At 36.8% G+C, this 1153433-nt stretch overlaps 6 protein-coding genes and 2 long non-coding RNA genes across 21 annotated transcripts in view; 5 read left to right on the plus strand and 3 right to left on the minus strand.

Annotated features, from left to right (window-relative positions):
• Positions 1-139412: 139412 nt before the first annotated feature.
• Positions 139413-141510, plus strand: LOC117224710 (uncharacterized). The gene is made up of 2 exons (XM_033477814.2): positions 139413-139904; positions 141150-141510. The coding sequence occupies exons 1-2, from the start codon at positions 139705-139707 to the stop codon at positions 141397-141399; spliced, it is 450 nt and encodes a 149-aa protein (XP_033333705.2). The 5' UTR covers positions 139413-139704; the 3' UTR covers positions 141400-141510.
• A 137136-nt stretch (positions 141511-278646) lies between these two features.
• On the plus strand, positions 278647-689195 carry LOC117227332 (uncharacterized). Of its 13 annotated transcripts, none has more exons than XM_076527439.1 (11): positions 278647-278914; positions 345283-345329; positions 423934-424087; positions 621160-621259; positions 668687-668857; positions 672776-672931; positions 675054-675287; positions 675366-675595; positions 678180-678842; positions 678933-679304; positions 679393-689195. In XM_076527439.1, exons 3-11 carry the CDS (start codon positions 423989-423991, stop codon positions 680833-680835), a joined length of 3468 nt encoding a protein of 1155 aa, XP_076383554.1. In that variant the 5' UTR covers positions 278647-278914; positions 345283-345329; positions 423934-423988; the 3' UTR covers positions 680836-689195. The 13 variants fall into 13 exon arrangements, with proteins under 13 accessions (XP_076383554.1, XP_076383555.1, XP_076383552.1 ...); XM_076527440.1 differs by having other exon boundaries at positions 345283-345311; XM_076527437.1 differs by lacking the exons at positions 278647-278914; positions 345283-345329; positions 423934-424087 and adding an exon at positions 462471-464090.
• A 15040-nt stretch (positions 689196-704235) lies between these two features.
• On the plus strand, positions 704236-801815 carry LOC117227341 (uncharacterized). Its single transcript, XM_076527447.1, has 4 exons — positions 704236-704326; positions 790319-790520; positions 798888-799228; positions 801268-801815. Exons 1-4 carry the CDS (start codon positions 704236-704238, stop codon positions 801732-801734), a joined length of 1101 nt encoding a protein of 366 aa, XP_076383562.1. The 3' UTR covers positions 801735-801815.
• Positions 801816-826007: 24192 nt separating this feature from the next.
• On the minus strand, positions 826008-888826 carry LOC143260819 (uncharacterized). The gene is made up of 3 exons (XR_013035095.1): positions 887968-888826; positions 827801-827907; positions 826008-826410 (listed from the first exon to the last, which is right to left on the minus strand). It is a non-coding gene; the product is annotated as an uncharacterized LOC143260819 (long non-coding RNA).
• An 18298-nt stretch (positions 888827-907124) lies between these two features.
• On the minus strand, positions 907125-917728 carry LOC117227323 (uncharacterized). 2 transcript variants are annotated; one of them, XR_013035081.1, is made up of 5 exons: positions 916995-917728; positions 913315-916483; positions 909572-910305; positions 908059-908228; positions 907125-907489 (listed from the first exon to the last, which is right to left on the minus strand). It is a non-coding gene; the product is annotated as an uncharacterized LOC117227323 (long non-coding RNA). The 2 variants fall into 2 exon arrangements; XR_013035080.1 differs by lacking the exons at positions 907125-907489; positions 908059-908228 and having other exon boundaries at positions 908242-910305.
• Positions 917729-984564: 66836 nt separating this feature from the next.
• On the minus strand, positions 984565-1000989 carry LOC117227321 (uncharacterized). Its single transcript, XM_033482445.2, has one exon. The coding sequence runs from the start codon at positions 999467-999469 to the stop codon at positions 996149-996151; it is 3321 nt and encodes a 1106-aa protein (XP_033338336.2). The 5' UTR covers positions 999470-1000989; the 3' UTR covers positions 984565-996148.
• A 136917-nt stretch (positions 1000990-1137906) lies between these two features.
• On the plus strand, positions 1137907-1146150 carry CYP6AQ1 (cytochrome P450 6AQ1). The gene is made up of 6 exons (XM_076527433.1): positions 1137907-1138065; positions 1140705-1141233; positions 1142603-1142974; positions 1143764-1143948; positions 1144849-1145137; positions 1145740-1146150. The coding sequence occupies exons 2-6, from the start codon at positions 1140717-1140719 to the stop codon at positions 1145916-1145918; spliced, it is 1542 nt and encodes a 513-aa protein (XP_076383548.1). The 5' UTR covers positions 1137907-1138065; positions 1140705-1140716; the 3' UTR covers positions 1145919-1146150.
• A 1404-nt stretch (positions 1146151-1147554) lies between these two features.
• Positions 1147555-1153433, plus strand: part of LOC117227343 (cytochrome P450 6k1) — a 7019-nt gene continuing 1140 nt past the window's right edge. The window contains exons 1-4 of the mRNA XM_033482482.2: positions 1147555-1147656; positions 1148176-1148703; positions 1150366-1150737; positions 1151970-1152154. Coding sequence (XP_033338373.2) covers positions 1148187-1148703; positions 1150366-1150737; positions 1151970-1152154 — 1074 coding nt within the window. The 5' untranslated portion in view covers positions 1147555-1147656; positions 1148176-1148186. The remainder of the gene's footprint in view (positions 1147657-1148175; positions 1148704-1150365; positions 1150738-1151969; positions 1152155-1153433) is intronic.

Genomic DNA, 1153433 nt, shown 5'->3' on the forward strand with positions numbered 1-1153433 from the left:
TAACATTTTTTTTTGCGAATCTCTTTGAAAATTACCGCAGAAGCTATGAAGATTTGATGATTTATTAGATGATTGTATTGTATTGTATTGTATTTTATTCGTTTTATTATTTTTACCAACGTAATGAACCGGATAAGGTAATTACCATTAATGAACCGAATGGAATAACTAACTAAAAATTAAATTCTGTGCAAGAAACATGTTTTGATGCATGTTATTCATCATTGGAATTCATATTGCAACTTAATTCATATTACTCCCACAGATTGGCACAATTTTTATTTTTGCTGAAAAATTCACTTTATCTGTATTGCATATTTCATAGTTCTCTAGTTACACAACAAAATATTTTAAGAACATTGAAAGCTTAAATTTTATATGGAATTAATGGAAAATAAAAATAATGCGAACGTCCCAATTATTAATGCATCAAGAAGCTGTTTACTGAATATATTTATAGTAAATTAATTTTCTGATAACCTATGAAACTTAAATTTAACTACTAAAGTATATAAATTGTAATGAACGCAGCCGGTACTTTTACAAATTTGTAGGTTATGCACATTAATTATGAACTGTTGGTAATACGACAAGAGTTCAAAAACGTGTACCAGTTTTAATACTGCTCTACTAATTCTAAAACTGTACAAGAAATGTTAATATTTATACTTTCTTTATAAGATCTAATGATTTTTATAGCATTATAAAATTTACATAAAGTTAATTTTTTTAACCAAACACATTTTAACACATTTTAATCATTTCTTTAAAACTTACAGAAATGTTCCTTAAACGTTATGTTAAAATTTTGTTGTTTATAATTCTTTGTTATGTTATCGTGAGTATCAGTAAAATAAATGGAACTGTATTTCAGACAACCTCTCTTTACCCTATGTGTACCAAATTACCGCGTCAGGAGAAAAAAATTATGTTTAACGCGTCGGTAGTTGCAATAGTATAATGAATAACATGCATCAAAAGATGTTTCTTGTACAGAATTTAATTTTTGACAAAGTTATTCCATCCGGTTCATTAATGATAACTATATTATCCAGTTTATTATGTTGGTAAAAATACTAAAACGAACAAGATACAATCAACCATACCTCCTTCGAATTTTCATAGTTTCTGCAGTAATTTCCAAGGAGATTCGCAAAATGTTTAATGTATTAGAATGTAGATGAATCTGTGTGCACGTAATAAAATGTTTAATTGCAAAATCGTCAATTTACATTGGATTGTATTCTCGCTGCAATAGTTTTTCGAAAAACAAAGTAGAAGAACTAGATTTGAGCCGTTTATTTTGAAAGTGGCATAAGTTACTTTTTCAAAAGAATCGAGTTAATGGTAACACTGATTACAATTGAACGGTATCTTTTCATTTTAAAAAAATTTGCAATCAATAAGTTGAGAACTATTGAGATTTGTTCGAGAGAAGTTTTGCTAATTAACGGTATAACAAACATGTTTGTTTTGAAAGTGGCGTAAGTCGCTGTACTCAGGAAATTCATTGCGGGGCTTAGTGTAAAAGAAATAGAAACGTGTGATAAGTGTGTGTGAAGTATTGTTTTGAATTATTTTCAGTATTTTTAAAAAACTTGTGATCACTGGACTCATTTTTATAAGTGCGAAAGAATAGTGCAGTTTTGTAAATTATATCATAGTGATGCGGCGGCTACCTCCAGACCCGCCAGCAGATGGCTATAAAATGTTTGATAAACTAACTTTAGATGAAAAAGATGAATTTCTAACTTTGGATTTGTCACCAAAAAGAGGAAGACCTAGGCGTTATTCACAAATAGAAATGGATCCGTTATACGCTGGATCTCGTCCTGTTTCTTCAGCAAAATACAAAGACATGATGGACTTGCTTAATTATATACCCCCAATATACCACAGTTATTTGAAAAATTTGAAACAAAACACGATTTCCGAGGACTTAATCACTCCTATCGATGACGAAAATTAAATTGAACCGATGTATTTTCATATAAATTACTTATACTTATGTTTCAAAATGTACTAATTATTTTTGTATTTTATGAATATTAAAATAAAAAATACTTAAATCAAACCTTTATGTTAAATATGTTCATGGTATAAATTATTATTATATATGTAATTTATTCAACAATTTTAGTAAATCACTGTCCTTTCGAAACATCACTTCGGTAAAATACGTCGGACAAAATGAATATATGTCAGTCATTTTTCTAAACTATTTATTTTGAAAGTGGCTTAAGTCACTTTACCGTAATGAAAAGTGGTGATGTTTTAATGTTTATACGAAATTATTTATACTGAGAAAAATATCAGTATCCGGAGATAACAAATACAAGTAAATCTTCTCGAATGTTAGCATCCATATCCTTAAACGTGTTAAAACGCAAACCCTTAAATATATCGACTTCAAAACAAAGTGACTTATGCCACTTTCAAAATAAACGGCTCATTTGCAAAAGGATGAGTTTGATCCGTGATATGATGAATTTGTTCAGTGAAATGGTAAGTACGATTTGCAAGAGGGTGAGTTTGATTTGAAAATATCCGAGTATGATTTCCAAAAGTGTGAATTTGCTTCGAAGAAAATTAAATACGATTTGCGACGATGATGAATTTAAGTTTTAAAAAGAAATCTGAATACGATATGTAACAGGGTAAATTTTCTGCTGTAAAACCCGTATATGCGAGCGTGCAGAAGAAAACCGACGCCGACGGCGGGATGAAAACTAAATTATACGATAAGCATGTCGAATCGATTAATTCTGTCCGCTTCTATGCACAGCAAGTTTAATGATGTTCACGAAGATCCGATGATGTTGCACACGGATCAATATTTATCGGAGGCAATTTAACCACGGCTGATCCCCGGCGCGGGGACTTTCTCCGGTACGGGAAGATCGATTGGCCGATTTGTCGGGAGACACAGAGTTCCGGCACGCTTCCTTTGTTTTACGTAATTTCCGCGCCAATATTAGCACGCTGCGTTCCGTCGGCGTGTTCCGTTTTCGAGTCGACTTCGTGTATTGGTTTGTGTGTTCTTCGCAAACAAACCAATCAATACCGATGCCTTAACCCTCTTCCCGGCTCCGCAAGATCTCCCTCATTTTAAAGCGACCGCGAAAAAACCCGTTTCTAAACTAAACGTAGGGGAAACTCGCCAAATGTCTACTAAATGGTTACACGAATCGTGCCGCGCGAATTAATTTGTTATTGTTTATTGGATCGCGATACGCAACGAGAAATATTGTGTCCACAATTTGCTAGATTTCTTCTCGTAAAGAAGAATTTTTTTGTCGCTGCTCAGTTGAATTGATAAAATGTTTTTCCTTTCAGTTTAAAAATCACTATTTCTTTCCCTTTGAATAATTTGACATTTCATTTTACGTTATCTAATATAATATAATAAGTTTGTTTTTTATCATATTTGATTTCTTGTTCGCCCCAAAAAACAGATAGAATTCTAATAACAAACAGTATCATTTTTATTTTATTTAATTATTTTTTTATTATTATATTATATTTATATTATATTATATTTAATTATCGATCGTTTTTCTCAATAATAATGAATATAAACAATAAGTATATATTTTTGAAATAGTAAATGGACTATAGATACCTCATGTAATACAGAATGGCGGATAAACTATTTTTGAAGTAGTAATCACATATGAATATTACGTCGATAAACATATTTGAAAATGCTATTTCTATATGTAATTGCTATTTCAAGGAAAATTGATTTGCCAAATTCTGTATTACATCAGAATTTACAAACTATTTCAAAAATCTATATTTCCACAGCTCTGAACAATTATTTGTCAATTGATTAGAAAGTTTTTGTAAACCCTGCACATTACATCAAGCCGTCCGATAGAGTTTACAGGGTTAAAATTTATTCAAAATGTATTAGTTAACAGAGTTAAATCAAGTTGATATGGGTATAATTTATTTAGGTTTTAAAGGCGATAAGAGCGACTAATTATTGTTGTGTCATGGATTGTTCTGAATAAAAATCATAATTAAAATATGTAATGAAATAAATATAATATAATATAAATATATAAATATAAATAAATATAATATAACGAAATAAATCAATGAATGACCTGTGAATCGAATGGAAAATTATTGAAAAGTAACAAACTTTGTTGCACCGAAGTCTGACGTTGTCCTCGCTAACGCCAAGTCTATAAACGATATTTGTTAGTAAATTTGACATTGTTCGATGCAGAAATGCACGGCAATATTCGATGCAACGGCTCGAAGAAAACCACCCCTCGCGGAGTCAAATATTCTCGCGGCAGACAGCTCGCGGCAGAACACGCGTTTCAAACGATTGTGCTCCGCGGTGGTCACGTAAGAGCGTTATTATCGCAATGTAATGTAGGTCGGGCGCAAACAGACCACGTTTTTTCCATCGATTAATTATCGCTGAATAGTATTCCCGCGGTATCTCGATGATTGCCCCGCCATGGCGGTCCTCGATCGTCGTAAGGTGGCGGCGTCGGTTTTATCTGAAGGGGGTCGAGGACCCATTATCGGGCACCGCGGGAAACACGAGCAAATACGGCAGCGTATCGATTGCTTTTTTCCCAACTCGCGGATATTGAATGATCGTTCGTTCAGGAACCGAAACACCGTGACAATTATGGCGATTTTTTTCCGTGTATACGCTGGTTAGACGAATTTCGAAATTAAAAAGGGGGTACGCGCGAGGATACGTAGAGATGTTCGGTTGTCCGTGCAAACGTGTTCTAGTAATTAACAATTTGCATGGTCCGAAAGGTGGGAAAAACTGAAAAAGTGTCTTTCTCGAAAATTCTACGAATTAATACGTTCTTAGATTGCTGAAGATTTATTTCGAACTCTTGAAATGTAATTCTTGGAAATTAATTACAATGATATTCACGACTGTGTTCACGAAATAACCAGTAGAAATAATCGCATTTCGTCTGATAATCTATTTAATCTAATAATCTAATAATCTATTAATAATCTATTAATCGAATAATCTATTTTAGGGTTAGGCGACACAGTAGAAATGATTGATATTCGTTAACCCCTTGTCTCACGATTTATTATTATATATATTTAAATTATATATATTTAATATATATAAATATAATATATAAATATTGTACTTATATTATATATAATAGTATATTATTAAATTATTATATATATTATTATAATATTATATAATATTATATAATATTATAATATTATGTTATAATTATTATATATAATAATATATTATTATATATAAATTTAATATATATATATATATATTATTTATATTTAGTTATCACAAAATGAAACTAGCATATTGCTGTTTATATTTAATATATTTATACGAATGTGGACAATAACAAGAAACAAATTCTTAACATAATCGAAATTATTGTAACGAACTATTTAATTTTCTATTTAATAACTCCATTTCCTTAGAATACACGTTCATTTTCTAAACTGCTATAATGCACATCCTAAACTGTTTATTTAAACTGGTAATACACGATAGGTATAATTGAACCGAATTTGATTTTGTTCCATTTTCACTTTCATACGAAACACAAGCTTATGCGCACACTTTAGATAAAAAAACAATACAAAAATCGAGTAACAGGATCTCCTGTTTTTCAAATGTTTAAAGTATAAATCGACGCGCTACACGAACGCAAAACGTTACATCAGAATGTTTGCTCGAAATCCGAACCGGACGGGAACCGCAATTATTTCTGCGCCAGCCCAGTGCGTCAATCAGAGTCGAAAAAAAAATTACTTCGCAAGAAAGAAGGAGATACGACGCAAATAAAAGTAAAGTGGTTCGCGGCGCGTTCCTCCCGACGACCAGGCGCAGAAACGAGCGTGAACCGGGCGGTGGCGCGTTCAAATCCACCCTCTACGGACAAAGGGAAGCGCGGCGATATGTACAAACCAACGGAAGCGTGTTGAACCCAGGAAGCGAGGCGAGAATTTCCGGGGAAACATTCGGAAATCGTCGAACGCGTCTATCCGCCGTTCCGGAAACGTGATTTCGCCCGGCGAACCTCAACCCCTGAGCCCCGCGGGACGCATCCGCCGGCGAAGGCGTCGAAATTCTTGCAGCCGCCCTTTCGACGCTGAATTTGCGCCCGCGAGTCAATTTTCCATTCCACGGCAAATACTCGATGCCTGTTTATAAACGGGCGTGCGCGGGGGGACGAAGGGCGGGCACGTGACGAACGGTTTACGTCGCCGGAAAGGGTTCGCATCTTTTTTACAAACCGACGGCACCGCTCGTAATTAATCCATTTTCATCCGGAAGCGGAACAAACTGCGGTGCGACGATTATCAACAATCGTCGATCGAGTTAACTGTTTTTAAGATCAGCCGATAGAATGGTTAACTATCGCGACGTTCACACGCTCGCGAAAATATTCGCACGCTCTCTTTAACTAACCTCTGCCTCACGATTTACACTCGTTAAACTGAAGCATTTGATATAATATGACACATATAACAAGGGATGGGTCTTAAGACTGCGTAAGCAAAATTAGAAAATAATTCAACAATGTATAGCGTTTTTACAGTATATTGATTGTAAACACGTACCAGAAATGGCTCACAAAAGTATTCGAACGAAACAATTAACAGTTATTTAACCCTAGAAAGATAACCATATGACAACGTACGTAAAAGATAACCATACGCTTCAGAGGCGCATGCTTTTCTAAGGCGTGAATTTTATACTAACAATGGATATTTATTTAAGTTAATCTAGTCATTTTAAAGGTTTGGCATTATTGTAAAAATAAAATGCATTTATATTATATTTTTTTATATTTTAAGTAATTTTAAACTTAAATCACTAGACCTCTATGAAAAATTAACAAAAATCAACAGTCTTCGCAGGCGCCTCTGCGACGTAGGTTATCTTTCTCGGGTTAAATTGAACGATTAAAGGTTTTAATAGGAAGTTGATCCACCTTTTGCTTTTATAACAGCCCTAAGTCTGTTTCCCATTGAGTGGACCAACTTAGAAGTAACATTTGCATCTATCGATTGCCATATTTCAATAATATTTCGTTTTAACACTTCTTTCGAAGTAATAACCGTATTTCTTAATCATTTTTCTACTTCGTCTCATAAATGTTCAATGAGATTTAAATCGGGACTTTGCGGTGGATTTGACACCGCGTGTGGAACATTTCACAATACCCATTCTTTGACTATTCTAGCGGTATGCTTCGGATCATTGTCAGACTGAGACCAATAATCGCTAGGTAAATTCAATTTTGATACACTGCTTTTTAAATTCTCCTGCAAAATTTTTAAGTATTTCGAATGTGTCCATTATCTCATCGATGAGCACAAGGTTTTCCACTCCACTAGATGCCATGCAGCCCCAAACTAATACAGATCCACCATTATGTTTTATAGTCGGTCGTAGATTTCGCGGTTCTAGTTCTGTGTGATCCAAGAGGAAAGCCATTTATTAGCAAGACAAATAAAATTGTACGTTTAAAATTCGTCGAAAAATTTATTTACGAAAATAATTCATTCTGGGACAAAGTATTATTCTCTGATGAGAGTAAATTTAACATTTTTGGTAGCGATGGATGTAAAAATGTGTTTGGACGAAAAGGAACAGAGAATTAGAACCGCGAAATCTACGACCAACTATAAAACATAATGATGGATCTGTGTTAGTTTGTGTTCATCGATGGGATAATGGATAAAACGAAATACTTAAAAATTTTGCAGGAGAATTTAAAAAGCAGTGTATCAAAATTGAATTTACCTAGCGATTATTGGTTTCAGTCTGACAATGATCCGAAGCATACCGCTAAAATAGTCAAAAAATGGGTATTATATAACGTTCCACACGTGGTGTCAAATCCACCGCAAAGTCCCGATTTAAATCCTATTGAACATTTATGAGATGAAGTAGAAAAATGGTTAAGAAATACGGTTATTACTTCGAAAGAAATGTTAAAACGAAATATTATTGAAATATGGCAATCGATAGATGCAAATGTTACTTCTAATTTGGTCCACCCAATGGGAAATAGACTTAGGGCTGTTATAAAAGCAAAAGGTGGATCAACTTCCTATTAAAACCTTTAATCGTTCAATTTAAATAACTGTTAATCGTTTCGTTCGAATACTTTTGTGAGCCATTTCTGGTACGTGTTTACAATCAATGTACTGTAAAAACGCTATATATTGTTGAATTATTTTCTAATTTTGCTTACGCAGTCTTAAGATCCATCCCTTGTTATATGTGTCATATTATATCAAATGCTTCAATTTAACACATATATTTTATTAATTGAACGTTAGAAACGTAAGCGATCGAATACTTTCGTGTATGAGTGTATTTTCAAAGGAACGTGCTTGCGCAGACAACTTAACTTAGCGCGAACTTGATGCGAGGAGTTATCGTGGAACAAAATTTAAATATTTCTGTTTTTGTGTAACATATTTATATAAATGTGGAGACTATTCCATTTGCAATAAAACAGATTGAGTAAATTGATGCTAAGGTTAATGAGAAATTGGAAAATATCCCTTTGGGTCAAGATGAAATTGAGGAAAAATTTCTTAACATTATTGAAATTATTGTGTATAAAATTTACGAAGTATTTAAATTATTTTTTGATATTATAAAGTCCTTTCCGAACATTCATTATAACTATAATGACACAATTTTCGGTAGAAAATATAAGAGAATGTGTAAATATCATACTAATCTCGTTTTAATAGTCGCAGAGTTTGGCAACAGAAATGTCTGCGGGCGAGATTCGTAATTTACGCTTAAAGGGTTGAAACGGAGTTACTTCTTTGTAATTGGGTCAAGCGATCTAAATTTTTTCGAGATAAGTTATCGAGAGCTGTGAAACGCGGTTTGCAAATTTTTATTATAAGCTCAAATGAAACAGTTGGAAAAAGATCATCTTCTAATTTTTCTATCATCCAAATCAATTGCAATGTTTGAAAACAACATTTTAGCCATTATCTAGTAAACTGATTACTCTAACATCTCAAAAAAAATGGCGAAAAATGATGTGTGCAAAATTTGGAAGCAATCGGGCAAGGGAACTCGTGACGCATGGAGCCTTAAAGTTTAAAAATATCGATGATCTAATTTCATTGTCAAACATAATTCTATTTCGTTATTTTAGTAATATTGTTAAACGTTTTTTTACTCTTTACTGAAAATGCTGGTTAATTGGAATACTGAAAGTTTGTCGGGACATCAACGAGTAGCAACAGAAAATTGAAGAACATTAAAATAGTTCAACGTTTCACCATATTTAGTCTTCTATTGATTTAATTTTCTTTTTTATATATTTCAGAAACTCTTCTTTCATCTTAACAATGTTTAATTCCAACAGAATTCCAATTTTCAATTTCAATGAAAATTTTAAACTTGACATAACCTTGTTAAAACTTTTAAACCTTGACATAACCCTGACATAACCTTTAAACGGCTAAAATAATTTTCAAAACTGTGCCATCGTTAGCATCGTCTCCATATTCCCGAACAATATAAAATCCCGTGAACGTAAAACGGGGAGACATAAACGTTCCGACAGAATCATTTCGATCTATTTTCACCGTGAAGTCGGTGCGCTGCAATCTCATCCCCTCCATCGATGCCGGATTGTGTGGATAAGGGTTGCTCAATTCGCGACGATCTCCTGATTCCAGAGCATATTTAGAGAGGCATCGGTTTTATTTGTTGGCTTGAAAAACATCCCCCAGGATCGTCGTATTAGCTCATCCCCCTTCTCCGGGTCAACAGAGAAACATTAGCAGCTGATTCCACTCTCGGCGCTGTCGTCTATTAAATAAAGTTCACCGTCGAACAATAAATAAATTAACCGAATTAGCGCGCCGTCCGTTCTCGATCGCTCGAACAAAATGGAAACTTGTTACAATCCGAGGAGCTTGCGACTTGCGTTCGTTCGAAAGACGCACCCCTTTCCCTTCTCTCGTAGACTCTTCGGTGAAACATCCGGCGATCGATCCGAACGCAGACAAAGCGACCAATTACGGGCTGTCTAGCGTCTCGTTCGCTTTTTCATACGTCGTCGCAACTTTAAAATGGCGGCTTGCCCTTGATTACAATCGCGCCGGACCGGCGTTGAAGGAGAGAGAGACCGGTGGGGGTTAAAGACGACGATAACGATGTCCAGGATAGCGATAGGGGGTGGCGGACCGTCGCAACGGTGACGGTAACTCGTCAGGGGATGGGAGCGACTCGAGTAGTCGGGGGTTCACGTAGCGAAAGAGGGACAACGAGTGGGGTCTGAGGGCGCCGCGGGGTGGGACAGCGGGGAGGAACCACCCACGGAGCGTAGAGAGTCCGACAAAGGCTTCGCCACTTGTCCGATCTCTTGGATCTACGCAAATAGACGCCCACGAAGCCGGCTTTTAACGTTCTCCGTTCCTCGCTGGTACTTTTCTCTCGTCGCTGACTCGATTCCTCGTTCGCGTGCACGACGCGGCGCCTCTGATGGCGCACCTGTTTCGGCCTCCTTCGAATCTGCGAACCCTGCGGTCCCTTATACAGCGATTTCTCCCTGATTCCGCGATCCTGGAAATTATGGGACAGACGGCCGCCTGCTGTACAGGCTGTCTAATCGAACACGGACGACGATGCTGTACTTGCGCGAATTTAGCATACCGCGCGAACGGGGATACAACTATTTCTCAGTTCTCGAGCTTTAATCGATTCTATCGGCGCGAACGTCATGTAACGGCGACGATGTTTTGTGACATTGATTTGATTTTTCTCAAATAAAATTATTAATTCTAAATAATTCTAAATATAATAATAATTCTAATAATTCTAAATAATTCTAAAATCTAATAAAATATTAATTCATTCTTTCGTAATATGTGATGCCTACGACGCTGCGGAAATTTTCCCATTTTTAGGACTATGATTTTTAGGGAAAATTTCGCACAGTTTGAACAATCGTTGTCGAGACAAGCTGCGAAGCACGAATAATCGTATTTTTTCTTCCCAAATTGTTCATTTTTGCGCGCAATCTGAGCGCGATTTAGGGAGAAATTACTGTACTCGGATCTGCACTCTTGCAAATTCTGTATCGCACTATGATGTTTTTTTTCTCCTCTACCCCATAGTTGTCTTCGAAAGCTCCGCTATTTTGGCTGTTAAGGACAATTAAAAATCTGAACGAAATGTTCAATTAAATTTAGATATACTCGAATTCATTATTTGTAATTCCTCTTTTACTATTTTCTTGAAATATTTTAATATTTTGAAATATTAAAATATTGAAATATTTTAGTTTGTATTACATATGCTCTTGCTTACTTTACTTTGTCATCTTTTCGTAATACCGCATCATCGTCGCCGTATGGATCTCGTTGTGTATAACATTTGCGATTATACTTATAATGGAAAAGCTGTTTGCGTCTATTAGGTAAATAAAATTAAAACTAAATTAAAATGTATATATACATTCGACCATCCGAATCAATTATCCACAATGAAAAAGGTCATTTTCAAATGTTTCTGAAAAATCGAAGTAAGTCAATCATCGTCAAACTAATGTGCAAAGTATTATCGTACTGGTAACTGTATCATACTGATTATTTCTTGAATACTTTTAGAGCGTGCAGATCCTAGTGAAATTGGGTTTAAGCGACTGCATTGTGATGGATATTAATTTTTGATGATGGATGAAAAATTGTGTTATTCTTGGATGAACAATTGTGTTATGATCGACATGGCAGATCACATGTTAACGTGAAAATAATTAAGGCGACTCAATGGTTTTAGTACGCCTTTTATGCTAGCCAACAAGCCCCATTGCCGGGGTTGGTATATTTACAGTACGATGTAGGTTGAATTATAAGGATAAGACTTTGCAAAGACTAAGGGAAATTATTAAAGGAATATCAGGGAAGTTCTTAAGGATGAAGAAGTGGTAATCGACACAGTTGTGATGATGTCGAGATTGATAATCATCGAGTCTCCAATCTATTGGGTTGGCAACTAAGTAATTGCCTATTTGTTCAATGAAATAAAAAATCTTTTTTTACTTGGAACGAAGTTTAATCTGTAATGTATTTTCCATTTTGCTCGATGACCTTTTGCCATCTCTCTGACAACTTGAAGATTCCACGCTCGTAGAAAGTCTGATCCTTTTCGGCCAAAAATTGAGTTAAGTGAGGTTTTACAGCGTCATCATCATTAAAAGTTTTACCACGAAGGGAGTTGTCCAGGGATCGAAATAAGTGGTAATCCGATGGCGCGAGATCAGGACTATATGGCGGGTGTAACATCAATTCTCAACCAATATCCATGAATTTTTGCCGAGTGGACAAAGACGTGTGCGGCCTAGCATTGTCCTGCTGGAAAATGACACCTTTACGATTGACCAATTCTGGTCGCTTTTCCTTGACCGCTGCATTCAATTTGTCCAGTTGCTAACATTCACGGATAATAAAAAATAACATAATAATAATAATAATAATTTTATAATATCACATTTACGGATATCGTAAAAATGGGAGTGAGAGACAGCTATAACTGAAATCGGCAATTACTTAGTTGCCAACCCAATAATTGAACATATTATGCTATATGAGAAATTCTTGAAACAATGCAAAATATTGGGTTCTTGGCATTAAAATAATACTTGCTAAATGTAAAAATATACGATTCTTCCTATTACCAAGTGATAAAGCAAGTGCAATCAACACCTTTGCTGTGCATCTTATGTGTTAAAACCAGTACAGGGCACGTGATCGTCGGATAGTTTTTAAAATATGCCAGAATTTCGTAGGTAATTCGTTCCAATTGAACGAAACACTTATCGATCGAAGCGTCAACGTCCCGTCGCAGCCCGGAACACTACGCCGAAAAGCATGTTCATGCTAACGACATGCAAACAAACTGTGCGTGTTCGATTCTGGCCAGGTAGTCGGGTAATCCAGCTACCTAACCGTATATCTGTGTTCTCTTTTTCATTTTTCATTCACAGAAAGGCGGAACAGCTGCGAAGATAGTTGAAACCGTGCATTTTTCAAACGGTGGCTTCTTTTATTTCACGTGGAACGTATTGTTCGTCGTATGATCAAATGCTAATGATTCCATCGATCCGTTTACACTGAGAAAGGATAGCGATAGTACAGGGTGTCACAAAATTATTGTACAAGCGAGAAATGGGGGATTCCTGAGGTCATTTGAGGTAACTTTTTCCTTAGCGAAAATGCAATCCGCGGCTTCGTTTACGAGTTATTAACGAAGAACATGGACCAATGAGAGGCGAGAGCAGCTTGCGCATGGCGGCCGAGTCAATGAGCGGTCGGAGACCAGTTCCGCCGAGCACCAGCAGAACTCGCCTCTGATTGGTCACTGTTTTTCGTTAATAACTCGTAAACAAAGCCTCGGAGAGCATTTTTGTAAAGGAAAAACTTGCTTCAAATAACCTCAGGAACCCCTCATTTCCAGCTTGTGCAATAATTTTGGGATATCCTGTATAATACTACATATGTAGATTTATGGATAATCTTGTAATCTGTAATTTTCTGCTAGGTTTCTAGCTTTATTAAGTTTTCGATGATGCTTACGGGAAAATCGTAAAAAGTTTAATACTTTTCGAAGCATGAAACTGTTTTTATGAAGGTTTACAATAAATGTTCATACTTTAGGGAACAAAGTTATGGTCCGACCAAGTTACTAGATAGGCTCCACATATACAGTCGAGATAACAATCGAAAGAATGCTCAGAAGTTCTTCACAAATAGTTTAGTAATCCGGTAAAATGTTTATCAAGCATTAATTATCCATCGAAGATAAAATTTGTATTGCTCACAAAATCGAGCGTACGCCTAAGTTTGCGTTGATGAGTAGCGGGCAAATAAACAAAAAACAGATACTTTTAAAAGTAAAAACTCAAATATATACTTCATTTGCACATTTCAACGGTCAATTCTTTGAAAGACTTTCCTTCGAAAACGAACTGTTCGTCCGTATTTCACATCAAACATAAAAAACACTCTCATTTCGTCGTCACAAAATTGAGCGTGCAGATTAACGAATATCAACAATATGTTTGTCGTACGAAGAGTAAGACACCTAACGCTATTTTTAACGACACGAGAAAATATGCAGGGAAACAAACGTTCGCTCCGATGGGGCAACGATCGCGACAGAGAAAAGTAATTCCTCAAGTTCGTAGCTCTCGATGTACGCGATGATTACACTGTTCGACACGATTTTTGGGTTCCTATAGCCACTATGAAATTCTTGTAGAGCTTCACTCCCTGGACAAGAATCCGAGAACCGAATTGCTCCATCACCCTCAGTTTTTTAAATAAACGAACTTTTGTAAAAACCCAAAATTTTCGACAAAATAAGGTATTGCATGAAAAGTACAAACGTTAGAAAGTTCTAATTGGTGTTGAAAGATAGAGGGGAGTTTCCCGAATATAGTGGCATGCAATTTATTAATTGTTTTTGGTCCTAAATAGCAATAAATTGATGTCAAAGTTGAAAAAAGTGTCGACGTGAGCAGTTTCTGCGCAATATTTTTGTATTTTTACGAAAAGTTTTCTGATCGGCACGAAAACTCTACCCAGCATCGGATTCTGTAAACATTTCTGAAGAAGAAACGGCCCGGTAAAAGTGTCGGAACGATATACATTTCGAGTAGATCGAGAAAATGTTCGACGACAACATGTAGACGACGTTTTGCCGCCATGAGCTTCGCTGCTCGCTTCTCTATGTCCGACAGGGCCGAAGCTACGCGTAATCAACACCGATGGAGGGATCCAATGGGGCACCCACTTAGCGTGTGGGGCGTGCCATTTTTTTTTTTAGTACTTCAATGTGCTGTTTTATCGGACAGTGTTATCGATTGAAAGAATTCCGAGCATAACCTGAAAAGCCCGCTGAATAACTTTTCACCGGCTGGGTAAATCTCCGATCTCCATTTCTGGAGAAACGGGTTCAAGTTGGCGGGGGTTGACTGGTTTTTAGGGTTAGCAGCTAGCGATAGTGGGAGGCGGGGCGTCGCTAATTAGCCGTGCGGAGCGGCTGGCGCAAAATTTGCGAGAGAAATCTGAATGAACGTGCCTTGAATCGTGCTACGCGGTTAATACAAATGTGTATTACCGAGCAAATAAATAAATATTTGGTCATGAGCGGAGCAACTCAAATATGTTCAAGCAATGTCAGCAGCATCTCTGTTTGTCCCTCTCTCTCTCTCCCCCTCTTTCCAGTTCTCTCTCACTCTCTCTCTCTCTCTCCCCTTTTTCACCCTCTTCTCTTCCTCTTCTCCTGCTCCATGCACACACACAAACATAAACACACATGCACACACACAGATAGAGAGAGAGAGAGAGAGAGAGAGAGAGAGAGAGAGAGACGTACACCGCACATATATATAGACAAAGACACACAGAAGAGAGGATTATTCGTAGAAGCAGGTGGAAAATCCGCACGCATACGAAAGCGAAAAGGAAACGCAGCCACCGTGGGAACAGTGTTCATTGGCTTCAGGTTTGATTCTCCTTTTTCCTCCTTGTCGTTTTTCCGATATTTCTGTCCCGCCTCGTTCCCAACTCGCCTGTGTGAGTGTAATTCATCTGTTTCATTGTCGCGCGGCGTTACTCTGTTTTATCCTGGCCATTTCCTACCGCGCCGCGACTCAATGTTTCTCTGCCCCCCCTTCCCCTGCCCACCAACCCCTTTTCATCGCGGTACAAGTTTCTCTTGATCCTGTCGTTGATTCCCCTTGTTCTATATTGTTGACTTCTGCACGCTTCGCCGTTCCCTTTTTCGATTCTACCGTTAGTTCATTGGTTTCGGGTTACAATTAGTTCCTGGACTTGCTGCTGCATTACTTACTTGTTGTACAAGTTTCAATGCCTTGGAAGAATGCTGATTTCTTTCGGCGTAAGATCGAATCAAGAGAAAGAGAGAGAGAGCTCTTTATTTGAGCCGTTTATTTTGAAAGTGGCATAAGTCACTTTCTCAAAAAAATCGAGTTAATGGTAACACTAATTACAATTGAACGGTATCTTTTCATTTAAAAAAAATTTGCAATCAATAAGTTGAGAACTATTGAGATTTGTTCGAGAGAAGTTTTGCTAATTAACGGTATAACAAACATGTTTATTTTGAAAGTGGCGTAAGTCGCCGTACTCAGGAAATTAATTACGGGGCTTAGTGTAAAAGAAATAAAAACGTGTGATAAGTGTGTGTGAAGTATTGTTTTGAATTATTCTCAGTATTTTTAAAAAACTTGTGATCGCTGGACTTATTTTTATAAGTGCGAAAGAATAGTGCAGTTTTGTAAATTATATTATAGTGATGTGGCGGCTACACCTCCAGACCCGCCAGCAGATGGCTATAAAATGTTTTATAAACTAACTTTAGATGAAAAAGATGAATTTCTAACTTTGGATTTGTCACCAAAAAGAGGAAGACCTAGGCGTTATTCACAAATAGAAATGGACCCGTTATACGCTGGATCTCGTCCTGTTTCTTCAGCAAAATACAAAGACACGATGGACTTGCTTAATTATATACCCCCAATATACCACAGTTATTTAAAAAATTTGAAACAAAACACGATTTCCGAGGACTTAATCACTCCTATTGATGACGAAAATTATATTGAACCGATGTATTTTCATATAAATTACTTATACTTATGTTTCAAAATGTACTAATTATTTTTGTATTTTATGAATATTAAAATAAGAAATACTTAAATCTAACCTTTATATTAAATATGTTCATAGTATAAATTATTATTATATATGTAATTTATTCAACAATTTTAGTAAATCACTGTCCTTTCAAAACATCACTTCGGTAAAATACGTCGGACAAAATGAATATATGTCAGTCATTTTTCCAAACTATTTATCTTGAAAGTGGCTCAAGTCACTTTACCGTAATGAAAAGTGGTGATTTTTTAATGTCTATACGAAATTATTTATACTGAGAAAAATATATCAGTATCCTGAGATAACAAATACAAGTAAATCTTCTCAAAAGTTAGCATCCATATTTTTAAACGTGTTAAAACGCAAGCAGTTAAATATATCGACGTAAAAACAAAGTGACTTATGCCACTTTCAAAATAAACGGCTCATTTAGAGGAAACGAATTGATCATCTTCCTGTGGACATCGCATTCAGAAAGATTGCAAAATCGTATTTAAATTGTAATCTGCGTTTGTAACTTTGTACACTGCGAACAAATTGCAACAAATTGCAAGTAGAATATTTTTTATGCTATCTCGACTAAAGACAACATTTAAATGGTTATCTTTAAGTAAACCACCGTGTATAGAGGAAGAGAAAATTCTTTTTCATAACGAGACCATTGGATCATTATTCCAATATGAATTTTTATCAGCTAATTTATAGAAGATTATCATATACTTTACAGAAGATATCATATTATTGGGTTTTTTTGTAAGCATTGTTCCCTTCCATGTTTAGGCAAACAAACGTACTTTTAACAATTCAGTCGGAAGCAACTGCGGTAGAATAATTGACAACTAAATCCTTTACAAAGATGAACAAACAAACTTTAACGTCGATTTTCTCGAAAACGGAGTCCCGGAAACAAAAAGGTTATTCTAAATTTTGTCCTTCTTTTCTCACGTAGAATCATCCCACTTTCGGTAGTACTACGAATTCTGGGCCACCTTGTATACAAGAAACGACGCAATGAGCAAATAAAAAGAATGATCTATAAAGCATTTCAGTAGTCTAGTGTACGTACGGTCGGTCACGGAAATATTCGTACACGTTTTAAAACGTAATTAGTGTTTTAAAGTTGAACCGAACGACTTGAATATTTTTGACGTGTTAGAAGTATTAGTTTACTGGGTAATAAATGCAAATATATTTCTGCAAAAACTGCAATTGGATAGAATGACGAAAAAGGAAATAATGTTTTTGAATTTTTTGATCTCATCCTATAATGAAAATTTATACAATCTGCATGTTAAAAATATCATCGAAATTAGTTAACGTTGTTACGAGCGGTAAATAATTGAAGAATATAGCAGATTTCTTCGACTTTTGACCACTCATCAGAAATCTGGAGATCGTGCTTGTAGTTTGTTTCGTGAGTCTTATAAAAAGCATTGTTTAAATTTTTATTATAGATCTAGATGAAATAGTTTAAAACTGTGACATGTTTTACTTCTCGCCATTCCAATGAATTTCAATTTTTCTAAACATTCTTTCAGTCATTGTCTAATAAACTACACCCTCTAACGTCTCCAAAAAGTTCAAGGTTATTTGGTCCAATTTCATCAATTTTTGTGTAAGTTTATTAACATTATAATACAGCATATATTTGATTTTCTTCATATTTAATTTAAACACGACACTTCTATAAAATATATAATTTCATAAAGAATATCAAAGTATACATATATTGGGTTGGCAACTAAGTAATTGCCGATTTCAGTTATAGATGTCTCTCACTCCCATTTTTATGATATCCGTAAATGTTATATTATAAAATTATTATTATTATTATTATTATTATTATTATTATTATGTTATTTTTTATTATTCGTGAATGTTAGCAACTGGACAAATTGATTGCAGCGGTCAAGGAAAAGCGACCAGAATTGGTCAATCGTAAAGGTGTCATTTTCCACCAGGACAAAGCTAGGCTGCACACGTCTTTGCCCACTCGGCAAAAATTGATGGATACTGGTTGGGAATTGATGTTATACCCGCCATATAGCCCTGATCTCGCGCCATCGGATTACCACTTATTTCGATCCCTGGACAACTCCCTTCGTGGTAAAACTTTGAATGACGATGACGCTGTAAAATCTCACTTAACTCAGTTTTTGGCCGAAAAGGATCAGACTTTCTACGAGCGTGGAATCTTCAAGTTGTCAGAGAGATGGCAAAAGGTCATCGAGCAAAATGGAAAATACATTACACAGATTAAACTTCGTTCCAAGTAAAAAAGGATTTTTTATTTCATTGAACAAATAGAGGCAATTACTTAGTTGCCAACCCAATAGATTGGAGACTCGATGATTATCAATCTCGACATCATCACAACTGTGTCGATTACCACTTCTTCATCCTTAAGAACTTCCCTGATATTCCTTTAATAATTTCCCTTAGTCTTTGCAAAGTCTTATCCTTATAATTCAACCTACATCGTACTGTAAATATACCAACCCCGGCAATGGGGCTTGTTGGCTAGCATAAAGGGCGTACTAAAACCATTGAGTCGCCTTAATTATTTTCACGTTAACATGTGATCTGCCATGTCGATCATAACACAATTGTTCATCCAAGAATAACACAATTTTTCATCCATCTTCAAAAATTAATATCCATCACAATGCAGTCGCTTAAACCCAATTTCAGTAGGATCTGCACGCTCTAAAAGTATTCAAGAAATAATCAGTATGATAACTGTATCAGTACGATAATACTTTGCACATTAGTTTGACGATGATTGACTTACTTCGACTTTTCAGAAACCTTTGAAAATGACCTTTTTCATTGTGGATAATTGATTCGGATGGTCGAATGTATATATACATTTTAATTTAGTTTTAATTTAATTTACATAATAGGCGCAAACAGTTTTTCCATTATAAGTATAATCGTAAATGTTATACACAACGAGATCCATACGGCGACGATGATGCGGTATTACGAAAAGATGACAAAGTGAAGTAAGCAAGAGCATATGTAATACAAAGTAAAATATTTCAATATTTTAATATTTCAAAATATTAAAATATTTCAAGAAAATAGTAAAAGAGGAATTACAAATAATGAATTCGAGTATATCTAAATTTAATTGAACATTTCGTTCAGATTTTTAATTGTCCTTAACAGCCAAAATAGCGGAGCTTTCGAAGACAACTATGGGGTAGAGGAGAAAAAAAACATCATAGTGCGATACAGAATTTGCAAGAGTGCAGATCCGAGTACAGTAATTTCTCCCCAAATCGCGCTCAGATGGCGCGCAAAAATGAACAATTTGGGAAGAAAAAATACGATTATTCAAGCTTTGCAGCTCGTTTGTATTAGTTACCGATTTCCAACAGCTTGTCTCGACAACGATTGTTCAAACTGTGCAAAATTTTCCCTAAAAATCATAGTCCTAAAAATGGGAATCGGCGATTACTTAGTTGCCAACCAAATACATACTCCTTAACCAATCAGCTGTTTTCAAACGAGTACACTCGTCACGAAGAAATCGCAATATTTTGCGTCACGACGCGTGTGCCCACAAAAAAAGAAAAGAACAGCCAACCGGTTGACGAAGTTATACTTTTTTTTAGAAACTGTTTAATATTTTCGTCCAACATTTATGCGAAAAAACGGGCCCATTAGTCGCAACCCACCCTAGTTATCCGGGTTTCTCAATTTGAATTCCAGCTCCCTGTCCACGCCCTCCGCCTTTCGCCGGCTGTGTGCACGCTTGTGCATGTGTTTGCGCGCGGTGCGTGAGTTTCTACCATTATAACAGCGTTATACGCACGAGAATACACAGAGATCCGTATCCACGTAGGACGGCAGGCGATAGCGTTCGGGTACAATATGTACTCAGTCTACCCCACGGTTGACTCTTGGTATTTGATTCTTGAATCATTTTGTGTACGAGAGGAGCGGTTAATCGTAGGTTAAATATTTTGGCCAATCGAAGCTTGACGCGCCAGCGCGGACCCGTCGTCGTCGACATCGACGTCGACGACGCCGACGACGATCCGGCATCCGACACCCAGACATCGACCTCTCGATTCATCGAACGTACTGTACACCATCGTTCGAAGTAACATTTATCCTTATTATATTTCACATTTATCTTTATTTAAAAGACATCCCTTTGTGGAGCATCAAACAATTAAAAAATGGCGCCTGAGTCATTTTCACTTAACAACGTGGCACTTTTTGAGCATTTTCGACCCTGTTTAATTTCATTAAAGGTATTATAAATGTCTAGCATTTCCAGATTTATCATCTGTCGCATGGTTATTTTTTCAGATTTCCGTGTTATATATATTTTACTTATTTATATTTTATATATTTCCGTATTATATATATTTTATATATATATTTTCTCATTTCCGTATTCCTCGCACGTTGATAAATAATAATAACGTTATAATCTCAATAATATTGACATTATGACATTAATTTCACAACGTTAAGATAATCTTATTATCATAGAAATACATTAATCAAAATAATAGTTATTTATTATATAAATTGTATTTATTATTATATAAGTTATATTTGTCATTATATAAATTATATTTGTCATTATATAAATTATATTTATTATTATATCAATTATATTTGTCATTATATAAATTATATTTGTCTTTATATAAATTATATTTACACTATTATATAAATTATATTTACTATTATATAAATTATATTTATTATTATATAAATTATATTTGTCATTATATAAATTATATTTGTCATTATATAAATTATATTTATTATTATATCAATTATATTTGTCATTATATAAATTATATTTGTCTTTATATAAATTATATTTACACTATTATATAAATTATATTTACTATTATATAAATTATATTTATTATTATATAAATTATATTTGTTATTATATAAATTATATTTGTCATTATATAAATTATATTTATTATTATATCAATTATATTTGTCATTATATAAATTATATTTGTCTTTATATAAATTATATTTACACTATTATATGAATTATATTTACTATTATATAAATTATATTTATTATTATATAAATTATATAAATTATTTTAGGCACAACTTTGTTTCCTTATGGATCCCCGGAGTTCAGGGCTTAAGCAACGTAAAGCAGAACCCCGGTTATACAGTTTCCTTAGCTACCGGAATTGTGAAAGTTTGATGTTCGGTTTTCGAAATTCCAGTGTGCTATTTTATCCTCAAATAGGTACACGGGGCATATAAATGTACGAGAGACGTATATCTCGTTCAGCAAAGAATGATTATGCAGAGACTTCTTCTATCTAATCGCCGCTGTTTGTCGAAGACGGAAGGTCATGCTTTAAATAAAGATATTTGCCGTTTCTTTCTCGCCTCGCTTGTGCTCTGAAAACGTTGTTCTTCAGATCATCTACACACATTCAACCGAAGTTCTTCAGATCATCTCGGTCGACGTTTATCGTTTCTGTGGAGAAATTTATTGAACGGCAGAGTTCAGCCTGTATGCAATCGACAACACGTTCGCTAACAGCGGCAGCTTATATTAATCACAATGAATAACGCTTCGATTTTATTCCGATCTGAAGTTATTATAGCAGCCAAAACGAAATTCTCGGCTTATTTTGTTGCTCGTAATGCAACCTTTGGAAATCGTAGTTCGCATGAAAATCCGTTCTTGACATTTGTACAATGATATAAACAGTGGACCAAAAAACGACAGGAGCATGTGATTATAGAAACATATCAATATGCTTGGCTGTTGAATAAAATTAATATCTTCGAATTAGCACTTTATATGGATTAAAAAACGACAGGAGCATGTGATTATAAAAACATATCAATATGCTTGGCTGTTGAATAAAATTCATATCTTCGAATTAGCACTTTATATGGATTAAAAAACGACAGGATCATGTGATTATAAAAACATATCAATATGCTTGGCTGTTGACTAAAATTAATATCTTCGAATTAGCACTTTACATGCATTGAAAAACGACAGGAGCATGTGATTATAAAAACATATCAATATGCTTGGCTGTTGAATAAAATTCATATCTTCGAATTAGCACTTTATAGTTTATCAGAGTTATTGTTCTAATCGTGTTTAGCTTAGGCGTGCACTCTTATGATAACTGTCAGAGAAAATATATGTATAGATATACAGGCACATAATGTGTTAACCGTTCGGTTCCAGCGGGCCGAGAAATTTATACAACGGCCGTCAAAATGTCGAAATAACACTTCTTGAGCTCGTTTCGAGGATGCGGAGGAGGACCTATTAATGGGGCACCGAACACTTGTGCAAACCCGACGAACCAACCTGTCGCTGTTGACACGCGATTCTGCCACGCGGCGTCGACGATTTCGATCCCGGGGCACCGCTACGATTGTTTAAATAGGCTTGACAGGTAAGGTGCCAGTTTCGTTTCCGCACCGCGTGGCGGGGAGTAATTAATCACTCGGGAAAAAATTAGAAATGCCTGGAAGACAATTCAGAACGGTGTAGAAAATGTACAGCGGCTGCATAATGTATCCGTGCACCGAATCTCCGATTTTCGTTAAATCGTCGATATTTGAATTGCTAAAGTTTCGTGAAACGGAGAAGTACGATTACAAACTTCGACTTTTCTTACTGCTTGAAGCTTCTATTTTTGCTACGGGTCGTTCATTTTCTTGCAACATATTTTTGTACGATATGTTAAGTGAGAAACTGAAGACGGTGATTTTTTTTTTGTTGAAAAGTTACAGATTAAAAAGTCTGTAAATACATTGGAAAATTTTGTTCGCGTCTGATCTTAACGTAGATTCGAAGATTGAAGTTTCCTCTTTGCAACGAGTTCTTAAACTTTGCCGTACGATTTCTTTTTAATAGCGTTATTAAGCTTTGATTGCAATAATAATACGCACTTCGGCTTTACACGATCGAACTTGTTCCCCGTTTCTGTTCGGTGAGACGACTGAAAGAAAGAAAAACGTTCGTGAAGTTTTGAGAGGTCGTTTTAAAGGAGAAGCTGCAATTTTCATATATATGATAGATTCGTAAGTGGACAAAATTTTCCCATGTTTTTGGAAACGTTTCGATTTTGCAGCATTTTCGAGTAATCCTATGCCTTCGGATTTCCTCCTGCTGAATCATGTGAAAGCATATTGGGAAAGAATGAACGATAAATCGCGATGGTAGAGGCTTCGAGCTTTAGACTGAGTCCGAATTTATTGTTGTACGACTCGTTTTTACGATATTGTGGCAGTTTAAATATCGATAATCTACTGGAGCGGTTGACGCGACTATTAAATGACAATTATTTACATTAATTACATTATTTATATTGTATGAGGCATTATGCGACATTATTTATTATGAGGCATTATGCGACATTATTTACATTATTTGCGATAAGATGAAACCCTATTGAAAATTGTTATTATATTATATTATATGTTGTATAATTATTATTATATTGTATTATATTATATGAGGCATTATTAGGCATTATTTATCATGAGGCATTATGCGGCATTATTTACATTATTTCCGATAAGATGAAACCCTATGAAAATTATTGCATAAGCATGTTTACATAATAATCTGTATTCACAATGTTATACAAATCTGAACGTTTTTCGATCAAGTTGTGTCTGCTTTATTTGACAGATAAGTCACATATTGACACCATTTCAATATTAGGGGATACAATAGAACGTAAAAATATAAATTAAATATATAGATAAATAATATAAATTAATAATATATAATAATAGTAATATATATTTATATTATTATTATATTAATATATAATAATATATATTATATATATTATTATATTATTTAATATATAAAAATAGTAATATGTAGTAGTGTGGTATTTGTGGTATTTGTAACTGTTATTCTAACAGCTTTTAAAAGCTGAGACAATTGTGCGCAGAATTCGAATGCACTCGGTTCTACGCCAAGATCAATATTAATCAGAATAGATGACATCAGAGTTTTATGCTCGATAAACGATAAATATTAACCCTTTGCACTCGAGACGATTTTATATCCAAAATAAAGACGGGTGTTTCAACCTACAGTGTTTCCATTTGGTATGATTGTTTTTATTAGACACTTCTGTCACTTGACAATTTATCGAATATCGAAGATTCTTTTGAAAACAGTCTAGCGATTTTTAGCGTCGCTTTAGAGTCGCCACTCGAGTGAAAAGGGTTAAATTGCCCTGTGCTATTTATTAAACCAGACATGTTCACTGCTTCCTCGATACACAGTGCCCTACATATTCCTACAGTTACTATAATAGCTATTGGGTTGGCAACTAAGTAATTGCCGATTTGTTCAATGAAATACAAAATTTCTTTTTACTTGGAACGAAGTTTAATCTGTAATGTATTTTCCATTTCGTTCGACGACCTTTTGCCATCTCTCTGACAACTTGAAAATTCCACGCTCGTAGAAAGTCTGATCCTTTTCGGCCAAAAACTGAGTCAAGTGAGATTTTACAGCGTCGTCGTCATTCAAAGTTTTACCACGAAGGGAGTTGTCCAGGGATCGAAATAAGTGATAATTCGATGGTGCGAGATCAGGGCTATATGGTGGGTGTAACATCAATTCCCAACCAATATCCATCAATTTTTGCCGAGTAGACAAAGACGTGTGCGGCCTAGCATTGTCCTGCTGGAAAATGACACCTTTACGATTGACCAATTCTGGTCGCTTTTCCTTGGCCGCTGCATTCAATTTGTCCAGTTGCTAACATTCACGGATAATAGAAAATAACATAATAATAATAATTTTATAATATCACATTTACGGATATCATAAAAATGGGAGTGAGAGACATCTATAACTGAAATCGGCAATTAGTTGCCAACCCAATAAAATCATTTTTGAATAATAGGCGTCCGTAAAACGCGTGGACGTCGTCCGACGGGTTGTGCGCGACGTTTCGTATCGCGGATACCGAGCAAAGGTGCTCGCATTTAATAGACACTTAATAATCAGCCGGTGTAAAAGCGAGCATGCGAAGCGTCGGCGAAACCGTAATAAAACTCTACTTGTCCCTGGATTCCACGTACAAACACGCACACGCAGCCAGAGGGTACGTGCACTCGTTACTAAATCTACCAGCCTTACCGGCGATATCTATCCAATCTCTAGGTTCATATCCCACCCCATAAATACATTGGCTGATAACGGCGGACTACGTTCCGCCGACGATAAGATACACGATGCGAGGAGAGAAACCGTCGTGTCGGCCTACGTGGTGCAGGAATGGAATAAAAAAAAATAACAGAATTATTCGTACGCTTCTGCGAAATCTCTATCGTATGGAGTACATGCCGCTTCGCGTTCATGGTTTTGATTTTTAGTTGAGACACCATTTGGAGTAGGGCAGTTGTGTTAAAATTTTTGTGAAATGGACACAGTACAGGCGCCTATTAATATTCTGACGTCGTTCAATATTAGATTGGACTCGTCAAAATGACGGGTCACTAATTTTTTCATTTACGATTATTGATATTGTAAAGATGCGACACATATTTTACAATAACACTTGTTGAAAATCAGGATAAATGTCTTATTGTTACTTTTGTAAACTTGCTCTTACTAATATACTCTCTAATATATATACTAATATACTAATATACTAATATACTAATATACTAATATACTAATATACTCTCTAATATATATACTAATATACTAATATACTCTCTAATATATATACTAATATACTAATATACTAATATACTTACTAGAAACTTACTAATATAAAACAGCTGCTTTTTGTGCTCCGTAAATCTAGTGTTAAAACACATACGAAATAAAACTGTTAGAAGAAATAGACGAGGAGAAGTATAATGAACGTGCACAAGTGAATGTATTCATAATATTCTATACATATTCAACACCGCTCAAGAAAACCCCATAGATATATTCATAGTTTCATGAAAAAATACATTTTGTACATCATGTTTACTTTGAAAGAATTTAAAATCTTTCTTTATGATGTTTTCAAATGAAATTTGATTTATTCTTGAGGAAAAATATTTATTATCTGCATATTTAATTCAGATTTTCTGTCTCACGATATTTTGGAAATTTTCACGTTATTCCTTGCATCCGCAGGTATAAACAGAGAATTAACCCTTACAGGACCATAAGGTTGCCAAGAGTAAATCTTAGTATGTAACTGTTTATTATAGCATGTTAAGACGTAAAATAAATAAAAATCATAAGAAAAATACATAACATGTAGATTTCTTGGAATTTTCATAGAAAATATCTTTCCCAATGGACCATAAAGGTAACACAAATTATGGTTAGACTCATTATGCAACGTCTTTTATTTATTGGTTCATTATAACAAAATGTTAACTAAAACGATAAAAAATTATGAATTCAAATTATTATACTAAATGATGTGCCAATTATGATATTCTGCGAAGCAATTCCTTTTGGTTGTACATAATATTATGCGTCCTATTTTCTATGCGGCGTTTTGCACAATTTGCACATATTTTCATTTCTTCCAATTTTTGCATATTGTGTGCTGGCAAATTGTGTTTTGCACCAAAAATAGCCAATAATTAAATACGACAATCGCCAATTTTAAAATCGGGAAAAATGTTTCCCTTAGTCGTGAAGAGGTTAAGGACAGGGAATAATAAACAATTGAGGAAGAGAAGCACGAGTAATCGTTCGTATTCTCCAAATCTTAAAAAGAATGCACACATACGTTGTTTCATTCAATATGTATAAATCGAACATTAGACTTCGATCAAACTGTAACACGTTTTATAAACGTTTCACAAAATTCACCCGATAAATGAGCCGTTTATTTTGAAAGTGGCACAAGTCATTTTGTTTTTAAGTCGAGATATTTAAGGGTTTGCGTTTTAACACGTTTCAAAATATGGATGCTAACTTTCGAGAAGATTTACTTGTATTTGTTATCTCAGGATACTGATATTTTTCTCAGTATAAATAATTTCGTATAAACATTAAAAAATCACCACTTTTCATTACGGTAAAGTGACTTGAGCCACTTTCAAAATAAATAGTTTAGAAAAATGACTGACATATATTCATTTTGTCCGACGTATTTTACCGAAGTGATGTTTTGAAAAGACAGTGATTTACTAAAATTGTTGAATAAATTACATATATAATAATAATTTATACCACGAACATATTTAATATAAAGGTTTGATGTAAGTATTTTTTATTTTAATATTCATAAAATACAAAAATAATTGGTACATTTTGAAACATAAGTATAAGTAATTTATATGAAAATACATCAGTTCAATTTAATTTTCGTCATCAATAGGAGTGATTAAGTCCTCGGAAATCGTGTTTTGTTTCAAATTTTTCAAATAACTGTGGTGTATTGGGGGTATATAATTAAGCAAGTAAATCATGGCTTTGTATTTTGCTGAAGAAACAGGACGAGATCCAGCGTATAACGGGTACATTCCTATTTGTGAATAACGCCTAGGTCTTCCTCTTTTTTGTGACAAATCCAAAGTTAGAAATTCATCTTTTTCATCTAAAGTTAGTTTATGAAACATTTTATAGCCATCTGCTGGCGGGTCTGGAGGTAGCCGCCACATCACTATAATATAATTTACAAAACTGCACTATTCTTTCGCACTAATAAAAATAAGTCCAGCGATCACAACTTTTTTAAAAATACTGAAAATAATTCAAAACAATACTTCACACACACTTATCACACGTTTCTATTTCTCTTACACTAAGCCCCGCAATTAATTTCCTGAGTACAGCGACCTACGCCACTTTCAAAATAAACATGTTTGTTATACCGTTAATTAGCAAAACTTCTCTCGAACCAATCTCAATAGTTCTCAACTTATTGATTGCAAATTTTTTTAAAATGAAAAGATACCGTTCAATTGTAATCAGTGTTACCTTTTTTATTAGTGTCGACTTTTTTGAAAAAGTGACTTATGCCACTTTCAAAATAAACGGCTCAAATATACGAATCTTATGTACTATACCATCCAATTAGTACATAAATCTTGAGAAATTACGACAGCGGTTTTCCTTACGGATACACGTATAAGGGATTAAAAAGAAAGCACGCGTCAGACCCGCGACGAAGATTTTGCACAGCTTTTCACACACGCGATCATCGTTCATTCTAGCGAAGACGAGATGAAATATTACTCGGCTACTATCAATATTTGACCTTCGGCGCGAACGTGTATATGCAACGTTTGTTTTTTCTGCCGCATTATTATCGATAACAAGTAAGTCAATTAACAAAAGCACAATGCAAATCGAGCAGTCGGCAAAGACGAGAGGCCGACGCGGCTTCTCGGCGATCGGTTGGCGAAAGGTCGAAGGAAAACCCGCGACACCCGGTACGTGATTTATCGCCCGGGATTCTCTAAGGAGAGGCCATAATCGGATCCTATGGAATATTCAGTATTAAACGAGCAATTTCACGAGCGGCGGGGGCTTCCCTTTTGCTTTTCCTCTTTTTCCTTTCCTCGTCCTTTTTTCTACGGCTACCGGCGAGAGATCTTGGAGAACAATGACGAGGCAGCGCGTGACTGTAATTAAGTTCCTCGTGATTAATGGCGGGCATCCAGGCTCGCTCCTCGTCGGCTGCATTAATTTACAACTCTGTTTAAGGCCCGCCCGTAAGAACCGGTACTACCGTCCGCCATAATTTTCTGTTGAGGAACGTTCTGTTTACATACCTGATAAAGTATACGCTTCCCGCCCACCCCCGCCGCGCCGCCGTTTACCTCTTTTTAGTTCCGTTTCGACGGTACATCGTATGTATTTCGCGGCGTTTCCCGAGCGAAATATAATCGCCCGGCTTTCGGAACGATCTGATCGAGCACGATCGATCCCTCGGGCGAGATTCGTTGACCGGGAGCAGTCACTTTTTTCTGTTCGTTCGCGTCCTTTGCGACGAAAACGTGGCACGCGTTGTGATTTACAATGCGTGCAATGTTCATCTTTGCTTCACAACCGAAAGAAATTGCTCCGCAGAACATCATAATTAGCGCAGCATTATCTATAGTAATTTCACTTCATAATTTTGCATTGTTTTAGTTAACATTTTGTTATAGTGAACCGATAAATAAGAGACATTGCGTAATAAGCCTAACCATAATTACCGTGTTACCTTTATGGTCCATTGGGAAAAATATTTTCCATAAAATATCAAGAAAACTACACGCTATTGTGTATTTTTCTTACGATTTTTATTTATTTTACGTCTAAGCATCCATACTGATATTTACTCTTAGCAGTCTTATGATCCTGTAAGGGTTAATTCTCTGTTTATACCTGTTAATGCAAGGAATAACGTGAAAATTTCCAAAATACTGAGAGACAAATAATCTGAATTAAATATGCAGATAATAAATAGTAAAGATAAATGATAATAATCAAATTAATATTGATTTAAATATTAATATTAATATAAATAATATAATAATAATTAATAATATAATAAATATTAATATTAATTTAATATTAATATTTATTAATATTATTAATAAATAATAATCAAGGATAAGAACATGGAAGCTACGTTCGTTCATTTTAAAAGATAAACTCAATAAGAAAGTTTGATATAAAATTTCACCAAGATATGGAACATCATGTATCAGTGATTTTTTCAACCTTTTCGTATAGCACGGCACGCTAAAGTTATTTAATACGATCACCGATCCATGCGTCATGTTCGATTCAGAGTTACGATCACTGTTGAGCAATGTTTATTTAACACTAGATTTACGGAACCCGTCTAAATGATGGGTCACTAATTTTTTAGTTTATGATTATTCATGTCGTAAAGATACATATATGAGTTATTTATTCAATTTATACGTTGCTTACAGCAGATGTTACAATAACACTTGTTAAAAATGAGAATAAATGTCTTATTAAAATAATAAGACATAATATCAAACAGCTGTTTTTAGTGCTTCGTAAATCTAGTGTTAAAACACATACGAAATAAAACTGTTAGATGAAATATACGAGAAGAGGTATAATGAACGTGTACAAGTGAATGTGTTCATAATATTCTACACATATTGAACACCGCTTGAGAACATCTCTTAAATATTGGGTTGGCAACTAAGTAATTGCCGATTTGTTCAATGAAATAAAAAATGTTTTTACCTGGAATGAAGTTTAATCTGAAATGTATTTTCCATTTTGTTCGACGACCTTTTGCCATCTCTCTGACAACTTGAAAATTCCACGCTCGTAGAAAGACTGATCCCTTTCGGCCAAAAACTGAGTTAAGTGAGATTTTACAGCGTCATCGTCATTCAAAGTTTTACCACGAAGGGAGTTGTCCAGGGATCGAAATAAGTGGTAATCCGATGGCGCGAGATCAGGGCTATATGATGGGTGGAACATCAATTCTCAACCAATATGCATCAATTTTTGCCGAGTGGACAAAAACGTGTGCGGCCTAGCATTGTTCTGCTGGAAAATGGCACCTTTACGATTGACCAATTCTGGTCGCTTTTCCTTGACCGCTGCATTCAATTTGTCCAGTTGCTAACACTCACGGATAATAAAAAATAACATAATAATAATAATAATAATAATTTTATAATACAACATTTACAGATATCATAAAAGTGGGAGTGAGAGACATCTATAAACTGAAATCGGCAATTACTTAGTTGCCAACCCAATATATTCATAGTTTCGTGAAAAAATTCATTTTGTACGTCATGTTTACTTCGACAGAATCATTATCGACGTCTTCGATATATAATCCTCCGAGGACAATATTTCGACTGCTCACAACAATTCTCACTCGCGCGGGGCTAACATGTCGAACAACACGTGAGTTACATATAACTCACTAAATATATATATTTAGCTCGCGCCGTGTTTGGCCAATAAGTTACGCGAATTCAGTGTAACTCCAACCGCGGATTTTACGGTTTGCGAATTGGATGCTCTTCGCGTTTACTATGTAACGTCGCATTTGAATAATGCGAATCTAATTCGGTTTCGGAGGGACACGACGAACGTCGCGTCGTCGGTCGCGCGCGCGCAATTCTTCGTCCGTCGTTAAAAATTTGTTACCTTCGTAATACTTTCACCGTCAACCATACTTCGTTAAAATTTTCGGGATCGAGAAACCTAACCTTTCGTTTAAAATTTCATTTGTTTCAGTTCGTAACAACGAGTGGAGGAAATTAAATGTAGAATACAAAAGTTGTATACATTTATATTCATTGCACACGTGCTCGGAATTTTAATTGAAATATCACCGTGAAATTTCTGTGCTTTTGAGAAAGCACAGAACTTTTTTCAACGTCTCTACAACGGCGCCAGAAAATAATAAGCAGAACGTAGACCGTCGAAGGAGCCTGATAGAACTTTTATTACGAAATGCCGCCGTTCATTTTTACGAAATGGATAAATTCGAGCGAATTTAATAGCGACGAGCTCGAATGGAATCGAATCGAAGCGGAATCGAACGACGCAGGTCTCGTGGGATAATCGAGAGACGGCAAGGAGCGAAGAGGAGTTTCCAGATAAACGGACGGCTAACAGGAAGAACAAAGGGGCGGGGGTGAGGGCTTCTTCGTTAATTTAAGAATTTGCCTCGTTAGTCACATCATGTCCACCTCGTTGGCCGTGCAGCAGTTGATACAATTAATTAAGCAGTCCGCCAGTGTTGCCGGATTCGCGAGATTTGATTAGAAGCGACCCGGGGTGGACGCTTCTTTGCCGACGGGCCTCGTTTTTTTCCGGATATCGATGCCCATTAAGGTCGCGATTAGTCGACTTGTGGCGCTTTTAATCCTCCGATCTCCAATTATACTCGCCGATCCGCACGAGCCGATTCCGAAAGTCCAGAATTTTCGTGTCGTTCCGTAAACTTTCTAAACACCTTGCCGTAACATTTTCGTCATCGTTACGATGATCGCAACATTTTTGTCAGCAATAATTTCCTAGTCGGAAGAGAACATTTATATTATATTTAATTTATATTATATTATATTTATTTATATTATATATGTTATATTATATTTATTTATATTATATTATATATGTTATATTATATTTATTTATATTATATTATATATGTTATATTGTATTTATTTATATTATATTATATATTATATTATATTTATTTATATTATATATGTTATATTATATTTATTTATATTATATTATATATGTTATATTATATTTATTTATATTATATTATATATGTTATATTATATTTATTTATATTATATTATATATGTTATATTGTATTTATTTATATTATATTATATATTATATTATATTTATTTGTATTAAATAATATTTTATTTCAGTTTAAAACAGATCGAATACGAGCGAAATATTTAGTTTATTCGAACGGTATTTCATTAACTTGAACAGAATTTTCTCGACGTCAAATGAACGAGTTCTTCACTAAAGTACAGCGAAACGCGCTAAATTGAAGTGTCGAACGAAAGGGTTTTCGCCTCGATTTTCAGCGTCTCCGAGAAAATCGTCGCTTTGCTCGGTCGCGTAAACAGAGAATTTACGCGAAAGTCGCCGAAATATTAGGTCTACCGGAAAGTTCTGTCCGATAGTGTCACTTCAAGTTTCAATCCATATGCACATGTTGATTTGAGACATATACGACTATCTCTCTTTATCATCGCATTTACACACATGTACTCTCCTAAATAAACTGAAACAAAGATGTCTCGTGTCATTATTAAGCGAGACGCGATCGTGAAAGCATGGCTACCGATGATAATGCCAGACCACACGCTGCTTTGGCGACTCGTCAGAAAATCGCAGAGCTAGGCTGGCAAATTCTGTCGCATCCACCATACTCCCCAGACCTAGCACCCTCCGATTATCACTTGTTTCTCTCTTTGCAAAACTTTTTACAGGAAAAAAATTCAAAACCGAAGCTGATGTCAACCAAGCACTGGTTGAGCTCTTCGCCTCTAAAAATAAATCATTTTTGAAAAATGGCATTTACAAGTTGCCATCGCGCTGGCAAGAAGTCGTAAGTAACGATGGAAAGTATATTCTACAATAAATATTATTAAATGTATGAAAATTGTGTTACATTTCGATTCAAAAACGGACAGAACTTTCCGGTAAACCTAATATATTTTGCAGTCCCTTGGCCGCGAATAGGAAATCGTTCCGTAGCCTCGAAAAGTTCCCAGGACGATTCAATTTGCCGGTTGCATACTTGTGATTCCAGCTGGCGAGCGAACAGATCGGTTGGTACAAATTGCGGAACACACTGCAAAATTAACGATTTGACCGCATCGGAATAACGGCTGCACGCTCGAAGCACAACATTCCCGATCCTCGGCGAACTCGTCGGAAAGTCCCGCGATCTAATTACGCTCATTTTCGGCCCTGGTGGATCTTATTTGTTTCTTTTTCGATAAAATATAGGATCGATCACGATCGGCAGTGGGGCGTCGTCAGACCTCGGACTGAGGTTTGTTGAACCTGGTTTTACAGAATTCGTCGGAGCGACGGGATTATCGTAGAAAAATCACTGACATAATTACGCGAATGTTAATATTAAGCATTTTACGCTTTTCATTAAATATCCGATATTTATTTCGAATATTTAAATGGCTCGAACTTAGAGTTTTTTCGATTGTTTGCATAGCTTTATTTAAAGAAGTCGGTGCAACTTCTAACCAGAGTTGAATAAAATATTCGATGCCATAAATAAGCAGAGTTTCAAGTACGTTGCAATTCAATCACATAATTCGAACCTTTCAATTGATTCGATCTAAATACAATGTAATTGAACATGATCTATGCAAAATACAAATTTGTTCGGTATTTGTTCATTTCAGTATGAAACTAGAGCCAAATAAAAGAGGATTTTTTATTTTAATAGTTTCAATTGATTGGAAATAATGTAACAGTATTCTTAAATTCTTCAAACATTTTCACTATTCTGTATTCCTCTTAGCGATTTTTGCAATAAATGCGAATAATCCGATGTTCAGTTATAACCGAAATATGTTATAAACAACTCTCATGACTAGACTTCGGATTTTGATGCAAAATAAAAATTGTTTCCGTCGAAATGATTCTTGAATGAGATTTCATCGAGTTGAAAAAATAATGCAACCGTATTTTTAAATTCTCCAAAAGTGTTCACTGTTTTATGTTAATATTATTTTAATTTTATTGATATTGTATATTCATTTTGTATATTATATTATATATTATATATTATATTGTATTATATTTTATATTAAATATATTATATTATATATTATAATATATATTTTATTAATATTATAATTTATATTCTAATATAATATAAATAATAATAATAATAATAATAATGTAATGATATAATAATAATAATAATAATAATAATAATAATAATAATAATAATAATGTAATAATATAATATAATAATAATAATAATGTAATAATATAATATAATAATAATAATAATAATAATGTAATAATATAAGATAATAATAATAATAAAAATAAATCCGCAATCTACTCACATGACCGATCGAAAATATTTGCCCCGTCGCGACAACAACTACGGCCAACGGATCGAAGATCCAAAATATCGTTTGCAACGGGAAATATTTGTGTCGAATAAGAATCGTTGCGCGAAGGCGTTTTTCATGTCGGTTAAAACACAGTTACGGTCACTGTTTCCAGTAGTTGTAAATAGCGGCAGACAGTCCGAGATCCTCCCACGAGCAACGCGATTCTCTCGATCGGCGGTCGCGGATTGAAACCGACAGAGCGAGGAGAGCCCGTGCGATTTAAAGGGCAAGTAATTACACGGACCTGCGATCGATTCCTCAGCCGAGTAATGAATTTTTTACGACGCACCGCCGAAGAAGATCGTTCGTCCGCAAACGGCGAGGCCCGTGTCCGATCGGCCGAGGCGTCGGCGTCGAGCCGAATTGAAACGAGCACCTCTCGACACGCTGCCAGCACGCGATTCGCTCCTATTCGCTGACAGAAGAATGCGTATCGCGATCCATTGGCCCGCTCTCTCGTCGTTTATAATTTATTAAATTAACGCGGCCGACCTCGCCGATCTCTGCCGATTCCGTGGCGTTCTTCGCGTACATCGATCGGCCGGTTTAATTAAAAGTTTCCTCCTCTTCCGTGCGTTATTATCCTGTTAACGCTGAAACCACTGGACCGGCTAAAATCATTCATTCCAGACGACTGTTCCCTTTCTTTTTGTTTTTCTAACCACTCGATCGATTACGATAGCAGTAATGGTAGATATTATTAACATGTTTTCGCTGGCGCCATTCGATCAGGCAACAGTGTTCGTAGGTTCTTGTTCGTCCTAATTCGATATTTGATTTAATATCGAACCCTTGGACAGTATGAACTTTTTTAGAGGTATGCGTTTAGCAATTTCTTTTTAAGTGCATGTTTCAATGTAGAATTTTATAAGAAATGGAGATGCGGCACTGGTTTTTGAAGTAATCCGATGATTTGGGTTGCAAAAGCAGTCGACAGTTTTATTAACAATTTAGCGAATTTTTCGGAAGGCTTGGAAACGATATTATTTCTCGGTAAACAATAAAATTAAAAGTGACATAAAGCGTCGGATCATATATCCTTCTCTCATTTCTTCGTCGCTGTTTATTTTTCTTTTTAATACAGTTCTTGATTTCTAGTGGCATTGTCGGGTATAAAAAGTATTGGATTATTTTCTCTCTTTTGAATACTCAGAAGTTTTTCCTTCTAGCATATAAGTTACAAAAACGAATCGACGCCGAGAGTCTCGCCAGAGTACCATTAGATAAACAATGATTTCATATGTATATAGAACAGAGTGCTCTTTGTCTTTAGGTGACGTTTTTGGTTTCGTCTTTGTGAATAGTCTTCAGTCTCCTGGAGGAATCAGGAGAGTAAAGACGGTCCTTCCTCGTACATCAAATTAATAAACTAAAAGGGATAAGTTTAATTCACTGCGTTTTACTTTTATTTATCTACCCATTTCCAATAAAAAGCTTTGGGAAAGCGATTTATCCATCATATTGGAAAGTTTGGAAAAATAATGTACTTCTTATTAGTCACTCGTTCATTTAACAGTAATTTGTAATTTGTTTAATGGAATAAAAATGTTTAGGATACTTTTGAAAAGTCAGGATAACAAATAATTTTGCTTAATAAGTATTTTGAAGTTATTATTTGAAGTTATTTCGAATTCTCAGTTGAAATAGACCTGGGTCTTGTCAAATGATGGTTAAATGCAAAGTATTAGTAGAGTCTACTTATTTCGTAGACTCAACGCATGCGTTCATTCTGACAAATTCTGCATGCTCGTGTTTTTACAGAGTAATTAACCCTAGAAAGAGAACCATATGACAACGTACGTAAAAGATAACCATACGCTTCAGAGGCGCATGCTTTTCTAAGGCGTCAATTTTATACTAACAATGGATATTTATTTAAGTTAATCTAGTCATTTTAAAGGTTTGGCATTATTGTAAAAATAAAATGCATTTATATTATATTTTTTTATATTTTAAGTAATTTTAAACTTAAATCACTAGACCTCTATGAAAAATTAACAAAAATCAACAGTCTTCTCAGGCGCCTCTGCGACGTAGGTTATCTTTCTCGGGTTAAGCGCAGTCCATATCGTCAAATTTTCTGCCCGAAATTTCTGCTCTATTTCTGCCGATTTCTTTGTGCGTAGAAATAATATTTCAAGCCATTTCAAACTATATTTTAAGCCAATAATATTTAAAGCTATAAGGCCCGTCTAGATTAAACTTCTTCTTGTCGGAAAAGATGACGTTTCTCACGTTCTTCAACTCGGGTCAAATGATTCCAATTTTAGCCACGAGCAGACATTTCGGTGGAGGCTTCTTTTATTGAAGAATATTAGTGTCCCTGTACGAATTTACACTAACAAAGGAATCATCAAATGAACAGGCGAGTTAGGAAACGAATATTTAAAACTAATATTTACAAGAATGAAATACGTTACAGATCAAGTAAAATCAACGACGCTATAATTGTTGAAGATTTACAACCAGATATCGAAAGATAAAGTCGCAAGAAATGTCGTCCTATCTGAACAATAATGGACGCCTGCGTTTCTTTGTCGATATTGCAAATAAATCTGCTTAAATTCCACATAAGAAAACTTGTACAGGCACCTGAAGACTTTTAAAGGAGCTACGCAATATCCTTTACATCCGTTCTTACAACGTACAATTCTTTAACACGTTCCGTGCCCAGCTTTTTTTACTCGAATCTTCACACTTTGATATTTTACTAAAACTTGATGTATTGCGTGCAATTATTAATTCTCGTACACATAACAACGTAACAAAAACTTATCAACGCCCATTCTTGCGGTGGAAATTGATTCTTCGGTTCTAAATTTCTTGTAAACAATTTGTTCAGTTCACTAAGTAAACATGCAAGCGTGTACCATGGATGGTACACGTGGCACGGAACGTGTTAAATTGCTAATTAACAAATATCTTGACACATTAATACTAGATTTACGGTACCCGTCAACATGACAGAGGTCGCTAAGTTTTTTAATTTACGATTATTCATATCGTGAAGACGCATTTATGAGTTATTTATTCAATTTATATATTACTCACGGCAAGTGTTAAAATAGCGCTTATTAAAAATCAGAACAAACGTCTTATTGTTCCTTTCGTAAACTAATATAAAACAGCTGTTTTTTGTGCTCCGTAAATCTAGTGTTAACAAGAAAATACTGTTTTGCAGTAAAACATTGTAGTGCGTATTCGACGGCTCAGAAGTCAATCGGCGTACGTCAATTAACGTTGATTAACGTTCGAGATAACCTTGATTTATGAAATGAAAATCGACTATATTCATTTATCAATCTACGACAATGATGTGTTTCCGCTGAAAAAGTGAACTTCTGAACCGTCCGCATAACAAATGAGTTTCTCGATATCGTTTCGTAAACAAGAAACAACATTTTCATAAACAATACCCCGTTCTCCACGAAATTATAGTTTTGGCACTTGCGGTCCTAGTCAGTTTCACTGTTCGATTCTGGACAAGTTTCGGACAAGTATAAATATTCTCAAGTATAAATACGTAGACAATAGTCGTAGCTGTGGCAATCTATATATATAAAATCTGCAGTCTAGTAATTAAAATCATACAGAACTTCAAGAAAAATGCATAAAGCGAAGAAAAATATAGCGAGAGAAAAATTCGAATTCACAAAGTATCGACGCACTGTGTGTTATTTGCATTACAAAACCAGTAAAAAGTACATCCACCTATGTATTCCGATAAACAAAAAGTTTATTACATGTAGGTAATTCAACGTCTGGTGAATGCGGTACGACTTTTTTTCACATTCATTAACTTTTAACACATTTACACGGCTCCGAAATGGTCTGCGTTGAAATTCTGAAAAATTAAAATTAGTATTTTCAATTCTGTGTGCTTGTTTATTCACAAATTGCAATTTTTAAAGATTGATTAAATATTGGTAAATGCTATTTATAACACCACATATTTGCTAGCTTTTTAATCGAATTATGTCCACGGATAAACGTATATTTTTCTCCATCAAAAATCATTTTTATCTAAAATAACTATTATCGGTACTACCGTTTCATTCATTAATTTATCCTGCACAATGCGATGTCTTTGAAAAGTCACTTTCCGCTTGAGAAGTTCCGCTTTCATTTCCGATCTCGTTTTATAATTGAACGAGAAGAATGCTTTGCATTTAATCATCATTTGACAAGACCCAGGCCAATTTCAGCTGAGAATTCAAAATAACTTCAAATAATAACTTCAAAATACTTATTGAGCAAAATTATTTGTTATTCTGACTTTTCAAAAGTATCCTAAACATTTTTATTCCATTAAACAAATTACAAATTACTGTTAAATGAACGAGTGACTAATAAGAAGTATATTATTTTTCCAAATTTTTCAACATGATGGATAAATCGCTTTCCCAAAGCTTTTTATACCCGACAATGCTACTAGAAATCAAGTACTGGACAAAAAAGAAAAATAAACAGCGACGAAGAAATGAGAGAAGGATATATGATACAGAAACTTTTATCAAACTCTAGCTGTTCAGTTTCTCCGTCACTTTATGTCACTTTTAATTTTATTGTTTACCAAGAAATAATATCGTTTCCAAGCCTTCCGAAAAATTCGCTAAATTCTTAATAAAACTGTCGACTGCTTTTGCAACCCAAATCATCGGATTACTTCAAAAACCAGTGCCGCATCTCCATTTCTAATGAAGTTCATCGACTCGGCAATAAAACTCGGCGAATTCTGCCTTTTGCTTCGCGCAAACGGGCCACCTGTTTTCGGTCGATCGGCGGAACAGTTCCATCGTCGAGACTCGACGAACTGGAAGCTTGCTTATTGTTTGTTATGCCAAGGGTAGACGTACTGCTAATCGTGAACACTAACCGAGGAGAACATATGGCCGAGCGTATCGTGTCGGTGTTACGCGTGGGCGTAGCGTGTCGAGCAGTTTTTACGAGTCGACGAGCCGCACGGAAAGCTCGTCACGTCGACGTGTATCCAGCGCCGGATTATTTAACCCCGAGGAGAGCATATGTCGCTACCCCCCCATCGTCCTAAATACGGGTTATCGCAATTAACCCGGCGTCGAAATCAAGCCGGCGATAGACATCGCCTATAAAAAGCCGTTTTATTCGCCGCTGTGCACGCTATTATATTATGGCGACAGGTTGTTCTCGTTACGCACTTCCGATTTTGCTCGCTTCGATTCATGGCGCCTCCCGAATTCGCGTAATCAATGGGGTTAGCTGAACGTTTCACGATTCGTAACATCCGTGTGCTACAGTTTTCTTTTTTCGATTAACCCTTCGCGCTCGAAGATATTTTCAACGCAAAGGGAAGACCCATTTTTCGACTCACAATATTTCCATTTCATTTTCTTTCTTTCATTTCACGTTTTTTTCTTTTGTTCAGCACCCGGAATCTCGCCTGCGATTTACATCGGCTTACCAGATTTATGTAAATAATATATTGCATATAATATATAATATATAATATATAATATATAATATATAATATATAATATATAATATATAATATATAATATATAACATATAATATATAATAAATAATATATAATATATAATATATAATATATAATATATAATATATAAATATATATTGCATTATATTAAGTTAAATAAAACAATGAAAATAGATAAAGACAAAGCTAAATATTTAGAGCCCGCTTTTCGAGACACGGAAAGTTACGAGAATGCATCTTAACATTTAGGGAAGCGATGAACATTTTCATGCTCAAGGTTAGTAATACTTGAGGGCAAGTGAATTTGTTGTTTTCGCAACTTTTTAGTTAGTATAGTAGCATATGGAAAATCTCGCACTGCATACTACATATACGATTAATATTTTGGTTAGGATAATTATTGGCACTTCGGATTATCTTTAATTTCAACTCGAGCAAGCGATGCATTTAAACTATAGTGATTTAGTACTATATACTATTGGGTTGGCAACTAAGTAATTGCCGATTTCAGGTATAGATGTCTCTCACTCCCATTTTTATGATATCCGTAAATGTTATATTATAAAATTATTATTATTATTATTATTATTATGTTATTTTTATTATCCGCTTAAGATATTCTCAAATATTTATCTTCAATGTTAAAATATTGGTAATGATCCTTGTTATTCGGTCATGTTTAATGGCTACAGATTTTTCGAACACGTAATTTTTCGCACACAATCCGATTTATGGTGAAATGTTAATTCCTAAAAATTTTAGAGTATCTCATCATTTTGTCCAATGATTGTAATAATATTGTAAATAATATGATTTAATAATATATAATTATAATAAACTTGGTTACAATCAATGGACAAAATTATGAGGTACTCTAAAAATTGATCTACTCTAAAAATATTATTATAATAATATATATTATAATTATATGTTATTATATATGTTATAACAATATTATTATTATAATATTATTATATATAATTATTGGGTTGGCAACTAAGTAATTGCCGATTTCAGTTTATAGATGTCTCTCACTCCCACTTTTATGATTTCCGTAAATGTTATATTATAAAATTATTATTATTATTATTATTATTATGTTATTTTTTATTATCCGTGAATGTTAGCAACTGGACAAATTGAATGCAGCGGTCAAGGAAAAGCGAGCAGAATTGGTCAATCGTAAAGGTGTCATTTTCCAGCAGGACAATGCTAGGCCGCACACGTCTTTGTCCACTCGGCAAAAATTGATGGATATTGGTTGGGAATTGATGTTACACCCACCATATAGCCCTGATCTCGCGCCATCGAATTATCACTTATTTCGATCACTGGACAACTCCCTTCGTGGTAAAACTTTGAATGACGATGACGCTGTAAAATCTCACTTAATTCAGTTTTTGGCCGAAAAGGATCAGACTTTCTACGAGCGTGGAATTTTCAAGTTGTCAGAGAGATGGCAAAAGGTCATCGAACAAAATGGAAAATACATTACAGATTAAACTTCGTTCCAAGTAAAAAGAAATTTTGTATTTCATTGAACAAATCGGCAATTACTTAGTTGCCAACCCAATAGCTATTATAGTAACTGTAGGAATATGTAGGGCACTGTGTATCGAGGAAGCAGTGAACATGTCTGGTTTAATAAATAGCACAGGGCAATTTAACCCTTTTCACTCGAGTGGCGACTCTAAAGCGACGCTAAAAATCGCTAGACTGTTTTCAAAAGAATCTTCGATATTCGATAAATTGTCAAGTGGCAGAAGTGTCTAATAAAAACAATCATACCAAATGGAAACACTGTAGGTTGAAACACCCGTCTTTATTTTGGATATAAAATCGTCTCGAGTGCAAAGGGTTAGTATTTATCGTTTATCGAGCATAAAACTCTGATGTCATCTATTCTGATTAATATTGATCTTGGCGTAGAACCGAGTGCATTCGCAAATCCAAATTTCCTATTCGATGAAGAATCAATGACAGATCAAAAAATAATTCACTTGCAGTGTTCAGAGAGAAGCAAAACCAGGAATAATAAATCTGTCGCGGTGGCTTGTGTCTGTTTCGATCTGAATAATCAAATTAAAAAGAAGTATTCATAATAGTGTCTCAATTTTCGCGGCGAAGAGCCTTGTCCTTGATACAACTATGGTTATTATTGCTCTGAGAAATACCAATCAAAATTTCTTTGTTTCTTGCGACTCTTTGTATACGCCGAAGAGTCTTTGCAATGTTAAAAAATAGACATTAAAGTAAACAGCTATATTCTTGAGATTAGAAGAAGGTGTAATTTGTTTCTTCGAAAAACTCCAAACAATAGCACTATTAGGTTTTTTTTTAGATTTCATCACATATTGTTATTCGAGAGGACGAAATTGTTGACAAAAGATGGCAAAATCAGCTATTGAACTATCCAACGCATTTATTAATTACGAAGAAATTTAATAGATGTAAATATCTTTCTTTGGAAACGAAACAGCAATTTTTAGTGGCGCTTCAAAGTCGCCATTGAATTCGCGTAGACGAAAATTTATTGTAGTTTGAAATCATTCTTTTCAATTCGTCTCCTTTAGGAGGAAATCTTTTTTTTTTAATTCGATCGAACGAGTTGAACTTTTTTGAAACTAGTTTTTTTAGGACTAGTTTACTAGACAATGTGCAACGAATTTTTGTTTTACGAAGTCCGCAATATTTAAATTAAATTTCTACATCAAATTAAATTTCAAATTAAATTTAAATCTTAACATCTCATTTTTCATTTTCTGTCTATTGCGAGTTTCTCTACTCAACAAAGTATAATGGATATTATGTGTATATTATATATTATATTATAATATATTATATTCATATTGTATATTATATATTATATTATAATATATTATATTCATATGGTATATTATATATTATATTATAATATATTATATTCATATTGTATATTATATATTATATTATAATATATTATATTCATATTGTATAATAATATTATACAATATAAATATATTACAATATATTATTATTGTATAATTATATATATAATATATATAAAAAATATATATATATATATGTGTGTGTGTATATTATTTTTTTACAAAAATCCCGATCGCAATGTCCTAACTTCTACCAACAATTAACATTTTCTATGGCATTAAACGCGTATTCTCGTAGACCGGTTATCAACAAATAGAAATATGAAAGGAACATTGTTACATAATTTCAAAATTCGAGACATCGTATTCATCTTAAATTGTCTCCCAGTTCTCCTGTACGTGCGAAATTGCACGTAATATTTATTTGTACTATGAAAAAAAAAAGAAGGGTGCAGGACTCTTTTCTCGAGTCAGGTGTCTCGAGAGCAGTAGAAGAGCGTGTGACTCGATCGACAGTGTGTACAACGAGAGCGTGGCAAGGTGAAACAACCGGGAGGGTTGACACTGGGACTGAAAAAGTCAGTTTCGCGCTAGTGACCTACCCTTTGCACTCGCCTCGCACTTAACCACCTCCGCAGGACATAGCAGCTGCAAAAGGAGGACACACCCCTTGGACGTCACCCGTTTCTTACCAGCACGCTCGCCTTCCTGTTAGAATAAATAAATTTTCTTGCGTTGCAGTCCCCGTGGATAAAATTAAACGCCAGTCCAGACGGAGATTACCACCCTCGGCAAAGAGCGTCCAAGCGAATTTATTGACGCGTTCGTTTAACAACTTCTTCGCACGCTTATCGATAACGCTATCCGACGCTTTACAACCATTTCTTACGATCGCAATTGATAAGCTGCTGATGCAAGACAGCAGAGTTTTAACCCTTTGCGCTCGAAGCAATTTTAACTGTAAATATAAAATCATTTTTCTAACTTATAGTGTTTTCATTTTACATGGCAAAATGGATTTTACGCGTATGAAATTGACTCTTGGGAGTCACGCAACGATCACACCCTGAACAGTTTTTTAAATCTAAATTTTGTAGATATAAAAATGATTTTAGAACGTGATGTAACAAATTTTAGTGGTGCCTCAGAGTCGCCACTCGAGTGCAAAGGGTTAATGTAAATGGATTTAATAATAACATGACATGTGGAAAGACGTGAGATCTGTACGAAAACTTGACAGCGTCTGAACAATAAACATTCGGACACCCTTCACATTTTTGGGGTATAATACAATTACAATAATATATTTATTATATATACATGTATTCGTTTATTTATTTATTTAATATATAGTACAATTTAGGGTTATCCATAGGTAATGTCGATTTGATAGTTACATAAATTTTTGTTTCATTTAACAATTGGTACAGATTATTTTTAGAATACTAAATGTGAATAAATTTAATTGGTATATGGGTTGTGTAATAGTAAATCATGCTCACGAACAATGTGATATTGTTTATTCAATTTAAAAGAAAACGACATTACTTGTGAATATCTCTAATACATTATAAAACGTTGCGATAATTGTTGTCTATAATTTGCATCGAGAAACGCATCCGAAAGTGTAATTGTTCCGTCATTATTCATTTTTGAGCGACATAAACTACAAAAAACAGGGCATTTTTCAATGTTCACGAAATGCATGTTCTAACGTTCACGAAATTCATTTTTATTGTAATATATTGAAGAAATTGAATGTTACTAGAATTTGTAGATAATAAGCTAGTAAATCATATAATTACAAAATAATAAACACAACTATAAAACATAGAATATTTTATTTATAATATCGGTGGAAGAGTTTAGCTAAGAGAGTCTATGCTAACAAATAAGACTTTAGCTAATAAATAATATAACTATAAAATAATAAGTTTATTATTTTTAGCTAAAGTCTTATTTGTTGCTAACAAATAAGACTTTTTAGCTAATAAATAATATAACTATAAAATAATAAGTTTATTATTTTTAGCTAAAGTCTTATTTGTTAGCATAAACTCTCTTAGCTAAACTCTTAATAATATTATTATAATAATATTATAATAATAATATTATTATTTATAATATTAATTAATATTAGTTCAACTAAGAGAGATTGATTTAGGCGATGTTACTCAGTTGATGTTATCTCTAATTAACGGATTCTGATATCATGAGCTTGCGTATCGACAGTGGAACACATCGTTGCATTAAATATCGATATTCGAAGTATCGATACTGTATCCACGTCACTGTCATCCCTTCGCCAGTTGCGCGGGTTAACGAAACCTTCCGTCATTTAAGACGCACTCGATCTTCGGCCACCTATAAGTCGATCCCCGTCGATATAACGGGACGCGTGTTTCACCGACCTAAACGCACCGCCTTTGTAAACGTACGAAGAAAATGAGGAGGGAGGACGGTGGGGGGGGGGGGGGTCGGGGGGGGGCAGCAGAAAATCCCGTGGCACGGTTGGGCTGCACGCAAGTTTCACTGCTTTCGAGCAGTTATGGAGGGCGCATGCCTGCATATTTCATGAGCAAACAGACTTCAACCCCCGTGGCATGCGCTGCAACCAACCCTCCGGCCCCCTCCGTCCCCTGCTCGTCAAGACCAGCCGGAGTTTCGACGAGACCGGGCCCCGCTTTAAAAAGACTTTGCCGCAAGGAAAGTTGCGCGGGGGCCGAATTATTAACGAATTTCCGCCTGGTCAACGAATAAGTCTCTCTCCTCGTCGCCTGCCCGCCACCCCCACACTGTATCGTTTGATCGAGCCATTAATTACGCCGGCCCTATACGGCGAGTCGAGGTCCGCGGCGCAATTTTTAATGACCCCGGGCTTGATTAAAGGCGACTGCGGAATATTTTCGTCCGAGAATTCAGGAAGCCGGCGGCAAACAGCGGTGCCAACTAGGAGCACCTAGCAATGCTTGCTTTCTAGGAGAACATTTTTGGAACCGCGACCATCGATCCCGTAATTTATTAACACTAAACTCGGCGAGCTCCGAATGTGACCGATGCGCGTTGCTTTATAAGAATAACGGGACTGAATTTATTCAGACTATTTTATTCCGTCATTTTTAATTATAACGTGCGCTTAAATTGCGAAGCTTATTCAGTCGTTTTCTATTAGACATTGTAATTTCAATATGCTGCAAATGAAATACAGTAAATCCTCTCTAATTGACGCTCATAATCAACAATATTTCTAAATTCTCTAAATATTGTTGCTCTTCTGAATTTGACCTACTCATTTGAGCCGTTTATTTTGAAAGTGGCATAAGTCACTTTGTTTTTAAGTCGATATATTTAAGGGTTTGCGTTTTAACACGTTTAAAAATATGGATGCTAACTTTCCAGAAGATTTACTTGTATTTGTTATCTCAGGATACTGATATTTTTCTCAGTATAAATAATTTCGTATAAACATTAAAAAATCACCACTTTTCATTACGGTAAAGCGACTTAAGCCACTTTCAAAATAAATAGTTTAGAAAAATGACTGACATATATTAATTTTGTCCGACATATTTTATCGAAGTGATGTTTTGAAAGGACAGTGATTTACTAAAATTGTTGAATAAATTACATATATAATAATAATTTATACCATGAACATATTTAACATAAAGGTTTGATTTAAGTATTTCTTATTTTAATATTCATAAAATACAAAAATAATTAGTACATTTTGAAACATAAGTATAAGTAATTTATATGAAAATACATCGGTTCATTTAATTTTCGTCATCAATAGGAGTGATTAAGTCCTCGGAAATTGTGGTTTGTTTCAAATTTTTAAAATAACTGTGGTATAATATAATATAATAATATAATATAATATAATGTAATATAATATAATATAATATAATGTAATATAATATAATATAATATAATATAATATAATATAATATAATATAATATAATATAATATAATATAATATAATATAATATAATATAATATAATATAATATAATGATAATATAATATAATATAATATAATATAATATAATATAATATAATATAATATAATATAATATAATATATATAATATAATATAATATAATATAATATAATATAATATAATATAATATAATATAATATAATATAATATAATATAATATAATATAATATAATATAATATAATATAATATAATATAATATAATATAATAATATAATATAATATAATATAATATAATATTATTATTATATTATATATTATTATTATTATATTATATATTATTATTATTATTGTATAATATTATTATAGATGCGCATAGAAGCATTTCAGCTGCTCTAATATTATATTATATTATAACATAATATAATTTACAAAACTGCGCTATTCTTTCGCACTTATAAAAATAATTCCAGTGATCACAACTTTTTTAAAAATACTGAAAATAACTCGAAACAATACTTCACACACACTTATCACACGTTTCTATTTCTTTCACACTAAGACCCGCAATTAATTTCCTGAGTACAGCGACTTACGCCACTTTCATAATAAACATGTTTGTTATACCGTTAATTAGCAAAACTTCTCTCGAACGAATCTCAATAGTTCTGAACTTATTGATTGCAAATTTTTTAAAAATGAAAAGATACCGTTCAATTGTAATTAGTGTTATCATTAACTCGATTTTTTTGAAAAAGTGACTTATGCCACTTTCAAAATAAACGACTCATTTATCTCATACATGCGTAAAATCCTCTGTCTAATTATTACCAATCAGTGTGTGTTGGTCGCGATTAGTCCTTGCTAGTTCCAGCATTAACACCAAACCTATTGCGTCAATCAAATTGATCGGTTTCACATATATAAATACATACATAAATTCTCTCTAATCGACGCTGAGATTACTCCAAAAAATGGACAATCTGTGAAGAGGAGATACGATTATTCGAGCCTTGCAGCTTGTTTTTATAGTTGTTGAAAATCGGTAATTCTACAAACGAGCTGTAAGGCTCGAATAATCGTAACTCCCCTTCCCAAATTGTCCATTTTTTTTTTTGCGTAATCTCAGCGTTGATTAGAGATAATTTACTGTATATGAAACCGATCATTTTGATTGACGCAATAGGTTTGGTGTTAATGCTGGAACTAGCAAGGACTAATCGCGACCAACACACACTGATTGGTAATAATTAGACAGAGGATTTTACGCATGTATGAGATAAATGCGTAGGTCAAATTCGGAAGAGCAAAAATATTTGGGGAATTTAGAAATATTGTTGCTTCGGGGTTGACTTCTTACAATTATTAAGGGGATATTCTAGTGTTTTTTTTTTAACTTTGTTAGGGAATTATTTGCGAGATAACTGTTACACCTTCCGTAGTCAAATTGACAAGGTTTATTTGTACGTATTTCGACGACGTTTTACAATTTGTTGGAACAAGAGAAGTTAAAATTAGTGGCACTGCATACTCTCAAACATAGCCGCTTTTAAAAAATGTCGTCTCACAGTATCGGTAATAAATGGTTATACATTTTTTTGTATTTTGAAATTGACACAGACAATTAGAGAAGGAAAAAGAATGCGAATATTGTATAATATTTATGGCTGTATACGTCGCACGTAATGAACAATTGCCAATGCATTCACAGGATATAAATTGAATGGCTAGAACAGAAAAAGTTAAAAAATTTAAACAGATTGGGTTTTCTCTGATGCGTGTAGTCAAAGTGATGTACAATCGTGACGCACAATCTTCTCAACGATGCAGGGCCAAAAATATAATATATTTCATATATTATATATTATAATATACATATTATAATATACATATTATAATATAATATGTTTCATATATTATATATTATAATATACATATTATAATATAATATGTATAATATAATATATAATAAAAAATATAATAGAAGATATAATATATATATATAATATAATGTATATAATATAATATATATATATATATATATATATATATATATATATATATATATATATATATATATATATATATTATATTTTCAAAGTTATACCGAGCCACAGAGGGCTAGCACTCGCATGACCGAGTTGGGGTCAATTGAGACCCAGACTACAAATATCTTCATTTTACTATCTAATTTCTGACAATTAATTAATAACATCACATGTTTATTTAAGGACCACAGAAAGATTCACGTATCCAGAAGGAACACAGTAAAGAAATATATTGACAGAACTTGGCAAATAAAATCACAAATGATCCTAATTCTATCTAATTATATACTTGTCCGAAATATCTGTCGCTCGAGTGCTATAATCGTGTATGTTGCGAATTCGCGCAACTTTATCGGCGATGGAAAAATCGCGTTTCAAGATAGAACGATTTTCTAAGAAAAGGGCAAGGAACTTGCCGCGCGAGTCAGACGCAAAAATCGATTGTTTGCACGAAACTGTTTTTTCAATCGGTAGCGTAACATTATCATCCGGTGATCGGATCGGTGGACGTCCGATAACATCGGCGTCACGGCGTATATTTGCCGTGTCTTGTTACAGTGCGCGGCCGTTCGGCCCGCCGGTTTCTGCGCGCCTCTGTCCGTGCGCGCGCGCGTGTACGTGTGTTTGCACTTTTTGCTGGAAAAATAAGATGTTTTTGCGTCACGTGCACACGGGAGCAAAGATTTGCAAGGGGACTCGGGGGGTTCGCGGGGTTGGGACGGATTGGCAAACAGGATCGGACAGGAGCAATCCGCGTATCTGGATTTAGAAAAATCCAATAAACGGTGAAATTTTATTTGCCGCCAGCGATATATATATATATATATATATATATATATATATATATATATATATGTATTATGCAACCGTCCATTAACAATGTTTGCCTCTCGATTTCTCAGCGATCGGCGGACCATCTCTGTTGATATTATCCTGATCCAGGAAGTGATCAATATCACGGCGTAAGATATAACTTCCGTTTTCTTGCCGGGAACGCTGAATTTTTCGTTTAAAATGAAATTGCACAGTAAAATGGCAAATAGCGTCTACAAACAGCGCGCTTCGAAGGATTTTAATCATTTGCGGATAACAAATTTTTTGGAATATTGAAGCGCCCCTTACGGAGACGCGAGAATTCACCGGTATATTGTTATCTTTTAATAATCATTTGTTCGTAACTTTTTTTTTGTAGCTGGATACATCGATTTGATTCGGGCGACATTGATCGTCGAATGTTTAACAATAATATAACACATCTCATTGCAGAAAATAGTAAAATAATATTGTAGGGTAAATGTGATGTGTATTATGCACCGATACTTGTTTTTATAACATTCATTTTATAAGATACGTTCAAATAAGTGTTGCAGCGTTTGTAAATGTGTAACACTTAATACTTATTTATATATATTATTATAAATGATATTTATTTTTTGATATTAAAATTAAATATATAATTATAATTATAATTTTATTATTATTATATTATATTTATTATATATATATATATATATTATATTATAAATTTATTATTATTAATATAGTATAATATATTTTATATATTATATTTTTAATATATTTATTAACATATTATTTTTATACTCATTTTTATACTTATGTTCATTAATGTATACGATGCAGTAAAAAGATCACAAAAAACAGAGTCACGATGAATTTCCAAGATCCATTTTTCCATCAATTTTCATCGATCCTGAAGCATACAATCTCGCTGTAGCAGCCGCGACACAATAACTTTCCTGCATCCTATACTAAGGGAGAACCGTAATAAGCGCCCTCGAGAAAACAGTGATTCACGTTCGATCCCGGAATATTTTTGAAAACACCGGCAACAGAAGAGAGAGAGAGAGAGAGAGAGAGAGAGAGAGAGAGAGAGAGAGAGAGAGTTAAAGGGAGACAGCGACACCGAAAAGCGACCGTCGATTTACCCTCCGAGCGATGCGTACGAGTCGAGCGCGCATGGGAAATTATGGGGAATCCGGCGGCCTCGCAGGGGGATGCGTGTGCATCGCTTCAGGGAATTGGTCCAATGTCGATGGACCTAGAAGTATCATCGAAAGGTAGTTTACATCGGCTAGTACTGCGGCCGCGATTAACTCCTCCGACGTTCAAAGGCGATTGCTTTTTAAATAGACGGCCCGGTCGCTCGTGGGAAACTGCGCCCGCCCCAATTACACGGCCGAACACGAGGAGCACTGGTTTCCTCTTGAGAAATCGCACGAGCACGTGACAAATTTCAATCTTTGAAGGCTCCAGCTAGCAAGAGAAACCGAAGTGTCAATCGTGGATTTTCATCGAATTCGTGCGCGTGTTGTAGTGCTTACAAATGTATTCGACACGTATTTTTTATCACTGGTCATTGTCCATGATAACCTTTTAGGCACGACGCGCCACTATAGTGGCTTTCGCGGATGTCATCTCTCTGAACGACGCGCCATTATAGTGGCTTGCTCTAGTAGCTCACTCGCTCATCGTTTGAACCAAATAATCGTCTTCATGTGCATTGTTTCACACTTCTTTTGTCTTCACATCGATTTACAACAGTCTACAGGGTGTCCCAAAAATGTCTCGCAATCCGGAAATGGCGGGTTCCTCGGATCATTTGAAGCAACTTCTTCCTTTACAAAAATGTTCTCCGAGGCACCGTTAACGAGTTATTAACGTAAAACGGTGACCAATAAGAATCGAGTACGGCTGACGCGAGGCGGCCCAGCCAACCAGCGCGCGAAGCCCAGTTCCGCTCATTGGCTCGATCGCCTCGCGCCAGCCGAGCTCGCCTCTCATTGGTCACTGTTTTTCGTTAATAGCTCGTTAACGGTGCCTCGGAGAAAATTTTTGTAAAGGAAAAAGTTGCTTCAAATGGCCTGAGGAACCCGCCACTTTCGGATTGCGAGACATTTTTGTCTGCCGTCCAGAGAAATAGCCTCGCGCAGAATTCAGCTGTACCTAAAAGGTTAACCTTGTCAGGGAATTTTTTGCAGAATAACTATTACACCTTTCGCAGTCGAATGACAAGGTTTATCCGTACGTATTTCAACGACGTTTAAAAATTTTTTGGAACAGAAACAGTTCAAATTAGTGGCACTGCACACTCTGAAACATAATTGCTGTTAAAAACTGCTTGCCTGAGATAAAAGAACGAGAAAATTCCTTAATTAGTATGAATTTAGCAATAGCAGGTACTTATTGTACACACAAATGTGTGCCATTATAGTCTATTCATTTAACATAGTCCTTTTATTTTGCAGAAATGTCAACGACGATGTCAGAATAAACCAGTCTCGAAGCTAATAATTAGATGAAAACATAATTTCCAAAAGGCATTTCACAATCATAAGAATAAATATTTTGAAATAATTCTAAAATAAAATGTCACGCAGACTTTTCGTACCTTTCTCGAAGACTTTTTCCAATCACCACTTTCGTGACCCTTAATCTTCCGCCTAATTACGTGCGAGTACAAAGGATCTTTCATTAGGGAAAACAGTCTTTTCCGAACCAGTGCGACTAGTTACACGACAGAATAAAACAACAAATATTCCAAAGATTCTCAATTGGATTAAAAACTGTCAAATCTCTCGTCAAAAAAAAGTTATACCGTTTTGCAAATGGCTGCCACTGTACGTCGCAATTTTCCAAAATTGTTGCACAGCTTCCGAAATCGAGATGTCGCTAGTTCAGTAATTAGCAGTATCCTTTAATAAGTAGCATCGATTTCAAGTGGAAAGCTAACTAAAATATCGATAAAAAAGTTGGGTGAAACCCTTCGGTTCCGTTTCTCCCGCATCGGAACCACCAGCGATCCTAGACGTCCAGGTTTAATCTCCGCGCGTGGAATTAATTTCAATTAGATTATCTCGACGGGGAGAAGGAAATCACGGCGTCGCGTCTCGCCCGGGCAACAATGCCGTATCGCTGCTCTCCTCGAGCCGCAACAATGCGAACAATGGCAGGTCACGTGGCGCGGCTGCCGGTTAATATCGGCGCGATAAAGGAGCCGGCGATGTTTTACAAACAGCTCCCCGCCACGTGTGCCCACCCCCTGTCAAAACATTCGGGACGTCCCGTGCCCCGTCCGAGGAAGGGGCGGCTAACCTGTCCCCCTTTTTTCTCTCTCCTGAATTCGTGCCCGAGCGAGCCGCGCGCGTGACCGCCTACACGTGGACCACGTGAATTTTCCGTGGGGAGACGCGGATCGTTGGTCAAATCCTTTGGACGAGGACGCGTTAACTCGTCGCTTTGCAGCTTCATTGAAACGATCCCCGGATAAACGCTCCGAAGATCCTCGCGAGTTGAAGGGTGATTCGATTAGCCTGTCTGGGAAGATTCGGGGCGCTCGAACGTTTCACGGTGTGCTATTGTTCGTGCGAATGGTGGTATAATGGTGGTATAGGGGAAATCCAGGTAATGCATAGAGTTGCATGTAATGTAGGACCTCGTGGAATCTTGATAAACAAATTGACGTACCCTGAAGGTAATTTGCGTATCGCGAGGATATGTCAAGTATTTAGCCACTTGTATGTTTGCTGTTTTATTTTCTATTATTGGGTTGGCAACTAAGTAATTGCCGATTCCAGTTATAGATGTCTCTCACTCCCATTTTTATGATATCTGTAAATGTTATATTATAAAATTATTATTATTATTATTATGTTATTTTTTATTATCCGTGAATGTTAGCAACTGGACAAATTGAATACAGCGGTCAAGGAAAAGCGAGCAGAATTGGTCAATCGTAAAGGTGTCATTTTCAAACAGGACAGTGCTAGGCCGCACACATCTTTGTCCACTCGGCAATTTATATCCGCTAGGTGCTTTTTTAATCACTGTATTATGTTTGTATTGTATTATTAGCAAATAAACAATTACAAATTCCAACAATTTATATCTTTGCTTTGATTCCTGTAGTCGTCAACTTGCAATCATCGCAGAGTGAAAAAAAGAGAACTATCATACTTTCTGTTCAGTTAAAGAAAACATTAGGTGCCTGGTTACAGATAGATTCCCTTCTATCTCCATCATTCTTATCATAATGGCGGCGAAATGACGCCTAACACCGGTAGCCATCGCGGTCTGTCGACGTGATTGCGGAACGAGCTCGCAAATTTGAAGCGAAGCTGCCGCGATAACGAATCCGGCAGGTCTGAACGCGTGTTAATCGTATTAGCACGACATCGTCGATAAATCAGACAATTAGCGGCCATAAGCGCATCGTAAATCGGCATTATCAGAATCGGCTAATGCATTTTGATGCCGGCTATTTGCTTGGTAACGCGTTGCGGCCGGCCAGCATATATGTTTACCAGTCTTACGATCGCTGGAACCGTCACCTGTTTGTTCTGTCAACGAGGAACACACAGAACGCGACCCGTTTGGTCCGTCGCTCACGCGGTCACTTCAGAAAGTATCCAGCCAGTTACGGTCCTAAAAAATACACACATGGTTCAATAGCTCCTAACTCCTCTTCGAAGCGTCGCCCTTGGAACTTTGCTTGTATCGGCACAAGCAATCTACTTTTTCGGTTTGCAACATATGAACCGTTTATTTCGAAAGTGGCATAAGTCATTTTGTTTTTAAGTCGAGATATTTAAGGGTTTGCGTTTTAACACGTTTCAAAATATGGATGCTAACTTTCCAGAAGATTTACTTGTATTTGTTATCTCAGGATACTGATAACTTTCTCAGTATAAATAATTTCGTATAAACATTAAAAAATCACCACTTTTCATTACGGTAAAGTGACAAGCCACTTCCAAAATAAGTAGTTTAGAAAAATGACTGACATATATTAATTTTGTCAGACGTATTTTACTGAAGCGATGTTTTGAAAGGACAGTGATTTACTAAAATTGTTGAATAAATTACGTATATAATAATAATTTATATCATGAACATATTTAATATAAAGGTTAGATTTAAGTACTTTTTATTTTAATATTCATAAAATACAAAAATAATTAGTACATTTTGAAACATAAGTATAAGTAATTTATATGAAAATACACCGGTTCAATTTAATTTTCGTCATCAATAGGAGTGATTAAGTCCTCGGAAATCGTGTTTTGTTTCAAATTTTTTAAATAATTATGGTATATTGGGGGTATATAATTAAGCAAGTCCATCGTGTCTTTGTATTTTGCTGAAGAAACAGGACGAGATCCAGCGTATAACGGATCCATTTCTATTTGTGAACAACGCCTAGGTCTTCCTCTTTTTGGTGACAAATCCAAAGTTAGAAATTCATCTTTTTCATCCAAAGTTAGTTTATAAAACATTTTATAGCCATCTGCTGGCGGATCTGGAGGTAGCCGCCGCATCTCTATAATATAATTTACAAAACTGCACTATTCTTTCGCACTTATAAAAATAAATCCAGCGATCACAAGTTTTTTAAAAATACTGAAAATAATTCAAAACAATACTTCACACACACTTATCACACGTTTCTATTTCTTTCACACTAAGCCCCGCAATTAATTTCCTGAGTAAAGCAGCTTACGCCACTTTCGAAATAAACATGTTTGTTATACCGTTAATTAGCAAAACTTCTCTCGAACAAATCTCAATAGTTCTCAACTTATTGATTGCAAATTTTTTTAAAATGAAAAGATACCGTTCAATTGTAATTAGCGTTACCATTAACTCGATTTTTTTGAAAAAGTGACTTATGCCAGTTTCAAAATAAACGGCTCATATGTAATAGCTTGCGAAGTCCGTTTCTGGAATAGATTGTTTTCGACTGTTCCAGAGTCAATTTTGTATTGACACGTTGAATGCCACGCCGGTTTTACAGAAATTGTCCGTGGCGCCACGATGAATTTTCTTTTATGTGATACATATAATGTTGAAATATTGTACGCGAAAATTGTACTCGATCGCCAGGACGGGTGTGTGTACCATGAACAAAAGAACAGAGCTGCGCTGCTCGCGATTTTAGGTAGAACTAATTTTAGGTAGAACGATGCAGACAAGTTTAGCGATGTGGAAATTGTGTTGAACGATGATCTGACCATTTTTGCTGCCCCCCCTTCTGTCATTCGAACGCTGAATATCGGAGTCAAGGATCGAGAAGCCAGTTTGGTACTTCACGCTTTTGATGAACACCGTGTGCTTTTTTTTAGTGTCTCGCACACTTTTTAATAACGATTCGCGTATCGTGAAGTCGTAAATCTCCGGATGCGAGGATGCGACACAGCAGACAGTTCGTCTGCTAATCGTACAAGTTACATAAATTTGCAGCTGGAAACATATTATAGAATAGCGTTGAAAATAGAGAGTAAATGAAATTATTATATAATAATATAATAATATAATAATAATTATTATAGGTTTCACTGCAAGCCATTAGGCTACAGGTTAGGCTAGTCGTGGCCATAGGCCATTAACATGTTGAATGCCACGCCGGTTTTACAGAAATTGTCCGTGGCGCCGCGATGAATTTTCTTTTATGCGATACATATAATGTTGAAATATTATCTGCAATAGATAAGTTACAGTGTATAACCATGTTTGACATGTTAATTGCGACAGGGGTCACTGTTTGAATTGACGATGGTAATAATACAAAATTTTAGACGTTGACATTTGTTTTAAAATATATATATTTTTCTCAATTTGGGTGCGCCGGTCACCGGTGGCGCCCCCATGGCGTCACCGCCAAGTTAAGTGCCGGTCACCGGTGACCCCCGTGGCATTCAACGTGTTAAACGATGATCGTTTCAGCCAGAATTTCTGCAACGCCTGGAGAATGAACAGGAGCTTTGTCGTGAATCCATTTTCTGCGACGTAATCAATGTGACAGGTACGTCACATATTGTATAGCAATGCAATTTTGACGAAATAGAAAATATTACGCACACCTTTTAAAATGCAATAACTTTTTTTATACTGGACTAAGTGACTTGAATTTTTTTTAGATGATAGAAGGACTAGTTTAACAGACGATGATCAAGATGTCTTTTTTTTTAAATTTTGCTATTATTTGGGATGACAAAAAAGAATTAAAAAAATCCTCTTGTTTTAACTATTTTATCTGAACCAAAAATCTGAACAAAAATCTAAAACAAATTAAAAATTAAAAACTGCAGATTTATCCCAGTTTTTGGTCAAAATCGTGATAAAACTGCAATTTTTGCCATCTTTAATTTGATTGAAAGCTACGAAAAATTGTTTAAATTATAGACTTTGACGTCTACAAGCCACTCACAATGCATAACAACATTGCAAACAATCTTTAGCAATCTTTAGCGAGCAATCTTGTCCGGAAAGTTCGTTAAGTAACGAAAACCGGATATAAATTTGCGTTCTCGTATAAATAAATACGATATCTATGAATGTAATCATGCCTACGGTGCCGTTTATCAATCCCAATCGTGTATTATTTTTTCGCAATGGAATAATAATAAAATTTCACCGAAATATCGACTGGTTTCATGGAAATTTCGGGCACCGTGTATCGCTGTCCCATGACGGGGGGGGGGGGGGGGGACAGAGGCGGGAAGAATAATCTCCAGAAAGATGACGTGGAGCACTCGAAATCGCCTCGAAAGTAAGGGAAACGGCTAATCGTCAGACATTTTATCCGTGAAAGCGTTTAGATCGTCGGGCATTTGTACATTCCGCCGCGTGTATATTTGGTACATATTTACACTCGGTCGGAGTATTTGCACGAAACGGTTGTACGCGGAGGATCTTTAAATATTAAAAGAATATTTGCCGGGCAAATCAGCCGTGCGGGGCGGTCGTGTAATGCGCGCGCGGGCGGGGCGGGGGTGATCTTTATTATTTCTAATCGTGCGCCGATGATTACCGAATAAATGGCCGAGCGATATTTTGAATCAACAGGAATCACTAAAGCTGGATGGGGAGGCGCGTGTAAATATATACACGGTATACAACGATAAATGTCGCTACGATTTCTGTGTGTACGTACGTGTGAACGTACGGTGACGTTTTTAAGTGTGTGTGGCCGCCACGCCGCGATCTGTACACACACACACACGGGATTCTAGTTCGTTGCCATTATTGTCATTCAACATGGCCATGTTTTTATTTTCAACTCGAGAATAGAGACTTATCTCTCTCTCTCTCTCTCTCTCTCTCTCTCTCTCTCTCTCTCTCGGTAGTTCGTTGATTCAGCGACGTTATAGCAATCATCGCGACACATCGACATGGTTTTTGCATCGTGTCATCAACCTATCGCCGACTGCAAGTGCACCGGTATTCTACCGCAGCGTTGTGAATACTTTATATAATTCGAATAAGATGACAAATAATTGAGCCGTTTATTTTGAAAGTGGCATAAGTCACTTTGTTTTTCAAAAGCAAGCACGTATCTAAAGGATTTTTCGCTATTTTAGGGATCTTGTATCGACCCTCGATGTTTTAATTAATATATTATAGTTTCAATTATTGTCAAATGAAGGATGCCTTTACAGATTTATGATATATATGTATTTACATCACAATGAGATATATTATTTATTTTTATATTATATATTCTTTTTATGTTATATATTATATGAGCCGTTTATTTTGAAAGTGGCATAAGTCACTTTGTTTTTAAGTCGATATATTTAAGGGTTTGCGTTTTAACACGTTTAAAAATAAGGATGCTAACTTTCGAGAAGATTTACTTGTATTTGTTATCTCAGGATACTGATATTTTTCTCAGTATAAATAATTTCGTATAAACATTAAAGAATCACCACTTTTCGTTACGGTAAAGTGACTTATGTCCTTTCAAAATAAACGGCTCAATTATTTGAAACAATTCATTGAACGACAGCTCTTACATTTCTACGCATTTTACGTTGCACACGTGTGCCGCCATTAGATTTTTCGTTAATAAATTTAGAATCGTTCAAATTCTACGATAGAGTTAGTCGAATTTATTTATTCAACATGCAATTCATCTTGTTTTTGTTTTATCTTATTTCTGTTATTTTTATTTTACAAATGATGCGTTGTTACATCCTACTCCACTAATTCTAATTCTAATTAGATTTCTTCTTCTTCTTAGTGTTGTTATTATTGTTATTATTATTGTTGTTGTTGTTATTGTTACTATTATTGTTGTTGTTGTTATTGTTACTATTATCATTATTATTATTACTCCACTGCTACTATTACTACTCCACTAATTCTAATTCTAATTAGATTTCTTATTATTATTATGGTTATTATTATTGTTATTATTATTGTTGTTGTTGTTATTGTTATTGTTATTATTATCATTATTACTTCACTGCTACTATTACTACTCCACTAATTCTAATTCTAATTAGATTTCTTCTTCTTCTTATTGTTGTTATTATTGTTATTATTATTATTGTTGTTGTTATATTGTTACTATTATCATTATTATTATTACTCCACTGCTACTATTACTACTTCACTAATTCTAATTCCAATTAGATTTCTTATTATTATTATTGTTATTATTATTGTTGTTGTTGTTGTTATTGTTACTATCATCATCATTATTATTACTTCACTGCTACTATTACTACTCCACTAATTCTAATTCTAATTAGATTTCTCCTTATTATTATTGTTGTTATTATTGTTATTATTATTATTGTTGTTGTTGTTGTTGTTACTATTATCATTATTATTATTACTCCACTGCTACTATTACTACTCCACTAATTCTAATTCTAATTAGATTTCTTATTATTATTATTGTTGTTATTATTGGTATTATTATTTTTGTTGTTGTTGTTATTGTTACTATTATCATTATCATTATTATTATTATTATTATTATTATTGCTACTATTATTGTTAATGTTATATTGTATACCAAGTTCATCCTGCGATCATCACTTATCATTGTTTACCAATGTCGTTCCATTATCTTCTTATCGAAAATCACAAAATCTTCTGCAAGCCATGACTTCACCCTTGACTCATCCTTAAACTCTGCCTTATCCTCGACCTCTGTCCTTGCCGCATCATAACTGAACCTTTGTCACACCACGTCATTGACACGTTCACAAATTATTCCTGAAAAATGAAAGAAGATTAAACCAGAACAAGAGTCATGCTAAATTCTACGATCGAAACAAGGAACGGACCCTTGCATATTTTGGGAAACTCTCTCGTTGTGTTATGGCAACATAATGAAATATAATTTTATTTTGTATTTCATTTGAATAAATTGTTTTAAGATCCTTTTTTTATTCACGGAATTCACGGAGATCAATTAGATCCATTAAAATTACATTACATGGAAATCTGTATTCCAGGCATAGTCTGCAATGTTGACATGATAGAATCAAAGATTGGACGAGAGATTAGATTTAAAAAAGTGTTCGATCAAATGAAAGGTAAAATAAAAAGTTGTTTCAAATAAATTCCAAATAAGGAAATAATCTGGCAAGAAGTTATTTATATGTCAAATAGAGTAACGTGAATATTGAACGTAAATATGTATTATATTGTATAATATTATTATATATAGTAATAGTAATATTATTAGTATATATAGTATATAATATTATATAATATTATTGTATATAGTATTATTATATAATATGTAATGTATTATATTACTCTGTATTATAGTAACTGCATATTTTTTAGTTTGTCAAGATCAAGCTACACTAATAAACCTATTATAGTAAGTTAGTATTATTATATAATAGCATAGTATTATTATATAATATTATTATATATAGGAACAGTAATATTACTAGTACATATAGTATAATATTATATAATATTATTATGTATAGTATTATTATATAACATATAATGTACTATATTACTCTGTATCATAGTAACTGCATATGTTTTAGTTTTTCAAGATCAAGCTATACTGATAAACCTATTATAGTAAGTTAATCTCATACGAGAGAGTGAGAGAGAGAGAGAGAGAGAGAGAGAGAGAGAGAGAGAGAGAGAGAGAGAGAGTATGTTGAAATGCATGCACAACGTTTTATCAGTTTTATGAATATTTACAATATTATTAATGGAATTGACCGACTGTTGTAAATTATTTTTAATCGGACGTCAGTTCGCGTTTCGCTGCTCGCTTCGAGGCCGCAACAGAAGATCGCTGGATTTTCGTAACGTCTGGCACAAGCAACCATACGAGATCAAAGGAAAAATCCATTAAGTGTAACAAGTCGAGAAACAGATATCGGTCGGACTGCAAAATTAGCTTCGCAGGTTGTCTCTGGAGCCATCGTAGTCGAGCTTCGTGTCGTAAAAGGATTAAACGAAGAACCGAACGGCGTCGACTATCGATCGTGTACATTACGGTTTACTGTTAAGCAAAGAGCAAACTGCTGCCTCGGCATAATTCGATACGAACCGTAGAATATCGGAACAACTTTGTATCGATATTCCCCGGCGAGGCATATCGAATTAATAGTTTGTACATACGCTGTAAATCGACAGTCCGTGCACCAGGGGACGCCTATTGAAACCCGATAAAACGGCGCCGTATACGGGCGCCAATATGGCGGAACGATTCAATCCTTACAGTTTTGTTCGACCGATGCGTGCATTATTATCTAGGAAAAAAATGTATAATCCTGCTATTTTTTGCCTAATCGTTTACTAAACAAGGGAAAATTACGTCCGCCATCTCTGTTAGAAAATTCTACGTGACTTATATGTATTAAGAACAAATGTATTTTTTTTTTTTAGAAGAAAAGATTCGCTATGAATTAATTTTTTCGTTGACTTTGATCGATCTAAAAACTGTATTTTAGTTTCGATTGAAAGATTACCTTTAACTCTCAGGATTATTTTCATTTTTGAAGTTTGTCAGTTTTTGATGCATGATTTGTTATCAATATTTCAACAATGATAATCTATGCTCCTTTGAATACAAACAATTAACAAAAACCGGAGAACACAAATTTTCGGAAAGTAGAATCCAGGACACGTATATACATATATTATATATTATATATTATATTATTATTATATATATATTATATATTATATTATTATTATATATTATACATATATTATATACACGTATATAATATATTATACGACTGATCCTTTTAGTACCTGAAATTAATGCTACAATGATTTTGCAATTCTTTAGCTATTTTTTGTTTTGTTTCAAAAAAGACCTTTACAGATGTTTTAAAAAATTGGTAAGAAGTTGCTTATATGGACTTAAGTATTATCGTTTATAAAGCTGTCAAAAACGATTTTTTTAAATAAGGATTAAGCTTTGCACTCGAAGGCGAATTAACGCAAAATTTAAAATAGTTTTTCTGACCTAATATACAGGGTGTCCCAGGTTTTATTGTTCAAACTTTGTTAGTGTATTCTATGGCACAAAGTAAGAAAAAATATTATGTAAACATAGGTCATACAGAGCTTAATAATAATATTATATAATATTATTATATAATATGTAATGTATTATATTACTCTCTGTATTATAGTAACTGCATATGTTTTAGTTTGTCAAGATCAAGCTACACTAATAAACCTATAATAGTAAGTTAATCTCATACGAGCATGTTGAAATGCATGCACAACGTTTTCGTGTCGATATTATTAACAATATTATTATTATTATTAACAATATTACTCGTATGAGATTAACTTACTATAATAGGTTTATTAGAGTGTAGCTTGATCTTGACAAACTAAAACATATGCAGTTACTATAATACAGAGTAATATAATACATTACATATTATATAATAATGCTATATATAATAATATTATATAATATTATTATTAAGCTCTATATGACCTATGTTTACATAACATTTTTTTCATACTTTGTGCCATAGAATATACTGACAAAGTTCGAACATTAAAACCTGGGACACCCTGTATAATTTATCAATTTATATACCTATAAATTGAATATTGCGACCCACATAATAGTTACGCTTTCAACAGTATTTGTTAAATATAAACGAATTTGATTAATCAGATTATTTTGAGACGTGACACAACAATTTTTAATAGCGCCTCGGAGTCGCCACTCGAGTGCAAAGGGGTTAAACGTCGTATAAAAGTGCATGTTGATATGTTCCATTGTACGCGGATTTGGCAGATAATGCCTATTTACGAAGAATTTAAGCACGATAAAAGTGAGACGAATGTATTAAATGAATCCTCTTAGATGCGTTCAAGAGTCTTTCACCAAATACAATAGAATGTTGTTTATTCGAGGCTCGTTCGTATGAACGATTTCACAGGTCGGACTTCTGTTATTTGAACTCCCAAGTGAACCGAACGCGATTTCGAGCGTACTCTTGGTTATGTCGGCCGGAGATATATTTTTTCTCTTGTGTATATGTTACGTATGTGAACAGAATTTATGCCAGGACAATGTATATTCACATCATATAACGCAAAATAATTATTCTGCCAGCTAAATGTTAATGTTATATTGTAATAGTATATATATAATAATATTGTAATGTTATATTGTATTATGTTGTAATAATCATATTTCGTTCGAAAACTTGATAAATCGACTCCTGACAAACCCGTTTTTAAACGCTCGACAATTTCATACTTATCTTTAATTATGTTCTTGTGTGACAAACTATATACAGGGTTATTTATATGTATTCATTTATATTACCTTAAAAACCCTTCGTTCTCAGAATGTAATATAATTTTAGGACACCCTGTATATGTGCAATGAAATAATAAAAACAAGAAAGATAAATAATTTCTATATTAAACTGTTTGTATCGGATTGATCAATTAGTTCCGATAGGTAAAAAATTATAATTTAAATGGAATTTTGCAATTTAATAGAAACAGAATAATTTATAAATAGAAATAATAGAAATAGAATAATTTACAAATAGAAATAATAGAAACAGAATAATTTATAAATAGAAATAATAGAAATAGAATAATTTATAAATAGAAATAATAGAAACAGAATAATTTATAAATAGAAATAATAGAAACAGAATAATTTATAAATAGAAATAATAAAAACAGAATAATTTATAAATAGAAATAATATAAACAGAATAATTTATAAATAGAAATAATAGAAACAGAATAATTTATAAATAGAAATAGTAGAAATAGAATAATTTACAAATAGAAGTAATAGAAATAGGATAATTTATAATTTAATAGAAATAGAATTTTAAATTCAAAGAATTCTTAAATTAAAGAAAATGAAATGTCTAGTTTCCACTAGCTTTCATCCTAGTTTCCACTAGACTGGAAATAGTTAATCGATGCGATTTCCCCCATACTTTTCTGCGCGACGCAAAGAAAGTGGAACGAAAATACTTATCATGCAACAAAAAGTCACCGGAGGATCGGGTTAATTGTGACGAAGGCTCTTAAAGCAGAGATGTCAAATTCATACAAAGGTGTGTCATCGCGACGATCGATCTTGCCGGAACTTGAAATATCGATAAATAGATAATTGGCTGGATGGTAATATTCCGCGATGGCGTGTAATTCGATACACGGTTCTAGTAAAATTAAATGGAATCCTTAATCGCGAGGTGAATCCAATTATAACAATGATTAAATTAGGAAACATAATATCCACGCGTCCCGTCGCCGAATTGGTTCCAATTCAATTTAGTATTGTTAAAGATATTGTTGCTAATCATACGCAACACCACCGATAAAATAGACTCTATTGTTATCTGTAAATACAATTGAATTTACTGTTACAATTCAAATGTTTATTTACAGCTTCTGTATTTCCTCACTTTGAGATTGTTCTACAGGCTGCTTCAAAATTAAGTGAAGAAAGGGCTAAACAGTATTAACGGGTGTCCCAAAATTATGGTATTTCCAGGAAATAAGGCGTTCCTCGGATCATTTGAAGCAATTTCTTCTTTTACAAAAATGTTCTCCGAGGCACCGTTAACGAGTTATTAACGAAAAACAGTGACCAATAAGAATCGAGTACGGCTGACGCGAGGCGGCCCAGCCAACCAGCGCGCGAAGCCCAGTTCCGCTCATTGGCTCGATCGCCTCGCGCCAACTGAGCTCGCCTCTCATTGGTCACTGTTTTTCGTTAATAACTCGTTAATGGCGCCTCGGAGGAAATTTTTGTAAAGGAAATAGTTACTTCAAATGACCTCAGGAACCCCTCATTTCCAGCTTGTACTACAATAATCTTGAAACACCCTCTATATTTTTGGAGCACTCGTAGAATTTGTACGAATGTAATTATTAATCAGAATCATTCGACACGTTTTTTTTCTTTGCTTATAGTAGACAGGTCATCGTTACGATGACTATAAAATTAATTCATAAAAATTCATTGTTCGTGGAGGAATTATAGTAGAATCTCGATTATCCGAACCTCCGACTTCTGAAATTGAGGAGAAAACGAATAAACTGTCTCTTGAAGGTTTCCTTTGCATATGAGATGTAGAAACGAAGCTTTTTATCAATTAGTATTTTATAATCAATTCATTTGCTCAAAGGACAATATTCTACCTACCTTTTGCCGTTATGACGCGTTACAATAAGAATTTAAAAATACACTTGGAATCGCTGTGGATTATCTTAGAAAAAAGTATGTTCGCAATTTTCCGTTTTCTAGTTGTATCATTCGAACATAATTAATAGTTACGCGATTTTCATATTACGAAATAATGCATTAAGAAATATTGGAAATCGGAGATCAAGGAAAAACAGGGAGTTACAAAGAAAAAATGTTTAAACGTAATTTGCTGATATCCTAAGCCGGAAACTTTCCTTAATCGTTTAAATTTTGCAGCATTTTTTTGGACTCGCACAAGCAACAAATGCGGACCGGAATGCTTGTCTCCATCATTTTCGGACAAATAATAAGAACGACAATGATCAACTTCACTTAGGCTAATATCCTATAAAAGATGGTTCATATCCGCGAAAATACTTTTTATTATATTCATTCGAACTGTCAGAGTCGGAAATATTTAACGAGAATTCTCGAAAATTGAAAGGAGCAATGAAGAACGAGTTTAGAATTCGCATTAGGACGTCGAAATCCGTAAGAGTCGCGTTGATTGTCGAAGCGCGAGGAAATAAAGCTGCGGTTCCTCCGACAGCGTAATTGAAAGGAATTAACTGCTGCAACAATCAGCCCTATAATTAACCGCTTTAGCCAATCAGTTCCGTTTTATCGCGGCATCTCGCGCGCAGGGCAATCAAACGAGTGGGCGAATCCCCTTTCCGGGAGTCGCGGTGCAGAAAGAACAGGTGGTAAGCGCGCAGCATGGGGTAGGCGCACGTCGAGCCACCCCCGTGGTAAACCCCATACGCAACACCAGACACCATGGGGTCACAGCTGGGCGCCGTGTAGTTGCTTAGCCCCCGACAACCCCTGGCCCCGCCACTCCATGCTCCTTCGACCACCTCGAAAGAGAGCACACGCCCCGTTGCGACCGCCAAACTTTAGTTTAAGGGTTAGCTCGTTCGTTCCCGTCGTGCTCCGCGGTTTCAAGATCCCGACGCGGTCGCATTGATCCCGGGATATCGGTCTGGTCCTCCAGTTCATAATCAATTTTTCGGTTGTTCTTGGGTCATGCCCCTAGGCCGGGGTGTTGCGGTCAATCCTTTCGCCGATATTATCTCAGGGTCGCCGAAATTCGGAAATCATTTCGGACCGTTCTCAGGACGGATGAAGTCTCGGGGATGGTTTTGCGGTCGGCACCTATCGGCTGGCGAATGTTACCTCGAGAATCACGGTAACTGTGTAATTTATAATCCAATTTCGGAGCCTTTCCAGGGCGGTCGAGGCTGGATTTGCGGCGGATTTCCTTTTCGATCCTTGCGATTCCTTCGTTGTAAGGCATTTTATGTCTCGCGGACTTTGTGTTTGGTCTACTCGTGAAGTATACTTTGCGCAGCTGTATCTTAATTAGATTGATATATTTTATTACGTACACAAATATTCTTATGTAATATAATCTTTGCGTTACATTAATTATTAATTATATGTGTTATTATAATTTTACTAATACTAATTATATAATATAATACTAATATACTATATAATATATATACTATATAATACTAATACTAATATTATAGTATACTATATTATATATGTAATATATATATAGTATAGTATATATACTATATAATACTAATACTAATTATATTAGTAATTATAATCTTATGTATGAATATTTTATCTTTTGTTCCGTTTTTCTTTAAGGAAGACTACATTACTATTCTGAAAATTATTTCGAATTGAAGAACAGGAATAGCGTCACCCTAACATTTAACAGGGGGGTAGTTTTCTCTTTGTCTTTCTCTGTTTCTGGGAATTTTTTAAGAGAATTAAATAAACATGTGTGTATGGTTTTAAAGCGTTGCAGTTTCATTTAATCAACACTATTTTCGATAACATTTTCGATAACGTTTTATGCATATACATAATATTATTATTTATTTATATAATATTACATACGTATATGCATAAAACGTTATAAAAAATAATGTTATTTTAATGGAACACCGACACTGCAATAATATATATTATATTATATATATTATATATTATAAAATATTAATAAAATATTAATAAAAATTCAAGCAAAAACGTAAATCTACGTGGGGTTTCTTAATCATTTCCAAATTAATTCTGCCATTCGTTCCTCCCGATATAAATCTGATTTCTATTTTACCATGATGTATGTGTGCTTCTACTACCAAAAAAAGCGATGCATAAGACTTTTCCGAAATTCGTTCTTCAACCGGATCAGCAGGATCATGCACGTGAGAGACAATAGCGCAAAAAAGTCCACCCACTGATAGGGTCATTTCAATTCGATTTTTCAAGATTCTTTTTGGCTGGTTTGCACATCAAGCACGGCGCGAGACGCTCTAAAACTGTGCGAACTTGATAGCTGCGGTGCATTCTGAGGAAAGGGAACGCGAACTACAAAAGAATGCCCGGTTTCTTAACTTTTTAGGTGCGGTCGAATTCTGCGCGAGGCTATTTCTCTGAACGGTAGAGTCTGATACTGTATATTCTGTCTGTATATACAGGGTGTCCCAAAAATGTCTCGCAATCCGAAAGTGGCGGGTTCTTCAGGCCATTTGAAGCAACTTTTTTCTTTACAAAAATTTTCTCCGAGGCACCGTTAACGAGTTATTAACGAAAAACAGTGGCCAATGAGAGGCGAGCTCGGCTGGCGCGTGGCGATCGAGCCAATGAGCGGAACTGGGCTTCGCGCGCTAGTTGGCTGGGCCGCCTAGCGACAGCCGTACTCGATTCTTATTGGTCACCGTTTTTCGTTAATAAATCGTCAACGGTGCCTCGGAGAACATTTTTATAAAGGAAGAAGTTGCTTCAAATGATCCGAGGAATCCGCCATTTTCGGATTGCGAGACATTTTTGGGACACCCTGTAGACTGTTGTAAATCGATGTGAAGACAAAAGAAGTGTGAAACAATGCATATGAAAGAAGAAAGATTATGAAGACGATTATTTGGTTCAAACGATGAGCGAGTGAGCTACTAGAGCAAGCCACTATAGTGGCGCGTCTTCCAGAGAGATGACATCCGCGAAAGCCACTATAGTGGCGCGTCGTGCCTAAAAGGTTAAGGTTTGCAGCACGTCCGTTTCCTCGAACCCGAAGTTCGACGGGTTCGCCACCCTGCGAAGGGTGAACGCAGGCATCAGCCTCCCGTTCGGCCATACTCCGCGACGCCGTGGACATTGTATTCCCGTTCGGTGGAATTTTTCGTCACGGCGACACCTCGATCAATATTTGCGCAGCCGGGAGTGGAGACCACGTCACACTCGACCTTCCGCGGCCATATGCGAACACGCGGCTGCATACGCGGCGACAATTCGCGCGTGTTCGAGCGTGGCTCGCGCACGTCTATGCACCAACGGCGGATCTCTCCGCTATCCACTATGTTTTCATTAAAATGTTTACTCCCTCGAATATCACGAACATTCGCATCGCCGTCGGTTAAGTGGCCGGCCACTTGGCACAAATGATCAACGTATTAATGCTGTAATAATAACGTACTTCCTCGACGGTATTTAACGTCGATGCAGCGATTTGCTATCGCAAAGGTGACAAGATCTTCTGGACTATCTAGTGTAAACCTGTTTCTTTACGCGCGAGCTCAGTAGTAGGTGCAACAAATGGCGGCGTTAACTGTTCGGGGATGACAGCCGGTTGCCGATTTATTTTGTATGCAATCGAATTTATGGCGCGCGGCAGGATTAACCCTTTGCTTTGCAGTCGCAGCCATTTTTAACTCGAAATAGTTTTTTAAACTATATAGTATTTCCATTTTATACAACGTAGTTCATTTTATATACAGATCAAATTGAATTTTGTGGCGCACGCCACGGTTACACATGAGCCGTTTATTTTGAAAGTGGCATAAGTCACTTTTTCAAAAAGATCGAGTTAATGGTAACACTAATTACAATTGAACGGTATCTTTTCATTTGAAAAAAATTTGCAATCGATAAGTTGAGAACTATTGAGATTTGTTCGAGAGAAGTTTTGCTAATTAACGGTATAACAAACATGTTTATTTTGAAAGTGGCGTAAGTCGCTGTACTCGGGAAATTAATTGCGGGGCTTAGTGTAAAAGAAATAGAAACGTGTAATAAGTGTGTGTGAAGTATTGTTTTGAATTATTTTCAGTATTTTTAACAAAGTTGTGATCACTCGACTTATTTTTATAAGTGCGAAAGAATAGTGCAGTTTTGTAAATTATATTATAGTGATGTGGCGGCTACCTCCAGACCCGCCAGCAGATGGCTATAAAATGTTTCATAAACTAACTTTGGATGAAAAAGATGAATTTCTAACTTTGGATTTGTCACCAAAAAGAGGAAGACCTAGGCGTTATTCACAAATAGAAATGGATCCGTTATACGCTGGATCTCGTCCTGTTTCTTCGGCAAAATACAAAGACATGATGGACTTGCTTAATTATATACCCGCAATATACCACAGTTATTTGAAAAATTTGAAACAAAACACGATTTCAGAGGACTTAATCACTCCTACTGTTGACGAAAATTAAACTGAACCGATGTATTTTCATATAAATTACTTATACGTATGTTTCAAAATGTACTAATTATTTTTGTATTTTATGAATATTAAAATAAAAAATACTTAAATCAAACCTTTATGTTAAATATGTTCACGATATAAATTATTATTATATATGTAATTTATTCAACAATTTTAGTAAATCACTGTCCTTTCAAAACATCACTTCGGTAAAATACGTCGGACAAAATTAATATATGTCAGTCAATATTCTAAACTATTTATTTTGAAAGTGGCTCAAGTCACTTTACCGTAATGAAAAGCGGTGATTTTTTAATGTTTATACGAAATTATTTATACTGAGAAAAATATCAGTATCCTGAGATAACAAATACAAGTAAATCGTCTCGAAAGTTAGCATCCATATTTTTAAACGTGTTAAAACGCAAACCCTTAAATATATCGACTTAAAAACAAAGTGACTTATGCCACTTTCAAAATAAACGGCTCAACTGTATCGCCATCCGCGTCTCTATCGGTCATTGGAATACAACGAGTCGCATGAGCCTGGAAGAGTGTTCCGAGGATTTCGCGAGAATCGTTGACCCGGGGTGTATAAGGACAGATTCACGGATACGGTGAACCGTTAGATCGTTCGGTACACGCAATTGCGTAAGTGCGAGGTGTCCGCGACCGGGCACGTGTCGCGACGAGCAAATAAACGGTGCACACTCGCCGCTACCTTGGCACCGCGTGTTAACCAGGCTAACCAAGATAATCACTCATTACGAGCGTTTAGCGTGGACGAGGACCGAGGCGTAAGCGTCGTCGCCTCCCTATTGGCCATCGCTAACGTGGAAATAACTCGCGCCGCAAACAACCGAGCCTTCGTTCTGATTAGACGCCGATCTATATCTTGTTTTGGTCGTCGTCGTTGGCTGGAAAGAATCGCGAGAACGTTTCGTGGAACTGGAAAGCTGCTCCTCCGGAGCCGGAACACTCTTTCTCGTACGAACAGCTTTCATGGTCCTCGTGCCTATAACCCACTCGCGTGTAAAGGAACCGACTGCCAGAATATGCATTCGGGCAGTTTCACATTACAGCGACTTGATTTGGACAAGTCGCCGTAACAATATGTACAATTTTTAATTCGATGCAGTTTTCTGTTTGACTCTTGGTCGTTGCAATCGATGATCATTTTTATTATGTACAAAAATCCGCAGAAGCGAAGCTGTTGCAGTGGTGCGTTAATGGAGCTTGTAATGGGAATGCTTCTACCGGAATCGCATTGTATGCAGAGTGATCCCCTAATCACCGTTATCCGGATTTGACAAGTGATACAATGGACTAATCGAATGTAAGCCGAAAAAAATGTGGTTATTTTTTATTTAATTTTTTAATTAAATAATAAACTAAACTCGATGTATCTATACGCATTAGAATGAATACTGCAATAAGAGTATACAGAATAAAAGAATACTGAATACAGAATAAAAGAATAAAAGAATACTGCAATTTTGGAACTGTTACGAAAAATCATAAAAAATCGTTCCTCGGTGTAACTTCTTACGAAATTTTCTTTCTCAACAGCGAACAAATACAGCAAATTCCTCTGTTTACATATAATAATCGTACACATATTGATTCGTCGAATAACGGCTGCAGTTAAATATTTGTGTTGTATCCGCGTTCTCTGTAGTTTCAGGATCTGTTACGGTCTTCTTTTATTGGGTTGGCAACTAAATATTGTAATTGCCGATTTCAGTTATAGATGTCTCTCATTCCTATTTTTATGATATCCGTAAATGTTATATTATAAAATTATTATTATTATATTATATGAGCACACAAATAGTTTGATAATATATTTAATCCACAGGGTGTCCCAAATTTTGTCTCGCAATCCAGAAATGGGAGATTCCTGAAGTCATTTGAGGTTTTTTTTCTTAGCGAAAAAAAAAGGTAATTCTTCCTCAACGAAAATGCAATTCGCGGCTTTTTCTACGAGTTGTTAAGGAAAAACAGAGAAAAAAGTTTGTCAACACCGAATCTATGGAAGAAAACATTGAACACTTTGCGGAAAAGCCTCGGAAAATAGTGATTGTATTTGGTTGGCAACTAAGTAATTACCGATTTCAGTTATAGGTGTCTCTCACTCCCATTTTTATGATATCCGTAAATGTTATATTATAAAATTATTATTATTATTATTATGTTATTTTTTATTATCCGCGAATGTTAGCAACTGGACAAATTGAATGCAGCGGTCAAGGAAAAGCGACCAGAATTGGTCAATCGTAATTGTGTCATTTTCCAGCAGGACAATGCTAGGCCGCATACGTCTTTGTCCACTCGGCAAAAATTGATGGATATTGGTTGGGAATTGACGTTACACCCACCATATAGCCCTGATCTCGCGCCATCGGATTACCACTTATTTCGATCCCTGGACAACTCCCTTCGTGGTAAAACTTTGAATGACGATGACGCTGTAAAATCTCACTTGACTCAGTTTTTGGCCGAAAAGGATCAGACTTTCTACGAGCGTGAAATTTTCAAGTTGTCAGAGAGGTGGCAAAAGGTCATCGAACAAAATGGAAAATACATCACAGATCGAACTTCGTTCCAAGGAAAAAAAATTTTTTATTTCATTGAACAAATCGGCAATTACTTAGTTGCCAACCCAATATTTCTCTTTCATTTTATACGGTCACTGTTAGGTTTTCGGATCAATAAAGGTGTTTGTATTTGTTTACATAAAATTTAATATTCCTTCTATCTACGACGAAGCTTCTTTCCATTTAAGAAAACAAAAGAAGGAAGTTGACTTTGAAATTTCGTAAACTACGCTGTGTACCAAAACACAAGTGAATCGTAATCTTGCTCTCTTAAAACTCTACAAACTTTTGTATTTAACGATTTTTAATTAGATACACGATTTAAAAGTTATTTGATGTGTCGAAATTTTGTACTGTATCTTCGTTAAATTTTTCATGAAAACTCTGGTCTTTTAGTTTTCTAGCTGCTCCACTTTAAATAATTATTACCGAGATTCCATTGATTTATAAGTTCTCAATTCTTTACGTATTATTGAGTATCTTGTTAACAACAATTTAAAACAAAAACATTCTGATTTCGTATCGCGTTATTTTACCACTATTCGAAAGTGGTATTTCACAGTCCTAAAAGTGGCAACATTTCCGCAGTGTCGTAGGCATCGCATCGAAGCGAACGTACGAAAGAATGGAAGGAATTATTATTCTGCGCTGATTATCGATGATTTCATAATGAGAGAGAGAAAAATCAAATCAATGTCACGAAACATCGTCGCCGTTACAATGACATTTGCGCCGACAGAATCGATTAACCCTTTGCACTCGAGTGGCGACTCCGAGGCACCCCTAAAATTGTTAATTCACGTCTTAAGATCATGTTTATGTTGTCAAAGTTTAGATTTCAAAAATGGTTAAAAACTGTTGTACGAGTCGTCGCGAGACTCGATTTCGTATGCACAAAATGCACTTCGTCGTATAAAATGGAGATACTATAAATTGGAAGAATTATTTCAGATGTATGGTTAAAATGGCTCCGAGCGCAAAGGGTTGAAGATCGAGAACCGAGAAATTGTTGTATCGTCGTCCGCGTGTGTACTAAATTCGCGCAAGTACAGATGTCGCAGCGTCGTCGTCCGTGTTCGATTAGGCAGCCTGTAGCGGGGAGGCTATCTATCCCATAATTTTCAGGATCGCGGAGCGACGGCAATTACCGTCGGCGTTACATTATTTAGCGTGTCGTGTCTTAACGACGATTCGGAACATTGTTCAAATGGTTGCTTTGATGTGAACAGAGGTGCAGTCGCAATAACGGCGTAGCAACACAACGGGGGCTGTTTGCGTAACCAGCCGGGAGGGGCGAGAGAGGCCGGGGAAGGGGGTTGCTGTTAACTGTTACGACGGTGTTTAACGTTCTGACGTGTTCGTGACAATTTAACAAGTCGCATGCACCAAGAAACTGCGCCTACGGTACGCGAACGCCGGCGCAGCAAACGCTCGCGGTAACGATCGCCGTGTGCGCCGCGAGATTATTGAAATCTGTAATAGCAAACTGGCATCGCATCCGCTTATCAGCGCCACTGCTGAGATGGAAACCTGGCGGTGTACCTGGATTCTAAACGAAAACGCTGGATGTCGTATACTTGCACTTTCGAGATGTTGCATTTGCTTTAAATTCATTATAAATTATATTTTTCTCCAAATTCATTATGCTTTTGCAAGTGTACAAATAGGCTAGAAATAAAATATAATGAAATATAATAAAATAATATGATAAAATTAAATATATGAAATAATATAATAAGATAAAATATAATAGAATAATATAATATAGTAAAATATAATAAAATAAAATAGAATACAGTAATATAATAAAATATAATATAATAGAAGAATATAATAAAATAAAATATAATATAATAATATAATAAAATAAAATAGAATGAAACGAAATATAATAGAATAATATAATAAAATAAAATATAATATAATAATATAATAAAATAAGATAGAATGAAACGAAATATAATAGAATAATATAATAAAATAAAATATAATAGAAGAATATAATGAAATAAAATAGAATAAAATAAAATAGAATAATAAAGCTAGAAATAAAGCAGAAATCAATAATAATGGAATTACGCGAAGGCCTTGTTATCGGGAGAAATGTTTGCAAATCAGACGAGTACTCGTACACTTAACTAATAACTAGAATTACGGATTTCGCTGTGGCTCGCTGATGTAGCCGTTTGCTTTAAGACAGTTATAAAAAAGAACGCGTTAAATCGGTAAACGTTGACGGCAAACAGTAAATACCTGATAATGTATTGCGTGCAATGACGGCAACACCGGTGGTCTACAATGAAATACGTGACACTAGTTGTGTGCATATATTCTGTATACATGAAGAAAAGAACTAACTAATTTATTAGATCTGTTAACACCGGACTGTAAAAGAACGGATGACAACTAAACTCGTTTACAAAGATGAACAAACTTTAAAGACGATTTCCTCGAAAACGGAGCCCCGGACAAAAACAAAAATGTTATACATTTGTTTCTTATTTTTTCCACGAAGTATCACCAACTGCTCGCTCGTACTACGAATTACGGTCCACCCTATGTGTATCGCTTGCATTATCCAGCGTGCCGTACAGTTTTTGTTATTTTTATTTTGTGGAAAGTATTGGGATGGCAACTAAGTAATTGCCGATTTCAGTTATAGCTGTCTCTCACTCCCATTTTTATGATATCCGTAAATGTTATATTATAAAATTATTATTATTATTATTATTATGTTATTTTTTATTATCCGTGAACGTTCACTTCTTCCATTTGTAATTATTATCTGTCGTTATTTTTCTTTAGTTTTATTTCAAGCACGTTGCAATGAATCCCAAAATAGCAGAAATCAATATTTCGAAAGGCTCAATATATATATATATATATATATATATATATATATATATATATATATATATATCTCCCTTTGGTAATTATCAATCATGTGGGTGGATTTTTTAAAACACTTTGACTGTTAATCCAACGATCATAAAAATTGTATAAAACCTAGGCATTTTATTTGATTGCATCGAAATTGTAAGTTAACTGAAATGTTACATGAAACGAAATTAAAATCTGTTTATACTGTTTATACTGTTGATCTAACGATTGTAAAAATTGTATAGAATCGAGTCATTCTATTTAATCGCAACGAAATTGTAAGTTAATCGAAATATGCAAAATTAGAGTCTGTTTATAATTTTCGATGTTAAAAGATTCGTTTATCGATTAAAAGAAAACAGTATTGTCGCAATACGTCAAAATTTAACATATGCATATGAAACAGTTGATACGATAACAAATAAATCAAAGTTCCGATGAAGTTTCAAAAGTTTCAACGAACAGTCTGTTATTCCTTTAGGTTTAGTTGATTATGTTGTACCTTATTAATTTATCTCACTTAGAATCGAATCAAAACAACATTTTGTCAGAGATACATCGATAATATTCGACGGTAGAGCTACAGTTTTATTTTAATAATATGAGAAATCTGCGCGATCAATGTATCTACATAAACGCATTTGCTGTTACAAAATGCTTGTTATTATATTGGGTTGGCAACTAAGTAATTGCCGATTTCTGTTTATAGACGTCTATCACTCCCATTTTTATGATATCCGTAAATGTTATATTATAAAATTATTATCATTATTATTATTATTATGTTATTTTTTATTACCCGTGAATGTTAACAACTGGACAAATTGAATGCAGCGGTCAAGGAAAAGCGACCAGAATTGGACAATCGTAAAGGTGTCATTTTCCAGCAGGACAATGCTAGGCCGCACACGTCTTTGTCCACTCGGCAAAAATTGGTGGATATTGGTTGGGAATTGATGTTACACCCACCATATAGCCCTGATCTCGCGCCATCGGATTACCACTTATTTCGATCCTTGGACAACTCCCTTCGTGGTAAAACTTTTAATGATGACGACGCGCTGTAAAATCTCGCTTAACTCAGCTTTTGGCCGAAAAGGATCAGACTTTCTACGAGCGTGGAATTTTCAAGTTGTCAGAGAGATGGCAAAAGGTCATCGAACAAAATGGAAAATACATTAGATTAAACTTCGTTCCAAGTAAAAAAAAATTCTTTATTTCATTGAACAAATCGGCAATTACTTAGTTGCCAACCCAATAAGTCACGGTATAAGCAGAGTAACCTTCTATCCGCACGCAGAGGAATATTTCAAAGCACGTGTGAAGAAGCTTCTCTCGGCGAGTTCTCATAAAATTATTCTGAAGCGTTAGCATTTCGCGAACGTGTTTAACATTGAAATATCCGACGTTGTACGTTGCGTTTCAACGATGTAGCAAAGCAAAACTGGTCATTTACTGGCCGAGGTAATGGATTTTGTTTCATAATTTGCACCTAGAGACAGCAAAAACGAACGAGGATGTCGTTTTCTCTATGGCGCTAGGAAATTCTCCTACGCACTGCTTAATTACTTGACATAGCTCTATCCAATTACCACGTCTTTAAGTTACTACAACGTCGTGTCAGAGGCATACATTCTAAAACTGTCGACTGTAAAACTATTCTAAGGATTCTATCGCGAGTTGCACGCAAATCGCCGCAACGACAGTACGCAGTTCTTAATAATAACGCGTTAATTGCGAACGTACAATATCTGGCGGAATGTATATTTAATTGGATTTAAAAGAACAAAAATAATAACGTAGTTTTTGAAAGTATTTACTATTAAGCTGTGAAACTATTCTAAGCTGTAAAACTATTCTAATAAACTATAAGCTGTAAAACTACTAGCTGTAACTATTCTAATCTGTAAAACTGTCGACTGTAAAACTATTCTAAGGATCCTATCGCGAGTTGCACGCAAATCGCCGCAACGACAGCACGCAGTTCTTAATAATAACGCGTTAATTGCAAACGTACAATATCTGGCGGAATGTATATTTAATTAGATTTAAAAGAATAAAAATAATAACATAGTTTTTGAAAGTATTTACTACTGAGCCAGAAGGATTACATTTGTAACGTAATTTAGTACTAAGTTACAACAACGATGGAAGAATTATTAACGTTATACAATAATGTCACTTTAATCGACGCTCAGATTGTCCACAAAAATGGACAATTTGGGAAGAGAAGATGCGATTATTCGAGCCTTGTGGCTCGTTTTTTATGGTTACCGATTGTCAACAATTATAAAAACGAGCCGCGAGACTGGAATAATCGCATCTCCTCTTCCCAAATTGTCCATTGTTCTGCGCAATCTGAGCGTCAATTAGAGAGACATTACTGTATCTTCAATAATTCGTAGCGATTTTATCTAGAAACGATAACAAACTTTTCATTTTCGTGCACAAAATATTTAACAAATTCTTTATATTTCTTCGGAGTACGAGAAACCGTTAAGTCTGTAAACAGTTCGTTATATTAATTATATGCATTATTAAGGCATTCTAACGTTATTGAAAGAAATTTTTAATATTATTATAAATATTTATATATTTAGCTATCTGGCCACTGAAAAAATGTGTGTAATATTTCCTTATAATTATTATTCACACAAATAATTGATTCAGCGTCGATGCTTACCAATGCATACACTAATTCATCCCGAATAATTGGTCGCCATCGCACACGCGTTGGCACTTTTCGCAAATGTCGCGAACGATGATATATCGTCGTTGGGCACTTAAAGGGTTAAGATGACTAAACTCGAAAGGTTCTAAAGCAAAGATCCGCGAGCAAAGAGATCCGGGAATCGCTGGACCGACGTCTCGATCCCAGGATCCACGAAAGCGTTAGAAATTTGATCGGGGTTTTTTTTTGGAAAAAGCGTCTCGATATCCACGAAAGAATTGGACACGTTGGGGCAGGTCACGGGTGTAACGGCGAGCTCGAAAAAGGCGTCGGCAGATTCCGCGCGGTTCAATGAAGAGATCCGACGGGATCGCGCCGCGGAACGCGTAACGTGGGGGACCTCCAGAACCTGGACGGTGTTTGAACGACAAATATTTTGTCATCAAACTTCTGTCGCGGGGAATCAGCGTGTCTATATGTGCAGGGCTAATACAAAGCGTTTCGCGGTCGTTTGCTAAAATCGGGTTACACCGGGGCCAACCCCTCGGCGCGATCCAAGAGGACGTGTTTCCGGTCGAAGACGCGGCAACTCGTTTGCCCCGTTCCTCGAGGATATCGCGCGATAATGAATTATCCAAACGCCGGTGAAAGCACGACGAGTTGTTTGGGGGAGAGCGTGGTCGTTTCGGTCTGTTTGGACGGAAAGCTTCGGAATAATCACCGGATGATATAATGGACGTCGGTTTGTAGTCGGCCCCGGGTGGCCGCAACACCGTCGTGAAACGGTGCTTGGATCGACTAGATCCTAGCAAGGGAACGTCTTAGTATTGACGTTGCACAAGCCGATTTTGATGAAGCTTGCAGCCAGTCGGAAGTAGCGAAGAAGATCGCTCGAATGTGGGCTGGTCGCTCGTCGATTTCAGGACTCGTCGAACATGTTGCGAATTTTCGAGATTTCGTTTTCGTCCGCAAGCTGGACAAAAGCGACGCGCGTTGCCGGTCTCGTACTTGAAACGCGAGGGAAAATCTACATTTTTTTGGAGCCCGGTTGAGATCTCGTACTTGAAACGCGAGGAAAATCTACGGTTTTAGAAGCGTGGTTGAAATATGGAATGCTTTCGAAACAGTTGAAATGGAATGGAAGGATATTTCTATGGTTTTAGGATGGAATAGATGAAAACATGTTCAACATTTAGATCGGTTTGATTACTTTGGACTTAACTTGTGAAGTTAAACATAACTTGTTAACACTACAAAGACTGAAACTTAGTATAAACCTATATTGCCCAGAAGCAGTCAAAATGAGTGCATCGTGAAAGAATAACTAATGTGTAAAGAAATTTGTTCAAAATTAATTTTTAATATTTTTTTTATATTATTTACAGTTGTATAACAGGTTATTAGTAAATATTAACAATAAACAAAATTTAAGATACGAATATCAAGTACTACTTTAGCTTATTGAGCAACTGCATCTTATCTAGTATATGCCCAAATCGACAATTTATCACGTACTTGTATGTTATGATGTAATGGTAATCGAAAAAAATGAAAAATGTTATTTCAATACAGAGCCGAATTGGTCTCATGTAAGAAATTTACTCAATTCAATAATAAGAGTCATTTGATTATTTCAAATTTCCCAAGCAGTCAAAACGACTGCTTTTGGGCAATATAGGTATAACATATATATATATATATAATTTATATTTTGACTGCTTTTTGATTTCAATTAGAAAAAAAAATTATGTATATAATGATACAATTTCTTAGAATTTTGTGACTTTTTATAGAACATATAAATGCGTTTATTAATAATTGTAGTTACCTCCCCCCCTCCTTCATTTCCGGTATATATATATATAACTACAATTATTAATAATATTATTATATTAATTATATTATTATTATATTAATAATATGATAATAATTATGTATATATATATACCGGAAATGAAGGAGGGGGGGAGGTAACTACAATTATTAATAAACGCATTTATATGTTGTACAAAAAGTCACAAAATTCTAAGAAATTGTATCATTATATACATAATTTTTTTTCTAATTGTAATTAAAAAGCAATCAAAAAAAAAAATGACTTCCTTGGCCAATCTAGTGTTAAGTATACGAATGCTATTCCATTCCTTTTAGACTGAATAAAATTCTGACTTCTTGTCAGCATTATGTAAACATTCAAGTAAATGCAGGCACGCGATAATTATAAACTTTCTTTTCTCTTCTCGGAAATGATTACAATTGACAAACTTCGAATCATTGTAACTATAAGGAAAATGGTACAACAAAAGGTTATGAATTCACTATAACTTCCATTTTGAAACTCTTTTACTTGTTCGTGTCTTCCTTAGGCTTATAAAATATACGTTATGTTTCTTTAAAAATGTTACTTCTTATTTGAAAACAATAAATTATATTATTATAGTTTATTGCTTTCAAATAAGAAGTAACATTTTTAAAGAAATATATATAAAAAAGAATATAATTATATTATTATAGTTATATTCTTTTTTCTACTCGCCAGAGATTGAATTGCGAAATTTAAAGAAAAAAATAAATTATTCCGTTCGTACGTAAGTGCTTAAAATATCTTGTCCTCCATTCAAGTTTACGAAACATGCGTTCTTATTTTCAAAAACCAAAAACGTGTAAAAAAGAATCATTGAAAAATTCGTCCTGCTCGTTTACATTTTCACGCGATCGTTTATCTGAGAACAATGTATCAACCCTCCCCGTAATTATTCGACTGAATTTGAAAACAATGCGATGCTGAAATTACTAAATCGAATGTCCTTTCATCAATTAGGTACTTACCAATTAACCAAATTCGGATTCTTTAACCTTGACGCCCTCCCCCCGCCCCCGCCGTCACCCGTTCGTTACAGTCGATAGCAATTTTTCCAGTAATCAGCCACCCTCGTGAATCAGTTATCCGATTCCCATGTTAATTATAACTCATTAATGGACGGTGGGGCACGCGTTCCACCGGAAGAGATTAACAAGGTTAAAGGGGTGGCGCTTCTCGCGCTCGAAAAGTCGACGGCATTAGCGTGGCTCGCGCGCAGAGCTCTCCTCGGGGATGATTTCCGACGCGCGCGACTCGGCGAGTGGGCTCCTAGCTCGTTCCGTTCCTTTGTTTTCGAGGAGCCAGCGATAATTCCGCCATGAATTTTAATTCGACGCCGCTCGAAGCGTTCATGAATTTTAATTCGCCTCTTTTCGCCCCGCGCTTCCGCCTTCCGTTCGCCGAGCGTCGCGGACGCCCTTTCTTTCGGCGCCCTTTCGCTCATCCTCGGTCAACGACTGCCGACGATCATCGTCCTATACTACAAGGTGTCCCAGAAATCTTGCGGGTCCTTGAAAACCGTCATTTCTCGTTAATAACTCGTTAACGAACAACGCAGTCGAGAACATTTCCGCTAAGAAGAAGCCTACCTCGGATCTCCTTCCGAGGACTTAGGGGAGAACTACCCTAATTAATACTTAATTTGAAGCCGTCATCAGTTAATACATAACTAATGTCAGACAATCAATTTTTTTCGTGCTCGAAAGTAATATTTTTCCTTTTTTTTCTCTCTTGTAACATTGGATTCGATGTTTCGAGAAGATTGACATATACCTCTGAATAGATTCTTTTTATCATAGTAATAGAATAAGTTAAATTCTTATTATTATTAAATTATATATATATATATATATATATATATATAAGTTAAATTCTTCTTATTATTATTATTAAATTATTACCAAGCGTCATGAAAGGTGTGCTGTACTTTTTTTGCTTATTATGTCATTTATTTTTAAATTTAGAAATGTTTTTCACTTTCTCTTTATTTTTGTTACAAAACACTAAAATGTGATATTAACCCAAAGATGTAAAGAAGATTTATGTGATTTAAGATTTGCATAAAATAGTATACGTACATGCAATGAATAAAAAAACAGTATTTATAAGATTGATACTACTTAATATTACTTTATTTTGCAACACTGTCTTATTCGATGCAACCAGTTGATGAATGGAACAAAATGCACTTTTTAAACAGATTAAAGATGAAACAAGTGAACGTTGAAGAAACTCATTGATACTATGCATTTTTATAGTAAAGAAACTGGTATCTTTCGAATGTTCCAAGCTAGAATTAAATAGCTCAATAATATTAACCTAAAGATATTAACCCAAAGATGTAAAGAAGATTTATGTCATTTAAGATTTGTATAAAATAGTATACGTACATGCAATGAATAAAAAAACAGTATTTATAAGATTGATACCAATATTACTTTATTTTGCAACACTGTCTTATTCGATGCAACCAGTTGATGAATGGAACAAAATGCACTTTTTAAACAGATTAAAAATGAAACGAGTTATAGTAAAGGAACTGGTATCTTCCGAACGTTCCAAGCTAGAATTAAATAGCTCTTTTAATTTTTCCTGTTATCTTGTCCTAAATAAAAAGTGCCCAATTCGTGGCAGTGCTTCCCTACAATGTTTTTTAGACATCCTGTCTACGTATTCTCGTTGCTGCAAAAATTTACAAGGTCTTCTCGTCGCTCGAATTTTCGCTGTCAGAGTTTATTTTAGGCTAACAGTAAGTTCGAGATATTTCGGCTGCTCTGGCTAACCATTGCAAATATTTCACATGTAAATATTGTACATCTTGTTAAAGAAGTCGCGAGAATATAAATTGATTACGAGCATAATAAGGGATCAGGATGTATTGTTTGTTTTTCCCATCTGTTGAGTCTTCGACACGTGAACTAGTTTTCTATAGAAACTATTTGAAATACTCGAAAAATATCTCGTCCGCAAAGGGTCGAAATTTAAACAGGAGATGGCGTGCAAAGGGTGGCGTGCAAACGTATCCAGGTTTTTTTTTCTCGAAAAGAATGACTCTATAGAATTTTTATTAACCCTTTGCACTGGAGACTATATTAACTCCAAAATGAAGACGTTTCTTTCAACCTACAGTATTTCTATTTGATACGATTGTTTTTATTCGATACTATTGTTTCTCTATTATCTGACAATTTATCGAATACAAACAAACTTAATAACATACAAATTCTTTCGAAAGTAGCGTAGCAATTTCTAGCGTCGCCTCAGAGTCGCCACTCGAGTGCAACGGGTTAAAACGATGCGTAACAGCACATTACGTGAACGTATACTGCAGAAGAAATCAGCGACTTTTATACGTAATTATCGACGTATCGAATAATCAGATAATATCAGGCAGAATTATGAATTTGATAGGCAGCTGTTATAATTAAAATATGGCTCGAAAAACGCCAATCGAAGCACGCGGAATTCTGACGAAATTATCATCGGAGTCGTCCAGTGAAATCACTTTAACATTACCCACGAGGAAAAATACAACGAACAATGTAATTGGCGAATACTGTACAGAATATAGAATAGAAGATCACCAACAGAATGGATATTAACAAAAAAAACGAAAATCAATTCTGAAAAGCAGCTGCTGACATCGCAGCTGAACCATTTACATGAAAGCATTGTCAACCACATAACATAGATCACTCGACATAAAACATTTAACGCAAGAACAACACACGGCGTAATATTCTTTAACACAATTAACCCTTAGCACTCCGAACCATTCTGGACGTTGGCTACCAGCTACTCGGCGCCACTTTTCGGCAGAAACGGGCATTTACAGACCCTCGTATTATTTAGTATGCTTTTGGAACTAACTAACATATTATAATGATATTGGACTTATATGAATTGGCTGAAATCGAGAAATTTGCAAAAAAATCAATATTTTATTTTTCATAATTTTGTTATTGTTTGTTTTATAATTTTGTTTCGTTGTTGTAATCGCTATCTATGCGAACTCTTTCTCTCGTCGCCTTGTTGCTTGGACGATATCACTATCACTGCTATCAAAACGATAGACTAACTGTAGAAGAAAACCTTCTACAGTTAGAGTCTTTCTAACATATCTGTATAAACGTCTATCTGGAGCTCATCTTCGCTACTACTTGTGTCACGAGACTCATTCGTGTTTGAACGTTTTGCCGTTGTTCTAATAAAAAATATGAATAAATACATAGGTTGAAAATTTCTAATTGTTATTACTAACTCACAAGATGATATTTACCAAAAAAAACTTTTACCAAACAATTTATTTACCAAGAGAAGAATCACTTTTCCGATTTTCTCACTCGTTAGATCTATCTATACCGCTCGACGCTTCAAACCAGACTGAGTTCAGCTTTGAAAATCTTTTCCTCCAGATTTTATGATTATAAATCTCACTATACAGTGCGTGCTATGTTCGCATACCGATCTTTCTTCTACAAACTTGCCTTATCGCTCTTTTCAAGTGGCGCCTTTGAAGTGCTCGGACCGTTGTATATATCTTAGTAATTTTACTATATTTTGATTTGATTTCTTGTGCCATTTCAAGAGAAAACTTCAGGGAAACATGCATGTCTGAAAAAGTTGCGCTGAAATAACTGAATTCCTCGTAATCACTAATCAACTTGAATGTCCCACGAGAGGGGACATCCGAGTGATATGCTAGAATTACGATGTTCCACGAGAGGGGACAGCGGAGTGCAAAGGGTTAATATCCAGAAATCACTAATTGTAAGTAGAACTATTGACGATCATATCACGAAATGATCGTATGGTCACGGAATTATCGTGCAATCGATAATGCCGAGAACAAGATCCTTCGAGATGTGCGCGAGGATGAAAACATTGATTACGCTAAGAAAAGTGAAAGCACACAAGTGAATTAATACGTATGATCGTACCAGTGTCTGGAAAAGCATAGACCAGGAAACACGTTGTCATTCGTTCGTGATTCCGTAGTCCGTCGGGCAACGCTTTGTCGAAGGCAGAACAGAAAACACTCGCCGAACTTTCGGCAAATTTCCATTTCGGTAAATAAACATATTATTGGGACAAGCAAGCGGCGTAGATCATTCAATGCATACCAGATCATGAGATTGTTCACAAACAGAGGAGCACGGTATCCAAATACGAAGAAATCGGTCGAACTCGTTAATTTTAATGTGCACGTGTGCGCCTGCTTGACGGAACACCGAAGTCGATTTTCTCGGAACCGAGGCCCTGCGTATGTACAACATTTCCATTCTACATTTTCGACGACTTATTCGACGCGCGCGCGCGCATGCGAGAGAGAGAGAGAGAGAGAGAGAGAGAAGCAAGAAAACTCCTCCGCCCTCCTGTACACCGGCGAAATAAAATAATAAAGTTGTAGGCGCGTAAAAGCATCGCCTCCGTTTCATCGCCGGTTTCATCTCCTCCTCGGTTTTATTTCCGCGCCGGACACGTCGTACGATTTTACTCCGACGAGATGGCTCGCTACGCGAGCTGGTTCTCTACTTGTTAGCACTTAATTAACCATCACCGGCTCGACCAGTCGCCGACGACGAGACGAGAAATTCCTTCTTCCTCGGATCCATCGGCCGCGACGACTCACCTGCCCGCCTCTCTTTCTCGCCGTCTATGCTTGTCCCCCTTTCTCTCCCCGTCCCCGTCAACCGTGACCGTTCTCTTCTCGTTGAAAAACACCGACGCCTCCGTAAAAGTGGCGTACACACGGCGCGCATTAATAAAACGCGCCTCCATCCTCGGTTTTCCAGGAATCCTCGGCGAATATTAATGAAATATTAATGTCGCCGGCGACTTTCGTAACCGCGCACGCGAAAACATGATGACCCAATGGGCAAAGATCGACGGACCCCGCTCGCGCACACGAATGCATTCTTCTTTTCGCTGCGCGAGCCTCGCGAACCGGTCAAAACGATCCATTGCAGAGTTCCTCGAACAGGTATTTTCGTTTTCGTCGAGAAAATTCGTCTCGCAAGATCGACTTGCATCTTGTTAATCGTATTGGGTTGGCAACTAAGTAATTGCCGATTTGTTCAATGAAATAAAAAATTTCTTTTTATTTCAAACGAAGTTTAATCCGTAATGTATTTTCCATTTCGTTCGATGACCTTTTGCCATCTCTCTGACAACTTGAAAATTCCACGCTCGTAGAAAGTCCGATCCTTTTCAGTCAAAAACTGAGTTAAGTGAGATTTTACAGCGTCATCGTCATTCAAAGTTTTACCACGAAGGGAGTTGTCCAGGGATCGAAATAAGTGGTAATCCGACGGCGCGAGATCAGGGCTATATGGTTGGTGTAACATCAATTCCCAACCAATATCCATCAATTTTTGCCGAGTGGACAAAGACGTGTGCGATTGACCAATTCTGGTCGCTTTTCCTTGACCGCTGCATTCAATTTGTCCAGTTGCTAACATTCACGGATAATACAAAGTAACATAATAATAATAATAATAATAATTTTATAATATAACATTTACGGATATCATAAAAATGGGAGTGAGAGACATCTATAACTGAAATCGGCAATTACTTAGTTGCCAACCCAATATTTTCTGATAAGAATTGGTCGGTCATAATAATAATAATAATAATAATAATTTTATAATATAACATAATATAACATATAATTAATAATAATAATATTATTATAATAATTATTATAATAATAACATTAATAACATTATAATAATATAATAATATAACATTATAATAATAACATAAAAATGGGAGTGAGAGACATCTATAACTGAAATCGGCAATTACTTAGTTGCCAACCCAATGTAATATTCCCGAAGAAACGTTCGAAAATTTCGAAAAGTTACATCAGTTACAGCTCTTCATTTTGTTTCTCGTTTAGCGAACGATGCATGCATCAGATCTCGCGACGTGTTGCAACGGCATCGATATTTAAAAACCGATTTCTTATCGATCTTTGATGTCGCGTAGTTTTGTGTACATTCAAGAAAGCTGTTAGTATTTACGTAATTGTAATGGTTGGAGAACCGAAGAGATGAAGTCACGTGGTACAGAATCAGTTGTAGCAAACTTTGAAGTCATTTAGACGGAGACTATGTTTTTTGAAGCTAATTTAGCTTCAGATACCTTCTCAAAACCCGTCCAAATGTTGTAATCGATATCTTTTTGACACTAAATGTACGGAGAATAAAGAAACAGCTGTTTCATATTAGTTTATGAAAGCAACAATAAGTCATTTATTCTCATTTTGAATACTTAGACATCCGAATGGGGAAATCTTCCACTTCTAATTTCCACAAAATTAAAAATAATTGCTTAACCCTTTGCACTCGAAGCTGTTTCAACTTCAAGACTAAGATATTTCTGCCGATGTTGTATTATTTTTGTATTGTTTGCACATAAAAGTCAGTTTACTCGCTCGTACAATAACTACACTTTTAACAATTCTTTCAATATAAACAAATTTATTAAATATATACAGCTAATTATATATTTAGTAGTTAATTATATATATATATATATAAGTATTATATAGCAATTTTTAGCGGTGCCTCAGACTCGCCATTCAAGTGCAAAGGGTTAATTTTATTAAGATTTGCGAGAGATACGAACGTCGAAGAAGTAATCGATGCCATATAAGTTTGCTTCGCAATTTTTGTATCATTGAATGAAGTACTTTAATTTTATGAAATTTTTGAGCTTTCTGACTTGAGCTTTCTGAATGAAATACTTTAATTTTATGAAACTTTTGAGCTTTCTGGCGCGATCGTGAAATTGTTAACAAGTGTTACTGTAACATTCGCCGTGATTAACACATAAATTGAATAAACAACTCATAAACGTATCTTTACGATATAAATAATCGTAAATTAAAAAATTAGCGACACGTCATTCTGACTGGCTCCGTAAATCTAGCGTTAATCATTGTCGGATAAAGTATTAATTAAGGCTTTTACGCTATTCTACACCGCGCTCCTCATTTATTTAATTAATTACTACATATAAAACAACGTTCTCTATTGCAGCGTTTGACACAAATCGCTAGAACTTCGGTCACCTCGTTCCCATTTATATATACTTTCTGCTAAAATGACCTCATTCAACGCTTTATCTTCCAAGAGCATATCTGCACCGTTAATCGGAGCATTGTCGTAGGACAAGGCGAACGCGGTCTCCTGAAAGTGACGACGCGTTTTCGACGTGACAGCGATCTCAGCGTAAAGAGAGAAAAAAATATTTGGCAATCAATCCGCGAGAATGATCCAAGGAAGAGAGCTGGTCGGGGCGAACGCGCGCGCGCGCGCGCTCGCGCTCCCGCGAATATGCGGCGCGCATCGATAAGTATTTGCCCCATTAATCTCCGGCGAGTACCCCGCACAAACTTTCATCGAGTACGTTCAAATTACTCGGCGTACAATACTTCCACGAGCAACTGTGTATAGACTCGAGCCTCTGCTGACAGAGCACACAGTTTTGACACGCGTACACCAGCCACGTAATTTGCAGATAATCGGTGTACAATTATTTACACGGTAATAAATCGGCCGCGGTTTCTCTGTTCAACCATTGAGAACCCTCGAGGATCCTCAATCCGGTCCCGTTTCTCGAAATCGAGGACTCGTGAAAAATGTACCGTTCCCGACCAACGCTCCTCCGCTCTTTCTTTTCCATTCTCTCTCTCTCTCTCTCTCTCTCTCTTTATCTCTCCCTATTTCTCTCTCCTCGTAGCAATGCACGCTCTTGCTCAATGTACCGCGCGGCCCGACGGCAAAATTCCTGTATCCTCCACTTACGTAACTTTACACCGATGCATTGGAACTCGGAGATTCGAAGGACGCGAGATTCTACATACGTATTTACTAGCCGTTGGCGTTCTTTCTTTTTAACATCGGAGCGAAAACGAAATTTTATTAACCGTTTTGCACACTTGAAATGACCTCGGGAACCCCTCATTTCCCGCTGGCACAATAATTTTCGGACACCATGTAGAAGTAGCGAGGATAAAAGATTGATTTGTAGAATATGTAGTCTTCGACTATATATATTATATATATTATTATTATTTAATATATATTATATTATATTATTATTTAATATATATTATATTATATTATTATTTAATATATATTATATTATATTATTATTTAATATATATTATATTATATTATTATTTAATCGACTATTATATTATATACATTGTATTATTATCGACTATATATACTAATAGAATTTGTAGTCTTCGACTTGTAGGCCCTGATTATTTTAATATTCGAGTTACAGAGATAAAAGAATTTATTTAAACTTGTAGAAAGTAATTCGAGTTAAAGGAAGTTTTATTTCAATTTATAGAGGTTTTTACGACACAGCGGACACAGGGAATTAACAGAATTGTTGACTTACAGAGGTTTTCGAGTTAAACAGGTTCGATTGTCCTTTCGTCATCGAGCTTGGAGGGTGGCACTTTTCTGTGAATTCCTATTTACATTCGTCGCAACTGTAATTAAGGAGATTGCTGCGTATGTCACAACATAAACTTCGGATTTCTGGATTAATTGGTATTGTAAAATATCGAAAGAACGAATAATTTGGCCATTTCGTATGATTCTTACTTTTTGAAAGATTGCCAAACGAAGCGCAGAAACTTACATTTATGTTCTCTTAGAAAGACTAGATCTTTTACTTGGCAATCACCTGTACAAAAAAATCCCAAACCTGTATCTTAACCGTTTGCGTATCACGAGCCACTTTTGCGCTCTCCAGATTTTGTGTCGAGAAAAGCCAGGGCATTTGGCCGAAACAGACGACTTACGGCCCACCCGAAATTTGTCGAAACGTGCTCAGTCTTTCGGACGCACGTATACGTCGCGCGTCGCATCGCTGTCTGTAATCCAATTTGCATTTTGTTGTTACGTATTCTAAATTAATAGTACATATATTTTCATTTCTGATATATATATATCAATATTATATATATTATTATTATTATTATTATTATATATTATATATAATAAATATATATATAATAATAATTATATTATAATATATTACTCTTATTATATTATTATTATTATTATTATTATTATTATATATATTATATATAATAATAATTATATTATAATATATTACTATTATTATATTATTATTATTATTATTATATATATTATATATAATAAATATATATATATATAATAATAATTATATTATAATATATTATTATTATTATTATATTATTATTATTATTATTATTATATATATATATTCATATTTTCATTTATTTGATGTTTTACGGCTTTCCTCGACACATAATCGAAGGAGCGCTATTGCGCTCTTCGGCTTTTTTCGACACATAATCGAATTTCGATCCTGTTTTTTCAGAACCATCTGGTACACAAACGGTTAAACGATTGAAATTTCATGTCGGTTAAGTATTGATCAAGTTTGATGGGAAACATTTTTTTGTTCGGCCATCGGAAGGGGTTGAAATGGGGACTGATTTGTGACCCACCCTGTATATGGACACCTTTTCAAGCTTTTTTAAGATTGGACCGAACGACTTTAATTTTTCTTAGATCTTAGAAGATCTAGTTTGGTAGACGATGTGTAACAAGAAATTTTGCAGGAATAGCAAATACAAAAAAAGAGACAAAAATATATAGACAAGTTTTTTAGTAAGATGATAAAATATCGAGACTTTTTTCTTACAGTTTTTGCTTGAAAGTTCTGAAAAACTGCGATGTATAATTGTTTCTGGCTCGTAGAAAATTTCGACAAAATTTTCAACATGCGATTGATTTTTATAAAAATTTAAATTGTAATAGATTATACATAGAAACTTGATTGATCTTTTTATATTTTTCTTTTTCTGTCGTTCCAACCAGTTGCAATGTTTTCATTATCTTTTTGTACATCGTCTAGCAAACCGTCTAGCAAACGTTTTTCTCCGTTTTATTTGACATTTTTTTAATGAAGATATTATGCAACTTCTAGCATCGGCGTTTTTCGCTTGTATTTGTTACTCTGTTAAAAGTATTTACAAATTTTTACAACGATAAATCAACCCTTTGCACTCGAGTGGTGACTCTGAGGCACCATTAAAATTTTTAGTTCACGTTCCAAGAAAATTTTCGTTAATATTAACGAAGTTCAAATTTAAAAAAATCGTTAAAAGTGTAATTGTCATCACAAGATTCAATTTCATATGCATAAAATGCACTTCGTCATATGAAATGAAAATACCGTAAGTCAGAAAAATTATTTCAGATTTACGATGGATTTAAAATGGCTTCGAGTGCAAAGGGTTAATATCAAAAGGATGCTCTTATGGTTGCCGTGATCTCGGTCGTTCTATTTGTTTCAAACGCGAAAGAACAAGAAAGATTCTAAATCAGAATGCTTTTGGTTATCGTGGGGACCACGATGGAAGAAGAAAAAAATGATAATTAAAAGAATTGCAGCATTTCGAAGTTGAAATATCGATTTTTTTTAAAGATATTCTATATTGTTTAAGATTTGTTTAACTACAGCAGGTTGAAGAAATTGAAAAAATAATGATTGTGATTTGGACTATAACAATACTCATCAAGTTGAGCTTGAGATATCATGGGAACCAATTTTCAATGACCATAATTTCAAGAAAAACGCGTTCAAAGTTTTTTTTGTATAATTTAGATAAAAATCATGCTTACAGCTAATCAATCAGTTCAGGAGCATAGAGGGGACCTTCCTTTTGTTAAAAAAGAAAAGGATCCTGAAATAGCTGCGTATAAATTCATCGATATTACAACAATTTTCGTGGTCAATATTCTACTCTTTTTTTCAAATTAAGAACCCGAGGCAAGATTTACTTGCATCTCGCGACAGAGCGGAGCTCTTTCGCCATGAAAAATTACAATACAGATCTCTTTCGTAAGTGAGAAAATAAAATAGCGTAACGTATATATCGTTATCGTGACGCTTCAAAACCGCAAAAGAGCGGGAGAATATTTCCGTTTAAAAGAAAGAACTCAATCTTTGTGCCTAATATATCCGTGACGTGATCTATGGAGCTGGTCGAGCTACGGCTGTTGATGGAAGAATTATTTTTGCGCACAATTGTATCTGAACGGCCAATTAGCAACTCCGAGTACGAATCGTTCGGTCAGTGTCTAAATTCAGAAGATATATACAATACATACAAAATGAATGTTTTTAACCATTTGTGCCTCTGGTTGCAATTCAAACGACGCAGAGTTACGATAATCTGATTAAATATAAAATTCATTTTACAATGAAAATCATTGTTTTTATCATTCCAGTGGAAATTTAGATGCTTTACATTACTTTCTAGAAATTTACATAGAGTGCTGTCGGTGGCGCTAATTGACTATGAGTTATAAATTAATTGAAATTCAAGCGATGGTCCAAAATTTAGTGCTTTCTCTTAGACTGTACTTTTCCTAAACTGTACTAGTGTTTCTATCAGAATGTACTTACATAATTTTTAATACTACCACCATTGAGCCTCGAAACACGACTATACATAGGTATACACAATAGATTTATAATAATAGTGCAAGTACAAAGCTATCTACATTAACACTTTGCACTCCGATAATAATATTATAATATAATATATAATAATTAATACTATATATATATTAATATTGTAATACTATATATTATATTATTATTAATATTATAATACTACATATATTTAAATTATTAATATAATTATTAAATTAATCATGTGAAATAAATAAATAAAAACACAAAATCTTCTATTTATTAATTCCTATAAAATTTCACAGCGGTACAATGATTTTTATTTCGATTCAACTTTTGGTATATTATAATCAAATAAATATCTAGTAGGTATTATATAGATAGGTAGTAGGTACACATATGGAAGGTATATACATATGTATATGGGCTGTAGTATACATTGTAGGAATTATATCGGTACGTACATCAGAAAAGGCTTCAAAACGCAAAGGGTTAAATTATATATTGCGCAAGTTTAAAATAAACTAGATATAATTAAATGAATTTATTATTTGCGCCTCAAATTAAATATATTTATTATATGCACGTCAAATCAAATCAATTTATTATTCGCCCCGATTTCCCGCAAATACAATGCGACACAGAGTCAACGTAACCCACTTGCTCGCAACACTATGCTTCCGCGCGAAGGTTAAACAAACTGAGATACGCCGCCAATCATTACCACCCCTGAAACATCGGCGCGTTCGGGCGCCCTATCAACAAAATTCAATGAAACCTCGCGATCACACCCCGAGGGCAAAAACAGTCGTCTAAATCCAGCGATCGCTCAGCCGCAACAAAAGCGAATACGCTCGTCATAATTCGTTCGTCGGCGATCTTATCGAGCCCGCGGAGGGTAGTAGGCAGTCCCAATAAAACGCGGTCAGGTTCGAAACTACCCTCCGGGTCTAGTGTCCGCGCGCACCAGCGGCGGCCGGAGATCGGAGAGAGAAAAAAAAGAGCCATGAAAACGAGCGACGGTCCCTCGTCGAAAACAATCCGGTCGATTGTTTCGCGTTGCGGGGTTGGAACGGTGGGGTTGATCTTCGCGAGGCCGGTCCGAAGTGGCCCCAGGGGGTGGTTTTCGCCGGGTCCGGGACGCAGAACAGCCGAGAGACACGCCGCGATGTATTCGACGAGCGAATCAGAGTCGGTAATCCTGAGCGACAGGGAAGCTTAGCGCCCCTCCTGGAAATGGTAGCGGCGAGGGTGGCCAAGGAGGGAGGCTGGTTCCCCGTTAAATGCGCACCCCCGACAGCCCCGGAGATCTTGCATTGTGCACGCTCGCGATGCCGATTATGGGCGCACACTGCCAGTGTACAGACGTGGACACACTCACCCCCCCCCCGTCCCCCTCCGGCTACGATCCTTGGCATCGGTAACCCCGTTGCGATCAAGGGTCACGAATAATGCCGGTTAAACGCTACATATTGCTCGGTTCGCCCCGGAATTTACTCGGGGATTTGAATAACGATTTGTCGCCTGGCTCCTTCGATCTGCTGTCGCCCCTCTACTCCCCCTCGCGCTCTCACCCCGATCCCACCCTCGGCGCTCGCATGCCATTGATCAGGGGGCGGAACGTACGCGCATAATAATCGATTGAGCTTGTTTATGAAACGCTTATTTCGACGTGATTTTGGATACTGGGAAATTTACCGCGGCGACGGCCTTGGGGTGGATCGGAGCTATTGTCGGAATTGCGTGAACGACGATTTGTTTGTTAGATTGCGGAGGGAACGGTTCGTTGAACTTTTCCACAGAGTTTCGAGAGATTTTTGTTTTGTTGCAGCAAGCAGTTTTTGTTTAACGCAGCATTGGAACGTTTGGGTCAGTGGCGATTTGGTATTTGTAATATTTGAGCCGTTTATTTTGAACGTGGCATAAGTCACTTTGTTTTGAAGTCGATATATTTAAGGGTTTGCGTTTTAACACGTTTAAAAATATGGATGCTAACTTTCGAGAAGATTTACTTATTTGTTATCTCAGGATACTGATATTTCTCTCAGTATAAATAATTTCGTATAAACATTAAAAAATCACCACTTTTCATTACGGTAAAGTGACTTATGCCACCTCCAAAATAAATAGTTTAGGAAAATGACTGACATATATTAATTTTGTCCGACGTATTTTACTGAAGTGATGTTTTGAAAGAACAGAGTGATTTACTAAAATTGTTGAATAAATTACATATATAATAATAATTTATACCATTAACATATTTAGTATAAAGGTTTGATTTAAGTATTTTTTATTTTAATATTCATAAAATATAAAAATAATTAGCACATTTTGAAACATAAGTATAAGTAATTTATATGAAAATACATCGGTTCAATTTAATTTTCGTCATCGATAGGAGTGATTAAGTCCTCGGAAATCGTGTTTTGTTCCAAATTTTTCAAATAACTGTGGTATATTGGGGGTATATAATTAAACAAGTCCATCATGTCTTTGTATTTTGCTGAAGAAACAGGACGAGATCCAGCATGTAACGGATCCATTTCTATTCGTGAATAACGCCTAGGTCTTCCTCTTTTTGGTGACAAATCCAAAATTAGAAATTCATCTTTTTCATCCAAAGTTAGTTTATAAAACATTTTATAGCCATCTGCTGGCGGGTCTGGAGATAGCCGCCACATCACTATAATATAATTTACAAAACTGCACTATCCTTTCGCACTTATAAAAATAAGTCCAGTGATCACAACTTTGTTAAAAATACTGAAAATAATTCAAAACAATACTTCACACACACTTATCACACGTTTCTATTTCTTTTACACTAAGCCCCGCAATTAATTTCCTGAGTACAGCGACTTACGCCACTTTCAAAACAAACATGTTTGTTATACCGTTAATTAGCAAAACTTCTCTCGAACAAATCTCAATAGTTCTCAACTTATCGATTGCAAATTTTTTTAAAAATGAAAAGATACCGTTCAATTGTAATTAGTGTTACCATTAACTCGATTTTTTTTGAAAAAGTGACTTATGCCACTTTCAAAATAAACGGCACAGGTTTAGATTTAATTATATTTTGCGATCCGTGTATCTCTGTGTTTGTTATAAAGACGAATTTACGAGTTTTTCGAATATTTAAACAATCGCTAAAATTCGAAGATGCAGACAGAGGCTCGCGAATGTGTTTGAACACCTTTTTTAAACGCTGTAACTTCTTCCGAACTGTACTAAATAATTTAAATTCTTTTTAGATGGGAGAGGGATTAGTCTACTAGAGAATAACTTAATTGTAATGAGAAAAAATGTAAGAGTCTCATTTTTTTAACTATTTTTATCTGAGCCTATAATAAATATTTAAAAATACCTTCGGTAATTTATGCGCATGCTGAAAATTTGATCGAAATCGATTAACCGAGAATTAAGCTACAAACGTTAAAAGATTTCGAAAATTGCAGATTTCTTACAAGTTTTCGGTCAAAAGTGTAAAAAATCGGGAGAAAATTGCGATTTCAGCGATCTTTAATTATTTGTAGCGTATATAGAAGTTACCGAAATCTGCGAAAGCCACTTTTTAAATTTTTCTTATAGGCTCGGACGAGTTTTTTTTACCTTTTATGTCATTCCAAATAAGAGCAGAAATAAGAAAAAGCGTTTCAGTTATTCTTTAGTGAATTACCAAGTACACGAAAAAAATGCTTATTGTATTTTTGTAACCATGCAATCATTGATAGTATTGATTAATCGATTGATTTAGTGTTAGTGTAACAATGATGGACTAAAATTTAATCTACGATTCATGATTCAATTTCGTTCGTATAATAACGATTGTGAATGCATCATTAATAATGAAATTTGCATTTTTCACTGTAATGTAGTTAATTTCAGTTCTAATAAATTGGGTTAGTAAAACATAGCAACTTAAAGAACTCAGAAAACTTAATCGCTTCGCCTCATTAAATTTTGTATTTACCTTTTCCACTCATTTAATCTCTTCAAAGGTTTACAATTTGTCCCATAGGAAGGAGCATTTGTTTATTTTACTTAATTGACTAATTATTACTTTCAGTTCCACCGTAGCGATATGTAATGCCATAATTTGTTCTTATCAAAAATAGCGTCGATTTAATAAAACTGCGACGCTTCGAAACCGTGCATACATGTTTATTTAATTGTCTTAAAAAATTGCGTTATATTGCAAAAAATTCCTAAATTATAATATTTCGTAATTTCATTACGGCGCGAACAGTCTCAATTTAGACAGAAATAGCTTAAACGATAAAAAAAAGAAGAAAATTTAAACACCGAAACATTTCGTTTGGATAAAGGATACTCCGCGTCGGTTCGCTATTCGCAGATTCATCTCTTGCGAGGTGCACGTGTTTTTCTGTTCGTTATTCCGGTTTATCGATTTCGACTTCTTGAAAATTTAGCCACGATCAAGCGCGACGCGATTAATGGCTCGTGACGGGTCGCGATAATGGCCGGTTAAAAAGCGACGCTCGCCGTTACGCATGCTTATAACTTGTTTCCGGCCGATAAACATTTTCCAGAACAAACAGGGTGGAGTCGAAACGCGGCGAATTATTGCGGTCGCCGGGGATAAAATTGGTTAATTAACGGGCACGGCCTTTTTCGCGTTTTCACGCGCACGTACGAAAGATTTGCACGGGAATCGGTGGATTATCGATGGAAATTCGGGACTCCGAACGTAATCGCCTTCGGCCTGCGTATATTAGAACTATGACAAAGCAATGCCGTTTGCAGCATGTATTGGGTTGGCAACCAAGTAATTGCCGATTTCAGTTATACATGTCTCCCACTCCCATTTTTAGACAACTGCGATAATTCGTTTGACTTCAATAGAGGAGTTGGCACGTTAAAAAAAATCATTTTGGAGCAACTCTTACAGGAGAATATGTTGGACTAGATCTTCTCAGTTCGACACTGTACAGTTTTTTTACTTGGATCAAGCGACATTTTTAACGACATTCGAATAGATAGTGGACGAATATAATAATAAACTTATGCAACAACAAATATAATATAATAATAAACTTATGCAACAATAATATGATATTGTATAATTTGAGATGCTCTGAAATAGGCTAGTTGAATAATCTTTAACAGGTCTAATGTTCATAAATGTAACATAAAACTGTAAAACTTCTAAATATTGGGTTGGCAACTAAGTAATTGCCGATTTCAGTTTATAGATATCTATCACTCCCATTTTTATGATATCCGTAAATGTTATATTATAAAATTATTATTATTATTATTATTATGTTATTTTTTATTATCCGTGAATGATAGCAACTGGACAAATTGAATGCAGCGGTCAAGGAAAAGCGATCAGAATTGGTCAATCGCACACGTCTTTGTCCACTCGGCAAAAATTGATGGATATTGGTTGGGAATTGATGTTACACCCACCATATAGCGCTGATCTCGCGCCATCGGATTACCACTTATTTCGATCCCTGGACAACTCCCTTCGTGGTAAAACTTTGAATGACGATGACGCTGTAAAATCTCACTTAACTCAGTTTTTGGCCGAAAAGGATCAGACTTTCTACGAGCGTGGAATTTTCAAGTTGTCAGAGAGATGGCGAAAGGTCGTCGAACAAAATGGAAAATACATTGCAGATTAAACTTCGTTCCAAGTAAAAAGAAATTTTGTATTTCACTGAACAAATCGGCAATTACTTAGTTGCCAATCCAATACATTACAATATCACTCTTTCCTTGCGGAATAATTTTTTACTTTCGCAAGCGTTATGCCATACTGATCGATATGTTCACTCTAGAATTTTTAATTTAAAAATTGTATTGCTATTTTCTTCGAATATATTCCATTAAGGACAATAGATCAAATCTGTCAAAGTAAACATACTAAACGTTTTCTGACAAAGGTGTAAGAAAAATTGTTTAGTATTTATTATTATTCTTTAGTATACGAGTACGAAGAAAATTGATAAAATTATATTGTACGACAACGAATGCAACGGTGTAAACTGTTTTAGAGAAAGAAATCCATTCGTTTTAACGATATATTAAAAAGTAGCACATTTTTGTACGTTTTGTTCTGTTTATTAAAACTATACATGAAAGTGCAAGTTACTAATGAATTAGAATCATGAGAGAGAGATTTCCGTGCTACAGAAATAGATTAAAATATTAATCTATTAAATATATAATATATTATATTAATGTATAATATAAATAATTATAAATAATGATATAATGTAAATTATAAGTAAATAATATTATTCAATTAAATAATAATATAATCTATTAAAAATAGATTTTGCGGCCTAAAAGGAGCCCATCCCTTTAATTTTTACGTCGCCCGGTTCCCCGTTTCCTATAATTGCTTGAACAAGTCAGCAATTACTTAGTTGCCAACCCAATACAATGCATTCGTTTTGTGGCCAAGGTAAACGTGTTATGTACCATCGTTGCCTCCGTCTAACGCGATTTGAGTGCAGGTAGAAATTTGATCAACGATTAACGATTAAATTTCAATTTTCCCATTTCGTTTGTAGAAACGATCGAGATAATTCGTAACAATTATTAGTTACTCGGTAATTAAATTTTCACGTCACGCTATAATGTGACGAGTCCCGGTACTAACAAATTGATATTCGCTGATTCATTGATTAAAACGTCCTTTACAATGCTAGAAGTAAGAGCTACAGTAAGCAGTTTAAAAAAAATTGTGGCGACTTTGAAATATTTGCAAACCCTTCATATTCAACAATTTGTGTATAATTGAACTCTTATGTTTTTATATTATGTAATTCCTTTGTTAATAAACATATACGAATTTTGTTTAATTTAAAACGAAATAAAATTTCTGTGCCCCGAAGAGCTAATGCTTTATTAATACTTTATTAATATTTGATTAATACCAGACACGTGAACAAATAACTTTGTAAAATGTTATCAAACATAGTGTTGATTTAATAAAACTGCAACGCTTTAAAACCATACGTACATGTTTATTTAATTCTCTTAAAAAATGCCCGGACAGAGAAAAAACAACCCGTCTGTTAAGTGTTAACATAACCTGTGCTTTCTCTTCGTTTGCATTGGCTTGTCACCACCATTGTTTTTAGAGTTTCCATTTAATTGTTCACTAACATTTTGATCTATTTATTTACTTAGCATCGACGAGCTTTTAATTTCCCTATAAAACTTCAACATAGTAATAATAGTAATAATAGTAATAATAATTTAAAAAAAAAGAAATGAAAATAATGGTTGCAATGGTTACATTCGGCCATAAAAAAGGGTTAAGAACAGAAAAATAATCAAATTAATCATCAAAGCTTCCGATAACATTGTAAAGTTGGCTTTTAAATTGATTCAAATCATCAATGAAGTAGTCAATGTCGTTAATATAGCCATCATGTTCTATTTTCATCGGTTCACAATTTCACACTGCCAATCGTAATAATTAAATCGAATCGAAACGAACGTAATGTAATAAAAATAACGTAATAATAAAAATACAGAAACGAGATAAGTATAATTTCGTGATAACAATTTCGTCAATGTGTGATCTAGCAAGCAAGCATTGCTGATATCCTATAATGTCATAATATTTGAGAAACGAAGTGGTAAATAAATATAAAAACATTTCGGTGACACCTGCAAACAAACAGCAGACAGTTTAGAACAGGGGTGTCAAACTCAAAAGCTAACTTGGGCCATAATAATAAATAAACAATGCTTGACTTTAAGTGGGCCGCAAAAAAAAGAATCAATGTTCATAGAAACAAATATTTTTATTTTGACTAGTACATTGTAATAAACATATATAAAGTTAAATTATTGTTTACGTCCTGATACTTGACATCAAAAATGTTCATCTCGGGCCGTGAGTTTGACATCCCTGCTTTAGACCGAATGTATATTGAGATTTTTTTTATCTGCACATCGACCCCTTTGTTACCTCCGTTTTCGGCCCGTCCACACCTGAAAGGAAACATCCACCAGAAGACCGAGAAAAATTCGTAGAAAGACTCGTGTCCGACAGTTTTTAGACCTTCTGAAATCGTGAAAGGGAGACGATTTACACGGACAGAGAAAACATCGAAATTTGTATCCCCTAACGGCATCGGACATCCGTGACACTAGAAAACGAAAGCAAAATAGCGCGTCTCGCGGCGGGATGGGAAATGTATCAATGGTCCACTCGAATTCTGATGTAAAACCACAGCTTGCCATGACACCGAATTACTCGAGGACTGCGATCTCGCAGCGCGTGTACCACGGAGCCCGGTGAAGAACCAAAGACGAGGACCCGGGGTCCGCAACCCCCGCGTGGCCGGTCGAGGGCCCTCGATGTCAACGCTACAGAAACGTTACTTTCGTCTCTCGATCGGGCTTTCGTTTTCGGGACACGCCGCATCCGGTCGTGGACGGCTCGAGTGCCGGCCCTGCGAACTGCGACACGAACGGCCACGATTTTTCTTCCTTTTATCGAGGGACGCTACCCGCAAAAACGCCCCACCCCCTCCTCTATCGATTTACAAAAATGTCCACTTTGTTTAATTGCCTCAGCCTCCCCTCCTCTCTTCTGGCCAGTTTTTCGGGCTGCCGGTTGTTTCCGATCGACAGCTTCCACGAACAACAATTCCGTTTCATTATATTTCGCTGCCCTCTTGGCGAGGAAGATGGCACAGGAGGGGTGCTGTCAGCAGATGCTCAGATACGCGAATGCCATAATTCTATGCATAATGCGGAGATATTGAATTAAATTAAATGAAACCAATTTATTCGATGAAGTAAAAGTTTGCAAGTCGAAATGTAATGTATGGTATTGAATGCACTTTTAATCTTTTTGGTTGGCTTGGATATGGTACACACAAATTTCATCATCTCTGACTGCGTGAAACAGTAACGAATATTACGAAGATGTCACGATGACTGTTGCTCTAGAGAACATGCAAGTTGCAATCTAAATATACTGTGTTTGCAAGGACGCCCTTTATTGAATCTTCGGTCTAATCGTTTTAAAGATCGCAGAGATAAATGAGTCGTTTATTTTGAAAGTGGCATAAGTCACTTTTTTAAAAAAATCGAGTTAATGGTAACATTAATTACAATTGAACGGTATCTTTTCATTTTTAAAAAATTTTCAATCAATAAGTTCAGAACTATTGAGATTTGTTCGAGAGAAGTTTTGCTAATTAACGTTATAACAAACATGTTTATTTTGAAAGTGGCGTAAGTCGCTGTACTCGGGGAATTAATTGCGGGGCTTAGTGTAAAAGAAATAGAAACGTGTGATAAGTGTAGTTTTGAATTATTTTCAGTATTTTTAAAAAAATTGTGATCACTGGACTTATTTTTATAAGTGCGAAAGAATGGTGCAGTTTTGTAAATTATATTATAGTGATATGGCGGCTACCTCCAGACCCGCCAGCAGATGGCTATAAAATGTTTTATAAACTAACTTTGGATGAAAAAGATGAATTTCTAACTTTGGATTTGTCACCAAAAAGAGAAAGACCTAGACGTTATTCACAAATAGAAATGGATCCGTTATACGCTGGATCTCGTCCTGTTTCTTCAGCAAAATACAAAGACACGATGGACTTGCTTAATTATATACCCCCAATATACCACAGTTATTTGAAAAATTTGAAACAAAACACGATTTCCGAGGACTTAATCACTCCTATCGATGACGAAAATTGAATTGAACCGATGTATTTTCATATAAATTACTTATACTTATGTTTCAAAATGTACTAATTATTTTTGTATTTTATGAATATTAAAATAAAAAATACTTAAATCAAACCTTTATACTAAATATGTTCATGGTATAAATTATTATTATATATGTAATTTATTCAACAATTTTAGTAAATCACTCTGTTCTTTCAAAACATCACTTCAGTAAAATACGTCGGACAAAATTAATATATGTCAGTCATTTTTCTAAACTATTTATCTTGAAAGTGGCTCAAGTCACTTTACCGTAATGAAAAGTGGTGATTTTTTAATGTTTCTACGAAATTGTTTGTACTGAGAAAAATATCGGTATCCTGAGATAACAAATACAAGTAAATCTTCTCGAAAGTTAGCATTCATATTTTTAAACGTGTTAAAACGCAGACCCTTAAATATATCGACTTAAAAACAAAGTGACATATGCCACTTTTAAAATAAACGGCTCAAATAATGAATTGTGATAGGAAAAATGTAGAAATAGGGTAACTTACCATTCTATTAGATGTTCAAAATTTTAAATGTGAAACGATAAAACTTCGAAGGTTTCACCGCTGACTACAATTAAAGCTTATCTATTAAAGCTTACATTTATTGCGTTATTATTGGCATGCAAGTGTTACATCAAGAATAAAAAACAATCGTTTTTATCCTGCACATCGATAATGACGAGTGCAAGTTTGATTGAGTAAAAGCGAGTATATTAACCCTTGCCTGGCGAATCCAGGGTCAATGCTGACCCATACAATGTTTATGTTTACGTACGCCGTGAAATCTAATTGCGACTAGTGGGGCAGCAATGATAATAAACGCAGGATGTTCAATAATGTTATATTATATCAATAATGTTAACACCCGGAAGGGATTTTTGAGGTCATTTGAAGTAACTTTTTCCTCAGCGAAAATGCAATCCGCGGCTTTGTTTACGAGTTATTAACGGAAAACGTTGACCAATGAGAGGCGGGCTCGCCTAGCACTAGGCGGCCGAGCCAATCAGCGGAATTGGGCGGCTGGTTGGCTCTGCTACCTCACGCCAACTGAGCTCGCCTCTGATTGGTCAGTGTTTTTCGTTAATAACTCGTAAACGAAGCGGCGCACTGCATTTTCGCTAAGGAAAAAGTTACTTCAAATGATCTCAGGAATACATATTCCGGGTATTATCATAATTATGGAACTCTCTGTGTACTTAGAAGCGCGAAGATTGCCAGAGTTATATCTGCGAGAGTTATATCAGAGTTATATTTTGCGAGTTATATCTGACTATGAAAATATTTCGAAGAATATTGACAAAACATTTCAGACAAAAGTTGCACTGTACTAATAATAACATATGGTGATCAAGGTCATGTCTGTTAATGGAAGCGTATATTTGTCATCATGTATCTTTATAGCAGATATCTACTGACAAAAACCGCGCGAACTACTTCCGGTAAATTTAACGTTTCATAATGAACAACAAAGTTGTTCCATCGTGATAATAAGAAGCAATACGCAGGTGTCGGTTGTTCACTCGAGGCAGCTCGTATAAATACATGAAAAGTATTGCGATCGCAGGTTCAGTCGTGGGCGTGGTCCATTTAGGAAGAACCCTCGACCACCCTCTCGACAGAGATAAGACTCGCATCGCGGGCATCAAAGCCAAGGGGGGGGGGGGGGTCCGGAATTATTGGAAAACCGCCGGTGACAATCTAGCAACAGGAACACAAAGCGGAGTAGAGAGAGGGAAAGCAAGCGAACAACGTGAGAAATAAGCGAAAGAGGACCGCGGAGCGGGGGCGGGATGGGAACGGGAGTAGTAGCAGACGCTAGGACAAGACCTCAGAAGTCTGACGCGACGAGCACAGACCGGAAACTTTTCCGTGAAGTCTCGAGGGGTAGAGCTTCGAGTCGCATTAGACTGGTAAATTCCGAAAGCGCCCCCGTCCACGAACAGAACACCCCTGCCGCTCTCTCCCGGGGCTTCGCGACGACGTCCTCTCACCCCCTTTGCCCACGCGAGCTTTCCCTTATCCATCCCTCGCCCGGCCTCAAAGAGATTCTTCGAGACTTCGAAGAGCAATATAACAAGAGGGACCGTGGCAGGAGGCCGGGCCGGGGCGAGGCGCGAGGGGCGAAGTTTTATTAATTTCGAAAGTTCCGAAACTGATAATTAGATCCCCGCGGACCCTGGGGCCGCCAAAGGCGAAGAAACTCAATTTCTGGGTCGGTCCGTGGAACGGTTTCACGTTTAATTTTCTTTAATGTCGCTTCCTCGACGCTTCCGGCTGTACCTGCTTCCGGCCTCTCGCGTTATTGTATCCCAGCCACGGAAGAGCCGGGGATGGCCAACCCTTTCGCCGATGGATGGCCCGCATCCTTCGGAAAAATTTTGATTTTCTATCAACGTAAAATTACAGTAAATTCTATCCTAGTTGGTGATCAGATTGTACATCAAAATGGACGATTTGAGAAGAGGAGACACGATTATTCGAGCCTCGCGGCTCGTTTTTATAGTTACCGATTGTTAACAATTATAAAAACGAGCCGCAAGGCTCGAATAATCTTGTCTCCTTTTTCACTGTATCTTTTTAATTTTTTTTTATTTTCATTGTATCGTTTGCGCTGCTGTCTCTCACAATTCAGCGGTGTATCATAATAGGTGCATCAAAATTCTCCCTAATTAGGCACAAAAATCGGCAATTTGGGAAGCAATTTGCCGCTCGTTTTTATAATTGTTAACGATCGGTAATCATAAAAACGAGCCGCTAGGCTCGAATAATCGTGTCTCCTCTTCCCAAATTGCCGATTTTTGTGCCTAATTAACACGTTCCCTGCCAGACCGTTTTTTGAAGACTTTCCGTTCAAGCCGCGTGGGGCGTGTGCGCCCCACGCTTTACATTTGTATTATTTTGTTTCTGGCGTATGCTTTACAATAATTAAAATAGTGCAAAAATCATAATTATCAAGGAAAGGTTGTATAGTTTAACATGCATAACACAGCAAACCAATAAATTTATTTTTCTAGGAATTACTTTAACAAATACCTGGCTGATCATTATTATGCCAAGCGAGTTGCATCCTCACATATAATTTTTTTTATCATGCCTATATTAGTTTAAAATATAACATTTTAGTTAAATTCAAGTTTGTATGCAATTACAAAGGGATGTTACGATGAACTTTGTTAAAACATGGCAAACATAAGTGTGGTTTATCCACACAACTATCGCAGAATGTTACAACTTTTACAGTACTATAGAACTATAAATCAATCAAAGCTTCAGTGAAGCAGTAAGTACTGTGTCAACGACACGCGAATAAATGACTGATCGGAATAAGAGAAATGCAGTTAAAACAAGTTACATTAAAGAAAAATTGTCCATCACGCCGCGTGGGGCGTATACGCCCCACGGTTAAATGAGGGCATCAGCAATAGTATTAAGATGTCCATAATTGACTGCATAATGAATTTTTAAAAAATTCTTCATTTTACAATGATAATACCAAATGGCTTGAACGGAAAGTTCAGCGTGGGGCGTATACGCCCCACGCGGCAGGGAACGTGTTAAGGAGAATTTTGATTACTATGATACACAGCTGAATTGTGAGAGACAGCAGCACAAACAATACAATGAAAATTTGATACAGCATTTGGACGTGGACGTAAAAATTCAACCCATATTTTTGAACATCGTTCTTTATAAATCCATCAACGCAAGTACTCCGTCATGTAATACTCAGCTTTAAAAAAAATTTTTATTCGAATACGGCTTCGATTCTAAGCAAGAACATACTGTTTTGCATCGTATACTTCAATCTATTCGTTGTACCGATTTATGGAACACAAGAATGTGGTACGTAAATGGTGTTCCATAGTAGGTACATATACAGGGTGTCCCAGGTTTTATATAGAGCTATATTACGAAGTTATAACAAAAATTCAGAATAGGAATAGTAATCAACTTGCTGTCACTGCGAGCATTGGCTTGAATAGATCAGCACATGCCGTGTGTTTATGTATGCTGTGTTTATTAATACATTTCGAAATGTATTAATAACCGTTGTTGACAATACATGATTGACGTCGATCGAAGATTCTTTTTTATTTTTTATTCTTTTTTTTAGTTGATTACTATTCCCATTCTGAATTTTTGTTATAACTTCTTAATAAAGCTCTATATGACCTATGTTTGAACATTAAAACCTGGGACACCCTGTATACTTGTACTTTACTAGTTTTTTCTCGCATTATTTTTCATTCGTATTAAATAAATATTTCAAAGTTCATTGCGTTATCTAGAAACATCTATCTATCGAACAGTGAATATTTAACAATAACGCTTTCTAGTTGTATTACTAAAATCGATCTTGCATCCCCTAATAAATTCTTGCATCCTGAAAAGCGTCCCATACTTCTACCTTATTTAGAAATGTTTTCTTCGCGATTTCGACCGAATTCCATTTTTCGCAAATATCATTCACACAGCAGCTGGTAAATTGATTCTTGTAACCCGGATTTGAAAAAATTCTGGAACGTTCTCATAAGCTGCATTGAAATCGATTCGATGTGGTACTTTTTGAAAAAAAGTTCGCATATTATAAGTTCCGATAAGAGCAGATACAGAGGAAGAACTCTTAACATTAAATATTTTGGTTTGTCTAGAGAATTAATCAAATTTAATAGGAGAAGCTTTCCTATTTTTCTATAACAACGACAGATATTAATATAGAGAAGGTTCTCAAATATTATAAATATATATATATATATATATATATATATATATATATATATATATATATATATGCTAAATATATTATTTAACGAATAATATTATAACAATATTAAATGATTACATTGCGCACACAAAAAATAGAATATCGGTAAATTAATCTAACATATAATAATTCGATGTTTCATTTGTTTTATAGGGTCATTTTCAATAAACACTCTGAACTTTTCTGACAGACCGCGTACTTTTTAAAATTTTATTTTGAATTTTGTTGGCTTACTACTTTTTTCATTGAGTGTTCCAAGTCGTATAGATCTATTTGTGTTATTATTCTTATTAGCGACCACGACAAGCTTGTTCTGCAATGCAAATCGTATCTGCTTATAGTAAGCGGTATAAATCAATGTCTTTCAGAATAGCTAGGGTTTATTTACAGGTATCTTCTTCTTGTAACATGTTTAATGAACTCGGCATTTTATGTTGCGCTCATTTCATGCACTTCGGCCAGGTCAACACAATGTGATGGATGGAGTTTGTACGTTGTAAATATCTTGATTACATGGTTCAATTTTCATGATAATGAGAGTGTGACTAGTTGGTATAATCTGTCCTTATTCGTGTTATTATTACTTGAGCCGTTTATTTTGAAAGTGGCATAAGTCACTTTGTTTTTAAGTCGATATATTTAAGGGTTTGCGTTTTAACACGTTTAAAAATATGAATGCTAACTTTCAAGAAGATTTACTTGTATTTGTTATCTCAGGATACCGATATTTTTCTCAGTATAAATAATTTCGTATAGACATTAAAGAATCACCACTTTTCATTACGCTAAAGTGACTTATGCCACTTTCAAAATAAATAGTTTCGAAAAATGACTGACATATATTAATTTTGTCCGACGTATTTTACCGAAGTGATGTTTTGAAAGGACAGTGATTTACTAAAATTGTTGAATAAATTACATATATAATAATAATTTATACCATGAACATATTTAATATAAAGGTTTGATTTAAGTATTTTTTATTTTAATATTCATAAAATACAAAAATAATTAGCACATTTTGAAACATAAGTATAAGTAATTTATATGAAAATACATCGGTTCAATTTAATTTTCGTCATCAGTAGGAGTGATTAAGTCCTCGGAAATCGTGTTTTGTTTCAAATTTTTAAAATAACTGTGGTATATTGCGGGTATATAATTAAGCAAGTCCATCATGTCTTTGTATTTTGCTGAAGAAACAGGACAAGATCCAGCGTATAACGGATCCATTTCTATTTGTGAACAACGCCTAGGTCTTCCTCTTTTTGGTGACAAATCCAAAGTTAGAAATTCATCTTTTTCGTCTAAAGTTAGTTTATAAAACATTTTATAGCCATCTGCTGGCGGGTCTGGAGGTAGCCGCCGCATCCCTATAATATAATTTACAAAACTGCACTATTCTTTCGCACTTATAAAAATAAGTCGTGATCACAATTTTTTTAAAAATACTGAAAATAATTCAAAACAATACTTCACACACACTTATCACACGTTTCTATTTCTTTTACACTAAGCCCCGCAATTAATTTCCCGAGTACAGCGACTTACGCCACTTTAAAAAAAACATGTTTGTTATACCGTTAATTAGCAAAACTTCTCTCGAACAAATCTCAATAGTTCTCAACTTATCGATTGCAAATTTTTAAAAAGTGAAAAGATACCGTTCAATTGCAATTAGTGTTACCATTAACTCGATCTTTTTGAAAAAGTGACTTATGCCACATTCAAAATAAACGGCTCACTTAATCTTTCCAGCTTTGTTCCCAAGCTGAATTGATATCATTTATATTGCCATGAATTTTGTATAATTTAGTAGATATTTAGTTTTTTAATACTTTATTCTGTGACGATTAACTCTTAACTCATTATGTTTAAAATAAATTTCCTTAACACTAGGTTCTCAACACTACGAAATAATAATAAATGTTAATCGATTGATGCTCTCGGTTATGCAAAAATCGAAGTAATGCTAGTAATACAAATTGCATCAAGAAAATAAGATTTTCGTTCATCCGCTCTCCTCTTCCGATTTTGTCGACATCGCAACTTTGTTCACAGTACAAAACATCTGCGCACATTTATTTGTTTATCCTTCTTACATACGGAGAAAACAGCTTATTGTTTCGCACGCGAAAGTGTTGAAAAATGTCCTCGAAAATATTTATTTGTCCGTACGTGAAAACGACGATAACAATAATATTTGCTCTAAATATTCAGTTCGTGAAATAACGCTTAACGAAAGGAATGTCGCTGTTTTTACAATTTAAATTTCGCCGAATGTTTGCTCGTTTAATCCGAGTTGTATCAAGTAATTTTATTTATTCTCTTCGAAATAATCTACGGTCCGGCGCGCATGCTGAAAATTTATGGAGATCGGTCCGGGCCGGGTTATTTGTTAATTAGATAACCGGCTACAATATATGTATATATCGAACGATCTAGGTAAACAGGCCCTCGTTGTATTACCGAACAAGTGTCATATAAATGAATCGAGACGGTAATGACACTCGGATCTATTTGACTAACAACACGAACCGTCGACTGAAGTTGACTCAACTCCGTTCTGTTGGGAGAGGCTTAAGTACACCGAGTCGGTCTATTGATTTATTTGTAATAAAAGTATAGTATATATACATGTATATATGTAGAGCTAATATTCATCAGATTTTAGCACACACACTCGGAGCGTAAAATATCGTTTGAAAACGTTTGCGACGACAATTGCCGTGCCGGAAAGCTAATTATCGCCGAGTGTTATCTAACAAGCCATTTAGGAACACGATCGTATCTTCGATTTACATAAGATAATAGATATCGTTTGAATTTTTCTAATAACGCTGCACGGCTCTGCTTTTCTATTAACCGACTGCAAACAGCGGGTCTAATTGACTCCGACAGTCTGACAAAAATCATACGCTTCGATTGTTTAGAAGATACGCAGAAACTCTATACACATTATAGGTGTCGATTCGCTGGATACATAAAATTTTACATACTTTTAGAAAATTACTATCATGTTTCTTAGATCTTTTATCCGAGAACACGAATAAATAAAATACTCAAGGTGACGAACGCACTATCAGTTGTGCTATCAGTACTGTAACAACGAATTTTAACGTTTTAATTGCATCTACGAAAAGTAGATGTTTTCAGTTTTCTATTGTTACATTTATTCTACAATAATCAATTCGAATATTATTTAGGTAGTCAGGTTCCGTATAAGTATGTAAATAATATCAGTACTGTAACAACGAATTTCATTATTTTAACTGAATCAACGAAAACTGTTTGTAAATTTGTACACATTTCAGGTTTCAGTTTTCTATTGTTACATTTGTTCTACAATAATTAATTCGAATATTATTTAGGCGCCCAGATTCTGTATAAGTATGGAAATAATATCAGTACTGTAACAACGAATTTCATTATTTTAATTGAATCAACGAAAACTGTTTGTAAATTTGTACACATTTCAGGTTTCAGTTTTCTATTGTTACATTTGTTCTACAATAATTAATTCGAATATTATTTAGGCGCCCAGATTCTGTATAAGCATGGAAATAATATCAGTACTGTAACAACGAATTTCATTATTTTAACTGAATCAACGAAAACTGTTTGTAAATTCGTACACATTTCTGGCTTCAGTTTTCTATTGTTACATTTATTCAAAAGAATAATCAATTCGAATATTATTTAGGCGCCCAGATTCTGTATAAGCATGGAAATAATATCAGTACTGTAACAACGAATTTCATTATTTTAACTGAATCAACGAAAACTGTTTGTAAATTCGTACGCATTTCTGGCTTCAGTTTTCTATTGTTACATTTATTCAAGAGAATAATCAATTCGAATATTATTTAGATACCCGCATTCCGTATAAATATAGAAATAATATCAGTACTGTAACAACGAATTTTATCGTTTTATTTTCATCTACGAAAACTGTTTGTAAATTCGTACACATTTTATGTTTCTGTTTTTTATCGCGTCACATTTATTCTACAACAATCAATTCGAATATTATTTAGGCGCCCAGATTCCGTATAAGTGTGGAAATAATATACCAGCCGCTCGTTCCGAAAATGAACGTGGCAGAAGAATTTCGCGCAGAAATCGATGGAACCCGCGACAAAATCTGATTCGAGCAACTTGGATAATTTCCGACAACTGACGCGAATTGGTTAAGAATACAGTTGCTTATTACTTGACTCGAGCCGGACCTTGTGTTTGACGAGACGAGGTTCTGTGTACTCAAATCTAGGAAGGGAAAGTCGCGACGAGTGTCAACTTTGCAGTTTTCGCTTGCAGACAGAGCATATTCCCCCATGTCCAAATACATAGTAGTGATCACTTTCACCGGGCTAAGCGCTGGATGAAGAACTAATAATTATGCAATTGTTATCATCTGTCTTCAATAGGCCGCAGATCTCTGTACATTAGTAGTGTATATAATGAAATTTTATAAAATACGAGAGAGAACATGGATGTTGATAAAAATTAGTAATACTTGTGTTTCTTTTTTTTTTCTTTATGTTACCGAAATTCAAAAGTCTGATACATAAGTGTGCAAAATTTTATTCGTAACATCACAATGTATGAGTAATAATCTTCGGTTTTAAATAACATCGTTTGAAAAACCATGCTGTGTATTTTCTTATTTATATCATCGTATTATTATAATAATTCACTATGGAAAGTTTTCTAACAGTTTTTCGTTTGTAACAATTGCTTCTACTAAAGGTACAATAAAATTGTTACTGTCAAATATAATTTGTTAAGAGAGACTAAAATGGGAAAGCAACGTCCACGTTAAATACCTCAAAATAAAATGAACCTAAATTAACATAAAAATAAACCTCAAATATGAGGCTAAACCTCAATAACAATAAACCTCATTAAAATAAATAATAATAAACCACAATAAATCTAAGATTTCAATATTTGCGAAATTTATCGAGTGACAATCGATTGCTTTGCAAACTATAATTTACTTATAATTTTATTTATTCGTAAAATAGCAGTTCGATCCAGGATAAAATGTGTTTCAAAAAGCTTCTCATAAAACCGCGCGACCTGTGAAATGTTAACGTCTTAAACAATTATACCGCACACGGCCAACGTGTGAATAACTAAAACGTATTTCTTATTCTCGACAAAAGTTATTTCAATTTATCGTCGATCCCCGCACAAATAACCTCGCGCGATCGATGCGCTAATAAATAAACTATATATAATAATAATAATAATAAATTAAAAAATAAATAAATAATAAATATAAAAATAAATAATAATAAAATAAATAAAATATAAAAAAAATACAATATAAAGAATAAATAATAATAATAACTAAACTAAACATTTTCATCGAGCAAAAGTTAATTTCAAGAATCCTTTTACAATTCTTCCAATAATCGTTCCACTGTAATTTCATTCCATTTGTATGCCGGGGAAGGAGGGGACGGGGGGTGGTTAAAAACGTTGCAAAAAAGCAGTTGTTCTTCAGCATGCAGGAACATTTCCGTTCTGGAAAAGCTTCCGAAACATCATCCCATGAATTATTTCGGCTTGTTAACACAGTGTGTCGGCGATTTCTGTGCGAAAGGTATCGCGCGTTGAACAAGAATCACCGATCATGTTCATACAGACAGTATCTCCCTCCCCGCGCTAACAGCGAGCTTTCATCCCCTTTCTTTTCGCGGTAGCCAGTTCGCTAGCGAACACAATTAGACGCGAGGCGTAGCTGTATTCGGTATTGGGAATGTTGACTCAGAGTATATTTGTCCAGCAATGGAGGAGCGCCGGTGGTGATAGTGGTGGTGGTGGTGGTGGTGGTGGTGATGGTCGAGGGGGTGGCGTCCTGGCTCAAATATTGTGCCGGTTCATTCAGTGCCGCGACGATCATAGACGCATTATTCCAGCGTCGCGTAACATGAAAAAGGTGGACGGAGGACGGCTTTCGCGGGATCGAAAATCGCGATGGAAAGGGCGTCACGAGTTGGGAACTGCAATTCTGTCGGATTGATGCGCTGTTCGTCGCCGGTATATATGTATATCAATCGGTATGGATTGTGCCAATCCCTTGCTCGCTGCGATATTTTCGTACGTTACACTGCACAGTGTATATCATTTTGTTTCTCATCGTTTTCAAATTTTCATGCTCGTTCAAATTCTAGCCGCTGATTTCCCTTTACGCGCGAGAAGAAGTTCCGGAAGGTAATTTTCGACCTGCTAAATTATTTTAGTAATTACAGAAAAAGTTCTCATGAGAGGAAGACAAGCATGTCGGATTAACAATGTTCTAAATCTGTTGCAAAAAATAATTGTAAAATTCTTGAGACAGTTATAATACTAATTTGGACACGCGGAATTGTGATAGCAGAATTTTGTGGAAAATTAAAAACGAGGCCTTATGCAAAGACCTAAACATACCAATAAAAAAATATTAGGTCTTCCGGAAAGAGTTCTGTCCGATAGTGTCGCTTCAAGTTTCAATCCATATGCACATATTGATTTGAGACATATACGACTATCTCTCTTTATCATTACATTTACACACATGTACTCTCCTAAATAAACTGAAACAAAGATGTCTCGTGTCATTATTAAGCGAGACGCGATCGTGAAAACATGGCTACCGATGATAATGCCAGACCACATGCTGCTTTGGCGACTCGTCGGAAAATCGCAGAGCTAGACTGGCAAATTCTGTCGCATCCACCATACTCCCCAGACCTAGCACCCTCCGATTATCACTTGTTTCTCTCTTTGCAAAACTTTTTACAGGAAAAAAAATTCAAAACCGAAGCTGATGTCAACCAAGCACTGGTTGAGTTCTTCGCCTCTAAAAATAAATCATTTTTTAAAAATGGAATTTACAAGTTGCCATCGCGCTGGCAAGAAGTCATAAGTAACGATGGAAAGTATATTCTACAATAAATATTATTAAATGTATGAAAATCGTGTTATATTTCGATTCAAAAACGGACAGAACTTTCCGGTAGACCTAATATTTGGACACTTACGGAATCCAGTCGATAATTTCGCTGTTATTGCTATTTTCTTGTAAAAATTGTGGACACTGTTTTATTAAAAAGTTTTAATTGAAACGATTACTTATTTCGTGCTTTGTGGCGATGTTGTTAGTGTCCAAAACTCAAATACTTGTGCACAATAGCGTATGTATATATATAAACAAATTATTTGTTTGAACAACAATCTAATTGCGATCATTTTAGATAGAGACATGTAAATATGGAAGAATATAATGAACAATGATTCTTAACACATATTCGTCCGCATGACGAAAATTCATTTGTATATTACAGAAAATAAACTTCATTCTTGTTCTTTTAATTCTCATTAAAACCAACAAAACGTACACCAAAATTCGATCCACCTGGCAGACTAAATTAATAATTAATAAGTCATAAATGTTTTAAAATAGAAAGAATTGTCACACATCCAAGTCAACCTGCTATGCAGTAGCAAATGGACAATAAAATTTTTTAAATGTTCAACTGGACGACTTGTAAATATATGTATATAATAACTCGTGAACAAAGCATCGTCTAAATACCCGCTACTTCATTAGGAATAGAAAAGTAAAGCATGCCATTTAAAAAAGTGAACGTAATCCTAAAATCTTCAAAATTTTCTCCAACTGTGAAAAATATTATTACTATCACGTTACGGCCGTCTTCGAACTGTGCAACTTTTGTTAATAAAGTTTTTGTGTATCCCCGAAAATAACCGAGAAATGCAATGCGATCAAAGTTAATGTCTCACCCTGTATATAAAATTATTTTATCGATTTTACTATTGTCACCGATCGGTCAGTCAAAATACCTCTTGTATATTAAATCAATTCGCTGTTTTTTTACAGACTTTCGAAATAAGGACTAGAGCAATATTAACAATTCTATGGAAAAAATGCTGTCTTTTTACTTTTTACATTAAGCCTCATTATTCTTCAGTTGTTACATTGACATTGTGACATTGTTCGAAATTAATGACTATTAATATAAATAAATAACGACTATTTTTATTTTTGAAAGTAAGATAATAATTGTGAAAAAGTAGCGAATTACTTTGTACAGCTAATAAATAGTTATAAATAGTATATATAATAATATATAATATATAATATAGTATATATATATACTATACTATATATTATATATTATATATTATTATATATTATATACTATATTTTATATACTATATATTATTATATACTATATTATATACTATACTATATATATATACTATACTATATTATATATTATATATTATTATATATACTATTTATAACTATTTATTAGCTGTACAAAGTAATTCGCTACTTTTTCACAATTATTATCTTACTTTCAAAAATAAAAATAGTCGTTATTTATTTATATTAATAGTCATTAATTTCGAACAATGTCACAATGTCAATGTAACAACTGAAGAATAATGAGGCTTAATGTAAAAAGTAAAAAGACAGCATTTTTTATTATATATATATACTATATTATATATTATATATTATTATATATATATACTATACTATATATACTTATTATATATACTATTTATATATAATATATAATATAGTAATAAAAATAGTTCGATCACTGTGTGACACTCGAAGATAACAAGGAGAAATTTTTGTCCAACAAACATAGTTTCGGAAACTTTTTAATCATTCTAAACGAAGAGATTCGAAGCAGGAAACATTTAATTCCTGATGAAACGGTCAACGAGTGACGTATAAACGATCGTTTAAGAGGTAAATGTTTATTATGCAATTTGTAATAAAATTGTATAGTAACCCGATGTTATCGTCCGCACGGGACGCCTCTATATTCTTCATGGAAAATTATTTTGTTCAAATATTGCACGATAAACTCTGTCCCGTATTATTTAAATTCGCAGAGGGTTTATATCATTTTTCGCAGATTATATCATTTAATTTTGATACAGTGCCGCGTTTTTACACATCCTGTTGTTTACATTCGCGTCGACGCACCGGAGTCGAGTTAAATTATTTAAATTTCGGATATAATGAATTTATTTATACCCGGCGGAACGATACGGTAACGACGTTGATTAAACAACCTGTAATTCCTACTATTAAACGAAATTTAGTTGAGCACAATGATTACTCTGTTAACATTTCATCCCTCTTTTTCATTTATCGATTTTGCAAACAGCCCCGAATAATGCACCCGCGGATATAAAAATTCTAGCCACTTCGACTTTCGTACGAATTCAATTTTTTTTTTCACCTTTACCAAATATTCATTTCTCCAAATGAGGATTATATTTCGAGCTATTAGCAGCTTATAAACGATCTGTTCCACGGTCTGTTCATGAAACGTTTAAATTTCGAGCCAATTAGGAGTCCGATTAAATAGGCCGATAAAAAGAATATTAACGAAACATCAATTCGTACACTCGTGCACATGCAATAAATTGTAAAAACAATCGAATGATTCCCCAGGATAGTAACAAAACGTTGTCATTTCTGTAAATTTTCCTCATTATAATTAAACTCACATTAAACAAAAAATTAATTTCAAGTTCTCCATTAAATGTTTAGGCTTTCAAAAATATTGCTTCTAATTTTCTATCTAATGTTTTCCTGGATAGAAATATAATTCATATTATAATGGGAAAAATCGTGATTCGTTAATCAAATAAATCTGCCTGCTTTTATTTCTAACAAATAAATTGAACTTGCCTAAGATTACTGTTAGTAGCCGTCAAAAAGCGACAACCAAATAATCATTATCCTTCGAACTTCTGCAGGAAACGCAATGGATATTAATCTCTTTACGTAGATGTTGCAACTGATTTTTAAATCAATTCGTTGAAATCCGATCGTTGAATGCCGATTTGTTGAAACCAATGAACGAAACGGCGCTCTTAACCAGCCGATGAAAATCGACGAAATCAGTCGGTACGATTTCTCATCAAAATTCGCATTCCTGTGTACGATATGCATCATCCGTGGTAGAAGGGACAAAAAGGACGAGGGCAATATCCGGCATCGGTGGACGCCATGTTCCCAGCCGGTCCTCTGTCCTGAATCAGCCGGTAGACTCTTAATACAAGGTAGCACGATTCACCGACGAGCGTGTACGTATCTACTTAAACGGCAGGATGTAACACACGTAGTCCCGGGATCGCGATGATGAAAGGCGGGGCCAGCCGCAGCCAACCAGAGGCTCGGATCGCCGTTTTAGCTGGTCTCGCAGGACCTAACCCAGAGCCTGGCTGCTGCTCGTAAAAGTCCTGCAGCTACCATAAATCCATCAGGTCGCGCGACTCGCGCATTATGCCAGCCGCCTTTCCGAATTGGCCCGTGAATTTTATCGTGTCGCCGCGTTCTAAACGACCCCTCCTCTCTCACACACGCCGCGCCCGTGATGTAGAATAATGTCCACGGGGCTTTCCCCGTTCGATTTATCCGAGAAGATCGATCGCCGATTTTCCATGCTCGCCGCTGCCCCGAAACTCTGCGCGAAGCTTTTCACGCGCGTGACAAGACGGAAAACTAAAGCCGCGGATTGCATTTTCGCTGAGGAAAAAGTTACTTCAAACGACCTCAGAAATCACTCTCCCTTCCGGGTGTTAACATGTTTATTGAACACCCTGCGTTTATCATCATTGCTGCCTCACTAGTCGCAATTAGATTTCACGGCATACGTAAACATAAACATTGTATGGGTCAGCATTGACCCTGGATCCGCCGGGCGAGGGTTAATATACTCGCTTTTACTCAAACTTGCATCTCGTCATTATCGATGTACAGGATAAAAACGATTGCTTTTTATTTTTGATTTAACACTTGCATGCCAATAATAACGCAATAAATGTAAGCTTTAATAGACAAGCTTTAATATTGGGTTGGCAACTAAGTAATTGCCGATTTGTTCAATGGAATAAAAATTTTTTTTTACTTGGAACGAAGTTTAATATGTAATGTATTTTCCAGTGAGATTTTACAGCGTCATCGTCATTAAAAGTTTTACCACGAAGGGAGTTGTCCAGGGATCAAAACAAGTGGTAATCCGATGACGCGAGATCAGGGCTATATTGCGGGTGTAACATCAATTCCCAATAAATATCCATCAATTTTTGCCGAGTGGACAAAGACGTGTGCGATTGACCAATTCTGGTCGCTTTTCCTTGACCGCTGCATTCAATTTGTCCAGTTGCTAACATTCACGGATAATAAAAAATAACATAATAATAATAATAATAATAATTTTATAATATAACATTTACGGATATCATAAAAATGGGAGTGAGAGACGTCTATAACTGAAATCGGCAATTACTTAGTTGCCAACCCAATATTTTCTGATAAGAATTGGTCGGCCATAATAATAATAATAATAATAATAATTTTATAATATAACATTTACGGATATCATAAAAATGGGAGTGAGAGACATCTATAACTGAAATCGGCAATTACTTAGTTGCCAACCCAATATTTTCTGATAAGAATTGGTCGGTCATAATAATAATAATAATAATAATTTTATAATATAACATTTACGGATATCATAAAAATGGGAGTGAGAGACATCTATAACTGAAGTCGGCAATTACTTAGTTGCCAACCCAATATTTTCTGATAAGAATTGGTCGGTCATAATAATAATAATAATAATTTTATAATATAACATTTACGGATATCATAAAAATGGGAGTGAGAGACATCTATAACTGAAATCTGCAATTACTTAGTTGCCAACCCAATATTTTCTGATAAGAATTGGTCGGTCATAATAATAATAATAATAATAATTTTATAATATAACATTTACGGATATCATAAAAATGGGAGTGAGAGACATCTATAACTGAAATCGGCAATTACTTAGTTGCCAACCCAATATTTTCTGATAAGAATTGGTCGGTCATAATAATAATAATAATAATAATTTTATAATATAACATTTACGGATATCATAAAAATGGGAGTGAGAGACATCTATAACTGAAATCGGCAATTACTTAGTTGCCAACCCAATATTTTCTGATAAGAATTGGTCGGTCATAATAATAATAATAATAATAATTTTATAATATAACATTTACGGATATCATAAAAATGGGAGTGAGAGACATCTATAACTGAAGTCGGCAATTACTTAGTTGCCATCCTAATATTTTCTAATAAGAATTGGTCGGCTATTAGTCGTAATTATCTTTTAACCCTTTGCACTCGAATGTCGCCGATACAATGACACAATGTATTCTGGTCAAAGTTTAATTATTAATTATTTTAATTATTATTTTCCTTCATACTGTAATGTAATCGCGTAAAATGCATAATTAATAACACGAAATCTTTTATTTGTTAGTTCCTTTAAAATTTTCGAGCAGTATAATGATTTGCAACGATGTTTGCAAGTTCCGAGCCGAAAGGGTTAACAGTATTATGTATGATGATTTTTTTGTACGCTTTCGGAGACTTTTTCTCGATTTCCCTTTTGGCAATATTTAATCTTCCGACCTTGCGCGAGTACAAAGTGTCCAAAAAGGCGCTTTTTTCGAATCATTGCGACTCATTATTGAACGATTGTGGGAGATTAGATATCCGGGCCATGTACGCACATCTCTGCCGCCATATTCGGACTGATTTTGACAGTATAAAGGGGTATGAATTTTCCTAATCGGGCAATATAATGGAATTCGCCTGTGTACCGGATTCTGATCTCCCCGCAATTCTCAGTGCGTCAAAACCGAGGGCACAGAACTTGGGCTTAAATAATAAAGAATAAATAAGGGAAATATGATTTCTTATAGTTGCACAAGATAGGGCCGCGTTTGTTAACCGTAAGTAGACAGCGGATTGTATGTATCTCGAACAAAAAAACATTTGAAGAGTTTTAAAATACCTCTGCACTGTTCTCAGCTCAATAAAATAATTAAAAAAACGAAATAAATATCTTCGTAGCTTTCGTACTTGGCAATCAGCGTATACCATTTCTATTTGCAAGATTTTGTAAAATTTGAATTCGAGATGCGAATTCATCTACTTTGAAAACTTTAAGACAACTTGATTTATTTATCAATCTAACGGTTCCAAAGTGTATGTACACTTATGTGTAAACGAAGACGTTGAACATCGCGAGATTGACATTAAAATCGAAGAAAGCGAAGAACAGATGTTTGTACCACCAAGAGAAAAGAAATAAAAAATTTGGACGGCGCTGATAACAGCGTCGACGACGCGGCCACAAAATAACCCTGGACACTTTATAAGGCTACCCATAAAACTACTGGCCCGCGCTGGGTTAACCCTTTGCGGTCTAGAATGTGTTTCTGTGCGGTGTTTCATAATAGGTATTGGGTTGGCAACTAAGTAATTGCCGATTTCAGTTATAGATGTCTCTCACTCCCATTTTTATGATATCCGTAAATGTTATATTATAAAATTATTATTATTATTTATTAAATTTATTATTAATTTATGTGATTCCCATTGTCATTTCTTTATACTGTAATATACCTAGTTGACATTAAAATATCTTTCGTTTGTTTTCTAGGAAAGTATTGCACCTGTGTTACATATTTGGGTACCATTCCAGTACTATAAGTTCAGTAACTATTGGAACTTGTTTATACTGTGAGACCTAACCTAACCTAACAGGTAGCTGTTTTCGACGAGTATGCTAGTCACGAAGAAATTTTGTGTCTTGACGAGTATGCTTGTCGTGAAGAAATGTTGTGTTACGATGACTATACTCGTCGTCAATAAATAAATAAATCTTAGTAATAACATCAAAAAATAAAACAGTCATTTCGCTACAACTTAACTCTACATTATAATAGCCACATATACACTTTTCAAAGAGATTGCAACAGATAACTGGACAACTTTGGACGAATGACAAAATGGCATTTCACAATTAGCTACCCTCCTCCATCGAATGAAGTGTGCTCCCGTTAAAAACAAGATGCATTTAATTTTCTTGAATATTGGGTTGGCAACTAAGTAATTGCCGATTTCAGTTATAGATGTCTCTCACTCCTATTTTTATGATATCCGTAAATGTTATATTATAAAATTATTATTATTATTATTATTATTATTACGTTATTTTTTATTATCCGTGAATGTTAGCAACTGGACAGATTGAATGCAGCGGTCAAGGAAAAGCGACCAGAATTGGTCAATCGTAAGGGTGTCATTTTCCAGCAGGACAATGCTAGGCCGCATACGTCTTTGTCCACTCGGCAAAAATTGATGGATATTGCTTGGGAATTGATGTTACACCCACCATATAGCCCTGATCTCGCGCCATCGGATTACCACTTATTTCGATCCCTGGACAACTCCCTCCGTGGTAAAACTTTGAATGACGATGACGCTGTAAAATCTCACTTAACTCAGTTTTTGGCCGAAAAGGATCAGACTTTCTACGAGCGTGGAATTTTCAAGTTGTCAGAGAGATGGCAAAAGGTCATCGAACAAAATGGAAGATACATTACAGATTGAACTTCGTTCCAAGTAAAAAAAATTTTTTATTTCATTGAACAAATCGGCAATTACTTAGTTGCCAACCCAATATTTTCGACTCGTATCGCGTTATTTTACCACTATTCGAAAGTGGTATTTCACAATCCTAAAAGTGGCAACATTTCCGCAGTGTCGTAGGCATCGCATCGAAGCGAACGTATGAAAGAATGGAAGGAATTATAATTCTGTGCTGATTATCGATGATTTCATAATGAGAGAGAGAAAAATCAAATCAATGTCACGAAACATCGTCGCCGTTACAATGACATTTGCGCCGACAGAATCGATTAACCCTTTGCACTCGAGTGGCGACTCTGAGGCACCATTAAAATTGTTAATTCACGTCTTAAGATCATGTTTATGTTGTCAAAGTTTAGATTTCAAAAATTGTTAAAAACTGTTGTACGAGTCGTCGCGAGACTCGATTTCGTATGCACAAAATGCACTTCGTCGTATAAAATGGAGATACTATAAATTGGAAGAATTATTTCAGATGTATGGTTATGTCAAGGTTATGTCAAGGTTATGTCATATTCGAGCGTGGAATTTTCAAGTTGTCAGAGAGATGGCAAAAGGTCATCGAACAAAATGGAAAATACATTACAGATTAAACTTCGTTCCAAGCAAAAAAAAATTTGTTATTTCATTGAACAAATCGGCAACTACTTAGTTGCCAACCCAATACATTTGTGTTGCTGGTGCAAAAGTCAACGACGCGTCTGGTCAAATGGGGTTAACCCTGGCCCAACAAAGGATTGAAACGACGAAAGAATCGAAAGACGAAGAAAAGATGGCGTCAGGGTCGGTAACCGGCCCACGGGATAGGGTGGATCAATCGAGCGGAGGACGATGCAATGATTCATTAAATCATAGAACCGCGACAGCGTCCGTTGCGTTCCGCTTCGCTCCATTCCGCTCGCTTCGGACCGACGACGTCGACGCGGCGCCGCGCCGGCAATATACGAGTGCACGTTGGCCAATGAATAGGCCGTGTTTGCATAGGTCCCGAGGTGCAGCGTGCGCGCGCGCGCGTTCAGGGATGCGAGAGGAGAGACAGAGACAGAAAAAGAGAGAGAGAGAGAGAGTGAGTGAATGTGTGTGTGTGTGAGAGAGAGAGAGAGAGAGAGAGAGAGTGAGAGAGAGAAAGAGTGAGTGAGAGAGAAAGAATGACTGAGAGAGAGAGAGAGAGTGAGAGAGAGAAAGAGTGAGTGAGAGAGACAGTGAGAGAGAAAGAGAGGAAAACGCGCGCCCCGACGATGGGGTAGAATTCGAAACGACGAATCAAAGAGAGAAAGAAAGAAAGACAGCACAGTCTCCTATGTACACTCAGCTGTCGGCCTGTTTTTACGGCCGTTCTTTCCAACCCTCTGGTCTGCGCTGACATCGTGCCGCGCTGTCGATTTGCGTCCGCGCGCGGAAATCGCTGCTCCTTGTGCCCGATTTGTCCGTCGAATTCAGAGGAAACAGCTTGCTCTAAAAGTTCGTTGAAAAAAAGCAAGAAAAAAATTAGGAACCGGTAAAAGTTCGTGCCCTTTTTCTCTTCATTAGTATAACTTACAAATCGATTTTCTTTCATTTGAAAGTTCGATCTTTGCAGTTGGTACGATCGTTCTGTGATTTTCAATCGTTTCGACGTTTTGTTGTTCTGTAAGTGGGAAATCTGGTTAGCGAAAAGTTCAAAGCTCGAGCTTTCGTGGTTTACGAATTGAAAGTTGGATGTACAGTGGCTCAGAAAAGTGTTCGTGCACCTTCTAAAATGTAATAACTTTTTCAAAGCTCAACTGAATGAATTGAGCTTTTTTTTAGATGATAGAGGGACTGGTTTACTTGGCGATGACTAAAATGCCTTCTTTTTTTTTAAATTTTGCTATTACTTGGAATGATAAAGAAATAAAAAGAACTCTCGCTTTTTAACTATTTAATCTGAGTCTATAACAAAAATTTAAAAAATCGGTTAACCCAGAGTCGAGTTGCAGGCGTTGAAAGATTTAAAAAAACTGTAATTTTTGCCATTTTTAATTTGTTGTAACTCACGACAACGTCAACTGATTTCATTTACAAATTAACCATTAATTTATCAACCACGTATCGTACATTATTCTGTAAGTTTAGAAATTCGTGCAAATGTTTGATAATTGTATAATAATTATTAAATTCGAAGAAGCGCTAATTGACGTAGCTATGAATTATTGTACTATATTTACGTATCTAGAAAGTTTCCCCGCACAATATTGTATTACACAGAATTCAAAAACCGCGCTCTATTCTAAATTAACAATTAATTTATCAACCACGGATCGTACATTATTCTGTAAGTTTAGAAATTCGTGCAAATGTTTGATAATTGTATAATAATTATTTAATTCGAAGAAGCGCTAATTGACGTAGCTATGAATTATTGTACTATATTTACGTATCTAGTAAGTTTCCCCGCACAATATTGAATCACACAGAATTCAAAAACCGCGCTGTATACTAAATTAACAATTAATTTATCAACCACGGATCGTACATTATTCTGTAAGTTTAGAAATTCGTGCAAATGTTTGATAATTGTATAATAATTATTAAATTCGAAGAAGCGCTAATTGACGTAGCTATGAATTATTGTACTATATTTACGTATCTAATAAGTTTCCCCGCACAATATTGTATCACACAGAATTCAAAAACCGCGCTGTATACTAAATTAACAATTAATTTATCAACCACGTATCGTACATTATTCTGTAAGTTTAGAAATTCGTGCAAATGTTTGATAATTGTATAATAATTATTTAATTCGAAGAAGCGCTAATTGACGTAGCTATGAATTATTGTACTATATTTACGTATCTAGAAAATTTCCCCGCACAATATTGAATCACACAGAATTCAAAAACCGCGCTGTATACTAAATTAACAATTAATTTATCAACCACGTATCGTACATTATTCTGTAAGTTTAGAAATTCGTGCAAATGTTTGATAATTGTATAATAATGCCACCGATACTGTAACCTAAGCTATTGCAACGTACTCGAATAAATTGGAACTAGAACCACGAGTATATACTTGTTAGGTCGATTGTGCACTATGGCGCCGGTTTCATAAATGAAAAGTATCAACAAAGGGTTCTGTTTGCATGCGGAGCTTAAACCTGAGGTCCATTGTTTAAGCGGAAGTATCAAATTAGCCCGTGAAATGTATAAAACGAAACGAACAGGAAGACAAATTTTGAATCGCCGTCGAACGAAGAAATTCGAAACCGTCCGTTATTGGAATATTTTAATTAATCCATTGCAATCGAAGCTATTTGAATTCGAAATCCAAAACACGATTTCTAATCTAAAGTATCTCTATTTTATAATAATTTGTTGCGATTTATGCATATAAAATTCAGCCTACTGGCGAGTACAATGCAATTTCAATAGTTTCATTTTTGTTTTAATATAAACGAATTTGATGCTCTTCGAATGACTTTGAAAAATATTTAGTATACCAATTTTTAGTGGCGCTTCAGAGTCGCCACTCGAGTGCAAAGCGTTTTAAAAGTATTATTTCTCGAGAAACAATAGAAAATACGAATAATACTGTTCCGTGGATTGGGCGACACGAGTGAAGAAACACGAAAAATATTATTATATTATATTATATTATTATTATATTATTATTATAAGGAGAGAGAAGTTGAAAATACTGTTCATAATTGATCGTCGCCTTTTGTAATCTCGTGCCGAAAGGAGAGCAATGTGTTTCCCCGGTCGAGTGTCGCGCGTCACAAAACGCCGCAACGGCACCGGCGCTGCATGGAAACAACGAGGTTGTTATTATATTTACATCGTAACGCACATTGTCCCTATCGACGTGTCGTCGGCGAGCGAGATTGCCTGTGCATAATTTAATGGGAGCCGGTGCTGTCGATCAATCGACTCTGATAAGCAAAGTTTAAGGTTGACCTGTTATCGCAACGAAACTGCCTGCAACTACAAAGCACGTTTTAATTCAGAAACGCGCGATCGCGTTGTTTCATAAAGGAATTATTATCCGAAGGAAATTTTCATCGATTGTTCAATTAACGAACAGAAATGTGGTTAAACGGCGAATGTTAAAGGCAATTGAGCGGTGAGAACATGTTCTATGTCGATTACAAAAAACCGAAGCTTCGTAGAAATTTCTTTCTTTTATTAATAATTTGAATAAGTCGAAAACAACGTAGCAACATTTTCGAATGCTTTTCGTGGTCTTACTTTGAACTTCGCGTTGATGAAAAATAGCAAATTGTTGAAGAACTTTATGCTGTTTTGTTGCGTTACAGGAAGAATAATTTATTTAGAAAAGTAGTTACTTTCGGCTTTTACATCTCTGAGGGACAATATTCGATCGGATAAATGAAGAGTCTGTCAATATAACACATATATTCGCATATTATATATTATTATATATTATTATTATAGTAATATATAATAATAATATAATATATAATTATTATATCGCATATATAATAATATAATATATAATTATTATATCGCATATTATATATTCGCATATTCCACGTGGAAAATATTTTCATCACCGATCAATGCACGGGTAACGATAAAAATCATGAAAAATATTACTATTAACAGAAATATTCTTTTTTTTTTATAAGAAAATTTGAAACTGATTCGTACAAGAGTTTAATCATCTCTAAATGTTATGAGATCATTTTCTAGCAATATTTAGCATCATTTTCATCGTTCCATGAATTGAAAAATTATACTACTTTTATACACAATTCTAATAGTTAACACGTAATAGTTAACAGTGAATTATTTTGTATTCGGTGTACCGACAACAAGAGCATTTTCGTGGAATATATTTCGGACAATTTTCGGGAAATATTTGTTCCGAAGCTTCACGCTGTATCTTTTGATTCATGTAATTGAAGATTTTAAATGTACTTCTTCAATCGTTGTAATAACGCGGTATTAACATTGTGGAGCATCGCATAAATATGGAATGCGTTCGCGCGCGATAATACGCGAATGGTGTGAAAAGCGTGATGCGATTATAATTTGTTTGCGGCAGATCCAGAAGAATGAAAATACGTGAAACAATGTGTACAGTGAAACAGATCTGTTTCAACTTTTAAAATATTCAGCACGAAAAGTTAAAATGTGCGTATGAAATTATTATTTTAAATCAAATATGAATCTCATCTTTAATGTACAATTAGCTTTTGATAAAAGTGCGAAACATACTCGTATTTTCCATTCTAAAAAACGCGACGATCATGTTCGCCGAAAAGAGAATGTTACATTCGTGATCTATATAAACAGAAGTAAACATTGCGTCCAACTAAACATTTAATTATTATCTCATCCATTCACACTTAAATATTTCATGATCGTATGGAAATTATAATGCACAAGGAAAAAATAAATCTGTCTTCTAACATTATAATTGATAATATATAATATATATAATATATATAATATATAATATAATATAATATAATAAATAAATAATATTATATGATATAATAAATAAATAATATTATATAATATAATAAATATAATAAATATAATATAATATAATGTAATATAATATATAATATAAATAACAATTATCAATGAATATTGCTATGCTTTTTCTGAACGACTATTTTCCATTGTAAATAATAAAAATTGATCAGGAAGTAATGCATTGCCAGATGTCAAAGAAGATAAATAAATCAAGAAAAACCTTGTCGAATTTATTAAAGAAAGAAACGTATTGACGGAGATTAATATTTAAATTAATATCTAACGATGGGAATTATTTCGTCGGTTGAAAAGTAATATGATTATTTACGAATAAACAGATTCATCTTCAGTAAAAGAACGCCGAAAATGAATTCGTGCACCTAATAAACGTGGCTAAATAATAAACATAAATTTTCTTTCTCATTTAAGAAATGATGCCAATCGAAAAAGTTCGAACGATGATTCTCGCTGTGAAGAAAATGGTACGGCAAGGGGGCTTATATGAGACGTTATGAGGGTTAAACGAATTTCTGTGGAACAAAAATGGTACGGAGAAGTCGTCTAATAGAATAGTGGAAACACGAGCAGGAGAAAAGAAATTGGCGAGCGGAAGTGAGAGGGATGAGAAAACGAGGAAGAACGCGAGCGAAGGAAGGGGATGAAGAAGGGGCGGTGCGCAAGAAAGCGAAGCGAAGTTTCTCGACAAAGCGGAGAAAAAAAAGAGAGACGTCGAGGGAGCTTCCGACGAAAGCTGAACGATAATACTCTGCGGTGCTCCCTCCCCCTCCCCACCCTGAACGCTTCGAGCGGGATAAAGCCTCGCTTTTCGGACCGGCGAGAAACGAATCGAGGGGGCGGAAGAAGCGCCGTTCTTCGAGGGTGAAGAGGAACGGCTATAGCTTGTAAGTGAATTTTATTGCGCGATTATATTGAATCCCTCGAAGCTACCAGCCACTGTCAAATCCCACCCCCCACCCCTCACCCCTCAGAAGAATCCATGCGGTGCTCAAACCTTCGACACGGTAATTCGAAATTCGTCTACGTTGCGTTCTCCTCTCCATCTCGTTTCCTCCCTGCATTTAATCTGGGATCCTGAAACAATTCGTTTTACTTCACGACCTTTCAAGTAACAGTTGAGTCCCTAACAAATACCGGAAGTCGAAAATTATGAAAAATGATTCGCAGAATCAAGAAATCATAGAAATAGTTTGTATTAAGTATAGTTGTTTTATTCACCATTTAAAATTATGTATACTGTCCTGTTAATATAAAATGAGAAGGATAAAACATTATTCAATTAATATTATATTATTGATCTCTGTTTATAATAATCGCAATAAACATAAGCTAACGATTTACCTTCATCGAACTCAGAATAATATTAATAATATTATTATTAATATTAATATTATATATAATAATATATTATATTATATAATAATAATAAAATATTAATAATATTAATAATAATATTTCTCTCAGTGCCTGCTGTTACTTTCTGAAGATAAAAATATAGCCATTCATTTAAGAAAATTAGGTTGACCTTCAGATCTCTTGCACTACTCCGCCCACAAGAAAACAATTAAAACTACATAATGTAGCATGTCCTGTCAAACGACTTTTGTAGGAACATTTTTTGAATAACTCCTTCCGAGATATCCTGCTGTATTCACTTAAACGAGACACCCTGTATATTACCTTTCTTTAATTATATATGTATGAGCACTTATAGAACTTGTATTATAATTATTAAATATATAATATAAAACTATAATTAATATATATATATAAAATATATAAAACTATATGTACTATAAAACTATAATATAAAACTATAATTATTAAACAGCCAATGAACTCGTTTCTCATTGGTCACCGTTTCTCGTTAATAACTCGTAAACAAAGCCGCGGATTGCATTTTCGTTAAGGAAAAAGTTACTTCAAATGTCCCCAGGAACCCCTCATTTCCCGGAAGTACCATAATTTTGGGACACCCTGTATGGTTCGAGAACGAGTGAAGTAATAATAGAAACTAAGTAGTACTAGTATTAAAACTAATGCGTACTAGATGCGCTTAGATGCATAGGTACACTGGATGCACTCTACTTAGTTCGTACCGATTACAATGATTATTTCGTTGCTCGAATAATTCGGTCGCGGGGGATAATAGCACGACCCCGTTATGCAAAGAACGATCGGCGAATGACGAATGTATTATGGTACCAAGAAAGTGACTAAGCCATTAAGCCACGGAATAACAAGGAACTTTAGCCCGACTGTGAACACCACTTTTGAGTCTCGAGGGTTGCGCGGTAGTTACCGCCCGGCGGATACCAAATCGAAGCTCTTGCCCACAGGGATGTTTGCACGTTGGATCACAGCCTTCATGGCAAAATTCACCATAGGAAAACCTTGCTATTCCCAGAGGCACCGGGACCGGCCGCGGGGGGAGGCGGGGACGGGGAGGGGAGGAGGGATTTCCGGAGTTTCGTGTCTGCGACCTCGATTTCCTCTCTCCCGAAGTCGTTTTAGTCATGATCGAGGATCTCAGAGTAAACGTTAGAGGACTTAAACGATCATCTTTAACCACATTCTCGATCCTTAAACAATTGCCATTGTGAACTACCTGGTTAAGGTCTATTACGCGTTTATGTGATAAGGATGAGCGCGCGAGGTAGATATAGTGCACGTAAAGTGTTAGTAATATTAACCCCTTGTGTTTTAACAACGAGTCAGACTCGCGACGCAGATTTCGTACATATGAGCCGTTTATTTTGAAAGTGGCATAAGTCACTTTGTTTTTAAGTCGAGATATTCAAGGGTTTGCGTTTTAACACGTTTCAAAATATGGATGCTAACTTTCGAGAAGATTTACTTGTATTTGTTATCTCAAGATACTGATATTTTTCTCAGTATAAATAATTTCGTATAAACATTAAAGAATCGCCACTTTTCATTACGGTAAAGTGACTTGAGCCACTTTCAAGATAAATAGTTTAGAAAAATGACTGACATATATTAATTTTGTCCGACGTATTTTACCGAAGTGATGTTTTGAAAGGACAGTGATTTACTAAAATTGTTGAATAAATTACATATATAATAATAATTTATACCATGACCATATTTAATATAAAGGTTTGATTTAAGTATTTTTTATTTTAATATTCATAAAATACAAAAATAATTAGTACACTTTGAAACATAAGTATAAGTAATTTAGATGATTATAAAATTTATTATTAATTAAATTATTATTATTATTTATTAAATTTATTATTAATTTATGTGATTCCCATTGTCATCTCTTTATACTGTAATATACCTAGTTGACATTAAAATATCTTTCGTTTGTTTTCTAGGAAAGTATTGCACCTGTGTTACATATTTGGGTACCATTCCAGTACTGTAAGTTCAGTAACTATTGGAACTTATTTATACTGTGAGACCTAACCTAACCTAACAGGTAGCTGTTTTCGACGAGTCTGCTAGTTACGAAGAAATTTTGTGTTTTGACAAGTATGCTTGTCGTGAAGAAATGTTGTGTTACGATGACTATACTCGTCGTCAATAAATAAATAAATCTTAGTAATAACATCAAAAAATAAAACAGTCATTTCGCTACAACTTAACTCTACATTATAATAGCCACATATACACTTTTCAAAGAGATTGCAACAGATAACTGGACAACTTTGGACGAATGACAAAATGGCATTTCACAATTAGCTACCCTCCTCCATCGAATGAAGTGTGCTCCCGTTAAAAACAAGATGCATTTAATTTTCTTGAATATTGGGTTGGCAACTAAGTAATTGCCGATTTCAGTTATAGATGTCTCTTACTCCTATTTTTATGATATCCGTAAATGTTATATTATAAAATTATCATTATTATTATTATTACTACGTTATTTTTTATTATCCGTGAATGTTAGCAACTGGACAAATCGAATGCAGCGGTCAAGGAAAAGCGACCAGAATTGGTCAATCGTAAGGGTGTCATTTTCCAGCAGGACAATGCTAGGCAGCACACGTCTTTGTCCACTCGGCAAAAATTGATGGATATTGGTTGGGAATTGATGTTACACCCACCATATAGCCCTGATCTCGCGCCATCGGATTACCACTTATTTCGATCCCTGGACAACTCCCTTCGTGGTAAAACTTTTAATGATGATGACTCTGTAAAATCTCACTTAACTCAGTTTTTGGCCGAAAAGGATCAGACTTTCTACGAGCGTGAAATTTTCAAGTTGTCAGAGAGGTGGCAAAAGGTCATCGAACAAAATGGAGAATACATTACAGATTAAACTTCATTCCAAGTAAAAAAAATTTTTATTTCATTGAACAAATCGGCAATTACTTAGTTGCCAACCCAATAGATCCCCGAAACATTACTCAATGAAAACTTCCCAAGACTTGGCCGATTTGCTTTCGCGAGAAGGAAAAGAAAATTGCAAGGAACAAGGAGAAGAGGCCGAGGAAACGTCGAAGGAACCGGGCAGCAGCAACAAACACTCGGGTTGCCGCTGTCATCCGACGGGACGGTAGAAAGAAGAATCAAGAAGCGGCGATTACATTTCGAGCTGCGCTCCGTAACTGGCGTAACGAAGGACCGGAGGAAGGATAGTTGAGGAATTAATTCAACTCGACCATCTTTTTCTCCTTCTGTGCCATCTCGAGGGAGCAACTGGCTGCCTCTTTGAAGAAGGGCCAATAAGATCGTCCCGGGAACCTCCTCCTCCTGTCCTCGGGGATAAGACGAGCACTCAGCCGAACTAAACTATCAGATCTTTTCGCGAGGCTAGGCTCCTCGTGAGCCGCGCAACGCGAACCGGGTAATTTTGTCCGCTCGCCGTCCTCGAAAACTGATTTCTTCCTCGTATTCGTTAGTCCGAAGATACCGGGCTCGTGGACAAAATTGCAAGACGCTCCGGAAACTAATGGAATAACGATTTAACCCTTTACGCTCGAAGGGACGTCGCTACAAAATGCTCTGCCATTTCTTGAAGGAACTTTTCACTCGAGACTGATTAATCATTAATGATTCTAGTAATAACTCGTCAACTATGAATGTTTTACCGTTCCTTCGAGTCGGAATAAAATGCTGTTTCTCTTGTCGTTAATGTTTGAGCGCTCAGGTGACTGTAATTTTTCGTTAATAACTCCTTAACGATGCCTTGGGGACAATTTTTGTAAAGGAAAAAGTTGTTTCAAATGACCTCAGGAACATTTCCCGGAAATATCATAATTTTAGGGCATCCTGTATAATTCCAGGGGTGGTTCCAGGGGTATCCTTAAATATGAAAATGGATATTAAGAAATATTATAATATATTAATATTAAGAAACGTGTACGTATCTTTGACTTTTTGGTCCTCTTAAAGCATCTGAGAACCAAAGTAATCCTCCGAGGCGGATACCTAAAAACCCTTCCTTGAGACTATATTGTCTAACCCTTTGCTCTTCGATGACACCGATACGACGACCCTAAATTATTATCTTTTGAAATAATCAAGTAAAATACATAAATAAAAACATTCTATTATTTGTTATCTATTATAAAAATCTATTATTAATAGTATATTATTATTATATTATTATTATTATTATTATTACAGCATATTATTATTATAGTAAAAAATTAGTAAATACTAAAAAATATAGTAAAAAATCTATTATTAATTATTATTAATAATAGATCTTTACTATAATAATAATATATCTATTGAATAATAATCTAATAATAATCTAATAATAATCTATTACTTGTTAATCCCTATAAAATTTCACAGCATTGTACTAATTTTTATTTCAATTCAATTTCGTACAAATTTGTGCGACTTTCACAATTTTGGCAACATTTGCTCCGAGTTGTTGATAGGCGTTTACATGAGAGAAATCTTTCGAAAACATCGAATTGATTAGCTACGTCATCTTTTCATCGCGTACGAAGACCAGTCTATTGGTATTTCGAAGCGGAAGCTGAAACTGTTCGGTTCTATTTTCAGTCGATCCTAAAGTTTCTACCGAGGTCAACCGAGCGTTCATCGCTGCATGGATCACTGGCGGTAGTATTGCGGTGGATATGATTTCGTATGATTTTTAATAAACACCGATCAGACAGCCAGATGTACCGGTCCGGTACTTGACTCGGCATTCGGGAGAGCACTCGTTCGGCTTACCCGGGGCCACTCGATGCACAAAACTGACGGACGGACAGGCCCTACTGTGCATCGAACATATTACGTTCGAAGTGCGCGGAACAAAGCTACGCCATTGTTTCGTGCCGTCAATAATCCACTTGCCCTGACTTCGAGAGGACCGGGCAGAAACGGCGGGGCACAATTGGAAAAAGCACGGAGGAAACCGGGAAACCGATGCCCCGCGGGGTCCACCCCACTGAACGAAGAAAGGGGAAAGACTTTGATTTCTCCTCGATCCGATTCAAGGATATCGAAACCCACTGGCCTTCCGTGCTCCTTGTTCTTGAACGGTAATGATCATTTCGATATTGCAGACTTTGTTTATTTCTCTTTTAATCGTCCGTCGAAAGTTTCAGCAAGTTGAGTGCCACGTCGCTCATATATGAGCCGTTTATTTTGAAAGTGGCATAAGTCACTTTTTCCAAAAAATCGAGTTAATGGTAACATTAATTACAATTGGACGGTATCTTTTCATTTTTAAAAAATTTTCAATCAATAAGTTGAGAACTATTGAGATTTGTTCGAGAGAAGTTTTGCTAATTAACGGTATAACAAACATGTTTATTTTGAAAGTGGCGTAAGTCGATGTACTCGGGAAATTAATTGCGGGGCTTAGTATAAAAGAAATAGAAACGTGTGACAAGTGTGTGTGAAGTATTGTTTTGAATTATTTTCAGTATTTTTAAAAAAGTTCTGATCACTCGACTTATTTTTATAAGTGCGAAAGAGAATAGTGCAGTTTTGTAAATTATATTATAGTGATGTGGCGGCTACCTTTTCAGACCCGCCAGCAGATGGCTATAAAATGTTTTATAAACTAACTTTAGATGAAAAAGATGAATTTCTAACTTTGGATTTGTCACCAAAAAGAGGAAGACCTAGGCGTTGTTCACAAATAGAAATGGATCCGTTATACGCTGGAGTTCGTCCTGTTTCTTCAGCAAAATACAAAGACACGATGGACTTGCTTAATTATATACCCCCAATATACCACAGTTATTTGAAAAATTTGAAACAAAACACGATTTCCGAGGACTTAATCACTCCTATCGATGACGAAAATTAAATTGAACCGATGTATTTTCATATAAATTACTTATACTTATGTTTCAAAATGTACTAATTATTTTTGTATTTTATGAATATTAAAATAAAAAATACTTAAATCAAACCTTTATGTTAAATATGTTCATGGTATAAATTATTATTATGTATGTAATTTATTCAACAATTTTAGTAAATCACTGTCCTTTCGAAACATCACTTCGGTAAAATACGTCGGACAAAATGAATATATGTCAGTCATTTTTCTAAACTATTTATTTTGAAAGTGGCTCAAGTCACTTTACCGTAATGAAAAGTGGTGATTTTTTAATGTTTATACGAAATCATTTATACTGAGAAAAATATCAGTAACCTGAGATAACAAATACAAGTAAATCTTCTCGAAGTAAATCTTGTCTTAAAGACAAAGTGACTTATGCCACTTTCAAAATAAACGGCTCATATGGTTGACGCTAATTAATGGCCAGTTTTCAAAATTACATTCTCTTTGCTACATTTTTCAAAGAAAAAATGAGTTTTAATAGGATATTTGCAAAGTGTTAAAATATCATTTACTACGATTTTTAACGTTCTTCTTTGAATTTCATTAATTAAATTACTTTCGTATTGTGGGAATTTTGTGGGTCGATTCTCGGCACTTCACTTGTTTGAAGGAATGAACGTTGAGAAGAAGTTGTAAACAACAAGGGAGAATGCAATACTGATTAATTAGTTGTTAATTTTTATAGAAAAATAAACTTTCAAAAAATTGGTTAAAGCAAAATGATTAACAGCAGAAAGAAGGTGTCGAAAATGCTCATTTTTCTCAACTCGACGTTCCATTCGAATGATCTGAAAATTAATATAAATTAACTCGAAAAAAAACACAGATCCCGGTAGAACAAAACATCCTATTTCGAATGATTTAAATCATTATGTCAGAAACATTTAACGACATGCGCAATGTTAACCCTTTGCACTCGAGTGGTGACTCTGAGGCACCACTAAAATTTGTTATATTACCTTTTAAGATAATATTGATATTAACAAAGTTTAGATTTAAAAAATTGTTAAGAGCGTAACTGTTGTGCGAGTCCCAAGAGTCCCATCCTCAATTTCATATGCATAAAATGCATTTTGTCAGGAAATGTAGAAATACTATAAGTTAGAAAAATATGATTTTATATCTTCAGTTAAAATAACTTCGAGTGCAAAGAGTTAAAATTTGAAAAAGTCGAAGAAAATGGGACCAGCGTAGGACAGCAATTTACGGGACGACCCGATATTAATCGTCTCCTCGAACCGTGTGGCCCGACGGTAGGCCAGCTCGGAGAAATCGCTGGAAGAAAAACGGCAAATTAATTTACAGCTTCGCGCTGAGGAACGGTCCGGTCTAGCGGTTACTTGCTAAGTAAATATCGTGCGCGGTTAGATATCGGCCTCGCCAGGGAAGGACCACTAAGCGCTGGCAATCGAATGATTAAAGGCGGCTTCGCCTGGTTGCGTCGGATGCGGCGAAATTCCCGACGGAAATCAGAGTCGCTGGCCATCCAGCCGTATTCCCTCTTTCTAAGCACCGTGCGCGTACCCTCTTCCTCCCCCGATCCGGCAAACCCCTGCACGCCTTACCCGGACTCATCCTCCTCCCTGTGCCCTCCTTCGGGAGTTATCCTCAAAGCCGCCCAGTCACCCGCTCCTTCTAAACCCTCCAGCATCCGCACCCCTCTCGGCAAACATCGACCGGCTTCGAGGACTGCTACGGAATTCTGGAGATATGCTGAAGACGGGGGAACACGGACGGTTACCGACACTCAGGTGGGCGCCGCTTAACGGTCTGCCGAATCTCTGTACACGAGTTTTTTTTCCGCGGGCCCCGCAATCTTCTGCGGATCACAGTGGAACCCCGCGCGAAATACGACCGATTCGCAACGAAGAATCGCATTCGCGCGGCCGCCGCTCCGTTCCGAACTGCGTCGGCAACCATTTCACCCTCTTCAAGAACCTCGGGGCACCGAGTCGGAAGAATTATAGTAATGTCTCCCTAACTGGCGCTCAGATTGTGCACGAAAATGGACAATTTGGAAAGAGGAGATACGATTATTCGAGCTTTGCGATTCGTTTTTATAATTGTTGACAATCCGTAACAATAAAAACAAATCGCAAGGCTCGAATAATCGTATCTTCTCTTCCCAAATTGTCCATTTTCGTGGACAATCTGAGCGTCAATTAGAGAGACATTACTGTAGTGTGTTTTTAGAAATTGCAAGCAGTAAGCGGAAAAATTATTCTTTCGGAGACGCGTTATTTAATTCGCTAAATTGTCCACCGAGCTCCATATGTGTATTAGCGATCATATGTATTAGGTCTACCAGAAAGTTCTGTCCGATAGTGTCACTTCAAGTTTCAATCCATATGCACATGTTGATTTGAGACATATACGACTATCTCTCTTTATCATTGCATTTACACACATGTACTCTCCTAAATAAACTGAAACAAAGATGTCTCGTGTCATTATTAAGCGAGACGCGATCGTGAAAACATGGCTACCGATGATAATACCAGACCACATGCTGCTTTGGCGACTCGTCGGAAAATCGCAGAGCTAGGCTGGCAAATTCTGTCGCATCCACCATACTCCCCAGACCTAGCACCCTCCGATTATCACTTGTTTCTCTCTTTGCAAAACTTTTTACAGGAAAAAAAATTCAAAACCGAAGCTGATGTCAACCAAGCACTAATTGAGTTCTTCGGCTCTAAAAATAAATCATTTTTTAAAAATGGCACTTACAAGTTGCCATCGCGCTGGCAAGAAGTCATAAGTAACGATGGAAAGTATATTCTACAATAAATATTATTAAATGTATGAAAATTGTGTTACATTTCGATTCAAAAACGGGCAGAACTTTCCGGTAGACCTAATATTTGGATACTTACGGAATCCAGTCGATAATTTCGCTGTTATTGCTACATTTTTTGTAAAAATTGTGGACACTGTGTTATTAGAAAGTTTTAATTGAAACGATTACTTATTTCGTGCTTTGTGGCGATGTTGTTAGTGTCCAAAGCTCAAATACTTGTGCACAATAGCGTATGTATATATATAAACAAATTATTTGTTTGAACAACAATCTAATTGCGATCATTTTAGATAGAGACATGTAAATATGGAAGAATATAATGAACAATGATTTTTAACACATATTCGTCCGCATGACGAAAATCCATTTGTATATTACAGAAAATAAAATTGATTCTTATTCTTTTCATTCTCATTAAAACCAACAAAACGTACACCAAAATTCGATCCACCTGGCAGACTAAATTAATAATTAATAAATCATAAATGTTTTAAAATAGTGACTGCAGGAAAATTGCCGGACGAATATGTGTTAACAAAATCTTATTAATGTCTCACATAAATGTAAAGAGCTGCAATAAAAAATGCAATCTTTTGTAGACGTGCAATCAAAATTGGTCTGCTTATAATGAAAAACGCATTATCAACAAGAACACAAATTTTGTTCATGTTTTTTAAAGCGAAGTATCACTGTGTTCTGAAAACGTCTCCGTTTCGAGTACAAAAAGATACGATTTACAGGCGTCCGGTGTAAAATTTGACCGCGATTTTGACCCTCGATTTTGACCTTCGAATAAATAAGTGTACAAAGTCTGTCCTATAACGCTATGCAAAAATATTATATTGGATTGGCAACTAAGTAATTGCCGATTTTAGTGTTATAGATGTCTCTCGCTTCCATTTTTATGATATCCGTAAATGTTATATTATAAAATTATTATTATTATTATTATTATGACCGACCAATTCTTATCAGAAAATATTGGGTTGGCAACTAAGTAATTGCCGATTTCAGTTATAGATGTCTCTCACTCCCATTTTTATGATATCCGTAAATGTTATATTATAAAATTATTATTATTATTATTATTATGTTATTTTTTATTATCCGTGAATGTTAGCAACTGGACAAATTGAATGCAGCGATCAAGGAAAAGCGTCCAGAATTGGTCAATCGTAAAGGTGTCATTTTCCAGCAGGACAATGCTAGGCCGCACACGTCTTTGTCCACTCGGCAAAAATTGATGGATATTGGTTGGGAATTGATGTTCCACCCATCATATAGCCCTGATCTCGCGCCATCGGATTACCACTTATTTCGATCCCTGGACAACTCCCTTCATGGTAAAACTTTGAATGACGATGACGCTGTAAAATCTCACTGAACTCAGTTTTTGGCCGAAAAGGATCGGACTTTCTACGAGCGTGGAATTTTCAAGTTGTCAGAGAGATGGCGAAAGGTCATCGAACAAAATGGAAAATACATTACAGATGAAACTTCGTTCCAAGTAAAAAAAAATTTTCTATTTCATTGAACAAATCGGCAATTACTTAATTGCCAACCCAATAATTCAAATAGACGCGCCAAACCTGCTGCGTGTCGCCAAATCGTCCGCGGTCCAAAACAAATGAAAGAATGCCGACTTTCGAAAAATGAAAGATCTGTTCCCTCTCCTATTTATCGAAATATCTGCTCGGCCGTTCCGCTTCGAACCGGACACACTGTACTGTAGCCCGAAAACAAGGTAGCGAGCCAGCTGAAGCCAGTCCTCCGATGGAAATCGTCCAAGCGAACCACGACAGCGGGCAAGTTCTGATTGCTGATAAGATCTGGACACGTTTTGACGTGTGATATGCTCGGTGCCGGTGCATTTTCCGCCCGATCGACCTGTTAACGAGCCAGGAGCAGCTACCGGGATCGAGATGGTGCGAAAGTCGATCCTCGTGTACGATCTCTTGAGGACCGAGCAGCCGCCGCAAGGATTCTCCGAGCGGGAAATCATCGAGCAGATCAGCGGCAGGCACGACATTACGGCGGGCAAAGGACTTCGGAGGCAGGTGGCTGTCGCCCTTCGCCGAGGACTCGATTTTGGGATCCTAGCCAAGAAGAACAACAGATTTAGGTGACGATCGTGTCTGTTCATCCAGATTCGCTGTCCCCTTGAATTTTTCTCAAGAGTATTCACATTCTTATTGTACTCTGCGCTATTTCTCAAGCATAACGTTTCATTCGTCGACTTTTCTTTACAGATGTTTTATTTATTTACGACAAATACTTACTTTAGTGGCTTTTTGCCCGAATCTATATTTTCTATCGGGTTTTTTTCATAGGCTGTATTTTAACCTTAAGAAGAGAAGCAGACTCCTTTTCAGAAGGATCGCTGTCTTTTTATCTATTGTTGCTAACTTTTCAACGAAAAAGCTTAAAATTTAATGTACTATCGTTTTGTAATATTAACTTCATTCAAACAGCAAGACAATGTTGCTGGTACAGGGTATGAAAGGTATGAACAAATAAGAAAAATAAAAATTTCGTTCTTTCTATTTTTCTTATCTTTTTTCATAAGGACTCACCTCCAGCCCGCTTTTATACGTTATTCGGAAATAAAAAATAAAGATAAAAATTTCATTCTTTTTATTTTTCTTACTTTTTCATAAGGAACACGTTCTTCTGCTGGAATATACAGGGTGTTTTCAAATAACTTGTAAAAGTGGGCTGGAGGTCTTTACGAAGAAATATGAAAAATACAAAGAATGAAATTCTTATTTTTCTTATTTTTTAAAACAGGCTGTAGGCATGTCTGTATGAAATAAAAATAAGAAAAATAAAAAGAATGAATTATTTATTTAAATTATTTTTCCACAAGCAGCATAGCAACATTGTCTTGCTGAAATATAAATAATATAATAATAATATAATATAATATATATATAATAATATAATATATAAATAATAATATATAATATATAAATAGTATAATATAATAATATAATGTATATAATAATAATATAATATATATATATATAATAACATAATATAAATAAACGCAAACACGTTTAGCAATGTAAAAATTCTTTTCAATTATGGTATATTAATTTTTCATACAGACATTAACACTTTGACTACCATGCTAGCCATATTGTATAAACGACACAGTTTCTCTAGAACGCCTAAAAATCAATGTTTATTACAGTCTATCGAGTAAAGTAAACTTTTCGTTAGGATTTAAAATTCATGCAAAAGAGTCGCAGAAGTAATTGCTGTAATAAATCTTATCTTATTCATTCCTGCATTGTTAAATAAGTCATTCCGATGTTGTCAGACAATCTTTCGCCAATGTTAAAAAGGATTTATTTTCGGAGGGCAGATTCGATCCGGACAATGCGAATGTGACCAGCGCGAAGCGCAAAGTTACGACAAGAAAATCACGATCGAAGAAGAAGAAGAAGAACGAAAAGAAGAAGAGAACAACGAAGACGAGTCGCCGGTCGAGCAGCGTACGGAACAAAAATCGGAAACAGGGTAAATCGGTACCGCAGCCGATGCTACCGAAGTCATGGCTGCCCAATAGAAGGAACATTATGCACGAACCTCTGCCCAGAGTCAAGAAGATCTAACTCGACGCACTCTGTCCCCTTGACAATTTTTTACTTGTTTACTTGTTTTTGTAACCCGATGTATTTTTCCCCTAAATTTTAATATACTCGCATAACGGTTTGTTGTGAGAATTTGTGTTAATCGACATTCGAAATTGTGCGGCGATCATTTTATTATCATTTTATTTTATAATAATAATTTTTTAAATAATAAATATTTTATAATTTTATTATAATTTTATTTTATATTAGCAACGGACTAACGAACATTGAATACCTGTTTCGAAATTTCATGTACAGTAAATTCTCTCTAATCGACGCTCAGATTGTACGCAAAAATGGACAATTTCGGAAGAGGAGATACGATTATTCACGAGTTGTCCATTTTTCTGTACAATCTGAGCGTCGATTAGGGAGAATTTACTGCACCCTGGTGCATCGGTTTATCCTAACTTTTCATATTCCTTATTTTGGAACAATTCTGAGAACGGATAATTCATAAAATGATGATTTTATATATTATATATTATTATTATATTATTATATTATATATTATATATTATATATTATATATTATATATTATATATTATATATTATATATTATATATTATATATTATATATTATATATTATATATTATATATTATAATTGCAGCGATCCTTTATTTTATTACTTATTTTATGTTTTATATTATATATAATTAATAGAACAGAACCGTCTCTGTTGTATTTATTATATTTATATAATTTATATTTGTTATATTATTTTATATATTTATTATATTTATATATAATTTTATGTTTTTTATTAATCCTTATCCATGCCTCGTGTCAACTTCACAATATTTTCACGGGTACTGAATAATTAACATATTCTGTACATCGCTTTATTAATTGTAACTCGAAAAATCTCATGCTATAAACTCATTTTCTTTTACCTTGGATTTTTCATTCACAAAGATGGAGTTTACAATGATAATTATTTATTATTTCATCTCATTAATTTCTGATCGTTGTAACTCGAAAAATCTCATTTTAATCTCATTTTCTCTTACCTCGGATTTTTCATTCACGAAGTTGGAGTTTACAATGATAATTATTTATTATTTCACCTCGTTAATTTCTGATCGTTCCGTCAATTTCATATCAAACGACAGATTAATCTGTAGAAATGAGGAACGATCGAGGTAATCGAAGCAATATGAAGACAGAGTCAAGTTCTTGCCAAGTATTCCCCACCATAAGAATCTTGATTTTCTTAATCGGGGAGCCAAGAAGAACATCAAACTTATCTATCTCTTTCAAGGTTCCAAGGTACCGCATCGTCTCAAGGTCGAATAAAGTCCTTCAAAAGACTCTATTTCGAAACAATCGCGGCATCGAGCGATCGAAAAAATTCCCACAAAGATTCCGTGCTCATTATTCATCTTCATCCACCCCCTCCCCCAACTTCACCTGCGAGCCTGCTGAAGAAGAAACGGGAGGAAAAAAGTACTGAAAGACCAAGCTGGAAAGGCGTAACATCGGAGACGGTTTCGCGTTCATGTGAAAGTCTGTTCCCATGAAATTCACCTTCCGCCGCCCAGGATCCGGATCCTGTTAGGCGAATCTGGTTCAAACGCAGCGGCCGATTCTTCGAGTCGTAATCTCCGGCCAGATGATCCGAATAGATGGATCCGCGTACCTTGGGAATTCTCGGAGGTTTCGCTGACCGTTCCTCGATTAGACACGGCCACTACGTTCGCTCTTTCAATGGGCCGCAAGCTCGGCTATAGTTAACCATAGATCTCGTCGGGGGAGTCTCCGTCGCGGGACTACTGTGACCTTAGACCGGATACACCGTGGAAATCGGTCAGAATCGGCCGTACAAATTGCTACCGTTCGTTCGTGGCTCGATGCACCTGTTATCGGAGCTGCGGTTCAAATGTACCTTGCGCCTTTTTATCTACGGAAAACACAGCATTCGATCGTCCGGACGTGTCAAGCGTTTATCCGTTATGGTTGGTGACCTCGGTGCAAAAGCAGTGCAGAGTTTGAATGTTGTCCGATTCTTGAAAACCAGGTAATAATAAAATAATATTATATATATATAATATTAATTATTACTATTACTATTAGTATTACATATACAATACTATTCACTTAATTCATTTACGATTATTATTATTATATAGTAATAATTAATATTATATATATAATACTAATTGTAACTAATAATACTTATATATATATATATATTAATTATTATAGTAATATAGTAATATATTAATTATTACTATATAATAATAATAATCGTAAATTAATTAATTATATATATCATATTAGTATTATAATACTAAGTATTACATATACAATACTATTCACTTAATTAATATTATAGTATTATAGTATTATATTATAGTAATATCGTAGTATTATTAATATTATAGTAATATTAGTATTATAAGTATTATTAGTTACAATTAGTATTATATTATAGTAATTATAGTAAGTATTATATTATAGTAATATTGTAGTATTATTAATATTATAGTAATATTAGTATTATAAGTATTATTAGTTGCAATTAGTATTATATTATAGTAATATATATTAGTATTATAATACTAAGTATTACACACACACACATATACAATACTATTCACTTAATTAATATTATAGTGATATTATTATTACTATAATATTATAGTATTATAGTATTATATTATAGTAATATTATAGTATTATTAATACTATAGTAATATTAGTGTTATAAGTATTATTAGTTACAATTAGTATTATATTATAGTAATATATATTAGTATTATAATACTAAGTATTACACACATATACAATACTATTCACTTAATTAATATTATAGTAATATTATTATTACTATAATATTATAGTACTATAGTATTATATTATAGTAATATTATAGTATTATTAATACTATAGTAATATTAGGATTATAAGTATTATTAGTTACAATTAGTATCATATTATAGTAATATATATTAGTATTGTAATACTAAGTATTACATATACAATACTATTCACTTAATTAATATTATAGTAATATTATAGTACAATAGTATTATATTATAGTAATATTATATTATTATTAATACTATAGTAATATTAGTATTATAAGTATTATTAGTTACAATTAGTATCATATTACAGTAATATATATTAGTATTGCAATACTAAGTATTACATATACAATACTATTCACTTAGTTAATTTACGATCATTCAAATATTTCTGTACATAATTACTGAATAATATATAAAAAAATTAGTTCACATCTACGATAAAGGTCATCGTGAAATTTCTCGAGTAGAACCAACAATTATACAAAAGAATCGTTTGCAAATAAATGTACCGGCCAGTAAGTGCAGCCCCGGACCAACCCCATAGATCATCCGTTCCAGTTTACCGAATTGATCCGGCACAATTATCCACACCCACGCGGCCCCAACCCCGGCCAATTAATATTTCAAGCCTGGTCCGCGTTGTTAAGTGCCGCTGTATTGTCGGCTAACAACAATAGCAGCGGACGGTATCGTTGGTATTGCCGGCGACCTGTCCCTTTTGTTCGTAAACTGCGCGTTGCCTAATAGATCTCTCGGCTAGGATCGATGCACGAAGTGGTTGGGGCTGCAAAGGTGGGACGGAAGAAACGTGAATGACCAACATATGTCTCGTCCCAATCAATTATTGACGACGAGAGTGCCGCGCGATAATCGCACGCTTTGCAGTCGATCGGTAATGAAGGCTGTTTGTTGCCTTCGAGGGTGTTACGATGTTTTGTTGAATTTCTGGAAAACGGGGGGGAGCGTCGCACGCTGTAAAATTCAATTAGAGGGATCTGAACGAAGTGCGCCGCGACAAATTATTCATCGTTTGCCGACACTTGGGTTGTTCGGCAAATTTGTGCTATTGTATATTATACTACGTGTAATCTACAAATGTTATTCCACAAGTGGTCGCTAATTGCTGTTAAGCAGACGCGGCGTTAAATAAATTAAATAAAAAAAAAAAGAAAACTATTAAGCATGGTGTTGAAGCAGACATCTGAAAGAGAATTTCTAGGATTATTAATAGAACAGAACCGTCTCTGTTGTATTTATTATATTTATATAATTTATATATAAATTATATAATTATATTATATATTATATTATATTATAATAATAATAGTATAATATAATATTATTATTATATAATTTATATATAAATTATATATTATATAATATAATATAATATAATATAATAATATAATACATATGATATAATATTATTATTAATATAAATTAATTAAAAATTAATATAATATAATATTACTATTATATAAATTATATAATAATAATATTATATTATACTATTATTATTATTATTATTATTATTATTTATTATTATTATTTATATTTGTATAGCAAATTCTAGTGGATTCTTATTGACAAAACTTTACAAAATGAAAGGCATAATGAAACAATTAAGGATTCACTGTCACGATGGAAAGAGGAAAAGCGTGAAACCTGTCCATAATCGCTCGAATCAATGTACACATATATCGAAGAAATAAAGGGAATTGTTGGGGAGAAGAAACTCGGTCATAATTTGAATAACGTTTGTTATTCATTGTAGTTCCCGAAAAAATTACCTATTCGAATCAGCAAGTGCGTCGAAGATTCTGTTCTCCCTCCATTCGGACACGCCGTGTTCCACATTGTCTCGCAATCAGCCGGCATTTAGGATACGTTCCTCGTTCGCGATGGGACGTCTCGCCAAGAATCTTTGTTCCCGGGACGTCGGGGTCCGTTGAAATGACGTAGACCGCCTGGACGACATTCGAACCGTCGACACGCGCGTCCGCAGGTGTTCTTACCATTCGATCACGTGTGAGATAGAAACGATTTTTTTCATCGGGGCGATCGTCGTCGCGCACCTCTCGACACGTGTCGCCTCGCGATACATCGAGGAATCGTTTCCGGTTCACACGGACGAACGATTCTCGACGGGGCGGCAGTCGACGATGACACCGTTTACGAGTTTTTAATTATTAACCCGGACCTCGCCGGAACCCTCCGTAACTTACAGTCATGGGAACAAGAATGAGTTGAGGTTCGATTAACAGTAAGTATGTAACTAGTAATTCTCTCGAACTGAAAAATCAGTTGTTGAAAATTCCTTTAAGAATTGTTCAGAAACGATGATCTATAATCAAATAGATTATTTGAATTAATTTGATGCAACAACTTCTCTTGAAATTATTATTTGAAAGAAAATGACTGAACTACCCTTATAATTATACATGGTTGAGACATTAATTAAGAATTAATTAATCTATTATTATTATTAGATTATAATTATTAAATATTATATTATAATTATAAAATATTATTATTATTATTACTATTAGAATTTAATTGAGACAATAATTTAATCTATAATCAAATAGATTATTTGAATTAATTTGATGCAGCAATTTCTCTTGAAATTATTATTTCAAAGAAAATGACTGAACTACCCTTATAATTATACATGGTTGAGACATTAATTAAGAATTAATTAATCTATTATTATTATTAGATTATAATTGTTAAATATTATACTATAATTATAAAATATTATTATTATTACTATTAGAATTTAATTGAGACAATAATTTAATCTATAATCACAAATAGATTATTTGAATTAATTTGATGCAGCAATTTCTCTTGAAATTATTATTTCAAAGAAAATGACTGAACTATCCTTATAATTATACATGGTTGAGACATTAATTAAGAATTAATTAATTTATTATTATTATTAGATTATAATTATTAAATATTATATTATAATTATAAAATATTATTATTATTATTACTATTAGAATTTAATTGAGACAATAATTTAATCTATAATCACAAATAGATTATTTGAATTAATTTGATGCAACAACTTCTCTTGAAATTATTATTTGAAAGGAAATGATTGAACTACCCTTACAATTATACATAGTTGAGGCATTAAAAAGCTTGTTAATAGGCATTCTGTAAATAAAATGTCTCAATAATAAGACATAATAATTTAAGAATTAATTGTTTACCAGCTCCACTTAAAGCGTATGAAGAAGATTGCTTATCTCAATCAACGATTGAGTTATATCAAGTTATTACACATGAAGTGTCTGATTTTTAACAGCGAGTACAAACAAACATAATATTCGTGCAAATAAAGTTTATTAATCGAAATAGACGCTGTTGTGATAAACACATTTAGCCAACAATTTACAAGTTTCTCAATTCTATCGTAATTCTTCTTGGCTGTTGCTAACATATTTCACTTATAAGATTGTTATGGAACGAAGTGTTACATCCAACTATCGACATTTCCGAAATAAGTGTTGCTCAAAAGTCACATTAGGTGCCTAAATGAAAAAAAGTCAAGATCACCATTGAATGAATTAAATCATTACTCGAGCTAGAGCATTAATCAACTACCTCTAAATATTCGTTCATAATGAATCTTAACGTCGAAGCGCGTATTTACAATCGTTTTTTCCTCCCTCAAAGATCGTATATTATTTATATCTCTGTATTTAGTTAAATATATATAAATATATAATATATATAATATAATATATATAAATATATATATAATTAAATATTGTATTTGCAGCCTTACCGTACTTGTAAAACCAAATAAACCCATAACGGTACCAGCAGCTTAATAAATAAAAAGAAAATCCAGCATTTCTCATCAGACAATCCCTACTACTAAACTTTTTGCACATTTTAAGATGGTTTTGCGAAAACAATAGCGACAGTTTAAAGAGATGGTCGACCTCCAAGACCGATAATCGCCGGCTAGAATAAAATTACTGTGTTCGTGTCGCTGAGGGAGAGCCGGGGTTGAGCACGGTCCAAGGGTTGCCCAACAAAGACTGGCCTCGCGTCCAGCTAATTAGGCGGTTTATTGTTACGAGGGTTTGTCGTTCTATTGGCGTCAAGCGTGATATATTACCCAAGATGGTCCTTTATCCTCGTCGACCAGCCTCGGTTTTTGATCGAGCCTCGTTAACGCCGTTGTCGAAATACATACACGGCGATCCTGTGTTGTTGGAACGATCGACGATCGAGGGTGTTCCTTGTGCTCGAATTCGATCGTATTTCGATCATTTGTATCGAAGCGCTATTAACCTTTTAGGCACGACACGCCACTATAGTGGCTTTCGCGGATGTCATTTCTCTGGGCGACGCGCCACTATAGTGGCTTGCTCTAGTAGCTCACTCGCTCATCGTTTGAACCAAATAATCGTCTTCATATGCATTGTTTCACACTTCTTTTGTCTTCGCATCGATTTACAACAGTCTACAGGGTGTCTCAAAAATGTCTCGCAATCCGGAAATGGCGGGTTCCTCGGATCATTTGAAACAACTTCTTCCTTTACAAAAATGTTCTCCGAGGCACCGTTAACGAGTTATTAACGAAAAACGGTGACCAATAAGAATCGAGTACGGCTGACGCGAGGCGGCCCAGCCAACCAGCGCGCGAAGCCCAGTTCCGCTCATTGGCTCGATCGCCTCCCGCCAGCCGAGCTCGCCTCTCATTGGTCACTGTTTTTCGTTAATAACTCGTTAACGGTGCCTCGGAGAACATTTTTGTAAAGGAAGAAGTTGCTTCAAATGGCCTAACGAACCCGCCACTTTTGGATTGCGAGACATTTTTGGGACACCCTGTATATACAGTATCAGACTCTGTACAGTGCACATCAGACTCTGCCGTCCAGAGAAATAGCCTCGCGCAGAATTCTGCCGTACCTAAAAGGTTAACGCGACGGAACGTTAGCGTAAGTGTTATCGTGCGTCATTTCGGAAGGCTTCGTAAACTTAGAAACCTGAGAGAGCGTTAATTGGTCAAACTGTTTAAATGTTAGCATGTGACATTCTTTCAAACGATTAGACTATGTGAAGTATACGTAAAAAAATGTTTATTCTTATCTGATAGTTTGTAGTTTTACGTATAATGTTCCAATAGCCTGAATTGCAAATTTTCAATACTTTATCCGATATTAGGCTTGTTCTCTCTAAATGAGATTTCAAGAAATGGCGATATAAATGGATCGACTTTCACTTTTGACACAATTTCCACTCTTCGCAATCTGGTTAAATCGGCTAATTTGGACCTTCCTATACGTTTAACCATCATGGTTCTTTTTTTTTATTTCATTCAACTATATGTACAATCAATTCCACTAAGGAAGTTTATAATATATAATTTATATTAAAATTTATAATTCATAATATATATTGTAATAAATCCAAATATATATTATAATATATATATACATACATATATATGATAATATTTTATATTATAATAACTCCAAATATATATTATAATATATATTATAATAGTCCAGGACAGAATATCTTTTCGAATGCTGTCAATAATATTAATTGCTTGCAAAGTTTGTTTTAAATCTGTTTCAACTATGTATCTTGGAAAAAATACAAAGAAAATATTTACGGTGTTATTAATTATGATAATAATTATGAATACGTGAAATACTCTCCCCTAAATAGCGAATGCAACAAAATATAAAATCAGAATATATATAATATATGTAATACTTAGTATTATAATACTAATATTACTATAATATATATATTAATAATAATAATAATAATAATAATATTACTATTACTATTATTATTATTATTATTATTTATTAATATTATTATATATATTATTATATATAATATTACTATAATATATATATTTATATTATAGTAATATTGGTATTATTAGTTACAATTAGTATTATATTATAGTAATATATATTAGTAACATAAAACCAGAATATATACATAAATATAAATTCGGACTTCTAATCAAAACAATTCGATCATTTTTACCACCCCAAGATCACGTGATATTTTGTTGAGGTTTCGATGATTCGTTGGCCTATGAGGAACAGGTACCAAGGAAGTTATCCCTTGTCCCTGTCCTAGCTGTCATAATGTCCATGGTTCCAAGGTGAATCGGATATCGCGAACTCGGTAACAACGCGTTTCTTGTGGCGAGCAACGTCTGACATCTGGGCCGACGTTATCTCCGCGTTATCATTTTTGAGATTAGCCTTAGTAGTCGCGCGTTTGCTTTACACCGCGGCGCTTTCTCTGTGTACCCTGGGTGTATCGCCTCGCCACGCCGCGCCGTCCTGCCACACCAAACCACCTTCCTTCCATTAACCGTTAAGCACCGTCCACAGGAAATTTATCCCATATCCTCGGGAAAAATGACGAAACACCATGCTCGACCACGTGATTATAATTTAATATAATAATTTAATATAATTATTAAGTTATTATATTTTATTATATTATTATTATATTATATTATTATTATTATATTTTAATATAATAATTTAATATAATTATTAAATATTTCATCTTTCCCTGCCACCGGAAGCCTGCGGTATACATGTAACAGGCGGAATTATCGATGAACAAATGTTAAGTGGAGAACTCCTTGTTGTTTTTTTTTGTTAAAAAATATCGATTTTATTACATTTCTCTGTTAAATTGAAAGGTCTAACTAGATTAATTGGACCGTCAGTTTAATATTTATTTACGGTGAAAAATGGAGGATGAAATTTAATATAATAAAAAGATTACGCGAGCATTTCAGAATAAAAAGCACAATATTTGTTTCCCGTTTCTTGCAATTTATACTGAAACTTTTATTTTGCATACACATCTGCAGTCCAGAGACATTAATATCAGATTAGAGAGACGACTGTCAATATTCGTATCATAGAATGCATTGTACTATAGTCAATTTCGAAACGTAATATCTCACAAGTTTGAGCAGCTATAGAGGGAAAATAATGCTATTTGGTCGTTCAGAAAGTTGTTTCGTGTTTAAAAAAAAATTTCGTTTAGTAAAAGTGTTAAAAAAGCTCTTGATTCAGTATTTTGCCAATAAAATATTGGATATATACGAGAACGAGATTTCAAAATTATCTGAAATATGTGAAAAAGTTTTTATATTTTTACTGTGAACATTAAAAGGTCGTCTTTCATTTTAATATTATATTAAGTATTTTGCATAATGAAGATTATACTAATATAATCCAAAATACTAATTATAGCTATATTAATAGCAATATTGCTAATTGTATATACAATTAGCATTCCAGTTAGACTATTAAATCAAATCAAGACAGTATTTTTACACCTACGTATTTGGATTTATCGAAAGTAAACGGAGATAATATCAAATAGTTACTGTTGAGTGTGCAGTGCATAATCACCATCTGTCAACTAAGTAAAAAATAATTGAAAAGTGACATATTCTCTAACAAAACATATTACAGTAAATTCTCCCTAATTGACGCTCAGCTTGACCACAAAAATGGACAATTTTGGAAGAGGATATAATACAATAATAATAACCTTGTGGCTCGTTTTTATAGTCACCGATTGTCAATAATTATAAAAACGAGGTACTAGGCTCGAATAAATCTTCTCTTCTCAAAAATTGTCCATCTTTCAAAGCTGAGGATCAATTAGAGAGAATTTACTGTACTTCCAGTTGCTTTTACTATACATCATTGAAATTTTCTTCTATATTTCTCTGAAAAGTATTATCATATCCAGTTATATTATTATTTATTAGTTATATTATTTATAGTTATTATATTATAGTTATATTATATTAGTTATATAGTTATATTACTTATGGTTATTATAATATAGTTATATTATATTAGTTATATAGTTACATATGTAGTTATTATATAGTTATATTATTATTTATAAGACTACGTATTAAAACCTTCTAAATGACAAATTAATGGTCTCTGTTAACACTAACATTACCAAAGCGCTCGAAACAACAAATTCCTGTTTTTCGCTTCAACAGTGACCAAAATTATAAAAATGTTTCTATGAAGTAATAATCATAATCGCGATAATAATTATAATAGAAATCGTACGAAGTTCGAGTAGACCGAGTCCTGTCATTGTTACAAAACAATATACATTAGTCGCGTTTAGAGAACTCGCGTTTAGGCCTACTGTCAAAAAAGAATAACTCGTCCTAAAAGATTTCTCTGTTTATTGCACGAACCTTGTTGGCGCAAAATGCATCGGTCCTCGTGTGAGAAAAGCTTAAGAGGCAAGAAGGACGCGACAGTATTCACGCATCACCGAGGCCGAGACTGAAGAAGACTATCTCGAAGATTTTCCGGTGTGAGAACGCGATAGCGTTCCTGGCTGTGCAAACATCGGCTCTCGTGGAGACCCACGGTTGCGTTGAAGCAATTTCAAGACGTATGTCGCTCGTCCGTGAGAATTTCTTAAATATCCTCCATTAATCGCACGCGATAAGCGAACCCCTGCCGTCGTTCCTAGTCATCGGACGGGAACCAATCTTCTTCGAAGAACATCATTTTTACGCTCCACGCTTCCTCGAAAAATACTTTCAGAAATCTTGTAATATATGAGCCGTTTATCTTGAAAGTGGCATAAGTCACTTTTTCAAAAAAATCCAGTTAATGGTAACACTAATTACAATTGAACGGTATCTTTTCATTTTCAAAAAATTTGCAATCAATAAGTTGAGAACTATTGAGATTTGTTCGAGAGAAGTTTTGCTAATTAACGGTATAACAAACATGTTTATTTTGAAAGTGGCGTAAGTCGCTGTACTCGGGAAATTAATTGCGGGGCTTAGTGTAAAAGAAATAGAAACGTGTGATAAAGTGTGTGTGAAGTATTGTTTTGAATTATTTTCAGTATTTCTAAAAAACTTGTGATCACTGGACTTATTTTTGTAAGTGCGAAAGAATAGTGCAGTTTTGTAAATTATATTATATTATATTATATTATATTATATTATATTGTATTGTATTGTATTGTATTGTATTGTATTGTATTGTATTGTATTGTATTGTATTGTATTGTATTGTATTGTATTGTATTGTATTGTATTGTATTGTATTGTATTGTATTGTATTGTATTGTATTGTATTGTATTATATTGTATTATATTATATTATATTATATTATATTATATTATATTATATTATATTATATTATATTATATTATATTATATTATATTATATTATATTATATTATATTATATTATATTATATTATATTATATTATATTATATTATACCACAGTTATTTAAAAGATTTGAAACAAAACACGATTTCCGAGGACTTAATCACTCCTATTGATGACGAAAATTAAATTGAACCGATGTATTTTCATACAAATTACTTATACTTATGTTTCAAAATGTACTAATTATTTTTGTATTTTATGAATATTGAAATAAAAAATACTTAATATATGTCAGTCATTTTTCTAAACTATTTATTTTGAAAGTGGCTCAAGTCACTTTACCGTAATGAAAAGTGGTGATTTTTTAATGTTTATACGAAATTATTTATACTGAGAAGAATATCAGTAACCTGAGATAACAAATACAAGTAAATCTTCTCGAAGTAAATCTTGTCTTAAAGACAAAGTGACTTATGCCACTTTCAAAATAAACGGCTCATATTACAGCGACTTCTTCAATAATGTTCTGTTTATCTGATGCGAAAGTTTGTGAGCATGAACATTGTCTTCTTTATTATTTTCTGTGAACGATTGAAAATAATATAAATTATTAGCAATGTATGTGTGCAGAGAGTATTACTATTAAGATAATAAAATATAATTATAATTGGATAAATACTATGCGAAAGAAAATTATTTGTGCAACTAGATACAATAAAAACTGTACTATTGAGTAATGAATACTTTTTATTAGCAACATTCACTTTATTGCAAATAGAATGAGAAAATTGTAATAATAATAATAATTGCACCAAAAACATAGTGTTTTAGGCATTTTACATCCCGTAATATTTATTTGTGTTTATATCTTAAAAAGAATTGTATAGTATAATATATATATATATATATATATATATATATATAAAGAAACACAATGTACATTATTTTATCATTTGTCTCCATTTTGTGTTTCGTCGTTTATACTTTGGCGAACGAGCAATTCAAATGGCAAGAGGAATGGTGTTCTTTAGTGTCTAGAATTATGCGATTCGCTTAAATGACAGAAACACCTTTTTAGCAACACGTATGCACGTAATAAACGACTGATTAAAGCCAATATTAGGTTAAAATTAACTGCATACTTTTTCAAGATAAATAAAATTTACCAAAGCTTTTGTCACAATAAACTGAAATATATTACAATTTATGCCAATACGGATATCTCAATGCAATAAAATAGAAAGAGAAAAATCAAAAGTTTTCTAGAAGTGATAATTTTTACTAAAATAACAAGCGAACTTGTCTAACACAATTGACAAACTATATTTTGTACCATTCCGTAAACGGTGACACATTATTTTCGCCAAATCTCGACTTATACTCTGTTTCGGTAAAGTGTATTTCAGTATTCGATATCAGCTTTCCACCAATTTGTTAACATAATTTCGCGGACACTGCACAATGGATCGTAGAAAGTCACAACGGAACTGTCAACCACGAGAAGCAGCTCGTTCATTTCGCGCTGCCATTTCGAGCACCGCGGAATCGTATTAATTAGACAACGTTTCCTTTGATGGAATTTTTGCTTAAATTAATTCATCGACCCGGTTCCGAATCAAATGAATCCTCAAAGGAAAAAAAACGAGAGCTGTGTGATCGGCGTGTTTGCATTAGGGTGCCCTGGCGGCCACAGACGCGCGATCGGAGCATCGCGTTATACCGTTTAGCGATTCGGTCGACGGCTACGCAACCAGGTTTTTAACATGTAATGTTTAGTTTGTCATTTTTACAGTTCCATGAGGTAAATATTAGAGCGCGTTTGTCAGCGGCCGTAGTTCCGGGTGAGCATCGGCCGGCGACCCCGGCGAAGTTCTGCGACCGATGAAAAAAATCCGGAAGCTACAGCCCCGATTGTTGCGCGATCGCCCGTCAAAATATCCGTCCCTCTCGATCATACCTAACCGATCCTGGTGGACACGAGTAAGCTCCGCGCCACTCCCATTTATTATTCTCGAGCGCACTCGCCGGCACAATGTGTCCGCTCGAGTATCGCAACCTGCTCCCGGGGATCCTTTCACCGTGGAACCGCGCGTCATTTGCACACGTTGCAACGACGAATCAAGCCCATCGTCGCGACGTTCAATTCTCTGCGGTGCCGTGTACCAACTTTTACGCTCTGCAACGAACTTACGGTGGATTTCCAGAAATATACAGTGACCCACGAAAGTGTTCGCATATCTTTTGAAACGCGATAACAATTTTTTAAAACTGAACCAAATGACTTGAATTTTTTTTTTAAATGAGCCGTTTATTTTGAAAGTGGCACAAGTCACTTTGTTTTTAAGTCGATATATTTAAGGGTTTGCGTTTTAACACGTTTAAGAATATGGATGCTAACTTTCGAGAAGATTTACTTGTATTTGTTATCTCAGGATACTGATATTTTCCTCAGTATAAATAATTTCGTATAAATATTAAAAAATCACCACTTTTCATTACGGTAAAGTGACTTGAGCCACTTTCAAAATAAATAGTTTAGAAAAATGACTGACATATATTCATTTTGTCCGACGTATTTTACAGAAGCGATGTTTTGAAAGGACAGTGATTTACTAAAATTGTTGAATAAATTACATATATAATAATAATTTATACCATGAACATATTTAATATAAAGGTTTGATTTAAGTATTTTTTATTTTAATATTCATAAAATACAAAAATAATTAGTACATTTTGAAACATAAGTATAAGTAATTTATATGAAAATACATCGGTTCAATTTAATTTTCGTCATCGATAGGAGTGATTGAGTCCTCGGAAATCGTGTTTTGTTTCAAATTTTTTAAATAACTGTGGTATATTGGGTGTATATAATTAAGCAAGTCCATCGTGTCTTTGTATTTTGCTGAAGAAACAGGACGAGATCCAGCGTATAACGGATCCATTTCTATTTGTGAACAACGCCTAGGTCTTCCTCTTTTTGGTGACAAATCCAAAGTTAGAAATTCATCTTTTTCATCCAAAGTTAGTTTATAAAACATTTTATAGCCATCTGCTGGCGGGTCTGGAGATAGCCGCCACATCACTATAATATAATTTACAAAACTGCACTATTCTTTCGCACTTATAAAAATAAGTCCAGCGATCACAACTTTTTTAAAAATACTGAAAATAATTCAAAACAATACTTCACACACACTTATCACACGTTTCTATTTCTTTTACACTAAAATAAACATGTTTGTTATACCGTTAATTAGCAAAACTTCTCTGGATCAAATCTCAATAGTTCTCAACTTATTGATTGCAAATTTTTTGAAAATGAAAAGATACCGTTCAATTGTAATTAGTGTTACCATTAACTCGATTTTTTTGAAAAAGTGACTTACGCCACGTTCAAAATAAACGGCTCAAATGATAGAAGGACTACTAGTCTACTAGATGATTACTGAAATGTTTGTATTTTTCTTTTTTCATTTTGCTATTACTTGGAACGACAGAAATTGTATTTGCAGCGACAATTATATTGTGCGAATCTCTTGCCTATTTATCTGAGATTATCCAAGTTATTAATAAAATATAGAAAGGGGATGAAATGTTGCAACCAACCCCCACACTGGGTCGACTGTAATATAGCATGGCATTGTTTATGTGCCCAGCCCTTACAGCCACAACATTGGATCCATTTTTCATTAAATTTGCTTGTGCTACAAGGTTCTTAGCCATATTCGTAGCCATAGTCGTTCCTTCATTAGTTTTTCTAATTTTTGTGCAGGGCATTTTAAAAGTTTAATTATGATATTTAGTTCTTAGTAGTATAAGTATAAGTATTAATTAAAACAATTTTTAATTCTATCAGTTGACCTAATAAAAATAATGAATTCTTATCACTGTTATTATTAACCCACGACGTAATATTTATTTTAGTAGTATTATATTTATGATCTAGTAATTTATGAACATAAATTTCATCGATGATACGTCGACATACAAGAGGCATTTTTTTAAATGGGTAAATCTCGGGTAAAAAAGTTAAAGAGCGAGTGCTCTTAATTTTTTCCTTTCGTTCCAAGTAATAGCAACAGAGAATCCTCTCTAATTCGCGCTCAGATTGTACACAAAAAATGGACAATTTGTGAAGAGGAGATGCGATTATTCGAACCTCGCGGCCCGTCTTTTTATGTACCAATTGCCAACAACTATAAAAGCGAGCCGCAAAGCTCGAATAATCGTATCTCCTCTTCCCAAATTGATCATTTTTGCGTAGAATTTTTAGCGTCGATTAGGGAGAATTTGCTGTACAGTAGTGTCTCCCGAACTGGCGCTCAGACTGTGCACAGAAATGGACAATTTGAGAAGAGGAGATGCGATTTTTCGAGCCTTGCAGCTCGTTTCTACAGCTCTTGACAATTCGTAACTATAAAAACGAACCGCAGGCCTCGAATAATCGTATCTCCTTTTCCCAAATTGTCCACTTTCGTGGACAATCTGAGCGTCTCAATTAGAGAGACATTACTGTATTCCGCAGACAAATACCAACGCTCGAGTAGTTTCGATCCTAAAATGTGAACACGCCTGGCCTTCATTCTGGAAAAAAGGCAAAATCTTCGGAAACCGATCGAGAGCGGGGCGGATGGGCAGCGACTGGACATCGTGCCACCCCCCAGGTAGGGGTGTGCGGGGGTGGTTCGCGCAGCGAGTCGCCGCGGCGCGCGAAGGATGAGACAGAGGACGAGGGCAAAGAGAGAGGCTGGAAGTGAGAGAATGCAGGATGACGGGGGTGGTGGAAATGACAAGGAAACGCGGAGAAAGAGAAAGAGAGACACGGATCAAGGATAGTCTTTGCCAAATACCAATATTTGCGACCGCCCTGTTGGTACCTCTGCTCGACTCGACCTGACCCGACTTAACTCAACCGATCCGGCCGCAACTCAACTCGACTACCTCCACCGGCACTCCCTCTCCCTCTCCTCTTCTTCGCGTTGACTATCCACGGGCCGATCCTCGCCGTGGTTATCCAACGACAGAGGGCAAAGAAAAAAAACCCACCTCGAATCGCTCCGTTTTTTCTCGTTATTATCCGACCGGAGCGTTGATAAGGAAGCGCGTCCGACGGATCCAGCCGTAAACAAATTCCTGGCGATCGATCGCGCACGGACTGTTGCCGTGCTCCGGCCGTTTGTGTTTCCTTACGATTTAACGTTTGATCGGCTGCATGATGCGCCGTCTCGCGCCGATCACGGATCACGTTCGCCGGAATCGCTCGGGGTGACAATGGGAAGCCGATCGAGGATCCTCGAGTGTGTTATCGTTGAGGAAAATTGCAGAGAGTGCGGGTCCTCGAACTGTAAGATCCGCTGCGAAGAGCTGCGGCTGGTCGTAGATTTCTTGTGGGAAACGCCGGATGAAGAAGAAAGTAGAGAGAGAGAGAGAGAGAGAGAGAGAGAGAGAGAGAGAGAGATTGTTTAGAGAAAATCGAATGGGTACATTTTGCATGTTGAAGTGTTCAACGCTAAATCTAACAGCCGACATGACCGGTTTCTGAGCTCCGACTTTTCAATTGTTGAAATTGTGAAGGCTCTTTGATGGGAATGATTGGGTCTTAACCATTTGCACTCGAATGGCGACTCTGAGGCGCCACTAAAAATTGGTATACTATTTTTCAAAATCATTCTAAGAGCATCGGACACTTTTATACTTAAAAAAAAACTATTAAAAATGCATTATACTTGCCAATAGGCTCAATTTCATACGCATGAATCGCAATAAATTGTATAAAATAGAAATACTGTAGATCAGAAATCATGTTTTGGATTTCGAATTCAAATAGCTTCGACTGCCAAGGGTTAATTCGTGCATCCATTGTAATGTAATGGCGAAAGTCAAAGTCATGTCTTGTGATTCTTTTAATAAACAGAATGCTACAGTCGCTTTAGTCACTGATTTGTTTGGATTTAAAAAGAGTAGATTTAGTGTTTGAAATGAACAAATTCTTAAACGAACCCACATGCACTTTTATGCAGATACCAATCGATGTGTTCTTTTTTTATTTTCTAGATGAGAGTATTAACCTTTAGATGGCGAGACTTGGGGGATTTACAGACCTGTTTTATTTGGATGAATTTGTGAATTTTAAAAATAGAATTTAATCAACGATTCGATAAAAAATGTTCACATGTTCACTTCTAGTCATTTAGAGCTAGAAGATTACAAGTAATTATTGTTCGATGGACATTTTATGTTTTCTGAAATCGTAATTTGTTTCTCGTAAGTGTTAGATAATTTGAAAAATTGAACCGATTTTGGTTATTTAAAATTCATTTTCATTTTCATTTTTTCATTTCATTTTTTCAATTCATCAACTTCGTTTTATACATATGAACACATGTATGACTATTAAATAAACTAATAAATTTTAGAACAAATGTAAATATTTGTTTACTATGTTAATTATATCTTGTTCTCTGTTTGTATAATTATTCGGATTATATATAACGGAATTGCTACACAGCTGCAGAACACCGAAACTAGTTCTAAGTTTCTAAAAGACACAGAAATCATTAACACGTTCCGTGCCGAGCTTTTTTTACTCGAATCTTCACACTTTGATATTTTACTAAAACTTGATGTATTACGTGCAATTATTAATTCTCGTACACATAACAACGTAACAAAAACTTATCAACGCCCATTCTTGCGGTGGAAATTGATTCTTCGGTTCTAAATTTCTTGTAAACAATTTGTTCAGTTCACTAAGTAAACATGCAAGCGTGTACCATCGATGGTACACGTGGCACGGAACGTGTTAAGGATGGAAGCTCTTCTTGAACCAAAAAATCTTGGAAGGCTACTGTAATTCATATTAAATTCATAGGCAGAGATGGTAAACGAATGGTTTGACGAGTCTCTCTTCAAAAGTTCTAGAGTCCTCACCGTTGTCTGCGATGCCAAAGTTCACTTCCGAACCAAGTTTTTTCGAAGTCAGTTCAAGCAGATATTACCGTTTGATCAGTGAAAGATAAGATTTCTTTGTTTCGCAAAGAGTTTGTAGATTTTATAAGTATCTGTGAAGCATTATATTGAGAAATCTGTTATGCTGCCAGTGTTATATATATAGAAACGTTTCAAAGACTTAGATATATTATATTAATTTATATATTATTATAATATTATATATATTATTATATATATATAAGTTTGAAAGTTACTATCTAATATTAATTATATAATATATATAATATATATATAATATATATATATATAATTATATAATATATATATATATATATATATATATATATATATATATATAATATAATTATATATATTATATTCAAACTTTGGATTGCTAAATCTAAGCCATTCATCATTCTCTTAATGGTTTACGTATCCTTACCAGTTCCGCGAATTTAATGTTTTACCAAATCGTACCATCTAAACAAATATTGCAGATATTTTGAACATCGAAGAGCATTGAAACAACGATTCAAGCAGCGTGAAAAAAAGCAGAATGACAAATTACATATGCAACTTTTAGAATAACACTATTTCAAGGGAGTACACTATTAACATTTAAGGAAATAACAAAGGAAGCAGACGTTCATTCTGCACAGGTTTCTGCTAGTTAATTAATAACTAATGATACTTTTCTTAAGCTCTAATACTTTGTCTGCAGTAAATAAAAGAGATATTCAATATATACAGTGACTCACGAAATTATACGAACAAATTTTCAAACTAAATGACATTTTAAAAATTGACCTAAATGATTTTAATACTTCTTGATACTTTCCTACTGTCTAAAAAAATTTTTTCAAAAATTGTAATTTTTACGCTCACATATTTTTTCACAATACATAGCAGAATCTACAAAAGATGAGCGTCTTGTTCTCCCGTTTCTTTGCTTTTTGAAACGGTTTGTGCTTTTGCTTTTACAAATTTACTGTAGAGTATATCCTCCCTAATTTTCCTTCAGCTCGTAATCAAAAATGGACAATTTCTAAGAGGGAGATACGATTATTCGAGCCTTGTACGCCATTTTTATAATTGTTGACAATAGGCAACTATAAAAAATGAACCGTAGGAATCGAATAATCGTATCTCCTCTCACCAAATTGTCCACTTCTCTTTAGAAGCCGAGGGACAATTGGGGCGAATTTACTTTAAAGTAATTTCTCCCTAATTTTCCTTCGGTATTTCAACAAAAATGGACAATTTCTAAGAGGGAGATACGATTATTCGAGCCTTGCACTCCTATCTTATAATTATTGACAATCGGCAACTATAAAAAGTAATAACCCGCGGGGCTCGAATAATCGTATCTCCTCTCACCAAATTGTCCATTTCTCTTTAGAAGCCGAGGGACAATTGGAGAGAATTTATTGTACAGTAAATTCTCCCTAATTTTCCTTCAGTATTTCAACAAAAATGGACAATTTTTTGCACCCCTATCTTATAATTATTGACAATCGGGAACTATAAAAAGTGAGCCGCGGGGCTCGAATAATCGTATCTCCTCTCCCCAAATTGTCCATTTCTCTTTAGAAGCCGAGGGACAATCGGGGAGAATTTATTGTACAGTAAATTCTCCCTAATTTTCCTTCAGTATTTCAACAAAAATGGACAATTTTTTGCACCCCTATCTTATAATTATTGACAATCAGGAACTATAAAAAGTGAGCCGCGGGGCTCGAATAATCGTATCTCCACTCCCCAAATTGTCCATTTCTCTTTAGAAGACGAGGGACAATCGGGGAGAATTTATTGTACAGTAAATTCTCCCTAATTTTCCTTCGGTATTTCAACAAAAATGGACAATTTTTTGCACCCCTATCTTATAATTATTGACAATCAGGAACTATAAAAAGTGAGCCGCGGGGCTCGAATAATCGTATCTCCACTCCCCAAATTGTCCATTTCTCTTTAGAAGACGAGGGACAATCGGGGAGAATTTATTGTACAGTAAATTCTCCCTAATTTTCCTTCGGTATTTCAACAAAAATGGACAATTTTTTGCACCCCTATCTTATAATTATTGACAATCACGAACTATAAAAAGTGAGCCGCGGGGCTCGAATAATCGTATCTCCTCTCCCCAAATTGTCCATTTCTCTTTAGAAGCCGAGGGACAATCGGGGAGAATTTATTGTACAGTAAATTCTCCCTAATTTTCCTTCGGTATTTCAACAAAAATGGACAATTTCTAAGAGGGAGATACGATTATTCGAGCCTTGCACTCCTATCTTATAATTATTGACATTCTGCAACTATAAAAAGTAAACCGCGGGGCTCGAATAATCGTATCTCCTCTCCCCAAATTGTCCATTTCTCTTTAGAAGCCGAGGGACAATTGGCGAGAATTTATTGTACAGTAAACTTTCCCTAATTTTCCTTCGGTATTTCAACAAAAATGGACAATTTCTAAGAGGGCGATACGATTATTCGAGCCTTGCACCCCTATCTTATAATTATCGACAATCGGCAACTATATAAAGTGAGCCGCGGGGCTCGAATAATCGTATCTCCTCTCCCCAAATTGTCCATTTCTCTTTAGAAGCCGAGGGACAATCGGGGAGAATTTATTGTACAGTAAATTCTCCCTAATTTTCCTTCGGTATTTCAACAAAAATAGACAATTTCTAAGAGGGAGATACAATTATTCGAGCCTTGCACGCCATTTTTATAATTATCGACAATCGGCAACTATATAAAGTGAGCCGCGGGGCTCGAATAATCGTATCTCCTCACCCCAAATTGTCCATTTCTCTTTAGAAGCCGGGGGACAATCGGGGAGAATTTATTGTACAGTAAACTCTCCTTAATTTTCCTTCGGTATGTCAACAAAAATGGACAATTTCTAAGAGGGAGATACAATTATTCGAGCCTTGCACGCCATTTTTATAATTGTTGACAATCGGCAACTATAAAAAGTGAGCCGCGGGGCTCGAATAATCGTATCTCCTCTCCCCAAATTGTCCATTTCTCTTTAGAAGCCGAGGGACAATTGGAGAGAATTTATTGTACAGTAAATTCTCCCTAATTTTCCTTCGGTATTTCAACAAAAATGGACAATTTCTAAGAGGGAGATACGATTATTCGAGCCTTGCACTCCTATCTTATAATTATTGACATTCTGCAACTATAAAAAGTAAACCGCGGGGCTCGAATAATCGTATCTCCTCTCACCAAATTGTCCATTTCTCTTTAGAAGCCGAGGAACAATCGGGGCGAATTTACTCTACAGTAATTTCTCCCTAATTTTCCTTCGGTATTTCAACAAAAATAGACAATTTCTAAGAGGGCGATACGATTATTCGAGCCTTGCACCCCTATCTTATAATTATCGACAATCGGCAACTATATAAAGTGAGCCGCGGGGCTCGAATAATCGTATCTCCTCTCACCAAATTGTCCATTTCTCTTTAGAAGCCGGGGGACAATCGGGGAGAATTTATTATACAGTAAATTCTCCCTAATTTTCCTTCGGTATTTCAACAAAAATGGACAATTTCTAAGAGGGAGACACGATTATTCGAGCCTTGCACCCCTATCTTATAATTATTGACAATCTGCAATCGTGTCGCAAATGCTAATCGTATCTCCTCTCCCCAAATTTTCGTCCACTCCTATTTAGAAGCAACGGGACAATTGAAGAGAAGTTCTTGAATATACTTCGAAAACTGCATTTCGACCAGCTTCACCAAGGTACCAACCCCAAAGATCCCAACCCCATTCCGGAATCAACGGAGTAGTGACGGGACCCCGACGCGCGAGAAAATCGGCGTTTAGAATCACTGCGACCTCGCAGATTGATTTCGGACGTATGCGGATGGTAACGTAGTCCGATTGGCTTCTTGCCCGAGGGCCGAGATCCGAGGGCTCGTCGACGGCGGCGGCGTCGGCGGTGGTGGCAGTTGGAGAGAGTGTAGTGGCAGCTATATTACGCGGTGTGTCGCGACTGTCGCTGGTGTCGGCACAGACCGGGTCGCGTCCAATGCAATAAATAATAATTAGGCGCTAATTAGCGGCGGCCATGTTGGCTGGCGGCAGTTGTCGGAGGATGAAGAGGAGGAGGCGGCGGAGGTGGAGGAGGTGGCCGAGGGGTGGGCGTCGGAAGGGGGTGATGGGGGAGTGTGGTTCGCGGAGGGCGGTTTAATCATGTCACACACTGATACACCGTATCCTCGTTTATGGCCGTCTCTGAGCGTGCACGTACACGGTCGCGCGTGCACGCGGCGAGCCGCGCGGCCGTGTGCGCGCGAGCGCGGGCACGAACACACGCGCGCCGCCGCTTGTCCCGGACATGTTGACGATGTAGGGGCTAGCCCGTGCGGTCATACGATAATACAACGAGCATGAGGGTGGACGGCGGAAGCGACGGGGGTGGGAGCGGGAGGTGGACGCTGGATGCTGGATGCTGGATGGTGGATGCTGTCCGTGGGATGGCGGTGCACGAGGTGGTCGATTTCACGCGGTCGATCGCTGGGCCCGCAGCTCCACCCCCGTACGCTCGCGTTCGAGCCCATTCAAAGAACCATACTCGCTTCGTCTATCCGTCGCATCGTCTCTTAATTCTTGCAGAACACTGTGCGGTGTTGATTTTTTCGTTCAGCAGCACTGATTAATTAGAAGAAGACGCGAGAACGTATCACTTTATCGTCCGGTCGTGGTTGAGGCTGCCACTCAGTAAGGACTGGCTTAGTCGCGCGCGCATTTGCTCCCAGTACCGGCTAAATTTTCGCTATTCATTGTGTTGTGCTTATTCCTTTAAAAATAATAATAAATAATAATTATTATTATAATTATAATTCATAAGGATATGGGGAGGTCAGCATACAGGAGGTCAGCTACTAACAAAACAGTAAAGAAGCGAAAACCGTCGATAGCTAAAAGTCGATTAATAGGCTATCGGTCGATAAGCATTGGCAATCGAAAAGCCGATTAATAGGCTAGCGGTCGATAAGCATTGGCAATCGAAAAGCCGATTAATAGGCTAGCGGTCGATAAAGTGGTATGAACGATGTGGCGGCTGCGATTTATAATTAGACTGTGCGACGGCGCGAGAGACGATGGATATAAATATTTTGGTAGGCGTGATTTGTATGAATGCTAATTAGGGAGAAGGACGAGGGTGGAATGAGCGTGAGGTACCTCTTGAGGTAAACGGAATGAATTTGGTGCGATACTGGTAACTGTTAGAGCTCAGAATGAAACGTTGAGAGAGAGAGAGAGAGAGAGAGAGAGAGAGAGAGAGGAACACGTGCGTTAAGAGAGTTAATAGAAAGAGAGAGAGCGTTAAGAGAGGGCAGAGTAAGATACGTGAATGTAAGATCAAGTACATTAGTTAGTATTATTATTGTTACACTTCGTTTCTGTTAGTCCCTCGTCTTTAAATTAATTTCACAGGGCGATTAGGAACGTTGTTACAAAAGATCAGATATTTTTTGATTTTTCAGAATAAAAATAAGTTCCATATCGGCTGAGATCTAATGGGTGCGGAAACTGCGGAAAGAGCTTCGAAAGTTTTCGATAAGCGAGGTTTTCAAAATTATGTCACTTCAGATTCTGTGTGTTCGCTAAACAACAATTTTCTTCGTAAGTCGATTTTAAGTTTTTGTTTCGTACGTTTTTGCATCGCAAATTTGGTCAGCCCACAGTAACCGGCTACACTGATCTAGCGAAAACAGCCGCGAAGCCATAAAGAAAAAGCAGAAAAGTATAAAGAATTGAATAAATGTATTAACAAGCCGATGAAGCGATGAATTAATAAATTCGGAAATTATGACTTGTGTCTTCAAAGATTATTAAGTTATCTGTAATATAAGCTGATTTAACTCTAAATTATCTGAGCGATAAATTTGGTCGGTAAACAATGCGCATGTTAGTAAACAATAAGACGATTCACTCAATAAAGGTGGGCAACGTGGAAGCAAATGCTGCAACAAAAGAAGCAATAACGTTGGCACCAACTGCAATGTCAATACCACACGGTTCATAATAGAACGAGAAATATTCTCGAGGTCACGAGCATTAATTAAAAACAAACGAAAAATTGTCGATACGGGTTATGTCAAACTTAATTAGCCAGAACAAGATACCATGTCAAATCGGATTCGACATGGGGCCGGCAAGGCTTGAAGCATTAGCAATAATTGTGTTTAAAATTACAATGGCGGTAGTAAAGCATTTGAAAAGAAAAGAATAACGATTGATACTGGCGAACATAATTCTGAGTCCTGTGTAAATACTACGAACACGCAATTAAATGAATGTAATTAACAATTCCTGACTGCTGTGTAATTATAACGAATACGGAATTAAATGAATGTAAATTACAGTTTCTCGTAAAAGCACCTCCATTGGTTTCGGTTCTAATTGTAGAGCAAAAATTCTCGTGACTTTTTTTAACTTGTTTTTAACTAAACTAATTTCAACAAATTTGCAACGCTTATTACTCTCTTGGAAATCGAGTTTTTTCACGGTTACAGCAGACAGGATTTCTTTGTTCTCTAGAATTTCGGAGAAGAAAAAGACAATTGTTATTTATCGTATGTCTACGCGCATTCAAATTTTCAATGCATAAGTATTAGTATAGAGAGAATAGAATTTTACTCGAACATAAAGGAAAAGAGATAGCGATTTTCATCGAAGTTTATAGAATATTGTCGCACAAAAAGATAACCGCTACGAAAGAAAGTTTGAATATTCCAATAAAAAGTTTATTAGCTTTCTGCGTTACGAGATTTGAATGTTGCAAATGATTACGTCGTCCAGTTTATTCGATAACAGAATGTGTAATGAATGTAATATTTGTATATTGTAATATTTTATTGTAATATTTCGATGTAATATCTTATCTTTCAAGTTATTTGGTTAATTTCGAAATATGAGCCGTTTATTTTGAAAGTGGCATAAGTCACTTTTTCCAAAAAATCGAGTTAATGGTAACACTAATTACAATTGACCGGTATCTTTCCATTTAAAAAAAAAGAAAAGAAAAAAGTGACTTATGCCACTTTCAAAATAAACGGCTCATATGTCGCCGACCAAATCGGAAAAAATGTTATTCTAACAACACGCGTTTTAGAGTGTGTAATCTGTAATTACGATTAATCGGCTATTCTGAGCCAACGAATGATAATATTTACCATTGTGTAATGCATCTGTAGAACGGATAAGTGCTGTGTAGCATTTTGATAAAACGGTCAGCTCTCATCACGAGAACCAAGTCCGATTGTATGCCCGCTTGCGGCGCTTCGGCCGTAAGAACACCATTAATTAATTGCGAAAGTTCGTATGTTTTCGTGTATGAAGGTAAAATCAAAGGTCGAAATGTCTTCGAACCTTGTTAAGGTTAAATTAAACAAAAAGTTTCTTTGAAATTTAGAACTGAATACGCTGTACAATAGTCAATAAACAAATTAGGAATGGAAGCGTGGAAAAACAAACGAAATGAAATAATGAAATCACACGAATGCAATGGAATGGATGATAAAGAAAATTTCAGAATTATTTTCTAACACGACGAATTTCTGTCCACCGGAATGAATGAATGACTGCACTAGAAATTCGCGTTGGAAGTAGTGGATTTTTTTTTAAGTGGTCCACAAAAGTGTTGGTACACCTTTTAAAACTTAATAACATTTTTAAAACTGCACTAAACGACTATGAGTTTTTCTTAGATGATAGAGGGTCTAGATTAAGATGCTTTTTCTTTTAAATTTTGTTATCACTTGAAATGTCAAAAGAAGGTAAAAAAAATTCATGATTTTTAACATATCTATTTGGGCCGTAAGAACACCATTAATTTATTGCGAAAGTTCGTATGCTTTCAATTGAAACACGTAAGGTAACTTAATTAACGAAACCCGAGCTGCGAAATTAAACTATAGCACAGCAAATAAGTACACCCTCTCCACTCTTCTAGATCCTGTGAATCTTAATGAAATTCGGTTTGCATAAATATACAGGGTGTCCCAAAAATGTCTCGCATTACGGAAATGTGGGGTAGCTAAGATCATTCTAAGTAACTTTTTCCTTTGCAAAAATGCAATCCGTGGCTTTGTTTACGAGTTATTAACGAAAAACACCGACCAATGAGAGGCGAGCTCGTCTAGTGCTTGGCGGCCGGGCCAATGAGCGCACGAAGCCCGGTTCCACTCATTGGCTCGGCCGCTTTGCGCCAGCATATCTCACCTCTCATTGGTCACTCTTTTTCGTTAATAACTCTCAAACAAAGCCATGGATCGCATTTTCGCCAAGGACAAACTTACTTCAAATTACCTCAGGAACCTCCCATTCTCGGATTGCGAGACATTTTTGGGACACACTGTAGAACGAGAAAAATGAATTTTTCACGATAAACAAAAGATTGTATCATCCTCGGATGACGTAATCCAAATAAAAAGCCCCGAACGACGACGAACTGACGAAGAATGAACATTTTATAAACGAAACAAGATTAAGAAGTAAACTTTGATCGGAAACCGACACCGGTATTACTTAGAATGTTGAAGTGCTCGCAGGTTGACACACACAGCCTAAACGAGAATTAAAAACAATAAGAAAGAATGGAGATCGGCGAACGATATTTTTTTTCGGAAGTTCGAAAGTTAAAGCGAATCACGGCGTGCGTGCTCGTCATCGGGCCGGATTAATCCGGCTACTCCGAATAGTTTGTTTCGCGGTAAACAGCAAAAACCTTTCTGAGAGTGCCTTGAAGGGCTCGTTAAATCACCACGGACATTTTCGCCTTTTACCTGCAAATTTTGCGGAACTCCTGTCAGCCGAGTTTCCTCAAATATTGAAATTGGCTGCGGTCCTCCCTCGATGCGCGTCGCATTCTTTCGAAGGCGAGCCCTGCCATCGTGGATTCACGTGGAAGGGCCAAGAGGCGGTGTGGCGTGGCAAGGTTCGTTCGACCTCGTTTGCAACACAGGTTCCGTTGCACCTGTGAAAGCGACTTCGTTTAACCCTCCGACAGCGGACACAAAAGGGGCGAAACAAAAACGAGGAATCCAGGAAAACACGGCGAGACCGGAACAGAGCACCTCGAAGAACAACAGAGGAAAATTACATGTTTCTTCTTCACTCTGGAAACGCATTCTCTAGCCTACGTAACAGTGCGAGAAGGATTTCTTGTAATGCCTAAGAATCTTTTAAAATTTAGGTATGATTCGATGCTTACGTTTTCTGTTGTTTAGTCTCTCTAACAAGTCTCATTAACCTTTTAGGTACGGCTGAATTCTGCGCGAGGCTATTTTTCTGGACGGCAGAGTCTGATACTGTATATTCTGTCTGTATATACAGGGTGTCCCAAAACTGTCTCGAAATCCGAAAGTGGCGGGTTCCTCGGGCCATTTGAAGCAACTTTTTCCTTTACAAAAATTTTCTCCGAGGCACCGTTAACGAGTTATTAACGAAAAACAGTGACCAATGAGAGGCGAGCTCGGCTGGTGCGAGGCGATCGAGCGAATGAGCGGAACTGGGCTTCGCGCGCTTGTTGGCTGGGCCGCCTCGCGTCAGCCGTACTCGATTCTTATTGGTCACTGTTTTTCGTTGATAACTCGTTAACGGTGCCTCGGAGAACATTTTTGTAAAGGAAGAAGTTGCTTCGAATGATCCGAGGAACCCGCCATTTCCGGATTGCGAGACATTTTTGGGACACCCTGTAGACTGTTGTAAATCGATGCGAAGGCAAAAGAAGCGTGAAACAATGCATATGAAGACGATTATTTGGTTGAAACGATGAGCGAGTGAGCTACTAGAGCAAGCCACTATAGTGGCGCGTCGTGCCTAAAAGGTTAATTAATTCTGACTCAAGATAATCTTTTCAACGCGTAATAAAGTCAAGTTTAGACCTCGCTGTGGCATTTGACGAAATCATTCGAAAACAGCCATTATTGTTACACCGATCTATTATTAGGTCGTCTGAATAGGGAACAGTCGTTTAGGGTAGATGTCCCAATTTCCGTGCCCCTCGATTAAAAATGTACAGAAAAAGAAAAGATTTATATGTAAATTGATGGTCTATATTTTTTTTTATATCTTTATGTCAACGTGTAAGGTTCAAGGAGAGGTGTCAACTTATATAGGGTGTCCCAAAAATGTCTCGTAATCCGGAAATAGGGGGTGGTATTTATTGATTTCCCTTTATTTTCAAGGCGAACGTGAATGTACGTTTTAAATAGAATTTGACAACAGTTACATGTTATGAATGGCTATTATCTTTCATATTATATGGAGATCTATTTTATTTCGACGACCGGAAACGAAATCTGCGTTTTAAGTTTTCCAACGCCCCAAAATGCAAAAGAAAGATAAGTTGTTAAATTTTAAACAAATTATTATGGTTTCTGCAGTATTTACTTTTCAAGTGAATTTCAAGGTACCGTCGTAAAACGCGCCGTTCGATTTTTTGCTTTATACCAAAGATTTTTGCTTTTACTGTTCTGTAATGTTCATTCGACGTTTTTCCATAACTTTCTATAACGTTACTTGACATGTTTCTCAATCTTAACGTAAGCTTTTTCGGACGATCTTTCCTCAATATTTTTTTAATAAATTGACTTAAAAATTTGACTGAACATTTGATTAAATATCGTCCAAATTTGAAGGCTCGGTGAATGTTTGGATCAACTTTTACGTATAATGACGCTTTCTAATTTGTTTCGCTGATCGAACAGCTTCGCAGGCAACGAAAATTGATATCGCGTATAAAAAAAAGAATATCGCGTAAATAATATTATAATTTACCGCATGAAAAAGTACCGCTTAAATTAAGGAACGCATGTCCCTTAATCATTCGATCTACACAAGATTACTTGAAGCAAAGTACTTGCGCATTATTTCACCACCAATTGGATGATGCGTCTCGTTAGCGACAAGAAGACCGAAGAGATCTCGACACGCCTCAATCTCGTATTTCAAGAAATAACGATGAAGTTGCAGCAGCGGGCGCAACCGCTACGAACGAAAAGGAAAACCGAGCGCAAAGGCTGGCGGGAAATAGCAAATCACGCGACAGTGTTGCCGACGTGATCTGCCGGCTACGGCATCCCCGAATCAGCAACGCGGCGCGAGAGGGGTAGGGGGACGTTTTAAAACGGCGAAGTTCGTCGGTCGGAATTCATTAAAAGCACGTTGGTAATGGGACAACGATGACGTTGTTGGCGTGCCGGAGGGAAATGCGGGCGACGAAACCGTGCCATCAAGTGAGAACCGGGGGAAAAAGCGAGAGGGAGAGGACAGGGTGTCGTAATTCTGTCGCATTACCATTTAGATTAGTTAGATTTGCAGGTAAACAGGACGCAGCCGATCACAAAACACAAACATACGCGCGGCGTCTGCTTCGTCTCGTCGTTCCAGCACCCCCCGCGGCCCGGTTACCGCCGCGCCCGCGCCCACGCCTGCCGCACCGTTGACATTTTAATTTCATCGCGATAATTACTTTCAAACGGATGGCTTTTTAAGTAGATTAAAATATTCCTGCGCCGCGAACACGTCCGCACTCGTATAATTAATGCATTTTACAGGACGCGCGTCGCCGGACGGGATCCGGTTTTAATGTTCCTATCCCCCCGCCCGACGCCACCCCCACAGCAGCCGCCGACAAATTTCAACTCGATTTCGTGACTGGTTCGCGCCTGTGATTTCCCGTCAGTATGGAAACGGCCAATCAATTAGATTTTCCGGATATAAATGAGCGAAAAGATGATGCGTTTTGTGTTAGAGCTTACACGATATTCGCAGCGTTTACCTCGGCCCTAATTTCTTCATCGTTCAAACGGCGAACGCACGGAATACGGACTCTAAAATTTTATTTTTTCCTCGTGTAATATTGGGTTGGCAACTAAGTAATTGCCGATTTGTTCAATGAAATAAAAAATATTTTTTACTTGGAACGAAGTTTCATCTGTAATGTATTTTCCATTTTGTTCGATGTCCTTTTGCCATCTCTCTGACAACTTGAAAATTCCATGCTCGTAGAAAGTCTGATCCTTTTCGGCCGAAAACTGAGTTAAGTGAGATTTTACAGCGTCATCGTCATTCAAAGTTTTACCACGAAGGGAGTTGTCCAGGGATCGAAATAAGTGGTAATCCGATGGCGCGAGATCAGGGCTACGGTATCAATTTGTCCAGTTGCTAACATTCACGGATAATAAAAAATAACATATTAATAATAATAATAATAATAATAATAATAATAATTTTATAATATAACATACGGATATCATAAAAAGGGTAGTGAGAGACATCTATAACTGAAATCGGCAATTACTTAGTTGCCAACCCAATATTCAAGAAAATTAAATGCATCTTGTTTTTAACGGGAGCACACTTTATTCGATGGAGGAGGGTAGCTAATTGTGAAATGCCATTTTGTCATTCGTCCAAAGTTGTCCAGTTATCTCTTGCAATCTCTTTGAAAAGTGTATATGTGGCTATTATAATGTAGAGTTAAGTTGTAGCGAAATGACTGTTTTATTTTTTGATGTTATTACTAAGATTTATTTATTTATTGACGACGAGTATAGTCATCGTAACACAACATTTCTTCACGACAAGCATACTCGTCAAAACACAAAATTTCTTCGTGACTAGCATACTCGTCGAAAACAGCTACCTGTTAGGTTAGGTTAGGTCTCACAGTATAAATAAGTTCCAATAGTTACTGAACTTACAGTATTGGAATGGTACCCAAATATGTAACACAGGTGCAATACTTTCCTAGAAAACAAACGAAAGATATTTTAATGTCAACTAGGTATATTACAGTATAAAGAGATGACAATGGGAATCACATAAATTAATAATAAATTTAATAAATAATAATAATAATTTAATTAATAATAAATTTTATAATCATCTAAATTACTTATACTTATGTTTCAAAGTGTACTAATTATTTTTGTATTTTATCCTTTTCGGCCAAAAACTGAGTTAAGTGAGATTTTACAGCGTTATCGTCATTAACAGTTTTTACCACGAAGGGAGTTGTCCAGGGATCGAAATAAGTGATAATCCGATGGCGCGAGATCAGGGCTATATGGTGGGTGTAACATCAATTCCCAAGCAATATCCATCAATTTTTGCCGAGTGGACAAAGACGTGTGCGGCCCAGCATTGTCCTGCTGGAAAATGACACCTTTACGATTGACCAATTCTGGCCGCTTTTCCTTGACCGCTGCATTCAATTTGTCCAGTTGCTAACATTCGCGGACAATAAAAAATAACATAATAATAATAATAATAATTTTATAATATAACATTTACGGATATCATAAAAATGGGAGTGAGAGACATTTAGAACTGAAATCGGTTGATATCTTAGTAAAGTTTGATGGACGCGATGTAAAAATAGGGTGGTGGAGCCGGTTACTGTGGGATGATCAATCGCAGTATCTTTGGTTCGTTTCCGGGCATAATTAAATTTATGTTTATCGAATAAGATATATTAAATTTTTTCATTCGAAAATGGACGAAATGAAAGAATAAAAAATTTGATATATCTCATTTGATGAATATTAATTTAATTATACCCCACGGTAATCGGCTTCGCTACTTTATATTTTGAGATTGGAAGCTAGTTGTATGTGGAAAATCCAACACAAATGTCAGAATATACTTGTCACGAAGTTATTAAAATTTCAGTTATTGATTATGTTTTTATATATGGTTGTTAAACACGCATTTATCGTGGGTGAAATTACATCAAGAAACAATGGATTCAAATTGTGTAAGAAGTGGCTGCGAATGATGAAAGGTTTCTAATTAAAGTACAAATAAATCATAATGTTAAAACGCATCATTACTTTCAAATGAATTGAATCGTTAAATAGTGCTATTGCAATGGAACATTGATTTACAAGCGTCCATTCTTTGTCTTTCAGGTTCAATGTAATTTTATATTCATATCCACTAAGCCTTCAAATGATTTTCAAAAAATAGGGGTTGCAACAATACATGAAAAAATGACCTCGAGATAAAAAAATATGAATCATAATATTCTTAGCTTTGAACTAAACGAAGTCGAAGATATTTTAATGTGCAGGATAAAATAAACACCCTATGTATTGACCAGTGTACCGCGGACCTTATATTATATTTATTCCCATTTATTACGTCGCAGCAAGTTCGCATAAAATTAATATGGACTTATCCGAAATAATGGCTGTCAAATTATGATTTTTATACCGTGCACACACTGAAGTTCTTTGCCACGCAGTGGAAAAATGTTTTCGAAGGCAGTTTGCGCTCGCGTCCTCAAAAGAAAGAGGAAACAAAAACACAAAGAAGCGCTGTGCATCTTTTTTTTCTGTTTCTTTTGAAGCGCACAAACACGGGCTTTCACTATAAAAATCTTTTCACTGCGCGGCGAAGAACCGCAGCATCAACCAAACTTACAGTCTTTGAAGCACAGTGCAAATGCAGTGCAAACTTCCACACGAGTTCAAACTTTTATTGGAGTTTATCTACTTCGGTTAACCCTCGCATGGGAAATGCCTTTGACGTTTTCATGGTGGCCACGGCTAGATCCATTAAAATTCTTATGCGGCAATTTGTTGACGTACTCTCTCGAACCTACTTTGTTAAAATCAACGTTGACATTGTTGTCGGATCTAGTGTAAAAATATCTAATGATTTTACCTGATAAGAAAATTAAAATTTCGACGGAACGTTTGTAACTCTATGTTATCATTATGTTTTATCTAGGTGTTTGTTTTGACCCGTAAAATTGTCCGTTCTCTGAAAATTATACAAAACAACGTTCGAACCTTTATAGTCGAACCAACGTAATAACAAAAAATGCCACCACGATGGAAAAATAAACAACCAAATTTCTAAATTTCTCCCCTAAAAATGAGCAACTGTGGCAGCTTCTCTCAGCTCAGCTTGGATATTGCGTATCCACAAACTACAAATAAATTTTTCTTCCACATTATACATTATATTTTACATACATACAAGTTACAACAAATTACGTTCTATTATTATTACCATGACAGAAACCAAACGCAAGTCGCTTCATTATCTGAGTGTGACTAACTAATTCGTAATGGCAAGTAAAAATGTAAGCAGACACAAAAATTTCACATAAAGAACAAAATGAAATGTTTATTACGGAGTAATATTTGCGGAGAACCGTGTAACAGAGCCGTGGATCTTCTGTAAACAGGAAAAACCGTGACCTATGTAAGAGTTATAAATAAATGGATAAACAAGATCTGTCTTGTTCCTTTTTCGCTATTTTCTTCATACCAGAGCAAAAGCAAGCACGTATCTAAAGGATTTTTCGCTATTTTAGGGATCTTGTATCGACCCTCGATGTTTTAATTAATATATTATAGTTTCAATTATTGTAAAATGAAGGATGCCTTTATAGATCTATGATATATATATATATTTACATCACAATGTGATATATTATTTATTTTTATATTATATATTCTTTTTATTTTATATATATTATATGAGCCGTTTATTTTGAAAGTGGCATAAGTCACTTTGTTTTGAAGTCGATATATTTAAGGGTTTGCGTTTTAACACGTTTAAAAATATGGATGCTAACTTTCGAGAAGATTTACTTGTATTTGTTATCTCAGGATACTGATATTTTTCTCAGTATAAATAATTTCGTACAAACATTAAAAAATCACCGCTTTTCATTACGGTAAAGTGACTTGAGCCACTTTCAAAATAAATAGTTTAGAAAAATGACTGACATATATTAATTTTGTCCGACGTATTTTACTGAAGTGATGTTTTGAAAGGACAATGATTTACTAAAATTGTTGAATAAATTACATATATAATAATAATCTATACCATGAACATATTTATATAAAGGTTTGATTTAAGTATTTTTTATTTTAATATTCATGAAATACAAAAATAATTAGTACATTTTGAAACATAAGTATAAGTAATTTATATGAAAATACATCGGTTCAATTTAATTTTCGTCATCGATAGGAGTGATTAAGTCCTCGGAAATCGTGTTTTGTTTCAAATTTTTTAAATAACTGTGGTATATTGGGGGTATATAATTAAGCAAGTTCATCGTGTCTTTGTATTTTGCTGAAGAAACAGGACGAGATCCAGCCTATAACGGATCCATTTCTATTTGTGAACAACGCCTAGGTCTTCCTCTTTTTGGTGACAAATCCAAAGTTAGAAATTCATCTTTTTCATCTAAAGTTAGTTTATAAAACATTTTATAGCCATCTGCTGGCGGGTCTGGAGGTAGCCGCCACATCGCTATAATATAATTTACAAAACTGCACTATTCTTTCGCACTTATAAAAATAAGTCCAGTGATCACAACTTTTTTAAAAATACTGAAAATAACTCAAGACAATACTTCACACACACTTATCACACGTTCCTATTTCTTTTACACTAAGCCCCGCAATTAATTTCCCGAGTACAGCGACTTACGCCACTTTCAAAATAGACATGTTTGTTATACCGTTAATTAGCAAAACTTCTCTCCAACAAATCTCAATAGTTCTCAATTTCTTGATTGCAAATTTTTTTAAAATGAAAAGATACCGTTCAATTGTAATTAGTGTTACCATTAATTCGATTTTTTTGAAAAAGTGATTTATGCCACTTTCAAAATAAACGGCTCATATGCCACAAATGATCAATGTGTCCACGTAGCCTACATAAGGGGAATTTCTATGGCGATGACAGCGGTGTTGGGGCCTCGGAGGTCCTGTCGGTCCTAGAGGCGGTTCGAAAGTTTGGTCCTTTAACAGGAAATGAACGATAGGTGGTGTTCTAGTTCACAAGTCGTTTAAACATTATCGGAGCGATGATGAACGATAATGAACGAATGAATCTCTTTGAAAATACACAGGCATTTCGAAAGTTTCGCGTAGTTTGCAAATGCCCTTCCATACATCGGTAACCCCCTTCCGAAAGTGAGCAGGAGGCGAAGAGGGAAGGAGGGGCCGGCGAAGCTTCCGGGGAAAATACAAACGGCAGAGCGAGGTAACGCGCGAACGTCCCGGGCAACGAATAATATCGGGACGCGAGGAAACGCGAAGCGGACGCGAGCCCGCGCCGCGATCGATAGCTTTGAAAAGGCCAGATTGAATGCCCATCACTAACTGGCCCATCGACGTCGCGGCCGAGAGCATTACGTTTTTCCACGTCGGATGTAAATGCCAGGCAATATCGCGATGTTGGCGCCAATGGTCGACGCTCGAGTGACTGGTGCTGATTGATGTTGGCCGTGTTTGGTCAGAGGGTTGTTTCTCCGCTCCGCAGCAGCCCCCAGCGGACCCAATAAGCACCTCACGCATACACACGCGTGTCCTGGCATCCATCTACACGCCCCGGTCCACCTACGCCTAACCTAGCCGAAGGAAGCGGAGCCCATTGTTTACACGGGCTGCAGCCCGTCTGTCGCGATACCTTCGGCCAGCCCCTTTTCCCCCATGGGAGAAACTAGCTTTAAACCACCCGCCCCTCCCCGGCCGCCCCTCAGCGGAACCACGTCAATTTATTGTACTCCAATTGCGTCCTCCTTCGAATCGATTCCTGTTCCTCTCGCATGGCGACGCTGGGGAACGGAGCCGGTTCTTTGTCCGGCGACATCAACACCTTATCGACGAATCGCGACGGATTCTCGTCGAATCGCCGCTCTGAGAATTGGAGAGACGAAATTTATTTATTTGTTGAATTTGTACGGGAGTTGCTCATTAGTTGGAAAATCAAAGAATGCAAAGCTTTGGAACAAGCTTATGTCAAAGGTTCAAATGAGCCGTTTATTTTGAAAGTGACATAAGTCACTTTTTCAAACAAATCGAGTTAATGGTAACACTGATTACAATTGAACGGTATCTTTCATTTATCGCATAGAATAATTACAAATGCTGTATAATAATAATAATAATAATAATAATAATAATAATAATAATAATAATAATATAAATAATAATAATATAATACTAATATATATATAATAATATAAAATAATAATAATAATAATAATAATGATAATTATAATAAGACAAGCTATATCTTTTAAAACCACCCCCATATACCAATCCAGTACATAATTAGATTCGAACCCCGAGCACCTAGAAAATATGTTTTTCCGTGTTCAAGGAAGAAAATAAATGGAGAAACCACCCTCTTTTTGGAACACCGCGCAGGAAGTTTCGCCATTTTCTTCTGTTGTTTCTGCGGAGGTACTTTGGCCGAAGCGCGGCAGGAAAAATTAAGACGCATTCTTAGGGACTTAGGAAAACATTGTCGAGTGTTTGCGCCGATCGGGGGGCGCGGAAGGGCCAGTTTGCATGGCATTAGTGCCTATATTATTGTAAGCCGACGCATATAATTCTGAAGCGCGCGCGTCCCCGACAATTTCGTGCAGATCTCGGCCCCCTTACCCCACCGACCCCGAATTAACTTAATATCGTCACGCGCTCTTTATTCACGTATTTACACGGACGGTCCCATAATTAGAAAACTGCGACACACAACCCGTTTAGCGCTGCTCATAGAAATATGTATATTATTCGCTGCTACATACGATTTATTTCTATTTTTGTTCAAAGTTAATTTAATTACTTCGGAACGAAAACTAAAGTTCCTCCTTTTAGAATACTGGATCCGCTTTTCTTTTAACGTCAACACGTGGAATTTTCATGCGTTTACGGGTCCCGGAAACATATGGAATACAATTAAATAAAAAACTTCGCTGCTCGTGTAAACAAAGTGCTTCGGCTCTTGTGAATTGCTTAAAAAAAATGTTATTTGCAGACGAGTCCGCAGTCCGCAATCTGCCGGAATTTCTCTATGAAATCACGTGGCTTCGCTTCTGCAAAAACTACGTGCTCCCAAAGTTTCATTAATACTTGGAAACATCGCTGCAAGTGTATTCGGTATAAAAACAATGAGAAGAACTTTTTCTGTCATTTCGATCAATTACAATTGCCTAGTAATCTAGTTCTTCCAGCATCCCAAGAAACTCCAAGTCCAATTTGGTCCAATGTTTAAAAAGTTGCTCGCTGTTAAAAGGTGTTAAAACTTTTTAAACGAAGCTTTATAATTTTCGGCTGACGATTTCTAAAGAAATTACTATTATTATCCGCACAATTTGGATAAAATTGTGGATAAAATTGTTGCTAATTTTCCACAATTTTTTGAAGAAATTGTCAAGTATCGATCTTCGAAGGCTAGTCATTTTTTAATGTACGGTGATTCATATCGTGAAGACATATTTATTAGTTATTTATTCAATCGATTACTATTAATATATAATATATAATATTACTAATATTACTCTAATATTACTATTAATATATAATATTTAATATTATATATCAATAGTAATCTAATATTATTAATAGTAATATATAATAGTAATATTAATATTAATAGTAATATTAGTAATAGTAATAATAGTAATATTAGTAATATTAGTAATAGTAATAATAGTAATATTAATAGTAATATTAGTAATAGTAATAATAGTAATATTAGTAATATTAGTAATAGTAATAATAGTAATATTAATAGTAATATTAGTAATAGTAATAATAGTAATATTAGTAATATTAGTAATAGTAATAATAGTAATATTAATAGTAATATTAGTAATATTATAATAATAGTAATATTAATAGTAATATTAGTAATATTATAATAATAGTAATATTAATAGTAATATTAGTAATATTATAATAATAGTAATATTAATAGTAATATTAGTAATATTATAATAATAGTAATATTAATAGTAATATTAGTAATATTATAATAATAGTAATATTAATAGTAATATTATAATAATAGTAATAATAATAGTAATATATAATATAATATTATATATTAATAGTAATCTAATATTATTAATAGTAATATTAATAGTAATATATAATATAATATTATAATATATAATATCGATTACTATAATCGATTCGACGTTACTCACGGCGAATATTACAATAATACTTGTTCAAAATCCGAATAAATGTCTTTTATTGCTACTTTTATAAATCAATATAAGAAAGATGTTTCTTGTGCTCCAAAAAATCTAGTGTTAAACAGTCCGTTTGGATACAGAGACATTTTCCTCGGAATGAAAAAGCATCCTCTGTCGCAGCGCTCTTTGCGCCGAGGTGCAACGAAGTAGAATTTCTAAGCGAAAGTTACGGGGTGGAGGGGCGCGGGAGTAGCTCTATATTAACGGGAGGCCGGTCGCATCTTCGGGGTATTAATAAACAACCGTTCTCCCTCGAGTGATACGTGGCAATCAGCTGAGCTTTCGACCCCGTTCGCCACGGCGACGTGAACGAGGATAGCAGCGGTGATCCGTTGTTGTCACAGTGACTCAGTATTTGGACAAGGGCCCCGGGGCCACGGCCAATGAACGATTCAACTTTCGGCAAGAAGCGGTCCTTGCCAGCTCTATTTCTCTCGACGCAGCGAGGCGATCGCGCGCGTTCCCGTGTCCTGCGCCACCCCCGAAAATCCGATTCGGATCGTTCGATCTCGAACGAAAAGAGCTACGTCGACGGAAACCGGACTACTTAACAGTTGTGGACCGATAACGGATCGCTACAGCGATATTTGTTGTTTGCGCGTTAACAAAAATGCGAAAGATCGTCTGGAAACGTGACAGACTTTCGGCGTTACAGAACGTTACAGGGTAAATAAGTTCGTTATTTGTACTTGGGAGTGACAAACAAATTTATTCGCCGATAAATATTTTCGTTGCGTCGTAGATTAACGCTTCCGTCGACGGTTATATACCCTTTTGTTTGTCGAGTCGATTTATTTTACTGTTCGCGCGATCGGATGTCACACTCGATTACACCGGAAGTGCCATGAAGCTCTTTCAATCGCATGATCGCAGTATCAACCTGCGATCCATGGTAACAATTGACTTCCTTTTCGCAACGATCCCATAAAACTTAATATACGATTTCTTCTCGGATCGTGTTTTATCAAGTTTAGAACGAAGCAAAATCTTTTATTCCCATTTTGTAGAAACAACCATTGCATCGCAACAAACAAAATTATTGCATCCAAAGGATCGTTGTGATGGGGATGCTACAATCTTTAAATCTATGGTGGCTACAGCCACGGAAAGAATTTCTCATTGTTTTTGAAGATATTGCAATTTGTTGTAGTTTCGAAGAAAACATGTTTTCAGTTTGCCATTTACTATATTGTTTAAATGCATCTTATTGGGTTGGCAACGAAGTAATTGCCAATTTCAGTTATAGATTATTGCATTATGTTCGACTCATTAAAATTATTCCAAAACGAAACAAATATTTGTTGTACAAGATTAAACCATAATCGATCAGGTATATACGGTAAATTCTCTCTAATTGACGCTCGGATTGCACGCAAAAATGGATAATTTCGAAAGTGGAGATACGATTATTCGATTATGTAATACTAATTATATTATATACAATTATACGATTGTCAACAACTATAAAGCGAGCCGCGAGGTTCGAATAATCGTATCTCGCGTTGCAGAATTGTCCATTTTTGTGCACGATCTAAGCGTCAATTAGGGAGAATTTACAGCGAATTTGCGATTTGAGGTTAGTTCGACTGCAAAAGCTATATTGCTATTTATTGGGGAAAAAACGACTTGTTGGCCGAACCAATAGTTCCGGTTTCTGAATACGCTGTACAATAATCAATAAACAAATTAGGAATGGAAGCGTGGAGAAACAAACGAAATGAAATAATGAAATCACACGAATGCAATGGAATGGAAGATAAAGAAGATTTCAGAATTATTTTCTGACACGACGAGTTTTTGTCCACCGGAATGAATGAATGAGGGCACTAGAAATTCGCGTTGGAAGTAGTGGATCTTTTTTAAGTGGTCCACAAAAAAGTGTTGGTACACCTTTTAAAACTTAATAACATTTTTAAAACTGCACTAAACGACTATGAATTTTTCTTAGATGATAGAGAGTCTAGACTAAAATGCTTTTTCTTTTAAAGTTTGTTATCACTTGAAATATCAAAAAAAGAGGAAAAAATACTCATGATTTTTAACATATCTATGATATTTGAGCCTATAACGAAAATTTAGAAAATGCATTTTGTTAATCTTGATAACTTATATCCTTCCCGAAATTTCATCGAAATTTGATTTAAGTTTTAATTTAATTTATTTAAATTAATGGAGCCTACGAAGCGGACCGGATCGAATAATCGCATTCGCGATGTTGTTAAAAATTTAGACGAAAATTTTACAGCTGTCTGACTCGAAATCCGAACGCTACCTGCGCGAATAAACGGGGGATGAAAGTAAAACAGGAATGAAAGGGAAGCACTCGATCAAAACCGACGGTCTACGCTCTCGCCGAACATTTTTTAGAATCGGCACTGCGTAATCATTGATAAGATGAAAAGCGAAAACCATGTACAAATTTGCCTTTCAAACTTTACCTTCCGCTTAGTCTTTTATGCGTTTGTGCGGCTGTTCTCTTTCATTGCTGCCATTATTGCTGACGAGAATGCTAAGAGCGCCACGATATCGTACAGATTTATATTCAGTCGGCACGTTGCGAGGAAATTCAAGCAGTTAATATTATTTACAATTCCATGTATTACAATTCATAGAAAATTGTTTCTTCTTTATCTCCGCTTTCATCTTATTCCTATTTAAATAAACAGGAATAAGGAATGGATAAAAGAAAACTTCCTTTTACAATTCTCGATTTTTGTTCACTGTGGCTTCATGTACACACGCTAAAAACTTATGTTTCAACTTTAACCTTTTAGGTACGGCTGAATTCTGCGCGAGGCTATTTCTCTGGTCGGCAGAGTCTGATATGTACTGTACAGTGTCTGATACTGTATATTCTGTCTGTATATACAGGGTGTCCCAAAAATGTCTCGCAATCCGAAACTGGCGGATTCCTCAGGCCATTTGAGGCAACTTTTTCCTTTACAAAAATTTTCTCCGAGGCACCGTTAACGAGTTATTAACGAAAAACAGTGACCAATGAGAGGCGAGCTCGGCTGGCACGAGGCGATCGAGCCAATGAGCGGAACTGGGCTTCGCGCGCTGGTTGGCTGGGCCGCCTCGCGTCAGCCGTACTCGATTCTTATTGGTCACTGTTCTTCGTTAATAACTCGTTAACGGTGCCTCGGAGAACATTTTTGTAAAGGAAGAAGTTGCTTCAAATGATCCGAGGAACCCGCCATTTCCGGATTGCGAGACATTTTTGGGACACCCTGTAGACTGTTGTAAGTCGATGCGAAGACAAAAGAAGGGTGAAACAATGCATATGAAGACGATTATTTGGTTCAAACGATGAGCGAGTGAGCTACTAGAGCAAGCCACTATAGTGGCGCGTCGTCCAGAAAGATGACATCCGCGAAAGCCACTATAGTGGCGTGTCGTTCTGAAAGATGACATCCGCGAAAGCCGCTGTAGTGGCGCGTCGGGCCTAAAAGGTTAATGATGAATTCATGTGGCCGTAAAGGACTCAACATCGCCTGTAAAATATGTCTTTGCTGAAGGCGAAATAAAACGAGATTAGTACTGCATGATTTCAAAACATTGTGAACTAGAGAAATAGCGCGACTTCAAGATTATAAATCTAACGAATTGAACCATAAAATAGAAATACGATTCTTGGCAACGGGAATTCGATCCGCCGTCGACTGTTCCATCCGAATCTCGAATCCTGAAACTGATGGATTCAGGCGCACCTGGTGCACGATCCGACGCGCGACGAGCATGAAACACGTGCGGAAAATAAGAACATCGTTGCTCCACTATTTCATAAACATCGGAATTGATAAAACTGTAGCAGTAAACAACGGAACCCGTCGTAGATCCTCAGTCGCAAATAATCGGAGATCGATCGATTGTGAAGCTGATTTCGATAAATACTGAAGCTGGTTCCGGATCAGATCATAAACCATAACTTCCATGCACATCATTCGTTGTCTGGTAAATTCAACAGAAACTTAAAAAATACCAACACTATTGCTCAAGCATAGATGTGACTTGCTCTGGTAAAAGAGGATTAAAAAGGTGTCAAAAAGTTGAGTTTCACTTTTTCATGATCTGCTGTAAACGAAAAATATGACCCCTATAATAAAACCAATTTATAAATGATATTATAATCCTTTATAAATTGGCATTATTTTAGGGATCATTTAGGGATGAAAAATATGATTTCTAAAAGAAAACCAACTTATAAATGATATTATAATACTTTATAAATTGGCTTTATTTTAGGGGCCATATTTTTCGTTTTTAAGAAACTATTGCGTCGTAGGTGTAATGATATTATAATCATTAAACACAATTTAATTTTATTGTACACAATTTTATTACACACAATTATACCTACAACACAATAGTTCCTCAAAGACTTTGACTGTTACGTTTTACATTTTTACTAAAGAGTATATTGTTACTAAAGGGAGACTTTGCATTGGTACTATAGAAAGCTCGTTATTTAATTCAAGAACATCAATGCATTTTTGCGTACACCCATCGTCTAACTGATAAAAAGGGAATACGTTTCGAATATGTACCAAAAATTGTTTCATCAAAAAATTGTGACCATCCCTATAAGCAGTCTTCGATTAAGTCGGCCGAAATTGCTTATGCGAAGAAAGTTTCTGTATCTCGCATAAAACAATTTAAAAGACTTTACCAAATATCGAAGACGACACCCGCGTTATTTCGATGTTGCAGGAACGTCTCAAATCCCAGGATTCAATGATTAATCGGCGAAAATTCCAAATTCTATTCCATCAGAAAATTCGCTTTATTGGGTTGGCAACTAAGTAATTGCCGATTTGTTCAATGAAATAAAAAATTTCTTTTTACTTGGAATAAAGTTTAATCTGTAATGTATTTTCCATTTTGTTCGATGACCTTTCGCCATCTCTCTGACAACTTGAAAATTCCACGCTCGTAGAAAGTCTGATCCTTTTCGGCCAAAAACTGAGTTAAGTGAGATTTTACAGCGTCGTCGTCATTCAAAGTTTTACCACGAAGGGAGTTGTCCAGGGATCGAAATAAGTGATAATCCGATGGCGCGAGATCAGGGCTATATGGTGGGTGTAACATCAATTCCCAACCAATATCCATCAATTTTTGCCGAGTGGACAAAGACGTGTGCGGCCTAGCATTGTCCTGCTGGAAAATGACACCTTTACGATTGACCAATTCTGGTCGCTTTTCCTCGACCGCTGCATTCAATTTGTCCAGTTGCTAACATTCGCGGATAATAAAAAATAACATAATAATAATAATAATAATTTTATAATATAACATTTACGGATATCATACAAATGGGAGTGAGAGACATCTATAACTGAAATCGGCAATTACTTAGTTGCCAACCCAATAGAAAATTCGTATCCGGCACAAAGCTCCGCGGCTCGTCGATGGCAACCGGAAGCTCCAAAGACTGGGTGCATCGTCGCCGTTTCCGCCCCCATCGCAGGAACCTATCGGGCCCCCATGCGGCCTGTACACGGTCCGCCGAACCGAAAAGACAATCCCGTCGAAACCGGCGCTGCTGGCTGTGCCGGATAGACGTCTGCGTCTTACACGCCGTCACGCTGGCAGGTATGGGTATCTATCCCATTTGCAACTAGTCGCATTATTGTTAGCCGTAGGTATGTGCCATACCGCGCTGGTACACAACGGTTGTGTACACACGTATCTCTGGCCCAGGTAGGCTGCCACGTACGAAGCCGCCTCATCCTCCGAGATTCATCGAGCTCGGTGTGCGCATCCACACGCGTCCACACAACACCAAGAAGAGACCGTGTGTGCACAGGTCCCCCGGAATATAAGGATACCGAGCAACGTATCCGGGTTGGCGCGCGCTCGCCTCTGTGCCAGTGCTCTGTGTGTCCGTGGGTCTTGCGAGCGACGGCGTGCACGTGTGCGTCGGCGAGAGAACGGGCGCAGAGACTAGGGGGTGGTGTAATATAGAGAGCGGCTAAAGGCGGACGTAATTTCCTGCCCGCCTGACAACGCTACAGACATGTTTGCGAACTCGACACACACAACCTACTTAGAGCCTACATGTGTCCCTACGACAATGCGCCGACACAAGCTTAATCTATTCCCCGCAGGTATGTACGCGCGGGCGCTCGCGCGATCGTGTACACGAGAGACATATATATATATATATATATATATGCAGGTATGTGTGTACGTATGCATGCACGCGATGTACCTGTGCGTCGCAAGCTCCGTTGTATCGGTGAACACGAGCAAGAGAGAGGAAGAGAGAGAGAGAGAGAGAGAGAGAGAGAAAGAGAGGGAACACGCGCATTCACGATGCAACCTACGAGCGTCTACTCTGCCGCCCTGGAGGCTTTGATCGGAATACAGAGAGGATGACCCAATCGCAGGATACCCTGATATAAGTCACAGCTTCCACCCACCGCGACCGTCTTCCTCCTCTATCCACGCTGCGAGCCGGCCCGACCGAATGTGTGCGTGCCTTCCAGGCAGCACATCTCCCTGCGGGTCGGTATACCGATTACTGATTTCGGAGATAATTAACTCGGGATTAGGGTTACGCCGTCTGATCGAGGCCGGTCACTTCGGCGAACTCGGGTCACTTCGGGCCGGCTGTTCGATGTTTGACTAGTGATAAGTGAATCTGAATGATAAATTACAGATCGGCGGGTGCTGCGAGAGAGAGAGAGAGAGAGAGAGAGAGAGAGAGATTCTCGTAACAGAAGCGTTCGGTGATCTGAAAATCTCCATTGTTCTTAAACTTTGCAGGTCTCGCGCGAATCTGAACAACTTGTCGGCGAGACGCGATATTGCAATGTAAAATAGTGTTCAGCTTGATGCAAGATGGCGTCATATCGATAACCGAAATTAAGTTTGTGAAACTTAACGGTGTCGAATCTGACGACGTTGGGGTGTCATTCGTATCAGAAAACAGTAACGTCTCATACGTAGATAAGATGTTCGTAGATGTATTGCAGATATTGATTTATTTGGAGATATTTGTAGATGATCTATACTAATTGATATTGACTAGATGTATAACGCAATCTCTCAAAATTCATTTAACGTTTTTAATCATTGCTAAATGTATATGTAAATGTCACTGAATTTTGAAGATTTTCTATTCAAAATTCTCTCATTTTTTATACTGCAATAAAATGACTATAGACGTTAATACAATGATTTGTTCTATGATAATTCTATCATAATTCTTCACATTATCATAAAAGTAGTAGATTTCTTCGTTAGAAACTTGTGCTTCCACACACTATTATAAGAAAAGATCTATGAACATTTTTTGAATAAAATTGTCACGTGTACTTTTTTAGAGCTCTCTTCAAGAAATCAAGAATCTGTTTGCATTCCTATATATACGTTCTATATCTGCAACACAAACTATTCTACATGATACATACAAGTGAAGTAGTACGATTTTTATATACAGTTTTATAAATAATTAAGTCCAACGCTGATAACACAGTCCAAATGAAATCAACTCAGATTCGAATTCCTATGAGTAAAATTATTTAACCTTTTAGGTACGGCTGAATTCTGCGCGAAGCTGTTTCTCTGGACGGCAGAGTCTGATACTGTATAGTCTGTCTGTATATACAGGGTGTCCCAAAAATGTCTCGCAATCCGAAAGTAGCGGGTTCCTTAGGCCATTTGAGGCAACTTTTTCCTTTACAAAAATTTTCTTCGAGGCACCGTTAACGAGTTATTAACGAAAAACAGTGACCAATGAGAGGCGAGCTCGGCTGGCGCGAGGCGATCGAGCCAATGAGCGGAACTGGGCTTCGCGCGCTGGTTGCGTGGGCCGCCTCGCGACAGCCGTACTCGATTCTTATTGGTCACTGTTTTTCGTTAATAACTCGTTAACGGTGCGTCGGAGAAAATTTTTGTAATGGAAGAAGTTGCTTCAAATGATCCGAGGAACCCGCCATTTCCGGATTGCGAAACATTTTTGGAACACCCTTGTAGACTGTTGTAAATCGATGTAAAGACAAAAGAAGTGTGAAGCAATGCATATGAAGACGATTATTTGGTTCAAACGATGAGCGAGTGAGCTACTAGAGCAAGCCACTATGGTGGCGCGTCGTTCCTAAAAGGTTAAGAAATTCAAAAATATTATTGCATTATGTTCGACTCATTAAAATTATTCCAAAACGAAACAAATAGTTGTTGTACAAGATTAAACCATAATCTATCAGGGATATACGGTAAATTCTCTCTAATTGACGCTCGGATTGCACGCAAGAATGGATAATTTCGAAAGAGGAGATACGATTATTCGATTATATAATACTAATTATATTATATACAATTATACGATTGTCAACAACTATAAAAACGAGCCGGGAGGTTCGAATAATCGTATCTCGTGTTCCCGAATTGTCCATTTTTCTGCACGATCTAAGCGTCAATTAGGGAGAATTTAGAGCGAATTTGCGATTTGAGGTAAGTTCGACTGCAAAAGCTATATTGCCATTTATTGGGGAAAAAACGATTTGTTGGCCGAACCAATAATTCCGGTTTCTGAATACGCTGTACAATAATCAATAAACAAATTAGAAATGGAAGCGTGGAAAAACAAACGAAATGAAATAATGAAATCACACGAATGCAATGGAATGGAAGATAAAGAAGATTTCATAATTATTTTCTAACACAACGAATTTCTGTCCACCGAAATGAATGAATGAGTGCACTAGAAATTCGCGTTGGAAGTAGTGGATTTTTTTTTAACTGGCCCACAAAAGTGTTGGTACAGCTTTTAAAACTTAATAACATTTTTAAAACTGCACTAAACGACTATGAATGTTTCTTAGATGACAGAGGGTCTAGATTAAGATGCTTTTTCTTTTAAAGTTTGTTATCACTTGAAATGTCAAAAAAGAAAGTACAAAAAACTCATGACTTGTTGGCCGAACCAATAGTTCCGGTTTCTTCCAACCGGTGCAGACATCTGTTATTTCCCAGAGATCCGCGATTTAACTGCAAATTAGCCGACAAAAGTCGAATAAGCCGCAGAGTCTAATCTGTTCCGAAGACTCATTTCTCGAAGACCCAACAATCGGCGACTGGCATCGCCGGTCGTCCTCTTCAGCATTACGCAAAATCTCGCTGTTGTTTTTATTATTATATAACCCAGCAGTTGCTTGAGTAAAGGAGGCAGACTCGTGGCAGGTGCTCGAAGACGAAGAAGACGAAGACGAAGACGAAGACGAAGACGAAGACGAAGACGAAGACGAAGACGAAGACGAAGACGAAGACGAAGAAGAAGAAGAAGAAGAAGAAGAAGAAGAAGAAAAAGATTCTATCAAAATGCGCGACTCCGGTCGTCCTTAGCGGCTAGTGTCACAATAGCTGAAAACGGTTGCAGACAGACTTGGAGCTGGGAGCAAGCCGGTATCACTTAACATCGATTACCGATGAAAGTAGCAGGCGGCGGGCAGCGGTGCTCGGCCGCGGGCATCGGCCGCCGGCCGATTTCGACGGCGCACTCGAATAAATCTTTCGCAAACCGGGTGACACTCGTCATCGGCCGGCTCTTTTTTTTTTTTATTGAAAGCTCCGCTGCTCCCGATAGTCATCGAGCCGTCGAGTGGGCCGCGCGCGCGGGCGCGCGCTGCGCTGTCTCGTTCAAACATTTCGGACAGCCTAAGGAAACACATTTGCCTGCGGGCAAACACAGTCGACTGTGGTAAGACGAAGGCAGAGGCGAGGCGGACCGTCTTGGCGCTGCCTCGAGGCAAAGTGGAACGCAGAATGTGTCTGGGACTGTTTGCACTGCAGGACAATATTCCGAGTCTTTTGAAGGACGAGCCGAGAAGAGCCATGTTATTTCGTCCGTCTTGCCTAGCCCCGTCCCCGCACGTTTCTTTTATAGATCCTTCCCGACAGCCTCTCGCGCGCTAGCTTTCCTCTCTTTTCTCTCCCGAATTTTTGTTATTCCGGCAGATTCGCCGATTTTCGGAACTCCTGTTCGCCCGGACAGCGATCCTCGGTGTTCGAGTGATTGTCGATCGATCGTGGAGCCGGTTACTGTGCGGGTGACCAATTGTTGTTACCTTGGCTTGTTTGCGGGCATAATTATCGTTGCGTTTATCGAATAACATATTAAACTGTTTTGCTGAAAAATAAACGAAATAGAAGAACACAGATTCGAAATATCGCATCGAGTGGTTTTTTTCGTTTTTTTCTTTTTTGACAAGCTATCGAACGGTTTACCTTCGATTAAAGTGACCCTGGGGGTGAATTTGACCCCTATTCGGGGTCAAATCTGTTGGAGCGTCTTGCGATGACTTTTGTTTATTTAGAAATAAAGAAAATGGACGAATGAAAGATGTCGTATGTCTTATTCGATAAATATAATTATGTTCAAAAACAAATTGGTCACCGTTCGATAGCTTGTCAAAAAAAGAACATTTCGTGCAAAGTTTCAACATATGTATCTTTTCTGTAAGGATAAAATTTATCAGAAAAAGTCGAAGATTTTTCTATTCATTTTTTTACTCATTTTACTCTCCCCACTTGGTCCAATTTAACAGTTCTGAAAAAAATGGATACATTTCGGGTACTAAGTGACGTACTAAAAAGATTTATGTCAGAATTATGTCTTTAGTAAACGTAGCTATAATCACAGTCCCCGGCGTCTAACAAATTTTCCGAAAATTCTGTGGCTTCGATGTTTTATTAGAAATCAATAACCGTGTCCAAATGTATCTTGAGTCTTCTACCGCGATTCGATAAAAATTTGTACATATATGTAGAGTAATTCGCAATTGTAATGATTAGTGGTATCGGTTACAGAGAAGTCAGCACAAGAATTCATCCTGATGTTGTATAACTGGGAGAATAACGTGAAAGTGGAAGTGGAAATCGTAACCGAGACAGACAATAAGAAAGAAAAGAATTCTATTGCTTGTAACCACAATACGGAGAGAAATAATGAATACAATGATGAGAGAGATAAAGAATAGATAAAGAATAATTTTTGTTCTGTTTTTCCTTCCTCATGTAGTATAAGCGAACCAAACGAAAAACTATTGAACTGCACTGAAACTAAAGATTTAGCATTGCCGAATACATCCGCGAGAAACAACCTCGATGCACAAAGAAATCGTTATGTTTTATAGCATCGTCAAATAATTAATAGCTTCCTGTAGAAACAATGACTCTCAATGCGATTATTCGCGAACAGTTGAGTTCAAAATGCTGCAACCACCACCGATCAACGCTTCTCAAGCTCCAATTGAATAGAAACAAGCCTCTAGATCGAACCATCGATAATTGTCGTTAATCGTTGCATAAATCAGTTGCTCGTTTCAGAAAAGATGCTTGGACGGTTGTCCGAAAGAAGCGACTGCAGTGCACAAGGAGTTCGAGAACAGGGCGCGCCATCGCGATCACACGTTCCTCGGTACGCATGTACACATATATACATGCGGCAGCATAGTAAGTCTCCGTTAAAGGCGTGATCCGAAAGACAAACACATGAACCAGCCGTCAGCCCTTCGTTTTACCCCGTCGCTTTTTTCTATTGAAAATTCATCACACAGGCAGAAGTACGTCGGACCCTTTCGGCGGTGTCGCCCTATCGTGAATCGAGCCACCAGCGATTCTTCCGCCTTCTTTCTTCCCGCGGAGGTCCTTTTCTATCATCCCTCTTCTTTTTCCAATAGGGAGCGCGCTCCGCTCGGGCTGCACCCAGCCGCCCCGGGTTATGAGATTTTATGAGAGCCAAAGCGGTTTACGCACGTAGGATTTCCTTCGATCTGCTTTTCCCTTCGTCCCCGATGCCGAACGGTTATAAAGCTGGGAAACAAGCCGGACTGCAACTCTATTTTCCGATGCACCGTAACCGAGGTGCGCGCGATTCATTTGCACTTTTACGCGCAGGTATCGTTCGCATCTTATCCGCTTGAGAAAAGGCTGTCGGAAGTCCTTGACCGCCGGGTGATCGTCGGTCGAATCTTTATCCTAAGACCATTCAGGTTTCGGGATCATCTTAGTGCATCATTTTGTGCCCTCGTAAAAGGAACTGCTAAAACTATTTTTCTTTCTCATAAATATTATTATTTATTAATTAATTTATTATTAATTATTAATATATATATATATATATATATATATATATATATATATAATTATTAATGAATTTTTTATTATTATTATTATTTATTAGTTTTAAAAGATAACGTACTAAACTACAATCCGTTTCAAAGGTGTTTCAAATGAACCTGTTACGACAGGTATATTATAATGGTGAAGGTTAGGGAATCTCAGAAGCGCCCAGCAAAAATTGCGACCATTATAAAATGTCCCTGTAAGCAATTATAAACTAGAAAGTAATTTCCGCTGTTAATAATTAGCCTGGCTTATTTACACTTGATAACACTGTTTCCGCTAAACTAAAACTATTTTTCTTTCCCACAAATGTTACTCATTTTATGTTTAACGAAACAAAATTCAATTTTAACGTTGCCAATGTCCTGAGTGTTCGAGTCAATGTAGATGTAAAATAAACACCGAATTTGTTCGTTTATTACTAACTAGAACGCGGATCTTTGTGTAAAATAAAATTTGTTCGCATCAATTACAAGAAACGGTACTCAATAGAAAGTAATCTGTTAATAATTTGCCTGGTTTAATTACTTAATAGCACTGTTTCCGCACACTTCCATATTCATGGAACATAACCTACCCTGTATATGAATACATTAAAAAGTAAATATTAGTTGTCGAGCAAATTACCTTGTATGACCGACTTCTTAATAAATTAGATAATTTACAGTGATAACTGTCTCTTGTATTTCTTGTACAATTGTAACACAATTGCAAATAATTGTAAAGGATGTCCCATTTGAAGTAACGCACTCAATTATCTTCTGAATCAGGGCTCGGAATTATCGGCACGCAGCATAAAGACTGCGAGGGCTACGCCTTCTGACACCCGTTGCGCCTCTCGCTCCTCCATGGCCGTCTAAATGCTACACACACGCGCACAGAGCAACAGGCACACGCGTCTCATGTGCTCCGCCTGGAAGAGGCGACCACGAGGAGCAAGACGCGCGGCGGGAGACAGGGGGCATAGCCCACGAGATCGTTACGTTGCGTGTCGTTAATTCCGAGCCCTGGTTTAGGAGATAATTGAGTGCGTTACTTCACAAACGAGACACCCTTTATAGTTATTTGCAATTGTGTTGCAATTATACAAGAAATACGAAAGACATTAGTTATCACTGTGAATTATCGAATTTATTAAAAAGTTGGTTATATAAAGTAATTTATTGTACAACTAATATTTACTTTCTAATCTATCCATATAACAGGGTAGGTTATGTCCATAAATATGGAAGTGCGCGGAAGAAATGCTATTAAATAAATAAGTCAGGCAAATTATTAACAGAAGAAGTTACTTTCTAGTTCATAGTTGCTTCTAGGGACATCTTATAACGGACGCAAATTTGTGCTGGGTGCTTCCGTGATTTCCTAATCCTGACCATCAAAGGATGTCGAAACAGGTAACATTTGAAACACCTTTGAAACGGAAGTTTAGTTTAAGAAATAATTGATCGCGTTACTTCAAACGGGACACCCTGTATACGTATACATAGTGTGTTGCGATATAGAATCGATTACAAATAATCAATTTAATGAACCTCGTAAACAACTCTAATCGCTACCAGGAAATAACGAGCATTTCATAAAATTACAATTTTGGCGGTTTTGTTCAGCGATTATCCGATGAATCGTCCGACTTCGATTCTATTCCAGTGCGAGGCAACCATTTCCAGGATCGATTCGCCAGCCGAACAACGATCAAAGGAAGTTTCCCGAAGGTGTAACATCTAGATAGCGGCGTGCTCTTCTCTTTGAAAGAAGGAGAACGTTCCATTACACGGCTCTGAAGAATCAATCCTTTGGTTCGCCGTCTGCACGCAGGAAAACCGCTTCTGCTTCTTTCAGCTCGCGGTGAAAGCGCGGCTGAATATGAGGCGAACGCTTTGAGCTGGGGTCGAATAGGAATTTTCGAGTTATTACCTCGTATTCCGCGTGCAAACAGAGGCGAGCCGTAGGTGAAACACGGAATGCAACCGGCTGCTCGGGACAACGTGTTAAATCTTCGCATTCGACTCGGAGCTTCTCCTTTTCCCCAGCACCAACCGCTTTTTCCACGAACCTATTCCGTTCTTTTCATTCGTCCGGAGACTCGTCCGCAGACATCATCCTCGCGGAAGAGAAAATTCACGGATCCCGCGGCGAAAGAATTTCCTCCCATCGAAAAAAGGATGCTCAGAAACTAACGAACTTTTAACCCTACGTGCGCCTGCTATTTTAACGTGACATCATTTTATTGGGTTGGCAACTAAGTAATTGCCGATTTCAGTTATAGATGTCTCTCACTCCCATTTTTATGATATCCGTAAATGTTATATTATAAAATTATTATTATTATTAATATATTGCTACAATATAACATATATATTGGTTATAATCTTATAAACTTGATTACAATCAATGAACAAAATTATGAGGTACTCTAAAAATTGATCTACTCTAAAAATATTGTTATAATAATATATATTATAATTATGTGTTATTATTTATGTTATAACAATATTATTATTATAATATTATAATATATAATTATTGGGTTGGCAACTAAGTAATTTTGCCGATTTCAGTTATAGATGTCTCTCGCTCCCATTTTTATGATATCCGTAAATGTTATATTATAAAATTATTATTATTATTATTATTATTATTATGTTATTTTTTATTATCCGTGAATGTTAGCAACTGGACGAATGCAGCGGTCAAGGAAAAGCGACCAGAATTGGTCAATCGTAAAGGTGCCATTTTCCAGCAGGACAATGCTAGGCCGCACACGTCTTTTCCACTCGGCAAAAATTCATGGATATTGCTTGGGAATTGATGTTACACCCACCATGTAGCTCTGATCTCGCGCCATCGGATTACCACTTATTTCGATCCCTGGACAACTCCCTTCGTGCTAAAACTTTTAATGATGACGACGCTGTAAAATCTCACTTAACTCGGTTTTTGGCCGAAAAGGATCAGACTTTCTACGAGCGTGGAATTTTCTAGTTGTCAGAGAGATGGCGAAAGGTCATCGAACAAAATGGAAAATACATTACATATTAAACTTCGTCCAAGTAAAGAAAAATTTTTATTTCATTGAACAAATCGGCAATTACTTAGTTGCCAACTCAATACTTAGACCTACAGGTTCGGAAGATTTTATGTTGCAAATGCGGTGGGAAAGTTATTGAAAGTATACAGGGTGTCCCAGGTTTTAATGTTGAAACTTTGTCAGTGCATTCTATGGCACAAAGTAAGAAAAAAATGTTATGTAAACATAGGTCATATAGAGCTTCATTAAGAAGTTATAACAAAAATTCAGAATAGGAATAGTAATGAACTTGCTGTTACTGCGAGCATTGGCTTGAATTGATCAGCACATGCCGTGTGTTTATGCAAGCTGTGTTTATTAATACATTTCGAAACGTATTAATAACCGTTGTTGACAATACATGATTGACATCGATCGAAGATTTTTTTTTATTTTTTATTTTTTTTTTAGTCGATTACTATTCCTATTCTGAATTTTTGTTATAACTTCTTAATAAAGCTCCATATGACCTATGTTTACATAAAATTTTTTTCTTACTTTGTGCCATAGAATATACTGACAAAGTTTGAACATTAAAACCTGGGACACTGTATATGCAAAGTTGATGGCACACCGAAAGCGGTTTCGAAACTTTCAAATCATCGTGATTTGTACAAAAAAAGAATTCATATTTTAATTCAAATTAGATTTTATTAAATTTATAATTTAATATTCAGCAACGTGTTTATATGGTAAAAGTAAACGTATGTGACTCGATTTTGTGTTAACACTAGATTCACGGAATCCGTCAAAATGACGGGTCGCTACTAATTTTTTAATTCGCGATTATTCATATCGTAAAGATACATTTATGAGTTATTTATTCATTTTATATGTTACTCGCGACAAATGTTACAATAACGCTTGTTAGAAATCAGGAGAAATGTTTGAAATACAATACCAATTTACAATACGATAATAATTCTTCCTATTCAATGATTTCCATCTTGTTTTACATAGAATAAATAAATAAATTAATTTGAAATAAATGTAATTAATCGATTTCAAATAACTGACAAAATAGTGGCAAACATGCATAACATACTATAAAATATTTCCATCGAAGTAATTTCCCTTAATTTGCCGCATTTTAATGTTAATTAATAACAACTTCGGTAACATATTTTTACACATTATATGAATATCGATTTTGCTTTACACAATGTTCGAACATTTGCATTTCGTGGGAATTATAATCTTTCGAAACGAGATGTGCGTGTCGTGCACATTCTTTTACAACGTTCCCATCGCATTTGCAAAAGAAATCGCGTACGAAATGACGTCGTATTAAAAAATTGTAGACGCGCGAGGAATTTCGGCGTTTTTTTCCAACGTGCTCCGATTCGCGAGAAAAAATCCCCGGATAAACCGGATCGCGAAATGCCGCTGTAATTCTCGCATATAGAATATCGATAATGGGCATATTGAAACGTCATAATCCCCGGGCGCTGGCAATTATTTTTAACGAACCCCGGCCCCGGAAATGTTTTCAGTAAACGAACGCGGTGATCCAGAAACATTACTGATTAAAACGTACATTATTTATTTTTGAGGCACGCGTTTTAATGTAGGTTAATATTAATTGAACGTTATATTATTCATTCGAATCCGCCCGATACCATCCGCCCCCGCCGTCCCCCAATTCCCTTCGCGCTCGAAAGAACTGCAAACAAGTTCATTATTTTTGTAATTAAGCTTCGATGCGGAAATTGATATCGAACCTCTCCCTGGTAGAAGTATTTTTCCGCATTAATGGTGGAACTCGATGGAATCCATTAAATCAAACACATATTGTAGCTGTTGGCAGAGTACGAAGGGTGTTTTCCAACGCAGCATTAACATTTTCTAATAAAACGTAATGATAAGAAAACGGAGCGAAATTTTCTTTTTTCTATTCTACACGAATACCGGGTTATTTCGGAGCCACGTGAAATATTTCGTTAAATGCATCTTTTAGATGTACTTTGTAGAAAATATTATATAATTAGACAAGTAAAACAGTCAAAACCATTACCATCGCAAAACGACTACTAAACAATATTTTATGTATTATTTTTGGATTTTATTATTATTATATTATTATATAATAATATATATATATTATATATATTACTATTATATATTATAATATATTATATATATTTAATATTATATTATTATTATATTATTATATAATAATATTTATTATATATAATATAATAGGTTTTTCTTTATTTATATATGCGCTGTTACGAATAAACTAATCGTTAACAAAACGATGGGCCGCTTGGTTTGATATATTAGATGTACACATTAATTTGTAGCCTCGCAATTAATCAACGTCACCTCATCTCAAACGTGTAGAAAGTGATGGAAATTATTTTTGGAAAACGATATATTTCGGTTGTTCGTGAATAATCAACAAATTCTTTAACGAAGAGCTACAAATTTGATTGCGTAGGAAAGAAGGCAGGTCCGAAATTGAATTTCAAATGGATTCGTAATTGCAGTCCAAGGGGGTTGACAATGTGAAAATAGACTTTCTCGCTTTGCTAAATGAATTATAATATTTTCAAAAGAAAATATGCTACAATTTTTTGATTATTATCAGACTATAAATCTTGTAAAAAGTAACGTGAAGAAAACGTATATTCTGAAAAACGAAATTTGTTACAATTTCGTAGCCGCCGACAACACTGACAAGAAGTAACCTGTACAAACACAAAATCAGAAACGGTCAAAAAGCAGTTGTCTCAACAACTGGTATACAAAGGTACTAATTAAAACAATTAGGAAGAACTTTTTATCTTAAATAACTGTCTCTAAGTTTCTCATTGCTATCTGTTTCAGTTGCTGTAATTATTTTGGCTTTCATATCGGTTCTATAATCATATTATTATATTATATAGATCTTTTAAATAATAATATATATATATATATATATTATAATAACTATATATCTATTAAATAACTCGGTAATTATTTTGGCTTTCATATCGGTTCTATAATCATATTGTTATATTATATATATATTATTAAATAACTGTCTCTAAGTTTCTCATTGCTATCTGTTTCAGTTACGGTAATTATTTTGACTTTCATATCGGTTCTATAATCATATTATTATATTATATATATTTATTATAATTATCTCCTGTTCTATATTAGTTCCAAAGCCGTAACAAAATTGATGTTTGTTTCCTTTTTGTTTTAGAACTCATTCAAAGCATGCCACCCCCCCCCCCCCTATAAATTAGAAATCATAAATAATAATGTCTTAACTTGTTTCTAATTCTAATATAGCAGCAATTTGGTTCGTTGCGACCAAACGTTACAAACTTTTCTTCGAGATTGCTATTTTTTAGCAGGCAGATTAGATCGTTTGCGAAAAATATGTAATGAAAAATATGTGAACGTAGACAAAAATAATTTCAACAAGAAAGAAAACAAAATAATTTCAACGAATCTAACCTACGACTGAATAAACTCCTTACGCAGCATTATATAATATAAAGATTTAAAAAAATTCCAAACTTGTGTTTATTAACGCCCTATATCCTGAAGGACACACATGTAAACGAATATGAAAAATATATCGCCGTATAATTCGCTTCTCAACAATTTATCGAACGCGGATAGCACGTACGTACGCTTCTCCTTTTCCTGGAATAATTTTTCAAAATCATGCAAACACCCGGTAATCTGCAGCCGCCAGCTCGGCACGAGAATCCCGGAAAAATCGTAGATACAAAACCGAACAAATACCGGTTATAAAACCGATACGCGATTCGAAATCGGATCAAATAATAGTCGCTTCCGGCTCTCGGTAACTCTTACTCGATAACCGTCCGAAGAAACGGAACCGATATTTCGCAACAATATACAGAGGCGCTGCCCGAAGCTGTTTTACGTAAAAATAGCGATCGCGCGTCATCTCGAACCTCCACCTCCCCTGTTCCGATTCGAGGAAAATAAAAAAAAAACGACGCTAAAATCCATCGTCGCCCGTCGCCGGGAACAACGAACGTCAACCGGGATCTCTAGTCAACCGTGAATCGGCCGCGAAATTCCTAATATTTCGCGGCCGTATCGTGGAAACTCAAACATGGCGGGGGTGCGCATTAAAAGCGACGAGCGGAACGAGGGATGGAACCCGAGCGGACGGCGCGGCGCGGCGCGGCGGGGCGGGGCGGGCCGCGGGGAAACGCGGGCAGGGATAGAAATAAAGGCGACAGGGATATTTCTTCTTTTTCTCGTGACGTTTCTCCTCTTTTCCTGCTTCTTCGTTACCGCGAGAATACGACTACGACGACGGCGCAGCGTCGACGGGCTCTCCGGCTCTCTCGTCCTTTGGTGGATGTTATGTGGGTCGTTCCATCTCATCTCGCTCCTCGCTGCTGCCCTCTTCCACCCCCCGGCCCTCCCCCTCGGCCCATCCGACTCCTCTGCCACGGCCATATTTCCCCTCCGCGCAGTCCTCTTTCACCCCCTTCCTCGCCGTCTCTTCCGTTCCGTTTCGTTCGAGGCTGGCTTGCGAGCCCAACTTGCGTCAATATTTGACTCAAACACGTTAAAACAATACCCAGGCCCCGGAGTAGAGAGTCGTTTCAACGTGCTTCCCAGAATTTTATCTCGCGTCAGAAAACGCCTAACGACTTCCCGCCGCGGAGAATTTCGGGCTTGTGGAGGGAGTTTGCGAAGACCCCGGCGGAAAACGGTGGGGGCGGCGCGGCCACGACTACGAAAGTCGACCGATGGGAGAGAGAGAGAGAGAGAGAGAGAGAGATCTATCTCTCTAGCTTTCGGTTCTTTTCTGCCTCGTTTCTCTTTTTTCCATCCTTTTCGGCTCGTTCCTCCCTTTTCTTGAAACGGTCCCCGCGTCTCCTTTCCGCGCTGTCTCCTTCCGCGGCCTCGCCCCCCCTCGTCCTCCTCCTCCTCGCCCAGCCTTCCTCTTTAATTTCATATTTATCTTCTCCCGTTTTATACGCTCGGCGCGGCTCGCAGCGCGGCGACCAAGTGGCACGCGCGCGCTCTCGCTCCTCGAGGCCCGCCAGGACTCTTCATTATGGCAGCCCCGTGTTCGGCGGTAAATAGAAGCGAAAAAGGTAGCCGCGCGCCGCGGATCGATCGGTGGATTGTTTGATTAATTCATTTCTTGCTCTGTCCGAGGAGAGAGAACCGCCGCTGCGGGACCCGGTGTGATGTAGTCTGATTGTTGTTCGAACGGCCGCGGACGGACGAGCATCTTAAGCCAAATAGAATCTCCGAAATAGACGGCCGATGGAAGTCGGTTGACAAACGGGGGATACGGTTCTTATATTGGCTTGGCAACTAAGTAATTGCCGATTTGTTCAATGAAATAAAAAATTTTTTTTACTTGGAACGAATTACTTGTGCCACTTGCGCTTTAACGTGAACTTCTACAGCGATGAAACGTCGTCCTCGGGACTTCGATTCTCGTTCAGGAAACGAGAAGAAGTCTCAAAGAATCGACATACTGAAACATTGCGAATGTCACCGTGGCAGATCTCTGCAATCTAATAAAAAAATCTTCCAGGTTCGTCGTCTTTCCAGCTCACGGATAATAAAAAATAACATAATAATAATAATAATAATTTTATAATCTAACATTTACGGATATCATAAAAATGGGAGAGAGAGACATCTACAACTGAAATCGGCAATTACTTAGTTGCCAACCCAATATTAGGGAAATTATTAACTCTTTGCCATACTTTGACGACTATGAGTGACGATGTAATCTAATCTAGTAATCTAATCTAGTAATAATCTGTTAACACGTTCGGCGCCACGTGTATGCCAAGAAAATAGTTTATAACGAACTTAGAACTGAAGAATTAATTTCCACCACAAGAATAAAGATAGATCTTGATCTCGTTCAATTGTTATATATATACGATAATTAATAATTACATATAATGTACCAAGTTATAGTGAAATATCAATTGACCAGTGTGAAGAGTCGAGTAAAAACTGCTCGGCACGGAACATGTTAACATGTTGAGCGCCCTGTCGGTCAAATATGGGTGACACTAATTTTTTACCAATTTCGAAAATTAATTTTCATTGCAATATATTCGAACAAACTGAATTCGACTAGGATGTTTCGGATTCGAAAGAGTTCTAATATCATTCGCTATGATAAATCTTAACTTTGTAGTTGCGGTTTGACTAATTAAATTGCATCAACTTTGTGACCAATTCTGGTCGCTTTTCCTTGACCGCTGCATTCAATTCGTCCAGTTGCTAACATTTACGGATAATAAAAAATAACATAATAATAATAATAATAATTGTATAATATAACATTTACGGATATCATAAAAATGGGAGTGAGAGGCATCTATAACTGAAATCGGTTGATATCTTAGTAAAGTTTGGTGGACGCGATATAAAAATAGGGTGGTGGAGCCGGTTAGTGTGGAATGATCAATCGCAGTGTCTTTGGTTCGTTTCCGAGCATAATTAAATTTATGTTTATCGAATAAGATATATTAAATTTTTTCATTCGAAAATGGACAAAATGAAAGAATAAAAAATTTGATATATCTTATTTGATGAATATTAATTTAATTATACCCCACGGTAATCGGCTGCGCTACTTTATATTTTGGGATCGGAAGCTAGTTGTATGTGGAAAAATCGACGCAAATGTGAGAATACACTTGTCACGAAGTTATTAAAATTTCAGTTATTGATTATGTTTTTATATATGGTTGTGCTAAACACGCATTTATTGTGGGTGAAATTACATCACGAAATAATGGATTCAAATTGTGTAAGACGTGGCTGCGAATGATGAAAGGTTGCTAATTAAAGTACAAATAAATCATAATGTTAAAACGCATCATTACTTTCAAATGAATTGAATCGTTAAATAGTGCTATTGCAATGAAACATTGATTCACAAGCGTCCATTCTGTGTCTTTCAGGTTCAATGTAATTTTAGATTCATGTCCGCTAAGCCACCTTACTTAATTGCCAACCCAATAGTAATAAATCTTAATTGAGATTATTTTGCTTTAGAATGAAATTAGAAAGTATTATGGAATAATTTTTCTGATATTAAATTTCATGCATTGAAAATTGCATGAATTGGGCTCCCATATTAAAACAAATATGAAAAAAATATTCGTACGCCTTTTAAAATGCAATCATTTTTTTCAAACTGGATTAAATGACTTGAATTTTTTTTTTTAAATGGAACTAGAATACTATACAATGATTAAAATGATTTTTCTTAATTTTGCTATTATAACGATGCTATTGGAATGAGAGAAGGAATAAAAAAAAAACCTCGTTCTTCAACTTTTTTATCCGAGGCTATAACAAAAATTTTAAAAATGCCTTTCGTAGATCTCAGTAACTTTATATGGATGCTGGAAATTTTGTCGTAATCGGTTCACCCAGAGTCAAGCTACAGAGATGTAATATAAAACTTACTCGAATAATGTAAACAAATCTCAAAAGTTTGTAGAATTGTAAAATAAGGAACCGGTCATTTTGATCGTGGTAGGATCGCTGTCAACGCGAATCATTTTGTCGTCTTTAACAATCTAATCACAACCGTTGCTCTGAATTTGAGAAATTAGTATTTTCATTTGTTTCATTTGTCGTCATTAGTATTTTCACTAGTACGTTTCATTCGTCGTCGATCATTCGCTGGTCGAAGTGAGTGAACGTACCACCGTCGAACGCATTTAATCGAGCCTTTGCACGGAATTGACATTCCGTTATCGAAAAAAAAATCGTCTCCCCTAAAACATCGCCGCAAACAAAACTAAATTTGTGGCAAAACATGGTTCTGATGGCAGCGCGGAAAATGGTCAGCGCGTTACGGTTACAAATTGAAACGAATTTATTTTTCTCGAAAGCAGAGTACCATTTTTTCCATGATTGTTGACCTTGGCCACACAGAGGCACACTTCTGTGAAAACATTTCGCGTAATAACTTCGGTACACACATTAACCCTTTCAAGACTGACGGGACGATATGCTTCAAGTTACTATTTAGAAAAACCGCCGGGGTGTTTGCTCTCAAACACGACCGTTCATCTGCAGTTCGGTCACTTCGCTTTCATTCATTCTCTATCAATACCAAGGCCCGTTGAAACATATGATCCGCCGTTGCGTTCGTTTAATGGCAGTTTATACAAAGAATGGCAGATAAATTCATTAGCAAAGGCCACGTGATTTCGAACGTGTCTGTTCATGTTACAAACATTGTCAAATCATTAATGTTTTCTTTAACCTATATACTTTTTACCTATACCTTACATTTTTATTTACATATTTATATTTACCTTTTTACCACTTATTTACCTTACATTTTTTTACCTACACCTTACCTATACATTTTACCTTATTACCTATATACTTTTTCTCGTTGAGTAATTCATACACTTCTTTACGAGAGTGAAAAGAAACTGAATTACAGTCCTTTTCCCTTTCTTCTATCGCTTTAAGGTTAAACTTTCAGCAAATTTGATTTCACGTGTTTCCGACGACTGGAAGAACAGTTGAAGCTCGAACCTTTTTCATCGTTGCTGCGAGAATGTTGCACCAGGAAAACGTTTTCAAGTCTAGAAGTTACACCTCGAAGTAATAACGGGTACCGACCTTGTGACAGTTTTCATAAGAAAACTAAAATCTGGTCTGAACATTCGTTTATTTTGCGTTTTCGGTGCATTTAAGCTTTTAGGCACGCGCGACGCGCCATTATAGTGGCTTCCACGGATGTCACCTTTCAGAACGACACGCGACTATAGTGGCTTTCGCGGATGTCATTTCTCTGGACGACGCGCCACTATAGTGGCTTGCTCTAGTAGCTCACTCGCTCATCGTTTGAACCAAATAATCGTCTTCACATGCATTGTTTCACACTTCCTTTGTCTTCGCATCGATTTACAACAGTCTATAGGGTGTCCCAAAAATGTCTCGTAATCCGGAAATGGCGGGTTCCTCGGATCATTTGAAGCAACTTCTTCCTTTACAAAAATGTTCTCCGAGGCACCGTTAACGAGTTATCAACGAAAAACAGTGACCAATAAGAATCGAGTACGGCTGACGCGAGGCGGCCCAGCCAACCAGCGCGCGAAGCCCAGTTCCGCTCATTGGCTCGATCGCCTCGCGCCAGCCGAGCTCGCCTCTCATTGGTCATTGTTTTTCGTTAATAACTCGTTAACGGTGCCTCGGAGAAAATTTTTGTAAAGGAAAAAGTTGCCTCAAATGGCCCGAGGAACCCGCCACTTTCGGATTGCGAGACATTTTTGGAACACCCTGTACATACAAACAGAATGTACAGTATCAGACTCTGTACAGTACATATCAGACTCAGCTGTCCAGAGAAATAGCCTCGCGCAGAATTCAGCCGTACCTAAAAGGTTAAGCACCGCATTTAACACTTTATCGTCCGGTCGTGGTTGAGGCTGCCACTCAGTAAGGACTGGCTTAGTCGCACGCGCATTTGCTCCCAGTACCGGCTAAATTTTCGCTATTCATTGTGTTGTGCTTATTCCTTTAAAAATAATAATAAATAATAATAATTATTATAATTATAATTCATAAGGATATGGGGAGGTCAGCATACAGGAGGTCAGCTACTAACAAAACAGTAAAGAAGCGAAAACCGTCGATAGCTAAAGTCGATTAATAGGCTATCGGTCGATAAGCATTGGCAATCGAAAAGCCGATTGATAGGCTAGCGATCGATAAACATTGGCAATCGAAAAGCCGATAAATAGGCTAGCGGTCGATAAAGTGTTAAGGGACGATTGTTTTAATAAAGTGACAAACAAACCGATTTCTCGGCAGAACCTTCTGGTTTTAACGCCTTGGAAATGTCTGTGCAAAATCGGAGACTCTAAGGTAGTAATTAAGTTACACCTCGTATTAATTGCTACCTTAGAGTCTCCGATTTTGCACAGACATTTCCAAAGCGTTAAAACCAGAAGATTGTGCCGAGAAATCGGTTTGTTTGTCAATTTATTGAAACAATCGTCCCTCAAATGCGGTGCTTGAATGCACCGAAAACGCAAAATAAACGAATCTTCAGACCAGATTTTAGTTTTCTTATGAAAACTGTGACAAAAAAGGTCGATGCCTGTTATTAACAAGCCATATGAAATCTCTGGTTCGAATTCATTTTTAAAAGAGCATGTAAACTCTGAAGGCACCTCAATGGAGTTTGTTGCGTAGAAACGCAAAACTGACTGGTCGAGAGTCAAGCTACAAAAACATAAATCGAAGGATCTTGGGCAGGAAGCGCGAGAATGCGGGTGTTCATTGTGTCATAGAGAAAGAGAGGTACACTCCGTTCGGCGAAGGTAGGGGCCACCGGTCAGTAGTCATTCTTCGGGGCCATTTCTTGGGCATCACGCGGCATTTAGGCAGTTTACCGGGCCGTTTCGCCGTCTGAATGGCCGTGTAACGTATTGCAAACATTTTACCGTTGGCCGAGGCGCGCGGCAAACAAGGACGGAGGGGACAATTCCAACTGGTAGGACATTGTGCCTAATGTTTGGACATGTGTTCCGCTCCGGTCATGCCTTTTGTTATCATATTCTATGCATGTTTGCCCGCTTAAAATGTTGTTTTAGCGCTTGCGCCACGCCGCACGGTGTCATCCCCGCTGTCTCGCCCTTCAGCCGACCGACACGCGTTCCCGTCAATGGAAATCCAGCAGCGTCTTATTCTTCGCAAGGGGGGGTGGAACCTGTTGCGAGGTGCTGTCGGGGGCGCGTTCACGAAAATTTCTCTTTAATCTGACCGGCACAGATTTTGTTTCTTCAGCCGGGGTATCGTGGAAACAACTCTTCTAGTTTGTTTGAAGAGGAAATTGTCCAGATACGGGCTACTCGAAATATCGAATCGTGTTGTTTTAACCCCTTCACGACTAAGGAAAACATTTTTCCCCGTTTTAAAATTGGCGATTGTGGTATTTAATTATTGGTTATTTTTGGTACAGAACGTAATTTTCCACAACGTGCAGAAAGCGGAAGAAATGAAAAGATGTGCTAACTGTGCTGAACGTCGCATAAAAAATAGGACGCATAATATATATCCTATTTTTTATTATATATATTATTATATTATATATATTATATATATTATATTATTATATTATATATATTATTATACTATTATATATATATATATATATATATATATATATATATATAACATGTGCAATGTTCATCTTTGCTTCACAAACAAAAGAAATTGCTTCGCGGAATATCATAATTAGTGTATCATTTTGTATAGTAATTTTATCTCATAATTTTGTATTATTTTAGTTAACATTTTGTCATAGTAAACCAATATATAAAAGTGTTAGCTTTATAATCTACTGGGAAAAATATTTTCCATAAAATTCCAAAAAAACACTATACACTGTTATGTATTTTTCTGATGATTTTTATTTATTTTACGTTGAAACTAACTAAACTAAACAGTTACCTACTAATATTTTCTCTTAGCAACCTTATGGTTCTGTAAGGGTTAATCTACTGAGGATACGATAGAATCACAGGTAACTAAATCCTCTTTCATCCGAAAAAGCTTCACGTGTAATACTGTTTACATTTATTGAACGATTGTCTAATTTATTGTACGAATTTGCGAATAGTATTGTTATTAAGTTATTGCAGAGAGCCTTGTATTATAAATAAGAAGCTGTTCAAAATCTGTATATTAATTCTAACCATTGACACATTAACAATCGTTTACACAAATTATAGAAGAACTAAATATATTATTAAGTCATTAAGTATGAAATGCATAGATTGTGTAGTAAAATTACAGAGTAAAAATTTCACATTTAACCTCTTACGTACGGTTGAATTCTGCGCCAGGCTATTTCTCTGGACGGCAGAGTCTGATGTGTACTGTACAGAGTCTGATACTGTACATTCTGTTTGTATGTACAGGGTGTTCCAAAAATGTCTCGCAATCCGAAAGTGGCGGGTTCCTCGGGCCATTTGAAGCAACTTTTTCCTTTACAAAAATTTTCTCCGAGGCACCGTTAACGAGTTATTAACGAAAAACAGTGACCAATGAGAGGCGAGCTCGGCTGGCGCGAGGCGATCGAGCCAATGAGCGGAACTGGGCTTCGCGCGCTGGTTGGCTGGGCCGCCTCGCGTCAGCCGTACTCGATTTTTATTGGTCACTGTTTTTCGTTAATAACTCGTTAACGGTGCCTCGGAGAACATTTTTGTAAAGGAAGAAGTTGCTTCAAATGATCCGAGGAACCCGCCATTTCCGGATTGCGAGACATTTTTGGGACATCCTGTAGACTGTTGTAAATCGATGCGAAGACAAAAGAAGTGTGAAACAATGCATATGAAGACGATTATTTGGTTCAAACGATGAGCGAGTGAGCTACTAGAGCAAGCCACTATAGTGGCGCGTCGTCCAGAGAGATGGCATCCGCGGAAGCCACTATAGTGGCTGTCGTTCTGAAAGATGACAACCGCAAAAGCCACTATAGTGGCGTATCGTGCCTAAAAGGTTAATGATCTAATATTAGGTTTTAGGTTTGTACTATAGTTGAACATGTTACAAGCTAACGATAATAATAGTAGCAATTTAAGTAACGAGCACGAAACTAATTATTTATAAGTGTTCAAACAGTGAAAAATAATGCATTAAGTATCGGACTCCCTGCGTTTAATTCTACAGACTTTAAAATATCATCTGAGCGAAAAGAATTGTCGATTTTTTCGTAATTCTACGGTAATCTAACTCTTTCAATATAGACGTAACAAAATTCGGAACCGTAGAATATCGGCTCGTAAAAATAGAAGAACGGGGCTTGCATAAAAATCAAATATCTCGCAGATAAAACGCATTTCGAGAAAAATATACAGTGTCTCAAAATTATGGTATTTCCGGGAAATGAGGGGTTCCCGAGGTGATTTGCAAAAACTTTTTCCTTAGCGAGAATGCAATACGCGGCTTCGTTTACTAGTTATTAATGAAAAACAATGACCAATGAGGGTGGAGCTTGCCTGGCGGCTAGGCGGCCGAGCCAATGAGCGGAACTGTGCTTGGCGCGCTCGTTGGCTGGCCCGCCTCGCGCCAGGCAAGCTCCTCCCTCATTGGTCAGTGTTTTTCGTCAATAATTCGTTAACGATGCCTTGGAGAAAATTTTTGTAAAGAATAAAATTGCTACGAATAACCTCAGGAATCTCTGGTTTCCCGGAAGTACCACAATTTTGGGACACCATGCAGATCACGAAGCGAATCTTATACATTTCGAAAACGAAGAAAAGGAAGAGGAAGAGGGTGTACAGCGAGTTGATAGCGGTTCCTGGACGCGAACGGGGCGGAAGAGGATGTCGTCTACGACAAAAAGTCCATTAATAGGCGGACCGATCGCGCGGAATTACTTCACAATTTTGATTAAAGTGTACAACGGGCTGGCAAATATATACGTAGCAGGGGAGCGTTGTAATTCCGCTGTGAAAACAAAAATCGGTAAAAAACGTGAAGGGCTGAAAATGGGAAAGCCGGCCCCGGCCGGCCGGCCGGCCCGGCGGGCGCGACCGGCTATAATCTTGCTGTCGTCGAAATCCTTTGTTGTTTGTCATGTTTGCCGTTATTTGTTGATGGTGAAATACGAGCTATTAATAAAAATCTGGGACATTTTTTTCGCGATTGATTCGAAGCGCGCGCCGAAAAGCTGGTTGTGCAAACTCGTCGTCCAAGGAACACCTTCTGTTTGGTAACAAACGTTTGCACGCAGATGCACGCGCGCGTATCCTTTTATTTTTTTTTTTTTTGTTTCGACGATTTAATTACGTCTGAAGTACGCATAAAAATGCTTTCACGAGTGATACAGGGCGGGAGGGGGGAGACGATGGAGATCGATAAATATTTGGCGCACTTTTTTTTCGTAGTCAATTCCGTTCGGCAGAACACTGGAAAAAATGCTTGATACATATTTGCGAGCTGCTCGTTTTTCTGTGATAGCCTATTTACCAAATACGCGTACAAGCGAATGCAAATTTCACCGGCAAAAAATTGGCTGTACCGTGAAAAACAGAGTGTCTGTTGACACGGGCTCACGGGAACTTTTTTCCGATGTTTGTGTGTGTTTCTAAGCAGTGCTTCATGGAAATCAAATAACAGTTTAGAGCCGCTCCGGGTGATCGGAGAAGAACCGGGTGGAATCTCTGTAGCTTTTTCAGTTCGCAACAGTGCGCGAAATAAATTGTATAAAGTTGTCAATCGAAGATTATTACATTTATATATTACTGCATTTATACTTAACGTCTTCACCTTAGAAATGTCAAACGGTGTTAAGATGCTTACCGTGTAAGAGGGTTGGAAGAACATTTGTTGCAACATAAATCCTGTATTTTTTACTCTTATAAGTGTCTCCAGATCGTGTGTACAGATAATGAGATATCTTCTTCGATTTCTGCGGAGCCTTCTGTGGAAATTTTGTATGGTTGAAAAGTCTGAAGAATTTTGGAGATACTTGTTATGGTCTCAATCTATCGTATGTCCAACCTTGTTTGCAATAAAAATTAAAATTCTAAAGAAGGTTATTATGAAACGGCAATTCCCCTGAAATATTCAATTAGCATTTAGAATCATAATGAAGCAGTATATGCTGCTTATTATATGCTTATTATTTATTATATTATTATATGCTTATTATTATGAAACGGCAATCCCCCTGAAATATTCAATTAGCATTTAGAATCATAATGAAGCAGTATATGCTGCTTATTACACGCTTTTTATTTATTATATTTTTATATGCTTATTATTATGAAACGACAATCCCCCTGAAATATTCGATTAGCATTTAGAATTATAATGAAGCAGTATATGCTGCTTATTGCTCTAGTTTTGTGACGTCATCCGCAGGTAATTTGACTGACGAAATTATTTGTCTAGACCGAAAATGATTACCACGCTGATATCTTCAGTATACCTAAGAAAACTCTTGAATTTTATTTCAATGAAAGAGTTTACTTTATTTTACAGAATTTCTGAGATCGCTGGATCGCCAGTCAAAGTGTTAGATCACGAAACAATTTCATCATCTCGAAGACGGATTCACGTGAAACGCAACATCCTGCGCCATTCGGACGTAAGGTCGACCTCGTGAACGAGAACGCCCAATCGATTAACCAATTGGAAACGAATTTTCGTAAACACGATCATTTTTCAGCCTCGCCCGAACCCTGGGTCAATGCGGCTGTCGTAAATCATTTGGCTCGGCGCGCATCCCTTAGCGTTCCACGCCCTAACAATAAACCAGGGACATTACACGCGTAATCAAAGGTTGACAGGGACGTTGTGAGGCCTGAACGCCGTTTCCTGGGGGCGTGGAGGGCGGCGTTGCGGCATTCATCGATGCCTGGAAAAATAGACAGCTCTGACAAATTGGCTGGGAAAGACTTTATAGTTAGTCCAAAAACTACCACCTACTATGTGGGTGTTAACCGAATGAATGTAGAAAAAAATATCTCTGATGTTCGTGCAATGTATATTTGTCTAATGTGCTTTTGATGTTGATTCCTATTAGAATTACATTATTACATTATATATACATACTGTATATATATTATATATATATATATAATACAATATAATACAATATAATATAATATAATAATAACATAATATAATATAATATAATATAATATAATATAATATAATATAATATAATATAATATAATATAATATAATATAATATAATATAATATAATATAATATAATATAATATAATATAATATAATATAATATAATATAATATAATATAATATAATATAATATAATATAATATAATATAATATAATATAATAATAACATAATATAATATAATATAATATAATATAATATAATATAATATAATATAATATAATATAATATAATATAATATAATATAATATAATATAATATAATGTAATATAATATAGTACAATATAATATAATATAATATATATAATATATATATATGTTATTATTATGTTATTATTATATAATTTGTATTATTAGATTGATATATAGGGTATCCCAAAAGTTACTCGCACTCAGGAAATGAAAAAAGTGATAAATAAAAATATAATTGATCCCAAGCACACCCAGTTATAATTTTGTCCACAACTAACCCTTTGCACTCGAAGCTGTTTTAACTGTAAATCTAAAATAATTTTTCCGACTTACAGTATCTACATTTTGTACGACACAGTGCATTTTTTGTGCATGCGAAATCGAGTCTTGCGACTTGCACAACGTTTACACATTTAACAATCTTTTAAATCTGAACTTTATTAATGTAAAAATGTGATCTTAGAACGTGATGTAACAAATTTTAGTGGTGCGTCAGGGTCACCACTCGAGTGTAAAGGGTTAGCCCGAAACGATCTTCGAGCAAGGTTATTTCTTTTTTATTGTTAGTATTGACACGACGAAAAGCACCTAGATATCGAAACAGCAAAAATTTGTTTACCGAGACGTCGGAAAAAAACGGCAGAATCTTAGCAGTCGCGAATTTCTGAATGGACCCCGGGATGAATGCTTGCTCTTTCAACAGGTTCGCCCGGCGTTCCCACAATCGATCATCGATCTCGTGAAACGCGAGCGCAACACTCCGCCCTTCATCGGAACCTACTTCCCATTCGATTCTCGTTTAGGGCCGCGGAAAAAAGGGCCAGCTCGGCCCGGTCTGCGCAACGAGCCGGTGCCAGGAGCCATTGAACAGCACGCCGAAAGAATTCATGAAAAAGGCACAACATGAATTTCACGGCGATTCTGCAGCGCACAATGGGACTCCGGATCCGGACGTTTTGACTTTTGTCCGATCTTTAACCATTTCCCGGCTCCTTCGCTGTCCCGGCTTCGCTTCTTGAATTCGAACCGGACGTTTGCTGCTCTGGATTCAAGCCCTTTTCCTATTCACCGTCTCTCTCACGGATTCCGCACGAAGATGGACTGACCGAGCCCTCCCTCCCCCTCCCCTCGACCCCGCGTCGGACCCCCTAAAGAATACTACCCCATTATGCATTCATTTGTCGTCGAGTGCGCGCCAAGTAATTGGATCTTTTGATGACTTTGAAATGCTACCGACGACGACACGCTCTTCCGATTTCAATTCACAATTTTTTAGATTTTATGCCCCGCTGCTAGATCCTGTTTCTCTCGAGGAGGTATTTTGCTGTAGCAACATATCGTTTCTGGATGATTCTCCGTTTGCAAATTGTCTGATTACTGCAAGATGACATTTTTCACACGCGTTCGATTGTCTTTCGAGAAACTAGGGGTATTTTTATGTAATTTTCCGTGAAAATCAAAGATGATTCTTTTGATCTATACGAGTATGGTTGTCTGAAATAGGTATGTGGCACAGTGACTCCCGTTAATAATCGGACTCTTTCAAGGGGTTGGCAACTAAGTAATTGCCGATTTCAGTTATAGATGTCTCTCACTCCCATTTTTATGATATCCGTAAATGTTATATTATAAAATTATTATTATTATTATTATGTTATTTTTTATTATCCGCGAACGTTAGTAACTGGACGAATTGAATGCAGCGGTCAAGGAAAAGCGACCAGAATTGGTCAATCGTAAAGGTGTCATTTTCCAGCAGGACAATGCTAGGCCGCATACGTCTTTGTCTACTCGGCAAAAATTGATGGATATTGGTTGGGAATTGGTTGGGAATTAGAATGCTTTTTTAAATTTTTGCTATTGCTTAGAATGATAAAAGCAAATAAAAGACTCTCGTTTTTGTAACTTTCTTTTTTATCTGAGCCTAAAACAAAAATTTTAAAAGTGTGCTTGTGTACTTTAAAAAGATCGCAAAAATCGCAGTATCGTCTCGATTTTTAACACTTTGTTAGAAATTTGCAGTTTATTTTTCGATCTTCTAACGCTTGTAGCTTGACTTTGCGTTAACATTAACATTGACTTTGCGACATTGTTTAAATTTTCGTTGTAGGCTCAGATAAAGAAGTTAAAAAAAAAAACGAAAGCCTTTTATTCTGTTTTGTCATTTCAAGTAACAGCAAAATTATAACAAAATAGTTTAGTCATTGTTTAGTACACTAGTCCCTCTATCATTTAAAAAGAAATTCAAATCGTTTGTTGTAGTTTTAAAAAAGTTATTGCGCTTTGAAAAATGTCCATATATTAATGGTAGTCACTGTATGTGCACTAAAATAAAACGAAACTTGTTGAGGTTAGACAAAATGACAATGTAATGCTAATAAAAACGTTATCACTATTAAAGCTTTCACTTGTACAAACGACAAAAGAACGTTCGTACGTTCGCCATTACAGTAATTTACAATTTAAGTTGATTAAAAAATTACCTTTCGAAAGTAAATGAAACTTATAATAATTTGTTCGTACATAATTTCGCAAAGAAACGCTGTAATTTCTAGAGAAATAAGCGATTACCTTTCTCGAGAAGAAACACTGATATAAAATAATTCATTAACCCTGTTATGGCTCGGTGTAACTTCGAAGTCACATACTGATTCATCATATTTTTCAGCCTAACTTCATTTTTAACCATTATACTGCAAAGATATCTTGTTATATTGTTTCTCCTTCAGAATTGACAAGATTATGTATCATGATTGCAAACTTTGACTTCACAAATTCCCTTTATACGAGTTACAGAAACATTTCTATACTCGAATAACAAATTTTGGCTGTAAAAAGAGTGAACCGAGGAGCGAAATATCTATCGAGTTCGCTTCTTCCGAGAGAAATACAACAGAAACCGACGCATCCGTTTCGAATCAGTTTGTTTGTGTATCAGTTACAGAAACAATTCTATACTGGAATACAAAATTTTGGCTATAGAGCAGGGGTGTCAAACTCGCGGCCCGAGATGAACATTTTTGCGGCCCAGTCAATATATCCGACACAAAGTAAAAATAAAATAGAAATGTGAATTAGAAATTTTGAAAGTAGTGTCTTGGCCAATAAAATTTCTCCCGAAATAGGAAATATAGCATCAGAGAAGAGATGTCAAGTATCAGGACGTAAACAATAATTTAACTTTATATATATATTTATTACAATGTACTGGTCAAAATGAAAAATATTTGTTTCTATGAACATTGATTTTTTTTTTGCGGCCCACCTAAAGTTAACACGTTCCCTGCCAGACCGTTTTTTGAAGACTTTCCGTTCAAGCCGCGTGGGGCGTATGCGCCCCACGCTTTACATTTGTATTATTTTGTTTCTGGCGTATGCTTTACAATAATTAAAATAGTGCAAAAATCATAATTATCAAGGAAAGGTTGTATAGTTTAACATGCATAACACAGCAAACCAATAAATTTATTTTTCTAGGAATTACTTTAACAAATACCTGGCTGATCATTATCAAGCGAGTTGCATCCTCACATATAATTTTTTTTATCATGCCTATATTAGTTTAAAATATAACATTTTAGTTAAATTCAAGTTTGTATGCGATTACAAAGGGATGTTACGATGAACTTTGTTAAAACATGGCAAACATAAGTGTGGTTTATCCACAGAACTATCGCAGAATGTTACAACTTTTACAGTACTATAGAACTATAAATCAATCCCAGCTTCAGTGAAGCAGTAAGTATTGTGTCAACGACACGCGAATAAATGACTGATCGGAATAAGAGAAATGCAGTTAAAACAAGTTACAGTAAAGAAAAATTGCCCATCACGCCGCGTGGGGCGTATACGCCCCACGATTAAATGAGGGCATCAGCAATAGTATTAAGATGTCCATAATTGACTGCATAATGAATTTTTAAAAAATTCTTCATTTTACAATGATAATACCAAATGGCTTGAACGGAAAGTTCAGCGTGGGGCGTATACGCCCCACGCGGCAGGGAACGTGTTAAGCATTGTTTATTTGGCCCAAGTTAGCTTTTGAGTTTGACACCCCTGCTATAGAGAGTGAACCGAGGAGCGAAATAACTATCGAGTTCGCTTCTTCCGAGAGAAATACAACAGAAACCGACGCATCCGTTTCGAAATGAAACCGTGACAACGAAGACGAGGAGAACGAAACGAAACGATCCGATCTTCCATCGGTTTGCGGTTGATTAGCAGCTTCATGAATCACGTGTAACATTAACGTCGATGATAATGGAGGAAAACTTCGTACCTGGGACGAGCGTGCACGTATCCTCGGCGACCGAGCACACCCAAGGGTGCAAAATGGTCGACAACAAAGTGTCGGGGGGGTTGATCGATGTCCGACGGCCCGCGGAGGAACCTCGGTCTCTAATCCTGTCGCGATACAAATCTAGGCCTATAAAATCGTTCGTACGTTTCGGTGTATCGGGCCGGTCGGGTCGCGTACGTTTCACCCTAAAGTTCTCGTGCCGGCGGAAAGGGAAGGAAAAGGGACCGCCTGCCTCGGAGCATGGATTGGATTGGATCGGCTTAACACTGATTTAAGCCAATCAGCAAACAACCAGTCGCCAGTCTCGAACCTCAACATTGATCTCGTTAGCTCTTTACAAGTTCAATGTTGCGTCCCGAGGGAAACCGGCCGCACAATTCGCGGCACCACTCGCGATTCCTTCCTTTTTTTAACCGATTGTTTCCCATTCACCTGGTTCCCGTCGACCGCGAATCCTGTCACAGAATCCGGCGGAGATCGCTCGGACTCGGGACTAGGTTTCGCCACTTTTCGAACGCCGATTTATTTTGTTTATTGCTTCGTGAAACTTGAAAACCGACGCTTCAACTTGGATTGAAACGGTCTGCGGTAAATCCCTCCCCCCCTCCCCCCAATTGGGGAGAATTTGCTTTTACTGTTTTGCATTTGGTTTTATCATTTTAATCATCGCAGTCTATTTATAAGCATATGTGTAACTATATACGTATTTTTATTTACTACCTATAGGAAAAAAATATCGAATCTGAGAAATCCGTCATTATACGTATTCATATATTTCATGTGCAAAATATATAATTTTAGCAATATAACATAATATACATATAATTTTAGCAATATAACGTAATATATAATTTTAGCAATATAACATAATATATAATTTTAGCAATATAACATAATATACATATAATTTTAGCAATATAACATAATATATAATTTTAGCAATATAACATAATATATAATTTTAGCAATATAACATAATATACATATAATTTTAGCAATATAACATAATATATAATTTTAGCAATATAACATAATATACATATAATTTTAGCAATATAACATAATATATAATTTTAGCAATATAACATAATATACATATAATTTTAGCAATATAACATAATATATAATTTTAGCAATATAACATAATATACATATAATTTTAGCAATATAACATAATATATAATTTTAGCAATATAACATAATATACATATAATTTTAGCAATATAACATAATATATAATTTTAGCAATATAACATAATATACATATAATTTTAGCAATATAACATAATATATAATTTTAGCAATATAACATAATATACATATAATTTTAGCAATAATGGCAGGTGCAGTAATAATATTCAGTATATACAGTAAATTGTCCCCAATTTTCCTTCAGCTTGTAAACAAAACTGGACAATTTGGGAAGAGGAGATACGATTATTCCTGTCTCGTGACGATTGTGCTCGCATTTCGCGACGATTATTCGCGACAATTATATTAGGGGTGGCCGGAAAGTTATGTCGTTTCTGCTCATATTTATCTGTTTGAATTTAATGTAAACAAACGACATAACTTTCCGGTCCCCCTAATATTCTACGATTATTCGAGCCTCGCGGCTCGTTTCTCTATGGTCGTCGATTGTCGCTCGTTACAAAAATGAGCCGCCAAGCTCGAGAAATCGTATCTGCTCTTCCAAAATTGTTCAGTTTTGTTTGCGAGCTGAGGAACAATCGGCGAGAATTTACTGTACTTGGATGAATTCGCTAACACCTAAGAACCGTTTTTTAAATTGATTAAAGCGTTTGTAAGTTTTATGACTAAACTTTGTATATTAACACTATGCCGTCCGTAGATCTTGGATATTATTCTTTTGTTTGACGCCGGCATAATAGCTTGGAAATTTTAGATTTTAAACAAAATTTCGAGGATGGCTTTCTGAAGTTAAGATAAGTCGTCCAAGAATTTTCGTACTTAATTCTTAGTTAAATAAGTACGATGCTATAGTTAGTTTGCTGCCTTTTAACAACCAAGAAATATAGTTCAAATTTATTTCAGTTTTTTAAAATGGCACCAAAATGGTACCACCGGCATACAACAGATAGTTTTTGCATGCCACCAGCGTGGTGTTAATATCCATTTTATTTTGTACGATGCGTAATTTTGTAGCTCCATTACATTTCGTTTCTTTCCTGCAAACTTTGTACAATATTGCGTCCGAACAGATGTCCATCTATGTCGTGTGCATAATTAAATAAATTTGAATCGATTGTTCGATTAACAATGTTACAATTTTGAGTTAAACTCGTCACAATTCTGTTCTTCATGAATCAGACTAATGTTTCAAATATAAAGCTACTAAAAAACGTAACAACATGGTGGTCGGTTTATATTTTTCAAAATCGCGTTTTCTGAAGCAGAATACTCGAAGAAATATATATATATATATATATATATATATATATATATATATATATATATTTATATATGTACAAGTAATTATATATATATGTATATGTATGTACAAGTATATATGTACAAATAATTTATATTAAGATTTCTATTTTATACATAATTTTCATGCTTCATGTACTGTTTGTTCATACAGCACCTCGATTTTGAATCATGCCTTAAATATTACAAGAATGCAGCAGCACAAAAATGATTTTGTATAATGATATAGTAATTTTTAGTGGTGCCACAGAATCGAATGCTAAAGGGTTAAAGGATTAACGTTAAACGAAGCCCACTGTGTACACCATGTGTAATGGTATGCGCACGTTTCCATTATACATATATCCTAAAATCCAACAATCTTTCCAAACAACAATCTTTTCTGCACCGACCAGAAATTAGCGTAATCACAATCGCGATACACGCAATACACATATAATGATATAGTAATTTTTAGTGGTGCCACAGAATCGAATGCTAAATAAAGGGTTGAAGGATTAACGTTAAACGAAGCCAACTGTGTACACCATGTGTAATGGTATGCTTATGTTTCCATTATATATCCTAAAATCCAACAATCTTCTCAAACAACAATCTTTTCTGCACCGACCAGAAATTAGCGTAATCGCAATCGCGATACACGCAATACACATATAATGATATAGTAATTTTTAGTGGTGCCACAGAATCGAATGCTAAATAAAGGGTTAAAGGATTAACGTTAAACGAAGCCGACTGTGTACATCATGTGTAATGGTATGCTTATGTTTCCATTATATATCCTAAAATCCAACAATCTTCTCAAACAACAATCTTTTCTGCACCGACCAGAAATTAGCGTAATCGCAATCGCGATACACGCGTAATCCTACTACTCCAAATGAAATCAAACTTTCCCCGGAAAGTTTCAGCCAGATCGCGCGCGAGACGAGCAATTTCCGAGTAGCGAAGAAAAAACAACGGTGGAATAAAGTAAATTTCGAGTAGCTATGGGGAACGAAGAGATTCGACGGAATCGCGGGCCGCGCGGCATAACGATACGGCTAAACATACTTCCATAAAGTCGCACACATAGGGCAACGGAGTTCATACAGCGGCGTGGAACGAGCTGGATGTTAGTATTTTAAGCCTATTTAAGTGTGTTTGTCGTATAATATTGACATCGTGCACACAAGCAAAGATAGCACCGCGTGCACACACTCGCACACGCATGAGCCAATCCTCTTTCTCCCTCGGTCTAGCCGTGGTTCCTCGTCCTCTTTTGCACCTTTTCTCACCCCCTCGACCGTCTCGCTCTTTCTTTCGTTTCCTCCATCCCTCCCCCCTCTCTCTCCCTCTCTCTCTCTCTTTCTCCCTCGTTCTCTCGTACATACACACATACCCTCTTTACCCTTTTTTTCCGGTGGTGTAGGCGCACACGTAAGAAAACACACGCACAAATGAGGAGAGGAGCCGAGGGGAGCCAGCGAGTGAATCAAATCGCGGTGTGTGCTCGGCAAACGACGCCCCCGCGCCGCGTCGCGACGCCTTCTTCTTTCACCCCCCGCGTGCTCGCGGGTACAGAAAATGTGGAGATTCCGCGGCGGTTCGTAAATCTCGCTGCCGTTACGTCGAGATTAGCCGCGAACGATTCCGCTGTTCGATGTATCGAAGACAGGAAACACTGTTTTTCTCGTTCTTTCGGAGAACTTTTCGAACAATCCGGACAATTCGACGAATCTTTTGCGGTACTGAAGAATGCGTAGCGCACTTCGACCGACTTCGATTTCGGGCAAAATTCATTTTTTAGTCCTCTGAGAACAAATGTGGACACAATGATCGGGATATGTTCCCTTTCCAATTGAAGTCATTTATGTGAAATGTAATTTTCTGAGGAAAATACTGTTGCCACCTTAGGTTTTTTCGCAAAGGATTAATCCTTAGCATTCAGATGATTTTTCTGTCAGCATTTTTCTCATAAGATTTCTTATCTATCAACAGCTTGGAGGAAATTATGCAAAAATTGTGACTTTGCAATGCGAAGTAGAATTGAGATAAAAATCATTAGAGTGCTGTGAAATTTTACAGGAATTAATAAATAAAAGAGTTTATATTTCCGTTTATGTATTTCACACGATTACCTTACAGTATGAAAAATAAAATAATGTTAGCATTTTTCTCAGAAGGTTTCTTATCTACCAGCAATTTGGAAAAAATTTTGCAAAAATTGTGACATTGCAATGCGAAGTAGAATTGAGATAAAAATCATTACAGTGCTGTGAAATTTTACAGGAATTAATACGTAAAAGTTTTTATATTCCCTTTTATGTATTTCACGTGATTACCTTATGGTGTAAAAAATAAAATAATAATCAAAAAGAAATGTCACTTTGATGGCGATATACGAGTGAAAAGGGTTGAGTCAGACGTAAGACAATAGTGTCCACGTACCATAATCATATAGTCTAATAAACACTGTCTACGATTAAACACGTAAATGTGTTTAATAATAATATAATGTTTATGTATATATATATATGTTTATTATTAAATATAATGTTTAATAATAATAAATAAAAAAAACGTATAAATTTAAAAATAAACTGATCAAACAGACTTTCATCGTTTCAGATATTTGTCGCAATAAACTAACAGTAAACAGTAAATTATAGCGTAATGTGTATCTCGAAAGAAAACTCACGAAAATTTTACGCAAAAATTGTGAGCAAATTATGCAACCTATGACTACAAGCTCTCTTATTTAACACGGTAGAATCTATTTATCAATAAAAAAAGATCTGACAAACTTGAAAGAAAACCGGCTTTAACACTAGATTTACGGAACCCGTCAAAATGACTGGTCACTGATTCTTTTAATTTACGATTATACACTTGTTAAAAATCAGAATAAATGTTTTATTGTTACTTTTATAAATTAATATAAAACAGCCGTTTTTTTAGCTCCGTAAATCTAGCGTCAACTACAGTCGTCAAAATCGAAAATTACACCGCTCGGCAAGAATTACAACTAATTCCCAGCTCTCCAGAAAAGGGTCAGAAAATCAGAATAAATGTTTTATTGTTACTTTTATAAATTGATATAAAACATCTGTCTTTTTTAGCTCCGTAAATCTAGCGTTAACTACAGTCGTCAAAATCGAAGATTACACCGCTCGGCAAGAATTACAACTAATTTCCAGCTCTCCAGAAAAGGGTCAGAAAATCAGAATAAATGTTTTATTGTTACTTTTATAAATTAATATAAAACGGCCGTTTTTTTAGCTCCGTAAATCTAGCGTTAACTACAGTCGTCAAAATCGAAGATTACACCGCTCGGCAAGAATTACAACTAATTTCCAGCTCTCCAGAAAAGGGTCAGAAAATCAGAATAAATGTTTTATTGTTACTTTTATAAATTGATATAAAACATCTGTCTTTTTTAGCTCCGTAAATCTAGCGTTAACTACAGTCGTCAAAATCGAAGATTACACCGCTCGGCAACAATTACAACTAATTTCCAGCTCTCCAGTTGAAACCAAAACTGGAAAAAGGCAGCACAAGCAACGCGAGCCAGCCCCTAATTACCAGATTAGAAGTAGAAGTTGAACCTGTAGAAGTTGAAATCCGCTAGATCGAAGGCAAAGAATCCAGCCAACCGCAACATTCGAAGACAAACCGGGCGTCTCTTCTGATCACGATATGAGAATCGACGAGCGAACAGCGCACACACGGTCAAAAGAAAAAAGAAGTCCAGAAAGGTCAGAAAAAGGAGGCGGAACGGTTCGAGAGGAAAGGAAGCGTGGTCCATTAAGGAAACGCGGTACTTGCCGAATGTTCCTGGCAGGATAACGGGCTTCCGTAGGCGAATGTTTCGGCCCGGAAGAGCCCCCGTTCAATGGCCGAATCTGGCTTTAATCAAAGGCGAAGATCAGGAAGATCCCGCGTCTCGAGGGAGTAGGAGGAGGAGCAGCCGGAGCCTGGCTGGCAAACGGTAGCCAAAAGGCTGTCAGCGACACCAGTAATCTCTTGGTAATCGTGACAAATTACGGGGCGAGGTAACGGGGCCAACGGCGAGGCATTCGCCCTTGTCACGGTCTTACGGCCCGTCGAATGAATGGGGGGACCAAGCGCCAGGTGGGGCGTGCCCGCCCCATGCTGCGAGGCAAACAATTATGTTACACCATGGAACATACCACCGGCGCAGCGGGGCTGCCCGTGCCACGAGAGCCAGGCCCCGGGAATCGATTACGATAAATTATGTTTATAGGCGCAACGTATTTTACACTCGCCCTGCAGCTTCCCTCAAAGAACTGTGCAAACGTTTACACTATTCCTTTTTTTATGGCCGCCTTTCACTCAAGCCGCTCGGGGGTGGCTTCGGCCCGCCGGAATTTCGCGGGGAAACATCGGGATCCGGGCTGCTTGCTCTCTCATTCTCGTGTGAAGAGTGTCCACGAGACCGCTGCAAATATACAGGGTGTCCCAGGTTTTAATGTTCAAACTTTGTCAGCGTATTCTGTGGCACGAAGTGAGAAAAAAATGTTACGCAAACATAGGTCATATAGAGCTTTATTAAGAAGTTTTAACAAAAATTCAGAATAGGAATAGTAATCGACTAAAAAAAAATAAAAAATAAAAAAAAATCTTCGATCGATGTCAATCATGTATTGTCAACAACGGTTATTAATACGTTTCGAAATGTATTAATAAACACAGCTTGCATAAACACACGGCATGTGCTGATCTATTCAATGCTCGCAGTAACAGCAAGTTGATTACTATTCCTATTCCGAATTTTTGTTATAACTTCTTAACCCTTTCGCTACGGCGGACTGAACCGCCACTCCTGAACGGAACCACCCGCCGAAATTGTGCACATTGCGCGTGAATAGTGTATTTGGGAAGAAAAGGGATTTTTCTTTAAAACAATATAGTTATAATTTCTGCATAAGATATAAAGTTATTTAATAGGTAAAAATAGGTTAACAATGGAAAAAGTGAAGAAATAATATATAATATACAGTAATAAAATAAAACATAATATTCATAATACAAAACATAATACATAATAATTAGTCCTAAAGTTAGTACTTTCGATTTTCTATCCCTTTATGACATGTAACACAATAATAATGGGAAATGCAGGTAGAACAAATATAACTTGAATGGTGTGTCGTTTGTTTGTTTCGTCAAAAGATTCACGCAATAGTAACAAGAGGCGATTTTACCAGCATGTCGGATATATCCGGCGTTCGGCTCCGCGAGTGTTCATATGGATGACGGATATATCCGTCGTTCGGAGCGAAAGGGTTAATGAAGCTCTTTATGACCTATGTTTACGTAGCATTTTTTTCTTACTTCGTGCCACAGAATACACTGACAAAGTTTCAACATTAAAACCTGGGACACCCTGTATAGCTAGCCGAAAAGAAGAGCCCGTCCGAAACGGAATAACTTTTCGAAAATTGCTCGAAACCGACGCAGCTCTTTCTCAGATGTTTGCAACTTCGACTTGCTTGCTGGCTGGCCGCTCTTCCTTTGTTGGTATAGAACAGACTACAATGATGGTCGATTTTACAGCTTTACAGCTTTGATGAAAATTTAAACGATACGTCTTGCGTTAGCTGTTGTTTTGAACATTTCGTCGGTATCGGCTGATGCTCTGAATTAAAAGGCAACAGAGACTATTACAGTGTAAGTTACAGATTACAACGACGAAACTTTAAGAACGTTAGGATATGTTTAATTGGAGAAATATAATATTAAATATAATACATTATATTATAAATAAATATAATATAAATTAATGTAATATTAAATATAATACATTATATTATAAATAAATATAATATAAATTAATGTAATATTAAATATAATATAATATAAAGTAATAAAATATTCGATATAATGTTTAATTGCAAGAAATGTTTTGAATATACAAAATGTGCAAGACGCGTGTAGAATAGGCAGAATATACAAGAAATATGTAAAATATGCTTGAAATATGCTTAACATGTGCGAAAAATATCGAGAATATAAAAAATATGCAAGATATACAGAAACGTGAAAAGCATGTGAAATGGACAATACATTTTTATGATCCATCGATGACATTGAATATTTCTGCAAAATTTCTACAAAAATGTTCATTTGCATTCGCACAGTCTACTTACTATCATTATTATAAAACATTCCCGAGTTGGAGATATCCCTTTATAGTACATCCGGGTTAAATGACGTAGCTAAGGAAATCTTACAACGTCAATTTTCTGCACAAAATGTAAAACAGCTATGATATCGTGTCCTTCCGATAGCAAATTAAAGCAACGATGAAGGCAACAATGAAAGCAATAATGATATCTACTCAGAGCGTAATTCAGGCAACATAAACGAAACGTAACGTTCTTAGTCCAATTCTATCGTGTTTACAAACCTGTTGACTGACTCGAGAGTTGGTCTCTGTCAATGTTTTTGCAAACGATTACAGAATAATCCGGCGGCATTGTATGTACGGGCGCGCGCGCGCGCGCACGCTCGCGTCGTGTCTCTTGTGTTTGTGTGTGTGTGTCGAAGAATGCAAATGATAATCTCGGAGCGACGATTCCGTTAAGGTGCATCAACACCTCGAACGTTGGTATACGTCATTAATTAAATGGAAGAGTCGATGGAGTGGTGCGCAGTGGTTAGAGGCTGTAGACAATCTCCAAATATTTGCGAGGCCAAATATCTTACCTAAACATCGGAGTGACACGGTAGTTTCTAACCATCACTCTCATCTCTTGCGTATAACTGCTTTCTGAAGCGTCGCGGGTTGACATTGAAACACAACACTGACACCAAACGAAACAATGCCTCTGTGACGATGCGTCTATTTAAAAATATTCGAATTATTTACAAAATCGATCGTTTTTTAATATGAGCCGTTTATTTTGAAAGTGGCATAAGTCACTTTTTCAACAAAATCGAGTTAATGGTAACACTAATTACAATTGAACGGTATCTTTTCATTTGAAAAAAATTTGCAATCAATAAGTTGAGAACTATTGAGATTTGTTCGAGAGAAGTTTTGCTAGTTAACGGTATAACAAACATGTTTATTTTGAAAGTGGCGTAAGTCGCTGTACTCAGGAAATTCATTGCGGGGCTTAGTGTAAAAGAAATAGAAACGTGTGATAAGTGTCTGTGAAGTATTGTTTTGAATTATTTTCAGTATTTTTAAAAAAGTTGTGATCACTGGACTTATTTTTATAAGTGCGAAAGAATAGCGCAGTTTTGTAAATTATATTATATTATAATACAATATAATATTAGAGCAGCTGAAATGCTTCTATGCGCATCTATAATAATATTATACAATAATAATAATAATATATAATATAATAATAATATTATATTATATTATATTATATTATATTATTATATTATATTATATCACAGTTATTTTAAAAATTTGAAACAAACCACAATTTCCGAGGACTTAATCACTCCTATTGATGACGAAAATTAAATTGAACTGATGTATTTTCATATAAATTACTTATACTTATGTTTCAAAATGTACTAATTATTTTTGTATTTTATGAATATTAAAATAAAAAATACTTAAATCAAACCTTTATATTAAATATGTTCATGGTATAAATTATTATTATATGTGTAATTTATTCAACAATTTTAGTAAATCACTGTCCTTTCAAAACATCGCTTCGGTAAAATACGTCGGACAAAATTAATATATGTCAGTCATTTTTCTAAACTACTTATTTTGAAAGTGGCTCAAGTCACTTTACCGTAATGAAAAGTGGTGATTTTTTAATGTTTATACGAAATTATTTATACTGAGAAAAATATCAGTATCCTGAGATAACAAATACAAGTAAATCTTCTCGAAAGTTAGCATCCATATTCTTAAACGTGTTAAAACGCAAACCCTTAAATATATCGACTTAAAAACAAAGTGACTTATGCCACTTTCAAAATAAACGGCTCATATGTTGCCGGAACGTTCGTCTCATTCTAAACGGCGTTCCAAAGATTTTATGTGGCAGTCGTTGTTTATGACGGGTCACTAATTTTTTAATTTACGATTATTCATACCGTAAAGATACATTTGTGAGTTATTTATTCGATTTATATGTTACCTACGGCAAATGTTATAATAACACTTGTTAAAAATCAGGATAACTGTCTTATTGTTACTTTTGTATGTTAATATGAAACTGCTGTTTTTTTGTGCTCCGTAAATCTAATGTTAATAAGGAAAGTGTGTGTGTGTGTGTGTTGTAATTACAGAGGAGAGGGTTAATCTCGACTTAATGGAATCTAATTTTAAAATTTAATGTTAATTAATTTTTGCAGTAGTCTATGCTAGGTCAATTATCTGAATTTTTATTCAGCAGAATTTATATTTCAAAAAACATTTTTGTTTTCCACGTAAAATTATATGTTTTTACTGATAATGATGACAGATACAAACTCAGTAACAAAACAGTATAAACACGTAAAATGAAATAAATCGTACGAGGAAACGTTTCTGTTAATAACTTTTTCGCAAACAACGACCGTCAAATAAACATTGAAAAATCATCGAAATCGGAGGTTGATATCTTTTTGTAAATATTTACCAAAAATTCCGATTCAAGAATACAATTAATTTTTCATCGACAAATATGAAACCGTTGTAAAATGAATTCTTCTGTATAATCATCGTTCTTTCCGAAAATTTATTTCACTTCCTCGGGAAGAAGGTGATTATCCCTAGTCACCCTCTATTATCGAAAATACATCACCACCGAAATTTTCTTTGCTTTTCGAACAAGAAAAAACCGGAGTCCTCGTCGCTAAGGAATTACGCGTGGTCTCGTCGTAAAAAACGTTTTATGGTGTTCCGTGTGAACCAAGCATGGTCATAAACCACGAACCCTTTCTAATATACCGCAGGGTGGTCCTCGAAAGAAACCGCAAGTCCTTTTCAACTTCAATTCGGTGTGGTCGGTCATGAACCGATTGTTAGGGTTGTCTACCCTCGCGCGCACGGAAAATTAGCATACGGTGCGACGATGATCCGCCGATCGGACGTGAACGCGCTCCATGGGATCTAAATAATTTTCATTCGAAACGCGGAACGTTTTCGCAATGTGTATTCCGTGTTGTGAAACTCATTCGAATAAAGTTTGTATAAATAATATCTATTTTCTGCGGGGGATTACGTTAATTGTTTTTCCAATTCGAACGGAGAACATGTACATACATACATACATACATACATACATGCATACATATGTACATAAATACATAAATACATACATACATATATACATAAATACACATATACATACATACATACATTTATGCATGCATACATGCATACATCGAACAGCCGAGAAAATTATGGATTGTTTCAAATTGAAATTGAAGACAGAGCCGCCGAATGCAAATATTTCGGGGAACGTAAGCAACGCGCGCCGGAAATTAAATTGCATATTATTGAAATAATTAAACTCTCTGTTTGCGCTATACTTGGACACGTCAAAAATTTCGAAATCCACCGCGGTGCAGTTTATTATAAAAAGAACACATTGTTGCGAATGATGCGCACTGCGCCGAATTATCCAATTCGATATTTTACGGCACAGTAAACGGGTTTTAACGGGTTTTCATCGATTTCCAACGTTTTCAGTCAATCGGCTTCCTTTCAAATTTGTTGCTCTTAATATTACCTCGGCTGATGAATTATAATATCATTAGGATACTTTTCACGTAGCTAATATAATTTTTTTCTATCTTATTACGGTTTTCAGTGTCCTATTGAACCCCTGTACAAATATTAATTATCAAATGGAGAAATCAATTCTACGATCATTCTGAAAGTATCTCTTTACAAAATGGAAATCCCCCCCCCCCCCTTCTGGACTAAGGGGAACATTTTTCCTCGTTTTAAAATTGCTGACTGTCGTATTTAATTCTCGGTTATTTTTGGTACAAAATGCAATTTGCCAGCACACGACATGCAGAAAGCGGAAAAAATGAAAAGATGTGAAAATTGTGCTAAAATCTTTGCTTCGCAACCAAAAGAAATTGCTTCGCAGAATGTCGTAATTAGCACAACATTTTGTATAGTAATTTTATCTCATAATTTTGTATCATTTCGGTTCACATTCTGTTACAATAAACCAATAAATAAAGCGGAAAAAAATGAAAAAATGTGAAAATTGCGCTAAAATCTTTGCTTCGCAACCAAAAGAAATTGCTTCGCAGAATGTCGTAATTAGCACAACATTTTGTATACTAATTTTATCTCATAATTTTGTATCATTTCGGTTAACATTCTGTTACAATAAACCAATAAATAAAAGGCATTGCGAAGTCCATCAGATGTTAGACATTATAGTCCATTGAGAAAAATATTTTCCATAAAATTCCAAAAAACGCTACGCACCGTTATGTATTTTTCTTACGATTTTTATTTATTTTACGTCCAAGCGAACTAAAATAAAACAGTTACATACTAATCCTTCTCTTAGCAACTTTACGGTCCTGTAAGGGTTGAAACCATACCAATTCGTGAACGAATACATTGATGGCAGATGGTCTAAGTGAACTTCGATCGTGGAGGATTATTTAATCTTTTAACTGCAGGAATGTTTTCTATCACGACATCGCGCGCCTGTAACGAAACTTCACACTATCTCACCAATTATACTCCCCGACCGTTCCCGAATATCTGGCGTCTCCGCGCAGTAGTTAAGTTTCTCGCAGTAGCCTCCGCTCGTAGCTAAAGGGTCAAATTTCTGGGAACGTCTCGTTCTTCCCAAACGGATTGACAGCCAAAACGTAGTCGTTGACGACTCGATGCGCTCGCGACAAGTATCGAGACGACGAAACAGGAGACGAAAACGAAACGTCGAGCGTGCCGTCTCGGTTTTTCTAGGTCGAGCACCGAGCCGATGGCGCTCTAGGCTGGCAAACATGATCGCAGCCGAAAGCAAATGCGACACTTTGATCAGGCGAGCTGGAAGCAGCGGAAGTGGCGCGTGCATTTAGCTCTTCCGCGAGGCAAAGGGGATTCGGGGTGTGCGGCGAGGGGGTCGCGTGTGTCCGCGGGTCACCCGGTATCTGGCTGGTTATAATGTATGGCCTAGTCAGGTTCGGCACGGTCCAGTAGGGGGGTTCGGTTGACAAATCATTAACTATGCATCGAACCGGCCTGCAAATACTCGTTACTAGTGCTTCTCCGTACTAGCCCACCCTCGGCCTCGTTCCTCCACCTCCACCCCCAACCTCCACCTCCTGGTGCCCCTCCCCCCTACCCATCCGTGCCTCCCTCCCGCCCCCCGCGCTACCCTATCTCCCTATGCTTGGACCCCCTCCTCCTCCTGCCACTCCTTGCCGCCCTCCTCGCGAACCGACAAACGCGGCACCATCAACGTACCTTCTGTCAATAGGCCGACCTAGCCATACCTAAATACATCGGTAATCATTATGCAGCATTATAACATCGGCTGCGTTCAATCCCCTCCCCCCCGTGACTCTTTAAATTTTTACGGTCAATCGGGGGAAACCAGTTCGGGGATCTACGTGTCGCTCCGTTCTGCCGGAGCTGCGCTCGTCAACGAAGAGATCGGCAGTCTCATATTTTTATTTATATGTAATTTTGTAAACACTTGCGCGGACCAGCAGCTTCGTAGCTAGTCCCAGCCAATCGCCAAATTTTCAAATTCAGAAGCATTGAAAGGAACGACATTTTATTTTTTTTATCGGTACAGACATCTCTTCTTCGCCTGTTTCAATTTCGACGTCGTCCTTGCAATGAAGAAGAATACCGATGATAAAAAAAATGCGGTTCGTTCAGGTTTGATCATCGATTTTGTGTTCACGATTTTTGAACTTGTGGCGGCCTCAGAATAGAAACGAGATCGATTTTGAGCAGTTTTTAGCACTAAGCGTAAAATGTTAAGTCGATTGTTCACGTGGATATTGAGATATCATGAACGACATATTCAAAAATATAGATTTGAATTATCGTGTATACACGACAATACAACATAGTTACGAGAACCATAAGAAGACCTTCTTCAAAGGGATTCTCTAAGCAATTAACATTAGAATCATCCTTTAAGTACTCAATGATACATCAAGAATTTTCTGAATGCGAAGAATGATATTCAATCTAAAAAACATTACCATATTCTTACTTTTATTCTCGGTATATCCTTATATCAATAGTTTTCATAGTTTAACACGTTCCGTGCCAAGCCGTTTGATGTTTCGACTAAAGATTGATATATTATCACACAATATTTCATTACATCATTAACCTTTTAGGCACGACGCGCCACTATAGTGGCCTCCGCGGATATCATCTTTCAGAACGACAAGCCACTATAGTGGCTTTCGCGGATGTCATCTCTCTGGACGACGCGTCACTATAGTGGTTTGCTCTAGTAGCTCACTCGCTCATCGTTTGAACCAAATAATCGTCTTCATATGCATTGTTTCACACTTCTTTTGTCTTCGCATCGATTTACAACAGTCTACAGGATGTCCCAAAAATGTCTCGCAATCCAGAAATGGCGGGTTCCTCGGATCATTTGAAGCAACTTCTTCCTTTACCAAAATGTTCTCCGAGGCACCGTTAACGAGTTATTAACACAAAACAGTGACCAATAAGAATCGAGTACGGCTGACGCGAGGCGGCCCAGCCAACCAGCGCGCGAAGCCCAGTTCCGCTCGTTGGCTCGATCGCCTTGCGCCAGCCGAGCTCGCCTCTCATTGGTCACTGTTTTTCGTTAATAACTTGTTAACGGTGCCTCGGAGAAAATTTTTGTAAAGGGAAAAGTTGCTTCAAATGGCCTGAGCAACCCGCCACTTTCGGATTGCGAAACATTTTTGGGACACCCTGTATATACAGACAGAATATACAGTATCAGACTCTGCCGTCCAGAAAAATAGCCTCGCGCAGAATTCAGCCGTACCTAAAAGGTTAATCCATAACTAGTAACTAACTTATTTTCATTACGTCATCAATCCGTAAATAGTTAGCTTGTTTAGAACAGTTGTCGCATCGTGTACCATTTATGGTACAGTGGTAGGTGGCGCTGCGATCAGTTCGACTGTAAAAGTCAGTCAGTTCAAGACTTTTCGATTGCCCGAAAAACCCATTTTTATGCACCTCTTGTTTCAACAAAGTCAGCCATTGCATGTAATTATTAATTATTGTATATATATAATAATGAATATATTAATAATATAATATATTAATATAATGAATATATTGTATAATTAAACAAACTTGTGTGCTTCGTTTTACACTGCATTTTTTATAATGCTTCATTGCCTTGGTGGAAATATATTTCACAAAATTAAATTTGTCATAAAATATACGTTTTCAGCGCATTAAAACAATATGTCTGTGTGTACCATCGGTGGTACACGTGACCTGAAAATCAAGTTTACCGTGTACCATCGGTGGTACACGTGACCTGAAGAAACGCATTAAATGACGGGCCACTAATTTTTCAATTTACGATTATTACTCATATCGTAAAGATACACTTATGAGTTATTTATTTAATTTATACGTTACTTACGGCAAATGTTACAATAACACTTGTTAAAAATCAGAATAACTCTCTTACCGTTACCTTTATAACCAAACATAAAACAGCTGTTTCTCCGTGCTCCGTAAATCTAGTGTCACGAACGTATCCGTCCAATCCCGAGAAACGTATTCCTGCATCATCGACAGCTTTCCATTCCAAAAAAGCTTCCCAAGAATCGCTTCGACAGCCGTGAACGCGGGTCTCCCGCTTAATTAAACCGCAGCCCCCAATTATCGGACCACGAAAGACACGCGTCCGTCGTATCAATAACATCATCCCCCCATTCCGCGTCGCGATTAATCTCGACTGCCGAGTTCCGGCGTGGCGCGCACCCCCGAGGACCTTTCATCTCGCTAATGATTGGCTACAATTCCGGCTCGCCGGGAACACAATTGGACCTCGTGAAAAACACGTTAAAAACAGCCCGTTCGCCGGTTCGCGATCGACTCGGGCCGGATCGGGGTGCAAACAGAGAAGGAACAGAGCAGGTGGAATGGATGGAACGTCGGTCCGGGGAACGAGAGTGGAGAAGGTTTGCCGAGAGAAAGCGGTGAACGAAAGGGACGGGATAGAGGAGACAAAACGCGGCGGAGAAAAAGGGACAAGTCGATATACCGGCGGGGCGCGAGGGCGAGAGAGAGAGAGCGGAGGGGGAGGGGGTTGATAGAGGAGGTAGGCAGTGAAACGTGGGACGACAACAGAAGAAGAGGGTAGAACGGGGAATGAAGAGAGAGAATAGGGGCGGTGGATAGCTGGATGCGGTTTCCAGCCGCTTGTACATGGGAATTTGTTGTCCGTTATGTGGCGCCCGAGTGGATCGCTGAGGAGAGGAGACTCGCGGAAGAGAAGCGATGCGGGGCGACGGGTGCAAGAGAGACGGACCAAGGAGAGAGGAAACTGTCGAGAGAAGAGAGCGAGAGAGAGAGAGAGAGCGAGAAGGGGAGAGGACAGACGATCCGTGGCATAACCGGGGAACGAAGGAACGAAGGAACGAAGGAACGACGGGTCGCGGCGCGGCAGCGGCAGCGACGGCGGAAGGGCAGAAAGGGCAGGACGGAGGGATAGGAGGGCGAGCAGACGGAGGTTAGGGTCGGTACCAGCATACTGGGCGAGAGGGCTGAAGGGACGAGGACGAGTCGCCTCGGAGGGTGAGCGAATTCGCAGCATTAAACATGGTGGACTCGCGCATTGGTTGCGCAGTAGCTGGGCGTTACGGGCCGCACCATCGACCAGCGGACTATACGCGCTACTGTATACCAACCATCCTGCGGCATGTACTCTATCTCCTTCTCTCTTTCCCTCTTTCGCCGGCCTCCCCGACCGTTTCCCTTTACATGCACCTACGCTCCGTCTAGCTCGCTCCTGTTCTTTCTTACGCCCCCCTCCCCCCCGCCGCAAGCCGTGCTTACTACTGTCGCGTAGCTCGATATAAGCTTCAGCTACTTCCCGAACACACCGCGGGACCTTTTAATGACCGTGCTCGGGGATTTTCGGGACGGAAGACGTCCTCGGAACGAAACTGACCTAGGAGGAGCTCTGCGCAACCCCTAGGTTGTTGTTGTTCAAACGGTTCAACCCGCGACTCGCATGCGCGTTGCTCTCCTGGCAAACAATCTTCTGCGAGACGCGACGTTTTCATTCTGTCTCCTCGCGGGTCTTTTTGGCTGCTAGGCGATTTTTTGTTCCTCGGGTCACTCGACGGGACCGATCGCGGCGTTCTTTTCGTTTCGAGAATTAATCCTGCATCGATTCTCCGGTTTTCTGTATCGCCCGAGGAAGAAATATGTACGCGCATCTGGCGTCGATCGGAGCCGAAAACGAGACCTGAAAATTCCGGTAAGATTTTCCAGAGGAGGGAAACGTTCGAGGGACTCAAAGAAGCTTGGTGCTCATCCAGATGTGGGGCGAGGGACGAGCGCGGTCTGTTAGAAGGGAGGATGCGCGGCTATAATAAAGGGTAAACAGAAGGTCCCCCTCCCCGGCAGCCTCTCTCGGTTGGCCCAGCGGGTACGAAAGGTCCTTTGCGATTTCGTGAGATTTTCAGTTAATTTTCTGGTTCCTCTTATGGAGCACTCCATCAAGCATCCCCCCCCCCCCACCTTCCAGCTTTCTGGGGCTATCTCTCGTCCACCATTCGGATTCTCGACCGAGCCCTTCCCTTTTCGTAAGAGTTTTCAACCCTTCCAACGAGGCAGCCTGGTATAATATTCAATTACATAGCTGCAAGTAAAGTCAAACAAACCCACGGGGCTGCAAATCTCTCTGTCTCCCTCTCGCTCTCCTTTCGCTCCGTCCTTCTCTTACTTTCGTCTTCCGCTCGATCTTTCTCCCTCCTCTTGTCCGTCCCTCCGCCCTCCCTTCGCCCACCCGCTCGTTCTCTCTCTCTCTCTCTCTCTCTCTCTCTTTCTCTCTTTCTCTGTTGCTCTGGCCCCATCCAGGGTTGGTCGAGACTCTCCGGAGCTGGGTGGGTGTATACACCCACCCCGTGTATATAACGTTGCGTTACTCCACGTTACTTTACCGTAGCGTTCGTGCAGTTTGCAGAGACGCCTAGCCATGGTAACGAAGAGAGTGCAAATTCCTGTTTGGAAAAGACGTGACTATAGCCCCCGTTATTCACCCAGGTCGGTCGAGCACGCTCCAAAAGAAACACGATGCCCTCCCGCGTGTACACGTTTTATGAATTTAACCCGACCTTAACTGCCCCCGGAATGCAGCCTGCCACCCGCGATATGACCCGCCAAACATCAGCCGATTTAACTCCTCCGGACCTCTCTACCCGGTTCGCACTCCCCGGCCCGAACTATATTAATCATTCGGACGACGACACGCTCGTTCTCTGCTCTTGAAAATCTTCGGTCTCCTCGAAATTCAATATTAATCAACGGATTGCCAACACGTTTACGTGTTCATAGCGTATTTGAAATTCTTTACAATGGCTTGCTCGTTTCAGTCTTCTATGCCACTGTTGCACGTGAATGATTAAAAATGTTTTTTGTATTGTTAAGAATGCATTGCGCAGCGCACAAAAAACTCGGCCCTGACTTAAGCTCCATCGAGTACAATCAGTAATCATTTAAACTGTACTTTAACATGTATATTAGTAATGTTATTTTTATTTCTCTCGAACGGAGAACCATCTTTGACAAATCTACAAGGCATTGCTTGTAGGTTAGTGGAGTGATATTATAGTGGAGTTGATATTATACTTATCGTAGTAATAGTAGATATTATACTATATACAGGGTGTCCCAGGTTTTAATGTTCAAACTTTGTCAGTGTATTCTATGGCACGAAGTAAGAAAAAAATGCTACGTAAACATAGGTCATATAGAGCTTTATTAAGAAGTTATAACAAAAATTCAGAATAGGAATAGTAATCAACTTGCTGTTACTGCGAGCATTGGCTTGAATAGATCAGCACATGCCGTGTGTTTATTAATACATTTCGAAATGTATTAATAACCGTTGTTGACAATACATGATTGACATCGAGCGAAGATCTTGTTTTATTTATTATTTTTTTTTTAGTCGATTAATATTCCTATTCTGAATTTTTGTTATAACTTCTTAATAAAGCTCTGTATGACCTATGTTTACATAACATTTTTTTCTTACTTTGTGCCATAGAATGTACTGACAAAGTTTCAACGTTAAAACCTGGGACACCCTGTATACTTGTACTTTACTAGTTTTCTCGCATTATTTTTCATTCGTATTAAATAAATATTTCAAAGTTCATTGCGTTATCTAGAAACATCTATCTATCGAACAGTGAATATTTAACAATAACACTTTCTAGTTGTATTAATAAAATCGATCATGCATCTCCTAATAAATTCTTGCATCCTGAAAAGCGTACCATACTTCTACCTTATTTAGAAACATTTTCTTCGCGATTTCGATCGCGAATTCAATTTTTCGCGAATATTATTCACACAGCAGCTGGTATAAATTGATTCTTGTAACCCGGATTTGGAAAAATTCTGGAACGTTTTCATAAGCTGCATTGAAATTGATTCGATGAGAGCAGATACAGAGGAAGAACTCTTGACATTAAATGTTTTGGTTTGTCTAGAGAATGAATCAAATTGATTGAAAAGTACACCGAATAAAAGAATAAACGAATGAAAGAATAAATAATCCTATTCGATAAATATAAAATTAATTATGCTCTGCTCGTATCATCCCACAGTAACCGGCTCCACTGCCCTGCATTGTTCGAGCCGGTAAACTGGAAACCAGCAACCATCTGCAACGTTTTATTGAGCAACAAAAGTATATGGAAAAACCGAGCGAAGCAGATGCATACTTTAATCTTGAAAGAAGCTAATATTTCAAGATGATATTCCGAGGTGAGAAGTGGACTTATTTGAAAAGGACGAAAGGTAAGTAAATTAACATAATTTCCTCGAGAGGGTCAGCCACCCCTGAATTTATATTAGTATAATTGAACGCGAGGGATTGATACTTCGAGGTATTAAAGGCAGACGAAATTTATCGAGCTACTAACTTCCAGCGATTCTCGATTAGATTTTCACGCTTTTCTAAATTCTACATCTTGTGTATTGATCATGCTATCAGCATCAGCCCGCGCCCGTCAAGTGATTTCGCTGGCGCCATCTGTAGAGATTGTCCGCAGTGAGAGAAATCTCAAGGGCTCTAATAATCGGTCCACCTTCGCGCATTCGCTTCCGACGGGATCCCGTCGAATTTCTGAAAAACCATCGGGAAACAGCTAATTGTTTAATTAGCTGTCGGCACACACCGACGCGATGACGACTGTGTGTATCTCGTAGAAACATAGAATATCATAGTGTTCTGTGGAGAAGCAAATAAAGCTAAAATTGAAGAGTTCCTCTATGTTCCAGTCTTAACATTAAGTTCACGGGATCCGTCAAAAGGACGAATTTCAGAGTTTTTCATTATTAAGATTGCATTTACGTAGAATTGATTAGATATTAGGACAAATGTTACAATAAAAATCGCCGATGATCCGAATGCCTAGTACGTTGGCAATTAGAGTGCTGTTAATTTTTAATTTTTAACTTAACGAGCGTTAATTTCCTAGTCGGATCTTCCATCGGAAACCTGACTAGGTCACCGGACAGCGTCGGAGTAACGGTAATAAAGGCTCTCGGTGGAATTACGACCTCGCGTGTCGACCTCATTAAAATGTCAGGACGACAACGTTGCGGTGGAACGGAGGGCCCGACGCTTAGTTTACGAAAATTATCGACGATGATGAGCAGACAACGAGACCGACTCGGCCGGAAACGCGGCATAATGGCCCACGCTTGTCCTGCTCCGCGTCGTTCAACCCCTACGATTCACGCTCGCAACTACCCTCTTTGACGTACAACCGACGAGTCGAGCGAATTAAATATGAATAAGCGGAGCGCCGTGCGACCGACCGATTCTCATAGCTCGACCACTTTTACCGGGCAAATTACATTGCACTTGCGGGGGCGATGGGTAAACCGGGGACAGAATCGGCTCGCGGAACTTATCCGATCTTCGGTGGCTCCGAAAAAAAGTATTGTTGCGAATTACTGCATTTCTCTCGCGACGCAGCATTTTATTTGCAATAAAGAATATTAACTGTAACACAATTCGATACAATAGCGATTCAGATCTTTCAGAAGTGGGATGTTGATCGTTCGACGGTCCGATCTCGACTCTTCGATCGTCCGTTGGTAACGCTCCTCCGTGGCAACCCCTATCTTCTATTATTTTTTAAGTTGTTCACAACAGGGCGGTTTCACATTACAGCAACTTGATTTGGGCAAGTCGCCGTAATAGTATTTACAGTAATTCTTCCCTAATTTGAGAAGAGGATACGCGCGATTATTCGAGCCTCGCGGCTCGTTTTTATAGTTACCGATCGTCAACGACTATAAAAACGAGCCGCAAGGCTCGAATCCTCTTCGAATTCTCTTTCCAAATTGTCTACTTTTGTGCGCAATCCGAGCGCAAATTAGGGAGAAATTACTGTATACACACCGATTTTCGACGAACTCTCGATTCTTGAACTCTGACTTGCTTGATTTATTTCGAGTTTTAAGTCGCATAAGCAATTTTGGGCAAGAGTGGCTTTACGTTTCATAATTTCACTAATATACAGCACTTTTTACAGCGTATTATACATGTTAATTTATTTTATAGGAAATAATCGTATAATAATAGAGGCCTCTATTTTTACAGTTTCGCGTTTATTTTATTCGAAGATGCTTTTATTTGCTGAAACGGTCAGAAATCTGAAAACAAGCTTTTTCTATAAAATACTAGAAATTGAATCGTTGAATAAAATTGAATTCTGAAATCATTCGAAAATTTCTTGCTAATTGAATCTACTTAGACTCGAAGATTGAAGCTTCCCTTTTACAACGACACCCTAAAATTTGATGTTTGGTCGTTCGTTTGGTTGTTCTACGTAAAAGAAACAAGGAACGAAGATGAATAAAACGATGAAGAAAGTTTTAGAAGGTCATTGTAATGTATTTTGTATTGAAATTATTGACTTTTATTGTTTAAATAGGAAAATTCATTCAAATCCATGGTAGGTTCATTCGCCAAAAATGTTTTCAATATTTTTAGAAACGTTTCAATTTGTAGGATTTTCGAAGCTATATTTTCAATTCTGTTAATGTTTAGGAAAAAATTAACCATATATTCTGATGGTCGAGGCTTCGAGATTTAAATTGAGTCGAAATTTATTGTTGTACAATTCGTTCTTACAAAATTATAATAATATAAATATCGAAAATATGTTGGAAATCCGAGATGTAGAATGCACAATTTCTGGAGCTTTTGGAGATTTTTTATGTTAACGAACAAAAAATGTCTGTGTCTATCATAGAAATATCTTTTTATATTTTATAGATTCTGTTTTGCATTTTACAAATTAAAACTTAAGTAGAACTAATTGAAGTGCTTGAAGAAATTAAAATTGTTTTCAGTCGACTGGAAAATGCTGATTTTGATGAAATTAGAACCACTAAGAATTATACTAGTCTAAATATTTGAGCCGTTTATTTTGAAAGTGGCATAAGTCACTCTTTTTTTTTAAATAAAAAGATACCGTTCAATTGTAATTAGTGTTACCATTAACTCGTTTTTTTTGAAAAAGTGACTTATGCCACTTTCAAAATAAACGGTTCATTTACGAAAAACTGGCTTCTTTCTTACTTTCATTAAAGAATAGTGTTTTGAAACTATTACCTTCAAACGATATCGATTAATAAGATTTTGACAATCTGAAACTTGAAATTTTCAATGGCGTTCTTATCAAACTAGATGCTTTAGTTTGTTAAATCGGTTGCCATGACTCAATAATTTTCAATATCTCAAGCTAGAATTGAGACGAAACAATTTTTTATTCCACCTTTACAACTTGCAAGACGTCAAACATGAGCGAAAAGAAGATTTTCAGGAACCTTTGAATTTCTTACGATATTGTTACACAATTTATAGTTTGTTTTGGCGACATGTTCCACATGGATTTGTCTAGCAAAACGAATATTTCCATGCAAATTGGTGAAAAGCGTAGTAGAAAGTAGAATGCACAAAAAATGACCAGATTTGTTAAATATTCAATACTTTTCAGAACAGTATTTATCATTATTACGACAATCGTTCTTCTAAAAAAAGAAAAGAAAACTAAAAGGAAAAAGAAAGATGGCGTTCTAAATTCAATGAGAAGATGGCATGGTTAATCCAGAAAAATGTTGGATATTTAACAGCATTTGACGTCCTTCCGAGCTGTCGGAATTTGTAATTGAATTATTCGAAGAAAAGAAAATTCCATGTTAAGAAGAATTTCTACGAAAGCGATCAATCAGCCAGCTCGAGATTACAGGCGAAAGCAACCGGAAGAAAAGTTGCACCCCCGGTGCTTTCTTCGTCCGGTTCCTTCGTTCCTCCGGAGAACTCTTGGTTCTCGGGGAACACGGGCCGGCCACGCTTAATTCCAGCTAATTAATAAACTTTTACCATCTCCGTGTTTGTACCCTGCCGACGCACCCCCGGTACCCTCCTCCACGAAGCGTTCGAATTCATCTCCTAACCAGTTCGTCTCAAAGGGTGGCTTTACTGTTCGTTCACTTGCGACCCTTTCCCACCCTCGCCTCCCCCCCCTCCCGCCGCGCCACGGCCTCGCGCCCTCTCTCTTTCTCTTTTAACGTCACCCTTTCGAGTGAGCCGGTTTAACCGGCTTCAAAGACACCGTACAATCATCCGCCTTCCGCTAGACGAAGTTCAAAGGCCGGATCTTCCGGCTCCCGCCTACCGCGAACCAGGTTTTTTTCTCCTCGAATGGAAAACGGCTTCCGTGTCGCAGAATTCTCCGCTGGATTTCTGGAACTCCTGTTTTCCGGATTAATTCGAGGAAGATATTACGAAGACGACGGAGCCGATGAGACGGGCATCGTTACGACCCCCGCGAACCCCCACGATTCTTATTACAGTTTCTATAAATAATGATTCCAGCGTGCACCTTTAACCCCTTCCGGAGTAATAAGTCGGAGTCGTAATGGAGACACTGAAAAGAATCTGCTAACTTCTTATTTTAATTAAATATTATATTAAATATATAATTAAATATTATATTAATATTATATTATCTTTTTTTTACTTTTGAATAGAATTTTCAATTATTCTTCTAATAGGAAACTATTATGGATAAAGGAGTTCTAATCACTATTTATAATACTATTTTAAATATAATTTAAATATTATATTGAATATATAATTAAATATTAATTAAATATTATATTAATATTACATTATCTTTTTTTACTTTTAAATAGAATTCTCAATTATTCTTCTAATAGGAAACTATTACGGATAAAGGAGTTCTAATCACTATTTATAATACTATTTTAAATATAATTTAAATATTATATTGAATATATAATTAAATATTAATTAAATATTATATTAATATTACATTATCTTTTTTTACTTTTAAATAGAATTCTCAATTATTCTTCTAATAGGAAACTATTATGGATAAAGGAGTTCTAATCACTATTTATAATATTATTTTAAATATAATTTAAATATTATATTGAATATATAATTAAATATTAATTAAATATTATATTAATATTACATTATCTTTTTTTACTTTTAAATAGAATTCTCAATTATTCTTCTAATAGGAAACTATTACGGATAAAGGAGTTCTAATCACTATTTATAATACTATTTTAAATATAATTTAAATATTATATTGAATATATAATTAAATATTAATTAAATATTATATTAATATTACTTTATCTTTTTTTACTTTTAAATAGAATTCTCAATTATTCTTCTAATAGGAAACTATTATGGATAAAGGAGTTCTAATCACTATTTATAATACTATTTTAAATATAATTTAAATATTATATTGAATATATAATTAAATATTAATTAAATATTATATTAATATTACATTATCTTTTTTTACTTTTAAATAGAATTCTCAATTATTCTTCTAATAGGAAACTATTACGGATAAAGGAGTTCTAATCACTATTTATAATACTATTTTAAATATAATTTAAATATTATATTGAATACATAATTAAATATTAATTAAATATTATATTAATATTACATTATCTTTTTTTACTTTTAAATAGAATTCTCAATTATTCTTCTAATAGGAAACTATTATGGATAAAGGAGTTCTAATCACTATTTATAATACTATTTTAAATATAATTTAAATATTATATTGAATATATAATTAAATATTAATTAAATATTATATTAATATTACATTATCTTTTTTTACTTTTAAATAGAATTCTCAATTATTCTTCTAATAGGAAACTATTATGGATAAAGGAGTTCTAATCACTATTTATAATACTATTTTAAATATAATTTAAATATTATATTGAATGTATAATTCAATATTAATTAAATATTATATTAATATTACATTATCTTTTTTTACTTTTAAATAGAATTCTCAATTATTCTTCTAATAGGAAACTATTACGGATAAAGGAGTTCTAATCACTATTTATGATACAATTCTCGTTTTGTTTTATCATTAGAGTTTTCATAAGCACAACATCTGGCAATGAGAGGTTATTTTTTTTGGCGAGATATCGCACAGTGATAGAGCTTTCAAAACTGAATCTAATGACATCCGGTTTCGGGTGCAGACGGCTTATGGTTATTGAGCTATTCCATGTGAAAGTTGTTAGTAACAAAGAGAGAGAAAGATAAGCTGGATTTTAGGCCTTGGCTCCGTGCGGCGCAGGGGGAGCTGGGGATTGTCGAAGAAGTGCTCACAAGTGGTGGAGTGAGGGAGAACTTATGAGAAAGCTCACTCACTCCCAGTTCTAAAGTTCCCTTTCTACCGTTCCACCGAACGACGCACACTGGACCGAAACGCTGGATAAGACTTGATATTTCGAAGCAACGAAGATGTGGTAATTTCTTCCTAATTCGCGCACAGATTGCGCGCAAAAAAAAATGGACAATTTGGAAGAAAGAGACACGATTATTCGAGCCTTGCGGCTTGCTTTTAATAGTTATTGACAATCGGTATGTATAAAAACGAGGCATAAGAATATGGCTCGAATAATCGTATCAGCTCTTTTCAAATTGTCCATTTTTATGCAGAATCCGAGCGCGAATTAGGGAGACATTTCTGTATACAGTAAATTCTTCCCAATCGATCCTCTCAGCTTGAAAACAAAAATGGACAATTTCGGAAGAGGAGACACAATTATTACAATTATTAGAATTACATAGTTCGTCTATCTCGGGTATCATTAGATTCAGTTCTACAAGCTCTATCACTGTGCGAAATTTCATCAAAAAATCAGCGTCGGTGTTCCATTTGACTAAATTTTAAACAAGTTGACGTGTTTTTTAAATCTTAAAAGAACATCATTTTCGACGTCCAAATGTACATATTATCAACTTGTTTTTGTTCAAATTCTGCCGTGCTTATCTTGTTCTTTAGATAATAAATGCTTAGTTAACGGAACACAACAAACCCGGAAAATATGAATTGCTGATGCTAAGAATAATTATGTACTAATTCCTCCATGCTATTACTTAGGGTATAAAAACAAATCCCGCGCTTCAAATCTACGTTCAGGGTACATTTACGCTGGAGGGGGAGTATAAAAGGGGAAGTATAAAAGCATCGTTCGGAGCGGCTTTCTTTCGTTGATTTAATAGCCTAATCTCAATTATTTAAGGTTTTTCAAAAATGTGCGAATCTTCAAGTTCGACGATATGACAGTTCGTGGCAGTTCGTGCATTTTCTTCCGCAAATTCTCGTATTCGATTTTTTTTTGTACATCGAACGACGCAGCTTATTGACAAGAAATGAACAACAAAGATAACTCGCGTAGTCATTTTACGTAATTGCTCCGGTCCAATGAATAAACAATGACGAATCTAGATGCTATAGGACGAATCGACGAATCCTGCGTCACGATTCGCGTTAATTCGCGGCTCGAAAACCGCTCATCGACCGTGATACGAATCCCAATCGTAACAATTAATACGAAATAAATTCGACATAGCGGCGCGATCGATTCCATCCCCATAACATCGGACTCCGTTGCATCGTTGCTTCGCGGGATCGAATAAGTGGGGGCGGAACCGACGTAAAAGCTCGCCGCGTTAGGCCTGGGTTAGGTTATTTGTGCCTGAGCGTGCGCGCTCGCCAGTGTGTAAATCACGTCTCTGAAGTCGGGTTTATTAGCGACGAGGCGACCGGCGATGTTTGCTCGGCAATAGACGGCGAGGAAAGAAGGGCACGGGGCCCCGTAGCGTAACGGAGACACCAACTTCAGGATCCTCGACCGAAATACTCGCTCGCGCGCGCGCGCGCCCGCCGCCGCCCTATAATAACTGTCGCTTTGTGTGCCGGTCGAAATTATGTCCTAATAAAGGTTTTACGGGGCCGTTCGACCGGATAATATACCGGGCCGCCTCTTGTCCCGTTAATTACACACGCAGTTGACTGATGCTTAATGCGAATCAATGATTAACGGTTACGTTCGACGCGGCCGATTGACAATTGCAATTCAGTTTCTAACCCTTTGCGCTATTACTACGGGTCACATTTGTGGTCAAGATTTCATAAGCGATCCATTAAGCGCGAATGTTATTCATTTGTTTTTAGTCGAAATCAAATTTGACTCTTGCGTTATCGAAATCTGCGAATGAAAGTATTGGGTTGGCAACTAAGTTATTGCCGATTTCACAGTTATAGATGTCTCTCACTCCCATTTTTATGGTATCCGTAAATGTTATATTATAAAATTATTATTATTATTATTATTATGTTATTTTTTATTATCCGTTTAAGATATTCTCAAATATTTATCTTCAATGTTAAAGTATTGGTAATGATCCTTGTTATTCGGTCATGTTTAATGGCTACAGATTTTTCGACACGTAATTTTTCGCACACAATCCGATTTAAGGTGAAATGTTAATTCCTAAAAATTTTAGAGTATCTCATCATTTTGTCCAATGATTCTAATAATATTGTAAATAATGTAATTTAATAATATATACTTATAATAAACTTGGTTACAATCAATGGACAAAATTATGAGGTACTCTAAAAATTAATCTACTCTAAAAATATTATTATAATAATATATATTGCTACAATATAACATATATATTGGTTATAATCTTATAAACTTGATTACAATCAATGAACAAAATTATGAGGTACTCTAAAAATTGATCTACTCTAAAAATATTGTTATAATAATATATATTATAATTATGTGTTATTATTTATGTTATAACAATATTATTATTATAATATTATAATATATAATTATTGGGTTGGCAACTAAGTAATTTTGCCGATTTCAGTTATAGATGTCTCTCACTCCCATTTTTATGATATCCGTAAATGTTATATTATAAAATTATTATTATTATTATTATTATGTTATTTTTTATTATCCGTGTATGTCAGCAACTGGACAAATTGAATGCAGCGGTCAAGGAAAAGCGACCAGAATTGGTCGATCGTAAAGGTGCCATTTTCCACCAGGACAATGCTAGGCCGCACATGTCTTTGTCCACTCGGCAAAAATTGATGGATATTGGTTGGAAATTGATGTTACACCCACCATATAGCCCTGATCTCGCGCCATCGGATTACCACTTATTTCGATCCCTGGACAACTCCCTTCGTGGTAAAACTTTGAATGACGATGACGCTGTAAAATCTCACTTAACTCAGTTTTCGGCCGAAAAGGATCAGACTTTCTACGAGCGTGGAATTTTCTAGTTGTCAGAGAGATGGCAAAAGGTCAGCGAACAAAATGGAAAATACATTACACATCAAACTTCGTTCCAAGTAAAAAAAAAATTTTTATTTCATTGAACAAATCGGCAATTACTTAGTTGCCAACCCAATATATTCAATCTGGTCTCGTTGTAACAATTCCGAACTTCTGCATCGAATAGACTCTAATAGGCGACATTTTTTCACGTTGAGTCAGTTATACGTGGCTGGCACTAATTTTCAACTAAGTTTCGAGATTCATTTTTATCGTAATACATTTGAACAAGTTGAATAATGCTAGGATTTTTAGTATTCAAAAGCATTGAACTGATAGCTACCACAGTAAATTCTAAATTTGGTATTCGGTTGCATTAATTAAATGCCTTTGATGTAATGGCAATTTCTGTGCTTGATATTTGGCATAACGTTATAATACATTAATTGCCGTGTCGGTCGAACATGAACGCTATTAATTTTGATACAATTGATGTTTGTCACAACATCTTTGTTCGAATCGAATTTCGTTAGGTTGCGTTGGCCCTGGAATGTTTAAAGGAATAATCGCTACGATAAACTTTCATTATACAGTGTCACTCTAAAATGGCTTTCATTTTATGTATTTTCTCGGGATGGAAGTCAACATCTCGGCAGTCAACACGTTAACCATTTGCGCTACGATTTCTTTCACAGCTTCGTTGGTTAGCACTTCTCCATCGTTAACCCCCTGCCGTACCATTATCTTCACAGTCACAATGATTATGGCTTTTTCGATTGCGATGATTTCTTAGAAAGAAAAGAAAATTTATATTAAAAGAACGGAACAACATTCGTATTTAACACGTTCCGTGCCGATCATCAACCACTAAAATTCCCACAAAGTTGATGCAATTTAATTAGTCAAACCTTAAACTATATAGTTAAGATTTATCATAGCGAATGACATTAGAAGTCTTTCGAATCCGAAACATCCTAGTCGAATTCAGTTTGTTCGAATGTATTGCAATGAAAATTAATTTTCGAAATTGATCAAAAATTAGTGTCACCCATATTTGACCGACAGGACGCTCAACATGTTAACATGTTCCGTGTCGAGCTGATTTTACTCGACTTTTCACACTGGTCAATCGATATTTCACTATAACTTGGTACATTATATGTAATTATTAATTATCGTATATATAACAATTGAACGAGATCGAGATCTATCTCTATTCTTGTGTGGTGGAAATTAATTCTTCAGTTCTAACTTTGTTATAAACTATTTCTTTGGCATACACGTGGCACGGAACGTGTTAACAGATTATTACTAGATTAGATTACTAGATTAGATTACATCGTCACTCATAGTCGTCAAAGTATGGCAAAGAGTTAATAATTTCCCTAATAGAACAAGACAATTTTTGTTTCTCGTACGTCTCGATTTATTGGGTTGGCAACTGAGTAATTGCCGATTTGTTCAATGAAATAAAAACTTTTTTTTTACTTGCAATGAAGTTTGATCTGTAATGTATTTTCCATTTTGTTCGATGACCTTTTGCCATCTCTCTGACAACTTGAAAATTCCACCCTCGTAGAAAGTCTGATCCTTTTCGGCCAAAAACTGAGTTAAGTGAGATTTTACAGCGTCATCGTCATTCAAAGTTTTACCACGAAGGGAGTTGTTCAGGGATCGAAATAAGTGGTAATCCGATGGCGCGAGATCAGAGCTATATGGTGGGTGTAATATCAATTCCCAACCAATATGCATCAATTTTTGCCGAGTGGACAAAAACGTGTGCGGCCTAGCATTGTTCTGGTGGAAAATCACACCTTTACGATTGACCAATTCTGGTCGCTTTTCCTTGACCGCTGCATTCGATTTGTCCAGTTGCTAACATTCACGGATAATAAAAAATAACATAATAATAGTAATAATAATAATAATAATAATAATAATAATAATAATAATAATAATTTTATAATATAACATTTACGGATATCATAAAAATGGGAGTGAGTGCCATCTATAACTGAAATCAGCAATTACTTAGTTGCCAATCCAATAATACAGCAGATATACAGGGTGTCCCAAAAATGTCTCGTAATCCGGAAATGGGGGGTTCCTGGGGTCATTCGAAGTAACTTTTTCCTTAGCGAAAATGCAATCCGCGGCTTTGTTTACGAGTTATTAACGAAAAACAGTGTACAAAGCCGCGGATTTCATTTTCGCGTAGGAAAAAGTTACTTCGAATGTCCTCAGGAACCCCCATTTCCGGATTGCGAGACATGTTTGGAACACCCTGTATAATATTATAGTATTATATTATAATATAGTATACAGTATATACATTCAAAAAAATCGCAAATTAATTCAAAATGTCGAAAATCGATTAAAAAAGAAAAATCGAAAATCACTTCGAAGAAGTCGATGAAATGAAATCGATTCAGAATCGTCGATGTCCTCATTTCTTAACAACAAGAAAACTGTTCGCCCGAGCGCCGTAACAAGTGAAAGAAACGGAACAGTAAGTACCACCCCTAATTCCTTGTTGTATAGTATGATATTATAATATTATAGTTTGCAGTTTGTTTTAGCTTTAATTTAGACGTACCTATAAAAGATGTCCGTTGATCTGCGGATGTTTCAAAGCGAATCTTACGGAATTCCGTGGAATTTTGAGAGTCCGTCCTTACGGATTTATAAAACTTAACTAGTGGCAACGCCGCCTACTGTGTTCCTTTCATATTAGAAACGTTTGACTTCCCCGAAAAAAAAGATCGCGACCGCGGAGGATAGTTAGGAAACAATGTCCTAACAGATAACATAGACAGAATCCAAGCAAAAATGTATAAAAATAACGTCTCATCCCTCTCGTACGACAGTCCAATATTTGAGTTCGGCAAATGGGGCAGCGAGGTGTATCCTCCGTTTCGTGGGAAAGTCAAGAGATTCCATCGCGCGCGGGCCACGAGCCACCGAATAAATTGCCTGCGCCGCCAGGCCTCTAATTAATGTCCAGGGACGTGTTTGCTTGTTCGGGGAAAATTCGATGCAAATAGTGTGTAACGTAAGGCGGACGTGTAATTACGCGTCGCCGGCACGCGGCTTCCTTCTGATAAACGAGGACAGCCCTACCGTTTGACCCTCTCGATGTCCGGCCCGGTCACGTGACCGGAAACGCCGCTGTGGACATCGAGAGCGTCCGAGCGCGTGCTACCAGCGATCATGGCCGCCAAATAATTGATGAACCTGTTCAAGACACGTAACGCTGGTGCTTTTTCTTTTCTCCGGAAATTTTATAATCATTTCACATCACGTTTCTTGAGAAATCGAGGCATCGAGCGATCGCAGTAAATTCTCTCTAATTGTCCCTCAACTTGTAAACAAAAATGGACGATTTTTTGAAAGAGGAGCCCCTCGCGGCTTTCAACGAAAACACGACGAAACCTTAATAATACTTTGCGACTATGAAATTTTTCGACAAATGTTATGTATGATAATTAAAAGATTAATATAAAATTAATATAAATGTATGATTAATGTAGTAATAACGCGAAAAATGCTTGTATTTCAATGTCGCCGGAATGGCCGACTGGTTTAAAGTAAATAGAAGTTATTTATTGCAGGCATAGTGACGTTTAATAGCGTTTATAAATAGGGAAACCTGGAAAATGGTATAACTTTTTTTAAAACTGGACTAAATGACTTGAATTTTTTATTAACGATAGAGAGATCAGTATACTAAACAATGATTATAATGCTTTTTCGAAATTTTACTATCACATTTGCATAACTTTCCACAGTTTAGTTGCAAGTGCACTAAAACTGGACTAAATGACTTGAATTTTTTATCAACGATAGAGAGATCAGTATACTAGACAATGATTATAATACTTTTTTGAAATTTTACTGTTACATTTGCATAACTTTCCACAGTTTAGTTGCAATTGCACGAAATTTGCCAGTCTATGAAACATATCAAAGCGACTAATTTTCGACTTCGCATTCCACAGTTCTTGAAACAACGAAACTACTTCCTCGGAACGTTATTATTAGGTTGGCAATTAAGTTCTCGTCTTTCGTTTCTAAATTTTAACGTTCCGCGTGTCATTCAATGTTTTTGGCATCGTGTTCTAAATTATTCGAGAGAGAATGTTTTGTTTTACCGGAATCTATGTTTCGTCTTTTTGTTCGAGTTAATTTATGCGAATTTTCAGATCATTCAAATGAATTGTCAAGTTGACAAAAATGAGCATTTTCGACACCTCCCTCTCTTTGCCTTTTTCGAGTCGAAACCGGGTGATGATTTCTACCAACGAGGTATCGAAAATCTTGTCGTACGTTGCGAAGAGATTGCAAACAACAAGGGAGACTACATTATCGATTAATTAGTCGTTAATTTTTATTGTGAAAAATAGACTTTTAAAAGATTTTAAAAAACGACGGTAACTTAGTCGCCAACCCAAGAAATAAATTTATTCACCCGGTATAAATGAAACTTTCCGAACGAACGTTCCCCGTGTTTTTCTGCAATATTATACGAGCGATCATCAAGACGTCTCGAAGCATGTGGCAGGCTTCTAGCGGCGCTTCGACGTATTTCCAAGGAGCGCTGGAAAAGTTTAGATCGACCGGTCGATGTATTATTCAAGCTCGCGCGGCCGGGAACAGCGGTAATTAGCACTTTAGTAGGGCGTGAGCGATCGATTAAGAATGTTTAAACTAAAAACGGGGAGCGAAAAGTGGAGAGGCACTCGGCCGTTTGGCCGGCGAGCCGGTGTCGCTTTAAATCGACACACGTACACCTCTCTACATATATCTAACGAGCAACTAGGTATATTTGCCAGACATAAACGGGATGGCGCGGAGTACCATAGGGTTTGTGGCAGCCGGGATATCTATGCCGCCCGACTACCCTGTAATAATAGGCACTCGCTCAAATATTTCCCGGTTAAATATTTGATCCCGTTTTTATACCATTTATTAAAAGCCGCAAGTGAAACGGCGACGCACGCGCCTTACTACGAAATCTGCCGCCGCGATCGTTCCCCAAACGCTGAAAACGCTGGATTCCGGATAACTAGAGGCCCCGCTTATTAGAATTTAGATTGCCTCCGCGTACGCCCGCCGTATCTGCGATTCAACGTATCAAACTTTGCAACACGTGGACCGGAAATTCGTGTTAGCCCGGATATGAACGTTTCGTCCGAATCGAATATTCGACGATTTTTACCAGTCGTCGGGGTAAACAGTTGTCTCTCATTTTTTTAAATTTTTTTTTAAATCCCAGTTGAGACGTGTATGTACATTGGCTCCAGAAAGCCGCCGTACAATAAATTTCTACGACTTTTAAGGAATCGTCGATAGTTGAACCGTTACGATTTCGTATAAAACCGTGGAAACGAGCGGTACAACCTGCTCTCAATTTAGATTTTAAAGCTTCCGCCGTCACAATTCATTGTCTATTTTTTATAACGTGCTTATATGTGCACGATTTAGCAACTTTCGAAAATACTGTCAATTGAAACGTCTTCAAAAACGTTGTAATAATTGTTTGTTTGACAGATCAAAAAATATCAAGGATTATGCCAGTCGAATGATTCGTGAAAAGTCGGTTTCGTTTTGCATTTTCTTCAAGAACAGGGTTTTGAAAAAAGGTTTTCCTGAAACGATGACCTTTTCCAAATTTTCACGAAAATTTTGACAAAACTGAAATTTGAAAACTTCGACAGCGTTTCAACAAAACTGTGTTTCTTAAATCGGCTGATGTTATTCTTAAACGGAGACAAAACAGTTTGTTATTCCAAATTTACAACTTGATCGAAAAAATGCTTTTCAGAAATTCTTTCAATTTCTTCTGATTTTGTTTTACATGTAAATCGCAAATATTATGCGAATTTATAGGTACTTAAATTTTAAGGACATTAAAATAAAAAAAGAGACATCTTCTTCGTTAAGTAAAAGATTCTTTGCAGCACAAATTAAATGTAAGCGTTATTTATCTTCTTGATATCTATATTAATCAAGATTAGTAACACTTACATTTAATTTTTGCTGCGAAGAATAATAAAGTAATAATATGAATATATACGTAGTTAGTTTTAGATAATTAACATTAAGTTTTTATACTTTAGGAATTTGTATGAATTACAAATATATTGATCCAAAAATCTAAAACCAACTACATATGAGCCGTTTATTTTGAAAGTGGCATAAGTCACTTTGTTTTCAAGTCGATATATTTAAGGGTTTGCGTTTTAACACGTTTAAAAATGTGGATGCTAACTTTCGAGAAGATTTACTTGTATTTGTTATCTCAGGATACTGATAGTTTTCTCAGTATAAATAATTTCGTATAAACATTAAAAAATCACCACTTTTCATTACGGTAAAGTGACTTGAGCCACTTTCAAAATAAATAGTTTAGAAAAATGACTGACATATATTCATTTTGTCCGACGTATTTTACCGAAGTGATGTTTTGAAAGGACAGTGATTTACTAAAATTGTTGAATAAATTACATATATAATAATAATTTATACTATGAACATATTTAATATATAGAGGTTTGATTTAAGTATTTTTTATTTTAATATTCATAAAATACAAAAATAATTAGTACATTTTGGAACATAAGTATAAGTAATTTATATGAAAATACATCGGTTCAATTTAATTTTCGTCATTAATAGGAGTGATTAATTCCTCGGAAATCGTGTTTTGTTTCAAATTTTTAAAACAACTGTGGTATATTGGGTGTATATAATTAAGCAAGTCCATCGTGTCTTTGTATTTTGCTGACGAAACAGGACGAGATCCAGCGTATAACGGATCCATTTCTATTTGTGAACAACGCCTAGGTCTTCCTCTTTTTGGTGACAAATCCAAAGTTAGAAATTCACCTTTCTCATCTAAAGTTAGTTTATAAAACATTATATAGCCATCTGCTGGCGGGTCTGGAGGTAGCCGCCACATCACTATAATATAATTTACAAAACTGCACTATTCTTTCGCACTTATAAAAATAAGTCCAGTGATCAGAACTTTTTTAAAAATACTGAAAATAATTCAAAACAATACTTCACACACACTTATCACACGTTTCTATGTCTTTTACACTAAGCCCCGCAATGAATTTCCTGAGTACAGCGACTTACGCCACTTTCAAAATAAACATGTTTGTTATACCGTTAATTAGCAAAACTTCTCTCGAACAAATCTCAATAGTTCTCAACTTATTGATGGCAAATTTTGAAAAAATGAAAAAATACCGTTCAATTGTGATTAGTGTTACCATTAACTCGATTTTTTTGAAAAAGTGACTATGCCACTTTCAAAATAAACGGCTCATATATTGGGATTATTACTTTTATTCGATAATCATGAGTTCGAATCGAAGCAACTATAAAAATAAGGGATTGAATAAATTAGGATTATAATGATTCCTCCGAGACACAAGAAATTCCAGGAAATTAATGGGGCCGATCGAGAGCAATACTTCGACTTCTATTCCTCTCTTCATCTTCATAATAAATCCTCGTCCGATTAATAAATCGCCGTTGCAACGTTTACACGGTTAATACAACATCGCGGATGCTTTGCTTTCTTATGAGTCTAATATTGACTCGCGATCGATTTTACGATTTTTCCAGACCTAACCCCACGGACGTAATGCACACTTTTTTTCACAAGATTGCATTACTCTCCCATTACCCGTGTTGACTCAATTTCGTTCCTACGTCTGTCCAGTCAATATTATCCCACGACTGCCGGTCCAATAAAATTTTGTCCAACTTCTGTAAATCTACTTTTATACGACGGTTCTTCAAACACATTAAGTAACGCGATCGTCTTTTCATTCCGCGCGAACGTCGTAACGAACAGAAGAAGTTTTTCCAAAAAGATTCGCTCGACGCGGAAACTTCGAAGCAACGTAATTAAAATTATCATAACAAAACCGCGATTTACTAAGTATTAAGTATTAAGAAAACGATGCGGATGAACACGCGACGATATCTTCGAAACTAAAAGAAATCCACGATACCATGCGAAGATCAATAATGCACAGGTTACAAGCATGTATTTGTTTCGTTTAATAATTACAAAGCGTGTCTATATTGACAAAGGCAAACATTGCTACCGCACAACACAAATTTTACACGACCATTGTGTACCCTTGAAATACACCGCAACTTTCGCATGGTTGAGCACTAAATTATACTATTTATACCATTTCGTATTTGCAAGTAAGCAAACTTTGCATTTTCGTTCTTATCAGTGTTTTATGTAACCATCTGTCGCCTTTCTGATAGATTTCCAAACAACTGTGGATGTTTACAACACAAGATAAAGATATTTTCGATCTTTAACAGACGTTAATCCGTTTTTTTAGTTAAAATTAGATTAAATAATTTTAGAATCTATTAAGCAAGCCCAATTCGGTCAAAGATCTACAGTAATGTCTCCCTAATTGACGCTCAGATTGTGCAGAAAAATGGACAATTTGGGAAGAGGAGATACAATTATTCTTGCAGCTCGTTTTCATACTTATTGACAATCGATAACCATAAGAAACAAGCCGCAAGGCTCGAACAGTCGTATCTGCTCTTCCAAAATTGTCCTTTTTTGTGGACAATCCGAACGTTTTAATTAGAGAGACACTACTGTACTAGCTGCAACAGGGTTATTATTGTCTTTTCTGTTATTTTATTGCTAAACAAGTTGTTCCCATTTCGTGAGTTGCGTGAGTTAACGTGTTAAATAAAAAATTAAATAATGCTCGCAAATTCTGCAAAATCTTTGTTTTCGTTTAATCCATAATGCATCGCTAGCCAACATTAATTTTTTTCGACTCGAACAACTTCATCGAGAATTGCTGAAAAGCGTTACATGTTTTGCTTACGGCAAAAGAAAAGAAGTGAAACAATTTATAAGTTTGATAACTGCAGAATAGTTTTATACATTATATATATTCTATATATATATATTTTTTATTGTTTTATTCATTATATATATTATATATATTCCATAATTATGTTAACATGTAATTATGTAATCGCGCCGGAAATGGGTGATTCCTGAGGTCATTTGAAGCAACTTTTTCCTCAGCGAAAATCAGTGACCAATGAGATACAAGATCGGTTGGCACGTGGTGACTGAGCGAATCAGCGGAACCGGGCTTCGACCGCTCGTTGGCATGACCGCCTCGCGCCAGCTGATCTCGTCTCTGATTGGTCACTGTCTTTCGTTGATAACTCGGAAACGAAGCATCGGATTGCATTTTCGCTAAGGGAAAAGTTGCTTGAAATGGCGTTAGGAACCCCTCGATTCCGAGTGTTAACGTAATTATGGAAATTTTCAGCATACATATAAGTCACCGAGATCGACGAGAGTAGATCTTCTCAATTTCAGGCTCAGACAAGAAAGTTAAGAACCAAGAGTTTTTATTTCTTTTCTCGTCATTCCAAGTAATAGCAAATTTCAAGGAAATCATTCTGGTCATCGTTTAGTAGACCAGTCCCGTCTAAAAAGAAAGAAATTCAACTCACTTAGACCAGTTCTAAGAAAGTTATTCCTTTTTAAAAGGTGTACGAACACTTTCGTGGGCCACTGTAACTACTCTAATTACCAGTTTCACAGTGCTCCGGACGTTTGCTTCTCGAAAGAAACAGAAACGGGGGCACGGAACAACTGTTTCGCCGTTGAACCCGTCCGCGGCCGTTCCAGAAATCCAGGCTCCCGCCGCAGCTACGAAACAATCGCCGGAGAGCCTCGCAAAATGCAACGGGATAAAAAGCGAGTCGAAACAGCCGAGGACACACAATTCCGGCCGGAGCATCCGTTCTGAAAAGAGTAATCGACCAGGGCTCTCCGGCATCCGAATCGCGAGACCGAACTTGCTCGATGCGAAAAAAGGACCGCTGATAACGATGTCTGGCTCTGTCGCCGCCGATTCAAAACAGAGCAGAGGAGCGCCGGTAAAAAAGCGGCAACCAAAGACAGAATGAAAGCAAAGAGATAGAAAAAAAGGAAAAGAGAGAGAGAGAGAGAGATCGCTGGAAACGTAAAGCTGCCTTGTACAAAGCGTACGAATTCGACTCGATCCCGACTCTGCTCTGATAGGTACACGAGGCGCTCGGGAACCACGCAGAGACCGCCCACCGACCCGGACGAGAGAGCTTTTTCCTTTTTCCGCCTTTCTTTTTCTGTTTCAAAGCGGCACCGACCCGGAGCGATTCCTCGATAAGTGATCTCGCCGTATTACCTAGATTACCATCGACACTGAACCACCGGCATCCACCGGGCTCAATGGTCAGGCACGGTCAATATATTCGCGGTGGATGGAGGAAAGGGTGCGAGGGGGTGGCTCGCAAGGGGTTGCACGATGTAGGATCGCGAGGGTGCGGGGAACCAGGAAACGGAGCTAACGGTGGAGAACCGGCGCGCGAGAGAGAGAGAGAGAGAGAGAGAGCGAAAGGGAGATCGAGAGAGAAGGAGCGACAGAGAGAGAAAAAGAGAGAGAGAGTGAGAGGGGCGAAAGAGAGAAAGACGGGTTGCACGATCGAGGGGGAGTGGCGCAAACATTTGCCTGCCGCCCGGTAAATTAAAAGCACACAGAGAGGAGAGAATAGAAACGAGAGGAGAGTGAGTAAGTGAATGAACGAACGAGTGAGGGATCGTAGGTGGCCATCGCTTTCTCCTCCACCTTTCTCCTTGTCCCTACTCGCCCCCCGCATCGCTTTCCAGCCCGAATCTCGGCCCGACCGCTTCGCCAGACACTCTCCTGTGTACCCCCGGCCCGCAACAAACTCGAAATTCACTGGAAAAATTGTTCGATTAGGCGGCCGATCCCGGCCTCTGGGCCTCTTTCTCGCGCTCGCGCGTTCGCCAGCTTCTCGCTCCTCTCCGTGAACCCGCCTGGGACGCGTCGCACGCGGCTCGAAACGGCCGCAGAGCGATCGTCGTCGACCGATCCTCGGCCGGGCCGCGGCGCATTTTTTTATCGAAACCGTGTCGATCCGCAACGGCGGCCGAGTTTTTTCATTATACTTCATTAAAATTGCACGACCACTGGCGGCGGGGAACGCTGCCGCCGCCGCCGCCGCCGCGGACACGGCGGCCGCGCGCGGCTTTTTCATTTGCCGCCTCGTTACAACGCGGGGAACGACAAACAACGTTGTTTTCCGACGTTTGTTGAAAGTAATTTGCAACGTTCTGCGGTGTGATGGAGAATCGTAACAGCGACCTCTCCTCGATCAAGTATTACCGGGACGCGGTGTTTCATCGAGAAAGACACGTTTATTTAATTGAGACAATTGAGTGCTCGCCCGGCGGCTTCTGTAAATGCGCGACCGATGCTGGGCCCAAATCGCGAGCAAATAGAAAAACATGATGCAGATTTTGAATGGAATCGCGTGTATCGCGGGTTTACATTCCTTGAATGTATTGTCGGCGTTTTTAATAAATGGCCGGAAAGATAGCGCGCGAACAAAGCTGGGTTTGTTTCAATTAGAATTTATCGGAAATAGTAGAAGTACCTTTGTTTCGAGATTTATTCTTATTTCTTATCAAGAATATCCGAGAACACCTATTTATTAATTATAAATGGGACTTTTATGAAGCGAGACAAGAACTTGAAATAATATTTTTTTCAGATCTGCTGCTGGAATTATTTTAAATAATATCTGTTCGTGCTACGGAGATCATAAACTGTTAGAATTAAAATAAGGATGAGCCACAGGATAACGATTATTTCAGCCTCTAAAATGTGTCTTGGATTACAAATAATAATTACAAATCATTGAGATAATGTTTTCGTTGCCGATAACTCGATTACTGATAGTAAAAACTGATTTCCGATGACCGACGGACCAGTTATCGAGGAAATATATATATTAACTATTAAAATATATTATATTAATTATTAATATATATTTTTCGAGGACATCAATATATTACCGAGGAAAAATTGTATTTTAACCGCGCGTAATTCTGACAGATCACGAAAATATGGTTTTGCTTTTATTCGACCGACCATATTTTCGGTTCTGTAATTTTGTCGTTGTTAGTTCAAAATTTCTAACATCCAGTATCGTGTTTGTACACAATTGATTCTAATACTTTAACGACAATTGGGATATACAGGGTGTTCCAAAAATGTCTCGCAATCCGAAAGTGGCGGGTTCCTCGGGCCATTTGAGGCAACTTTTTCCTTTACAAAAATTTTCTCCGAGGCACCGTTAACGAGTTATTAACGAAAAACAGTGACCAATGAGAGGCGAGCTCGGTTGGCGCGAGGCGACCGAGCCAATGAGCGGAACTGGGCTTCGCGCGCTGGTTGGCTGGGCCGCCTCGCGTCAGCCGTACTCGATTCTTATTGGTCACTGTTTTTCGTTAATAGCTCGTTAACGGTGACTCGGAGAACATTTTTGTAAAGGAAGAAGTTGCTTCGAATGATCCGAGGAACCCGCCATTTCCGGATTGCGATACATTTTTGGGACACCCTGTATATTCAGAAATATTTGAGTTGAAATAAATCACCACGTTTATTGACTTCTTCTATACGATATTAATCTGATTATTATTCGTAGCAAAAATTCATTATGCAGGCAGCATTTTATTATTTTATTACAAATAAAACAGTAATATTCAAAGTGGACAATATTACGGCCCGATATTATTATGAATTATAATAACATTCGAGGTGCTGCTTAACCCTTAACAAACGGGTCGCTTTTTCCCTGTCTTTCTTGGTTTCCGGACACTTTTTTAGATAATTAAATGAACGTGTATGTATGTGTGCTTTCGTAAAGTTGCAGTTTTATTAAATCATGCTATTCTTGATAAAATTTTACAGAGTTATTTATGTGCATGTCTAGTATCAATAAAATATATTAATAAAGTATCAATGAAGTATTAATAAAATAAAGTAAAGTTGCAGTTTTATTAAATCATCGCTATGTTTGATAAAATTTTACAAAGTTATTTATGTGCATGTCTAGTATCAATAAAATATTAATAAAGCGTCAATGAAGTATTGATAAAAATTCAAGAAAAAATGTAAATCCACGTGGCCCGTCCTAGGAAGTCAGAATGGAAAAACGTAAATTTACATGACCTGTTCGTTAAGTGTCGATATCATTACAGACAGCAGTACCATTTAACCATTCGCAGTCGAGTGGCGATTCTAAGGCGCCATTGAAACTTTTTCTATCACGTTTCAAAATAATCTTAACATTATTAAATTTGTTTGCATTTAAAAGACCGTTAAAACTGTAACTATTGCACGAATCACACAATTCAATTTCACCAGATTGCATAACATGGAAATAGGTCAGAAAAACTATTTTGGATTTCGAGTTAAAATGGCATCGACTGCAAAGGGTTAAAATACACAAAATGATTGCTCGACATGATTTTATATGACAATAACGTTCAAAGACGGCAAAACGATTGCCGGCGCTTGTTCAGAACGTTCGGCCTCAAGAAATCAAAACGCCTGAAGAGAACTCGTTCGAGTCACGAAGAATTGTATGCGAGTCGTTCGATCAACCCCCGACGAGCGTCGCGTTGACAGTGCGCGCGGGATGATCGCGCGAAAATCAAGTCCTTGGTTCTTATCGCGTGTCATTGCCTTCCCCGTCCCGCTTTGTCTCTCAATCGGCCGCTTTTATGATTCGTTTGGCTCCCTTCGCGACGTACGACCTCTCTCTCTCTCTCTTCCTCTCTCTCTCTTCCTCTCGCTCTCTTTCACTCCTGTTTTTTCTCTATCTCCCTCCTTCTCTTTCTCTCGTTCGGCCATCAAACGTTCGCTTGGATATGCATGTCGTTTGCGGCGAAGGGATGGAGCGGGTTGGTAGTGCGAGCCTCTCTGTGTTGACAGGTAAATATTTGTCGCGGCATACACCACCACCGTCAACCACCGTCGACCACCGTCAACCGCCACTACCATCGTCTCCGCGCTCGCGTCCTCCAACACCAAGCATCCCCGTTGCCCCTGCTCGCCCGCCGCCACTTCCGTTAACGGTGTCTCCTTTTCCCCATTTTCACGCGGCTACTAAAGATACCGGTGTCTCCGAGTCATCGATCGAATAACTAAACGCTGACAAAATACTTTGTATAATTCTCATCGGTTTGTCCGGCCTTCTTCTACGAGCGGCCACACAGCCGGCCGTGTGCCTGTTTCAATATTTCCATCGCGCGACGTAAACAAATACACAGATCTTTTCATATTCTTGTGGAAATGCCGCGCTTTAAAAACACGCGCATTTATTTATATTTTCAAAATAAACGTTTACTTAACCCTCGTCCCTCGTCCCTCGTGTCGTCGATTCGACACATTTCTCATTGGTTCCAAATATGTACATAAATAGTACAGGGTAGTGGGTTAGAGCCGGTTACTGTGGGGTCATCAATTGCCGTGCCAATGGCGCATTTTCGGGCATAATTAACTTTATATTTGTTGGCATATACAACGACACACACACTTATAGGTACGTCTAAATTAAAGCTCTAAAACAAACTACAAACTATAATATTATAATATATCATACTATATATACTGTATACTATATTATAATATAATACTATAATATTATATAGGATGTTCCAAACATGTCTCGCAATCTGGAAATGGGGGGTTCCTGAGGATATTCGAAGTAACTTTTTCCTTTGCGAAAGTGAAATATATTAATATATTAATATATTATTATTATTTTACATATTAATTTTATATAAATATATATTTATATTTATATATTAATTAATTAATATATTAATATAATATTTCATTGAACAAATCGGCAATTACTTAGTTGCCAACCCAATAATACGAAAGGAACACAGTAGGCGGTGTTGCCACTAGTTAAGTTTTATAAATCCGTAAGGACGAACTCAAAATTCCACGGAATTCCGTAAGACTCGCTTTGAAACATCCGCAGATCTACGGACATCTTTTATAGGTACGTCTAAATTAAAGCTAAAACAAACTGCAAACTATAATATTATAATATCATACTATACAACAAGGAATTAGGGGTGGTACGCACCGTTCCGCTTCTTTCACTCGTTACGGCGCTCGGGCGAACAGTTTTCTTGTTGTTAAGAAATGAGGACATCGACGATTCTGAATCGATTTCATTTAATCGACTTCTTCGAAGTGATTGTCGATTTTTCTTTTTTAATCGATTTTCGACATTTTGAATTAATTTGCGATTTTTTCGAATGTATATACTGTATACTATATTATAATATAATACTATAATATTATACAGGGTGTTCCAAACATGTCTCGCAATCCGGAAATGGGGGTTCCTGAGGACATTCGAAGTAACTTTTTCCTACGCGAAAATGAAATCCGCGGCTTTGTACACTGTTTTTCGTTAATAACTCGCAAACAAAGCCGCGGATTGCATTTTCGCTAAGGAGAAAGTTACTTCGAATCACCTCGGGAACCCCCCATTTCCGGATTACGAGATATTTTTGGGACACCCTGTATATCTGCTGTATTATATTCAATCTGGTCTCGTTCTAACAATTCCGAACTTCTGCATCGAATAGACTCTAATAGGCGACATTTTTACACGTTGTGTCAGTTATACGTGGCTGGCACTAATTTTCAACTAAGTTTCGAGATTCATTTTTATTGTAATTGTTGGTATATACAACGATACTCACACACACACACACATACACGCACACATGTCTACATAGGGGCAATAAATGTAGGTACAAGCCCGAGCTTCTAGGGGAAACACGTATACATTAGGACTCTTTTTTACCTGGAATTTACCTAAAGGAATAGTGGAGAGGGCAGCCTAATTGCATCTAAGGAACTTAGTATAAAAGGACTGCACGTTCCAGTTCAAGACACTTCCCAGAGGACTACAGAGGCGTTCATCAGCCTAGAAGACGATTAGTCGGACAGTATCTCCGCGACTTCACATACAGTTGCTCTTCTTCACATAAAGTACATTTTGTATCACACATATAGGTATTATACATTTTATATCCGCTAGGTGCTTTTTCAATCACTGTATTATATTTGTGTTGTATTATTAGCAAACAAACAATTACAAATTCCAACAATATTTATTATATGTATCGAATGAGACATATTAAATTCCTTTCCCTTATTCTTTCTTGTTCATTTTTCTATGAACAAATTTATTCGTCACACGAATCCTACGCTTCATTTCATTAATTACACGCGACGCTAATAATAATTATAATAACTTGCTGTTTAGTTTTTGTTCTCGTTGTGGAGGGGTTTGTAAAGTTATTAATCTTTCCAACCACTCATTCAAAAATTGAAGATCATCTTCGTTTCACCGAACACGTTTTCTAGTACGAACAGTTAAACAGCACGATTATGTTTCTTACAGGAAACAGAAAAACACTTTTTCATAGTTTTCTAACAATCGTCATTTAAGAGAAAACCGCTGTCCAGTTATGTATAAAGCCAATTTATCCCCAGAATCTGTTGATTAATGGCGACAGATCACCGAATAGTCGTGGCTCGATCCAGGAATAATTAATTGATCAACGATCAAGGTGATCACGTTTCTCGAATCAATTATAAAAACGATCGACCGCCGCAAAATCGATCGTGACTACGATGCAACATGCGAAACCGTTGTCAGAAAAAATACGTGACGCACGGTAGCAACGAGTTAACCGTTTAACCTTTTAGGTACGGCTGAATTCTGCGCGAGGCTATTTCTTTGGACGGCAGAGTCTGATATGTACTGTACAGAGTCTGATACTGTATATTCTGTCTGTATATACAGGGTGTCCCAAAAATGTCTCGCAATCCGAAAGTGGCGGGTTCCTCGGGCCATTTGAAGCAACTTTTGCCTTTACAAAAATGTTCTCCGAGGCACCGTTAACGAGTTATTAACGAAAAACAGTGACCAATGAGAGGCGAGCTCGGCTGGCGCGAGGCGACCGAGCCAATGAGCGGAACTGGGCTTCGCGCGCTGGTTGGCTGGGCCGCCTCGCGTCAGCCGTACTCGATTCTTATTGGTCACTGTTTTTCGTTAATAACTCGTTAACGGTGCCTCGGAGAACATTTTTGTAAAGGAAGAAGTTGCTTCGAATGATCCGAGGAACCCGCCATTTCCGGATTGCGAGACATTTTTGGGACACCCTGTAGACTGTTGTAAATCGATGTGAAGACAAAAGAAGTGTGAAACAGTGCATATGAAGACGATTATTTGATTCAAACGATGAGCGAGTGAGCTACTAGAGCAAGTCACTATAGTGGCGCGTCGTCCAGAGAGATGACATCCGCGAAAGCCACTATAGTGGCGCGTCGTCCAGAGAGATGACATCCGCGAAAGCCACTATAGTGGCGTGTCGTTCTGAAAGATGACATCCACCAAAGCCACTATAATGGCGCGTCGTGCCTAAAAGGTTAAGTGTAATCTAGAGCAGCCCTTCGCAGGACTAGGGTGAGCCCGCCAATTTCTTTCGGTTAAAATACATGGTCGCCCAAGGTCGCATGCGCTGGCATTGTTGCAGCGACGTCCCCTTGACTTCTTAACGCGGTACTCGAAGAGTTAATTAAGAAGTTCTCCGGTTGGAGATCAGTCAACAGACATCATACTGGGAGGCAGCGCGAGCGAATGCGGAACGCGGCACCGGAAACCCGGGGAAAAAGGAATCGGAGGGAGTGAAATGGAACGCAATCGAGTCTTTGTTGCGCTTTTACCTGTACCCCGACTAGGCCCGCCACTGTCTGCCCGTGTTTGTCCCGCGCAAACTTTGTTTTTACAAATAGAACCACATGTTCCTCCGTTCACCCTCTAACCCGCTACCCATTCTCTTTCACCCCCCTCCCTCCCCGCACACACCTTTCCGCATCCCCGGCGCAACCGTTTCCTCCCTCTGTCGTTCTTCCCCTCTTCTTCTCTTTCACTCATCCTATCTCTCCCTTTCTCTCTCTCTCTCTCTCTCTCACTCTCTTTCTCTCTCTCTCTCTTTACTTTCTCTCTCCTTCTCTGTCTTTCTCTCCTCCTCTATCTCTATTTTTCAGCGATCACGTCTTTGTCCCACTCTCATCTTCGCGCCTCCTCTTTCGCTCCTCTTCCTAGACCCACACCAACCACCTACCCACCCTGCGCACACACGCGACAGGTGGTAAAGTATAACAAAAAGGCAACTTCATTCAAACGGTTTGCGTTGGATTCGCTTTGCACCTCGGAATTTCTTTGGAAAGCTGCACCCCCACGGCGCCCCCTCGCCCCTCCTCCCGTCAAATATTAGTTCGCGACAGGCTTTTGTGGCTCGTGGATCTGTACCAGAACGACAGCGGTGGGGGACAGCGAACGTACTTCGATTCTTCTTCCTCCTTTTCCGATCGTAATTGGAACACCGTCGAGCGGAATCGGTGTTGCTGGAATTATCGCGGGAAACCGTGAGAATGCTTTTCGCGAGTAATCACATCGCTCGACACGTTTTCACTGTTTTCGATAGCCCGGACGCGCAACTCTTGGAAATTGCGCGAATGCGGAGGTCGTTTCTATTCGTCTTGGTTCTTTGAAAAATTTCGTTTCAACGGGCAAGTGAACTTTTTTACTTGGACAGTGTTTACCACATTAAAAAGTTGTTCAGATGGTTTTATTAGAAACTATCGCGAAAACAATATGTCGATTGTTGGGGACAGAAATTTTGAAGAAATGTACCTTCTCTTTGAATAATTTTAGAAAGTCCAAAATAACAATATTCATGAATTCTTGTATCGTGTTCACACTTTTGTATCTTACTCGGTTCTGTCATAAATGTCTAGAATCTCGTAGTCTACATTATTCTTATGTATTTTTTACGTTAAGGATCCGAAGCAAAATGCGACTGCATTTCGCGATAGAACGCATCTTCTGTTTCGAACTGGAACCCGAACAAAGCCTTTTTGTCGCAACAATTTTCTAGCCCCCCAGTTTCGATGCCTTCTCTTCATTTAGTCGTGGATTGGAATCCAATCTGTTACATGAAACCGCGTAGCTGGTAATCTTGAACAGACGAAAGTGCGGAGAACGACTCGAGATTGTTTTCTAGAGAAACTGGAAACGTTGAGGATTGTCTAATGGAACAGCGTGAGAATGGGAGTTAAAACATTCACACGTAAATGCACGGTTTTAACCGCACACGCGTCCAGCTAGCCAGGGGCCTGTTAATTAATATTTATGAGTAACGCGCGCGCATTTCTGCGCACAACTTGTTCATCGAGTGCCAATTGTCAGCCCGCGAACACTTAAGTTGCTCATCGAATATTCATGCGTTAACAGCCGCGGGAATGCAGTTTTGCTCTATGCCTAGATACGAATGAAAACCTCGGAGGAATATTGGAAACTATTTACGAATCGATTTGTTCCGCCATTACTGCTTTTATGCTACAAACATATACTATGTTATGTACCGCGGAATTTCGTAGACGATAGAATCGCACCGTTCGATGCAAGAAACGCCTGGGCAGGTTCGTGCCTTTATTCGAGATACCGATTAATTCGGTATTGCGTTCCTTTTTATACGCGCTCCGTTATTTTCATTAGCGCGTGCTCAAAATTGACGAAGTTATGGCATGTTTTGCATGTCGGCGATGCCCAAGAAGCACTTGTCAAATATGTTCGTTAAATTATGTTCGAGCTAAACATAAATTAATCGGAATGCGCACGATATCTTTATGTTCACTGTGGCTATGATAAAATGAAAATATTCCAGCAGAAATACAACGAATGCTTATCCCTCTTTTAAGCGAAAATTCCTTGAGCTAAGGGAGACACAATCTAAGAAAAGGACAATTTGAGATATACTAATAATAGTATTAATATTAATACTATTATTTATATAGTATTAATATAGTATTAATATTAATACTACTATTTATATATAGTATTAATATAGTATTAATATTAATACTATTATTTATATAGTATTAATATAGTATTAATATAGTATTAATATTAATACTATTATTTATATAGTATTAATATAGTATTAATATTAATACTACTATTTATATATAGTATTAATAATAGTATTAATATTAATAGTATATTAATACTATTATTTGAGCCTTGCACCTAGTTTTTATAATTCTTGACAATCGGCAACCATAAAAATGAGCCTCGAGGCTCAGAAAAAGGCAATAAGTTGTTATAAAAGGGCGACTTCGATCTACAAATCTATGCTATAATAAATCACGATAAAAATTTCCCAACGTACGAAATTGTCCAATTTTTGTGCACGATATGAGCGTCAATTATATAGTAATTATATAGTAATAATATAATAATATTAATAATAATTTATATAGTAATTATATATAGTAATTTATATTTATATTAATTTATATATATATATATATTAATTAATATATTTACTTTACTGTACTGTTAAATTAAATGCACATCCCGTGATAATATTTTGGCTAATTCAACCGATTGTGGAATCTATGAGCTATTTCTATTTTTCACGAAGTCAAACAGATTCTCGAATAAATGAAACCGGAAATCTTGAAACTGTAAGACGTTTAAAATTTCCTCATTTTCGTGAGAAAGAAAAACGAAATTGATTGGCTCGAAGAAAAGTTGGAAGAAGAAGATTTGGATGAATAGATACCGAGTAGGCCAGAATTCGTAGTATAACCGAGTAGTGGTTGATTCTACGTGAAAAAAAATAAGAAACAAATTTGGTATAACATTTTTTTATCCGAGGCTCAGTTTTGTATATTTCTTTAGATAACTTCTAAATGAATAGTATCAAATATTAATGAGAAATATTAATGCCATCAAAAATTCGTTACAATCGAATATCCAATTTCATAACGCTAAAAACAATGTTGAGACAACTTTTGTTTCAGTGTCGAAATAAGTTGAACTCGCATAATCTTGGTCGGTGATTGTACGAATGTGCAAATGAATATGAAATTTGCATTGATGAGACACTATATGAAGCAAAAACTCAGAAATTTATTTCCTCGTTGGTTTCATGTTATTGTTGTTACCGATTTTCTTAAACTCTTTTAACATTCTCAGTGTTTTTAACAAATGCATAAAATTCGCAATCCAACTGTAACAAACTGACGAACTTTGCTAGTTAATTTCCTTCACAATTTATATTTCTATCATTTAGAGATTCGTTAGTATTATTTACAGAAGTCCAAATTGGATCGATTCGATTTCAATTTGGATCAATTAGATCAATTCAATACTTTATGCATTCGTAACAAAGCCGGGTAGGTGAAGTTGAAGACATTGGAATTGTTGATAATTGAACCTCGGTCGTATCTCGCGTCACCAAAATGTCACTTTAAACAGCGAAAGCCAATATTTTGTCTCCAGGACAAGCGTCCTCGTCGTTAAACAAAAGATTGCCATCCTTTTACGACGAGCGTACTTGACACAAGAAATCCTGTCGATGGTACTGTGAAATGAAAAAAAGAAATTGCTTTCGCCGTAAGCTTCTCGAAACTTTTGCGAGACGCTTCCAGTAATTATAAGACCGTGATCTGAATAATGTCGATAAAGAACGCTTCTTCGTTATGCAAGACTCTAATTTAAATACGCGTTTTATCGCCGACGAAAGAATCGTTCTCTAATTTTCTGCTCCGGGAGTCCAGTCTCCGAGGCGGTCAATTCAAGTTTTAGATGGTCAGCCCGGGAGTTGTTCGCTTCTTTCTTTTTTTCCATTCGAGACAAGAGACGGACTGTGAAATTCGGTTGGACCAGACGAGTTCCCGTACAACGCGGAGAGAAGGTAGAAGATGTATACTAATTGAAGGGCCGGTTAAGAGCAAGACAGTAGCAAGTCTCCTGATTAACACCTCCGCCGGACCACACACAGCACGGCCTTTCGGGCTGAAGAATTTTCAGTCCTATTTTTGTTTATCGAGAGAGGCGAATCTGGGCCCTCTGTGTACACGCGTGTTATAATGATACGGCCTTTTTCAACAGGATCATTGTTCTCTATTGTTCTAGCGACGAGGCGGGATCATCCGAATGAAGTACTACTGCCTTCAGCGTTATCGTAAGCCCGAAATAGCGAAGAACGAGAAAGAAAAATAATAACTATGACACGTTCGTCCACCGATCTCGCGGTATTTGTGACGGGCTACGACGTTGCTCAAAATAATCATTCGTAGCATCATGCTCGAAGAACTTCTGCCTTTTCAGTGGCAATGTTTTCGTTTATATCTCGCGAAAGGATACGTTGTATTGGGTTGGCAACCACCCCAACAATCTTCCCAACCTTCCAGAATTAAAACGTTGACTGCCACATCAATGTCCATAAGAACCGCACAAAAACAAAATTTATGTCACGATAATAGGTGTAGAAACGGCAAGATTTGTTACATGTATTACTAGACCGTCTAATTACGGAGCTATAAGCGGATGGTACTGTGTCTCCATCCTTCGCTTCTTCAAACGCTTTCCACTATTCTTAGCATAATACTAATGTTTGGATGCTCACGCGCGTCACGATGAACTTTGTTTTCAACATTATTGAATACGCGACAACTGCGACCACCATTTGCATGGCACATTCTAAGAGAACTACATTCCCTCGTATCGCTCGTGCCATTGCGCTATAGCTTCGCAGATACTAATGGCATAAAGCGATTAGAAATAAGCCACAAAAGAACATAGTATTCAATAATAACACAATAGCGTCCTTCTAAATTCTTCTAAAAAGAATCCGAGTCATTTGATCCAGTTTTTAAAAAGTTATACCGTTTCTGAAGTGTACTTATGTGCATGGCCGCCATTGTACGAGGAAATTCATTCAACCGACTCTCATAATTGGTCTACAGATTTTCGTGCAAAATAATAATATTCTCAAGATAAAGATATTAAGCAACAGAAAAGAAAGTGAAGAAACAGTGAAAGAGTATTTCCTCTTTCAATAATTCGAATACGTCAGAAACAATATAGCAATATTACGAAATTCTTTCAATCTCGCAATTTTCTTTTCCACTCGTTCATTGTTTTTATTGCCGATTTGTTCAATGAAATAAAAATTTTCTTTTTACTTGGAACGAAGTTTAATTTGTAATGTATTATCCATATTGTTCGATGATCTTTTGCCATCTCTCTGACAACTTGAAAATTCCACGCTCGTAGAAAGTCTGATCCTTTTCGGCCAAAAACTGAGTTAAGTGAGATTTTACAGCGTCATCGTCATTCAAAGTTTTACCACGAAGGGAGTTGTCCAGGAATCGAAATAAGTGGTAATCCGATGGCGCGAGATCAGGGCTATATGGTGGGTGTAACATCGATTTCCAACCAATATCCATCAATTTTTGCCGAGTGGACAAAGACGCGTGCGGCCTAGCATTGTCCTGCTGGAAAATCACACCTTTACGCTTGACCAATTCTGGTCGGTTTTCCTTGACCGCTGCATTCAATTTGTCCAGTTGCTAACACTCACGGATAATAAAAAATAACGTAATAATAATAATAATAATTTTATAATATAACATTTATGGATACCATAAAAATGGGAGTGAGAGACATCTATAACTGAAATCGGCAATTACTTAGTTGCCAACCCAATAATAATATATTATAATATTATAATAATAATATTGTTATAACATATATAATAACATATAATTATAATATATATTATTATAATAATATTTTTAGAGTAGATCAATTTTTAGAGTACCTCATAATTTTCTCCATTGATTTATAATCAAGTTTATAAGATTATAACCAATATATATATTATATTATAACAATATATATTATTATAATAATATTTTTAGAGTATCTCATAATTTTGTCCATTGATTATAATCAAGTTTATAAGATGATAACCAATATATATGTTATATTATAACAATATATATTATTATAATAATATTTTTAGAGTAGATCAATTTTAGAGTACCTCATAATTTTGTCCGTTGATTGTAACCAAGTTTATAAGATGATAACCAATATATATGTTATATTGTAACAATATATATTATTATAATAATATTTTTAGAGTACCTTATAATTTTGTCCATTGATATTTTAACCAAGTTTATTATAATTATATATTATTAATTTATATTATTTACAATATTATTACAATCATTGGACAAAATGATGAGATACTCTAAAATTTTTAGGAATTAACATTTCACCTTAGATCGGATTGTGTGCGAAAAATTACGTGTTCGAAAAATCTGTAGCCATTAAACGTGACCGAATAACAAGGATCATTACCAATACTTTAACATTGAAGATAAATATTTGAGAATATCATAAACGGATAATAAAAAATAACATAATAATAATAATAATAATAATAATAATAATAATAATTTTATAATATAACATTTACGGATACCGTAAAAATGGGAGTGAGAGATATCTATAACTGAAATCGGCAATTACTTAGTTGCCAACCCAATACTTGAAAACAAGGGCTTTATTATTACAACTTGTTCCACATTGTTGCTACATTTTTGCACGAAGAATCATCCCCTCTCGACATGTGCCACGATTTTCGGCACACTCTGTATGAATGAAGAGAAACTGAAAGAAAAGGCTGAAACTTTCGCATACACCTAATAATTCCTCGGGCTACACAGTGTCCGAAGATTTCTGCCGGTCACTGCGAGTCTCGAGGCTAGGGCTCGAGAGCCACGTACCGCAAGGTTCACCAGCTCCGGCAACGGTAGCTGGTGGCATATTATTCGACCGATAGAAAAACGGCCGGCCCTCGCGCCTGTGTCATATTCTACCCGGTATGCTGTCCGAGTGACTACTTCGCCCGAAGGAGTACTCGGGCCGAGGGTACTCGAGGCAAAGTCGAGAGAGACCTTTCTACATGGGTGGTCCATTCTCCTTACGCATGCATTATATAAGTTCAGGAAAGTTCACACTAAGGATACATCGGCACCGGGAGCTGTTCTGAAGCCTGCCAACAGAATTCGATAATTATATCCTAAACCGTTCTCTCACGTTCTCGCGTTACCAGAACCTTATCTAAGCATTTGGTCCGCCAGAATGTCCTGAGCTTGGTTCGAAGCTCTAAAACTTCGCGAACTCCTGCTTGAAAGAGTTTCAAGTATAACTATAATATAATTAACTTAACGATCTGATATTTCAGCTGAATATGCTGTCGACAATGACGAGGACACAGCAGTCACATATGGAAACTTGCAACGTTTTTATTGCGGACGCTTTTGACGATTTTATGGGAAACGTGATTGAAGCCATTCGGGCAAACTATTTCTTGGATTGTGAATGAAAGTGTGCAAATAATAAATTGTGTACATAAAGTACCGTAGTTTATTAATATTATACTATATTATTATTATTATTACTATTATTATTACTGTACTATAATAATAATAATAATAATAATTATTATTATTATTATTATTACTTTACTATAATAATTATTATTATGATTAATATACTATATTAAATTGATAGTACATAGAACAACCGAGCACCAAAAGTGACTGGTTCCTAATCTTTCTTTTGAAAATGCAGCAAAATTTCGATTATCCGAGTTTCTACCATCAGAAGTTACAATTGTTTAAACATATTCCAATCGTAAATAAATCAACCTAAGATGATCGATCTTAACCTTCAAATTCATCTAATCGGTACAGTTTATTTTAGCTAACTTTGAAATAAATCTTACGACGAGAGAAATGCATTAAATTGCGACTACGAAGAACTTGTCGAATTAATAATTGAATTTCTTTTTCCGACGAAAATCTTTTCGGAAAATATGGACGGCGCATACGGATCGTCCGTCTATCGGAATACTCCTATTCAGCACTTCCGGGACACATAGTATATCGACCGAATTCGTAGAAAGCGTACCGGAATGACGAGTCGCAATGCTCTTCCGTCGTGAAGTGCAGTAGAGGCCGAAGATTTCAGGTCAGTCCGTCTCGAGAGCATAATGCATCACAGTACGGGAAAGAGTTGTGTAAACGAACTTTCATGAACTTCCGAAAGTAGTCCCTCCGCCCCTCCCGCCCGCCTCCTCGTTCTGCTGTTGATGTTTTCGCAAAGCGCCTCCCGTGCTTTTGCATCCTGCTTGGAACATATATTTCCCAGGTTCCGCGCGATTTAACGTCACGGCAGTCACAATTTCCCCGGAGCATTTATTTTCCTTGCCGTTAAAACGGCTAATTTGATTTCGTTGCACGCGGACTCACACTTTCTCCGTACTTAATGATCCAGAAAATAGAATGTTACACGGAATTATACAGCTCGCGGAATTTCCATAATTTCACGCAATACTTTATTATACTGTCCGGTGATTTATAAAAAAAATCAAGAATCAGGTTCCATTCTTTTTGGTGGGAAATCACGATTTTCCTTTGCATTTTATTTTTTAAAGAACGGACAGTGGTGACCAACTGATTTGGAACTTTTTATGAGTTTTTATCATGCTTCTGTGAAATTCTCATGCTTGTAAAGACAGTTTTCATTAACGTTTCTCAAATTTCCTCATCGATGGTCGACAGTTTTTAGTTTAAAGCCGAAAATTTCAGGTAGATTTAATTTTAGACGTACGCGCATAGTTATCGCGCGATCCGCAATCGACAACGCGAGAACGTCAATTTTATCAAATTTTAAGTTCGATGACCATTCTTCATTCACCAGAGAATCACGACATGTTCAATAAAATTGAATAACGAATAATTCACCGAAAAGAAATTGCGAGAGAAATGTTATGTTTATGAAACGTTGCGTCTTAATGAATTAAGTGTTTCTTTTCTCGCAATTAACACGTTCGCTGCCGCGTCGGTCATATATGGTTGAGACTATCCTTTGATCAGGTTTAGGAACAAAGCGCTGTGAAAGGTTCAAATGCACCAAACTATGCTCTTTTAACAGCACACAGAAGAGTCGAAGCGGTTGAATTACTATTATCTCAATTTTAATTTACCAATCTTAGTTTCTTTCACCGAGTTACTTCGAAGTTGCGTAATTTTTAGGGACCCTGATTTGGTAATCGACGTGTTAATATGTGTTCACACGTTTAACACGTTCGCTGCGAGCGATTATTTTAGCAGTGGTCACCATGGGTATAACATTCGACTAAATATTGGGCTGGCAACTAAGTTATTGCCGATTTCAGTTATAGATGTCTCTCACTCCCATTTTTATGGTATCCGTAAATGTTATATTATAAAATTATTATTATTATTATTATTATTATTATGTTATTTTTTATTATCCGTTTAAGATATTCTCAAATATTTATCTTCAATGTTAAAGTATTGGTAATGATCCTTGTTATTCTGTCATGTTTAATGGCTACAGATTTTTCGAACACGTAATTTTTCGCACACAATCCGATATTTAAGGTGAAATGTCAATTCCTAAAAATTTTAGAGTATCTCATCATTTTGTCCAATGATTGTAATAATATTGTAAATAATATAAATTAATAATATATAATTATAATAAACTTGGTTACAATATCAATGGACAAAATTATAAGGTACTCTAAAAATTAATCTACTCTAAAAATATTATTATAATAATATATATTGTTATAATATAACATATATATTGGTTATAATTTTATAAACTTGATTATAATCAATGGACAAAATTATGAGATACTCTAAAAATTAATCTACTCTAAAATATTATTATAATAATATATTTTATAATTATATGTTATTATATATGTTATAACAATATTATTATTATAATATTATAGTATATAATTATTGGGTTGGCAACTAAGTAATTGCCGATTTCAGTTATAGATGTCTCTCACTCCCATTTTTATGATATCCGTAAATGTTATATTATAAAATTATTATTATTATTATTATTGTGTTATTTTTTATTATCCGTGAATGTTAGCAACTGGACAAATTGAATGCAGCGGTCAAGGAAAAGCGACCAGAATTGGTCAATCGTAAAGGTGCCATTTTCCAGCAGGACAATGCTAGGCCGCACACGTCTTTGTCCACTCGGCAAAAATTGATGGATATTGGTTGGGAATTGATGTTACACCCACCATATAGCCCTGATCTCGTGCCATCGGATTACCACTTATTTCGATCCCTGGACAACTCCCACCGTGGTAAAACTTTTAATGATGATGACGCTGTAAAATCTCACTTAACTCAGTTTTTGGCCGGAAAGGATCAGACTTTCCACGAGCGTGGAATTTTCAAGTTTTCAGAGAGATGGCGAAAGGTCATCGAGCAAAATGGAAAATACATTACAAATTAAACTTCGTTCCAAGTAAAAAGAAATTTTTTATTTCATTGAACAAATCGGCAATTACTTAGTTGCCAACCCAATATATAAATAACCTTGACATAATTCAAGTTTTGGATACGTATAAATATTGGGATGCTAAGGACGCTAGCCCTATTCGTGGGGCAGCGAAGGGCAATACGGTCGATTCATCATACCGTGTCCCGAGCTCGCAATATAACCCAGGAGATGTGGAATACGTGAAGGCAGAGAAACCGTCGCCTGTATTCGAAAGATAAGAACGGACCCTACGTCCCTGCTACGTAGACTCCACCCTTCCACGTGATCAAGATTCCTTCCGGTCCCAATTACGTTTCAGATACTTGCGTGGTCACGAGAGGATTATCATCCTACTGACGGCACTGCTGGAAAGAGGACACGCGTAATATATAGCAAAAGAATCGTGTGATTCTATTTTATTAGCTCGATGCATATCAAATGTTTAATTTTCCCTCGAACTAATAGGAAACTTTTCGACTTGATCGATCGTAGAACAATAATGCATTACTATTGATGTATTATAGATAATTTTACCAGAAATTCTTTCAATACGTTGTTGTTTATAACCATTTCTGGTCCAGCATTTGGCTCATTTTTCACAGAAAAATCATCGAATCGGAATTGCACAAACCAACGACGTACTTTCCTTCAATTTGTGGTATTGTCGTTCAGTGTTCTGGTTTATGTTGCTGGTTTTGCAACATTGGCGACAAGTTTGCATTCGTATAAGAAAATTACACGAATATCGACTGAATCAATGTTTATCAAAATTTACCAACTGAAATTCGAAGATCAGTGTCGTTTAGTAACAACAAGATATATAATCAAAAGCGAGATAATAACATAGGACTTTTTGAGAAGTTGAGCAAGAAGGATGCCAAATCGAAACGAAAAATGATCGTATTAATTGGTCTTTCAAAAAAGATACACGCATTATAATAATCCGGTATTATAATTATAATAATCCGGTTGCTTTTAATGCTTCTAGTAGTTTTTAATGTTATAAAATTATCTCGATCTATAATTATTCACGGCCCATAAACCGGATAAAATGATTAGACTATTTTTGGTCGGGTCCGCTGGAATTTTTTGACTTGAGATACTAAAGATTGTTATACCACTAAACTGGTAACTTACTGATGAGACGAAAAAGGAAAGCTGCTGCTTATAAACAAACTGAAAAATATTTAGGACGCGTACAATTCCTATAAAAATATGAATTGGACAATTAAAGCCACGGATTGTAGAGAGATTGAAAAGATGCTTTCAATTTAACGATCTTTAACTTATCGAATACTGATCAATTTTTTACGAGATAGATGATTAAAAAAAGTATTTTATTAGAGGGTTTGCACTTTGAGTTTCATTTTCGAATGCAAAAGTGATTTGATACGCGCTCTGGCGACATGATCTTGTACCTGTTTGAGGAAGGTTTACCCTCTAATAATAATTAATTTTCGCTGTGCTGTATTTTCGAAAATGTCCGTTCACAATAAAGGTTCTTGACAACTCAAAACTGGATATCTAAAATTAAAAGAATAACGTAACTTATAACGCATAAACTTAAGACGCTAACTTAGCATCCATATTTAAGGCTGTCAAAATACTTGAATATTTGAGCGGCTTGAATTCCGAACACCGTGCCCGGATTCGGTTTTCAAGAAGAGCCGAATATAAATATCTAAAAATATCTAAAACAAAACAATAACATGTACGATAGAATAATAGTTTATTCAGATCACTTAGAACGTTTTATCATAGCGAGCTGCTTGAAATGCGTTCGAATTGCTCGCCTACATGTGAACCGCTCGATTTCGTTCGAGCTACTCGATTCTTTTGAACTACTCGATTCTTTCGAGTCTCAGCATCGCTTTTATTATTTTATGGGCTTTTCTGTCTCAGCTTTGGAGGACTCTGGAACCATCTTACCATTTCGTGTCGCACTCAGCGTTACCGATAGTTCACGAATTTATGCACGTTAGCAAGAAGCGACTATACTCTATATTCCATTTCTATTGTAATTATATATTATAATATTATAATAATAATATTGTTATAACATAAATAATAACACATAATTATAATATATATTATTATAACAATATTTTTAGAGTAGATCAATTTTTAGAGTACCTCATAATTTTGTTCATTGATTGTAATCAAGTTTATAAGATTATAACCAATATATATGTTATATTGTAACAATATACATTATTATAATAATATTTTTCGAGTAGATTAATTTTTAGAGTACCTCATAATTTTGTCCATTGATTGTAACCAAGTTTATTATAATTATATATTATTAAATTATATTATTTACAATATATTATTACAATCATTGGACAAAATGATGAGATGCTCTAAAATTTTTAGGAATTAACATTTCACCTTAAATCGGATTGTGTGCGAAAAATTACGTGTTCGAAAAATCTGTAGCCATTAAACATGACCGAATAACAAGGATCATTACCAATACTTTAACATTGAAGATAAATATTTGAGAATATCTTAAACGGATAATAAAAAATAACATAATAATAATAATAATAATAATAATAATGATTTTATAATATAACATTTACGTATACCATAAAAATGGGAGTGAGAGACATCTATAACTAAAATCGGCAATTACTTAGTTGCCAACCCAATATAATGCATAAACTTAGGACACTGACTTAGCATCTGTATTTCAGGCTATCAAAATACTTGAATATTCGAGCGACTTGAAATCCGAACCGAGCTGGAGCTCGGTTTTCAAGCAGAGCCGAGTATAAATATCTAAAAGTATCTAAAATAAAGCAATAGCATTTTACCATTTTTCGTGTTGCACTCAGCGTTACCGATAGTTCACGAATTTATGCACGTTAGCAAGTAGCGAATATGCTGTATATTCCATTTCTAGTATGTGAGCTGAATCACAGACTTAGGATTCGTACAGATATTGTATCTTATGAGCTTTTCTGTTTTACCTTTTTAGGGCTCTAGAGATCTATAGCCCATTTCGTGTCGCGATCAACATTATCAGTAGTTAGCAAGAAGCGAATATTCTGTATACTTCATTTCTACTGCGAGCACTGAATATCATATGGAGGCAATAAGCGCGAATATTTGAAGGGATAGAAATAATATTTATGAAACATGTACTACAGGAATACGATGTAGTGTAATTATTTTTATGGACAGTTCAGCAATCATATCAACTAATTTATATAATTAGTGACGCTACATATATTAGCAATAGTTTTATATACTTTTTCTTGCAAATGTGTATATTTACAACGTTAATAAATGCAAAATGAACATTGCAAAATGAGCATTGCGTGCAATGTTTTCACGGATTCTAAGTCTGTGATATTAAATTGTCGCAAAAACATTAGTTTGCACTTCTCCATAACGGTGATACGCATCACCTTACATTATAGAAAACACATTAGGGAAAGAAGACAAGTAGTATTATTTATTATAGCGTTGGACAACTTACGATTCTTTGAGCGTTGAAGAATTACTCGTGTAGTCCTGATAAATTGTAGAGCGAGAAGAGAATCTCGAAGGATAGGGCACACACAAAAACGATCGGTTCAAACGAAACAAAACTCGATTTGCTATGTGACAATACTAGACTGCGTTCGGGCTTGCACTCGACGCTCGATCTTTGCGCCCTCTCCCGAGAGACGAGAGTCTACTTTGTCCACTCGAAATCTCGCGGGACGAGCGGGGATATTATATTCAAGGAAACCACTGTCGTTCACTTTTTATTTATGTACTTGACCACATAGGTAAAAATAATAATAGAAACAAATCTATTAAGAATTCTGCAAAGAATTAAACGTTAAAATTGTCGGGACAAGTATCTAGTGCAACTTGGTAAAAAAGTTCTTAAAAAGTTTAAGAAACCATTTTTTGCGAACCAACTGAATTGAACCAACATTCATTTCATCAAAGAACGTAGAACGTAAAAAATCACTGAATATTATATTTAATTCATTTTAATGTATCCTACGATTTATATATTTGATTATAATGATCTATTATATTTTACAGGTACCATTCTCACCGTTTGAACGTATTCGTATGAATCTGTGGCTTCCAAATCAAAAAATGTGTCGTAATACGAATGATGTATACAAAATACTCGATCCTTACTAACAAGCTTAAATTTTTGCAATATCGGTATCGATGAGAGCGACATGGGAATGGTAACGGGACTTCCGAAACCCCGTTTTTGAGTAATAAAATAATGCACTGGATGCCCAGCCTACTCAAATACCTCGTCTGTGACCGAAGATTCCGTCAAAATTAATTGGAACATGAATTGGCTAAATGAGCCGTTTATTTTGAAAGTGGCATAAGTCACTTTGTTTTTAAGTCGAGATATTTAAGGATTTGCGTTTTAACACGTTTCAAAATATGGATGCTGACTTTCGAGAAGATTTACTTGTATTTGTTATCTCAGGATACTGATATTTTTCTCAGTATAAATAATTTCGTATAAACATTAAAAAATAACCACTTTTCATTACGGTAAAGTGACTTGAGCCACTTTCAAAATAAATAGTTTAGAAAAATGGCTGACATATATTAAGTATTTTTTATTTTAATATTCATAAAATACAAAAATAATTAGTACATTTTGAAACATAAGTATAAGTAATTTGTATGAAAATGCATCGGTTCAATTTAATTTTCGTCATCAGTAGGAGTGATTAAGTCCTCGGAAATCGTGTTTTGTTCCAAATTTTTAAAATAACTGTGGTATAATATAATATAATATAATATAATATAATATAATATAATATAATATAATATAATATAATATAATATAATATAATATAATATAATATAATTTACAAAACTGCACTATTCTTTCGCACTTACAAAAATAAGTCCAGTGATCACAAGTTTTTTAGAAATACTGAAAATAATTCAAAACAATACTTCACACACACGTATCACACGTCTCTATTTCTTTTACACTAAGCCCCGCAATTAATTTCCCGAGTACAGCGACTTACGCCACTTTCAAAATAAACATGTTTGTTATACTGTTAATTAGCGAAACTTCTCTCGAACAAATCTCAATATTTCTCAACTTATTGATTGCAAATTTAAAAAAAATGAAAAAATACCGTTCAATTGTAATTAGTGTTACCATTAACTCGATTTTTTTGAAAAACTGACTTGGCCGCGACACAGGTTAGCGGAACGGAAAACTTGCTCGTGTCACTAGAAGATGGCGCTGAGCGTGATCTCCCGGCATTCCGTGGTCGTTCGAAACGGGAGATGCGCGCGCGTTCGATGAAGACATGCGCGAGACAAGCGGCAGCGGTCTCAACAGTCAGTGCATGGCGGCCCGAGGCCCATCGATATCGTATCGCGCAGCACTCGAGGTACGTGTTCGTGCACGCGTGTGTCCGCAGCGCGCCGGTATTATTTCTTCCTTCGATCGCGAGAGTATATCGAGTACACACCGTGATTGACAGTACAGTGCGTGACGCTTTTGTGAAACAGGATTTCCTCCGCCGCATCTCGTGGATTCGCCGGACCGAGCCGTCAAACGAGAGAAAGTCCGGATCCGTTGTCGATTCGGTGAGTAATCCCGCACGGAATACACTCTCCTCCGGTTACACCTATGCATCCACGCGTCTTTCGCTTTCGTGCGAGTAAATGTCGCGCGGAACTAGCTGTCATTCGGCGCAACCAGCCGTGCTCCGATTTTTCCTATCCCCCGTAAAAATACTCGATTAATAAACGAATCTCCCTGACACATCGCACACACAACGTCGATCATCGGTGTCTCTGTATTTAAATATATTTACACAAAGCCGCAGTGTCAGTCGGCCGCGATCCGCGATACCAAAAAAACGACACAATTTATCGTGCGGCAAGATCAGAGACAAGATCGGCTTCGGTTTTACCCGGCGAGTTACCGTAAATACGGAAGCACGAGAGCGGCGTGCTCCGACTGGAGCCGGACGACAAACGTCTCCCGTTGTCAGTAGGATGACGTATCCGGCAACGGTGGCCACTGATTCGGAAAATATCGAAGGGACAGGGACCTCGGGGGCTCGGTGTCAGTGGAACGGGTTTCGCACGCGAACATTATCGTTCCTCGGACACAGCCCTGGCGTTGCACGGTGTGTCGTGCCCCTTTTTATTTTGACGCGGGTGCGCGCACGGGTCGCAGTCCACACCCGCAACGTTGCCAAACGCTACAGGTGTAGCCGTCGATTTCGATCGGGGGAAGGTCCGTCGGTTTCGCGGCAATGCGAAAACACTGGGCCAGGAGGCGATGCCCGAGAGGAATCCTCGCGGATTGAACGTATTATGGCGGTAAATGATGACGCCGCGATCGATGCCGAACGATGGCTAACTTGTGACATCACTTTCGCGACTCGTGTCGGCTACGTGGGCGAACGGCGCGCGCTCGATTCGGCCATGCCGTGCAAGGTTAACGCGCACGGGCAAGGTTAACGTCAATTCGACCCGCGTCTCCACGTCTGGAGGTACCTAACTGTATTTCGCCGACAGGAATTTGCCAAGCAAACTCAGCCGTCCAACTTTTTTCTTTTCTGCGTGCAAATGAGCAGACACGGTAGGTGGTTACGAAAGAATTGCTTCGGTGTATTCACCCTTAACCGGTGCACCGGGCTCGCGAGTCCCCAATATAATTGTACTTCTGTTTTATAATGCAGCGAATAGTTTCATTTTTCGTGGTGCCATTGTTTTCTACGCTAGCTGCGAGTTAAATATCAATGGGGCGTTCACGCGCAATTGGATCAACCCTTTGCGCTCGAAGCCGTTTTAACTGTAAATCTAAATTAACTTCTCCGACTTATAGTATTTGCATTTTATGTGACAAAGTTCATTTCATGCATGTGACATTGATTCTTGTGACTCGTACAACAGTCGAGCCGTTTATTTTGAAAGTGGCATATGTCAGTTTTTCAAAAAAATCGAGTTAATGGTAACACTGATTACAATTGAGCGGTATTTTTTCATTTTAACAAAATTTGCAATCAATAAGTTGAGAACTATTGAGATTTGTTCGAAAGAAGTTTTGCTAATTAACGGTATAACAAACATGTTTATTTTGAAAGTGGCGTGAGTCGCTGTACTCAGGAAATTAATTGCGGGGCTTAGTGTAAAAGAAATAGAAACGTGTGATAAGTGTGTGTGAAGTATTGTTTTGAATTATATTCAGTATTTTTCAAAAAGTTCTGATCACTGGACTTATTTTTATAAGTGCGAAAGAATAGTGCAGTTTTGTAAATTATATTATAGTGATGCAGCGGCTACCTCCAGACCCGCCAGCAGATGGCTATAAAATGTTTTATAAACTAACTTTAGATGAAAAAGATGAATTTCTAACTTTGGATTTGTCACCAAAAAGAGGAAGACCTAGGCTTGATTCACAAATAGAAATGGATCCGTTATACGCTGGATCTCGTCCTGTTTCTTCAGCAAAATACAAAGACACGATGGACTTGCTTAATTATATACCCCCAATATACCACAGTTATTTAAAAAATTTGAAACAAAACACGATTTCCAAGGACTTAATCACTCCTACCGATGACGAAAATTAAATTGAACCGATGTATATATATTTTTTCATATAAATTACTTATACTTATGTTTAAAAATGTACTAATTATTTTTGTATTTTATGAATATTAAAATAAAAAATACTTGAATCAAACCTTTATATTAAATATGTTCATGGTGTAAATTATTATTATATATGTAATTTATTCAACAATTTTAGTAAATCACTGTCCTTTCAAAACATCACTTCGGTAAAATACGTCGGACAAAATTAATATATGTCAGTCATTTTTCTAAACTACTTATTTTGAAAGTGGCTCAAGTCACTTTACCGTAATGAAAAGTGGTGATTTTTTAATGTTAATACGAAATTATTTATACTGAGAAAACTATCAGTATCCTGAGATAACAAATACAAGTAAATCTTCTCGAAAGTTAGCATCCACATTTTTAAACGTGTTAAAACGCAAACCCTTAAATATATAGACTTGAAAACAATGTGACTTATGCCACTTCCAAAATAAACGGCTCATATGTAGTTGGTTTTAGATTTTTGGATCAATATATTTGTAATTCATACAAATTCCTAAAGTATAAAAACTTAATGTTAATTATCTAAAACCAACTACGTATATATTCATATTATTACTTTATTATTCTTCGCAGCAAAAATTAAATGTAAGTCTTACTAATCTTGATTAATATAGATATCAAGAAGATAAATAACGCTTACATTTAATTTGTGCTGCAAAGAATCTTTTATACTTAACGAAGAAGATGTCTCTTTTTTTATTTTAATGTCCATAAAATTCAAGTACCTATAAATTCGCATAATATTTGCGATTTACTTGTAAAACAAAATCAGAAGAAATTGAAAGAATTTCTGAAAAGCATTTTTTCGATCAAGTTGTAAATTTGGAATAACAAACTGTTTTGTCTCCGTTTAAGAATAACGTCAGCCGATTTAAGAAACACTTATGCCATTTTTAAAATAAATGGCTCAGTTAGACTTTTAACAATTTTTTATATCTAACCTTTGATAATGTAGAAATTATCTTGGAACGTAATGTAACAATCTTAGCGTTGCCCCAGAGTCACCGCTCGAGTGCAAAGGGTTGATACATTTCTTGGCATTCCTTACTCGGAGTCTATTTTTCTTTGATTCCAGCGTACGAGTCGTTTTTCGTGAAAATCATCGTAGCGGATAAGGGTTGAAACTAAATTCACCGATGCGGAAGCGCGTCTTTTTTTAGAATGCTTATCGGATTTTTCGCTAAAATAGGAAAGATGAGAATTGTAGATAATTGCCAGAAACTCCAAAACGAAAAGAAAATGTCGGTGATAGAAAATGGCGACTCTTTAAAGGTTAAGGGTTAGTTAAGCCAATTGGTTAATTATTATGTTATACATAGATTTGGAGACACCATGGATGACATATTTGAAAACATAGTTTTGTTTAAAGTTTTGCTTATGGACAATCATGAGAAACTTGTTCGTTCACGATAAAATGTCGTGTACGTATGAAAAATAGATGCGAACGTAACAATTAATATTTCTAGTATCTATGTAGTATAAAAAATACTGAAGCAGGAGTTTTCACGATACTGTACAGCCTTGTCCTACATGTACATGTACACCATGCGAGACAGTGAACAGTTATTTACACAAGCAGTGTCTTTATTCTTGTTATCACTTGTATACAGGTGGGCCTAATCTCGATATTCTGAACAGCTAATCCATCCTCGTGTAGATCGAGAAGACAAATGACCACAGAAAACTTGTTCAGTGTCACGATCTTCTTTCTCCCTTTCTCGTTCCCACTTCGACGAAGAACAGTTCTCTTCCGTTTCTTTCAAAGTACAGTTGCACAACAAATTTCTAGTTAATATCTATCCATTTTTTGTTCGACTCTCTCGCCAAATGTATTTCATCCGTAATCTTATATTTTTAAAAAATCAAATAATAACGTAACATTCGAGAATTTTTATTATATTTTATTCAGTTATATTTTTTATATTTTTATTTTTTTTATATTTTATTATATTTTATATTTTATTATATTTTATTCAGTTTATTATATTTTATTAAAATTCAGAGAATTTTTATTATATTTTATTTCTACAATCTATATTATATTTTTATATTAATCATAACTCAACGATGCAATTATGATTTGAAGAATCATGAAATGGGTATTACATAGCGAATGACACTGTAAATTGTCTAAAATCATCGGAGTTTCGAAACTGAATCCATTCGGATTCAAAAGACTTCTTCCACGCATCGTTGTACAGCCTCACCAAATAGTTTATCCGACCCATGTTTTTTCCATTTTATATGACCATTTATAGTTGCATATGAAATCGAATATTGTAATCCCCATGCAACAATTACGCTTTCAACAGCTGTTTAAGTATAAACAAATTTGATTAATAAAATGATGTCGAGACGTGACATAACAATTTTTAATGGCGCCTCGGAGTCGCCACTTGAGTGGAAAGGGTTAATAGAACAGTAAAGAATCCATTTGTACCTTCCATGTGAGTTAGACGGGAGTTTAACTAAGTCTCTACGGTCTCATGATAGTTAAACTAACTTTAAGTCTCTAAAATTAAAACAAAACAGCGTGGACAAGTATCGTACCTCGGTGTACCGATTAAGAGACTTCGAGTTCAAAAAATAATGTATTTAAATCGATTATAATCGATTATTATATTATATTAAATTAATTATATATTATATTATATTATATAATATTATATTATATTAAATTAATTATATATTATATTATATTATATTATATTATATTAAATCGATTATAATACGGTAAATAGTTTAATTTTTCGTGGTGCCATTCTTTTCTACGTTAGCTGCAAGTTAAATATCAATGGGGCGTTCATGCGCAATTGGATTAACCCTTTGCGCTCGAAGCCATTTTAACTGTAAATCTAAATTAACTTTTCCGACTTATAGCATCTCCGTTTTATATGTCAAAGTCCATTTCATGCATGTGAAATTGAGTCTTGCGACTCGTACAACAGTTAGACTTTTAACAATCTTTTTATATCCAAGCGTTGATAATGTAAAAATTATCCTGGAGCGTGACGTAACAATTTTAGCGATGCCACAGAGTCGCCACACGAGTGCAAAGGGTTAAAATAAAACTGCACGAACAAGTATTTTATCTTGGTGAACCGATTGAGAGACTTCGAGTTCAAAAAATGATGTATTTAACTCGCCCGATTTAAAAAAGGAGTCGAAGCATCGATGCGATCGCGGCGATGAAATCGTTAAAAAATCGAACAACACGCTCGACTCGGAGTGTTTTGAAAATTCGAGGAAGAAGCTGGATCAACGAGCCTGTCTGCCCCGATGACAAGAAAAACCGCTCGACTATTATCATTGGCGTGGTTCGCCGCGTTCCTCGAGCGCAACCGTGAAATCGAGCAGAAAGTTGACACCGAGCTAACACTCGTTGGCTAGCTCGTGTGTCACACGGCCAGCACGTAATCTCGGCTTATCAGTCGTTCGGGGCACGGTTGCTTATCGGTCCACGCTGGAAACAGAGGTTTCCAGTGTCGTAGAACTTCGATCGGCGGAAGGTCTCCGGTTCAGCGCAGCCGGAACCGGAAAACGATAGGTAACGTACGGTCGCGACTCGGGTTCGCGCTTCGGCATTTACGCCGATGACGACACAATGACGATGACGGCGATCGACGGAGGCTAAATAGGGCTCGATGCGGCAGGATTACGAGCAACAATGAGTCGCATTAAACGACATTTTAATCGGCGGTTCGTTGAAACGAAGCATTCGGCGCCTTTGTTACGCCGCTGCGCGGCCCTTTTGTTGGCCCGCGGATTTGTCGGCGCGGGGAGGAGGGGGGAAAGCGCGTCTTCTTGTAATTGCATCGCGCCCGTTTCGGAGCGGGGAAGATGCATTAGAATTACAAACGCTCGTTAAACTTTTAGTCGGCAGGAAGACTTTAGCCCGCGAAGAATACGTTCCCGGCAGCTAACCGCCCTCTCCCCTCACCGCGAGCCACTCTTTATGTTCATTTCGTCCTCCGTACCGACGGTTCCATATTACCTCGCAAACAACTGGACCCGTTAACTGGGTTAGATCCCTAAGAACAAGTAAGAATGATTTTCCACGGCCGTCGCTCCACAGAAAACGCCAGTTAGAATTTATGTACTCGGGAAATGGAACACGTCCCCTTTCGCTGGGTTGCAGAATATGGACGTTCGTACACGTTCGTATTAATATTGTGTTTGTTGAGGACTCATCAGATGGATGACGGAGATCCTCTGAATATTGCACTTGGTGCCGACTAACTCGAAGGACCACCCACTGTAGTGGGACTAAATGAATTGCTAGTACTCTATTTGTAACGTGCAACCTAACCGTTACGCGTATCTCTCTATGTCTTCTGTTCTGTTCTGTCTGAAAGTCTAAGGTGTTCTCTTCTGAAGCTCTAAAAATGTTCTGTCCCTTCTGATGTTCTGTGCTTTCTGTCCTTTGGGCCTTACCCTACTCCCCTTCGTGGAGTCGGAAAAACCCCGGCCATCCCTTCCAATGTGCCCGAAGCACGTTGTCTCTGGTAGGGATGACTGCGTGGGCCGCTTGCGCTTGCGGGTGGAGGGGTGTTTGGAAAGGCCGGGAAAGTCCAGCTGGCCAGGATTGCCGATGCCGATATCTAGCGGCCGATTCTCTGGTCCCTTAGCTTTGGGGCTTTATGTTAAGGGTTTCCAGAACCTAAATGATGGCATGACCTTCATCATCCTAAAAACTATTTAATTTATGTGTCGAACCGGTCCGCTAAAGAAATTGCCATTGCTCTAAACGGATTACAAAAAACTCATAAATGGTCGCCCGTACCATAAAGCCATTTCCAAACCTCTTACCTTAACAGTGTTCGTATCAGTAATTTAACCTTTTAGGCACGACGCGCCACTATAGTGGCTTCCGCGGATGTCATCTTTCAGAACGACGCGCTCTAGTAGCTCACTCGCTCATCGTTTGAATCAAATAATCGTCTTCATATGCATTGTTTCACACTTCTTTTGTCTTCACATCGATTTACAACAGCCTACAGGATGTCCCAAAAATGTCTCGCAATCCGGAAATGGCGGATTCCTCGGATCATTTGAAGCAACTTCTTCCTTTACAAAAATGTTCTCCGAGGCACCGTTAACGAGTTATTAACGAAAAACAGTGACCAATAAGAATCGAGTACGGCTGACGCGAGGCGGCCCGGCCAACCAGCGCACGAAGCCCAGTTCCGCTCATTGGCTCGATCGCCTCGCGCCGGCCGAGCTCGCCTCTCATTGGTCACTGTTTTTCGTTAATAACTCGTTAACGGTGCCTCGGAGAAAATTTTTGTAAAGGGAAAAGTTGCTTCGAATGGCCTGAGGAACCCGCCACTTTCGAATTGCGAGACATTTTTGGGACACCCTGTATATACAGACAGAATATACAGTATCAGACTCTGTACAGTACATATCAGACTCTGCCGTCCAGAGAAATAGCCTCGCGCAGAATTCAGCCGTACCTAAAAGGTTAATATTTAGTCTTCCCTGTTCATAATAGGCGAAATGGCGGAGACCATCTTGTAATAGGCGGATCCTAAACGATTATTCGAATTCTTTTGAAATAATTTACAGAGCAATAAACTGCCCACTGACTTTGTTTTACCGATATCCAAACGATTTTCAAAATTAATTTTTAGTCAGTTACTTATGGATTGTTCTGTTCAAGTTATCGTAATTGTGCAAAACGAACGAATGCTGAGCCATTTCGAACAATGACACTGCAACGACGAGAAAGCCTAAAACACTTCTATTCGATTTTTGTCAGTGGGCGACAGAAAGTTTATAGCTCGAAGCAAGATTGAATCTTCAATATTTACTTCGCTTCCGGCAATCAGTTTCCACATCGTTTGTAAATATGCCCGTGTTTTCAACGCGGTTCATATTTGAATAATCGGTGAACCTCGTATCGCAGGTATACAGGGTGTCTCACCTAACTGGAGCATCTGAAATATTTCGCTTGTGTTTTATGATAGAAAAAAATGTCAGAGGAAAACGTTAGTTAGTTCACAGAGGAAAATATTATGACAGGCAGGAAAATTTGTTCGAGATTATATTCCTTGGGATTTCAAGGTCGTTGAAGTCTTTTCAAATGGAACGACATAATTTTATTATCGCTGTATGATAGCCGAGGTCAAGACGAATCCAACGACCTGCAATAACGACCTGAAACGACCTTCACGTGGTCATGAATATGAAAAATTCATAAAAGTAGAACACTTGATGTAATTAGTGAAGTAACAATGACAGAATAAATGATGAAGGAAAATTTATTTCAGCAAGTGTACTGACCTGATGGTCGATCCGGCGGGGGGAGCCGCGGTAGTGTACTTAAGGGTTCCCGTGGCTCCCCCGAATCGCCGGTTGTGGCACCACGTCTTAAGGTCGCCGTGGAGGTTTTAGTGGTTCGAAACCCACACTACCCCTGCCTTGCACTCCGAGGCGGACGGGGGTGTCTGAAAAGCAGATTTCCTCCACGTTAAAAAAAAAAAAAGTATACCGACCCGAGTTAAAGTATACCTTATATTGTATACTGAGTATAGTATACTGAGTTACTTTTAGCCTTGCCATAAACCAAGATCATTTCTATATTTTCTGCATCACTGTACAATACCATCGTTTCAAAGGACTAACGTTATCTTTCACAATCGAATAGATCCCGGCGAATTTTTTAAACGTACCGATTAGTGTCTATTGGGATTATGGAATGGAAATGATTCTAATTCTTTGCTTTAGAAGACCTTATTTTAATCCTTTATTGAGAGAAGGTATATGAGCGAAACCGATCGAGCGACCAAACTCTACTGAGAGTCCGGTAAGAAGAAACGCTTCTTTTATACCCTTTTTGGGTTCGTCGTGTCCACCAATCAGAGACGTTTTATTTGTCGCGCTTTACATTGTATACGTGACGCTGGGACCCTCAAACAGTCAGGGCACGATGTATATCAAAAGGTACCGGCGATGATGTATCGCGGCATCTAATATATACAGTTTACATCACCGTCGCTGCCCGCTGGCGGAGCCGGCGAAATGTAAACCGATATCTTAACTGAAGATATCTTACTAAGTAAACTATAGATTAATTTTTGTTCGAGGCTAAAATTTCAACAGTGTCACCGAAATGAGAACAATTTGTATCAGTGTTTACAATTCATTGTAAGCGTGTCCAGAACATTTCTTGAATCCTTAGGGGGATCATGTCATCGTTATTTCACTACTTGCACGAAGTGCCCTACTTTTATGAATATTTCGTACTCAAGGTCACGTGAAGGCCATAATATCACGGGTCGTTGGTTTCGCCTTGACTTCGGCTATCGTATAGCGATACCAAAAATATATCATTCCATTTGAAAAAACTTCGACGACCTTGAAGTCTCAAAAAATACAATCTCGAACAAACCTTTTTGCCTATCATATAATATCTTTCGCTCTGAATTAACTAATATTTTCCTCCGACATATTTTTCTGTCATAAGAAACAAGCGAGATATTTTAAATCAGGGGTGTCAAACTCAAAAGCTATCTTGGGCCATAATAATAAATAAACAATTCTTAACTTCAGGTGGGCTGCAAGAAAAAAATCAATGTTCATAGAAACAAATATTTTTATTTTGACTAGTACATTGTAATAAATACATTTATAAAGTTAAATTATTGTTTACGTCCTGATACTTGACATCAAAAATGTTCATCTCGGGCCGCGAGTTTGACACCCCTGTTTTAAATGCTCGAGTTCAGGTGAAACACTCTGTACATGTGTATAACATGAGGATTATGTAATTTGTGCTTTATTCGCTCGGCTTACTTAATATTATATATATATAATATTTACTCGGCTTACTTAATGTTAATATTAATTTTCCATATTAATCGAAATGCGCTCCATGATTGAATGCTGGTCGATTACTTATCGCAAACAGTGATTTAGTTGTTCCTTTTTAAGATGTTCCTCCTTTAGGTGTTCCGTTTTAATTTTGCCGTTTCAAGGAACGCGAAGCAGCACCAAAGAAAAATGTGCCCGACCATTATTCCTTTTCAAAGAGAAATCTCCATTTGCGTACAGCCTTTTTCAAAACAGAATTCTCCATTTTACGCGCATTCGATCCACTCTCGTAATAAGTCTCAGCCTGCTTATTTCGGTCCCATTCATCGTCTCGCATTCCATCCTTCTGTTCGCCTTGCACGTTACTTCTCGCCGTACAGCCAAGAAGAATAGAGGCACATTTATGTTGGTACACCGAGCGAGAGTGCTCTCGTCTCGAGGACGGTCAGTTGAGCAGCGAATTAATAGAGTCGACGACACCGGTGTTTCTTCCTATCCCTAGGAGAACAATGGTTCTCTTTACATTCGCCGTTGCCGATGCTGACAGCTTTTAATTTCAATTAAATTCCTATCGTTAAAATGCTAATGAAACAGGTGATGCCTCGATATTAATAGTCCGCGGCGTGCAATTCATTCCAAAGTCAGCGACGCTCTACATTTCGAAACAGCCTGCGAAAGAACACATTTTCTAATATTTGTAGCGGTACGCGAAGGTGCACAATTTATTTATACAATTTTCCGACGCGTAAAATGCTCCTAAATCGTTGGGTGAAGGTGACCTGAACCGATCGGGACGGTTGAACTACCAACGAAGTTGGGTTCACGCTCTTTTGTGTCCACCAGCGAGGGAAAAACAATTTCTTCAATCGAAGTTGCAGGGCGAAAATCTACTCGGTTTCGTGCATTTTAAGAGCGGACCAACCTTCCAATAATTCCATAATTCTCTAATTAGACATTTCGAAATATTTATTATTTTCTGCTTGTCCGCTAATAATATTAGTTCTCATTTGGTAGTAAATTCGCAATATTTAAAATTGTCGAACTGTCTTTCGTTGTAAACGATGCAAAACGAGACGTATTAAAGAATGAAAAACTCTGAATTCGTAGAATAATGCAGCATTAAAATTACGATAATATAATAATATAATTATACAATAATATGATATATAATATTACGTTACTGTTTTATTCTAGTTTTATGTAATTATGTGGCCATTCATTTTTTATTTATTTTATACTTATCACCGTAATATATACAATATTATTATATTATTATTATATATTATTATAATAATAATACGATATAATAGTATATAATAATATAATAATATAATATAATATATAATAATATTGTAATATAATAATAATATATTATTTTTACCACCATTCATTTTTTATTTATTTTATACTTATATCACCGCAATATATACAATATTATTATATTATTATTATATATTATTATAATAATAATACGATATAATAGTATATAATAATATAATAATATAACATAATATATAATAATATTGTAATATAATAATAATATATTATTTTTACCACCATTCATTTTTTATTTATTTTATACTTATATCACCGCAATATATACAATATTATTATATATTATTATAATAATAATACGATATAATAATATATAATAATATTGTAATATAATAATAATATATTATTTTTACCACCATTCATTTTTTATTTATTTTATACTTATCACCGCAATGTATACAATATTATTATATTATTATAATATAATATAATATATAATAATATTATATAATAATATAATATATATATTGTATTATTATTATAATAATACAATATTATTTTTATTAATTGTCCGGAGAATTTCTACTCCTCACACTCTCTATCCTTTTCTCCCATAAACGTTCGTCATCCAATTTTCGTACTTTTCCAACAACCAAATCGTAGACCCGAAACAGATATCGATAGGAAATGTGCCAAGCGACGACGATCTGAAAAATACTTTGAAGAGAATTTGCGAAAGGCTGCCCGGTTATTGACATAACGGTTGACGAAGGATTTTCCTAATAATTTATTCAATAATTTCCAAGCTCTCTCGGTGTAAAATCAATCTCGTCTGCAGTCGTAATCGAACGGAGTCATCTGCGGCAGATTCCCCGGCTGATAAAAAGTATTTCGGCGTGGATTATATTTACGAGATTATTGACCTTGTTCATGACCTCGATCGCGATTACGGCGCGCGTTGCATTTTTTAAGGGTATTGAAACGGCAATCGATCGGCGAGGTCCCCGACGTACCGGACCACTTTCATTCATTTTTCTTTCCACTGATTTTCGGCCAAAGCCTTTTCACCGGTTCACCTCGGAACCGGTCGGAACGGAACGGAACGGAACGGAACGGAACGGAACGGAACGAATCGGAACAGAACCGAGTTCTGATATCCGGCGAGCATCAATGAAGCAGCCGCACAGTTTCCGAAGCACACAAGTGCGTCGTCTATTAATAGATGTTTCGTCTTCTCTACCTTCGTGCCTCGTCCCTTTTCTCGCGTTCTCTCTCCTCGGGCTCTCTTTGTCTTTTCTCCGTATGGTGTACCCTCGCGAAAGGGAATACCTGCGACGACGAGATGGCGAAAAGAAGGGGGTGGCGACGAGCCCGGTGCAGCCTTTTTACGCACACTCTTGCGAAGGGAACGCGTGTGCGAGACACATACACCCTTTTTCCGCGGCACTCGGTTCCAAGCGGCCAGACAGAAAAAAAATGTCCAATAAAAATAAGTCCTAAAGCGGTTCCAGCACGCACTATTCCGCCGAGCTCGCTTCTTCTCGGGAATTCATATTGTTACTTGTACCCGCTCCCCCCTCTCATTTTCCCTTTCTCTTGTTCCTTTTCTCCCCGGCCGACCCCCCCTCTTATTTTACTCCGTCCTTTTCCGTCTTCGTTCCCGGTACGTATTCATTGCTTTCCGGCACAATGCATATCGAAACGATGCGGTTCTGTTTCCAGATAAAGATCTCTTGGGATATTTTCCGTAAATCTCCGCCGCGGGTTCTCTCGTTGCTCTATCTGTTGTCATAATGCCGGCAGACCGCGGAAGAAAATGTTTAAGATGCTGGATGCTTTTTGCGGCAGCCAGACGAACGGCGGGAAACGATTTGTGGTACGAACATAATTTGCCGGTTCGGTCTCCTAATTTTAGATCTTGCTTTAGAGCCGGTTGCGTTGATGTATACGATGTTCAGTTATCAGTGGACTGATAAGATGGATGCAAATTTCTTGCATCGGTCGCAACATTGCGGATCTTTGTGCGAAACAAAAATTATCCGTATGAATTACGACGAGCATGAGTCAAACAGAAGATTTCTTTTTCCTTTAATAATTTCTGCGAGTTGAATATACTACATATTCAAGCGGAACTGAGCTTCGACCCGTCGTTGGCTTGGCCGCCTCGCGCCATGTGATCTCGCCTCCCATTGGTCAGGGTTTTTCGTTAATAACTCGTAAACGAAGCCGCGGATTGCATTTTCGTGAAGGAAAAGGTTACTTCAAATGACCTCAGAAATCACCCCTTTCTTGGTGCTAACATAATTATGGGACACTATACGAGCCGTTTATTTTGAAAGTGGCATAAGGAAAATGGACGGCTTGAAAAGAGCAGACACGATTATTCGAGCCTCGAAATTATCGGCAATTTTAAAAGCAAGGCTTGAATAATTTTATCTCCTCTTTGCAAGTTCGTCCATTTTCGTTTCCAAGCTGAGGGACAATCCGAGAGAAATTACTGTAACGTCAACTACGTCAAGAATTTCTTTTTTCTTAATTTCATCGTAACTTACGAAGGATGTTTTCCAATTTTGATTTAATATTACCATTATTTTATTAATCTGTTCTATCACAAATGAGATACTGTGAAATAGTATTTATATGAGCCGTTTATTTTGAAAGTGGCATAAGTCACTTTGTTTTTAAGTCGAGATATTTAAGGGTTCGCGTTTTAACACGTTTCAAAATATGGATGCTAACTTTCGAGAAGATTTACTTGTATTTGTTATCTCAGGATACTGATATTTTTCTCAGTATAAATAATTTCGTATAAACATTAAAAAATCACCACTTTTCATTACGGTAAAGTGACTTATGCCACTTTCAAAATAAACGGCTCATATGTAATGTTGGTATTAACTCTTTGATGGCCGCCGCGAAAACCTCAGAAATTTCGTAAAATTCATATATGACATCAGTTACTTTTTCAATATTCATACTACGTGCGAATTTTAATAAAGTTAAAAAATTATAATGGATTAGCATAAACATTAAATTTTAAATAATTCTGTCGCTTACATATAGATGACGTGGTAGTCAAAGTGTTAATAGTGTAATTATGATACACTTTTTTCATAATGCAATTATGATATACTTTACTAATAATATAAATAGGATAAATTTAGTTTATAATATTATTACGATACATTCTTTTAAAAAACTACGTTACAGGGACTTTCATAATCGAAATCTTCGCGAAATCATGTGTACGTGACTCCGGCCATCACTGTTAACACAGTATAAGTTGCAGAATATATGTTTTAAGAAGATCTATGAATAAAAATATAATTATAAAAGCGTTAAATGAATTAACAACTCGTGAGAAGCGAATAATAACAAAAGTTATTAATAATAATATAAATATATATAATATAATAATAAAAGTTTTCTTTTGTTATGGAATGTTGTATAAATGATTTCTTTAAGAATAAACTATAACTTGATACATTAAAGATGTTCTTTGAGATATTATTATATTAAATTAAATTTAATATAAATTTATAATTTAATTTAAATTATATTAAATTATCAATGTTTTGATTTGGAGAGCTGCGTTTACAGAAGAAAATACGAGCAACAAAGGCGGTATAATAAATCAACGAGAATTCCCACATCCCTCCTTTTAATCCTTAAATATCACTTTCCTTGAAGACCCCATGTGTTTCCCATAAATATACATCTCGGCACCATTTACACGAATTACATGTACACGTATACGACAGTTGTACGTTACTTTCACTTCCCCCACATTTCCCTTGTCCCAATAATTTTTAACCACCGCCGCGACCGCACCCCAACAATTATCTCCTATATTAATTTCGTGCACGACATTTCATTTCAGCGAAGTTAAACGAACGCGCAGGTAGATCAAGATGCCGGTAATAATTTCGTCATGCACAGTTACAGAGCTCGCAAACATAAATCGCACCCTTAATAGGGCAGCATCTGAGATTTCGAAGAAATGTTTTGATACCGACTTCCTCCGCGTAGCGGATACAACGTGCAATTAGCCCGTGCAACGTCGAAACCCAAACAAAGCATAAGCGTGAAGCCTTTTATCGGTCATCGGTGATTATGCCGCAAAGTATTTTCGCACACGCGAATCGCGGCCCCCGAGAAAACTCCAGCAGCGATTGCAGAACGAGTCGCGACACTAGTTTCGGAGGACGTCGTGTTGCATTTAGCCGAGTGTTTGCCAGATTTAGCCGGCCAGAAGTTGATTTTGTCAAACTCGTCGCAGGTAAAAATGAGTTATTGTTAGCATAACACATCGTACAACATCGGGAAAAGTTCTAAACACCAGAGTATAAAATTGTATTGAATAGCTTTTCATTGTTTCAAATAATTTGTGATAGTTTCATGATATTTATTATGATATATATATATATATATATATATATATATATATATATATATATATATATTATTTAGTGTTATTTATTATTTATATAAATAACTAATATTTAGTGTTATTTATTAGTTATTTATTATTATATATATATATATAGAACAACATAGATAGAACAACATAAATATCATGAATAAATATATATTAATATATATTTATTCATGATATTTATGTTGTTCTTCGTTGTTTTCAGTACCGTTTACATATTTTTTTTTTTAATAATTACACAGCCCTCGCACAATACAAATGATAATAATATCTGTTTTCTAATGTTTAAGATCATTCTGTGTTGAGATACCATAAGCAAACATATATATATTATATAATAAAAATAATATCTTGGATATTTCGAATGTTTTTAAAGAATTAGTATTATTCGTTTGTCGTTATCTTTATTAAAACAATGTTTTCTAAGGTAAAATACTGCAAGACAGTAGGGACATTTTAGACACGTTAGGTGAACAAAATAATTTTGGCCGGCTGAACCCGGCAAATACCCCGCCTCCCTCAGGCGCGTCGCCGCAAAAGTGGCGGTCGTAATTCCATTATTTATTGCACAAAGCATAGAAAGAGGGTAGTATGCCATCGCGGAGCCGAAACGAGCGACGCGGCGCGTGCACGTTGGCGCGTGTGCAGGAAGGACACGCATGTACATATACGCGCGTCTTGCGATCCTTGCAACCCCTTCGGGGAATCTCTTGCCTCGGGAACACAAGGGGCCGTATGTAAGCAGGGTCGCGGTTCTAAGTGACTGCAGGGCTCTCCGGAGGGTGCGAAGATAAACCCTGTAAACATTCGTGATAAAGTTGGCCTCCGGGGAGGGACGAGAAGAGGCCGCGAGAAAAGACGAGTACACCCCTATCCGCCGTTGCCGTATTGTTCGGCGATTAAAGGCCCGTCGACGAAAAAAGGAAAACAGAGAAAAAAAACACACGCACGCAAAGCACGCACGCACGACGGAAAAGTAAAACCGCAAACGAGAAATTCAATTGCGGCCGAATGAAAAGTTTCCGGCGAAACGGCGGGGAGGTGCCCCGGCTAAACGTCGGGGAGAGAGAACAATGAGTTAAGGAGAACATGCTGCGCGCGGAATGGCTCGGAACGCGTTTGATTAAATCCGAGATTCATGGAACGGCTTGACTTCCCCTCCCGATACCTCGCGTTCGGAGACAAGCGGCGATATGATCGTTCCCTAGAAACGAAGATTATACGTGTTTCTTCAGCGAAGACAGCTAGCCGCGGTAATAAGAGTGCGCGGGCAACGATGCACCCTTTTGATCCGAAGCTGCGAGCAGCCACTTACCCCGCCGCGCCGGCGGAAACCTTTCGAACCGCTTTATAGCTCCAGGAAACCGGGATTTGCCTGGTTAAACCAACAAGCTTGAGTGGTTTCAAATAATTATGGCATGGGAGATCGGACTCCTCAGATGCGGGATCCAGTAATCGCTGCTAAATGAATTCAATGTGGACTGAGGATATAATGCGTATTGGCAATTCTTGAAGGATTTCAATCGCCGTCGATAATTATACGTTCACTTTCGTCTACGAATCGCCTCAAACATGGTCAAACGATCTCTAAAGAGATGTACGTCGTGTGCACATCGCGCACCGTGCGCGAAGATATTTCTTCAAATTAGCTACCTGCTTCGCGATCACCGACATTACTACACTTGATCATCGACACTAAGGTGCATCAATCACTAGAAATGTAAGCATTCTTCATATTCAAACACTTCGTATACTCAGAGCCTCGGGACATATTCGACTTTTAAACATTCGACATCACAGTTTATATGAGCCGTTTATTTTGAAAATGGCATAAGTCACTTACCGTAATGAAAAGTGGTGACTTTTAATCGACTTAAAAACAAAGTGACTTATGCCACTTTCAAAATAAACGGCTCGTATAAAGACTGTTTCACAGTATTTCATTTGTGATAGAACAGATTAATAAAATAATGGTAATATTAAATCAAAATTGGAAAACATCCTTCGTAAGTTACGATGAAATCAAGAAAAAAGAAATTCTTGACGTAGTTGACGTTACAGTAATTTCTCTCAGATTGTCCCTCAGCTTGGAAACGAAAATGGACGAACTTGCAAAGAGGAGATAAAATTATTCAAGCCTTGCTTTTAAAATTGCCGATAATTTCGAGGCTCGAATAATCGTGTCTCCTCTTTTCAAGCCGTCCATTTTCCTTATGCCACTTTCAAAATAAACGGCTCGTATAGTGTCCCATAATTATGTTAGCACCAAGAAAGGGGTGATTTCTGAGGTCATTTGAAGTAACCTTTTCCTTCACGAAAATGCAATCCGCGGCTTCGTTTACGAGTTATTAACGAAAAACCCTGACCAATGGGAGGCGAGATCACATGGCGCGAGGCGGCCAAGCCAACGACGGGTCGAAGCTCAGTTCCGCTCATTGGCTCGGCCGCCCCAGCCGGGCTTGCTTCTCATTGGTCACTGTTTTTCATTAATAACTCGTGAACGATGGTTCGGAGAAAGTTTTTGTAAAGGAAAAAGTTACTCGAAATGACCTGAGGAATCACTCCTTTCAAGGCGGTAACATAATTATGGGACAGCCAGTACAAAGTCTCATCGCGAAAAATGAAAAAGATGAATATATATAATAATATATATATATTAGTGATAAATATTTCTTTAATAAAAGTAACATTTTTATATTTGTTATTAATATAATGTTTAAATATATATAATAATTATATAATAAATATAAATAAAAGAGATAAATATGTGATTTCAGTCAGAAAATGTTTCTTACCTATGTTTCTGCCGTACAGCACATATGCCTGGTATGCAACGACCCGTTGTTAAGTATGTGTTTGATAGAACACGGTCGATTAGCCCCTAACATCTAACAATTCTAAATGGCATTGTGCCGCGGTCGCACGGCGTTGCAGGTATTAGGAGGGGCATCGAGCCTGGTAAACACTTTGTAAATCATGCACTTGCGGTGCTCACGCAGCCCTCCAGCAGAAACATGCGAGCACCCGGGCGGTACACTGCGCCGGGCATAGGTGTGCACGCAGTCGTGTTGCAGGTATAGGGAGGACGCGTGCCTTCGGTGCGTCGAAACGCGGCGCGGCGCACTTGAGGTGCACCCCCGCGGCGCGGCGTCCGGCGAACTTCTGCACACGCGATGCAGCCATTAATTATTCGAGGCTGGCACTCTTCTGACTGACCGGTCTCCGTCGTCCACGACAGCCCCCGAGACTTCTTCCCCTCGGTCGGTCGTTCGCGTGTCTTTCTTTAATATCTTTCGGTTTTAATGGCGCCGATTAGCTAAAAGCTAAACCGTTCGCGAGCGGTGCGCTTTTTCAAATTTACCACCTGTCCCCCTAGCGAGAGCGTGAACATTTTTACGGGCTGGGGGAGCCCGGCCCGATTGAACGCGTCTGAACACGTGAACGTGGCGCCGCGCGCTTGCGAGATTTTGCAATGGCGTCGGTCTTCGAGCGCGGGGAATTCGCGAGATCGCAGTGTTCGGAACGATTTAGATGCGAGAGACTGTATTTTACTATAAAAGTGGATGAATTTATTGTTATTTTAGGTTAAATTAGGAAATAAGATAAAGAAAGAAAATAAAATAAAAGAAATATATCAGTGATAAATATTTCTTTAATAAAAGTGACATTTTTATATTTATTATTAATATAATGTTTAAATATTTATAATAATTATATAATATATTATATTATTATATATATATATATTATATTTGTATTTATATTTTTATAAATATATATTATTATATAATTATTATAATAATTATATAATAAGAAATAATTTATTATTATATAATGTGTACAAATACCGATTAAGACAGTAGAACATAACGAAAAAGATAAAAAAGTAAAAGAGATGGAAGAATAGAGTATCAAAAAGCACGAATAACTTGAAGTTTATATTAAAACATCCAGATCAAATGCGTTCAGATGCACTTTTGACGACGCTCTTGCAGTTTTAGATGCATAGTGCACACAATGCAATACGAAGTGTTGGGTGTCGTTAGACGGAATTGTGAGATAATAAATACGTAGAGTGAGATGAAAGGAGAAGAAGGGTAAATAGGAAATAATTTACAATTCATTTGTCCCGTGCCTGGTAAATAGTTACTAATGAATTGTATTGAAAATGATACATTTGAAATTCCACAAAGTTATAGCTTTTTATGAATCATTTTTGTTTTACGAAATGGTATGCACCTTCCTGTGGAAAAGTTATTAACTACAAAAACAAATACCTTCAATATCGTTATTTCCTACAAGGAGAAAACATAAATTACGGAAGAGTACTTCTAAGAGTAATAGAAACTTCGAATTTTTGATTCAAAATTATTCTGTTCAAACAAACTTCACAAACAATCAACAGTTCAAATGAATATCTTGAAGATTTCACGAATCTAATGACGTCAAATATTAAAGGATTGGAGATGATCAAAAACATGGGTTTCTCGCGTCGAAATCGCCGCACAGTGAGCCAGGTCGAAGATTTTAGTGATCTTAGTGTAAATTTTGGCAATTGAAATATAGTTATTTATATATTTACACAACCAAATTTAAGATTGCGAATGCGAAGTGTATTAACAGCATCTTAGCGTTTGTAAAATCACCAAAAATTTTGGTGTAAAGTTTTATGTGATCGATTGTGGCAAAATTGAAAGCGAAATTATTGTTGCATTTATGCAACCAGTCATTTGTCTGCTTCAATTAAGTAGGTACTGTGATTCTGTATGGTTTAGCAACCTTGAGTTTGCTGCTCCTAAAGCGTAAACTTCTTTTTAATTTGCGCGGCTCTGCCCGTCATGTCGTTTGGAAGAATAATTAGAAGCATCTGTTAGCTAATTAGGAGTGCAAAGAATACATCCGTGATTCGCCATGAAACTTCGTAATTGAATTTTTAACGACTCTGTGCCAACGTTAGCCGGAAGCTACTGGTTGACATCTGGCGACGAGAGAATTATGAAGAAAGCAAAGTATGACATTTTACTTCAACAAGAACGTACAATGTTTGGAAATATCATTTCTAAATAATATCATTGATATAATTGTGGATCAATTTTTCTGAATTGAGAAGACGCTCGTGTAAACAATTATTCTATTGACCAAATCACTCGATGTTCAATTAATAATATTAAACATGCTAAACAGTTATTCTTTCATGTTGATTATTTTTTCATTCTTATATTTCGTTTAAAACGATAATTATTCCCGAAAACGAACCAAAAGCACAGCGATTGGTCATCACACAGTAATCGGCTCCCCTATACTATATATTATTACTTTATATTATATGTATAATTATATATATATATATATATATATATATATATATATATATATATATATATATATATATATTATTATATATATAAAAGATATATATTATATATATATAAAAGATATATATTATATATATATAATAATAATAATATATATTATAGAATTAATTACAATAGAAACGAAGAACAATTTTTTGTGTCAAGAGAATAATATATAGTATAATAATATATATATAATTATACTATATATTATTCTCTTGACACAAAAAATTGTTCCTCGTTTCTATTATAATTATTTCTATTGAGATTAAAGATTACATTGTAAAAATCAGCAGGACGTACAGTGAAATATACTGCTCCTCGTTACTAAGATATTTAGAGAACATTGGTAACCGATTGTTGATCGCATTGTTGATCACATACTTCTCGATTTTATAATCAAACGATACCTGCCAAAGACACTGGAAATTTGTTTGAACATCATCTATGTGAAATTCAAACATGAAGTTCAATATTTGCATTTGCAGTGCACGCGAGATGAAATCAATAGATGTGATTCTCTCGGAAATATTTTATCCGAATAGCAGCACGTTTCGTATTTGTCGAAATCCGAAGAAATCCGTCGAAACACACATTTATGGTTGGTAATGATCTGCACACGCGTTGGCCAGACGTTATCGTTCTAAATAGCCGCGGCGAATGTGTTAAAATAGTTTTGAACCGTCGGATGGTTCGTTTAGTTATGTTAATCGTGTATCACCGCATGAACCGTGTATCTTGGACAGCTCTGGCTCCAGTAAGTCGTCCCCGTAGCGTTTAAATTATTCTCCGTGAGAATCTCCGCCGGTTCTCCTCGGCTTCTTCGTTCGTTTCTCCGTACAATTTCCAAGCTTTAAAAGACAATATTAGCGTTTGACAATTTAAACCAACTTCATCTCGAGCATGCCTCGCCAATAGTAGTAATGGGCCGCATTACGTAAAATTATTGTTACGTGCTATTGGCTGGAATTGAAGTTTCAAATTGAGCCATGATATCGAGCGATGTTATGTATCGGTCCAGCTGGAATAACCGTCGTGAGAAACGACTCGACTATTCGATCTGATTTATCGTTGAATTTGCCAGTCGTTTTTCTACTTAACCCCCGTCGGATATTCCTAAACGGAAAATCATCTTCTTGAAGATGAACCTTCTTCGTTAAGTGCATTCGTTCGGTTATTTATGGATCTTTTTGGAAATGTCTGTTATTGGAAAATGAATTAACGCATTTTCAGTGTAATGAATGTGGACACAACATTCATTGATTCTCATTCGTTACAATTTCTGCAGAATATATACGCGTTTCATGTAATCACATAAAAATTATTTATGTAGTTACAGTTTTATATAGTTAGAATACTGCAAACATGTTTCGAACATACATCGCGACATTTCCGACGTTTCTTTTGTATACGTGTACAGATCTAATTGTAGGAGCTTTTCTTGTATTCTTCATCAGTTTCGTTTAATTACACACGAGAGTTAATAGACTTCAAAAATTTAATGTGAACTGTGATACAAGATCATTTTCGAAACATAAATGCCTCGATTTCGAGAACCTAAATATACAGTCGTTTATAAATAATAAGTTTAATTAAGTCATTTTCGAAGGTCACCGTACAATTGTTAAATTATCAAATCGTTATATTATATTTTATATTTATATTTTCGTTTATACAGGGTGTCCCGAAAATGTCTCGCAATCCGGAAATGGGAGATTCCTGGGGTCATTTGAAGCAATTTTTTCCTTTGCGAAAATTTTCTCCGAGGCTTCGTTTACGAGTTATTAACGAAAAACACTGACCAATAAGAGGCGAGCTCGGCTGGCGCGCGGCGGCCCAGCCAACGAGTGCACGGAGCCCAGTTCCGCTCATTACCTCGGCCGTCTCGCGCCAAATGATCTCGCCTCTGATTGGTCACTGTTTTTCGTTAATAACTCGTAAACGAAGCCGCGGATTGCATTTTCGCTAAGGAAAAAGTTGCTTCAAATGACTTCAGCAATCTCCTACTGTCGGATTGCGAGACATTTTTGGGACACTCTGTACAATTATATTATCGTTATATTTATATTTTTCGATTCAGGTGAGTGCGATTTTAAGTCTCGTCAGGTTGCATTTATTGCAGCTGCATTTATCCAATGCGTAAGAAATGATCAAACCTATTAAAAATATTTCCTAATAGAGTTTCAGAAATAAATTCGAGAAAAAAATGGTCGAAACCGCGGTTCTAAAACCCGTCCCCATGATATTTGGAATACCGCAGGCTCGTTTCAGTCCAAACTGTGCAGATTTGTTTGAGAGACAAACATTTGGTACCTACGGGAGGCTTTTTTGTTCCCGGGTTTAGTGTTTGTTTTGGGGGAAAAAGTGCGCGCTTTTTCGCGTTGAAAATCGGTACCCCATTTCCGGCTACCGGAATTTTTGCAGAGATTTGTTTTTTTTTGTTTAAATTTCAGTATTCCCGCACAGTAGAGACTCTCTTATCTGAACGTTTATTTTTATAATATCCCGATAACGCGAAACATGCTATTATTTAAAAATCGTATTCAAGTTGTCTACCATGTGATAATGTATCTAAGTAAGGTAATGATTAGATAATAGAACGTTTGGATATCAGAGTATTGTAAAAATAAATGTTCGGATAAGGAAGTCGCTCGAGTACCGCAAGACGTCTCTACGAAGTAATTGATTACTGGAATTGACTACTGGAATTGATTACGGGAATAATTGATTACTGGACTGCAAATTTTTATAAATAAAAATAAAGATAGTCTCTACGAATCAATTCATATTTGTTGTTGCATGCATAAGATCCGCAGTCAATTGATTACATTTTCGATAGTTTTTTATCTACGCGTATAAAAATATTGAACGGTCGAAGGAACTTGCGCGTAGTCAATGCATCTTATAATTCACACAATTGTATTATCATCGAAAATTAGTTTTTCGTACAACATATTATTGACAACATTGTTAACATTTTATTGATAACATTGTTCGTTGATGTAAGAGAATTATAGGAGCAATTGCTATATATAATAAATCTTGTTGTTTCTACTTTCGTATTATTAAACCAGTTATTATAATTTTATATATCTTTTATGGCCAGCGGTGTGTGACAGTTAAATGTTTAAAAATCCTTCAAATTTCTTGTAACTATTAGAGAAAAAATTGTTACGATAGAGCTACACGTTCGTTTGCTTTTTTCTATCTAAAATTGTGACATTATGGTTATAATGGATTACTCGAAAGTAAACAATATTAATACAGTAATTTTTCTCGCATTATCCCTTAGCTTGAAAAGGAACATGGACGACTTGAAACGAGGAGACACGATTATTCGAGCCTCGAAATTATCGGCAATTTTAAAAGCAAGGCTTGAATAATTTTATCTCCTCTGTGCAAGTTCGTCCATTTTCGTTTCCAAGCTGAGAGACAATCTGAGAGAAATTACTGTAACGTCAACTACGTCAAGAATTTCTTTTTTCTTAATTTCATCGTAACTTACGAAGAATGTTTTCCAATTTTGATTTAATATCACCATTATTTTATTAATCTGTCCTAAAACAAATGAAATACTGTGAAATAGTATTTATATGAATATATTGAATACAAACAGAAGTATTTGGTTTTTTTTAATTAAATTGTAGTCATATCGATTATTCGAAGAAGCACTGCGTTGCAATTCAGCCATAAAATATCCTAGCATTCGAATAGTTAGCATAATTTCCCATAGATCTATAGAAGAATAGAAGAATATAGAATATAGATTTATAGAAGAATAACCCTAAAGGTTATTTTTCTGACACAAGGAAGTACCAAACCAGTCAAAATGACTGGTTTTTGATCCTTTATTTACAGTTTCTGATATTATAAAAACGATTATGTCAAATTAGATAAACTTCTCTCTTTACTCAAGCATGTATTATAATAGAAATCGTACGAAGTTAAAATGAATTAAATCTTGCCATTGTTATAAAATAGTGGAGTAATGGAGCCGGTTACTGTGCGGTCACCAATTTCTGTGCCTTTCCATTGTTTTCGGGCATTAATTAATTATATTTCTATGGAATAAGACGTATTAAATATTTCTATTCAGAAATAAACATAATAGAAGAATGAAACATTCAGAAATGAACAAAATAAAAATATGTATAGTTTGTCTTATTCGATGAATATAAAGATAATTTATGGCTAAAGACAATCGAGAGGCACAGAAATTGGTTGCCCACCGTAACTGGCTCCGCTACCTTATTAGTCGCAGCAGTAGGGCCAGTGTCAGTAGTTCTCACGTTAGAAACGTATTGATAGCGAAAAAAATGCCATTGCGATAAGTTGCGAACGGTAAATTGGGATTCGCGGGAAGGCGATTTCGTCGGACAATCAGTCGTTTCTCTCGAAGCGAAAACGACGATTCCTTGGACTGTGGCCCGGGCATCAAAGACAACGGGAACTTTTGTATCGCATCGGACGACCGGGAGTTTTCACCGGCGAACCCGGCCAGAAAGGCAGCAGTCTATATTTACCCGGCGCTTTCCGCTTTCCGGTTTTCTCGTTTCCCTTAATGGCGAGTTCACGGAAGTTCGTTAGTGTACAAACCGTTCTATTATTAGAGTAAAGCGCGTGTGCGCCGCGACGATATTCGCCGTGGTTGCGCCGCGAAGAAGGTCGACAGTTTTCGCCTCTCGAAAAAGATCGATTTCGAGGGAACCCGATGGCGATGGTTCTCGGCAAAGTCACGAATTCGAGTCATGCTTCCAGCTCGCAAAAGCCACGGTTCTCTCTCTCTCTCTTTCTCTCTCTTTCTCTCTCTTTCTCTTTCTCAACGGGCTTGTTCCCGTGCCTCAAGAACATGAAAACGATCGATAACTCAGTGGAACGCCCCCATTGTCGAGGAGAGAAAGGAAGAAAGCCTTCTCTTTCTCTCTTTTTCCTTTCACCGTTCCTTTCAGCCAGGAGAATGCGCGCCAAGACGATCCTTTAACTTCTCTTCCATTCCTGGAATCAAAAATATTCGATAGCACGATCGGAATTGAAATTTCGATAAGGCCGCAGAACGAAATATTAGCTCGACGAGTTTCTACAATTATACACAGTTTCATTTCACATTTCCAAATTTCTTTTCTATTCTTTAAGTGTAGTAATCTTTAAGGATGGTGCAATCATTTCTTTAGACTTAATCAGTTAACTGTTTTTTTGACGAACATACTCGTCACGAAGTAATGGCAATACTTTTTATAAGGCCGCAGAACGAAATATTAGCTGTAAAATCTCGCTTAACTCAGTTTTTGGCCGAAAAGGATCAGACTTTCTACGAGCGTGGAATTTTCAAGTTGTCAGAGAGATGGCAAAAGGTCGTCGAACAAATGGAAAATACATTGCAGATTAAACTTCGTTCCAAGTAAAAAAAAAATTTTTATTTCATTGAACAAATCGACAATTACTTAGTTGCCAATCCAATACAAAGTGGCGATACAAATCAAGCCGCAAATATCCGCATCAAATACCAAATACTGCACGGAAAATGTCCCAACAAGAATTTTGACCGGATGTATATACGACTTTTTTTATAATTTATGGATAGCAGCACTTTACACCTTACTTTGTTAATAACTCATAGGTCCGATGGGTATCAATTTTTACAACACTAGTACTAAAAAGCATTCCACTTGCTTTCACGAACAGCATGCATTCCATAGAATTGAATAAAATATTTTCTAATAGAAATTATTGCACTGAATAGGTGCAAAGGTGTGCGTAATTGTGGACTCAGGGTAACTTTCACATTGTTACTGATATCTAAACGATAACTTAGCAAATATATTATATATATTATAACAAATATAGCAAATTATCAAATATACATATTATAACAAATATATCATATTTGTATGTGTCTATTCTCTATTGTTTCTAGTGTAGAAATATACAAACATATCTTGTTAAGGTATTCTTTAAACGTGTAGGGTGTCTCAGCTAAAGACGGTCACATGTAGTGCTGTAAACAACTATAAACTCGAAATAACTTTTACATTTTTACCAATATTTAATCGGAACCAAAAAGCCTATACATTTGTATATTTCTATTTTCTATTATTTCTAGCAAATGTGTAGAGAGTTATTAGAGATATTAGAAGTATGTAAATAGGTTGTTTTGTTTAAATATCACTAATAATGTAAAAGTTACTTTGAGTCTATAATTGTTCGTACCACTGTAGGTTTAACCCTTTGCGCTCGAGTGGTGACTTCGTATCACGTTCGAAGATAATTTTTATATCGACAAAGTTTAGATTTAAAAAATTGTTAAAAGTGTAACTGTTATACGAGTCACCGTAAGATGCAATTTCATATGCATAAAATGCACTTTGTCGTATAAAATGGAAATATTGTAAGTCAGAGAAATTATTTTACATGTACAGTTAAAAATGGTTTGGAGTGCAAAGGGTTAAAAATGTGACCGTTTCCTTGTACACCTTGCTACAGTGACATCGATAAAGTATCCTAAACAACGGCTAGAGAATTCATTTTTAGTGGTTTCGTCATTGTTTTCGGGACATGGGGCGGCCACTGTGTGGAGTAAAGTTTGCACATCGAACACCATATGATCTGCACCTCGGGACGCCAACAGATTTGATCGGCTGCTTAAACGCAACTCGGGACCGATTTTCGAGCGCGCAGAAAGTCCCATCTTTGCAAACAGAGCGCGCGGCGCACTTGAAACAAAGCTGCAAAGCCTGTTTTACGTGCTTCTCTGCCGTGGCAGTGATTGCTGCACCGGCGTTTTTGTCCCGGCACTGTTTGCCGTTTGCAGGGTGCATGTGCAACGACGTGGAAACGCTGCACCGTTTCCACAGCTCTTGCGGAAACGGAGAAGCCGACGCCGAGGGAGACAGATGCGGCTTCGGTCACCGCGTCTGCGACGAGAACAATGTGGTCTAAGGAAATTACTGCGCGTACTTTTGCCCCGAGCCCGGTCGAAATGGATCTTTGCGTTCCGGCACCGAGTGTGGTTTTTCTGGCTTCGCTTTTTGATCTCTCCCTCTCCCTCTCGCCGAGGCCCGCGTCAAAGACTTTCGTTTGCTGCCGAGAAAATTTTGCGGCTACAGCGCGCACCCACGCTGGCTCGCACCTCATTAAACAAGATCATTCTGCCTCCGAACGTATTGACTTGTCATAATGGATTAGACGAACCGTCCGTGTGTCCACTGTTTTTCTCGTTTGTTTATCGACGGTATCAGACTTCTGTGCAAAATGTAGATTTTCTGCATCGGTTTTGAGAAAAGGGTCCTAAATACAAGTTCTTTTCTTTCTATGATATTTTGCGAAGAAACTGTAACACCATTTGCAGTCGTATTTATAAGATTTATTTATGCATGTTTCAATAACATTTAACAATTTGTTTTGTTACAAAATGTTAAAATCTATGAATATATTGGGTTACGATCACTGTTGAGCAATATTTATTTAACACTAGATTTACGGAACCCGTCTAAATGATAGGTCACTAATTTTTTAATTTATGATTATTCATGTCGTAAAGATACATTTATGAGTTATTTATTCAATTTATACGTTGCTTACAGTAGATGTCACAATAACACTTGTTAAAAATTAGAATAAATGTCCTATTATAATAATAAGACATAATATAAAACAGCTGTTTTTAGTGCTCCGTAAATCTAGTGTTAAAACACATATGAAATAAAACTGTTACATGAAATATACGAGAAGAGGTATAATGAACGTGTACAAGTGAATGTGTTCGTAATATTCTATACATATTGAACACCGCTCGAAAACATCTCTTAAATACAATAATTATATATGATAATATTATAATAATAATAATATATAATAATATATAATAATAATATATAATAATATTATATATATGATAATATTATAATAATAATATTGTTATAACATATATAATAACATATAATTATAATATATATTATTATAATAATATTTTTAGAGTAGATCAATTTTTAGAGTACCTCATAATTTTGTCCATTGATTGTAATCAAGTTTATAAGATTATAACCAATATATATGTTATATTGTAACAGTATATATTATTATAATAATATTTTTAGAGTAGATCAATTTTAGAGTACCTCATAATTTTGTCCATTGATTGTAACCAAGTTTATAAGATTATAACCAATATATATATTATATTATAACAATATATATTATTATAATAATATTTTTAGAGTAGATCAATTTTTAGAGTACCTCATAATTTTCTCCATTGATTGTAATCGAGTTTATAAGATTATAACCAATATATATGTTATATTGTAGCAATATATATTATTATAATAATATTTTTAGAGTAGATTAATTTTTAGAGTACCTCATAATTTTGTCCATTGATTGTAACCAAGTTTATTATAATTATATATTATTAAATTATATTATTTACAATATTATTACAATCGCTGGACAAAATGATGAGATACTCTAAAATTGTTAGGAATTAACATTTCACCTTAAATATCGGATTGTGTGCGAAAAATTACGTGTTCAAAAAATCTGTAGCCATTGAACATGACCGAATAACAAGGATCATTACCAATACTTTAACATTGAAGATAAATATTTGAGAATATCTTAAACGGATAATAAAAAATAACATAATAATAATAATAATAATAATAATTTTATAATATAACATTTACGGATATTATAAAAATGGGAGTGAGAGACATCTATAAACTGAAATCGTCAATTACTTAGTTGCCAACCCAATAGAAAAGAATTTAAAACAAAAATCGTTACCATGATTGAGGTCATTCTGTTTATTTGAGATGAAAAACGTGTGAGATTCTTAATTAGTATGACTTTGATTATACATAGAACGCACTGGAACGAAAGAAAACAGTTGGCAATGAAAAGTATAGTGACATTTTGAAATTTGATTATCTATACAATTTTTTGGGTTGGTTTTATGTTGTAGCTATAAGTATACCGAATGTACATTTTGAAAGCAATTGGTTAAGTAGACATAAACATACTTTCGAGAAAAACACGTTTAAAGTGTCTATTAATATTGATCATTCACGTTACGAATGATCAGCCAGCTGTAACTTTCTTAATTTTAAGAATTCAGACATAAGATTTTGTAGACGTATTTTCGAACTTATATTTTTGAAGAAAATGTAAAAGAAATCGATTTTTTACACTGGAATACCTCCTTATAATCGTTCTACTATTTTAGAACGAAATTTTCATAAGAAAAGTTTCGCTTCACACGGTTTATATTTATATATTAGAAAAACACGGTTAAAACATTCACAGAAAAATGACTTTTCATTAGACGTTAGACCAAAGATTCACGTAAAATCAAATTGTGTGATAGTGTTGAGTAAACTGTAAATCTCCAAGCATCTGCTTCTTCCAAAAATTAGTAGACAGCTAAAAATTACAATAAAGTATAACACGACATTTATACTCCTTTGGATTTGATAAAATTTAATAGAAAAATGAAAGTTTGCAGAAACATCTGCAGAATAGTGATCAATGCGGATTTTCTTGCAGAATGAAAATTGTCTTCATCAATTCTAAAAAATATAAACTAAACATCAAGTTCATTCGTTCTTCAATAACTTCAATAGATTGAAAATAACACACTTACATTTTCAAATCCTCTCAATGCATCTGCTACTTTAAATTGCAACTATCCAATTGTGCCATAAACGCATAAAATTCGCAGTCCAGTGATCAGTTTGCTACATTTTCTACGTTTCTTCGAGACAAGGGGAAATCATTTACAGTAAATACTCTTCAATTGTCTCTCAGCTTGTAAGCAAAAATGGACAATTTAGGGAAGAGGAGATACGATTATTCTAGTTCGTTTCTAGCTCGTTTTTATAGTCGCCGATTGTCAACGACTATAAATAGGCGGCTAGAATAATCGTGTCTCCTGTTCCCTAAATTGTCCATTTTTACTAACAAGCTGAGGGGACAATTGGAGAGAATTTACTGTACATTGGAAATGTACGAACAGTATCTGAAAGTTGAACAGGATGTTCAACCAACATTATCGTGCGAGAAGAGTAATATCGAACAAACAACCTGCTGCCACGATGCGCACATGTGCACGCTTCCTGCCACACCAGAGAATCGAGTTGTATCAATTTAAATAAACTGGTACCTCGTAAACGCCCACCTAAGCAGCCCGAAGTTACCCGAACCAGGAAGAGGGAATGGTCCCTATAGGAAATTCACTGTGCTCGTTATAAAGACAGCTGCATCTGATAAGTAAGCTTCTATTACATTGTTAAGGTAACCGCGCGAGCAAATAGACGGCTGCGAAAGTACTACTATAGAACAGATTAACTCGCTATTCTCTGTTCAGAATAGAAACAAAGACCGGCTTTACGATTCCGCGGTGACTTGTGCATTATTCCGTGCTGGTGCTCATTCAATCTACGAGCATGCACCCGAGATTATCTATATAATTAGAACCAATAATCTATAAAAAGTTTTATTAGGTTGTAACGCTTGTGGAACATCTGTTTTCGTTATTAAGAATAAACAATCTTGCGCTATTTATAATCCGGGGGAAACGGGACATTTCTTCTAGTCTGCTGTAATACGTTTGATCGTATTTTTAAGAAGCCGATAAGGTTTTTAGTGAAACAGTGTTAATCTGTTGCAATTTAGGTGTCTTCGAAAATTTATCGTGCTGTTGACTTCATATGAAAAATTTATTACGACATTGCGACTTGTTTACAGAGCTGGGTAAAATAGTATTTTAAATGGAAAATAGTAAATAGATATTTTATTTTTGATAGAGAATATAGAAAATAGAATACTTATTATAATAAGTAATAATAATAATAATAATAATATATTATATATAATAATATACTCAATTATATTTTATTAGAATATTTTATTAATATTAATTATTCTATATTATTTTATTTTGTACTTTAGATTAATGTAGAACGTAAAAAATGAATTGTATTTTAGATTAATGTAAAATGTAAATTTAAAACTACTTTATTTTCTATTTTAGATTAATGTAAAACGTAAAATAAAAACTATTTTATTTTGTATTTTAGATTAATGTAAAATGTAGAATTAAAACTACTTTATTTTCTATTTTAGATTAATGTAAAACTTAAAATAAGATAACTATATTAATTTACGTTCCACATTATTGAAATAAAATATTTATTCTATACTTTAACTGTGGATTATCAAAACAAAATATTTATTTCATACATTAACTGTGGATTATCAAAATAAAATATTTTGTCTCTACTGAAATGTGAACCTACTTGAATTGTGAAGAATCTATTATTTAAAATAATATTTCAAATAGTTTCTCTGTAAATATTATCCAGCCTCTACTGTTTCAAAGAGATGTATTTAAACGGCTCGCAACGTTATTTCCAGCAAAAGAACAAAGATTGACCTTTAATGATACGGCACAAAGATTCGCAACACACACACACACACCCACACACACACACACACACACACACACACACAGAGGGAGAGTGAAGCGTTCAAACGAGCATTTCACATGTTACAACTTCCAGCCCACCGCTCGAATACACCGTGTGAATTATATTATAACAGTCATTTGCGGTTGTAGAGAAACACATGCGAACCTAAATGCCGAAGAAAATGAAGAGGAAGATGTTTATTGAGATTCTGCGAGAGCCCGAAGTATGTTTCGCAACGATAAAACGATTTTATCCACCATAAATTAACTGCGCGCGTATCCCACATACGTTCACGCCCCCAGAAGACTATTTCCAGATTTTTTCCGTTCACGATCCGAGACCAATTTCGTTATCGAAATTTTGCCGTTGCGTTGGTTTCGCTTATCCGCGGCTCTATCGCCGCGTAGATTGTGTAGTCTCGATTTTTTTGTTTGCACGATTTCTCGCTACTTCCGTCGCGCCTTACGCGTTTCCTTATCGGGGAACGCCGACGTTCCTGAAGGGGCGGGACACGTTTGCCTACATATCTTCGCGTGGGTACACCTTGCAGGTTGGATCCGCGACTCGTGTCCGATATGATGTTATTAACTGCGCAGGAAATTGTGTTAACACTGTTCTATGGGAGTGTCGTGTGGGGTGATACTATTGGGTTGGCAACTAAGTAATTGCCGATTTCGGTTATAGATGTCTCTCACTCCCATTTTTATAATATCCGTAAATGTTAGATTATAAAATTATTATTATTATTATGTTATTTTTATTATCCGTGAATGTGAGCAACTGGACAAATTGAATGCAGCGGTCAAGAAAAAGCGACCAGAATTGGTCAATCGTAAAGGTGCCATTTTCCAGCAGGACAATGCTAGGCCGCACACGTCTTTGTCCACTCGGCAAAAATTGATGGATATTGGTTGGGAATTGATGTTACACCCACCATATAGCCCTGATCTCGCGCCATCGGATTACCACTTATTTCGATCTCTGGACAGCTCCCTTCGTGGTAAAACTTTGAATGATGACGACGCTGTAAAATCTCACTTAACTCAGTTTTCGGCCGAAAAGGATCAGACTTTCTACGAGCGTGGAATTTTCAAGTTGTCAGAGAGATGGCAAAAGGTCATCGAACAAAATGGAAAATACATTACAGATTAAACTTCATTCCAAGTGAAAAAAAAATTTTTTAACAAATCGGTAATTACTTAGTTGCCAACCCAAATTTTTTTTACTTGGAATGAACTTATGATATATACAGGGTGTTCCGAAAATGTCTCGCAATCCGGAAATGGGAGGTTCCTGAGGTCATTTGAAGCAACTTTTTCCTTTGCGAAAATTTTCTCCGAGGCTTCGTTTACGAGTTATTAACGAAAAAAACTGACCAATAAGAGGCGAGCTCGGCTGGCGCGCGGAGGCGCGGACAACGAGTGCACGGAGCCCAGTTCCGCTCATTGGCTCGGCCGTCTCGCGCCAAATGATCTCGCCTCTGATTGGTCACTGTTTTTCGTTAATAACTCGTAAACAAAGCCGCGGATTGCATTTTCGCTAAGGAAAAAGTTGCTTCAAATGACCTCAGGAATCTCCTACCTTCGGATTGCGAGACATTTTTGGGACACCCTGTATATATCATAAGTTCATTCCAAGTAAAAAAAATTTTTATTTCATTGAACAAATCGGCAATTACTTAGTTGCCAACCCAATAGGATTTCACGATATTGGAAACATTTTGAAGTGATGTTGATTTCTGCGGAATATTTCTTTCTGATTTTATCTTCAGTCACCGATATATCTGTGTTCACGCTGGGCTCGTGTGAGATACGTATGACACAGGTTCGGTTAATCCTCGGCGCAAGGTTGTGGAACAAAATTGTCTAGTGTCTATTAAATTGTCTATTAAATTGTCCATTTTGGAGAACAGCAGGATTATTTTCGACGTAATTTTCTTATTTAAAATTATGAAGCCTTAGAAATCGAAAGATTTTTCTGATATAACATTTTCTGAAACCTACGGGCAACTCGGAGCAAATTCTGCGAAAATTGTGAGTCTGTTTGTGCAAAATTGAATTGATAGAAAAATCATTATACTGCTGTGAAATTTTATAGGAATTAGTACACAAAAGATTTTGTATTTTTATTTGTGTACTTTACACGATCACACCTTAAAAGATACTAATTTAGTATACTCGTATCGGCGATATCGGAGTGCAAAGGGTCAATAAAGTTATCGACTGTCCAGCGTTATTTAATTTAGTTAAGTTTAATGTCCGTGGCGCGTACTATACGCTCACCTCCATTAATCGCTATTCCGAAATTGAAAATCGATCTCAGGTATATCGTCCCATCACCAGAATCTCTATTTATGCTAATGCAGCCACCGATGAGATAGCTATATTTTCAGTGACAATGTTTACAATTGCAATACGACATTATTAGACTCCGGATCTTTATGTAAATTCCCATTTGCATACGTCATTTCACAAAAATCAGAATTATAGGAAAGTTCGTTTCGTTAGCTGAAAGATTATTTATCGTGGAAATCAAATAAAAATGTTGTTGCGTCTTGTTAATTTATACGTTTCCTTGCAGTTTCAACATCTGCATACGCCATAAATGCATAAACATCCGCAGTCTAGACATTACTTAACATGCCGAGGGTCGCTTTGTACCACATCCGTATGCATCGCGTGGCGTACCTTTTACATTCTTTTAAATTTCCTCATCGATCTCACGCTGGGCTTAGGCCTGTTATTATTCCAATAAGTAAATATTGTAATGTAATTCTTTATTCTTTAGTTTAGCCTCGCATTATTCTCGCAAACGCATAAAATTTCGCAGTCCGGTAATGATAAAACATTTTTCAGTCATATCCTTTTACTTTCGAGCAGCGAGGAAATTATACTGTCGCATCTTAAACATTTATTTACATGCCTAGCAATTAACCCTTACGCCTTCATGCATATGTATGTATTTACACGCGCAGGCAATATCCATGTTTGTCTAACCTGTGCGGCTCGTAGGACACGGATCCATATAACACGATGTGCACCCCTCGTGTAATGCCGGGTCTACCGTATTTATTCTGCACGTTGAATATTAACGAGTAGGCTATCCAAACGAGAATCTGCATCCTGCATTTTACCGACGATTCACCAAAAGTGTCAGCTTTCTAATTTCGGTTTTATCGCTTTTGAAATATTTATCGAGCGGGCAAATTTGCGGTCGGCAGACACGATCGCGACTTTCTGGAAATTTCAAGTTTTGTTTTTTCAAAGTATGAATTTACGTGAAACGATAAATAAACAGTAACGATACAGCAGTCACAGGTCCACTCAATTTTGCAGTCGACAGTACCCGCCTACATTAATTAAGATAGCGAATTGGTCCTTTGGTGCTTGAACATCGATAAGTCACGCGCGTAATTAATTAGCCCGCCAGTTACTGGATATTATTATACCGGTTCCAATCGAGGGTCTTCCGAATGGGTGCACAAGTATAACTGAAATTTGTTTCTGTAACAGGTCATTTGAACGAGAAGTGAACTACTTTATCAGTCGAACGATTCCAGATTCCTCGATATTGCGTTTGTATCCAGAGTTCGGTTTTATTCGAGCAACAATTCGATAAATTCTACGAATGAAATTTATTCGAAATATTATGCGAATAAAATTTTATTCGAACAGTGCCTATGTAAGGCAATGCTGTTTCGAGCGGTTTCCAGAGACAAGTGCACCTTCAGCCCGAGCCCGACTTCGGGTTAATAATATTGCTATAACATATATAGTAACATATAATTATAATATATATTATTATAATATTTTTAGAGTAGCTCATAATTTTGTCCATTGATTGTAATCAAGTTTATAAGATTATAACCAATATATATGTTATATACTATAACATAATTATATAATAATATTGTTATAACATATATAATAACATATAATTATAATATATATTATTATAATAATATTTTTAGAGTAGATCAATTTTTAGAGTACCTCATAATTTTCTCCTTTGATTGTAATCGAGTTTATAAGATTATAACCAATATATATATGTTATATTGTAGCAATATATATTATTATAATAATATTTTTAGAGTAGATCAATTTTTAGAGTACCTTATAATTTTGTCCATTGATATTTTAACCAAGTTTATTATAATTATATATTATTAATTTATATTATTTACAATATTATTACAATCATTGGACAAAATGATGAGATACTCTAAAATTTTTAGGAATTAATATTTCACCTTAAATCGGATTTGTGCGAAAAATTACGTGTTCAAAAAATCTGTAGCCATTGAACATGATGGAATAACAAGGATCATTACCAATACTTTAACATTGAAGATAAATATTTGAGAATATCTTAAACGGATAATAAAAAATAACATAATAATAATAATAATAATAATAATAATAATAATAATAATGTTATAATATAACCTTTACGGATATCATAAAAATGGGAGTGAGAGACATCTATAACTGAAATCGGCAATTACTTAGATGCCAACCCAATAGATCTCTCAGATGGAATTCTGAGCTATCATAAAAATCGAATAATAATAATTGGAAGCAATAGATGAACAACTAGAATATACAGTAAATTTGTGAAGAGAAGATACGATTATTCGAGCCTGTCTCGTGGATCGTTTTTATAGTCGCCGGTTGTCAATAATAATAATAATAATCGTATCCCCTCTTCTCAAATTGTCCATTTTTGCGCACAATTTGAGGGACAATGAGAGAGACTTTACTGTTTTCTTTGTTTCTTCAAGCTTGTATACCATTATTTCGTATTAAATTTCACGTTTTGTCATTGTTGCGAACATCATGAAGAAATACTAGCACGTCGATGTTGATACTTCTCCAATACTTTCGTGGGAGTTAGATTCGTTGATTTCAAACAGTTAAATCTTAATATCGGACGCGACGAGAAAACAACGTTTGCGTCGGCTGGCACCGGCGAGGGATCGGGAATAATTTCAGTCGACAAAGGAAGCCCTTTGATTTTCTTTGGTCGACGTTGCGCAGGGGGCGCAGATAATCAAGCTTAATTAAAACGATTATACCTACAAATCGAGCGGCAACGAGAATGCGGGCTTTCAAGCGCTTTCTTCCCTTTCAACCAATTACCTTCGGCGAGCCTTCGAATCGAAGGGAGAGAGCTACGCAAAGAGAAAGGGAGGGAGAGGGATAAAGAGAGCAAGAGAGAGAGAGAGAGAGAGAGAGAGTGGGAGGAAGGGAAAAAACACAGAAGCCTCTGTATACACGATTGAAGTTTCATTCTTCGAAGGGTACGTTTTTAACAGAGTGCTTTCAGATGCTTCGTCATGAATTACTTACGACCTAAAGTGATCCCAAACGTTGCCACCCCCCCCCTACCCCGAAATTACTTTTCCCTCTTTTGCCCTCGATTCACCTGAACTTTGTGGATTCACGATTTCTTTTATCTTCACCCGGCTGTCGTGATTCTTCTGCCAACTTGAGGGGGTTGTTTTCCTAACTCTTAGATGAAACTGCAATTCAACTTTATTTTACCCGCGCACATGGAGTGTTTAACTTGCTATCGTTATTTGTCTTTTAACAGTTTTTATAACAGTTATCAGTGCAGTTACGTGATTTCTCTCATTCAATCAGTCCTTCATGAAATACCAAAAACTTGTTCACATAGAAACTAACTTGTCTTGCTCCGCGCAAAATACGAGGTCATTATGGTTGTCCCATTGTCCATCATTATTTAGATATATGAAACAGATCGTTGTTTTGGACGTGCAATATTTTGCAATTTTATGTAAGTTTATGATATGTAATTTATGTTTGCTCCGAATTGCAAACTTTTCGCCATATTTAATATAATCCGTGCTTGAATTAAGACGATTCATTCAATCACTTTTTATCAGAGACTATAATTGTCATAACCAAGTCAAGAAAAAAGCTTGCAACCATTAAATTTTTGCTTAAAATGTTTTTACCGTTATAAATGATAGAAGTAGTTTTTGGTTAGAAACAATCATCATAGATAACAAAAATTGATTTTTGTTACAAATATTGGAACTGTGAACTGTCGATGAAACTGTTTTGGTCAATTATGATAGACATCTGTAAAGGATTAATATCCTTGTCATCCATAATTGTTATTGGTAATGAAAAGCAATTTCCGTCCACTGTAACAATAATTCGTAGCCAGAAACAATTTACGCCAGCTGCAAATGTTATCGGTAACCAAAAATTATTGTAATCTTTTATAATCACTAATTAGTAACTACAACACATGAGAGTTCATCTAATCATAGAATTCTTTCAAATTTTCTTGAATATTTAACGATAACCAATCCTTTGTGCGAATAAATGAGAATTTCCTGTCGACTACTTTTTCGTGTCAAATTTTTGACGATCGTTATTTTTGGTCACTGTTTTCTATGTCTCCTTATAACAGGGGTGTCAAACTCGCGGCCCGAGATGAACATTTTTGATGTCAAGTATCAGGACGTAAACAATAATTTATCTTTATATATGTTTATTACAATGTACTAGTCAAAATAAAAATATTTGTTTCTATGAACATTGATTTTTTTTTCTTTTTGCGGCTCACCTAAAGTTAAGCATTGTTTATTTGGCCCAAGTTAGCTTTTGAGTTTGACACCCCTGCCTTATAATGTCACCAACTCTAAAACAAAAATGCGAAATCGGTCATTTTGAGCAGTTCGGGAGTGTTAATAAATTTCGTATAAGACTCCAATAATGAAAAAGAAATATTGAAACGTTTCCTTTTTCAAGACGTCGATTGTTCTGTACCTCGACACATGGTTTTCGTGCAGTCGCGCAAGCAACCTGTCGGGCGCGGTGGGAATGTCAGCGATTCTCCGCGCGGCGGTCAATGAGTTGAAACAGTTCCCTCCGGTGCTATCTAAAACCGAGATTACCGATCTAGCAAAGTATCATCATCATCATAATATTATAACGATACTTTGAACGGCGTAACGTAACAAAGATGATCCACTATCTTAACACTTTCACGACAGCTCCAGAAGCCTCATATCATAGAATTAAGTTTTAAAATTGCAAATCAAACTTATATAGCATCAATTACTTCTTCAACATTCGTACCTCTTGCAAATCTTAATAAAATTAAGAAATCATAATGTTGATTAGCGTAAAAATTAATTTCTGGAAATTAAATTGGGAAATTTCCCCGTTCGGTCATCAAGCGATTGACCTTTAGACTGCTGATATGATCATTAGTGTTGTATCCTATTTCGGAGAATAAGTATAGTAAATTCTCTCCAATTATATCCCTTAGCTTCTAAACAAAAATGGACAATTTAGGGAAGAGAAGATGCGATTATTCGAGCCTCGCGGCTCCATTTTTTACGAGCCTCGAATGATCGTATCTGCTCTTTCCCAAATTGTCCATTCTCGTGTACAAGCTGAGGGACAACTGGGGAGAATTTACTTGAGTTCTCTTTCGTCTGACACGATTTGTAAGAAAAAATAATAGGAAGGAAATAAGGAAAATAAGGAAACCTAATACGACGTTAGATGATGTAGTCTTCGCCATAAATAATTTTTCTTGTCGAATATATTTTCGCTGACATCGAGTCAGATGAAAGGACTTTCTCAAAAAAATCGAGTTAATGATAATTACAATTGAACGGTATTTTTTCATTTAAAAAAAATTTGCAATCAATAAGTTGAGAACTATCGAGATTTGTTCGAGAGAAGTTTTGCTAATTAACGGTATAACGAACATGTTTATTTTGGAAGTGGCGTAAGTCGCTGTACTCGGGAAATTAATTGCGGGGCTTAGTGTAAAAGAAATAGAAACGTGTGGTAAGTGTGTGTGAAGTATTGTTTTGAATTATTTTCAGTATTTTTAAAAAAGTTCTGATCACTGGACTTATTTTTATAAGTGCGAAAGAATAGCGCAGTTTTGTAAATTATATTATATTATAATATAATATAATATAATATAATATAATATAATATAATATAATATAATATAATATAATATAATATAATATAATATAATATAATATTAGAGCAGCTGAAATGCTTCTATGTGCATCTATAATAATATTATACAATAAAAATAATAATATATAATATAATATAATATAATATAATATTATATTATATATTATATTATATTATACCTCAATTATTTTAAAAATTTGAAACAAAACACGATTTCCGAGGACTTAATCACTTCTATCGATGACGAAAATTAAATTGAACTGATGTATTTTCATATAAATTACTTATACTTATGTTTCAAAATGTACTAATTATTTTTGTATTTTGTGAATATTAAAATAAAAAACACTTAAATCAAACCTTTATATTAAATATGTTCATGGTATAAATTATTATCATATATGTAATTTATTCAACAATTTTAGTAAATCACTATCCTTTCAAAACATCACTTCGATAAAATACATCGGACAAAATTAATATATGTCAGTCATTTTTCTAAACTATTTATTTTGAAAGTGGCTCAAGTCACTTTACCGTAATGAAAAGTGGTGATTTTGTAATGTTTATACGAAATTATTTATACTGAGAAAAATATCAGTATCCTGAGATAACAAACACAAGTAAATCTTCTCGAAAGTTAGCATCCATATTTTGAAACGTGTTAAAACGCAAACCCTTAAATATTAGGGGGACCGGAAAGTAATGTCGTTTCTGCGCATATTTATCTGTTTGAATTTAATGTAAACAAACGACATAACTTTCCGGTCCACCTAATATATCGACTTAAAAACAAAGTGACTTATGCCACTTTCAAAATAAACGGCTCATATGGCATCATGCCGGCAGTCTAAAGGTTAACACGATTCTGCTGCTAGGCGACCGCGGATTCGCTCAGCGGAAACGGGACAAAAACTATTAACGACGATTCTTCGGGAAACGAGGTTGTTGCAAAAGCGGTTCCGAACGGCGACAAGCTTCGCTTGGCAATTAACGGAATTAGCGCGAGTCAAAGGGACTTTTGCTGCTTTATGGGCCGCTGGAGGGAACGAACCGCAGTTAGCAGGCGTCATTTTATCAAGGAAAAGAGGTTCCTACCTCGAGGCGACGGGAAGATTAAGCTCGACCTTTTTGGTCCATGCCTTTTCCCGACGTGTCAAAGACCATCGCGGAGAGTAAGTATGTCACCTTCGCCGTGACGCCTGCCAAAGTGTCCTAACATACTCCTGTCATTAAGGGCAACGGTCCGCGGAATATTTACGGGGCCCGTTCTGTAAATTGACGCTAATAAGTCACTGAAAGAACGATTAACTCTCTTTCTGCGTCTCCTCTTTTCTTGAAATCCCTGCGCCGCTTCGCTTCATTTCTTCGACCAGCTGAAAGAAGAAGCCTCTTCTCTTGGGCAGGAGAGACTGGCGAAGTCCGAGATTTTTTTTTGCTTCCTATTAAGACGATCTGAGACTTTTTGGCCAGAGATTGTGCGCATTCTTGTCGTTAGTATTACTGATTCGAAGTTACATACTCATCGAGGTTTCAAAGTAGAGTTGACCAATTTTATTCGGACGACGGTTAAGAGATAATGATTGACGAATAAAATTGCATTCTGAATATAAACTGTTATTTTCATAGTTCCATGTTCCTTTTTTTCTCAAATGTGGCGTCAGAAAGTCTGTCACTATTTTGAGTAAATTGATAATTGATGCATAATTAATAATTCTATAAGTAGCTGAAATTGAATTGATCCTGAACATATTCGTATAAATATATTTTTATAAAATCTCGTAGAAACAAACACGGTCAACAATTATTCGCGTTGTTATTTGAATAATTTTAATTCGATTATTATTCGAATAAAGAATTATTCGAGTAATATAACAGAGATAGATATTCGAATAATGTAATAGATAGAATAATTTACGGCGAACGTTGTACACATTTTTGCAACTCTTTTAGCAAAATAAATCTCTCTCCGTAGAGATTCAATTGCTCAAATAAAACAAAATTCAATGAAACAGAATTCATTCGTAAAATTATTTTAACTATTTATTCTTTCGAATAAATATTATTTATTTATTAATATTAATATTATATTATTAATATTATATTATAATATATTAATATTATATTATTAATATTATATTATAATATATTAATATTATATTATTAATATTATATTATTTATTATTAATATTATTTTATTATTATATTATTAATATTATATTTATTCGAAAGAATTCGAATAATGCCTAACTCTGGTTCGAAAGAAGTACAATAGAAAGAAACGTACTGAATTCAAGTACACAATCTGAATTATTATCGAATTTAATCATTTGATCCAACATAGCACGAAAGTGTCGAAAATATTGGTTTTCCTAAAAATAATGCAGCCCCGTTTAAGAAAGTAAAAATAAGCAATTACATTGATTGCACAATGGTTTACTTGGAAAAGCTTATTTTGATACGTTGAACTGTATCGGGACGCAACGAGCAGATTGTCAGTCGTTAAATTTTGCATCGCGTTCGTGTAATTTATTCGACCGGTAAATTAAGGTCTGCGGCCATTCTAAGTTGACGCGATCTTATTTCCCGCGGGCGTTGATTAAATGATACCGTTTCCAGGAATTACAGATTTTACCGGGTTTAAAAGCCCTCCATATGGCAGCGATCGTAACCCGGGTCGACCAAAGCGCGGGGATTTAAAAGCGTCGAGCCACCGGTAAAATATCAAAACGCCGTGGAAACTGTAACGACCGGTAAATTACCGCGGATGGATCGTGCTCGTTAACTTATCTCGATTTTCCAGCGCGCGGTTTCTCACGCGCAAGTCGACGCGCCTCGGCGTTCAAAGGAATTTCGGGATGCAATGTAACCGCACGCTTTCGAACCGCGCCGCGTTTCAAAACGGCGTGTTAGTTTCTCGATCGGCTTTGAATTTCCTGCTGGATTTTTTCCCCGGCGGCCTTTGCCGCCAGGAAAACTCGTTTGCACGTTTTTATCGCGCGGATAATAGAACGTTCGGGTAGGGAATATAAAACGGGGAAAGAAATTGCTAATAAAAAAAAGTGACTGCTCGCTGTTTTTAGTTTAATTTAACTAAAGAACCGATAAAAGCTGTATGCAGCGATATAATCGTCTATTATATTGGACAGTCGCTAATGGTCAAGAAGTCAATGCAAAAAAAAGAGAATACATCTAGATTATGCAGTATAAATCTTTAGGTAGCAAAGTATTATAGTATATATTATAATATATAATTATAATATAATATTATAATATATAATTATAATATAATATTATAATATAATATTATAATATATAATTATAATATAATATTATGTTAATATTATGTTAATATAATATTAATATTAATTATAATATTATAATATATAAAGTATATATTTTTCGAACGTAAGTCTTATTGTATTTTATTGGACTGAGCGCATTATACACTTTTTTAGATTCCTTTCTTACATGTACAGTGGCCCACAAAAGTGTTCGTACACCTCTTAAAACGCAATAACATTTTTAAAACTGGACTAAATGAATTGCATCGTTTTCAGATGAAATGCCTTTTTTAAATTTTGCTATTACTTGGGATGGCAAAAAAAGATAAAAATGTTTTTAACTTTTTTATTTGAGTCTACAACGAAAATTTAGAAAATATGTTTTGTAGATCCTGATAACTTGTACGCATGTTGAAAATTTGCTCGAGAACGCATTTTTTAAATTTTCGTTGTAGGCTCAGATAAAAACGCTAAAAACCGATCGATTTTTCTGTCACTTCAAGTAATAGCAAAATTAGAGGGAAAAGATTGCAGACATTGTGTAGTTTTTAAAAAATTAATCCGTTTTATTAACCGTATATTGTTATTATCAATAACCTGAATACCAATACATAATAATAATTATAATGGAGCAATTATATTAATAATAATAAATTATTATTATTATATTATATATTATATATATATTATATTTATAATAATAAATTATATTAATAATAATTATATTATAATAATATTAATATTAATCCATTTTATTAACCGTATATTGTTATTATCAATAACCTGTGAATACCAATACATAATAATAATTATAATGGAGTCCTTTCCTTGCACGATTCTTTATTGACGTTTGAACGTTTACTTGTAATAGATCCGATTGTAAATAATCGCATTATTCATTATTTTTCTTTTTTTAAAGTAACATTTTATCCACCCGAATTACGTTATCAACTTTGTATGTATCACTCTATAGCGTTCACACTTTAATCATATATAAATCCATAATAATGTGCGATATTACAAGGGTTTTACCGTAAATGAATTGAATTAAACGTAACGAATTAATTTGGTGATTTACGACACGATAAATACAGACAGATATGCGGATTCTGCGAATTAATTCCCGCGAATAAATTCGCAACAATTGATAACGTTGAATAATACTGCAGAGGAAAATTGAATGCTCCGGCGGGATGGGGGGGGGGCATCGTTTGATGTGTTTATTCTGTTGAAAATAAGCATTGAAAAGTATCTGAATTTATCCTGACTGAATTGACCTACAAACTAGGTCAGCATGAATACCTATTCTTTCGAAACATTTTGTCGTACAGGCTCGCTGGATAAAAATAAATACGAGAGAGAGAGAGAGGGAAAAATTTAAATTTTGAATATTCTCGGAACAATAGGTTTTCAGCTCACAATGGATTATTATACATTCAAACTCAAGCATCGGGTAAATGGCAGCGAACAACGTTTCATCATTTGTCGAAGGCTTAAAAGAGCTGTACAAATGCTACATCGAGGTCAACGAAATTACGCATGGATGGTCAGATGAACATTCAAAGCGGATAAAATCATGGAAGAATAAAACAATGTATACAGAAATCAAGGAAGGATAAAACAATATGTACAGAAACCATAAGAAACTTAATGTTCGTTATGAGAACGTACGTACTGGTACAAGCGTGTGCAATTAATTATCTCGTATTATCAGGGATATTACTTCAAAAATAGAAATTTTTTTCTATGGAAGTTAAATGGTACCAAGATTTTTCATAGAATTTAATTATTCGATCAAAAGTCAAATTTCATTGTTTAAGTGATTGCTTTTCATGATGAAAGCAAATTTAATGGTTCCGGAAACGAAATGGTTTTTGAAGCGAAATGTACAGTCTTTACGCGACAAGAAGACATTTTTGTGTTTACATTCCCCCTCTTACTAGCTGGCCCAGTGCCGTTAGCTAGAAAAAGGGGGGATGTAGACACAAAGGTGCTGTCTTGTCGCGCGAGGGATATACTATCGAGTAAGGCTGACGCGAGGCGGCCCAGCCAACCAGCGCGCGAAGCCCAGTTCCGCTCATTGGCTCGATCGCATCGCGCCGGCCGAGCTCGCCTCTCATTGGTCACTGTTTTTCGTTAATAACTCGTTAACGGTGCCTCGAAGAAAATTTTTGTAAAGGAAAAAGTTGCTTCAAACGGCCCGAGGAACCCGCCACTTTCGGATTGCGAGACATTTTTGGGACACCCTGTATATACAGACAGAATATACAGTATCAGACTCTGTACAGTACATATCAGACTCTGTCGTCCAGAGAAATTGCCTCGCGCAGAATTCAGCCGTACCTAAAAGGTTAAATAGTTCTCTTGTCACTATTGTACAGAGATTGTTGCGAAGGTGGCGCACCCCGTGCTTATTTTCCAAAATTCATAATTGAAATGAATATTTTCGGCGGCTCATATATTGCTTTCTTAACAATGTACAAGATACCAATGAGACGACACACGCTATATCAGTGATATAAGAAATAAAATGGTTAAATTTCGTTAGAAATATAATATATATAATAATATCTATATAATATATATAATAATATATAATAATAATAATAATATATTATAATATAATATAATATAAAATTGCACTTTTAACGTGTTAACTCGTAGTTCATTCCGAGAGGTCTCTTTGGTCCTGCATTTTTCAACAATTTCGTCCGCTCGTTCCGGCTAGTTCAAATCACGATTCGACAATCCCAACATCGGTCGGGTCTCGCGTTTTCTCGGTATTTGCGGATATCATCGGAATCCAATGGTGAAACATTAAATCGACAATGACGCCGGGGCCCGCGTAACGCTATCGAACCACGCGGGGACAGCAGCACGAAGTATTCGTCCTCGCCGCGTTGTACAGCCGCGCGGCTCGCTCCTATCTGCATGTCAAAGGGTCGACGAGAGGCAGGGATGGCGGCTTGCCTTTAAAAAAAAAGTGTTGACTGTACGCACATGATTTGCGCGTCTACATTACAAAGTGACTTTTCGCTTTTGAGCCGCGGGCCCGTGTTTCTCCGTCTGGCCGTTCGGCGTCGTCCATTTTCCCCTTCACGGATCCAAAGAGGATCGACCGAGGAGGCGGAGGCTTTCCGAGTGGAGAAGCACTCGTTCACGGAATGGGCCGGCGACCAGGAGTCGGCGATATTCGGGGGGCCGCAAGAAGCTTTGCCGTCCTCGAGTGCTCCCGAAACGCTTAGGAATCGTGTTTAAGGGAAAGCAGTTTCACCGTTCAAAATCAAGCACCTCTGACAGCCGGAGAATGCGTGGCGGGGGAGGATTATCATTCTCGAAGAGGCTCCTACGGCTCTTTGGCCGGCAGCCACGCGGAAATTCGAGTTCCCGGCCGGGGATTAATTTGCCGGGTCGTTCGCGTGTTTTCGGTGAACGCGACGGATCGCGACGACTCGCTACGATCTCGCTTCCGATGCCGCGCAGACGTAATTATTATTAACTTATTAGTCCTCTCGCCGTGTCCTTCGTCGGGGGTTTGGCAGACGGTCTCAAGGGAGATTCCGATGGATTTACCTGAGAGCGAAAGTGTTTCATGCCGTGTACAGTGACGCCGAAAAGTATTCGTACGCTTCTAGAACGGTGAAATCAATTTTAAATGTTAAAGGGAACAGTTTACTGTACAATGACTGGTCAAATACTTTTCTTTTTATTCTGCTATTACTTGGAACGACAAAACCTCATAAAAAAAAGCTAATGTTTTATAACATTTTTACCTGAGCCTGTAACGAAAGTTTAAGCAATGCATTTTGCAAGTGTCTGTAATTTGTATACATGCTGAAAACTTAAATCGAAAACGGTCGACGTTTTTATGAGTTACAAACAATTGAAAATTGCAGCTTTTATACGATTTTCGACACTTTCAATCAATGATTGTAAGAAATCGGGGGATTTTTATATCTTTCAATGCTTGTGGCTTGATTGCGCAACTGATATCGATAAAAGTTTGAATTTTCGTTATAGACTCGGATGAAAACAAATTTTAAAACGTGAGGTTTCTATCTTCTTTGTCATTCCATGTAATAGCAAATTAAAAGGAAAAATTGTTTCGTCTCTCTTTGTAGACTAGTCCGTCTGTCAGCTGAAACAAAATTCAAGTCATTTAGTTTAGTTTGAATGAAGTTATGTCGTTTTAAATGTATACGAACACGTCTTTTTTTAAAGATCTTGCTAAATTAATAAATACAGAACAATGAACATAACAGAATCTTTTATCTGAGAATCTTCTTCTCTATCTGAGAAAGAAGAAATTAATTATTATAATATATATAATATATTATATTATAATAATATTTATATAATAATTAATTTTTAACGTTTAACCATCGTTGTGTACAATTGATGCCGATAATGTTTATTTTGCATAAAAGTATGATAAGATAACATACAGTATGCCAGTATATTTATAATCTTCAAGTTACCTACGGAATAAAAAAAAACACTAATAAATAGATGAAAAACGATGGTCTCTGATGAGAACGTTGAAATATATCAGATATAACAGCAATATTTTCAAAATAAAATAATACCGTCGTCGAGATGTTATCGTAGTGAAATAAGTTCCATCATCCGAGCATTCTCGTTTATGTTATTATTGTATTATATATATAATTATATATAATATTATAATATAATTATTATTATATTATATATATATAATTATATATAATATTATAATATAATTATTATTATATTATTTATAAATGTCTCAGTTTCATGCTTCTACCATATACAGTTTTTTCTTTTTTTATCAAAATCGAGGTAGTGTTTTGACCCTTTCAGCGTCGATCAAACGAATTCTGTGCACGTGAACGAAAAATACCAAACCCGTTTCATGCAATTCGGTAAAATTTCGGAAAGAAGCGATAGAAATTTTGTGAAGTCTGATAACTACGAAAATTCCAAAAGGAACATAAATTAGGAAATGAAACTGTTATTTATTAAAAATATTAAGAAAACATTTTCACAAGCATAGCTAAGAACTTTCGAGAACTGTCGTTGCTCGGCTCTAAAAGGGTTAACGTAAAGTTGACGTATCTTAAGGCTGTAAAGAGATCCCATATCCCCTTCCATCAGATATTTCATACTCCGTGAAACAGTACCACGGCAGAAAAAATGTCAATAACCTTTATTTCATACTTCTCACAGTTCAGCAATGCATAAAACGCCAATAAGAGCGCTTGCACAAGAAATACCTCATATCGAAGCGATTGACTGTTCCCCCTAGAAACAAAGCCCGATAAGAACACGGAAACGCACCATCCCCATTCTCTCCGTGCACGTATTTTCTCAGCGGAAGCACGATTTTTCTCATCGGGTGAATCAACTTGTAATTAATAACGAGCCCGCGGCTTGTTTGCCGCGAAAGGAAGCGGCGCGCGGCGCGGCGTGGCGCACCGAAACGAAGGGATTTTTTCGCGCCCGGCCACAAAAAAAGAATAAGTGCCCGAGGAAGGACGTAGACTTGTTTCCGGCCTCTCTCTCTCTCTCTCTCTCTCTCTCTCTCTCTCTCGAGGGCCGCGTTCACGGACGAGCGCGAAACAACTCTGCGTACACGTTAATGACGAACCTTTGAATTCCGGGTGATCACAATCGTCGCCGACGAACTGGCATTAACGACAGTAATCGGATGCCGCGCGGACGGACGACGGGGACGAGCCGGCGGAGCACGACGTTGCATTATTGCATTAACGTAACTTCGTTAATTACACGAGGCGGAGGCGAGGGTTTATTTCATTCGCCGCCTGTTCGCCGACCGACGCGAATATTCGAACGTCAGGCCTCGATGCCCGATTCGCCGGAAAACTACCGGCAGCTTCCGATACCCTCGGAATTCTGGTACGCTACTCGCGTCGACAGTCGGCAGCCTCTCTCCGGAGATCGCGATTTAATCTGTCTCGTGTTTTTCGGTGACAGCGAGCTACTGATACGGTGATCAAGCGCGAGCCGAGCTCTCGGTTTAGGAGATTCAACGCTCGGGATCACGGGGACTCCGGATTTGATCTGCTTCCATCGTTATCCAGCGATGCTCGATAAATGCTGCGGGTAGTTTAGATTTCGTAGAATGTTGCGAGGGAATGTTTATCGTTCAGTGGAACGTTGTTTTCGATGCATCGAGTGTCTGCGGTCATTAAAAATGTGAGATATGCGACACGTTTGTATACCACTTTGCTGCAGATCTTTGCAGAGATGCTTGCATTGACACGGATCGTATTCCGCAGAATTATTTACTACTTTTGTCCTGGATTGTTGAGAGCAGAAGAAAATACAATTGATTAAAACCATTTAAATAGCATTTAAATATTTGAGCCGCACGATAAACGAATAGACAGACACGAATAAACGAATGACAACAAAGAGAGACAGAGATTTACAATCTGCTGGGAAAAAAGTATGTAAATTCACAGATTTGAAAAATGTTCGTTATATTAGTTATTTATATTAGACCCCGACTTGACTTCATCAGAAGATTAATTTTTTCTGCCTTTCCTCACACACTGGACATATAAAATTCGTTCCTTCAGCATCACAATCTTCGTGGGCCCGTTGGTATCATTCTCATATTTAATAACTTTCATAGTTAGAATAATTTCTTCTTCGTCATCTGTTGTACTATCACTTTCTGTACGTTCTTTTTTTAGAGGTTTTTCCTTGGAATTGTCTTTTTTAATCTAACACGTGTCAAATATTAAGGAATTTTGAGGATACCTCTTCAATCTTCAATGATATACAGTCGAATCTCAAGGGGAAAATCTAAAATCTTCGAGGTGTAACTGTAAAATTGTACAACAAGCAGGCGAAACAACGAAAGATGCGAGTACAGTAATGTCTCTCTAATTGACGTTCAGATTGTCCACGAAAATGGACAATTTGGGAAGAGAAGATGCGAGTGTTCGATCCTTGCAGCTCGTTTTTATAGTTGTTGACAACTGATAACCATAAAAAACGAGCCACAAGACTCGAACAATCGTGTCTCCTCTTCCAAGATTGCCCATTTTTATGGACAATCTGAGCGCCAATTGGAGAGACATTACTGTACAGTAAAATTGTCCACGAAAATGGACAATTTGGGAAGAGAAGATACGATTGTTCGATCCTTGCAGCTCGTTTTTATAGTTGTTGACAACTGATAACCATAAAAAACGAGCCACAAGACTCGAACAATCGTGTCTCCTCTTCCAAGATTGCCCATTTTTATGGACAATCTGAGCGCCAATTGGAGAGACATTACTGTACAGTAAAATTGTCCACGAAAATGGACAATTTGGGAAGAGAAGATACGATTATTCGAGCCTTGCGATTTGTTTCTATAGTTACGAATTGTCAACAATTATGAAAACGAGCTGCGAGGCTCGAATAATCGTGTCTCCTCTTCCCGAATTGTCCATTTTTGTGCGTCAATCTGAGCGTCAGTTAGGGAGACATTACTGCAATATTAGCGAGCATTATTTAATTTTTTAGTTAACACGTTAACTCACGCAACTCACGAAATGGGAACAACTTGTTTAGGAATAAAATAACAGAAAAGACAATAATAACCCTGTTGCACCTAGTGCAGTAGTGTCTCTCTAATTGACGTTCAGATTGTTCACAGAAATGGACACTTTTGGAAGAGCAGCTACGATTGTTCGAGCCTTGCGGCTTGTTTTTTATGGTTATCGATTGTCGATAAGTATAAAAACGAGCTGCAAGGATCGAACAATCGTATCTCCTCTTCCCGAATTGTCCATTTTTGTGCGTCAATCTGAGCGTCAGTTAAGGAGACATTACTGTGTAATATGCAACAAAAAAATGTCGATGCGACACCCGAGACATCTACATATAACGGAAATAAGCCAGGGTCTCACGATACGAGGCGAGGTCCTCGAAGCAGTCGAATCGGTCAAATTCTACCTCAGGTTGAAAAAAGCAACGTGCCGCTAAGTGGAAAATCAAGCTCATCTGCATGCGACGCCGAAAGAGAGGAAGAGGTTCCCAGGAGAATCGATGCCGGCATCCGAAAATCAATAACCGTCGCGTCGTGCTGCGTGACAAGCGGCCGTGTAGCCAGCCGTTCGTAACGCGTACCATTGACCTTTTCCATCGGAACGAAATGAAACGGAACGAAACAGCACGATTCGAGGATGAGAGGCAACGAGCGCGGACCAGGCGAATCGTTGTCACGGCACCAATTCAGCCGATCACCAGCCATTGATTATCGTGGGACGGTATGCGAACCGCCAATTGTGAAACTGGTGCGCGGTGTACGCCGCGTTCCTTATGTATATGCTTGAAGGATCAATCAATCTCTAGGTCGCTTGCTCGAGTAAATAATGGAAGACAATGGCCTCGCAGACAAGGCTAATCTGACACGAAATCGTACGCCTGGAACTGTTAACCTTTTCATACCGCGACGATGCGGACCCGTTAAATCGGCTACGTTTAGAACGACATATACATCGATCGTTGCACGAAAACTAACTAAAATTGTGGCCCCTAAAATTAACCCTTTCTACTACTTTCGACTACCTGCTTGGCTAACGGAACAGGCAAAGACGATCCTCTAACAATACGCGGAGCGCAAAGGGTTGAAACTGAACTTACCACGGTCGAAATATGACTCTGGTTACTTGTTTTGAAATTCTACTATCTTTAGAGACTGTTTGAAATGCTTGAATAAATCGCATTATTCAAGCAAATTTCATAATAGGAACTTTACATAATCTAAGTAAATTCAATGTTCTCACTTCTGTGAGAATAATATATCGGTAATTGTTATTGATCATAGACAATCACATCTGGGTTTACGCTTGTATGAAAATTTTCAACCGAATTTCTATTGTACTATTATTATATTGGGTTGGCAACTAAGTAATTGCCGATTTGTTCAATGAAACAAAAATTTTTTTTTTACTTGGAACGAAGTTTATAATCTGTAATGTATTTTCCATTTCGTTCGATGACCTTTTGCCATCTCTCTGACAACTTGAAAATTTCACGCTCGTAGTCAACAACTATAAAAACGAGATACAAGGATCGAAGAATCGTATCTTCTCTTCACAAATTGTCCATTTTCGTGGACAATCTGAACGTCAATTAGAGAGACATTACTGTACTCGCATCTTTCGTTGTTTCGCCTGCTTGTTGTACAATTTCACAGCTAAACCTCGAAGATTTTCGTTTTTTCCCTTGAGATTCGACTGTAAATCATTGAAGATTGAAGAGTTATCCTCAAAATTCCTTAATATTTGACACGTGTTAGATTGAAAAAGACAATTCGAAGGAAAAACCTCTAAAAAAAGAACGTACAGAAAGTGATAGTACAACAGATGACGAAGAAGAAATTATTCTAACTATGAAAGTTATTAAATATGAGAATGATACCAACGGGCCCACGAAGATTGTGATGCTGAAGGAACGAATTTTATATGTCCAGTGTGTGAGGAAAGGCAGAAAAAATTAATCTTCTGATGAAGTCAAGTCGGGGTCTAATATAAATAACTAATATAACGAACATTTTTCAAATCTGTGAATTTACATACTTTTTTCCCAGCAGATTGTAAAAGGCCTTCATCCTACAACGAATCATACGAAAATTAAACAGAATTTTTACTTTCAGAATGTTCTACTTCTTAAAATCGTACTATAAAGTATTTAAGTAATTACTTATCGTTTAATTACTTATCGTAATTTAAGTATTTTCTAGTTTCGAGCAAAACTTTAAATCATTAGTTCAGTGCATTAGTATCGAGTGCGATGAATTTTTATTTTATACAGTTGTTAAACGACGAGATTTAAATTAAATCAGAATGTTTTTGTTTCAAATTGTTGTTAACAAGATACTCAATAATACGTAAAGAATTGAGAACTTATAAATCAATGGGATCTCGGTAATAATTATTTAAAGTGGAGCAGCTAGAAAACAAAAAGATCAGAGTTTTCGTGAAAAATTTAACGAAGCTACAGTACAAAATTTCGACACATCAAATAACTTTTAAATCGTGTATCTAATTAAAAATCGTTAAATACAAAAGTTTGTAGAGTTTTAAGAGAGCAAGATTACGATTCACTTGTGTTTTGGTACACGGCGTAGTTTACGAAATTTCAAAGTCAACTTCCTTTTTTTGTTTTCTTAAATGGAAAGAAGCTTCGTCGTAGATCGAAGGAATATTAAATTTTATGTAAACAAATACAAACCTTTATTGATCCGAAAACCTAACAGTGACCGTATAAAATGAAAGAGAAATATTGGGTTGGCAACTAAGTAATTGCCGATTTGTTCAATGAAATAAAAAATTTTTTTTACTTGGAACGAAGCTTAATCTGTAATGTATTTTCCATTTCGTTCGACGACCTTTTGCCATCTCTCTGACAACTTGAAAATTCCACGCTCGTAGAAAGTCTGATCCTTTTCGGCCAAAAACTGAGTTAAGTGAGATTTTACAGCGTCGTCATCATTCAATGTTTTATCACGAAGGGAGTTGTCCAGAGATCGAAATAAGTGGTAATCCGATGGCGCGAGATCAGGGCTATATAGTGGGTGTAACATCAATTCCCAACCAGTATCCATCAATTTTTGCCGAGTGGACAAAGACGTGTGCGGCTTAGCATTGTCCTGCTGGAAAATGACACCTTTACGATTGAGCAATTCTGGTCGCTTTTCCTTGACCGCTGCATTCAATTTGTCCAGTTGCTAACACTCACGGATGATAAAAAATAACGTAATAATAATAATAATAATTTTATAATATAACGTTTACGGATATCGTAAAAATGGGAGTGAGAGACACCTATAACTGAAATCGGCAATTACTTAGTTGCCAACCCAATACAATGCCGAGGTCACTCATGGTCCCTAGCATAGCAATTACAAGTTACAAATATTTCTAGAAACGTATCGTACATTGTCAAAGTCGATATGGATCTACCTGTGATGTAAGCAGCGATGTTCTCATCTGAAATTGTAATTCGCAGCAACTACACCAATGACGTAGGGTTTCCCTGTTCTCACTCGAGCTACAGTTCTCTCCTATTCCGCATCCTTCGGCGCGTAATACACGCGGATTCTGGCTGTACCGAGTGGAGCACTTGTTTCAAACGAGATACGAAATTGGTTTCGTGCTGGCCGCAAAGTATGTACCTCATTTTACTGGCCTCTTTTTCTCGCTCGCTCCGCTCCACCTCGTCCCTCTTTCTCCCTGTATCTATCTCTCTGCCGCAGCATGCACGCGTATCTATGTTTTCCCGGTGCAATGCGGCTACATTGTCGATACCGACCAACAGATCCATTCAGCTCGAAAAGTTCGAACCCGTTTACCAAGCTAATACCTTATCCGCGGCTCTCCCAACGATCTCGACGCGAGCGCGCAACGTACGTTTTATTATAAATAAATTTCGCTCCGCCTGTTCCATCCCTCCGGTACGGCAAAAAACGAAGGAATTGCGCTATCGAAGCGTAGCATTAAACAATTGGGAAATGATCGTTCGCGGAATTTAAAATATTTTTGAAGCGCGTCTGTGTGCGCAGAAAATGTGCAGTGGGACGTCGAGTATCGGTAATTAGAACGGTTTATGAGCGTCGTCTGCTGCTTGAAAGTTTATTCTTAATTGCACGAAATTTTGTTAATTTATGCGATTCTCTTAAAAATATACGATAATATCATTCACGGCATTAACGAGAGATTTACGGAGCACAAAAAACAGCTGTTCCATACGAGTTTATAAAAGTAACAATAAGACATTTACTTTGATTTTGAACAAGTGTTATTGTAACGTTTGCCGTGAGTAACATATAAATTGAACAAATAACTCATAAATGTATTTTTACGATATGAATAATCGTAAATTGAAAAATTAGTGACCCGTCATTTTGACGGCTCCCGTAAATCTAGTCTTAAACGATCTAGCGTTAAAATAAACTCTATCTAATCTCTGATCTAAATAATCTATCTACTAAAATAATCTAGTGTTTCAATAAACGTGCAGCTTATGTGTTCGTCGACTGAGCAGGTCACCCTGAAACGCGTAATTTGAAAGTTATCCGAAGCGTGCAAGTCGAATCACTCGCCCGACATACTACAGCAACATCTCGCTGCAATCTACGGAGAATTGAAGATACGAAGCTGGGAAAGATTTAACAAAGATGCCGCGGCGATAATGAACCCCGCGACGATCAGATCCGATCAATTCCGAAACGTGGAGCCCATGGTGCTCGCGTTGTGCAATTGTAATTAACCAATTTGTTTTGAGTAGATGGTCGCGGCGGCTCAGCGTAGCGGCCGTGATGCAACGTAGATGGTAATGAGATCCAAATACCTGGCATAAGTTTGCCGGGCAAGGGAGTCATTAAGAGGCGTGGGTATATGTAACGCTCAATAACGCGGTTATGGTGTACGTTATTCCATATGCAATTTGCATTTATGGCTCCGACCCTCTCTAAGTTTCGCGCTCCGCTCCGCGCTCGTTTCTTTGAAACATTCTCGCCGAGTCAATGCATTACCGGGCTCGAAAACTTCGTCACGAGCACTATCGTTCGAACCGAGCTTTTATCGCTCAATATTTTCGACAAGCGATCCTTGCGCCGCGAACAACCACAAACTTCATTGTTCAAGCCTGTAAGCCGCGGAAGTTCTCCTATGAACTATTGTTACGGTTCGTAACATCGTGTTGCAGAATACGGGATATCTAGGGTTTTTATTATCAAGCACCGTCATCGTGTTCTTCCAGAAAACACGAGTAAACCGGGGCTCGTAAATGCTTCGTTGAAAAGTAGGATAGAGGAGCCAGTAGCTGTGCCCTATTTTGCAGACTTCGGGAGTTCTGAATGGCTTTCGATGTGTCTTTCGTCGATATTTTCTCCCATGAAACAAATATCAAATCTTCTTTGAATGTAGGAGCAAGAAAAGAAGGTCCTGGAACCAGTTACCGCGTGCCTGTCATCTACAAAGATCAGTTACTGTGTTCTCTCCCTGAATACTGAACCTCAATAATTGAGCCGTTTATTTTGAAAGTGGCATAAGTGACTTCTTCAAAAAAATCGAGTTAATGGTAACACTAATTACAATTGAACGGTATCTTTCCATTTTAAAAAAATTTGCAATCAATAAGTTGAGAACTATTGAGATTTGTTCGAGAGAAGTTTTGCTAATTAACGGTATAGCAAACATGTTTATTTTGAAAGTGGCGTAAGTCGCTGTACTCGGGAAATTAATTGCGGGGCTTAGTGTAAAAGAAATAGAAACGTGAGATAAGTGTGTGTGAAGTATCGTTTTGAATTATTTTCAGTATTTTTAAAAAACTTGTGATCACTGGACTTATTTTTATAAGTGCGAAACAATAGTGCAGTTTTGTAAATTATATTATAGTGATGCGGCGGCTACCTCCAGACCCGCCAGCAGATGGCTATAAAATGTTTTATAAACTAACTTTAGATGAAAAAGATGAATTTCTAACTTTGGATTTGTCACCAAAAAGAGGAAGACCTAGGCGTTATTCACAAATAGGAATGGATCCGTTATACGCTGGATCTCGTCCTGTTTCTTCAGCAAAATACAAAGACACGATGGACTTGCTTAATTATTTACCCCCAATATACCGCAGTTATTTGAAAAATTTGAAACAAAACACGATTTCCGAGGACTTAATCACTCCTATTGTTGACGAAAATTAGATTGAACTGATGTATTTTCATATAAATTACTTATACTAATGTTTCAAAATGTACTAATTATTTTTGTATTTTATGAATATTACAATAAAAAATACTTAAATCAAATCTCTATATTAAATATGTTCATGGTATAAATTATTATTATATATGTAATTTATTCAACAATTTTAGTAAATCGCTGTCCTTTCAAAACATCACTTCGGTAAAATACGTCGGATAAAATTAACATATGTCAGTCATTTTTCTAAACTATTTATTTTGAAAGTGGCTCAAGTCACTTTACCCTAATGAAAAGTGGTGATTTTGTAATGTTTATACGAAATTATTTATACTGAGAAAAATATCAGTATCCTGAGATAACAAATACAAGTAAATCTTCTCGAAAGTTGGCATCCATATTTTTAAACGTGTTAAAACGCAAACCCTTTCAAATATATCGACTTAAAAACAAAGTGACTTATACCACTTTCAAAATAAACGGCTCACTTATAAAAAAGGATTCCCAAACGTTTCCTCGTGGTTTTATTGTTGTATTTAAAACACGAAAAATTTTCGAAGAAATTATAATAGACCCAGTTGCCAACGTGCGAGGGTTGCGTTGCACGCGGAGGCAACTTCGCAGCTCGTTTGACAAAATATTTGTACATTGTTGGAAGTGAAGCCACGTAGTCATGATCGAAATTCTGTCTTCCGAGCTGCAGGCAGGAGAGCACGAGCACGATGTGCGCGGAAATTGGATTACGGTGCACTCTCCGCACTCGATCGATGCACTTCAGAGTGCAGTTATACGTATACATATAACGGTCCGTCACTCTCCCTCTCCGTCGTTCCGTGTGCTTATCCTTTATCCTCCCCCTGTCCTTCTCTCTTTCCGTTCGACGCAGCTCGCAGGTTCTACGGGCTCGTCCGCGCGTGAACACCTAGGAGAGATCGTCGATCCCTCTCGATCTTTTGTACGACCCTGACTCCTCTCGGTGGATCTCCCGGCCTCTTCCGCAGCACAACAATGACCTACTTCGTATTCATTCTAACCGGGAAAAAATCTCCGCGACGATAGTTCCTAGTTCAAAAGCTTTCTCCGCGACGAACGCCGACCTCGTTCGCAAGCTTGCATCGATTCTGCTTCGTCCGCCCTGTGGTATATGTACATAAGTACATACATACATACATACATACATACATACAGACCACGCGAAAAACTCGACTATCTTCCACGAATGATCTCCGATATGTTCGCATGTGCGCTCTTATCCGTTTGCTCCGGGTCAACCGTTTCGATTGTAGCCCGTTTCAGCTAGCTCTGAGAAAATATGCACGGAATAATAATACCCATCTTTGTGAACTTTTACAACCTAGAATTAAATCAAAATTTGCGTGTTCTACGAAATCATCCTACGTTCTAAATAAAATGAGACGAGATGTTTGACCGATGATTCGGCAAATGATAAATGATTATTTGAGATAGTAATTAGGGCGCAGTAGCATTTCACGCGCGATAAAGAACATATTTATTACGGTATAAAATATAAAATATGCTCAACTCTGATTCGAAGTGATCTGTATCGTTCAAAATCGTTCTCATTTCTGCTGATCTTTATGGGGGGTGACGCGTATAAAATATGAATTAATAAATCTATGGATTGTCGCAACAGTAGATAGCTAACATAAACTACGACTGTTAATTCAGATTCAGAGTGGTCGATCGTCGTCAACGCGCAGTCACCTTTCGCTGGATAATTGATTTCTGCGAGTAATCGTCGTCAGGGTTTTAATGTGGTCAATTAATATCAGTTCTCCGTTCAGCGACTAATTTAGTATCCGTTTTAAGCGTTATTTAATGCCGTCTAAATGGGCTACGTCGTGGTCCAGTCACGTTTCAGGACGTTCAATAACATTTGAAAGTATTGCGATCGTTTCCTGAGCATGTCGTGACTTGACTATCACGACCATCATAATGTGGGACAATGCTAATGTCAGATAAGTGATACGTATGAAGGAGATGAATGATTGGTCGTTTTTCAATCTGTGCATACCGATGCGACACTGTGGGAAATTCTACTGAAAATAATGTTCGTTTTTGTGCGCGGTAACATGCATGCGTATTGCACGGGAAGTGTATCAAATCGTTTTCTCGTAAAAAGTCATTGCACCCTCGATGATTGCGTGAACGACTTTCTGTCTAATTAACTCTTTGGGTACGAATGTCGACAAAACGACGTCGGAATTGCACATCTTATCCCAGAGGTTGCAATCATATCATTTGATTATGTACAATATTGTTCATTTATATTATTATTTAAATCTTTGGTACATAGTTCTCCGTGAAAAATGTTCTTAGTACTTTAAAAGTCCTCGCACGCAAGGGATAATATAAATATAGCTGATATAAAAAATATAAAGAAGTTTGTTGTGTGCGTCTTCAATACTTTTAAATAGTTTTCTTTGCTTTTAAATAGTTTTTTCTATACCTCGGACTAAACAAATGAATACAAATACACGTTAAGATTTTATACCATTTATATTATACTATTTATATTTATACTATTTATTTTGTTTATACTATACTATTTTTACTATTTATATTATACTATTTATATTTATACTATTTATTTTTTTATACTATTATACTATACTATTTTTACTATTTATATTATACTATTTATATTTATACTATTTATTTTTTTATTCTATTATACTATACTATATATTATACTACATAATATATACTATACTATTTTTTTATACTATTTATATTTATATTATAATAATTTATTTCTACCAGAAAATGACAGATACCGATATAATGAGCACTCCACTTTATCTGCTTTTTTTCTAAGTTTTCCTACGTGCATAGGAAAATCAGTAAATGAAAACTGTATCCGAGAATTAATACTAAACCTTCCGAGCATTAAAAGTGACCGACGTGTGTTGCTTTACAGAAATAACAAAACAAGATTTATTTAAATTTTATTCCGCCAACGACTCGATTGAAATTTTTCGCCAACAATGGAATCTAAATTTTCCGCCACCAGTTTTAAAATAAATGCTGTGAAATCGGACATTTTTACCGGGTCAGTGCTTATTATTATCTATTATTATTATTATTTTTATTATTATTATTATTATTATTATTATTATCATTATCATTATCATTATCATTATCATTATCATTATCATTATCATTATCATTATCATCATCATTATCATTATCATTATCATTATCATTATCATTATCATTATCATTATCATTATCATTATCATTATCATTATCATTATCATTATCATTATCATTATCATTATCATTATCATTATCATTATCATTATCATTATCATTATCATTATCGTTATCGTTATCGTTATCGTTATCGTTATCGTTATCGTTATCGTTATCGTTATCGTTATCGTTATCGTTATCGTTATCGTTATCGTTATCGTTATCGTTATCGTTATCGTTATCCTTATCGTTATCGTTATCGTTATCGTTATCGTTATCGTTATCGTTATCGTTATCGTTATCGTTATCGTTATCGTTATCGTTATCGTTATCGTTATCGTTATCGTTATCGTTATCGTTATCGTTATCGTTATCGTTATCGTTATCGTTATCGTTATCGTTATCGTTATCGTTATCGTTATCGTTATCGTTATCGTTATCGTTATCGTTATCGTTATCGTTATCATTATCATTATCATTATCATTATCATTATCATTATCATTATCATTATTATTATTATTATTATTATTATTATTATTATTATTAATATAATTATTATTATTATATTATATATTATTATCTATTATTATTATCTATATGCTCTTATGTAAATATGAGATATCTTTCTTAATAACGTTTCCGTTTCCTTTGAAACAATAGCACTGCAATCATAATTGTTTGTCCAGATACGAAATATCGTAAAACGACTATGAATCGACTTCTCTCGTGGCGTGCAACAGGATACTACTTGCATACTAACTTTTCTGCGTAAAGGTGTATCGAAGCTCTGGAAAGGGATACTGATCGAATAAAATGGTCGCGTCGTCTCGTGGATCGAACCGGAAACGTAGTTCGTTCTTCCGTTTCGCTCGTGCTTCGTCATTCCCTTCACATGTTGGATCTCCGCACAGCCTTTTCTGTGCTTCGTAAGTAGACTGCGGATTTTCGTGCGAAATAAACATTGTTTTGCACTGCTTGCGAACATGCAGGAGCTACGTAGCTACATTTATTTCGTTGCTTGATAATTTTAACGGGTTGAAAATTATGCAACATATTTTTAAATTCTTCAACTGTTTTTATTATTTTGCATTTGGTTCAATCATTTTAATCATCGCAGTCTATTTATAAGCATATGTGTAACTATATATATATATATATATTTTTTTTTTATTTGCTACCTATAGCAAAAAATATCGAATCTAAGAAATCCGTCATTATATGTATTCATATATTTCATGTGCAAAATAATATATTAATATTATATTGTATTAATAATTATTATATTAATAATATTATATTATATTAATAATTATTATGTTAATAATATATTCTATAATTTTAGCAATATAACATAATATACAATTTTAGCAATATAACATAATATATAATTCTAGCAATATAACATAATATATAATTTTAGCAATATAATAGAATATACAATTTTAACAATAATGACATTAATAATATTCAGTATATACAGTAAATTGTCCCTAATTTTCCTGTAGCTTGTAAACAAAAATGGACAATTTGGGAAGAGGAGATACGATTATTCGAGCCTTGCACCTCGTTTTTATAATTGTTGACAATCGGCAACTATAAAAATGAACCGCGAGGTTCGAATAATCCTCTTCCTAAATTGTTAATTTTTATTTACAAACTGAAGAAAAATTGGGAAAAATTTAATTTTTTGTATCAAGAAAATATTAATATAAAAAAATAAATATAGTGATAGGGTTCCACCATTAGAATTGAGGGTGTTCTAAGTATTCTACTGCTTTGTTGTTCTACAGAACATTCATTGTACAGAAGAACATTTGTTATTTCACTAGCATTCTTTTTAACCATTAATTCTATTGTTGTAATTGTCGAACGTACGAGCAGACAATACAAAATTTTTTATTTTTAATTTAACAATGTTTACATTAATTCACGTTCACGATTCTGATCGAGTATTTTCGTTGGAGCCATTTGCTCGATTGCGTCCTTTTCGTACAGTCTCAGCGAGAACTATTAGGCATATTTATCATCACAATGTTATTGCGACAATTATTCTCCTAATATTCTTTTATCCTCTTTGTCGCTCTTTGTCGGCCGGTTCAAAGGAATTTTAAATTAGCTGATAAGGTTTATGCCGGGCAATAAAATAACTGAGCCAGTCATAATCTACATTTTGTGTTCCCTTATAGAAGTTACAGCCTGCCGTTAATTTGACTTGCTAATACACGTCAGCTTGCCTTTAATGTTTTTCAAATTGGTACATTTTGCTTGGAGCACAGCGAGCGAAGAGCGAAACTCTTGTTCTTGAAGAATCAGCGTTAACAGAGTAACGAAGAAATTACAGTCATGAAAGATCTAACAAACTGTTCGTAAAACGTTTATTTTGAAACAATTTTTAACGAGTTAAATTTTTTCTCTGTATGTTAAATTTGATTGATTTGTTATAAATCGATTCAATTGATTTATTTAATTTAAACGTGAAGGAATACAACATAAAAATAATATTTGTAGGCCAAGACGACATAAAACGAACAAATATAAATATTTCTCTCTATGAAAAATTATATTATACTGTATGAAAATTCCAATTGAAGATCTTTGTGGAATAATTTCAAGAACAGCACACATGGCAAATGCAAATATTATATTATATTATATTATATTATATTATATTATATTATTATATTATATTAACTCAGTCTATGAGTTATAGACTGCTGTGATCGAAGCGTGGTCATCTCGATTTTATCAATATTTATTCCAATTTTCGACATTGTTCGACAAAATGACAATTATACTAAATATCGATTACGAAATGGAGAAGTAATTTTTCTGTATCTTGATGTTACTTACTTAAAAAGACGCGTGGTTTTATAGAAACTTCAATCTTGCTTTTACACACATAGATTTACGTTTTTTTATAAATATACAGGGTGTCCCAAAAATGTCTCACAATCTAGAAATGGCGGGTTCCTCGGATCATTTGAAGCAACTTCTTCCTTTACAAAAATGTTCTCCGAGGCACCGTTAACGAGTTATTAACGAAAAACAGTGACCAATAAGAATCGAGTACGGCTGACGCGAGGCGGCCCAGCCAACCAGCGCGCGAAGCCCAGTTCCGCTCATTAGCTCGGTCGCCTCGCGCCAGCCGAGCTCGCCTCTCATTGGTCACTGTTTTTCGTTAATAACTCGTAAACGGTGCATCGGAGAAAATTTTTGTAAAGGAAAAGGTTGCTTCAAATGGCCTGAGGAACCCGCCACTTTCGGATTGCGAGACATTTTTGGGGCACCCTGTATATTACCGAATAATTATAAGATTTCACCAAAATATCAGACGCCATCGAACCCGCAATCCATCGTGCATTTTCTACCATTCGATTTTTCGGAAAGTTCTGCATCATTGATCGATAAGTCAACGAGCCAGCGAACATACCGAACGTACATCATGCTGTAAAGAAAAAAGAACGATCGAAATCTCCTGTTGCAGAATTCTATAAATGGATTCCAATTGGAGATCGTTCGGCGCGCACGTTCGATTCCGCTTCCGCTCTCTGCGAGCACGTGTGTGAGTTGTCTTCCCGTTCATTTTTCACCTTCCGCTCGGCTCGACGTAACAGCCGCGCGCCGTGTCTCTCGAACAAGCACGAAAGCGTTCTGCGCTAATTATTCGGCTTCAATTAACTGGCCCCTGAAAGCCGCGTGGCACTTTCCTCCCGTAGATCGGTATCGGTGGGTCAATTAAACGGTGCAATCCCGTTCCGTCTTCTCGTTTTCGTCGCGCCGCCTTTTGCTCCTTCTTGCTTCGCTTCTGAAAGTCACCCTCTCATCTGCTCGGCTACTTCCCTATTTTATCGTCTCGCTGAAGAAAATGGTAGTCCCCGTCCTTTCACCAGTTAATAACTTCCGGCGTAATTAAAATTTGATTACGCGGTGCCCTCCTAAAATCGACAAATTGTCGGTCGTTCCTCATTACGGTAACACGTTGGCTTGATTAAGCATCGATCCTACGGCGGCCAGAGACGGGCAAATTTTATTTCAAGTAACAAGTACCAAATTACAAATCAAGACAACATTTCACGTGCGAATAATAATCAAATCTTTCATTTAAACGAGGTCATTAAAAATAATTGTTATAATATAATTATAATATTAATTATTATAATAATTATTTTTATTATTAGATAAACTGTTACCTTTTATTTGGATTCTAGGCAAGTAATAAATCATCTTTTTTGCTTCTCTTTCATCTATTCTATATTATACCTACCTACGTTAATTTTACAAATCAAATTTTTAAGAATTTTTCTTTCTTCTTCGTTTAAGATGCGATAAATAGTAATTCTCATTTATTATCATTATTATCGGAGAGCCTGCGCATTTTTTCGTGAACTCAGTGATATCGTTCGAAGCGATCGAAGCGATGATAATTAAATTGTAACAATTAAAATTGCATTTATAAATAAGAAATCAATTTTATTACTACAAACAATTTACTCGGATCTGTATAAATAGTAAGTAATTCTTTTGTCTTTTATTTAAGCTTCCAAGTAACAAATAACATTTTATTTACATAATCATTTAAACGAATATTTACACAATGATGGCGAACTCTGCCTAAGAGGCAGCCGACTTCTACGGACACCAATTTAATTAGGAATTCTTTTATATCGACTACAGCAGCCGTGGTTTTAATGCGCGTGGCTGGTTGTTGCGCACGGTAGTAACAGTTTCATTGGATCGTAATACGGTTGCACTTTTATGCCCATTATGAATGGCGATCATTACATGGTGCTTTCATAACTCTACTTAATTCGGGCGTTCGCAATGTTGGGCGTGTCACACCTGACTCGTTTTTGAACATTCGGAATATTAATTCTTTCCGCAATTGAAGTTTCCGTTTCTGCAGTTACTCATAAGAGCACATACTATACATAGTATTTGTTCATTGTATTAAAACGTATTCATATGTTATCCGTTGGGTTTATCACTTGCTTATTTAACCTTTTTGACACGACGCGCCACTATAGTGGCTTTCGCGGATGTCATCTCTCTGGACGACGCGCAACTATAGTGGCTTGCTCTAGTAGCTCACTCGCTCATCGTTTGAACCAAATAATCGTCTTCATATGCATTGTTTCACACTTATTTTGTCTTCGCATCGATTTACAACAGTCTACAGGGTGTCCCAAAAATGTCTCGCAATCCGGGAATGGCGGGTTCCTCGGATCATTTGAAGCAACTTCTTCCTTTACAAAAATGTTCTCCGAGGCACCGTTAACGAGTTATTAACGAAAAACAGTGACCAATAAGAATCGAGTACGGCTGACGCGAGGCGGCCCAGCCAACCAGCGCGCGAAGCCCAGTTCCGCTCATTGGCTCGATCGCCTCGCGCCAGCTGAGGTCGCCTCTCATTGGTCACTGTTTTTCGTTAATAACTCGTTAACGGTGTCTCGGAGAAAACTTTTGTAAAGGAAAAAGTTGCTTCAAATGGCCTGAGGAACTCGCCACCCTCGGATTGCGAGACATTTTTGGGACACTCTGTATATACAGACAGAATATACAGTATCAGACTCTGTACAGTACATAGCAGACTCTGCCGTCCACAGAAATAGCCTCGCGCAGAATTCAGCCGTACCTAAAAGGTTAATGCATGTCAAATATCATACGTCGGTCATAAGTAAGGTATTAAATTAATGGAAATTGGATGTAATTATTTCCGTATATGTTTCGTTAATTTTCGTGCTAGCAATTTCTGGATGACTACTACTATATTTTCGTTCATTCTGTTCCAGATATACGGGAAAAACCGAAGGACGAAAAGGTAGCAACAAATATTCATGTAAGGAAATATCCATAAGCTTATTTAAATTCTTACGAGGTGAATAGAAGATGACAAATAAGTTCTATTATGCTTTCTTTTTACTTGATTTATTTTTGGAAAATTTGCTCACGAAGGGAATCGATTTAATTTAACATCGTTAGAGCTGTGGGTTCAACGTGATCCCCACCTACTCTGAAGTTCCAGGGTTAATGAAGATGAATCATCGCTTTGTCGATCATCGAGCGTGAAGTTATTAGAAAAGAAAGCAAGTAATTTTAGTACAGCCGCTGTTTACTCATAAATACGAACACTTTCATTGAACATTAATTTCTGGTGCCGCCAGCATGTCTACTTTCTCTGAATTTATCAAGGCTTCGTGTGTTAGGTGAACGTTCGCAAATTAATTTCTTTTATCTCCTTCTATCTGATTGGCAATTTTTCTTCTGTTGACACGAGAATTACAAATCATCGGAAAAAAGAGCAAGCAATAGTTACGGAGGTTAAGGAACGGTCGTTTGAGACTAGTGCATTCCCACGTAATAACCGAAGAAGAACAGAAGAAACGCAATTTCTGTAATTGTATCCTATCTGCTAGTCATCATGCGAACAATTTACATATGAAAGAACGAAGCTTTGCTGCCCAACTGATCTTCGCGAAGTCATGCGAAATCGGAGACCGTGACGAAAAAATTCCAACCTTATTTTCGAGATATAAATCCATACGACGGAATAACCGAGTCGTAACGTAGCTAGTAAACTATAATTATACCTAACTGAAAATTCAAGGTTTTGTATTTCACTAATGTGGTTACCACTAATAAGATAGCGGTGATTTTCGATGGAAGAATGTGTTGAATTTCTAGTAAAAATTGCAAGCGTGAACCCCTTTTGCACTACGATTTCTTTCACAATTATGTCGATTAGGGCATCTACGTCCTTAATCTTCTGTGGCTAGGCGTAACTTTAAAGTCGCATGCATGGCTTATCATGTTTTTTAGCCTAATTTTATTTTCAGCCACAATGATGCAAAAATATCTTCTTCTGTTGTTCCTCTTTTATAAACATGAAATCTTTGTTAATTCGTTGTTAATTTATATACAAAGCCTGGTGTTTTCCAAACTTATTAAATAAGGCAAATTTTGTTAGGATCTACTAGGTGAAAGCTGATTCCTAAACAGTTGCTATAACAAATCTTGTCCTTTTTACTCTTATTTTATATTTTTTTTATATACACTGGCAATTAACGTCTTAACCAATGATGCATGCACGAGTTTGTTATTACCATACTTTATTTACAATTCGTCAGGTCACGAAAAAGAATATTTTGAGTCATCGTTTATACAATTTCTAAAACTCCTCAAAGGAAAATAAAACGAATAAAAATTGTCGATACAGCAAATTTAGATCCGTTTTGAAATGACAAATTTGTGTGATGTAACAAAGTAACAGGCATTTCAGAATAACTTTAACCCTTTGCACACGAATGGCGTCTCCGAGGCACCACTTAAACTCGCTACGTCATTTTTTAAAGTAATTTTTACACGATTATATTGTCTCATATTTGAAGAGCTGCTAAAATTGTAAAAGTATCGTACAAGCAAATAAGTTCAACTTCATATGCAGTGCATGCAATACAAAAATAATAAAAAATCAAAATACTGTACGTTGGAAAGGATATCTTAGTTTTGAAATTAAAATCGTCTCGAATGCAAAGGGTTAAAAGAACTCGCTGCACACATTGTGCTCGGCAGACTGCATTTTGTCCTTAAAAGTTGCTGTACACATAAACATAAAGAATTCTTATGTTTTTGTGAAAATGTGACTCTTGTGTTCGATTTTTATACAATATTGTTTTCAGTAATATACTATATGATATATACTATACGTACTATATACTATATAATAATTGCCGAATATTGCAAATATCTCCGCAATAACTGCAAAACGGATATTTCTACAACCGAAGCCCTCGAGTTTAGTCTTTTCGGAATCTAAATTTTCCACTTGTGAACTGCACACTTCGATATTAAAGCGTCAGTTTTAGTGGATGTAAACCTCTAAAACTAATATACGTAATATGGCTTTTCTTCTATGCGTGGGTTGTCATAGTGTGCGCAGTCTCCCTCTTAAGTACTGTGTCCGATACCGGGAATCGCTGCAAAGGTGGAAAGCAAGCGAAGATAAAGTGCACGAGACACATCAATTTAACAATTATAGTAATAATAAAAATAATAAAATATAAAAATAATAAATAATAGAAATAACAGTCAGACTGGCAGCACACAAGTTCTGATCATTGAAACTGACGATTCCACAGCATCGGAAAATTCAAAAGCGAGCTTTTAAATAGCTGTATTCAATAAGAAAAGTCGGGCAGTAATTTAAGAAGTGGTCATTAGACCGCTCCCGTAAGTTTATTATTAATAGAACAAGACAATTTTCGCTCCTGCTATGTCTCTCATCTCGTTCCTAGATATCCATAACAGGCAATCTCGCGTCAATTCGGAAAGGAACACGAATAAAATTCATATTTAGTAGATCATGTAAGAAATGTTCGTCACACGTCTGCCTCGTTGTTATAGTGCCACGGATTAATTAACTTTGAGCGCGCGTTTCTATCTAGCGTATTTCCACGGAGCGTGTACGTCGAAGCGATCGATAACGTTGCCACGGTCGTGCGTTCGGGTACATTTATCTGTCGTTCCGCATGATTTTCATGCTGTCCGCCGAAAAAATGATCGCTCGGTTAAATGGTTGATCCGTATCGTTGACGTGTATCCGTGCGCCCGCGGGAGGGTTCAATGGTCTCCGGCAAAAGAGAGTTTTCTCTCTCGGAGCCATGACTTTGTGGCCGCATTCAAAGCCGACGGGTAACGCTCGTCACGCAACGAGTAGTAGGTTCGTGCAAACGCAAACGCACCGCGTGCGCGGCCTGAAGTGAGAACCAAGAGAAACAGAAGCTGGTTCGAGGGTGCAGCCGCGGGGGTGGGAACGGGGGCGAAGGATTTCAAACACAACTGTATAAGCAGACGTTGATACAGAGCCTAATAGAAATATTGATTTCAGGGTCGATGCACCTTGCGGCGTTACTCTGTTCGGTGCGTGTTTCGCTTCTTAAAGAACATCGATACCGGCTCCTAATTACAGACCACCCGAGCTCCCGGTTTCTCGGAAATCTTCGTTTCCATCCGGACGCACTTGCGATTCGTTTGAGCCCGGACCGATGCTGCGTCGCTCGCTTTTGAATTTTCGGATGCTGCGGGACTCAGCCAGTTTCAATTACCAGAACTTGCGTACTGGAATTCGTTACATTGATGGCTCGTGCACTTTATTTACGCTTGCTCTTCAACCTTGCGGCGATTCCCGGTATCGGGTGCACAGTACTTGATACTGAGAACAATATAAGAATCCAACATAAGAGTCACATATTTTCACAAAAACATAAGAATTCTTTATGTTTATGTGTACTGCAACTTTTAAGAGCAAAATGCAGTCTGCCGAGCACACTGAGTGCAGCGTTTTCAGCGAGTTCTTTTAACGAGTTCATTTAAAATATGGATTTTATTCGTGTTCCTTTCCGAATTGACGCGAGATTGCCTGTTACAGATATCTAGGAACGAAATGAGAGATATAGCAGGAGCGAAAATTGTGTCTTGTTCTATTAATACTAAACTTACAAGAGCGGTCTAATGACCGCTTCGTAAATTACTGCACGACTTTTCTCATTGAATATAGCTATTTAAAAGCTCGCTTTTGAATTTTCCGATGCTGTGGAATCGTCAGTTTCAATGATCAGAACTTGTGTGCTGTCAGTCTGACTATTATTTCTATTATTTATTATTTTTATATTTTATTATTTTTATTATTACTATAATCTTTAAATTGATGTCTTGTGCACTTTATTTTCGCTTGCTTTCCACCTTTGCAGCGCGATTCCCGGTATCGGACACAGTACTTAAGAGGGAGACTGCGCACACTATGACAACCCACGCATAGAAGAAAAGCCATATTACGTATATTAGTTTGAGAGGTTTACATCCACTAAAACTGACGCTTTAATATCGAAGTGTGCAGTTCACAAGTGGAAAATTTAGATTCCGAAAAGACTAAACTCGAGGGCTTCGGTTGTAAAAATATCCGTTTTGCAGTTATTGCGGAGATATTTGCAATATTCGGCAATTATTATATAGTATATAGTACGTATAGTATATATCATATAGTATATTACTAAAAACAATATTGTATAAAAATCGAACACAAGAGTCACATTTTCACAAAAATATAAGAATTCTTTATGTTTATGTGTACAGCAACTTTTAAGGACAAAATGCAGTCTGCCGAGCACACTGTGTGCAGCGTTTTCAGCGAGTTCTTTTAACCCTTTGCATTCGCGACGATTTTAATTTCAAAACTAAGATATTCTTTCCAACGTACAGTATTTTGATTTTTTATTATTTTTGTATTGCATGCACTGGATATGAAGTTGAACTTATTTGCTTGTACGATATTTTTGCAATTTTAGCAACTCTTCAAATATGAGACAATATAATCGTGTAAAAATTACTTTAAAAAATGACGTAGCGAGTTTAAGTGGTGCCTCGGAGACGCCATTCGTGTGCAAAGGGTTAAAGTTATTCTGAAATGCCTGTTACTTTGTTACATCACACAAATTTGTCATTTCAAAACGGATCTAAATTTGCTGTATCGACAATTTTTATTCGTTTTATTTTCCTTTGAGGAGTTTTAGAAATTGTATAAACGATGACTCAAAATATTCTTTTTCGTGACCTGACGAATTGTAAATAAAGCATGGTAATAACAAACTCGTGCATGCATCATTGGTTAAGACGTTAATTGCCAGTGTATATAAAATAAATATAAAATAAGAGTAAAAAGGACAAGATTTGTTATAGCAACTGTTTAGGAATCAGCTTTCACCTAGTAGATCCTAACAAAATTTGCCTTATTTAATAAGTTTGGAAAACACCAGGCTTTGTATATAAATTAACAACGAATTAAAAAAGAGATTGAATTTTCTCTGATATGTGAAGTTAATCATAATCCTCATGTTTATAAAAGAGGAACAACAGAACAAGATATTTTTGCATCATCGTGGCTGAAAATAAAATTAGGCTGCTACTTGTTACTACACGAAAATTTGTCGTTCCAAAACGGAACCGAATTTGTTGTATCGACACCTTCCACTCGTTTTATTTTCCTTTGAGAATTTTTAGAAATTATACATGTAAAAGCATGGTTTCGTTGGTAAACGATGACTCAAAATATTCTTTTTCGTGACCTGACGAATTGTAAATAAAGAATGATGATAACAAAGACGTGCGTACATCGTTGGTCGACACGTTATTTGCCAGTGTCTATAAAAACACATAAAACAAGATTAGAAAGGATTTGCTGCAGCAGTTACTGCGGGAACCGTTTGCATCTAGTAGGTCGTATGTAAGTTTGGCTCACTCAATAAATTCTAATAAAAATTCTGGCGACTGTCACGCCTCTCTGAGCGTTAACACATTGCGAACTGGTGATGTCTTCGTAATTTTCAAGACTCTATATTTTATATTTAAAAACTTCTCAATAAATTCTTCACTGGCAACAACGATTTCAATCATCTTGCGGAAAGTCGTCTTTAGTGACATAATCTAATCATTTCTTTTAGGATTATCACGTAGAACAAGATTTCAAAGGTGCCTCTCACAATTAGTGTAGCACAATGATTTGAAATCTTATTAATATTGCGTTGGCAACTAAGTAATTGACGATTTCAGTTACAGATGTCTCTCACTCCCATTTTTACGATATCCGTGAATGTTATATTATAAAATTATTATTATTATTTTTATTATTATTATTATTCTGTTATTTTTGGAACATTGATTCACGATTCTGGCCTTAAAATGAAATAATAAGAAATGTGTGTTAAGTTAAGGGGTTGAAGGAGGGGTTGAAAAATGCGTGACATTTTCCAACGTCACGAAAATTCACTAATGTCGAAACTTGTTCATATAATTAACCATACGCACAGACGCAGACGTCATTCGCCCCTTGAATTTGTTAAACAGATTTGCACAAACACACCTTTATAGTTGGCAGAAGCTCGTATTACATACACAATGTGACCAATAAATAATTACTATTCGTGCTAGAGCATTAAAATAATTTCATTAAAATGATTTGTTATCATTTAAATTGTACAATTATTGCAACGAATGAACGATCTATCCAAAGAAATAGATCTCTTTTTTGTTTATTTATCAAACTATGAAACCCAGTACAGGATTATTAGCAATATATTTTGTAATATATTATTACAAAATTACTATTACATATACAATATATTGGGTTGGCAACTAAATAATTGCCGATTTCAGTTATAGACGTCTCTCACTCCCATTTTTATGATATCCGTAAATGTTATATTATAAAATTATTATTATTATTATTATTATTATGTTATTTTTTATTATCCGTGAATGTTAGCAACTGGACAAATTGAATGCAGCGGTCAAGGAAAAGCGACCAGAATTGGTCAATCGTAAAGGTGCCATTTTCCAGCAGGACAATGCTAGGCCGCACGCGTCTTTGTCCACTCGACAGAAATTGATGGATATTGGTTGGGAATTGATGTTACACCCACCATATAGCCCTGATCTCGCGCCATCGGATTACCACTTATTTCGATCCCTGGACAACTCCCTTCGCGGTAAAACTTTGAATGACGATGACGCTGTAAAATCTCACTTAACTCAGTTTTTGGCCGAAAAGGACCGGACTTTCTACGAGCGTGGAATTTTCAAGCTGTCAGAGAGATGGCAAAAGGTCATCGAACAAAATGGAAAATACATTACAGATTAAACTTCGTTCCAAGAAAAGAAAAAATCTGTATTTCATTGAACAAATCGGCAATTAGTTAGTTGCCAACCCAATAGATAGTATTAAGTGAGCCGTAAAATGAAAAGAAAACGCGAACGATTGTTCACGATTGCTCGCGGAATCAACCATTTCACATTTTCCTCGAATGTATCCAAATACAAATGGACAGCGGCTAATTCTAATTCCGAAGGAAACCGGTGGCAAATAAACCGCGTAGCGCGGGCCGATTTAAAATTGTAATCCCGATGAAGAAGTCGGGCGAAGCCAGTTTTTGAAGTTGACGGAACGGCGAATTGTTTGCCATGCTAGCTGCGTGACGGGGCTGTAAAAAGGGCAATCGGAATGGGATATCGAACGGATGTGTAACGTCAAGTCCTCGGCGAGGCGATCGAAATTCTATATTTAGATGTAGAAACAGCCAGTGCTCTAAGTACGGTAGCCCACGTATGGCACGGCTATTCCCGTATTCTAGCCTCCTCGTTCGCCTGCTGCCTGTTCGTTTTTCGTCTGCGCCTTGTCCTCGCCTCGCTGACGTACTCTCGTTCCTTTTGCAGTAGTCCTTCTTCCGTGGCAACGCTTTCAGCGAACGATGAAATTCACGCGTTATGATCCAGACGCGGTACCCGTGGAACTGTTTCTCTATAATTTCTAGTTATAGCGTGGCATAACGTTCCACGAGTTGTTCTAACAATATAAGGTCCCAGGTTCTTTCGAAAAAGCCAGACGGTGCACGTGGGGGACATTTATTGCACCGTTCGAATATTAAGCATACCATCATGGCGCATAGTAATCAAAAACATGATTCTAGGCCAGCAATATGATTTTTGTCCTTATATTTTCCTTTATGTGAATATATGTATAATTATGTACTTTTAATATACAGCATGTCACGTAACTGGCAGTACAACCTCATAGGAGCTGATTCTACGTCAATGAATAAATCGAAGAAAAAGAATAACATTTTTTTCATTTAACCCTATTGCTCCGATGGCCGTATATATACGCCCACGAGGAATGACCATTCATAAACGAAGAGCGTATATGCAGGGTGTCCCAAAAATATCTCGCAATCCGAAAGTGACGAAAATTTTCTCCGAGGCATCGTTAACGAGTTATTAACGAAAAACAGTGACCAATGAGAGGCGAGCTCAACTGGCGCGAGGCGACCGAGCCAATGAGTGGAACTGGGGTTCGTGCGCTGGTTGGCTGGGCCGCCTCGCGTCAGCCGTATTCGATTCTTATTGGTCACTGTTTTTCGTTGATAACTCGTTAACGGCGTCTCGGAGAAAATTTTTGTAAAAGAAGAAGTTGCTTCAAATGATCCGAGGAATCCGCCATTTCCGGATTGCGAGACATTTTTGAGACACTCTGTATATACGCTCTGGAAAAGTGGGCGCTCGGGTACGAAGTTATATATACGTTCATACCATATATATACTTTTATTTCATACTTTACATGAGATACTTTTGTTAATCGAGTATCTGGCAACGCTGCATGCCTTAAACAATTGACTATCATAAAATATAACACTATTGACAAGACGATATTGTGTTTTATTCTAACGATACACACGGTTTCAGTCTTCTTTAGAACATTGCCAGCGACGAATATATACCAGCAATTTATAATAGTAGCGATTAAAAGGTTTACACGAATTTATAATTCTGAAATAATTTTGTTGGCTTAATTTTAATAATTCACGGGTAAATTACTCAATTTCTGCCTTTGTGATAATACGTTGAGTTCTAAAGTATTTAATCTTTTTAGACCCATTATCAAATCACGGGGAAAGAAAATTTAGGAGAATATTTTTCACGAGTGATAGTGAAAATACCGATACTGAAAGCGTTCGCCATGCAAGACAAACAGTAACGTGCTTAATTCCTATTCAATGCTATTATTTTATCGATCTACTTTTTCTCGAAAACAGAGCCTTGAATGAAAAACATTTATGCTATATTTCCAACATAAATTTTTAACGTAGAATCAATGCCTATCCGTTTGCACCACCAGTTACATGACACCCTGTATATGTCGATGCTTTTTTCAGTGGTCAGGCCAGATATCGATAGTCTTTTCGAGATATTCGTAAAGCAAGGGTTATATATTGTATGCAAAAAGATGCGAAAAAAGATTTTTCAATAAAATTGTCATTCCTTTTATGCATTTAAAAACAAGGGAAAACAAAACAAAATGACATGCTTGATTCTTTTGCCGTAAATATTTCGACCGTACTTTATATTCTTTCATAATTAATACACGAAAGAAATTATACATTTTGTCGAACGTTGTCTTTTATCTCCTGCTCGTTAATCAAATACTTTTTAACCTACTATTAAGATCGTAACAGTTGTCCAGAATAAAATTTCTGCATAACTGCTTCGAGTATTTAAATCTGTACATGTTGTGACAGTTTTCAAGGTCTGCTTTAAAATAATAGTTCACGCTGCCTTATGCGGAATCCGTTAATACGCTGCGAACGTATAAATTGGCCTGCGGTGATAGAATACGAAACTCATTGATAAGAGAAAAATTGCGAACGCAATTTTCGCAGTTGCGAATGAGTAATGCGATGATAGAATGGTAAATTGTGCGATATACTAACCAGGGAACTCATCGGTATCTCTCACCGATGTTGAATGAGGGAATTCTTTGTTTGCGCGCCGAAGTTCGTTCTGGTCAATGACGAATTTCTAGGAGAAATCGCTATCTGAACGCGTAAACGGGGATAAACTGACGTTATAATTATATCGAACGATTAATTACACCGTGAGACTTTGCCAGTAAACATACTGGGAAGATCGTTCTCTTCGATTTCTCATTAATTAATTCTCCCGAGCGTTATCAGCCTGAAAACGCCGGCTGAAATAAAAATTGAACACGCGCTCGCTTGTTTTGCTGAACTTTCAAAGGAAATTGAAAAATAAAAGGAAGTTCTTCATCAATCATTCTACCACATATGATTTAACATAATTGCCTCCACGTATTACAAGTACAATCTAAAAGTCGCGAGACATGAAATTATTGAATTCGCCGAGCCGTTATTTAAACAACGATTCTCAGACATTTACAACGATCACAGCCGTGAGACTTGAATCGGAAAACTTTTAACGATCGTCTTTTGAATTTATTGTTACACACGTCGTGTTACATTGCTATCTTCCGTACCGCGAATTCTGTCACTTCTTCCAGTTAACAGTAAACTGAACAGATAACAAGATATCTTGCTGGATTTCTCGAAAAACTGCTTACGTGTAATGTCAAGTTGGAGATTCAATATTAGCTAGGATTCTAGAAGGCTGCAGAACTCGCGACAGGAGAATAATTTCCAAAATTCAAGCAGAATATTACGCTCTTTAGTGAACTTTATTTATTATTTAACCGTGCTTAAGAGGAATAGTTACAAAATGTTCACAGAATTTTAAACACAATGTTCTTTTATTGTTATATCTTATTTTTGCAGGTATATAAACGTATTATTTAACAGTATTGTATAAATATATTTTTATATAATATATATTATAATATATATTATTATTATACAAAATATATTTATAGAATTTTATTTTATTTTCGCAGGTATCTAAATGTATTATTTAACAGTATGGTATATATATTTTTATATAATATAAATATATATTATATAAAAATATATATACAATACTGTTATAATACTATATATATAATATATAATATAATATAATAATATAATATAATAATATAATATATAATACAATATATAATACAATACAAGAATTATTCAAACAAATAGATGGAACATTTTTTGACGAATAATGATTAATAATGATAATAATAATAATTCGAATAAAATATCCGCCGGAAAGGAAATCATTCGAATATCATCTTAGATAGACGCCTATTCTGCTTTATGGAAAGAAATCATCCTCGGAATCCGTGGACAGCACCGCGCCAAGGTACATGATCGACCGCCGGTGTTCAGAGTGATTGCCATACTTCCTACTTTCTCGCAAATCTTATTTTCTCCGTATCGTTGCAATATCTTCACCAGTTTTCTATCGTACGGATGTAATATGGCCAGAGTGCATAACAGAATCAGCGGTGAATCAATCTTCGTTTGCGTTCTGCAAAATGGAGGAGCATCGATACGCGTTGTCGAGCTCGATTGGAGTAATTGAAATTGATAACGGCCACAAGGCCAGCGAATTGTTAATGCACGTGAATTTTGTGGAACTCCATGTTGTCTGAGCCGTTCAGCGAAACCGTTTTTAAATCGATTAAATGAAACACTTTTTTTAGACAGTTAAAACGTCATCAATATTGCTCGATCATGCGCGATTTCATTTTACGAGAGAACGATCGGTATTGCCGTTTGTCGGGATCAACGTTTAAATATCTCCACGATGTTATATTTATCCACCAACAGATCAATTGTTATAATGAATTATGATTGCGGATTTAATGGAACTGCATATGCGTGGATGCAAGAAAGAACGTCGCAAGTCACGTATGTTTTCACTTCTGAGATGCGGTTCTGATCACGAATGCTACGGGATAGTACTGTTTTCCAAATTGCATAATGGTTTTGAGTTTGTGGAATTTCTTTTCACGACGTTTTTTCCGACAAATACGTAAATTCTGCACGCTATATGAGCCGTTTATTTTGAAAGTGGCATAAGTCACTTTGTTTTGAAGTCGATATATTTAAGGGTTTGCGTTTTAACACGTTTAAGAATATGGATGCCAACTTTCGAGAAGATTTACTTGTATTTGTTAACTCAGGATACTGATATTTTTCTCAGTATAAATAATTTCGTATAAACATTAAAAAATCACCGCTTTTCATTACGGTAAAGTGACTTGAGCCACTTTCAAAATAAATAGTTTAGAAAAATGACTGACATATATTAATTTTGTCCGACGTAATTTACCGAAGTGATGTTTTGAAAGGACAATGATTTACTAAAATTGTTGAATAAATTACATATATAATAATAATTTATACCATGAACATATTTAATATAAAGGTTTGATTTAAGTATTTTTTATTTTAATATTCATGAAATACAAAAGTAATTAGTACACTTTGAAACATAAGTATAAGTAATTTATACGAAAATACATCAGTTCAATTTAATTTTCGTCATCAATAGGAGTGATGAAGTCCTCGGAAATCGTGTTTTGTTTCAAATTTTTAAAATAACTGTGGTATGATATAATATAATATATAATATAATATAATATAATATTATATTATATTATATATTATTATTTTTATTGTATAATATTATTATAGATGCGCATAGAAGCATTTCAGCTGCTCTAATATTATATTATATTATAATATAATATAATTTACAAAACTGCACTATTCTTTCGCACTTATAAAAATAAGTCCAGTGATCACAACTTTGTTAAAAATACTGAAAATAATTCAAAACAGTACTTCACACACACTTATCACACGTTTCTATTTCTTTTACACTAAGCCCCGCAATTAATTTCCCGAGTACAGCGACTTACGCCACTTTCAAAATAAACATGTTTGTTATACCGTTAATTAGCAAAACTTCTCTCGAACAAATCTCAATAGTTCTCAACTTATTGATTGCAAATTTTTTAAAAATGGAAAAATACCGTTCAATTGTAATTATCATTAACTCGATTTTTTTGAAAAAGTGACTTATGCCACTTTCAAAATAAACGGCTCAATATTAAATTAATGCATTAACTTAAATTTTTTGAAATGATGACTTACGACTTTTCCTTGCAGCCAGAGATATAACAGACGTATAAAACGGTGAAAGTGATTTTTTTTGTTTTTTTTTGCACTCTTACGAGTTCAGATTCTGAAAATGGAAAAGATCTCTGTTCCACAACTTCACCCATCGTAGGCTTGAAGATTGAAGCCTCTGCTTTACGACGAGATCATAAAGTATGACATATATTCGAACGAAGTTTCTTATTTGCATTCGTATAAAAATCTAAGGGTACGAATTTCGATGCATTTGGCAATGTTACGGGTCGTTTAAAGTGTAATAAAACGGCAACATAGGGTCGTACATAAATCTTTACGACGGCGTTACGAAGGGATGGCTTTGATATTCAAATTTACGGTAGATTGAGCTGAAAACTAATTTTTTATATTTTGTGGGATCATTTGAATCTATCTGAATAAGAAGAACCATTTTCACTCTCTGCTGTTCGTTTCCTAGTCATAATGATATCCGAAAAAATCGCTCGAAGCAGGAAAGTAGAGATTTCACGCTGCAGAGAGTGAATTCGCGAATATTATTATCTGATTATCTAGAAATTTTCGTCCACAATTTATTCGTCCCGTCACTTTGATTGCCAGTTCTTTACTGATATTTTATCTTCATTTACGAAATTAATGCATTTCACTTTTGTTCGGAAACCCAGGCGAAATGATCAGGCTAATTGACAACTGGAAAAGCTTGATAATCGAGTTAAAAGTTCCGTACTGGATAGCAAAACGGCGATATTTATACAATGGAACATAACATGTTAACCGGGAAATTAATTTTCGTCCAACTCGTTTTACAATGGGAACATTTTTCTTCGTAGTGAGAAATTATATTGTCACGTTTGAAGTAATTAGAAAATCGATTTTCACTTCTCGATCATTTATTTTGACAAAATATTTGATGAGTATTTTAGCAAATATATGAATGAAATATTTCCAGTGTACGAAGAATTAATTAAATAAATTGAAATTATTGTTTCATGTAATACTTCTTGAAGCAATAAGCCATGCACAAAGCAACATTACTACCTTCCCAAACCTTTTGAAGAACACAATTTACACATTTTTTATAATAATAATAGTTTACAATTATTACATTCGCTTTTGAAAAAGTAAATGGTATAATCGGCAAAATGTCTTTCAATGAATCCAGATGGTTTCGTCATCGAAGATAGGCGTTCTGTGCTAGTAGATGATGACTAGTCTGTAGATTTTATCCAAAATATGTTCTGCAACTGTTGCAACCCACAATAACCAATTAAGAACATCTTCCAATCGTTAACAATTTTATTAGAACGAAAGTTTGATACTCTATCGTTTTTACAATTATTTTATTTTTTCAAATTACGCCTGTTAATTGTTATCGTATAATGCATAAAATCCATTTAAAAAGTCTGCCCGAAGCATGACTTACTACACTACATATAAACAACGGTATAGTAGCATTTCAAACTAAACTGTGCGCGTAGTGCACTTGACATGTCATTTCTAAAAATTTCCATGACGAAAAAAGACGTCACGCCGATATCGTCATTAACCGATAAAATTTGCCCATCGCGTCCGATTTAAGGAAGCCCGCATGTGCGCACAGATGATAGAAACCCTTCGCAGTCGGATCCACTTCAACTCGAAATCCAGAACAGTTTTTTTTCTAAGCTGTAGTAGAATTTCCATTCGATGTAACTCAGTGCAGTTTATGCGTATAAAATCGAATGTATCGAGCACGAACAAATTTGACAATATTGAAATTATTTTCAAACGTGGCGCAGCAATTTTTAATGGCGCTTTAGAGTCGCTACTCGGGTGCAAAGGGTTAAATGGTCAATCCCGCCTCGAATCCCGCTGGAACACGAAATAAACGTTAGTGTTACGTGGCGCGTAACGAACGCCGAAAACAGAAAAAGGGGGGCACAAGAACGTGCTCCTATAGAGAAGGTTCTCGTTAAAACACCGGGGAAAGATCGCCAGTAAGCCCAATGAGAATCTCATTCAGCTTCCCTCGTTATTTTGACGCACTGTTGAATGCTTTCATAGCTTTCTCCTCCCCCTTCTCTTTTTTCTTCCTATTTTGCGTTTTTGTCTCGCGCTTTCGAAATTCGTTCGCGGCTGGACGAGCGTCGCGCGAATACGCCGCGCCGGTTTCCTCCGATGTTATGTTCCGTGGCAGAAACGATCGAGGATTTATTGGGTTGGCAACTAAGTAATTGCCGATTTGTTCAATGAAATAAAAAATTTCTTTTTACTTGGAACGAAGTTTATAATCTGTAATGTATTTTCCATTTCGTTCGATGACCTTTTGCCATCTCTCTGACAACTTGAAAATTCCACGCTCGTAGTCAACAATTGTCCATTTTCGTGGACAATCTGAACGTCAATTAGAGAGACATTACTGTACTCGCATCTTTCGTTGTTTCGCCTGCTTGTTGTACAATTTCACAGTTAAACCTCGAAGATTTTCGTTTTTTCCCTTGAGATTCGACTGTATATCATTGAAGATTGAAGAGTTATCCTCAAAATTCCTTAATATTTCACACGTGTTAGATTAAAAAAGACAATTCCAAGGAAAAACCTCTAAAAAAGAACGTACAGAAAGTGACAGTACAACAGATGACGAAGAAGAAATTATTCTAACTATGAAAGTTATTAAATATGAGAATGATACCAACGGGCTCACGAAGATAGTGATGCTGAAGGAACGAATTTTATATGTATAGTGTGTGAGGAAAGGCAGAAAAAATTAATTTTCTGATGAAGTCAAGTCGGGGTCTAATATAAATAACTAATATAACGAACATTTTTCAAATCTGTGAATTTACATACTTTTTTCCCAGCAGATTGTAAAAGACCTTTATCTCCTACAACGAATCATACGAAAATTAAATAGAATTTTTACTTTTAAAATGTTCTATTTCTTAAAATCGTACTATAAAGTATTTAAGTAATTACTTATCGTTTAATTACTTATCGTAATTTAAGTATTTTCTAGTTTCGAGCAAAACTTTAAATCATTAGTTCAGTGCATTAGTATCGAGTGCGATGTATTTTTATTTTATACAGTTGTTAAACGACGAGATTTAAATTAAATCAGAATGTTTTTGTTTCAAATTGTTGTTAACAAGATACTCAATAATACGTAAAGAATTGAGAACTTATAAATCAATGGAATCTCGGTAATAATTATTTAAAGTGGAGCAGCTAGAAAACTAAAAGACCAGAGTTTTCATGAAAAATTTAACGAAGATACAGTACAAAATTTCGACACATCAAATAACTTTTAAATCGTGTATCTAATTAAAAATCGTTAAATACAAAAGTTTGTAGAGTTTTAAGAGAGCAAGATTACGATTCGCTTGTGTTTTGGTACACAGCGTAGTTTACAAAATTTCAAAGTCAACTTCCTTCTTTTGTTTTCTTAAATGGAAAAAAGCTCCGTCGTAGATCGAAGGAATATTAAATTTTATGTAAACAAATACAAACACCTTTATTGATCCGAAAACCTAACAGTGACCGTATGAAATGAAAGAGAAATATTGGGTTGGCAACTAAGTAATTGCCGATTTGTTCAATGAAATAAAAAATTTTTTTTTACTTGGAACGAAGCTTAATCTGTAATGTATTTTCCATTTTGTTCGATGACCTTTTGCCATCTCTCTGACAACTTGAAAATTCCACGCTCGTAGAAAGTCTGATCCTTTTCGGCCAAAAACTGAGTTAAGTGAGATTTTACAGCGTCATCGTCATTCAATGTTTTATCACGAAGGGAGTTGTCCAGAGATCGAAATAAATGGTAATCCGATGGCGCGAGATCAGGGCTATACGGTGGATGTAACATCAATTCTCAAGCAATATCCATCAATTTTTGCCGAGTGGACAAAGACGTGTGCGGCCTAGCATTGTCCTGATGGAAAATGACACCTTGATTGACCAATTCTGGTCGCATTTCCTTGACCGCTGCATTCAATTTGTCCAGTTGCCAACATTCACGGATAATAAAAAATAACATAATAATAATAATAATAATAATAATAATAATAATTTTACAATATAACATTTACGGATATCATAAAAATGGGTGTGAGCGACATCTATAACTGAAATCGGCAAGTACTTAGTTGCCAACCCAATAGATAATTTTCTGCGCGGAACCGAATAAAAACAGAACCATTAGGTATCGGAAAGTGCCACCTGGAGTTAATCGATTGCATCGAAAATAGCTGGTGGAATTTGAAAGGTGGAATAATCATCGGTTTCATTGACACGGTTCGTCGTTCCTTCGTTCTCATCGCGTCGGTGCTTATCGCGGCCGTTCTTCGCCGCGAATTTTACGTTCGCTGTGCTCGCGTTGCTCTCCTCTTGTTCGTTGTTTTCCTGCGTCGATCTCGATTATCGCGGCCCGTATCCTTCCTCCTTCTCTGACCCCGGGCACGCCTCCTTTCTCTCTCGAAATCATCCTCCGTGGAGAGCGAGAGAACGGCGTCGCATCGCGAAAGTGTGTAACACGGCGTTCCGAGGCGCCACAAAAGGAAGAAGAGAAGCCGCGGCCACGGTGAAATGAGACAAGTGCGACCGCGACGACCGGGAGAAAACGAACGAGAACCAACACACTGCGCAACGAAAGGAAACTACGCTGGGGAGCTTTGAGCTTCTGCGTCCCAGCCACCATCGTTTCAATCCTATCTCGACGCAATCGTTACAATTCTATTACAACAACGGGCTGAATCGACTGGAGAAAGTTTCGCCCCCCCCCCCCTCTTCGGACCAGTCATCGCCGAGATACACAAAAAGATTTTTCCCATTAAACTTTGCTAATTAGAGGCGGAGGATGATTGATCGATCGCTTTCTTTCTTTATTCAGTTTTCGTAACCTGGCTGTTTAACAATCGAGAAGTGGTCGGATGGTGAGTCGGAAGCTATCCGGTCGGTAGGAAAGTAATTTCGGCATTTCAATGTGAAATAAAACTCAATTTTGATTTTAATCGGTCAAATATTTCCCATTCCGTTCGATGACCTTTCTGATCGTCTTTCTGGTAACATCGTGATTCCGCGGTCATAAAACTTTTCTGGCCTTCATCAGTGAAAAACTCGATCGAGTGCGATTCGAGGCTATCGTTATTATTGAAATTTTTACCACTTAAGAAGTTTTGTAAACTTCGAAATAAATGATAATTAATTGGTGCAAGGTCGGGGCTATATGGAGGATGCGACATCACTTCCCAACCAAGCTCCAATAATTTTGTACGTGTTGCTAAAGATGTGCGAGGACTCGCATTGTCGTGGCGGAACACGATTCCTTTGCGATTTGCCAATTCTGACCTTTTCACTTTGATTGCTTCCTCCAATTTCATAAGTTGCTGGCAGTAAACATCCGAATTGATCGATTGGTTGCTTGGAAGCAGCTCAAAATACGCAACACCTTTATAGTCCCACGAAATTGACAGTATTTTGAAATAAAGTGTGAAAAGTTTCGTTTGTCACTAATGACTCGGTACCGCTGGCGAACTGTTAATGTACAGTAGAATCTCTTCTTATCTGAACGTTTATTTTTGCAATGATATCGAAATATTCTATCTAAAAATTGCATTGAAATTCTCTGCTAGGCGATGATGTACCTAAAATGGCACAGTGCTTGGATAATAGAACGTTTGGATACCAGAATATCGTAAAAAACAAATGTTCGTATGAGGGAGTCTCTACTGTATTACATTAAGCTGGTCATTAACCCCTTCGGCGCTGATTAAAATGAAAGAGTATAATGGAGTAAATATTTATTTTCATTCGTTGGCTGAAAACAGTTATGGTATCAGTTTCGGTTCTTGAAACAGTTATGGAGAATCGAAAAAATCTTGCAACAGTTATAAGGTACGTCGATTCTGGCTTCTACCGATTTCGGTTGCTTAAAAACTACATTATATCAGCACTATAACTGTTATCTTTCGGTCATGTGTTTCTATAATAGTTCTATTTTACGTAATAAACACATTGTATTTCCTCGACGCGATCAAAGTATGGTTACTCTTCATTCCAATTGCATCTTGCAGTTGATGTAGACAATTTTATATTTTGCACAAGACACCGTGATCTAATTATTTACGACGGGAATGCATAAAATCTCGCTGGAACCGTGCAGAATTCTCGCGACATTCGGCGCGTTAGAAAATCGATGAACAATCTGTGAACAAAAAATCGTATCACCGTTCTGTTTTAGACGAACCTGTGTGTACGACCACGACAGACGATCGAGCACGAAAAATCGCGTGTTTTAACGATGGAAATTGATACGCGAAACAGGATACGGGCCGCGTCGCGCGTTCTTTTTTTTTCCAAGTGCACTTGCGACAAGAATGCGACACGACGTGCCGCGATTTGACGTCATCCCGCGACGGGACGCGTTATATGGAACAGTCACGGCATTCATCCGACGAACCGTCCGCGCGGGACGAATCCGCCGGCTTATCAATAAAAGGATACAAGGATGATGATCGTAGGCTATTGGGTTGGCAACTAAGTAATTGCCGATTTCAGTTACAGATGTCTCTCACTCCCATTTTTAGACAACTGTGATAATTCGTTTGACTTCAATAGAGGAGTTGGCACGTTAAAAAAATCAGGAGCAACTCTTACAGGAGAATATGTTGGACTAGATCTTCTCAGTTCGACGCTGTACAGTTTTTTTACTTGGATCAAGCGACATTTTTAACGAAATTCGAATAGATAGTGGACAAATATAATAATCAACTTATGCAACAACCCCAATATGATATTGTACAATTTGAGATGCTCTGAAATAGGCTAGTTGAATAATCTTTAACAGGTCTAATGTTCATAAATGTAACATAAAACTGTAAAACTTCTACATATTGGGTTGGCAACTAAGTAACTGCCGATTTCAGTTATAGATGTCTCTCACTCCCATTTTTATGATATCCGTAAATGTTATATTATAAAATTATTATTATTATTATTATGTTATTTTTTATTATCCGTGAATGTTAGCAACTGGACAAATTGAATGCAGCGGTCAAGGAAAAGCGACCAGAATTGGTCAATCGTAAAGGTGTCATTTTCCAGCAGGACAATGCTAGGCCGCACACGTCTTTGTCCACTCGGCAAAAATTGATGGATATTGCTTGGGAATTGATGTTACACCCACCATATAGCTCCGATCTCGCGCCATCGGATTAACACTTATTTCGATCCCTGGACAACTCCCTTCGTGGTAAAACTTTTCATGATGACGACGCTGTAAAATTTCACTTAACTCAGTTTTTGGCCGAAAAGGATCAGACTTTCTACGAGCGTGGAATTTTCAAGTTGTCAGAGAGATGGCAAAAGGTCACCGAACAAAATGTAAAATACATTACAGATTAAACTTCGTTCCAAGTAAAAAGAAATTGTTTATTTTATTGAACAAATCGGCAATTACTTAGTTGCCAACCCAATATATTCACAATCTATCGACTGCGTGTAATAGCGTTTTATTTTGCAAATTGCATTCCTCGATTTTGCTATAGTCACAGGATAGATAGCCTTGACGTAACCTTTTTGTAGCGACAGTTTTTACAGGTAAAACTGAGTATAATAGTGCTTTGAACGGCAAACGGTAGATAGATATTTTATTTTATATCGCGCAGGTATATTTTCGAAAATAAAAGATTTGTTCGAAAGAACATTAAAAATACCATATTTTAGTCGATATACAATATTTTTTAAATAATATCTGAAATGGTATTTTGTCTGAATAACATAGAAAATATTTGTGTCGTAGTTCGGAATATTTTATTTACTTAATTTATTATCATCAAATAAAATATTTTTATTTTGCTAACTCGCGATGAACGAACGAACGAAATACTTTTCCTCTGCAATTATGAATAAATAAAATATTCATTCAAAATAATTCTTCGATGAACACTTCTAGAAACAATAAATGTCATCTGCAAATGATTTCTTACGTTGTCTCGTTTTACGTCACGTTAATCATTTTGCGCAATTTATTTTCAGCTTATGAACTATGGGAAATATTCTATTTCATGCTTTATGATATTAAAACATAAAAGATATTTTTATTTAGATATTTAGATGTTTTTATTTTCTTTTTATTATCTAGACAAGATTTATTTTCATGCTTTAGCTGTGAATTATCAGAATATTTTATTCGCCGAAGTTTTATATCCTGTTTGAAAATTTTATTCGAATTGCTGTTGTAGTCGCAATTTTTCGTTAAACACAGGATCATCATCGTTTCGCACGAGTTTCAGCTAACAATTTGCGAGGTATTTTCTTTCGAGACCCTAAATGATGTTATTTATTTCAACCGTAACTTGTCGAGTCCTTCTATAAACGGCGCGGTTTTACGAGGCAATTTGAATGAGCTTAACGGAGAGTATATTTCATTTAAAAAATCCCCAATACAGTGTTTTCGTTGCGTCACGCAAATAAGTATTGTGCCTAAATTACACGTGTGCACATTAATAAACAGAAGGAAGATCGTCGAATAATTCAGGCGACATACGGCAGAATAAATAGCCGAAGAAACGAGAAGAGATTATCATTAAGTTTAAGAACGAAAATAATGATGGATCGATTAAATGTTCCAAGAAATCGTTCAATTCCGCTCGCGCATTTTACGCGTCCGAATATTCCGTTTTATCAGATTCCAGCATAACCAAGTTTCGCTTGGCTAATTAACGTTCGTTAATTTAGTCACTGTTCGAGTTATTATGTTTATAATATCCGGTTCAGCGTAGGGTGAACGATAACGAACGCGGAGGGGTCGAGATACGAGTGTTCTTTATTCAGGGAGCAGACACAGCAGCGATGCCAAGTTTGGAACCGTTAACATATTTCCATTCATAACCCGGCCGGGCGGCTGCGGCCGTCGTAGCTGCTGTCTCTTTCCTCGCTTTCCGACGTAGAAGTCAGCGACCGTAAGGGAGGATACGTATGTACGTTGGTCTCTCGAGCGAAGTTGAAAAATGAGCCGTTTATTTCGAAAGTGGCATAAGTCACTTTGTTTTGAAGTCGATATATTTAAGGGTTTGCGTTTTAACACGTTTCAAAATATGGATGCTAGCTTTCGAGAAGATTTACTTGTATTTGTTGTCTCAGGATACTGATATCTTTCTCAGTATAAATAATTTCGTATAAACATTAAAAAATCACCACTTTTCATTACGGTAAAACGACTTAAGCCACTTTCAAAATAAATAGTTTAGAAAAATGACTGACATATATTAATTTTGTCCGACGTAATTTACTGAAGTGATGTTTCGAAAGGACAGTGATTTACTAAAATTGTTGAATAAATTACATATATAATAATAATTTATACCATGAACATATTTAATATAAAGGTTTGATTTAAGTATTTTTTATTTTAATATTCATAAAATACAAAAGTAATTAGTACATTTTGAAACATAAGTATAAGTAATTTATACGAAAATACATCGGTTCAATTTAATTTTCGTCATCAATAGGAGTGATTAAGTCCTCGGAAATCGTGTTTTGTTTCAAATTTTTAAAATAACTGTGGTATAATATAATATATAATATAATATAATATTATATTATATTATATTATTATTATATTATATATTATTATTTTTATTGTATAATATTATTATAGATGCGCATAGAAGCATTTCAGCTGCTCTAATATTATATTATATTATATTATATTATATTATATTATATTATAATATAATATAATAATATATAGTGCAGTTTTGTAAATTATATTATATTATAATATAATATATTTATTATAATATATTATAATATAATATAATATAATTTACAAAACTGCACTATTCTCTTTCGCACTTATAAAAATAAGTCCAGTGATCACAACTTTCTTAAAAATACTGAAAATAATTCAAAACAATACTTCACACACACACTTATCACACGTTTCTATTTCTTTTACACTAAGCCCCGCAATTAATTTCCCGAGTACAGCGACTTACGCCACTTTCAAAATAAACATGTCTGTTATACCGTTAATTAGCAAAATTTCTCTCGAACAAATCTCAATAGTTCTCAACTTATTGATTGCAAATTTTTTTAAAATGAAAAGATACCGTTCAATTGTAATTAGTGTTACCATTAACTCGATCTTTTTGAAAAAGTGACTTATGCCACTTTCAAAATAAACGGCTCAAATAACTGCCTACTGTTATACTGTACAGTACAATTATCAGACGGCTGATATTTATGCGAACGCGGATCGTTGGTTTCATAATTTGGAAGCAGTGAAAACCGACCTTGTAGGAGGTTATAATTAAGCTACGGATGTTCGTGCAGGCTTTACAAACGAGAAACATTGCGAACATTTTTATCAGGATTCTGTTACGCGTGTAATTTTAATGTACGGACAGCACAAAATCATGATTTGGTTCCGTTATAATTTTGTTCATAAAAAATCGTGGCCAGGTACAAGATGAGGTTACTGTGTCTAGTTAACTATAGTATTTTTAGTTGCATAACTATATTTATTGACAGTAGAATGGACGATAATAAATTAAGTATTTTAGAAAATAATGTTTAATTTCTTCATTTTGGGGGTGGGGGGTATTTCAGCTAGGATATTTTAGCATGAATGCTTAAAATCCGCAGTCTAGTCACAATTGTTATAATTCCAATAATATTTTGGCAGAAAATTCTTGAAGAATGTTCCCTATTAAAGTGTATATAGTGGTGTGAATAGTTGTCGATTCAAAGTTATTTTTACATTTGTATTGATATTTAAACGAAAACCAAATCAGTGCAGTATTTGTGAGTATAATATATACGTGTATATTATACAGGGTGTCCCACAATTATTTTAACAGCCGAAAATGAGGGGTAGCTGAGGTCATTTGAAGTAACTTTTTCCTTTGCGAAAATGCAATCCGCGGCTTTGTTTACGAGTTATTAACGAAAAACACTGGCCAATGAGAGGTGACGGTGCGAGAGAGAGGGTCCGCGAGAGAGTTCGCAGCACGAGGCTTTGACAGAAGGTCGGGACGGACTCGAGCCGCGATCGAAGTATTGAACAAGTCACAAGACGAGAACTTTACGGATTTTTTTTACTACATAACAGTGATATTTTGAAGAAAAACGCTATTCACCTTTACTTTAGAACGTCTGAAGAATATTTACTAATTTTTCGGACCCGAAATAATATGAAGTTTAACCGTGACAGCTGTTTTAATTTTCTGGTGTGCATGACACCTCGTGTGTACCATATGAAATTTTTATGCAAGGTGTACAGTGAAGATTAACGAATGATTTGCAAAGCTGATTTAATAATAAATAAGGGACGTAAAGGATTTGTTTATTAGAGAGATATGAAAAATATTATCAGTAAGAAACTCACCCATTTAGTTGAGGATGCATTTGCTGGCTGAAATTCATGATGTCGAAGGGCACTGACCTTGTACAACGTACAGCTGATCTTTCACTGCACTATCACTAAACACTGATCACTTAATTAATCACTGATAATCCGAATCACTTGTGGATATTTAAGAAAGATCACTGAGACTCGTTCGCGGATAATCGTTTATTCGACGCGTTCGTTCGGAAGTCGACGTTTCACTGCCAAAAAATTGAGGCCTCGACCGTGGGCCCTTGTCGTTCGTCTTTCGGCCGTCCGAGGAAATAACACCCGATACTATTTTCTTCGAAGCGCAGGGTACCGCCAAATGAAATAAACAAGATATGCCGAGACGTAAACTGTGTCCGACCCGCTGTCACCCTGCGCTCTTAGAACGTAATTAATGGCCGTGCGAAGAAAATGGTATCGAGTGTCATTTCCTCGGACGGCCGAACGAAGAACAACAAGGACCCACAGTCAAGGCCCGAATTTTTCGGCAGTGAAACGTCGACTTCCGAACGAACGCGTCGAATAAACGATTATCCGCGAACGAGTCTCAGTGATCTTTCTTAAATATCCACAAGTGATTCGGATTATCAGTGATTAAATAACTGATCAGTGTTTGGTGACAGTGCAGTGTAAGTGAACTTCGCAAATAACCATACCAGAGGTTCCACCGACAGTATCCCTCGAATGTTGCGGTCATCGACCTGGGATCAGCTGTTCGTTGTACGAGGTCAGTACGTACGAGTCAGCAAATGCATCCTCAACTAAATGGGTGAGTTTCTTATCGATAATATTTTTCATATTTTTCTAAAAAACAAATCTTTTACGTACCTTAACGCGATTATTTATTATTAAATCAGCTTTGCGAATCATTCGTTGAATTATGTTCGTACACGGAATTATTCAAATTAAAATATCATTTACGAACTTTGTTAATCTTCACTGTACACCTTGCATAAAAATTTCATATGGTACACATAAGGTGTCATGCACACCAGAAAATTAAAACGACTGTCACGGTTAAACTACATATTATTTCGAGTCCGAAAAATTAGTGAATATTCTTCAGACGTTCTAAAGTAAAGGTGAGCAGCGTTTTTCTTAAAAATATCACTGTTATGTAGTTAAAAAAATCCGGAAAGTTCTCGCTTCGTGACTTGTTCAATACTTCGAACGCGGCTCGAGTCCGTCCCGACCTTCTGTCAAAGCCTCGTGCTGCGGACTCTCTCGCGGACCCTCTCTCTCGCACCGTCACCTCTCATTGGCCAGTGTTTTTCGTTAATAACTCGTAAACAAAGCCGCGGATTGCATTTTCGCAAAGGAAAAAGTTACTTCAAATGACCTCAGCTACCCCTCATTTTCGGCTGTTAAAATAATTGTGGGACACCCTGTATAGAGCAGTATAATATATTATATTATATTATATATGTGTGTGTGTTTCTATTTTCTATTATTTTTAATATAGAAATATACAAATATAGTATTTTGTTAAGTTTTTTTTTAAATGTCATTAAAGATGTAAAAGTTCCTTCTAGTTTATAATTTTATTAATACCATTCTATGTATTATACAGGGACATTTATCCAAGAATTTTGTATCAAAATATTGTTGTAATACCAATAATATAACTAAACTGCGGATTTTACACACTTATGCTATGCACAATTGACTGGATGAAATACCAAAAAATGAAAACATTAGAATGATTTAAAAATGTTTTAACGATAAATTAGTTTAAAAATAAAAGAAAATCGAACTATACGAATACGACATTTTGTCAAGTTTTCGTTTAGATGTCAGTAACAATGTAAAAGTTACTTTGAGTTTACAATAATGCACATCACTGTACCATAGCAAACACTCCACGATGTCTGGATAAATGCAATTTTCTCGTTACTATAAAGCAATATATTAGGTCTACCGGAAAGTTCTGTCCGTTTTTTAATTGAAATATAACACAATTTTCATACATTTAATAATATTTATTGTAGAATATACTTTCCATCGTTACTTATGACTTCTTGCCAGCGTGATGGCAACTTGTAAATGCCATTTTTAAAAAATGATTTGGCGTCGTAGAGATAGGTACATGCATCGAAAATAGTTCTTTATGTGATGGTAAAGAAAATTACTAATTGGAATAGTATATTTTTAAAATCGGCTCGAAATAATTATTTGAAATAATATTTCATCTGTCTAAATTTCTATTAATTATTTGTTACTTCATTTAGAAAAGTATGAGCACATTGTTCCGAAAAATATTAATGTAACTGGAACATCTAACATCCGTTTGCTTCCAACAATGCATATATCTCAAATGCAAGTATAAATGCAATAATATCCAAACGTTTCGTTTCGCGTGAAATAAAGAAAATATTGATTTGAACGAAGCATTTCGGATTCTTGTCGTAAAATCTATATCCCGAATATTTATTAAATATTTGTAACATCAATTAAGTATTAGGTCTACCGGAAAGTTCTGTCCGTTTTTCAATTGAAATATAACACAATTTTCATACATTTAATAATATTTATTGTAGAATATACTTTCCATCGTTATTTATGACTCCTTGCCAGCGTGATGGCAACTTGTAAATGCCATTTTTAAAAAATGATTTATTTTCAGAGCCGAAGAACTCAACCAGTGCTTGATTGACATCAGCTTCGGTTTTGAATTTTTTTTCCTGTAAAAAGTTTTGCACAGAGAGAAACAAGTGATAATCGGAGGGTGCTAGGTCTGGGGAGTATGGAGGATGCGACAGAATTTGCCAGCCTAGCTCTGCGATTTTCTGACGAGTCGCAAAAACAGCATGTGGTCTGGCATTATCATCGGTAGCCATGTTTTCACGATCGCGTCTCACTTAATAATGACACGAGACATCTTTGTTTCAGTTTATTTAGGAGAGTACATGTGTGTAAATGCAATGATAAAGAGAGATAGTCGTATATGTCTCGAATCAACATGTGCATATGGATTGAAACTTGAAGTGACACTATCGGACAGAACTTTCCGGTAGACCTAATAAAATGTCGGATCTCTAGTCGTTCGAAGCTTAATCGATCAAAGGGGTGATTATAAATTGGAAAAGATGAAACTGCCTCGTTTTATCTGAATAATACAATTGTCAACGATCGTTATGATTTACAATTATTTACAAATGAGATGTTGCAATTGAAATATTGCATTTATTAATCTGTTAACGCTAAAAGCACCGAAGCGGTCAAATGACCGCAGCAAAATTTGTAAATTCAATACTTTCACTTTTTCTTAACTTACTGCATGACTTTTTCTGTAACACATCCCCTGGTAAAAAGTATTCGTTCACGTTTTAAAATGCAATAACTTTTTCCAAACTGGTCTAAATGATTTGAATATTTTATTTAGTGTTGAAGGGACTAGTAGACTAGCAGACTAGTAATAGACTAGTAGACCTAATACATACATCGTAGTCGTTACAGTATACATCATCGAGTGTTTTTTGTTCGCCAAAAGCGCGCGAACTTCCTCGAAACATTCCCATTCGAGCTGCAACGCGCAAATTGCAATAATTCGATCGCGCGGATCGCCGATGCATGCGTTTAAGATGGAATACGTCTCGGCCGTATTTTCTTACGAATTTCTCGCTCGTCCAATCGTCAAACTGTCTCACGGAGGAGCATCCGAGAAAGCCGATGTTCGAATGGTTACGTAAAAGGACGGGACGGGAACGGCTATTCCAGCAGATCGATGGTCGAGTCGTGGCTCGCTGCGATCCTGCTTTGTAGCGGGTCTGATAGATGCGCGTGTATCGAGTGACAATCATTCGATGCTAACGTAGATATTATGAATGCTTCGAGATTCGAAATGACACTAACGGATGGGCCGGGAAGGAAGTCGATACGTCTTCGTCGTCGACGAAAACGATGCCGTAGGTTCGTGTAGATAAATATTTTACCGCGACGATCGCGAGGTATTTCGCGCACGTTAGCGTCGGTCACGCCGTGCAAGCTGAAGAGGCATCGAGCCGAGCCGCTGACATTCTCATCCATAAGTCATCGGACGCTCGACACATTACCAATGTAGAATAACCGGGGATACATATTTTCTAACTACTTTAAGGACGCGACGCAACCGGAACCGGAGTAGAAGGTGTAACAGCGGCGATAAAAGTTGTTCGAAAATATCTTTCTTCGCCGGATTGTAATCGTTATAATACTTTATAATTCCTCTTGTAATCGTTATAATCCTGTTGCAAATATTGCTTAAAAATTATGTATACTTCAAATTATTTCTCCCATAGCTTATCTGGGACGAGTGTGTTACGTTCTGTTGTAACTTAAGTTTCTATTATTAAGAATCTACTATAAATCTAAATTTGTGCTAAAAATCCGTTAGAATGTTATTAAAAATCTATTGCAATTGAAATTTCTGCTAAACATTTATTAAAAATCTGTTCTAAATAAAATTGCCCCCATTTAAATCCAGTAATGATTACAATTTCTATTAAAAGTCTATTGTAATTCAAATTTCTACGAAAAATCTTTATAAACGAAATTGCCTTCATTTGAATCCAGTAATAATTACAATTTTCATTAAAAATCTGTTGTAATTCAAGTTTCCATCAAACATCTACTGTAATCTAAATTTTTACTAAAAATCTATTACAATTGAATTTACCTCTATTTAAATCAATTATAGCTATAATTCCTACTAAAAGTCTACTATAAATTTGTGTGCAACATAATATGTAATAAAATCGTATATAAATGTATATTAATTCTATATAATTGTATATAAATTTTCATAAAGATGATTCAGTAGATAAACTATTAATTCTTGCCTCTATAAAATGTTGCCCTTCTTCCAATATTTTAGAATTTGTATCGATGAAGTAATATCAACCACAATTGCACAAACGAATTACACATAATAAATATAATAAATAAATATGTAGCAAATAAAATACATACATACATACAGACATATAAAATATATAGCAAATAAAATACAGTACAGGAAGTATAATAAATGAAAGATTATCGGACAAACACACATACAAACAACACTGCTGTTAAAATAAGAATACAAAAGAAAGATTAATAAAAAACACCTGCAAAGTTAGGTTATAGAATGGCAACACCGTAACCAAAGCAATAGTAGAGTATCTGAAAGGAAGTGAACTGTGAACATAATTAAGAAAAAGTCCATAGCAATTTGCACTAGCTACTAGACAGTTGAAACAATTATGGTAACCATAGAGCGTACGGTAAAGTTCGGGAAGAAAGATGGATGTTAAAGGGGGCGAGAGAGAGACGGTGCAGAGAAATTAAATTTTTCCAAAATATCAGATCACAGTCGACACGACCATTGATCATTCTTTCATGTTCGTTTCTGCTCGAGTTAGGCGAGACGTTATCGGGAGCGGTGCCGGCAGATTTCTGTAAGAAAAAGATGTGCAGCGCACGAACCGCGAATTAAGTAGGACGAAGATAAACTCGGGAAAGAGGGAGGCTCGGACAGGAAAGAACGAAGTAAGTCATATCTGTCATCGTAAAGTCCCCGGGGTTCTCCAGCTGGAACCAGGCAGCAGGCAGCTTTCAATTTCTCGAAATTCAGCTTTCGTTATAGCTCTCGCCTCGATTACCTAATCACGCAAAGCGGTGGCTCTGTGCTTTGGGGCGGCTACATCGGCCCGCGTAAATCGTCCGGCCGACATACGAAGCCGCGCGGTAGCTGCTCGAAGGTGGTACCGCGGTAAAGGGGTATTATTTAGTATTGCCCAGGGCAACGACAGGGCGCACGATTTATCGAGCGGCCTGCTAAGCCAAGTACCGTTCCTCTGCATCGCATCCTGCGCCGTTCAAGTGCCTCCACCGAATGCTCCCTGTCTTTGATCGTTTCCATTTAGCGGCTGATCGTCCGGCTGGATTGACATCGGCGCGTCCTGACACGTGCGGGTAGCCTAACCCGGGAACAGTCCAATCTGCATAAAAATCAAATCGAAAGCAGAGGATAATATTTTTTCCGCGCACAGTCTACAGTCAGGAACAAAATGATAAAACACCCTATTAACCCTTTGCACTCCGCTGTCCCCTCTCGTGGGACATCGTAATTCTAGCATATCACTCGGATGTCCCCTCTCGTGGGACATTCAAGTTTATTAGCGATTACGGGGAATTCAGTTATTTCAGCGCAACTTTTTCAGACATGCATGTTTCCCTGAAGTTTTCCCTTGAAATGGCAAATCAAAATATAGTAAAATTACTAAGATATATACAAGAAATGTCAGCGGGTTTTGACGAGAACGCGAGAGGCGTGCTCACGACGGTCCGAGCACTTCAAAGGCGCCATTTGAAAAGAGCGATGAGGCAAGTTTGTAGAAGAAAGATCGGTACGCGAACATAGCACGCACTGTATAGTGAGATTTATAATCATAAAATCTGGAGGAAAAGATTTTCAAAGCTGAACTCGGTCTGGTTTGAAGCGTCGAGCGGTATAGATAGATCTAACGAGTGAGAAAATCGGAAAAGTGATTCTTCTCTTGGTAAATAAATTGTTTGGTAAAAGTTTTTTTGGTAAATATCATCTTGTGAGTTAGTAATAACAATTAGAAATTTTCAACCTATGTATTTATTCATATTTTTTATTAGAACAATGGCAAAACGTTCGAACACGAATGAGTCTCACGACACAAGTAGTAGCGAAGATGAGCTCCAGATAGACGTTTATACAGATATGTTAGAAAGACTAACTGTAGAAGGTTTTCTTCTACAGTTAGTCTATCGTTTTGATAGCAATGATAGTGATATCGTCCAAGCAACAAGGCGACGAGAGAAAGAGTTCGCATAGATAGCGATTACAACAACAAAACAAAATTATAAAACAAACAATAAGAAAATTATAAAAAATAAAATATTGATTTTTTTGCAAATTTCTCGATTTCAGCCAAATTCATATAAGTCCAATATCATTATAACATGTTAGTTAGTTCCAAAAGCATACTAAATAGTACGAGGGTCTGTAAATGCCCGTTTCTGCCGAAAAGTGGCGCTGAGTAGCTGGTAGCCAACGTCCAGAATGGTTCGGAATGCTAAGGGCTAATTTGATGAATTCTATTTAACACTTTAGCGGCCGCCGACACAACAGTTGTGCCATGGCACAAACTGACGTGAACGGCCGCTTGTACAACATGTGTATCATGCGCAGTGTATTCAGGAAATGTCGCTACGCTAGGAGTGGGGGCAGGCGACGCATGCGCGAGAGTCCCGCAAAGCGGCGTGGCACGTCTACAGGGTGGCGTCTATTGTATAGTATTGTACCTGCAGCTCTGCGTCACGCCGCGTCACCATCGTAGCTAAGAATTACAATGCTCACCCGATAGACGCGCCGCGTCGCGGGACTCCCTCTACATATTCTTAGCATTGAATTGAACAAACTGACAGATTTTTCTTACATCAGCAAAAACAAGATATGTCAATGTGCAGGATAATGATATAACGGTGTATAATGATGAGGCCCGTTACATGTACATTTTTGTGCTATTTTTGTTTGTAAGTTTTAGCCGGCTAAACTGAAATATCAACGCTACACGATTTTATCTCGAAAAATCTAAAAATTGAATATAATTAGAGCGACAATATGATAAGATGTGATAAGATATGTATAAGTATGTGAATAAGATTGAATTTGCAACGTCAATTTACCAGTTTTAATTAGCATTCTATACTTTGTAGAGCCGCCTTCATATTCAATTGGCAACAAATTACAACAGCGAGTATTATCAATCAAACCGTCGATTTACAAATTATTAAAAATCACTTTCGTTCTCCAAAACAAATTTATATATTTTTCATGTGCCAATCGATGTATCTCTGTATCCGCTTTAATCTTTTGCGCTCGAGCGACGACTCCGTGGCGCCACTAAAATTGTTTTACACCACGTTCCAAGATCATTTTTATAAAATCGAAGTATCGATATCAAGAATCGTTAAAAATGTAGCCGTTGTACGAGTCACAAGACTGAATTTCGTACGCGTAAAATTTACCAGTTTTAATTAGCATTCAATACTTTGTAGAGCCGCCCTTATTTTTTACATGACGGCGATCATTCGCTTCGGCAGAGATTTGTATAGTTTTTTAATGCTTTCTTTTTGTACTCGAACATAAAACAACTTAAGGATGTGAAAGTAGAGACTTCATCTTGTAAAATGAACCTAGCTAAGAATGTTGTACATTGTTTCAGGAAGATATAGCAACTCGAGCATCGACAATTTATAACCAAAAGATTTGTCAATCTTCCAATGTCTATGGTCGTCGCGTATGCGTGATTTTTATGCTAATCATCGCGGATTTTTATGCCAAATAAGAATTGTCTAAGCTATTTACAAGGAACTTGGGTCCAATAAAAATGTCCTTTTTCTTTAAATAATATGAATAAGTACATTCACATTAGAAAGATATTCAATTGTTCTAACGTCTTCACAGTTCCGTATTTAACCTAGTTATTTGAACGCTAGACTTACGGAACACAAAAAAACAACTGTTTTATATTAGTTTATAAAAGTAACAATAAGACATTTATTCTTATTCTTATTAACAAGTGTTATCATAACATTCGCCGTGAGTGACATATAAATCGAGTGAACAGCTCATAAATTACGATACGAATAATCGTAAATGAAAAAATTAGCGACCCGTCATTTCGACGGGTTCCGTAAATCTAGCGTTAACCATAAACGCATAAAATCCAGCGATCAATGTCCTATTGATCAGACTTAGAAGCGGCGCTCTCCTTCCGGCAGAATTTTATCAATATCGCGCGAATAATTTCACAATCTCGCTCCAGCTTACTCGGGAGTGTCTTCCAATAATCGAGCAGAGGATTTACAGGCCGTGGGTCGACCAGAACTTCAGGAAATTGGATTACGCCTAACCCGATAAACCAGAATGACGTTCGTGGGCGACTGAACTTCAGTCCCCCCGCTCTTTTTTCTTTCGCTTCTCGCCTGCCTTCCTCTCTTTGGTTGTCTTCGATGAGGCGACGCTCGCCGAAGCTCTGCGAGGATTATCGGGAAAAATAAATTAACCCGATCCACGCGGAAAGAAAGAGAGAGGGAGAGAAAGAGAGAAAGAGAGAGGACACTCGTAAGATCGCGGCTTACCGGTCCGCGTACCGTTACAACCACCCACTGCGAACGTTAGCTTCAATTCCCGGCGCGCGTCTCGCCTCTCGTTCCGAAAGGAACTTTCACTGCGATAAGTTCTGGACCGTGGAAAGACCGGCGCGCCGTTTTCCCGTGAAAGTTGTTGTCGTCGCGCGCGTGACTCATCCGGCCACCCCCGCGACGGGGGAGGAAAAAGCCCTGGTCGGCGGCCGTTCGATGCATCGACATTCAGTCTGGCCAGACGGTATGCGTCACATTCGAGGCAAGATCTTCTAACCAATCTTCTTCCAACTTCTAAGCCAATTAATTTCCGATTCGAGTAGCACCCCAATGACATTTTAACCGTTTGCACTCTCGAAGCCATTTCAATTTCTGTGAATCGAAGCTCACTTTTCTGACTTATTGTATTTCTATTTTATATGACAAACACTTAAAGAAAAATTATTAAAGAATTAAAGAAAAAATTTACGACTATTCGTATCGCAATTTATGAGCTGTTCACTCGATTTATATGTCACTCACGGCGAATGTTACGATAACACTTGTTAATAAGAATAAATGTCTTATTGTTACTTTTATAAACTAATATAAAACAGTTGTTTTTTTTGTGTTCCGTAAGTCTAGCGTTCAAATAACTAGGTTAAATACGGAACTGTGAAGACGTTAGAACAATTGAATATCTTTCTAATGTGAATGTACTTATTCATATTACTTAAAGAAAAAAGACATTTTTATTGGACCCAAGTTCCTTGTAAATAGCTTAGACAATTCTTATTTGGCATAAAAATCCGCGATGATTAGCATAAAAATCACGCATACGCGACGACCATAGACATTGGAAGATTGACAAATCTTTTGATTATAAATTGTCGATGCTCGAGTTGCTATATCTTCCTGAAACAATGTACAACATTCTTAGCTAGGTTCATTTTACAAGATGAAATCTCTACTTTCACATCCTTAAGTTGTTTTATGTTCGAGTACAAAAAGAAAGCATTAAAAAACTACACAAATCTCTGCCGAAGCGAATGATCGCCGTCATGTAAAAAATAAGGGCGGCTCTGTAGAGCTACTTTGTAAAGAGATACTTTGAAGATACTTTGCTTGAAGATACTTTGAGATACTTTGTAAAGTATTGAATGCTAATTAAAACTGGTAAATTTTACGCGTACGAAATTCAGTCTTGTGACTCGTACAACGGCTACATTTTTAACGATTCTTGATATCGAAACTTCGATTTTATAAAAATGATCTTGGAACGTGGTGTAAAACAATTTTAGTGGCGCCACGGAGTCGTCGCTCGAGCGCAAAAGGTTAAAGCGAATACAGAGATACATCGATTGGCACATAAAAAATATATAAATTTGTTTTGGAGAACGAAAGTGATTTTTAATAATTTGTAAATTGACGGTTTGATTGATAATACTCGCTGTTGTAATTTGTTGCCAATTGAATATCGATTAACTATCGTTCGAAACGTTATTTTATTAAATTAGTGAAAATGCCTGAAAAAGTGTGGCGAATATTAACGAATATATGTTGCAGGCTACAGTTCTGTGTGTAAAATTATGTTATGCGTTTTAAACATAAATAAGCTACGTTCCTTTATCAACGTTTCAACATATGTAACCGTGATAGACAAAAGATGGCTCGCTGCTCTGTCAAAAACGTTGCACTGAATGCCTGAGCGACGCACACCTTATAATTACGGATTTTTAAAAATTGAATTTTTTCAAAATTGATGTCAATATAAAGTTTAATGTCCCGTAAAGTAACATAGCAGCAATCGAGGACGTAATATTTGGTAATTTTTTGTAAAGTCTGATCTAAGTTGATAAACATTCAACTGAACAAATTAGTGCAGATCAATAATATTTCTAAAAAACGAATCCACAGTTTTTAAGACATTATAGTACTGAATATAGTCTGTTAAAAGCAATTTAACCCTTTGCACTCGAGTGGCGACACTGAGGCGCCACTAAAAATTGTTACACTATTTTTCAAAATGATTGTAACGGTATCAGATTCGTTTATATTTTAAAAAAAACTGTTAAAATCGCAACTATCGTACTTACCTGAATATGCATAAATCGTAATAAATCATATAAAATGGAATTACTGTAGATCAGAAAACATCTTTTGGATTTCGAATTAACCTTTTAGGTACGGCCGAATTCTGCGCGAGGCTATTTCTATGGACGGCAGAGTCTGATGTGCACTGTATAGAGTCTGATACTGTATATTCCGTCTGTATATACAGGGTGTCCCAAAAATGTCTCGCAATCCGAAAGTGGCGGGTTCCTCGGGCCATTTGAAGCAACCTTTTTCTTTACAAAAATTTTCTCCGGGGCACCGTTAACAAGTTATTAACGAAAAGCAGTGACCAATGAGAGTTGAGCTCAGCTGGCGCGAGGCGATCGAGCCAATGAGCGGAACTGGGCTTCGCGCGCTGGTTGGCTGGGCCGCCTCGCGTCAGCCGTACTCGATTCTTATTCGTCACTGTTTTTCGTTGATAACTCGTTAACGGTGCCTCGGAGAACATTTTTGTAAAGGAAGAAGTCGCTTCAAATGATTCGAGGAACCCGCCATTTCCGGATTGCGAGACATTTTTGGGACACCCTGTAGTCTGTTGTAAATCGATGCGAAGACAAAATAAGTGTGAAACAATGCATATGAAGACGATTATTTGGTTCAAACGATGAGCGAGTGAGCTACTAGAGCAAGCCACTATAGTGGCGCGTCGTCCAGGGTGATGACATCCGTGAAAGCCACTATAGTGGCGTGTCGTTCTGAAAGATGACATCCGCGAAAGCCACTATAGTGGCGCGTCGTGCATAAAAGGTTAAAATAGCTTCGATTGAAAACGGTTAAAAGCTTAAATGTTCCGGCAATGGTAATGGCTCGAGAAAATGTATCGAAATTTGGGACACACTTCGAATACCATTACTTCGACAATAAATTAGAGAATTTAGCAAAAATCGTGGATAACATTAAAATCCACGTTTTTTTGTTAACAGCTTGCGTTGACTTCGACAAGATCTTGTTGAATTGAATGTTTCAAGGATTTGAGTTTTATACATTGAGTTTTATACACAGAGCTTTATACACCGCATCGTGGCAAACACGAGACGCTCGGGGGTGGGCTCCTCGTGGGGTAAAGTAAATTGCACCGCGCGAAGGTGAGGATCGATCGAATCGGGGCAGTGCACGAAGAAACTGCGTAAGAGGAGGAAAGAGCCCTGCCCGGGCTGTGTTGCATCCCCTCGAGAAATGCGTTCAGATTAGTTGGAAATCTTGTTGCCAACTTCTTATTCCTCGCCGTCCCTTGCTCCGCTGTCGTCGTTATTCGTTGTTTTCCTTGGCAATCCGCCATAAATTGTCGCCCCTGCGTCCACGCCCAAAAGGACACCGTTACCAATAAATTTTCCTCGAAGTTGTCCTTATCTTTTTCACTTGAAATATTACTCTCTTGAGTTGCTCGCCGGATCACTGGAACCTCAACTCTCGTCAACGAACTTCGAAACCGTTGGTAATATCAATTATCTATACCGTTCTTGTAATTTTTGTATTTCCATTGTTTCACATTGCATGAAACTAGCCGGATTGCTTTGACTCTTTGCACTATAACGAGTCAGGCTAGTAACGTAGGTTTCGTATATAATTTATTAACCTGTTAGCTGTTGCAGTGTCATTGAGAAGTGTGTAAGTTAGTGCAATTGTATCGTACATGTTTGATTTTCTTTATATTTTGTTAACACTTTGTGGAACACTTTTATAAAATATATAATTTAATAATGAGTATGGAAGCATACAGTAAATAATATATTGACGTTCAAATTGTATACAAAAATGGACAATTTGGGAAGAGGAGATACGAGCCATGCGGCCGATTGTTAAAGCGAATCACAGGACTTGAATAATCGTATCTCTTTTTCCCCAAATTGTCCATTTTAACTGATTAACTGTTTTTGACGAGTCCACTCGTTCTGAAGAAATAGCAACATTCTGCGTTATGATGAGTTTGAACTCGAATTCGTTAAGAACAGCTAACTGATTAAACAAGAACGTTACTAATTTCTTTTAAATCGAAACAAAATTTGATTCTTCGGTGATCCAAATTTAAGAATGAAAATGAATGGAGGTGTACAAAAAAAGAAAAACAGAAATTATCTCGTTCTATTAAATATATCATCATGAACAAAGAAATGTTAATCAACATACTGTTGGCATAAAGCGTAGCGCAAAGGGTTAACATTCACCTAGCGAGCTGTAAAAATGGCTGATTTGCGTTTTCTTTCTAAGAATGTCGACTTATTTGAATTTATTGAGACATTCCGCTATTTTTCTTACTTCTGTTGTATTTTGTTATTTTTGTGCTTGAATTCGGACGTTCGTTCAATCTATCTGAATTATTTTCGAATAAAAAAATACGAAGCCGGTAATTTCGGCCGGCAACGACAGGTTTAGCGTACCGTCGATCGAAGTTCGAAAAGTAAAAGATCAAATCTCCGTGCGTAGGCACAAAAGTTCGCTTGATTAACGATTAGTTTTTGCACTCGGTGGGATCGACGGCCGAACGAAGGCGTGCGCCAAATATGTTTCGAGAGTTAGACGGATCGGCGATTGTCGGCTCGTTAGGTTGCTTCGCCGGCGATCACGGAAAATGAAACCCCATGGACGGGAGGCAAACCTCTTCTGAGCAGTAATCGAATACCGCGAGGTGAAACTTTTGTATTGGAATTGACTCGGACTGACGAGTACATATTGAACTTGATCCCCCGTCCCTAGTCGACGCTGGCACACGCGAACCTGCGATGTTTACGCGGCCTGTTCTTCCCTTAATCTCCTTCATTGGCGATTCGTTTCGCATCTTAACACGGTAATCCAATCCCAGTGTCAGTGAATTGACGTGAGATCGGCCGTAGGAAGTGAGCGCGTATCGAACGATCGTGTGCGTGCACGAACGGCCGCATTCGACCAGCAAATAAAGTCTGTCGATATCGATTCCTATCGATCTCGGCATGCGCGTGCACGCATCCACTCGCGAACCGTATAAATTGCATCGCACACACGCCCGTCGATATCCTGCGGCCGGCTGCATACCGAGATTCTTTCGCGAACACGCGAGAAGCACAACGGTACCGCGATCTTTTTCGTGCGATTTACTGCGTACAGTCATTTATTAATCGCACCGCGGGGTACCCGCGACGTCGAATTATCCGGCAAATGATCGCGCCAGCTTGCAAATATGACTTCGTTTCTGTTTGCATCGTGTTTCTCGCTACGGAAACGGATACAGAGATACGGTTCCGGCGAACGTGTCGAGCATCGAAATTCACGTTTGCTTAATAATCTATTCGAACCGGCGAAAGAGCGAAATTAATTGTTACGCCGCTGAATTTAATTGCGCGCATTCTTCAAACGCGATATCAATTTTAATCCGAATTTTTTAAGCAGCCGGTGAATCTTTGTAAAGCTGTTGAGTTAGACATGAAATTCGAATGGAACATTGTAGACATTGATCCGAAGAATCGGCGAGCCGTCAAATTCCGACGAAATTTAACGAAATATCAGTATGAAATCTTAGTAAAAGAACATATTGAGAATGAATATATAATGAAATAACAATGTTATAATAATAATGATAGGTTATAATGATATAATGATATATATATATATATATACTCGTCTTCATCGCTTGATATATTTGGATGTTCGACATCATTTTCATTGTTATATCATTATATAACATATTATATATATATATATATATATATATATATATATATATATATATATATATATATATCATTATATCATTATAACCTATCATTATATATATATATAATATGTTATATAATGATATAACAATGAAAATGATGTCGAACATCCAAATATATCAAGCGATGAAGACGAGTTTCTGCCAGTAAAAAAGGAGTAGGTTGAGTGTTTTAAATTCCAGTAGCGATAGCAACACAAAATAGAATTTACTTTTGTTCTCTGAAATGTCAATTATTTTTTGTTTTCAATCATTTTCTTTTGCACTTTCAGTCTTGACTTATGCGATTTTTGTTCGCATGAAACAAATTCACGTGCTACGTGAATTGCAAATGATTAAATTGCAATTAATTGCAAACGTTATAACTCGGTTTCTGAATTATGAACTGCTGTGAACGACGAGCATGTGAAACATGCGAACGTCATGTATCGAAGCGGAAACTTTTCGTAACTTGATTTCATCAATTGCCGATCTAATTTTCGACGGTATTCGACAACATGGCAATTACATTACAAATTGATTAGGAAACGCAGAATAAATGGTTGTTCATCTTGACGTTATTTACTTAAAAGAAACGCGTGGCTTTATGTTATATTATAAAATTATTATTATTATTATTATTATTATTATTATGTTATTTTTTATTATCCGTGAATGTTAGCAACTGGAAAAATTGAATGCAGTGGTCAAGGAAAAGCGACCAGAATTGGTCACAAAGTTGATGCAATTTAATTAGTCAAACCGAAACTACAAAGCTAAGATTTATCATAGCGAATGACATTAGAACTCTTTTGAATCAGAAACATCCTAGTCGAATTCAGTTTGTTCGAATATATCGCAATGAAAATTAATTTTCGAAATTGGTAAAAAATTAGTGTCACCCATATTTGACCGACAGGGCGCTCAACATGTTAACATGTTCCGTGCCGAGCAGTTTTTACTCGACTCTTCACACTGGTCAATTGATATTTCACTATAACTTGGTACATTATATGTAATTATTAATTATCGTATATATATATAACAATTGAACGAGATCAAGATCTATCTCTATTCTTGTGGTGGAAATTAATTCTTCAGTTTTATGTTTGTTATAAACTATTTTCTTGGCATACACGTGGCACCGAATGCGTTAACAGATTATTACTAGATTAGATTACTAGATTAGATTACATCGTCACTCATAGTCGTCAAAGTATGACAGAGTTAATAATTTCCCTAATATTGGGTTGGCAACTAAGTAATTGCCGATTTCAGTTATAGATGTCTCTCACTGCCATTTTTATGATATCCGTAAATGTTATATTATAAAATTATTATTATTATTATTATTATTATTATGTTATTTTTTATTATTTGTGAATGTTAGCAACTGGACAAATTGATTGCAGCGGTCAAGGAAAAGCGACCAGAATTGGTCGATCGTAAAGGTGTCATTTTCCAGCAGGACAATGATAGGCCGCACACGTCTTTGTCCACTCGGCAAAAATTCATGGATATTGTTTGGAAATCGATGTTACACCCACCATATAGCTCTGATCTCGCGCCATCGGATTACCACTTATTTCGATCCCTGGACAGCTCCCTTCGTGGTAAAACTTTGATTGACGATGAAGCTGTAAAATCTCACTTAACTCAGTTTTTGGCCGAAAAGGGTCAGACTTTCTACGAGCGTGGAATTTTCAAGTTGTCAGAGAGACGGCAAAAGGTTATCGAACAAAATGGAAAATACATTACAGATTAAACTTCGTTCCAAGTAAAAAGAAATTTTTTATTTCATTGAACAAATCGGCAATTACTTAGTTGCCAACCCAATACATAAATTTACGTTTTCCTTCGCGTTTTTCTAAATAAATATTAAATAATTATATCTATGGACGCAATCACGTGTGCGATACCTTTTGTTAATCCTAAAATACGATTCGTGCACTACATTTTCATTGCTGCGGAATAATCACAAAATTTCACCGAAATATCATGGGTGGCATTATGGAAATTTCGGGCACTGTATTATTCTTCCTTCTGTTCTAGATTAAGCGTGCAAATTTGACTAACAAATGTTCGAATGAATATACAATTGTTAGCTGAATTCGAATCCCCTTCCATTCCGCCGGCGAGTGACGTTCAATAAGATCGATTACGTCTCCACATGCATATGCACGACAGACAGGCCAACACGGGATTGGTATTGTTAACCTGATACAACGGTTATCATTGCTACCGATTCAATGATCCAGCATCGATGGATTTCGATTTTGCGGTCGCAGCCGGTGTGCACGACACATTAGAAATGCGGCCGGAAGACCGAAACCGATCGGTTTGCCGATCTTGCCAGGTATACTTGGTCACAGGAGAAATCATTGATCTTTGCTTCTCTGGGATATTTATTAGATTAACTCTGGTCATTCTCCTTCTTAACAGGTTCCGTGCCGAACTGTTTTTAATCGACTCTTCGCACCGACCATTTGATATTCTACTAAAACTTGATACGTTATATATAATCATTAATTATCGTGTATAGAGCAATGAAACGAACTTGCTATGACCTGTTTTTGTGGTGGAAATTAATTCTTAATTTAATGTTTCACTCTTTTTAATTTCCCATCGTTTGAAACTTCTGAGCGACAATCGTGCATGTAAATGAAGATGATTTATGGAAACAGGATAATTTTTTCCTTAACAAGTTTATTGTGACACCAGTCGACACCAGTCAAAGCAACTTATTTAACACTAGATTATCACCAAGAAACTGGAATTACTGGAACAATATTATGAATATTATGAAAACGTTTGTTTGAGATTATTTTGCCATTGTTATAAAGCAATATATATTAGTCACGTTTGAAAGTTTGCGTCTCCGTAATTTTACTATTAATAACTAGACGACGGATTTTGTGGATTTATGGCAAAAAAAAAATGGATGAGTGAAATACAGAGCAATGAAGACATTAGAAGAATTTGAGAACATTGTTGCATTATTTCGAACTTTTTCAGTATTGTTAAAAGAAGAAACACATTTACATTTATTTTCCGTCTCTTAGAATGTGTAAGATCCGTGGTCTATTAACCCCTTAACGCGCAGTTATCTTGAAAAAAACCGGCCAAAAGAATCTATTTTTTTCCTGATTCAACTTTCCTTTTGGTGGAGAATTTCGATATACTGCGCTTTTGTTCCATGGAAAAAAGTTATATTTTATTCTTGAATAAATAAGTGTTATAGCTTACAATCCCATGTAAATGATAAATATCAATGAAACGATTTTTTTTCTTTGCTTTCACATTGTTATCTTCAATTCTCGATTATATTATAATATCTCGAGTGTGCACAGTTTGGCCTGTTTAGCGCGCTCGAATTAACTCGAGCGTACAAGTGAAGGGGTTAATAACATACGTTTTAAAAGGACAAAATTTACAATGAGTGTACCTCGAACGTACGATAAAAAAAAATGGTGTTACTCTACTTGTTACCAACTGCAATAGCAGTATTGCACTGGTTCAATTGAACGAAGTCACATAAAAATTGGCACATGTCACCCACTGCTCCTGTTCCGTCAATCGATTCAAAAGCAATCGAGCGCTGTTTTCACGCAGCTTTTGCTCGCCGCTCACAAAACGGATAGAGAGAGAATTAGCTGTTTATATGCATCGATTTCTCGCGAGTAACTCTTCGCTGAAACAAGATATCTGCTACTGAACGCCGTGTAAATTGCCGGCTTCGCGCACGATCAGGTTTCGAGAGCTACGATAAAACACATGTCGCTCAAACGATCTCGCGCTATCGCGAATCGCGATCTTAGAAACTGCTGGCTCCTTTCTTGCTATTTCTAGTTGTGTCCGGGAAATCCGAATAATCTTATAATTACAGTAATTTTCTATTGCATCGTTTAAAAGCATTTTAGCCGCTAAATCAGCGATCATAAATGTTGCAGAAAATCCAAGTAAATGCGGAGAAAGCAAAAATGAAGAGCGAAAATTTGTTGTTCGAAGAAATGTTTCATGCAAGAAATTATGATACTCGACGAAGTATATTTGCTATAAAAATAAATTAAAATTAAATTAGCTATAAAAATATGAGATAATAATATAGAACAAATATAGAATAAATATAGAATACATATAGAATAAATATAGAATAAATATAGAATAAATATAGAACAAATATAGAATAAATATAGAATAAATATAGAACAAATATAGAATAAATATAGAATAAATATAGAATAAATATAGAACAAATATAGAATAAATATAGAATAAATATAGAACAAATATAGAATAAATATAGAATAAATATAGAATAAATATAATATATAATTCAAATAAATAATATATGTAGAATACCATCGATAGTGCAAAGCACAATATTTAATGAGATAGCATACAAATGGACTCGTCCAGAGGAGAAACATAGGAAAAATGTTTCTTTTTAGAAAAAACAATTTCCTCCGAACAATTTCGTTTAGTCATTCCGTTGTTAATATAATTGCTGTGATCTATTGTTTATTTATGAAGAAATGAAGCAATGGGGAACGATTTGAAGGCTTCTGAACCGTCCATTTATTCGGTAAAGATAAATAAACGCAAAGCCGATTTGTAATCGAATTTAAGAGTATCATTCGAGTGGGCGAGAGGTATTTGCGTTTCAAAGTCACACGCATCGCTGGAAATACAGCAAAGGATTTATTATTCGAAATAATGCATCATCTATCACGGATATTCCGCCAACGAGTATATTTTTGCCAGTAACTGCCACGGAATGAAGATTGATCGACTCTTGTCCACCGCGTTTACATATGAAAGAATTCACGATGACAAATGATGCAACGAATCGTTTTCTAAAACGTAATTCGTCGTAAGTCTGCGGAGGCGCTGCAAAATGTAAATCCCGAGAAGTAGAAGGAACATTAAACAAGAACAACTTCGTTTGTCATTGTAATGTTCTATTCGTTCCGCTTTGCATTTGCATGTTTCTACTGCTTTTGTGCGCGTTTCAAAGAACATGTTGAATTGAAAAAAAGAAAAAGAGCGAAACAAGGGAATTCTGGCTATTCACGTTTTTGCCTCTGCTAATATATGAGAGCTGCCCGTGAAAACTGTAGACGGTACGTTTTAATTGTTCACCACTGGATATCTTTCTTCCTTCAAAAAAAAGTAGATTGCGACAAGGTGCCGTTGAATTCAAATTACGGTTCGCGAATGGAACACTTTGTTTTAACGAGAACAAAATGGAGAAATTGCTGTTGTAAAATTGCATCACCGTCGTACAAAATTATTCCTGGCATTTTAAGATAATACTATTTTAATTACGAATAAATACATTCTTTACGAATAAATTTATTCATTGGCACTACAAATTAATTTGATCTTGAGACAACAATTAATTTCGAACAATTCTTATATTCACGAATAATGGCGTGTCTGGATCTTCTCTTAATATTGTTGCCAACATTGTGAATCAAATTAAACACGTGGGAGTTTATCAAATCTGAATTGAAATGATTCCAAAGAATGGCGATGACACTTGATCACGTTAATGAATCGTGCTCCGTCGAACTCGAAAGATTGGGAAAACAAAGTTCACACTTCGAACTCGATTCTATTTCTCTTCTATTCTATTAGGTCTACCAGAAAGTTCTGTCCGATAGTGTCACTTCAAGTTTCAATCCATATGCACATGTTGATTTGAGACATATACGACTATCTCTCTTTATCATTGCATTTACACGCATGCACTCTCCTAAATAAACTGAAACAAAGATGTCTCGTGTCATTATTAAGCGAGACGCGATCGTGAAAACATGGCTACCGATGATAATGCCAGACCACATACTGCTTTGGCGACTCGTCGGAAAATCGCAGAGCTAGGCTGGCAAATTCTGTCGCATCCGCCATACTCCCCGGACCTAGCACCCTCCGATTATCACTTGTTTCTCTCTTTGCAAAACTTTTTACAGGAAAAATAATTCAAAACCGAAGCTGATGTCAACCAAGCACTAATTGAGTTCTTCGGCTCTAAAAATAAATCATTTTTTAAAAATGGCATTTACAAGTTGCCATCGCGCTGGCAAGAAGTCATAAGTAACGATGGAAAGTATATTCTACAATAAATATTATTAAATGTATGAAAATTGTGTTATATTTCAATTGAAAAACGGACCGAACTTTCCGGTAGACCTAATACTTCATTGATGTTACAAATATTTAATAAATATTCAGGATATAGATTTTACGACAAGAATCCGAAATGCTTCGTTCAAATCAATATTTTCTTTATTTCACGCGAAACGAAACGTTTGGATATTATTGCGTTTATACTTGCATTTGAGATATGTGCATTGTTGGAAGCAAACGGATGTTAGATGTTCCAGTTACATTAATATTTTTCGGAACAATGTGTTCATACGTTTCTAAATGAAGTAACAAATAATTAATAGAAATTTAGACAGATGAAATATTATTTCAAATAATTATTTCGAGCCGAGTTTAAAAATATACTATTCCAATTAATAATTTTCTTTACCACCACATAAAGAACTATTTTCGATACATGTACCTATCTCTACGACGCCAAATCATTTTTTAAAAATGGCATTTACAAGTTGCCATCGCGCTGGCAAGGAGTCATAAGTAACGATGGAAAGTGTATTCTACAATAAATATTATTAAATGTATGAAAATTGTGTTATATTTCAATTCAAAAACGGACAGAACTTTCCGGTAGACCTAATATTTCTCGATTCTACGATTTCGAGTCAAGGTTATCCGTGGCTTGTTTTAATAGTTGCCGATTGTCAACAACTATAAGAACGAGGCGCAAGGCTCAAATAATCCATTTTTATATCTCCTCTTCCGAGATTGTCCATTTTCATTTCCAAACTGAAGGACAATTGGGAAGAATTTACTGTATTTGGTTTCAAACTTTTATTTAGGTTTTATACCTTTATTACGTACATCAATTAATTCAATTAATCAGCAATATCGTTAGGTTGTACGTGGAACGATGTTACAGCTGGGAGGCATGTCACAAACAGAAAACGATCCTACATTGCCCGTGAGGGACACGCATTGAATCCAAAACGTTCCCACCCTTCTCGTCAGGTTAACCCTCTGTTCAAGTGATTTCAGTCTTTGAAGTCAGGAATTGATTCGCAGATACAGTAAAGTTTCTCTAATTGACGCTCAGCTTTTACACAAAAATGAACAATTTGGGAAAAGGCGATGCGATTATTCGAGCGTTGTGACTCGTTTTTATAGTGACCGATTGTCAATAACTATAAAAACGAGCCGCAAGGCTGGAATAATCGTACCTCCTCTTCCCGAATTATTCATTTTTGTTTCCAAGCCGAGCGTCAATTAGGGAGAATTTACTATATATTATTACGTGCAACGCTCTAAGCTGATTAAAATTTCTTGGTTTCGATGTTATCGAATGGAAAGTAAGTACAGAAAATATAATTGTAATTCGCAGAAAATTCATTTGAATAACCTGATTTTTTCTCTGTGATACGGTGGCTCAACTAAACCGCTCTCCCAAATTTCACACGAAACAATTTCGATAACAAGCTAATAATAATGTAACAGCATTTTTACATTCTCGTAACTTACTTCTGCAGCTGTTTCGTGCTTCATCCATCTATTTATTCTTGTCACAAGAGCATAAAATCCGCGGTCTGGCCACGAATAATGGTAAAATTAACAATGTTTCTCTGGATTTTGTGGAAAATTCACGAATGCGCCACATTTAAGCGCTCGAAATGAATTAGGCAGATGCTGTCTATCGGTTATCAGGGATCTCAAGACCCCTCTTATCGTACGACGAACTTCGGTGCACTCCACTTTCTTTATATGCAGTAGATAGATTCTACAGAAAACTATATATGAGCCGTTTATTTTGAAAGTGGCATAAGTCACTTTGTTTTGAAGTAGATATATTTAATGGTTTGCGTTTTAACACGTTTCAAAATATGGATGCCAACTTTCGAGAAGATTTACTTGTATTTGTTATCTCAGGATACTGATATTTTTCTCAGTATAAATAATTTCGTATAAACATTAAAAAGTCACCACTTTTCATTACGGTAAAGTGACTTATGCCACTTTCAAAATAAACGGCTCATATATTAGGTAAGCCGAAAAGCAATCAAAATTTTCTCTGTTGGCGAGAAACATTTATTTATTAAAGTAATTCTACATTTTAATCAACAATATAATTTCCATCATTTTTTAACACCTTTTGCCAGCGTACAGGCAGTTGTCCGATTCCTTTTTTAAAAAGAGTCCTTCGATTTTGCATTGAAAAACTTTGCCAAGCGCGTTTTCACTTCTTCAACATTGTTAAAGTTTTTACCTCTTAATGTATGCTCTGACGATCTGAAAAAGTGGCAATCCGACGGCGCGAGATCTGGTTACAACAAATTAAACATTGCAAAAATCACAGTTTTATTACGATTTTGACCAAAAACTATAAGAAATCTGCAGTTTGTGAAATCCTTCAAACCGATTTCGATCGAATTTTTAGCACGCATTTGAGTTACCGAGATCTACAAAATGGAATTTTTTACACTTTCTTCGCAAGCTTAGATCAAAAAGTTAAAAAACGAGGGTTTTTAATTTCTTCTTTTCGTTCCAAGTAATAGCGAAATTACGAAAAAAGCTTTTTAGTCCTCGTCCAATAGACTGGTGCCTGGTATGATCGAAAGAAAATTCAAGTCATTTGGTTCAATCTGAAAAAAGTTATCGCGTTTTAAAAGGTGTACGAACACTTTTGTGGCCCACTGTATGATTATAAAACGATTATAATAAACGAGGGTTCGAATAATCGTGTCTCCTCTTCCCAAATTGTCCATTTTCGTGCACAATCCGAGGGTCGATTAGGGAGAATTTACTGTACTGGGAAGCATAACTGAAACCTGTGTCCTTGGGTCGCAACAACGTTGCTGGGACTCCTGTTTCTTGGAGCGAAAGACGAGTACGCGTTACGTAATGAACGTCTCCGACCGTGTCGAGCAGGGACCCCTGCCAGGTCGTTGCATTATTAATCGAGCAATCGATATGTCGGTCTATGTCCCGTGCATCTACCCGCTTACGCCGTCCGAGAGTTTACGTCCGCTCCATCGAATCGTTTCACGGGAAAACCTTGCAAGGACACGGGAACCGGTGCACCGCGCCGCTGCATTCTTTCCTTTCTCCACATTCTGATCTCTTCCTGCCCGTTGGAGAACAGGGCTGTTGACCCAGTCCTGTTCATCCGATACGATTTTTTTGCGAAAATTCTTCGCAAGTTATTCGGAGCAGACCGGCGCGGCGTACCCTTGGCTGAACGTCCTCGTTCGCGATCGCTTTAGCCAGCGTGGATTTCGTCACAGAGCAAGATGATTATCATTTTCTTGGATCGCAATTATCTTTAGGGCTTGAGAAAGATTAAAGATCTCAGATCAAATCTAACTGTGCTTCATAATAGAGCACAATTTCTTCGTTCGGACAACGTCGATGAAGAAAATCAAATATTAGGTCTACCGGAATGTTCTGACCGTTTTTTAATTGAAATATAACACAATTTTCATACATTTAATAATATTTATTGTAGAATATACTTTCCATCGTTACTTATGACTTCTTGCCAGCGTGATGGCAACTTGTAAATGCCATTTTTAAAAAATGATTTGGCGTCGTAGAGATAGGTACATGTATCGAAAATAGTTCTTTGTGTGGTGGTAAAGAAAATTACTAATTGGAATAGTATATTTTTAAAATCGGCTCGAAATAATTATTTGAAATAATATTTCAACTGTCTAAATTTCTATTAATTATTTGTTACTTCATTTAGAAAAGTATGAACACATTGTTCTGAAAAATATTAATGTAACTGGAACATCTAACATCCGTTTGCTTCCAACAATCCATATATCTCAAATGCAAGTATAAATGCAATAATATCCAAACGTTTCGTTTCGCGTGAAATAAAGAAAATATTGATTTGAACGAAGCATTTCGGATTCTTGTCGTAAAATCTATATCCTAAATATTTATTAAATATTTGTAACATCAATTAAGTATTAGGTCTACCGGAAAGTTCTGTCCGTTTTTCAATTGAAATATAACACAATTTTCATACATTTAATAATATTTATTGTAAAATATACTTTCCATCGTTACTTATGACTTCTTGCCAGCGTGATGGCAACTTGTAAATGCCATTTTTTAAAAATGATTTATTTTTAGAGCCGAAGAACTCAACCAGTGCTTGGTTGACATCAGCTTCGGTTTTGAATTTTTTTTCCTGTAAAAAGTTTTGCAAAGAGAGAAACAAGTGATAATCGGAGGGTGCTAGGTCCGGGGAGTATGGTGGATGCGACCGAATTTGCCAGCCTAGCTCTGCGATTTTCCGACGAGTCGCCAAAGCAGCATGTGGTCTGGCATTATCATCGGTAGCCATGTTTTCACGATCGCGTCTCGCTTAATAATGACACGAGACATCTTTGTTTCAGTTTATTTAGGAGAGTACATGCGTGTAAATGCAATGATAAAGAGAGATAGTCGTATATGTCTCAAATCAACATGTGCATATGGATTGAAACTTGAAGTGACACTATGGGACAGAACTTTGCAGTAGACCTAATATTTTGAAATGAAAGAATTACGGGCAGACTGTGATGCGTTTATGACAAAATTGGGCGGTTGCGATTTAAAATAGAAGAAAGGTTAAAAGAACTTGAAAATGCCAAACTCTTATTTTTAATCTGTTAAAGTGATTAAAGAAAGAGTGAACTGACTAGGATAGATGTCCCAGTTTAGTATAGAAAAGGAATAGTTTTATATGCAAAGTGATACCTCTCCCTGAATCTTACACGTTGATAGGTAAACATAATAAAAAAGTATGGATCATCAATTTATATGTGAAACTTTCCTTTTTCTACACGTTTTGTAATGTGGGGAATAGGGAAATCTACCCTATATTGTTTCTATTTCTCGCAACAGATGCAGACAATTTTTATTTTGCATAAAAATCCAATTATGAGGTTGACGATTATAGTCGTATATGTCTCAAATCAACATGTGCATATGGATTGAAACTTGAAGTGACACTATCGGACAGAACTTTCCGGTAGAGCTAATAAAATGTCGGATCTCTAGTCGTTCGAAACTTAATCGATCAAAGGGGTGATTATAAATTGAAAAAGATGAAACTGCCTCGTTTTATCTTAATAATACAATTGTCAACGATCGCTATGATTTACAATTATTTACAAATGAGATATTGCAATTGAAATATTGCATTTATTAATCTGTTAACGCTAAAAGCACCAAAGCGGTCAAATGACCGCAGCAAAATTTTTAAATTCAATACTTTCACTTTTTCTTAACTTACTGCATTACTTTTTCTATAATACAACCCCTGGTAAAAAGTATTCGATCACCTTTTAAAATGCAATCACTTTTTCCAAACTGGTCTATATGATTTGAATCTTTTATTAAGTGTTAAAGGGACTAGTTTGAAATATTGCATTTATTAATCTGTGCATATGAATTGAAACTTGAAGTGACACTATGGGACAGAACTTTCCAGTAGACCTAATATATCTACAAGAATGATCGCCGATCTTGTGATTTATTGCAGCGTTTACTGCCAGGATCTCCAACAGTTTTTTAAAACGTAACGGCTGACATTGTAACCCTTACATCGCATGATCGTTTAGAGAAAATTTGATGCGTTCGTTCTGCTGTGTTTGGGTACACAGATAAAGGATACGAAACAATGTTATTATGAACGGTGAGAATTCTCAGCAAAGAAATTTGCATTACTGCAACATCATGTTCCTACAGTAAAGTATGCAAATTGCCGTATTGTATTTCTGTAATTGTATGCATCAAAAGATTACATTTCCTTAGTTGCATTATCGTGCTTAATGTTTGTCTATAAACAGCTGCATTGTAACTGTGATAAACGTGATGCATTCACCGATATTGAGAATCGCCGATTATTTCTCGTAACTAGACCGCGGTTCGTTATGGAAGATCAAAATTTCGTTCAGCAATTATGTGAAGCTAGAGCTAAATAAAAGTGTATTTGATCTTTCAACAGTTTTAATCAATTGAAAATAATAGCAAGTGTTCTTAAAAGTTCTTCCAATGTTTTCATTATTCCATATTTCTCTTATAAGTTTTTGCAATGAATGCATCAAATTCGCTGTCCATTCATAAACCAAAGCTATTTTAGTTTGTTAATTAAAAAGCACGATCCGCGGTCTATCTTTTGTTCGTGGTTCTCAACAGAAGATCTGCTCTCTCACGAATTACACATTTGTTTAGTTCGGGCTATTTATTATTCAAATAAATTCAGCAATGTCCAACAATAGCGTCCGCTGTTGTTAAATGTTTTTTAACCCTAGAACGACCCCTCATATCTCCCGTCATGAACAATATTGTGGGACTGTGGGCGATTCAAAATAAAATCTCCTTATAATTAAAATATAATTCGTTATTTTCAAAACATGATAATACATATATTATATATCATATATATTATTATCATCGTATATTATAGGCTATATAATAATTAGTATTTAAAGAGAAATTAAATAAATTTTAAGATTGTATATATTATTTTAAGATTTATATATTTAATATAAAATTTCAGATAAATTAAAAACTTTGTGCCGACAGCCCTAAGGCGTCGTTCTAGGGTCAAATATTATAAAACAATATACCATTGTGTTGCGCTTTTACGGTGAAAGCAACAAAAATCGTCGTAGTTTCAAAAAGAAGTACATTTTCGGTGTCACGCATGAATCCATTAAAATCAAGAATGCTAATTAACTTACACAGTTCGTTAATGATCTCTTTCAACTGGTTTAATTACGGGCCGTTATAAATATTTATGCCCTGATAAAAGGAGTCGCGCGCGCGTATCGCTGCACCCATGTGTCGCCGCGTCGAGATAGAATCTTGCAAGGGCACTCACGCGACACTTTTCTATAAACTCGTTCCTCTCTACAGGCTGCAGATGCGTTCTAAACGCATGTCCATGTGACGTCACACTGTAGCATTTTAACTGGGATCCGCGTCCAGCTGCTCCTGCAGACGCGCTCGATAATCCTTCATTCAAGTTCGTTACCTTCTATCGTCTCCACTTTTCGAACAAATATCCGAGCCGTTAATGGCATGTTTTGTACGTAAATTGGACGAGAATTTTATATTGTGCCCTGCCACAAAAGAAATCTGCGACCCGTTTCCAAGCACGCGCATATCTCGTTGAGAATGTTTATTGAAACGTGAAAAAGCAACGTAAAAATGAAGGTGGTTTGTGCGACTGATTCACGGTGGCCTCGAACGCGATTCTATCCGAGCAAAGTGATCTTTATAGTTCTATTTTTTTCTTTTGGTACGTGAACATGCAGGATGTTCGGCATTATTTCGTACACACTTCGGCAATGTGTTCCACAAGCAAAAATAAGACTAAAGTGAGCCGTTTATTTTGAAAGTGGCATAAGTCACTTTTTCAAAAAAATCGAATTAATGGTAACACTAATTACAATTAAACGGTATCTTTTCATTTTTTAAAAATTTGCAATCAATAAGTTGAGGACTATCGAGATTTGTTCGAGAGAAGTTTTGCTAATTAACGGTATAACAAACATGTTTATTTTGAAAGTGGCGTAAGTCGCTGTACTCGGGAAATTAATTGTTGGGCCTAGTGTAAAAGAAATAGAAACGTGTGATAAGTGTGTGTGAAGTATTGTTTTGAATTATTTTCAGTATTTTTAACAAAGTTGTGATCACACTGGACTTATTTTTATAAGTGCGAAAGAATAGTGCAGTTTTGTAAATTATATTATATTATAATATAATATAATATTAGAGCAGCTGAAATGCTTCTATGCGCATCTATAATAATATTATACAATAAAAATAATAATATATAATATAATAATAATATAATATAATATAATATTATATTATATTATATATTATATTATATTATACCACAGTTATTTTAAAAATTTGAAACAAAACACGATTTCCGAGGACTTAATCACTCCTATTAATGACGAAAATTAAATTGAACTGATGTATTTTCGTATAAATTACTTATACTTATGTTTCAAAATGTACTAATTATTTTTGTATTTTATGAATATTAAAATAAAAAATACTTAAATCAAACCTCTATATTAAATATGTTCATGGTATAAATTATTATTATATATGTAATTTATTCAACAATTTTAGTACATCACTGTCCTTTCGAAACATCACTTCGGTAAAATTCGTCGGACAAAATGAATATACGTCAGTCATTTTTCTAAACTATTCATTTTGAAAGTGGCATAAGTCACTTTACCGTAATGAAAAGTGGTGATTTTTTAATGTTTCTACGAAATTATTTATACTGAGAAAAATATCAGTATCCTGAGATAACAAAAACAAGTAAATCTTCTCGAAAGTTAGCATCCATATTCTTAAACGTGTTAAAACGCAAACCCTTAAATATCTGGACTTAAAAACAAAGTGACTTACGCCACTTTCAAAATAAACGGCTCAAATGTTATACTGGATGGACCACGCAACGTGATCAGCTTAATTTATTCTGTTGCTAGTGGTTCGATTGGAAACTTTTTGAGCTAAAATAACGCGATTTAAGGAGATGTTTAAGATGATTGTACCAAATGTTTTGTTAAGCCTTTTTCCCCCGGAATTGTTAAGGTCACCTTCAGTTTTTTATAGGTTCATCTACAATTTTTTGTGCTCATCGTTTAGAGGAGATGAATTCGGCAAACATCATAACATATAGCTTTTTCAAAATGTAAATAAAAAAAAACTATAGATGTACATTGTCAGCAAGCATTCTTATGTTGTCAGCAACATCTCGGACATGTTTTGCTGTAGAATTAAATTCGTAACAATCATTTTAATCAACAATTCGGTTGATCATTTGAAAACTGTAGATTGCCAAGTTTGCAGAAATGAACATTTTCGATCGCATTGTATATCGTTATCGGACGACGTATCAGATGTAACTGATCGGCACTTATCGTGCAGGAAATTTAAATCGAAGCTAAAACTGCGCGAACTTATTGGACCGACCTATTAATTAGCGCGGGTACACGTCCGCCGGGATAAATGCGTGGATAATGATGTATGAGACGTAACTGTTAGGCAATTATTATGCGGAAAATTTAAATCGAAATTGAAACCGCACGAACGTATGTAACGACTCATTAATTGGCGCGGGTACGCTTCCGCCGGAATAATGCGAATCGAATTAGCGAAAAAGATAGGATCTAGCCGTGGCAATCGATTGCGATAAAATCTAAATGTCGAGCACACTACGCCAGTGCGTGCGCGCGTGCTGCACTTGTCTTTTAACGAAAGCGCAAACCGTGGAAGGAGTAACAAGTTAATTTCTCTCGAGTAGAACGCGACGGGCACATCGGCCCGTTGCTAGTCACATAATTGCCGCACGCGTTCATATTAATATTGTACGTTCCCCGCTTGTTAAATTGAATTTTCCGCCGATCATGGAATTTGCGTTGCAATCGTCCGTTTTAATTGTTCCGCACGGCTCAATTATTTGCTACTATTCGCGAGTGTCCGACTGAAGTATGAGACTGGTACAGGGTGTAAAGAAAGGTTCTGTCATGGCTATCATAGACGTATTCCACGCTTTTAGATCGATGGAGATCTGTTAAAAAAATTGCTAAATGCAATTGTTAATGCAATATGAGGTATTCGACGAAAATTTGCTATTGCAGCAAATCAACAGTGAGAGCGATTTAACTAGTTAGCCGTTTTTGACGAGTATACATCTTTTGTTGTGATGGGTATACTCGTCAAAAACAGCTGACTATGTAGTTATTAAATAAATAAATATTGGTAATAAAATTAATAAATAAAACAGTAATTCCATTACAACTTAATTCTATATTAATATATATTATATATAATAATATAAATATTAATATATATATAATATAATATATATATAATATAATATAATATATTAACCCCTTGACATACCATTTTCTTCGCAGTTTAGAAATTTTTCGATTGCAATAATTTCTTAGAAGCGAAAGAAAATTGCTGCTTATTGTATATATGCCTAAATTCACTTGAATGCTTAAACATTGATGACAAGAGATTAGAAATTTATTGCAATTTTAAAGGACAGAATAACAGCTATACTCGATAAATTATTACTAGAAATTTTCATGACGAATCGAACTCGTCAAAGTATGGCAAGGGGTTAATAATATATTATATTATATATTATTATATATATATATGTGTGTGTGTGTGTGTGTGTGTGTGTGTGTGTGTGTGTGTGTGTGTGTGTGTGTGTGTGTGTGTAGTATATATAATAATAAGTTTTCCATTTCAGCGCACATTTTATAAAATATGTGAATATGCATTTGTTATTAAAGTTAATATATTTTCCCAGCGGTCAGTAGACTGCTGACAATACGTAACGATAGGGAAATAAGATTATCAAAGAAAACAAAAAAAGAAGAGAGATAGATATTGAAAAATTAAACAGCTATGATATACATCCCCTGGCGAAAAGTATTCGTTCACCTTATAAAATGCGATAACTTTTTTCAAACTCCACTAAATGATTCGAATTTCTTTTAAATGTTAAAGGGAGCAGTTTACTGTGCAATGACTAAAATACTTCTTGTTAATTTTGGAGTGAGAAGAAAAATACGGAACACTTATTCTTTAACTTTTTTATTTGAACCTGGAACGAAAATTTAAAAAATGCGTTTCGTAGATCAATGTAACTTATACTCATTCTGAAAATTGCATCGAGATTAGTTTACGTTGTCATCAGCTGCAAACAATTGAAGATCGTAAAGATCGCAGTTTTTTACGAATTTAAACCAAAAACAGGTAATTCTTCCATCTTTCAGTGACTGTAGCTGGACCATGCGTCAACCGATTTCAATGAAATTTTCAGTTTGCCTATTAACTTGCCGAGATGTACGAAACGCATCTTCTGAATTTCCGTTTCAGGTTCAGATAATAAAATTAAAAGACGGGTATCTTTTACCTTTTGTTGTCATTTTAAGTAACAGCAGAATTAAGAAGGAGTATGCTAGTCATTGTATCGTAAACTAGTCCCTTTAACACTTAATAAAAGATTCAAATCATTTAGACCAGTTTGGAAAAAGTGATTGCATTTTAAAAGGTGATCGAATATTTTTCACCAGGGGTTGTATTATAGAAAAAGTAATGCAGTAAGTTAAGGAAAAGTGAAAGTATTGAATTTAAAAATTTTGCTGCAGTCATTTGACCGCTTTGGTGCTTTTAGCGTTAACAGATTAATAAATGCAATATTTCAATTGCAACATCTCATTTGTAAATAATTGTAAATCATAACGATCGTTGACAATTGTATTATTCAGATAAAACGAGGCAGCTTCATCTTCTTGAATTTATAATCACTCCTTTGATCGATTAAGTTTCAAACGACTAGAGATCCGACACATTTTATTAGATCTATCGGAAAGTTCTGTCCGATAATGTCACTTCAAGTTTCAATCCATATGCATATGTTGATTTGAGACATATACGACTATCTCTCTTTATCATTGCATTTACACACATGTACTCTCCTAAATAAACTGAAACAAAGATGTCTCGTGTCATTATTAAGCGAGTAGCGATCGTGAAAACATGGCTACCGATGATAATGCCAGACCACACGCTGCTTTGGCGACTCGTCAGAAAATCGCAGAGCAAGGCTGGGAAATTCTGTCGCATCCACCATACTCCCCAGACCTAGCACCCTCCGATTAACACTTGTTTCTCTCTGTGCAAAACTTTTTACAGGAAAAAAAATTCAAAACCGAAACTGATGTCAATCAAGCACTAGTTGAGTTCTTCGCCTCTAAAAATAAATCGTTTTCTAAAAATGGCATTTACAAGTTGTCATCACGCTGGCAAGAAGTCATAAGTAACGATGGAAAGTATATTCTACAATAAATATTATTAAATGTATGAAAATTGTGTTATATTTCAATTGAAAAACGGACAGAACTTTCCGGTAGACCTAATACTTAATTGATGTTACAAATATTTAATAAATATTTAGGATATAGATTTTACGACAAGAATCCGAAATGCTTCGTTCAAATCAATATTTTCTTTATTTCACGCGAAACGAAACGTTTGGATATTATTGCATTTATACTTGCATTTGAGATATATGCATTGTTGGAAGCAAACGGATGTTAGATGTTCCAGTTACATTAATATTTTTCGGAACAATGTGTTCATACTTTTCTAAATGAAGTAACAAATAATTAATAGAAATTTAGACAGATGAAATATTATTTCAAATAATTATTTCGAGCCGATTTTAAAAATATACTATTCCAATTAGTAATTTTCTTTACCACCACATAAAGAACTATTTCCGATACATGTACCTATCTCTACGACGCCAAATCATTTTTTAAAAATGGCATTTACAAGTTGCCATCGCGCTGGCAAGGAGTCATAATTAACGATGGAAAGTATATTCTACAATAAATATTATTAAATGTATGAAAATTGTGTTATATTTCAATTAAAAAACGGACAGAACTTTCCGGTAGACCCAATATATTCCACTGTTTCTAGATCTACTATTTCCCTGTGCTTGCTACTTCTGAGAAATGCCCAAGGTATCAAGTGTTGTAAATTGTTTAGCAACTTCGTAACCACCTTGTAGATCAGTCGATGACATAGCTGCGTACACGCGCGACGCGAATTGTCGCTTCTGGTTTCGTTCTGACTCGGTATTACATAAAACTGTACGTTGCAAGGTCTCGTTGACTTCACGATGATTTAATATTATTGTCGTTCTAAGCGTTCGGTACATTGCACACGCAAGCGTGATTCATTGAATTATTGAAAACGCGGAATCATCGGCTCCAGAAAGCTGGCGAATGTACATCGTTGCATCATTTGTACACGGCGTTGGCGATGATGCTTACGCGATACGCGAAACCAATGATCCGCTGTTGCGTTTCAGCGATTTCTGCGACGCAGTCGAACGGTGTTATTCGCAAATTGTTTCGCGTTATTTGTAAATTTGTCTCAAAGGATATTCAATCAGCCGTACAATTTTGATACGGAAGTAAATGCGACACAAAGGCGATGCAAATGCAGGAGAGAGATTGAAATACATTATTTACGATTCGAGCATATGAAATTTTCGCATTTTGTATTCTTTTTTCTTCAGCCTATTTTTGTTAGCGAAACTTCGTTGCTCTCCTTGGAATGAAACTATTTATTTAGTTTTTCGTACATGCCATGTTGTACGTCTATGCGGTGTTGTGTATGTATGTACAGATCTGATCCAAATCTGATCCACCATTTAACGATAACAAATTGAAAACAATGATTAGAAGAAACTAAGATTTCGACTCTCGTTAATATAATTACAGAAACAAATCAAATTAAACTCGACCGATTTGTCTTGCGATCGATACAAAAATCGCATTCGTATCTTGCATAAAATCCCGCGGCCTAATGATAACTAAGCCATTAGCATCGGAATACCTGCGCACCGGCAATTAAATTTATTTAATGTCACAACGTAATATCCGTAATTGCTCGTAAACAGTCGTTGATACCGATGTCCGATCCCGACTTTCATCGTCGGCCGGGATCTCTGGACCGAAGCTGGCGAATCTCGAAGCGCACTTATCATTTCGTAATTCGACCGTTTCTCATTTTCAATTCGCCGACATATGCAAACGACGGAGCGCCGCGTATTAACCGCAGCGAATCGTTTACGAAACGTACAAGCACGGGATTAAAGACAGTTCGGTGTCCGTGTCGGCGACTCGGGTGTCACCGCAGCCTCCGCAAAAATAAGAATTTATCGCGGCACCATTAATCGGTCATTAATTATACGCTGCGCGCGCGCGCGCGCGCGGTGCGGTGCGGCGTAGGCACAGGAAAGCCAGCCGAGGCTTTCTTCTCGACTTGATTTACAACCGCGGTACGCGGCAGGCTTCGATTCTGTACACGGCTACATAAAATGTTACTTAACCCCGCCCGAAGTAAATCGATTTCTGCGGTTAATTCGACTTTCCGCTATTCCGTCGCGCAAACTTTACACGCCGCCCTGAACAAGGGAACCACTTTGTTCCTTTTTATTCTTCGTTTCGGCCGAACGCACGGTGGCCTGGAAAACGATCATTTGTGGCGAAAAGTCCAGTTTTCGCGTTCATATCCGAAGAAAATGTTTGTCTCCTGTGAAGTTTATTTCTCGGAAATTCGAGGTCCAAAGCATTAATAACCTTATATAATTCTGCGAGATGCATTCTTGTTGGATACAGCGTTATAAAGGCAAGAATATAAAATTAAAACGAAAACTAATTGGGGTATTTTTCGAGAAATATAATATATATATATATATATATATATATATATATATATATATATATATATATAATAATAATATATAATAATATAATAATAATATAATAATATATATATATATATATATATATTATTATGTATATATAATATAATATAATATAATAATAATAATATAATAATATAATGTTATGTTATTATATCATTCTCGCAATTAACAATTTCGGACGACTTAACACACATTTCATTGTCTATTAATGACTAGATACTGTTCTCAGAATATAAAATCATTATTGTCAGCCAGCAAATATTTGTAAAAATTCAGGATTTCCAATTAGAAATGTATAAATCAAGATACGTTTTTCTGAACTGATTAAGGACCGACCTCGACAAAACAAACATTGGTATTTAAAAGGGAAACGATCTATTATCGATAACGAAAACATAAAAATTTGTCGACTTCCGACTAACTGTGAAATGAAAATATAATTAAGATCCACGCAGAACTTTTGCTCACACTAGAATCGAATAATACATATGTAATATGATCTTTAACCCTTTACATTCGAAGAAATTTTAACTCCGAATTCAAAATAGTTTCCTCGACTTACAGTATTTCCATTTTGCATGACTTAAGTGCATTTTAAATGTATATATGAAATTGAATGTTGTAAGCCATGCAACTGTTACACCTTTAACCGGTATTTCAAATATAAACAAATGCGATATGGTTAAAATTATTTTAAAGTATTGTATAACAATTTTAAGTGGTGAGTCAGAGTCACCAGTTCAAGTTTCGCGTTTATAAAAAGACACGTCATGTCATCAACGTGCATGAACAATATGGCAAGTGTTCATCCTCGTGTCGAAAACGATTCTATGAATTTCGAAGTATATATATATGCATTAAAGTAACCGTTTAAATATTATCTATTTAGAGAATCTACAAAAATATCTCTCATGCCTTTACGCTACCTTCGGCTAAAATTAATTCGTTTAGAAAGAAGAGAGAAACGTTCTACAATTTAGAAATGCCTTCGGGACTTCCTGATATTAAAAATGGAAAATCCGTGGTCACAGTGACAGGATCAATCCGAATCCGCAACGCTGAAATAATCTGCGGAACGATCAGCATCCGCGCGATCCGACTTAAGATGCACTCGAGAAAACGTTCCAAGACCTCGACTGGAAGTTTCTATCATTAATCTATTGCAACATCTGTCCTCGAATCTCAGTCGTCCTGAACCGCGCGCGCGATTGCTCGAAGAAGGAAGTCGAGGAACCAGGACAAAGACTTGAGAGGTAATGTTATCGGAATAATGTCAAACATTTCCCATTATTATTTCTAAGTCATGAACTTTGTGTTCAGAGATATCCGTTCAGAGGTATCTGCAACCTCGGAAATTTCATGCTGTTTTATCATCGTTTATATTATTGTACTATTTACAATATTGTCTATATCTGTACTATTTATATTATTAATACAATATATGGTAATTTCACTATTAAAAAAGTGTATTATAATTACACCATTAATACTTTGTCTACATGTGAGTGACAGAATTTTCTAAAATATAATTTCTTTCAATTAACTTTTACGCTATTCCATTATAATTTCTTAATTTTATTAAGATTCGCAAGAGGTAAAAATGTTGAAAAGCTAATCAATGGTATACAACTCTGTTTCGCAATTATAATTTAATCCAATAAAATACTTCAATTTTATGAAATTTTTGAGGATTTCGGCGCGGTCATCGGTGTTAAAGAGCCTATTGTTAAATGCCGTTTCATTTGATTATATTCGATAATTGTTCAGTTCACGCTCAATACTCATGCTCGAAGTGTAATTAATCAATGTTGAACCGCTGCATTGTGTACGAAGTTATTGCACCTTTATTGTAGAAACGTGCAAGTGGTTTATATCATTGTTGTGATCATGTACCAATTGTTCTATACAATAGTGCAGTGTATATCTAGAGTAATCGGATTACCAAGAATAATTAAAATTTATCTTCAGCTGCGGGCTATCCGATAGAGAACTTTTTTAATTCTCTCAACATGTTCACTATCTGATGTTGTTTCACTTTAATCTAACAAGTGCAAATATACTTCTTCATATTGCTGATATAAAATCATGTTCTAAGAAGTCAGATAAATATGATTATTCGTCAGTTTTAGATTATTTTCGAGCTGTTAACAAACCTTGCGCTATAACATATTTATCTGACTTCTTACGACATGATTTTATGTCAACAAATAATCCTCGCAATATGAAGAAGTATATTTGCACTTGTTAGATTAAAGTAATATATACAGGGTGTCCCAAAAATGTCTCGCAATCCGAAAGTGGCGGGTTCCTCGGGTCATTCGAAGCAACTTTTTCCTTTACAAAAATTTTCTCCGAGGCACCGTTAACGAGTTATTAACGAAAAACGGTGACCAATGAGAGGCGAGCTCGGCTGGCGCGAGGCGACCGAGCCAATGAGCGGAACTGGGCTCCGCGCGCTGGTAGGCTGGGCCGCCTCGCGTCAGCCGTACTCGATTCTTATTGGCCGCTGTTTTTCGTTGATAACTCGTTAACGGTGCCTCGGAGAACATTTTTGTAAAGGAAGAAGCTGCTTCAAATGATCCGAGGAACCCGCCATTTCCGGATTGCGAGACATTTTTGGGACACGCTGTATCCTCGTCTAACATAATATACTAAATATGAATGTTATGCGCTTCCATCAAGTCGAAATCAATATCTATTCTTCTGCGATCAATATCTAAACATTAAAGCAACGGCCGGCAAGCAACAAACGTAAATCTTTTCTCTCGTCTAGGAACTTGTCATTGACAAAAAAGTGCTGTTCAACGTAGCAGTGAAAGAAGTCGTGTCGCAAAGAATGAACTCAACGTATCAACGTCTAAACCAATGCAATTTCGCGTGCGACAAAAACGCGTCGTATCTGCAATTTGCCAAAGAAACTCTTCAACTCTTATCTGTACTTCGACTCTATCTCTTATCCGATCTCGAACAGGCCACCAGTTCTTTCTCGTAATAAAAGAAAAAAACGCATCTTTATTACAAACCGGAAATGGTTCGCGCGAACAAGCTCAATATTTCGCGCGATACCTCGGCGTGCAACACACACAGACACCCATTATATTTTTCCATCTTATAATCCCCATTAGGAGCGCGCGCGTTTAGTAATGAGGCACAATTAATTGCAACGAACGATTCACGCATGTGCCCGCCAGCGAATATCGCGGCGTCTGCGACGGATGCTTTCGGAAATCTGCGGTTTCCACCGCGTGCCGCGGAATAACGCTTCGCCACCAATTAAGAATGAAACAGGGTTCCGGCAGTTTCGAGTGGCAAGTTGCTCGTCACACGCTGTCACTTTGTGGCTAACGATGCGGAGCTGTTGCTTCGATCGATGTCTGAAGTGGTCGTTTAGAGGGCACAAGAAGAACACGGCGAAAAACAAACCCCCTCCGGGGCCATTTCGCGTAGCCGCCGATGAAAAAGTTGCTGTCTCGCGATTACGATCGTTTTCCCGTTATGGCTACCGGGGTGAATGACGTAATCTGGAGTCACCGGTGCCGAGGACGGTGATAACATCATCATCGTGGCTGGCATTGTTCGACGACTGCGATCGTTACCACACTGTCCTGCGAACACGTTCTTGCGGGATTATCGCCGCGTTAAAGGTTGAATCTTGACGGACAGATTGGAATCAGATAACCCTGACAAAAAAAGAGTCAACCGCCACGAAATCGTTCGCGTAACGATCCAAGGATTGTCCATCGATCGAGTATCGATGTCTCTCCTCATGAATAAGGCGGGCTTGGATTTAACTGTGATTTAACCGTAACCTTTTAGAAATATAAGCTGTTCGCTACATTTTTTACTCTTCTGTTATTAGTATTTTTTACTTCTGTTATTAGTGGATTCCCGTACAACGGGGGAATACGTTCCGTGTAATTGGAAATCGCGTTATGCCAGGCATACATTATCAGACCAATTAATCTATTGGGTTGGCAACTAAGTAATTGCCGATTTCAGTCATAGATTTCTCTCACTCCCATTTTTATGATATCCGTAAATGTTATATTATAACAATATTATTATTATTATTATTATTATTATTATTATTATTATTATGTTATTTTTTATTATCCGTTTAAGATATTCTCAAATATTTATCTTCAATGTTAAAGTATTGGTAATGATCCTTGTTATTCCATCATGTTCAATGGCTACAGATTTTTTGAACACGTAATTTTTCGCACACAATCCGATTTAAGGTGAAATATTAATTCCTAAAAATTTTAGAGTATCTCATCATTTTGTCCAATGATTGTAATAATATTGTAAATAATATAATTTAATAATATATAATTATAATAAACTTGGTTACAATCAATGGACAAAATTATGAGGTACTCTAAAAATATTATTATAATAATGTATATTGTTACAATATAACATATATATTGGTTATAATCTTATAAACTTGATTACGATCAATGGACAAAATTAGGAGGTACTCTAAAAATTGATCTACTCTAAAAATATTATTATAATAATATATATTATAATTATATGTTATTATATATGTTATAACAATATTATTATTATAATATTATCATAGCAACTGGACAAATTGAATGCAGCGGTCAAGGAAAAGCGACCAGAATTGGTCAATCGTAAAGATGTCATTTTCCAGCAGGACAATGCTAGGCCGCACACGTTTTTGTCCACTCGGCAAAAATTGATGGATATTGGTTGGAAATTGATGTTACACCCACCATATAGCTCTGATCTCGCGCCATCGGATTACCACTTATTTCGATCTCTGGACAACTCCCTTCGTGGTAAAACTTTTAACGACGATGACGCTGTAAAATCTCACTTAACTCAGTTTTTGGCCGAAAAGGATCAGACTTTCTACGAGCGTGGAATTTTCAAGTTGTCAGAGAGATGGCGAAAGGTCATCGAACAAAATGGAAAATACATTACAGATTGAACTTCGTTCCAAGTAAAAAGAAATTTTTTATTTCATTGAACAAATCGGCAATTACTTAGTTGCCAACCCAATAGAATAAAATTGAAAATTTTGCTACGTTATTTTCAACTTATTGAAACTAATCCCTGTTCTTAACACTAAACCTACCGCGGTCAAAGTGACCGCGCTTTCTTATTTTACAATTCCGAAAAGTTCCGAGAATCTTTCGTGGAAAACGCTTGAATAAGTTATATTATTGGAGCAAGTTTTATAATAAAAACTTTACAAATTCTAAATAAAAATTCGGTCTTCTCACTTTTGTGAAGCAGTACATGCCAGTTAGTATTACTGCTTGGTACTTAGTTGCCAACCCAATACTAGAGTCGGTATACTCTATAAGATCGGAAGATCGAGATTGTAGGGGCGTTTTCTAGCGTTCCGTAAATGTTATATAAGGTTCACTATTTAGTATTATAAGCGGCATGTTTCGAACTCTCGTCGTGCATCAAGATAAACCTGTCTGTAATCCCAATTTTTAAAACGCTCGCGCAGAAGCGATTGTTTTAGAATCTTAATGCAGATCGTACAAGTTAATTCTAGAACATGAATATTGTGAAAATATCTTTCATACTCTCTGACAGTGAGTGCACATTTTTGCACAGTACTGGAAATATCTTTTATATTGATTGTAAATGCACATTACTGCGTGTTATCGCTGATGCTGATTTCAAACATAGAACAAAACTTACTAATGTGTGATTTTTTTCCGAGATGTTGGTACTAAAACTTTGGTAGATTCGTGTGCCGGAGAAGACGTTTAATATTTTGTCTGTCCACGGCAGGCTCATTCTACTTTTAACAGATATCGACGATAGGGCGGTCTTGTTTGCTTTCCATTAATTTTATAACCTCCTCGCTTCGGGTTTATATCCAATTATAATGGAAAACAAATATTTCCATGCGACTGACAGTGTTTATAAACGTTAATAGAAGTGGAATTAATCTGTAATGGACAGATACATGAGCTAAGTGGCTCTGAAGTGCATTCGACTCGATGAATTGTCAACATCAATTTGCTCGAAATGAGACCTCGTACGTAAAATTGTATCGCATATTTTTCATTAATTTACGAATTTAATTTGCCAACGGAAAGTTTGAATTTATGTAAATGGAAATTACATATTCCTTGTAATTAACATGTACTGGTCATTTCGTGTGAAATTACGGGGGTTTGAGTCGTTATTTTTCTAATTTCGAAATTTTTTAAGAATTACAAGCCCTCAAAGTTTTACGAAACCTGCCTTCACGTTTCTATTTATAACGTCTAATCTATCAAAGATACAAAGTTGCGATTTTTTTCTGGCAATCCTGAAGAATATATCCATATGAAAAAATGTTGGTCCAAAGCATGCAAATATTTTATTTTTTACAAGATATAAAAATATTTTCGTTTTGCACAAATGTCATTTAAAAGTTTGAGAAAAGTATTCGAATGGACACACTTTTTCCAAATTTGTACACTCTGTATATCGAAATTACTGTTATCTGTAAACAATAATAAATTAACATACGGCATCGCATAATTTTATAGCAGCTAATCCGTTACTTCGAACGAATAAATGATCGAATATCACTTTTACTACGCAGAAACGAACGTAAAATTGCGTACTTACAAATCGGCCCTGACTCAACTAATTCATTATTCAAACAAGCGTTTCAATAAACTTCCTGCCGAGAAATATGCGATTCCAGGGAAACGTGAAAAGAAATGTTTCAAGATGTAATTTCTGCGACGCTACCGCAGCAACGTCATCGGGTTTTGTATTATTATTTGGTCATAAAAACCGCGAGGTCGGGAGCTGCTTCGAAGCTGCTTCGCGTTCTCGGCAGCTAGTGGACTCCTTCGCTTTGCTTTTCTTTGAGCTTTCCGCAGTCTGCCCGGTGCACTTTGATCCTCTGTTGAGAAAACTTTTTAGTCGTTGGCATTTTCCCGGCTGGTTCCGGCGAATGTTTATTATTACGTGCGCGCAGCAGCAAAGCGCGATCTGGACACCGCCACATTCTCTACTGTTTGTCCACGTAGAACACCATATTCGCATCAGCACGGTACGATGCAGAAGCCTCCATAATTCTAACAGAAAAAAGACATACCGAAACTAATTTTACATCGATTTCACGAATCCGTGTTCGATGAATTTGAACATTTGTTTTACGTATTTCGTTCACTCTCTTTCCGATCATACGTTTAGCGACATACAACATCGAATTTTGATGAATATTTCTGCATTGGACAACAGCTTGTTGTCTTCTGAAAATTCAACATTTCGCACTTACAATGTGTCTTTTAACCCTTAGCACTCCGAACCATTCTGGACGTTGGCTACCAGCTACTCAGCGCCACTTTTCGGCAGAAACGGGCATTTACAGACCCTCGTGTTATTTAGTATGCTTTTGGAACTAACTAACATATTATAATGATATTGGACTTATATGAATTTGGCTGAAATCGAGAAATTTGCAAAAAAATCAATATTTTATTTTTTATAATTCTGTTATTGTTTGTTTTATAATTTTGTTTTGTTGTTGTAATCGCTATCTATGCGAACTCTTTCTCTCGTCGCCTTGTTGCTTGGACGATATCATTATCGCTGCTATCAAAACGATAGACTAACTGTAGAAGAAAACCTTCTACAGTTAGTCTTTCTAACATATCTGTATAAACGTCTATTTGGAGCTCATCTTCGCTACTACTTGTGTCATGAGACTCATTCGTGTTCGAACGTTTTGCCATTGTTCTAATAAAAAATATGAATAAATACATAGGTTGAAAATTTCTAATAGTTATTACTAACTCACAAGATGATATTTACCAAAAAAACTTTTACCAAACAATTTATTTACCAAGAGAAGAATCACTTTTCCGATTTTCTCACTCGTTAGATCTATCTATACCGCTCGACGCTTCAAACCAGACCGAGTTCAGCTTTGAAAATCTTTTTCTCCAGGTTTTATGACTATAAATCTCACTATACAGTGCGTGCTATGTTCGCATACCGATCTTTCTTCTACAAACTTGCCTCATCGCTCTTTTCAAATGGCGCCTTTGAAGTGCTCGGACCGTCGTGAGCACGCCTCTCACGTCCTCGTCAAAATCCGCTGACATTTCTTGTATATATTGTTACGAATTACTACACTTCTCCCGCGTCGCGGCATTTTATTTACAATAGAGAACACGAACTATAATACAACTAAATTAAATTATGTTAGAGATCTTTGAGTTAGATGGTGTTGATCGCTCGACGGTCCGATCCCGACTCTTCGATTGTCCGTTGATAAAACACCTCCGTGGCAACCCCTCTCTTCTATTTTTCTTTAAGGAGTTGCTCACAACAGGGCAGTTTCACATTACAGCGACTTAATTTGGACAAGTCGCCGTAACAATATCTTAGTAATTTTACTATATTTTGATTTGATTTCTTGTACCATTTCAAGAGAAAACTTCAGGGAAACATGCCTGTCTGAAAAAGTTGCGCTGAAATAACTCAATTCCCCGTAATCGCTAATAAACTTGAATGTCCCACGAGAGGGGACATCCGAGTGATATGCTAGAATTACGATGTCCCACGAGAGGGGACAGCGGAGTGCAAAGGGTTAAGAATTTTCAATGCTTACTTGCGTGTTGTGGAATTATTTTGAGAAAAAAAACGTTCGGGTCGTTGATCGACGAGAGCCTCGAAAATGATAGCGACCGCAGATACTATTTTTAACTTTCCGTTCCGTTCTTTTTTTAAATAAAAGTAGCTCTGCATTCTTTCTTAAACTCCACATCGACGATGGTTTTCGAAGCTCCTTCGCGGAACGCAATCATAAATCGTTTTATCCCACGTATCGAGTCCGACGAGGATATTGCACAATGGAGAAAAACATTGTCGTCGAAGCTGCTAATATTAGGTTCGTCGAACGCGTGACGCTGCTCGTATTTTTAGCTGTTTGCTTTCTTCTAGGATCCGAAAATAGTGTTCAGAACAATCGTTAAAAATTATACAAATTTTTCGAGTTATTCGAACGGCGAACGTAGCGATATGTTTTCTCCCTTCGAAATCATTTTTCTAGTTCCCCATTTTATCGATGATTTTACTACAGTAATGGCGTTTTCATCATCGTATCGTCGTAGCTGATTCACAATGGATTTAAATCATCTAAATGTATCGATCTTGAAATGAGCCCATGTACAAAAATTGTGAAAAGGAGAGGAGGTTATTCATTTTTACAGAACTGTTTTCTTATTCTACAAGCAATGTCCAATCTGATCCCCGCATAATTTACTGCATAAAATGCAATTATTAAGAGTAACGGTGATCTTCTGGTGTTATTCATGACATAAATGCTATAACATTCAAATTTATATGCCACATTATCATGCATTCAGTTCTAAAATTTCTTGAGATTATTATACACTTTAATTTGATCTGTATCAGCGTTTCATTGAGCATTCATTGTATTCATGGTGATAAAAAAGAAGTGGTGGAGTTATAGCAATCACCGAGAGGAGTAAACAGTCGACTGTTAATATCTACGAATATTCGATAACGTGAGTGAGTTCCTTTGCGACGCGACGCATTGAATGCAAATAGAGAAATTAATTCAGAAGTACGTCTATGGTTGTCAACACAGGATTATTACACCAGCATCAACAAGAATGCTTTCATGAATGCAAATTTAATACATTGTCGTAGTAAGTTTGGTGAATAGAGCGACGAGGTCCAGCAGAATGGTCCCCTCGATCTCCTGATTTAAATCCATTACATCTTTTTTATGAGAACCCTTAAAAACAATGGTCTACTCGTAGCCCATAATCAATATAGAAGAATCACGAGAAAAAATCAGAAAATGCGTGTCAAACGATACGAAATTTGGAAGGAATACTTGCAGATGTACGTAGATCAATGCACTGTAGACGTGAACTTTGCAATTGCAACAGAGGAAAGACACATAAAAAACTTTCCGTGACAGAGAAAGTTTGTTTTTCATTTATGAAAGGACCCTTGTTGACGCCAGTTTAATGACATAATCACGCAAAGAATATTCGTACATACTAAAAATCGATTTTCTGTCGAAAGGATTGACCTTTGAACTGAATTTGATCGAACACGTTTTATTCCCCTCGGTGAGTACTGTGAATCCTCAAAGTCCTGAACCATTTTTTTCTAACACCCAGTATAAATCACACCCAGCAAAATGCGACAAATCAATATTTCGATATCAGGATTCATTTGAGCCGTTTATTTTGAAAGTGGCATAAGTCACTTTGTTTTTAAGTCGATATATTTAAGGGTTTGCATTTTAACACGTTTAAAAATATGAGAAAGTTGAAATGAGAAAATGAAAGTTGTAAATGAGAAGATTTACTTGTATTTGTTGTCTCAGGATACTGATATTTTTCTCAGTATAAATAATTTCGTATAAACATTAAAAAATCACCACTTTCCATTACGGTAAAGTGACTTGAGCCACTTTCAAAATAAATAGTTTAGAAAAATGACTGACATATATTAATTTTGTCCGACGTATTTTACCGAAGCGATGTTTTGAAAGGACAGTGATGTACTAAAATTGTTGAATAAATTACATATATAATAATTTATACCATGAACATATTTTATATAAAGGTTTGATTTAAGTATTTTTTATTTTAATATTCATAAAATACAAAAATAATTAGTACATTTTGAAACATAAGTATAAGTAATTTATACGAAAATACATCAGTTCAATTTAATTTTCGTCATCAATAGGAGTGATTAAGTCCTCGGAAATCATGTTTTGTTTCAAATTTTTTAAATAACTGTGGTATATTGGGGGTATATAATTAAGCAAGTCCATCGTGTCTTTGTATTTTGCTGAAGAAACAGGACGAGATCCAACGTATAACGGATCCATTTCTATTTGTGAATAACGCCTAGGTCTTCCTCTTGTTGGTGACAAATCCAAAGTTAGAAATTCATCTTTTTCATCCAAAGTTAGTTTATAAAACATTTTATAGCCATCTGCTGGCGGGTCTGGAGGTAGCCGCCACATCGCTATAATATAATTTACAAAACTGCACTATTCTTTCGCACTTATAAAAATAATCCAGTGATCACAACTTTCTTAAAAATACTGAAAATAACTCAAGACAATACTTCACACACACTTATCACACGTTCCTATTTCTTTTACACTAAGCCCCGCAATTAATTTCCTGATTACAGCGACTTACGCCACTTTCAAAGTAAACATGTTTGTTATACCGTTTATTAGCAAAACTTCTCTCGAACAAATCTCAATAGTTCTTAACTTATCGATTGCAAATTTTTGAAAAATGAAAAGATACCGTTCGATTGTAATTAGTGTTACCATTAACTCGATTTTTTTGAAAAAGTGACTTATGCCACTTTAAAAATAAACGGCTCATTTAAAACTAGATCACTTGTCTATTTTTGCAGCTCGTAATTTTTACTGTCGGCGTACCGTTAAACTGGTTCTAATATTATAAATCAAGTGTTCTGATACTTTCGCGAGTTATCCAGGTAATTGCGTTTTGTTTCATCTGTACCGAGCCTTACTTGCGAACTTTCCAGATGCATACATACACAGATGCATACACCTTGTTTCATAACATGTTGGTCCCAGTTCATTGATCGACCTGGGACACGAGAATAATGAAAAAAGTTCCTACAAACGTGTACGTTATTTGACCTAGTTCTACCAGTTATAGGCATTTCTGAACTCTCTTGAAATGTGTAACTGCTTGCCTTCATAGGAACTACGTGGAATAGCTGACTGTGGTCCGAACGCAAGCTTGCAATAGTCGTTCCGCGCATAAAGGTCCTCCCGTCTTTCATAAAAATTCTTTCACTCGTTGCTTTATAATCGATACGTGTCTCAGCCTTCCACCACCTAGATTCCAAACTGAATTTAACGAGTATTCCCGTAATTACGTGCCACCATTTCTTGTTCAGAATAAATGCAGCTGTTCCGACCGCGGGCATATAAAATATTTCATAATTCTGTGTTGATTTTTATGCATTTACGGGATCCACGAATGTCTGTGGCAGAGCTGGGCGTTGTTCGAACATTTTATTCGAATCACGGTTATCCATTAATCGTCATAAATTATTCGCATGATTCTTTATTCGAATAAATTACTCGCGTAAGATAGTCGAATAAATTATTCGCACAAGTTGGTCGAATAGAGATTAAAAGATCATTCGAATAATAATGTGAATGATTGTTGACCGTCCTTGTTTTTACTTTTATGAGAACGTATTTATGCGAATACATTTCGTATCAAATTGAATTTCAAGTACTTGTACAATCATAAAATTGTCGATGCCTTCCTCGACACCTGTAGAAAGTTGATTTACAATATCAATCAATTTTTCGACGAAATATTAGAACAAATGAATGCGGAAGAAATGAACGAATAAAATACGAAGAAGAAAACACTTTATCCAAATGAATTATTTTCCGTATGAATTATTCCTGTACAAATAAATGCTTATTCGAATAGAATAATGACGAATTTTTATCTAGAATCAATTTTTATTCGATTGGATATTCATTCGATAGCGTCGAAATCAATTTCACTCGTTAGTCTTTGTCTCTTATCCTTCGCACGAGTAATTTTCGTTGACGAAACATACCTGTAGTATGGATATCCATGCTGGAACGCAGAAATGTTGCAACGAATGCAGTTCTACGTCCGCATCCGCGCTAGCAAACCGTGATTAGCGTACCCGGTTCGAATGAATCGACGAGGTGGATGATTTGGTTGCGTCGAGAGATCCGGCGGACATTCTTTTCGGCAGTGAACTACTTGGCCCGAGTTCAAAAGCTTGCCAAAGTTCCTTTTGGCGAACAGGTCCGGTGACTAACGAGCTGGTAGTGCGTCACACTCCTCTTCTGGAAGGCGCCGCAACCTGTTTTTTCAATGTTTGCCGTCGCCTTGGTGGAAGACCGTGCACGTACGCGCGCGCGCGCGCGCACTTGCACGTGTGCCACCAGCGTCACGCGGTTATGCCTTCACTACCGGCTTTTCTGGTCACTCGTCCGTATTTCATTTTTCAGGCTCGCGAGCCTGAGTGTGTCCCTAAAGTGGGACACAACTTCTGGCTCGGCCGCGTGCTGTTAGCGACTACTTTAATGCTCCAATTGAAGCCCGTTCCGTTTCGGCCGTGTTACTACGTATCCGTATTCCTGTTTCGTTTCGTCGAAACGGGTATTATGCTTAACCTTTTAGTTACGGCTGAATTATGCGCGAGGCTATTTCTCTGGACGGCAGAGTCTGATACTGTATATTCTGTCTGTATATACAGGGTGTCCCAAAAATGTCTCGCAATCCGAAAGTGGCGGGTTCCTCGGGCCATTCGAAGCAACTTTTTCCTTTACAAAAATTTTCTCCGAGGCATCGTTATCGAGTTATTAACGAAAAACAGTGACCAATGAGAGGCGAGCTCTGCTGGCGCGAGGCGACCGAGCCAATGAGCGGAACTGGGCTTCGCGCGCTGGTTGACTGGGCCGTCTCGCGTCAGCCGTACTCGATTCTTATTGGTCACTGCTTTTTCGTTAATAACTCGTTAACGGTGCCTCGGAGAACATTTTTGTAAAGGAAGAAGTTGCTTCAAATGATCCGAGGAACCCGCCATTTCCGGATTGCGAGACATTTTTGGGACACCCTGTGGACTGTTGCAAATCGATGTGAAGACAAAAGAAATGTGAAACATTGCATATGAAGACGATTATTTGATTAAAACGATGAGCGAGTGAGCTACTAGAGCAAGCCACTATAGTGGCGCGTCGGGCCTAAAAGGTTAATGCATGATACAGGCGAACTTGTTCAGATAAGGCATAGTCGCCCCGGTGTTTGTACGGTTGACAGAATATTCGCTCGCAGCTAATTGCTGAAATTCGAGTACACCGTGTCTACATGGATAGTTAAACAGCGACAGATGATGTTGACGCAACCATTGTAATCACATCCTTGGCTAGTAAATCTGCACGATTTATCGCGTCTTACGTCTTTGGGAATATTTGGGACGGTTGTTTTAGAAATATTTCGTCGTTGTTGCGCAACCTGTGTGCTGTTTTCATCGATTCCCATTTGGATGCTGAGACTGCATTGCGGACGTGTAACTGCTTTTAAAACGTTTCACGCGATTCTTTAATCGTCGCACGACATCTGTTTTAATGTTCCCTTATTTTTTCTTGCAGGATTTTTATTGCATCTCTTTGCATTTTTATATTGCTGCCTGAAGCTAGCTCCATTGGTGGATATTTTTCGAACAGAATGCTATTGGAAGAACATTTCGAATCAAATTTTACCCTAATATCACTTCGAATATTATAGTAAATCATTCGAATAAAGTTCTATTCGGATGACTTTTCAAATATATTTACCCAATGAAGGCTTATTCAAACTTTTTATTTCGATAAATTTGCGAATGAAATTTTATTTGTTATTCGTTTGTCGAATAAAATATGTCCAATTCTGACTAATTCTCTTCTGGTATGGGTAATGAAGGGAATTGTAAATGAAAAAGCGAGTGAATATTGTATAGTTACGTGTTCCAGACTTGTTCTTTATTGTTCAGATTTGTTGGTGTTCGAAAATATTAAACGTTAACGTTGGTGTTCCGTACAAAGAGACTTGTCTTTCTTGAAAATAATAAATTAGTAAAAATAATTAATTAAACTGATAAAATATTTGCTTTCGAATTTTTAAGGTAACCATCAAATTTAGTCGTATTACATTAATTCTATTTGTATTGTGTATTTTACGTTTTCGTGTTTTTTCTTTTTCTATACGTATTTTTAATTCTTTTTCATCGCTCCCCCGACGTATTAGATAATTACTTTTCGCGCGTACCAAATAATTACTCTGAAAGAACTTACCGTTACGATTAGACTGCGGATCTTTATGCAAAATAGAAATGTTGCATCTCAATTGTATAAAACGGACGATAAATGAAAATGTGTGTCTCTTCTTGTAACAGTTCGAAATAGTTGGAAATAATGTAACAACGTTCTAAAATGTTTAATTTTAACTGTAAACGCATAAAATTCGCGGTCTAATTATGATTATTATCGTTCTCTTCTTAAGACGCGCTAAAAACTGATGGGCTGGACCGCGGATCTTATATCGTTTTCCTTTCGTTTTTACTGCGCGAAATTTTCCAGTTGACAGAAAATATTTGTCCCGTACACACAAAAACGACCCATAAAGTTGGAAATTCGGATGAAGATGTACAGCCTGCTTGCTACAAGTGACAGCTTATGAATATATTTATGACTCACGAAGGGTGACCATCGCCGGTCGCCGTAAGAACCCTGAATTAAAGAAAGAATTCCCTTTTCGTCGTCAGCTTGATGCGATCGTAAATCGTTTTACGCGTTGCTTCCAAGAGTAACTGGTTCGAACAGTCACACCCAATCTCTTTTCCCCTATTGTCGCGATCGGAAGGGAGACAAGCAAGCGGCCGTGTCAGGTATACAATACGCGGGCGCAATTATCGTCGATTAATCGGCCCTAGTCCCTCTGAATTGGGGATAACAGGTAAATCTTCCCCTTTGCAATAACGTCGCCGGTAATTCGTGTACGTATGTCCACTTCGATCATCATTTGCGCCGCTGGATATAGTCCAGAATACCCGTGGAACTCGATTCATGAATCTATTCTTAGAGAAATCTCGAAGAATCTATTTCTTAGAGGAAATCTACCTTCTCAGAATTCGCTTGTTACGTAACTATGAATAACACTTCGACATTCGTATCCCCTTTTGTCATCTTTCAGAACGACACGCCGCTATAGTGGCTTTCGCGGATGTCATCTCTCTGGACGACGCTCCACTATAGTGGCTTGCTCTAGTAGCTCACTCGCTCATCGTTCGAACCAAATAATCGTCTTCATATGCATTGTTTCACACTTCTTTTGTCTTCGCATCGATTTACAACAGTCTACAGAGTGTCCCAAAAATGTCTCCCAATCCGGAAATGGCGGGTTCCTCGGATCATTTGAAGAAACTTCTTCTTTTACAAAAATGTTCTCCGAGGCACCGTTAACGAGTTATCAACGAAAAACAGTGACCAATAAGAATCGAGTGCGGCTGGCGCGAGGCGGCCCGGCCAACCAGCGCGCGAAGCCCAGTTCCGCTCATTGGCTCGATCGCCTCGCGCCAGCCGAGCTCGCCTCTCATTGGTCACTGTTTTTGGTTAATAACTCGTTAACGGTGCCTCGGAGAACATTTTTGTAAAGGAAAAAGTTGCTTCAAATGGCCCGAGGAACCCGCCACTTTCGGATTGCGAGACATTTTTGGGACACCCTGTATATACAGACAGAATATACAGTATCAGACTCTGTACAGTACACATCAGACTCTGCCGTCCAGAGAAATAGCCTCGCGCAGAATTCAGCCGTACCTAAAAGATTAAATAGTTCTCTTGTAACTATTGTACAGAGATTGTTGCGAAGATGGCGCAACCCGTGTTTCTGCTTATTTTCCAATCATAATTGAAATGAATATTTTCGGCGGTTCATATATTGCTCTCTTAACAATATACGAGACGACACACGCTATGTCAGTGATATAAATAATAAAATGGTTAAATTTCGTTAGAAATATAATATAAGTATATATAAATGTATACATATAAATAAGTACAATATATAAATAAGTACAACCGTGATAACTATAAAAACGAGCCGCAAGGCACGAACGATCGTATCTTCTCCTCTCCACTTATCCACTTTTTTAGTGGATCATTTACTGTACTTTTCAATATCTTAATTTGCTTCAAAGATATATTTAAAAAACGCCAAATTTTTGCTTACGAACTAGCTTCTCACGAAGTTTCATAAAAACCAACATATCACTTCGGTACGTCCTTTTCTTACTTAATTTATTAACATGCTAATGTCACGTGACAAATGAAACAATGCGAGCCTGCGTATTTCTATTACTTCAAATCTGTTAGAAACAGATCGCTATCACGTCACGCTGTTCATATGCGCATTGTCACGCGTGGACGGATTTCATTTCTATGATTTCGCGTGATTTCGCGCGACGTGACACATCGGTACGTTTCTATCCTGTACAGCGACAAATTCCATTTTTACCGATGCACACGCGGATTGTCTCCATAGCGAACTATCGAAATGAGGAACGTATTCAGCCGACAACAAATTCAGGCATCGAAGATCGTACAATCCAGATCCTAAAAAGCGGCGCGTGTTCGTGTGTGATTTCAAGGGAGAGTGGCCCCAATTTCGAGCACCGGTCAGCGTACGACCGTAAAGGGTTAACGCTGTAATAGTACTTCCAACGTTTGACACGACCATTGTCAAAGTGTCCCTTAGGCGATAGGCGGGAATTAAGCATTAAGCGCCGCTGATTCCCTCCGAAATTGGCGGCAGCGACTCCCCGTTTCGATAATGCCGCCGATAAATCGTGTACAGAGAGGACAGACCCGATCGCGTCATTTGGGATGTCAGTGTCAGATCAGATTCCGGAGGGCGCGGCAGACGGAATTGCCCGTTTGCTTCTTCCGTGAGTTCAGTAATAATATTCACGCTGGCACGACGTCTGTCGGTCGGCCTGGAATGGAAAGGACGCGGTTTCTTCGCGCGGTAATCGCACGCGATTCGAGCCAGTGTAAACTTCGCCGACGTCTGTCGCTCACGAACGCAATTTGCGTCGATTCGCCATCGTCCAACCGGGAAAGACTTTTGAATCATTTATACGTTCCGTTAACGAGATTCCCGTTTCGGGGGATAAGAATTCTATTTGAAATATTGATACCTCGTTACCACCACCCCCACCCTCCGGTGAGAGACCATCAACTTATTTCGTCTGGTTTCGGGGCTAAATCAGTTCCCGACGTGCCTACATGTTGCAGGAAAGAAGTCTTGTGAAAAGGAATCTGGAATCCAAGAAAAACTAGTCTCGTTTTTGAATTACAAAAATCTGAATACGTCTGTCAAATTTGAACTAAATCGGACGATGTCTGCTATGATTGACGTGAATCGGATGATCGCATTAATATTCGGACAACTTTTAAACAGGACTGATTTTTTTTCACATTGAACGAAATGACTTGAATTTTGTTTAGATTGAAGAACTAGTCTACCGGGCGACGGCTAAAAATTTGTTTTCAAAAATTGCAATTTGTTGGGATGATAAAAGAATTGATAAATGATGTTTTCTCAACCTTTTTATCTGAGCCTGTAGCAATAATTTAAACAGAGCGTTTTGTTGGTCCCCGTAAGTTATATATATACAGGGTGTCCCAAAGCGGGTTTCTCGGATCAATCGAAGCAACTTTTTCCTTTACAAAAATGTTCTCCGAGGCACCGTTAACGAGTTATTAACGAAAAACAGTGACCAATAAGAATCCAATACGGCTGACGCGAGGCGGCCCAGCCAACCAACGCGCGAAGCCCAGTTCCGCTCATTGGCTCGGTCGCCTCGCGCCAATCGAGCTCGCCTCTCATTGGTAACTGTTTTTCGTTAATAACTCGTTAACGGTGCCTCGGAGAAAATTTTTGTAAAGGAAAAAGTTGCTTCAAATGGCCTGAGGAACCGGCCACTTTTGAATTGCGAGACATTTTTGGGACACCCTGCATATATATGCCAAGTTGAAATCGGTTTACGTAGAGACAAGCTACAGACACTGAAAAATGTGAAAATCAAGAGATTTCTTGTACGAGATTTTTTGTACCACAACATTAATAACTATTTATTACTATAACGTCAAATAAATCTTAAAATATATATGTTCAAAAAATTATTAATTGAAATAGTACTTTCTTAAAATCTTGAAATATTATTTCCAATACGTTTTGAAATATTTTTACCCAGATCCGATCTTACGCCCAATATTTTATCATGAAATGCCGATACTAAGAAAAATGATCAAATATCATTTTTGATTATCTTCCATTTTAGTAGATTTAGAATTTTTAAATAAATCCAAATCACTCTTCGTAGAGATGTACCGAATATAACGTTTCACACGTAAACGTTACTGCCGAATGTACGTCGTTTTATTTATTGAACGTACAGTGGCTCTAATCTACTACGTTCTCAACAATTTTTTGCCACGGACATTCGAGCCTCGGTACCACTGCGAACAAATAATTGCAAGGCGAAAGGGTCGAGTGGCGCGCCTCCGGTGCTTCATATTTCTACGCGGAGGGATTTCGTGGACCCCTGAATGTAGCGACCCCTTTCTTAATTATCTACAATACGCGGGTAGTGCGCGTTTAAGCAAACGAATTAACGTGAAACGTTTTGTGTGTCTGCAGGAGGTGGAAAGAACAATATAGGCCGCGGTCGTAAGCTGGATTAAAGGCCGACATCATGGAGCGTTACGAGGAAGAAGCCGAGGACAGTGACAACGAGACAGACCCAGAACAACTTTTGAACGAATGGCTCGGCGAATTGGACAGCTTGACAGTGGTAAGTCCTCGGGAAACCCGAATTACGTGTCGTTTAATGGAATAAAATTAAACCGCGGGAAACCGGCTTGTTCCCACAACGCGTTCGTTCGACGTTCGAACTCGATGCGCACGAGAAGACAGATTCGAAGCTGGTTATTGGTAGACGAATAGGGGAGCGGTTCGTTGGAAAGACAACTCTAACGACGACTCCGCGGTGCTGTTGCACGCCGCTCAATTGATGTCAATTGACACGTAGCCTAACTAATTCGTAAGTAGGACCGTTCGCATGAAAAACGATGATGCGTCGTTGGTGTTCCGAGTCCAGCAAAAACACTCTGTGTACACGTTTCGCCGCTTTGGACCCGCGACGAACGTCGCCCGATCCACATCTCACCGGATCAGAAGTGTGACCACTTAAACGCGAGAAGTGGTGATTGCTTGTGCCTCGTGCAGAAAAAATAGTGTTTTCGTAGCAACATTCGTCACGGCCTTACTTTTATCCAGCATTATTCATGCCGCGTGTATTTGACCCCGAGCACTGTGAGAACTATCAGAGCTAACGAAACATTGTACGTAGCAGAATGATATTTTTAAGTCGACATATTTAAGGGTTTGCGTTTTAACACGTTTAAAAATATGAGAAAGTTGAAATGAGAAAATGAAAGTTGTAAATGAGAAGATTTACTTGTATTTGCTATCTCAGGATACTGATATTGTTCTCAGTATAAATAATTTCGTATAAACATTAAAAAATCACCACTTTTCATTGCGGTAAAGTGACTTATGCCACTTTCAAAATAAATAGTTTAGAAAAATGACTGACGTATATTCATTTTGTCCGACGTATTTTACCGAAGCGATGTTTTGAAAGGACAGTGATTTACTAAAATTGTTGAATAAATTACATATATAATAATAATTTATACCATCAACATATTTAATATAAAGGTTTGATTTAAGTATTTCTTATTTTAATATTCATAAAATACAAAAATAATTAGTACATTTTGAAACATAAGTATAAGTAATTTATATGAAAATACATCGGTTCAATTTAATTTTCGTCATCGATAGGAGTGATTAAGTCCTCGGAAATCGTGTTTTGTTTCAAATTTTTTAAATAACTGTGGTATATTGGGGGTATATAATTAAGCAAGTCCATCATGTCTTTGTATTATGCTGAAGATACAGGACGAGATCCAGCGTATAACGGATCTATTTCTATTTGTGAACAACGCCTAGGTCTTCCTCTTTTTGGTGACAAATCCAAAGTTAGAAATTCATCTTTTTCATCTAAAGTTAGTTTATAAAACATTTTATAGCCATCTGCCGGCGGGTCTGGAGGTAGCCGCCACATCACTATAATATAATTTACAAAACTGCACTATTCTTTCGCACTTATAAAAATAATCCAGTGATCACAACTTTCTTAAAAATACTAAAAATAATTCAAAACAATACTTCACACACACTTATCACACGTTTCTATTTCTTTTACACTAGGCCCAACAATTAATTTCCCGAGTACAGCGACTTACGCCACTTTCAAAATAAACATGTTTGTTATACCGTTAATTAGCAAAACTTCTCTCGAACAAATCTCAATAGTTCTCAACTTATTGATTGCAAATCTTTTTAAAATGAAAAGATACCGTTCGATTGTAATTAGTGTTACCATTAACTCGAGTTTTTTGAAAAAGTGACTTATGCCACTTTCAAAATAAACGGCTCAATTTGCACTAAGAAATCCTACTGCGTTGGCAGTATGTTGGGCATTATTCGAACTGCTTCGGATATATATTTATCTGGAATAATTATTCGAATGAATTCGTTTCGGACAAATATTTCATTCGGATAAGAATTATTCATTATTTGTAATAATATTGTTCTTTTTTTAGACGAATAAATTATTCGAACAGAGATTAGACAATTATACGAATAATAGTGTCAATAATGGTTGACCGTTTTTGAAGGAATTTTTGTACATATATGTACTATAAATACGAATCCTGAAATGTAGGATGACTTCTTTTGCATCCGAAAGAAGATTATGATTAGTTGTGCATCAATGATTGCGAAAGTGTCGAACTATCCGATGCAACAGTTGAAAAAAGTTAATTAATGGAGAAACGTTATATTTTATTATTTTTATTTAAATCGATTATATTCGGAATTAATTCTTGTACGAATAAATTCTTATTCGATTAACAAATAACTTCTTATGCAAATGAATGTTGATTCGAATAGAATCTTATTCTGATAAATTGTTATCTAGATAAAGTGTTCGTTGATTGGATATTTATTTGATAAATTTTATTCGTTAATCCGTATTTCTTATCCGTCGTCCGATTAAAATTTTGTTCAACTCGGGTAAACAGACGTTAAACATTTTTTTTTCAGTGAATGTGCAGAAAATATGATTTTCTAGTTGCAATTTACAATTACTTAAAATTTAAGGACTGCATAATGTGGAACATTTTCTACGAGTACGTTTATTGTTATTAAATTATGTTTAAGTAATTTATGTTATGTTTAAAAAGAATTCATTTATTAAACTTATGTTACGTTTAAGTTATTAAATAAATACTCACACTAGTATCATAGTGTGTTACATTAGGCACGACTCAGCTTTGTATAATAAATTCTCCTTAATTTTCCTTCAGCTTGTAAACAAAAATGGACAATTTGTGAAGAGGAGATACGATTATTTGAGCCTTGCGCCTCGTTTTTATAATTATTGACGATCGGCAACTATAAAAAGTGAGTCGCGAGGCTCGAACAATCGTGTCTCCTCTTCCCAAATTGAAAGCTTCTTCCCGTTTTTGTTTGCAAGCTGATGGAAAATTAGGGTTAACTTCACTGTATTTAGTCGAAATATTTTCTGTGCTACTTTTAGTTATATCGAAATCAAGGATTTAATTCTTCGGTGTATTTTCTCGCCAGACGTTCGATACGTATCATTGGGTTGGCAACTAAGTAATTGCCGATTTTAGTTATAGATGTCTCTCACTCCCATTTTTATGATATCCGTAAATGTTATATTATAAAATTATTATTATTATTACTATGTTATTTTTTATTATCCGCGAATGTTAGCAACTGGACAAATTGAATGCAGTGGTCAAGGAAAAGCGACCAGAATTGGTCACAAAGTTGATGCAATTTAATTAGTCAAACCGAAACTACAAAGTTAAGATTTATCATAGCGAATGATATTAGAACTCTTTCGAATCCGAAACATCCTAGTCGAATTCAGTTTGTTCGAATATATTGCAATGAAAATTAATTTTCGAAATTGGTAAAAAATTAGTGTCACCCATACTTGACCGACAGGGCGCTCAACATGTTAACATGTTCCGTGCCGAGCTGTTTTTACTCGACTCTTCACACTGGTCAATTGATATTTCACTATAACTTGGTACATTATATGTAATTATTAATTATCGTATATATATAACAATTGAACGAGATCAAGATCTATCTCTATTCTTGTGATGGAAATTAATTCTTCAGTTTTATGTTTGTTATAAACTATTTTCTTGGCATACGCGTGGCACCGAACGCGTTAACAGATTATTACTAGATTAGATTACTAGATTAGATTACATCGTCACTCATAGTCGTCAAAGTATGGCAGAGTTAATAATTTCCCTAATATTGGGTTGGCAACTAAGTAATTGCTGATTTCAGTTATAGATGTCTCTCACTGCCATTTTTATGATATCCGTAAATGTTATATTATAAAATTATTATTATTATTATTATTATGTTATTTTTTATTATTTGTGAATGTTAGCAACTGGACAAATTGATTGCAGCGGTCAAGGAAAAGCGACCAGAATTGGTCGATCGTAAAGGTGTCATTTTCCAGCAGGACAATGATAGGCCGCACACGTCTTTGTCCACTCGGCAAAAATTGATGGATATTGGTTGGGAATCGATGTTACACCCACCATATAGCTCTGATCTCGCGCCATCGGATTACCACTTATTTCGATCCCTGGACAACTCCCTCCGTGGTAAAACTTTGAATGACGATGACGCTGTAAAATCTCACTTAACTCAGTTTTTGGCCGAAAAGGACCAGACTTTCTACGAGCGTGGAATTTTCAAGTTGTCAGAGAGATGGCGAAAGGTCATCGAACGAAATGGTAAATACATTACAGATTAAACTTCGTTCCAAGTAAAAAGAAATTTTTTATTTCATTGAACAAATCGGCAATTACTTAGTTGCCAACCCAATATATCCGAGGGAAGGGTCCCGATCGAGTATTCATGGCAAATTTCCAGTACGAATTTTACGCACAATAAAACAAGACATCAATCTGCGCGCGTAATGTAACGAATCGATTTTCACGACGTGGTCGATAGCCCCTTGAGTATACAGGCTCGTGGTACGGCACAATGACAGGCCGCGAAACGACAAATTGTCGACAATTGACGCGGCTGAACGATTGCAACGTGAACTTTGCCCGGTGAGCTGTGTTGCATTCAGACCAGCATTCGATGAATTTCCACTACTTTCAGCCTCCTGGTTCCGGTTTGGAGATTGCTAAATCCAAAACACGTACTCTTTGTTCGGTTAGTTTCGAAATTCCGTCGCTTCGAGCAGCGACCGTGCGAGGCGACTGTTCTTCGAAATACGCGCAAGGTAATTGTTCAATTACAAAATCTAAGCAACTATCCAATTTCCTGTACTTTAAAAGACATCGAAGCGGCTGTTCAATTCTTTAAACTTCAATATACAGCCAATTTTTGTTAGCACGAATCTTTTGAAAGTGTGCACAGTGCCCCACAAAATGTTCGTGCACCTTTCGAAAGACAATAATTTTTCTAAAAACTGGATAAACGACGAATTTTTCAGAAAATAAAAGGTTTAGTCTATCAGACAATGACTAAAATATTTTTCTTTCTATTTTGTTGTTACTTTGCAGATAATGCGTTGTCCAAATATATACAAATATACTATTACGACAGCAACATAGTTGGCACTTGAGTTTACAATCGTGGGCACTCATTATGCAAATCTAACAAAGGTTACCGCCCATTGCACCATTGCGGTGGTGAAAGTGCACCTTAGCGCAGCCGACGGGGTTATTGGATCTATTAAGGGCATACAAATGTGTGCAGAACAATAAATAATTCTAATTACAATTTCCAATTTTAAACCCTTGGAAAGCATATTATTGTAAACCTTGAATATTATTGTAAACATATCATATTTGTACTATAAAAACAACAATCTATATTCGTAAATAGTCGGAGTCAACTCTAACGTGTGTGTGTTATCTGTATTTTAACATTTTTACAACTTTTACAACTGTAGAAGAAAACCTTCTACAGTTAGTCTTTCTAACATATCTGTATAAACATCTATCTGGAGCTCATCTTCGCTACTACTTGTGTCATGAGACTTATTCGTGTTCGAACGTTTTGCCATTGTTCTAATAAAAAATATGAATAAATACATAGGTTGAAAATTTCTAATTGTTATTACTAACTCACAAGATGATATTTACCAAACAAACTTTTACCAAACATCTTATTTACCAGGAGAAGAATCACTTTTCCGATTTTCTCACTCGTTAGATCTATCTATACCGCTCGACGCTTCAAATCAGACTGAGTTCAGCTTTGAAAATCTTTTTCTCCAGATTTTATGATTATAAATCTCACTATACAGTGCGTGCTATGTTCGCATACCGATCTTTCTTCTACAAACTTGCCTCATCGTTCTTTTCAAATGGCGCCTTCGAAGTGCTCGGACCGTCGTGAGCACGCCTCTCACGTTCTCATCAGAACCCGCTGACATTTCTTGTATACTACTGTGATCAAAAAGTAAGGTGAATTTGTTTATAAAATGTAAATTCTTTATTTATTCTTCCAAATCAATTTCATCTCCTTCAAAGTAATCCCTGCCCGATAAAACGCACTGTTTCCAACGCTTTTTCCAGTCCTCGAAACAGTCGGAATAGTCTTTTTCCGGTATAGCCTTCAAGACCTTCTTCGATTCGGTTTTTATCTCCTCAATCGTGTCAAAACGGCGCGTCCCCGCATTGGCTTTTTGAGTTTGCTGAATAACCAGAAGTCGCACGGAGCCAAATCAGGCGAATACGGTGGTTGCGGAACGATATGAGTCGAGTTTTTGGCAAAAAAGTCGCGAAGAACCAATGCAGTATAACATGGCACCAATCGAGACTTGACGCGTTTGAGACACAAAACATCCTTCAAAATGGTTTGGACTGAGCCAAATGATATTCCAACACTATCAGCGAGGTCTCTCATTGTCAGTCGACGATTTTCAAGCACCAAATCTTCGATTTTTTTGGACGTGGCCCTCGTCGGTAGACGTTGATGGTCGTCCAGAGCGCGGTTCGTCTTCAACGCGTTCTCGGCCCGCTTTGAACTCGTTGTACCACTTATAAACGTTTTTTTGTGCCATAGTTTGATCACCAAAGGCCTTCCGCAACATTTTCAACGTGTCCGCACAAGAATATTCGTTCCGCAAACAAAATTTGATGCAAGTTCTTTGCTCAACAAAATCACCCATTGTAAAAATCGGAAAATTCACTTTTGGTCGTTTACTAAAACACGTGTAACTCGGAGATAATTAAACCTTTTAACAAACAGACGCTTGGCAATTGTTATAGACAGTCCTACCAACCTAGGAAAAAAACAATTGCCTGCCTTCCTAATGTCCGGGAGTTTTAAATGACAATTTCACCTTACTTTTTGATCACAGTAGTATATCTTAGTAATTTTACTATATTTTGATTTGATTTCTTGTGCCATTTCAAGAGAAAACTTCAGGGAAACATGCATGTCTGAAAAGGTTGCGCTGAAATAACTGAATTCCCCGTAATCGCTAATAAACTTGAATGTCCCACGAGAGGGGACATCCGAGTTATGCTAGAATTACGATGTCCCACAAGAGGGGGCAGCGGAGTGCAAAGGGTTAAAATCAGCAGCTTGCGACGGGTGAAAATTTGCTCGGATGTTGAAGAATACGCGGATGCTTTCTAGGGAACTGCTCGTCCGTATCTCCTCGACGGAGCGCGATAGATACTGTATACGAGTGCGCGAGGGGCTCGCTCGTGTAGCAGAAGATAGATTAAACGTGTTCAAGTCGCGGGCAACGACCGAAAGAGTTTCCGCGCTTGCACTTGCACTTGCACTTGGAGTCACAATTCCAAACCATGCGGCAGCCAGAAGATCGATAGCCACGCGATACGTGCAGCTGTCCATGCTCTGAATTCTCTAACGATAATATTAGCTTATTGCGTGTAATTGCGGCACACGAATTTCGTGCATCCGATGCAGACGCAACTGTCAAAAATTGTACAACTAGTTTCTGCAGATTCTGTTTCTGCAGTGCTTGGAATCACACGTATTCAACGGTCAACTGATTTAATAATTTTACACGATTACCGTTTCGTGTTTTCAATAATTATGAACCGAGAAATGTTAAAATTGACTTTCTTGACACTTTGCAATAGTTTCAGCGTCACTAGAAAAATTCAGTTTCTATCTGGGTCCAATTTCTATAATTTATCTTTTAAATAATTCAATTTACAGTTTATTTATGTACGGCTCAGAAGCCAGACACAGTTCATTAACCTTAAAATTGAGATAAATAAGGGATTTGCGAATTAGCTGTAAAAATAGTGTATTGTAAGATGCTGTGACATGTTTTATTATAACATTTATTATAAGAAAATGTTCCTTTTTAGGAAATAATTCAATATATAATAATTAATTAATATATATATATATAATTTAATAATTTAATACAAGTGCTGATGTCTATTGTTTATTTATGCAGAAATCGACTATATTGAATTATCGAGCGAAAGATTTGAATTGGTTTTTTAACCGACCATATACATAATACTTCTTCGTATGTAAATAACACTTAACATAAAAGTCAAGCTCCCTTCATTGCAGACGATATTTATTATTTATTTATTTATGGTATAACTGGATCTGTTTCTACGATAATAAATTCTTACAGGAATTTATCGTTCCAGAGTCGCTTCTTCAAATTTCCGCGGTCTTCTTTCGTATCAATACACCGAGGAAGCCGTATCGACGCGTTCGTTCAAATCGATTCAAAGCATTTTTGCATATTTAATCAACGCAAACGTGCGGAACAATCATGGCAAACATTTTTACGGGAATTGGGTGAAAGAGCTTCCGCGTTTCACGCCGAATTTTCGCGGCAAAGAGGGCCGTTTACGTTGAATGCGTCGATCCCGCAATTGGAGTGTGCGCTAAAATAAAATTTAATTGGCTGGCTGTTTGTTATTAAAGCGTACGCAAAGCCCTCGCGAATCAACAATTGTCAACGGGAATTTTTCACTAGTCGGGGATTGAACGAGCTGTTCGGCGCAGAACAAACGTGCGAACCTGGACAGGATATGTAGGATGTTCGATTACACTGTCCGACACGATTTTTGGGTTCCTATAGCCACTATGAAATTCTTGTAGAGCTTCACTCCCTGAACGAGAATCCGAAAACCGAATTGCTCCATCGCCCTCAGTTTTTTAAATAAACGAACTTTTGTAAAAACTCAAAATTTTCGACAAAAATGAGGTATTGCATGAAAAGTACAAACGTTAGGAAGTTCTAATCGGTGTTAAAAGATAGAGGAGAGTTTCCCGAATATAGTGGCATGCAATTTATTAATTGTTTGTGGTCCTAAATAGCAATAAATTGATGTCAAAGTTTAAAAAAGTGTCGACGTGCGCAGTTTCTGCGCAATATTTTTGTATTTTTACGAAAAGTTTTTTGTTCGGCACGAAAACTCTACCCAGGATCGGATTCTGTAGACGTTTCTGAAGAAGAAACGGCCCGGTAAAAGTGTCGGAACGATATACATTTCGAGTAGATCGAGAAAATGTTCGACGACAACATGTAGACGACGTTTTGCCGCCATGTGTTTCGCTGCTCGCTTCTCTCTGTCCGACAGGGCCGAAGCTACGCGTAATCAACACCGATGGAGGGATCCAATGGGGCACCCACTTTTTGTAAGTAATATTTGAATTTTTTTTAGTACTTCAATGTTCTGTTTTCTTTTTACATATTTCTGTGGATAATAATCAAGAAACTGTGATATATTTCACACAAAAAATCACACCAGAGTATTTGGAGTTGGTAACGAAAGTATATTCTAACACTAGTATAATTTTGACTTCTACGCCATATAATTAAATAAATATTTAAATATATATTTAACGATATGTTTCGAGAAGTTTAACGTTTTGAAAATGATTATATATTCATGATCGTATTATCGTTATAATTGAAATGATAACTGTATACATGATATACTTGTAATTCGAACAAATTCAGAATAAAATGAATATTTTTTGTTCATTATTTTTCATTTATTATTTCTCCATTTTTAATTTATGATTCACAGTTTGGTGATTATTATCCATAAAAATATGTAAAAGGAGACAGCACATTGAAGTACTAAAAAAAATGGCACGCCCCACTCGCTAAGTGGGTGCCCCATTGGATCCCTCCATCGGTGTTGACTACGCGTAGCTTCGGCCCTGTCGGACAGAGAGAAGCGAGCAGCGAAGCACATGGCGGCAAAACGTCCTGTACATGTTGCCGACGAACATTTTCTCGACCTACTCGAAATGTACATCGTTCCGACACTTCTATCGGGCCGTTTCTTCTTCAGAAATGTCTACAGAATCCGATCCTGGGTAGAGTTTTCGTGACGAATAAAGAACTTTTCGTAAAAATACAAAAATATTGCGGAGAAACTGCGCACGTCGACACTGTTTTAAACTTTGACATCAATTTATTGCTATTTAGGACCACAAACAATTAACAAATTGCATGCCACTATATTCGGGAAACTCTTCTCTATCTTTTAACACCAATTAGAACTTTCTAACGTTTGTACTTTTCATGCAATACCCCATTCTTGTCGAAAATTTTGGGTTTTTACAAAAGTTCGTTTATTTAAAAATCTGAGGGCGATGGAGCAGTTCGGTTTTCGGATTCTTGTTCAGGGAGTGAAGCTCTACAAGAATTTCATAGTGACTATAGGAACTCAAAAATCGTGTCGGACAGTGTTATCCGTCTAGCACGATGCGCGCGCCGGATCCTTCCTGTTCGAGAGCGGAAAGGTGAGAGAGCTTTTGCACTTGCACTTGACGGTGCATCGGAGGTCGGTCAAGGCGCCTGTTCACAGATCGATAACTTGGCAACGCGGAATGGATAACGCGAGCACTCTGGTCGGTGACCCCGACCTGGCTGCTCGATTATGCTCCGGCCGCGTTCGCGATCATTCCCGAAAACCCTTTAGCCCCTTAACACCCGGTTAATACCGGGTGTGACGAAATGTTTCGTTATACCGGGGAGACAACTGCGACGGGCATGACGACATGTTTTCCGTCGTGGAAATTTTTAAATGTCACATGTGCAGCGCGTTTCGTTTCATGTCGTTCTTAACACTAGATTTACGGAACCCGTCAAAATGGCGGGTCACTAATTTTTGAATTTACGATTATTCATATCGTATCGATACATTTACGAGTTATTTATTCGATTTACATGTTACTTACGGCAAATGTTGCAATAACGCTTGTTAAACAATCAGGATAAATGTATATTATAATATTATGATATAATATATATAATATAATATATATGATATAATATATATATTATTATAATATTAACACTAGATTCACGGAACCCGTCAAAATGATTTACGATTATTCATGTCGTAACGATACATTTACGAGTTATTTATTCGATTTACATGTTACTTACGGTAAATGTTACAATAACACTCGTTAAAAATCAGAATAAATGTCTTACTGTTGGTTCTATAAACTAATATTAAACAGCTCTCTGTTCTTGGGCTCCGTAAATCTAGCGTTAACCATAAAATTTAGATAACCTTAAAATTTTGCAAGTTAGCCGTAAAAAATAACACTGCCATTACTAATGCAAAACAGAGTTTTTATTGTACGATGACGTACAAATGAGCTTGACTAGAAAAGGAACAAAAGAGAGAATTGTCAATGCTTTTTTTCCAGGCGACACCTCGAATTTTAGTTATTATTTTTTTAGTTATTATACTATTATTATTATTATTATTATTATTATCATTTATTATTATTATTATTTATTATTATTATTATTATTATTATTTATTTATTATTATTTATTATTATTATTATTATTATTGTATATTATACATTAATTTTAGTTATTACTATAACTTTTTTGTATATGCGTAATAGACTAGGGATTATAAAAACACTTTTAAAATGTAGCATAAGATCAGCGCAAAAGTTAAATGTTTATGTGAGTTTATCTGAAAATACGTGTTCGGTAAAAATGTTGAAATCGGCGCAAAAAGCAAATTAATTACACCTTCATTTAATAATTGTTTTAGTACAGGAACGGAATTATTTTTGTTCATTCTGTTGCGGCTTCGTGAATTCGACGATTGTCAAAGTTACATTATTTTCGCAAAAATCTAGACGCGGAACGGGCGATGCGAATATTATTGTTTGAACACAGCAATGAGTGAAATTATCGTAGAACGCTTCTCCCGTTGAACGGGAGACTATTGTATATAAATGTTGCGAGTCCCCTGTGACGATGCTTTGTTGTGCCGCGTGTGTAAGATTTCTCGGGACCGCTGAGTTGCATAATTACATTCCGGGAATAAAGAGGAAACTGCAGCGAAGTTGCCCTTGCTGCCTCCGTTGGAAATCTAATATTCAGTTTACAAGCTGTGCGCGGGATAGAAATATAATAGAAACGGGCTTTCCAAATATTTAAATTTAAACATTTAACCGTTTGCGCTCGGCTGGTGACTCAGAGGCACCGCTGAAGATCGTTATATCACGTTACAAAATAATTTTTACGTTATATATATTATTATATTTATTATTATATTATTATATTATATTATATTATATTATAATATATTATATTATATTATATTATATTATATTATATTATATTATATTATATTATATTATATTATATTATATTATATTATATTATATTATATTATATTATATTATATTATATTATATTATATTATATTATATTATATTACATTATATTATATTATTATATTTATTATTATTTATATATATATATATAAATAATATAAATAAATATAATAAATAATATATATATTTATATTATATATATTATTTATATGGATATTTATATTTATACTGTTAAAAGGATAGTTCCATAAATTACAAGACTCGATTTTATGTGCATAAACTGCACTTAAGTCGCATAAAATACAAGAAACAGGGTAAGTCAGAAAAAGCTATCTTGGATTTAGAGTTGAAATCACTTCGAGTGCAAAGGGTTAATGTTGTTTCAATAGCAGTAAATATCTCGTCGAAACGCCGCCTCGTAGAATACCATAAAATTTAATACGCGATATTAATTATCTTTAACAAATGGCATCTATAATGAAGACAATGCTGTGCGCAAGGTTTATGAATTTTAATGTTACTGCTCGTTTCTCTACATTCTAGCGCGATCTAATGTTCGAAAAGCGAAGCTCATTTGCTCGCACGCTATATACGCGATCGCGTTTTACCGACCCTGCGTAGCTTTCTGCTTTATCCACAGCTAATAACGTTTTCGTACTTATCTACCCAGGCGATTGAAACTTTCGCGATTTATACACGTGTGGCGCGAATGTTCTCTGCGTGATTTAATTTTTTTTTTGTTTGTTTAAATACGTAACGCGATTTACGTCCATAATACGATTATTTAAAAGGTTGATTATCGGAATAATTATTTAATAATTCATTACACTTCGATACACCGAAAGCATCGACAATTTGTCTGGGAGCTGATCGATCAATGTTTAGAAACTTGAATTACCATCTTTGTGACGAACGTTACAATCAACATCGAAAAATTATAGCATATTTTTTTATTCATAACAGAACGAATCATAACGTGACGAAAATATTTTGTACGCAATTTAAATAATATGTAAGCATAAATACACCGAAGGTAGTATTTTTTGTAATTATGATCTCACTTGTAACATTTTAATAATTATGATTTATTATAGTATGATATATTATTATATATTATATATATTATATAATAATATAATATAATATAATATAATATAATATAATATAATATAATATAATATAATATATATAATATTATTATATTATTGATATATTATTGTTTGTATAATAGACTATCAAGCCTGCTGAGATCAAGCTAAAACGTTTATATCATAAATCTTGATTAGAATTTTTATCATTATTATGAATAATTCTCGGAAGAAAGAATTATGCTGCCGCGCTGTCGAAGGTCCGCCTGAAATCAGATCACCGCGATTTTATTCGACCCGGAGGAACATCAATTTCGAAGTTGCCCACGCGTTCGTAACACGATTCAGTCCTTGACATAATAATAAAGACAGGCCGAATTACGGGAATGATGAAGTACATCTACAATAAAATAGACAAACGTCTCAAGGCATCCGGTGGCTATTAGTATGCGGGCTTCGTTATATCCGCATCCGTGCGGCTCTTCTTAGCATCGTTAATCACAACTAGAGGGCTACGGCAATCCTTTGTTCGGCAATATGACTATATCCGGTTGTAATGCCTCGATATTGGGTTCCATTGACCGATTGAAGAATTTCGAAGAATCTAGGCGCTCTTACCGAGAACGTGTTCTCTATGAAGGTATCAGTCGAATCGGATGATATAATGGCGCATCGGTGAATTGCGAAGGCGAACATCGTTGCGATGCTGGTGCTGAAGAGAATTACTAAATTGACGAACTAGTTTATGCTGATATTGTTTATCGAAACTGAATTCTTTATAGTTTCTACTATAACTGGGTATCCACTTTCTCGAAATATTCTTTCGATCGTCGAAAATCAATGTTGTTTACCGTCGCAGATTAGCTAACAGAATTATGCAGAAATATACATAATTTTATTGACATGCAATTTTTTTATTAGCCTTCGGTTATGTTTATCTATTATTTACGTCGATGTAATAAATAGTTGTACAATGCGTACAATATCATGCAGCTCTTTTGTTGCTTTTATAATATAATATATAATAGTATAGTATAATATAATAGTATATATAATAATAATAATATTAATATAATAGTATAATCTGGTATAATATATAATAGTATATAATATAATATACATGTAATAGTATATATAATAATAATAATAATAATATAATAGTATAATCTGGTATATAATATATAATAGTATATAATATAATATACATATAATAGTATATATAATAATAATAATAATAATATAATAGTATAATCTGGTATATAATATATAATAGTATATAATATAATATACATATAATAGTATATAATACAATAGATATAATATAATATAATATAATATAATATATAATCTATTACTAAATATTTATTATTACGAAATATTCATTAGATATTGACCATGTTAAAAACATCATAACAGAACCGAAATGAACAAACGTAATTTTGCCGACCATTATTATGACTAATTCTCTAGCAATTTCTACGCCTATGCGCAAAATAATCGTCCAAGTAGGCGAATCAATTTTAATCATCATAGCAGAATAATCGCCGGTGTACAGCCGTCGAGACAATGCACACGATCCTATCATCGTGAACAATCAGGGAAGATAATAGAATCTTTTCTATCCACGTAGAAGTCGTCTCAGCTGTTTTTTCAGTAACCCAAAGCCCTAGCTCTTTTGTTAGCTTTCGGTCAACGGGAAAAAAAAGCTTCTGCACTATGCGCGAAGAAGGTACACAGAGAAAAGCGTGGAAAGGAGGTCTGAAATTGAAAGAATAGCCCAGGTAACGGTACGGACCACGTGCCCAAGGGCAGCTGCCATTTGCCGGACCTTCCTCCTCCGCTTGCAGCCTCCCTCGTGTCCTCGTAACGCGATCCTCACTTCCGCGTCTGTTGCGAGGCTTCTGTTTTCGTCGGGCCTGGGGTCAAACGAACCGTTATCAGTGCATTTCTTTTCTTCGCCGGACAAAAAGTGACACCGATACCGTAATTCCTCGCTAGTAGCGCAATTTTTCACTGGGCGCGATCCGAAACCGCCTCTCGTTTGCCCGGCGATGTTCCGCTTCAGGGTACGCCGCCTCGCGCGTGCTATCGCTATTCATAGCTCGCCGCTGGTACCAGCGCGTGGAATGACATAATAGTGTAGTAGTAATATATAGAGTAGCAATATAAATTATCTACAACATAATATAAAGAATCAACAATAATATAAAATCATAACACAAATGATCTATTTAGTATTTGCCATTTCAAATACTATTTTACCCAGCACTGACACCAGCAAGCAGAAATTCATGCACAATTCATGCGCGAGTTTCTCGAGAAACGAAAACATGAGAATCCTGCGATATTAAAGTATATTACAATTGTAATATAGTAGTTGTAATATACTTTAATATCGCAGGATTCTCATGTTTTCGTTTCTCGAGAAACTCGCGCATGAATTGTGCATGAATTTCTGCTTGCTGGTGTCAGTGCTGGGTAAAATAGTATTTGAAATGGCAAATACTAAATAGATCATTTGTGTTAGATCATACGTATGTAAAATAAAATATTTTATTTGTTCGAAAGAGAGAGAGAGAGAGAGAGAGAATGTACTTTTAAAAATAAGACATTTCATTCGTTTCTTGCACAAAATTTTTAAGATAATATTTCAAGTAGTATTTTATTTGAAAAACACTGACGAAATATTTCATTTATTTAATTCATTATCGGCAGATATCTTTATTTTTACCGAATCATTGCTGTAAAATGCAATTATTTTGGTAATTTAAAACGAACGAAGTACTTTCCCTCTGCATTATAAACATACATTCAATATATGTAGTTCTACAATGAATGCAAATGAAATTGTAAATAATATTCGCAAATGAAATAATAGATTTCATTTTTATATTGCAAATGCAATTGCAATCTCAATTGCGTAATGATAGCAAGCTATATATTCTAAAAAGAAATTGATCAATAACGTGATTATAAAATAATATTATAAAAATTATAAAGCAAAATATATTATCATTTATTTTACTGATATTTATAATATCGGTAAGAAAGACTTATTTAGTTCACTGACTAACGGATTTTCATATCGTGAGCTGCGCATCGATAGCTGAATATGTAGCTCGTTATATGTATTTAATATCGATACAAAATCTCGATACTTGGCATAAAAAATATCGATCGTCGAAATACAAATATTTGACTCGAAAAATATCGTATCCGTTACCGATACTGTGCCGCCATAACTATACCAGCGACCATTTCAACCCTTTGAATATATATAACCCTTTTATAAAACCATTATAATATATATATATATATATATATAAGCCAATATAACCCAACCATAAAACCATTCGAATATCGCCGGTACGGCGTTTCTTTAATTATTATATTTCTTTTCGTACTGTAAGGTAATCGCGCAAAATACACAAATAAATGCACAAAATCATTTAATCATTAATTCCTATATTAATTCTATATTCCTATAGAATTTCAGATCAGTACAATGATTTTTATTTCAACCCTTTGAATATATATAACCCTTTTATACATAAAACCATTCGAATATCGCCGGTACAGCGTTTCTTTAATTATTATATTTCTTTTCATGCTGTATGGTAATCGTGCAAAATACACAAATAAATGCACAAAATCATTTATTCATTAATTCCTATATTAATTCTATATTCCTATAGAATTTCAGAACAGTATAATGATTTTTATTTCAACTTTCCGTAACAAAATCGCAAATTTTCCAAAAATGTCCACCAAGTCGTTCGTAAATACACCATAAAAATCATCCGAGTGTTAAGGGTTAATTCTTAGACAGTTTCATGCTCGATTATGCAACCCCACGATGAGCTACGATAGATCCTCTCTTCTAAAGAACAAGCTATACACCTCTGCTTTTGTTCCCATTCGAGCTTGGACAGTCTCGTGCTCGGTTCGAAATTATCGTAGGGCCCACGACCAGGCCCTGGAATCAGAGCCTAATACGCCTAATGAACAAGACAGGCCTGACATGTCGTGGTCTGAAGGAACGTCGAGGATGGAAAGTTCGAGAAGCGAGCGACAAGGCGCGGTTCCAGAACGGTGATCCAAGGCCCCGTGCCGGGTACCTGTGTCCCGCAAGCCCAACCCAACACTCTCAACACCTCGAAAAACAGGGTAGCCGGGTCCCGAGGTATATACAGGGTGTTCCACAATTATTTTAACAGCCGAAAATGAGGGGTAGCTGAGGTGATTTGAAGTAACTTTTTCCTTTGCGAAAATGCAATCCGCGGCTTTGTTTACGAGTTATTAACGAAAAACACTGGCCAATGAGAGGTGACGGCGCGAGAGAGAGAGAGAGAGAGAGAGAGTCCGCAGCACAAGGCTTTGACAGATGGTCGGGACGGATTCGAGCCGCGTTCGAAGTATTGAACAAATCACGAAGCGAGAACTTTCTGGATTTTTTTTACTACGTAACAGTGATATTTTTAATAAAAACGCTGTTCACCTTTACTTTAGAACGTCTGAGGAATATTTACTAATTTTTCCGACCCGAAATAGTAAGTAATTTAACCGTGACGGCCGTTTTAATTTTCTAGTGTGCATGACACCTCGTGGGTAACATATGAAATTTTTAAGCAAGGTGTACAGTGAAGATTAATAAAGCACGTAAATGATATTTTAATTTAAGTAATTCCGTGTCCGAACACAGTTCGACGAATGATTCGCAAAGCTAATTTAATAAATAATAATCGTTTTAAAGGACGTAAGGGATATGTTTGTTAGAGAGAAATATGAAGAATATTATCAATAAGAAACTCACCCATTTAGTTGTAAATCCACTTCATGCACGGAAATGTGTGCAGGAGGATAGTGCATTGACCTCGTACAATGTATGATGAACTGCACAGCTGATCTGTAACCGACGGCGACGAACAGAAGGATATCTCCGGGCAGGCAATTTCAACGTTTGCTTTCACTGCACTATCACTAAACATTGATCACTTATCAATAATATTTATGGACCAACTTTTCTGGGTTAATATCCGTAACGTCCTTTAACACGATTATTATTTATTAAATTAGCTTTGCGATTCATTCGTTGAGCTGCGTTCGGACACGGAATTATTTAAATTAAAATATCATTTACGTACTTTGGTAATCTTCGCTGTACACCTTGCTTAAAAATTTCATATGTTACACATGAGGTGTCATGCACCAGAAAATTAAAACGGCTGTCACGGTTAAACTACATATTATATTATATTATATTATATTATATTATATTATATTATATTATATTATATTATATTATATTATATTATATTATATTATATTATATTATATTATATTATATTATATTATATTATATTATATTATATTATATTATATTATATTATATTATATTATATTATATTATATTATATTATATTATATTATATTATATTATATTATATTATATTATATTATATTATATTATATTATATTATATTATATTATATTATATTATATTATATTATATTATATTACATTATATTAAATTTCTATTTCTATTATTTCTCATATTATTTCGGGTCCGAAAAATTAGTAAATAATCTTCAGACGTTCTAAAATAAAGGTGAACAGCGTTTTTATTAAAAATATCACTGTTACGTAGTAAAAATATCCAGAAAGTTCGTGACTTGTTCAATACTTCGAAGGCGGCTCGAGTCCGTCCCCCGACCATCTGTCAAAGCCTCGTGCTGCGGGATCTCGAACTTCGCGCCGTCACCTCTCATTGGCCAGTGTTCTTCGTTAATAACTCGTAAACAAAGCCGCGGATTGCATTTTCGCAAAGGAAAAAGTCACTTCAAATGACCTCAGCTACCCCTCATTTTCGGCTGTTAAAATAATTTGTGGAACACCCTGTATATATATACACGAGTCATCCTTTGGGTTGCAGCTGCCTCGTAGCGGCAGCACGTGTTCCTCTTCAACGGGGCAGGTGGTTGGCGTCGTTAAGCAATCGCCTCCCCCTCGACGACGACCGAGATTTGAACGCGGCATGGACAGCCAACAGGAATAAGACCTCGAGGTAGGAACCGAGAAAGGAAAGAAAAAGATATGTAGAGAGAGAGAGAGAGAGAGAGAGAGAGAGAGAGAGAAAGAGAGAAAATGTGAGTTGGTTCAACACGGAGGCTGCGGAGGAAGGGACAAGGTGTTTAGAACCTTACGGGAGCCAAAGATTACCGGAGATAAATATTGATCGGGATCTTATCGCGGCGAGTTAACGATCTTCCTAAAAATCGGATCGCGCGGGTGAAACTAAGCCTCCGATCCAGGATACTGATCTACATAACCATTCATTTGCGACTGCCGCTTCGGGGAACGATACCTGAACTAATGAGACAGTGGTGGTCCCTTCATATAATATTCGAAACGAAACAATTTTCGATATACAGTAATGTCTCAATGCAGGTGCTATTTATGATATTCTGCCAAGAAATTTCTTTCGGTTGTGAAGCAAAGATGAACATTGCCCGTAGTGTCCGCATTTCACCGACATTGTCTATACGTATACGGACACGTTGAAATCACCGACAAATGTTTACATCGTCTACGAAAGGCATTTTTTGAATTTCCGTTATAAGCTCAGATGAGAAAGTTAAGAAACGAGAATATTTTATTTCTTTTTCCGTCATTCCAAGTAATAGCAAAATTTAAAAAAAAAAGCATTTTAGACATCATTTAGTAGACTAACAACCCCTCTACCATCTAAAAAAAATTGAAGTCACTTAGTCCGGTTTTAAAAAAACCATTGCATTTTGAAAAGCGTACGAACACTTTTTTGGGTCACTGTACATATTTTCTAAAGCTACAGAAACGTTTGTAAGAAAAGAAGAATTTGCCTAAATATCGATTCCGTTTCCAAAGGATCCGTAAAAAGCAAGCGTCCCCGAATTACAATAATGTCTCCCTAACTGACGCTCAGATTGACCACGAAACTGGACAATTTGGAAAGAGGAGATACGATTATTTGAGCTTTATAGCTCGTTTTTTAATAGTTGTTGACAATTTCTTAACTATAGAAACGAACCGCAAGGCTCGAATAATCGTATCTCCTTCTCCCAAATTGTCCATTTTCGTGGACAATCTGAGCGTCAATTAGAGAGACATTACTGTACACCAAAATATACGCACGTTTGATGTGCTGTAGTTTAATGTTTTGCATTTTGAAAATTTTATGGCAATAAGCGGATAAAAGAATCGTGGTAGCTTTTTAAAATACAGCTTTTCAAAAAGCTATATTTATGAAATCGGGCGAAATGGCGGGTTCACTAGTTTTTTAATTTACGATTATTCATACCGCAAAGGTACATTTATGAATTATTTATTCGATTTATATGTTACTTACGGCAAATGTTGCGATAACGCTTGTTAAACAATCAGGATAAATGTGTTACTTGTTACTTTTATAAATTAATTTGAAACAGCTGTTTTTCGTGCTCCGTAAATCTAGTGTTAAAAAGCTATATTTTCAGATGATTCTTTAATGCTGATCTTAAACGTCATAAACGATGGTCAATTGTTTGTTCGATTGTGAGATGAATAATTGATCTTTAATAATTCGAAGTTGTTAACCCAATAGGCACTTTCACGACTATGGCACTTGGTTCTCTTGTCATCGATATCGAAGCATTCGAGTAAACGAAGGCACACTATACATACATAGAAATATCATTTTTTTTTCTAAGAAACGATTGCAATCGAAGAGATAATTACAATCGTGACCAAAATGGTACTGCAAAGGATTGGTTAAGATTTATATCAAGATTATAAACACCGATTATCGCTTCGAAACATTAACGATCCTTTATGTCACACTTTAGTCACACATCTCCGACGATAACGGATGAACGTTCACCCTGAACAAATTAATAATTAACAATAACACAACGATAATGACAATGAATCATCTAAACGATCAGCCTGATAACACAGAAATAATCCCTGCTTCCCGACGGATGACAGATGACGAGCTGATCGAATCGCGAATCATATAACAATGATGATGATGATTGCGTTCACGGTGGCAACGATGAAACCCGCAGAAAAACGAAGCGGTCAAAAAGAACCGTTCGAAGCGAAACGGTCTAAGGTCGTACGAAATTTTGACGCGAGATAACAAATGCTTTAATCGCGCCCTCGTAACATCAATTACAGCAATTATCCAATTATCCTGTCTGGGGCGAGGCGAGGCAGACCATTCAAAAGCCGAGAAGTCCGACCGCAACGAAGACAGCAGCGGTTTCGGTAGGATTGTTAGAGACCGGGCCCGGGTCTCGGGTGGACGGAACAGCATGATCGAACCACCTGCTCGCCTCTACGATTCGTGTTACAATCGCATCGGCGAGATATATCGCGTACGGAATATCGAGTGGCAAGGGTACCGGCAGTTCTTATTACAGCTTATTAAGCGGCAGTAAACCGCGTATCCATGATCCAGGAACCGGTCACGAGCAAGAAGCAGATCTTTGGTATCACCTGCTTATGTGGCTGTCCTTCTCTGGTCCTCGCCCGGCCTCCGACGCGGCCTCTCTCTCTCTCTCTCTCTCTCTCTCTCTCTCTTTCTTTCTGTTCGTTTTCCAGTCTCGGTCGCGTCACTGCTTCTTTTTTCGCCGGGATTCACGAGGCGGATACCTTTCCAAGGGCTGCTCTCGTCGAGAGTCCCGTGCCACGGTTCTCCGCGCTCTATTTTCTACCCTTCGGCCGCGAGATCGCTCTAGCCACCGACAATCGGATGACCGGCCGTGTTTTATAACCTAATTGCGCACGGCGGTTTGATTCGACGGTGCTTGCACGCCGACTGTGACACGCTCCTTCGGGGAATTAGGCTAGGATTAGATCGACGATGGCAATTGCTTATTCGTTCGAGCGTGTGCAACCCCTGGCAGAACGTATTCGATCTAATATGATCGTCTCGACGTCGATATACGATGCTATGAAGTCAAGATTAGCTAGTTTCGTTTAATGATATAACGGTGACCTTGTTGTTGTTTTTTTTTCCAATGAAAGTCAGTTTGTTTTTTAATTTAACCTTTTAGGTACGGCTGAATTCTGCGCAATCCGAAAGTGGCGGGTTCCTCGGGCCATTTGAGGCAACTTTTTCCTTTACAAAAATATTCTCCGAGGCACCGTTAACGAGTTATTAACGAAAAACAGTGACCGATGAGAGGCGAGCTCGGCTGGCGCGAGGCGACCGAGCCAATGAGCGGAACTGGGCTCCGCGCGCTGGTTGGCTGGGCCGCCTCGCGTCAGCCGTACTCGATTCTTATTGGTCACTGTTTTTCGTTGATAACTCGTTAACGGTGCCTCGGAGAACATTTTTGTAAAGGAAGAAGTTGCTTCAAATGATCCGAGGAACCCGCCATTTCCGGATTCCGAGACATTTTTGGGACACTCTGTAGACTGTTGTAAATCGATGCGAAGACAAAAGAAGTGTGAAACAATGCATATGAAGACGATTATTTGGTTCAAACGATGAGCGAGTGAGCTACTAGAGTAAGCCACTATAGTGGCGCGTCGTCCAGAGAGATGACATCCGCGAAAGCCACTATAGTGGCGTGTCGTTCTGAAAGATGACATCCGCGGAAGCCACTATAGTGGCGCGTCGTGCCTAAAAGGTTAAACGATTGACATTTCATGTCGGTTAAGTTTACTGATCAAGTTTGATGGGAAACATTTTTTTGTTAGGCCATCGGAAGGGGCTGAAATGGAGACTGATTTGTAACTCGCCCTGTATATGGACAGCTTTTCAAGCTTTTTTAAGATCGAACGAGTTGAATTTTTGGGGGGATCTTAGAAGATCTAGTTTGGTAGACAATGTGTAACAAAAAATTGTGCAGGAATAGCAAATACAAGAAAGAGGCAAAAATATATAGACAAGTTTTTTAGTAAGATTATAAAATATAGAGACTTTTTTTTTCTTACAGTTTTTGCTTGAAAGTTCTGAAAAAGTGCGATATATAATTGTTTCTGGCTCATAGAAAATTTCAACAAAATTTTCGACATGCGATATAGATTTTTATAGAAATTTAAATTGTAATAGATTTTAAATAGAAACTTGATTGATCTTTTTATAGTTTTCTTTTTCTGTCGTTCCAACCAGTTGCAATGTTTTCATAACCTTTTTGTTCGTCGTCTAGCAAACCAAATCGTTTGATCTAACCTTAGAAAAAAGTTCTTTCCTTTTAAAAAGTGTTCGCAACTGTATGTACATATTAGACAAAAAAGTTAAAAAGGTATATAACATTAATACAATAGAAGCTCTTGCGTTTCAACCAAATATAAAATAACGACCTGGCCGTCGTTATGTAAAAATTATAAAGTAGCATTAGTGTAGTTAACCCGTTATAGTTTGGATGACATAAAAAGATCCCCTCTGAGAAAGATGATCTGAAAAATATTAAAAACATCTCAACGATTCATTTAATATTATATAAACCTCGTCTGATTTAGTAATCCACAATGTCGCTTCCAAACTCGAATTACTTTTGAACTCAAAAATCGCACGGGCCGCTAATCTTTAATTATTGACATAAAAGCGTTAAATAGAAAATCAAAATCAATCGTTCTTACTTCGCACATCAATAATCTAGAGGTCCAATATATATAACTAATATATAATTAATATAATAATATAACTAATATATCCTAATATACATACATACATATATATATATATATATAACTTCTTTACCAAATTTTTCGTACAATTACACGGACGAATAAGTAATTAATAGCGGTCTCTGAGATCGACGAAATTAATTGAGGTTCAAAACACACCAAAATGTGCGAATGTATCGTTTGCCTAGTGCTAGAAATTAAAATTCTTGAGGAAGATCTTGGTGTCTGCTTCTGTATTCAAGTAATTTCTTAAGTTCCTTGTACGAGTAGAGCGGGGCCAATAAATCTTACCTTTGAGAGACTACTACCTTCGTTTAGGTCTCGACCGACAGACGATCATGCTTATCGGCGCGAGTAATCGGGTCCACGAGGACATAAGGGCCCCACGTTGAGGAGTCTAACCAGGGGCAGTCCACCCCCTCGTCGTAAACTTGTCCATCGAGATCCTGTTGCAGTTCCTCAACAAAGAAATACGAATAGAGCACACTTTCTCTATTTCTCTGTCTCTCTCTCTCTCTCGCTCTATTTTTTTTTCTCTCTCTCTCTCTCGCTCTATTTTTCTCTCTCTCTCTCTCTCTCTCGCTCTATTTTTCTCTCTCTCTCTCTCTCTCTCGCTCTATTTTTCTCTCTCTCTCTCTCGCTCTATTTTTCTCTCTCTCTCTCTCTCTCGCTCTATTTTTCTCTCTCTCTCTCTCTCGCTCTATTTTTCTCTCTCTCTCTCTCTCTCTCTCTCTCTCTCTCTCTCTTTCCTTCAATAGATTTAGGTAGACACGAGCCGAGAACAGGAAAAATGGATTTTCCTTCCCCTCTTCTCCTCGTCCTTCTTTCTTTGGTAAATCAGATGCAGCCGTGGCTCTCGTCGCCGCAGCGTGCAACAGTTGGCGAGAAGGAAACATCTGTCGGTTGCGACGCATGCGTACCCCTCCAGGTAAAACCGGCGTGCACCAGGGATTCTCAAATTTTTCACCTGGTTTTTCAGAGACCCGCATCATCGCACCCATGTTCGAGTTTACATCTGCGATTTCGGTCGATACCGTTGGATTTCCATTCGCAATTGATTCTTCGTAGACGAACTACTTCAGCATTACACGAAGTAATTATGTTTTCTCTGAGACTTGATTATGAATTATTATTATTAGCTAGAGACTAGAGACTGGACTATTGTTCGAACGAATCATATTAATATATCTTTCACGTGCAATATTAATTACGTCCACAATAAAACGTTGAATAATGATCATGAAAAATTTGTAACGTAATTGGCAAATTTTTGATTAGCGGAAAGCTGTTTATGATGTTTTCTCACGATCTAACAATCTGTTTAATCGAAATATGGAATACTCGAATTAACAATGTTAAATGGTCGAAATAAATAAATTGTCTCGCAACAAAGTTACAACAAGCATCGCGGCAATTTTGCAAAAATTAACTTCGGTATTTCATACCTTGTTATTGTACGTTATAATATAATATAATATAATATAATGTAATGTAATGTAATGTAATGTAATGCAATTGTAATGCAATTGTAATGCAATTGTAATGCAATTGTAATGCAATTGTAATGCAATTGTAATGCAATTGTAATGCAAGTGTAATGCAATTGTAATGCAATTGTAATGCAATTGTAATGCAATTGTAATGCAATTGTAATGCAATTGTAATGCAATTGTAATGCAATTGTAATGCAATTGTAATGCAAGTGTAATGCAATTGTAATGCAATTGTAATGCAATTGTAATGCAATTGTAATGCAATTGTAATGCAAGTGTAATGCAATTGTAATGCAATTGTAATGCAATTGTAATGCAATTGTAATGCAATTGTAATGCAATTGTAATGCAATTGTAATGTAATGTAATGTAATGTAATGTAATGTAATTGTATAAAATATGATACAATATAATATATATTATATGTGTATATATATATAATATAATATACAATATCATTATAAATAATAAATTTATATATAAATTTATATATAAATTTAAATGAATATGATATATATATATTAATTTTAATTAATATAAATTTATATATAAATTTATATATATAAATAAATTTATTGTCATAAACGTCATATTAACACATAAACGCATAAAATCTGCAGTCTATTGATCAGTTGAATCGTATATATCGGATATGTAAAAATAATCTTAACAAGCTAAATTAAACCGATAGTCATTAGGAAATCTCTACTTCCGTTTCTACCGTGATATTTGAGAGACAGGAAATCTATTTGTCCCGGAAACGGATGAACGACTGCTTTGCAACTCCCCCGATGTGAAAAGTGCCTACATCCCGGATATCAGTCGGCAGCCATTAAATGTCTCGCCGTGGAAGATCCTAAACCAGCAGGTGCAACGTGAATGCGCGTTTTTAGTGGCATCGAAACACGCATAAAACGCGGAATCAGTCATTAAGCAGATTTTTACAACAAAGTCTTAATCACGCGCACCGCAGCCAAGAAGCATTTCGGGCGAAGCGCATCTGTTTCCGATCAGCATAATTAAGTCGTAATCGATTGGCGTTCGCCAAAGCGTTCGATTCGTAGAACTTTTACGCCGAAATCGTCGTTGATGTTTATCCATTGATCCTACAAACTAATGCAAAGAAAAGTGAAAAAGGGGAGAACGAAGAACTGTCGAATTTCCCTGTTAAATTTTCTGCGCGAAGAAGCGATTAGGCAAAATTCTTTCACGAACGGCGTTGCATATTTTCGTTATCCAGCATATTAATGAGAAATAAGAAGCGTACCTTTGGACCGTGGTTAATTGTATCGCAACATCCGAAATTTCCAGACCATTATAACATAGATTCTAATTAGATATGCTGATTTCGCTACTAATTAGAGGCACGACGATATGTATATCATTTCCGTTTCAGGCACGAAACTCGTTAAAAACCGTCTGGTGCATTTTGACGCGCATTTCATAATTCGATGCTCTTCCGGTGGCCTTTTGCCTGGCTCGAGACATGCTCGCGGCGCAGAAGTAGGTGAACGATTCTAGAACGTTTGTGTCTCGTATTAGATTTTCCTTTCGGTCGTCGGCGAGAACAGTTTTAGAAACAGGGAAGATTTAGAACCGGATCTAGAAACACCGAGCCACAATGAGACGAGTTTTCACGTGCTTGCGGACGTCTTCCGCAAAGCTTTCCCGACGTTTCTCAATTTCGTGAAATGTCCAGAGATATTACGCGTGTCTTAACAAAATATTTTGTTTAAATTCGGCCAGAAGAAACTATAATTGTAGCTATATAAAATCGAAGAAATACTGCTAGAAAGTACAATATATTGCTTGACGAAAATGTTGGTAAGTGATGGAATACCAATTTATAATTATAGTATCGAACAAATACAAATCAATGGTTCTTACAAACAAATGTTTACAATATAATATGAAATAATATATATATATAATTATATAATATATAATATATAATATTATATATAATTATAATATATATTATAATAATAAATTATATTATATTAAAATTAAATTAAATATTATATTAAATTATATTATAATAGTAAATTATATATAATTATATAATAATATTATACAATATATATAATTACAATATAATATGAAACAATAAATTGTTCTTACAAAAATTCGTATAATTTTTTGGAACGTAAACATTAGCGTTGAAGTAAAATTGTATTGATAGCGTGAAGAGATTACTTTAGCAAATGGAGATTTATTTATCGATTTTTATTTATTTATTCATTTATTTATTTATCGCTCCATTCGATTCAGTAATTTATTCTTGTAATTAATAAAATACGCTTGTTGTGGAAGCGTGGTGACACGTACACGTGAATCATTTTTATCGCGGACGATAATTAAATTGTTCGTATTTTTAAATTATATCTATCAGATTACGTCGGGAACGAGATTGATCGGTGATAATGAATGTTCCCTTTTGCCATTTATGAGGAAAACTTCATTTAGAAGTTTTCCACCTCCCCTTTCATTTGGCTGCCCAAGCCTCCCGAGATTAATGGATTAATTATACGCTCCTGGACCATTCCATTACGTGGCTGTTAATGAAAACGAGCGAGACAGCGTTCTAATAATCGTATAGTAATTAAAATTTAACGCCGTCGTGCTTTTCCAAAGTTTCTTGCGTAAAACTTAATTAGTACTAATCGCGCGATCCACTTAATTTTACTTTGTACTGGCGATGAAAATTGAAAACACGTCGGCAATATGTTTATGAGCGTAGTCCCAACCGGATTTTCAAAGACCTTGTAACGTTCGAAAAATGTATACAGGGTGCCCCATAATTATGTTAACGAGCCGAGCTCGCCTCTCATTGGTCAGTGTTTATCGTTAACAGCTCGTAAACAAAGCCGCGGATTGCATTTTCGCTAACGAAAAAGTTACTTCGAATGACCTCAGAAATCGCCCCTTTCTGGGTGTTAACATAATTATGGGACACCCTGTTCATGTAAATTCAGAAAGTGTACGTTATAATTCAGAAATATTTGATCATGTACAGTAATTATGATTTAACACGTCAAGCACCGTGTCTTCTGCATAAATAAATTTTACATAATTTGGAGATCATACAAAAATGTATCTACATATTACTTGTTAGCAAAAAGATTTTTAATGAGTATTATTGAGTATTAATGAGTATTAATTATTATATAAATATTATAATTATTAAAGTATTATTAGTATTAAGTATTAGAGTATTATTGAGTATTAATTGAGTATTAATGAGTATTAAATAAATAAATAAATATTAAATAAGGTATTCGCAGATTTCGCGGAATGTTATAAGGCGGGCTAAACGAAAAGGAAGACAAAACAGGCTTGGCAATTTAATTGATTGAAAATTTGAACGACTAATACACAGTAGTCCAACTTATATACTGTTTAATAATTTACCAATTAACAAGTATCGTTGTTGAAAACAGGAAGCTTGCAAAATGCAGTCAGATAGAAATTTCAATCGAATTGAAGTCAACATCGTTCAATTTCCACATGACAAATCAAAATTTCTTATCAATTCTTTTTCTTTAATAATGTTTGAAATTGTAAACTTGCACAAACGTACGCAATTTAGCAATAACCATGCATACATAATTTCAATGGCGACAATTGAAATTTAATATATATAACGATTACAAATATTACGAACTACAAGAACACATGACAGTGAAACGAAAAGGATTAAAGATTGTTTAAATATTTCGTGAAACCGGATTAATTTCTAAAAATATAATAAATTAATAATATATAATAAATATATAAATATTATATATATATATTATATTATTATATATTATTATATTTAAATATAAATATATAAATAATAATAATAAATTACTGGTGTTTTCGTCGATGCTCTCTGCAGAACCTATTCAATATTATCTATCAATTTTTCGTTTAAATGAATAAGTATTTGTGTGTGTGTATGTGTTGCTATCATTAAATTCTAAAGCATTTTATTAAAGATCATTAAAAGATGTCCTTTAACCCCTTTGGTAAAAATAATGTTATACTGAGCTGATTAAAATCTGTCTTTTGACCCATTTGGTAAGAACAGTGTTAAATAATAAATAGTGTTAAATGATGATAAATTGTGCTCTCGTGAAAACGATTGAAGTTATTGTGCAAAATTACTGTGCGAATCGATTTCGAGCCACGATGAGTCACTCAGAACTCGCACACTGCCTCCTTCGGCGAAGGGTGGCACACCCCCGTTTTATGGTGCACGCCGTGGTATTATTATTATTCTGATTTTGATGCAAATGCACCGGTCACTTGGGTGTTTCGTTAGTCACAGACTGTGGTGGCCAACTCGGAGTGACTTCGTGGCGTAAATTATATGTATAGTGCGTCGCAAAGGCGCAGACAAGGCGAGGTGACTAATAGTCGAATAGGTCCAAATAATTTAACCATTTATTTGCGATCGTTTCATGAGACATCTTTTTTTTCAGCGGTATCCTCTTTTGAAGCTGTATCCTAAATTTTACATTCTCGTAATTTCTTATCATTATAAATCATTATAAATCATCAACGAATCATGAATGCAACATCTGAAGAACCAATGTTTAAAAAACAACAGAATAATTCAAAACAAATAAACGTATTAGGGGGACCAGAAAGTAATGTCGTTTCTGCGCATATTTATCTGTTTGAATGTAATGTAAGCAAACGACATAACTTTCCGCTCCACCTAATATATCGAAAAATGGGAGATATGTTTGAGCGTAAATTTTATCCATAACTATTTCATGTTCATTACTTTTGTATGTTCCTTTTGTTCGTGGACCTCGATTGGTGACGATAGACTTTTCAAAATGGTGTTCGTGACGCCGGACGATTTTGAAAAACGGTTTCAAAATTTAACGTGCCCCTTGAATCTATTCAAAATCTTTCTTTTCCTTTGTCTTTTTTTATTCCAGCCCCTTAAATGAGAAAACGTGCATGAATCGGAAATTAAGTTTCGAAGTGTCGCCATTTTTTTAAATTGTCGACTTTCCTTTGCTTCTAGTTTCTGTCGCAGTCGAACTCCGTTCCAATTACGAGTCTCTTTAGTATCTTTGTTTTAGGCAAACAGAAAGGCCGGAATCACGGTCTTCCGAATCTCGGCCTTCCTTAGAAGCGATGATACACAAGATAATGTAACGCGAATTACAAACGTTCTCGAATCACGTATGAATGTATCCTGCATTCGTGTCAGCAAAAAGTCTTATAATTTTGTTCCTAAATAATTCCTCTGAAAGGCATCGAAATACGTTGCTTACACTCTTTATCCAGTTAGCTGATTCTCGACGAGTATACTCGTCATGAAGAAATGACAATTTCTTGTATTATATGACGAGTACATTCGTCATGCGTAAAAATGATTTGAATTGCAATTTTAGTGAAAAGCAATATATTCGTAAATTTTAAGATCTTTCGAACATTTAGGGAACAAGACGATATCAAACGAACGAACAAATATAAATATTTATAATAAATACATAATATAAATATAAATATAAATATAAATATAAATATAAATATAAATATAAATATAAATATAAATATAAATATAAATATAAATATAAATATAAATATAAATATAAATATAAATATAAATATAAATATAAATATAAATATAAATATAAATATAAATATAAATATAAATATAAATATAAATATAAATATAAATATAAATATAAATATAAATATAAATATAAATATAAATATAAATATAAATATAAATATAAATATAAATATAAATATAAATATAAATATAAATATAAATATAAATATAAATATAAATATAAATATAAATATAAATATAAATATAAATATAAATATAAATATAAATATAAATATAAATATAAATATAAATATAAATATAAATATAAATATAAATATAAATATAAATATAAATATAAATATAAATATAAATATAAATATAAATATAAATATAAATATAAATATAAATATAAATATAAATATAAATATAAATATAAATATAAATATAAATATAAATATAAATATAAATATAAATATAAATATAAATATAAATATAAATATAAATATAAACATAAACATAAACATAAACATAAACATAAACATAAACATAAATATAAATATAAATATATAAATAATTATTACGAAAATATTGTATCGTACAGTGTCGTCTAGGCTAAGTAGCGTACTCGTCGTCGCTTATTTTTTGCGACACATTTTAGACAGACATTTGACAAAGGCTGGTTAAAAGGTTAACTGGTTAACCCGTTGCAGTCGAGTGGCGACTCTAAGGCGCCGCTAAGAATTGTTATGTCGCGTCTGAAAATAATGTTAACGTTATCAAATTCTGTTTATACTTATGAAACTCTTAATAGCGTAATTGTTGCACGAGTTACAAAGTTCTATTTCATAAAAAATGGAAACACTATAGGTCAGAAAAACTATTTTGGACTTCGAGTTGAAATTGCTCCGACTGCAAAGAGTTAAAACAGATGTTTACGATTTGCAGTCGAGTGGCGACTCTAAGGAGTCGCTAAAAATTGTTATGTCGCGTCTGAAAATAATGTTAACGTTATCAAATTTTGTTTATACTTACGAAACTCTTATTAGCGTAATTGTTGCACGAGTTACAAAGTTCTATTTCATATAAACTAGAAACACTACAGGTCAGAAAAACTATTTTGGACTTCGAGTTGAAATTGCTCCGACTGCAAAGAGTTAAAACAGATGTTTACGATTTGCAGTCGAGTGGTGACTCTAAGGAGTCGCTAAAAATTGTTATGTCGCGTCTGAAAATAATGTCAACGTTATCAAATTTTGTTTATACTTACGAAACTCTTATTAGCGTAATTGTTGCACGAGTTACAAAGTTCTATTTCATATAAACTGGAAACACTACAGGTCAGAAAAACTATTTTGGATTTCGAGTTGAAATTGCTCCGACTGCAAAGAGTTAAAACAGATGTTCACAATTTGCACTCTTTGCAGATCTCATCTGGGATCACTCTCTATTTCTCTGTCCCATATCCGATGAAAAGATATTGGTGGTTCGCGCGATCCTGATTCCTTTCTATGGTCGCTCGTGCGACAAATCCTCGAGGCCTTCGTCCGTGCAGCGGTTCGTGACAGGAAGCAACCGATACTCCTGATCAATGGCCAGTGATCACGGGTAGGAAGCAGGAAAATAATACGTTTTCGCGCGAGGAGCGATCGGCTTCGGGGCCCCTGCTTAAACCACAGATATTCACGAATGAAAAAGGCCTTCGGTCGTGAAATTAATAGCGATATTCAACGGGATTGCATAAGGTGACAGATGTCCCCGCCACAGCCTCCAGTCGACTGACCTACATCCTTCGAACACGATATTCGACAAATAAAATCTTCCTCGAACACGGCTTACCCCCCTATCTCAGAAGTTATTAACTGCAGAAACTGTTCGCGATACGATATCGCTGCGTTAACGAGCCGTAAGTTACTCCGTTGGTGTGACGTCACGAGAAGACCACCGCCGAGTATGCTGCCGAATATTGCAAATTACTCCAGAGTTAAGAAATTATTGACATTTTGGAGACCGTACAGACGTAGATTGGACCTTTAGGAAACGCAATTGCCCACTTCCGAATTGTTTGTTGCGATACCGAAGCGTCGAAACGAAATATCCAGAATCCTCGCAACTTGCTTGAAACGCGTGCCAACGTGAAAAATCTTTCAGCAATATAGCTACAGATAGGATTTTTATGAATAAAACACGTTTAAGTTTTTAAAATTGCACAAAGTTTTATTCTCACTTTTGGTACCATTGTTTATAATTATGTATGTGATAGCAGCCAAAATATCACATAAACTCTGTTTTTCACACGGTTATTCTTTTGTTTACATTTTTTAACGCATCTTCGTACAATGGCTGTGCTCAATCTCTTCAATGACCCGCTAGATGTTATCTTTGAGTTCATCAGTGGTTCGTGGATTATCACTGTACATTTGTTCTTTGACATAGCCTCACAAAATGTGTAGGAGAGTCGGGCACATTTCATTCGAATGAGAAATAACGAATGAAATTTTATTCGTACGATTTATTTGAAATATTCTCGGAATATTTTATTCGATATATTATTCGAAAACAATTTTATTGCAAAATTTAATCGGATAAAATTTGATTCGAAACCCTACTCGAATAAAATTTTATTCGAAACATTTGTTCGAAAGATATACACGGAACGTTATTCGAATATAATTCTATTTGAAGAAAAATTATTTCTCATTAGGAATAAAAATTTTTGATTTGTACGGTCGACTGTTCTTTTATTTAATAATTACATTAATACACGTCTGAATGTACGCCTAAATCTGCGAACATATTACGAAAGACAAAGTCATATTTGTTATTTCTACGTAAATGAATTTGGGGTTAAGGATACTACAACGTTTACGAGTATAAAATTAACATATAATTGCATCTAGTTTCAACAAGTTATCCCTTGAAATGCTTCTTTCATCTTCGCGTAAATAAAAGTTTAAAACTCCGATTAATTAACATCCTCCGATTACGATTTACTTAGAAATAAAGAAGACGCGGACCTCAAACAGTGAAAAAATTAGAGTTAATCGCTGCAACGAAGGAGCTATGAGCAGATGACATTCAAATGCGATAAAGTCTACTTTTTTTTTCTCTCGTTATTTAAATGCTACTTTCTTTAACACGAAATTAGGAAAGCTGACGACTGATTTTGCAAAGGACGCAACACATAATTAACCCTTAGCACTCCGAACCATTCTGGACGTTGGCTACCAGCTACTCGGCGCCACTTTTCGCCAGAAACGGGCATTTACAGATCCTCGTATTATTTAGTATGCTTTTGGAACTAACATATTATAATGATATTGGACTTATATGAATTTGGCTGAAATCGAGAAATTTGCAAAAAAATCAATATTTTATTTTTTATAATTTTGTTATTGTTTGTTTTATAATTTTGTTTTGTTGTTGTAATCGCTATCTATGCGAACTCTTTCTTTCGTCGCCTTGTTGCTTGGACGATATCACTATCGCTGCTATCAAAACGATAGACTAACTGTAGAAGAAAACCTTCTACAGTTAGTCTTTCTAACATATCTGTATAAACGTCTATCTGGAGCTCATCTTCGCTACTACTTGTGTCACGAGACTCGTTCGTATTTGAACGTTTTGCCATTGTTCTAATAAAAAATATGAATAAATACATAGGTTGAAAATTTCTAATTGTTATTACTAACTCACAAGATGATATTTACCAGAAAGACTTTTACCAAACAATTTATTTACCAAAAGAAGAATCACTTTTCCGATTTTCTCACTCGTTAGATCTATCTATACGGCTCGACGCTTCAAACCAGACCGAGTTCAGCTTTGAAAATCTTTTCCTCCAGATTTTATGATTACAAATCTCACTATACAGTGCGTGCTATGTTCGCATACCGATCTTTCTTCTACAAACTTGCCTTATCGCTCTTTTCAAATGGCGCCTTCGAAGTGCTCGGACCGTCGTGAGCACGCCTCTCACGTTCTCGTCAAAACTCGCTGACATTTCTTGTATATATCTTAGTAATGTTACTATATTTTGATTTGATTTCTTGTGCCATTTCAAGGGAAAACTTCAGGGAAACATGCATATCTCAAAAAGTTGCGCTGAAATGACTGAATTGCCCGTAATCACTAATAAACTTTAATGTCCCACGAGAGGGGACAGCGGAGTGCAAAGGGTTAATTCTTTTTATTTAATTATATTAAAAATGATGCTTTGCATTATTAGTGACATTGTTAATATTTTGCAGCTAATTTGCGAAATCCTTGTCTCGATTTTAAGGTTAATGAACTTGCACTGATTTCGCTTTTGAGCAGTATTGAACCCTTTATCATAGAATGAGACAATGAAACAAATAGAGTGAAACAATTGTTATTTCTTGTATGCCCTCGTTTACTTGAATTTCTAGATTTTTGTAGTTACGATGTCCCACGAGGAGGGACAGCGGAGCGCAAAGGGTTAAGGTCCACAAGGAAATCTTGCAGATCTCTAAATTATACTATTCACTTTATTAGATTTTTCACTTGGATCGAATAATGGGCCGCGTGGAAACGATCATAATTGCCGGGCTATTTCGGACAAGTTCAAAGTCGCGATTCATAAGGAGACAATGCGACTTGCTCGACTTCCTGTGAGAAATTCCACGTTACACAACAATGTGCAGCCCGTGCAGGAGGTTCCCCTCTAAATGAGATAACCTCGAAGGATTTATTGGACGGTCTGTGCGCTGGAAAAAATGAGGAAGTATCTGAATCCGGGTGACCCAGTTCGCGCTCTTGAATTTCAGAATAGACGTTCTCCCGTGCTTCAAGGATCTATTGTGGCTAGGCGAACACTGCCATCGAGAGTCTACCAGCTTTACAGTCCTCGCTGTCGACCTGGTATCAAACGAGCTTCGTTATTTTGCAACAAAAGTGGTCAGGAGCAAGCGTTTTCGAGATCGCGTGAAACGGAGCCAAAAGCGACACTGCTCCAATTATTCTATAAATATTCATTCTAGTAGAAATGCTTCGAATGAATATTCCGTGCTAGGAACTAGGTTGCAAAATGCATTATTCAGTGCCTTTTGTGTTCGATAGGTTTCTGCGGAAATACTGAAATTAACGAGTATACATATAGGGTGTTAATTCGGTAACTTCGATCCGAACGTCTCGAAAAGAATACGTTTTCGGGAAAACTGTTAAATACAAAAGTTGCTCGATTTTAAGGTGCGTATACAGCTATTTAATTTCTTTTTATCTTTTTCTAGTTATTTGGAGGATAACTTTGTTTCTTTAAACGGAAATTTATATTATTATTCTACGTGAAAAAATAATAAACTTTTGTACGAAACATTTTTCTGCTAATCCATCGCAGAGAAATTTGAAGAATCTAATTTTTCATTTTATTAGATATTCTTGTAAAAGAAAATCTGCTCGAAGAAAGTGTTTCATGTAAAAGTGTATCATTTTTGCGCGTGAAATAAAAGTTTGTAAATAAAAATATAGGTTTCCATGTAAAGAAATATCCTCCGAATAACCTTCGAAGCGATCAACGAGAAGAAAAGAAAATAGTTGTATTCAGATTGTGAAAGATCGAGTAACTTAAAAATTTTCCACGAAAATGTGTTGTTTATTTAGATTGAAGTTTTCAAACGAACACTCTGTATACAGTCAAGGATAGAAGTTTATCGTGAATTATTGTCCAGAAATAATTGTATCGATTAGCAAAAATTGGCAAGACTTAAAATAAATTAGTCGAACGACAACGTTCGATCAAGTTTCATCGCGAAGGAACTTTTTTCTCGGGATTGGTAACACGTGAAAATCAGCATGTAAATTCACATTTAGAAAAGCCTTTTGGAATTTAGGTCTCGCATTAACGTGTTGATTCGTGATTTTCGATTTTGCAAGTAATTTACGGTTCTCTTGATGATCACGTGTTTTTTGAATCTTAATGGTCCGTATCATTATTTATCCATTAAACTAAACGACCAGGTTTCGCTGACATTTTACATTCGACATTAATACCCACTTGCGTTTATATCACTAATAATCTATGAAATCTATTTGCAATTTGCAACGAAATTAGTGGAAAGTCGTACATAATAATTTAATAACACATTTAATACATTAATGTACAACGATAGTTTCCATGGTTTGTAATGGAATACTGAGCACCAATGTATTCGAGGGGTTTCATATGTAACATTAATGTATATATGTATCACGTATTGAACAGGTTGTGCAACATTCTTGCGATGTACGGAGTAATTTCTTCCTAATTCGCGTTCAGATTGCGCACAAAAATGGACAATTTGGAAACACGAGTTAGAGCCTTGCGTCTCGTTTTTATAGTTATTGACGATCGGTAACTATAAAAATAGGCTCGAATAATGGTAACCTCTCTTCGAAAAATGTGTTTCGTGCAAAAGTGTATTATTTTTCCGCGTAGAATAAAAGTTTGTAGATAAACTTTTATAATAAACTTCTTCTATCTTCTGTAAAAATATACGCTTGCATAAACATAATTATATACATTGTTAATTATATACTAATTATAATATATATACTACACAATAATATATATTACTTGTAAGATATATACTATATAATAATATATATAAATTATAAGATAATGTACTATAAAATAGTATATACAAATTATAAGATATGCATTAATATAATAATATATATAAGTTATCATATGTATACTATTATATATATAAGTTTGTAAATAAACTTTTATAATAAACTTTTTTCTATCTTCTGTAAAAATATACACTTGCACAAACATAATTATGTACAAACATTGTTAATTATATATTAATTATAATATATTTACTATATAATAATATATATTAATTGTAAGATATATACTATATAATAATATATATATAAATTATAAGATAATATACTATAAAATAATATATACAAATTATAAGATATGCACTAATATAATAATATATATAAGTTTGTAAATAAACTTTTATAATAAACTTTTTTCTATCTTCTGTAAAAATATACACTTGCATAAACATAATATTAATTATAATATATATACTACATAATAATATATATTCATTGTAAGATATATACTATATAATAATATATATATAAATTATAAGATAATATATACAAATAATAAAAGATATGTACTATATAATAATATATATAAATTATCATATCTATACTATATAATAATATATATTATACTAATAAATATACATATATATCGACGATATAAATGATATACAAACATAATTTTGATTTAAACGAATTTACAAACGGTCTTCGAATGATACAACGAGAACAATTCGAATAATTCACTACCTGCGATCGGCAGTCTTATTTCCGCAACCCGAGTACCATAGAAATCCGAGTTTTCGGGTCACCGAGGTCCCCTCGACGAGGGCCCAACAGGGCGAATTACGGTAGCCGACGTACGGGGCCTCTCGCCAAGGGAACGAAAAGGAGAAGATTTTGAGAAACACTGCGTATCTGTGCCGAGCGCCACGCGACCAGGTCGTCCGGTCGGGCTGGATGCCGGGTGTTGTTGAAATCAACGTGGTGGGGTTCCTTCGACGACCACAACCGGAGCCTTATGCCTTCAGTCGACTCTCGGCTCTCACTGCGACTCGAGCTGGCTGAGATTCCGTTAATTAAGCATCGACCGAACCAGCACGGTGGTTGCACAACAGGTGGAAAACACACGAACGCTTCAAAAAACCAGTTAACAAACACCGAGCCAGCCGTGATCAGAGGTGTGCAAAGTCGCGGAGGCATTCTTGGCCGTCGAACGGGGCCGTTCGATCCGCCGGGAACGACCAGCAAAGGATATATTCATTGATCGATACAGGAAAACGCGCGCGTCGAGGATCCCCGCTCGAGAAACATTCAGCTGTTTCGGAACAAAGAGGATCGATCTCGTTTGGAAGGCGGCGTTCTGGTAAAACGCGGCGAGTGTTCGAGCAGTCGTGTCACGGATCGATCCGGAAATCATCGATCCTCGCAGTTCTCCCTTTACTGGTCGATCAGCTCGATCCAGCGGCCCGCGAGTGCACATCCGCGTCGTCCGCTCTTAATTAGTACGTGGGTGTCGTGACAGAGGTTCGAGTCTGCGGCGGAGCCCTCGAAGGGCGGGCGAACGGCGGCGAATAAAGGAGAGAGAAAGAGAAAGAACGCCGCGAAAGAAATGCCGAAAGCGAGAGGACCGCGGTTTGGCGAGCGCGGACAGCAGCAACGCGTCGGAAAATAAAAGGGACGCGGAGAGGGTTGTTGGTCGGCCGAGGGTGGTGGGGCGGTTAAATAGATGCAGGAATCTCTACGCGGCGCCATGCTGCTGTAGCGGCGAGAAAAACTATATGTACATACGGTTTCGTCGGTGTGCGTGGCTCGCGTGTGCATGGAATCCCAGGACCGTATCGGTCTCTCTGCAGGTTGCTCGCGAGTTCGAGGACCCGAGGCGTCGGTGAATCGCTACGTTTTCAGAGACGGAGACGGGTTCGCGCGCGGTTTCGAGCTGCTCCTTAATGGTCTGTCAAGGAATTCGTGCTTCTTCTGCCGAGAAGTGCGATCGCCGAGTGAAAGGAGAAAAACGCGCGTGACGCGCAATCAGCGGCGATCGATGCTCCTCGATTAACGAGTCCGTCGGCGTAGCACTCGCGAGGAGTGGATCGAGCGACCACACTGGACAGAGTCTGCTGAGGAATTTGTGAGCCGGAGGAAGATAAACGCGTGCAATTCGCAACTGAGAATGGTCGATTAACGCGTCGATCGTAACGTTCTACGAAGAGGGTCGACGGTCGATTTCGTGCAACTTCGAACAGACGATCGATCTCGGCAGGAATTTGACAGTGGCGCGAAAGGAGATCGACGCGCGTTACAATCTGCACGAAACGACGGTCGATTAACGAGTTAACAGCACGCTTGTAGACAGAATCGAGGGACGATTTCGCGGTGGAAAGTTGGCGCTTCGGTGGACGGAGAGATTCGTAATCTGCGACGATCGATGGTCAATTAACGAGTCCACCCATAGAGTTGTGTGGTATTTACGAAGAGGAAGAAAGAAACATGTTGTGCGGCACGTTCAGAAAGAAGAGGAGGCACAACGGGGATGAGTATCGACTGGTCAGATCGAACACGATGCCGAGGATCCTGGTGGGAAAAGAGGGCAGCCTGGTCTCGGTACGAAGGACGAAATCAACGAGGGTGGCGGCCCGCTCCACGCATCTGAAAGATCTTCTGCACACGGTAAGCCGTAAATCCGTTCGATCCTAACGCGATCGCCGCGATCTCTGGCTGTGAACACGGCGTGGTTCCGGGACCCGCGACGTTTTATCGACGGTTAAATCGGCCTCGGGAGTCTCGCTCGATGGAAGGACACCTCTTTCTCCTATGAGAGAAGAAATATGGCCGTGCGCGAGCTCGATGCCCCGAGCTCGTTTATGTTCCTTCGGTTTCAAGGCGACGTACGCGCGGTGCTTGGGAACGGTTTGGCACGGATATCTGCGCGTCCATTGAAATCGTTCCTCTTCGTTAATTAGACATCGTTCGATTTTTTTTAACGACCAGGAGTCGTTCAGTACAGTGGTGCGCATGATTGTAGACGCAAAGTAAGTTTTATGTTGATGTGATGTTATCTGAACGACGACTTAACAAGGCATCGTATTCGTATATTTTCTATTTTCTATTTTCTATTATTTTTAATATAGAAATGGTATTCTATCTGGGCTTTTTTTAGTACAGTGCTGTGGTTATGCTTTTAGTACAGTGTTCAACACGTACAGTGCTGTGGATAATTATAAACTCAAAGTAATTTTCACATTTTCACTGATATATTTGAACAAAAATTTAAAAAAACTATATTTGTATATTTTCATTTTCTATTATTTCTAACATAGAGATATACGAATACGGTGTTTCGTTGAGGTTTTGTTTAAACATCACCGAAAATGTGACACTATCTTTTGACTAGTATTAGAAATTCATTTTTATTGTAATAAATTCGAACGAACTGAATTTTAATAGGTTCTTTGGGATGCAAAAAGGTTCAATTATCATCTACTATAATTCGTTTCATCTTTCAAGTTTCAGTTTCATTAAGCGTGTACCTAGATTTCGTGGGAATTTTTGTAATTATTCGTGGGAAAAAAAAACAATTTACTTAATGCATTTGAAATATGTAAATACCTTTTTTAAATGAAAGTAAAAATGTTTTAACTTGACAAGGTGTAAAAAGTTTTTCAATTCGGATAACGTTTTTTATTTGTTTATTGAATGATCTGTTGTTTATTGAATTATTTGAACAATTCTCAATTAGAGAGAACTAACTAATTAATGACATTCGATTGTGAATCCCATATTTTTGAATCTAAAGCATACCAAAAAAACTTACCGTATGAAATACTGTTTTATTCAAAAAGAATTACGGACAGATTAATATTAAAGAAAGTATGTTTCATTAATTTGTGGCAACTTCTGCTTGAAATATGCATAGAGGTCGAGGCACAGATATTGATACGCTATTGATCCATAGTCTTCTATCTCGTAGCTTTTTTTTCTGTTCAATTGTATACCCAGTAGATACATATGCATACACTAAGTGGACTCATTGTCAGGTACACGCATCATAGTACATATGTATAGCTCATACTACAGTTCACTCATGCACATATTTCATACTACATACATCACTGCAGTAAATGTTGTATGTAGGTATGTGTAAATACTAGCTTTCTTCTTCGTAACTTGTAACATAAAAAATATAAGCTTAATTTCTCTTTAGTTCCAGGCTATGTAAACTACACGATGAATGTTTCATTATAGGTATTTAAATAGGCTAGCAAGCTAAACACTCTGATTATTATTATTCTACGTATTACAACTTTACATACCAACATGTATCATTTGAGCATTTTCATTGCACTATGTACATAAATATAACGAGTCAGATTTGCGACGAAGATTTCATACATAATCGATTAAATATGAATGTTATTAATTTCTTCAAAATCGAAACAAGATTCTTCTGCTACAAAAATCTAGAAATTCAAGTAAACGAGGGCATACAAGAAATAACAATGGTTTCATTCTATTTGTTTCATGGTCTCATTCTATGATAAAGGGTCCAATACTGCTCAAAAGCCAATCAGAGCAAGTTCATTAACCTTAAAAACGAGACAAGGATTTCGTAAATTAGCTGCAAAAGATTAACAGTGTCACTAATAATGCAAAGCATGATTTTTGATATAATTAAATAAAAAGAATTAATATTGATATTAATATTAATTAATATTCTTTTTATTGCTTTTTTACAATTCTTTTGTTTTGTTCAGTCACTCCTTGGTCAACGTTAGTACTGTTATCTATTGTTTATTTATGAGAAAGGTCCTATAAAAAGTTGTTTCTGAACCGCCCGCGTGTCTGTGAAACTGATAGCGAACGTGTTAACCCTTTGCACTCCGCTGTCCCCTCTCGTGGGACATTAAAGTTTATTAGTAATTCCGGGGAATTCAGTCATTTCAGCGCAACTTTTTGAGATATGCATGTTTCCCTGAAGTTTTCTCTTGAAATGGCACAAGAAATCAAATCAAAATATAGTAAAATTACTAAGCTATATACAAGAAATGTCAGCGGATTTTGAAGAGAACGTGAGAGGCGTGCTCACGACGGTCCGAGCACTTCAAAGGCGCCATTTGAAAAGAGCGATAAGGCAAGTTTGTGGAAGAAAGATCGGTATGCGAACATAGCACGCACTGTATAGTGAGATTTATAATCATCAAATCTGGAGGAAAAGATTTTCAAAGCTGAACTCAGTCTGGTTTGAAGCGTCGAGCGGTATAGATAGATCTAACGAGTGAGAAAATCGGAAAAGTGATTCTTCTCTTGGTAAATAAATTGTTTGGTAAAAGTTTTTTTGGTAAATATCATCCTGTGAGTTAGTAATAACAATTAGAAATTTTCAACCTATGTATTTATTCATATTTTTTATTAGAACAATGGCAAAACGTTCGAACACGAATGAGTCTCATGACACAAGTAGTAGCGAAGATGAGCTCCAGATAGACGTTTATAAATATGTTAGAAAGAGTAACTGTAGAAGGTTTTCTTCTACAGTTAGTCTATCGTTTTGATAGCAGCGATAGTGATATCGTCCAAGCAACAAGGCGACGAAGGAAAGAGTTCGCATAGATAGCGATTACAACAACAAAACAAAATTATAAAACAAACAATAACAAAATTATAAAAAATAAAATATTGATTTTTTTGCAAATTTCTCGATTTCAGCCAAATTCATATAAGTCCAATATCATTATAACATGTTAGTTAGTTACAAAAGCATACTAAATAATACGAGGATCTGTAAATGCCCGTTTCTGCCGAAAAGTGGCGCTGAGTAGCTGGTAGCCAACGTCCAGAATGGTTCGGAGTGCTAAGGGTTAAACGTGTTAACGTGTTACTCCGACAATACCGAAGATGCCATTGCACTAGATCCTCCGACCAAATATAAATATTCCCGTGGAGAAATGAATCGGCCATCCGGGAAATTTCGAAGAAGCACGGCCGTGCCATTTCGCCAGCGTTTTGCTTGGTATTCATGCCGGACTGACAATAAGGGGCCCCTCGCATCGGCCAGTCGATTGCTTCTCAAAGGTCCCGGACCGTCTCGAATCTACATACATGAATGCGAATGCATCATGCCGTTTTACATATGTATGCACGCGACGATATAGTCTCGGTACCTGTGTACGTACGCGTTCTGTTGCATAATTTACGACATTGTACACAGGCATGTTCGAGTGCACAAACGAACCACTCTACGGCCGGTTCAAGTGGAATCGATTTGTTTTGGCAGCGAATGGAAGAGGCCGATCCCGAAACGATTTCGAGCGATTTGGGAGCTCGGCCCGATCCTAATCGCCCGATTCCTCCCGTCGTTAGGCTCTATCTACCCCTTTCAGGGGGACTGTTAACCCTCGTTTCCGGTTGAATCGGAGCTGGCTGCGTTCGCGCGGATCGAGTTAACTCGTTACCTAGGCACTGAGATTTCGCAGAATTTCGGCCCAAATCCGCTTTACGATCTGCCCAATGAGGTTAGACATTTTGTTTCGAGTGTCTGCGATATTTTACTCGGTTTAATCGATGAATCGCTTGCGATCGAGTGCTAATTTACCTCTATGCACTGCTCGGGAAATCGAGACGTTCGTATTTTGAGAATTAATATCGGATCACTGTTGACATTCGATTAATGAATTGTTCGAACTGGTGATTATTTTCAATTCATTGCAATGATTCGGCGGGGAAGATTGTGATTAACGGCAATGGATTTTGTGCGAAACTGACCTGAATAAGGTCAGATCATATTGTCATGGGTCATCGTAGGTCAAATTGTTTACTGCATCATTTCCGGAAATTAAATGAATAATTTCGCAGGAATGTGTGCGTGCTAATTATTGAAATAAGGGCAGCAAAGAATTTCGTGTCCATTAAATGGAAGTAGCCGATAAACGGATCTCTTTGTTTTCTTTTTTTCTATTAAGATAAGTTAGGACTTGTTATTCGAAACTACTATTTTTGGAATATTTATGTAAGCTGCTTATGATATTGCATTACCAATTTACATCCGTTGCACTTGTGCTCAGTTGGATTGGGTGACACGATATATCCGGCTTACCAACTGCGAAATCGTAAATTCGCCGCTGGTAACAGAATGCCAACAAATGGTCAACAAAATATTGGACACGCCTAAATTATCGAATATTTGAACAGGATCGGTGAAGTTATACGAACGTATCTCTCATTTTAGAAACGACGTATGTATAATTATGTTCGAGCTTACTATGACTACTCGGATCTCCATTTATGAATACACGCCGGGTTCCTGTCCTTTCTTTGCTTCCTTCCGTTTTATTCGAACCACCACGATCTAGTCACATTTTCTGGCTTACAATAAAAATTCTATTGGGTTGGCAACTAAGTAAATGCCGATTTCAGTTATAGATGTCTCTCACTCCCATTTTTATGATATCCGTAAATGTTATATTATAAAATTATTATTATTATTATTATTATGTTATTTTTTATTATCCGTGAATGTTAGCAACTGGACAAATTGAATGCAGCGGTCAAGGAAAAGCGACCAGAATTGGTCGATCGTAAAGGTGTCATTTTCCAGCAGGACAATGCTAGGCCGCACACGTCTTTGTCCACTCGGCAAAAATTGATGCATATTGGTTGGGAATTGATGTTACACCCACCATATAGTCCTGATCTCGCGCCATCGGATTACCACTTATTTCGATCCCTGGACAACTCTCTTCATGGTAAAACTTTGAATGACGATGACGCTGTAAAATCTCGCTTAACTCAGTTTTTGGCCGAAAAGGATCAGACTTTCTACGAGCGTGGAAATTTCAAGTTGTCAGAGAGATGACAAAAGGTCATCGAACTAAATGGAAAATACACATTACAGATTAAACTTCGTTCCAAGTAAAAAAAATTTTTTTATTTCATTGAACAAATCGGCAATTACTTAGTTGCCAACCCAATAGAATAAAATTGAAAATTTTGCTACGTTATTTTCAACTTATTGAAACTAATCCCTGTTCTTAACGTTAAACCTACCGCGGTCAAAGTGACCGCGCTTTCTTCTTTTGCAATTCCGAAAAGTTCCGAGAATCTTTCGTGGAAAACGCTTGAATAAGTTATATTATTGGAGCATGTTTTATAATAAAAACTTTACGAATTCTAAATAAAAATTCGGTCTTCTCACTTTTGTGAAGCAGTACATGCCAGTTAGTATTACTGATTGGTAGGTTTAGTGTAAACAACTGACTTAGAAATTTTCGTTTCTGCATACAGCTCCGCGATGTAACCGTGACGGTATTAAAGTATAATGCAAGAGTCGATAGGATGACGTGGAAAATAAAGTAAAGATTACACAGTGTTCTTAATCCTTTCTATGACAATAGTGCTACATGGATAAGAAAGTGTCTAAGTAAAACAAAGCGAATCCGATTATTTATTGGAAACGCGTGTTTTTCTCATAAACTGAAATGTTAATGGGAACAAATCAGATCATGGGGTGAACTGGATCAAGCAAAGAGAGAGAGAAAGAGAGAGAGAGAGAGGGGGGGTCCCTTCTTGCTGCATTGTTGCGAACTGCAAGACCTTTTTGTATTAGGCCATTAAGTACGAAATGCATACATTTTATAGCAAGATTATATAGAGTAACGTATGCATCTCATACTTAATAACCTAATACAATAGCAATAAAAATGAAGGAACATCCCGAGCATCCGCACAAAGTCGCAATAATTGTTCGAATAGAGCCATACATAAAAAGTAAACATTTATCGCAGCGATTACTTCATCGAGCCTTTTAATTCCAGCAGATCTTAATCGAACTCGTTCCACAGGAGCGTATCGCGACCAAAGTGAATTTTTCGAGCTTCTACACGAAATTATGTCGACCAAGTAATTATGCCCGTCGGTGAAAGTGTGAAGTGGCCGAATATTCAAGCAATAAGTGAACACGGAGAAATTAAGAATTAAGGAACGGCAACTAAAGATTACATCTTCGACATTCTCACTATTTCGCCGATCAATCCACTTGATCGATCGGCGATGATCAAAACGGATTAATTCATCTAGTTCGCTCGTCATAAAGACGACAGTACACGCTTCACGCTCGCTTGAAACGAATCGCGGGGATAGTTGAAGGGCTCCGCATCCTTGGTCCCACGGAAGCCAGCCAAAGAATCCTCCTTGTGAAAAGACTCATCTCGTAAAGAATCCGTACTTTCGCGGCGTTAAAAGACTGATCCCGTCGCAGCCTAGCCCTGACGTCTCTATCCGTCGTTGTTCTCCGCTGGTAATTCTCTCAAGTGGAGTTATACCTCACTTTCTCATTATTCTAAAATCTTCTTTCTTTCGTCCTGTTGAAGAACGAGCCCCCCCCCCCCGGGAGGTGGAGGCAGGCGCGCGTTTTCTCGATGGTAACCCACGAATTCTAGGCGGCGAACGAACCATCAACCCCCTGCGCTTCTCCCTTCCCTCGAGAATCTGTCGGGAAAAAGAGGTCGGGACGACAAAGGATTTCTAATGGACGCTGCCCACCCGAGGACGCCTTATAAGGCGAACCTCTCGTGAAGGTGGCTCAACCTCCTTTTGGTCTTTCTCTGCCTTCCTTCTCCGCTGCTGCATCTCTCTCCTTCTCCTCCTCTCTTTCTCTCTTCTCTCTCTCTCTCTCTCTCTCTCCCGCTCTCTCTTTTTTTCTCTGTCTCTCTCGCGAGCATCTCGTGGCGACTTCTGCGAGCGAGCGCCTACAGGCGCCTCCGTGGCCGGATTTAGACCGAAAAAGAAGCATCGGGACTTTCGGGAAGACAACGACGACTACGGCAACCACGTCCCAGCCAGTGGGACCAGCGCCGAGGGGATCGTGACCGGACCCCACCGATACCACGATCCCTCGGATCGATACCACCGCCAACTTTGTATTTTGCCCCCGAACGATCCTGTAACCGTGGATTCACCGCACTTCTCGGAATACACACGAATTCCTGGCTGCGTTAGACCAGTTTCTCTCTTTCTGCTCTCTTACCTTCCTCTATCGTTCCGCGAACGCGTCGCGTTGCACCGACTACTAGTTATGAAAATCCAACGACTTCCTGCCCGGGATCCCGACGGCGGAATGTTTCGCGTGTCCGCTCGCCTTAATTAACCATTAACCGTTCACGCAAATCCCGATGTCGCGGCAGCCGGACTTACTTAGGATAAGCTGACATTCACGAGCATAGTTTTGAAGGAATTCTGACGGCGGTTGCGAAACTGCCGGGATTATTTGCTGGCTGCTACTGGCGGATAATAAAAAATCAATGTTTCTCGATAACGAAATGAAATAGATTTATTGTTATTTTTGTTTGATACTAGGAGAGCACAATACTGATAGCACAAAGCGTCTTAAAGGCGCCTGTTGTGTAGGATATTCGGGACGGCTTATTTCAGATGTTAAATCACGTCCGAGTCGTCGTTAACCGCTTGCTATTCTTTCACGAGTCCGAATTGTCATAATTTCTAGCAATAACTAGAAATTATTGGGTTGGCAACTAAGTAATTGCCGATTTCAGTTATAGCTGTCTCTCACTCCCATTTTTGTGATATCCGTAAATGTTATATTATAAAATTATTATTATGTTATTTTTTATTGGTCATTGTTTTTCGTCAATAACTCGTCAACGGTGCCTCGGAGAACATTTTTGTAAAGGAAGAAGTTGCTTCAAATGATCCGAGGAACCCGCCATTTCCGGATTGCGAGACATTTTTCGGACACCCTGTAGGCTGTTGTAAATCGATGCGAAGACAAAAGAAGTGTGAAACAATGCATATGAAGACGATTATTTGGTTCAAACGATGGGCGAGTGAGCTACCAGAGCAAGCCACTATAGTGGCGCGTCGGGCCTAAAAGGTTAACACTTTATCGTCCGGTCGTGGTTGAGGCTGCCACTCAGTAAGGACTGGCTTAGTCGCGCGCGCATTTGCTCCCAGTACCGGCTAAATTTTCGCTATTCATTGTGTTGTGCTTATTCCTTTAAAAATAATAATAAATAATAATTATTATTATAATTATAATTCATAAGGATATGGGGAGGTCAGCAAACAGGAGGTCAGCTACTAACAAAACAGTAAAGAAGCGAAAACCGTCGATAGCTAAAAGTCGATTAATAGGCTATCGGTCGATAAGCATTGGCAATCGAAAAGCCGATTGATAGGCTAGCGATCGATAAACATTGGCAATCGAAAAGCCGATAAATAGGCTAGCGGTCGATAAAGTGTTAAGAGTAGAATTTGCGGTGCCGCTGACTCCGTCGCTGTCTTTCCTTGGAAGAAACCGCGAGTTATCGGTGAAACAGAGTGTGACACCCACGTCTATTTTCTCAAACGTCTTTTCGAACGATCGGGTAAATCGTCTTTCGCAGAATGCCCAGTGAGACCGGCGTCTACAATCATCGAACATTCGCGTTTCTGGAGCAACGTCGCCGGTGCTGTACGTGTCTCTTCCCTCCCTGCCGCCAAAGGTGGAAAAAGGGGAGAGGAAAAAACCGTCCGCGCGGCACGATTTCTGTAATCACCGTAGCGCTTTTTTCAACGACCTTCGCAGCCGAGCAATCGCCTATTGCCTTTCACTGTTCAACGTCCGCGAGTTTTCGATACTTTACGGCCCGAATCCGCGGCCCAATCGCGCTTTGCAGGCAACGGGGATCGGGATCAGGAAATCGGAATTCGCCGGGATCGAATCCCGATCGGGGTACAAAAGTTTCACCGAAAAGAAGGAACACGCTTCGTCCCGCCGGCAATTTGTGTACGCTTTGCCTTCTCTTTCCCTTCGTCTTCTTCTTCTTCTTCTCCATCTTCTTCTTCTTCTTCGTCTTCTTCATGTTCTTCTCCTTCTTCTTCTTCTTCTTCTTCTTCCCTTATTCGCCGCCTTTGGCTCGTCTTTTTTGCTCGTATCATTCTTCTCCTTTTCTTCTCCACCTTAATCCTCTCTCGCTGGAATTCCTTTCCCCCACCGTTCGCGAAATATCTCGACGCATTCCCGCGCATGGCACTGGTCCGATTTGGGCCCTCCTGCAGCTCTCGTGTTCGTCTCGCAGCTCGCCAACCGAGGGCCTCCTTTGTCGAGGAACAGTTGTAATTGAATCTATTAATTCATTTCACCGAATTCTTACCATATTTCATCCGACAACGAAACGCTGCAGCATACATTCATTTTTCCTGTTAATTTCGTTCGGCACTTTAGATCATTTTTATTTCGCAATGCTACCTTTGCTTCGGATACTTGAATCTTTGCACGTGACAGGATTGTCGTAGGTTAGATTTCGACAGGACTACCACATCTAGAGAAATCTTATAAAAGTATTTTATTTGGTCGAATTCAAATAAGTTAAGTTGTACGATATTGCCAATGTTCTTACGTTTTACGAATCCTAATAAATTTAGGAACATAGATTAACCCTTTGCACTCGAGTGGTGGCTCCGAGGCGCCACTAAAATTTGTTATATCACCTTTTAAGATAATTTTGATATTAACAAAGTTTAGATTTAAATGCATAAAATGCATTTTGTCGTATAAAATAGAAATACTATAAGTTAGAAAAATGATTTTATATTTATGGTTAAAATAGCTTCGAGTGCGAAGGGTTAACATGCAAATTAATTTTCAAAGTCTGAGCAAATAATTCTGTCACCTTTAGAGTTGGACATTATTCGAATACAATTCTATTCGATCAACATTTTGAATAAATGTTTCGAATACATTTTGTTAGAAATTAAACTTTTTAAATAAAGTTTCATTCGAATAATGATTCGAATAAAGTTTCATTCGAATAAATCTTTCGAATAAAGTTTCATTCGAATAAATCTTTCGAGTAAAGTTTCATTCGAATAATGCTTCGAATAAAGTTTTTGTTGGGATTAGACGTGTAGATGGAAACGTTTGTGCGTTGAGGGATTAACAGTCTCCATAAATTGAACACAGTGTAACAAGATTATTAAACATTGGCGACACTGCTGGGATGCGACGTATACATAGCAATGCGCACGTAAAGCCAATGCGCACAGTGCCACCGACGGCTATGGGCAGAACAACCCATCAGTTTCATTCGAATAATGCTTCGAATAAATCTTTCGAATGCAATTTTATTCGAAGAACGTTTCGAATCAAATTCTATCCGAATAACGTGTCGAATAAATTCTTCGATCAAAACTTTATTCGAATAATATATCGACTCAAATTCTATTTGATTAACACTTCGAATAAATTCTACGAATGAAATTTTGTTTGTTATTCGAATAAAATATGCCCAACTGTGTGTGACTGTCAAAACGTTGAAGTAAAAATGTAAGAAAAATATTTTATTTCCTTGAAGCAATCAATTTCGCCAAGTTCGTTTAAACGAACGATTTCACTGTCTATACGGTGCGCCATTTCTAGTTCAGCTTGAATGCATTCCTCTGTAAGTAGCTGTTATAACCTCGGAGGAATTAACCTGGAATGTAAAACGCTTTCGTATGCGAACTGTATCTACCGTCCCTCGTGGAAACGAGTAACATTGTCGTGAATTTCGTTGATTTCTGAAATACCTCCGGACCGAGCGCGCGAAGCAAATTCGCGTAACCAACGGCAGATGTGATTGATGCCGTTCCCAGATCATTTCTGTCGGGGCTCGCACGCTTTTAAATGCGTTTTTATTCGGCTTTCTTCCGGCATCCTTTTACATACGACCGTCTCGCTGGAGCCAAGACACGCCGGCGTTCCCCTGAAAATTGCGCAATCGAGACACGATCTGGTATGCCAGGCGTTCTATTAGTGCAGCGAAACGCTGCCGCGATCGCCGGTTCGACGAACTTCCATCGTTACGACGTCCTATTTTCCGTTATCAGGCCATCGTTAAACCAGTTAACTCCATTCTTCCCTCAGCCGATAACGCGATTCCGCGGGTCAATTCGGTACGCTTGCAAGGCTTGCGCAATCGAATTTCCGTAATTATCTATTTTTGCTTTTTCTCGTCGACCACCAATCGCCGAAAATAATTGACCTGCTCGAATTTTATATGGCCGGCTTGCTTCGGCGATTTCGCGAAATCTTTCGAAATTTTCGAGCGGAGTTGCGCAGAATTACAATTGAATTACTAAGCAACTTAATTATATTGTAATTCGTAATTCAGATATAAAAGTAAGTAATTGAATGACATTGATTACGACGTGCTTAAATTACAATTAATTGAAATTAATCGAATTACATTAATTACGGATTACGTTGTAATTGAATTATATTAATTATGAATTACATTGTAATAGAATTACATTAATTACGAATTACGTTGTAATCGAATTATATTAATTAGGAAGCACATTGTAATTGAATTATATTTATTACAGATTACATTGTAATTGAATTATATTTATTACAGATTACATTGTAATTGAATTATATTAATTACGAATTACGCTGTAATTGAATTATATTAATTACGAATTACGCTGTAATTGAATTATATTAATTACGAATTACGCTGTAATTGAATTATATTAATTACGCATTACGTTGTAAACGAACTAAAATTACAAATTACGTTGTAATCGAATTATATTAATTACAAATTACGTTGTAATTGAATTATATTAATTACGAGATACGTTGTAATTGAATTATATTAATTACGAAATACGTTGTGATTGAATTATATTAATTACGAATTACGCTGTAATTGAATTATATTAATTACGGATTACGTTGTAATTGAATTATATTAATTACGAATTACGTTGTAATCGAATTGAAATTACGAATTACGAAGCAATTGCACTGAAATTACTCAAATTAGAAAATTTAACAGGATCCAATAGCATTTTCATTTTACAATGGGCAACCTTCCCGACGATGCCGGAAAATTTCAATTCGAATTTTTGCATATTGACTTACACGAAGATTTACAATCTAGCAATAAAAACTGTGCAGAACGCACTAAACGAAGTGTACTCTCGGTTCTTTCTTAAATTGTAAAGTAACGACTTGTAATCTTTAGTAGACTGAATTGTTCAGTGATACATGCGTGCATGAAATTCATTGATGCCAATCGGCATTTCTCATTTGATTGGGATGGTTCGACGCTCTTCACCTCACACGGTCTTCCGTCTAGATTGGTTTACGCCGGTTTCAATTTGCGGCGCCGTCCGCGTAGCTTCTTCTAATTACCGCTAATTAGAGACGACGCTTAAAGTACCGACCGTTCTGTTGGCTTGCTCGAAAGGAATTTCCTCGGTTATTGGCGTCGCTTAGTTCACAGAAACGTTACTTTATCCGCGAACGGGACACGAAGACTATACAAGCAATGTCTTCGAACAAATATCGAGCATGTGCCAGCGAATTTAAACACTATACTTACCAGAACGGTCAAATGACCGCTTTTAGACCTTTGATCGAAATTTCTATATTCAATGTTTTCGCTTACCATCAACTTAGCTCAGTTTTTATAATATATATATATATAATAATATAATTATAATATGATATATATTTATATAATTATAATATATATAAATGAATAATGTAATATTAATAATATAATTATAATATATATATTATATAATTATCAATATTCATCTTCCTTCTCTGTCATTTTTTTTCTGGTAATCTTATATTCTCTATTGTTATCTCCGACTGCTGGAGAAATGTAAAACTTTTATTATTAAAGTGTAATAATACTATTATTAAAGTCTAATTAAGTCTATTAAAGTCTAATAAAATTTTTATAAAGATATCCGCACTGAAATCGCGAACTTCTTATTATTACCAATTTTTTTTTCAATGAAAGTATCATCTGATCGTGTTTTAGGCACAAACCACGTGCTTATACACAGTTTGTTTCATATTTGCGACGCGATAGATCCAATTCGAAGTAATAATACTGTGTTAATTCCTAATTGTGTGTGCAAAACTTTCGGACACGGGGAATTATTGAATCAAAAATATCTTTCGCGCGAGTTTGACGGGATTTCTCATTGTCAAACTTCACTGTAATCGGCTCAATTAGTAATTTCTTACTATTAATTACTACTATTACTACTACTATTACTACTATATAACTAGTATTATGAATTACTACTACCATTATTATTATTATAATTACTACTTAATTACTTACTTAATTACTACTATTAATTATTACCCATAATTACTTACTATTTCTGCTCCAGAAAATTAGTAAATATTCTTCAGACATTCAAAAACAAGGGTGAACAGCGTTTCTCTTAAAAATTTCACTGTCACGTAGTAAACAAAATTCGAAAGTTTACGTCCCGTAATTTGTTCTTTACTTCGAGCACAGCTCGAATCTGTCGCGCCTCTCCGCCAAAGCCACGTGCAGCTCGCTCGCTCGACCACCTTGTAGTTCGCGCGCTCGCCTCTCATTGGTCACTGTTTTTCGTTAATAACTCGTAAACAAAGCCGCAGATTGAATTTTCGCTAAGGAAAAAATTACTTCAAATGGCCTCAGGAACCCCACATTTCCCGGAAATACGATAGTTTTGGGACATCCTGTGCAGTATTTACGCAAGCGCGCGAGAGCAGACTAGCGAAAGTTTGGAGAGTGCTTGTGTAAACAAGCACATTTCAATATAACTGCTATAATATTAGTATAATATTAGTATCAAGTGTTTATATATAGACTAAATAAATCCTCAACGAATGTTAAGGTGTGATACTCAATTGTTACTTACGTTAAACCCACGGACGTTCCCCATTTCAAAATATAGTCTAAAATGCAACAAACAAATATATTCTAATTATTACATAAAAATTATTTTGCGCTTTATTGCTCGTGATAAAGTGTCTATTAATTATAATCAACTGGAAAAGTATGTAACGTTCATTTAAAAATTCGACCGCTTTCGGTTGCTTTCAGATAGAAATGTCGGTAAGTTTAGCGTCAAAAGAAATTGTTCGAGTCGCGGTAACTGATAAACAGTCAATTTAACATCCGTCGGAGTTTAGTGCATTAATATAATATTGCGATATACAGGGTGTCCCAAAAATGTCTCGCAATCCGAAAGTGGCGGGTTCCTCGGGCCATTTGAAGCAACTTTTTCGTTTACAAAAATTTTCTCCGAGGCACCGTTAACGAGTTATTAACGAAAAACTGTGACCAATGAGAGGCGAGCTCGGCTGGCACGAGGCGATCGAGCCAATGAGCGGAACTGGACTTCGCGCACTGGTTGGCTGGGTCGCCTCGCGTCAGCCGTACTCGATTCTTATTGGCCACTGTTTTTCTTTAATAACTCGTTAACGGTGCCTCGGAGAACATTTTTGTAAAGGAAGAAACTGCTTCAAATGATCCGAAGAACCCGCCATTTCCGAATTGCGAGACATTTTTGGGACATCCGGTATTATATATATCATATATAATATGATAATTGCCTTGTCCACACAAGATAGTTTCGAAGAGAAGCGGCGCTTCTTGGAAGAAGCTGCCTTACAAAGACACAGCAAGACGAAGCAATAACGCTTTCTCGAAGTTACATTTTCCTTATCGATGATAAACAATAAATGTGCAACTGTCCGAACGCGGAATTCGATGAACTGACCGTGGAATAACAGCGACGATTGTTTGCACGTGATTCGAGGAAGAACGGTGACAGATCGAAGCGGGAGACACCGTTGTAAGTGTTTCGATGTCGCGTAAAGGTTTTCCAATGAATATGACGGGACTGACAGAGGTTAAATCGTGCCTACATGCGCATTTCACTGGGCGTGGTCGTCGACTTTGCTCGATTCAATCCCCGCGACAACGGCGACGGGCCTCGATCCGTGTTTGCCGCAGGATTCTCTGCTGCAGTAAACTATCGAATTCATGGGTCGATATCTCGTTAAGCCGCCTCTAACCGCGCACTACGGAGAGACCGTTACGAATAACACTTTGCATACCATTCCTCGGAGAAAGTCGATAATTTCGTAGCTTCTCGTCACTTCTTGGCTCCTTCGTACAACATCAGTCGCCGTTTATAGAATCATGCAGCGAATCGCCATCGACCGTGGCGAATCGTATCTTGCCGACTTCGAGGTAGACGCTCGCTCGTTTCTTCCTCGTTCCCTCCCTGTTTTAAGGTACCTTTCTATTCTGGCTGCACGCGAAAAATCGATTTTCTTCTCTCTACACTTTCTTACTGTGTTCCATTTTTCATGGTATCGCCAACTATGTCGGCCTCGAAACGAAGCGTCCGTAATTCTTGCGACGATCTGCAAAAGCTTTTATCGTGTTTTCTACATTTTTTTATACTATTGGGTTGGCAACCAAGTAATTGCCGATTTGTTCAATGAAATAAAAATTGTTTTTTACTTGGATCGAAGTTTGATCTGCAATGTATTTTCCATTTTGTTCGATGACCTTTTGCCGTCTCTCTGACAACTTGAAAATTCCACGCTCGTAGAAAGTCTGATCCTTTTCGGCCAAAAACTGAGTTAAGTGAGATTTTACAGCGTCATCGTTATTCAAAGTTTTACCATGAAGAGAGTTGTCCAGGGATCGAAATAAGTGGTAATCCGATGGCGCGAGATCAGGGCTATATGGTGGGTGTAACATCAATTCCCAAGCAATATCCATCAATTTTTGCCGAGTGGACAAAGACGTGTGCGGCCTAGCATTGTCCTGCTGGAAAATGACACTTTTACGATCGACCAATTCTGGTCGCTTTTCCTTGACCGCTGTATTCAATTTGTCCAGTTGCTAACATTCACGGATAATAAAAAATAACATAATAATAATAATAATAATAATAATAATAATTTTACAATATAACATTTACGGATATCATAAAAATGGGAGTGAGAGACATCTATAACTGAAATCGGCAATTACTTAGTTGTCAACCCAATAATTATATATTATAATATTATAATAATAATATTGTTATAACATATATAATAACATATAATTATAATATATATTATTATAATAATATTTTTAGAGTAGATCAATTTTTAGTGTACCTCATAATTTTGTCCATTGATTGTAATCGAGTTTATAAGATTATAACCAATATATATGTTATATTGTAACAATATATATTATTATAATAATATTTTTAGAGTAGATTAATTTTTAGAGTACCTCATAATTTTGTCCATTGAATGTAACCAAGTTTATTATAATTATATATTATTAAATTATATTATTTACAATATTATTACAATCACTGGACAAAATGATGAGACACTGTAAAATTTTTAGGAATTAACATTTCACCTTAAATCGGATTGTGTGCGAAAAATTACGTGTTCGAAAAATCTGTAGCCATTAAACATGACCGAATAACAAGGATCATTACCAATACTTTAACATTGAAGATAAATATTTGAGAATATCTTAAACGGATAATAAAAAATAACATAATAATAATAATAGTAATAATTTTATAATATAACATTTACGGATATCATAAAAATGGGAGTGAGAGACATCTATAACTGAAATCGGCAATTACTTAGTTGCCAACCCAATATATTTTATACTACTTTTTTGTATACTTTTATGAAGAGTGAAAATAATCAAAATAGTTAAAACAATTGACGTTTGGAAACTAAATCCTTCGCAAAGGTGAACAAACGTTAAAATCGATTTTCTCGAGAACGGAGCCCCTGATAAAAAAATGTTACACCAAATTGTTTACTTGTTTTTTACGTAGAATCACTCCCTGCTCGGTTATACTACGAATTCCGGTTTTGTATTTTGTAAAATCGTCTGCTCTTTTCCGGAAAATTATAATCAGTAGCAGCATTTAGCACAATTTGCTGTAACAAATTTCATAATCTTTTTGGAAAAAGGTCTCCGATATATTGAATCATTCATGAGAGCATCACTTTGAAATGTTAACTTAATGTAATCGTATGTCAGACTGGTGGAAATTGTGATAATCACTAATTTATATGAAAATTACTATCGAAATGCATTTTTCGTAAAATACATTCATACATTAAATACAACATATAACATAACAGTAAAATAAATGTAATATATTATATAAAATACATTTTTACAATAAATACAATATATATTTTCTATGAAATACTTTTTATATACATTGTTCAAATTATTTAAATTTAACACTTAAATATGATGCTCTCTTCAATGATTCATATCAGAAATCTTTTCCTAAAAGTATCTGAAATTGCATCACAGCTAAGTTACTGCTGCAATCGATTATTATAATTTTCCAGAAAGGATCAGATGATTGTCGAAAATATTTTTCTAGTGAACTAATCTTACATTGTACTTTCATTAAAGTAAGGTATTTATCTAGAATATATTGCATTCGCGTTGTACAAAATGTATCTCTTATATAAAATATATTTTACATTATATATATTTATATTTTTTTATATATTAGTGCCATAAATTTTCGAGTCGGTGTTGGCCCAATAAATCATGAACAGCAAGTTGGAGTTATTGTTGTAGCAAACGGGGGAAACGGTAGGGAATTGCGTTTACAGGTAGGTCGTTCTTGCATTCCACATTGTTCTTTTCGCGAGTAGTATAAGGAAATCCTGAAAGGACGCTGAGGTCCTGTCGTGGGATAGTCCTTGCTTCCCAGGGACCCTTTTGGCCCCCAGTAAGTTCGTGCGGCGATTATTTCTGTGCCCACTTCCCCTTCACCATTCCCGTTGCTTCATACCTTTCCTCTTTCTGCTTGCGAGAGATGTAAATCTTCCGAGATGAACTCTTGCCTCTTGCATCAGCGGACCACTTCAAAGGTCCGAATATCTGGCCGGGCTTTCGCGTCGGTGAAACAGTCGCACACCATTAAAAATTAAACTACGCCCCTTTTCTGTTGTTCGTGAACGAGACGAACCCGCCGGATTCGTGGACGTCGCGTTGCTATCGAACGCTACGATTTCTTCTTCTATCGTCAGAAATTATCCGAATTAATTATTCGTATCGACACAAGAGAAGAAAATTATTGCGGTTGACGCAGTCCAGGAATTTTCAGGAATTCGATCTAATCGCAATCTGCAGTTCGAATGAGTGACATTTTTAAAAATTTTGACTCGCACGCGTCTTGAAATGTAATCCGTACATGCCAAAATATGAAAAAGATAAATTAAGTAAATTATAATGTTACTTGAAATTAGCCTAACTCTGAATTGTCGTACCAATCGATTTGGTCAGTAAAGAATACACACGTTAGTAAACAATAACAGTTAACAATGTTAACAAAATGTTGACAGTAACAGTTTGAAAATGTAACTTACGCCACTATAATTCTAACCTACTTATAAATAATGAAATACATTAGTTCGAATTACGAATATTTGATTACTTTTTGCTTAAGACAGAATTCAAATACAGACAATGCACCTTTTGCGATGCACAAACGTTTTAACTCAATATTTTAAGTAGACTGCAGATTTTACGCATTCACGACCAAAATTTGCTGTCGAATACGAAACTATAAAAACATCGCGAGAATTACAAGAATTTGTGGAAATTGTTACATTATATTTCCAACTCGGCGAAATGATTAAAAGGGGAAAGACATTTCGATCTAATTTATATTTCTTACAATTCATCTAGACAGTTTTTATTTTGCATAAAAATCTGCAGCGTAATTAGAAGATTCTTTCAATGACCATGTCTGAGATATTTTATAAGAAAAAGATCGTGTTATTTAATTGTTATAAACATCTTTAGTTCTTACGCACTCGTAAAAATGCTACAGGATCCCTAAAACATAAGACCTTTAACCAAATAACTGATATCATGCAACTAAACTTTTCGCTTTTAATTCGATTGCACAAAATGTTTCAATTTTATAACATTTCTGAGGTTGTTGTTGTTATAAACTTGAAATATTCTGAACGTCTATTCTTATCTTACGGTTGAGATACAACGATTTTTAAATAGGTCCGCCATAAATCATACCATGACAAGTATATTTTTTGTACGACCAGATGATGTCGTGTTTTCTTTTTCTTTTTAAATCGATCTATGTGAAAAAGTTCACGTCGTCTCGTGAACATAACCTTACTCACCGGATCTCGCGCCGTCGGATTACCACCTTTTTAGATCGTCGGAGCATACATTAAGAGGTAAAAACTTAAACAACGTCGAAGAAGTGAAAAAGCGCTTGGAAAAGTTTTTCAATGCAAAATCGAAGGACTGTTTAAAGAATAAAAAGGATTCGAACAACTGTCTATACGCTGGCAAAAGATGTTAAAAAATGATGGAAATTATTTCATTGATTAAAATATAGAATTTCTTTAATAAATAAATGTTTCTCGCTAACAACAAAAAGCATTTTTATTACATTTCAGTTTACTTAATATAACATACAATACTTTCTAGTAGCATAAGAACATGATCGCTTATTGGACATATTCGTAGAATAGAATTATATTCAAATATTGCACGGCTCGCGAAAACGACGATTAATTACAACGGCATACTTTTAGATGAGAGCAACAGTCACGTGGTTGCATGTAACTTAATACATATGAAAACAGAGCTACGCTTCCATAGCTATTTTAAAATATAACTTGCACCACAAAGTTTTAGCAATTCGTTATAAAATGGAAGCTCCAATGTACAGATCTAGCCACGAAAAAAGTTTCCAGATGTTTTTAGACGCGGTTGTCGATTTGTAGTGCGTTCAAGAAGTAACGCGTTTTTAGTTTTCTACCCGTTATATCATTCCAAGACAAACTATTGGGTTGGCAACTAAGTAATTGCCGATTTGTTCAAGGAAATAAAAATTGTTTTTTACTTGGAACGAAATTTAATTTGTAATGTATTTTCCATTTTGTTCGATGAACTTTTGCCATCTCTCTCTATTCTATCGTGACCGATCGTCGTTTGTCACTACCCTGGAAGCAATTATACCGCCATGGTATGATAAAGGGTCTTTAAAAACTAAAAAGGTCGAGGGTGTATATTATCTTTGCATTTCCATTATTAACACTAGATTTACGGAACCCGTCAAAGTGACGGGTCTCTAATTTTTTAATTTACGATCTACTAATTTTTTAATCTTTAATTTGTTCAATTTATATATTACCTACGGTAAATGTTACAATAACGCTCGTTAACAATCAGAATAAATGTCTTATTGTTACTTTTACAAGCTAATATAAAACAGCTGTTTTTCGTGCTCGGTAAATCTAGCGTTAAAGGGACAGTATATAAATTCGTATGAAACCGAATTCATGAATTTGTAATTTACAACATGGAGGCGTAAATGTTATGCACCAAGTGTAAGGGCGACGTAAGCAGCATAGGACAATATGTGCTGAAAATAACGAATAAAATGATTACGAGTAAATTCAGTGTATGTATTTATTGGGTTGGCAACCAAGTAATTACCGATTTGTTCAATGAAATAGAAAATTTTTTTTACTTGGAACGAAGTTTAATCTGTAATGTATTTTCCATTTTGTTCGATGACATTTTGCCATCTCTCTGACAACTTGAAAATTCCACGCTCGTAGAAAGTCTGATCCTTTTCGGTCAAAAAGTGAGTTAAGTGAGATTTTACAGCGTCATCGTCATTCAAAGTTTTACCACGAAGGGAGTTGTCCAGGGATCGAAATAAGTGGTAATCCGATGGCGCGAGATCAGGGCTATATGGTGGGAGTAACATCAATTCCCAAGCAATATCCATCAACTTTTGCCGAGTGGACAAAGACGTGTGCGACCTAGCATTGTCCTGCTGGAAAATGACACCTTTACGATCGACCAATTCTGGTCGCTTTTCCTTGACCGCTGCATTCAATTTGTCCAGTTGCTAACACTCACGGATAATAAAAAATAATATAATAATAATAATAATAATAATTTTATAATATAACATTTACGGATATCATAAAAATGGAAGTGAGAGACATCTATAACTGAAATAGGCAATTACTTAGTTGCCAACCCAATAATGTACAATATTTTCTAGTAGCATAAAAACATGATCGCTTATTGGACATATTCGCGGAATCGAATTATATTCAAATAGAATACAAAGCTCCCCTTATTCCCCACACTTTCAATTAAACAAAGGGCGCAGCTGGCCGTTAATGGGACCACCAACATTTGTACCCCATCGAGCGTCTCCGCTCGCGTTTCGAAGCTTTCGCAGAGCCGGCGGATCTTTTCCGGTCGGCCAATAGAATTCCACTTTATCATCGGGATGATGTCAGCGCGGGCTAAGGCTATCGCGAAACGCATCGGTTTGAATTATGGAGCACCGGCCGTTCGTTTTGCTCGAGCGATCGTTTTGTAGCGCGCGGGTCATACGGTGCGCGGAGAGAATCATCGCGGCCGTTTTGTGTAGCAAGCCGTATCATTGTGTATCGGTGTGTGCCGGGAGAACCTAGGAAGCGCATTAGCGTTCGAGAAGATCGGGTACAGCCCGGCGGTTCCCGGGCGACAGGGTTCCGGACGACAGAGGCGGCCGATCCCGTGAGAAGACATCGAGATTTCGACACATTGTTTCCATTCGCACCTATCGCGGCCGGGGCCACGAATTTCTTGTAAACTCCCACGCGGCTCTCGGCCGGCTCGGGATCGTTCGAGAAACGCCGAGAGCACCGGGGTCGGTCGGGGTGTTCTCTCTCTAGGTGCATTCAACTCGTCCCGACGCGTTGGTGGGGCTTAATGGGCGGCGTGACGTTCCGTGTACACCGGCAATCATGACTTACGCGTATCGACGCGCAACCCGAGTACGCGCGAACTCCGATAGGACGTGCCGCATAATGCCGCGGGAACGGTCGGCCACGGTTGGCGTTCGATCCGCGCCTCGGTACTCCGTCGTGTCGTTGTGTCGTGGCCTGTTTCAATTTAATACACAATTGTCCTCGCCGCGTTTCACCCGGCCCTCTGCTCCGCCCGTATTTCCTTTCATAGCTCGCCGGAGCAACGTCGTCGTGTCGGCCCGAATCTGTGTCAGTCCTGGCACCGCGCCGCGGTGCACGCCGTTTCCAGGATAATATGCAACCATGCGAAATGGGCTGGCTCGTTGTTCCTCGCACGCGTCCGACGCACACGGCCGCGTTTGCTTTCGCAAGCTTCTTCGGCTCGCGCTCCGTAGTCGCCCAGTCTCGCTTCATCGAGCCGCGGCCGCGGCTCGATTATGCTCGCACGCGTTTCGTTTTCGAGATCGCATGATGGAGCGCCGACATTCGGAAAAGTTCTCGTTGTTCGAACGACACAGTTGCGGTCTTTATGACCCCGGCAGGTGAAATCATCCCTTAACCCCTTCGCGACCACAGGGGAACATTTTTGTCCGTTTTAAAATTGGTGATTGTCGTTGTTCAATTACTCGGTATTTTTGCGCGACATGCAAATAGCGAGGAATATGGAGAGATGTGCAAATTGTCCTAAACACATAGAAAATAGGACACATAATACATAATGTACTATATGTATTATGCGCAATGTTCATCTTTGCTTCACAGATTGTTATAATTAGCACGTCGTTTTGTATAGTAATTGTATTTCATAATTTTGTATCGTTTTAGTTAACATTTTGTTACGATAAACCAATAAATCAAAGACATTGCGTAAGAAGTCTAACCATAATTTGTGTTACCAGTGTGTAAGTCCATTGGGACAAATATTTTCTATAAAATTCCAAAAAAGAACGACACATTGTTACGCATTTTTCTTATGACTTTTATTTATTTTACTATACAAAATGACGTGCTATTTATGATATTCTGCCAAGCAATTTCTTTCGGTTGCGAAGCAAAGATGAACATTGCCCGTAGTGTCCGCATTTCAACGATATTGTTTATACATATACGGACACGTTGAAATCACCGACAAATGTTTACATCGTCTACGAAAGGCATTTTTTGAATTTCCGTTATAAGCTCAAATGAGAAAGTTAAGAAACGAGAATATTTTATTTCTTTTTCCGTCATTCCAAGTAATAGCAAAATTAAAAAAAAAAGCATTTTAGACATCATTTAGTAGACTAACAACCCCTCTACCATCTAAAAAAAATTGAAGTCACTTAGTCCGGTTTTAAAAAAGCCATTGCGTTTTGAAAAGCGTACGAACACTTTTTTGGGTCACTGTACATATTTTTTAAAGCTACAGAAACGTTTGTAAGAAAAGAAGAATTTGCCTAAATATCGATTCCGTTTCCAAAGGATCCGTAAAAAGCAAGCGTCCCCGAATTACAGTAATGTCTCCCTAACTGACGCTCAGATTGTCCACGAAACTGGACAATTTGGAAAGAGGAGATACGATTATTTGAGCTTTATAGCTCGTTTTGTTTATAGTTGTTGACAATTTCTTAACTATAGAAACGAACCGCAAGGCTCGAATAATCGTATCTCCTTCTCCCAAATTGTCCATTTTCGTGGACAATCTGAGCGTCAATTAGAGAGACATTACTGTACCCCAAAATATACGCACGTTCGATGCGCTATAGTTTAACGTTTTGTATTTTGGAAATTTTATGGCAATAAGCGGATAAAGGAATCGTGGTAGCTTTTTAAATATAGCTTTTCAAAAAGCTATATTTATGAAATCCGTCGAAATGACGGGTTCACTAGTTTTTTAATTTACGATTATTCATACCGTGAAGATACGTTTACGAGTTATTTATTCGATTTATATGTTACTCACGGCAAATGTTGCAATAACGCTTGTTAAACAATCAGGATAAATGTGTTACTTGTTACTTTTATAAATTAATTTGAAACAGCTGTTTTTCGTGCTCCGTAAATCTAGTGTTAAAAAGCTATATTTTCAGATGATTCTTTAATGCTGATCTTAAACGTCATAAACGATGGTCAATTGTTCGTTCGATTGTGAGATGAATAATTGATCTTTAATAATTCGAAGTTGTTAACCCCCTTGACACTTTCACGAGTATAGCACTTGGTTCTCTTGTCATCGATATCGAAGCATTCGAGTAAACGAAGGCACACTATACATACATAGAAATATCATTTTTTTTCTTCTAAGAAACGATTGCAATCGAAGAAATAATTACAACCATGACCAAAATGGTACTGCGAAGGGTTGGTTTTGATTATTAGAGAGGCACTATTTGTACATCGACGTTCGGAATCCGTCTCAATGTCTCCTCCTTGCGTCGCGCCGTTAAATTCGAGGCAAATAAAATGGGAGTCGGAACACGCGTTACGAGACTGGTTCCGTTGTACGTTGGCGTTAGATTATCACGCCGCTGATAAGCCTGTTACGCAATCAGGAGTAAGCCGATCGCCTTTTCGGATGCCGTTCGCTGCCGGTTAAATTACCAAGAGACTCTTCCTGACACGGATCTTAGGAAACCGGCATTACCAACGACCGATAATCGGGCCGATAACGATCGTCCGTGGCCAGGCCGGGCCCGGCCGTGGTGCGGTGTGCACCGTAGAATGCATTTGCATGCGCCAGGGTATCTCAGATTACGGAGCACAGCGCGCTCTCTTAATTGGTGCACGCGGCGTGATTGCGCCCGGATGCAGCGAACCGGTGTGCAACTGCATCCTCTCCTTACCAGCAAGTAGAATTCTTCGCGCGCTACAATCGGGGCGCAAACTCGATTCTGCGGCCGCAGAAAATTATTCGTGGCTCGGCATCGATTACGGTCGACGGGTTCCGAAGGGATAGGAAGGATGCACCGTGCTCGTAATTCGAACGTCGGAATTTTCAATCGCCACGATGATGATCCGTCGGCGTCGGATTTTATCGCAGCGGATTAATGCGGTGCTGTGAATAATTATAGGATCGATTATGTTTTACGTTTTTTTCTTTTTTAGTAATATTTAAACGAAACTTAACGAAACATCGTGTTCGTATATTTCTATGTTAGAAATAATAGAAAATATAGAAATATACAGTTACGATGTTTGTTGAGTTTTCGTTCGGATATCGGTAACATATGTAAAAGTTACTTTAAGTCTATGATTATGCACGCCACAGTACGTCGATGGTATCCAATGCTATGTCTTCCCGCGAGATAAAAATTGTCTGCATCCGATGCAACAAAACGAGGACGACTCAACAATTTCGATCCTTCTTCGATCGTTTTAGCAGGTCAGAAACAATATATTGGCGTTATTAATTGCTTTTAATTTTTGTCAATGTTTCAAATTACGGTAGCCATTGTTTCTGATAAATGCATAATATCCGCTGTTCAGTGATTAATCACGTAATTGAATCGAACAGTTGTATTCAAACAATTATTAAATGATTATAATATTCGGTATAATATTTTGATTATAATAATTCAAATGATTATTAATCTGGGAAACGTTGAATATTGTGTTTTCAAAATGTGAAAGTGTCGAGGTCGAAAATATTTCGAAAATTTTTAGATGTAATATGAATGCAACACGTGTTTATATTCGTTTGTTTAATGATAGAATAATGAAATAGTTATTAATAATTAGTTATAATAATAATAATAATAATAATAATAATAATAATAATAATAATAGTGTTATTAATTGTAGCACATATTTTCAATACACTATGGTAACCTATGGTCTCTTTTTTATTCCAGGTGAGTCACGTACCTTGCAACTTCTTGTCACGTTGAGTATGTATTTGGATTATTTATAATTTTATGTAAGCCTGAGGATAGGAGTTCGCCAACTTCAGCAATTTTAATTTAAGAAAAAAAATAAAATATAGCCCATTTCAATTTCACTGAATTTATAAAATTCACGACTTTATCCTCAGTTATAATTCGACTGCAGATTATACACATTTATGGGAAAAATATGTAAGCGAGATTCGAGACGTTGAGGACGCTAGAAAAATTTAAGAACGTTGTTACGTGATTTACAACTTATCAAAATTAAAAGAAGAATGTTCAAAAAGTGTATCGATCGCAGAAATCGCCGATAAACTGTATATGTTTAACGTTCAACGCCCGCAGTTTACGCGTAAATATCGTATAAATTATAATTAAACGCGCATACGTGGTTCGTATTGTTTAACTGAACGCAGTCAAAATATTTGGGAAACGAGTAAACACGCCAACACGACGCAGTATTCTCTGGATCGCAAAATTGAATCGAATAACAGAATTTTCGAAACGTGCAAGATATAATAATTAAATTTGAACCGAGAAATACCTAAATATTGTTACATTATAGTAACTAGTTTATATGCAATAAGTAACAGTTCTATGACATGTAATCAATTACATTTTCATTTGCGTATTTTATTATTTTATTATTTTATTATTTTATTATTTTATTATTTTATTATTTTATTATTTTATTATTTTATTATTTTATTATTTTATTATTTTATTATTTTATTATTTTATTATTTTATTATTTTATTATTTTATTATTTTATTATCTTTTATTTTATTATTTTATTATTTTATTATTTTATTATTATATTATTTTATTATTTATTTTACTATTTTATTTTGCGTCCCTCTATCATCATATTTCATTTGCACATTTCTTACTCGAATTCGCGGCTTTATTTTTAAACAAATATTGCAAATTAGCAACTTCATTCTCGCTTTTGCATCGTTATGAAAACGAGGTAGTGTTAGAAATCGTACTAAAAATTCTCCTAGAAATTGTATTAAATATTCTATTAGAAATTGTAATAGAAATTGTATTAGAAATTATTGAGTCAATAATCATGTGCACTGCAGAAGAAGAACAAAATTTGTCTCGTGCTATTAGGGGAATCATGCTGGTAGCTGCGACTGCGAGACATCGTTCTGCAATGATCATTTACATCTCCGTATTATTTTCAATCGATGGCCACGCGGGACGAGTGAAAGTCCAGCTGGCGTACGAAAAAAAATCGACTTTTCGGTTATCGGACTTTTGATCCGGCTGTCGTCGCCGGTCGTCGAACTCGATGCCGACGATGTTTCATCGGCTGCTGATTGGCTCGTGTGCGGTGCATAGTTCTCGAAAGATTGCCATTGCGAGGGGGGCGGCAATGTCGCGACACAGGGCAGGTCGCCGGCGATAACGTGGTTTGGACGCGGGGCCCGATCGAATGGCAACATCGTGGCAACGAACGGAGGCGAAATCAATTAACTCCGGCCACGTGTGTGAACGCACACGAACCTGACCTCTCATTTTCCATTCTGCACGGCCGTAGTGATACGCGTAGTACAACCTACGGAGTTACGTACGCTCTCTCTCTCTCTCTCTCTCTCTCTCTCCCCCTGTAGCGTTGCCCTGAACGAGAGCTGCCCGTGCCCGCGTACATTAGCCGCGTGGGTTGCCATGGGCAACCCATGACTAACACACGTTCCAGCATCACGTGTCTCTCGCTGGGCTTCTCCCTTTCTCCCGTGGTTTCACCCCAGTGCCGTGACCACTACTGGCGCTGCTGCACACCTCTCGGTGCACTTTGCCGCTGCATCTTTGCTACTCATCTTCGGTCTAGCCCAGGGGTGTCAAATTCGCGGCCCGGGATGAACATTTTTGCGGCCCGGTCAGTATATCCGACGCGAAGTAAAAATAAAATAGAAATGTGAATTAGAAATTTTGAAAGTAGTGTCTCGGACATCGGTCCGAAATTTTGGGCATCTTGCGCACAGAACAACCGTGAAGTAAATCGAGAAGAATAGACCCTTCGCCAAATCGTTGAATGCAACAGATTTAACCTACGGAGACGAGAATATGAAACTCGTCCAAAAACATCTGCGACCTCCGAAGTTCACGTCGTAGACCAGGGGTGTCAAACTCGCGGCCCGAGATGAACATTTTTGCGGCCCGGTCAGTATATCCGACGCGAAGTACAAATAAAATAGAAATGTGAATTAGAAATTTTGAAAGTAGTCTCGGCCAATCAAATTTCTCCCGAAATAGGAAAGATAGTATCAGAGAAGAGATGTCGAGTATCAGGACGTAAACAATAATTTAACTTTATATTCGTTTATTACAATGTACTAGTCAGGATAAAAATATTTGTTTCTATGAACATTGATTTTTTTCTTTTCTTGCGGCCCACCTAATGTTAAGCATTGTTTATTTGGCCCAAGTTAGCTTTTGAGTTTGACACCCCTGGTCTAGCCGGTATTTTCACTCCAAGTAATAGCAAAATTGAAAAGAAGCTTTTTAACCATCGTCTAGTAGACTAGTCCCTCTATCATCTAAAAACAATTCAAGTCATTTGGTTCAGGTCTAAAAAAGTTATCGCGTTTTAAAAGGTGTTCGAACACTTTTGTGAGCCACTGTAAAAATATGGAAAGTTTGATCGTAAAGGCAACTGTAATGATGCTTTGTGTTCGAACAAAAGACTATGTTCATTTTTATCGTTTCTGATATTGGGAAACGTTCTAACACATCGTGGTTTTAGCCTTTTTTATTTTTGTAAAAACAATCGATCGTTAACGTTTTATAGGTGATAGTCTACATCAGGGGTGTCAAACTCGCGGCCCGAATTAGAAATTTTGAAAGTAGTCTCGGTCAATAAAATCTCTCCCGAAATAGGAAAGATAGTATCAGAGAAGAGATGTCGAGTATCAGGACGTAAACAATAATTTAACTTTATATACGTTTATTACAATGTACCAGTCAGGATAAAAATATTTGTTTCTATGAACATTGATTTTTTTCTTTTCTTGCGGCCCACCTAATGTTAAGCATTGTTTATTTGGCCCAAGTTAGCTTTTGAGTTTGACACCCCTGGTCTAGCCGGTATTTTCACTCCAAGTAATAGCAAAATTGAAAAGAAGCTTTTTAGCCATCGTCTAGTAGACTAGTTTCTCTATCATCTGAAAACAATTCAAGTCATTTGGTTCAGGTCTAAAAAAGTTATCGCGTTTTTAAAAGGTGAGCGAACACTTTTGCGTTGGTGAAAAGTGAAGAAAATTTTCAAGAAATAAAGTGAAATTACTCGTCAGCTATTAGGTTCAGGATAAGTAGCAGTCAACACATTTTCACTCAGAATTCGATGGTCTTCCATATTTTGATGTAAAAAAGTATAGTAATCTATTTAAAAGAACGAAGTTGACCTTCGAATCTCCGAAACGCCTCCGCCTATAAAAAAAATAAATGCACTGCATAATGTGTCCCTTCAAACCATGCGTCTTTTGTATACAAAATTTTTTCGTGCGATGCATATTTCGGAACTTACAAAGGATGTAATGTATCCACCCTGTATATGGGCAGAGCGAGCATTCGCAGTGATTTCGCTTTTTTACAAAAGCTCAAAATCGTAAAAAATTTTTATACAACGTAGATACGTCACGATTTCATTGATTTGACATTGTAGCAATTTTGCAACCGCTTGTAAAAATTAGAACAGCTGTTAAATCAGAACACAGGATGTGTTCGCAATTTTTGTTAATTAAATAGATCGGATGAAACGTTGTTATGGAGAGTTGATTAATTACATTCTATGAAATGGTATCACGTCATGCTACCATTTGGCATGGGAAACGCATGACGTGTTAGTGACGTCATGCGTCGCTGAGGGGCTAACTTGTCCCAAGCCCCAAGAAATACCGCGTATCCCCAAATTTTTGCTATGTGTGTCATAGGAAACTAAACAATGACTAACATAGACTAACATAGACCAGCATAGACTAAATCTATTCTATCGTGACCGATCGTCGTTTGTCACTACCCTGGAAGCAATTATACCGCCATGGTATGATAAAGGGTCTTTAAAAACTAAAAAGATCGAGGGTGTACAATATCTTTGCATTTCCATTATTAACACTAGATTTACGGAACCCGTTAAAATGACGGGTCTCTAACTTTTTAATTTACGATCTACTAATTTTTTAATCTTTAATTTGTTCAATTTATATATTACCTACAGTAAATGTTACAATAACGCGCGTTAACAATCGGAATAAATGTCTCATTGTTACTTTTACAAGCTAATATAAAACAGCTGTTTTTCGTGCTCCGTAAATCTAGCGTTAAAGGAACAGTATATAAATTCAATATAAAACCGAGCTCACGAATGTGTAATTTACAACATGGAGGCGTAAATGTTACGCACCAAGTGTAAGGGTGACATAAGCAGCGTAGGACAATATTTGCTGAAAATAACGAATAAAATGATTACGAGTAAATTCAGTGTATGTATTTATTGTACATTTTATACTACATTTTTGTATACTTTTATGAAGAGTGAAAATAATCAAAATAATTAAAACAATTGATGTTTCCAAACTAAATCCTTCACAAAGGTGAACAAACGTTAAAGTCGATTTTCTCGAGAACGGAGCCCCTGATAAAAAAAATGTTACACCAAATTGTTTACTTGTTGTTTCACATAGAATCACTCCCTGCTCGGTTATACTACGAATTCCGGCCCTGTATTTTGTAAAATCGTCTGCTCCTTTCCGGAAAATTATAATCAATAGCAGCATTTAGCACAGTTTGCTGTAACAAATTTCATAATCTTTTTGGAAAAAGAACTCCAATAGTATTTACAAGTGAGGCTAATTTATTCGCCGAGTAACAAGTAACATTTTTAGATGAAACGATGCTTTATTCGTAAGGGTAGAATATAGTAACGTCGTTCCACTGTGTGCGGGTAATCGTCGTGCGTACGTAATTTTCGTGCGTAATTCTCGCCAGAAAATCGGCGATCGATGTATTCGCCAGCACCCGGTAGATATCGAGGAACCCGAGGGAACTGCTCGAAATTGAATCACACCGAATACCGCAGCCTCCGAGGCACTAGTTACGACACTGCGGTTCATTCTTCTTCGTCTCGTGAATTATGCCCATCTTCTTCTAAGGCATTTCGCTTCTCGAAGTGTCCATGCCCTAGCACCGTGCACGTTCTTCCCCTCCTTGTCGTTCTTATCATGACATACTTGCCATTTTCTTCGTCCCTCTCCGTTCCACGGCCGGGCCTAGTCCAGGGATGTAACTTCCAGCGGTGCATCGCGCAGCGAGAGCCGCAGCGGCACGTGATTCACCGCGGCCAACGCGGCCTACGGGGATGTCTCGCGAATTTCCATGGAGGTCCGAATTATCGATTTTCAAACGCGCGACGTGCACGGGGTGCGTTCGCTTTCCTACCACCATAACGCCGCCCCCGCCGACTTTAATTGGATTCCCGACGAACGCGCGGCAGAACGTCCGTGGAACGTAGACGAGTCGAGATTTCCACGGATAAACAGCGGAATAATATCTTCGCGTTCGCGTTCGTCTTGTCCGCGTTTCCGGCGCGCGCGCGCGCGCCGGAATCCCGATCGTGGCTGGAATATTTCGGCGGGCCCTTTTATCGACGATTTGCCCCCGAAAGACGAGGCCCGGGAATCGGCGTGCCGCCGTGAACGTAAAAAAGGCGAAATCCCCGTGACGAGAAAGTCGCTATTTCTGGGATCCCTCGGGGCGTTAGATCCAGGGTCTCGACTGAAAACGGATCGTCCCTGAACTCGCAGCGAGTCCAAAGCGAAAGGGAAGGGGTCATGGAACTGCGGAGAGGGAGGTAACACCGCGTGGGACAAAGACGCCGGCTGCGGAGGTGGGGGAGGACGAAGGACAAGGGAAGAAGGGAGAGAAACGGCGCAGGGATGCTGTTCCTGAAAAGAGACGACGCGAAGGCACATTGCGAGGAAAGAGAGGACCGTCGATCCTGGCTACCCTCGTTACGCTTCTTCTCTCTCTCTCTCTCTCTCTCTCTCTCTCTCTCTGCTTCTCTCCTTCTCTCTTTCTCTCTCCGTTTCTCTCTCCCTCCTCTCACTTTCTTTCTCTGTTTCTCTCTCTTGCTCTCTCTCTCTCTCTCTCTCTCTCTCTGTTTCTCTCTGTTCTCTCCTTCTCTCTCTCTCTCTCTCTGTTTCTCTCTGTTCTCTCCTTCTCTCTCTCTCTCTCTCTGTTTCTCTCTGTTCTCTCCTTCTCTCTCTCTCTCTCTCTCTCTCTCTGTTTCTCTCTCCCTCCTCTCACTTTCTCTCTCTCTCTCTCTCGCTCTACTTTGCCCTTCTCCCTTCTCCGTCACGGTTCCCTGTTTAGCCACGGCGGGCATGGTTCATACCAAAATGGAAAATACTGGTATTACACCGATAATTTACGATTGTACCTTCGTTACCCTTGTGGAAACCGAAATCCAGGAATATTGGTAGATTTACCTACGCAAACAGACATACCTCGAACTTACGTTCCCATGTACTTGATTCCGCGAAAATGATGAACGTAAATAGAAAAATGCGTAAGCGAAGATTGTTATGTACACCAATTTACGCTCTCCCGAATTATGGCTTTTCGCCATTGGTTACGTCGTTTCCGTTAGTAACGAAAAATCTGGATATTTGTAAAATATTGATACGTTACACGTTAATGACTAAATGTTTCATATTATATTCATAGATAATATTATATATGAGTAATACTAAAAAAAAACAATATATCATTTACCATAATATTGGTAAATGATTCTAATATTTAAATAGTCATACAATACGAGCAATAAACATAAGTAATATTATAATCGACATCAGTACATAAATCATAATATTACGTAAATAATTTTAATATTTAAAGTAGTCATACAGTACGAGGAATAAATATAAACGACATTAGCACGTAAATCATAATACTACGTAAACGATACAAAAATTTAAATAGTCATATAATACGGGCAATAAATATTTTTGTTGTAATATACGTACACACGTTTATACGTTGTAATATACGTACACATAATGTATACATTTACATTTAAACTACTTAAATTATAGTATTGTTTATGTAATATAATTATTATGTACTAATGTTGTTTATAGTACTATTATATTATTATACACTACAGATTATTACTACTACATTATTATATATTATTGTTATTATATTATTAGATTAGATTAGATTATATATTATTATTATATTACCATTTATAGTATTATAATATCTACATCACCTGTGAACATGATACGAGACATACGTTAATGAACACATGCGTACCAATAATTTACAAAGATCCAGGAATTTTCGTTATTAGTAGAAACGATGGACCCACGAATGGAAATAAGTCTGTAGAGCGTAAATTGTAGTACGACCGTATTTACCCGTAACATTGCCCGATGATGACTCGTCGCTCTAATCTTCAATCACTCCTATCCGCACGGAGTTCCGAAACAATGCCGTGCTATATCAGTTTTTTCAATAGTCCGTTACATCGGTCTCGATATCATAACGTTATCGATATTTCGGTAAATTATATCGGTTTTCGCGTAGCCTCGCCGGATTAATGCCGGTATAAAGTCCCCGCTGGTGGGTACTCGCCGTTTTCCGGCCGGCTTTCAGCGCGCGGAAAGAGAGGAGAGAGAGAGAAGAGTCGCGCCGCGGCCGGCGGAGGGCGAAGAACACGGCTCGAGCACGACGAAGAGAGGAGATAATGCCGAAGCACGGAAGAATGGACGGAAGGAATAGCGAGCCGGGATAGAGCGACGGAGGAGGAGAGGCTATATACGGGATCCAGCGGAGAGGACAGCGAGCGCGGAGGAAGATAGCGGGTCCGAGCGGAAGAAAGACGAACGAGAACGCGGCGCGGGACGCCGGGGGTGAGACAGAGCGAAGCGGCGAACGCGAGGACCAACAAAGGGATGGAGCAAGATGGCGCGAAAGGGCCCACAGCGGAGACCCACGTTCGGCCGAGAGAGAGAGAGAGAGAGAGAGAGAGAGAGAGGGCGTCGGAGGCGCGCGAGGAGCTCTGTAAAAAGGAAGCGGGCGAGGAGGGGGAAGAAATTAGAGGGAAAGAGGGAACGGCGAAGAGGGAGAGGCGAGCCTTGACGAGAGAAAGATAAACGTAACGAGTGACGAATCGCTAGACAGGGTTGGGAATACTGTGCGGCCCGGCGAGGGAGCGTGAGCGAGACGGAAGGAGGAACCGGCGGATTTCGAGAGCGAGAGAGAGAGAGAGAAAGAGAGAGAGAGTGTGTGCCGGAGCTTGCAGGCGTGCAAGGGAGAAAGCGCGGCTGTTCAAAAAGGGTGGGAGAGAGAGCGAGCGGACGGCGTTGTAAGAGAGAGCGATCCAGAGAGAAAGAGAGAGAGTGAGAGAGAGAGCGATCCACAGTGAGAAAGAGAGAGTGAGAGAGGGAGGGAGAGAGAGAGAGAGAGAGAGAGGGAGCCGGCAGAGACGAGACAGAGTGCGCCCACCGAGCCGCCTCCATACCACCTCCAGCATTCCCGGCCTGTACACACAGTTGCAGCTGCACTGCCGCCGTGGCTCGCTCGCTCGCTCGCTCGCTCGTTCGTTCGCTCGTTTGTTCGTCCGTGTGCACATGCGGGACTGCGCGCGCGTTCCACTCTCGCTCGCAATCATCTCGCCGGTACGCTTTTAAGGATGTGCTCTCCTTTGGATATCGGAGCGTGCCGCGTGTGAGTTTTCCTCTGGATCAGGAGGTGTCGTGTGAGAACAAGTTCCCGCAGGAGTGACGACAGTGACCAACCTCGTCCATCTCCCGTTCCGTGAACGAGAGGGAGAAAGAGAGAGAGAGAGCTCCGAAAGGTCATCGATAAGTCGCGCGAGAACCAGCGGCTGAAAGTCTCCGATCCGGCAAGCACTCGGATCGTTCCAACCCCCGCCGATCGCCGACACGCAGCAGAGACGCAAGGTTCACTTTCACCCCTTTTCCGCCCTTATCGGACCACGTACCGTGCACGTGCGTCCGAGCGCCCCCCGCTCGAACAACACTATCTATCGGGCCCTCGATCGCCGCGGACGGAGGAACTTCGCTGTCTCGTTAGCCGCGATACTGCCGGAAAACGCTCTGACATTTCACAAATGTCAGCCGCGGCCTCTCGCAGAGTCGCTTCCACGTAGCCGGAGCGTGATAACCGATAAGGAAAGCCCGTGGATTTGCCCGTAGCGTGCGCGCCGTGCCGCGCCGCGCCGGTTCGGTCGGGCTCGCGGTTTTCAACGTTCGCTTCGACGCCGATCGGAACCGAGACATGTGATCCCGTGAGGCCGAACAGGAAGAGAAGATACAGGCCACGCATTATCTTGCCGTTCGCCGGGGGGGCTACGAGACTCGCTGCAAGATGGACTGGATGAGGAGGCAGGATATCAAGGAGGAGGCAGCGGATACTCCTACCGCCTTGACACCAGACGAGACCGACGAGTGTTATTTCGACGAGGACGCATCGATCGACGAGGGCATGGTATGTCTCGATTTCACGATTTCTTCTTGTTCGGTGTCCGATGAACCGATTATATCCGCTTTTATTTTTGGAGCGGATACCGCGATTTATTCCGCTGCGACTCCATTCGGTGGCTAGAGGTCTGTTTCAGTTTGGGAGATCTCGGTTGCGGTTTGGATAGATCTGACGATTTTCGGTCGATCTAGATCTCGTGCGACGAATTGTCATATATTTTTGCTCGGGGAATCATAGTTCGTCGACTTGCATCACGATTTTCCGTGCGTTTGCAACATGTGCAACCTGTGCATTTTGAATTCTTTTGTGACACGTGAACATCAATTTGACTAAAACGACCCCAGAAAATGTTCTCTTTACGAAATTATGCTTGTAGTATTGTAAACATTGGCGGTGAAATCGTTTAAACGCAGCTTTGAACGCAAGGTATTGATATATTTCGCTTGGAGCTACGTAATCCTGACAGAAAAAGATAGATCTTTTAATTCTATATCGCAAACTTTTTTCTTTAAAAATTGGCACGACTCGCGAAAACGACGATTAATTACAACGGCACACTTTTAGATGAGAGCAACAGTCACGTGGTTGCATATAACTTAATACATATGAAAACAGAGCTACGCTTTCGTAGCTATTTTAAAATATACTTGCACCAGCAAGTTTTAGCAATTCGTTATAAAATGGATGCTTCAATGTACAGATCTAGCCACGAAAAAAATTTCCAGATGTTTTTAGACGCGGTTGTCGATTTGTAGTGCGTTCGAGAAGAAACGCATCTTCGGTTTTCTACCAGAGTTCGTTGGAAGGAACGAGTTCAGTTTTTTTCAGAAAAGAATTGCAGTTCTTTCAAAGTTCCTCTTTCAGATTGACTCTACTTCTTTAGATTAACTCCTTTGTTTAAAAAATAAAATCAAGTTGTTCTGTGTTAGAGTCGATGAACGTCAACGAGAATCACTGCAAATGCTGTGATATTATAATTTGTAGAATTTATAAAAATTGTTGGAGTAAGCAGAGCTGGGTAATATTTGTAGAGAAAATATTTTTGAAATAGTATTTGAGATAGATTCTTCACAATTGAAATAAAATAGTACTTCGAGTAGGACATAAAATTTCAGTAAATAAAATATCTTATTTCGATAATCCGCAGCTAAAGCATGAAATAAATATTTTATTTTGATAGTGTAAAACGTAAAATAAAATAGTTTATTTTGATATCTATAAAGTCAAATCATGAAAATAAATATTTTATTTTGATAATCTAAAACATAAAATAGAAGATTATTTACGATTGACCAATTCTGCTCGCTTTTCCTTGACCGCTGCATTCAATTTGTCCAGTTGCTAACATTCACAGATAATAAAAAATAACATAATAATAATAATAATAATTTTATAATATAACATTTACGGATATCATAAAAATGGGAGTGAGAGACATCTATAATACGATAATACGATAAAATCAACAATCGAACGGGGGACGTGGATGCTTCGAGCTCTAAAATGACCCACGACCTTTTAAAAAATCAAGCGTAACGTAATACGAAAGAGACAGACATTTATAGGAAGGTTGCTTAGTCCATCGAATATCAATTTAAAAAGTAATGCTGCAATCCTACTTTTATCGTTCCCTGGTGTATGCGCGAATGGCAACGAAAGCATTTTTGATGTCGGCTAGCGTAAAGCATAATTTCGCTGCACCAGCTGCCAGTATGTTAATACGCTCCACGTTTATGATTATTCGATGCTAAAACGTCTGTTCTACTGGCTCGGGATAAATGGAGTATTACTGTACATACTTGAGACCAAGGGAACTATGCGAGAGAGTTGCATGATTATTAACCCTGAGTATGCCGACATGTACTCTAGCTCCAAGGCCGTTTGCTCGGAGCAATGCAATTAAGGGACCGCGTATTCGTGGATCAAATATTGGGGGGGGGGGGACGGTGGAATACCTTGCATAGAATCTAGAAACGTTTCACTTGCGTCGATGATTCGCTAACAACAACAACGTGTCTCTGAAAATCAGTTCAATGCGGTTGGTCGTTGTCGATGCCTGCGAAATCGTTAAATTACGAGCATGTTCTGGTGAAATTCACTATGTCTTACAATCAGATAGGCAGGGAAAACAAATGTTCTGAGTTGAGATAACCATGAGATTCGATAGTAAGTAAACTATGTAACACTTGAAAATAATTGCGTACCTGTATCACGCGTGTGATCTAAGCTATTGTGTTGTCAAGAAAGTAATTTCGGTTTCCAAGTAATAGCAAAATTAAAAAGAAGCTTTTTAGCCATCGTCTAGTATACTAGTCCCTCTATCATCTAAAAACAATTCAAGTCATTTGGTTCAGTTCTAAAAAAGTTATCGCGTTTTTAAAAGGTGAACGAACACGTTTGCGTTGGTGAAAAGTGAAGAAAATGTTCAAGAAATTAAGTGAAATTACTCGTCAGCTAATTAGGTTTAGGGTAAATAGCAGTCAATGCATTTTTACTCAGAAGTTTACAAAACTTTTTAAGTGGTAAAAATTTAGCCTCGAATCGCACTCGATCGAGTTTTTCGCTGATAAAGACCAGAAGTTTTATGAGCGCGGAATCACGAAGTTACCGAAAAGATGGCGAAAGGTCATCGAACAGAATGGAAAATATTTGACCGATTAAAGTTCATTTCTTGTATAGATAAAAAATTGTGGTTTATTTCGCACTGAAATACCGAAATTACTTTCCTGCCACTCCAATATTTATTTACCTCGGAGGATTTTCAAACGATCGCACGTAATTTACAAAGCAACGATCGATTGTACGATAGTCGCTTGTAAGATATACCAATAATGTCAGAGGCACACACACACACAAAGCGATCGCAAGTTGCGAAATCGCGCGCGGCCATTTGTACGAGAAAAACGTGTACAAGGTATGCACGTACAAGCTGCGACTTGTAAATTATCCAATATTACGAGCTTGTGTTTCATTGTGCAATCGAGCCGAGCACGCTGTTCATCATCGTTTGATCAACGGCTTTCGCTAATTCGATCAATCGACCGGCTGAAAGGAAACCGGTCTCCGAATGATAAAATACAAAATCGTGGGACGATTGTGCAACCGCGAACAGTTTGTCGCAGCGGCTCGAAACGGGTGTAACCGAGTCCGCGGGGGGGTTCATTTTTAATGGAATGCCCCGGTAACTAATTTAATGCGTCGCCACGCTTCGAGGACGCTTGGAAAGTTGATTCGATTCGGCAAGGCGACGATCTTCGCGCGCGCTCCTTTCGCGCCGTTCGACTCGTGATTGACGGTGCCCGGGTTTATTTCGACCCGGCGCCTTTCGAAGGCGTCGCCCAATTTCTCCACGCCTGCCGGCTAACTTGAACTGTCAGTTAATTGTTTGACAGAGGTAGAATTGAGTTGTCGTGTACCGGCGATTACTTTTTAAATTGATATTCGGTGGACTAACAGCCTTCGTGTAAATACCTGCTTTCTTGTCTTACGTTATGCTTGTTTTTTTTTTAAAGTCGTGAGTCAGTTTAGAGCTTGATGCATCTACATCACCCCTGCTCCATTGTTGATTTTATTGTATTACTGTTTGTTTTGCTTGTTTTTTCCAAATCTAATGAACAGGTAAAAATAAAATCGATTATTTGTTTGTAACTTCTTCCAATTGTTTAAACAATCCACAAATCGTGTATTAAATGATAGATTGAAATCAAAGGAGTAATTCTTGTTCGAGGACTTTTTTTCTAACTTGCACAGTCTGCGAATCGTAGCAATGAAATAAAGAAAATAACCGAATTTGGGGATTAATTTTCCTCCCATAAGAATCGTACATTTAATCTCAGATGGTTGTTGTAACGGGAAAGCAGAAAATTTTAAATCCACGTCAGATTCAGTCACGATGAAAATGTTAACGACGTTTTTGGAAACGTTTCGATCTACAGAATCGTCGAGAAAATACCGCGCCGCCACCTATGAAGTTCTCAAAATCGTCTGCTTTCCAAGCGTTAACCTTCTAGGCATGACGCGCCACTATAGTGGCTTCCGCGGATGTCATCTTTCAGAACGACACGCCACTATAGTGGCTTTCGCGGATGTCATCTCTCTGGACAACGCGCCACTATAGTGGCTTGCTCTAGTAGCTCACTCGCTCATCGTTTGAGCCAAATAATCGTCTTCATATGCATTGTTTCGCACTTCTTTTGTCTTCGCATCGATTTACAACAGTCTACAGAGTGTCCCAAAAATGTCTCGCAATCCGGAAATGGCGGGTTCCTCGGATCATTTGAAGCAACTTCTTCCTTTACAAAAATGTTCTCCGAGGCACCGTTAACGAGTTATTAACGAAAAACGGTGACCAATAAGAATCGAGTACGGCTGACGCGAGGCGGCTCAGCCAACCAGCGCGCGAAGCCCAGTTCCGCTCATTGGCTCGATCGCCTCGCGCCAGCCGAGCTCGCCTCTCATTGGTCACTGTTTTTCGTTAATAACTCGTTAACGGTGCCTCGGAGAACATTTTTGTAAAGGCAAAAGTTGCTTCAAATGGCCTAAGGAACCCGCCACTTTCGGACTGCGAGACATTTTTGGGACACCCTGTATATACAGACATAATATACAGTATCAGACTCTGCCGTCCAGAGAAATAGCCTCGCGCAGAATTCAGCCGTACCTAAAAGGTTAAGGAGCGCTCATTCTTATCAGACAGGGATTCTGTGGAAGCCGGGAGCCATGTGTGCTTCGCAGACGCGGTTAATCTTCGATTCTGGCCCCGTGGCAGTCGTCAGAAACCGTATCTTCGGCCGGTACCTCGTGGCTCGATTCTATTACGAGCAGCGCGCCGTTTCCTCGCGATAATTTCGGTGGGTCGCTCGTGGTATCGCGCATCCAAGCTCGATAATAATTCAAATTAACGATCCCCGATGCAACTCCGACCTACGGGCACGCGATTCAACGGCCCTTTTTCACGCGGCTGGGCAGCGGCAGGGCCCGAGAGAGCCGCGCGCGAGGAGGATTTAGGTCTGCCATCAATTTCGCTTTATCTCGCCTTGACCCCTGCCTCTCCCCTCTTTTTAATCTTTACGACGCTTCGAGAAACGAGAAATTAGCACGACGCTTCCTTCCGGCGGTGTGCGCGCGCCATAATTGTTATGATTCTCGTGCGTGAAGCTCGTACGGGGCTCGGTTCTTACAGCTGCTCTTGCTTGCCGTGTCTGATGAATTCGGCCTTTGCCGCAATGCACGAGCACAGACAGATCTTTTTTAACGGTGTAAATCAGGTACATTTCGTAATCATGATGTGTGCGCGCGTTTGCAAGATTTTGGACGTGAAACAGCGAACAGAACCAGATGAGCCGGAACAAGAAATTGTTCCTTTGTTAAATAGGTCGGTAATAAGTTGTTGAAACCTAGATTTGTTTTCTGTTTTGTAAATGTTTCAATTACGTGTCACTGGACTGCGATTTTTTCGCATTTTTGATTAAACTAATTAGGTTAAAGACGAAACTGCGAAGATATTATCAAAATGATCAAAACTGAAAAGACATTTTCATCAGTCCCAATTTTCTTATATCAGACAATTTATTTTTATTATTATTATTTTCATTGTATTTTATTTGTTATTAATAGGTGATTTCTATTTAAATTATTATATATATATAATAATTTAAATAGAAATCACCTATTAATAACAAATAAAATACAATGAAAATAATAATAATAAAAATAAATTGTCTTAGATATATATATATATATATATATATATATATATATATATATATATCTAATTATATATATTCTATTATATATATATATTATATAACGCGTACTTTTTTGTACAAAAAGAGAAAGCAAAATTTGATTTCCATTCTAGTCAGCTGAGCCCTTCCAAAACTCGCGTTTTTTAAATAGTTTCGCAATGTTTCCAGATGTACTGTTTTAACCGAAAGAAAAAGACCTGTAAAACTTCGGTTTCTCAATAGAGAAATAGTGGTCGCAAAAACGTTTCTCATCCGTGTCGAATTCCGAATGGATTTTCACGAACCAGTGTGCTCGACGAGAAAGAGAGAAGGGGTCAATCCTGAGGCCGCAAAGCGTCGCAGTTAAAACCATCGATCGTTAATGCGCGTCAAATGTTTATATCGCTGCGATGCATTAGCGCAACGGCAGGCCGTGTGTTCCATTGAGCAGGTCTTCAGGGCCGTAATTCAAGCAGCCACTTCAGAGGCAAGAACCGCCGCAACAATGCCCGTAACTGTAGATTCGAGGTAACTTTACACTCGAGTCCATTTTCTCTCTGCCCACTTAAGCCCGCTGCTGCAACGTTCGCGCCCTGTTGGCCGAGGGAAAGGGTTCGCGACACGTGTTCGAATTTCCCTTAACGGCCAGCACGCTCTCTCTCTCTCTCACTCTCTCTCTCTCTCTCTCTCTCTCTCTCTCTCTCTCTCTTTCTCTTTCTCTTTCTCTAAGCCCACCGGGAACGCGCTGCAATTACCGTGACGTAATTCGAGATCGCAGAGCTTTCGGAGCGTAGAAAATCGGGGGATGCCTTCGGGACAGTCGAGGAACACCGAAGATTTCTTGCCGGGGACAGATTTGATTTTTACCGCGAACGGTGGATCGCAGGCGTTCAAACTTCGAACGAGACGAATGGTGCGGTATACTGCAGATTTTATGCGTTCATGGCAAAAATGACTGAATAAGATACAGAACGGTGGAGACATTGGAAGAATTTAAGACAGTTGTTACATTAACATTTAATATGAATTTATTAAAGCTGTTAGAAGAAGAGGCACACTCCTATTTGACTTCTGTGTGTTTGCAATTAATGCGGACAATCTTTATTTTGCATTTAGATCACTTATTTATTTTAATCAGACTGCTTTGAAATCCGCAGTCCAATTATAATTTTATTATTCTCATTTTATTATAATTATATCATATATTTATATTAATTATAATATAAATATATTATATATATTTTTATATATATTTTGTCAAATATCAATATAATTTAGCGATTATTATCGCAGTAGCTGTTATCATATTGTTGTTATTATCATTATTATTACTATTATTATTATTATTATTATTACCTTATCGTACTTTTTTCAGTACATAATAATTGCATTCAATGTGCATTCAATCAATACTGAAACATTCAGATTTTCCTTTCCCCCGTAATTCGTGCCATACTTCACGAAGAAACAAAAAGAAAGCTTTTATCGAATTTATATTTGAACTCTTGTACTTTTTTAATATTTCGAAAATAATAAATAATATTCTAGTTATTCAGATTTCACATTTTGAATCGCCCACAACTCCGCGATGTTACTTATGCCGAAACATAGCAGGGGGGTCATTCTAGGGTTAAAAACAAGAATCATTTTGACTCGGTTAACAATGGCGATTCCACCGTCGATTGTATCCGGATCGAAGTGTTTTGTTTTCTCCCGAAATAACAATAACGCTTAAAGGCTTCGCAGTGGCTAGCGTTTCAAGCTGAAAGCAGATCGCGAGCATCCCGACTGACTCACCGCGAAGCCACAAAACCTCAGAGACACCGTGGTCGCGTACAACGCTACATTCAGTTTGTCCTCGAGGTCACGATAAAAAAAAAAGAAGTCGTGTCAGAGATTAGGCTAATTACAGATGTAGCCCTGTCCGCTATCTGGTCGGTGTATTCCGGGACACACGGCGCGGCGCGGCGCGGCGCGTCGTCCGCGTCAGATAAATCGAAGCAGGATCAGCGACACAGGGGCCGGTAGTTATCGCGGTTGCATAGTAGCGAAGAAAAGACGAGACTCACGTGAGCCTCTGTTCGCTGTCATAACCGCGGGGCTTTTTTTCCTAAGTCGACTCGATAAGAGGAAGCGATAAGTCGGTGGAAGCCGCTCCGAAACCTTGGCAACGCCGTGCTTCGAGACACCGGGGGCCCGGATGATTCAGCGCCCAGCTGCGTCGCCTAAACTTGCGCCGAAATTTGTTAGTCAAAATCGAATTGCCCCGTTCCGAGAAACGAACTACGCCGATCGATCCTCCCAGACGCGAGCGACATGCGTCCCTCGCGGTCCCGTCTCCTTCGAAAGCTGTTCTGTGAAGCTCGTTTTTTCCACGATTCTACGGTTTTCCTTTACAGTCGGCTGTACGCCATTATTTAGCCCCCTCCGATCATGCTATGGTACTTGCAGCAGAAATCATCATGATGTCAGACGAAATTGTAGGGAATATAATACGCGTAGTATTATGTCCACGCGTGACAATAAACTTGACTTGAAACAATAAAAAAAAGAAAGTCCTCAAATGTCTCATGATTTCACGTGATTTAACGTGACGCGTGTTTTTTAAGTATGTTTTTATTGGGTTGGCAACTAAGTAATTGTCGATTTCAGTTATAGATGTCTCTCACTCCCATTTTTATGATATCCGTAAATGTTATATTATAAAATTATTATTATTATTATTATGTTATTTTTTATTATCCGTTTGAGATATTCTCAAATATTTATCTTCAATGTTAAAGTATTGGTAATGATCCTTGTTATTCGGTCATGTTTAATGGCTACAGATTTATCGAACACGTAATTTTTCGCACACAATCCGATTTAAGGTGAAATGTTAATTCCTAAAAATTTTACAGTGTCTCATCATTTTGTCCAGTGATTGTAATAATATATTGTAAACAATATAATTTAATAATATATAATTATAATAAACTTGGTTACAATCAATGGACAAAATTATGAGGTACTCTAACAATATTATTATAATAATATATATTGTTACAATATAACATATATATTGGTTATACTCTAAAAATTGATCTACTCTAAAAATATTATTATATTAATATATATTATAATTATATGTTATTATATATGTTATAACAATATTATTATTATAATATTATAATATATAATTTTTGGGTTGACAACTAAGTAATTTTTTTTTGCCGATTTCAGTTATAGATGTTTCTCACTCCCATTTTTATGATATCCGTAAATGTGATATTATAAAATTATTATTATTATTATGTTATTTTTTATTATCCGTGAATGTTAGCAACTGGACAAATTGAATGCAGCGGTCCAAGTAAAAAAAAATTTTTTATTTCATTGAAGAAACCGGTAATTAACTTAGTTGCCAACCCAATACTGTAACTATGTCTAGGAGTCCGTTTATGACAGACACAGTACTATTACATTCCTGTGAGATTGCTTTAACCCTATGCACATTTCTTTTTAATGAATTTCTTTTCATGCTGTAAGATAATGATGTACAAAATAATTTCTCTAAAGAAGTAAATGGATTACTGTAAGATAAGTTATATATTTTTTATTATTAAATTTATTCAACAATTTAAAGGAAATACATCTAATTTTAATCATAAACTGAATATTTGTTTCTTCATTATTATTACTATTATTATTATTATTATTACCTTATCGTACTTTTTTTAGTACATAGTAATTGCATTCAATCAATATTGAATTCAACATGCATTCAATCAATACTGAAACATTCAGATTTTCCATTCCCCCGTAATTCATGCCATACTTTACGAAGAAACAAAAAAAAACTTTTATCGAATTTATATTGAACTTTTGTAGACCTTGATCTTCCTGCGAAATAAAGATTTTCCTATCGATCACAAAAAACAGGAGTGAAATAGTAAATTATTTTTCTCTTTAATAACTCTGCTAGAAATGTATAAAATCCGCAGTCTAATTTTACTGTACTTCAAAGACGTAATATTAGGGCACAATTAAATAAATAAATGCCCTAATAAAATTAGGACATTATTTTAGCAGCGAACGTTGTTTTCTATTTAATGTTGCCTATGGAAAATGTCTTTTCGCGAACCAGAAATTCCACAAACTTTTTACAGTCCACTCACAGTATACGAAAACAGTATAAAAAAATAATAAAACATTACAGTTAGAAAAAAGTTCAATTACACGATAGTTCAGCAGGATTTGAAGTATGCTTCTCCATGTTCCTTGTTCGTCGGAGAAAATTTGCACAACGACGTTGCTTGCTGGGCGTTCTATAAACAAATTGAAAAAAATGAGTTCCGCTCGGTTTTGCCGCAAATTGCAGCTCAGATTTATAGCTGGACGATGCCCTTTTTTCCTCACTTTCTCTCATCGATTCCGAACGATCTCGCACCGAATTTGTATAATTTATGAATCGTCCCGCCTCGTCGTGTTTCTTGTTCCGATAAATCATGCGGTGTCGCGTGATTACCTGCCATCCCGTGCAATTTCTTCTTTTCGACAGTCTACGGGGCTCGACGAGAGTTAGAAGCTGTCCGAGGATATACGGTGGGTGGAATCGGGATCGGTTTTACGAAGAGTGATCAATTTAATTATGCGCGCGTTCTTTTCTACAGAAAAGAACGTGGTGTCCAATGAATTGAACTTCTAGTCTAGCGGTATTGTTATTTTTTTTACAGCTAATTCGCAAAATTTTAAGGTTATCTAAATTTTAAGGTTAACTAGATTTACGGAGCACAAAGAACAGCTGTTTCATATTATTTTACAAAGCTAACAATAAGACATTTATTCTGATTTTCAATAAGCGTTATCGTAACAATCGCCGTAATTAATATATAAATTGAATAAATACCTCATAAACGTATCTTTGCGATATAATGAATAATCGTGAATTAAAAAATTAGTGACCCGCCATTTTGACCGGTTCCGTAAATCTAGTGTCAACGGACTTCTGGCTTCCGGGTCGTTCGTGAACATCTAGCTCCTAAAACTGTAAACAGATAGCCGTTGAAATAACGAAAGATTCGAACATTCGAGTGACATTAAAGTTCCATGAATTCATAAGAAAAAAGTCACGTAAAAGAAAAGGAGAAGAATTCACACGAAAGTCTTGCAAATCGCCGAAGAGAAGTATACAATAAAAATGTTTAGCGCGAACGCGATGACGACTGGGAAGTACATTTCCGGATCTCAGGACGAAACGTATTGATCCGAAGCGGGGGTGGAACGGCGGGGGCGACTTCCGAAAATTCCGGCCATCAGAATTCGGACAACCGGGGGGACAATTAAAGTCCGCATCCCACCGTAGGAATCTCGAGGCTGAGCCGATTTCGACGAACACGAGAAGAGACCCTCTTGCAGACAGTTCGGCCACGTTGTCGCGCCGTGGACCGGATCGGGGGATGAGATTGACGGGGGAAATATAATTTCAATCGTTCGCCGGGAATCTATAGACCGTCGCTGCAGGCAGAAAATGGGGGATGTTGGCGAGCAGTCACCGTGGCCCGACCGCCCCCCGTCGGCGTCGGGGATGAAGCATGACTCACCCGGGTTCCACCACCCCTGTTTTCGGCTGTCTCGTGCCAGGAATATCCACCCTTCTCGCTCCGGTCTCCCTCTCTCACCCTCATGGATCAAACGGGACGGGCGCAGAGAACGGGCATTATCATAATCCGTGTCGACAGGCCGTAGAAAAAATACGAAGTCAGACGTGCTCAGGTGATCCTGCGCTATTGTCCTTCGACGCCCGAGTCATCGTCCTGGACCGTCATGGACCGTCACGGACGATCTGCTCTCGTTTTTTCGGAGCTAATGCGATCGCTGCGATCCTTGTTTGCGAAGATGAGAGAACGCGTGGGGGGTCAGACTCTCGGCCGATCAGTCACGTACACGCCGAAACTGCGGCGCGTTTCTTTTATTAGAAACTCTGAATCATTGTCTGGGATTCTGTGGATCATTGATTAGGGCCTGCGCGACCGCTTTTAGGGTATTGGTACAGTTCGTTCGGCTATAATTATGTATTAGGTCTACCGGAAAGTTCTGTCCGATAGTGCCACTTCAAGTTTCAATCCATATGCACATGTTGATTTGAGACATATACGACTATCTCTCTTTATCATTGCATTTACACGCATGTATTCTCCTAAATAAACTGAAACAAAGATGTCTCGTATCATTATTAAGCGAGACGCGATCGTGAAAACATGGCTACCGATGATAATGCCAGACCACATGCTGCTTTGGCGACTCGTCAGAAAATCGCAGAGCTAGGCTGGCAAATTCTGTCGCATCCACCATACTCCTCAGACCTAGCATCCTCCGATTATCACTTGTTTCTCTCTTTGCAAAACTTTTTACAGGAAAAAAAATTCAAAACCGAAGCTGATGTCAACCAAGCACTGGTTGAGTTCTTCGGCTCTAAAAATAAATCGTTTTTTAAAAATGGCTTTTACAAGTTGCCATCACGCTGGCAAGAAGTCATAAGTAACGATGGAAAGTATATTCTACAATAAATATTATTAAATGTATGAAAATTGTGTTATATTTCAATTGAAAAACGGACAGAACTTTCCGGTAGACCTAATACTTAATTGATGTTACAAATATTTAATAAATATTTAGGATATAGATTTTACGACAAGAATCCGAAATGCTTCGTTCAAATCAATAGTTTCTTTATTTCACGCGAAACGAAACGTTTGGATATTATTGCGTTTATACTTGCATTTGAGATATGTGCATTGTTGGAAGCAAACGGATGTTAGATGTTCCAGTTACAATAATATTTTTCAGAACAATGTGTTCATACTTTTCTAAATGAAGTAACAAATAATTAATAGAAATTTAGACAGATGGAATATTATTTCAAACAATTATTTCGAGCTGATTTTAAAAATATACTATTCCAATTAATAATTTTCTTTACCATCACATAAAGAACTATTTTCAATACATACCTATCTCTACGACGCCAAATCATTTTTTAAAAATGGCATTAGACCTAATATATTGCTTTATAGTAATGACAAAATTGCATTTATCCAGACTTCGTGGAATGTTTGCTACGGTACGGTGATGTACATAATTATAAACTCAAAGTAACTTTTACATTGTGACATCCAAACGAAAACTTGACAAAATGTCGTATTTGTATATTTCGATTTTCTTTTATTTTTGAACTAATGCATCGTTGAAACATCTTTAAATCATTCTAACGTTTTCATTTGTTGGTATTTCATCCAGTCAATTGTGCATAGCATAAGTGCGTAAAATCCGCAGTTTAGTTATATTATTGTTATTACAACAATATTTTGATACAAAATTCTTGGATAAACGTCCCTGTATAGTATAAATAGTATAAACTAGAAGGAATTTTTACATCTCTCTCTCTCTCTCTCTCTCTCTCTTTTATGATATTAAAAAAAGAACTTAACAGAATACTATAATTGTATATTTCTATATTAAAAATAATAGAAAATAGAAACACACACACATATAATATAATAATATATTATACTGCTCTAATATATACTGACGAACTTTGTCGTTTGCACACACGTGCGTAGTGCTAACACTGTGAAAAAGTATTCGAACACTTTTTAGAATGACCTTTCTCAAACTGGACTGAAAGGCTTGAATTTCTTTTTTGGATGGTAAGACTGGCTTACTAGACGATAACTAAAATATTTTGTTTTCATTTTGCTATTACCTGGAATGATAAAAGGAAATAAAAAGTTCTCATTTATTAACTTTTTTTATCTAAAGCTGTAACGAAGATTGAAAAAATGCTTTCGGTTATTTAAATGCGTACAGAAAATTTCATTGAAATCAGAGTTGACGCTGTTATGTGTTATCGATAATTAAAAGATCGTGAAGATCGCAGCTTTTTACGGATTTCAAGCTGAACGAGGTGATTTTTTACATCGATCAATGGGCTGTAGCTTGCGTCAACCGACTTCAACGAAATTTTCAGTATGCGTATAAGACTGAAAAAGGCTTTTTTTACATTTTTTCATTCCACGTTCAGATAAAAAAGTTTTTAATTTTTTAATTTTATTTTAGACAAACATTTATTCGAAACAATTCGAATAAACGATTGCTCAGATCATAGAACAACTGCTTAATTACAGTACTAACTTCGACCTTGATTGACTCGTAGAAAATGTAGATAGTTGTACTTACAGTTATTTATGTGATACATAATTATTATTTAATCATTATTATTTATGCGATACTTGTTCAGACAACAAAGAATCGAGATATCAGAAAAATCTCAAGATTTATTTTACACTTCAGAGACTAAATCTAAACGGATTATATAAACAACAAGACGAGATATGAATCAGAATTAATTCGGGATCAACAATTTCTGTTACAACAATGTGGAATACGATAAAACATGATAAATTACGCGACACGAAACGATTTCAATGCTTTTTGTCCGTTGCTTTTCCCAGCCTCGTTTCCCCGTGAGATCACTCGACTACCAAAAACGATTTCAAGCACGATATAATTCTTGCACCACGACTTCTTAATATCGCCATCCTCAGCTAATATTTCACGTCACCCACGTCCACGTTCCGCCTAGAAAAACGTTCCTAATCCGTCTTTTTCAGCATCCCGACCGGACACCGAGTCGCTTGAGCCTAAATGACTTCCATACAGGCCGCAAACGAAAAAAGCTGCTATACGATTCCTCGGCACACACATGCTTGGGAAACATCGTGTCGTCATCGCGTTTGCTTAACGAATTAATCCCATTATCATCGTCCGTTTTACTGCTGATGTTCGGTGGATAGAGAAAGAACGTGAGAGATAGAGAGACGGATAAAGATAGAGACTAACGCTAGCGAATAAATATTCAAACGAATGAAAATTTACCCACATAACAATATGTCCGAGTAAGATTTTATTTTAATAAGAATTCATTCGTACAGGAATTCATACGGGGGAGTAATCGATTGGAATAAAAATAAAGAATTATTCGAATAAAGAATCATTTGAATAAAGAATTATTCGAATAAAGAGAGAGAATTGCGCATATAAAGAATCATTCGAATAAAGATTTATTCCAATAAAAAATCGTCGAATTATTCGAATAAAGAATTGCGTGAATAAAGAATTATTCGAATAAAGAATTGCGTGAATAAAGAATTATTCGAATAAAGAATTTTATTCGAATAAAGAATCATTCGAGTAAACAATTATTCGAATAAACAATTATTCGAATAAAGAATCATCTGAATAAAGAATTATTCGAATAAAGAATCATTCGAATAAAGAATTATTCGAATAGAGAATTGCACGAATAAATAGATAGAATAATTCATGATGAATAATGATTCGAATAAACTATTCAACTAAAAGGAATTTATTCGGATAATTCACCTTACATAAATATTTATTGGAAAGCATCCGTATATCGGCAAACTTTTGTAGACGTAATAGCATCTGAAAAAGCTCGCATCTGCCGTAGAACGGCGAAAGCCGAGTTTTGATGTTGAAACGAGATTAGGTACCCTTCAAAGGCGGACGAATGCGTCGGATTTATGCGCTTCCTTGGCGTGTACACGGTTAGACAATCGTCACTGCACAAAGGAAAGGGTGGCTCTCGGTAACGTCCACCCCTAGGAACCGGCAAGATAGAGGGTGGGTGGCTAGCCTTTATCAACGTCGATTCGATGAATCGTCACAAAGAAATTACTCCGGGTTTTGACAGCGAGCTGACATCGGAATCGTTATATTTTATCTTGATTTCGGCCGGGATAATTGCCACGAGCTTCCTGAAAGCTCGCAATAAACGCGCCCGGTTAATTGATCCTGCGTAACGTCGCGTTGACGTTCGATTGTTGCGTCCGTGGACTTTGGAACAAATTAATTCGCTCCTCTTGTACACGAAATCCGTTCCGATTCGATGGATTTTTATCAGCTATAATTTCGTGATTTTAATCACGCTGAAAGGCTCTCCCGTTTCCGCTGCGAACTCGGAACTTCGTCACGGAATTGCGGACGCAAATTGCTCGTTTCGCGAACGGTCCCTTTGAAGTCCGGCAACCTCGTCGATAATGATGAAATTCTGATGAAATGTCTGCTGTACGGGGTTCTCTCTTTTCTCGGGCACAAATCGTTTCAATCGAACTTCATCATTTGACTGTTTACTGGGATCGACGTGCTTTCATCTCTGTATCTCGGGGAAAAAAGATGTCATCGAAACGGAACGAAAAAGATATGAAAGTGCGATTATTTGACTACGAAATTACATGCAGTTATTCTCGTTAATATTCCGGCACAATACTATTACTTTATCTTTACTATTATACTGCAAAACGATCCGCTATTTCTTGCCGATTGAAAGTACACAAATAATTTTGTTCTGTAACAATGACATTTATTATATAAATTATATTGTAATATATAAATATATATAATAATTATAATATAATATAATATAAATATATATAATAATTATAATATAACATAATATAAATATATATAATAATTATAATATAATAATATATATAATGTAATTTATATTTGTATAATATATATTTATACATACATTTACATATATTATAATATATATATATATATATATATATGTAAATATATAAATATATATTATACAAATATAAATTATATATTTTATCCTAACAATGACATTTATTATATAAATATAAATCAAAAGTTGTCACATTTTCATGTCTCATTGATATTCGTACATCGTTCGAAAAATAAATATTTTATCATCGTTGTCAAAATTTTAGCAGACTAAACAATCCATTGAAATAGTTACTTATATCGCTGTAATTAGCTGTATCTATTGAAACAGATGGTCGTCCTTCTACAAAGGAGAGACGCAGCCCACGAACAATATGCTCGCCCGCGGCTGTGTCTTATTTGGTTGCTTTCCTCGTATTTGCGCGAATCGCGACTCATCGACAATAACGTCCTGTCGCGTGGAAAAAAGGGGACATCTACGGCTTTTTGCGCTCGCAGAAGCGTCGGGCGAACATATTTTCCGGCACGGTTAGACGAGAGTCTGATCACCGTAAGATGGTTACAATGAATAGAGACGAGGAGACACTCGACTTCGTCGCGAGCAAATGGATTTCTACGCGGCTGGTCAAGTGATTATAGCCTATCTTAATGAGCAACATCACGCTACTGCGAACGGTTTTCGTTGCGGGACGGGTTAGAAGTGCTCGTTATCCCCGAGGCTGTCGATGATTCCATCGCTTTCGCCTGCGTTTCTTTCATTCGCGACAGAATAGCCAAGTTTGAACACGTTCTTAGCATGGGGACCCCACTGATCCGGCGCCAAGCAATAATAACCGGTCGCCCACGCAGAGCTCCCTTTCCTGTCTCTCTCTTTCGAGAGATTTGCGCTATGTTGCACCAACAGCCCCGACGATGAGCACACTCGCAGAATCCTCTAACGGCGCCCGCAAAAAGCTCTACTACTGTCCCGCGGAATCGATATCCTACCGTTTGACAAATTGTTCGCCGTTGGTCCTGGGAAGACCGTACTTACCTACGCGGCGAACCATTCGTTTCCGATAAGGTAAAGGTACCTATTATGAAACTCACGCAAATAGAATAAATAATATGAGCCGTTTATTTTGAAAGTGGCACATGTCACTTTTTCAAAAAAATCGAGTTATTGGTAACACTAATTACAATTGAACGGTATCTTTTCATTTGAAAAAAATTGCCAATCAATAAGTTGAGAACTATTGAGATTTGTTCGAGAGAAGTCTTGCTAATTAACGGTATAACAAACATGTTTATTTTGAAAGTGGCGTAAGTCGCTGTACTCGGGAAATTGTACACAAATATAGTCAATTTGAAAGAGGAGATGCGATTATTCGAACCTTGTGGCTCATTTTTATAATTACCGATCATCAACAACTATAAAATCAAGCCGCAATAATCGAATAATCGTATCTCCTCCCTCCAAATTGTCCATTTATGTTTCCAAGCTGAGCGTCAATTAGGGAGAATTTACTAACATTGCATTTGTCTCGCGTTGCCATCGGAATAAATGAACCGTTTATTTTGAAAGTGGCACAAGTCACTTTTTCAAAGAAAGCGAGTTAATGATAACTCGATTACTAATTACAATTGAACGGTATCTTTTCATTTGAAAAAAATTTCCAATCAATAAGTTGAGAACTATTGAGATTTGTTCGAGAGAAGTTTTGCTAATTAACGGTATAAGAAACATGTTTATTTTGAAAGTGGCGTAAGTCGCTGTACTCGGGAAATTAATTGCGGGGCTTAGTGTAAAAGAAATAGAAACGTGTGATAAGTGTGTGTGTGAAGTATTGTTTTGAATTATTTTCAGTATTTTTAAAAAACTTGTGATCGCTGGACTTATTTTTATAAGTGCGAAAGAATAGCGCAGTTTTGTAAATTATATTATATTATAATATAATATAATATTAGAGCAGCTGAAATGCTTCTATGCGCATCTATAATAATATTATACAATAATAATAATAATATATAATATAATAATAATATTATATTATATTATATTATATTATATTATATTATATTATATTATATTATATTATTATATTATATTATACCACAGTTATTTGAAAAATTTGAAACAAAACACGATTTCCGAGGACTTAATCACTCCTATTGATGACGAAAATTAAATTGAACGGATGTATTTTCATATAAATTACTTATACTTATGTTTCAAAAAGTACCAATTATTTTTGTATTTTATGAATATTAAAATAAGAAATACTTAAATCAAACCTTTATATTAAATATGTTCATGGTATAAATTATGATTATATATGTAATTTATTCAACAATTTTAGTAAATCACTGTCCTTTCAAAACATCACATCGGTAAAATACGTCGGACAAAATTAATACATGTCAGTCATTTTTCTAAACTATTTATTTTGAAAGTGGCTTCAGTCGCTTTACCGTAATGAAAAATGGTGATTTTTTAATGTTTCTACGAAATTATTTATACTGAGAAAAATATCAGTATCCTGAGATAACAAATGCAAGTAAATCTTCTCGAAAGTTAGCATCCATATTTTGAAACGTGTTAAAAAGTAAACCCTTAAATATATTGACTTAAAAACAAAGTGACTTGTGCCACTTTCAAAATAAACGGCTCAATTATCGGATCTCCTAAAAAGAGAAATCTTGCATAGCGTTGTAACATGAATCGCCGAAACCTCTGCACGAAAAATGATAATTGAGTTGTTCCAATGATTATCAACAGATGGTGAAATGCGCGCACAGAATATTCCGAATGATTCCGTCGTTGTTGTTGTGTAAAATGGTTGAAATACGACAATGGGGAATCATGTAAGGAATGCGATTCGGGAGGATCGCTGCCACGAAGTGCCGGCAATTAACACTATGGCACACGAAATTCCCGATAAAGATTCAACATCGTATTCTAATCGGTCTGTTGATCCTCTTTTTTAGAGCTCGGCCATCAAAGGTGCTCTAACGAGGCATTTAATTGGTCGAAGGATTCTCACGCGGTCATTTTTGTCAAAGCATGATCCTTGCTCGAAGGCTTGTCGGACATCGCATAGCTTGAAATCTCGAAGGCCCTGAGTTCTTGATAAATGGCATTCCAGTGGGAGCCTAATCAGGTACAGGTAAAGGATCTTCCAGCCGGTCCAAGACGGTTCAGGAATTCTTTGGGACGACACCGACCACTTTTACTCGAATTTATGGTCACCGGCGAGCAGGTCGTTTCATTCTATCTGCACCGAAATCTGAATAATCGTCCGTTAAATCGCCTTAAAATGAAATCATTTTTCGCTCGCTAGAAGGCGAGCCCTTTCTGAGATATTGTAATATCGTATAATTTTTTAAACGAATTATCTTTCTCTGTTCTATGCACAGCCGCAGAATCTTCGAATCGTTTTCTTCGTCCCAACACTATCATCATTTTTTCCATTTATCATGAGATACATGCTGTCATTTGGCAATGATCCAACTATTACATTCCACTTCGTTGGACATTTTACCATGTGATCACAGTTCTATCGATATATGTATTTATTAGTGTAATAATTAATTATTTATTATATTATTTATTAATATATGCAATAATTAATTAATCATGTATTTATCAGTAGACAGCGGATTTTTATGCAAAATAAAAATTGTGCTGATCTATTCACAAACCAATGCTCGCAGTAACAGCAAGTTGATTACTATTCCTATTCTGAATTTTTGTTATAACTACTTCTTAATAAAGCTCTATATGACCTATGTTTACATAACATTTTTTTCTTACGTTGTGCCATAGAGAATGCACTAACAAAGTTTGAACATAAAAATCCTGGGACACCCTGTATATAACATATCTAAGTCAGCATAGCTAAAATAAATGATTTACGGGAAACGGTCAGAAAAAATGTTTCTCTTTTGAAAAATGTATCGCATTGAAAAATCCATACACATCAATTATAATGTTACATCAAAAATAACTCGAACAAAAATGAACTTCTCAAGCTGAAAATTTTACTGTGATTTATGTGCATGATATTCTACAATCAGATACAGATTTCTCGATCCGATAATCTTTTTACAAGAAATATTTTCTTTATAGGAAAAAAGAACATAAATTGGAAAATCGATTTCTACATAATCCGATCCATCGTAAAAAATCCTATAAAAATATATATTTTCAAAAGTCATCGAAAAAGTAAAACTGGTACATTTTGATTCTAATGCGCCATTCGTCGAGATCTTCAAAGATCGCTCGAAAAAAATGCGCTTCTAAGCTAGGAGATCGCCTAAGTGGATTGCCCGATAACGAGGAACGCTCGCAAAGAGGATTTTACCGGGGCCGATATCGTACGAATGCAGCAGTTTCCCGGCGAATACTACGATTCCGCATCTAACGAGTCGGTGCTCACCTCCGCGGCAGGACAATCGCGAAACGCTGGCGAGAGATAACCTTGCTTGGAGGTGTCAGCTTTCTTATTGTCGCGCTCCGCAACTTGAACGTAATGCGAGACGCGGCCGCAGAATGTCGCGGGCAGATTATGAGAGCTATTTCACGCGCGTTCCTCTCTCTCTCCCCGGTGGTATAACGGACAGAAACGGATGCGAGATGTTTCTGTCGCCTGAGATATTAGAGTTTGCTGAACCCCCAGGGAGTCATTACGGAGGCGCTCTATCTCTTGCCTTTCGTTCGGTGAAACTTGTGCGTTCGGTCCGAGTAGCGGTTGCCATTAGAAAACTTTATTAGAATGACATTTCACGCGATTTCGCGCTAATCTACAGGTTTTTTCTTTATTTATTAAGCTGTAAAACCCCTCTACGGGGTTATTATCAATATATTTTTTAATATGTTATTACAAAATTACTATTACATATACAGTATATTATATTATATATTATATTGCTATATACTATTACTATTACTATATTGTATCCTATTACTATTGTATACTATTATAGTACTATACTGTTATACTATTGTATACTATTATAGTACTATACTGTTATACTATTGTATACTATTATAATACTATACTATTACTATTGTATACTATTATAATACTATACTATTACTATTGTATACTATTATAATACTATACTATTACTATTGTATACTATTATAATACTATACTATTACTATTGTATACTATTATAATACTATACTATTACTATTGTATACTATTATAATACTATACTATTACTATTGTATACTATTATAGTACTATACTGTTACTATTGTATACTATTATAATACTATACTATTACTATTGTATACTATTATAATACTATACTATTACTATTGTATACTATTATAACACTATACTGTTACCATTGTATACTATTACTATTAACTATATTGTATATTACTATATACAATATATTATACTATTATACAATATTATATAATATGTAATATATATTATACAATATAGTAATATATAATATATATTATAACAGGGTGTTCCACAATTATTTTAACAGCCGAAAATGAGGGGTAGCTGAGGTCATTTGAAGTAACTTTTTCCTTTGCGAAAATGCAATCCGCGGCTTTGTTTACGAGTTATTAACGAAAAACACTGGCCAATGAGAGGTGACGGCGCGAAGTTCGAGAGCCCGCAGCACGAGGCTTTGACAGATGGTCGGGGGACGGACTCGAGCCGCGTTCGAAGTATTGAACAAATCACGAAGCGAGAACTTTCCGGATTTTTTTTTACTACGTAACAGTGATATTTTTAAGAAAGACGCTGTTCACCTTTACTTTAGAGCGTCTGAAGAATATTTACTAATTTTTCGGACCCGGAATAGTAAGTCAAGGTTATGTCAAGGTTATGTCAAGGTCGTGTCAAGGCCATGTCTAGGTCATGTCTAGGTCATGTCAAGGCCATGCCACAGCCATGTCAAGGTTATGTCAAGGCCAACATATGAAATTTTTAAGCAAGGTTTACCAGTGCAGATTAACAAAGTACGTAAATGATATTTTAATTTAAATAATTCCGTGTCAAAACACAGTTCAACGAATGATTGGCAAAGCTAATTTAATAAATAATAATCGTGTTAAAGGACGTTTGTTAGAGGAATATGAAGAATATTATCATTAAGAATCTCGCCACCCATTTAGTTGTAAATCCACTTCATGTATCCGACGGCGACGAACAGAAGGATGTCTCCGGGCAGGCAATACAGGCATACACACACACAATACAATAATATTACATTATTACTTTATATACTTTATATACAATATATTATACAATATAGTAATATTACTTTGGATACATGAAACTTATCAAGTACTGTATCTAACGCTTAAGAATGTATATCGTACTTTTTAAGGAATTAAAAAATTATTGACACTGCTTGAATGTATGGTTTACATAAAAGGGCCTCTTATCGTGTAAGAAGGACGGAAGTCTTTAGGTTAATGACTAAGTATTCACTGTGAATTTTGTCTACTGAATTTAGTATTTAATTTGCGTGAATCTTTTGAGTTCGACCAAATTTTGAGTTTTTTAAAGTGTTCTCCGAGTACCGAATGAAGGTTTTTTATTTAGTTATCGTGTCGGAAATATTTGGACAACATTAAAATCGACGTCTTCATGCGAAACAATTTCATTCGACATAATTGTAAAAAGATAGGAACCGTTAATTTTCTTCCTTTAATAATTTTAAGACATTAATGACAATTATTTCGTCGCAAATCTATGAAGTCTCTGCTGTCTAGTCGCAGCAATTATTATCGTTACGATTATTCTTGATGCAATTCGCTTCAGTTGCTGTGGCGAGATGAAAAGAATAAACAAAGTTGACGATACCTTGGAAACGGTGGAACGAATTCAAGTTCGGATTTAATTAAGGAAAAGCTGATTGCTAATTCTGTTTCATTTGTAAATATACGCGTTCGCATTAAGATAAACGAAGTCGATATCAAGAAGTTATTAAGACGAAAATGCGCTTGGTTTCTATGATTTATAAAATTGTAAGATGAAATCTCGAAACATTTATCATTATAATTGCTCGGCATGCTTCATCGTTATCGTGTACAAAGTACATATAACGTAGGATTCATACAGCACAAAAATATGATTGTTGAGAGTTGTTTAGATGCATTGTGTTTGTATTACGAGAATTAAATTCAATCGAAGAAGCTTGTGATACAATTAAAGAAGAAAATGATGTATGGCTCTCTTAGAGCGTATGCGACTGTTAATATCAACACATTGACTGGCGTGCTAAATTTGCGTGACTTTCTATTCACGCTGCGTGGGCCACCAACGAACCATGATATTGCATTTATTACGTAGGATTGAAATCTCATAACGTTACAAGATTTATTACTAGACTACAAAAATTCTTAATCCTAAGCCGTGTGATTTTTTTATTTTTGATACGCGTTATAAGATAAATCATGTACTTTCACAAAACAGTCTTCGTAGTTGCGGTGTTTGATTAAATGCAGCATATCTCCATGCATCAAGTGTTAAACAATGCAGAAACGCGGTATATTATCGACTCAACAAATCTTAGGAACATCTTGAATTGTATGTATTTCCATAAATATCAGGTTGCCAATTAAAAGTAGTGCTACTTTTCACACCGATTCGGTAGTATGTATAGCAAATTCTCCCTAATTGATCCTCAGCTTGAAGACAAAAATAGACAATTTCGAAAGAGGTTCACACTTGAGCCGTTTATTTTGAAAGTGGTTTGCGTTTTGACACGTTTAAAAATATGGATGCTAACTTTCGAGGAGATTTACTTGTATTTGTTATCTCAGAATACTGATATTTTTCTCAGTATAAATAATTTCGTAGAAACATTAAAAAATCACCACTTTTCATTACGGTAAAGTGACTTATGCCACTTTCAAAATAAACGGCTCACTTATTGAATGATTCGTCCCTGGCTTTGTTGTTAACTCTCGTCTGATTTTACCAGCTAGTCTGTTTTGTGCGCTTATTCTTTCCTATGAATAAGGAATTTAATTATTAATTTAATATTAATAATATAATATAATAATAATATTAATAATAATATTAATAATAATATTAATAATAATATTAATAATAATATTAATAATAATATTAATAATAATATTAATAATATAATATAATAATAATATTAATAATAATATAATATTAATTTAATTCCAAATTATCCGCCAATGTCCCATTTCTGGGACACTTTTTCAAATTTTTTTCTTTTAAACACTGCAACTTCTAAATAAAATACAGGCGTTCAAATAGTGAGAACATATCACGTGGCCCATGAAAGTATTAAGAATTCCCGCTATTTTGTTTTAATTCATTGTAAACTTCAGATTGAAACCTCAAATTAATTTTTTTTTTTGTATTTCTGAATTGCGACGGGTAATAAGTTCAAAGTCTGTTCTTTGTTGTAGAAACAACTTATGTGATAAATGTAATAATTACCGTTATTTTTAGTTATAAATACAACAATATTTTTCATTAATAATATAACCTTGACATAAGCTTGAAATAACCTTAACATACATAATAAACGTAATAATCACCGTTGTCTTTGGTAAAAAATACAACAATATTCTTCATTAATAATGATACTTTGGCATAACCTTGACAATAACCATAACATGTGCAATAAATATAGTAATTACCGTTATGATTAGTAATACATACAACAATATTTTTCATTAATAATATAACCTTGATATAATCTTGAAATAACCATACATATGTAATAAATGTAATTAATTACTGTTCTCATTAGTAATACATACAACGATATTCTTCATTAATAACATAACCTTGACATAAGCTTGAAATAACCATGCATATGTAATAAATATAATAATAACTGTTCTCATTAGTAATAAATACAACAATATTCTTCATTAATAATAATACTTTGGCATAACCTTGACAATAACCATAACATGTGCAATAAATATAGTAATTACCGTTATGATTAGTAATACATACAACAATATTTTTCATTAATAATATAACCTTGATATAATCTTGAAATAACCATACATATGTAATAAATGTAATTAATTACTGTTCTCATTAGTAATACATACAACGATATTCTTCATTAATAACATAACCTTGACATAAGCTTGAAATAAACACGCATATGTAATAAATATAATAATAACTGTTCTCATTAGTAATAAATACAACAATATTCTTCATTAACATACAAACCTGAATTATTTCGATGTATTATCAAATTTTACAACTTCAGTCGAAAATATCTCTCGAAAAAAGGCATTATTTACGAGCTATTTTACTTCCATAGAAAAAATTGCTTTGTTTTACAATCCTAAGTTCGTATCAAAAGTTTGTCGCTTCAACCTCGAAACACCCTGTATAAAAAAAAAAACAAACGATAAAATACGCGAAAAATATTCTCTTTCAGAGATCGAACAGGGTTAAACGAAGTGTAGCAGAACGTTTCCTGGCGTCTCTGGCGGGCAGACCCGGCGCGGCTTGTCGAGCAAAGCGTAACTGCCGGGTGTCGAAAGTTCTCTTTTAATCGAAATGTCGGCTGGATCGTGAAACAGAGTAACAGTAACAGGTCTCGGTTCCGTAATCGTGGTTGAATCAGCAGCGCACGGCACAGAGTTCGATGGGAATCGTTCGGTTGAAAATCACGGGGGCCGCCAGGCACAATGAGAAACGATCGCGGATCGTGGCCACACATTCGTCCACTGTTCCGCTCGCTCGCTCGCTCGCGCTACTCGTTCCGCTCGATTAATCCGGCTCCGAGTGTCGTGCTGGCATTTCCGTGTGAAAAAGCACCCTTTTGTGAAGCACGAGAAAGAAGGAGAGAGCGAAAGACGGTGGAAGAGAAAAAGGGAGGGCGAGAGAGAGAGAGAAAGTACCGTCGCCGCCGCCGCCCAGGGAGAGAACGATGAATCTTGAAGAGCGAGGACTCCATAATCCTCGCATTGTCTCTTCATCGCATCTTCCTCTTGTTCTGTCCGCGGAACTGGCCTGCGCGCACTTACACACACCCGCCCTACGAAATCCGTCCCTTTTGTTTGTTGGCGCCCCACGAGGTTTGCCGAGACATCTCGATGCTCTCGGCGACAGTGTATCACCGTAGACCCGAGGATCGTTCGAACGCTGTCGTTCGTTCGGTGAACAGCTGCTCGAGGACAATATTAGAAGCCCCTTTCACGTGCCGCGATCTGGATACCATGCGACCGGACCACACGTACTCACGCATTATCTGCCTTTAGAGGTGCAAAGCTCTGACTAGACTGCGGATGTTTGGCCGCCGTTAAGACTTTGCGCGCGAATATCCTGGCTCGACGCTCAGGGAACGCTCAGCTTCTTTCCGAAGAACTTCGGAAAGAAGAATTGCTTGACTAGATTTATACTTTGCATGGTCGAGCACCAAACTCAGCACTTCGATTTAACGCATTGTCCACCGATGTCCCATTTTTGGAACAGTTTTTCAAATTTGTCTTCTTTCAAAAATTGCGACTTCTGAATAAAATACGGACACCGAAGTAGTGAGAACGTATCACGTGCTTCGTGAACGCATCAAAGAATTCCCGTTATTTTGTTCTAAATCATTGTAAACTTCGGGTTGAAACTGAATTTAATTTTTCTTTTTCTTTGTATTTTTGAATCGCGGCGGGTAATTGATTAAACATCGGCGATGAAGATTAAACATCTTCAAATCTTCAAAAACGCGAGACAGGATCACCGTTCATAGATAGTACAGAGTTGATATCCCAATTTATATGTCTCCGGATTAAATACGTATTTGTTTATCTATCAACATGCGAGATTGTAATTAGAGGGACGTATCATATATGTATGTGCGCGTTGTTTCCAAATGGAATTAAGTTGAACGAAGTCGCAGGTTGTTTTTATGTACACTTTAATAATATTACAGTACAGCTATGGTCTTAGCGATGCGTCATTTGCGTTTTATCTGCGTTCTTAGAGTTCTACGAGTTCTGGGAGTTCTAACAGTTCTGGTGGTTCCAACAGTTCTGGTGGTTCCAACAGTTCTGGTGGTTCCAACAGTTCTGGTGGTTCCAACAGTTCTGGTGGTTCCAACAGTTCTGGTGGTTCCAACAGTTCTGGTGGTTCCAACAGTTCTGGTGGTTCCAACAGTTCTGGTGGTTCCAACAGTTCTGGTGGTTCCAACAGTTCTGGTGGTTCCAACAGTTCTGGTGGTTCCAACAGTTCTGGTGGTTCCAACAGTTCTGGTGGTTCCAACAGTTCTGGTGGTTCCAACAGTTCTGGTGGTTCCAACAGTTCTGGTGGTTCCAACAGTTCTGGTGGTTCCAACAGTTCTGGTGGTTCCAACAGTTCTGGTGGTTCCAACAGTTCTGGTGGTTCCAACAGTTCTGGTGGTCCTGGTGGAGGAAATGAAGCGTTTTTGATTGGAGATGGGTGTGTCGGAAGGAACTTGAAATGAGGAGTGGGAAACTGTTCGAAAGTTCGGGTTGTAATTTTTCCGTTTTGTGAAATATGGAATTTATGAGTCGTGTTGTCCGTTCGTCGGATCGAAGGGTATTTTCGTTCGGATGCGTTTTTTACTGTCGCAGGTATATTGCTTAATTGCTCAAGGGATGGCCAGGGACGTTCGACCTTCGGTGTTGCCGTCGCAACAATATATGATACGTGATTTACGTGATACGTAATTGATATATATATATATATATATATATATATATATATATATATATATATATATATATACAATATACACAGATTCCTCAGAGCTTGGAAACAAAAAAATACAATTTGAGAAGAGGATTATTCGATTATTCGAGCCTCGCGACTCGTTTTTATAGTTACCGATTGTCAACAACCCCCCAAAAAAACGAGCCGGAAGACTCGACAATCGTATCTCCTCTTCCAAAATCGTCCATTTTTGTGCACAATCCGAGCGTCAATTAGAGATAATTTACCGTACTTCGCCGTTCTGGGGCGAAGAGAATGGAAAGCGAAAGCGTCTGAATCACAGCCGGTCGACCTGCATCATCGTATCTAGGCATCGGAGACTCTGTCAGAAGACAAGCGTGTCCGAAACGATTCGGAGCTTTCGACCGGAGCTGCGGGGATTAAAATAGCGGTCTCCCGTTTAATTCTCACGCATCCGGAGAAAGAAGGCAATGGCGACGACGTAAAGGGGCTTAATGTCCGCCTCGAACGGTTAGATTGGTGAACGGATAGAAAAAGAATGAGAATATTTCCTGCCTTAATCGTCGCGTAAAGTCCGTTCGATAGCCGTGCGCGATCGTTAGATCCGAGATAATTTCCGGCGTTACGAGCTCTCGCCGGGCCTACGACAGTCCGGCGGCTGGATCTTTTCTGTTACGGGACTTTCCGAGCGAGCAGCGTCAGTGATAAATTCCCGGGACACCAAAACTTGGCCGGCAGCGAGGGCGCTCCTCGTAATCTTTGACATTCTGAAAAGCTGGCCACGTGGCCGCGCGCGCCCCGCCGCTGGAGAACGTCTTCCGAAGTTTCTCGACTTCGAGTCACGAGCCACGGGCTCGAACCGGGCCGGAAGTTTTCTCGCGGCTGGATCATCATACACTCCGAAGACAAGACGCACGCCGAAGATGCCGCGAAGAACGAAAGGTTACGAACGGTCACGGCCAAGCGTTCGCCGCAGCTCAACGAGAGCTTTCTGTCGACGGAGTCACGGACCTCTGCGGAGCGTGCGCCAAACTAATGCTTGCCGTGGCCGCTCTCTAAACTCTGACTTCTCGCGATACTTAACTTTTACTCTTATCGCCTTTCCCCTAAGTCCTCGGGGCTAACTCGCTGTGCACTGCTATTAGAGAAACATGCGAGCAACGAGACGATCGACGATTTTCTACGCTCGCGGTTAACTGGTCCTGGTTCCTGTTGTTGAGAGAACGACGCTGAAACGGACAGCAGAAGTTTCAGTAAGATGCGAAAATAGATGGGTAATTTATTCGTATAAATCATTATATCGAAGTAATAATATAATATATATTAATATATATAATAATATATAATATATAATATATAATATAATATAATAATAAAGCATAATACAGTAATGTCTCTCTAATTGACGCTCCGACTGTCCACAAAAACGGACTATTTGGAAAGAGGCGATACGATTATTCGAGCCTTGCAGCACGTTTTTATAGTTGTTGACAATTTGTAACTATAAAAACGAACCGCAACGCTCGAATAATCGAATAATCCTCTTCCCAAATTGTCCTTTTTCGTTTCCAAGCTGAGCAGCAATTGGGGTGGATTTACTACAATTGCATGTGAAACAGGTTTTTCATAGTACAGTAATTATTCCCTAATTGACGCTCAGATTGTGCACAAAAATGCACAATTTGAGAAGAGCAGATACGATCATTCAACGTTGCGACTTGTTTTTATAGTTGTTGACAATAGGTAACTATAAAAACGAGTCGCAAGGCTCGAATAATCGTATATCCTCTTCCCAAATTGTCCATTTTTATGTAAAAGCTGAGCGTCAATTAGAGAGAATTTTAACTGGTCGGTTCCTGTTGAGAGAATGACGCTAAAACGGACAGCAAAAGTTTCAATAAGATGCAAAAATAGATGGGTAATTTATTCGTAAATCATTATATCGAAGTAATAATATAATATATATTAATATATATAATAATATATAATATATAATATAATATAATAATAAAGCATAATACAGTAATGTCTCTCTAATTGACGCTCCGACTGTCCACAAAAACGGACTATTTGGAAAGAGGAGATACGATTATTCGAGCCTTCCAGCTCGCTTTTATAGTTGTTGACAATTTGTAACTATAAAAACGAGTCGCAAGGCTCGAATAATCGTATCTCCTCTTCCGAAATTGTCCATTTTTATATAAAAGCTGAGCGTCAATTAAAGGAAATTTACTGTATTAATTGCCGAGAGATGTCTTCGTTGCTCCTCGCGTCGTCATTGCTACGCCATCTTTACGCAACAGTCTTCTTTCGCCCATTTTATCGTATGTTTACACTTATGCGATCTAGAAGATGTGCACAGATTAAATATTTTTCGTATCGCCGTGAAAAATACGCACTTGTTTCAACGTACAATACTCTGTTCGATCACAATAAAACGTTGAACATTCGTTTCGAGAGTGAAACATTTTTCACAATCTTGAGATTGCGTTTTGCAACGTTCCATAATAAAAGCAAGTTAGACAAGGATCCAGAAAAAATGTTCGTGCAACTTTCATTAATATTTATTATACAGTTGCAAACATGCAATAAACTGTATTCGAAGAAAGAATAGTGATAAACAGACTGCGGATCTTTATGCAAAAGAAAAATTTTCTTTACCAGTTGCAGTAAACTAGAGAGCTTTATTCGAGCTAAACTTTATTCGATCATTCGATTAAGTTGACAATAATACATAAACAGTGTTAAACTTTTTTTTAATATTTCTGATGTTTTAAATTTCACCTAGCAATGTTTACAATAAATGCATAAAATCTGCAGTCTAACGATAAAACTTCTCAGATATGAAATACATTAATCGAACAATTACTTTTCTTATTTGTCTTGTGCCTGCTTACGCAATTATACAAATTTCACTATCCGAAATCGAACTATAATTTATCGGTCCAAAAAAATATAATGAATTAACCGCACGAAATAAAACTGTCATCAGTGTTCATCAAACTTCCTAATTGAGTACGCGAACAAGTTTTTGATTTTTCGATATGAAATCGTGGGCTAAATTTTATTTGTTTTATATTATTTTATTATTATTATATATATATAATATAATATAATATAATATATAATAATATATATATAATAATATAAAATGATATATAATAATAAATATATAATAATATAAAATAATATATAATAATATAATATAATATATATAATATATAGTAATAATATATAATAATATATATATAATATATAGTAATAATATATAATAATATATATATAATAATATAAAATAATATATAATAATATAATATAATATTATATATTATTTTATATTATTATATATTTATATTATATTATATTATATATATATAATAATAATAAAATAATATAAAACAAATAAAATTTAGCCCACGATTATATATATATATATATATATTATTATATATTATTATTATATATTATACATATTATATTATATTATTATATATTATTTTTAATTCAAAATCAAAAGTCTTTTAAATTTAGTTTTCTTTTGCTATACAAAATATATAGGACGCGAATTCTAGTCCGCGATTCGAGGGTTAATTGTTTCTTGTCGAAATTCCATTTGACACATCCGATACGGAAATGAATGCACGACCGATCGAAGGGGAAGGTTTATTGGCAGCGCGTCAAGTTGGCAACAAGCGATTAAATAACCGTCGACGGATTTACGCCTCGCCATGGGATCGGTGGAACGAGAGTTGCCGCATTTAGTACTTAATCTGTTATCGCCGGGACGGGAATTCGGAGACCCTCCGAGTGCACTTATTTTTATCGTCGACGTCCTAAATCGTGAACGGCCGTTTTTATTTTCGGCGGCGAGACAGTTCCATTGACGTGCTCGGCGCCCCATTTCTTCTGGAGTTCGAGGGTGAACACCGGCGTGTGCTCCCCTTATGGAGTGATTACGCGCGCCTCAAAATGGAGTTGAAGCACTTGGATCACATTGGCGAGCATTCGAGCACGGAAATGGCGCGAAAAAAAGGACTTTCGAGCGAGACGCGCGAACCCTTTCTACGATTTTTCGGAATCTCTTCTCACGACTTTGTTCCGTTTGAAAACTGTTTCCAATTAAAGTCTTCTAACGAATCGGTTCGAAGTGTGGATTTTTTTGGTATGATTCGTGTTGAACGCACTTAGCTTCGAAATTTATGTGATTAATAATGAACAAAATTAAACTACATCCTGATTTTTCCTTGTCCAACACTGTGGGGTTATATGTCCTTTAAGGATCGAAGAATAATAATGGAAATAGTCATTATTAATAAATTGTTTAATAGAGCAGTATCAGAGTCGTTCATAGACCAACAAATTGTTCCTGCAATTCAATAACCTTTTTCAAAGTACATACTATTCGAAGAAACAGATTATGGAGGATGAGAAGAAGGAAAATGATGAAACCGTGAAAAAAAACTTTTATTACACTATTATATTATTATACTATACTAATTACGCTATTATACTATTGTACTAATACTATTTAAATTGTATAAAAGTGATCAACTGCAGGATTCAATAATCCGCAATCTAATCATTATTAGATTAGATTTATTCACAATGGAAATAACATATTAACGAAAATTAATTGTATTATTGGACTACGGATCTTTATGAAAAATAAAAATGATATGCATCGATTGCTAGAAACAAGAACTGCGTGGACATGTATTCCTGGCTTGGATAATTTTAATAGTTATAAATAATCTAATTAAATTATAAAATTGCTCTAATAACTTCACACTGTGTTTCGTGTTTCATCCGTCCATATTTGAGCCGTTTATTTTGAAAGTGGCATAAGTCACTTTGTTTTTAAGTCGATATATTTAAGGGTTTGCGTTTTAACATGTTTCAAAATATGGATGCTAACTTTCGAGAAGATTTACTTGTATTTGTTATCTCAGGATACTGATATTTTTCTCAGTATAAATAATTTCGTATAAACATTACAAAATCACCACTTTTCATTACGGTAAAGTGACTTGAGCCACTTTCAAAATAAATAGTTTAGAAAAATGACTGACATATATTCATTTTGTCCGACGTATTTTACCGAAGTGATGTTTTGAAAGGACAGTGATTTACTAAAATTGTTGAATAAATTACATATATAATAATAATTTATACCATAAACATATTTAATATAAAGGTTTGATTCAAGTATTTTTTATTTTAATATTCATAAAATACAAAAATAATTAGTACATTTTGAAACATAAGTATAAGTAATTTATATGAAAATACATCGGTTCAATTTAATTTTCGTCATCGATAGGAGTGATTAAGTCCTCGGAAATCGTGTTTTGTTTCAAATTTTTCAAATAACTGTAGTATATTGGGTGTATATAATTAAGCAAGTCCATCATGTCTTTGTATTTTGCTGAAGAAACAGGACGAGATCCAGCGTATAACGGATCCATTTCTATTTGTGAATAACTCCTAGGTCTTCCTCTTTTTGGTGACAAATCCAAAGTTAGAAATTCATCTTTTTCATCTAAAGTTAGTTTATAAAACATTTTATAGCCATCTGCTGGCGGGTCTGGAGGTAGCCGCCACATCACTATAATATAATTTACAAAACTGCACTATTCTTTCGCACTTATAAAAATAAGTCCAGCGATCAGAACTTTTTTAAAAATACTGAAAATTATTCAAAACAATACTTCACACACACTTATCACACGTTTCTATTTCTTTTACACTAAGCCCCGCAATTAATTTCCCGAGTACAGCGACTTACGCCACTTTCAAAATAAACGTGTTTGTTATACCGTTAATTAGCAAAACTTCTCTCGAACAAATCTCAATAGTTCTCAACTTATTGATTGGAAATTCTTTTCAAATGAAAAGATACCGTTCAATTGTAATTAGTAATCGAGTTATCATTAACTCGATTTCTTTGAAAAAGTGACTTATGCCACTTTCAAAATAAACGGTTCATTTATTCCGATGGCAACGCGAGACAAATGCAATGTTAGTAAATTCTCCCTAATTGACGCTCAGCTTGGAAACATAAATGGACAATTTGGGGAGAGGAGATACGATTATTCGATTATTGCGGCTTGATTTTATAGTTGTTGATGATCGGTAATTATAAAAATGAGCCACAAGGTTCGAATAATCGCATCTCCTCTTTCCAAATTGACTATATTTGTGTACAATTTCCCGAGTACAGCGACTTACGCCACTTTCAAAATAAACATGTTTGTTATACCGTTAATTAGCAAAACTTCTCTCGTACAAATCTCAATAGTTCTCAACTTATTGATTGCAAATTTGTTTTAAATGGAAAGATACCGTTCAATTGTAATTAGTGTTACCACTAACTCGATTTTTTTGAAAAAGTGACTTACGCCACTTTCAAAGTAAACGGCTCATTTATCGTAAACGCATAAAATCCGCAGTGGAATTATTATTCTACGTTTACCGCTGGGAATTCTGCAGCTGCAATAAATCTCTTCCTTCGCAAGACTTTTACAAAGAAATTCATGAAAATGAGAAAACTCGCATAAATATCCGCAGTCTAGCCCTCGAGAAAAGGTTTAAGTTACTTCCGGTAGCCGAAGTATCAAATTGCTCTACAAGACCTTAAAAATTCACGAGGAGAGTTCCTGGTTATCAGACACGGCCCTTCCATTCTCGCAATCGCTTCCGTGTGGGCGTGCAGTACCAGCAGGTAAACAAAGTCCGAGAGATCGTACATGCATACATACATACATACATACATACATAGAGAGAGGTTCGCAAGAAGCAGAGAATGCTGGCCGTGACGCAGGAACTCGAGACGCTCAAGGTTCGCATTAGAACTATTCGTGCTTAGATCGCGAAAGTTGCGAGCCGAATGCAATCCGCAGATGTCGAGCAGCTGCCACGGCAAATTGCCTTCGTGTCTTGCATTTAATCTGCTATTGGTAGCTTCTCTAGCCGGGACGACGAACGGGCACAGCTGGCAGGACTTTCGAATTCGACAATACCGACGACCGCCGCGCGCCCCGGGGTATTCCCTAGCCGAGGTTAAAAATGGTCGAACGAGTTTCCGGTTTCACGGCTACCGACCGCTTTTATCCTGCCTTTGACCCACAATATGCGAACTGTTTTATTAGTAACTCGATAGGAATCGATTTACCGATTCTCCTACCCCCCGAATTTCTTACTCGAAAGTCCGCTCGATCATCCAATCGAGAAGTTCCAGATTGTGCTAATGGCAATTGAAATGAAAACCCTTTGCACCCGAAATTATTTTCATTTCGAGGACATTTGATCGAAACGCAGAGATTTGTATGCTTGTTCGCATACTTTCTGTGACACGTGTTCAACGCGAAAATTATTACGCGACACGCTTATATTTATTTCAACGTATAATTAACCATTTGCATTCGATCGGCGACACTAAAATTGCTATAGCATTCTTTAAAAGAATTTATACATTATTGAAGTTTTGCATTCAATAAATTGTTAAGAAATAGAGATATTCTGTATACAAACAGGTTAAATTTCCAACCTCTATCAAATAAAAACAGCCATACCGAATGGAAATATTGTAATTTGAAACAAATGCTTTCATTTTCGAGTTGTAATAGCCTCGACTGCAAAGGGTTAACGCTAGGTTTACGGAGTACTAAAAACAGCTGTTTCATATTAGTTTATAAAAGTAACAATAAGACATTTATTCTGATTGTTATCGAGCGTTATTGTAACACGCTTGCCTTGTATAATAATATACTAATATTATTACTATTATACTATTATATTTTACTTATACTTACTATATTATTATTATATACTATTATACTATAATAATAATGACCAGCCCTTTTGACAGTAAATTCCATAAATCTAGCGTTAAATGTTGAATTTGCACGATTCTTTATTTTATTGGCACGAAATCGAACACTCTCATTCATTCTTAGTGTACGAATTCATTAAATACAATTAATAATATAGTACATACATTTTATTTTCATGTATGTTTAAAATTACATTTGTTCGACATAAAGAGTTCGTTAAAAATAATACTATACTGTAATTAATTAACTATTATTATTAATTATAATTAATATAATAATATATATAACAATATATATTATTATTATTATTATTATATTATAATTAATATAATAATATATAACTATTATTATTATTATATTATAATTAATATAATAATATATAACTATTATTATTATTATATTATAATTAATATAATAATATATATAACTATTATTATTATTAATTAATTAACTAACTATAATTAATTATCTATAATTAATATAACTAATAATTTAAATATAAGTATTTATATAAGCTCGACATGTTTCTATTTCTTTGCACCACGGACATTTAATCCATACAGTAAATTGCAACGCAATGTTTCCCTGCGCGTTGCTTCTATGGATAAAATTGAATTTCCATCGGTTCACTCAATAAGTTTGCAAATCGGAAAGCAATTCAGCAAGAACGGTAGGAAATATTCGTCGAAAAGTTCGATTTCGAGTGGAGCTCGTTACAGTGGAGGATACGTCGTGCGCCTTTCCTGGGTTGCTCAGGCGATCGAGTTCGTTTCGCCAGAAGGTCGAGTAACTTCGTTTAATCGGCGGCACCCTCGTCGCGATTTTATCGAAGGATATTTTACCGAGGGGAGTCAGGTTAACGACGGACACCGGAAAACTCGGACTCCATAATTCCCAGGATTTCGTAGAGATCGTGATTTTGCCGTAGATTTTTTTACGGTCGCGGGAATTCGAAGCAATTATTTGTGACCCTCTCTTCCGCTATTACGACCGATCTGATGCTCCAAAATGGATACTCGACTTTCACTGTTCGATTAACGCACGGAGATTCGTGAAGAAATTTCAACGAACAATTTTACTTGGAAATAGGAACGAGAAAATATTTTCATGTGTTTTCCATTTCGTTTCAATTGCTCTTGTACTACTTATTGTGTATAAATACGTTTGTGTCTCCTTATATTACTACTCAGTTATGTTACCCGTCTATCATGAATAAATAAATAAATAAATAAATAAGTAAATAAATAAATGAATAAATAAATATTTTCATATTTTAGGAAGAAGTTACGTTGTACATATTTAACTCTTTGTTCTGCAGTTTCTGTTTCTACTGTTTGACCATTAATGCTGTAACTACCAAGCCCTAAATGCAACAAATATATATTGTTTTATAACAGTGAAAATATTTCATCTATTGAAACTTCGTACGATTTGTATCATATTAAATCTGTTGATTTCTTTAATAAACACCACGAAAAAATTTCTCATAGAAACATTATTATTTCATTAACTGTAAAATAAATTTGATAGTTCTTGCGTTAATTTCTCTTGAAGAACTGATATACTTATATAAAAAATAAATACACACATTAATACGAGGAAAGTTATGCCTCGTTTGTCAGAAGAAATTAATATAACATTCGAATTTACGAGATCGCGTTTAAAAGTTTCACCGCCATTAGGCTTTACAAGCCAGGGGATCGATAAACTATTGGGTTGGCAACTAAGTAATTGCCGATTTGTTCAATGAAATAAACAATTTTGACGTATTGCGACAATACTGTTTTCTTTTAATCGATAAACGAATCTTTTAACATCGAAAATTATAAACAGTCTCTAATTTTGCATATTTCGATTAACTTACAATTTCGATGCGATTAAATAGAATTCCTCGATTCTATTCAATTTTTACAATCGTTAGGTCAACAGTATAAACAGTATAAACAGATTTTAAATTCGTTTCATGTAACATTTCAGTTAACTTACTATTTCGATGCAATCAAATAAAATGCCTAGGTCTTATACAATTTTTATGATCGTTAGATTAACAGTCAAAGTGTTTGAAAAAATCCACCCACATGATTGATAATTACCAAAGAGAGAGGTTGTGTGTGTGTGTGTGTGTGTGTGTGTGTGTGTGTGTGTGTGTGTGAGCCTTTCGAAATATTGATTTCTGCTATTTTGGGATTCATTACAACGTGCGTGAAATAAAACTAATGGAAAATAACGATATATAATAATTAAAAATGGAAGAAGTGAACGTTCACGGATAATAACAAATAACAATAATAATAATAATAATTTTATAATATAACATTTACGGATATCATAAAAATGGGAGTGAGAGACATCTATAAACTGAAATCGGCAATTACTTAGTTGCCAACCCAATAGATCGAAAGGCTTGAGTTTCTTGGAAGGAACGAGTTCAGTTTTTTCCAGAAAAGAATTGCAGTTCTTTCAAAGTTCTTCTTTCAGCTTGACTCTAATTCTTTACATTAACTCCTTTGTTTAAAAAATAAAATCAAGTTGTTCTGTGTTAGAGTCGATGAACGTCAACGAGAATCACTGCAAATACTGTGATATTATAATTTGTAGAATTTATAAAAATTGTTGGAGTAAGCAGAGCTGGGTAATATTTGTAGAGAAAATATTTGAAATAGTATTTTAGATAGATTCTTCACAATTGAAATAAAATAGTACTTCGAGTAGGACATAAAATTTCAGTAAATAAAATATCTTATTTCGATAATCCACAGCTAAAGCATGAAATAAATATTTTATTTTGATAATGTAAAACGTAAAATAAAATAGTTTATTTTGATATCTATAAAGTCAAATCATGAAAATAAATATTTTATTTTGATAATCTAAAACATAAAATAGAAGATTATTTACGATTGACCAATTCTGCTCGCTTTTCCTTGACCGCTGCATTCAATTTGTCCAGTTGCTAACATTCACGGATAATAAAAAATAACATAATAATAATAATAATTTTATAATATAACATTTACGGATATCATAAAAATGGGAGCGAGAGACATCTACAACTGAAATCGACAATTACTTAGTTGCCAACCCAATATTATAAATATTGTAAATACAGAGAGTTCGAATTTTGATGAGGTTTTGTAGAAAGCACACGAGCGCGGTATAATATATGGGCGGAACTGGAGGGTTGAAGAAGGGAAAGCAGGAACGAAGATAGGGAGAAGAAGATAGCGGCGAGAAATCGTGAGACATCGTGTTCTTCGGTGCATTTATTTTCAGATTCCTCGGGGCGCAGCTGTATAATGCGGGACGACGTTGCGTTAGGTCCGCGCTGCCATTGTCCGGCGGATTGCCTCGTAAAATCTAATACCTTGTATTCGGATTAGACGGGTTTAGAGACTCGTAACAAAAGCAACGGGCCCGGGGGCGCGGCAGAAATCATTCCATTCGAGCCCGAGTCAAAGGAAAACTAAAGCGAGACGGTGTCTGATTACGAGTTTCTTTATTAACATCCTTATGCCCGAAACAAACATGATTACTCTTTGCCCCCTTCCGCGAACGTGACCAGTTCTTGTTCCCCTTTTTTCGCGACGATTTCGTTTTTATTCGGCAAATTCTGTTCGGTATTTCGTCGATCGTAAACGGAAGTCGTTATCAGACTGCGTTAATAAAAATTATGCGCGTTTATTACAATATACAGGAACTACGTACGAGCCGTTTATTTTGAAAGTGGCGTAAGTCATTTTGTTTTTAAGTCGATATTATTGGATTATTTTCTCTCTTTTGAATACTCAGAAGTTTTTCCTTCTAGCATATAAGTTACAAAAACGAATCGACGCCGAGAGTCTCGCCAGAGTACCATTAGATAAACAATGATTTCATATGTATATAGAACAGAGTGCTCTTTGTCACTAGGTGACGTTTTTGGTTTCGTCTTTGTGAACAGTCTTCAGTCTCCTGGAGCAATCAGGAGAGTAAAGACGGTCCTTCCTCGTACATCAAATTAATAAACTAAAAGGGATAAGTTTAATTCACTGCGTTTTACTTTTATTTATCTACCCATTTCCAATAGATATATTCAAGGATTTGCGTTTTAACACGTTTAAAAATATGGATGCTGACTTTCGAGAAGATTTACTCTTGTATTTGTTATCTCAGGATACTGATATTTTTCTCAGTATAAATAATTTCGTATAAACATTAAAAAATCACCACTTTTCATTACGGTAAAGTGACTTGAGCCACTTTCAAAATAAACATGTTTGTTATACCGTTAATTAGCAAAACTTCTCTCGAACAAATCTCAATAGTTCTCAACTTATTGATTGCAAATTTTTTAAAAATGAACAGATACCGTTCAATTGTAATTAGTGTTACCATTGACTCGATGTTTTTGAAAAAGTGCCTTATGTGACTTATGCCACTTTCAAAATAAACGGCTCAACTATTTCACTTGAACAGGAATCCACTGGCCAAAAGATCGCATGGTACGTTGGCATTGGAAGTGGCCCGAGCGTCCGGCCGTATAATTTCGTAAAGGGTGACCTTCGAAGGGGTTGAAATCCGGAGGCTCTATTAAATTAGCCCTTATCATGCTGCGAAACTTCGCAGGCCGCTGAGTCAAGGTTCTAATCGAGCAACGCGCCGGGGCATTGCATCGCGCGGATCTGCTCCCGGCAACAGCCCCGAAACGCATTTTAAATTAGCGATTAATCTCGATTGCGGGAACGCGGGAACGATAACGGCGATTATCTAGTCGGGCCAGCGTGTTTCAGCGGTGCGAATTTATTTTCGGCCCGGCAGACACACGCGTGTCGGAAGTGGCGCGCGCGCGCGCGCACACACACACACACGGAAAAACAAAACCGCGTGCTGCTGGTTAGTGCGAACGCGGTTGAGGCGAGGGGTGAGAAATGCCACGGACAAAAGGAGTTGCGTGCACCGGGAATTTATGCGAAGGCACGCGCCACGCCGGCGCGCATACAATTTACCAAATTTCCGGAAGCGGCGCGTTAACCTCGCGGACGGGCCGTGTATATCATTAAAGCCTGCTCCGGCCCGAAGCGTCGACACGCTGCAACCCCCGGTTCGTTACGGCGTTCCGCTTCCGAAAAAAACATTCAGCTGCACCGTGGAGATCGTCCTGCTTCGATAGGAATCGTTCAACCCCTCCGAGACGGTTGTCCCTCTGCTCGAGCATGGCGAATCTTCCTTAACGAACGATACAGGTAGATGCGCCAGTTGCGGTCACGTTCAGGATTTATTGTACGAACGAGAACGCAAATATTTTTGAAGTCTCGTGTCGCCTAAGAAATGTGCAAGTTTTAATAGATTAGAGTAGAATTCTTATATAGTGTTATCAAATCCTAACGAATTCTTAAGTATTATTGTATAGTTATTTTAATTATATAATATATAATAATAATATAATATACAATATAATACAATCTATAATATAATACAGAATAATAATATATAATATAATATAATACAATACAATAAAATACAATATATTATTATAATATTAATATAATATATTGTATTGTATTGTATTATTATTATATAATTATATTATTAATATAATATATTATATTATATTTATTATAATATGATATAATATAATAATAATTAATTTGACTGATAATATATTAACTATACAACAATATAACTATTATTATACAGTGTTGTGCAGAATTACGATTGAATTACTCAAGGAATTATAATTACAAAATAATTTAATTACATTCTAATTGGTAATTCAGATCGTCATTGAATGAAATCACAAAGTAACTCAATTACGTTATAATTCGTAATTGCAGTAGAATAGGGGGCAGTACAAAAAATTTGACATTAACATTAAGCTTTTTGATCGATACAATTTTCGGCGGACCGAACTAGGTTAAACGCCTACAGTAGGTTCAGCGCTTATTTTATTCATTGCGTCATTTCGTAACATTTACCGAGGAATAAACGGCGCCTTTAGTTCTGGTATCTTATGTACAATATGGTAAGAAAATGATTAAAGAATTATTACAGTACGAAAGTAGTAAAATACGCATGCTTTACAGATATGTTTTACATACATTACAGACATAATTTCATTTAAATCATTATGTAACAAAATAGTGAAGATATACCAAAAATTTTATTTTATTAAAGAAATCAACAATACTATATTATATTTGTACTAACATGATCTCATCTTTTAGATTTTAGTGTAATGACTGGCAATTGTTTCGAACTGTGCTTATGTAAATTATTGTATAATTTTTAGTTTATTATTAATTATATATTATACTATATATATTACATAGTTGATTATTAATTATATATTATTATATAATTAATTATTATATTATATGAATATAATTATTAATTATAAATTATATGCATATATAATAATAATAATAACAATATAAAATTGTAGAGAAGGTTTATAGGGTTATAATAAATAGTAATATAAAATTATATAATATTAATATAAAATTGTAGAGAAGGTTTATAGGGTTTAGAAACCTTATCTACAATTTTATATTAATATTATATAATTTTATATTATTATTTATTATATATATGAACCCTATAAACCTTCTCTACAATTTTATATTCAATTCAAAATACATTCTTGCGAGCATACAGCTATGAATTGCTCTCACGAAACCAGTTTTTCGAGAGCGTACCTTGGAATGTACTTGGAATGTCTAGCACGCTGATCTACAACGCAGCGATTCCACGGAAAATGATGTCAAGTGCCACGTCTCTTATTTAGTCTAGAGTATTTTTAATCTACTATGTACTCCCGGTTATATTTAAGTAACGGTAGAGAGTTTATTTGATGGCATGGGAAAATGTGCATTCGTTCGTACGGCGCGAGGGTGTGCATATTGAAGGAGCTGCTTGTGAAAACACGCCGTGAACATGCTAGAAAGAACTTGAGATTCTGTTTTGTAACGCACCGATGTTTTTTCGTTCGATCGTAACAAAAATTAGAGTCACTGAACAGCTGCAAATTCAAAAACGTTCATTCTCACACGTTCGAACGGAGTTCTATCCCGTCAAATTATACCGCGTCATCGCCCGTTTTTCGCGTTTCTGAAAATTCCAGAAGAAAACTGCGAAACAAACGAAGACACAACATACCTCAACTATTGCACAATCGCACAAACCACGCGAGGTGCTGCATTATCATTGCGATTCATAAACAAGACCGTTAAACGCGCGCGAGTTCGGACCACGAGAGAGATTTAACCTTTTAGGTATGGCCGAATTCTGCGCGAAGCTATTTCTCTGGACGCGGCAGAGTCTGAGATATGTACTGTACAGAGTGTGATACCGTATACTATGTCTGTATATATAGGGTGTCCCAAAAATGTCTCGCAATCCGAAAGTGGCGCGTTCCTCGGGCCATTTGAAGCAACTTTTTCCTTTATAAAAATGTTCTCCGAGGCACCGTTAACGAGTTATCAACGAAAAACAGTGACCAATGAGAGGCGAGCTCTGCTGGCGCGAGGCGATCGAGCCAATGAGCGGAACTGGGCTTCGCGCGCTGGTTGGCTGGGCCGCCTCGCGTCAGCCGTACTCGATTCTTATTGGTCGCTGTTTTTCGTTGATAACTCGTTAACGGTGCCTCGGAGAACATTTTTGTAAAGGAAGAAGTTGCTTCAAATGATCCGAGGAACCCGCCATTTCCGGATTGCGAGACATTTTTGGGACACCCTGTAGACTGTTGTAAATCGATGCGAAGACAAAAGAAGTGTGAAACAATGCATATGAAGACGATTATTTGGTTCAAACGATGAGCGAGTGAGCTACCAGAGCAAGCCACTATAGTGGCGCGTCGTTCTGAAAGATGACATCCGCGAAAGCCACTATAGTGGCGCGTCGTGCCGAAAAGGTTAAACCTAATTCAGCATCAACGGATCCGCCGTAAACACGCCTAATGTACAGATGGTCGGCAACTTTCGACGTGCGGTGTGCCTGAAAGTTAAACCAACTTCCCAGCCGTCATGCTGTAAACAATAAAGTTTATACGCGCCGCGCGAGCAGCCTTTCGCGTTAGTTCGCGCCGACTATTTATTCGCATTAAACTCTCGCGTGCCGTTTCGTTTCTCTACCCCTAGGAAAAACACATCCGTCCCAGAAAACCAGGCAATTACCGGGCCCTTTCGTAGCCGGTGTCCGGCGCATCGAGCTCCGAAATATCATCCGCCGAGGGTCGGAAAAATATTGACACGAAACGAGCCACGCAATCGAAGCAGCGAAAAGCCGGATGGCCGAGGAGAGAGAGAGAGAGAGAGAGAGAGAGAGAGAGAGAGAGAGAGAGAGAGAGAGAGAGAGAGAGGAGCAGCCACGACGGTAGGTTGCGTGGGCGAAGGCCAACGCAAACAGAGGAACGAACCCTCGTATCAGTACAATAAGTTATAACAAATGGTTAGCTCGGTCGTTTTCTCGGTTTCCTTCTCTGTTTCTCCCGTAAAAGGGTATAAAGGTGGCACACGAGGAGAGGCGGGAAGGAGGAAGCGGACGACCCGACGCCACGCCACGCCACGCCGCGCCACGCCTCGGCATATAAAAATATCGGGTGACTGTAGGCGTTTAAATAAGCTTCCAGCCGCGCGTCTATGCGAGTCCTCGGAAATGAGACGAGAAAAAGGAGCGACGCGCTTGTCTCCACGTGGAATGAGAAATGACCCGTGACAGAATATATAGAGTTTTATGACCGCGGTTAAGGACCTGGACGCCTGAAACCGACCGAAATAAACGGTTACCTGCAATAATATTATTAGTGGGCTACCGAGGATGAAGGATGGCGGGTGGGTGGTGGGATCGTACGGTTTGCGAGATTAGGAATCAGTGTGATAATTAACCGTTTGCGTACCAGATGGTTCTGAAAAAACAGGATCGAAAAGCGTCGAAGAGCGCGATAGCGCTCCTTCGATTATGTGTCGGAAAAAGCCGAAGAGCGCGATAGCGCTCCTTCGATTACGTGTCGAAAAAAGCCGTAAAACATAAAATAAAACGTTACGAATGAAAATATATATACTATTAATTTAGAATAGGTAACAACAAAATGCAAATTGGATTACAGACAGCGATGCGACGCGCGACGTATACACGCGTCCGAAAGACTGAGCACGTTTCGACAAATTTCGGGTGGGCCGTAAAAGTTGTCTGTTTTGGCCAAATGCCCTGGCTTTTCTCGACACAAAATCTGAAGAGCGCAAAAGTGGCTCGTGGTACGCAAACGATTAATGCGATGTTATTGATGATCGTTGATGTTAGCGAACAGTTGTTCACGCTTGCAGCGAACTCGAATTTTCACGGTTCTACCGGTCCATTTGTTGATACACAGTGAACTCCCATGAATATTCGGACACTTTTTAAAACACAATGACTTTTCTTTTAACTGGAATAAACGATTTGAATTTTTTGGTTTAGATGATGGGGGGGGGGGGCAGTGTACTAGACCATGACCGAACTACTTCGTTACATTTTGGTTGTTACTTGGGACGACAAAACGAAATGAAAGACCCTCGTTTCTTTGATTTTTTTATCTGAGCTTATAACGAAAATTGAAAATATGCGTTTTTGTAGATGCTGAAAATTTCATTGAAATCGGTTAACGCGAAGTCAAGCAAGTGTTAAAAGGTTGTAAAAGTTGCAAAGTTCTCACACTTATTAGTCGAAAGTGTTAAAAATCGAGACAGAGAGAGAACTGCGATCTTTGCGATCTTTAATTGTGTACAGCTCGCACCAGGGACAACTGATTTCGGTGACATTTTTAACATGCATACAACTTACCGAGATCTACAAAACACGTTTTTTAAACTTTCGTTATACGCTCAGATAAGAAAGTTAGAAAACGAGAGTTTTCTTATTTTCTTTTGTCATACTAAGCAATAGCAAAATTTTAAAAAAGCATTCCAGTTATGGGATGGTGGTACTGGTTATGACCAGTCCCTCCAACATCTAAAAATAATTCAAGTCGTTTGGTTCAGTTCTAAGAAAATTATGTATATTTAATATAATTAATATATTATATAAAAATTAATATTAATATATATATATATATAATTATAATAATAATAATATTAATAATATTAATAATGATATTAATAATTATATTAATGATAATATTAATAATGATATTAATAATTATATTAATGATAATATTAATAATAATATTAATAATTATATTAATGATAATATTAATAATAATATTATATAATATTATATAAAATTATGTATATTTAATTATATTTATAATAGCTCCAGTCATTTTGTTTACATTTATATACTTGCAACTGGAACTTAAGGCAATCGCATAAATTCAAAATCGTCAGTATGCCGCTAATTATGTACTCGGCGCTGATTAATTAGAGACGAAGACTATGCTTTTTAAGAAATTTTTCTGAATGGATGACAAGGGAGCGACGTACGGTTTGCTTAAATAAAGAAGTCGACTCGGAAAAATAATCACGAAGAGCCGGACAAAGCGGGGATATAATAATAGCAACACACATTTCATGAACAAAGGACCGCGACGCGAGTGTCTCGAGTCACTTCCGTTTGGTGGGACGAGGCCCGCTCGTTGTTTCCTCTCGGAGACGCGTTTTTGTTGCACAGCGGGCGTGCGCGCGAGCGGAATGAAAATTCGTGTTCGATCGGCTCGGCCGCGGAGAAAGTTGCGGACACCGGCGCGTCGCATAATAATTACGAGACGCACACGCTCGAGTTCTTCCTTTTTCCGCCGGTTCTCGCGCCGGCTCATTCAGAGCAGTGCTCCTTTTTTTTGGCAGATCGTACCGCGCAACGCCTTCTGATCGCTGCGATCGAGGCGATCGCGTATTTTCTTTCTATTTCGTTCGGAGAGATGTGCAAATTCTCCTAAACACGTAGAAAATAGGACACATAATACATAATGTACTATATGTATTAGGCGCAATGTTCATCTTTGCTTCACAGATTGTTATAATTAGCACGTCGTTTTGTATAGTAATTGTATTTCATAATTTTGTATTATTTTAGTCAACATTTCGTTATGATAAACCAATAAATCAAAGACACTGCGTAATAAGTCTAACCATAATTTGTGTTACCATTGTGTAAGTACATTGGGACAAATATTTTCTATAAAATTGCAAAAAAAAACGACACATTGTCACGCATTTTTCTTATGATTTTTATTTATTTTACTATACAAAATGACGTGCTACTTATGATATTCTGCCAAGCAATTTCTTTCGGTTGCGAAGCAAAGATGAACATTGCCCGTAGTGTCCGCATTTCAACGACATTGTTTATACGTATACGGACACGTTGAAATCACCGACAAATGTTTACATCGTCTACGAAAGGCATTTTTTGAATTTCCGTTATAAGCTCAGATGAAAAAGTTACACAAAACGAGAATATTTTATTTCTTTTTCCGTCATTCCAAGTAATAGCAAAATTAAAAAAAAAAAGCATTTTATTCATCATTTAGTAGAGACTAACAACCCCTCTATCATCTAAAAAGAAATTGAAGTCGCTTAGTCCGGTTTTAAAAAAGCCATTGCGTTTTAAAAAGCGTACGAACACTTTTTTGGGTCACTGTACATATTTTCTGAAGCTACAGAAACGTATATAAAAAAAGAAGAATTTGCCCAAGTATCGATTCCGTTTCCAAAGGATCCGTAACGTTTATGGCACTTCGGTTACATCGCGAAGCATGCGCATTTCCATCATGATTCGCCGCAAGGACGTCGCCGAACGGGACAATAACTACGTGTAATAACCGCGAGTTGACGACTATCGAGCTCCCTATGCCGACCGGCGATTCGATATCGATGCTCACGTGGCAACGACGGTGCTTATCGACAGTACTATCACGTTCTCGCGCGAAATGTGGACACCTTGCTCTCCACGTATCTACCGGACACGGTTCGTTTGGTGCTTGACGAGTGCGTGGCACTATATTATTGCGTTTCACTCGAATTTCGTGTCGTTATCTTCGCTCGACGCCGTGAAACATCGGCTTTTAATTTGCCAGTTGTGGAACCTCGTGGCGTCGGACCGCGCGGCACAGGTAACAAAGTCATAATCGAATTGTACAGCACGTTATTCGACAGGATTTCGTACGAATTTGCTCTTAATCTTTTTCACTGAACTTCAACGTTTAACCCTTTGCACTCCGCTGCCCCCTCTCGTGGGACATCGTAATTCTAGCATATCACTCGGATGTCCCCTCTCGTGGGACATTCAAGTTTATTAGCGATTACGGGGAATTCAGTTATTTCAGCGCAACTTTTTCAGACATATGCATGTTTCCCTGAAGTTTTCTCTTGAAATGGCACAAGAAATCAAATCAAAATATAGTAAAATTACTAATGTATGTGCGCGTTGTTTCCAAATGGAATTAAGTTGAACGAAGTCGCTGGTTGCTTTTATGTACACTTTAATATTACGGTACAGCTATGGTCTTAGCGATGCGTTATTTGCGTTTTATCTGCGTTCTTAGAGCTCTACGAGTTCTGGGAGTTCTAACAGTTCTGGGAGTTCTAACAGTTCTGACTAACGTTCTATAGGTGCCTTTTCGCTTGTCACCTCGGTTCTTTTGTTGATTGGTGTATGGTGGGTTTTGGTGGAGGAAATGAAGCGTTTTTGACTGGAGATGGGTGTGTCGGAGGGAACTTGAAATGAGGAGTGGGAAACTGTTCGAAAGTTAGGGTTGTAAATTTTCCGTTTTGGGAAATATGGAATTTATGAGTCGTGTTGTCCGTTCGTCGGGTCGAAGGGTATTTTCGTTCGGGTGCATTTTTTACTGTCGCAGGTATATCGCTTAATTGCTCAAGGGATGGCCAGGGACGTTCGACCTTCGGTGTTGCCATCGCAACAACTAAGATATATACAAGAAATGTCAGCGGGTTTTGACGAGAACGTGAGAGGCGTGCTCACGACGGTCCGAGCACTTCGAAGGCGCCATTTGAAAAGAGCGATAAGGCAAGTTTGTAGAAGAAAGATGGGTACGCGAACATAGCACGCACTGTATAGTGAGATTTATAATCATCAAATCTGGAGGAAAAGATTTTCAAAGCTGAACTCAGTCTGGTTTGAAGCTTCGAGCGGTATAGATAGATCTAACGAGTGAGAAAATCGGAAAAGTGATTCTTCTCTTGGTAAATAAACTGTTTGGTAAAAGTTTTTTTGGTGAATATCATCTTGTGAGTTAGTAATAACAATTAGAAATTTTCAATCTATGTATTTATTCATATTTTTTATTAGAACAATGGCAAAACGTTCAAACACGAATGATTCTCACGACACAAGTAGTAGCGAAGATGAGCTCCAGATAGACGTTTATACAGATATGTTAGAAAGACTAACTGTAGAAGGTTTCCTTCTACATCGTTTTGATAGCAGCGATAGTGATATCGTCCAAGCAACAAGGCGACGAGAGAAAGAGTTCGCATAGATAGCGATTACAACAGCAAAACAAAATTATAAAACAAACAATAATAAAATTATAAAAAATAAAATATTGATTTTCTTGCAAATTTCTCGATTTCAGCCAAATTCATATAAGTCCAATATCATTATAACATGTTAGTTAGTTCCAAAAGCATACTAAATAATACGAGGGTCTGTAAATGCCCGTTTCTGCCGAAAAGTGCAAACGTCCAGAATGGTTCGGAGTGCTAAGGGTTAACACTTCGTACAACACTTCAACGTGTATGTAAAAATTCAAGAGATTCAAGAGAGTTTCAAGAGATTTTCTACAGAAACGTGTGCTATGATTAAAAATAAAATAACATTGAATTATGTAATTAAAAATAAATCCATCGTTAAGCCGCAACATGCCGCTTGAACGTTGCAACATGGATCTTCTTTGGGCAAACTCAGTTTCGTGAATTGCCGTGATAAAAACTTGATATCGCGTCCGAAATTATTGAAACGAAGAAACGTTTACAAGAGCCAGAAACGCATCGAGCTTCGCGGTCTTCTCCATGGATAACTTTTAAAACAGTGCGCGCGTGTCGCGCGATTTAAACGAACGTTGACACGTTTTGCTTGGCGAGTTTAATTGCAGTTCGTCCCTCGCTAGAATTTTGTGGCGGTAAATCGACCGAGGAGCGTGTGGACAGCTGCTCGTCGCCGGTAATGGACCTGTTTCGTGTTGAAGGAAAGTGAGAAGAGGTTGCAAGCAAGAAACGGTAAATTGTAGTATCAGTTGATCGATGGCAAAACTGGTTTCGTAAAAATGACGTCGGTGATGGGCTCATGGTTCTCGCGCGAGACGTTCAATCTCGCGTAATTCCGATACGTGTGAACCGATTTTCATTCGTTCGATTATGTTACATCGGTGCTTCGTCCGATACGATGTTTCACTAATACTTAGCCAGCCAATTACACATTTCTTTTATCTAAATATGTCGACTCGATTATTCGATCGATTGGAACCGCTTGCACAGCTCGTTTGAATTATTGTAATTTATTAACTCGAGCATTTGGTTTCGTTGCTCGACCGTGATTATTGTTTGATTTATTGTCGTAATCTGATTCATTTAATTCGCCGAGAGGATCTGTTTAGTTGATCGCACGCTACTTAATTTTAATTAGAGACATTTCACTGCTTCATTCCTTCACACCTAGCTTCGAGTATTTCATATTTATTTTCAAATTATCATTCGATTCGTCTGTCTTCGTTCGAAACGTTGCGTTAGTTTTGTATATAATTTTTTATATAATATTTAATTAATTTCATTAATTTTTATATAATAGATTTTTATATTCAATAAGTTATCCAGAGATAATAAAAATACTTACGTCTTAATTGCAGAAGTGTATAAATTCTCGATGTCTTTTCAATTATTAGACAACAAAATTTTGCTTGGAATTGTGTTCACGCGTTTGTACATCGGTGCATATGAACTGTCGGATTATTTAAATGAATAGTGAAAGCTTCGTGTCTTTTTTTTGAAAAATGTTTATTTATTATGTACGTTTTTAGCCGCAAGTTTTTAATGTATGCACATGCATCTTTAAGGAAGTTCTTTCGTACGAATAAACTCGGCGTACGAAAACATTTACACGAATATCCACAGAATTCGTATTTATAAAAAACTCAATATGAATGATAAAAATACAATGTGACGCAGACAATACACGATAAGACTGTAAAAAAGGTTACGCCTGAAACAACAACACGACGTAAGCACAGAGGCAAAATTTACGCGCAATCAAGATCCGACATTTCATTCGAAGCAGTCTAGTAAGTTGTTCGCAAAATAATAAAAGTTTACGTCGTTGTGTTTTACGTTGTTGCGCGTGCTTAAAGACGATAAAACCGCAATCCCGTTAGACTGAGTGAGTAGAAGCAAAGTGGTACGAAAACGTGCGACGCGCGTGTCCGTAGTAAAATCAGCATCCGTGAAAATACGTTAAATGTGTTTCGAAAACAGTCGAAGTTGACCCAGTGTAGAGTTACAGAAAAACTTTCACCCTATTCCCGGTGGTTAACACCCGTCGAAACGGCGAAGTCCGCCTATTTATAAAGAAATACACGATTCCGAGCAGGAAACCCACTTCTTCGGCAGCTCGAGATCCGACACCATGGCCGGCTCGTTTACGCCGCAGTCATTCAGTGCTTCGAGAACGTTAGGAAGGGTTTCGCCCTTGGAAAAGCAATAAAAAGCGTCTTGTGGCCGAGTGGTTTGCGCCTCGAGAATCGAACGCCTACAGTTGCTCACGCTCTCTCTCTCTCTCTCTCTCTCTCTCTCTCTCTCTCTCTCTCTCTCTCTCTTTGTCGTTTCGTGTATGAATATTTTACTGGATAAACGTTGAATGTGTCCTGCACTCACATTTTTTCCCCTATTTTCACGTCAGACAACGAGCTGTCTATTAACATCCGAATATTCTTTGAACAAGAATAACATTTTTACAACTATTGGGTTGGCAACTAAGTAATTGCCGATTTGTTCAATGAAATAAAAAATTTTCTTTTTACTTGGAACGAAGTTTAATCTGTAATGTATTTTCCATTTTGCTCGATGACCTTTTGCCATCTCTCTGACAACTTGAAAATTCCACGCTCGTAGAAGGTCTGATCCTTTTCGGCCAAAAACTGAGTTAAGTGAGATTTTACAGCGTCATCGTCATTAAAAGTTTTACCACGAAGGAAGTTGTCCAGGGATCGAAATAAGTGGTGATCCGATGGCGCGAGCTCAAGGCTATATGGTGGGTGTAACATCAATTCCCAACCAATATCCATCAATTTTTGCCGAGTGGACAAAGACGTGTGCGGCCTAGCATTGTCCTGCTGGAAAATGACACCTTTACGATTGACCAATTCTGGTCGCTTTTCCTTGACCGCTGCATTCAATTTGTCCAGTTGCTAACATTCACGGACAGTAAAAAATAACATAATAATAATAATAATTTTATAATATCACATTTACGGATATCATAAAAATGGGAGTGAGAGACATCTATAACTGTGAAATAGGCAATTACTTAGTTGCCAACCATAGATCGAAAGGCTCGAGTTTCTTGGGAGGAACGAGTTCAGTTTTTTCCAGGAAAGAATTGCAGTTCTTTCAAAGTTCCTCTTTCAGATTGACTCTAATTTTTTAGATTAACTCCTTTGTTTAAAAAATAAAATCAAGTTGTTCTGTGTTAGAGTCGATGATCGTCAACGAGAGAGAGAGAGAAAGAGAGAGAGAGAGAGAGAGAGAGAGAGAGAATTACTGCAAATACTGTGATATTATAATTTGTAGAATTTATAAAAATTGTTGGAGTAAACAGAGCTGGGTAATATTTGTAGAGAAAATATTTGAAATAGTATTTTAGATAGATTCTTCACAATTGAAATAAAATAGTACTTCGAGTGGGACATAAAATTTCAGTAAATAAAATATCTTATTTCGATAATCCACAGTTAAAGCATGAAATAAATATTTTATTTTGATAATGTAAAACGTAAAATAAAATAGTTTATTTGGATATCTATAAAGTCAAATCATGAAAATAAATATTTTATTTTGATAATCTAAAACGTAAAATAAAAGAGTTTTTGTTTCAATAACATAAAACATAAGAACGAATGAAATTTATTGTCTTTTTAAATACATACAGCTAATCGCATGTTGTTACATGCTAAGTGCATCTTTTATGTACGTTTGTAATGCAGAGGAAAAGTGCTTCGTTCGTTTTAGATTACCAAAATAAATTCTGCACCATAATTCAGTAAGATAAAATTATTTGATCTGTTGAAGTAAATGAAATAAATAAAATATTCCGAACTGTGGCAAAAATATTTTCAGTGTCTGTCAAATAAAATGCTGTTTGAAATATTATATGAAAAATTTGTTACAAGTAATAAAATATTTTATTTGAAAAGGAAATATTCTTTCGTACAGATAATATATTTTATTCTCAAAAATACATGCATGATCTAAAATCTATTTTACCGAGCTCCGGGAAAACAAGTCTTTCTTCGATGATTTTCCTGTTTTCTTTGAGACCGGATGCGAAGCGATCTTCTCGAGACATTTTCCGAGAATCGCTTCCGGTGAACGAGAGAAACAACTTGCTCCGTGCATAAATTACGACGCGATATTATACAGGGGGCTTCTGCATAAAACGACGAAAAAGTGAAACAGTACTCGTGGAGTCGGTCAAACGTATTGCACACTTGTTATTAGTCTAGCATGAACCATATTAATTGTATTATCGTTTCTTTCTGTTTCTCTTTTCTTTCGTCGGGAAAAGATACGATTTTTACGTTCAGCAATCTGCAATGACTCCAATATGTACGCACGTAAAAGCCAATCGTGAAAATGTTATAATAAAAACTTACAGTAACTCGAGGTTATTTTTTACAACAACTAAAAATAACTTTATAATAAATAGATGTAGGAGGGAAATATTAATCAAAACGTCGACATCGTTCTTTTCATGTGGCCTGTGTAAATTAATCATTGGAAGACTAAACGTTAAAAGCGAATCGTTTTTCAAATTCTATTCCATTTATGAATATTAAAATTGGTGGTCGAAGAAATTCTTCTTGAATTTCACAGATCGAAGCGTCTATTATAATTACTGCAACATTTCAGCCATTTTCAGTTTCTCGGTTCAAAATCTTCCAAATTGAAAACTTATCGGGAAAACTGATTCTCCAAAATGAAAACACGCGCGCGCGTTCGAGTTTGCGGAAACAAATTCGTTCGGAAACATGAGACGGCATTCGCGAATCGCGCACGTAACATTTCAATTCCGTAGAATAAATCCATTCTCCTTCGACTGTCTCGTCTTTCTCGACTTCCATCTCGAACGGGCCGGGCCGCCGACTGAAGTCGCCAAACGAGCAGGAAATTACATTTTCTCCGGCAAGCGGCAAGAAAGTGTGACAAAGCCGCAAAAAGTTTTAAAAGCTGGTCGACCAATTTCAACGGGCGACAGCGGGACGGCTGACCGGCGGGCGGCGGGTCTTTTCCCCGGGAGATAGCGGAATAAAACAACGGGAGACGTGATTCGAAGCCGAAGATGGTGGCACAAAAGCCGATACATTCTGACAAAGCGAACAAAGGGTGACCGTGGGGACCGTATTGCTCGGAAGGATCACGAACCCCGCAAGGATCTTAGGAAGGATTTGCTGGAAAGTTCAAGAACCAACTGTCGGAATAAAGGCCACTGAAGGAATGAAGAAACAAACACAGACATTTTTCCTGTCCGTTTTCTGCCGTGAAGAGTTGTTCAGAACGGGTCGATATCTTTGGGTCGTGAATGCTTTTCAGGGTTTCTTCGGTGAAGAGCCTTGATGTCGTCGATGTACGGACACGATCGCGTGATATTTATCGAGCGAATGATAGAATGAAAGCTTTGTTATCTTTTCGTGGAATAATGTTTCATCGTGAAAGCAAATTAATGGTTTTTCCAAAGTATGTCAAACTTATCACTTGAAGTAACTTCTAAAGGATTTACGAAAGTTCGCTACGTTTGAGCTAAAATATATTGATTCCAATGTTCATAACTTTCTTAGATGGAAAACGAAATTGAAGCACAATGCTGCACATCCATAGTTTGCATTTAATAATTTTTAAAATTTTTTAATTGACTCCTATATGCAACAGTCATTTTTTTCTACCGAAACTTGTATTCCACGTATTTATGCATAAACAGAAAATGTTTACTTTGTTGGAAATGGGAGAAAGTTCTAGTTGGACAGTGTTATTCTGCTTTGAAAAAGTTCTAGTGTTTACATGATGGTTCTTTATTTTGCATAATTCTCCCTTCGATGCAAGCATGCGATAAAATAAGTACGTACAAATCACGACTTGTTTATCCGTCTATATTTATCCTGTTTCGAGTTCTTTAAATAATGTTAAATTAAAAACACCATGATCTTTTATATTCTACTTTAAAGTATCCGTTAAAAAATAAGTCATCAATCAAAAACAAAAGAACTGTTATAACTGAACTTTTAACTTCTGAATTGTCTCTTTTTCTGTTTGAAACTAACTTTCAGATTAAGCTTAACTTTCAGATTAGTGAGTTCTGTATAAAAGTGCAATTTTAACAGTTATTTTGTATTTGATTGATAATAATAATTATGAAAGAACATTTACTTCTTAACAGATACTTTAAAGTAGAATATAAAAGATTATGCTATTTCATTTTATACTGTATTTATCAAAGTTTACAGTTGAATTATAATTAAACTCAAGCCTTGAGATGGAGTCCAGCAATTAACGATTAAATCAGAATAACGAATAAAATATTTCTAATCGATAGTTCGCCGTCGATCAACACTTCTTCCGTCAATAAAATCATTTGGCGACCGTAAGAACGTGTCGGCAACTTCCGGCATCAAACCGTATGCCAAAAAAACACGACAGCGGTCGCGAGAGTGTTAATTGAGCCGTTTATTTTGAAAGTGGCATAAGTCACTTTGTTTTTAAGTCGATATATTTAAGGGTTTGCGTTTTAACACGTTTCAAAATATGGATGCTAACTTTCGAGAAGATTTACTTGTATTTGTTATCTCAGGATACTGATATTTTTCTCAGTATAAATAATTTCGTATAAACATTAAAAAATCACCACTTTTCATTACGGTAAAGTGACTTGAGCCACTTTCAAAATAAATAGTTTAGAAAAATGACTGACATATTAATTTTGTCCGACGTATTTTACCGAAGTGATGTTTTGAAAGGGCAGTGATTTACTAAAATTGTTGTATAAATTACATATATAATAATGATTTATACCACGAACATATTTAATATAAAGGTTTGATTTAAGTATTTTTTATTTTAATATTCATAAAATACAAAAATAATTGGTACATTTTGAAACATAAGTATAAGTAATTTATATGAAAATACATCGGTTGAATTTAATTTTCGTCATTAATAGGAGTGATTAAGTCCTCGGAAATCGTGTTTTGTTTCAAATTTTTCAAATAACTGTGGTATATTGGGTGTATATAATTAAGCAAGTCCATCGTGTCTTTGTATTTTACTGAAGAAACAGGACGAGATCCAGCGTATAACGGATCCATTTCTATTTGTGAATAACGCCTAGGTCTTCCTTTTTTTGGCGACAAATCCAAAGTTAGAAATTCATCTTTTTCATCTAAAGTTAGTTTATAAAACATTTGATAGCCATCTGCTGGCGGGTTTGGAGGTAGCCGCCACATCACTATAATATAATTTACAAAATTGCACTATTCTTTCGCACTTATAAAAATAAGTCCAATGATCACAAGTTTTTTAAAAATACTGAAAATAATTCAAAACAATACTTCACACACACTTATCACACGTTTCTATTTCTTTTACACTAAGCCCCGCAATTAATTTCCCGAGTACAGCGACTTACGCCACTTTCAAAATAAACATGCTTGTTATACCGTTAATTAGCAAAACTTCTCTCGAACAAATCTCAATAGTTCTCAACTTATTGATTGCAAATTTAAAAAAAATGAAAAGATACCGTTCAATTGTAATTAGTGTTACCATTAACTCGATTTTTTTGAAAAAGTGACTTATTCCACTTTCAAAATAAACGGCTCAATTGCATGTACAAGCGGTCGCAACTGCACGCAGGAGTCATTGAAGCACACACTTCGAGGATCTTGGCAAAGGTCTGGACGAGCGTCTGCGACGATGCTTCTTCGTCTGGCCTCTGAATGGCGAATTCTCTAATAGTTGAGTCACTCCTGGCTGAGAATACTTTATGCCCGAAAGGTGCAGCAGCATCGAGACGGTCGGCGTCGGAGAATGCACCCAGGTCCGGAGGGGACCGACTGCACCCTATAAATAATCGTCGGCGTTACTCGCGTTCGGCTATTACTGGACCCGTCTCGAGATTTTCCTCTCGATTTTCTCTGGTGTTTTTTTTTTGTTCTCGCGAAAAGCCGCGTTCTTTTTCGCGGTCGGACGCAGAGGGCGCGTTGGTTGAGTCACGTAGTCGCCGACGAAAATGGAGAACGATATTTGAACCTCGAGAAAACCTCGAAAGTCTTTGCATTTTTCTTTTTCTATATACTATTTTTATGTATATTATTTATTATATATTATATATTATATATTATATTCTGAATTTTTGTTATAACTTCTTAATAAAGCTCTATATGACCTATGTTTACATAACATTTTTTTCTTACTTTATGCTATAGGATACACTGACAAAGTTTGAACATTAAAACCTGATACACACCTGTATAGTTAAACAATTTTAGAGTTTCGTAGGTTTAGTGTTAATACTAAGCAAATTCTATAAGAGTATGTGCATTTGAAATAATTTTATGATTTGGAAATAGGGGGAGACACTAATGAGCATTTTAGATGGAGCGTGATTAACCCTTAACCACTTAATTAATATTCCGTTATTAGTGACATAAAAGCGTTAAATAAAAAATCAAAATTATTGCATATCAAGTTGCATATCAATAACGAGGAAGGGTTAACGAATTCTCTAAAGGCACAAGTGTAATATAAAAAAAGATTTATGCATGTGTTGAATGTGGTTTATGTAATCTTGTAGTTTATACGAGAATGGTAAACTTAATATTATTAAATTCAGTTTATCTATATACAAATTGTATGAACATGGGACACAATGGAGGTCGGATGATTCTGGATTCCGTTGTGGGGCTGTTAATTCGAAGATGGTTGTACATTGAAAAAAAAATAAACATATAAACATAATTTTTTTTTACAATCTATTTTATTTATATTAACATATAAACATATTCACCCCTTGCCTTATAATTTATTTTCTGCGTGCGTAGAGAATTTAATTTAGCGCAAATCTATATGCGAAAGCGTTACCAAAAAATAAAATTAAAATATTTCTGTCTTCATTTAATATATTTATATAACTGAGCTTTCAAAATTTGAAAAATATCATTCTTAAGTTACAATGGAACTAAGAAAACAATTATTAATGTAATTGAAATTATTGTGAACGAAATTGACAAGCTATTTAAATTCTTTTCTAATATATTCTCGATTTTCTAATAATTCCTTATAACTATAACGACACAATTTTTTTGATGGTTGTATTTTGTCAGTGTACTGGTTGCACGAAGACGTTCTTTTTCAATCTCACGATGGTTTGAATCTCTCATTTTTCGCTGTCGTGGCTGCAAGGGGAACTTCTAATCGGCGAAAGCCGGGAGATAGAAGACGAAAGAGCCCGGCTATATTTAAACTGACGGGCTACCACGTATATACGATTGGGATGCGTGGAAATGCCATGGGACGTGCTTAACGAGCGGAAGTACGTTGCAGCTGCAGCCGTAGTGAAAAGGAATCGGCCGGATGGGCTGCGTGTACCGCGTGAAATTACTTGACGTTTGTTTATAATATTCATATAATACGTTTGATCGCAGTGTTTGTCGCCAGTTCCTCTCAAATCTGTCTATAATTATTGTGCCCTAAACAACGTTGATGCGTACGCATATGTCTTCGTGGACGGTCTTGTACAATTATTTAAATTGGGATGAAATAAGACACGTTAACCCTTTGCCTTATAATGTATTTTCTGCGTGCGTAGACAATTTAATTTAGCGAAAGCGTTATCAAAAAATAAAATTAAAATGTTTCTGTCTTCATTTAATATATTTATATAAATGAGGACACTATTTCATTTTCATTTATTTCAAAATTTGAGAAATATCATTTTTATATATATAAGTTACAATGTAACTAAGAAAACAATTATTAACATAATTGAGATTATTGTGAACGAAATTTACAAGCCATTTAAATTCTTGTCTAATATTCTCGATCTTCTAATATTTCATTATAACTATAATGACACAATTTTTTAGATAGAAAAGAAAGACAATAGAATATGTAAATGTCATAAACAGTATAAAAGAAATTTATCGCGTAATTTCCTAATTCCGTAATTCATCGCGAAACCGCACCACTCTCTTATCAATCTAGCGAAGCAATTGTTCGAAGTATCAATTAGCATATTCTACAAAATGTTGGTGAGAGCTCAACAATTTTTGTACAGTGCTAACGTAAAGAAAGTTTCATCTGGAATGATTCGACATCGCAGCCGTAAAATGTTTAGCAAGATTTTCGTTAGTCGCCTCGAAGGATTAAACGATGCATGGGGAAGTAAAATGTGTACAGTGTTTAATCGAAACAAATGGAAACGCGGCGGAATACTGCTTAGAAAGGGTGAAGGGGGTTAGAGGGGGCCGCAACGTTGACCAAACGAGCAAAGCCGGTCGATCAGTGTACCTACGCGCGCGCGAGAGAACTAAAAGCTCCACCGTGCTTTCGTCGGGATTAGAATTTGTTGAATCGCGTCCCACCGGTTTCTCTGTCCACAGTCCTTTGTTTGACTTTCTGCCAGTTCTCCTCTCTTTGATAGTCCGTGACTTTTTTAAGTCAATGACGACGAGCCCGGTCCGAACTGGAATTCGCCGCAATTCCCCTGGGTCTTATTCATTTATCCGTGACGTTTCACTGTTTAGAAGAGAACGACGTCCGCAATCAGAATATTCATCGGAATATTTGCTCTACCTGCGCCAGCCACGTTTCGATGTTTGCATTTGCGGGTAACCAATAAAATGCGGGCAAATTGAAAGAGTTTAACCTTTTAGGTATGGCTGAATTCTGCGCGAGGCTATTTCTCTGGACAGCAGAGTCTGATATGTACTGTATATTCTGTCTGTATATACAGGGTGTCCCAAAAATGTCTCGCAATCCGAAAGTGACGGGTTCCTCGGGCCATTTGAAGCAACTTTTTCCTTTACAAAAATTTTCTCCGAGGCACCGTTAACGAGTTATTAACGAAAAACAGTGACCAATGAGAGGCGAGCTCGGCTGGCGCGAGGCGATCGAGCCAATGAGCGGAACTGGGCTTCGCGCGCTGGTTGGCTGGGCCGCCTCGCGTCAGCCGTACTCGATTCTTATTGGTCACTGTTTTTCGTTAATAACTCGTTAACGGTGCCTCGGAGAACATTTTTGTAAAGGAAGAAACTGCTTCAAATGATCCGAAGAACCCGCCATTTCCGAATTGCGAGACATTTTTGGGACATCCTGTATTATATATATCATATATAATATGATAATTGCCTTGTTCACACAAGATAGTTTCGAAGAGAAGCGGCGCTTCTTGGAAGAAGCAGCCTTACAAAGACACAGCAAGACGAAGCAACAACGCTTTCTCGAAGTTACATTTTCCTTAAAATACAGGACACCCTGTAGACTGTTGTAAATCGATGTGAAGACAAAAAAAGTGTGAAACAATGCATGTGAAGACGATTATTTGGTTCAAACGATGAGCGAGTGAGCTACTAGAGCAAACCACTATAGTGGCGCGTCGTCCAGAGAGATGACATCCGCGAAACATCGATATATTAGATATTAGATGTCGATATTATAGAACGAATTTTCCAATGATCCATAGTTTAATGGACATGAACTTTCTAATTTTCTATTTTTTATTTCATTGTACACATTAAGTATATCCGTAGCAGGAATTGACTATTAGAAAAATCGATTCTGCATCGCAGCGACAAAAATCGATTCACTAGAAAATTTGTTTAAAAAAACAAAGATCGAAATACTATTTGTAGACATATGTGTACTGTATGGCTTGTTGTTTTATCGCGGAACCCGATTTTTTAAATCGGACCTGAAATGCAATGTTTTAATTCTTATGGCACTTTGGATCCGGTTTACAAAATCAAGTTCTTCGATAATTAAAAGTATGTCAATATTAAGTGCTCTTTCGGAAAATCGATTCAGAATCGCCCATCCCTGATTCATGGTATTAAACATACAAATTAATGCAAACATGACCGAAGTAAATGAATAAAACTTGATCGGTATTGATTATCAATATTATCGTTATAATATTTTTGATACTTTATGTATACCTTGTATACAAAATATTGCAATATTTTAGGCATTAAATAAAATTTTTCTTGTAAAATACGAGTACTAATGTATCGTTTTCTGTTTTGTTACAGGTGAGTCTGAGATTCGAAGATTCATGTCTTCTTGGAGGGCCAGTCGATAAGTAGTTAAATATTTAATAAACAAGTTATATTTGTCCAATTCATTCGTTGCTAAGAAACTGTCATAGAGTCTAAATTGAAGATTTCTCAAGAACTAGAATAAATAACAAAATTATCCACGTTACAGGACAACATAATTATTGGAAATGTTCTTAATTCGTTCACATCGATGGGATTGTTTTTCCAACTTGTCAAACCACGTACGAAAGTACTCTTTAATAAATAATCAATCCTTTAAATTCGGAACTATGTTCCATTTTCTGAGCGTGGCACAAGAGCTTCTACCACGAGGGAAGCAAATAACGTCAATTTCCTTTCGACAATCGACAGAAAACAAAAATATTATTTGCGCGTTGGAAGGGTAGTTTCAAGTAAACCGTTAAAATATTCATGATTTTCGACAATTTCTTATACATTGAAACTTTTCGTAATTTTTTTATACATATTCTTTGACATTTCAAGATACATGAAATTCGTTTTCGGTACTTTCAATCAACGTTTACCGAAATAATGAATCTTATCATCCATAAACCTTCTAGACGACGGTTTCTCCCGCATTTTTTCCCGTCGATTTTGAATCTAGAACGGAAGATATAACGAATCTATGAAATGAATCTATAATCTATAAAATGAATCTAAATCCCGTTTAGGAAATGTGAATGTAAACAATGCGACTCCGTAAACAAAGAAGCGATGTTTATTGAAATAAAAGCTTCAACTTTTTAAATCAGGATTTAGCTCCACACGACGCGTAGTTCTATTGGGTTGGTTTATCACGTTCTAAGATAATTTTTATATTAACGAAGTTTAATTTAAAAGATTGTTAAGAGCGTAATTGCTGTGCCAGTCACAAGAGTCAATTTCACATGCATAAAATGCACTTTGTCATGTAAAATAAAAATACCACAAGTGAGAAAAATTATTTTAGATTTACAGTTAAAATAGCTTCGAGTGCAAAGAGTTAATCATAAGAACGAGCTGCAAAGCTCGAGTAATCGTATCTCCTCTTCCCAAAATGTCCATTTTGGTTTACAAGATGGATGACAATTGGAGAGGATTTACTGTACTCTGCAGTGTTTGTCTCGTACTATTGGGTTGGCAACTAAGTAATTGCCGATTTCAGTTATACATGTCTCTCATTCCCATTTTTACGATATCCATAAATGTTATATTATAAAATTACTATTATTATTATTATGTTATTTTTTATTATCCGTTTAAGATATTCTCAAATATTTATCTTCAATGTTAAAGTATTGGTAATGATCCTTGTTATTCGGTCATCTTTAATGCCTACAGATTTTTCGAACACGTAATTTCTCGCACACAATCCGATTTAAGGTGAAATGTTAATTCCTAACAATTTTAGAGTATCTCATCATTTTGTCCAGCGATTGTAATAATATTGTAAATAATATAATTTAATAATATATAATTATAATAAACTTGGTTAAAATATCAATGGACAAAATTATAAGGTACTCTAAAAATTAATCTACTCTAAAAATATTATTATAATAATATATATTGTTATAATATAACACATATATTGGTTATAATCTTATAAACTTGATTATAATCAGTGGACAAAATTATGAGGTACTCTAAAAATTGAACTACTCTAAAAATATTATTATAATAATATATATTATAATTATATGTTATTATATATGATATAACAATATTATTATTATAATATTATAATATATAATTATTGGGTTGGCAACTAAGTAATTGCCGATTTCAGTTATAGATGTCTCTCACTCCCATTTTTATGATATCTGTAAATGCTATATTATAAAATTATTATTATTATTATTGTTATGTTATTTTTTATTATCCGTGAATGTTAGCAACTGGACAAATTGAATGCAGCGGTCAAGGAAAAGCGACTAGAATTGGTCAATCGGAAAGGTGTCATTTTCCAGCAGGACAATGCTAGGCCGCACACGTCTTTGTCCACTGGGCAAAAATTGATGGATATTGCTTGGGAATTGATGTTACACCCACCATATAGTCCTGATCTCGCGCCATCGGATTACCACTTATTTCGATCCCTGGACAACTCCCTTCGTGGTAAAACTTTGAATGACGACGACGCTGTAAAATCTCACTTAACTCCGTTTTTGGCCGAAAAGGATCAGACCTTCTACGAGCGTGGAATTTTCAAGTTGTCAGAGAGATGGCAAAAGGTCATCGAACAAAATGGAAAATACATTACAGATTAAACTTCGTTCCAAGTAAAAAGAAATTGTTTATTTCATTGAACAAATCGGCAATTACTTAGTTGCCTACCCAATGTTATGAAAAAAGGCATCCCCCGGAGGGGTTGATCGCGATCCCATAAACGTCCCCAATTAAGTATAATTTATCGAAGCCGGTGCAACCTTCGTTTCTCACATTTCAAGCGCCGGTACACGCCATTCGCGAAATGTATACCGAGCAATGACCACTATTTATTTAGAGGAAATCCAAGAATCCCGACACGCAGATAAAATGAAGACGGTCTGAGAATGGTCTTTGACCCGTGCCGGTGCATTTTGGTTTCAGTTTACCGGGTTTCCAATTACCGTTGCTCGGTAGCGGGTTAATTAATCGGTCATTACACGGCCGGCTCCGTGTAATTGAATAAAGGTTCGTGCAATCGGCGCAGACACGAAATGGCGGAGCGGACTCGTTCCGAGAGGCAGCGGCGGCTGCGGCGGCGGCGTGCACGTTTAATGGGCCGCCATTAGCGCGCGATCGTTCGCGAAAACTCGCGCGCGGGACACTGTTGCCGTTGCTCGATTGCGAAACGGGCTTCGGGAGGTTGTGTCGTCGACAATGGCGAGCAACGACGTGCGTGCCGCGAACGGTTTCCCGTAATTTTCTCGCGGCGACACGCGGCGCGCAATTGCGCGCGATATTGGCTCGCCGCGCTGCGAGCGGAATTGCAGCGTTTCAAGGAAGCGGACACTTTCAGCGCTCTTTCTGCGCATGAACGTTCCAATTTGCTGGTAATTGACCGACGAGGAACTTCGTCTTCGGTGCTCGCCGGGTCGCGCGTGCACTCTCCGCGTTTTCCGGATCAGCGGACACGCGGCCCCTGGCAAACGAGCCGAAATCTTGACCTCGAGCCCGTCATTGTAGTCATCGACGAACAAAATTGGCACGCTTTATAATTACCCCGGTTTTTATTCATTTAACATTACGATCATGATTTGATTTTTATCGTATATAAATTTTGCACATAAATATAAATATTTTTTTTTGCAAGAGCTTTTATATTTATAACTTGCAAAATGTCGCTACAAACACACGCGAGTGAAATGGAATTGAATTTCGCCATTCGCGACAATTTTATTTGAATAAAAACAATTGTTCTGGAAATAGATGAACGAGTGATATTTCAGCCGCTCACTTGCCAAATTGATTAACTCCGTATACCAGAAAGTGGACGAATGTGATGAAATAATATACATTTTTTCAAAATTCCCTTTGAAATAAAAATTGTATTAAACATTGTATGATGCGTTGTTGTATAATCAGGACGGCTTCTGAAATAAATTATTTATTATTCGGCGACGAAAAAAAATTTGTCGTTTAATGGTGTCGATCTGTATCACTTGGAAAGTTTATTATAAAAATAGACAAAGTTGTAACTGAACCAAGTGCTTTGAGACTTAAATTTAAAATATTTCGAAAAGCGGAGTTAATCGATTTGATCTATGAACGGCTTATTTAACCCTTTGCACTCGAAGCTATTTCAACAGTATTTCCATTTTATGTGACAAAATGCATTTCATGCGTATGAAATTGGGTCTTGTGTCTCTCATACAGTAGTTAGACTTTTAACAACTTTTTATATCTAAGTTTTGACAATATAAAAATTATCTTGGAATGTGATGTAACAATTTTTTTTTCAATGGTGCCTCAGAGTCACCACTCGAGTGCAAAGGGTTAATGCTTAATGCTGACATTAATTCTTTCAAAAGTTTTGCATTAACACAGTGATGCCGTTGACTGTTTCGTTCACGGACTTAAACGAGAAATAAAAACATGTGCAGTTCTTCAAAATTTGTGGAATGTTCGTCAATGCATTTGTCAAGAGACGATCAACCATTTCTAAGATTTCATACGTTTATTTTCAAACAGTCATGGAAAAATCTCAATCACATGTTTTGATAATTTAATACCTGTTAATTTACAATTTGTTAATTTAAGAGTTTTATGGAGTAGTTTAGACGAAAGTGAAATAATAAAGGGGACGCGAGAAAAAAAATTGTTTCAGAATATAGTAGAGCCTCTCTTATGTCAAGGGTTATTTTTGTAATATCCCGATAGCAAAACATTTTGTTATCTAAAAATTTCATTCAATGTGTCTAAATAATGCAATGATAGCACGTTTGGCTACCAGGATATTGCAAAAATAACGTATTATATGAAAATATCGGAAAATAAAATTGCTCCTATTTTATCCCAAATCAATTATCCGAAATATTTGACCGATAGTCGTTCTATTTTGAAATTAAAAAGCTACAATGTTAAATCGAATTACACAGCGTACGAATATAAAATAAATTTTCTTAGCAACTTAGAAGAAACAGGAAATGAGTCCACGTTGGGTTTCGTGGAAGCAGGTGTTCCAATTACGGATTAACCCTTATAGCTTGGCTTCGTATGGCACGGGTCTTCATGGATTTTCTATAAAATCAATATTTCGGTTGCGGTCTTATCTATTGTGTGTACCGAAATAACAATTCAAGTGTTTTCACTGAGATTTCTTCGGAAAGTTTATTGAAACAAAGTCACTTCGTTCTAAAGTATTATCGATGTTTGCAGTGAAGATAACTGATAAACCGAATAATCCATATAATAATTATAAAATCTTTCAGAATTGTGAATACACGTATTTTGACATCTACTCGACAATTGTTACAATCGTTAGCTGTAATAACACAATATTTATGAAAGAAATTCAAGTATTTAACATTTTTATGGAAATGTTATTATTCTTCGGAAACAATTTCGCTATTATTTCTAGAACGTCGGATCTTTGCAGTGTACATTTTATCTTCAGACATCAATGGAATGGAAATAATACAAAATCTCATAATATTGCAATGAACTTCAGGCAATCGTGTTTGCCATAAATGCGCAAAATTCACAATTGTACAACGTTGTCAACAAGAATAATTTTGACAAGACATCGAGTCAATAAAATTGCTTTAGAATTTGATAGAATTTAATAATCCAGACATAGAAACATTAACGACTAGACTCTGCGAATATTATGCATTCATGGCAAAATTGAATAGCTACAATCTAAAGCAGCGTAAAAATTCAAAGCATTTCAAAACGTCAATGTATTACTTTTAATCTATCAAGACGATTCAAGGAGGAACCAAGTTGCTAATTGGTTTCTATTTCTCGCAACTGATGCGAACAATTTTCATTTTGCATAAAAATCTGCGGTCACGAAAGAAGCCGTCTCACTAGATAAAGTTTAAATAACCGTATTAAACACATTGATACATCAAAAATCCATTTAACCCTTTTAGTGCCGGAGGCCGATATATCGGCTCTTGCTGCACTGGCGAGAAGTGCCAGAGCCGATATATCGGCCCGCGCCTTATAGCGCTTTATAATAACAAAATTTTACACATCTACAATATATAAATATAAATACAAATATTTATGTTATATTATAATGAAGTATTATGCAAAATTATATCACAAATATATTTATGACAACATAATTTTGTTTCAGCAATGTTATATTACCTATAACAATTTTTATAGGTAATAACAATTGTTATAGGTAATATAACATTGCTGAAACAAAATATCATAATATTTGTTTTTATTATATAATATTTGTGATATAATTTTGCATATTTCGGAAGAGATAATCCGTCCGGCGCTTATCATGTACCTTCGAGTTATTTTTTACGTTTGTTATGTAATATTATTTATCTTGTTACAAAATATATCAGAAATGCAAAGTGTATACTTTGTAATAAATGATCTATATAAAATTATGATGAAAAGATAGCTTTTTATATGTGCAAATACGTTTTGTAAGAGAATGAACTGGACTTTTACTTTCTTTATGATCTTTTATACCTTTGTTATTTATATAATTTTCAATGAATATAGAAAATCTAGTATCATTGTTTTGTTCTCTATTTCGTCCTTAATTTACTGCTTTTTGAATCATATAAATATTGTTTCTTGTTTGGTTTTTACGAGCATTTTCCCAAACCCTAGTAAAACCGTGAAATTCGGCCGGTTATTTTCGCATGGCACTAAAAGGGTTAAAGTAAAAACGCCATGGAATCCGCAGAAAGGCATTTTCCAAATTTTTATAAATTTACGGACGATCGCACGTCGTCGCATTCACCATAATTATTACCGGAAAACAAACATGTGTTCGGTTTCACGCAAATGCACGGCGACAGCCGAGTGCCTGTAATAGCGAACCTTCTGCGAGGTACATGAATATAATCGACAATTTTGATGCCGAAGACGCAACAATGGTTCCATTACTGCGGTAATTAGGCCTGTTGATTATTTTATAAATTTCTGAAAACGGGTTCAGGCTGCCGCGGCGCGCTCGCTATTATCCCCGTTCGTTGTCGTTGTTGCTGCCGCCGCTGCTGCTCCGGGCTTCTCCAGAAAATGGGAATCACCTGTCGGATGGATATTAAAACCCGGCTGCGCGCATGGTTAATTAAGATGACAATTTGCCCGTCGCTAGCGGCATATGTAATTTCGAACGATTGCCAACAGCGAGGAAAACATTGCCTGCCTGTCGCTTCATTTTTTTTTCTTCTTTTTTTTGTCGCGGACATTCATCGTCTCGTTCCAGTTGGCACGGCGTCAACGTTGTCGAAAACCGACGGAAAAAAAAATCGACGAGCTCGCTTTTCTCTTTCGGCATGTCACCGTCCACGAGATAACGGGTATCAGGTATGGATATGGAGCCCGGATTATCGGGACATCGATCGACCGATCGATCGATTATCGAATTATCGATGAACACTTTGACTGGCCGAACGGTGCGCGGGAAAAATCTTGTGAAACTCGAGCAATTTGTTTAATTCGCCGGGGCTCGATATTAATCACAGCGATTAACTCTACCGTGGATGTTTAAATATTTATAAATAACTCTATAGAGTATAATATAAGATTGCGTTTTAATTATGATTGCAACTCGGAACAATAGATAACAACGAGTCCGTTTAATAGCGATCATTACTATTCTGCTGGACTTCTTATGTCTCAAATTCTAAAGCAATTTTATTGACTCGAAAATTAATTCTTGTTGACAGCGTTGTACAATTGTGAATTTTGCGCATTTATGGCAAACACGATTGCTTGAAGTTCATTGCAATATTATGAGATTTTGTATTATTTTCTTTGATAGCATATTTGATGTTAGAATAACATAGTGTTTATTTATTTTTCTGTGTATATATATAATAATAATATATATTATATATTATTATAATATTTTATTATATTATATTATATATTATTATTTATTTTATAATATTATTATTATAATATAATATTATTATATATATAAAATTAGAATAAAAGAGATAGTGTTTATTTATTTTTCTGTATATATATATTATAGAAATTATATTTACAGTGTTTTCATTTTGGTTTTGCTTTCTTCGTTCACGAATCTTCCACGGGTAATTATTCGGCAGATAAATAATAATAATAATTTGATTCGTATATAAGTCTATAATAAAAACCCTTTGTTACAATAAAATGAAGTATAAAAAAAGATTTTGTATAACCGTCATACGAGTGCAATAAAAATAAAAATATATGTATATATATATATATACATATAATAATACAATTAAAAAAGTAAGAAGAAAAAATAAGGTATAGCGTACTATATATAAAAAAATGAAAGATTATTAGACATACAAGTATTGCTGTTTGTCCAACAAAACGAACATAGAATACAAAAGAAAGATTAATAGAAGAAGGAAGAAAAATTAATGGTGAACCATAACCGTAACGCTCGCAGTGTCACAAGAGAGGCTAGTGTTACCTGTGAACATAATTATGAAAGAAATTGAAAGGTGAAAATAATGAATAAAGATCGGATCGCCCTGTTGACAAAGTTTGGTTGCTTATATTCGAGTGTCGACAAAACGATAGCATGATGTTATCTTATCGTCGTGAACGGAATATGAAAAGATTAGACTGCGATGTGACTGGAACTAAAATAATTGGTGAATACAAAACCGATATATTGTGGTTGCCGGTCGACAAAAGTGTGTAACCTAGTTAGAAACTGACGAGTATATAATTGATAAGATTGTGAAATTTACCGATAATGCATCAATCATGTAATAGAGATGAAGGAGATAACGGAAACAACGTAGAAAAGACGAGAATAATGTTTACTCTTTCGTAACGAAAATTTTCCTCCATATTTTTCTCCAGTTAACGCGGAAGATTGAAAGATGCTGGCACAGTTGGCATTATTCGAATAACATTTCAAATAAATTCTTCGAATAGAATTTTATTCGAAACGTACTCGACTTTTAATCGGCCACGCCCATTTTCATAGCGCGATGCAATGATTGGAAAGCTTCGTTTGGTCGCGTTATCAAGAGTAGCCTGATAGCGTATTGGGGATTTTGTACCTAATCGATGCTAGGCTTTGAATTATACCTAGATACGATATGTAACCGGCTGGAAGATGCTACTTTACACCATCATAATCGAGAAGAGTGGCCTTTCGATAGTTGCCGAATCGATCGATCGGTTAAAAATACGCTGGAGACAAAAATAAGTGTACGTAAAAATGCCGACGAAGTTTTGGAAGACGTAAATATTTCGACCGGCATTCGAGGATCTTGCAATAATTGCGTTTAGGTGCTTTTAGTTTTCGAGTAACGACGGATCCAATTTTCGTTATTGCTATCCATTTATGAAGTAGCTATGATATAAACAGTGATTAGTAAAGAAAATCGATAAATTTGAGATATTGTTTTATGAATAATAACATAATAATATACAATAATTATGAATAAGGTACTGTATACAATTTACAGATATATTCGGAATATGCTTTCATCAATTTGATGATTACGTGAAACGATTGAAATAAGGTCGAATAGTTTCGAGAGTGGCATCATAATATACAATAATTATGAATAAATACCTTTATGAATAAGGTACTCTGTACAATTTACAGATATATTCGGAATATGCTTTCATCAATTTGATGATTGCGAGAAACGATTGAAATAAGAGGTCGAATAGTTTCGAGAGTGTCATCATTTGATTAAAAAAAAAAACAACACCTTTAACTTTCATAGGGAGACTTTCTATACTCTACTCTATACTTTGTGTACCGCAAAGTTATTAGAAAATGTATTTCTCTAAAATATGTCACTATAAATGAAGCATAAGCGACTCTAATATCATCTAACACATTTTCCTCATTACGAGAAAGGTATTATTGTTTACCAGTATGTGCATCGCGTGCTAACTAATTTTATTGTTACGATAATTTCAAGCTAAGTTAATCCATATTAACTTTATAATTTATTTCACTCGTCTTCAACATTTTGCCGTGTACGTAGAGATTTTAACGACACAAGTCAACATTTACAGAAATATGACTTACGTCACTGTAATTCTAATCCACTATCAACTATTTCTGGAGAATGTATAACCAAAATGACGCAAACACCACGCGGCTGATGGTGAATCGATTCAAATGACTCACGGCTGCCTGCTTCAATTTTATTGCGCGAATGCGCGAGAGGCGTTGTTTATCAGCTGAAATTCACGGCGGAACGATCGAAAGCAAGAAATTCATAATGAAACGGTTTCTCCGCAGGACAAGAGAGAACTATCCAAAGAACGCAATGCTATCGCTTATCAGAGCCCGTTCGTGGGACAGACGCAGCCGCGTCCCGTGTAGAAAAACGCTAATACTATTACGCGTAGACGAATGTAAGCGTTTTATCGAGGCGACTCAGATAAACGGCATCCGGTATAGTTGTCAACACGTTTCAATTTGTCAGCGGCCGTGACAAAAAGCGTCTTTGGCCGATCGAGCCCCCCCTTCCCCCCTTGTCGCGTTATTTTCGTCGTTTCGTTCTCTATTTGCTCGCTTCCGCACGCGGAAAAAACGCGGCCCTTTGTGTCCACGTTTGCTTTAGATGTCACCAGTCATGGTTGTCTCCTTTCTCTGTCCCTCTCTCTCTCTCTCTCTCTCTCTCTCTCTCTCTCTCTCTCTCTCTCTCTGTCCCTCTTTCTCTCTCTCTCTCTCTCTCTCTCTGTCCCTCTTTCTCTCTCTCTCTCTCTCTCTCTCTCTCTCTCTCCTTCCCTCTCTCTCTCTCTCTCTCTCCTTCCCTCTCTCTCTCTCTCTCTCTCTCTCTCTCTCTCTCTCTCCCTCTCTCTCGTTTACGGCGGACACGGGTCCAGGGGTGACAAAGACCCGCGCGCCGCGTTTGCTGTGCAATCAGCGCGCGGTGCAACGTCGCGGGAACGATGTCAATCTCGACGACCGTGCCATTAATTGAATCGTGACAGGAGAAATTGCCGGCCGACGCGACTAGACAATGGCCTGCCCTTATATCGCGCCTGTTTTCCAGCGAGCATCGCGTTTTTAGAGCGGTTATATTTAAACTGGGAAAACGCGCGTACGTTTGTTGTCCGTTCGTTGCGCGACCCGTTGTTGCGGAACCGAATCCAGCGATACGACGATTTATGGGGCTTTGGGAAACGCGTTTCCTGTTCGGGGGATCGACGAGAGCGTGGCACCGCCGTGGAATAACTGTTTACCGAAGAACCGATCGCCTCTTTTATTGAGCTTGTTTGGCGATACCGGTCTCGCGAACTGAGAATTTAAGGGAACAGGACGGTTTGACCGGTCTAAAAATTACTAACATTTCGGAGGAACTACGAACAAGTACATATTTGATCGGCATAAGTTTTCGTAGTTTATTTCAGCCCATACAAAGTACGAAAAGGGAGCTTTTATTTAACTTGCTACTAAAATACAGCTACTTGTTGTCGATCTATTGGCATTTGTACAAAAAATGTCTAGGTTTTTTGTTTATATTTTACGAAATTGTGGACAGCTAAAGAATATACGATCGTCAACGTCTGATAAATGTTATACAAAAGGTGCATACGAAATTTCATATAAATCAGTCGGTTAGATTTCGAGGTAAGTTGTTTTAAAGGTTTAAGTTCTTTTATATCTCATTTCTAAGACTTTGAACTATTAGGTCTACCGGAAAGTTCTGTCCGTTTGAGAAATGAAAGGAAATAATAGATTTTTCATAAATTTAGTAATATTTATATTGTACAATGTAATTTCCGTCGTTACTTATGACCTCTTGCCAGCGTGATGGCAATTTGTGAGCAACATGTTTCAAAAATATATGTCTCAAATGAACATGTGCATGTCTATCGAAATTTGCAATGACATTATCGGACAGAACTTTCCGGTAGACCTAATATTATTTAAAGTAAAACAAAAACAATCGATTTTATCAAAATTTCTAACTGTTCTGCCCCATTAAGAGGATATTTGGAGCCTTTGACACGAACAATTAACCCTGTGCACTCGAAGCTTTCGCTCGGGCTTAAAATGATTTTCCTACAGTTCAAATGATTTCACGCACAAATTAACGTGCAAAACTTTTACATTTTAATATTTTATGTATCTCTATACATGAAAGAAGAAAATTTGTAGAACATTGAACTCTATATCGTTGCTTTGTACGATATTTTATAAAAGAGTCTCCAAGATGCATCCTCGACTTCTCGGTACAAGCATCGCAAAGATATGTGATTTAGTGTCTTTCGCCAGACTTATTCCGTTGAGAGCAAACCTTGCAATCCTCCTTAACTCCTGTTAGCATAACATGCAGCTTCCCATTCAATCGTACATCGTAAAAACTGCTGGTCGAAGTAGAAACTCGATGTCGTGTCCGACGAAAATCTCCTCTGAATTGGTCGACCAAAGTTTTTACGTACCGCAGATGAGCAAGCGGCCGTTCGTGCTTCTTTACTGATTTATAGAGGATATAGGAATTGACAGAACAGATCTCTAATTCCCAAAAATAGCTTTTGCTGCGTTCACTCTCCATTACCTTGATTTGTTCACCTTTTTAACACCTCCTACTTCATCGCTGTGTTCATCACTGCTTTCCTCCTTTTTATCATCAACTTTGATATACATAGGCGTAGTTTCGTTCTTTACAACGAAAAATCAATCTCAACCTCACTTGAACTAATTTCATTACCACATTCCATACTTGCAGTGCCCAGAAACTTTGAGAATGATATTCCTATTACCACGACCGTCAAGTTCGAGCTAACGCCGAGGACGGACTCCGATCGCCGACTAATTTCAGATAAAATCTCGGAGCCATTTCGAAGAGTAGCATTCGACAGTTCATAAGATTATACACAAGGAGCTTAGAAATGCAGCTTACGAAGCGATAGTGCCAGACCGTGTTTCGAGTCCCAAAGAAGCCAAACCCAAATAAACATCGTCGCCGTTCGAGACACCGCGTAAAACCAAGCGGTGACCGAGATTAGCCTCTCGAGTTGCCGCACCAAATCCATTGGCGACCGAAAATCACCGCTCGAGTGCGAAGTGTTAGACAATACCATTTTCTACTCGGATCTATGCGCAAGTTCGGTCTTTTCGATTTCGCATTCGTTAAATAAATCGCTGCGATCCCATGGGACTTTTTAGGCTGCCGTATCGGCAGTCAAAGCGTCAAAGGAAGCGGGGCTTATTCGCCGAGAAATCATTTCCGAGAAACGAAGCTAATATAAAATGCAGCACGAAAATCGCTTACGCAACGAGTGCTCGGTGCTTTGAATAGCGGCGCGCATTCTCCGAACGTTATTTTCCCCGGCACCCCGTTATGGCGATTACACGTGGCCGTGTGTTACACTTTTTCACGTTTGCCAGGAGCACTTCAAAGAGCAGAGTTTAAAGGGCGGCCAACCCCCGGCCGATGTTCCTTTTTTTTATAGCGGCGTTCGTACCGTTACGTTGTTTTTCCAGCGTTATTTATCATCTTCTTGGCAACGATGTCCGCGGTGTCCATTAGCCTTATTAGAGCCGGCCACTGTCGGGCAAGGGTGCACCGGGTTAGAAGTATGTATCGAGCTGCGGTAAGCGCATCGTCACTTATTGAAATGAAATCGGATACCCTGAATCAGATATCCGCGGGACGAAACGAAATTCGCTTATCGCGCGACCGAGTCGACGAGAGAGCGCCCGAGGAACTTTTCGTGCGAAGAATCGAGGGCTGTGCCCGAGGCACCCTGACAATGGCAAACAAGTTTTCTCTCCCGGTGGCGTTTTTATGGTTTCTATTCATTGCTTCTTCTTTTTTCCCTTTTTTTTGCTGGCCCTTTTGCTTTCGCTTCTTGCGGGCGCGGGAACAATTTATGATCGAACGACGAACGATATCGAAAGCTCTGACGGAATGAAACTGTGTGTGCGTGTGTGTGTGTGTGAGTGAAGCGAGTAATGTGAAAGGCGTGTTCGAAGTTCGCGGAATAAGTTTCATAGCAGTACATACACTTTGTTCGATCGAAGTTTCTTTGTTGGTTCATTTTTCGCCCGAGTTGGCTGTGTTTCAAATGACTGCGCAACTTTGTAGAACTGTTTGATGTTGGCGTTAAAATATCGCGTTTTATAAGAAATCGTTTGCCATCTACCAGACGCAGAATTTCTTCCTGTCTAAAGTAAATGATTTTTGATATTTTGCTGATTTTTGCGGCGAAGTTTCAATTCGGCGCCTTTAACACATGATTCATAGCCGCAATTCAAAAATATTAGAAAAATTCGGTTGAGGTTGTTAGTTTCAACCTGAAGTTTACAATGATTTAAAACGAAATAGCGGGAATTCTTAATACTTTTATCAAGCACGTGATATGTTCTCACTATTTTAATGCTTCTATTTTATTTAGAAGTTGCAGTTTTTTTAAAGAAAAAAAAAGGTTTGAAAACGTGTCCAAAAAATGGATCGTTGGCGGAGATAAAGGGTTAATTTTCTTTTCGTAAATTCAACGCGGAGATACAAATTGACTTTTTTCCTAAATATTTAATTATTTAGTCTTCACAGTTCATAAAAGAGAAACAGAATGCGGCGTAACACTGATCATTACTTGTAACGTCAACTACACATAATCTTCCATTCTTCTAGAAATAAACGAAATTCAACGCGTTCTCATAGACTAGTGTAACTAATAATTAATAATACCACACTTATAATGTTCGCCACTTTGCTGTAATCAGAAACACCGTCTAAAATACACGATAATATTGTGTGTACTTCGATTGCTCACCTGGGAAAAGCCAGTTTTCTTCGATCGAATGTCCTGCAATCAGCGATTAGCTTTATAATCACTCGTTCTGAAGCAAACAAACGTATCCAATGAAAACGTCGAGGCTATTGAAAACAAGATCCGACGAGCAGTTCACGATGAAAAATCGGTTGATGTTTCGACTTTATTATGGGAACACCTGGGGGCACACGCGGCTCGAAAATATTGCTTTGTGGTATTCGCTGAGGGGCGCCCATTGTGCGACCGCAAGCTTGCCGCTCGTCAAACATCGATTTATCGAAGTGGACATCTGAGCAAATTCGTCGCCGTGAATGGACATCGGTGAACGAACGATAGGACACGTACTCTCGGGGGCTCAGAGGCTCGTTCACGCTTTATCGGATGCCCCAATGGCGTAAAATCCGGAACAAACGTCCTGTTGTTTGCAGAGGCGGTCAGATAATTCCGAACAAATAACCGCGGCCGATAATTGACCAGAAAGATGACAGCCGCGCTCCTGCTACGCCCTCATAGGCAGATTTCCGCGAAACTATTTTTCCATATTTCACGCGATCCTCCCGAGGAAACTAATTTACGAGACCGTTTATAACGTGCTTGCGCGGCTGTCACGTTCGAACCGAAAGGAACGCGAAGAGAATTCGTTCAATTCATTCGAGAAGTCTGCCCGCGTAAATTGGCGTGTCGTAAACCCACACTGAACCGAGCTTCGATGGCCTTGCCAGATGTTGGGACATCGGTCCGAAATTTTGGGCATCTTGCGCACAGAACAACCGTGAAGTAAATCGAGAAGAATAGACCCTTCGCCAAATCGTTGAATGCAACAGATTTAACCTACGGAGACGAGAATATGAAACTCGTCCAAAAACATCTGCGACCTCCGAAGTTCACGTCGTAGACCAGGGGTGTCAAACTCGCGGCCCGAGATGAACATTTTTGCGGCCCAGTCAATATATCCGACGCAAAGTAAGAATAAAACAGAAATGTGAATTAGAAATTTTGAAAGTATTGTCTCGGCCAATAAAATTGCTCCCGAAATAGGAAAGATAGTATCAGAGAAGAGATGTCAAGTATCAGGACGTAAACAATAATTTAACTTTATATACGTTTATTACAATGTACTAGTCAAAATAGAAATATTTGTTTCTATGAACATTGATCTTTCTTTTGCGGCCCACAAGCATTGTTTAAGCATTGTTAAGCATTGTTAAGCATCGTTTATTTCGCCCAAGTTAGCTTTTGAGTTTGACACTCCTGTCGTAGACACTTGAAGCAATTCGAGGAAAACCGAAAGCCGCGCCGAAAAATATAAGAGAAAAATTTAACGCACAATCGCGCAAGAACGCAATTGATCGTCGCAAATGATCTGGCAGTTGACGCGTCATTAAGTCCAAAGAAAAAGAACAAAAAGGCCATTTAACCCAGTCTATTATAATCTCTTTCATAGGTGCGTTGATTAGCATTTCTTCGTCGGCGATGAAAACTCCTGCACAAGAAAGGAAACGAATATTCATCGTATCTATGTACTAATTGTAATTTCCAAATATCGACAGCAGAATCAACGACGAAATCTTTATGAGTCATCTGACACGGTATTATATTGGGTTGGCAACTAAGTAATTGCCGATTTCAGTTTATAGATGTCTCTCACACCCATTTTTATGATATCTGTAAATGTTATATTATAAAATTATTATTATTATTATTATTATTATTATTATTATTATTATTATTATTATTATTATGTTATTTTTTATTATCTATTTTTTGTTATCAACTGGACAAATTGAATGCAGCGGTCAAGGAAAAGCGACGAGCGTGGAGTTTTCAAGTTGTCAGAGAAATGGCAAAAGGTCATCGAACAAAATGGAAAATACATTACAGATTAAACTTCGTTCCAAGTAAAAAAAAATTTTTTATTTCATTGAACAAATCGGCAATTACTTAGTTGCCAACCCAATAGTTTGCCACACAGATTATAAATGTACAATTAAATGCGGAAATTCGTTTTTACATCAATTACGTTCTACCCTGATTACGTCATTGGTGTATGTCATATAAGATAGATATCATAAAATATACTCTTCTAGCGTTAAGTACACGTTTTAAGATACAATTTGACCGAATTTGACCGAATTTGTGCATAGATCCGAGTAGAAAATTGTATTGTTTAACACTTAGAATAAGGAGATAATGTCAATTCGTGAAGTCTTCTTAACCCTAGAAAGATAACCATATGACAACGTACGTAAAAGATAACCATACGCTTCAGAGGCGCATGCTTTTCTAAGGCGTCAATTTTATACTAACAATGGATATTTATTTAAGTTAATCTAGTCATTTTAAAGGTTTGGCATTATTGTAAAAATAAAATGCATTTATATTATATTTTTTTATATTTTAAGTAATTTTAAACTTAAATCACTAGACCTCTATGAAAAATTAACAAAAATCAACAGTCTTCGCAGGCGCCTCTGCGACGTAGGTTATCTTTCTCGGGTTAATGAAGAATACGAGACCCGGCGGATCATACGCGAGTATGTGCAGCGACAATGACTATTACTTCATCACACCTACGGCCGCGTTTCTTCGAATTCGAATCATTTATACAAGATGACGCAAGGCGTAAATCGCGGCTATAGAAGCAAGCATCTTAGCCAACAAAAGATGAGCGATCGAGGGATCAATCACAGGTCGCGAACTTCAATCTGCATGATTCTGCGAACATGCGACATCGTTTCTTCCTTCGCGGAGCTTTTAACCGGGGGTTGCGTCGCTTTTCGGCGTCGCTTTTCAACGTCGCTGTCGGGCTAAACGGCGCGGACAATTAATCATGCCCACGCACACACCACCCCCGCCGTCGGATAAGGGAAGTCGATTCCGAACGGCCGGGCAATGGACGAATATTAGGGTGGCCATTTTAACGACCAGATCGGAGATTCAATCTAATTCGTCAGCCAACTGACGGGACAATCGCCGCGACAGGCGGTCTACTTTGAACTGTGCGTCAATTAAGGCTAACCTTTTTTTTTCGACGTCCCCGCCAGCGGAACGACGATTGGGGAGCCTGCCTGTGCTGCTGTCTTTTTGGCTCTCGAAAGGTCTCCGTTGCTCGGGGTATTCTTCAACGATTCCGACTTATTTTCTAATCTGATGTTCCTGTAATTTCGGTTGTTGATGTTCAGACACGTTCTGCGTTTTCAGTCATAATTGGACGATTTGTAGGGACGAAGGCGTGTGTGAATAACAAATAGCGTTTAACAGTGTGCACGTAAAGCATAACAAATGACAGATATATTTGCAAAATGATAATAACAATGACAAACTAATCAACGATATACGAGAAAACGATGACAACAGTGACGAAAGAAAATAGCAATAACGAAGCAAAAATGATAATAATAATAATAATAATAATAATAATAATACAAGATCAATAATAATAAAATAATAATAATAACGATAATAATAATAATACGAGATCAATAATAATAAAATAATAATAATAACGATAATAATAATAATACGAGATCAATGATAATAAAATAATAATAATAACGATAATAATAATAATAATACGAGATCAATAATAATAAAATAATAATAATAATAAAATAATAGTAATAACGATAATAATAACAAAATATCGCGGCGATACGTCTGCTATGCGCGTTGTTTGATCGTTCAAGGCTTTCTGAAGAACTCGAGTCGACTTGCCAGGTTATGTCAAGGTTATGTCATCCCAATCGACGAGTTTCCGAATTGCTAAAAAGAAGGGAAATTCGTTAGCCTTGAAGACGAAGGGAGAATTACCTCTCATTAAACAATTTCGGAAAAAATGGTCGCCTGCGAGGACTTTTGCCATTTTTAGGACGGGCCCTTGAGACCTGGCACGCACATGGGAAGGTTAGAATTTTGTAACTGGACGCGTACGCGACGAATAAATACAGTTTCGAATACACTGATCGATTCGGTTTGCCATTTTGAACGAAAAATGTTCGATTAGAAACGGCAGAAAATGATTAGTATGCGAGATATTTGAATGGAAATATTGCAAGGTCGTATCTAGATTTTTGAAGCGTCAAATAGCAATTATCGATACATTTAGTAATAACGTAATGAAATTTAATTGTCTTAACGTATTTAAATAAATAACCGCTCTAAAGGAACACTTAATGTTCAAATACGTTGCCCTGATTGTTAATATTCTTCGACTCGTCAAAGTTAGCGTATGCAAGATTAAACGATTCCGTTCGAGAAAGAAAGTCGACCCAAATTTTTAATCTTCTCGAAATCATTCGATTTCTGTGAAAAACATTTTTTATACCGTGTACAATTAACGAGTTACATTTTCATGTGAAGATCAAAACCGGTCACCCTGTAGATTTCTTAAGAAATTGAACTAAGTTGTTGACAATGCTGACAAAATGGCGGCTTAGCAAATTACAAAAGAAATCAAATCTTATTAATTTCACAAAATCGCACGCGATACTTAAAATCGTCGCCTGTGAGGACATTTCAACAATGCCCAGCATCCGGATGTCGCCACTTTTAGGACGGGCCCTTGAGACCTGGCACGCACATGGGAAGGTTAGAATTTCCGCGTCCGAAAATTCCTTCCCTTCACGCCACTGATTAATGTGTTTTCTAATAATCGTGTGTCTACAAATTGGTAAGAGCATTTTTTTTTTTTGCTTTTTGCTTAAATAGACACACATAATTCGCAAACTGGAGATTGTATTGTTTACTATTTTTTAATGTGAACAATTTTTAAGGAAATCGGTAACAATAAATATTTATATGAAGGAAATTGATCAATGGAGATTAGTTTTAACCCTTTGCACTCGAGTGGTGACTCTGAGGCACCGCTAAAATTTGTTATATCACGTTCTAAGATAATCTTTACATTAACAAAGTTTAGATTTGAAAAAATAGTTCAAAGCGTAACCGTTGTGTAGGTCGCAAGACTCAATTTCGCACGCATAAAATGCACTTTATGTCATATAAAATAAAAATGCTATAAGTCAGAAAAATTATTTTAGATTTACAGTTAAAATAGCTTCGAGTTCAAAGGGTTAAACATAGGTCGCGCGTTCTCCTCCTTAGAATATTCTTAGAATATTATTTTGAAAATATAGGAAATATACTTTACAAATTTGTTAAAAATGTTTTTGGTTCCTCCATGAAGTACGGCACGAGTTAGGAGAGTTTTGGTATTTTAGTATTTTAATATTTTAGAGTATTTTAGTATTTTTTTTTATTTATATATATATACACACACACACATGTTTGCAGACAAATGAAAAATTTTGCGGGCTCGCAACCCTAGTGGGTAGTTCCAGGGTTAAAATGATCCCATGTTATATAAGTTTATGCAAAGTAAAAATTAACTTCATCAATTTAAAAAACAAAGTCAAATGGAAATTTCTTTCTTTCTTAAATCATTTTAGTGAGTTAAAAATAATACGTAGGTGTCCTTAAATTCTTCGAATACTTTCATTCTTTTAGGTTTCACCTAATCATTTTTATTAAAAATACATAAAATCGGCAGTCTGCTCATAACATCAATATCAATTTATATGTGAATGGTTAATTGTTGGATTAAATCGAACAGGCATAAATTTATGATTTTGCTAAATTCACGAAGCCAGCCTCGTCAGTGGCTGCAACAAGAATGACCCCCATAATCGTCGCGCATTAAAAAAAAAAGTTCACTTTAATTGCTCGGCGCATCTGCCGTTAATTACGGCCACGTTCTGTCGGCGAATCGGCCAAGCTGAAGTTTCGTGGAAATTTCTAAACGCGGTTTTGTCAACGAAGGGAGCTCGCTCGCAGACAAGTCGGCTGACATTAGGGTGGCGCGGTTTTAGGGACTAGACACCGGTCTAATTTGCCGTTTACTCGGCAGGATGTTCCTCATTCCCTCGAAGAATCGCGCGGTACTCGGTGATAAGCAGTGAACTTTAAAGGGGCGCCGCTTCCGGACATGAAACTCTGATCTATCATGTCTAGAATTTATTACGGATACTATAGCCATCCGCTCGCAGAGATGTCGGCTTGCGAAATCCCGCGAAATTGTATCGCGCATGATGATAAATCGTCGATGTTACACGGAAACTGGCTCCTCTGATTTCGTGAAACCCCCTTGCATTAATATCATTTAATGGTAATAATACAATTCAAATTATTATCGTTTTATTACGGCATAATCTTGTTTGGTTTCCGGATAATTACGTGCATATGTACATAAATAAATAGATCGTCGATACTAAATTGTTTACACAAAATCATTGTGGTAAGTGATGAAATATCGAACATTATGGAGTAGACATTCTCATTGGTGAACACGAATAATTTGATTCTAATAGAAATTTTAGAGAGAGAGAGAGAGAATTTTTTAGTATGCAGATGCATATCAAAAATTGTCTGCATTGATTGCAAGATACAGGAGCAATATACGAATTTGAAATTTCTTAAATTTTCTCACTGTTTTGAATCTAATTAATTATTGCCATTTTTATTATTAATTACAGCAATTACTGTTATTAATTATTGCCATTATTGTTATTAATTGCAGCCACTACCGTCGTTAATCATTGCCGAGATTTATTATTCGACATCACGTTCAACTAATTAATTCATCGTCGTGTGATTATAATAAGCTGGTTTCAATTATACTTGCGACGAAATGCATTATCGATGGGATTATTATATTCCACATTTTCGAAGTTTTTTGATCAGGTTCTCCCGTCGCGATGAAACGTACCGAAAATTGCGCCCCGAGAAAATTACGCGACCATAAAATCTTCCTATTTAACATGCGACTATCGTAAATCTGGCTCCGCGGATACGTAGCACCAAGATGAAGTGGGACAAGTCTCTATCTCATCATCATCGTAGATAAGAGCGATGACATCGCGCGGTACACGCAAGTCTCTAGTGCAGGGTGCATTGTAGCTTGAGAATGCATTTCCGTGTTCCGGATACGTGGCAACGCGACAGCTTAGTCAACGTCGCATCGGCGGAAGCATATTTTTCGCGCAATATTATTCGAGACGACGCCGACGATTTTTCTTCATCGTCGGCCGTCGGCCGTCGGAGCGACGGCGATGGACGTCCTGGAAAAATTACGAACGCGTCTGAACCGAGGATAAAACCGCAGAAACGTTCGCGCGATAAATATTTCCCATGACTTCGCGAGCAAATCGTCGATTCGTCGGCTGGCTGATGACGTCGGATCGGCGAAAGCTCGAAGAATCGAGCATGTTCACCGTTCCCGATTTGTCCATCCGTAACGCCATTAATTTCGGAGCATCGATGACTTTTGATTAGCAGTTCGAAATATACAGAGTGTCCCGAAAATGTCTCGTAATCCGGAAATAGGCGGTTCTCGAGGTCATTTGAAGCAACTTTTTCCTTAGCGAAAATGCAATCCGCGGCTTCGTTTACGAGCTATTAACGAAAACCACTGACCAATGAGAAGCGAGCTCGGCGCACGGAGTCCAATTCCGCTTATTGGCTCGTCCGTCTCGCGCCAGCTGACGGACTGCACTGCAAAGCCGCGGATTGCACTTTCGCTAGGGAGAAAGTTCGTTCGAATGACCTCAAGGACCCCTGTTAACAGATTGCGAGACATTTTTGGACACCCTGTAGAGCTCGAAAAAGATTCGTTCGGATCTATAGAACACTATCTGGCGATTATTCACCGTGACGCGAAGTGCGCTTAACAACAATTGCTGTGGTCTAATATCATAATATTTAATTCAATTTAAATGGAACGAATTAATTTCTTTCTGTTGAATAACACGATCAAAATGAAAAAGACGTACAGTAAACAAAGAAAAGTTCGATTGACATTTCTGTAGTGCTTAAAAATACAAATAATTAGTTTATTAGAACATTACTCGAACGCTGGACCATTTCGACAGAAATATAACTGAGTATGCTTAAAATCATTTTTAATTTGATTTAGCAATTTGGTCGACGTATTTTGTAATGTACTTCTTCTGGATACGTTAGTTTGTTTTTATAAGTCTCAATGGAACGTGTGGAAATTTGAATGAATTGTCAGAAGCTGGATGGTTAAATAACAACATTTATATACTGGGTCCAAATGGAGTTCAAGTGCCATCGTATCCAGAAATTCGTTTTCTATCGTAAAGATATTAGATTTACTATAAAGAAACTGATACAATAACATTATTAATGCAATAACAATTTCGGATAGAATTGTTACATTATAATAATCGAAATAATTTGTCGACTTTTTGATGAAATTGCCGTCGCTTTTGAACAACGTTTTAAGAAATTCTCGACCGTTGATCTCCGCTATAAAAAAGAAAAAAATAATATCAGAAAACTCTCTGCCGATAGATAGAGCGTTAATTATAGAGCCTGGTTTCCGTTGATTCAACGTTCACTGGGTAGATATGTATTCAACAACGTGATTATCATAGGTCTCGCCTCGGAGTTCACTGGCTGCGGCGTACGATTAATATTCAAAACTGCAGTGAAATACAGGAACGCCGAAGTCGCGCGTCTCTGTCTGCTTGTTTTCAAGTCAGAATTAAACTTATACTTCTCTTTAGAAAACAAAGACCTCGTCTCCAAGCGATTCCGCTGCCTCGGCAACGGGTCTATAATTATATTTGCCACCGCATCTCGGCACTTCGCGGTTCTGGGATTTCTATTGCACGTTTTGCGGAGCACGGCTGCGTTGCTGCATACGCAGACGTTTCGAAATAAACGAATCAACAGAAAAACGGTCGCGAGTCAACAAATGCGAATTCGAATGCGACAATTCCGCGAATTATACAAAGGATCTGCGGGAAATGAGAAACTTATTAAACGCGTGAACTGTAAAACCAATTATAAAAACAGAATCGAATGAAGTCTCTCCATGTTATTTTATCGAGTTACCAACTGGTGCAAATATATGGAACACGTTCTACATCATATTTTAATGACGTATAGTATTATACCAGAACACCGTGAAAAACACGAACGTTCCGCTCTCGTGCAAGAATCGTACCGCGGTTTTGCGAAGCCTGCGACGGAACAATATTCGCTCTCGTTTTTAGTCTTTAATTTTAGACCGTCGATTATTGGGTTGGCAACTAAGTAATTGCCGATTTGTTCAATGAAATCAAAAATTTTCATTTTACTTGGAACGAAGTTTAATCTGTCATGTATTTTCCATTTTGTTCGATGATCTTTTGCCATCTCTCTGACAACTTGAAAATTCCACGCTCGTAGAAAGTCTGATCCTTTTCGGCCAAAAACTGAGTTAAGTGAGATTTTACAGCATCATCGTCATTCAAAGTTTGATCACGAAGGGAGTTGTCCAGGGATCGAAATAAGTGGTAATCCGATGGCGCGAAATCAGGACTATATGGTGGGTGTAACATCAATTCCCAAGCAATTTCCATCAATTTTTGCCGAGTGGACAAAGACGTGTGCGGCCTAGCATTGTCGTGGTGGAAAATGACACCTTTACGATTGACCAATTCTGGTCGCTTTTCCTTGACCGCTGCATTCAATTTGTCCAGTTGCTAACATTCACGGATAATAAAAAATAACATAATAATAATAATAATAATAATATTATAATGTAACATTTACGGATATCATAAAAATGCGAGTGAGAGACATCTATAACTGAAATCGGCAAAATTACTTAGTTGCCAACCCAATAATTATATATTATAATATTATAATAATAATATTGTTATAACATAAATAATAACACATAATTATAATATATATTATTATAACAATATTTTTAGAGTAGATCAATTTTTAGAGTACCTCATAATTTTGTTCATTGATTGTAATCAAGTTTATAAGATTATAACCAATATATATGTTATATTGTAGCAATATATATTATTATAATAATATTTTTAGAGTAGATTAATTTTTAGAGTACCTCATAATTTTGTCCATTGATTGTAACCAAGTTTATTATAAGTATATATTATACCCAATATCTATACCCAATATTTATATTGAATTGACAAATGTCTAAAAGTACTATCTGTCCGAATGTTCGTCCAGTTTATTAGAATATTAACGCTCCTCTGCCTTGTAATATTATTTCGCATGTTGTAACAGTAAGAAACTGGAAACACAGCGCAACTTTAAGGTAAATTAGTCGGACAATATGTAGTTTGAAAATGCTGTTTGATACTGCCGATACATATGTCCTCTGAGAAAGTGAATCACTTTTCACTGTCACGACACACAGCGTTATCCCGCAATTGTCAACTAAATTCGCGCATGCGTGTGGAAGCGAGATTCCGCGTTTCCTGCTGGTAACGCAAAAAAAAAAAATAGAAATAACTTTTCTTATTTCCCGTTGGTAATTGTACGTACGTACGCGGTTCTGCTGAATAACGAATGCTATTATAGTATTGCATTCGGTGGAGTTTCTTTTAAATGCATAAAGTTCCACGGCAATTGTGCACGGCAAACGTGATCGTTGAAGAAGTCACGAAAGAATGACACAGAACATAAAATCATCTCATATAATTACTCAGTGTTATATAATGCTATACAGTGTGTCCCAAAAATGTCTCGCAATCCGAAAGTAGAGGATTCCTGAGGTCATTTGAAGCAACTTTTTCCTTAGCGAAAATGCAATCCGCGGCTTCGTTTACGAGTTATTAACGAAAAACAGTGACCAATCAGAGACGCGATCATTTGGCGCGAGACGGCCGAGCCAATGAGCGGAACTTGGCTCCGTGCACTCGTTGGCTGGGCAGCCACGCGCCAGTCGAGCTCGCCTCTTATTGGTCAGTGTTTTTCGTTAATAACTCGTAAACGAAGCCTCGGAGAAAATTTTCGCAAAGGAAAAAGTTGCTTCAAATGACTTCAGGAACCCGCCATTTCCGGTTTGCGAGACATTATTGGGACACCCTGTATATAGCGTTATATACTCTCACATTATAATAGTACCAGTTACGATTCATTTGTCAATCACAATCCTATAAGATAATTGCATATTCCGTGTCCTCCTGTTTCGACAATTTTCTACAATTACGATTCGTCGATATCCACTTTTGTCGCGATGTCGACGCGAACAAAGTTAATATTAATTCACACTGTTCGTGATTCAAAGACTCGACAATGACCCTTGACGAATGAAATTGTAATTAGCATTCTGTAAAGCGAGAAAACCGGCGGCGACTGTTATCGGGACAAAGGAATTGCGCTCTGAAAAGAATCGCGATTGCCGCGCGACGGAAAAAAAGGAAGCGTTAAACGCGAAGTCGGAACTCGTCATTGAGAAAGCATACCGTTAAGGAACGCACGGAAGATCATTAGGCCCAGATTGTTCTCGCAATTATCTCTGCAATTAACGCGGACCGAGAAACCGACCTTCGACTCCAGATTTTCGGGGATGAAATCGAATGTCTCCATTACCGAAACTCTAATTGGAGTTGAACCGCAGCCGGCGGCGAGATTATACACTGCGAGGGCACACTGTACACATGGTAATGGGCACCTTTAGATCGCGTTTCTGCGTTCAGACGATAATGGAAGCCAAAGAGACGCTTGTTAGAGCCAGATTCTAGCAAAGTGCGTGCCGCGCGTTCGTGTGTTCGCCGCCGATCAGTCCATTATCCGTGGCTTTCCATTTCGCTTAAACGCGATAGCAGGTTGATGACAGTAACCTAAACCAAGATTCTTCCTGCTCCGCGGCGATATTAACCCTTCGTGCAATTTGATTTGATCAAAAACACTTCCGCCAATTGAATTAATAGCGCAATGGTGCCGATGGCAGAATTTTCGTGTAACGAAACGCTCGTCTTTCTTTATGACTATGTCCTAGATTGGGAGACGAACTTGCTGTATATTTCCTCTTGCTGCAAACTCGTGTACAGGGTGTCCGATTTGAATCTATAAAGATAACTCGTTGATTACACACCATAAAGAAAACTGTTTCCGATAAAAATTCAATGGTTTCGAGACGACATAATTCGTTTTTCTGTAAGTGGACGCGTACGCGACGAATAAATACAGTTTCGAATACACTGATCGATTCGGTTTGCCATTTTGAACGAAAAATGTTCGATTAGAAACGGCAGAAAATGATTAGTATGCGAGATATTTGAATGGAAATATTGCAAGGTCGTATCAAAATTTTCGAAGCGTCAAATTGCAATTATCGATACATTTAGTAATAACGTAATGAAATTTAATTGTCTTAACGTATTTAAATAAATAACCGCTCTAAAGGAACACTTAATGTTCAAATACGTTGCCCTGATTGTTAATATTCTCCGACTCGTCAAAGTTAGCGTATGCAAAATTAAACGATTCCGTTCGAGAAACAAAGTCGACCCAAATTTTTAATCTTCTCGAAACCATTCAATTTCTGTGGAAAACATTTTTTATACAGTGTACAATTAACGAGTTACATTTTCATGTGAAGATCAAAACCGGTCACCCTGTAGATTTCTCAAGAAATTGAACCAAGTTGTTGACAATGCTGACAAAATGGCGGCTTAGCAAATTACAAAAGAAATCAAATCTTATTAATTTCACAAAATCGCACGCGATACTTACGTAGCTGTTAAATATATTAAGTATCTTGCAGATTATTCATAATAATAATTTTCATTATTTCATAATAATAATTTTATTACCTTAATTAAATGTATTAATAAATTTAATTTTTTTAAAATTTTATTATAGGAAATAAAATTTTAATGAAATTTTTATTTTAAATAAAGTTTATTTATAGTATTAATTTAATATTAGTATTAAAATTTATAAATATATTTAATTTTTAATTAAATAAAGATTATTTCATAATAATAATTTTATTACCTTAATTAAATGTACTAATAAATTAAATTTTTTTTTTAAATTTTATTATAGGAAATAAAATTTTAATGAAATTTTTATATTAAATAAAGTTTATTTATAATATTAATTTAATATTAGTATTAAAATTTATAAATATATTTAATTTTTAATTAAATAAAGATTATTTCATAATAATAATTTTATTACCTTAATTAAATGTACTAATAAATTAAATTTTTTTTAAAAATTTTATTATAGGAAATAAAATTTTAATGAAATTTTTATATTAAATAAAGTTTATTTATAATATTAATTTAATATTAGTATTAAAATTTATAAATATATTTAATTTTTAATTAAATAAAGATTATTTCATAATAATAAGGATCTTGCAGAACTTGTTTGCTCAATTTACTATACTCACGATATTGGATGTTCTTTCAACGGTATGAAGACGAAATCGTGCACCGAACGTGACCGTTCTTTTTCTATCGGCAAACAAATCGAGAAGAGCTAGCTTCCGCGAGTTTGAGATTACAGATCCGCAAAGCTGTTCAAATTGAACTCTTTTCGCTCAGCCGGTCGACTCGATAGATTCCTTTCTTTCCTCCGAACCGACAATCAATTCCGAAAATCCGTTTCATCTCGCATCCAGCCTTCAGCGGTTACTTGGTCGATTTCACCCAATTCCCTGGCACAATTTCGTTGACCCAACACTCCAGATTTCACCGTAAAATTTCATTAATCACTCCGTTGCACTCGTAATTCCAGGTGACATCGTTTGCACACCGAACGAATATATTCCGTTTAAATGAATCTTCGCTAGTAGTTTGCGCACCCGTATGTACCATTTTAATGAAACTTACCAGTCGTTGCCATTAAATATTGAACAAAATTAAATAACGTGTCCGATCAATCGTTTAATCAATCTGCACGGTGTAATAAGAAAAATAATCCAAAACAATTATCCGTAAAAATTGAAATCTACCACTTTTTTGGGGTCCTAATTTGCATCAGAACAACGTGAATGAACTCGTATGCTCGTGCTATGAGGATAAGATGTATATATAGATCTGTTTACACGTGAAACAAGTTCAATCGAAAAAGAATTTGGATAATGGAGGTTTGAATAGGGTAGTGGAGCCGGTTACTGTGCGGTGGCCAATTCTGCTGTGCCTTTGATTTTTTTGTATTATTATATTAACTTTATATTTATCGAATAAAACATATTCAATTTTTTGTTAAAACATAAGCAGAATGAAATAATCAGACAATTTAACCCTTTGCGCTCGAGTGGTGATTCCAAGACGCCATTCAAAATTGTTATATCTCGTTACAAAGCAATTTCAATATTTTCGAATTTGTTGACATTTTTTAAAAAACTGTTGAAAGTGTAAGTGTTGCATGAATCACAAAATCTAATTTCACATGTATGATTATATATATAAAATATATTATAAAATATATTATAAAATATATTATAAAATATATTATATAAAATGGAAATACCGTGGTTCGGAGAAACTATTTTGCATCTCGAGTTAAAATGTCTCCATCTATGAAGGGTTATTAACACGTCTCACTCGAGGTTCTACTGTATCCGTAAAATCTTCGACTTCTTTCTGACAGTTCTTGGCAGCTCCATGTACAATAGAATTTGTTTCCGATACGAATTCCTGATTAGTAAACAAAGTTTGTTAAAAGTATAAAGTGAAACCAGGATACTCGTCATCTAAAAATATTAATGTGGTACAATTAACTATTTTTGCCTTCGGTATCAGAACGTTTAGGCCAGGTCAATGAACAGTTAAGAAGAAGAAAGAACGATTAGAAAGAAATATTTTTTTAATGATTAAAGAAAGCATTTGGGCACACCTTCTCGGCGCGTTGAGTCCGTTCAGGGGCGAGCGAAATTTTTCAGCCCGAGCTGCGGGAGTGGACATAGGCAATTTCTGCCGGAGGGTTGCAACCACCCCCTGGTTCTCAGGTTCGCGTAGTCGCCTGAACGCACGAGCGGGCCGAATGTGGCACCTGAGTGAATGCATCGAATCTCCTCGTTGAACGCGTCTTGCCAGCCCACCTCTGTTTCCCGTTTGCGTACCCTCTGGGGTGTAGCTCGACCCCCATGCTCGGAGGAGAGTCGTTACTGTGCCCTCGGGTTCGAGGCTGCGAGCGTTCGGGAAGCGAAATTTTCACGTCGCAAATAAGACGACCGGTTCGTTGCTCCGCATGGGAATCGCGAAAGTGAAATTAAAAATCGTGCGGGGATAAGGGATGATCTTCGCCGCACCGTGGTCGCAACGTGGACACCATAGACAGACTTTTATCCAAGCGGATATCGATGGTTTTAATATTTCAACGGAACTGGTTCGAACTTGGTCCGTGTACAGGGTGTTCCATAATTATGTTAACAACCGGAAAGGGGTGGTTCCGAAGATCATTTGAAGTAACTTTTTCCTTAGCGAAAACTATTTCATTTGCTAATCAGTAATTATAAATAAATACCTGCGACATGATTTTTTTTTTAAACTGGAACAAATCACAAAAATTACATTATAGATTAAACAATATCGGCATGGCAATCAAACTTTAAATACATTCTACGAAATTATATAATAATTCTCAAAATATGAGTGTTTCATGTAAAACCGAATTTAGTTTCTGAAACTTAAACATTTTCGCATATTCGTTAATGTCGAACATTCAAGCAGTTTAAACACGTTTTCGCTGATTTATAGCCCGTTTTTAACACGAAATTGCAGACATGTAGATCACATTAGCATAGTTAGAGATCACACGTCTTGTTCGCTCTGACGTCACGTAGATGACTATATCTTTGCTTCAGGGAAATTATCTAAAGTTGTCCCTATATGTATACATGGTCAAAGGGTTAGAAGTTGTTGGCAGTACCTTTATTGCTGTGACGTCCACCGCACGGGAAACCCGGTATCTAATCTACGGAGCGTAAGCAGGATCCATATCCTTTCCTGAAACTGTTAACATTCGACGGTTAACAGTTACACGACGTGACATTTTACGACTTTTCACGAACTCGCTATATTTGCTCTACCAGGAATAATAAGACAGTCTAAACGACGCGATTTATCATGAGACGGGTTGTGCAACTTTCTTCGATGCGACTGTTTGAACAATGATTACACCGCGTGATGGACTTTCGCGTGTCTTCGGTCGTGTTTGATGTTTTATTCACGTTTCATTCATTGCAACAGGATGTATTGCAACTAGGTAGCGGATTTTTATAGAGCAGACATTTATTTCTTTTCTTAATATTGGGTTGGCAACTAAGTAATAAGCCGATTTGTTCAATGCAATAAAAAATTCTTTTTTGCTTGGAACGAAGTATAATCTGTAATGTATTTTCCATTTTGTTCGATGACCTTTTGCCATCTCTCTGACAATTTGAAAATTCCACGCTCGTAGAAAGTCTGATCCTTTTCGGCCAAAAACTGAGTTAAGTGAGATTTTACAGCGTCATCGTCATTCAAAGTTTTACCACGAACGGAGTTGTCCAGGGATCGAAATAAGTGGTAATCCGATGGCGCGAGATCAGGACTATATGGTGGGTGTAACATCGATTCCCAACCAATATCCATCAATTTTTGCCGAGTGGACAAAGACGTGTGCGGCCTAGCATTGTCCTGCTGGAAAATCACACCTTTACGATTGACCAATTCTGGTCGCTTTTCCTTGACCGCTGCATTCAATTTGTCCAGTTGCTAACATTCACGGATAATAAAAAATAACATAATAATAATAATAATTTTATAATATCACATTTACGGATATCATAAAAATGGGAGTGAGAGACATCTATAACTGAAATAGGCAATTACTTAGTTTTGCCAACCCAATAGATCGAAAGGCTTGAGTTTCTTGGAAGGAACGAGTACAGTTTTTTTCAGAAAAGAATTGCAGTTCTTTCAAAGTTCCTCTTTCAGATTGACTCTAATTCTTTAGATTAACTCCTTTGTTTAAAAAATAAAATCAAGTTATTCTGTGTTAGAGTCGATGATCGTCAACGAGAATCACTGCAAATACTGTGATATTATAATTTGTAGAATTTATAAAAATTGTTGGAGTAAACAGAGCTGGGTAATATTTGTAGAGAAAATATTTGAAATAGTATTTTAGATACATTCTTCACAATTGAAATATAATAGTACTTCGAGTAGGACATAAAATTTCAGTAAATAAAATATCTTATTTCGATAATCCACAGGTAAAGCATGAAATAAATATTTTATTTTGATAATGTAAAGCGTAAAATAAAATAGTTTATTTTGATATCTATAAACTCAAATCATGAAAATAAATATTTTATTTTGATAACCTAAAACATGAAATAAAAGAGTTCTTATTTCAATAACATAAAACATAAGAACGAATGAAATTTATTGTCTTTTTAAATACATGCAGCTAATCACATTCACGGATAATAATAAATAACGTAATAATAATAATAATAATAATTTTATAATATAACATTCACGGATATCATAAAAATGGGAGTGAGAAACATCCATAACTGAAATCGGCAATTACTTTGTTGCCAACCCAATGATTCGAACAGATTCGGTATCGTGCAACAGTATCTTTTAATTCCTTACATGTTTTCACACGTGTCGCGTTCAAACCCCTAATTTTTCCCGTAAATCCATAAAATCCGCAATTTAATTGCAACCATGTGGTTACGGATGACATTTAAAGGCGTGCCAGATCGAATGACTAATGAGACGTATGTACCAATCAGTAATTTATGGCGGCTTCAAATCCAGGATTTGTGGAATTTAAAGGATTGCCCCTTGATGCGACTGCTGAAATTGTTGTCTTTTCTATTATTTGGATTTCTTGTTACGTCGTTAGAAAATAATAGAGCCGTTGATGTATCTTGTATGAATGACATGACTCTTTATCGTTGCAATTTATGGCAACGGTGCTGCTAGCTTACGATCGGAATCGTTCAATCAGCATCGTAACGGAAGACGATTTCTGGCTAGCAAAATTGTGATGCAATTTCTAATGCTGTTCATCGAGTAACGTCTTCTTGTCGCGTCTTCGATTACTTCGTATATAATAATATGATTAAAAACTTCTCCTGTACTCGGCAGATGCTTTTATAGAACGAGCGCGCCTCTTTGACGGGATCTTGAAAACAGGTCGCTGTTTGAAGTTGCGTCCTGCTCTTTGAAGAGGTTATTGCGCCACGGGAGTTTACGTTTTATTATTTTTTCGAACCGGGTTACGATCGCGGCGCGTAATACACGGGGCGACTGCAAAGGCCGTATAAGAAATAACAGGATATATATGATGCATTGTCGTCGCATCGATTGCGGGCCGCATCCTTAATTAAAACCCGTTTAGAAGTCGCGGCGCCGTTCGTTACACCGTTTTAATTAAGCTAGTTTAATCAGCAGGACCGGGCAGCACGGCTCTGAGTTAAGTCGAAAACACGATAGCAATTTCGACGTTTTTGTTTCCTCCGTCGTTTTCGTTGTGACGCTGAAAAAGGACGAGAACGTTATGCGAGTGGCCGGCCGATCTGCATTATAATTAAAATATTTCGCGTGCCCGCGGTTGTAAATATTCATATGTTTGCGTTACCAATACTTTATGGCTTAATTAGTTGCCTTCTCGACGCGTAATAATATTGGAATTTCATTAATTGCCGGCAGAAAATTTCGTCGGGAAAACTGCGGAGGCGAAATAGTAAACAGGATTATATATATTGAAATTTAGAAGTACTATTATATTATTATATTATATTATATTATATTACATTATATTATATTATAATATTATTATTATATTATTATATTATATTATATTATATTACATTATATTATATTATATTATATTATATTACATTATATTATATTATATTATATTATATTATATTATATTATATTATATTATATTATATTATATTATATTATATTATATTATATTATATTATATTATATTATATTATATTATATTATATTATATTATATTATATTATATTATATTATATTATATTATATTATATTATATTATATTATATTATTGTAATACACGAATTAACGCGTTCGCTACTTCGACATCACGATTTCATGTAACGCGTAGAACACATCACGTTCACTTGACGAATGTTATTAGTTAAGATCGTGATGCATTGTACGATATTTTATGATATTTAACGACTCTCTTCTCTTTCACGACATATTCTTTTTATAATAAGCCTTCAAATCCCAGACGAGATTCATTCGCTACACAGTAAAGTGAATGTACTTAATCGTGAACCTTAAACAGTAATTCATTGGTTGTTTATATTAGGTCTACCGGAAAGTTCCGTCCGTTTGAGAAATGAAAGGAAATAATAGATTTTTCATAAATTTAGTAATATTTATTGTACAATGTAATTTCCGTCGTTACTTATGACCTCTTGCCAGCGTGATGGCAATTTGTGAGTAACATGTTTCAAAAATATGTGTCGCAAATGAACATGTGCATACCTATCGAAATTTGCAATGACATTATCGGACAGAACTTTTCGGTAGACCCAATATTATTTAAAGTAAAACAAAAACAATCGATTTTATCAAAATTTCTAACTGTTCTGCCCCATTAAGAGGATATTTGGAGCCTTTGACACGAACAATTAACCCTGTGCATTCGAAGCTTTCGCTCGGGCTTAAAATGATTTTCCTACAGTTCAAATGATTTCACGCACAAATTAACGTACAAAACTTTTACATTTTAATATTTTATGTATCTCTATACATGAAAGAAGAAAATTTGTAGAACATTGAACTCTATATCGTTGCTTTGTACGATATTTTATAAAAGAGTCTCCAAGATGCATCCTCGACTTCTCGGTACAAGTATCGCAAAGATATGTGATTTAGCGTCTTTCGCCAGACTTATTCCGTTGAGAGCAAACCTTGCAATCCTCCTTAACTCCTGTTAGCATAACATGCAGCTTCCCATTCAATCGTACATCGTAAAAACTGCTGGTCGAAGTAGAAACTCGATGTCGTGTCCGACGAAAATCTCCTCTGAATTGGTCAACCAAAGTTTTCACGTACCGCAGATGAGCGAAGCCGACATGGTGGAAGCAATGTTAAGTTTCTAAGTTGCTCGGACAGTTTGGATCTTTGAGTCTTTCTTTCACGACATATTCATCATATTTTATAAGAATACACGATCTAATTGATACGATAAATAACGTGTTAATCGAAAGCGCGTACAACGATTTGAAGTGTAAATTATATATATTTGTGTACTTTACACGATCACTTTTCAGCATGAGAACAAAAATTAAACAGAAATGCCACTTTGACATGAATATTTGTATATCGGTGACATCCGTGTACAAAGGATTGAAAAAATGGTAGCTGGCAGTATACTGGCAGAATGTTATCACATTTTTCGTTTTCCATATTTTTGGAAGTTAACGAGAGTATGTTTCAAGGTGTGCATACTGTTGAGAATGTAAATGTAAATGTAAATTTGTATAACTCATAGCTCCTACTTTTCACAAAGATAGCTATAGTGCATTTTATCGTTAGAATATATTTCCTCGATAACGTACATTCACTTGGACAAACATGCAAAATACAAGGCATACTAACTCTTCGCTTCTAACTATACACACGAAACAATATTTTCGACTATCGATCTTGTTAAGGGAGTATTCTCGCGTGGAAAGAACGACCCTCTTTTACACATTTTTTTCTAAATTCAGATTCAAAAATAGATTCGAAGAACCTTGCGCCGGAATTCTTGATATCAAGAAAGTTGCAGCTGCTTGATCATTAATAATATGAATATATGGTCATAATATATGAATAATCGGTGTACAAAATTTTAGATGTGTCTTTCTCGAAACTGTGTTTCACAAAACAGTGACCACGATGTATCAAAATCTACTGAATCAATCGCTTTCAGAATTGAAACTTTTTTTCTTTAATTTATTTATTAAATGTCGCATCTGCTTAATAGCAATTAGCGACTACTTGTGGGATAACATTTGTAGGTTACATGTAGTGTAATATACAGTAGTTTTGCATTACATTTTACATTATTTTCTTAATCTAGACTTTTCATGTTGCTATATAATTTCGCTAAACAATTTGGTTTCTTCAAAGTATGACATAACTTTTGCTGCTCGTATTGAAATGTTGTTTACACGAAATCCTATAAATATACTAATCCCTGTGCGTTGTAAAAACCAAATGGTTATTTTTCACCCGTAAATAAATCAATCGAATCGAATCAAAGTCATGGAGACCATAGGACGATTTTTTCGTAATTCGATTACATGTCAATTGTCACCGATTTTACTTTTTTTTTAACACGAAACAATTTTCGAATGTTCTCGTAACATGCATAAACAAGCCTTGTAAATGCGACTGCAAGAGCTGTCACAGTTTCTTTGCGGAAAAATCTCACAGAAAGTGAAACGAAGAGAACACTCTTTCGAAACAACAAAGGCAAGAATTTCGTCATCGCATCGGCATTTTCCGAGGAAATGGGAATACAGCGTGCCTCGCAGAACAAGTTAATGAGGCAAACTGTACCCGTCCGTATGAGCCGTTTATTTTGAAAGTGGCATAAGTCACTTTTTCAAAAAAATCGAGTTAATAGTAACACTAATTACAACGGTACGGAAAACAACCGAAGTTGAATCCCGAAGGTCTATAACTCAGAAAGAACGAAGCTTTCCATTCACCTAAACCGATACAATCAGCGCAAATGGAATTACCGTGTCGCCTAGAAAAGAGCGAATCAAAACGTCAGCTCCGTTCCCTATATCTATATCATTTGATCAATACATAATCCGCAGCGAACTTGCAAGCTTTTCAACGAGGGACTAGGTCATTCCATTCTCTACAACGGCGGCGACATCCATCGATGAAGCACATTTCCGAAACGAGTTTCCCGTGTTTTCCCATCATTCCCGAGCCACCGTCCACAATTTCCGAAACTTTTCCACCTTCTGAATTAACTGATATTTACGGGGGCGGCATGTTTGACGAATAGGACGCACGGCAAGCAACAGCGGCGTGCAACTTTCCGCGCGCAGCGTCCATTCGAACGCGTTGTCGCGAGCGAAATAAGTCTCCGTCGAACGGGTCCCGTTGTGAACGATTCTTCGGAAAAGTAATCCCGAGGTCTGGTTAGTGCGTCGAGAAAACGAAACGAGAAAAGGAAGGCAGAGGGACACCGCGATCGACGATTTCATATGCAACACGCAAAATACCCTAACGGCGGAAAGTTAGCCGCGACGATGAGCGCCGTCCGGTGATCCTCGCGACCTTATCCGCAGCCTGTCTCCGTAAGTCAGAGGCCTCGCAGGACCTCGGACGATTTCCTCTCGCGGCATTGCGCAGGAAAAATCATCGTTGTAGTCCTGTGTTCATACGAGAACCGGCGGAATCGATAGTCGCACATGCGCCCGCCGGACGCAGAACCATGGGGAAGGAGAAACACGGGGTTGGAAGGAGACGGAGAGAAAGAGAAAGAGAGAGAGAGAGAGAGAGAGAGAGAGAGAGAGAGTGAGACCCGTTTCTCCTCTCGTTTGTTCACGTCGGCGAAGAGGGAGCCGAGAGGGCAAGGGACGAAACACCGACCGGCTCCACGTTGAATCCCTCGCGGATCAGCATCCAGTGCTTGCTGCAATACCACGCCAGTCGCGATCACGCCGCACGTCCGTGTGCACTTTCGAGCCGTCCACTTTGAACCTCGACCGTGATTCAACTGTGATTCATCGTCAACTATTCCTTCCGGCGCTGCGTCCTCTCTTCGTCCTCTTTAGCGATACATTCTAAGAAATCGTAGTTCCTAGACCGGTCGGGGAGACTGTTTGCTCGTGCAACACCGAAATGACAGGGATCCACCGGGTGCCAATTTGATCCGACACCGCTAACCGGTGGGGCCTGCGTTTCCTTCGAAACCCTCGATCGATCCCACTGCGGATCCTCGATCCCTGCCGCCTGTGCGTTTCTCCCAGTCACGTGCCGGTGGAAGTGATTACGCTTGCTCGATCGGTTCGTCGTCGCTGTCATGTGTCCACGGCGGCGATGCTCCCGTCGACGGAGGGCCACGATGACAGGCTAATCCCCGCGATGACTGTCATCGGGCGGCCGCTCGACCGAATCGAAGGACCACCACCGCCTGTTTCGAACGATGCCACGCTCGTCCACGGACGTTCAGCGTCGTCTTTGATCAGCGGAGCTGATCGGGGACCGCGCACCTAAGCGATGGAAACCGCGGAAGCCGTTCGATCGAGGATCAATCGACGCGTGCCGCCGACGAACGATACTTTATCGACGCACGGTGTACGGCCCCTTATCGAACACAGGGCTCTCGCCGATAATTAAAGCAAGATGAACAGCGGTTGAGCAGAGAACCGAGGCTCCCCGGAGAGTCGACCTGTTGGCTGTACCTTAACCGCGGACGATCATGTCGAGAACAATGCCAGGACGTTCTTGTTTATCCGTCCAAGCGAATCACGATCCAGGATCGTCCGGGCTGGAGGAGACACGAGCTTCGTGCTGCTGAAATCATTCGCTGGCGGTGGAAGTTACAAAACGACTTCCTGATGGACAGGTTTTTCCGCTGGAAAAGCCATAAGGCGCAGGACGACGTAAGTAAACTGCGATCCTCCCTTCGTTTGTTTTAGCTTCGAAGCAGCGCGAAGACAAGGGTCGTGTGCGACCCTTGTTGTGTACCTTTTGCCATTTCTGTGGCACTGCTCGATGTTCTGTGCAAGCCACCGAATGGAAAGTAGCTTCAATTGAGCCGTTTATTTTGAAAGTGGCATGAGTCACTTTTTCAAAAAAATCGAGTTAATGGTAACAGTAATTACAATTGAACGGTATCTTCTCATTTTAAAAAAATTTGTGATCAATAAGTTGAGAACTATTGAGATTTGTTCGAGAGAAGTTTTGCTATTTAACGGTATAACAAACATGTTTACTTTGAAAGTGGCGTAAGTCGTACTCGGGAAATTAATTGCGAGGCTTAGTGTAAAAGAAATAGAAACGTGCGATAAGTGTGTGTGAAGTATTGTTTTGAATTATTTTCAGTATTTTTAAAAAACTTGTGATCACTGGACTTATTTTTATAACTGCGAAAGAATAGTGCAGTTTTGTAAATTATATTATAGCGATGTGGCGGTTACCTCCAGACCCGCAAGCAGATGGCTATAAAACGTTTTATAAACTAACTTTAGATGAAAAAGATGAATTTCTAACTTTGGATTTGTCGCCAAAAAGAGGAAGACCTAGGCGTTATTCACAAATAGAAATGGATCCGTTATACGCTGGATCTCGTCCTGTTTCTTCAGCAAAATACAAAGACACGATGGACTTGCTTAATTATATACCCCCAATATACCACAGTTATTTGAAAAATTTGAAACAAAACACGATTTCCGAGGACTTAATCACTCCTATCGACGACGAAAATTAAATTGAACCGATGTATTTTCATATAAATTACTTATACTTATGTTCCAAAATGTACTAATTATTTTTGTATTTTATGAATATTAAAACAAAAAATACTTAAATCAAACCTTTATATTAAATATGTTCATGGTATAAATTATTATTATATATGTAATTTATTCAACAATTTTAGTAAATCACTGTCCTTTCGAAACATCGCTTCAGTAAAATACGTCGGACAAAATTAATATATGTCAGTCATTTTTCTAAACTATTTATTTTGAATGTGGCTTAAGTCACTTTACCGTAATGTAAAGTGGTGAATTTTTAATGTTTATACGAAATTATTTATACTGAGAAAAATATCGGTATCCTGAGATAACAAATACAAGTAAATCTTCTCGAAAGTTAGCATCCATATTTTGAAACGTGTTAAAACGCAAACCCTTAAATATATCGACTTAAAAACAAAGTGACTTATGCCACTTTCAAAATAAACGGTTCAATTGTGGCGGAAAGTAGACGAATAAACGTTTCGATCGCTCGTTATGGTTTCGATACTCCGTGGATTTCTCGCTGTCAGTTGTACGCATACGTTTGCGTACTACGAATCAAGCTACTACATTAGCAAGCATGTTATGCGAACATCCTGCAGAATTTCTAGAGCGATTTTTATTTTATGAGGTAATTAGCAGAGGAAGTAAATTCCTGATTACAGTAAATTCTCTCCGATTGTCACTCAACGTGTAGACAAAAATGGACAATTTGTGTCTTTATCTTCTTAAATTGTGCATTTCTGTTTACATGTTGAATTTTTAGCAATTGAAGCGAATTTACCGTACTAGCTGCATACAAATTAATTGACTGCAGAAGAAAAGATCGCAGAAAATGCAGCTACTGTTTAAGCCGACAGCAAACGAGTTAAAAAGTTGCGGAACCGAAGGGTCTCGTACGCATTTTGTTTAGAACGAATTATCTCTGACATGTTCATTTTATGCGAAGTTCGAATAATTTTCTACCTGAATGAGATCGTTCGGATGTAATAGCTATCATCGTGTTGAACGAAAATAATTACTCCAGTATAATACTGGATCCAGTATTGAATACAGTTGTTGAATATGTTGAAGAAAGTATATGAAAAATAAAAAATTGTTTTTCAATTGATACCCATATAACGGAACAGTTGTAATCTGGTGTATCGTGCGTAACGGAACATCCCGCGATGTTCCCGCAGTATTGCGTACACAGCGATCAACAATTAGCAATTAACAATTGGCTTCTTCTTTCTCTCGTTAGCATGATCGATTTGCTTCTGTTCATGTCGCAAATTGCTGTACTAGTTTGCGTACATATTTCACTCGGAGATCCTTCTGTAACGTTCCATTGTCAATGTACCACAGATGTTCTTGTTTTAAGAGCCTACTTTTTATAGATATGACGTCGATGTTTGATTTTTAGTACAACCTCGCGCCCACAGTTGAATCCCGTACGTCCAAATTGGGATAATAGCCACCTTGTGCAGTAAAAGTTTATCTTGTAAAGTTAACCCTTTGCAGTCGAAGCTATTTGAATTCGAAATCCAAAACACGTTTTCTGATCTACGGTATTTCTATTTTATATAATTTATTAGGATCTATGTATACGAAATTGAGCCTATTGGCAAGTACAATACGATTTTAGCATTTCTTTTTTAAATATGAACGAATCCGATGCTCTAATAACGATTTTGGAAAACTAGTATATCAATTTGTAGTGGCGCCTCAGTAAGGGACGCCACTAGAGTGCAAAGGATTAACTTTAAAGCGGTGATCAAATTTTGTATAGCTTGCTTTGCATACCGATAATATATCAAATTCACATACGCCACCAATTGAAGGTTAACCTTTTAGGCACGACGCGCCACTATAGTGGCTTCCACGAATATCATCTTTCTTGACGACGCGCCACTATAGTGGCTTGCTCTAGTAGCTCACTCGCTCATCGTTTGAACCAAATAATCGTCTTCATATGCATTGTTTTACACTTCTTTTGTCTTCGCATCGATTTACAACAGTCTACAGGGTGTCCCAAAAATGTCTCGCAATCCGGAAATGGCGGGTTCCTCGGATCATTTGAAGCAACTTCTTCCTTTACAAAAATTTTCTCCGACGCACCGTTAACGAGTTATTAACGAAAAACAGTGACCAATAAGAATCGAGTACGGCCGACGCGAGGCGGCCCAGCCAACCAGCGCGCGAGCCCAGTTCCGCTCATTGGCTCGATCGCCTCGCGCCAGCCGAGCTCGCCTCTCATTGGTCACTGTTTTTCGTTAATAACTCGTTAACGGTGCCTCGGAGAAAATTTTTGTAAAGGAAAAAGTTGCTTCGAATGGCCTGAGGAACTCGCCACTTTCGGATTGCGAGACATTTTTAGGGACACCTTATATATACAGTATCAGACTCTGTACAGTACACATCAGACTCTGCCGTCCAGAGAAATAGCCTCGCGCAGAATTCAGCCGTACCTAAAAGGTTAATGGAGACTTCCATCTAAAGATCCGGTTTCTATGCAAAGAAACTAACGCGCGATTACTTGAACAATGCTCTAGAACTATGCAACCTTTTCGAAATGAAATGCAAAACAGTGGCAAATGATTTCGACGCAACACGTACTGGTAACACGCGATGAAAAACTAATCCATTACGATAAGTCATCCGATTACACGGGTTGCGCTGTCGCGAGGACGCTTTGCTTTACTCAAAACGGGTCAGCGAAGTATGAACGTTGTTCGTGTAGTAGCCTGGGGATAGAGGATCGAGCGGAGTAGAAGATGAAATTACGTATGTATTAGGGCAGAGCACGGCTTCACCGAGCTGCTTTAGGTGGATCGGGCGCCGAGAAACTGTGGCTTGTTGCCACCATAAACGCGTAGGATTGTGTTTTCCGAACCGGTTTCCGCGTTTAAAACGCACTCTATTTCACGTAATAACTGGCCATCCTATGGAAAGTTGTTCTGAATGGCGGGGGCACGGTGACCGGTCCGGTACCGATCATCGTAAGAAATAAGATTCCGCGAGGAAACAAATTGACTCCGTCTTTTTGCCCCCCTGCCATATGATGCAAGTGTAATACCGGGAATCCCGAACAGTTTATCGTTCCTTTTTTTCTTCCCCTTCTCGCTTTTACGACTTCGATTTCCTTGTATTTCAACCTTCCGTATTTTTAGAACACGCCGACGTCCTTTTCGTTGAAATACGGAGACGCGCGGTTTTATCGAACCACTAAACGACAAATGCTCTGTCGTTGTTATTCTGAGACGCGAAACATCCAGACCGAGGTCAAACGGTGGACACAAGGATTGTTAACGCTTGGATGATTGTTTTGACCTTTTTGCGAAAATTGCGATTTTGCTGCAGAAAGTCGAATTGAAGTGAACGTCATTGTATCGTTGTGAGATTTTTATAGGAACTGATAAATAATAGATTTCGTGCTTTTATTTGTGTACTTTACACGATCACTTTTCAGCATGAAAACAAAAATTAAACAGAAATGCCACTTTGACATGAATATTCGTATATCGGTGACATCCGAGTACAAAGGATTGAAAAATGGTCGCACGTATACTGACAGAATGTTATCACATTTTTCGTTTTCCATATTTGTGGAAGTTAACGAGAGTATGTTTCAAGGTGTGCATACTGCTGGGAATGTAAATGTAAATGTAAATTTTTATAACTCATAACTCCTACTTTTCACAAAGATAGCTGAAGTGCACTGTATCTTTAGAATATATTTCCTCAATAACGTACATTCACTTGGACAAACATGCAAAATACAGGGCATACTTACTCTTTGCTCCTAACTAACCTTGCGCCTGAATTCTTGAAATCAAGAAAGTTGCAGCTGCTTGATCATTAATAATATGAATATATGATCATAATGGATGAATAATCGGTGTACAAAATTTTAGATGTGTCTTTCTCGAAACTGTGTTTCACAAAACAGTGACCACGATGTCTCAAAATCTACTGAATCAATCGCTTTCAGAATTGAAACGTTTCTTTTTTTTAATTTATTTATTAAATGTCGCATCTGCTTAATAGCAATTAGCGACTACTTGTAGGATAACATTTGTAGGTTACATGTAGTGTAATATACAGTAGTTTTGCATTACATTTTACATTATTTTCTTAATTTAGACTTTTCATGTTGCTATATAATTTCGCTAAACAATTTGGTTTCTTCAAAGTATGACATAACTTTTGCTGCTCGTATTGAAATGTTGTTTATACGAAATCCTATAAACATACTAATCCTTGTGCGTTGTAAAAACCAAATGGTTATTTTTCACCCGTAAATAAATCAATCGAATCGAATCAAAGTCATGGAGACCATAGGACGATCTTTTCGTAATTCGATTACATGTCAAAGTGCCATCGATTTTAACTTTTTTCTTAACACGAAACAATTTTCGAATGTTCTCGTAACATTCATAAACAAGCCTTGTAAATGCGACTGCAAGAGCTGTCACAGTTTCTTTGCGGAAAAATCTCACAGAAAGTGAAACGAAGAGAACACTCTTTCGAAACAACAAAGGTAAGAATTTCGTCATCGCATCGGAATTTTCCGAGGAAATGGGAATACAGCGAACCTCGCAGAACAAGTTAATGAGGCAAACTGTACTCGTCCATATGAGCCGTTTATTTCGGAAGTGGCATAAGTCACTTTTTCAAAAAAATCGAGTTAATGGTAACGCTAATTACAATTGAACGGTATCTTTTCATTTTTAAAAAATTTGCAATCAATAAGTTGAGAACTATTGAGATTTGTTCGAGAGAAGTTTTACTAATTAACGGTATAACAAACACGTTTATTTTGAAAGTGGCGTAAGTCGCTGTAATCAGGAAATTAATTGCGGGGCTTAGTGTAAAAGAAATAGAAACGTATGATAAGTGTGTGTGAAGTATTGTTTTGAATTATTTTCAGTATTTTTAACAAAGTTGTCATCACTGGACTCATTTTTATAAGTGCGAAAGAGAACAGTGCAGTTTTGTAAATTATATTATAGTGATGTGGCGGCTACCTCCAGACCCGCCAGCAGATGGCTATAAAATGTTTTATAAACTAACTTTAGATGAAAAAGATGAATTTCTAACTTTGGATTTGTCACCAAAAAGAGGAAGACCTAGGCGTTATTCACAAATAGAAATGGATCCGTTATACGCTGGATCTCGTCCTGTTTCTTCAGCAAAATACAAAGACACGATGGACTTGCTTAATTATATACCCCCAATATGCCACAGTTATTTGAAAAATTTGAAACGAAACACGATTTCCGAGGACTTAATCACTCCTATTGACGACGAAAATTAAATTGAACCGATGTATTTTCATATAAATTACTTACACTTATGTTTCAAAATGTACTAATTATTTTTGTATTTTATGAATATTAAAATAAAAAATACTTAAATCAAACCTCTATATATTAAATATGTTCATGGTATAAATTATTATTATATATGTAATTTATTCAACAATTTTAGTAAATCACTGTCCTTTCAAAACATCACTTCGGTAAAATACGTCGGACAAAATGAATATATGTCAGTCATTTTTCTAAACTATTTATTTTGAAAGTGGCTCAAGTCACTTTACCGTAATGAAAAGTGGTGATTTTTTAATGTTTATACGAAATTATTTATACTGAGAAAAATATCAGTATCCTGAGATAACAGATACAAGTAAATCTTCTCGAAAGTTAGCATCCATATTTTTAAACGTGTTAAAACGCAAACCCTTAAATATATCGACTTAAAAACAAAATGACTTATGCCACTTTCGAAATAAACGGCTCAAATAAAGGCAGTCGCGTGCATGTTAATAGTAGCGATGGTTGTCGACTTGTCGACGATGGCTATCGGAAAACTCTGCTATAGAGAGGTTGGTTGGTACGTTGTCGCAGTAACATCGTTACTCAAGGAACGTCGAGAAACAGTATCTTGGCACGGAACACAGTTGCGACAGCGAAGGGTGTGCGGGGTATTCTTCAGGACGTAGATAAATCACGTATTTTTCTCACTCGTCCAGTATCACCGTACAGGGTGCCAAGAAGAGGATTAAATACGCTCGATGTGGTTCTTTTTCTTCTTCTTCTTCTTCTTTTTTTATTCTCCTCTAGTGCACTCGAGTGGCGGCTTTTGTCAGACTTTCCCCGGATCGCGACTCTTTATTTCTTTCTGTTTTAACCGCTCGTCGGCGTTTAATCCATCGGTCGCGCATCGGTTTGCAATCGCGTTTCCCATGCATCGGTTTCTAAAACACTGCCGCGCCTGCGACGGAATTCTGAAAGCTTTCGTTAAGGCGGTTCGACCGCGTTTCGTCCGCGTATCGGTTATTGGCATCTGTTACGTTCCAGCTTTTAATATATCGGCTGCCATGTCAGCTACACGAATGCGGACGACACCTGCACTTTCCTAGGAGCTGTTCCGTCTCGATACCGCTGGCAGATCTATCTTCTGATCGCGCAGAGTGGCATTTTATTGCGCGGATCTTCATCTCACGTCCAACGATACGGGAGCAATTCGCAAGATCGCTGATTGGTTCTTGGATATTTATTTCTATGTGCACTCTTTATAGCAGACTCGCGAAGCTGCTCCGACTTTTATGCGAGCACAGTGAATTCAACTGCTTGCTCCGGAATTTTAGAGTTCTATTTGCTGTTTGAAAATGTTAACGTTGTTAATTATAGATAATAAGTGTAGGTTTATTGTGTGCAACAAAAATATTCGACTGTAACGTAAGTGCAGAATTACAGGTAATTTACGTTTATAGTCGTTTACGTACACGATAGGAATTTGATGCCGTACGGTGTCTTCGCTATCCATGGAGATGCATATTTCGAATGACGCAATTATGCAGAATAAACGACGCGAACGGAGTAAGTGGGGAGAATCAGCTAATAATAATAAACAGTGTTTTCGTACAGCTATAAACATACGAGATACTCTATCCTGCAAAATAAATTGATCGTTCACGGTACGAACATAATCTCACGCTTATTAGCTCATCATTAATATTCAGCTACACACGTTCACCGTAATTACACGAAACTTCAATCTTCCATCGGTATCGTTCTGGCTAAGAAAAAACGTATTAATGTTCTCGTGACGAGTGATCAAATACTTGGACAGTGGATCGATGTGCTCTCATTTACCTTTACCATCCTAGTCAGTTCACTCTTTCTTTATAATCACTTTAACAGATTAAAAATAAGAGTTTGGCATTTTCAAATTCTTTTAGCCTTTCTTCTATTTTAAATCGCAACCGCCCAATTTTGTCATAAACGCATCACAGTCTGCCCGTAATTCTGTCATTTCGAAATATTAGGTCTACCGGAAAGTTCTGTCCGATAGTGTCACTTCAAGTTTCAATCCATATGCACATGTTGATTTGAGACATATACGACTATCTCTCTTTATCATTGCATTTACACGCATGTACTCTCCTAAATCAACTGAAACAAAGATGTCTCGTGTCATTATTAAGCGAGACGCGATCGTGAAAACATGGCTACCGATGGCAATGCCAGACCACATGCTGCTTTGGCGACTCGTCGGAAAATCGCAGAGCTAGGCTGGCAAATTCTGTCGCATCCGCCATACTCCCTAGACCTAGCACCCTCCGATTATCACTTGTTTCTCCCTTTGCAAAACTTTTTACAGGAAAAAAAATTCAAAACTGAAGCTGATGTCAACCAAGCACCGGTTGAGTTCTTCGGCTCTAAAAATAAATCATTTTTTAAAAATGGCATTTACAAGTTGCCATCACGCTGGCATGAAGTCATAAGTAACGATGGAAAGTATATTCTACAATAAATATGATTAAATGTATGAAAATTGTGTTATATTTCAATTCAAAAAACGGATAGAACTTTCCAGTAGACCTAATACTTAATTGATGTTACAAATATTTAATAAATATTCAGGATATAGATTTTACGACAAGAATCCGAAATGCTTCGTTCAAATCAATATTTTCTTTATTTCTCGCGAAACGAAACGTTTGGATATTATTGCGTTTATACTTGCATTTGAGATATGTGCATTGTTGGAAGCAAACGGATGTTAGATGTTCCAGTTACATTAATATTTTTCAGAACAATGTGTTCATACGTTTCTAAATGAAGTAACAAATAATTAATAGAAATTTAGACAGATGAAATATTATTTCAAATAATTATTTCGAGCCGAGTTTAAAAATATACTATTCCAATTAATAATTTTCTTTTCCACCACATAAAGAACTATTTTCGATACATGTACCTATCTCTACGACGCCGAATAAATCTTGAAATATTATTTCACTCGAACAAGAGTATTTCATTAAGTATTTCCAATATTCTTTCCAAGTATTTTTAATTGGACTTTTCCAGTGGATACTTTAGGGGCAGTTTTATACAGAGTTTATCTCAATAAGTGTTCGGAAAAAATAAAACAGTTACTTAATTGCGTACAGTGCTAGATTTCATTTGTATCTGCTTTATTAATAATAACTTGTATTTTTAATTGTATTTGCGAAAATGCAGTTATTTTATTCAAATGGTAAACCAAGAAATTTCGTCCCACAAAATATTTAACAGTGAAATGGAGTTACGTTTCGTCATACCACCTGTTAACTTGCACTAATTTTTTGACACACGGACAAAAATAATATGAAAAACAGAATAATACAAATAAATATAGAAATAACATGAATTAAATTAAGGATTTAATTAAGGATTATTAGGATTCAATTAAAGACTATTAAGGATCCTTTAATTAAGGATTAAACGTACAGAAAACTCTAAAAATAGCATTTACAAGTTGCCATCACGCTGGCAAGAAGTCATAAGTAACGATGGAAAGTATATTCTACAATAAATATGATTAAATATATGAAAATTGTGTTATATTTCAATTCAAAAAACGGACAGAACTTTCCGGTAGACCTAATACTTATCAATTAGAGAGTTGCGATCTTCCGAGGATCCCGTAAAGGAAATCTCTCTCCCCCGAGAACGGTCCTGGAAGGCGTGAACTTTTCAAAAAAACAGTCCTCCATTGATTAAAACTGTGCTCGGAAATTTGCCCTGCTGGTCCATTCATTATTCTTTCCGTATCCGTCGCGGAAAAGGAAGCCTCCGACGAAGTCGTGCAAGATCCTTCGGGATTCGTTAGCCGAATCAGCCGCGGCTCGATTTCCTCGGCCTTATTGCCGAGCAATAAAGCTCGATGAGAAGCCTCGCGGAGAATAAATTGCGAGCGGCGCGGCGCGGCGCGGCATGGTGCTCTCACCGCCTCTCTGTCTTATGCCTGGGAAAACGCGAGCCCTCGAGAGAGCAACGTGAAAGGCTGAAAAAGCAGAGTCGACTCGAGTCGAGAGTAAACTCCGCTCTTACCTCGAGTAAACTGACACTCAGCGAGTGCGAGCTTTCTGCTCTTTTCATACTTCTTGGTGGCTCGCCGCTCGCGAAGAGACTCGTCGTCGTCGTCGTCGTCGTCGTGGCCATGAAAAATTTAAGGGCCGAGCACCGAGCCGCGTCGAAATTATTGCGTCACAAGTGGAGGACTCCTTCAGGTGCGCCGGCCTCGGGAATGTTCGCGGGCTGTTTGGATGTTGTGCCACCCCTGCCACTTCGTTTACACTCTCATGGACCTATGGCCGATGCTTTGTAATTGCCTCCGCGGTTTTTCTTCTTCTTTGAACGAAGCGCTGTCGCTCCGCTTACGGTGTTCTCCGGCTTTGACGGTAGATAGATGATTTCATTCGTCCAGTCCCTTGCTTGTTCAACACAATTTCTTCGTATCGAATTGCTGCGATGATCAAGTACAAATATGATCTATTAATTTGTAAATTAGGAGATGAGATTATCTAATGCGGTTGACGGGCTACTTTGACCCGGAATTAGGCATTGTTCGAATTCTGTCCAGTAAGTATTCATCTAAGACGAGACATTTAACCGAATGAATTCGTTTTAGTCGAATATTTTATTTGAATAAGTATTATTCATTATGCGTCATAAATTATTCTATCAATTTGTTCGAATAAGTTCTTCGTATAGAGATTGTAAAATTATTTGAACGATAACCCGAATAATTGTCGACTGTCCTCGTTTTTATGTAATTTTATGAGAATGTATTTATATATCCAGGATCAGTTCGATTTCAACTACTTGTAGAATTATGAGAAACTGTAAACTCTTATTCGAATAAAATCTCTTACTCAGATAAATTTATATTCGATCGATTGAATATTTATCAGATGGTGTCGAATAAAATTTTACTCATTAATCTTTATCTTAACTCTGTATATTTGACACTAAACCTACCATTCTTGCTGGATTTCACACTTTTCATTTTTATTGTGATGCATGCTTGGATTACCAAATTTATTCGATCATTTTCTATGAAAGAGTCTTCATAATTCTAGTAACTTTGACGTGAAAACTACCATTATACAGTCAAAACGATTAATTTTATATTGTTTTGTTTTTGACGTTGCTGAGATTATGAACATTCTTCCATAGAAAATGATCGAATATATTTCTTAATTACGGTACAATCATGTACAGTAATAAAATTAAAATGCCAGTACAGTTTTTTTATCAGTACACGTAAGTCAGTTTTTACTTATAAGACTTAATAGATTAAATGTTAAAACACAAAAGATATGTGAAACCGGTTATACATCTTGATCGGCTCGGTAGGTTTAATGTTTAATCGTCTCTCTTAATTATGCAATTTTTTGCAATTCAATGAAATGAATATATATATTTATAATATATACGTAATAATAATATAATAGTTATATGTTATATATATATATTATTGTATTATTATTGTATATTATATATATTTATTATATTATTATATATACAGGGTGTCCCAAAAATGTCTCGCAATCCGGAAATAGCAGGTTCCTTGGATCATTCGAAGCAACTTTTTTCTTTACAAAAATTTTCTCCGAGACACCGTTAACGAGTTATTAACGAAAAGCAGTGACCAATGAGAGGCGAGCTCAGCTGGCGCAAGGCGATCGAGCCAATGTGCGGAACTGGGCTTCGCGCGCTGGTCGGCTGGGCCGCCTCGAGTCAGCCGTACTCGATTCTTATTGGTCACTGCTTTTTCGTTAATAACTCGTTAACGGTGCCTCGGAGAACATTTTTGTAAAGGAAGAAGTTGCTTCAAACGATCCGAGGAACCCGCCATTTCCGGATTGTGAGACTTTTTGGGACACCCTGTATATATATGTGTGTATAATTTTATTTAACATATTAATCACAAAATAACACATACAATATATATAAAAAGCAAAATATTTACCTGTTTCAAGTATTTATATTTACCTGTTTCAAATATTACTTGTTTCCAAAAAACGTTCCCTTCGGTTAATTGCAGAGCACCACTCCGAATATTATTTACTGAACGAGCGGAACGGCGATTGCACTGAAACTTTCAAAAAGTTTCGTCAAATCTGCCGTTGCAGGATTAAACAAAACTACAAGCCCGCAGATAGACATTATTTTGAAGTTATTTCGAAGCTATCACGAAATAATGGAGATATATACTCAACAGCGTGCGGAACAGTGCGCACGAATAATGGAAGAGAATGAAAGTCGTGATGGACAGGTATCTCGCGCTTTGAAAACAAAACGAAACGAAAAAATGTTCATTTTCCCGATCAATGAGGTGTGCACGGAGCCCGATAAATCGAGGTTTGCGTACCCGGGAACACAGCTGCGTCGACGTTTCTGCGGCAGCGCGAATGTACACGCGTGCACGTGTATAGGAGCGTACGTATGAACGCGTGTACGGATGTTTATATGGACGTGCATGTGGGCGTGTTTATGGATCGTGTATGTACACGGTTGGCGAATGCGGGGACGTGGATGCGAATGTAGCGAGCGACCCGGTAACCACCATTCGGCCAACAGGCACAACAATTAGATTCGAGCGGATAAGCCGACTCTTCCTGTAATGCGAAACTCGTGGATGTTATATCCGCCGTATCTCGTGCGCATTGTCACGGATATTTAGCCGTGTTATTGACGAGCACGCAGCAGATAGCTCGGCCCGATAGGTGGAGAACGAATTTCTCGAGGAATCCAACTACGGAACGTTCATCGACAATTTAATCGATTCGTGGGCAATTTTCGAGGAGCATGCGTGGGATGAAAGTAACTGTAGATCCCGTACGGTTGCTGGAGTTACGGAGACGATTTCGTACGCGGACACCGAACGGTGCACAACAATGAGGAAGAAGGCATCGCGGCTCTTTGTTCTCGGTTCCTTGCTATCGAACGGCCGCATCGTGTGGATCGCGTAATATACTTGATCCCAGCTGCATGATATCGTAATAATGCTTTCAATTTATAATTATAATAATATAATAATATATTATATATAATAATAATAATAATAATATATAATAATAGTAATAATAATATATAATAATAGTAATAATAATATATATAATAATAATAATATAATAATAATATATAAATAATATAATAATCCTTTCAATTTATAGGCGCGCACGTTCGCTGCGGATTTCGAGCACACTTTTTTTGATATTGGATCGAACGACTTGAATTGTTTCTTTTTTTTCTAGAAATTTTTGTTCTGAGTGGACTGTGGATTTTATGCATTTGCGACAACAATAAGTGGACGAAATTCGAAACAATAAAAATAGGTTCATCACTACTATATTTTCAACTTGGTTAAATTAATGTAATAATTATATAATATATTATAATAATTAATTATATATATTATAATATAATAATAATAATAATAATATTAATAATTATAATATATAAATATTATATATATATAAATATAATAATTAATTATAATTAATATATAATTAATATGATAATTTTAACTTTGCATGAAGATCTAGCTATGAGCTGCGATCGAATTAACAATCGTGAAAGTCGAAAGTGTTTCACGACTTTCGGCTAGTTACTGTAAGAAATCTGAAGATTTTTATATGAAGTGCATACAGAAAGATGTGCAAAAGAAGCATCATCTTCGCTCATTGTCTAATAAACTAATCCCTATATATCATCTCAAACAAAATTCAAGTCGATTGGTCCAATTTGAAAAAAGTTATTTGGTTCTAAATGGTGTGCACAGACTCCTTTTTGCTCAGTGTACAACAATCGTCGGAATGAATGATTATTTTCGTGAATAAGTGATTACTGCAATTGAATAAAATTCGTTGTAAAAGTGATTAATGTTCTCTTACATTCGACGGGAACTGAATTTGATGTATTTCTGGCCAATTAATATTACGCGATGTGAATTGCGAACGCAACAGTATAACTAAACGATACTCTAATGAATTTTCTGAGGTTCCATTGTTACGTTTACATTTTGAATCGTTAACAACGCCCGCGGAAGCGAGCAACGCATTTCAATTTCAATAGTCTACTCTACACTGATTTATGGCAACGATACATTCGTGTGAAAGGTGATTATGTTATCACAACCTCTATTCTCTGGTACAGCATTATTTGGGCGGTTCAGAAAAGAAAAAACGGGAAACCGAACAGCAGTAAATAATAAAAACGCGAAAATTCGAAGGATTAAATAAGCAATTTCTTTACGAGCTGTTCGTTACGTTTTCTTAATTATACGGGTCATTGGATGAAATCGGTGGGTGTATTAAACGGCGTTAGGTCTGGAAGGCATGTCTGAACCAGAAAACATTGCCGCGAGGGACGCATATCAAGTGCAAAGCGTTTCCACCCTCCTCGTTAGATCAACCCTCATGTGATTCTGTTCTTTGATGTTTTATAAATTGTTTGGGAAGAATAATTTTCGTTCGACATCGGAATCTTGCACATTTTCATTTCGAGGTATAATTTATATTTAGTTGAACAACACGTACACATGTTCGAAATCATATTATTAATACCTTCGAATCTATTTTAATGCTACGATGTTGCAAACTAGTTCTTTAATGTAGTCATACTCTGATAAAACGTGTCAAAGTAACATAAGTTGTATAGAAAAATATTCACTTGTATGCAAGTAAAACATTGGTGACCCCGAATGTTCCGAAAAAAATGATGACAGCGAAAGAATATTCTTTGTAACGTGACCTTTGATAACATTGTAGTTGTGTACACAAAACGTTTTCTACATCGACACAGCTGAGGGAGACGTGTTGAGTGACCATTACTGAAGAAAATGTATTGGATTTAGAATTGTATTTAGAATTCATAGAACGCTCAGAAAAATCGTCACGAAATAATCAATTTCGAGAGACTAAATCCTTTAAGTTTGTTCCATAAAATCAGAATGACTACAATCTTATATTAAATGTTATTTAAACTGTCCGATTATTTCTAACATTCTACAGTTAGTCTTTCTAACATATCTGTCTAAACGTCTATCTGGAGCTCATCTTCACTACTACTTGTGTCATGAGACTCATTCGTGTTTGAACGTTTTGCCACTGTTCTAATAAAAAATATGAATAAATACATAGGTTGAAAATTTCTAATTGTTATTACTAACTCACAAGATGATATTTACCAAAAAAAACTTTTACCAAACAATTTATTTACCAAGAGAAGAATCACTTTCCCGATTTTCTCACTCGTTAGATCTATCTATACCGCTCGACGCTTCAAACCAGACCGAGTTCAGCTTTGAAAATCTTTTCCTCCAGATTTTATGATTATAAATCTCACTATACAGTGCGTGCTGTGTTCGCATACCGATCTTTCTTCCACAAACTTGCCTTATCGCTCTTTTCAAGTGGCGCCTTTGAAGTGCTCGGACCGTCGTGAGCACGCCTCTCACGTTCTCGTCAAAGCCCGCTGACATTTCTTGTATATAGCTTAGTAATTTTACTATATTTTGATTTGATTTCTTGCGCCATTTCAAGGGAAAACTTCAGGGAAACATGCATGTCTGAAAAAGTTACGCTGAAAAATATCTGAATTCCCCGTAATCACTAATAAACTTGAATGTCCCACGAGAGGGGACACCCGAGTGATATGCTAGAATTACGATGTCCCACGAGAGGGGACAGCGGAGTGCAAAGGATGAAACGTTACTGTAAGTGTAACTGTTGTATGAATCACGAAATTCAATTTTGTAAGCGTAAAACGCACTTTGTCGTGTTAAATGTTGTTACTATAAGTCAGAAAAATTACCTTAGTTTCACAGTTAAAATGGCTTCGAGTGCAAAGGGATAAGTGACTGAAGAAAGCATTTCTGTTATTGTCTAGTAGACTGGTGCCTTCATCGTCTAAAGAAAATTCAGATCATTCGGTTCAGTTATTGCATTCAATTCAATTTATTATTTTAAAAGGTGTGCGAACATTTTTGTGGACCCCCCACTGTACATACACTTATGATATCTAGACTAAGTAAAATAACCTCCGTTCTGACTGGAATGAATTAATTGCATTTTTTCGAGATGTTAACGGGACTGGTTTACTGTGCAATGACTGAAACGCTTTATTTTCAATTTTACTATCACTTGGAACGCGAAATGAAGATTAAAAAACTCGCGTTTTGAAAAGGTTATGTTTTGTGTCCCATGCGGTAGAACGTTTATGAATTTTTTCACACTTTTCCGATGAGTAGAACAGAAAAAATAGCGCATCATTTGCTACTCCCCCTCCCCCACCCTATCACTGTGGTGGGGACAAGGACTTAAAAATTGAGAGGGTTTTCAATCGATGGCTTATTAAAACATTGAGAGGGTTTTTTAATAATATTATGATATTATTATTATAATATTATGATAATATATAATATAAATATTATATAGATAATATAATAATAATAATATTATTATGATATTATTATTATAATATTATGATAATATATAAAATTGAAACATGCATGTCTGAAAAAGTTGCGCTGAAATAACTGAATTGCCCGTAATCGCTAATAAACTTGAATGTCCTACGAGAGGGGACATCCGAGTGATATGCTAGAATTACGATGTCCCACGAGAGGGGACAGCGGAGTGCAAAGGGTTAAAACATGAAAACGAACCACAAGGCTCGTATAGTCGCATCTCCTCTTCCCAAATTGTCCGCGTTTCTTTACAAGCCGAGCGACAATTGGAGAGAATATACTGTACATGAAATTGCCAATTAACGAAAGGAAGCGAGAACTTTTCTGTCATGCTTGGAACACCGATGCTCAACCATCGTACTACAGTTCACCGAAGAGCCACCCCTGTGGTTCGAACCGTTTCACTCGGAAGCACGCCCGGCCGTCGAGGAATCGCCGATAGAATGTGCTATGGGGTCCCGTGTGCTATGGAGCACACGGAGAACTAGGCCGTGCGAGTTATGGCGAAAAGAGGAGCGAGAGGAGGGAGAGGAGCGGAGAAGCGATCTATCGGGCGTAGCGGAACGTGTACACGGTGTACACACGGCGAGCCCAGTTTTCTCCTGGCCGCTCTCGGACGGTTTGTCGTGTGGGTGTACGGGGCCGAAGGCACCGTGTGTTCACCGTACGGTGCTGTTGCTTGATTAACCGCCGTAGAACGCCGCGTGCACACACACGGCCGAGCGGACAACTCGACTCTCGCATTATTTACGGGTAATGGTTCAAAACGCGGAAGACCGCTGGCTCTGCGCCACCGCGAGAACACCGCTCGCGTTCCGCTCCAGCCCGGACCGGACCGAGTGCAAGATTTTTCAAAACGTCTTCCCGACGTAAAAAGAGCCGCCCTTCCGGAGCACTCCAGCTGAAACATGAAACGAGCTTTCTCGTTAGCAATTCTGCTCCGCAGCAAAAAAAAAAGAAAAAAAAAAAGAAAATATGTACTCGCAACCGGCGGAAAAATGGCGAAATGGTGCGTCAATAGTCCGCGGAGCTTAATTTTCTGAGACATTGTTTTCCAGATAACAATGGTTCACCGTCTCTTTGAAAACTGTGCAAGTTACTGCGATTGTACTGTATATATGTTTGATTTTCTTTGTATTTTGTTCAACGTTGTTTCTACCGAAGGCGTAAAAAGGCACCCCTTAATCATTTTGATAATTTCTAGTTAACGCTGTTTTTACCAAAGGGGTTAAACGGCGATCTTTCGATCATTTTTAATGCAAGATCATTCTATGCAAGATTCTGTGTAAAATTGTTATGTAATTACTTTTGCTAGATCATCGCAGTATTAATTCGGTAAAATATGTGATACAAAATATCGGTAAAAATGTGCAGTGTTTTTATTAAAGGCTTTTCAATCAGTATAACTTTTTTCAAATTGGCTCAAAGGATTTTTAATTCTTTTGAGATGTTAGACCGACTAGTTTTCTATGGAATGAGTTTACAAAAGTTTTTTAGATCGATTATTTTTTTAGATGGACAATTTGGGAAGAAGTGGTACCATTACTAATTTATAATTAATAATTTTAAAAATCGGGTTCAAGTCTCGAATCATCGTATCTCCTCTTCTCAAATTGTCTCAAATTTGAGATCTGTTCTCAAATTTTTGTTTCCAATTAGGGAGAATTTACTGTGAATTATATGTTATTATTCACATATATATTAAAAAAAAAAAATATATATATATATATATATATATATATATATATATATATATATATATATATATATATATTCGAAATGTCGAGATCTTGAAAAAGAAGTTAATCGCTTATATAATATATTAATATTATATAATATATAATATATATATTCACATATATATATATTATTATATTATTATATTATCTAAGCGATTATATATATTCGAAACGTCGAGATCTAGAAAAAGAAGTTATTCGCTCATATAATATAATAATATAATAATAATATAAAAATATATATATATATATTTTTTAATATATATGTGAATATATATATTATATATATTATATATTATTATTATATTATTATATTATGTAAGCGATTAACTTCTTTTTCTAGATCCCCACGTTTCGAAAATATTCAGTCAAAGAGATCCACCGTGGATCTTCAAATAACATGTTGGCGACAAATTACTTCCTGCGAAAGTTTCATTGAAATTAGCGGCTGTCACCGCGCGCGCATCTCCTCGTCAGTTTCTCAGTCTCTCTTCCCGGCGTTATGCGGTCGCGTTGATATCTAATTAACGATCGGGGTGTACGCCGTCTATTTAAAAATTACGAGTGTGTTTAGCCATGTGCGTTAGACGTCGACGCTATTGAATAGCAAAGGCTCGAACGTCTGGGAGACGTTCATTCCAGCGCAAGAGGTTAAAACCGTCGCGTGTGATCGTAACGATGCGACGATTCAAGTGTACGAAAGCGAGCATGCGATCGCCGACTATGAACTAACTATAAGCCCGTGTCGCTGACCAATGCACGGGCAAAAAAACAATCGACGACCACATTGCCTTCGATCGCTATTCGTGCATACGATGCGACGACGTGAACACGCATCTTACGACTTTTATAGCGTACATTTATGTGTTGGAGATGACGAATCTGGCGAACTATTCGCGCGGACTGTTTTTCATCATAAAATCTAATCGCGAATAGCTCGTTTAAAATCCGGTAATTATAGTTCCAGAGCCTTACCCTCGATTCGAAGCTTGGATCTCTAATGAGCACGTAACACAGGCAACGGTTACTTTTTCGGTGAATATTTGCTCTGTCGAAACGTTCTGTTTTCACAAGCATTTCTGAGCAGATCGGACGCTGTTTGCGAAGTGTTTGTCGGTGGATGCAAACCATTAGACGCAAACCGTTCGTTCGAAATGGGTCGTTGTAAGAATCCGATTTAATGTCGTCGTTGAAACAGTTCCAGGAGGTTTGATATACATGCGTGTAATATGTATAATACAGACAAAAAAAGAAATATTAATCATGAAAAACATCTAATCTTGACATAAAATATTATATAGCTTGAAGTACACGTGTTTCTCTTATTAATGAACATAAAAGAATGGAAGAGAGAATTAATTATTCGTTTAAACCTTACACGTTCAATTAAATTATTACTAAAAAAAAAGTAATAAAAATACATATCTTGTATTCAATAGGCGGTTCAAGTCGATGCTTGTAATTAAGAATACGTAGGAATACGTTGTTTGTTGAGAGAGAAATGCCAGTTCCAAATTAGGGACGTTGAATATGGAACACACGGGCACATGCTATTGTGCTCGCACTATTTTTTATTCGTATCAACTAAATATCTCAAAGTTGATTACGTTATCTGGAACATCGATCTACCAAACAGTAGTATAAATATCGACAATAACGTTCCATAAATGTTAACCTTTTAGGTACGGCTGAATTCTGCGCGAGGCTATTTCTCTGGACGGCAGAGTCTGATGTGTACTGTACAGAGTCTGATACTGTATATACATGTGGTGTCCCAAAAATGTCTCGCAATCCGAAAGTAGCGGGTTCCTCAGGCCATTCGAAGCAACTTTTTCCTTTACAAAAATGTTCTCCGAGGCATCGTTAACGAGTTATTAACGAAAAACAGTGACCAATGAGAAGCAAGCTCCGCTGGCGCGAGGCGATCGAGCCAATGAGCGGAACTGGGCTTCGCGCGCTGGTTGGCTGGGCCGCCTCGCGTCAGCCGTACTCGATTCTTATTGGTCACTGTTTTTCGTTAATAACTCGTTAACGGTGCCTCGGAGAACATTTTTGTAAAGGAAGAAGTTGCTTCAAATGATCCGAGGAACCCGCCATTTCCGGATTGCGAGACATTTTTGGGACACCCTGCAGACTGTTGTGAATCGATGCGAAGACAAAAGAAGTGTGAAACAATGCATATGAAGACGATTATTTGGTTCACACGATGAGCGAGTGAGCTACTAGAGCAAGCCACTATAGTGGCGCGTCGGGACTAAAAGGTTAATAATAAAAAGCGTTCCATAATAGCTACTGTTACCTCGCTCGATGCCAGAAGTCAAATTTGCGCGGCGTCAATACGGTTAACGTGTCACGGATCTGCGAATGAAACCGGTCCAACAGGCAATTGATTTTTGAGCTCTCTTCTGGATACGTTCGGTTCACCGTACGTACGCTCGGAGGAAATTGGGCGAGGCAAATCCACGGGCGCTCGCGAGAATTACATTTCCCGGCGAGCCGTGAACGTAAAAGGATCTCGAACGGATTACCGACCGACCGTGTCAGACTCTGACTTTACTGGTGTCGCAAGAAACCTCGGGGCCACGACGAATTCAGCCTGCGTCGCGAACGCTGTTTCCGTTTCAAGGGACCCATCGTCGCGGCTCGTTCGTGAAATATACTCGGCTATTGATACCGTTCCGTGGAGATGAAACGCGGAAAAATTGCGCGAGGAGAAGCGGATCCGCGATCTTTAGGAGGAACTTCGTTTCGCTGAATGACACGATCTCGTTTCGAGTTTGACGATTGATTTGTTTGGACCCGCGATTGCTGTCTGACGATTTACGTTTCACATTTTAGTCACGATCGCTCGACTGCAAATGTTCTTGCAAGTGCATATATATTTTTTAGAAAACGAGATCTGGATAGTTCGTGGCATGATCGGGTGTTTACAAAAGTATATTTTTTTATTCTGTATATTTTGCATAGTTACGTGTAAAAACATATGCAATATATTGTTCTGTTGTTATTCTGCTTATCTGTTATATCGTATTGGTCGTTCGGAAAGTTCTTTCGTTCTTTCGCTAGAAAATGGAGGACGATTTTTTAATGTTCAGAGTAAAAATGAAACTGTTCGACATTTTTCCGGTAACTTCGAACTCTTATGCTCGTAGACATCTTATTTTATGATTGATAATACCGAATTAAGTACTTATTCAACACCCTTACAAAACGAAATTTTTGTTGTAAAACGAAACAAGTTTTCGAACGACCTAATATATGTTTTGCATAGTTATGTGTCAAAATATATGCGATACATTGTTTCATTGTTTCAATTAAATTATGAAATCTTAGATCTTCAATTTCGTTCTTTTCGAGAACGAAAACGCCTTCGCAAATGTGTGTACGAAGTCGGTAATTTCGATACGTAAAAATAACGTAAATTTGTTATAACATTTTTTTATCCGAGACTCCGGTTTGCAGAAAATCGACTTTAAAATTTGTTCATCTTTGTAAAGTTGTCGTCTATTCTTCTACTGTGATTATTTTGACAATGATGGAAACATTCTCTTTGTGAAGATAAACAAACTTTAAAGTCATTTTTCTCGAAGAACGGAGCCCCAGATAAAAAAATATTATATCAAAATTTGTTCTTATTGTTATACATACTGTTATGCATATTATTCCACATATTATTCTACATATTATTTTAATTATCGCCCGAAAACTGGACGAATTAGAAAATATTAATTTTTACTATTTTTCCACTACTCCAAATGTGAAAGGAGAAGCTAAAACTTCGAGACTCTAACTCTGAATTGCTGTCATATTTTTGTTTACAGAAATTTTGACTTTTCCCTACTTCCAACCACAACTACATATTTCTAATGAACATACTTTTCCCCCTATTTCTTTTCTGATTAACGGGGCAAATTAAATCATGTCAACCATGGAGACAGTTTCCCTTACTTCAATGTCCTATAGCTTGTACATTTGGCACAATCATACTTGAAAGAATACTGTATACATTAGTAATACAAGTTACCGTGTGTTTAAAAAAAAAATCAGAAAGAATGTCTAAAAAAAACGCACGTCTAAACTGGATTGTACCCTATCAATCAAGTATTCCTTTTCCAAGGCTGAAAAATCTGCAGCTCTTACACGGCAACTACCATGTTTTATGAAGCGAACTAAAATTGTATTTATTATAATAAATGAAAAACCGTAGCGTCCCCTAACGTCTGGACGAATCGATGTTTCAGGGTCTGGACAATGTGAGCTCGGCAACCCTCAGGCCTTTCAACTCGGACATCAACACGCCGAGGATCGACAGCTACAGGTTCTCGATGGCGAACCTCGAAGGTAAGCTATCTGTTAGGGCGAGCAACCCCGCAGGGGGTGAGCGCCGACCGTTCCATCTAGTCGCAATTTCCGTAGTCGACGACGAGGACGCCGCGTCCCGCCAATAAGAAACACGTTTCGCCCGGGCAAAAAGCTGAACGTCTCTCCCTTTGTCCGCGGGGCTGTGCTGCCTCGATCCATCCCCATCGCAGCTTGTATGTAGGCCAGTTTTTCGAGCTTTCTCTCCCACCCTCGTCTGCTCGGTGCCTCGTGAATAAACAACGGTTAATTTGGTCCACGGATCGTCACCAAGTAGATACATACACCGAGAAAATAAATTGATGGCTCGAGCGATTATGTTATTATTTCTTAATATTCGAGATTACGACGTTTAGGTTGAATCAAGAACCTGCATCGAATAAATACGTAACAATTGATAGTGGGATCTTCAGCTAATAATACAACTCGCAATTTTATAATTGGAACAATTATTTTCTTATATACTTCTACTTTGTTTCGTTATTATATATGAGCCGTTTATTTTGAAAGTGGCATAAGTCACTTTTTCAAAAAAATCGAGTTAATGGTAACGCTAATTACAATTGAACGGTATATTTCCGTTTTAAAAAAATTTCCAATCAATAAGTTGAGAACTATTGAGATTTGTTCGAGAGAAGTTTTGCTAATTAACGGTATAACAAACATGTTTATTTAGAAAGTGGCGTAAGTCGCTGTACTCGGGAAATTCATTGCGAGGCTTAGTGTAAAAGAAATAGAAACGTGCGATAAGGGTGTGTGAAGTATTGTTTTGAATTATTTTCAGTATTTTTAAAAAAGTTGTGATCACTGGACTTATTTTTATAAGTGCGAAAGAATAGTGCAGTTTTGTAAATTATATTATAGCGTTGGCGGCTACCTCCAGACCCGCCAGCAGGTGGCTATAAAATGTTTTATAAACTAACTTTGGATGAAAAAGATGAATTTCTAACTTTGGATTTGTCACCAAAAAGAGGAAGACCTAGGCGTTGTTCACAAATAGAAATGGATCCGTTGTACGCTGGATCTCGTCCTGTTTCTTCAGTAAAATGCAAAGACACGATGGACTTGCTTAATTATATACCCCCAATATACCACAGTTATTTAAAAAATTTGAAACAAAACACGATTTCCGAGGACTTAATCACTCCTATCGACGACGAAAATTAAATTGAACCGATGTACTTTCATATAAATTACTTATACTTATGTTTCAAAATGTACTAATTATTTTTGTATTTTATGAATATTAAAATAAAAAATACTTAAATCAAACCTCTATATATTAAATATGTTCATGGTATAAATTATTATTATATATGTAATTTATTCAACAATTTTAGTAAATCACTGTCCTTTCAAAACATCACATCAGTAAAATACGTCGGACAAAACTAATATATGTCAGTCATTTTTCTAAACTATTTATTTTGAAAGTGGCTTAAGTCACTTTACCGTAATGAAAAGTGATGATTCTTGAATGTTTATACGAAATTATTTATACTGAGAAAAATATCAGTAATCCTGAGATAACAAATACAAGTAAATCTTCTCGAAAGTTAGCATCCCTATTTTGAAACGTGTTAAAACGCAAACCCTTAAATATGTCGACTTCAGAACAAAGTGACTTATGCCACTTTCAAAATAAACGGCTCATATCCTGCGGACAAAAGGGACGTGTCTTATCCGACGAGATTGTGGCGCGCTTTTCTCCAGAAATTGCGCGTGCCGCAGGAAAACGTCGCGCAGTCGAACGAAATTTTTGTTGTTGTCAAGAGAATATCGTTCCTTACGCCGCTGTTTTATCGAATAGATCCGCGCTGAACCGCCAAGCTGTTCGATATTCGAGAAACCGAGCCGCCGGCTAATGAGTTTTTCTGTGTACAGAGGGGAACGTCTGTAAAGAGCAATTTCCGGTGTTTTATTACGCGCTGTAACGATTTCGTGGCGACACCGAGCATACCAATCGGTCAGGAAACTCATTCCGACTAGACGATCGTCTACCGGTAACGACGGTTCGCGGCCATAAATCGCGATTATCGGTATACTTCAGCTCGGAATGGTCATTTCGCGGAGATCCAGTAATTCTCGTCGGCAGAGAGAATGTCGTTCAGTGATACCGATCATTTTCGATGATGGGTCCCGCGATAGCACAGGCTTTTCCTGAATACACGTGCATGGCTTAAACCATCGTTTGCCAAGAGTAAACCGTTTCGTGTAACATTGTCTGTGTATCTTCGCCGATGCAATCTCATTTTTTAATCGTTTTGTATTCGCAAGGATGCCGGGATGCTTCGTCTAAATTTAGGGGAAGCAAACAATGTGCATATTTATGACATTGTACATATTTTTGGCGTAATTTATATGGCAGCAACGGTTTATTGCAACTGTGTAAGATTGTGTAAGATTGTGTAAGTGTAAGATTCGAACGTAACTTCGCATTCTTTATACAGAATTTTACGAAACAATTTCTGTGCTAAAAGCATGTGTTAAATGCATGTTTAAGTGTTCAAAAGAATGCGATGTACGAGACATTTACAAACTATGTGCTGACAAAATATTGTTACATTAATCTCGACTCATGAACAATTACTGAAAGAAGAAACACATTCTAATTTAACCCTTCGACGGACAATGACGGGTCAGACGCGTGATAAAAATTTCATAAATAATCAGCGAAGTCATTTCTTGTTCATTTCTCTCAAACTAAAACGAAATTTGCTTCTATTATCAAAATCTGTGAATAAAGATACACACCCCCGTCCGTAAGTATGTGAACACCACACCTTCATTAAAATAGTTATCTGAAAAGATTGAAATCTTTAATGAATGTTATCAAGATTTCTTTATTTACTTTGCACCATATCAGAGAGTATATTTGACCAATAACACGTATTTAATATTTCACCAATAATAATAAAAAAAAAACGACAATTCAAGTTTCTCTTCGTGAATGTCTTTGACTAATTTTTGCATTCTAGCTATCAATTTGTTCATTATATCCGAAGAAAAATATTCTTACACTTAGCTGATAAATGATTCTCATAAATGTCTTTCAAGTTATGAATATTTTTTTCCGCACGTCCCTGTCTACGTATGATAATCGACTTTTAAATGTCATAAATAATATATAAATCACACAAGTATAATACTACTAAATGTTACTGAATTTGTATACAATACATACATGTATCTGAAATAGAATTTGCCGACATACGATCGTTTTATAGCACTGACTCATATCGTTTACCTACTTATTTATTAAAAATAGCGACCACATATTTCTTGAAAATTATTTCTACGAATGTACGCGCCCGCAGCGTGCCGAGGTGACCATCCGAAAACGAGGCTCGGCCGTTTTCACCGATACACCTCGTGCCTCGTATCGTCGGTCACGTTCGTCTCGTCGCGCCCTGCGGCAGTTCTGCGGCAGCTGCAGTTGCAACTGCAGTATCGGGCCTCGCACCTACAACACAGCCGAGCTTATCCGACATCTTTTGAACTAGCTCCAGCCCCCCGGCCACGGCCCGACCGGGTTCAAGCCCCGAGAAAAACCCTAGGTCGGTCCCGTGCCGGCGTCGGCTTTCACGTCGTATCAGCGGATTTATACTCGACGATGGCGCATCGCCGCCCCTAACCGCACGTTCCACGCGCTCGATAATATCCCGCTCTGCGGTCTCACGGTTCCTCCTCCTTCGCGCCTTCTTCGCCGACCAACCAGCCAGCCAGCCAGCCAGTTTCGTCGTCCTCTTGTCTCGCGAACTCCTTTGCGCCCGCTCTCCCACCCTCTCATCTGATTACCCGTGACTGGAATTTCTTATTTGCCTCGCTCGTTTTCAATTACGCTTCCTTTTCGGCGACCGTCGTCGTTTAGGGCCGACTAAGCCGGCGAATGTGTCCTTTTTCGCTACTGCATCGGCCATTGAAACGGTCCCCGGATCTCGTTTTCTGAAGCGCGAAGAGGATCGGTCGGACCCGTCTTTTCATCTTCCGGCGACGTCCTTCGCGTATGATCTTTAACTTTTTAGGTACGGCTGAATTCTGCGCGAGGCTATTTCTCTGGACGGCAGAGTCTGATGTGTACTGTACAGAGTCTGATACTGTATATTCTGTCTGTATATACAGGGTGTCCCAAAAATGTCTCGCAATCCGAAAGTGGCGGGTTCTTCGGGTCATTCGAAGCAACTTTTTCCTTTACAAAAATGTTCTCCGAGGCACCGTTAACGAGTTATTAACGAAAAACAGTGACCAATGAGAGGCGAGCTCGGCTGGCGCGAGGCGACCGAGCCAATGAGCGGAACTGGGCTTCGCGCGCTGGTTAGCTGGGCCGCCTCGAGTCAGCCGTACTGGATTCTTATTGGTCACTGTTTTTCGTTAATAACTCGTTAACGGTGCCTCGGAGAAAATTTTTGTAAAGGAAGAAGTTGCTTCAAATGATCCGAGGAACCCGCCATTTCCGGATTGCGAGACATTTTTGGGACACTCTGTAGACTGTTGTAAATCGATGCGAAGACAAAAGAAGTGTGAAACAATGCATATGAAGACGATTATTTGGTTCGAACGATGAGCGAGTGAGCTACTAGAGCAAGCCACTATAGTGGCGCGTCGTCCAGAGAGATGACATCCGCGAAAGCCACTATAGTGGCGTGTCGTTCTGAAAGATGACATCCGCAGAAGCTTCTATAGTGGCGCGTCGTGCCTAAAAGGTTAATTGAACGTTCGGCGCGTCGTTCATGACCTCACCGTGCATTGAAATCTCCGGTGTTACGTACAATGTGCGCAGCTATGTATTTCCTTCCGTGCGTCGAATGCAAAGTATTTCTTGTTATTTCAATAACTTGGGTTAAGGGTCCCGGTTATCGGCGTATTAAATTTATGTAAAAGGTCACTTTTTCCAGCGTTTCATATTGTTTCGTTTTCTAGTCATACGATCAAATGTCTTTAGAACGTTGAAGGCTTGAATTTGATATGAAATCAAGGAAAAATATGAATAATGTAAGGGTTCCAAATTACCGATGCTTCAATAAGCTACTTGCACCAGTTATCGTGACCGAAATACCGACTAGTTATAAATATTTTTTCTTTGTTTTTCATTCATTTCTTCCAGTTATTTACTGCTTCATTAATTCTAAAAATGTAAAAGACATGCCAATGTTTATGCTTTCTTTATAAAATCTAACGCTTTTTATAATATAAAAACACTGTTTTACTCGATCGAAAGCTATTGGTACCTTCTAATCGCTTTTTTAGAACTTAGAGTACTTAAATGGTTTTATTCTATTAATATGATATCGAAGTTATATTAAAATTTTTTCTTGCGAATAATTCTTTGTCGTGTTATTGTAATTGTCGTTAAAATGAATGAAAATAACGGTATTCCTAAGAACCTCAGTAATTGGAGCTTTTACCCCTGATCGGCCCTGGTTCTGATTTTTTTTTTAAATTTCCATGATTTTGTTCAGAATCTACCTAGATGACAACCGGTAAATATATTGGGTGGGACGGAATTCGTAGTAGAACCGAGCAGGAAGAGATTCTACGTGAAAAAATAAAATCAAAATTATATATAACATTTTTGTATAATATATTATATATATTATACATAAAATCTTGTATAATATTTGTGTAATTATGTATAACATTTTTTTATTCGGGGCTCTGTTTTCGAGAAAATCGAACGATGATTTTGTGCTTGTTTAATATATATTCAATTTTCAGTTAATAACATAAAAATTCAATCACTATGCTTGGGTTTCTATGTCGCATGGTTAAAATTGGGAAATTCTACATGTGACAAAATACACACAAAGTGAAAATGGACCATTGCGAAGATCGATACGGTAATGACAGTTAAATTGGGTTGTTAAATTGATATAAGTTTATGGCTCATTAAAAATTAGTCCGCCGCTACTTTCACGTAATTAGTAATTTCGCTCGTTAACATGTACTTAGTTCTCTTCAAACTCGACTTTGAACAGCAATACCGTTGTCCTTATCGAACTGAAAGCTCTATCCTCAATTTTTTCGTTCGCGAACTTCGCGTCCCCTCGTTCTTCGACAATTCCACTTTATGGAGAGTTCACGTTAATTATTCTGCTCGATAAAACTTCGACAGAAACTGCCAACACAATTTACCTTGGAAATTGATGTAATCCCTCCATGCATTTAACTATTTGCGATTAAGGATTAATTTGGTATCTTTTGAATGCTAAAAACGCTCTCGAATTAGCCAAAAAATTTGGAAAGTGTCGACATAGATATTGATTCAATCATTCGACGAACCTTCAAAACTTCGACAATATTTCATGAAATGTTACTGCGAATATCGGTAGATTTATGAAAATTTAGTAAAAGAAAATATTCACAAATTATCCGAAAAATGTATGATTAACAATGAACGTGAAGTCGAACTTCCAAATATTTCAAGCAATGAAGTCGGTGAGTTCGAGCCAATTGAAAAGAGAAGGTTGATTTTTTAAAACACGGTATCATTTGAACGTCATATCAATTTACACGGCCTGAATACACGCAGCTGATAAATCTTTGTAACGTTCTCGAATTAGCCAAAAAATTTGGAAAGTGACGTCATAGATATTGTTTCAAGCATTCGACGATCCTTCAAAACTTGGACAATATTTAATGAAATGTTACTGCGAATATCAAAATATTAATAATATGATAAATATAAAATATAATATAAAAATATAATATAATAATAATATAAATATAATATAAATAATAATATTAATATTATAAATAATAATAATATAAATATAATATAAAAATATATAAAAATATAAAAAATATAAATATAATATAAATATTATAAATAATAATAATATAAATATAATATAAAAATATATAAAAACATAAAAAATATAAATATAATATAATATAAAAATATAAATTTATGAAAATTTAATAAAAGAAAATATTGACAAAGTATCCGAAAAATGTAGATTAACAATGAACGTGAAGTCGAACTTGCAAAAATTTCGATGAGTTTGAGGCAATTGAAAAGAGGCAAGGTCGATTCTTTTAAATTGCAGCAGCGATAGTAACACGTGGAACAGAAATTCACGTAAATTGAGGGACGCGCCTGATCCGCGAGTACCGACGTATGTTTTGTCTAGAAGCGCAACAACGCATTCGTGAGAACTAGCCAAATATTATTCACAAAGACGCAACATCCATCGGTATCTGCCCACGCGGCGACTCGGGATATTCCTGAATCAGTGCGTACCGGAGATAATAGCAATTTGTTCAGTATCGCCGGAGGCTGGACAATCGATACGGTATTACCTCGAAGCGGCAGGATTTATGACACCATAGGAGGGGAAATTATTATTTTAGCCGGCGCGCGGGGTAATAGTTCGCGTGGGAGTGCCGTTAATTCCTCGAATTTATCTCCATTTTCGCATTTTTTTCTTTCGAAATTATAGCCCTTGTTTATGCGCTATACAGACGTACGATGGTCCTTTGTGCACGTTTCACAGCGCGCCGGATTTCAGTTCGTTATTGATGTTATTGATGATAATTTACGTCCATCACGATCCCACGAAACTCGTGCAATGTTACACGACGCGCGATTGATGTGACTGCTGTTCCATTAATGTCACCTTTTTATCCCCTTGTTTGCAATGCCATTATTATGCATCCGTATACTCGTTTACCAAAACAAGAGATAGAGAAGAGCGATAGATCACTACACGTTGCTTTTTAGAATTCCCTTAAAATTTTAACTGCCACGTCACCCATATGTGGGTGACGGAACCTTTTGCTCGGACTTGAAAATTAATTTTCATTAAAATTAAAATGTGAAAAGTAATTGGCGTTGTACAACTTTATTTTTCTACTTTAATTTGATTAAATAAAATACTTCGGGTTGTTTTTAAGGTTGTTGGTGTGTCAATGAAGGTGTTAAAATATAAAGTCAAATATACGTAAATAATACATAATATATATATTATGTATTATTTGTGTATATTTTGCGTTATTTATTATATATTAAAAAAACATACATAAATAAACATATATTATGTTTATTTTGTGTGTAATAATAATGCATAAACAAGAAATTGTCTGCTGTTACTAGACTGCGGATTTTTATGCAAAATAAATGTCATCATTAACGTTAACATATTATCTACATGCAATGATTACATAATTTTTGATAATCCACAATTTAAAGTCAAGGATTTCTTAATTAATATACTAGAATTGTACAGGATTGCAATTGTAATTCGTAATTCAGATTGCCATTGAATTAATTACGAAGTAATTCAATTACATTGTAATTCAGTTACATTATATTTCAGTTACATTGTATTTCAATTACATTGTATTTCAATTACATTATAATTCAGTTACACATTGTATTTCAGTTACACGCGCGATCATAATAATTAGTATATAATTGAATAGCCTCCAAGGTTTCAATTACTTCATTGAATTACAATGCAATTCCAATACAACGTAACCGAATCACAATGTAAATCAATTAGTGCAACTCTGTTGTACACCAACGAGCTGTCCCAGATACAATAAACTAATAATCTCGTTTGCGATTGTCACGTAGAAAAAGAATTTTAAAGAGTTTTCCCTTAGTATAGCGGAATAATTGAACGTTCCACTAACAACAGGCTTCCTCAAAATAAACTATCAACCCTTAGCACTGCGAACCATTCTGGACTTTGGCTACCAGCTACTCAGCGCCACTTTTCGGCAGAAACGGGCATTTACAGATCCTCGTATTATTTAGTATGCTTTTGGAACTAACTAACATATTATAATGATATTGGACTTATATGAATTGGCTGAAATCGAGAAATTTGCAAAAAAACAATATTTTATTTTTTATAATTTTGTTATTGTTTGTTTTATAATTTTGTTTTGCTGTTGTAATCGCTATCTATGCGAACTCTTTCTCTCGTCGCCTTGTTGCTTGGACGATATCACTATCGCTGCTATCAAAACGATAGACTAACTGTAGAAGGAAACCTTCTACAGTTAGTCTTTCTAACATATCTGCATAAACGTCTATCTGGAGCTCATCTTCGCTACTACTTATGTCATGAGACTCATTCGTGATCGAACGTTTTGGCATTGTTCTAATAAAAAATATGAATAAATACATAGGTTGAAAATTTCTTATTGTTATTACTAACTCACAAGATGATATTTACCAAAAAAACTTTTACCAAACAATTTATTTACCAAGAGAAGAATCGCTTTTCCGATTTTCTCACTCGTTAGATCTATCTATACCGCTCGACGCTTCAAACCAGACCGAGTTCAGCTTTGAAAATCTTTTCCTCCAGATTTTATGATTATAAATCTTACTATACAGTGCGTGCTATGTTCGCATACCGATCTTTCTTCTACAAACTTGCCTTATCGCTCTTTTCAAGTGGCGCCTTTGACATTTCTTACATATATCTTAGTAATTTTACTATATTTTGATTTGATTTCTTTTGCCATTTCAAGGGAAAACTTCAGGGAAACATGCATGTCTGAAAAAGTTGCGCCGAAATAACTGAATTCCCCGTAATCACTAATAAACTTTAATGTCCCACGAGAGGGGACATCCGAGTGGTATGCTAGAATGACGATGTCCCACGAGAGGGGACAGCGGAGTGCAAAGGGTTAAACGTTACTGTAAGTGTAACTGTTGTATGAATCACGAAATTCAATTTTGTAAGCGTAAAACGCACTTTGTCGTGTTAAATGTTGTTACTATAAGTCAGAAAAATTACTTTAGTTTCACAGTTAAAATGGCTTCGAGTGCAAAGGGTTAAGTGACTGAAGAAAGCATTTCAGTTATTGTCTAGTAGACTGGTGCCTTCATCGTCTAAAGAAAATTCAGATCATTCGGTTCAGTTATTGCATTCAGTTCAATTTATTATTTTAAAAGGTGTGCGAACATTTTTGTGGACCCCCCACTGTACATACACTTATGATATTTAGACTAAGTAAAATAACCTCCGTTCAGACTGGAATGAATTAATTGAATTTTTTTCGAGATGTTAAAGGGACTGGTTTACTGTGCAATGACTGAAACGCTTTATTTTCAATTTTACTATCACTTGGAACACGAAATGAAGATTAAAAAACTCGCGTTTTGAAAAGGTTATGTTTTGTGTCCCATGCGATAGAAGATTTATGAATTTTTTCAGACTTTTTCGATGAGTAGAACAGAAAAAATAGCGCATCACTTGCTACTGCCCCTCCCCCACCCTATCACTGTGGTGGGGACAAGGACTTAAAAATTGAGAAGGTTTTCAATCGATGGCTTATTGAAAAATTGAAACATGCATGTCTGAAAAAGTTGCGCTGAAATAACTGAATTCCCCGTAATCACTAATAAACTTGAATGTCCCACGAGATGGGACATCCGAGTGGTATGCTAGAATGACGATGTCCCACGAGAGGGGACAGCGGAGTGCAAAGGGTTAAAGACTATAGCCACTTTCGCTCGAACGTATTCGCCACGATTATACGGGACCGCGATGTTTCTGTTGCGACAACTTTTAAAGGGACACCGTGTACGTACCGCAGGCATTAGAACGCGTTGCTAGTTACGAGAAAAATGCAAACGCGCTCAGATCGAAGAAAGCGATTAGGCTGGGGCGTATGCGAGCGGGCCACGGGCAAAATTGCACGGCTGGCCGTTCATTGCGATCCGGTATCTTCGTGGAAGGTTCGCCGGCTATCTTCGGAGAGGGTAGCCTCACGCGCGCAGCCGTAAAAATCGACACCCGTCGGAACGTGCATTCAATTACGGCGGCTAAGGCGCGCAGAAATTTAATCAATCATCTAGCGACGTATTAAAATAGCTGAGCAGCATGCCACGGGGGCGTCGTTCGGATCCGTGCCGCGTCTTCCGTCCATTTTCATCCGCGGTGCCCGGCCGCGTTCTTTCGGCGAGCCCACGCGAAATTCTACGCCTCGTTACTAACCGAGCCACCACCCCTCCCACGATCAATGCCCGCAATTTGCATCGTTTCGGAATGGTTTCTCTCGCTTATCCCAAGGCGTTTCGAACTCCTCGATGTCCCACGATCGCAGAACCAATTGATACCGTGACCGAATGACTCGGGAAACCGTTTTCTTTCGCAGCACTTTTTGCGCGAGCAGTTCGACACCAGAGTTGTAGTCCACTAATTCCTCCAAGTCTCATATTATACAGGGTGTCCTATTCGATGCAACACGAAAGCGAAATGGTGGACGTTCGAGGAAGACACGGAGCCGCGGAGTTTTTCCGCGAGACGATAAGAGAGCGCGATCGCCGCGATTGGCATGCCGATTTCTGTTCCTCGATAGGGACATGACGACATATTGATAAAGAACATACTGCGGCATATGATTGCCGGTATCGCGGAACGGCCCTCCGGAGAGTCTGGTATCGGGCGGCGGATAAGAAACGCGTGCACACGTGCGCTGCTACGTACGATCCCACATAGCGTCGGCTATGCTCGCGTAGTTTTCGCCGGAACGAGCTGTGGGAACGACTCGATAATAAGTTCGCACCGAACGTCCGATTCTCGGTGGGCAATGGTCAACCGGAAGTAATCGTGATGTTACGACGTCCTCCGACACCGTGGGTAGCCCAGACTTTTCTGAAACCGCATTCGAAAGTTGTGAACATCAATTCGCGAGGATCAGTTAAGAAGGTTAATTATAAGCCATTTTCTTCTTAGGCTTGATTGTTTATTTTCTCTCTCTCTCTCTCTCTCTCTCTCTCTCTCTCTCTCTCATTTCACGATAAAGCATCGATTATCCGTACCAATTAGGGAGATACGAATGTTCGGATAGTGGGACAGTTATACTTCGTTAGAGTGCTAGACTAAATCTATATTTTATCATACTAAATGCAGTTTATGTTATATATTATAATATATTATAATATTATATATTATATATTATTATATAATATATTATATTATTATATAATATATTATATTATAATATATTTATAATATTTTGCTACTGATATTTCAACGAAAGCTTAACAAAATATATTTGTATATTTCTATTTTCTATTATCTCTAATATAGAAATATACAAATATAGCATTTTGTTAAGTTTTTTTTTTCTAGATATACAGGGTGTCTCGGCTAAATAAGGCCACCTACAGTGCTGTGAATAATTATAAAATCAAAGTAACTCCTATATTTTTACTGGTACTTAAGGAAAACCAAAAAAAGAAACTATATTTCTATATTTCTATTTTCTATTGTTTTTGATATAGTAATATGCAGATGTAAGTTAAGTAGAAATTATAAAATATAAGTTAATAATAAATATGAATTAAGTTTTTGTTTAAATATCACTGGAAATGCAAAAGTTACTTTGTGTCTTTAATTATTCACACAACTAGCATTTGGATGAATTATGATGTAGGTTCAGATGATTTCTTTATTTATTTAGTACTTAACGGGCATAGTCCTTTATATTAATATATCAAATATTTGTTGTAAAATATTTGTAACTACCCACTCTGTTTATTGGATCTAATGTCTATAAACTGATTATACATGAAATATTTAACTGTGGATCATCAAAATAAAATATCTTATTTATTGAAATATCATGTCCCATGTGAAATACCATTTTATTTGAATTGAAATATAATAATTGATATTATAATTGAATTCACACATATAATTGATATTATAATTGAATACTTATAATGAAATATTACACACACACACACACAATTGAATTCATATAATTGATATCATAATTGAATACTTATAATGAAATATTACAATTGAAATATACTCAGATCTCGTCGTGTATACAATACCAGCTTCGTTGAAACAATACCTCGGTTCATATTTGACAGAACACATTGTATATTTGATATACCAAAACGTTATATCCACGTAGGTAGTAGATAAAACAACGCAGACAAACATCCGTGTCAAGAAATCCCGAAATGTCTCCAGCTTAGGAAAACATAACAAAAGGAGGATAGCAGTCACGAAATAAAATATCTGGGCCAAGCGTGGCGGCTCTCTGCCTCCGGATAAAAGTACCTCCGGAGCGTTGTTCTGCCGAGTGGAAATGCCGGTTTCATTCGGCTCCGCAATAAAGGACGCGAACTTTTCCGCGCGATCCCCCTATCACGGTGGATTTTCGCTCGTAACTCTTCCCCGGTGGAAATATCTCGCTCCTTTTCCGGTCGGTTTGCGATCGTCAAACATCAGACACCGGTCGACACCGTTCGGCCACGCTTAAAACATAGCGCGAAGATGGATGCTCGTCCATTCCGCGCACGGATCCGCGCGCGCGGATCCCCGTGCGAAGCGCGAGATACCATATTTCACGGTCGCTTTACTGCCGAAACGTGTCTTTACGCCGATTTACCTCTTTGCGAACGCGTACACCGGCGATGAGTTACTGCCCGTGGATCGTAAACGCTCCGCACACGTGAACGTGCCGGGGACGGTTTTAATTCGTGGACGGGGAAACTGAGTCGCGCGAGTCCGTTCAATGGATCTTCTCGGGGGGAGGGGAATAAAAAAGATGGATCGTTTCCATTCCATTCCGCGAAAGTTGTATTCGATTGCCAGGACGCGCGTGTGTGTGTGCACCATGAACGAAAGAACAGAGCTGCGCTGCTCGCGATTTTAGGTAGAACTAATTTTAGGTAGAACAATGCAGACAAGTTTAGCGATGTGGAAATTGTGTTGAACGATGATCTGACCATTTTTACTGGCATCCTTTCTGTCATTCGAACGCTGAATATTGGAGTCAAGGATCGAGAAGCCAGTTTGGTACTTCACGCTTTCGATGAACACCGTGTGCTTTTTTTTTAGTGTCTCGCACACTTTTTAATAACGATTCGCGTGTCGTGAAGTCGTAAGTCTCCGGATGCGAGGATGCGACACAGCAGTCAGTTCGTCTGCTGATCGTACAAGTTACATAAATTTGCAGTTGGAAACATATTATAGAATAAGCGTTGAAAATAGAGAGTAAATGAAATTATTATATAATAATATAATAATATAATAATAATTATTATAGGTTTCACTGCAAGCCATTAGGCTATAGATTAGGCTAGTCATGGCCATAGGCCATTAACACGTTGAATGCCACGCCGGTTTTACAGAAATTGTCCGTGGCACCGCGATGAATTTTCTTTTATGCGATACATATAATGTTGAAATATCATCTGCAATAGATAAGTTACAGTGTACAACCATGTTTGACATGTTAATTGCGGTAGGGGTCACTGTTTGAATTGACGATGATAATAATACAAAATTTTAGATATTGACATTTGTTTTAAATTATATATATTTCTATCAATTTGGGCGCGCCGGTCACCGGTGGCCCCCATGGCGTCACCGTCGAGTTAAGTGCCGGTCACCGGTGACCCCCGTGGCATTCAACGTGTTAAGCTAGTTCATGGATTTATGACAAAAATGAGTAAGGGCAATATAAAACCGCAGCAAAGCTTTAATGATCGGAGGATACCAAAAACATTTAAAAATTCACTTTTTGATTCCGAAATGTTTCGTCAGGAGTTTCTTGTCAACCTACAGGGTTCCCGAAACACCTCCCAAAATTATGGCACTTCCGAGAAACTATTCCTGAGGTTAATCGTAGCAACTTTATCCTATAAAAAAATTTTCTCCGAGGCATCGTTAACGAATTATTAACGAAAAACACTGGCCAATGAGAGGCGAGCTCGCCTGGCGCGAGGAGGTCCAGCGCACGAAGCCCAGTTGCGCTAGCCGCCTCGCCCGCTTGATCTCGCCTCTCATTGGTCACTGTTTTTCGTGAATAACTCGTGAACGAAGCCGCGGATTACATTTTCGCCAAGGAAAAAGTTGCTTCAAATGACCTGAGTAACCCCTCGGAAATATCGTTCTCGGAAATACCATAATTTCGGGACACCCTGTATATACATTAGCTCTTCGTTCCCCCAATTTTCCGCGGGTCGGAGGTATACATTTCTCGGCGACTTAATGAAAATGTAAATTTCGTTTTCTATTCAACGAACGTGAACGATCGTCACCCGTTCTGCGTGCTGTTTTTCATTCTTTCTCTGGCCTGCCGTGAATTCACCCGCTTTGACAAATTGTTTCTCTTCTTAGCCGGCAAGCAGCGAGCGTATCCGGCGAGGAGGAAGGTTGGGGAAGAAATTGCCGGCGGATTCGCGGCGAGCTGCGCTCGAACCGGTCGTATTAGGTTCCAAGTTCTACCCGACGAATAACGTCGCGACTTTATTCCCGTGTCATCCTCCCCTCGCGCGGCCCGCCACGCGGCATAATTCACCCTGTGGATTTTATTACGAGTCCGGGACCATGGTTTTCTTACCTCGACGTGGATGAATTTATTTTCTGGGACGGGTCGGGGGTTAGGTTCGTGGCACGCGATGAACATCGCGCGGTTAAGCTGCTCGCCCGGAGGGGCGAGGGATGGGGCATTTTTCTGGTTATTAATCCGCTCGTTTGTCAAGCAACGAAAATACCTCGAGTTTTAGGAAAATACCGCCTTTTTCGATCCTTCGAAACGCTCGAGTTCCAAGAATTTGTGAGGCCATTAGACTAACGAGTAAATGGATAGGGTGAGATAAGTTATTTGCGCCTTCGGTTGATAGCTACGGAAGCTTGAAAGTTCAATTGCTCGGCAAATGTTTGCGCTGCGATGGATCCATTTAATTATAGCGCTGCAGCGAGCTGAATTTTTCTAAATATTTGTAATTTTTATATTTCTTTTTAATTACGCTTGTGCCCCGAGCGAGCGAAATACGCTGGAAAGCAGATCTTCGTTTTTAGTTGTCCATTTTTTGGGCAGATAAATTAAAAGCGAATGTTTAACCATCGCAGGACGTACGCAGGTCACTCGAGACCCACTTCTTATGTCGGCAAAAATTGCTATTTATGCGAGATTTCGTCATGGGTCAGAAGTGGCGCGACACCGTTTTCCGAGGGTTGACTGCGAACCTTTATGCGAAATAAAAATGCTCCGTGTCAATTGTAAGACACAGAAATTAAATAAATACGTATTTCCTCTTTAAACAATTGTAATAAGTCGGAAGTACTACGAAATGCATAAAATCTGCGATCTAGTTATGACGAACCGAAATTTCTATTTTTTTTTCTTTACGGTTCCCATTTTCCTTGCCATATCGATCGCGTAATGATTACATCGGTTCCAGAATCGATTACTATATATTTTTATTTAAAGTCTGTTCAATGTATTTGTTTAACTTTCTTTGAGAATATTTTTGCGAAGAAGCTATATTATGCTTCGCAGTTGCATGTAATAATTTTATTTACACATGCTTCAACGTATTTTATTATTATTTCTTGCAAAAACAAATTATCGATTTTTCCTATTGAGTTTTCAATGTTGGCGACCTGAAAAAATATGAAAAATAAGAATTTTTGCTTAGTTCTAGTTCGCACGATAAGCATACGTATACTGAACGAGCGCCTCCATTTTGAATACAATTGGTTAACACGTTCGCAAAGAGTAAAAATTACAATGAGCTGCAAAAATGGACAGATGATTTACTCCTAAACTAATTGTGATATTCAAATTTTGATTTGTCAGATTTTGTTCAAGCGCTCGGAATATCACATTTTAACAGTTCACGTCATTTTGCATCGCAATGAAAATGAATGGCTATAGCATTCACGTCCGCGAACGTGTTAAATAGATTTTCAGAAAACATAGTAACTGTTTTGAAAAACATAGTATCGAAGAAAACGCGTTTCAAGTTTTGTATACCGACGATCATTCTTACAGGAAGAGGGGCCTTCTTCAACCAGCTGTAACTTTTTCAATTTTAACCCTTAGCACTCCGAACCATTCTGGACGTTGGCTACCAGCTACTCAGCGCCACATTTTGGCAGAAACGGGCATTTACAGACCCTCGTATTATTTAGTATGCTTTTGGAACTAATTAACATATTATAATCATATTGGACTTATATGAATTGGCTGAAATCGAGAAATTTGCAAAAAAATCAATATTTTATTTTTTATAATTTTGTTATTGTTTGTTTTATAATTTTATTTCGTTGTTGTAATCACTATCTAAGCGAACTCTTTCTCTCGTCGCCTTGTTGCTTGGACGATATCACTATCGCTGCTATCAAAACGATAGACTAATTGCAGAAGAAAACCTTCATTTGAGCTCATCTTCGCTACTACTTGTGTCATGAGACTCATTCGTGTTTGAACGTTTTGCCACTGTTCTAATAAAAAATATGAATAAATACATAGGTTGAAAATTTCTAATTCTTATTACTAACTCACAAGATGATATTTGCCAAAAAAACTTTTACCAAACAATTTATTTACCAAGAGAAGAATCACTTTTCCGATTTTCTCACTCGTTAGATCTATCTATACCGCTCGACGCTTCAAACCAGACCGAGTTCAGCTTTGAAAATCTTTTCCTCCAGATTTGATGATTATAAATCTCACTATACAGTGCGTGCTATGTTCGCATACCGATCTTTCTTCTACAAACTTGCCTTATCGCTCTTTTCAAATGGCGCCTTCGAAGTGCTCGGACCGTCGTGAGCACGCTTCTCACGTTCTCGTCAAAGCCCGCTGACATTTCTTGTATATATCTTAGTAATTTTACTATATTTTGATTTGATTTCTTGTGCCATTTCAAGAGAAAACTTCAGAGAAACATGCATGTCTCAAAATGTTTCGCTGAAATAACTGAATTCCCCGTAATCACTAAAAAACTTGAATGTCCCACGAGAGGGGACATCCGAGTGATATGCTAGAATTACGATGTCCCACGAGAGGGGACAGCGGAGTGCAATGGGTTAAGAATTCAGACGCAAGGTTTCGTAGACGTATTCTCGAGCCTACGCTCTTCAGAGAAATGTAAAATATATCGATTTTTTCAAGGATTCCCATTAGAATATTCTCTTATGTAACATTTCGCAAATAATTCGAAGAAGAAACTCGTTCCCGGCGCGACCGTCGAAACGAGAAAGAAACTGGCTCGGGTTCCGTGAAAAAAATTATTACCGTAGATTAGTCCACTCTGCCTTCTTGCGACAGACCTAAAGTGACTGTCATTATGCCTTGCGGTAGTGTTGCAGCCTGACTAACGAGCGCGCGCTGCACCATGCCCGTTGCTGTGTTATCGCACGGCGCAGCCTTAAAGTTCTTGCATTTAACCTACTTATACAGTTTCCTCGCGAGGAATATAGTCTCCAGCTCGCGACGATCTGTTTAATTGCAGGAAAAAATCCCTATTTACCGTGAATAGCCCCTTTTCCTGCTCGAGTTACCATACCGTCGTACACATTGGCAAACTTTTTCCGCTATTTACCGCGTGTTCCCGTTGAGCCAGCAATCCGAAGCTTTCCAAAAACTTTTCTTTTGTGGCCTTGGTCGCGTATTTTATTAACGATATCCACCAGAGTTCTTGCTTTATTCCTTTTTTAAATGACTTTTGTTTTACTATAGTCATTTTAAGCGTACCATTTGCATGCGGTTGGCTAACCTCGTGTTTCTTCGCGTGAATTTTTTACTGTTCAGATAAATGTTGCAAGTAGGCTAAAAATGATTCGAGACAATTTATTGATTATAAGTAGAAGTAGAGGTAGATAAATATAGAATAGTGCTATCTTTTTTAAGAATTTAATGAATATAGCGGAAGAACTTTTTAATATCTTTCGGTCGTGTTCGAGGTCTTTTTTAAATTTTTTACTCTTCGATATTGAGAATTGCTTGTAACGTTAGAATCTTCAAACTGAATGGCCATAAAAATCTTGTATTTTTATCTTCGTTCTATTAAATCCATTTCAAAAATGGTTATAAAAAAGATCTCTTGATTTTGTTTTGTTTGTAATTTCATTATAATAAATATTGAATACAATGAAATTGTTTAAATCGTTTGAGGCAAAAAATTAGGGGAATTGAAGTATGCACGTTTCGCGTAAACAGAAAGTCAAGTGAAGCCATTTATCAAGATAAACCAGCTTTAACTGGTTGTTTTAACGTTTAAAAATATTATTCTTCGAGGCTGTGTAAAAAATTCACAGACGAAGCAGATTCGCGAAAAATTTTCCAGCAGATTTGAAATAGACCATCGATTAAAAAAAAAACCCCGCCCTCTCTTCTCGGCGTTTCAAGGAAGATAATTCGTTTATTGCTCGAATCGTGACTAATTTCACAATAGACCGACGTTTTGTGACTTCTCCAGACGTTCGTGCCTGTTCCTTGACAGTGCGTGCACACGCAAGATCGGTCGGCGGCGGGGAGGGGGATGCATTTGTGTGCACACCAGACCTAATAAAACGAGACCGTTCGTGACGCAGGGCGGGGCTCATTAGTTAATTAAACAAACTGTGGGTCACGTGCACGCGATCGAAGGTTACAGGTTCTCTTTTGTTGACGCAGACTTCGTGCCTCGGTCAAGCATACGATTAACTTCGCCAACAATTTCACGTGCAGACGCACCGTCGAGGAAAAACACAATTAGAATCAGCATGAATATTCAATGGAAAGCAAAAGTGTACGGATGTCGGACACGACCGCACACGGATGGACGTGAAATTTCTCGTGTGCCGTTTTGGGACATCGGATAATCGTTTAGCATTATTTAATTGCTGCCCCGAAAGATTCAAGTCGACGAATATCCGTCACACGAAATGTCAAGTTTTTTAAAGCAACGCTTGGTATTCGATTGACCTTTACACGAGTTGTACTATTTAAAGAATAATTGCTCATGTTTCCTTCGTGTTCCCAACGCTTATTATCGGCAACTGGAATTTTTAGAAGCATATTTTCGCATTTCGAACTAATAAGTAAGTAACAGCGATTAATAGAAATGCTATATACATGCTATCGTTCTTGAGAGTTTACGCTCTCTGCCATCTCGTTGCATTAGTTGTTTTATTCGCTTCGAAACAATTTCATTAAAACAAGTACAGTAGCAATTATTGAAGTAGTAGCAATTACATTGATTGAATTCATTTAAATTCTTCACAATTTTTATAATAGTGTGTGTCTAATAAAGAAATATATTCAACAATTTCTAGTGGAAGCAGTTTTATGACTTTCATAATTATAAAATAAAAGATTTGAAACTGGTCATTTGACCGGCGGTGGTCGAATCATCCAATTAACATCCCCCAAAAAATTATAAATCGCTTGGCCCAATTATAAAAAATTTACTCCGTTTTAACCCTTAAATGCATGATTTTTTGTTTTGAATTTTAAAAAATCGTTTTTTATAGGAATGTAGTCGTAGGTTACGTAAAAAATAAATAAAAAAATCTAGGTAATAATATTGGGTATTTATTTTGAAAAAAAGTTGTATGTAGACTTTTGGCAACGATATGCGTTTATTATTAAAATTATTGTAGACGTAAACAAATGGTCACGTATTTATATTATCTATTAGTATAGGAATTTTCACATTATTTATAAATGAAATGCAGCAAAGCGATTGCGATTTTTGTTGCGACACGAAGCAACCTTGCATTCGATGCACTCGGTCCGTGAAAATCCTTTGCAACCTGGAAGTTATCACCCACCGCATTCAAATGTCAAAAAACATACAACTTACTCGCCAAAAGTAATGTCAAGTCTTTTATTTCACACACGGTCTATCGTCTATTGTTATCAACGTGTGTTCGGAAACGCGCATACTCAGGTTTTTGAATAAAATTAGGTGGAACTGAAATGCAGACAATTGGCAACAATATGCATTTAAGGGTTAAAAGGTGTACGAATGCTTCGTGCACCGACTGTACTGTCTCGCTAATTGAACCGAGAAATTCTGTCGTCTCAACTTATTATTTGTTTTATCCACTTCGAAACAATTTCATTAAAACAAGTATAACGATTCGCTAACTGTGCAAAGAAACTCCGCTTTAAAATGCAAGTGACAACAATTGTTCATAATTTTCATTCACGAAAGTGTTCCTGAATGTGCCAATCAATGAAACCAAGTGCACGTTGGGCCTATTGTTATCGGAATTAAACGGAACAATAAATTCATCCGAATTATCGCGGCGTTTGTTTGCACCCCAACCATAGTTTCGAAGGTAATAAGAGGAATCAGATAATAGAGAGTCGGCGAAATAACGGCGGCCCGTATTTCCTCGAGAATTCTAATACCGTAGAGAGGTTGCAGGAGCTTCACAGAGCGATGGAATAATTCATCAACGAGAAAAAAAATATCCTTTTATTCGGTTTCGAGTGACAGAGTCCTCGCCTGAAGCACGCTCGACTCGACCGTACGATTGTTCAACAGACATTGTTTGTTGTACCCGAGGCTCATTTAAATACACTTTAATACACACATACACACACACATACGCACACAAACACACTTATAGATCCTCCCGATTATGAGAACGAATTTAGCATACGGCGAGTTTTCCTACAATAAAAGAAATTCTACGCAGGTCATTTTGGAAAAATTAATAGACCCTCGCAACAATATAATTTACAAACACCGGAATTCATTTATTCCATCAATGATTGAAACATCGTTTCGGAGAAACGTACACAAAACATTGTTCCAATTAAAAGAATGATGTCACGATTCGAAAAATTCGCGCGTAAACATCAGAACGTTCAAAAGAACACGCGTGTCAGACATTTCGGGGACGCGTTCTGTTCGGTTGGCAACTAAGTAATTGCCGATTTGTTCAATGAAATAAAAAATTTCTTTTTATTTGGAACAACAGAACCGGTTGCGATTTAACCGATCTATTCAGCACATTATTGGCTATAGTCTGCCTCTAGTTGACGCAGGCGGCAGCCTTCTGTGAAAATTGTCTTTATGTAGACTTTTTAAAAATGGTAAACGCATCGACCACAATCGGGGAGAGAACGGAAGTGAGCAATGGGCATGAATTCTTCAGTAGCAACATCTAATTTATTATATCCTTTTGAGGTTTCACAGTTTCATTCGAACTAAAAAAAGGAAAAAAGAAAATTCATGCTACCATTTAAAAAGTTTTCTATCGAATACAACGGTAATTTTCGGTACTTTGTTCTATGTCCAGGTCGACCGGAATTAATGTGCATCATGCTGTGAAAACATATTACACTTTATCGAATGGAATAGTATAGTAGAATAATATACAATAGAATAATAATATAGTAGCATAACATTTTAAATTGTATAATTATATCAGATACGAAAAAGATACGCATTATTGCAACGAACGAATCGCTTAAAAGACAAATGGAAGATCGCAGAAATTGTGATCAAAAAATATCATAAATAATTATGATCGAGAACTCGTAACGGTTTGCCATAAACGATGAGAAGGAATATAACGATGCGAACGTTCACGTGGAAGTGTATTCAACGAAATATCCGTAAAAATAAACGCTATTAAAATATTACGTTAGTAATTGGTGTCCTGATGGAAAATGACACCTTTACGATTGACCAATTCTGGTCGCATTTCCTTGACCGCTGCATTCAATTTGTCCAGTTGCTAACATTCACGGATAATAAAAAATAACATAATAATAATAATAATAATTTTATAATATAACATTTACTGATATCATAAAAATGGGAGTGAGAGACATCTATAACTGAAATCGGCAATTACTTAGTTGCCAACCCAATAAATTCGCAGTATCGAAATTTCCTCGATGATCGAACGTTGTTGCACAATTTGCCGGCCGAATAAGCTCGTTCGATGGTAGGTAACATGGAATATTTTTTGTGAACATAATTCGATCGCGATCGACGTTACGCTTATTTCCGCGTGTCATCGACACGAGTCGAAGCTACACGGTGTCGCGGGATCGTGAAAAAAAATGCCGAACGTCCGCAAGAAACGTTTGGGTAATTAGACACCGTGGAGCGCGAAACCGGCGCCGTAATTTCGCAAGCTTGCAAATGCCGGAACTCGCAGGCGAATTTTTCGATCCGATGAAATGAAACCGATGCGCGCGGTTTCGGTCGCCGTGTAGGCGAACAACTGTCCGTTAAGGCGAATCGCGGGGACCGGTTTTTCCTTCGCAATTGGATAAATATGACGCAGCTGCCGGCGTCGGATTCATTGGCAATAAAAGGCACGGCAAAGGTTAGCCGAGGCTCTCATTAACACTCGTCGGAACGCGCGAAATATTCGAAGCCGTGGCCACGGTGTTTTTTTCCTTTCCTGTTCCTTTATTTCGCCTCACGGATAGAAGGGGGGCAGAGGGCGACGACGCCTCGGGAGCCGACAGTCCGATCCGTCCGGCTCGCCAGCCCGGTTAATTAATTTACTAATTATCGCCGTTTAATTGGTAGACCGTGAAATGCTCGAGTATTCACCGGGAACGGGAGGACGCGCTTTAATATTCGCGACTGCGTCGAAAAGAGGTCTTCTTGCCTCGAGAATAAAACGGGAGCACCGGGTAACGTTGATCCTATTATTATTCCTCGAAACGAGGCTTCGCGTTAATTAGTTTCACCACTGCAACGGCGAACTGCGCGACTGTGACGCTCGCTCGATTGTGACTCAATCGTTCGCAGGATACCGTTTTGTTTGCACGATTTATCGCAGTTTCTTTTTTCTTTTTTCATTTCTTTTTTCGTCTGCATCGCGCGGAGAAAAATATTGATTAGTGTCGATTATTGTTGCGTTTAACGCACGAAACTGGGTTAAGCGTCCGAACGATAACGAAGATTAAATTTCTTGGAATAATAGATGCTCGTTCCCGTTCGCAAGTGGACTGCGGATTTTCGTGCATCGCTGTTCGTACAATATCTTCGTCGTGCAAGAACTATGTATTATTTCTACAGTACGGAATTAATGAAGGAAGCATAATTCCATTTAAGTCTGTTGCAAAGCTTGCGATAGAGCTTCATGCGCAGATCGCAGATATTCGTGTCTTCGTTGCACGCTTGAAATAATATTCGAGTAACGTGTGTATTAAGCAAAATTATGTTATCTTCGTCAAACTTCTAGATTGCTATGCGAAATTTCATTCTCCATTCTGGCTTTTACTGGAAATAATTATTGAAAATTATGCGAGACGGTTCATCAAAGAGTCTTCGCAGATTTTGTTTCTATTCTTTGCAGTTGTTGTTCGAGAATACTCCTACGAAAACAATAATAGTTCTCGATTAGTTCGCGCGAGAAAGGTTTCACTGTGTTTTATTGCGATCATCTGGTCAATGAGATTCTTTCATGCCAGTAAGGAAAGTGGAGAGAAATGGTGAAGCAATGGCGTCCGACAATTTTATCGAATTCTGCTACGCAGAAGCGGAACTGTGAGACGTAAACTGACAACGTAATCAGTGCAATATAAGCGCATCGCGAGGAACACAATAAAATGTTCGAAGGAAATTAATGATATCGGCAACTATTGGCACAGAATCGACTGATCGTTACATCACACGCGGGTTACGGGGTCAGACGCAATTGTTTCCACTGACGCCACTGTCACGGAAAATTGTTGTTTTCGTCAGCGAATGGAAATAAAATATTAGGCATCAATGAGGGGCTAGACCAGTGATCTATGCGGTTCAATTAATCTAGTCTATTGCGCTATCGCGCTATCGTGCTTTGCATATTCGCATAATTACCGAGGGTGAACGAACCTGCTGCTCCGTTCGTGGCGGAGCGCGTGGAAAAAATGTACACGACTACGACGACGAACGTTTAAGAAACCAAAAGATATGTGCGCATTCGGAATATGGACGATTTTTTCTCGACAAAGTCTGGAAACCACCCTGAGAACATGTGGTCGAAGGTAATAATTTTGGAAACGTTAGCGAGATACAGGACATTTGGACGAAAGAAAGAAATGTAGGATTAAATTTGGTTTTAAGCAGGAAACTGTTTGAAACTGTTAAAATTTTCAGTTTGTTCCGATGTGAGTGTTATCTTTTTTTTACTTTTAACTTTTCTGTTTTAAGAGGACGGTTATAAATCCACTGGAATTTTTATTCCATATATTTATGCATGAACAGAAAGTTTGTACTTTTACGGGAAGAAGAAGAATATTCTGCTTTGAAAGAGTTAAAGTTGCCTAAAGTGCCTAATTTACCTTTTTAATTTACCTTAAATAAACGCATAAAAATCTCGACTTGCTAGCTCATCTACATGTATCATCAAAGTTTATATTTTACCTTAAAATCTTCCTTCAGAATGTTTATCAATCAAATATCAAATAACTGTTAAAATTGAACTATTATAAGTTAACTTTTAAAAGCTAACTTGATACAGAAAATGGAATGATTCAAAAGTTGGAAGCTTTCTAAACATGTTGCACAATATACTGTAATACTTATATTAATATATTTCTAAATAACTTATATTTATATATTTACAGTTAAATTACAGTTAAATTCAAGCCCTGATTTTAAGTAATATTTGCAAATAGCTTAAAAGATTCTGCCAATAATAAACGCACGATCTAATAGTATACTTCAATAATGGAAGTATTATGTCAATATGATTGATCGTGAATAGCAGAGGTAACAAATGAAATTACAACAAAAACATGTCGCCATCACTTTTGCCCTCTCTTCATTGAATATATCGTTACACCACTGCATTCGAACGAATACAATTACTTTTATCATCAGTATTTGTATACAGTTTTTCATTCAGCTCGATATTAATAATTGCTATTCTAATTAATAATTGCAAACCTTTTAGTGTACACGAAGCAAGCAGATAATGCAGGATCGTCACAATGCAAACGAAACATCATTCTGAAGAGCTCGCCTGAAGGCATTACGCGAGAATTATATATAAAAAGCTTATCGAATCGTTACGATTATTTACCTTAATGAGGATACTGCAATTACATTGTACATGCAAATTGTGACACAGTTATTGAAGAAGCAGGATGCAAGGTCTTGAAGCGAATCTTGGTTATTTAAGTCTCGATAGAGTGCCGGAATAAATAACGACCCAACGGTGAACGCTGAATAAACAAGTTAATATTCATAGCTTCGGAAAGTGAATCTCTATTCATTTATGGCATTTATGAAAAGAAAGTTCCTGTCGAACCGAGTATCCTATATCTTCTTCTTCTTTCCTTAAGTTAAAACTAATTAGTTTTAATGCACAATTTTCCGGATGACTAATCATGTCATGGATCGATGATCCATCGGCGAAGCTATTAATAAAAATATAATAATAATAAACAGGTATTGCTACTATTGCTTCGACATTAAACTGTAACAAAATTTTCTCAATTTCATTGCAACTCGTATACATATTTTCTATGCAACTCGAACGTTCATTAGTTACAGCATTTGAAATTGTTGTAACTGCCGACTTTGATATATTTATAACAAAAATGAGTATGCCGAATATGCAACAGTCAAACTTTGGAAGACTTTGAAACTACTATGAACTGTTTCAACGATGTTCCGATAACAACAGTAGGTCTTCAAAAATAAAATCGAACTGATAGAAACGAGAAAAATACTGTTTATTTATAGCGAAAATGCATTCTCATCGAGAACCAATTCGAAATATGGATGGCTTCGTGCAAATTTCGTGAAAATACGACGAATGTGTGAGTCTTGGTGCGTTCGAAATTAATCGAAGATAATGAAAATTGGTAATTTAAGATGGTCGGATGATTAATAATAACAACAACAATTTATAATGAACATAATCCGCAGCTGTTTTATATTAGTTTATAAAAGTAACAATAGAACATTTATTCTGATTTTTAACAAGTATTATTGTTACATTTGCCGTAAGTAACGTATCAATTGAATAAATAACTCATATAAATGAGCCGTTTATTTTGAAAGTGGCATAAGTCACTTTCTCAAAAAAATCGAGTTAATGGTAACACTAATTACAATTGAACGGTATTTTTTCATTTTAAAAAAATTTCCAATAAATAAGTTGAGAACTATTGAGATTTGTTCGAGAGAAGTTTTGCTAATTAACGGTATAACAAACATGTTTACTTTGAAAGTGGCGTAAGTCGCTGTACTCGGGAAATTAATTGCGGGGCTTAGTGTAAAAGAAATAGAAACGTGTGATAAGTGTGTGTGAAGTATTGTTTTGAATTATTTTCAGTATTTTTAAGAAAGTTGTGATCACTGGACTTATTTTTATAAGTGCGAAAGAATAGTGCAGTTTTGTAAATTATATTATAGTGATGTGGCGGCTACCTCCAGACCCGCCAGCAGATGGCTATAAAATGTTTTATAAACTAACTTTAGATGAAAAAGATGAATTTCTAACTTTGGATTTGTCACCAAAAAGAGGAAGACCTACGCGTTGTTCACAAATAGAAATGGATCCGTTATACGCTGAATCTCGTCCTGTTTCTTCAGCAAAATACAAAGACACGATGGACTTGCTTAATTATATACCCCCAATATACCACAGTTATTTGAAAAATTTGAAACAAAACACGATTTCCGAGGACTTAATCACTCCTATTGATGACGAAAATTAAATTGAACTGATGTATTTTCATATAAATTTGTATTTTATGAATATTAAAATAAGAAATACTTAAATCAAACCTTTATATTAAATATGTTCATGGTATAAATTATTATTATATATGTAATTTATTCAACAATTTTAGTAAATCACTGTCCTTTCAAAACATCGCTTCGGTAAAATACGTCGGACAAAATTAATATATGTCAGTCTTTTTTCTAAACTATTTATTTTGAAAGTGGCTTAAGTCACTTTACCGTAATGAAAAGTGGTGATTTTTTAATGTTTATACGAAATTATTTATACTGAGAAAAATATCAGTATCCTGAGACAATAAATACAAGTAAATCTGCATATTTTTAAACGTGTTAAAACGCAAACCCTTAAATATATCGACTTAAAAACAAAGTGTCACTTTCAAAATAAACGGCTCAAATGTATCTTTACGATATGAATATAATCGTAAATTACAAAATTAGTGACCCATCATTTTCACGAGATCCGTAAATCTAGTGTTAACATTTACAACAAATTGAAGTCATTCAGCCCAGTTTTTAAATAATAATCGCGGGGCAGTATAGTATTATATCGTTACGGGTCGCACGAGTCTTCGATTATTCGAACGAACGTCAAAACGCGAAGATTCCCGTGAAACACGAAGAAGAAGAAGAACCCCGAATGAGTCCGCGAGATTCTGATAACCATATCGGTCGGCATTAATCACCGCCTCCCCGGTATCCTCCGTTGTTCCCGACGTGTTTGACACGCTTGACTCGCTCCGGCGACACGAATTACAACGCGAATTAGTTGTAAGCCCGGGGAGAACGATCCACGAGGCGTTGAACGGCGTCGATTGTAATTTATCAAATCGCCGTTGGCGCCCACACTTCAATCAATACGAATCCTCTGGCCGTGGTCCCTGAACTCTCTTGTTGGCCGTCTTGCCATCGCTCCTTCTCGTCGCCAGCCACCACGAAAATTTTGCTTTATATTTAGCACTGGCTCTCTCGGCTCTCTCTTCTTCACGCTGCCTTTACTCTCCGTAGATGGTCTCATACTCTCGACTGGCTTTATTTAACAGTATTCCTTTATTTTCATAGCCTTTCGCTGTTTATATTGGCTATTTTATTTTTATTTTGCATGCGATCTTAATCCTCGCGCAGTCCGAGACTTTTTATTGTGCGTTAAGGTCTATTTCTTGGATTTTTGGTCGATGTGCAGTTTCATAGGGGAATTTTCGAGTAATTTTAGAGTTTTCTGTACGTTTAATCCTTAATTGAAGGATCCTTAATAATCCTTAATTGAATCCTAATAATCCTTAATTAAATCCTTAATTTAATTCATGTTATTTCTATATTTATTTGTATTATTCTGTTTTCCATATTATTTTTGTTCGTGTGTCAAAAAATTGGTGCAAGTTAACAGGTGGTATGACGAAACGTAACTCCATTTCACTGTCAAATATTTTGTGGGTCGAAATTCCTTGGTTTACTGTTTGAATAAAATAACTGCATTTTCGCAAATACAATTAAATACAAGTTATAATTAATAAAGCAGATACAAATGAAATCTAGCACTATACGCGATTAGGTAACTGTTTTATTTTTTCCGAACACTTATTAATAAACTTTGTATAAAACTGCCCCCAAAATATCCACTGGTAAAGACCAATTAAAAATACTTGGAAAAATATTGGTAATACTTAATGAAATACTCTTGTTCGAGTGAAATAATATTTCAAGATTTATTCGGCGTCGTAGAGATAGGTACATGTATCGAAAATAGTTCTTTATGTGGTGGTAAAGAAAATTATTAATTGGAATAGTATATTTTTAAAATCGGTTCGAAATAATTATTTGAAATAATATTTCATCTGTCTAAATTTCTATTAATTATTTGTTACTTCATTTAGAAAAGTATGAACACATTGTTCCGAAAAATATTAATGTAACTGGAACATCTAACATCCGTTTGCTTCCAACAATGCACATGTCTCAAATGCAAGTATAAACGCAATAATATCCAAACGTTTCGTTTCGCGTGAAAAAAGAAACTATTGATTTGAACGAAGCATTTCGGAGTCTTGTCGTAAAATCTATATCCTAAATATTTATTAAATATTTGTAACATCAATTAAGTATTAGGTCTACCGGAAAGTTCTGTCCGTTTTTCAATTGAAATATAACACAATTTTCATGCATTTAATAATATTTTTATTGTAGAATATACTTTCCATCGTTACTTATGACTTCTTGCCAGCGCGATGGCAACTTGTAAATGCCATTTTTAAAAAATGATTTATTTTTAGAGCCGAAGAACTCAACCAGTGCTTGGTTGACATCAGCTTCGGTTTTGAATTGTTTTTCCTGTAAAAAGTTTTGCAAAGGGAGAAACAAGTGATAATCGGAGGGTGCTAGGTCTGGGGAGTATGGTGGATGCGACAGAAATGGCAAGCTTTGCTCTGCGATTTTCCGATGAGTCGCCAAAGCAGCATGTGGTCTGGCATTATCATCGGTAGTCATGTTTTCACGATCGCGTCTCGCTTAATAATGACACGAGACATCTTTGTTTCAGTTTATTTAGGAGAGTACACGCGTGTAAATGCAATGATAAAGAGAGATAGTCGTATATGTCTCAAATCAACATGTGCATATGGATTGAAACTTGAAGCGACACTATCGGACAGAACTTTTCGGTAGACCTAACATTTAGTTGCATAGCTCTACGTTTCCGCAGAATAATCTCGTCATCGCTATTACTATTTCGGTCGCACTCTTCAAAATTTTCTAAATAGTCACCATCATGCACACCGTCTTCAGAATCAGTAATAGAATTACAATCGTCGCTGGATATATCGGACAAATCGTCTGCGTGACCTTCCAGTAAACTCGATACACAAATTAGTGGTATTTCTTGACATTATTCAAGGGAGCTTAATTTTCTTGAAATTGAAATTATTATGAAAATAGCAAACAGTGTTCTGCAAGCTCAAGATGTATGTATACACACTAAATCCTGCAACATGCGAGTTTGATCTAATATTTTGTAATACTTAGCAATTGTTGTCAGAACAGACAATTTTCAGAGAAAAGTGATAATAGAAAAACTCGTGAGCGGTCGTCCATGTGTTCAAATCTAACACTAATCTAGCAAATTATTAATAATATTAACACGTTCCGTGCCACGTGTACCATCGATGGTACACGCTTGCATGTTTACTTAGTGAACTGAACAACTTGTTTACAAGAAATTTAGAACCGAAGAATCAATTTCCACCGCAAGAATGGGCGTTGATAAGTTTTTGTTACGTTGTTATGTGTACGAGAATTAATAATTGCACGTAATACATCAAGTTTTAGTAAAATATCAAAGTGTGAAGATTCGAGTAAAAAGAGCTCGGCACGGAACGTGTTAACCAATATTTTAACGAGTATCTCATACGTATTACAAACGAATGACTATATCGAACGAAGCGTACGTAGTAACACAGTCGTGAGAGAGAAGTAGTATTCGAAAATATTTGTATTTCTCAAGTTCAAATATTCGTACACCCGTGTCGTCCGATCGCGATTCCAGCAAAACCAGTTATATTTGTCCGAGGATCTCTGCGCCAGCAAAGGGTTAAAATCGGCATGCAAATCTCCGGCGCGGCTTTCTCGCCGCTATCACCTGTTTTCTCCGGGGCCCGGCCGAGAGGTGTCTTTGACTCGGCGACGGCGTGAAATAGTTTTTAACGGTAATTGCTGGCCAATGGACGTTTGCGTAAGCCCCTTTGCACGTCCAATTCCGCTCGGCGGCGCGGCGCGGAGTTAAAGGCACACGCAGGATCACCTACACGCAAGCGTGGAGCGCGTCCGCGCGGAAAACTCTCGAGGCAAGAGGCAAGTGTATTCACCTTAAGGCTTAAAGCCTTTAGTCGAGCGCCGCTCTACGCGCCGTGAACATGTGAGGTCGCGTCGCGAGTCGCGTCGCCGTCTTTGCCTAATCGCTTATTTTTCACGTTTTTTTCGGAGCTGCCGGCTCCGATCCCGCCGGATATCGATCCTCGCACGCGAGATCTACGCCCCGATACCTCTCACGGTGATAGCGAAATCTGGAACGTCGGTTTAGTTTCGCGCACCAAGTTCCGCGCATTCCTCGAGTGATTAAGAGCTTCTGTTGTCCTTCGCCGCTTGTAAACCGTTTCAGCCGTAACACGTTTAATGTGCCTTTTTATCGTTGAACTCGTGCACAGCACACTGTTGCGCGAAAATATCGGGCCAGTTCGTGCGCGAACTTCTTGCAGAAAAGGAGAAGATAGAAGACAGGTTCTTGATTTATGGTTTCTGTTTTATTGCCGCTGCGCCGAATGCGAGTGTACAGAGAAGTGCCGCGAGACATAGAGAGATAATACCGAGGGAACCGAGTGAATTGTTTGTTTCGAGAACATTTCGATTCTTTCGGTCCCGATTTATTCGTTCCCGTTGAATCGTTCTCTCAACTCGTTAAAAGTCTCGCGACGTTTTCCATCAAGGTTTCAGCATTTGTTCGTCGAACGAGCTACGCGTAAACTGCGACTTACAAATTGAGTACGAACTTCTGTGACTTTAGTCATTGTTCCGGTAGTAATTGTTATACGGTTGTTTCTTGCGTCAAATTATTAGGCGAACTCCCTCTGAGCAGGATAATGGAGTTTTATATTCCGTTACGAGTTCGTGAATTTATGTACTTATTGTATCGTGTCTTTGTCTGGCACCGCGAGAACATAAAAAAGTTTCATAACATTGAAGTATTTTATTTAGTCCAACGAAAATCGATTAGTTTTTATGCATTCTTACGTTTCGCGAATCTTAATCGAATTAGAAAACTATAATATAGATCGGCGTAGAAATTAATTTTCGAAATTGAGCGATACGGCGGTCAAAGTGTTAAACCATGAATTTTTGTGGACGTTCTCCGCGTTATTTGCGAAACTGGCATTACGCAGAAAGAACGACTGTTAATTAAAATGTTCAGAATCGCCGCAGGCGCGACTCATTTTGCCTTTATTAAAACCGAAACGTGATATTCTATCAACGCCGTCTACAAATTGACGGTTTTCTCGATCGCACGGTGTAATTAGACTTTCACTTCGATCATTGTTTAACCGTATTTACATATTCGTAATGGATTATTAACCGGCGTCATCGCATTTCAGAAATTCCACAGAAGAATTTCGTTCGCACGACTGAATTGAATATTGAGAATCAACTCCGAAAACTCCGCGAAGTTAACGCAATTTTCAATGAGTGAAACTAGAAAATTAAAATTTATTTTATTTATTTTCCGCACTCGAAACATCCTCGTTCGAGTATCGCTACAATGAATATCAATGTTGAGAACTCGACTAAAAATTGCTGTCATCCATGCGTGGGCGAGGAAATATTACTTTCTCAGATCTCTAAATTCATCGTTACGCTAATCTATTATGACTTCCCGATTCCATCGAGAATTCGTAAACGGTAATAATGCTAACAATAAAATAATTGACGTCGTTTTCCAATTTTAATTCGATTAAATAAGATACTTCGACTGTGTGTGTGTGTGTAACTGCTCACGTTTTGTTCGCGTGCCAGTGAACGCGTTAAGAAGCTCCGATTCAAAGTTCAAGGAAAGAAATCGAAAGTTACAAAATGTGATCATCCTCGAGCCATAGATAGGTACATTAAAGTCCCGGTTGCTGTTACAGTGGCCGTGTGTAAAATACGCAACACAGTGGACTGTTTACAAACAGTGATTAGCCGCCGAATGCTTTGTATCGTCGCGTCGGTCCGCGGCGAGCCGCCGCGATGCTCGTGTTATTAAAATTAATATCGGTTCGATGCTGTTGACATACCGATGCCAGGTGACTCCTCGATCGGCGTCGATCTACGTACCCACCAGGTGATCCGAAGATGCTAGGGAATTTCGGCAGCAACCAGAGCATCCTCGGTTTTCTGTCCAACAAAGGTACGTCGACCCCGCTCCCCATTAATTCACGCGCCGATTGTTACGGCAGATGAGTCCCGGCGAAGTTAAGTCATACGTCCACGCGTTCGCCAGCCGAGATAACTCCGCTTAGAAAGCAGATAGAAAGCGATCCCCGGCGTCGTTGTTCCAGGACAACGAATTCTAGCCGCGAAATCCGCTTTCGTCCCCGATAACCGACCGTTTTGTTTTCGTTTTCTACATTTTTTCTTTCGATCTCTCTCTCTCTCTCTCTCTCTCCAGCTCGTTTTTCGTTTTAGCCGTTCTGCCGGCGCGCATAATTTTCAACGCATCGCTGGCCGTTTAGTTCTGCTTTCATCGAGGCGAATTATCGCCGTCCGATTATCCTGCGAGGACCGGACGAATTGTTGCATTGAGTTTCCGCTCGGCGTGGACGCCGGAGTTTCGTGCCAATGCGCGCCGTGCAGCGATTTAGAACGAGAGGCTGACCGCGGAAATCTCTTAATTTCAATAATTCTGCTGTTAGGCAACTTTTCGCGGTTTCGTGCGTGTAAGTTCCCGAGGCTCGTCATTTTGACTATTATTTATTTATCACAATAATTAGTATTTATAGATATAATATATAATGTAATATAATATAATATAATATAATATAATATAATATAATATGACATAATATAATATAATATAATATAATATAATATAATATAATATAATATAATATAATATAATATAATATAATATAATATAATATAATATAATATAATATGACATAATATAATATAATATAATATAATATAATATAATATAATATAATATAATATAATATAATATAATATGACATAATATAATATAATATAATATAATATTAATAGAATAATGTATACACTGAAGTATTGCTTTTTGCATCATACTAATTTTCAACCTTAATAATTCGGTTTCTACTTCAAATATTTGAAATTTCTAAAGAGAACAATTATAAATAAAACGATGATTTTTAGCATTGTTTCAATGCTTAAAGACCGTTTTATATATATATGTCGCTAAATTCGTCTTGGCATCACCTGTGACGCTGTTCGGTAAACAAATATACAGCGACAATTAAAAAATCAATCAAAATTAATCGTTTCCACGGTGCAAAGTGAAACTTGTGAAATGGCCCATGTTCGAACGCTTTTTCTAACTGCAGCGTTTAGAAAATATCATTGATTGCATCGTTCTTAACTGCGACGAACGTTTACAAAGTGACACACATCCGATAAAAGCCGCGACGAGAAAGTTAATTTTTCAGCAAATGAACAGTTAATTCCTTCGATTGACACCATTGTGCGCGTCACCGACGCGTATTCTCGCTTATTTTTCTCCTCTCGATATTCGTACGGATTAGCACACGCGTGCCGGAAAGCAAGAAGAAAGGGACAGCTTTTGCTTTTAGAATTCGCTGGCTGCTGGCTCCCCGCGCACGCTAATTGATTGTTGAATGGTCACGGTGCGCGTGTTCTTTTTTTTTCTTTTTTTTTTTTTTACCGCGGCGCGTCTTGAACGTTGAGCTGCTTATATCGTGTAATGACTCAGCATGCGCGATACAATGACACCGTAACTAGAAAGTGGTCGAATCGATTTAACGTTCGTTCCGTTGATAAATTTAACGAGTTTCATTTCTGGATACGCGACCTGGGACAATTTGATAATCATTGATCTCCTCGGTCTCGGACAAATCTCTGCGGTGAGATTATTTTTACCGTTTGAACCTTTTAAAATATTCGTTCGCATCAAGAAATCCATTGTCATTTCCGAGGAAACACTATTTCAGGCATTTTCGCTGAAAATATAAGGTATAATGAATAATATAAATATAAATATACAATAATATATATAAAAAAATATATATAATATAATATAATATATAATAATATAATAAATAAATAAATATAATAATATAATAAATAGATAAATATAATAATATAATAAATAAATAAATATAATAATATAATTAATAAATAAATATAATAATATAATAAATAGATAAATATAATAATATAATAAATAAATAAATATAATAATATAATTAATAAATAAATATAATATATAATAAAATATAAATATATAATGAAGTTTATGCAAAATAAAATATATTGCTAAATAGATTGCCATATTTGTTTCAACAATTTGAAGTCACTCATAGTTACGAGTGCTTTTAATAAATATGTAGTGCTCTTTTATATTCGTTGCAAATACGATTAGACTGCGGATCTCTATGCATTCACGATATGCATAGCTCACTAAAATGCAATAAAACGTGTAATTTAACAAGGTCAAACAGCATTCTCATCTTTTTCTTCGCGACTTCTTCTTTTACACGACAAAGGAAAATGTTCCTTAATTCTAATTTTTGTAAAATTACGTTCCTAAAATGAGAAACCGCGGATCTTTATTGATCTAATAATTACCATCGTTACCATTCGTTTCGCTTACGTTCTTCGCGAAATATTCGACGTGTTCGACTGAAACAGAATCATAAGGTCTGCGAAATCGTACCCCGTTACATTTGAGCCGTTTATTTTGAAACTGGCATAAGTCACTTTTTTGTTTTTTAATGAAAAGATACTGTTCAATTGTAATTAGTGTTACCAATAACTCGATTTTTTTGAAAAAGTGACTTATGCCGCTTTCAAAATAAACGGCGATCCGTGAAATCTAACAGAAAATACCATTCCGCGATCGCACGTCGGAGACGTGCGACGCTGGCGAACGCATTATAAGTTAAGCTAATTTAACGCTGCACAGGATGATTCAGTGGCACTCGTTGCACGTACCCGGCCACCAAGATGGCCGACGCGGCGCGGCGCGGCGAGGACCAGCCATAATGGGCATTATATTGTAGATTCAACGGACGTTCAGGGCGTTCGGTTCTGAACCCCCGACAAAAATTTCCTAGTTTCTTCGCGGCACGCACTCCCACGCGCTACTACGGATCAGCGAAACGTGTCGTATCGTCGAAAACGATCGACGCCACGAGCGAACGTGGTTGGGCACCGAAGCCAGCTCCTCGGCACACCATCGTGTCACGCGTCCCTGTGTCAGCCGTGGATCCTTCTGGGAATACAAATTGAACGTTTCCCAAGGCGTCCTGTGTCGGGCACCATGAAACGGTGGCCGCGCGGCTAACGGTAATCTATGGTGTATCCGCGAGTTACGACAGTTGTTGCGGTGTTATTCCACCGATTCGGACGTGGAAAGTGCACGCGGCCGTAGGCGTCCGTCACGGTTTCATTTTCATCCGCGTCGAAACTTGGAAGCCGATCCATTGAATAACTTGTTTGCTCGTAAATTCCCATTAGAGTATTCCCGCGGGGTTTGTGCTTTCCATGCGCGCCGCTGTGTTTCGCGGCTCTGAAGAATGAAGACGTTTCTATCCCGCGATATTGCGACCGATCCTTACGGTGGTACACCTTGCTGGAACTTCGACGAATATTTCTGTTTGATGTTATTGGAAATGGGTAGATAAATAAAAGTAAAACGCAGTGAATTAAACTTGTCCCTTTTAGTTTATTAATTTGATGTACGAGGAAGGACCGTCTTTACTCTCCTGATTGCTCCAGGAAGACTATTCACAAAGACGAAACCAAAAACGTCACCTAAAGACAAAGAGCACTCTTTTCTATATACATATGAAATCATTGTTTATCTAATGGTACTCTGGCGAGACTCTCGGCGTCGATTCGTTTTTGTAACTTATATGCTAGAAGGAAAAACTTCTGAGTATTCAAAAGAGAGAAAATAATCCAATAGATGTGTTGAGAGATCCTGGCTTTTCTGCAGGTTTTTTTTTACAGATTATGATCCTATGTATTGGATTGGCAACTAAGTAACTGTCGATTTCAGTTATGGATGTCTCTCACTCCCATTTTTATGATATCCGTAAATGTTATATTATAAAATTATTATTATTATTATGTTATTTTTTCATCGTGAATGTTGACAACTGGACAAATTTAATGCAGCGGTCAAGGAAAACCGACCAGAATTGGTCAATCGTAAAGGTGTGATTTTCCAGCAGGACGATGCTAGGCCGCACACGTCTTTGTCCACTCGGCAAAAATTGATGGATATTGCTTGGGAATTGATGTTACATCCACCATATAGCCCCGATCTCGCGCCATCGGATTACCGCTTATTTCGATCCCTGGACAACTCCCTTCGTGGTAAAACTTTGAATGATGATGACGCTGTAAAATCTCACTTAACCCCTTAATGCACAATTTAAAAAAAAAAAACCGACCAAAAAAAATCAATTTTTTTTATCTAAGAAAATACATATTTGGACCTTAATTTCAATAAATATGTAAAAAAAATGCAAAAATTACTAGAAATTCAATAAAAATAGTGGATAAATAATTATAGTGAATATTGAATCGCATTGCAGATCGAATTTTGTACCCATCGTACTGTTTTTCAATTACCAGTTACTATTTTGAAGGGGAAGGAGGAGACGAAAAAAAAAACTGAAAAATATTTAATTTTACCTAAATTTGTAATAATATAATAATAATATTTATTAGCTGAAAAATATATAATAAACTAAAACTATTCAAAATTTTCTTTTGTATGGTAAATTTCAAAACAAGGTGCAGCACATAGCCCAACATTCCTTATTTCATCATTAGAAAACATACCTTTTATACACTAAAAATCCAATTTACTCTCTATAAAAATACACCATAAAACAAAAACGTTTTTATATGTTGACATTAATAATATTTGTAAAAAATAAAAAACAATTGTCTTTGAAGAAATTCACTTCGATAACGTCTACTTTACTTCACGACTTGCTCACGAATAATACACTAAATGTTCATAAGTGCCATCCTAAAAGTGCATATTTTATTCCTGAATAAGCAAAAAATAGAAAGAGATCGGAGATAACTGGAGAGTCATAAATAAATTAGTCATGACAAAACTCACAAAAGTGCCAACGCTAATTAGATACGCAATAATGGATATAGATAGATAGAAACAATTACCAGGTCAGAGATGCTTATAAGTGTCACCCTAAAAGGCCATATTTTATAATCCCAAATAAACAAACTTTACAGCTTACAATACAGAATTACACGATGAATATCAATAAATTGAATGTTTTCCTTGGTTTTTATTAAGTTATTTTTACTGCCCGGATATATTCGAATCTGAACATTTTAGCGACATAAGTTGCGACGCCGACCATATATATACGGGTCTGCACATTTTGGTCGGTTTTGCACGCCCGTGTTAATACGTTTCTGCGCGTTAAGGGGTTAACTCAGTTTTTGGCCGAAAAGGATCAGACTTTCTACGAGCGTGGAATTTTCAAGTTGTCAGAAAGATGGCAAAAGATCGTCGAACAAAATGGAAAATACATTGCAGATTAAACTTCGTTCCAAGCAAAAAAAAATTTTGTATTTCATTGAACAAATCGGCAATTACTTAGTTGCCAATCCAATAGCTGCAATGATCGCAATAGCTGCAATGAACTGTGCATAGAAGTGAAGATCTTGAATCTTGAATGATTTGAACGATATCTTTCAAACGATGATTAAAAATTCTGTGTCGCTGATCAGTTTTTTTGAAGACAAATGACGACAAGTTCTATCTATTGTGTCTCCATAGTTTTAGATACAGTAAAGAAATGAAATTTTACTTCGATTTAAAAGAACGCTGATCGAAATCTTCAGAACGTGTCCACGCATTTACGACAAACAAAACAAACAAACAGAAGATCGAATGCAGAATTGTGAAAACATTTGGAAAGTTTAAAAATACCTTTGGAAAGTAAAAAATACCATTACTGTCGACTTGTTAAAATAATTAAGCGAAGAAAGTAATGTCTACGTAGCTCTCGTATCTTTTAATTAGTACAGTTTTTATTTCGCATAAAAATCCGCAATCTAGTCGTAAAATGGGCAAGATCTTAAAGACGAGCAGTTTTATGACAAGGAGGACTAAACATATGCTATTTTTGTGATTCCACGGATTTAGCCTCTTTCACATTTATTTCGCTGAAAAATTCATGGTCTACGAATTATTTTACTGTACACGTGTGGCTCCTAATTGCTTTCACTTTCAGGTTAGTAGCAATGGTCTGTCATAACTGGATTGCAGATATTTATGCAAAATAAAAATGTTTTGCATCAATTGCAATAAATAGGAACTCAATGGCAGCTCCATTCTTTCTGTAATCTTACTGCTTAAGGGATGGTTATTTTGTGTCCATGTGAGAAAAAGTGCTATAAATATTATTGTTCCTGTTCCTGATATTTATTTATACTATAAATGTACGTACCCGGAAAAATAAAATATAAAAAATTGATAAAAGGACAGAAATATTATTAGAACATTTTATTAACTATATATTATCATATATTAATTAAATAATTATATATTATTATTATTATATTAATAATATTAATTATATAATTCTATATATTATTACTATTATATTAACAATATTAACTACATATTATTATATATTAATTATACAATTATATATTATTATTATATTAATAATATTAAGATATTATTATTATTATTATTATTACAGCAGAAATACATGTTTAAAATCCTGTGGACATTTTTTTATCCTTTCTTAAGCGCGACACTCACAGTTTACATTTTCGTCCATTTGTCGCTCTTTGTCGTTCTAATCAAAGTAAATGCAGTTCGCTGCACCCTGAAAATTGTAATTCTTTTTTTACCTACAATCATCTCGCATAGAATTAATTCAACGTTTGAGTGTTTTACGTCTTCGTTCGCTGTTACTGTAGAACAGCCTGCAAGCGCACAAGGCGTTAAACGCGTTTTTCTCAAGGTGATAATTTTTCAAATAGGTACAGTGACTTCTGAGAATCTGCTGAACAGAACCGGTTGCGATTTAACCAATCTATTCAGCACATTATTGGCTATAGTCTGCCTCTAGTTGACGCAGGCGGCAGCCTTCTGTGAAAATTGTCTTTATGTAGACTTTTTAAAAATGGTAAACGCATCGACCACAATCGGGGAGAGAACGGAAGTGAGCAATGGGCATGAATTCTTCAGTAGCAACATCTAATTTATTATATCCTTTTGAGGTTTCACAGTTTCATTCGAACTAAAAAAAAAGAAAAGAAAATTCATGCTGCCATTTAAAAAGTTTTCTATCGAATACAACGGTAATTTTCGGTACTTTGTTCTATGTCCAGATCGACCGGAATTAATGTGCATCATGCTGTGAAAACATATTACACTTTATCGAATGGAATAGTATAGTAGAATAATATATAATAGAATATTAATATAGTAGCATAACATTCTAAATTGTATAATTATATCAGATACGAAAAAGATACGCATTATTGCAACGAACGAATCGCTTAAAAGACAAATGGAAGATCGCAGAAATTGTGATCAAAAAATATCATAAATAATTATGATCGAGAACTCATAACGGTCTGACATAAACGATGAAAAGGAAGATAACGATGCGAACGTTCACGTGGAAGTGTATTCAACGAAATATCCGTAAAAATAAACGCTATTAAAATATTACGTTAGTAATTGGTGGCCATAGTCATCAGATTTTCCGTACGCTCGGTCAAAGAGCGTTTCATCGTCAGAGTTTGTAGCCGGCGTCAACGATTACCGAGCAAATGACGAAGTCTTGATGGAATGCGACGGTATCTCGCTGCTCGGAATTGACCAGCCATGCGGACGGCGCTCGCAAATCTCCTCGTCGCGCCCGCTGGAACGACATCGCAGGAACTCGATGAGTTTGACTTTGTTAGTCGAATTCTTCTGTCCGGTCGCGATTCGCTGACGACGAGTTTCCCCGCGGAAAAAGGACACCGTAAACCCGATAACCGCGCCGCGAGAACGCGGCGTGTTTCGCGAACCGCGCGAAACTGACGCGCGGTGCATGAACGTTAACAATGGGAACGGAAGTTCCGCGAAACGTATTTATGCGAGGCGACGTAACTTGCTAGTTGCCGACAGTCCTGTGTTATCTATGGTAATGCTACTTCGGTAGTTTCTTCGGGCTCGATCTTGCCTCGATGAACCCGTGACTGGGCAAGCGAACGGGAAACTATAGTCGCGCACAGATTAGTCAGTTTTTCTTTATTTGTCGGACAACATTGTTGTAAAAGACTGGGTTCGCCTGTATTTTCGAACGTAAAGAAAGATTACATGTTATGTATTTGTTGCTTAAACCAGGGATGGAAAAAGAAGATCTGGAACTTTTTAATGGGCTCTATTTGTAACTGCAGTTATGGAACTTTATTTCGAAAATGTTCTTGATTTTAAGTTCCAAGGAGATCTTGAAAATAAAATGTAAATAAAATAAACAGAAGATCACGAAAATAAAAATGTTGAGTCAAATGGAATTTACAAGAAGTAAAAGGTTTATCTCTTCACATGTTTATGTTCAAGTTGTAAAAAAAGATGTAAGGAAAATCTATTAATTACGTAATGCAGGTATAATTATGTGTTACATGTCCTTTTCTCACTGGCAGCACTATTTATATTGTAAAACTTTTTCTGATAAGTATACAAAAATAACTTCTTTCCATGGAACTTTTATTATGTAAAGTCTGATATAAATAGTTAAACATTCCACAGGAATAGATATTCATCTGAAGTGAACAATATAAATAATAACAGAATTTTTGCAGAAACGAGAGACATATACCTGTATATTTTATGAGCTTTTTCGGGTAAATTCGTTTCATATATCATAATAAAGATAGGTTACACACGAAAGGTTGCATATAGGATATTTAACCAATGTAAAAATTTCGTTGTTAGATTGCTGATTTTATGCATTTCTAGCACACGTAATGTTTCAGAACTAGCCAAAATAAGGATTTATATGTGCCGTTTATTTTGAAAGTGGCATAAGTCACTTTGTTTTTAAGTCGATATATTTAAGGGTTTGCGTTTTAACACCGTTTAAAAATATGGATGCTAACTTTCGAAAAGATTCACTTGTATTTGTTATCTCAGGATACTGATATTTTTCTCAGTATAAATAATTTCGTATAAACATTACAAAATCACCACTTTTCATTAGGGTAAAGTGACTTGAGCCACTTTCAAAATAAATAATTTAGAAAAATGACTGACATATATTCATTTTGTCCGACGTATTTTACCGAAGTGATGTTTTGAAAGGACAATGATTTACTAAAATTGTTGAATAAATTACATATATAATAATAATTTATACCATGAACATATTCAATATAAAGGTTTGATTTAAGTATTTCTTATTTTAATATTCATAAAATACAAATTTATATGAAAATACATCAGTTCAATTTAATTTTCGTCATCAATAGGAGTGATTAAGTCCTCGGAAATCGTGTTTTGTTTCAAATTTTTCAAATAACTGTGGTATATTGGGGGTATATAATTAAGCAAGTCCATCGTGTCTTTGTATTTTGCTGAAGAAACAGGACGAGATCCAGCGTATAACGGATCCATTTCTATTTGTGAATAACGCCTAGGTCTTCCTCTTTTTGGTGACAAATCCAAAGTTAGAAATTCATCTTTTTCATCTAAAGTTAGTTTATAAAACATTTTATAGCCATCTGCTGGCGGGTCTGGAGGTAGCCGCCACATCACTATAATATAATTTACAAAACTGCACTATTCTCTTTCGCACTTATAAAAATAAGTCCAGTGATCACAACTTTCTTAAAAATACTAAAAATAATTCAAAACAATACTTCACACACACTTATCACACGTTTCTATTTCTTTTACACTAAGCCCCGCAATTAATCTCCCGAGTACAGCGACTTACGCCACTGTCAAAATAAACATGTTTCTTATATCGTTAATTAGCAAAACTTCTCTCGAACAAATCTCAATAGTTCTCAACTTATCGATTGCAAATTTTTTTAAGATGAAATTCAATTGTAATTAATGTTACCATTAACTCGATTTTTTTGAAAAAGTGACTTATGCCACTTTCAAAATAAACGGCTCATATATAATAACGAAACAAAGTAGAAGTATATAAGAAAATAATTGTTCCAATTATAAAATTGCGAGTTGTATTATTAGCTGAAGATCCCACTATCAATTGTTACGTATTTATTCGATGCAGGTTCTTGATTCAACCTAAACGTCGTAATCTCGAATATTAAGAAATAATAACATAATCGCTCGCGCCATCAATTTATTTTCTCGGTGTATGTATGTACTTGGTGACGATCCGTGGACCAAATTAACCACGATCTTGACACTAATTCACAAATAATTGATCACCTCGATAAACCGTACCGACTCGTGTTAGTGTCGAAATACGACTGATTTAGGATTATTGTGTATCACGTGTTATGTGCCCGTTCAGACATAGTGTAGGGGCCTACACGTGTACCCTTAGTTGCTCCCATGTGACGGAGGAATGCCCCACGCCTTCACGCGAATCCCAGGAATTTCATTCTTAGCCGTCGTCTGTTAATTCTGATTCGTATTATGGGACGAGGACAATTCTTGACAAATATATTTCTCCCGATCTGGAATGCGGTGTCGCTAAAAAATCTCGATCGCTCGTTTTACAAACGTGGTTTTACTCATTGAAAATATGTAAGTCAATGATCGCTTTTAATAGTAATACAATAATTACAAAATGAACTGAGAGTTCGTTTCCTCTTCTTCTCAATCGTGAATACAGTCATTTCTCCCTAATTTGCGCTCAGATCCGAGCCTTAAATATATGTAAAATATACATAAAAAATATATAAAAAATATATAAAATATATATAAAATATAATATACATGAAACAGTAACTATGTCGACAACTACAAAAACGAGCCGCAAGGCTCGAATAAGCGTCTCTCCCCTTCTTAAACTGTCGATTTTTGTGCGCAATCTGAGCGCGAATTAGTGTATCCGAAATATTTGTAAGCAATACTTTTCCATCTGAACATCTTCATCGTCGCTGAACATCTTCACTGAAACCTGTGGAGCAAACTAAACGCACTAATTACTTCATTATCATGTCACATTCAATCACTTGTCATTATCACATTCAAAGCCTAACAAAGTTCAGTTCTTGCAATCGTGTTGCAACAAAAATGAGTGCTTAAGGATGATTCAAGAATCGTGTCACCCACATTATAGACATTAATGACGTGGCAGTCATTTAACGTTTTAGGTAACAAGCACTTATACCGAATGCAATACCGGCCACGACTAAACCGCGCATTTTTAGGGTAACTAAAAATCTGCATTGATTGCCAAATATAATATATATTTTTGCTTTTAATCGTTTCGACGGTTTCAAATTAATATATCGGTATCATAAAATTCATTAAATGTTCCGACCGTGTTCTGCACATTTTTTGCCATAAATGCATAAAATCCGCAGTCTAATCATGACATATCAGCCCTTCGGCGACTCTATTCAAAATTGTTATCATCGTGTTTCAAAGTAATTTAAAATTATTATTATCAAATTTGTTTGTATTAAAAGAAACTGTAAAGTGTGTAGCGTGCGTCACAAAATTCAATTTCTCAATTAAACATTCAAATTCAATTTTATATAAAAGTTTATATAAAATGGAAATAGTATAGATCGGAAAAACTATTTCGAATTTCGAATTAAAATGGCTCCGACTGCAAAGAGTTAAATACCTGCGTTATTTTCCCTTCCAATCCAATATTACGCTTCTCGTTCAAGATTCTATTTTCGGTTAAATAGGATTAAACGAGGTAAAATTCCTCCGGTTAAATAAGTGATACCGGATGGCTATTCGAATCGAGACAATATGTAATGCGCATGGAAATGACAGTACGGTTGTGCAAAATCATTTGAATAATTTCGTTTCGGTGATGAAATCGGGTTTCTAGTTACCTGCTCGGGTGCAGGCTAATTTCGTTAATTATCCTAACGAAGCCGGCATTATCGTGCGCGGGTAACGATCCGCGATAATTATTACGCTACACAGAGTTGCCGGGAACACGCAGACGATATCGTGTTCGAGTTGCCGGGATCCGTAACATACGTTCGATTTCGTATGTCGTTTGCGACCGTTCTTAGAAGAATGTTGCAGCGGGCAACAAGCCGGTGGCAATAAGGGAAAATAAGAAACGGATGCCAACACGGAAATGTTGTTAGCTCGGTTTTGCTTGAAAACGTTGGGAACTAGCCACTTTGTTCCTTCAGTTCCTCTTCGTTCAAGTTACCATAGAATTTCCTCGGGCCAGACCTGTTAACGAACCTGTTACTTCGGCTTTAATAAAGCTGTGCACCGTTGCAAACGGACGATCGTTATCATCTGCAAACTCGGTGTTTTGTATTTTAAGTTGCGAATACGGAACATTATGCAGAAACGCATTTCCAACCGTAGGAACATCGTTTCAAGACGCGAACGTTTTGCTGTCCGCTTTCTTGTAATATTTCCTGTAAAGTGAAATGATTCCCGATAATTCTGTGGTTGCAACGAACAGCGCCGCATGTTACATGATTTTACTTTCGAGATATTGCCACTTAATGTTCTGGTCATTAACGCTTTCAAGTTGCGTTATCTTTTTGAGCCCATCGAATTCATTTTTATGGTTCGTTTCTTCATGAACAGATAAATCCTGCATTCTACAGCTCAATCAATGCGTAAATTACAATTTTTGGAAATTGTAACATGCAGCGCTTTTCCTTCCAGTCATAGAATTATGGTGGGGATAATTTAAGTTACGAATTCAAAAATTATACAGAGAGAGAGAGAGAGAGAGAGAGAGTGAGAGAAACGCATTTCCAAGACACGAACGTTTTGCTGTCCACTTTCTTGTAATATTTCCTGTAAAGTGAAATGGTTTCCGATAATTCTGTGGTTGCAACGAAGAGCGCCACATGTTACATGATTTTACTTTCAAGATATTGCCATTTAATGTTCTGGTCATCAACGCTTTCAAGTTGCGTTATCTTTTTGAGCCCATCGAATTCATTTTTATGGTTCGTTTCTTCACGAACAGATGAAACCTGCATTCTACAGCTCAATCAATGCATAAATTACAATTTTTGGAAATTGTAACATGCAGCGCTTTTCCTTGCAGCCACAGAATTATTTATTATGTGTTATATATTATTAAATTTATTTATTATTATTATTTATATATATATTTTTATTATTATTATTTTTTATTATTATTTTTTATTATTATTTATATATATTTATTTATATATTATTTATATGTTATTAAATTTAATTATTATTATTAACACAGATTATTAACGATTATTAACGATTGAAGATGATTGGACACTTAATACAGCTCAACATGTGTATCAAACTGTCAAAGAATGTTACCTATTTTTGCAGTCGGGGACATTTGAACTCGCCATTCGAAATAGCTTTTTTAACTTATAGTAATTCCATTTTATAGAACTTAATGCATTTTATGCATGTGAAATTGAATTTTATGATCCATGCAACAGTTACGGCTGTTAACAATGTTTAAAAGATACGAACAAATTTCACGATATTAAAATTATTTTGAAACGCGATGCACCTGCTCATTATTGTTACGACATCCTAGAGCGCAAAGGGTGCTTAGAGCGTGCTCGAGTGCAAAGGGTTATTCTCGCTAACCGAGTAGACAGAACTTGATAGAAGTCCAACGCGATTGGAAGCGAAATGAATTCTCTATCGGCTTATACGAACAATCTATCCTTAGTATCAATTAAAGTCGACCGTTTCTTGGTCACCCAAGGACTTTCGCTCACGTTAGTTGCACGAGGTCAGGTACACGAGTGTCTGCGAGTCCTCGTTTCACGTTCCGAGGAACAGACGAGCGGTCGACGTGCGGTTTACCAGACGGCCAATACAATCGTACGGGCAATTAACGCAGAACTGGTTTTATCGACGTGCATCGTTCATAATTCCGGTCGATCCAGCAATCGTAATCGCCGCACGCCATCTTACTCTCGCGGGGACACGCCACGCGCATCGCTTTTACTGTTCGTGTTTCGCTCGGCTTTCCTTCCTGGACCATCGAGCGTGTTCCACCCGTTTTTTCTCGCTGGACTTAATCGTTTCGTGTTCTTCCTTTTCGTTGCAGATTCCCAAGATGTCGATCTGGATGCCATCCTCGGCGAGCTGTGCGCCCTCGAGCGCCGTTGCGACGGCGACATCGCCGCGACGTCCGCGCCGGATGCTCAGAGACAGGGTCGCCCTAACAGCACCAGGATCACTCCCGGCGACAATACCGACATCGGCAAAAACGAAGGAGGTAATCGAGCTTCGATGCCTGAATTATACGCCGCGATCGAGAGAAACCGGGCTCTGTTTAGTTTCCTTGCAATTGAGCCGTTTATTTTGAATGTGGCATAAGTCATTTTATGAATATTAAAATAAAAGATACTTAAATCAAACCTTTATATTAAATATGTTCATGGTATAAATTATTATCATATATGTAATTTATTCAACAATTTTAGTAAATCATTGTCCTTTCAAAACATCGCTTCGGTAAAATACGTCGGACAAAATTAATATATGTCAGTCATTTTTCTAATCTATTTATTTTGAAAGTGGCTCAAGTCACTTTACCGTAATGAAAAGTGGTGACTTTTTAATGTTTATACGAAATTATTTATACTGAGAATAATATCAGTATCCCGAGATAACAAATGCAAGTAAATCTTCTCGAAAGTTAGCATCCATATACTTTTAAACGTGTTTTATCGGCTCGAAAACAAAGTGACTTATGCCACTTTCAAAATAAACGGCTCATATGTGGGTTACAGAATTATTTAAAAATTCATTTTCACTTCATTTTCATTTTCATTCATTTTTCTGGATTCTCCATTTTATTAAGAGTCGCAAGAGATAATAAGAATGCTAAAAAAAGTAACTGATGTCATATAATTTCGCCTTGCAATTTAAATTCAATTGTAGTAAATTCTTTAATTTTATGAAACTCTTGAGTTTGAGAAACATTGAGTTTCCGTTTTATGAAACGGCTCAATTATAGGGTAGAAGTTTGGATAGTCATTTTTCTACGATCTCCGGAGTAAGGGCCGAGACATTTTTAAGGGCAATGCTCGGGTCGTGTGCTCGTTCCGTGCAAGGCAGATCCGAGCAGATACTGAACGAAGCTCGGAAAGGTTAAGACGAAACTTCGGCGATAGCCTTTGTTACTTTGCTGAACGTAGAAACGAGCTTCTTTATTTTTTATTTTTTCTTAATGGGTATTTTACCAATGTAATTGTGAGAGTTTTCTTATTAAAATCAGACCAAATACATCATTTTTGTAAGATTATACCTAATTTACAAATTTGTAGATTTATAGATTTATAGATTTGTAGATTCATAGATTCATAGATTTATAGATTTATAGATTTATAGATTTATAGATTTATAGATTTATAGATTTATAGATTTATAGATTTATAGATTTATAGATTTATAGATTTATAGATTTATAGATTTATAGATTTATAGATTTATAGATTTATAGATTTATAGATTCATAGATTCATAGATTCATAGATTTACAAATTTGTAGATTTATAGATTTATAGATTTATAGATTTATAAATTTATAGATTTATAGATTTATAGATTTATAGATTTATAGATTTATAGATTTATAGATTTATAGATTTATAGATTTATAGATTTATAGATTTATAGATTTATAGATTTATAGATTTATAGATTTATAGATTTATAGATTCATAGATTCATAGATTCATAGATTTATAAATTTATAGATTTATAGGTTTATAGATTTATAGATTTACAAATTTACAACTTTACAGGTTTACAAATTTACAACTTTACAGGTTTACAAATTTACAAATACACAAATACACAAATTTACAAAATTTACAACTTTGCATCTTTGTAAAAACTGTTCTAAATGTTTAAAAAAAAAAAATGAAAGTCGGTTGACGAAAGATACGGCGAATAAGCTGGCTGCTGCAAAGTTTCATATTTAAATTCATTTAGCAAGCGATGCCAATGAACAAGCGACGAGCCTATAATTTTCAATTTTTCATGCATTTCATCGATGTACCGGCAGTACTTTTCGACTGTAATTGTCTCCTCTGTTCGAAGGAACGAGTAGCGAATTACTCCGGTTACATTCGTTTCCATCAATGCTTTCAGAGTATCATTTTTCACGGACATTGTGGGTTTTCCGCACGGTTCAATTTGTAGGAAAAAAATCACCAGACCGAACATTTTCAAAGCAACGCTGCACTTTTCGATCGTTAACAGTATCCTCCCCAAATGTCTGGTTTATATTGCGCTTATATTGCAGCTTTTGCAGCGTTGTTACCAAGTTTATACTCATATAAAAAAGATTACACACACACACACACACACACACACACACACACGAATATCGGTTGAATTCATATCCTCGCGAAATTCGAAACAAATAACAAAATGGAACACTTTCGAGACAATCTTCCTTGTTGAAATGTGACTCTGGCAATGGACAAGTACGAGTATAACCGTTTGCGTACCACGAGCCACTTTTGCGCTCTTCAGATTTTGGTCCCCCCTATGATCTAAACAAGAAGATTCAAATCGTTTATTCCAGTTTTAAAAAAAAAGTCATTGTGTTTTAAAAAGTGTCCGAATATTCATGGGAGTTCACTGTGTATCAACAAATGGACCGGTAGAACCGTGAAAATTCGAGTTCGCTGCAAGCGTAAACAGCTCTTCGCTAACATCAACGATCATCAATAACATCGCATTAACCGTTTGCGTACCACGTGTCACTTTTGCGCTCTTCAGATTTTGTGTCGAGAAAAGCCAGGACATTTGGCCGAAACAGACAACTTTTACGGCCCACCCGAAATTTGTCGAAACGTGCTCAGTCTTTCGGACGCGTGTATACGTCGCGCGTCGCATCGCTGTCTGTAATCCAATTTGCATTTTGTTGTTACCTATTCTAAATTAATAGTATATATATTTTCATTCGTGACGTTTTATTTTATGTTTCACGGCTTTTTTCGACGCATAATCGAAGGAGCGCTATTGCGCTCTTCGGCTTATCTCGACACATGATCGAAGGAGCGCTATCGCGCTCTTCGGCGCTTTTCGATCCTGTTTTTTCAAAACCATCTGGTACGCAAACGAATAAGCGAGGCTATGCCAAAGACAGAAGCATAACGAAAACAGGGAGACAAACACGTTCGCATGCGAAGAGAATCGGACATTTCACATGCACCGATCTAATACATAAATGAATAAAAAAAGAGGCTGTGTCGTTCAATGAGAACGTCTTCGACGTGTGATCCGAGAGTAATAAAATGAATCTATTGGGTTGTCCAGAAAGTTCGTGCCGATTTTGCATAGCCAAGCTTCTCAATATGATCGTGGATGGTTGATTTTGATTTATTTAGCATTCCTGCTAATTGACGTAATGTTGAGCGTGGGTTATTCTCGATTTCTGTTCTAATCGTATCTTCGTCTGTGGTGGACGGACTACCTGGGCGTTCTTGATCTTCAAGGTCGAAATTTCCAGCTTTAAACCGAGCAAACCGCTTCCGCACGGTTCTTTCGGCTACAGCATTCTCGCCATAAACAGCGCGTATCTTATTTGCCGCTTGTGTGGCATTTTTGCCCTTTCGGAGAAAGAAAAGCATCAAATGCCTATAATGCACTTTACTTGCCACGATATTCTAAGGCGTACGAAACTGATAAAAATTAACGAATCGTAAACAAACTTTTTTCCAAATATGGCTGAAGTTATCTCTTTTAGAATATGTACACATGTCATTTGTTTTCAATAATTGTGATATATTCAGTCAGGTCTCTCACGCTACCTACCGAAAATCGGCACGAACTTTCCGGACAACCCAATAAAATCACTGATGCTACCTGTGCTGTTTCGTGTACAAGCAGTGCGGCGCAGTAAATTGCATTTTTGCACTTTTCTTTCAAGTTTCGTCGAGTTTCCCCACTGCTAAAAAATCGTCGTTACACTCGCGCGCGCGCGGATCGCAAGCAACGTGAAAACACGACCGAGAGCTGGTTTCTCTAGGAACTCCGTGCATGTGCTGTTGTCAGTTTACCTTAGATATCAGTGTCTACTAGACTTGAAACAGCCGGTTCCAACTCATAACTGCGTAATTAATTTGTTCTAACATTGCCGCGACTTTCTTCAACGGGCGCCAACTGTTTGTTACAGCCATGCGAACCGATAGTCCTGACAATGACAGCGCATTCTCGGACACGGTCTCGATGTTGTCCAGCGAGAGCTCCGCGAGCAGCAGCGGCTCCGGACACAAACCACCTCAGACCGCCATGCACACAGCCCCTCAACAGCAACCCCATCAACTTATGGGTAAGTTGGATCAATGCGAGCACGCAATGTTTATTAGACACAGTTACGAAGTCGTTTCAACAGTCGAACAACATTTGATATTTGTGCTTGCTAATAACCTTTTAGGCACGCGACGCGCCACTATAGTGGCTTGCTCTAGTAGCTCACTCGCTCATCGTTCGAACCAAATAATCGTCTTCATATGCATTGTTTCACACTTCTTTTGTCTTCGCATCGATTTACAATAGTCTACAGGGTGTCCCAATAATGTCTCGCAATCCGGAAATGGCGGGTTCCTCGGATCATTTGAATCAACTTCTTCCTTTACAAAAATGTTCTCCGAGGCACCGTTAATGAGTTATTAACGAAAAACAGTGACCAATAAGAATCGAGTACGGCTGACGCGAGGTGGCCCAGCCAACCAGCGCGCGAAGCCCAGTTCCGCTCATTGGCTCGATCGCCTCGCGCCAGCTGAGCTCGCCTCTCATTGGTCACTGTTTTTCGTTAATAACTCGTTAACGGTGCCTCGGAGAAAATTTTTGTAAAGGAAAAAGTTGCTTCAAATGGCCCGAGGAACCCGCCACTTTCGGATTGCGAGACATTTTTGGGACACCCTGTATATACAGTATCAGACTCTGCCGTCCAGAGAAATAGCCTCGCGCAGAATTCAGCCGTACCTAAAAGGTTAAATTACTTGCTATTACTCTTCGAACATTATCAAATTTTTCTGCATAAATCGCGAGAAACGGGCGCTAAATGCAACTTCTTTCTTTTCCTTCAACGCTAGATTTATACAACAAAGTCATTTATTTCGTGCAAACTAAAATAAAGTTCGCTTTCTTCTATTATCGAAATCTGTGAATTAAGGTGCACACCCTCGTCCATCAGTATGCGAGCACCTGCTTCATTAAAATAGTTGTCTAAAAAAAGTGAAATCATTGATACTATATTAGACTAATTATATATATATATATATATATATAATATATTGTAGAGTATATTTTATCAATGACGTGTTTAATATTTCACCAAAAATAATAAAATAACAATTTAATTTTCCTTTCGTCAACGTAGAATGTTTTTGGCATTTTGGCGATTTAGCTATCAATTTTTTCATTGTATCCGAAGAGATATTCTTTCATTCAGCTTATAAATGATTCCCGTAAATGTCTTTCGAATTTTTGATATTTTTTTCCGAACATCACTGTCTACGTATGATAAGGGCACAGGATGATCGTATCCAACGTAATATTTAATCACTTAAATGATATAAATCTCACTCGATTTGATACTACTAAATGTTACTGAATTTGCATATACATACAATCGTTTTATAGCATTAACTCAAATTGTTGTATCTACTTCTTCATTAACACCAGATTTTTCGGAGCAAAAAAAAAACAGCTGCTTTATATTGGTTTATAAGAGTAACAATAAGACACTTATTCTAATTTTTAGCAAGTGTTATTGTAACATATAAAATTATAGTATTGTAACATATAAATTGAATGAATAACTCGTAAATGTATCTTTACGATATGAATAATCGTAAATTAAAAAATTAGTGACTTGTCATTTCGACGAGTTCCGTAAATCAGATGTTAACAATTACGACGAACTGAACATAATGTGTTCACATACTTGAATTCTTTTGATCTATACCATAATTGTCACATAATACTTTTCGTTATAAAATCTGCAGTCCATTTATTCCGATATGAGAATGAAAAAGATATAAAATCAAGTTCAACAAATCTCCTGCTTTACCCCTCGCTTATGAAAAACGTAATTTCCGCTGCATCGAACAATTAATCACGACGCGCCTGCAACGTGGGCGGTGTCTGACTCGTCGCTTAAGCAGACTACAAGAGAATCAGATGGAGATTTGGCCATCTTTCTCAGTGTTTCAATTTTGTTCAAGACCGAAACAAAGCGAGTATGTTGACCATCGAAATAACTGTACTGAATTATATCGGAAAACAAATGCGAAAACGAATCGGCAGCCGCTTCGATGCAGGCAAACCGATCGAAAGTGGAGTAATTATAATATAATATAGTAGGAGTAATTATAGTATAGGATAGATAGGATATATATAGTATAGGAGTAATTATTATAATAATATAATCGCCCAAAATTCGGCAGACGCTGCAAGCCGAGTCAAAGCAGAGAAGATCCGATTGGCGTTGGAGAAGATGCGCGAGGCGAGCGTTCAGAAGCTGTTCATTAAAGCGTTTACGCTGGATGGCAGCGGGAAAAGTTTACTCGTCGACGAGGGAATGAGCGTAGCTCATGTATGCAGGCTGCTCGCCGACAAGAACCACGTGCCAATGGATCCGAAGTGGGCGGTAGTCGAACATTTGCCCGATCTTTTCATGGGTGAGTATATTTTTTCTTCTAATCGGTGGATCGTCGGTGGTTGAATTCTAGAAACTGACGAATTTGTTCATCTTGCAGAACGGGTGTACGAGGATCACGAGCTGCTTGTGGAAAATCTCTTGCTGTGGACGAGAGACTCGAAGAACAAACTGCTTTTCGTTGAACGACCAGATAAAACACAGCTGTTCCTTAACCCGGAAAGATTCCTCCTCGGCCCTTCTGATAGGAGCAGCGCGGAATACGACGACCATTCGCGCAACATCCTTCTGGAAGAATTCTTTTCTAGTAGCAACGTCGGCGTACCAGAGGTAACTCGTACTTCCTGATCGACGAACTACCGATTTCGATGCGCTCAGAGCTCGTAGAGTCGTGAATCTATGTGTGCTAAATTAATACACTTAAATGACAGCATATTATTACTCATAGGCTTACTCTAAGACCAGAAACAGTGCAGCGCATTGCGGCATGCTTTGAACATATTCTGGTTAAATTGTTACCCCACAATTGCCTTCAGAAGCTTTTAGATTTATGGTTCTGTTCTTCTTTATCCGAACATCTTCATTTTCCGATTGTTCGAGCTCACTTGATCTTATATTAGGTCTACCGGAAAGTTCTGTCCGTTTTTGAATTATGAGATATAACACAATTTTCATACATTTAATAATATTTTTATTGTAGAATATACTTTCCATCGTTACTTATGACTTCTTGCCAGCGCGATGGTAACTTGTAAATGCCATTTTTAAAAAATGATTTGGCATCGCAGAGATAGGTACATGTATCGAAAATAGTTCTTTATGTGGTGGTAAAGAAAATTACTAATTGGAATAGTATGTTTTTAAAATCGGCTCGAAATAATTATTTGAAATAATATTTCATCTGTCTAAATTTCTATTAATTATTTGTTACTTCATTTAGAAAAGTATGTACACATTGTTCCGAAAAATATTAATGTAACTGGAACATCTAACATCCGTTTGCTTCCAACAATGCACATATCTCAAATGCAAGTATAAACGCAATAATATCCAAACGTTTCGTTTCGCGTGAAATAAAGAAAATATTGATTTGTACGAAGCATTTCGGAGTCTTGTCGTAAAATCTATATCCTAAATATTTATTAAATATTTGTGACATCAATTAAGTATCAGGTCTACCGGAAAGTTCTGTCCGTTTTTGAATTGAAATATAACACAATTTTCATGCATTTAATAATATTTTTATTGTAGAATATACTTTCCATCGTTACTTATGACTTCTTGCCAGCGTGATGGCAACTTGTAAATGCCATTTTTAAAAAATGATTTATTTTTAGAGGCGAAGAACTCAACCAGTGCTTGGTTGATATCAGCTTCGGTTTTGAATTTTTTTCCTGTAAAAAGTTTTGCAAAGAGAGAAACAAGTGATAATCGGAGGGTGCTAGGTCTGGGGAGTATGGTGGATGCGACAGAATTTGCCAGCCTAGCTCTGCGATTTTCCGACGAGTCGCCAAAGCAGCGTGTGGTGTGGCATTATCATCGGTAGCCATGTTTTCACGATCGCGTCTCGCTTAATAATGACACGAGACATCTTTGTTTCAGTTTATTTAGGAGAGTACATGTGTGTAAATGCAATGATAAAGAGAGATAGTCGTATATGTCTCAAATCAACATGTGCATATGGATTGAAACTTGAAGTGACACTATCGGACAGAACTTTTCGGTAGACCTAACATTTAGTTGCATAGCTCTACGTTTCCGCAGAATAATCTCGTCATCGCTATTACTATTTCGGTCGCACTCTTCAAAATTTTCTAAATAGTCACCATCATGCACACCGTCTTCAGAATCAGTAATAGAATTACAATCGTTGTCGCTGGATATATCGGACAAATCGTCTGCATGATATTCCAGTATAGTCGATACACAAAATAGTGGTATTTCTTGACATTATTCAAGGGAGCTTAATTTTCATGAAATTGAAATTATTATGAAAATAGCAAACAGTGTTCTGCAAGCTCAAGATGTATGTATACACACTAAATCCTGCAACATGCGAGTTTGATCTAAGATTTTTCAGAGAAAAGTGATAGTAGAAAAACTCGTGAGCGGTCGTCCAAGTGTTCAAATCTAACACTAATCTAGCAAATTACTTTCTGCTTGAAAAATACGTTTAGCCTGACGTAGCTGTACACAATAGATTAATATCAATGTATGTTCGAATTGGAATTGGTAATCGTGGTTTAATTCGGTTAAACCTACCTATTAAAAGTATAATGTAATTGAGACCATGGGTGCAACGAGGGTGACAGGTGATCATACAGACACCGGTTCAAACTAGTATACTTCCCCAAAGTTTTACTTTAAAAAAAACTTTTACCAAACAATTTATTTACCAAGAGAAGAATCACTTTTCCGACTTTCTCACTCGTTAGATCTATCTATACCGCTCGACGCTTCAAACCAGACCGAGTCCAGCTTTGAAAATCTTTTCCTCCAGATTTTATGATTATAAATCTCACTATACAAACTTGCCTCATCGCTCTTTTCAAATGGCGCCTTTGAAGTGCTCGGACCGTCGTGAGCACGCCTCTCACGTTCTCATCAGAACCCGCTGACATTTCTTGTATATATCTTAGGAATTTTACTATATTTTGATTTGACTTCTTGTGCCATTTCAAGGGAAAACTTCAGGGAAACATGCATGTCTGGAAAAGTTGCGCTGAAATAACTGAATTCCCCGTAATCACTAATAAACTTGAATGTCCCACGAGAGGGGACATCCGAGTGATATGCTAGAATTACGATGTCCCACGAGAGGGGACAGCGGAGTGCAAAGGGTTAAATAGTATTGAAATGGATGGAACGAGTAACAAACTAAGCTTGCTAACGCGTTGGTTGCTTTAAATTTTAGGTCGAGGGCCCGTTGTATTTGAAATCGGACAGCAAGAAAGGTTGGAAAAGGTATCACTTCATCCTAAGAGCCTCCGGCCTCTATTACTGGCCGAAGGAGAAGGCTCGGACCGCGCGCGATTTGGTTTGCCTGGCGACATTCGACGTTAATCAGATCTACTACGGCGTCGGTTGGAAGAAGAAGTATAAAGCGCCGACGGATTTCTGCTTCGCAGTGAAGCATCCCAGGCTGCAGCAGCCGAAATCGACCAAGTACATCAAGTTCCTGTGCGCGGAAGACAACGCGTCGTTGGAACGATGGATGGTCGGGATCAGAGTGGCCAAATACGGCAGACAGCTGATGGAGAATTACAGGACCCTGGTCGACGAACTAGCGCAGGAAGATCTCGACATGCTCGCGCATGCCAGATCGTGTTCGGTCAGCTCGATCGCCGTGCCGCCACAGAATCAAACTCAGTACAACACCAGCAACGACAACGCCCGCCAGTTCACGGAAAACTCGAGAAACGGCACGGAGACGGTCAACGCTAGACAGTACGACGCCCAGAGGCAGAGTTACAATTCCGAGCAACGACAGAGTTACAACAACGACGGGAGACTGAGCAGAGCCAGCAGCTCGAGCTCCAGCGGCTGTTTGTCGGATGGAGCGCCAAGCAGTTGCGAGGTACTTAATCGCTTAATAATGAACTTTCTCGTAGAGTATGAAGATCGAATCGCGACGTTTCATGGTCTCTTTTCTTCGATTCTTCCATAGGTAGCCTTCGAGTGCGGCGAATTCCCGACGGGAACGATCAAACGGAAACCCTCGATGAACCCGAAACTGCCTCTCACGTCGATCACGCGGCAGCTGAAGGAAGTCGGCGAAACTGTCCGGGACGAGCCGGACTGTCCGAGTCCTACGAGTTCGGGATCCGGCACGCTGACCAGAAGACACAGTCGTAGGAGGAGCGGCACCGATTCCGACGGGTCCGGAACGCTGAAGAGACACCACCGGTCCAGCAACGCGACCCCGGTCAGCCCTGTACCGCCTGGCACACCGGTCAGAGAGAGAGCCAGCCCGATGGGATACAACCGAACGGAGAGCCAAGAATCGAAGACACCTACGAGTCCTATTCCACCCTCCATGGTACGTAGTTGGCGAAGCTCGAGTCGCTTCTGGAACGTAATCCAGACGCCCGTAACCATTTATTTATCGAATAAAACGCGCTCCACAGATGGATTCGATCACTTCGCTTCCGCCGCCGCCGTCGCCATCCAGGGTCGCCGAGGAAACAGAGTCGGATAACGAACCGCTTCCGCCGCCTCCGCCCGAGATGTTCCGATCGAATCTCTCCCTGGACTCGTTGCCGCCACCTCCGGCGCCCGGCGAGCTCCCAGTCTGCAACACGCCCGAGCTCTCCGGTTCGTCGTTGAGCCTCGCGTCGCTTCCGCCGCCTCCGAGTCCTCTGGTAGGCGAAACGGGCACGATCCGGCGTGCAAGGCCGAAACAGTCGACGCCCACGAATTCAGTGACGCCGGAGAGCACGCCGACGCACGCCGCTTCGAGATCGTCCAGCAACCAGCAGATGTACGCGAACGCTATACAGAACAGCGCGATGCAGAACAACGCTATGCAGAACAACGTCGCGGTCCAGAACAGCCAGGGTTACGGGATGAACGCGCAGAATGCTCTGCACGCGAACAACGCGGCGAACTCGGTTGCCTCGTCGCACAGCTCGTATCCAGGGTCCAGCGCGAGCACGACGCCGACCTACGGGCCAAGTTCGCCGAACTTCGCCTCGCCTCCGCCGTTCGTTGCTCCGCCGGCTTACGGATCCCAGCAACAACAACAGCAGCAGCAGCAGCAGCAGCAGCAGCACGGCAACTCGCAGAGCCTGACCAGGCAAAACTCGAAAGCCGAGTCGATATACGGGACTCATTCCCTGCCGCACTCGACGGTCCAGCCGATCAGGCCGAACCCGAACATGGACACCGTGCGGCGCAGTGCCATGAAACAAAGCTCGAGTCATTACGCGGCTCCGCCTTACCTAGCGGAGCTGAAGGCGGCGTCCAGCCCGCAGCCGCAGCGCAGGGTGACCATTCAGGAGCCGCCGACCTCGCCGAAGTCGAAGACCGGGACCGGCAAGAAGATCACGTTCAATCTGCCGCCTCAGCAAGAACCCGGCAGCCCTGCTCTGCCGCAAAGGAAACCGATGCCGCCGAGGAGATCGGACAGCACGAGGCTCACGTCTCCTAAGAAGCTCGCCGCGTCGGATCAAGCTCCGCCCGGCGATTTCCTGAAGGATCTCCAGAGGGTGATGAGGAAGAAGTGGCAGGTGGCGCAGAAATGTAAACTCGACACGACGACCACCCCGCACGAGGTCCTCGGCTTCCGCGATCCGCCGCCCGCCGTCGCCGACTATCGGGAGACGAACGTGTCGAACTGGGTCCAGGAGCACTACGGGGCCGACAACCTTTACGAGAACGTGTACACAACGGATCCCCATGCTCCGGTGGAGTACGCCTCGAGCCCGGCCCGGCAGCCGACCGTCAGGTTCGCCGACGAGACTCGCAGCATCAACATCGTGAACGCCATCGCCAACAAGAGAAGACCGCCGCCGCCGCCGCCGAAAAGGGCGGAGACCACGCATCTGACCACTACCAGAGCGATGCACTGACAATAGCAGATAATTCAGCCCCGTCCCGAAAGGCGATGGTACTGTTGTCTGTGCAGTTGGTGGAAGGACTGAGAAAGGGCGCGGAGGGAAGTTCGCTTTGTTCTGTGATTCGGTCACCGTTTCTTCGAGGTCCTAGTAATCGAGTCCGCGCGCGTTCATCGTCCTTTTCAGTTTGACACCGTTCGATAACGTTCCGTTGTTCGGGCAACAGGAGGAAAAAGGGGGATCGACGGCTTCGTGTTCGCATACGTCGCCCAGAGTTTGCATGGCAAATCAGCTTGTCTGTAAATCCTGTATCTACCAGCCGCGGCCGTTGTAGGATAAATCGATGTATATTTAGGAGTTCGAGGATGAAAGTCTGATCGGATTACTGCCAATTAAACAAAAATGGTCGCGAACGCCGCGCCGGGGCTGTGTGCTCGTGCCTCGGCGCCCGGTGTCCTAATAGAGAATTTTTTTAGCGAGAGAACTTCGGTGGAACGAGAAAGCGAAAGAGGACCACCGGCGATCGGAATTATAGATTATCGAGTCCGATGTTGAAGCATCTGTCTTAACCGGCGATTTAGCAACGGCCATTCAACTAGAACGTAAGGGGAAACACTGCCGCACATATTGAGGATGTGATATATAAGTCTTAAGCTCCTAATTTCGTTTCCCGTTCACCGGCGGGTGGGAGAGAGCGTCGGCCTTTGCGAGCGATCTTCTTCGCGGGAAATCGTGTAGACCATTGGGACGCGGTCGGACACGTGAGCCAATCGAATTGAAAGAGACACGCACGAAACCGCCGCGCGCTCGCGCCATTCTTTTCTGTGCGAATATCAATTCCGGAGTTAAGTAGGCTTTAGCTGTATCTGCGGTGTCCGCCGACCAAGTTAACGACGGACTTTTCTCGCTTGTTTTCTATCACAACGGAACAGCTGTGCGCACGAATATCTGATGACGAAAACGTCGAAACTGTTTCACCGAAGACTATTGTAGCCAGGATACTTGGGTCGTTGCATATGAAATATCGTGTCGGGTTACAACACGTATTTGTTAATACGTTCGAAGCTATCACGTTTGGAAATATAGGATTATTTATTTCGACTTTGCGTCACCGTGTGTTCGGGACACTTCATTGTTTTTTTCTTTCTTTCTTTTTTTCTTATCACAGCGCAGGGGAAGAAATATGTTTGAAAATTAGCTTCGTAGAAGATTATACACGTACTGTCTGAATGCTGCTTGTTTTAGCTTCTATTTTAAACGGAAACTATATTCTTAACTATCGTTCGCGTAGTCGTTCTCAAATATTATCTCTGTTCGAAATTTTATCCGATACCTTGTTCAAAGTCAATTTACGAGGAAATGAAAGTATTTTTTTTAAGGTCACGAGAGAACAAGCCGGGAAACATGGTAAACACCGTAATGAAAGTCGTTGTCGTCTCGACTTTCGTTCGAATTATTTTATTATTCTCTGTAAAGCGACATTTCGTATGCATGAGCCTAATTACTTTGCAACACGCAGGAGAGGCTGTGGCGAGTTGATACGTTTCTCAGGATGCACTTTTTGTCACTTTCGTTCGAGTTGACTGTTTAATATACCATGTACCCGGGGGGTGAGCCATCGATTTGTTTTACACGACATTACGTAGAAATAAATGATCAAGAAAGTGAACGATAATTCAGAACAAGGCGAGTCGAAACAATTGATTAATGGACTCTGCCGTGTACTGAAAATTCAAACAAATCATCTTCTTGTATTGGGTTGTCCGGAAAGTTCGTGCCGATTTTACATAGCCAAGCTTCACAATATGATCGTGGATGGTTGATTTTGATTTATTTGGCATTCCTGCTAATTTGGCGTTCTTGATCTTCAAGGTCGAAATTTCCAGCTTTAAACCGAGCAAACCGCTTCCGCGTGGTTCTTTCGGCTACAGCATTCTCGCCATAAACAGCGCGTATCTTATTTGCCGTTTGTGTGGCATTTTTGCCCTTTCGGAGAAAGAAAAGCATTAAATGCCTATAATGCACTTTATTTGCCACCATATTCTAAGGCGCACAAAACTGATAAAAATTAACGAATCGTAAACAAACTTTTTTCCAAATATGGCTGAAGTTATCTCTTTTAGAATATGTACACGTGCCATTTGTTTTCAATAATTGTGATATATTCAGTCAGGTCTCTCACGCTACCTACCGAAAATCGGCACGAACTTTCCGGACAACCCAATATTTTGTCCCGTTTAAACCGTACGTATTTGCATTTGAAACCACTTTTAAAATGCCGTAGTAGTCTACAAAAAATACGTTTAGACCTCGGAGAAAGAGAGAGAGAGAGAGAGTAATCTTTCATGTTACGTTACCGAGAGAAGACGTTGAAAAGTCAACGCGTCCCAGCGTCCTGCCGTCTTATCAATTTAGCCAGCCTCTCCCGCGCATGAACGAAGAAGAAACGCTGTTCACAAGATACACAATGATACGCAACGCGTTTTATAAACCCTCGTAAATAGGTGTGTATGTATATAAATGGAACACGTATGAACGGTTAATATCACTATATCGACTTTGATGCTGTATGTTTAGATGATAACGTACGAACCGAGCAATCCTCCGCGACGTGGACACTTCACGCTTAACTCGAACCCTTTCGATGGACGTCGATCGAACGCCCCGCGCGCGGCCCTGCTCTTGCCTCGTCGTCGAAACCTTCGAGTTTATCATTTCTCAGCCGGCATAATTTCGCATAAATATCGGAACAGCTTCGGAACCTCGAACAGCGCGCAACCTTCCGAGCAATACGATTTTACTTTTCTCTTAAATCGATCATCGGGGAAACAATCGCGAAGAATCGTCCATGGTCTTTACAATCGACTTCTCTATCGACATACTCCCAACACTCTGGCGTGTTCGTCTGATCCACTGCTTCCGCTGAGAACTACTATCATGTTTGCGACTGTAAATATATACACCGTACGAATTTGTAACGACTTTTTTACCAAGCGGACAAACGCTGCGAAAATCTTTTCGGGGGAACACGGTTGTCGGCACGGTGACCAGATTGCATCTCGTTGCGTCAGTTGTAAGCCCATGGGACACCTCCGACGGTTCCGCGCGCGCGAGCGCGGTCGAACGATGCTTCTTCGGCCGGCCACGCGTTTTTTTATACTCCGGAACAAGCGGCGGCATTTCGCGCCGAGATTTTGCACTTTACATAACTAGCGCGATCGCCAAACGGAATTATTCGTCAACGACTGATGACACCTCTCGTCGCCTGTAGAGCAACCGATTTAACTCTTTATACTCATGAATTTGTACCGCGCGTTTCGTATGTCCTCGAGACCTTTGTATCTCTCTTCGAGGACACCTGGACACTCGGCCGTCGTGGCACAGTCCCAGGGGGTGTCTCGCCGAGTCCCGTGCATTTTACACTGTTAAGGAACACCGAAGGACCGCGATACGATATTTTCTACTAACCGAGTTTTGATAGAAGGATCCGTTTCCGGGCGTGTACGATCCTCTGGTGGACGTTTTTTCTAATCGATCGCACGCGGACACGCGAGACCTCCGCAGCAAATAACGAAGTAATCACTTCAACGTGAACACACACACACACACACACACACACACACACACACACACACACACACACACACACACACACACACACACACACACAGAGAGAGAGAGAGAGAGAGAGAGAGAGAGAGAGAGAGAGAGAGAGACAGTGGTAAAGAGAAACACACACACACATATACATACATACAAGTACATGCACATGTTTACACACGTGATGTCGATTTATATGTAACTGTAATTTTGTCTACCGTGCGTGCGGTCCAATCAAGCGGAACCAATAATAGTAATGGTAACGATATATTGCTAACGATATACGTTTTTTGGGACTAATGTATCGAACTTACGGAATCTTGACTGTCGTCTGACTTTACGATAAGCGAGGAGAATCGTACGGACCAGCCCGCCTGGACGGCTTTTCCTCCGGGTCGGTCGGGTTCTACGTCGGAACACCGCCCACGATGAGAGCCTTTCGAACGTGGACGCTCGAGAACGAACGGATCGTATGCTCCGCAGAGGCAAGTTCGGTTTTCAAACCTTCGGGATCTCGCGATCTTGAATCGGGAAGAGTTGTAGGCCGCGTAGTTCGAACGCGATGTTAACCGAGAAGAGAGAAAGAAAAAGGAGTGAGGAGACACTCTTTCAGCGTGTTTTGCTTGCGGATGAACAATTGTAACGAGACACGAACCGACATGTACAGAGTGTTCGCAAACGATGCAACAGCAGCTTGGGGGATCTGATACGAATTGCTGGTTTCGATGAAACGCGCACAACAGCGGCGACGACGAGTTCGGCTTGTCGATGATTGCGTGACGAGGTGCTGATTGCGGTTTTCTTGTCGGCTGACGGCAGCGTGGGCAGCATTATTCAGAGTTGTATATAAATATTATATTATTTTTTATTTAAAAAACGCACTCTTGTAACTAACAACAAGGATATTAAAGTAATTAATCATGAGAAACACGTTTTGGTGCAACCATGATGTAGGAATGTTTGCTTGGTGCAGAGGACGGTTCGACGGTTGTATGAAAAGACGGTATATTTTAATATGTGGAAAACGTTGAAACGTGCATGTGTTAGGCAGTTCGCTTATGGGCAGACTAATTTGTTTATTTTATACTCGCAAGATAGACAGTACATATAAAAGACACAGCCTGAGGCCTTTTTCGCGTTGCGCAATGATCGTCGATTTTGCATCTGGCTGCATCCTCGTGTCCTGTTATTTGTCATTGTTGAAGAAGAGATCATTGTAACATTGCTCTTATTTAGAAATTTGGTACATTTTGGATGGCTCATTCAATTTAAATCCGTCATTGCTGAAGAAGAGATTATTGTAACATTGCTCTTATTTAGAAATTTGGTACATTTTGGATGGTTCATTCAATTTAAATCCGTCATTGTTGAAGAAGGGATCATTGTAACATTGCTTTTATTTAGAAATTTGGTACATTTTGGATGGTTCATTCCATTTAAATCCGTCATTGTTGAAGAAGAGATCATTGTAACATTGCTTTTGTTTAGAAATCTGGTACATTTTGGATGGTTCATTCAATTTAAATCAGTCATTGCTGAAGAAGAGATCACATTGTAACATTGCTTTTATTTAGAAATTTGGTACATTTTGGATGGTTCATTCAATTTAAATCCATCATTGTTGAAGAACAGATCATTGTAACATTGCTCTTATTTAGAAATTTGGTACATTTTGGATGGTTCATTCAATTTAAATCCGTCATTGCTGAAGAAGAGATCATTGTAACATTGCTTTTGTTTAGAAATCTGGTACATTTTGGATGGTTCATTCCATTTGAATCCGCCATTGCTGAAGAAGAGATCACATTCTAACATTGCTTTTATTTAGAAATCTGGTACATTTTGGATGGTTCATTCAATTTAAATCCGTCATTGTCGAAGAACAGATCATTATAACATTGTTTTCACGTGTTTATTTAGAAATCTGGTACATCTTTGATGGATCGATCCATCTAAATCATAATAAGTCTCTTCGTTCCAGGATTTTCAAGTTCAGGAGGTAACTTTAGAGGGTAGCACATCTTTTTCTAGACAGCAACATCGCGAACAGAGCAGTAAATTCGTTGGCTAAAGACAGGCTTGAAATCAATGAAAACTGACAACGTGGGTTAAACAGACCTCCGTGATTCTACGATTGGACTCGTTCCAAGAAAAATCCTTCTATAGATCGCGGATCCAATCCTTTATCCGGAATATAGTTCAATGTAGAGGCAACAAGATAGTAGATCCTGCTATCTACGGTCAGTTTGCCAATTTCTGAAGAAGTAAATTTTTGCGAAGAAACTTAAAATTTAATTTAAAAATTAAATCTAATTTAAATCGCCAATTTCTGAAGACGTAAATTTTTGCGAAGAAACCGAGAAAGGATGCTAACACCTGTCGATACTTTCCAAGCATAAATGAAAACGATCAGCGCGATCACTTTTTATCGATGCGAAAGACGTTTCGTATTAGGTCCCGAAAGTTGTCGTTTCATTAGTTGCGGAGACCGCAGATTTTTGAGTCGAGCCCACAGAGCGAAATAACGAGCCCTTGAACACTCTTTGTAACCCAGAGAGACGGACGGCATTCGAAGAGCGTTTTGTATTATTTGTAAGATTTGATTTAATTTATTCCGACCTCTGTGTATAATTATTATTCTAAAGCGCGTTAGTACAAATGTTAAATTAAGAGGTAGCGCGTGGAAGCGAAACGGAAGTCCCATGCCCGGATTTATAATTTGTAATGCGATTTGTTACCGTTACGAATCCTCCTAGAAGCGGCTGAAGTTACAATAAATAAAAGAGAGCTGTAGCTAAATGCTTGGGTTACAGAGAGTTTTGACTCTTCGATGATTTTATTCAAATTCCAAGTCTCTGTCGGATCTATTTTCGTTGTCTCGCGTTCATTTCGCGAATATATAGACACGTCACGCACGAAACACCGTTCAAACAATCATTAACGTAATTAAAGCGTATATTTTAAGCTTTCCGTCTTCTTCGAACAAAAAGAGAAGTTTCTATTCGGAGCGCTCGCGTAACGCATACGTGAATGCAACTACCATAGCAAATCCAGTACTGAAAATAACGAATATTGATTATTTGCTAATACAACGTGTGCTGTTACAGTTGTTCGCATTTCGATCATTTTTATATTTACCGAGAATGTAAAAGAATATAGGGTATGTGAAATATAAGAAATGTTAACGCAACAGCTTTCATTATTTTTCTGTGGTGTATCGACATCTGCGATCATGCTCGCCGCGAATACTCTGTACATAAAAAACACGCGGTAGAGGGAAACATCGATTAGTATCAGTTTGCGAACAATTACTTAAAACGTTTCACCATTCAAATTGGAAAATCGGTGTCTGCGGACTATCTTGCCGAAAATCTTGCTCGTGTTCGACGCTCGCCATCGACCGATCGGAAGTCGCAAAAGCGTGCAATTTTGAACCCGATCGAAGCTCGATGTTCGAAGCTCGTCGCACACGGACAGCGATCGCGAGCGAAAACGCTTTCCAGTCGAATTCTGCGGGTACCGATCGCGTTGCTTCTTCGAGACCATACGCGGCCGGCGTCTTTTCACCCCGAGCGTCCACGATACGAAGAGACACTCTCTCGACGCGGTGTCGGTTTCGCGCGAAATCTTTTACGAACGGCCGTAGCGCCGGTGCGAAGCGGACAACTCTGTTTTTGTATCCATATCGGTTAAGGAACCCTTATCGAGCTAAGCAGCGTGAGGAGGAGGTATGTCGGAGATCGGCAGGTAGCTTAGTGGGTAGATCGCGTGCTTGATCGTTTTCGTAGTGCTGAACGCCGCCGATTTGAGTGCTGTAAACGGAGCGCCGGCAGAGGAGCCACCACCGAAATCGTATGAAAACGTTATGCGACCGTGAAACGATCGACGCCTCGCTTCCGAGTAGTGAATAATTCGAATAATCGAATGCGAGAGATCGGGGGGGGGGGGGGATTCATCGGCGGACCTCTGTGAAATTATGGTTTCGCGGCAAGGGTTGAGTGCAATCGGAGCGAGAGGACGCGATTAGACGGAAAGCGATTCTACGGAGTATGCGAAAATTCTGTTAATTCGTTGTTTTTTTCTTTCCTTTTTATCGTGACCACCATTCGATCTTCTTCATCGGTTTTCTCCTATCCGAGTTAACACTCTATGTTGTACGTACGTTTTTTGTAAATATTGTAACGAATGGTAGCGCAACGATGGAAATTGTCATCGGGGGAGAGGGGGGGCACTCGCGGATGTTTAATAAATAGGAACTGCATTATATTTATGACGATGGAATAAAACAACACTTCGGTTTCTTTCTGTCGCGCACAGTCGAGGCGAATACGGCGAAGCGAATATTTAATCCTTCTTATGCGAGCGCAAACGTGATCGAGATGAGAGAGGCAGAGGGGAAAAATCCAGTCTCGCGAAACCGGGCTCCAAACTGCGTTTCGTTCGATTTCTCACCGGTTTAGCAGACGAATGAACGAGCAACATCGGGTGTACTGTGTTTTTTTTTGCATCTTATCGAGTACTTTCTAGTTTTTGTTTTTCTTTTAAATATAGTTTAGTAGAGCTAGGTCCGTTCAGCGATTACTCCTTCTGTTTGACTACCGTGACGTTCAAGGAAATTGCGACAATACCGATCCTAATTTTCTCGACAAACAAGCTGTCTCGACACCAATTGTTTAGGATTGCCACCAAGTGGAAAAACAAAAACGCGCAGCAGTTGAAATATTATAGGTATTATATTCATGTTTTTATGTAAATAAATTTTTGGTATATTTCAATGATCGTCGATCGATTAATTATTTATTGCCAGTCTTCTCACCTTCGTCTCAGGTTCCAGGTTCCCTTTTTTAACATTTCGACGGCCGGAATCACGTGTATGTGACTTCGCGAAAATTTGAATTATAAACATCGATTCGGCGTTGCTTATCGAAGAACGCATCGTTGTTGTATTATTAACGAAATTTTGACCTGTTTATATTATTAACGAGGCATATCATATCATAATCGCACTATTAAAAAAGTGTATTGTAATTATGCTGTTAATAAGTTATTTAAAATTTAATTGTCGGAAATTAATTTCTTCGCCGGTCAATTATAATTTCTTCATTTTAATAAGAGTCACAAGACGTAAGAATGTTGGAAAAGTCGCATAAATGTCACATCAATTTGCTGTGCAATTTTTATGTTTCACCGAATAATATATTTGAATTCTATGTAACTTTCGAGAGGTTTTACACTGACATTCCTTTCTTTTGAGATTTCTGAAAATAAAAGACCTCCCGAAGGAAACGTAGAAAATGATTGAATAAATTTCCGAATTCAAACGCATGTTAAAATTAAAAATAGCAAGACGTTTAAACGAAAAGACCACGTGGCATCTGTTTGATCAATTTCAGTTTGATTTTTAAATTTGTGAAATATCGCTTCCTTTTCATCATAGCTACAACAGGAAATATTTAAAGCAGTAATTTACGTACTCGAAAAAGTTCTCTCTACGATACTTCCGTGCACAGCAAACGTGCAACCGATTTCAGTTTTTACGAAACGAATGAACGAACGTTCACCACTTTGCGAAGCTTCTTCGGAAATACGTATATCGTGACGGCAACAAAAAAAGAAAATTTATAGTTTTATGACAAACCTTTTGGAATTGAGAACGATTTGAAATTTTACGTCCCACGCGGCCGTATTTTTATCCGCGGCAGGATCACCAGACAGCAGTTCCATACGCATTTTTCAAGGATATTTTGAATTGCGAGATTGGTTTTCCAGCGACTGCACGTGATAAAACAGTATTCGTTGCTGTTCATAAAATGGTTCAATAAAAAGCCCCGTTTTTAATATTCCCGAGCCGCGGGAGGGCCGCGTCATGCGAGTGCGCATAAACTCTTCGGCTATTGAATTTTTTTTGCATAAAGTCGATCCTCGTATAATGCAATATCATCCTCAGCTACTGATAAAAAAAAAAAGATAAAATTAAATAACCATTTTCGGCGTCTCATCGCTTGAACAGTGCGTTTCCAAGCGTCCGTTTGCCAACTCGTCTTCTTGTAAAAATAGGATCGAGCGCCAAAAGAGGTAAAGTTTACGACATCATACACGTTAATGAAATGCGCAAGATTATGCGTAATCTTATCTGCTTTTATGCCAGCAGTTCAGAGAATAGACCTGCAAAAAGTTAAGATCTCTCTCGCGGGAAGAGCTCCGTATTTCCGTTTGTTTGGCTGCATCTGTTTCTGTTTTAATTGGACGACACTTATCTTTTCAACGTGAAAATTAAATAAAGCCTTTCCTAGTAATCAATATGTCGTACATACATAGTCGAAAGATCATTAGATCTTAAGATCGTCGTATGAAGATTCAAATTCACATACCAGAAATTGATAAAACTCAACTTGTAGGTCAACAAAATTATTCGATTTTCAGAAGATACGTCAACTCCGTTTCGATCTGGATACGAGAAAAAAGTCATCAACGGAAGAAACTTTAAGATTGCCGGATGGAAAATCGTTTGAAATCATTATACAGGGTGTCCCAAAAATGTCTCGTAATCCGAGAATGGGAGGTTCCTGAGGTAATTTGAAGTAAGTTTGTCCTTGGCAAAAATGCGATCCATTGCTTTGTTTACGAGTTATTAAGGAAAAAGAGTGACCAATGAGAGGTGAGATATGTTGGCGCAAGGCGGCCGAGCCAATGAGTGGAACCGGGCTTCGTGCGCTCATTGGCTCGGCCGCCAAGCACTAGGCAAGTTCGCATCTCATTGGTAGGTGTTTTTCGTTAATAACTCATAAACAAAGCCACAGATTGCATTTTCGCAAAGGAAAAAGTTACTTAGAATGATCTCAGCTACCCCATATTTCCGTAATGCGAGACATTTTTGGGACACCCTGTATTGGGTTGGCAACTAAGTAATTGCCGATTTCAGTTATAGATGTCTCTCACTCCCATTTTTATGATATCCGTAAATGTTATATTATAAAATTATTATTATTATTATTATTATGTTATTTTTTATTATCTGTGAATGTTAGCAACTGGACAAATTGAATGCAGCGGTCAAGGAAAAGCGAGCAGAATTGGTCAATCGTAAAGGTGTCATTTTCCAGCAGGACAATGCTAGGCCGCACACGTCTTTGTCCACTCGGCAAAAATTGATGGATATTGGTTGGGAATTGATGTTACACCCACCATATAGCCCTGATCTCGCGCCATCGGATTACCACTTATTTCGATCCCTGGACAACTCCCTTCGTGGTAAAACTTTGAATGACGATGACGCTGTAAAATCTCACTTAACTCAGTTTTTGGCCGAAAAGGATCAGACTTTCTACGAGCGTGGAATTTTCAAGTTGTCAGAGAGATGGCAAAAGGTCATCGAACAAAATGGAAGATACATTACAGATTTAACTTCGTTCCAAGTAAAAAAAAAATTTTTTATTTCATTGAACGAATCGGCAATTACTTAGTTGCCAACCCAATAGAACAAATGGGAAACATTCGTCGAACTGTGATACAATCGAAGTTCCATCGACGAGACTACGTTTTATTTCATTACTAGCTCAATTTTACTGTTAATTACACATCGTTAGCTTCGCTGTGCTCGCATAAGATCTCATAGCGTCTCGAGTGTACACGTTTCTATGATTGCTAGTTTCTTTTGGGAACCCAGTTGCTCGTCTGCGCATCGCTGGAGGGGTCTTACGGGGGTTTCGTTGCAGACGTAATCTTGGCGCTCGTGGCGCCAAAGTGCGTCCGACAAAAGGTATAGACCATTTGTGCCGTTTCACAGCTGAGGCTTCCTTCTCGTTTAAGCACACAGGTGCGCATCGCGATTTACCATATTTCAAAACGAACGTCTCAATTAGCTTAATAACAAACTAGATTAAGCCTGTCGTTAGTCTCAAGATTTAATTTTAAGTTGGAGTACGAGGATCGATCATTAGTGGGAGGCTTATGTTTCTGAACAAGAGAAAACACGAAATTGTTCATTTTGTAGTAGGCTCCAGGCTCTTCGTTTAAAAGCATAAATACTACAAAATTATACAAATGATATGGTCTTACAGATCATGCGTGACAACGGGGCACTTGCAAACATTGGATATTTTTATATATCATAATATTTTTAATATATATATATATATATTTATATATATATTGTCATATTTATAATATTATTAAATAGTATGCAAAAATATTATAAATATATAATATTAATATTATAATATATTATATATAATATTATAATATTAATTTTATATATTTTTAATATTTTTACATACTATTTAATAATTTGATACATCCCACTGCATATTTTCAATATATCCAAATTGTACAAATAATAGTATTAGTAAATATTGTATTATTAACGGTCTTTTTATCCGGAAATATAAGAAATGATCGCAAGAATGATTCTGAAAACTTTCACCGAGATCACACTCACAAGCCTGCTAAGCTCAATAAGCATTGGAATTTGAGTAATAATTTAATACCTCTCGAACAGTTTACATTACATGTTATTTCATCTTCATAAATAATTCCTTTTCAGGGTTACAGGTTTCGTAACCGTGGCCCATATATTACCTTCGCCTATGTTGTTTCATAACATGAGAAGATTGACGTAAATATACAATATGAAATTGCCGACTGTCCCGCTGCCCTAGCTATGGGGCACAATTTTATAGGTTCCTTTTACGACTCATGGCAGTCGTGTGTTCTACTTTGCGTTTACGTTATACACGACCCTCGAGCGTTGCTGTCGAATACATAACCTAGACCCAACGTAGACCTAACCGGGTGTTCTTTTTTTTTTTACATTCGAGAGACTGCTCGTTGCATTGTTTTACAGGCTCGTAGAGATTGTGTTGTTGAGTAATATTTTCTTCAGATTGATAGAATATTCTTGCTACTTCTGTTTGCGAATCGTGTTTGTATATTTTTATTATTATAAAAACATTTAAAAAAATACATAACCTAGACCCAACGTAGATCTAACCAGCAGTTGAATCATCCACCGTATTCGCCTGATTTGGCCCCGTGTGGCTTCTCCCAGTTCCCAAAATTGAAATTGAAGTTGAAAGGATGTCCTTTTTAATGACATTTCGACCATCAAAATAGCTACAACACGAGCGCTAAAGGCAATTCCACAAAATGAGCTAAAACACGCATTTGTATCACGGTTGAATCGCTGTAACAAGTGTATTGAAATTGGAGGAGAATATTTTGAATACAAAAAACCGAAAAATATTCATATATGAGCCGTTTATTTTGAAAGTGGCATAAGTCACTTTGTTTTTAAGTCGATATATTTAAGGGTTTGCGTTTTAACACGTTTAAAAATATGGATGCTAACTTTCGAGAAGATTTACTTGTACTTGTTATCTCAGGATACTGATATTTTTTTCAGTATAAATAATTTCGTATAAACATTAAAAAAATCATCACTTTTCATTACGGTAAAGTGACTTGAGCCACTTTCAAAATACATAGTTTAGAAAAATGACTGACATATATTAATTTTGTCCGACGTATTTTACCGAAATGATGTTTTGAAAGGACAGTGATTTACTAAAATTGTTGAATAAATTACATATATAATAATAATTTATACCATGAACATATTTAATATAAAGGTTTGATTTAAGTATTTTTTATTTTATTATTCATAAAATACAAAGATAATTAGTACGTTTTGAAACATAAGTAAAAGTAATTTATATGAAAATACATCGGTTCAATATAATTTTCGTCATCGATAGGAGTGATTAAGTCCTCGGAAATCGTGTTTTGTTTCAAATTTATCAAATAACTGTGGTATATTGGGGGTATATAATTAAGCAAGTCCATCGTGTCTTTGTATTTTGCTGAAGAAACAGGACGAGATCCAGCGTATAACGGATCCATTTCTATTTGTGAATAACGCCTAGGTCTTCCTCTTTTTGGTGACATATCCAAAGTCAGAAATTCATCTTTTTCATCTAAAGTTAGTTTATAAAACATTTTATAGTCACTTGCGGGTCTGGAGAGGTAGTCGCCACATCACTATAATATAATTTACAAAACTGCACTATTCTTTCGCACTTACAAAAATAAGTCCAGTGATCACAAGTTTTTTAGAAATACTGAAAATAATTCAAAACAATACTTCACACACACTTATCACACGTTTCTATTTCTTTTACACTAAGCCCCGCAATTAATTTCCTGAGTACAGCGACTCACGCCACTTTCAAAATAAACATGTTTGTTATACCGTTAATTAGCAAAACTTCTCTCGAACAAATCTCAATAGTTCTGAACTTATTGATTGCAAATTTAAAAAAAAATGAAAAGATACCGTTCAATCGTAATTAGTAATCGAGTTATCATTAACTCGATTTCTTCGAAAAAGTGATTTATGCCACTTTCAAAATAAACGGTTCATTTATTCCGATGGCAACGCGAGACAAATGCAATGTAAGTAAATTCTCCCTAATTGACGCTCAGCTTGGAAACATAAATGGACAATTTGGAGGGAGGAGATACGATTATTCGATTATTGCGGCTTGATTTTATAGTTGTTGACGATCGGTAATTATAAAAATGAGCCACAAGGTTCGAATAATCGCATCTCCTCTTTCCAAATTGACTATATTTGTGTACAATTTCCCGAGTACAGCGACTTACGCCACTTTCAAAATAAACGTGTTTGTTATACCGTTAATTAGCAAAACTTCTCTCGAACAAATCTCAATAGTTCTCAACTTATTGATTGCAAATTTTTTTAAAGTGAAAAGACACCTTGCAATTGTAATTAGTGTTACCATTAACTCGATTTTTTTGAAAAAGTGACTTATGCCATTTTCGAAATAAACGGCTCATATCTTGTTTCAATGATGTTTTCCTCGGCCAGTCTCAGAACTTATTTGTCGCACTGTGCATACAATATATAAGAATAGAAGGTTTCAACGAATTATAACAAGAAATTCGAAATATTCTTCGGAGCCACTGTATACGCTGCTTCGTGGTAAGAAGTGTAACAAAGAAACGCAAACGCTCGGTTTACGACGTGTAACTGTACATTTTCGTTTCTTCTTTTCGCAACGCGAGTTGACGCGGCTCCTGATTTAAGGATAGAAGAGGACGGCGAGAACGGTAACGAGGCCAAAACCGAGCAGTTTTTATCGGAATGTTAAAAAATAACTCGATCCACGGAAAGGTCAAAGTGCCTTCGGTGCCTTCGCAGCGGACAGCGTCGTCGTCCCGATGGGGTTCGACCTCGTATAACTATCTCGGCCGCTGACGAACGAAGAGGTAAAACGGGTAGTGGAACGAGCCGGGATAGTGGAACGTTCCGAGCGGTCCGCTTTCCAGGAACACGAGTGTAAATCACGATTTTATTACGGATAATTTTACGAGGAGTCGTGCTCGCCGCCGCCGACGCTGTTCGAGTGTCGGCTACCTTAAACTTGTAATCGCGCGTCATCGTCTCTCGTGAACCTCGGACCACGGCCGCGGAATCGTTAGCGAATTAGGGAAACCTGGCCAAACAAGCCTGGCCACGGTCTCCGACGATATTCGCAGCCATGTCTGCTCTGCGATTATTACGACGACAACACCGTTCTCCGGGAATAATGATATTTATTTAATGAAGCATCATTTTTCGCTCGGTGCATCATTTTTTAACGCGTTAAGTGCCGCGTCGATCGCATGTAGGTGATACTGATCTCTGATTAGATTCAGAAATTTCTGTATTTGACACGTCGAAGGCCACGGGGCGACTATGAAGGTGACCAGCGAAGGCCAGATTCCTAAAAACATAATTCGAGTAAAATTCTTCAAAATTGTTCATCGTCGTTGTTATCGTCGTCATTAATCCCTTGCCGTACGATTTTCTTCATAGTTGCAGCGATCAAAAGTTTTTCGATTGTAATCATTTCTAAGAAGAAAAAAGACAATTTGTATTTATTGTGGTTTGTTTGTTTGTATTTATTGTCTACGTTTACTGAAATGTTTAAATACCGATGACAAGAAATCAGGATTTGATTCCGACTGAAAAGAACGGAATATCATTTATACTTAACTGGTTATTACTATAGAAATCTCCGTCACGTGTCAGACTCGTCGAAGTATGGCAAGGGGTTAAAATGACTCTGTGAAATAAATGTGTCACGCATGATTGCATAATAATAAATTACACGTTATAAGAAGTTGGCCAGACGGAGAAACCGTGTGATATTAGCGTGGCATTTTTAACGTGCGATTGTAACATACTCGATATAATTGAAATTTATTCAAATTTTCAAAGCAGGAGAGCGTGCTTAGCTCTGCTTAATTCTCATTGAGCGTCCATTATGGTGAATTTGAACGACTAGTTTCAACTAAAAGTGAAATATTATATATATTCTTATATATATATATATATATATATATAATAATAATAATATAATAAATATATATAAATATATATATATATATATATATATATATATATATATATATATATATATATAATAATAATATATAAGAATTTTTATATATATATATATATATATATATTCTTATTATATATGTTCTTATGAAATTGGTCTAAATAAATAGATCGGTTCAGTAATTATGTGTAAACGCATCTTTGCAATCTCAATAACTGTTCTAGCTGATTAAATCACGTGATTTCATTATTATAACAATGATTGAATTACGTGAGAATTTTTCAATTGGATATTGGACGCTAAATGTGTTACATATTAGATTGTATATAATGAAAGGGTTTAAATCGGTTATAATGTAACGACGACTTTGTTGAAACATGAGATTCTTGTTGGGAGCATACTGAAAAAATGCATACAAGTAAACAGTGCATACATCGATAAATAACATTTTGATTTAAACTGTACAATCAATTTTTCTTTTCTTTTTTCAAATAATGCTAGTTACGTGATCTTGGTTTACACTTTGCTTTTTAATGAAAAATTTTATTTTATATTTATTATGTAAAGTGTCTAACGTTACATTATAACGTGTCTAATTTATTCTTCCATTTGGTCGACTTTTCACCTCTTCTGTTAAATAAATAAGCGTCTCCTTCTCTCTTTTCACAGAAGTCATACTTTCAACTCTGTTTTTCTTTTCCTTTCAATTATGCAAAAGATGCGAAGCACAGTCTTCATTTTGCTTCTTATCTCGACATTATGACACAATGTTTATTGTGTCTTTCTTTCCTGTATATAATACCATCTTCTACTCTTGAAACGCAGTTTGCTCATCAGCTTTTTACATTCACGCCGTTCTCGCACCTGCGGCCACAATTCTGCACAAACTGTTTCGAAATTTATTAATTTGCGCAGTTGCGCACGTAGCGTACGTAGCGTACGTTTGCTTGAATTTTCATAACGCATTTATGGTATAATTTCACATTGACAACATTTAGAGGACAATCTTTACTTCAACGGTCTTCAATGACGTTCTCCTTTATTTTGACTATAAATAAACTATTAATGAAATTCTCTTGCATTCGAATTCTTATAAAACAGTCTATCAAATAAATATCTGTTAAACAATCTACTTATGATTCGTACAACAAAGGTCTTAATTTTTTGGAGAAATTAAGGATATACGAATCCACACTTTCGCTACGAGATATTAAACACGCTGGTTCTATATATAGTACAAAATACGTATTGCAGTAGTTGATTCTTTTCAGAAGGAACGAACGAATTTGATCGTTTCGTTTAATATTTTGCGGACGCGGATTTTTTTAAAGTAAAGAGAGTATTTCTCTCATAGTTTCATGATCTCGTAGACTCTCTCATAGTATACGTATCGAAGACATTAATAGTTAGAGAAATAATGATCATTTCGTTCTGCATGCATATAATAAAATTTGCAACTTATAGAATTATCCTGATGTCACTATGTCGACACTCGTCCACGAAGGGTTAAGTTCCATCCGCTATTGAAAGGTAATTTCGAGAAGCGAACAGAAACATTCGGTGTACTTAAATCGCCATCTAATTACAGTAAATTCTCCCTAATTGACGCTCAGATTGTACACAATAGTTGACAATCGGTAAAAAGAACTATAAAAACGAGCCGCATCTCCTCATCCCAAATTGTTCATTTTTGTTCAATCTGATCGTCAATTTGGGAGAATTTACTGTATTCAGTTTTCGACAATTAAATTCAACAAGTTTCCGTCACATTAGGAACAATGGAAATACGCCTACACGAAGCATATTAAAAAACGTGTCCTCAAAAACTGATCAATATAACTGGGAATGGTCGCGAACACCGTCGATTGTTGTGAAAATGATTCGCTGTCCGAGGGTCAAAGAATCGAAGTTCTCTGGAACAAAAATACTAAGTAATTGCCGATTTCAGATATAGATGTCTCTCACTCCCATTTTTATGATATCAGTAAATGTTATATTATAAAATTATTATTATTATTATTATTATTATTATTATGTTGTTTTTTATTATCCGTTTAAGATATTCTCAAATATTTATCTTCAATGTTAAAATATTGGTAATGATCCTTGTTATTCGGTCATGTTTAATGGCTACAGATTTTTCGAACACGTAATTTTTCGCACACAATCCGATTTAAGGTGAAATGTTAGTTCCTAAAAATTTTAGAGTATCTCATCATTTTGTCCAATGATTGTAATAATATTGTAAATAATATAATTTAATAATATATAATTATAATAAACTTGGTTACAATCAATGGACAAAATTATGAGGTACTCTAAGAATTAATCTACTCTAAAAATATTATTATAATAATATATATTGTTACAATATAACATATATATTGGTTATAATCTTATAAACTTGATTACAATCAATGGACAAAATTATGAGGTACTCTAAAAATTGATCTACTCTAAAAATATTATTATAATAATATATATTATAATTATATGTTATTATATATGTTATAACAATATTATTATTATAATATTATAATATATAATTATTGGATTGGCAACTAAGTAATTGCCGATTTCAGATATAGATGTCTCTCACTTCCATTTTTATGATATCCGTAAATGTTATATTATAAAATTATTATTATTATTATTATTATGTTATTTTTTATTATCCGTGAATGTTAGCAACTGGACGAATTGAATGCAGCGGTCAAGGAAAACCGACCAGAATTGGTCAATCGTAAAGATGTCATTTTCCAGCAGGACAATGCTAGGCCGCACACGTCTTTGTCCACTCGGCAAAAATTGATGGATATTGGTTGGGAATTGATGTTACACCCACCATATAGCCCTGATCTCGCGCCATCGGATTACCACTTATTTCGATCCCTGGACAACTCCCTTCGTGGTAAAACTTTTAATGACGATGACGCTGTAAAATCTCACTTAACTCCGTTTTTGACCGAAAAGGATCAGACTTTCTACGAGCGTGGAATTTTCAAGTTGTCAGAGAGACGGCAAAAGGTCATCGAGCAAAATGGAAAATACATTACAGATTAAACTTCGTTCCAAGTAAAAAGAAATTTTTTATTTCATTGAACGAATCGGCAATTACTTAGTTGCGAACCCAATATGTTCTAGGTCCGAGAGGTCACAATTAGAGAACAAACGTGGAACGACTCGTTCTTTCTCGGTAATCTTATTGACTTCACCGACTGGTTCGCTCGTATGATGACCAGTCAATTAAACTTGATCAGCGGAAATTCCGAGGACGAACAATCAGCATAGCTCCTGATATCCCTGCAGGACCAATCGCGTGCTGCTACACGTTTGTGAGACCGGCATCGGTTTTACGATCGCTCGATGCGAGACGTTTCATCGAAATTAAGATTCACAGGCAGAAACTCGTCGCTAGGGGGATGGTCGCGCCTATTTCTCCCCTTTTCTGCTTATTTTATGCGTTTATATGTTCGATATTTTATGACCGACGGCAAGATAATCGCGAATGACGCGTTTCTGCTATCCGCGCATGAATTTCTGATCCTGCTGAAAGTGGTTTCTCGCTCTTCGATCTTTTGCATACTAATGAAACGCGACATTGTATTCCAGGTGCTTTCTTTTTTCGTTTTCCATCTCGTTCATGCGGCTAACGGCTCGCGTCGGCTCCGCGAGCCTTGACGACCGTTCTACGGTGTATCACCGTTTAATATCCGAGTTTCATTAGATTTTAATTACTTAGCTCGGTCGTCTCGAAATATTGGAAACGATTTTTTTGCGGGAACGGGATAATAAATTCACTTTATTTTAAACTGTATATTTCTGATCACGAGTCCTCTTCCTTTCCGTTGCCAACAACATTCGTATCTTTTGTTCACTTAGAGACACTATATTCCGCCCGTTCGTCGTACTTCTCGCCGATCTCGTAAGCATTTGCAACGCGATTACTTCATTTCCTACAAATACTGAATTTTACAGTCATATTGTTCACTAATATTTTTATCATTTCGACTAATTCAATGTCAATTTAGTCACTCGACTGAGATCTAAACTGAAATGAACGACTCTGAAAATCTTTCTGAATTACCATCAGAATGAATTAATATAATTTCATAAATATTCTGTCAAATAAAAGCTATAATTATAGCTGTTACCTCGAATAATACTTATGTGCTGTTCCTTTTCTGCAACTGAACAACGTTATCAGATCGAAATATTTAAGTCCTTTCAGTCTTTTCGAGGGCTTCAGAGCTCTGCAAAATTCTTCATAAAATTATGCACGATGCAATATCATGATCATGAATTAATCAAGCCGTGTATGTTCGGTAATGATACTAATACAGCCATACGAAGCGAGTAACGTTCATTCATACGTTTGCAAACGGAAACGTCGAACGGAATCAAACGAAAGAGCGGCTCCCGGTGTCCGGGCGAGAGTTAAGTTTCGTGCGCTTGTTATTATGTGATTTGCGGTTGGATTAGCATGGTACGTTCTCAAGGAATAGCCTTACATACACGTTGGTGGTCTCAGTTTGCATTTCTGGTTGAATCACGATTCACTCGGTGGGACGCTACTCGTTTGCGGTGCCTTTCTTTTCGGCTTTTGCGGTCACGTAAATTCGGATTTCGTAAAGCAACGAAAGGAAGGAATCCATCCTCTCGCATAAAAGGGGATCCCGACGCTTTAATTACATTTTGCAAGAGGCACAGACCCGCCGGCTGCGGCGTTTCCGTGCGTATTCGATGGTTTAATGATCTTCGAGCCGCGTGAATGAACTCCGCGTGTAAATGAATCCGTTTCTGTTGAATCACAGTTATTCATACGAATAACCATGAAACAATTGGATTTATCATTTTTACAGCGAAACGTTGTTTATCATGCTTTTCACATGTCGCTGATTTAACCAGCATTCCGCCTTCATGTTTCCAAGTCAATGCATCCCCTCGGGTTAAATTGACATTGTCTCGCGAAAAATCAATTTCATCTACTAAATATTCTATTGAAAATAAAGAACGATGTTTTCTTGGCAGTGAATTAAACTGTGTGTCGGATAAACAGCTTTTTTATATTTTATATATTTTTTATATTATACATATATTGTATTTTATATTATATATATATTTTTATTTATATTTTTTATATCATATATATATATATATATATATATATTACAGAAAGATTTAGAATTCTTGAAGTAATGGCGATGTCCCATTCGCAGTAGTTCTGCCCCAAACACTTGCACATTCCTGCATTTTCCGATTACAGTAATTTCAATTTTGAGAGGAGAAGATACGATTATACGAGTCTTGCGGCTCGTTTTTATAGTTACCGATTGTCAACAACCGTAGAAACGAGAGACGCAACGCTCGAATAATCGTATCTCCTCTTCCCAAGTTTTCCACATGTTTGCGCAATCTGAGCGCGAATTATGGAGAGAGAGAAATTGCCGTATATTCTTCAGAAAGCCGTCGGGTTCCCGCCGCGACGTGAAACAGATGGAACCGAGATAATTTCAAAGGGTGCCTGTCGGTAATTGATAGATAATTGAAAGATAATGCCCATTTTCGGCAGGTTTCCACGTTGTTCGGCGGCTTAGTATTATGCTAATTTAATTTATGCTCTGTTTCACGCAACCCGCGTGCAGGCACGTCGGTTCCACAGTATTTAAGTAATAATCTCCATCTGTGTGGTTTCGGCGGGATACGATGATTCCCGATTTGCCAGCCTCGCAGTCTTTTTAGCCGGCGGCGTGGCGCGGCGCGGCGCGGCGGCTTCCCCCGTTTCTTTCAGCGCTTTCTCTCCGACTCCCCGATCGCCTGCCACTGGAAACATCGTATTAATTGGCCGATCGAGCATCTCTAATTTATGAGTGTTCGTCGCACGTGCGCCCACCCAGGCTTAAGAATATTTTTCAAGTAGGACACCGACGGGGGAATACGATCTTTGTTCCCCCGGTAGGTAGATCGTCGATAAAATCGTCGCGCGGCGTTCTCAGTTTAAAAAAAGCTACCTCCGGCCTAATTTCTTAAGCCCTATGTTAATGAGATTTCCACATCGATCTCTTTACGGCGCGATCCCTTTGTGCGCGCTTCATCCAAGGGACACTGTCTCGTTCTTCTGACAAAAAATGATGGAACGTCGAACGGAATATGTTCGACGCTTGCGTCCAATCTGCATACTTATTTTTTCAACATGTCTTTAATCCCGAATTCGATATTTCGAACATTATCCATTAAATACGAAGGTTATTCAATATTTTCAAGGGAGCATTCTAGTCTCGGACGCGTTCTCTTTGTTCTTTTTAAAGAAACTAGGCAATTTCTTGCATCGACGTTTTTCGTACATATTTGTTACTTTTTCAACCATGTATGCAAATGTTATGTATTATATTTTATATTATTTTATATTTCATTACATTGGATTTACATTACATTACATTCACATTACATTCACATTACATTCACACTACATTTACATTACATTTACATTACATTTACATTACATTTACATTACATTTACATTACATTTACATTGCATTAAATTTACATTACGTTTACATTGCATTACATTTACATTACATTCACATTAAATTTACATTACGTTTACATTGCACTACATTTACATGACATTTACATTACATTCACATTACATTTACATTACGTTTACATTGCATTACATTTACATTACATTTACATTACATTTACATTGCTTTACATTTACATTTCATTACATTTAAATTAAAAATTTATTATATTTAAAAATTTACTACAACGAGAAATTGTCGAAATAGGTGCTAATACATAGCCTCGTGGCAATCAAAAAGATGTCGTGTCACGCAAGTGCAATTTGTTCTCTATTTTAAATAATTTTAATAAGTCGGAATAAATGCATCAGCATCCTCAGTTTTTTCAATAGGTTCGCTATTTTATGTTTCATCTATCCATTTTTGTCATGAGTACAGAAAATCCAACAAATTTACAACCGATATCTAATAAATACCAACAGAACCACTCGTGCCACGCACTGTTCCATAAATACATCTCATTCAAAAAATACTTATCAACGTCTGCCGGCCGTGAAACGGGGAGAGAAGATCGATATCAAAGTATCACCCTCATGTTCGCCGCCCCTCGCTGCAAAATATTTTGATCCAGTCTAATCTCCAGCTCATTCGCGGCAATAAAGAAATCTCGTGAAATGAACGGACGATGAGAACCCGGCATTTTAATCGATTTTCCCCGCAGGGATGAGGGATTAAACCCGAAAGGAGAGGAGTTCACAGGGAACCACGGAAGTAGCCTCCATTCGGGAGGAACGCTTCTTAAAGAGGATGTATGGGATTAAGATAATAGTCCCGGGAGGGAAGGAACTCGGAAGGTGAAGCAACCGAAAGCAAAAACGAGCGATATGATGTGGGTCAAAGTCTTTGGGACTGGGTCGCAGGCGTTCGGCTCCTTCCTAAGGAGCAGCCCGTCCCTCGCGAGCCTCTTCAGGGTCGATGGTAAGACGAGAGGCGAAGTCAGGGTTGGCTTTCAATTGCCACAGCGTCGACCTTTCTATACTACGATCTACTCGATAAAAGGATGTCGCCTTCAAACACGATGGAAGCTGCTTTACCTAATTTTATCGTGCGAATCGTTTTTCTCCAACTATCGCAACTTTATTGTATTGGGTTGGCAACTAAGTAATTGCCGATTTCAGTTTATATATGTCTCTCACTCCCATTTTTATGATATCCGTAAATGTTATATTACAAAATTATTATTATTATTATTATGTTATTTTTTATTATCCGTGAATGTTAGCAACTGGACAAATTGAATGCAGCGATCAAGGAAAAGCGACCAGAATTGGTCAATCGTAAAGGTGTCATTTTCCAGCAGGACAATGCTAGGCCGCACACGCCTTTGTCCACTCGGCAAAAATTCATGGATATTGGTTGGAAATTGATGTTACACCCACCATATATAGCCCTGATCTCGCGCCATCGGATTACCACTTATTTCGATCCCTGGACAACTCCCTCCGTGGTAAAACTTTGAATGACGATGACGCTGTAAAATCTCGCTTAACTCAGTTTTTGGCCGAAAAGGATCAGACTTTCTACGAGCGTGGAATTTTCAAGTTATCAGAGAGATGGCAAAAGGTCATCGAACAAAATGGAAAATACATTACAGATGAAACTTCGTTCCAAGTAAAAAAAAATTTTTTATTTCATTGAACAAATCGGCAATTACTTAGTTGCCAACCCAATACATATAGTGGCAGATCTGAAAATGCTTTTCTAAAATTTGTGTTATAGGCTCAGATAAAAAAAGGTTGAAAATGAGAGTTCTTTATTCTTTTTTTGTCGTTCCAAATAATTGCGAGATTAAAAGAAAAGTATCAGAGTCCAGCTTTAAAAAAGTTATACCGTTTCAAAAGAGGCATGAATACTTACGGGACTCAATGTATGCTTAAATTCAGAGTCCATTCATAGTTTTGTCATAAGAACATTTTTATAATTCTGATAGAACGAGTTATAATTCCGAGAACGAGTCGTTTTAACTTGTTATTTTGATCCGATGATTCTAATGTTGAACACGTTTAATTTTCTGTTATTGCAATTACTTAGTTGCCAACCCAATATTACGGACACTCGTAAGTAAACTGCAGATTTCATGGAATTACAATAAAAATATGAGAGGTTAAATACGAAACAGTGAAACCATTGAAAAGAATTTCAAATACTAACAATATGGAATTACAATAAAAATGTGAGAGATTAAATGCGAATCAGTGAAACCATTTCAAAAAATTTCAAATACTAACAATATGGAATTACAATAAAAATGTGAGAGATTAAATGCGAAACAGTGAAACCATTTAAAAAGATTTCAAATACTAACAATATGGAATTACAATAAAAATGTGAGAGATTAAATGGGAAACAGTGAAACCATTTCAAAAAATTTCAAATACTAATAATATGGAATTGCAATAAAAATGTGAGAGATTAAATGCGAATCAGTGAAACCATTTCAAAAAATTTCAAATACTAATAATATGGAATTACAATAAAAATGTGAGAGATTAAATGCGAAACAGTGAAACCATTTAAAGAAATATCAACTATTGTTGTGTTGTTTTAAACTCGTTAAAATTGTTATGAGCAACATTAAATGTCTCCGCAGCTTTAGCATATTTCCATTAATGCAGACAAATCTTATTTTTCATAAAGTCAACAGTCTTGTCATAAGTAGACAGCCTATCTTTACGTATTTATTATATTATTACCAGCCTATCTTTATATTATTATTATTATATTATTACGTTAACAAGTATTAACCAGTTAGCTGCTGCAATCTCTTTGAGAAACATATAAGTTACTATAAGTTATATAGTAAAAAAACATGTAAGTTATATAGCACTATTTTATTTAGAAGTCGCAGATTTCAAAAGAAACAAATTTGAAAAAGTGTCCCATTGCCGGATAATGGGCTAACGATGCACATTGCTCAGGCACTCGATGTTCCCAATTTTCTTCGAAACACTTGCTAAAAAAATGATTAATTACTTATTGCAATTACGTAAACGAATAAACCGCAAAATATATTTCTTTTTTATCGCGGCGGTCAACGATCGATGAATTTCTGTAACTGGCACTATAAATAATGTCTCTCCAATTGCTCAATTTCGTCTGGAGTTGTCTCTAATACAGCTTGTCGGCCGGGAACACCCCCCGCAGCTAACCTAAATTATGGGACGCGCCGGAATCATAAAAATCACTTGAACCGGGCCACTGTGTCCTCCAGGAAGGAAATGAAATCCCGTAGCTCTGCGACAGATTCATTACAGGCTGATATCGCGGAAGAAGGAAAGGGAGAACGATGGGGCGGCATTGGGCGATGACCGATGGCCCGTGGGGTAGGTCCTCGTCTCTTCTTCATTTTTCACCCTCGCATGCTATTAACCATCCCTCCCACGCGTCCCGCCGGCATACCCTTAATAAGATAACGCCATAAGAACGATAAAGTTACCCACTCTACCCCGAAGTGTTATTTTATCTCGATGTTTGGATCTCAATCTTTTCGCAGTTTCTGCCGGCTCTAAGAAAATACGATTACCTCCCGGCTATAATAGAAGCAGACTAATATTGTTATTTGTGCGTCTTGTCTGATAACGTCACGAAGATCTGCGATATGAAGGCGAATTACCAAAGCGAATACTTCTTGCGACGGCAGCGGCTCGCTTCGTGTTGGGGATAATTTAAAAAATGCATCGGCTACGATGCTAACCATTTATCATCACTGGACTGCGGATCATTGTGCAAGTTTCATTGGAAATTTTACAAGAAATGGGACAGCGGTGCATCTTTCAGGGGTGTTGGAAGATTTTATTTTATATTTACTTATTATATTTATTTGTCATTCATTTCGTTTGTAGAAACGAGATAAAAATAGTACTATAGAAGCTCGTTAAAAACTTTGCAACCGTTCTATTGCTTTTTAATATGTACTAACTTATAATATGTAATGCTTTTAATATGTACTAACCATTTATCATCACTGGACTACGGATCATTGTGCAAGTTTCATTGGAAATTTTACAAGAAATGGGACAGCGGTGCATCTTTCAGGGGTGTTGAAAGATTTTATTTTATATTTACTTATTATATTTATTTGTCATTTATTTCGTTTGCAGAAACGAGATAAAAATAGTAGTATAGAAACTCGTGTATTTTGTAAATGTACTACGTTCTACGTATTACTGATTCAAACTGATCAACAATTTGTTAAAAACTTTGCAACCGTTCTATTGCTTTAGATATGTATACTTTCCTCAAGATGAAACTTCATTATTTGTTGCTGAATATTATGAAAAATCCGAGTTATTTCTTCATCCGTCGTAAGATAGATTTCTAGAAATTATGAAATTATATTATCAATGATCCATAATTTCTGAAAGAGTCGTGTAAGAATTAAATTCTTACATTAAAAATGTTCTGTTGAAGGGTTGCACATTTATTACACGTTTTTCCAAAATAGAAGAAATTACTGTACTTTATAAAATTCTCCATGCACTGTATGGACATCTGACAATATTGTAAACCAATTTAGCATGTAATAGTGGTGTATGTGTAGTAGGTATTAGTATCTATGTACTTGTTGATATTTCATCAACGAAGGGCTTAGGGGCGACTAGTCAATTTTGATAACGATAATTCTGTAATCTGTCGGCGTGATCTCGTTTACAATCGCTGTGCAATCGAGGGTCATGAATATGGAAGGGATTTAGGAAAGTTTCGGGAACACTAGAGATTTTGAGAAGTCCAGGAATAGTGCATATTTCGAGAGATGCACGAGGTCTATCCACGGTGCACCGAACTCCTGATATTTAACTCCGTTGTATCGACTTTTCGCTCATAGAACGTAAATGTCATTTGCTTTAATATTGTTAGACAATTGTGGCAATTTTCAAATAGCGTAATATTCAAATTACATTTCGAGATGCGCAGAGCGAAAACTATTGAAAGCGGAACAGTGGAAACATCTATGATTCGATTGATTTCCATGAATTTGACCATCAATTGTAAGGAAATGATTATCGTTGAACAAACAGAGTTGCGAACTAAATAAAACTATCGAACTTAGGTACTTAAAGAGAATGTTATAAAAATGTTCAGAAAGTGAAGCAGAATTTTCAAAAATTTCGAGAGAGACTGTGAGATCACTGTGAAAAATATGTTTCCATTATTATTAACATGCGAGTGTCTCATCGGTCATATATGGGTGGCACTAATTTTTGAACTTCTTCTTTATTATGATATATTCGAACAAACTGAATGTTACTACGATTTTTAGAATGCGAAAGAGTTAAACTAATAGTTGCCATAATAAATTTCAACTTTAAGAACAAAGGAAAGAGTCGATGATTAAACCAGATGGCGACACTTTGAAATTTGATTCGTCGATTTTTTCCTACTGATTTTTTAATATTGGCAGCCTAAAACAATGTAAACAGTAAAAATATTTTGTTGTTTCCTAAGATGTAAGTTTTGATGGTTAAGTAGATTTTCAGATATCATGGCGATGTTTTGGAAAACATACTTTCGCGAAAAACGCATTAAGATTTTTGTCTGCTAATACTGATCACTTATATTACGAATGATTAACCAGCTGTTATTTTCTTAATTTATAAGTTCAGATGAATAATATATAATATAATAATATAATAATATAGTAATATAGTAATATAGTAATATATTATAGTACTATTATTATAGTAATATAGCAATATAGTAATATAATAATATAATAATATATATAATTTGTTAATTTATTTTGTATATGACATTTGTACATATAGTAATATTGTAATATAATAATATGGTATAGTAATATAGTAATATAATAATATATTATAGTAATATTGTTATAGTAATATAGTAATATAATAATATAATAATATATATAATTTGTGAATTCATTTTGTATATGACATTTGTACATATAGTAATATTGTAATATAGTAATATATTATAGTAATATTATAGTAATATTATTATAGTAATATAGTAATACAGTAATATAATAATATAATAATATATATAATTTGTGAATTCATTTTGTATATGACATTTGTAGATGTTGTAATATATTATAGTAATATTTTATAGTCATATTATTATAGTAATATAGTAATATAATAATATATATAATTTGTGAATTCATTTTGTATATGACATTTGTAGATATAGTAATATTGTAAAAAAAAAAAAAATATATATAGTAATATAGTAATATAATAATATATATAGTTTGTGAATTCATTTTGTATATGACATTTGTAGACGTATTTTTGGACCTATATTTTTCGGGGAAATGTGCAAGAATTTGTTTAAAGATTCGCACCAGAATTCCCTGATGAACGTAAAATTTCGGAAAATGGTGTTAGACAATTGAAGAAACATCGCAAGATAAAGGATGCGTCGAGCAGCTTCCGCTGTATCTCTCCGCGGGGTTAAAATTGTTTTTCATATTTAATCAACTAAAATCCCTTTTAATTCATCGCCTACTATATTATGTCCAGGTCAGCTCCATTCAAAAGGCGCTGGCCCCGATCACGACCGCCCTCCGCAAGATCAGAGCAGATAGGAGCGGCACGAATTTACATACTGACGAAAGTTGCCCGGCCAGTTTCCAATTATCAGCGTGGAAAATGGAAATGGCGTAGCCGGTCGCGTTCCCGTAGCCACCGAATTTCACTTTCCACCCTCTCTGCCAGGCTGAACCACTGCGACCGCCGCGCGTTGTTCTGTCCTATCTTCCAGCGCTATAAATTAATACTAATCTCGGCGTCCGTTGTGCAGGCCTGCTCGGTTACATGGCGGGACGCGAGGGTGGCCGACGGGGCCGTTTGGATTTATTGGGATTCGAGTAACTCGGTGCGACGTTATCGTACGATGCTCCACGGGCGCCCGTAGTTGCTACTGACCTCTTCAAGTTCCACCGAAATACACTCCCCCAAGTTCTCGATGCACCCTCGCGAACGTTCGAATTATTGCGAAAACCATAGCAGCCGTGGCATTCGCTCGAATGACATTAAGGGCTGCCGGTCAGACCAAGATCAATATGTGCCCATGAATGCCAATCAATTCGGTGTATAACATTCATTTCATCGGGTTCGATTAGGCCTCGCAGGAACGAGTCGTTCGGCCCGTGTGCTTGCCAAGAATTCCATCCAGTAATAAATTCGCTCGCATTCTGATGCGAGCTAGTAATTGCTCGCTTCCGAATGTGTCCCTAGTAATTGCAAACTGTTTTACTTAACAGAGATTATTTTATTGATTTTTGAAATGTAGGATTCGGAGGTTTTTTAATAAATTATTCACTGGAACTAACGGCGATTAGTTTACAGATTTTTGAAATGTAGGATTCACGTTCGGAGATTCTTTAATCAATTATTCACTGGCACTAATGGCGATTATTTTACAGATTTTTGAAATGTAGGATTCGCGTTCGAAGGTTCTTTAATAAATTATTCACTGGCACCAATGGCGATTATTTTACAGATTTCTGAAACATAAGATTCACGTTCGAAGGTTTTTTAATAAATTATTCACTGGCACTAAAACGGCGATTATTTTCCAGATTTTTTAAATATAGGATTCCCGCTTGAAGATTTTTTAATAAATAATTCACTGACACTAACTGCGATTATTTTACAGATTCTTGAAATATAGGATTTTTTAATAAATAATTCACTGACACTAACTGCGATTATTTTACAGATTTTTGAAATATAGGATTCGCGTTCGAAGGTTCTTTAATAAATTATTCACTGGCACCAATGGCGATTATTTTACAGATTTCTGAAACATAAGATTCACGTTCGAAGGTTTTTTAATAAATTATTCACTGGCACTAAAACGGCGATTATTTTCCAGATTTTTAAAATATAGGATTCCCGCTTGAAGATTTTTTAATAAATAATTCACTGACACTAACTGCGATTATTTTACAGATTCTTCAAATATAGGATTTTTTAATAAATAATTCACTGACACTAACTGCGATTATTTTACAGATTTTTGAAATATAGGATTTACGTTCGAAGATTTTTTAATCAATTGTTCATTAGCACTGAGAAGGTCGGTTCATATTAATGAACCAACCAGTTTGATTTAATTTGGAAGAAAATATGTAAGTGCTTCTTTAAATTCGCTCTCTTCGTGGATGCGTCCACTGAATGTCACGATTAAACGTATTACAGTAAATTCTCACAAATTGTCCTTCAGCTTCGAAATAAAAATGGACAACTTGTGGAAAGAGGAGATACGATCATTCGAGCCTCGCGGTTCGTTTTTACAGTTGCCGATTATCAACAACCATAAAAACGAGCCGCGAGGCTCGCATAATCGTATCTCCTCTTTCCAAGTTGTCCATTTTTGTTTCGAAGCTGAGGAACAATTGAGAGAATTTTTACTGCTGAATTGACTGAATTTTACCTATTTAAAATATAGCATTTACGTGTGCAGATTTCTTAATAAATCGTTCAGTAGCACTGACAAGTGCAGTTCTTTTTAATGTACCAACTGGTTCGACTTCATTCGATAGAAAATGTTTAAGTTCTTTATACAGCGGTATGTGTTAGAACCTAATTGGTAGTTTACCTTTTTGTGGCGTTATTTCCTATTTGCTCCTTTTCTAAATCTACATATTCGATGGGATATTTATAATGATGTGTGTCATTGTCTAGTTCGTATATTAGAAGGTCAGTATTTTTAACATTTATCTGGTACGATGATTTTCACAACAAAACGACTGTTTTTCAAACGAATATTTTGTCCATGATAGACCTTAAATAACGAAATAAGAAGAGACGTATTCATCTAATTCTACAATAGATGAACCATATATTGTATTTGAATTTAGCAAGTGTATATAAAATAACAAAAACATGTTGTGGTCACGCTCATGAACTCGGTATGAAGATATTACAGCTGATAATTCGGTGTGGGCTAGAATAGATGTCTCTTCTCTGACTCCCTGTTGGATGACCAGCATTCCGTGGATTAATTGTTCGCGTTACGTAAAACGTCTGTTTTCACAGTACAATGTAAGCTACATGTTAATGAGCTGTTCAAATAGTCGTGATAGAAATACAAACAGTTTCCTAATGACTGATTCTACGAATTAATTCGCGGAGAGGAGTGGGGTGATGATACAATTGAGTCATTCGATGTCCGTGTGATTATTAAATGATAAAAATGGTAAACAAAATTTTGCACGAAATAATACGGATATTTCTTACGATTATGTTACTACTCGTAAATGCACACAGTGCCACTTGAGATTGGTGAAAATTATTTAGTGAAAAAATGGCGCTTTAAAATATCGTCAGCTTTACAAAAAGTTAATAACAATGTCAACAATTCACTGAAGAATCATAATGATATAAATTTAACTCCAGCGTCACTTACAAAGGAACATACAAAATTCAGATGTAAATTGATCATGATGAAATGTTACCGAAGGACAGTTGTTAGAAAAATATTTCATATGTGTTGTTTAATTAAAAGTATATTCCAGGAACTAAAGGATGTAGAAAGAAAGAACTTGTTTGATGTGAATTCACGTTCTCGATAACTTGCATGTGTATAATTTATAAACTAAAATGCTACCTTCATAATATAATAATAATATAAATATAATAATGATCGAATACGCGATATGTTCCTTTTTCTGCTACAAATGGAAGAATGTTCAAGTCTGTGCGTTAAAAGTTGATACAGATTTTCAACCACACAACTCAAAGGTTTCCCTTTTCATAAACTTTAGCTTTCACATCTTATACACGGTGTCCCGCATTTTTCCATAGATATTTCGGAAGTGTGTTCTACAAGTAAAAATAAGACTAAAAATATCATGTAACAAAAAGTCCATAAATGCTTTGCGAAAGATACGAAAACGCAAGCGCACAAGAAAAAGAATTAATTACAAAAATCAGCATCGCTCGCGGACTTTTTGTTATATAACATTTTAGTCTCACTTTTACTTGTAGAAAACAAAATTCTGGACCGAAAGATTCTACCCTGTATTTAAGACTAGGATTACCGGTCGGGTCAAAACGACTTGTTTCTAATCTTCTACAGCGGATATTTTTATAAACTATTCTACTTGAATACACTATGAGTGTTGCGTTTGCGAGTGTACAAACGGTACGCGTGTGTGCTATAGTCTCTAAAAAGATCTTGAACAGATAACACACGAAGCGTAAAATCCCGAATCCTAAGTAAAACTTTTACCAGTCGTCGCTAACCGTACAGTCGATGCGACGCGAAACGTTTAATTAAAAAGAAGAAAACTAAAATTCAAGAAGGAAGGAGAGAAAAGACCGGATCGTTGGAGGAACAATGCGTGTTCCGTATTAATCCTGTGTAAAGTCTGAAAGCCAGAACAAGATCAATAATTGCACGGTTTAAAAAAGCGCATACGTCCCGGGACAAGGCAGGAAACGCGGCGAAAAAATAGGGTGTTTCGAGGAGGGAATAGAAAATCGAAGCTGCTCGTCGATTCCCGCGACTCGTCGGTGCCTTTAATGAATAAATGGGCGAGTATCCCACGGCGGATGGGTGGAAAGGGTGAAAATCGAAGTCAGCCACGCCCTGCCGAAGAGAGAACAAAGAAAAATCAGAAGTTACGGGACGGTGTCCGCGACCCATTCGGATCCGGAAGAGCGCGCTTCGCGAGCGCAAGGTGTTTCGAGCGTATCAAGGCCAAGGTTTATTAGCGGCGGATCAGTTTCAGGAGCCCGGCTAGGTGTCAAGCGGTTGCAAGTGGTCTGGAGTGGTGCTCGTAAAACGTGAATATAAACGGACGGCGAAAGTGTCGCCTTCCGCAAGCTCGGCTCGGCCCGGCACCGCACGGCTCGCGCTCCTCCGCCACCATTCACCGTCGCCGCCACCCTGTTGTTCCATTTGTCACCCCGCGAACGAATTATTACGACTTGTCACCCGTCACCCATTGAATTATCGCGCGGAACGAAGATATAATCGAACGAACGAACGACATAATCGAACCGATGATTTAGAATGATGGCGTGAATTACTGGCCGTTTAAGGGAACCCGATGAGTTATTTGCATTTAAGGGACACGCGATACGGAACTCGTGTTTCGAGGCAGCAACGAAATCGTATACGCTAATCGGATCTGAAAATTGTAGTCGCTGTTTGACTTTGAAACCGTGATTTTTCTTTTCTGTTTGATTTTATCAATGATTCTACGAATTTCGATATTAGATATTATTATTAGATATTAACCGTTTAACTGTTCTATTTCGTTTTGCTGTTTGTAAGAGATTGAAGTCGATCTTAACGAGACGATAACATTTTCTAGTTGTTTCTTTTTCAAATTGTATTTCTATTCTAGATATTTCTTTTAAAATTGTGTTATTTCGTGGAGAATTGCATATTATTTTTATCACTTTCTTTCATCTTGCCTTAAAATATTTCGAAAATGTGTAAAAATTAAGAACACGGTTTTTTTGTTTATTTATTTAATGTCACATCTGCTTAACAGCAATTAGCGAATTCTTATTGGAATAACATTTGAAGCTTGTGGATTAACATTGTAGGTTACATGTAGTGTAATATACGGTAGTTTTGCATTATATTTTTACATTGTTTTCTTAATCTAGGCTTTTTAAGTTACTATATAATTTTGCTAAACAATTCGGTTTCTTCTAAGTATGACATAACTTCTGCTGTTTGTTCGTAGTTGTCCAAACATTCTTTGATGGTATCGGGCACTTTTTACTTTTTTTCTAATATTGTTGTATATACTGGACATTTAATTGGGACGTGCTTAACTGTAAGCCGAGTGTTACAGTTGTACAAATTGGTTTGTATATTTCAGAGAGCATGTACTGAGATGAACACATTTTTTGTTTCACTTAAATTTTGCTTTAAATAGCAAATGGAAAATTTTTTTACAGCGATCATACTCGACATGAACATCTAAAAAGTCAACTTTGGAGGGCTAACCTTTGGTGGAGGGTGAAATTTCACCTTTTGAACGTATGTTTCAGTGAGACAACTGCACGTTTTTCTTGTGAGTTGCTAGATTAATTCTTAAATTAATTATTACATTAACTATTACATCTACACCTTAGTATAGATGTAATATTATGTAATCAGTACCTTAGTATAGATGTAATATTATGTAATCAGTACCTTCGTGTAACAGGATAGTATAATGATAGTAACGAACAATGAAAATAGTGTCACTCTGAAATAATTGGTGTGGAATGGATGATCATTGTGACTGTAATTAGAAAGTCCATGGTACTGCGGTACTGTTACAGAAAAGCGTACAGAACCACGAAAGAAATGCTCTGCTCTTAATTCTACCCAAGTTGATAATGTACGAAAACAATCGACACACTTGAAAGATTGGTAACAATGAGCAAAGCGTAGAATCAATATTTTATAAAATACTGTACATAATATATTTTATAAAATCAATATTGTTTTTCCAAGGAAATGGAAAGTGTTTCAATAATACTCACCCTTGTTATCTAACAGTTCGCACAATATAAAAATAATAAGAAAAGGGTGGATAGTTGTTTTGCCACGGATTTATAACTCAAGTGTTGAGGCAGTGTTCTGGAAGGGAGTAAACAACGAGTTTTCAGATATTATGTACTTCCTCTATACTGTTAGCACAACAAACCGCCAGTGTAAAGTATGAATCGTAACATTTTTTCAATTTAAATAATTTTTCATTCGCCATGTTCGCGTTCTGAGGCTCGGTGCTTCGATTCTTATACTGGCTTCAGCTCTGTATTTTCTGATTGATTTAACGCTAATATACTCTTCACAGAACTTTCTTTCGATTTTTCGATTTAATTCAAGAAATTCTTATTATTCTATTCACAATATTAAGTTGTGAACGAGTGTATCATGTTACAACACAATCCCAGAGAAATCAAAGATTTTACAATGTCTAGGTACGAACCATGAAAATCATTTGGCTCTATCTAATCGCAAATTCGAAACAAATCCTTTCTTGAAAATATCTTCTGTCCATAAACTTACAACATTAGATGAACAAAACGTTGGGTCATCGATTCTGGACGAACAGAAGAGTGTGGGATAAGTGTTCAACGTATTTCTGATAGTATTCCAATGCGTCTAACAACGTTGGATCATTTTTTTCATGACTGAATTTACAATAGATTTATTGATCGAAGCTTTCCCTTCACATGGAACTTGATACACAGTTTTCCTTAACTGTTTTGTGGAACAGGAACGAGCAGAAATTTACACAATACATTAGGTCTACTGGAAAGTTCTGTCCGTTTTTGAATTGAGATATAACACAATTTTCATACATTTAATAATATTTATTGTAGAATATACTTTCCATCGTTACCTATGACTTCTTGCCAGCGCGATGGCAACTTGCAAATGCCATTTTAAAAAAATGATTTGGCATCGCAGAGATAGGTACATGTATCGAAAATAGTTCTTCATGTGGTGGTAAAGAAAATTATTAATTGGAATAGTATGTTTTTAAAATCGGCTCGAAATAATTATTTGAAATAATATTTCATCTGTCTAAATTTCTATTAATTATTTGTTACTTCATTTAGAAAAGTATGAACACATTGTTCTCAAAAATATTAATGTAACTGGAACATTTAACATCCGTTTGCTTCCAACAATGCACATATCTCAAATGCAAGTATAAACGCAATAATATCCAAACGTTTCGTTTCGCGAGAAATAAAGAAAATATTGATTTGAACGAAGCATTTCGGATTCTTGTCGTAAAATCTATATCCTAAATATTTATTAAATATTTGTAACATCAATTAAGTATCAGGTCTACCGGAAAGTTCTGTCCGTTTTTGAATTGAAATATAACACAATCTTTATACATTTAATAATATTTATTGTAGAATATACTTTCCATCGTTACTTATGACTTCTTGCCAGCGTAATGGCAACTTGTAAATGTCATTTTTAAAAAATGATTTATTTTTAGAGCCGAAGAACTCAACCAGTGCTTGGTTGATATCAGTTTCAGTTTTGAATTCTTTTTCCTGTAAAAAGTTTTGCAAAGAGAGAAACAAGTGATAATCGGAGGGTGCTAGGTCTGGGGAGTATGGGGGATGCGACAGAATTTGCCAGCTTAGCTCTGCGATTTTCCGACGAGTCGCCAAAGCAGCATGTGGTCTGGCATTATCATCGGTAGCCATGTTTTCGCGATCGCGTCTCGCTTAATAATGACACGAGACATCTTTGTTTCAGTTTATTTAGGAGAGTACATGCGTGTAAATGCAATGATAAAGAGAGATAGTCGTATATGTCTCAAATCAACATGTGCATATGGATTGAAACTTGAAGTGACACTATCGGATAGAACTTTCCGGTAGACCTAATAAAAACAAAGCTTGAACGTTATCCTAACGATTGAATGTCTTATTATTAACATTATAATCGGTTAAAATTAAAAATATGATCGGGTCGGTACTGAACGACAATTTTTCACTCCGTTCAGATGATAATTTTCGCGTTCTTGTTCGTTTTCAGTTATTATCGTTAAATTTTACAAAAACACTAAAACAGTAAAATTTTAATTTTGTTCTTTTGATCCCAAGACATAATAATAGAACGTGGAGCAATCGGTACTGAACGACTTTCCCATATAAATCTTGAAAATGTTAAACATTCCGGTAGACCTAATATTTTGAAATGACAGAATTACGGGCAGACTGTGATGCGTTTATGACAAAATTGGGCGGTTGCGATTTAAAATAGAAGAAAAGGTTAAAAGAACTTGAAAATGCCAAACTCTTATTTTTAATCTGTTAAAGTGATTAAAGAAAGAGTGAACTGACTAGGATAGATGTCCCAGTTTAGTATAGAAAAGGAATAGTTTTATATGCAAAGTGATACCTCTCCCTGAATCTTACACGTTGATAGGTAAACATAATAAAAAAGTATGGATCATCAATTTATATGTGAAACTTTTATTTTTCTACACGTTTCGTAATGTGGGGAATAGAGAAATCTACCCTATTTTGTTTCTATTTCTCGCAACTGATGCAGACAATTTCTATTTTGCATAAAAATCCAATTATGAGGTTGACGATTATAGTCGTATATGTCTTAAATCAACATGTGCATATGGGTGGAAACTTGAAGTGACACTATCGGACAGAACTTTCCGGTAGACCTAATACTTCATATTGAAGCAAAATTGATAGTACAATTTTCGCTAAGGTCTCAACAAACGACGTAAGACGAATCAGAGATCATGCTTCGCGGAGTGATTCTGAAGGAAAACCTTCGATCTTCGAATCAAAATACAATATAAGTCATATATAAGTCATTGAAATAAATAAATACAAATCAGACTTACATTTTCCAACGTCTTTAGAAACGTTCCAATTTGGAAAACATCTATTAAATTTTGTTGTTCACTCTATCATGGGGCAACATCATAGAAACGAATGATGTTTTTAAATGATTCCATCTAACGATTTCTAACTACAACCAAAGTATATATTACTTTATAACAATGGCAAGATTTGATTTCCTCGAACTCCATAGAGAGAGAGAGAGAGAGAGGATTTTCGTTATAGTACACACGAAGATAAAAGTTTTTCAAAAGATGTCTCATCGGAAAGTTTAATCTTCATTAAAAAAAAGTTTATATCTTCGGTACAGTAGAATCTCGATTAACCGAACCTCCGATGTCTGAATTCACGACTATCGATATGCAACCCTATCTACTGAAAAAATGAGTATTGATTTAACCCCTATGCCCAAGTAATTGTTCTATTATCCGAACGTTCTTCTTCTTTACGATAAAAGATTTTATTCTACGATAAAAGAAAGAATTTAAATATCGACGCATCTTTAAAACCGGAAATGCAATGTCACTTTCCGCAGATTTCCGCAGATTTTAATTTTCAAATGAAAAATTCTAAAAAGTTCTTCGAAAGCTGCCTGCTAAATCCTTACGTCAATAACCAAGACTGTCGACGTTGTTCAATAACCGATGTTCCCAGCTGCCCCGTACGACGAATTTCTATATTACGTCACTGTTTTATACAACTTTCACGTATAAATAAATTTGACTATCCATTTTTGTTTATTTCACCGCAATAATATTTGCCTCGATAAAATATCATTTTGATTAAAATCGTCCGGAGAATTTCTACTCCTCCATACGCGCATCCTATCCTCTTGCCTTAATAAGGGTGCCCGGGTGCGGCGGTTGTTGAACAAACGTACGTATCACCGTTCACCGTCCAAGCTTAGCGCTTTTCTGATAACAAAATCGTAGCCTCGAAACGTACACCGATGCGAAATAACGTGTAAACCAACGACGAGATCCATCCGTATGTATTGAAATGTTTAACCGAGAAACAAAAACTATTTCGAAGCGAACACGCGGAATGGTGCGTACGCGGGTGCCCGGTTATTGACACAACGGTTAAACTAGAAGGGGCTGAAAGAAATGGCGGATTGGTTATTGGTAGCGCCGATAATTCATGGCGCCGCTGGAACAGATCCGCCCCGATAGCCAGTCGCGTTCCTCGAAAGTTGAGAACCGCTGCGCCGTGTCTAATGTAAGAGGAGGAGATCGTAGGTGGAGGAGGTGAGAGTGAACGTGCGTAGCTAAAGGGGCAGCTCGGCGAGCCGGACTTCGAGGTCCTCCTTCGAACCTTCTCCCTCTTGTCCCGCCAGTGCCGCGCATCCCCGCTCCCGGTTCTCCCCCGGCTTCCATCCCTTTTTCTCTGAACCACGACCCCCAGGAACGGAACAGGGCTGGCTTCGCGACGAGCTCGGAGATGGTGGAGGCGAAGGAGGCGGCTGGAGGTGGCCGAGAAGGGAGGAAAGGTTCGAGGGGGGTTAGGTCTGAGCCTAGATCAATACTCGCATCTCTGCCGGCTGGACCAGGCCGGACATTGCGTTCCGAAGCTCACCTTCGAGCCGATATCAACCCTCCTACGGCATCCCTTTTCCTCTTGTTGCCACCCTCGCTGCCCCACCTCCTTTCTCCTCCTTTCAGCCCCTCTTTCCACGACCTCTTGGCCGGCCAACACTGCCGGCTACCGTCGCCCACCCACCCCCACACCCTCTACCCCCCATTTGCATCCGCTTGTTTGGAGGCGAATTTTTCGGTGGAAGCATTTTTTTTCTCTACTCTGCGTCAACGTGCCGGACCCGGCCTCTCTCTCTCTCTCTCTCTCTCTCTCTCTCTCTATCTATCTCGCTCGCTCGCTCAGCGTCGCTGTTTATTTTCGGGGGTGGCACCGTTCGTCGAAGGGTGACACGTTTCTCTCCCTTCTATTTTTTCTTCCTCTCCTCCTCCATTTTCGTCCTTTCTTCCTCCCTCTCCCCCCCCTTTTTTCTAACAACGAGTTTTAGTTGCCCCGCCGCAGTTGTCGGTTGTTTGAGCTGGAAATTGAATTTCGTCGAAGGGCGGTCGTTGTCCAAAGGTTGTTCCGCGAGAAGTCCGCTCCTACGCTCCGAATTGAAAGTGAAAGGAACGAAGAGAATTACTTCTCTTTATATTTTTCCGGCAGTACAAATTTCATTTGTCGCGGCTCTAGATCGAGACGGAGGCTCTTTGTTCGGGCCACTGTTTCGTAATTGGTTTCGCGACAGCCGTTATGCGAGTGGGACCATACGGGCGACGCTTGATCCGTGATTAAAGAAATAGAATGTTAATCGTTATTGCGTTATTGCAGTATGCTCTTGATTAACCCCCGTCAAGAGCGATCTCTGAGATGAGGACTGTGATGCGGCCGCTCACCTGTTATTTGTTGCACAATTTTCTTCAGCGTATGAGTCGTTTGTTTTGAAAGTGGCATGAGTCACTTTAGCGTAATGAAAAGTGGTGATTTCTTAATGTTTATACGAAATTATTTATACTGAGAAAAATATCAGTATCCTGAGATAACAAGTACAAGTAAATCTTCTCGAAAGTTAGCATCCATATTTTGAAACGTGTTAAAACGCAAATCCTTCAATATGTCGACTTAAAAGCAAAGTGACTTATGCCACTTTCAAAATAAACGGCTCATATCCTGATACCTTGGTATATTACATGCGAAGAAAACGTTGACGAAATGTTTCGTCATATTGGTTAACAAGTCCAGCGACCGCGTGGAAGTCTGCACGCTGCACAGACGTCGTCTTTGACGGGTTAAAATAACTCCAGCGAATGATATTGGAACTGTTAGCGCGGAAAGTATTGGAACACCAACTTCTCTCGACTTCTATGAAGTAATTAAATATACATTGAAAATGGAAAAAATACTTTGCGGTATATCAAAGTGGAGTATACGAATGTGAAAATACAACGAACTTTCGATTCAGTGTAGAACGTTATCTAGATAATTAAGAAAATATAAAGGAACATCGAATTTTCGTGCAACATAATTATTCGAAGGTTTTATAAAATTCTGTCGAAACGTTATATTAATAATTATATTATATAAATTTATATTAATATAATATTAAGATTATATAATATTAAGAAAATATAAAGGAACATCGAATTTTCGTGCAACATAAGTATTCGTAGGTTTTATAAAATTCAGTCGAAACGTTATATTAATAATTATATTATATAAATTTATATTAATATAATATCAAGATTATATAACATTAAGAAAATATAAAGGAACATCGAATTTTTGTGCAACATAAGTATTGGAAGGTTTTATAAAATTCAGTCAAAACGTTATATTAATAATTATATTATATAAATTTATATTAATATAATATTAAGATTATATAATATTAAGAAAATATAAAGGAACATCGAATTTTCGTGCAACATAAGTGTATTCGAACGTTTTATAAAATTCAGTCAAAAAGTTATATTAATAATTATATTATATAGATGTATATGACTATAATATTAAGATTATATAATATTAAGAAAATATAAAGGAACATCGAATTTTCGTGCAACATAAGTATTCGAAGGTTTTATAAAATTCAGTCGAAACGTTATATTAATAATTATATTATATAAATTTACATTAATACAATATTTATATCATATAAACTTTTCTTTTTATTAATTTTTATTATTAATTTTCTATCTTTATTGTTTAACGATATGTTTCGAGAAGTTTTAGAAATTTAACCTTGACATTTTAAAGATCATTCTTTATTTAAGATCGATGTCGTTTCTTTATCCGTATTTTATACGATTTTATGATTTGTTCGTAGCATGTATTTTTGTTGTTGCAACTCGAATGACCGAATTCACTTCATAGGGATAGACAATCATGCATAAGGCATGATGTAAATATAATTTGTTATTTTACTTTGTCAATGCATTTGAAGGAATTTGTAAAATTGGAATGCAATTTTGGCCCATTTACCCGTTAATATCGATGCATCGTGGGAAAAGCCAACGAAAAATGCATTCTAAATTCACAAATTTCTTCAGATGCATTAACAAACTCCTATTAAATACGATATCTTTTTCTTTATAAAAATAGTCGCGTACAACAATTATGCAGAAAATATTCTTTTTTCCAGTACACCCAACTGACAAATAGCATCCCAAGAGAAAAGAAAAATAGCAAAGGAAGACATTTATTTATGCGCTTACGCGCGAAGAAGCAACGTAAAGTTTTAATTCGCTGATAATTCGATTCATTAATCCCCTTTGCAGAATCAAATCTTAGCATTGCTAATTCTTTGCAAGATGAGGGGTAACTAAAGATCGATAATCGCACTTCTCCGTTATCAGGCAGATACAGCGATGTCGCAAAGGGGATAAAAAAGTTCCGAATCGAACAGATATCCTCTCCAATTGATTCGCAGGACGTCGTACCGCGCGCTCGTCGTGTCCACGCTGTGAAAGCGACGAGAAACACGAGAAATGTAAAAACTGTGTATCTCGGTCGGTTGGTCAGAACGAACCCGCAAGAATAACGATTATGACTTCCGTGAAATAAACGGCCGTGTAAACGACACAGGAACAATTCAATCCCCCCCTCTTTTTCGCGTTCCTTATGCTGAACGTCACCCCTTGTTCGATGCGGCACGCGCGTAGAACTGCTTTTCTGCGTGCAGGCACGGCAATAAAAGTATCACGGGATCCATTTCCTTAATTACGAGAGGCGGTTTTCCGCTGTGTTTTATTCTGCGAGAAATTCTGCTCCACATATTATTGCTTTCCGCGTCGAGAAGCTAACATTGATATCACCGTTCACGTAATGTGTTCTATTTACTTCGTAGCGCAGAGTCGGGCATTAGGTATTCGAATTGCTTCGAATAAATATTTATCTAATTGCAATTGTCCGAATGAATTCCTTTTAGTCGGAACATTTTATTTGAGTAACGATTTTTGTTATTCGCCAGATATTGTGGTTCTTTATTCGGATAAATTGCTCTCGTAATTCTTTATTCGAAAAAATTATTCGAATAGAGGTTGTTAATTGCTATTAATTTAAAGAATTAAAGGACGTTTATATATAGGATAGAGCAGTTGCTGGAAAGTTTCTTCAACTTTTCGAGTAAATTAACCCTTTGCAATCGAAGCTATTTGAATTCGAAATCTAAAATACGATTTCTGATCTACAGTATTTCTATTTTATATAATTTATTGTGATTTATGCAAATATGAAATTGAGTCTATTGGCAAGTACAATGCAATTTTAATAGCTTTTTTAAAATATAAACGAGTCTGATGCTCTTAGAATGATTTTGAAAAATAGTATACCAATTTTTAGTGTCGCCTCAGAGTCGCCGCTCGAGTGCAAAGGGTTAAACGCTTCTCCACCAATCTCTGTTTCGCTTGCTCGTTCTACATTTTGAACGTGTACAAAGTTATTCGCTAATCCTTCTCGCTCGTGGCTGTTTCGTCCATCGACGAGTACTTTGTCGAACAATTCTCGACGAAATCTATTTGGAATTTCTGTAAAAGATCATTTACGCGCGATCGTGTTCAGATTTTTTGCGTATTGCGTGTACGGCTCGATTAGACGAAAGACCCTTTTAATCTCTGTTGACGATACGGTGAAACAATGGTACTGTCGAAAAATATTTTCATTCGATTAATTCGAGTACACTTCCGAAGCTTTGCGTGCGAAAACATAGGATGACCGACGGCGCGCGTACTACTAATTTACAATTCATCCTTTGTTTCGAAGAACAATAAAGACGGCGATGACAAGGGTAACAAGGGGTTGTGATTTTGCATGGAAAGTAAGAGATATTTATACACTCTTGGTTTCTGTCTCTACTGAATATGAGTTGAAACTGGCTCGATGATTACTAAAAAAAAGAACTTGTAATTGCAATAAATTATTAGAAAAATATTATGCTGACGACACTGTCTTCGTTGATTATTAAAATAAAAATGGGGTTGTTCTGTAAGTAAAACATCTGTTCGCGCAACAATTTTGTGAATAATATGTATGTTAATTAATTAATTGTAACAAATAAATGATCAATGTATTAAATAAATTAACTGTATGTTAATACCAATCTACAATTAAACACAAAACTAGCACAGGTTGCCCTATTGATTATTGTAAATAGTAGTCAGATTTAAAACGAAGTAAGAGTTAAACAATTAAAGTAAGTGGTTTGCGTCAATTCTTTTGCACCACTAAACTTAATAGCATTAAGATTATTTACGAAAAGTTTCCATATATATATACATGAAATACTTTATGATATATAATGAAATAATCATTCGACGAGATTATGCAAAAGTATGAATTTCATATTGGAAAACAACTTTCAGAACCAGAAAAATGAATTTATAACTCAATTCCTACGAATACCACAGACTAATGTGTCTGACCACTGTACACTGATTCTACTTAATAATTTACTCTACTTTATAACTACTAACTACTAACTCTGCTATTATTACTATATAACTACTAATAAATAATAACTACTAACTCTACTATTATTAAATATTTATTCTATTAATAATGTACACTGATTCTACTAAATAAATATAAATACAGAAACGCGTCAATAGCTTCATGGAAATTTATATCATCTTCATATTAATACCATATCAAATAACTATGGAACATAAGTCGATAATTGCCAATATTTATAAGTATCGATCAGAGTAGAAATAACTATGATTGGTCAGACACGCGAGCTTCAAAGAATCCCGTCGAATTCTAATCCCATGGGCTCTGTAAAATCTAACCAAATATCAACAATTCGAAAAATGTGCAAATTTTGTTTTCTGAATTCCGAATTTACTTTTCGCCTTTATTTGATTAAGTTACTTCTTAAGTTACTTCTTAAATTACTTAAATTACTTAAATTACTTAAATTACTTATATCACTTAAATTACTTATTAAATTTACTTTACCTTACTTCGACTCGTCAAAATTATGAAAATTCAGGGGAAAAAACGAGACAATCCGAATGGCCGAATTTCTTCGAAACATCCGGGCCGAACAAAAATGTGCCCCGTAACCGAACAACCTGTTCAGATTTTAGGTCGATCATAAACACAGTCTAGCCGCTGTTTTCACGCTACTTCTCCTTACGTTTTTACGAGCGCAAATGAATTCTATTCCCCCGTTGTTGCGCGCGGTGTAATGCAGAGACGCATCATAATTATTTATACTTCTATGCAAACGACGTCCCTCGCGAGCAACGTAGTTTTTCTTGGCGCATGTGTCCCGAGTAATAAGAAACCCTGGGAGCCCTGCGAGCCGCTCGGACGGAAGAGACAAGAGGGAGAGAACCACTGCGCGCTGGTCAATTTCCCCTTAGTTTCGTCTCGCGCAGGGAGGATGGACGCTTTCCACCCCGAATACGCTTCCCATACGTGGCCGTAAACGAGCACGCCGAGAAAGAGAAATGTGTTCACACAGCCCGTATTTACAAATACACGTACCGAAGGCACACGCACTCGGGAGCCACGTAGCCCGCCGAGCGCCGCGCCGAGAAAATTCAACCGGTCGGTTCATTTGCATGCTCGTCTTTTTCCGAACCCTCGGATCCTCCCACCTTTCCGATTCAACCCGGACGACGACACGTCGCTATGATAACCGGCGAAATTTCTCCTTGTCCGAGAGTCCCATCGACCTGGCGAATTTACCGGCACGTCGGAATTCATCCCGTACGATCGACGTAATTGTACAATTAACATATCCGCGCCGGATGACGCGTATTCGAGTGCTTCAGGTTTCTTGCCAGAGTCCGATGGACAGCAATTCGAAACTTTTTTTTATTTATTTCGAGCCACTCGATTGCGATGCTCGAGCGGGCTTAGATACATATTTGGCCAAATAAAATATGCTGCTCGAAATACGTGGCCGAAGTCGCAGACTTTTGGGAAACAAAATTGAGTTTCTGTGTTTCTTATTCGTTCAAAAGCAAGGTATTCGTTGACATATTTGATGATATTTTTTCAAAGTGAGAGCATCGTTTTGGTGAATTTCTAATTAACGATTATTTTGCAATTGAGCCGTTTATTTTGAAAGTGGCATAAGTCACTTTACCGCAATATGATACGCTTCTATAAATATCCGCAGTACCTTAATTCCTACAATTATATTTATAATAAAATATATAAATATTATAATTAAATAATTAGATAATGAAATATATAAATATTCCTGCGGAATAGATTTCGTTCGTGACGCACCATTCGACAGCGATATCAAAAAATTGGATTTTAAGAGAAGACTAAATAAAGAATGACTATTGAACCAATGAATTGCCAACGTTAAAGCTTGCATTTTTTTTGAAGTTTCCTTTTCAAAATCTATGAAATTATTCCAAAGAGAGCGGAGAATTTTTGCTCCGCTGCAATAAAGTTTAACCATATCTTTGAATACACATGTGTTTATAATTCTTTAATATTTTCTTTCTCCTTTATTATGTTTTCCTATTGTTGCGAATCACTCCGTTTCTCTCGCGTCGCGGCATTTTATTTACAATATTTAAACTATAACACAACTCGATACAATTATATTTCAGATCTTTCAATTTTCTCGACTCTTCGATTGTCCGTTGGTAACACTCTTCCGTGGCAACCTCTATCTTCTATTATTCTTTAAGGAGTTGTTCACAACAGGGCAGTTTCACATTACAGCGACTTGATTTGGACAAGTCGCCGTAAAACTATTAACGCTCGAAGATAAGAAATTCAATTGTTTTGGACATTCATGTAGTGCAATCTATTGGGTTGGCAACTAAGTAATTGCCGATTTGTTCAATGAAATAAAAAATTTTTTTTTACTTGGAACGAAGTTTCATCTGTAATGTATTTTCCATTTTGTTCGATGACCTTTTGCCATCTCTCTGACAACTTGAAAATTCCACGCTCGTAGAAGGTCTGATCCTTTTCGGCCAAAAACTGAGTTAAGTGAGATTTTGTAGCGTCATCATCATTAAAAGTTTTACCGCGAAGGGAGTTGTCCAGAGATCGAAATAAGTGGTAATCCGATGGCGCGAGATCAGGGCTGTATGGTGGGTGTAACATCAATTTCCAACCAATATCCATCAATTTTTGCCGAGTGGACAAAGACGTGTGAGGCCTAGCATTGTCCTGCTGGAAAATGACACCTTTACGATCGACCAATTCTGGTCGCTTTTCCTTGACCGCTGCATTCAATTTGTCCAGTTGCTAACATTCACGGATAATAAAAAATAACATAATAATAATAATAATTTTATAATATAACATTTATGGATATTATAAAAATGGGAGTGAGAGACATCTATAACTGAAATCGGCAGTTACTTAGTTGCCAACCCAATATGTAGAAGTTTTACAGTTTTATGTTACATTTATGAACATTAGACCTGTTAAAGATTATTCAACTAGCCTATTTCAGAGCATCTCAAATTATACAATATCATATTATTGTTGCATAAGTTTATTATTATATTATATTTGTTGTTGCATAGGTTTATTATTATATTCGTCCACTATCTATTCGAATTTCGTTAAAAATGTCGCTTGATCCAAGTAAAAAAACTGTACAGTGTCGAACTGAGAAGATCTAGTCCAACATATTCTCCTGTAAGAGTTGCTCCAAATTGATTTTTTTAACGTGCCAACTCCTCTATTGAAGTCAAACGAATTATCACAGTTCTCTAAAAATGGGAGTGAGAGACATCTATAACTGAAATCGACAGTTACTTAGTTGCCAACCCAATATGTAGAAGTTTTACAGTTTTATGTTACATTTATGAACATTAGACCTGTTAAAGATTATTCAACTAGCCTATTTCAGAGCATCTCAAATTATACAATATCATATTATTGTTGCATAAGTTTATTATTATATTATATTTGTTGTTGCATAAGTTTATTATTATATTTGTCCACTATCTATTCGAATTTCGTTAAAAATGTCGCTTGATCCAAGTAAAAAAACTGTACAGTGTCGAACTGAGAAGATCTAGTCCAACATATTCTCCTGTAAGAGTTGCTCCAAATTGATTTTTTTAACGTGCCAACTCCTCTATTGAAGTCAAACGAATTATCACAGTTCTCTAAAAATGGGAGTGAGAGACATCTATAATTGAAATCGGCAATTACTTAGTTGCCAACCCAATAATACAGTCAACAACAATCATTTTTGCACATGTTCTACAAAGAGGATGTTGTCACTGTTGAGGTTAGCGAATCATTCGCGACAGCCACGAAGGTATGCTAAATTTTGTAGAACTTGTTGTTCAATTAAATTTGCACATATCATAGACGAAACGGAATCGCGGCGTTGCCTGTAATTAAGTTTGCATGCGTTCAGGACTCCGTGGCTTCTGGGCGTTAATTTTGAACCAGATCTCGGCCCCGGTCTCCAGCAAACTACCATTATTATTTGCAGACGATATTTTCACCGTTTTTCTATCCATTTACTGCTCTCCGATTAATTATTTTCAACACGGCAGCCACTCCTATGTTTCCAGCGGTGCCGGCGGCGACTCTCGTACACAGAGGTTGCGATTTCTTCGCCCGCCGACTTCCGGCCCGTGTCACGGACTGGATGAAAAATCGCACGATTCGACGTGTACGTAATTACAATACTCGCTAAGGGCACGTGAATACGTACCATCGCTTATCCAAACACGAAACGAATTTTTCTGCGAATCAAATAACAATCCACTGTTGCACGAAATGCAATTTTTATCGCGTGAATACAAATTTTGAAAGTTTTCAAAGGAGAGCGCCGTCCACTGGAAAACATAATTCTCGTTAGTACTCTTGTTAGTATTACACGTGGATTCATTGATTTCTGTAACTTTATGATGCAAATTAAAACCAAGTTTAATATAATAATAATATTCGTGAACATAAATATGGATGAATAACTCTATTGAATGTCTTTCGATAAAATAAGCCTTGTTCACATATTATTAAATAACCCCATATTAAATAACCCAATTATTAAATAAAATCCTCTTCAAATTTCAAGATATGAGAGAAGAAACTTTGTCAACTCGATCAAATAAGTGTTACCAAAAAATAAAAAGCAGTGGTAGCAGTAACGTGTGATATTTGAATTACCGTTAGAAATATTAGAAACGTGAGAAACACATTATTCGAATACCTATTTGATTGGTGATCTTACAAGTACAGTAATTTCTCCCTAATTCGCGCTCAGATTGCGCATAAAAATGGACAATTGCGGCTTGTTTTTATAGTGACCGATTATCAACAAGTATAAAAACGAGACGCAAGGCTCTCGAATAATCGTAACTCCTCTTCCCAAATTGAAATGACTGTAATTACAAATTTGATATTGTACTGAGTTGGCAACTAAGTTCCCGCCGCTTTTTTAACACTAAACCTACCAAGCAGTAATACTAACCGGCATGTACTGCTTCACAAAAGTGAGAAGACCGAATTTATTTAGAATTTGTAAAGTTTTTATGATAAAACTTGCTCCAATAATATAACTTATTCAAGCGTTTTCCACGAAAGAGTCTCGGAACTTTGCAGAATTGCAAAATAAGAAAGCGATCACTTTGACCGCGGTAGGTTTAGTGTTAAAATTTCCTAAATGTTTATTTTTCAATAAAAATTAACATCTAATTAATCAATAATGTATTCTCCCTTGTTGTTTACAACTTCTTCCCAACGTTCAACAAGATTTTCAATACCTAGTTGGTAGAAATCAAGCGGTTTCGACTCGAAAAATTCATCCAATCAAGCTCGTTGATTTTTGTTGTTGTCACTTAAAGCATGCGGAACCCATGCTCCACACTTCCGAACCTTTCCCATTGAGCGAAGATGCTTCTCTATAGCAGTGTGCGAGCATTCCATGTTCTCTGCCAGTTCCTTTGCCGTTTGACGCGAATTTTCGCGCGAAGGTTGGTTTAATCGTTCTTCATCGAACTCGACTGGATGGCCAGAACGAAGCGCCTCTTCGAGGTCAAAATTTCCATTTTTGAACTTGGCGTACCAATCGCGAGCGATTCTTTCAGCTATGGCACCCTCTCCGTATACGGCACAAATGTCGCGAGCAGCTTTCGCGGCCTTAGAACCTTGATTAACACGTTCCGTGCCGAGCTTTTTTTACTCGAATCTTCACACTTTGATATTTTACTAAAACTTGATGTATTACGTGCAATTATTAATTCTCGTACACATAACAACGTAACAAAAACTTATCAACGCCCATTCTTGCGGTGGAAATTGATTCTTCGGTTCTAAATTTCTTGTAAACAATTTGTTCAGTTCACTAAGTAAACATGCAAGCGTGTACCATGGATGGTACACGTGGCACGGAACGTGTTAACCTTTTAGGTACGGCTGAATTCTGCGCGAGGCTATTTCTCTGGACGACAGAGTCTGATACTGCATATACAGGGTGTCCCTAAAAAGGTCACGCAATCCGAAAGTGGCGGGTTCCTCGGGCCATTCGAAGCAACTTTTTCCTTTACAAAAATTTTCTCCGAGGCACCGTTAACGAGTTATTAACGAAAAACAGTGACCAATGAGAGGCGAGCTCGGCTGGCGCGAGGCGACCGAGCCAATGAGCGGAACTGGGCTTCGCGCGCTGGTTGGCTGGGCCGCCTCGCGTCAGCCGTACTCGATTCTTATTGGTCACTGTTTTTCGTTAATAACTCGTTAACGGTGCCTCGGAGAACATTTTTGTAAAGGAAGAAGTTGCTTCAAATGATCCGAGGAACCCGCCATTTCCGGATTGCGAGACATTTTTGGGACACTCTGTAGACTGTTGTAAATCGATGCGAAGACAAAAGAAGTGTGAAACAATGCATATGAAGACGATTATTTGGTTCAAACGATGAGCGAGTGAGCTACTAGAGCAAGCCACTATAGTGGCACGTCGTCCAGAGAGATGACATCCGCGAAAGCCACTATAGTGGCGCGTCGTGCCTAAAAGGTTAAAAGCAAAAAGAAGGGGGCGTCGAAAATGCTCATTTCTCTCAACTCGGCATTCCATTTTAATGATCCGAAAATCAACGGAAATTAACTCGAACAAAGCAGCAAAACGTAGATTCTGGTAGAACAAAACATCCCCTTTCGAATGATCGATAAAATTTAAAAAGAACGGCGGGAATTTAGTAAGACAAAACAGTTTAGATGCTTTATAAACTCTTGCAACTAGGAATCGTGTGAAACGAAAGAAACGAAATCTCTCGTTGCGCGGGGGCAACGCGACTCCTAGATTATGGTTCCGCGAAATTAATTATCCAGGCTCGCGTTTACCGATTCAATGTGGAATTACTGTGTTTCTATCGGGAAACCATAAAATCACGGTATCATTAATCTCCGCGGTTGACTGTTGGCCGAATGAAAGAAAGGAAAAGAGGAAAAAGGAAGGAAAGAAAGAAAGAAAGAATGAAGAAGGGAAGCGAGACAATAATAGACGTATATTTCCGTGGCACGCGGAAAATAATAATCTGACGCGACCCTCAATCATAGTCGCGGCAACACGATCGTGTGTGTGTGTACACATTGCAAAAATAATCTTACAAACTACCAATCGGGCAACCAGTTATTACCGGCCGATCACGACTCGAGTTACCCAATTAACGACACGATCAACCGGAGCCGAAACGTTCAACGGATAATTCGCGATACGTGAGCCACTTGCTTTTAACCATCGGCCAACGGTGGATTAAAAGAGAAGCGGTATAACAATAGATTAATCGAATTATTTGCGCCAAGAATTATAACGAAAGCGACACTAGAGAAATATGGCCAATAATGCTTCATCTAAAAATCTTACAGACGAATACTTTATAAAATTGTACTCCTTTTGTTGCGACATTTACACACTGTAATTCGTTAATAGAACAACGATGGTAAAACTGTTGCTCGAAGTCGTGTGTTTTAAATTTGTTATAATTATAATGTATCTAATTAGATTTCGGATTTTATACATTCATGAGGAGAATGATTAGATCGAATACAAGACAGTGAAAACGTTTAAAGGATTGAAAAATATTACTGTATTATTTTCAGCTGAATAAGATAATTCACGAATGAAAGACGTTCTATCTTGAAATTAACGCATACAATTTTTATTTTGCATAAAAATCCGCGGTCTAGTACAGTGTTAACGTATCTATCCGTGTTACTTGTAGGTATTTTGCAATTTAGCTGCTTTACTCTGTCAAAGAAATTGTTGACAGATTAAAACTATATTTTATTGAAACTGTTTTAGTAACATAATACCATATAATAGGTAAATAAATAAATAGTACAGTGTTAACGTATCTGTCCGTGTTACTTGTAGGTATTTCTCAATTTGGCTGCTTTCCTCTGTCCAAGAAATTGTTTACAGATTAAAACTATTCTATTGAAACTGTTTTAGTAACATAATACCATATAATAGGTAAATAAATAAATAGTACAGTGTTAACGTATCTGTCCGTGTTACTTGTAGGTATTTCTCAATTTGACTGCTTTCCTCTGTCAAAGAAATTGTTTACAGATTAAAACTATTCTATTGAAACTGTTTTAGTAACATAATACCATATAATAGGTAAATAAATAAATAGTACAGTGTTAACGTATCTGTCCTTGTTACTTGTAGGTATTTCTCAATTTGGCTGCTTTCCTCTGTCCAAGAAATTGTTTACAGATTAAAACTATTCTATTGAAACTGTTTTAGTAACATAATACCATATAATAGGTAAATAAATAAATAGTACAGTGTTAACGTATCTGTCCGTGTTACTTGTAGGTATTTCTCAATTTGGCTGCTTTCCTCTGTCAATGAAATTGTTTACAGATTAAAACTATTCTATTGAAATGTTTTAGTAACATAATACCATATAATAGGTAAATAAATAAATAGTACAGTGTTAACGTATCTGTCCTTGTTACTTGTAGGTATTTCTCAATTTGGCTGCTTTCCTCTGTCCAAGAAATTGTTTACAGATTAAAACTATTCTATTGAAACTGTTTTAGTAACATAATACCATATAATAGGTAAATAAATAAATAGTACAGTGTTAACGTATCTGTCCGTGTTACTTGTAGGTATTTCTCAATTTGGCTGCTTTCCTCTGTCAATGAAATTGTTTACAGATTAAAACTATTCTATTGAAATGTTTTAGTAACATAATACCATATAATAGGTAAATAAATAAATAGTACAGTGTTAACGTATCTGTCCTTGTTACTTGTAGGTATTTCTCAATTTGGCTGCTTTCCTCTGTCAAAGAAATTGTTGACAGATTAAAACTATTCTATTGAAACTATTCTAGTAACATAATATCATATAGTGGATAAATAAATGAATTGCTTAACGAATTTGCAGCTTCTGGAATTATTTTACGGAACGTAAAATTAACAGAAATAATGCATATTCGGTTTAATAAAATGTCTTTATAAAATATCTCAACGTCTTGTCTGTGTTACACTATATTATATTATTTGTGATATATACAGTAAATTCTCTCTAATTGACGCTCAGCTTGGAAACAAGAATGGACAATTTGAGAAAAGGAGATGCTATTATTGCCCATAAAAAATGAGCCGGAAGACTCGAATAATCGAATCCCCTCTTCCCAAACTGTCCACTTTTGTGTACAAGCTGAGCGTCAATTAGGGAGAATATACTGTATTTCGTAATTTCTTCCAATAAGCACGAGCGCGCAAGAATTCGTAGCAACTGCATCTTCGAAAACAGTCGGTTATGGATACTTTCAACGATGTGTTTTCAATCATCTCGATGTAACTTGTTCGTAAGAATTCGTCTTTCCAACGCGAATACGCTCCTTGAAATCTTCTTCGAAAAGAATCAAATTTTTCACAAATATCACTCGAATTTTTAAAATCAGAATCGCATAGTAGGTTTACATAATTGCATAGTATGTCGTTAATTAGATCGACTTCACTTCGAGGATGGATAAAATACGTTATAAGAGGACTGAGAAAACCAAGAGGACACATCAGAAGCTCTAAAAAGAGCGATAAAGCTGGTTGAAGGAGATCGATCCATTCGAACATCTTCAACGACAATGAGAAGAAAAAAAGAAATACACACAGTGAATTCTCCCTAATTGACGCTGAGATTGTGTACAAAAATGGATTTTAAAAAAATGGATTGTTCGAGCGTTGCCGCTCGTTTTTATAGTTACCGGTCGTCAACAACGATAAAAATGGACTGCAATAATCGCGTCGCCTCTTAAAAAATTGCCCATTTTTCAGCGCAATCCGAGCGTCGATTACGGAGAAATGATCGTAAACGAAACGTTTCATTCGGAAAATAAACAAAATCAAGAATAAAAAAAGCTTACCATTCCTATCTCGATAAATATAAAATTAATTACGCCTGAAAGGAAATCGAAGGCACAGTAATCGGTCATCCCACAGTAACCGGCCGCACTAACCAATACATGTATGAGTATGTATTCAAATACATACTCTGAAACGTTTGACAACGCAGCTTCCCGAAAGACAGTCTGCGGCGAAACGAAGTAGGTCAATTATAGCCAGCGTGGAAGAAATAGTTCCTCGAATCCGCGAATGCATCATCGGGCAGAGCCTGCGACTGATGAGTTGCGGAACGCCTGCCACGGATTCTGTTTCGAGTTGAATCGAATTCGCCTCCCTCTTTCCGGCAAATAATTTGAAAAGTTTCTTAGGCTGGAGAGTTGCCGGTTGGCCACCACTGTTCACTTTCTCCGTGTGGGAGAACGCCGGCGAAACGGGAGAGAGAGAGAGAGAGAGAGAGAGAGAGAGAGAGAGAGAGAAAGAGAAAGAGAGAGAGAGAGAGAAGTCGCCGAACGAAGAGAGCAAGATGAGGAACAGAGAGGAAGCGACCATTTCGCATCTCACCCCTTCGACTACCCGTCAAGCCAGTCTCACTCTCGCTCTCGATTCGCTCTCACTCGTGTCCTCCGCAGCCCTCTTCATCTCTCACACCCTTCAGTCAACCCCCTGGCCCCGGCCCCGCCAGTTTCGCGTCTTCTCCCTCCCGGCAAGTGAGAGTGGACCTTGGTCCAGCGCTGAATCGACCCTCTTTACCTTCTGCCCCCTCCCGCCGCCGGCCCTGGCAACCCTCCGCAATTCCAATGATCCAGCCTTCCTTCTTCCACCGACTTCCACCCCCTCGTCGCCACGTTCCTCGAGCTTTTCTCTGGCCTCTGCACGTCGCCGCACCCTAATCCCCCATCTCAAAGATACGTCTACCCTCGAATCCTCGTATCGATTGGCAAGTGGCTCGCCAGAGAGCGCCACTGAGCTGTCCTCGGACTTTTAGAAATTTCGAATTCTTCTGTCCCACTCTCTCTCTCTCTCTCTCTCTCTCTCTCTGAGGAGACTGCCGCAGATTTGGGTCAGCATTGATATCATCCTCCGCGTTGGGACTCTGCGTTTCGCGCCCGCCGAGGATCCGTCCTCGAGCCCTCGCTCCGGGCAATCTGAACTTTCGCGGAGCTGCGTTCAATCGGCGAGCGTCGTTCGATTCTCTACGATCAACGAAGGGACCGCCGTTTCGCTTTTACGATGTTTTACCGCGGTAGCATTGTGCGAGATAAATGATGGAAATGCTCGTGTTGATTGTTGATAACTTTGAGAAAGCTTCTGGTTTAATATGTTCGTCGTTACCAGAGGACGGAGATCGCGGATTCGCGAGAAAAATTAGTAGGTGCGGTTTTAAACAGCTTAAATGAATTTGGGGGCATCGACGTATTTGTAACTCGACTGCGGATCTTAGGCATTTGTGGCAAAAATCGATGTTCGGAGCATAAAATAGGGAACGGATGAAAAGAGATTACGAATGTTGATGTATCGATACCAGCTTGTTAAAATTATTTAAGAGACACTTGCACTTGGCTACTGCGTCTTCCAATCGACGGAGAGAATTTTTATTTTGCATAAAGGTCCGCTGGATAATTGTAACACAAATTTCACTCCGATGAAAATTAACACGTTAAATGCCACGCCGGTTTTACAGAAATTGTCCGTGGCGCCGCGATGAATTTTCTTTTATGTGATACATATAATGTTGAAATATTGTACGCGAAAGTTGTACTCGATTGCCAGTACACGTGTGTGCACCATGAACGAAAGAACAGAGCTGCGCTGCTCGCGATTTTAGGTGGAACTAATTTTAGGTAGAACGATGCAGACAAGTTCAGCGATGTGGAAATTGTGTTGAACGATCATCTGACCATTTTTACTGGCCCCCCTTCTGTCATTCGAACACTGAATATCGGAGTCAAGGATCGAGAAGCCAGTTTGGTACTTCACGCTTTTGATGAACACCGTGTGCTTTTTTTTTAGTGTCTCGCATACTTTTTAATAACGATTCGCGTGTCGTGAAGTCGTAAGTCTCCGGATGCGAGGATGCGACACAGCAGTCAGTTCGTCTGCTGATCGTACAAGTTACATAAATTTGCAGCTGGAAACATATTATAGAATAAGCGTTGAAAATAGAGAGTAAATGAAATTATTATATAATAATATAATAATATAATAATTATTATTATAGGTTTCACTGCAAGCCATTAGGCTATAGATTAGGCTAGTCGTGGCCATAGGCCATTAACACGTTGAATGCTACGCCGGTTTTACAGAAATTGTCCGTGGCGCCGCGATGAATTTTCTTTTATGCGATACATATAATGTTGAAATATTATCTGCAATAGATAAGTTACATTGTATAACCATGTTTGACATGTTAATTGCGACAGGGGTCACTGTTTGAATCGACGATGATAATAATACAAAATTTTAGATATTGACATTTGTTTTAAATTATATATATTTCTATCAATTTGGGCGCGCCGGTCATCGGTGGCCCCCATGGCGTCACCGCCAAGTTAAGTGCCGGTCACCGGTGACCCCCGTGGTATTCAACGTGTTAATAAGCTGGAACTGTTTGGCTTCGGTGTCTTGTAATTGATGCACAGAATTTTTGTATGAAACGTTTTCTCGTGAAACAGTGTGTTTGTCCTGTATTGCACTGTTTAATAGTTTTCTAAAACTTTCTGACCCCTTCGCAAGCAGTACAGTAATTTCTGTCTGATTCATGCTCAGATTACGCAGAAAAATGAACAATTTGGGAAGAAGAGATACGATTCTTGTAATATTTTGATATTTCATTTAATATATTTTATTTTACTTTTTATCTAGTTTCATATTTTATGGTATTATATAATAATATATTTTATGGTTATTTTATTGCAAAGCAATTACAAAATCGAGACGAAAGGCTCGAATAATCGTATCTCCTCTTCCCAAATTGTCCATCTTCGTGCGCGATCTGAGCGCGATTTAGGGAGAAATTACCGCACATTCGTGTATTTTATCGAATATTTCAGTAGTTCATACCCGATGCAGAGGATAATCCGATTCAGCTGTGAAAAAATACCGATGCAATCAAGCATTCATGGTCCCTGGTCTGGCATAAAATAGGTAAATAGTGTAAATCATTCTACAACGAGCCACGTAAATATCGCTGTCAACGGTTGTGCCACGCGTTTACAATCATTTCTATCCGTATGCCTTCGTTCGTTAACCTTTTAGGCACGACGCGCCACTATAGTGGCTTCCGCGGATATCATCTTTTAGAACGACACGCCACTATAGTGGCTTTCGCGGATGTCATCTCTCTGGACGACGCGCCACTATAGTGGCTTGCACTAGTAGCTCACTCGCTCATCGTTCGAATCAAATAATCGTCTTCATATGCATTGTATCACACTTCTTTTGTCTTCACATCGATTTACAACAGTCTACAGGGTGTCCCAAAAATGTCTCGCAATCCGGAAATGGCGGGTTCCTCGGATCATTTGAAGCAACTTCTTCCTTTACAAAAATGTTCTCCGAGGCACCGTTAACGAGTTATTAACGAAAAACAGTGACCAATAAGAATCGAGTACGACCGACGCGTGGCGGCCCAGCCAACCAGCACGCGAGCCCAGTTCCGCTCATTGGCTCGATCGCCTCGCGCCAGCCGAGCTCGCCTCTCATTGGTCACTGTTTTTCGTTAATAACTCGTTAACGGTGCCTCGGAGAAAATTTTTGTAAAGGAAAAAGTTGCTTCGAATGGCCCGAGGAACCCGCCACTTTCGGATTGCGAGACATTTTTGAGACACCCTGTATATACAGTCAGAATATACAGTATCAGACTATGCCGTCCAGAGAAATAGCCTCGCGCAGAATTCAGCCGTACCTAAAGGGTTAATAATAGTCTGCTACACTTGCGGCGACTGTACGCGTCATGATGTCCATGTCGGAAGCGGCAGCACGTGATGCAAAAATAAATGACGCTTTCGTTACGTAACTCGGTCAAATCACGGTGGCATGGATCCGAGGAATGCCGTTCGGTAGTCAGTGTGTCAAACATTGTTCCGCCGTTGTTCAACTTTCTGCATGGCGCTCGAACAAAGTAGTCTACCCAGCTTGATGACTTTGAATCGAAGTGGTTGCATCAATGACACCCCTTTCGAGAAAGTTCCCGAGGGCCGGAAGTCAGTGACTCCGGGGGACATTGTCCTGCGTGCGGCGGTGTTGTTAGAGACACGCAGAATTTACAGAAACTTCTCCCTTTCAATGTGCCGGCATTAAGAACTATCGGATAAGGCGCGTGTTCCCGAGGCAGTCCGCCTCCTCCCCGCCCCCCTCCGACACGGGGGAAAAATTCCGGGACATCATCAATCCTCGCGCGTCGTCATCAATTTAATTTTTACTGCGCTACGCGGTTGTTAACGAGGCCCGCAATTAGATTGCGCCCAAACGAATGAATTATTTCAGATTATATTGCGCTCGGAGGAGGAGGATCGTAAAATGGTACAATGTAATTTCAGTATGCGTAGATGATTTCCTGTTTTCATCTAGCTTGATGAAAGAAGAAGAGCCGCGGAGCGTTCTTGCCGCGACTGGCTTCTAACGAGCGCATAAAACGAGTCGTTGCGATCGCCCCGTTGAAAATCCGTGAAAACGAAAACCGCCTCCTGCAGCGGCTCGAATAACGACGACGACGTTCAAGCGAAACTGATGCTTCATGATCCATTCGCGTTGCAGTCGTTAGTAATTTATTCGACGTATAATGCCCAGCGTTGAATTTTCAATTTAATCCTCCAGCGAACAGACATTTCATATTGGCGCGTACTCTTCTTTTCGAGTAAGAATGTTGTTTTGTCGTCTAGAACGACTATCGGTAGAGAAGGAATTCATTTGGTCCATCGTGGAATTCCGGAAGTGATCAAGGGATCGAAAGAATAGCTTTCTTTATGGATTCGATGTATGCATTGTTAATATTTAATCAATCCTTCAGTTTGAAGGATTAATATTTATTCGAACGTGAATTTTGAATAATTAAAACTTGATGCCATGTTCGATACATTCGTATTTCTACCGGTGATACCGTGAAGTATTTATATACGGAATGTTATTTTACTCGATGGCATGTTCACGCGTGGAAATTAATGAGGAAAGTAACAATTACTTGTTCATGGTTACTATCGTAATACTATTCAATATACTATACTATATTATTATATATAATAATTACTATATATTTACTTGATATTACTATTAATTACTATATAATAATATAGTACAGTATATTGTATAGTATATTATACTATATTGTATAGTATTATTATACTATAATATATGACATAACCTATACAGTACCTGTAATATCTAACATTCGATGCAGTAGAATTAGGTTTACAGCTTGTATCATTAGAATGCACCGAATTTTGCTTATTCTCCTGCTAATGTACTAATTTCTAAACGCAAAAATGATTCTTTTCTTTGTGTCTCTGTTTCCAATTAATGCGTGCAATTAATACAGAATACGGAGGAAATTCTCTGTCCCTTTAAGAAGAACGCTCTTTTTTTCTGCAAACGTTCAGCGTCCAATGCTATATGGCTTTTCGAATTCTTTATTGTATTTTTACACATATTAGTATCATTCCCGTACGTATCTACCCTCTTCCAGCTTGAAAATGGGAAACGATAGAGAGCGGGTTAGAATGATAAAAATTAGAAAGAAAAGAATTGAAATGATAATTATTGAAAGTAGATATCCCACCAATCATTCAAGTCGACGAACGAATTAGCGTGGAACGAAATTATAATAACCGAGTACGCGACAATTATATTAATTATTTTTAATTAAGTTTTAATAATAATTATTAATGTTAATTATTTTCGTAGAAGGGTTCGAAAACGTATTGAAGCAGAAGGAGAAAATTTTGACCATTAAATGAGAATTTTATTCTTCAGTTTCGTGATTAATATGTTTATTAAACTAGTAAAATATACACAATATTAAATTATATATTCTTATTTCCGAAGCAGCTAAATATAAATATACAGATACAGGGTCAGAATTTACACCCTATATAGAATAAATATATAAGCATAATAATATAAAAATAATATAAAATAATATATATAATAATATAATAATATAATATATATATAACATATAATAATATAAAATATATAAGTATAATATAGAAAAACCATCCCTCTAGTTCCAGCTTGAATAAATACCTGGGACGAATCATTATCGTCAATTACATTATTATAGTCGTCATCACGAAATATTCTCCGCTTTATTTATTTGACAGGCGCGACGTAAAATGTTCGAAGGCGGCGGTGTATATATATGTATATGTATATTTGAGGGCGAGTCGGATACTTTGCCATAGCGGACATGAATAATAAATGCGGCAGAAAAGTGGATTATCTTTCGGTGTCCCGAATATTTCGAGGACTATTCCTTCTAATGCCGATTCTAACGAAATCTCCGGAAAGTCGTTACATCGCGCCCGTCGCCTAACGATCCCGCGTTAACCACAATGTAACCGAGTTCCTTGGTTGCCCGGGAACGTCGGCCCGCCCCTCCATTAATATTTCAGGCTCAATAACGCAGAACGCTCGATTTTACAGTCGATTCGGCGCAGCTTCCGGCAGGCTTTTTACGATCGATCCGACGTGACAACCACTCGAAATCCGACGAATTCAGCTCTATCCTTCCCGGCAGCAGCGATCTGAAGGCGATCGTAAAAAAAAGGCAATTAGCGATCAACACGTTTAACCGGCACGTAAAATCCATCATGCGCGATCCTTCTCGATCCCTCCCTCTACGAGGCTCACCCTCCTCTTTCAGGCATCGACTCGGTCCCGTTTACACCGTACGTACGTTGCTCCGCAGTCCGAGGAAACGGCTATTTAACTCCTTTGCCGCGGAGTCAAGCCGCAATTTGAAACGCGGAGATCAATATCTTCGAAACATTGGTGGTTTCACAATGATCAATACGTGTGCATATTGATTCAAGTGGCTGGAATATGGGCTGAAAATGTGTTGCTCCTTATGACTCCTTTGCTCATGTCACCAGACTGCGGATCGTATGCGTTAATCATAATAATGATTTGGTCAAATATGAAACAGTAGAAATATTGGGTTGGCAACTAAGTAATTGCCGCTTTCAGTTATAGATGTCTCTCACTCCCATTTTTATGATATCCGTAAATGTTATATTATAAAATTATTATTATTATTATTATTATTATGTTATTTTTTATTATCTGTGAATGTTAGCAACTGGACAAATTGAAAGCAGCGATCAAGAAAAAGCGACCAGAATTGGTCAATCGTAAAGGTGTCATTTTCCAGCAGGACGATGCTAGGCCGCACACGTCTTTGTCCATTCGGCAAAAATTGATGGATATTGGTTGGGAATTGATGTTACACCCACCGTATAGCCCTGATCTCGCGCCATCGGATTACCACTTATTTCGATCCCTGGACAACTCCCTTCGCGGTAAAACTTTTAATGATGATGACGCTGCAAAATCTCACTTAACTCAGTTTTTGGCCGTAAATGATCAGACCTTCTACGAGCGTGGAATTTTCAAGTTGTCAGAGAGATGGCAAAAGGTCATCGAACAAAATGGAAAATACATTACAGATTAAACTTCGTTCCAAGTAAAAAAAAATTTTTTATTTCATTGAACGAATCGGCAATTACTTAGTTGCCAACCCTATACATACAGTGGCAGATCTGCAAAATGCTTTTTTAAAATTTGTGTTATTGGCTCAGATAAAAAAAGGTTGAAAATGAGAGTTCTTTATTCTTTTTTTGTCGTTCCAAATAATTGCGAGATTAAAAGAAAAGTATCAGAGTCCAGCTTTAAAAAAGTTATACCGTTTCAAAAGAGGCATGAATACTTATGGGACTCAATGTATGCTTAAATTCAGAGTCCATTCATAGTTTTGTCATAAGAACATTTTTATAATTCTGATAGAACGAGTTATAATTCCGAGAACGAGTCGTTTTAACTTGTTATTTTGATCCGATGATTCTAATGTTGAACACGTTTAATTTTTTGTTATTGCAATTACTTAGTTGCCAACCCAATATTACGGACACTCGTAAGTAAACTGCAGATTTCATGGAATTACAATAAAAATATGAGAGATTAAATACGAAACAGTGAACCCATTTAAAACAATTTCAAATACTAACAATATGGAATTACAATAAAAATGTGAGAGATTAAATGCGAAACAGTGAAACCATCTCAAAAAATTTCAAATACTAATAATATGGAATTACAATAAAAATGTGAGGGATTAAATGCGAAACAGTGAACCCATTTAAAACAATTTCAAATACTAACAATATGGAATTACAATAAAAATGTGAGAGATTAAATGCGAAACAGTGAAACCATTTCAAAAAATTTCAAATACTAATAATATGGAATTACAATAAAAATGTGAGAGATTAAATGCGAAACAGTGAAACCTATGTTTTGTTTCTTTATTCGAGTTAATTTATGTTAATTTTCAGATCATTAAAGTGGAATGTCGAGTTGAGAGAAATGAGCATTGTCGATACCTCCTTCTTTTGTTAAAATTCAAAAAAATACCGCGGGAACTTAGTTGCCAGCTCACACAATAAATGTCTATGTAGCTTCTGTATCTTGCAATTAGTGCAGACAATTTTTATTTTCCATAAAAATCCGCGGTCTAGTGATCACAATACAAACTCTTCTACTCGGTCCTTAACACAGTCGAAATGACCAGATTTTTACTTCTTCTTCTTCCTCGACAGTTGCTGAAATTATTCGCACGTTTCGATAAACTTGTTTATGCAAACGTACAGCGACGTAAGTGTTTTAGAATTTGATCAATAAAGCGGAATGTTTTTGAGTTGTTAGAGGAACTAGTTTGCTCTAAACAATGTTTAGAGTAATTTATCAAGAGATCGTCTTAACAAAATTTGATTTGTTCGTCCCAATTTGTAAGAAGTTATCTCGTTTTAACACTAGATTTACGGAGCACGAAAAACAGCTGTTTTATATTAGTTTATAAAAGTAACAATAAGACATTTATTCTGACTTTTAACAAGCGTCATTGTAACATTTACCGTAAATACTATCGCGAGTCACGGTGTAATGTAACATAAATCGAACGAAATTTTTAGTAAGTCTCATCTTGCCATTGTTATCAAATAATACGCATTGATGATGACTAGGACCCGGTAATTCTAGTATTAATAAGTGAAATTAATTATAATCGGCGGTCTTAGAAACATAGAAGAAGAATGCAGATTTACAGCATACTTAGAGAAGAGACTAGATTTAATTTATTAGAACGGAAGCGAATTCCGTGTTTCAGAATCGTTTACTCTGAACGTTAAACATCAGCGAGAAATATTAAACTTAGAAATATTAAATATTATATATATTATATATAATAATAATAATATTAAACTTAGAAATATTAAATATTATATATATTATATATAATAATAATAATATTAAACTTAGAAATATTAAATATTATATATATTATATATAATAATAATAATATTATATATAAATATTAAATATTATATATATTATATATAATAATAATAATATTATATATAAATATTAAATATTATATATAAATATTAAATATTCATATCTGTGTTAAATTCTGCCCAATGTTTTCATCGCGTATCTAGCACGATGCTATACGTAAGGGCGCAAGGGTCGGGTAGAACTTCTCGTTCGCAATCGGGCAACAGATCCGACAGTGAGTTAGGATACAAGAAAAGAAACGTTATGACGAATTACCGGGCCACCCTCGCCCTTCGTACTCGAAGGAACAGCCAGCCAAAGAAGACCTACCCCAAGGTTAAACGCGTTTCGAAGGCGGTTAATGCGCGCGGTTCCAGGATTCACGCGACCCTGAATTCTCGTTATGTATCGCATAATATCTTAATTCTTTCTCGTGCATTGCAAAACGTTTTCTATCGAAACGTGCGACTTTTATCGTTTCCAATTTAATTTTGCTCCGTAAAAAGCCGGAGTTGTAGTTTTAACCTTTCGCACTCGAGTGGTGACTCTGAGGCACCACTAAAATTTGTTAGATCACGTTTTAAGATAATTTTTATATCAGCAAAGTCTAGATTTAAAAATTGCTAAGAGGGTAAAATTGTTGCGTGACTCCCAAGAGTCAATTTCATGCACATAAAATGCATTTCGCCATATAAAATAAAAACACAATAAGTTGGAAAAATAATTTTATATTTATACAGTTAAAATAGCTTCGAGTGCAAAGGGTTAAACCTGATCGAACTTTGAGAACAAAGATGACATAAGCATCTCCACGCATTTTTCCATTTCACGTTTCAATTATAGAAGCTGCCGAAGCCGCAGAAGTGATTTGCATCTTATCTTTCTTGTGAGGAAATTTCTCTTCAAACAATTTCGATTCGTCAGACCTCGCTCAATCAGATTCTCGCCTGTTTCTGACGTTCAAAAATGCCTTGCTTAAAACAAATATTAAAACATTGGAAAAGATGCGTAAATCTGTTTTCGAAAGTGAGTTCGTCGGCTGTCTTCGAAAGGGAATAACGTTTTCATTCAAGCTACGTTAAATATTTTGAGGATATTGAAAATTAACAGCTTTCCCGTGAATAAACGGTAAATTTGAAAGCGCAACCGAATCAATTTGTAACAACTAATATGTAACAAATATATAACGAATTTGTATCAACTGATGGAGTACATGTTCTAATTACATCAATAACTTTGGTGAATTATTTCAGAAGTTGTTCAACCTAAAAATCATTCCAATTCGCAGCGAAACAATGCTTAAGATCTCTTTCATTCGAGAACATATTGTTATACGAACAGAACAGACCGACTATTCGAAAAATCGATTATCGAAACAAGCTTGTCTCCCAATTAAGTCGGACAACCGACGTTCTGCTATGATTCATTTATTGAAGCAAATACCAAATGAACGGTATAAAATTACCGCTCTTAATTCATAGTATTAATTAACACGATTATTGACGTAACCCTAATTAATACTACTGCTTTCTCCTTAATCTCTGCTTATGCCAATCGCATTTTCGATACTCTAATGGTAGATTCATCTTTCGATATTAATTTATAAATGTAAAAATATGCAATGATTCCCATTTGTTATCTGAAATGGAGTCGAAGTTTAACATCGAAATTTTCTTTCTTTACGATTGTGCACCCATATTGTGTCACCATCGAGTAAAACAATTCAAGTGGCGGTTATGGGAAAGCTGAAATAATTACGCCAAGGAATGATTAGAAAATATTACAATCGTCGAAGAAAAACGTGAGCAAAACGTCGCGTCGTCGGCCGACGTTCAAATGTGGAACTGTCGTGAACGTTGAAATCAGCTTGACGGGACCTAATAATATTTATCCAGAGATCGCATGTAGGACGCGATTTTCCCAGGCCATCGGTTAATCGATAAAGCGATGAACGCGTCCGCAGAACGCGGAAATTGCGAGGCGTGCCGGACCCAATATCACGACCCGTGGCCCAAGCGTAAATTAATTAACCAGCAGTTTTGAAAAGTGGTTTAGGCATTATACTGGCCGGATGGTCGCACGAAAATGGGAAATTGCGAAACACATAGGGAACCGTATCATGGCGCGCATCATTTTCATGAATGGCCGACTTTATCTGTCTCTCGCTCTCTCGCACTATGCTGCCCTTCTCTCTCTCTCTCTCTCGATCTCGCACTATGCTGCCCTTCTCTCCCTCTCTCTCTCTCTCTCTCTCGCTCTCTCTCGCACTATGCTGCCCTTCTCTCCCTCTCTCTCTCTCTCTCTCTCGCTCTCTCTCGCACTATGCTGCCCTTCTCTCCCTCTCTCTCTCTCTCTCTCTCGCTCTCTCTCGCACTATGCTGCCCTTCTCTCCCTCTCTCTCTCTCTCTCGCACTATGCTGCCCCTCTCTCCCTCTCTCTCGCTCTCTCTCGCACTATGCTGCCCTTCTCTCCCTCTCTCTCTCTCTCTCTCTCTCTCTCTCTCGCTCTCTCTCGCACTATGCTGCCCTTCTCTCCCTCTCTCACTCTCTCTCTCTCTCTCTCTCTCTCTGCGTCCCTCTCTATCTCTGTCTGTCTTTCTCTCTGTCTCTTTTCCTCCCTCCCTTTCTCTCCTTCTTCGTCTCCCTCTCTCTCCCTCTTTCCCTGTGATGGCTCGTTCCGGAATTTCCGTGCTCAAAGGACGAAAAACGAGTGGCTGCGGTGGAGGGCGAAGCTAAAAGCGGGCTCGTCTCTCGAGCAGCCGCCACCGATAGAAGTACCCCGGGCTCGTCTGATGTCTGCGTTAACTCTATTTGAGATTTTAAAATTCAATGAGCCAATCCGATCGAGTATATTGCCGGTTCTGTCTCGATGCTCTCTTTCTCTTTTTGCGGATGGTTCGCGGAGCCTCTACGGAGAAAAAGGGGAGCCCGGGAGGGCCTTTGTGATACGGTTAACGGCTCCCTTCGGCCTTTTCGGATTCTCCCGATGGATCAAAAGCATCGACCAACCACCGGCATCGTCAACACCGACGCGCCTCTACGCCCGCGTTTTCCTCTCGTCCACGGCCGGCGTCCTCGTGGCCGTCGCCATAGTCGTAGTCATAGTCGTCGTAGTCCTCCTCCTCGCCACCGCCCGTCGTCGTCGTCGTCGTTCGACTGTTCGGGGATGGGCTTTTCTGTTGCGCGAAAACTTTTGCCAAGGCTCGCGCTCGCCCGCACGCTCGCTGGCACGTGAAATCCCCGGCGAGGGTTTAATAATCATACAACCAGTTCTCGCTTTGCCGCGTACAAAAGCGAATTTGATTTGTTTTAGAAATTGGGGTAGGTCTGTGTTTGCTTCGCTAACTTTCGGAGGATACCGGCGGAGGGACGTTTTCTATCCGGGTTTTTAGGGGTGATCGGGACGATTTTAAAAAAGCGGGAACCGCCGACCGTGGCGGCGAGCCTGTGCTGCTGTGCTGCTGTGTGCGCTCATCGGCGGTTCGCAAGTTTGTTCACGGAACGCTGTGCCCGTTTCGCCAAATTACGCAGCAAATTCCAAATTTAATACTGTACTCGGCGAAAAATCGGGGATTTCAGGCTATTTCGGCGGCAAATATTGTTCGTATAGAAGAAAAGGTAGGTGAGAATTACAATATATAAATATATCGTAAAATAAATAAAAATATATATATATATAAATAATAAATAAAAATATATATTTGAAGCGACTTTCATGATATTTAAGCAATAAACTGATCGTGATCGGAGTGTCGTACAGCCATCGAAATATATAGTAATTTCTCCCTAATTGACACTGGGATTGCGCACAAAAATGGACAATTTTGGAAGAGGAGACACGATTATTACGGCTCGTTTTTATAACAGTTGACAATTCATAGCTATAAAAACGAGCCGCAAGGCTCGAACAATCGTATTTCCTTCTGCCAAATTGTCCACTTTTGTACACAATCTGAAAGTCGATTAGGGAGAATTTACTGTATATTTCCTTTTTCCATAATTATTTTAACATCCGGAAAGAGGTGATTCCTGAGGTCATTTGAAGTAACATTTTCCGCTGCGAAAATGCAATCCGCAGCTTCGTTTACGAGTTATTAGCGAAAAACGGTGACCAATGAGAGGCGAGCACTCGACTGGCGCGAGGCGGCGCGAGCCAATCGGCAGAACTGGGCTTCGTGAGCTCGTTGATGGGGCCGCCTCGCGCCATATAACTTTGACATTAATGTGTTAATTTATTAATATAACAATATAAATATACCATAATATATTAATGTAACAATATAAAAATAGAATAATATAATAATACAATAATGTAATAATATAATAATATAATAATATAATAATATAATAATACAATAATGTAATAATATAATAATATAATAATATAATAATATAATAATATAATAATATAATAATATAATAATATAATAATATAATAATATAATAATATAATAATATAATAATATAATAATATAATAATATAATAGTGTAATAATATAATAATACAGTAATGTAATAATATAATAATACAATAATATAATCATATAATAATATAATAATAACACTTTATTAATAAAGTGTTAAGCTATTAAGATATTTTACTCGAATAACAAACGACCGAATAATGATTGACTTTCATTAAACTTTTATTCAAGTACAATTTCATTCGAATAATGCCCAACGCTGGTTGTAGATATTTGTTCACACTCTCGAGTTTTTCTAATCTTTCTAATATGGCATATTCCGCCAACTGATTTTCATCATAAGCATTTTCATAATTATTTCCTTATAATCGTAATGAATTCGTTTCTACGTTTTTAATATATACGTTTTTAATAAATTGTACATATAATAGGAACTCCATCGAATGGGATAGCTTTTCCAGTTTCCACCCCCGATGAATCACGTGGCTGTGTACGAAATTATCCCGAGTAATCGTTACATAAGCGTCATCCCCTTCGGCACGCAGTAAATTCTTGAGAACCGTCTAAGGTGTCGGCCGATAATGACCGACCGTTTACGGGCGTATAAATGAAAAAGCGAGACGTTCCGCTTACCACGGCTCGAGGCCCGTAATTCTGGAGCACCCTCCACCTTCTAATAAATGCCCTGTACCGTTCAGCCCTTTGTAGATATAATTCAGCCTTGATTATATACAATATATCCCGTCGTACGTGATCTTATACCATTATCATGACTAATTAAGTGATTCCGCTCGATCCTTCCTATTGGCTCGCTGCTGACAACAGTGTTAATTTTCTTAAATGTTGGATATCTGCAGCTTTATTTATTCTAGTTAGTCACATCTTTCGAACAGCTTCGATCGAATTTTAAAGTCGACGCTGTTGCGGCAAGTTTAATCAGTTGAAAGTCTGTTCTAATTTACATTTTTTTGGTAGTTTAGAAGTAATGGCGAGTTTCTAACAATTGTTTAGCTATACAATGTCAAGCGCGTAGCAGTAGTATATATAGTTAAAATTAAACGATACTTATTCTTAGTATATATTCTTAATATTATATAATATATATAATCATATAATATATATATATATATATATATATATATATATATATATATATATATATATATATAATATAATATAATCAAACTATAAACTATAATATAATCAATATTCTTAATATTCTTAATATTAAATATCTTAACACTTTGACCGTCGCGCCAGCCATATGTGGGTTACAGAATTATTTAAAAATTCATTTTCACTTCATTTTCAGTTTCATTCATTTTTCTAGTTTCTCAATTTTATTGAGAGTCGTAAGAGATAAGAATGCTAAGAAAAGTAACTGTCATATGATTTTGCTTTGCAATTTAAATTCAATTGTATTAAATTCTTTAATTTTACGAAACTCTTGAGGTTTTTGAGGCGCGACCGTCCATCCATTAATTATAGTGATGCTACGAATAATTAAATTACAATTATTATTATTATTAAAATCATTTAATTATTTTTAATTATTAAATTACAATTATTATTAATTACAATTACAAATAAATTACAACATTACTGTCCATAATAATAATTTAGGTTGTACATATTCGAACCTTCAACTGCATTGCAAACGTGTCTCAATTGTTTTTCACAGGATGCAGAATAACAGTTTATTTGCCTTCGAAATTGTGACTTGTTTCGTTTCATACATTATCATTTTGTATTGTTTTCATAATGTATACCTTCCAGAATATTTCGAAAGGCGAAATCGATTTTTTAAATTAAGAAATGTATATGAGCTCTTAACGCAGGAAGCGAAAAATGGTTAAAGGTGTACACGAGATCGTAGAGCCGGAAGGCTGTGTTATTAGAACAGGAATATCAAGGGGGAGAGAAAAAGAGGGTGGAGACACGCTGATAACAAGACTCTGCTCGCCACGTGACTTCAATACGAAGCTAAGAAAGGGGACGATATCGATACAAGGAAAGCGAGCTCGTCTCTCAATTGCGGAGAAATAGTTATACTCGGTTCGAATCGTTTTTTCATTTCTCTCTTTATGAAATTTATCCTTTCAGATCTTTCTAACAAGTACCCTCATCTCTATTTAATTCTCTTTGTGTTAATATTTTTCTACGTAAACCGAGAGAAAAGGATAATTTCATCGTTGCGAGGTTTGTCGAACCTGTTATAAAATGATCTGCAAAAATAACGATTTAGTGCAAGCCGGAATTAAATATTCGACAATCTCTACTGGAATACACGGTTGATTTTTAGCGAATTTCTTTATTAATATTCTATGAATTTTTGAGGCCATCGCTTATATTGAAATTTAATAAAACTGAAAAGTATTGCTATTTTTCGAATACTAGTACAATTTTTATAAATCGAAAATACAGTAAATTCTCTCCAATTGTCCCTCAGCTTGTAAATAAAAATGGATAATTTGAGAGGGTCGAATCTCTTCTTCCCAACTTGTCCATTTTCGTTTACTGTATATATTTAAAGATTCGACTTGTTTAACATTTTCAAGATTTATATGGGAAAGTCGTTCAGTACCGATTGCTCCACGTTCTATTATTATGTCTTGGGATCAAAAGAACAAAATTAAAATTTTACTGTTTTAGTGTTTTTGTAAAATTTAACGATAATAACTGAAAACGAACAAGAACGCGAAAATTATCATCTGAACGGAGTGAAAAATTGTCGTCCAGTACCGACCGGATCATATTTTTAATTTTAACCCTTTCGCTCCGAACGACGGATATATCCGTCATCCATATGAACACTCGCGGAGCCGAACGCCGGATATATCCGACATCCACATGATCGCCCTCTGGGGACGAACGCCGGATATATCCGACATGCTGGTAAAATTGCGACCTAATTTTTGGACTGCACCGCCTCTTGTTACTATTGCGTGAATCTTTTGACGAAACAAACAAACGACAGTCCGAAATAAACGACACACCATTCAAGTTATATTTGTTCTACCTGCATTTCCCATTATTATTGTGTTACATGTCATAAAGGGATAGAAAATCGAAAGTACTAACTTTAGGACTAATTATTATGTATTATGTTTTGTATTATGAATATTATGTTTTATTTTATTACTGTATATTATATATTATTTCTTCACTTTTTCCATTGTTAATGAAACTTTTTTTACCTATTAAATAACTTTATATCTTATGCAGAAATTATAACTATATTGTTTTAAAGAAAAATCCCTTTTCTTCCCAAATACACTATCCACGCGCAATGTGCACAATTTCGGCGGGTGGTTCCGTTCAGGAGGGGCGCTACGGCGGACTGAACCGCCGTAGCGAAAGGGTTAACCGATTATAATGTTAATAATAAGACATTCAATCGTTAGGATAACGTTCAAGCTTTGTTTTTATTAGGTCTACCGGAAAGTTCTGTCCGATAGTGTCACTTCAAGTTTCAATCCATATGCACATGTTGATTTGAGACATATACGACTATCTCTCTTTATCATTGCATTTACACGCATGTACTCTCCTAAATAAACTGAAACAAAAATGTCTCGTGTCATTATTAAGCGAGACGCGATCGTGAAAACATGGCTACCGATGATAATGCCAGACCACACGCTGCTTTGGCGACTCGTCAGAAAATCGCAGAGCTAGGCTGGCAAATTCTGTCGCATCCACCATACTCCCCAGACCTAGCACCCTCCGATTATCACTTGTTTCTCTCTTTGCAAAACTTTTTACAGGAAAAAAATTCAAAACTGAAGCTGATGTCAGCACTAGTCGAGTTCTTCGCCTCTAAAAATAAGTCATTTTTTAAAAATGGCATTTACAAGTTGCCATCGCGCTGGCAAGAAGTCATAAGTAACGATGGAAAGTATATTCTACAATAAATATTATTAAATGTATGAAAATTGTGTTATATCTCAATTCAAAAACGGACAGAACTTTCGGGTAGACCTAATACATACATCACAAATAAAATAATTGATATTTTCTGTTGATCTGTGCACTCAACTTGTCCCCAATCTATAAATTCGATGCACTGCACCCAATCTTCCGAAACAGCTTCTTTCTTCTTCTTTTTTTCTTGAGATTTCCCCCGGTTTGCTTTCCTTTCCATTATTACTCTTGCCAAGATTTTATTTTCGTTTACTTCTCTTTGTCTCTCTTTCGACTTTTCTTTGATTTGCATTTGCTACTTTCTTTCCTTCAATCTCTCTCATTGCTGAGTGTATCTATAAAATCCATAGAATCGAGAATTTCTTTTTTTCTGCTTCCTGTTGTTTCTTTCTTTTTCTTAAATTCGCGACATTTTTAGAGAACTGTCCTCTAAATAATTTTCGAATACCAATAGAGATTGTACTTGCGAACAAAGGAAACTTGGTCGATCCAAGTTTGGTCGGTACTGCACGACAGACACGTTTATTTTATATCATATTTATCGTATTAATTGTTTTTATATTATATCACATTAATGCAGCAAGAAATTTACCAAACAGAAGTTTTGAGTTATTTTTAATGGACTTGAGACAGTTACAAGAAACGAACAAAATCATTTACTTACATCAGAGATAAAATGCGAACCTTAAAAAATTACTTTCGATGCACGGAAAAGGCAACACGAAGGTGTATCGTCTCGTAAAATTAAAAAAAAGCAAAACAGTAAAGGAACGATATGGTTTCGAACTACGTTAGACATTTCCACAACATTCATTGGTTCTTGCCTGAGAAGTGATCTAATCCAGTGACAGAAATAAATACCAAGTTTGGTCGGTGCTGTACGACTTTCCCATGTTCGCGTCTCATTTTGTTCAGGCACTCCATAAACTCCGAATAGTAATTAGTCATTAGCGACGCAACATCGATCGGACGAATTAAAAATGAATTATGCCTAAATGAAATAAAAAGTACGTGCATTCTTTTTGCCCGGCTTTTGAAGAACACTCGAGCGTGTATCAAAATTTATATTTAAAACGACTTTCTGATTTTTGCATAATGAGTAAGCATATTTCATGGACGGCCTTAATAAACCGTAATTAATGTGGAAACAAATCTTCCATTATTTCCTGCCGGAGAGCCGTTCTTTAATATTATAATATTTAGTCGTTGCCCGCAGGAGCAATAATAATCTGCGAAAACCAGTCATTTATTTTGTTCGGTATAAGAGAGGCGAAAAAGAAGGACGCGCGGTATAGAAGCGCCGATTATGGCGAATAATTCAGTTGCTGGGGGAAAGACATTCCTCGGTCTGGTTCTACGCGGCGACCGTTTTGTATGCGATAATTGCCGGCGTTATTAAAAACAGTTTATGTCAGCCAGATCAGTCGGTGTTCGTTAGTAGAACGCGTTCCGAGAAGCAGTTTTTAATAGGTGCGTAGTTTCCCGTGAAACGTTCCGGAGTCAACGAAAACGATTTTACGACTGCTCGTTCGAGCCTTTTGGTACCGTACCGGCAAACAAGATGAATGGTTCTGCGCAGTTTAAGAGACTCGGCCGAATAATTAAAATTGATGTGACAGTAATATTAGCGTGTACGTGTAAATCAGATGCTGCTTCGAACAGGTGACGCAACCATCCCGCCCGTGAGTTTGCTTCGAGTTTCAGCTTTTCAGCTTCGGAACTTTACTTTTTTTTTTCGTAAACCCTGAGATCGCGTAAGGTGAATCAACATGAATTTCATATTATTTAGTTGGTAACTAAGTAATTGTCGATTTGCTCAATGAAATAAAAATTTTTTTTACTTGGAAAGAAGTTTAATCTGTAATGTATTTTCCATTTTGTTCGATGACCTTTCGCCATCTCTCTGACAACTTGAAAATTCCACGCTCGTAGAAAGTCTGTGTGATCCTTTCCGGCCAAAAATTGAGTCAAGTGAGATTTTACAGCGTCATCGTCATTCAAAGTTTTACCACGAAGGGAGTTGTCCAGGGATCGAAATAAGTGGTAATCCGATGGCGCGAGATCAGGGCTATATGGTGGGTGTAACATCAATTTCCAACCAATATCCATCAATTTTTGCCGAGTGGACAAAGACGTGTGCGGCCTAGCATTGTCCTGCTGGAAAATGACACCTTTACGATTGACCAATTCTGCTTGCTTTTCTTTGACCGCTGCATTCAATTTGTCCAGTTGCTAACATTCGCGGATAATAAAAAATAACATAATAATAATAATAATAATTTTATAATATAACATTTAAAATATATATAATATAATATAACATTTAATATAACATTTAAAATCATAAACAATCATAAAAATGGGAGTGAGAGACATAAAAAACTGTTCTACTAACTCGTAGAACTAGATAAATGAATAATACACAGCCAAGGTTAGAACTTGAACAAAATGATCTCGTGCTCATAGCACGAGGCTCGGTACGATTATTCCTAACGGGTCCTGTGTGCCTCCGTCAAAGTGCGAAATCGTCCGAAAAGAGACTCGCGTATCGCGCGACCGAGACCACGGAGCATACGTATGTATTAGGTCTACCGGAAAGTTCTGTCCGTTTTTGAATTGAAATATAACACAATTTTCATGCATTTAATAATATTTGTTGTAGAATATACTTTCCATCGTTACTTATGACTTCTTGCCAGCGTGATGGCAACTTGTAAATGCCATTTTTAAAAAATGATTTATTTTTAGAGCCAAAGAACTCAAGCAGTGCTTGGTTGACATCAGCTTCAGTTTTGAATTTTTTTCCTGTAAAAAGTTTTGCAGAGAGAGAAACAAGTGATAATCGGAGGGTGCTAGGTCTGGGGAGTATGGTGGATGCGACAGAATTTCCCAGCCTTGCTCTGCGATTTTCTGACGAGTCGCCAAAGCAGCATGTGGTCTGGCATTATCATCGGTAGCCATGTTTTCACGATCGCGTCTCGCTTAATAATGACACGAGACATCTTTGTTTCAGTTTATTTAGGAGAGTACATGCGTGTAAATGCAATGATAAAGAGAGATAGTCGTATATGTCTCAAATCAACATGTGCATATGGATTGAAACTTGAAGTGACACTATCGGACAGAACTTTCCGGTAGACCTAATATATGAAGTCATTCCGAAATCACAACGTTGAATACGCATCCTTCAGCCCTTCAACGAGTCATTTAACCTTTCCGGCTCTCTCTCTCGTACGTTCAGTCGGTACATAAAATGCGCACGGTGAAGTGTGTAAAGACCGAGTGTACAAGACTCTTGACATCCGTGACACTTTAACGACGCCGGTTAAGCCATGAGCGATCAACGGAGGCCCTTTCTCTGGAGTTCTCTGTCGCGTGTACGTACGTACGTACGTACGTATGTATGTATGTATGTATGTATGTATGTATGCATATACAGGCACGGGGTCCCGAGAGTTCGCGTCACGATCGAATTTTTCGCTCTTTTGTTACGGTCGACGAACACGCGATTCGGCGTATAGGATCTCGAGAGAAGCGCGGCCGATGTTGAATTTGTTGGCGAGCGACGACAGTCCGATCGCGCGATGCCGTTCCTCTCTGATTTACGGGCCGTGGAGACCTTGTTTCACCGATAATCCGTCGGTGTCCTAATGACGCCGCTAAAACCGGCATCAAACGCTGGACTTATATTATTAGTAATCCCATACGCGAACCACTCGTAAATTTCGCCGGGATTTAATTTACGATTTTTCGTTCCCGCGTCGACGCGTCGTTTCTTACCGGTAAAAGCGGGGTTTTTTTATAATAATCGTTTTTATGCATTCGATGAGTCAGGCGATTCGACTTCGTTTAGATACGCTGACTCGTGAGAGTATTTGAAGGTTTCTTTTTTTTTCTTACGAGCGTATTACAGAAATTCGGCGGGAAAAAAGGCAAACGTCTTGGTTAAAGGATAAAAATCGAAAACTCGGAATGAACAGCAGACTGTAAATTTATAAATCAATAATTTAACTTATATGAGCCGTTTATTTTGAAAGTGGCATAAGTCACTTTTTTTTCTTTTTATTTAAATGAAAAGATACCGTTCAATTGTAATTAGCGTTACCATTAACTCGATTTTTTTGAAAAAGTGACTTATGCCACTTTCAAAATAAACGGCTCATATCGACATGCGATACTCTGCTACAGGATGAAGCCGCGATAAGCAACGTAATAAGACATTTTTATCGATTATAGTTAAGACTTGTTTATTAAGAATTTGTATTACAGATAATTAAAAGATAATTAAATTAAAAACCTGTTTGATTATTCCACTCTCTTCGTATCGCTAATCATTCTAGTAAGGATATAAAATATACAGTTTTTAAATATCTTTTTCACACTTTACAAAACAAGTACATCGATATTTTTTCAATTGATCGTAAAAAAATAAGATTATCGCAATCAGTCGATAAGTGTTTTTCTAACAATCTCATTGCAACAATTATTTTAACTACTTTGCACTCGAGTGGCGACCATGAGTCGACGCTAAAAATTGCTACACCATTTTCAAAAGAATTTGCACATTATTAAATTTGTCTGTATTCGAAAAAATTGTCAAATAATAGAAGTCTCCTATAAGCGTGCACGTTCGATTTCATACGTATGAAATAAAAACAATCATACCAAATGGAAATACTATAAAATTCAAACAAATGTCTTCATTTTGGAGCTAAGATAATTTCGAGTGCAAAGGGTTAATAAACAGTATACTCACAAGCGAACGAAAAAAAGCACCATCGAAAAACAGCACTTCTACCAGCATAAGATTTCAAAGTTACCAGAGAAATGTCAAAAAGTATTTTCTTCTTTTCACTGCAAACATTAAACAAAATCGTTTCTCATTTCCTCGTAAAAGATCGAAACAACGTTCCGAGCGATTCGACAGTTCCATTATTTTCGTTACATGTCCACACATAAAAAAAAACATGTTCGTTCGATTACATATGCATCGAAACATCGGATCGGTTTCCCAGACCGTTGTACCGGGACACCCTGTACAGTAATTGAAGCTCGAATTTCTTGAAAAAAGGTGTACACACTTAACACCGCGACTACACTCGCCTTTTTTCCTCGTAAAAAGCGCGTTTGAAAATAATGAAATTCAGGTTGCGGCGCTTCTCGTGCCAGGCTCTAGTTTTTGAAGCCTGTTATTGTCAGTAGAATGAGCAGTCATGAACGAGCTACGTGAGTGATGGACGAGGAAAAAGCTCGCGAGCTCGCGAGCCTGAGAGAATCCACGTGTATACTCACTTGCGTTGCAAAGCGAGCACGGAAAAGAGATCGCGAGTGAGAGAAAGAGAGAGAGAGAGAGAGAGAGAGAGAGAGAGAGAGAAGAGAAGGAATAAAGATAGAGAGATAGAGAGAAAGGGTGAGAGAAGAGAAGGAATAAAGATAGAGAGATAGAGAGAAAGGGAGAGAGAAGAGAAGGAATAAAGATAGAGGAAGAGGCCACGACAAAGAGAAAGCGAGAGGGAGAGAGAGAATAAGAGTGTTTGCCAGTTCGCGAGCAATTATCGCGCGTGAATCGCACCACTTGCCGGTACGTAAATTGGCCCGTGTTGGTTATATCGATCTTGTTCAGCAATTTAGACCGAGTTAAACTTCGTGCCTCGATCGATGATAACACGGTATCTGACACACAGATACCTTTCCCTCGCTCTGCCTTTTAGCTCCGGACAATTTTCGATGCCACCGCGATTCAGCCAATTAAAAACGAAACTGCCAAGCAAGTCGCGATTGTCATTACTAGACGGCACGATGCACACGCGATATGCGTGTCAGAATATGCGAAACGCGTGAAGCACTAATATGAAACACTGCAATTATGTGTACATAAGCAGTAATACGTATACAAACAATACAATTATATTATGCAATATTTAGACTGCGCGTATGATTGACAATATTTATCGGAGATCATTTGCGCGCGTTGCAATTAGTATTGCAATAAATTGTAAGCATTTCTTCCGAATCTAACTTTAGACTGCGAGTATGCATTCTGAGGATAATCCTGAAGACATTGGACAAATTTAATAACGTTGTTGCACTATTTTCAACTCGTTCAAATTATTAAAAGAAGCGATTGATTTGTCTTAAGTTTCTGCTGTTTACAATTGCCTTGGACAATTTTTATTTTGCAACGAAGATCAACAGTCTGGTGACGGCGTTTGTCGAAATAAATTCGCTGGTCAGCTGTTTCAACGTAACAATTGTTAACACATGTTTGCATCATTGTTTAATTCGAAACGATCCTCTAGTTGAAAACTGCGCTGTATAACGTTTCGGTTGAAATTCAATAAATCGCTAAATATTCCAATCTAAATATCTAGATATTTCAATCATTATCATTCTAAATATTTCAATCTAAATATCTAGATATTTCAGTCATTATCATTCTAAATATTTCAATCTAAATATCTAGATATTTCAGTCATTATCATTCTAAATATTTCAATCTAAATATCTAGATATTTCAGTCATTATCATTCTAAATATTTCAATCAATATTTAAATAGTCTAATATTTCAATAACTAAACAGATTATGTTGCAATAACAGAAAATTAAACGTGTTTAACATTACAATCATCGGATCAAAAATAACAAGTTGAAACGACTCGTTCTTGGAATTATAACTCGTTCTGTCAGAATTATAAAAATGTTCTTATGACAAAACTATGAATTGACTCTGAATTTAAGCATACATTGAGTCCCATAAGTATTCATGCCTCTTTTGAAACGGTATAACTTTTTTAAAGCTGGACTCTGATACTTTTCTTTTAATCTCGCAATTATTTGGAACGACAAAAAAGAATAAAGAACTCTCATTTTCAACCTTTTTTTATCTGAGCCAATAACACAAATTTTAAAAAAGCATTTTGCAGATCTGCCACTGTATGTATTGGGTTGGCAACTAAGTAATTACCGATTTGTTCAATGAAGTAAAAAATCTTTTTTTACTTGCAACGAAGTTTAATCTGTAATGTATTTTCCATTTTGTTCGATGACCTTTTGCCATCTCTCTGACAACTTGAAAATTCCACGCTCGTAGAAAGTCTGATCCTTTTCGGCCAAAAACTGAGTTAAGTGAGATTTTACAGCGTCATCGTCATTCAAAGTTTTACCACGAAGGGAGTTGTCCAGGGATCGAAATAAGTGGTAATCCGATGGCGCGAGATCAGGGCTATATGGTGGGTGTAACATCAATTCACAACCAATATCCATCAATTTTTGCCGAATGGACAAAGACGTGTGCGGCCTATCATTGTCCTGCTGGAAAATGACACCTTTACGATTGACCAATTCTGGTCGGTTTTCCTTGACCGCTGCTTTCAATTTGTCCAGTTGCTAACATTCACAGATAATAAAAAATAACATAATAATAATAATAATAATTTTATAATTAATATTTACGCATATCATAAAAATGGGAGTGCGAGACATCTATAACTGAAATCGGCAATTACTTAGTTGCCAACCCAATATTTTTGTTCCAGAGAACTTCGATTTTTTGACACTCGGACAGCGAATCATTTTCACAACTGTACAATCGACGGTGTTCGTGAACATTCCCAGTTGTATTGATCAGTTTTTGAGGACACGTTTTTTAGCATGCTTCGCGTAGGCGTATTTCCATTGTTCCTAATGTGACGGAAACTTGTTGAATTTAATTGTCGAAAACTGAATACAGTAAATTCTCCCGAATTGACGATCAGATCGAACAAAAATGAACAATTTGGGAAGAGGAGATGCGGCTCGTTTTTATAGTTACCGATTGTCAACTATTGTGTACAATCTGAGAGTCAATTAGGTCCAGTTGCTAACATTCACGGATAATAAAAAATAACATAATAATAATAATAATAATTTTATAATATAACATTTACGGATATGATAAAAATGGGAGTGAGAGACATCTATAAACTGAAATCGGTAATTACTTAGTTGCCAACCGAATATATTATAGCAAAAATCATCTGAAATATGACGAAACAATGTACAATGAAGACAAGAAGAATGTTCTAGCGCTGAAAGGATCCCACGAAAACGAAGTCAAGTGAAATTGATGTGGTTCCAAGTTAAAAATGTCTGAGGGCGGCCAATTAATGTTCCACATTCGAGTGTGCCGGAACAATTCGTCCCGGTAGTATGTTCGGGCCGACGTAGTGTCCCATCGAGGACCCTTAAAATTTCGCGAGCAACCAGGAAGCCGCGGGTACCGCGTCATAATCGTAATTAATCCCGTCGTCCTTTCTAACAAATAAGCATCAAGGTAAAAACGTACTTTAGCGTAACGTGACTCTCGTTTCACCGGCGCTGCCGGTTCATCTTAACTTTATAAACAGACGTGCGGGACAATAGTTACCCTCCAGTTTTCGGAATTACAACGTCTACCGGGCCCGGGTATCATAATATCGTATATACATACATATATAATACCCTGCCCGACAGCCGTACAAGGACCTTCACTTCGCGAACACGGGACACCCCTCGACCCCCGTGCACAATGCCGCCTCGCATACTTAGACGACTCGGCAGATGAAATCTTAACGAGATGGCGACCGCTTCAAAACGAGATCAACGTCGATGACAACCGCATGGCTTGACCTTCTTCTTTTTGCCGTCCTCCGCGGAAAACTTCTTTGTCTCTTTCCCTTTCGTGTCTTTGTAAATCACGTTTACCCTGTCAAGAGGCTACTCTAGTCTAGTACGCGGTTTTTTCCAACATTTCGATCTTTTTACCGGAGAACTACCGGGACCTTTCGTTGTTAGACTTTTACATTCAGATCTGCTCGTCCTCCGACCACTTAGGCTGCTTTTCGAAGAGTGTATTCGTAATAATGCAAAAAATGTTGCCGTTTCTTCGTGGCGAATTAAGAAGGATATAATAACCTGATGTTCTTCGTTAAATTATATTTTGAACATTTTAATATCTTCGAAGTTAAATTTAACCTACATACACAGTGTAGTCATAATAACTTGCACAGTTTTCAAAGAGATATTGCAACAGCTAACTGGTTAATAAGATTTCTAAATTTTGGGGGACTAGTCATTTTTTTTGTTACAGGTGCAAAATCTGCTCGTTCTACTCGTTGGGAGAAACAAGTAAATTAACGTAAAAAGAAGCACACTTGGAGAAACGAGGGAAATTGCAACTAATATAATATTCTCCTTTTTTAAATATTGAACTAGTGTACGAATTAAGTTTGTCGCATAGTAATAGAATAAATATCGTTGCTTAACTTATACGACCATATGTTTAACTGATTATTTATCAACACCTTGCTGTATCATTTTCTTCACAGTTTGTAATAATATCTTCGATGAAAAAGAAGATTTATATCTATTATGTGCCAACATTTACTTGAATGCTCGAACATTGACGATAAGAAAATCGAATTTTATTCGAACTTAAATTCGAACGACAGTTCTTCACAAAAATGACAGACATATTTAACAAGTCATTACTAGAAATTTTCATTACGAGTCAGATTCGTCAAAGTACAGCAAAGGTTTAACCCGAGAAAGATAACCTACGTCGCAGAGGCGCCTGCGAAGACTGTTGATTTTTGTTAATTTTTCATAGAGGTCTAGTGATTTAAGTTTAAAATTTCTTAAAATATAAAAAAATATAATATAAATGCATTTTATTTTTACAATAATGCCAAACCTTTAAAATGACTAGATTAACTTAAATAAATATCCATTGTTAGTATAAAATTGACGCCTTAGAAAAGCATGCGCCTCTGAAGCGTATGGTTATCTTTTACGTACGTTGTCATATGGTTATCTTTCTAGGGTTAAAGCAGGGGTGTCAAACTCAAAAGCTAACTTGGGCCAAATAAACAATGCTTAACTTTAGGTGGGCCGCAAAAAAAATCAATGTTCATAGAAACAAATATTTTTATTTTGACTAGTACATTGTAACAAACATATATAAAGTTAAATTATTGTTTACGTCCTGATACTTGACATCTCTTCTCTGATACTATCTTTCCTATTTCGGGAGAAATTTTATTGGCCGAGACTACTTTCAAAATTTCTAATTCACATTTCTATTTTATTTTTACTTTGCGTCGGATACATTGACTGGGACGCAAAAATGTTCATCTCGGGCCGCGAGTTTGACAGCCCTGATTTAAAGTAACACAGGAGTCAAAATGTGCCATTTCGAATGCTTCTAAGGACTGTCACATATTTTACGCTATGACTAAGCCCAGGACACATAAAGTGTTAAAAGGTTCAAGGTCTGCTTAAGAGTAGATATAAATATTACTTTTTGCAAAAATAAAGTATAAGAAGCGTACAAAAGAGCGTTTAAAATTCTGTGGACATTTCCCTACCATTCTTTAAGTATCCTGAACTCAACGCAGAGACTACTAATTGCTAGTTTTCATTTTAAAGTAATGATTTCAAAGCACAAAAAAGAAATGAAAGAAATATCGTGAATGGAAAGTTCCGTGACACAACTGGAATCGTGTTATTTTCCAAGGCAATCAATGATAACCGGGGCTAATTTGCCGAGATTTTTGGTGTGTCGCAGCGACAGCCTAGAATCCAACAGGCTCTTTCCGTTAGGCCATCCGCTAAAAGCTCTGTAAATTATTGCTCAAAGTTTACGACACGGCAAGGCGCAGACGCGGTCGCTGCGCCCCTAATTGCACTAATTATTATCGTTTTGAGAAGGGAGGAGACGATGGAAGGGAAAGTCCCCATCCTTAACTTTCGCGATGTCGCACGGACGCTTTACGGTCGTCGACACGGGACGGCCGTCGACGCACAATTCTTGAGGAAATCAATTACCACGCGACGATTTTCATAGCTGGGAAGAAATTCAGGTACGTTACCTTATTACTTGTATCATCAAATGAGTCATTTATTTTGAAAGTGGCATAAGTCACTTTGCTTTGCAGTCGAGATATTTAAGGGTTTGCGTTTTAACACGTTTCAAAATATGGATGCTAGCTTTCGAGAAGATTTACTTGTATTTGTTATCTCAGGATACTGATATTTTTCTCAGTACAAATAATTTCGTATAAACATTAAAGAATCACCACTTTTCATTACGGTAAAGCGACTTATGCCACTTTCAAAATAAACGGCTCATATTAATCTCTCGCGCTGAAACATTGTGGCAGGCAGATTTCATCCGATTTGAGTGTCACTCGTTTCGTCTAAATCGAGAAATTTGATTCTTATCATCGAAATCTAGCAATGAAAGTAAACGAGGATGTACAAGAAGCAAAAAAATTGTCTTGGTTCATCAGAGAGATTATTCAGGACGAAGCGCTGATCGTCGCAGTTGTCAAAGAAATCGTAATGCAAGAAACCTCTTTTTTCTTCAAGCGAACACGACGACGGATGTTGCGTTGTTGTATAGTTTGCGATTTCGTTTAGTTTCAATTTTTATGCAAAATGAAGGCTCTCTCTCTCTCTCTCTCTGTGTGTGTGTGTGTGTGTGTCCCCGCATTAACTGAAAGAAATGGATGCCAATCGAGAAGTTGCTTTTTCCTGTAACAATGTTTATAAATTGGAAATAATGTATCGACATGTTTAAGATCATTTAACCTTGCTACTAGCGCTGGTTATTGGAAAACTGTTGAAATAATTATACGCGTTGTTGATTTAGATGGAAAGATTGTTAACTTGGGTAACTAATAACCTACGCGCGCGCGTATGCCTTTGGAAATATTCGTTTGTTAGATAAAACTTGAGACTATGATCTGATGTTGAATAACTGTTAATATAGTATTAAGTGTTTACCATTGATTAAAGTAAAAATTGTTCGCAGCCTGAACGGCAAACAAAGAAATAACTTATACTAAAGTAGAATAGTGACATAAAGAAATATACACAAATGGTTCGCGTAAAAATAGTAATAATATTAAATTATTAAAATATTAATAATTTAATAATTCGATACTACTGTCCCTGGCATATATCAGCTGATATTAAAATAAACTCAGGCACGTCCCTGCCACAGTTCTCGAAAGTGAAATTAAACATGAAATTCACTTTGTATTTAAACATTCCTGGCATCCATCGCTTGGTAATATTCGAATCAAGTAAATCACTTCGCACAAATGAAAATGTTTAAATATGTACAGTGAAGTAACGCGTGTAATACACGATGTTGCTTGACAATACAGAGTTAGACGTACACTATAGTGTACAATAACAACGGAAAATATTGGGTTGGCAACTAAGTGATCGCCGATTTCAGTTATAGATGTCTCTCACTCCCATTTTTATGATATCCGTAAATGTTATATTATAAAATTATTATTATTATTATTATTATTATTATTATTATTAATATGTTATTTTTTATTATCCGTGAATGTTAGCAACTGGACAAATTGATACCGTAGCCCTGATCTCGCGCCATCGGATTACCACTTATTTCGATCCCTGGACAACTCCCTTCGTGGTAAAACTTTGAATGACGATGACGCTGTAAAATCTCACTTGACTCAATTTTTGGCCGAAAAGGGTCAGACTGTCTACGATCGTGGAATTTTCAAGTTGTCAGAGAGATGGCGAAAGGTCATCGAACAAAATGGAAAATACATTACAGATTAAACTTCGTTCCAAGTAAAAAAAATTTTTTTATTTCATTGAACAAATCGGCAATTACTTAGTTGCCAACCCGATATTATTTGTTGCAGTCTAATAAACCAGTTTTGAGCTCGGGAATATTTTCTGGACGAAACGCAACGGCAGTGCACAAAGAACCCTCTGCGTCGCATATTTTCCGGTTTTAATGTGCGCGGTGCATATTATAGGCATAAATAGTATCAACAGTTCGTATAACGTGTATTTGTGTAGAAGATAGTGCACAAATATGTCGGAGTGCTCGCAGGTGTGCACACACGAAACTCACCGTAATAGCAACCCCCGCGATGGGTAGTCGCGCGCTAAAGGTAAAACACGTCAGTTCGTGCTGAGACGTGAATCGAGTCGCAACCCCCTTTTTTATCAGCCGTATGAATTGTTTTCCGTTACGGTGTAGCCCAATACCTTTGCTACGCATGTACGGGACAGGTACGTGGATTTATATCTTTCATCATTCCCTTTGTATTATACACAATCTTTAATTCCGTTTACGTTACATCTGCGGAACCCGTCAAAATGACGGGTCACTAATTTTTTAAATTTACGTTTATTCATATTGTCTGGAGACGATATACAACTCATAAGATTTATGCTTATAAGACTTATAAATAACTTGTAAGATTTATGAGTTATTTATTCAATTTATATATGTTACTTACGCGGCAAACGTTACAATAACGCTTGCTCAAAATCAGAATGAATGTCTTATTGTTACTTTTTTAAACTAATATAAAACAGCTGTTTTTTGTGCTCCGTGAATCTAGTATCAATCGAAGCCTTTTCGAGAACATAAAATAGTGTGACTCGTGGAACGGTACTGTGTATGAAACACGTGCGTAAGTAAAAGTGTGCGAAATTCATTTAAAAAATAGAAGATTAAATTAAGGCTAGCCAAGTGTGACGAATTTAACAATGAAGTTTTATTAACGTGTCGTATGAGTAGAATTCAGGAAATAATATTGTAGGAAATGTCAGAAATGATTGATTAAAAAGCTTCATCAGGTTTCTATAATTAACTTAGTTAAGAGAACTTTATTCTACAGAAGTTGCTTATTGAAAGTTGTACAGAAAGGTATTAAAGTCATGTAACTGTCATGTAAATCTTTTGAAGGTATGTATTGTTGAGTTATGATTTTACAATCTACTATGCTACGTCACGTGGACTGTTTCGCTCGAGTTATAACGAAATTGTGTTTCTTAATCGGCAGAAACATTATAGTTCATTAAGGGTAGTTTAACACTCGAAAGTCCAAGATATTAGAAAAAAGTAAAAATAGTTTCATGTACTGATTTAGGCCACTTTACGCCCGTGAAACTCATGCAATTCTTTTGCAATTTTTTCTTATAACAGAATAAAGTCGTGGGACAGTTTCGAACATGCCTTTATCATACCGATTGATAATACTGAATTTTTCTGAATTTTTCACAAATTGGCTATTATTACTAGATTCCGGATTTTTATACAAAATAAAAATTCCTGTAATAATTGCAAAGGACAGGCCACTTTGCGCCTGTAAAATCCATGGAATTCTTTTGCAATTTGTTCTTACAATAGAATGAAGTCATAGGATTATTTTTAATTACCATATAATGGATATGGTAATGGATAATTCTGAATTTTTCATCTTTGACAAAACGGCTATTATTATTAGATCCGGGATTTTTATACAAAATTAAAAATGCCTGTATTAATTCCAAAGGACGGATGAATTTCTCATCGTTTACAAAATGGCTATTATTATTAGATTCGGGATTCTTATACAAAATAAAAAATGCCTGCATTAATTGCAAAAAACAGATGAATTTGTCATCGTTTACAAAATTGCTATTATTATTAGATTCCGGATTTTTATACAAAATAAAAAATGCCTGCATTAATTGCAAAGAACAGAAATTTCATTCGTTCCAAATAGAAATTTCTTTCTTCCCTTAATAACTCCAATAAGTTGACACTAATATATTAACGTTCTTAAACATTTTTAATCTATCTATAGCTTTGAATCACACCAATTAATTTTTAACATAAATGCATAAAATCCGCAGTCTTAATATCATCGTAACGCAACGTCAACTTGAACAACCCTTTTCGCCGGTTTAAATTTGAGTTTCAAAGCTTACAAAATATTTTATAAAAGGGACTTCGTCGATCGTCGAATCGAGAAATGTTATTTTCCGTTGAACAAGTCGACCCGCGACTAAAAGTGTAATTTTTCATTGAAAAGAAAAAAACCGAAAGAAATCCTCGATTGGACTTAGATCAAGCAGGAACAATAATTCCGCGCGGACGCCGTCCAATTCGAGCCGTTCCTTAGCGGGCCCGGCCACGCGATTCATCATTTGAAACGTGTCTGGGCCCCGTAAATTGCGACGTCTCACGATTCGTTTCGCTTCGATTCGATTCGATTTCACCGCGAAATTTCGGCCGGGGACCGAGAAACGAGAATGGGGCACCGCGGTCTGAAATAAATTAAAAGTCGACGAAACCCGGTTGTGCCTCGGGTTGGAACAAAGGCTGAGGCGCCGACCCGGAGCAACGTAGAAATATCGGGACAAATCGCGTTGCGTAAGTCGGCCGGCGTCGTCGGCGTCTCCGTCGGGGCCGCCTCCTTTTTATTTCCCGGAAATTTCGCCATCAAATTTATTCGGCTAGCAGCGCCACGGGCGAAACGATGACAGAAGCTGGCGTGCACGCTCGCCCGTGGTCGACGGGATTTTTTTTATCGGGGCAATTACTGCTTCGTACAGGGTGTCGAATTGAGAACATTCTTCGAGCAGAATTACCATCATTTTCTAACGAACGAGATCGGTTCGTGGCAGCTTTATGAATGAATTACCGTGAAACTTTGTTATATGTATTATATATACAATAATAATACAATATAATAAACAATAATATATTATATATTATATACACAATAATAAATTATATATACAATTTATTTTATTTTACTTTATTATATGTATTATACATACAATTTTCGTATTATTTTGTCATTGTACACGATTCTTGTGTGCATTTCCATTTATTTGACTCCATTACGGTGTTCGTAAATACTTACAATAATTAAATACCAATAAGAATTAAGAAAAGAAAAATATGAATATAATGAAAATATATGTAATAGAAATATAAATACTAATAAGAATTAAGAAAATACGCATACGTTTTTACAGGAAAATGAATTATAATACAGTGTTTTTGAGCTTATTATATGGAAGGATATAATAATTAATATGAAAATACAAAATAAAAGTAAAGCTGATAAATCTTATATTAATTTTTTTACTTCAAGTTTCTTTAATTATCATCTTTCCAATAATGGCGGTAATTAAAAAAATTGTTTGAATCTAATGCACGATTTGGGTCATACCTATAGTCCGTAAAAACCATAAAAGCGTTAAAAATATAGTTTTAAAGGTAGTTTAGGACGATTATCGAAATTATCTCTCTGACAGGTTCTATTTTACTCGCAAATTAATAAAAGGAAATTATTTTTGAAGCAACGAGAATTGTTTAAATCCAAATGCTCCGTTTCAGTTCAAAATACAAATTGATCGTGTATACTTGAACATTTAACCTGATTGGTTCGGAGCACTTTTGTTCTCGATCTCGTCAGACATTCGAACGCAAAGGGTTAAATTATACGATCTATACTTCGGCATTTCTGCATCATTTCATATTATTTATAAAACGAAATTCGTGCAATGTAAAAATTGCATATAAAATTGCAATGTGAAAATTGCATATAAAATTGCAATGTAAAAATTGCGTATAAAATTGCAATGTGAAAATTGCATATAAAATTGCATATAAAATTGCAATGTGAAAATTGCATATAAAATTGCAATGTAAAAGTTGCATATAAAATTGCAATGTAAAAACTGCATATAAAATTGCAATGTAAAAATTGCATATAAAATTGCAATATATTATTATAACATATATTATTATTAATTACATAATATTATTATTTATTGCAAAATAATTGCAATAGAAATCATCGACTATGATTCACTATTATCTTCTATAAATTACAGGAAATTGGAAACGCAAATATACCTTATTTGATAACAATCCGAAAATATCACGAGAATTTAGAGAACAGAATTTATACGGTTCTCGCAAAATTTGATCAATATTCGTAACACATGTTACAGTTTCAACAACGAAACGCCCGTAAACGACTGTCGGATCGGGTTTTAAGTCTGTCCGTACGAGAGAAAAGCCGACCACAGTTAAATTGACAAGGTCATAAAAGAGCGAGCGAAATACATTGTAGCACCGCGGTGTCGAAGAAAGTTAATCGTTCCGATTGTCGGACGTGTAATTCATCGTCTCGAGGATAATTTCGTCGAATTCCGACGGTGCCGCGGCCCGATTTTCGGCCGCTTCCTCCGATCGATGCCCTTCGGCCCCGCGGCCGAGAAATTTCATTCCCGATCCGAGATACTTTTCGGGAGACCGACTATGTAATTTTGATTCGTTATTCCGCGAAACTCGAGGAACTCCGCTTGGTAATTGGCCAAATTGCCAATCCTGCCAATCAATCGTTAAATATCAAGGATAACCTGGTCCCGTTCCCGTGCGTTCGCGTCTGGTTAGTCACCTGCGCGCCAGCTTTTGTACCCGTTCCCGTTCACGTGCGGATATATTCGCGCGTTTGCAACGAGACGACATAGGTAGACTCGCGTGCGTGTTTTAAACGACACGATAAAAATTCACTCCGCGCTACAGCTGTTATTCCGGTAAAAGGGAACTCGCGTTAACAAAAAAAAACAAAAAAAAAACGCTAAATGTCGAATCAGCAAGATCGATGGAATTGAGCTGGTATTTTACTGGTTGCGTTATGGTTCTTTTTTTACTGTTGCGCGATTAATTATGACACAGATGTAATTTTTGCTTAATTTGTGTCTTATCACCGATAACTGAGGTATCTTATTCCGCGTGCCGTTGGTCGTTCGTTCGTTCGATTGATTCACACGAGAGACAAGCAGCTCTCCGATGAGATTTAAGCGATGCTTTTTGTAGTAAAGCGATATAGCGAGTTTAGGCGGTTTAAAAAAACTTGATGTTTGTTTTGGATCATCTTCTTTTTCATATTATTTCAGAACTTTCTGTTCATCTAATCTTATTAAATTGACCAATGCGATTGACTAATATAAAATGTCGAATTCACGCGGACAACATTAAAACATTTGGCCAAAGATCTTCGTTAAATGTTATATTTTTTTTATTGATTGCATTTTTGTCATGTTATACGTATGCTTTACATAGCACTTAAGACTTGTGTAGAAAATGTAACCATATTAATTAAATTAAATTATTATATATTATATATATTATATTATATTAATATATTAATATAATATTATAATATATATATATTATATTATATTAATATATTAATATAATATTATAATATATATATATTATATAATATATAATATAATAATATATATAATATATTATAATTATGCTATATGGCTCTTTATAACATATGAAATGCCGGAATGCGGCTCTCATTGATCGCATGCGCGCCCGTCATTGGTCTAGAATACGGGCTGCCTTGAAATCACTAACAATTATTTCACCGACGATGTCTCAACGACCGTTTTCATCGTACATAAGAAATGGCAGAGTGGTAAAAAGCGGCGAGGTAGAAACAGTTGTGAATTCAGAGTAAGAGTAATGTATAGTATCAGCAAATGGAAAACAGATTATTCGTTCTCATGGCTCCGCAAAACACAATCATACGCCGGAAGCAGCGCGTTCTCAAATTATTACAGTTTGCAATAAAATAAACGAACCAGCTGCTGCTGCTAACGAGAGAGGCCATGCCAGATTGTCAGAAATGCGGCTGTAGAGGCAGAGAAAATTATTCAACCACAACTTCCGAGTAATTCTGCTTTGAATTGGCAAGTGTTATATAAACGACGAGAAGACGAATCTGCTGAACCAAAAAATATATGAGGAACTTAATTTGTAACAAAAAATGGACAATTTGGGAAGATAACGGTAACTATAAAAACGAGCAGCAAGGCTCGAATAATCGTATCTTCTCCTCCCAAATTGTCCATTTTTGTGCGTACGTCAATTGACAGCGTCGATTAGGGAGAACTACTGTACTTGGAATGGAAAACCTTTCGTAAATGTTATTAACACTAGATTTACCCGCCAGAATGACGGGTCACTTTTAATTTGCGATTATTCATATTGTAAAATGCGGTAAAATGCGGCGATTTCAAGGAATATAAAATATAATATATAAAATATATATAATAAAATAATAAATATAATATAATAAAATATATATAATATAGGAATATAAAATATAATTTTACAGGAAACTTTATATCCAAATATCGCGCCATGTTTATTGAAAGAACTGAAATTGTTCAGAGGAATATTTTCCTGTATTTTAACAAGAGAAATATCTAATAGAGTTGCTATATGTATAGTCTACGATGCGCGTACGATTAGAACGTTCAACACGACCGAGGGTCCTAATAGTTCATCATTTCGATCGCCTTCGCAAAAGTTATGCACGTAAAACATACAACATCGAATAAGAATAACCAACACAGTTCCATTATAAAGTTCCAATAAATCGATGAAGTTGCATAGACAGTAACACATGTAAGAAAACGGCATTCTAATTTTATTAAAACAATTTTGGGATTTCCCTCTTGCTACAGACACAAAATTGTTTTAAACATTTCGGATTAACATACATGTTTCACGTGCTAAAAATAAGAAATCTAACCGTTCGAATAATATTTTTGTCAGCCACTGTGCCGCTCGAGCCTTTCAATTCCCACATCGACTATCTCATCCAAACAAGCGTAGATAACGGACGATAACAGACGAAAGTTTTCGCTGAAAAATCATGTATAACGAATCATACCAGTTTCCCGGAAATATCGAATTCGTTTTCATTCGGCGAATTACGGCGGTTGATAGTCCGTTTTACAAATCAGCGCGGCCATCGCCACAATTATGCGGCCATTCGAATTCAAGCCGATAAAATCGAAGAATCCACGGCAACGGCGTCTGGGAAAGTTCCGAGGAGAAGCCCATTTCGACTTAGCAATCTCGCCCGGGCAATTTCCACTTTTCCAATTCTTTCCTCTGGCCGCATAGCCGGTGTTTCCCCGCGTGGTCGTGACTTTTCCACGCAGCTCGAAGTCGTAAAGTCCCGGGCCATAGGCGAAGCAGGGGCTGGCTATCGATTTCGCGTGTTTCCTTTCGGAAATTACCTTGTTTTTTTCTCTCTCCACCCCCCGAATGTGTTTCGAGCCACGGGAAAGATCGATACGATATCGTGATACTACCTCCTGATCACGCTGGGTGGCCCTTCGCGACCTGCCACGCACGGCGAATCTCCCTTAACCTTTTTGGTACGGCTGAATTCTGCGCGACGCTATTTCTCTGGACGGCAGAGTCTGATTTGTACTGTACAGAGTCAGGTACTGTATATTCTGTCTGTATATACAGGGTGTTCCAAAAATGTCTCGCAATCCGAAAGTGGCGGGTTCCTCGGGCCATTTGAAGCAACCTTTTCCTTTACAAAAATTGTCTCCGAGGCACCGTTAACGAGTTATTAACGAAAAACAGTGACCAATGAGAGGCGAGCTCGACTGGCGCGAGGCGACCGAGCCAATGAGCGGAACTGGGCTTCGCGCGCTGGTTGGCTGGACCGCCTCGCGTCAGCCGTGCTCGATTCTTATTGGTCACTGTTTTTCGTTAATAACTCGTTAACGGTGCCTCGGAGAACATTTTTGTAAAGGAAGAAGTTGCTTCAAATGGTCCGAGGAACCCGCCATTTCCGGATTGCGAGACATTTTTGGGACACCCTGTAGACTGTTGTAAATCGATGTGAAGACAAAAGAAGTGTGAAACAATACATATGAAGACGATTATTTGATTCAAACGATGAGCGAGTGAGCTACCAGAGCAAGCCACTATAGTGGCGCGTCGTCCAGAGAGATGACATCCGCGAAAGCCACTATAGTGGCGTGTCGTTCTGAAAGATGACATCCGCGAAAGCCACTATAGTGGCGCGTCGGGCATAAAAGGTTAATTCGCCAGCTCCGCGGCGGTTTTCGTTTTAACCCTTTGATGAACGAGAACCGTCGCGCAGAACCACTGTATTCTTTATCGTAGAGAATCTTCCTAGCAACTCTTTACTTTGTGTCTAAGTTCGCGCTACTCGAGACTTGCCCGAGACTTGCAAAACTGTACATCATCGTTTTAGATCATGCAATTGGTATAACAACGGGTTAGTTAATGCGCTGGTAAAAATGACCGACCTCGAAGATCATTTTGGAGTTATCGAAATTATAAAAACTCTTTACACTCAAACTTGTTTTCCTCATAAATCGACCGCGGACTTTTGCGGAAAATGAGAATTGCCTGCATTAATTACAAGGCACAGGAGCTACAGAAATGTTTATTTCTTTTCTTAACACTTGGCCAACCGAATGGAGAGATTTCCCCGCTTTAAATTCGGTCGGTTGGTGACCGAATGGATGATTAATGAAGAATTAAAAATGATTGTGTCATTTTGTTAAGATCTGCAAGAGGTACGAATGCTGAAGAAGTAATTGATGTCATATAAGTGTGCTTCGTAATTTTTGTTTAATCGAATGAAATATTTTCATTTGATGAACATTTTTGAGGTGGAAGTGTTAAGAATTTGAATGGACTGCAAATAACACAATAACGTTTTTAAATTCTTCAAATGTGTTTACTGTTTTCAGATTGACCTACTCTTTATTGTCACGAATGCATAAAAACCGCGATCTATTTATAAAGTGACACGTAATTTTTAGTGCTCGGTACGTTTGGTGCTAAAAATAGATTGAATTTTTCGTAAAAATCCTCAGGATGCTTCATTTCCGGTAACATTTCCTTGAAGTAACAATTATCACTTTCCATTGCACTCTTACTAGAATTTCACAGCATCCAAATCGTTTTAACCCTTTGACTAAGTAGATATACTTGTTAAGCTTCGGATCTTCACACAAAATAGAACTGACATAAGTTTATTAAATCCGTAATAAAATGATTCATTTTTTACAAACAAAGGAGTGTCAAGTAAACAGGAATGAACATTTGCGATTCAATCGTACAGCAAAACACATCGGAGATGTTCACTCTTGTCAACCTGTCGCTCCATAGTTTCCAAAAAATTAATCACCTAAATCCTCACACGGAACGAATAAGACGTGTCAGACATAACTGTTGGACAACTATTAAATATTGATTACCGATCTGTACAGGGTGTCCCAAAAATATCTCGCAATCTGAAAATGAGCGGTTCCTGAGATAATTTGAAGTAACTTTTTCCTTAACGCAAATGCAATCTGCGGCTTCGTTTGCGAGTTATTAACGAAAAACACTGACCAATCGGAGAGCGAGCTCGACTGGCGCGAGGCGGCCTCATCAACGAGCTCACGAAGCCCAGTTCTGCCGATTGGCTCGCGCCGCCTCGCGCCAGTCGAGTGCTCGCCTCTCATTGGTCACCGTTTTTCGCTAATAACTCGGAAACGAAGCCGCGGATTACATTTTCGCTAAGGAAAAAGTTACTTCAAATGACCCCAGGAATCTCCCATTTCCTGATTGCGAGACATTTTTCGAACATCTTGTATATTGATATCTCTCTCTTTAACCAGTTTATTTTCGTGATCAACGATTTGCCAGAGTGAGTAACCTAAAACTTGATATGAACAAAGGCTACATCGAAATACCCGATTCTAATTACGCCATTTACAAGAACTAGTGTCGTACATTGCGCATCAACGTGTCGTCTGTCTTTCTAACTCGTGGTCACTTCCGCAGGGTTAGTGGATCGTTCGAAAAGGGGGAAAATCTTGCGGATCTGGAAAGAACGAGGAAGGGAACGAGAAGAGGAACGACGAGAGAGTAACGCTTTAAATCGCTCGGCAGGGACGAGAGGACACGAGCGGAGCGAGGTCTAGCTCGCCTCGTAATCCAGACAGATGGGACTCGTTAATGGGACGCGCGAGTAATTTGCAAGAAATCTAATAACATCGTGGATAACTCTCTCTCTCTCTTTCGTTCTCGCCCTCTTGCTCTCTCTCTCTCTCTCTCTTTCTCTCTTGTTCTCTATCTTTCTGTTCCTCTCTCGGTCCCTTTCTCGGCCCATAATTCGTGGCCTGACTTTTCCCCCTTGCATGGTCGTCGTTGGCCTCTCTCTAATGACAATACACGGGGAGAGCACCCCGCTCGTGAAAATTAAAATTCGCCCCGAAGCAGTGCTAGATCGAGCGCGCGCGCGCGCGCCCGCGTGCTAACACAGGAGACCGGACATGGACAATGGACATCCTCCGCGTGGTAGCTAACCGATGGAGAACCATGAAATTGTGTGTGCGTGAACCAACTACGGTTAATGATGGACATTCGGTCCATTCTTTCAGAAGATTCGCAGCGTTTCGGTTGCAGAGTACTATTAAATGTCATTCATGAGCGGCAGAAGCGTACTTGCTGCTGTGGAACGCATAGTAATCGTACGAAAGAGTGGAACATTATACGTAACTTTCGAACATAAAATAGCAGCTTTTAACTGATAGGGTCGATTATACTAAACGTCGATTAGGGAAACGTTTCAGCGTTTTCTGAATGTTTTCTGTGAACGAGAGAAGTGATTCTAGACACTTGAAATGATGACAACGCGTTGCACATTGACAGGAATCAATAATTCGTGTACTAGTGGTATTAACAAAAATGTACCAAGTATACACCAAGTTTTTTCAGTCGATTTGACTTGTGATTTGTCAACTACATGGACGAGAGTAGAGTGTGAATTCTATTACAATTTTCGAGGTGAATTCGATCAACAGTGAATGCTGAACTTTTTATAAGAAATAATGGTGTATCAAAGAGTGTACTGAACGTAATTGATGCAAATAATTTCGACAGAAGCTAAATGTTGGACTCTATAATCTGTAACTTAACCTTTTAGGCACGACGCGCCACTATAGTGGCTTCCGCGGATATCGTCTTTTAGAACGACACGCCACTATAGTGGCTTGCTCTACTAGCTCACTCGCTCATCGTTCGAACCAAATAATCGTCTTCATATGCATTGTTTCACACTTCTTTTGTCTTCACATCGATTTACAACAGTCTACAGGGTGTCCCAAAAATATCTCACAATCCGGAAATGGCGGGTTCCTCGGATCATTTGAAGCAACTTCTTCCTTTACAAAAATGTTCTCCGAGGCACCGTTAACGAGTTATTAACGAAAAACCGTGACCAATAAGAATCGAGCACGGCTGACGCGAGACGGCCCAGCCAACCAGCGCGCGAAGCCCAGTTCCGCTCATTGGCTCGATCGCCTCGCGCCAGCCGAGCTCGCCTCTCATTGGTCACTGTTTTTCGTTAATAACTCGTTAACGGTGCCTCGGAGAAAATTTTTGTAAAGGAAAAGGTTGCTTCAAATGGCCCGAGGAACCCGCCACTTTCGGATTGCGAGACATTTTTGGAACACCCTGTATGTACAGACAGAATATACAGTATCAGACTCTGTACAGTACATATCAGACTCCGCCGTCCAGAGAAATAGCGTCGCGCAGAATTCAGCCGTATCTAAAAGGTTAATTCTTGAAAAGTGAAAGCTTTTAGCAACTGCAAAATTGACTACCATCAGATCCATCCGATGCATCAATTTTTCTTAAATATAATATATTTTTCGATGCATTTCTTCTAAACTTCAACATCCCGTTGCATCGTTGTATTAGATAGCTGTTATTTTACGTTACTGCATTCCCGTAGTATTTTTCGAACCAACCACATTGCATATTTTCACACTGCTATGTTTAAATAACATGTATTCCATCTTTTACGACAAATGATCCTTTCGAAACCTTGACTCCAAATAGACTTGGTCTACATCAACTAAATCAATCATCTAAAATTACGTGCACCGGAACAAATGATCGATACGTACATAAATGATCGATTCAAACACAAATGAGTCATCGAGCGCAGAAACAACTTAACCCAGTTTTGGCTTGGAAACGATAAACGACAAATGAAATGCTTATTTACTGATTTTATGTGATATGATTAAAACGAACGAAGTTTTCTAATATAATCAAATATTCTTATCATATGTGATAATAAATTACTATTAAAATGCAGTCATTTGATGTAGTCACAGTTATTAAATATCAGAAAATAAACAGATTTAAGTTGGTTTTGCAATTATTGGATATTATCGTTGAGAAATGAAGTAATATTATAGCAGAAAAACGTTGTATTTCATTTTTATGAAATATTTGTATTTCATATTATGGGAAGGGTTCTAGGGACAAATCCAATGTTAGAAATTCATCTGTTTCATCTAAAGTTAGTTTATAAAACGTTTTATAGCCATCTGCTGGCGGGTCTGGAGGTAGCCGCCACATCACTATAATATAATTTACAAAACTGCACTATTCTTTCGCACTTATAAAAATAAGTCCAGCGATCACAACTTTTTTAAAAATACTGAAAATAATTCAAAACAATACTTCACACACACTTATCACACGTTTTTATTTCTTTTACACTAAGCCCCGCAATTAATTTTCCGAGTACAGCGACTTACGCCACTTTCAAAATAAACATGTTTGTTATACCGTTAATTAGCAAAACTTCTCTCGAACAAATCTCAATAGTTCTCAACTTATTGATTGCGTTACCATTAACTCGATTTTTTTGAAAAACTGACTTATGCCACTTTCAAAATAAACGGCTCAATTATTAGATGTATGCAAAAGTTTCATAGTCAAAGAGATCGTACTGTCTCGCTAGAAATTATTTTTTTTCTTAATCTTGTCGTGACCACGTGTAAAAATAAAGCAGGGTTTGTTGACACGAATTACTAAAAATTAATTCGTTAAAAATTAATAAACGTTGTTGCAACAGACGAACATATTCAAATAACAATTCACCTTGAAACAAGTGGCAAACTAATGCTGAATAATTTAACCCTCGACCGGATTATAGTGGCGCATGCAACTTTAAACGAGTCAACATTAACATACGTTAATGTAATTATTTAAAAATTCATGTAATCAATCCTCTATGACTTGCATCGATTAATTTGGGAGCAGTGGAATAATAACTGGCAGTAATTGGCAGCCCGGTTAAGGGTTAATAGTAATTCATATAATACATTTTTAATATTACCTTGTGAAATGACGATGACGACTCGGGATTTCTGAAAACTGACTGAAACGACGACGTTGAAAAACACTTCGTAAATGGAGCATCAACTCGATAAACGAACGGGGAGATCGATGCAGGTATCCGAGCGAATATCTGCAGCTTGTATTACAGCGAATGCTAACTTTCCCGGAGATTTCAAAGCGTCGACACGCTATCCGACATCGGCAAGTTCGGGTTTTCGACGATTCCCGGTAACGAGACATTTAAGCCGAAGATTAATTCAGGCCGCGGTAGAGTATTCCAGGAGTAATCAGATAACCTGAACGAATTCGAAGAGCTCCGAGTCTGCATCGACTCGGAACGATCATCTTGCATTATCATCGTCCCGGCCGTCCTTGGTTCAAGGAAACGATCGGATCGCGGCGTAACACGATACAAGCGGAATCCGTAAGTCGTGCTCCTCACGGTCGATTAGCGTGACGAATCGATAATGAGCCGCGTTTCAATTTTAATCGACGTCAAAAGTTTGTCCCCGCGAAACGCCGCGTGCTCGGGACGCGGTTCCTGACGGTTCCCGTTCCCGTTCCCGTTCCGGTCCCCGTCACCGTGGAAAAAAGAAATCCACCTCGGGTAACTCGATCTGCACGAACACCTACCAAATGGAATTATACCGGCTGACACGCCATGAATTTTAATCGGCACTTAATCTCCATGGGCCGGCCGTTACGTTTCTGGATTGTTTGTTCCTTTCGCTTTTCGCAATGTACATTGTTTTACCCGCGAATCGACGAATAAACCGGGGGGCGGAGCTAGCGTAAACTGCCCGAGGATGTTTGAGAAATGTTACTCAAAAACGCTGGGAGGTCAATCTGTCGTGGAGTTGTCGCATTTTTCTAGTCAACGTGTCAACTGCCGAAAAAAACAACCCCAAAAATTTCCACGGGATCGAAGTTGGATAATAGTGCCGGTTACTGTGGGGTGTCCAATGGCATATGTTTTTATGATCATAATCAAATTCTTTTTCGTTCTTTCGTTACGCTTATTTTTTCAATAACAAGATTTAATACGTCTTATTTGGTAAATATAATGTTGATTTCATGTCGACTGGAAACTACATTTTTGTCGACGATGTATGCATTTGCGTGATAATTAGATTATCATAATCTTAGTACAAAATAAAATTGTCAGTTAAGAGCTTCTCTCTCTTTCCTCTATTAATTGAACCGAAGAAGTAATTTCCCATTCCTTTTTACTTTTTCTATTGTTTCGAATTACAGCCTGTCGCTTTTAGTTGAACATGTAGACCAGGGGTGTCACACTCAAAAGCTAACTTGGGCCAAATAAACAATGCTTAACTTTAGGTGGACCGCCAAAAATAAAATCAATGTTCATAGAAACAAATATTTTTATTTTGACTAGTACATTGTAATAAACATATATAAAGTTAAATTATTGTTTACGTCCTGACACTTGACATCTCTTCTCTGATATTATCTTTCCTATTTCGGGAGAGATTTTATTGGCCGAGACTACTTTCAAAATTTCTAATTCGGGCCGCGAGTTTGACACTAAAAAAAAAGGCTAAAAAAGGCTAAAAAGGCTTAAAAAAGGCTAAAACCACGATGTGTTAGAACGTTTCCCAATATCAGAAACGATAAAAATGAACATAGTCTTTTGTTCGAACACAAAGCATCATTACAGTTGCCTTTACGATCAAACTTTCCATATTTTTACAGTGGCTCACAAAGGTGTTCGAACACCTTTTAAAACGTGCGATGACCATTTTAACACTGAACTAAACGATTTGAATTTTGTGTAAATGATAGAGAGACTAGTCTACTAGACGATGACTGAAATGCTTCTTTTTGTAAATTTTGCTATTACTTGGAATGTCAAAAAATACAAACCTCTCGTTTCTTAACTTCTTTATCCGAGGCTATAACGAAACATTAAAAAATGTTTCATAGATCTCGGTGATTTATATGCATATTGAAAATTTTATCGAGATCGGTTCACGTTGTTGCGAGTTACAATAAATTAAAGATCGCAAAAATCGCTGTTTTATCACGATCATTTTTATTCCGATCAAATTTCTCAGCACGCGTATAAATTACCGAGATCCACAAAAGGCATTATTTAAATTTTCGTCAGAGGCTCAGATAAAAAAAATTGAAGAACGAGGATTTGTAATTTTATCTTTTCATTCCAAGTAATAGCAAAATTAGAAAGAAAAAGCGTCTAGTAGACTAGCCCCTCTAAAAATAATCCCTCATCTAAAAATAATTCAAGTCACTTAGTTCGGTTGTGAAAAAATTATTGCGTTTCAAAAGGTGTACATTTTAGTGGGTCACTAAATATGAAACGCGCACGTAACCATAATTACAGCCACTCGATTTGTTTGGCACAGTTCTTACGCCGGTATGAACTAACACCAAGATGTTCATCATTGTCGAACCAGGAAACACACACACATAATTCTTAAACGGGAATTCGTCGTTGGACGCCATTATCGAGGAGGATCACTGTTCGGCCGTGAATCGATCCGCAGATCGATCTTCGTGGGTGGACCATCGGGGCCGCAAAGCGAAAAGAATGAAGACGCGCGAAACAAAACGTGCGAGTTCGTTTGGTGGGAAAAGAGGAAGAGAACGCTGGAGGGACGACGGCGGCAAGCAAAAATAGAATAGTTCTACTGGCGGGAAAAAGAACCACGAGAGCGGGGCGGAAAGAAAACAGAGAAAGGAGGCGAAACAGAGGAAGATGCCGATCTCTTCGCGGAATATGTTTACATTAAAGGTGCGCCTTGAAAAAAGGCCGGGACGAACCGCAAACTGCTTAACGAGTCCTGCTCCTTTCACCCCCGACCGCTCACCTTTTCGCTTCTATGCGGTGCCACGAAGTTGCATCGCATGCACCCACACGGCAGCCCGGTCTCTGGACGGCGATGGGTTCGAGTGGAACCGGAGACGAACAAAATTCGCTCGAGTATTTGTAGCTCAATGTGCTCGAGATAATATGACGCAGCATGGAATAGAGAACAATACGAGTCTCATTTGAAGGATTAGATTAGCATAACCTTGACTAGAATTATATTGCTATTGCGAAATCCGTTGTAATCGTATTCTCCGATCTTCTGTCTGTGAGTACAGTAAATTCTCCGTAATTGACGTTCACACACACACAAATTGTACACAGAAATAGACAATTTGGAAAGGGGAGATGCGATTATTCGAACCTTGTGGCTCATTTTTATAATTACCGATCGTCAACAACTATAAAATCAAGCCGCAATAATCGAATCATCGTGTCTCCTCTTTCCAAATTGTCCATTTATGTTTCCAAGCTGTGCGTCAATTAGGGAGAATTTACTAACATTGCATTTGTCTCGCGTTGCCATCGCAACAGACGAGCCGTTTATTTTGAAAGTGGCATAAGTCACTTTTTCAAAAAAATCGAGTTAATGGTAACACTAATTACAATTGAACGGTATATTTACATTTTTTTAAAATTTGCAATCAATAAGTTGAGAACTATTGAGATTTGTTCGAGAGAAGTATTGCTAATTAACGGTATAAAAAACATGTTTCTTTTGAAAGTGGCGTAAGTCGCTATACTCAGGAAATTAATTGCGGGGCTTAGTGTAAAAGAAATAGGAACGTGTGATAAGTGTGTGTGTGAAGTATTGTTTTGAATTATTTTCAGTATTTTTAAAAAACTTGTGATCACTGGACTTATTTTTATAAGTGCGAAAGAGAATAGTGCAGTTTTGTAAATTATATTATAGTGATGTGGCGGCTACCTCCAGACCCGCCAGCAGATGGCAATAAAATGTTTTATAAACTAACTTTAGATGAAAAAGATGAATTTCTAACTTTGGATTTGTCACCAAAAAGAGGAAGACCTAGGCGTTATTCACAAATAGAAATGGATCCGTTATACTCTGGATCTCGTCCTGTTTCTTCAGCAAAATACAAAGACGTGATGGACTTGCTTAATTATATACCCCCAATATACCACAGTTATTTAAAAAATTTGAAACGAAACACGATTTCCGAGGACTTAATCACTCCTATTGTTGACGAAAATGAAATTGAACCGATGTATTTTCATATAAATTACTTGTACTTATGTTCCAAAATGTACTAATTATTTTTGTATTTTATGAATATTAAAATAAAAAATACTTAAATCAAACCTTTATATTGAATATGTTCATGGTATAAATTATTATTATATATGTAATTTATTCAACAATTTTAGTAAATCATTGTCCTTTCAAAACATCGCTTCGGTAAAATACGTCGGACAAAATGAATATATGTCAGTCATTTTTCTAAACTATTTATTTTGAAAGTGGCTCAAGTCACTTTACCGTAATGAAAAGTGGTGATTCTTTAATGTTTATACGAAATTATTTATACTGAGAAAAATATCGGTATCCTGAGATAACAAATACAAGTAAATCTTCTCGAAAGTTAGCATCCATATTTTGAAACATGTTAAAACGCAAACCCTTAAATATCTCGACTTAAAAACAAAGTGACTTATGCCACTTTCAAAATAAACGGCTCAATTCGTGGGACAATCGCATTTCTCCCTGTCAAATTTTGCATAAGCAACGATTTCGACGGATGAATATTTCATAGAAATATGGACACGTATAAATGAACGGACGATGCTCGTTTTTGAAACGTTCGTTCAGATAACTGTCCCCTCCCTTAATTAATAAACTTTGCTTATGTGACAACCACATCGATCCTCTCTCCGGTAAATTATATACTTTTTTTTTTTAAATTGTTTCCGTTCGTAGCGCTGGGAACGCTTTCATTCACATTCAACGCAACCGGCGCTGTTGTTCAACAGCGCATATCTCTTTTATAACAGAAGATAAACTCATCAGGAGCGTGTCGTAATTAAAAGCTGAACGTATTCGCCGATCCGATATCACCGAGCGTTGGCTACCATGAAGCGTAATTCCCTCTAGGACCCATTAATATGTCCCGCGGCGCTCGTGTTAATCACCAATTTTATCGTCATTAACGCTTCTTCGCCGATTATCTCGAGCTGCCGCACATTTTCAGCATCGACGCCGAACATTCCCTGCTCGAAACGTCGTTGCAAATTAATGGTCATTTCGGCGGAGCGTTACCTGTGGCCCAGCGCAACGATGAATGACAGTCAAGGAATGTTCCCTAAGCGATGTTCCGGAATGGTTCTAACCCGGAAAATTGCTGAAAATATTTAACGCGATTTTATTTTTAAACTGCTGGAACCGCCAGCGATTTTCCATAATTGTCTGCAGCCTAATTCTTGTCTGGACGGATTATTTAGAAAACAGGAGAACGTTGAATTTTAGTTGATTAATAATTCGATTCATCGTGAAGCTCAATATCAAAACTGCCAATGAAAATTTAATGATATAATTTGTTTTATTCTCTCTTTGAACGAAGTTGGCAGCGATGTCTCTCGAAAAAAGCAACGATATTTTAAAGAATCACTTTCGTGAAAGTATTTCTCGCCTCGAAAATATTAAATTCGTCTCTAATAACACTGTCTAGGTCTTTTAACCCAGATTTGTAAGTCTCGTCTAACAAGTTGACTCATCACTTAACCAACAGCTGTTAATATTAGGTTCAATCAGGAGACCGGCGCGTTTCAGAGAAATACATTATGAAATATAATACATTGAGTCAGAAAAATGTGCAGGTTGCTAGGGGTCATCAAACAAATTCGCCTTCTGATGATTAACCCTTTGTGTCCCAAAGGCGTTTTAAACTACTACTCCCATTAAAAAATGCTGAGCAGCACCGCGAACAAAATTCCCTTGTGACTTATTGTTAGTTTATTTCGGAAAACCTTGTCCCAATAGATTCGAATTTTTAATAGAATTTAAATTTTCATTGCAATTCAAGATTTCGATTTTGTTCACAATTGTCCATACAATTGTACGATACATTTGGAATCTGCATACTTGAGTTTTACCAATAAAGAAACTTTGAAAATTTAAATGAGTTCTGAGATGTTCTTATAAAATATACAAACATTGTAAAAGGAAAACTAGGAGTAAATATTGTGCAAAAGTTAAATCTTTGTACTTTTAAAGTACTTATATATATACATTTAAAGTATGAACTACTCAAACAGTTTTGGAGTATTTGCAATGGAGACGGCAATAAAAAATGTAACTGGTCGTGAATCTGCATGCAAGATAGAAATTTTCAAAATCTATTACAAATATCACGAGTGACTTTTGAATCTCTTTCTTGCTTTCACAATTTTCGATCGTTTGAATCTTCCTAGTCTTTAAAATTCTGACTATTACTTTTGATCACAAGTGCAGTAACTTGCATTAACATTCGGGAAACTTTTAAAACAAAATTACTATCTTGAAAGTGGTTGAAATGCCATGTATTTTTTTTGAGGTGTTAGAGAAACTAGGTCGCTAGACAAAAAGCGCATTTTTTAACTTTTCTGTCTGAGCTTATAACGAAAATTTGAACAATGCGTTTTATAAATATATTATATATAATATTATATTATAATATATATATATATATATATATATATATATATATATATACACATATATATTATATAATATATATACACATATATATTATATAATATTATTATAATATATATATTATATATAATATATTATATACTTTATTATTCTCTATAACCTAAATGCGTATTATCTGGATCAAAATCAACTCCAAATTAATTACAAAAAAAAGTTATATAATACAATATAGATAATTTTGCTCTGCAATAATAATAATAATAATAATAATAATAATAATAATAATAATAATAGATAAAAATCAATCGTTCACAACAACCTCCAAATAACCGCAGTTCACAAAATCTAAGTCAAACAATACTTCGTCCAATAATCCCAAAACATAGAGCACAAGGACAAAAAAAATATAGTAAAAAAGTAAAATACGTAAAAAATTACTCTTTCTGGCCATGATACTGCACCGTTGCGTCGCATCACAGAGTCGCGAGACAATCCCGAGGTTCTCCCGACGCGATCCGCGGCGCGCGCTATACTTTCCGAAAAACGAAAGAACTTCGGATTTCCGGGGCCCACGAAAGTTGGCAGATCCTTTAATGATCGTTTCAGCGGAACGGTACCGGTGGTCCGACGCGACGGCGGCCGAAGCTGAAGAGAAGACGAGGAGGCCGGCTGAAAAAGCGAGCCAGTCGGTCAAGGCTCCGCGGCAAGTAGCCAAGAGTCACGCGGTCGAAAACTAATCTATCCCACACCTCGGCCAGCAGCCACAGCTCGGCGAAAAACAAAATTCGAAATAGCCTGCTAAACAACGCTTTTAATGCGGTGCCACTAAAGCCTCCGAGAGATTGGCCGGCCTCCGCGAGGGCCGCCTCTGTCTACTGAAATCGGACCACCTGCTGATCGAGAATTACCTGAAACCGATGCGCCGTTTGATACAACGGCCGCCGCGATCCGATCCGTACGCGAATCTGCCCCTGCCGATCTACCCCTTTGTCGCCGATTGGTCGCGAAAACAACGAGCTTAACCCTTAAATGCATGATTTTTTGTCTTGAATTTTAAAAGATCGTTTTTTTTTTTATAGGAATGTAGTCATAGGTTACGTAAAAAATAAATAAAAAAATCTAGGTGATAATATTGAGTATTTATTTTGAAAAAAAGTTCTATGTAGACTTTTGGCAACAATATGCGTTAAAATTATTGTAGACGTAGACAAACGGTCATGTATTTATGTTATCTGTTGGTATAGGAATTTTCACATTATTTATAAATGAAATACAGCGAAGCAATTGCGATTTTTGTTGTGACACGAAGCAATTAGATAAATCACTCCTTTGTAGGAAACTCGAAAAAAGAAAATATCTCTCCAAGTAACACATTGAAGGTTATCACCCACCACATTCAAATGTCAAAAAACATATAACTTACTCGCCAAAAGTAAAGTCGAGTCTTTTATTTCACACATGGTCTATTGTCTATTGTTATCAACGTGTGTACTCAGGTTTTTGAATAAAATTAAGTGGAACTGGAATGTAGACAATTGGCAACAATATGCATTTAAGGGTTAAGGTAAATTATTTAATTATTAAATATATAATATTAAATTAATAATAATAATATTTAATAATATATAATATTAAATTAATAATAATAATATTTAATAATATATAATATTAAATTAATAATAATAATATTTAATAATATATAATATTAAATTAATAATAATAATATTTAATAATATATAATATTAAATTAATAATAATAATATTTAATAATATATAATTATTAGATATAATTAAGTGTAAATTGCGATTACGTTTAACTTTCTTTAGGATTTTTCTTGCGAAGCAACTATGAAGCAACCTTCTGCAGTCGCGTTTGTCCGGTAACTTTTACAAACTTTTGTTTCAAAAAATGTTAAAATTGTTGGCATTGACTTTGAAATATTTTGGAACATTTATTTATTTATTTATTTATTTATTCGGTAAAGTTAACGGGAGAACCTTTTGTTACACCTCGAGTGGTGACTCTGAGGCACCACTAAAATTGTTATAGCATACTCCAAGATAATTTTTATATTGACAAAGTTTACATTTAAGATATTGTTAAAACGTTACGAGTCACCACAAGACTCAATTTCATACGCATAAAATGCACTTTGTCATATAAAATGGAAATACTATAAGTCAGAAAAATGATTTTAGGTTTGCAGTTAAAATAGCTTCGAGTGCAAAGGATTAAAAGAATTATTAGACTTACGAGGAGTGGTCCCCAGGGTTGACGGTTACTTTCTATGAGATTTGGTACAGTGATAGAGCTTGAAAAGCTGAATCCAATGATATATGATTTTTGGGGCTTATAGTTTTCGAGATATAAAATGTTGAAGTTACTAATAAAAGGGCAGAAAGACGCGGTGAATCGCGACGTATGGCCTCGCGCGGCTGGAAGTGGAGGGGGGGAAGGGTGCCTCGCACCTCTCCTTGTTAGACTAAGAGCCAGTGTTAAAGACTAGATCTAAGACTGTTAAAGTGTTAAGATAAGTGATGAACAGCACGATAATAGAGGTTTTGAATGAGATGAAAAAACTATTAATGAACTATTAACCATTTTATATGACAAAGTGCATTTTATGAATATGAAATTGAGTCTTGTGGTGACTCGTGCAACAGTTACACATTTAACAATATCTTAAATGTAAACTTTGTCAATATAAAAATTATCTTGGAGTATGCTATAACAATTTTAGTGGTGCCTCAGAGTCACCACTCGAGTGCAAAGGGTTCATATTTTCCACTTCCTTTCCTTATGTAACAAAAGGCTCTCCCGTTAACTTGCAATGAAGGTAACAGTTTATAATTTGGCGCTTTAAACGATTGAAACAATCGTAGGAGAAATAAAAGAACGTGATTTTTAATGCGCCGAGCATGCGTGTAAAAGCGTAGCAGACGCAGAATATCTAGAGAGGAAAATTCTAGAGAAAACATTCCACAGAAAATTCTAGGAAAATTTTAAGAAGATCGTACGATGATGACCATGATTGCGGTTATTTTGTTAATCTCAAATGAAAAAAACGTGTACGATTCTTAATTAATATGACTTTGACGATAGCAGATACTGGAACAAAAGAAAAAAGTGGCGGCATTTTGACATGATCGATTTTTCCTGTGTTCATTTTACAATATACCTTCTGATATAATTAAACTTATCATACTGCTCAAAATAATGGACCGCGAATTTTTATTTTGAAATTGTTGTAATTGTAAAGACTTTTTATATGCTTACGAAGCAACACACGCTGGTCAATTTGAATGCCACATGGCTCTTGTGGAATCGAAAAAACATCCACGCCGCAACGTTTTAATAATTCTTGAGCTGCGAGCTGCGATTGCTAACTAATTACAATCGATAGAACTTTGTATTCGGTTTAATGGTAGTTAATGATTGATGTAATGTGCTCGAGTTTGTGCAAGCTAAACTAGTTCTTCAACTAAAGTTCAAGGTCCGCGCGACTCTTATTGAATGGTAATTTTCTAGCACTACTATTTTCTAGTACTAATAACTGTTACGTTTTAACCGTTCTCTGCATCCATTCGGCAAAAACAAACTGTATTGTTAACAGTTCATTATTATAGCAGGTAATTACTATAACGACATTTAATGATACAAATGTAGAAACAAATGATCTTAATGCATTTTCCCAGAAGGCTGTCGATGACATAAGAATGAACTTTTTCAGTACATGCTACCTTAAATTACAAAGAAACATTATTTTAGCTGCACTTGTTTATTTATTTATCAGACAGTGATCGTGTATGATCGCGTCAAGCGTTTGCACTGAAATGGAAACGCTTCTTCAAATGGAAGAGAAAAATTAACAATTTATAATTCTTAGCAGAAACGAGTTATTTTCATCAGGAAACGCGACTCGAAGTGTTTTTAGAAAAATGTTACATAGCAACCTGACTCTGAACAGAAAAAATAAACTGAAAGACGTCATAATTAATCATATTTCTTTATCGAACAACGTTGCGCTCGCGCGCAAGTGCTTTAACACAAATTTAGACGTTACAAATACCATGTTGATAAACAAATACAGTAGAACTTCATTTACACGAAGTCGGCAGGGGAGACAACCAATTCGTACGACCGGGTTAGCCACTTTTTCGTTCAATTTTTCGTTCAAATAACCAAAGAGCTCGCGACGAGATAAATGGATTTAAACAAAGAAAAGAAAACGTGCCGAGTTTACTTAGCGAGCGTTGCTTATAAGTCCAGTAAATCCGGGCATTGCCTAAAAATTCATTCCAATAAATAAAGATCAGATAAGCGCAGTTCTGCTGGCACTAACGCACTACCGATCGTGATTAAAAAGTTCTTCCAGTCACGGCGTTCAAGGAGCGAATTCTCTGAGACAAGAATTCGATACTTTTCAATACATTTAACGGGCAACGCGCTCGATTTTTACCGAGCTCGCGTTTCGCCCGTTCCCCGTGCTGCCATGGTAGGCCTTGTTAGCGATAGCAACAATCTCCCGGCGAATAGTTCTGGTTGCGCAAACAAGCTGGCACGATCAGCACGCGATTAACCCTACCGTTCCACGATTTAGTAGTATAATTTAATCGGGCCATGTGCAATTACCTAGGTACCTCCAGGCTGACCCCGAGGAATTGCAAAACGGCCCGGCACGCTACCCGATGATCTGCAACATATGATCTCGTCGGATCGTGGCGGGAATCGAGAAAACAAGGAACTCGTTACACGACCGCCGTCGGAGGCTGTTTGCAACTATGTTACCCATCCGGAGAACGATGCTGGGAGAGGGCCCGCGGTCCCGTAGACGTTGAGCCTCTCAGGATCACGTCGGTTCAAGGTCACCGATCGAGTTCACAGCCCACCGTTCCCCGCGGTGAAAAATATAAAAGGAAGAAAAACAGGGGGGGGGGAGTGCGGGCGGAAAGAGGAGAAAGAGCGAAGGAGCAAGTGAAAAGAAAGAGGAGAACGATGGCGGATGATCGATGGTGAGAATCGGTTGGACCAGTCACTGTGGCTTCGTACAGGAGAAGACATCAGCTCGCGGAGGAGGTGCCAGGGCTCTACATTCGACGCCTCACGCTCGAGGACCCCAGGAGAGCGCGGGAACCCTCGAGTTCAAGGTCACAGTCACCGGCACGCCATATCTGTCATCCTGCCGCCGGTTACGTACCCTCCTCCAGGAGATCCTCGAGGTATTCTCTTTCTCCGTCTCTCGCGAACCAAACGAACGCGCGCAGTCTCGCTGTTCTGTCGCAAACGTGCGAACCGTTCGATCCGTCGGAACCGTTAATTTATATTGGGTTGGCAACTAAGTAATTGCCGATTTTAGTTATAGATGTCTCTCAATCCCATTTTTATCGTATCCGTAAATGTTATATTATAAAATTATTATTATTATTATTATTATTATTATGTTATTTTTATTATCCGTTTAAGATATTCTCAAATATTTATCTTCAATGTTAAAATATTGGTAATGATCCTTGTTATTCGGTCATGTTTAATGGCTACAGATTTTTCGAACACGTAATTTTTCGCACACAATTCGATATTTATGGTGAAATATTAATTCCTAAAAATTTTAGAGTATCTCATCATTTTGTCCAATGATTGTAATAATATTGTAAATAATATAATTTAATAATATATAATTATAATAAACTTGGTTACAATCAATGGACAAAATTATGAGGTACTCTAAAAATTAATCTACTCTAAAAATATTATTATAATAATATATATTGTTACAATATAACATATATATGGGTTACAATCTTATAAACTCGATTACAATTAATGGACAAAATTATGAGGTACTCTAAAAATTGATCTACTCTAAAAATATTATTATAATAATATATATTGTTACAATATAACATATATATGGGTTGCAATCTTATAAACTCGATTACAATCAATGGACAAAATTATGAGATACTCTAAAAATTGATCTACTCTAAAAATATTATTATAATAATATATATTGTTACAATATAACATATATATGGGTTGCAATCTTATAAACTCGATTACAATCAATGGACAAAATTATGAGGTACTCTAAAAATTGATCTACTCTAAAAATATTATTATAATAATAATATTATAATTATATGTTATTATATATGTTATAACAATATTATAATTATATGTTATTATATATGTTATAACAATATTATAATTATATGTTATTATATATGTTATAACAATATTATTATTATAATATTATTATATATAATTATTGGGTTGGCAACTAAGTAATTGCCGATTTCAGTTATAGATGTCTCTCACTCCCATTTTTATGATATCCGTAAATGTTATATTATAAAATTATTATTATTATTGTTATGTTATTTTTTATTATCCGTGAATGTTAGCAACTGGACAAATTGAATGCAGCGGTCAAGGCAAACCGACCAGAATTGGTCAATCGTAAAGGTGCCATTTTCCAGCAGAACAATGCTAGGCCGCACACGTTTCTGTCCACTCGGCAAAAATTGATGGATATTGGTTGGGAATTGATGTTACACCCACCATATAGCCCTGATCTCGCGCCATCGGATTACCACTTATTTCGATCCCTGGACAACTCCCTTCGTGGTAAAACTTTGAATGACGATGACGCTGTAAAATCTCACTTAACTCAGTTTTTGGCCGAAAAGGATCAGACTTTCTACGAGCGTGGAATCTTCAAGTTGTCAGAGAGATGGCAAAAGCTCGTCGAACAAAATGGAAAATACATTACGGATTAAACTTTGTTCCAAGTAAAAAACAATTTTTTATTTCATTGAACGAATCGGCAATTGCTTAGTTGCCAACCCAATATTTTGTTCGCATAACTGCTGTTGTTGTTTCTATAAAATCTTGTCTCTAGCAAAAATGTAATTTGTATTATTTGACTTATCGAATATTCCTCGCGAGGTCTTACGCTGCCTACGAATCGACGATGTCGTTCGAGCAAGAGAAGTTTAGTAATATTAGGTTGGTGCATATGAAATGTCGAATTTTCTTTACATGCGAACGTTTGTCTTCATTACGCATTTGTTTCTGGCGTAACCTCGTTTATAGTCGTACTGTTCATAGTACAAAACAATTGCGGAATTAAATGGATTAAAATACGAAATTTTGCAGCACCCATCTTATTCGCCGGATCTTTCGCCAACCGACTTTCATCTTTTTAAACATTTAGAACAATTTTTACGGGCTAAACAGTATGAAAATGAAGACAGTCTGAAAAATTCCATATCCGAGTTTGTTGATTCTATCGTCAATTACTTAGTTGCCAACCCAATATTATACATTATACGCAATATGATCGTGAACGTAAAATCAGAAAGCATACGAACAGATCGTATAGGAAACGAGCGCGAAATCTTCGAAAGACAGACACAGAATTGCTTATTAACCGGCGGCTAGACACCGTTCTCCCGATGTCTCCGTATACGTAAACGTAGGAGACCCATAATTAAACGCACTAAAATTTCACTGCCGGCACAAAAGGAACGATCAGCGGCGCTCGACTTAATAAAGCCTCGAAAGCGATCGTGCCTTCGCAGCCGGTATTATGACGTTATTAAAGCAGTTATCACATCGAAAACACGAGAGTATCTCAGCGTCATTATCATCGGCGTTTCGTCCTCGTCTACCTTGCGACCCGGCGTCTGTTCATTGTTCTTCGCCTCGTCTCCGCGCCTCCGCCGCCTCGCCCATTGGAATTCGTCTTATTCTACGTTCCACCGCGACGCTCCAGACGCGAGTATAGTATTATATTTCGAGGCTGACCTCTGAGCCCAAGATCCGGGCAAGGTTACCAAGTTTATTGCGAGTTTAAAACGTGCTCTCATTTCTCGTGAATCCACCGCCGCGCCGGGATCGGTCTCGGAAAGAATTCTTTCTTCGCGGCCCCGCCGCGCCGCTTTCTTCCCGTTTTGCTCTAACGTTATCGTGGCCCGAGTCGTCGACTCCTCCGCTCTTTAATGCATTTTTATCTTCCACTTAACGAACATCTCCGAGACTTCTGCATCGGAGTTGCCCCATTTCAATTGCGTTATTTCGCTACGAACGGAGATTTAAAAGGTACACGACTTTTATTCACTCGGGATGAGTTATCGATCTCGTTCACTTTTACGCGTTGCTGTTACGACTGTTCTGGACAGACGGAATTAAAGAATACTTTAACCGTCGTCTTCTTTTGTCGAGGATAGTAATTGTATTTTTTCTCAGTTCTCGCAAGCGAAATGTGTCAACTTCGCGAGACTCCTGCGAATGTCAAAACTGCGGTTTTAGTTTGAATAGATCCATTTCGGTTTTACACTATTTTAGATTGGTGCGTATGAAACGTCGGATTTTTAAGTGAAGGTATAAAACTGCATATTTTTCTTTCAAAAGCTGTTTATTCAATCAAAATATGCTTCATTTGCCTCGATACGAGAAAAAGAAGAAGAAGAAAGAAATTCTGATCTTTAGAATCAACAAACTCTGATATGGAATTTTTCAGACTGTCTTCATTTTCATACTGTAAAATAATTCATTAATAATTCATTTTCATACCGTAAAAACTGTTCTAAATGTTTAAAAAGATGAAAGTCGGTTGGCGAAAGATCCGGCGAATAAGCTGGGTGCTGCAAAATTTCGTATTTTAATCCATTTAATTTCGCAATTGTTTTGCACTATGAACAGTACGACTATAAACGAGGTTACGCCAGAAACAAATGCGTAATGAAGACAAACGTTCGCATGTAAAGAAAATTCGACATTTCATATGCACCAACCTAATATTACTATACTTCTCTTGCTCGAACGGCATCGTCGATTCGTAGGCAGCGTAAGACCCCGCGAGGAATATTCGATAAGTCAAATAATACAAATTACATTTTTGCTAGAGACAAGATTTTATAGAAACAACAACAGCAGTTATGCGAACAAAATATTGGGTTGGCAACTAAGTAATTGCCGATTCGTTGAATGAAATAAAAAATTGTTTTTTACTTGGAACGAAGTTTAATCTGTAATGTATTTTCCATTTTGTTCGATGACCTTTTGCCATCTCTCTGACAACTTGAAAATTCCACGCTCGTAAAAAGTCTGATCCTTTTCGGCCAAAAACTGAGTCAAGTGAGATTTTACAGCGTCATCGTCATTCAAAGTTTTACCACGAAGGGAGTTGTCCAGGGATCGAAATAAGTGGTAATCCGATGGCGCGAGATCAGGACTATATGGTGGGTGTAACATCAATTCCCAACCAATATCCATGAATTTTTGCCGAGTGGACAAAGACGTGTGCGGCCTAGCATTGTCCTGCTGGAAAATGACACCTTTACGATTGACCAATTCTGCTCGCTTTTCCTTGACCGCTGCATTCAATTTGTCCAGTTGCTAACATTCACGGATAATAAAAAATAACATAATAATAATAACAATAATTTTATAACATAACATTTACAGATATCATAAAAGTGGGAGTGAAAGACATCTATAAACTGAAATCGGCAATTACTTAGTTGCCAACCCAATAGAACGAGCAATTGTCTCAACTTTTTCGTTGCCTTTTTACTTGAACTTGCATTCACGCGATCTGCCAAGGCTGACTCCGGTGATAATTCTCATGGTTTGTGCTACATCTCAGCAACGGTCCCAGTGCTTCGTTGAAAATCTTCCTAATAATTTGCGCGATGCTTGATCCACTGTAGCAGGATAATGAAAAACCGAACATTCTAACTAGAAGAAGTTTTGTTAAATGAGCCGTTTAGTTTGAAAGTGTCATAAGTCACTTTACCGTAATGAAAAGTGGTGATTTTTTAATGTTTATACGAAATTATTTATACTGAGAAAAATATCAGTATCCTGAGATAACAAATACAAGTAAATCTTCTCGAAAGTTAGCATGCATATTTTGAAACGGTGTTAAAACGCAAACCCTGAAGTATATCGACTTAAAAACAAAGTGACTTATGCCACTTTCAAAATAAACGACTGAAATATAGAAACGTTCAACGTCCTGTGAAACAATTTTCCTGTGAAAACATCTGTAGAAGAAAGAGGTAGCGTCCTCCCCGCTTTTCAACGTAATTGTACGTATTATATCTTCGAGCGTCTTTTGCAAAATTACACGCTTCATTTTCTCGAAGTCTCCTTCCTCTACCTGCATTAGTTTATTTTCCCGGATAATCTCGCGCCGTTTCCCAGCAAGCAACTTCGATCGTGACTTCGGTTGACAAATGTTTTCCCATGCGAGCCTCGTTATTCCGACGGTTCGTGTTACTGAATCCTTTTCTTCGAGTTGCCTCATCATCGATAGTCGGTTCTCAGACATCCTCTAATTTTCGTTTCTTGTCGAAGTACGTTGCATGCGATATTTTCTACCTTTCCTTTAAAATTCTACTACTCCCGTTCAGTTTCCCAGTTTCGTAGCTGTTCGTGTCGGCCGATGTATCGAAGTGGCTCTCGGACAGTGTCAATTACATTCGGTCGTTCGTTTCTTCTGGTCCGGGGAACAAGAATATTAGTTCTACCCGTTATTAAACGAAGTCTTCGGCCCGTTCGGGAGAGTCCTGAAGAGAGATCACCGCGAAGTGAACGCGAAAACCATAGCTCCTTTCCTAGAAATCCCACCACGGTTTCGTGACACGCTGTTCAACTTGTTTTCGCTTCCCTTTCCTCCCCTTCTTTTGTTCTCCTTGCAAAAGATACCGTGAGAAGCAATGACTGCGGCCGAGAACAATACTCAACCCTGTTAAATCCTCCCACTCTGGCTGCACGAAAAGTCGAATTTTGTCACGATCTTCCAGAATTTTGTGCCTTCGGAGTTTCAACCGATGCACAGTACGGATCGTATCGGCGAAATTCAACAGTCGCGTTTATCGTGGCATGAGATATATTTCTTTGCAAAATATAGTTATTAAGATAGCAATTTCTATGAATAATCATATAAACTAATAATATATATTATATATAAACGGATAATTATTATATATAATTTTGTATTTATTTTTTTTAATTATATATAAACGAATAATCATATCAATAATTTGTATGTTCAATACATGATTAATTTTTTATGTATTTTTTATTTGTTTTTAATATCTGCGTTATGATACCTATTGAGAAAGCGATAAGAATCGAAGGGTAGATCGAGATACTGTAGAAAAACGTGGATGTAGGCTAACAACCGATCATTCTTGTTTTGTTATTCGAGATTTATATTTATTTCGAATTCATTGAAATTCTGTATAATCGAAGATACGCGCCAAAGTATTTGCGCTGGATTATATTTATTGAAAGTAAGTCTTTCTCTTGTATCGATGTCCAACTTTTTGTTCATTACTTGCACAAAAAATTTCAAATTAACATATCTCAAAACCAACGAAATATGCACAAGATATATTACCTTTTGCAGTCTCAGGATTCTATATGTATATCTTTTTTGCAACTAACAGCTATACTTAATTTTATAGACTTTTTAATAAGCAATCGTAGCTTTCATTTAGACCCTATTTTGGCAATACAAAATTCTGACTTATTCGGTATATGAAATTGACGTTTATTTACTAAGATGCGTGCAAGAATGATCACAGGAGTCAGCTATTTTATATGATATGCGAAGCACTGACAGATATCGAGTCAGATATCGAATAGCATTAAGTTACGTTTGTTAATTTTTTACAACCATTATAATCTCTTCGAGTTTACTATTATTAATTGTATTAAATTCGTTAATTTGTTGAAATAAAATTACTGATTCGTTTTCTAAGTTTTGTTAAATTTCATTTCTTGTATGTAACCGAATCCAGTGTTAGTAACCAAATCTAGATTTTTATCAGAGAAGAAAGTTAAAAAACATGAGTTTTCATTATTTTTGTCATTCCAAGTGATAGCAAAATTAAAAAAGAAGAGTATTATAGTCATTGTCTAGTAAACTAGGCCCCTAGCATCTAAAAAGATGCCTCTATCATCTGAAAAGCATACCGCGACGTGTGAATGTTCTTTAAAACTAGTTCGATCAATTCGCTAGATTAAATTACGAAAGATCGATGACAGTAAAATTTGATGTCTGATTTTTGAAAATTCGAATCGAGAAACAGGCACCATTCTCAATGCGAAAGGATTTTCTATCGCGTCTCTTTGAATTTCAACTGCTAATTAACCCCTTGCCGTACTTCGACGAGTCCGACTCGTCATAAAAATTTCTAATAATAACTTATTAAGTGTCGATTTTATTCTGTCCTTTAAAATTGGAATAAAATTCTAATCAATTCTTGTGATCAATATTTGAGCATTCAGGCACAATTTAGGCTCACAGCAATAAGCATCAATTTGCTTTCCCTTCTACGAAATTATTGCAATCGAAAAATTTCTAATCGCAACAACTACGAAGAAAATCGTATATCAAGGGGTTAAAGATCAAACGTTCTATCTACCGGGTTGTATTTAACATCGAACACAATTTTTCCGAGCGGATTGCGCGAACGCGTTAAACTAAATATTGGATTGGCAACTAAGTAATTGCCGATTTCAGTTATAGATGTCTCTCACGCCCATTTTGATGATATCCGTAAATGTTATATTATAAAATTATTATTATTATGTTATTTTTTATTATCCGTGAATGTTAGCAACTGGACAAATTGAATGCAGCGGTCAAGGAAAAGCGACCAGAATTGGTCAATCGTAAAGGTGACATTTTCCAGCAGGACAATGCTAGGCCTCACACGTCTTTGTCCACTCGGCAAAAATTGATGCATATTGGTTGGGAATTGATGTTACACCCACCGTATAGTCCTGATCTCGCGCCATCGGATTACCACTTATTTCGATCCCTGGACAACTCTCTTCGTGGTAAAACTTTGAATGACGATGACGCTGTAAAATCTCACTTAACTCAGTTTTTGGCCGAAAAGGATCAGACTTTCTACGAGCGTGGAATTTTCAAGTTGTCAGAGAGATGGCAAAAGGTCATCGAACAAAATGGAAAATACATTACAGATTAAACTTCGTTCCAAGTAAAAAAAAAATTTTTTATTTCATTGAACGAATCGGCAATTACTTAGTTGCCAACCCAATAGGTCCGAGACCACGTACGTCAACGATTCTCACAGTTTGCAACAGATTTTTCCAACGCCGGAGAAGGCATAGTTTTCGACACCTGCAAATTATTGTTCATAATGCAAATTATGCGTTCGATCGATTCAAAACGTCTCGTCGAAGTGGTAATTTGAGGTTATGAAATAGGAAAATAGTTACACGGGACAAAGGGTAGTAAAGCTGTTACTGTGGAAGGACCAATTGCTGTGCCTTTGGTTTGTTTTCGGGCGTGATTAATGTTATGTCTATCGAATAAGATATACTAAACTGTTTTATTTAAAAATGAGCACAATAAAAGAACACAAACATAGTAAATTCTCTCCTCTTCTGGGCGATTACTTAGTTGCCAACCCAATAATATCGGCAAAGGTAAACCACGGTTCGAGCCGTCATCCCTAAAACAGAAGTCAATTTTCCAGTTCGCGGACTCGTCTAATTCGCGTGTCCCTCCGACGCAATTGTGATCGCGTACGAAACAGTTATAGATCCTGGCTGGAGAGGATCCGGAAGGATAGGCCGCCGTTCCTGACGATCGTTTCGCTGGAGCTGCCAGACTCCCCAATCCCTTTGATCGAATCTCAGGCGAACTCACGGTCGAAGTCCGAGGAGACGAGTGAATCCGCCGAATCCAAGGACGACATCCTGGCCGAGCTTCTGGAGAAGGTCACGGCGAACGGCGACGGGAGAAAGAAGGAATCCCATGGTGGAAGGAAGAGGTCCTCGAGGAAGTGCCGGGGCGGGCGCAAAAGGGGCGAGGAGCTCGCGGAATGTACGAAAGGAGTTCCAACCCTCGAAGAATGCACGAAGAACATTGTCGAAGGTCAATACAAACTCCGCCGTTTTGGCGAACGTTTACTCATTGGCATTCCTGGTATTCATGAAAGCATAAAGCAACCTACTTTACGAGGCGATCGTTGTTCATGGAGCTCCTTCGGACCCCTTGATCAATGGCGATTTTCTCTTTAATGAACGAATCTCGGATCGAATCCATTTTCTTTTTACTCCCTCGAGTAATTTCTTTCGGAAAGATTTCTTCGTTAGACTTTTTTAAGGAGGAGGCCTCGGGAGTAAACGTTAAAATAAGCATGATTTTCGGTCATTTTTGTACAACGTAAAACATTGATGAAACTTTTCGTTAATTTTCACAGATGTTTTTTGACATTTTAAGATACCTAAATTCCTTTTTGTTACATTTTATCGACGTTCCCTGAAATAATAAATCTTCGTTCTCCATCAACCTCCTGTCGGTCGGCGAGCATAGCATTTTTTTCCTTCAATCTAGAGCAAAATATAAAACGGTTTTTTTCACAATAGAACTACGCGCGTCCAAACCTAATTCTATTTTTTAAAAAAAAGTACGAAAGGAATGATAATACGCGGCTTCGAAAACAAAGAAGTGACTTCTACGTAAAATTTGTATTTTAATTATGTCATGAACATAGTTTGAATAATTAATATTAGGGAATCAAATTCATCCTGTAAACAATTTAGCAAGATTAGCAATATTCACTGCAAAACGACGCTCACAATCGGCCAATACAACAAAATCAATGTCACAATGGTGATCGTAAATTTTTAAGGTCTCAATTAGGATTTATTATAATCTCGCCCCATTGACTGTGCAAATATTACTATTAATAATACAAATTGTTCATCGCGAGAGAAGTTTCTCTTTCCGGGATGAATTTTATCCCCCTTATTACATTGAGGTCATACAGGTTGCTTGTGCACAGGTGCACGAACGTTACGCCTATTCGATGCAACCCATTAGACACCTTCGAAATGTCAATTGTCGATCGCTTAAACGCTGTAAAAAATGTATGTGTCCCAAATATTCGTTGTTCTTTCCGATTAACTAACAAGTTTTAGCGTGTACAAATTTTAAATGTCACCCTCAATTTAATCCTATTCTTTAGAAGATTTGTATAGAATAATCGATAACTCATTCTGTACATTTTCAAAGTAAACTTAACATTTCAAAAATTAAATTAATGTCAAACATTAAAATGTCTCATTTCGTAATAGTAGTTTGTCATAGTGATTTAATTCTGTTAAAAATATCTTGCTTCCGTATTGTCTCGTATTTGAAAAACATATGCGAAAAAAGTTGTCGTTCAATTGAACGTGTGTCATACCATTCGTCGCGTATAATGCAATTAAACAATCTAAAGCTAATAAACGTAAGAACGATCCTCTTTACTTTAGTTGAAATAAAACTTTCTTCTTTTGCTATCAATAATTTAAGCGTCAAAACAGTCGAATAATGAACACAAATTTCCTTTCTCTCAGAAAAAAAATCGAGTCTTATCTGAACAAATGTCTGATTATTGCAATCGTTAACACGTTAAGCGCCGCGTCGGCCACATATGGATGACACTAATTTTTTACCAATTTTGAAAATCCATTTTCATTCTAATATATTCGAACAAACTGAATTTGAATAGGATGTTTCGGATGCGAAGGAATTCTAATGTTATCGACTACAATAAATTTTAACTTTTTAGTTTCGGTTTAATTAATTAAATTGCTTTGACTTTGTGGGAATTTTAATGATTGATTGTCGGCGCTGAACGTGTTAAAAGTTAATTGTAATCGTCAAATATTGTTAGACGATTTATTAGATGACTAATATTATCAGATTATCAACATAAATCACCGAGCAATATTCGACAACGCTGTTACATTTTCAAAGTCAACCGAAGCGCAAGAAAATTAACTACAAACGAACGTATGCAAAATAACGATACAATCCTCAGAACAGTATAAAACATTATATATAAACAGTATAAAAACAACAAAAACCCAGCCCTTGCAGCACCGAAATTCCCCAGCATCTTTCACCGGACTTTAACGTTTCAGGGCCGAACCGTCGCCGATTGCTGGAGCTCGATCTGCACGCTATCGCGGACTGCATCTGTTCCGAGATGTTGGAAACTTGCCGGTCGAACGGTAAGAAACGGGAATCGGGTGCGTCGCGATCGCCGAGCCCGGAAATCACTCGCATCATTCGGATCGCGATGAACTATCGCGATCGGTTGAGCTGCGGGATCGGCGACGAGGAGGAACCGGGCAAAGACAGAAGATCGAAACCGGATGCAACCGGAAGGGACGCGCCGGTGAAAAAGCAGATCGTCAAGGAGGACGGTTGTTGCAGCAACGAGAACGACGCCTTAGATTTCACGCTGAATTGCTGCCGCGTGCAACTGACAGCCCGTGGCACGAACGCAAAGGCAGCAGTGGGTGGCGGTGGATCGCAACAGGCATCCGAAACGCGAACTTACCCTGTCCCGGTTTTCCCAGTGAACCCTTACATCCGTAAACTTTAGAACGCCGATTAATTCGTTTACACATTATGTGAAAAAAAGGTACCCAGAATTTGTAAATAAAACAAAAAGAACGTTCGTCAAGATGTATTTTGTTGCCGTTAAAATATTGGGTTGGCAACTAAATAATTGCCGATTTCAGATATAGATGTCTCTCACTCCCATTTTTATGATATCCGTAAATGCTATATTATAAAATTATTATTATTATTATTATTATTATGTTATTCTTTATTATCCGTGAATGTTAGCAACTGGACAAATTGAATGCAGCGGTCAAGGAAAAGCGACCAGAATTGGTCAATCGTAAAGGTGACATTTTCCAGCAGGATAATGCTAGGCCGCACACGTCTTTGTTCACTCGGCAAAAATTGATGCATATTGGTTGGGAATCGATGTTACACCCACCATACAGCCCTGATCTCGCGCCATCGGATTACCACTTGTTTCGATCCCTGGACAACTCCCTTCGTGGTAAAACTTCGATTGACGATGACGCTGTAAAATCTCACTTAACTCAGTTTTTGGCCGAAAAGGATCAGACTTTCTACGAGCGTGGAACTTTCAAGTTGTCAGAGAGATGGCAAAAGGTCATCGAACAAAACGGAAAATACATTAGATATTAAACTTCGTTCCAAGTAAAAAAAAATTTTTTATTTCATTGAACAAATCGGCAATTACTTAGTTGCCAACCCAATAGGTCCGAGACCACGTATGTCAACGATTCTCGCAGTCTGCAACAGATTTTTCAAACGCCGGAGAAGGCATAGCTTTCGACACCTGCAAATTATTGTTCATAATGCAAATTATGCGTTCGATCGATTCAAAACGTCTCTTCGAAGTGGTAATTTGAGTTTATGAAATAAGAGAACATAGTTACACGGGACAAAGGGTAGTAAAGCTTGTTACTGTGGAAGGACCAATTGCTGTGCCTTTGGTTATAAAATATACTAATAAGATATACTAAACTGTTTTATTTAAAAATGAGCACAATAAAAGAGCACAAATATATTAAATTCTCTCTTCCTAATTAACGCTCAGATTGCACATAAAAATGGACAATTTGGAGAAAGGAACCTTATCTCGATTATTCGAGCCTTGCGTCTCGCAAGGCTATTTTATAGTAATCAATTATCAACACTATTACACTTCATGTTCGTAATATTATAATACAGGGTATCCCAAAATTATGGTATTTCCGGGAAATGAGGGATTCCTGAGGTAATTTGAAATAACTTTTTCCTCAGCGAAAATGTAATCCGCGGCTTCGTTTACGAGTTATTAACGAAAAACACTGACCAATGAGAGACGAGCTCGGCTGGCGCGGGGCGGTCCAGTCAACGAGCGCGCGAAGCCCAGTTCTGCTCATTTGCTCGACTGTCTCGCGCCCGCTGATCTCGTCTCTCATTGGTCACTGTTTTTCGCGAATAACTCGTAAACAAAACGGCGGATTGCATTTTCGCTGAGAAAAAAGTTACTTGAAATGATCTCAGGAACCCCCCATTTCCCGGAAGTACCATAATTTTGGGATATCCTGTGTCACTACTGTTTTTTAATTTTCTTCAATTTCTCTATTGTGATGAGATAATTTGCAATTTACTCGACAGCTTTACTCATTGTAAAATCGCAGAACACGCTTGACGTTGACCGACGTAAACAGCTGCTCAGGTTATTTTGAAAATCGTGGACAACGATTGACAGATCGCTGTCGAACTCAATCTCACAACCGAGTACAGTGTTGCCTATTTACATGCAAGAAATCGTTTCGATACATGCACATTAGAGAGAGTAATTCCGAGTACATTTTTTACATAATGTATTGTCCAGTTATCGAAAAACGATGCTTCGTTTTCTCGAGATACGTTGGTCCTGTTTCTCGTTATTCGCTCTTGCAATGCGCACGTATCAGATAAACATCGATTGCACATTAATTTGCACAAGGATGCTACGTTTCTCTTATAAGTATGTACCGTCTTTCCCCTCTTCATTTGTTTCTTCCTCTGTTTCTTATCAATTGCTGCATCCAATTTATACGTTCTTCCCTCCCCCCCCCCTTTCATTAGCGCTTCTCGTTTTCCCAGTTTCTTTAGTCCAGCACAGGTTTCTCTTAAATGCTGTGATGTTTCTCTTTTCGACTCGTATATCCCATGAAGTTTCGTTTCGACCCAACCCTAGTACCGATTTGCTTCTTATTCGTTGCAGCACATAAATCTCGTTATCATTTCGCCATTCTGTTCTGGATACCCTGCTTTACCTTCCTTCGTTAATTTCTTATAAGACTATTGATGACCCCGATGCCCGCAACTTGTTTCTTCCTCCTTCTTTTTCCTTATCCCCAATAATCTTCATTTCAGTGTCGCCTTTACGTAATACATTTGCTAGTTGTTCTATCTCAGATCAATGCAATCATTAATTACAGTACATTTGCCCCAGACAGCAAAATAAAAATTCTCTGTATCAATTGGAGGAAATGGAAACTAAATAGAAAATTATTTTCCTTTTTAATCATTCAAGTGGATTAGAAACAATACTTCAACGTTTGTAAATTCTTTTAATCTTTCTAACATTTTAAATTGCAATCAGAAGCATGACATCCGCAGACTAATAATTAATTTCTTCTAGATTAGAGAGGACGAGACGAAGCAGATTAGTGTTCATTTCTTGTAGAAATTCTAATACCTTTGTAAAATCTGTGGGATACGAAGTAATGTTTAAAATGACCACGAGTGATCTTAGTTAGCAAGCACACGTTAATGTGTATAATTAGCATTCTTCTGTTTCTGCCATTTGGAACGATGTTATCTTCATTTTGGAATTTAAATCAGAAGTTTTCAATGTTAAAATTGTGCAAACGTTGAAGACGGTAATAGAATTGAAGATGTTGCTTATGTCTCTATGAGACACAATATATAAAAATATTAAAAATTATACATACGAGCCGTTTATTTTGAAAGTGGCACAAGTCACTTTTTCAAAAAAATCGAGTTAATGGTAACACTAATTACAATTGAACGGTATCTTTCCATTAAAAAAAAAAGAAGGAAAGTGACTTATGCCACTTTCAAAATAAACGGCTCATATATATGTAATATAATTAATATATTATATAGAAATATTACAAATATTAATATATATAAATATGTCTCTATTCAACATAGTTGAACCCATGTTATCTAAACACAAAGAATTAAATAAAATATGTTCACACAGATAACCTGTTGCAAAAGCTTGAACGTGTTTCACCGAAACCAAATTATTTAAACTAGGCCGACCAAGATTCAATGAATTTTTCTTATTCTCTCATTTTTAATACCACCGATCTTCTACAAATTCCCTGCGATGCATCCTGACAATATTCTCTCACGTATCAAGCTCAGAGTCTCCGATTGAATAATTAGTTCCTACATAATGCAGAAGTGCCGATTTTTTAAACCAATGTTACGCATTCCTCCACCAAAGTGCCACAAAGTAAGCGACAAACTGCGAGGCAACAAAATAATATCTTCTCGCGATACACACCTCGCGATAATAAATAATTCTGCCCAGAAAAAAAAGTACAATTCCATCGACATCTGTCAGTGCTTCGCATATCATATAAAATAGCTGACTCCTGTGACCATTCTTGCGCGCATCTTATTAAGTAAACGTCTAAATGAAAGCTACGATTGCTTATTAAAAGTCTATAAAATTAAGTGTAGCTGTTAGTTGCAAAAAAAATATACATATAGAATCCTGAGACTGTAAAAGTTAATATATCTTGTGCATATTTCGTTGCGTTTGAGATATGTTAATTTGAAATTTTTTTGTGCAAGTAATGAACAAAAACTGGGACATCGATACAAGAAAAAGACATACTTGCAATAAATATAAACCAGCGCAAATACTTTGGTGAGTATCTTCGATTATACAGAATTTCAATAAATTCGAAATAAATATAAATCTCTCGAATAACAAAACAAGAATGATCGGTTGTTAGCCTACATCCACGTTTTTCTACAGTATCTCGATCTACCCTTCGATTCTTATTGCTTTCTCAATAGGTATTATAACGTAAATATTAAAAACAAATTAAAAATACATAAAAAATTAATCATGTATTGAACATACAAATTATTGATATATTGGGTTGTCAACTAAGTAATTGCCGATTTGTTCAATGAAATAAGAAATATTTTTTACTTGGAACGAAGTTCAATCTGTAATGTATTTTCCATTTTGTTCGATGACCTTTTGCCATCTCTCTGACAACTTGAAAATTCCACGCTCGTAGAAAGTCTGATCCTTTTCGGCCAAAAACTGAGTTAAGTGAGATTTTACAGCGTCATCGTCATTAAAAGTTTTACCACGAAGGGAGTTGTCCAGGGATCGAAATAAGTGGTAATCCGATGGCGCGAGATCAGGGCTATATGGTGGGTGTAACATCAATTCCCAACCAATATCCATCAATTTTTGTCGAGTGGACAAAGACGTGTGCGGCCTAGCATTGTCCTGATGGAAAATGACACCTTTGAAATTGACCAATTCTGGTCGCTTTTCCTTGTCCGCTGCATTCAATTTGTCCAGTTGCTAACATTCACGGATAATAAAAAATAACATAATAATAATAATAATAATTTTATAATGTAATATTTACGCATATCATAAAAATGGGAGTGCGAGACATCTATAACTGAAATCGGCAATTACTTAGTTGCCAACCCAATATTTTTGTTCCAGAGAACTTCGATTTTTTGACACTCGGACAGCGAATCATTTTCACAACTGTACAATCGACGGTGTTCGTGAACATTCCCAGTTGTATTGATCAGTTTTTGAGGACACGTTTTTTAGCATGCTTCGCGTAGGCGTATTTCCATTGTTCCTAATGTGACGGAAACTTGTTGAATTTAATTGTCGAAAACTGAATACAGTAAATTCTCCCTAATTGACGATCAGATCGAACAAAAATGAACAATTTGGGAAGAGGAGATGCGGCTCGTTTTTATAGTTACCGATTGCCAACTATTGTGTACAATCTGAGAGCCAATTAGGTCCAGTTGCTAACATTCACGGATAATAAAAAATAACATAATAATAATAATAATAATAATATTGTTATAATATAATATCTAGAGACATCTATAACTGAAATCGGCAATTACTTAGTTGCCAACCGAATAGCTTTTACGTTCCGCTGTCGCCACGTTTTCGCCCGCTAATAAGCTAAATAAATCCTTTACCGGTCGCAGCCATCTCGTGCAATAAACCGCGAGCCTCGTATAATCAAAAATAGCCGCGTCCATCAATAAATACATACAAAAAAAGCCCGGTCCCCTCGATCCGTGCGCTTGCACCAAAGGGCCGTTCGGCTCACCGATGCGTTGCAGGGTCGGCCGATTCGGCCGGTGGGGAAAAAAACTTCGGAAAATTTTTCGAAAACTACTGCGAACGCACGGAATCCGTGGATTTGCCGGGGGCTCGGTTAACCGATTGCAGTCGGTAGCAACGGCATCGAGCACTCGAATCACCGCGACACCGTGGCGGCGGAGCAGAAAGGAATTCGGCCGCAGGATCGATCTCTCATCGCGGAAACATCCGAATTAAAAGAATTCCGGCGCGGATCGGCGCGGATCGGCGCGGATTCTGCTCGCTGGCTCGGATTTTATTCCGGCCTGCCGGAAAAAAAGACGCGCGCGCGCGCACGCGGCCCCGGCATTCAAGCGGGAAGACGCTCGGCAGAGACGAGCACGGAATCATGAATCTTTCGCGCGGCAATAAATCGCAAATCGTTGCTTCGATTTCCACGAACCCGCACACCGACGCGCCACCAACACGTTGCCGGCCGCGCCCAGTTAGCCTATTAATTAGCTCGCCTAATAAATCGCGACTGACTCCGGGACCGGGAGGCCGAAGGGCGGCGGTGGCAGAGAGACAGAAAGAGAAAGGGAGGGGACAGGAGGGAGATAGAGAGAGAGAGAGAGAGAGAGAGAGAGAGAGAGAGAGAGAGAGAGAGGGAACGAGCGGCGTTAGCCAGCGTTCCGTCGGTGTAGAAGAAAGAAACGGGCACCACGGAACGGACGGAGAAGCGAAGCATCGTACGAGTTTTCGTCTCGCGGTGGACCAACACAAGAGATGAGAATCGTGAGTCTAGGCTGGCCCCTTGGAAGGCTAAGCCAGCCCAAACCGGGTGAGAGAAGTTGGCCGGGTTCTCCTGTTCCTCCCTCTTTTTCTCTTCCCTCTTCTCCTGCTCCTCTCCCTGTTGCTCGTGTCTCCCCCTCGCCCCCCGTCCTCATCCTCCTCCTCCTCCTCCTCCTCCTCCTCCTCCTCCTCTTCCTCCTTCTCCTCCCGCCAATCGTGGAATTTTTATTTTGTCTGTGCTGTGTGCGCTGCTCCTTCGTAGGGCGAAAATGGTTCATGGCCGTTCCTAACCGCCGATTTCGCCGCGAATCCTGCCAGGAGGATCGACCTCTGTTCTCGCTCTTCTCTCTTTAATTTTCTTCCATCGCGGGAACCTCTCTCCGCTGCGTTTCGAGTCCCGCCGATCGAACAGCGCGCCCCTGCGATTGATTTTCCTTTTTCTGGTACTGTTTCTATTATCCGGTGATTAGGGATCCTTCAAAGGATGCTGCGGAGTCACTGATCCTCGGCGGCAACAACTCTCTCGGCACTGATATTAAGTACTGCTTCAGATCGGTTTTGCTTGAAACCGATGCCCGCCTGTAATTATGCTATCTGTCGAGATGATATCGCGGCGCCGCGCCGCGCCGTCCGCGGAGAGAAGTTATCCGAACTCGAGGAGGCGAGCAACTTGGATTCTTCGAGAAGTAGAGGGACCAGTTTACTAGGCGATTCATTTGTTTGTAGTACAAAGGGCGGAAGAGGGCAGAAGATAATCGAATACTTCGCAATAAGTATTCAGTTTGGCAAATATATATATACGCGATTTAGACGGCTCTGTTTTTGCCATGAACTGTGTCGTTGTTTTCGTGTCGAAGAAGTATTTTCGGTCTAATAGACGCTGGTGAGCATCTTAACGCTATATTTACTAGATTCACCAGTCCTAACACTAGATTTTAACGCTAGATTTTATATCGACAATATTATAATATATATAATATAATATATTATATATATATATATATATTATTATATTATTATATTATATATAATATAATATATATAATATAATTATATTTATATCGACAATAAGACATTTATTCTGACTTTGAACAAGTGTTGTTGTTATAAATATAAATTATATAAATACATATATTTATTTATTTACGTTATTTATTATATAAATACATAAATTATTCAGATAAATTGAATAAGTAACTCATATAAATGTATCTTTTCGATATGAATAACGGTAAATTAAAAAATCAGTGACCCGTCATCTTCGCGGGTTCCGTAAATCTAGTGTCAAGTAAAATAATGCCAGTGATTCCGGGTAGACAATGAAGCCATTAATTACCGCGTGAGTAAAAATAATGTCATCTATCATGCGTCTCCAATCGAACGATGAAAATTCTTGAGCTTGAGCTTGAACAGTTTCATTCTGACTGGATGGATAAATCTGATAAGGAGATCAGATTAAGGATGTAAATTCCAGAATAGGACGAACAAGTGAAGAATATAGTAATTTTAGAGTATAATTTATATTCTTAAAAAATCAAGAGACTCGGTGTACAAGTCAAAGAGTTTGAAAAGCCTTACTCGTTATATTCTGTATATATACGTTGGAAAAGATAAATTATCCGGAAATAACCTTGACATAACCCAGACCTCCAATATCGGTGCAAGAAGTTGAAACAACGTCGTCCAATGTGCAACCATATACATATAAATGAGCCGTTTATTTTGAAAGTGGCATAAGTCACGTTTTCAAAAGAATCGAGTTAATGGTAACGCTAATTACAATTGAACGGTATCTATTCATTTTTTAAAAATTTGCAATCAATAAGTAGAGAACTATTGAGATTTGTTCGAGAGAAGTTTTGCTAATTAACGGTATAACAAACATGTTTATTTTGAAAGTGGCGTAAGTCGCTGTACTCGGGAAATTGTACACAAATATAGTCAATTTGGAAAGAGGAGATGCGATTATTCGAACCTTGTGGCTCATTTTTATAATTACCGATCATCAACAACTATAAAATCAAGCCGCAATAATCGAATAATCGTATCTCCTCTCCCCAAATTGTCCATTTATGTTTCCAAGCTGAGCGTCAATTAGGGAGAATTTACTAACATTGCATTTGTCTCGCGTTGCCATCGGAATAAATGAACCGTTTATTTTGAAAGTGGCATAAGTCACTTTTTCAAAGAAATCGAGTTAATGATAACTCGATTACTAATTACAATTGAACGGTATCTTTTAATTTCAAAAAAATTTGCAATCAATAAGTTGAGAACTATTGAGATTTGTTCGAGAGAAGTTTCGCTAATTAACGGTATAACAAAAATGTTTATTTTGAAAGTGGCGTAAGTCGCTGTACTCGGGAAATTAATTGCGGGGCTTAGTGTAAAAGAAATAGAAACGTGTGATAAGTGTGTGCGAAGTATTGTTTTGAATTATTTTCAGTATTTTTAAAAAAAGTTGTGATCACTGGACTTATTTTTATAAGTGCGAAAGAATAGTGCAGTTTTGTAAATTACATTATAGTGATGTGGCGGCTACCTCTCCAGACCCGCCAGCAAGTGACTATAAAATGTTTTATAAACTAACTTTAGATGAAAAAGATGAATTTCTAACATTGGATTTGTCACCAAAAAGAGGAAGACCTAGGCGTCATTCACAAATAGAAATGGATCCGTTACACGCTGGATCTCGTCCTGTTTCTTCAGCAAAATACAAAGACACGATGGACTTGCTTAATTATATACACCCAATATACCACAGTTATTTAAAAAATTTGAAACAAAACACGATTTCCGAGGACTTAATCACTCCTATCGATGACGAAAATTAAATTGAACCGATGTATTTTCATATAAATTACTTATACTTATGTTTCAAAAAAAAAAAGTGACTTATGCCACTTTCAAAATAAACGGCTCAAATATATCATTTTTACGCGAGAATCTGACTACGAAACACTTAATAGTGTAAAAAAACGTTTCGAGAAACGAAATCTATTAATTGCATATACGATGAGATCTTGATTATATTATCCCCTAAAAATGCCTAGGTACGTCATGATCGCGATCAATGTGAAAGAATGACGAACAAATAAAACAATCCTTGAAAAATCGCAGATAAATTATTTGTACAATCCTCTCTCTTCTCTCGCTATCGAATCAGTACAGTCGCCTTCGTCGCCGAATTTAACCGTTTGCGTACCAGATGGTTCTGAAAAAACAGGATCAAAAAGCGCCGAAGAGCGCAATAGCGCTCCTTCGATTATGTGTCGAAAAAAGCCGTGAAACATAAAATAAAACGTTACGAATGAAAATATATATGCTATTAATTTAGAATAGGTAACAACAAAATGCAAATTGGATTACTGACAGCGATGCGACGCGCGACGTATACACGCGTCCGAAAGACTGAGCACGTTTCGACAAATTTCGGGTGGGCCGTAAGTCGTCTGTTTCGGCCAAATGCCCCGGCTTTTCTCGACAGAAAATCTGAAGAGCGCAAAAGTGGCTCGTGGTACGCAAACGGTTAATGGAATTCGGAGTTAGAACGTTTGCGATCTGAGATCTCGACGATCGTCGCGCGTTCAACCTATCGGAAGACGCGAGCGAATCCTTAAAATTCGTCGTCACACGTTTTCTTCCAAGTCGCCGATTCATTGCCGGGGCCGAATAATTATTCCTCTTCTTGTCGAGATTCCTTCATTTCTCCCTCGTCACTCGATCTATATTTCTTTATCGACTTCGCGTCAGCCCTCCTCAATTTTCTTCTCCTTCATTCCCTTTACCTCATCCACGAAATCGATTAACGTGTCTACTCGATCGAGACGCGCGGCTTGGGGACGCGCGAATGCTGACGAAGTTCGATCTCGCGGTCTCAGAAAACAAAGAGGACTTTGTGCGCCGATCACTGATGAGACCACGGCGCGTTCTACCGCCTCTTTTCTTCGCTTCTTTTTCTTCTACTCCGCGCGGATACACCACCGACCAGCTGCTGGCCGGGTATAGAAGAGACACGAGACGGCAGAGAGCACCGTGCAGATAGGGAATTGGTGTATGTATGCTGATCGCCGCGTTGAATTGATGAAAAGAGGATGAAACTCTCCGCGTCTGTTCCAATGGAGGTTGCAGCGCGATTTCGTTCAGGCCGTCGATTTCATCTACTTGTTTAGAAGAAATAAAGCTTCTTTTTTATTATATGCTTTCGAATCTCAGATGAGATTTATTCGGCATAGAGTAAAGTGAATGTAATTTTATTGTAAATTTTATAATTATTTTAATGTAGATTTAATCATAAACCTTAAATATATATAGTATATAATACCATAATAACTATACTATAATAATAGTAGTATTTATACAAATAACCCATGAATTATTTGTAATATAATAATAATATAATAATATATAGTATAACAATAATATAATAATATAGTATAATAATAAAATATAATAATAATATAATAATAATAATTTGTATATATTAACCCATGAATTTAAGGTTTATAATTAAGTTCACATTAATTATATTACATGTTTTTAAGGACAATAGGATACATGCACACGCTTCGATATTGGTTTCAACGAGTAAAACAGACACGGTGGTTGGTAGAAACAATTTTAAGCTACTAGGCTGCTCATACAGTTCTTATCTTCGAGATTTGTAAAGAGGACATTGCCAAACAATGTGATCAATATCTTGTTCGTTATTGTTGCATGAACATCTAGGATTATCCCCAATAAACAATACTCGAAGAAATAAAGTTTCTCCTATTTCGCAAAAATGTGCTTTTTATGCATATATGCATATATATATATATTCAATCCATTGCATATATGTATAAAAAGCACATTTTTGCGAAATTTAGTTCATTTTATTTAAAAAAAATAACGATACTCTCGAAATCTCCAAACGTTTAATAATTCCTCCATTTAATAATTTAATTAATTTTCTAGAAATGTTCTCAGATTGTACAAATATTTGGAACTACACAACTATAAAACAAATGAAACTACTAGTCGAGCTAATATATATATATATATATATAAACAGTACTTGGTTGACAACCATAAAGTTTCATTATCCAGAATCGTCGAAGAAATTGAAAAGGCACAAGCCATTGTAAAAGATATTAGGTCTACCGGAAAGTTCTGTCCGTTTTTGAATTGAAATATAACACAATTTTCATACATTTAATAATATTTATCGTAGAATATACTTTCCATCGTTACTTATGACTTCTTGCCAGCGTGATGGCAACTTGTAAATGCCATTTTTTAAAAATGATTTATTTTCGGAGCCGAAGAACTCAACCAGTGCTTGGTTGACATCAGCTTCAGTTTTGAATTGTTTTTCCTGTAAAAAGTTTTGCAAAGAGAGAAACAAGTGATAATCGGAGGGTGCTAGGTCTGGGGAGTATGGTGGATTTGACAGAATTTCCCAGCCTAGCTCTGCGATTTTCTGACGAGTCGCTAAAGCAGCATGTGGTCTGGCATTATCATCGGTAGCCATGTTTTCGCGATCGCGTCTCGCTTAATAATGACACGAGACATCTTTGTTTCAGTTTATTTAGGAGAGTACATGTGTGTAAATGCAATGATAAAGAGAGATAGTCGTACATGTCTCAAATCAACATGTGCATATGGATTGAAACTTGAAGTGACACTATCGGACAGAACTTTCCGGTAGACCTAATATATTAGAACAATCATTAAACGGTGACTCACCGGGAGAAAGGGAAAGAAAAGATGAGGAAAGGGAAGAAAGAATAAACAGAATGTTACAAAATCGTGAAACTTGCACAGAGACGAGTTTCCTTAAAGTATTGGCAAATAATGTATCTTTATAATTCCATTTATAACTAATGCAACACAGTTAATAGTTCTGCCTCGCAAGTACAATTAACATATTATTTGTAACAATTACCGTTATTAAACTTATCTTTTGAACGTACAAACGTCAGCTTAAATTGCTTCACTTTAGAATCGACGATTAGTAACATCGATAATAACTTTTGTCGTTGAAACGAGAGTCGATGTAGAAATATGTTGGTGATTTTAGCGCGGTCAACACTAAATACCGGCGAAATGCGTAATCGGCGAGATCGTGTCGATGAAAACATTGTTGGTGAAATAATTGGTGATTTCAAGGTAACCCGAATTTAGGGTGCACGTTCGGCGGGATGCGGTCCTGCAAATCATTGGAAAATCGTTCGCGGATTGAGCAGCGAAAGTGGTTTCGCTCGAAGATCGGACCACCAAAAAAATTTCAAACACAAATTGAATGGGATAACCAGTTATTGACACAGGGTTGAAACAAACCGGCCGGCGAGCGTACGCTTACGCGCTTGAATGCAAATTGCGAAATCTTTTATAAATAAGTGCTTACATTTGCTGCGTCCACCCGTGGCCGTTAATGACCGGGAGGTGTATTTCTAAATAAAAGAGGACGGGGAGAACGGTGTCCTGCGGGACGCGTTTTAATTTGGTCGGCACCGATCGAATGAAATGCCTCGGAAACGTCAGGACATGCTGCTCCAACTTTCTCGGCCGGGATCCACTTTTCGTATCGGACTCTTTCCTTTTACGGGCCATTAGAATCGTTCGAAGCTTCAATAAAACCCGGCGAGATTGCGCTTACGGTCCCGCGGACGATCGCGGCACCGAGCGTGGCCTGTCGGCCGGCATTCATTATTCCGTTCCGATATGAAATTAAAGATCCGCGCGGCCCGTTTTTAGCGCTCCGCGGCGTCGCGTCCAATCGAATCGGCCGGTTTCCCCGGAGCGGACCGATTTCGTCGTCACGAATCCGCTCCACGCGACAACGCTGTTCGGAATTAAGATATCGAGCATATTCGCCGTCCCCTAAGTGGTGATCTCGCTCGGGGAGTCGGACCGTGAACGAGCTTCTGATTAGCCTCGACAGACCGATTAATTCCACCGATTCTTTGAAACGCCAGCGAGTCGCCGATGTGAACAACCTCTTGCTCCGAATCCTTTCTTGAACCGACTTGAACACCTACGCTCGATACACGCGAGTCGCGTTCGCTGGCCAAATTGTTGAACCCCACTTAGTTCGAACACTAAACCTATCTATTGGGTTGGCAACTAAGTAACTGCCGATTCGTTCAATGAAATAAAAAATTTTTTTTTACTTGGAACGAAGTTTAATCTGTAATGTATTTTCCATTTTGTTCGATGACCTTTTGCCGTCTCTCTGACAACTTGAAAATTCCACGCTCGTAGAAAGTCTGATCCTTTTCGGCCAAAAACTGAGTTAAGTGAGATTTTACAGCGTCATTATCACATTAAAAGTTTTACCACGAAGGGAGTTGTCCAGGGATCGAAATAAGTGGTAATCCGATGGCGCGAGATCAGGGCTATATATGGTGGGTGTAACATCAATTTCCAACCAATATCCATGAATTTTTGCCGAGTGGACAAAAACGTGTGCGGCCTAGCATTGTTCTGCTGGAAAATGGCACCTTTACGATTGACCAATTCTGGTCGCTTTTCCTTGATCGCTGCATTCAATTTGTCCAGTTGCTAACATTCACGGATAATAAAAAATAACATAATAATAATAATAATAATAATTTTATAATATAACATTTACCGATATCATAAAAATGGGAGTGAGAGACATCTATAACTGAAATCGACAATTACTTAGTTGCCAACCCAATATTTAGAAGTTTTACAGTTTTATGTTACATTTATGAACATTAGACCTGTTAAAGATTATTCAACTAGCCTATTTCAGAGCATCTCAAATTATACAATATCATATTATTGTTGCATAAGTTTATTATTATATTATATTTGTTGTTGCATAAGTTTATTATTATATTCGTCCACTATCTATTCGAATTTCGTTAAAAATGTCGCTTGATCCAAGTAAAAAAACTGTACAGTGTCGAACTGAGAAGATCTAGTCCAACATATTCTCCTGTAAGAGTTGCTCCAAAATGATTTTTTTAACGTGCCAACTCCTCTATTGAAGTCAAACGAATTATCACAGTTCTCTAAAAGTGGGAGTGAGAGATATCTATAACTGAAATCGGCAATTACTTAGTTGCAAACCCAATATCTAGCATAAAACGAGACTGGCGCGTATTGCTTTCTAACGACGACAACACAGTATTTTCCGTACTTTCACTATTTTGCGCACCTCGATTTTCACCAATGTTTACTTCGATTAACCCTGATCCGTCCAATTTGACACATTTCCCACTGTTTCAAATAAACAATATGTTCTACGTTTCATCTAACGCTGGATTTACGGAGCATAAAAAACGGCTGTTTTATACTAGTCTATAAAAGAAACAATAAGACATTTATTCTAATTTCGAATAAGTGTTATTGTAACATTTGCCGTGAGTAACATATAGATTGAATAAATAACTCATAAATGTATCTGTAAGATAGGAATAATCGTAAATTAAAAAATTAGTGTCATTTTGACGGGTTCCGTAGATCTAGTGTTAATTAGTTACTTGCGACGTTAATTTGCCAATTTTAAACTGATTTAATTTCGTCGTAGGTTCTCATTTTCAAAGAACGAATTTGCGAAGTAAATTATCAATTGTTTCATAACGTTGATCTTCTATTACCGTGCCATTTTGATACCAAGAAACAAAATTAAGTTGTGGATCGAGAAATATTGATTTAACCATTATTTGTGAAAGAGTCTTTGAAGTTTCAACAAACTTGTAATGAAAAATGTGAAGTCGATCCTTTCAACTTTTTCTATTTAAAGTAAATTTCCTTAAACTTTTATTCGATGGTGCTTCGGTGAATCACAGAGCGTGTATTAAGATTATATACATTTTTAATTACCAACTTATTGGAGTCATTTGAATTCTAGAAATAAATTTTAATTTTCTTTTGTATTTTCATGACAGTTGCTATACGCGTTCATATATGTAATGAGCTTGAAAATATTGTATTATGGTGGAAGCTTCCAAATTGGACACCAATATCAATTTTTATTAATATTGGGCTTAACTTTTCGTCGATCAACTCCCTAGAACGTACAAAAATTGTCATAATATATCGTCTTATGCATTTTACATTTGTCTCATATTATTCATTTGATTTTACATTTTAAAGGGAATTTTAAAGAAACAATGTACACTATTTTATCGTTTTACAGATGGACGTTGATTAAACGGTCTAATCAAGAAGACACGAGTGTTCGAATCAGTTACTTAATTAAAATGCTGGATTAAAACTTCACCGATTTTTACAATAAATAGTATCATAGTTGTATCACATTAAATCGATCTACTGAAATGCAGAACTATTTTCTATTAAAGAATTTTGTGCTGTTGAAAGTGTATAAAAATTAGGCGATACACATAAATGTTAACATTTAAAGAAAACATTAACGTTCTTTCTTATTGCATATTTTGGATTTTATTCGACTATTGCTATTTCACCAATGTTAATATTTCTAAGCTTGTCGCTTTGTTTCTTTTTATTGCAAGTTGAAGTTTTCATGATTGAAAGATTTAATTAAACGATGGACTTCTTAACAACCACTGTTACACATAAATGAATGGTGGAAGTAAGTGTATTTCGTTTTTTATTCTAACAAAATTCAAACTGAACTGACCGATATTATAATTAACATAAACTACAGTTTCAAATGAAAGTTCATAAAAATGATATTAGTGATTTTACGCATAAAACGTTTATATCAGTCGTAATTTCTATCGTTAGGAAACGATAACGGTAACAAAATAATTTTCGAGCTAAAAATCACAGGACAGAAAATCAAAATTTTCATCCCGACTGATTAGATAATTCGAAGCAAAAATATATTCAAAGCACGTTAGTCACGATGACTTTTAATTTAACGATTCATTTAACGTTGCAGGGTGCCTGGCAGTTACCATATCGTCCAACATATGCGTGCATTGCTTATGGAAATTTTTACAATGTTTATGCAACACGGAAAATTGACACGAGTTTCAAATTTTTTAATTTACGATTAACGAGATTGTAAAGATGCATTTATGAGGAATATGTTCAATACATTTGTCACTTGGAACATTATATTTGTTACCTGCATCGCAGCTTGATTGTTTTAATTAGGTGAATTTTGAATTGTTCTTAATCGCAATATTTCTCGATATTATTAATACAAATCGGTAATACACAGAGACTTCCATTTACTTCGACGCGAGAAACTGAGAAACGCGACACGAATACGATTTCACTCGTACACACACACACACACATTATGAAATATACTTATTATTAAATATATAATGATAATAAAGATCTCGCGATTACAATTGACACACACACACACACAGTGTCAATAAGTCAGATATCAATATCCCAATAAACATAAAGCTAAAAATATATTATCGTTGCTTTTATAAAACTGAATCTGAAATAGCTGCTCTTGGTACTCCGCGAACCTAGCGTTAATTATGTATTGCGCCGGCCAGATGAATGTCTATTTATCGTGTTAACACGATCGCAATTAGCATAGACGCAGGCGACCACGGATGCGCATATTCAAACGAATCGGCGCAAAATGGACAGCGGACAGATTCCGCTTTCGCAACGTTTAATTATTGGCCCGACACAATGGTCGGCCTCGTAACAAACCGGACACTAGCCCGAAAACAAAAAGTATCCGTCTATCATTAAAAACGGACTCGGTCCTGGGTGAAAATAAAAATACGAAGTACGGAAACAGAAGTAAAAAGAGGAACGAAAAGAGGATGGAACGGCAAAGCCGCGATACCTTAAAATGATCATCGCTTTAAAGGATCAGCCGAATGGTGGGGGCAAGAATAGAGGAGATAAAAGAAGTAGTAGGTATATCCTTGATGAGCGATCGTTATCACGATGAAAATGCAGTCTCGGATCGATCCGCTGCAGTCGATTCCTCCCAGGCTTCTTTTATTAGACTGCCAATTTCGTGGCGCCTTCTCGCTCCCTCTCCTTTCTCTGCCACTTCTCTGCCACCCCCCCCCCCCCTCTCTGCCGCTCGCTCTCTTTCATTCTCTTCCACCGACTGCCTCTCTCCTTCTTGCTCTTCGCAGCATCACCGTTTCGCTATCTCTATATTTTACAGGTCTACAGTCTCTCGCCATCTCTCTCGCTCTCTCTTTCGCTCTCTCTTGCTCTCTAGCTCTCTCACTCGCTCTCTCTTTCGCTCTCTCTCTCTTGCTCTCTAGCTCTCTCACTCGCTCTCTCTTTCGCTCTCTCTTTCGCTCCAGCTCTCTCACTCGCTCTCTCTCTCTCTCTCTCTCTCTCTCTCCCTCTCTCTCTCCTTCTCGCTCTCTGTCCCGTTCGTCTCCTTCGCCGAGTCCTCGTTCTCCTACGCTTCATTTTTCTTCGCTCGCACGAAATCGTGCTGACTCGTTTCTTCGCCAGAAATTCCTCCTCTAATCTCGCGACCGCTTTCCGGCGTTTATCTCGACCATGACGTCACAGCCGCGCACATGTTCCACCCGTACGAAGAATAATTCGATTATATACGGGACGGAATCATGAATTTCACAGGGAGCCCTTTTGTCGCCCCTCCCTCCCTACCGGCCGTCGTTTTCTTCGTTCGACGATTACAGATTTTTGCCGGTGACCTCGCCGGCCCGACCACCCGGTATATCAAACGGATTTCGTCGATGGGAAACGCGAGTTGAATGGAACTGTTTCAAGCCCCGGCATCTCTTATCAGCGAAAATGGAAACAATACGAGAAATCACGTTCGAATTATTACCGCAGCCACTTTGTTTCCGACAGTCTCGGCTCTCTTCGACCTAATTATTGGCGAACCGTTGTTGTACTGAGAATTTTTGCAAAAATTTACGTTGTTTATCTGACGGAATGACTATGCTTTGGACAGATTTTTCTTGTAAAATGAAAATTGGGTGCACCTATTGCCACCCGAACGGCGGATCTTTTTAAACAAAATATGACTGCGTATGCTTGGAGACAATTGTAACTTTATCTATGAATTTTTTCAAAAATTTGATAAGGTACTACTTTTAGACCTGTTAATTCTTTCTGTAGACCTCGATGAAACATACGAAAATCTGAGTTCATTGTTAGAAACTAGATGAACAAATGATAATATTCGTAGTCGGTTTATTTTGTAAATGTTTATTTTATCCTTCAATAATTTCTGTAATTTATATTGATAGTCTTAAACTCTTGTATATTGCTAGCCTTTACGTGGTTATGATTTATAATACCAATAAATATTTTAACACTAAAAATACCGAATACTGGAGGTAATTGTACTAATTTATCTTACTTTGTCGAAACAAGAAACAGAAAAGTATTTTCAGGATTTCAGTAGTGATTGGTAATTTTATCGTTAATTTTCTTGAACCTCGTAGATTCTGACAAAGTACATATGTAACATTGCCAGAATCTACGAGGTTCAAGAAAATTAACGATAAAATTACCAATCATTATTGAAATCCTGAAAATACTTTTTTGTAGTCTTATTTCGACAAAGCAAGTATAGTATATAGTATATAGTATATAGTATATAGTATATAGTATAGTATATATCTAGTATTCGGCATTTTTAGTGTTAAAATATTTATTAGTATTAAATTGGTATTTATATATAATTATATATAATAATAATTATTTATTATATATATATTATTATATTATATAATATTAATATTATATATTATTATTATTTATTATATATATATATATATTATTATATTATATAATATTAATATTATATATTATTATATATAATAATAATTATTTATATATAATTGGTATTTATTAAATAAATGCTTCAAGTACATATGTAACATGAAGCATTTATTTCTCATACTTCAAGATGATTCGTGTCATCTAAATATGGGCAGATGCGGTGACCAAGGTATTAATAGACTAATTCACATCACGAAGAATATTAATTTTGGATGAAGCATTTCAAATATTGAAACGGAGGATTTAATTGTATCTCGCCTTAAGATCACATTAGACGATTAATTTATTATCGTTCGTTCATACTAATTCGCGCAGAAAATACTCAAACAATCGTCGTTTCTAAATCAGGTATCTAAAGATGCGCTTTTAGACGACGTATTAAATAATGGTAAATTTTATCTTCTTGCGTAGCTACTGTAATTATAATACTTATATAATACGCTATACTTTTGAGTTAAGGATAAGGATAACAGCAATAACTTTATATATGAAATAATAAAATAACAAAAGTACGGAAACTTAAAACTCAAAATTTAAATATTGAGCTCAAGAAAGAGAAAGGTACATAAAAATTTAACTCGATAAGAATGAAACGGAAAGCCGAGAAATTTGTTAAATTATGATTTCAAATTTTAATAAACAAGATTGTGACAAAATTCTACGTCGCAAAAATATTCGGACAGCGAATGTATTACATTAATTTTATATAAAATGAAAATCTTTTTAATCATGTTACAATATTAATATCTTGTCGGTTGACCCTTTTGTTTTATTACTTCATGTAATCACTTGGGCCGAATATTTTTGCGACGTAGAATTTTGTCACAATCTAGTTTATCGTTTATTATACAAAAAACCATGCGGAACAAATAAACAAAATTTATGTTTCTACTTACTTTAAGAAGTGCTTTATTATATGAGAAAACAATTGATTCAATAATACTATCTCAAATAATAAACAGGAGCAATAATTCTTCTAACAATATGGTGTCCGAATATTAATGCGAGCCACTGTATATCGACGAAATCCAAGCGCACAGGAAAATTTCTGCAACTCGGTCTCCATTTTGATATATACGTATATATGTACATATTCTTTCGAGGTGGAGAAGAAGGTGGAGGATTTCAATTTTCCTGTCACCGAGCTCCATTCCATCAATCTCGGGGACTGTGTCACCCAAGTGGAAAACGAACTCGATGATTTTTCGGAGGAAACCGTTTCTCTGAATGGCGGTACTCTTCTGTGAAACTATTTCCGACAATTTAAAGCAGTTCTAGTCGAATGGTGCCAAAATTGTTCAGCAAATCACTGGCATCGTAATAATCGCTGTTAATTTTTCCGTAATTATTCATTTCGACAAATTTCTACAACGCATCAGAATGCTAAATAATATTAGTTCAAATTGATTGAACTAGACAGATTGTAATCGCATTATTTCTAACATAGAAATTATAATTAACCGGCACGTCTATAAGAACAAATTGATTGATTCATCGTACCATTTACAGTCAACAGAATTGCATCAATAGGATCATCGCTATTATGTAAATCAATACTGCAAGATATTAAATTTCACGATGCCTTCAATACTTTCAGGATTGTGGTTTTAGTAAAAATTAATCTACATTTTCCTTATTATTATAATTTCTTTGATATTTTATTTGTTGTTGTGTATTATGAATTATTGTATTATTTATGTATATTAAAACCGGCGAAGGTTTGAAACTTGTAATTAAACATAAAACTCCACCAACGAATTGACGATAGAATCGAATTTTGTATTTTTATCTTTTTAGCATTATTTCGTCTTTCACATAAATACTTTACAACACAATTTATCGAAACAACCATTATTGTAATATACCTATGATAAAATATTGTCTGAAATTTCTTCGCTATCATAACCGTATTAAGAACTAGTAAGAAAGTCAGTGTCATTAATCGAACTTTCAATCGAAGAAGAATATTAACCCCTTAACGCGCGCGCAGAAACGTATTAACACGGGCGTGCAAAACCGGCCAAAATGTGCAGACCCGTATATTATACGGTCGGCGTCGCAACTTATGTTATGTTACCTATATTAATTGAAAAACAGTACGATGGGTACAAAATTCGATCTGCAATGCGATTCAATATTCACTATAATTATTTATCCACTATTTTTATTGAATTTTTAGTAAGTTTTGCATTTTTTTACATATTTATTGAAATTAAGGTCCAAATATGTATTTCCTTAGATAAAAAAAATTGATTTTTTTTGGTCGGTTTTTTTTTTAAATTGTGCATTAAGGGGTTAAGTAATATCGCATGTGAGATCATTTATATTTGCAGCATCCCATTCCAATGAAAATTTCCTCCACGAACTTTTGTATTCTCGTCATCTGTACAAAATACGATTTTCCCAATTAACTTCCACTGATAAGAAGGTTCTACTTTTTTTCCTAGGTTTCCGAGGTAAGTAATATCGCATGTGAGATCATTTATATTTGCAGCATCCCATTCAAATGAAAATTTCCTCCACGAACTTTTGTATTCTCGTCATCTGTGCAAAATACGATTTTCCCAATTAACTTCTACTGATAAGAAGGTTCTACCTTTTTTTCCTAGGTTCCCGAGGTAAGTAATATCGCATGTGAGATCATTTATATTTGCAGCATCCCATTCCAATGAAAATTTCCTCCATGAACTTTTGTATTCTCGTCATCTGTACAAAATACGATTTTCCCAATTAACTGCCATTGATAAGAAGGTTCTACCTTTTTTTCCTAGGTTCCCGAGGTAAGTAATATCGCATGTGAGATCATTTATATTTGCAGCATCCCATTCCAATGAAAATTTCCTCCACGAACTTCTGTATTCTCGTCATCTGTGCAAAATACGATTTTCCCAATTAACTTCCATTGATAAGAAGGTTCTACCTTTTTTTCCTAGGTTCCCGAGGTAAGTAATATCGCATGTGAGATCATTTATATTTGCAGCATCCCATTCCAATGAAAATTTCCTCCACGAACTTTTGTATTCTCGTCATCTGTGCAAAATACGATTTTCCCAATTAACTTCCATTGATAAGAAGGTTCTACTTTTTTTTCCCTAGGTTTATATAGAAGGAACTGTTCGGTATCAAATCCGGGATCCTTTTGCATGATCGCATCGGTTCAATCCGGGAGGCCATCGAACAGCCAACCCCTAGAGCAATTTCCATTCGTCCCAATGATTTCCCTGCTCATCCCGGAGTTCGAGTTAATGAGAATATAATCTTAGTTGTGCGTGGTCTCGCTCATTCCATGTCGGCAATACTCTAGCCATTTGGCGTTCCGTGTCTCTTCCTTCCCAGCCGTTCTCTCTCCGCGCCGCATCCGGCCCTTCCTTCCGCCAATTACTCTTGTCTCGACATCGTCGCGCGGAATTATTGTCATCGGATTCTTCCTTTTTTCACGAATTTCGCTGCGAACGACGTTTTCATTTCAACGAATCCCGCCGGCCGGTCGCCGCCAGAGAAAATCTCGTTTATGAACAGAGAAAATTCCGGCAGTCGACGGGGACTCCTCCGAGTTTACGATCGCTCGCGAGGCAACGGTGTTCGAGTTTTACACATGATTCTTCGCGGAGCCTGCAACGACGATTTCCAGAAAAATATTTCGCACGCGTCGACGACCGAAAACGCTACTAATCCTAATATTGCCTTACGCCGCAAGATATTGCGAACGTTCCAGGATAGTTCTGTTTGCTCGAGGCGCGGGAAAAGTTCAAACACACGCGCGTGCGAGTTTGCGGAAAACTAAATGAACAGTGAGAGTGAATATTTAACGTGCCATTTAGCACGTTTAGTGCCGCGCCGCAAGCTGATCGAATTCGTACAAATATTTCGGTAGAATTTCTTTCCTAACTGAGAAAGCAGCAATTCGTCGCAGCTTCTTCTTCTTCTGTGAACCTTGTAGATTCCAACAAACTTGCTCGCACGACGAATAAACCAAGATCACGGGTAATGAATAGATGCATACGCTCCGAGCTATGAATTTGAAATGTCCTTTTTCGAGCCGGCGATTGAATAATTATTAGATCAAACGTAGAGGATTTACATGAATAATAAATAACCGAGCGAATGCGAATAATAAATCAGAGTGTCCGTTTCAATTTGAATTCAATATACTCGGGAAATAATTAAGACGCGAGGTAAAATTTATTTTCTCACGGAAGGAGAGCAGAAGTGTAGCCGGGGTTGCATCGTTGGCTCTGTTTAATATAAAATGTAGCGACGAAGAGATAAATCAACGCCGCCGCGTGGTGAACCGCGCGGCGCGCGCAATGCCTTTAATTAAGACAAGCTAATCGACTTTCTTGCCGAGAATGACGCACGCCGGGGCAACGGGGCGCATCGACGCCACCGTCGAATTTTATTATTGTCGCCAATTGAGATACAATTTGAAAGACGTTGCCGATTATTAAACGGTGCATCACAGTTGCACAATGGCCCACCAACGACCGCACAGGAAGGCTTCTATCACCGCTGATTTAGCTTCATTACTATTTTTATTAATAATTTCGCTAATTGCTGAGTTTGCCGAATTAATTGGTCGTGTCTGGGAACCAAGCACGCTCTCCTAACGTTTCTTTTTCCCCGCCCGACCTTGAATCGATGATAATCGTCCTAACGAGCTGCAACTTCGCTTGCGTTTCGCTTATCAATGAATAATATTTTCAATTTGCTTCCCGTCGGTTTCACAAATTTTCTGACCTGCACAAGTGCACGTTGCAAACGTGCAAATCGAATCGGTCGTATTACGGTAAATCCTCCCTAATTGATCCTCAGCTTATACACCAAAATGGACAATTTGGGGAAGAGAATTATTACGAGCCTTGCCGCTCGTTTTTATAGTTACCGAATGTCAACAATTATAAGAACGATTTTTGCTTCCAAGCTGAGGTTCGATTAGGAAGAATTTGCTGTAATTTATTATTCGTGAACGAGGCGAGTAATTTTGTAGCAAGAGGCACACAACAATTTATTCTTATTTTCACTGTAAAATATCTGCGACTGTAAGAAATGATCAAACTTTTAAGTGGTAATATATATATATATATATATATATATATATATATATATTAATATATATTATTATATTATTATATTATATTATTACTGTGATATTTCCTTCAATTTTTCTACTGTGGCGAGATAATTTGCAATACAGTAGAAAAATTGAAGAAAATATCACAGTAATAATATAATAATATTACGAACATGTAGGGACTAAGTATCTGTTAAAATACCAAAATTTTAATGCGAAAGAATGGATTGAAATAAAAAAAATTTTCATCATAACACATTTGTTATCGTTCCATGAAATCGATAGTGAAAAGCTGAAATTGCATTGAAAAAGTGTGGTTGAAAAATGAAAAGTCGAGCATTGTGATAAATAAATGTTTATTCGTTTGTTGTATTTCTACAATTTTGAAATGTAAGAAAGCGTTTATATTAAGAAACATTAATGACATTTGGAATCCATTTGCAAAGGATTTTCTAGTTTATAAATTATGTTTGTTTTACATCTTGGTCTGTGCAACATAATTCATGAAAAAAAGGGATTTATATACAGATTCACAGACTCGTGATTAATGTTGATATTAAAAGTTTTATTTCACGACAGAGAGATTTACATTTTTTAGTTGCTGAGTCGGCAGACAACGTGTCAATGGAAGTCGCTACGTTTCTAAGGAACTTCTGCCTGTCAATTAATCGGCCTTATCAAGTACGAAGTACATATATATCGCTTCTAAGAAATTCATTATGAATGTTATCTAGAGAAGCTGAATGTGCAGTGCCATAAGCAACGAAGTTAGAAAATACGTTCATTCATCTGAAAAAAATAAATACTACATGTAGAATTTGAAGCATTCGACGATGTTCAGTGTAGAAGAAACTGCATCTTTGAACAGCATGTGTGCAGAAGGCCATCATAAATGATAAATGATTCAGGGAAAGAATAAAAAGCTCAATTGTTACTTAAATGAGAAATATCTGTATAAAATAATTTATAGGAAGATACCTAATATTTCTTCTTGGATTTATAAAAGATTGAATACACATTTCTATCGAATCAACATAGATCCTCTGTTATCTAAATATTCTAAATCACATGCACTGCAAAACTCATGTTACCAAATAGTGGAAAACGAACACGGTTGATCCATATAAAAAAGGTACAATTAGAAAATAAATAAAGAAAGAGGTAGAGTACCCCTGGAATGATATAAAGAATTTAAATAAAATGCATCAAATAAGGAATGAGCAGGATTATTAAACTAAAATAAATAAAGTAGATAAGGGAAATAGAATAGTACATATGTGAACACAAGTAGAGTATCTGGAATGATATAAAGAATTTAAATAAAATGCATAAAATAAGGAGTGAGCAGAATTATTAAACTAAAATAAATAAAGTAGATAAGAGAAATAGAATAGTACATATGTGAACACAAGTAGAGTACCTGGAATGATATACAGAATTTAAATAAAATGCATAAAATAAGGAATGAGCAGAATTATTAAACTAAAATAAATAAAGTAGATAAGAGAAATAGAATAGTACATATGTAAACACAAGTAGAGTACCTGGAATGATATAAAGAATTTAAATAAAATGCATAAAATAAGGAATGAGCAGGATTATTAAACTAAAATAAATAAAGTAGATAAGGGAAATAGAATAGTACATATGTGAACACAAGTAGAGTACCTGGAATGATATACAGAATTTAAATAAAATGCATAAAATAAGGAATGAGCAGGATTATTAAACTAAAATAAATAAAGTAGATAAGGGAAATAGAATAGTACATATGTGAACACAAGTAGAGTATCTGGAATGATATACAGAATTTAAATAAAATGCATAAAATAAGGAATGAGCAGAATTATTAAACTAAAATAAATAAAGGAAGAATGTGATTTCAAGCTGATTTCCATCCAACAAATAAATACAATTACATTGCTAAAATGAATAGTAAATGGAAATAAATAAATAAATAGAATCAGTAGTTTAATATACTTCAATAGACACTACAATGCATTTCAGAAAGTGACACGTTCTATGCATACGAATTGTGATAATTTATTGTAAACAAATATGGAGCAAGTCACTTTGGCCTCTCTTTAGTTGTTCGTCGGATGGTGAAGGCACAATGGACTTCCCTGGTGGAAGAAATTTTGCAAATATATATTGTTAGCCAGAACTAAAGAATATTTACCAGTGAGCAGCTGCAACTGAAATCGATGGAATGCCGTTCTCCAGGTTGCACCGAAACTCGGCTGGTAACCCGGCCCGATCAACGCACCGATAAACCACGTCGCGACGCTGGTTAAAATAAACATTTGTCATTTTTTTTATTCGCACTAAATTAATCACTGGTTCCCGGGGAATATTTCACCGCGGCGCGAGATGTTTTATTGTACGATAACGCAACGTCCAAAACGCGGGGCCGGTCCGGGGGAATATTCCAAATTAATTGATTTGATAAACGAGTCGCGCTCATTGATATAGTGTTATTCTTTAAAATGCCTCGCCGGGAGGAACGGAGAAATCTGAGCGCCAACGGTAATTTATGTTCGCGAACGAAACACGGTTTCGACGACAATGGAAATAATGCTTCGATGCCTCCCGATTTTTCAAGCTGATTAAATCGTTTCCGTACGATTATGCGAACTCGCGGCGATTATCTTGTTCATCTGATCGTCCGCGTTGTTTTCGATAGTCGTAACAAGTGCGCGTCAGAAAGCAGTCAATTCTATTTTCGGTTCCCCCAAAAAAAGTAGGACAAAAAACGGTTGTACAAAAGATACCGTGCATGAAAGAAAATAGAGAACTGGTTTCAGACATGAAGACCAACGAGAAATAATTAAGTGGTTTCGAGCAGATCATATCAGAATCATTAATTATATATTTAGTTGATGTTTATTCATTCAAACTCGTTTTCCATTCGACGAACTAATTAATAGAAAAAGTAGAAAGTAGGTATACATTGTATTTTATAAAGAAAATAGTGTGAGTGATTTAATCAATACATTAATGCGCGTATTATTTAAGTAGTTACAGGGTAAAAGTAGCTAGCAACTTTGTTGTAAATGTAATTTCTAAATATAAAAGTAGAAAGTAGGCATACATTATATATTTCATAAAGAAAAGAGTGTAAGTAATTTAATAAATAAATTAATGCGCGTATTATTTAAGTAGTTACACGGTAAAAGTAGCTAGCAACTTTGTTGTAAATGTAATTTCTAAATATAAAAGTAGAAAGTAGGCATACATTATATATTTCATAAAGAAAATAGTGTAAGTAATTTAATAAATAAATTAATGCGCGTATTATTTAAGTAGTTACACGGTAAAAGTAGCTAGCAACTTTGTTGTAAATGTAATTTCTAAATATAAAAGTAGAAAGTAGGCATACATTATATATTTCATAAAGAAAATAGTGTAAGTAATTTAATAAATAAATTAATGCGCGTATTATTTAAGTAGTTACACGGTAAAAGTAGCTAGCAACTTTGTTGTAAATGTAATTTCTAAATATAAAAGTAGAAAGTAGGCATACATTATATATTTCATAAAGAAAAGAGTGTAAGTAATTTAATAAATAAATTAATGCGCGTATTATTTAAGTAGTTACACGGTAAAAGTAGCTAGCAACTTTGTTGTAAATGTAATTTCTAAATATAAAAGTAGAAAGTAGTTATACATTATATATTTCATAAAGAAAATAGTGTAAGTAATTTAATAAATAAATTAATGCGCGTATTATTTAAGTAGTTACACGGTAAAAGTAGCTAGCAACTTTGTTATAAACGTAATTTCTAAATATAAAAGTAGAAAGTAGGTACACATTGTATTTTATAAAGGAAATAGTGTGACTGATTTAATAAATAAATTAATACGCGTATTATTTAAGTAGTTACAGGGTTAAAAGTAGTTGTCACAACTTTGTTATAAATATAATTTCTAAATATCATTCTCAATGAGATATTGTTTTCATAAACGAAATCAGCATCAGTTCTCACAATACTGTTAAATCAGAATCCAGTGAAACATTCGTATCCATGCAAAACCTCCAAGCGTACAATTTATAACTGGCGAATTTGTTCCGGGTGAAACTGATACTGAAATTTCTAAATAAATCATCGAATAAATTCATCTAAATAATCATTTCTCATAAATTCAATCCGAACTAAATCATCGTGTCATTATATCTCAGACAATTAAATCATTATCTCACGGTTTAAAATCTGCGACAGAAAGTTTTCATTGAGAACCGTGGGAAGATCGTGGTTGCATTCGATTTTATGTTAGCCACGGGAATGTGATGCAGCAATATTGATAGCCCTGGAAACTTTAGAACGGAACCACTTTATACATAAAAGTTCTCGGTTCTAAAGAAGATAACTACATTCAGAAAATCGTCAAGTATCGCCGAAAGCTGTGAAGATATCAACCATCAAATAACAGTGGCCCGGTCGCTCGAGACTCAAGTGGCAATATAAACTCGAGAGAGATCAGACGGTTTTACAGATTTAGAGAATTATGATGTCCAACAAAAATTAAGCACCTCGTATAGAAGATCGTCAAACGTAGGTTTGCACCCGTTACTTGCGTTCGCTTTTATTCCCAATTAATTTCCAGCTTTTTTTATTCATTCATCCGCAGATTCCTGCGACAGCCCTTTTTATATATATACATATATTTTTCATAGATGCCATGATGAGACACTTAAAGGGCTGTCGCAGGAATCTGCGGATGAATGAATAAAAAAATCTGGAAATTATATAATATATAATTATATATAATTATATATTATATAATTTCCAGCTTTTTATATATATATATATATATATATATATATATATATATATATTTATAATCCGAATGACATTCTAATTATACGAATATAATATAATGCAATACAAATAACACGAAAGGTAGATACTTCTTCTACCATAATTTCTCATTTCAGTCAGCACCAAAAGGGTTATATTAACTATCGGCAATACGAGACGTTTTAACTTGAAATCCAAAACAGTTTTTTTAACTCATAACATTTCCATTTGATGTAACTCAGTGCATCTTATACGAATTAAATTAAATGTTGTGGCTCATGCAACGTTTACGCTTTCAACAGTCTTTCAAATATAAACTTTAATAATGTTCAAGTTGTCTTGAAACGCGATGTAACAATTTTTAACGGCGCCTTAGAGTCACCACCCGAGTGTATAAAGTATCAATACCAATAACATTAATATTCCGGAACTTATGGAAATAGAAGAAAAGAGAGACTTTGCATTGCTTCTGATTTGCAGACTGAATCAGAATGAATTTGATCAGACTGAAATGGGTTTAACCTTCCGCAAACCATGTGTGGTCGAATTAACCCCAGCGGTCCTGGAACTACTGTTATTAATAATAATATTTATTAATAATCGTTCATGTTTAAAACATGATTGTTTGTTTTATAGAGATCTGTTCTTATTACAAAATGTAGATCAATACTGTCCAGGTTATATTTTCATATGTAATTTATATATATATATTATAATTAATCCCTCATGATCCAAGGCGTCACTTTTCTTCATCTGGTTGTGTCAAGGTAAAACTTTTATATCGTGATAATAATCATTCATATCTGAACATAATAAAAATCACACGTTTCGCTAATTTGTTAACCCAGGATCATGAAATGGACCTTCATTTTCCTAAAAAAAAAAATACTGCATTCTTAGCGGATCACTAAAGCACAGTTGCTTCCTTTGAACAGTGATAACTTCATTACTTCATTATTCATAGAAGTTTACAGATGTTCAGCCACACATTTTGCCCAAGATTCGTTCATTTTTGTTCAAGAGAGTGCGAACGGAAGTCAATGTTTTTATCCTTTGCACTCGAGTGGTGACTCTGAGGCGCCACTAAAGTTTGTTACATCGTGTTTTAAGATAATTTTTATATCAACAAAGTTTAGCTTTAAAAAAATTGTTAAGAGTGTAATTGTCACGCGACTTCCAACAAGTCAATTTCATATGCATAAAATGCATTTTGCCATATAAGATAGAAACACTGTAAGATATAAAAATAATTTTATATTTACAGTTAAAATAGCTTCGAGTGCAAAGGGTTAATGCTTCTCCAACTGAAACGCCCCTTAACACGTTCCGTGCCACGTATACCACCGGTGGTACACGCTCACACGCTTTTTCAATGCGCTAAAAAGTTATTTTGTGACAAGTTTAGAACTGACGAATTGATTTCCACCGAACGAATGGGCCATGATAAGTTTGTTTCATTGTTGTACATAAAATAATTAATAAATACATATGATCCGTTTATTTTGAAAGTGGCATAAGTCACTTTACCGTAATGAAAAGTGGTGATTTTTTAATGTTTTATTATTTTACTGATTAATTATTTATACTGTTTAATTATTTATACTGAGAAAAAATACAATTGAACGGTATCTTTTCATTTCAAAAAAAATTGCAATCAATAAGTTGAGAACTATTGAGATTTGTTCGAGAGAAGTTTTGCTAATTAACGGTATAACAAACATATTTATTTTGAAAGTGGCGTAAGTCGCTGTACTCGGGAAATTAATTGCGGGGCTTAGTGTAAAAGAAATAGAAACGTGTGATAAGTGTGTGTGAAGTATTGTTTTGAATTATTTTCAGTGTTTTTAAAAAAGTTGTGATCACTGGACTTATTTTTATAAGTGCGAAAGAATAGTGCGGTTTTGTAAATTATATTATAGTGATGTGGCGGCTACCTCTCCAGACCCGCCAGCAAGTGACTATAAAATGTTTTATAAACTAACTTTAAATGAAAAAGATGAATTTCTAACTTTGAATATGTCACCAAAAAGAGGAAGACCTAGGCGTTATTCACAAATAGAAATGGATCCGTTATACGCTGGATCTCGTCCTGTTTCTTCAGCAAAATACAAAGACACGATGGACTTGCTTAATTATATACCCCCAATATACCACAGTTATTTAAAAAATTGGAAACAAAACACGATTTCCGAGGACTTAATCACTCCTATCGATGACGAAAATTAAATTGAACCGATGTATTTTCATATAAATTACTTATACTTATGTTTCAAAATGTACTAATTATTTTTGTATTTTATGAATATTAAAATAAAAAATACTTAAATCAAACCTTTATATTAAATATGTTCATGGTATAAATTATTATTATATATGTAATTTATTCAACAATTTTAGTAAATCACTGTCCTTTCGAAACATCACTTCGGTAAAATACGTCGGACAAAATTAATATATGTCAGTCATTTTTCTAAACTATTTATTTTGAAAGTGGCTCAAGTCACTTTACCGTAATGAAAAGTGGTGATTTTTTAATGTTTATACGAAATTATTTATACTGAGAAAACTATCAGTATCCTGAGATAACGAATACAAGTAAATCTTCTCAAAAGTTAGCATCCATATTTTTAAACGTGTTAATACGCAAACCCTTAAATATCTTGACTTAAAAACAAAGTGACTTATGCCACTTTCAAAATAAACGGCTCATATAATACAGCAGTGTTTTAATTATTAATTGTCCAGAACGAAGTTACGACTAAAAACAGCTAAGCTCGGCGTGCAAGCTAGAAGAATTCGCAGTAACAACCCTCTGTTCGATAACCGATCGCGAGCTAGCCGCGAGGAGCGACGGGGGCGACAGTTAATCGCGACGAAAAAGAATCATCGAAGAGAGACGTCGAGGATGAAGGGTGCCGATGGAGTGTAATTCGATTTGCGAATTGCTCGGCTGGCGACGTCGACGTCCCCGCACCCTCGGCCACGGTTGATGCCTCAACAAGTTGTATACATGTAATCTGACCCAGATCCTGGGGTCTAAGTGAGGTCTAACACGAGGGAGAAAAGGGAAAGAGGAGGATGAGGTGGGGGAGGAGGAGGAGGAGGTGGAGAAGGTGGAGATAGAAGGTGGGAGCTGAAGCAGATGGAGGAAGGAGGTCCGGAGGGTTCCTCGGAAGCAGACAAACAAAATATAACAGCGCGAGTTACAAGGAAGGATCCCGAGAAGATGAAGGGTCTCTGACTCTATCCGTCTTTCTCTCGGCTCTCGGCCTGTCTCTTTCTCTCTTTCCATCTCCTTCTCTCTCTCTCTCTCTCTCTCTCTCTCTCTTGCTCTTTCTCCCTCTCGATCCTCTGCGATCTCCTTCAAGAAGTCTGAGGAGAAGGAGGAGGGTATACCCTCTTGAAGCATGAATGGATTACGAAGAGCCGTGTTCATTCATTCGCTCCTTAGCGGCCTAGAAACCCATAAAAAGTGTATCTCTCCGGCAACACCAGTGCCGTAGACTATGACCGCGGACCTCAGACTATCGTCTTTTTGCCCGGAGCTGATCTTGCCCCCTTTGAAGACCGATCAACAGTCACCCCCACAGTGACATTAATCGGGGTACTATTAATTGCCCGGCGGGGAGGGAGAGGCCCGGAGGTGGATCAATCTTCTCGATAACCGATAACCCTCGGACAGCGGACCGTCTTCACGGACCAACTGGACGGACTTCGGGTCCCCTCGGACCCACAGCCGACTTCCCCTACTGTGTTTACGTTACACGGTTATTGACCTGATTTTTGCATCGTATTTTTTTCGTTCGACACGGAATAACAAGGAACGAACTTAGTTCCTCAGTTGCTATCGAGTTTATCTTCTCGTTATTGTTAGTGGTAAATGTTGTTGTTGAAAGCACATTGTAATTGTGATCATTGTAACTGCGACAATTTCATGGTTATTATTACAAGACGTTGACTGCCACGCCATTCGTTCAGACTGGAAGAAGCAGACTCAGATTTTGTCAGTCTTTGTTTTATTAAATGAACTGTTTAGATTTTACGCGTCGTTTATAAGCTTTATAATTCTGCAGTTGAATTATTAATCAAATAAGGATAGGCTGATCATGAATTTTAGCAAAAGAAGGAAGGTGTACGTCACTAAATTTACGGAGCACAAAAAGCAGTTGTTTTATATTGGTTTAGAAAAGTAACAGTAAGACATTTATCCTAATTTTTAACAAGTATTATTGTAACATTTGCCGTAAGTACCATACAAATTGAATAAATAAATTAAAAAATATTTCCGTAAATCTAGTGATATTAATCTCTGGAGAATCGATGTAATAACCATAATGGCCCAAGGTAAACAACTATTTGAATGTACGGTTTCGAACATTTGCAATGTTTCTCGCGTCGTCATATATTGGGTTGGCAACTAAGTAATTGCCGATTTGTTCAATGAAATAAAAAATTTCTTTTTACTTGGAACGAAGTTTAATCTGTAATGTATTTTCCATTTTGTTCGATGACCTTGTGCCATCTCTCTGACAACTTGAACTTGTTGACAATTCGTGACTATGAATATGAACCGCAAGGATCGAATACTCGTATCTCCTCTCCCTAAATTGTCCATTTTTGTGGACAATCTGAGCGTCAATTAGAGAGACATTACTGTATAGATAGTTTACTTCCAAGAATAAATCATAATGTGTGATATATTTAAAAAGAAAAACGAAAACACTTTTTTAAACAGAATTATATCATTGATTTAATTGTCTTTAGTATTTAAATCTGATCACATCGTTTTCACGGGTGTAGCTAGCATATAATCTATTGAGTTGGCAACTAAGTAATTGCCGATTTGTTCAATGAAATAAAAATTTTCTTTTTACTTGGGACGAAGTTTAACCTGTAATGTATTTTCCATTTTGTTCGATGACCTTTTGCCGTCTCTCTGACAACTTGAAAATTCCACGCTCGTAGAAAGTCTGATCCTTTTCGGCCAAAAACTGAGTTAAGTGAGATTTTACAGCGTCATCATCGTTAAAAGTTTTACCACGAAGGGAGTTTTGTCCAGGGATCGAAATAAGTGGTGATCCGATGGCGCGAGATCAGGGCTACATGGTGGATGTAACATCAATTCCCAACCAATATCCATCAATTTTTGCCGAGTGAACAAAGCCGTGTGCGGCCTAGCATTGTCCTGCTGGAAAATCACACCTTTACGATTGACCAATTCTTGACGCTTTTCCTTGACCGCTGCATTCAATTTGTCCAGTTGCTAACATTCACGGATAATAAAAAATAACATAATAATAATAATAATTTTATAATATAACATTTATGGATATTATAAAAATGGGAGTGAGAGACATCTATAACTGAAATCGGCAATTACTTAGTTGCCAACCCAATATTTAGAAGTTTTACAGTTTTATGTTACATTTATGAACATTAGACCTGTTAAAGATTATTCAACTAGCCTATTTCAGAACATCTCAAATTATACAATATCATATTATTGTTGCATAAGTTTATTATTATATTTGTCCACTATCTATTCGAATTTTGTTAAAAATGTCGCTTGATCCAAGTAAAAAAACTGTACAGTGTCGAACTGAGAAGATCTAGTCCAACATATTCTCCTGTAAGAGTTGCTCCAAATTGATTTTTTTAACGTGCCAACTCCTCTATTGAAGTCAAACCAATTATCACAGTTCTCTAAAAATGGGAGTGAGAGATATCTATAACTGAAATCGGCAGTTACTTAGTTGCCAACCCAATATTTAGAAGTTTTACAGTTTTATGTTACATTTATGAACATTAGACCTGTTAAAGATTATTCAACTAGCCTATTTCAGAACATCTCAAATAATACAATATCATATTATTGTTGCATAAGTTTATTATTATATTATATTTGTTGTTGCATAAGTTTATTATTATATTTGTCCACTATCTATTCGAATTTCGTTAAAAATGTCGCTTGATCCAAGTAAAAAAACTGTACAGTGTCGAACTGAGAAGATCTAGTCCAACATATTCTCCTGTAAGAGTTGCTCCAAAATGATTTTTTTAACGTGCCAACTCCTCTATTGTGAAGTCAAACGAATTATCACAGTTCTCTAAAAATGGGAGTGAGAGATATCTATAACTGAAATCGGCGATTACTTAGTTGCCAACCCAATAAATTGTACGTATGCATAAATATTTAAGTTTTCACAACTTTGTTACAAATTTAAGACCAACAAATACCATAAAATCGTAACGAGGTTTCAAGAGATAATGATGCGATCGGGTTGAAAGGGGCGCCGCGATCGCAGCAGATTTAAAAAGCCTGGATTAAATGACGTAAGATTAAGACACAGAAAGCAGCACGAGCAACTTTAAATTATGATACCTGACCGTGGTCCTCCGGGACCATGACACGCACGAGAGTAGAAACGACGATAAAGAATTGACTGCAGGTCGTGGCTCGGTTGAAGCCCGTTGACCCAGGTCGGTTTTCAGTAGAGATTGAAGTCATGGGATTAGGGACCCCGGCGCTACATCAAATCCAGCCGATCCCTGGTTTGTCCCCTCCCCCCCATCTCCGGTAGCTCGAAAATACTGCAAGCGTACGACGAATTCGTCAAATAATTGAACAAATGACAACAGATTTTCTGATTCATTGTACGACACGTGTGTCAAATTACAAATCCTTTTCAATCGTCGTCTTCGATGCATATCGACGAAAGACAATTAATAACTTTTACCACGTGATCTTGCCAATGTTAAACAATTTTTATCGTTGCGACGACGCTTCAGTAATTCCTGAATAAATCACTTTCGTTCCTAAAATTAGAATATCTTGCAATAACCGCACGGAGAAGCGAATCATTTCATTGCAACGAAATATTGTATACTAAATTGTTTGCCGAATCGTCGTATAATTTTACTTACTATTATTTGTTGTATGTATTTTATTGTTAATTTCTTTTCACCATATTGTATCAGTTACACTGCAAGCCTAAGATTCGATTGCTGACAGATGTGTTCAGATGTGTTTCTCGATACGTGATTCTACACAGCTGTTTTAAATGATTATTTTCACATTTCATATTTCTACCATCTTCTATACTTGACGTTTAACATTTATTTAACCCTTTGCACTCGAAGCCATTTGAACTGTAAATCTAAAATAATTTTTCTGACTTATAGTATTCGCATTTTACACGACAAAGTGCGTGTTATGCATACGAAATTGAGTGCTGTGACTCGAGCAACAGTTACGCTTTTAACAATCTTTTAAATCTATATTTTGACAATATAAAAATGATGGACTTTGACGATACAAAAATATTGGAACGCGATGGAACAATTTTTCTGGTGCTTCAGAGTCACCACTCGATTGCAAAGGGTTAATTGTATCTTCCGCATATTTCAACACTTCGCGGAACCCTGCAATACGTAAAATTAGAACGGCGGATTTCACGAAACGAGCAGTCGTAAGAAAGAAAGACGATGTACCGAAGGAAACGGACTAAAGCGGAACATCTCCGACGCTGAATTGGCGGGAAGGTTTAGCAGAGCATCGTTAAGCGGAAAGGGAAGTCGAAGAAGCCGCGAGTTTGACCGACCTTTCTTAAACTTAGGGACCCATCGAGGAAGCAAGCGCCAAGGGTCTTTTAATGCCAGCCAAGGGGGAGAGGAAAGAAAGGAAAAGGGAGAAGTGGAAGGAAGAGACACGATTTCGCGGAGGGTCGTTTGCTTTTTGCCCGACCGAGATGTCGCCGGCAAATGTGCGAAGAAGGCTCTTCTTCACGCGCCGTTTTGCGCCTAATTGAAAGTGACAGTGACCCACTTATACCACCTATGCCACAGATTCTTTTTCTTATTGCGACTGCTGGACTTGGCCGGCTCTGCTGAGAACTCCGCGCAGTCAACTATGTGTTTTATTTCGTGGCATTCGTCGCCAACTATCGCCGACTTTCTAACTTTTTTCACGGTCACGAGAGCATTTCGAATGTACTCGGGATTCGGCGCACGTGAAATCCGCTGGAAAGCTCGTGAAAACCATGCCAGAATAAACACGTTATAAATGTTAAAGATACTATGTCAAATAAAAAATTCAAACATTTACGAAGAATATCTTCTACGCGTAATTATATTGCAGAAATAATTGTTGAGGCATCGTCGTGAAATGAACTGTTTAAATATCATTCGAAGCTTCTATTTCATTTCAGAAATACACAATATGTGTTTCAATTACTGATTTCACAGCATCGACTTGATCTCGATTTTCATCCAATCGATTCTACATTCCTCAAAAACAGTTTAAGATTAAAGAAATAATGTCGAAATGTCTAAAACTTTTGATTTCAATCGAAGTCTTGTTAAATCGATTAATTCCATATTTACTAGAATTCTAAGAATGTTCATAAAATTTCATTCTCAACCAAAGTCTTTTGTTAAACCAATTCCGTATTGTTCAATCGTACTCCTCAATTGAACCGAACACTAAAATTTCGAACTATGCGGTTAATTTTTACACGCGAATGAAAATTGCATTGTATTTCGAAGTAATATATTAAATGAAAAATTCAAACATTTACGAAGAATATTTTCTACACGTAATTATATTGCAGAAATAATTATTGAGGCATCGTCGTGAAGTGAACTGTTTAAATATCATTCGAAGCGTCTATTTCATTTCAGAAATACACAATATGTATTTCAATTACTGATTTCTCAGCATCGACTTGATCTCGATTTTCATCCAATCGATTCTACATTCCTCGAAAACAGTTTAAGATTAAAGAAATAATGTCGAAATAATTAAAACTTTTGATTTCAATCGAAGTCTTGTTAAATCGATTAATTCCATATTTACTAGAATTCTAAGAATGTTCATAAAATTTCATTCTCAGCCAAAGTCTTTTGTTAAACCAATTCCTTATTGTTCAATCGTACTCCTCAATTGAATCGAACACTAAAATTTCGAACTATGCAGTTAATTTCTACACGCGAATGAAAATTGCATTGTATTTCGAAGTAATATATTAAATGAAAAATTCAAACATTTACGAAGAATATCTTCTACACGTAATTATATTGCAGAAATAATTGTTGAGGCATCGTCGTGAAGTGAACTGTTTAAATATCATTCGAAGCGTCTATTTCATTTCAGAAATACACAATATGTGTTTCAATTACTGATTTCTCAGCATCGACTTGATCTCGATTTTTATCCAATCGATTCTACATTCCTCAAAAATAATTTAAGATTAAAGAAATAATGTCGAAATGTCTAAAACTTTTGATTTCAATCGAAGTCTTGTTAAATCGATTAATTCCATATTTACTAGAATTCTAAGAATGTTCATAAAATTTTATTCTCAGCCAAAGTCATTTGTTAAACCAATTCCGTATTGTTCAATCGTACTCCTCAATTGAATCGAACACTAAAATTTCGAACTATGCGGTTAATTTTTACACGCGAATGAAAATTGCATTGTATTTCGAAGTAATATATTAAATGAAAAATTCAAACATTTACGAAGAATATCTTCTACGCGTAATTATATTGCAGAAATAATTGTTGAGGCATCGTCGTGAAGTGAACTGTTTAAATATCATTCGAAGCGTCTATTTCATTTCAGAAATACACAATATGTGTTTCAATTACTGATTTCTCAGCATCGACTTGATCTCGATTTTCATCCAATCGATTCTACATTCCTCAAAAACAGTTTAAGATTAAAGAAATAATGTCGAAATGTCTAAAACTTTTGATTTCAATCGAAGTCTTGTTAAATCGATTAATTCTATATTTACTAGAATTCTAAGAATGTTCATAAAATTTTATTCTCAGCCAAAGTCTTTTGTTAAACCAATTCCGTATTGTTCAATCGTACTCCTCAATTGAATCGAACACTAAAATTTCGAACTATGCGGTTAATTTTTACACGCGAATGAAAATTGCATTGTATTTCGAAGTAATATATTAAATGAAAAATTCAAACATTTACGAAGAATATCTTCTACGCGTAATTATATTGCAGAAATAATTGTTGAGGCATCGTCGTGAAGTGAACTGTTTAAATATCATTCGATGCGTCTATTTCATTTCAGAAATACACAATATGTATTTCAATTACTGATTTCTCAGCATCGACTTGACCTCGATTTTCATCCAATCGATTCTACATTCCTCGAAAACAGTTTAAGATTAAAGAAATAAAGTCGAAATGTCTAAAACTTTTGATTTCAATCGAAGTCTTGTTAAATCGATTAATTCCATATTTACTAGAATTCTAAGAATGTTCATAAAATTTCATTCTCAGCCAAAGTCTTTTGTTAAACCAATTCCGTATTGTTCAATCGTACTCCTCAATTGAATCGAACACTAAAATTTCGAACTATGCAGTTAATTTTTACACGCGAATGAAAATTGTATTGTATTTCGAAGTAGAAAATATTGTTTCTGATATGTTCCAAAAGAAGTAGTTCTAGCAGAGATATGATCGCAGGCGTTTCCAGCACAGGGCAAGGTCGTTCATAAGGATGCACGGCGGTTGCATTTACGTGTTGCATAAGCCCATTATAGTATCGTTTAGGATTAATTTTCGGAATATGCAACTGTCGATCCGGGGATTAAGGAAACTGTAACGCGAAGTTTCATGGAAACAATTTCAAGCAAATCCCTGAATGGTACAACCATGATTAGAACTACGCCCAAAAACATTAGCAGCTTTGGTCCTAGCCCTTGTCCAGCGAAGCCACAAATAGAGCAGCTTTCCTCTGAAATGATAACACGAACAGTTGTAACTGCCACTTCTCCTACCACACAACTGCCGGCATTGTAATAATTGCCAATATACATACATATTGACCCTACGATCCTCGCTCGAATCAAGGTCTTACAATGAAATTGCTTGATTAACCAGCTACCGTTCTCTATGCAGATCAAACTAGCAATTCAGATTGTGTTTAACGCTGATGGCAATGACGATCGCGATAAAAAAGACTTTCGGCATTGGTTCGAATTGGTGAACGGGATGTTCGTGTTGACAGTTCACACGTTCTTTTCAGTCGCTTGCGAAACTGTGTCGCAATCCAATAATTAAAGCTTGGTTGAAATTTAGTAGATGGTCTAGAAACTATTCGCTCGAGTCGTCAATTTTTCAAAATATCCAATAACGTAAGTTAACTCTCGACTGGTCATAAAATATGTTAATTATAATCTCGATAATTTAAATATATTAATCATAATCTCGATAATTTAAATATATTAATTATAATCTAGATAATTTTTAAATACATTAATCATAATCTCGATGATTTAAATATATTAATCATAATCTCGATAATTTAAATATATTAATTATAATCTCGATAATTTAAATATATTAATTATAATCTCGATAATTTAAATATATTAATAATAATCTCGATAATTGAAATGTATTAATTATAATCTCGATAATTTAAATATTTTAATTATAACCTCGATAAAATCCAAAACGTTCTAATTATAATCTCTTATTATGATCTCGAATAATATATTGTTTACCACAACTTTCTAGCATGTTACATCGAAATGGTTCGAATTGTTGAAAACTGCTCAGAGTGATATTTTTGTCGATGTCCGTTAAGGATAATTTAAATCGCAAATTGCGAGAACGCTCTCCACGACTAGGTTGCACAGGAGAGTCGCGAATAACGCAATTACAAATTATGACGAAATCTACACTTTAATTAAATCTCGTAGCTCGGTCTCGAATGGCGCCGTTTCAAGTAAATGCAAGCTGACAGTGAAGGACTTACTTAGTCGAAGGCTTATCTGCAGCATAGCATCTCGTGTGTCTAGAATCTAAACATTGAGTTACAAGAGTTTCTTAGCACTGTGAAACGATGTTGCACCGACGGTTTCAGATAGTAATAACGTTCGAAGTTGCACGAGGTAGGAAGTGGTGTACACGAGCATAATTATGCAACATTTGTTATCAAGATTGAAACATAGAATTTTCTCGAGCCTCGAAGAACAGAGTAATAGCTGATACGCTATTTCTCTTGGATATTATTGACAGTGTTATCGAATGTTCGACTCTACTCGGTTTGGTCGATTTCAACACCTGTTCTCATCCTTTACGCAAGAGGCCTGTATTCGAATGTAAGATTAACCTTTTAGGTACGCCTGAATTCTGCGCGAGACTATTTCTCTGGACGGCAGAGTCTGATATGTACTGTACAGAGTCTGATACTGTATATTCTGTCTGTATATACAGGGTGTCCCAAAAATGTCTCGCAATCCGGAAGTGGCGGGTTCCTCGGGCCATTCGAAGCAACTTTTTCCTTTACAAAAATTTTCTCCGAGGCACCGTTAACGAGTTATTAACGAAAAACAGTGACCAATGAGAGGCGAGCTCGGCTGGCGCGAGGCGATCGAGCCAATGAGCGGAACTGGACTTCGCAAGCTGGTTGGCTGGGCCGCCTCGCGTCAGCCGTACTCGATTCTTATTGGTCACTGTTTTTCGTTAATAACTCGTTAACGGTGCCTCGGAGAAAATTTTTGTAAAGGAAGAAGTTGCTTCAAATGATCCGAGGAACCCGCCATTTCTGGATTGCGAGACATTTTTGGGACACCCTGTAGACTGTTGTAAATCGAAGACAAAAGATGTGTGAAACAATGCATATGAAGACGATTATTTGGTTCAAACGATGAGCGAGTGAGCTACTAGAGCAAGCCACTATAGTGGCGCGTCGTCCAGAGAGATGACATCCGCGAAAGCCACTATAGTGACGTGTCGTTCTGAAAGATGACATCCGCGGAAGCCACTATAGTGGCGCGTCGTGCCTAAAAGGTTAAACGATCCGATCACACGCGGAAGCTTGATTTTTCAGCGGCACTGCGGACAATTGCAAGCGAACGTAAAAAAAGGTTAAACAGCGATCAACTTTGTTACGCGTCGTCGATTTTCGACGCTTCCGAATTTCATTGTACCATTGGACTCATTCTGCCTGCTCGAATAAACAAATAAAAAAATATGAAAGGGAAACATTATTTGCAATTCCGAAGAATTTTCATCAATTTCCTTGAATTGAACGAACGCTACTTTTGTCACATGCATGCGCCAAGAATTACAACTAGACAAAATTTCCTTTTTATAACAATGCTATTTTTGTAATGAAATAAAAACTGAATATTAAATAGTGATTATAGCGAGTATAGTTACTTAGAAGCGAATTGAAATTGGAAAAAGGTAGTTTTTAGAAAAATATTCGACACATATATTTTTTTATATCTGCTCTTGTTCGCGTTTACGGGGTAAAAACAACCCCCAAAGTTGAGGCTTGAAACCATATTCGGTCGAATATCTCGGAAATGATTACAGTTAAAAGCATAGTTCAAATTGCAATCTTATGTCTTTTTCAATAAAGAATCTAACTAAAGAACCCGATTTTCAATATGTTAATTTGTTTAAAAGATATACTAAATATGTTAACCCATTTTCTTGAATATTTGTGTGCAAGACGTGTACAGCCAACTGCAAAATACGGATGAAATAAACGTTTGACTTTTGCATCATAAAAATTGTTATTGTAATTTAAATTTTTTAGCATTTTCGACTGTACGAAAAGCTGCTCTAGTAACATTTGTAATCTAGCGACGGAGGGTCAAATCTGAAAAGAAAGTTATACCCAAGATCATCGGTATTAGGTGATAAAACATAGTTATTTAACAAACAGCTGTTTCATATCAGTTTATAAAAGTAACAACAAGACATTTATTTTGATTTTTAACAAGTGTTAAATGCATGTTATTAAAATGTATGTTAAATTGAATAAATAACTCATAAATGTATCTTTACGATATGAATAATCGTAAATTAAGAAATTAGTGAAATTATATTAATATATATTATTATTAATATTGTATATTAATATATTATTATATAATTATAATAATATATTATTATTCTATATTATATATATAATGTATATTATAATAATATTATATTAATATATATTATATAATATTATAATAATATATTATATAACGGATATATCATATATCGACGGATTCCGTAAATCTGCTGTCAAGATGTAGCTAAAGTGTGTGTGGGACATATTTTCCTCGTGAAATCTATAACCGGGGATCTGTAATGATTAGTCGACAATCGGTTACGATTACATCATGATTCAAAAAGCTGTATCAGACAAAACTTTCAACATCATCATCATCGACATTAGCACGAAATATGTTCTCCGGGTGATCCGCGATCGATGAGACAAAGTGAATTTTTCCACGGTAAATTATTCGATCCGAGGCGCAGACCGCAGCAGACGGTTTCAATTTCCTGGAATAGGGAATCCAAAATTCTCGTCCGAGCAAGTAGGGTGGAAGAAATGTTACGATCCTCCGTCGGATGGATCCCCGCGTACACGTCCCGGGGGTAATTACTATCGGCAGGATAGGAAGAAGAAGAAGAAGAAGAAGAAGAAGAAGAAGAAGAGAGGCCAGGGTCCGCTGACTTATTATTTCTTAGTGATTTTCTGAATTGCACCGGGCACGAACGCGAGCAATGTCTTCGTGACGTAAACGAGATAATGGCCCTCGCTCGCATACCCACGATGTAGACATAATGACGACGTGCTATAGGATTATAGTTGAACCGGTAACTCTCGACTGTTCGCGTCCATGATGGCGTTTTCGAGTCTCCCTGGTGCGCCGCGCACGCTGGACCTCTCTCTACCATGGGCAATTTCGCGCCAAGTTTGCCGGAGATACACGAATTCAGATACGCGCCGCCGGCAATTAGTTCGTCTAGCGAGATTACGACTGCGATCAAATTGAATCGGGACTCGGCAATTACGGCAAATATAATAAGCGCGCCCGTTGCCCTCTTGGACTACGAGAGCGTAATTACACCTGGGAACCGGCCCGTTCTCTTCTTTTGTTATCTCAATTCTTGTTTACCACTTTCGATCGAACAGGCCCGATCGATTTTATCTAAATGTTCCCGACCGCGAGCCGCGATGCAGCAACAGCGGTCATTCCGCTCGCGAAACTGTGCCGATTACGGCGAGATTATCAACGCGGGGCCAAGACTCGGAAATCTCGGTGATTGTACCACTCGTTTGGTACACGGTGACGCGAGACAAAAAGTCGTGGACCTCTCGCGGGAAACGAACGTTCCGAATTATTAATGATTTGGTACGATTATTTGATGTTTGTAACCAATGAGAAGACGGTGCCGTTCAATAGTAAGAAAAAGAGGCAACTATAATTAGGTGAAGTGGACAAGATTGATGTAAGAAGTGGGTTAGTAAGCGAATGTATGAATAAGATTTGTGTATGGAGTGCTAATATAGATTTATATATATATATATAGACATAGCTTACAATCTATTTATTTATATACCTATGTATACATATATTTTATTTAAATTATATAGTTATATAAATATAACTTATATTTAATTTAATTAATATAAAATTATATAATATAATAATAATAATAGTAATTGTAATATATACGTATATAATATATAGTATTAATAAATATATATATATATATATATATATATATATATAATATATACATAGATATATAAATAAGTAAATTGTAAGACACGTCTATTTTCTCAGTCGTGAGGTCGCAAATATTAGAGATAGTATTATTATTATTATTACGAAATATGCATTTGTTTTTTAGAGGACAATGGCATAATTGTGATGCACCGCCGCTATCATTGAGCGATGCATGAATGTGTGTTGCGCGACGGCTTCGTGGTTTAGGAACACTTATATTTTGCTGTAAATATAGTCTTTGCAATATAATTGTCTTTCTCTGCTTATTGCTGTCATTCACCCAAACGACTTTTGCGCTTGTCTCAGTATATGGACATCGTAGTAATGATAGAATCGGAACTTCTTATGGACTTGGATGAATACGGTGATTCGCATCCACCATGCGGGGGTAAGTCGCGTGTTTTAGTGGTACTTCGTCTTCGTGCACAGGAACACGAAAGGATTTATTATACAGCTTTTAAGGGGCTACGTATCCGATGGTTGAAACGTAGATGGCTTGAGAGAATTGTGTAGCACTATACAATTTATTATTTTATTTATATATATATTTCGCAATTATCATTGGCACGTGCTCGTGTTACGACGGTTTCCACAAGAAGAACGAGAAAAGCGATCAGGCTCGCTAACAAACGTACACATCGCGCATACGAGAAGCTTAACGCTTGTAAATAATAATTGATAAATTACATAGTAATCGAGTAACAACGGTAAAAATTGATGGCAAAAATTGTAAAATAAAATTGAAGCCAAGTGAAAAGGTTCAAAGAAACTACGTATGTCGATGCACTAATTTCGACATATTAAAATTATTATAAGAAACAATCAAATTCAATTATTACATCTTACAATTGACGTAGTAAATTCTTATTTTGCATAAAGATCCGCAGTATAGTCATGAGCATTGTTCAAACAGATTGGTTCAGGGAAAGTAATCGTCAATTAATTTGTTTAGAGAATTGTACTTAGAGATATTTATATATATATATATATATATATATATATATATATATATATATATATATATAAAGCGGACGCAGTTACAGGCTCTGATAAACAACTGTACAAACGACGCCTCCCGTGCGAGCATAATAGAGGAAACTCTAAACATTTACATGCATACGTAATTGCAAGCCTTCCTTCTGAAGTTCTTGCGACAATTAACCTTCTTTACGGCGGTCTTAGACTGAACAAGCTATTAGCGTTTTATGCGGGTGAATACGGGTAAATTATAACGGAAAGTCGTGTGACCGATCTGAAAAGTGTCACGTGTGGATTTAAGTAGCGTGGTTAATGCAAATCATCGCAATGTCTGCTGCACAGTTCCTCAACCGTGCACTAAAATGCAGATAACGACATAAGTGATAAGATTTCGAAAAAACTTTTATATTGGGTTGGCAACTAAGTAATTGCCGATTTCAGTTATAGATGTCTCTCACTCCCATTTTTATGATATCCGTAAATGTTATATTATAAAATTATTATTATTATTATTATTATTATTATTATGCTATTTTTTATTATCCGTTTAAGATATTCTCAAATATTTATCTTCAATGTTAAAGTATTGGTAATGATCCTTGTTATTCGGTCATGTTTAATGGCTACAGACTTTTCGAACACGTAATTTTTCCCACACAATCCGATTTAAGGTGAAATGTTAATTCCAAAAAATTTTAGAGTATCTCATCATTTTGTCCAATGATTGTAATAATATTGTAAATAATATGATTTAATAATATATAATTATAATAAACTTGGTTACAATCAATGGGCAAAATTATGAGGTACTCTAAAAATTGATCCACTCTAAAAATATTATTATAATAATATATATTGTTATAATATAACATATATATTGGTTATAATCTTATAAACTTGGTTACAATCAATGGACAAAATTATGAGGTGCACTAAAAATATTATTATAATAATATATATTATAATTATATGTTATTATATATGTTATAACAATATTATTATTATAATATTATAATATATAATTATTGTAGATTATATGTTAGCTACACCCGTGAAATCGATGATCAGATTTAAATACCAAAGACAATTAAATCAATGATATAATTCTGTTTAAAAGTTTTCGGTTTTTTCTTTAAATATATCACACATTATGATTTATTCTTCGAAGTAAACTATCTATACAGTAATGTCTCTCTAATTGACGCTCAGATTGTCCACAAAAATGGACAATTTAGGGAGAGGAGATACGAGTATTCGATCCTTGCGGTTCATATTCATAGTCACGAATTGTCAACAACTATGAAAACGAGTTGCAAGGCTCGAATAATCGTATCTTCTCTTCCAAAATTGTCCATTTTTATGCACAATCTGAGCGTCGGTTAGGGAGACATTATTGTATTACAATCTGTGCAGTTTATTCAAGTTGCACTCGAAAAGTTAGCCTCGCCTCGCCAACAAATTTTGTCAAGGTCATTATTTTGTGAAATTTCAAGGTCATCGAAGTTTGTTTAAATGGAATACGGCAATCCAACGACATGCGGGACTATGACGTTTGCGTGGTCTGGAGTACAAAATGTTCACAAAAGTGCATTTTAGGCATTTTAGGCATTTGACACAAATAGTGAGGTAATTACGATAGGTCGATTAATGAAGAAAGATAGAGATCCTTTATGAGCACTTCTAGTAAACCCTTATGTGAATAACCAGGTATCCTTTTGCACATTACCTTCAAAATATTTTTCGTGTTGTCGACAAAATGTTTGAATGTCCGGTCAGGTTGTCGTTATTTGCGTACTCATGCAAATAATATTTTACCGCGGTAATAAGTATCAAATAAACAAAACTGAATATTTTCATAATGATATAAGAGTCGTACAAAACAGCAACTAATATAGGAGCCCATCGTAAGAATATCCAGGTATTCCAGTTATAGAACAACATCGACAATTTTGTTTATCAACACAAGGGTTAACGTTGGAGAAAACGATCTTGAAAATTCGTCGAAATAAATTTTACTTGAGCAAATGATTGAACTGAACCTCTGCTAAAGATTCAGAAGAACGCGTTTCAAGAACCGAAGATTGTATTCTTTCGTCGAGGTCAATCCATATTATAATTCGTTATTTTACAAAAAGACAATCAACTGATTTAACGCGATCCGAAAAGATGGATGTCCTTGAACGTGAATTCCAAGGAGGTTCGGGATCCCATTGATAAGTCTGTTGGTCCATCGGCGCTTACAGCCTTCAAAGATAAGGAAAGCGGGGCGGGGAGGACGAGGGTTGCACGGGAAGAGGGGTGGACACACGAACCCGGGGAAAGATAAGTACCTGGCGGGCACGGCTTTTCTCTTTAGTCCGCCATTAGAGCAATTGGAACATCTCTTGGAACCAGCGGCGGCAAAAACGTCGGCGAGTCGTTGCGCTAGACTGAAGAATGATCGGAGAGGCGCCGAACCGCTTTCCCCTCTTCCTCTCCGACTTTCGATCTTTCACTTCTCTTTCTCTTTCTCTTGGCCGTTCTACAACCTGACCGGTCGCGTCTTCGTCAGGCACCTGGGAAACGCGCGGCGGCCCGTCTCTGTCCGTTCAGAAGCGCAAGGTCCTTCGTCCTTTTTTCTTGCCTCTCTTCCCAACTGTATCGTCGTCCGGTTTGGTCGTGGCGCTCCTTCCCACTCGCCTCGCTCATCCAGGACTCGTTAGATTCACCCGGGGATTATGTTTCGTACTATTATAGCTCTCTCTCTTCGGCGAGAAACACCCGCGCTTCCCGCGTTCACCCTCTGCCGATCGCGGCTCGACATCGCTGGCCCCGATCCTCTCTTCATCTTCGCCTTTTTGGAGGCCTTCGGAGTCCCTACGGACGGACGCGTCGTCGTTTCTTCTGGCCACGAGGAAGCCCGCCGCCGCCACCGCCGCCGCTGATTGATAAAATAGTTGGCTCGTCAGTGCCGAGTGCTGAATAATTGGTTTGTCAGTCAAAGGTGATCGCGTGAAAGGATAATGCTTGTCACCGGCGACACGGCGCGGTGCGGCGCACCTCTTGCTCGCGATCCCGCGCGTCACTTTTTCCAGCGTCGTTCGATCGGGCAACGATTTTCGGACTCGAGAAATTCAATAACACGCGCGAATGTTACCTCGGCGCACTCGCGCGGACGCGAACGCTGTATCATTCGTTTTTCATTGTTATGCAAAACCGATGCGAACGCTGCAACATTCGTATTTACAAGCCGCATTATCGCGCATTCATTTCTACGTAGCGTTTATCTCTTCGAATTATTGTGCGCTTTAATTTCGTCCGCGTCGACGTGGATGCTACAGCGTTCGACGTGTAAAACTGTTCAATTGTGCGATGTTCCGAGCATTCGGACGAACCGTGACTAAACAATATTTGGATATCACAATTAGTTTAAGAATGAATCGTGCGTCCGTTTTTGAAGCTGTTGTTCAGCTGTTGCGACCTCTTTGAAAAGTTTGCAACTAAAATGTGTCGAACGAAGTGAACAGAATCGCCTAACATAGACACTGCGTACTTTACTGTCATAATGATTATTCGTATTTGTTATTTGTTCGTTTAATTTCGTCTTTGCATCAAATTAGTCGGAACATCGTAGAATTTGCGACTAGATTTTTTCGTTTTCAATAAAATTGCAATTTATCGCAATTCGTTGCAATGTTCTGTGAAATATTGCCTTTTCGTCGTGACGAGTACGCTTATAAAAAACGATCAATTGGTTCGTTAATGACAACTAAACATGCCCAGCTCCAAAAGTAACTAACGTCTGTTGCTTTTTATACCGATGGAAAGATTTATATTTAAACCTTTCGCTTTTTTTATTACAATCTTGGATCCGAATTCCTTGGATCGTATTACTTCAACTAATACAATTATAGTTGTAATTGGTTATAATTATATTATAGTTATAATAGTTATAATTATAATTATATTGTAATTAATATATTATTTTATAATTATTCGAAATAATTGAGCCGTTTATTTTGAAAGTGGCATAAGTCACTTTTTCAAAAAGATCGAGTTAATGGTAACATGAATTACAATTGAACGGTATCTTTTCATTTTAAAAAAATTTGCAATCAATAAGTTGAGAACTATTGAGATTTGTTCGAGAGAAGTTTTGCTAATTAACGGTATAACAAACATGTTTATTTTGACAGTGGCGTAAGTCGCTGTACTCGGGAAATTAATTGCGGGGCTTAGTGTAAAAGAAATAGGAACGTGTGATAAGTGTGTGTGAAGTATTGTTTCGAATTATTTTCAGTATTTTTAAAAAGGTTGTAATCACTGGACTTATTTTTATAAGTGCGAAAGAATTGTGCAGTTTTATAAATTATATTATAGTGATGTGGCGGCTACCTCCAGACCCGCCGGCAGATGGCTATAAAATGTTTTATAAACTAACTTTAGATGAAAAAGATGAATTTCTAACTTTGGATTTGTCACCAAAAAGAGGAAGACCTAGGCGTTATTCACAAATAGAAATGGACCCGTTATACGCTGGATCTCGCCCTGTTTCTTCAGCAAAATACAAAGACATGATGGACTTGCTTAATTATATACCCGCAATATACCACAGTTATTTGAAAAATTTGAAAGAAAACACGATTTCCGAGGACTTAATCACTCCTATTGACGACGAAAATTAAATTGAACCGATGTATTTTCATATAAATTACTTATACTCATGTTTCAAAATGTACTAATTATTTTTGTATTTTATGAATATTAAAATAAAAGATACTTAAATCAAACCTTTATATTAAATATGTTCATGGTATAAATTATTATCATATATGTAATTTATTCAACAATTTTAGTAAATTACTGTCCTTTCAAAACATCACTTCGGTAAAATACGTCGGACAAAATTAATATATGTCAGTCATTTTTCTAATCTATTTATTTTGAAAGTGGCTCAAGTCACTTTACCGTAATGATAAGTGGTGACTTTTTAATGTTTATACGAAATTACTTATACTGAGAAAACTATCAGTATCCTGAGATAACAAATACAAGTAAATCTTCTCGAAAGTTAGCATCCATATTTTTAAGCGTGTTAAAACGCAAACCCTTAAATATATCGACTTAAAAACAAAGTGACTTATGCCACTTGCAAAATAAACGGCTCAATTAATTGAAATAATTGTAAAATTCTTCTTGGAAACGGTGACCTGATTAGCGCGCGCGCGCATTTCGGGTTTACACTGAAATCAAATGAAATCCATTCATCCCGTTCACGAAGAGAACGGAAAAGAATCTGAAAAAGATTGTTCTTTCGAACAGTCCAACGCTGTCACCGTTTCGACACGACGTACGTTGCTTTTCTGTTCTCGTTTGGTCCACTCAGCATCACTTCATTCCGAAACAATTAACGATCTGCCAATCTCACTTACAATTAGTTCAGCCAGCTTGAAATTTGATGTCGTCATGCGATAAGCGCCGTGTGATCCGATCTTTTATTAATCATTTAGCAAGCAAGCTTCTAGATCGATAAAATTCTCTACGGAAAGCTACCGTTCGGATGCGCCGATCTAACACAGGTACAGATTGTTAACAATTAGCTTAACGTATTCGCGAAATGAATGAATATTTGGATAATTAACAGCAGTCGCCGCGTTCAATGAAAATGAATATGTTAATTAGCACTTTTACGCTCGCTTTCCAGACACGCTTCTTCTTACGCAATGCTGCTGAAATATCGGCGACACGTGCATTAACATAGTCCCCCAGCACGCATTGTTGTCTTCGTATCCATTCAACATTAACATATCAACAGTATTCGTACGACTAGATGGCAGATGTCCGGCCAAATATATGTCGCGGTAAACATGCAAAAAGCATGCAACATTTGTGCGCAAAGAATGCGCATGAAACGTAATAAGAGAGTAAATAAACGTCGAGGATACAAAACGACAAGCAACAAGCCCGTGAAAGGGTAAAAAGTGATTTGTCTTCGGCGAATCTGCATCGATCGAGAGATTGGCTTCGAGATCGATTCTCGGAACATTATTATTCAAGCTGGCTCGACTGATCGCGCGTATTCGCGAAATCATTTTTAACGTTCTCGAAGCGCAACAATGCGGAGGGGAAGGGAGGGGGGAATAGGGAACAGAGTATTTCCTCGACGATTTTGAGGAGTAAAAGCATCAATTTCGATCTCGAGGGCGTACATACAGCGCGCGGTGTAAAAAAAGAAAATCCTGAAACGGACGTAGATCTCTACGTGGGATCAGGTATATCCTGGTACAGGCCAGGAGCTATCCGTCTCGGCCCTCTGCAGCATGGCGGAAGATATATTATACCCGAAGAGGGTGGTAACACTTGTTTGATTCAATTCCAGGAACACGCTCCGAGGCGCCTGATCAATTTTTCTTCCGCCAGGGAACTCCCGCTGCCGCGCGCGTATGCATTGTACACCTTCCAGCCACCCACCCGCCCCTCCCTTTCGCGGCTTATGACATGAATTCGTAGTCATTACAGAGATTTTCATACGAATGCACGATGATGCCTGGCAGGCGAGTCTGTAAATAATCGATCGATCGAAACCATTCGTCTCAATTAACGTTAAACGTATAATCGCCCAAAAGTATCAAGTCCCGTTTCATAGGTGTCCTCAAATTATTCGGAATATCGTAGAATTTGCGACTAGATTTTTTCGTTTTCAATAAAATTGCAATTTATCGCAATTCGTTGCAATGTTCTGTAAAATATTGCCTTTTCGTCATGACGAGTACGCTTATAAAAAACGATCAATTGGTTCGTTAATGACAACTAAAACTGCCCAGCTCCAAAAGCAACTAACGTCTGTTGCTTTTTATACCGATGGAAAGATTTATATTTAAACCTTTCGCTTTTTTTATTACAATCTTGGATCAGAATTCCTTGGATCGTATTATTTCAACTAATACAATTATAGTTATAATTGGTTATATAAACGTATAATCGCCGTACTATGGGGCAAAGGGTGCCCAAAAGTATCAAGTCCCGTTTCATAGGTGTCCTCGAAATTAAGAAAAAGCTGGGCATATCGTTGACTGAAGATTCAGGTCACAATGTGACGTATTTTTTCTACATTTTCATTAATTATTAAATCGACTGCACGATGTCATCGATGCTCATCTCAAATTAACTGAAATACGAAATTGTTATTTACGCTGTCGTTGTTTTCTTCATTTAGCTCATTGCCGGTGGGGATAATATAAATAATAATAAATAATATAATATAATATAATAGTAACAATATAAAAAAAAAATAATATAATATATATATAATATAAATAATAATATAATATAATATAATAAATAATATAAGTAATAATATAATATAATTTAATAAATAATATATATCATAAGCTATATATTTAATATTTTTATCTTCATCCTCGATTTTCAATATTGTATTGCCATTATGTAGGATAAAGTCTTAACTTTATATGCAAAAAAAAGATTAGCTGCAATTAGGGGACATTGGAGTAATTAGCGAGATTTTTGTAATCATTCGCATCGCTGTACGTTAATGGAGTTTCATACAAAAGTGTCTTACAGCATTTCAAATAAGATTTTTCAATATTCATTAACATTTTATATCGAATATTTATTCTTCCATATCCAATTTTTGTATTTTATAACTACATTGTCATTTACAAATGCCGCTAAACAAAATAATTTGATTAAATACCCAAGAATCAGCTTCCAGGTCGGTTGTTAATCCGTTATTCAAGATTATTCTTAGCTATTAATCGATTTGCATTGGTCGCGAATTAGTTGCAAATGGTGGTAAATCGATTTCCAAACGTCGATATTTAACTGACGTATGTAGTAATTAATTATTAATTACATTTTCATTCATGAATGTACATCGAAAGATCCGCGGTCGGTAAACGACTGAAACAGATAATTCTTCATCGATAACGAGTATCGATAAAACGTTCTGCAACTGACTGCTTCCATAAAAATTGTTGGCCCGTGCCATAAAAACGACACAATTATTCCATAAATCACAGCCATTCGCGGGCGCCCTCGACACCAGCGATGCTCGATTCCGACAAAGCCCGCCGTGCCTTGACTTCCGTGGCCCCGGAGCCGATCAGAGTTCAAATTACCAGGGTCAATAAACGGTCGATGCAACCTGTTGCGATATAAACTTCCTGCGGCATTCGGGTCGACCCGGCAGGACTCCGGGCGGGTAGGTCGAGCAGAAATAAAGTCATCGGATGGCGGAGGAACACGATTCCGCAATATGATGTCTGGTGACAGAGGAGGCCCGATCGGCCCTGTCCCTGTCCGTCGGGACAGAGGCCAAGAAAAGGAGAGGCGAGAAGCAAGGGGCTGGTAAAAAAAGAAAGAAAAAAGGACGGCCCGGAAAGCAGATCAATGGGTCAACCTGTCGCAATAAAAGTCTGATGGCTACCTGGGTAAATCGTAAGAGCGAAGGTGGCGCGGGGTAGGTGGTAGCTTCGCCGGGATACTCGGGATGGTCGGTGGCATAATCAGGATGTTAGGCTACCTGGCCACCGGTGGATCCTTGCGGCACGGAATAGTAGCGATGACTCTCCATGAAAGGGGGCGAGGGCAGAGATGGGAAGCAGAAAGAGAGAAATACGAACGCGTGATGTCCGCAAGAAAGTGAGGCGAAAGGTGTCGCGATGGGCCTGTACACGCGGCCCTGTCCACGAGCCACGGGCACGCGTTAGGCCCCGATTGTGTCCCGGAAGGATACGAAAAAAAATCAGCCGAAGAACTCTCCCGGTGGAGACAGAGACGGGGAGAAAAAGGGCGGCGGGTTGGAAAGGAGAAGAAAACGAAACGTGACCACCGGACGAACCCTACCCTGCGGACTTTAATTCCTGCTATTATTGAAAAACGCGACCGCCACGTGCCACCGGGAGACTCCTTACCTACCTTCAACCACGGCCGGAGATGCGGTTCTGCACGCGAAAATCGGGACACACACACGCGCACACACACATACATGGAACTCGTCCTGTGCAACCTCGGGGTCTTTTGGACGGTTTTCGTTTTCGATTTCGGTTTTCTTCTCGAACGCGTTTTCGATTGAACCTCGGCGCTGACAAGGAGAACCGACGGAATTATTGGCTTGGCAACTAAGTAATTGCCGATTCGTTCAATGAAATAAAAAATTTTTTTTTACTTGGAACGAAGTGCAACTTGAATAAACTGCACAGATTGTAATACAATAATGTCTCCCTAACCGACGCTCAGATTGTGCATAAAAATGGACAATTTTGGAAGAGAAGATACGATTATTCGAGCCTTGCAACTCGTTTTCATAGTTGTTGACAATTCGTGACTATGAATATGAACCGCAAGGATCGAATACTCGTATCTCCTCTCCCTAAATTGTCCATTTTTGTGGACAATCTGAGCGTCAATTAGAGAGACATTACTGTATAGATAGTTTACTTCCAAGAATAAATCATAATGTGTGATATATTTAAAGAAAAAACCGAGAACTTTTTTAAACAGAATTATATCATTGATTTAATTGTCTTTGGTATTTAAATCTGATCACATCGTTTTCACGGGTGTAGCTAGCATATAATCTATTGAGTTGACAACTAAGTAATTGCCGATTTGTTCAATGAAATAAAAATTTTCTTTTTACTTGGGACGAAGTTTAACCTGTAATGTATTTTCCATTTTGTTCGACGACCTTTCGCCATCTCTATGTCAACTTGAAAATTCCACGCTCGTAGAAAGTCTGATCCTTTTCGGCCAAAAACTGAGTTAAGTGAGATTTTACAGCGTCATCGTCATTAAAAGTTTTACCACGAAGAGAGTTGTCCAGGGATCGAAATAAGTGGTAATCCGATGGCGCGAGATCAGGGCTATATGGTGGATGTAACATCAATTCTCAAGCAATATCCATCAATTTTTGCCGAGTGGACAAAGACGTGTGAGGCCTAGCATTGTCCTGCTGGAAAATGACACCTTTACGATTGACCAATTCTGGTCGCTTTTCCTTGACCGCTGCATTCAATTTGTCCAGTTGCTAACATTCGCGGATAATAAAAAATAACATAATAATAATAATAATAATTTTATAATATAACATTTACGGATATTGTAAAAATGGGAGTGAGAGACATCTATAACTGAAATCGGCAATTACTTAGTTGCCAATCAAATAGAAAACGAAACAAAGAAATTGAGATAAAATGCGCTAGGATAGCGGAGCCGATTTCTGTGGGGTGGTCGATCGCTGTGCCTTTCGTCTGTTTTCGGGCATAATTAACTTTATATTTATCGAACGAGACATATTAACCCTTTGCACTCGAATGGTGACTCTGAGGCACCCCACTAAAATTTGTTATATCATCTTCTAAGATAATTTTGATATTAACGAAGTTTAGATTTAAAAAAAGTGTTAAGAGCGTAACTGTTGTGCGAGTCCGAAGAGTCAATTTCATATGCATAAAATGCATTTTGTCATATAAAATAGAAATACTATAAGTTAGAAAAATGAATTTATATTTTCAGTTAAAATAGCTTCGAGTGCAAAGAGTTAATATCTTTTTATTAAAGAATAAACAATGTAAAGGAATATAAACAAGTATAAGATAAACAAAATAGGACTCTACTGTTTTATGGTTGCACATCTTCTCCAAAATGACTCGTAGTCTGTAGTTTTTGATAAAATATTTCAATATTCGTCACTAGATCGTCGTTCATTAGCACATTTCCTATCGATACATATTTGAAGACTAACAATTTTATTATAAAAAAAGTACTAAAATTGGACGATAATGTTTGTTACGCGTTTGTTCAATAACCAAAGTACTTGGACACCTTCGTGCATAGCAATTCATTAGAAGATACACGATTGACGTTCGATTTGTCCAATAATAATGTTGTTTTGCAAATTCTGACTACTTCAATGTTTATGAAATCCACGTATGGAAACACACAGATTTCGAAGAATGCAAAGTTTTCGTTTCTTTCTCTGTTTAAAAATGCAGCTAAACATGTTCGATGTTCAATGTGCGTTTTTCTGGAGCTCCTCTGGAAAAACCAATTCATTTTCTTAATCTACATTGAAACTTTCCTTTTGCACACGTATCACTTTACAGTTCTATTCTTGCTCGTCTAAGCACGTCTCGAATTCTTAGTTCGATTAACAGTTTCCTTTGTCTTCAATTTAAATAATTTCCAGTGTCAAATCGATCGATAGACAACTGTGATAATAAAAATCATGTTGGAGCAACTCTTACAGGAGAATATGTTGGACTAGATCTTCTCAGTTCGACACTATACAGTTTTTTTACTTGGATCGAGCGACATTTTTAACGAAATTCGAATAGATGGTGGACAAATATAATAACAAACTTATGCAACAACCCCAATAATATGATATTGTATAATTTGAGATGCTAGTAATAGGCTAGTATATAATATTATATATATTATATATATTAAAAGTAATATTAATTACTTATATATATAAGTAATATATATATATAGGCTAGTATATAATATTATATATATTATATAATATTATATAATATTATAATATTATACTAATAATATTATATAATATTATACTAATAGGCTAGTTGAATAATTTTTAACAGGTCTAATGTTCATAAATGTAACATAAAACTGTAAAACTTCTAAATATTTTCATTGAAGCAAGAAGAAGGGGGGGAGGGGGAAGACTTCTGATACGTGAACCTGTTCTATTCACAAGAGCACACAATTTAGCCAAACGAACAGACATTCTTTAAAAGTTTGCGTCGCGTAGCATTTAAAATCTTGAGTGACCTTTTACAACCCCCCCCCCCCCCGTACACTTACCGAGAGAAATACATATTTCTATCTTGTTTCAAGCCCCGCAACAGCATAATCTGTTTAACAAACAGGCGAGGTGCATTAATATTTCTTTTGCGTTTTCGGTCTCTCTGTCGATAACGATAATGACAAACATTATCGCGCAGGTTTTATCAATGCAAACACGCGTAGGCTGCAAACACTAGATTAGATTCACTCGTAGGGCAAATCCAGCGATGGTCTCAGGTAAGAAAATGGTAGAAATGATCTCGATAATCGACTGGTTCCGCGGCGGGCAAAAAACCTCTCTCTCCAGCGGTACCGAACGAAGCCGCTAATTACCCGTAATCGTTAAAAGAAAGACGCCACGTGAGAATGGTTTACACTGCGGACGATTAAATCGCATTCGAGCCGGGGCCCCATGAGCTTGTTTTGAGCGAGTGCAACTGTAGATCCCTGATAAACACGATCCAGCCATAGCTCGGTGTCATAATATTACAGTCATTATGGTAACACCGTTTCCCTTGCAGCAACGTGTGCCGGACACTTGTGCGCCGTGATCAGCAATCTCGTCTTGTATAAACGATCGTAAACATCATTGTGCATGGTAGACAACAAAGTTGCATCGTAACGACGGCTCATGGCGTTCGATCTATCCCCAATGCATCCCCTATCGCTGCATTAATTGCATCAAAAGCGAGTAATCACGTTTAATATCGCAACGAGAATTCCCATCGTCCGTGATGAATCAAAAACTATTGACCGCTGCATTCAATTTGTCCAGTTGCTAACATTCACGGATAATAAAAAATAACATAATAATAATAATAATAATAATTTTATAATATAACATTTATGGATATTATAAAAATGGGAGAGAGAGACATCTATAACTGAAATCGGCAATTACTTAGTTGCCAACCCAATATTTTGTGCGCGAAGTTCGCAGCGTTATATTAACAAATCCATAAGTTTATTTAAATATCTTGCGCGTGCCAAGAAAATGATTGATACATTGCTTTCTTCGAATAAAATAATTATACAGACAAGTGGAACTGATTTATACAAGTATAAATTGACGAAATGTGAAAATTAATGATAAATGAAAAATGAAATTCCATTGCACTCTTTATTTCATTGTGCATCGCAAGTGGAACTAACAATATAAATTATAATAATATCTAAATATAATATAATATAAATTATAATAATATCTAAATATAATATAATATATATATATATAATATATATAAATATATGTATAATATATAATATATAAATTATCATAATAAATTATATAAGCTTATATAATCTATAAGCACTAAAATATTTGTCAAGTTAGCTTTGATAATGCTAATTATCCGGGAATCATCAAGTAGTTGTGAATGAATGACGAACGAACGATTACGAGAAAATGTGAAGGAAAGGCCAGGCACGTGAAGAGGTTTCGATCGGTGTAGCAGTTAATTGCAGTTTTGCCGGAACAATTTTCACAATGGGAGAAGAAAAAGAAAACACTACCCATCGAGAAATCGTGCGAAAGTTTCGCGGAGATGGTATAAACAAGTCGTTACGGATTACAAAAGGAGGTACCAATTTCATGAGTATCCTGCCTAATCGTGAGATGTTCCACGTAATTCATGAATAAAATATACGCGGGAGCCGGCCACTCGGCTATGAGTATCCGGGCTAAGTGCCCTTCTAGGAGAAGACTATTAACTGATACATCATAAACTGTCGTTTATGGCGACACCGGCGTATTATTCACAAGTATCGCATGTTGGAACAATGGCGCAATATTTAGCGCGCGTAATGAATTCCTTTAACGAATCTTCCCTCGGAAGTTGCCGATAACACACCTCTGAATATTCTCTACGAAATGCAACAATCGGCTTCTGCGTGTATGCATTTTGAAACTTCTGGACGCGATACTGCTACTTTTGTGAAGTAGCAGTAGATACTTCCACTTTGCAATTGTTCTGAAATGATATGAAAATTAAATATTCTAAAACTTATATTACTTATATTAAACTTATATTAAATATTCTAAATTTTTTAAAAATCTCGTTAAATTACAATATTTTATTTAATCGAACTAGAATAGTAAAGTTTAATTGTACTGATAAAATTATGAAGACATAATATAAATTAGTATCAAAACTTACTTTTCAAATCTGAGCTAACAATTCCGCTTTCCAAATGGTACTATCTCGACTAAAATCTGGGCATACTAAAATAACACACCACTACATACCTTTTAAAACAGACAAACGAATTTGTAATAACTATAACACTGAGCTTACAGTTAAGCACATCCTAATATAGGGGTGGCAAACTCGCGGCCCGAGATGAACATTTTTGCGGCCCAGTCAATATATCAAAGTAAAAATAAAATAAAAATGTGAATTAGAAATTTTGAAAGTAGTCCGGCCAATAAAATTGCTCCCGAAATAGGAAAGATAGTATCAGAGAAGAGATGTCAAGTATCAGGACGTAAACAATAATTTAACTTTATATATGTTTATTACAATGTACTAGTCAAAATAAAAATATTTGTTTCTATGAACATTGATTTTTTTTTGCGGCCCACTAAAGTTAAGCATTGTTTATTTGGCCCAAGTTAGCTTTTGAGTTTGTCACCCCTGCCATAAGAGGTTAAATGTTATAATTGGAATACAGTAAATTCTCCCTAATTGACGCTCAGCTTGGAAACGAAAATGGACAATTTGCGAAGAGGAAACACGATTGTTTGAGCCTTGCGGCTCGTTTTTGTAGTTACCGATTGTTAATAATAATGATAACGAGTAGCACGGCTCGAGTAATCGTACCTCGTCTTCCTGAATTGTCCATTTTTGTTTCCAAGCTGAGCATCCAATTGGGAAGAATTTATTTGTAACAAAGTAGCAAAAAATTGTGTGTGAGAGAGGACTAAAGTAAAATTGTGAACAATTCAAAATATGGATTGCAGCCATTACTCCAAATATTGAATGCGCGATGCGAAATGAGAATTAAGGGACACTCAGAAACTAACAATATCGAGATAAGATTTATTTAAAGCTGAGACATATTTCAAGAGTTATTTGATCCAGCCACTTTTGGCTATAATTCTGAAACAATATGAAGTAGGACACGTGTCATGAACATTTCACATTTACTAAACTATGGATCTTACGCTTTTAGAATAAAAATTACTAGGTGCGAAGTTCAAGCACATTAGAAAAATTTCAGAACATTGATATCTTTCTCTCAATTTATTCAAATTATTGAAAGGAGAAATACATTTCTATTTACAATTTTGGTATCTTTCGATTGAGTTAGAAATTCTTTATTTTGCATAAAGATCCGCAATCTATTCGTCACTGTATTATTCCTCAAGTGGGCCCTGTATATTGTATTACACTAAACTAACTTATTTTGTGTCCCGAAATTGTGATATATGCAGTCCTCAAGCACGAATAAGTGCTTTTCCATATTTGTGTCATTTATTTATTCTCCATGAATGTATCTAACATTTTCAAGATCCTCGTCAGTAAAGTAATCAAAACTTGGCCCTTTGCACTCGAAGCCATTTTAATTGTAAATCTAAAATAATTTTTCTGACTTATAATATTTACATTTTTAATGACAAAGTGCATTGTACGCGTATGAAATTGAGTCTTGCGGTGACTCGTAGAACAGTTACACATTTAACAATGTTTTAAATGTAAACTTTGTTAATATAAAAATTATCTTGGAACGTGTTATAATAATTTCAATGGTGCCTCAGAGGTGGGTGCCTCACTACTCGTGTGCAAAGGGTTAAAAGTTTCTCGTGTCCAAATTAATTCGACTCGCTTCGAATCATTTTACCGTACCACAAAAATTTACTACACTATTTAACGGAGACATTACACTATTAATAGATATATATATATTATATTAATATTATATATATATATAATATAATATAAATAATATATAATAATATAATATATATATATATCTATTAATAGTGTAATGTATATATATATATATTATATTATTTATATAAATATAGATATATAGAGATTACACTATTTAAAGGAGATTACGCAACATGTTCTAAACAATTTCTAGTAACAGAGCTGATTTTTCACACAAAGCAACGCTACTGCGTTTATGGCAATCGCGTAAGGTCGATTAGGTTTACCTTATGGTAACCCACCATGATAAGTAAAACCTGGTGCAGCTACAACACGCGGAAATTACGAGACGTTTTTCCCTTGGTTGGCACGTCTAGCGTGCCAACAATTCGTACGAAAAAAAGCTCGCTAACACGAAATGTTAAATAGCAAGAATGCTAAACGGGGTTTCCGCGCGACTATGTAACATCTTCGATTCGTAACGAAAAGACTCCGTAATGACTACCCGCGGCCGACAATGCGTCCGCCAAGACTCTAAATTCGAAATTACACGTGCCGGCCGATATTTCGTTATTACCGTGACATAGAACTGACGCGCCGTATTACAAAGTAAGTGAAAATAACAATGATTAATATGCGCAACGGGCACACACAGGTGAAATCATCTTGCGCGCCGCGCCGCGCCGCGCCGTTTGATTGTTGCTGCAGGCAAATGAGCGACTACAGAGACAGTTACATCGTTCGCAGGGTAAGGTAAACATCTCGGCGATCCACCGTTGCTATTACCGAGGCCGTGCTGTTATTATGCCCATGATAACATGTAATAAATGAAAGAAAACGACCGCGCGCGCCATTATCGATAATTTCCCTTCAGGTGCACGGTATCCTTAATGTCCCGCTTAGGCCGTTTCCTAACATCCGCGTAAAATCTCCTGTCGAAAATAAAATTATCGCGTACTCCCGAATATTCTTCTTCTTCGAAATCACAGCGGCTTTTCTTCATCACGCAATTATTCTCATCGCGCGGGATAGGCTGAAGTGTGTCGATTACTGTGCCCATTAAAGCGATGACCGAAGTTTTTTTACCTGTATCGCGTTTCTGAAAATATTTCAATTATACGTATTTTATATAAGTACGATTTTTCTCGTAATTGTAACAAGACGCGAATTTGTTTCGGTTACTGAATTACCTTAAATAATTGTATATTATTATTATTATTATTATTATTATTATAATATATATATATATATATATATATATATATATATATTATTATAATAATTATATATAATATTTTATTATTATATTATATATTTTATATTATATATATATTATATTATTATTATATATAGTATTATATATAGTAGTTTACATTTTATGAATACAATAGTTTATTCTTTTTGTTTCCGAAAGCATTATTTTGTACTTCTCTCATCTTTATTCGTCACGTATTTCTTGAGTATTTTGACAAGATCAAGGAAAGAACAACATTGAACCATTGTGAGAAATAAAAAAAATTAATCTCCGCATTTTATAAGAAGTTAAAGTTTTGACTCGGTTATTATATATCGATTACTATATAATTATATATGAAAGTTATTATTATAAAAATTACAGACCAAAGTTTATTTGAACAAATTCAATATCCTTGATTGACTATGATAACGTCGTTTCTAAATATCGGTAAAATTATCGTAGTTCGCATGATCTTCGATAGATTCTCGGGAGTGAATAATCAAGACGCTCGAAATCTATTTGAATAACAAATTACACGTTGCCCGGCGCGGAAGAAAGTAATAAATAAGGAAAAAACTGCGGTGTTTCGCCGGCTTTTTTTTATTGCGCTCGCATCATCATCATCGTCGTATCACCGGGCCGGTTGACAGTAGGCGGGTCTTCGATCTTTTTAAGCCGAAGAAAGAAAGGTAAAAACGTGAGTGAACAAGCTGCCGTACAGGAAAAAGCGCGGCAAACGATGACTGGATTGTGGTTTCTGCATGAAACAAGAAAGTGTTATTATATCATTTTACAGATAAATAATGAAAGTGACCGTTAGTTTGTAAATGGTAGATAGTTGTAACCTTGACCATCTCGATACATAATTTCAGCTACGTCCTTTTTGCGAATAAACATCTAATTGCACAGAATTGCGTAATAACCATGGCTGCTTTGAATATTTTCATTATTTTTGTTCGTGTCGCGTAATAACGTGGTTTCGAGACGATTTTAGCAAGCTGTCGTTGAATGTCGTTCAAGGTCAAATGTGTACACGTATTTACAACAAATGTTCGAAGCGTGGAAATAGTTATAAAATAATATAAGTTACAAGTAAATGTGTAAAGTTATAAAATATCCTGATCATCGATTGTGTCACCGTTTTAATCACTAATCGATAGCCGAGAAAAAATAATGTCGAGAAAGTAATTTATATCTAATTTCCTTGAAACGTTGTAAAAGTTCTAATACTTCTTTCAGGATAATCGACTTTGTTGTTATTATAATTGTGTTTCACGTTATCGAGCGACCGCTGCAAAAATGTCCGCGTATTTCTCGGATATTCGAACAGTAAGCGCCAATTCGATTAACACAGAAAAACGAGATATTAGTCGTATATTTATTAATACCAGTTAAAGATCAGTCCGCGAAGGAAAACGCACGAATGATAAGTCGAGAAGATAATGTACTTTAATACTCCTTCGAGTATAATTAGTATTACGACCTGGAAGCCAAAACTGGTTTTGCTTTCAATTAGCTACAATTCTGTTAATTGGACCTTCACGTTGCTCCGACTGGAGATTTCTCGTAATTGCTGTTCACGCCGTATGAAACGGTTGTACACTTAATTTTATGGGCGCTTTACTTCCGGACTCGCTCAACACGCGTATTTACGGGCAAGAATTTAATGTAAGACATGCGTAATTACCACTTTAGTTTAAATTAATCCTCCTTTTCTCGAACGCTGAACGAACCGGGCTATACGTGAACGAGAGAACACATGATCGTATCCACTATATATAATATTGTATTATTGTTTTAGTCTTTGTTACTAAAATACGGACCTCTTTTATGCAAAATACAAATCTTGTGAACAACACGAGTTAAATGAGCTTCGACTCTTAATCATTTTAATACGTTAGAAATAATGTCAGAGTGTTCTTAAAATTCGCCGACAATTGTACTGTCTCCCGACTCGTACTCATTTGAAAAGTTTGCGAAAAGCTCTGTGCCCAATACATACAGGGTGTCCCAGGTTTTAATGTTCAAACTTTGTTAGTGTATTCTATGGCACAAAGTAAGAACAAAAATGTTATATTATATATATAATATATATATATAATATAATATAATATAATATAATATATATATATATATATATATATATTATATTATATTATATATGACACACCCATATATATATCATAGGTCATATAGAGCTTCATTAAGAAGTTATATATATAATATAACATATATATATATATATATATATATATATATATATATATATATATATTCTATTATATTATATATATATTATATATATAATATAACATTTTTGTTCTTACTTTGTTTTATAAATATATATATATGACACACCCATATATATATCATAGGTCATATAGAGCTTCATTAAGAAGTTATAACAAAAATTCAGAATAGGAACAGTGATCAACTTGCTGTTACTGCGAGCATTGGCTTGACTAAATCAGCCGTGTGTTTATGTAAGCTGTGCTTATTAATACATTTCGAAATGTATTAATAACCGTTGTTGACAATACATGATTGACATCGATCGAAGATTTTCTTTTATTTTTTATTTTTTTTTTTTAGTTGATTACTATTCCTATTCCGAATTTTTGTTATAACTTCTTAATAAAGCTCTGTATGACCTATGTTTACATAACATTTTTTTTCTTACTTTGTGCCACAGAATATACTGACGAAGTTTGAACATTGAAACCTTGGACACCCTGTATGTATATGGTAGCAAACCAATTTACGTTGTTATTTTTAAACAACATTTTAAATGTTTACATAAACATGTATTCCTCCGCAAGGACAAATGTTTCAAGAAAATTACTGTCATCATCTTCAAAAACGCACTCACACATTTATCAGATATTACAACAATTGATAAATTTTGAAAACTTCCGAATATGTTCGCATGTTTTTTTACATAATTTTCGATACCATCCGAATACTACGACAGAATAATATTTCCGAGGAAACAATTATCCCGAATCGTTTTTAATCTGCAAATTATGAAGCGGCACGATACGAGGATTTTTTAACAGATTTACATAAAGATATTTTGTTTATTAAGCGGAAAGGGTTAGCATTCGAAGCAGGTTGGTAAAGCTAAAAGGGTAACGAAATCTAAGGACGCGAAGACTCGATTTCGGCTCACTCCCACGATGTGGGAGCAAGATTCACGTTGTTGAACCATAACGGGGCGCCATTCAACAAACAGAGAATGCGCGTTGAAGAAAAGTCGATGGACAGGAGTCTGAACGGGCGCCAATAGACGTGAAACTCGAACTAGCTCGTGAAAGATCGGGACCTATTCGACGAGTCGCTCATTTCCTAGAGCAATTCGAACAAGTTTCGTCCGGTATCCAGTTACCGTGGACCCTGGCATCGGGATGATTCACCGTTAGCTGCTGAAACGAATATTGCTCCTGAAAAGAAATTTCTTGCGGCAATATCTTCGGTGATAGGTGGCACTTCCATCGATCTCGTTCAACTAATTTTTCAAAATGCTCGCTTCAAGTGCTCCACAGGTGTCCCATATTTACTGTTTCACTGCTATATTTAAAAATACGAGATGCAAGCACGTAGGAAAGAAACTTAAATTCTGACAATCCATTATTCGATGTAAACTTTTTAGACTATTAGAGTTTTAGGATTTTGAAGTTTTAGATTATTAGTTCTTTTCGTGAGTGGACAGGTAAAGGTCAAATTATTAGTAAGAATTATAATATATATATATATATATATATATATATATATTATATATTATATAATAATATTATATATTAATAATTATATATATTATATATATATTATATATTATATAATAATATTATATATTAATAATATATATATTAATTACAATTATTATTAGTAAGAATGTATTAACCTATTAGGGGGACCGGAAAGTTATGTCGTTTGTTTACATTAACTTCAAACAGATAAATATGCGCAGGAACGACATTACTTTCCGGTCCCCCTAATATTTACGTCGAAAAATTAACAGTTTGGAACATATTTCACTTAAAATGTTTCTATGTTACCATTACTGTCGCACTAAAATAAGTCATTATCTCCGTAATTAGCAATGATAGCGTAACAATTGTTGTGTTTGCCAGCGTTATTCAAATTGAAATATCTCTGGAGCTATTAATTTTTATCGCTAAAGTAAAATATCAGTTGTGTATTTGTATATAATGTGTATATTTGTACGCGCGTTATAATGAGGTAGAACAAGGTAGCTCAAGATAGCTCAAGGTAGCTCAAGGTAGAATAAGTAGGATATGTTGATAGGTTAAGCTTAGTAGGCTCGGCAGAATTGTTAGAAAGAATTCTAACTTCGAGTATAAAACAACAAAATACGCGACTACCGTTTCTATTGGGTTGGCAACTAAGTAATTGCCGATTTCACACAGTTATAGCTGTCTCTCACTCCAATTTTTATATCCGTAAATGTTATATTATAAAATTATTATTATTATTATTATTATTATTATTATGCTATTTTTTATTATCCGTTTAAGATATTCTCAAATATTTATCTTCAATGTTAAAGTATTGGTAATGATCCTTGTTATTCGGTCATGTTTAATGGCTACAGACTTTTCGAACACGTAATTTTTCCCACACAATCCGATTTAAGGTGAAATGTTAATTCCAAAAAATTTTAGAGTATCTCATTATTTTGTCCAATGATTGTAATAACATTGTAAATAATATGATTTAATAATATATAATTATAATAAACTTGGTTACAATCAATGGGCAAAATTATGAGGTACTCTAAAAATTGATCCACTCTAAAAATATTATTATAATAATATATATTGTTATAATATAACATATATATTGGTTATAATCTTATAAACTTGGTTACAATCAATGGACGAAATTATGAGGTGCACTAAAAATATTATTATAATAATATATATTATAATTATATGTTATTATATATGTTATAACAATATTATTATTATAATATTATAATATATAATTATTGTAGATTATATGTTAGCTACACCCGTGAAATCGATGATCAGATTTAAATACCAAAGACAATTAAATCAATGATATAATTCTGTTTAAAAGTGTTTTCGTTTTTCTTTTTAAATATATCACACATTATGATTTATTCTTGGAAGTAAACTATCTATACAGTAATGTCTCTCTAATTGACGCTCAGATTGTCCACAAAAATGGACAATTTAGGGAGAGGAGATACGAGTATTCGATCCTTGCGGTTCATATTCATAGTCACGAATTGTCAACAACTATGAAAACGAGTTGCAAGGCTCGAATAATCGTATCTTCTCTTCCAAAATTGTCCATTTTTATGCACAATCTGAGCGTCGGTTAGGGAGACATTACTGTATTTCAATCTGTGCAGTTTATTCAAGTTGCACTCGAAAAGTTAGCCTCGTCTCGCCAACAAATTTTGTCAAGGTCATTATTCTGTGAAATTTCAAGGTCATCGAAGTTTGTTTAAATGGAATACGGCAATCCAACGACATGCGGGACTATGACCTTCGCGTGGTCTGGAGTACAAAATGTTCACAAAAGTGCATTCTAGGCATTTTAGGCATTTGACACAAATAGTGAGGTAATTACGATAGGTCGATTAATGAAGAAAGATAGCGATCCTAAGAATCTTTTATTTCATTGATCAAATCGGCAATTACTTAGTTGCCAATCCAATACATTAGTGACGGAACATTACTATCAAAAATTGTATCGTTGCAAAATTCGTTGCTCTATCAACTTGATTTCTCTTTATTTCTCGATTTAATTGGCTGCTTCGTCGAACTTCTTTTTCTCCGGGCGATAAACAAATTATTTCTAAGAAATGCATTCTCGCGCGAGCGAACCACGGCCCGCTTTTTTCCAATGAAAGTACAGATTCGGAACACCAACAATTGCGCAACAAGCATATTCGCTCGGAATGTTTCTGCCCATTACATAAGATTGCAGGTGCGTTATCGTTCTGAATATTAAAATATTGGAGTAACGCGGGCACAGGTCGTTAAAAGCGTCATTGTTTTTGCAGCGGCAATTTAGTTGGCCGCAAAGCAGATACAATTTCGTACAAAGGATTTCTTATTGTGTTTCATCGTCGATGGTTTGAAAATTACGGGAACCATTACGCCGGGTTCCCCATATAATTTCTTCGAGTGCGTTATCGTTGCGGGCATCAGCAAACAACTTTTGCAACTACATTTATGCAAGCGACGCAGAAACGCGCGGTTGTTCCCGTCCGAAGTCACAATTATTTCCTACTGCGACGTGGTGGTTCACACGAAAACAGGAGCAAATAAGCAGTCACGGTATCTTACCTTTAGTGAATTATAATTGTCGCAATTTCATGGAAGAAAAAGCAGCCGGTCCCACCGGTGCAGTACGTTGCAGCGCCGGCGCGGCGCGCGGCGATCGTCGTCGATATTGAAATCGTAATTGCACGAACCACGGGTACACGTCTATCGGCCATCGAACTTGACAGGCTTCGACACTTTAACGAGTGGAAACGCGGTCGCGTTATTAGTCCTGTTTCCTTTTATTTACCTCCCACCTTTCGCAGTGGGTCGGCTACGAAAAATTTTCGACCAACGAGCGAGTATCTGCCGCCACCGCCGCCGCCGCCGCGTTCCAAGGGGCCCGTCATTATAGACGGTGACTCAGAGAGCGAAACCAGTTTTCGTCGCTCTTGTGCGCTTCCTTTTTTTTTTCGCGACACGCGGTATATGACGTTGTACAGGGAGTCACCGATTGCAGCCGGGCCCCGATGGAATTCGACGGGCCCGCGCGCATCGGCTTCTCGCAGCCTCCTTTCCAGTTATTTATTTATGTAAACAGGACGGGACCCTTTAAAGAAATGCATGAATAGGATAGCAGTTATTGGATAATCGTTTCGTCGGCTGGCCCACGGACAGGTGTGCAATAATTCGACCGAACGGATTCCAACGCAAGACGTGATTTAACACTTGTCCCGGGTAACCGAACATCGAATTCCAAGAAACTTGGTAATTTTTTGTTAAACGATGTTATGGAATTGTTGTTAAGTCGTTAGGTTGTTGTTCAATAATTTTGGTATTTCTAACGGCTCGATTTTATACCTAGTCAATTTTTGTTGGTGGGCTTTCCAAGGTCTTTTGTTCATTGAGCGATTATAATTCAATCGTGGTGTTCAATATTAGAGCATTTTTTAATTCGCGTCAGACATTGATCCACATTGTCTAAGTAATCAAGTTCTGGTTTTATTGATTTACGATCTCGAAAGACGATATTCTTTACTTTAAATGTTTGGTCTACAAAAAAATAGAGCCATCTCCTTTATAATACGGTTAATCTGTTTTACGTTCATCGATGTCGTAGTTTTTGGATTGCAGCGAGTTTTATATACGTATATATTAGTCAAATATGTGATATATTATATATAATATATTAATCAAATTTGAAACGCATATTTTAGTCGATCATTTTGCTAGAAAATCTGCGAATTTCATACTTAGTGACCTAATACAAGGCACTTATAACATATGTCTCCTATAATACAGCTTTCTATAGCTCAGTCCTACATAAAAAATATAACACAGTTTTCTCCCACAAAAAGATGCCCTGCGGGCCGTGTTATAAGTTCAAGAGCAAAACACATAAGAAACTATTTTCCATCGTATTACAAGCACGTTTTATATTTCATATGATAATAAAGCAACATATTAATCGGTCGTTTATTTTTTTTATGTACTGTTGTTTAAAAATCGCACGATTTAATTTCCTATTACCGTGTCTCAAGCTCTTAAGTGAAATCTAAAAGTATGTTTTCAAAATAGCATGTTATGAAACTATCCATAGTTCACGCTTAAAAAATCTTTTACAAGCTAATAAGAAAATAAGGCGGTCGTAAAGGATATTACCCTTCGCTGTTCCTTTCTTTTCCTTCTTTTAAATTGCGACAATTCGCCCGAGTTTTGGAACATTCGTATCGGTATTTCCATTCGGCGTGACACGAGATTCCCGCGGCGAATCTTTTAACTCGTCCGCTAAGATTCGTGCAAAATAATCTCTCGCCGGGGCTACATTAGATTTCGATTATCTCTCTGGCAGCCTGTTCCGTTCACCTTGCACTTTTTCTTCTTCTGCGAGGCGAGTATCGAACGGGCCGCGAGTCGGAACACGTTCTTGGAACGCCTATTCATCGTGCAGGATTTTTCGACGATCAAAAAGCAAACAAGACCGCGGATCCCCCAATCAGCGCCGATTCAGATTTCCAGTTCGCAGTGGGTCCCGAATAGTTGCTTTTCCACCCGATCGTTTCTGCTCAGCCGGTTCATTAATAAAGACATCGCCGCGGTTTTAAGCCGCCGCGCCGCGATGCTGCATCACGAAAATCTTCGGACCAACTGGATCGCAGCCAGTGAAAGTGAAGCCCATTTCGGCCAATAGAAGAACGAAACGGGAGTTTTAAGTCTGTCGGCTCGAAGTGAAGGGACTCGATTGAAGTAGATGGACAAGGCTAGCGCCGTAGAAATATGGGTAACAGTCCATTTTTTACGCGAACACTGTTGTTTCAATTGAGCCATTTATTTTGAAAGTGGCATAAGTCACTTTTTCAAAAAAAACGAGTTAATGGTAACACTAATTACAATTGAACGGTATCTTTTCATCTAAAAAAAATTTACAATCAATAAGTTGAGAACTATTGAGATTTGTCCGAGAGAAGTTTTGCTAATTAACGGTATAACGAACATGTTTATTTTGAAAGTGGCGTAAGTCGCTGTTCTCAGGAAATTAATTGCGGGGCTTGGTGTAAAAGAAATAGAAACGTGTGATAAGTGTGTGTGAAGTATTGTTTTGAATTATTTTCAGTATTTTTAAAAAAGTTGTGATCGCTGCACTTATTTTTATAAGTGCGAAAGAATAGTGCAGTTTTGCAAATTATATTATAGTGACGTGGCGGCTACCTCCAGACCCGTCAGCAGATGGCTATAAAATGTTTTATAAACTAACTTTAGATGAAAAAGATGAATTTCTAACTTTGGATTTGTCACCAAAAAGAGGAAGACCTAGGCGTTATTCACAAATAGAAATGGATCCGTTATACGCTGGATCTCGCCCTGTTTCTTCAGCAAAATACAAAGACATGATGGACTTGCTTCATTATATACCCCCAATATACCACAGTTATTTGAAAAATTTGTGAACAAAACACGATTTCTGAGGACTTAATCACTCCTATCGACGACGAAAATTAAATTGAACCGATGTATTTTCATATAAATTACTTATACTTATGTTTCAAAATGTACCAATTATTTTTGTATTTTATGAATATTAAAATAAAAAATACTTAAATCAAACCTTTATATTAAATATGTTCATGGTATAAATTATTATTATATATGTAATTTATTCAACAATTTTAGTAAATCACTGTCCTTTCAAAACATCACTTCGGTAAAATACGTCGGACAAAATGAATATATGTCAGTCATTTTTCTAAACTATTTATTTTGAAAGTGGCTCAAGTCACTTTACCGTAATGAAAAGTGGTGATTTTTTAATGTTTATACGAAATTATTTATACTGAGAAAAATATCAGTATCCTGAGATAACGAATGCAAGTAAATCTTCTCGAAAGTTAGCATCCATATTTTGAAACGTGTTAAAACGCAAACCCTTAAATATATCGACTTAAAAACAAAGTGACTTATGCCACTTTCAAAATAAACGGCTCAATTATGTCGCCATTTTTAGCCTCTTAGTTTGTGTTTTGTCAGATCTTTGCAATCGTTACCTGCGTTGTGTCATATGTTGTTCGTCTTTGTCTTAAGATATGTCAAGGTTATTTGAATTTAAACAGCAGGTGGTAATTACTATGATAGTACTATAATTTATTGCCATTTGTGGCAACAATGTGTAGAACAAATACAAAGTACTAAAAACATGATTTTTAACTGGATGAATTAATTGAAGCAAGAAAGGAATATCTATGTAACTTTCTTCGGGACGACTATACTCATCAAGCACAGGTAATGGATTCAGTATATAAAACATCCATCATTTTATTGAAATTTGAACGGAAATATGATATTAAAGTATTCAAGTATTATTACATAAGTTTTTGAAATTGAGGTTCGATTTAATAAAATATAGAATCAGGAGAAAATAATTGATATAAATTACTTCTTTAGAGCAGTTCTTTTATTATTTTTATTTAACTTGAAGTCGATATCAATTATATTCATTTAAAGACTAATTTGTCACGCCTGACATTTTAGTTATAATTGTACTGCGGACATTTACGGATTTATTATACGTGCAAATTTTTCGAATGGAAGAAAACGTATAAATTAACGAGATCTAATAGCACTTTTAATTTTATATTTGCAATGAATGATATCTTAGTTGACGAAGGAAACCATTCTTGAATTCTAATTTGCGTGTGAAGTGTGACGTATGGATCTAATTATATCATAATTTAACGCGTATCACGACAGCAACAAACATTCACGTGACAGATTTATTATATTGTACGTCCCATTGATTAAATAATCGTGTCATAATATATTACACAAGTATTATACATACCGAAACGTAGGGAACAGAAACGTCCCCTGATAGCATTTCAATTTATAGCGTGTTCCGCACCTGCTTTTGGAACGAGAAAAAAATCTACGAAGGCGGGGGAAGAAACGGAATTGAAAAAATCGAATTTCGTGGTAAAGCCTTGGTAAAGTGAAACTGGCAAATCTTTGGAATTCCAGTAAACCGGAATGATGGAATAGGGGTATATATATAAGGGAATTATGGTTCTCGGGGGTGGGACGAGTCATCGCGTGCTTCGTTACAATCGGCTGCACTTATGTCCCTAAATATATTTCGTTCTTGAGGCTCGAAGTTAGGCTATTATTATATTATAAAAACATTGGGCTAACAAAAAGTCGTCAAATGACAAACTAGATGATGAAACAAACTCCGTCTTAAACACTGAAGTTGGAGTCAGATACAATTCTAAATCTACAAAATAATTGTAAGATCTATTATGATATTCATGACGAAAAGCTACGATCATTGCAATAAACAATTTACGAATTCGCCATAGTTAATCGGAAGTGAAAATCAGCGTGACATTTTGAAATGTTTTAATTAACGAAGAAGAAGCAAACAACTGACTTAAACATTCTATAAAAATGTGTTAGTTGAAGAAGTAATTCGTTCACACATTAAACACGAAAAATATATACATTATATATACATTAATACATTACATACGTATACATTAAACAAATTCAATGGAAGAGTTAGAGGGATATAACAAGAAAATACAATTATCATGATCATAAATAATCGTATATCGATCGATAATCATATTATTGATCATAAATCATGTTTTTCTTGCCAAATATACGTTAATAAACTATTTATCGCTTTATGAAAAATTGTAATAACAATCTTTTCCCCTATCTTAGGCGTTTGAGATATACAAATTTTCGTCACGTGAGAAGTACAAATATATTTAAGCATAGAACACATTGCTGAACGCATTGAAGAACGCTGAAAAGAATAATAGCGATTGTTAACTGAGCTGTTTATTTTGAAAGTGGCATAAGTCACTTTACCGTAATGAAAAGTGGTGATTTTCTAATGTTTATACGAAATTATTTATACTGAGAAAAATATCAGTATCCTGAGATAACAACATTTAGATGAAAAAGATGAATTTCTAACTTTGGATTTGTCACCAAAAAGAGGAAAATCTAGACGTTATTCACAAATAGAAATGGATCCGTTATACGCTGGATCTCGCCCTGTTTCTTCAGCAAAATACAAAGACACGATGGACTTGCTTAATTATACACCCCCAATATACCACAGTTATTTGAAAAATTGGAAACAAAACACGATTTCCGAGGACTTAATCACTCCTATCGATGACGAAAATTAAATTGAACCGATGTATTTTCATATAAATTACTTATACTTATGTTCCAAAATGTACTAATTATTTTTGTATTTTATGAATATTAAAATAAAAAATACTTAAATCAAATCTTTATATTGAATATGTTCATGGTATAAATTATTATTATATATGTAATTTATTCAACAATTTTAGTAAATCATTGTCCTTTCAAAACATCACTTCGGTAAAATACGTCGGACAAAATTAATATATGTCAGTCATTTTTCTAAACTATCTATTTTGAAAGTGGCTCAAGTCACTTTACCGTAATGAAAAGTGGTGATTTTCTAATGTTTATACGAAATTATTTATACTGAGAAAAATATCAGTATCCTGAGATAACGAATACAAGTAAATCTTCTCGAAAGTTAGCATCCATATTTTAAAACGTGTTAAAACGCGAACCCTTAAATATCTCGACTTAAAAACAAAGTGACTTATGCCACTTTCAAAATAAACGGCTCTACTATTCGTCTCGTCGGTGTTGCTAGGACCAGCGCGATTTCAGTGCTTTTCGTGGACGAGGGGGTAACAAAGTGCCGCGCATACCGCTAACCGACGCAGGCGCAGAGGGTGGCCTCGCGAGGGGCCTCAGAGGAGAAGGAGATTACCTCTACCTAACCTAAGCTAACTCTGAACGTTATATGGATATGTGCTTATTGTTGTACTATCTTGTTATTGCCTGTAGTAATTGAATGGAATAATGAACGCGTTCGTAGGTTAGTCGGTTGTTAGGTATTGCAGGTTAGGTAGGTAATCTCTTGGTCCTCTTGCGAGACCACCCTCTGCGCCTGCGCCAGTTTACGGTATGTGCGGTACTTCGTTGCCCTCTCCACCACGAAAAACACTGAAATCGCACTGGACCTGGCAACACTGCGCCACGTTTGGGAACGAATAAACCAGCGTTCTCGTTTCGCGCCAAAAACCATGTACGTATGTATTTTTGTATCGATATTTACTTTCTACACACCAGTTTACAATAGAGGGTAGTGGAGCCGGTTACTGTAAGGTGACTAATTACTGTGCCTTCGTTTTGCTTTTGGGCATAATTAACTTTATATTTATCGAATAAGTCATATTGAATTGATTTTTCAAACGAAATAAAAGAACACAGAAATTTAATCTGTCATATTCTTTTATTTTGTTTCAAAAATAAGCAAAATAAAAGAATGAAAACATTTAATATGTCATATTCTTTCATTTTGTTTCAACAACAAGCAAAATAGAAGAATGAAAACATTTAATATATGTCATATTCTTTCATTTTGTTTTAAAAACAAGTACAATAAAAGAATAAAAACATTTATACGTCATATTCCTTTATTTCAAAAATAAGCAAAATAAAAGAATAAAATCATTTAATATGTCATATTCTTTTATTTCGTTCGAAAAATAAACAAAATAGAAGAATAAAAACATTTAATCTGTCACAGTCTTTTATTTCGTTTACACGATAAATTATTTTGTATGAAAATTGCTGACGCTGTAGCTGGCTTTACTACCTTATGTTTTTACTTTTGCGTAGAAGCCTAATTTGTTTCACGAATGCTTTTCGTATGCCATAGGCAGTGGAGGTATCCGCGCGCAACGAGTCACCAAAACGCAAGAGAAATTCACGAACCGTCCATTGGAACCAGAGGAAACTTTTCCGTGAGAACGTCCGCGGCGTCTAATTTCCTGTGAAAATTCTCGAGTCGAAAAATAAATTCCGAAACGGAGTTCACCCTTTCCGCGAGGGATTATCTCTCAGTCCCCGGGTGTAGCACGATTTTCTACCTCGGCCAAACATTTCCCAGATCATATCTGACAATGAATCACCATTCAGGAAGATGCGGCCCTGGTTCGTGCCGATCGTTTCGAGCGGGCAACAGAGAGAAAGAGAGAAAGGAAGAGAGAGAGAAAGAGAGCGAGAGAGAAAGAGAGCGAGAGAGAAAAAGAGAGAGGGAGAAAGAGGGAGAGGGAGGGAGGGAGAGAGAAAGAAAGAGGGAGAGGGTGGGAGAGAGAGGGAAAGATCACGGCGTTTCTGTCCGTTCAATCGGAAACGTGGATGCAACTCGCGCGATTCGCGTCGCCGTTGGATCTGCTCGGTGGATTCGCGAGCCTCTGGGTCGATTTCCATGGCTGACCCGTGATGCACCGTGGCTATATAGGAGCCAAGATTAGCAACTGCTGTCGTGGTTTGGCTAGAAGGCCGAAAACTGGCCGGAGCAAGGCGAGGAACAAGCCGGAGGGCCGGAACACCGCGGAGGAACAAGAAGAAGGCGAGGTTAAAAAAGAGAAGTCGATGCACGAATCGAGATGCAATTTGATCCCCTGACCAGGTTCCTCTTCTGCCACTACGGAACGACCGGGGCTGAAGTTGGTAGTCCTCGAGCTCACTTGACGTGAATGAGGTGACAGGCATTGTCCCACATGTTCTCGTGTACTCGCGTCTCTTGCCCTCTTTGATCGCATATATAATGCGTTCCCCGCGTGCACGCGGCACCTTTTGGAGATTCCTCCTTCCCACTCCTTTTTCATCGCTTCTTCATCGTCGTCTCTCTTCCCTGGCCTTTCTCTTGTTCTTCCACTTCGTTCACTTCGTTCACTTCATTTTCTGCAGCTGCTGCTGCTGCTGCTGCTGCTTCGTCTTCGTCGTCGTCTTCTTCTTCTTCTTCTTCTTCTTCTTCTTCAGCCGCCTCCACTTATGTCCAAGGAAATTGACAACAATTCGTGCAGTTATCGTCGCTTCGATGAACTTCCACGAGTGGGTTTTAGGTTCCTGGCTCGCTGAGCAGGAATATTCTCGACAGCGATTTTACTGTCGCTTCAGGTTTTGTTTTATTATTCGCGTGATGGGCTTGACGAGTGATACCGATGCTTTCCGTAGGTGGACAATATGCTGGAGTTCTCGTGAGTCACGATGCGATGAAACATCGACGCGAAAAGTATTTTATGTAAAGCCTCGAGTGATCGATAAGTATGGCTGTGACGTTTAGAGGACAGGTCCCCCAGTCATGGGCGTGTGCATTGAGTTTTATTAACGCTAGGTATGTGAACTAGAAGCATCTATTTTAGGTTTCTCGATGAAAATAACAGAAATGTATTTATTCCGATTTTTAGTAATTTTTATCATAATACATGATACTAATAAATATGTGATAGTAAAGAAGCAAATTTATTGAATTAGTTCGTCGTAGATGCGAAGTTACAGTCTTAAAATTCGTAAATGAAAAATCTTGCAAACCCAGCGTTAATGAAACATAATAGTTCGTCGATTAGTATAGTTGTCATTATTTGAGGCAGCCTACGGTCTGTCGGTAAAATCGAAAATTCCCGTTCGATAAAGATTATTAACTTGAAATGTGAAAACAGTTTGAGTAAATGCGATGTAGTCATTGTTATAAAACAATACATATTAGTCGCGTTCACACTTTGGTCGCGTGAACGCTTTAAAATCCCATGCTTCTAGGAAAATCACTTTGAAATTTGAGCCGTTTATTTTGAAAGTGGCATAAGCCACATTGTTTTTAAGTTGATATATTTAAAAATACGTTTAAATTAAAAATTAATTAAATTATTTTTTATTATTAATTAAAAAAATTACGTTTAAAAATATGGATGCTAACTTTCGAGAAGATTTACTTGTATTTGTTATCTCAGGATACTGATATTTTCGTATAAACATTAAAAAATCACCACTTTTCATTACGGCAAAGTGACTTATGCCACTTTCAAAATAAACGGCTCATTTGTTTCGCAATTAACACTTCCACGACCGCGCTAGAAAGCTCAAAAATTTTCATAAAATTAAATTATTCCATTCGATTAAACCAAAATTATGAAGCAAACTCATATGGCATCGATCACTTCTTCAGCATTCGTGCCTCTTGCAAATCTTAATAAAATTAAGCAATCATTTTTAATTTTTGATTAATCATCCATTCGATCGTCAACCGACTGAATTTAAAACGGGTAGATCTCCCCGTTCGGTTCGCTAAGTGTTAATTCAGAGGAAAGAGATCGGATTCATTTTGTATTCGTCGAAATGCTCGGAACGAAAACCTGTGTCTCTCCTCGCGATTTATTTTCTCTACGTTAAGTATTGCGTGGGCGTATTTTGTCGAAGTTGAAACGAGCCACCAAGTCGTGTCAAAGTATCCTTGTTAATTGTTAGTCGAATCATGGAACGTTGCGGGAGCATCCGACGAAGGATTTTCGGAACGCCAGCATGCACCGTGTGTTACACGAGATCTCACGTTCTTCGGGCCGAGTTCCATCTCACTGAGTCAGTCGTAGCCAACAGAGCGATTGAAATCTCTATATGACCACACGAAATCCTAAAGACGGGCCCCGGGCCATTTCGTCCAAAATGTTTCACCGAATTACAATTCCGAAAATTAGAATTTTGCGTGGCAGCCATGAAGATTCGAAAAATTAAAAAGAACAGGGCTTGCCTCATGTTTTGCGTGCCTCGACTACATTCCGCAACTTCGTTTCGATCATCGTTCAGCGAAAGTGTATGCTCGTTTATTGCGAAATATTAAGAAATTAATTAATAATTAATTACTGGTCGTGGGAAAGCTACGATATTTATTTGCATTAAATTAATAATAGATTCGTATCGAAGCAAGTATATATTTTCTACAGTGCAAGGTTAAATATATCGTTTTACAACCTTGAATATTATATACTTACATATATACATGACATTAATTTATATTTCCGCAACATTTGATCATCGTTGAGCGAAAGTGTATGCTCGTTTATTGCGAAATATTAAGAAATTAATTAATAATTAATTACTGGTCGTGGGAAAGCTACGATATTTATTTGCATTAAATTAATAATAGATTCGTATGGAAGCAAGTATATATTTTCTATTGTGCAAGGTTAAATATCGTTTTACAACCTTGAATATTATATACTTACATATATACATGACATTAATTTATATTTCCGTCGCCATTCTAAATTGACAATTTTCTCTTACGATTGAATTAAAAATCACTCTATGCCCCACGTGTCCACTTTATCACATTTTCATTAGATTCCGCGTGCGAACGCACTCGTAATTAGCACTCGCGGCATAAACAGGTTTTCAAGCGAAAAGGGATATCATAAAATGACACGAACAGTTTAAGATGTTGCATTTGCGACCACTTTGTTGCATCCATCCGTCGCCGACTGCGCGTTTATGTGTATTTTCAACAAGAACATTTTTATATGAACTTCCTCTCGTAACAATCTTTCAATGCAATATTTTCAGGATACTTAATATTTTCTAATATTTTCAATAAAAATTGCCCGATATGTTTACGTATTCGTGTACGAAAAAACAAGAACGTTAATTGTTGTATTTCCTTCGAAATTAACTGTACTTTATAATTGCATGTTGTACAAATCTGAAACCATTACACATCGGATACTTTGAAATAACTAAACCCCAAGGAAGGCCAAAAGTCGTGAATATAATTGCAAAATATTAATAGTCTCTTGCTGGTTGCAAATGCTTCCCTCATGAAATCCGTACCAACATACTCTCGTACCAAATTCCACTTAAGTACAGTAGTAATTTCCAACGTAATATCATTTCGTATTTTATTCGAAGCGTCACTTACTACATCACGAATAAACACGTCCGCGTTATTGGTGGATTATGCTCAGAAAATTCTCCGATTCCGAGTCCAAAGGGTTAAACTGTTGCGTTTAAACTTTTACATTTCGTCCGAATGTCCCAATTATCACAGAGCCGTCCAACTGTGCCCAGCACGAACTGCTCGATTGCGAACAGAAAATAAAGAAGAGAACGAAGGAAAGCCGAAACGGAAAGAGAAACGTCGAACGAGTTTGCGGGCTTCCATCCCTGACGAAGCTTAATAACTCCATCGGGTGCAACATTCGCGGCGTCGCGACTCAAATGTAATCGACGCCCGGTTGAGGAAACATCGCCAGTAAACGCGCAATAAAAATGGTAATGCTTGTAGCCGTGGGAGAAGCGTCGCGCTAGACGCTGTGCTTAAACTGTTAACGACACCCGACGACGCGCGCATTTCGCGTTATTACCGCACATTTACGACATCTTTACACCGGGTACCTGCAACAGGTTGCACCGGCACCCCTGGTGCATTTATTACGTATGCAGTAAACCGAATAAGTCCTGCTTTGTTAAACGAGCCGGCTACCCATGGGAACAGAATCATTTCAGCAAGTTAGTCACTGCGCTTTGTTACACATGGATCTCCTATCCCGTCGACCGTTTCATTAAATCAAGAAGCCGCGACGAATTAGCCGAGTCCGTGCATGTATTTTTCTGCGGCAAGCAGAAAGCGCAAAAAGTAAACATTCAATTTCGTTTTCGAAGGGTCGAGCAGGGCTAATTGAGCCGCTTATTTTGAAAGTGGCATAAGAGTCACTTTGTTTATAAGTCGAGATATTTAAGGGTTTGCGTTTCAACACGTTTAAAAATATGGATGCTAACTTTCGAGAAGATTTACTTGTATTTGTTATCTCAGGATACTGATATTTTTCTCAGTATAAATAATTTCGTATAAACATTACAAAATCACCACTTTTCATTACGGTAAAGTGACTTGAGCCACTTTCAAAATAAATAGTTTAGAAAAATGACTGACATATATTCATTTTGTCCGACGTATTTTACCGAAGCGATGTTTTGAAAGGACAATGATTTACTAAAATTGTTGAATAAATTACATATATAATAATAATTTATACCATGAACATATTTAATATAAAGATTTGATTTAAGTATTTTTTATTTTAATATTCATAAAATACAAAAATAATTAGTACATTTTGAAACGTAAGTATAAGTAATTCATATGAAAATACATCGGTTCAATTTAATTTTCGTCATCGATAGGAGTGATTAAGTCCTCGGAAATCGTGTTTTGTTTCAAATTTTTTAAATAACTGTGGTATATTGGGGGTATATAATTAAGCAAGTCCATCATGTCTTTGTATTTTGCTGAAGAAACAGGACGAGATCCAGCGTATAACGGATCCATTTCTATTTGTGAATAACGCCTAGGTCTTCCTCTTTTTGGCGACAAATCCAAAGTTAGAAATTCATCTTTTTCATCTAAAGTTAGTTTATAAAACATTTTATAGCCATTTGCCGGCGGGTCTGGAGGTAGCCGCCACATCACTATAATGTAATTTACAAAACCGCACTATTCTTTCGCACTTATAAAAATAAGTCCAGTGATCACAACTTTCTTAAAAATACTGAAAATAATTCAAAACAATACTTCACACACACTTACCACACGTTTCTATTTCTTTTACACCAAACCTCGCAATTAATTTCCTGAGAACAGCGACTAACGCCACTTTCAAAATAAACATGTTTATTACACCGTTAATTAGCAAAACTTCTCTCGAACAAATCTCGATAGTTCTCAACTTATTGATTGCAAATTTTTTTAAAATGAGAAGATACCGTTCAATTGTAATTAGTGTTAACTCGATTTTTTTTGAAGAAGTAACTTATGCTACTTTTTGAAAATAAACGGCTCAATTGTAAGCCGAGCCAGCAGAGCCTCTATTATCCGAACTCTCTGTTGTCCGAATTAGTTTCGCGAGCAGTTTCACATTTAAAAGTAATTGTTCAGTATCTCAAAATGGAAAGTTTCAAATTAAAGCGTCGGGCAACCCTTAAATTAAAATTGTTAGACAAAACTCGCGCGAACAGTTAGTTCATTAGATTACGCAACATTTTTAATTTTATTTATATTTTGTAAAGCATAATACAAACGTATGCATATTTTATCAAGTTAATTAGGGAACAATTACCAACCTAAAGAGAGACGGTTGTTTTAGAAGAAAAAGGCTACTGATAAATTGTTCATCGAAGAAGCTGTTTATAAATTGTTCATAAGATAAACGCTTTCATAAATTGTTCATAAGAAAAATGCTTTCATAAATATTTATGTTTATTTCGGATTATTATCCTTTGATGTATTATTTAAATTAAGTGCTGATTCGACCAACAAGTCTAAACCATCTAGAGAATAATATTTCCTATGTATACATATAGGTCTTAATAAAATGTAAATAAAAAAATGTTAAAATTTATTAAAAAGGTGAAACAAGTTACGCGATTATTTATAACTAAACTGCGAATTGTTATGCATTTATGACGTGTAAATGAAAACATAGTACTTTAATATTATAAACTGTTTTTAGTCGATTCAATTTTTCACGAAATTATTTTTCTTGATCTATACTGCCGATGCAAATTTAATAAATGTTACTTACACCGTGCGTTCGTTAAATAAAGCAGCTACTAACAGGCACAATTAAATCTCTTTCGAATCAATCGGACCGTATGAATATTCCGAACCTGTTCTTACTATACACAGACACATTGCTCGGCCGATTAGGCTACATCAAGCTTCGTCATCTTTTACAATTCCCCAGAAGCTGCGGCACGAAACTCCCGTCTGTCCATGCATCTTAAATTTCCATTCTTCTCGCTTGCTTTCCTTCAGGAAACTCGTGTAAAGCTTAAGGAATCGTGGAATACTTTTTCATGGAGAACTTCGGGCTCTTTACAAGAAGACCAAAGAGAAAAGAACACTTTCAGAGCCATACGGAGTGCGCCAAGCAAATCTTTGAATTTAATTTTCTCAAGTCTACCGTGCTGAAATATTTCTTACACTATTCTCAAGTGCACACGATTCTCATACAACAATATGAGCAACGAAACGATTCGTATTGTGATTAAGATCGTATCGATATTCGAATCGAAATGTCATCGCTTATAATAAATATCGAATGCAATTCATTTCAAAATACTAATAACGGTAAAAATTTTACTGAAATTTCCGTACAAAAATTATTATTAATATTATTATATATTATTCTATTATATATTATTATTATTATATTATATTATATATTATTATATATATTCTATTATTATAATATATAATATAATATAATAATAATAAAAAATATAATAATATATAATACTATTATTATTAATATTCATATCACAGAATGGTGTAATTAAACTGCAGATGCTTATAATTAATATAGGTATATAATTAATATTGGATTTAAGTGATCTTTCACTTTCTTGTAATTTTGGATTATGAAGATCGTGTGCGCGACGAATGTTCATTTTTACGAGTTCATAATTCCGAGAATTCATGCTCGGGGGGGCATGATCGTGAGCGGCGCGTGAACATCATAATTTATAAATAGATGAATATTCAACGATGCGACAATAGTCTTCAGCTTGAAAATGTTCAGCTTTCGGAGGGGTAATTTTCCGAAATTCATTTTCTTCAACTTGGACGAAATCTGCTTGTCGGGGAAAGCCGGCTGGCAAACATAAAAGAAAATGCATTCCTGCCAGTTGTCACCTGAAAGGCTGCAATTTTCTAAGGAACACCGTTCGGTTCGTTTTCGAATTGAATTCCGTCGCCGCGAGTGGCGAACTACGACAGCGAGAGTGGTTTTACAAGGTTAAAACCTATTGTTACATATTGCGAGCACCGTAACAGTTTTCCATTGTTATCGTTTCGAAGTAACGGGAGAACTTTGTCGGTAATTTCTGTTTTAACTAAATAAATAATTCAACATGATCTTCAAGGGGACTGTTTAACAAATACCAGAATAAATTCAGGTTTTATAAAGCGTTCGTGCACTAAGTAATCATTTGTGAAAGAAAATTAATATAGTTCGCAATATTAATTTGGGTTCTAACGATTCTGTCTCAAGGAATATTTCAAATATTATTTACAATGCAATGCGCTAAAACATTTTGTTTTATATTTTACACTGTTGAAATAAAAATATTTTATATTAATAATATATATATATATATATAATATAAATAATAATAATAAAAATAAAATAAATATAATAATAATATTAATAATCCTTAATATTAAATATTAATAATAATATCCTTAATATTAAAATATTAATAATTTTAATATCCTTAATATTAAATATTAATAGTAATATAACAAATATAATAAATATAATAAAATATAATAATATATATTTTATACTTTACGTCATTAAAAGAAAAAGGATTTGTTTCATACTTCCGACTGTTAAAATCGAAATATCTTATTTCATGCTTTATATAAGTTATTAAAATGAAAATATCTTATTTCACACTTTATATAAGTTGTTAAAACGAAGATATTTTATTTCATACTTCAAAGGTTGTTAAAATGAAAATATTCGATTTTACTTCCTGTCAAAAACATCGTTTGACGTAAATTCTTAAACCGTCACCGCATTTTTTCAATTTACTTTAAGCGTTTCAAGCATTACACAACTCTGGATCTTATTGCTTTGAATATAAGATCGAGTTAAAACGAACCGACGTTAGCTGTCCGAGGGTTAATTGTAGTCAAAATGGCAATCGTATTAGAAATTACTATTTCGCTTCATGAAATGTAAAATACAACGTTTATTGTACGTGGCAAAAAGGTGTTCGCAACGTGTTCGCAACTATAAGTAGGAAGCACGGTTATTCGAAACGAAAATTTGTACATTACACATTGGTCGAAAGGGAGCTCTAACAATTCTATTAATTATTTAACAATAAGATACACGCTCTTCACGAAAGAGATTATCGTTGGCCGCCGCAATCTTTAAGCCCGAACTCTAGAACTAGTTCGTCTTCTATTTATAGACGATCCGATCCTTTTTTTCCAGGCATGATTAATGACGTCACGATAAAGGGAAGAGACGCGAGGACGAATTGGGAAGTTTTAGTTTCCGTGCACTCTAATTGGTCCGGTGCGCTGCACTTTGACGGGCGGGGGGGGGGGGCATTAATGTTGTGAATTCTTGCATCACAACAAAATATTTGCTTTTCAGCGGGGCCTGTTTGTATAGGTGCACGCGGGCCTTCCCAAGGTCTCTCCTGGCTCTTTCTTTCAATTCTTTTGCCCTCTCGTTTCCTGCCAGAGGATCTTTCATCTTCTTTTCTTCGGCTCGGCCGGTTCTACTAACCAATCCGAAAACGTTCCCTCGCAAAACAACACGTAGTAACTACAATTTATGTTCGCCTTTGCCCTCTCCTCCGTTTACGATACTTTTCCGTACTTTTTTCATGATTACTAAACGACTCGCGGATTCCCACTGATCGTACGATTTGCAAAAAAAAAACGAAGTTCCAGTTGTTTCTTTCGAATTCTAAGCCACGCTGCCCCGTTCGAAAACGATGACATTGTTGGTAAAAATACTTGTTGTTTTAAGCAATGGCTTTGACGAAACCCGTGTTATTTATCCAGCCGTTGAAAATTATTTATTCAGTTGTATAGAACATTAATTTTGAAATTTTAAATAACTCTATATAATCTATAACTGTATAGAACTATATAATATAATATAGTACATATACTATATAGAACTATATAATATAATATAGTATATATACTATATAGTACATATACTATATAGAACTATATAATATAATATAGTATATATACTATATAGTACATATACTATATAGAACTATATAATATAATATAGTATATATACTATATAGAACCATATAATATAATATAGTATATATACTATATAGAACCATATAATATAATATAGTATATATACTATATAGAACCATATAATATAATATAGTATATATACTATATAGAACCATATAATATAATATAGTATATATACTATATAGAACCATATAATATAATATAGTATATATACTATATAGAACTATATAATATAATATAGTATATATACTATATAGAACTATATAATATAATATAGTATATGTACTATATAGAACTATATAATATAATATAGTATATATACTATATAGAACTATATAATATAATATAGTATATATACTATATAGAACTATATATTAATTCTGAAAGTTATTGTATTTTATTTAACCTTACTTTATTTACTCTATTTTATCGTAAGGTATGGCGATAACTAAAGAAATGGACCACTTTGAATTCGCAAGGAAGTTCAAGAAAATTCATTATTAATTAAATAATATTATGTCTCGATTATTCCGATTAGTTTCACGTTACTTGTTCATGCCGCGAACGTGATAAGAACATTGAGAATTTCATAAGAACCGCGAAGAGAAATGGACCACGAAATTGTTTAACATTTACCTTGTTAGACAAATGGCGAACAGATGCCAAATGCACACGTAGCAGTCGTTTATCGCGGTGAATGTTTGACGACGGCCGTGTCACTTAAGTTGCTCGTCGAAATTCCGACGCGCATAAAAGAACGTCTTCGCGAAAACGCTTCGTCTTTCCGTGCCGGCAAACCGATCTGAAATGTGATTCCTCGCGGTCCCCACGAATCTATATTACCACGAATAATAATTACGAATTACCCTCGATAATCACTAATTTCGCATAATGACCGCGGCTTATCTCGCAACGGCGAGGCTCACGCTCGAAATCAAGCCATTCGCGTTGCATTACGATCGCATTATGATTACCCGCGCGGTAATTTGCGAGCGGCCGTAATGCCTCCTCATGCGCCGCAACGTTTTGCAACTTGAATTGCACTTATCTGTTGCTCTCTATCATTGCTCTTTGTGCCTGGAGGGATCATCAATGGTTTTTGCAACAGGGAACAGTAAATGGACCTTACTCGGCCATTTCTCTCTTCGTTTCTCGTATTTCTCTCGCGGCGCGCTGCTTCGACGTTTTCTTTCGGGCCCGTGAATCGTGCTTGACCCGTTCGATCAAGGTTGCCTAATTGACACACCGCGCGGCCGCGCCGTTGCAAAATCGAGGCCAGCCGCGCCAAACGTTTTACTTTTCCCCCGATTCAAGTTTCGCACGATTTTCGAAACTGCCTGGAACATGATCGTTCCGCGATCGCAATAAATGAACGGGTTCACAGAAGCCGATCGGTTTAACTCCACTTTTATTCGGAAATCAGTTACGCCGTGCAAATACGTCTTTATCGAAGGATTTTTTGGTCGATAAATCGATACGCTCGATTTTTTCTCTAAACGAATAATACCTGGCAGCACTTACATCGATCACGGAATAACTGAAAAAAAAAGAAAAAAAAGAAAATAGAAACTTAAATCGAATGATTGCATATTATTATTAATTTTTCTTTATTTGATTATAACTGAAAAAAAAGAAAAAAAAGAAAATAGAAACTTAAATCGAATGATTGCATATTCTTATTAATTTTTCTTTATTTGATTATAACTGAAAAAAAAGAAAAAAAGAAAATAGATACTTAAATCGAATGATTGCATATTCTTATTAATTTTTCTTTATTTGATTATAACTGAAAAAAAAAGAAAAAAAAGAAAATAGAAACTTAAATCGAATGATTGCATATTCTTATTAATTTTTCTTTATTTGATTATAACTGAAAAAAAAGAAAAAAAAGAAAATAGAAACTTAAATCGAATGATTGCATATTCTTATTAATTTTTCTTTATTTGATTATAACTGAAAAAAAAGAAAAAAAGAAAATAGAAACTTAAATCGAATGATTGCATATTCTTATTAATGTTTCTTTATTTGATTATAACTGAAAAAAAATAAAAAAAATAAAATAGAAACTTAAATCGAATGATTGCATATTCTTATTAATTTTTCTTTATTTGATTATAATAAAAATTGTGCTTAGCATTATTAACGGCGTTGTTATTTGTTTACGGCTACATTGCAAAATCCTTATTTACCTAGGTTTTAAGGCATATTGGCTCACGCTGATTGGCTTCTGAATCGACCAAATATTCATTAGAGTGAAACCGAAAATTTTATCGGATATTTATCGATTTTTTCCTAAACGAACAATACCTGGCAGCACTTACATCGATCACGGAATAACTGAAAAGAAAAGAAAAAAAAGAAAATAGAAACTTAAATCGGACGATTGCATATCCTTATTAATTTTTCTTTATTTGATTATAATAAAAATTGTGCTCAGCATTATTATCGGCGTTGTTATTTGTTTACGGCTACATTGCAAAATCCTTATTTACCTAGGTTTTAAGGCATATTGGCTCACGCTGATTGGCTTCTGAATCGACCAAATATTCATTAGAGTGAAACCGAAAATTGTATCGGAATCGGTTGACGCATAGCTGTTTTTTTTAGCTGTTTTCGGTTGGAATGCGTGAAGAACTGCTTTCTTTACGAAATTTTTATATTCTCGTTATAGGCTGAAAGAGTTGAAAAACCATCATTTCTTAATTTCTTTATCGTCCGAACCAATTGCGGTCTAAAAAATCGTACACTCGTTCTCTAGAAAATGAGTCGAAAATCTCAAAAAGAATTCAAGCGATTTGGACCAATTTAAAAAAAAGTTATTCGGAAAGCGGGTTAACGCGCTATCCGACGCGACGGAAACACGTCGATTAAACTTTCAATAAAAACGAAACCCGAAACACGTTCCAGCAAATTGCCTGAAATTCACGAATACAAAGCTCGTTTCGTTGGAACTCCGAAAATCTGCACCGTAGAGCCCGTAGGTGCGAGCGCGGTCGCCGGGCATTCAAGTCTCCGGCGTGATTAAATTTCAAACCTGGCCGAAAATTACAAGCGATTCGCGTTTCCCGGCGCCGACAAAGCAGCGGCTTCGAAAGAGGAAACGCAACAGTTGCGCCCCGTCGACAGCCGAAGGAAAAGGGTTTACACCTCGACAAAAAGAAAAAGCAGAAACTCATCGTCGCATAATTTGCGGCGCGCGTTCCCACCCCGCCGCGCCCTCGTATTCGATTAAACGCGGAACGTGTAATTTCTTCGCCCCTTTCGATTCCCGGTTGCGGTCGTTCTCTCTCGTCAATGGAGGAGCGCCGCGCGATCCTTTCCGTTTCTTTTTCTTTCTTTTTCTTCGCTCGGCCACCCCCCGCGCTCGCGAAAGAGTCCGTCGAACCAGGAAAAACCGTGAACGGTTTCGTGTTACCCGAAACGGGACGGCAGGACGGATGTGCGCGCGATGCTGGCTGGCCGGATGCCGAACACGGCCGGAAGTAAATATTATTCCCGTAGGTGCATCGAGAGCCTCCGTCGTCTCTCCCAGGAACGTTACAATGCGCCGATTGTGCGCGTTCCGCGTCCATTCATCGGCAGGAATGCCGAGAGGCGCACGCTCGCCCGAAAATTCGCTCGGCGATCCTGTCGATGTCGAAACGACCGACCACGCCAGCAAAGACCTTCTTCCTTTCAGGGACTCGCGGGGGGGAGAGGCGGCGGCCCGCAGGCTATTTTTCAAATTTCCCAGCACCGATCGGAGGCGATCCAGGCGACCCGTGTATACACCTTTTGTCGAGACGTCCACTCGGATCCTGCTCGCGGAACGGTTCACTGGAGGACAACGATTACCGAAAGCTTTCTTCGTTCGCGTATCGCGCGCTCATCTCCTCGGCGCGCTCTTTTAACGTGGACACGCTCAGTTTCATCGTGACTCGTAATAGCCAGCAGACGTTCCCGATGACAGCGACGCAGTCGGCTTCCAATTGTTTTCTTCCCTTTCATCCGTTCCCAGCGACGCTACTGCTCGCGTCGCGCGGCACGTCCTGTCGCTCGCTGTTAGCGTCCAGCTGGTTCGCCGATCCTCGCTCCCATGCTTGCTCGGCGAAGTTTTCTTTCTCTTTTTTTTCTGTTTCGCCGGTGTTAGAAGTTTCGGCGCATCCTTGGCCAACTGTATTTTCTACGATATACCAAGGAAATAGAGCATGCACCGTTTGTAAGTTCGTAAGGACAGTGTTGAAACTTTCGAGAACGACTGTGAATGCGACGATTCGTCCACGCGTCTTTGTTGCAGGGAGTCTTGTTTGTGCGCGAGGAATATCGTGTTTCATCGTGGATCCGTAGATCATGTGCAAAGCTGGCTACAGTTGCAACCATTTCGAGTTTTCGACTGACCAGAGCCTTGAACCCGATGCAGAATCTTTAGGCAATAGTGAGAAGACAATCGCGAGACGGATATGATTTTTTAGTATGTTGCTTCAATGAATTACTAATTGAGCAGGGACTTCTTGGAAAATACTGAACAGCAATGCTACGCAATCCCTCAAGAAGTTTGCATACATCTAGTTGAGAGTATGCCAATGGCTCATGGACAAAATATTAAATCAATTTTTTTGTTATTCTCTATCTTAACTTGTGGCGTTTCAAAATTTAGTCGGAAGTATAATTGTACAGCTGGAAGTGTAAATTAACATATAACACTAATTCCTTTCGTTTCCTACAGCGATATGTACAGCGGGTGGAACTTTTTTAAACGTGGACCGAATGGCTTGAATTTTTTCGTGATAACTGAAATACTTTTCTTTCAACTTTGCTATTATTTGGAATGACAAAAAAAAATGTAAGACTCGCGTTCTTTTCATTTTTTTTCCTATGAGTGCAACGACAATGTAAAAAATCCGTAAGTAGTAATTAGTAACTTATATATAACTAATAATAGTATATAATAATAGTAATAATATATATATTATTACTAATATTTATGAATTATTAATATATATATATATATATAAAATTTTCAGTATGCTTATATATATATATATATATAAGCATACTGAAAATTTTCTCGAAATCAGTTGACGTTGCTTTGAATTACAAACAACGAAAGACAGCGGAAATCTCAGTTTTTCACGACTTTTGACCAGAAACTGTGAAAAAAATCAAGAAATTTTGACATTTGCTTGACTCTACGTCAGTACTCGAAATGCTTCGGAACGCAACATTGGACTCCGCCTCCTGACTACCGCGGCAACGCCTCGCTTCCCGCTGTGAACCGATGATAGCAACGCGGGGAGCGAGATGCTGCGGCGATAAGCCAATGGAAGCAACGCGGGGTGCCGAAACGCTGCGGCGGTAGTCAGGAGGCGGAGTCCAATGTTGCGTTCCGAAGCATTCCGAGCACTGCTTCACGTCAACCATTTCGACATAAGTTTCAGTATTCATGCAAATTACATATATCATCAAAAATAATTGTATTTTAGTGTATATTTATTACTTACATTACTAAATTTTGCCATTACCTGGAATCAGCAAAAAAGTGAGAAATAAATAATATAGTAGTAGAGTGAGAAAAAATAGTATTCGGACGTCTTTTTAAACGGTAGAACTTTCTTAAGATTAAATAACGACTTGAATTGTTTGAAGATGTCAGTTCATTGTACAACGACTAGAGTAATTTTTTCTTAATTTTGCCATTACCTGGAATCAGCAAAAAAGTGAGAAATAAATAATAAAGAAAAAATTATTCTAGTCGTTGTACAATAAACTGAGACATCTTCAAACAATTCAAGTCGTTATTTAATCCATACTATTTTATCTATTAATACTATTTTATCTCACTCTGAATAACTCATCTATAAGTAACTCATCTATTTAAAATATACTAAATACACTAAATTTGGATAAAATCGGCAAGACTTCCATCGAAGGTAGAAATTCAAAATGGCGGAAACTAGGATGGCTAGAATAAACTCGAACAACCCCATGTTTGTTTTATGAAATAAATTTGGTTGAAATTTGCAACATAAAAGAAGGTTGGAACGATCTCGGTTTTCTTTTCACGGAATAAATTACCGAGTGAAAATTTTACGACCGTTGCCGCGCCGGTCGACGAATTAACAAAGATCGAGGGGGAAGGAGGGGGGGGCGATGTCGCAAAGCTGAGAGGATCGGCGTGTTAGGATTTCTAATGGGTTTGAGTCGGCCTGTGGAACAAAGAGCGAAAGCAGCCACGTCGAATAGCAAGCGAGAAAACGACGGCGCGGAGGGGAGCGGAGGGGGTAGGAGCTAGCTCTCGTACCGGACACCCCTGTCGGACGAGTCCATTTTCTTCGACGCGGGGGTGTCGACTCGTTATGCGTACTCGGTCCCAGGGCTAGATTTTCGAAGTCTACGTGGAATTCTCGGAGGGGAAGATTTATTTTTCTGAAGAGGACGCCTAATGGCACGCCACGGCCCGAGAAACTCTAGTGGCTGAGTTACGACCTTGTAACGGAGGCTTCCACAACGTCGGCGTCGATTCACTTTTCCTTCCCTTTTCTCTCCCCCACTCCTGTCTCGCCTCTTTTTTTGTCCTTTCTTGCTCTGCCGGTTTCCCGAAAATTCGTTCAAAGGGATGCATCCTTTACCGCCGTCCTGCTGGGTGCGAAAATGCGGGTCGGGTGGTCTTCACACTGTGCACGAGAGCGTTTAGAACGGCAAAAAAAATCGTTATCCTGTGCCGTTATCGATTATATTTATTCATAGATTCGCACATTTTTGAACGCGAATTCGTTTGGCGATATTTGTAGTAATTGAGTTGGATTAAGAGACACTTTGAACATTTGAAAGAAACGAATATTTTGTTGCGTTATGCTAGTTCGAAGGATTAGAAATAAAGTACAAAAGGTTCTTGTCTGAAAAAAAGAATTATTTTTGGAAGTAAGAAGCTTGTATGCGGAGGGCCATATGTATGAAGCTGATCGATGGTAAGCCGTTATCGATTTTTATCTTTCAAAGAATACTTGTCGCGAACGGTGGTGATTTATTCGTAGATTCGCACATTTTTGAACGCGAATTCGTTTGGCGATATTTGCAGAAATTGAGTTGAATTAAGAGACACTTTGAACATTTGAAAGAAACGAATATTTTGTTGCGTTATGCCAGTTCGAAGTATTAGAAATAAAGTACAAAAGGTTCTTGTCTTAAAAAAAAACACGAATTCTTCGTAGAAATTCGACAGGTCGGATACAAATAGCTGCCATTTTGACAATTTCCATATAAATGGAAATGTTCGATCGTTATTCTTGTTTTAATATTATATTATGATATTATATTTTATATATATTTTATATTATTTATTTTTATTTTATATATATTTTATATTATATTTTATATTATATTATGATATTCTTGTTTTAATCTATTTTTTCAATTTGTTTGCAGATAATTCCGTTTGGCAGAAATCCTGCACACAAGTCAGGCCACATTGAAAGAAAGACATTCGAAGCGATGCCGTTTGAAGCTTAAATATAGTAGAGTATTTAAACAAAAAAAATAGGTTAGAGAAAAGACGCGACTTTTTATTAATTTTTGTCATAGCAACTAGCCCCGCCAGTATCTCAACATAATTCGAGATAACACTGCGATTCAAGAGTCACTGTAATAGTGGATTATTCGAACGTATTGAAAGAATTCGAACGATCGAATATAGAAATTGTTTCATCGTTTTCGATTGGATTGGATTAGTGCAAATGAAATGCCGGATTTCATGAAGCTGGGGTATTCTCTTGCTAAATGACTAATGAAAGCTGAAACCGATTAACATAGCGTATAAACGTAAAATTTGAAATTCGCTGAATAGATTAAGATTGGACGATCTTTGATTCGGACTGAGATGGTCGTGAGCGAATCAAATAAATGATGCCAGAGAACTACATACCAGAAAGTAAATTATTCCAGAAAAAGCAAATTTACGATTAATAAGGTGTCCCATTCTCAATATTATTTGGAATTTAATCTTACTACCCACGAGAAGCTGTAGAATTAACTGGCGATCGAGTTAAAACCGCAGTATCCGGTTCTTAGCATGTTCCACATGTATTGTGAGCGGACTTCGACTAAACGTATCTCCGCTAATTAAGTGTTCTAATTAGACTGCAGATGCTTCTTCAAGTTTATGTGTTTACAATAAACAAGATTTACATGGAAGTTCCTTGAATCCTTAGATAACATCAAATCGGGGAAAATCAATTTTCCGTACATATTTCTTACGGCCTTTCATTTCATCGCGTATTTTTTTCCAAATTCATTTATCCTTACTTGTCGAATACGCGAAAAAAATTCTCAGTCTGTTTTACGGTATTTAGGTTAGATGTACCGGCTGTGGCCACGTTAAGGATTTACAATAAAGTCTCCCTAATCGACGCTCAAGTTGCAAAGAAAATTGGACAATTTGAGAACAGGAGGAACGATTAATCGAGCCTTGCTGCTTGTTTTCATCATTGTTAACAATTTGGTGACTATAAAAACGAGCCGCCAGGCTCGAATAATTGTACCTCCTCTTTCCAAATTGTTCATTTTTTATTTCAAGCTGAGCGTCAATTAAGTATTATATATAATTATAATTGTAATATAATATTAATATGTAATATGTAATATAATTGTAATATAATTGTATTATAATAATTATAATTGTAACACATAAGAAGTGCGTAAATTTGAATAGATTATTTAATATAATTCAATTTATAGTGGATAATGAATGAAATATTTTATTAACTTAATATCTAATATTATATTTAAATAAAATTTATATAGTATATGTATATATATAATATTTAATATATATATATAATTCAATTTATCTTGACATAATGATCAAAGAATTACCACTAATAGGGAACTTCAAAAATATAAAATAAAAATAATAATAATAATAATAATACGGATAACCCAATCGCGAGAAATGCTGCGAAGATGGATCGCAGTATCGCGACGTCTCGTTCACGTGAATTTATCCCGAAAAAACTGTCCGAAACTTCGCGACTTCCATCTAATCGTGCATTTCGAATTCACTTATTGCTAATCGCGTTCGCTGAAGAATGTTCGTAGCCTGTTTTGCGACATTCGCGAGTTCGGGGGTGCTGGGGAAATGGGTCGCCGAGACACGATATTTCACTAAAACGATTTTATTCCGGGAACCGTGCGGAGGATCATGATTTTCCGCTGCAATCCATCCGTGCAGCAACGCCGGAATTTCAAAAGCTGTCGAGGGCGGAGAGGGTAGGCGAGGGGGTGCAGCGGAGCAGAGAGGGGTGGCGAGGGATGCAGAGGGGGTGAGGGGCGAAGGGTATAAGGGACCGTTGAAGTTTCGAACGGTTCGGGGCGTGGGAGGGGACGTTTTGGCAACAGGTTTCACCCCTGTGGAACGCCGCCATCTTTCGTCCGGGTACGTGCTTTTCGGAAAACGTTCGGTTTTCCGACGTCGAACGAGAACGCTTCGGTTTCTCTCTCTCTCTCTCTCTCTCTCTCTTTCTTTTTCTCTCTCTCTCTATCCCTCTCCCTTTCTCTCTGTCTCTGTCGTCCCTCGCTTCTTCCCTTTTTCGTCTTTGTTTCTCTCGTTTTTCTCCGGGCAGCTCGCAGTGGATGAACGGGAGAGGCTCGTTTCTGTGTTTTGCTGGAAACCGGTTTCTTTCCAACGTTAAATTACAAGACGGCTCTTCAACTTTTCTTCCCCGGCTCGTTATTTCAACTTCTTCCGAAGTTTATTGGAGGCAACGTTTTATTTACATTGTACCAGCAGTGCCTCGAAATCGAGAGTCGTCGTGGAAACAGGCTCGTAAACATACGCGGCTGCTAATATCGTTCCGACTTTCGCGAAATGTAATTGTCTTATTTCGCCTCGCCGGAGTGCCCGTGGTGTGTTCATCTTTTTCTCGTTCGTTCTTTTACAATTCCGGTTTCGGGGCGGATAATTCACCGCGCAGAATTTCACGGGACACCGAAAGCATGGAACGCTTGCGTTTATAGGGGAAAAAGGATCGCCGGACTCGATCGAGTCCTCGGAAATACTGGCCGAAGTTCGGTGACCGCTTTTTTTTTTCGAAGCATCGACAATGTGCCTGAAAAATCTATAATCGCCTAGGGTCGCCAAGTCGCTTCTTTTTAGGAAGCGCGCGTGAGATTCGAATGCAAATTAAATCACTGTCGCAGCGTGTGGCCTCAGAAATGAAACTCCGAATTAGGTTTGATATTCTTTAATCGTTCAATTGGATACGTATTTCTGTTCAAACTGAGCGGGTTATTGATTAAACAATTGAATCGTTCCGATGTTCTACTGTACGTTAACGCTAGATTTACGGAACACAAAAAACAGTTGTTTTATATTCGTTTATAAAGTAATTTATTCTGGCTTTTAACAAGTATTATTGTAACATTTGCCGTAAGTAATATATAAATTGAATAAATAACTCAAAAATGCATCTTTACGAAATGAGTAATCGCGAATTAAAAAATTAGTGACCCGCCATTTTGACGGGTTCCGTAAATCTAGTGTTACATAACTTTTTTTTTACCACAGCTTCCGATTTAGACATAGACACGGCATTGTGTAAAATTTTGGAAATACATGGAATCCTATTATGAAAAACAACACTTTCGATTGCCGGAAAGTCGTCAATATTCAAACTGTTGTAACTTCATAAAATCGAATCGCACATTAACAAGCCCGGATTCGTTTTAAAATTTGAAGCCTCTACTTTCGCGATACATCGATCATTTCCTTCGAAAATGACGTTGCATAATGTAACAGATGGGAAATTGAAAACCTGAAGGATGCTACGAATCGAAAAGATTAAAAAATTTTAAAGATTGATTAAACTTCGTTCGAACGAATTCAAGGATCCGCGCACTCGATTGTAGTCAAATGAGATTCGCGATAACGTAAATTTATAATCGAACAAAGCCAGGAGAGTATACGCGATTTCAATAACCTCAGAAACAGCATGGGAATACGGAGGAAGTTGAAGTCCAGTTTCAAGGTATCCGCGAAAATAAACGACACGGCGTAAAGCTCATTCCTTGGTGAATTTTTAATATAGTCCCCGCAGCCGGGCAGTTTAACAGTTTTCTTAAGGTCATCAAGTTAAATGAGCGAGCCGCATAGTTTCCCGACTCGCCGGAATTTGAATGTAAATGGACTCCGCTCAATTTGCAACATATTAAAAGATTATCGGCGAAATAATTTAAATTTAAATAATACGCGGCCTGCTTTTCAAAGAGCACCGAAAACGTTCGATAGCGGTCGTTCGATAAACGCGAAGGAACGGGATGACAACACGCAACGCGCGGCGCCGATAGACAGAGATAAATTCCTCGACGCGTGAATTTCGTCTCGAATCTCGCGGCATTCCAGAAGCGGGCACAAAGAAAACGAGAAGAAAAGGAAACACGAAAAAAGGAAAGAAAAGAAAAGAAAGAGAAAAGGCGAAGAAGCCCGGATCGTGCGCGCTGCGTTCTAACGGCGCGCAAAGAGGGAAGCAATTAAGCTTTCTTCTGATTTATTTCGGGCATAAATAATTTCGTAGGAGTGCTAATTATCGCCCGGCTTTGAATCTATATCTCTTTCCCTCGCCATCGGCCGCCACTCTCTATTTCTATAGCTCTCCGTCTCTCTCTCCGTCTCTCCCTCTCTAGCTCTCCGTCTCTCTCTCTCTCTCTCTCTCTCTCTCTTACTCTCTCCGCCTCTGACTCCGTCTCTCTCTCTTTTACTCTCTCTCTCTCTCTCTCTCTCTCTCTCTGTCTCTCAATCCATCTCTCTCTCTCTCTCTCTCTCTCTCTCTCTGTCTCTCAATCCATCTCTCTCTCTCTTACTCTCGCCGTCACTATCCATCTCTCTCTCTCTCTCTCTTTTCCTCCCGTTCTCACTGCACGTTCGCCGCTCTCTCAAGATGAAAGCTCCCGCTTTTGCGTGGCCAAACTTCCCGTGAAGCGATAAATTTCTAGAAACAATAGGAAACTCCGAGGTAGACAATAGAAGAAATATATGTATGTACCGCCTAGAGTCCTGCTCCCCGTAGACGGAAGCGCGACTTCGAGTTTATTTTCAGGAAAAAAAGGGGGGGCGCCGTTGATGGTGTGGCACCGAGGGGACGAAAAAGAAGCGGTCCAATTCTGGTGTTTCTCTTCCGACAGCGGAACCGACGAACCTGTAGATTCACCGGGAAGATTGCGGACTCCTAGCCAAACACCGTTGGAAAATAAAAACTGTATAGTCTTTGCTGCGCCGTCGTCGTCGTCGACGTAGCCGTGCGTCGTGTCGTCGAGAGAAATTCGGTGGTAGTCAACGGGCAAGGATTTTCCCGGAGGAATCTGCCGAATGAAAAGCGTAACGAGGACGTTTGTTACCGGAGCAGTTATCATTCTCTTTGTAGAATTAGGCAACTTACAATTAGTCGTGATTGGACTGCGGATTTTTTATTAAATTCCGAAGTATAAGAAAATGGGTGCGCTGGGCGTATATCCTAATGTGATGACTTGAAGTCACTTCTAGGTTGCACGGTTTTATGGTCGTCGCGTGATGACATCATTTTTTATACATTAATTTGGATACTAAATGAACCGTTTATTTTAAAAGTGGCATAAGTCACTTTGTTTTTAAGTCGATATATTTAAGGGTTTGGATGCTAACTTTCGAGAAGATTTACTCGTATTCGTTATCTCAGGATACTGATATTTTTCTCAGTATAAATAATTTCGTATAAACATTAAAAAATCACCGCTTTTCATTACGGTAAAGTGACTTAAGCCACTTTCAAAATAAATAGTTTAGAAAAATGACTGACATATATTAATTTTGTCCGACGTATTTTACCGAAGTGATGTTTTGAAAGGACAGTGATTTACTAAAATTGTTGAATAAATTACATATATAATAATAATTTATACCATGAACATATTCAATATAAAGGTTTGATTCAAGTATTTTTTATTTTAATATTCATAAAATACAAAAATAATTAGTACATTTTGAAACATAAGTATAAGTAATTTATATGAAAATACATCGGTTAAATTTAATTTTCGTCATCGATAGGAGTGATTATGTCCTCGGAAATCGTGTTTTGTTTCAAATTTTTCAAATAACTGTGGTATATTGGGGGTATATAATTAAGCAAGTCCATCGTGTCTTTGTATTTTGCTGAAGAAACAGGACGAGATCCAGCGTATAACGGATCCATTTCTATTTGTGAATAACGCCTAGGTCTTCCTCTTTTTGGTGACAAATCCAAAGTTAGAAATTCATCTTTTTCATCTAAAGTTAGTTTATAAAACAATTTATAGCCATCTGCTGGCGGGTTTGGAGGTAACCGCCACGTCACTATAATATAATTTACAAAACTGCACTATTCTTTCGCACTTATAAAAATAAGTCCAGTGATCACAATTTTTTTAAAAACACTGAAAATAATTCAAAACAATACTTCACACACACTTATCACACGTTTCTATTTCTTTTACGCTAAGCCCCGCAATTAATTTCCTGAGTACAGCGACTTACGCCACTTTCAAAATAAACATGTTTGTTATACCGTTAATTAACAAAACTTCTCTCGAACAAGTCTCAATAGTTCTCAACTTATTGATTACAAATTTTTTAAAAATGAAAAGATACCGTTCAATTGTAATTAGTGTTACCATTAACACGAATTTTTGAAAAAGTGACTTATGCCACTTTCAAAATAAACGGCTCAGATATGAATCTTCCTAAATTTTCATGAAGCATCGATATCCGTGTACAAGATTATTCTACGGAGTTTAAATGGTTTAATCAATTGCATTATTTTGATATCGTGTGATTTTTGTGCAATTTTCGTGCGAAATATTTTCCGAAGAATTTTCTGTTGCCATTTGTATTTATGCCTTATGTATTCCTCATGAAATCTTGCAATTGGCAAAAAAATGTGTCTGTCTTTTATAAAATGATTTGTGGGAATGAGATGTTACATAACGATTACGGCATTATGCAAGCATTATACAAATAATGATACTAATTTCACGCATTACTTATGGACAGTTATTTCATAGCTGTCAGGAATTTATGATTTACATATAAATATTTCACGACGAATTACTTAATAGTAATTGTAAGTAATTGTTTCTTTGAATCTACAAACCAGCCCAGCATTAAAATCTGACAATTTATTCGAAGAATTTTAATTACAATTACTGAAACTTTTCTTGACAGATTTCTGATAGGTACGAATTTTTCGTACCGAATTTTGATAACGAAAATGCTATGCTTTACAATATTTTCTATAATTTGGTAAAAGAAGTATCGATTAACGTTACATTCTTTTTCTTCACAATCGTCTTTAAACTTTTGAAGCACTGAGTAGAGCATACTAGATGCGCATTTTTGCTCATTTACCTAGACGCCAGATGATGCTGTCGCGATCCGGCTATAGATCAAATTTCAAAAAAAGGGTCTGACCAAATTACTTGTTGCCTTTATTAATAAAAATATGTATAAAAAATTTCAAGTTGATCGGTCGAATACTTCTTGAGAAAAAATATCATAAGTAAAAAAAGAAAAACGTGATTTTACAACAGAAAAATTTCTATCAACCCTAATTCAGACTTCGCGAGAAGATTCTCTTAAAAGATGGACTCCTTTTAATATAACAAGTCGTACCTTTGCATAAATTGGTTCGAAATTAGCATTCTTGGAGTTTCGAAGGTGACGTGTGTGCCCGAAAGACGGTCAGAAGTCGCTTGGGTAAGCGATTTAAATGTTCCCACGAATTCCCGAGAAAATATTACTGTACAACGATGAAAGTCTTGCATTTCACGGGGCCCGGGGATTTCGTGGAAGCGGCGTTATTCACCGGGCGACGTGTTGCTCCGAAGATTCGTCGATTTTCTACTATTCAAAATAATGGGAAACGTCTGTTGGACGTCAGTCAATGTCAGTCGACGCGGCTCCACCCCCGTTGGCCCATAGACGGCTGAAAAAAAGGCACAACAAGACATGGAAATTGTCTATTTTTGGCCGGGCCGCGGAGCCCCGTTCCGACAATGGGAGCCGAATTAGTCTGGAACGTTAATTACACTGTGTTGTCGGATGACATGTTGGCCGTCGATAAATAACGGGAGAAACAAAGCTCCGCTTTCGTTCGTTTTTATCGGGACCGCAATTAAGCGAGCGGAATCAACTTTCATTATTCATTGTCTCGGATCAAATGGTTCGGTACCAAAATTGTCCTCCCTACCCTCACCTCCCACTCGCCGAGATATTAATTCCGTCAAGAATTTTCGGATTTCCTCGAACATCGGATTAATCGGTGCGACGAGTAATACTGTTTCGAAGAATTACATTTTAACAATACTTTCGAATCGATGCGACTGCGAGCCTGAAATTGTAACATGTTTTTTTAACACGTTCCGTGCCGAGCTTTTTTTACTCGAATCTTCACACTTTGATATTTTACTAAAACTTGATGTATTACGTGCAATTATTAATTCTCGTACACATAACAACGTAACAAAAACTTATCAACGCTCATTCTTGCGGTGGAAATTGATTCTTCGGTTCTAAATTTCTTGTAAACAATTTGTTCAGTTCACTAAGTAAACATGCAAGCGTGTACCATCGATGGTACACGTGGCACGGAACGTGTTAATAATATCTCGGGATCATCTACCATTAATACGACAGACGCGACATGGTGTTGTAATTGGAAAGAGTGTAGTTACGGACTTGAAACTTTCTCATACATAAAAGAGTCGAATTTTAAGAGAAATTTAATAATCAATAGTTTTGCGAATGCAAAGTTGTTTCGCTTTTGACGCATCTTTTTCTTTTTATTACGGAAACAAATCATTTAAAGATAACAATACTCCCGTTTTAGATTTCTATAATGAGTGCATACTGCTTATTTTTTATTTGGACACAAAAAGGACGTAGCTTTTCATATTTTAATTTATATATAATTATATATTGATTTGTATATAATTTTATTTATTGAAACAGTAAAAATGGTATTTTCGAGTCCAATGTGCAAATTATTATTATGCAAATATTAGGATAGCAACAGTACTAAGATATTCCATCGTATGAACAAAACGACATAATTCGTCGTATGAATACATAATTGTGCAGCCTCTTAAAATTATGTCATTCGTACAAAAATTCGTACAAAAAATCCTTTCGAGATGGAGCTATTTCAACACAGAGACAGAGAAATATATCTCACTTAAAATGTTAATTGCTTTTCATTAATTTATTGCAGCAGATCCTTCAATTGCTACATGTGCTTCGAAATGTTATTAAAATAACAACACCTATGATTGACAAACAATTTTTCCATGACTACAGTAATTTCTCCCAAATTGATGCTCAGATTGTGCATAAACATGGACAATTTGGGAAGAGGAGATACGATTATTCGAGCTTTGTCGCTCGTTTGTATAGTTACCGATTATCAACAACTACAAAAACAATTTCTGTTTCCGAACTGAGGGTCAATCAGGGAGAGTTTACAGTACTTTATTATCCCTGAACGAGGCCAGTAATGTTGTATCCGGAGGCACAACAATTTATTTCTATTTTCGCTATAAAATATCTGTGACTGTAAGAAAAGATCGGACCTCCAAGTGGTAATATCTCGAAAGTGGAAAAATATAACCATAAATATTGCAGATTATCTCATCACAATAGAGAAATTGAAGAAAAGAAAACAGTAGACACAGACACGGCATTGTGTAAAATTTTGGAAATACATGGAACCCTATTATTAAAAAGAACACTTTCGATTGTCGGAAAGTCGTCAATATTCAAACTGTTGTAACTTCATAAAATCGAATCGCACATTAACAAGCTCGGATTCGTTTTAAAATTTGAAGCCTCTACTTTCGCGATAGATCATTTCCTTCGAAAATGACGTTGCATAATGTAACAGATGGAAAATTGAAAACCTGAAGAATGTTACGAATCGAGAAGATTAAAAGATTAAAAAATTTTTTACAGTTTACAGTATTTTATTATCCCTGAACGTGGCCAGTAATGTTGTATCAGGAGGCACACAACAATTTATTTCTATTTTCGCTATAAAATATCTGCGACTGTAAGAAAAGATCGGACCTCTAAGTGGTAATATCTCGAAAGTGGAAAAATATAACCATAAATATTGCAGATTATCCCATGACAATAGAGAAATTGAAGAAAAGAAAACAGTAGTAACACTTTTTTACAGTAGGGTGTCCCAAAATTATGGTACTCCCGGAAAATGAGGGGTTCCTGAGATCGTACGAAGTAACTGTTTCCTCGGCGAAAATGCAATCCGCCATGTTATTTACGAGTTATTGACGAAAAACAGTAACCAATGGGAGGCGAGATCAGCGGCCTCGAGACGGTCGAGCCAACCAGCGGAACTAGGCTTTGCGCGCTCGTTGGCTGGGACCGCCTCGCGCCAGCCGAGCTCGCCTCTCATTGGTCACTGTTTTTCGTTAATAACTCGTAAACAAAGCCGCGGATTGCATTTTCGCCGAGGAAATAGCTACTTCAAATGACCTCAGGAATCCCTCATTTCCCGGAAGTAGCATAATTTTAAGTAATAATAATATTACTAATAATATATTATACACTACATAATATAATATAATAACTTTAATAATATAATAATAATATATTATATACTATTAATATAATAGTAATAATAACATAATATAATATAATAACATTACGAACGCGAAGTGTAATAGTGTTGACAATCGGTTACTATAAAAACGAGACGCAAGGCTTGAATAATCGTGTCCCCTCTCCCCAAATCGTCCGTTTTGGTGCGCAATCTAAGCGCGAATTAGAGAGAAATTACTATAGTAATTAAAGAATAAGATCTACTAAAAATGCAACGAACACCTGTTACGGCTGTTACGAGGTTAAAATTGTTACCAGTAACGGAGATGCACATACATAACAGATTCGTTACCTTCGATTCCAGAATCAGCTTGTGCCATTGGCCGTATCAACCATTCATCTTGCGCGTACCGATGTCGGGATGTTAAAGAGGAATGTTGAAGAAACGGAATCGTAATAAAGGAGAAAGCTGTTTTTCCTAGCACCCTAACGACCACGCCGGAAGACAAATGGAAGAAGACGTTAATTACACGAGGTCCCTGAAAATGAATTTAACCAGGTCGGGATATCTGCAAGCGAGATCTGTTAAAGAGGGAAAGAGGCGTGCCCGCTTCTTGCATTACTCGCCGGATAGTCTCGGATAGTCTCCTGCTGAGAACATCGCCGCGCTAGGTTTTGCCAAATAGTTTCTCGAAAAACGGCTTGCACTTGCTTTGTGAACGGAAGAGAATAGGCAGATGGGTGGAACGAAGACGAGCCGAGACCGCCGTAGCGGCGTCTCACCTGTCCACGATTTTTCCCTCCCTCATGGATGGACAGATGATCGATCACCGAAAATGAGGGTGCACGCTGAACGCTAACGAATCACCTCTAAATTTCTGCTCTTCTTGAACGATAAATATATCACAAGGCGTCATCGTTTTAACATTTTTCAGACGTACCGTCCGCTTTAAACGGAACACGGAACATTTATGCAGCCGTGTTCCCTGAAAAAAAAAACAAAAATATGTTGCGTTCAGTAGGGGTGACATAACAAGTCGACTACGATCGAGCAAAAACTATTACATTTGTAATAAAAGACGATTATGTCAAAATATTACCTATGTTACTATTATTATTATATTATTAATATTATTATATATTAATATTATATATTATATTATTAATATTATTATATATTATATTATTAATATTATTATATATTAATATTATATATTATATTATTAATATTATTATATATTAATATTATTAATATTATTAATAAAATATGTTGCGTTTAGTAGGGGTGACATAACAATTCGACTACGATCGAGCAAAAACTATTACATTTGTAATAAAAGACGATTATGTCAAAATATTTCCTACGTTACTATTATTATTATATTATTAATATTACTATATATTAATATTATATATTATATTATTAATATTATTATATATTAATATTATATATTATATTATTAATATTATATATTATATTATTAATATTATTATATATTAATATTATATATTATATTATTAATATTATTAATATTACCTAGCTATTTAATAACTTAGTTATAACTAACTAAATAAGTTATAAATAACCTTAACTACTATTGCCGGTCTGTCAGACCGCTACTAATTATTCATTCTTGTTCATAATTTGTATTCAGGGTTGTAAGCAAAATTGTAAGAAAAAGGTACGTATTCAATACACTTGTTTCTACTCAATCGAACTTGGACTTCTTCGCTATTTATGTGCAAAGTAAGAACAATTGATTTTGATTTTTTTATTATTAACACTTTTATGTCAATAATAACGTAATAAACATTAGAGCGGCTATGAAACCACTAATAGTGCTTACGTAAATTTTAATATGTGTATTAGTTAATGATTATTTCACCGTATCTCCGATTTTCAACGAGTAATGTTGTTAAAGTTATCAACACAAAATGGAGACCGGGGAAAATGTTACTTTCCCGTAGCTCAGAATTCGGTTGCATATTAACATAATTCAAGTAATACTATTCATATTGAAATATGCGTTTTGCATACTATTATATATTAAAAACTTTCAATGATAACTTTATTAGATTTTAAATTATGTATACATTTTTTTAAATGTAACTGCCGTGTTACTTTCGATCCTGATCTCCCATATTCGCAAATAAATTTGTTCAATGGATGAGCGAATGAAAATGAGAAAACAGACGATTTTCATTTACGTAAAAACATATTCATATATTTCATTGGCGATTCTTTTCTCTATCAAACATGTTAACGAAAGAATTAATTGAAAGTTCTACCCATTGCAATGTTTATTTAATCAGCGTTCAGATATTTATTCCGCAGCAATGTATGACGGTTATAACTATGAATTATCATGCTCCATTTTTCATGGTATCCTTTGACATTATCGCTGACGTTTCCTTTTTTATTATTAGAACACAGTGAAAGAGAATCCAATCTTCTTTCAAGATTAATTATGTCGACATTCAATATCCTTGCCTGTACTATTTCAACTCGTTAAGATTAATGTTTTTGCGATCCCGTTGTTTCATTTGTGTATCGCATGGTACCTGTACAAAAATACTTGAGATCAGCCAGATATACATAGAGCCAAAAAATTATCACATTTTCTAGTCTTCCTTAAATGATTAAAAATTCTTTAATGAGACCCATTTATTTTTGAAAATCTTATGCAATGTAGCAACAACCTTACTATAAGAAAAAGGAATTAATTTATTAATAAAAATACCAGCAAGGTATTATTGAGTTCCTTGGACCTTCACCCGTGCACTGGAGGGTTAAAACCGCATGTAAATGTAAAACTAACACTAAATAAAGGTATAAATAAAAAGGAATACACAGAAAAGGAGAAGAAAAAGAAGAAAATGAAGAAAAAGAGGAAAAGAACAATATATGATACAGTCAAATTATTCGTTCTTAGACAAGAATTATAATACTTACTTTTTGAATTTACTACAAACAATTGCAGTAAATGTAAAACTAACACTAAATAAAGTTATAAATAAAAAGGAATACACAGAAAAGGAGAAGAAAAAGAAGAAAATGAAGAAAAAGAGGAAAAGAACAATATATGATACAGTCAAATTATTCGTTCTTAGACAAGAATTATAATACTTACTTTTTGAATTTACTAGAAACAATTGCAATAAATCCAGTTGTATTTGACATACATAGTGTGATACATGCAAATGTAAAATAGTATGCGTGTCATGTATTTACTAGTTATTTAAAGTTACTTTATTGTAACTTTGCGATTAGCAATTAATTAAAACACGCAGCATAAATAACCTACAAATATATTTGTTATTTTCAATGATGAAGTTGCTAATAATTGTATCAAATAACATTAAACAATTGTACTTTACAATTGTTTACAATATTCAATCACCGTTTATGACGGTAGTCACTATTATAATGATATATTTATGAAATGTATCGAATAGCTGTGTTTATTCTATGATTCATTTGTTTTCTGCAGTCTCTAGGAAACAAACAACAAACCTTTCGAAATTAGTCATTCAAGCGGACGTCAGTTTATGGCACATGAAAACAGTTACCTGAGCCCCTATTCCTTCCATTTAATAGCTAGTATATCGGTTGTAGAAAAATGTAAATTATACAGTACTATTATATTATATTATAATATAATATATATAATATTATTATATTATATTATAATATTATATATAATATATATAATAATATATATTGTATATAATATATAATATATTTTATATGGTATAATTTATAATTATTAAATATAATTTATATTATATATAATAATATATATTGTACATAATATAAATTATTGCAGTTTTAAGCATCATGCCTGAACATAAAGTGAGTTGCAGCCATCATGGTTAAGAAACTTGTTGGTATGTTGAAAATAATGTATAAGCAAATTATTAATGACAAAACAAATCTGACAAGCATAATTTCAAAGGAAATAATAGAACAAGAGTTCAATTTAACTCTATTTACATAAAATGCGATATTAGAGTTATTGCTAAAATTTATACAAGCGCATATTTTTGTAGAAATAAATTAAATTCATGGAACCTTGACAGAAATATGTTTTGTCATTAAAGAATCTCAATAATATATGTTATATTTTGCACATATATATATTTTTTTAAGAGATTGTACCTATGTTCTATATATTTCGCAAATTATAAAAATTAATCTTTTTATACTGAGATAAGTTCCATTCAGTTCCATGAATTTAATTTAATAATACTTCTAATGATTAATAATTTTTTAAAACGATATATATATATATCGTCCAAAATTATTAATTATTAAGAAATTGTACCTATGTTCTACATATTTCGCAAATTATAAAAAATAATCTTTTTATACTCAGAATTTGTTCAGAAATTAATTCGATTATACACACTGTATGTATATAATATATATGTATATAATATACATACAGTACGTATAATCGAAGACGCAGATAAAAATAGTTTTAAAAAACGTGATTATTTTCCAAGTGATTGAAGCTTTTAAAAAGAAATTTGTCGACGTTGTCTAGTGAACTGGCGTCTCTAACATTTCAAAGATCTACAACTTTGATCAAGTTTTCCCGTTCTAAATAGTGCGTGATCAGTTTCGCGGGACCCTGTACCTACCGTAAAAATATGAAAAAAGTCTTCCGCGCCGTAGCGTGCATTTCTGTATATGTTGTAAACGTTCCATGCTTCCAGCGTACAATTTGCATATTCGTTGAACGCGTCACACCTCCGCAAACTTCCGCGATGAGGTCATCGCGTTGTTACATAGACGTTGATATCAAGACACTAAATGAAAGCGGCTGCAAGAAAGAAGCGAACGAGCAAAGAAACGCGAGTCTGGTCAATCGAACGAATTCCACGGGAATGCGGCATCGTTTTCCGACGGCTCCCTTGCTCGCGGTTCCCGTCGAATCGCGCCGTTAACTAATGAATGATCAGCGCAGAAAACACGCGCAACGAGTCTGTATCTTGGGCGACTTTGTCTTCGGTTTCGATAGTCCCTCATTACTCGGCGAGTTCGAGTAACGACCTCGACGAGAGATCTCGGAATGGTTTTTTGTATCGCGGGGTCGAAGTCTCCTGCCGCTGATCAGAATCGCATGATAACGTTCTCTCGGTACATCGACGTCGTAAATTATGGCGATCGAGTTCGGCGCTGCGCCGGCTTGTTCGTTTCTTCAGGATTCGAAGGTGAATATCTGCGGAGGATCCTTCCATCCTTGAGACGACCGGATCGAGAGCTGCGAGCAGCGTTTCCCGCTGCTGGCGGGATATACCAAGTAAATCCGCGTTGATATCTCTTTATCCGTCGCCCCACCTCCCCCCTCCATTTTACTCGGCTCGCCGCGATCCTGAAACAGAATAATTCCTAGCCGGGTCAATCGAGGCCGTTTAAGCTGTCGATAATAAAGGCTTGTAAACCCGATAACGAATGTTCGGCCACTTCTATCGCGTTTATAGAAATTTATAACGAAACTCGAGAGTTCCCACCGTCGTCGTCGAGTGGGAACGCTCAAGTTCTCGGCGCGCTCGTGCTTTTCCTGTTTCGCGGTTCGCCCGGAGAGTTAGAGAGCTCTCTGCGACCTGAAAAGTTGATTTTATTTTCATCTTCACACTGTTTTACATTTCATTGCTTTGGCTACCGACGGATTTTTAACAGGCCCTTTAACGGCCGTTGATCTACTTAAAAGTTCAGTGATTTGAGCCGTTTATTTTGAAAGTGGCATGAGTCACTTTGTTTTGAAGTCGAGATGTTTAAGGGTTTGCGTTTTAACACGTTCAAAAATATGGATGCTAGCTTTCGAGAAGATTTACTTGTATTCGTTATCTCAGGATACTGATATTTTTCTCAGTATAAATAATTTCGTATAAACATTACAAAATCACCACTTTTCATTACGGTAAAGTGACTTGAGCCACTTTCAAAATAAATAGTTCAGAAAAATGACTGACATATATTAATTTTGTCCGACGTATTTTACCGATGTGATGTTTTGAAAGGACAACGATTTACTAAAATTGTTGAATAAATTACATATATAATAATAATTTATACCATCAACATATTTAATATAAAGGTTTGATTTAAGTATTTTTTATTTTAATATTCATAAAATACAAAAATAATTAGTACATTTTGAAACATAAGTATAAGTAATTTATATGAAAATACATCCGTTCAATTTAATTTTCGTCATCGATAGGAGTGATTAAGTCCTCGGAAATCGTGTTTTGTTTCAAATTTTTCAAATAACTGTGGTATATTGGGGGTATATAATTAAGCAAGTCCATCGTGTCTTTGTATTTTGCTGAAGAAACAGGGCGAGATGCAGCGTATAACGGATCCATGTCTATTTGTGAATAACGCCTAGGTCTTCCTCTTTTTGGTGACAAATCCAAAGTTAGAAATTCATCTTTTTCATCTAAAGTTAGTGTCTAAAACATTTTATAGCCATCTGCTGGCGGGTTTGGAGGTAGCCGCCACATCACTATAATATAATTTACAAAACTGCACTATTCTTTTGCACTTGTAAAAATAAGTCCAGTGATTACAACTTTTTTAAAAATACTGAAAATAATTCAAAACAATACTTCGCACACACTTATCACACGTTTCTATTTCTTTTACACTAAGCCCCGCAATTAATTTCCCGAATACAGCGACTTACGCCATTTTCAAAATAAACATGTTTGTTATACCATTAATTAGCAAAACTTCTCTCGAACAAATCTCAATGGTCCTCAACTTATTGATTGCAAATTTTTTTAAAATGGAAAGATACCGTTCAATTGTAATTAGCGTTACCATTAACTCGATTTTTTTGAAAAAGTGACTTATGCCACTTTCAAAATAAACGGCTCATTTCTCGAAATATTAATATATTATATTCAGTCATTTCTCGAGATATTAATATTAAGTTCAGTAATTTACGAAATACTAATTTTGAGTTGTTCGGTAAAATCGTTTTACTAAAACGTTAACATATTATCTAAACACAGACGATGATTTCATAATTTTTCGAAGTCTACCATTAACGATGAGACGTTTTCTAAGTAATTTTTCGATGGAAACAGCGATTTAAATCGCATTAACTTTGGAAGAAACTTAGCAAGTAATTTAATTCTGAAGTGAAATTAGAATACGTTCGTCGTTGCTAATTTTCTCGAAGCAAAATATTCATTGCATCGTTTTACATTGTTTTACATTGAGAATGTAAATGAAAAGTTTAGAGCGAGATTATTAAATACACCGATTTGTTAAACTGCTGTTATTTCTGCAGGACACGTGTCGCAGATTTTGGCGATCGAGACACGAAGTGTCATGTGCACGTGAATCTTTGACATGACAACTGGATGTCATTTCTTCTGTTCTGTATTAATAGAACGCTTGACGTCAGTCGCCGTGGCAAACCGCAACGGTAATATGTATCGCGAAGTAATTTCTTTCCACGAATAAGAAGCTAACGGGACGACATTAATTTCTGTAACAGTATTTGATCTACGTGAAAGTCCAAGAAGAATTGAGAAGTTGGGACGAGCGGGTTAGACAACCGGAAACTTCGTCTAACACTTCGTAGACTAAATATTTAGATACTTTTGCTTTCACTTCACTTTGCAGTTACCTTAATAAAGAAGACGGGCCACAGAAAGAAAGACTTCGCGTCTAATGGAGTTTCTTTAATGAGTGTTTTCTTTGCGCCGGTCAAACAACCGACTCGGACATCTGCTCGCTAAAAGCCGGAACGTGGGATAAATAAATTCTGAATTTTGGCGACCCGGCTGGGAAGGGCGCATTAAGATTTCTACCATTTCTAAATAACGGATGAGCCGTAGTCGATGCCTCGAAGCTCGATCAAATATTAAACAGGTTTGCACATTAACATTGCCAGCAATTACTACGTCATAAATGCTAAATGACCGATTCGCAAAATCGTACGCAGCAAACGTAACGAAGCAGGCAGATAAAAGCTCACTAATTTCTAGCGTTGACGATTTTACGTGTCGCAGTCAGCGACATTTTACCGTTTAATTGAATCAGTTATAGCACTGTCAGTTTCAATTATCCCGCGAATCTATGAAAGTGGATTTGAAATTTGAGAAATAGAAGAAATCTTGTATAAGAAGAAACTACTACTAGTTTGACCAAAATTTAACAGAATAAGCTAGCCGATAATGTCAAGAAGCCGACGAGCGTCAAAAGCATTTCAAAGCGGCGAACGAAGAAAAAGAAGGATCGTCATCCTCTGACATGCCGTCAGCTGCACACAGATTGGTGGTCTTTTCAACTGGGTACTAATCGGAACACATGTGACAAGTTTCCGCGCAACGAGCGCGTCCAGAGTGCAACAAGAATAACTTACCGATTTTGCGAGGCTCGCAAATGTCCCGACACTCCCAAGATTCAGCTGCCTGAAATCCTGTACTCTTATTCGAAGTCCTGTCACCGTCGCGACTAAATAAGGGATGTCGGCTGGCGATGAAAGTTTCAGGCGGAAAGACTGCATCGCGGCGACTTGTCGCCATGCCACGGCTGCCCAGGGAGGAATTGGCACACTGACACAGTGGCGCACTGCATTATTAAACCGGCAAAAGCACACCCAAGGACGCGGCCGGAATTGGCCCCAAGCAAGAATTAGCCGGTTGTCGCTCAACCATGATATTAGCCCGCGAGCAGTGTCGGCCTTCGAGCGAACTGGACGTTCCCTCTTCGTGGCGGGTGGATCGAGAGGACTGTGGATCGCGGGATCGAGTCGCGCCGCCATCAACCGGCCGTAATTGTCCGAAGATTAACGATTCTGTTTCCATTCCGTCTATCGCTCAGAGTTTGTCAACCGCAGATTTAATGTACGCCATTCAGATGCACGCCTCTTTCTCCTTCTGTTCGTTCAATCGCGAAATGCTGAAGTTAAATGCAAAGGTTCTTCTCTTGTCTCTTTCCGCTCGTTTCGTTCACTCATTTCTGCAACGGACGCATAAAATCCGCGGTCCAGTAATTACGAACATACTATTACGTATATACTATCCGCTAGTATTTAAATATAAACATTCAAATACCGTAAATGCAGACGTATTGGGTTGGCCTATCGTCTAAAAAGGTGCCTCTATCATCTGAAAAGCTTACCGCGACGTTCTCTAAAACTGATTCGATCGATTCGCGAAATTAAATTACGAAAGATCGATGACAGTAAAATCTGATGTCTGATTTTTGAAAATTCGAATCGAGAAACACGCACCATTCTCAATGCGAAAGGATTTTGTATCGCGTCTCTTTGAATTTCAACTGCTAATCAACCCCTTGCCGTACTTCGACGAGTCCGACTCGTCATAAAAATTTCTAATGATAACTTATTAAGTGTAGATTTTATTCTGTCCTTTAAAATTGGAACAAAATTCTAATCCCGTGTGATCAATATTTAAGCATTCAGGTAAATTTAGGCGCACAGCAATAAGCATCAATTTGCTTTCCCTTCTACGAAATTATTGCAATCGAAAAATTTCTAATCGCAACAACTGCGAGGAAAATCGTATATCAAGGGGTTAAAGATCAAACGTTCTGCCTACCGGGTTGAAATTTAACATCGAACACAATTTATTTTCCGAGCGGAAAAGTCGCAACTGCGAGATAATGTGACAGTAATTGTCAAGGTTATAAAAAGTTAGAAGGATCGATTCAACGAATGATATGTGAAACAAATCTGGAGCATTGTAACTGGTCAAACCCTGTCGGCATACGTGAAACGGAAACTTGGCTGAAATTGTTCGAAAGGAACTTTCCGTTGACTTCGTCGACGGAACTACGAAGAAAGCGGTCATCTTCGTTTCTGCGTATTGTTGACTCTCTGAATAATTTCTTGCCTGATCGAGAGCTGGTCACGTATTTCATCGAGTTCGACTTTCAACAAGCTCTCTCTCTCTCTCTCTCTCTCTCTCTCTCTCTCTCGCGTTCTTTCATTGCTTGCAACATCGACGTACACATGAGCCGTTTATTTTGAAAGTGACATAAGTCACTTTGTTTTTAAGTCGATTTTAAGTGATCAGCTTAATTTATTCTGTGGCTAATGTTTCGATTTGAGTAACATTGTTTAAGGAGAGCTTTAAGATGATTCTACCAAATTTTTGTCAACTCTTTTTTTCCGGAGTTGTCAACGTCACCTTCAGTTTTATTTAGGTTGACCTACAATTTTTCTGTACCCATCCTTTGCTGAGACGAATTCTGCAGTCATAACATATAATTTTTTCCAAATCTAAAGAACAATTGTAGGTTTATCTATGAAAAAACCTTGATAACTCCGGAAAAGAAGGGTTGACAAAAAATTTGGTACACAATCGTCTTAAAGCTCTCCTCAAATCGTGCAATTTTTGCGCAAAAATATCCAATTAAAACTAGTAGCAGCAGAATAAATTAAGCTGATCACGTTCTGCGGTCCACCCTGTATCCAGTAAATTCTCTCTGATCGACGCTCAGAAACAAAAATGAACAATTTTGAAAGAGGAGGTCAATTATTTCTCCATAATTCGAGCTTAGTTGCGCACGAAAATGAACAATTTTGGGAAGAGGAGATACAATTATTCGAGCCTTCCGGTTCGTTTTTATTTCCATCGATTGTCAACAACTATAAAACTAGGTTCGAATAATCGCATCTTCTCTTCCCGAATTGTCCACTTTTGTGCGCAATTTTAGCGCGAATTAGGAGGAAATTATTGTATTTACACTGGCACACAGGTCTCTACCGTTAGCCGAACTCACGCGGACTAACCCTATGCTAAATTATAATTTGTTAACATTCACTACTCCATCGAACGGTGGAGTAACATATGAGCCGTTTATTTTGGAAGTGGCACAAGTCACTTTGTCTTTAAGTCGATATATTTAAGGGTTTGCGTTTTAACACGTTTAAAAATATGAAGATTTACTTGTATTTATTGTCTCAGGATACTGATATTCTTCTCAGTATAAATAATTTCGTATAAACATGAACAAAATCACCACTTTTCATTACGGTAAAGTGACTTATGCCACTTTCAAAATAAACGGCTCACATTTTGAAGCCTGACTACGAGGAAGAAAGACAACCAACGTGAAACTAGAGGACGATATTCGAGTCCACGTTCTTCTCTCATTACCCACGCTTTCTTCTTTTCTTTAATTCTTTTCTCCCATTCCGCGTGCTCTCCTTTCTCCCGTTTCTTCCTCCTTCCCTCGCTCTCTGTCTATCCTGTTTCCCTTCCGTTTTCCGTATCGTCTTCCATTTCAGTGTCTCACGGTTTCTCCTTGCCTCTCTGTATCCGAGCTTCTTCACCCTTCGGCGGCACAGTACCACCCTTCACCGGCACCCTCGCGAACCATTCGAGCTATCCAATCCCCCCTTCGGATATCTCCATACGCCACTTACCGGGCTCAGGATGTTCTCCGTACGTACGTGCGTGGAATCTCTGCGCGCTGATAAGGTGGCGCGATTATATTCCAGGTTTACTTGCATTGCCATTGTAATTCCGTCGAATCTTCGTCCAATTGGCAGTCGCCGCGATCTGGAACGAACAGTGGAAAAGCTTTAGGTACCGATTTTTCGAAGCCATCCAAGCAGGAACACGCTTTAAGGGGCATTCTAGTGTGAACAGCGTATTTTTAAATCTTTTAGGGGATTCTTCGACGAAGGCGTTGCAGCGTCGTTTTCAGGCCAAGTCTCGGCAGTCGTTTACACGTTTAAAATTTTCTGAACAAGAAATGCAAATCTGCTGGTCGTGTACATCGTTGTTTAATCGCTTGTAAAAATCACCTCGTGGTAACAGTGGTTCCGAACATTCTGTCAGGTCATTAAATGCATACTTTATTATTTTACAAACGTCCGATTGGTGCAGAAATTAGAACCAAAGGAAAAAATCGATAACCGAAGCAACGATAACCGGCGCTCTTCCGATGATTTTCAAGTAATTCTGGTTTAAGATACAGATGTGAATGATCCAGAGAAAAACGTGTTTTTGACTTTTCATACAAGTAACAATTACTTATATATACATAAGTAACAAAAGTCATACTTACGGATACTGCACGTACCACTTCAAAATCGCGAAGGTCCTTAAACTGCGGCCTCGAACAGGTCCTAATTTGTCAACCTAGTCGATTAATATTACTCCAACAATTTACGTGAATAGTTACGCCCGCCAACGAGAGCCTGTACCGCGTAGCCGGACATTTCCAAAGAACGTTTCCGAAGGAACCGCGACGAGAGATCGACGCGCTCGAAGGATCGAGCTGGCGTTCGGCGGTGTCGCGGGCGAAGCAAAAGTAGAATCTTAATGAAATAAATTGAAAAGTTATTCCGACATCGTGGCGGTGTCTAAGAAAAGTGAGCCGCAGGTTGCCTGCAGCGCGCCGCCCCAGGCGTATCCAGCCAAGCATCAACACCTCCTTGGCGATTGCCGCGGGTTCTGCGCGCGCGGTTTCCAACCCGTGTCAAGTAATTAAAAGCAATAAAGCCGAAGTAATCCCGTGGGGAGGCCGGTAACGCGGAAAGAAAAAGACACGGCGATAAAAAAAGAAACATTCCTTATCGCGGCCGGGCGATCGGTAAGCGCGCGAGCTTGAGCGTCACTGTCCTCGGTCCATTCTCTCGGAAGGGGTGGTCACCCTCGTGTCGGGCTGCAGAATGTTGTCGCTGGAGGCGGCGGCGAGGATGGTCAGAGGAGAGACCGGGAGAGAGCCCGGGAGAGGGAAAGAGACCGAGAAATATGGGGTGGCCGGTCGGACGGCCAGCTCTAAGGGGGTGGACTTTAGAGTCCACCCCAAAGGGAGCCGGCAACTAGATGGTGGAGGAGACCAGGCCAGAGAATTTACGCCCAGCAGTGAATTCCTACAGGACCTCATATCACACGCACCACCCAAGGCCACCACTGTGCACACCTACGTACGTGTGCGTGCGCGTGTGTGCCCGCGTATGTAGATGCACGCACATGCGCGCTCGGCAGCACCCTGCGCCGCTAGGAAAATTCTCGCGCGCTCGTGAATTGTGCCGGGCCTACCAAAGGGAATCCATAAATTCGGCAACACATGGACCGATGGAATTTGTTCGAAATTCTCGTGATTTGCGCGGGGGAGGGGGGGAGGAGGAGGAGTTATTAGACGATGTACCGGTTTAGTCTATGTTGACACGCGCCCCCCGAGTCTAGGACACCGTACTCGAGATTGCAAACAACGACACGCGTGTGTGTATGGCTGATTTAGGCGACGCACGGTGATCTTATGCGATCTTATAGGTGCTCCGGACAATAATCGTAACATTTAAAGCAGGGGTGTCAAACTCAAAAGCTAACTTGGGCCGAATAAACAATGCTTAACACTTCCACGACCGCGCTAGAAACCTCAAAAATGTTCATAAAATTAAAATATTTCATTCAATTGAACAAAAGTTACGAAACAAACATATGGCGTCAATTACTTCATCAGCATTCGTAGTTTTTGCAAATCTTAATAAAATTAAGCAATCATTTTTCATTTTTCAGTAATCATCCATTCGGTCATCGATCGACTGAATTTTAAACGGGGAGATCTCCCCATTCGGTTGGCTAAGTGTTAACTTTAGGTGGGCCGCAGAAAAAAAAAGAATCAATGTTCATAGAAACAAATATTTTTATTTTGACTAGTTCATTGTAATAAACATATATAATGTTAAATTGTTGTTTACGTCCTGATACTTGACATCAAAAATGTTCATCTCGGGCCGCAAGTTTGACACTCCTGATTTAAACTAATTCTTTTTCGACCTAAGAATCGATTTACATGTAAATGATATACAGTTATGTTGAAGAAGATCGCAATGATTGTTTTTTTTTTCTTACGGAATCGAAAAATCTTTTCTATCAATATTCAGTATTGTAACGTTTTAGAAACTGCGCACTGATTCATTTTTATTCGAAATATTTTTTACTAAGAATTACTGTGTGTCTGGTGACGCACATTCTAACATGATACAACATAACTGACACATATATTTCAATGTAACAGGTTTATAAATAATGAGAAATTATGTACGAAAATATTTGCAAAAATCTGACATCAATAGCATATTGTTCGTAAGATATTTACAAGTGTTCAATGTGCAAGCTTTTAGGATGTGCTTTAATCTGTTGTTGATATCCGCACGTAGAAGGTTGTAAAATTTGTCTACATTTTTCTAAACTAAAGATACTGAAAAACAATTTCCTTTTTCGGAAGATGTTTATTATTTCGTCAGTTATTGTCAGTACAGTGGGTGTAGGAAGTATTCGTACACCTTTTAAAACGTAATAAAATTATTATAATTAGGTCAAGCGGTCTAAATTTTTTTTGGGGGGGGGGATGTTAGAGTGATTACTTTACTAGACAAGGGCTAAAAAATTATTTTCAAAAATTGCAATTCGTTGGCGAGATAAATATCCCACTATCATCCCCAAAAAATCTAGACCCCTTTGCCTAATTATAAAAAAGTTATTCTGTTTTAAAAGGTGTACGAATACTTTCTACACTCACTGTAATTTCCCTTGGCAAACTACATTTGAATAAGCGTTATAAATTCATTCCATTTGGTTCACCTCGCCGAAAAGACGGAAATGCAAACCATAAACTAAATCAAAGTAAATTTTACTTTAACTTCTTTAACTCTTTGAGGCACGGTGGGATTAAAAATGTCTCATCTTTTTCATACACGGTAATGCATGGTGGAACATTTTCAGACACATCTCGAAATATTGCAATAGCTGCATGCGCGTTCACGAACCCACGTGGCACTGTAACAACAAATTGAATTGAATTATTATCACCTTTTTATGATTTTATATTATGTGATTCCTTTGTTAATAAAAATATACCAATTTTGTTCAATTTAAAACGCAACAAAATTTCTGTGCCACACAAAGTCTATTTTATTCTCTGAAATCCTGTGCACCAAAGAGTAAATGCATTAATTTTTATCGACACGTGTCATTCTACAACTGTGCAACAACGTTTAAACTTGCTTCCATATGATTACGAAGAGAAAATTAACGTCATTCGATTCGCTGATGATGAAAGCTCCTGTACATGCACAGAAAGCGAAACATAGTTTCAAATTTAATAAAATTGATGCGGTTTAAAACAATTCTTTCTTAATTTAACATACCTCGAGCACTTAGGAGTGCGAAAGTTAAGGCGTTAACAACTCGACTGCCAACAACCTCAAAATCGTTGTAAAATTAAAGTACTCTGATTAAATTCGCATTGAAACGTTCAGTTGCGTGACAACAATTACATTTTTAACATTTTCACGTTTTGCAGATCCTAATAAAATCAAAGAAGTATAATCGATCAGCGTACAAATGAATTTTCAAATTTGTCGAAATGCTAAGAAGGACGATGACTATCGAGGTTACTCGCTATAGTAATGTCTTAACGTTTACTGGTGTCTCTAGTGTTTAATCGTCGCAATACTTTATCTATGATCATTGTGAAAATTATCATTACTATTGGGTTGGCAACTAAGTAATTGCCGATTTGTTCAATGAAATAAAAATTTTTCTTTTACTTGGAACGAAGTTTAATCTGTAAGGTATTTTCCATTTTGTTCTTTTGCCATCTCTCTGACAACTTGAAAATTCCACGCTCGTAGAAAGTCTGATCCTTTTCGGCCAAAAACTGAGTCAAGTGAGATTTTACAGCGTCATCGTCGTTCAAAGTTTTACCACGAAGGGAGTTGTCCAGGGATCGAAATAAGTGGTAATCCGATGGCGCGAGATCAGGGCTGTATGGTGGGTGTAACATCAATTCCCAACCAATATCCATCAATTTTTGCCGAGTGGACAAAGGCGTGTGCGGCCTATCATTGTCCTGCTGGAAAATGACACCTTTACGATTGACCAATTCTGGTCGCTTTTCCTTGACCGCTGCATTCAATTTGTCCAGTTGCTAACATTCACGGATAATAAAAAATAACATAATAATAATAATAATAATAATTTTATAATATAACATTTACGGATATCATAAAAATGGGTGTGAGAGACATCTATATAACTGAAATCGGCAATTACTTAGTTACCAACCCAATAGATCGAACGGCTTAAGTTTGTTGGAAGGAACGAGTTCAGTTTTTTTCAGAAAAGAATTGCAGTTCTTTCAAAGTTCCTGTTTTAGATTGACTCTAATTCTTTAAGTTAACTCCTTTGTTTAAAAAATAAAATCAAGTTGTTCTGTGTTAGAGTCAATGAACGTCAACGAGAATTACTGCAAATACTGTGATAATTTGTGGAATATATAAAAATTGGTGGAGTAAGCAGAGCTGGGTAATATTTGTAGAGAAAATATTTTAAACAGTATTTTAGATAGATTCTTCACAATTGAAATAAAATAGTACTTCGAGTAGGACATAGTTGCCAACCCAATATTTACAGATTGAAATCTTTTGGTCATTCTCATATTCGTATCATTTCCTCTACATTAATTGAGTTGCCACATTTTCCACGGCGATTTTGAAAACCCGCTTTCAACACGTTGATCGCCGCGTCGGTCACATATGGGTGATCCTAATTTTTCACCAATCTTGAAAATTCATTTTCATTGTAATTAAGACCTGAATTTGGCTAGGATATTACGGATGCGAAAGAGCTCCAATGTGGTCCACTATGATAAATATTAACTTTCTAGTTTCGGTTTACTTAATCGAGTTGCTTTGACTTCGTGGTCATTTCTTATTGGTCGATTGTCGGCGCTGAACGTGTGTCAAAAGTTAACGTTCGGTAAGTGAAAGGTAGCCGCTGTCTAGAAGAAACGTCTCAAGGCGGAAACACCATTTTTGAGTAATCCTGTAACAACGTCAGCTCTGCGTACGCTCGTTACCGAAGTTAAATGTCAATAAACAGTCACGTAGACGGGAATGCCAAGGCACCTTGACGTTGGACCAAACAGAAGCGGCAAAGCAAGGCGCCAATCACGCGCGAAGACAAACAGCGGCTGCGGACCATCGCTGATTGCCGAGGAAGTCCTTCCAGGACCTCGTATTCCTGCTGGTCTGGTAGGCAGTACTCTACACTCTACGCCATGGAGGACAACATACCCTGAATACGAAATCAAAAGGCGTCCAAGTACGCGCAAGTTCTGCCTCTGTAGTTCAAATATTCGCTCGAACGCGAACTGCGGCGTTTAGAGATAGCCTTTGCAATTATTGAACGCGCATTCTTCGGATTTTTCGACGAACAGACATTCGTAATAACTGAACCGCGCAAATCTTTGTGCAAAATAATAAATTGTCTATTGCAAGGCATACGGGGCCAAGTACAACAGTTTTCCTTTATTAAATAATTTTTCTTTATACTATTTCACGTTTTACTTGTTCATTTTATGCTACGAATGCATAAAATCCGCGCTCTAATAATAGCTAATGCAATTCGATTTTTCTTACTTTATTGCGAAGTAGAAACTGATGAAAGCTTCTTCACTGAGTATGCAAATTGTCAAGGCGAAAATTAAAAGGCATACTTGAATCTGAAAAAGATCCTTTTCCAAGTTTTTTTTAGTATCTCAGTCGTTTACATTTATTTTTACAATATTCTGTTGTCCGGACGTTCTATTATTATTGTATTATTTAGATGCGTTATCACCTAGTAGAGAATTTGAATGACATTATTAGATAATAGAATATTTTGACATCAGGATGTTACAAAAAGATAAACCTGCAGATAAGCGAGGCTCTACTGTATTCGAATGGAAATCAAATCTTACGATGCAAGTGCGACCTCGTGTGTGCAGTCGCGAGTGAGTACAATTCTATTGAAAAATCAATAAGAGAAAATCGTTTAAGGAATCGTAGAAAAAGGCACCATCGAATCGCGTTCTTTACGAGTATTCCAAAGAGTATACTGACGGCAAAGGAACGAATACGTTGCGCGACACTTTCGTGTCTAGATCAAGTGGCGAAGCAAATGTCCGACACGGCATTAAAATTGGAGTGTGTGTGTGTGAACGATTTGCTCTAGAAAGAAGCGTCATTGCTAGATGCCACCCTGTATTTGTACTCTAAAAGAAAAGACAGTGGATGCAAAGTACATTTCAATAGTCTAGAGAGAGAGAGAGTGCATAATGCAATTGTTTGCATTTTTTGCAAGGTGGCACTTTGATTTAAAATTTTCAAGACATCAGTTCATTTGTTTGGCATTTTTCCGTAGGTGTAAATATTTCGTGAAAATAACGAAGTTGTAAATGTTTGAAATATGATAATAATTGTCAAGAAACCTCATTTTCCGAAACGAATCTCAAGTTCTAAATTTATAAAGCATCTTCAACAAATATACTGATATCGCATGAATCACGATTGCTAACATCCATTATTTTTTCTTATCATTTTAATATGCTAAAGTCCCGAAAATATTGAAAACGTCGATAATTTCAATTGAAAATATCGACATTTTATACGTGATCAAAATTACTATGTTGTTTTCAGTTCGGACCATTGTTACAGTTATACTTCAGAAGAAGATTCCTCGTTTCTTCGTTTTACATCAACAGAAAACCCAAGATCGCGTTAACAGACAACACAGTTTTCGTAGAACACTCTCAATAAAACAGAATGTAACTCGCGTAATTTCGATCGCATACATTGCGAAAAATGATCCATCACGTACTTCATGTGTTCATGAATGTATTGTTTTAATTCCGAAAGTGTAATTCCGAAAAATTGCTCGAAAACTGGCGTTCAAATTCAGAATTTCTCTGAACAAGTTAAGAGAGCCAAATGCCAAATTCTGACGATGCTAAAACCGGTTAATCAACGTGAAACCGAAACTATAAGGTTAAAATGAAAAATCCTGGCAACATTCAGTGTGTTGCAATAAAAAGGGACCTCGAAGCCCGATTAAAAATCAGCGACGGTCACGCTTGGGCGACGCTATAATAATAATAAAATTAAAATTTTATTCAATAAATTGAATAATTTTTGAAGAATCATTAAAAATTCTAAAGAACCGAAAGAAGAAAAAGTTCGAGAAAAAAATGTTGTAGAGAACTGTAGGCAGAGCGGAAGACAACAGAGCCAAGGGACAAGGTTCGATAGTCGTAATCCTGGGTCCGTTCGCACAGGAACCATCGAAAATCGTGGAAAGCCACCCTGCGGAACGGAGCGGCGAAGGGTGAACGGCCAGAAACAATATTTCGTTATTTCCGCTGGGCAAGACCTACCATCAAGGAACCGGGGATTCATTATACGCATCCACGCGGCGAGAACGATTCAGGACGGCAGGAATCAACTTAGCCGATCTTCGCCAGCCGATTTGATTTTAGGGCGTGACGTTGAAAGAAGCAGATATCGAGGGACGTGTTTCGCTTGTCCAAGCCACGGCCTCGTGAATATTCCAAGTTCTAAAAGCTTCTCTTCCCCCTTTCTGCCCGGTCTACTTGCCCAGATGTACGACGAACGAAGGGTCCATCACGTCCATAACAAGCTCCCTTCTCTCTCTCTTTCTCTCTCTCTCCCTCTCACTCCTGTTCTCTCTCTCTCTCATTCTCTCATTCTCTCTCCCTCTCTCCCTTTCCCGTTCCCGTTCCGCGCCATCCCTCTACACGCCGCTCGGCAGTCTTCATCTCTTCTCTTTGCTCCCTCGTCCGGAGGCCTCTCCCTCGCACCCGGCCTCTCTAGGCCTCCTCGAGGAGAGCTCTCAAAGGGTCCAGAGCTATGGAGACGTTTGCACCAGGGGAGTGAACCAGCGCGGTCCAGAGAAGGCAGGAGAACGGAAGAGAGGAACGCGCGGAGGTGAGACAGAGGGAAACGGACAGAGACGGAGAGAGGAACAAGAGGAAGAGAGGCTACCTACCGCGCCTACGTTAGGTAAATTCGATGTAACTCGAGGGGATGAGGATAAGAGGAGCTCACTGCCGAGGGAAGAAGGGAAGAGGGGAAGATCGAGAGAGAAAGAGAGAGAGAGAGAGAGAGAGACGGCCACAGGGAGACAGAGAGAGAATTTACTAGGAGGAGACCATCGCCCACAGGGGTGGACCAGTGATCGATAGCCACACACTTCGTCCGCCACCACCTTCAGACTCTGGACTCTTCCTGTGGTGGATAACTCTGCGAGCTTGTAGCCAGCGAAAGCCTTCTCGTCATTGGAAAATCCCGATTTTCAAATTGTCCGACTCGATTTCCACCCGTCGTTCGGTTATCTCGCCGCGTTTTATTCTCCGACTGGTCTGATCGCCGGCGGGTGAAACAAGTGCACGCTGATCAGAATATCCATGCTCGGAAGACGCGAGTCGACCACCCTGAGGCTCGACGTTTACAGCAAACACGGCTTTGCACGTCGACTTTGCATCGATTAGCCTCGTCCGACGATGCATGCTTCGAGAATGAATTTATTTGTTTGCGAAGGTTTGTTGTCGCGTCGCGGATAAAGCAGACCCTATAGCCCGTTCTCGCTCGACTGCGCCCGCAACATCTCCGCGACTCCCCCTTGAGCCGACGACGACGTCCAAGAAATTCCAGCGAATCATTAGTCTTCTTTGACAAGGACCGGCCGAACCAACGGTGACCGGTGTTTGTTCAGGTGGCAGCACGGATTAGAGCTCAGTTCATCGAGCTCCGATCCAGATTTTCCGTGCGCCACGACCTTTCCAAAGTCGTCCGACATTAGCATCGACTGCCGCTGAGCCGATCTAATTGGGAATTTCCCGGAGGGACTAGAATGACCAGCCCCGGAAAAGCACGGAATTCACGTAAACGCGCTTCCTCCGGAGAAGCATTATGCGAAATCCTGGTCACGGTATTAGGACCGCCCTGCTCTCCTCTCGCCGCAGTTTTTCTTCGCCTTTCCTAGGCCGCGTTCGGAGGTTTAAAGTGTAGCGGGGATTTGGCTCTTAAGCAGACTTCAAAAATGCAACGGCTCGGTTAGTACCGGGTTGTTTCCGATGTTCGCTTTGTTTTCGATTTTTGTACGTGCTATCCGAGCTTGAGAGATACTCGGAGATAAGTGAGACGGTAACGAGGAATGGTCGATGTTCGTGTGTCGTTTGGAAATGTCGAGCGAGCTTTTTATGAAAAGTATATGTAAATGTCGTTTTTTATAGTTACCGGTTGTTAACAAGTATAAGAGCGAGACTCGAGACTCGAATAATCGCATTTCCTCTTCCAGAAATTGTCTATTTTCGCGCGCGATCTGAGCGCGAATTAGGGAGAATTGGCGTCCTTGTTTATAATAATTATTATTATTTATCATTTGGTGTCCTTATCGCTCTTATCTTATCACCCTTATCACTCCTTATCTCCCTGAAAAGAGCTGAGCATAAGTTTCTTCGCTTAGGCTTCACTTGGCGTAGTGCGATAACATTTAACAATTACGATAATAATTTACTTCCTCTAAATTTCTCAATGCTAGAATACAGAAAGAGATCAACCGATGTTTCATTTGTTAACAAATTTGAACTCACTGTATACCCAGTAAAAATCTTCGTCGTCATGAACTATTACGTGTGTCGAACAATATCCCGCTTGTTACAGATTTTGTAACTGACACAACCGTATGATTATGCTTGCCTACAGCTTTCATATGTACGTTAATCTTTTCGGTAATTCGTCTCTCGTGCTCAAATCTTCACTAAGTAATATTCTTAATAATAATAATAATCTTCACTAAGTATATTTAAGTTCAGCCTGTCACTGTAATATGTATTCCTTGACTAATACGTTTCTTTTACCCGCAAATAAATTAATAAATTAATAAATAAACTTAACATATTTATTATTCATATATTATTACCGATTTGATGAATGGAAACTGGTTTGTATAAATTTTCTGCGAAAATAGAAATGGCCTGCATTAATTGCAATACACAGAAGTTATATAGAGACTTCTTTCTTTTTCTAATTATTTTATTGATATCGAATATATAATTATTATTATATTATTATCGAATATAAAAATTATAATTATTATATATTATATGTTATATATATATATATATATATATATATATATATATATATATATATTGTTATATAATTATAATTTTTGAATTCTTCACATCTTTTCGCAGTCTCGCATTCGTTCTACTAATTTTTCTTATAAATGAATAAGACTAATTAACAGTACACAGAAATTATAAATAGTTCGCTAAACAAATTCTACTGGATAGTAAAGCTACTGGAAAATTAAATTAATCAACACTCGAAGGTAGAAATTCTCTGCGAAGCAAAAAGCGAATAATTAATTTGTAAGTGTCACGATGCCACGAACGAATTCTCACGCAGAATCGAAACGCAGCCCCCTGTTGAACGTGCCGGTCGCGATCGCGGCGCATTAATATTAATTAAAACCGGGAGGCGAACAAAAGTCGCAGGTCGGGGCTGTTTAGGCGAACGAAATGAAATCAAATTACACAGAAAATTGAAAGTCGACGGGGTTCCCGGGGCTGCCGGACCGGCCAGCAGGATTTATCTCTAACTAGAATTTTTTTACAATGGCCCGGCACCGGTGCAGCGAAATGCACTTTTCCCGCGAAGAGACTTTACTTCCCGCCATTACGACGCAAAGATTAACAGCGGCTTCCTGCTCGTCCGCCATTCGCTCGGCGTTCTCCTTTTTGGCGGTCCGTCGAAACTAATTGCGACGATGCAGGCATATTTCTGCTCGCGCGAGAGGGTGAGAAAAATGGTGGCCCGCCTTCGTCCCCCCCTCGGACCCCTCCGGTTTTCCCGGCAAGTTTTTTCCCAACGTATGCGAATCCGTGAGCGGGGGGTGTTGCGCGCGGAAGGTCTCGCTTCGGCCGCAACAAGGATTCGTTTCGGCGAACACGTGCAACCACCATGTGCACCGTCTCCGCTCGTCTCCGCTCGTCTCTCTCTTCCACCAACTGCGTCTCAACCCCTAACTCTGTCTCGGCTAGCCCGGCGCGCCCCGCTCCGTTTCGCCCTTCTTCTCCGCGGCATTGTGCTTGCCTATTCTCTCGCGTTTCGTCGGCTTTTATTGCGGCGAGTTTTCCCGCATTTGCGGCGGCCGAGCTTTCCCGAAATCGCGATTAGCACCCGAGGCTCCTCGCGCGCAACCACGTGCTGGCCGGCCCGTATGTGATTTACTTTTATTACCTCGCAAGTCGGACTGGCTCCGCTGCTTCCCTCTAATTATCGTCGACACGTTTCATTGTGAAGCAGTCGCGAGTTCTTCCGGCCGAAACTATGATACGATGAGACTCGACACTTTGCTATAGTAAAGACCGAAGCGTCGAAGCGAGCATCGATGCGCCCTGGTTACGATCTGTTTGATTTTTATTCGATGGAAATCGAATTGTTGACAGCTTTGTATGTAGCAATTAATTATGCATGTTAACGCGGAACATCGGAATTCATTGACTGGCTAAAAGTTGTGAAAAGGACTTGTTCTTTTGTATTTTTGTAGGGTTGTGGAGTCGGTTACTGTGGGGTGGCCAATTGCTGTGCCTTTGGTTTAGTTCCGGGAATAATTGACTTAATATTTATCGAATAAGACGTATTAGATTTTTGTATGAAAATATACACAAAACCAAGTGCTGTGTCTTTGTGGTTTGTGTTTTCGGGAATAATTAAATTTATATTTATGAAATATAAGAGATATTAAATTTTTGTATTAAAAGATAAACGAAATAAAAGAATACGAAAATTTAATTTGTCAAATTCGATAATGTTAATTATGCCCGAAAACAAACCAAAGACATAGTAATTGATTAACCCCACAGTAACCGGCCTCTCGCAATCGCAGTTATGTTTAAGAGAATTCTTTAAGTTTTAAGCTTTAATGAAAAAGTCTGCGAAACGATTGAAGACGTGTGTTACTTTTGTTATAGATAGACTACGATAACTTTTGTTATAAATAACCTTGACGATTACAATGAAAAGGAGTCAGAAATTTCTTTCCTTTTTAATCATTTAAATGAGTTGGAAATAATATGCAGATGTCCTTAATTACCCATTTCTGTTATAAAGGCGTAAAACATGCAGTCTAATTGTAAAACATGAATATCATCGAAATATATGCATTCTGCATGACCGTTGCAGTCATCGCATTGCGGATTTTTATGCAAAATAAAAATTGTCTTCATCAATCGCAAGAAATCGAAACTAAATAGCGAGTATTTTCTTCTATTTCCAGACGTCTTTAAGACACTTGAAATATTTCTTCAAGGCGTTTTTTATGTTTTCATGGTTGTTTTTTTTTTTAATAAATGAGTTGTTGTTGTTATTGTTTCTTTTTATACAAATTGGTGGCCAACAATAGCCCATCGATCGACATTTTATTTTCTACAAAGACAGCTTTTCCAGAAGTTCACCCGTTATAATCGTGGCCACCTGGAAAAGTGTCGCTAAAGTTCGGGCTTGCAGCGAGCCATATACTTTATGGTAGGACCATATGTCCTGGACTTTTGAGTTGCTACGGTGTGGGCCTGCCACCCGCATCGGTAAAACAGACCATCAGAGACGTCTCTTTAAGACAGGGGTGTCAAACTCGCGGCCCGAGATGAACATTTCTGATGTCAAGTATCAGGACGTAAACAATAATTTAACTTTATATTAATATTATTAAATTAATATTATATATATTATTCTATAATATATATTCTATATATATAAATAATATTTTATATTATATATAAAATATTATATTATATTATTATTTATTATAATATATATATATATATTAATAATATAATATAATATTATATATATATATTATTATATATATTATATTATCATTAGCATTGTTTACAAGTTCGCATAAATTTCTACGGCAGTCATAAAGGACGAATCTTCTTAAGTTAAATTAATATTATATTAATTTAACTTTATATATTAACTTTATATTACTACTATATATTATTACAATGTACTAGCCAAAATAAAAATATTTGTTTCTATGAACATTGATTTTTTTTTGCGGCCCACCTAAAGTTAAGCATTGTTTATTTACTATTATGGCCCAAGTTAGCTTTTGTGTTTGACACCCCTGCTTTAAGACGTCCCAAACGTTCTACACCAGACCAGTCTTGAAGATGCCTTTGTAATATCTGGGAATATTTCCGTAACTTTACCGAACTTTACCGTAACTAACTGATCCTGATTTGTATACAGGAAGTCCGAAAATTATGATTTGTCCGGGAAATGAGGAGTTCCTGAGATCATTCGGAGTAACTATTTCCTGAGCGAAAATGCAATCCGCGGCTTCGTTTACGAATTATTCACGAAAAACACTGACCAATGAGAGGCGAGATCAGCTGGTGCGAAGCAGCCGAGCCAATGAACGGAAGTGGGCCAGCCGAGCTCGCCTCTCATTGGTCAATGTTTTTCGCTAATAACTCGTGAACGAAGACGCAGATTGCAATTTCGCTGAGAAAAAAGTTACTTCGAATGATCTCAGGAACACATCATTTCCCGGAAATACCATAATTTTGGGACGCCCTGTACATACTGTTCTCAACCGATATCTCTGCGTCTAAGGCAGGGCCCGTTAGGAAAGCCTTACCAGTGGGTCCTTTAGTGGGACCAGGACGAAATATTCACGATATCCTTGATATTTTCAAAAGTGGATTCCTCTACGTGCAAACTATAATTGTCAACAAACTCATTAGCATCGTTTACAAGTTCGCATAAATTTCGTTCGTTCGCGACGTAAATATTTTAGCAACGAAATAACTATTACCATTTTCGGTCGTAATTCGTAGGGCAAAGGGTTGACGCTCGGTATCATTCCAATATGCGTCGGTGAAAAATTTTCTTTTCAAGACAATTTATCGGAATGTTGCGTACAGAATTATTTATGCTACGTCCAGGATCAACGAGATTTGAATTCTGTAGAAAAAAAAAAAAGGAAAACTACACAGAGGGTACTGAAATCGCCGTGTATATGGATAAAAATAAGGGACGGCGTCCCAGGAGTACTACAATCCCAGGATTTGTTTGCTACCACCTACCCCCCCGTAAACGTGCTTTCATCTAACGGAGTCAATTCCGATGGGGAAACGCGAAGGTTTCGCGTTTTGTGTCCTGACGAATATGGTCAGGACTCGAATTAATATTTACGAACGACGAAGGACACCCTCCGACCAGTGTCTCCGTGCCTCTGTTACCATTTTTCAAGCCCTGGGCTATGCATGCCGGTGAGTTATGTTTTTAACCCTTCACTAAATCTATGTTTTATCTGCTCGAAAGGATTTATCCGGCGGGGATGAACATAACAATCATGAAACTATATGTTTCATAACTAACAGTGAATACAAGGTTGTTCGATATTGCTGTTTGCAATAATTATAATATATAATTATTGCAAACTAATAATAATTATAAAAAATATATTATAATTACTATATTATAATTATGTTATATAATATATTATATAATATATATTAATATAATAATATATATATATAATAAGTATATATATTATGTATAATTATAAATATAATTATATTATAATTATATAATTTATTATATATATATAATATATTATATAATTTATTATATTATAATTACTATATTATAATTAAGTCAACTTTGAATATCTTAAAAGCCGAATATCAACCTCAACAATGTCAACAATATCGAAATCATTTCATTATCGAAACGGAAAGGAGAGAGTTAAAAATCACTATAGCAAACATTAGTTCAATTCCTTTCCGTTTTGAAAAGGTTAATAAAAAAAAACCTTGAACCCCAGTTTTGAAGTTGAATTCGTTGGCTTCTGGAAAAGTTGAACGAGCTGAGAGTTGTCTTAAAAATCCGTCGAAATCAATATAATTTATTTGATGGAACACAAACATTTAAAAGTTAATTAGCTCATATGTTGATATTTTTTTAAAGAATTTGGTGCACGCAATTGTCAGCACGAAATTTGATTTTCGAATGTCCGTGATAGTATATAACCTTCAATTATAAAACTTTTCTTCGTTCCTTAATTTTGTACACTTTCCAGTTCCATTCATTCGCTTTCACTTATGTTCATGCGCAGGTCAGGCGGGCGAAATGTGCCCGAAGTGCATGCAATTCGAAATTCTCAGACATTAGTCACCTTTTCACGGTCGCAGACACGCTGACACATTTTAAATTACGGACAACGTTTCCGCGTACCATTTTGTGAAAACCGTAAAATTTGTAAAGACAGCCTTCCTTAGAAAGATTTATGGAAAGACAAAATATTACTGGACTGTGTAGAACTATCGAAATGGTGCAGATGTATAATGTGTCTATTTTATCTCGAACCGCTCAAATGTAAATATAACCTTGAAAAATGCATATGGACGAGATACGAAAATGTGTTGCAATTAAATTAAAGTTGTATGTCATCTAGAGAGTAAGCAATATTGTGCCCTCATCTGGTAGATTTTGCGATAACCTTGAAACATCCTATGGAGATCGTATGAAAAATCTTTAAACGGAAATCTACGTTTTTTTTTACAAATTCGAAGGTTCATATCTCGATAGCTATTTTCTGGTATCATTCATATTTTTCAAGATATTTCAGCGGTATAAAACGGACACACTATATACACGTCTGAGAATGCATTTAATATTAATAATGTTTCACCAGAATAATTGGAACCTTTTTATTGCAAATTAATGATTCTAAATGCATATGCTGTAAGCATATTCGTTACATTAACCTCAATATTAATAAAATATAAGATTCATTCGTTGAGTATCGAGAAATAAAATTTAATTAAGAATTAGTCAATAATTTTTCAAGTATGTTAGAAATATAATGTAAGTAATTACTAGACAGTTACTAGACAGCGGATCTTTATGCAAAAAATAAAAATGTATTAATAAAAAATAACAATTTCATATCATTGTTCGTATCATTCATATTTTTCAAGATATTTCAGCAGTATAAAACGGACACACTGTATACACGTCTGAGAATGCATTTAATATTAATAATGTTTCACCAGAATAATTGGAACCTTTTTATTGCAAATTAATGATTCTAAATGCATATGCTGTAAGCATATTCGTTACATTAACTTCAATATTAATAAAATATAAGATTCATTCGTTGAGTATCGAGAAATAAAATTTAATTAAGAATTAGTCAATAATTTTTCAAGTATGTTAGAAATATAATGTAAGTAATTACTAGACAGTTACTAGACAGCGGATCTTTATGCAAAAAATAAAAATGTATTAATAAAAAATAACAATTTCATATCATTGTTCGTATCATTCATATTTTTCAAGATATTTCAGCAGTATAAAACGGACACACTGTATACACGTCTGAGAATGCATTTAATATTAATAATGTTTCACCAGAATAATTGGAACCTTTTTATTGCAAATTAATGATTCTAAATGCATATGCTATAAGCATATTCGTTACATTAACTTCAATATTAATAAAATATAAGATTCATTCGTTGAGTATCGAGAAATAAAATTTAATTAAGAACTAGTCAATAATTTTTCAAGTATGTTAGGAATATAATGTAAGTAATTACTAGACAGTTACTAGACAGCGGATCTTTATGCAAAAAATAAAAATGTATTAATAAAAAATAACAATTTCATATCATTGTTCGTATCATTCATATTTTTCAAGATATTTCAGCAGTATAAAACGGACACACTGTATACACGTCTGAGAATGCATTTAATATTAATAATGTTTCACCAGAATAATTGGAACCTTTTTATTGCAAATTAATGATTCTAAATGCATATGCTGTAAGCATATTCGTTACATTAACTTCAATATTAATAAAATATAAGATTCATTCGTTGAGTATCGAGAAATAAAATTTAATTAAGAATTAGTCAATAATTTTTCAAGTATGTTAGAAATATAATGTAAGTAATTACTAGACAGTTACTAGACATCAGATCTTTATGCAAAAAATAAAAATGTATTTTTCCTTTTAACAGATTTAATAAATTAAAAACAATGTAACAATGATTATTAGTAAATTCTTCTCGTGTCTTCGATGTTCTGTATTTCCCTTAATCCCACTTTTTCCGTAAATGATAAAATCAGTAGTCTTCTAATTACTGTTACATTTCATTTCAGTCTACGCCCTTGTTATGTAAAGAGATCCTATCTTGAAGTGTAACTTTCTATTTAAATATTTATAGTTATTCAAATTATTTTCAGCGTTCAATGAACTACTTGACAATTATTTTAAGCAGGCGAGATCAGCTGGCGCGAGACCAGCTCGGCCATTGGCCGAGCCAATGAACGGAACTAGGCTTCGTCCGCTCATTGGTCCGAGCTCGCCTCTCATTGGTCAGTGTTTTTCGTTAATAACTCGTAAACGAAACGGCGGATTACATCTGCGCTAAGGAAAAAATTTCTTCAAATGGCCTTGGGGACTCCTCATTTCCCGAATTTGAGTAACTTTTAGGGCATCCTGTATGAGGTGTATAAACAAATGAAATATTTTGAAACATGGTATCTTCACGAATGCAAATTACATTTCGGGTCACATAAACCAAATGAGAACAGCAGCATTAATATCGATAATAGCCAGCATTACTTTACCATAAATTAACCAGGAGAAGCCGCAATCGTTGATCTAAAATCAAACTTTTCTTAATTTACGGCAAAATTTGTTAGTCACGATTAGAAACATTGTAAAGATTATAACTATTTTTAAATATCAACGTGTTATTTTTCATCAATTAAAATGATTAAAGAACGAAAGAATGATCTGCAACTGACGCAGACAATATTTATTTCGCACAAGAATCCGCAGAGTCTAATCATTATTTATGAAAATATTTTACACTTAATCTCGACGATCGCCAAAAATATTTTTATCAAAATCGACGGACACAATCGCTGCGTTCTCTGCTTGCACAAAAGAAAAGAATAGAGTTCTCCAGAGTAATTTGATCGTTCTAACATGCTCGAATAGAAAAAGCAGCCGAATAATTCCATTAACGGACCACGGAACGAGTATCATAATTAAAAATCTAGTTCTACGAAAACCGGCCGTCTCGACAAAAGTAAACCCGGGGGGGAAAAAAAACGCATCGATTCTTACTTGTTGAACCGTGGAGGCGCCCTCGTGCAATTCCCGTAGGTGCAGTACCGTGGCGCGACAAGGAGGGCAGCGGTGGGGGGAGGGAGGGGAGGTGAAAGATGCGGAAAGACAGATAGAGGAAAACGTAGCTGGATGAAAGCAGCCGGTAGATTCGGCATGGATTTCCAGCGACGGTAAAACCGTCACGATTTCCGTGCGATTGTCGCCGTGAACGGTTGGACAAGCATTGTCCGTGAAGCAAGAGGGGCGCAGCGGGTGGCAAACGTTAGGAAATTCGCCTTGCGGAGGGGCTGCGGGGAGGTCCGGAGGGGGTGGTAAAAGGCTAAGCCGAAACCTTTTTCAAGGATGAAGGGCTCTCCTCTCCCCGCTTGCCACCTACTGCATTGTGTCCGTCGGTGTTTCTCTTTTCCTTCTTTGCTCCGTCGTCTCTCTTCCACGTTCCTTGCGACCGGCGGCCGCCTTCCTTCGAGCTCTGCAAAAGCACGACTGTATAAGTTTTCGTAACGCACTTCCTCCGACCGTTTTCCTCCCGTTCCGTATTTCGTCGAATACGCGCGAGCGTGTACGTATCTTTGTCGCGGGAGCTTCCATTCTCGGTTCTGTTTACTCTGCCGTGCTCCTTTCTCTCCCGGACCACCGCGCTAACTTTCATTCTTCCCCGTGTTGTCTATCTTCTTATTTGCCCCGCGAACCGACAGCCTTTTTTCCGAAATATGTTTCTCGAACGTGGCCACGGCAATCGGGGGTTTGTGGCTTCACCTGCGACTCGGCAATTATCCCGCGGAGAGGTTACACGAGCTCAGAGAAATACATTTTTCTCTACGGTCCCGCAGCAAATATGCACAGAAATTGTGATGATTTACTGTTTCAAAATAGACACGGTTTTTACCGAATCGCTATGTATGTTACATTATTCTCTCTGTGGGGTAATATTTATTTAATTATTACACTTACGTGGGGTAATATTTATTTAATTATTACACTTACGTGGGGTAATATTTATTTAATTATGACACTTACGTGGGGTAATATTTATTTAATTATTACACTTACGTGGGGTAATATTTATTTAATTATTACACTTACGTGGGGTAATATTTATTTAATTATTACACTTACGTGGGGTAATATTTATTTAATTATTACACTTACGTGGGGTAATATTTATAATACGCGAGAGAATGTTTCAAATCGCCTTTGTTCGCTGAAAATCACGTATTCTCATATAAATATTATATACAGGGTATCTCGTTTAAGCAACAAATCTCATATACATGTAATTTAAAAAAAGAACAAGCCGACACGTATCCTTTAGTATTTCGAGTGGAAAGTCAAATGGTACAACTGGTTTTTTAACGCGCGGGCGCTTTCAAGGTCATTACAAGGTCATCTCGTTTTTTCTATTATAAACATATATTTTTTATTACGGAATCATGTTCTACGTAAAAGAGTGTACAATGTTTGTTCGAAACATTTTTTTGTAATATGATGTTTTTAATGCATTACGTGCTGAATTGTTTTCACTCGACTCTTCACTCTGGTCATTTGATATTTTGACTAAACATTGATACATTATATATATAATTATTAATTATTGTACGCATATAATAATGAAACAATGACACAAACTTGTTATAAAACTAATTGTTCAATCCTAGACTAGCTATAACATATCTTCTTAACGCATTAAATGAACATGTACGCGTGTATCATCGATGGTGAACGTTAAATGGAATAAAATACCTTCCAGAAGAAAGTAACGTTGTCATTTTAATAGAAAAACGAAATTATCCTTGACATGAACATGAAAATTAGTTAAATATCTCAAAAAATATTAAACTTACAAGAAAATGTTTCAAACAAAAACTGTGCATTTTTGTACGTAGAACATGATTCCGTAATAAAAAATATAAGTTTATGGTAGAAAAAACAAGATGACCTTGAAATGACCTTGAAAACGCCCGCGCGTTCAAAAACTAGTAGCACCATTTGATTTCCCACTCGAAATAAAAAACTATTTTTGCTAGATTGATTTTAAAATAAAATAAATAAAATAATAATAGAAAAGAAATTACCGTTGTTTAAAATCACAAAAACATACGAATGCGAAATTATATAGTAATAAATTGAAAAAAAATATGATGATAAATTATATAATACGTGATCATGCTCCAAAAATACGCTAAAATTCGAACATTAAAAGTGGTTCGAATAGAAATGCTCGTATGCCAACCCGTTCCAGTTCTGACTAAATTGACAAAGTATAATGGACAAAATATCTACATTTCGTGTCATTTTAATAACTATACAGGGTGTCCCAGGATTTAATGTTCAAACTTTGTTAGCGTATTCTATGGCACAAAGTAAGAAAAAAATGTTACGTAAACATAGGTCATATAGAGCATTATTAAAAAGTTATAACAAAAATTCAGAATAGGAATAGTAATCAACTTGCTGTTACTGCGAGCATTGGCTTGAATAGATCAGCACATGCCGTGTGTTTATGTAAGCTGTGTTTATTAATACATTTCGAAATGTATTAATAACCGTTGTAGACAATGCATGATTGACATCGATCGAAGATTCTTTTTTATTTTTTATTTTTTTTTTTAGTTGATTACTATTCCTATTCTGAATGTTTGTTATAACTTCTTAATAAAGCTCTATATGACCTATGTTTACATAACATTTTTTTCTTACTTTGTGCCATAGAATATACTGACAAAGTTTGAACATTAAAACCTGGGACACCCTGTATAAGATCCGTATTATACGCATTATATTCATTATATTCATATTATAAATCAAAATTATCATCATAAAATAATCATATTATAAATAATGATTACATTTTTCATAACAACAGCTCCAGTACAGGTAGAATGAAGGACGATTTTTATGCAACGATAATCAATACAGTAATAATTGCATGGACCAAAAATTACGTACAACTAGAGCATATACCACATGAAATGGAAACTTTGCTTCATATAATCGCAAGATTAAGATAGATAAGTATCAGGGGAGTTTTGTTGTTCCGAGTCGTAGCGCGACAGTGGAAATAAAGAGCGAGGCGAGTACTCCATCGGAAGACAAACGTCGTGGCCGCGCGCGTGTCAATGGCCCCACGCCAAAATTGCAGAAACACCGTCGAAGCCGGTGATGGCTTTTCGGTCCTTTTGCTTGATTTTTGGTAATTACGCCGCACGGAAGGCTAGCAATCTCGTAGCTCGGCCGAGCTGCCTCCGCGAAACTTCTCCCGATGATAGCTCGGCAAATAACAGAGACGGTCGAGGCGAAGCAAGGCGGGATGGCAACAGTTGCCAGTGGACTCTCCTCTCCTTGGACGTTCATCTTCGTCGTCGATTGTTCCACGTCGATCGTCGTGGATCGTGTAATTGGATCTGTACTTACATGGCAGGGCCTGGCGAAATTCGTTTTCGCTCCATGAATCGAGAATGTATCGAGAAGACTAACAATTTCCGAAACCAGTACGTTTTCGCGCTAATGCTCCGGGGAAATTGATACAGCGAAACGTGTTAGAGAAACGAACTTTGAATGTTGACGAATTATCTGTTAACGGATGCTTATCTGAGCCGTTTATTTTGAAAGTGGCGTAAGTCACTTTGTTTTGAAGTCAAGATATTTAAGGGTTCGCGTTTTAACACGTTTCAAAATATGGATGCTATCTTTCGAGAAGATTTACTTGTATTCGTTATCTCAGGATACTGATATTTTTCTCAGTATAAATAATTTCGTATAAACATTACAAAATCACCACTTTCCATTACGGTAAAGTGACTTGAGCCACTTTCAAAATAAATAGTTCAGAAAAATGACTGACATATATTAATTTTGTCCGACGAATTTTATCGTAGTGATGTTTTGAAAGGACAGTGATTTACTAAAATTGTTGAATAAATTACATATATAATAATAATTTATACCATGAACATATTTAATATAAAGGTTTGATTTACGTATTTTTTATTTTAATATTCATAAAATACAAAAATAATTAGTACATTTTGAAACATAAGTATAAGTAATTTATATGAAAATCCATCGGTTCAATTTAATTTTCGTCATCAATAGGAGTGATTAAGTCCTCGGAAATCGTGTTTTGTTTCAAATTTTTCAAATAACTGTGGTATATTGGGGGTATATAATTAAGCAAGTCCATCGTGTCTTTGTATTTTGCTGAAGAAACAGGACGAGATCCAGCGTATAACGGGTCCATTTCTATTTGTGAATAACGCCTAGGTCTTCCTCTTTTTGGTGACAAATCCAAAGTTAGAAATTCATCTTTTTCATCTAAAGTTAGTTTATAAAACATTTTATAGCCATCTGCTGGCGGGTTTGGAGGTAGCCGCCACATCACTATAATATAATTTACAAAACTGCACTATTCTTTCGCACTTATAAAAATAAGTCCAGTGATCACAAGTTTTTTAAAAATACTGAAAATAATTCAAAACAATACTTCGCACACACTTATCACACGTTTCTATTTCTTTTACACTAAGCCCCGCAATTAATTTCCTGAGTACAGCGACTTAATTAGCAAAACTTCTCTCGAACAAATCTCGATAGTTCTCAACTTATTGATTACAAATTTTTAAAAAATGAAAAGATACCGTTCGATTGTAATTTTTCTCAGTATAAATAATTTCGTATAAACATTAAAAACTTTTCATTACGGTAAAGCGACTTATGCCACTTTCAAAATAAACGGCTCAATTATGAATGAAAAATGTATTTTACCTAAAATGTGTATTTGTTTGTCGTTCAGGCGATGCGAATTTCTAAACAATTCTACGTGTGTTTGTATCGTGAATTCTTTGTGAAATCTTTCATCGAATAAGCGTTATTTAAAATGAGCAGCTCTCGTTTCTCCGTAACTGAGAACTGTGTAACAGTAGAATTCGTGAGGAGCGATACGGAGTGTAAACTTTTTAAAAATTCCGTACACGTGGCTAGAATTTCTATGAACGTGCATGGCGAACACGGGGAACGATGGCTTCAAACCGGCGGAGAAACGATCTAGGATAAACTAGCGAAAAAGGAAGAACCTCCTGTGGTGCGTAGAACAATGGCGTAGAGGTTGCTCGACGATCGAGATCTTGAAGTATTTATGATCTCGTGGAGGACTCCGGCACGACACGAGATCACGGATGCTCCCAAGCTGAAGCTTACAACGAGAGAAAACGAAGAGGCGATTGGGGAAGTAAAGCCGCGATGAAGTTCACGATGTAGTACACTTTCTTTTAGTACTTGCACGCGTGACATGATTTAGACGGTAAAATTGCACGCAATTTTTGTGGGACAAAACTCGAGTAAAATTTTATATTGATGATGCAACGAGATTGTATTTTTTTTTTAGTGAAATTTGTATACTGTACAAGCGTTAAAGAATTTTTTTAAAAAATATAAAAATTATGTTAAAATCATAAATCGTGTCAGCCACGTTTTACACTTGCATGTTTTAAAATGTCAATCTATACATGTCAAACTCTTAAAAAAAAGGAAAGCGAAATAAATTACGAGGTTACTATGAATCAACTTAATTCTAAATTATCTGAACAATAAATTTGATCGGTAAACGAAACAAATCTTAGTAAACAATGATACCCCTTGTTTCTCATAGTGAGTAGAATTCGACTTACGCCATTATCATTCTAACATTTATAATTAAAAATATGTTTGTAATTTATAAATTCAGCTATTTACATATTTTTGAATAATAACGTGTAACAACAAGTCCCGGAAAATTATTGTGCAACACAAATTGCAAATGAAATTCAATTTATGTTAATTACACGTAAGGCTGAGCCCTTGAAAGGTGATAATACTTCTCGACTTTTCTCGCAAGTATACCTCTGATAATTTTTTCTTATAAACGAGAGAGACGTGGCTGCAAAAAGTCTTCAACAAATAGAGGAATGACGGAGAAGAGGAGAATTCGTAAAAGAGGCGACAGAAGGGCAGAAAGAAACGCTTATGTATGGAGTGCCTCCCCCGGGGATACTAATGAAGCTTTCCCTTAATGAATCCATACCGAGTCCTTAAAGATTTCAAGATAACGCTGATGGATACTCTCTCGCACCAGAGACGGTTCGTGAAACGGAGATTACATTTTCCTGCTGGAACTTTCTCCGAACGCCGTCGTGCCGCCGCTTTGAGAACAGCACGATTTTGAAATCTCCTTGGAGCTCGAAGCTGAACGGAAGAAGCTTTGAACTGCCCTTTTGCATACTGAAAGGCGCGCCGATTGATTTACGACCGGGTCTTGTCTGACAATTATCACTTGTCACGAATTAACTCGAGAAAATGCCGGATCCCTTGTGAACAGGCCGAGGCTTTTCTTGCGGAAGAAAGAAAACTCGAACTAATTAACTCGCCGGCCAGTGTGTTGCAGCTGTGGTTGGAATGAAAGGAACAAAAGATTCTTGGGCTAATTGAAAAGTTCACCTGCGAAAAAATTCATTCAATGTGTTCAGTTCGCCTTTGATATAATGCTGCATGGGCTTTGATATAATGCTTCTTAGCAGGATTATTACTTTCATTTTTAGTAATCAAAGCGAGTTTTGTTCTGCCACCTTTTACATCATCGGAGTTATAAATAAACCGCGGATTTTTCTGCACTCTGTTGCTCGTACAAATTCACGAGAGACGCGTAGGAATTTTATTATTAAATAGTGGCAACTGGATATTGCGTGTTTATGATCAAAATTGAATAGGTAGCAAAAGAAAAACGATGAAGGTGTTAGAAAGATTGAAAGATATTGTTACGTTATCGTCAACTTATCGCAATTAATAAAAGAGGAAAGACACTTTCATGATATTTTTGCTTCTTACAAGTAACTTAGACGATTTTTGTATTGCACAGAGATCCACAGTCTAGGTGACATTTTTAGTTTAGTTTTTCTATGATGAATTCTCTGATCAGTGAAAGAAATTCTTCTCTCAATTCTCAGGCTTTTAATAAGTAATCAATAAAACCGCGAAGTTGTTTAAGGATTCGCAGCGTAGATATAATTTTCGCAACAAAGCCTGAAAATTTATTAGTGGTGAATGGTACAACGGTTTACGAAACAAGTAATTTTGTTCAAATTATGATCTTTTTTATTGCATAACTAAAAGACCAACTTTCATTGCAACTGCAAAAATAGCAGACTACAGCATTCACGAAGTTCATATATTTATTATAATAACAACCATCGGTCTTCTCGTTTCAATTTTTCTAAATATTAAGTTAGAGCATACGAAATGTCGGATTTTTCAATGAATAGTAAAAACTTCATACCTTTTTCTTGAAAGATATTTATTTAACCAAAATATGATGCCCCATTTGCTCCGATACACTTTTTCGAACGAGTTTCTAATGTGCAAATGCTATTATAACTGTTAAATTTGGCCAATAAAAAACTTGCACGAATATATACAGAATTCATCCTCGTGCAAAACTTGAAATAAAAGATAAGAATACAAAATTTTGGAAAAATTCGTTTTGGCAAGATATGACGTAGCCGACACCCAATATGACTGTAAAAGAGATTATGTCGTAAAGAACAGCTAATGTCTACGATTTTGAGCCCCGATATGATCCCCGTAATAAGAATCCCACATTTCATACGCGCCAACCTAACGTTCCTTTAGATGAGCCGTTTATTTTGAACGTGGCATAAGTCACTTTTTCAAAAATTCGAGTTAATGGTAACACTAATTACAATTGAACGGTATCTTTTCGCTGTACTCAGGAAATTAATTGCGGGGCTTAGTGTAAAAGAAATAGAAACGTGTGATAAGTGTGTGTGAAGTATTGTTTTGAATTATTTTCAGTATTTTTAAAAAACTTGTGATCACTGGACTTATTTTTATAACTGCGAAAGAATAGTGCAGTTTTGTAAATTATATTATAGTGATGTGGCGGCTACCTCCAGACCCGCCAACAGATGGCTATAAAATGTTTTATAAACTAACTTTAGATGAAAAAGATGAATTTCTAACTTTGGATTTGTCACCAAAAAGAGGAAGACCTAGGCGTTGTTCACAAATAGAAATGGATCCGTTATACGCTGGATCTCGTCCTGTTTCTTCAGCAAAATACAAAGACATGATGGACTTGCTTAATTTTATACCCCCAATATACCACAGTTTTTGAAAAATTTGAAACAAAACACGATTTCCGAGGACTTGATCACTCCTATCGATGACGAAAATTAAATTGAACCGATGGATTTTCATATAAATTACTTATACTTATGTTTCAAAATGTACTAATTATTTTTGTATTTTATGAATATTAAAATAAAAAATACTTAAATCAAACCTTTATATTAAATATGTTCATGGTATAAATTATTATTATATATGTAATTTATTCAACAATTTTAGTAAATCACTGTCCTTTCAAAACATCGCTTCGGTAAAATACGTCGGACAAAATGAATATATGTCAGTCATTTTTCTAAACTATTTATTTTGAAAGTGGCTCAAGTCACTTTACCGTAATGAAAGTGGTGATTTTGTAACGTTTATACGAAATTATTTATACTGAGAAAAATATCAGTATCCTGAGATAACAAATACAAGTAAATCTTCTCGAAAGTTAGCATTCATATTTTGAAACGTGTTAAAACGCAGACCCTTAAATATATCGACTTAAAAACAAAGTGACATATGCCACTTTTAAAATAAACGCCTCAATTCATAGTATTAAATTCTTAATCACATTTGCAATATAAGATCAAATAAAAATGCCTCCTCGGTGTCAATAATTACAGAGCGTGTCGCGTTGTTTCCAATTTATTTTCCGCAGCTGAAACGTAATTCCGAAGTAAACGCGGGACGTAGAAAAAAATCGCGGGTATTACCGCGAAAATCAATTACTCCGACGAACAACGCGAAGTAAAATTGTTTATAATCTTACGTGTCCATGAAAATCTACGCAGCGAACCGATGTCATTTACACTCGTATTACCCCGTAGATTGCAAATACCCCGTCCGCGAGGCTTTGTCAATTAACAGATATACGTATTCGTACGTACAGTTTCGAGCCGCTAATTATATTCCGTCATAAGGTATCAATTTCGTGGGATAAATGGCCGCGGATAATCTCGCACGCGTATTAAACGTTAACGAGAATGAAACCTGATATCGAGCTTACGGTTAAGCAATTTCGTTTCTCAAAGACCGTTGTTTTATAAATATAAACTCGTAAGCGAATTTCCACGGAAAACTTCGTTAAAAAGCTCCGCGCGCGGAACGTCGCAACCGCATCATCAAACTTCCATCCCCGGGGTTAAGGCGCGCAACGATTTTGCGAGCGATAATTCCCCGAGAAGCGTTTAGCACGCCTAATTAACGCTCGGATGGCCGGGAAAGCGGTTTATTCCCAAACGTCCGATCGATCGGCCGCCTTAATCCGTAAATGACATTAATACCGTTGCCCGTGCAACAATGCCCGCGCGGCGGCGGCGGCCCGGCACCACGAAAGTGTAGCAGCCGCCCCGCCCCGCTCCGGCCCGGCCCGCCGAAACGAATAACATTCGCGGGGAATTAACAGTTATGCCGAAGAACAAACCGTGTGCCCCTCCGATGCCTCTCACTTTGCGCCCGCGACTAATCGCATTACCGGTTTCCCTGGAAGCTCGTGTCTAGCTCGGACGTGAGGCTCGCCAAATCCCGCAGGTAAACGGGCCGAGTCTATTGTTCCGGGGCCCTTCGGAAATCTTTATTGTTTTAGTAGAAATATTGTTTAAGGCACCATTTCGAGCCGAGCTGTAAGCCGCACGCTGCAAGCACCGTAAATTCTTTCGCTATTCTTGGAGAACCGTACACACGCATTCCACCCTCACAAATCCTTCCGAGCATCTCGGAAACGTGTCTCCGCGTGGAAACAATCGTAAATCTGCGTTCGGGGTCGGCCGACGAAATGAAAGTTCGAAGTGTCACGCTTTTGTTCTCGAACCGGACACCAGAGGCAATGCGTATCTACTTAAGCTTATTCGAAGAATATAAGAGATAGGGACAGTTATTTATTCGGATGAGGATAACACTTTGCGCTCGAATGACTACTCCGAGGCGCCGACAATAACCGTACCTTTAATTTTAACCCCGTACCTCCATACATGACCGTACCTTTACGAGTATATATGTATAAATAAATCAAACTAAATTCAATTCAAAAATTAATAATATAGAAAATACTGTTGCATTCTACATTCTAACTGTACGTATATATATACAAGTATATCAAATTAAGTTGAAAAAAGTTAAATTAAATTAAGTTAAATTGAATTGAATTAAATTAACTGTACGTATATTCATACAAATATATCAAATTGATTTGAAAAATGTTAAATTAAATTAAGTTAAATTGAATTGAATTAAATTAACTGTACATATATACATACAAATATATCAAATTAAATTGAATTGAATTGAATTAAATTAACTGTACGTATATACATACAAATATATCAAATTAAATTGAAAGAAGTTAAATTAAATTAAATTGAATTGAATTGAATTAAATTAACTGTACGTATATACATACAAATATATCAAATTAAATTGAAAGAAGTTAAATTAAATTAAATTGAATTGAATTGAATTAAATTAACTGTACGTATATACATACAAATATATCAAATTAAATTGAAAGAAGTTAAATTAAATTAAATTAAATTGAATTGAATTTAATTAAATTAATATAGAAAATATTGTTGCTTTTAATTCTGTATTCCGACCTTTGACCGTAAAGTTGAAACAACTTCGCGAACGCTTACGGTAAAAACGAACAATTCTCGGAGATCGGACAAGCACGAATACCTTTTTGTAACAAAAGGTATAAAAAAAAATATAACCGTGTACACAATTGCCGAATTTGAAAAAACGATACAAACGCGAGCCTTCGCCGGCGGAATGACACAGAGGAAAATAGTTTTTCAAAGATTCACGTTCCGATCGGAAAGGTGAAATGAGTTCCAGCAAATACGTGGACGACGTCACGTCGGTGAAAACTCCAATTGTTCCCTCGGCGTAGCAGAAGGAGGCGAAGGAGTCCGTGCGGGAGAAGAGATTCTGTCCTCGAAGAAAAGAGCGAGGGGGTCGGATGATTATCCGAAGTTCATCGGTCCTCTTCACGAACTCGTGAGCCTGCTAAGCCACGCATTAGAAACATCCGGGCGGAGTTATTCAGGTCGCGCGACTCGTTTTCTCTCGGCCCGCTCGCGCGCCGATTTCTCCTGGACCGTGTGTCCAGGTTCGCTATGTGTGCCCTCGTCTGATCGTGAATGCTCCTCGAGGATTATGGGGTGCGCACGTGTGACGAGACCGGGCTAGGTCCTCGAGGACCAACCTTTTCCCTCCTCCTTCTTCCACCGTCTCTTCCTCGGCCATCTTCCTTCCTCGGTTTTCTTACGACCATCGGTTACGCGAACATTGTGTCACCGGCGGGATTATCCCTGCTCCTTCGTTTTTTCATGGGCAGACCGAAGGGGTTACATGATTTCGCATCGAACGCGTCATGAGTCGCGCAATCTATTCAAAACAAGGATCCTTCCTTAACAGCCTGCGACCGGGAGAGGCTCACGACTTTGCGGAATTGTTCGCCCCTTGACGTCCGCCCTCTTCTCGTCTCTTGCTTTCTTTTAATCGCATTGGGAGAGATGACCGGAGATTTTTTCGTTTGTTTGTTTGTTTGTCCTGCTGATTAATGATATGTATTTATCGTCAAGTCGTCCCAACTTTAGTATCCGATGAATTTGATTTGAACAGTGCTGTTGTTCGTGGGATTTTTATAATCGCATACGAATTTGACAGCGCTTTGATCGATAGGTGCATACATAGTTAGATTACAATGAGATTATTGCACGTATTTTGCATATTATATATATTATATATATTTACATTATTATATTTATGTTATATGTTATTATATTATATTATATATTTACATTATATTTGTACATATTTTTACGCTTCTAAGAGAAGCTTTGCAGAATTCTTATTACGAGTTGAAAGGTATTATTATCATATAGTATTATCAAGTTAAGTTAATATTGTTATATTAAATGTAGGAAATTTGTCAACTTCTAAGGCAGGGGTGTCAAACTCGCGGCCCGAGATGAACATTTTTGCGGCCCAGTCAATATATCAAAGTAAAAATAAAGTAAAAATGTGAATTAGAAATTTTGAAAGTAGTCTCGGCCAATAAAATTTTTCCCGAAATAGGAAAGATAGTATCAGAGAAGGGATGTCAAGTATCAGGACGTAAACAATAATTTAACTTTATGTACGTTTATTACAATGTACTAGTCAAAATAAAAATATTTGTTTCTATGAACATTGATTCTTTTTTTTTGCGGCCCACCTAAAGTTAAGCATTGTTTATTTATTATTATGGCCCAAGTTAGCTTCTGAGTTTGACACCCCTGTTCTAAGGGATCCTTTGCATGAATTTTTCCCGTTTACAATTTGAAACATAAAACATGCTTTAAAGAAAATCTGCCGAGTTGCAACAATATCGATATAAAAAGTCACGGTGACGGTGTGTCTAAGTGACGACGCGAATAAGATGATGACAGTGTGTGATCCGAGTGTGTCAAGTACGTTAACAAAGATGATTAGCAATTTTATTTCAATTTTATAACAGTTTCATTTAATTTGTTTGGTATAAATGAACAAGATGCCCTTTTAATCTTTTTTCATAAAATTTCAACATAACGATAATGATGATAAATATAATTATAATAGAATAATAGAATAATAATGCTAAAACGTAATTTCAAAATGACGAAATTATTATTAAAAAAAAGTCTATTTAGAGAGCAATTAATATCAAAACTGAAGCTTACGTCGTGTAACACGGCTCGTGCTCGCAAGTTTTTAAAAAACAAATCGTAAAATCGTGTAAAATACAAATATGAAACGACATTGATCATAAATAAATAATAATTTTTAAAGTGTTACACTTCTCGAAACATATTGTTAAACATAGAGGTATGAAACTAGTAAACTAAGTTGTACTATATATATATAGTACAACTTAGTTATATATATATATATATAAACTAATAAACTAATAAACTATAAATACGATATACTATATATATAATATAATATATAATATATGTTTATATAATATATATTATATATTATATATATATATATATATATACTATAAATAATAACTAATAAACTATAAAGAACGATAAACTAATAAACTAATAAAATATTTAAATATTATTTACACAAAGTAGGTACCCCATTGGACCCCTCCAACGGTGTTGTTTACGCATAGCTTCGGCCCTGCTGAGCCGAGCAGCGGAGCACATGGCGGCAAAACGTCGTGCCCACGTTGCCGTCGAATATCTTCTCGGTCTGCTCGAAATGTAAATCGTTCCGATACTTCTATCGGGCAGTTTCTTCTGCAAAAATGTGTGCAGAATCCAATCCTGGGCACAGTTTTCGTGCCGAACAAAGAACTTTTCGTAAACGTACAAAAATATTGCGGAGAAACTACGCACGTCGGCACGTTTTTAAACTTTGTCATTAATTTATAGTTATTTAGGACCAAAAACAATTAATAAATCGTACGGCACTATATTCGGAAAACTCTCCTCTGTCTAATCGGTCTTTAAGACCGATTAGAACTTCCCAACGTTTTTATTTTTCACGCAATACCTCATTCTACTCGAACATTCTGGGTTTTTACAAAAGCTCGTTTTTTTTCGAAAACTGAGGGTGATGGAGCAATTCGGTTTTCGGATTTTTCTTCGGATGAAAATCCTGTCGGACAGTGTAATTAGGATTTACGCGTAGCCTCTCTCCCCCCCCCCCCTCCCCCTCTCTCCCGACCTGACCGATAAAGCCACTATTATTCTGTATTATTCGAATTCTGTGCCAAATGCGAGAACCGCCGAACACGTAACGAAAAACGATTTCCCCTGCGTGGAAATAGAATAAGTCTCATCGCGAAATACGCTCGAGGGGCCTCGTAAATCGATCAAATTCTAGCCGTTGAGACGCGAACGGGGATAAAGAAAAATGCAAAGAGAGTTCGAACGATGAAGAAGGATGCTGCGTTAAAAATCATAAGAAGCAACCAGCGGAGAACAAGGTAACGAACGGAAGGGGGTACGAAGGGGGCAGGGGGACAATACCGCGAGCGCTTACGATTTACCTCGATAAATGTGCTCGGAACCCCTTTTCGAGGGATGCAAAACACCCCTTTGGTAGGCGGGGTGCAACGAAACCTGTGTAATCTGCCATACGTTTCCCATGAATATGCATCTGCGAGGCTAATGCGATTTGATTCACGATTGGCCTAAAGTGTACGACCAGGGGGAGATCTCTCGAAACCCACAATAATTCCATACATCGACCGTGAGGGCACAAATTAACGTTTGTTAGCATAACGTTTCTCGCGACGCTCCGAGTCGATGCGACTCGCTGATGAAAATAAATCGCTACCGCGTCCCCGGATTACCGACCGAATTGATCAACGATATTTTCGCTTTACGGCCGAATCAGTCACGGTCGAGATTTGGACGAAATATGTTCCTGTTCAATTGTCCATTTTCTTTGTTCGTGTGTACAGAGCGAGTTGTTCAACCATTTTTCGCTATTTTAATTTTTCTTGGAAACTACGTGTCGAATCAAACAAATACTACTGTGATCAAAAAGTAAGGTGAATTTGTTTATAAAATGTAAATTCTTTATTTATTCTTCCAAATCAATTTCATCCCCTTCAAAGTAATCCCCGTCCGATAAAACGCACTGTTTCCGACGCTTTTTCCAGTCCTCGAAACAGTCGGAATAGTCTTTTTCCGGTATAGCCTTCAAGACCTTCTTCGATTCGGTTTTTATCTCCTCAATCGTGTCAAAACGGTGTCCCCGCATTGGCTTTTTGAGTTTGCTGAATAACCAGAAGTCGCACGGAGCCAAATCAGGCGAATACGGTGGTTGCGGAACGATATGAGTCGAGTTTTTGGCAAAAAAGTCGCGAAGAACCAATGCGGTATGACATGGCACCAATCGAGACTTGACGCGTTTGAGACATAAAACATCCTTCAAAATGGTTTGGACTGAGCCAAATGATATTCCAACACTATCAGCGAGGTCTCTTATTGTCAATCGATGATTTTCAAGCACCAAAGCTACGATTTTTTGGACGTGGCCCTCGTCGGTAGACGTTGATGGTCGTCCAGAGCGCGGTTCGTCTTCAACGCGTTCTCGGCCCGCTTTGAACTCGTTGTACCACTTATAAACGTTTTTTTGTGCCATAGTTTGATCACCAAAGGCCTTCCGCAACATTTTCAACGTGTCCGCACAAGAATATTCGTTCCGCAAACAAAATTTGATGCAAGTTCCTTGCTCAACAAAATCACCCATTGTAAAAATCGAAAAATTCACTTTTGGTCGTTTACTAAAACACGTGTAACTCGGAGATAATTAAACCTTTTAACAAACAGACGCTTGGCAATTGTTATAGACAGTCCTACCAACCTAGGAAAAAAACAATTGCCTGCCTTCCTAATGTCCGGGAGTTTTAAATGACAATTTCACCTTACTTTTTGATCACAGTAGTATGTTTCCAACGAAAATCGTTCGGTACAAAGAGGAGCATACACGGTCGCAATGAATATTTCCCTGTTTTTCTTCTTTCGAAAGTCTTGCGAATACGGAATAAAAAATTATTTTTGCACTAATTGATTTTTAATGCGAGTAACGCTCTAAACGCCGTCCATTTCGATTGATCGATGCGAGTGATACATGTGCAAGTGTTTCATGATTTGTCGAGAGGCCCTCAAATTTCGATAAAAAATGAAAAGAACGAAAAGTTAATCGTTGCAGTGAATGCTTCTCTTTACGCCGAACCACTTTTGTTCGAAACATTTTTTTGTACGACGTGTAGTTTGCAAGAAAGATTGAGATGAAAGAGTTAAATGACTCATTCGGTATAGTGTATCAGTTGTACATTATGGTATATTAATTATAGGGTACATACTTGTAATTCGCAATATTTCAGTTACACGAATTATGTGTTGAACGAAAATCACTTTACGGTAAATTTATATAAAAATTATTTACAAGATATTTAAGGAATTTTAAAATCACAATGAACATTTTGATGAAACTTGCTTGCTACTAGAATTTTCTAGTATTGATAGAGCTTTCTATTAGTTACTTTTTACTAGTAACTATAGATACCGGGTAGTACTATTAGGTCTACCGGAAAGTTCTGTCCGTTTAAGAAATGAAAGGAAATATAATAGATTGTTTTTCTCATAAATTTAGTAATATTTATTGTACAATATAATTTCCGCCGTTACTTATGACCTCTTGCCAGCGTGATGGCAATTTGTGAGCAACATTTTTCAAAAATATATGTCTCACATGAATATGTGCATATCTATTGAAATTTGCAATGACATTATCAGACAGAGCTTTCCGGTAGACCTAATATTATGTGTTATGTATGTTCAGAGAATCGATTTGAACACACCAAGAATTTCTACAAATATTTCACGAGTTGAATAGTTGATCCTCTTCTCAATAGAAGTATCGAGGTTGTGTCGTTTAAGTCGATTAAGTGGCCCACTGATCGGATCTGATGGAAATTTGATGATACCATTGATAACGAATGTGAATGCGCCAGTTTCTTCATTTACTATATGGAATGACGTACAATTTTTCAATTTTCGTCCAGAAGATCTGCCGCAACAGGTGGTTCCATTAAAACGAATGTAATTCTCTATTAAGCATTCCACAAATTCTCTCAGAATTTAATATCGTAAGCCGTTTTAACCGGAAATAACATTTGATTGCAAATTATTTCATCGTAAGTACATAAACATAATTATAAATTAATTATTGACAGATTTCCTGAGACAAGAAGTTATTATAGCGCTGCGTGCAAAACCATTTTCAATAACATGTTTCCATTAATGTCCTTTATAAAAATTGTCTAATTCACTGATATTCTTGTTAACTTATAACACCAGCCATATGGCAGATCTGGGCAAAGTTTATTTGAAATAAAAATAAAAATTATCTATTCATTTCAGATCGTTGTTTACGATACGGTCGTTTGAAAATAATAATTAAATAATAAATAATAAATTAGTTCTTTATTTTTTTTATTTCAAATTGGCCAAACGCGATAATGTTGAAAATAACAATCAATGAAAAGATTGTTTATTTTACGAAATCTTCGCAAGAATTTGTTTAAATCAAAAAGATGTAAACCAGCCTCAAACGTTAAATTTAATTTCAAGATTACTTCAAATAATTAGTTTCAATAATTATAAAATAAAATAACATGTTTGAAATAATATTCTAAATAAATTTATAAATTCCTAAAAAAATTTTAGAAAGTACATTAATAACTATGAAATACAGGCTTACAGAATTCTTTGTATAGGCAATAAACCCTTATGTACCATTATGTACCGTTTTTCAGGCAAATTTACTACATAAATTTACTACGCAAATTTATCCGGGAAATAGTATTTTCCTCGTCTTCAAAGATTCAATAAATCACTAGGATAATTACCAGGTTTTTATGTCCTCGTCCCGTTAGGTTGTTCGCTCGGCTATTGTGCCGCCATTGATTCGCACTCGTTTACGATCGGCAGCCAATACGCTTCGATTTCTCGTTGGAAATTCTAAATTGCACTCAGCCCATGACAATGCACCGCCGGACGGGGTGCGAAAGCGAGGGAAGATTTTAATTGCTTTATTGCCCTGGAATTTCCGAGAAGACAGCTGCGTGCCAATAAAACCTATTTTACTCGGCCCCTCGTAAACTTTATGCCAGTGGCTGTCGAGTAACATCGAGTTTCCACAGCCGGGAAGGAAACTCCGTCAATTTGTGATTCCCTTGGTCGGTAAAAAGAGGGGTTCCGGCTCGGATTCACCTGTTTATCTGCGTGCCAGATCGAAGTTCATAGGCGAAAGAATGAACCCTTTCACGTCACACTTGCACACCGGACAAGCGCATCAAGAACACCATGGAATATTTATCCCATTATCATGGGATATATTTTTTACATCATGGGGAATTATCGCTAATGCCTTAAAAAAGGAAAGAAAAAATCATCACGCAGTAATATTCTTTGCTTTTTCGTTCTTGAATTATTCTCTATTCTGGCGCACAGTGAAAATGTCTTAAATGACTTAATTTCGTTCATTTGTAAATCGCAAGTATGCCTATTATTTGTTTATGAAAATCGTTTAAATTATAATTACGCTTTCTAGAATACGATTCAGTGGTCGATGTTTTCTTTTCTCGTAACAGGCGATGCTCACAATGAATCATTATACATTTCGAAGAGTTTGCGAATTTACAACCGAAAAATCGAGATAACTAATTAGACAGACCAGTATGTACGCTCGAAAATAATCAAATTTCTAACGGTCAAGCTGCTTGTTTTATCTTGTGATTCGAGCGTGGTTCTTTAATTTCTGCAAAAATCAAGTGCTAGTATGGCGGCGTATAAATAAATAATAGAAGGAAAAGAAGAGAAATGCTTATTGAAATTACCTGTTTAAGATATTCTATATTTATATAAATATCTGAGCACGGAACGATATATAAATTTACCAATACTTATAGAATACACGTGTGCAGTGTAATCTGCCCACATTGTACCATTTATAAATAAATATGAGAATATTGCACACTGAAAAATGTTCCAAATAAAAGTGAAATGACTTTTACGCTAATAAATTGGCGTAGTTCAAATTTGGTTAGAATTTTAAATATTTCACAGTGAGACATAATTAAAATTCACATATTTCATAAACATAAATTTTGTTTTAAACATTTCTAATGTGCTTCCGAATAAAAGTAACCTGATAAGTTTATTTTACAATCGAAACGATACGGAAAGCGTAAATAAAATATTTTTACTGTCATTTTTATCCTTAAAATAATTGCTTGATAAGATTTTAATAATATTTCAAGTTTCTAAAGAAAACAATTCTGTAAAGTAACAGTTATATCAGTAATCTAACTTACTTCCCATGATTTATCTGTCTTTAACCTTTTAGGCACGACGCGCCACTATAGTGGCTTGCTCTAGTAGCTCACTCGCTCATCGTTCGAACCAAATAATCGTCTTCATACGCGTTGTTTCACACTTCTTTTGTCTTCACATCGATTTACAACAGTCCACAGGGTGTCCAAAAAATGTCTCGCAATCCGGAAATGGCGGGTTCCTCGGATCATTTGAAGCAACTTCTTCCGTTACAAAAATGTTCTCCGAGGCATCGTTAACGAGTTATTAACGAGAAACAGTGACCAATAAGAATCGAGTACGGCTGACGCGAGGCGGCCCAGCCAACCAGCGCGCGAAGCCCAGTTCCGCTCATTGGCTCGATCGCCTCGCGCCAGCCGAGCTCGCCTCCCATTGGTCACTGTTTTTCGTTAATAACTCGTTAACGGTGCCTCGGAGAAAATTTTTATAAAGGAAAAAGTTGCTTCGAATGGCCCGAGGAACCCGCCACTTTCGGATTGCGAGACATTTTTGGAACACCGTGTATATACAGACAGAATATATAGTATCAGACTCTGCCGTCCAGAGAAATAGCCTCGCGCAGAATTCAACCGTATCTAAAAGGTTAAGTTGAAAGATAGTTTTTAGTGGTCAGGCGCCGATTTTAAAGCACTGTGTGTCGTTTCCCCTGTGCTCTGTGCCCTTCTTCCTGGCTGGGAAATAAAGGCACACGTGTAGGCTGCTACCGAGAGTTATTAACGAGCTTGGTCTTACGGCCCGGCAGATCCTTGTCTTTTAAGAATTACGTTGGCAATTTAGATACTGCCGATGACTGCCGCGCAGCGGAATACGAACACTCCCACAATGCGTATTGTTGCACGGAGAATCAAACTCGGCTAAGGTCCTTGCACCTGGAAGTGCGGCCTTTTCAGAGTAATTTCGCAGCACCTGCGTACATTACGCATTTGATCGTGGCACGAGTGTCCGACGGTTGATGATTGATCTCCCGATCTTATCTTTCGGGTCTGGTAACTATCGCAAAAATTAGTCGACATGTGGGCGAGATAAGTCATAAACAAGGACACAAAGTTTGCTTCGGGCGATTTTTTAATCAATCGACCGCTTTCTGTGAAAAGGTAATGGGGAAAGTAACGGGTTTAAATTGCGTTTTGTTAACGAGTTTGATATCTTTTTTATTTAGAGGATTGACACTAGAATTACCATACTATTGACTGGTTCCTAATTTCGTTTTTTTTATAGTTTCTGTTGTTGTGAAAAAGTTTCTGTGACATACTCTTTGATAAGCTTCTTCAGTCAAGGTTATATTACAATGGAAATTGTACGAAGTTTCAATGAATTTAATCTTGTCATGGCTACAGAACAATTTGTATAACATGTACAATGTACATCAATTAATTTCAGAATTGTAGAGATATTCCTTCTTTTTATTTCAATGAAATTATGGAGATCCTCAAGATTCTTCGATTCAACGACTTCGACAAAATATTCAACATGTAAACAATAACTGAAACCTACGAAATACATTCTTTAAATTTTCGTTCCGAGCTCCGATAATAATAAGAAATAAGAAAGTTAAGAAAACATGAGTTTTTAATTCTTTTTTTTTTCGTATCATCCCAACCAAATGCAAACCGGGATTCCAATAAAAAAAACTGTTCTATCATCCAACTATCACTTTGCTCAGCGATGATAATCGAGGATCCACGTTGACGAGTAATGCGTGCGACCTGTCGATTCGGGTCAGACTGGACCCGGGCGCCGTTCTTTGAGGTCGAAAGAACGAAGACTGCACGCGGTCCGATTTAGATTGGCCGAGGGGTGGCAGGGGGAGGGGAGGCGCCGGTTTTTCGCAGAAAACCGGAAGGCACCTGCGGGCCCGATCATTTCCTGTATCGTCCCCAGGGGTAACAACCAGGTTAATCCCCGATTGACCCTCCTCTGCACGCAGGTTGGACCTGTCCAGGGCGTGCTGGGGAAAAAGAGGAAAGGATCGGGGCCTGTTGAAGGTAGAAAGAGAGACGGATTCATGGGGTCCGGCACGCGACCAGAAACTGCACCGCGGTGACAAAAAGGTTGGCCGACGTCGTCACACATGCTCGTCCCTCGGTGTGCGGGGCTCCTTCAGGTCGGTGAGGTTGGACGAGGTCGTCTGTTCGCCTCCTTAACATAAGCCTCGGACCTTGAGCGCGGACCTTCCGTGAGCGACGATCAGACATAGGAGGAAGAACGGCTTCCCTTGCCCTTGGGCGCCGTCCCCCGCCCTAAGCGACAGGTTGTCATAAACTTCGCCCGTGCCGAACGACGGGCGCAACGGCGTCTAACGAACTCGCGGATCTCTCTTTCTCTCTCTCTCTCTCTCTCTCTCTCTCTCTCTCTCTCTCTTCTGCCCCGTGGAAACCGTGTGTAACGAGACCGGGTTTGATTAATCGACGTGAACGAGCGCGGGGCCCCGGAAACCTGTCGCAACTTCAGCGCTGACGTCTTTCTACGGTACCGAGGGTTCAACGTCGTCCCGCATTGTTCTACAACGTCTTCGCTGCATAAAGAGGTTTGATTGAAGTCGAGGAAGAACAGGTAGACTCCGCAGTCCGTAAAACGATACGTAGAGTGACGTGGTGCAGGGCACCCGTCCCGCAATTCACGCGGCACTTTCTTACGCGAGTCTCTTTTCTTTTTTTTAACCGTTTGCGTACCAGGTGGTTCGGAAAAAGCTATATTTTACTTCAGTAATTTAGACAATGTGTTATTTCAATTAAAATAAAATCAATTTATTTTTCTTCATTATTTTTCTTTGCAATATCTAATTCGACACGTCTTCGTTTTTCAAGAATTGTAGTAGAATCTGTTGATGTTCCCTCCGTACTACTATTTTTTCCCTTTACTGTTTTTGCTTTCTGTTCACTTTTCTTACCATAAAATTTTACTTGTAACTGGAAACTTTACACACACAATTGTTAATTTATGCACTATTACTATATCAAATTGTACCTACCGCGTCACAAATATGAAACAAACTGCACATGAGAATATGACTTGTGTCTAAAACACAATCACATGACATGTTACTTGGAAAAACTAATAATAGTGATAAGTTTGCGATTTCAGTGCAGAGAGAGAGAGAGAGAGAGAGAGAGAGAGATATCGTTATATATATATATATATATATATATATATATATAAAAGAGTTCGTACATTTTTCCAGCGATCAAAAGATTATCAGAAAAAGGAACGAAAGAAGAAGGGAGATGGATATTGAAAAATTAAATAGTTATATATTACCGAAAAAATTAACGTAAATGAAAACATTGACGAAATTGTGATTTTTTCGTTGAAGCGACTTGATAACCAGCTGATTTATTTTTCAAAATTCTGAAGCGGTATATAAAACGATACGTAGAGTGACGTGCGGGGCACGGTACGCCCGTCCCGCAATTCACGCGGCACATTCTTACGCGAGTCTCTTTTCATTTTTTTAACCGTTTGCGTACCAGATGGTTCTGAAAAAACAGGATCGAAAAGCGCCGAAGAGCGCAATAGCGCTCCCTCGATTATGTGTCGAGGAAAGCCGAAGAGCGCAATAGCGCTCCTTCGATTATGCGTCGAAAAAAGCCGTGAAACATAAAATAAAACGTTACGAATGAAAATATATATACTATTAATTTAGAATAGGTAACAACAAAATGCAAATTGGATTACCGACAGCGATGCGACGCGCGACGTATACATGCGTCCGAAAGACTGAGCACGTTTCGACAAATTTCGGGTGGGCAGTAAGTCGTCTGTTTCGGCCAAATGCCCTGGCTTTTCTCGACCCAAAATCTGAAGAGTGCAAAAGTGGCTCGTGGTACGCAAACGGTTAAGTGGGACTTTTTTTTATACGCGATATCAATTTACGCGGCGGTCTGAGTTTACGCAGCCAGTAAATATTTTTGTGAAACTTGTTCGAAAATTTGGAAAGTACTGTTATAGACTCGTTCGATCGTATATTGGAATCGAATGTTGGATAGTATTCATTTCCACCACAAGAATGTGGGTCAGAATAAATTTGTTTCATTGTTATAGATACTATGCATAGTGCACATATGATACATACATCAAGTTTTAGAAAAATATCAAATGACGAGCCTGAAGAGGGACAATGAAAGTTAAGTCCAACTTCCGAACATGTCAAGCCGATATGGCGAGTTGCGCCAATTGAACAGTCAAAATTGATTGTTTTAAATTACAGTCGCGATGGTAACATCTAATAAAATTGCCATTTGTTTTTCGAAATATCGATCGTTTTCTTGTTAAGCCGTGTGAAATAAATATGTATTTCTAAAACTTATACTCTACTTTCCAGTATTATTATATATTATATTATATTATTATTATTATATTATTATTATTATATTATTATTATATTATATTATATTATATTATATTATATTATATTATATTATATTATATTATATTATATTATATTATATTATATTATATTATATTATATTATATTATATTATATTATATTATATTATATTATATTATATTATATTATATTATATTATATTATATTATATTATATTATATTATATTATATTATATTATATTATATTATATTATATTATATTATATTATATTATATTATATACTACTTTCCAGTATTTCTTTGTTTGTACTTATTTATGCGATTTTCATTCGCGTTATAAACATGGTTCGAATTGATATTCCTCGTCGACCTGAAATCGCTTACATATGAGCCGTTTATTTTGAAAGTGGCATAAGTCACTTTACCGTAATGAAAAGTAAAATATATAAGTATAAGTATATATAAGTATATATATATATAAGTATAAAAGTGGTGATTTTTTAACGTTTATACGAAATTATTTATATTGAGAAAACTATCAGTATCCTGAGATAACGAATACAAGTAAATCTTCTCGAAAGTTAGCATCCATATTTTGAAACGTGTTAAAACGCAAACCCTTAAATACATCGACTTAAAAACAAAGTGACTTATGCCACTTTCAAAATAAACGGCTCGTATGCGTTGACGCAGATTTTTTATCGAACAAAGTTGCTACAGTTTATGAAAAGCTTCGTCCGACGAAGTTTACACGTGAACAGTGTAGCGTTAATTGTGATTGTAATTAAGCCGGGTAACTTGAACAAAATTCTGACTTATACGGCCAGGTAGACACACTTCCCCTCAAACAGGGTAGAGCAGAAAAGGGCATGCACTTTCGTCGTCACTTTCAGGTAGGGCGACAGGTTGTCGATAAAGCACGACACTGTACCGCGCGCCGCGTTCACGAACACTTTGTATTAGATCGCTCTTCTCGCTTTGAAGGCACAACACAAACGGTGACCATCAAATAACATTGCTGGCGTTCGGGGGCCGTAAACATAAACGTCGTTGTTCTTATATAGTATCTACACGTCGGGACAGGTAGACCTTGCGTAAATATAAAAGGCAGCTAACCATATTTAAATTGATCGCATCATTGTCGGCAAATTTATTTACTTCGACGCGTACTACCTACTTATCGATGCTTAACCCTAGAAAGATAACCATATGACAACGTACGTAAAAGATAACCATACGCTTCAGAGGCGCATGCTTTTCTAAGGCGTCAATTTTATACTAACAATGGATATTTATTTAAGTTAATCTAGTCATTTTAAAGGTTTGGCATTATTGTAAAAATAAAATGCATTTATATTATATTTTTTTATATTTTAAGTAATTTTAAACTTAAATCACTAGACCTCTATGAAAAATTAACAAAAATCAAGTCTTCGGTTTATGGGAACAAATCCCGTAAAATATCACAAAAAAATAGCGTTTTATCCATACAAACTAGTAGACTATAATATAATCAGTGTAAAAAAAACTATAATATTATAAAAAATTTCTTTAGAGACAGTCATGACAAACGTCTTTCTCGTGTTCGCCACAAACTGTCTTTTTGCATTTGGCACAGGTCATCTTTGACATTCTTTTCTTTTTAGACGTGCAAAGACTGCAATAACGCCTTTTTTTGGCTGAGGGTTCTTCTTCATCATCTGTGGAAGCCTGTACAGCAGATTTTGGAAGAATATTTTCAATGTTGCTTCGCACATGCCTTGGCAAAGTGGGTGCTTCCAGTCTTTGCGTCATCCACGGTGCAGTCAGTTGTTCATTTCGCAGGCGCCTCTGCGACGTAGGTTATCTTTCTCGGGTTAAGTAACCCCGTATTAGTCCCGATATCTGTGCCTCGAAACGGCAGTTACCTCGTACGAAGCTTCGGTTAATTATATGCAGTATAATAACACTGATATTTTTATCAATTCAGTTGTTTCTCGGAATACATATTTTTTTCAAAGCAGAGGCACAACTTCCAAACGACCGATTTCGCTTCTTTACTTTGTGGGTTCAACAACCCCGACATACTTAGTTGCGGTTCCTTCGCAATGACAAAAACTTGTTTCGAGTATTTTAAATCCGACTGCCGCTGAATATTTTCTGACACTTGATAACCGCTGTTACGAATGTTAATTTTAGGACAGACGGAATCAAAGAGAGCCTTAACCCGAGAAAGATAACCTACGTCGCAGAGGCGCCTGCGAAGACTGTTGATTTTTGTTAATTTTTCATAGAGGTCTAGTGATTTAAGTTTAAAATTACTTAAAATATAAAAAAATATAATATAAATGCATTTTATTTTTACAATAATGCCAAACCTTTAAAATGACTAGATTAACTTAAATAAATATCCATTGTTAGTATAAAATTGACGCCTTAGAAAAGCATGCGCCTCTGAAGCGTATGGTTATCTTTTACGTACGTTGTCATATGGTTATCTTTCTAGGGTTAAGAAATGATGCTTCTTATATTTCCGTATTTTTATTCGAATCTGTGGATAGAAAACCAATAAAACAACTTCTTAATGAGTGTGCTGCATTTAAAAAGAGCTAAAACGTTCTCTCTTTCATAGTTATGTCTAAAAGGAAGTTATAAGAAATTGCATTCCACGAAAGAATTTGTTTATATACGGTTGAAAGTTCTACCGAAAGCGGTCGAATGACCGATTTTTAAATAAATGTGCTGTTCTTTTCCAGTTGATTTCGAGTAATAGACAATTTAGCATGAGCAACGAAACACGAAATAATATTTACGTTATAAATATTATTATTAAATAATATTATCTGAATTACTGAAGTAAAATATAACTTTTTCCATTTCTAGAGTCTTCTTTCCAAAACATAAATATTTTCTTATAATAATAAGAAAAATATTTATATTATAAATATTTATATTTTCTTATAATAATAAGCAAAATATTTATATTATAAATATTTATATTTTCTTATAATAATAAGAAAAATATTTATATTATAAATATTTATATTTTCTTATAATAATAAGAAAATATTTATGTTTTGGAAAGAAGACTCTAGAAATTGAAAAAGTTATATTTTACTTCAGTAATTTAGATAATGTTATTTAAATTAAAGTCAAATGAATGATAAGCTTTATCGCATGCTTCATTTTTCTTTTCAAACTGACCGATTTTTAAATAAACGTTCTATTCTTTTCCAGTTCACTACGAGTAATAGATACCATAATTTAGCACGGGCAATAAAACACAAAATAATATTTATGTAACAATAAGAAAACATTTATGTTTTGGGAAGAAGACTCTAGAAATTGAAAAAGCTATATTTTACTTCAGTAATTTAGACAATGTTATTTAAATTAAAATAAAATCAATTTATTTTTCTTCATTATTTTTCTTTGCAATATCTAATTCGACACGTCTTCGTTTTTCAAGAATTGTAGTAGAATCTGTTGATGTGACTATTTTTTCCCTTTACTATTTTTGCTTTCTGTTCACTTTTCTTACCATGAAATTTTACTTGTAACTGGAAACTTTACACACACAATTGTTAATTTATGCACTATCACTATATCAAATTGAACCTACCGCGTCACAAATATGAAACAAACTGCACATGAGAATATGATTTGTGTCTAAAACACAATCACATGACATGTTTCTTGGAAAAACTAATGATAGTGATAAGTTTGCGATTTCAGTGCAGAGAGAGAGAGAGAGAGAGAGAGAGAGAGAGAGAGAGAGAGAGAGAGAGAGAGAGAGAGAGAGAGAGAGAGAGGTATCGTTATATATAAAAGAGTTCGTACATTTTTCCAGCGATCAAAAGATTATCAAAAAAAGGAACGAAAGAAGAAGGGAGATGGATATTGAAAAATTAAGTAGTTATATATTACCGAAAAAATTAATTTAAATGAAAAAAATTGACGCAATTATGATTTTTCTCGTTGAAACGACTTGATAACCAGCTGATTTATTTTTCAAAATTCTGAAGCGGTATTATAAATTTCGTGACCGGATTTGAGATCAGCGTGTCAAGATCTCTGAGAAATGATTTACAATACGTCAGTTTGACATAAATTTCCAAAGGTAAAAGAATATTCGTACTACAATCTCTCTATTTTTCCCTTGTACTACCACATTTCGGCTTTAACGTAAAATATTGGGTTGGCAATATAAGTAATTGCCGACTTGTTCAATGAAATTAAAAATTTTTTTTACTTGGAACGAAGTTCAGTCTGTAATGTATTTTCCATTTTGTTCGATGACCTTTTGCCATCTCTCTGACAACTTGAAAATTCCACGCTCGTAGAAAGTCTGATCCTTTTCGGCCAAAAACTGAGTTAAGTGAAATTTTACAGCGTCATCATCATTAAAAGTTTTACCACGAAGGGAGTTGTCCAGGGATCGAAATAAGTGGTAATCCGATGGCGCGAGATCAGGGCTACGGTATCAATTTGTCCAGTTGCTAACATTCACGGATAATAAAAAATAACATATTAATAATAATAATAATAATAATAATAATAATTTTAGAATATAACATTTACGGATATCATAAAAATGGGAGTGAGAGACATATGTAACTGAAATCGGCAATTAGTTGCCAACCCAATATTACGGGGACCATATGTGGGATTATTATTATTAATTCTTATTAGAAATCTTTGTCTCCCTCCTGTTGTTTACGACATAATCTCTTTTACAGTCGTATTGGGTGTCGGCTACGTCATATCTTGCCAAAACGAATTTTTCCAAAATTTTGTATTCTTGTCTTTTATTTTAAGTTTTGCACGAGGATGAATTCTGCATATATTCGTGCAAGTTTTTTATGGGTCAAATTTAACAGTTATAATAGAATTTGCATATTAAAAACTCGTTCGAAAAAGTGTATCGGAGCAAATGGGGCGTCATATCTTGGTTAAATAAATATCTTTCAAGAAAAAGGTATGAAGTTTTTTTTACTATTTACTGTGAAAAATCCGACATTTCGTATGCACTAACTTAATATTTAGAAAAATTGAAACGAGAAGACCGATGGTTATTATTATAATAAATATATGAACTTCGTGAATGCTGTAGTCTGCTATTTTTGCAGTTGCAACGAAAGTTGGTCTTTTAGTTATGCAATAAAAAAGATCATAATTTGAACAAAATTACTTGTTTCGTAAACCGTTGTACCATTCACCACTAATAAATGTTCAGGCTTAGTTGTCAACCCGATAGATAGCATCGCTTATCTCGTTTCTATCGAAAGTCCTTTGACTTGGACGCAAGTTTATCATTTCACTGGACCGTGGCCCGTGCATTCTTCTGCACTGAATAACAAGGACGTTCGCGGGGGAAAAAAAAAAGTTGATTACCGTCTTCCTCGGTTCCCAGGAGCTTCTCGAGGAGCAAGAAAAACAGAAGGGGGATTTTCATGGGATGTAGGTCATCGATTCAGGAGCACGAAGGATATCCTGTCCATAGATCTGCGAAAGAAGCTGAAAAAGAGGAAGGAGCGTGAAGTGCGTTCATGAATAAGGATTCCGTAGGACCTGACCCAAAGGATCCCGTGCACTTGCGTCCTTTGCGTTCGCCCTTGGAGACACCCCCTTCCGGCTCGATGATTTCAGGTGGGGCGGCGAAGGGGGTCGGGAGCGACGAATGCCGCAACAACTGTCGCCTTAAACTTTCGTGGGCGGCGAGATTTACCTTCTCCACCCGTTTTCCGCTTCTTCGTTTTTTACGATGGGAACGCGAAAATCCGTGTCGTTATTTAACGCGTTGCTATATGTATACTGGAAGGGCGCAGCCGTCCACTCGTGAAGAAACAAGGCCGCGATCATACTTTCAGTGCGTAAACATTTAACGGTCACCTAAAAATCGTAATGTAAGAGAATTCGTAGATACGAGGAGATACGGTCGGAGAAATTGAAACGGGAAGATCGATCGATCGTTTTGTTTTGCATAGAAGGAGTCTGCGGTCTCGTTGCTCGTAAAAATGTCAAGTACTTCGAGGAATAAGGTGTTCGATTCTTTAAGAAACCGCGCGCCGCTCCTGTGAACTTTCTGCCTTGTTTCGTAACGCTGCGAATTGTTCTCTCGAGTGATACGAATTTTGAGCAGCAGTTCTAGTACGTTCAATTTAGTAAGTGAATTGTTTTGGAGTCGATTATTAATAATACATTGAAACTTCATTAAATTCTATTTATTTGTTTAACTGCATTTTACTTGTTTAACCCTTTGCAGTGAAAGCTATTTCAAATCTATTTCAATCTTACATGATTTATTTCATGTTGAGCATATGATATGAAGCTTATTGACTTATTATTCAGTATTTTATTATCAAAAATTATTAGGCATCAGTATTTTAATATTTAATTATTTGGCTTCAGTATTTTATTTGTTTAACCCTTTGCAATTAAAGCTATTTCAAATCTATTTCAATCTTACATGATTTATTTCATGTTGAGCATATGATATGAAGTTTATTGGCTTATTATTCAGTATTTTATTATTAGAATTATTAAGCATCAGTATTTTAATATTTAATTATCTGGCTTCAGTATTTTATTTGTTTAACCCTTTGCAATCAAAGCTATTTCAAATCTATTTCAATCTTACATGATTTATATCATGTTAAGCATATGATATGAAGCTTATTGGCTTATTATTCAGTATTTTATTATTAGAATTATTAAGTATCAGTATTTTAATATTTAATTATTTGGCTTCAATATTTTATTTGTTTAACCCTTCGCAGTCAAAGCTATTTCAAATGTATTTCAATCTTACATGATTTATTTCATGTTGAGTATATGGTATGAAGCTTATTGGCTTATTCGATATTAACGTTTTTAACGATGTTTTAAATCTTACAGAATTTAGTAGCGCAAAAGTTATTTTGAAAAATGTCGTAACTTATTCCCAATGGTGCCGCACAGTCGTCATTCGAGCGCAAACGTTTTTCATAATACATAAATGAATACAGTGTTGTGAACAATTGTAGACTTAAAATAACTTTAATGGTTTCAATGATATCTAAACAAAAACTTAACAAAAAATCATATCTGTATATTTCTTTAATAAAAATAATAGAAAACAGAAGTATACAGATATAGTTTCTTTTTTATTTTTTATTTAAACATTAGTAAAAAATGTTAAATGTTACTTTGGATCTATAATTATCCAAAGCAGCCTAAGTGACCTCCTCTGGCTGGGACACCTATGTATTTAAAAAAAAAAGTTAATAAAATACGGTATTTTCTATTTTTTACAATATAGAAATATACAAATGTGATTGTTGAGTTAATAATAATATTATATTGTAATAATAATAATAATAATAATAATACATAATATAATATAATATATATATATATATATAATAATATATATTATAATAAATATAATATATATATATAATATAATATATAATATAAATATATTATTATTATATATATAATAATAATAATATATTAAATTATAATTTTGTTAAGTTCTCGTTTACATACCAATAATAACTGATAACTTATTGAGTCTATAATTGCGCACGCCACTGTTGCTGTTAGGTGATCCAAGAAAATTCTACGAACGCGAAGATTTGGGTTCCGTGAATGATGTGTAACGCGAAAAATTCGAAAAATTCTAGCAGATTCCGGAACAACACGTAGGAAGGGCGAGTAAAAATCCGTTCTATCAATATTCCCGCGTGTTTCCCTTGAACCCTCTAAACTATCACGGAAACGGTGGTTCACGTTTGTCAAACACGAACCGTCGCTTCCACGTCCGTCAAGATTTGCCAGCAAAATGGATCTCTCCGCTCTCCTCTCGTCTCGGCCCTGTCGTCACAATGCGTGCAAGCCTTTTTTTCTGTGGCTTCCCGTCGAAACGGATTCCTCTAACCGGGCGAAAGAGATCCCGACGCCAGCAGGAACACGTGTGCGCACGACACACCGTCGGGCGGAACGTATTTTAACGTGAAAACGTCAGAAAGGATTCCGTGGGAACTCGCCGGGAGAGTCGGGGAAGAGTTGGATTTCCTGAACGAGAGGAAAAACGATCGTCCTGTCTCTGTGTGTTCAGGGGATAGAGAAGGGGGAGAGGATCAACTGTATTAAGGGCGGAACGGACTTTTTTCCACCCTAGTTTCAGGGTTACGAATCATTAAGCGTAACGTATAATAAATTTATCGCAACGGAATGAAATTTTCTCCGTCGAATTTGGGATTTTATTGCTCTGTTAAACATTGTTCACTCGGCATCTCGTTTACTTTGATGGCTACAAATATTTATGTCGCTATCAAAGCATTTTAAACAAAGCTTGCGAAATTTCTCGGAGTAGATTTCATGGTTATACCGTTTTGTGAGAGAAGTTTGCACTTTTGAGGATTTCAAGTGTTTTGTGTTTCTACGAATATGTATATATCAAATTAAACGTTCAATAATGCTTTGGTTATATGTTACATTTATATTATATTTATATTATATTTATATTATATTCATATTATATTCATATTATATTTATATTATATTTATATTATATTCATATTATATTTATATTATATTCATATTATATTTATATTATATTTATATTATATTCATATTATATTTATATTATATTTATATTATATTTATATTATATTCATATTATATTTATATTATATTTATATTATATTCATATTATATTTATATTATATTTATATTATATTTATATTATATTCATATTATATTTATATTATATTTATATTATATTTATATTATATTCATATTATATTCATATTATATTTATATTATATTCATATTATATTTATATTATATTCATATTATATTTATATTATATTTATATTATATTCATATTATATTTATATTATATTTATATTATATTCATATTATATTTATATTATATTTATATTATATTTATATTATATTATATCATATGTCATTATATAATATTATATAACATAATATCACATATTATTATTATATTATGTATATTAGCTCTAAAACAAACGTTCTTGAACAAGTTTTGCGATATTCGGTCAAAGGTTATTAAAGATTAACAAATAAGAAATTGTAGTAAAAAGTTTCATTTTACTTTTATTTGGCATCAGACTTCCACTTACAAAAGAACATTTTAATTTTCAATTATAACGATACTTGAATTTTCAAATACTCTACAATGTACACAAATTACACGAACATCCCTCCTCTCATGTTCGTACTTTAAACCATAATTCAAGAACTTGAAACGATCTTATAAAACTAATATTTACAGAAACAATTGTCATCTTAACAATATATCGTGAATAATTATTATATCTTAGCTTGCGCGTTCAAGAAGAAAGGTTACGGGGTGCAAGAATCCGTTTCGGTTGAAGGAATTTTGAAAAAATTTCACGATTGCCGTAAAGATGAATTATCGCTGAAGGGACGATGAAATATTGCAAGGAAAAAGGGCTGATCGCTACCGTCGATCACGTTACTCCGCAGCCAGGAGGTCATAGGTCCACATTATCAAAGTTAAATAGACAGGGGTCGCGTTGATTGACGATCGATGGGGTGTAAACTCCGCAGGAAGGAGGTCAACTTTTGCGGCAAGCAACCCTACTTTTCGCATGACTCCTGTCTGCGAAGGAAACGTGAAACCAAGTCTATTTGTTAACGCGCGATCTTGTGAATTTCACGAGAAAGGGTTACGCGAAAGGTCTATCGGGCAAAGATTTTCTGTAAATGGACTGTATTTGATCGAATAAATTCCGCTGATTTCGGAAAGGGAGGAGGGTTACGTGTTCCCTAAAATTTAATTTTAACTAGAGGAAAAGGAGCATTCGTTTTCTTGCCGGAAGGGGTTGTAAAATTGCCTGCATGCGATTCTACGTTCTTCTATGACAAATGGAAAGAATAGAAAAACCGTTACATCGGAAAATATATTTCGTATCGATGCCTAGAATGTCAAAAATGGCTGCAGAATTCCGGTTTAAAGAGCTCCCGACCGTAAAATGCTTCAATAGCAAAATAATTTATAGATCGGCTGAAATGATGTAAAATGAATTGGTTATTAATAAACTGCAGAAGGAAAGTATTTTTCAGTCGAGAAATGATCGCCAAATATAATTGTATGTGCACTGATCTAACCCGAGCTATCGAAGATTAATGGACGGGAATAATTTGTCATGTTAACAACAATATATTAGTAATGTGGATAAATTTTTCAATCGGAAAATATATTTCGTATCGATGCCTAGAATGTCAAAAATGGCTGCAGAATTCCGGTTTAAAGAGCTCCCGACCGTGAAATGCTTCAATAGCAAAATAATTTATAGATCGGCTGAAATGATGTAAAATGAATTGGTTATTAAATAAACTGCAGAAGCAAAAATATTTTTCAGTCGAGAAATGATCGCCAAATATAATTGTATGTGCACTGATCTGACCCGAGCTATCGAAGATTAATAGACGGGAATAATTTGTCATGTTAACAACAATATATTAGTAATGTGGATAAATTTTTCAATCGGAAAATATATTTCGTATCGATGCCTAGAATGTCAAAAATGGCTGCAGAATTCCGGTTTAAAGAGCTCCCGACCGTGAAATGCTTCAATAGCAAAATAATTTATAGATCGGCTGAAATGATGTAAAATGAATTGGTTATTAAATAAACTGCAGAAGCAAAAGTATTTTTCAGTCAAGAAATGATCGCCAAATATAATTGTATGTGCACTGATCTAACCCGAGCTATCGAAGATTAATGGACGGAAATAATTTCTCATGTTAACAACAATATATTAGTAATGTGGATAAATTTTTCAATCGGAAAAAATTAGTTGCAACGGAACCGTGAGCTTTGATGCGTTTTTGAAAGGCGCCAGATTCCAGGAAATGTACGCGCGTATGTGCAGAAACACAACGCGTGCTGCATTATGATGTGAAACGCGCGCAGGCTAGAACGAGACACAATCCCATTGTCGGAGGTATCCCTTGTTTGCTTGAGGATCTGGCGAGCAGCTGATTGGGATTTTCGCTCTCGTCGAGTCTTGTGGATTGCACATGGTATGCCGCTTTGGTAACGACGCCGATGCGATGTTTGCCATCGGACAAGAAAAAAAGTATTGTTTGAGGGCGGTTCAACCTCGACCAGGAAGACGTACGAAGAAATCGTTGAAGGAATCACCGGCGGAAATTTCTATTGATCTCGGAGGAATTCGTTTCAACATTAACATTACAAATATTTTACGAAATTTTGTGATCATCCCCCTATCAAATTGTATTTAGTTTCTAAAATATTTTCCTATTTTATTTAGATCCTAAAATATTTCGCTTCTAAAGATTTATCCTGTAAGACAATTTTTGATAATTTTTAAAGCAAAAATATTGAGTGTTACAATGCAGTAATATATAGCAGTATATATACTACTAAATATAGTACTACTATATACATACTACTATATATTACTGCACTGTAACACACTCAATATTTTTGCTTTAAAAATTATCAAAAATTGTCTTACAGGGTAAATAAAAATATATTATATATATATATACTTATATATTATTATATTAATATATTAATATATATATATATATATATATATATATATATTATACTTATATATTATACATTATATATATAGTATAATGCAATTATCCTTATTAATACATATTTCAAAAATATATACACATTTTTTAAAGTAATAATAATTCTTCAGTAACATCAATATTAAATTTACAATACTAAATTTACAAAAATGTGAAATATTTCTTAATCTACGTAAGTTTAGGTATCATATAAACATAAATAAATAGTTGAATATACAGTATGTCACGAAAGTGTTCGAACACTAGTATAACTGTAACTTCTACGTTGTATACTTAAATAAATATACATTGCAGGGAAAAAATACTTTAGGGTACATTAAAGTAGAGTATCTAAATGTCAAAATACAAAAAAAAACTTTCGATTTAGTATAAAACGTTATCTTCGTAACTAAAAAATATAAAGAGACATTGAATCTTCATGCAACATAAATATTTGAACCGCCTTATAAAATTCAGTTGAAAAGTTATAAAAATACATTTTTTTGACATTTTCATTACCAGTTGTATATCTCTATTGTTTAACAATCTGTTTCGAAAAGTTTGACATTGAAAAAATTATTATTTATTTATATATCATTTTCCGACCAGCAATTCGTGAGCTTCCTCTTCCGTAAGCTTCAATTATATAAACAGTGACTTAATTATATGATATAAATAATAAATAAATAATATTAATAATGATAAAAAATTAATAATAAATATACATATTAAATACAATATAATAATAATTCCTAATTCTAATTCATATCAAGCAGTTCCAGTGCTTCAGAACTGTCGAATGCTAATCAGTGATTAGGAACAGGCTTCCAAGATGTCAGATTGTAAGAAAATGCAAAAAAAGACAAGCGATCCAACTCGTCAAATTAGTCACACCCCTTGAACGCTAATAGAAAGAAGAGGAAAAAAACGTCTCTGCCGCGTTAGGTGACAACACAGATTGATTACGTTCTTGATGAGTTATACGCGTCACTCTGTTTCCCCACGGATCCACAACGACAGGGCGAGAAATCACCCCACCGTCAGATTTATTTAATACAGCGCCGAGTGGAGGTGGTGTTCGGGGTGGCACAGGACTGCAAGCGTTCACAGGGTGGAGTCGAGGGTGGCTGCAACCTGTTGAGTCAGACAATATCGCGTTTTTACTAATGCCACATCGTCGTCCCGGCTACGAGGCTCGAAGGGGTGGCTACATTTTTGCCGTTCCGCACGAGAACCCCAGCTCGGGATCGTTATTATCGAGCTCGGGATTATTAACCCTGAACTACGTGTAAATCCTCGCTCTCTCGAGAACTACATTTCTTTCTTTGCAACGTGACAAAGATCGCTTGTTGCCGACTGTACGTATACTTTGTAACCTCTTCACGACTAAGGGAAACATTTTTCCCCATTTTGATATTGGTGATCGCCGTATTTAATTATTGTTGGTTATTTTCGGTGCGAAACGCAATTTGCCAGCACGCAACACGCAAAAAGGCGGAGAAAAATGAAAAGGTGTGCAAATTGTGCTAAACCCCGCGTAGAAAATAGGACGCATAATATGTATACATATGTGCCATGTGTAATGTTCATCTTTGCTTCACAAACAAAAGAAATTGCTTCGCAGATTATCATAATTAACACGTCATTTTGCATAGTAATTTTTTTTTCGTAATTTTGTATTATTTCAATTAATATTCTATTACAATAACCCATTAAACAAAAGACATTGCATAATAAGCCTAACCGTAATTTGTGTTACCTTTATAGTTCATTGGGAAAGATATTTTGCATAAAATTCCCCAAAAAACTACACATTGTTATGTATTTTTCTTATGATTCTTATTTATTTTACGTCTAAACTTGCTAAAATAAACAGTTACATGCTAATATTTACTCTTAGCAACGTAGACTTATGGTCCTGTTAGGATTATTAACCAGAAGTTCATTCGATGTTTTTTCTCCAAAACACAAATTTATTTATTATTATATATATTTATATTATATTATATTATATTATATTATATTATATTATATTATATTATATTATATTATATTATATTATATTATATTATATTATATTATATTATATTATATTATATTATATTATATTATATTATATATATTTATTTATTATTTTATATAGTATAGTGTATATATATTATAGTATATAATAAATTTATAAAGTACATATTTCATATTTAATGTTCTAATATTTTAGGCGGATTTAATAATGAATGTTAATATAACCGTGTCTAAGTAAAAAAAATAATAAGGTCGTGTCTAAGTAATAAGTATAATACGATCACGTCAAATGTTTTTAATAATAATCAAGCCTGATGCAGGCAATAGGAAGTCGTGTGTTTCACGACAACCCAGAAAAAGACGAAGAACTTGAAAAACAATAGTCAAAGATTGAAAGATGTGAACTCTGTGTGTAACATCATAATCTCCTGACATCGCCTGCTTCCGTTCTTGCATAAAAGCAAGTCGTTAAAGACAGAATTCAAAGAACTACTCGACTAACATTTTTCAACCACGTGCGGACCATCCGCGTGCAAGAGCGACAGCTTTGTTCTGCTGAAAAATACAACGTGATCTGGATCTCGAATATCCGGATATCTGCACGTGAAATCTAAAATGTCGAGATTAATAGACAAATTGCAATAAAGTAGTAGATTCAAAAAATAGGTTAACAAATAGTAGCCGTTCTATCCCTTGATTATTCACGAGGCATTTCTCTCTCTCTCTCTCTCTCTCTCTCTCTCTCTCTCTCTCTCTCTCTCTCTCTCTAATTAAAAGATATGTAAGTATACCAAAAAAACTTGTTCTATACGGATTTAGAATTAAACGAATTTATGGTAAAATTTGAAATTAAATAAATTTTGAATAACAACTTATTGATAACTATTTAGATAGTTGTCATTTTTTGAAATTATATATTTTATATATTTTTGAATATTATATATAATAATATAATATAATAATATATAATATATCAATGTCGGCTCAATGCCGACGATTATATATAATATAATAATATATGTAATATTTTATATATTTTATATATTTTTGAAATTATATATATTACATATTATTATTATTATTATCTAAATAGTTGTCATTTTTTGGAATTATTATGCACCTTAACGTAATTCTAAAATTAAATGCACGATAACGTGGCTTATCAATCTGGCTGCTACAGCATTCCCGCCATTTTGCATCGCAACGAAAATGAATGCATTCGCGTCCGCGAATACGTAAAAAATCGAACTGTCTTTATCTCCGAAGCAACTAAACACATCGATATACAGATACAGAAACAGAATTTTCCGCGCAACCTGTACACGAGTCAACGCGCGAACATTTTCTAAAAAAAGAAAAAGTAAAGCTACGGGTAAGCGAGCAAAACCGCGATGTACGGAGGGGGCTGAAGGGAAACACCATCGATCAGCGTTCGAAATTCCATCGATTACCAAAAATAGGAAAACTGTTGGGCCCGGGGCCGCGGGCATGGAAAAGCGTATCCCCCTTGGCTGAGCTTGGTCGCCGGGATCGGAAACTGTTCTCCGGACATTCAGAGGTGGTTCACGAGCGCAGATAAATCTCGAAACCGATGGGCAGGGCCTGCGGAACGAGCGGTGCCGGCATTGAGCCGACGTTGAGCCGTACCATCGCGCTATTCAGGTTCACGAGAGCATGTCTCACTCCTAGCAAAGGCGGAGGCCACAGGCTGGAGGGGGGGAGGGGGGGAAGAAGGCAAATGCACCGGCACCATGGAGGACCAGGTGCATCCCGTGGAGCCTGGGAAGCGCAAACTACAGCTATGAAACGCCGGCAGATGCTACCGAGTCACTGCGGGGCCCTTCGCATTCGGCGGCTATGTGCACAGACGCCGACGTCGTCGTCGTCGGCGACTTTGTTTGTTCACGCGCGCGGCCGCGCTCTCCGAATACGGGACCGAATCGGACCGAGCCAGCCCTGGAGAACAGCGAATTCGCGAAAACCTGGCGAAATCGTTAACGCAGAGGTGAGAGATCTGTCAAACGAGTGAACGCTCCCGCTTATTTTCGCATAAAAATTTCTACAGCAGATTTGTTGCACCCGTGCGAACGTCTCGTCGATGCCATTTTGTTTTTCCTAAGAATTTGTTTGCTTCACCGTTCTCTTAACGACGCCCCGTCTGTTCCAGGTTGATATAGGTATACTTGAAATTTAATAATATGGTTAAATTATATGATAAATTTGTTTGTACGATACTAACGCAGTAAAGAATATCGAATTAATTTAATGAATATCGCTATTTAAAATTGGAACATATGGTATGATGTTTAGACGATGTTTTTTTTCGACGACATTTTTATCGTACTTTATAGGAAAATACGATGTATTTAATACAATAAGTGCCATAAATATAATTATGTATAGCGTGAATGACAATACCTGAAATTTAATAATATGGTTCAATTATGATAAATTTGTTTGTACGATATTAACGCAGTAAAGAATATCGAATTAATTTAATGAATATCGCTATTTAAAATTGGAACATATGGTATGATGTTTAGACGATGTTTTTTTTCGACGACATTTTTATCGTACTTTATAGGAAAATACGATGTATTTAATACAATAAGTGCCATAAATATAATTATGTATAGCGTGAATGACAATACCTGAAATTTAATAATATGGTTAAATTGTGATAAATTTGTTTGTACGATATTAACGCAGTAAAGAACATCGAATTAATTTAATGAATATCATTATTTAAAATTGGAACATATAGCATGATGTTTAGACGATGTTTTTTTTCGACGACATTTTTATCGTACTTTATAAGGGAATACGATGTATTTAATACAATAAGTACCATAAATATAATTATGTATAGCGTGAATGACAATGTTATTAGTTTATTATTTTTATTATTTTATAAGAGTATATGGACGATTCAGAAGCCAATCAGTTGCTTAAAACCATTTTTCATTGAAAATGAGTTACGCTGTGCAAACAAACGTGTTTATCACAGGATCTTTCAGTCGATAAATCAATACAGTCGACTTCTTCGTAAATAAACAATAGATAGCAGCACTTTTATTCACCACGGAATGACTAAAGAAGATAAAAAATAATGATTACGAAAAAAGTAAATAATTACAAAATTAAATAAAATTATTAAATATTAATTATTTTACTTTATATAATATTTAACTTTAAATTTACTTTATATATTACTTAATATAAATATATATAATAATATAAATATATTACTTTATATTACTTACTTAATATTTTACTCGAAATTTTAACTTTATTTATTTCTCACACTGCCGCAATTTAAAAACAATGAGCTACACAAATTCTCGAAATGGAATGAAACAGTGAACGGGTCGATAAATTTCTGAAGAGCAGAAAACCCCATAATTTCCTCGTTTAATAATATTTATCGATTACAAAGTTGAAGCTAATTTATCAGTGGCCCTGTCAAATTGACTGAATCAATTTCACTGTTCGAAACCGTGAAAAAAGAGAAAGTTTGTCAAAGAGAATTTAATTTTCTGTTCGGGAACCATTGTGCTTGTGCTTCGACCACTATCTTTCGTAGACTTCCTCAAAGGACGCGTTCCACGAAACTTCTATTAGATTTTCACAAGTCAAGACCCTAACTCTCTAGCACCGTGGCACCGCTAATCGTTTTCATATATGATAACACATTTTTTGTTAGCACGCTTACTAATGGCATCGACGCTCGCCCGGCGTGTATTTTAAGTTCAAGAAACGAGTGTACACCACCGTTCGAAATAGGAAACACATTTTTTTTTGTACGCTACAAGTTGTCGAAGAATAATGACTGATCATTATTTACACCAATAATCAAGGTTTCAGCGTCAGTAATCTGCTGGTTCGTTCAAAATCGAGAGGGATTGCAACGAAGAAGGTAAATCAAATTTTTATTTCATTAAAATATGACTCGCAAAATTCCGCAGCTTCAAATATTCCAAGCGAATACAAAGAAATTCCGTTCTTACGTTATTAAACAATTTCCTTCGATACTTCGTCTCGATACTTCGTCTCGATACTTTCTAATTATTCGATATATAATTACAGTTTTTCATTCCTCTCGTAAATTTAATTTTTTGCAATTAATCTCTTAAGGATCATTACATTCGAAGTTTTGCAAAACTTCTAATATTCGTTATTTTTTTCTTGATCTCATTCCTTATTTTAAAGCTGTATTGAAATTATCTGCGAATCATACCACTGCTCTAAAAATAGTCAGATAACAAAATTAAAAGAAACAAAGTGTGTGTCGAAGTTTAGCAAATGTTTAAAAGGACGTATTCCACGCGACAATGAACAAAATAATTTATGAAACAACTTAATAACGGAAATGATACAAAATTGAAAGTTCTTGTCTTCTAACTGAGATATTATTATTAAAAAGAAAGTTACCAAAAATAATTATTTTAGCTTCTCATCGTTTCACTATATCAAGCAATGATGAAAGGTGAAAAAGCGCTCTTGGTCATGTCATTAACAATAATAATATATTAATAATATAATAATAATAATAATAATAATAATAATATATGATAATATATTATTATATTATATATCTATATAATATATAATCTTAATAATAAGCTCATCGTTAAGCTTCCAGCTTTGCATCTGAACCAAAAAATATTATTACTGTTATTAAACGTAATTATTCATCGACCACCGGTTCTCCTATAAACCACGTAAGACCGAGCAATGAAATGTTCAAACGACACTGATTACACCCATTACTCAACGACCATGTAAAACTTACGATACTTTCCTCTGCAGAGAAGCGCCGACAGAGTTGAGCCAAAACAAAGAGGCGAACCGACACTCGGCGAGTATTACGAGCGTTTCGGCTACTTACTTCTCGCCGGGACTTTCTCCGGCGCTTTCACCGGTCTGCTCTTAGGAACAATCGAACGATAATCGTCTTATTATTTGTACTATGTAAGCGACGTGGAAGCGGCCACTCGGAGAGACCAACATCCGTAACCCTTTCACGTGCGCTCGGACCATCTGGCCTCGTCTCGAGCGCGCGAGGTAACGCGCGGAAAATCGCGCGACATGTGCATCATCGTCGTGAGAGACCCGGCCCCGTGGAACGCTTAGGCGAACGATGACGAATCACGAAACTCAACGAGATGATTTACGATCGATCGGCGCGGTCCTGATCCCGCCCTGCGGCCAGATAAGATTAAGTAATGACGGTAATACAGAGGCGATGCCGAGGTACCGGTCCAGTTACTGTCGCCGCGTATTTCTTTCTCGCGCGCGCGCGACTCTTTAATGGCGAATCCAGCCTGTTTGTTATGTAAATTCGCGCAGGATTGAAACTTTCTTGCGAAAGAACTGCGGCTCGAGATTTTATCCGCCGTAATGCTCAATGCGAGGACGTGTTAAATTTCCTTTCTTTTTTTCTCTGAAAATATTGGGTTGGCAACTAAGTAAACTTATTAAACTTATCCAGCATTAAAACTAACGTGCGTTGCTTCGAGAGAAAGACAAGACTTTATTTAGACTGTCCGCACTCTTTTTTATTCTAATATGTATTTGAGTTAAGAAATGTAGTCAATCATTTGTATTGGGTTGGCAACTAAGTAATTGCCGATTTGTTCAATGAAATAAAAATTTTTTTTCCTTGGAACGAAGCTTAATCTGTAATATATTTTCCATTTTGTTCGACGACCTTTTGCCATCTCTCTGACAACTTGAAAATTCCACGCTCGTAGAAAGTCTGATCCTTATCGGCCAAAAACTGAGTCAAGTGAGATTTTACAGCGTCATCGTCATTCAAAGTTTTACCACGAAGGGAGTTGTCCAGGGATCGAAATAAGTGGTGATCCGATGGCGCGAGATCAGGGCTATATGGTGGGTGTAACATCAATTCCCAACCAATATCCATCAATTTTTGCCGAGTGGACAAAGACGTGTGCGGCCTAGCATTGTCCTGCTGGAAAATGACACCTTTACGATTGACCAATTCTGGTCGCTTTTCCTTGACCGCTGCATTCAATTTGTCCAGTTGCTAACATTCACGGATAATAAAAAATAACATAATAATAATAATTTTATAATCTAACATTTACGGATATCATAAAAATGGGAGTGAGAGACATCTATAACTGAAATCGGCAATTACTTAGTTGCCAACCCAATATAAAGAGTGCGTAAAAGATGATTCTTCCACTGAAGTCTATTAATAGTTGCGGTAAACGTTATTCCAATTCTTATTTACAAATATATAATGTTATTCTTTATTTAAATTTCAGGGAAAGTCGAATAATAAACAATTTCTGTTTATCTCTGGTTTGTTATGTATTATGCAATGGATATTCGTAGAATAATTTCAAAATAAAAATAAACTGTTATCTTTTGTTCGACTTCTGATGAAAATCGAATGACAAATAATCGATAATAACAAGCCCAACTAAATGATAGTAATCTAGTCGTTGTACAGTAAACTAGTCGCTCTAACGTCTCCAAAAATTCATGTCATTTAGTCCACTTCCAAATAAGTAGAAGCTTTTTGAACGCTTACAGGACCATAAGGTTGCTAAGGGTAAATATTAGTATGTAATTGTTTATGTTAGTTTGTTTAGACGTAAAATATATAAAAATCATAAGTAAAATATATAACGATGTGTAGTTTTTTTGGAATTTTATTTTAGGCTTATTATGCAGTGTCTTTTATTTGTTGGTTTAATAATAATTTTATAGTATAACATTTATGGATATCATAAAAATGGGAGTTAGAGACATCTATAACTGAAATCGGCAATTATTTAGTTGCCAACCCAATATAACAGTTTTCTACTCCCCCTCCCCTCCCCTCTGACTTCTCTGTCGCGAAGCTGGACTATTTGTTATGTAAATTCCAACGGGATTGAGATATCGCCCAGCGCAATACTTCATGCAAGAACGTAGGACACTTTTTCGGGATATCATTGTTTCCTATTGCCAGCTGGTTGCCGAAGACACATTTTTATTGCATTCTTCTGCGAAATAAGAATTTTGTCCAAGTTAATCGTTAGACACATAAATTAGATGGAAATGTCTTCAATAATAAGTAATAATTTAGTAATAAGTTAAAAATAACGTTGCAATACGTTTCAATTCTTCTGATGTCTTTTACGTTTTGTGTTCGACCTATTCATTTTTGTTATAAACACATAAATCCCGCAGAATCTAGTGATCACTGGATTGCGGGTTAATTGAATCATTTATGTTTGTTATTTGTGTTTGTTTAATCATTTACACTTCCCTGTATTCGTTAGAAACGTGAAAAGAGTCCAGGGACTGGTAATTACAGAATTTGTTTCACACAAATCGGTAATTTTCTTCGATTCGTTATCCAACTGAAGCATAATTTCGGTGCGACACAAATACCAAGAGACGCGACATTTCATTTGATTCGTACCGAATAAAAGAACGCGGGGGAAACAATGGCGTTTTTTATTAGTTGAATTTCAAGAGAAGAATAGCGGCTAAACGGAGTTTAGCCATTCTCTTCGTCATAATTCAGCCCGGATAAAATGGCGCAATACGATCCCAGACGGAGACACGCATGATATAATAGTACGCCGGAGGCAGCTTTAATTCGACCTTCGTCCCGTGAATGTCACGAAGTACTACAGCAAGGTCCTCCGTATTGAAACTTTCTTCGGACACGACCTACCTCACACTTGCCGTCTGCTTTTAACCACTTGAGACCAGCGTAGTCGAGAGGTCCTTCGACTTCCCGCTTCGGTTGACTCGCGGCCCATCACCTGACGATACCCCTAACAACGCTGTCTTAATTGCCACGGATTAACCGGTTTACCTATTTTTCTAACAAACATTTAACCACCTTTTAGTAATTTTATTAAACCTTTGCACTCGAAGCTGTTCTAACTTCAAGACTAAGATATTTCTTCCAATGTTGTGTATTATTTTTGTATTGTTTGCATGTGAAAGTCAGTTTACTCGCTCGTACAATAATTATACTTCTAACAATTCTTTCAATATAAACAAATTTATTAAATAGCTAATTATATATAGCTAATTAAAGTAGCTAATTATATATATAAATATTACATAGCAATTTTTAATGGCGCCTCAGACTCGCCATTTGAGTGCAAAGGATTAATCAATCTTTAAGTCATATAATAATTAAGTTTAAGATAATAATATATATATATATATATATATATATATATATATATATATATATATTATATTATTATATTATATATTATATTATTATATAATATAGTTATATAATATTTAAGTTTAAGAAAATCAAGTACCAGTAATCTTCAATGCAAATTTTTGAAAATACAATATATTATGTTTTACTTAGACACTGGATTAAAGTACTCGCTTATCTTTTTTTAACATTTTTACTGGACCATAACTATTTTATATTTTTGTTGCAGCTTCGAGTTCTCTAAGAATCATTTACAGTAGAACATTTGAATACAGATCGACGTACCTCATTAAAAATTAGTTTCACATGCTAACGAAGCTAATGCATTCATAATCGATGCGGTCGTAAATGTATTCTCCTTGCAACCTTATAGGTAATTTTTATTTCACATTCTATCGTCTATAAATTACAAAATAATTCAATGTTCAATCAATGTTCAATGTTTATACTTTAAATTAAATAAAACCTACATTTATTTAAAAATGACAAATTAATAGAATGAAAATCTCAATGTAGTTATTTTAACATATAAACGTAGTTATTTTGCCGCGTTCGCATAAACTAAAAATTAATTTCGATTACGTCAAAATGTTTATTCCAATGAGTTGTAAAAATTCGAAAAGATTGCAAGACGCATAAAGAGTATTTTACATATTTTGTTGCTGTCGAATCTATTTCGGGCACATTCTCCGTGGTATTGAAGGTTCTTTTTACAGTGAAAAGAAAAGAAAGAAGAAATGCTCGCGGTCCGCACAGCGTTTCTAGGAGCACCGTTGGAATCACAAATTCCAATCGAACCGGTTATCTGCGTTATCTGGAACGATTTATACTCTCCTACGGGCTCGTTTCTCAAATTTTGCCGGGGCCTCTTCTTCCGCCCCTCGAGAGAATAATAAAGGAAAAAGGAACCTGCATTGTCACGACTGACATGCAACGCCTTCCGAAAAATGCAGCGCGGCCACGGGCGCCTAGAGGAAGCTAGGCGATAGATAAATCGGCTGAGCAGCGAAGAACAGAGACGTGAGGATGCAACTCATTACGACAGCTGTCTTCGGTGTGGGAAAAATTCTCGGATACGCATCAGCGGACCGAAATCGAACCTCCGAAACTGCGGGAGATTCTGCTGCAGGGGAACTGCCAACGATCTTCGCCGAGCTGATCGTGTCGTTGATAATTTTGATAGATAACATCGTTTCGAACGCATTAATTAAAATACTAAATGGTTCAGATTATCCTTTGCTATTTCGCCTCTCGAAGGATTTCATTGATTACTGAATTGAACTTGCTAATGTTCTTACAATAAAAACCACTGTTTAATTTTTTATATTCTGTAAAATTTTAACGATTATATTATATTTTATTGTGCTCATTATTATCTTATATTACTTTTAATTATTATATTTATTATCATCTTGTAATACATTTTATTATTGTGTTTTATTTATTATTATCCTACCTTATATTTTATTATCGTATTTGTGTATTATATATTTTATAAAATATTAACGTACATGTGATACTTGGAAGGATGTAATAATTTAACAGTGACATTTAATTAGAATTAACATGACTGCGTTTTATTCATAGAAGTGCTTAGATATTTTAGTTTAATCCAGTTTTGTTTGCTATAATATTCAACTGAGTAATTGCATAGTCGCGGACGAACTTAATTATCGAAAATATTATGTAGAATAAAATCCAAGGAATTAATGAAAGTTTCACACTTGACATTTGAGTATTTGATATTTTAGTAAATATACGTCTAATTAAATTGAAAGTGCACATTACAGTGACAGAAAACGTATTGTTTTTATTTAGTGCATACGACAAATAAAGAAAGTAAATATAAAGTAAATACTTAAAAAGAATAAAAAAATACAAAAATAAAATAAAAATTAAAAACTAAAAATACTTAAAAAAGTGAAATGAATATTTTCGTTGATGCAACAGAAATTTTTACCTTACGTTGACAACAATGTAGTTTATTACACTCAAGAATATATGCATGTGTGTAACAATTTTTTCAACTTTTATATATATATATACTAGTACTTTTATATATATACTAGTGTCTAAATAGAATCATTATCGATATAATTGCGATTCCACTGTATCAGGTGTTTATTTTGCCTCGAAATAGCAAAAGTTTCTGCGAGTCGTAGAATATCCAGTAGCGACGATCAAACTTTCTCGGAGAAGAACTTCGCCAACGGTGCGTATGTGCGAGGCAGCGTAACTATGGAACTTTAATGGAATAATAAAATTCCGCATAATAATCGTATTCTCTCGTAATCACTCACTATTCTTCAATCCTGAATGCTCCGCACCCCCGTCGCAGTTAATAAACCAAGATGTATGCGATAGGCTTCCGTCCGTGAGCGATACTGAAATATGAACGGCGATCTTTCGACGTTCCTCCTTTTAATCTCGTTCTGCGTGAAAAATGTGTTTTATAAATTTCACCGGATAATCGGCCGAATTGTTAAAGGCCGGGCGTCGAGGTTCACGCCGTGAACGTGGTCCAAGTTCGGGCAAGGGTCTCACAGCCTTGGAGGAACATATGGTCCACGAACCAGCGGCATCGTTCATTGGACGACACGTAGACTCGTAATCTTGCTATTTATCACAGGATGCGAGAGGGGAGGACGAATAAGAAGGGGCAAGGTTTTCCTTCTCTTTCTTTTTTGGATTTACGCGCATCGGAAAAAACGAGTTGAAATGAAACGATGGCCGGAGCCGTCGTTTCCGAACGAACTCGCGTCTGAACCCCAAGGTTTATACATTTGAACTTTCACATTGAACTTAATAAGAATTCTAGAAATTTTAATATTTATTCAATTCTATGTGTTGCTCGCCAAATTGTCTTTGTGTCTAATTTCTTTAAAAATCGCAACACGAATATTTACGTTTGCGATCTCTGTATGTATTATTGACGAGATGGTTTCAGTTAATGTGCGCAATAAATATTTTTAGAAACAAAAAATATGCTGATTTTCATTTGACTGCTTTGATTTGTTAACTTCTCAAACGTGCTTGATTACTTTCGATTATAATGGCACCTTTTAATTATACATTCCTGAATGGAAGAAAGCGGTGATTAATCGGCGAATGACAGGACTGAATTATACGGATTCGCAATATGATGGATGAAACTTGCTTCGCTTTTTATAAGATTTGCTATATCCGCCGCGAAAGAACAAAGAATAAGTGGAGAATAATCAAAATCCTTTTTTTATATATTTAAATACAGTCGAAGACTGTGGAAAGTGTATTGAAACTTTTACTTCGGATTATTACACGCGGATTAATATTTAACACTGGATTTATGGAGTCGAAAAAAATAGCTGTTTCATATTAGTTTATAAAAGTAACAATAAGACATTCATTCTGATTTGTAACAAGTGTTATTTCAACATTTGCCGTAAGTAAGTCATAATAAACTCATGATATATATATATATATATATATATATAATATTATATAATATTATATAATATTATAATATATATATAATATTATATAATAATAATAATATATATATATATATAATATTATATAATATTATTATATATATATATATTATTATTATTATATAATATTATTATATTATTAATATGAGTTTGTACATATATATATCGGAACCCGATATATTATTATATTTATTTATTCATGAGTTATTTATGAGTTTATATATATATATATATATATATATATATATATATATATATATAAACTTATAAATAACTCATGAATGTATCTTTACGATACGAATGATGGTAAATGAAACAATTATTGACCTGTCATTTCGTCGGGTTCCGTAAATCTAGTGCTAATTCGAATAATACGATTCTAATTAGAAATCCGTCGATCAAATTCCACGCATATTGCGTCAGTAGCAAACATTACTTTGATCATATCCATATTTCGTAAACGAGCGGCAAAACTTCAAGAATTTCGTGAACTTGCACGCGAGTCCGTGTAAATTACTTACGCCGTCTAATGTAGTACTTCGTAGTTTCCTCTTCGTGAATTCTGCAACTCATCCCGCTGTTCGTTAAAGAGAAATTAAGTCGAAAGGATGGCCGCTCCCCAGAACTCAGACGCAAGTTCGGTGTGCCTGATCTTTTGAATTTTATTTACTAGATATCGTTACAGCTTCGAATCTCGTTATCGAGAACGTACAAATATATAAATGGCTCTTCTCTTTTTCTTTTTTTTCTTCATTCTCATCGAACACGTCGAAAGAATATTTCAGCGAAAACAAGGGAGCAATTTGCGCGGGCGCGCGCGCGCGCGCGCGAACACTCGCAATGACCGCCATTTGCCATAGAAATCAGAAGAACAGCGTGGTCGTTATTTGACGTTATTTTATAAAATGGATAATCAAGGATGGGAAAATGATTCGGTCGAATTAGAAAGCCATAGAGAAAGTCCTGATCTGGATATTAATTATTTATTAATTAGCTAATATTCTGAAAACGTATGAACATTTGTACATGTGTTTTGTATCATGAGGTACTTGTGTATGGCATTCGTCAAATATTACGTAATAAACACGATGTCGACGCGTACACAGACACACGAGCGCAAAATCCGGTGCCCGTATACAAGTCTATACACGTGCGCCTACATAAGTCGATCGTTACACTTTTTCTATCGTTTTCCTTTCTTCCCCTTTTTGTTACCTTTCATTTCGTGGCGGCAGTGAACTCCTCTCGAAAGGACGAATAGACGTTCTAATATAGTAAATAATACCGATAGTAGAACCAAGAGCAAGCACGCTTCTTTCATTCTTCAATCGCATTTTCCCCGCGCGACTTTTGCGCACGCGGATCATCGATCATGATCGAGTCGTTACTGGATGGCTTTCGGTGACGTTTATTCGGCAACGAGCTATATATCTTATACGTATATCGTAGTGTTACGCGGATTATTACGTGACTAATTCCTTTGACGCAGAAATCGATCATCGGCCGCGCGAACGTTTTTCTTCTCCGTATCAATGCCCATTATTTTCGCAAGTTTCTCGTATGATATACAAACAGACGTTATTGTCATTTCGTTCCGTCGCTGCAACAATAACACGGTACTTCTGTAATCTTTCAACTATCTACGCGAGAGAAGAACAATTCTGTTTTTAAGCGATATATCGATTACCTTTGTGCCGATGGAACACTTTTATTATACCAATTTCGCGGTCCGATATCCTATAGATTATATTGCGACGACCAGATCGCGGTTTTTCTGCATTTATGACAAAAATGAGTAGATCATTGAAAACATTTGAAGAATTTATAAATGCTACTTTGTTACAGCGAACTCGTTCAAATTAGTAGAAATCGAAACGGTTATTTCGCATAAAAATCTGCGGTCTAGTAATGACAGAAGGTAAAGGTTAGAACCAGTTTTAGAAATAGTTTGATTCGCTTGGACAGATAGCTTATGAAGATATGGCTTATAATATAAGCTTATATAATAATAAGCTTATTATGTAATAATAATATAATAATAAGCCTACTATAATGCAAGCTTATATAATACAATAATGGCTTTTAATTTCGGTAAAACTGTAAAAGAAATCACTAAAAACAAGTCATTTTGACCGGTTTGATAGTTTTTAATGTTAAGAACATCTACGCGAGAAGAACAATTCTGTTTTTAAGCGATATATCGATTACCTTTGTGCCGATGAAACACTTTTATTACACCAATTTCGCGGTCCGATATCCTATAGATTATATTGCGACGATCAGATCGCGGTTTTTCTGCACTTATGACAAAAATGAGTAGATCATTGAAAACATTTGAAGAATTTATAAATGCTACTTTGTTACAGCGAACTCGTTCAAATGAGTAGAAATCGAAACGGTTATTTCGCATAAAAATCCACGGTCTAGTAACGGTAGAAGGTAAAGGTAGAACCAGTTTTAGAAATAGTTTGATTCGCTTGGACAGATGGCTTATGAAGATATGGCTTATAATATAAGCTTATGTAATAATAAGCTTATTATATAATAATAATATAATAATAAGCCTACTATAATGCAAGCTTATATAATACAATAATGGCTTTTAATTTCGGTAAAACTGTAAAAGAAATCACTAAAAACAAGTCATTTTGACCGGTTTGATAGTTTTTAATGTTAAGAACATCTACGCGAGAAGAACAATTCTGTTTTTAAGCGATATATCGATTACTTTTGTGCCGATGAAACACTTTTATTATACCAATTTCGCGGTCCGATATCCTATAGATTATATTGCGACGATCAGATCGCGGTTTCTCTGCACTTATGACAAAAATGAGTAGATCATTGAAAACATTTGAAGAATTTATAAATGCTACTTTGTTACAGCGAACTCGTTCAAATGAGTAGAAATCGAAACGGTAATTTCGCATAAAAATCTGCGGTCTAGTAATGACAGAAGGTAAAGGTTAGAACCAGTTTTAGAAATAGTTTGATTCGCTTGGACAGATAGCTTATGAAGATATGGCTTATAATATAAGCTTATATAATAATAAGCTTATTATGTAATAATAATATAATAATAAGCCTACTATAATGCAAGCTTATATAATACAATAATGGCTTTTAATTTCGGTAAAACTGTAAAAGAAATCACTAAAAACAAGTCATTTTGACCGGTTTGATAGTTTTTAATGTTAAGAACATCTACGCGAGAAGAACAATTCTGTTTTTAAGCGATATATCGATTACCTTTGTGCCGATGAAACACTTTTATTACACCAATTTCGCGGTCCGATATCCTATAGATTATATTGCGACGATCAGATCGCGGTTTTTCTGCACTTATGACAAAAATGAGTAGATCATTGAAAACATTTGAAGAATTTATAAATGCTACTTTGTTACAGCGAACTCGTTCAAATTAGTAGAAATCGAAACGGTTATTTCGCATAAAAATCTGCGGTCTAGTAATGACAGAAGGTAAAGGTTAGAACCAGTTTTAGAAATAGTTTGATTCGCTTGGACAGATAGCTTATGAAGATATGGCTTATAATATAAGCTTATATAATAATAAGCTTATTATGTAATAATAATATAATAATAAGCCTACTATAATGCAAGCTTATATAATACAATAATGGCTTTTAATTTCGGTAAAACTGTAAAAGAAATCACTAAAAACAAGTCATTTTGACCGGTTTGATAGTTTTTAATGTTAAGAACATCTACGCGAGAAGAACAATTCTGTTTTTAAGCGATATATCGATTACCTTTGTGCCGATGAAACACTTTTATTACACCAATTTCGCGGTCCGATATCCTATAGATTATATTGCGACGATCAGATCGCGGTTTTTCTGCACTTATGACAAAAATGAGTAGATCATTGAAAACATTTGAAGAATTTATAAATGCTACTTTGTTACAGCGAACTCGTTCAAATTAGTAGAAATCGAAACGGTTATTTCGCATAAAAATCCGCGGTCTAGTAACGGTAGAAGGTAAAGGTAGAACCAGTTTTATAAATAGTTTGATTCGCTTGGACAGATGGCTTATGAAGATATGGCTTATAATATAAGCTTATGTAATAATAAGCTTATTATGTAGTAATAATATAATAATAAGCCTACTATAATGCAAGCTTATATAATACAATAATGGCTTTTAATTTCGGTAAAACTGTAAAAGAAATCACTAAAAACAAGTCATTTTGACCGGTTTGATATAGTTTCTAATGTTAAGAACATTTAATTTCAGCTTCAGAGAATTACGATTTTTGTAAGTTATGTCATTGTTGCAGCAAACGACTCGACGATTGCTCACGTTCGATGCCAAGAAATGGCGGGAAAGGAATCGAAAAAATGTTACTGTTAAAATTCAAATGTAATACGCTAGTTAACAGTTACAAGTGGTTGTATCATATTCGACGACATCGCCCGTGTTTCTCGCAAAATCATCAATAAATATGAAAAATCTGACTGCCGTTCGCCCCGCTCAGATTTTATACTTTCAAAGGTGATGTTACCTTTTGTGCCCAGAAACAATGCGTTTAACGCATGGAGAGACGACCGTCTTCGCGCGGCGACGATCGACATTCTGCCGCAGAGTGTTTTTAAAAAATGCATACGCCTTTTTTTTATGTAGATCTCGATTGTCGCATCGATTCACGCGTGAACGTTGAAAAAGTTTTCCCCGAGGGTTGTTTTATGTTGAATACGCGACGGTCGGACAAACGTATCCACCGCCGCGCACCTCGTTGATTGGCTTTACCACTTACAATTAATATCCTAGAATTTAAATATATATATTTATATTTATTCATTTATATATATAATATATATAGATTCATTTATTTATATATTTATACCAAAAAACATTCGTTCACAACGAATTAGAAAACATAAAAATTTAGCTAGGAGACGCATAGTACAATATAGTGGACTACACCTAACATCATTTTACTCTCGATTTATCTCTATCCATTCGAAGCCTTCCCGCGTCTCCGTCGTCTATATATCTCTCTCTCTCTCGTTCTCTCTCTCTCTCTCTCTTTTTCTCTATCATCGTTCTCGCCGTCTCATGCGCACACATCTCGCCGTCTTAATAAATCGTAGATAAATCGCATTAATATATTGCTTCGTCATCAGGTAGATGTTGCCTAAGCTTAACAATGACCGGAGTACTCGCGTCTGTTACGCGGAGCAAAAACGACCGCGAGCTACCAATACCAACCAATCTAGTGTGAGAAACGTCGACGACGATCGTGCACACCCCCGCCCGGGTTTACGCCGATCCGTCTTTATATCTCTCGAATGCCCTCGTTGTATCAACGCGCACGATCCACGATCCTTGCTCCGCGTAATTTCCGATTCGCCGTTGACTCGCCTATGGCTCGCGCGAGTCTGGCCGAGAGCTTATTTTCGTAATTCGCCTGGCCGGATCCACTCTCCCGCGAGCCTCGATCACACCCGGAACACGTCTTCCTCGATCGGCTCCGCGGGATTAAGAGATCGAGCGAGCGGTTCTCGCCCGGCCGGTGTGTGTGTCCAAGGAACGATCCGGCGAGTCGCTGGGCGAACCGAGCGAGTCCGTTCACGGAGTGCGCAACAATTTACTAAATTACAGAATGCCCAAGGTTACGAGTGCGTGACGAGAGGCTGGCGTTGGGGGAGGAATACGCTTTCTGCGAAGGGATTAAAAAGGGGGTTAAAAACGGGGTGGAAAGGGGGGGCGGGCTGCCGATAACGGAGGCGTGGAACCGATCGCGGAATGGATCCTACGAACAGGATGATGATGATGATGATGATTGAACGGTTCGCGCGCCGTGTTCCAAAGGATGTTCTTCCGCGAAATCACGCAACGAGTCGATTGTTGCGTTCTGCCACTGGAAAACCGACCGACAAACCGAACGCGGGCGTTCCCCCCGCGTCGTGTATGATACAACTTGAAAACGCAAAGCGTCGGAGATTGTTCGCGCGAGCGCGAGTTCGATCCCGAGAGCCTAGGGTACACGCGCGACGGACGCTGTCGTTCGAACGATTCGTACTCGTCAAAATTATCCGACGATTGTCTGGTACGCGCGCGCACAACGATACATCAGCTTTTATCGAAGGATCTTTGATCTCGTGTTTGATAAAACGGCGAGGGATGAACGCGTTTGGAAACGTAATCGACGGACTGCAGGCCTATGTGCAAATATATTAGGTCATTGAGTGTGAAATGTGAGGATTTTGTAGTAAAATTATGGTGTAAGGTATGTATTCCATACTTAATGACTTGATATCACCTTGATAAATTAAGTAAGCTAGTTCGTGGAAACGCAGAGATCGATTTGAAAGTCTGTAGCGATAATGAACGCCACTAAAAATTATCGTACCATAATTCTAAATAAGGCATCGAATGCAAAGAAAATAACGTAATATAATAATGACATAATAACCCAGAATTTCTAATAGGATTAATTGAGCCGTTTAAAGAGCAGTAGTGGTGTAAATGAATGATTTTTGCCAGGTTGATTTAATATTTATTGAATCGTGTTTAATTTAATATTTTGTTCGATTTTTCTCTCTTTTTATTATGTTAAGTTAGAGCTTACATAAAAGAATTGTAACAATTTCTTATGTACTTTGATTTTACGAAAATTTTAATTTATCCCTCATTACCTAGAAATTAACTTTTTTACCTCACACACCATTTTTGCTTTGAATGACTCAACTGATCACCGATTTAACACATTCAGTATCAACGAATTTCTGGAAAGAATTTGTGTTAAAAGAATTATAATGTGGAATAGTTGACTTATGAAACTATAACATATTTCATAATACTATTGGCTTGGAATGTTTCCGATTGAATTTGACAAATTGAATTTTTAATATTCGTGAAACATTATGGTATATTAGTGGCTTGAAATGATTTCAAATTAAATTCGACAAGCGAAATTTTAAACATTAGTGGAACATCGTAATATCATCGGTTTGAAATGATTTCAAATCGAGTTTCAATTTTGAACATTTTAATATAGCTTTATCATATTACTTAGCTGAAAACTGAGTTTGTTAAATGAGATACCAGAACGCCATAATTTTCCGTCTTCTCCTCGTACTGCAGCTAATCGTGAACGTACAGATGTTGTAAGAATCAAATTTCTCACACCTCCGATCCAAGCTTCAAACAAGGCGGTGCCGCCTGCCTGCTGTCCGAAAAGTTGATGTATCGTTTCATATAAAATTCGCGAGAGCTGAAACCACAGAATTCTAGAAACACGGTCGAGAAGGTAAAGAATAAAATACCTCGAATTGGATTCGATAAAATGAAACCACCGAACGGAGGCGCGGTCGATAGAAAGCAACCGATTGAACACGTAGAAAATAAAAAGCTCGTTTGTATTGTCTGAGAAATAAAATATATTTATAAAAACAAAATGAACGCCTACAAAATAATACAGATCGTAAATATTACTCTTCATCTGCATAAGATACTCTTCCTCACTCTCGTTCATTCTTTCATTCTGTATTTTCGTGTCAGGTCGCGACACGTCAGATCTATAATAGCAAATACGACGAAGAAAAACATATATATACATGTACAAAAGAAGGAGGAACAGAAACCGCATGTGATCATCGCACTAAACAATAAACGATACACATGTTCAAATTTAATTCTCGCCATCGCGTCGGACTATTTTCGCGCTCACGCGCGCGTTCTCTTTCGAACAGGCCAACATCGTCGCGCGACGAAATCTCCATCCTCTTCTCAGCTATCAGATTTTTCTCCATTACTATATATTTGTATGATATATATATATCAATATATCATATATACACGTATATGTATATGTATTTATATATCATATACATATATATGTACATATTTATATATACATGTATATATATATATCGACTCTCTTAACTCTCTCATACAAATGCATACGTACATTTTCCATGCACACAGTGCATACACGCAATTAACGTTCTCTTGATTGCTCGCAAACGCTTACAGAATTCGTCTCATACACACGCTTATTATGGCACAAAACGAGGAATGGGCGTACACGGAAATACTTGTCGTTAGCAGATAAGAATTCCATCGACTTTCCCTTTCTTTCGTTACCTATTTGATTCTCTCCTCTCTCGCACGTTGGTACACATTCACTCGGTCATGCTCGCACAAGAATAATTACTTAGAATCTGTATCATTAGTTCTTTCTCAAGTTAGTTTCATCCTTCTATAGAAATGCCCACAAAATTAGAATCACACATGAGGGGAAGCACGCGAGGTTCTATTACATCTCATCGTTTTTGCTCTCTCTCCCTTTCTTTCGCTCGCTCTCTCTCTCTCTCTCTCTCTTATTTTTGGCACAACCAATGACAGTTTGGTACCGTGTGTATATATCTATATACACGTATCTATAGATAATATTTATATATATAATAATAATAATTTAGCACTCGCGTGCCGGAACAATTATTTTTTTACACTTAGAAATACGCTCTCTCGCACCAAAACGCGCTCACGGAACGAGCGAAAAATACTCACGATGCGCACCCTTTTATAATCACTAATAATGATTAAACATAATTAATAATGATTAGTGATAATTGATAATAATAATTATTATATTTATAACGTAAGTTATTAATAATAATAATAATAATAATACAGGGATTCAAGTGGAACTGTACCTTTGCTCAAAACAAGTCTACAAAAAATAGTGTTCGCCGCTTCGTCGTCGCTCGCGAAATGTATCGACATACATCTCTTGCGATTGAATGCCCAAGTAGATTGATTTCGTTACGCGATCACACTACCATTCTCGCTCCCATCTATTTATCTATCTACCTATCCCCCTCTTTCTCTGTGTCGCAAAAGTAATATCTTCATCCAGATTACTTCTCCTCCTCCTCTTCTTCTTATTCTCTTCCTCTCGTCTTCTCTCCTAAACGCGTTTGCAAGACGAATGTATGACAATGATATGATTTTTCGGAAATATGTATATTCACACGATCGCTCCTGCTCTCTTTCTCTCTTGCTCCTGTAATCGTCGTCGCACCCTTTACTTTCTTTCTTTCTTGCTTCCTTTCATTCCACCATTATCCTTTAACTTTATGATTATTTAGTAATAAAACTGAATGTACAGTAATACTGTTTGATATGTCTCTAAAACGTACATCCATCTCTACAGGCCCCCTTCTATCGTCTCTCATTCTCTCTCACTCTCTCTCTCTCTTTCTTTCTTTCTCTCTCGTTTACATTAGATCCTATATGTTAAATGCTCTAATACACGACCGGCGGGCGACTCGAGGAACTTACGGGCAACAATAAAGAGGAAAGAGAATCTATTTTATTTCCGACTTTCTCCTTTATTTACTAATTCGAGAACGAGTGTAAAGATCACCAGGAATTTCGTGTAACAAGAATAAATATTTGTTCGGCGGATGGAATGTTCGAAATACTGTTTTTTTTCCTCGTTTCGTGGTTCACGGGGGCAAAGGTCGTAATACCGGATTTTCGTTCGATTCATGAATGCGAAACAAAGAGCAATTATCAAAGTACGGTCGTCGTTCCGCTCGCACGGGTGCGCGCTCTCTCCCTACATTTTCTCTCCCTTTCATTTCTTTTTCTTTAATAACATTATTATTATTGCATTGGCTCTTTCATCTTTTCTTTCTTCCTTTCATTCATCGTTAAATTCCTGAACTCTGAGGTAGTCTGTTCTGGGTGTCATATTACGTAGTAAAAATGGCAAGAGTGCTATATAATTTATCGTCTTTTTGCTCGCTTTCCCGTATCATTTCTTCGTCACTTTTTGATACGAGACTACATTAAAAACGGAAATAAAAAAAAAAGGAAACTCGTGAAAGGACGTCTTAAGTGTGTTTATACCGCGTGTATGTGTTCGTGTGTATGTGTGTGTTTGTTCGTACGCGCGTAATTTTGTTTGTGTTCGCAACACCGTATCTCGTTCGAACGCGTTGCACGTAGTCGTATGTACAATTCTGCTTACGGCGCGAAATAATTGAAGGGTGAAACGCGCGCGTTCAAAAATGTAATTCACCCTCCCCTCCGCCCCCCCCCCCGAAAACGTTGCACCGCATGATGCATCAATTTCCAGCGATTAAATACCGATATCGAAAACGAGGATGCCGTTCGATTATTTCGAGAGCGATACGCGTCATAAACGGACCTCGACGAAACAGATCGGGGGGTGGAGCACACGTCATTTAAAAGTTTAACGATTCCCGACCAATTCGTTTACGAATAATCATAAACGTTCCCGATGACTGTACAATTCGGAGGCTGCTATATGCCAAACAATTACGCGGCAGAACGATTACCTGCTAAAAAAACACCTAAGATCGATTCGGAAACGATCATTCACAGAAACAATTGCACGGAAAATAATTACGCGAAATTATTGTTACCGGAGAGGTGAACGGTTACTTTACACTGCGAGGGTGTGAGCGTGTGCGTGCATGAGTGTATGAAATTCCGTGTGTGTGCCTGTGTGTGTGTGTGTGTGTGTGTACGTGTGCGTGTAACAAGCTGTGCGAAGCTCGAAGGGAAATTCGCTCGTGTCGCGAGAGAGATGAGACCCGTTCCTATCCTCGATGATCGGCTCGTTTCGCGCTCCGCGGGCAATTAATCGAGCATTAATTGATCGTACGTCACAGTGCCACGCAATTAGATGCATCACGCTGCGCGGGATACCAGAACGATTATAAATCGATCGAACGAATTACGGCCGAATCAATCGCGGCGCGTTCGCGCGTAAATTCGCGGCGGCCGAAAACGATAACCGAGGCGAACCATCATTTCCGCGTGGAATTTGCAAAAGTGTCGGAAAAACGTCGCTGTCTGCCGAATAAATAAAAACACCAATGAACGTTTCCATGTTCGATCGGGCGTAAAAATAGCGTTGTTTTATTCGGGATGGAACGACACGAGCAAGATTCATTCCGGGCAGCGTACAATTCGGAACTTACGCTATCTTAGAATTTAAATCAAAAAAGGAAAAGACGCCACGGCGTGGCGGGGGATTCGCGACCAATGGAATGTATATTGCGAGCCTCTTCTGGAATGTGAAGCACTTATCGGGAGGTTCGTCGTGAAAATTCAATTCAGCTCGTCAAGTATGTACAGTGGAATGTAATTTTTTCACCTCTCGACAATTTCAGCGAAAAGTACACAAATAAACAGAATAAACGGGGCAACGAAACAACGCGACGAAAACGCTGAAACATACATTTAAGAAAATAATAATAATAATAATAATAATAATAATAATAATGTCAGAGGTTATACAACAACGAAAGTTTGCCACGTGCTCGCCGTCGCGTCTTTTCGCACGATTAACTTTGCTAATCGTTCGCGTCTTTTCTTCGCGATTTCACTCCCGACAACGTGCACGCTACTTACGCTATCGAATACGAATATTATGAATAAGTTTAATAATCACGTTCTATACGATATTGAGTTGAGTTGAATTAATTACAGTGATAATACGTCTATACAATTAACATATTTTGTACAATTGATAAGCTTCGAAGGTTCCAACGTCGCATTAGAAATCTCCGTTGCGCGTTTTTCGGAAAGTTATTATCGTTCGAGAGTGCGTGCGATTGTTAAAAAGAAAAAAAAAAGTGGAAAAAAAGTGAACGTCATGACGGGTTTGAGTTTTTTGTTTTTCGAAACGGAAGAGTCGCGATCCGTCGAGTCGAGCAATCGACAACGGAACAAAGACAAACAAGACGTTCCCCTGGCAATTATTCGCGATCGACTCCGCGTATCGCGACTCGTGGTGTGTAAAAAAACGATAAATCAATTGGCTGCTTTTTATTTTCTTGTTCGCCGAGCTCTCGCGATCGAGTAGCAATCGGAAATGTTCAAATTCTAGACAGCCCGCCACGCGTCGATATTCCACACCAAGTTGTCTGCTCTCGTTGGAACTTTGTAAAAAATGCACCTCGAGTAAAAAATAAAAAAAAATAGTCCCGAGTCGGCGATTCAAATAAATATATTACGCAGTTGAGCAAAAACCACACAGACATCATTCCCGAGCATCGCCCGGCTCATTCTTCTCTAACTCGCGAGAGTTGCGCGTATGAAAAATTGTCAACTCTGAGATATAACAACGATCGACCAATGAACTGCTTAAAGAAAACGGAACGTAATACTTTTCTTCTGTACAAACGAAAACAACGGTACGAAGGGGGTTAAATGGTTTTCTGCCGGGTGTATAAAATCGAATGACAAAGATAGTCGAGTTGCCTTAAACGTGAAAAGTATAGAATAAATACAAATCTGATCTCACGTTCGGCTGGGTAACACCACCCACGTGGCTCACAGTGTGTCCCCATGATCGATGATAACGCGCGCGGATCATCGATTTCACCGAGGTCGCGTGCGCGCCCGCGAGAACGATCGCGCGCGGCATAGACGATCATCTCACCTTTCGATAAACAAACATTGAAGATCAAAGCGTAGATCATCGGATAACGAGGCGGCGTGTGTTCCACGACGACGATGCGAGTCCCTTCGAACTTTCGGAATCACGTCCGCAGATGGACGTTGTGGTTGTTGGCTTTCTTTTTGTGCGTTTCGAGATGCTTCATCATGTGGTCCTTCCTGATGAATCCCTTGCCGCAAGTATCACAGGCGTACGGCTTTTCGCCAGTGTGGAGGCACAAGTGCCGTCTGAGGTCAGTTTTGTGGTTGAACTGCTTGGGACATACGTCGCACTTGTACGGCTTGTCGCCGGCGTGCTTCTGCAAGTGCTCCGCGTGCAGGTACTCGAGGGGGAACCTCTTGCCGCACTGATTGCATTTGAACGGCTTGTCGCCGGAGTGGAAGCTCTTATTGTGTTGCGTTAGGTAGCAGGCCTTGTTGAAGACCTTGTCGCACTCGATACACTTGTGAAAGCCGTCCTGGGAAATGTAGTGCGAGCCGGTGTTCGTGCCGGTCACCTGCTCCTTCTTCGCCGCGTTCTTCTTGCCTTTTGATTTGCGAGTCTTCGTTTGTTTGCCGACGTTCGGGTTCACTTCCTCCTTCCCTTGGATCTGCTGTTGTATGTTGTTGTTCGCCTCGAGATGAGCACGGACGTGCTCTTGAAGCGGCTGAGGCGAGAGATGCGTCTGGATCTGATACTGTTTGATGATCATACCGCCGTCGGTGTTCGGCTGCATCTCCACGTTGGTAAGGGCCTCGTATCGAGGCGGAGGGCTCGTGTACGGATCGTAGGCCGATCCAGGTGAGTTATACGACGAACTGTCTTGAGGAGACGCGTTCTCCCCCGGACTTAGCCCCCCCACGTTAGCGGCCTGAGGTTGGTTCTGGCCAACTAAATACCCGGTTACCGAGTTGAACTGGGTGAAACTCGGCAAGGGTCCCTGATGGTTACTGAAGGTCCCAAAACCAGGTAAAACATCCTGAGACAGCTGCTGCTGCTCCTGTTGCTGTTGGTGTTGCTGCTGTTGTTGTTGTTGTTGGAGCTGCTGCTGCTGGTGGTGGTGAGAATCGTCGAGCTGAGATTGATTCGGGTAGCTCATAGACAACTCATTACCAGTAGTAGTTAGCTGGATGGTGATAGACTCCAGCAGTCCCGGGATGTTGGTAGTAGTTGTAACGTGGGGGGGCAAGGCGTTTGGGTACGGCTGATGAGGCATCGTAGTACCCCCCATCGTTGTGGGCGAAGACATTGCTGGATGGACCGAGCCCGACGTTACTGGAGACGGCGAATTCATGTGGTGCGGGTGGGACGAGCCTATTGGCGAAGGCGAACTCAGGTGGGGCAGCGGTGGCGGGTGCATGGGCGATATGGGCGAACTCATGGGAAGGTGGACCGGAAGCTGGCCCGACGGCGAACCCATTGGCAGGTGATGAAGTTGCTGTTGCTGGTGGCCCAGCTGATGGGACGGGGAACTCATTTGTTGCTGATGGTGGCCCGCCATTGGTGATTGCGTCGGTGAACTGTGTGACGGCACCACCATTGTTGAGCCCAAGTGGACTGCCGAAGGCTGTTGTTGCGTTAGGGCCACCACCACCGAAGATTCGCTGCTGCTGCTGCTGCTGCTGTTGGTGCCGTTGTTGGAATTGTTGTTGCCGTAGAGATTGATGGTTGTGGGCGTGTGAAGCAGGCCCCTCGCTGCCTCTCCCGAGGGACCTGCCATCAAGTTTGGGGGACTCCCGGAAGCGGATAATTCTGGTGATCTCGGTTGTCCCCCGCCTCTGCCGCTCCCGGAATGATTGTCTCTACCGGGATGATGATGAGCGCTGATAGGCAGGTTAGCGGGATCAGGCTGATTGCTCTGTTTCACTGCGTTCTTATGCAGCGTGGTATTGTAGTGTCTCTTCAGATGTCCCGAGCTGGTGAACCACTTGTTGCACGCGGTGCAGTTGTAGGTCTTTGGTCGTCGCGCCTCGTTACTTTTCCACGATTGGTTCGCCAACGGCGGAGGTTTCGGCGGTTGTTGCAGAAGACCCGCGGGCATCTGATGCCCGGGCATCGGCTGCGTGCTCGTAATGATAGGTGATCCGGGATGGCGGGGTGACTCCACAGGTATGTGTTGCCCACGCATAAACTGACCCTGATCCGACAGCGGCGAGACACTGTCCATCGGGCCCATCGGCGATAACCCTGGATGATAATCGTGCGGCTGTGCGGTCGGTGGCCAACCGAGCATAGAACTCACCGAGTGCGGTCCAGTCCTTTGCTGGTGTTGATGTTGCTGTTGCAACACCTGCTGCTGATGTAGCTGCATTTGCAGCTCCTGCTGTTGCTGCTGATGAAGCCTCATCAGTTCCTCCTCGTACCTATGAGTTTGGACTTTATGAGAGTCCAAATCCAAGATCTCGGCTTGCTCTTCCGGCTCCTGCTTCACGTCAGACTTTATTGCTTGTCCGCTATTGTAATCATAGCCAGCTTGCTGTTGTTGCTGCTGCTGCTGGACGGGCTGCGGCGGCGACGTATGCATCGTCTGCTGCTGTTGATTCTGCTGATGCTGCGGACTGGTACCAAGCTGTTGGTACTGGTGCGGACCCGGGTACCCACTAGGTGAATTCGAATGATTCGTCCTTACATGTTCACCGAGTTGACTCGCGTCCTCGTACACAGCACCGCACTTATCACACTGAATCGGCGGGCTTCTTGGACTAGTGGAACTAACCGAGCTAGTACGTTCCGAAACAAAATGTTGCTGATGCTGGTATGGATGGTAGCGCGAATAACCGACGCTAACAACACCACCACCACCACCGCCACTACCACCAGCACCGCCACCACCACCGCCGCCGCCATTGTTCTGCGTCTCATCATGCGGCGGCGAGTAATGATGGGGCAAGATATAGGCCGCTTCGTTCTGCATAAAATAGGTTGACTCGCCGTACATTGGTGTCTGGAAATGATTGTAACTGTGACCGGCAGATTGCTGCTGCTGCTGTTGTTGCTGCTGCTGCGGCGGCGGCTGCGGCTGCTGGGGTTGTTGTTGCTGCTGCTGCTGCTGTTGTTGTTGCTGCTGCTGCTGCTGTTGTTGCTGCTGCGGCTGCTGTTGCTGTTGTGAAGACGAAGGGTCTTGGGAGGGCGGTCTCGAGGAAGCCTCGCTCGAATCCGCCGGCGCGGTCACGCTGTCGCGTTTGACGCCCACGTGACTATTGTGATTGCCAGCTTTGCTATTGTTATTGTTGCTCTCCTCCTGCTGCGCCTGGCTCGCCCACTGACTCAACAGATTCTCTTGGTGGTAGCGCAGGTGCACCTCGAGACTTTTATCGCTTTCAAAATAGAGGCCACAGTCCTTGCAATGATGCTCCGGATTCGAACTGCCGCCCACACACTGTTGTTGTTGCTGCTGCTGCTCGACACTCGTCATTTCACTCATATTGTCTCTCTCGCACGCGTGTGCTCTCCCCCCCTCTCTCTCTCTCTCGTTCTCTTTTTCGCTTCCGCTCGCTTTTTCCTGATTAATCGGAGCCCGGGGGCGAGGCGCTTCGTCCCTTTTTAGATTTCGCCGCAAGCACAGAGCACTTTGGTCCGTAACAGAAAGTGCGGACAAAAACGAACGATGCACACCCTCACACAATCGGCGATATCCTACTGCACATTGGCGCGCGTGAACGCGCTCGCGCTCGCGCGGAGACCCTGTGTAACAGTCTGACCTCCGCGTGTCGCGTGTCCCGTTTGCCGATTTTTTTTCCACTTACCGGACTCTCGAAACCCGATAAAAAACCGACTACGTGCAGTGAGAAAACTCTGCGAACCGTTTTGGATGCGCTTGGCCGGGGAGCAGGAACACGTGCGTCATGTAGCGACGTCTCGCACCTCCCTCCTTTCAGCCGTCGACGACCACTGCTGGCACGGGTTTCCTCGCGTAGAGCACATGGACGTTGCTGCCTCTGTTGACGCGCGAAACAGGAGTCACGTGTGCTGCTGTCGCCGATGCTCTCGCCGTGATCAACGATACTGCGGGACGGGGAACGGCCGAACCGAACGGAAAACAAAACGGTAAAAACAAAAAAAACCGGGATGCAACGTGTTCTACATTTATCATATGCTCGCACATACGCCAGGCACCAAAGTCAAAATCAACCCCGATCGCTCCACCTGGTGCGACGCCGAGTGTATCACTGCCTGCGGCATCGTCACCCTCGCGCCTCGACGATCGGCCGACAATGACGATGTCCGGTCACCACCTGTATTTTGCACGTTTCCTCTTTGTCAAATCGCGTCCATCGACGCCGAATGGTCACTAAAAGTCCACGGACGAGCTTCGGCTGTTCGCTCGCGGGATACCGAATCGAAAAGTAAACAAAAAAAAAATAAAGAGCGAGGTGTGCGCGGAATTTACATATTACGTCGATATCCTTCTACACCCGCGGTCTCACTCGTACCCGACGCGCACTGTCCGACGACGACTAACCGACGTTCGACTTTAAGCAGTCCAACGACAATCGGAACTCTCTGTATTCGAATCATTGGTTATCGCGAGCTATATCACTTCACTTTTCTCATTCGACTTGTTTGTATAATGCCGGTGGAGATAGAGGGCGACGGTACTGGGGTGTTGTTGCACGATTCTTCGGGACCGTGTTGCTTAGCGGAGGATACGGAGGCGGAGGATCCAAAAGATTTCGTACGATCGAATTCCGGAACACCGCGACAACACAACGCCGAGTACAATACGGCGACGCGGACACGCGGTTTATCCTTCGAACTGCGATTGTAAATAGCCTTAGCCGATCGTCCTCAACCTCGTGTCCCTCTCCCCCCTCTACCGCCGCTCGCCCCCTCTCGCAGGACGCGTCGCTCCGCTTGGTCGTTTGCTCTTTCACTCTATACGGTACACACACTCTCCAGACCCGCGTCGTACGACCGCCGGCACTGTTCTGTGGATTGGAATTCCGGAGTTCCGAGTCCTCGGGCTCGCGCCAAGGCACTGCTCTCTCCCCCTTCCCTTCAAGCCGTCGTCGCCACCCCCTCTCCGCCGTCACTTGCTAGCGTTCGCACTGGCTCTTTCTGATCTTCGGAACTCTCTCCTTCGCACCGACTTCTCTCCCCTTCTCCTCTCACCGGAGAACGGAGTGCCTCTCACTCTCTCTCTCTTGGCGTACCTACTCCAACCTTCTCCTTGCTTTTCCCTCCTTCACTGTTCTTAATGTTACTCGGCCGATCGGACTCTCTCGTTCCATCCCGCGCTATCGTCTATACGCGCGTCTCTGTTTCGAGCATCTCCCACCCTACCCTTCCCTTCTTCGGTTTACCGGATCGCCCGTCTTCGTTCGACCCGACCAGCCACGTTCGTTCCCTCTCCTTCCGACCGATATCCTTCCTCCTCGTTCAAACCCTCCACGAACCTCACTGCTCCTCTCCGTTCCGCCACCCGTGGAACCTCCTTTTCCCACCTAGTACCTTCGCGCAGCGTCCCCTTCCTTCGACGTAGCTCAGACACGAGCGAGAAGGAAAGAGCAAGCGCGTCGCGAGAGCGAGAGAGAGTGCCGGCGGTGCTCGAGACAGCCAACCAAATTTGAGACGTCGAGCGCTTCTTGCCCCCACCAGATCTTCCGCGCCTCTCTACCCTTCTATTACAGTCCACGGTTCCTCTCCGGCTCGCCTCTCTTACTCGCCGACGACTTTCTCTGTCGCCCTTTCGCCCAAAAGGACGACGAATCCTACAGGACGGCGAGAGCGTTTTCCCTCCTCGTCTGTTCTCGCTCTCTTTAAATTCCTCCTCTCTTTCGGCCGCAACGAACGCTCTGTTGTTCTTCTTCAGCGCCCTCTGTCCTCCCGGCCCCGTCCTTATTCGTGGCTTCGTCTTCTTCTTTCTCGCAGTCGAAACGCGAAAAAAAAAACGAAACGGAACGCGCATGGCACACAGGAATCCTTGCGCGGCCGTATCCACGGCGCTCTATCCTTACTACACGCTAAACTTCATCCGGCGAGATTTTTCGGAACTCCGCGCTTTCCCGCCAGGATACTAGCGAACGCCGTTTCCTCTCTTACTCGTCCACTCGTTCGCCTCCTCCTCCTCCTCCTCCTCCTCTTCTTCTTCTTCTTCTTCTTCTATTTTATACTCTTGTTTCGTTTCCCTCGTTTTACCTGCGATATGCTCGCGAAGGACAAGCATCCCGCGCGCCCGCGAGATTGAATATCTCGTCGCTTTGTCGTTCGTTCGAGTTTCGGCTGTCAGAGGTCGCTGACCATTTCCAAATTAGCCACGGCTATCCTTGGGCATCCTTCGCGCGGATGCGTCCTTCGCGTTCTCCTTACTACGGAAACTTTGCGCGTACAAATTTCGACGCGCACCTGCTGCTATTCTTTGATTTCGAGCTGAATAGTTGACGCTGCGGGCGTTTGATTCATCTCTGTTTCATGGACTTTCGCTGGAAGGAGATTTAACACGTTGAATGCCACGGGGGTCACCGGTGACCGGCACTTAACTTAGCGGTGACGCTGTGGGGGCCACCGGTGACCGGCGCGCCCAAATTGATAGAAATATATATATATAATTTAAAACAAATGTCAATATCTAAAATTTTGTATTATTACCATCGTCAATTCAAACAGTGACCCCTGTCGCAATTAACATGTCAAACATGGTTGTACACTGTAACTTATCTATTGCAGATGATATTTTACAACATTATATATATCGCATAAAAGAAAATTCATCGTGACGCCACAGACAATTTCTGTGAAACCAGCGTGGTATTCAACGTGTTAATGGTCTATGGCCATGACTAGCCTAATTTATAGCCTAATGGCTTGCAGTGAAACCTATAATAATTATTATTATATTATTATATTATTATATAATAATTTCATTTACTCTCTATTTTCAACGCTTATTCTATAATATGCTTCCAGCTGCAAATTTATGTAACTTGTACGATCAGCAGACGAACTGACTGCTGTGTCGCATCCTCGCATCCGGAGACTTACGACTTCACGACACGCGCATTGTTATTAAAAAGTGTGCGAGACACTAAAACAAAAGCACACGGTGTTCATCGAAAGCGTGAAGTACCAAACTGGCTTCTCGATCCTTGACTCCAATATTCAGCGTTCGAATGACAGAAGGGGGGCCAGTAAAAATGGTCAGATCATCGTTCAACACAATTTCCACATCGCTAAACTTGTCTGCATCGTTCTACCTAAAATTAGTTCTACCTAAAATCGCGAGCAGCGCAGCTCTGTTCTTTCGTTCATGGTGCAGACACGCGTCCTGGCAATCGAGTACAACTTTCGCGTACAATATTTCAACATTATATGTATCACATAAAAGAAAATTCATCGTGGCGCCACGGACAATTTCTGTAAAATTGACGTGGCATTCAACGTGTTAAACGAATGCTCGGCGATTCTCGAAGCTCCAATCCGGTATCTGTCAATAGGAGTGAGTATAATTTAGCTCTGATTTTTAGCGACATCGCGCAATAACGAAAGCACGATTACATGTTTGTTCTCTGTTGGTAGGTCTTGCATCTTCGTAGAAGTTGTTATCGGTTTCTTAATGCTTGGGAATAGATAATCGGTGATTTGCAGTTGATCATCGTTCCGTTTTCTCGCAAATGCAATCGGTTACCTTTGCTTTTAGATATTCAACAAATGAACTTTTCACTCGCACGGATAAGAATCATAAAACTGTTTCTCTTTCTTTTGTTTCTCGAAAGGAATTTGCACGCTGAAAAACGGAATTTTAGAATTGATTACGGATTGAACTTGAACGTTATATTTCTTCTCTGAAATTGTACGATGAACTGCGGAACTTGTGAACGAAATTGCATATGAATGCGAATTGAATAAAAATTACCGGTATTATAACTACATTCGATCCTTAGTAAGCTCGTGATTAAATACAACAATTAAGATATCGGCCAGTAAAGTGCTTAAAATTGTAAACATATATTGTATGGGACACTCTGATTCAATAATGAGTCACCGCTAAATATTTAACAGTGTCATTATAAATAGTGAGTTGAGTCTGTGTAACGGACAAAAAGTTGAACACTAATGATAATAAATGCTTCCATCGAAGAGAACCATCCGGGTCACAAAAATCTCCCACATTAGCAAGTACTTTGCGATCTCCATCACATTACCCTAAGCGCATTGAAATTACTACTATTCAATTACTTATCAATTACAACTATTCCCGTGATAATTTAATGCGACTCCACGCAGCTCATTTCGGCGCACCCGTAAAGGAAACGAGATCTCCATCGATTCTTGAGCGCATTCGAAAATCCTTTTCCGCCGTGTTAAATTAAAAGCAACGAGTAAACGTGTCGTGTCTCACTTTCAATTCCCCCTCGACGGGGGGCGTTTTGTCTCACGAAATTACCCGCTTAACAGGTTCAAAGCGGCCACGAGCCTTCGCTGTAGGTGTCTGCATAAAAAGTGCGTCGGTATTATTCACCGATAACCAAACTCTCTGCCTCTCTCTCTCTCTCTTTTTTCCTTTCTCTATCTCTCTCTCTCTTTCTTTCTCTCCCCCATCCTCTCTCGTTCACTCACTCGCTCTATCTTGCTCTTTCTCCCTCTGCTGTTGGACCATATCCCACCTCCCTCAATTCCCTCGATCGATGCCACCCCGCAACAGCCGCGAAGCTGCTCGACGGGGAGAGAATAAAAAAAAATGTGGGTAACCTTGCATTTTTTTATGATACCTTTTTTTCCACGTGACGAAGCGGGTCCCCGTGGCCCGTGCACTTTGCATACGGAATGCGACAAGTCCCTCTCCCCCGCCCCTTGAATCGACCATCCCCCCCTCCCCGCCACTCCCGTTCTCATCCGGCAAGATACGCACCTCCCTCCCTTCCACCTCGCGCCACATTATTCCACCTATGAATATGTTTATTACGTTGCACCGCGGCCACCTGATGCAAAAAAGAAATTTGGCCCGCGTGTGGCCGACCAGGTACCGGCACGTGCTGTCAAGATGGATAAACGTCAGTCGCGTTCTCGCGCCGTCCAGCATCCTTTGATCTCGATACAATAATATCGTCGAACACGGGACTGATTAGTAATCGCTGTTTAACGGCCCCCCATTAACGACGGTACGCTCGTCCAAGATTGTCGAAAGACCGTGCCTTTTAATCGTTACGTTTACCCCCGGTGTTTAAGGATTTGACAGGCTCTCTTTCAAGCCCAGTTTTTTAACGCTTTCACTGCTGTCCTCCATACATGGCACAAGCGGAATTCTTTTCTTTTTATTTATTTATTTATTTAACGTCGTATCTGCTTGTCAGCAATTGGCGACCATTTGTGGAATAACATTTGTAGGTTACGCGTAATGTAATATACAAATTTTGCATTACGTTTTACATCATTTTCTTAATCTAGGCTGATCAAGTTACTATAATTTCGCTAAACAATTTGGTTCCTTCGAAGTACGACATAACTTTTGCTGTTTGTTCGTAGTTGTCTAAACATTCTTTGACGGTATCGGGCATTTTTACTTTTTTTTCTAATATTGTTGTACACTGAACATTCTATTAGGACAGGGGTGTCAAACTGAAAAGCTAAAGAGTATACCAAAGGTCGAATCGGAATTGCAGTAAATATTCGTTCGAATTTGCTATTGTTCCATTTACAAAATGCTTGATTTCTTACAAATCCCGTTCCGTAGTTGGTGAACTGTAATGGCCGCATAAGAAATTGTTCTTTGATTATCCGTATGTACGTTGACGTCGTATGGTTTTCTTCGAGATACAGTAATTTCACCGGGAAATGCCGTAATTCGGATTGCCGTGAATTTTCATGTGCTGGTCCTACGCCTATGTAATTTACTGTTGCTAAGAATCGACGAAGTTCCCGCAAGACAGGTAAGAAAAGTCGTGCCGTTTGGCGCCGAATTGCCTTCGAATCGTGGAAAAATATTAGAAATAAAAAAGTTAAGTCATCGTTCTTATTCTAGCATTACTATGTATTCATATTAATCAACACCGGCACGCTGGCCGCTGCCTTTTTTTGCCTATTGTCCCGAGTTTCAATAAAAACGTGCCGCGAGGCCCGAAAAATCGCGACTTATTATTCTTAGCCAGTTTCAATTCCAATCTCCGAACATTTCTGGAAGAAATCACTGTACCTATTACACCAGGGTTGTCAAACTCAAAAGCTAACTTGGGCCAAATAAACAATGCTTAACTTTAGGTGGGCCGCAAAACAAGAAAATCAATGTTCATAGAAACAAATATTTTTATTTTGACTAGTACATTGTAATAAACATATATAAAGTTAAATTATTGTTTACGTCCTGATACTTGACATCTCTTCTCTGATACTATCTTTCCTATTTCGGGAGCAATTTTATTGGCCGAGACTACTTTCAAAATTTCTAATTCACATTTCTATTTTATTTTTACTTTGCGTCGGATATATTGACTGGGCCGCAAAAATGTTCATTTCGGGCCGCGAGTTTGACACCCCTGTATTAGGATGTGCTTAACTGTAAGCTCAGTGTTATAGTTATTACAAATTCGTTTGTCTGTTTGAAAGAGTATGTACTGGTGTGTTATTTTAGTATGCCCAAATTTTAGTCGAGATAGTACCATTTGGAAAGCGGAATTGTTTGCTCAGATTTGAAAAGTAGTTTTGATACTAATTTATTATATCTTCATAATTTTATCAGTACAATTAAACTTTACTATTCTAGTTCGATTAAATAAAATATTATAATTTAACGAGATTTTTAAGGTTGTTGGAGAGGCATGTTGCATGTAACTGTTTTGATCCAGGTTTGTCAATTTTCAAAGTTTTTTTATTCGGCATCTCCTGCGGCTAAGTTATTTCTATTATCATAATTCGCAGATGTAGTCGTGACTGATTTAGGCAAATAGCAATTTCTGCAAAGATTTGGATATTCGTTTTCTCCGCTATTTTGAATGTATTTTAACGTTCGTTGCATGACGTGCATAAATAGCCAGGGAAATAAATAGCTAGCCATTGATTAATTTTGATTGAAATTCGTCTATATCAGGGGTGTCAAACTCAAAAGCTAACTTGGACCACATAAACAATGGTTTAGGTGGGCCGCAAAAAAAAAACATCAATGTTCATAGAAACAAATATTTTTATTTTGATTAGTACATTGTAATAAACATATATAAAGTTAAATTATTGTTTACGTCCTGATACTTGACATCAAAAATGTTCATCTCGGGCCGCGAGTTTGACACCCCTGCCTTAGAAGTTGACAAGTTTCCTACATTTAATATAACAATATTAACTTAACTTGATAATACTTTATGATAATAATACTTTACAACTCGTAATAAGAATTCTGCTGCATACGTTCAACAAAAATGTTCTCCCAATATATAATTCGTAATGTATACAACTCAGCAAAGGTTTTCTTAGAAGCGTAAAAATATGCACAAATATAATGTAAATATAATATAATATAATAATATTATAATATATACAATATAGATTATAATATAATATAATAACACAGCGTTTTAGTATTTTACGACATACTAGCGACGCGATTACTTTTTAGGCGAAACAATTCGAAAAATCGCCTATTAATAAATCATTGTTGTACGAAGAAGTTTAGGTTACGGTTTAGCGCAGGTAAGCGGAATACGCATGGAAATTGGCAATAAAAATTGCAGCTCGAAGGTATACCTTGATTGAAGCGATAATAATAATAAATCAGGCTCGAGTGAATTGCAGCGTTTTACAACGGGTCGGGGATAATCGGGTGCCCGACAATAAGGCGGGATTTAATTGACGGCAATCGGCCTCGATTGTCATCGAGACGTGTAATCGAGTTTTTTTTTTAGCGGCGAGGTAAAACACTCCAAACAATTTCGAAATAATCCTGGAGACACGCCAGAAAGTGTTACCTGGAAGAGAGCTGGAAACGAGGGGGTGCAGGTTGCGGTGCACGCCGCGAATCTTTGGGGTGGGGTTACGAGGGGAACGGGGAGGCCGAGGAGGTGGAGGGGGGAGGAGGCAGCGGCGAGGATGGGCGGAAGGTGGAAATTGTTCACAAATCTAATTGTACGACGCGCCTTTGTACTTCGTCCTTATTGTTCTACTTTGTACTTGGATGTTTTATTGCGGCCCATTGTGGTCGCTTTAACCGTGCAACGTAATTAATTCTGAGTTTCAATTTTCTTTTCCTGGGAAATCATTCACGGGCGAAGGCCACCGACCTCGAATGTTCTGTTGCGCTATCATTTTCTCGAATGACTTTTTAAGGGCGCGTATTAAAATCGTACGACAATTGCTGGGGTCTCTGAGATGTTCACGCTGTTCAGTTATATAAAATTATAGGTTTCATTTATTTGTACAGTTTTGTCCCATTTGCAAATGATTTCGTTATCGCGAATATTGATACGATGCCATTTAATTGTGTAATATCGACGCATTGCATCATCGTTTTTATTAAATTGTTGTCTATACGTCGTTTTCAATGTCGTCCTCATTCGTTCGTCGTCATTTAACGTCTCATCAAGTTTGTAATATTTATCGTTCTGATTGTGTTATATTAAACATACTTAATTATACCGCGCCAATTTCGTCAACAATCGCTGTTTCCTTCAGGAACGGTATTTTTGTCAAATGTCTAATTATCCATCGAATATTAGCCAATATTTCTATAATTAATTCTTTCCTAGTTCGATGACTTCGCTCTCAGAATATTCATTATATTCAATATCTTAATTAGTTCAGAAATATTCTGGACCGCTAGATTTTATTTAACCCGAGAAAGATAACCTACGTCGCAGAGGCGCCTGCGAAGACTGTTGATTTTTGTTAATTTTTCATAGAGGTCTAGTGATTTAAGTTTAAAATTACTTAAAATATAAAAAAATATAATAGAAATGCATTTTATTTTTACAATAATGCCAAACCTTTAAAATGACTAGATTAACTTAAATAAATATCCATTGTTAGTATAAAATTGACGCCTTAGAAAAGCATGCGCCTCTGAAGCGTATGGTTATCTTTTACGTACGTTGTCATATGGTTATCTTTCTAGGGTTAAGCATGTGGAGTCGAGATTTTAAAGGGTTCAATCTACACTGTAAGAAACGTAGTTTTTTTTTAATGGTTCACCATAATCTGAAGCAAACCGGAGCAACGATTCGCGAAACGAATTGTTCCTTATCAAATTGATGACAGGACGTCGATCTTTGACGGAGAGGAAAGATCGTTCCAGTAACTCTCCGGTCCGCATAGACCTTGTTTGCCGAGGCTCGACGATATTTACCTTTCTTTCGTTGGCTCTTCGTGTCGCATGCGATCGAGGGATGTATTATTCAAATCCTGTATGCCTCACCCTTCCTATATAAAGTATGGTAACACTGGGCTGGATGCAAAATACGCGTTCGAAATCAATGACGGCATCTGAGATGCGGAGATATTAAATATAATTGCCTGTTTCCAAAAACTATTTACATACTATTAGCCCGGTTTGCTGGAGCGAGAAAATGTGCTCGTTTTAAAAATATTCACTTAATATAATTGGGACGCGGGTTTCTCGACGTGATGCACGTCGACGTCACGAATATATAGGTACTGAACGTAATAGTTAAATAAAAGATAGCAAGTTCATTATGTTCGTATTGTGTAATACAGGGGTGTCAAACTCGCGGCCCGAGATGAACATTTTTGCGGCCCAGTCAATATATCCGACGCAAAGTAAAAATAAAATAGAAATGTGAATTAGAAATTTTGAAAGTTGTGTCGGCCAATAAAATTGCTCCCGAAATAGGAAAGATAGTATCAGAGAAGAGATGTCAAGTATCAGGACGTAAACAATAATTTAACTTTATATATGTTTGTTACAATGTACTAGTCAAAATAAAAATATTTGTTTCTATGAACATTGATTTTTTTTTGCGGCCCACCTAAAGTTAAGCATTGTTTATTTGGCCCAAGTAGGCTTTTGAGTTTGACGACTCTGGTGTAATAGGTACAGTGATTTCTTCCAGAAATGTTCGGAGATTGGAATTGAAACTGGCTAAGAATAATAAGTCGCGATTTTTCGGGCCTCGCGGCACGTTTTTATAGAAACTCGGGACAATAGGCAAAAAAAGGCAGCGGCCAGCGTGCCGGTGTTGATTAATATGAATACATAGTAATGCTAGAATAAGAACGATGACTTAACTTTTTTATTTCTAATATTTTTCCACGATTCGAAGGCAATTCGGCGCCAAACGGCACGACTTTTCTTACCTGTCTTGCGGGAACTTCGTCGATCCTTAGCAACAGTAAATTACATAGGCGTAAGACCAGCACATGAAAATTCACGGCAATCCGAATTACGGCATTTCCCGGTGAAATTACTGTATCTCGAAGAAAACCATACGACGTCAACGTACAGACGGATAATCAAAGAATGATTTCTTATGCAGCCATTACAAGTTCACCAACTACGGAACGGGATTTGTAAGAAATCAAGCATTTTGTAAATGGAACAATAGCAAATTCGAACGAATATTTACTGCAATTCCGATTCGACCTTTGGTATACTCTTTCCGCATTTCGCGCACGTTCGATCGACAAAGAGAACAGCAAGCCGGAGCTTCTGGAAGATAGACTTCGGCAGAAATAACGCGGTCTACGTGGCCGGAAACACGCAAAACGCCCGCTGACGCCATCACAGGCACGTTCTCGAGTGAAAAAACGATATTAATTTTAGGATTACTCGATTCTACCCGCGTAGAATGTGGTTTTTACACCACAGATTTCGTACATTCGTAGTTTCGTACAAACTATACGTATTAAAAGTTACGATTATCATTGAAACGTTTAAAATCGAAACTATATCACCGAGAAACTGTTCGTGAAGTGTAAAATACGATGGAAGGAAGAATCGAGTTAATTGGGTACAACAATTTAAATATTTGCTGTATTTCCGTTAACAATACATTCGGCACAGTGAATAATGTTCAGGGAATATTTTTACCAGAAATATTATGAAAAAGTGTCATATATTATAGTATATTCCAATACAGTATGGTATGGAAAAGATTGCGTTGGAATTTTTCGCCTTCAATATGGGGGCATCTGATAACACACATTTTGCGGAGTATTTGCAATATCGAGTCGAAACAGTCTCACCCCTCTGACACTTGTCGACACACAAACACACCGGTACATGTGCGGAACCACGAACAATAATTTCCATACTAACGTTATCTCAAACGTCCCTGCATCCCTGGACTACGTGTTGAATTTGGATAACGCTAACTTGACAGAAGGGGATGGTCACCCTCATGGAAATCTTGTTGCTTTTCTGCCGAGAAAACCGCATCTCCTCGCCCTTCAGCGCCCAATTTTCTCTGTATTCCTAGTACGTATTCTATAAAGTTCAGCCGAAGGTTTTTAACTTTCATTAATATACAATATATAGTTATGTTATGTGTGTATATAGTTATATATATAGTTATATATGTATAGTTACTTATACTACTATATTATTATATAACTATTATATAGTTATATATAATATAATATATATATAATATATATAATATAATAATATATTATATATATTATGTATACTACTATACTACTATATGTTTAGTTACATGTGTCGTACATATGTTCTTATAGCTACGATTTATTTTAATATTGCAAAGTACAATATTTATTATGTTACGAAGACTACAATTTTATCCGTGTTCTCGTACTTGCAAGGAATTCATGAAATTAAATACAATTATAGAGTTTACAACGTGGGTGAATATGCATCTGGAGAGAAAATCTTATTCTAGGTCACATTCTCTGACATGTACACTGTACATTAGAAGCTGTATATTTATTGAAATAATCGTTATCTAATCTTCTGAGTGTTGTTATCGTAAGCAAGTTGTTTTACCGCTAAGTTCGTACATCCCTGAACACAATTTTAGCATTCTTCATAGTTATAAAATTTCTTAAAAGTGTCATATAAAATTTTGTTAGAAGATACATCAAAATAATATATAAAATATATATTTATATTACATATAAATGTAATATCAAACTGGAGAAAAATATAAAATTATATACAGCGTGTCCCAAAATTATGGTACTTGCGGGAAATGAGAGCTTCCTCGTATAATAAGGGAAGAGCCTTTTCGTATAATAATTGCACTAATATATTTCGTATATTATATTGCGCTAATATTGTTATTATGACATAATTGCTTTAACATTGTTCCCTTTCCACATAATCTAGAAAACGTTGATGACCATTGAAGACCTCTTAAAACACAGAATAACTTTTTTTCAAAGTAAAGGAAATTACTTGTATTTTTTAGAGGAGCTACTTTCATAGGCAATGTTTACAAATTTTTGTTTAAATTGCAATTTGTTAGAATGAAAACGAAAATAAGAAGCTTGCATCTTTTTCACTTTTTTATCTGAGCTTTGTGGGATGTCTGAAACACGAGAGAGAGAGAGAGAGAGAGAGAGAGAGAGAGAGAGAGAGAGAGAGAGAGAGAAGCGTTTCATCCTGGTCCCGCTAGAGGACTCATCAGTAAGGTTTTCTAGCCGGTCCTGCCATAGACGCAGGTATATCTGAAGAATGAGGTAGTAATAATAATAATAGTAATAATATATATTATTACTATTATTATTATTACTACTTATATATATAATATAATATAATACATATATATATATATATATGTATTATATTATATTATATATATATAAGTAGTAATAATAATATAATATAATATAATATAATATATATTATATATATAATATAATAATAGTAATAATATATATTATTATTACTATTATTATTACTACCTTATTATTAATAATAATTAAATTAAATTATTAATAATAATAGTAATAATAATAAGTAATAATAAATAAATTAAGGTAGTCAGATCAGGTACATGCGGAAAGGTATCCATCTGCTGGCAAACGTCGACGGTAGCCGCCACAACTTTCCTGCTTTTTTTGTTACTTTGCTTCGTTCATTAATGCGGCGTCACGTCATTTTCCGAAAAATAATATGTCAATTGGTGTTGAATTTGCTCGCTGTTCAACATATATCTCGCCACAGTTTCAAATGCAATCTTCACTTCTGCATAACTCACTTCTCCATCCCCATCGATGTTCCTAAATTATAATGATTGATTGAACGCGGAAAATGAGAGCAAGAAGCGCGACATCCTGTACTCAGAGATTTAGTACGAATGGAAAGAAATGAGCAAGAGGAAGATTATTTAAACAATGACCCATACATGCAACAAAAATTACAGAAGAAAAGAGAATAACTTTACGGAACGTGTCAATAATTTTCCCGTGGTCGATAGTTCTCTACAAAAATGGGGACGGTTAAAGCGGAACCGAATAATTAAGAGTCCACTGTAATCGCGAAATTATCCCATTATCCGCCGCAATTCAAGAATACAAGAAACATTAAATTGAGGTTATTTGTTTCAACCTGAAGTTTACAGTGATTTAAACCAAAATAGCGGAAATTCTTAATACTTTCACGAAGCACGTGATATGCTCTCACTATTTGAATGCCTGTATTTTATTTAGAAGTTGCAGTTTTTAAAAGAAAAAAAATTTGAGAAACTGTCCCTAAATGGGTCATTGGCGGATAATGGGTTAAATAACAGTATTTAACAGTCACTCTAGCATCTCGAAAAGATTCAACTAATTTCGTCCGCTTTGAAAAAAGTCGACCTATTTTAAAAGGTGTCCGATTATTAATGCGAATCAGCATAGTGTTACATAAGGGAGTTATTCGGATAATCGAGGTGTTCCGGCGCTCGTTAATTCCGCGGAGGTCAATAATAAAAATCCAGGATAAATCCAGCTGTTCATAACTAAGCGTGAACGCGATAGATTGAATCGGCCTAAGCAACACCGACCCTCCCACGAATTTCATCCTAGCAACCCCCTCTTGCCTTACGTTTCTGCTCGGCATTTTCGAGGTGGACACCGAGCTGACCGAATCACTATCAGCTAGATATTCGCTGGCGTGGCGTTTGCGCCCCATTTTATTAAGGAAATCCTACCCTGTCCACCTCGTCGGACCCCCCTTCGTCCCGCGTCCCTCGCCCAAGAATTCGCCGGGTCGAGGGAGGAGATTTCCTCGTCGTAACACGTGCGACGACGTGCATTTCCACCGATCCTGGTTTTCCACCTTTCCCCGATTACCCTTCTCTCCTCGTGCCGTGCGACGTCCATGGAATTGTTTTCCCCGAACCGAGCATTTTTCTCGCGAATACGCGAAAGACGGAATGAGAGATACAAAAATCGAGGAGAACGGGCGCGCCGGATTCTCTTGCGAATCGATGACTGCGTTACGCATATCGATGAGCGACTTTCGAGGCTCGGATGGGAATCCATACGCTTCGAAATTACGAAATTTTATTCCACCGACCAATCAGCTGGCGCAGTGTTTTCTCTCGCTGAGAATTTATTTTTAAGGAGCTTCCTCGAATCTAGAATATGCAAGAGTACAGAGCGAGCATCGAGAATTTTTTCGGAGAAAATTATCGGAGAATATTATTATTGTTGTTATTATTATTATTATTATTATTATTATTATTATTATTATTATTATTATTATTATTATTATTATTATTATTATTCGGAGAATATTATCATAGAATTTGTGGACAAAATACAATCGATCTTGTAATTTTTCATTACATCAGAGACACCGCTAAAGTTGCAACTTGTTGCCAGCAATAATCTTATTAATTCTAAATATTCGAATACGAAATTTCAAAGTCTTGAAAATAGGATAGTGGAGTCGGTTACTGTGGGGTGACCATCGCTACATGGCTTTGATTCGTTTTTGGGCATAATTAACTTCATATTTATCGAATAAGACGTATTAAATTGTGTTTACACATAAATCAAGAAAATAAAAGAATAAGAAAATTGAATACATCTTATTCGGCAGACATGAAGTTAATTATCGAAAATATAAACTTATAAATATAAATTATGCCCGAAAACAAGAGGCAAACGCGCAGCGCCTTCGTCCACCAGTTGGATGGGTTCTCTTGAGACACAATTTGTCCATAATTCTTGCGAACAAAGAATAAAACGGTTCAGACATAAATTATACGAGACATTAGAACCTGTACAGCTCTGCAGACACCGACGTGATTAATGAACGCCGGTGATCTCAGTTCCGACAGCGAAACATCCGAAAAGTTGCGAGTTCGAAAAAGGGAGACTAAATGCCGGCATCGGTTTCGACGACGTTCTTTCAGGAAGGTGAAATGAGCCGCGAGCGGGATCCGCAACCCCCGCGACAAAACGTAACGATAAAGCATTTAAACTGGCTGGAATCATCCAGCAATTTGACCTCGGCGAGGATTTTCCAGTCTCCACACCCTCAATCTTGCGGAACGGCTCTAAACTCCATCGTGTCGCGGCCGCTAGACTGGGGGCAAAGTAATAAAAATATTCCGCAGCGCCGGCAGCGGCAGGCGGGGAGGTAGACAGAGGAAGGGTGGCAGAGGACCGCGTCATTAAAGGAAATTATAACAAAGTGGGTCTTCTGCAGTACCGTGAGCCACCGTTGCCCCGTGGATGAAGCTTTATAAAAGGAGAAGACGGACGCGGGATGGAAGAAGGACGATGGAAGGGCTGACTCAGTTCGCGCGGAAAACGAATTGAAATTTTAATCGCCCACCCCCGTTGACAAAATGCGTCCGCCTCTCTCTCTCTCTCTCTCCCTCTCCCTCTCCCTCTCTCTCTTTCTCTCTCTCGTTCGGTCCTTCCACCTTAACAATCCCTTCTTCCAGCGCCATCCCACCGCCTCGACCTTCCACCCTACTTTTTTCCTACTTCCTACTTTCTTCCTCTGCCCCCTGTCCCCCGCCGTCATTCCCGGGATTTTTATATTTCCTTTCTCTAGAACGGGGTAAATGCTTTTACGCGCGTCACCATTATGTCCCGCCGATGTCCTCCGTTCTGCTTTTGTAACCGGCCCTGCTTCTTCCGCCACTATTTAGCGCAACGTTTTTCCTATTAATAATACTCGAGCACCTTGGACTCGCCGCGGTGCGTGCAACCGGTCTCTCGAACTATAAATCGCGGGCCTAATCGTCGCATCTTGAGAAAGAAGGTACTCGTAGCGATCCAGCGCGTACAATGCATGGATACAATTCAGCTTCGGTGACTGGTATTTTAATCCTCAAAAATAACTGTACGACAGAGCCATCTTTTCTTCTATTATTCGGGTTTTGACGAGGAGACAAGATGCACAGTTAATCCTCCCTAATTGCGCTCGGGTTGCGCACGACAATGGACAATTTGTTTTTCGAGCCTCGCGGCCTGTTTTTTATAGTTGTTGACGATCGGTGATCGGAGAACCAAACGGGAATAGCCTAAACCGAAAAACATGTTTCTCGAATTTTCAATTAAAATTGCTTCGACCGCAAAGGAATAATATACGGGATGTCCCAAAAATGTCTCGCATTACGGAAATGTGGGGTAGCTGAGATCGTTCTAAGTAACTCTTTCCTTTGCGAAAATGCAATCTGCGGCTTCGTTTACGAGTTATCAATGAAGAACACCGACCAACGAGACACAACGTGGTCGATCGATCGAGTGCCATGTGCTCCTACCACTGATTTTGACAGCTGAACGGGGAACTGTGCCGCGTTCAAATCAATGAACAAGTCACGGAAAATATCAACTTTCGATATTTTTTTTTACCACGCGCCAGTGGTAATTTTAAGAAACACGCTGTTCATCCTTGTTTCAGAACGTCTGAAGAATATTTACTAATTTTTCGGGCCCGAAATAATAAGTATGACAGCCGTTTTAATTTTCTGGTGTGCACGACACCTCACGTGTACCATATAAAATTTTTATGCAAGGTGAAGATTAACAAAGTTCGTAAATGTTGATTTATTAAATTCTAATTTAAATCATACTGCGTCCGCGAACATAATTCAACGAGCGATTCGCAAAGCTAATTTAACAAATAATAATCGTGTTGAAGGACGTAAGAGATTTGTTTGATAGAGAAATATGAAGAATATTATCAATAAGAAACTCATCCGTTTAGTTGTAAATCCACTACATGGTCGGAAATCTATGCTGGAGGATAGTGCATTGACCCCGTACAATGTATGATGAACTGCACAGCTGATCTATATCCGACGGCGACGAACAGAAGGATGTTTCCAGTCATTTATATATCATTATAATTATAATAATAATTATATAAATAATAATAAATAATTATAATTATATATTATTTATATAATATTATATTATATTATTATTATTATCCTATTATATTAATATTATATTATCGTATTAGCGATATATATGTATTTGCGAATTCTGTTTATATCTCGTCATGTTCTGAAACAAATGGATTTTTGTGGAGAAATATAGCGACTTTTAAATAGCCGAGGCGTGTCAGAAGCAATTTAGGTTGAGGAATGTTAAACCGTCAGGAAAATGTGTTTGGCATTGTTTGCGATTGTCGTTGCCGTGATTTATAGACGTATTTTCCACAGTCGCTTCGACAGGACTGTCACACGTGTTGTCCATCTGTTGGTGTCGAAGATAACGGAGTTCACTGGTCATAAAGTAATAAAACGGTTCAGACCCTGTAACGGTTCATTAGGTGCATCGCCTAATCCGGCGTTGTCGTCGCAACAATAAGTCGCAAATTTATAGGCTTTCAAGTGTTTGAAGTTCTTCAATAGAAACCTCGCAAAATGTTACTAGTTCCGAACATTCTTCCGAAATCGAGCTTTCACGCTGCAACTGGATTGCATTTTGTTATAACTTTCTCCCCGCAAATTCCAGCAATGCTCCTAAAATTTCGTTCTAAATTTTTCATATTGTCCGACAAAGTTTGAAAATCGGTTTCGATAAATATGAAATTTTGAACGAACGATTCATTTCGATAAACATCTGCTCTTTTAAACGCCGATGCATTATTTGCATTAACAGATTCGACTACGTTTTTTAATATCTTCCAAACGCGTAGCATAAAATATTACTGGCTGAAATATGCAAGACGCGTGCAATATGCAAAATAAAAAATATATTTTTCGGACCACTCGATCATGACTGGCTAGTTCACGAATCATTTACTTTATGAGCCGTTTATTTTGAATGTGGCATAGGTCGCTTTACCGTAATGAACAGTGGTGATTTTTCAATGTTTATACGAAATTATTTACACTGAGAAAAATATCAGTATCCTGAGATAACAAATACGATGTGTGTGTGATCACGACTCTAATAACTCTTCAATACCAAAAGACACATGGATACAGATGAGAACAGAATTATAGCAAGTAGAATGAAGCGTTATTTTTTGTTGTTATCCAATGAACTATTGTTCTTTTTTATAGTTACCTAAACTTTTGACAATGATTTATTAGCATGGCAACTCGTGGGATTCTCCTAAAATATAATCCTTACAAAAAAAAAATATTACATATATTATTATAAATTTCTCACATCTGAAGTAATGTTAGTTCAGTCTTTTTTCACGATGGAAACATAAAATTATTTATGTAGAAGTTTTAATTATTGTTAATATCCCTTGTTCAATTTCCTAGAATCCACAGTTTTTTCTCGAAAATTACATACAATTAAAATGGCTACAGAAAGTAAACAAAATTTGTCCCGTGTTCCAAATCATCGTGAATTTGAAGATTAAAGTCTCCGCTTTATAATGACACCATAAAAGTTTGCATAGCAAGATGCCGTTAACGAGGATGATCTTTTTATTAGTTAGAATCGCTCTTGAGCCTACTGCGCGGCGTCCCAGCGACGAAACAGGCACTGGCTAGTTCACGAATCATTTACTTTATGAGCCGTTTATTTTGAAAGTGGCATAAGTCACTTTACCGTAATGAAAAGTGGTGATTTTTTCATGTTTATACGAAATTATTTATACTGAGAAAAATATCAGTATCCTGAGATAACAAATACGAGTAAATCTTCTCGAAAGTTAGCATCCATACTTTTAAACGTGTTAAAACGCAAATAAATAAATCGATTTAAAAGCAAAGTGACTTATGCCACTTTCTAAATAAACGGCTCTTATAGTGACGACCCTTTGACGAAATAGGCACCGGCTAGTCCACGCACCCTTGCCTACCTAGTGACGCCCCGGTAATGGGGCGATTGTCTAATTAACTATACAAACGAGCTGGAAGGCTCGAATAAATCGTATCTCCTCTTCCCAAATTGTCCATTTTTGTGGACAATCCGAGCGTCAATTAGGGAGACATTACTGTAACGCTTTATGAACACTTTGACTGCCGGCCAGCTCAGAGATTTCATAAGATTCAAAAGAATCTTATCTTATCATCCCCAGTGATGGAACAGATATCAGACATCGGCTAGTCGACGAATTATTGGCGCCTAGTGGCGCCCCGATGGTGAGACAGATCGGCTAATTCACGAAAACCTATCCCTTGAGTGGCGTCTCTTTGACGAAACGGACTAGTCTACGCATTTTTCTTACCAAAACACCAAAATAATTCCTAGGTGCTAGACTCTCGGCTCGTAACATACTAATCCATGTACCTGAAATCGTAGTACAAAGGATCAAGCTGTTGAGATATTGTTATATTGTGTATATTTTATTGTTAATACTTTGGCATATGTAAGTGTTAATAGAAGATTTCATTGAATAATATTAATAATTTATATAGTATTATATATTAATATTATTTTAGTATGATTTTTTATATAAATTATTTTATTATATATTATATATATTATTTATATTATTATATTATATATATATTATTTTTTATTTTAATATTATTTTAGTATTATTTATTGTATTATTATTATTTTATTATTATAGTATTATATATTAATATTATTATATATAATAATAGTATTTATAATATAATAATATTAATAGTAAATTTCTATGAAAATCTCTGTTTTCGTGGATCATTTTCTAAAAAGATTCAATCATGACAATGTTATGAAATTACGTTAAGTGAATGGTTTGTTGTATATTCCGATTTTGCAAATGTGAATATAAGTTGGTATCTGTTAAACTTTCCGTCACACATATGCATCATTTTTCAGACAAGAAATGAAACTAAAATCGCGCTCTTCTTTAAATATATTTTAGATATGCATAAGAATTGTTTAAAAATTACGCTGTGGCGTTAATTTGTATACAAATGAAGAAATATGTAATAAATACTACATTCACATACGCATGGAAAACATTTTAATACCCTCAAATAGGTATATGATTCACGGTTTTTAAATAAAATATAAATTCTTCACAGTAACAAGATATTGTTAACGTGATCTTCGGCGAATTTGTCAACAAATTAATTGTCCACAACAAATCAGCAGTACACGAATAATTAACTCTCAGTTATTCGCGCGATGCTAACACATACGCATGCGGGGATTCTACTTAATTTTGCAAACGCCTCTCACGAAATAATTAAACGAGGATAATACTTCAGGATCTTTCATTACAGTCCCCGCACTGTCGAATGTATTGTTCGTATAAGTGCTAGCAGCGAACAATGAGAAGGAAATTAACTCATTAAAGGTATAATCTCCTGTTAAGGGAATAGCTTGCAGCAATTAAATGAGGGAACGAAAAACCAACGGTACGCGTGATTATGTTTCGGTCATAAAGTAATTAAACTCACCTTTCTCATTCCGTGAAAGCGTGAAATAATCGACCGAAAACAAAATGTTCAGAATGTACCGGATGGACCGCCATAAAACCTCGCTCGACAGTATACTGTCTCTGTGAAAATTAGTAGAATCAGTTGGAAGAATGTTTTTTCGGATTTCGGTAGGATTATGTTACGGTCAAGTCTTTAATGATCGAGAGATACGGCCGCTGATTATGATTTCTTAACAGACTTTCTCCTCGTATAGTATTTAATCAATCGCCACTCTATGCAGACAGAATTCTTTTCTATTTTATTACGCCGACGTTGCAACATCTCAAAATACAATCGAATGATTTTCTCCGTTTCATATACAAAATAATATTGCCCGTATTTTCTACAGGGTGTCCCAGGTTTTAATGTTCAAACTTTGTCAGTGTATTCTATGGCACAAAGTAAGAAAAAAATGTTATGTAAACATAGGTCATACAGAGCTTTATTAAGAAGTTATAATAAAAATTCAGAATAGGAATAGTAATCAACTTGCTGTTACTGCGAGCATTGGCTTGAGTAGATCAGCACATGCCGTGTGTTTATGTAAGCTGTGTTTATTAATACATTTCGAAACGTATTAATAACCGTTGTTGACAATACATGATTGACATCGATCGAAGATTTTTTTTTATTTTTTATTTTTTTTTTAGTCGATTACTATTCCTATTCTGAATTTTTGTTATAACTTCTTAATAAAGCTCTACATGACCTATGTTTACATAACATTTTTTTATTACTTTGTGCCATAGAATATACTGACAAAGTTTGAACATTAAAACCTGGGACACCCTGTATAATTAACCATTACGACTCAACAAGCGTTAAAACCTGGAACACCCTGTATATTGAAATACATTTCCGTGCTCGTAATATTACTTTATATCATGAATTGTATTCGACGTGTTCAAAAGATTTGGTAAAATCTGTAATAAATCTCATGATCGTCATTATTCTTTGAAAAATATAGTGAAACTTTTACACGTGTTCTTACTAACTTTAACAGTTAATTGTTATCCAGAAGAATAATTAACTAGATTGAAGAAATCATTCAACTGTTCAATTGTTGTGTTTTAATTATTTTCATTGTTTCCAATCGTTCAACTTGTTGTTTTAATTGTTTGGATAACAGTAACATCTTATAACAATTTACATAATGACAACAATTTCGTCTACAATCGAATAAATTATTTCAATTAATGCAAGCGATGCAACAACTGCTGCTGGAATAATTATTTAAAAGAAAATCATCCGGCTATTTTTAATGTGCTTTGAATAAATTAGATAGCTAGTAAATGAAAGAATACAAACTACTGTCACGCGGACAACGAGGTCTGGGTCTATTCTGATCCACAGCATAAAAATCGTAATTTAATTATCTAATTTGTATAATTAAGATCGTTACATGCCATCAAGTGCGTCAACGTTTTGATGTAAATCGAGTTCGATAGATAAGATTGACATAAGATAACCCTTATGTCAATAACCAAAATTGTCGATAAAACCAGAATACCCAGCTACCCTTATAACGAACTGCTATATTATCTTACTGTCTTATATAACTTAATATAACTTAATAGAATATATAATTAATGTAACTTATTAATATAACTTAATAGAATATATAATTAATGTAACTTATTAATATAACTTAATAGAATATATAATTAATGTAACTTATTAATATAACTTAATATAACTTAATATAATATAATTATATAAACATTCATTTTTATATATTTTATATTTATTAAAAAGTATTATTTCTATAATTAATAGAAATAATACTTTCTACGGGAATAAAATAAACGCATCTCCAGACAATTGTCTGGAGAAGTTTTATCGAGCAAACTTTATCGTGTAATTTTAGTACATTTCAGATAATACAATTTTGAAAGATCGAAACAGATCGCGATAAGAAATGTGTGAAATAACGATGGCCCAGCCAGATATTAAAATATTTTACCGGGAAGGAAAAATATTTCGGTGAAAATGTGCAGAAGATTACCCGGGTACCCGGTTATTGACATAACGGCTCAAATCGGGTAAATACTATGCCGTGGGATAAAATAAACAATTTCTAACTCGACGAATTTCCGTAAAACCCGCCGAAATTTTTCCAGCTGTCCGCCGCGGCGGTCCGAGAAATTCGTCGGAACGGGCACGCGAAAATCCGGCCGGGAACGCGTGTTATTCACGCGGAAAGGGTGTTTATACAGAGCGTCGGATTCCCCGCCTCTAATTGCCATCGACGTGCGGTCGTTTAAACGAGGCTGGAGCCACGGAGGCCGCAGAGAGAAGCGTCGGTCGCGCAAAACGGAACACGCTTCATGACCACGTCACGTGGGCGCGAACAAAGGATTTTTGCGGCTCGTTTCTCGCGGCGTTTCGTGTTTGCGAGGGCCCCAGGAACCGTGGAAAAAGAGAGGAGCCTGCCGGGCAATCGATAGGCAGAAAAAGGAGGGACGAACGCGACGAAGAAGAAGAAATCGAACCGTGCCCGCCATGGCGGATCGACGACGCATCGAAAACTAATGTGAATACCACGAAACTGGTCCCCGCGGCATTCGCCCGCGGGAACGGTATTTCGGTATTTACCAATAGTATCGATGATATTTCTTCGTCTTTTCTCTCTCTCTCTCTCTCTCTCTCTCTCTCTCTTTTTCTCCTCCCTCTGTCTCGGTCTCCACTCCCTTCCTCCTTGTTCCTCGAGCGATCTCTCTGTTTCTCCTCTTGTTCGCGATCGATAAGATCTGAAGCGGGCGAACCAAAATTATAGGTTTTCGCGGTTTGAATTATTTCTCGATCTCGTCACGGCCAAATGAAAGAAATGGCCAGGAATTCTCGTGACCGGGAAAGAATTGAACGGGCCCGCGACGGATTAGTGTTCCGCCGATGCCTTTGGTGTTGCCGATGCTCCATCACTTAGCTCGTAAGATTCCGGTTACCAAATATCCGACGTTTTCGATCCTGTACGCTTCGACAGAATTTTTCGGCTCGGCGATTTATGGGCTTCGTTGGATTTGAAGTTGAATTTTATTCTAATTGTCGAAGCCGTGCATCGGTAACCTTAGCCCTCCGTTCTGAATGCAATAAATCAGCGGGTGAAAGGAAATCGTACGTTTATTATCCCCCTTCGTCTTCAGTTTGTTCCCCTCTTTTGAACAAACTACACATTAAGATGATTCTTATTGTACAGATCCTTTGGTATTGTTTCAGTTGAATGTCAGGAATTCGAGATCGATTCTGCTGCATTACGAAATTCGTCAAGTATCTTATCGCTAGACTGCGGATTTATGTGCGAAATAAAAGTTTACCGCGTTGATTGTAAGATAAGGCGGCCATTGATGAGCTCTTTAAATATGTTTACATTATATTATATTATATTACATTACATTACATTACATTACATTACATTACATTATATTACATTATATTATATTATATTATATTATATTATATTATATTATATTATATTATATTATATTATATTATATTATATTATATTATATTATATTATATTATATTATATTATATTATATTATATTATATTATATTATATTATATTATATTATATTATATTATATTATATTATATTATATTATATTATATTATATTATATTATATTATATTATATTATATTATGTTATATTATATTATATTATATTATATTATATTATATTATGTTATATTATATTATATTATATTATATTATATTATATTATATTATATTATGTTATATTATATTATATTATAATATATATTAAATTTATTGTTTTATATTACGCATTTCACGTGTAATCAGCTGGATCCCGGAAAACGCATTTGCAAAATGATTTAGTGTGTAAATAAATATATTAATAATTATATTTTTATTTTAACCAATATATTTACGATTGCAATTTCTTCGTTGCACTGCTTTTTAGAAAATAAGTACGAAATTTTACAGGAATTCATAGTACTTTGCAACATCTATTCATGGTGTTCGATAGATAATTCGAACGGAAGTATGAATCATTAAAATATTATTCAATTAAATTAAAATTACAAAGTAAAGCTGTACGACGTCAGTTACTTTTTGAACATTCTTACCTATTACGAAGCCTAATAAAATTAAAGCATTATAGTGTATAAGCGTAACAATTAAGTTTTAAGAAGTTTTATTAACTTTTAAATCATTTTGTCACCCATATAAGGATGACGCGGCAGTCGAAGTGTTAATGTTGTAATTATGATCAACTTTTTTAATAGTGCAGTTATGATATACTTTATTGATAACACAAATCGAAACAAATTTTCTTAATAATATAATTACGCCATATATATTTTTGAAAACTACACCGAATCGATTTTTATAAATCATATTTTCGCGAAGAGATGTGTGTCTGACAACGGCCGTTGAGACTTTTTTTTATAGGTATCTATTAAATAAAATATTTAGTATTTCTAAGAGATTATAAATGTAAGTTTTAACCTTTTTGTTTTTCAATTTTGTAAAAGTAAAAATCATGCAATATAGCGAAATTTTTCGTAGAACATCTATTTCAGAATTAAACAAATTCTAATATATAATTCATAAACTAGACACTATTATCTACGACCAAGCGCATGTGCTTTCGAAAACTTTAATAACCGTAGAAATGGCCGCAGTTTGTAGAAATAACAGCAGTTTTCATACCAAAAAATCAATTTCAAATGCTTATAAAAAAATGAAACGATTGACATACCAAAAAATAATTATACGCTACGTAAAATATCTTCATACAATTTGAAATTAAATCGGAGATATAATGCCAAAGATTTCGTGTACGACCAGATTGATAAATGCGGTTTCGAGAAAAACATAAAAGAAGAGTTAAGATAATTCTTCTCTTCGATAAAGCAAGGCTTTTTCGCCTGTACCTTCATTCGCCAAATATTCAAACTTCGAAATATCGCTTCGACATAATATTCTACACACTCGGAACTTCAGAGAAATCCATCAAAAAATTTGTTGCACTGTTAAGGCGGTGTCCCGATCGTTTCTTGTCGGTGACCGGTGTTACCATCGTTCAATCGCGTTATCGATCAGTGTCTCGAGCAGAGTAATAAATGCGAGGATCAAAGGTCGGCTGGAATGGCCATCGAACGAGCGAAATCCGCGCGTCCGGCCATGTCTGCGGCAATTTTTGTAATCGTCGCGGCGCGGCGCGGCGGCATCGCGTCGGATCGCCGATGATAGCGTCGGCGTGGCGCGAAACCGATCGCCGCGGCCGAAATTCGTGGAAAACGTGTGAACGAACTTTAATTGTACCGGAGTTGGTCCAAACAAGAAAACCACGGGCACCGGTCCCCACTCTGCTCCACATCCGCTCCATCTTCTCTCCTCGCGTTATCCTGGTTCTTTTCTTTCGGTGTGCGCGGCGAAAAAGGAGGGCAGGGGAGAGAACGTTCAAGGTTAAGGCAAATAGCGCCGCGGATGACGTCAGGATGCAGTTAGACTAGTTTTAGTTTTAGTTCGGAGCCCGAGCTCTCGATCTCGGTCCCTCTCCCGCTTCCCTCGTCCTTTCTCTGTTCGCCAGCGGATCGGACAAAGGATGTTGTGGGAACCCATGGTGCCGGCGAGTCTCTCGCGGCCATATCGCGGGGTAACCAGATGAAGAAGACGAACGAGTGGGAGGATCGCCGGTACGATAAAAAGAATCGCCAGAAAAGAACGTTACCACGGCGAACGTGGAAACGACACTGCTCATTTTTTCCGTTCGACCGCCACCGCTTTTTCGTGCTCGGACCCAGCTCCGCCGACTTGTTTCTCTTAATTAACTCTCGATCGTTATTCGAGACGCTGAAAAAATACCGTGAGCGACCTTGAGACGTCAAGCCGCTTTGATTAACTGGCTCCGTCATTATTAACTGCCAGCCAGGCGACTTATGCCGGAGAAATAGTTGCACGCGTTCGCGGCGCTTTTGGTGCCGTTGATAGTGCTGCGGAATCTCTGCATAGCCAGCTTGGACTTGATATGACATTTTATTCTGCGTGATACAGTTGGTCGTCTCACTTGCTTCGGTCTGTGCTGAAGCACAGTTTTAATCCTTTGCGGTCGTGTGTCGGGTTCAAAATTGACTTCTCTGTTCAGAGTTACTTATTGGGTTGGCAACTAAGTAATTGCCGATTCCAATTATAGATGTCTCTCACTCCCATTTTTATGATATCCGTAAATGTTATATTATAAAATTATTATTATCACCATTATTTGGTGATTATGAATAAACCTATTTTAATGATTTATATGAATTTCGACGCAAATGCAAGTATTGATCAATTTGTAATACCTTTAATACAAAATAATTAAAAAATTATTACCGTACGGAAATAATAAAATTCACATTTCTCACCATTTGTGGCTACTTGTTTATCAGTTCTGGCCACCACAAAAATTTCATATTACATTACAGCATAATTCTTTAAAAAAAATTTTGCATTTCTATACTTCAGTTCGTGGTATTTGAAAAGCTTGCTGTTATAACAAATAATGACAGCGTAAAAGTGGACAATTTAAAATAAGAAGAAGTGAATAATAATACAGATCGTCAGAAACGGTACATGCTACCCTAACGCAAGGGTTAATCCAAATTCGCATTGTGCAGGTTGGTCGAAAAGCGAGCACAACATTTTTCGACGAGCCTAATAAAATGATGGGCAAGCAGAATAACACAAATTATGCGTTTAAAATTATATTATAAAATTATTATTATCACCATTATTATGTTATTTTTTATTATCCGTGAATGTTAGCAACTGGACAAATTGAATGCAGTGGTCAAGGAAAAGCGAGCAGAATTGGTTAATCGTAAAGGTGTCATTTTCCAGCAGGACAATGCTAGGCCACACACGTCTTTTCCACTCGGCAAAAATTGATGGATATTGCTTGGGAATTGATGTTACACCCACCATATATAGCCCTGATCTCGCGCCATCGGATTACCACTTATTTCGATCCCTGGACAACTCCCTTCGTGGTAAAACTTTTAATGACGACGACGCTGTAAAATCTCACTTAACTCAGTTTTTGGCCGAAAAGGATCAGACTTTCTACGAGCGTGGAATTTTCAAGTTGTCAGAGAGATGGCAAAAGGTCATCGAACAAAATGGAAAATACATTACAGATTAAACTTCGTTCCAAGTAAAATACAATTTTTTATTTCATTGAACAAATCGGCAATTACTTAGTTGCCAACCCAATATATTATATATATTATATTACATTGTATTGTATTGTATTGTATTGTATTTTATTGTATTGTATTGTATTGTATTGTATTGTATTGTATTATATTATATTATATCATATTATAATTTCATATTATATTATATTATATAATATAGAAATATATTATATGCAACTGTGATTACTATTTATTTGCAGATATATGAAATAGACTCAACTCAATATCGCTGATTTCGAATCTTTTTTATTCATGATTCTTGATCGTGACGATGCAATTATGGAGAACATACCTCAATAAAATTTATTTTTGTTGACATTATGATACACATTGGTAAATATCGCGATAAACAAGTTGCTGTTCCAATGATTTGTTTTGGAAGTATTTATCTTCGAATATTTGTTTGATACGCGTTTTAATTTTCGAATTTTATGCTTTCGCGATATAGTCTTGATTATTTAGGATCACTGCGATGGGATATCGAAGAGGGTTTTGTGAAGATTTTATTTTGTTTTAAACTAATTCTCGCTTCGCGCTGAAAGAGGAGCAAAATATTTGCGAAACATCGGAAATGTAATTATTATATAAATTGTTACATTACAGATTAAACTTCATTCCAAATAAAAAAAATTTTTTATTTCCTTGAACAAATCGGCAATTACTTAATTGCCAACCCAATACGTTGTATACATAAATACGGTAAAGCCTGCCTAATTGACGGTCAGATGGGAAACAAAAATGGATAATTTGGGAAGAGGAGGTACGATTATTTCAGTCTTCCGGCTCGTTTTCTGTTTTTTTCTTAAATTGTCCATTCTTGTATACAAGCTGAGCGTCAATTAGGGAGAATTTACTGTAATATTGCAATCACACGGTATGCAAGAACAATTGGATTTAACGCTAAATTTACGGAACTCGACAAAGTGACGGGTTTTTTATTTTTTCATTTACGATTATTCATATCGTATTTTTGAGTTATTTATTCAACTTATATGTTACTCACTGCAAATGTTACAATAACACTTGTTAAAAATCAGGATAAATGTCTTATCGTTACTTTTATAAACTAATATGGAACAGCTGTTTTTTATGATCCGTAAATCTAATGTTAATACTATAAGGTTTCAACAAATGCTGAAATAGAATTTCGCAGCGGCAATCTATAGATTTACACTCCAAGGAATTAAGCACATTTTATTATCCCGTCCAAATTGAAAATACGCAAGGTGCGGCAACCTCGGAGTGAAAACGGCGTTTTTGCAACATATTTGCATTTATATTGATATATGTACAGAAGTTCCATTCCTCTTTGATTGCTTTTGCTAGAAATTGCTTTTGGAAGAAAAGAATTTTAAGATCATCGTGTGTAGATTTCGCTGCTTCTTCGGCGAATTTTTTCACAGCTGTTTCGTTCTTTTTAATATCAATACAAGCACGAACCTGTCCGAGTAAAATATCAATATCAGACTTGTGTCTTTAATTTAATCATCGTATTCTTGTATAATTCGTCTAATAATTGAATTCAGCCTGTTTCAATGGGGTCGAGAGTAGTTTGACCGAAAGGGCGGTTCAATCGCAGCCTACCGTACATATCTAGCCTCGTTTCGAAGTCCACGAAAGCAAAATGAGGATAGTTCGGTAGACACGTGTCTAGGGAGTCCCACACCGAAGTCGTTGGCCTTCTAATGCAGCAGAAAACTATAAAGGCCGACCGATCGTACCCCGGCAATCATTCGGTGGTCCAATTACCATAAGAAGGGCTCTAATTTCACACAATGCTCTTCTTTTTTCTTTTTTTTCGTTCGGATCACTGTCCGCGGGCACGGTCGCTTCTTCTCGGCCGAGTTGCACGTGGTCGACAATGGCGCCCAAGGGTCGTGCACCCGATCGATTTTCACGATTTCTCAATAAGTTCTCAATGGCTTCGAAGGTGAGCCCCGTTCGTCCCCTCCGCGCGAGCCTCGTTGGAGGAAAATTTGATACGAACAAGGTAGGGTGGTCCGTGGGGCACTCTTTGGTGCACGCCTGTTCATCTTCCAACGCGAACAATTCTGCTTTTCGTCAGGTGCGTCGCGACGGTAGCGCTACCTAACCGCACACGTGTCTCTTTCTCCGGCGATCTGGTCTCTATTTTTTTTCCGTTCGACTTTCCTTCTTGTCGGTCATCGGGCCATAACGTCGTCGGAGCTACGTCGACCATTGAATTTCGGTAGGTTGTTCACGGTTACCGTTGCTTCACGTTTCATTTTTTTTCTGCTCATTTATCCTCGCCTCGTGGACGAAGTAACCTGATATCTGACCGAGGAACAAAGGTCATGGTTGCCACGAAAATGGACCGCTGACGATATGGATAAATCAATCGATGCGAGAACATCGTGAATTTGTTGCGCCCTCCTGAAACTTTGCAATCAATCGACAGTTTTTCATGTTGTTCGTAACTTATCACATGTTTCACGTACGAAAGTTCTGCACTTCACATGTAAACTTGAACGAAATGTAAAAGACTGATGCAACGAACGAGCTTCGAGCAAATAAATATCTAGAAGTTGTAATAAGCTCTAATAACTATACTGCGGATGTTTAGGCAAATGCATATCTTTTTTTAGAAAATAGGTACACCAATCGGACCTCGATAGAAACATATATGAGCCGTTTATTTTGAAAGTGGCATAAGTCACTTTGCTTTTAAATCGATTTATTTAAGGGTTTGCGTTTTAACACGTTTAAAAGTATGGATGCTAACTTTCGAGAAGATTGACTTGTATTTGTTATCTCAGGATGCTGATATTTTTCTCAGTATAAATAATTTCGTAAAAACATTAAAAAATCACCACTTTTCATTACGGTAAAGCGACTTATGCCACTTTCAAAATAAACGGCTCATAAAGTAAATGATTCGTGAACTAGCCAGTGCCTGTTTCGTCGCTGGGACGCCGCGCAGTAGGCTCAAGAGCGATTCTAGCTAATAAAAAGATCATCCTCGTTAAGGGCATCTTGCTATGCAAACTTTTATGGTGTCATTATAAAGCGGAGACTTTAATCTTCAAATTCACGATGATTTGGAACACGGGACAAATTTTGTTTACTTTCTGTAGCCATTTTAATTGTATGTAATTTTCGAGAAAAAACTGTGGATTCTAGGAAATTGAACAAGGGATATTAACAGTAATTAAAACTTCTACATAAATAATTTTACGTTTCCATCGTGAAAAAAGACTGAACTAACATTACTTCAGATGTGAGAAATTTATAATAATATATGTAATATTATAAGGATTATATTTTAGGAGAATCCCACGAGTTGCCATGCTAATAAATCATTGTCAAAAGTTTAGGTAACTATAAAAAAGAACAACAGTATATTGGATAACAACAAAAAACAACGCTTCATTCTACTCGCTATAATTCTGTTCTCATCTGTATCCATGTGTCTTTTGGTATTGAAGAGTTATTAGAGTCGTGATCACACATCGTATTTGTTATCTCAGGATACTGATATTTTTCTCAGTATAAATAATTTCGTATAAACATTAAAAAATCACCACTTTTCATTACGGTAAAGTGACTTATGCCACTTTCAAAATAAACGGCTCATAAAGTAAATGATTCGTGAACTAGCCAGTGCCTGTTTCGTCGCTGGGACGCCGCGCAGTAGGCTCAAGAGCGATTCTAGCTAATAAAAAGATCATCCTCGTTAAGGGCATCTTGCTATGCAAACTTTTATGGTGTCATTATAAAGCGGAGACTTTAATCTTCAAATTCACGATGATTTGGAACACGGGACAAATTTTGTTTACTTTCTGTAGCCATTTTAATTGTATGTAATTTTCGAGAAAAAACTGTGGATTCTAGGAAATTGAACAAGGGATATTAACAGTAATTAAAACTTCTACATAAATAATTTTACGTTTCCATCGTGAAAAAGACTGAACTAACATTACTTCAGATGTGAGAAATTTATAATAATATATGTAATATTATAAGGATTATATTTTAGGAGAATCCCACGAGTTGCCATGCTAATAAATTATTGTCAAAAGTTTAGGTAACTATAAAAAAGAACAACAGTATATTGGATAACAACAAAAAACAACGCTTCATTCTACTCGCTATAATTCTGTTCTCATCTGTATCCATGTGTCTTTTGGCATTGAAGAGTTATTAGAGTCGCGATCACACAGTCATCTTCCAAAGGATTACGCAATGTTAATATTTCTCCAATATTCTGCTAATATTTCTATATCTATTTATAAATTAGGGGTAGCTTCATATAGTCTTGTTTCTTTTCTGCAAACGCTTGACGTGTTCTTTGATAGTAATGATGTCACTTGATCTAAAGAAAATAGCAACTATATAATAATTATAGTATATAATATGTAGTATATATAGTATATTATATATAAGAAAAAATACCATAGAAAATTTATTCTAATTTATTTTATATTATATTATATATATATAATAAATTAGAATAAATTTTCTATGGTATTTATATATATATATATATATATATATATATATATATATATATATATATATATATAATAAATTAGAATAAATTTTCCATGGTATTTTTTCTACTCGTTTTTCGCGTATGCAAGCCTTGTATTTTTTAATGTCCTCATTAGACGACGGCGCATGTTTTGAAGGAAACCGAACTGGCGAATGTTTTGAAGTGGAGAAGATACTTGAGTGGTGGGGGGTTTAGGAAATTGTAAGGGATAAATGGTAAGGTTAGAGTTTTGAAGATGACGTGGCTGGCAAAGGTTCAGGTATGATGCGGCAAGGACAAAGATCGAGGATGAGTCAAGGGTGAAATCATGGCTTGCAGAAGATTTTGGGATGTTAGAAGATAATGGAATGACGTTGGTATTCGTTATAACACCATTATATACAATATACCATATAATTATATTATATATTATATATCATATAATTATATACCATATAATACCATAATTCGGTATATTATAATAGTAACAATAATAACAGTAATAATAATAATATCGTGTCGTATTAAGAGCCAATAATCATCTATAATGAATATGCTTATCATGTAAAAAAGTATATGTTAACGTATATATTATTTACTATCTTGCATTACTATTTGAAACAACGCGAAATTATTTGGAAATAAATGATTTCTCAAATAATATTTCAGAATTGATTTATATGTATGCTTATTTCGAATAAACCTATTTTAATGATTTATATGAATTTCGACGCAAATGCAAGTATTGATCGATTTCTAATACCTTTAATACAAAATAATTAAAAAATTATTACCGTACGGAAATAATAAAATTCACATTTCTCACCATTTGTGTCTACTTGTTTATCAGTTCTGGCCACCACAAAAATTTCATATTACACGTAACACAAATTATGCGATTGAAGTACAGCATAATTCTTTAAAAAAATTTTGCTTTTCTATACTTCAGTTCGTGGTATTTGAAAAGCTTGCTGTTGTAACAAATAATGACAGCGTAAAAGTGGACAATTTAAAATAAGAAAAAGTGAATAATAATACAGATCGTCAGAAACGGTACATGCTACCCTAACGCAAGGGTTAATCCAATTTCGCATTGTGCAGGTTGGTCGAAAAGCGAGCACAAAATTTTTCGACGAGCCTAATAAAATGATGGGCAAGCAGAATAACACAAATTATGCGATTAAAATACAGCATAATTCTTTAAAAAATTTTGCTCTTCTATATTTTAATTCGTGGTATTTGAAAAGCTTGCTGTTGTAACAAATAATGACAGCGTAAAAGTGGACAATTTAAAATAAGAAAAAGTGAATTATTATTCACTTATATCGTCAGAAACGGTACATGCTACCCTAACGCATAAGGGTTAATCCAAATTCGCATTGTGCAGGTTGGTCGAAAAGCGAGCACAACATTTTTCGAGGAGCCTAATAAAATGATGGGCAAGCAGAATGGCGCGAGATAATCAACAGAGTCCAGAGAATCACGAAGGAATAGGAAGGAGGAGAATCGACAGAATCGTCCGGGGCCGCCGGTCGCCGTTGTAAATTAATTAATCCCCTAAACGCGGGCGCAATTAGTTTGCCCGTGGAACGATGAATATTCGAGAATTCCTGAAAAGCGTAGACCCGTGAATTCCGTTCGGCGAATTAATTCCGAAATTGCGGTAATAAAACAATCGATGCCCACGGGCTGTGGATCGTTCGAGCAACGGTCAAGTGGCGGAACGACGACGCCGAGGTACCGTTTCGTACGCTGAGCACCTCCGCGCACAATGAAGCGTCGATGCGCCGCCGCATCGTGCACTCTTTGGGGCCACTTGGTTCTATAAAGCGCGACAGTGCCACTGGAAAGAGGCACGCTGTACAACATTGTTTCCGAAACAATGGAATTTGCTGTGGCTCCCTTCTTCTGGTGTCCCGCGTTGAACTCTCCCTGGCCGTGGCCGGCTACACCTGCGACCGCGGACAAGTGTGCACTTGTCCTTTCTTATCGACGCTGCGCCACGGAAAATTATGATTGCCCTAATTTCTTTTGACTCACGGCTTCCTCACGTCCTTGGGCCGCGCGGGAAGGAGAACGGCGGGAACACCCTCGGATCAAGTGGTCACCGAAGCCATGTCATCGGGGTGAACCGAGCGATAAGCTTGGACTCGTTTCACGAGTGCAGCAATTAGGTGGTCCTTCTACTTGGCTAGTTCCATCGGATAGATCGATCAGGTTTCCCTGATTATTAAATCGAACCGAACACACAAGGTTCTTCTTATCCAGGAATCAGCGCATATTCGAGCCGTTTATTTTGAAAGTGGCGATAAGTCACTTTGTTTTTAAGTTGATATATTTAAGGGTTTGCGTTTTAACACGTTTCAAAATATGGACGCTAACTTTCGAGAAGATTTACTTGTATTTGTTATCTCAGTATAAATAATTTCGTATAAACATGAAAAAAATCAACACTTTTCATTACGGTAAAGTGACTTATGCCACTTTCAAAATAAACGGCTCATTTATTACTATAATTTCAATTTATATTTTTTTAATTTATATATACTATATATATACTATACTATACTATACTATACTATACTATATATATACTATACTATACTATACTATACTATACTATATATACTATACTATACTATACTATACTATACTATATATAATATAGTATAGTATATATAGTACTATATATATATATATATATATATATATATATATATATATATATATATATATATATTTATTATTATTTATATATACTATAATTTAGAATTATAGTAATTGTGGATCAGGTACTATCCGAAGACTTTGAATTGAATTTGATTGATAACATTAATTATTGATAGTATTATTTAAATGGATACATTATATCACGTGTAGAAATATAAAGGGTTTATAGCTCGGTTCAACAAAGATATTCTGAGGTCGATAGAGTTGTTATCGATTTTTTAAAAGTAGTTAATAATTAAATGCATCATTTTATAAACGTGTCATTTCTTTTCATGCTAGGAAATTAATACCAGCGAACTAAATCTGCCGAATTTCTTGGTAAAATGAATCATTCGGCAAGCAATTTATCATTTACTTCATCTAATGTAACTCCACATGACTGTATCAGAACTTGATACCAGTCAAACTATGTTACAACAATAATATACTTCGGATTACGTTATTTATAAAAGCTGTTATTGAACACAGACCTGGGAAATTTGAAATTTTTGAAATAAAATAGAAAAAATAATTGAAAGTATTTGGAATAATAATTTGAAATAAATATATTTGAAATATTTGAAATAAAAATAGAAAATAACTATTTGAAATAATTTATACTTGAATAAATTTGAATTCATATTTATTTGAAATATCGATTCATTCGAGGTAAAGCGATTTCAAATAATAAATTATTCCGGCATTTCTTTGTTTCTAAATGGTCAAAAGAAATGATTCTTGAAAATATCGAACGTAAAGATTTTATTTTACGAAATCTTCGCAACAATTATATAAAGCGAAAAGTCGTACACACCAGCCCAAACATTAAATCTAACTTCATAATTATTTCAAATAATTATAAAATGAAATAACGTGTTATTTGATATAACATCTTAAATAATGTTATTTCAGAAGGGGTCACAGACATGGAAATAACTATGAAATAAAATAACATGTCATTTTTGCGATATATATATAATATAATATATATAATAATATATATAATATATAATATATATATATATATATATAATAATAATAATAATAATATATATCATATATTATATATTATATATATTATTATATATATCATATATTATATATTATATATATTATATATAATAATAATAATATATATCATATATTATATATTATATATATTATTATATATATTATATTATATATATATCGCAAAAATGACATGTTATTTATATATATATATTATATTATATATTTATATATATATAAATATTAAAATAAAGAACATGATTATTTCAGATGTATCGTCAATATCAAATGTGTTATTATTGAGAGTAGCATTATTTATAGTAGCAGTGCCCCAAAAATGAACAAATTAAAATAGCCGGAAGATATTGAAAAATGAAAATTATGCCAATACATATTAAAATAGGATTTTCGAAGGGTGTCAAAATCGAAAAGCTTTTGTGCCAGCCTTCCGGAATGAATTCATCGCGTCGATTGTGAGCTTCGTTCACAATCGTCGCACAATGATTCCATCGACGCCGCATTCTCGTGAATAATTATTGGCAGGAAAACCGGCGAAAAGAGCGAAAGGAAACAAGGTCGGAATGCACGAGGGAGAGAAGGAAGAGCAGAACGGGAGAACGGACGATCGTGGCGTCGACGACAATCGGTAATTTCTTCGGTCATCGATCATCGTGGAACGTGACGCGATTGGCCGGCATTTCGGGGGTTGCCGGTAGAACCAGGGCTTCTGATTGGTTCGCGGCAAGTGTGAGAAAATCTCTCGCGAGAATGCTCAATGCCTGTCGGCCGAGATGATTTATCGCAATGACACTCTTTTTTTCGATCTTCTTTCCGTGCACCACTACCGGCGTGGCCAATAATACGCTACTGTTTGCGATATGCGACGGCTGAACTTTTCCAACCGTACACGTTAACTCATTTCGACAATAATATATTTTTTATATTTCAAAGTTTTTCACTCTAATGGTATTTAATAATTCCAACAGTATTTATTTTCATTTGCATTAATAGTTTTGCTCATAAATAACTTTATCGAGTCTAATGAGACCTTCTTGAAATTATTAGGTTATTTAGTGCGTTATTATTTTTAAATACTTTTCAAGTATTATATATTAAACTTTATTCATAATCTGTGAGAATGTTCGTGCAACTTTGCTTTATATTTATACATCAAAGAAAATTATACATACATTAAAGAAACAACTATTGGAAACTTTACACAGTTTTTCATTTTTAAACTTCGATAACATTGTGCGTATTGTTCATGCAAATCACCATGCAATCACCCCACCTTAGAAGTATGGAATGCATTTTATTTGCTCATTATTTGCGTACAGAATGCCCCCTCCTCCTCCCACTTAAACCACACTGTTTTCTTGAATGTTTAAATATATGTAATTATATTATATATAATTAATATAATTATATATTATATAATTATATTATATAATATAATATATAATATATAATAATAATAATATATATAATATAAATTATATAATTATATATTAATATATTATATATAATTAATATAATTATATTATATATTTAAATATGACTGTCTTCTTGACTAAAATAGACTATAGAATGCTTGATTAGAACATAGAATTATCATTGCTCGTGACAATTGTCTAATTGCAAATTGAAATCCGAAGCCTAAACAATGGATTCTAATTGAATCGAACAGCATCGAAGTGAACTCGTAGGGAAGCACAAACTCCTGCGACGCCTGCAGTCTCAATCACGGTCTTTTTTTTTTCATGCTGGTCGACGACGTGCATCTATGCGGCACGATACTCGATGCGTTCGCCGTTATATTCGCAACATGTAAATAATGCATCCGCTGCACCGCATCGCTGAGCGCTCCGGCGTCGAAATTTTCATAGGAGGGTGCGCTCACAACAATGGGCGATGATCGAGCTATTTTTGCAGGTGAGCCGACACGCCGCGTGAAACGATTTTTCGCTGCTGAAAACTCTCCGAATTGCTGGCGGCCCGTATAAATTCGATTTAACCCGAACCAAATTCTCGACGAATATCGAATCGCTAACTTATGAAATCCAGAAATTAGCAATAATTCAGTTTCGATCCAGCAGAATATGGAAGTTTCAGTGCTCGAGTTTCGGTGTTTCAAGAACAGAATTATTTTCGTACGGAGCAGAGAGAAAATGCGATATGCTCTGTAAAGTGAAATCTTTCTGATCATTTTTGCCATGAGATAGACGAATTATTAATAATTTAATTATTTTTTTAATAATTATATTATTATATTATATTTTATATTATATTATATTTTATATTATATTATACTTATATATTATATTATTATATATATATTATACTATATTTATATATTATTTATATATTATATAATATTATATTATATTACATATTATTTATATTATATTTTAATTATTTAAACGTTTCTCAAACTTTGACCAAAATTTGTAAGTTCAATGTTTTCGCTTTTCCTCAATTTACCGCACGGTTTTTTATTGTAATATATACCTACTTACTTTTTCAGTACATACTTCTCTTCTTCTTTTGTTTTTTTTCTGATAATCTTATGCTCTCTATCGTTATCTACGGTCGTTTGACTGCTGGAAAAATGCACGAACTTTTATAGCGATATTTGCACTGAAGTTACAGGTTTATTATTACCGTCAATTTTTCTATGGAATGTGTCGTCCTATTTGCGACGCGATGAGTTCAATTTGAGATAATAATAGTGCGTAAACTTTCAATTGTGGGTGCAAAACTTCCAGTTACACGTAAAGTTTTAATGTAAAAAAAGAAAGAGGACAGAAACTGGAAATAGTAGAATATGACCGAATATCGAGATACGCAGTAAAAAGAAATAAAAAATATCGAGGCAATATCAATAGATTCCACTAGAATTTCTGAAAAACAGAAAACGTGACAAATTTAGTATCGGCCGAAGAATAAAACCACAAACGTCTAAACGTCTAAAAAATCTGTTTGTGGAAAATGTTCACTGTAGAGACTGATCATCTTTAAAACAAATGCTGCGTGCAACAAATTTGATTTTGATCTGAATAACACAATATCTAAATTACTAAAGTAAAATATAATATTTTCAATTTCTAGAGTCTTCTCTTTCGAGAAGATGTATATGTCTAAGATGCAAGAGATAAATCTTTTCGAATTATTACGTAAAAGTTTATTACTTATAAGCGACTAGAAAAGAATATAACGTTTATTCAAAAACTGCTGTTAGAAATTATATACAAAATGTCGATGGATTTAGTGGTAAACGACAAGCCGTTTTTAAATTCGTAATAGAAGTGATTAGGATTTTTCAGTCACATTATAATTGCTGCATGGAACGGTTAATTATTGGTTTGACGTACAACTTCGTACCGGTGTTTGTTAACTTGATATTTGATGGCTATTATTAACTGGCTTCTGTAAGACAACTAATGATAGCTGTGTTTGCCATTTGCAAATACAGAGCAATAATAGATTCGCCTGATGCGTCATACTTGTTTATCAATATGACGGCTAATTAACCAGTTATTGTCGAGCATAGTCGTCATAACACAAAATATTGCCATTTCATCATAAGCACACTCGTTAAAAATAGCTAACTGGCTAATAAAGATATACATATAGAGTGGATCGCGGAACGTGATCAGCTTAATTTATTCTGTTGCTAATGTTTCGATTTGAATAACATTGTTTAAGGAGAGCTTTAAGATGAATCTAACAAATTTTTGTCAACTCTTTCTTTCCGGAGTTGTCAATGTAACCTTCAGTTTTATTTAGGTTGACCTACAATTTTTCTGCACCCATCCTTTGCTGAGACGATTCTGCAATCATAACATATAATTTTTTCCAAATCTAAAGAACAATTGTAGGTTTATCTATGAAAAAACCTTGACAACTCCGGAAAAGAAGGGTTGACAAAAAACTTGGTACACAATCGTCTTAAAGCTCTCCTCAAATCGTGTAATATTTGCGCAAAAATATCCAATTAAAACTAGTAGCAGCAGAATAAATTAAGTTGATCACGTTCTGCGGTCCACCCTGTATCCAGTAAATTCTCTCTGATTGACGCTCAGAAACAAAAATGAACAATTTTGAAAGAGGAGATCAATTATTTCTTCATAATTCGAGCTTAGTTGCGCACGAAAATGAACAATTTTGGGAAGAGGAGATACAATTATTCGAGCATTCCGGTTCGTTTTTATTTTCATCGATTGTCAACAACTATAAAACTAGGTTCGTATAATCGCATCTCCTCTTCCCAAATTGTCCACTTCTGTGCGCAATTTTAGCGCGAATTAGGGGGAAATTATTGTATTTACACTGGCAGGTCTCTACCGTTAGCCTATGCTAAATTATAATTTGTTAACAGTCACTACTCCATCGAACGGTAGGATAACATATACTATTGAGTTGGCAACTAAGTAATTGCTGATTTCAGTTATAGATGTCGCTCACTCCCATTTTTATAATATCCGTAAATGTTATATTATAAAATTATTATTATTATGTTATTTTTCATTATCCGTGAATGTTAGCGACTGGACAAATTGAATGCAGCGGTCAAGGAAAAGCGTCCAGAATATTATGGTTATTAATATTGAATATTATGCCCCTATTATGGGACGCTTTTCGGGTGGTGTAAGATTGCCAAGATTGTACGAGCGTGCATCTAATATGGAACGGCATTTTTGTATCATATTCCCGTGTTTCGGACTGATTGTCCCTATTTTGAAACGCCTACTTCAAATGTTCTTTCCAAAATAGAGGCAGTGAATCAACTGTTCAATAAATCCGGACGATGAAGAAATTGAAGTACACAATATGGAACAGTATGTTATTGTTTAAGAAAAGCTCGTATTCGAATGAACAATATTTTTTACAGCTGATTGTTACAAACAGTATTTGTGCGAGTGAATTTATAAAGAACAATATTCAAAAATATAGGTAGAATGTTTATATATTGGGTTGGCAACTAAGTAATTGCCGATTTCAGTTATAGATGTCTCTCACTCCCATTTTTATGATATCCGTAAATGTTATATTATAAAATTATTATTATTATTATTATTATTATTATTATTATTATTATTATTATTATTATTATTATTATTATTATGTTATTTTTTATTATCCGCGAATGTTAGCAACTGGACAAATTTAATGCAGCGGTCAAGGAAAAGCGAGCAGAATTGGTCAATCGTAAAGGTGCCATTTTCCAGCAGGACAATGCTAGGCCGCACGCGTCTTTGTCCACTCGGCAAAAATTGGTGGATATTGGTTGGGAATTGATGTTACACCCACCATACAGCCCTGATCTCGCGCCATCGGATTAGCACTTATTTCGATCCCTGGACAACTCTCTTCGTGGTAAAACTTTGAATGACGATGACGCTGTAAAATCTCACTTGACTCAGTTTTTGGCCGAAAAGGATCAGACTTTCTACGAGCGTGGAATTTTCAAGTTGTCAGAGAGATGGCACAAGGTCATCGAACAAAATGGAAAATACATTACAGATTAAACTTCGTTCCAAGAAAAAGAAAATTTTATTTCATTGAACAAATCGGCAATTACTTAGTTGCCAACCCAATGCTTCATACATTTCTCCACGATACCAATTATGCATCTTACTTCTACTCTTCGAAATCGGGAGATCAGCCACGTATCAGATGGAGAACGTTCGGAGTATCCCGAATGAAGAAGCCGATCGAATTTATCGGTCGATTACTTAGGTAGTCGCGGCGGTTCGAGCTAATGCACAGGCTGAAGAGTTAATTTAAAGAAGGCACCGTTCCGTTTCCGGAATAATGCGAACGTTTCGCTGGTATCTGCTTACGAGGACGCAGGGTCTGCAGACTCTTTACGAGGGTGCATGTCAATGACCTCGAGCCGGGGGTTTCAGATCGAGGGCTGACACACGGGGGTGGTCCTGGGACCGGGGGATGAGATCAAGAGGGACCCGTCGCCGTGTTTCGGCATTTTTCTGACTGCCGTTTATGGTAGGGGGTGATGAGCTGCTGTCGCTGCTACTTTGGGGTAGGTCGGCATACGAGCCACCGCCTTGTGATTTAAGATACGCCCGGAAAAGGAGAAAAGGAACCCGTAAGAGAGGCTTATTTACCGGTTAAACTGCCGCCGGTTTGTGTTATACTTTTCCCCCCTTTGTTCCCCGATACAAGGCCACTGAATTTCCGAGTGAATTTCGCTGTCAATCCGCCAGCCAATGCGAATTATATTTTCTATGGGAAAAAACGTTTCGTGAACGATGCTTCACGATATAAATGAACGGGGTACAACGAGGCAATGCTTTATATGTCCGTGTATTCTCGTTTCCTTTTTCGGCAGAGTCTGGGGCAGGGGTGGGGGGACAGGGGTGGCTGAATTTTTTGTCGACGTCGCTCGGGAAATGCAAGAATTGATAGTCTTTTAAGCGTTACGTACGGAGAGCGAGTCGGCGGGCCAAGAAGAGCCGTCAAGGGACTCTTTAAGCACCGTCCACAACGAGATTAGATATTGCAAATGGACGTGGCTTATCTCGGACGAAACGGCTGGCTGGACTTCAGCTCCGTGCGCGATAAGACCGGCTCTGGCTGGATTTCGCGCCCTCTTTTACGGTTCGACAGCAGTTTGCATTTGCATTTTTCTCAAATTCTCCACACCCTCTACCAGTTTCGGCACACCTCTTCACGGAGTGATTATGACCTCGTGCTTCGTCTTGCCCGCATTCTACGCATACGCGCTCCATGAAAAATCAGCCTTGAGTCAATGGATATTTTCAGCGAGAAACGCAGAATTCTGCGGATTTTGCGGTTTGAGCAATATTTATTATAAGAAGCTTATACAGGAGGAAATATTAATTTTGCTTCGTTACATACTTTTGCATGAAAGTTTTTGGCGATATTTGAAACAGTCGTGCTCGCAATCCTCAATTTAACTACGATTGTATAATGTGGAGGACAAAAGTGTACGGATACTTTTATTAAAGTAACAAAAATATATACCAATTTGTGAGATTCTATTCAACGGAACACCACAAAAATAAACTATTTCCATTTCTGGTATTAGTTTTACCAAAAATACTTTCAGAACGATAGAAATAATTAAGCCGGGAAGCGATCTATTATGCACTCGGTTTCTGTGCAGAAAGTTTTCGGACATCTTTTAAAGTGGTGAAACATTTTTAAAAAATTGGACTAAACCACTCGAATTTTTTGTAGATGTTCAAATACTAGCTTACCGTGCAATGATTAAAATACCGTTTTTTAACTTTGCTATTACTTGGAATAACAACAAAACTGGAAAACTTACGTTTCAATCATAGCTTTTCATTTTCAATCATGGCCTTTTGTTAATACTTCAATCGGTGTATTAAAAAATCGGGAGGACAGTGTGCAAACAGAGATCGGGGGTACTGCGTTAACCTAATTTGGCATACTGTCCTCCCGGTTTTTTAAACAGACCATCTGATTTATTTAAAAAAAGCCCTATGATTGACGCGCCGAATCGCATCACTTACCGCCGCTATACTATAAAAACTTCGAAAACACCAGGGCCTTCAGAATCAGAGCTCCCTAGTTCTGAAAATGTAAACTAACTGTTTGCGAAATGTCGGCATCACGCTGATTCTGAGCGCAGCATCCATCCGGAAGCCATGAATTTTAATTAACTAAACTTTGTTTCGTGTGACCAAGTTAATTTAAAATAAAGGCGATTTTGAAACAGAAAATTAGCAGGTTCATGCGGCCGCACGTGAACAGGCGCGAAAGAATTTTACGGCTCTTAGGGACCTTTTGCTAACGTCGGAAGGGTTAAATTCGTATTTTGTATTCCGCCCAGATCCACGATAGACTGTGAAACGTTTTTAGCAGAAAAACCGCGTGGCATAGTTGGGATAGCAACTGGAAGGTATAGCAACAGGAAGGTATGTCTACGTTTGCATTTCACAATAATGCAGGCAATCATTTTTAAACGGAATTCAAGTTTCACTACAAGCTTATTGCCTACAACAATTTATTCAACACCATTATTTTCGTTATAGTTGCTCGGAGTAAAATAATGCGTTAATGGTGTAGTACTTTCTGTAAAATATTTGTTTGAATTTTGCAGGTAATGCTACATTTGTTCTTTAGTTGGTTATACCTTCAAATTATTGAAGCAAAGATTACCAGTAAATTGTGAGAAATAGTTTAGAAACTGTATTTTATAACAATGATTATTATATGAATATATCGACTTACTTCGATGAAGTGTGTTGAATTTCATACATTGCTTAAATTTTCTTTAATTCTTTGTTTTTCTTATAGTTTCCATATTTCGTCCACATGGACATGTAATTTTTATTGAATTACATGCGTGTAGGGTAGATGTCCCAATTACTGTCAGCGTTCCTGCAACCATCACTTTAATTGCGTTAGTTAACTAACTATTATAATAATATATATAATATATTATAAATAACTCACTATTAATAGTGAGATAATACGTGGAAAATCGTAAGGGAAAAAATTTTAATGTTATACTTGGACTCCGTTTTAGGGTGTACAATAATAGAGAAACATTTTCATTCATAATATAATAGATTCATTTATTATAATATATTCACTATATTCATTTTTCATTCACAATATTATTATATAATATTTAATAATATAATTTAAATATAACAATATTATATAATTAATATTATTTACCAATAGCAATATTTATGTTTATTTTGTTTGTTCTGCACACATTAGTGTCGCCAGTAATCGATACGTCATAACGTGCGGTGCACGCAAAACTGTCACAGTATACTCAGCACACATAACCTTAATCCATAATTATACTTGGACTCCGTTTTAGGGAGTACAATAATGGGGAAACATTTTCATTCACAATATAATACATTCATTTATTATAATATATTCACTATATTCATTTTTCATTCACAATATTATTATATAATATTTAATAATATAATTTAAATATAACAATATTATATAATTAATATGATTTACCAATAGCAATATTTATGTTTATTTTGTTTGTTCTGCACACATTAGTGTCGCCAGTAATCGATACGTCATAACGTGCGGTGCACGCAAAACTGTCACAGTATACCCAGCATACATAACCTTAATCTATACCTCCAGCTAGAAATGAAAATCGTGTAATTTTTGCATGTTGCTTGTACTTACGTCGCTTGCAATGCGTATAATAAAAATAATATTGGTACCCATACACGCACAGTTTGGCACGAGCGTACAACAAATCCCCATGCATTTGTAACAAGGAAGAGTCTGCTGCGAACGAATGACATACAAGCTCGAAATAAAATGAAATGAAACGAAAGCCATTCATTCAGTCCATCGACAAGCAAAAATCATTAACCAAACTTCAGAATCTCGAAACGACATCGTCGACGAAAGAAATCAATCGTGGGTCGCATTTGGGGTGTGAACAGAACACCCCGAGGAGATTCTTTTCTCACGCTGAAGATAACCATGACAGTTCCATCCCTTAAACGGGACGAGATAAAGCGAGTCTTTAACGAGCACTTAACTGTCCCTTGGCAATAAAAGGAAACTTCCTTCAACACGCCCGAACGGATGACACCACTCGTTCAGCTCTTGATAAACCGAATGCAATTAGACTACAGGTTTATCATCTTCGTTTCCGCTGCGATCTTCGGGCCGAAGCTAAATAGGTCGTCGACATAAATCTCGACAATTGAACTCGCCGAAGTAAAGGGAGCCCGTGTTTCGTTTCAAAGTTGCCCCGATCGGCCGCAGATTACCGGCACCCAATGGCCGAAGAAGATACACGCAGCACGGGGCAAAATCTTCGAGCGGCATGCGTTTGGCGTTGACTGGTACAGGTGAAGGCCTGAAACGTAATATATAGACAGAGAAGCCCGTAAATTCGCAAGCCGAGGCCCGGCTAATAGTGCTACGGCCATACAATGTTATTAATCACGCGAACGAGCTGCCGAGGGTCTTGCGAACTTAATTAATTAAATAATATAATAGCTAGAGAAACTAGGGAGCGACTCCTCCCGTTCGCTCTGCTCCTCTGGACTTCCACTTTCCCAACCCCTTTCGCTCGGCGTGTCCTTATTCAATCGTCTCGCACTCGTCCTCTTTGTCTCTCTCGTATCGGAAACGTCCATCAGCGGCAGCAGCATCCCCGAGGCGCTGTTTCTCTTCGCTGTCCAAACCTCATGGCGAACGCGCGAGATATCGCTGGTATGCAGCTGTAATTGTGTAATTTCTACTCGTGTATGCTTGCATCGGGTGTGTTTATACATATGTATTTCGAGGGTTATTGCCTGCCGCTCGTTCACAGAAATAAAGACACCGACGATTAGGGAATCGACCAGGGCGACATCGATTTCCGCTGCTCGGGCGCGGATAATAGACTTTTGCTTCCGGTGATTCAATCGGAGAAAATGTTCTTCTATCCATTTATATATTATTATTATTATTATTATTATTATTATTATTATATATTTCTATCCATTTCTATGCCTTTCTTTTTTATGATAGTGTTCTATTCTTTTTATAGGAACATCTCTGTGTTCTGGAAACGCAGATACATCGCTGGATAATTAAATTATTCTTCTCTTTTACAGTGATCAAATACTGGGTGAATTAACGCGACTAATTCACGATTTTATTTTTCTTATGACAGTGTTCTATTTATTTTATAGGAAATTCTCTCTGCTCTGGAAACGCAAATACATAACTGGTTAATTAAATTACTCTTCTCTTTTACAGTGATCAAATACTGGGCGAGTAAAGCGACTGATTCCCGATTCTATTTTTCTTATGATAGTGTTCTATTTATTTTATAGGAAATTCTCTCTGCTCTGGAAACGCAAATACATAACTGGCTAATTAAATTACTCTTCTCTTTTACAGTGATCAAATACTGGGTGGGTTAAAGCAACTGATTCCCGATTCTATTTTTCTTATGATAGTGTTCTATTTATTTTGTAGGAAATTCTCTCTGCTCTGGAAACGCAGATACATAACTGACTAATTAAATTATTCTTTTCTTTTACAGTGATTAAATACTGGGTGTGGGTTAAAGCAATTGATTCCCAATTCTATTTTTCTTATGATAGTGTTCTATTCGTTTTATAGGAAATTTTCTCTGCTCTGGAAACGCAAATACATAACTGGCTAATTAAATTATTCTTCTCTTTTACAATGGTCTACTACTGGGCGAGTAAAGCGACTGATTCTCGATTCTATTTTTCTTATGATAGTGTTCTATTTATTTTATAGGAAATTCTCTCTGCTCTGGAAACCTTGATAATTCTAGAAAAGAAGGGTTGATAAAAAATTTGGTACACAATCGTCTTAAAGCTCTCCTCAAACCGTGTAATTCTTGCGCAAAAATGTCCAATTAAAACCAGTGGCAGCAGAATAAATTAAGTTGATCACGTTCTGTGGTCCACCCTGTATCCAGTAAATTCTCTCTGATCGACGCTCAGAAACAAAAATGAACAATTTTGAAAGAGGAGGTCAATTATTTCTCCATAATGCACATGGAGTCATAGGAGAAGTTCGGGATACGATGGCTCAGTGGTTCAAGTTCTGGACAAAAAAATCAGATCGTAAGATTCTATGAAAACGGACGGAAGATCGATAGGGACCGCCAATCGCATAAAACTTCGCGATCGGGCAATAAACGGACATTGGTATTCTCCGCGAGGTAGCCAACCGATCACGGTTGATAAAACTGATAGAGCCGAAGCCGGCTTGCCGCAGGACCGAAATCAGAGCATGGAAAAGCAGAACACGCGCGGAACTATTATCATCCGGCAGCTGCGGCGCGGCAAGAAGCAGCGCTCCCCGAGCCCATAAAACCACGGCGAATCTTCGTCCGGAACGATCATTTATAATTACAAGCAGCGACCCCCGGCTACCGCGAAACTCTGTACACACGATTGCAAAGGGAACGGGGCCGGCGAGCTCCGTCGTCATAATTTAGCAGAGCCGGCGTAAGCTTCGACTTATCACCGAAACATGCAACCGGCCGGATGCAACCGATCGATAGTCTGCCCGATAACCTTGGTCCTGGCTTACGGAAAGAGTTTTGTGTCCCTTCTTCTCGCCCCCTGGTCATTGCTTTATCAGTGGATGCTCGTTTGGCGCCGGCGGTATGCATCATTAAGCTTCCAGCGTGCCGTAACGCCGATGAAGCTTACTTGCGCGGAGTTCGTGCACGCTCGCACACACGCCTCTACGGCCGCACACGGACACGGGGACCCATACACGGGTTTCTCCTCTTACCGCCCCCACCCTCTTTATTCCATCCTTCACCCTTCCCACCTGTCTCTTTCCTCGTCCCTCGCGCGGATAAACGAACGAAAAGAGACACACGGACAAGCGAACACGAGGGTGATCCGGCGCGTACGCGGACCTTCCGCACACCGACTCGCGCGTTTCGTCCACCCTTTCAGGCCCTCTCCACCCTCGAGCTTCAACCCAATTCCCCTTAACGCTAATTTATCTTAATTACATTCTACGCGCGTTGGCTGGCAAGGCGGCCGCGTGTGGGTGGCACTCCGCGCGTCCCGATCCACGAGAATGTGTGCACACGAAGTTTATGCACGACGCCGTTAGTCGAATCCGTGGGGCGGGGGGGGGGGGGGAGAGCCTGTGGCTCGGCGTGTCGTTGTATGTACGTGTGCGTCGTGTATGCGCGCGCGCGCGCGCGTGTTCCCGTCGGCGTGAGGACGCGTTTGTAATTGCATGCCGACGTTATATGGGTTTTCTGGATTTTGCCCCGTCGCGCCGCGCGTCCTTCTATCCGCGCGCGAACGTCCTGCATCGGCGACTCTAAGGCGTGTTAAAGTTTAAGGGCGATTGCGAACGTGGGTCCGGCTGATTTAACGATGCGCCACAGAAAGAACGAGTCCACATGCGTCAACCGTCGGAAGAAACATCGGGGGAGGATCGCTTTCTTCGGGGATAAGGCGCGACGCCTGTTTTTGGCGAAAAATCGAAGGAGTTGTGTGAAAGGGGTTGAAATTCGCTAGGTTGATCTTTCACTAGGAAAATCGATTGTTTTGGTGACCGAGTCTTTCAATTTAGCTCTTTAGAAATGTCTCTGTTTAATCCGAAGCTAGGACGGCTGAATTCTGCGCGGGTCTATTTCTGTGGACGGCAGAGTCTGCTATGTACTGTACAGAGTCTGATACTGTACATTCTGTCTGTACATACAGAGTGTCCCAAAAATGTCTCGCAATCCGAAAGTGGCGGGTTCCTCGGGCCATTTGAAGCAACTTTTTCCTTTACAAAAGTTTTCTCCGAGGCACCGTTAACGAGTTATTAACGAAAAACAGTGATCAATGAGAGGCGAGCTCTGCTGGCGCGAGGCGACCGAGCCAATGAGCGGAACTGGGCTTCGCGTGCTGGTTGGCTGGGCCGCCTCGCGTCAGCCGTACTCGATTCTTATTGGTCACTGTTTTTCGTTAATAACTCGTTATCGGTGCCTCGGAGAACATTTTTGTAAAGGAAGAAGTTGCTTCAAATAATCCGAGGAACCCGCCATTTCCGGGTTGCGAGACATTTTTGGGACACCCTGTAGACTGTTGTAAATCGATGCGAAGACAAAAGAAGTGTGAAACAATGCGTATGAAGACGATTATTTGGTTCGAACGATGAGCGAGTGAGCTACTAGAGCAAGCCACTATAGTGGCGCGTCGTGCCTAAAAGGTTAAGTTATGAAACCCCCTACGGGGTTATTAGCAATATATTTTGTAATATATTATTACAAAATTACTATTACTTATACAATATGTGATACAATATTATCACATATTACTTTGGATTCATGAAACTTATCAAGCACTGTATCTAACGCTTAAGGACGTATGTCGTTCTTTTTAAGCAATTTGAAAATTATTAACACTGCTTGAATGCATGGTCTACATAAAAAGGCATCTAACGTGTAACGAGGACAGAAATGTTCAAAGTTATTGGCTACTCTGTTTGTAGAAAACGCTCAACCCTTTGCACTCGAGTGGCGACTCTGAGGCACCACTAATATTTATTATATCAGCTTTTAAGATAATTTTGATATTAACAGAGTTTACATTTGAAAAATTGTTAAGAGTGTAACTGTAGTGCGAGTCCCAAGAGTCAATTTTCATATATGCATAAAATGCATTTTCCCATATAAAATAGAAATACTGTAAGTTAGAAAAATGATTTTATGCTTTCAGTTGAAATAGCTTCGAGTGCAAAGGGTTAAACAGTTTCCTTATAAAAAAAAGTCAAGTATTTTCTTATAATCGTTGCTACAGATTAAAGTGAGAAATAGAAATTTTTATTAGTTTGCAATCCTCGCGTGTTTGTATAATACAGAAATTCTGTCTTTTAGAACTTTTTGTATTTGTCGGAAATCTCGGTAAAAAATACCAGAAAATTCGTTTTTGTTCAGGTGGCATAATCTTAATCTTCAACTTCTGCGATGGAATCTGGAGAATTGTATCTTTGAAGTTAACGATGATTCGATTGTACTTCTTACAAATAAAGTTTGAATAGAACAGCTTATTTTAATGAACAAGCTTAATCGACTCGAACGCTCGATATTGAAGGAACTTTAGTAACTTCGATGTACAAAGAAAGGTAAAGATTGAAATATTATATAAATGATATCGCATTTGATCGTTTATTAAATATACATATAATACACTTAAATATGATTGCATTAGATTTGTAACTTTCTAATAATCCGAACAACCACTTTCGCATGGTTTAACCGTGCACGATAATAAAATCATAATTCATCAATAATATTATTCTACTCGTTACCCGATGAATAATTTAACGGTAGCGTTAGAATATACGGTATATAACATAGTAACTGTTATTACTGCGTATATTACAGGCTTGACGTACTTATGACGTAATAATTCAGGGCATAATATTACATTCGCGTAATTGCACTATCATCTTCCTAATATATTATACTCAAACATGCGACCTAATTTAATATCCAATGTTCCTCGGAACCGGTCAGATCTAACTAATCAAGATTGATGAAAAATTAGTTCGAAATGGGACTATCTAATGGTATTTATAACCAAGGGAACAGTACGGTTTATAACCAAGCGTAATCATGATTAGTAAGTTCGAGCAATTTATTAACGTTCGACATTAATCGAATTCCTAGTTTTATGACTTCTTTACTTATCTACGATTTTCGAATATTCTTGCATCTCTAAAATAATTCGGGTCAATGTACTCTTGTCATAAATGAAATGCTTCATGACGAGTTCCTGAAATAATGGAAAATACAAAACTTGATTGAAAAATATCTGGCAGCTGTTTGAGCACACTATTCGAATTTATTAGCAGCTACATTCGTCGTAATGTATTTATTTAAACATGTTACTAATGTCACTAAATGTTACTAAGGTTACTTACTAAGATGTTACTAATGTTACTAAAATGTTACTAAGGTTACAAAAATGTTACTAATGTCAATGAAATGTTACTAATGTCACTAATATGTTACAAATGTCACTAAAATGTTACTAATGTCAATAAAATATTACTAAGGTTACTAACATGTTACTAATGTCACTGAAATGTTACTAAGGTTACTTACTAAGATGTTACTAATGTTACTAAAATGTTACTAAGGTTACAAAAATGTTACTAATGTCACTAAAATATTACTAAGGTATCAAAAATGTTACTAATGTCACAAAAATGTTACTAATGTCACTAAACTGTTACTAATGTCACTAAAATATTACTAAGGTTACTAACATGTTACTAATGTCACTGACATGTTACCAATAAAATAATAAATTAATAAACTCATGAACTAATAAAACAACAACCTCGTTAAAGTAACATTTTCAGAGTTCATTCAAACAATTTCGATTGTAATAGCATAGTTTCTAATAGCATTTCGACTCAGCATATTTCATGGACTGATGAGCCAAAGAATATTTGATTACCATTTTCAACTATTCGAGTATCAATCGGAAGCATCTCGGTACGCTGTTAATTCGAATATCATCCATGAAAAGCATTTTTCACGCGTTGCTACCCTTAACTGTTAGTACACCGTCAATGATTGTCAGTTACCTAAGCTTGGTTATCAAACGAGAGAGGGGGGATGGGGCAACGTGAAATCTCCTCTATTCGGCCATCGAGGGGTGGAAAGGGGCGTCGGAGGTGGTTTGGCCTCGTTTATCTTGAGATTGAGCATTAGGATTCAGTATATGGTGCCGGCCTTGCCGGTGGGAGATAAGGGGGTAATTTCTGTTCACCGAGGGGGTCAGAACTGCCCGTAGCTCATCTCTACGGTATATACCCACCGCCCCCGTGGCCACTTGGCCCACGAGCCCCATGGCCGAAAGTCGTTTCCACGATCTTAGGGCCACGGGCTTGACTTAAGCCCCATGCAAATTAGATGCGGGATCTTATGGATGTAGATATAGCCATAAGACCGTTGATATAGATACGCCCGAGCATCATGGAAAGGGGATAAATGACTGTTGGTTGGTCATCGGACTGCAGCGTTAATGATTTACACTATAGATTACAGGTGGCCCTGTTCGTCTATTAGTTTAATTGATTCCCTCCACCGACATCGACAGACCCTTCGCTCCCTACATGTGATTTCACCTACGTAAATATTCATTTTGCCGGATTGGATGATTCAATTTACAGATATTATACGTGCGCGTTGCGCCAGACCAGGAAAACAGAAACGTTTACTTCTATTGAAAATGTCATAATTCCTCAGCAGATTTCTATCGTTATTGGTTAGCTCTCTGTTATTGTGTATATAATATTAATGTAATATTATATATAATATATATAATACTAATATAATATGTATAATATGAATATAATATTATATAATATGTATAATATATGAATATAATATTATATAATATGTATAATATATGAATATAATATTATATAATATGTATAATATATATAATATTAATTTAAATAAATTAATTTAATTTAAATTAAATTAAAATAAATCATGCTATGAACAACATTTGTTGCCTCTAAGGTTCCATGGTTAATTAACAAACTACGCGACCTTTAGGAATTTTTTCCGAGCAAATTGATGACCACTGTTTGAAACGAGTACCTCATTTAAAAGCACATTTATCGTACAACTTGTGGCAATTTTGTGCGCAGGAGTATCTAGAAAAATGTCCGATTAATATACTTTATCCCAGAAGTCGTCTAAGAAATGAAAAGAATAAAGATTCCGTTCATACACATGATTATTGTAGAAGTTCATTGTCTCTAAAATGATCGTTTCTTAACTTCATTATAAAGTCTTCCGCGCGAGTCTCGCGTTATTTCGAACTTGTTACCGAGTCGCGACCCTTCGAACGTTCCAATAAGTGTTTTTTCCATCGTCAAGGAGTTCTCATGGTCATCTTCAGCACAGCCGAGAGCTCTCTAGATTTCTTTTATTTCTCAGCACTCGATTATCGGCGACAGATAATGCTGCCCCGTACAAAGTAGAGCGGAGGCAGAAACGAGCGTGAAAGAAATTGATTTCCACGGAGAGACCTGGAACAATTTCCCTTCGTTCTTGTAATTGCCAGGTAACCAACCGCCGTGGCGCAGCATCCTGCCGATGACACACGGCTCTCGTTTCGATTACACGGGGCGGCCGACATGGGAAATGCACGCGATTCTCCGTAACCGGCCGCGCAGCTTCGTCAATGTCGTTACGCACGTCCGACATTTGACGTTTCGTGCAACATTTTCGTGACACGCGGTTCAACGATTCTCGGTACGGGGCACGTTTGAAAATTCTCTGCTCCGGTAAAGACATGCGATCACGTGGAGTAGAATATTGTATGTCATTACGCGTTATTTCACCATGCTTCCGTATCTTCGTGTATTTTTTTACAGCAACGGTTCCGTGACATTCGAACGAGTACCGTGTAAAAGCGAGAACCCGTCTTGCAAGTAGTTTTTAAAAAATGCTGCTCGCCTGCCCTCGCCTCTCTCTCTCTCTCTCTCTCTCATTCTCTCTCTCTGTCTGTCTGTCTCTGTCTCTTTTCCTAGTTTCCTTTTTTTCAGACAACGAAATAGGAGAAACCTATTCCATCCGTCCCCTCGTTTCCACTCCCAGAATCGATTTTCCAGGATCGTAAGGGGTTCTTTACGGTGGGGGATGCTCGCCTTCTCCAGATTATTTACGAAGTTCTCGGGGGTTGTGTGTCCGTTTTTTCGGGGCTGCCTCCGTTGAGCTTTCGCGTGCGCCACGGTCCACGTCCAGGACTCCGGCAACCCCTTTGGCTTCTACATCCGGCCGACACCCTCGTGGTCATTCCTCGCATTCATTGGCGTAAACCAGGAGTTTTTATAAAAAAGATTTCACCGTTCAATTTGTCAGTCTGTGAAACACTTAGTCTCTTTCCTCTTCGCCTGCGAATGGTACTGGTTCCGAACAAATTCAGATTGCGTCGACGCGTAGACGTCATCTGTGCTTTACGAGAAGCATAATACTGATCTTAGTTCAAAGCTTTTGAAAGTTCTGTTAAAATTTGGAAAGAAAATATTATATATCTATACAATTTAATATCTTCGGGAATATATCATTGAGCAGGAAACGAGATATTGATTCCTGCTAATAAAAATGCTAACTGTAAAAACTGGTCTTGCATGGTTTGCTCGTTGAATTTAATATCCTCAGGAATATATTTTTATTAGCAATTTATTTATATTGCTTTATATTTTATACATATATATATATATATATATATATATATATATATATAATAATTATAATATAATATATATATATATATATATATATATATATATAATAATTATAATATAATATATATAAATAATAAAAAAATATATATATATATATTTTATATATTACATTATTGCTTTATATTGCTTATTTTTATATTGCTATATATTATTTTTTATTATTTAGCAATATATTTTTATCAGCAATTTTTATTAGCATTCCTTTACGAGCAAGGAATCAAGACCTCGTTTTCTGCCCAACGATCGAAGAAAAGGCAATGTGCCTCGGTTTTAAGAATCCTAATGAAATGAAGAGACCTATCAAACACCTAGCGCGATTACTGCTTAAAATTTGCATACCATAACTCGTTTGAAAAGTTCGTTTCAAATCTTTTCTATGAATGCAACGAAGGGAACTATACGAAATGTGAAACATTTCGACATTCTGACAACAACCTGATATAACAATTCACCTGCGACAATTGTCTAGTGCCTCAAATACCGACCTCCTGTCAATTACAACATCCATTATTTACATGAACATCGAACATAAAAAAAAGAGTTACTAGACATATATCCGTGAAATAAAATCTTTCGAAATAAAGACAAAACCCGCGTGTCCGTTTGAGCCGACTCAGGAGAAGAAACCAGGGCCGGCCAGAACGTAGAATTTCCATTCCAAACAGGGATTAATAACTGGTTGCGCAACAACGCCGGCCGAGTCAACATGACGCGGTATAAGAACAAGATCTCGTTAAGGTAAATCCAACGAGCAAACGAAAAAAGTGGCTCGGAGGATCGCGCCGGCTACGCCAATGCGGCGTCCACCCCTTGGTCAGGGGTGGTTTAGGGTGTGTAAGCCTACGCACGAGCGAGAGGAGAAAAGACGGGGCAGAAAAGAGAGCGTTATCGGACGTGTGCGTGCGCCTTTACGCACCCCTTACGTGTATATCCAGGTAACGTACACACTTTTGCATAAACCAGCTCTCGACCACGGCTACGATCCTGCCTACACCCACGCGACACGAACAGCCGGAGTCACGTTGGTGTGGGTCTCTTCGGCGTGTATCTACACATAAATTTCCGCGACGCTACCGTGCGCGGGTGTGCGAGAGCACGGAACACGGAGTAGCCGCCGCGTCCAGGCGAAGGTTTACCCCCGGAGAAACGGCAAACAAGGACGAACAAGGGCAAGCGGGTTCGTCGTAGCTAGCCGTAGGACGAAGACGGAGCGACGCAGATCGCTCGGAAGAGGGAAAACGGAACAGAGGGAGCGGACCGGCAAGACAAAGAGGGACGCAAAGACGGACAAGGGTCGGAGGTTGGCGGCGGACGGGGGTGGGTCTATCTCTTGCACTCCTAACTAACATGTATTTTGCATAAAGCTTACATTACTTGAATTACAATGCTCCGGTACCGTCTCATACCAGCCTCCGCCGCGCCGCCGCCGCTGCCGCCGCTGCCGCCGCCGCCGCTCCTCGCCGCGCGGCCGCCCCTTATATCCCGGGACCAGTCCGACCAACCCTTCGTCCTTCTGGAGGAGAGACGCTGCCATGTAAATTGCTTCTAGAGCCAAGTTTGCGCGCAAGTGCTCGACGTGCGTGCGTGTGATCCGTCAACGGGACGCGAGAGTGTGTTTCAGGGCCAGCGCGTCGCTTAGCTCTGCTCCGCTCTGCGCTGCTCCGCTCTGCTCTGCTCCGCTCCGCTTTGCTCTGCTCCGCTTTGCTCTGCTCTGCTCTGCTCCGCTCTACTCCGCTCTGTGCTGCCCTGCTTGACTCCGCTCTGCTCTGCTCTGCTCTGCTCTGCTCCGCTCCGCCCTGCTCCGCTCCGTTCCGTTCGGCTACGCGGACCGCGTCGTCGCACCGCCCCGGGTCAGTGTTCGTGAGGGTGATTCTGGACAACGCGCCCTCCACTCTATGCTATTAGATACACAGACGTGGACCGAGGGACTGCGAGGGGAAACGGCCGCCGGTGTATCGCGCGGGGGAAATTCATTAACTCAGTCATCCCGCGATGAAAGCGTTATCGGACGCGATATTATTTGAAAAAATATTAGGTTGGCAACTAAGTAATTGCCGATTTCAGTTATAGATGTCTCTCACTCCCATTTTTATGATATCCATAAATGTTATATTATAAAATTATTATTATTATTATTAATATGTTACTTTTTATTATCCGTGAATGTTAGCAACTGGACAAATTGAATGCAGCGGTCAAGGAAAAGCGACCAGAATTGGTCAATCGTAAAGGTGTCATTTTCCAGCAGCACCATGCTAGGCCGCACACGTCTTTGTCCACTCGGGAAAAATTGATGGATATTGGTTGGGAATTGATGTTACACCCACCATATAGCCCTGATCTCGCGCCATCGGATCACCACTTATTTCGATCCCTGGACAACTCTCTTCGTGGTAAAACTTTGAATGATGATGACGCTGTAAAATCTCACTTGACTCAGTTTCTGGCCGAAAAGGATCAGACTTTCTACGAGCGTGGAATTTTCAAGTTGTCAGAGAGATGGCACAAGGCCATCGAACAAAATGGAAAATACACATTACAGATTAAACTTCGTTCCAAGTAAAAAGAAATTTTTATTTCATTGAACAAATCGGCAATTACTTAGTTGCCAACCCAATACAAATGATTGAATACATTTCTTAACTCAAATACATATTAGAATAAAAAAGAGTGCGGACAGTCTAAATAAAGTCTTGTCTTTCTCTCGAAGCAACGCACGTTAGTTTTAATGCTGGATAAGTTTAATAAGTTTACCTAGTTGCCAACCCAATATATTATATAAATTATATTACATTGTATTACATTGTATTATATTATATAATATAGAAATATATGACATGCAACTGTGATTATTATTTATTTGCAGATATTTGAAATAGACTCAACTCAATATCGCGGATTTCGAATCTTTTTTATTCATGATTCTTGATCGTAACGATGCAATTATGGAGAACATACCTCAATACAATTTATTTTTGTTGACATTATGATACACATTGGTAAATATCGCGATAAACAAGTTGCTGTTCCAATGATTTGTTTTGGAAGTATTTATCTTCGAATATTTGTTTGATACGCGTTTTAATTTTCGAACTTTATGCTTTCGCGATATAGTCTTGATTATTTAGGATCGTTGCGATGGGATATCGAAGAGGGTTTTGTGAATTTTTTATTTCATTGAACAAATCGTCAATTACTTAGTTGCCAACCCAATAATAAACGTCCGTTAGGGAAGCTGACCACGCGGAGACATGCTCGCGGCGGATGCGAGAACTATGTTGACTTTTAGGGGAGGACGCATTATTGACGCATTATCCGCCGAATAGTAATTCCAAAATTCCTGCAATGTCAAAATCATTTAACCCGTTTTCTTCATAATTGCTATGATTAGAACTGTTTCGTTTGTAATAATTTCTTAGAAAAGGAAGGGAATTAATGTTTAAGTGGGTTGAAATCGTAGTGTTGTAAGGGAGATTATGTCTTCAAATGTAATCTACATATAGATGCCAAAATGTGGAAAACGCAAGTGAGATAAATTACATATTGTGACTTGTCTTAACGATACATTTGGTCATGATTATATTGTATAATATGTTAATAAACACTCCTTGTTTCTCACAATGAGGAAAATGCGATTTACGCCATTATGATTCTAACCTACTCGTTTGTTGTGTGTTCAAATTTCAAAGAAAACAAAACTTAATACGAATAATATTCGTATTTACTGTTTACTGCTAGAAATCTCCATTACGAGGCAGATAATATTTATCTATCAAAATAATGATGGTAATATGAATGTTGAAATATTTTTGAAAAACAAAAGCATCCCTACATGATACACTACATATTTTGCTATTTTCGCATTCTGTATGCAAATATCATAAATTAGTATAAAGAAATTACATTTGAAGTGCAAAATAAAATCGAGCGTTAGATGATCGATTTTGGATATGAAGGTTGATATCGTATCGAAATGTGCAGCATATTCTGAAATATTTTCCATCTATTTTAAAACGATGATAAAAAATTATGATAAATGAATTGAATTAAAATTATGATAAACGATGGTAAACTATTATTTTTACTGTCTTGTACCTAGGTAATTAGAAAATTCCTACTCATTTCTTTACAGCGAAGTATTTAGAAGCACATTTTTGCAACCTGTTATCCTTCTACAAAACCTAACAGAAAATATCAATTTTCTAATCTCTCCAAAGAAGATTTCGTTTTTTGTATGAAAATGTTTCCACGCTGAATTCCAATATATATATACTGATAAAAAGTAAAAATCATCATCTGAAAAATGGAAACTGTTTGTGTAAAACGCTAAAATATTTCAAGTACTGTATTTAAAGGATCGCTAGATTTTATTATCTATCGAGATTTATTTCGAACACTGATGCTTTTAGTGTCAGCTTCATCGATCTCTTATTCGCGGAGATGATTTCGTACAAAGCTACTGATCAAGATAGCATGGATCACGTTTCTTTAATTCGTTCACCGATGCTTCTGCAGGAAATAAAACATTTGAGAGGCGTATAAAGCAGAAATTGTGTTAGTCGAACACAAGTTAATTTCTGTATTGAAAGTTCTGCAAGATTCAATAACAGTCAAAACACTGTTGCAACTTTCAAGCTTTAACTTAAAATAATAAAAAAAAGATCGGATAAGCTATTAAATTAAACATGATTTAATATTATTAACTCAGCCTAATTTTACACCACCCATGACGTCACAAAGTGATACGCTCAATTTAATAAGCCCGTTTTGCAGAAAAGACTTTGGTCTTCGAATTCGTGGAAATTTTAGTAAAGTAATAAATGAGCCGTTTAAAGCATTACTTTCTGACGTCACACACATCTTATAATTTGAACGGAAAATGTGTCACCGGCGTTGCCATAAATATTCTATACGATAAATCTATACTTATAACATTAGACTTTTGACAGAAACTCCTCATATTTTCATACATAACGTCGTCCATAAATAGCATAAATACACTATACATATGTAACGTATTCACAAGATACCGTGCTGGGAGAGATTGACCGTGCAACCTCTTCGTTGCGGATTATAGCTTATTCTAATGCCACTGACATACATTTCATTCTAAATATACATATGCATAAGATAAGAATACGAAATTGTGCACCGAATGTCGTGTATTAAGTGGAATACTTTGACACGTTGAATGCCACGGGGGTCACCGGTGACCGGCACTTAACTTGGCGGTGACGCCATGGTGGCCACCGGTGACCGGCGCGCTCAAATTTATAGAAATATATATATATATATATATATATATATAATTTAAAACAAATGTCAACATCTAAAATTTTGTATTATTACCATCGTCAATTCGAACAGTGACCCCTGTCGCAATTAACATGTCAAACATGGTTATACACTGTAACTTATCTATTGCAGATGATATTTCAACATTATATGTATCACATAAAAGAAAATTCATCGTGGCGCTACGGACAATTTCTGTAAAACCAGCGTGGCATTCAACGTGTTAATGGCCTATGGCCATGACTAGCCTAATCTATAGCCTAATGGCTTGCAGTGAAACCTATAATAATTATTATTATATTATTATATTATTATATAATAATTTCATTTACTCTCTATTTTCAACGCTTATTCTATAATATGTTTCCAACTGCAAATTTATGTAACTTGTACGATTAGCAGACGAACTGACTGCTGTGTCGCATCCTCGCATCCGGAGACTTACGACTTCACGACACGCGAATCGTTATTAAAAAGTGTGCGAGACACTAAAACAAAAGCACACGGTGTTCATCGAAAGCGTGAAGTACCAAACTGGCTTCTCGATCCTTGACTCCGATATTCAGCGTTCGAATGGCAGAAGGGGGGCCAGTAAAAATGGTCAGATCATCGTTCAACACAATTTCCACATCGCTGAACTTGTCTGCATCGTTCTGCCTAAAATTAGTTCTACCTAAAATCGCGAGCAGCGTAGCTCTGTTCTTTCGTTCATGGTGCACACACGCGTCCTGGCAATCGAGTACAACTTTCGCGCACAATATTTCAACATTACATGTATCACATAAAAGAAAATTCATCGCGGCGCCACGGACAATTTCTGTAAAACCGGCGTGGCATTCAACGTGTTAATTTCGAAATGCGTGCTAATTTAAGTACCATTGACGTCGATGCACGTGTAGCACGTGTAATTTGATTTAAATTCTCGTTTACCTGATTAAATTCCTATCCATTGAAACTTCACGAAGATCGCCCCTAAAACAATTCGGCCGGAAGTATTCTTCGCTAATTAGATCGATATAATGCGAACAGGGTCAATAAAATGCGAAACGTTGTTCCAATTATAGGACCAGCGGAAGCGAAAACAGAGGGATCAGTCTGCAGAGAATCTCTCTCGAAGAATTTAACAAGATTCGATTTAAGGACTCGTCCTACTTTACCGTTGCCAGCAACTGGGTCGTTTATTTTCAAGTTATTTTAAGAAAACTGAAACTCGAGGAACCCCTCCCGCCCCCCCGCCCCTCGCCCAGGGAACTTCGCGGAACTTCTTCTACGTCGTTTATCAAGAGCATTGAATTTTTTAATCGGCATAATTCCAGCCTTCTACGAAACTGGATTTTTCAGTACCTTAATGAACGCGGGCGAGCCGAGGGAACTTCGTTCGTCTTTCTTTCAAAGCAGTCGCGAGATTTGTAATTAAAATAATTGTCGGGCCCGTCCGCCGAAGGACTAGAAGGGCGCGGGTAAGGAGCGTCTTCCGTTTGCTATTTAAAAAGCAGAAAATTATTGTCCATATTAAAGTGCAATCGACGAACTCGCTGGCGCATCTTGCACCGGCGGCGGCGGCGGCGGCCCCGAGAAGAAAAGAATTCCTCTCCGCCGCGCCGCGCGGAAACGCTGCCTTAATTCTTCCTTTTCATGTTAAACACACTTAAATGAGTTTTGCAGATATTAAAGAGAATCCCGGTGTTTCTTTCCCGGAACTTTTTAATTTCTCCGTTAAACCGTATCAGTGCGTTCCCGCACCGAAGGGGACAACGTTCAGCCCCGGCCGAGGGGGCGGCGATCTATTTCCGTACGAAAACTGCTGGAAAAGATGAAAACTTCTTCCGCGGCGAAGAATAATTTTCTTCGGGACGCGACCAGGGGAGCATCCCTTGGCTGGACAAGAGCCCTCTCGGCCGGCATCTCCCTTCCCGGTTAGCCCTTCTCGAACCGGTTCTTTTCTTACATTACTCATGCTCACGTACTTCGGAGCGCGTCGTCTATTCCCGCGCGGACAGGCCCCGAAGAGAAAGAGAAAGAGAAAGAGAAAGAGCGAGGAAGCGCGAGAAAGAGAGAAAAAGAGGGAAAGAGAGGGAGAGAGAGAGAGAAAGAGAGAGAGAGAGCAACGGAGGCAGGAGAGAGCCGGAGAAAGACGGAGACTTTTCACGTACTAAAAAAAATCATTTTCCTTCGCACGCAGAACAAACCACAAAGACTTTTTTCCCCGCGTGCAAGCCCTTATCGGTTTTTCACCTCTTAGATCCCTTTGCCCAGGCGTTCTTCTCTCTTTCCATTACTCACGCTCGCGTGCTCTCCATCGCGCGTGCCCAGCATCGTATGAAAAAATAAAAAGAACCAGCCCCGAAGAAAACAAAGACTTTTCAGCAGGTACTAAAAAATCATCCTCCTGTCTCCTCTTTTTTTTTCCTTCTCTTGGTCGAGAGCACCGGCGGCGCGGCGGGGTGGCCCGATAGGGTACGCCGGGGGCCGACATCTTTCCGCGCGAAGCTACCCCGTTGGACAAGCACTTATCGGCTTTTCTCCTCGCCGACGTATCCCTTTTGCCCGGTTTTCCTTGCATTATTCACGCTTGTGTGCCGCAACACCGCGCCGTGCCGCGCGCGGACATGCGTGGGCGAACGTGCGTAACGAGGAAAACTAATGCCCCGTGGACGTGCGCCGTGGATAATGGACACGCATTGGGTGCGCGTTCGCGCAATTCTCTCCCGCCACCTTGCCCACCGTGATTAGCGCGCTTCATCCTTTTCTTCTGTCAGGACATGGCCTCAGGTACGAGATCGTCTCGCGGCCTACCTGCGCCCGCCTGTATCCGACTGCGGATACATCCCCATCGGCTACCGACGTACGCGCGGGCCGTCGACGTGTGCGTGTTCGGTGGCGGTGTGGGAACTCGCGCGCACGCAGAGACAGGGCCGGACGATCCTGATCTGCTCGCACAATGGAAGACGATACCGGTAACCCGATGACAAGGTGTAAATCATCGGAGCGACCGCTCCGTATCGCTTTCGACCGACGAAACGATCAGTTGAACATTACCGAGGGCACCAATGGCGAACGCGGCTTGCTGCGGTTGCTGATGATGTCCTCGATGCTGAAGTGGACACGCGAGCCTCGGTGGGGGGAATTAATGCGCGAGGGAGCTACGATTGCGGACGATCTTTAGTACGCACCCCGCGCTGCCACGGGTTAACTGGGAATGCGTAATTGGAGATTCTGGGACTACGTACTGGATGATTCAGAAGTAGCGGTACCAACGGGATGTTGCGATTCTATTGAGTTTCACGGTACGCTCCGCGATTTTCGGTTCAGGCACGTGTAAATAACTCTTTCATGACTGTGCAGTGTTAGCTGTGCAACGGTGACTTGGTTGAAATTCAATTCAGATTATATTGGGTCGGCAACTAAGTAATTGCCGATTTCAGTTATAGATGTCTCTCACTCCCATTTTTATGATATCCGTAAATGTTATATTATAAAATTATTATTATTATTATTATGTTATTTTTTATTATCCGTGAATGTTAGCAACTGGACGAATTGAATGCAGTGGTCAAGGAAAAGCGACCAGAATTGGTCAATCGTAAAGGTGTCATTTTCCAGCAGGATAATACTAGGCCGCACACATCTTTGTCCACTCGGCAAAAATTGGTGGATATTGGTTGGGAACTGATGTTACACCCACCATATAGCCCTGATCTCGCGCCATCGGATCACCACTTATTTTGATCCCTGGACAACTCCCTTCGTGGTAAAACTTTTAATGATGATGACGCTGTAAAATCCCACTTAACTCAGTTTTCGGCCGAAAAGGATCAGACTTTCTACGAGCGTGGAATTTTCAAGTTGTCAGACAGATGACAAAAGGTCATCGAACAAAATGGAAAATACATTGCAGATTAAACTTCGTTCCAAGTAAAAAAGAATTTTTGTTTCATTGAACAAATCGGCAATTACTTAGTTGCCAACCCAATATATTATATGTATTATATTACATTGTATTGTATTGTATTGTATTATATTATATCATATTATAATTTTATATTATATTATATCATATTATAATTTTATGTTATATTATATAATATAGAAATATATTATATGCAACTGTGATTATTATTCATTTGCAGATATATGAAATGGACTCAACTCAATATCGCGGATTTCGAATTTTTTTATTCATGATTCTTGATCGTAACGATGAAATTATGGGGAATATGCCTCAATACAATTTATCTTTGTTGACATTGGTAAATATCGCAATAAACAAGTTGCCGTTCCAATGATTTGTTGTGGAAGTATTTATCTTCGAATATTTGTTTGATACGCGTTTTAATTTTCGAATTTTATGTTTTCGCGATATAGCCTTGATTATTTAGCATCATTGCGATGGGATATCGAAGAGGGTTTTGTGAAGATTTTATTTTGTTTTAAACTAATTCTCTCTTCGCTGAAAGAGTAGCAAAATATTTGCGAAACATCGGAAATGTAATTGTAAATTGTTACAATTATTTTACCCTTTTTCGAATTACCAGTTACGTGCCACCCTATACATAGAATCCAGCTGCTGAAAATGTATGTCAAAAATATAGATCATTCTTGAGGTCATCCGTGAAGCAATTGCATCAGAAGAAGGTTAGTCCGATTGAGGGTCGAAAGTGCTTCTAAACCAAATTGAAATAACGATAGGCCATTTGCTAGGTTACTCTATGGGCAGCATTTTGTACCTCATTATAAAAAGAAAGTTATGATGGAAAATCGAATCATCACTTTCTAACAAACGCATACATTGTACACGCTGTTAAATAAAAATTTGTTACATATTGTTCGATCCTGTTTGTTTCCAGTTCTTGTAGATATCAATCAATCGCAGAACAGATCATTTTCAAATCAATTACATCGGTATAAATTGCATGATTTTATTAATTCGTTACTATCGATTATCAGGTTTAATATTTGATTCTATGAAAATGCAGCTTTCAAATGATCCAGCAGAATTAAGTGTAATTAATCAAAAGTGTATTAGAAATGTAATCGGTAAGGAGGATCAAAAATATGGAAGGCGTACAAAGTAAGTCGTCGGAATTATAGTACATAAATGGCATCAAATTACTATATTAGCGCTAGGACTATTAAACTAAAAGAAAATCATTTTCTTGACTCGGTGAAACAGCATAGTCCGATTCTTTTGTATCAGGACAAAGTGTATCCTCACAGTGTCATTCCGTTCCATTTCTGACTATCTGACAACATTTCACATAAAGTTATTAAATTCTCCCGGTTATATATTCACAGTCTAACACCGCGACGACGAAATGTACGAAAATATAGATCTTCGGGTCACCAGAATTCGGCAGCATCGCGGGACCGCGGAAGATCAACGATTACAAAACTTTTACATTTAAATGACCCCTTGGTCTGCCAGCCAGTCGGATTCGCGGTACGTACGGTAGGGCATCGTTACCTTCAGCAAGATAACTTATTTAAGGCAGACAACGTACAAGACTCGGCGTACACGGCTGGCGAGCAGGATGAGCATTGGGCTACTTTGTATGTACGCATGCTGACATCTTACCCACCCTTTCAACCGCCTCCGCCTTCCTTCAACGGTGGCCGAAGAGGAGGAGAGGGTCGCGAGATCAATACTGGCGCCCCCTGGACCAGACCCGCCACCGACTCTCCCCTTTTCTCACCCCCTTCCTTACCCCTCGAGAGAGAGAGAGAGAGAAGGAGAGAGAGAGAGAGAGAGAGAGGGAGAGGGAGAGAGAGAGGAACGAGAGGCCCACGCGTGTAAGAGCCGGACCTCTTAGAATCACCAACCCCCAAAAACCCAGCCGCCTACGCTACTGCCTCACGGCCACCGCCGTGGCAACCACCCTCCGAACCATCCACTCTCACCCTTCGTTGCTTTAAAGCGATGGAGCCGTATTAGGCGAGGCGCGCGGACCTGGTGTCGCGAGCCTAGCTGCTTCTAATTCCTGCACAGACAACGGCGATCTTCGAGAATGTTGAAACAACTCCTCCCGTGGCTACCGATTCTTCAGCCGGCCGATTTGAAAATTGCAATCACTGGCGAATTAAATTGTTCCGCGCGCGGTGGAAGCGGAAGAAAGTTCGCGGAAAGGATGAACCCGTCGTCCTCGGTGAGGAAGTTAATAGTCGTTTTATTTAGCGACGCAATATTTGAAAAGACCAGCTCGAGTTAGCGCGACGATCACCCGCTCGAATGCTAATGTGGGAAAAAGTATTGTCTCCGATATTAAAGCGTGAAAGTCGGCCGACCTCGTCCCGATGCTCTAAAACCAGGGGGAGCAGAGGTCGTTCCCGGCGGAAGATTTTTATTTCCTCGGCAAGCGGCGGACTTCCGAAGTCCCAAAGCCACCGCGAGAAGAGAGTCTTGTCGCAACCCTTTTCTGGACCAATCCGCGTCCCCTCCGAGTCTCGCGGAGCATCAACGAGGATCCCCTGTTTAATCATCCTGATAACTTATGCTGGTCTCTTTGCCAGCCGGCAAAAACTCCCGGGCGACCTGGACGCCGGCGAATGGCTGAAGACGGACACTCCTATCATTCCGTTAGCCATCGTGAGTTTTTGCATGGCAATTAATCCACGGAGGTAATGGTCTTGATCCTGGCCACCTGGTGCCCAACGTCCTGTAGGACAATGGCTCGTCCTGCGCGCGCTCTCGTCCTCCTTTCTTCTTCCGCGTTACGACTGGCTTCTGGGTCCGGCTTTCATTAAGGGGGAACCGTGAGATGATGACCTGCATCTCGCGTCGCAGCTTCGTCAGCGTGTGAATGCTGCGGGAACACGAGGACCAGCTAGCTATCTGCATTGTTGAACAGCCCGCTTTCTGGCCAGTGGCATTTTTCGTAATAAACTACCGGCGGACTGCTCGAGCCGCGGAAATTTAGAAAGAAGATTAACTCTTTCGGTCTGCCGTGAAATTTTCGTCCCGCTGGCTCGGCCGCCGCGGCGTCGCTGATGCTAACGAACACAAGAGCCAATCCGGAAAGATCGAATTTTAATTCCTTGTCGTGCCATTTTCTTCGCAGTCGCAACGATTGGATGTGCTTTTCGATTGTAATCATCTCTTGGACGACGAAGAACATTTTTGCGTCTATCGTGCGCCTGTATTTGCTAGAACGTTTTACCGTTTTCGGAGTCTGATTTATTTTTCGTTAATTTGCCTTATATCTGAAGTCAAGTTTTACGTACATGTAGACGCTGATAACAAGAAATGTTGATTTGATTAGTGTTGGTTATCACTTTTAGACGCTGAGGGCTGGGACATATGTGTCCCATAAACAAATATATAATATAATATAATATAATATAATATAATATAATATAATATAATATAATATGATATGATATGATATAATATAATGTAATATAATATAATATAATATAATATAATATAATATAATATAATATAATATAATATAATATAATATAATATAATATAATATAATATAATATAATATAATATAATATAATATAATATAATATAATATAATATAATATAATATAATATAATATAATATAATATAATATAATATAATATAATATAATATAACATAATATAATATAATAATATAATATAATATAAACTCCAAAGGGTTAAATATTAAGGACGACGGGGGGAAAGTCGTGGCTTCTTGCCCTGCGGCTAAGGATAGCAACAATCGGTCCATCGTGTGCTGTGAAATTATTTCTTTTTTAGCTTCTCTCCTTTTATATACATTGCGATTTATCCGGAGAGCCTTTTGCGCAATCTGTGCTATTTGTTCCGAGTATTTTATGGAGAATTGTAAAAATCCCCCATGCGAACGGAACCCGTACGCTGCACAGACATCGTCCAAGATGAGTTAATGACACGGAAACAGTATCTGATTTCAGAATGAGTTCAGAATTTAAGAAACGCAACGTCACCAAAACGTAACACAGCAAACAGATATTACCGTCGGAGAATGAATTCGGCTAGTTTATGCTTTTACGATATAACAGGAAGTCTAACTCCGATCATTAATAATCTGGCTGGACGAGCGCAAATCAAAATCGAACGACGAAAAGAACCGACGGTCCTTCTTCGAGTTCCAATCACACTGTTTATCTAGCGAAGCCAGACATCGTGAAATAATCAACTTCGATTCGGCGTGTCTCTCCCCCCCCCCCCTCCCCCGTCCCTTCCCAGCCTTCCCCAACAAGCGAAACTTTAACCGGTCTGCTGACTTTGGTCGGCATCGGAAGTTTCCTCGACTCGATCCCGATCCTCTCAGTCGGGTCAATTAATTTCTAAGGACTTCGATCATCCAGAGGTCTCTGTCCACGTGGAACCGTGACCTCGGCAACGTGACCCAGGCAACGTTGGCCAGAGGTACGTTGCTCACCCCTCGACCCGTTGTCTGTCACGATTACACGGTCGTCAAAGTTAATGACACCGTAATGATTGGCCGGCCTGTAAGGTCCTCGCGAGGTGACCGTGGTCACCGAAGGAGGGATCGACGTGGATCGGTACGAGGATAGAACAGGAGGGCCCCGGATGACTGATGGTCATCACGCGAACAGTGGACAGTGCGATGTTAAAGGTCGGTTCTTCGGCTAATCCTGATTAATTGGGGAGCGCGCGCCTCCCGTGCTTGTAGTTTTCTTTCCGTGCGGAGTAGTATTAAAGTAGGGTCATCCTAGAGAGGAGCTTGAGTTGCGGTTTCGGGCTCGTGGTCACTACATCCATTCACACTTGCACGATCTCGCAGTTCCTATTAGTTTCGGGGGAACGCTGGTACAGGTGATCACGAAAGCGACTTAGACCGGAAATTTGCCGAGATTTAGAAGCTTCCTCGATCCTAGATTACGTTTACTTTTACGAGAAACCGTAATAATCGTATCCGGAGGAATCGTTTATTTATACGTATTGCAATGAAATACTGTTGAGGGGGTTATTTGAAATAAAAGGGTGTAGAACGAGACACACGCGTAAATAACTATATTTAAGAAAGAAGTGAAGGAGACACGGAGAAGAGAGGCCTGGACGACAACGCATGTTTTTGTACCTGTGTACTCTCAGGTATATGGAAACCCTGCATTTCAGGATGTGGAGGCTTTCCAAGACTCAAGAAATTACTTCTTGCTTCAACAAATACGTATCGCGCATTTGTACTAATAATTCTGTGGTTAACCATGCCGACGATGATATTTTATATCAATTCGCTAAATACACAATTATAACGTTGACAAAAATCTCATGCGCTACATTCCTCCACACATTGATAACACTGTGACCGTCACTGTGACTCACGTCATTCGATTATTCAATTATACCAATTTAATGAAAACAATCCACAACAAATCGGTATCATGCTTTGTATTAATGCTAATACGTGAATTTTATCTTCATGTTAATCGTAAACTAAGATCACGTTTGGTGGCAAAATTTTTCGGTGACCTTTTATTACCATGCAAAGTAATGTTTTTTCTTTGTATTATTATATTAATTTCGTCGGTGTAAGATAACAATGTTTGTGAACGTCATTGGAGATATTATCATCGTGACAAATTACAGAGACAAACAGACAATTGACATATTGACTTGCTGTCAAGCACGATGTGAATTTGCTGTCAAACATCGTACAAACTTGCTGTCAAACATTTGTCCGTTACATGGGTGAAATTTCAGTTTCGAAGAGTTTCGTATTTTTCAGTTTGTTATCAAGCTGTACAAATTAAATTTCTGTAATTGTTGGTCGCTCGTATAGTTTAGTATAGTCGCAATTGACATATTGACTTGCTGTCAAGCACGATATGAATTTGCTGTCAAACATCGTACAAACTTGCTGTCAAACATTTGTCCGTTACATGGGTGAAATTTCAGTTTCGAAGAGTTTCGTATTTTTCAGTTTGTTATCAAGCTATACAAATTTTTCTCTGTGCCTACTTACGTCCACTTGCCACTCCACCCTTCGTAGTTTATACATTATGCCGCATTACACCAAGTCACCCCTAACGTAATCTCAATCCGTTCCGATTTTATTATTTTTTTTTACAGATAAATTGGTATCTGTTATACGAGTACGTTGTAAAAGCGATGATATTACGTCGGCCACCGATTTTACTATCGCTCCGCGTGGAAAATACTTGAAGGAATATCTAGTAACGCGCTGCTCGGCCAGCATGGACAGGATTGGTGCTCCGAGAAAGGAGTTTGGAAGTTCGGCTATAGCAAAAGTTTACGGTGAAGCGGTCCTATAACCGGAAGAATCAGGGTATTCGAAGGTTGGAAGCGAACAGCAAAATCGAGCCTCGTAATCGTCCAGAATGTAACCAAACCCGTCATTTCTGTTACAAATGACATCGAACTTTGCTAATTACGTATTAGAAAAATTTGCTTCATCGCCGATCGAAAAATTACAAAGTAAACGTTCACCATTCTCTAATCAGAGAACACTATCCCGAAAGGTTATGTCAAGGTTATCTTGAGTATTAACCCTTTGCACTCGAGTGGTGACTCCGAGGCACCCTGAAAATTGTTACACCACGTTTCAAGATAATTTTTATAATAACAAAGCTTACGTATAAGGAATTGTTAAAAGTCTAACTGTTGTGTGAGTCACAAGACTCAATTTCATGTGTATCAAATGCACTTTGTCATTAAAATATGGAAATACCGTAAGTCGGCAAAATTCATTTAAATTTACAGTTAATATGGCTTCGGGTGCAAAGGGTTAAAACCGATTCAAATTCATAAAACCATTCAGCTATTAAAGCCAACAAAATTGTGCGGAGCTTTGCAAATTTACTAAAGTATAACACAAAATCGCGAAATCATTTTCCACGTCAGAAAATCCTAGTGAATAAAATCAATTTAGCTGACGAAACTGAAGCTGAGAAGCTGAAATTCCGAATACGAAAAATGTTAGTATAAGTCGTACCGTCCGATTTCGTGCGAACTTCACATTTCTACGAACAAGTACGAAGTAAACGAGTCTACAGAAGCAATAATGGTAAATCAAAATCAAGAAATAAAATGACATTTAACACTGAACCAGCGATCGCTAAAATCGTCAGACGCGTATCGCTTTAGAAGAATTGCGAGACTGAATTTATTTGAACATCTTTTGCCATTTCTACTATAACGTGTGTTCGAATTATTCAGCCGTTTCCTGCGAGAGGCATTTTATTCAGTGTTAATACTAGCGTTATTTATTATTATTATTCAGCGTTAACACTAGATTTACAGAGCACAGAGAACAGCCGTTTCGTATCAGTTTATAAAAGTAACAATAAAGACATTTATCCTGATTTTCAACAAGTGTTGTAACAATTGCCGTAAGTAACGTATAAATTGAATGGACAACTCGTAAACGTATCTTTACGAAACGAACAGTCATGAATGAAAAAGGCCGATCGTCGTTTGGACGGGTCCCGTGTAAATCTAGCGTCAAACAGACTAAACTTCACACTTCGATACGATCCGCAGATTCTTAGCCGTTGCCGAAAATTCCGCGGTCGCGACACTGGCACACGTGCTAATAAAAGCCCGATCAACTCCGCGGCTCCGATCCGAAAAATCGCGAGGGTTCCTCGGGGGCGCGATCAATTAACTGGAATCGGCGATCGAACGTCGCAGCTGTCAGCCCTAATCTTCCGTCGCGCACAATCATTAGCGTAATAGAGCGAAGGGGCATCGGGGGACGTAATATCCATGAATTGGCGTTAGGAGCGCCATTCGACAGGAAGGATTCCAGATACCGTCGTAAAGGAGCACGTGCAGAGCCAGAGAAGATCCCGTAGCCGGCCGAAAGAAGGTGAATTCGCATCCGGCGCCGTCATCGTCCAGGACGGAATTGAATTCCGTGCTACCCCTTCCAGCCGGCCCGGTCACACCACGGCACACCACACGTCCAAGAAGAGAGGTGTTTTCGGCGAGGACCACAGGTCACAATCTGGGCGTTGCCCAATCCTATCCGATTTCAGCTGGCAGGTCGACACGGCACACGGGCCGCCGGCCAGAATTTTCTATTGTTTGCAGGTAAAACGCGTACGCTCGTTACAGGCCACTGTTCGACGGCCGCGCCGGACTATGCTGCCTGCCACGGTCTCCTCCTCTGCGTGTGTACGTTTCCTTGGGGCCGGGGAGCACGTGCTTGTCAGAAGAACTGCTCGCGGTCAAACGACAGGGATGACGGGGGTATACGTTGGCCTCCCTTTGAGAATATGTAGCGAATCGCCAGCCAACGGACCAGCTCGACTCTGATGACCGACCAAAAAAAAACACCGAAAAAGAAGAAAGAAGCTTACAAAGCTTCTCGGTTACGGAGTCGGCGAGGAAAAGGCGGGCAACTGTCGTAACGGATAATATGCAAATTATAGGAATTGCCGGGCGCGCCCGCGGCCAACGGATTTTTCGCGGCGCGAGCTTTGACGAGGGCCTGGACTTTTCGTACGCCGAATACGCTTCATCGAAACAGGGTTACGATACCGTATCTGCTGACCATGTCCACGGCGTTGTTGAGCTCTCGTTTCTGCGCGCCTCTGCGCCAGGTGCGAAGGCGTCGAATGTAACACTTCGTGAAAAAGCAGGCGACACGATTTTGAAATTTTTATGTCTCTATTGTGTCTTGTTGGGATTTTATAACGTAGAATGCTATTTTGTTTCCGCGGACATCTATCGCTTTGATTGCGATTAATGTGACATTAGACGTGACGTTTTTTTTTTATGCTTCGATTTTGTGTACAGTGTGAAGATTTTGACTTGTGTCTTGTGAAATGTAATGTATTGGGTTGGCAACTAAGTAATTGCCGATTTGTTCAATGAAATAGAAAATTTTTTCTTACTTGGAATGAAGTTGGGAAAAGAAAGAAGGAAAAATGGTAATTATGCGTGTTAAAAACTCCATCGAAATTAATTAATATTGTTTGAGTTGTAAGCAATCAAAGAGATTTTTCCATCTTTTCAATGAATAATATTATTATTATTACGAATAATAATATTACGAATAATATTATTACGAATAACATTATTACGAATAATAATATTACGAATAACATTATTACGAATAATATTATTACGAATAATAATATTACGAATAATAATATTACGAATAACATTATTACGAATAATATTATTACGAATAATAATATTACGAATAATAATATTATTATGAATAATAATATTACGAATAATAATATTATTATATTATTACGAATAATATTCAATAAAACGTATTGTTTAAATTTGATAAGTTCAGATAGAAACCTGAAAAATGTAACTTCTTTAATCTTTTTTCATCATTCCACACAATTGTAACTTTTGCATAAAATTTGCTATACATTGTCTAGTCAACTAGTTCATCTCACACCTCAACAAAAATTTAAATCATTCGGTCCATATTTAAGAAAGTTGTTCCTTTGTAAACGGTATTCAAATACTTTTGTTAATCAAATAATTTTTTGCCTTCGAATGCACGATAACTCGTTAACGTTCATTTCTGACAAAATCGTTTACCTAGAACCGTTTCCCATTTTCCTAATTTAATTTCTAGCCGTCAAATTTCCGCGTCGATAAATTATCGATACAACAAAAAGAGAATATGGAATTATACAATCTATGAACGATGCGAACAATTTTACATAAAAAAGAGAATATGCAATTATATTTATGAACGATGCGAACCATTTTACATCGAAACATGCAAGAAATTTCAGTATGTCTGTTTATCAGTGAAAGAATCTTCAGCAGTTTCGTTCCATTTTTTGCAGCATTATTATAACGCGTATTGCGTGCAAAAAAAAGTATCAATTTGACATCGGGAGACGAAGAAGGGCCGAAGAACATGTCCAGTCGTCGAACGTCGTGGCAATTAATTTCTGCGCCTCTGACGTTGTAAGAACCGGACTCGGTCTTTTCCATGGAACAGGTGTTACTCTGTATGACCAGGGTGTTTTCAGGATCAGCTCGTTTAAAACAATCTCTGGACCACGTTTGGCAGCACGTGCCCCGGTTCTTCTTGGCAGGAGGTAACCGGTTCTTATCCTTTTGTGTTCCCTCCAGCGACAATGACCAATGGTCACTCGAGTTCCAATAGCGCCGGTATTCAGGAGATCTAGCACGTGCCTCGTCAGCTCGTCTTAATCCGAAGATTCGCACCGGAGACACGTCGAGTGAACTTTCAATCGTTTCCTTCTTCCTGCTCGCTCTTCGTCCTTGCACGTGGCCGATGCAATAATCCTGTCCGCGCGTCTCACGAGATCACGGTGCCGCGAACTTTTGTAATAAAGAACTCGCGAGAACTAGTGCGTGGGATAATTCCATTCACTCTGCTAAACAATTGAATTAACGTTGAAAATACACCGATCAACCGGAATGCATTTATTGATCTTCTATCGCGATTTTTAGCGTAACGAGTGGATAGAGTAAATTTTGGCAACGCGGTTCATTCGCTCTGCTAACAATTGGATTAACGTTGAAAATACACCGATCAACCGGAATGCATTTATTGATCTTCTATCGCGATTTTTAGCGTAACGAGCGGATAGAGTAAATTTTGGCAACGCGGTTCATTCGCTCTGCTAACAATTGAATTAACGTTGAAAGTACATCGATCAACCGGAATGCATTTATTGATCTTCTATCGCGATTTTTAGCGTAACGAGTGGATAGAGTAAATTTTGGCAACGCGGTTCATTCGCTCTGCTAACAATTGAATTAACGTAGAAAGTACACCGATCAACCGGAATGCATTTATTGATCTTCCATCGCGATTTTTAGCGTAACGAGCGGATAGAGTAAATTTTGGCAACGCGGTTCATTCGCTCTGCTAACAATTGGATTAACGTTGAAAGTACACCGATCAACCGGAATGCATTTATTGATCTTCTATCGCGATTTTTAGCCTAACGAGCAGATAGAGTAAATTTTGGCAACGCGGTTCATTCGCTCTGCTAACAATTGGATTAACGTTGAAAGTACACCGATCAACCGGAATGCATTTATTGATCTTCTATCGCGATTTTTAGCGTAACGAGCAGATAGAGTAAATTTTGGCAACGCGATTCATTCGTTCTGCTAACAATTGAATTAACGTTGAAAATACACCGATCAACCGGAATGCATTTATTGATCTTCTATCGCGATTTTTAGCGTAACGAGTGGATAGAGTAAATTTTGGCAACGCGGTTCATTCACACTCTGCTAACAATTGAATCAACAGAAGCTAAAGGAAGTAAAAATTGAAAACTCCGAAAAATGGTTTCCCATATTCAAAAAGCTTTTCTGTATTAACACTTTAATGGCCGCTCGCATCACATGTATATGATGCTTTAATAATTATGTAGGTGATTGCTTTAATAATCATCACGCAAAGGAAAAATATTAAATTAGTTGTATTAAGTGTGTTGTTATTGTTGTCGTTGTCGTTTTTGTTTTATGCGCATGTTCATACGTGTTGTATTATTTCATGAATTTACATAAAGTTCTTTTTTAAATATATTTGTTACACAGATGACGCTTCGACAGGTCAGGCTAGTATCAGGCTTAACTAAATTTGCCGTTATTGATCGCGTTATTTCAAAATCGGACATATTATATGCATTAATCTAATATTGCCTTTGGAAAAGGTTCGATCGAATATATTACATGCACGTCATAATAATTATTTATATTTTGCAGGTCGTGGCAAGCATTTATAACGAAATCGAATCCACCTAAAATGGCGCAGACTGCCGTATAGAAATAAAACAGTAACATAGACATTAATATGTCTCCATTTTCATGAAGCAGCGAATAAGAAAAACCATTCATTGGATCACCTAGAAATATAGAATAAATTCCACTACTTTTATCGTCATCTGTTCGATCATAAAATTAAAGTGTTTGGCTCTTTTAATATAATTTTTTGCGAAACTTGTAATTGGGCGGAATGATGGAGAAAAGGTAAAAAGAAATTACGTTTCTCAAGCTTTTATCCGAACTTATAACAAAAGTTTCAACAAATACATTTTATCGACTACTATTCGATACAATGGAAAAGATCTCTTTGATTGCTTATAATTCATAATAATATTAATTACTTGGTCATACGTCACAATTTTGAAAAATTAAAGTTTACGCATTAACTTTATACATATACAGTGAAAACAAAACATGGCATAAAAAAATAATAAAAGCATAATAATATTAATTACTTGGTCATACGTCACAATTTTGAAAAATTAAAGTTTACGCATTAACTTTATACATATACAGTGAAAACAAAACATGGCATAAAAAAATAATAAAAGCATAATAATATTAATTACTTGGTCATACGTCACAATTTTGAAAAATTAAAGTTTACGCATTAACTTTATACATATACAGTGAAAACAAAACATGGAATAATAAAATAATAAAAGCATAATAATATTAATTACTTGGTCATACGGCACAATTTTGAAAAGTTAAAGTTTACGCATTAACTTTATACATATATAGTGAAAACAAAGCATGGAAACAAAGACAAGCTCAAAAGAGAAAAATCTTTCGGTGCGGAGACAAATACAGTAATTTCTCCCTAATTCGCGCAGGTAGATCGCGCACCAAAATGGACAATTTGAGAAGAGAAGATACGATATTCGAGCGTTGCGCCTCGTTTTTATAGCTCTTGACAATCGGTGACTATAAAAACGAGCCGCAAGGCTCGAATAATCGTATCTCCCCTTCCTTAAATTGTCCATTTTTGTGCGCAATCTGAGCGCGAATTGGGGAGAAATTACTATACTCACATTATTAGTACTGAAAATCGGCCCAAATCCCAATCATTTCGAGCACATTACGCTCTCTCCAAAACTATATCGCAAAAGCTGAATTTCGTCACCTGGCTGGCTAATCGAAGCCTATGTCACCGAAGGCAGAAGAGGCTGACTACAAAAGTAGCCAGATTCTTCTTTTTTCTACCTCTGGCGCGCGACAGCGAACAACGGATTTTCCGGTTTTCGGCGGCGCGGTCACCCTTTTCACTTTCCGCACCGTTGTAGATCGTGCCGGCACAATGCCCTGCGATCAACGGAACGAACGACGCCACGTAAATCTACATGGCCGTGAACCGGATAATATTCTTAACCGTTGATTTTCGCTTTAGAAAGACGCGCCCCCGTGGATGGTATCGACGCGACGACCCCATCCCCGCTGAAAGGAGGAGAAATACTTCTGTTGCATCGCGACAAAAGGGCGACGCTTATTGTGCCGACGAAGACCCGCGCGGTTTGTGAGGAGTCCCGCCGCCTCGCTGGGTGCTAGGTGTATGCAAAATCCTCGCGAATAATTCCGCCAGTTTAATCCAATTTCCGCCCGGCGCCGTTAATGTATGCCGGCCCTCGTTCGGCACACATTCGCTGTGTCACACACGAAGTCTTTCACTTGATCGATACAAGATCCCCAGGCATTCGATAATCCTAGGCTAGAACGGGCCACGGGAACGTGCGAGTGTTCCCAACCGTTTTTTCGTTTCTGCCGGCTACGTGGCAGGTTTTCCGGAAACACCCGTGCCCCGACCCGCGATTCCGTGACTTCCGGGGCTGCTCTAGATTCCCGTCGCGATAATCGAAATTCGGTTGAACGATGCTCGCCTGCTAGAATACACGCCGGATTACCATTTTCCGAATGAGAATTTTTACGAGCCTCCCTGTGTTCCTCTTTCTTTACGAGCCGTTGCTGAATGCTCGTCCGTGGCGTCGGGAGAACTACACCGTTACCGACTACGCAAGCGCCCGTAGTGCGATAGATGGGTGCAATTAACCCCTTAATGCACAATTTAAAAAAAAAAACCGACCAAAAAGAATCAATCTTTTTTATCTAAGAAAATACATATTTGGACCTTAATTTCAATAAATATGTAAAAGAAATGCAAAAATTACTAAAAATTCAATAAAAATAGTGGATAAATAATTATAGTGAATATTGAATCGCATTGCAGATCGAATTTTGTACCCATCGTACTGTTTTTCAATTATCAGTTACTATTTTGAAGGGGAAGGAGGAGACGAAAAAAAAAACTGAAAAATATTTAATTTTACCTAAATTTGTAATAATATAATAATAATATTTATTAGCTGAAAAATATATAATAAACTAAAACTATTCAAAATTTTCTTTTGTATGGTAAATTTCAAAACAAGGTGCAGCACATAGCCCAACATTCCTTATTTCAACATTAGAAAACATACCTTTTATACACTAAAAATCCAATTTACTCTCTATAAAAATACACCATAAAACAAAAACGTTTTTATATGTTGACACTAATAATATTTGTAAAAAATAGAAAACAATTGTCTTTGAAGAAATTCACTTTGATAACGTCTACTTTACTTCACGACTTGCTCACGAATAATACACTAAATGTTCATAAGTGCCATCCTAAAAGTGCATATTTTATTCCTGAATAAGCAAAAAATAGAAAGAGATCGGAGATAACTGGAGAGTCATAAATAAATTAGTCATAACAAAACTCACAAAAGTGCCAACGCTAATTAGATACGCAATAATGGATATAGATAGATAGAAACAATTACCAAGTCAGAGATGCTTATAAGCGTCACCCTAAAAGGCCATATTTTATAATCCCAAATAAACAAACTTTACAGCTTACAATACAGAATTACGCGATGAATATCAATAAATTGAATGTTTTCCTTGGTTTTTATTAAGTTATTTTTACTGCCCGGATATATTCGAATCTGAACATTTTAGCGACATAAGTTGCGACGCCGACCGTATGTATACGGGTCTGCACATTTTGGCCGGTTTTGCACGCCCGTGTTAATACGTTTCTGCGCGTTAAGGGGTTAACCGTTCGCACTCGGAGCTATTCTAATTATTAATCCGAGACGTGTTTTCTGGCCTACCGTGTCTTCCTTTTACTAGGATTTAAACCGTTGAAAGCAGAAATCGTGTAAGTTAAGGATATTAATTTGTGGACAATGAACGACGAATTCGGAGTTATCCTATGCTATTGCAGTATATTCGGCCTAATTGACGAACAGATCGTGCACAAAAGTGGACAGTTTGGGAAGCGGAGGATACGAATTGTTCGAGCCTTGTGGCTCGTTTTTATAGTTACCGATTGTCAAGAACTGTGAAAACGAGACGCAATGCTCGAATAATCGTATCTCCTCTTCCCAAATTGTCTATTTTTGTGAAGAAAGTGGTTAACACGCCAATTTATTTATTATACACGTCATATTTATGGTGATATATTCGAACGAACGGGATGTTACGAGGATATTTAGAATGCAAAACAGTCGAACTAATAATAATTTTGTTCCAGCTTCATTAATGAAATAACTTTGATGTCACTTAAAAATAAAATAGACCACAAAGTTTACGTCAACTGAGTTTCATTTGTACTTTGTATTATACGCAAGATGGACGAAGTGAAACGTTACGTCCAATATGTAGATCAAATTATCAACACAGAACATTTTTGAAGGAATTGTCCCATTTGGTTGCAAAATTAAATTAAATTGCACAAACAGTTTCTCCCTAATTCGCACTCTGGTTGCGCACAAAAATGGACAATTTGGGAAGAGATACGATTATTCGAACCCTGTGTTTCGTTTTTATAGTTATTGACTATCGGTGACCATAAAAACGAGTCACAAGGCTTGAATAATCGTATCTCCTCTACCCAAATTATCCATTTTTATGTAAAAGTAGAGCGTCAATTAGAGAGAATTTACTGTATTAATTGACGAGAGATGTCTTCGTTGCGCTTCGCGTCGTCATTATAATAATCTTATAACATTAATAATCCTCCTCTTAATAATCTTAATAACATTAATAATCCTCCTGTTCCTAAATTGTACATTTTTGTGTACAATCTCTGAGCATAAATTAGAGAAAAATTACTGTATACCTGTATAACTTCTACACGAAACGAAATGAAGGTTAAGCTTGCAAAGGGCGCACGGTGGTCCGGATTTGCCAAAACACGAACCAAAGTTACATTTTCGACTTTATTATAAATCCATGAAATTTGTGGCGCATGTAATCTTATGATATCTGAATTATACTGTGGCGTACATGAGAGTTTCTATAAATATCTGCAATTATTTTCGGAAGCTTTGGAAACGAGAAAAGGTGTCTATTATGAATAATTTTTGACTTTTATTTATCCTTAAACTTAAATTATTACTCTAATTAATAATTTAACTCAATATATTTATTTTACATTTCAACTATTTAATATTTTAATTAAATTAATTTTTAAAATAAATTTAATTAAAATTAACTACATACATAAATATATTTATTATTTATTATGGTTAAATTAATAATCCAATTAATTTAATATTTTTTAAAATAGTTTATAATTATATATAATATAATAATATAATATATATATTATATTATTAATTATTAATATGTAATAATATATAATATATATTATAATATAATAGTTTATAAATCAATTAAATCAAAGATCGCTATGAATCCATTATGTTTTTTGTTGAAATTGGCGCTTCGCTACATATAACTTTTATATCAACAGAGATTAGCTTGAATCTGTCGATGTACTCCTTGCCGTATTTTGACGAGTCCGACCCGTTATGAAAATTTCTAGTAATAACTTATTGCGCATAAGTGTTATTATGTCCATTAAAATTGGAATAAAATTCTAATCTCTTGTCATCAATATTTAAGCATTCAAGTAAATCTAGGCACACACACACACACACGATAAGCATCAATTTTCTGTCCCTTCTAAGAAATTATTACGATCGAAAAATTTCTGATCGCAATGACTGCGAAGAAAATGGTATGTCAAGGAGTTAAAGAGTGGCCTTTTAGCTATATGTATAAAGTAAAGTAGATAATTATATAAATTATAATATATATAATAAATATTATATATATATATATATATATATATATATATATATATATATATATAATAAAAGTTATCTAAATTATATAAAAAACACGTCTTCTTGAATGCTTATTTTTTTCTCGTTTTTTCCCATGCATACAGGGTGGGCTGGAATTCGTAGTACGACCGAGCAGCGAGTGATTCTACGTGAAAAAATGACAAGCAAATTGGGCACAACATTTTTTCATCCTAACGTTTCCGAGAAAATCATCTTTAAATTTGTTCATTTTTGCAAAGGATTTGGATATAATTTGGTTAAAAAAAAAGATTGACAACGCTGGAAACATTCGGTTTTCTACACAGTTCGCAATAAATAATGTTTGTAAACATTATTTTGGACAGAGAGGCAACTGCGGTAGAAGAATAGATTTTCTCGAAAACGCAGCGCCGGATAAAAAAATGTTATAGCAAATTTTGATCTTATCTTTGTTCTTTGTTGCATTTGTTCCTATTTTTACATAGCGGAATTTACATAAGATCACGATAAAACTTGACTGAATGAATTCGTTAGAACCTACTTATGTAAAATAATCGGTCAACAATTTTTTGCATCTTTTGACGTCTACAGTAATTATAACGATATTTTTGTAACTAGTCCGTGAAAGCTGTTTTACATAATATGTGGAATAGAGAACTGGAACGAGTTTATAAGAACCGTAACTTATTTAAAATTCTGATTGGAATTAAGAACGTATTGAATTCTTTACCATTTACTGGTAAAGAACATTTACATACATGTTATGTATCTTATGTACACGGAAATTTTACTATTATGCTAAAGTAGTTTTGCTTCAAACGGCTTATTTATTGATAGATATGCGTGTGAAATTGAATCCATCGATACATACAATTCTTGCACAAAACAACAGTTTTTTAAATATAAACAAATGTGATACTGTCAAAAATGATTTTGAAACCACTCGGGTGCAAAGAACCGATCTTGCTTGCACGAGATTTCACTTGCAGATATTTTTCGAATTTACATTATTCAATTGTTGTGTTCATGTAAGTAAAAAATGGGGATTCCAAAAATTTGTTTAACCTCTTAAGGGCCATGCCCACGTATGTCACAAGCACATTAAATTAACAAAGTACAGTTTTGAACCATATAGACTTTATTAAATTTAAAACTGTGCTTCATTTTTTATGCATACAAAAGACTATTTACTGCAAGGGATTCAAATGACGTCAATTTTTTTTCATAATTGAATAGAAAATAATGTAACACTAGAATTACCAAATCAGTAAAAATGATTGATCTCTGATTCTTTAATTTACAAGCTTATTTAATATACAAGCTTATACTTATATATAATATATATAATACTAATATATATATATAATATAATAAATAATATACTCATATATAATATATTTATTATATATATATACTTATACTAGAGTATATTATACTAAGTATATACATATAATCAAGCTTATACTCTACTCTAAATTAATCATTTTATAAATCACATTTCCACTCCAAATTAACACCAAATTAACCCCCATTTTACAAATCAAATTCAACATTCTGTAAATCAAAATTTAATTCAATCATTAAATTTAATATGAATTTGGACATTCATCTATAAAATTATACAAATTTCATTACGAACAATTAATCTACAATGCTTGTTCATACAGTGTCATTCAATTTTTAAATTGAATACAAATTTCATTCTAAATAACTGAATTTAATTTGCATAGGAAGAATATGATTTCTAAAAGGTTGAGCAAGATTTGTAAAATCCAGTTGATTTGCAAAAAGGAGAACACGATCTCTAGTAAAGAATTAAATATCGAAGAACGTACAACGATTTGCTCGATCAACGTAAAAACGTACGAACCGAGTTTTAGTCGGTTCATTATTATATAATTTATATTATAATATTATATTATATATATTAACAATATTCTATATACTACTATTATTATTTAGTCAGAACCGAGTTTATTAGCCATCGAGGGAGGAACTAATTCTTCTGGAAGGCAGAATACCGTGCGTTGCACGACGCAACGTTCGGCACGGACCAATCACTTTCGTTGATAATATAATCTCGGTTAAACAGTTTCCCCGGATATCCCCGGAAATTAAGCAAACGTAGCGGTTGCACATCCGGGGCGGGACGTTGCCAACGGTTCCGAAGCATCGATTCTGGGTTGGTGGCATAACATTTCCTTAGGATTCGCTCGGTAACCCATAAATCGGTACGTTACACCATAACGAAGGGGTGGAAAAGCTCGTAAGAAAGAGAGACAGCGAGTCCTAGAGAAAGAGGCCCGCAGCGAGGGAACATTATAATGTTAAAGGGATGCCACCTAGTCGGAGAGGGAGAGGTAGGGAGAGGGAGAAAAAGAGAAAGAGAAAGAGAGAGAGAGAGAGACAGAGAGGAGAAGAATAGAGCGAGAGAAGAGGAAGCTTTGAAAGGCCGACGCGAAAGGGGAGAAATTAAAATGTAAAAGGGATGATGTGCGTGAAAAACCGGAGGCTGCCTTTGCCTCTCTCCTCATTCCCTTGTCTGCTTTCTCTTTCCTCTTCGCTCTGCCATCGTTATCCCCGTTGCTCGCATTTTTCTCCGCTCGTCTGACAGTCATTGACTGGCCTCGGTGCGCTTATAAAGAAGGGATTTTCGGTAGGAAATTAAAATTAAAAGGGATACAACCTCGCGCCGAGGGGTGCTTCCATCCTCTTTGGCCCGCGAGAAAACATGGGAGGCCGGTTATCTCATTGCCGACACATACGTTCAGCCGCGGATTCCGTACGGTGAGAATATACCCCGCTGAGAACGATTTTCTTCCGATAGCATCGTTTCGAGGATTTCGTCGATCGGTCGCACTGGATTTATTTCACTTCGAAATAACGGAAGGCAAGGTAAGCTTGATTCCATTTTTAAAATTTAATCGGTCGTTTCGACAAACTGTTCAACACGCAGGATACACATAGAATTGTGGCAATTCTTTGTGTTTATTTTAAAATTACTCTCGAAGGCTGAAACGTACTTTGAACTATGAACATGCTTGGTATCTAGCTAAATTCAAGTAATGTTCCGTATAAATTATTATTAAAATCGCTTACTCCTCATTCGTTAACAGGTACATTTGTAAGATGCTTATAAAAATAAAATAAATGCCTAATAAAATTTACATATACATATTTATAAAAAACATATATGATAAAATTTACATTTAATATAATTATAATAAACTTTACACTGCACGATTTGCAGTGTACGATTTATATTTACAATTTACGCCGTAATCAATAAAATCTACAGTGCAAAATACGTAGATTAAAGTGTACGTGATTAATAAAATCTATACTGTAAAATACATATATTAAAGAGTAGGTACAATGTAATTAATACAATTTACATTGCAATGTACTTGTAAGATTTGTTTGCAACATTAAAATCGTTCAAAAGTCAAGAAATGTAAGATTAGTTTACTTTGAGAGTACGTGATCGAAGAAAAATAGGTCGCCGATATTTGAATATAACTTTTGAATCACGAGAAACATGAGAATATTTATATTGCAAAATAATTGGAACACTTCATTTTGTCCTTAATAATTTTAATCACTCGCAAATAATGTATTTTAAAATTCTTTAAATATTTGCCAAACATGCACACGCAACTTGAGGTAAAAAAAAAAACGAGCAATCGTTTATTATCGATTTATCTGTGCATTCGCGACAGTTTTAGTTACTGAATTGTCCGAAATTCAGGCCCATTATGAAATCCTGCAATTCCTGCGGATTTTCCCATAGGTATAGGTTACCGGTATTTGCATAGGTTTTGGCGCCCGGGTCGACATCCTGTGGAAAAGTAAATCGTCCATTCGAGCTCGGAAGGATACGCTTTGACAAGCGATTCCGGAGACCATCGGATCGTGATGGCCGCTGTGATACTAGTTCTACGTGTTGATACTATCTGAATTAATACGGTTACTTAAGCGGGTGAAATATGGGTGGGATACCTACATAGAAACGTGTCCTTTTGAACTAGTTTCATACAGACTATTCATGACAACAATATTCCCAATTCCTCTTTATAAATATCTTTGCACAATATTACTTAATTGTCTCCAAGTTCATATTGCCATTATGAGAATAATAGTAAACAGGTTTAAATAACAATGTACTATTCTAAAAGAATTTTCTAAACAAATTCAATCTGCAAATTGTATTCTGCGTTTCCAACAAACGAAAAATAATTAATACAAATAATATTTTATATTTCCATTTCATGTAAGTTTCTACGAATATTATGAACTTTACTGGATTACACGTTTTTACAGATTTACACAGCACAAGAACCATGAGAAAAATATGCAAAATATCAAACAGAATATTAATTTATTTCTAATTTCTCGTCCTTGACGTGTTCTCGAGAAAATAAGAATCTATTCGAATTTTGTTTCCCTAATGATTTTAATGAACAATATAAATGTGAATAAAATTTCAATAGAAAAATAATTGAGGCATCGATGTGGGAACATCGTACTTAACAATGTCCGTGATTTAAAGTAGCCCATCCCTACCGTGGATTTCCTTTTCAATACGCTTTATCAAGAACCGGGCGAAAATAATCTCGGCGCGGATTTGAAGGCCGTTTCTGTTCCTCTCTGAAAGGGTTTCGTACGACCGGGCCCGGGTACGTGTTCTGATTTTCCTTTCTTTTTTCCCGGGGGTTGAAATCCGTGAAACGATATCCTAATGGGGACCGTGACAGGGACCTGTTCGGTGGTCAGAGGTCCAGATGACGAACCGGAAATCGAGTCAGAAGGGTCAGTACGCGAGTTAGTGGACGCCACTGTAAATCTGGTCCGGGAACGACTCAATTCTCCTCGACGGTCGACCTTTGCTCCCAGGATATGAAAGATCGATTCTTCGCAGGGAATGAAAAGGAAGTGTAACCTCCACCTGTTTCGCTATGAATATTTACGACGTCTTCTACGAGCGCTGAAAAGATTCGTTACATGTTCGTCACGAAAAAAGTTTCAAGACCGACAGAAACATTTTTACATTCGAACGGCGGATCTTTTTGACAAAACTGTAACCTATTGCGCTTAGGATCGTCTATAACTTTGTTTATCAGCTTTTCAAACTACATTTTTTGAGACACATTAGCTTCAGACGGTTAATGAAGCACGTGAATAATTAATTAGTTGAACATATTTTAATCATTTATAAATGATATAACATATAATATAATATATATTAATATGTAATATTAAAATATATAATATTAATATGTAATATTAAAATATATAATATTAATATGTAATATTAAAATATATAATATTAATATATAATATAATAATAATAATATAATAATATAATATAATAATAATAATAATTACTATAGTAATACCACGATCGGATTCTACAACCTAAAAAGCCCTAAAACTGTTTTATTTATAATGAAAGAAGTGAACATAATAATACTATTCATTTAGCTCGTGTTTTCGGGGCTTCGTCCCACTGTGCACCGCGAAAATCCGTCGACCACAAACTCTCCAGTAAACCAAAGAAGTCAAATTTCCGATTCATTGACTGCAAGCGGTAATTTCATTCGGAACATTTCGCTTTATGTTTGCAGCAGAGATCAAATTTTGTCTGTTCTTCTAGAGCAATGACCGTATCTGTAAGATCCAAGTTATTTTGGATCAGTATGATCCTAGTTGAAGACTGTTAAGCTCCAGTTCACGACCGCAAACATTTCAGCAAACAAACAACAAAATCAACTCCCCGATTCACTAAACACAATTCCTTACTTTTCTACCAAAAGAGCGAAGAATACCGAGCGATCTAAAACGAAAGGAAAAAGAGGGGGGCGGTAGGGAGTGTGGCATTCATGCGTCCGTTCAAGGATCGCGGATCAACGTACCGAAAGGGGCACAGAGTTTTCAACGTGGCACACGATTCTCCCTGTTCATCGGGGAAACGTGCTTCTCGAATCATCCAGGTAAAGATGAGCCGGCGAATCGTTCCTGTTGTCGGTCTTCCTGTCTTCGGTACAATGGCGTCCCGTCGGTCGTCCCGTATTCTTTCGCCCAATATTTCTCTAGAAACCGGCGGCGGAGCGCCGCAGATGGAGAGAGATAGACGATCACGCACCGTATCTATCATAGAGTGCAAGCAGGAAAATATCTGTCGGTGGTTCCCCGGAAAGAATCCAGTACGTGCGTGTATGTATCCCTCCTAACCGTTTCCCGTGCGCGAACTTATCTAGCCGAAAAAAGGGGAGCAATGAAGCAGCACTATAGCACCTTCAGTGGATCGAGAGCCGAACGGTGCTTGATGAAACACCGAGAAACACAGGTACAAGGGGTGAAACGAGAAGTAGACTGCGGTATCCGGCACAGAAGGGGTGACACGTTGCACGGATGCTGTGGGAATGTTCTCACAGAGCTGAAGAGATCACCTGTAGCCATTTGGGCCAGCTCTCCCTTCGAGAACCGAACGCTTACCCCCAGCGATCGATGTCATCTGCTGAAGCCAGCGCCGATCTACAAGCCGATCGGTTCCGGTATAACTAGACGACTATCTCATCTACTGGGTTGGCAACTAAGTAATTGCCGATTTGTTCAATAAAATAAAACTTTTTTTTTTACTTGGAATGAAGTTTAATCTGTAATGTATTTTCCATTATGTTCGATGACCTTTTGCCATCTCTCTGACAACTTGAAAATTCCACGCTCGTAGAAAGTCCGATCCTTTTCGGCCAAAAACTGAGTCAAGTGAGATTTTACAGCGTCATCATCATTCAAAGTTTTACCACGAAGGGAGTTGACCAGGGATCGAAATAAGTGGTAACCCGATGGCGCGAGATCAGGGCTATATGGTGGGTGTAACATCAATTGCCAACCAATATCCATGAATTTTTGCCGAGTGGACAAAAACGTATGCGGCCTAGCATTGTTCTGCTGGAAAATGACACCTTTACGATTCACCAATTCTGCTCGCTTTTCCTTGACCGCTGCATTCAATTTGTCCAGTTGCTAACATTCACGGATAATAAAAAATAACATAATAATAATAATAATAATAATTTTATAATATAACATTTACGGATATCATAAAAATGGGAGTGAGAGACATCTATAACTGAAATCGGCAATTACTTAGTTGCCGACCCAATATATAAACATTCTACCTATATTTTTGAATATTGTTCTTTATAAATTCACTCGCACAAATACTGTTTGTAACAATCAGCTGTAAAAAATATTGTTCATTCGAATACGAGCTTTTCTAAACAATAACATACTGTTCCATATTGTGTACTTCAATTTCTTCATCGTCCGGATTTATTGAACAGTTGATTCACTGCCTCTATTTTGGAAAGAACATTTGAAGTAGGCGTTTCAAAATAGGGACAATCAGTCCGAAACACGGGAATATGATACAAAAATGCCGTTCCATATTAGATGCACGCTCGTACAATCTTGGCAATCTTATATCACCCGAAAAGCGTCCCATAATAGGGGCATAATATTCAATATTCGGCAATTACTTAGTTGCCAATCCAATAGTATGCTTCACTTTACGATACACCGATTTGCCACGTGTTCATGTTTATTAACGTCACTTCTAATTCTACAAGCATGCATAATTATGTGTCAGGATGGTGCATACGAAATGTCGGATTTTCTTTACATGCGAACGTTTGTCTCCCTGTTTTCGTTATGCTTTTGTTTTTGGCACAACCTCGTTTATATTAGTACCGTTAATTGTCAGAGTCAATCATTTCAACAAAGAAGATTTTCTCAAAAGTGTTCCATTTTGTTATTTGTTTTGAATTTCGTGAGGATATGAATTCGTCCCATATTCGTGTAATTTTTTTATATAACCATAAACTTGATAATAATGCTGCAAAAGCTGCGCGTAATATAAACCAAGCGTTTGAGCAGAATACTGTTAACGATCGAAAAGTGCAGCGTTGGTTTAAATATTTTCGATCCGGTGATTTTTCCCTACACACATTCTCAATTTATTTAATTATTTCTTATGGAAGAATCTTTGTAATTCCAAGGTTTAAAAAGAAAACGTACGAAATTGGTTATTTTGAACGGCAAAATAGTGTTACAACTGTGAAAATAATAGTAATAATAATAAAATTTAGTTGACCAACCCAATAGATACGTGAGTTAACGAATAATACGGAAGAAGAATGAGGTATATACTTTCTTCCGTTGAGAAAAATAAAAGCGAACTAATTTCGTCATTCAACATTAACGGGTAAAAGTGGGTGGAAGGTTCAAAATGCGTGCGTGGATGCAAATAACGAGCGAATACGGAGTGAGATAGTGTTACCACAGCTAACTGCAACCCACTGCAACCTCATTGTCCAGATTAATAGTTGTACAGTCAATTATTATTCAAAGTATTTTGTCCTTTTGCTCGTGATACATTAAATTGACAAACACTACAAAGCTAGCAGGAAGATCTCGAACCAGAAATACCTGCGTCCGAGCAGCATTAGCAATCTAAATAACCCAGCTAACTACTCTAATCTCCGTATCTTTGATCGAGAATCTTGATGGCGAGGCGTAATTCAAGATACACTGGTCGATAGAGGCGGTTACGAGGAGGAGTTAAGAGCGAGCACGCCGCTCGTCATCCCCGCCGGGGTCATCCCCGTGGGAGCTACGGGTCACAGAAGTCGAGGGACCAGAATAATCGGCAGGATTCACGAGAACCGGTCACAGTGGAGCCGTCCACCGAACCGGAAACCAGCGCGCGGACCAGTCGAACGATTTTATTTCGTGTTCGAATGGATCACGATCGTGGTGCCAGCACGCGCTGCGCCCGCAGGTTGCCATCGAACAGGATTCCACCGGAATTTTAACGATACCGTTCCCGAATCACCGGTCCGACTAGTAGCGGCGATGAAGTGGTCGGCGTCTGGAAAGGTGGAAACTTTGTCAACGGTCGTTCTTCACGGGTCAGGGTCCGTGTCCATAGGTCATCCGCGATCGCGTGGACAACTCGTTAGAAGGGTGAAAGGTTCTCGAGACCGGGAACAGGTCGTCTTCGGAACGGGATCACGCGCACGTTCGCGGCGGCCCGGCCAGTCAGATTCTGGACACTCGTCTTGGTCAAGCAGGGTCATGTGTCATGTGTCAACGGATTACGAGGCGATCAGAGTGGCTAATGACAGGACGATTATACGACCGGAATACGGACAGGCAGCGTTCGTTATTGCGCTACTGGTTTGGATCTCTTTCTTTTTTATCAATGGGACGATTTTTCTTCGCAAAACTTGCAGCCTTTTCAACCCTGAGCGCCTAAATTGCAGGATTTGCAGATCGGAGAGATAAGGGAACAATGAGGAATGAGCTGTGCTTGAGAATAGGGTTTTGGTCTCGATCGGATTTTACTTATGCGATAAGATCTTGCTGGGAGAAAAGGAAATATGAAATTCTGTCACGAATTGATAACCATTTCGTGAGCAAAAGTTGCTGAAGCATCGAGGACGCTGTCGAAGAGTTCGTTTCGGAAACTTGAGCTTTTCTGTATCCGCTACCGTCTAATTCACAGGATAAGTAGATTGAAAAGATCATAGGACAATGTAGAATATGAGCCGTTTATTTTGAAAGTGGCATATAAGTCACTTTGTTTTTAAGTCGATATATTTAAGGGTTTGCGTTTTAACACGTTTCAAAATATGGATGCTAACTTTCGAGAAGATTTACTTGTATTTGTTATCTCAGGATACTGATATTTTTCTCAGTATAAATAATTTCGTATAAACATTACAAAATCACCACTTTTCATTACGGTAAAGTGACTTATGCCACTTTTAAAATAAACGGCTCATATATTAGGTTGGTGCGTATGAAATAAGTATATTGGTGCAGATTTTTAAGTGAATGTATAAAACTGCATATCTTTTTTCAAAAGCTGTTCACTTAATCAAAATATGCTCCACTTGCTTCGATACACTTTACCCAACGAGATTTTAATGCATGGATGCCTGTTTTAAAGAAAAATTCTGATCTTTAGAATCAATGAACTCTGATATGGAATTTTTCAGACTGTCTTCATTCTCACACTGTTTAGCCCGTAAAAACTGTTCTAAATGTTTAAAAAAAAAAATGAAGGTCGGCTGGCAAAAGATCCGGCGAATAAGCTGAGTGCTGCACAATTTTATAGTTTAATTCATTTAATTTCGCAATTGTTTTGTACGACGAGAAGTACTGAGCCATGTCGATTAACGATCGATGGGCGCATAATTTTCAATTTTTCATGCATTTTATCAATTTATATTCATTATTATTATTGTATTTCCATTTCCATTTCTTTCATACTATATTTCTTTTTATCATTCTTTTTATTGTTTGTAAATCTTCTTAAACTTTATGGAACAAAATGGTTCTCCTCGTTCGTATATATCACTAAATGTTATTATTATTATTACTATTATTTTGACAGTTGTAACACTATTTTGCCGTTCAAAATAACCAATTTCGTATGTTTTCTTTTTAAACGTTGGAATTACAAAGATTCTTCCATAAGAAATAATTGAATAAATTGAGAATGTGTGTGTGTGTGTGTGTATGTGTGTGTGTGTAGGGAAAAATCACCAGATCGAAAATGTTTAAACCAACGCTGCACTTTTCGATCGTTAACAGTATTCTGCTCAAACGCTTGGTTTATATTACGCGCAGCTTTTGCAGCATTATTACCAAGTTTATACTCATATAAAGAAATTACACACACACACGAATATCGGTTGGATTCATATCGTTACGAAATTCAAAACAAATAACAAAATGGAGTACTTTTGAGAAAATCTTCTTTGTTGAAATGTGACTCTGTGTGGCAATGGACAGTACAACTACAAACGAGGTTATACGAGAAACAAACGCATAACGAAAACGGGGAGACAACGTAAAGAAAATCCGATATTTTATATGCACCAACCTAATATAATTTAATAATAATAATAATAATAATTTAATAATAATAATAATAATAATTTAATAATAATGATAATAATAATTTAATAATAATGATAATTTAATAATAATAATAATAATAATAATTTAAGACATACACAAAGAGAAGCAAATTGAAATCCTTAAATAGGTCACGACAAACGCGAGCAATTAGCTGGACAATTGTTAATTAGAAGATTTAAGTGCCAGTATCTTTGCAGCTCCAGCGCATCTTGCGCAGGTTAATGCATATCAACATGTATTGGCATATCGTAATTGTATATTTGACACGCGCAACTTGCGCATATTGACACACGTCTCCGGCACAAACATGGGTAGTCGAGTAATTAGGTCATCATGAAGCAGTAGAACAGGAATTTAACGACGTGTTTCTTCCTTGTAGATGTCTGGCGGGTTACCTTCCGGTCAGTTCGGGTCATGTGTCGACGGATTATGAGGTGACAGGCTCGACTAATGGTCCTAGGATGATCTTGACCCGTGAGACACGAGCGTATAATCCGACGCTGGCCAGACAAGTCCTTCGGGTCACCGTGATATGGGGTTCAAGCTTTCCAAACAAGTAATAAAAGCAAATGTGTGACTGCAAATATCGTGTAAATTACAATTTTCCTGCGTACTCGGAAACGGTTCCTCTATTTTCCTGCTTTATTGCTTGCGTTCTATATCTTATTTAACTGTGCTCAAATCTGTAACATACAATACAACTGATCCCCAACAACTATTGTTAACAATGCCATTGCTTCATTTCTAGCTAAATGAGAAGTTTAAAATAAGAATTAATGCATCATTTCGATCGTTGCCTCCTCAGTATTTTATCTATAAAATATTGCTGATTAACAGTATACTATTGGGTTGGCAACTAAGTAATTGCCGATTTCAGTTATAGAGATGTCTCTCACTCCCATTTTTATGATATCCGTAAATGTTATATTATAAAATTATTATTATTATTATTATTATTATGTTATTTTTTATTATCCGTGAATGTTAGCAACTGGACAAATTGAATGCAGCGGTCAAGGAAAAGCGTCCATAATATTATGGTTATTAATATTGAATATTATGCCCCTATTATGGGACGCTTTTCGGGTGGTATAAGATTGCCAAGATTGTACGAGCGTGCATCTAATATGGAACGGCATTTTTGTATCATATTCCCGTGTTTCGGACTGATTGTCCCTATTTTGAAACGCTTACTTCAAATGTTCTTTCCAAAATAGAGGCAGTGAATCAACTGTTCAATAAATCCGGACGATGAAGAAATTGAAGTACACAATATGGAACAGTATGTTATTGTTTAGAAAAGCTCGTATTCGAATGAACAATATTTTTTACAGCTGATTGTTACAAACAGTATTTGTGCGAGTGAATTTATAAAGAACAATATTCAAAAATATAGGTAGAATGTTTATATATTGGGTCGGCAAGTAAGTAATTGCCGATTTCAGTTATAGATGTCTCTCACTCCCATTTTTATGATATCCGTAAATATTGTATTATAAAATTATTATTATTATTATTATGTTATTTTTTATTATCCGCAAATGTTAGCAACTGGATAAATTGAATACAGCGGTCAAGGAAAAACGACCAGAATTGGTCAATCGTAAAGGTGTCATTTTCCAGCAGGACAATGATAGGCCGCACACGTCTTTGTCCACTCGGCAAAAATTGATGGATATTGGTTGGGAATTGATGTTACACCCACCATATAGCCCTGATCTCGCGCCATCGGATTACCACTTATTTCGATCCCTGGACAACTCCCTTCGTGGTAAAACTTTGAACGACGATGACGCTGTAAAATCTCACTTAACTCAGTTTTTGGCCGAAAAGGATCAGACTTTCTACGAGCGTGGAATTTTCAAGTTGTCAGAGAGATGGCAGAAGGTCATCGGACACAAAATGGAAAATACATTACAGATTAAACTACATTCCAAGTAAAAAAAAATTTGTTATTTCATTGGACAAATCGGCAATTACTTAGATGCCAACCCAATATTTATACAGCTGATCTTTAACCTTGAACTGCAGACTTGATGCCATAAGGCGTCACTAACATTGTATCGTATTTTGGAGAGTAGGTAGTTTTCTTTCATGTGACTCGATTTGTGAGAAAAATTATTTATGGCGTAGTTTAACAACATATTAGGTTTCCTAAATATCTTTTCTTACCAGTCGGCTTAGATGAAAGGGAATTGTCTATTCTCCAAAATACGGTACAGTATTAGTGACTGTATTATATCATCATGCCGGCAGTTTAAACGTGACGATGATCGATCGATTTCATTCGAGAAGGAAATAAGTAAACATTCTCTATTTCGCTACAAATCAACTTCAAGTGAACGATTCGAAGCGTGAATCAACATTTAACCAGTTAGCTGTCGCGACCTGTTTGAAAAGTGCGTAGTTAAAATGTGTCGTAAAACGTAAGCGATGACGACTATACTACCTAATCCAATCGCATAACGAGTATATTCGTCACAAAATATTGCCATTTCTACGTGGCGAGTATACTAGTCAGAACCATCCTGTTGTGCGTTTGGTCAGATTGATAGATCAGTTTGCCGAAAACAGAACATAGTAGCATCCTCGCTATTACAATTTTAGTATCCGTTTCGCAATCGCCGTCACCCTCTCCCCCTCATACACCGTGAGTATCAATCGATTACACTCCAATCTCGTTCCTCGTGCATCTCAATCGAATTTATCGTACACCGAATGAAGCTGGTAAAAATACTCTCCGAGCGCGACCAGTTGGGGGGACAAATTGATGGCGAACACTTTCGTTTACTTCTCTTGAGCGTTCGGAGCCCAGATTACATTAGTTTCCGCGATAAATAGTCCCGGTGTCTCTCTCGTTTCCGATATGATACTCGAACGGCCACTCGGTTATCGGTTCGCGGCGGGGCGATCGCGATAATTCACGGCAAACCGGCGTTCACGGTCGAAAATCCATTTAAGAGGCAAATTGATGGCCGAGAGGCGCGCGAGTGAATAGCCCGGCTCGTTTTTTCAGATATCATTACACTAAGGGGAGGACAGATGCAACAGAAGCGGGGACACCGGCAGCAGCAGCATCCCTCCGAACCACCCTTCGCGGTGCCACGAGGAGACCCTTCGTTTTCAAGACATCCCTCCGAGCAGAATGGAGCCAGAACAATCTTCCCTTTATAGGAGACATACGAAGCCGTTCGAATCCTGGGAACCATTTTTTCTCTTCCCCTTTCTTTATTTATTTTCACCTATCTTTTCTATTTCTCTCCTTCCTTCTGATACCGACTCGTCCTGCCGCGCCTCTGTCTTTCGTGCTGCAATTATTTTCGCAGCTTGGTGTCCTTTTACACGATCCTGCGCAACCAGCGACAGCGGTTTCTGCGAGTATGCAGCTGCCGTGAAGTTCCGTCGGTGGTACAAAATTGTGCGTAAAGAAATGTGCAACATTGTTATAGGGTACATTCGGTTTCTTAATAATACGAACAATACCGTGGAGAGATATCTGTGGCAATAGATATTTGATCCGTTTATTTTGAAAGTGGCATAAGTCACTTTACCGTAATGAAAAGTGGTGATTTTTTAAATGTTTATACGAAATTATTTATACTGAGAAAAATATCGGTATCCTGAGATAACAAATGCAAGTAAATCTTCTCGAAAGTTAGCATCCATATTTTTAAACGTGTTAAAACGCAAACCCTTAAATATATCGACTTAAAAACAAAGTGACTTATGCCACTTTCAAAATAAACGGCTCATATGTACACTCGTTAAAAATAACTGACTGATTATTAACCAAAGATCTACATATAGAGCGGATCACGGAACGTGATCTGTTTAATTTATTCTGTTGCTAATATTTCGATTTGAATAACATTGTTTAAGAAGAGCTTTAAGACGATTCTACCAAATCTTTGTCAACCCTTTCTTTCTTCTTGTTGACAATCGTCGACAATAGTTAAAATGAGACGAGGCAAGGCTCGAATAATCGTGTCTCCTCTTCCGAAATTGTCCATTTTTGTGCGCAATCCGAGCGCGAATTAGGGAGAAAAATTACTGTAAATATTTATATGATTTCTGCTTTCGAAAATGGATGATTCTTGATTTCGCATCTTTCCCAGTTTGGAGGAAGAGAATCGTTCAACGAGGAAAATCGTCCCTGATTTCAGAGAGAAAGAGAAAGAGCGCGCGGAACGGTTATACGTACCGGCGAGGATCGAAACTGTTGGCGCAACAAGTGCATTACCCCGTGGTTGCCAGTTTCTTTGTATCCCAGAGCTGTTTCGTCGGTGCATCGGCGATGCAGCCGCGATCCTCGGGGCCCGTGTTGCGCGGCGAGCGGCCCTCTGCGAGATGAGCCAACGACGAAGTATGCTAATGCCTCTCATAAACCTCCGCAACAGGTTCATTTCTTTGAGGAGCCCGGCTGCGAAAATCCACGGAGATATGCATCCGCACGTACGACGATCGTTTGTCACCTGGACACCTGAAAAATCAGGCGGGGCCTGCTCGCGCATGCGGCCGCCGCAGATTCGTTTTGTTAACGAGGAACAACCTCCGGCCCGGCCTCACGAAATGCGCGCGAATTAAATGCGGCGAATCAGTTGCAGGTTAATTCGCCGTGGTTTCTCGTTTTCCCTGGGATTTGCCTGACGCGGATATTCTGGTCCGCGACTATGCAAAAAATCGATCTATTCTATTCTCCTGAAGTTATTGCGTTCTTTTTTCTTCTTGAAATTGTCATCGGCGGGAGTCCGATGCTCGGATCGAAAAATTGAAAGACGCGATTTTGTATTTTTCTTTCATTATTCCAATCAGTAGCAATTTTTAAATAAGATTTGTAGATGTTGTCTAGTTAATTAGTACATCTAATATATAAAAAAAAATATATATATAGATATACGTGTCACTTGGTCCAATTTTAAAGACGTTATTCCGATTGAACTAATTTATTTCCGAATTTTTACATTCTGGGAACGTCCTGTTACAAAGTAGAACGTCTTAAGGACATCCCGTGCGGACATTTTCAGGACGTTTTCTGGTCGTCTAAAAGACATTTTAACGAAAATAAGAAAAATAAATTAATAAAATACTTTTTAAATAGATTTAAAATGTTTCTGAAATATCGCTGTAACGATTCTATAAATAGAAAAAGAAAAATAATTAATTAATTTACCTGTTTATTTACTACTTATTTTATTTATTATTTCATTTATCATTTTTTTAGGTTTATATGATGCAATTAAGAAGAGGAAAAAGTTATCTCTTACAGGATTCTCAGTCGTGCACTTAATCGCCTGCGCTAAACAATGCTGTTGAAGGTATTTTTTATACATATTTTCGAGCATAATAATTTTGGTTAAGTTTTTACATTGTTTATCTCCATATGGGCATGTTTAATAACGCGTAATATATTTACATAAAATTAAAGAAACGTCGAAAACTTCGATTTCTTATTTTCTTAATTTGGATCTCTGTTTCAATATAATCTGAAAAAAGACCTAAGAAATGGACGCCGCTAGAACGTCCGAAGTTGAAGTTCTGAGGACGTCCATAGAACGTACCAAATGGACGTAGGACGAGCGGACGTAAAGTGGACATAAAACGAACGTCCTGTGGACGTCCGGTGCTACCTGGGATTGCATAATATCCCGTATATGTGCGCGTATTAGCGTTAGGTTATCGCGTATGTGTATGAATATCGTGTGCATAAAGTATGCAAGAATTGTGAGATATCCAAAGAAAGACACGAATGAGGCATAAAAGGAAGATCGCGACAGAAAGAATAGAACCTGTGCGCAGCTATCGTCGAATAAAGACGTGTTATATTTATTTAGAATTAACTCCAGTACTCGAAATATTTCTTAAACCCGCAAAGGGTTTTGGCAGTCGTTGATCCCACAAATTTTTCACATTCGTACCAAATTACCTTGATACTAAACAATTTGTAAAAGTGAACAATAGGTGGTGAAACTAAAACATATGTAATGTACGTTGTAACGATTAATAAAATGATTGCAAATATCGTTGCTGGACGCACAGAATTCTGCAACGTCCCCGTGATCGAAGAGATCACGCGTGTAGTTAATACGACCGTGCAGAAGTCGTTTCGATTTAGCTAGAAGATCGAATCGACTTTCCACGTCGGAACAGATACCGAAAACGAACCCTTTCTATGCGAAAGGATACTTAGACTAATCTAGCAATCAATCTTGGGGCAGGCACGGCCAAAAGCTAACAGCTGCTTTCAGGAGAGTCGGTGACATCATTGAAAAAGGAAGATCACTCCCTTGCAGCATCCCATTTGAAGTAAACGACTGCGTAGCCATGATTTTCCCACCCTTGGCTACCACCTTGTCAGTCTCGCACAGCTGCTTACCTTTAATCGTTAGCTCACTCTTATCGAAACCGTCGAACACCGTTTATCCTCTTACCGAGCGAATTGTAGTCCGGGCGGAGTCCACGCAATTGCTTCGGATAAACAGAAATGTATCTTATTCCATTTCTAATTATTCCTGGATAGACAAGGAATCGATCTGTTGCGTAAATTACACAATGAATAAATGTTGTCGCTCAATCGTAAACTTCAATGATTCGAACAGTTTTGTCTAACACTAAACTTATCCAGCATTAAAACTAACGTGCGTTGCTTCGAGAGAAAGACAAGACTTTATTTAGACCGTCCGCACTTTTTTTATTGCAATATGTATTTGAGTTAAGAAATGTATTCAATCATTTGTATTGGGTTGGCAACTAAGTAATAGCCGACTTGTTCAATGAAATACAAATTTTGTTTTTACTTGGAATATAATATAAAATTATAATATGATATAATATAATACAATACAATACAATACAATACAATACAATGTAATATAATACATATAATATATTGGGTTGGCAACTAAGTAATTGCCGATTTGTTCAATGAAACAAAAATTTTTTTTTACTTGGAACGAAGTTTAATCTGTAATGTATTTTCCATTTTGTTCGATGACCTTTTGCCGTCTCTCTGACAACTTGAAAATTCCACGCTCGTAGAAAGTCTGATCCTTTTCGGCCAAAAACTGAGTTAAGTGAGATTTTACAGCGTCATCGTCATTCAAAGTTTTACCACGAAGGGAGTTGTCCAGGGATCGAAATAAGTGGTAATCCGATGGCGCGAGATCAGGGCTATATGGTGGGTGTAACATCAATTGCCAACCAATATCCATCAATTTTTGCCGAGTGGACAAAGACGTCTGCGGCCTAGCATTGTCCTGCTGGAAAATGACACCTTTACGATTGACCAATTCTGGTCGCTTTTCCTTGACCGCTGCATTCAATTTGTCCATTTGCTAACATTCGCGGATAATAAAAAATAACATAATAATAATAATAATAATAATAATAATTTTATAATATAACATTTACGGATATCATAAAAATGGGAGTGAGAGACATCTATAACTGAAATCGGCAATTAATTAGTTGCCAACCCAATATTTAGAAGTTTTACAGTTTTATGTTACATTTATGAACATTAGACCTGTTAAAGATTATTCAACTAGCCTATTTCAGAGCATCTCAAATTATGCAATATCATATTATTGTTGCATAAGTTTATTATTATATTATATTTGTTGTTGCATAAGTTTATTATTATATTTGTCCACTATCTATTCGAATTTGGTTAAAAATGTCGCTTGATCCAAGTAAAAAAACTGTACAGTGTCGAACTGAGAAGATCTAGTCCAACATATTCTCCTGTAAGAGTTGCTCCAAAATGATTTTTTTAACGTGCCAACTCCTCTATTGAAGTCAAACGAATTATCAGAGTTCTCTAAAAATGGGAGTGAGAGACATCTATAACTGAAATCGGCAATTACTTAATTGCCAACCCAATAGTTAATGGCGAGAATGAATTGAAGCATCTCATACAATATTGCAGCAAAGTTTTATAATAAAAACTTCACAAAAATTAGTTCGATCTCCTTACTTTCATGAGACAATAAGACCAGTCACGTCAATTACTGCTCGGTAGATTCAGTGTTAATAATTATAATACACTGAAGATGACAAAACAATGATCTTTGATTGTTCTGATGTTTATGGTTTGTTTCAGTCGCTCATATTTGTCGTAAGTGGTTGAAATTTACAGTTTGGTCGTAGAACTGCAATACACCAGTTAATAAGGTTGTAGATCGTTTCGTGTATCCTAACTTGAAGTTGTGCATTAAATTATTTGCATTGACGTTTACAGATGCGAGAGCAGAATTACAACGCTGAACCCGTAGTATCAACGTTCTCATATTTAGCTATTATATTGCTGGTAATATACAATAATAATAATAATAATAGAAATACAACAAATTTATAAGTTATATATACACAAATAGTTACAAACTTTGATGGATAATAATCATTTTCACTTATCGGCAATTACTTAGTTGCCAACCCAATATTACGATCCTTCTACGCCATTGTCTCGCCATTAGTTTCCATCGAAATGCGATAGAATACAGGGGCGAAGGGAAAGTTTATCGATCGCGTTTATACATTTCGGCGGATCCTTAGCCGTTCGGGGACATCAAAGAGCGACGTGATACGATTCGGCATGGTCCCGCGTCGGTCAAATGGCACTTTCACGCAAGGAATACAGAAATGAAAATCCGAAATGAGGCGCGCGAAACAGGGGGCCATGCACGCCGGCTCGAGAAGCAAGGAGCAAGGGGATAAGGTCGAAGAGAAAGATCGTTTTTTTGGCCGTAATACGGCCACAATGTGAATTTCCAGAAAAGGCGAATCGGCATGGTCACTTCACGGCCCGTTTCCTATTGTCCCGTAGGACGAGAAGAGACCAAAAATACGGAGCCGGAGCTTGAGTTCGAGGAGGGGAGAAAGATAGGCAGCCCGACACCCTATATTTTGGTCTCATTTTACTAAAAGCCGATCGTATTTCACGATTCCTCTCGTCGCGAGGACAATACGCTTGCGTGCCATTTTCTATTCGTCTTCGCCGCTCGTCTCCCTTCTCGCTCGCTCGCTCCGGATCGCGTCCACGGGGCCCGAATGACAGTTTTTTCAGCTTCCTTTCCAGTTCTCTCCCTCGTTCGTCAAAACGCCAACATAGAGACGCGGTCATTTGTCCGCAATTTGACCATAAATGGAGCGAACGCCGGTGATATTTACTCCGCCGAACACGGGACTTCTTTTTTTCCTTCGACCGTTTCGATATATTTTGGCCCTTTACCGGGTTTTTTTCCCGGACGCTTTCCTCGGTTCGCTGCACTTTTTTCGTTGCCGATCGCCTTGTTGCACGATATATCGTCTCGAGGTTCATATGGCACACGTACCACGACCGAGGACCGTGGAAATTTCGAAGACTCCGAACAGGCACGAGATCGTGTCACGGATTTACGAATAAAGTGAAGAGCTGTGTGAAATGTAAATAGCCGCAGCTTTGGGGACGCAACTTGATCGTTTTACGGGTGTCGCGGCAGTGTGCTTTTTTTCATATGTTACGAACTTGTGCGAGCACTATGGATTAGTATCGGATTGGCGAGAAAGCCATTTCGATTTTGTAGTGTGAAATAAAACTAATTCTTTTATAGAAAGAACGAACTTTCATCAATTATGTTTTCCATTTTGTTCAATGACCGTCTGCCATCCTTCATGCAGCCGCATGATTTCGCGCTCCATAGAAATGGTCTTTATCAGCGAAACACTGAACCAAGTGCATCTTTTCTGAAAGTTTTATCATTCAAAGAGTTTTGCAAACTTCGAAATCAATGGTAATCAGATGGTGCTAAGTCAAGGGGATGCAACATCACTTCCCAACCAAACTCCAATAATATCCCACGAGTTACTAAAGATGCGTGAGGTTTTGCATGTATCACGGTGTAACACAAACGACGATCACCTTAAATTGCATTCGGTTCGGTTTTTTGCTGATAAGGAACGAAATTTCTACGAGCGCTGCATCATGAAACTGCAAGAAAGATGGGAAATACATAATTAAATAAATACAATATAAAATAGGAGATACATAATTGAATGAAGTTTATTCTTTGTATAAGAAAATGAGTTTTACTTCACGCTATAAAAACGAAATTACTTTCTTTCCAATCCAATAGTTTCGAATACTATAATCACCGCTAAGAATCACCTTGGATCTATTCTAAAAGAGGTTACTTAAAAATGTTGGCTTCTCGAAGATTTCTTCTGGTTAAGACAGCATTATTTTGAATGTCTCTTTAATTTATTCGTAGTATAATAAAATGCATATCTTCAGTGATCCTTTAATAAATTGTACTTCTTCAAATAATTATATTTTATATTATATTTTATATAATGTTTTATATTGTATTATATTATATTATATTATATCATTATATTATTATATTATTATATTATATTATATTATATTATATTATATTATATTATATTATATTTTATATCATATTTTATATTATATTTAACTGCCCTCATTTGTTAATTCCTTCCTATGTGACATTTTATCCCATTTTACAGGCTTCTTTTTGAATAAATTAGAATTAACGAGAGAGCAACGAACATGTCTATCGTCATCTGCTAGTAACTCCGCATTAAAACGTAATCTGTTGCGCGTTTGCAGTAAGCCTTAAACAAGTCTTATGCGAGCCGAGGAAAAACATTATTTTTCGTATAAGTTCTCGCAACGTTTACACTGTTCAGACTCGTAACAGTCAGCGAGGAGAACAGAGTTGAACAGAGTCAAAAAGTGGCACCTTTGCCAGCTAGTTCACGGTGGGCCACTGTAATTGGGTCGGACGTAGACCGCGGTCCGACCAATGGCATGCGTTGTTGAACCAAAAAAAAAAAGCTTTACGGAAGATGTCCTGCGGAAGGCCTTCGGCCACTCGTTGATTGCTACAATGGAGGTGAAGCCAGCGGAGAGGGGACTGAATCAGTCGAATCCTCGGACGATCCAGGAAGGACACTTAAGAACACGGGGACACATGGAATTCGTCGTAACAATGGCGCACGGCCGTTGACGGGATTTATGCTCGGGCCGTTGATACAGATTTGAATATTAATTTAGGGTCGTCCACGGGACGAGCAAGGATAATGTCCTCGGGTCAGCCACAGGCCCGAAAGAAGGACGATCCTGAGGATCCTTGGCGCCCGTTGCAGTCTGATAACAGGGCGCTCCCGTGTTTGTTACAGTTTTAGATCGGAGGATTTGTAACGGATGCTATGGTAATCGTTACACGAAACTGTCAAATGCAGAAAGCATAAAACAGAAATTCGTAGCTTGCGCCGCGACTTTACCGTTACGTCGCATAGTTGTCTTTGCCATTACAAGTGATTTTGTTATCATGCGAAAGTGTCTAAACATTTACACGTTTGAAAATATTCGTGAAATATTTTATATCTGAATTATAACTTTGCGACTATAAATGAACAACATTGACGATATTTATGACCAGATGATGATAACGAAGTTGTTTGAATAAAATCGAAGCAATTATAACATGCAAGTAATGTATATAGTTCACTGTATTTATAATTTTTCTATATTGTATGGTGTTTTCCGTGGTTCTAAAAATTGTCAAAGACTCTTAACATAGAAACATGATCGTTCGATATAAGTTCATCGAACTTTCAATCGACTGAAATCAATGATACGAAGCATTGAATTTCCATTTTCACTGAAGTTTACACGAATTTCGCTATTATTGATAATTATGTCGTTACAAGACAATTTTTTATTATAATTGAGAAATCGTGTAGCGTCTGCTAAATTAATTCAATTCCTAGCATTTTTATTATAATTGAGAAATCATGTAGCATCTGCTAAATTAATTCAATTCCTAGCATTTTCAGAATTAAAAGGTCTCCAGTTTCCCACGTGCTATATCCTGCAAAAATGACTTTGAAAAAAATGAATGATGGATTGTGAAAGTAGAGGCTCCGACCTTTGAAACCAGTCCAGGTTTCTTGCAAATCGATTCTTTTTTTTTACGAAGAAGCCAATTTTTTTGCTCGAATCAGATAATTACTGTTTAAGTACTTATTTCTTGCGATCAGTCTAACACGCTTTTTATTTATTCTACGTGGACAGCATGTTGGATAAACATTATTTTTATCGAGGAATAAAAATAAACCACTTTGAAATACAGCTTTTAAATAAAGCGCAATAACTTTTTCAAAACTGAACTATATGACTTGAATTTTTTTAGATGATAGAAGGACTAGTCTAAAAACTAAACGATGGCTAAGAAGCTCGGATAAAAAAGTTAGAAAATGAGAGATTTTTATTTGTTTGCCATTCCAAGTAATAGCAAAGTTAGAAAAGAAAAGCATTTCAATCAGCGTCTAATCGATCCAAGTCATTCGAGTCGTTTAGTTCAGTTTTAAAATAGTTATTGCATTTTTAAAACTGTACCAACATTTTTTTGGGCCACCGTAGATGTGTAAAAATTCGTGTACAATTAAGGAGATACAACAGTAAGAAGTCTGCAAATACTTTTACGATAAAAGTGCAACAAATGGTCGCTGATTGAACTTAATCGTGCCGCGATTGAACTTATTTTATTAACTTGGACGGAGTTCCGACGAACGAAACAATGTCGATGCCGGCGAGTTCAATGCGACCAACATGAATCACATCTAAAAATGAGCGGATAGTATAGGTGAGCACGCGACATTGAATACAGCGGGATCGACGATGATATTTAGCGTCTGCGCTCAAGAATGCTTCATCGGTTTCAAGGAGATATTCCCGGCGCGCGTTGTTTCCGATTCTCGGAAAGACAAAATTAACGATACCGCTTTCGAGTTTCCTTCCAGCCTGGCAACGAGTTATTAGAGTGTCGTAATTACAATGTACGGATTCGCGAGTGACAGCGAGGAACGAAACGTTTCGGGAATTGATCGACCCGCGTCGAGATTCCGCTTCGGCTACTTTCTGCTTCCTTTTTTCCACTTCTTACCTCGTTTCTTTTTTTTTTCTTCAGCTCGCGCGCGCTCTTTCTCCCGCTCCTCTTCCTCTCTCTCTCTCCCGTTGTTATTATTGGCTTTAGAGAGATGCCGGCCGGTCTTTCCGACACTCTGAAATCCGCTGATTGCCGGCGTGGAAATCGTGGGAGCGACGGTCTCGAATAAATCGAATTATCATATTAATACCAGCGTGTCATCGTCGCATTATTCATGTGCCCGCGACGAATATCCTTGTGGACCGGCCGCCCCGCTTATAAATCAACGGTTCGTGGAAGCCGGCCTTTCCTGTGATTTTGAAAATTCCCGAGCCCATCATTTACAAAGAGTCTCTTACTCTTCCACCGATAATCATCGAATCGATCGCCGACGCTGTCGCCTTCTATCATTACGATATAGAGCCAACTGGCGTCCCTACGCTGTCCGTGAAACATGCCTGGGGACTTCTTTCTTTCGTCCTACAGGAATCTGTGAACAATTTCTGACTGAAAATTATCTTCGAACTTCACGGAACCATGCACGAATTAAATTAGAGACTTCGAACGCCAATTTTTGCTTCGCACTCGTCACCGACCGGGTCCGCGCAAAACGGATATAGCATAAATTTTGCAATGGTAAACATTTTCTGCGGTAAATCGCATTTGAAGAATCAGCGTAGACGACTTTATTTTTAACCCTTAGCACTCCGAACCATTCTGGACGTTGGCTACCAGCTACTCAGCGCCACTTTTCGGCAGAAACGGGCATTTACAGACCCTCGTATTATTTAGTATGCTTTTGGAACTAACTAACATGTTACAATGATATTGGACTTTTAGGAATTGGCTGAAATCGAGAAACTTGCAAAAAAATCAATATCTTATTTTTTATAATTTTGTTATTGTTTGTTTTGTCGTTGTAATCGCTATCTATGCGAACTCTTTCTCTCGTCGCCTTGTTGCTTGGACGATATCACTATCACTGCTATCAAAACGATAGACTAACTGTAGAAGAAAACCTTCAACACACACAGTTAGTCTTTCTAACATATCTGTATAAACGTCTATCTGGAGCTCATCTTCGCTACTACTTGTGTCGTGAGACTCATTCGTGTTTGCACGTTTTGCCATTGTTCTAATAAAAAATATGAATAAATACACAGGTTGAAAATTTCTAATTATTGGATTATTTTCTCTCTTTTGAATACTCAGAAGTTTTTCCTTCTAGCATATAAGTTACAAAAACGAATCGACGCCGAGAGTCTCGCCAGAGTACCATTAGATAAACAATGATTTCATATGTATATAGAACAGAGTGCTCTTTGTCTTTAGGTGACGTTTTTGGTTTCGTCTTTGTGAACAGTCTTCAGTCTCCTGGAGCAATCAGGAGAGTAAAGACGGTCCTTCCTCGTACATCAAATTAATAAACTAAAAGGGATAAGTTTAATTCACTGCGTTTTACTTTCATTTATCTATCCATTTCCAATACTAATTGTTATTATTAACTCACAAGATGATATTTACCAAAAAAACTTTTACCACACAATTTATTTACCAAGAGAAGAATCGCTTTTCCGATTTTCTCACTCGTTAGATCTATCTATACCGCTCGACGCTTCAAACCAGACCGAGTTCAGCTTTGAAAATCTTTTCCTCCAGATTTGATGATTATAAATCTCACTATACAGTGCGTGCTATGTTCGCATACCGACCTTTCTTCTACAAACTTACCTTATCGCTCGTTTCAAATGGCGCCTTTGAAGTGCTCGTACCGTCCTGAGCACGCCTCTCACGTTCTCGTCGAAATCCGCTGACATTTCTTGTATACATCTTAGTAATTTTACTATATTTTGATTTGATCTCTTGTGCCATTTCGAGAGAAAACTTCAGGGAAACATGCATGTCTGAAAAAGTCGCGCTGAAATAACTCAATTCCCCGTAATCACTAATAAACTTGAATGTCCCACGGGAGGGGACATCCGAATGATATGCTAGAATTACGATGTCCCACGAAAGGGGACAGCGGAGTGCAAAGGGTTAAAGTCAGAAGGTTCCTCTCGTCTAGGCCGTAGACACCATGTTTCATCAGCATGCAAATAAGCCGCATTTCGCATTTATTAAATCCTTGTCTACGAGCGATTCGGTCGTGCATCCAGGAAAGAAAAAACTGAATCGGAAATTATCTGCGGAATCGGCGCGAGAGTGATAATAAAGACGGGCCCCGGCTCGTGCAGAAAAACGTTTATGAGGTATGACTTCATAAAGCTGTCAGCCGGTGGAACCGGCCCGCGCGTATTCATAATTTTCGGGAAAGGGTAACAGCCTCGTCCACGCGAAATCACCTTGTCCCGCGAATGAATAATATATTCCCGCTTAACTGATCTCGTGACCGATCGGCCAGATATTGTTTCCATCGAATTTATTGCAGCCGCGAGGAACGTGGGTGGTCGGAAATCCCGTAGCAGGTTGAAAAAGCGTCGTACTATCGATCAGTCGGCGTGCGCGAAATTGAAAAACAAGGTCATTTGCTTTGGGTCCGAAGGGAAAGAAAGGATCGGTCAAACCGAGACAGGAAGGAGTCTCTCATCTCTTCGTATATATATATATATATATATATACATATATATATATATATATATATATATATTTTTTTTTTTTCTGTCCTTCTCTCTTCGAAGACCGAACATCGTGCGGCCGAGATTCGAGCAATAATTCAATTAGCCCCGAAGATTTAGTGGCGCCGACTCCATAATTCAAGGTGCACCGTACGAGTGAAATAGAAATGGAAACGGTTGAGGGACGGAAGGGGCGAAGGGAGATGGAAGAGCGGCGGCTAGACCCACCTTAGCATAAATTAGAAGAACAATGCGCGGGACCAAGATAGACGAGCGTAATGGCTCCGGCCAGGGGTACGCGGAGGACGCTAATAATATAAGCCGCGTGTTGCGCCCGCTAGGTAACCGGAAGAACGGACATCGTAGACGTTCCTGCGCGATACGTGCGGCCCCGGTCCCTATTCTCCTTTGGACATTCTTTAAAAAACGCGACATGTGCATCGTCGATATGGTTACATTGTATAAAGAAGTCGATATAATTTCCGTTATATGCAGTACCGGACCAAATGCATCGGGACACTTTTTAAAATGCAATAACTTTTTCGAAATTGGACTAAATGACCTGAATTCTTTTTAGATGATAGAGGGACTGGTCTACTAGACAATGACTAAAATTCTTTCTTTTAATTTTGTTGTATGAAAGACTCGTGTTTTTTTTGCTTTCTCGTCCGAGTCTGCAACGAAAATTTCAAAAATACGTTTCGTAGATCCCGATAATTTATATAAACACGAGAAGTTTCATCGAAATCGATTAACGCAGAGTCGAGCAACAGGCTTTGAACGATTTAAAAAGAAACTTCAGATTTCGGACGGTTATTATTGGTCGAAAGTTTAAAGAATCGGGACGAAACTACGCGCGCGTTATACTATTGGCTCAGATATAATAGTTAAAAAACGTGGGATTTTTGTCACATTAAGTAATAACAAAATTAAAAAGACATTTTAGTCATTGTCTAGTATACTAGTCCCTCTATCATGTAAAAAAACGATTCATAGCATTTAGTCGTTAAAAACGTTATTACGTTTTAAAGGGTGTATTTTTTTATTAATACGTTTGCCCGGTACTGTACATTACAGTTAGTCCATTAATATTCGAACACGATGCTGTTTCTTTATTTTTGGCTTTATACATAAAGTAGCACAATTCAGCTATCATTGTTACCTATTGTGCAAAACGATTCGCCATTTCTCACCCATTGAAAATACAATAATAATTTTTTACATTTTCATGTCTCACTAATATTTGGACATTCGAAGAAAAATAAATATTTTATAGATATATATTATATTATATTATATTATATTATATTATATTATATTATATTATATTATATTATATTATATTATATTATATTATATTATATTATATTATATTATATTATATTATATTATATTATATTATATTATATTATATTATATTATATTATATTATATTATATTATATTATATTATAATATATTATATTATATTATATTATATTATATTATATTATATTATATTATATTATATTATATTATATTATATTATATTATATTATATTATATTATATTATATTATATTATATTATATTATATTATATTATATTATATTATATTATACATATTATATTATATTATATTATATTTTACAGATATATATATATATATATCTCTTAATATTTTGTCACATATCCGTTTGATTCAATAACACCATGTAACCGTTCGGTCGGATTGTAAATAATTTTTTTTCATATTCTGAGGAAACAGAATTCCATTCTACTTTTAATCTTGCTGTAAACTCTACTTCTTGAACTTGTTGGCTTTTCTCTAGTTCTTTGATCTAAGTCGTGTCATAGATTTTCTATGGAATTTAAATCTGGAGATTGTGTATGTGGGGGGGGGGTGCTTATCTTTGTGATTGCGTTTACGCCGTTTAATCGTCGTAAAATAATATTCACAGATGAAAAAACTAGTTCCACCTTGTTCCAAGATACTTTTTGGCTGTTTCTCACATTCGTCTCATCGATGAACGTTCTAAAAACGGTTCTAACTTATTCCAAGAGGTTATCGACCGTTCCTCGTGTTCCCTTCAAGTTCACCCGACAGTTGATTGCTCATTTGCAAACTATAATTTAATTATAATTACGTTTATTTGTAAAACAGCAGTTCGATCCAGGATGAAACGTTGGCGCCCCTACGAAGCTTCCCCATAAAACCGCGCGGCCTTGTAAAGAGTTAATACCTGTCAAACTGAACGACGATGCACCATCTAGGCGGTAGGCAGCCAGCTCGGATGCCACCCGTGAAAATATCGGCGCCTTTCATTATACGACGAAAGGTGAGCGTAATTTCACGATTCGGCTGGCCGGCCGATTCACCGGCGCGAAAGTCGAAGAAACGAAAAGAACGAGGCGGGGCGGCGGGGAGCAGAAGGGACGCTAATAACTCGGGTCTGACACGGCCGATGTCCTGCGGAAGCAGGAACGGACAGAGGTGAAATTCATGCGTAATGTATGCGATGCGCGAGAGGCACGACGGCACCGGCGTCGTTGGCCTCCCAAACAATTAGAAAAGGGGTCCTCGGCGGGCAGAAGCGGAGAAGACCGAAACGGCCGGCGGCGAGGGCCGACGTAGGGGTTGCGTTTCAATTTCGCTAGGAACCGTTATATTGCAACGTCTTCTGAAATTAAAACGCTTGGACTGCTTCCAACGTACGCGGACGACCGAGCAAGCGGAACAGGGAAAGAAGAGCACGAATACGTTTCTCATGAGGTTCCCGCCGCGCGGCCGTGGCACTTGCGACCACCACCACCACCACCACCACCACCGGCTTAAATGTCCTGTAAATTCGTTCGCTCGAAAATACCGTCGTCATCGTCGAACGTTCCCCGCTCTACCTTTCGGACAGAGACCGACGTCTCTGTCTGTAATCCGAGACGACTCCGAATCTTCCGGCGGGATCATGCTTCTGTGATTCCAGCCCGGATTTTTCTTTCGGGACGCAGAACGAACGATTTCGTTCGGTGGAGAACGGGGGTTGTTTTAGGGAAGCTGCATTGTTCTCTTGTCGGCGCGGAGGAAACTTTACGATATTGCTCAGCTTAACCCTGCTGCGTTCAGCCACAATGTCCACTGTAGTTGAGACAGTAGTTTATTTAAAATAGTTTATATACATTTGTTGGGGGACTCTGGTGGTGTTGAAAGGATGAATATAGTGGGATGTATGGTAAAAAAAAAAGAAACGCTGGCGTAATAAAACTAAATATATTTTAACCTATAAGATTGTTACAGAGGAGGTTGGTGTACGATAGAATTATGAAATGTGATGATGTGACTTGAATTGGGGCTGAGCTACGTGATTTAGGGTTTCGCTGTCGTGAAGCGATCGATTTAGGGCTACGAAGCTGTAGCGAGGTTTGCGAGCGCAACAGATTTCAGCGAAACTAGACTGCAAGCGTAGAAGAATTGCGAGCGCAACGTGAGTTGCAAGCGCAAAAGTACACGGATACTAGACTGCGAGAGCGCAGGCGAGAATTACAAGCGTAACTATGTATTTACGTAACATTGGGTTGGCAACTAAGTAATTGCCGATTTCAGTTATAGACGTCTCTCACTCCCATTTTTATGATATCCGTAAGTGTTATATTATAAAATTATTATTATTATTATTATTACTATGTTATTTTTTATTATCCGCGAATGTTAGCAACTGGACAAATTGAATGCAACGGTCAAGGAAAAGCGACCAGAATTGGTCGATCGTAAAGGTGTCATTTTCCAGCAGGACAATGCTAGGCCGCACGCGTCTTTGTCCACTCGGCAAAAATTGATGGATATTGGTTGGCAATTGATGTTACACCCACCATACAGCCCTGATCTCGCGCCATCGGATCACCACTTATTTCGATCCCTGGACAACTCCCTTCGCGGTAAAACTTTTAATGATGACGACGCTGTAAAATGTCACTTAACACGTTCCGTGCCACGTGTACCATCGATGGTACACGCTTGCATGTTTACTTAGTGAACTGAACAAATTGTTTACAAGAAATTTAGAACCGAAGAATCAATTTCCACCGCAAGAATGGGCGTTGATAAGTTTTTGTTACGTTGTTATGTGTACGAGAATTAATAATTGCACGTAATACATCAAGTTTTAGTCAAATATCAAAGTGTGAAGATTCGAGTAAAAAAAGCTCGGCACGGAACGTGTTAACTCAGTTTTTGGTCGAAAAGGATCAGACTATCTACGAGCGTGGAAATTTCAAGTTGTCAGAGAGATGGCAAAAGGTCATCGAACAAAATGGAAAATACATTACAGATTAAACTTCGTTCCAAGTAAAAAAACATTTCTTATTTCATTGAACGAATCGGCAATTACTTAGTTGCCGACCCAATAGTAACTGATAACTAATGACAACTGACAATTAACCGCGGTCGCGGTCCGAGGGCCAATTTGTATCTTTGTGGGCAATCGAGTAGGAAAGGAAAAGGAGGGGGGTTTTTGAATATTGGGAGGACTAGGCAGCGCTAAATGAAAGGACCTAAGCAGCTATGCCCTAACGAACAGCGCTGCATGGGAAACAACGGAAAATATTATAGATAACGTTCCGTGCCGAGGAACGTGTAATTCGACTTGCCGTTCGGGTCAATTGATGTGAAAAAGATTGATATATTATTACACAATATTTCAGTCAATAAATCAGTTAGTTCGAAGGTTTTCAATTAGCAAAAAGAACCTGCTGTAGCAAGACAAAAAACAATAAGAATAACGACGTATTTCAGCGATTGCCCGAAAAAGCCATTTTGATGCATCTCTTGTTTCAACAAAGTCAACCCCATTACGTGTAATTATTAATTATTGTATATGTAACAATTAAACAAATTTATGTGCATTGTTTTATACTGCATTTTTTATAATGCCTCATTATTTTGGCGGAAATATATTTTACAGAATTCAATTTGTCATAAAATATATGTTTTCAGCGCATTGAATATATATGTCTGCGTGTACCATCGGTGATACACGTGGCCTCGAGATCATGTTTAACGTGTACCACGTGGCACTGAACGTGTTAAAACACCGATCCAGGTGATACCAGTAAAGATGAGTTGATTAACTGGCGATCTGAAATTTTAGACAACATTCTTTCGCGAGACGTTAATCGACGAAAAAGTGTAGAAATGGGGATGCGGAACGGTTTTTGCGATATTATGTCAAAAGTTACAAAAAATTACTAAAGGAAGGATAGAAATGGATACCCGATTGTACACACAAGGGTTAGGAAAGTATGAGATTCTAGAATATTTTCACAACGATTTTAACTGATTTAACTGATTTTAACTGATTTTAACTGCTGAAACAATTGATAACATTTGGTGGAACAGGGAACAGTTTTGCCCAGGCATTGCAGGAAAAGTGTGATTTGGAGAAATGTACGTCAACATACCTTAGAAGATAAAGATTGATAAGGTGAGGTTGGAGGCTGGGGCGAGAGCGATGAAGTTCGAAGAAAAGATAAAGAATAGTACTGAAAAGACTGTTCGGAAGGAATGCAGAGACGGGATGGATGAAATGGGCAAGGTAAAAATGAAGTGGAGGAATTATATGATCAGGGTAAAGTAGATAAAACAGTAGAGGAACTGAAACTGATTAAATGCAATATGTGACAGCCAAAACAATTCACACGCACTCGAAGAAAAAAGACATTGTTCGATGACAGAAAAGAAAAAGTACACGAGTTTTAACGAATATTATAATTTATTCTAGGAAGATAAAGCTAGCAGGCAGCTACCGGATACTTGCCTAATAGCTACCGAAACTCTATTCAGACGAGAATCAAGGAAGTATCATAAAGAGTTATCATTTAAAATGATCCCTGATAAGATCTCGACACCAATGCTGGCCGGATCTCGCTGACCATCCCCAAGAACGATTCCGGAAGCAACCCTTGTCAAGAAGGGAAGGGGTCGGACGATGAGAAACCGGTAAGGCCCGTGCCCCAAATTTCGCTCGATCGACTCCGCAGTTTCCAAGTGAAGTGTCCGAGGTCCCTAAAACGCAAAAAAAAAGTTACAAGACGCGGTGGACGATGACCCTTCCCGGAGGTCATCCGGAAGGGTCACTGATGTCCGACCAATGACCCAGCCCCGCCCTGACACTCCCGTGTACAATTATAAATGTATTAAACCCATCCCCTTACAAGGTGATATTTAAATCGGCGGCGACGGTCTGGAGGACGAGCAGGCGGCCTCGAGAGGGTTGTTTCGGAAGTGTGCTACCGACCTGTTCCGTCGCGCAAGTATTGGTGTACCTCGGTAGCCTGGTAGCCTCGATTTTATTGCGCGTATTTTGCGTTATAAATTCACTGACCGTCTTCGCGCAACCCCTTCCGAGGCGGACGGCTGAAAGAACTTCCGGGCAGGCTTTCTAAAGCTAGAATGCCCGCGAGGCTCGAACGACGCGGGTGATTTGCATGGGACGAATTTCTCCGCGGCCAGCGAATCGGAACACCGGGTGCCACGTAGGTAAAGAGAAGAGCGTTTCATTCGCTGGCGAATTGTTTGCAACGGCGATCCGAATTCGTTGAGTGGGCTAGGTATCGTTTACTTGGGCTTGTTAGGTGTGTTCGTGATCTTTAACGTCGGTGCTTGCCTGTCCTTCGATAGTAATGTTCTCAAACGACTTTCTCTCTTTACGACCAATACCGTGTGGCTGTAGACAAATTTTCTTTTGTTTGAGATTGTTTATATATTTGATCATGCAGTACTGTTCGCTCGTGTTATGCTTGTCGGGCAAATGAGACAATTGGATAAATTGCGTATACAGGGTGTCCCAGGTTTTAATGTGAAAACTTTGCCAGTATATTCTATGGCGCAAAGTAAGAACAATGTGTTATGTAAACATAGGTCATATAGAGCTTTATTAACCCTAGAAAGATAACCATATGACAACGTACGTAAAAGATAACCATACGCTTCAGAGGCGCATGCTTTTCTAAGGCGTCAATTTTATACTAACAATGGATATTTATTTAAGTTAATCTAGTCATTTTAAAGGTTTGGCATTATTGTAAAAATAAAATGCATTTCTATTATATTTTTTTATATTTTAAGTAATTTTAAACTTAAATCACTAGACCTCTATGAAAAATTAACAAAAATCAACAGTCTTCGCAGGCGCCTCTGCGACGTAGGTTATCTTTCTCGGGTTAAGAAGTTATAACGAAAATTCGTTCAATGAAATGAAAGAGAATAGAACCGAAATTCGCACAGTCATAAATTCGATCTTCGATCGATGTCAATCATGCATTTGTCAACAACGGTAGACATTTCGAAATGTATTAATAAACACAGCTTACATAAACACACACGGCATGTGCTGATCTATTCAAGTCAATGCTCGCAGTGACAGCAAGTTGATTACTATTCCTATTCTGAATTTTTGTTATAACTTATTAAAAAAGCTCTATATGACCTATGTTTACATAATACTTTTTTCTCACTTCGTGCCATAGAGTACACTGACAAAGTTTGAACATTTAAACCTGGGACACCCTGTATATGCTTGTTGGGTAAGTGAGAAAAGGTTATTTTGAATGATTTTATATGAATGTTTTTATACAATTAGTATTGGTAAGGGTATAACACTGTTTAATAAATAGCATTTGTTTCGATTCTTGCTAATAGTTCTGAGAAATCTAATAATCTTGTCGCTAAGGAAACAATTGGCGTGTTCACATTAATAGCTTCATCTCTTTATTCTCCCTTATTCAACAATTGAGCCGTTTATTTTGAAAGTGGCATAAGTCACTTTGTTTTGAAGTCGATATATATATATGGATGCTAACTTTCGAGAAGATTTACTTGTACTTGTTATCTCAGGATACTGATATTTTCCTCAGTATAAATGATTTCGTATAAACATTAAAAAATCACCACTTTTCATTACGGTAAAGTGACTTATGCCACTTTCGAAATAAACGGCTCAATTGTCCACCAGCGAGTGAGAACGTATCGTTTAGAAATACAGTAAATTCTGCCTAATTGACGCTCAGCTGGTACACACAAAAAAAAAGTGGACAATTTGGGAAGAGGAGAGAGTTCTGAAGATTCTAAAGATCCTGAAGATTCATTAGGAGTCCTCTATTTATCGCATTCCCCGGTGTTACTACCAGGTTGAAATTAAGGGAGAAATTAAATTAACAGCATCTGTTTCAACGATTAGACGGGTGACAAAAACTGTACCGTACAGAAAGCACAAAAAATGCAACGAAAGTCGGTATTAAAAAAGGTCATTTTGAATCTCGACTACATGATCTATGATAAGAAGAGAAATTTCTTTCTCGTCGTCACGCATGTGCAGGTTCTGTTACGATAATGGGATACAGTATCCTATTTCGGAATCGTTGATTTGGTAATAAAAAGCGAAACAAGATGCTAGAAAATATTGAGATATTTTACAGAACGCTTTGAATAAAATTGAATGTGTCATGGAACGAAGAAGCTGGATTTTCCAACATGACAATGACGCAATGCACACTCAGCACGTGTAGTGCAAAAGTGGTTCCCTAACAAGAATATTCAAGTGACCAGCGATATCCCCTGACTTAAACATCATAGAAATTGCCTGGGGATGACTTTCACGCCTATATGGTGGTGGAAAACAATATAAAAATCGTTCCGATCTTATTAGAGCAATCAAGGTAGCTTGGAATAAAATCAAGAATTCCTATCTTCAGTCTTTGTATAACTCGCTTCCCTACCGGATTTTTCGAGATGTAAGAAGCATTGATAAACATACTAAATATTAAGAAAACTGAAATTTCAATTTGTAAGTATTATATATTATCGCTTAATTTTTTAAGTGAGGCTGTTATGTGACAGGCTAGAAACCATTCTTTTAAATTTCATTCATACTTTTAAATAATGTAGATATTTTTCAATTTCTAAATACAAAGCGACATTAACAAGAAATATTTATACTTTCAAATCAAGAAAAAGCGTTTACTGTAAATTGGACATCCTTGAATTTGTGTATCGACTATACTGGAATATCATGCAGACGATTTGTCCGATATATCCAGCGACAACGATTGTAATTCTATTACTGATTCTGAAGACGGTGTGCATGATGGTGACTATTTAGAAAATTTTGAAGAGTGCGACCGAAATAGTAATAGCGATGACGAGATTATTATGCGGAAACGTAGAGCTATGCAACTAAATGTTAGGTCTACCGAAAAGTTCTATCCGATAGTGTCACTTCAAGTTTCAATCCACATGCACATGTTGATTTGAGACATATACGACTATCTCTCTTTATCATTGCATTTGCACGCATGTACTCTCCTAAATAAACTGAAACAAAGATGTCTCGTGTCATTATTAAGCGAGACGCGATCGTGAAAACATGGCTACCGATGATAATGCCAGACCACATGCTGCTTTGGCGACTCGTCAGAAAATCGCAGAGCTAGGCTGGCAAATTCTGTCGCATCCACCATACTCCCCAGACCTAGCACCCTCCGATTATCACTTGTTTCTCCCTTTGCAAAACTTTTTACAGGAAAAAAATTCAAAACTGAAGCTGATGTCAACCAAGCACTGGTTGAGTTCTTCGGCTCTAAAAATAAATCATTTTTTAAAAATGTCATTTACAAGTTGCCATCACGCTGGCAAGAAGTCATAAGTAACGACGGGAAGTATACTCTGCAATAAATATTATTAAATGTATGAAAATTGTGTTACATTTCAATTCAAAAACGGACAGAACTTCCCGGTAGACCTAATATTTCCGGAAAAGTGTGCTTAGAATTTGATTCGTTCTAAAAGTTTGACAACGACCGTGATAGGTTCACATTTAACAATAAATCGCTCCGAATTTCGTGCGATATGATTTTTTAACGAAGACCTTGGACGTCCAGTAGAACGTTGAAGGCAATTAAGTGTTCAGTATATTTTCACATGCGAAAAATAGCGGCAGTTACCACCTGTCTCATAAATCCTGCCACGATCTCCACTTGTCCGACCCTTGCAATTGTTTCGTCGTTTCTATAATAACGCGCGTAATCCCCCGAATGTCGGCGGGAACAAAAAACGCCGAGGAAGTTATTTAAACGGCACCCGAGACACGCCATTTAGCCGAAACGGTTGTCCGGCGACGGTGGGCCTCATTTTCCGCATAATTTCTGACCGGTCGTATTTTTGCAACTGTGTCGCAACGTTGCTTTTATCGCGTGTATTTTCTGTCATAAATTCTGCCGGTCGTGTCCATGGGCGACCCTAACCTTCGAAAGGGTCCCAATAGCAAGGCCCGGGAACCTAGTCGCACAATGAGCAACAGTTTGAAGAGAGATACGGAGTGATAGAAAGAATTCGGGTGCGTGCGGAGCGGAAAGAAGAGGAGAGGTCAGGTCAACGTTGGACAATGAGAAACTGCGCGCACGGTTGCGTGGCGCTATTTTAGTGCGTGCAAAACGCGCCGTAAATTGCGATGACCGTCGTGATTTTCTTTTATGGGTTCCGTTATTGATGTTATCAGGTCGTTTTAGAATACATTTTTCGACGGTTAACGTTTACCACGAAATATTGTCGTTCGCTCGCGTTTTTTTTTATCGTTCTCGAACCAATTGCTGCATTTTATGATGATTTGGGACATGAACGAAAAGGATGGTGTTATGTTGACGTGAGTTTACAAAAATGTAGGTAGACGTACATGTATACGCGACATACATGTTGTAAATGGCGCGTACAGAATATACAGGGTGTCCCAGGTTTTAATGTTCAAACTTTGTCAGTATATTCTATGGCACAAAGTAAGAAGAAAATGTTATGTAAACATAGGTCATATAGAGCTTTATTAAGAAGTTATAACAAAAATTCAGAATAGGAATAGTAATCGACTAAAAAAAAAAAATAAAAAATAAAAAAAAATCTTCGATCGATGTCAATCATGTATTGTCAACAACGGTAGACATTTCGAAACGTATTAAGAAACACAGCTTACATAAACACACGACATGTGCTGATCTATTCAAGCCAATGCTCGCATTAACAGCAAGTTGATTACTATTCCTATTCTGAATTTTTGTTATAACTTCTTAATAAAGCTCTATATGACCTATGTTTACATAACATTTTTTTCTTATTTTGTGCCATAGAATGCACTGACAAAGTTTGAGCATTAAAACCTGGGACACCCTGTATTGGCATCTCAATAAAAGTATAAATACGTTCAACTACAAAATTTATATGAAATAAACTTTGTGTTTTCACACGTTCGTCACGTTCTCATGTGAATAGAATGTTTATAGACGTTTCACACGCTTTATATATGAAACCACATTCTCTGTACGTGATCTTCATTTAAATTTGAAAAATGTAAGCTTGTTTACGTTCCAAGATGTAAAAGAGGACTTTTTAACACTTTAATGGCCGCTCACACAACATGTGTGTGATGATGCTTTAATAATTATCACACAAAGGAAAAATATTAAATTTGTTGTTATTGTTGTTTTACGTGTTGTTCGCACATGTGAATTATTTCATGAATTTATATAAATATTGCCGCTCCCTGACGACGTTTGACTGCGTAGACCTGTGGCCATTAAAGTGTTAATGAAGATTTTTGTGCTTTTTAATACTGCTTCTGTTTTATTGCACAAATATGAACTGCTTGAATATTAATGTCAGGGTTATGAGTTTTAATATTATATTTTTTTAAATATAATATTAAAAAATAACTTATAATATTATATTAATATATTAATATTATATTAATTATATATTATATATTATATATTATATATTATATATTATATATTATATATTATATATTATATATTATATATTATATATTATATATTATATATTATATATTATATATTATATATTATATATTAATATATTAATATTATATATTATGTTATATATTATATATTATATATTATATATTATATATTATATATTATATATTAATATATTAATATTATATATTATGTTATATATTATATATTAATGTATATTAATATTTTAAATATAATATTAATAGATTATGCTGCGATACAATATACAAACAATCTAAAAACAGAACCGGAAAAAGCGATCAACGTCCCTCACTTAATTATCTCTCTTCTTAAGATGCGTGAATTGCAAACTCTTTAACAGTTGATCGCGGTGTTAAGGCAACGTAATCCCGTCGAATCGAATTTCGTTGCACGGTAAATTTCAGTATCGGCGATCTTTGGATTCCTTTGGTTTCGTTCGGATTGCTTACAAAATGAGCACAAGCCGAACTTCCAAGCGGAAATTCCATTTGTCTGGCTCGCAATCGAGCGGGGCCAGCGGCAATTTCGTCCGGATTCTGCATTCGCACAGCTCGCCACTTCCGATTTCGTCTTTCCCGGTGTCGTTTCCTGCACAATGAGCCGGCCCAATCCGCGCAACGGTCCTCGCGTCCAGGAAAATCTAGTTGCGGCAGCTAGCTGCCGCGCGCGCGCGTGTCTCTAGCTGATACATTGCAAACTTTCTTTTCGCTGTGCCGTTTCACTCATCTCGTAGCCGAGTCTAACTCGGGTAGCGAATTTCCTTTGCGGTCCGAAATTTGGCGCCAGTTGCCGGCGATAGTCGTTTCCGTAGAAAAATTTGGATCGCCGCGAACAAACTATGGTAAACTCTACGGTGAATTCGACCGTTCGCAAGGCGAACTTTCGGGAACGCGAACGCCTAGAAAACTTGGCGAAGAGTTACAGAGGGGAATAAGAATGTGGTGCATGAATTCCGAATTAGATCTTTTTTGTTTTCGGATTACGTAAGTCGAGGCGAGGACGGGTCCAAGCCGATCGATTAAGCGAATCGGTCGTTTCTATTCGACGCAACCGGTCCAGCGTTGGGTCCAGATACCAGATAAGTGAACTTCCTGAGCTCCTGTCGTGTATCGATCCGAATTCCAATTCAATTTTCTACGCCCCCGACGCACACGGCGAAACGCCATGCATTAAACATCGCGCATAACGCATACCGTCGCGCTAATCCAGCCGACGATATAAGCGCATCAGTCTGGATTCAAATTCAGGCCCGATCGTATACTTGTCTAAGACCAACTAGTTTAAACATTCCTTTCCCTGCACAGTCGAAAAGATACGCGCGCGCTAAAACAATACTGCCTACTATTCATTTCTTTGGACAACAGAGTGGGGGACTTTCTAGATTACGTTTTTTGTTCAAACGATAATTTGGAAACGATTATTATCGAAATAGTATGTTAGGAATGAGGTATTTAACCAGTTAGTCGTTTTTGACGAGTATACTCGTCCTTAAGAAATCGCAAGATTTTGTGTTACTATATAGTATATATTATAGCGGATTATATATTTATTATTATAGTATGTTATATTATATATTATATTATATATATTGTTATAGTATATTATATATTTATTATAATTATTGTATATAACATTATACAATATTATATTTATTATATAATAATATTTAATATTTAATATATAATATTATTTTATATTATATTTTATATTATTATTTAATATTTATTATATTATTATAGTATATTATATTAATTATATTAATTTATATTATTATAATTATTATATATAACAGACAATATTATATTTATTATATAATAATATTTAATATTTAATATATTATTATTTAATATTATTTTATATTATATAATATTATATAATATTTTATATTATTATTTAATATTTATTATATTATATATATTATTATAGTATATTATATATTCATTATAATTATTATAGTATACTCGTCAAAAACAGTTAACTAGTTGAGTTAAGTAAATAAATAAATGTTAGTAGTAAAAGATCAGAAAATAAAACAGTAATTCCGTTACAACAAAATTATATATTCAAAGATATCGCAACAGCTAATCGGTTAAAATTCATTTCATATAACTAACACGTTTATTCAAATGGAAATAAATTCTCACATTTGACGAATTTGAAGCATCACCTTAACAATTTATGGAGGGCCGTCTAATATTGAAATACAACACAATCTTCTGAACCTGAATATTCAAGACTGCGCCCCATTTACATACAATCGATGGATAAACTATATCTAAAGTCGCATAAATTATTTGTGCCTGTCTATTGATTATCATTTGTTTGCGTTGATGATGTCTGAAATGAACGAACGAAATTCGTTATTTAAAACCTGCTGAACTTTTATCTTAATTTTTATCTGGATTTTGATCTTTGCTTTGATTGATCTTCTCTACTTACTTTTCAATAAAGTATTGATTTTATAGTAAAATTGGAAAGAATCCATTTCTATGTTTGAAAGAGTAATTATTTTGAAAGAATTGTTGCGTTACTAACAACTGTTATATTAGACTAGTTCGGTTTCTTTGTTACAAAACAAATTTTGTTTGTTTAGGAGAACTTCAAATGCGTGTACATACATGGCAGAAACAACGATCTCATTTTTCGATTAAATGTTATCTAAATATTATTATTAGTATACTATTTAGTATAATGTTAATATTGATATTATTATTATTAGTATAATATTAACATTTTTATTAAATATTAATATTAATATTATTATCTAGATTATATATATATAATCTAAATATTAAGACCCAAGAATAATCTGCATATACTATACATATATAGTGACTCACGAAAATGTTCGAACACTTTTTAAGATTAAACCAAATAAATTTTTCAAATTAGACCAAATAAATTTTTTAAAAATATTAGTTTACTATATAACGTCTAGAAAATCTATACCGAAATTGCAATTGCACGAAATAAAAGGAAAGATAAAATGAAATAATTACATCCTCCTACTTCTTTATCTGAACCCATAATGAAAATGCTGTAAAAATGTCATCGAAATCGATTAACACAGAAATAAGTTACAAGCATGAAAATCCACATTGTTCATATTTTTTTGGTCATTCCAGCTAATTTTAATTTGTGACAAAAATTGTTCAGACATTGTTTAGCCCCTCTAACATCTAACAAAAATTGAATTCCTGTGGTGCAATTGTAATAACGTTGTTCGGTTTTAACAGGCGATCGATCGTTTTCGCGAGCTATTGCTACATCGTTCCACCGCGATGCCTTCCACATTTGCATATCGCAGAATAACACCAAATTACCGAAAGTATCCGTGTCTTCTGAAGGCGCGAGTATTCGCGGTAACAGTGATCTGCAATGAATTCTGATCTGGCCCGTTGTCGCGCGTATTTGCGAAACGATCCTTCGTTTACCTTCCCGCCGAAGAAATTATCCCTCGTTGAGGCGTCCGGTTATTTATGCCGGAATAATGCAAATCGTCCGTGCAATACCGGCATTTCCCGGCGCGACGTGGCGCATTCGCGCGGCGTTACAAAGTGGTCTGCGAGAAAAAAAAAGGACCGATCGCCAGCGGTAAAGTTTACCATATAATAATTATACGCATCGGTCGCGCCTATTATGCGCGGCCGTAATGGATCCGGACGCCAAATAACTATAATTTACGTGTATCACCTTATTCTGTATGCCGGCTACGGTCATAAAGTATTTCAGCAGACCCAGCGCGAACCACCGTCGAAAATGATAATCAACCAGGAATTATTTAAGTTACCAATTTTATTTCACTCCGTCCGCAACCATACTCGCGGCGGGGACCTGTCCTGCGGATATAGAAGAGCAGCGGTCTCGGTCTCGTCCGTCGGCAGGCACCAAGAATACAGCGTACCGGTGCACTATTATTAGACCTAATGGCCCGGGAAAACTTTCATTAACTTGTCCGATGCCTAATTCATGAGACGACCGATGCGATACCATGTAATCCGCGCCGCTTCCACCGCTCGCTACACGGGGAAAAAACGATCGAATCCAATCGGGAAAACGCTTTGGATCCGGCGATATGAAAGGGAAAGAACTTTTTGCGCCGCCGACCACACCTGCATCATCCTACTCTCTAGGATTTAACTATAAATTTCGACTAAATGAGATTCGAGAGATACTTCTGCGTTATCGATAATTATACCGTAACCAAGCGGAAGACATAAACATGTCGTGAGAGTGGAAAAATTCGCTTCTTCTTGAAACTAAAACTTTTTAAAAAATGAAACTAAAACAGAGATTATGTTGCTTATTTTTTATATGCTCTCTGGGGATTAATTTAGCGATTAGAAATTGACAATATAACTGGTGTGTTCCCTCATCATGTGTGTATAGTAATAAATTGTGGACAACAGATTTTTAAGCAAAATAAAGATAGACAGTACTGATTACAAGAGGCAGGTACTATGAATACATCGATTTCGTTGTTTAATCATTTTAACGAGTAGAAAGTAATGCAACAGTATTCTCAAATTTTTTTATGTTTATATCTACACAACTTTGTCGTGATATATGTACTAAAAATTGCCAGCCTCAATAGAATCATACAAAGAACTATGAAGGCAGTTAGAAATGTCGACACATATGATTCTTGCCATTCTGATCATAATTTACTTTTTTAATGATTGAAGTCATTTATATATTTGAGCCGTTTATTTTGAAAGTGGCATAAGTCACTTTGTTTTTAAGTCGATATATTTAAGGGTTTGCGTTTTAACACGTTTAAAAATATGCAGGCTAACTTTCGAGACGATTTACTTGTATTTCTTATCTCAGGATACTGATATTTTTCTCAGTATAAATAATTTCGTATAAACATTAAAAAATCACCACTTTTCATTACGGTAAAGTGACTTATGCCACTTCCAAAATAAACGGCACAAATGTCGACACATACAATTCTTGCCATTCTGATCATAATTTACTTTTTTAATGATTGAAGTCATTCATATATTTAATGAATTTAAATTATATGGAAGCTAAGTCTAAGTATATCCGTCACCGTATCGCAACGATAGTTAGTGGTAGATAATGGTGAGCAAGATTGTTGGTCTGTTGTTGCATGTAAGTAATTTAGAAGTATGTATTATTCTCCACAATCATACAACTCGTGGTGTCATCCATGGGAAATTTCTAAAATTGATGAACCAAAACTATCGGTAAGTCGTACCCCAGGAACAGTGGCGCCATTCACGGTGAAACTTCGAACCAAAGACGAGGTTCGTACCACAGACTAGGTATAAGCACGGACGAGGTATAGGAGAAGACTGGACATCCAATGCATTATCACGAACGAGATATCAGACACAGACTTAGAATCCGTACAAACATATTGCATGTAACGCTTCTTTTTGTCCAGGCTCTGAATTACAGTAGAACTCGATTTACATGAACCCGGTGGAAAATAAACGGTTCATAGATATATTGGGTTGGCAACTAAGTAATTGCCGATTCGTTCAATGAAATAAAAAATTTTCTTTTACTTGGAACGAAGTTTAATCTGTAATGTATTTTCCATTTTGTTCGATGACCTTTTGCCATCTCTCTGACAACTTGAAAATTTCACGCTCGTAGAAAGTCCGATCCTTTTCGGCCAAAAACTGAGTTAAGTGAGATTTTACAGCGTCATCGTCGTTAAAAGTTTTACCACGAAGGGAGTTGTCCAGGGATCGAAATGAGTGGTGATCCGATGGCGCGAGATCAGGGCTATATGGTGGGTGTAATATCAATTCCCAACCAATATCCATCAATTTTTGCCGAGTGGACAATGACGTGTGTGGCCTAGCATTGTCCTGCTGGAAAATGACACCTTTACGATTGACCAATTCTGGTCGTTTTTCCTTGACCGCTGCTTTCAATTTGTCCAGTTGCTAACATTCACGGATAATAAAAAATAACATAATAATAATAATAATAATAATTTTATAATATAACATTTACGGATATCATAAAAATGGGAGCGAGAGACATCTATAACTGAAATCGGCAATATTACTTAGTTGTCGACCCAATAGTAAAAGTCCAAAACAAAATTTATTTTGTTTTGTTATTTTGATTTACGAACTAAAAAAAACGTGCTGAGTTTACATTCATTTACGTTCGTAATACATAGGTGTTCATAAAATTGCAATAACGCTTAACAGTGGTTCAGTTTATAGGAGCCCGACATAAGTTCACTAAATCGGGCATCCCCTAACATTTGGTCGCAATAAATCGAGTTCTGCTGTACCGACTCTATAGACTTTAGCGCAGACTTCGGAACCGTACAGAAATGGGGTCTAATGGGCTTTTCTGACTCAGCTTTGAAGGGCTCTCGACTCTAGAGTTCCCTTACCATTTCGTGTCGAAATCAGCATTACCGATAGTTCGCGAAAAATAAGCATGTTAGCAAGAAGCGAATATCCTGTATATTTCATTTCTAGTGCGAGCGCTGAGAATATTATTTAGATTATATATATAACATATTTATTATAAATATAATATAATAAATATATATAATATATTTATTATATATAATATTATATTAGATATTATGACATTTAACATGTATTTATAAAATGGTATTTATGAAATATAAATACTAGTATATAAATACTATAGAAGTACGATATAAAATGTAATTATTTTAATGAACAATTGAGAAACTATTTTTACTAATTACATAATTGGTGATGGTACACATACAGAAATAGTTTTATACATTTTGCCTTGTAGATGAATATTTATAACGTTAATTTTATAGGCTTTGCAGTGCAAAAAGGGCAGTGTATGCAATGTTTGTACGAATTTTAACTCTGTGATACTAACTTGTTGCAAAAGTAATTTAGATTTTATTGAAAGTTATCTATTCGGAAAATCGAAATTACGTTTGCAACAACCTGATAGATATTATTTAGTAAAATTCGAGACTTTCAAGAAAAGATACATTTGATAAATGTTATGATATATGATAAATGATAAATGATAGTCCACTCGATACATATGTATTCCATACAAACGCGCGAGTCGACCATACTCGCGCAATTTACAATATAATTTAGGTAGAGTCCGCTATCGTACCGCAGCATTTTCTATAGAGTCGGTAATTCAGATCCTGACATTGCATTGCATTGCATGCGATCTCTATACCGATCCTTTCTGTGGCCGAGACAGAAAAGTCCGTAAGATGCATTATCTTGCTCATATGGTGCCCAGTCTGCTCTGATACCATAGACGTGGAATAGGAGTACATTGGACATCTAATGTATTATTTTGTCTCCAAAAAAATGGGAACTTTCATGCCCCATTACCTATTCTCGTGTCGCGCTCATCGTTACCGATGTTTCAGAAAATTAAGCTTGTCAGTGAGAATCGAGTATTCCATATATCTCATTTGTATTACGGCACATTTTATGATTTCGAAGGCACAAATTCATTAATAAATTTGATTAATTGTATTATTAAAAACAGAGGATATCACAACTATTGCATTATTGTAAGGATTCTCTGCACGTCCAGAAAATTTACAAAGTTCATTGTACATGAGTTATTTCTATCCATATGTAAACAACTAAAGTTTGTAGATATTACATAAATTTGAGTTAACGTCTTCAGTAAAGGAAAGGCTTTCCATTTAATGTAAAAAGCTTTTTTAATCTAATAGCTTCACAAAATTTCAATATGTTGGGTGTATAATTAGATGTATTATATATAATATATAATTATATATATAATATATAATTAGATATATTATAATTATAATTTTTAATTATATATATATTATAATTAGATATTGTGACTTCGATACTATTTTCCCATAATGATGAAGTTTGCATATTGCATTAACACAATTCTTTTATTATTACATGTGAAAACAAAGAGAAAAAAATAATATCAGGTCGTCAAGTATGAAATTTGTATAAAACCCAGGCGGACGAGAATCAATGAATTCCTGGTATACCAGTTTTATAGCATTATCAGAATTAAATATCTTTTTCAGAGATTACAATGATTTCTTTAAACAAGAGAAACGTGTAACTTTTTAGCAACAATAAAAAAGAGAACGATAAAATATTAAGCCAATGTCAAAGAATAAGCTGTTGAAGTTGGCAATATTATTAACTTCAAATTTCATCCTTATCAACCTAATATACAGGGTGTCCCAGGTTTTAATATTCAAACTTTGTTAGCGTATTCTATGGCACAAAGTAAGAAAAAAATGTTATGTAAACATAGATCGTACAGAGCATTATTAATAAGTTATAACAAAAATTCAGAATAGGAATAGTAATCAACTTGCTGTTACTGCGAGCATTGGCTTAAATAGATCAGCACATGCCGTGTGTTTATGTAAGCTGTGTTTATTAATACATTTCGAAACGTATTAATAACCGTTGTTGACAATACATGATTGACATCGATCGAAGATTTTTTTTTATTTTTTATTTTTTTTTTAGTTGATTAGTATTCCCATTCCGAATTTTTGTTACAACTTCTTAATATATATAAAGCTCTATATGACCTATGTTTACATAACATTCTTCTCTTACTTTCTGCCATAGAATATACTGACAAAGTTTGAACATTAAAACCTGGGACACCCTGTATAATGTTGAAATATTATCTGCAATAGATAAGTTACAGTGTATAACCATGTTTCACATGTTAATTGCGACAGGGGTCACTGTTTGAATAGACGATGGTAATAATACAAAATTTTAGATATTGACATTTGTTTTAAATTTTATATATTCCTATTCCTGTTCCAAGTTAAGTGCCGGTCACCGGTGACCCCCGTGGCATTCAACGTGTTAACGTTTTCCTGAATTTTCATCGACAGAGGACCCGTAAAGAGAAGTGGCGTCAGTAATTGGGGGTGCCATAAATTAGCCCACGCAGGAAACTATATATAAAGCGACTTCCACTTAAAAAATCAAAATTCACCCTCCTTAATTACGCTTGAAGGAAGCCAACGTTTTCTTCCATAACATACTCTGAAAATCACCGTTGTATATCGTAATTAAGAAAAAAACCTTGACACCGTTTGTTACGAGCCGAGGGCGAAGAGAGTCGTACGTGACCGAGGATTCGTTTGGTTGAGAGGGTGAAAGAGTGTTGATTGTGCCCGATGGGGAACAAAATCGTGGCCCTTTTCTACTGTCAAAATCGGTCCAAATATGGCGGCGGAGATGCGAGTACGTGGTCCAGATATCTAATTTACCGGAATTGTTCTATTACCGGTCGCAGTGGTTCGAAAAATGGCGGCTGTTTTCTCTAGACTGGCAACACACCTAACCTGGAATATGGCAGTATCATTTGGCCTCCATATTATAAATCACATACTAATAACATTAAAACCCTGCATCATAGAAGCAAAATTATCGATATATTATTCACAAGTAACGTAATCAGAGATCACATTTTATCTCAAGTGATTATCCAATAATTCCCCAAAACATTTAAGGAATCGCACATTAATTCATTCTGCAAATTATTGCACAACGTGTGGATCTCAAAAATGTATCAATAAAATGATTAATCATGCCCCGCACATGCAATATAATTAAAGAATCCCTAGAAAGTCTAAAATTGTCGTTGCAGTATATTGAGCAATAATAATTCACTGATTTTTATCAAACTTTATAAGCAAAAATATTTAATAAATATTTATATAAAATATAAATTATCTGTTTCCTTTTCTTGTGCCAAAGATTATTTTCCCTGAATAAATGAGCGAAATGAACTGAATGAAAATAAAGCAGGTCCGCGTTGCCACATGGTTCATGCTGTACGCAGGACTCTCAACTTGTTACTGATCTCAAATAAATTGCCTGAAAGGGTTGTTACGCCCGAGGCATTGAACACCGGCTTGCGTGTCTTGCCCGTCGGATTCCACTTAGAAATCTACGTAAATAGTCACGAGGAGAGGGAACACAGATGAGGGTGAAAAAGATAAGCCAAGAAGACCGGGGGAGGACAAGGTTGAGAGAAAAAGTGACAAGGTGTATATTTAGTAAACTACTTTGTCGGAGAATGGATTCAGCTCGGGGCGTATTCAAGAGCACGGCTACTGGCTGATGGAAGGCGGGGAGAATGGGAAATTTCATGCGATGTATACCGTGTCAGTTCGTTCATGATGGACCTGTTCGAGGCTCGCGTGACCAGCACGGCAGGGAATTTCGTGACCCGACGGGACCCGCTGCTGTACAATGTAGATAGGTTCTCCAGGGCAGATTGAAATTGCCGTGGATCCGCATCCGTTCAGAATCAGTTTCCGTGATTGCCGAGATCAACCGATCATCAAGCTAAAATCGTGCGTTTGCCATGCTCACGCTACTACGCTGCACATCGATAGACAGCGCCGAGTAAACTTAACATGAGAAACATTTCAAATAACTATTTCGGGTAATCTTCGACTCGTGGTTTAAAGAAAATAATTTTATAAGTACAGATTTCAATTCTGGCAAATAAGATATTTTTATTCGCGACGATCTAAGATCTTACCCGCAATAGTAAGCTCACAGTAATAATATTGGGTTGGCAACTAAGTAATTGCCGATTTCAGTTATAGATGTCGTTGTAATTGCAAAGATTCTTCCATAAGAAATAATTGAATAAATTGGAATGTAGGGAAAAATCACCGGATCGAAAATGTTTAAACCAACGCTGCACTTTTCGATCGTTAACAGTATTCTCCTCAAACGCCTGGTTTATATTACGCGCAGCTTTTGCAGCATTATTATCAAGTTTATGGTTATATGAAAAAATTACACGAATATGGGACGAATTCATATCCTCACGAAATTCAAAACAAATAACAAAATGGAACACTTTTGAGAAAATCTTCTTTGTTGAAATGATTGACTCTGACAATTAACGGTACTAATATAAACGAGGTTGTGCCAAAAACAAAAGCATAACGAAAACAGGGAGACAAACGTTCGCATGTAAAGAAAATCCGACATTTCGTATGAACCATCCTGACACATAATTATGCATGCTTGTAGAATTAGAAGTGACGTTAATAAACATGAACACGTGGCAAATCGGTGTATCGTAAAGTGAAGCATACTATTGGATTGGCAACTAAGTAATTGCCGATTTCAGTTATAGATGTCTCTCACTCCCATTTTTATGATATCCGTAAATGTTATATTATAAAATTATTATTATTATGTTATTTTTCATTATCCGTGAATGTTAGCGACTGGACAAATTGAATGCAGCGGTCAAGGAAAAGCGTCCAGAATATTATGGTTATTAATATTGAATATTATGCCTCTATTTTGGGACGCTTTTCGGGTGGTATAAGATTGCCAAGATTGTACGAGCGTGCATCTAATATGGAACGGCATTTTTGTATCATATTCCCGTGTTTCGGACTGATTGTCCCTATTTTGAAACGCTTACTTCAAATGTTCTTTCCAAAATAGAGGCAGTGAATCAACTGTTCAATAAATCCGGACGATGAAGAAATTGAAGTACACAATATGGAACAGTATGTTATTGTTTAGAAAAGCTCGTATTCGAATGAACAATATTTTTTACAGCTGATTGTTACAAACAGTATTTGTGCGAGTGAATTTATAAAAAACAATATTCAAAAATATAGGTAGAATGTTTATATATTGGGTTGGCAACTAAGTAATTGCCGATTTCAGTTATAGATATCTCTCATTCCCATTTTTATGATATCCGTAAATGTTATATTATAAAATTATTATTATTATGTTATTTTTCATTATCCGTGAATGTTAGCAACTGGACAAATTGAATGCAGCGATCAAGGAAAAGCGACCAGAATTGGTCAATCGTAGAGGTGCCATTTTCCAGCAGGACAATGCTAGGCCGCACACGTCTTTGTCCACTCGGCAAAAATTGATGGATATGGGTTGGGAATTGATGTTACACCCATCATATAGTCCTGATCTCGCGCCATCGGATTACCACTTATTTCGATCCCTAAACAACTCCCTTCGTGGTAAAACTTTGGATGACGATGATGCTGTAAAATCTCACTTAACTCGGTTTTTGGCCGAAAAGGATCAGACTTTCTACGAGCGTGGAATTTTCAAGTTGTCAGAGCGATGGGAAAGGTCATCGAACAAAAAGTGGAAAATACATTAAAGATTAAACTTCGTTCCAAGTGAAAAAAAATTTTGTATTTCATTGAACAAATCGGCAATTACTTAGTTGCCAACTCAATAGTAACGTCGTTGATTGCCTCATCGAAGTCGATTATTTATTATCAGAACATTAATATAAAATAATTTCTTGATATTGAAAATAAAGTTTTGCATGCCGCTAATCATATTCAATGCATAAAATATAGACTAGTTTTTACGTAAGAAACACAGTCTGACAATTATACATGACGTGTTTGATCCATGTATGCAATTATTTCCCTATTAATAATCTGAGCTCAGCATTTTAATAGATGCTTATGCAATTGGCGGATTCAGAATCAGTTCGCGTCCATTTTTCTTGACAGCTGTTCACACCAAATTAATATCAGATTAATGGAAGAATTGCAGACACATTTTTTGTCTCGAAAATGGTACAAATTGAAATGTCTATGAAATCGTTGACAAAATTTTATTCGCGACCGAATCTACTGTACATTTAAAGATAGAAACTTTGATTTCAAAACAATTTCCCAAAACTTGATACATTATATGATTTTTTGTATTCTTTCGTGGAACTAAAGTGGGGAACAAATGTTGTGTAAACGTCGCGTAATATATCTGATATTATTGCAAAGTTGTGTCAATATACTTTTCATTCAAAATTCAATAAAACAACGAAACAAAATCGTATATCAAATTTGAGGGTGTCTTTGCGAAGATCAAGCTTCAATCTTCGAGTCCAATGTAGGTTCACTCATGAAAAAACGTTGTAATGTTTTTAAGGATGTTTGAATTCGCAGCATTTTCGTTATAACTTCATGAAAAAAGCGACGGACAGCAATAAATCCAGACCCATTTCGAAACTTGAAGTTTCGAATTCCACGATTCCATCAATTATTTTTTTAAACTGCGACATTATTTTCGACACTCGAAAATTCGATTTACGGATGCGTTGAAATTTCGCTTAAAAAATATTCCAGCTCTCGAGCGCCGCCGACGAAAACATTTATTACAGAAAACTGCAATTAACCCCTTCACGTGCACGCTCGAGTTAACTCGAGCGCGCTAAACTGGCCAAACTGTGCGCACTCGAGATAATTCGAGCGGCGTTGTACTTTATGTTGCTATAATTTTTCACACTCGAATGCAATCGAGAATTGAAAATAACAATGTGAATGCAAAAAAAAAACGATCGTTTTATTGATATTTATCATTTACATGGGATTGTAAGCTATATAACACTTACTTATTCAAGTATAAAATATATCCTTTTTCTACTTAGCACTTACGACTTATCTCTTCCTTGTGAGCCGCTTTCCGACAGCGTATTCATATTCAGATTCTGATTCGCTCATTTTTCAATATATATTTTACTAAAATATAATGTAAAATAAAATATAATAATAATAATAATAACAATAATAATAACAATAGTAATATTCTGAAAATTAGAATTGCAATAAAAATTATGATTATTTTTGTATTTTTGTAATTTTCTTGCCAAGACAACGTTCTAAATTGTGTTTTTTTACATTAAAAAAAATTGATTTTTTTTGGCCGGCCCTTTTCAAAAAAACTGTGCATTAAGGGGTTAATTGTGTCGCTCTTTCTTCAACGGCTTTTGTTGCTGTACCGGGCTTCCTCCGTTCCACCTGCGGTAAATCGTTGTGACGCGAAAATTACCGTGTTGCGATGCGAATGGAAAAGCGAGACGGACACGCGTGTAACAACTTCAGAGAGGATGACACGCTCATGTGCTTTCTGCGTGACATTGTAACGCACTAACCGTTCGTTACCCGGCATATCGCGTGTCGTCGCGTTGTGGAAAGAGAATATCTGAATATATGCATACTCTGACATTAGAGAATAAATACATGTGATCATCGTTGCTGAATTGAAAAATCAACGACGTGGGAACCAACTCTAATGCGTCAATGTTGCAAGCCGACCGCGAATTTTTAAGCAGATCGCAAGCTTTTCGAAGCGACTGCTAGAAACAGTAATTAAACTAAAATTGATTTCTTACATTATTTTTTGTATTTAACACTATATGTATACATATGTACAGGGTGTCCTAAAAGTGTCTCGCAAACCGGAAATGAAAAGTTCCTGGGATCATTTGAAGTAACTTTTTCCTTAGCGAAAATGCAATCCGCAGTTTCATTTACGAGTTATTAAAGAAAAACAGTGACCAATGAGAGGCGAGCTCGCCTAGCGCTTGGCGGCCGAGCCAATGAGCGCACGAAGCCCGGTTCCGCTCATTGGCTCGGCCGCCTCGCGCCAGCATATCTCATCTCTCATTGGTCACTCTTTTTCGTTAATAACTCGTAAACGAAGCCGTGGATTGCATTTTCGCCAAGGACAAACTTACCTCAAATTACCTCAGGAACCTCCCATTCTCGGATTGCGAGACATTTTTGGGACACTCTGTACGCCCGCCAACAAGCCATGCAATTTCTATGTAAAACATTTTTTTGTATATATATATTATATAACTATATAATAAAAATATAAAAAATATATATATAATATATATAATACTATATATAATAACTATATAACAATTATATAATTATATATATAATACTATATATAATAACTATATAATAATTATATAATTATATATTATATATATATATTATATATATTATATAACACATAAAAGTGTGTTATTTCAAATCATTATGTCACGAGACTCGTCTAATAAAAGGTCCATAATCTAGTTACTGCGTTGCAAATAAACTTTCCTGATCGATGAATCAGACGGCATGCATAGCTTTCTTGGAATTAATCTGACTTGAAAATCAATGGTAATCGTTTATCATTAAGTATATTCTTGATGTATTCTGAATATGATTTTCCTCTTATTTAGAACATATTTATTGAGACAGCTCACACACACACACAGGCTAACTTAGCAATAAAATTCCTAAATTGCACTGCAGTGTCTTATCAATTTGAATTTTGACAGATAGAGCTATCCTACCTAAGATTGTGCTAAAAAACATGCATTAAATTTTTAATTTGATGAAAATTGTTGAGGATATCCTGGCCGAGCTTTATATAAGAATGATAGACAGTTTAGTAACATTGTCGGATTGACAAAGTGTATTCGAGATGAGTGACGGCAATTAGAGCTATTAAAAAATATATAAATCTTTGCCGAAGAGAATGAAGCCTGTTATTGGATGTAAAAGAAGAGCCACAATATTATATAAATAATTATATTTTTTATTACAATTATATAATAAATATTAAGCATTATGTACATATTATTCGTTGATTTATTGCTATGCATAATTTTTAGTAAAATGTGCTACCAGTTTGTCCCATTGTATCTTCAAAAAAATTTTTTGTTCAAATAAAATTGTTCAGAAATTCATGAAAAAAACGAATTATTTCTACAGAAAAGGGCAATTTTTTAAAAAATCCTCTTTACAAACTAAAGATTATTCGAATTCGTTCGTCACGATTTGATTTTAACAGCTTTGAGACCAGTTTTTCTGACAAATTTTTATTGTTGCTTACGCTTTGAGGCGTTAACTAATGGTATTACAATATTCATACAATTGATATCCATTACTTCAGAAAATGGTATCTCGGTCGCCTTTTGGCTGTTTTTTTGCCCACTGTGCATCGTCATTGTTGCGGTCGTAGCTTCAGTTATCTTAGTTCAGGGTGTGAATACAAAAATATAAGTATTTCAACCGATACGAAATCACGGAAAAATGTCTGAGTGCACCAGCTACAGATACGCTGCTTTTATCAATCGCAGATAGTACTATTTGTGACTTTATTATCCGATTTCTATCGTAGTGATTTATTTTAAATTTGATTTGTAGAGGACTCTTTCACGATATCGGTAATCTAAACTCCAATCTATCCGGATTTAACTTTTTAACCTTTATGCAGCCAGCCCTATCTCCGGCCACAATCTCGAAACGTGAATTATGTAAGGCGTTACATATTTCGTAAATGTTTGGTTTGACTTACGTCTCTGCAGTTGCATCGTTAAGATTATTGTATTTCTCAACAAGCTGCAGCAGTTTATCTTGTATATCTGTGCAATGCCGTTCCGCACAGGGAGATGCAATGGAAATGTCGATAAGCAGCCTGTGCATCGATTTAAATGTTATACATCCGGCGTGGGAAGCATTTTTCTATATTAATGAAAGGCAAAACTTTGTGCGCTCAAAAGTCAACCGATTTTTTGTAAAACAATGAATTCGTATATGACTTTAATGTTTTTGGAATATGATAGCACACTTGTATTATATCATATAATATATTATACAATATATATATATATATATATATATATATATATATATATATATATATATATATATATATAATATAATAATAATATAATATATATATATATATATTATATAATATATATAATATATAATAATAATATAATAAATTCTATTATATTATATTATATTATGTTATATTATTATTATATATTATATATATTATATAATATATATAATATATAATAATAATATAATATAATATAATATAATTCAAGAAATAAGTATTGTATAAGTAAAATATATTATATAAGTATAAATATATATTGTATAAGTAAAATGTACATATATCCATGAATTATACTGACTAACAAATTAGAAGCTACTTAACAGCAGCCAAACGGTTAAACGACGATAACCCACATCGAGGCTATAATTCTTAAATAAGCATGAATACACATGTTTCGCTCGATGACGTTTATCATCTGTATGCGAAAAGAAATCTTAAGATAACTTCGTTGCAATAGTATTCAAATAGTGATCGAACTTCAAGTATGCAGAATTCTAGAGATTCGGACACGTTATGAATATGTTTAAAAGTCATCTTTCGATCACTTTCATTAAAACTTTTTAATAAGTTTATTGAAGCGTAAGGCAAATACAAAGGGATTCTCTTTCATTAGTTCCGGATTTCCTGTTTTGATATTTACAATTGTTTTAATATTTACAAATGTTTATTATACACATCGACGGCCAACAAATCTCTAAAGCTTTGCCTTTACCGTGTATTCTGAAGGAACTTCTTTTTGGCTGGAATAATGCTAGAATACAAACTTAACTTTTTTCATTTCTAGTTTTAAATACATGAAAATATTTTTAACACATTGGTCAGATTCTTCCAATTAAAATGAGACCAAACACGACACGTTTAGACCATATTTAATCAATTACATTGTGATTGATGTAATTAGAATTTATGTAATTAGAAATGTCTGTCCAAACTGTATCAAGTTTGGTCTCATTTTGATAAGAAAACTATCAGCAATGTGTTAAAAAGAAAATCAATTTTAAATTGTTAAAATTAAAAATTATTATGAATTGAGTTGATACTCGAATAATCATATCTCCTCTTCTCAAATTGTCCATTTTCTTTTCACTGTAGCACAGGGATAACATAAGCAGGCTTCAAACAGGGAAAATTAGGGAGAATTTCCTGTATTCATACAAAAATATGAAAATCTAAATCGAAAATGTGTGAAATATTTTTTGAGGACCTTCTGAAATGCAACATATTGCACACAAAAATGTAAGAAAGAATGTAAAGAAAATGATGTGTAATGAATCAATTTTAAAATGTTAAAATTAAAAATTATTATAAATTGAGTTGATACTCGAATAATCATATCTCCTCTTCTCAAATTGTCCATTTTTTTTTCACCTTAGCACGGGGATAACATAAGCAGGCTTCTAACAGGGACAATTAAGGAGAATTTCCTGTATTCATACAAAAATATCAAAATCTAAATCGAAAATGTGTGAAATATTATATATTATTATTATATTATTATTTATATTATATTTATATATATATATATTTATATTATAATTATATTATTATTTATATTATATTTATATTTCCATATATATATATTTTTTTTGAGGACCTTCTGAAATGCAACATATTGCACAAAAAAAAAATGTAAGAAAGAATGTAAAGAAAGTAAATAGAATTGTAATAAGAATAAAAGTTGCAAATTACGTCTAGTCATCTTATTTGCGTTCAGACATAGAAAAATGATGTAGTACTCACTCAACAGTAGTAATGATTAAATAATAGCTTGAAAAATGAATGCTATCTAAACTGGAATGGATGCAACTCTTTTTTACTGCTATCATTTCCAAGGTTCGTAAAAAGTCGTGGCGCAGTATTGCTACAGTAATTACTAAATCTGGTATTTAACTATAATGTAGGTGGAGCATGAAATATTTCATTTCAGCCGCTATTTCATTGCTACAACAGTAACGTAGCATAAGAGCGCTTGGAAGTGGGGATCGCGATAGATATAGCAAACGCGGTTATAATTAAGAGTGCGGTGCGTTTTCCTGATATTGTTGATGTGTTGCTAAAGAAACGCGGTCATGCGACGGCCTTTCTCTGCATATCGCCGAGTTCTGTAGATTTCTTTCTGTGTTAATAATCGAAGAGTGTTACAAATCGTAAGTACGCGATAACCACACTAATTCCTTTCAAACCCCTAAGGTTTTTACACTAAGATCTTTTAGCATGTAAATAGTATTAACAATTCTATGTCTCGTAGAAACAAAATAATCGAAAGAATCATGTTCATCGAACTTGGGTTTACGATTTTATAGAAACAAATAATGGCATTTAACGAGGTTTAACAATAGCATACATTTCATTATTTGAACACTTAGTCAATCATAGTTCAATTCTCGATAACTTGAACATAGTATCCATCGTTTGTCTTTGCTCTGTAAATAAATTACTCGTCAAATTTCTTTAGCAGTAACCTCTCATTGCATTCGCACAAATAAGTGCTCCGACAGGATCTTTTTGTTCATTTTTTCACCGGCTGCAACACTTTTACGAGAAGAGAGCGAAAATTCCCCGAAGCAATGCTTTACATAATAATCTAGTGTCGCCAACATAACAGACGTTTATCAAGACATATACCGTTCTTCGTTTAAAAAGTTATAAAAGTTAGACGCACTCGTTCGCTCCACGAAAACGAATTTCCGAACATACTCGTCGCCATTGTTATGCTAATTTTGTATTTTCTGACGAGCATAGTCTTAAGCGACGATCGAAAATACTTCACAGGTGTGAAGAAAAATCGGATATAATGCAAAACTTCAGGTCTGCCGAGCACTACTACATCAATGTTAATCAATTCACTGTGCGAGAAGTCGCCAATTTTGGGAAAGTCTAGTTACGAACGGAAGCGAAAGTTGTAAAAGGAAACTGGTTTTCAAGGAGCAAGCGGAATGAGAACGAACTGACAACGCGTATATTCGAAAATGTGATTGTGTGGAGAGCAGGCCGCGTGCAGGTTGATAGTGCGTGACATGGTTAAATATCATTCTGCAGTTCAGATAACGGAGAGATAGGACAGGATAGTCGGATAACCGAGGATCTGCTGGGCCCCGTATGAATCTTCGAGTACAGCAATTTCTCCCTAATTTGCACTCAAATTGCGCACAAAAAGGTACGACCATTCGAGCGTAGCGGCTCGTTTTTATAGTAACCGATTGTCAAGAACTATAGGAACGAGACGCAAAACTCGAATAATCGCACCTCCTCTTCCCAAATTGTCCATTTCTGTGCGCAATCTGAGCGCGAATTAGGGAAAAATGATTGAAGTTGTGGTCGACTTTGAAGAACACACCGTTTGAAAAGCAAACTGATATTCTATTGGGTTGACAAACTAAGTAATTGCCGATTTGTTCAATGAAATATAAAATATTTATTTTTACTTGGAATGAAGTTTAATCTGCAATGTATTTTCCATTTTGACCAGGAGATAGTGGCTGCGAAATATTTATTTACCTGGTATATGACTACTAATCTTGTCCAAAACTGCACAATTCCCTGTCGCGGATGCTACTAAAATGATCGAAGGCAAAAACAATTGAAAGCACAACGGAATTCCTTTCTATTTGAAATAAAAAGAAAATCTAAAAGAAAATCTAAGTCGTTTAGTCCAGTTCTCAAAAAACTTATTGCGTTTTGAAAAGTGTCTGAATATTAACGAGAGTCACTGTACATCTTACTCTATATTAAGAATACTGCCCTAATAAAGAAATTGTGGAGTAAAATTTTAGTGTTTCCGAGTCATGTAGAACCTATATAAACGATTAGCGATCATTTTATGACGGTTTGAGATAGTCAGCTTTTTCATGTTTGTTTATCTAAGTCGGTCATTTCGCCCACTATGCATCGCCAGCCAAATTCGAGTTTAGCACTTGATGGGTAAACAACTTTCAGAAATTTAAGTTGATCTAATCGATATAAGTCGATTCTCCTAATCTGTCTCGTAATTTAAAGAAATAATGCTTCCCTTAAAGCCATCAAATCTGCAGCCTAATAATCGTTGAAACTTCTTTGGGACCGACGAAAATTGATACTTTTATTAAAGTATCTCACCAAAGAATTTCATATAATATAATACAAAATATTGGCTTGGCAGCTAAGTAATTGCCGATTTGTTCAATGAAATAAAAAATTTTGTTTTACTTGGAATGAAGTTTAATCTGCAATGTATTTTCCATTTTGTTCGATGACCTTTTGCCATCTCTCAGACAACTTGAAAATTCCACGCTCGTAGAAAGTCTGATCCTTTTCAGCCAAAAACTGAGTTAAGTGAGATTTTACAGCGTCATCATCGTTCAAAGTTTTACCACGAAGGGAGTTGTCCAGGGATCGAAATAAGTGGTAATCCGATGGCGCGAGATCAGGACTATATGGTGGGTGTAACATCAATTCCCAAACAATATCCATCAATTTTTGCCGAGTGGAAAAGACGTGTGCGGCCTAGCATTGTCCTGCTGGAAAATGACACCTTTACGATTGGCCAATTCTGGCCGCTATTCCTTGACCGCTGCATTCAATTTGTCCAGTTGCTAACATTCACGGATAATAAAAAATAACATAATAATAATAATTTTATAATATAACATTTACGGATATCATAAAAACGGGAGTGAGAGACATCTTTAACTGAAATCGGCAATTACTTAGTTGCCAACCCAATATTTTCAATGAATTCGTGTATTATTTTGCCGAGATTTGAAGAGAAACTTTATAACCTCACATGGCGATTATTTCGATTTTTCAGAATTATCCAAAAATGGCACTTCTCACGCTTCATTGGGGCCTGGACGGCATCATAATCTTTGCATCCCTTATCGTCGCTATGTACATGTACGCGACAAGGAAATTTAAATACTGGGCAAAGAAAGGCATCATGGAGATCAAGCCGACCCCATTCATCGGAAACTTCTCGGAGTGTTTTCGACTGAAAAAATCACCTTCAGATTTCGTGAAGCAACTGTACGATCGGTCCAAGGGATTACCTTACATGGGATTCTATGTGTTCGATAAACCGTTCTTCCTTATACGGGATCCCGAACTTGTGAAGCATGTGCTGGTGAAGGACTTCAACGTGTTCAATGACAGATACGCTTCGCCAGATGTGACCGACCGACTCGGATACGCGAACGTCTTCATGATGAAAAATCCAGGCTGGAAGGTGCTCAGGTCGAAATTGTCGCCGATCTTCACGTCCGGAAAGCTGAAGAAAATGTTCGATTTGATGCTCGTCGTCACCGATGATATGGATGTGTTTCTTGACAAATCGAATTTGGGTCAGTACGAAGGGGTGTGCGGGTATTCGAAATGTCGGGTTTGCCATAAAAAAATAACCGGGTCGGGCCGAGACTCGAAACTTTCGGGTACTCGAAGCCATATTGAGTGCCGCAAACATTCGGGTACACGAAATTCCAAAATGGGATCGGGGGGATGCATGTTTAGACATCTCATTCGCTTTTCCTGATTGTGTATTGTCTGCCTCGGATACACAATAAATATCATATACAGGGTGTTCGATTTTAAGCTATTCTTTTCCCACAGAAATTAAATGGTTTCGAGGGGTTTACGAGATGACATAATTCATTTTTGTGTAAGCGCACGCTTACAGGTTAAGCGAAGGTCAATTCTGTTCTTTTAAACGGAATTACAAAATATTAAACACACTTATCGGTTCGGTCCATCGTTCCGAACAAAAAGATATTAGACCTCGCATGTCAAAAAATTAGTAGTTTACGAGATACTTAAGTATAAACATTGTAAAGTAATAATCGTATAGATGTTGACTGTTTTAATGTGACACTGACTTTGATGTATCATTTTTTACGCGACCTTACAATATTTAACAATATTTAACATTTATATATAATATTTATATAATTATATAATTAATGTAATATTATAATTAATATAATATTATATAATAATATAATGTTATAATATTTATATAACGTTTATATATAATATTTAACAATATTTTTACGTTTAATATTTGTTCAATTATTTGTAATTTAATATTCTTTCAATCTACAAAAAGAAAAGGAAGTTGATCTTGAAATTTCGAAAACTACACTATTTACGAAAAAGTGATTACGTCATCATTTCCTCCTCCCCTTAAAACTCATAAGTTTCATATGTAATACTTTTCAATTAGATGCGTAATTTAGAAATGAGGGGTTCCTGAGATAAATTACCAGAATGGGAAACAATTTTCTCAAATTTCTGGATTCCGGTATTGAAGCATTTTCGAGGTCGTTCATAGAGGTCAAGCATAATGATTCCATAAAGTAATGCAATTTAACTAGATTCACAAAAAGGCTTTTAATTGTTTTAGAGCTTTGCGTTATATTTGAGCCGTTTATTTTGAAAGTGGCATAAGTCACTTTACCGTAATGAAAAGTGGTGATTTTTTAATGTTTATACGAAATTATTTGTACCGAGGAAAATATCAGTATCCTGAGATAACAAATACAAGTAAATCTTCTCGAAAGTTAGCATCCATATTTTTAAACCTGTTAAAACGCAAACCCTTAAATAATATATCGACTTCAAAACAAAGTGACTTATGCCACTTTCAAAATAAACGGCTCATTTGTTAGTAACAACCACAACTGGACGAACCAGTGATAACATGTGCATCTGTTTCAGCTAACGGAAAGGTGATGGAAATGAAAAATTTTTGCGCGAACATTACCACGGACATGGTTGGTAGCACCGCTTTCGGCTTACGAGTGAATTCATTGAACGATCCCAAAGCACCGTTCCGGGAGTTTGGACGAAAGATCTTCGACTACGACTTTTTCCGTGGCATGGAGTTCCTCATCATATTCTTCATGCCGTATTTAACCAAATACACCGGCGCCAAATTCTTCGGCAAGGAGAGCAGCAAATTTTTGCGGACCGTTTTCTGGGACGTCATCAATCAACGAATTCAGTCGGGCGAGAAACGAAACGACCTCATCGACCTTCTGATCGAACTGAAGCAGCAACACGAGGACGATAGCGATCTCGTTGGATTTAGTAAGTTGTTTCGTCAACGTTTTACTAATTTTTGGTTTCTGCAAATTTTCGTTATCTTGCGATATGAACGGAATAAAGATTCCGTCGATCGTTGGTGAGAAACGGGGTTGAAATAGAAATACAGAGTGTCCCAAACTTATAGTATTTTCGGGAAATGGAGGATTCCCGAGGTCGTTTGAAGTAACTTTTTCCTTAGCGAAAATGCGATCCGTGGTTTTGTTCACGAGTTATTAGCGAAAAACAGTGGCCAATAAGAGGCGAGCACGATTGGCGTGAAGCGGCCGAGCCAATGGGCGGACGAAGCCCATTACCATTCACTGACTCGGCCGCCTCGCGCCAGCTATCCTCACTTCTCATTGGTCACTGATTTTCGTTAATAACTCGTAAACGAAGCCACGGATCGCATTTTCGCTAAGGAAAAAGTTACTTCAAATAATCTCAGGAACCCCTCATTTCCCGGAAGTACCATAATTTTAGGATACCCTGTATATTTCATCTAATCATTTTAACAAGTTCCGATCAATACGTCGATATTCTGGAATTCTTTTAAAAAGACTGTTACATTATTGAGCACATATATATATAATAAATAATATATAAAATAATATATATAATATATATAATAAATAATATATAAAATAATATATATAATATATATAATAATAATATAATAATATATATAATATATATAATAATAATATAATATAATAATATATATAATAATATATAAAATAATATATAATTGAGCACAAATATATAGTATATAATTTCGATTGATTCGCATTACAGAATTCAGCGGCGACGATTTAGTGGCGCAGGCGGCTGTTTTCTTCAGCGGCGGTTTTGAAACATCATCCACCACCATGTCTTTCACCCTCTACGAACTGGCATTGAATACAGAGGTCCAGAAAACGTTGAGGAAAGAGATTCTCGAGGCACTCGATAAGACCGGTGGAAAAATTACGTATCAGATGGTATGTAAAATAAAATTTACGTAACTATGTGCTAATTAATAGAATGATAATAACTAAATAGCAAGAATAATTAATATGCGGACGTTTAGGCAAGTGCATGTGTTTTTAAAAAATATGTAAACTGCAAGTGTTTTGCACATCATTTATGAGAACATATCTCAAAGCGGATTTCTTTACATAAAATTAATACTTATAGGTTTTCGAACGTTATCTAGTTATTGATGATAGATGCAGTTATGCGTATAAAAGCTAGAAAACATTTGAAGGAGGAGTGCGTCAATATTTTCCATCGAGTTAAATGCTATCGAAGAATTTTAGAAAATCTTCCATTACCACCTCAGTCATTAATTACGTTTCTTACTGAAAATGTAAGCTTAATAATAATATTGTTCTTCCATTTCTTACTTTTTCTTCTGTACTAACTTTTATCAAACTTAATTTGTAACTTCATGAAGACTACTTAATAATGCTACTAATAAATACTATAAATACTACTACTTAATAATAATTTACTAAAACATGAAAAAAAAGAGCTGAAGTACGCAGTGATTTCTATGTTTTTGTAACTCCAAATATAATGATAAGAAAGTGTATTATTTATGCGATATTATATAAATTTGGTTACTTCTCATTATTATTAAGAGGTTAATATTAATAAGTAAATTTATAAGGTTAATATTAGTAATAAATAATAATAAATTATATATATATTTTTATTTATATTATATATATTATATTATATTACATTATTATATATATAAATGAAATATATATATAATAATATAATATAATATGATAACAATAATAATAATATAATAATAATAATAATATATAAATTATATATAATAATAATAAATTATTAAGGTTAATATTAGTAAATAATACATGCGTTCTTTACAGATCATGACGCTACCATATCTGGATATGGTTGTCTCCGAAACTCTGCGCAAGTATCCACCGCTGGGATTCTTGGATCGAGTCGCAGGCGCCGATTACAAGGTCCCGAATTCTGACTTAGTGCTGGAAAAAGGCACGCCGGTCTACATTTCTATGATAGGGATGCATTACGATTCGGAATACTTCCCTGATCCAGAAAAATACGATCCCCTGAGATTCACAGACGAGAACAAACAGAAGAGGCCAGGTTTCACTTATTTCCCTTTCGGCGAGGGACCGCACATCTGTATCGGTTAGTATGCAACTTATTATACTGCTACTTATAATACTACGATGCCGTTGAGACTTGTCAATTGCCATTTGCCCAGCAACGAAATAAACGGAATTCAATATTGATTGAATCCGTTGTATTTTCTACCAACATTTCGTTCTAATGACAATCGATAATCAATAATCATGTGTATCGGTCAGTAACTTATTCCTAGACTGCCGATTTTACGCATTTACGACCGAACGATTCGAAATCGAAACAGTAAATGCAGAGGATAAATCTAACAACGCTGGTCGATTATTTACAAATTATTAAATATCTTAAGAATGAAAGTAAAGGTTCATTTCACTCCTGCTTGTTGTAACCGTGATAGAACATTTTTATTTTGCGTAAAGATCCACGGTCTACGAGTTGCGCTATTGGCATTATCGTGCTGCTGAAAGTTGTCGATTGGCGTTCAGTCACCAACGAAACTGACGAACTCGATATCGATCGTGTTTCTAATATTTTCTACCAGTGCTCCGGTGCAGTATTAAATAACTACTATATATATATATATATATATATATATATATATATATATATAATATTAAATAACTACTATATATATATATATGTTTCAGGAATGCGATTGGGTCTTATGCAATCGAAGCTTGGGTTGATGAAGATGCTGAGCAAGTATGAGGTAACACCTTGCGACAAAACACCTATACCCGTGGTTATCGACCCGAGAGGACTCACCACCACGGCACTAGGAGGATTATACTTAAATGTACGAAAGATCAGCACAGAAGCTGGTTAATCACCTCGATCGCATGTAGGTACTTAACAAAGGATTTAACTACTATTAAACCCTGCTCTTTATGTAACACGTTAAGCTGTACGTAATTGTTATACATTATTTTTCTAAAATTTGTACAACAATAAATTTTCAAGTTTCATATTCATGTGTATGAAATACTGTATAGTCGTACAGTTGTAATAAGTCATTTTGTATAATGAATAAAAGGTGGATTGGATGTGTGAAATTTGAATAGACTGCACTTTGCGATATTATGTTATCCAATGGAATACGCCATGAAGACTATGAAGTACGCGGTATGAAGTATGTAACAAGTTAGAACGTTTTGAGAGTTCAGGTTTGGTGTTACCATAATTTGTACATTCATCGAATTCAGTTAATTTATAGTATTACTATTATATCTAGGTGAACTTTAACGGGTTAGTAGATTTAACATCCAACAATGAAATTAACATTTTCAGATCTATTTATTTTGAAAATATTTTGCATCTTTCAAAAAAAAACCTATCCTTGAAAATAGATCCAGGAATCATTGTTTTCGTTACGCAGTTTCATTACAAATATCGATTTCAGAGAAAGTTCCTCTCAGTTGCAAAACACAAAGTCAGATACGAAGGAGATCTAAGGTTATTAATTCATGTAAGCATGGAAATCACGATTGGAACCAATTTAAGTGAAAGCTTCGATAATAAGAAGCTCTTATAACTCTCTTATAGCTCTAACTAATATTATTAATTATTATTATAATATATTAATATATATATAATTATATTAAGATATATGAACTTCAAACTTAATTTCGATTAAGTATAATATATATTGAAATATATTGTTAATCATTAATATATTAATATTATTAATTATTATTATAATATATTAATATATGTATATTAGTATATAATAGTATAGTATAGTATAGTATATAATAGTATATTATTAATATATTAGTACATAATATATTAATAATAATATATTAATGATTAACAATATATTTGTAATATATACTAGGTTATATTATTAATATTATATTACATTATTATATTATTAATATATTATATATTAATAATATTAATATATATCAATATAATTATATCTTAACAATAGGTTAATCTGAAGTACATATACCTGTTACGATAAGAAAAGTAATATAAAATAAATGTTTCCTGTCCTAAACCCTAGTTTCCAACGAATCAGGAAGAATATCTTTCCGACTCTCAGCTTTGAGAGCCGTTATCATCCTCTCGATACAGACGATGATCACCGATAAAAGAAACATGCGTCGAATATTTATCTGACAATAAGCGCTGCCGCTTACATAAGTTTCATAGCAATCGCCTTTCGTAACTTGAGCAGGTCTCGTGTGAACTGTAACGTCGACATGAAAGTTCGTATAAAAATGTATTATCGCAGAAACGTGATATATCTTGACAAATAAACTGGATTTTTTACAGAGTTGATGACTGCAGCAAACATGGCCGATACAAACACTTGACCATTTTTCTTTCTCTCGCTCTCTTTTTGGTTTTTCTGTCTATGTATTTTCTGTCTACTTCCACCTCCATAGTAGAAAAAATGAAGATTACGTATGCATGTGATATGAGATTTTTAATTACACACCGATGACATAGCATAAAACGGTCTGCTATTAAGAGGGGGTATAAATATACTCGTGGGCATGTAATCCCAACATTCATTCAAATTCTTGGCCATCTGTACGATAGAAGAGGACGCTTCTTAGGTGTGTATCTCGAGAACTTACCCACATCATTATGTTTGATTACGTATATCGAGTTCGATAGAAGCTATTCAAGGAAAATCAAAATATATCGCAATTAATTCAAACGATTTGAAGATCTAATATAGTTATATATTTTATTATTAGGTATTATATATATATACAGTTTAAATATCTTTAGTTTTCTAGAAAACTATGGTATTATAGTAGTTATTATAACTATTATTATATATAATAATAATAAAAATAATATATAATATAATGTATAATATATTATAAAATAATATATAATAATAATAATACTATTATTATATAGTTATAATACCATAGCAAAAAACTATAATGATATTATAGCTTTCTAGAAAACAGTTTGCAACATATATAACAAAATAATCGATGTTACGCCGAAGCAACGTAGACTTAATTTTATCAAACACGCTGCTAGCACATGGAATTTGCAACAGCATCGACGCCGTACGTATAAATGCTGAAACAGTTATCGTTCGCCTCTCCATTTTTTAGACTTCTCCAAAATGACGCTTCTCACGCCTCATTGGTGCCTGGATGGTATCCTCATCTGCGCATCCCTCATCTTCGCCGCATACATATATGCCACACGAAAGTTCAAATACTGGGCGAAAAAAGGCATCATGGAAATTCCTCCCACGCCGTTCTTGGGAAATTTCACGGACTGTTTGCTGTTCAAAAAATCGCCCGCGGAATTCCTGAAGGACCTGCACGACCGATCCAAGGGGTTACGTTATATGGGATTCTATGTTCTCGATAAACCGTTCTTCCTCATACGAGACCCTGAAGTAATAAAGCATGTATTGGTGAAGGACTTTCACGTATTCTCCGATAGACACATATCGCCCGATGTGAGTGATCGACTTGGATACACGAACGTCTTCTCGATGAAAAATCCAGGCTGGAAGATCATCAGGTCGAAGTTGTCGCCGTTGTTCACTTCTGGAAGGCTGAAGAAATTGTTCGAATCGATGCTCCAAGTTGCAGATGATCTCGACCAGTTTCTCGAAAATTCAAATTTGGGTGCGTACGTACTGCTCATAAAAAACGTTTTCCACTAGTAGAATTTTCAGAATTAATTTGTTAACGATCGCAGATCATGTATAAGAACTTCGTCAATGATACAGTCGAAGATCGTTCAGTTGGATGAAGACATAAATCTTATAAACGGCCACAATTTATGTTCGCTTGTGAAATCTTTGATCGCATGTGACCGTCACTTATCGTCACTTACAAGGCAAATAATGAATTCGAGTATATCTAAATTTAATTAAACATTTCGTTGAGATATTTAATCGTCCTTAACAGCCAAAATAGCGAAGCTTTCGAAGACAATTATGGGGTAGAGAAAAAAAAACATCATAGTGCGATACAGAATTTGCAAGAGTGCAGATCCGATATACAGTAATTTCTCCCTAATTCGCGCTTAGATTGATCAGAAAAATGGACAATTTGGGAAGAGGAGATACGATTATTCGAGCCTTGTGGCTCGTTTTTATAGTTACCGATCGTCAAGAACTGTGAAAACGAGACGCAATGCTCGAATAATCGTATCTCCTCTTCCCAAATTGTCCATTTTTGTGAAGAAAGTGGTTAACACGCCAATTTATTTATTATACACGTCATATTTATGGTGATATATTCGAACGAACGGGATGTTACGAGGATATTTAGAATGCAAAACAGTCGAACTAATAATAATTTTGTTCCAGCTTCATTAATGAAATAACTTTGATGTCACTTAAAAATAAAGTAGACCACAAAGTTTACGTCAATTGAGTTTCATTTGTACTTTGTATTACACGCAAGATGGACGAAGTGAAACGTTACGTCCAATATGTAGATCAAATTGTCAACACAGAACATTTTTGAAGGAATTGTCCCATTTGGTTGCAACATTAAATTAAATTGCACAAACAGTTTATACTACGGTACATTTCTCCCTAATTCGCGCTCAGGTTGCGCACAAAAATGGACAGTTTGGGAAGAGATACGATTATTCGAACCCTGTGTTTCGTTTTTATAGGTATTGACTATCGGTGACTATAAAAACGAGCCGCAAGGTTTAAATAATCGTATATCCTCTTCCCAAATTGTCTATTTTCGTGCGCAATTTGAGCGCGAATTAGGGAGAAATTATTGTATTAAGTTAAAGTTTTTAAATCTTTGGTCTCTATCATATTCGATGGACATTCGTTTCTTCTATTGCTCGTTAAAAGATTTCATTTCAGGTCAACGCTGTCGCTGTAACCCTTCGCGCACAAATAACAATTCCAAAGCGTTGCTAAAACTAACCATACTCAAAATTTTACGTCCCAGTTCATTGAAAGTAACGGTCGCTGGAATTAAAAGAAATTCAGTGGAAGGGGCTAAAGTAAAATGATTTCATGAAGCAGTGATAAATAACGCTATGTATCAGTATTACAATTTTCATTACGGTCGTAGTTTAGTTTGCTTTTAGTCTTAGTTTTACCCTCGATTAATTCCAGGTTAGATTTGCGTTCAGTGTTATAATGTTTTGCTATCGTTAAATTTTAATTTTCTCTTGGTTTCAGTTTCATTTAGTCTTAGTTTAATTTTCAGTTTAGTGTATTCATTTTTACTATTGGATTGGATTTCAATTGAAATGTATTACGGCTGGATTAACATCAGTCATCTTCATTCGCAAAAATGTCTCTGTTTCAGGAGCCGGAAAGATCATAGAAATGAAAGATCTTTGCGCGAACGTTACCACGGACATGATCGCTAGTACTTCTTTTGGCCTGCGGGTGAATTCGTTGAACGATCCCAAAGCACCGTTCCGGGAACAGGGCAGGGAAATGTTCAAGTCTACCGTATTTCGCGGGATGGAGTTCCTCATCATATTCTTTCTGCCGGCCTTTACCAAAATCACCGGCGCCAAATTCTTCGGCAAGGAGACTAGCAAATTTTTGCGAACCGTTTTCTGGGACGTGATCGATGAACGAATTAAGTCAGGAGAAAAGAGACACGATCTGATCGATCTTCTGATCGAACTGAGGCAGAAATACGAGGCCGAAGGCGATCTTGGGGGATTTCGTAAGTTATTTCTTCAGCATTTCACCAGTTTTTCGGGCTATAGACATTGCGAAAGAGTTGTCGATTCTGCAAATACAGACAGTTATGCGATTATATTTCCGCGGATTTCAATTAGCACGGAATAGGTATTGCATATCGTGTGGATAGGCCACGAATCTTAATGCAAAGTTAAAATTTTGTCGATCGAACGCAAGAAATGGGAATGAAACGCTTTCTATTTTTAATCATTTTAATAAGTAATGTTTAAACCGTCCGAGAACTAATGGTGACCGACGCGTGATGCTTTACGAAAGTGCTTAACAAAACTGAATTTATTTAAACTTTTCTCCACATTTATTTATAATCTACGCTTGGCTTAACAAATTCATTGAATTATTTTCCTCGAAAGTGTCTCTATAATTCCATCAACGTCAACATAACAGATATGAAACCGGTCAATTTCACCGACACGATAGGTTTAGAATTAAACGATATATACAGGATGTCCCGTATTTTTCTGTACATGCTTCGGGAGTGTGCTATATTAGTAAACATAATACTGAAATGTTATTATATATAACAAAATGTCCATAAATGTTTTGTTGAGATATTATGACAAAAATAAGAAATGTGAAAGATACGATGAATCCACTGTACAAGAGACAAATTAATTAAAAAAAAATCAACGTCGCCTGCAGTCAAATCGCAAATAATTAATTCAACATCTCGTCGACGTCAAATTTGTGTCAACAAAGGCGGGCATCACTTTTAAATGAAGATATAGGTATATTTAACAGCGTTTAAATCATATTTTGTATGTTTATCATAAATTCTTAACGAAACATTCATGGACTTTTGTTATATAATGTTTCAGAGTTAACGTTAGAACATACTGCCGATATATGAGCCGTTTATTTTGAAAGTGGCATAAGTCACTTTGTTTTTAAGTCGATATATTTAAGGGTTTGCGTTTTAACACGTTTCAAAATATGGATGCTAACTTTCGAGAAGATTTACTTGTATTTGATATCTCAGGATACTGATATTTTCCTCGGTATAAATGATTTCGTATAAACATTAAAAAATCACCACTTTTCATTACGGTAAAGTGACTTATGCCACTTTCGAAATAAACGGCTCATATGTATATGTTCAAATAGACTGATTAATAAGAAACGAGAATTGCTATTTTCAATGCTTGCCACGAACTCTCCATCAACGATATAGTAATTCCCGTTTGATTTGTGTGGCAGAATTCAGCGGTGACGATTTAGTGTCGCAAGCTGCTGGTTTCTTTACCGCTGGTTTCGAAACTTCATCCACCACCATGTCCTTCACTTTGTACGAGGTTGCTGTAAATATGGATATACAAAAGACTCTGAGAAAGGAGATCCTCGAAGCACTTCAGGAGAACGATGGAAAAATCACATACGACATGGTATCTATGAAAAACTTCAAAATATACTATTGAATTCATTCAAAAAAGTAACATAACTTAGAGAGCAGCGACGAACTTTGTATTTTACTTGAAATTACTTACATCACTACACATGTATTCACACTTCTTAGACACAAATGTCGTCTAACTGGTGGACGACGTGTACTTTGCGCAAGAAAGTTTCAGTCCTCCGCACAAATAATATAAAAAGAAATTGATTAACCTTTTAGGTACGGCAGAGTCTGATATGTACTATACAGAGCCTGATACTGTATATTCTGTCTGTATATACAGGGTGTCCCAAAAATGTCTCGCAATCCGAAAGTGGCGGGTTCCTCAGGCCATTCGAAGCAAATTTTTCCTTTACAAAAATGTTCTCCGAGGCACCGTTAACGAGTTATTAACGAAAAACAGTGACCAATGAGAGGCGAGCTCGGCTGGCGCGAGGCGATCGAGCCAATGAGCGGAACTGGGCTTCGCGCGCAGGTTGGCTGGGCCGCCTCGCGTCAGCCGTACTCGATTCTTATTGGTCACGGTTTTTCGTTGATAACTCGTTAACGGTGCCTCGGAGAACATTTTTGTAAAGGAAGAAGTTGCTTCGAATGATCCGAGGAACCCGCCATTTCCGGATTGCGAGACATTTTTGTGACACCCTGTAGACTGTTGTAAATCGATGTGAAGACAAAATAAGTGTGAAACAATGCATATGAAGACGATTATTTGGTTCACACGATGAGCGAGTGAGCTACTAGAGCAAGCCACTATAGTGGCGCGTCGTCCAGAGAGATGACATCCGCGAAAGCCACTATAGTGGCGCGTCATGCCTAAAAGGTTAAACATTAAATGACATTTCATGTTCCACGGTAGTGGTCGATGGTATCAGTGATGGAATACCACCAGGTTTCTGAAACTTTTCGAGCTCATCGAAATGGTACCGAATGGCTCCTACTTCTTTCCGAATAGTTTTTAAAGTTTAATGCTACATTGAATCTATAATAATTCATTAAAATACGTGTTCTACGGTTTTTCCTAAATTGAGTGGAATAGAATTCGAAGGGCTTCCTAAATTTTTGTAATCCCGTCCCTGAATGAACCATTGTATAGTGGACTCTGTTATTTGTATACGGCTTTCTTTATACATCGCGCATAAGCAAATGAAACATGTATTTCTTGCAGATTATGACATAAAACATTTCTAAATATTCGTAATTCCGTCCCTGAATAAAATGATAAATAATTGAGCATTTCAATAAGAACATTTCCTCTACCACTGTATAAT

Source organism: Megalopta genalis, unplaced genomic scaffold, assembly GCF_051020955.1.
Source record: "Megalopta genalis isolate 19385.01 unplaced genomic scaffold, iyMegGena1_principal scaffold0020, whole genome shotgun sequence".
Classification (NCBI taxonomy): Eukaryota; Metazoa; Arthropoda; class Insecta; order Hymenoptera; family Halictidae; genus Megalopta; species Megalopta genalis.

Coding starts and splice junctions, on each gene's coding strand:
- LOC117224710 (XM_033477814.2), top strand. CDS start 139,705: ATGGTGCGAAAGTCGATCCTCGTGTACGATCTCTTGAGGACCGAGCAG. Junction 139,905..141,149: donor AAGAAGAACAACAGATTTAG/GTGACGATCGTG, acceptor TTCGGAGGGCAG/ATTCGATCCGGACAATGCGA.
- LOC117227332 (XM_076527436.1), top strand. CDS start 547,076: ATGTGGACACCTTGCTCTCCACGTATCTACCGGACACGGTTCGTTTGG. Junction 547,259..621,159: donor CGTCGGACCGCGCGGCACAG/GTAACAAAGTCA, acceptor TCGATGTTTCAG/GGTCTGGACAATGTGAGCTC. Junction 675,596..678,179: donor GCAACGTCGGCGTACCAGAG/GTAACTCGTACT, acceptor TTTAAATTTTAG/GTCGAGGGCCCGTTGTATTT.
- LOC117227341 (XM_076527447.1), top strand. CDS start 704,236: ATGTGGGTCAAAGTCTTTGGGACTGGGTCGCAGGCGTTCGGCTCCTTC. Junction 790,521..798,887: donor TCCTCCAGGAGATCCTCGAG/GTATTCTCTTTC, acceptor CGTACGAAACAG/TTATAGATCCTGGCTGGAGA. Junction 799,229..801,267: donor CACGAAGAACATTGTCGAAG/GTCAATACAAAC, acceptor TTAACGTTTCAG/GGCCGAACCGTCGCCGATTG.
- LOC117227321 (XM_033482445.2), bottom strand. CDS start 999,469: ATGAGTGAAATGACGAGTGTCGAGCAGCAGCAGCAACAACAACAGTGT.
- CYP6AQ1 (XM_076527433.1), top strand. CDS start 1,140,717: ATGGCACTTCTCACGCTTCATTGGGGCCTGGACGGCATCATAATCTTT. Junction 1,142,975..1,143,763: donor TAGCGATCTCGTTGGATTTA/GTAAGTTGTTTC, acceptor TTCGCATTACAG/AATTCAGCGGCGACGATTTA. Junction 1,143,949..1,144,848: donor GAAAAATTACGTATCAGATG/GTATGTAAAATA, acceptor CGTTCTTTACAG/ATCATGACGCTACCATATCT.